Source organism: Ischnura elegans, chromosome 5 (assembly GCF_921293095.1).
Source record: "Ischnura elegans chromosome 5, ioIscEleg1.1, whole genome shotgun sequence".
Taxonomy (NCBI): domain Eukaryota; kingdom Metazoa; phylum Arthropoda; class Insecta; order Odonata; family Coenagrionidae; genus Ischnura; species Ischnura elegans.
This window is the reverse complement of record NC_060250.1, coordinates 16,357,685-17,511,117: the sequence shown is the minus strand read 5'-3', so window position 1 is coordinate 17,511,117 and position 1,153,433 is coordinate 16,357,685. Positions and strand designations below refer to the sequence as shown.

Genomic DNA, 1,153,433 nt, shown 5'->3' with positions numbered 1-1,153,433 from the left:
TGAAAATACGAGAGTTCATTATTATGTACTTACTCTTTTTACAGTTAACGGAAGACTTACTTCCGTTATTTGAAGAGAATAAGCAGTAAGCATTGACAGGATGGCTTCCATAAGCGCCAGCCCTCGAAAAACTTCCTCAGGGAAACACAACTATGGAACCCGTGGCTTCCAGAGAAGGGGTACATTGAGTGAAAAAAATCCGCTGAAGGTGCATACTTTTGTGCACTCGCATTATGCTAGACTTTGCGGGTAAGTGCCTTTTTAAATTTTTTTCGTCTTTAGTAAATATTTATTCGTATGCACATTATTTGGTCCTTCTTAATTGTTTTTCTCATATACTCGTCCATTCACAACATCCTCAGCAAATTAACCTCTTCCGTGAAATATAAATAGATCTGCATACCCGTGCTTTACACCGAACCACTTGGCCTTGCCAAGAGTAATGATTGGAGTATATCTCCAATTTTTTGGAAGCTAACTCGGTGGAACTCGCTCACGTAAATAAACATATTGATAAATTCGTCTATATTACACATTATTTATCAGGTGCATCTTGCAAGATGTGTGGCATGAAGTGGTGGAAGATTTTACACTTTCCCGGCGAACAACATGCATAAACTCTTCTCGGGATACCGCGTGGGTAAGATTATGTAAGGGCGCCGACGTTTCACGTACCGACTCGCTATCTATTCTCACGGCTACAATAACCGTGAGAATGGGTAGCGAGTTGGTACGCGAAACGTCGGCGCCCTTACATAATCTTACCCGCGCGGTATCCCGAGAAGGCTTTATACAGACGTGTTGGAAGTTATTAGTATTAGTTAAATGAGACACTGAAATATTACTACTGAATTTATTTTCCCGCGACGCCTTTCGTTGTCACAACAAAATTCTCAAGTATATCATGTGCATCCAAGTTTTTCTTGAAAAGTGTAGAATTTTCCTGGCTTAAAAATGATATTTAGGGAAGAAATTGGCTGCTCATGATGCACTAGAGAATGTTACAACAGCAATACGCGTCATGCGAAAATAAATTTTGTTGAAATATTGCATGTCTTATTTAAATAATATTTATTAGGCTCAACATCGACCGGTTTCAACACTCCCGCATCATCATCCAGAGAAAACTTTGTCATTAACGACTTCTAATGAGAAAAAATTGTATTTCCTCAAGTTAATTACACAGCAAACCGGTCGAGGTTGTAGATAATAAAGCTGTGTGGAATATAGGGAGTTATCAATATGTTTATTTAATAATGATTGAAGTCTCTTATTGTCAATCCGATTGTAACCATCCAATTCTAAATTAAATATTACCTGCCAATTCCCCTAATGGAGCACTCCTGCCGCCAGGATCATCCTTGAATCACCTGGAATCCTTGTTATAGTTGTACAGGTATACAGGTATACATAGGTATATATTTGCAAGTCAGGCTCTTCCAGCAATGCAAAATTGGAAGGAATGACAATCATTTTTTTGTATCGCTCCAGTATTATTTCATATTTCCACATTAAACAATCAAATAAGGTTACACCGAATAATGTTCACTTATTTATGTAAATGGTTGAATCGATCTGACTACAAATTGAGATCTAATGCCATTTGATTTTCTGTTTATCCATTTTTATGAATTTTTCTCAGTTGCAAAATGAAATCTCATAGAATATTTTCGGCATGCGTCACTCATAGGCTGAATTTCCAAATCATTTTCACCCTTTGTAGTGCTTCTGTCATATTCGTAAACAGATATACCCCTTTATATTCTTCATCGTTAAGGTCATTAGCCACCTGAGAAGCCCATTCAGTGCAGTGCAGTGGCGTAGACAGGAATTTCGTTGGGGGGGGGGGGGGGAAATTTTTGAAAAACATGGCACTAAGTGGAGGATTTTAAATTAATTTTAACACTTTTAATAATCGAAATAACTCATTTTTCAAAGAAATATTTTGTTTATTCTTGATTTTTTTAAATAAGGCTTTCTTTTGTGATGCATAGTAAGTGTGCTTTTACATTTCGGGGAGAGGATAGGGGGTCCGGACCCCCCTGAGTTCCCCTCGCTACGCCACTGCATTCATGGCATGCCTGTTTCAAATTGCAAATGCGTTTCATGAGGCGTGTGACGCCATCTAGTGGTCTAGAATAAACTCGTTCGTTTTCAGAATCCAGTACTTTGGATCACGTTGTATTCATTACCTAAATAGGATTTGGAAGGTCTAATTTTTTAAGTCCAAAAAGTCCATTTTGTCTCGTGAATAATTTTTTCACGACGAAAACTGCGTAATTTTATAATTAATACCGGAGAGAAAGATGGCAAATTTCGGAGAGAAAATTGTGCATATGTATGGTAATGATTATGATATGAAGACCTGGTATTACATAAAATTATTCCCTTTTGCTTCTTAATTGCAAAAACATCTATGACACAATTTATTTAATTCATAAATAAAAATGGCAGAAGCCCAGCACTCATGCACTCTATCAATGCAATGACAAGCAAATATTTCATATCTATTTTTGAATTATATTGATCGCATTCTCTGAAAAATTTTGCTAGACTATTTGCAATTATCCCATGTACTGCCACTTGTAACCATTTTCGGTGATGTGAGAAAATAGGTAGTTTGGCTAAATTTTAATATTATGACGACGTTTTACTCAATATTTACCATCAGTGTTGCCTTAAAAATTCAAAATTCCTTTCTATTACTCTTTCATTTCTTTACTAATTTTATCATAATATTTTTAAATATTTTTACTATTGTATTTTATTTATTTTTTAAACCATTCTCAAATATTGCCGGAAACCAATTCATGAAAAACATTCCCTACAAGCCATGGAGGTCATCCATGGCTTGTAGGTATCACCATATTTTTATAATTGCATGCGAGCTAACAATTGAATCTAACAGTTAGCCATCAGAGTAAGGATTTCGTACCACATAAATGTTATTATATTATCTATTAGTATTATATTATTTTGGCTATGTTTTTGCGTGTATATATCGGTTATCACTATTGTACCTAAAATATCTAATGAATAAATATGTGCGCGCCGATTCTGCAGTTCTGCAAACGGAACCAGTACCTCGGATTACGCTAGAATAGTTTAAGGATTAGTATTCTGTGGTTGAGGTAATCGAAATGAATTCGTCGTTTCACTTAATTAAAAAACAACTATATTCGTGGTATTACGATAAAAGTTCACAAAGCAACACAACGAAAGAGTATTGAACATGTGCCCGGATCGACGCCTTCTCCAACGGAATAGTAATAGGTAATGTCTCTCGCTCCGCTCAAACTTATACACGGAGCAAACGTAAGGGAGTGAGATAATGGTCAGTCAGTCTGCCGTCGAGCAGCATGTGACATGGCCCGAAGACAGTTGCGCAGCGTTATTCGAATAAAATATTCATTCCTTAGCTATGAAATGAGTCAAATAATCGAGGGAAATTCAAATCAATGAATCAAAGTATCAATGGGATCGCTTAGAAAGAATACTGGAACAAGTAATGAGTTTTCGAACTAAATGGAATCCATCGCCATCGCTTCCATAGAAAATATTTCTCCAGACAGTAATAAAGGAACATAGGAGAAACCAAAGCAAAATGAGAGCCCCTCTGGGCGTCAAATTTCTCCATATATACAAATACATCAAATAGCTTTTAATGAGTTTTCTTTGCATTAAAAAATGTCTTTTACATCAAGACATGGTTCGACATCCAAGAATGTTTTCCCAAAATGAGAGAACTCCTTTCCCATTTCCAAGAAAATTCAAGCTAAACAGATTGGTCGAGAGTAACACGTCCCTGGGAACTTTATTTTTTGCTTGAGGGAACTCAAGAGGTGTTTTGAACTCTCATCGGAGCTATTCGGAGGAGTCGTGTGAGGAGTTGAATTTGTCACATCCGGCACAAAGGATGTCAATTGTGATCCCCACGCGTCTTCCTTCCACTCGGCTGTCTTTCAACCCGTATCGCCTCAACCACCCTCCCCCCCTAAAACTCACCTTCGACACTCCACCCCTCTCTTCTCAAGCTCACCATTTGTCTCCATTCCAACCCCCTTCCAACCTCCCAAGGGCCCCTCTCTGCTTCTCAGACAACCCTTATATTCCCTTATCCTGGAATCATTCCTTCCGCTTCGCACAAGATTTCTGCGTAAAATCATAAGGAAACGCGTTGTTATAACACTGTAGGCCTATTTATCATACTCTTAGAGATGTGAATGCTCTGTTTTGATAAATCTTGCGGGTGCCTCAGCGAGGCATCTTTTAGGAGTAAATAATCGTGAATTAATTCCATACATATGTTCCCTTATGCTAGGACTCAGAGTATGTGGTTGGTCATCCTACGGAGTATATTATAAATGGATGAAATTAATGCAAATAATTATAAAAGGAGGAAAATACTATAGAATGTAGGTGTAGGTGGCGGCAGTTATCTTCAAATTTATATGTATATTGATGCAAAGATAAATCTTTGTATCTTAGTAGAAATAAAACGGTACAAACCCCCTTTATTATTCCCCATTATCGCCAATACCTCCAAGCTTTTTTTTGCTAAAGTTTCAACTTAATCCTAAGATAACCTACGGGAGATATTATCTCGCTCTACTGCTCAATGCATCATTTTCCAGGATTCACAGGAAGGCTACTCGTTTCTTGCCTCCTTCATGTTGTGTGAATGTTAAGCTTTGTAGGAAATCGATCAAGTACCAAGATTTGTCTCAAAATGGGAAAAAATTGAAATTAAAAAATGGAAAGTGTGTTCTCGGAATGGAAAACGGAAATTACGGCGCGATCATATTTGGCTACGTTGTGATTTTTGATGCCCTGATGAAGACAGTAACTGCAGAACAAGAGGTCCGTGGATCAGCCGAATAAAGCCTCCGTATTACAAGGAGGGTTGATGGAACATAGTTTTAGGATTGTTAACGTGAAGCTCACGCAAATTCAACTTCTAGATAGGAGGTATCATGGTAACCTAATGGGTAGAGCGCTTGGCCTTTGATCAAGGGTTCCAGAGTTCAAATCCTGGGTGAAGCCTCCCGAAACTTCCTAATGAATTCCTCCAAGTTCGAGGTGGCCTTGAGAAACAATCTGATTCCCCTACCCTGAATGCGTGAAATTCTAAAGTCAATGCCTAAAACCGGGGTGAGCTCTAGCCTTACCTATTCAAACCAACCTCGGGTTGAATCACTGAGTGGCTTAAGACCTGAAAAGAGAGCTTCATTAAACCAATCAACGGACATAATTGCGAAGACTATCTTTTGAGAATTATTTGGCACTCCAAACACTATTTCATAGGTCATAAGATTATTGGATGAAACCAAGGGTTTAAATAGCATATCCAAGTGAAATAAAGTAGTAGAACGAGCGAAGAATGATAGGCGGAGAAAAAATGGAGGGAATGGGGGCAGGAGAGTGCCTTTTATAATTTCATAATGAATTAATCACTTTTTCGTTTTACTGAATACAACGTTTCTTTTACTGTTAAACGTATTCTATTCCATGGAAAAAAATGTTTTGACCAATTACGAAATCAATTTGATTCTGTTTAATGAAATGAGAAACTGCTCATGTTAGCATCAGTCTCGTCCGAATGCAGGCGTGTTAATATTATCAATATGTCAGATAAGGTTTCCTACATCCTTTCTAGAATGATCTCGATGCTTCCAGAACTTCGGTAATGCGGTGTGCGCACATCTTTTCACTTCATTTTTCGCCCCTTCCCGACATTTCGAGCGTCTCGTTCTTTCGCCTCTGAGCCTAAGTGCTTTCGACCCGACCCCGATAACCGATCGCTTTATTCTCCGGCCGCACTCCATATCGTCTGCCCACGACCACCATGTCCACGCCGTATCCGGGCAATCTCATTTCTCAGCATCGACCCCAAATCCCTTTTCCCGTCACTCTCCTGCCCCCATTCCCTCCATTTTCTTCTCCACCTATCATTCTCCGCTCGTTATCCTACTTTATTTCACTTGGATATCCTATTTCAACCCTCGATTTCCTCCCAAAAATCGTGTTACCTATGAAATAGTGTTTGAAGTGCCAAATAATTCTCAAAAGATCGTCTTTGCAATTATTTACATTGTTTTCTTATCGTTTGTGGAGTTTTTGGTTGCAGATCTGGTCTTTTGTTATTAAGATTTTACGTTCAATATCATAAGGCAGTGACATGCTAATTACTCTCTTTCTTTCCTGCTAAAATGGTGCAGTTTAATCCTTATTTTTTTTTTAATTTTGCAAAGGAGGCTATGGATTACCAATACCGACGTGAACTAAGAAATCTCCATGAAATCAAACTATGCCAACATTTAAATCACGATATAATTATTAATATTCTGCAAACGAAAGGATATGCTCCATTTTGGAAAATGAAATTGATTAGATGCTCTAGGCATCCAAAGTTTATCAGTAAATATGTATTTATTCATGACAGAGCAGGGGAGCTGTTTTCAGATGGAGGGGTCCTGGGTTCAGATCCCGGGTGAGGCCTCGAGACACATCAAATAAAAATCCTCGAAGTATGAGATAGCCAAGGGAAAGGAACTGGCTTCCCTACCCTGAGTGTTTGATGTTCACACGCCTGTGGCCTATTCCTGGATGAGCTCTATCCTCACCTAAACAAAGCAACCTGCAGATTGAATCACTAAATGAGTGAGTGAGTGACAATTTTTCATGGTAAATCTTAAATATACAATCTAGTTACTTGAACTTATCTTCTTCAAATCTTTTCTTCTAATAATTAGCCTTTTTTTTCTTTCGATACACCATTATTTCATCCAGCTGCTGTATACTCCGCTAAGTGTCTTCATCCAGTTCTTCTTTCGAGGAACTTTGAAAGTGATCGTCTGAGATGCCGCCGGAACAGACTTTCGAGACCTCTTTAGAAAAAACATGAGGGGGGAAAACAGGAAAAAAAAAGTCTCCGGAGATACGGCGAAGTTTGGGGGAATCGAAATTAAATTTCTCTGGTCTTCCCGATTTTGTCCTTCCTGTTCGCTCACCGCTTCCTCACAACCTCAGTGGAGGCCACAACTCTATACCCTCTTTCTTTTTTTCTTTATTCTCCCAATGGTAACGTTCCTCTAGCCACATCACCCGCTTCTTGAGTCCACCTAGGCATTTATCTCAAAACTCTATATCCAAGTCCCTTAAGTATCCTTTGATGAAATATGAATTTGTCTTTGCTGAACATGTCGGAATGACAAAATAATTGCCTCTTTTAATCCTTTGTCATGGCATGCTTATATAATGCTATCTCTGGGTTTCTCGTTGAATTTGATAGTATTTTAAGAGTTAACGCTAATCAACATGTACCTGTATGTCGAGTATAAAATTTATTTTAGGGGAAATACTGGGCCTAAATCTTTGCTAAATATACTTCTAAATGTTGAAAAGAATCCGTTGTATGTCTTCCTGATGATGTAAACCATCTTTAAAAAGCTTTATCAGTGATGAGTCACGAAATATGACTGATCGTACTGGAGTAATAGGTTCGCTTTAAGTAAATTGTGCAACCGATTTTGGCATGTAGATCAATCTTAGTGAAGCTTATGCGATGCCGTATAATGCTGAATCGAAAAAGAAAATAATGTGCGTGTAGGTATAGCCGTGCTCAGCAATGAAATTGTGGCGTCGTAACCTGATGAATAGTCAAATAACCTATAAATGAAATCGCTCTCTGGCATCTTTAGGCGGAAGGACAGTAGGCGAAACTACGATGTGAACCTAGACGTAACCGAAAAATTGCCCTCTTCAACGTAAACAGACGCTTGGAAACAGGAGACCAAAGAACGGCTGGATTTTCATCACCATTAGTATTTATGGTTGGGGTGAAAAGAAATTAAGAACTCGTTGGTCTTCACCGGGCACTTGAGGCCTTGTTCAATTATCGAGCGATTTGGGATGCACGCCGTGAGTCATGCTGCATTCAGCTCTCTTGGAAGCCGAAGGATGGGTCGAAGTCAAATGGAGAGATGAGTGGATGTGAGGAGGTCGAACGGGCGGACGCCTCCTGTGAGCAGGTGTTCATGAGGGGGGGGGGGGGCGGGGGTGAGTCACATTCGCTCTGGACGGAGTGGGGTGAGATTCAGTTCAGTGTGCGAGTTGTGTGAACGTCGAGTGCAGTGATTCCTCATCCTGCGTTTTTTTTAAGTTCACTGTCGTCGGTGTATTCTCCTGACTACGTAATAATACCCATCATTACTTGCCCACCTCGTCGTGAGAATGCATTTCTGCATGCTGACTTACTTCGAACGACGGTGTGAAACGTTACTCATCACTCGAGATTGAACTTCCAAGCAGTGGTAAGTGTTCTTTTGTTATACATTGGGCATTTTCGTCCTTTTCCCCATCTACATTCAAGCTCATTTGCGGCCGTGTAGTTTAATGTCAGATGCAACTTGTGTTAGCTAACGCAACCGTTTCGCGTGGCGATATGTAAATTCTGTCATCCTGAAATACTTTCCATCATCTTCTAAGTTCATTTGAGATTGTCATCTTGCGTGCACTTATCTGTTATTTCCATCACCATAGCTTTAATGTATGAATAATAAGCTGGTTCAACATTTAAAATTTATCTCCGGAATGGTGCGAATTTTGGAGTGCTTGAAATTACAATTTTAATGGTTTGATTCTTTCCTTGTCAATTCACTGGATTCTTTTGTGGGTTATCAATCAGTTGAGATGCTTCATGATATTCCATTGGGTCTGAGGTGAGTGGTTACCATCACCTCACTTCTCTTCGCTGGAAATCCGAGAGGTATTCATGCATACAGTGTGTAAGACAACCCATGTAATTAGTTCCACTTTTACTTGTTATTTTTGTTGATTGTATCATATTTTGGGTAGCGGTAGTCTTTATTACATCCTGTTGAAGGTAATTGCAGATAAAGGTTAAAGGTTATAAAATTGAAATATTCTCACAGGATTATAAAGTGAACAGTTTTGTGATTGTGTTATTAGACTCCCTGATGAATTCATGGGTGTCAATATTTTGGCGACCCTCTAAGGTTAGTAGTGAGGGACTTCAGCACGATAATGTAGTAGTACCTACAAGTAGACAACTAAAAATCAATGAACTGCGATTGCTATTGTAATTAGAGCCTCTTCCGTCGGCTTGAATCGATGTTATGTATGTTTACATGGCGACTGGCAGTCCAATACCCTTCGTTTGTGAACGCGCAGATGTTTACGTATAATTTTTTTAGGGGTGGGTCAATTTGCGCTAGGTATTATTTGTAATCATTAAATAATTGATTACCATTAATGCAAGCATAGCTACATCCCTAGTAAAATAGTAAAAGAAGGCAGCGAACCGAGATGGTACGACGCGGAAGTGAGAAAATCATTGAGGCGACAGAGAGCGTGTCATGCTAAAATGAAAAAAGTCAGCACGGATTTATCCGCTAATGAACGCGAGCTAATAATTAAAAAATATAGGATGACTAAAGCCGCCACGAAGGAAGCGTTCAGGAATGCGTTCACGAATTTTAAAAGAAAAACACTAGTAGAGCAGTTACAGGATAACCCAAAAGCATTTTGGTCATATGTTAGGGAAGTTCAAGGTAAACGATCTACCGTATGTTCGCTGAGAAACGACAATGGAGATGTGTTGACAAGCAGTTACGATAAAGCCAATTTATTAAATTCCTACTTTAAGAGCGTGTTCACGCAGCCTTCCGAAAACTCACCCGAGACCGATGACAATCCCTGTATGCATAAGATGCCAGCTATTAATAGTAGTACGCTCGGAATAGAAAATATATTGAAATCGCTTAGTCCAAATAAATCACCTGGTCCAGACGAAATCCCTTCTCGCGTATATAAAGAACTAGCCTCAGAAATTGCCCATTACTTGCAGTTAATATTCAGTAAATCCATCAAGCAACACGAAGTACCTAATGACTGGAAAATCGCTAATGTAACGCCAATATTTAAAAGTGGAGACAAGGAACAGACATCTAATTACAGACCGATATCTTTAACGTCCATCTCTTGCAAAGTCCTTGAACACATCGTAGTCAGCTCGGTAATGAAACACCTAGACGCGCAAAACTTATTAATGGGAACTCAACATGGATTCAGGAAAAGCAGATCGTGCGAAACTCAGTTAGCGCTTTTCGCCCACGATATTTTAGTCTCCGGGGAAGACAACATTCCAGTAGACGCGATTTTTCTTGATTTCAAAAAGGCATTTGATTAAGTACCCCACGGAAAGTTAATAATAAAACTGAAATCTTATGGTCTAGACGAAGATGTCATTTCCTGGATTAGAGAATTTTTGAGCGACCGCGTCCAAAGAGTAGTATTAGACGGTGCAGTCTCCAATGAGGTTAGAGTGACTTCTGGCGTTCCTCAGGGTAGTGTCATTGGCCCACTCCTATTCCTTCTTTATATAAACGACATTGGCGAAGTAGTGCAGAGTAAGTTACGATTATTTGCAGACGACGCTGTAGTTTACAGAGAAATCCGTTCCAGCAAAGATATAGATGAACTAACGAATGACCTTGCTGCTATCCAAGCTTGGTGCGATGCTTGGCAGTTAGAATTAAATTTGGAAAAATGCGTCGTTATGAATTTCTGGAGGAAGAATAACTCCCTACAGCGTAACTATATCATTCGGGGCACCCAGTTAAAGGTAGTTGAATCCGTGAAATATCTAGGGGTTAGACTCAATAATGATCTGTCGTGGGATAAACATATTCGAGAAATAACCGGTCAAGCTAATCGTAAAATGGGTTTTGTTAAAAGAATATTAGGAAAGTGCGACGACAAAGTGAGAGAAATTAGCTACTTTTCCCTCGTTAGACCACATTTGGAATACGCTGCCAGTGTTTGGGACCCTCATGAAAAAGGCTTAATAACAGAGTTAGAACGCGTGCAAAGAAGAGCTGCCAGGTATGTGAAAGGTCGTTACGATAGTCTTGTTAGTGTAACTGACCTCTTACATAAACTCGGATGGGAATCTCTGTCGGACCGTAGATTGAAAAATAGACTAAACCTTTTAGATAAATTCAAGAGCAGTGTCTTTTCTGACGAAGTTAACCATATATTGCGGACGCCAACGTACTACGGAAGATCAGATCATATAAATAAAATAAGAGAGATAGATTGCAGAACAGACAGATTCCGAATGTCATTTTTTCCACGATCAATAAGAGATTATAACTGCAGCAATAGAGCGCGTAAATAGATTGCATGACTTGTAGTGTAGCCTACTAACCTATGTAAAACTTACTGCATGTTTCTGAATTTCTATTCTATATTCTATTTCTAATAGCATATAGTAGTATAGTTTGTTATTATACGGGACGTTTCTTGGACGGTGTGGTGTGAATGTGGGAGTCTAAATGCATGCTGCATGCTGGTGATTGATCACCCCCTGCCAAACACCCTAGAGGTGGCTCGCAGGGTAATTTGTAGATGTAGAATGCAAGGAAATCAATTATTTAATATTTTTTATCGTTCAATACTAGTTTAGGTTATGACTGTATTCAATTCGAGAATACCCCGTGTATGTAAGCGATGTTGTTTATTCATTGTTATTCCATAAATAAAGTTATGGAATTATCAAGTGAAGCCACAAATTTTAGTATTCCACGCAGTTGTGCTCATTTAAATTTACGATATGTAGGTGGGAAAAGGTAGTCGACCCCTGTAATAATTGTTGAATCAACTTGGCGGCTGATTATATGAATTGTTAATCGTATGTAGGTCGATTAATTTTTCGTGCTTCCGGGTCATAAAATATTATAGTCAAATGTGAAAGTCGCTAGTATTGTTTTCTTTTTCGCCGTGTGCTGCGGCTTCCGCCGTATGGCGTGTTGTGTTGGGGCTCGTCGGTTGGGACCCACTCTCCGACTGCACTCCGCATTACAAATGCGTCTCCTCTCCGGGGATTTTCCCGAATCCGAGGATGTCTGGATGCTCCGCGGAGTGTCGTGGTTACCACCTCACCCCCAACACCCAAGCCACATGGGTGCAAAAATTGTTCCGACGGAGATGGATGGCGGTTCTAGGTTTGAGACTCAACTGTGCCCTTTTGCGAACGTTTACCGTTCACATTAACGTCTGCGCAGTGTTTACTCCACGATGAATTCAATCAGAGTGCTCAATTCCGTAATAATTACATTGTTGATCGGTTCAAAATCTAGCTTTTCAGTTCTAATAGTAATTAGATATAAATATATAAATTTAAAGAAAGATTCAGGTTTTAATTTCTCATGCCACTTCTCGTTGGATCAACACCAAAATGAAGTTGAAGTTTTTCATTATGGCTACTTCAGTTTTTCACTAAAATTATCTAGACGTTACTAGCCATGATTTATTTCCGTTTTCATGATCAAAGACCTTGCTAGAATTTTATTTTGCACTGAAACCGGAGGGCAAACAATTAATTTATAGGAAACAGAATTAAAATCTGACAATCCCATTCAATACTCGTTTCGGTGAATTAAAGGTCAGAGTCAAACCAAGAGAATATAGATTTTCATGGGCTTATATTGTATTATAAAATACTATAGCTGTTGAATACTTACCAAGCGACAAAATATCTGTGGAAGGTTCCTTGTATATAGCTTGAATATGCAAATGAAAGGAGTATATCTACACCCTGTGAGCCACCTCTAGGGTATTTGGTTCCTCCACTTACCAACCAACCTACTAACTGTTGGTCGTCCTCAAAATACCTACTCAGCCAAATATGAGAGAACATCTAATATCATTAGTAGTGGCTTTGATCGTGGAGGTCTTTTGCTGTCTTAACAAAGTTAATTTAACAATTTTTTATGCCACATATTAAATGTCAAGTATTCTGACCCTAGCATTAGGTTTTTCGTCGGTGCATTTATATATCTGGGTAATTTTCTACGAGTTTTTATCATTTCTGTTTTTAAATCATGAACATATTTCCATTAAACCATCCGAATTAGAAGGGGGTTCTATTCTCTTCCTTATCCTTTGACCTTGCATTTAACATTTGAGATATGCGAAGAGCGACTAATTTAACATATTCTTTATCGAGGCTCTTTAGACTTTACGATATCATTGAGTTGTGATAACTAGATAACTTCATGCGTCTACCACCTTGGGTTAGATACTATTGAAGTGAATGTTGCCACATTAGTGCCTACGGTGGAATTTTAAAGTTTTTTTTTTAAATTTCGTCCATTTGGCTAAGAGAACACATTGTGTCATGCCTCCGGTAAACGTGAATGATTACATTAAATGTGCTTAATTAAACATGCTTGTAGTCAAATGTGCACCATAGAGTCAAAAAATATTTTTGAAAGAGTTTGTGGTTGGAGGTAAATAAGTACCCGCTGAAGCGAATATTTTCAACGTACCTGGCTTTCAGAATACTAGTGCAATTTACATAACAAAGATTTTGATTTGTACCCTCCCTCAATAAATTTAGATGTATCCATCTTTTTATACACATCCTTTGTTTTAGTTTTTTGCCATACACCCGCTTTCATATTTTAGTTGTTTCCGGAGCCCCTTTTACTGTTCAAAATTGTGCATGTAACGAGTTGTGTGGTAAGGAGACGCTACTTTAAATAATATTAAAGAGTTGAAGAGTATTTCAATTCAACAAACGAACTTATATTCATCTGCCTCACAGCAGAGGGAATGGGAAGACATGAGGTAAAGCGTCAAGAGGAAATCTGTTCGTCCTGCAGAGAACTTAAGTTTTCAGAAAAATTAAAGAAAATTTGGATCACATAACTTGAATTTATCAAAAGTTCAAAGTTCAAAAATCGGTGAAGGTTCCATTTGCTCTCTGGCATCTGTAAAATGGGCACAGAATCACCTCCTTGCGTTGGCAAATACGTTCGGAGCTCGCCTCCCTACCCAAGGAGATCCATCAAAATGGGAGGAGCAAACATTTATCTGAAGCACCACCTCGGGAATAGATTCTTCGGTCACCGCGTCGTTTTGTAGCGAAGGTTTGTGCGGTGCCAACAGCCGCAGAACAATTCCTCATACCATTATAATATTCGCATTCATCCCCCTCCCCTGTTTCTTCAATTTTCCGACTTCCTAAATTTAGATTAATGTGTTTTGTTCGCCTTTCCTCGTTTTTCCGTTTCATATTTTTTTTCCATTTCACCGTAATGTCTTTTTCATCTCTCCCCTAAATTTCGTCGCTTGAAACGAACTCTGGAGACTGGCAATTTTACCTGACGCCTGGAAATCATTGCTCTAGATTATAACCAATGTGAAGAAATACTTACAATTTGCTCTCCTTCTTAGCTTTGTTTTTATTCTTCCCGCATTGCTATCATTCTCATGATAACAATTTTTCTCCTTGATTGCTTTTCTTCCTCAATTTCATAATTGCGCTATAAAAATTACCGAAGGATCGATAAGTTTTAATCAGTTCCGTCATTAGTTTTGCAAATACTCAGCCATGTTGAGTAGTGAAATAGAAACCTGAACCCGGCAGCTCTACCAAATAATTTGAAATTAACTTCCCTATAAAGAATTTTTAAGTTTATTTAAGTCTATTTTGTAATAGTCGAGATATTTCGTTGCTTTATTGGCGAACATGCATCATGCTCTGCTTGTTTTTATAATCCCTTCTAAGAAAATCTATGGCGTTTTTTCATTTAATAAATTCTCTTCGCTCCGTATTATGAACTTTAGGTGCATTTTTAATTCTCAATATTATCTTTTATGTTTGGGAGTGTGGAAAACTCTTAGCTAAGTACCTCATTCTAGAGGTGTTTGGCTAAATTTGGAATTCCCGTGCTGAGCATACTGAAAGCCTTGATATGATATCATCTATGAATTAATGGAGCATATAGGTTTAGTACTGCAGTTAAGTATTTAACTATGTATTAGCTATTTTTTTGGATTTGAGATACATTTCCAATCCTCTCTAACATTCAGTCGTCTACTCCATTATTTTATTTCCGCCACTAGGCAATTTAGCACTAATTTCTTTTTACTTTAGCCACATAATCTGACAGCTTAATTTGTCCGTGGCACTTGTCTATTGTGCTTCCATTTCGTTTTCTTCCATTCGCCGAAATGTCTCTCTTCTAGTGGCATTCAACCGTTTCCGCTGACTGCTTCCCCTTGTCCTGCTGCGCTGTGTACACATGCCGCCGCCCGCCCCGGCCTCCCTTCGCTCAATACTCACTCCGTCCCTCGAGTCCACCGCCTCTCGCTGTGGTTCCTACTCCTCCAACTCAATCCCTTATTGCACCGCCCTCCCCTGTGTTTGCTCGTTTTTCCCTCCTCAACAATTGGAGACCTGTTTAGCTTCGCAGTGTCAAGACTTTCACTTTCATTTCTCTAATTGAATGTGCGCGGGACTACGCTGTTCGTCGCTCTTGCTAGATTTGGCTGTAACCCCGTCGGCGCAATAGCTCATACGAAATGAAGATGTATGTCCTCTGAGCAATTATAAGTTATCCAAGAGATTGTTTGCTTGAATACTTTCCCACTGGAGTTCAACGCTGTAGAATGGTTGAACTGTTATGGATTCTAATATTTATTTTAAGTTATTTGGTAGTGATTGATTGGGCTGTGGAAAATAAAAAGTGGAAATGATATTTTTGGAAAGCTCGAATCTCTATAGGATGTGCTACAAAAAAGAATATTTTAGTCCTTATAGTCCATATTACTGCGGTTAATTACCTGTGTTAGCAGATAACACCCAAGAATTTACTGAAAAATAAAATTATGTAAGTTACAAAGATAAATATAAAATTTAAAAATAATGTTAGGAATAACTTCCTGTGCCTTAATAGAGAAATATTACTTTCGACGCAATTACAACTTTTCTTAAAAAATGTGTACACTAGTTATTCTCAAAAATATATATTTATTTGCAAATATCGTCGGTTAGTGACGAGATCGTTCATGCGATTTGAATTGATTATCCATCTCTCGTACTGTCTCCGTATCTTTCAGAGATCTCGCAGACAGAATTTTTTTCACTTCAGATTCGGAGGAATTATTTCCTTCGTGGAGATGGACGTATTCCTTCCTTCTGTGAAAACCTCTGTGCTTTCTGACCCGTGATGGGACGGTGGAATTGGTTCAATTCCTCTTTTCCTCTCTACTCTAAGGCTTCGGGAGCGATCCTTTGTTTATTTATACAGCACGAACTGCTTAGGGTGTTCACGGTTGAGCGACCGCCAGTGTGAACAGGAGTGTGAATTCCGTCCGCAATTGATGAGGGCGATGAAATTTCGAAGAGCAAAAAAAAATGAGGGGAAAGGCTTTACTCCTTCGCTTCAACAAGGGAATCCTTAATATGATCCCGGCGGATATGATGGCTGTCGTTGGTTCTTATTACTCTCTTTTCATGCGTCCTTGTTTCAACCTCATCCTTTTTCCTCCCTCTTCCATTCTACGTTTCTTCTTTCTCTTTCGGCTCCCTCCACCGCGGGGCAAATACGACCTTTATTAAATTATTTTCCTCTCCCGACAAACTCCTCGTCTTTCTTTTCCTCTTTCCTGCTTCGTTTTGCCTTTCCTGCCCAAAGAAAAGGACACTATCTGAGAGGCTCATACCGTGTAGGGTAAAGGCGATTTTTACGTCATCAGGTTCAGGCAAATTTTTATTACACCTTCTTGCACCTCGGGAAAAGAATAGTTTCTATGAAATGTTTCTTCCTGTAACAGTATCGTCAGTGAGTGGTTTCTCTGTTTTATATTTTCGTAGTTAAATTTATGAAAGAAGTTTTCGATTTCGGTCGCATTAGCTAACTCTTTCGGGCTGTACAACTGTTTATTGCTATCATAGCTACCGATGCACAGCTGGATGAAATATATAGAAAAATCTGACTGAAACCTCTGATACTCTTTCCAAGCCAGGACGTTCAAACTCTGCATGAATATTCCAAAATTTGTTTAATGACTTTTCGTTTTTTCTGTACTTTAATTAACAACGTGGTGTAAAGGGTGAATGAATTACGTAAGCAGTACCCACCTTCCATTTCTCGGTAAAATACCAAATTAAAACTATTAATATATTTGAATGAAATAAACTATGAAATTTAGGTGAGGGTTAGGTGTCAATTTGTTATAAGTACGGCTCTTTTTCTTTCGATGGACGGAATTTCACAGATTTTATTTCGTCATTGATAAAAGTCGGGTAGAATAGTGGTAGTCTATTAATAATACATCTTTTACATATTTTTTGAGTGAAATTAATTTGTCCCTTCCGTTTGCGCAAAGTTACTTCTACCCTCTACATCGGTTTACCAAATGTTCAGACTGTAAATCTAAAGAAAAATTATGCACCCATTTCCTACCCCCATATCGTATTTTCTTCTAGCCTTTGATGGAGACAGATTCCGCCCTGTACTGACGTTGAGTGTGGCGTCGCGGCAAGTGCGTGGATGCCACATTCACTTTACAATCGTCAACACGGATAGAAATAGAGTACACACAAATATTTTTTAAGAAATCTGGCAGGAATTGACTCACCAGTCATATCTCAGAACACCGCAATGGGTTTACCAACATAGTAAAAAAATAAAAAATAAAAATTCTTTCTATAAATTAACACTGTTTTTCCCACGTAATATACACTTAGCTTACGGAATGAATTTTGAGCTCTCGTCATTAGAAAACTTTTTTGAGGGCAAAAATCACTATCTGTTATGTATTTACTTCATCCATCGTCACCCTACTGCTTGGTTATCATAAGTTAGGGTAGAGCTCACCCCGAACTAAGTCACAGGGTAGTGAATTTCACGCATTCAGGATAGGGAGGAAAGATCCTTTCCCTCTCACTTCGATGATTTTTTGTGGGGACGTCCGAAGCCTACGTATACTAAATAAAGATGACTGCCGTGTAAAGGATCATCGCAAATTGTCTAGTGACTACTGGTCACACACCCTTCAGGAAAATGTCTGGAACATGTCAATTGGTCCGTTGGAAGACCGAAGGTCGCCTAACTCTGCATAATGGTCTTCATTGGGGCCTAAGATCTGCTAATTTCGTATCTGTAGTCTCTATATATTTCCTCCTCTGCATTTTCATCCCAAAATATTTGTGGGTTTTAGGCGATTCCAACAATCCGCGGAGGCCCATATAAACCCTTTATCAACCTTCATAATTTCCACAACTAAGACCACCGCTAGTTCTAGCCAAAAATATATGGTTTTACAACGCGCGATTAAGTGGCTCAACCAGACTTTCCAACGAACGGAACTGAAGCCTGGTCGAGAGAAAATCGGAGGGTTATGCAACCAAGATTACTATTTTATTTATTACTCAAGTTGATTATGCATTGATTTTTTGATGGATGAGATTTCACTTTGGTGTTATGATCGTGAACGTCGCAGCATTGAAAATATTTTTTAACCAGGTTTCCTCTTACGGTTAGGGTGACCTTATACGAAACATTCATTCAAGTCGCCAATTCTTCCGTGATGGAGTTGCTTTTCTGATATCGGTCAGGAGCGTGCGCTTACTCTCCATGATTGGTACAGTTACGTTATGGTTATGACGTAACGCACGTTGAAGTTTACTTTAAAAATATGACCTCTCTATAGATTCTGATATGTTATTACATTTTCACTGGATAAGTTCATCATCTTACAGTACAATATGATTTTTGTAATGAAAATTCCAAAAAAATGCAAGTCAAGTGAAAGGTGCGTTTTTAATCATTTTGATCGGAATTCAACAGTATTCTTTCAAATATTTTGGAAAAAGACATCAGCGTATTTGCTGTTGCGGTACGACCCCTTCATCCTGGCCTCCCCTCCCCAACATTTTGCCTCTCATGGAGCATCGTCTTTGATTATGCAACCCACTCTCTCCCGCCCTCTATTTTCGCACGTGGAGAACCTAATTCAGGAAATACGTCAACCGCAAGAGTCTTCGTGGATAGTGACATTGACGAGCAAATAAGCAAACCTCTCTGGCGTTCCCATGGAGACGATCGTTGTGACGCCAAAGTTCCCCTGTTGAGCGGCCTCCGTTCTCGTCCAACGCCTTTTATCACTGCCTTTCACATACGCATACGTACGTGCTGCCATGTTCCTATGCCGCTGCTAGGGTCCTTTATGGTCGATCAGCAATCCAGGCTTAAAATTTCGTGGCCCAATTTTTCTCCACCCTGTGTAGACAGGGGTATACTTTGGTAAGCCGTATGCATTGCCGCAGCAGTATTTACTGCAGGCAATACTATACTTTGAGTGGTTTTTTTTAAGATGCCCGGTTAGAACAAATCATTGAAAAATGCAGCCATTAGCTTTACATAAGAAGGTTTGAAAATCACAGTGGTGTACATTCGCTGTTTTTTTACTAACCTTACTATTGTAATGACTATAATTAAATTCGGTGCACATTTTTCTTTTTTCCGGCACCGAAATCCAAAAATTGTACAGATAATATTTTTTGTGTCACTACTTTTTTGTGCTGCCATCACCTTATAAAAGGCAATCCAAAACTTCAAAGAGGGCTGATCACTCCTACTCACTGAGAAGTAAGTAGGAGTGATCAGCCCTCTATTTACTGTTTATCTACGATCAGTTTATCTACAATATTGATTTGTAAAAAAATAGTCGAAAAAAACAACCCCTATTGATGCGGTACAAGTTTTGATCAAGGAGGAAATAATCCGTACCTTTTTGATTAACTAGGGATGGAGGTAATTAACGATGCAGATCGAGCGGAAATATTGAGAAGAGGAAAAACTTTCGGGAGGGCAGAAATGAAGAAGAGTAATGACCCGGAGAAATATGAGAGGGTGATGAAAGGGAGGGGGCCTGCAGGGTGGGATGATGCGAAATGATGAGGAAGCCAAATAATAACGCAGTAGAGACGGAGGAATTCCGACAGGTCCGCGCCGGAAAGGGTGCTTGAGCTCGAGCGGAAATTTACGGTCGTGTGAGCCGGCTTCTCTCCCCTTTGAGGTCTCCCTACGGGTCCGAGGCAGGGCGAGCGAACGGACCCGAAGTTTTCCTCTCTCCCGAAAAAGGTCGTCTGCGTACTTGTGCCGCTGGATGGGCCGAAAGGGAGTATCTGAGTCTCTCCTCTCCTTTTGCACATTACACAGGTGCACGAATTTGGCGTAACCACATGCTTTTTTTTCAATTCCTCTCATCCTAGCTCCTTTGCGCCTCGCAGTCTCTCTCCCCTCTTGCACAAGGGAAGCGGCGAGTTTCATCCAGTTAAGAGCGAAAAGGGTCATCTAAGTCTGGGAGGAGGGACAGAGATATGGGATATTCCCGGAGGAATTCACCTCGCCCCTTTATCTGGAAAAAGCGGGAAGAGAGGCTCACAGTAGTAATCAAAGGTAAACCTATCCTTCATCCGAGATAATTGTACAGGTCGAATGATTATTACTGGAGGCAACTATTTTTCTTACCTTTGATGCGTTATTTATGAAAGTTAATAGTTAACCTTATTTTATATTTCATGCTCGGTTATATTCTTTATTATCCACGAAGACAAGTTATTTTTATAGTTTATTTTATTAGTAGCTATGTCAACAATAGTGTTCTTACCGGCGATTGTTGAAAATTTAATATTTTATTCTAGCTCATGCATTTATGACTCCGGGGAACTCGTCTTCCATACATTAATCAGGATAAATGGTGTCCGATATTTAAGGTATGAATTTCAATTTTCATTTAAATAATCCTTGTCAGTGAATGGTTTTCTTTAGTTCGGTTAGCCACCACGGTACACAGGGTGTTGGTAAACTGATTTGTATCGCATTAAACGCGTCCAGTCATTTGTCTGGCAAAAGGAAAGCGAAGAATGTGATTGGTATCGTGATAATTCATAATTTTACGTCATAATAAAAAAAATAGTGAAAAAATCCATCGAAGTAGCTTTAGATATGAACAGCAACAGCTAATCATGAGACAAGTAGTAACTACGTTGTCGATAAGAGGCATATGAATGAAGAAAAGCATCAACTATCAGACTTCTATCCAGAATCATGATGATCTTTTTAATTCAGACGTTTTTCTCTTTGCCATTTCGAGGTCGAAAGGCAAGGGTCGGAGAGAAATAAGTCTCGGCCGGCTTCATTTATTCTCTCCCGATGTTTGAGGCGCGCCGCCCGGGGTGGCAGGTGTGACGTTCGGCCCAAATGTGCACTCGACGCGGAAATGAGCTCGATCAAAAAGTGAGCCAAGGCGGGAGTCACCGCTTAATGCGATGCTCAATCGTTCTCCCCCTCCAGCCTTCTTCTCCGTCTCTCCTTTGCCTTTTTCCATCCTCGTCTTATTTCGCCCTCTCGCCCCCTGAAGTGTTTTTTCACCCCTTCCTTCCTTCCTTCCATCAGCGCCCTCAGTCCATACAACCCAGCTATTCCCCGCTCGTCTTTTTTTTCCACTTTTATTTTAATTCCGTCGTCCGTTCTCATTTTCCAGCCTCTTCCTTTGTGATTTCCTCTCTCTCTTTTTTTTTGCCGGAGATTCTCCTGTATTCGTTTGCCATCTTGATTTCCTCTTTTGTCTCGCCATATTAGATTGGCTCCCGAACTTCTCTCTTTCTCTAGTCCGTGACCCTAGGAGTAATGAGAAAAGTTGTCAGTTAAATTATTTTTCCCGCAAAATTCTGACACTTTGCAGTTTCCCATTAATATTTTGATTTTGGTACTGGTATTTTTTTTAGTTTCTTTAATGCTATTTCATTGTCAACCGTCATAAGTTCTTTTTCGTGTATTTATTGACGGTTGTTATTCACCAATAGAGAATTTTCTTTTCTTTTCTAGATACTAGGTGTGAATTAACTATGAATGGCTAACAACCCCAGATTGTCAGTTTTCGCCTTAAACAAATCTACGAATATATATTGCCATTCATATTATTAGGGACCGATTTCTCAGCTATTATGTAGTATAGTTTCTTTCTGATAGTCATAGTGCATTCCGATTTCCTTAGTACCTGGGTCTTAATTTTTAATCATGGAAGTTCAATGATTTCGTGTAATTTTAAATGTATCAGCATTGCCCCTGATCTATTTGCTTACCCAAAATTTTGTTTCGGAAAATTATAGACCTTTTCTTTGTGCTGCTTTTTATTTTCTTAAATCTCGCGTACATTTCTTCTTTAGGTTGGTATGTTCTTCATCTCACACGTCTTTTCCTGTTTGGTGTCGAGAATTTTTTGATCCCTAAAGTTTTCCAGTTATTTCCATTTTCGGCCTCGACTAGACGTTATCCGCTTCACATAAATCTAGTCTCCCTTTTTCCTTCTCAAAAATGCTCCCTTGCTAAGCGCTTTTCTGAGCCAAAAGCTACGGTTCAACCGAGCCTCTCTTTTCTCTAGGGAACGCATCGCATACATTATGAATGATTTAGTATTTTTTCCCCAAGCCTTTGAGGCTTATTACAATATCGCAACTTATACGCAGAATATTTTAAATTTTTACGGAATGTTATGGAGAACAAATAAACTTATTGTTCTTTCTTTTTCACTCGGTAAACCTCGTCTTTGTGAAAATCCATCATGATAGTTGGAACTTTTGTTTTGGAGGTAAAGTCATTGGGTTAACAGGGAAAAATTCATTTTATCCCCGCTTGTACTTGCCATATCGTTAAATTACCATTTGAATCATCAATTGAATGAAGATGTAAAGGTTAAACGTTTCTATCCCTTAACATAAGAACACATGGTTGCTAATATTTTTGCCTTTTTTAAGAATTGCCTTTATTTTTCACTCGTTTGTTCAAATATTTTTTACGATGTAGGTACAATATATATTTTTATAGTAATGTGTTGTTGCATATAGTTTTAGTGCATGGGTATGAATACTCAATTTTGCGCTTTTACGCTTCATTTGCTACTTGGATGTAGTAATCAGGTATATCAGTTAACGAGATATGTAAACAATATATCCATCTGAAATATTTTGTGAAAAAAATATCTGTCGAACTAAGGCAACTTACCATTGATAACATACGTATTAGTAACCGCTTCTGCCATTTGAAAGGTTCATGACATCATCGTTACGCTCAATGTTTTCTGTATGGATAGCGTGAGAAGAGTAATTCTGCATATCATCATGTTACTTGGAGGTGAACACTACATGGCCTCTTCATGATCATTTCAAGTCTTTCAATTACCAGCATGCAAAGTGTATATGTGCAAGTCTTGGAAACGGTAGGGCAAATTAAAACTTCCAAAGGTGAAACTGGAGGTCGCGGGTTCGAGTCCCACCTGTGTAGGTTTCATCTCTCCCTCTAGAGAATCGTTTTATGAGTGATGGTTTGATCATATATGGGCTAACTCTGCTGTAGGCCGTTGAGTGCCATTTTCCAGGTGTTTCGAAGTAAATAAATTTGCTGGCCATGAGAATTACTCGAGGTCGACGAAATTGTGAAATCGAAATATTTTTGAGACCTGATGATGACTCAACTGTATTTCCGGGAACAATGTCAGAGCTTTATGCTTGGACCATGTGTCATTTAATTTTAATAGATAACTTGTGTGTTAAGGGCTCGTTAGTGTTGCTTATCAATGGTTCATAAATTCACCTAAATGTAATTACTGAATTCTTGCATCTTCAGACAAAAATGAAGCATTTAGTGGCCAAGTACTTTAGTATAAAACATTATATAAGACATTATTCCTCTATTGTTTTCGTAGAGTAAATTATTAATAGATTTTGATGATAAAGTATGTGATGTGTTGAATAAAAAGCATGACCACTGTAAGTAACAGCCATTTTAACCTACTTTAATATAAATCCACTTTAAGTTATCCAAAGGTAGCAAACGATAATAAAGGCAAAAAACTGTCATCGAATCGTTTTCGCTAAATTTATTCTATCTCTAAATCTGAATATATCCGCGTCAGACTGGTTTGAGTGACATAAATACGCATCGAAATAGCCTTTGAGAGCTAAGTCGAGGGCAGAAAGATTTTATGGATGTTCAGCTTAGTTCAAAGAAATGAAAAACCAATATCAATCCAATTTCCTTTCACCGACATACACCTCGATTCCCAACGGCTTTCCTCTCCTTGATTTTCGATACATCCTCTCTCTACTCGACGTTGTCTTCACGGTCTAGTGGGTCCTCTCACCCGGTCGGAGTCGTCGCTGTTCTGCAGACGGAGGGGAATGCTTTCTCTACAACGCGTCTGCTCTATACGGCATGTACTTACAAGTATTGCTCCTCGGCCCCGTCAGTTTGCCTCCTTCCATCTCTCAACTCTCAGGAAGGAAGAGACACCACGAGCTCTTCACTTCCTGCTTCCATCATCCAATCAGGCTAGAGTCGAAGTTTCTGTGCAAAATGGATTTGCAGCTAAGGAATGAATTAGCATGCTGGCTTTGCCTCAGGAAGAATGATATTCTACCCAATGATATTGATAGCCACCAAACCGATTTGCAATGGGGAATATTCTAGTTGATTAAAAAATGAAGCTAATGGAGTATTCAATCTGCTATCGACCACGGGTACTGATATTTTTCGTAGATTTTTGTGAAGAATCTCTCTTATTGGGTATTAAGCTGTGTCTGTGTCTCTCTTATTGGGTATTAAGGTGGTGCTGTAGCAAGGGTGAAAGAATCTTTTTTTTTGAAAATGGAGACTACAATATAGTTTAAGTTATCTATGACCTGATAAATATAAGCACATGTGCATGTCATGCGAGAACTGGACCCAACATGTTTGACACCTCAAAGACTACAGGCTACGAGGTAATTAAGCCAAAAGGGTTCGGGTTAGAGTGGTCGATAGAATATTGGCTTCCAGCCCTTTCAAGCTGGGTTCAACCCTGGCGATGCTGCTGGTGGAGATTTTTAATAGATAATCCGGTTCCAATTTGATTTCTCTGTGATGGACACGGTATAGCTCTCCGTCTGTCAGATGGGACGTTTTGAGCCGCATTCCTTAGTGGTACATTTCGTTACGAGGAAGCCAATGCCAACGTGGAGCCACTTTTAACCCTTCCTTTCCTCCCCTTACTCTTGATAAAAACTACCCAACCTGTCGACTGCCTCCTCGCAACACCAATACCATTACTTTTCTTGAACTCAGGGGTGATTCATTAATTCCGTGTTCCAATTCATAAGGTGCACACTGAGCTCTTGTGCTCTTACGCTCTAAATGGCTGTTTCGCTCTTTCCTGCTCTGATTGCAAGTAGTGACACCACTGTCAAGTGGCAGATTTCGAAACTGAAAATACTTGAACAAATTTGGAGGGTTAGAGAACAGAGCAATTTTGTTGTTGTTTTGAACTGAGTGTTGCAATATTTTATTGCCCTAAATGGAATTGCAGAAGTGATAACGAATAAAATACGGCAAAGGCGACGAATTTATGAATCGTAGACTTCTCCTTTCGTAGAGCATAATTTTCAGACAAATTGAGGTGGTTTTTAAATCTGAAAACAATTTATTAAAGGCGTCGTTAAAATGAAAAATAATAATCACTGTGAATAGCTACCCGTCTTAATATTTGAAATGCGATAAGTGGACAGATTTAGGGTTTCCAGCAAAAGCAAAAAAATCATGCATAATACCAGCTTCTCCTGGGAAATTTTACGTAATTACTACGATAGATACGAATTTTAAAACACCCGAAATCACTTAAATGATTTTAACTCAATTATACTTATGTATTTACAAGGAAAAGGAATATGTTAGTTAATGCATATAGCATTTAAAATTTGAATTGATTCAAAGCAAGCCAAGGAGCTGTTTCTATCTCATAAGGAGATGTCGACGTCACCTGACATTCTATTCTTCGTGTTTTTTAATCTTACTTGAGTAGAGAGTGCGTTTCTGCTATTTCGGTTCTGTTGTCGTGTCTGACATCTGTGAAATGAATTTGATGCAAAAGTTTTTAAAATTCCTCGTTGGAGCAAAAATTCATGAATAATTCACGCATAACTCCCGACTTTCCCGGTCGCTGGACACCCTGAAATTCACATGTATTCAAGACTCTTTCGGATTCGACATTTACTCGATTCTTTATGAACGATTTAAAGAACCGAATCATAGCTCCGAATCAAATCCCATCCGAATCGACGAAATATACACCCCTGACGGTCGTAGTCGAAGGTTTGAAGAGTGAGAGTGAATCCTAGCGCTTTCTCATGCTCTTCGACTATGCGCTCTTCAAAGGCAGAACCTGGAGCGGATTGGAATCGCACTACGTGACGTCACTTCCGAAATGTGACGATGATCGAAAAGTGCTGCTAGGAGCGCAAGAGTGCATTTCCGGTGGATTGGAACACGGCCTAAAAGAGTAAAGTTAGTTAAGGTATAAGTACATAATTTATTGATATGGTACATCTGAAATAAATGGTCCAGTAAAAACTTTCTCCAATTCAATGAAATGTGATAGTCGTTTTTGGTTGCTTCAAAGGGCAATATTGATGACTCCAATCTACCAGCTATAACTTTCAACAATTCGAAAAGATATATCTTCGATCAATATGTTGAATAATTTTACCTGCTGTAAATTAAATAAAACAATACGAATTATGACAGAGACTAATAGTGATTATAAAAGTTCAGCGGCCTTTCCGATCTGGAAGTATTATCGGATGTTGGAAAAATTTTCATCAAATTACAAAACATGGGGTAGAAAACCGTTGACTTTCTGCATGGTCGGATTGCAATAAGAGAGGCGTCAATTCATATCTTACTATGCGGCAAATAATGCAGCGACAACACTCATTCAGCCTTAGCTGAACCATTCCAGTGGATTTCACATGCATGTTTCATTCAGAACAGAGAGTTAATATTAGAAAATATTGCCTTTATTACATAATCATCTTTTAAGCATGTAATATTGGTTTGTGTCCGTTGCACTATTCGCGATTACGACAAATGGTCTATCATATTGTGTATGATTCGTGAAAGAAATAAACTTAGGGCTGGGTTAGACCCTGCTTAGAAGAGAGGTGTTAGCCTGTGTTAGCACCGCTCCACTCGTCAAAGCTATTATTTATTACCATCTACAGCCAAGTAATATTTCCACTTATGGTATGATTTTAGTGTTTATATTTCTACCGTCGAATGGCTGAAATGCTTGTCTCGATTACGTCTCCCATGTAAGCCACCAATCTCAGAAGAGCCGATATAGCATATTCTTCCTAGCTGTTTCATGCATGGCAACATGAGAGATTAGTTGTAGTAGGGCTCTTCATAATGGGGGATTGGCAAATTAACATTCTGAATAATCCTTTTGCGCTCACTTGACTGGAAATTTTACTGATTTTTACAAAAATAATAACGTTCATGGGCGTTTTCCCATCACATGCTCCAACCATCCCTTTTTTGAGTCTTGTTTCATTCGTGAATTTTTAATTCACTTGAGTCAGGCGCAAAATTGGCTTCCAAAGTCATTTTCGTTTTAATGAGCATCCGAAATACTCTTTTAATGGACAGTTATAGTATAGGTGCTTGAATAATTGAGTTGTACTTCATATTTGCATCTTATAAAAGTTGAAGTGAATATGACTAATGCGTTATCTCGTACCTATTCACTACAAGATATTTCTCTTCCGCCACACCACGTTCCTATTTGTCATAGCCATAATTTACTGTCCTCCACAGTCACAAATCTACATCTACAGTAAAGCCACCAATCTCGGAAGAGCTGAAATTGTATAGTCTTCCTGGCTGTTTTATTCATTCACTGTAAATATATAGCTATGTTCTATGCAATCGAAATTCAATGAGAGCTCAAAATAAAGTGGTTGTTCTTGTTTATCGGTAATTCATTCGCGTTTTACTGCTCTAGAGAGACTCAGAAATAAGGCAAGGAGCGCGATGAAAGCCTGGTGCGTAATGCCTCCCAAATGAGACGTAGTACTTGGAAACTGCCCATTTACGGAATCAAATTAAGCCATAGCATACTTGGCCTCGCGTCTTAACCCCTCTTGGCGCCGTTGGTAGTCATGCGATTAGCTGGGCTACGCATTCGCCTCTTGTGTGCGGCGAATATCAAGGAAACGGAGACAAATTCAGAAACCTTGCTCCCAGGCCTCGCGTTTATTCATTCCCTTTGTGAGCCTTCCACGTTTCCTGCTTGCGGCCACATCGTGTGTTTTTCTCGCTTTTTTTTCCTCTGGTCTCCCAGGGTAAATTATACCTCGGATCTCCGCCTCTGCTTCCTTCGTTCCATATCCCTCGAGAATTTCCTCCACGGACTTCCGAGAACTGCCTCAATTCTTACCCTGACCTCATCCCCCTCCTCTTCCCCCCCCCGCCTCCCAACGCCCCCACCGTCTTACCTCCGAAGCTTCTGAAACTGTTCTTTTATATGTTTGCATGTGGGTCGCCCGCATCCACCGTCTCTCTTCGCAAGTTTCCCATTCGCCTCTCCACCCAGCTCATTCTTCTCAACTTCTGCAACATCTTTATTCCCCAGCCTTCCTCTCCCTCTATATCATCTTCGAGTATCTTGTCGTTAACCTCACACGCCCTGCTTGTCTACTGCTCATGCAACCCTCAATGTTTGATTTGTTCTACCTTTTCCTCATCCAGCAATGGCATCTGAGGCAGCCTTTAAAAAGAGTAACTGATAATTCCATTAATGCTGTGGTAAATATAGCGCATATTTTTTGCACCATTATCAGGGGCGGATACAGGATTTTTTCTGGAGGGGGGGGGGACGAGGAAAACGATCTTTTCATACTTACTTGAAATTAAAAACAAGATAAACATTTAATGTACGAAATATTCTCTTTATTTTAACATGAAAGTTATTAATATGAAATTAAATGATCGAAAGAGCAAGAACAAAAAGAACAAAATTATTACCGTATAAAAAATGTTGTCTGATTTTTAAGCGTCTGGTGGGGCCCATCCTCCCCCTATCTCCGCCTACGACCACCATTATGATATCCTGACGTTCAAAATCGCGGACGGTGGTAATAAATAGATCTGTGAATATGCACAGAAAAATCATTTCAGCCATAGAATATTAACCACGTATGCATGCCATTTTATTGTTCTCGTGTGATATAGTATTTGCATACAGCAATTAACAAAATTATGTTCGGTTTGCCTGCGTTTTTTTTCGTTTCATCGTATCATCATTTGCAAATGTCGATATACGTCTCCAAATGGGTTTGATTGAAAACTCTCGGGCGACATGAAAAATGCTACTCTTTGAGGCAGTGCTATGTCTGAAGAGAAAACGTACCTACAATGCGGAGTGAGTAATTAATTGGCTCTTGTCCAAATTATGGGAGAGTTTAAGTACCTAAAATTGATGTAAAATTTACATCAATTGTAGGTTACATATTTTTTTCGTTTCCTCTTTTTCGGATTGATTTTTCCAGTGTGCCCATACTTTTATAACCGTTACTGCCACTACAGAAGTGTTTGTTTTAACACGCAGCACAATACGGCTTTAAATGGATCAAGCAATATCTTATTACGGAGAAAACTCGCATAAAATTCTTTACAACACCGTTGAATGGGATTGGAGAATCACACCAAAGGTTAGACACAGTGTAACCCTTGTAGACATGCAGAGAGACATGCGGATACTCTGAGAAATGATGAGAAGCGAGTAAATAAAAAAGGATATAATAAAAATTCCTTTTATTTATGAAACTCAGGGGATCAAAAGCATTGAATATTTTGTACATGATGTAACTACTATAAGCGTAGAGTATACGATACGTTCGCGTTTGAAGGCACTGGTTATGTTCAGTGGATTGTGAAAAAAGGTGAGTTACATTGAGTGTACTTAAACTTATTTTTAGAGAAGTGCACTGAAATTATAATAAACGGAAAAAGGGTGGTGCGGGGAAGAAAAGGAAGTCACGTGTAAGTGTTGTCCGTTTTGCATTAAGATGATACGGGTTAGCCGGAATAACTATTTGTAAAACTTCCTCGGGACAAAGTCTCTGAGAAAGTATTGCTAAGCATGCTATTATTTGAATTTTAAGCATTTTAGCCCGGATAGTAAAATTCAAATTTTGCTAACTTTGAAGTACCTACTTTCATCCTAACGGTCAGTTTTCATTTCCTATTTTTCGTGTATCATAGCTTCCACCTCCGTAGCCTACTTTGTGGGTTTGGTCCGCATAGAGCATAGCATTTTCCGAGCCCTCGAAGCACCCTCTTGGCGTTACTTCTGGCCAAAACTCGCTCTATTGAATCTGGCGTTGCCGTGGAAGTTAGTCTCCGTCGGAATTGGATACGAAAGAGAAGGAAAAGTCCGCTTCGGAGGAGATGGGAAAGGTCGGAGGAAGACAGCTGTTCGTGCCGCGAATACCGTCCTCGGCATTTACGAGATAAGAAAATATGATCTGTTATTGTTACATGAAATAACATGTTTGCAGTGATCAATAACTGCTTTTTAAGTTTCAATTCTTTCACCAACAGCCAAAACGAAAATCTTTATATGATGTGGTTATTAGGAGGAACCGAAAAGAAATTCAAGGTAGTGTGAGCACAACGTTTTACGCATCATATAGTCATCCAAAAGCTAAAAATAAACTTTGAGAGCAATTTTGTCACATATTTTATTCACAAACTATATGTTACCATAGGATTTATAGCAGGCGTATTGTATTATTCTGATTTTTTCATGGGATTTCTAGGTACATTGGATCGATGTTTTCTTTCAGCTCAAAAATATTTCCTGGCATATGCGTTGATATTGGTGAGGACTGTTACAACTCATTGCCTTGCTTTCTTCACTCTGGTTTTCGGTTTTCCCATAACAGTAAAAGCAATATTTACACATTTATGATCGACAATCTGTCGTTTCTGTTACTTCTTTGGCGCTACGCCAATTCGGCTCCGTATATATTGACTGCTTCCATATTCTAAATAATACTAGAGAGAGAGAGGCTGGAACGGAGGGCATAATAACTTCCAGATGGTCGCATTGAAGTGCCCTCCTCAAGGCCGTACCCTCATCTCTTCTTCCTTCCCTTCCCATGTTGCTCTACCCTCCTTAAGTCGTTCTTTGATGCTCTCCTCTGACTTCTTTTCGAGGGCTTCGGGATGGTGTTCATCCTAGCGTTGGGACTAAGTGGAGAAGCTTTTAACTTCTTTCTTCGGATCTCATCCCTTCGCGATCAATTTTCGCTTCCTGCTGGAAGAAAAAAGCCTAGCTTTTGCCGCCTTGATGAAAGTTCCCGGAGTTAATTTCTAATTTTCTCGCGTATTTTCTCAGAAAATAGACACTTTGAGTTGCGCCGTAATGAGCTTCGTTTGAGCATTTTGTTCCAATGTTTTAGCGAGAAGCTGGTGGTCTTTTGATACCTATAGTTTGCCGCATCGTTAACCGTTCTAATTTTCACGGAATTCTTGATGCACCTTCATAGGCGTTCTTTTATGGCTCAATACCTTTCATCTTCATACATGGAACTACCTACATAATCCTAGTTGAGTACAAGTATAAATTGATAATTTTTTCCACAGTCGATTTAGGCCATCCTAGAAGACAAAATACTGCTCACTTCTACATGTTTTGCTTTTCCTATGTCTTAGTCGTGCCTGTTTATTTTTGTGAATATAACGATACGCTTTCCTTCTGGAGAATTATTTTAATTAATAAAATTTATCGTCTTCATATGACTACATCCCAGTGGAACATTGCTTTAGGCAGTTTAAGGTTCAGCATTCAGTTTCATGTCATGATAATACCTGTATCTGTAATAATAATACCTGTAATACCTGTAATCATGTATAATACAATTTTGAAATAATTTACAAAGGAAAATGTAAACCAACAATGAATAAAAAGCAATTTTTTTCTGAATTTTTGCAGAAATGAAGAGTCTTTGAATGGTTTAAGAAGGTTATTCCATGATTTTGAGGCGGCAATGTAAATGATTATTAAAGAGTCGAGGACCGATAAAGTGTTACACATACGTAGTTCAATTCAGCTCTAATAACATAATTAGGCAATCTTCCCCTCTTGGGTTAGAAGTCAATGCTGTACTGAGATTCTTTGTTTTTGAGTTTTCATCTTTATATAAGTTTTATATGAATTTATCAGTCATTGAAGCTTTAGGTTCTGCCGAAGGATCACAAATACCAGGAAACAGTAGTCAACGTGTGGAAAAATTAATTAGGAGACAAATAGACTTTGCTTTACTGGCAAGAAAATGCTCCTTCAAAAGGTACTACATCGATCCCATTTATCTCTCTTACCACCCGATATTTTCCGTAATTCTCGTCACCGTTGTTTTAGACATTCTAAGTAAAAAAAAAAAAAAGTACTGCTGGCTTAAATTAGTTACCAGGATCTAAGTATTGCGAGGTAACAACATTTCTGCGTATCGAAATGGTATTCAAGTCACAAATTGTTTTGGGAAACTGCTCCTAACCCTTAGCCTATTCAAGTTTATTCTTCATTATTTATTTATATTAGAGATGCAATTTCATGCCTCAAACGATACGCTTTACTCCCACAAAATGGCCTAGTTGGAGGTTTATAACAAGCTTTCGTGTAGTCATTGCATGGGAAAATATTTGTTGGAAAATTATTTTGGTGGCACACACATAGAACATTTCATCAGTAAATAGTTGCACGGCTTAATGGGCATTTTGAATGCATTTATATAAGGCAGGAATTCCGATAGTGAATTGGATCGCGATTTTTGTACACCTGATATCATTCCCGAAAATCTGTATCAGCTATCTTGACGCAATCACCGTCGAAAATCAAGTGAACAAAAACCTCGATTAACTTTGGACTAGCCTTTTTTCGATGAGAGTGGACGAGGAGAGATGGAAAAGACGTGTATGCAAAAGGGATGGAAAATCTCGAGTCTTACAATATGGACAATAGCGTCAGTGGAAGAATGCACTGAAAAATATTAAGAACGCGCTTAATGTTTAAATAGGATTTAAGAGCAGAAATACCCGATCTGGAACAGAAAAATATCTTATTTTCCGTTATTTGCTCTATTTTCAGTAGGTACCACTTGTTTTCGCCATTTTCACTATTTATCTTGCTTTATTATTTTTATTTAAAAAAGAGAATTTGCTTTTATTTGTATCTTGAATTATAAGTCATAAATTTTATATCCATAATTATCCACATTGTTCTACAATATGTAGGTAATACCGAAGCATTTGCTGGTATCTTCAACGCCGAAATCTTCCAGAATACTCTACCTCTCTACATCTTTGGTACTCGTGTAGCTTAAAAAGTTGAAATGATAGATAAAATTCTGAGGTAATTTTCCTATGAAGACGCCAAAAGTGAGTCAAAGTCAAGTCACTTATGTAAGATAGCAAAATCGCTGTTCCCCAGTGTAATACTTCCCTAAATGAAATTTCTAATTAGAGAAATTTTTAATTGGAGTAATTTGAAATTTCTAAGTACTCTCTTCGTAACATTTTATTCTTCTATTATTATAGGTTTATAATGAGTAGACTAGATAGTGAGAGAATTTTTCTTGCGACTAGCCGCGACTCATACCTATACTTCACATTGCTCCCGACGAGGCGCAAGCTTCCTTCCTTAAGCAAGCCTAACACAATATACCCTACAAGATGCATGTCTTGGCAGATTCTTTTTACAAAAGGCGCTCCTTCGTTTTGTGATATGCCTCCATCGATTCGCAATCCAGGGGGTTTCCTTTATTATCGATCACTCGGTGACGCGGCGATAGCGTCAAGGCGAGGGGTGATTGAGAGTTTTGGTGTGTGAGGCGATGCTGGTTGCGTGCGTAAGTTGGCTTCGAGAGTGTGGCAAACACGACGGCTATTCGCTGACTCTTTCCATGGGAGCCGATCTTGTTGTCAAGGGAATTGATTGATGGCACAGGAGGCTACAGTGACTTTCTTCCCTCAGTGTCTTGTCCTTGTATCGCTGTGCGGATGTTAATATGAAGAACATCGCCTCGGATATCAGGGCGTTATAATTAAAAATGAGAGGAAAATGATTATTCATTTACCATATTATTACTATCCAATACGGTATGCCATTTATGTTAGTGGCTGTGCGTACGAATAAGATAAGTCTAAAATTCGAAGAATCAAGCGAGATGGAGTGGAATTGATTCATAATGAAACACTGACTTGCAATTTTTCGATGACTGACTAATTCGAGTCGAATTAAATTTTATTTTTGTGGAAGATAAGTCTCATTTGTGAATTGGTACAATTATCTTTATGCTCAAATTTGAGGCACTGGTGATATTACCATCGCATAAATTGTCTACTTTGGAAAAAGGTATGGATAATAGATTGGAAACACACCATCGTCTTGTAGGTTTTTTTTCTCTAAAATAATATATTTATTAATTGAATTTCTTGCAATATCCGGATTGGAAGGTAAAATTGAAACCCAAATAATTGCCAATTTGCGATACATTCTATACGTGAATATTATGTCATGCCTGATGATGATACTATGTCTTCGAAACCGGTCGCAGTAATTATTAAATTGTGGAACCTGCCACTGTCTTTCCTTTTTTGATTCATCATGAAGGAGTGTCATCATGTTTCGCCTGACACGATTGAATTGAAAATAAATAAAGGACGGTTTTTATTAAAAGGAAAAATCAATGATTTGATCATTTGATAAGGCTCGTAAATTTTCCGTGTACGTATACGCTAACCTCGACTAACAAAGCGTCTGTGCTAGAGGTAAATTCCAATTGGTTGTATAGATTTTCGTGTTCATCTGCTACATACAGCCTTCGTGATGGGAGTAATAGAAACTTATGGCAATTCTACCATTCCCTTCCTCATGACATATGAATAAGGACACCTACCCAAGCATGGATAAAACGGGAAGCTCTCAGCGTTGGGCCGGTTTCTCTCCTCGGATAATAGCCTTTCAGAATGATTTTTGCATGCTTATTTCTTTGTAATAGTCCAGAAAGCTACTTCGGTAATATTATTGTAATTTTAATTAAAAGAAAGACCCACGCGATGTCAAAATTAATAAAACAAAATATCGTATTAGCCTTCACTTTTGTCAGATGTCTCAGGATTTTCTAGTTATTGGTCGTGAGAAAAGTTCAAGTGGAACCACAGCAATTTCATTGTGAAAAAAGGCGAAATGTACTGGAATGGAGAAAAATAGACTTTAGCTAAAATACTTAATTCTTAGCAGGGAGTCAGTTGTCCAGAGTCATCGTGACGGAGATATGTAAAAACTGTATTACCAAGGTTTGCTCCAAAGTTACAAAAAGATTGCATACTGAATTGGGAAGAGTGCGCCAAATGCTCAAAGGTGTAAAATAAAATATCGCTGTCTAAAAATTAACCATGCATCATTTCATCAGAATTTTCTTGGAAAAGTGCCCTAATTGCCATAATACATGAATAAATGATGATTGTATTTAAAAATGGAGGGAATTAAGAAAAATTGTAATCTAAGAGCCGTGATCGTAAAAATATTCACACGAGCTGAGTATTCACCAATTTTTTTTTGCTTCTTTACCTACTCATGCTTTAATTTTGAGATCTAGAATCAGGATAGGAGATATAATAGAAACGCATCTTGCTAAAATATTTATGCCATCAACAAAAAATAATTTTTGGAAATCTTCAGTTCTATATTTTTGAAATGGATGTCTTGAGAGAGGCTCGAAGAAAACACTCCATATTGATATATATCCATGAGAAAAAAGGCCTCGTTCTTATTTCTAATATTTTAACCAATAAAGAAATCTGTTTGGGCATAAGTGGAGCATTTATCTTGAGTTCACATAAGAGAATGAGGGAATAGAGGAATAAATATGCTGTGAGAAGTCTGTACTCTGAATTATATGTTTTACCTGAACCATTCGGCTCCGAGGACTTTGATGAGAAATAATGGAGAATATCCATTTGAGATGAATGAAAAATTTGTTGCACTTTTTACTAACTCGTTATTATTTGTCTCACCGGATGGGATAACTATCAGCTCTATAATATTATGCACTCAAATTTATTTTTTTTATTTTGAGTACCTTAAAGTTGAAGCAATTTATGAAAATAAGTTCTAACATTATATTTTTTTATAATGAAAGGCGAACTCTGTCTCTATTTATTACCTACCATTTCAAGGTTGTTACAATTTTTCCTATGCAAACCTGCCATTTCCGTGAGTTTAGTTCATGTGATTGGATAAGATCTAGTGTAAAGATAATGTTCGGCATTTCTATTCCATTTTAAATTATGACAGTAATTAATATCTTGCTTTTTGATGATTTCGTTTGGTTAATTCATCGATTGAAAAATTTTATAAATTGCATATATTCCGATAGAGTACGCTCGTGTTTACCATTTATATTTGAAATGCATATTTTATTCTAATTTATTTTTTCAATGAGGCGGCCGCCACATGGTTATTTCAAAGTAAATTTGTTAATAAAGAGGAATAGAGTTTGAAGGGGGAAAAATATTTGCATAAATATATAAATACTTGGCTATCGTTCCTTAAACTACTTGAAACTTTTGTCCTCATTCATATGTAAACAATGCATTAGTGCGTCTACAGCTTGTTTCGTGTGATTAGTTTATTGACAATATAAAACAAATCATAATGAAAATTGTGCCACGTAACATTGTCAGCATGTGAAACTTAACGAACTCTTCTTCAATTTCTATTTAAAGGTGCTATAGGATTATGTTTCGAATAAGTAACGCGTAGTTTGATGTATGCTCGGAAAATATGTGTATAATTAGCAACTAAGATATGTCGTGGCTTCCTCAGTTGGATACACGGATGTTTCTTGATGGCGTTATTGAAACTAGAATGCTTCATGATTTTTTTTTTAGACGACCGTTTTCTGCTTCTGCGTTCTGAATTTCCTCCCTGTCGCAGCGTTATCGTGTCTGGTGACATTAGCAGCGAATACCCTTTCTCGGATCATCACGCCTCCTCAGGTGAATCCAGCGACCCTGAAAATTGCTCGCATTCCATGGCAACGTAAATGAATGAGATGAGAGGCGTTGCGCCGTCTGTGACTCGGAATCCGCGAACGCTGTTCGGGAGCTCTTGCGCCAATTTCGGAGTCGCTTCACCCAAACCGCCTGTCCTCGCCTTCCTTCCATTTAATGAACATAATCCTCCTCCTCGTGAGCTGGCCGACATTTTCATTATTCGCAAGCTGATGAACTGCAAACAAAATAAATGGGAAAAGAAATGGAAAGAGGCGGAGAGAAATTTTACTCGATTTTACTCAACACTTGATGTTTTTTGTCAATTTTCTCCACGGAAGGGGTTCATAATTCCATCTTTGTTTCGATGCATTTCCCTCCACGCTCTTCAACGAGGGAGTTGATGGAATGTCGAACTACATTATCGTGGTCATTCAGGATAAGAACTGTTTTCTTTCATTTCACCAAGAAAGATAAATATGAGGGAAAATAAAGCCGGATCGTTGTAAGAATAATTGACATCTGCAGTTATTGAAAACGGGAGTTTCCATAGTTGTCTAATTTCTATCTTTGCTATAATATTAAGTTTTTAAGCTCTTTAGTGGCGTTGTTGATAATTTGGATCAAATTGAAAGTAAAAAGTTTGTTCTTGATTTGTCGAGTGCCTTTTAATTTTAAAAACCTGATATGCGTGTGCGGGTACTACTCTTAATAAACCTACAAAAATTGTGAGAAGTTTTACCTGGTATCATTGCCTAACGTTGTCAGAAGCTGTATTCAAGAAATCAGTGTCAAATCATTAGATGATGTGTATCACCATTTGAACAGAAAATTAGTTCTAAATTTCCTGTCTAGCTCATTCATGTAGATACTATTTGAAAGCTTGCATATTAGACGGCTTAAATATAATATTTCTGTTACTGAAAGGAAAGCATTTTAATTCATAAAATATTTTTAATGGATTTAATAGGAAAAAAATCACTTTGGTGCTGAATTTTTGTTTACTTCGTTCACCCTATTCCAACTAACATGCGTTGGTATAATTGAAGGTGGTGATTTCATTAAATGTGAAGAAGTTACGAGGTTATTTATCCTAACATTTAATTCTAGCTATACAGCCTGCCGTTATTTTGGATTAAAACTCTGATTTTCTTGGGACAAAGGCTTACTATAAGTTGTGTATAAAATCACAAATAGACTGGTGCCTAGATGCGGTTGTAAATTAGTATCCGGGTAAATGCAATTTACCAATTCAACTCATTTGTTTCCGGTAGCGTCCGGAGATTAGGTAAATGTTTTCTAAAAACTCTTTTGTGCCAAATAAATTTAAATTTTGCAAAAAATAGATTTCTGTGAAAGGTTCTATTTATCTCAAAAAATAATTAGTACTCTTCATACGTGTGGTAAAACCTGGAACCGCATATGACATTGTGTATGGAAATTTGTTGGTTTTATAAATGATTCTTTTAACTCTGCAAAGGTTTAAATGCTTCAAGAAAGTTGATTTTTCTACTCAGTAAACTCTCCTTCAAATGTTCTCGGATAATTTCTTTTACTACCCTGTGCGCATACTGTAAGCAATTTGCTTGAGACCCTTCCTGAATGTTAATCGCCAATTGTTAAGCAGATTCATGAGCTGCAATCGAAATACAGTTTATCGAAATTCTAGAACTTCCTTCCCATTTAAACGTATTATTAGATTAAAAATTATGGTGGTGTCGTCCTTTGCCTTTTTTATCTCTTTCGTGAAAAAGTGTTTTTTCAATGGAGCCATTTTGGAGGCTCGCGTTACCATTTGCAATAAAAATACCGTTTTCCTGCATCTTTTCTTTTTTAGAAAGGATTTAAGGTATTGATTTGATTTTTTATCCAACGCGATACATTAACTGGGGAAACTTTCCGTGAGAAAGTTATACTCTTCTCAAATTTGAATATTGCTATTTTAACTGCGATTACCAATTACTTGTCAAGTGCCGACAAAAGCTCTTCGGTTAACTATATTGTTTCATATCTGTTACGCTCTATTACTTATAATTACTTTATGTGAATCAAAAATATTCTTAAGACGATATTTTATCGCAACTGTAGCGGTTATGCAAGCACATGTGACTTCATATTAAGCTATTTTAGCATATAGCATATTTTCGGAAGGCGATGGCTTCATATCATTTACATAAGCACAATATGAGAAAATTACATTGATGAAGGAAAAATATTAACTGAATGGTCTTTCATTAACTTATATTTCCTGAAAATTAAACTACCTATTCATTTTCCTCTTTGCAATTTCTGAATGAAAACAAACTACTTGTAATTTAATACAATTGAATTGACATTTCTTGTGCTGCTGACAAACATACGAACTACCCACATCACATTTTAAGTATATTGATAGTTTGAGTACACATTACAATGTACCTTTACTTAGAAGGGTGGTTAATTGAGGATTTAGTGTCGTAAGCTTAGTCATATTATTTTTTATACTACTACTCCAGTTACTATGTTAATAGCTTGCCTTGTTATCTCTATGCTATTTTATACGAAATTCATTTAAATATTTCATCATAAGCAGGAAATTATTATTGCACTAAAATATTTTTATAACATTCACCCCCATAGGTAGCAATTGCATCCTATTTTCTCTGAAGAAATGAGATAAACGTATGTTTGAACGCTCTTTGAACGTATGTTTTCATTTAAAGTACCTTACTCAGCCAACGGATTTCTTCTTTTGTCAATAATTAAATTAAATTCCTTTCCCAACTTCGTTTTAAAGCACATACTTTTTAATGTTATTTTTTGCTCAGTTTTTTTTTCAAGATCATTTTTCCATAACCCAATTTTGCATTTATTTGCTGCACGTGTTCCTTTTTGCGAAATAAATTTGCAAAAGAAGGAATCCCCGACCGACACTCAGGCTCTGAGAGTTTTCCAATTTGCAGTCTTCCGCGAAACCCAATGGTGAGGGGACGTGCGCAGGTGTTTTCTGCGAAGGGAATGATTCCGTATTCCATCATTGACGTCTTTGAAATATATGTTACCGGGAAAGGAAAATGGCTTGGATACCGTCACGGAGATTGCAAGGAATACATTTCAGTCTTGCAGCCTTGGGCGAATGATAACACTAGGCAGGTGTGCTCTTGTTACCCGGAAAAAAGGGACTATTCATTTTTTAAATAGAATTCCAATATCTTGATAACTTAAAATTATGTCCGTGCTATACGGTACAGATTGTGCTATGTAAAGATTTTACTGTAATTTGGAAACGTAAATTGTTCTGTTTTTATTGGTATTAGAAGTGAATACCCTTATTTTTATACCTTCCTTCGTTATATCCATGACTAAATATATCAATATAAATTTTTAAATATCTATTTTTGCTTTTATTTTATCTAGAACTCCTATTTTTATCAAAAACGGGAATATTAATTTTTAATATTTACGTGTAATTGCTATAATTAGTGGAATAATTGTACAGTTAGATCAGATACCGTTTAATTATGAAATAAAAGAAATGCTCTTCAATGACATGGTGGTTGCAGATAACCAAGGATATTATGTATTTGATTCTCCCCACGCTCAGGGACAGATGATAGTGCAAACGCGTAGATATCGCAGCAAAGTTTCATGCTCTTGGCTGAGAAAAGAACAATAAGGAGAAATGGAATGAATCCTGCGCAAAGGAAATGGTGTTTTCACGAAACGTGACGAAGGTCTAGGCACATTCTAGAATTGCTCATATGCTGCCTCCATCCAGCCTCTAGAAAAGCTCATTTTGCCTTATTATTTCAGTCCGTCATATATATTCTGTAATCGTAAAATATTAGTTGACAGTTTAAAAAAAGATGGCATTAATGAACCTCTAAACTATTAAAATGCTACCACTATGTAGCTAGTGCGTTGCCTTTCAATGTGAGTTTGATTATATATTTCTGTAATAATATATCAAAAAGCAGTGAATATTATATTTGACGCCGTTTTTTTTTAGGTTTTTGCTGCGCCAATAGTCATTTTTTCCGGTTTTCAAGCACGTTAAAGCTGAAGAAAATTACTAGTAGCTCCTGTTAAAAATAAAAAAATACTTTATTATATTCCACACTTTATTTCAAATAGTACGACCCGGGTTTCTGCATATCGTGCTATCATCAGGAAATGATGATACCTGATGATAGCATGCTATGCAGAAACCCGGGTCGTACTATTTGAAATAAAGTGTGGAATATAGCAAAATATATTTTATTTTTAACATTAATCAGTTCAAATTAACGCCGGAGACCGTGTCTTACAGTAGAAGTAGCTCCTGTCCATCCTTATTACGTCCAAAATATGTGTATCTGTTACTTTGAGATTTTTTCGATGCCCAATAAATGAACGTTTTTTTAAGTTTTACATGCAAAATAATATTGTAAATGGCAAAGCGTTATTCATATTCAATGTAGACCTTAACATTGTTCATGGTTTCTCGAAAATTAATATTTTTTTTTAAGAATGAGAGAATAAATATTTTGAAGTTCGCTTTAAAAATTGAAAATGGCATGAAAATGAGAGACATTCACTGTAATTTACATTAATTAGCTATTAGTCATACGTAATAATTGGCAAAAAATGAAAATAGTTGTTTCACTTTTCTCTATATTTGTCCACTTTGTTATTGTAGCTGAAGAGGCCGATCCTGGAGAATTTTCCCCATGGTATTAACATGATAACTTGTTGCTTATTTATTTATGCCATATTTATCTTTTAGGTGTGCGAATTTGATATTAATAGCCTTTATATTTTCAATATCTTTCAGACTACTTCCAAAATGCCATGGTTGTCCATTAGCTATCCGTTTAGACGCGCAGGCAATTTGATTTTTAAATCCGTATGACACTCTCCAGCACAATTCCTGAAACGAAGCCAAATTCCTTGGGTAAAATGTCCTCCAGCCATGCAATCTACTTATTGTCCCCCTCTTTTGCCATAGATTTTTCACCCGTAATGGAATTGGCTGGATGAAAGAAAGCGAATATAAATTTAATCTTTACCGAGGGTCATTGGGCGCAGATCTGCAAAATCAAGGAGAGGGTAATAAATGACGCGGACTCGTTTTCTTTTTTTTTAGCTTTTTTTCCCCACAGCACCGATCCATTTCATTAAATCACCGTCGCTCCGAATGACGGGTTGAAAAAATCACTGCCAGGGTCCGACACGGGGAAGTTATTTGCAGAGTGTCTCCAATTTGTATCCCAATTAATTAAGAGGCATTATTCTCCCTCTCTCTCTGTCCATGTCTCCCCGCCTGCCTCTTAATCGTAGCCGCCTCGTTGAAACCTGAACTTCTCCGTTATCCTGAGTCCCCGCTAACCCTATTTCTTCTTTCCTGCTTCCTTTTACATACCGTGGGAAGTTATTTACCAGCCATCACACTTTACACTGCCAAATACATTCTGGAAAACCTGCTCCCCTTATGTGCATCAAAACCTTTATGCAACTCTTGGTTTTCAGAGCAGTGATAAAACATTTTACAGCCTCATATCCATTGAAGGATGTGTAATTTGAAAATTAAGGATCAGCTCTTGGAATGGTATTGCTCTTGCGGCGACTACTCATAATATATTAATGTAGTAATTCGCTTGATGCCGCTGTATATTCGCAATTAAAGTACAGTTTGTATGATACAGCATAAGTTTTAGCCTTTTTTCAGGCAAATATAATTTTTGTGTCGCTGGCGTTAATATGGCCTTGAACTTCTAAAGTACGCCGCAATATATTTTCTCATTGAAAAGCCAATACATATGCGGATAGAAACACAAATCAGTTTTCCAGTTTTTCGTTAGCATTTAAATTTTTACGAAAATCTATGACTAAGAGGAGTTAATTCTAATGAGCGGCTCAAATTTTGGTGGAACCTTGAAAAATCATCGAAGTGGAGTCGCAGAACTCTAGAATTAAACCAAATGGTATCACAAATATGCTGTAAATCATACCAATAATGAAGTGAAATGATTTCGTCACAATGATTTCGTCCTTCGATCGAGGTAGTTTGTATCATAAGGGAGTGACTGAGGTCAAGGTTATTAAGAAAGCCAATTCAATGCTTATGAAATTTAGTACAGGAGATAAAATAGGCTGAAAAGCCTAAGCTTTCTACAGTTAGCATTAACAGACAAGAGAGTATTTTTATCAAGCGAATAAGCATTGTCCACAGAAATTCCCTGTGCGCGCCTCTATTAAGCACCCTTTTGCTGCTATATTACACTTACTCTTCCAGGGTCTCTGCAATATCATTCATTATGCCACTGTACGATCACTATAGAAGTACACTCATAGTATACCTAATTGGACGCACTGTCAGAGTTCCTTGGCTACGCTTTCATTTTACAGCGGGGAAATAACTTTCTAAGGGCAATGCAAAAATTTGCTTTCAATATGATCTGTGATACTCAGGGCGAATAATGACATGGCCGATAAATAAACCGATTAGAGTCAAATAAATTGAAGAGGAGAGTGCAAAAATTAATTCAATGAGGTAATGCATTCGCTCATCCAAAGCCGTAAGATTTCAGGAAGTACAGAGAAGTTGGTATGAACTCTAAAACTTATAACGGATAATAATCTTGCGAGCATTGAGGAGGGTTCGGAACGACTGACTGACCGGCATCGTACATCTGCGAAGACACTTATGAAGCACGGAGGGACGACGGTTTAGAGTGGGGATTCTCAGTGAGACTAGAACTCAAACGAGTGAGGTGGATGTTCAGAGGGATCACGGCTGAAAGAAGGGGGTCGAAATGGTAGGTTGGTGAAGTATGTCAAAAAGGGGAAGGAACAACGAATTACAAGGATTATCTCTTATGATCCTGGTCTAACTGCTGATCATAAAGCCAAGAAATGAAGATTTAAACCGTGGAACTCGCCAATTTAAGCATCAAGTATGCCCTTTAAGATGTTGCTATTGATTCTGACTGGTTTCATGCGAATAAGAACTTCTTATAGCATTAAGTAACATCAGAGTTGGTCACCATCACATACGACTTCACCCTGTCAGCGACGCGGAAACGCTACAATAACATTATCTGTTACAATGTTTTTACGTTGATATGTCGCAGCGTGTTACTGACCAAGCACATAGCAATTTTGATATGGCATTACAATTGGATAACCGATACACACTCGCGTCAAGTATTCATTTACCCTAGAAACACCCTGATTAAGTATTCACTCACCCTGAGATTGCATCAACGAATTATTTTACATTTCATTAATATCTTTCTAAAATTTAGCGAAACCCTGCATGATATGTGATAAGTAAATATTCACATTAGTAATTTAATAATGCAATCAAAGCATTAAATTAAAATAAAAACTTAACTTGCCCCCTAAGTCTTAGCAGGAAAATCTTTTTTTAAAGCCATATTATACCATAGAAATTTTTAGAAAATTTTCACACTCTTCATGCATAGATTTTAAATACAATTGCGACTTTGAGAACTGTACCGAAATCAGAATAGCCTAGGTTCTGGTAATCCTTCAAAATGAAATCTCAATATTACGGCTGCATTGGTGCTGTAAAAGTTAATCCTACTCTGGAAAAATAACTTTTTATTCTCAGTGGAGCAACTTAGGCTACATCACCTATCTTTTATTTGGTCCAATTGCGAATTATCTTCCTGTTAAACCGCCTTCCAGACATTTCATCTCTCTGGAGACGTCTTCGTTCAACGGAGGAAGGATTTCTCCATTTCACGCGACCCAAATCCCCCAGAGGTGCATTGACCCGACCCCGCACCGTAGACTAATTTCTTCCCATTTTATGCTCTAAAGTTACGATAAAAGGTCTGATTAACTAGTAAAAGACGAATTAACTAAGGGTACTCTAAATTAAGAGGACTAATTTACATATATTCAGGGTAGTTAAGACCTACAGATCATTGTGCGCACTTCGGAAAGAACTCGAAGAGACAACCTTCTCCAGAAAAAACGACCGTCAACGAAGTACAGTCAAAAAGTCCTCAATCCTCATCATGACAATAATCGCTCTTAACAGTTCCTAGTTGAGTACTTTAAGCCTCTATCTTGTAGCATACAGGTAATTAAAATAAATTCATATAAATGTATAGCAATTGAAATTAAATGGTTAAACGGAGAAAATAATATTACTTTTTATGTCTATATTTTATGATGGGACCATGCTGGTGTTTCTTTTTGTTTTCATTTTTTACAGTTTAGCTTAACTGTGCCACTTCACTGTAGCTAAATCACAATGATCTGTGAGATGAATATACATGTAGACCACATTTTTCTCGTGGATATTGACTTGTTATGAGCAGGATAAATAGGTATTATTTGAAACTTAATAAAAAAACATTTTATAGAATCCATTCTTCCTTACTTTCCTTTCCAACTTCATTTAGTTTCGTTTTTTCAAAAGCGCGGTCAGCCTTTGCCTTAATCTCTCGTAAAAAGAGGATTACATGAAAAGTCCCGCAGTAGTTTTTTTCACAAGTGAAGCTTTGCACGTAGAGTAGGGAAAATTGATGTTTAGGGAGACCTCGATGTGAAGCCACATGTTATTTCGTAGCAGTTAATTCTAGTGATGAAGTTGACTTTAGAATACGTATACATTGTGAAGATATTCGAATGTTCTTACGCTAAATGAATCGGAAAATGCATTGGAAATTGAGTTTTTTTTAGAGAATGTAAGCGTTCAACTGTATTGATATGCACTATTTTTCACGCTTATTTTGTAAAGGAATAGTTACATAGAGTAATTTTCAGCAAAGATACATAGGATTAATTAAAATTAAATCATTAAAAAGTATCGAGGAAATCGTTTCACGTTAAATGCTGATAAATTGGCAATTGAGTTCCAAGAAAATTTTGTTACGTCCACTTTTCTCTGTTAAGATAAAAAAATTCACGTTCCCAACTGTAAAATAGGGTTAAGTTTGTGAGGTTTGTATGCATTTAACGGCTCACTTGCACGGTGATTTTGCGGTTAAATCTTTTGGAAATTCCTTCCCCTCTAGACCCGGTCGGATCACTTCCGCAGCAGTCGAGGTTTTGGGGAATTGGCACCCCGGGGAGGGAAATGTTAGCACGTCAATGTGATTCCAATGATGAGACGTTGGAAATGAGTGCGCTGTTTCCCTGGAGTGGGAAGCCCATCCCATCCGAAACCTTCAGTGGAGGGCATTAAGCCCCCCAGGAACCCATTCTCAAAATCTGCTGCCTCCACCGTCAACTTTGCCCGGGAAATTTTCCCCTTATACCGATAGCGGTAATTTGCCTCCTCCGTCACCCGCGGTTCGCTTCCAAAGGCCTGCCTCTCCACCTTCCTCATCCATCTTCTCATCACTGATAGCTTACTTATTAATCCTCGTCTTAGTGGTAATTCGAATTCAGATGGCCGTATGCATTAACATATAGTTCTAATTTTTAGTATAATCTTCTGGATCATTATCGGTGGCCAGAAGAATTGAGTAATTTCCAGAATACTTTTATGTATCTGAGCGGTATGTCTAATTAGCGATACTATACAATATGATCATTTCAGGGCTAAAATGAAGTTCGCATTTAGAATCATTTCCTGAGAAAAATTAATTATAATTTTCCGTCTAAATTTACCTTATATTGATCATACGAGTGAAAAATTCCGTAATAATTCATATAAATCTCCGCCTCGAAAGTAACGTGAGGGTTAGATGTTATGATATGCAACTCAAGGAAAATTTTTGAGGATGTTCATATGAAACTTGTTTTGATCCCACTGTTAAAGGTGACGAAATGTATCAATTCCGGAGAATATGGGGAAATATTTCCTTCTGCGAAAAAAGTGGATATGATAATTCTACATAGAAAGTCAGAAAATGGCATTTACTTGCTGCATGTGGAAAAGTCACATGGCAACATTTGAACTCATAAAGGTTGCTTAATTTGCATTCAAAATAATCTTTAATAAAGCCGCTACGATAGAAAAAGATTTATTTCGTGGCATTTACCTCAAAGTTCGTCCTCAAGTTTAAAAGCGTCAATCCTTCGCGTTTAAGAGGTGGAGATGTATCATATTATTATGAATTATAAATTTTGAACTCTTATATTTAATATAAGGCAAATTTACTAGGGAAAATCTTAATATTTTCAAAAAATGATTCTTTCTAATTACATTTTACCCTTACATTGCTCATCGTTGTATCGCATCGCCACCCGATATCGAGATCCATCTTGCTTGCTGAGTAGTTATTTACTGCTTACTTCATGCGCATTCTTTAGCCATTATATGCGTTATCGCCTTGGACGTGATTTCTGCCAGCTATCTCCACAAAGTCTAGATATCTCTGTGTTCTCTCACATATGAAGAGCGCTTATGCGTGGAAAATTCTTTTTTGACGACTCAGGAGTGCCTAAAGGTATGAGATCACCTTGCATAGTAATGAAGACATATTGAATTAGTATAAGGGAAATAATTCAACTTTTCTAGTGCAGGCAGAAATGCCGAGAGATTTCCTCAGAAATCCCATTACATCTGTTCCAGCGAATAGATTGTTAGTTCGGGTAGCATTGACATTGAAGAAAGCATAGAACCCAATTAGGCCACGAATCCGCAAGAAATTACTTAGTATAAACTCTTGAGTATCGTGTAATTTGGCAGATCAAATAAAAAACTCATGTTGATGTCAAAGCGTAAAGTAATGTAAAATTTCATGCATTTTAAACTAAAAAATTTTACCGAACATTTTGAACGAATATTTTTCATTCCAACAGACTTGAAATTATTATACTAATTTCAGTCATTGCTTTTAACATTGAGTGGATTTATCATTATAAAAATTTTGCATAGATAGCCGCTTTCATCAATTTATACCTACATATACATACTACTCCGAAAGCCGGACAAAAGCCGTTAACCAATGAAAGGAAATGCATTTCTGAAGTTCCGCCTAGTATGTATTGATGCCCTTCATGGTTCGGGGGAAAACGAATTCCGATACCTATCCGTTAGGCTAAATGCCTTTATTCATTTATGTTAGACCTGGAAATACAGTGGGTTCTAATATTATGTTCTCCCTGCCGCTCTGAAAGATATCTATTCTCAATTTTTCAAACAGGCTAAGTCGAATGCAGAACCTCAGAGCATCTAGCGGCTAACTGCCGTTCGTTTAACATTTATGTAACGCTTTCAGCACACTGTAAAATTTTTTTATGAATCACGCAGCTTTCCTCTGTATTTTATTAAGCTAAAGGATTAAGTCTTTCTGCGTCGCAACCTATATGCTCGCTGTACATTTAAAGTATAGCGGGATAAGTGCAAAATAGCATATCCTACAAACATTTTGATCCAAAAAATATTCCCAGAACGCATTTATGTATAATGCTACTATTGAACTCAATAAGTATCAATAATTGGTATTGCATGCAGTTGAACGTCTGTGGTTTAGTGTGGTCAATTTTAATATTTAGTCAAGATCAAAATATAAGATTTAATAAATAAGATGGTAGACTGAAGACCGAGACTCAAGATGCTAGGGTTCACAAAACGAGACTCCAGATACCCAAGTTTGGACAAGGAGACCGAGACGAGACTGGCTTAAGTCTAGTCTCTTCTCACAGCAATACTGCGAATGGGGTGTTGTCTACAGTGCAATTATGATATAATGAACTTCGAGTATTAAATATTTACTTATTTTTACTAACTTTCGGCGGTAGATCCACATGTAAGCAAAAAATTATGAAAATAGCAATTTTGTGAATATCACTGCGACAATTAAAAAAAGAACAAAAACAGGCTGGATCCAAAAAATACTTTTTTCAACTCGTTCTTGGTTGTAAGGAAATATTTCTGTGCTTATAAATGCAAGTAAACATATACATAAAGGAACTTAAGGTCTTTGTTCGGTCGGTGATATATTTAGTACTATTTTTTACGCAGGGGGATCGTATATATGAAATCTTTGCTTACCATATATATTTCCATGGAATTAATGAGAGCTGGGTGTCAAATTTAAATAATCGCCTATCATAAATTTAATTATTCCGTGAAAATTTTGCGCCGGAATCACCACAGCTGCCATAAATGTGTGAATATGACCTTAAAAGGACTTAAACGCGTTCGTTTTATCCGTCGCATTCTGCTGCCCCTCCCATTCCCCCCGACCTGGGTCCCCTCAGACCATGAGCGCCCTTATCCAATTACTGGAGCCTATTGTGACCTCGTCACCCTCTCGCCTTCACTCATCTCCTCCTCTTCATCACTCTCCTCTCCTCTGCTGTTTTTTAAAATTAATTTTGCCCTTGAAAACACACGCCCTCGTTTAATTATTACGCCATAAATTTTTCCCAGCTCGCCGCATATCTTTTAATACAAATTGGTGGAGTATTTCCGCCATGATCACTCGCTTAAATAAGCGGAAAGGGAGGCATTTTGATATGCGAATGCTGCACAAAGTTTTCGCATCGTTTACTTTAGCATTTATGGTTTTTGTATTGTAGAGGGAGGTATTACTTTGAAATAATTGAAAAATTGAGTTTTGCTTGATAATGCATGGATATGTTTATTTAAAAGCAATTGATAGCGATTTCCATGCCTATATTTTGCAAAAAATTAACAATTTTAACTGTTAAAATTGGTGTCAAATCATTGAAAATCGAATGAAAAAGATTTCGTTCCCCGGATGCCACGAAAATCCTTTAGGATACAAGTTTTGAATAGTGTATTTCTTGAGAAAGTTAATATAATTTTCAAACAATGGGTAGAATGAGAAAAATTTAAAGAAACAAACAGGCAAAAGTTTGCAAGTAATGAATTCACTTTTGTGATTTAAAGTCTGGTGTTGCACAGAGTCACCTGGCAGCCGAGGCCATTATTCTAGCAAGGATAAGTTTATTAGGGTGGATAATTTGAATAATCCAGGGAAACCGGGAAAAATCTGAACATGCTAACAACTTGAAGTTAGAATCCAATGGTAGGGAAAAGATAAGAGTGGTATTTCCCCCAAAACAATCTATTGATTTTCATTCCAAAATAAAATATCAAACAAATGCTTTGTAATAGAACATGTTGTATACCTTTGGGAATGTTTCTTACCTTAGTTCTTGGATACATTGCCATCTGACTATTATTTTGATACATTTACTTTTGCCTTATTTTGCTAAAAAAATAAATGCATACGTCATGCCTCACCTTGAATTCACGCGCTTTTTCTCGTACATTATGTCATGGGAGGGTATGGTGCACTGAGTTACACCTCTGGTATGGTGTAGGAAAGAAGGGGTTAACTTGTTTCTGCTCAGATTTGGCGGATAAAAGAAAAAGCAGCTGAGGTTCGTGGATTATCCGCGTTGCCCTCTCACGTGTTCGTTTCACGCCTGCTAAGCTTTCGAAAGCCCTTTTCCTTTCAGCGTAACACAGGAAAAGGGTCCACGGCTAGGGCCTTGTGGGACTCGAGTTGCGCTGGAGAGGTTTAAAGCAGTGCGCGCCGCCCAATATCCGCCCTGTCTCCGTCCAATTGAGAAGAGAAAAAAGAGAAGGGAGAAAGGAAGGTGGTTGGCTGCGAGCACATATCTCTTCCAAGGTGTAATTCTCGTAACTCCTGATCCTCTCCGATATCCTTGTTTTCCTAACCATTCTTCCTATCCATTGTGCAAGAATCCTTCCCCTCGCGTCGGCAATACGATTCATTCAGGGCTCGACTCGCTAAATCAACCTTCTCTCTCAGAGAGCCAAGTACTATTATCCTGGTTTATTGTGTTTTGGGAATTCCATTAACTTTTGCATAACATTTATTGTTGTATTAGTTTTATTGACGCAAGAATTTACTTTAAAGATCTCAATTAAATCTGTCTCGCCAGCTTGAAAAATGTATCAACTGTAGGAAAATATTTTGTGAAATATATTTCAATTTCATATGGATTTCAACTCTAATTTTAACCAATTCAGCCAGGTGTTCCCATAATAACAAGGGAGGTACATAAATCAAGTTTTGGGATAATGGTGAATTCATGCTATTCTCATAGCATAGCAACAACCCTGTCTTAATAAGTTTTCATTAGCGCCATTCTTATTTGAATGAGCGATGGCCGTGACATGCAAAATTGTGGAGAAAATAAAGGCATATAAAAAGTTGAACTCTTATCCTAGGGTTGGGAATCAAATCCAGGACTCCAACCCGATGTCTACTCGGCCGTTCGAGTTCTAATTCAAACCTTACGCGCGCTCCTTCTCGAGCAAACGAGCCCTATCTCCGCCTACTCTTCCTCTATCATTCGCCCAGAAAAACCACTTCAATTCCGCACCCCACACTCTCTTGAATTTTCACCCCTTTCCTCCCATTCCATTACATCCCCTCCCTCTCCCGAGTCCATCACCATTCCTGGGCGTTCACAAAAGGGCCTGCTCCCTCCAGAATGGTCCATCGGGGCGCGGTTCACCTCCCATTGCCCTCCTTACCTTCCCGCGCCTCCCTTTAGCTCGTCGGCGCCGTTCAACACCGCACGTCCCACTGTCTGTTCCCACCGTCATCGTTATCTTTCATTCCCACACCGCCCTCTCCTCTGAGCATTTTGTGAGGGGCCATGACTGCGTAATGTTTTTGATTAAATTTCGAACCGAAGGACGCTTTTAAGGGCCTTCCTCTTCCGTTTAATGGTCGCACGCGTTTGTAACGGGGATCACCGTTCCGGTTCTAAAGGCCGAGGATCAATTTCTTATCTCCTCGTTGCGTCGGTGAGATTCTGTGTGCGAAATTTTGTGTCGTTCGCGATTCTAAAGTGGCCGGGGGAATTGTACTTTTTCCGCAGAAATGTAGGTGAAACACCCTCAGTGAGATTTTATTTGCCATCTTAATGGCTTTCTCGATTCCACTAGTCTCTTCGTTTCTGGAAACCGCGTGTGACTTTTAGTGGTTTGGGGAATTTTATTTGTAAGGCCAAATTTTCGTGAAACTTGGTAGGAGATTTTTTCTAAGTATTTGTCGTCATTATCAACTTTCTTCGTGTTGGTGTTTCAGATAAATAACTGAGGATTAGAAAGTAGAGGACATAAGTTAAGTTAACCAAAATTAAGAAAGTAACATACTGGAGGTTCTAAGTTGGATATACGGTACATAATTTTCGTTTAATTTCTAAATTATTTTTACACTTATAAATCATTGCATATTGTAATGGACATAATTCTCTCAACGGAAGGTTTATGTGGCATGTTAATTTCAGTATACGTATATACATTGTCACTCAAAGCTACCTTCGGGTTTAAGCACTAAGTGAATGTGAATGTCGTACGCTGTTATTTCAGGTTTAACTTAAAGCGGTTCCAAAAAATTTTTTTCGTCTGTAACATTTTTCGGTTAACGTTTAACTTCCCCTACTGGTTTCTCTTGAAAACGCTCCAAGGTGGAGAAGAGAAACGTTGAGAGAAAAATGCTTCCAACGCAGCATTACCCGAAAAGAAATTGAAAGATACGTTTTAATAATGTTTTATACCTTAAGTAATTTGATATTCAGAAATTAGCTTGTTTGTTTTGAAAAACTAGTTTGTTTTGAAAAACAGTTTGACGTTGAAAAATTAGCTTTAGCTGATATTTATTCACAGCGATATGGCAAATTTGGAGGACTTCGGCAATGGTAGCGATCGGACTTCATCATTAACAGATTGAAGGAAGAAGAAATAACTAGCAAACCATTTTTATTTATTAACAATTGCTTTTTTTCTAACCCATTTTTAATAACTTTGCAGTATTGAAACAGATAAGCCACTTGATTTCGATTTTTGAAGTGAAAACTTCTTTAGCGGCGTTAAGCACTTTTGCGGAATGGGGAAAAAGCATAGAATTCGCGTGAGCGACACCGACCCGACACCGCGATCGCTACAGCGAGATATACATATGTATAGTGTATACAATGGTATAGGTTGCGTCACCGCTATACTTTTTCATACTGAATACTGGCATCTGTCTGCTTCTAGTTCTATACTGTACATATGTACTTTTTCTATACAGTGCGTATTATTTTGTAGACTGTTCATAGAGATTAATATATACACTTTGTTAATATATTGTTAATATATAGACTGTTAAAGTCTTTTTGTTTTAAAAATATTAAAATTGAAAATAAAAATCTATAGTGTTTATTGAATTAGTTCATAAAATATAAAGAGCTCGTGCATGAACTTAGAGAAGAGTGTACACGCTATAAAAATACAGGTCAGTACAATTTAAGGCAGCTTCTTTTATGTGCATAGTGAACAATTATAGGTTTAAAGCATATTAAATAAAAGCATATTATATTTTAATATATAAATGATGCTACTTTCTATTCATACACATCGTATTTTTAATATATATTTAATAATAAACAGTTTGCTGAAAAAAATAATTTCAATTTTTGTTGAAAAATGAGTATTACTGGAAAAATTAATTCTTTAATAATATTAAATCTATATAAAAAATAAATGGATATTAATTATTTCAGTTCTCACTTCTGTCGGCCAGTCCCACGACTGCCCCGTTTTTTTTTATAATTTTTACCGAAATGCATTCCCTCGATGCGACATTCCAGGATTCTTGTCTGCTATGAAATGAGTTTATGAAGTTGAATAAATTATTTTGAACGTCATGCATTGGCCAAATTTTCATTCAATCAACTTCATTATATTTTATTGACAACATGTCTCGGAATTGCATCGAAAATTGTTCACATTAAGGTTTAATGCGGATTGCTATAAATATTTCAGGTTGCGCATTTTTCGACGAAAAAAATACAACGAAATGTTCGAAAATATGAGAATACTATATTCAGAGCAAACTTGGAAAACTAATACAGCATTTGTTTGCTTTCAAGCCGGAAAAAGAGCGTGAGTAAGCGAAATTTAAATTTCTCTAATCTTTCGAAAATACCAATTGTATAATTTGAAATATTTTTTCCCCTGGCTTTCGGAAAATTTCAAGGTATTTCCAACTAGTATTACGGTTCCGAAAAATTAGCTTGTAACGTTTGCACCATTGCAAGTTTGAAAGGAGAGCTTGTAAATGAGGGAAACGACACAGTCTGGGAGCAAAAAAAAGTGTCGTGCAGGCCGTAAAATGTTTTACGATTCGGCGTAAAATAGAGTTCACGAGTGTTTGTTCATTTCTGCGGATCAAAAACCGGAGATGGCGAACACGTTTCGATGGTCCTTTCGGGAGAGGCTGCTGCTCCTTAGCATTCATTGCACTTTCCCTCCGCAGCGTGTGCGCTGAATCCTTAAACGGCGTCCGTCGCTCCAAAACGCCGCGTCCGGCCGAACCTCCCCCGGCGGGAGAATTACTCCGGGCCGACGACCGAGCCCCACCCCAGAAGTTATTCGGACACATGGAATTTGCCGGAAGGGGTGGGTTGGCTTGCCGAAATTAAGGCGATAGCGAGGCGTGGACGTTGACTTCAAGAGAGCAGTAGATCTTAGTTCAGACCGGTCTTAGCCAGGTCGGTTTCTGTCCTCAATTTAATGTACGAAAGGACCGTAAATGGAAAATATTTTTTTTATTTTTGAAATAGGGTGGTTTCCTTTTATTTTTTTATTGCACAAATCGAAAGATTATTACTCCTGGAGTACGTATTTCACGCTTTTAGGATATCCTCCCTTATGTGAGAGTCGACAGGCCCTCAGAATATCTCAGAACTAGTTAGCGATAGGGTGGTTTTCTATTATTTTTTTACTGCCTAAATCGAAAGATTATTACTCCTGGAGTACGCATTTCACGCTTTTAGATTTTTAAATGACGATATCTATTTTTCGCAATTAAATTAAAAGTGAAAATTTTCAAGTACGCGAAAACGCGACGGCTAAGTATGAATGCTGGGAAAACCCCGTGTGACGTCGTACTGGTTCCCGCTGCCGCAAGTGAGGTGGGCTTGTGGCGAGGCATGAGCGCTGATACGACGCAGGATGCTAGCAGGTAGCAGAGTACCCTGCTAGCTGGTAGTGCTTGGCTTAAATTAGGATTATTAATACCTTATCAAAAGAAGGATCCTTTCCGACCATAGGCAGTTTTAATAGATGATTATTAAGACATGTTTCCCTGAGCTCTATGCCTCATGCATGCATTGGTAATCTCAGACGATGTAAAACTCCTATCTACTCGTATAGAAACTAGGTCCCTGTGACGTCACGTGGAGTGGCATCGCATGGGCGCAAATCTGACCTTTTTCAAATGAGGATAAAATTGACCATTGCCATTCGTCTATACTGGGATTTCTAAAACGAAATAATTTGTATATTATGAATACAGTAATTGTGGGTAACGAATCTCAATCAATGCCTTTCGTTTTCTCTGATGAAGGAAACTACCCTATTCATTTCTATTTTAGACAGAAAAGTGCCATGGGTTTAGAATTCAGTTGTGCAGGTTAATTTTATACAAATAGTACTTGTATTTACAAGATAGAGTGTATGCATATGAAATGTTGAAAAAGTTTTATATATAAAACGGATCGACCGAGTCAGTGATGAGGAAGTACACCGAAGAGTGGTATGGAAGATGAATTCCTTGTGAAAGCTTTAAATGGGAGACAGGACACTTTAAGTGATCAGCTCAAGGTTCATTTAATTTTCGTCAATATGATTGCCATATTAAGTAATCATCAAATGACAAGTAGACGGGAAGAATGGAAAATTAAGAAATTAAAGGTATTACACATGGCAAGTTATCAAGTATGTAAAAGGGTAGGCGTGCGTAAATTAAAAATTATTAGCAGCATGGAGAGTTGAGTGGAGGATAACGTTAGCTTATCTCAGGATTGATGAATTTTGATGATGAATGCACCTATCAGTGGCGCAGCGAGGGGGGGTTTTGGGGGATAAACCACCCCCAGAGCTCAGATAATTTTTTAAAATCCATTTTACTTAATTGGATTAATATTACTAATAGAATAGTGTCAAGGATTAATAAAATGTCCCGCAGAAAACAGTAAAACTCACCGTTTTGAACCGTTTATCTTAAAATTCTGCAATTCAATAATCTCGCACCTACCGATTATACTGGTGGGTACTCCATACCCCCACCACACCCCGGTATTAGTTGCACCGGTTGCACTTAAAGCCCCCCCCCCCCAGCCTTAATTCCTAGCTGCGCCTCTGGCACCTATCGTCATCTTACCATGGAAAAATATCAAGTACAGTGTCTGGGAATGTAAAGTTCTTCTTGAACGATTATCGGAAAACGTTCAAGTCCGGCCTTTTCTGGAACCGTCCCCCCGCTCTGCTTGTAACTTCAGTTCAAAAGTTCTGTCTAAAGTCCAGGGGTAGACGCTTGAATGCTTAAGGAGGATGGGATGACAGCATCCAACCGAGTGAGGAGAGGACAGAATTTTGGAGTACCTCATATTGATTTGGATGTGGTGCCAATAACCTCGCTCTAATAATGGGTGCAACCCAATGGCGGAAATTTGATTTCCTCTCACTTTCACACCTCAGCACTTCAATCACCAACTATTAAGTCATACAATATTCTTCACTCCTACTTCAAGCGGCCACCTCACCATTGAATGAAAGATGACCATTTTCGACCCTTGACATGTTCTTTCCACAGTGGTTATAATGCAAAAATACAGAAGAAATAGAAGAAAGGATTCCTCAAAATGCTGGAATTGGAGAATTTCGTCTCTCAATTTTCTCCTCAAATAGCTAACTCGGTAAGGTTGGTTACTAAGCCAATTTGTTGGCTTTCAATTGAAGATTTGTTACGTGTTTCCTGTGTGGCCGAATGACAATGTAATTAAGGCTGTGAACCATTGTCATTGAAAATGAAAATGACTCAGAAAGGTTATGGAGTTTTGGTCGTGGGTAATATTAAAAAAACTTTCAACTTCATTTTCAAAAAGTTGCATTCAGGTATTTAAAACTGAAGACCCGATGATGTTCGCATCAAAGAAGGCACCGTTGGCGAAGAATTGGATTTTTTTTAATATTACCAGCCGTCAAAACTCTCTATACCTTTCTGAGACAATAAAAACTCGGGTCAATAACAACAAGAAAGCAAATTAAAATGCATTGGGTGGGATAACCAAACGACGAAAATCCTTATCAGTAATAAAAAACACTTTTTTATGTATTAAACCTTCACCGCAAGACTCTTCAAGCCATTCTAATACCATGGATTTATCTTCTGATATAACTTGAATTTTCTTTTATTCGAAGACATGTAATTTTATCTTAGTGGTCTGTAAAGAGTCGTGTGACTCTCTAAATGCTTTCTGAATTTGTTTGCACGTAATTCGATTGTCTTAACTGTCTCTGCGTCTTTATCTCACACTCTGTTACTACTAAGGATATTCTGTCTCTCCCTCCTTATATCAATATTCGCTCACTTGCAATAATACCTCGAGGGATGTGATAAACGATTGATTTTATCGAGCTACGTGAAATTTTTTCACATATTTGTTATCTCCATAGTCGCATATAAACTATGATATTCATATAATTTTAGGAACATTTTATTTTTTCGATGGAACTGTTTCTTTAATAGCAGTTTGTAATATATTCGAGATCCTACAAAAGGTATCTATGGTTGTCTTTCCGTAATGCAAATTTCTATAAATAGAATTAATATCCAACCCTAGGGCTTATTATGTCAGTGAGGTTCGCCGCTCTCATTCTCGCTGTAGGTGCGTATACTTATTTAACTCGTTTATTTTAAAATTTGAGTGGTTGAATTCTGCGGATCATTGCTCCGCTCTTTTCTGTCACCAAAATTTTTCAAATGATTTTTACGCAAGGAGGAAATGCCTTGGATCCTCCCACCTGAGCATCTCGAGGCCGTTTGTCGGGCTTACCTCTGGGTCACAAACACTCTCGCACGGATGAACAACTTGCCTCGGGAGCGTAAACGAGTTCCTCGATGGTTGAATGCCTCCTTTCGGACATTCCCCTTCTTCTGTTCGCTCCCTTTCCCTGCGCTCATCGAAGTCTTCCTCGTACCTCTTGGCAACGGCCCCATTCGACTCGAGAAATACTGCCACCTCATTTTCCCTCGCGCACAATTTCTTCGCCGGCTCCTCTCTCAAGCCCAACCCTTTTATTTGCCTCCCTTTGCCCACTTCTTCCCTTCCCCAACCCATTCGGTCCCTTATCCAAGTGCCTTGCCCCCAATTTCTCACCCCCTTACATGCATCCCCAGATTCTCTCCGTCACCACGAGCCCTTACAGCTCTCCACATGCCCCCTTTGCCATTACCACGTGACCGCAAAGCGATTATCTTCATCTCTTGAAGACTGGCAGAATCTCTCCCCGCATTCTAAGGCTTCCAACACTACTACTATTACCGCTACTGTGTCTCTATTTACTGCCCCGAGGGAAACATATTTTCGGATCTGATATTTTCCCCGTCAAGGCGCCATATATTTCTCGCATCATGACAAGGCAAGGCAATTCTCATGGTCAGGAGATTTCTCCGGGAATCGCGTAGGCTATTACTACGGAAATTTGCGGTGACATCTGGGGTTCCGAAAGAAGTAGGCCATTCCTTACACTTGTGATATTAAGATGTCAAAGTGCCGGGATAACGATGTCCTAAACGATTTTTGGCATTGGTACTATTGGCGCACTGCAATGTGATTGATAAGAGATCGAATCGCTGTGGCCTCAAGAGGTTCAGGCAATTCTTTGACTGTGCAGTTCTGTGAGCAGTAAGCAGCTTCATAAATTCGTTACCTAGCCAGTGTCATTTGAGCTTTCGTTATTCTAATGAACTTTGTTTGAATGAGACCCTCAATTATCGGAGTGTTAGGTAGAGTTTATAATAATTAAATACTTACTACATAAATTTATTATTGAATTTGATACTGTCATTCAATACCTTTTGTATTACGGCAGTCCTCCATTCACCCTCGTATTACGTCATACGTTTACTTCTAGATAAATCATCTTACTTGGATCCCTTGATTTTTCCATTCATCACCAATGTGCCTATTTCATTTGTCTCCTATTTTATCCTCCTATATTTATATTTGTTTCAAAAACTCTGGACTTAATATAAGTTGTCTGCATCCAAATGGGTGTTTTCATACTGGCATAGGAAATAAAATTTATCCTTGATGACTAATATTAGGCATATTTTAATTCATAGATATGCTAAAAAAAACTGATGGAGAGCGATTGAACGTTTGGAGCAGCTTATTACTTTTTATCAAGCATATTTTGCAGTATACATGAATCAGCTCTAGGTAATATAATCAAAGATTCAAATTTCGTCAGATGATCGTTCTCTATGCATTCAAAATACAAAATACTAAAGGATATTTGAATGAAATAATTTTTATACTTTGCTTCCTTCAGAGCCAATCTTCCCGATTTAAACTTTCTTAGCCAATTACGCGCTGCTTCGAGTGTTACCTAAAAAAATTACGTGAATTTTCCTCATTAGCAGTAAAATCATTTCCACTGCTTCTTGCTGAAAATCGGAGGACTAATTCCTATCCTTGTGCGGTTGCGCCCAATTCATCTTCTTCCATTCTGTAGCATATATATATGTACTCCATATAATAAAATCACAGAATCAGGTTTTGTCGAATAATTGTCATCTACGTATTCAAAATGAAAAATACCGGAGGATATTTGAATAAAATATGGTTTATACATTGCTTGCATTAGAGTTTTTCTTGATCTTCTCTTTGCCAAATACACGACGCTGCGCGTGTTGTGTGAAAAAATTTGTGTGGCTTTTCCTCGACTGCACACTGAGATCATTCCTGCTGCTTCTTGCTGAATATCGGAGGACAAATTCCTACCGCCGTGCGGTTGCGCCCAAGGGTGTGACGGAAGTTGCTAACCGGAATCACACCCTCTCTTCTCTCTTGCCCCCTGGTTAGGGTAACTTCTCTCCACTGCATCGCAACCCTTTCCCTCTTTTTCTTAATCCCTCCCGTTTCCGTCCTCCTGCCTCCCTTGGGATCCGAACCCCTGGTCCGAAACTCCCGGCCCTTCCGCCCTGCTCGCAGGCGGCAGCGGCGGCGAGGAATTATGGCCCTTGTTCGTTGGCCCAGGGGCCGAAGGCGGGAGACCGTGCGAGCGAGAGGGGTGCGTGCTGGGAAACGAGGGCAGGAGGGACGGAATTGCGAAAGATGGGACAGCCACCGAGAGAAAACATGGACATGTTGCAATCAAATATTAACTGAAAATTGCGCCAGTATATTTGTTTTATTTTTTATTTTACTCTTTAACGAGTGGCTAAAATATATTTACTCTAATTAACATAAAAATATCCCAGGTTGGGCAGAAGCACAGGGCTCAAAAAGATAAAAAAATACACTCACAGAACTAAATTTTTGGTGGTATGCATCCACCTTCCTCAGAGTTAGGTAGGAGACTGTGACGGTACAGTGTCGAAATCTAATGCGATCCATTTTATACCAATATATAAATGAATTAAATCTTCGGTGTAAGCCCAGTTTTGGATGATGGAAAGCTAAAATCATTTTGTTATACAATGTCCTATTTTTAACTTTATTATGATAGCACCTTCTTTAATGACGGTAGACATTCAATTCAATTTGAAATTCCGATTTACATCTATCTCTTTCTGATAGCAGGACTTTCTGCCAGCTTCAAAAATTAACTAATGGGTGCATTAGGTTACAAAATGTTAAGCACCATATTTGTGATAATTATTAAACATAATAGTGGGCAGTTTTTCCGCAAGAGCCTCATTTGTCCACCACGGTAGAGTTTAACCACATCGCAACGGTGGGCGGAAATGGGTCAATGCGCCCCAATGTTACCAATCCCTACGTTTAACCGTTCCTCAATTAAAATGTCATATCAGGTAATTTTGCAATGATAACTTCACGAATAACTCTGAAACAACTTGCAATAAATTGCTTGTAGTTTTCATCATCAATACGTGCTTTTTGTAAAAAATGGTACTGGAGAAGTGGCTCTCTAAATTTCAATTTCATTCTCGGCTCACTACTTGATAAATTATTTATTTCCAACTTCCCCGTAAACAGCACATAGAGCCCTTTTACAACGGAGGAATTAATTAAGCATGACACAAACATCCATGCCCTGGATAGGGACCATCTCTACCCAGGCCGGATTCGAACCCGCGAATCTTTTCATAGCTCTTCGCTTATAGGGCAAAAGAATTTTCAGCTTTAAGTTGTGTAAAATGAACTACTTATATACTCGATTCATAAGTATTGTGGCAGTTAATTATTTGTGTATCTCTTATTAGATGGGCGCGTTGGACGTTGAAATACGTAAGTGTACGGAGGAAATTGTTTGAAAGTCTACATTGAATCCTTAAAGTTAAATGATTTTTCTCTTCTGGAATTTTCTCATATTGTACACTTGAGGGCGACAAAACATAACAGCATCAGCACGATAAAAAAAATACATGCCATGCGCCTAAGAAGCTCTGCCAGAGTAGACGGTTGGATTGGTGAGAATGCTTTTCACCCCGTAACGGAGGATAGGAAAAAAGTCGCGGTTCCCCACTTTATGAGCACTCCGCCCGCGTGTGTTTATTTAAGCGTTTTTTTTCCTCGAGCGCAACGATTTTGTATCCCCTTCGGGGATTTCCCTCGGAAGAATGTCTCGCGAAAACTGCCCCAAAGGGAGAGAGAGAGAATAAAAGAAAGATCAAGGGATTAGATCGTTGGGGCGCGGCGGCGCGGCCGAGAATTGTTGCGAGGTCGTGGAAAAAAAGCGGTGGAGCCGAATGATAAAGAAAGATGGGTGAGACAGGTGGAATTGGGGGAAGTGGAAATTCGGTTGAATACGAAGGTGAGCCTTTCTTGCTGAGCAAGGCTGTCCAATATGGGTCATTCCATCGTCAATGGGGAAAAGTTTTTCCATTGTTTTATCTCGATCATGGTGACAATGATTATGCATCAGTTATGATTTAAACCTCGATATTGAGTTACAAAAAAAAAAAAAATTGGAATTGCACCTTGCCTTCCAATGTCATCAAAATGTGCAGTAGGAAACCTGCAACACATTAGAATTTCTCTTTTTCGGCTTTTAATAAAGCGTAAATGAAACGTATCCTAAAATTAACGATATTGGCTGCTCAATAACTCTGGTTATATGATATTTTATCCGATAATTTGAATATACTATTAAGCTTAAAAGCCCAGGTCATTTTCTAGCTTATTGTAGAGAAATTTGGATCGATTTTTTCTTGTTCTAAAATGGCAACGTATTTTACTGCTAGCCATACATAACCTACCGCTACCTTTCTACTATTAAATTTAAATTGAAAAAATATGTTCTGTAGATTTTTCAAATGTATTCATCAACATGTGTCAAAAGTAATTGTGTAAAGAGATACGAAAAATGGGTCTTAATTACATTAAACTCGTGCTCACACGTTAGATAGTGACTACAAGGTATTTGAGCATTTGGTGCTACATTTGCGCTGCTTTCAGTGAAAATGCAGATTTCCCCAAATTTTCTGTGCAAATAATGCGAGTGGCAGTTAAAAACTATTAATATTTTCGACAAAGGGCATGGCATGATGGAATTGATTACTCGTATCTAATAATTATTCTTGCGAATGCGTTCTGCAGTGAGACTTAATCACGTATCTCGTAGCCTTAAAAATAAGTTACAGAAATTTATCCTTTTATCTTCTTTGTATTTCATTATTTTATGAGATATTTTGACACGTAGAAGCTTTCTCTTAGTAAGAACACCTAAATTGTGTGTGTGGGTGGAACGAGATAGAAGTCTAACACACTCACACTTCGTTCCACTGTAAAATGATCGCCGTCTGTGCACACACAATGGAGGAAGGGCTTTATCTCGAGTCGGCATTAATTCCACTTTCCGGTGGCGAATGTATGTACGTGTGTTATTATGCACATACAAAACGCGACGTTGTTATGTACGGTGGGCCCGTGGATTCCCATTCCTTCGCAGTAAATAGGAGAACGGGCAAGCAGTTGTGGAATGAATTGTTTAGACGCGAGGGAGGAGGCGTTTTTACTGCCCATTTATGATGGGGGAGATAAATCGGTTGACTTTTATGCGCTGCATTTTGCGTAACACCGCATTATACATTGGCTCCGTAACTTCAAGCCTGTTCGTGAATACTTTATGAATTCCTGACGGGTGAAAAATTGACTCCAACCGGGTTCCTACTTCCCGTTTTCGGCTTTTTGAAGCTGCGTTTTTTTCTAAGCGTTTGACGTTAATATATACCAACACGGTCTTTCTATTATGCAGATATTTATCTTTTATTGATTTTTTTGATAAAACACTTTCATGAAGGAACTTTTTAGTGTTTTAGCATTCATCATATGACCACAGGAGCAATTTTATTCCGGAAATTCTCCACCTTGAGGGAAAGGGAAGAAGGATGGACTGCTTGGAGGAGTTGGAGATAAGGAAGCATATAAAAAATGGAATTTTAGCAAATGGAAATATTTTTGTAAACTATTCCCCGCTCTTGGAGATTCCCCTGAAGCTGAGTGACGCTCCAACCCCAACGCAACCCTCCCCTACCAACGTAATAGCAACCAGATAAACAAGAACAAAATAACTGTTATTATAACGGTTTCTGTACCTGATGATGTTGCCTCTGCGACGAAACCGGTCGTATTAATTAAATCGTGTGGAAAAGTACATTAACGTTTTATTATTAAGAATGGATTTTCACAAAGTAAAGCCAGAAACAATCAAGTTTATATGAATTATATTAAATGCACCATCATATTTGGTGGACGATTTTGCCGCATATTGCATGTACACTGAACATGCAATGTACAGTGTACATTGTACACTAATTATTCTATTAGAATGTATTTGCCTCTTGCTTATTCTTCTAGACATTTATCTTGTATTATATTTTAATGTGAACACTATATGCCATTAATTTCCCTACTCTCTGTTGGGCTGTTGCATTACTCATTCTTATTACAGAAACTCAAAGACAAGACAAGTGCTAATGGAGGGTCATTTGTCTTCTTTATTCTTATGTTGTTATGCGTGCCAGGAAAAGGAAAAGAATCTCGTAAAATATTCTGTCAGGTTTTATAATAATTATAAATATGTTTTTCAAACCCTTCAGCGTGATATTACCCTGCTCTTTTTTTCATATGTGCAACATTTTCACCAATTTGAATTCTGTTCCCTTTCCCTTGACACCTGATGCAGCGAACGAGGTGTTACTAGTCTTAGCGTGTTTGGATACAGGCCGGTATATCCGGAATATGTATTCTAACGTTGCGCGAAGATGCCAGTTAAAAATATATACCAAGCGACTTTACGCGGGGATACTGAGAGGCTTTGCATAATTTTGTCTGGAGCCGTCGCCAGCATCACCGAAATCCGTTGCTCATGGACGCAGAAATTTGAATAATATTCCGGTCGGAAGCTTGGCACTTAGATAGCCAAGGACGCGGGGAAAGAGATCGGAGAGCCCATTTTAACAGCAATTCAGGACAGCGATGAGTGCGTCCTTACAAAAAATAGTGTACGAAGGATACGACCATTTCTCTAGTGGGCCATCTTCCCACTCGTATAAGAAAGGAAGAATAGCCAGCGAAGTGAGATGAATGGCATCGTGTACGTGACAGCAAGTGTTTAATGCTCAAGGATGGTTCTACTGAGCTCTGCTTGCACTCAGGGACAGTTAGGGTCAAGGAGGGAACAAAAATAAGTGCTCTGTTTTAGACATCGTGTGATTCGAAATTTTTAATAAGGATTTTCACAGTTTTTAATCAATTAAAAATATTTTTATAGAAATAGCAGGTATTGTTTGTAAAAATAGCATTGTAGCAGCTTTTCTAAAGTACTTTTGGCAAAAAATTCATCAGATTTCAAAGTAAAGGGAAATTTCTAAACAAAGAACCAGATGTATTTCTACAACTATCCAAAAAGTCAAGGGGCAAACATTTCAAAGGCAATTTTTATGCCAGCGTATGAGTTCATATGCAACTGATTCGAATCCGTTGGCTTGTTTGAGTTAAAAATTAAAGTTATTACCAATTATAGTATAATTCATCGTTAATATAGTATGTGTCATATTAGTTCCTGCAAAATGAACGCTAAACAATTCCACAGTTATACATAAATTATTAGCTTTAAATCCCATTTACCCAAAAACATGGTTTTTGAAAATGAAGTAGATAACATTCCTATTGCAGGTATCTAAGGGGTGATTTTTGTGGATTTCTATCATTAAATGGTCAGAATTGATTCCACCATATTTTAGAAAGTAATTTTTATGTAGGAGTAAATTATACTTGTTTTTTTAGAGTATTTTTAAATTAAGGATGTATAATGTAAACATCTTTAATATCAAGCAATCTTTAATATAATTTTTGGTGTACTCTTTCCGGTCTCTATACCACGTAAGTGAATGTAATACTGCCGACGTTTTGGGAAGCAACTCGTAACTCACCCTCAAGGCATTTGTCTCTACCTGCCCTCAGTGGCGTATCCGAGGGGGTCAGGGGATCCGAACCCCCCGAAATACAAAAACGCAATTATTTTCCTTCATAAAAGAAAACAAAATATTGCAAAATCATGAATTTACAAAACATTTCTTTAACAAATGAAGTTTTTATTCTATTACGAAAAGTGTTTAAATTAATTTAAAACCCATTATTTAGTGCAGTGTTTTTCAAAATTTTCCCCTCTGGTTTTGGACCTATCCGAGCGAAATTCCTGGCTACGCCACTATCCGAAGCGTTGGTGGTATTACAGTAATTTTCGCGGCGTAGAGCCTCGAAACAGTTTATCAATGCAATTCGCAGGAAAAGCGTGAAATTTTATTCACAGGCCTCCACAGGAAGGAAGTAAACCTCAATATATCATTCGCTCAAGATCAATGTAAAGTTTTAGCATGCCTAGTTCCTTATGAAGATAATAATTATTGAGATTAGGATGAAGTTTCTCATTAGTTGGGCATCCTTATCTTGCGCTTAATAACTCTCGTTGAAGTACTTTACAAGCCTAGTGGGTAGAGCGCTTGCTTATTGGTCGAGATGTCTCGGGTTCGAATCTTCGGATCAGGGGTGCAGCCAGGAATTAAAGCCTTGGGGGGGTTTTAGGCACAACTAATACTGGGGAGTTAGGGGGTATGGAATACCCGCCAGGGGAAGCTGGAGGACCGGGGCCCACCCCAGAAAAATGTTAAAATAAATGGTTCAAATTGGTGAGTTTCACGGCATTCTGAGGGATATTTTTATAATACTTACATTATTCTATAAGTAATAATAATCTAATGAAGTGATATGGATTAAACTTAAATATTTCTCTGAGCTCTGGGGGGGGGGGGGGGGTTTATCCCCGAAAACCCCCCCTCGCTGCGACACTGCTTCGGATAGCCCCAAACAATTTGCTTGAAGGGTAAGTTGGCTCATGGAAATTATCGGACCACCTATATTGAATGTCTGAAATCACCACGGTAGTGGCTTACTTTGGGGTGACCTCTACCCTCACCTATCAACGCCAACCTCCGGATTGAATAACTGAGTGAGTGAGAAACAATCTAGAGGAAGTTTCTGCTCCAAGTGAATTTCTCAATGCACATCTTGACCTCTCTCGGTTGGGTTGGCCATTGGCCTATTTGGTGGAAGCTATCTTCCACTTGTAGTCCAGGAAATGAAGCATTTTGGCTTGCAATTTTTTCAAACTGAATCGATTTTCTTGAAATTTTCACAATAAGTAGGGAATATACCAAGAATCAAAATCTATATCATGCCGATGGGCGCTTTTAGCCTGGGGGTGGTTACCACCCCATCTCGGGGGTGGAAAATTTTAATTATATTTTGACCACAGGAATCGATAGAAAAATAAATTATAAGAATAAAATGTTCTTTACCTTTTTTGCGTAAAATTAATACTTTTCGAGTGATTTGCGATTGAAATAAACAGTTTTTTGACGAAAAAATCAACGATTTTAATCGATTATAGGCAAATAACTTGAAAAGTATTAATTTTATTAGGAAATTGTTAATTACAAAACTGTAGCTTGTAGAAAAGTAAATAAAAATCTTATTTTATATTTCCTTTATGACTAATTCGGACCGAGCTACAACTTGTTGATGGTTATCTATTGTTTGTCATACGCTAAATTTGAAATATTCAATACGAAATAGCGGGAAAAATGTATTTTTCGAGGAAAACTTATGCAATCTGTTTAAAAGTGTTTTTAAAAAAATTTCTTAAAATGAGAAAAACAATTGTTATTATGAAATTTGAGCGAGTTATGATTAAAAATAAGATCAGTCCCTACTTTTTTCTACGAAAAAATCAGTGAAAATAACTCCTTATTACCACACTAGTCAAAATTGATCAAGCCCTTCATAATTTCTCTTTATTTAAGTATTGTTAATTGATCCTAGAAGTTTTTTAAAGTTACAATTCTAAATTTCGAAAAAATTGGAGGAAAAAGTGAAAAGTCATTTTCTATAATTGTGCATCATGAAGGAGTTTCACCATGTTACGCCAACCACCATCGCATTCATTCTATAATTTCGTTAAAAATGCTCTTTTTTCCAAATAACTCCAAAAAACTCGAGATATGAAAAAAATGCTACAGTAATAAATTGTGGCTTCTTTATTTTCAAATATTTTGGTGTGTTTTAATTTTCTATGCAATAAATATTTGCTGAGATATTGATAATTAAAACCTCTATTTCCAAGGGAGCTCCAACTTATTTAGACCCTTAAATCCCTCCCCTTTCAAAATTAATGACTCGAAAAAATTTAATTCGCATCACCTCGTAGTCAGTAAAAACCCTACAAAATACAATTTAAATAAACTTTCTATGATAAAAAATAAAGGAGCTATGTTTGAAATACCAATCAAATTTATTTTCGAAAAATTCGAAATCCACTTTACAGAGCATAACATTCCTCATAATCAGCATATACTTTGTGTACTTTACGTTCGAAGCTAACGATACACTCAAATTTGCTACAAAATGAACACACATACCCATAAGATGTATATATACATATGAGCGTTTCTACGTGTCACTGACTGACCGTTACACCTAGTTTTTGTTCATGTATTTCCCCTTTGACTTAATACAAATCAATTTAGGAACTTTCTGGAGGATTCCGCCAAAAAAAAGTTAGTGAAAGCATACACTGGCTTTGGTACCACCCTGTGACCCCAGTAGAACCGGAGATTTTAAACTTCAAAGTCGTCGTCACTGACTGACAAAAATGAAACTCCGTTTTGTGACGTTGTCACATTTCTTCGCATTGCTCTGAAATTATGCAAGATAAAGAAAATCCACGAAATACGTAAAATAGTTCTAAGTGTTGCCCAAACATATGCAAAATCGTGACCTTGTGTAAGTAATGGTTTCCTCTCTTTGGCCATAAAAATGGAGCGTCACTGACTGACACATGTGATTTGATGCGTGTTAACTTTTCTTTTTCATGGAATGAGCATTGCAAAATATATCTATATTGAACACAGAAATTTATTTAAAAGAAACAATACAGTTGCATAGCCAGGGGGTATGTCCAGGGGGTCTGGACCCCCCCCCCCCCCCCCGAAATATAAAAACGCAATTATTTTCCTTCAGAAAAAGTGTTAAAGTTAGTTTAGAACCCTCTACCTAGTACCCTGTTTTTAAAACATTTTCCCCCTGTGTTAGACCCCCCTGAACGAAATTCCTGGCTACCCCACTGAAACATAAGCACATATTATGTATTTTATCCAGTAATTTTACTTTGATTTCTATATTCTCGCCTAAAATGGTGAGTACTCCTAGCACTATGATCAAATGCGTAAGGAGACATCTTAATTATATTTATAGCAACTAACTCCACATGGTGAACAAAGAGTGTGTTCCGTATGGGTGAAATGCCGTGCCACTGTTAGTCCAGAATTTCATTGGAGGCAGAAATGCCGTGTACAGGGATCTCTGCAAATTTTATTTTCATGCTGTTTTAATTACACACTCACACTGCATTTATTACAGGAGAACCCGACTTAAAAGCTTCCCAGATCATGTTTCTGCCTTTGCCGCCAACTACATCAACACCACCTTTTCCATGATCTGTTACGACTTCATTGCCGCTCTCTATTCTTCCTGTTTAATTCCTCGCATTCACCTCTTTGCTTTTTCCTCTCACGATGCTCGCGCTGTCTCTCTGCTCCCGTCTTTGCCATCTTAATAAATCCTGACATATGTTGCAATTAAGGATTTCAGATCTCAACAATCATTCTGCTCCTATGTCCCGCTTTAACAACAAACGTACCGAAGCGACGCGACGACAATGAAGGTGACGGTGATACACGGCATGCCGAAGTCAACAATTGGCAAAAAAAGAAAATATTCCGCTGCATAAACAAACAATTTACCAAGAACAATAAAACTGATATAACATTATTACTCGAGGAACATATTATGCCACGAATTTAGTGTACCAGTCGGGGCCGATGAAGCGCACGCACCAAAATTTGAAACTTGAGCAATACCAAAGGTTAAAATGTCAGTCAGTGACGGCCCTCAGGAACAAAAACGGTGAATGCTGGGGAATTTTTTTATTCTGATCTTTCATCCTTGGGATGGACTTGATTTGGATACGAAACGATTTATCTCCCGCATCCCTCGATTTTGGTCAGCGGAAAAAAATGTATGTCAATCGTCACTGACTGACACCAAAACGACGCACTGTTGCGTTACATTCCTCTGCGTGAACATGTGACTTTCAAGTATTGATGAAATGGATTGGTAAGACACAGTCATGATTGGGGAGAATGGTTAACTGGAAATTTTCATGGAAAAATCTTATCTTAGTTGCGAAATCTTCAGTAATAGAATGGCTCTGTAAACGGAATCATTTCCTCATATGATACGAGAGCTCAATTCCGCGGCGTTTTCGTAAAAAATGGTTTGAGTATGGGGAGAAACAGGTACGGATTATTAAAATTTGGAATATTTACACCATGTCAGGACTTTGAACGGTCCATTTACCTCAAATTGAATTTTTGAACCCTAGTATGACAGTTACGTAGAAACGCTCATATACATATGTATGTGTGCTCTCGCTCACAGTGACCTGTGTGCATGCATGTGGTGGGAAGACTGGAAGAAATACAGTCTCCGCTTGATAGTGTTTCATGTAATGTCTACATAAATGTACATTTATTTGTTTATGTTACCATGACGAAGTTTGTTCTGTTTATCCTATTGTTATATCTTTTCAGTGCTGTGATTAAAATCATGAGAGAAAAAAGTGACTACATAATAAAAGGAGTAAGAAAGTGAATAAGAAGATACAATGTGATAAATAATTTATATTTATAGGGTAAATAATTTTTTTTACATTAACCCCCAATAAGGGTTGATTATTATGGGTTGAAACGCCTTAAAATTATTTTCCAAACAAAAAAAATAATTATACAAATTATTTAAACTAAATTTTACACGTATTTAGCTTTAAAATATAATTTTTTAAGTTTTAGCTTTTAGGGGTAGTTTTCACCCCTAAAAATAAAAGGCGCCCTTCGGCATAGTATAGATTTTGAAGAAGGGGGTATGATTAGTCTAATCCCAGATATTTATGCAAATCGATTTGGTTTGAAAAAAAGTTTTAAAGGAGGTATGGTTAGTATAATCACAAATTTTTATGCCAATCGATTCAGTTTGAAAATTGTTTTTTTACATTAACCCCCAATAATGGTTGATTATTATGGGTTGAAATACCTTAAAATTATTATCCAAACATAAAAAAATAATTATACAAATAATTTAAACTAAATTTTACACGTATTTAGCTTTAAAATATAATTTTTTAAGTTTTAGCTTTTAGGGGTAGTTTCTCCCCCTAAAAAATAAAAAGCGACCTTCGGTATAAAATAGAGTTTGAAGGGGAGTATAATTAGTCTAATCCCAAATTTTTGTGCAAATCGATTCAGTTTGAAAAAATTGCAAGGTTTTTCACTTTTATGAACTTCATTTCCTGGACTATAGGTAATTTGCACCGATAACTGGGCTGAGGAGGAAAGGATTATCGGAGGTTTGGAGAGGGTGGTGAGAGACTACTCGAAATTGGGACTAGGTACTCAAGTAAAGAGGCCTAGGCTTATAGTGAACCTATTCCCCCGCCGTAATGTAATGCGGCCCTTGAAAGTGCTCTCCAATGGAGCACCCAAGAGGAAGCTTGAATCCGAAAAATTTCCATCTCCTCCTACATTCAATATCAAACTCTCGGAATGAAGCTTCTGATGACGACCATTATTTGCGCTATATGGTCAGGTACAGCAGAGAAGCCAGTTAGGAAAATATCATTGTTGAGATAAGCGACAACCATAGTTATCTTTTTCCCTTATCATTCTGAACTATTGCGTTTTTCTGAAAGTGGCATGATATCTCCAGTATTCGCGCACGACAGCAAATTTCTTGCTTCACTTCCAGTTCAAGAGGATAGAATGAAACTTATTGATAATGAGGCTTAAAAATAAGGACCCCAATTACTACATTAATCAAATCGAGACATTGAATGCTGATGGTTAAGACATCCATTGAAGTGCATAGTTTACGTGATGACGAGAGATTATGTATGAGAAAGTGTTACAAATGGTGGCCGAGGGGAGAAAACCTATAAAAGAAATGAGGAGGCTAAAGATTAGGATGGAGCGAGTTAGTGATGGAAAAATTTAGGTCGAAATCGATTTTACTCGATCGACTCTTCAATTTTTAAAATCGAAGTATTGATCCAAAAGATCGATTAATCCCAAAAATCGACTGTTCTTTTAAAAAATATACTATACAAAACATGTTTATTGTTCATTTGAGAAACACTCTAAATGAATATTTGAGTCTACTCATAAGACGTACTTGAATAATTAGTTGTAAATACTTACAAATGCACGCACTTCAAAGTCCCTGGGGCTTCACTTGGAACCAATAGGCTTCACAAAAATTTTTAATGATGGAGATGTTTCTTGATAATCGAAGATGTGCCCTTTCAATTTTACCGGCCTTATAGAAAAGACTTCAACTTGAGACGGATGGTGTTATCATAGGCCGGTGGTTACGCCACTGAGATCGGACGAAATGGTCAAAATCGAAGAGTTTGGGTCAAAGTTCATGGCTCGGTCTCGGTTTCTTCGATGTTCGACTGTTAAAACTCGATTTAAAATGAAATAGCACTTTTTCCATCACTGGAGTGAGTACTGCGGGGGAAGGGGATTTAAAAATCAGTGTGAGATGGAAAGATAGAAGAAAAATAGGGAGGGAAGAAAGTAAATTACTAGAATAAAGACAATAAGAGAGGAAAGAAATAAAGTTAAGTATGGAAGGGAGAGGAGTTTTTTCAGGGGTCAAATGCGGTGTTGTTGGCATCATTATGAATTGAAAATAGAAGTACGATTTGGGTGGAGAGACTGACTGGGAATTTTGCAGATTGATTCTCGTAAACCGATCGTAGCTGGTGAAACACTCTAGTGTGCTTAAAAAATAATGATTCTCCTTTTACAATCTTTACCCGACTATAATTTTGAAATACATGCGTCTCAAGATGTAGCCTCTAGTCCTACGTTCGATGCGAATGCAACCATAACGTCTCAAGTTGAGGGCGGGATCGGTTGTGTAGTTAGCAGCGCGCTCTGGCGAGAGAAAGGAGAAAAAAATAACAAGTGAGTGCGCGACGGGATCATTCTTTCTCCTCGGCTCGAGAGCGACCCTCGAAACGAATAATCGATGGGTTTTTCTTTCCACTCCCTGCGTTCGCTCTCTCGTCTTGGGCGAGGTAAAGGAAGAGGAGGAAGGGGTACGAGGGGGTATTAGCAGTGATCCCGTGCGCTTTGACCTGTGGGATGAAATGGCAGCCCCGGTGAAAGGGATGAAAGGAGAATCGAAGGATGCTGAATAACGAGAGGTAGAATTGAATATCTCGGATACAGACTTGGGTTTCAATCCACAAATGTGTCAAAATCAATAGTTTTTTTTTTAATTATCATTGTTTTCAACATATAACAGCTGTTTAAAACCATATTCTAAGATATGGGAAGCTCGGTAGCATCTTGAATGAGTCCCCAGTTAAAAGTTTGAGCGGTGACTTTGTATACCCCCAACTATAAGCTTAATCAATAAAAATCTCTTAATATATTGTATCTAGAGTCTTATTGGTAAGTAATTGGATGATATCATTACACAAATGAGTTCAGCCTCATATTTCATCGCATCACATCACCGCAAAATTGAATTTTTGAGCCACTCACGAGCAGTTTCCGAGCTTACTATTTATTCTGGAATTGTAATTTTTAGCTATTTCTGCAATTTATATGGGAGGATATTCATATATTTATACAAGTTATTTTTTTAATTTTTTTGTATGAAGATTTTATGAAGCCCATTCTCTTAAAAACGCTCCCAGTAGGAGTGAAACGTCGAGCAGATAATGTTACCTACGCACCATTTCCCGAAAGCTACCGCCAACATTTATACAACTTATTGATATACTTTTCTGAACCTAAGGCATTTTTTGATTGCACCTCTTCCTGAAATATGTTAGAATATTTCAACATTTAGCTCCATAGCTTTTCGCTTTCTATTGAATTTCAGAGGAGTTGGTTCATTTCCTTGCTGATGGTGTCAAATCCTTTTCGGGGGTTTTAACAACTACTAGGGGAGATAATTCTATTTAAACTTCTTTATTCAAGAGTAACTATTAACGCTAACAAGACTCAGTTCCTTTTTTATCTAATCGTGATACCGCACCATATTCTTCATACCAGTCCAAAACGGTTCCCCTTTTTTCATTGATAAACCCTTCAATTTTGCTGTTGGTCTGAATATCTTGCCTGTTGATCTTTAAAAATTACATTCCGGGTATATTCATTCAGATATATTCACTTGAAATCCCAGAAAATGTTTTGAGGAATGGTTCCCTCTTTTTTTTGGCCAGCAAATTCGAATTTAATAACGCCCATTTTTCACAGCTCGCGAGAAGGACGCTTGGTTAAGTTCTGTGGATTTTCGGATAACGGCAACGTATTACAGAGCGGCCATAAATATGGCCAATATCCCCTGCAGCCATAAATAAAACTGAGCAAGAAATAAACGCTTTATATTTTTATAATGATAACTGAGATCTAATCCGCCAGATTCCGACGAAGCGGCAATTTCTGGGAAAGTACAAGTTATCTTGGGCCATTGCATCTGCACAAGAGGACCCTTTCCTAAGGTAATTAAGTTCTGGAGCGAAGCCAAGTATAATTCCTCTATCCGTTCACCCTGGGGAGGAGATTTTCGATAGGTTGAGGAACTTGAAATCGTTTCGGTCGCAATGAATTCGAGCCCAAAATATCGCAGGACGTACGTATTTGGTGTCATAACACGATAGAAATTATGCATGTTGCCATCGAAACAGAGGCAAAACAGATGGCTTCTCCTGCTAATGGTCGGATTGAGATGCGGGAAGAGAACAAAAAAAAAATATCAGCGATGCCTCCGTGTGCGCGTCTAGAGTGGCTTCCATGCTCGGGGGCCTTGAAAAAATATGCCTTGTTTACAATGTGAGAATTCGGGAAGTGACTCACGCACCAGTCATATTAGAGCTTTAAAACGGATCACTTTTTATGGCTTAAGCTCTCTGAGAATAACGGACATTCCACGCCGATTTTTTCCCTTTCGTGGTTATAGACTATGCAAATGACTTGAAGAGATGATGAAATATTTGGCATTCTTTTATGTTATCGCCATGCCCTTGAGCTAAATATGACTGCCGCTGGGATTTGGTACGCTATTCATACAGTGTGCCTTCAAGAAAACTATTTTTGGAGGTTATTAGAAAAATGAAGTATTGCTAATCGATAAAGCAATTTCGCATTGATCTAAATTTGTGGGTAACGAGAATTTTGACACAGTTACTGGCATTTTTATTCAATATACTTCTTATGTGCACCTCCTCGTCAAATTCCATGCGTTGTCTATTTTGCCAATCGGGTCCATATATGCATATTTAGCAGATTGAAGCCGGTAGATTAGCGTAGATAAACAAGCTACAAATTGTTTCGTACATCTACTCGTAAAATAGTATATCTCGTTTAAAAATCAAACGGTTTGATACGCGATAATATTGGTTACGGAGTGAAATCTTCAAATTTCATATCCTCATAGATAGTGTCAATGGCACTATGAGGATATATTATTACGAGGATTTGTTTAAAAAAAATTTGATCCCTCATTATCTAAGTAGACTTAAATTTTTACACTCCTGAATCAATATCATTTGGATGACCCAAACTCTCACCTTTATTACCCTCCATGTCACACTGATTTTTACTACGAATTATATTTTTTAATAGGTACTTCTATCTCTCCGTTAATTGGGAATGTTAATTTTAATGTGGGCGAATTGATTTTTACAATAATGAAAAGTAAGCTTCGAATAAGATTCCTGATAATTATGTATTTTTCCAACATTTAGTTGCAATGCTCACACTAATATATAGCTTAGAAGTCCTAGCACGCGGTATTATGTGAAAACTTGCTGTGTTGCTCTCAATATCTATTTGCGGCAACAACGTTGTCTTAGCTTTCATAAAGACACATATAGATTATTGTTTTCACGCGTTAAGTTTTTTAATAACGGGTAACATTTTTCGGGACATGAAAACCAGAGTTGACGATTTTTTTTTACAAAATGTCGCTAGTTTAATGGACTAATTTCCTCAATTGAAACTTTCAGTAACCCTCAGGTTTAGGTAACGGCTGTATCATGTTTCCGTAAACGCTAACCAAACGTTTTAAAACCTGTCCTTTGTCAGACCTATGTTGTTTCTCTAAATAGGAAAGATGATATCGCAATTTTGATACGAATAGAGTTTAGCTGTTCATCGAAACCTTAATATTACTTTCCTCGGTATTTGAATACATTTGCGCAACTTGCACATAGCTCGGAGTTTACGTTTAGTAACACCAATCATTCACTATTTATTGTCACGAAACCTTTAGGAAACACAGCAACTCATATAGCGGTAAACCACTATGAAAAGGCTTCTTGCATATCGACCTATTTTTGTTTTGCATCATGCAAAACTTTTTCTTCATCTCCAGCATAAAAATAGCCGTTCGTTTGCTTGTCGATAGTCTAATTGCCGCTGGGATATTTTTACACATTCTGCTAATTAACATGGCTAATTATTTGGCTCTCAATCATAATAAAATGCATTTGCTGAATTAAAAAAATTATGACACATGAAATATGTTTACTCAAAGTTTTCAGAAGCATTTTTTTCATTGAGGTCACCCCAAAGAGAGAAAGATTTGGAATTAATTAACCGTTCTGATGACGGGACTCGATATTTTTAGCGTAGCGTTTTTTTCCATGTTCGTGATATTTGATGCATTTTAAATTCACGGAGGCAAGTTCTTCGCCATTCCGCTGCTCCTTGAATTCACATTTCCGCCGGCCTGGAAATTTCATTCACTTTGCCACTTGCTCCACTTAAGGGCTTTAAAGTTTCCCGTGCTCGGCGTTTGCTCATCAAATATTGAGAAGTCGGGAGATCCGAACCCGCGCGAGCGGAGAAAAGTCGAGTGCCAGGGCACAGTCGGAATTACGTGCGACCCTGGGGGATCCGCGGGTGAAAACGGTGGAGTGCATGAATTTCATCAGCTCTTCTGTATCCGCGGTCGTGCACTGAGTTCTACTTCTGAAAGCAATGCGTAGCGTTTTTATTTGCCAATTCCGGTCTCGAGGGGACTATATTTTTGTATCTGGGCACCCTAAAGGAATGGATGAGGAGCTTTCGTGAGCATTTTTAGTGCCGACTGTAATTCTAATGCCTGGGCACAGAGTATATGTATACTCTGTAGCCTGGGTTACCAGTTGCAACCCAACAGTGGAGTGACTCAACCGAATTGAGTTCCGGTTATGTGCTACAGTTGCTGAATTTTTACGTTTTTATTATTTACCTCAGTACTCTATGTTGATTTTTTTACAGCAGAAGCTATCCAATGTTTAACTTTTTTAGTGTAATGGCAAAGGAGACAGGTGGTAGGATATTTTGGGAAATTCTGAGACCTTCGTTGAATTGGAAAAGATTCTCAAGCTCGCTACCAACAAATTCATAAGAGCATATTATAATAATCTGCAAAGATGGACGCACGCGGTGTAGATACCGTAGACTTCTCCGCTGAATAATATTATAATAGGCTTGGATGTTGATATCATTGCGCTCAATACTTCAAATTATGTGCATGGAACAAAACTGCATGCATTAATTTAACGGACAGGTTGACTATTATAGGTCTTCCTGCCGTTAAAGCATCCTAAAAAAGGAATAATCGTGTTTCGCACTCAATTTAATGAAATTACCGGGTTGATTATTTTGAGTTTTTATTTATTATTGAAATATGATGGCAGATATTTTATTGAGACAAGCCGCATGCAGACACCCTCACTTATGCAATTGCCATGACTCGGGGGAGGCCTACTTTATATCAACTGAAAGAATATTGAAATTTAATTAGGATGGAAAGGATAAGTTTTATGCTCTAGGACTAATAATGAAGTTTTAGTTAGGTGTAAATTCATGCGTGTCGAATGTGCCCCAAGATGGATACGTGGCATATAGTACCAACTATACCAACATTTTATTTTGTTTTTGGGATAAATCTACCCTATTGGGAAAAGTTAGTGAATGAACCAGAATGGCATGAATGTTGATACTATTACGTTCAGTACTTCAAATCATCTTTAAAGAACACAATGGCGTGCGTTTAATTTAGCGGTCATTTTTCTTATTCTTGCTTATTTTTGTGGCCGTGAATGATGTTCGTTGGAGTAGATTATGCATGGAATGAGCTGTTTACCTGTTACGCATTGTACATATTGTTTTTGTTAAACGTAGGAAGGGTAGGATTTAGGATAAATGTAGGAGCAAAAGCAATGAGTAAGAGTACAATAGTAGATTATGAGAAAATAGAAACTTTCAGATTAATCAATTAAGCTTTAATTTTTTTAAGGCCACACAACGAAGACTCACCTATCAAGAAATCATATCAACTACAGATACCTATCTAAGATTAATTGATTCCTAAACTATGGCTAACTATAGCCATAGGGTCTGAAACCGATTCACTGTAATAAATTCGATACTATGGTCTCCAGTTTTGGCATCGATTTTTACCGTCATGTATCTTCATTTTATCGAAAATGCGAGGTATTCATTAGTCTTATTGGAGGCGTTTTCCTTCCCTAGGCCCCCCTTAATCCCTGGCATCTTCCTTCCATTACGGAGGAGGGCACACTTGATATCTTTTAAGCAACTTTCCGCTCTCCTCCATGCTCGGGCGCTTCAACCCGCTCGCAAACCTATTCTTCCGCGTGACAAACGGCCCCGTATATCCGCTGACCCTTTCACGGAGGCCGGCGGAAATTTGTCGCCACCAACTTTTGGAAGGATCAAGGAGGGACTCATGAATCGCCGGAGAGAGAGCGAGAGAGATGAGTTCCCTCCACTCCTCCGTTGCTGACCGGGAGACTTACGGTGGCCCCGCCCCCACCCTCCTCTCCCCAAAGTGCACCCCTCCCTCGAATGCATTATATGTAGAGGTATTTTCCTTCCCCTTGCTGGCAACCACTCGCCTTAATGCCCTTCATTTTTTTGCCCATAAAGTAACTCAGTTCTCTTCCACCCATCTCGGTGGCGCTGCGTAAAAAGGGAGAACCCACCCCGAGTGGTTCTTCACCAGTAGGAACAAAATAACAATCGGTTTCCATGAATAAAAGTTAAATTTAAATTCAAACGAGTGCATCAAAATTTGAGCATAAGGTGATACCTTGAAGAAGAAAGGGAACTGCGGAGCACCATGCCCGGGAATGGACTGGGTGGATAAGCCTTGCTGTTAGGCACAGCGATTACTTGAGGAAAAAAATGGAACTAGTATATGATGAATTCCCCGAAGAATCTACTTGGAGATTAGGACTCGACGCAGATAACGAAGGACACGGGAGAAAAACATCAGAGAACTAAGGGATCTTGCTTGGGAAAAAACGAGAAATGGAGGATTGTTATGTTACAATCTTAGGATTGCGACTCTAATATTATGGTAATAATAGGTTGTAATCCGGGGACTTGAAATGTAATTTTGCCACACACAGCTGATTTTAGAAGATGAATAAAAATCGTCGATTGGCTGTAAATTTCCTGAATGCATTAATATGGTTTTGGATGAAAATTATCTATTTCATAAGGCTAATACGTAGCTACTTATTAACAATTACATATTATTATTCAGATCAGGATCTCGTGTTTGATTTTTACTGCAACAAAAGAAATAAAAATGCGTCAGGCTGGCTTAAAATAAATTTTAATGCACCTATGTAAAATTAGCGTAAGCTTGTTTACCCTACAATTTCTCGTTCTTTTGAGTTTCATCTTCATGATACATATCGGCCTTTTTGTATGAGTGGGGAGGGGCGATATGGAATATTCCCCGGACAGGAGAAACCTTCTCTATGATAGTGCCCCATCTCCTCATTCGCCCTCTCTTTCGCCATTTCTATCCTCACGACCCCTCCTCCTTCCCTTGGCCTCCATAATGCTGCTTGTCGTGCCATGCCCATCCATTATAACCCCTCTCTTTGGCTCTCCGATTTCCTCCTTATGCCTGCTGCTCATTGGAAGTTTCTTCCTCCTCTTTCTGTTGCTTCATACCAGTGGCGGATACAGATGGGGGAACAGGGGGCGCGCGTCCCCCCTTGTGGGGCCGCCCGTATTGCCAAACACTGCAGAACCACAATTGTAACTTTTTTATATCATAAGATGGCATTGTCTTGTATTTTTACGTAATCACTTTAATTAAAAACTTCTTAAACTTTGCTTATGACTTGATTATATTTTATTACGATAAAAGTAAAGGTAACTCAAGGTATCTTTCGCCCCCCCCCCCTCCCTTTAGTTTTTTTTTCTGTATACGCTACTGCTTCCTACGTCTCCCAACTATGCCGCGTTTTCATCTCATACCTTACTTCGTCAGCCACTCAAGGTGATAAATGGAAATTTAAAAAAATATTTCTTTCTATTGAACTTCCGGTAAAAAGTACATAATTGCCTTTACAACGGGGTTTCAATATTAACAAGACACCACATAAACATCCGTGCCCTGGAAAGGGACCACCTACTCAGGCGGGACTCGAATCCATGATCTTCAGTTTTGCAGGTGAATATTTACCCCACCGCCACTGAGGCCAGAAAACAAGCCTCGTTAAAATGACGAAGGCTTCTATAATCTATCTTTTTATCTATATCTTTATCACTATCTTTTTATCGCTCTATTTCTGATTAAAAAACTGGTCCAAAGTGGAGTCACTTGACCTAAGAGTAATCGATTGGACGTATCAAATAATTTCCATTGCATGGCGCATCAGATAGGATATCCTACTGAACTTAATAATGTAACTCTCGTATATTCAGTATGTATTTTTATTTCCGGCTGTAATTGCAATTGCAGGAGTCAATAGCTTAGGCTCTAGCAGCAAGGAAAGAATCCATATGTGTAAGTCATCGTTTCTATTCAAATCTCTTGGTCTCATTCAGATATACCTTGCTGACCAACTATCCGACTGATACCAAGAACAGAAATAATGACATATACTTTTGAATTATTTATCTGACCGAGAAAAAGATTAATAGTAAAATTTAATTTTCTAAAATAAACTGCCTAATACAATGAAACATTGATAAAATTCAATAGTTTTTTATTACGTACTAAGACCATCAAAATTACGTTTTCAATCCCGAAAAGTTCATTTTTGATTCTTTTATTTTATGCTAAACTCGGTACTTTGTGCTCAATATGATATTTTGCACTGTTAGTAGAGAAGGAATAGAATGCCAATTGGGCACCATTTCGTCACCTTACCCCTCCAGTAATAACTTATCGCCGCTATTTCTTGACAAGATCACTTTCGGAGTTGCATTTTACGGACCATTATGCTAGCCTCGTAGGATGAGATGATGTATAATTTTGGTAAGTATGTGACGCTTTGGTGGTCATATAAACACATTACTTTCATTTTCAATGGGTATATCCATTATATTACCAGTGGCTAAAATTTGGTGAACGTTCGCGCAATTATTTTCTTTTGATATCGAACGGTAAATGGTCAAATGTTACGAGCGAAGGCAAAGCAAAGAGGTCGATGCATATCGATACATCTTCCACCCTCTCCTTCGAATCCCACTCCCCTCCATACCTTTGCATTCCTCCCCACCCCCTTGCCTCTCATTTCTCCTTCTCCTCTTTGCCATCTCACTGTCGTGATGAGAAGTTCCGCTCTGTTGATAAGCTCGCTTCTTTCGGTCTCCTTCATCAAAAGGAACGAGTCCAAGGATTTGTGCATTCAATTCCGGCGTGTGCAGGAAATTTCGGTCTTATTTGCTGCTATTTTAAGTACCAGTCACACTATTACCAACTGCTTCTTTAGCAATTTTTCAGAAATTTTCTCAAACCTATTTTACAATAAACTACCATTTTAATTAGTTTTTATTCTGATTACGTTTGCAACTTTAAACGATTTTACTCTACTTATTCTAGTTTTGTGAATATATTCTCATAACGTAAGGAATATTTTTACTTTGAAAATAAAGTTTCCATAGATCATGTGTAGGTACTATATCTGGCATCCCAAGTGGGTGTTTTCGTAAGAGACGTTGTAGAAGTAGATTTATGTGTGTTTTGTGAATAGACAGTCACATAAAATATCATTGCATTGAGGTTTTATTGCATTCTGTAACAACTGATTTTTTTCCTCTACCGCAGCGTAACCTATATTATTTATATCATTGATTCTGAAATTATTGAATTAAAATTCTCTTGATTGCTACCATCGGTTAACCAGGAAATACTCCTAAGATCTAGCAATGAATATTTTTGGTGGTGCAGTTAATTCTACCTCTTGATTCTTATCACTGTCCTTGGATTCGTCCCCAACGTATCCCTTGGATACGCAATAATCCCCCTCGGAAACCCCTTTCCTATCGCACACCCCATCATACTTTCTTTCCTCATCCTGCCTTCCTCTTTCACTCCGTCCCCATCCGCACATCCTATCACAATAGCACCCTCCCGCGCCTCCTTAGCACTTCCACCATTTCCTTGGCAGTCTTTTTCATCCCTTTCGGCCACTCCCTTTTAATGGGAAGGAGACGGACGCGTTTAAATATCGTCGCCTCTTTTCCCTTCATTTTTTATTCATTTTTTTTTCTTTAGAAAAAACGGCAACTCCTTAACGTGGACTAACTGCGTCTTCGAGAAAAAAATTAAGGACTCGATGCCGCTGATGATTATGCTGGGAGACGTGCTTTGTTAACGTGGCGAGAGCGTAATCACAGGAGGGAAGTGGTACTTTGTAATAAAGTACTGTTATCTATAATACCATCAGTTCAACGCCATGATGTGTCATTTCTATTAGGTGTGCATATGTATTATAAAATAACTACTTACTCCGGTATTACAGAGGAAATTATTTCGTATTTATAGTTTAATTCGATCAAATACTGATGTTATTAAATCAAATGTCTCTACTACCTCAGCTTGGTAGAGAATACGGCACGTTAAAAACCGCAATGGTACATTCCTGACAAATATCAAGTTGCGGTATGCTTGTTGTTGCTTCGCAATATTGTGTTCCGGTAATATACTAGATAGTTTAGCCCTATAATTTAGTTTATGCCAGCTGTTTTTCTGTGGTACTTTCTTCGATAAAAAATCGAGTTAATTCAAACCAGCATTACAATAAAAAACCATCCATAGTATGAGATGTGTGGTGATTGTAATAACTTATCAATAGCTCCAAATATTTGGTAACTTTTCAAAAGGACAATTTCCAAAGTTGCCCACTCGTTTTTTTAAGTGTTTTTTGGACTGAGTACGGAATCTCAGCGTAAACAAGTTCATTACGGCATGTCCTCCGAAAAAGTAGAAAGCTAATTAAATTGCTCCTGAAAATTTTAGTGAAAACAGTATTTCTCACAATTCTATTTATTTTTTCAGCCGTAATAACATTACTTTTATAGCATCCACTATGAGGTATACACATTGAATGTGATTGAGAGAAGCTAGTACTATAGGCTATCTCCTTAATTGGTAAAAGTTACCCTGGAAATATGTTGAAAATGACAAGGCTATAGGCAGTACCATATTAGCAACCTCTCTATTGTGAAGGTATCAAAAGATCTCATTTCACGGAGATGGAGGAGCGTGACTATTGCTGGCGTCCCATCAAAGCGGTGGCCGCTACTAGGTCGTCATTTGAAAAAGCAGCGGTCACAGCCCTGTGCAAAAGATACTTGGCAGGAATTTAGGCCACGGGAGTCCACGCGAGAATGAGGATCGACAGCGGAGGTATCATATCGTATGCACCGTGGGGTAAACACGCGGGGATGGAATGATTCACTGCTTCCCGACTCACCTAATATCCGCTTCCCTCGCCCTGCGAACCCTGAAGCTTCTCCCTATCTCCTCATTTTTCTCCTTTTCGCTCGCGTGGGTATTTTTAATTCCTCTTCCTCGGGCGATATGAGCGCCTCTCATCCTTACGTCTCCTCTTCGTCCCCGTGGGTATATTATCCGCCGCGATGGCATATCCCGCTCGGCTGGATAAACTGGGTCGTTACCAACCACCACCACGCCGAGACTCACCCGTCCTCTTTAGAGTCGCGGTTTGAGCAGATATCGCACTCGGCGGCGTAGTCGCTGCCCTTAACGACACGATTTGACGTGTAAACAACTTAAATACAAGATCGGTTCATAAATATGACCTCTTGAGGTTTTGGTCATCTTTAAAAAACAGAAGTATTTGCTGACGTTTCAAATATTTATTTTCCATTTGCAAGACTTGTAATGTGAAAAATGGGGTACCATGAATGCCAAATTAGTCAAATATTACAAATTGATCTAGTACACGGCAATAATTATTCAATAAACCATTTGAACAAATAGATTTAAAGTTAAAAAAAACAAAAACCAAAATAAAATTGATATTACTTACCTTTTATCTAGAGTTTAGTTTGTTAATTGCTGTGTTACAATATTATGTGTATATTTATGTATTAAATCTAGAGGTAAAAAAAGACATTTTATGCATGAATTAATTTAATTTATGAGATTTCAAAAGGTATTGATTGAACCTTCCATGTCCGTTCTTTTATAACAGTTTTAGTGTTTTCTTCATTTTATATCTCTTTTATGAATGTCCTAAACCGCAAAAGCTATTATTTAAATTTAAAGAAGACATTAAGAACAAAATATTTTGCAAGATAGGTATTCTTAAGCATACAGAACTTACCAACAGGATGGTTCAGAGGATTAGGGCGTCGGCCGGATTAGTCGTAAGACAGAAATGACATGTTCGCAAGTATTAAATCATCTGCGGGCCAAATGCTTGCCCAAAACGTTTCTGTGCCAACTGACGTAGAGTACTGGAACTTTCTACGAATAAACCGTCTATATTTGATGAAAAGATCAATTGAAGACAATATGTAAATAAAATTAAAGAATAATTACGTGATAGGAACACGTTGACGCAATATGCGTGAGATTGTCGTGTCGTGAAGAAGAAATTTTGGGGATTTTCCATAATTTGCATCATAAAATAATTTTGGCCGTAGCTCCGGATAGTTGCAAATCGGACGGTTGTGTGTTTGGGAGTACTTATTATCATTTTACAAAGGATATCACGGAAGGCTAATTTTTTTTGGGGGTTTTTACACCATCAGTGTTTCAAACCCTAAATAAATACATGGATAATTGGCAATATTTCGCTCTTTCTTTAATAAGTCCTTCTGGAATTGCAATTAAATAGATTTACAAACCGGTTGGATAAAAGGTAAAAGTAGCAATATCGCCAATTATTTATTTACTCATCAATTTCCATTCAAAATATTAATCCAAGGAACGAATAAAAGTTTACAAAGTAACGAATAGCAAACTTTAGAAAAAAAAACATATTTTTTGAGAACTCAAGACCTGGTTTCTGACAGAAGTCATAGTTCTTTTGCTATATGGATACTTTAATTTGTTTTTTCGCTGTTGCAACCCACGGGAAAAATGCTGAAGAATTATTTCTATTATTACCACGATTTAATCTAATAGTAATTACAGTTCTTAATATTGATGCTGTCGTATATAAAACATGCAGTGATGAAAATAGATGAATGGAATATGAATAAATCTTATACCAGAGTTTAAGAGTGCTTTATCGTAGAGCTGCGTCCACACTCTGCTAACACGTTTTTCTAAGATATTGGTGAAATTGGATGTATTCCCGACTTATTTTCCATGTCTCATCCCGTGGAATTTATCAGTAGAGCTTAGTGGCCTTAGAGTTCTTGTGATTCATTTAATTAGCATGGCTCTGCAGTTCACTAATAGCGATAGATTCCTCTCGAGAATCGCCTCTCCTGTGTTTTGTGCGGAGTGGCTCTATTCGCTCAGGCACGTCGAGGCGGGGGATGGGGACAGGGTTCTCTCGTCCAGATCCATCCTGGGTGGTGGAGTTGAAGAACCCTTGAGCACTTCCACCGTGAAGTTCGCCAGCACTCGGGCCCAAATCTCACGATTCAGGCAAACTACTTAAGTGAGATTTTCGGAAAGCACCAAACCCTTCGCACCGGCCAGAATCTTGTTACGTGGCGAGAAGTAAGGGAAGCGGATGGAATCCGTTTGAGTGATTGCGCGAATTCCAACAGCTTCTAGATTGTTTAGCCTGGCCTGGGTATCACCCGAACTCAAGCCACACTCAAGATAAGTTTGCTTTCGTGGCATACGTGCATTTTCCGGCCTCGATAGCAGCAGGGTAAAGTCCTTTCCTACCAAACCGAAGGTACTGGGTTGTAATCCCGCCTGAGTATGTTGCTCCTATCCTGAGCATTGGAGTTTGTGATCGCCAAACGTTGTTTTTAGTTAATTTCCCCGCCGTTAAGGCCTTAAAAGTGCTGGTTTTGGAGCAGCGAAGACAAAAAAATGTAAAATAAATAAGTATATGATTTAATTCAAATAGGTTAAATCATACAAATTTCTTTTAAATGTTTAAATTTAGCTTCTCTACCCATGGACTTAGTTCGTCTTCACAAAGTCGGAATGCTGTCTAGATCTTACTTTTTAAAAGGGCAAAATACGTTACCGTTCTGTTTCAAAATATTTCGAGAGATATTAAGTCTGTGGCCATTGGTGACAAAATAACCCAGCAATATTTATGGGGCAGAGGAAGGAAAGGCGGCTGGAAAAAACTGGCTTGAAGAGTTGTGCAAAGGGGTAAAAAATTAAATAAGGTAAAATTTAGTCTAAAAATGTTCTATAAATTAAGTAAAAAATAAAAAACGTTAAAGTAGAACCTTCACATCTGACACAATATATGACACATGTATATTTTAAATCAGACACACTGGGTATTCAATAGCTGGTCGAAAAATCTTTCCATCGAGTATTATAATTGCTCATTACTGTGAGCCTTATTTGTTTGCGACTTACTCCTTTTATTAGTGACCAGTGACTAATTTGGCAAGGAAATTAGAATCGACACCCATACCAAAAAAAAAACAAGAGTGTTTTCAAATATGATAACAGAGGCCTTTGGCGAACTAGAGTTGATTTCATCCCATGTCTTATCGGGTTACCTTCTTATATTTTCGTCATCTGTGAATAAAGTTAAGTGTTCAAAATTCCATCATTAGTGATTTCCAAATTAAATTGACATTACGAGTGTTGTTGATTTGTTGACTTTCTCTCTAATCAAATTATCAACCTTTTATTTAAATGTCATTCTCTACCATAAGGTCTTCAACTACTTCAGATATATTTTGTCTTAAAAGTAACCAATTTTGAATTAAAGAACTCTAATATACAGGAGCTGCACGCGTGAAGACCCTGTTCTCAGATGGCAAGTAAATTGAACGTTGAATCTGGGTTGTCGAGTGAAGTGCATATTCTTTTGGTGTCTGAAATAAGACTCGCCTCCTTGCTGGGCCAATCTATTCCATGTGCGGAGCGTTGGTCGAAATGCAATTTCGTCCTGTTAAACGACACCGACTTGAGAGACAAATGCGCTTCCCAAACGGCGTAGGAGTGTGACTCGAAATGCAATCTCGCCTTGCTAAATGACACCAATTCTCTCCTCCCCATTGCGATTCCCTCCCCACTCCTCAGGCCAGCCCTCGACTCATTCTACAATTCCACTGTAAACCCACCTATTTCTCTCTCTCGTTTCTTTTAATGCATCTTTCTCTCCTTCTAGTCCAGACGCTTTACTTCTGGGAGAATCCATGTTCTCCCAGAATTTCCCATTCGTGGCATTCCACGCAGATCAAATAAACGGTAGCGCTTTTCTTGATTGAAGCTCTCGCGGTTCATGATGATTAAAAACAAGTCACATACGGGTGTATGCCGCGTGTCGTACTGGAGATTGCCCCGACGTTTCGCGACCGACTGCTGGTCACTTTTTCAAGGGAATAATGTTGGGATTGGTTCTTGCTGCTTTTTTATATATTTGCCACCCTACCACCTGAAATGTATATAAAAAGGCAGCAAAAACCAATCCCAACATTATTCCCTTGAAAAAGTGACCAGCGGTCGGTCGCGAACCGTCGGGGCAATCTCCGGTAGCGCTGCTTGTGTGTTTTTGATACTGTAATGAATTATTTAATCAGCAGCATCTACATACTTCCCCGCAAGCTGCCTCAATGGACGAGGGGCAGGGTGTTAGACATCAGTCATTAAAAAATAAAAAAGGAAATGTCCTGACAATGTTCCACCTATTATGTTTTAAATTTATCTATTGTTCGGGGAAACAACGAAGCTAAGAAGTATTGTTGCGGTTGATTACACATAATTTTCCAAGCGGAATTCAATAAGACAAAATTAATATACTGAGACAATAATATATAAATTATTTTACAAAAACTTGAAGTGAGAACACAATATGAGCTTTATTTCAAATCCGACACTTTCAAATCAATTTATTCTGGGCAATTCCGTCTTTGATTCAACACCTATTTTTTAACATAAAATTATATTTTTAAAATTTTATTCCGAAATCATCTTCATAAGCTTCAAGATTCTTGACCAGAATTTAAATAATATTCATGAGTTCCATCTATTGATTTAGGTTACCAACTTGCGCTTTTGGCTTACGCATCAACATTAAATACGAATATTTTCAATAAGCAGATGGTATCAAGGCCTAATTAAATTCTGCGTGAGATAATTTTGAACACATTAAACTTTTCATCCATCGATCAAAACGGACTGATGTTCCCGGTAATCCGCCTATAGTACCTTTCATTTTTCTCATCCCATCCAATTACTCAGTACTTAATTTAGAAATTTCCGACGGAAATTAATTAGCGGTTAAAGCGTCGCTCAAAACTATGTTCGCTTATTGGCTCTTCATTAAAAGGAATGGAAAAAAAGCTATGCGCCCGATAACCTACCTCTCCACTATCTCATCTTTTTGAGCTTATGAGTATGCACACTGGAATATATTTTTCACACGGCACTTTATCTCAAAAAAAGGTCACGGAGGTACAACATGAATCCACAAAGGCATCCACAGAACAGAACTTTGACGGGTTACGCGAAGGCGATAATGGTGAAGGAGGAAATTTTAGTATTAACGGAAGTATTAACTGACTGAAATTGGATAAAAAACTTCTTGGCGTCTATTTCATGTTCATCACACCATTAAATAGGGAAATAACTGGGATGTGCAGAATAGTGAACACAATAGTAGAAGCTTATAATAAAGCATTTCAAATACTTTACAACAAGCTTTCAACTTTCATAATAAACTTATTGCTAACCATAATAACCTAAAGCTTATAACCGACTTTCTGAAAGATATTTTATAGGGACACTTGAGATTAAATAGTAAAAATTAAAGATAATTATCCGATATCGAACACCCTGAACTGAAATTTCACATATTAATTTCTTAATATCAGTACCAATCGTTTGCGAATGTAGGTTTTGGCATGAGCTAATGGGAGCATTAGGCATGAGAGGTTTTGAGAATTACCTGAAGAGGGCTTATCTCGTTGACGATACCTACTGAAGTGCCTATCCTGTGTAGAAAATAATTTTATGATGCTAAACTATCTATGTTTTAAAATTTTTTTCCCTTAAAATAACCTATTTTAACTCATGAATTTGAACTGTAAGATTGTTATTAATTGTGTAATTGTAGAAACATAAAAAAATTAACTGTCTCATGAATTGTAAAATTCTGTTCTCCGAGAAATTTACATTAGACCGAATTAGCGTTATTTTAATTCCTTTTTAGATAATGAAAATCAAGCGTTTTGTCGCTAACTCTGTCAGGTAATGAACTGCAGAAGTTAATTTGTTCGAATTCATAATATAGGTTTTCTTAGATATCACACAATTACTTATACCAATTATTTTTTACAGATAGAAGAACGAAGGGTACAATTTTCGTTCGCTCAAACACATTCGTACCACGAGGACCCGGCTGCGGGTCGCTGGCATCATTGTCACGCGGTCAGTCCATCCCCAAGCCCTCACGAAGTGTATACATGGGGTGCCTTCCATTTCCAAATACCACTGGCTTTATTTCCATCCACTTCTTATGACCTACATTACGAACAAAATTCACAAACTCTTGATTAACATTGTGGTATTCTGTTATAAGTTTTTCTGGATATCACACAAGTATTCATACCACTTATTTTTTACAGAGCGCGACCAGGGTTTCAATGAATTATCATCATCTTCAGGCGCAGATTATGATTTGTTTATCTTATTATTGTTTCTTAGTTACTTGATGAATTTTAAAACGGACGCCAGAATAGGGGAAATGGATGGGTAGAGATATTCATTTATAAGAGTACTGTCCTCACTTTCAGTAATTTTTGAAATTTCTAACTGCTCCATAGAGTCCAATTCATGGCGATCATTGCAAAATTTTAAAATATTCGTTTTAAAATCGCTCCTATGGCAGTTGCATATTAAGTGTTTAGCAAAATTACTTTTTTTCATCTTTTTTATTTTTGTAAAATTATTGAAATTCAGGACAGCACTCTTATAAATGAATATCTTTATCCATTCTTTTCCCCTATTCTGGCGTCCGTTTTAAAATTCATCAAGTAACTAGGTAACAATAATAAGATAAACGAGTCATAATTTGCGCCTGAAGATGATGATAATTCATTGAAACCCTGGTCGCGCTCTGTAAAAAATAAGTGGTATAAATAATGATTGTGTGATATCCAGAAAAACTTGTAATGGAATACCACAATGTTAATCAAGAGTTTGTGAATTTTGTTCGTAATGTAGGTCATAAGAAGTGGATGGAAATAAAGCCAGTGGTATTTGGAAATGGAAGGCACCCCATGTATACACTTCGTGAGGGCTTGGGGATGGACTGACCGCGTGACAATGATGCCAGCGACCCGCAGCCGGGTCCTCGTGGTACGAATGTGTTTGAGCGAACGAAATTGTGCCCTTCGTTCTTCTTTTGTCTCCCCCTACCACTCCTCCACTCCTCCGCTGGACCCCCACCCCCTCCTCCCTCGCACTCCCTCTGCCTCCCGCTAGTTTGCAACCACTTCGGACATTCGGATGGCGTTTCTCCTTTGTTCCCTCCTTTACCTCCTCTTCCCACTCCCTACGACTGTAATTTATTGAGACATTTACTTATCTCCACGCTCGGCCCCTCATCATGTAGATGAACTCCTGCTCTTGCTGGCTCAATGAATTGGTTGTGGTGGTCGCTTGTCGTGTTTCGCGACTGAATAAAAATAAATTAATAATTTACTCCCCAGGCCGTGGGAGTTGGTAATCTTGCTTATGATGAACTGCGAGTCACATGTTATGATGAATTAGCCTCCCAGTTCCACTGCTTGATAATCCGCACCAAGATCCCACTGACCATAAGGTTACATGTTCTAATCTGAAGAATAAATATTGGGATACTTACAATTTACTTCGCAGAATTAGTAGCTAGTAGGTACCATTAATTAACTTAATATAGGCTGAGATAATAACAAAAGTAGATCCACCAGGAAAAAAAATGAATAAGTAGTGGCTTGATTTTTGATCGATTTTTGTCGAGAAGAGTGAATGCCAATTCCTGTAAACTGCAAAAGAAATATATTTAGGAAACATGGACTCCTATACCATTTCCTGAAAAAAGAATCACACCAATTTGATGTCTTTTTCCCTTAAATTGTGTGTTCTTAGATACTTGATGAGGTTGTTTTAACACTATGCGTACGGATAGTAAAAATTCTCGTCATTTTTTTCCATTTCTTTCTGGGCAAATAAAGAAAATTCTCGTCATTTAGGCGCGACAACTGAAACAATTTTAAAGCATACTATAATTATTTGGTACCTAGTATTCTTTCAGTTATTGATCGTTACCTTTTACGAATGGACGCATCGTAATATTTGATTTGGCAATTATATAAATATGAACTTTTAACCGTGTTTAAACCAAAGGCTGTTTGCATAAATTGCCACATATTATCAATCTCAATTAATCTACCCAAGGTGCGTAGTTCCTTTACATTTAAATACGCCGGTACGCGACGTGTTAAGGATAGAGATTTATGTAGAGGTTTTATGGAGGCTTTAAGGCTAGTGAGGAAGGATATTTTTCTGAATGAATCTCATTTAATGGGGAGAGGCAAAAGAAGATCAGTAAATAATCTCCAGCGAGAACACTCGAAGGCTCTTTTAGCTTCCCTCTCATTAAGTGATGAGTGATGGTCAATGGTGAATATTTCATCGATCCCATCAACCTTTTCTTTTCCCAAAACGCTTTCCCAAATTTGTTCGAGTGAGTTTGTCTCAAATGGGATGTATTTTAATGCAAAAGATTTTTTGTAGCCATACCACAAAATAACTCACACTCACGGCTAGTTAAAAATCCTATCATCAGTTTATTACGTCAGATATTTATTTTAAAAGCAATTAATGTCTGTTGATAATTCCAAATTTGCCCACTCTTTTACACTGTGCCTCACAAGGTTGAGTTGCAATTCTTCACTTACAAATTTACACCTTGAGCATCATTGTGAAAAAATATTCTTCCTTATCAATTCATTAACTCATAATTTTAAGCTTTAGGGAGGCCAAGTTGCCATTAAGCTAATTAATATTTTAAAATATATTGATACTATATGAATATCAAGATTTGAGGTGGAGTTACATATAAAATCAGAATAAAAAAAGATTGCTGGTGCCAGCGTGTAGTTAAAAAGGGTTAAAAATATTGCATGAATGTTTTGTCCTCTTCACTTGTATTCTCAGGTTCATAATTATATATTTTATCCCATTTATTTGCGCAGTCATCATAAGTTTTGATTTTTATGTTATGGTTGAAGCGTAGGGCTCTAAAATCAACCTGTATTATTTATCTGAGTTTTACTTATTCCCATACACAATTTACTGATAATGGAGAACTGAAACTAATTCCTCCATTGAATGATTCGACATATTTTACGTTCAATTAATTATTTACTACTTCTCAGGTGTCACATACCTTTAAAAAGGCTAAAGTAATCTATCATGCCGTTGTAAATGTTGGAATTGCATTTAAATTTTTATTCTTCACCCAACAAAGTGTACCATCTGCTCATGTTCAATTGATGATGATTGGATGACTTGGATTTGTTGTCCTCCATAAGTAATATCCAGATATTATTTATATCCATTGAATGATGGAAAATTCTTTGTTTTTGCATTTCACAAGAGTCAATTTTCAAGTATTATGTTTAACGAGGTGAAATTCATTGTGCTCATTCAATCAGTCGATCGAAGATATCATGTAAGATGGAAAATCATATTTCTTTACTTTTATAGGCTTTCATATTTTGACTGTTGATATTATTTTACTTTATCATGCTTTTATCTCCCATCGCGACCTTATTAACTCTCATGGTCTGATTATTCTTCCTGAGAAGTTGTGCCTTCTAGCAAATTTTAAGCCTCCACCCCGAACGAGCACGTTTCCTTAGAAAAAAAAACTTTACGGAAATAAGAGGATAAAAATGGCTTGCTGTGAATCGAATGCATCCAAAATTATAACAATAAAGTGATACATTTGTGAGAGAGTCTCCTTTTCACCCTAACTCACCAAATCCCTCCTCTACCACGGCTGCCCACTGAACTCCGCCGTAATTACTCTTTATTCCGGTAATGGTGTCCCTGGCGATGCAGGGAGCTAGTTTCTTCGTCTTTGGGGAAATCAATTCTCCTTTTAATGGCTCAATTTTTTGTCCTTTTCTGTGATCACTAAAAATAAGCATTTGTTCAGGTTTTTATGAAAATTCTTCTACAAAGTCTTTCTTCTATCCACATTCCATGTAAATGAATAAAATCTGCGAGCTACATAGGATTTCCATTTCCATTGATTTTTTTCCACAGCCGAGGAGTGAACAACAGATTAAAAATACCAAGTAGCGCAAATAATACACCAAGGAATGTCTAGCCCTTGGAAATCGCATTTAATATCTTTTAAGTAAAGATTTTTCTCAATGAATATGCATTTTATGTTCAGTAAGCAAAGGAGAAAATATTACCGAGATCTAAAATTAGGTCGAGTATTTTGGGAATGAATTAATGTATGCGGAAAGAAGAAACTAAATGCTTGGAATTTTAAGAATAACTGATTTCTGTAAATAAAAATAAATTATCTGAGCTTTTCCAGTAATTTCAGCATCCTTTGGCAACGGTGATGTGTATTATATCGGCCTTCTTCCTTTTTACATTATCTCCTAAGAAAATATTACATGTTTCTATTCGTTTTCTTGTAAAATATTTTTCAATTTATATGATTAATTAATAAAACATGGAAAAATTAGAAACAAAGCAAATAGAAAATAATAATAAATTTGCAAATAAAAATTTATTTACTTAAGGCTATTTGAGCTCACATTGATATATCAATTGAATTCACATGTTATAACTATAGGTATAAATGAATGCATTAAAATTATTTTACATGACCTTAGAAACGATTTTGTTGCTTAAAAAGAAACATCCATACTTTAGTTCAGTGTATGTTCATGCATTAATAGATTATATTTTCTTCCCTTGCTGATAGTAGTAGCTTATGGCTACTTCACGAGGTCGTCATAGAGTAGTGTGGCAAACAAAGTCAAACCTGTAATAGCATTTAACTTATATATTTAATCAAGGATTAAGAGAAAAGGAATTTTTTAGATAAGAAGCATGTTAGTGCGATATAATTCTCTGAGCCGATGTTTTGTATTTGTATATGCTCATCTTATAATAATCTTTATTTACTGCTGTAATTGATTGAATATCATTTCACTGGTAATCATTTTTAGCAGCCATTCCGTCCACGTTTCTCCAAAGGCATAGGGTCAAAGGAAGATTAATCCCATGTCGCTTAATCATTATTAAGTTTCATGTAAACATTACTACGAATACTGCGGTAGTATCAAGGTATATGAGAAAATATTTATTTCGCATTATATTCCGGGGGATCTCCGATAAATGATTCCTTTAGGATCTAAAAATACGCTTGAAAATATTTAAGCTATAAATGGTGATGAGAATTCGTGACTGCTTGAGGCTTTAATTTCGAAAAGAAAAATTTGATTTTTAGAAATAAAACAAGGTTTTTCCTCCTCATAATAAAAGCAGTTAAAGTTGAAACTTTATTGTTGTGTCGACTAATTGTAAAGTAATTTCAATTAGGATATTGTACTTATAATTTCCTAGCATTAATTCATTAAAACTGATAGATATGTAAATAATTAGCATTTTTGTGCCTTAACCTGATACTTATCCCTGGATTATTTGAAATGAAAACGTCATAAAATGTCTCAAATTTTATTTTCAAAAATATTAAGTATTATAAAAAATTGAACTAAGTAGTAAAATATGGCTGTTATGGACAATGCCTTTGATCATGTTTGGGTTAAAATACGTTCTATTCGCATCAAATCGTTAAAATCAATGACTTTCAAATCAGATTATAGTATAGATTATGTCTCAATAAATGCAAATTAAGCAATGGATACAATAAAATATCACCAATGCATTATAGAGTTAACATGCAGTAGCGTCTAATACCACTAACAATAAGCACATACGCCTTGAACAAACTGTCAGCCTTCTCTTCGGGAAGTGTGTTATTTTTCTTTGTAGCTCCATAGCCAGTGGGTAATCTAGAGACAAAACAAGATCTTTTGTTCATTCACGACCAAGATATTTCTAAATGCGTTTGCCAGTTACAAATATCTGCCATAAGCCTCCATGCATTTCAAAAATCACGGTAGCCCTGATTGCACCTAATGCCATCAGTCGTCCGGCCTCAAAAAGGTGAAACTAATTACAAAGAAAGCACAAGGAGCATGGTGGGGCTGGTTTTAAGGCCGTTTTACACGGTACACGGAATTGCGCAGGTTAGAGCTGCATTAATTTCTAAAATGGCGTGGAATTGCGCGAATGCATGAACGGAATTAGAACAGGGGCTATTTTGCCGTCTCGCATCCACGCATTCTCGCATGTGTTCTAGCAATTCACCGCTTTACACGACGCAATTTTGATTGCGCCTTCACACGTACGTCAGACTGCGCAATTCCGTGTACCGTGTAAAACGGCCTTTAGTGATTCGACGGGGTGTCTACCCCTCTCAACTGCAATTTCCGTGGTTTTGCTATCGGCCGCCCAAGTGGCTCCGCGTTTGCAAAACAGTCGCCCGCACTCGACGAAATGATTTATTGCCTCGTCTGTGTTTAGTCAACGCGGGTCGCTTGGTTTGGCGGTCGCGTCGCTACAAAGTGCCGCACAGTGGCCCCAAATCGAAAAAAAAGCCGGCCGAAAGTCATTTATTCGACTCTTTGACACGAAGTTTTGAATGGTGTATTCGGAATCCACAGGATATTGCCTACAATATTTCGTACCTGATAGGTCTCTGTGACTATTGCGTTGACCTGTACAACCCGTAAAATATGGGCATGTCGAGGGAAAAACTTCCGATGCGTAGAAATAGTCGATTCAATGGATACTTAACTTAATAATATTAACGTATAAAATCATTCCAGGCTAGATTTTGTGGAAGTTTGCTGTATCCATGATGAAGAACATAAATTGTAATTTCCACACCTTTTAATCCAACACTCAACAACCGACCATGGCTTCGATACAATGATTCATTTCAAGGACCTTGAAAATGACACAATGTAATGAAACCATGGTCGGTTGTTGAGTGTCGAATTAAAAAGTGTGGAAACTAACATTTGTGTTCTTCAAAATTAAGAACACAAATGTATATGTATTCATCATGTATGTGACTAAATTTCATGTGATTCATGAATAAAATTTTCACCCCAAGTTTGCAACTTTTTTCGCAATATCTTGGTTAATATGCTCCCTTTCAATATTTTTATAACAATATTTTTAATAATATATACTCTAAAATATATGTGGCCTTGCTTTTAGTAAAATGTATCGATATGGTTGTCTGTTCTTTGATGGTTCCCATACAGAATCCTTAGGAAGGGTATGTGTAACAAGATGGAGAAAAAAAATCTTGCCTTTACTTGCCTATCTGACATCCGACCGCCGCGGATGAAAGAATAGGAGGCCTCTACATGCGATTCTCGATTTCGGGGACACCCTCTGCCCTTTTCTTTCTCGTCGTTTTAATTCAGTCAAGTTGGACCAACTGCAAAAGGGTGGGTCTCCCTTTTTTCTCTCACTCTCAGCCGCCATGTGACATGCATTAGACTAAGCCGTATTTTTCAGCGACTCTCAAAGAGTCTGGGAGCAAAAAAAAAAAAAGAACAGTAAGGGCAACATAGGTCTTTTAAGAGCATTTTTCATCTTAATTCTACCTTGTCAGAGGCCGCATGGAGGGTGGATTTACAGTGAATATACGGAAATGTTGTCGGATTAGAAGTTTTAAATGCTTCTGTTAAGTGCCTTGATCCCGTTCAAGCTATATACCGCAAGTATGGTATAACTATCGTAGGAATCTTATTCTGTATTTTTCCATCCATTTCTCTCCTATGCCAATTTTATTTGCTTCTCTCTGGTTCTTATGCTTCTTAACATTCTCCAATTACCCCAAGTACTTATCTTTTGGTCAACCCAGGGGTTTATCCTTCAGTTTTCCATGAATTATGTTTCCCATGTAATTGATTTCTGTCATTATATGATAATCGTATGGTATTCTAAGCATATGGAATGCCACTCAGCCCAGTACGGCAATAAAGAGAGCTATTTATTCTTATTTCCCTTCGGATACTTCCTTTTTTCTCTCAAAATCCGCTTTTACATTCACTATCACACATTTATCGTATTTTGCATCTTTTCGTTTCACCTGTAAATTTATATTATAATACATTTCGTATTATGTAGAGCAAAATCAAATTTATATTTTTTCTTTTATTGAGCTTACATTTTAACCAACTAATCACATATCCCCCTATTATGTATCAATAAATGATAAATTTTCTTTTCTATGCAAGTTAATTGTGAATGTGGTATAAAATAGGTAGTAAAAAGTCATGTATTTTTTAAAAATCGTGTTCAACTTTAAATATTATCCTTAACAAACACAAAGCATAGTGTGAAAATACGAAATCTGGTTATGATATTATTCCAAACTGTATTCATGAAAGATATTATTACCTTACGCATTCCTTCAATTTATACTGGATCATTGTGCGATATGATACGGGAATGAATTCCTACGCAGGTTCGTTCTTGAATAATGCATTTAGTCCGAGTGCGGGCCCCCCAAATCCGCGTGGGTGGTATCCGTGTCTCGACGAGAGACAAAAGCGCGCTGGGCAGCGTTGGATCAGGGGTTCGATGGCTCGCCCCCATATTCAGTGGGGGCGCACACGGCACATAGGTACCCGCCAGGGGGGGTCCACACCCCGTGCAGTAGTGGCTACGTATGCGCTGATTGGATATGGACCGGATCGATGCCGCCGAGCTAAATTATATTTTCATAAGCCGCTGCCCAGCCATTGTTGGGCGAAAGATTTTTAATAAAAAAAATTTGGCACTCGCATAAAAATAGAAGTGGTCATCAAAATTGAAATCCTTGGATAGAATCCATCAAATCACTTCAGGAGGGTGGGTACCTGGGAATCATTTTTTTGTCGAAATTCATACATATTGTCGTGAAATGGGTGCGTGAATAATTGACGTGAGTAAATTTTTATTTATCGAATTTTTAAAATTTTGGTTCATCTTAAGAAATGTGAAACTGATGGGATCTAATGGGGAAAAATTAAATCTATAACATTTTGAAAATTTGCGTAGCGGAGGAATTTGGGTTTAAATTGATGACGAAGGTAAACTAACGAACTTTACGAAGTCCATTTATAGTAATACCAGGCTTAGTGCGTAGCTTGAACGGATTATAAGCAAGGAGTTAAAATGCGTAACCGGTTTCCACCGTCAGCAATGAATCCATCTTTAGTTACTTAACGTAACCGAAGTTGTGTTTTCTTTTAAGTTATGATAATTAGGAATATAAAGTTGTGAATATAATGAAGTTTAGAGGTAGGTGCAAATTTTTTGTATTGAAGTTTAAACTAGACTCTTTGCAATTCAGGTTTGCAAAGTACTCGTATGTTGTTTGTATGTTACGGCATGTTATTTCACTCTATTGGACTTAATAAACCATAATAATAATTTTAATTTATAATAAAATTCACCATTTTCAATTCTTAATATTGCATATAGTCTCTCAAACAAACCAAGTTGAGTCCTCCCTTCATCCCCCTTCTCGGCTGACCTAACTCTAGACTTCCATTTTCATTAATCTCTCTACGACCATTATTTTTGAAGAACTACACAGGTTAAGGTTGGTTTCAACTGCTTTGCGAGCTACTCTATCTGTTTCCTCTCCCAAATTGGACTTCTCTATGAAATTCACAACATTGCCTACTTCCATTCGTTTTAAATATAAATTCTATCCCATGTTTCTCTCCCTATTTTATCCAACATTCTACCCTCTTCTTCTAACACTGTTTTCCATATACCCTCTCCGCTCAGTACTCACTAAGTCCATACCTCCTGTCTCCTTTGTATTTCATCCTTGCATCTCGTCTAGCTCCCTCTCCACACCCACCCACAATTTTGTTTCATATCAAACACTTACATAACGACCATCTTATTAACTCCTCCCTGTTCATGAACGCAACTTTCCCCAGTCTTTCATCGTTTCTCCGCCTCTCCGTCCACTTCACCGTCTCCATTCTTCTCCAGACCCGCATTTGGAACGCTTCCTATATTTTCTTGTCCTCCTTCCTAAGTGTTCATGTTTCCGCACCGTAAATCTCCATACTCCAGATAAGACTCTTCGCCGGCCTCTCCTTTAATTTTAATGCTTCCAAACATGTACAATTATTAGAACAACAGATAAATAGGGAAGCTCTAGGTAACCCCTAAGATCGAAACATGTGTGGGGGTAACTGAATATGTACCTTGCAAACATTTATAAGAAAATGAATGAAATATTACAGTGATATACATGGTGCAGATTTTTACAGCAGTAAGCATGCAGCGGTCTTATTTAACATATTTACTTTACATGTTTATGTTTTAAGAACAATTTTGTTTCATATCAAACACTTACATAACGACCATCTTATTAACTCCTCCCTGTTCATGAACGCAACTTTTGTAAATGTAATTATCTTCCAAATGTTTTTACTGCTGTATCCATTTTCTTCATTTGTGCTGCCATAATACTAGCATTGCTCTATCTGCTGAAGTTCTTCACACCAACTTCAATCTCGATTCTCAGCTCGCGATGCTTTTCAAATCCGCGTAATCTTATTGCAAAGAAATGGAAACGGTGATATGTGAAACATAAGTTTTCCTGGATACAATTACTTATACCACTTACTTTTAACAGAGCGTGACCAGGGTTTCAATGAATTATCATCATCTTCAGGCGCAAATTCAATGGAGATGATGATAATTCATTGAATCCCGGGACGCGCTCTGTTAAAAATAAGTGGTAAAATTAATTGTATCCAGGAAAACTTATCATGGAATACCACAAAGTAAATCAAGAGTTAGTGAATTTTGATGTGTGAAATATCGAAACATAGTGTGCAGATTTGCCTCTTAAAACTACGCCAACAAAAATTTTTTTACCTTCTAAAGCTCTTCAACTTACAGTTCTACACAATCCCGTCCGAATTCTGTAAATTAAAAATATTAAATTTCTAGTCATCTCAGAGTTACTGAAAACAAGTATTCGAAACTGGGCCGTCAATAATGCCGCACGTGGAGATTCTCCCTGAGTATTCTATCGAGAAGTATTGATTTAAAATATTCATCACTCGTTTCATTCGAAAAATATGCTCGTATTTGATATATTCGTGCAATAGAGTTGATTCCTTTCCATTTAATTGATTGAAACATATTGATTTATACTTCGATCGTATCCGGCTTAAATATTTCAAGGGAAAGGAACTTTAAAGACAGTCCACTCTACCACACAGTCAATAGATGTAAAGTAAACGTCTAAATAGTAAATGGGAAGCCATAGTTTCGTTGCATCGTCGTAGTTTAGTAATCGTTGATTATTTCAACCGCCCGCCTTTTCATTCTGTTTTCCTAGTTTATTTCTATTTGGTCTTTATGGTGAGATGGTCGATGGAAATTTAAATTCTTTTTCAGTTTTAAGTTTCATTTAATTTCCTGGTCTCCACGTTTTTCGGAGAAAGGACTAGACTCTCCATCAACATTTTGAAATTCTAGTCCCTTCTCCGAAAAACGTACGTTGCGTAGTTGTTTTAATTTTAAGCCATGATTGAATTTGAAGAAGATTTATTATTTGCATTGACCTAGAGGTTTGCTGTGGAGCCTTGTTTCAAATTGTATATATAAGTGCAATAAAGAATTAATTGAACTTCTCTTCTTCAACAAATTAAGAAAATTCATCGGTATCCTGGTATAAAACACTCAATATAAATAAATTCAATTGTGTGGTTTCATGAACTTCAGTATGTATTTTGGTACCTTATCAAGAAATTTTCTATGTTTGACATTTTTTAATGTCGTTCAAATTTAAATACAAAATAATACACTCTATATATGAAAAGAATGATAAAAATTAGCAAAATTAATGCATCTAATTATATAGTAAGATTAAAAAATATACACACTCGATTTAAAAAATAAATATATTTTATTTTGCGTTAAATTTTTTAGGCTAATGGTAAATGTTATCTCTGTAAAACGTGCCATTCCTTAAATACAGAGTGATTTAGCAGTACTGCCATCTAACGTTTAAAAAATCGAATGCAAGAGCAAACAATATTTGTCATAGTCATTATTAGCATAGCTAGACTTCCAGAACCCTGTGGTAGACGAAAAACAATTTTCATCTGATTCGAACGCAATATCGTGAAACTATAATATGTTTCTGCGAGTGTGATCGTTGAGAACCATTGCGTTATATTTCACCACATCAATTATATCACCTTTTTCTCCTTGCATTCTGATTTGTGGAAACTACAAACAGCTTTTTAGGTAGTTTTGCTCGAAGAATTCTTCAAGTGGGCGTTTTTGTCATAAATGTTTGCTACCTTAAAAATTGTGGGTTTTACTAGCTCGTGCTTGTGAGTGTAAGTTCGTATATGGCTAGATTCGTTAATATTGGATAGATTCATCTACTGGTTTCGAAGTAGGCTAAAGAAAGAAATATGAAGACATGAAAATATTTGCTGATGATTTAAATGAGCATTGAACTCAACCAAGACTGCTAGGCAAGGATGATGACAAGAATTAAATACTTTTACAAAATCGCTGATTCATTTTCCAATGAGTTGGACACTTTATCGGTAATACAACTTTTATTGACCAAATTTTTTTATTTTTTTTCGTGCAACAATTATCTATTTCACTTGCAGAAAAGTTTCTCGGGTTTTCCACCGGTTGATGTCGTCCATCCATGTCGTAAGCCGGGAAAACCTAAGATCATACATTTATTTCACTGCTTTCTCCTGTGATTACATCCTACGGGGTTCAATACCGTGTATCCAAATCGTGAAGTATCACTGATTTATATCACGCTCGAGGCAGATGATAGGAAGCTTGCATCGTGGTGACAACATTTCCTTATTACTTAGCCGAGAATCGAGAGAGCCAATACCTCCTGTGTGGTCGGATAATTCACATATCCCGTGATTCGTTCTCCGCTCTTTGAGTTACGATCTGAATGCATTGACTGCGTTAGCCCGCCAATTAAAATATTCCAATCGTCGCTTTTGGGTCAAAGAATATGGCCAGAAGAGTGACACTTCGGTCGCCTAGAAACTGGAATCACGTTTTTTTTTACTATGCTGCATGTTGACACCTAAATTTAAGAGGGTTACATTTGTATGTTTCATAAATGCATATAATTAATGATACATGGTACTATTCACCTGAAATACTGATTTTTATAATGATTTCACTAATTATATATAATCATAACTAGCTGACCCGGCGAACTTCGTACCGCCTAACATTCAATGAACTTATAGTTTAGTTGCACCATTTATAAATGAAGAGCGGCTGTATCGTTTTTATCATATTTGATTTATTATATATTAAATGAGAAAATATTGATGAAATAAAAATCATACGCATTCAGTTGTTGGCTATTTGTGTTATTAACCGTAAAAAAATGTTTTAGGTCTAAGTCCGTAGCGTAAACTTGGCTCGTTCACGGGGCAGATTAACGCAACGCTAGACCGACGCTTGACTGATGCTCAAAATAGTGTAAGAAAAGCCCCTATGAAGCAGCGCTCGTATCAAATGACTTTAGGCGCGCCAGTTATACTATCTCTGTATAAACATTTTTAACATGTTTGAATATTTAAAATTTTTTGATATTGTTAAAAAGATCAGTCAATACATTAGTAAAAACGAAAATAAAACTTATTTTTTTGACCGTCTTAACAATCAACTCCTAAAAACATATCTCTAAGATAAAGTTGAATTTTTATTTTGAACTTTTCCTATTTTTTAATGTCCTATATGTTATCCGGGGCTGAGACGAATCCAAAGAGCCTAATGTCACTAAAATTGGTGCAGCCGTTCTCGAGTTATAAGTGTTCTAACTAACACGATTTTCGACTTTCTTTTATATATATAGATGATAGAATTTGGCATGTTTAGTTTTCAGGATGCTACTACAATGAATCATTTTAGTCTTACATCGCTTATTTTAGGAGTATTGGCACATTTTGATATGCGCTGGTTGACATTATGCTCGATTATCTGGTTCTGTATTGAATTTTTAACTGAAATATGAAAACTTGAAAAGTAAATTTGATCCAAAGTAAATTTTTTGACCGATAGGGCTAATACTTTTATCGAACTTAATTCAATGAGTTGGAGATCTTTTCTTCCATAGAGCCGTCGTGTATATTAAGTATCTGTTGTTATCAGGGAAATGAGTACCAAAAGCAATAAAGAATTTTTTTGCTGTCTCTTGTACTTATCCGTGTATTATTATTATTTATACTTATCCTTATTATAGGTTTATGAGCCTAGGTAGGCTAGGCGCCAAAAATGAAGATGGAGGTGGATGCGAAAAAAATTAGATAATAGGATGCATGCATCATGGTGACAACATTTCCTTCCAAATGAGGCGACAATGCCAGCTGGGGAAGGGGGAGTGCTTTCTAAATGGTTGCAGACTGCTCATATCCCGTGAATCGTGCCTGCTGTGTGTGTGCTGCGATCGGGATGTATTGACTGCGTTAGCCCCGCTCTGTCGGTTGGGTCACCGGGCGTTTACTTGCGGGATCCAAGGTTGATTGTAATGCACTTGTGCCATCGTTTGCTCTCTCTAGTAGCTCTATCCATCTCTCTCGTATCGCATATCCAATTCATTTCCCTTTTTGTTTCTGCTATCCATTCCTCGCTAGGGCTGGTCTCATCGCTCGCGCGGCAAATATCCTGTTTGCAAGCGGTCACATCCTCCGATTTCTCCCCACTCTCCCATCCGACTTCATTACGACATGTAAAGAGTGGGATGCGTGGGTCGATCAGGGAGGGGAGGTTAGCTGGGGCGCTTTCCCACCCGTGTCGGACACTCATTGTCAGCGCTGCGACCGAGACAAAAGTGTCGGGTGGTCTCGAATTCAACTGTTCGGAGGATGCTTCTTCCTTAAAAGTTTGCTTGCCATGGGCGTAATATTACGTCCCGTTAATCTTTCTGAAGTTTGCCATCGACGTAATGTTACTTCTTTCTATTTTATTGACTTTGTTTGCGTGAAGCTGTAATATTTCGCCCATGGTACTTTTCCAGTTTACTGCTTAGTGGTTCTGTTGTTTCAAAAATCAACTGCTCGATGGAAAAAAGACTTATTTTAATACCTTGAGGACGAAAAGTCCTCCGCAGCTACCGGCACCCTTATCTCAGCCTACTTTGTTTGAAAATTCATTGGAGGAAAGAACCGTTCGTTGAGGGTGCAGTGACCCTTTTCGTCATCCAGGATTTTGAATGATTTGCTTGGAACAATTTTTGTATGATTTCCATGGTTTAAATGGTTCAAATTGAGCGTAATAAAAAATATTATGCATTTTATGGCGGTACATCATTTGTTGCAACTTTTTTATTTTTCAAAATCAGTAGGTTTTCATTATTAAAAATATATATTTAAAAGTTCGCAATAAATGCTATTCAACTCATTCATAAGGAAGACCAAAGTCCATTTTTATTTAAATACACATCTATATAAATATATTTTTATGCTAATGTTTATTAAAAATTTGCGAATTTTGTAAAAATGGCTGGAGTTTTCAGTACGGCTTTGAAATTAGTAGCCGGCTTTCAAAGTGTTAAAAGGCTTCCGTCGTTTTCGAATTTCTAGAAAGGATATAATTGCTTGAGTTCGTGGGTGCATTCATGACTTGCATTTTATTATTAGCTCGTCTTTCGATATGGGATACGTAAGAAAGGAAATCATAGTATGGCTTTTGAAGCATATATATGCAGTTTTATTATGATACATCTGGACTTTTATGTGATACTTCTGTAATTTTTATTACTTTAAAATTGAAGGAGTTATTGAAATGTTTGTAGATGCATTTAATTTACATCGGCCCCCATGAATTTATTTACCCATTAATTTTTAATGCCAAAGTTAAATAATTTTCTCTGATCTCGAGTTTATCAGATTTGGTGTCAGCCATATTTATGTTCGATAGATCATAACTTCTATTTGGAAATTAATTTAACTATTACTCTTTCAGTGTTAACAGTTTTTTTCTGGCATGATATGGCGATATGACTTTTTCATTTTTTTCGAGTGATTTATTTACTTGATGATAACAATGATGATGCAGTACATTGAAACCGGGTAAAAAATGTAGAAAATTAATAAACTATTTTAAAAAATTACTCCTTTAGACTTTTCCCGAAGTAACGTCGTTGTTTAATCGCTTTCTTTGGTTTTCAATTGGAGCGTTGGTTTGTAGTAGCTTGACAGGTTGGCATTTTTCCTTCAACATGTCGCTCCTCCCTTCTGTTAATCCTAACGCAGCTTTTTCATCCAGTATCATATTCAATATATGCTATATTAAGTCTGGTCTATATCCTGGTCAATCTCTGGCACTTATTCTGTTGACATGATTCTCTGGGATATTTGACATATTTCCTCCACGGCCTATCAATTGCAGTCTTCTGTTCTCAAGCGTTTGCCTTCTTTTCTTATAAGCTTCTTTTCACGTTCATTTCATGAAGTTCACAAGATATTCTATTTGATCTTACCTTGGTATTAAATTTACTTTCTATCACTCTATATATCTATCTATTTTATTGGATATTCCATCTGCCAACTATAATTTCTACGCATACATCTACGTCACCTTCCCAGTAAACACAGGATGCTGCAGCATTATTGCTGACAGGTTGTGCAAGGTTGCAGCATTATTCAGGTCGCTTCGAAACGTCGCTGCAACGTAATAATTACGTCTCCAATAGTTTCAAGGACTTAGAATTTTTTAAAGTTCGAAGTAGCTGAGGCAGAAGGTGACTTAAAAAATGTTGTTTTATACGCGATTCTTTGTCATATGAAGTGAATAAAAAGATTTCCAGAAGGATATATTATTAACTCCCTACATAGCGAGGATAGCACTACCCTTCGTTGGAACTCCTTCGCTTACCATCCCTGTAAACCACGCCACAGCGTTTCAGCAACGTCTCAGTGCAATCTGCTTGGGTCTGCACGATACTGCTTCTTTCGTCGTTATTCTAATTTACGTCTTTACGGAGAAACTGATAAAAGAGTACCAAGTTCCCTATATCTCTCCAACACCACGCTATCGGCGTCGATTCCGGAAGCAAAAATTAACCCGTTCCACGAATTAAGTTCCGTCGAATTAAAACAAAGGAAATACTGTTTCCTTCGCCCATCCTCCCTCCGCCAACCACGGGACGATCTCGAATGAACACATTTCTCATCACATCGGTCTTCTCCCGGCCGTGGCGTGGTTGGGGAGACGAGTGTGGGGATCAGAAGATTTTTCCTTTTCTCGCTTCCCGCCACTCCAAAGACAGCTATTGATTGATTTTGGTGACTTTATTACCCTCCCATTGGAAGTTTGTCCCGGGCGGCAATCTCCAATGGCTTCGTTGAAAAAAGTTTTGGAGCAGAGGGTCCATGATTACAAAAATGCGATAAAATAATTAAAATTTGAATTAGATTTCGTCATAACCTGGGAAATTCGCCTTATAAGCTCGAATGGATAATGGATAGCACAACTTAAACTATGGTTGAGGCTGACAGAGAATACTCGTCACTTATTTGTAATTTTTAACAAACGAATAAAAACTTAATAGATTGTAATTTTATGGACGGATAAGACCCAAAACATTTCGAATACTGAAAATATTTTGTTTGATTACTTGATTAAAAGATAAACCTCTGAGATATTTGGAATCTTCAGAGACAAAATTTGAACTGAAAGGACAAGATAAGTTGCTTGATACCTGATTATATCCAAATTCCTATCTGAAGCATCCTATAGTGGTTTAAAGAATCTCTCTAATATATAATGCAATATGAGGCATATATTTTTGTAACAGTGAAATTTGTAGATAAGTGGCGATACTGAATGGATTTACCAGTATCAAAAATTGTATATTGTGTAAAAAATATCTATTGATAACTTTTTTTGGGTGTAGATGTGTAACGTAACTTGCTTAAAGGTCGACTTAATTAACCTTGTTGAATTGATTTGCTACCTTGGTCCATGTGTAGCACATAAAACAATTTGCTAATAATTACTCTAACCCTAAGACGGGTTAAAACTTTATGGAGTTAATACCTGAATTCAGGGCATTTATTTTATCATCATCAGTCAGTAATCCGAAGATTGGCTTCTTGAAGCCCTACACTCAATTATCTTACCTTTTAGTGTTATAACACTTACACAATTCTTCAATTTTACATTCTTCGTCACTTGTTGCAGGAAAGTTATCTGAGGCTCTTCTTTGGATATTCTTTACTTTCACCTATCCTTCAACGATTAATTTCATTGAACCATTATATTTCATGATATAGCCGATTCATTTGCTCCTTCTTCTTCCCAAGGTTTTCAAAAGACTTCACTCTTTGTATTTTAAATTTTTCCGCATCCATCACTCGATCTATCTATTCCAACTTTATCATTCTTCTGTTCTCATCAATTTGTATGCAAATATATACATTTATGCATATAAATATTTTTTGCATGTTTTGCTATCCCAAGCCGCGCCGATTAGAATATGTTACGAATAGGTTCCCAAGCTATTTTTATTATATATTCATCGACAGTGGTTTCAAATAGTAAAACAATTGAAATTTATTGAGTACAATCTTGTTATTGTGGAATTATGTTTCTTGATGGGTTGCTGAGTAGGATTTTGTGTTATGTAACTCGTTGCCATGGATATCTAGGGGTTTATTTTCATCGGATGATTTGAAAATGTCACAAATAGGTTTCCGAACCAATTTCTTTTTCTTTCGACAGTGATTTTAAATAGTCAGACAATTGATATTTATCCACAAAAATAGAGCTATTAAGCAATTATAGCTCGTGGTGGGTTAGTGAGTACGATTTTTTGTGACTTTTTGGCATGGAAACCTAGGAGATTATTTTCATCATGTGGTCAGAAAATGTCACAAATTGGTTACGAAACTAATTCTTTAATTATGTATTCAACAACAGTGGTTTTACCTTGTAAAAAAATATATTTACTGGGAAAAATGGCGCTATTGAGCAATTATAGCTCTTGGTGGATAACTGAGTAGGATTTTGTGTTTGTGTGACTCGTTGCCATGGATACCTCGGGGATCATCATTTGCTCCCCTCTTCCCCAGCATCCTCTTTTTTTTGCTCTTCCTCCCCCTCCCCCAGCACCGCTTGTATCCAATCCCTCGCTTGTCCCCGCGACCCATCACCCTTTCCAAGGGAGGAAGTTGAGATTTATGGGGCACCAGTTCGGGGAAGATGGTCGGGTTGAGGGGTCGGAAGCGAGGCTCAAAGTGGGGAGCCATCAGGGTAGCGAGAGATTGGAGGAGCATGAATCGGGGACGCACTGAAGAATATCTAAAGGTTCCTCGGCGTGTTTACATTTAAATCCTTCGAGAAGAAACGCGGGTAATTTAATTATTCAGGAGCTTTCTATTGAGCTACTGCATTTTTATCGAATTATTCACCCAAAAATGTACACCAGCCGGAAAAAATGCTGTTTTTTGTGACAGTGAAGGGAAATTACCTGTCAATTATTGAGATATGCACACGAAAAAGTAAAGACAGGTCATATTTTAATAATCATTTCATCGATTTCGAAACTCGTGTAATGATAGTAGCATTTTTGGTGGACAAATGTATTTTGGCATAAATTCACAAAACCCCATTATTTAATTTTAAGGGAATACGCTTTTTCAGACATTTTTTTTACTCCATTGAGAGTGCTTACAGAGGCTAAAGCAGGAAAATTTCCAGGGATGATCCCAGAAAAAAATGTTCGAATTATTTATTATAATGAGCTTTGTTTCCCCCTGAACACAAGCGAGGGATGATAATCAGGCCGCTTTGGGTTTCCACTGTGGAGTTTGTATGAGGATCCATGGGGGTCAACGATCACATAGCAGGATTGGAGCGGTCCCATCTACGACAAAAACTGGGAAAAACGGGAGGAGCTGCTTTTTGGCTGAAATAAAATTTAGGAGATTATCTCTTAAAGTCAATTAAAATAGGAATTAATATTTCCGAAACCAGTTTTTCGTTTGCCTAGGCATCTATCGCCGGGTAGGCACCCATCCTCATCACAATGGTAATGTCTACGGCAAATATAGCAATGGAAGTGCTGGTAGCTTCCGCAATTTAGACCCGTTATCAATCTGTGAAAACATCCCTAGCATCGTTCACCAGGGAAGTATCTCACCGCAAATAATCACATGTGACCTTACGGAAGAACTAGTAGGAGTTTCATATATTATTTGACACTCATTATATTCCACTAGACCGCCATACTGGAAGGAATGAGGCGTAGTTAAGGAACATTAATGTATTGAGACCTATATTCAATTAAATAGTCGAAACACTTAATGATTGTGGTGATGTAATGCCAGTGCTGAAATTGGGAAAAAATTTTAGACGTCACTCATCAAAACTCACTTAAGGAGGTTCCTGATGGATTCGTAGTGGACCTCGTTGAGTGGATCACATTTTCGAGACGCTGAGTCTTCAGCTGATCTTCTTCCTGATCTGTGCCAAGACTGCACATAAATTTCTGGACTAAATTTTTCCAATGGAGGCGCAAGACGTTTGGGGAAAATTAATCTTCCGGTTCGATTTACCAACAAACTGTTCCTTTTGTTAGTTAGAATGCCATTCATAGCACTAAATACTCTTTCGCATTCTTATGTGGAAATTGGAATTGAATCAATTATTTGTAGTAATTGTTCAAGGTCTTTAGGTCTCATTTTCGTATCCTCTTATGCCCTGAAAGCCTGAATGTATTTTATGTGACTTAAAAAGGTAGTTCAACCGGTACGCTCATAAAAGTTTGGATTTTAGGGGGCACGCCGTACCAGTCCGTACCGGCTCAACTACAGCACTGTGCATTACTAATTAAAAATACTAAGCAGTAAGCCACCTCCTTAGTGTGGTAGAGAGTGCTAAACATCGAGCCCTTAACCTAAATAAGTTCTTTATTGTTCACGGGAGAAATTAATTCCTTTACCTATCTGTTTGTATAAGTGATTATTTTATATTGTATCACCATCGGTACTTGCGGTCAACTAAAACAAGATCATCCTTCGAAAGAGAGCAGAAAAAGAGCCTTCGATTTTTTGGTACTCAATAGACAGCATTTGTGAGGCGACTTCGAGGGCAAGGCAGAAAAAAAGAGGACGGAGACAGACAAGGGGAGAATGCTTCGATACCGAAGTTTTTTCCTCTCTCCCCGTTTATTGTAGGGGATGGGATAGGATTCACAAAAACACCTTGACAGTTGGTTCCTTATATTGGTAGCATGTGAACGTCTGTCATAACGAAGCTGTGGGGGGCCGACCTTTTTTTCCTGGATCATCCCAGGAAATGGAGCGCTTTTCCTGCTTTAGGCCCACCAATCACTTTCAATCGAGCAGAAAAAAACATGTGAAAAAACGTATTTTCTTTAAATGAAATTATAAAGCTCTGTGAATACACGCCATTATGTGTTTGTTTACAAAAAATTTTCCTATTTTCGCTTGAGAATTACTTTCTTCATTTTTTTTCTGTAATTACATTGTCGCTTGTCTACATTTTATTGCATTTTTACTAATTTATCCCAATTCCCAATTTTTTTCCTGCTGGCCATAACTAATAGGCTCAATAGCGGGTAAATATTACTTTCATACTCATTACTTTACTATGCGATGAAAAAGTTGATATTTAGTCTCATCTCCGATTGCCCTCTCCTTCTATAAAGTGCAAATATATGTTTTCAGTGGGTATATAATTCTTTAAAAAAAATCCATTTTGGCCATATTTTCGTGCTTCTTTTTGGGGAAATCAACCATATCAAGTTGCTCATTTCCCCTTCTGTTTAAATAAAATAGCGATTATTGATAATCAATATTTATTTTATTCAATTTCAATCATTATTTACTATCTATTATCTAGTCCTCAAAATCCATAATTCTTGTAATAACCCAAGATTTTGGAGTATTGGTAAATATATTCATAGAGGAATATTCTTTGGTATATTCCGTACTTACCCATTTTGGATTCAGAGGATGAAATAAACTGCTTTGTTATTTCAAAACAAGAAACTACAGAATTCGATGATCATATCTGTGTTTTGTATTAGGTAAATATAAATAAAAGCGCTCAAGGTGAATGCACAGTTTCACAATATCAACGCTGAAACCCTCACTTTCAAAATTATTTCGGGAAGTGGATAAGACTCGCCAATATGCTTTTAAATGGATGTTAAAAAATCCTACTCTGATAATTTTTAATGAATATTTGATGTGATTGAACCAAAATATTTACTGGAAATAAATAGCTTGTGAAGAATCGCTGATTATGACTGATTATGATTAACGGATAATCCTAGATTATACCATTTAAATATAGCTCCCGTGCATAGAAGATGAAAGTCACTCTTGTTTATATTTGATCTGAAATTCGTTTGAATCGCGTTACTACGTCGTTATATCGCCATTGAAAATGAAATCCTATCATTGAAGAGTGGATAAACTCTTTCACCATTACTGTCAAACGACCTTTCCCTCTCCCATAAATATTAAGTGTACTTAATCACTTCCTTTCGTACTCCAGTGACGGATGTATGAATAGGTGGTCATGAATTTCTCCGATCTTATTTTTCCGTCCATTCTCATGATCTTACAATAACAGCGGGGATGAGACGGAAGAGTGGGCGCATTCCGTGAACCCTTAGAGACTTTTCTCAAGCATAAATATCGCTCCAGAGTTCAGTCAGCTGTTAATTATTTGAGGAGGAAGAGACAGGGGTGGATACTCCTTGTTAGTGATGTCGGGGAATGAATGGAGTATGAAATGGCGTCGAAGACGGCCGCCTTAGTTTAGGTCCTTGCGAATTCCTTCTATTTGAGTCTTGTAACGTATAAAATTGTGCGTTAAGGGTTTTTTATTTATTTTTTATATATTTTATTTTGAAACCACCGGATACAGCTCTTATTAGCCATTGTACACCGGGGTATTCAACGAATGTAACAAGTAAACGTGCACAAACAACCATGCCCTGGACCGGGGAAACATACTCAGGACTCGAACCCGCGACCTCTTGTTTGGCAGGCGAGAACGTTACCCCGCTGCCACCGAGACCGGTAATTCCAACATGAGGACTGAGTTGTTGAATGGGTAAAAATTGACTTTGCACAACTCATTAATTTGTTTAATATAAATCATCAACATTTGTACATAACTTCAAATATAAGTTGAAACTGTATTTAGGAAATATGCAAAATACTGATCGAAAAAATGTCATTACACGCTGTATAATTGTACTTTTTTCTTTCTCCAACAAGCGGACCAATCAATCGGTGCCCAGAATTTTTCTTATTGGTCTTACCATAACAATGAGGATGAGAAATAGCATACCTTTAACCCGTAGGGATCTTTCTCAAACGAAAATATCGCTCCAGGGAGCTCAGCCGGCTGTAAATCGATTTAGAGAGGGAAAAGGTATGAGGGTGGGGAGATGTATCTTACGTCGCCGATTTCTTCCCCTTTCCTGAAGAGCGCAAATGTGGAGACGCATTTGTTGTATCCGGTCCATGATAGGAGACGTTCCCTGGCAACGAAGACGGGTCCAGAAGCGAGGAAGGATTTCAATGGTTTTGAAAGTCGGGGTCGAGTGACCCCGCGCATGGGGAGTGGGTAGGAGAGAGGGTGTCTGTTCTTCCGAGCGGATGGGGTGGAAAAATATTCGAGGAAGAAGTTGGCGGATAGATATATCTATTCGACCCTCTCCGCTTCTGAACCCCTTGAAATGCTACCGGTGAAAATAAGACCCCGCTTTAGTAAAACTGAGAACTAAATTTTTGTTATGAATCGCTACTCCACACAAAACTGAAGATTAAAAATAATGGCAAACCACTGAACAGTGGCGTAGCCAGGAGGATCCTAGGGGTCCGGCCCCCCCTCCCCCCGAAATATAAAAACAAAATTATTTTTCTCCATTAAAAAAAAACAAAATATTGAAAAATCATGAATGTACAAAATGGTTTTTTTTTAATTAAGTTTTTTCGATTTAGAAATGTGTTAAAATTAGTTTAAAACCCTCTAATTAGTACACTGTTTTTAAAAAATTTCCCCCCTGGTTTTGGACCCCCCGAACGGAATTCCTGGCTACGCCACGGCCACTAAACGGTATTTTCAGCAGTTTAGGGAATATTCTGTTTTTTCAGACCTCGAACAAAATATATGGAACTGGTAAAGGAAGGTGTGAAAGAGAAGAAATACGTAGGTGTGGAACGATTAGCTGATAGGAGAACTGAGTGGAGAGCTGCGTCAAGCCAATCTTAGGATTGTTGACCAGTGATGATGACGATGACTGGTTATTCATGTTTTTCTCTACTGATTTCGTCATGCCTGCAATTGCGTGGTATATCGAGCTACGAGGGATGCTGGAGAATACAGAATGAGGCGAAAAACAGTCCTTCGGTGCAGTAAAGCTGATTTTATGTAAAAATCGTCTTAGTAGTTATGAAAATGGTATTTACATTGTTGTAATTTTCTCTTGAGATACGGGAACGGGGTTGGCTTTACGTAGTATCCTTTTCATTTCCATAAAAAGTGATTATAAATGTTCTGAGCAGTTACTAATGCAAGGAAAGTAATTCGCTTAGAGTACACCGGATAAATTGGAATGGGAATTGGATCTGACGAGTAGGAGCATTCAAGATTTTGATATTCTAATTTGTAGCAAATTTTTTATTGAAACGCACTTCGTTTACCTATGTAGGTACTTTTATTGCAGTTTAAAAATGGCTTATTCCTGCAAAATATTTCCCCTACCGACTTTTTCTATCACACGTTTACTTACAGATTATGCTGTTTAATCCGCATCCCTTGCCAATAATGTTTATTCATTCAATTTTGCTCAATAAAGTGACAATTCATTTCATATTTCCTGCTTTAATAGACTTTATCTATATAAATGGCTTACTTTGCAGCACTGTTAAAGCAAGCCGTTTAACGAGTGGTCACAGTTTTGTAAGCTTAAGGAAGATGGTATATTATATAAAACTTGTTATCAACGCCCGATGTGGCCTAGCTTTTGGGAAACTATATTATTTTCAAGTTTATCCTCATTCTCTCGCGGCTGAGCTTCCGAGCCACCGAGTGCGTCCACCGGGTTGCGGATGGTGGGTCAACCTCTAGATATAGAGGTTAGCTGCGATATAAGCAAGTTTACTTGTCGAATAAGCAGTCGTGGACAAAAAGCGGCGGTTATCCGAGGTGGTATGGGTCTATCCCTGGGTGAAATAGGCCATATAAATGATACACTAAACCTGTGAAGATACCGTGACTTGGCGATGAGAGGCCGCCAACAATTATGCCTCACATCACCCGGAGGAGAGGGCAGCAGCTCTTCTTCATATGAGTGAAGGTGGAGATCACGATGGTCAGTACAGCGACACTCATTGCACTTCAGGCGTGGTAACATTTACTTTAACGGCTGTAGTACTGCGATGTGGAAGGCAAGGGGAAACCACCACATTATTATCCCGAGGAGGCGCAGCTACTCCAACTTTAAATTGTCTGACATGATGGAATTCTTTCAGGTAAAAAATTCCGGAGGTAAACTAGTCCCCCATTCGGATCTCCGGGCGGGGACTACCCGAGAGGGTACATCGGTCAATTGTGATAAAGTTATGAGGATAGGTACATGGAACGTGAGATCACTCAGGACTTGCGGTAAGCTAGAAAACCTTAAAGTGGAAATGGAAAGATTGAATATCGACGTGCTAGGAATCAGCGAAATGAAATGGCCTGAGGAGGGAGACTTTTGGAGTGGAAGCTATAGGATTATACACACAGGATCCCTGAACGGTAATGCTGGGGTTGGGATAATGCTCAGAAAGAGCGCCGGAATGCGTTTAAAAAGCTTCCTACAGTACAATGAAAGGATAGTTATGGTGAAGATAGAGACTAAGCCAGTAGATACCGTGGTGGTACAAGTCTACATGCCCACGACAGACTACGAGGATGAAGAAGTTGAAGACGTCTACGATGATATAAAGGAAGTAATCAAAAAGGGAAGGGGTGAAGAAAACCTAATTGTTTTAGGTGATTGGAACGCTGTCGTCGGCGAAGGCCAGGATGGAAGAATAACCGGAAAATATGGATTAGGAAATAGAAATGAAAGAGGAGAAAGGCTGTTAGAGTTCTGCGAATCACATGCGAAGAAGATACACATGGAAAATGCCAGGAGACAAAAGAAGATTTCAACTAGACTATATTTTAGTGAAGCAGAGGTTTAAAAACCAGATAAAGGACTGTAAAAGCTACCCGGGGGCAGATATCGACAGTGATCATAATCTAGTGATGATGAAATGCCATCTGAAATTCAAGAAATTGAAGAAATCAGCAAAGAACACCTGGCAATTAGAGAAACTTAAGGAGCCAAAAAATCAACAGGCCTTTCAAGAAGTAGTGGAGCGCAAGATAGGATTAGATCAGTCTGAAAACTCAGTTGAGAATAACTGGAATACCTTAAGAAGTGGATTTCAGGAGGCCGCTAGAGAAGTTCTAGGGATAAGAAAATGTGTTTAAAAAAAGCCATGGATCACGGATGAAATCCTAGACCTCATTGAAGAAAGGAGAAAGTATAAGAATACGAATACTGAGGAAGGACAGGCTTGCTACAAGAGAATAAGGAACGAGATTTGCCGCCAAGCGAGGAAAGCCAGAGAAGCGTGGATGAGGAACATATGTGAGGACGTACAAAATAACCTCGTAAAAAGGAAAGTGGAAGCGGCCTATAGAATAGTGAGGAACCATTTCAAGGAACGAAACACAAAATGTAATAGCATAAGGGACAGGAATGGAAACATTCTAATTGAAAACGAAGACAAAGCCGAGAGATGGAAGGAATACCTGGATAAATTATACAACGGGAGCAAACTTAGCTCAAAAGTTCTCGAAGAGGAAAGTGAAGTTGAAAAGGATGACATTGGAGCAAGCATCTTAAGATCGGAATTTGACGCTGCAGTAAGAGACCTGCGAAAGAATAAGGCCCCAGGAATAGATGAGATTCCAGCAGAGTTAATAAAAAATGCAGGAGAAAAGGTCTTAACTCAACTGTATAAAACTATCTGCGATATGTACTCAACAGGAGATTTACCTAGTGACTTCGAGAAGAACATCATCATTCCCATACCCAAAAAGAAGAGGGCTGAGAAGTGCGAAGAATTTAGGACCATAAGCCTGACGACACATGCGTCGAAGATTCTGACAAGAATCATTTACAGGAGAATTGAACGAAGAGCAGAAGAATTCCTGGATGAGGACCAATTCGGATTTAGGAAAAGCAGGGGCACAAGGGAAGCAATTTTGGCTCTTAGGATGATCATAGAGAAGAGAATGGAGAAAAACAACCAACCTTCATAGCATTTGTCGATTTAGAGAAGGCCTTTGATAACGTGGAATGGAATTCAATGCTTAGAATTTTGAAAGAAATCGGCGTACTCTACAATGATCGTAGAATTATTCATAGTTTGTATAAAAACCAAGTAGCTGTGATCAAATGTGGACCAAACGGTGCAGAAGCGAGAATAAGAAAAGGGGTGAGACAAGGTTGTGCGCTTTCCCCTTTAATTTTTAATGTTTACTTAGAGAAAGCCATAAACGAATTCAAGCAGAAAGCTTCGGGTGTCAATATCCACGGAGAAAAAATTAGTATGCTGCGATTTGCTGACGACATAGCAGTCATAGCCGAGACAGAGAAGGATTTGAAGAAGACGTTGACAAACATGGAAAGGACAATGGCCAGATATCAGCTGAAAATCAACAAAAAGAAGACTAAGATATTAGTTTGCAGTAAAAGAGAGGAGGCTAAAACAAACATCAACCTAGGAAAGCATAAGCTTGAAGAGGTGAACGAGTTCTCTTACCTGGGAAGCCGAATTACCAGCGATGGACGGAGCAAGAAAGAAATACACAGTAGAATAGCGCAGGCGAAGAGGGCTTTCTACAAAAAGAAGAATCTTCTTACAGCTGAAAATACCAGCATAGAAGTAAGGAAACAATTCATCAGATGCTACATATGGAGTATGTTTCTCTATGGAAGCGAGGCTTGGACGTTGACAGCAGCAGAGAAGTCAAGAGTGGAAGCATTCGAAATGTGGTGCTACCGAAGAATGATGGAGATAAAATGGATTGACCGTGTGAGTAACCATGAAGTGCTAAGGAGAGTAGGAGGAAAGAGAAGCCTCCTAAAAAAATTAAGCAGAAGAAGGGACAACTTAGTTGGCCACATTTTGAGGCACGATGGTCTGATGAATACAATCGTTGAAGGACAAGTGGAAGGGAAAAAGGGCAAGGGACGGCCCCGAATGAGTTATATCGGACAGGTTATAAAGGATGTAAAAGAGAATAAATATGTAGCTATGAAGAGATTAGCGGATAGGAGAGAGAAATGGAGAGCTGCGTCAAACCAATCTTAGGATTGTTGACTAATGATGATGATCCTCATTCTCTGCGTACATATTTTTCTTGATACCTTCCCCTTAATTGGATTCTATAGGTACAAAATTCATGTATTAAAAACTATTTTGTATATTTTACTCCATTTTCAGTCCTTAAGCCATTTGCGTGTAAATAACTTTTTTTATTATTTTAATTAGAAATAGGTGTTTCATTTTCGGAAAGTTATCAGAATTTTGGTGGCAGGTATTTTAGAGTGACATCCCACGGTGAGGTAATTTAGTATTATATCAGTAGTTCACCGCATCCTAATTTGCCAAAAAGGGTGCCGTATCTACCTAATCGATGGAAATTCGATACCCCATGATTATGGCTCATTGCTAGCGGCTTATGGCATTATTGACTTTTAATTTGCTCTCCATAAGTGAAAATGCTTTCTTTGTATTTTAGACCCGAAACTTCTGAATAGTATATGGCCTACAAAATATTAAATGCTTTAAATTAAATATTTATGTTCACAATATCCCAATTTTTAGATGAATAAATAGTGTTGCGATGATATCGAATTTTAATTGCTATTTAGGTTATTGTATATTCCCCAGGATATTTCAAATTGGCTTCAAAATAATATTTATGGAATATTGATCATTTGATCCAAAAAACAGCTAAATTATCAAATACTTAGTACTTGACCCCAGAGCTTAATATTATCCATAGAGTAAAAACCTTTTCAATTATTTCCCCAGATTATAGATAAGGATTGAGCATAGAATCAAAGCTAATTTAGAAAGATAATTAATTGCTGATGAGAGGAAAAAGTAGTTTGAATTTATTCTCCCTCGTTAAAATAAAAAAATTGGTACCTGCATCAATATATCATTCTCTGGTTTAAAATACAAAATTTTAAATTTTCAATAGATATCAGATAGGCTATTCATGATAAATTAATACTCACTATTAATTCGTGTGGCACGAACATGTCAATTAATCCTCTCTTCCCTATTAAGATGCTAAATGAATACTCAGAGATTTAATTGGAATGTGAGTAAAATAAGCGTATCGGTTGTTCGTTATATTTTTTTACATGTTCGTGATCAATATAAATCGTGGATGTTTTGCTCCGTTGCAAATAGGTGTGTATATCAAAGTATTGTTTGATGACGTGATGTTTCTGATTTTCTTTCACGAATGAGAATGTTTATCAAACAATCGCTGATGATGCTGTTGAGCTCCATTTGTTCTTCTACGCTTCTTAAGGGGAGTAATGCTCTGCATTTTTAATTTTTACTTGAAGCAACTGAATATGTTTTATAATAGTTAACATAAATATCTTATAAAATTTGTATTAGTTCACTCCTGCCGTAGTGACGTTTACATTAATAACAATGAGAATAAGAATCCCCTGAACTGGGGGTTGTGACTGCGGGCCTTTGGATTGTGTAACCTCTGCGCAGACCACTGCGCTATCCAGGTTCCTGAATATCCGTTTCAACTGTTTTCTCATGTCAATTCATTAGAATCGTAAAACATATTTCCACGATATCGTGCATTATTTCTCAAGCCTTATTAAGTAGGTATGAAATTTCTTAACAGATAGGGCAAATTTTGAGCAGCTGCGAGAAAGTATGACAAACTAAAAAGATACGAAGTTAACGAAGCTACACCTTGTAAGTAACGCCAGCAATATTTCATGATTCTTTGTTCGCATTATCATTAATTATCTTATTATTGTGTAAAATTTTCTTATTTTTTATTTCATATTCCTGTTGCTTGTTCTGTGTTGCTTGAATTGTCCCTGAAATACAAGCAAAAGAAAATTATCACAAATAATATAGTAAATATTTTATGCTGAAGAAGGTAGAAGAGCTTTTCCCTTCTAGGTAGCAATTATATTAATGTGATAAATTATTTATGGTAATTATATTATTTATATCTGATTTGAAGTGCAGAGAAAATATGAAAATGTTTAATAGCATAGGAAGCCGTTAAGTGAATCCATAACTTAGGTCTAGGACAAGATGAGGCACTAAGAGACAAGTAACTATCAAATATATTTTCCAAATTATTAAAAAAACTTATGCGCAAAAAGACCATCGATGATGGTATTTAATTTATATTAACAATTTTCCCACTAAACTACACGTTTATGACTCTTTTGATGAATCATACTCTACAATTCATATGGTTTTGTAAATATATTTGACTGCATTTTGCATGGTATTTATTGCTTAAGACGCTTATCCTTTAAAAATATGGGCTGCCTTCACCTTCAATAACCCCAAGACCACGTTGAATCGTAAGTCATATTTGACTCCGCAGTATTACGTGAATCCAAGGTTATCATTTCCTTGCGATCTCTAAATGATTTTTAGCGGGATGTAACATTCCGAAGGTGCATAACAAGGGTAGTAAGTAATATATTTTGTCCCTTGTGCTGCGTTCCAGTATTCTATGGCAGCATTTCTGAGCAACATGAACTTGATTTCTTCTTCCCATGGGAAATGGAAGACTACGCCTTGTGATAGTTGAGATCGCGCTAGTGAGCAGATGTTCTCAGCCCCTTGACATCGTTATTTGTCTCTCCTCGCCTCCCTAACCCTCCAATGCTTCACCCTCTTCCAATGTCAATCACTATCTAGGCTCTGTGAGTCCTCTCTTCTCCATTTCATTCATCACGACCTTCCCCTAGTAAAATGTTCTTCCGATTTCAGCTCTCCGTGTCATGAGAGAATAATCTTCGAATCTATGGAGTGGAACTCGCATAATAAATATATTTGGCAGAGTCCTGAAGAAGCTAGGATTTGTCTGGCGTATTGTGGGGAAGATTTTTGAATGAGAAAGTAACATAAATATGATATTTCGCACTCGCCCGCCCATGCCTTGAATATGCATCGAACATACGGGATCCGACTATGAGAGACTTAATTCGTGAACTTAATAAAATGCAAAGGAAAGCTGCGCGATTAGTCAAAAACTACTACGGACATAAGGAAAGTGTTGCACAGGTGTGAAACGAACTAGGTTGGGAGTCGCTAGACATTCGAAGGCTGTGCGCTAGGCTTCATTTCTTTGAGCAATGAGAATAGATATTTTTCAAAGCGAAATGGAGAACGTATTAGAATCTCGCTATATTACCAGAATTCGCTTTTACCCCGATCAAAAAAAGGGCTTTCATGAAGGCTAGGTGGAACTTCTTCAGAACATTTCCTTTTTATTTTCTAACGGCTGCAATCCTAACACCCATCGTCACACGTTTATTGAGGCAGCTTACGGGATAGTATGTAAATGTATCAATTGTACATTTCCTTGTGGAGTTTCATGCGTAGTAGCCAGTTTCCTTTCGAACTTTTAGTGAAATGTTTTGTGATTTTTCGAAATACCTCCCACTTTTATAACGTCTGTCAACTACCCATCTGATGTGAATGAAATTCCCTTGCAAATGTTACTCTCACCATAAAATCTGTTATGGGTCCTACTAACTGGGTTCAAACCAGCCACATAATAGTCCGTAACCATTTCACCGTGAAACGTATTAACTTGTTTTAAAAAATAACCTGGCTCGGCGGCATTTTTGGCCTGAATTATAATGATTTTTTTTATTAGAAACGCTATCCTCAATTGCTGATACTATCCAGCACTCTCTTTAATTATATAATTTAAGATTTTATCTCCTTTTTTGTCCATTCAAATATTTTTTTTAACTATGCAAAATGGCTCAACAAAACTCTGTGTACACCTAAATGTTTTGCATCCGCTGGATTTTCTGCATTCCAGTAGTTTTAAATATAATTCTTTCGTATTTTTTTCCTATTTACCGAAGGTGATTTTGATATTTTCATTTTGAGGTAAAGATAAATATGTTTTTCAATTTTTTTTCCTCTTTGATATCGATTTTCTTTGTGCCTATAATTTATTCACTGCTCAATTTTTTCTGCGTTTTTTGATTGTAGTCTGAGATAGTAGTATGCCGAAGGTTCATTCCATTCTAATCTATCGATTTACTGATATTAATCCCTGCCGTTCTACTCAAACAGCTGTTTTTGATGTCGATCTCAATTTCATTCATATCTGTACGTTATGCATAAGCAAAGGTAGCCATCTAACTTGGTAAACCGGGAAATCCGGAAATACTCGAGAAATTTTGGTCGTTTGGAAATACTCAGGGAATTCTGCGAGGGTCAAGGAAAAATCGTTTTTGACGCATAGTAGTGTTTGCAGTGTATCCGGCGAAAACCAGCGCCATATATTCAAATCTCGCGACGCAACCAAAGCATGCACTTATAAAATAGCAAAAAAATCTCTTCTTCCAATGACATATGACAAGAATTTTCTATTATCAGTTATTCCACCTAAATTCAACGAACGTTTGTCGCATTAGGGTCTCATATTTCGATGAAAACTTCTGTGTGGATCTATATTCACATCAAACTAAGTACCCCGAGACCGTTTTGCGAAAAGAAAACGATTTTTTTGTGCAGTCTAATTTTTTATCATTTTTCAAAAAAAGTGCCCTTGAATTATATAATTCCTTCTTTTTTAATACCAAATTGTCGAAGATTCATGATTTATGGTTTACTTTGAAGCTAGGACTTTGCGAATGACGTTGCATGTGAATATAAGATACTTCAAATGCCCTTTCCAAATATTGTTACATTTTAAAGTTTAAAGAATTGTTAATTATTTTTTCTCAAGTACTCCATCTCAGAACTGGCCCAAACTTTTACTTTATAATTTAGATACATCTACCTTACTATTCTAGAAATAAAATTTATTATCTAGATTCAATTAGTATGAATGAGAAATTATTTTTTTTCAAACTAGAGAAATCCTTCTTTCGTCAATATTGGTTGAAGATTTCCATCTATCATTAACATTAAAACATTCCAGATTTCAATGCGCATATCTTCAATGACACACCTTTGTTGAATCGTTGTGGAATGATCCTAATCATAAATTATCATTTGGTATTCCTCACTAATTCACTTACAGCTTGCAGCATATATTAGGTAACCAGTTGGTTGAAACGTTTGGGCACTTAATCTCATGATGTTTATGCTGTTTCCTTTCATCATATGCGAACTAAAGGTTTGTAGATTATGTAAACGGTTTATTGAACGACATGCAGTCACATAACTTGCGTGTGAAGATAAGTTCCTATCATCTCAAGGTGTTTCTCACGGCTCAAAAATACCTCAAAACTACGCATTCCATTGTCATTAATTCAATACCCCAATATAATATATACCCCAAAAACTTATGCTCAGGAATAAATTGTAACCTGACAACATCAAGTAAAAACTCTTCCCCGGGAAAACCTGGAAATCTTACGGATTACTTTTTTTAATATGAAGGCATTGATGGCCACATCACATGATGTTTGCGTATATTGTATTTTGATTGGGAAAATTTGTAACATACATTTTCACAGTTTTTATTTGAAGATACTAGTACATTCAGCAAGAATTACAATTTTCTGTGTGAAATTGTAACTATATAAATAAAAATTAGGCTGGTTACATGACAAGTCAAGAAAAACAGGACAACAAACCGATGCGGTGGTGCGGATGTGGTGGAGGTATTTCGTTATTTTGCAGAAAAAGAGTTGATGCGAAGTTAGTAAACTTTTTTAACTGATAAAGAAAAGGAATCAATGTTAGTCGGGGGAGAAAGCGGGCGGAAAGGCGATAGAAAAGAGAACGATTAATTATTGATTTTCTGGTTATTGGCATGTGGAGTAGAGAGCTCGAACTGGTGTGGAGGTAAGTTCTCGCATATTTACGAAAACAATAATGTCAGGACTGTCAAGTGGGTATTAAGGGCGTGGCAAATGAGATTATCTTAGTAATGCAATATTTTTCATTCTCCTCCCCAACATCTTTTTCTCTCTCTCCCTCGCGTCGAATCGTCGCCTTGATTGATATCATTGAGCACCTCTGCTTGTTATTTCCTCGCCCTTTTGTGATTCCCTTCCAACCATCCTCATTCCCCCTTCATCTTCTCTCCCCTTCATTACTATCGCTCCTTTGTCATTCTGCTCCGAATTTGTCGCTGGGGAATCTTATTGCATTCCATCTCTGCCCTCACCGCAAAGTTCTTCTCTCTTCTTTTATTTCATCCCCACCAGGCGATTACATCTTCCTCGACGATCACGTCTTCATCGTCCTTTCCTACGGTAGTACTTTAGTTTTACGACTCTCCAGGTCCTAAGAGAAAAAGTCGTATAAGTGAGAGCATCGTGCGCGCGAAATTGTTGCTGAAATTGTTGAAGCATATTTGCCATAAATTCAAGATAAACTAAAATGACAAACAATAGTCGTATTAAAAGATACAGTGTCCGGCGTGATGCGGTGGAAATCTTTGATATTCACTTTATTAAAACAACTTGTCTGTTTCCACACTTTTATTTTCACCGACCATGGTTTCGGCAACTTGTCAACCTTGACAATGGCACAAGTTGCCGAAACCATGGTCGGTGAAAATAAAAGAGTGTGGAAACAGACAAGTTGTTTTAATGAGCTGAAACTTGTATTATTTCATTTTAATATTTCTGAGGTTTAGAAATAAATCTTTAGAATAAAAAAAATATGAAATACATTTAATAGAACATAAAACAGAAAATCACACATTAAATAGAGGAGTAACAGATTAGGCACTAAATTGGCGTAAATACAAAAAATGAGCCTTATCTTGTGGCTAAGTTTCAAATATGTTTATTTGAATTCTCAGAGATTTACTTTGTAAAAAATATGATATGAGGAATATATGGGGTATGGAATGGATTGTTGAACTCGCATTGTGAATAAAGGTAGCATAGATTTGTCTAGGGAAAGGGACTATGTGCTAAAATGATTGGCTGAACATATTTAAAATCTATTATAGAATGAAATTTAGCGGAAATCTCCTTCAGTGAAATTCATTTATCCGATGAATATACTTTTATCGACGCATGTACTTCAACCGTGAAGTCTCCTCGTTAGCCATTTAATTAGGACGGAATAATGGAAACTATTAACAGTTTTTAGACAAGAATCGTCGATCGCATTGTCTTTCATCTTCGGCAGCCCTCGTTTCTCCGGATGAAAATGATGGCAAGCTAGTTAGGCATGGAAAATTCGCCCGAGGGAGTGTCTCAATTCGGTCTTAATGAACCAACCTCCTTCGCCATCCGTCCGATTGGCTTCAGTTCTATCGCCGGCCCTCGTCCCAGCCGGAGGTCGTGCGGAAAGCGATTCTCAGTAGTAGGTACCCTACACTTCCACAGAAGACAACCGCATATTCCACGAGCAGTTCCAATTTATCTCAATAGCATGGAGCCAACACGCCGAGTCCGAATCTGGTTTCATGCGGTGATCCTCACGGAATCTCGCTACAGACATGGTTTTATCAATTGTATAATTGAAATGGAAAAAAATATTATGAATGTTACTTCGTCAATTATCTGTAGTTTCCTTTTGTTCTCTACTTATTCCTCAAATTCAATTCTAAAGTTTATTTTTCATGTACTTCAGCGAATTTTAATTTTCTATTCATTCCAAGTTTCATAAAATGCACCAAATTTGAAAGGAATCAGAGATGCTTAGGTTGAGGGGACTAGGCATAGACCGCGCTACTCTTAGATTGCTTGACAAATTGAGAATATATGTTTGAGATATGCACGTAGAATAATACAGCCACAATATATTTTCAGGTCAACAAAAATGTTAAATGGAATGATTAGAATTCACTTTCACTCCGAACAATAAATCATTGAAAAAATGCTAGGCGGAACCTGGGTAAAGAATTTATTTTTTACTACTTAACTAAAAGTGTCCTAAAATCCCCTGCCACACGTCCATTAAGGCGGCTCACGAAGTAGAATGTAAATGTAGATTAGAGGAATATTAGTGGTCATAGCTAGATTTCACTTGGTTATTCTATAATTACCCCAAGTTGTTGTCTAAGATGCTGCGTTTGTAGATGGCAGTGGAGATTCTTCTGGAGAGAGTCGTCGAGTGAAGTGGTCCTTAATGGTCCGGAAAAAGGGTTTTCGAATGCCGCTGGCAAGGGGGTGCGGTGCGAGGCGGAGGGGTTACGGGGTGGAGTCTGGGGAAACTTATCCGCCGTGAGCCGGTGTCGCGGAGGACCACAGCAGACGACGACGGAGGCGGAATGGCGGGAAGTGCCGGAAAAAATAACAATGGCATCTCGAACTGAGTATCGACCTCAAAAGACGCCAAGCGACGGAACGGCGAGGCGAGGGAAGGAGCCCTCTCGTGGAGGCGACGGAGCAGAGGGAGAATGGAACAACTGGGAGAGTATGCACAGAGGGAAACGGGTTGAGATGAGGGGCTGAGGTGCACAAACTCACGAGGGAGACTTGTATACGACATTTGGAATACGACAAGACTTTCCACTCCTCATGAAACGATATGGTCCGGATAATGGCGAATGTCATATTGATTTGCTACATGATTCCATGTAAAGAAAAAATAACAGATGTGGTTGCTCATTAGAGGGGGACTCTATCTTGGAGGAGAGGGTGGCTCTAGAAAAGTGAGAGTAGAGAATGATCCTCTATGATTGTATAAAATTCTATTCAACACTCGCATATGATTTTATTAATTTTTAACATAAAAATACCCCAGGTAGGGCAGAATCACAGGACACAAAAAAAAGATAAAAAACACTCACAGTACTACATTTTCGGTGGCGCATTACCACCTTCCTCAGAGTAAGGTACCGTATCCTACCTAACTCTGAGGAAGGTGGTAATGCGCCACCGAAAATTTAGTACTGTGAGTGTTTTTTATCTTTTTTTTTGTGTCCTGTGATTCTGCCCTACCTGGGGTATTTTTATGTTATTTACCTCGTCAAGGAACATTTCGAAGTATTTATTAATATTTAAGTATTCTGCAGATTCAAATAGGTTTGAAAATAGTATTTAACAAGTATTCTGGCTGCATCTCCTCCCTTCATGGAATTCCCTAATTAAGTTCATATGGCTTGCTCCCTTCCGCTCTATCTTAAAATTCCTCTTCTTATCCCTTCCTTCAGCTCCCTCGTTTCCCTAACATTCTACCCTCTAACACCGTTTTCAACATCCTCTCCCCGCTCATTACTCGCTCCATCCATACCTTCTGTCTCTTCCCTAACTCATCTAGAATCTGCCTCTCCTCACCCACCACGTCCAGTACTTCGTCGCTCCTCCTCTCCGTCCACTTCATCTTCTCCATTCTTCTCCACACCCACGTCTCGAACGCCACCAGTCTTATCTCTTATATCCTTCTTTCTTAGTGTCCATGTTTGTGAGCGGTAAAGCGCTACACTCCAGATCAGGCTCTTCACTAGCCTTTTCTTTTAACTCTTACAGATTGATCCTCTCATTAGCTCCTTCCTGTTGATGAACTTCTCCTTAAAAAACGCAATTCTCTTCCTGAGGCTCTTATGGTTGTATTCGTTTTCTTCTAATGTGCTTCCCAAATGGTACAATTGCTCTACCTGCTCAAGTTTTTTCCCACCTCCCTTTATCTTGAGTCTCACATTCCTGATTTGGGTAATGTTGAGGGACCTATTAATTTACGTAATTTGTCCATATAAAGAAGTAATAATAAAATTCAGCTAATCAAAACCACTTGTCTGTTTCCACACACTTTTATTTAAACCAACCATGGTTTCGGCAACTCGTGCCATTATCAAGATAATGATAATGGCCTTGATAATGCCTTGATAATGGCACGAGTCTCCGAAACCATGGCCGGTTTAAATAAAAGTGTGTGGAAACAGACAAGTGGTTTTACTAAGTTGAATATCAAAGATTTCCACCGTATCACGCCGGACACTGTATCTTTAAGAATGAAATTGTCGGTGATCCTCAGGTGAGCTCTCTATCTTGACGGAAGCGTTACCCTCGAAAAGTAATAGTAAAAAACAATACTCTATCAATGTATAAAATTATACAACACTGCGTTACTAATATAAAGTACAATATAGAATTTATCGCTGCTTATGCTTTATTTTACCGATAGCATCAGTGAAAATCTCTAAATATCCCAAACCATTGCTACATAATGTAACTTTTTATCAATTAATAAAGTAATGCTGGCTCTTCCGGCTATAAATGATCAAAAGTTACAATTTTAGCATGAGGATTCCATTTTGATGTCGAAAGTGCTTGAATACCAGCTGAAAAAATTAGGTAAAAACGTTAGACTAAATGCCATAACAAATGAAAGAAAAATATATACTTATCCACCACTCGCGGCACAACTAGTTTCGACGCGGCGGCGTCATCTCAGTACCACATTCCTTGACGCAGCTGCGATTCTCTCTCACTACCACATTCCCAGACTATGTATACATAGTTTTCTTTCATTTGTTAGAATGAACATCCACAAAGTTGAGCCGAAGACTATAGAGATTACTTAACCATATTTTTCTAATCCAACGAAAAAATTACGAGTCGTAATAATTGCAAATATTAGTTACTATTGCCTCAGAATGTGGTACTGAGAAATTTTTAGCAAACTGTGGTCAAGTTTACGCAACGAAATAGGAAATCGTGAGACCGGCTGAGACGATTTCCACCGACGCACAGTGGGGCCAAATGCTTAAAAGGTGGTCATAATTATTAAATATCATGTAATTTGTTTGAAATTTGGAATATAACCGTTTTCGAGGTCGCTAATTCCGAATATGATGTTGAAATATAAAGAAAATTTATATTTGGCCAAAAAATTGGAATTTTTGCTAAAATAAGACAGTAATTGTTCCTCATGTCCAGTAAAAAGGGGGAATATTTTTAATTATATTATATTACGAATATGAAACTGATTTTGAAAATTATATGAAATACATTTCAAAGCTTTAAGGCAATCGATTAATAATTTTATTAATTATTTTAAATAAATATCATCATTTTATGGCTATTTTTAATTTTCAAACATTCTAAACGAATCAATTTCCGATATTGTTACATGTATCTTAAAGTACACGATATAAGCATGTATGCATACTTATGGCTTAAATATATATCCTGGAAAATAATAAGGTAGCAAAGAAATTATAAAACATTATTGTATAACAGTCAATCTGCGTAGAATATGAACAGGCCCGCGACCACTCAAAAAAATGCAAACACTAAATATAATCTATCTCTAATTCGTCCCATGAATAATTATCTAAGAACAAAACAGCATTATTGAATAAACCCACTTATTATTTTAAATATAAAATGAAAACTAATAACTTAAATGTCTTTTTAAGAATATATAAAAAGTTAACAAACACATTTACATCACACATTATTATATAGTAGGTTTTCTACGTCGAATATGAAAAGAGCTGAGCACACAGGCTTATAAACGTAAACAAAAATTTCAATCAGACTTCGTTCCATCCAAAGAATCGTCTACCGATTCCGATGAAGATCCTGATTCTATCAGGTAGGATTCATACAAAATATTCATGGCTCCGGAACATAAAATTGTCGATGACTTGGACCGCATCACAATCTGACTTACAATAATCGAGTCGGAATGTAACATCAATCTCACGACCAAGTCCACTACAGTTTTTTCCTCGAGCACTTTCGGGTAAAATCTTCCCTGAATTTCCTCAACAATTTGTTGTTCGCTTCCTGCGATCCCTCTGGCATTTTTCCGATTGGTAACAATGAATTTTGTATGGCATTCCTTTCGTGCAACAGTATTTAGGGTAAACATTGTTGGCATGCAAAACCAGTGATATAATTCAACAATAGCCGGGCTGTTTAGATAGAATACACTTCGCAGATATCTATATTTATTCTATAGCCAGAAGACAGCTTGTAAAACAGTATTAAATCTCTAAAGAAGCTCCAAATTGAGGCCTGTTATATTGGCGGAAATTTCAGAGTTCTCGAGCTGTGTTGTCGTCATTACTACTACCATAAACCTGCTTTGGCCGGTTTAAACTAAGCTCCTGTTTAAGTCCTTCTCCTTCTTAGGCTCCTCCACCAATTTTTTAGCGTTTGTATTGCAGGTCTGCCAGGTTTTAACTTACATTCTGAAAGCCACTCGCAAGCAGCATCCGAATCCATGCATGCAACGTGGTTAAACTACATTAGGGATAGCATTCTTTACTGGACGAGATATTATAGCATCAACTTTGTATATACTTTGTCTTGAGTCTTTGTTGCGTCAATTTATTGCAAAAGAACTCATTTTGTTACGCCGATTATAAAGTAAGTGCTCCCTCTTGCATGCAACGTGTCAACGAGCTGCGCGCTTCGGCGTCCATACGGTTGGAGGTTACTTACGTATTTCTTCATTAATTCACGAAGGGGCGGGTTGGGGCGGTTAATTTTTTTTTGTTTTGATAGCCGAGAGTTGTGGCTACAATAATATAACTATATAAGAGCACTGCAGAGCACTGCAATATAACTTAATGATGTTCGTATTTTTATTTTTGAATAAAAGTTGTGCAATTTATTGGTTAATATTTATGTTAATAATAATTTTAATTTTGTTTCAATGTTATGGTAAAGCAACATTTATTATCTATGCACATTGCTGCGTTGATTCTATTTTTAAAATTTTAAATTTAGCCAATTGGGTAGCTGAGGAGGAGTCTTGAAGATGAGGGTATTTCGAAGCGAGAGGGAGGCTATGTATCCCAGCAGCGCACCTGCCACTTTGAAAGTGATTTTTACGAAGAGGTGAACACTTACCTGCTTCTCAAACTTATTTCTCAGCAGCTCAAATAAGTGTCTTCCCAACCATGTAAAAATAAATCATAACCCCGAACTTTTATTTTTCTAATTATGGCCACCTTTTTTGGATTTGGCTCCACTGTGCGACGTGGTGAGCTCCCCTAGGTCAAAACGCGTAAACGTTTTCCTTCGGAGAAAATCTGGGGCGATAGTAGCAGGATGGCTTGGATTTGTGCAATTGCGTTCCTGGCGCCACAACGACAATGCTCGTGGAAACACTTCTCCCAAACTTCGCGACATGCATATTTCATCTCTCTCATTACTGTTATTAAATTATTTCGATTTTTTCAACCTCTTGTAAGCACACATCTTGGACTCTTGTAATTGCTGATAACTATTGCAAAAATAGTAGTGTCCTCTCGGCACCTCTTACTTAGGAAGTCGCATTGATATTTTTCCGTGGTATGTTACCTGTTAAAAATTTAAAAATCTACTTAAAATTTTCAGGGTAACTACAATAGAATTGTGATTAAATTTAATTATGTCTAAAATATGAAAAAATACAGTTTTATTGTCTATTCCTCTTACAGGTAAATGTCAACAAGGGTCTTATCCACTACTCCTGAAAAAATAAGTCGGTAGCTTAAGTTTCAAGCAAGTAGTTCGTCACAAAAGAGACAAAATAGTACCGGTCGCGTGTGATGGCTGCTTTGTAAGGACGAATGTTTTTATTTACGGACATATTTTCCTGGACGATTGTTGTCCATAGGTATGAAAACCGATGCACGATAAGCTAGACGTTCATATATGAAAAATACTTTAATCGATTCAATATGTCAAATACTTCATCGACGTGTTCTTTCAGAATCATAATTTATTCGTATTTTCCACAGGGCAACGTGTTGCATATTTGCCAACACTTCTACTTACCTGCTGTCCATCATCTTTAGGGCATGATAACGATGATGACACGTCGAAATGTCGGCTGAGATGCAATAGGCTACACGGTGGATAACCTAAAAAAATTTGAGGTATTAGGTATGTATTTACCCTGATGGATGATCAAAGATGTCCTGTCGTGCAAGGCACGCACGTATTTCATCATCATATATTGTCAACAATCCTACGATTGGTTTATCGTAGCTCTCCTTTCAATTCATCTATCAGCTAATACTTTCACACCTACGTATTTCTTCTCATTCCCATCCTTCTTACTTGTTCCATATGTTTTATTCGAGGTCTTACTTTTCTATTCCTGCCATCCACTTTTCCCTCGATGATTGCCTTCATCAGGCCGTCATGCCTCAATATATGGCCTATAAGAATGTTCCGTCCTCTTGTCAAGGTTTTCATGAGGCATCTCTTCTCTCCTACTCTCTTTATGGCATCCTTACTCGGTCGATCCATTTAATCCTCATCATTCTTATGTAGCACCACATTTTGAAGGCCTCTACTTTTGCTTTCTCTACTGCTGTCATTGTCCAATGTCCATGCCTCACTTCCATAGGGAAAAATACTCCAAATGTAAGTTCTGAAACATTGCTATCTTACCTCTATGTTTAAATTTCCCACTGTTAATAGTTCTTTCTTTTGGTGGATGCTACTTTTGCCTAACCTATTCTGTTGATAATTCAATTCTTGCGTCTTCCATCGCTAGTTATACTGTTTCCCCAATAACAGAATTCATTCTTCTCTTCTTCTCGATACTAATACGTTAGTTTTCTTTTTACATATTCTCAGATGTTATCTACCAATTATGCTGCCCATATTAGCCACATTTCGTAAGTCTCCACCTTTGTATGTGTGTACTCACGAGCGAAATGCACGCGTGAGCATTTCCTGGAGTCACGTCGCGTCGCAGTTTGAGTGCCAGACCCATTTCAACCTATTGGCCCTGCACCTAACAGCCTCTTTCCTCTCTCGGCAACAGACGTCCTGCTCTCCAGCCGATCTCTAGGGAGACCCTTAAAAACATACCCCTCCCGTTCCCTTTCCCTCTTCTCAGAACCCTTTTTCTACCCCCCCCCCCCCCCCAACACACTCTCCCATCCCTTAACATTTCAGGATTTGTTTCTTTATCTCTCCTGAGCCCTCGCCAAAAGGGGTAAAAAATTTCTCTCTCCCCCATCTTCGCCTCCGAAACTATTCCTTATGTATTTTTTTCTTTCTTTCGACAGCCAGTTCCCTGGGAGAAGAGAGACTGAAGGAGGAGAAAAAACAGGAGAGAGATGGGACGCGCGTGTTCCTCGAAAGAACTGTGGAAAGGAAATAGAGGGAAGAATGGTGAATGTCTAGTTGTGTCAGTCATGGGGTGCGGTGCTTTCTTCGCTTGTAAGATGAGAAACGGTCTCCATTTCGTGATGGTGAGGTTCACATGGCAGAGAATGCTTTTGCCCACTTACAGGTCTATCCGGGGAGAAAAACATCTATTAGGTTCCCAGTGAAACTTTTTGCTGTATCAACACGTGACAAATGATGTCATTCTTTCCCGGGGAATTATTTGCGTGAAGTTCTCTGGGGATATTCACCGGTTAAATTCGTTTTATATCAAGAAACTTTCAATGGACGACTCGTCCATCGTCATCAGGGTGAATGAATAAGTTTGACGGAGCAAAATAAACACCTCAACGTCTATCTACATTCTGAAAAGGCTTCACACAAAAATGTGACGTATGCCTTTTTTTACGATTTCTGATATAATTTTGTGCTTTGATATGTATAACAGACCGTCTTCGCTACTTTTTATGTCGTGGTAAAAGTTGTTTTTGCTAGTTTTAAATCTAGTGGAAAGAGTTTTTACATCCTGTTTCATTTTTTATACCTTTGCGTAAGTACCTGGCTTATTTTCTTACCCTATCGTTTTCCCTATTGTTATACGCCACTTGGTATTTTTAGTGAAGCACGGAATACATTTATTGATTTGAGCTGAGCATAGATTTTAGAACAACTTAATATTTTATATTTCTTTACAATATTCTTCGCAAGGAAAATATCGGGATCGATTCAACGCCCGTTAAGTTTGAGCTGAGAAAGAAAGCGTTTCGCCAAAAATTATTCCTAAATTATTAAAGTATTCAACCGGTTAAGGAAGGTTTACATGGAGTGTTTCTTCGAATCAGCTGAGCCATCCTAGATTGTACTTCTCTCTTCATTTCACAACAAGACCTATTTCTTTTCATTATATCAAACCATATTCTCTCTCTTCCCATCCCTCGCTTACCTAAAATTATCCCTTCTAACTCGGATTTTAGCATCCCTTCCCCGCTCGCAACTCCTTTCATTCAAACTTTTTTCTCCTCAGTATATCATCCAGAAGTTTACTCTCCTTGCCCACCTTGTCTAGCACTTCTTAGGTCCTCTTTCTATCTTTCTACTTCACATTTTCTATTATCTTCCACTCTCTTGTCTCTAACGCGTCCAGTCTTTTTTACTTAAATAGTTGAGCTGTATCAAACACTATGTGGCTCACCGGGATACGTACAGTTGTGAATACATATGGGGGACGCAGAAGACGCGCCTTCCCTACCATACGGGGCTGCCCGCATTGCTGAACATTGCAGAATCAAAACTGTAACTTTTATAAATCATAAGATAGCATTGTCTTGTATATATGCGTATTATCAGTTTAAATCTTAAATTTTGCATATAACATGATTATTTTTCATTACGATAAAAGTATAGGTAGCTCAAATATCTTTTGCGCTCCCCGCCTTGAGTTTTATCTGTATACGATACTGGATACGTAGAATTCGTTGTATCTTCCGAATTGGCTCCCAACTACCCTCTCCCTTTCCCCCACCCTCCCTAAATTATTAAAAGAGGGGATGTTGCGATCATGTTAGTGATATAATTCGCGACATCCGAGTTTAATTAAAATTATATATTATAACCCAATGTTGCTTCTAAGCAACATCAAAAATATATAAATGTTCTGCTCTCTTCAGGAAATATCTAAGTTACGCATTACTTTGTGGTGCTAATTGTAATGAGTAATAATTTAGCTACCACGATATTTACGATTGAGTGCAAAATTTTCAAGTTTTCATGATGAAAAATCTTGATATTTGAATTCTCCCAGAAGTAGCTCTAAAGCTGGGTTAGAAAGGGTTAATGAGTGCCTTTTCTCTATGCTGCTCTATATTATTATATTTTGTTAATAAATCCAATGTATAAGGTTTTCTTGACTGTTTTTGGACTTCCGTGTGCAAATAAATGAAATAAAATTAATAAAGTCAGAAAATTGGAGCAGCCCGGACTCGATTTCCCTCGATGAGCATACTGAAATGTTTCGCTGAGGTCATCATAGGCGTTACATTTCCTTTCCCTTCGGTGAGTCGACCGTGGCGATGACAAACGCGACGAAAGCCACTCGTGGTAAGCGGTGTGTCGAGAGAAAAGGCCAGGGAGCCATTTCACCCGCCCTCGGAGATTCGACACTGCGTGGATTTCGCATTTAGCCACGCGCTCGGAATAAACAAAAAAAAACCTGTGAAGGTGGTTGGTGCAAGAGAGGGGGAAAGGGTCGGGAAAGGTGGAGAGAGAGAGAGAGAGAGAGAGAGAGAGTGTGTTTTGGCTCCACCCGCACCTCGCAGACATTCATGCTTCCGAAACTCTCGCCTTTCTCCGTTTCCCGAATACGAAATTAAAAGAGAGCGAGAGGCGAGAGGGGAGAAAAAAGTAAAGGTTCGCTCACAGCGACCGCATCCGCATTCGCGAGACTTTTGGAGACCTCGTACCGAATGGGAATGTATTGAGTGTGCCAAAACCCTTGCCGTCGAAACTTGATTTCTGTTGCCAATTTAAGCGCATTTAAATCCCTTTCCAAAAATGTCGACAGCGCAGCAATGAGTTGGAAGCGATTTCATTTCTTTTCAATTTCGTCGTCCTCGGTGGCGGCGGGGATAAGTCCTTGCCTACCATGCCGAAGGTCGTGGGTTCGAGTCCCGCCTGGATAGGTTGCCTCTTCCAGGACATGGGTGTATGCGATCATCTGTTGCTGATTGTTTAAGATACCGATGTAAAGGCCTTATTGTGCTGTTTTCGGGGGTAATTGAAATAAATAAACAGATAAATAAATATTTTTCATGCATAAAGTGGGCACTTAGGAAGGCGGACGAAAGAAGACTGGAGGAGTTCAAAATGTGGGTACGTAGAAGGATAAAAAATGTGAGGAGCTCAACTATTTGGGCAGCGATTAGGAAGAAAACTAATACAACAGAAAGGAAATCAGGAAGGTAATAGGAAAGAGGTGGTGAGTTTAAAGAAAAAGCTAGACAGCAGCCTGATCTGGAGTGTAGCTCTTTACGGTGCGGATATATGGACAACGAGGAAAAAGAATAAAAAAAGGACTGGGGAACTTGGAGACGTGAGAGTGGAGAAGAATGGAGATGATGACGTGGACGGAGAGGAGGAGGAACGACGAAGTGCTGGACATGGTGGGTGAGGAAAGGCAGATTCTAGGGGAAATATCTAATCGCTCATCAATGATTCAGAATGCGCTTGTCGTCTTTATTTTTATCCTCAATCCTAATAAGCACTTTGCAAAGATTTTCAAACGTTGTGGTTTTTCCAATTTCTTTCTTAGCACCTATGATTAGTAAGTATATAACCCCTAGCTATCATTGTCATCCTTCTTTATTTCCTATTTGTTGTATTTCTCGTCGTTTCCTGACATCTTAGCTGTTGATTCCTCTCAAATACGCATTGATGCCACTGTTATCAACCGCTACATTTAGCTAAACCCTTTCTTTACTTCCCTATGGATGGAAATCTACACTCGGAAGAGAGGTCAGGATTATTGTCGTGATTCGTCAAGCTTTGCGTGTGCACACGTGATGCATTAAAATAGCTTTTAATGGCTCGCGTGTGCGTGTGTGTGCATGAAGAACTGTCCGCTTGCCGTTTCCGACGGAGGGCATGCCTAATGGTTGTTTTTAATTCTATCCTGCCCACGCATTCGGCAGTCCCGCTGTCTGAGGATCGAACGTTTTACTCGTCCTTCCGTGGCCTCCCTTCTGCGCCGTTCGCGTTTTGCAATTAGAAATGCACCTCATCTCTTCGCTCCTCGGTCGAGAGTCAAACATTAATCCAGCAAACCGGGACGCCGCTCTCTCGCCTCGGAGAAATCAATAGTGCCAGCTCGAAAACTTCAACGCATTCGTATTCCGGGGCTCGAAAAATATTCCACGTCCGAGGAATTACGACGCAGAGTCACGGGCTCGTGAATCAAACTCTTGCGAAATTTTATGATGGACGCTAATACTGCTCCACCGATGCACATTTTGAATGAAAAACCCTAAGCTGTTGGCCAAACTTTGCTCGAATTCATGTTCGGATGACGTTTGACCCAAAAGTTAGGCATAAGAGACTTCAGAGTGTATGCAATACTCTATCGCTCGAGCCTATCAATTTGGTTCGTATATTTGTGACGAATGTACAGTAGGACCATTCGTCTTTAGTATGGCTGCAAAGTTCAGAAAAGTGTTTGGAAAGAACTCGAGGCAAAATTTATGACATATTCACCAATCATTCGTCGTTTGGTGTATAGCCAAAATTCGCTCAAATTAGCCTCACACTTGAAAAAATTCAAATGCTTTCATAACCTCTTTACATATGAATGATTTCTGTTGTACATGACTTGCAGATATTTATAATCCTTTCTCGATATTTTTCTTAATTCTAAAGCTTAGAACTGCGCTACTTAGTGGTTACCCAAGATGTGGAAACAAATAACGAAGTCTACAGCTCATTTCGATGACCAGTAGCGCGAGATTGACTTGAAGAAGGAAGAGGAATGTTGGAGCAGGAAATGAAGGAAAAGTTGAGTTCTTTTAACAAACTTTTCCACATGATTTTAAGGTAGAATCTCATTTATATCGAATTAAATCGTTGATATTAAAGTCGATCTCTCATATACGATGGTGACTTAAAATTAGAATAATGTTACTGGCCTACGTTTCAAATTTTATGTTCGTCTATTTCCTAGGAGGTTTTCGGACACCTTTTTGTGCGCTATTTTTCTTTATTACATAACCGAAACTGGGTGGACACGACGGCAAATAATATCAATAGCACTGAGAGCATGTGCGTCACTTGTGAATGTGAAGAATCTTTGCCTTTTCTCTCAGTAATCACGAGCTGTTGAATAGACTTTGAGTGATGCGATGGTGTGCATCAGTCTGATTCTATGTTCGCAAGCTCACTCATAAGTTTCTGCTACCTAATAATTGGACTAAGATGGCTCTTTAGAGTATTTTTAGCATTATTTATAGGTGTAATATTATTATTATTATTTACAGGTGTAATATTATTTACCTATTATTCGAAGCTGTAATTCCGAAGTTACAGTCGTATGTCGTTCCTCCGGTCTTAATAGTTTTAAAAGTGAGAAGGTAAATCTCACATGGTCCTCTTTGGGATCAAGAGTACTTTAAAGACAGCCTACCTCCACCGAGGCAAACTTTAAAACGGCGCAACTTATGGGAGCTCACTCCATGTAAGCCATAGTTATGAGGAGAAGAATGAGTGATATATGTATGTATGAGTATCTTGGTATAAAAAATGGGTTAACCAAGGGGCAAGGAAGTAAGGTAGGTACTTGCGCAAAGGTATAAAAAGTAAAACAAAATGAACCCCTCTGATCAGATTTAACAACCAGTAAATACAACTTTTACCAATATATAAAATGGCAGGAAGACGATCCACTGTACATATCAAAGTACAACATTATATCAGAAATCGTAGAAAAGCTATTGAGGCGTCATTCCACGAGATGTAAGTATCTTCCAAAAACGATAATTTTACATCCCGTGACTTCATTATTTACATCTGATCTTTAGATGGATAATTTTAAACGATTGCGCGCATATGTGCCCAAAATACGTATTTGTTAAACGCTAGTAATCGCTGTCTACTTTTGAACAGTTGGCTTGATTTTTTTCGTTTAATTACCATCGGAATTATGTTTTTTTTTAAATAATGTTCAGTTTTTCCTTTCAGTTGGTATATTTTATAGCTAGAAATATTTTAATCCTTTACTCATCATTGTTAAAGTCTCTGAGGTGACTTTTCGGTCGAAATACTATTGCGTTCATATTCCATCTAGGAAAAGTCCAAGTTCTTATAAAAACTGAAATGAAAGATACTGGAATTATCGAGTGACTTAAATTCAATAAGATTTTTTTCTATCGCGTTTTTTAATAAGATTAAATTTTATGCTTTTATATTCGAACTCCCTTTGGAGTGCAGTGATTAAGGCAGAGATATTTTCAGTGCAGTCATTTTCCGGCAAATATAACATAATAGATTCAACAATAAACTTTTTTAACTCTACCGAATTTGACCTTTTCAAGTTACTATAAAGAGATAAAAGAAGTTTTATTTTTAATAAATACTGTGCGGAATATGGAAAATTTTATTTTTTAAACTATAATGTTACACTAGCCAGAAAACGACTGCATTGAAAATATGTCTGTTCTAATCACTGCACTTCAAAGGCAGTTACTTAGTACACTCATTACAAAAAACAATAAAAATAAATCAGAATAGAAGGTTCTTTTACCTCTTGATAATGATCTGAAAAGATCGAAACCGGTGGAGTTTTTGAATGAATACTGTGTGGAATATAACTATAATAAAGTTTATATAAATATAATAAATAATACAGTTCATTTTTGAATCTACGTATCATGTCACCATTCCACGAAGTGAACTCGCAATCCATTGATTTGATTGTGTGGCATTGTTGCGCATCACGTATCTCCCCTGCCAATCAGCCCACGGGAGGCTCACAGGGTATAATGCAAATATTTCGATCCGAGTTTGCACCTTTCCGCTGCGCTTCCGTGCGGTGCTGTGCAAGTGAGGGGCGGCGGTTGCACGCTCGCGATATTCCTCGCCCTGCCCCACATTCGGGTTCACGCAGAAGTGAGGGAAGAGGGGGACGGAAATCTCGAGAAGGTTTTGGTGGTGTGTCTAATGGCGAGGCAAAGCGGATGGGGGGGGGGAGAAGAAGGCCAACTGCTCCTCCTCTCCCTTCGCTTGGGATGATAAGGGGAGAGAGAGAGAGAGAGAGAGGGAAAGAAGGATCGATATGGAGTACACCACGTCTCCTCGCTCCCTCTTTCTCCATCTCCTCCGTTTTACTCACTCATCTGCGTGTCTCCCTCACCACCTGCCTCCTCACCCTGGCTGCTCAAACTCAGACATTTAATATTAATATTAAATTTAATGTCCTTATAGTCCTAATCCAAAGGGTAATACCCTTTATATTATATGAAGTATACATTTACACAATTGGACTCCGTAATATGACAATATAGGTTAATTTAAATGTAAAGGATTAGCTTATAGGAGAATTGAGTTGAGAGCTGCGTCAAACCAATCTTAGGATTGTTGACCAGGGATGATGATGATGAGGCTAATGTAAATATTAAAATGAAAAATGCCCTATTGGATAATTACAACAGCGAAAGATTTGGCACAGTACAAAACATATGTCATCAAAACGAAAGAAGACTCAAAGAGTGAGTATTAAACAAAACTCGTCCGTTGAGAATTATCTTAAGGATATGTAAAGAAGAAAAAAATTAGTACATGCGGAAGTAATGCTGTTCCATTAAAGAATATGCATTGCAAAAACATCAATAATTGCTATATTCAGGTATATTTAAAGAAATAATAAGGTCACCGAATACACCGAATAACTAGAAGCTCGTAATTGCGTGAGAGGATATTTACGGAAAAGGAAAAAAAATATTTACATAAAAAAATGAGCAGGGACTACACAAACTCAACATTTCGGAAGAATATAATACTATTGAACTACTACGACGTAATGAAAATTTAATATACTAAGAATCATTTTAGTAAAGTTCCAGCCTGATGCAAACAACAGTAATATTGTTCAATTAAATTGTAAATGAAACAAACATTTAGTAGGCTGAATTCATCCACTGATATTATTTGGTACGCACACAAAAATAATCCAGGACTTCATTCACACCTGTCAGCAGTAATACTTTTCGTATAAAAAAATAGCATTTTTCAAATTGCGGGTGACTCCCGTAAAAGTTATCACCGTGGCTAGTCCCGGTATATTTAAATTTGAATAGGGTAGTTTCCTTCATCAAAGAAAACGGAAGGCATTGATTGCGATTCGTTACCCACCATTATTATATTCAAAATATACAAATTATTTGGTTTTAGAAATCCCAGTTTAGACGAATGTTAATGGTCAATTTTACCCTCATTTGAAAAAGGCCAGATTGGCACCCATGCGATGCCACTCCACTTGATGTCTAAGGGACCTAGATGCTATACGAGTAGTCAGGAGTTTTATATCGCCTGAGATTACCAATGCATACATGGGGCACAGAGCTCAGGGAAACATCTCTTAATAATCACCTATTAAAACTGCCCCTCAAAAGTTTCCTTCTTTTGATAGGGTGTTGATAATCCTAATTTAAGCCAAGCGCTACCTGCTAGCAGCCTGCATCGTAGCAGCGTTCATAGCCTCGCACCAAGGTGGCCTCACACAGCGGCAGCCGGAACCAGAATGACGTCACGTGGGCTTTTTCCAGAATTCATACTTAGCCGTCGCGTTTTCGTGTGCTTGAAAATGTTCACTTTTTATGAAATCGCAAAAATAGATGTCGTCATTTAAAAATCTAAAAGCGTGAAATACGTACTCCAGGAGTAATAATCTTTCGATTTAGGCAATTAGAAAATAATAGGAAATCATCCTATTAATGTATACTTGTAGGGATGGCAATTTCATCAAGAATACTATTCCATATTCTTATTACAAACTGAGTCACAGACAGTAGTGAATTTCAGTTACAGTAATACATCCAAGTTATCCTTGACATTGGTTATGGCGATGACTATGGATAACTATTTTGTTATAATTTGACTTATTTATTCATTAATTTCCAAAAAACAGTGATATATTTTCATAAAATAAAAAATTCCCGCTTATAATTATTTATATTTACATTAGTACGAAGCATCTATTCTATAAATCACTCTCACCTCTATCCATCCCCATATGGATGGCACAATTTGGTGAAGATGGATAGTAATTTTAAAAATATGCCTTGGAACAAGAGTATTACTGATCCCCTTAGCCATATTATTTGAATATGCAGTTGATAAAGTTGATTTATATAATTTATTTATTCAAATTCATGTAGTATTCGGGGCCTGAGGTTAATGTCCCGCCAGCCAAAAAATATATTTAAAATAGTTTTGCTTGCAAAATAATCTATTTGTGCAAAAATTAATAGTTTGCGTTCTTTCTATCCTAATTTTTGGAAGTTCTGTCAGATTTAATTTTTTTTAAATACAGGAATATCGTATTCAGTCATGAGATGGGATTTAGGTGAAAGAGGGGCTCAAGTCACGCCTCACTGGAAAAGATATGCCTATCCGCCCAACCTTTTTCCTATCCATCCGATATTGGATGAGATTTTCTGCTGCTTTCTCATATTCTCTTATTTCTTCCTCATCTCCTTGTATCTCTCGCTTCATTCTCAGGCTTCCGTCCTTTCTCTTTCCCGCTCTGCCTCGCCATTCCCGGTGCCTTTATTCTCTCGACGTCTCCTCGTAGCCACTCATGACCCCTTTATATCCCTCAATTCGCCACCGTTCTTCGCTCAGTGCCTTTTCTTTATTTCACATTAACTCTTTCCATTATGTCATTGTCTCATACCTTGGTAATTTCCGTTTGAAATCACTGATCGATGCATATGATATGATTGTCGCCAATATGATATGATTTAACAAGGAATGGACTTTAACATTCACTTTTATCGAAGCTTTAATCTTTTCTTTATGCATGTTCTCAAATGAAATACATGCTGAAATAAATTCTTCATGTACGACATTCTCGCCTATCTTGCTTATGTTCGTCTGTAAGTACTAATCGACGCATTGCTATCGCGAATATGATATGACTTAGTACAGGTTGAATGCTCGAAATGGCTACGGATTTAATAATTCACTTGTATCGAGAGTTTTAGCTGTGCATATTCTCTATAGTACTTGGTCGCTAATTGTTAAATACGTGCAGAAGGTCCTCTCACGCAGAAGGTTCTCTTGTGTAATTTAATCTGAGGTGTTGTTTGGTGATACGTATTGCGTATTTCACATATTTAAAATACTTGTTACGTTCCTTTGAGAGCTATTTATATATCCTATAACTCAGTTGATAGTATCATAGTAGTTCTGTGTATAACTCAGTTGATAGTATCAACTGAGTTATACACAGAACCATACACAGATTAAATTCTCATTTTTTTTCCTCTCTTTTCACAGTGTCGATGTCACATCTCATTTTCATATGTCGATATGTCGTAGCACAGAACTCAATAGTTCTGCTAAGCAGAGTAGTAGATTGCTTTTCGTTCTTTTAATCTCTAAAGCTGCTCACCATAAAGAATAAATCTCTTTTAACCTCACCACATTTACCTCATTTACATTTTATAACATTCCTTACTACTTTCTAAGGTCAAAGATTTTTCACTCTCTCGTCGTGGAATTTTCTTTCGAAGTTGATGCCAAGGATATTGGATTCACATCGTATGTGATTAATGACGCGTAGCACAGAACTCAATTGCCACAATTTGATATTTTCCGGGTAGCAGTATTGGAAAAAAATTGCTATCGTACAAAATTCAGTTATCTCGGATTTCGCTACTGGTAACATTGATAGAAAAAATCCCCGTACAGCACTATTACCACCAGATGATCTCTACTAAAATTTAGAATGCTAGTTTAAAAAGGCAAAATGATTCACACAAAATACAGTATAATTTAATGGTCATTACCATATGGATCGTTTTTAGGCCGCGTATTGAATGATTTCACCTCGATTAATTTAATGATTTTAAGTTTAAATTAAGTAATACTCGCAAAATACTTCATTAAATAATGGAAATAGGGATCTATAATTTGATCCCAGTGTTATTACTTTGTGAGTACCTGTTTTTTCATTCACACATTCGTTGAATTTTATCAATATAAAAACTTGGAAATGCCGCTGAATTTTGCATGACAAATTTCAATTTTAATGTTTTTTTAACATTTTTCTGAAGTTCCTCAAGATTCTGATATTTTTATTAATGATAAAGTAGTTCTTGGAGTATAGGTCAAACGTATATGATGCAAATAAGGTGTTAGCCAATGTTTAGGTTTTTTAAAACCATCATCAGGGCTATGAATGAAAGCATGAGAACAAAATAAAATACAATGATAGGCATTATTGTTACATAAATAAATGTTACGTAAGAGTTTTAAAAAAATTATATAATAAAAAATAAGTAGAGAATACATAAACGTTTTGATATACCTTAGCTTTGCACATATTTATTCGTATTAGGTTACTAAGCTATTACCAAAGCTAGTTATCAAGAATTTTGATTAATTAAATAAAAATAAATTTTGCTAAGGTTTTCAATGTCTGTTTTTTATTACAACAATTAATTGATTTATATGTGAACCATTTCTTAGATATTTTTATTTATAAACCAAATACTTTTTACGTCGCATAGAACAACAGCTAGAAAATTGCATTTTTGGAAGGGATTTAAGTGAGTCTCTTTTCCATGTGAGGTATTATCTAAGTGTTGTGCGACGCCAAGGTTTCTCTCATCCTCTCGAATTAGCATCAACTCCCCGCACCCTTTTTTCGTCTCCGCGCTTAATGTTGGGGACGAGTTTGATTCATGGCCGTGGGAGTTGACGTGAGGAGTTAAGCGAAGTGGAAAATTTTGAAAAGGGACAAAATTCGGTACTTTTCGGTGCGAAAACGGTGACTCGCGCAACCCTGCCGGGGCGAATGGCTAACATCGACGCAATTTATAACCAATTATCCCATTTTATGTCAATTTCACTTGATTTTATGAAAGTTTTTATTTAAATTCATCCCTGATTTCTCCTAAGGTTGACGCTTGGCCCATAAAAACCATGGATTGTCATGCTGTTGTACTTTCTATAGAAGAAAATAAAAATCACATGGCAGTAGTGTCGTGGATACTCCATGGAAAAAGTTAAGCGTAAATAATTCTCAGAGAGCATTAGCCGATTTTAAGAAAATTCCTAGCCTAGTAAAAACTAGCTATCGGAATAAGGCAATTCTTTATCTCCTTGCATTTGTTTATCGCTTTTGAAATTTATTGCATGGATAACTTTGAATACATTTCCCCGTATTGTTCTCTCTCGTATCTGCAGTTTAAAGATGGCTAAATTTTAGCCAAAAGCGCCATTTTGGCATCATAATATATCATTTAATATTACAATTCATACTCGAATCACACTAAAAATGCTCCCGTATTTTCAATTGAAAAAATAATTCATTCAGTAATCTCATGTCTATGTTTAAAATGCATAATATCAGAATCATAGTATTTTTAATCAACAAAGGTTTATATTTTTGGATTCGCAATTTTTATTCGATTGAATATTAATATTCATATTCCTTCCAACATTCTAATTGTATATCAACCTTCTTTCTTCACCAATGTCACTATAAAATAGCTCGGGATAAATTTATATAAGCTGTGTGGATGTTTGAATGAGAATTTTGGGGGTCTTTTTACGTAAAAAAGAGGGAAATTTCATGGCCTCATATAGATATTCAACTATTGCGATTTGAATTGAAAAACACATTTATGAATAAATTTATTGAAATGAAATGAATTCGTTAGTCCTGAAATGATAACTTGATTATTCGAGAAAATATTTGAGTATTCTAATGAAAAGGAACTATTTTCATATTTTAGAAGACAACTATCCAATCAATTAATTTTTGCTATTTACATTCCTCTTTTCTTTAATACCCTTCATCACTTTCCCTTATTTACTCATACCAATCCTTCCTTCAGCTTTTTTCACGTCCATCCGTCATTGCACGATTTTCCTCTTCAGACCATTATGCCTCATGAAGTTGCCGATTGAAATGCCTCAATTTCTGCTTGATTGTTCAGAATAGTTCGCTTTTCTCCTGCTCTTCTTTCTCGCCCAATGGATCGATACATCCCATCCTCATTATTCTAAGTCAATAGGCAATACAATTCCAATGCTTTCCATTCCAGATTTCTTGTTTGCTCTCTACGTTCATGTCTCGCTGCCAAATAGGTACCCATGAAGGAGTTGGTTACTTGTGTCCTTACTTTTTCGCTTGGATTATTGTCTCAAGGTACATTCTTTTTTGAGTTGAGTACTTTCTTCACCCGGCCCGTTTTACTATTATTATAGCTACTATTACATTACTCCATCAATATCACTCTTTTTCTCGACTTCCCTGGTTACAAAACTCTTGTCTACACCTCAAAGTTTTATTGTCATAGTTTGTTGGTGGTAATGGCCCCTTCTTTCCTGATTCACGCGGATTTTTTTACTTTTCCTTTATTCATGGTGATTTAAGTAATTACCATAAATCTGGTTCATTTAGTGTAATATATTACGCTAACGACGATTCTTTTTAGAATGGGTGAGTAGAATATTGATAAAATTGGGAAATATTTTATTTTCCCTTCAGTCACTAGATAAACCATGCATGCGTTCATTAATTGCGCGAGTTTGCACAAAACCGATTCTTAACGTAAAATGCAGCCTTTGGGCTTGTTATTGTGAATCCACCCAGTGATGCATCAAGTGTGAACTTATACCTAGTCATTTTTCCTTTATTTCTTTTACTTCCATACTAATGACACACGTTCAATGTCTTTTTTTTACTATGCCTGCATTATGCATAGAAGTGAAATAATTTGCCTGCCTTGGCTCGTGCTCATGGATCTATTTTTCAGTTCATGAGGATACCATACGTTATATCATTCACGTACAGGGATAGACACTCCACGGATGCACACGAGTACCGTACATCATCGGGAACCCCGGGAGACTTAGCGAAGCGATCGCTCTTGCTCGTTCTTTTTGTTAATTCTGCGGCAGCTGGGTTTTTTTACCGCGCCATATGTCGAGTTGAGTTCCCATGAGTGTAACCCTTGAAAGAGGAATTCGTGAAAATGGCATCGTAAAAAATAGAACTTTAATTCGTGCTCTTCTCTCTAGCTCTGATTGGTTTTCCCGTACACTTTTCTCTCCGGTGGAATATTTCTCGTGGGATAGTTTGTATATCCGTCTCTCTGCATCCCATTATTTTTAATTCTATCATCGGGATTAATACTTCAGAGTGGTTCAGCGCCCGTCAATTTATATCAGCTTCAAGCACAGCAGTGGTAACACGGAAGTACTTCATCCGCTAAAGCTAATACTCACAATTAGTGTTCCAATTGGAGAAAGAGTTCTACACACAAGTCTTGCACCACAGTGCTTCTATTTCAAAGTTGGAATGATGGCAGATGATAGCAAAGGGTTTTTCAAATCTTTGTTTATACAAGAGGCAGTTACTTCCCTTTAGCTCTTTTTGAGTAGTACGTTGGGTAGAAATGAAAAATGCCACGACTTTCAATGTTAACCTTAATATTTATTGCAATTTCCATCGCTAAACTCTTTCTTATACTCCATAATGCTAATAGCTACATCTAACCTACGAGTTATGAATTGTTAACTATAGAGACTACTCCATTTCGTCATCGTTTGCTTTTAATCTTGCTTTTGTTTTTAGGGGAAATATAAATTAGTAGTAAACCATGGTTTATTAAAAGGATTATGAAGTATTATTTTTGTGCTATTTATATGAAGTATTGTATGTAATCAATATGGTTGTACGATGAATGTTCTTGAAAAAAGGAAAATTTCCCGTGGATTCTTGTTTCAAAAATAAATTTTCTAACGTGGAAGAAAACGTCTCCTAAGCTGTTTTCGCTCATAAGTATTATTTGAGTGTTGATCGAGCGAGGAAATTAAATTAAACGCTTCATGTTCATACGGTGGAGTGAGGTTCCAATGGTGAATTTATTTACTTATGGTTTAATGTTTTGTTTTGGCTATTGCTTTTGATGCGGGCGAAAGGTTGACTCATTGCTAACTTCTAGGGCATAACGTCCGTAATTATTTGGTTAATTATAAATATCCGTTGCCACAGGAATAGTTATTTAAAGAGACATATTTAGAAACTTAGGTTTTTTAGAGAGAAGTTTTCTTGAATCAGTGCCTGAAAAAATAATCTTACTCATACTTTACATAATTATTTGTTTCTACGTAGCATACTCTGCCGGTATTTCCTCCAAAGCAGATGTGTACGGCGATAGTCTTAATTTTTAAGTGCTCAATTTTTGAGAGTAGTTTCTCCAATTCATATAAATCCCTCCCAAAAAGCAGTACCTAGATACATTCATGTTGAATTGCAGAAACCTCGAGATTCTTCTCTTAATTTTACTTATATGGCGGGGTATTATAAATGGATCCGAAATAAAACGATCGCTTTTACGCCTACCGTTAGTCATAAAGGACGCTGGTGAAAGTTTCAGCGGTGCAGATATGTTCAGCGTAACGTCCTCATTTACTCAAAAATTTGGAAGTCTTTGCATATCTGGTCTTAGTGCTTGTAGACTCTACCTGACCATTGTTATACAACAGTTGCGCCAACGTAACAGTTTGAAGTGATTCTTCCGGGTTTCCTTCCGCTTTTATCCATTTTTCTGGACAATATTTCGCTAACGTGCTAGTTGGCTTCCTCAAATTCACTGAAAAAGCAGTGATTTTAATGGACCTGAGGAAGCCAACTCGAACGTTAGCAAAATACTGTCCAAAAAATGGATTAAAACGGATGGAAACCCAAAAGAATCGCTGCCTACAGTCAAAATATCCGCAGAAGCCTACGTGGCGATGTCATAGTTCAATATCTTCGCACTTCAAAAACACTTTTATTAGAGCCAATGGGATCAATTTGTACCCTTATTTCTTCATCTATTAAATCTTTCCTGCAATTTTTAATTTTTACGATTCGCTAAATTAGAGTACAAAGATAAAATATTCGTTTTGCAGCGATATTTTTTACATCTCGCAATTGTGAGTAGGTAAACTCTGGACACTGCAATATTATTGTTCCATTGTATCGATTACCCAAAGTTTTATGTTAAATCATGTCAGTCGAATTTTTAGGAGCATCATAATATTTAATCGTGCTTTCTACCGGAAATAAATATATGTTAAAACGTACTGTCTAATCTACTCAAAGACAATACCCAGGGAGCCACCGCGAGAGTTTCGGCAGGGGTGTGTTTTCATCAGGAATCAGCTTGCAAAACGCCACATGTGTATTAGAATTATTTAGCAGTTACTAATTAAAATAAGTCTAACCGTGCAAGATTTGTGTCGAACAGTAGAACTGCCATGAGAAAGAAAAGGATATTACATAAATTATTTTTTAAAATAATTGGAATGAAAAGCTTGAGTATATTTTTTTTATAACGCGCGAAGTGCGAAAATAGTTTTGTTCTCGACTCAAGTGAAGCTCTTTAGGAGATTAGGGAAAAATCGTGACTTAATGAGTTGCCGGCTCCACTGTGACGTCATGGCTTAAAAATTCATGAATCGGTGCCTCGCTTCGTTGCCTTCCCCGCGTGGATTAAGGCAATTACACCCTCGGACCTCCACTCGCAGCCAGGGACCCCGCCCGCCCTGGAGTAGGGGACAACGGAAGTCAGGCATAGAGACGAAATTAGATACAGGGAGCGAGCGAGGTGTAAAGTAACGCAAAATTTCATTTACAAGTGAAAACCTGGATTTCTTCGCTATTGAACGTGATTCCACCGGACATCGATGTGTTGACCGATCGAGTTGAAACGGTTTCACTAACAGATTGCAAGCATTAAGACATCAAAAAAGTTTTGCCGTTTAAATAAATTTATCGGCTGGACTATAATTCATGTGATTGAAATTAGTTAGCACTTGAGTGAAAAAACAGTGTTTTCATCATGTTATGTGTCACGAGCATTAGCGGAAAACAAACTGCTTACTTTAGTGTAAGGTTTTTACCCTCACTATTCCCCTAAAATTCAAATTGTGCGCCTCCATTATAGCGGTATAAAAGGGAGTAATAGGAATAAAATATAATATAATATAATGTAATATAATATAATATTTTATTCTTTCTTGCATACATATTTTTTACAGATTATTATATCCATTCAAGGAAATAAGGAAGCCTGTAAGGCAATAAGTCTGTGTTTAGGCTAACTTCAAATTTCATAAACTGTGGAAATGAAAACGCATAGAACCAAAATACTCAATACCTTGAGAAAAAAAATCATTTTGTGCGTAACAATATCATAACTGAACTGACCGCAAGATGAAATACAACGTGTAATGTGCAACACATATGATGCCAAGTGTGTTTATTACAATATACTGACCCTTTACAATAACTTTTCGGTGTAATCAAAAGTCCTTATCCATTTCTTTATCAACCTTTTGTATTTACCAAAAAAATTTGTTTGTATAGAAATCTTACATGAGCCACGCGGAGAGAAAAGAAAAATTATTTAATGAGATTTATTCATATAATTTGAGGAGATTTAGATGTTAAAAATTGATATCCATTGGATTGCCATATATGTGCCAAACTTGGAACGACATATTAGAGAAGGACCCAGCGGATTGGTCATATTTTTAGACATAGCCATTATGTGAGGAATGCAACGGAGAGGAAATTAAATGGAAAGTCTCCATTTTAGACTTACAGATAATTGTCGGGACTTAAAAGGGACACCAGGAAGAAGAACACTAAAGAGGGAACTAAAAGAGCCTTAGCTTGAAAAAGGGAGGGCTGCATTATACCAGTCTAATAGTTAAATAATCCATGGGCTGAAATCTATATCGTAGCAAGAATCAATAGAGCAGACAAGGCTATGCTAATGTACGTCTGTATGTGCTGAAGGTGACACTCCCTCTCCCCAGTCATACCTGCATGGAATCAGGATGTTCAGCGTTGCGTTGGCGGAGGTCGTTTGCAGGCCAAATACAAGGGTCGGCGAGGGGGACGTGGGAATGAGGGTTGGCAGCACTAGTTGGCCCATAGATCTTTTATACAGTAGATGGCGCTTTCCCCTAGCCCCTTACGGCCGGAGCGCGTAGCCAACATACCGCCCCCCCTTTCGTTCTCGGAGTCACGTGGTTCGGGTCAAAATTAATGGCGGCGTTTGAATTCTCTGTTGTGAATATCGTTCCCGCTCGGGTAAAAGACATGTTACTTTTACTTACAGCGCTAAAGAAGTACGTGTCTATTTTGATTTTTATTTTTATTTACGTTTTGCTGTATTATATGTGAACCTTATAGCAAAATAGAGTTCATTTTAATTCAGTTTTAGGAAGAACTATAGTAAAACTGAATTAGTTTCCCCAATTATGCGCAACTGAAGCAGCCTTCAGGAACACATGTTTGGTTTCGTTTGTGTCCTTTACAGAGGAGCACCTGCATCCAAAGGCTCCGTTTTTTTCGTAAATAAAGTTAGCAATAACACAAAGGTAGATTACATGGTTTGAGAAAAATGTATACACAACCATAGGCTATGAATTTCAACCACCAATCCAGTACATTAATAAGTAATCTTTCACAAATGATAGGTACTATCTTTTTTTCAATAATACGCCATTAATAGAACGTCATCGTTAAAGGAAAGACACTTCCAATGTTGCATGACTTTCAAAGCCAGAGAAGAACATTAGGAGCTTTAACCAGCTGATTATTCCTCCTATCTGGTAATTATCTCTCGTTGCACGGGGCAAATTGATGAAAATATAATTTAAGATTCCTCAGAATGTTAATTAACAAAAGTACCCACAATAGTCACAGTGTTGCAGCCAGCATTGATTTTAAGAAATTTTATACGTGAACATCTCTCGTACGTAATTCAGTTCGCATAAAATGATTAAATATCCTTCAACATGTGCTAGTAATATATCCTTGTTTATTAAAGAAACCTTTAGCAATATACGTCCGCTGGAGGTGTGATGAAAACATCGCAGATAATAAAGATGTTTTGCCGACAATGGAAAACAAGGTTTGAATACAAAAGTGAAGCTCAATTTTCACTCCATCAAAGAAGACTATAAATTTTACATTTTAAATGACCACAGTGTGTATGTCCACATATTTGGTAGAACATAGGGGAACCCGGTGCGCAACAGGGTGGCGGGGTGGAACGGGGTAAGCGATTTTTAATTGCGAAATAAAGTAGGAGGAAATATAACTAGTCAAAATTGTTGTTTTTAAAATATAAGCAACACCAATCTGGGCTAGATATAGTTATTCCCGCTTGCGCAGCACCTTTTTTCGCGTTAAAAAAAACCGCTTACCTCGTTCCGCCCCGTGTTCCCCCATGTATCAATTTCATAGAATTCCAAAATGAGGATAGAGAGCATCCATCAAACAGAATCTACAAGAAAAAAAGGGTTAAGAAATAACATAATAGTAATTAGAAACCATACAGTCTAAACGAGATTCAGTTGGCATAAGGCAATAGAAAAAAAGAGAAACCTGAAGAACTGATTGAGGGCTCAGCCTCAGCTCACACTCAAATAGGCATAATGTAGCCTAAAAATAGTCTTTACAGTTACATGCATGGAATTGGAAGCCATACTGATTCCGTAAAATACATTTTGTTCAGGTAGCCGAGTGAGTTGGAAATAGATTGAAAATAAATCTTACTTGCTCTCAATCTTGATTGATTAATTAGGTGTTCGAATATTATTTCACGAACTAAGTTATTTGTTTGATTTTATTCAAAATCTAGCTCCAGAATATGGTCCCTTAAATGTAGAAATAGGGAAGTAATAGCTGTGAATACTTCCATCGTCAATACAAGGAAAATATACTTGTTCCGTAACTTGCCGGATGCCTGAGCTACCCTACTGTCTGTAAAAAAAGCAAGATACTCGAGTTTGAAGAGCTCTAGCGTCTAAACGAAGCAATCGATTTCAATGCAACAAAAAGCATACGAAAGAGAATTTAGTTCTACGTTATATCATGTACTTTAAAAATTCTTCGGCTAAGTAGTATTTCCTGTACTTAATTTTTTCTCAAAAAAGTACCCGTTTTTTGCGCGTAAAATCAAGTTGCCCAACTTTGAGCGCTTGGCATTCCCGTAGTTTTCGTTCCTACAACTTGAAATTTTTATATAAAGAAGCCACATCTATTACTAGCAGTTTGCCGAAAACAAATTGTTTATACCACAAAAATTAACGGAGTTGTTGTAAACAACGCAAACCTCTGCTAACTTCGAAATCAGTGAGTCAATTGAAAATTGATTGGTACTGTTGTCTTCCGTAGAATGTTAGTAATGCAAGCACATATGAAATGTATATTAAATATCAATAATAACGTCGATATCACTTATTATTTATGTAGACGTTTCTATGCGCGTACGCACGTATGACTTCGATAGACTTTCTCTTTTCTGGTGCTTTGTTTAGGGCATCCTCGTCAGGCAGGGAGAAGACGACAACAAGAGCTAAAAACAAAAATAAATATAAAAAGATATTGAATATACTGCTGACATTTAACGTGTATTATCTACGTATATACATTACTAACATTCTACGGAAGACAACAGTACCAATCAATTTTCAATTGACTCACTGGTTTCGAAGTTAGCAGAGGTTTGCGTTGTTTACAACAACTCCGTTAATTTTTGTGGTATAAACAATTTGTTTTCGGCAAACTGCTAGTAATAGATTTTGCTTTTTTATATCAAAATTGCAAGTTATAGGAACGAAAACTACGGGAATGCCAAGCGCTCAAAGTTGGGCAACTTGATTTTACGCGCAAAAAACGGGTACTTTTTTGAGAAAAAATTAAGTACAGGAAATACTACTTAGCCGAAGAATTTTTAAAGTACATGATATAACGTAGAACTAAATTCTCTTTCGTATGCTTTTTGTTGCATTGAAATCGATTGCTTCGTTTAGACGCTAGAGCTCATCAAACTCGAGTATCTTGCTTTTTTACAGACAGTAAATGCTTTTATTTTCTTATTAAATAGCGCATGCATTGCATTACACGTATCTTTACTCAGTAATAAATATATCCATGGCCAACACGGCTTTAATTTTAACAGGGACAAACTTTGCAGTGAAAAGAAACACAAATTCCTTTCAGGAATCTCTCATCGCAACCGAAGGCACTACGCGTATTCACCATAACGCTGACCCGAGTCACGTGATACACGACCACGCTTATGTTGACCACGCTTGCGTGACGTCATGCGCCATCTACCTATATGAAAGATCTATGAGTTGGCCCAATCGTTCGCAACTGGCCAACGGCAGAGGGAGGGGGAGGAGGTCCGAAGGAGGTCCACTAGGTGGGGAGACACTAGGAGACACAGCGCCCTATCCCAATCACGCTGTACACCCCTTCGACCCTTGACCACTCCTGGCAATTCAGCGTCACCCCCAAACAGGCCTCCAAGATGGAAGCTAATTTTGAGCCTGTTTACCGCTGTAAGGCCCTCCAAAGTATTCGTAATACAGTTAGCTTCAAATTATAGTAAAATCTAAAAATATCAAGCTTTTCACCACTGTATGGATCGATATTTTTTGATGTGGCTACAATTCGAAGCTATCTGTATTTCAAATGCTTTGGCGGACATTACAATGGTAAACAAGCTCCATATTTTCAAAGGTGACTACAAGTCGAATTTATGTGTATTGTTAAAACTTTTAACGGACCATTTTTCCTCATACGTAGACAGTGTCCAAAGGATATTTTCGTATAATCTAGGCTAATATTCCGTCACTATCGGTTCGTTTAAGTCCCATAATGTTGCTGCTTCCAAATCTTTTCTCGTTAAAATCCTGATTAATTTTCTTTATAGACCGTCCTTTTCGTTTTCATCAAATGTATTCTCCCTTCATGAATGCTAGTGATGATTGTGCCTGAAGACTTTGCCCAATTAATTTCATCACATCCATTACCAGAAATGATCTTTTCTCTTCGTTAGCCTCCTTTTAAACTTCGAGCACTGTTTCTCTATGAACCCACCTTTATCACGAAGGCATACAAATTTAATTTCAAGCAATTGTGAAGTTGAGTAACTTACCGCATTCATTATTCTGATCTCTTAGGCGCGATTTAAAATTAAAAAATTGACTTCTCTGCGCGCTGATTGAAGTATGCTGGAAAAAGCTATTTTGCCATTTGCCTTTGGAAAAAACTTTTTCCAAATGTGAGAGCTACCTGCATGAATAAGAAGGGGCGATAGAGTCTGAGTTGCCCTAGAGAGTATTGTGAGTTCAGTAGATCCTCTTTGGATGAATATTATGCATCAACTTTTAGTTCCGTTTTAATTGAGGAACATGAATGTTATTTGTGAGCCTCTGTGTTTGTGAATTCGCTAAATTTTTGTGCACTGTATGGCACAAGTTGCAAACAACGCAAGCATCCACATCTTGTTCGGTTAGAGAAAATGGCTTGCTGGTGTAATTGCCTAGTACATCTGATCGGAAATCGAGAGATGCAGGTTCAAAATCCGGCTAAGCCAAACATTTTCTTGGAAAAGTTTACCCTTGGTGTATCTAACAGTTGTGTAAAGAATTATTAGAAAGCGTTATATTTATAAATCATGGTGTCATAAAAGTCTGCCCCAGTTTAGCAGGTGTGGTAAAGTTGACGACAATCTTAGAGATCTCAATCTTAGCTTAGGACAACACAATTTTGGTGCCAACGAAGCTTTTCCGTCAGAAAGCCTCAGGTAACCGGTAGAACTTTACGTTATTTGCGAAAAATACGGTGACATTCGAATATTATAACCAATAAAGGTGACTTTGGAGAAGGGTTACGGTTTGCATTGCAGAAGTATGTGAAACATTATGCTATTTCTCGATCATTGGTGATGCCGTGAAATAAAAAAATACTCATCTTCATAATTATTTTACCACCTATAAATCACGTGTATTTCAGTGCACGTTGTAATAATAAATAAATATCTCGTCGGAAAATAATACTTTTATATCCAGAGGAGGATTTGAGGGTTGGCTCACTCAGTAATTAAACCCAAAGGTTGGTTTGGATATGTGACGGTGGGTGTTACACCTTACGCACTTTGTTTGTTTCGGAGTGTCCCAGGGCCTCACACGGCACACGAACCCGGACCTTCTGATCAGCAGCCCCACTCTCTATCCACTGAGCCACCACGTTCTACCCAACGAAGGTCAACAGTATGAACTACGGCTCACATATACGGCTATAGTCACTGCACTTCCCAATTTTGAATCCCACAATGCCTTGAAGAGCATTGGGGCGAGTTTAGAATTTGTCGTTTCGATCGCGGGGGGTCGCGGCGGGAGGGGAAGGCAGGGGGGATGACGCGTCTCTCCTGTGTGACGCACCCTCCGGGATCAGACGCCGCGTCCGAGGCGGAGGGTGGCCAGTGGAGGGAGATTAGCGCGGGGGTGACAGTGTCCGTGAGGGAGGGCAGCGCGTGCACGATGGGGTGGAGTCACTTTGAGTCCGACCGGCTCGCAAAGGGACGCTCGCATCACCCAACGGAAATTTTCGGAGCTACCAGCGACGCAGACGACGGCGAGAGCACTGTTGTTTACCCTATATACGGAAAATCGTAGAAAATTTCTTCCCCATAGGGAATATTTTCTTTTCTGTAGAAACATTAAGTAATATTTTTGCTAGTAGTAGGACCCGCTAATGGTAGGACTTTTTGACGGTGCGGGATTCCTCTTTTTTTTTCAAACCACCGAATATAACTCATATTGGCAATTTTATATCGGGGCATTCAACAAATTTAACACACGAACAACCAAGCCCTGGACAGGGGAAATCTACCCAGGCGGGACTCGAACCCGCGACCTCTTTGGCTGGCGAGGACGTTACCCCGCCGCCACCGAGGCCGGCAAATCATCCCTACCCTTCCACACCTATCCTATTCCGGGAGGCGTTTTCGGGCTCCTATCGCGGCGGCGCCTCCATCCTTTCTCCTTCCTTTGGGACATGGAGTCCTCCCCCCTTCCGTGGTGAGGGTGAAAAGCGAGAGTTTACATACCCTGCCCCGGGAATGTAACCCCGCGTGCCCACCCGGGAGTCTCGTTGCCATTGTGGTTTACCCTAGTTCAGTAGTAATGGGTGATTGGGTTTAGAAAATAAAGTCAATAACAATTCGTGAAACTCAATGTTGCCAGAGGAGAGCGTGGTAGCGTAGTAGGTAGAGCGCTAGGAAACTGACGGAAGGGTTTGGTGTTCAAATCCCGAGTCTGCGGAACCCCCTGAAATAAAATCCTCGAAATACGAGGTGGCCAAGAAAGGAGCATGCCTCCTTATCACGAATGTTAAATTCACTCTCCTGTAGCTTATTTCGGGCTGAGCTCTACTCTCAACTATTTAAGCAAACCTTCGGGTTCAATTATTGATTGAATGAGTAGGTACCTATCGCTGAAATACCACGCGTACTGAGAACTTATCCAGTTAGCACCGAAATAATTCGGCTATTTCACCTTACTGCAAGCTCAAGTTCAAACCGGATTTTATGAATCAAAATTGGAGCAGTCGTTTTGCTGCTGCTGTGAAATGAAAAAGCATTGATATTCAGGTGATGAAAATATAGTGCTGCTTTTGATATTTGCGTCAAATATTTTACAAATATATTTTCTGATTTACGTTTTACACATGTTGTTTGCTTGCCATCCATATGAGTTTGGCGCATTTACCATTAGAGAAATTTAAAGATCAGAGCGGATTGCCTTTAAGCCGGTTTTTTTGTGTGCAGTATTTTCAATGGTTGTAGGAGAGCCAGAAAACACCTTTCAGGGGCCTTTCACAAAAATTAACTACAATGATTCGTCTACGATGATGTATGCCCTTAAAATAAAGCTTAGTGGTAGTTAACTATGCTAAATATTATAAAATAGGTAGTACCAGCATTTTCTTTGGCTATATTTTCAAAAACCTATTTTTATCTTACTCGGTTCTCATTTTAACGACGATCTTATCTTAATGATCGGAAACCCATTTCTGTACATGAAAGAATAACCCATCTCACACCTTCATTACACCGCCGTAATGTGTATAAGCTACTATATGTATTTAAATTTGATTCATCACCGTGATTCATTTTTGCCAACTAGCCGTGTTAAGTGGCATCATTAATATTCATAATACGTTCAAATGCTTATAAAATTTCAAGGTAAACTGTGCACCATATTGATATGATTACCATAGTGTAGTACCATATTGATCGAATTTGATGTCATTGGAATAGACTAAAACACAGCCCCTTATTTTGCGGTCTCCCTCATTTGCATCGATTCCAGATGCTGGGGCAGAGCCAGGGGTGCAAATGTACCGGGGTGCTTCAGGTGCCACCAAACGCCTCGGCATTCGCACATTCCCCACGAGCGAGCGTGACAATGCGCAGAGCTGTGAGCAACACCTTCGCTCCATTACGTACAAGCGGGAAGCTATTGGAAGCATTCCGAAGGAATCTTTCCCTTCACCCACATCATTTCACCTCGAGATCAGCATTAAACCAGCCACTATGGAAAACCACATTTATTCTGACACTAATGCTTAGATAACACTTGGGAACAATTTTTAACATTTTTTTCAGTTGAATTCAATTTTTGAGCCGGTTTAGGGTGTAATAGTCATGCTGATTTAGAAACTGTAGTTATTTTTCTTCTCCTTTGTCCTGTTTTTTCACTAAGCCTGGCGTAACTGTGAGTACTCTTTGCTTGCTCGAGCTTCGGTCATAGGAGGCATCATTACTCTCCAATTGGCTGGCCTTATGTGACTGTTGCCGCAGGTATATAGTCGGCGTCAAAAGACATACAGAAATCACTCGCCAGGCAAGCCTGTTTTGCCTGTTGTAAGGTGAATATTAGTGATCAAGATAAACTATGGGTCCCTCACAAGTGAAGCAGTATATCAAGGGTTAACGGACCTAGAGGAAGAGAACACGATACATTTCTATTCGGTATACCCACCTATGATTTGGCGAGAGCCCAAATATCACTCATGTTGCTGCTTTTTAATAGCAAAAAAGTCTGTATAAAACAAGATAGAGATCTTGCTCTCTCATCACCAATTGCAAAAGGGTATTTATGATACCCTCAAGATAATCCAATTAATTTTGAATTTTTTAAAGCCACAATAATTTCCTCATTAACTTTATGAGAGAAAATGAAATAAGCAACACATTTTACACTTTTCCATTTATCCATATTTTGCAGAATGCGCATTAAACTATCATGAACCTACAAATACGCGCATCCACGCCATCGATTTGATCAATTAGAGAACCATCAGCTAGTAGAGTAGCAAGTTTGCCAGCCTCGGGGGCGGCGGGGTAAATTCCATACATGCCGATGAAGAGATCGTGGGTTCGAGTCTTGCCTGGGTAAGTTGCTCGTATCTACGAAATACGAAATGGTTGTTCGTACGCGTTCAGTTGGTGAAATTAATCAACCCCGATGTAAAAAAAAACAACGAGAGCTGTTTTAGATGGCATGTAAATAATATAAATAAAATATAAAATAAACATAAACATTTACCCCACGCAGCCCTCCTTCCCTTGGAATTTTTTTTACGGCTTTCCTTCTTACCCTCCGTGCACCTCTTCTTCCTCCTCTTCCTTAAGGCGCCTTCTCCACCCTCCCCTCACTCTCTCTTATCCCAATATAGCCTGCCGAGGCTCGTGTTTCCCCAATTTTTCCGTGGGTTTTTCCCTCCCCTGCAACAGCCTGCCTTATTACTCCGCTTCTCCCCCTGAGCGTGCGATCGTAAACAAAAAGAGGGTTACTCTGTGGTGCTTCCAGCCCCCGTGCCGTGAGCCAACCCCAAACATTAACTCCCCTTTCTTCTCTCAAGGACCGTCCACAGGTATCTTTACTTGGCCGCCCCTCCTCCACTAGTGAGAGGCGCTGCTGCAGAAAGGACCTCCCTCCCCGCTTACCTTAGCCATTCCTGTGGAGCAGGGGTCGGGAAACTTAAAGAGCCAACGAGCCGCATATTCAAATTGGTACAGCTATGTGGGGCACTTGTACTTTTTCTTAGAGAGGCATTAAAAAGAATTAGGTACTAGAATAAAATTTAGCTACCGCTATCCTAATCTCTATCCGTACTATCTCCATAAGTACTTTTACAATTTAAAGTGTTTAGAATATGAAAAATATAATGATATCCTTTAATATCGTGGACTGTTTTTAGTCCATGGAATGATGTGGTCCACATCGATGCATGCTTGAGTTCTTTAAAGAAAAACATTAGAAATACAGAGGAATATGGTCTTGAATTATATTCACAAACATATCGCGGGACAATTCTATTTCAATACTCGCTTTGCTCGCTGGGGGGGCTCTGCCCCCCCTAGGCCCCCCCGAAAAAGGCCTCCGGCCTGTTATGCTCACTGTGGGAGGTCTTACACTTTTTGTTTGCTACTTGTTACTTAAGGATCACTTCAGAAATACCTCTATTTAAAGTTTTAATGAATCGGGATACACAAATATCTCAGCTTTAATATCCAACGCAATGCGCAATAAATCTGGTGAGTAACGGATCACAGCCTTTGGTGTACAAGACATTGTGAATGTCAAGATTTCGATAATTTTCACAGTTGAATAACTTAGTCACTCAAGGAAACGTGATTTTCGCAAGACAAATAATTGAATAAGAAATACCTTTATTTGCACTTATCTTCCATATTGTATTATTCACTGCCTATTCACTCCTACAGCTCACGGATAACATTGTACATTAAAAAGGACATTAACGGAAAAAAGAACGTAAACAAAAATAAAAAGTTATCACCATCACTAAAAATGAAAATAAAATCATTTTTACCTACCTATATTATGTAAGACTTGTTTGAAAGTCTTTCTACTACAATCGTGTATCGCAAACAAGATAAGAACTATAGTCAAATTTCTAAATTGGCATTTAGTGCACTTGTTAACTTTGATATTAATAACCACCACACTTTCGATGTAGTATATCAAAAACAACAACTAAATTCCTACATTATATTTCTCCGGTTTTCATTTGAATGCGCTTTGATTTAAACAGATGTTTGTTCTTGCGGAAAGAAGACGCAATGAAATAGACACTTCAAATATTGCTTTCTTAATTTCCTTCCTTATATTTATCAGTTTTTCGTTTTAATTCCTTTATCTTCTTTCCCAATTTAGCTCCTCTTGTTTGCATAAACAAATATGTTGCTATGATTGTTCGTTTGTATGACTGCCGCGCCGCCATTGGAATTTGATGGCCATTTTTTGAACTAATCCCCATACTCAATTTTATACGAATAGACAGATAAATAATTGAAAATTTAGTGTTTTCATAATTTTTCCTGGGGTTTCAGACAATTTTAGAGGGGGTCTTCATTGGACTTTTTGCCGTATCTCGTCTCGTTCACCCCAAACATTTGTATGGGTGAGTGAATGAATGAATGAATGAGTGGTCGTTAGGGGATTTTATGATACATAGAAGATACGAAATGAGATATGAAGTGAAGAAAAGACGAAAGAAATGTGTAGACTTCACAGCGTATACTCAGCTTATGAAACAATTTGAATAAATTACACGCAAGTATGTAAACATACAGAATATTTACCACGAGAAATTGCTAATGTATACTCTAGAGTGAAAATACGCCCAAAATATAAATAAAATAGGTAAAAGCTGTGCAAGCCACTGGTCCAAATTGTTATGGCCACCAGGTTTTGATGTGATATTTATTTACAAAAAAATATTAAACATAGTACATGAGATAAACGCGTTTGTTCATGCAGAAAATTCATAATATTGAGTGTGGAAAATTGTAATGAAGAGCTATCAGTTTGAATAGCCGTTATGAAATGTTTGAAACACATTTCCCACAAGTTACCAAACTCCCACTTCCTGGTTATTCTTAAATTCACTAAGCTTAGTTAGTTACTCGCGGAGGAATCGTTAGTATATCGTGGTTTCAATAGGTTGCGAGTGAGTCGATGTAATAGCCGTGTCATGTTTGCATATAAATGGTATAGTGAGGCGGAATACACTTCGAAGTTGTATCTTTAATAGTTATCAGCAGGAACCATGCCAGTAGCAACTTTATAATTTTAATTAGTGGAAACAGGATGATGAAACCTGAGGCTTCGCGCGGAAGGAATCTGCCTTTCGAAATATGTAGTTATTAATTCCCTCAGTATAAATTCATTATTCTCGGGAAAAAATCAAACAGCATTGCAGGAAAGTATACCTTAGGATACATTTGCTAGTAAATTGGTTTCTGGTGATTTTATGGGGCGCGTGCAACTACAAAACTACTCAGTGTAAGTACCACTTACTTTTTGGCGATTCCATGGTTCAACTAAGTTAAGTCTTTATTACTTTTAATTAAACTTAAACCTTTATTAAATATGTTTGGATAAAAAGTCATAAGAATCCCAATGAAAAAATATAGATTGATGTAAACTCGAAGACTCTCGGTGATTTGGTGATTATTATTATTTTTCCTGGGAGAATACCAGGTATTGCAGCGTCGGTGAATAAGCGACCACGCAAATCAATATTGTTTGATTAGATTTTGATTCTAACGGATCACACTGTTTTAGTTAACTGAAAATAAAACTGCAAGAATGAGATATATTGCGATAAAAGTGTTTTCGAATAAGTTATACATTGACTATTTGTAGCGTATTGCATGTTGAAACAAACATTTATAGTGATACACCAGAGTAGTTGTGATTGAGCAGGTGCTTGACACCACGTTGTCGTGTTGAAAAGCCTTTAGTTCCTTCCGTTAACGATAATTTCACGAATTTATTGATGATTTTTTTTTGTATAGTCTCAAGAGCCCACTCAGTCTCTAACATCGATGGAGAATATGGTCTACGGCTTGGATTTTTTTATTTCAAGTTTGGGAAAGATACGAGAGATATTTCGTATGACGAAGTTGAGTGAAACAGGAGGGGAGTTTATTTTTTTATGGGGGAAATCCATCCATTGACGTTGGGGTGGGGGGAGGGGGGAGCGCCCGGGGCCACCTCTTGCCCTCTTCCTGTTTCCCAATCAATTTATTCCCTCCCCCGTCTCCTCTCCTTTCCTCTCTTTCCCTCAAAAGCCCTCCGTCTCAATTCCTCATTCTCCACTCGATTCGGGGAAAAAATCGTTTTATTTTCATTCTCGATTCCCCCCCCCCCTTCCCCTCCCTCTCAATTTCAATTTTATTCCTCCTCGGAGAAGTCTCACCCCATCTCGGCGACTGAAGCTAATTAATAGTTTCTGATCACTCTCAGTCTCTCTCTCTCTCTGAATGTTTGAAATATGTCTCCTCATTAATGCTTTTGAAGCACTCAATATTTCATTCGTGGCTCTATGTCAAAGAGCTACTTAGGAGACGATTAAAAAGTCTCACAAAGTTTGTAAGAGAGTTTCAAATGTTGCATTTAAAGTTTCTTGTAACGTATTGGCGTAGAATGTTTATAATTAAAATATAAATCCTTGAATTAAAATCTTAAATAGTTGATACTAAAACTACCCAGGAACTGTTACACTCAGACTATGATTTTTTAGTGGAAAAGGAGAGACTGTGCGAATTTCCCTTTTTCAAATTTTACTCTCAACCTAAGTATCAACAGGTTTACTTTATCGAGAGATCATGTCTGGAAATTATATGAACAACACTGAGTGTATTTTAGAATCGCCTAAAGGTCATGTAAACTCAATAAACCTAAGATAAAATGCCATCTCTTTTCTGTTAACGCGGAAATATATTTTCTTGAAATACTTAACTTCTCATCGAGGAGCATATTTTTTTCATAATTCTACATCACTGCGTAGGAATACAGGGCGTCATAGTCCAACACATCAGTTCTCGCATTATAATGTACAGAAAACCTGTGAATTTCAGTGTTTTACGAACCATTAGCAGCTCACACGAAGAGTTTTAGAGTTAGGTACCGAAACCCTCTTGTGCATGGAGCATTTTCCGTCACGATCAGTGTTGTATGTTTTTCTGCTCCATGTACTGATTTTACGGACAAAAAGGAACTAACCGAGTGCTTTTTTAGAGCTACAAAGAGGGCACCTGTGACCCTTGTGAACTTTGTTACAGCCTCCTCCTTTATTCCATTTTGCTGGCCCGTAGATTCCGTTTTTTTATGGTCTTAAAAAGCTCAAGTTCCAACCAACCCTGGGCTGTGTTTCGTGGAATTTTGGATAGCCTCGTTGCTTTACTGCGCTGGGCCGGAAGCAAGCATCCCATTGGCTTCTACCCGTCATAAAATTGAAAACAATAGCTGCAGTGTATTCCTTGAATATTTAAAACCGTTGACCATAGCAAACCGCTACCTATAGCGAACGAAATTCAGTCGAAAAACACGAGTGACATAGTAATCGAGGAAGATCGGTAAAAATTCTTTAAGTTTATTCTTTCTCTATTCTCAGTATTTTTTTACAGAGGCGAACTCAGTATATTTTATTCACAAAATTGTGGCACCTCTCACATCGGTAAGAATCTTTCGCTATTAAAATCCGTTTATAATTTAATAATACTGTTCAGTGAGCTGAATATTTCAGTGAAATTGGAATTCGCAGTACACAGAATGGATCAAATCCACACTTAAATGGTGATCTTTAAGGAGGAACGCTTCACATGGAATTTATTTTTAAGACCTTCTTTATACTTAACAATTAATTAATTTGAATATTCCAGAGCATAATTGGCGTTCTTAAAAGTAATCGCCTCATTTCGAATTACTATGTCCGTAGATTCCTTGGCAAACACATTAAAATGGCGTATCATTCCCACTCGAAATTTCTGATTCTACAAAAGTAGGTGATTATTTTTTAAACTTGAGTTATTTTCATAAATTTTCATGATTATTTTGGTAGACTTGTTTTAAGGTTTATATGTATCTCAATTATATCTTAATCTTATACGTTTCTCGATTTTGCTCCATTTTATTTATCTTCACTGCCCCAGAAATAGCGCATTTTAGGCTGAGGAATCCAACGAGCGACAACGTACAAAAATGACATACACCCATCCTCTGGATAGGGAAAACCTAACCAGGTGGGACTCAAACCCGCGACCTACGGTTTGGCAGACGAGTTCTTTACCCCACTGTCACCGAGGACGGTAAAATCAAATTTCTTGGTATCAAAATTTCATATCTGGAATTACGGAAAATGCCTTTTCCACATCGAATCCCTTACAATTTCTAAGAGATATATTTCTGCACGAACGTTAAAAAGAAGATGTCTCAAGAAATCAAGATAAAATGCGACCTGGCGAACGGGAGTGACAAGCATCCTTACCCAATAATTGGCTCAATGTTAAGTTGGTTAGCTATTAGGTTGGTTTGAAAACACTCAAGTTAAAAATTTCGTCTCGCTACAGCGCGGAAAAGTTGCGATACATTAGTAGATGAAAAACAAAAAAAAGAATTAATAAAATCGGAACTTATTATACCTAAAGCGAAGATTATTAGAATCTTCAATTCCCGCAAAGCACCTAAAAAATGACAGAAATGAAAATAATTTTTTTTCGCAGTAATAAATAAGAATGTATATTTTTCAACGCTGTAGCAAATAATGATTACAAATATATGTTATCATTAATGTACGCATACATATGGGTTCAAATATTTATTTCCGTTCGCGCAAGATCATTAAAAATTGGCCAGACGGCAATTTTAGTTGCTTTCTTTTGAATCGTGCGAAAGTTTTGAGTTTTTGAGCTTCCAGTGTGGGTATGGTGATAGTAGAACTCATGCCACACTAAGCCACAGGCGATTAAATATTACACATATTGTTCCTCTCCCTGAGTCTTCCCGTATTTCAAGTGTGTATGTTTGGTGTGTCTCAAGGATTCACTCGGCATGTGAACACTGGAACCGCCTATCGATGTAACGATGATAAATAATAATAATGAAAAAGATATTCATTTACTGCCCAAAAATTACAGCGATAAACAAGGAAAAAGAGTAAAACTAGGCATCCCTGAAGATACAATCTTATGTAGGGGTTGTCATTCAATGAAAATTAGGCAATGCTCGGAATTAAATTAAAAAAATAAGATTTAAACAAAATCAGTTCATTTTTTAGTCTCCACAGTGAAATTATTTCATATATTATGAATATAAGTGTGTGAAAAAACTTGGAAACCATTAGAAAATGCGATTGGAATACAACAAGAAGAAATTTAAATTGAAAAAAATCATAATCAAATAAAATTTTTGCACAAAAATAGAAGAGTATTAGAAAAAAATCAGTGGAATCCTTGTCTAGCCCAATAATATTCAGTCTAATAGTGTAACTCGAGCCAAAAGTGAAAAATAGCACACAACGGAAGTTATTTAATAATAGCGCTGGCACTTATAAGAAAACCTTGTATCCAGGAATATAATACTTTATTTCTTTCACTTACATGGGAAAAATTTATATTTTTCAACCTATTTTCTATTTTACCTATATATAGGAATCGAGTATTACAAGTTTACGGTATCTGCCAGGGCAATGCACCCCTAAAATCCAAGCGATAAAAACACATGGCTGACGTAGAGCCTGGATCACAGGATCATTTATTTCGTCCCACATAAGTACTGATAGCTCCAGCGATAGGTTTTCAGGGACCATAAAAGCGATCGGCAGACCCATTTTCTTCTTAATCATGCGGTCATTCCCACAGTCTCTTTTTCCATCGCTTCATAGCGTCGAAGGACGGTGCCAGCGATGGTTTCAGCGACGGAAAAAGGGACGTGCCGAGTGAATGAAAAAGGGATGGGATTTCCATGCCTGCAGCCATCGCGGAAAATGATTGTGTGAAATGGTCAGTTTTTCACCATCATCTACATCTACATAATACCCTGCGAGGCACCTACAGGGTGTTTGGCAATCACCAGCATGAAGCATGCAATTGGACTCCCACATGCACACCACACAGTCCAAAAAAGTCACGCACACTGACAAATTATACTACCACATGCTGTTAGAAATAATAATTAAATTCAAAAACATGCATTAAGCTCTACATAAGTTAATAAGCTACACTAGAAGTGGTCTATTTTTGAGTTCTAATGCTGCTGTTACAATTAGTTATTGATCGTGGAAAAAAAGACATTCTGAATCTGTCTGTTCTACAGTCTATCTCTCTTATTTTACTTATATGATCTGATCTTCCGTAGTATGTTAGCGTTCGTAAGATATGGCTAACTTCGTTGGAAAAGACATTGCTCTTGAATTCATCTAGAAGGTTTAGTCTATTTTTCAATCTACGGTCTGACAGATTCCCATCCGAGTTTATCTAACAATAAGAGGTCAGTATTGTAACGACTTTTCACGTACGTGGCAGCTCTTCTTTGCACGCATTCTAACTCTGTTATTTAGCCTTTTCATGAGGGTCTAAAACACTGGCAGCGTACTTCAAATGGGGTCTAACGAGGGAGAAGCAGCTAATTTCTCTCACTTTGTCGTCGCACTTTTCTAACATTCTTTAAACAAAGCCCAATTTACGATAAGCTTGACCTGTTATTTCCCGAATATGTTTGTTCCACGATATATCATAATTGAGCCTCGATAGATCATTAATCATAGGAGCTATCGCTTGGAAGGAACGGAAAAATGATAGTTTGATTCAGGCTTAACCTACATCTACATACCACACCGCAATCCGCTCCTATTGACATTTGGAGGGGGAGTCTAGGACTGTGCGCGTTGATAAAAAGAAGTTCCCTGTTCGTAAGTCATTCTAAGTCATGCCTCGTTCACATTACGATTGTCCGAGCGATCGTCCTGACGATAGTTGGCCGAACTATCCGTGTGAATGCATGTCCTGACAATAGTTCACGTAGTTCCGAACGTTGCCACTTTACTATGGTTAGGCGCTGGGAGACCGGAAGAGGAAGCGACAAGAGAAAGACGAAAAGCTCGTGAAGCTCTATTTTTTCATGGATTTGTCCTTGGAAGGAAGAATATGGGAGGAAGAAAAATAATTCGGTGAATACACGTTGAATACAGCAATATCTTGTCCCTGCATACCTCAACAGCTTTGCTAACCGTCGATTTCCCGCTCACTTTAGATGTCAGCACTAGAGGACAGCACAGGTTTTAACAATCGTCGTGTGAATGCTCGATGGTTCCGACAATCGATGGAACAATCGTAATGTGAATGAGGCATCAGGGGAGCCAAAGACAGCGATCCATCCGCGCCTACGCTTCGCCGGCAGATACCTCTACACGCAGAACAACCCCCGGTCGCGTCTCCTCTCTCTCCCCGGAAGCAGCTCACGTAGCGAGCTCGAGGAAGGAGGGGAGAATATTTTTGTTCCGCCCCCGCTCTCCGCCGAGGCTTTTGCCGTCTCCCTGCAGTTTATGACCCTTTCCCCTCCTCTCCCCACCCCACTCTTATTCCTCCACCCATCCCCCTCCACTTCAAAACAACCAACACTGCCGGCTGGCGTGGGCGTGGCAATGTTTTGTCTGGGCGAGCGGAGCGGAGCTGCATCTTGCGCCTAACAACACATCCGAGGGTGCGCCCATCCTCAAAGAGGTTGCGCCGCGAGACAGGCTGTAGATGACATTTTATGTGCGTATTTCATGTTGTGTCATTTCATTTTGTGCTACTGATCTTTGCTTAAAAATTGTTTGGCCTACATCGCTCTTCTGCTTGAAATTGGCACTCAACATTTGCCTGAAGTAAATTCTTGCCTCCAGTTAACACACTGGATAAAAATGAAATATAAACAACGTCTTTTTAAAGAAAAACATTTGGCAAGCGTGACAAATGATGTGTGAATCATGATAAATGTTAAATATAGGAAAACCTTCTCATTTTTACGAGGAAATTGCATTTTATTAGGAAATATGAGTAGAAAGATCTATTGGTGTCGGTTTATGAACCATGTAAATATCGTGATTTTGCGGAGTGTCCATAAACTTTTAGAAATCTAGATTTTTAAACATACCTTTGAAAAATAATACGCAATTGGATCACCCAAATCAGATAATAGCAAAATAAACTACATCATTTTGCACACATATTTACTATCAAATGAACCGTGATTTAACTACAAAGCTTCAAACTTCCCTATCTACCTAAATTTATTGAAAAAAATCCAGTTTCTTGGCCAACGCCGTAAAACAAAATACATTTCATCTCATGAAATTAAAGAAATCTATGTTTTTTTCAAAGCGTGGTGTATTTCACCCTCGCAATTCCTCGCGACTTGCCTCTATAGGAGTATGACAAGGTATTTACTTGAAAATATGTACATATAATTTCTCATTAAGGTGGGCGTTAAGAGTTTATGGATAGCAGCCTAATTTTTAATCCTTTTTTTTTGGCCGCAAAAAGGACGAATTCAATCTGCATGTTCATTTGATAGTCTATTCACCACCCTCTTATTTTGCTGTTCCATCGGACCCAGAAATTTTCCTGGTAGCGGTGCTTTCTTAATACACCTTTCTCTTTGCTGATGCATATTTTATGTGCATTATATTCATATCATGTTAATAAATTTAGATGCGCTTGATACAGTCAAATAGATGCTAGTATTAGGGCCCATGTGCAAAATTGGAAGTGATAAAGTAATAGGGGAGAAAAATTAGATCCAGGTTTGATAATCAAAAAAGATGAAGTAAATGTTTGAGTTTGATGCACGAGCAGATGTTTCTCATTATTGGAGTACCTTAATTTGGATTTATGGGTTATTTCTGATTTATTGCCTTAACTTTTCCCGGCAGAGAAAAAGATTTTAAATCGTTTTTATCCTTGGTGGAAGTTAATCCTCAGTCTAACTTTGGCCAGAAGTTGCGTCTTAGCTCTCCGAAGTCCATGAAGGTTGAGAGTTTTCCGAAGTAGACTGAAATTCTGTGGGGAAACTCTAATTACCATCTGATATACTTAGGCCTGGTTTTGACGTGGTGACGTCATAGGAAATGTCATGTTACGATTTTAATCATCTTCCTCGTTCTTCGAAATGTCTAAGGTTTAAGGGAATAACACGAAAATTTCACCCTTATGCGGTCGCTAAGCGCACTACTAGTAAGAAGAAGTTTCTGTCCATTCAATAATATCAGAAATAAACTTATATACAATTTAGAGTTATTATGAAGAACAACCAATATTAATCACTTGCAGTCATATTCGTATAAATGTCTTATTATTAGTAGATGATACTCTGAAAATTTTCAGTCAAGTTTTATGCTATCTATGCTATCTTAGATGCCAACAGTTGAGTTATAGTTGGGAAAATGCAGGGTAGGTCTAAAATTTTCTGATATTTAGATTTCCAAATAAATTTTGGCCTTCGGAGTGCTATACTCCTTTCGCACTGGATTCGAACCCACCAGTTACTGAATACGTGAGCATACTATCCAGCCATCTAGCTCCTGTGTAGGGTTAAAATAATGTTTATGATGCGTCCACTTCTTTACTTCTGCGCACATATAATTTAGTGAAACCATCAGTAGGTATTCATTTTGACTCAGCTTTTATCTTTAAGAAAAAATGTTTGCGTAAATTGATGCCTCTTTATTGTGCAGATACCATTCCCTATATTTGAATAATTTGAATGTATTTCTAATCCCTGCTTTTGATCATTTTTTGTATAATAGATTTTAGTCATGCTTTATTTTACTTTTTTATATTTATTAAATGTTATTTTTTGATACCTTTTATTTTTAACTTGAAGTATACTTCACTTTTTTAATGTTGATAAACTTAATGAAACTTTTTACAACCATTTCTTGATTTTTGTCATCCTGTATTCTTTTGTGATCATTACTTTGCTTATGCTATATATTATTTTAAATTAGGTTAATTTTTTCACTTGATTGATATCGGTTGGTTAATGTTATCTGTATTTTAACTTTATGTTACTGCGTAAATTCCTTATTTTGATTCTTGTTGTCCTTCCTTTTTTTCCTTCGTTAACATTACCTTGATTGAATATTATATTTCTGAGAATTTTCTACTTTGTAAAATTAATTATTTTTCTTGCAATATATGTATTTTATAAAGCTTCATTATATAATATAATTTGTTGTACAAAGGATAAGTACCCATAACAATAAATCTTATCATTATCATTTAATTATCATTATTATTTAACTATCTGAAATAACTCATTCGTAAACAGGCTTTCCAAATTCTGAATAAGGTTATTTGTAGGTGTAGAATACGTGATTATACTAAGAAAAAAAACGAGTTTAGTGTGATTTCGTGACAGATATTTTAAAACTTTACATTACGAAAACAATTCTCGTAAGCAACCATCTTTTTCTGCATTTGGTGGGATTTTCAGCTTTTAAGTTAAGTTAAGCTAAAAAGTGAGTCAAAAACGAAAATGAGTGGTATTCTATTATTTGGTGGTTTTTCTTTTTTTTCTTCTATAGAGAATACTTGCTTGAAGAATTAAAGCATTAATATTCCATATCCATCCTTTACTTATGACTTAAAACTAAGGTATATGATATGGTGTCAAATAAAAATATGTCTTCTCAAGGGATCCTTTTCTCCTCCAGCAGACTGACCCCTGGGAGAGAATTTACGTCATACCCTCATCATCTCCCGTTGATCCGCTGTCAGTTCCCGAACCAAATGTATTCCCCACGTGCCTCTATTTTTTCGCTCAGGTCGAGGTAAGTTTTCAGGTGTATCCTTATTTTTTAATCTTTCTCCATCCTGAATTATTTATTGCTCTTTCGCTTGAATTTCATTATTTCGGCTTGTATTTGATCATACGGTAAGAGAACGCGACTTTACTTTTATCTACTGCTCTAAAATAAAATGAACCACTTTTTATCATGTTTATTCACTGAAAACATCCGTTCATACTTGCCCATAGGGATCTTATTACGAGTTGAAGTGGAATGTCTAATACGGGAATGGGGACATGGGAAGGATGATAGCGAATTTAGTGTGTGATTTTTCATGTTAACCTGCTAACTTGATTACCTCCGTCAATAATCGAAAAAGATCTACTACAATGTACTCTCAACTTTAACCTTTTCCTATTAAACTATCTTACATCACTTTATTCCAAGTTAAAATAGGTTAAATCTTACGAGATAAGGTTGGATTTCGTTGACCCAATCAGATAAATAATTTTTGTTAACATTACGTGAGTGAAAAATTGTGTTTACAAGTTATTTTTATTCTTTATGCCTTTTCATTATACGAGGCTATCTTTCACCTCCGTGGCCTTTCAGAGCGTTGATACACCGTGCTTCCCTGACGACCTACCCGATTTGCGACGCGCCGTATCTGGACCGGTTATCTTTGCCCTCCTTCCCCTCGCGGTCCATTCAACGGAGAGCTTGAGGAGGATACTCAACCACGCCTCGACCACCCACCCTCTCCCCTTCGCCGCTTGCCCCTTCCTCCCGCCGGGGCAAGTATCTATATAACGACTCGACCCTTTCCCCTCCCCCTGCGAAGTGCTGCAGGGTCGTCCAAGGCTGCTTCCCACAGCGGTATAGAGTGTGTTACCGTTCGAATTGACCTGGTGATCCGTCATTCTGGTTTTCCCAGGACGCTTCTTTCCCTACACTCCTGCGAGTTTCGCGTCTTCCTGCTGCATGTATTCCTACTTTCTGCTCATTTTAACGGTCTTCTCTTCTCCAGCGAATGCTAATACTGTGTGCTCGGTAAGGTTAACTTACTAGATATACTCATTTTTCCTACAGAAAGTTTCAACGTGACTACACGAGCTATTCTTTATTTATTTGAATATTTTGAGAAATACTTGATTCGAAATTTTCGTAAATAGAGGGGAAAATATTGCATTTTCGTGTTTTCCACGACTATCAAGTAGTAAGACTTGGTATTGTATTGATTTTTTTATTTCTTTATTTTAAAGAAATAGAACCATATACTTGCCATTTTATAGTGCCCAGGTAACAATACATAAATTAGAGGACGAAGACGCAATATAACATGTAGAAAACAATAATTACATTTACAAAAACAAATGGACAACAAGGAACTGCAGTGACAGACTACTTTGGTGACAGATAGGATAGGGAAAAGCTTATGAAGAATTTCAATGGTAGTGCAAAGGGGTCGATGTGTGGAGGGAGTGAGTTCAACACAGAAGTAATGCGGTAGAAAAAAGAACGTTTAGTAAGTGAAAGTCTAGGAATGGGCATGTGGATTAGGGGATGAGAACGGGTAAGGCGGGGTGGAGCTTTAAAATTGATAAAAGAGAGCAATGCTGGGCAGTCGATGGTAGAATTGATAATCTTATAAATACGTTTTAAATCAGCTGTGAGCCTATGGGTAGTGAGATTAGGGATGAAGAGGGAGGAGAGAATAGCATTTGTGGACATGTTGCGTAAATGCGGTATTCTATTTTTTACAACATTTGCAAAGAAATTGCTGGCACAGTCCAGGGATGAGAGGTTGGTTTGTGAAGAGGATTAGAGGAAGAAGATTATGCCAGGAATATATTTCGCATTCAATACTCTTTATAGGTTCTTATCTTCGATGAGTGACGTGGTGCAGGGAACAAAGTAGTCCTCCACCACCCTGAATATTCATTGCTCATCATTACATTATTCATTAATTAACACCTCTGACTGAATCTGGCGTTGGCTGTCCACACGCATCTTTTTCATCCTTCAGGTTATGCATGATTTTGAGTAGCCTTGAGAATGGATGACGAGACGGAACCCGATACGTCGTCTGCCTTAGATTTTCTTACCCACGCGGAAACCCGAGAAAAGTTCAGTCATCCTTCAAGTTGATTTTCTGTGTGTGTGTGATAGTTTTTAAGATGACTGTCGCGCTATATTTATTCAGCTACCTTATTTTGCCTTCAATTTGGTATTTACTCAGATATTGGTATCCTCATTCACTTAATATTCATTTTTATAGCGGTTATTTTGTTATTAGTCTCTGAGGGTTAGGTTTTTAGTCAAAACAAATTCCTCAATCCGCATTCTACATTTTTTTCGGTACTTAGATATGCAGTTCTATCATAATCCATAAGATTTTACTGGTTTTCAAATCCAATGACTATCAAATGTGGCGTGAAAGATGAATTTTAGTATGTGACCTTATGAAGAAATAAATTTAGGATACATATTTTTAAATTTAAATCATGGCTTATGATTAAAAAATTGACTCTAACTGCTGGAAGAAATCTCACTCGTTTCGTAGGCTGATTTGCAAGGTACGTATCTTAATGCTTAATTTACTGCAGTAAAAACTTTGCACGCAGTAACGCGCACGGTTGCAAAGTTAACTACACCAAAGTATGAAGTTCACTATGAAAAAAAATTTGACTTAGCTTGGATTTGAATCCAGGATTTTTTCATGGCGAACTTTATTCTTTGGTAAATATAATGCTTAATGACACTGAAATATTTCAAAAACACATCTTAAATGAAACATTCTAAAATAGCATACTTAATGTATTTGCTATAAATCATTCTTTTGCAGAGGAGGAGCCTCAATTCCAGAAACAGTGAGCAGTTTACTTGAACGAGGCGTAGGAAATGACCACAGTAGCTGAGCGTATGCTAAGCAGAGCTGCCTAAGAAAAAAATCTATGTTCATAAGATGAAAAGTATAGAATAGGAACGCCTCAAAAGACCAAGAATGGAAGTTATCAGGAACCACATGGAATTTCCTTTCCAAAGTCACTCGGGCGCAGTTGGTGGTGACGAGTTCTCTATTGTCTGCGTGAGAGGCGATGCCGAAGGGTTCCGAGAAGGACTCGTATCTGCTGCGACCTCTAGACTCGCGTATAGACGAAGAGGGGATCGTATCGAGAGCCCTCGCGTGTGTTTGAACTAAAGTCTGATACACACGTGACCTATCCGCCTCTTGAAGGATGATGTCGTTGCGAGGCTAATGGAGCCATGAATGATGCATGTTGCAACGGAGTTACGACTTGGAGTAGGGAAGGAAGGCGTGCACAAAGATAAGCGTGACTTGACAGCATAGGTGCAATTTTGACCAAAATCATCCAGTCGTGATGAATTTTTATGCAACTCAAATCCCTTTCCGTAGTTTCAAAACTCGAAGCTTTTTCCTCTCCTCACTCCCAGCTAAGTAAGGAATGCCCAAAATCGCAACTCTTAAATTCTCTCCAACGAGTTCTATAAGGGGATTTTTCTACCTAAAATAGCGATAAACATCGAGTTTGATGTTGGCAGTGAATAAAATCATACTATTTCACTGAGAGTAGAAACAGTTTTTACTAATTTTGTCACGTGTCCCACAAGATGTGCGTCACACATGCTATACACAACATAATGGCAATCGGGAATCGTAAATCTAAGTTTTATTCGTAGTAAAATCAACCTATGTTGTCGTATCGGATTTTCAATCTTGCTTTTATTTTAAATTGAAACTGGTGCGTGTGACAACACATGTAGTAAATTTTAATCAATTCTCCCGATTGCCGGTCAGGTATGCTATCAGTCACACCACCAAACCGCATGGCGAATTTCATTCTAACAATGAGTGGATATCTGCATTGTTGCGTGTGACTGGGTCATTCTCCCATAAATGTACAGTATTATGTATTTCCATGGGCTGCCATAAAAATCAAAACTAAACTGGCCTATTATTTTATGTACCCTTCCGCCGTGCCCTTGGAAAAATTCATATATCATGTCCGTAGACAAAACACTAAAGTGAAAAAAAAGTGTAAATATTATTGACTGCCGCATACTTGTTAGCTTGAATGAATGGCAAACTGTAATGACCAAATGTTGGTCCTTATACAAACAAAAATATAATTTTACATTTTGCCTATACAAATGTAAGTTTTTGGAAGGATTATCCAATTGCATTCAACGTCAAGAACTGGTTTAATAAATAAAAACTTCGCTACAAAAATGTGCTACAAATATGCGCTACAAAACGGTGCTACAAAACTGCTCTACAAAACTGCGCTACAAAATGTCGCTGTAAAACGGTACCTACTACAAAACTGTGCTACTAAACTGCGCTACAAAAATATACTAGAAATATGCGTTACTAAACTGCGCTACAAAACTGCGCTACAACACTGCGCTACAAAACTGTTCTACATTTCTGCGCCACAAAAATTTGCAACAAAACTGCGCTTCAAAACTGTGATTCAAACCTGCGCTACAAAGCCTAGCAACAAAACCTCGCTACAAATCTGCACTACAATACTGTGCTACCAATCTTCGCTACAAAAATGCGCTACAAATCGTCGCTACAAAAATATGCTGAAAAACTGCGCTACAAAACAAAACCTCGCTCCAAAAATGCGCTACAAAAATGTGCTACAAATCTGCGTTACTTCACTGCGCTACAAAACTGTGTAACAAATCTGCGCTACAAACCTGTGTTACAAAACGGTGCAACAAAACTGCGCTGCGGCCCCGCATCGAGCATATTTCGACATTATCTGTAGCAGTAGCAGTAGAAATCATAGTAGTATTAGCAGTAGTAGTATCATTAGTACTAGCATTACAAGTAGTAGTATCAGTAGCATTAGCGCTAGAATTAGAAGGTGCAGTAGCACTAGCACTGACAGCATTAGTAGAAGTAGCACTAACTGTAGTAGTCAAACTGTTGCCAAATTTTATGTGCAGCTAATGGCATACATCCTGGGAATATGATATTTTATTCTTAAAAAGTTCTCACTTTACACTGCTCCCATCTCACCCAATTTCAATGGCTATTCTCTTGATTATTACATTCTTAACATTCCCAACACACAGTAGATGAAAATCAATGATATTACCCTTTAGATAGCGGAGAGAAGTTTACAGATAAATGCAATATAAGTGTATCGTACATCTTCGATCGGTGAAGTTTGCTTGGGACAAATCTTGTCTGGCTACATTTCCGCTCCCTTCGATAAGCGTCCATTCGAGTTTTAATTCCTCCTCCCACAATAAACCCGCGAACAAGCTCTTATACCTACCCTAGAAAACGAAATTATTCACCTTTGTTTAAATAAATATATAATATATTTTTTAAATATTCCTTGCCATCTGACGGGGAAGAAAAAATTATTCTCGAGCCAGGAAGAAGGTTAGTGGTGTCTCAATCGTCTTGCAGAAGTGGAGGGAGGAGACTTAACTCAATGGCAACCACTCATCAGTCACTCGGTCCCCATACAGCGGCTGAACCATCACAACGACCACATTAGGTCACAAGGTCACTGTGATTCGGCTCCTTTTGTGCCTTTTCCCGGAGGAAACAATTGCTGGTCATGAGTAAGACGTTGATCGTGCGTTGGACCCCACGCTCCGCGGGAATTTATCGCGCCCTGGTGGTGTTTACGGGACCAAATTCGTGTATCCAACGTGACTGCGGTTACAAATTTGTATTCCTTTTGTGGCAGGTTGAATTTTCAGCGATTCTTTTTAGACATTTCCATCATTGTTTTCCCAAATTCTCATGCAGAGGAAAGGGATTGAAAGCGTTCCGCAATGAGGTTTATTTTCGCAATTATTGTCTCGGTAAAATTTGTTCAAATAAAATGCCCTCAGCTGTGAAGGAATTTGATACAAAAAATTAAATTTATGCTATATATCATGATGTGTTTCTAAATAAAAATGCCTTTCAACAAAATACTTTTTTAAGTTCTTGTGTCCCTGTTTTCAATGAATTTTACTTCAGAAATAAGATTCAAATGCAAAGCAATACTCAAAATTTAGTTTATTGCGGTGCACTTTTTTATCTTTTAAATAATTACTCATTCTTTGGATTGATACGTACATTATATAGAGGCTGATGATAAGATTTTGAAGTGAAATGTCTCCAGCTCTAAGGTAGATAGATATATGGGGAAAAGTCGGCAAGTGTAGCGGGAAATATCAATATTAACCCTTTGTGTACCAACCGATTTTCTAGGTACTACGCTAAAGCTTATCCAGGCATTTTTGCTGATTTTTCAGTAGGTTAGGAAAAAAATTTAATCTTTAAAACAAGTAAAGGAAAAAAATCTACTTAATTCAAAAACTTTAGGAAATCTTTATTATTTGTGGTTTCACTTTTTTAATATAACATTTAACAATTTTTTTGTAATATGAGTTAATTTGTATAATTTAAATAAAATAGTTAATGTTAAAATAAAATAAATATTGACGATTGAATGATTAGTGAACTATCAGCATCTAAGGGTGACATTGCAGGAGGAGCGCTATCGCTCTTCCCGGCACTTTCCGAGAGAGATAGAAGGAGAGCGATAGCGACCTCCGGCACTCTGTTTGCGGGGGTCATTTAGCTGTTTTGTGTGCAGAAATTTTTTAAAGGACGCAAACTTAAGTTTCTTACTTGCTTGAAGCGTAGGTAACACTGGTGGTCCACGGAAGAATCTGATGGTCCTCTCGAACTTACGAGGAGATGGCGATATTTTATTAAACCGTGTAACAGATAACGTAATGACGGCAAAACGATTCTATGGTCCGCTGAAAATGGCATGAGTTGTGAAAACCTAGGTCGGTTTTAATCAAATTCTGTGGACTCTGAAAAAGTTTTTCTGAAATATTCTAACAGGCGGTACTCGATTTTGATCCAAAAGAAGCTGTTAACGTTTCTTCTGGCTTCTCAGGGAAAGACATATCCCATCTAGGGGATACAAGCGTCCGCGGCCTGAGAAAAGAGAAACTCAATTAGGAAGTGAGCGTTACCCTGGATTAACAAGCCGCTTCAGCGATCCTGTACACAATAAAACTCGAGTTCAACTCAGTACTACATTTTAAATACTAATATTTCTCTGTGATAATAAGCACTGTCAAAACAATCTTCAAATTCTTTTGAAAAAATATCCCGAGCGTTATTTCAGCAGAATTAAGAAAATTTTACTCCAATGAGAATAGAAAGTGGAGACTGTGACGTAAGTTACTAGGCAACAAGATAAAGAGATTCTCTCCTTAAAATCTGATTTGCTATCTCGCCCTAATAGTTGGCAGGTCGTAAACGTTGTTATCAGAGGTATGCAGAGGCTCGTATCTCTCGGGCATTCAACCCTTGTGACCCGTTAATCAAAGGCTTGACGCCTCCAGTGCCGAAAGTCGTCGTTCTCGCTGCTCTCGGCGCTTGAAGTTTGGCACTTTGGAGCTTTTTATTTCACACTAGCAGTTTCATATTCGCTTTTATTGAGGTCGAACACCCGAGAGATCCAAATGTCCTACATTTTTAAGAAAGACCAACAGTGCGATCCTCAGAAATTAAGAAAAATACGATGCGATTAAGATGCGGTATCACCTCCACTCGGTCAGTAATTTTTGCTGTCGTATCTCTCTTCTCTTGACTTGGTTAAAAACTCTCCCATAAGACTTATGTCATCATCTTGAAATTTTCTGTGAATTTAAATTTTTTTAAAGTGATTTAATTTTGATAAATATTAGCCTGTATCTAGTACCTAATTTTATTTTGGATAAAGGTCATTGTTGAAAAAGATAAAGGTGTAAAAATAGGTGAAATGTCACCTTAAAAGACAAAATACTACCGATCGAGAAAGAGAGAGGGATGCGGTCTCTTTAGGTGAGAATTAACCAAAGTAAATGAATACTATTTGCATTATAATATGCACCCACAATTAGGAATGAGAGAGCTGTTCCATTTTATGAGAGAAGGTTCGACTATTGTGTCCGTCGTAAAATACTCACTCAGCCGTGCGACGGATGTGCTCGGCGGCCCACTGAAGAGTGAGTTTTGCGGAGCGAATCAAATTTTCCTTCCGCTCTGACCGAGTGAGAAGTGCTGCGCGAATCATTTATTTGTCGCATCATTGGTTTGCGTAAGTAAACTCTCTATTCCTCAAGTCTTGTTGAGACTCGAACGACAAAGTGTATTTAATGAAGGATCTAAGGTTTTCCCGGCGAATAGACTGGAGGAAGATTTCTCGGGTTTCCAGCCGAGTCCAAGGGTTTTTCAGAACCGACGTTTCGAAGGCATTCAAGTAAACCTTCGCCTTCGAAAGTTTACTTGTTTTCGAAGTTAGCCTTCGAAACGTCGGTTCTGAAAAACACTTGGACCCGGCTGGAAACCCGGCAACTCTTCCTCGCCGGCCTCGGTGGCGGCAGGTTAACGTCCTCGCCTGCCAAACAAGAGGTCGCGGGATCGAGTCCCGCCTGGGTAGGTTTCCCCTGTTCAGGGTATGGTTGTTTGTGTACGTGTACCTGTTAAATTTGTTGAATACCCCGATGTCAAATGGCTAATATGAGCTGTATTCCGTGGTTTTAGAATAAAATAAAAAATAAAATAAAAGTATTTGTTTGAATATTTTTACACTACTGAGGAACATTAGGAAAGAGAGAAGCCATAGTTAAAAATTGCTTTCTACTGACATATTCTCAATAAGATATAATTCAGAATTATCTTTTTTTAATCTTCTTCGCTCAGCATAAGTGAGTACTGAAGTTTCTGTGCCTGTGTTTTCAATGGAACGCGTTTCGTCTGATGTAAATTTAGTCGTCGTGACAAGGTGCTGGACCACTCGCCATTTAAATGACTCTACAAAGATTCATATTCAATAGAAAGTTCCTCAAAGCAAAGAAGCAGACACAAATTGTAGTTCGAGAATGAATTTTTGACTATAGGGTAATTGCTGAACCTTAATTTCATCGTATGAAACCTTATATTCTGAAAATGACATAATATCCGCGACAACGTAACGGCACAGTTTCGACCTATCTTTTCCCAGCCAAAATACTGTTTATATACCCTTTTTGCGTGACATGCAATGGTTGCAATGGATGGAGGGAATAGCTGTATAACCAATACTTTTCCTGCTATACACTAATGATGTCTATTTTTTCCTTTTATCCCACTTTTTACGTCCTAATTACCTACTCTATTTATAAAACTTCATTGCGTTTCTCTATACAGCTCCATATATATTCTATGCTTGAATACGCTGGTTATCTAGTCAATGCCATCCATGCAAAGCCTTAAGCAAAATTGTTGCCTTTTACACCCCCTGCCATCACCGAGTCTGATATTGCTTTCTTCCCCTCTTCACCGCAGGTGGCGCCAGACAAAATGGAGGGAAGGGATGAGTGGTACCTGTATCGAGTTATGCAGTGACTGTGAGTGAGTGTGTGTATTTTATTGTAAATATAAACTAGACTTTTTTGTTTGCTAGGGATATCTTAGTTCGTCATTATTCACTTCGTTAAGACACTGCATCGACAGTGATAAAAAGTGCATTGTGTTTGTGACCTTTATTGATATGGGAATAAAAGACTCAGCATGACAAACCCACCACCCTCAACGTGCTGCGCGCGGAGGATTTGGGTACGGTATTAGGCTAGGTAAAAACACGCCAACATATTGTATTTATTTTTAATGTGTCAATAAACAGAGGGTGCTACACATCTCACATCTATTTCAAAATAAGTTCTTAGACGCAAGTAATGAGTTTCAGAGTTACAGGAGCTTTTACCGTTTGAATTATTCAAAGAATGTAATACTCACAGTTAAATATACACCACGGGAAGAACAAAATGTATTTTTTTTACGGAGAGCTTTCATACTTCGAAGATAGCTGATATTTCTTCCTTCATTCCCCTCCGTAGTAGGAAAATATTACACTGACAATGAGTACGACATAACAACACCACGGTGAGGTTCCTGCCGGTTATGTAGCAGCTTCTGTTCTAATAAAGAAATCTGCGAGAAGGAGGTCCCTAATTTATGCTTCCACATCTATATTGCATACTTTCTTTTATTACCGCCATTACTATTTATGCCGCCATTTCGACTGCTTTTAAATTGTTTTTCTAATATGTCCGCAGCATGGCGATGAGCGTGGTGCGAGTAATTCATTCCCAATTTTTCAAATAAAATATTTCCACTCGTGAGAGTATATTAAAAAAGTAAAAATTAGGTAGATCATGTCATGTATTCCTCTATTGTATTATTCTTGGCTCTTATCCTTCACCCTATGTACACTATTGGATGTAGAAGACTGCGACTAGGAGCGCACAACTCATTCCTACGATTCCTCTAATCTCTTGCAGAGTAACTTTTTGGACTAAAGGAAAGATTTTCAGCGATAAGTGAACTTGAGCCTTTTAAACGACTCCGAACTTGGTGTTCCGCTCAATAAAAACCTTCCACTACGAGAGGAACAAAGCAAATTTGTAGCGAGGGGGAGTGAGGGAGAAGGTTTAATATTTCAGGGGTAGCTCAGACCTCCACTTGCGTAAACATCCTTGTTAAAAAAATAGTATAATTAAACGGGACATCACAGTGGCGCTGATTCATCCCTCCTACCAACAACATGCTCCATTTCTCTTCTTTCTTGTAACGCAGGCCTGCTAAGATGTAGGGTAGCATCAGGCGGCACACAGCAAATCCCTCTTCCGAGCTCCGTAATTTAAAATGATCCCTTGGGATAATTTTAAATTACGGAGCGTACTCAGGAAAACTTGCAATATTGTGATAAGGATCATTTTCAGCGGTGCACTTGAATGCGTAAATATCTCTTGCAAAGGCAACCATTCCCCTGGACAAGCTTACCTTAGAAAAATAAGAGAATATGATATTTTTCCATTTTGCATTCTTGTATACGCATATTTCGCTTACGCAATTTAACTTTCAACACTATTCAGTTTTGAATTCACCACCCCTAAGATTAATTTTGAATTCCGTACATTTTATAATATGTGATGCGATTTGGAGGAAATCGATAATATTAATTGGACATTTTAATATTTGAATATTTATTCAGTGTAAATATTGCAATATCTTATTTGGCTAACATTGTATTCCTTGCTTGTACACGCCCGTCAGAGGCGAAATATTCCGGCGACATTCATCAAACGATTCCATATCGATACCTCCACTGCACAAACGCTCAACAATTGCCCATCGAATCAAATCCGCTCATCTAAGACCCCAACAATACGAATGCGCTCAGCTGGCAGAGGACGGAGCACAAACGATCACCTCCGAGCTTGGAGAATGGGGTGCTCTCATAAAATTAAAAAGTTTTTTTACATGTTTAGATAAGTAAGTTAAAGTTATTAACGTATGCAAAATATTACTTCATAATTCTTAATATTCTTGTTGCCACAGAGCTTCGAAGTTCGCAAAAATTTCTAAATTCTTTCGCGCTACAAGAACGCCCTGTGACGTCAGAATGCGAGCAAGGAGACTCGCTCCATGGCAATAAAAAAACAGTAACAACGATAACAAACATCTACGATGATACTGATCCATGACTTTAAGGGTGCGTAAAAAAACTTATGAATAGTTAAAAAGTTTTCACGTTGCGTGTATTGTTCAATGGCTGACTCCGACTTCGTAAAGACGCATTTTGGGAAAATTCTGGAGGTAAATTAATTCATGGCCGCTTATTTCTTCTCCGGTAAAGAAGATTTATCGGTACAGATTTGAGAAGCCATGAAATTGAAATGTAGCATACATTAAATCAGCAATCTCGTTTGCTAGTAATCTAATGCTTGGTTTGCATCTCATTGAACTACTGTCCGCACTCATTGCTTTTAATGTGTACTTGATTCAATATTGGAATATGCAAACTTTACGTTTTGGATAAATACAACGGATCATATTTTACGTCGATTTACTAAGCATTTTTAAGGTCTGGAAGAGAGACATACGGTGTTTCAATAGTTTGTTAAGTTCAACTAGTAACAAGTTTGAGCGTTTGCACTGTTGGGGCTAAGGTGACATCAGAACATTAAGTGAGAACAATAATCTCATACTGTGGAAATCACCGTAGATGAGGAGGATGGAAAAGTAATGAGCGCTATTTTAAAACGCTGTGCTGCATCTTCCAGTATGCATACATTCTTTAAACCTGCCAATTATTCAGGATAAATATTTCACATGAATGATGATGAAATTAACATATGATGCTATGAAATAAATAAATTGTTCTGAGAGATACATATGGGATTCTCTAAAACTGGAACAAATAGTCCACTGGCACCTTGTAAACGTATTGTTTACTGGACTCTGACGTCACGCACAGCCAACATGGCGATGGGTCTTTGGAGCGCAAGATTACTATACAATTTTCAAAGTGGAACTGTACGAATAATACGCAGGTTAGAGAAGAACTGCTTTCATTGTAATTTTCAGCACAAAGGATCTTTTTTTATTGCATAATCATCCATTTTCAGTGGAATTCCCCATTGGAGGTGAGGGTTTGTTCTCCCACTACTACCAGCTTTTTATTTGCTGGGCTACTAGATGAGCGTATTTGATTCGGTGGGCGATTGATGAGCGTTTGTGAAGTAGAGGCATCGATATAAAAATACCTCATTCTAAGAATCATATCCCAATTTATGATAGCATAGAGAAATCGCACCATGAAGGAGGGAGATCTCCGTAAACGTCCCGCATTTTGAAAAAATATAACAGAAATAAACGGTGCAGTTTCGGGCGAACCTTCTTGTGATTCGTGCTTGTCAAATAATGCTTGCTAGACTTAAGTAACTTAATTTAATCTAATGATAATCACATGCCTTGTGATTCGAGCTTTATATTCCTATAACCCTCCACATCCCTGTGAAAACCCTTGATATCTCGTGGTTAGTTACGTAAATGGAGGAAAAGGGTATCAGGGTTTCAGCGGTCCAAGAGCGTTTTTTGACGTTTAAGGGATTCATCAAAGATTGTCTTTGAAGTTAAAATGGCACCGCGAGTAAAATAGCGAGCTCTTTTTTGAGGGTGAAGGTGTAATTTTTCAGAGGTAGACCATTCATTAACCCACGTGTTAAAATTATATAATTAAGCGGGGCAATGTTGTGCTGCGGTTTTCGGAGGTCCGTTCTATCGTATGTCTATCCTACGTGTGAATTTGAGGAGGCCGAAAACAACGGTTAGGTAACATTCTTATCTTCCCCTGAAGGAACGCAATCTGTTATCCAACTCTCGGTGAATTAGAATTCCATGCTATTTTGTTTTCCATTTAAACGATTCCGCAAAGAATATCCCACTCTAAAGAGAAAACGCCATCGCGAGAAAAAAGAGCAAGTTTGCATTTGTGGGAGGAGGTTTAAAATTTTCGAGGGTGGCTTATTCATAAACCCCAGTTTCGAAAAATATCTGGTAATTAAACGGGGACAAGGGGGACGGCTCGGTCCCTTCAAGAGAGAGCTCAATTCGATATAAGGCAGCAGCGAAGAGGAGTCAACGGCACATCCCCCACACGAAAAACGCTTTCGGGGGCCCCGGGTGTGCAAGTCGAGGAAGCTCGGCTCCATACGCAGGCTCGTTTGGGATGGAGGGGGAACTGGTTGAATTGTCGCCGCGAAGAGAGGGGAGGTGGATGGAATGGGGAAGGGTGGTGAGAGAGAGAGAGAGAGAGAGAGAGAAAGCAGTGGAAAGGGGGGCGAGGGTAGAACTGCGCGCCGTCTACTGGTCCTCGCCGAGTTTACTCGCTCGCTCCGCCTTCCTCTCTCTCTCTCTCCCGCGCTCCACAGACCTCAGGCAGCGGCGAGTGCGGAGTACACGACGCCAACAGCCGAGCCGACACAACGGGGTGTGTGCGTCCAGTTCCGCGGGTGGAGAATTACGTCAAGAGCGGTGGTGTTGTGCCCTCTTATTCGGGTACTTAGCACATCACACTCAACGAACATCAACAGCCCGTCTTCCAGTCGGAATCTTCTCTTACGTGGCCGCCAAAGAGCAGGTATTATTTTGTTGTGGGGGTGGTTGAGAAGTTAAAAAACGCCTTTTTCTTCCTTCGCAGCGTTCCCGGTGTTTTGTAATGCTTGAATTGACTTCCTTCTTCTCGACAGGAGCTCGTGAGGAGCGGCTAAGACTCGGAGGGAAGGAAGCGCGAGGTCTTCCCTTCCGCACGAGTTTTTGGTGGGCGTACCTACCGCTTCGGCCCCGCGTCGGTCGTCTTTGAGTGCACGGAGATCTGGCCTGCGCGTCTGTTTATTACGCGCCTCAAGTGACACATTCAGGCGGTGTATCGTTTCCGTATAACCTGTGGGATTACTTCGTGAATCTTTATCTCCTGGATTTTCATTCCATCAAAGGATATCAATAGAGTGCATAAAGGATTTCGGTGAAGTTCCCTGGTTAATTTATGTATTATAAAAAATAACTTGTGTGTGTATCACTGACGAGTTCAATTGTTGTGTGCAAAGTGACTAGTTCTGCAGTGGTATTAGTGAGGAAGGTGCCGTCTAATTAACGTGTTTGGAACCCAGTATTTATTAAATTGCAAGCCGCTCGATGTCCCGCTGTGTGTGAACTATAGTGTTTACCAGAGGATTTATATGAATCCCTAGGTAAATCGGTGAGAGCTCTCGCTTCGGGTTTTCTGCGGTTGGTCCCATCCGAACGTCCCGCCCGGCTTGATCGAAAGCGGGAGGCTCGCACCGCTCGCAGAGGATTGCTATCGATCTCTTTCGAGGGAGTGTTAAGGAGTGGCTCGCTTGCGAAAAATAAAACATTTCTCTTTCACTGTGAGGGATAAAGGAGAGAGGGAAACTCAGAAGGGAGAGAGAGGAGGAAGAGAAAGATTGATCAAAAAGACGAGGGGAAAATATCAAAGAAAAAATAATCATTAAAAATAAGGACTGTGGAAGAAAGTAGGGAGGGGAAAAATATTCCTCAGAAAGGTGTGTGCGTGTTAAAGAGAAGCTGGGCTTGGGATATTTATAATTAAAAATCGCGACAGTAGTCAAGTATTACTAATTAAATTATTTACATGCTGGATTGAGTTTTCGAGTAGAACGCTCAGCGGTCAAATACCCACGAACGATCAGGTTAATTTTTTTGTAAAAATATAAGAAGCAAAAATATCTCGAGCTGTAAATTGCTGAACAGAGAAAAAAGTAAAAAAAAGTAGTCACTTCCGCGTCTTCCTAGCGGACGGTGTTCAACTGTTCGGCCGGAAACCCCGCGCACTGTTTTTTTCGTCGGCTCTCTCCCTCGCAGAGAGGAGCAGGTCGTCGAGTAGTCTCCCCCGCGAAGTTTCCGTAAAGCCGTCGAACTGAAGGAATACCAGCTCTCGTTCCAAGAGAAGGAGGGTGCGGAGGAGGAGAAGCCAAACTCCTCCCCGACCGAAGCCGGAGGCGGCGCGTCCAGCGACCCGGGAACCACGGAAACGATCATGGAGAACAACGGGGTGATCGGGGAGTCGGCCCCCATGGCCGAATTCGACAAGTCCCCCCCGAGCCTCAACGGGGGCGGCGGAGGCGGCGGCGGGGGTGGAGGCACGGGTGACAGCTTCGCGGGCGAGGACCACGACCTGCCCCCGCCGCCCTCCTCGGTGGCGCTGCACGTGCCAAACGAGACGCCGCCCCAGGTGCCAATCCCAGGGTCCCCGACCAACTCGGCCCTGCCCCCGCCATCCACCTCGGCTGCCACCTCCGGAACGACCACGGTCGCCGTCACCACTTCCTCGGGAGCGGTCCTCGCGCCCGGCAGCCCTAAAAAGTGAGTTCAAACCCAGCGCCTGATCGAGGATAGGGACAGGGGGGGCTAGGTATGAGCCTGGGGGGTAAAGTCCCAGCAGTAGTGGGGGTCCGAACAAAATTACCATTTTATCTAGTGTAAATTGGATACCCAAAGGGTATAGCCCTCCCTAGCCCCCCTCTTCATCCGCCTCTGTTCAAGCTATCCACCCCCTGAATAGGTCGTCCCTATTACATGTCATAAGGAAAGATGCTCATGCCTGGTGATGAAGTCCTCTCAAATAAATAAATTTAAATAATAAATAAGAATAAGGAAGAAGAAGAATAATAGAAGGAATATAAAGATCGGTATTCTTGCGACGATTAATTGTGCTTAATTCACCACATATTACATAGTATTTCGAGCCTTTCGCATGAACGGCGGAGAAATTTACACGAATTGCCATTTGAAAAAATCACGGATCTTTGAATTTCCGGGACACTACGCAGACCATAACGCTATCCAGGTTTCTGAATTGTCATGTTATGGAAATTCTGGAACCTGGAAAGCTTAGTGGTCTGCGCAAAGACAAAGGTCCGTGGTTAGTTTCCCGGTCCAGAGGGAGTTTTTCTAAAGGCAATTCCATACGATATCGTATTGAAGTTTTCTTTTCAGGACATTGTAAAAGGAGATCAGGGTGGTGTAGTAGCTCAAATGGTGGCGTCTTACCTTATTGGTCCGAGTACAAATCCCGACGACAGTAGTCTTTCTGGGACTTCCCTATTCCTGCTTGTGAGGTTGTCGGAGGGATTTTCAGGAACAGCACCCCGTCCGTCGGATGGGATGCTCCACCAAGGTACCCTTAGCGCCTTCTTTTAAGAGCATACCGGCGCCGGTTTTCTCTTTACCCTTCCGTTCCTTCTCTTTCCTCATGGCGCAATTGTCCTCAACTGCCGATCGCCTCACCTAAAAACCAACGATTATATTGTATAACACCCCCCATGTCAACGATTGAATTTACCTCAAATTTGTTTCCCTCTTTATTTTACTCTTATGTAATTTTTTTTTAATTGACACGCAGGAAAATGTTTACTAGGGATTTTTCTGTCTGCGTCACAAAGTTCATTCTAGCGTAATTAGCACTTCATGCTTTAGTAGCATACGATATGAGTGAAGTTTTCACGGGTTTCCTTCGTTTGAATTGTGTAGACGAGGCCATGGGCGTCCTCAGGGCCATGATCAACTCAACTGGTGGTACACTTGAGAAAAATTCGCTTACAATCTGCTCTAAGTTTTGAACAAGTAACACGTCCCGAAGGAAGATGCATCCGGTCAAGCGGGTGTTGTACACACAAGACTCATTGTTTTGGCACTTGATCGGTTGATAAAAAATGTACAAACATCTCTGAAGAAACGACCATCACGGATCGCGAAACGTTTGGATAACGCCTAAACCACGCGATAAGACCCGAAAAAGTTTTTTTTATCAACAATGGACCGCGAAAGCTTCAATGAAGAATTAGGACTTGATCGGTTATTATTATTATGAGATAAGAATAGAGCCGTAATGTTTTGGCGTTTAAATCTTCTCGATGATCGTTGCCTACCTCAATCCTGCATTTTTTTTGGACTGTGTTGTTAGTCAAATTTAATGGCAAAAGGCTCTGGACTTGATTAATGATCTTGGGTTTGGAGATGAAATGCCTGAGGTTCGTAGTGCTAATGGTGTTTTTGGGGACCAATTTTACCATACTATTGCTATAGCATGCCATTACTATCATAGTGTACATTCCATGGAAAACACATTCTCAAGACGTCAGGAGAGAACCGGAAGACTTCAGCACCAACCTCCTGCAGAAAACCCACGTTATTATGAGCACTAATGGCATTTCTTTCGAGAGGCTTAAAGTATAGCGAAGTTTAATTTTTTATTGTAGCAATATTGCGTTTACCATTTTCATCATTGATAATTCATTAATTCAATGATGGCGAACAAATATTTACTTGAGAAGCTTTACGTGGGTGATCAAAATTAAAAAAATATGTAGTTGATTTTAAATGTCGGAACTGTTACCTTACGTTTTCTTCTCAGAATGAAGAATACAGTATCCTTTGTAATAATATTCTTGAAAAAGAAATGCAATAAACCTTAGCTGAAAGAAAAAGTATATATTGAATATTAGCGTCGAGTTTTAACTGAAAAGGACATCATTACATGCAAAAGCCATCTGTTTTTTTGTAACTCTGTAGTTTGACGCGATTTGCGGAATTTTTGCCGTTGGCTCCTTATTTAAATTATTTAGCGGAAATGGGTTTAAACTTTTAGTTTCAGATGTATAGTGGGGCGTCGGGGCAAGTATTATTATGCCCCATAAATAATGCTACTAATAGATCAGAAGTTGACCCCACATTCACAGAAGCTCATTTCTTTTCAGTAATATTTTTTGTAGTTTTAATGGATTACCTGGAATTAAATCAAGCAGACAGCTTCGTTTTGGCACCTTGATGTAATAACTTCTGCCTTAGACTTTACCTTCTGCCTCTGAAGCGTACATATTGAGCTTCAGGTCCGAAGTGAATGGAGGTTGATTTTTTTAAATGTAATTTTAAGAATGAAAACTTCTTCATCCACAGCCTATATATTCTTTGCATTAAATTTTCAAACATACAATAATTCTCATGATCTATCTCCGGGAATTTATTCCTTTCGTAATCCAATCTTTTTGAACCATTACTTATACGCTTATTTAGATGTATATCTTTGTAAATTATTAGTACTCATTCTGCACATATGGAACTATCAATTGACTAAAGTTTTGAATTGCAAATATTTGAATAATACTCGAGTGAGTTTTGAGGGAAAAAATCGCAACCGCGTGTGCATTTTTTTGTTTTCATGAATTTTTCAGACGTATTGATAGGCTTTGGGTGGCTCAGATTGATTTAGACTTGGATGCGTATTTGAATTTTTATCCGCTTTGAATAATTCATTGAAAAAATAATTAATGCAAAAATATTATTTTGCAGCCTTTTTCTTTTCGATCTTCTTAACTGTGATATACGCGCTGAATTCACAAAATAACGGGTAGGTACTAAATGTTTAAATTTTTCGCGAGTTTGGAAAGTTGGACTGTCAAAAACAAATTTCTATTGGTGGGCACCCGCCCATGAAGAATACAATTTTCGGCTATATTTATTGTCGTTCTGTGGCAACCGCATTGTTTAGACGTGTTTCCATTAGCAGCGTGATTTTCGGCTGACTTTTCATTGCCTGCTCCTTAATGTAGGCCAAAAAAATACTGTCACGATTCCCCTGCCTCTATATTCGTCAGGCATGGCTCTGCGCGATTTTTTGAAGAAAACCTTGAAGGGCCATCATTTAACTGGCAAAGATGACATTTTTTTAAATCGCTTACACCGCTAATAGCTATCCCAAAGATATAGTTTAAAATGCGTTTCGATGATTGGAATGAAGGTGAAAAAATATTTTTTTTCAAAAAACAAAATTTCCCGTTATTTCCTTAACTCAACTCTTACAATTAAGTCGTAAAATTCTTAGCATTATCACGAAAACTACCAAAAATAATGCACTCAAACCTCAGAAATTTAACACTAATATTTAAATGTACAAATTAAAACTTCGTCGAGAGACATTTTAAGAGTAAGTCAGGAAACTTGACTTACGGAGGTATACCCTCTCCTTTTTGTAGATATTTCACCATCTCTTTCTCACGAACCATGTTTTCTCTATTACTATTACTATACTTTGGTATAAAGTACATGTTTTTTCAACTGATAAAATTTTGGGCAACCTTTTATTAGCTATGAAATACACAATCAAATACTTGCCATCTGAGAAATGCTTTTCAACTTCGCTGCTCTTGAGACCTCTGGGCTTGATGAGTAAAGGCATCTGCGCTCCACAGAGCTCTCATACTATCTCAAATTAGAAGTGCTTAGGCCATAAATCTCTTTTCGCTTTTACTCTGGAAGATAAACTTTTGCAGTAATATTCCCCTCCTTGTACGCCTGACTGTGATTTATATTACCTACCGCCTATGGGCAAAATGTGGACCTTGATCAGGTAGAGAATTATTGGAAGTGAATGATTTCAGTACGTTACATTTACCTCTTGTCGAAGTGTCATGTTCAGCTCTTACATACCTTTAACATTTACTGATTAATGAGTACTTTTAGGGTGTCTGCGCCGCGCCGTCTAGACTCTGTTGCGAAGTGACGGATTACAATTGTTTTACGTCGGCACTTCTCCATTGCAGCATACAATCTACCGAAATATACGTGTCTGGCTTAATGTAATACATAATTCAAAGTCTTGCATTACCGTCTAGATTATTAGCGTGTTTCACGCACGCGTAGCAGGTCACCTTATTTTCCTTCAGTGCCTTCTTTTTCATTCCGAGTGCATTTGTCATGTGGAAGTCAAACCTCGACAGATGATATGGCGTCTCAGAATCTTACGTAGTCAGCTAAACTTCCTTTCCGCTGCCTCGAACAACGTGCATAGGTTGACAATTTTTTATGTTGTCTACTAAACGCATTTGTTTATGTTTCATCAACGCGTGAGACTGATGCTAAAAGCTGAAAGAAATTATTCCATTTTCACCGAACGACGTGGAAACTTTCTGATTCCCCCCCCCCCTTCCCGCTATGGGTCTGATTGAAAAATAAAAATGTTGGCCCCATTTGATCATAGTTTTCCAAATTCTTAATCTTATAACGTTTAAACCATGACGTCTTTTGGAATGGAAGTAAATTCTTTCACCTTTCATAGTATTATTTCAATGACGTTTTGCGGTCGTGCAACGTCTCAGAGACTCAAAGATGCTGAAATCATGTATCATAAAATCATACGTCGGCAAGCATGATAGGTGTTGAAGCATACAGGCGCGAAGATGAACCGGCCTAATTTAAAATGAAATACCTCATTGCAGATAGAAAACTCTAGAATTACTGTGCGGCAATATGACTACCATTATTTGTAATCCAGCTGCACTATAGTGTTACTGAATGCGTTTGTTTTCTAATAGCTTTGATATAAATAAAGATAAAGAGTAGCCTTCTAGTTAACAATTAAATTATGACGTATCGTAAATCTGTGAATTTAGGCATACTCGTTGTGTACCTGACCCATTTTTGAGAGCTCTTTATTGATGCTTTAAAGTTTCCTTTGATAAAGCAATGAACGTCTGACATATTCCGAAATGTGAAATAAAGATTTGCATTTTATTTAGTAAATGGTCGTTAGCTTTTTTTGCTGTCGAAAGTAAAATTGAGAAATCTCTCGTGGTCACTTCGGCTTTGATTTTAGCTTTCTTCACTCCACGATATACTCATTTAAATTTAGAGCAATCACTGTGTCTGGCTGAGCTGGGGATATTAATAACATTATTCAAGATGCCGTTCGTCGATTGGCCTTGAATGGCCTTGAGGCGCTCAGAAGCCTTCTTAAAAATATCGCCTGGCTTTCACAGTCTCAGCCTCATATAAAATACAACCATTCGATTATTTTTTCACGATTGGCGTACATTTGCTTTTCCTTTATTGCATCCAGATATCCAGGTGAAACAATAAGTTTTTATTTTGGACTTTGAATATCTATTCGAAGGTCATTCACTCATTAAGCAATAGCCAACGGGTCCAATTTATTGCGCAGTTACATTGGTCAAGTCGAAGTATGGGCTACGCCTCTATATTTCAATCTAGTGCGCTAAAAAATATTATAAATTTTCTCAACTGTCAAATTTATTAATAAAAAATGATACGCGAGTGCAAACGCTGTATTTTTATCAGAATAATTGGGATGATAGTGTACTGATTTCTTTTTTATTTTCATTTAAAATAATATTTATTATTGAACCTCCAGTGTACATTAAATTATTATAAACTATTTCCATTATCAATGTTTAAAAGCGTAGAAAGAACTGTAAATAGAGTGATATTATCCCTGCATCCCCTTTTCTGAAATTGTGTAAAGCTAGACGACCAATAAGGGTATTTCCGGTTAACCTGGATTTTTGGTCACTAATAAGAGCAAAATGATCACTTTAATTCTTCACTCACTTTAAACACACGAGCTATTTTTTTAAAATTACTTTACAGCTTTCTGCTCATAAATTGGAATGACTTAATTTTCATCATTTTGGAATGTTGAAAGTGTACTATTAAGTTTGAACAAATAATATTGTTATTCTCACGAAGTCATTTTTCATGTTTAAAATATTATTTAACTTTGTCTACTACACAAAGTAACTTGCAAGGTATTTTAATGGCTAATTAAGTATTCCAGGATCAAATGATTTTGCCTGATTCCTGGCGATGGAATTATTAATCGCAATACATTGGCTTACCTTTTGGCGCACTAATTGATATTTCGAAGGGCTTACAATATGGAATTAATTCATATCACTTGGAGCGGCTTTGCCCGCGCGACAATTTGTTGCAATTAATATTCATTTTACAATTACAAATTTTAGGCCGGGAAAATTAGTTTTGCTGTCGCGCAACAAAACTAAATTGCAACATTACGTTCGCATTTCTAGAAGCATTCCCATCGTTGGGTTGGCACTATTTTTTTTTCCATAAATGGGAAATATATATGTTTGGTTGCTCCTTTCATTCTTATTAATAGGGGTCTGCGTCATTTCGTGTTTTTGAACTTTGTCCTTGTGTGGGGGAGAAAACAACAGATTAATCCAGAACATTGTTCTTTTTTCCTCTTCCCGCGGTAGCAGCATCATCGGTATACCCTCAAAAAGCCCCCCACCTTTTAAAAGGACGCCCCGTGGAATAAAAAACAAGCATCGGCTCCATCGCCCTCCTTCCCGTCTCTCTCACTCCCTCTTTCTGTCTCTTGGGCTTCTGTCCCCTCCCGCACTCTTTATTTTTTCTCCTTGCGCACGATCGTTCGTCATTTCTCTCCTCCACTCACGCCGCTCCTCCTCTCTTCAAGCTCCCCAGCTTCATCCCACCTCGTTTTCCTGTCCGTCTGCTGATTTTTCATCCGCTCTCCCATAGTGGTCACTTTTTCACCCGAATCGCCTGCTTTCCGAACGCTTTTTTTCTCGTTCACTTACACCGCAATTTTTTTTATTAATACTCCCTCCTCGCACTGTTCTATTTTGAATCGAGCTTGTTCTGTGCATAGAGATTGCCAGGTACACCAGAAATTAAAAGGCGCTCCATCTCGTGTCCGTGGGTTCACATTTTGATGGATATATTTTAGAAGAATTTCTATCCCTATTTGGTGACCTAGCGGCGTGTACTTAAATGCGTACGCAGAGCGGTATATTTTTTTGCTACTGGCTTGCTAATTTTACAGGTTGTCCAGTGGCAGAGTAATGTAATTATTTTTACGATGCTATTGTTTTTATACCGTCTATAATTCTGTCTTCTTCGTACGTGAGCCATAAAAGTCTTAGCTCATATGTGTCCTTGTGATAGTGAGGAGGGTTTTTACTTATTTCGGACTACGAAATAATTGTACAACCGTTAAATTTATGGCTTAGCGGGCTTGATGAGATTATAAGTGCCCTAGATTTTTATTGCTGAGATAGTGATTTCCCTCGGTCATCTCAAGTAATTACATACCTATTTCTTAACAGAAAATGAGCATAATTTACTCTCGTGGTCATTACTTAGGTACAGAATAAATTTTCCAAATAACTATTAATTGTAGAATAATTTATCTGTTATGGATTAGAATAACGCATTTTGGCTTTGAAATCTCTGAATAATGCCATTAATCTTCTTAAAATTTTGCATTAGATTACTATTTTTCCATTAGTTTTTGTCACCAGCGAAAACAAGAAAACAGCTTTTTACCCGACTCTGCAAGGGATCTATGTTTGCTCCACTTGTCCTCAATGCCTTCTCATCCTTTTTGACGTGGCTGCATTGATGCTAATCCGCAATTACTGCTCGGTGCGGTGATTAGTCCCGAGGGACGATTGAACACACTCATCAAGACCGACTGTGAGTTCGCTCACGATACAGGCTCCATAAAAACGTGGCGCAATGCCTGAGTAATCCTGGAATTCAAGTGTTTCATGCGAGTTTTTGAGTTGCGACGTATTTGCCGAGTTCGGATTGACTGTTTAATGGTTTATTCGCATGCGTCCAAAGTTATCCCAATCACTTTTAGTGCGTTATTACGCGTAGTTGAAATTTTACTGCTATCAATTTCACAATCTAAATACCATGACAATTAAGATTAGAAGTACTTGTAAAGATTTTAAACGCATGTCAACCAAGGAAACGTTGTTATATTCAATTAATTTTATGTTAATTAGTTAGGAAATACTCCGGGTAGGTAGAAATAATCGGAGGACTTTTTTAATCGTGCCGTAAGAAGTGGTCAGCTATTAAACTGACATATTTTTCGGCGTTTATGACAAGTAATTTATTAAATTAGCTTTGATTTTCGGCTTAAAATAGTTGTGATTTTTTCCTCTGATCGCTTTAATTACGAAGAAAATTATCACTTACATTAAAGTTTACAAACAAAGGTATTTCTTGGTTAATGGGTCGTGTATTCCTGTAAAAAAATCGATTCGAACTTTTACCCTAAATCTCCGAAATTCGAAGTAATAATTACTAAAGTATTTGTAAAATGTGAAGAAGGTTATCTCGTTTAATAGCGGTTGCGCGCTGGCTTCGGGCTAGTATCATAGTTTGGCGCAATTGCAGGTCATTGTATAACGATATGGTTACTGTAAGTGTAGCTTCGATTGCTACGAATTTTAGGTCGCCATAAATGTAATTAAAATTCGTATTTCAATGATCTAGAAGAGATGAGAGGGAAGCTGAAATAGAGAATGGAAGGGAATTGACTTGAGTGCGACCTAATAGCAAGCCTATGAGGTTATTGGAGGTGCTATGGAGTGAATTGCGGCGTGATGCAAAATAAACATCTGACGCTGCTCAGCATGGTAAATGTAGGCCTTGATTTTAGTGTATACCTACGGCTTAAACAGTATCCTCTTCGTGACTGCAAAATGTGCTAAAACGACGTTATTGTGGAACACATTAGAAGTAAGAAAGTATATTTCTTTGCGTTAATGTTTTTTTATTTAAACGTGGGAATCAAAGATTCGTACGAGTGAGCATCGATGCGCCTAATAAAGTTATTAAAAATTCACCAGATATTCATGATAAATTTACTGGGTAGAGTAGAATCCAAAAATTGTTGGCATAATTTACATATATTGCCTAAAATTTAAGCGAAAAGGAGAAAAAACAGTACGTATACCCAATCATCTTTGCTTACATTTTTCAGTTTCCTCTTTAGCTCTTGAACAAAGCGGCGACAACTGTTTATGAGGGCTTATAGATCAGAAGATACATTACGATAGCTGTGCCGGGAGTCTAAACTCTCTCTTTACGCTCATTCATCGTATCAAACTACTCCCAATCTACAAGCTCCAGACACTCAAACGTTCCCGCTCATAAATATCCATTGCCTTTAAAGCAATTACGCCATTTCCCGTCCTGTGCTGTGCCTACGTTACCCCTTCTTTTCATTAATTAAATATAAACGCCCGCAGTGATGTAATTGGTAGTTGATGAAAGTTTTTACCCTGTATCTGAGAGCTACAATTATTGCAAGCGGTTGGTAGTGATTTAGCTGAGACATTTCCTTTCTGATTCAGCTTATCTCCACTAATGGAAGGATTTGTATCATTAGGGACAGATGCTATGAAAACCCTTTATTTTACGGAAGATATTGTCTTATATTATGACTGAGATGAGTAACTGGATTAGACAATTCCATCTCATCATTAATTTTTAATGGAATTTTTCAATTGAATTGACACCATTGCTAGTAAAAGATTATTTGCAAATTACTCTATATTATTTTGGGTTAGTATTTTGTATTAAAATTACTGAAATTATCCTCTTTATATACTTTTAACATCGAGCCAAAATTCATTATTTTTTGAAGATCATGTTGATTTTTTTTTCACTGGATATGTTGTTAGCATGATGAGGACCTCTCCCATCTTGTTTCGTTACTTGGAGTGATGCTCCTATAATTTTCATTTCTGGTCTATGCAACTCATCAACTAGTCTTTTTTCGTAATTTTTCGAATTTCAAGGCTTTTTCTTAGAATAGAATTTAAGTGTGCATGACTATGGTGATCGGTTTTCGTCTTTTACGGAACTTTGTCGTGTATAGACAAATTCCTCACTTGCGGATGTAATGAGGTAGCTCTTATCCATTCCGTTTTGGCAAGTTTGAAGGTTAATATTAACCAGATCTCGCAATTACAGTTTCCAGAAAAGGGTAGTGTTTTTTTTTCTTTTCGAGGGGATAATTCCTTAGCTTGGAGTATAACTGGTAAATTATTGTTTCCAGTTAATTTGACTTGTTTTTTTCCTTTGCTGTCCGGCAACCAGCATACCTTTCTGCGCGGCTCAAAATCTTTTAATTTTGCAGTGGGTGTGTAGCAACGCCGAAATCCCATTTGCCTTGCTAATACGAGGCTCCTTCCGTCTCCTTGGCTACATCAGAGCCATCTCCTCCGATATCCGCGGCCTTTCCCTATTTGCCTATTCGCACCCGATCGCTTCTCATCCCCACTTCCCTTTCACGTCTCCCATTCACTCGCATCGCATTCATAGACACATAGTCGATGTGCCTTGGGTAAAAGAGATTATGTAGAAGAATAAATGTCTTTTCCTCATCTTATGTGCGGTGATATGGAACTAAAACCATATTTTGCGTGCGTTCTATGTCTCGTGTAAAAATGTATTATATTTTCAAGCATGTGCGGTGTCGGTAGGAAATTTTCACTGAATATATTGTAACCGTGTGTGCTTTTTCAACTTTAAGGCTCTACGTGAGCTTGGATATCATTATAGCACTCTTAAAAATATTTTATTTTCATTAAATTAATTCTCTCTTTCTCGCTATTTTCTTTTTAATGACTCGTGTAAATCGTAAAATTTGGACCAAACCTCTCGTCTTTCTATAACATTATCAAACTTTAACCCTAGATATAAATATGTTCAACAATTATTACCTAGTGCTCAATTTTACTTCTTGACTATGGCATATGATTTTATTATACGATAGTTATTTGTCAACAATATGTAGATTGGTTTGACAAAGTTACCTTTCAAACCTTTCAGTTAAACATTCATGTTTTTCCTTCAAATTCATGATCACTAGATTTGTTTCTCTCATGTGAGGCCGTTCATATTATTTATTCAAATTGCTCTTCTACGATTGTCTTCATCAAATCGTCATGCCTCATGATGTGGCCGGTTTAATTTTTACATTAAGCTATCGGATTTTTCAGGTTTTTTTCTACCACTGAGCTTAGTACATCCTTATTACTCACTTGTGTAATATATCTGATTTTTACATTCTTTCTATTGACTCTATCTACACATAATATGCATTGAACTGAATGGACAAACCAAATCAGCGTTGTCTTCATTTATGTCGGCATTAATGATGCGTCCTGTAACGCCCGTTGCTAAGCTTCCACGCGAGGGTTGATTCCATCTCCCACGTAGATGCCACGACTCCCAAATCCCGGAAACGCTTCACACGAAACCCCTTCGCACCCCGTTTTCGGAGGGTCGTGCGCTCGCCCAATATGCCCTTTCTCTCAGTCTCTGCGGGACCCTGAAACCCCTCTGCACCCCTTCACCCCCTCATCCGGGCCGTCACGGCTTCTCTACATCAACATCCAGCTCACAGTCTCCGGCTCACTTCCGCTCCAACTCCACGAAGCTCAGTCGAAACCCCACTCTAAATGAGTGTGTGTGTGTGCTAGGTTCTCATTTTCACGACCAATCCTTTCTCTCCTCGCGATATCTTCATCTATATCATCATCATATCGTTCTCACCCTCTCCTGCTATTTCTAGTCTTGCCTGCCCATCTCAGGCACTGATAATCTCGGTGGTAACGGTCAGATAAAGACCCTGTTGCTGAGTTATTTAGAGATGAACATCTATCCTAGTGGTAAAAATGGTAAAAATTATAACAGTCATTAAATCGCTACATGATAAAATTTGTATTCATGTCCTTAGCGATATCTGAGAAGCCATGGAAACTTCAAACTCCTGATAAGATTTGCATCTTATTATACAGAGATCAGACCAAAACTTATAGACTTACCAGCCTACGTCTCTATGAGGCATGAGCGTAGCTATGGTTTATCTGTGAAAAAGGTGGTTGAGTACTAAACGGCACAGAAGAGTGATTAGTAAAAGTGTATTTGTAGACGAGTCTGTATCTAACGCTGCGTAATTTTGTTTAGAGTAAGCTTAGAATTAAACGTGAAATAGTGTAAGAAAACAAGTATATGTTTGGACCTCCTTATCCCGTGTGCTACCCACAGTAAGGACTTAAATCGCATTAAATGCTTAAGGCAACAGAACCACTTCATAATATGTTTTTAATTTTTTGTTAATTTTGGGACATAGGGGGTAGTATTCAAAGCCTCGTATAATATTTAGGGGTTGAAATTTCGACTATGTATTGGTATTCTGGGAGACTAGACACTTCCAACTCTCTATCCCTCCTTGTCATTTTCACGTGCCTCACGTCGACTTGGCTTTCAGCTGTTCTCCGACAGAAAGGGATGCTTCGTGCCCAAGGGGGAGGTCACTCCGTGGAGAGTTGCTCTAGTCCCTTTGAGGATCGGCCAGTGGACTGCTCTTAGGGCCGATCAAAGTATGCTTTGCTGGGATGGATGTGGAATACACGCTCGCCGCTTGGCGAGTAGGCTATCCCACTTAGGGTAGATTTGTGTAGTTTATTTTTACGTCGTACCTTCAATAGTGTATTGATGAAAATGTCGATGCTGTGGAAGTTTCAGTTTAACGGATGTTTCTTTCGTACTGCCATTAAAAGCTTGTTTTTTTTATTTATATCCATTTTTTAAAAACTTTAATCCAGCCATTAACGAATCTTGCAAATTTACCTCGAAATTTTTATAAAACTTCAGATATGGTAAAATTCCCATCAAGAAATGCGTAAGAAAATAAGAAAAAATGAAAAAAATACGTAAGGAGTTTGAAGAATAACGAATTATCATTTTTATGAATGAATACTGGGGAGATACCTATGAGAGAAGGCAAATTGTCTCGGATGGCTTATCACTGAATTTTCTTATAAAGATATTCTAGGAAAATTCTGATTTTTTGATTCGAAAACTTATCATAGAGGTTTAAATTTTTGAATTAGTGTTAGTATCGAGTGAACTAGAGGACAGAGGTTGGTATGATGGTCGTGATTGAAAAAATTTCATAATGAGAGAGGAATGAAGTAATTTGAAAAAAATAATTAATTACTTTCAACCTCGAGATCAAAATTGCTCAAATCAAAATGAATGGATGGAGTAATTCAGAAGAGCTGGCATTCAGCCTTCTTTTCCAAAGTAACCAAGGAGTGAATATCGTCATGTTGATGGAATGAGGCTAAGGTGGCTCTCTGTATAAATTATTTAGCCTTGCCTAAGAAATGAACTTAGTCCTTAAATTCTGACTCATGTGACTATAATGTCCGTCTCTTCTGTGCGATAATGATAATTAGCGCCTCAGTGATCGCTCAAATGATGGCGTAAAAATTACGGTATCACGAAAAGTATTTCCCGCTATGGCCCCAGGGTTGGAAATCTCATCCCTTTTAGCATCACCCGGCATATCCCTTTTTCCGTCGATGAAACCATCGCTGATACCGTCCTTCAGCCAATCAGAACGCATAGCCGCTAATAGCGATTGAGACGCCACACCCTTCCCGCACGATTCGTCAGCTCAAGCATTATAGCAACACGATTTGACCAAATACACGACAGAAACTCTTTCAGAGTTTAGATAACCCTGTGCACAATAGCGCTACCACAGCGAAGGAATATTGTGGACGTTTAAAAATGCTTTGCGTTAATGTTTTGTTTTTTCCAGGTAAGAGCGCACAGATTTTATATTACAGTATTTATTTAAAAGCGTTAGCGCGCACAGATTAAATTGGAGTATCCGTCCAAAGATAGCCAGAATGTTAGTGTAGCCTCTCTAGCCACTGTGGTTTTTAGGATTAAGTGACCATTTAGCTTGACTGACACATTCCCATGAAATGGAGAAAAAATTATTCATGGGTTCACGATGACTGATCGGAGTCAACGCAATGACTTTCGCCTCCGATCGCAAATATAACGCTGCCATTCTATTCCACGGGACATTATATCTGTCCGTAATGACCACCATTATTGTCCGTTATGACCCCTCGCATTAATACTTTGGGGTCGTTCCCCACCCCATCCGACCCTCACTCGATGTGAGCAGCGTCGCCTCTCCCCTTTATGGCGGCGACTCGACCGATCCCTCCTGTTAGAGAGCGGCCTCCCCCGTTCGCAGCCAGGGGTCATCATTTGTCAGGGGACGCACTCGGCGTGCCCAGCCCCCCCCTCCTCCCCCGCATACCCTGCGTCGACGCCACCCTTTGCTGCACAAACCCCCATCCAGACCCTGCCCCTTGTAGATTTGCATCGGCTGCCATGTGCCAATGACATCGCCTAGCCATATTGATTTTTCCCAAGAGTGATTTAGCGCTCTTACTGTGGCGTTGTACTTGCAACCAGTCCAAGTATAATTGTGTGATGATTAAAGCAATACGCGCCTTGTGTTAAGAGCTATTATTTGTTATTATGTGCATCAGTCACTATCAGTTATGGAACCCGAAAGTTTGTTTGGATGTGTTTGGGTAGAGCTCGCCCCGAACTCAGCGCGCGAATGCCACTCATTCAGGGCAGAGCGGCCAGTTTATTTCCCTTCGTCACCCCACACTTCGAGGATTTTGTTTTGGGGTTTTTGACGGCTTCCACCGGGATTTGAACCCGGTACGCTTCGATCAGCAGTCAGACGCTCTACCCTCTAGGCTACCACTCTCCACATTTTTCTTCTTCCATAGTACGATGTATATACGCGTCATTAATATCTATGCAAATATACAGGTCATTATGATTTTCATGTAGTGACCCACTCAGTGGTGCAACCTGAAGGTTGGTCTGCATGGGTGAGGTTTGAGCTCACTCCGGGGTAAGCCACAGACGAGTGTGTAATTCATTCAGGGTATGAGGCGAGGGTTATTTCCTTTCCTTGGGTCTCCTCGCACTCGCAGGATCTAGTTAGGGTGGCTTAATATCGGGGTTTGAACTGCGGAACTTGAGTGAGCAGCCAAGCAATATACCCTTAACCTCCTACAAGCTCTCTAACTAGGCTATCACACCCTTCTAATGATAGTCATGCCATTCTATATCCCGCCGGACAATGCTAGCTAATGTGCCCACACACGAGTATTTACTGAAGTGCCGCATTGAATTTACCCGTTTGGTTGAAAAAACATATGGTATTATAAGAGTTTCGATATAGGTGCTGGTATTGTAAGATGGACCAAAAGAAAGAGGGAGGTGGAAGAATTAATTTCAAAGAACCCCTTGCATCCTTTTACGCGTTGTAATCCTGGTAATGGGGCTGTCCAATTGTAATTTGCATTTGGCTCAGAATTGTGATTTTTGATTGCATTTTATTCGTTAAAATACGCTTCGCTATATCTTAATTGCTCTTCTAGTGGAAAAATTAAGCCATGAGCTCCTTTTGGGTATCAAATTAAATTTATATAGACACAAGTTATTGCGTTATTGTAAATACTATAATTTACCACATTCAGTTAATTGCTATTGAGGACGTATAGGTACTATTCATGTACTCCCTAATATCAGTATCAACTTCTTTTCCTTCTGGTACTCGCTTACGGATACTAAATATTATTAACCTACTGAAAAAGTTTCCATAATATTTTATACCTTGAATGTGTAGCGATCATATCCGGCGCTGAAAGGTTTAATCCATGAGCTTACTGGAATACAAAGGAAAGCTGCGCGATTGGTCAAAAACAGCTAGGAATGCACAATTATGCAGATGCACAACACGAATTAGACTGGGAAGCTGTGTACTAGGGTTAGATTGCTTGAACAATTGAATCTTTCAGAAGGTAATGGAGAACATCTTATTTGAACCCACTTAATATTCAGTTTCGGCAAAAAGGAGATATTAAAAGAGGTATTTTGCCAAGCGGATAGGCATGAAAATTCATTTTTCCCCTAACAGTAAAGGACTTAAGTAAATTCTAGGCGAAATTTCGTTCAAGCTAGAGTGAAAAGTGGACGTGTGGCGGCTTGCGTTGCAATATGAAGGAGTAGATATCACTTGGACTATGCCATAAATGGTGAGCAGACACTCTGTTGTGATATACTGCGATGTGGTGCGCTTGTGTGAACTTCTCTCGTTGGTGATGAATGCACGCCCAGCCCAGCATCCAAGGGTGTCGTGCGCCACAGGGTAAACTGCGAACGCACCGCAAACAAGGGCGTGGTGCTGCCAAATGGCTGGGGACCCCTCTACACTCCCGGGTGTACCAAAGCTGAAATGACCTCAGCCGTACCTCTCATTCCAACTTCTCATCCCTCATTGCCACTCATACCCTTTCTGCCGTCCTCCACCTCTCGTGGTATCCCACGGCAACCCATTTACTGCTAACTGCCTTGGACGTACTCAAATTGGCCCGTTTAATCTTCACTAGAGCCTTCAGCACTTACACATAACTAGAATTCACGCGACATATTTTCTCGCTGCATCCACGTAGTCTTCTTGCAAAGATTGCGTTACCTTTATTTTTTGCTCTGAAGGACAATAGTTTCGATAAACTATTGATTTTTTAATTAATTCGAAATATTGCTTGGAGAATGTCGCCTAGCTGCTTTAATATGGCGCGTAATGTTTTTCTGCCAATAAAGATAATGAAAAAACTCGCCAACCGATTAAAATGATTGAAGTCGGATCGTAAAATAAGCCGTTTCCGGTTTCATCCTTCTTTTTCAACTGTTATAAGAAGGATCATGAGATGTCGGATGCCTTCCATTTTCTCACCCGATGGTGATCGTGATAAAAATTCTTTTATATTATTCGTCGGTGAGGTGTAAAATCCTACGTAATCGATTTTATGTTTTATAAGAAAAAATAGCCAACCCGCGGGAAATTTCCAATTTCTTTCAAAGGAAAACATGTAAAATGTCGAGGGAAATTAATTTAAATGCCTCACAGTAGGCTGGAACTGAAGTAAAATTTTGGACTTAATTCCTGAATGGATTTTTTTTATGAAAAGTACCAGGTGCGTTCATAAAATAACGGGAGTTTCAGTTCTTTTAACAAAAAATTATTTTTTCGTCTACAGTAATGTTTTCTCCTTCAAAATAGTCCCAATCAGATATTATTCACTTAATGTGCCAGAGATTCTTCCAATCCTTGAAACACATCTCAAACTTGATTCTTGGGATAGCCTTAGCTCTGTCAGCGAATTCTCTTAGTTTCATATATGCTCATAAAACGACAGCCATTTAAGTTTCTTTTTGTTTTTGGAGATATAAAAAAGTTGCACGGAGCCATGTCCGGCGAATATGGAGGCTGGAGAATCGTTGCAGTTTTGTTTTTGGACCAAAATTTACGAACAAGCAATGAAGTGTGACCCGGAAAATCGCCGAGCCCATAAAAACACGTCTAATCTTAGTGGCTGCCACAGCCAAAGTAAACATTCAATATCTCTGAAACTTTTATCGTACTTCAGGGGAATGTATGCCATCATAATAAAAAGAACGGGAAATAGGGTATAGTTTCCTTCGTCAAAGAAAACGAAAGGCATTGATTGCGATTCCTTACCCACCATTAGTGTACTCATAATACACAAATTATTTGGTTTTTGAAATACTGGTTTAGACGAATGGCAAGGGTCAAATTTTATCCTCATTTGAAAAAGGCCAGATTGGCGCCCATGCGATTCCACTCCACGTGACGTCACAGGGACCTAGTTTCTACACGATAGGATAGGAGTTATACATCGTCTGAGGTTAACAATGCATGCATGAGGCACAGAGCTCAGGGAAACATGTCTTAATAATCACCTATTAAAACCTATGGTCGGAAAGTTTCCTTCGTTTGGTAAGGTATTAATAATCCTTATTTAAGCCATGCGCTACCTGCTAGCACGGTACTCTGTTACCTGCTAGCAGCCAGCATCGCAGTGGCATACAATATACTCGTCCCAAGGTCACCTCACACGGCGGAAGCGGGAACCAGAACGACGTCACACGGACTTTTGCCAGCATTCATACGTAGCCGTTGCGTTTTCGCGTGCTTGAAATTTTTCACTTTTCATTTAATCGCGAAAAATAGATATCGTCATTTAAAAATCTAAAAGCGTGAAATACGTACTCCAGGAGTAATAATCTTTCGATTTAGACAATAAAAAATAATAGGAAACCACCCTATTAGACTCACCTAACTCACGAGAAATTAAAAAAATTATTTCCCTCTATTTTCTGAACGCAATTTGCATTCCTCTCACATTTAGTTGGCGGCTAGTGAATGAAATGTCACAATATCAAGCTTAACTTCACCTTTGCCAGCATATTGTGATCCAAAAATGTATTAATTTCCAAGGAAATGAAAGCAAACAATGTTCTTCGTAAATCTTACATTTTACCCAAATAACGCTCGCTCACTCCCTTATTGCTTCAACTCTAAGATCGATTTGGATGGGTGAGGGTAAAGCTCACCCCGAACGTAGCCATAGTCCTTAGAAATTTGCTCATTCTAGGTAGGTATTCCTTCCATGGGTTTTCAAATTCCTTATCCAAAGCAACCTATAAAATTGAATATTTTTCTTCGGAGTGGAAGGCCCTGTATTAGACGGGATCAATTTATGACGTCAGAATCTTTTCTTATGTACTCCCTTTAAAGGATGTATAACTTGTTTCGTCACGGGCTACTTTGAAAATAATTAAGAAAGTGACGTAAAGTATAGGATTTAAAAAAATTCATTACGCTTTCACATAATCGGATCGAGCACTGCTTATATAAAAAACACAATTATGTAAATAAACCAAAAGCGATGCATAAAAAGTAATTTGCGATCGCTGTTTATAAAAAAAACAAAATTCCCACCTTCAAAAAACTTTGCACCCTCAGTGACCCAAAGTGTTTACTGGGGCGTAATGTTCTTAATATCCTTCGTACTCACCGTGCAGGTAGGTAGCGTAAAAGCGGAAAATATCGCAAAGGATCGAATTTCCTCCTGAGGTGCCCTAGGTCGTTTCATTCGCGCGGCTCGAGTTCAATCCTAGCGTCGCGAATAGCTGACTCACCAAAAGTGCAAAGGCATCAGTTAGAGCCCCTCTATTCACTTTCTTATTCCTCGCAATTCCCTTCCTGTCCCCTGGTTTACATACAACACGACCGCTTGTCAGCCATACGTCCTTCATTCCCTTGCTAGATCAACCCCGCCAAATCCTTGGTTCCTACAGCTCTCCTCCAACTGAGGAAGCGTTGAAAGAACTCGACAAGAATACCGGCCGAAAATGTTAAGCGACCACTGTAAATATATTCTAATGCGGTTGCCATATCTAAAATACGTTTAAATACGTACTAAATATTTGAGGACATTTAAATATTCTCTGTTTGGTACGCCTTGAAAAATGGTTCATAGCATGACCCCCCGGTATGGCTACATTTAAAAAAATCATAGGAATGAATACGATGCGTTTTTACTCGTGTACCACAAAGGTTTGCGGAGCAACTTATATTTCGTGTCAGGGGCTCAAACATCTCAAGAATTTAGGATATTTTGAGTGCGCTTTTTCTTAACCTTTTGCGCACAATTGCGCTATTATTTTAAATATATACTTTAGGGCAATATTATAGTTAAAATGAATTTGACGATTCCTTTCATCGATATTAAAAACCTATTGGACTCTATTGCGTCAAAGTTTTAGTTCATTCTCGCTCATTCATTTCAATGTCATCTGCTACTTTGATATTTAAGACAAAGCTCCTAAAAAGAAAAATCCAGAATCTGTTATGCTTGATTCTAGAGAAGCCTCACTCATGTTAAGAATATGTTGTGTTTGTATCGGGATGATTACAGCTTTTGACGCCTCTCCCGTCTTCTCTGAATGTACCAAGTGTCCATTGACACCCTCTTCTGATCCTTTTCACCGTTCTCCCCTGTTGATTCCTTTACACCGTCGACCGCCTTTGTTCGCTCCGCTCTCGTTCAGCGGAACCGTCAAAAGCCTCGCTTTCCGACTTCGCCGCCTAATCCAATTGAACATTCCGGAGAGCGAGCGAACCCTTCTCAGCCACTCGTTTGACCGCAAACCCCGAGTGATTTTTCGCGCAGTTCAGTATTGAGTCAAAACGCCCTCCCCCCTCCATCCTTAGGTGTGGCTGAAGGATAAACCAGTCGATTGCGGTGAGAAGCCACCGTCTGATGCGCATTGCACTAAATGTGAAGGCATTATTTCGAGGAAGTACCACCCAGTGGCGACGCGAGGGGATAAACCTCCCCCCCCCCCCCCTCCAGAGCTCAAAGAAATTTTAAAGTTTAATCTATTTTACTCAATTGGATTAATATTGCTTATAGAATAGCGTGAGGATTAAAAAAATATCTCTCAGAAGGCCGTAAAACTCAACATTTTGAAGAATTTATCTTAATTTTTTTCTGGCAGACGGCCCCCGCACCTACCGCTTACCCTGGCTGGTATACCACACTCCCAGGCACCCCAGTATTAGTTGCGCATGTAACCCCCCCTAGCCTTAATTCCTAGCTGAGCCTCTGGTACCGCCGACTTGAGAAGAATATGTTATCATTATCGTCATATCTGGACACTTAGGAAGGAGGACGAGAAATACTGTAGGTGTTCGAGATACGGGTCTGGAGGAGAATGGAGAAGGTGAAAATTACGGAATGGAAGGAGAACAATGAAGTGCTGAACATGGTGGGTGAGGAGATGCAGCTTCCGAATGAGGTGCAGAGGAGACAGAAGGTATGGAGTACTATGCGGGAAGGGGATAAACGAATGAGAGGACGGAAGAGAATGGGATTTTTGATAGAATGAACGAGAGTAGGCCATAGAGTGAATTGAAGAAGTCGTCCTTTAAATATGGGGAGACGGCCAGCATATTTCAATGAGAATCAACTACTTAGAAGAAATAAATTTTCATGAATAGCGTTAGAATTAATTAAATTAAATCCTTACATGTAAATAATTGCTCTTTTTAGAAGGAAAAAATTCGTGTGAAAATTACTATAGAGCCATTTTAAATTTTACTTCCTTCTTTTTGGGACTTCCCCCGTTCAAAGGAAATGTTGGTTTCAAAATTGTAGCATAAAAATCTGACGGAAGTCAGTTTCTTTGCAATGTAAGCCGAGAAGATTTAGAATGAGGGTTTTCACTGAGAATCAAAATCTTCCTTGTTCAGCAAAACACGAAAGTTAGGGTTCCGGGTCATTAATTCTTTCGGGGAAAGGCGTTCATAGAGGACGAGAATCGCCTCATAGAGTACAAACAACAAAGAAACGTACACCGCCGGTGCTTCTATTTATTTTCATAACACCATTACTATCGGATCAGGTCTTTTGCTACCAACACCTCAATGGCTAATTCCGCCATTGTCCTCAGGAAATTGATGAGAAAAATAACGGCGAAAAATTCTTCCTTATTATTTCAGTGAAATGAATTATTGAAAATTCTAAATTAATAATCAATCATTGTAAAATTGAAAATTTATATATCCCTTTCAATGGACAGTTTTTAAAACACTGTAGAAGTCCTTTAAAATAACTCTTGGTCATAACTACCATTAGAAAAAATTAAGGAAGCAATTTCCCTCGGGAAGATGTATTATATTCTTATCCGAAGTTGTAATAATCTTATCCTAAATCCTGTATCCATAATAATCAATGATTTTAAAAACACAGGTGTAGAAATCAATTATAATATCTCTTGGTAAAAATTGCTATTAGGGAAATTTTAGCTAGCGTTTTCACACGAGAAGATGTAGTGTTTCGTAAAACGTAGTTACAAACGTGTGCCTCAAAAAAGAGGGCCGCAATAGACCTTTGTCCCTTTTTCCGTTTTTTGTGTATACCTACCCTTGCTTGCCGTTCCGTGCAATTTCCCCATTCCATCGCCTCTCCATCGCCCTCCCTGGTCCTGCGCCCGCATCGCCCGCCAACCACTCGTCCAGCTCTCCCAACTCTGATTCAGACGAGGGTGTAGGTATATTTTTTGCTCTCAAATACACTCGGGATCAATTTACGACCCCGCGGGGTGTCTTCCAGCATAGTTAGCGGAGGAATTGGACGTCATCCAATTATTAGCCCACCAATGTTTTCGTTCTCTCAAATTCCCGAGTTTTCATCTAGTTTTATGGCTCCTATGGTAACAATTTTAAATTTACTGAAATTAGAGTTACATATTACGAAACGAATAAATATTAACAATTTACCCGCTTCATATTCAGCAGTTGTAGGAAACACTTTTCGATTTAGCAAACGCTTCAACATAGACTGAACATGGACCTTAGCATCAAACTCCTCAAAAAGAAAGAATAACTTTATTATAATTGCAATTAAGAACTTGGTAAGCAAACTTGCAAACCTCAGGAATATATGCATATTACATTCGTGATTTAATAATTAAACATTCAATAAGCGAAATTGTGTCAATGAGTCGGATCATGCAAATACTATCGTTAATGTATCAAAGCTTGACCTATTTCACCAATTTATGACTTAAAAAGGCTAAGTATCTAACCTATCCTATCCAAAGATATGTCAAGATGCCGTTTACACTGAGTTCATCAAGAAAAACTTTAAATTAACTGAAATCAAACTCAAACTCGTCAAAAAGAAAGAATCACTTTGCGATAAGTGCATTAAAGACCCTGGAAAGCAGACTTACCAACTTCCACATTTTTTGCTTGCCTTCATACCGGTACGTTACCCAAGCCGGGCACCAATGACCGGATTTGTCCATTTTTTTCTGAGAGAAACATCGTAGAATTTATTTTTAAATACAATTACAAACATCTTTTTAATTCAACTGTCGCGAAGGAACAGTATTTTATGTTCCTTTTATTCTGACGCTTCCAGCTCATCAAACGAAGAAGCGGGCGTTGTTTCTTTCGCGGGCTCTCCTGCGACGTAATAATGCGTCCTCCAAAATGAGTATTCTCGAGTCGGGGGCCCTCAACTTGCCGGGCAGCCACCACCCTTCTCCATCCCCATGAGCAGATGCGCCCCTCGCCTAGCAGGGCACGCTGAAGAACCCCTACCCTGCCCTCCCTGTGAAAACCCCTTGGCACATCGCGGACGGTTGACGAGTTATCTCGTGGTTGTCGAGCATCTTCCTATGGGATGTTCACCAATTATTTTGCATCAGATAAAATAATATTTAATTACACTTTAGCACAATTATTTTATTGTAAACGGCGCCTTTCAGCTTACAGAGTCGTCACCTGGTGTACCAGAAACGCTTCGTTCGCATTAAATTCATTGTTACGAAGTGAAATGATAATTTTTTTTTATAAGTCGAATTTCCACTTTATCACGCCTGAATCGGTTGATTCTTTTCAATTTTGAACTTTACTTTTTAAGCCAGGGCACATCAATTGAGTAAGGAAATACTTTGTGGTTGCTAGAATGAGTCACGGAAATAGACCCCGTGAGTCGCCCGAATTTGCCTACCAGCATGGCTTGACATCTTCGTCTCATAATTTTGTATTATCAAAAATTACGTCCAACAGCTGCATTATCGGGAAGGACATGAAACTGTCAAACCGTCAAAGTTTATCGATACTGACTTGTGCAGAAAATAACTGTCAATATTGATTGCTAGTGCTACGTCAATCCTGGAATTTTTATTTGTTTTTTCAGTCAAAATGGATGCCTTCGTTGTTTGTATAATATAATATAATAACTATTATTTATCCTTATATCGATAATAATATAATTTAGACTTAAATGGTACTTAACATAAAAATTTAAATGCTTAACAATAGTATACATTTCAGTACATTGAGTTTGGTTCAATTTTTACTCCCTTTCAACATTTTAACCGCGTCTGGAATTATCACTGTGACAGACTTATTTAATGTTCTTTGAAGGCGGCTTTTAAATTGAGACTGATCTTTACGATCTTATGAACTCTTCAAAATTTTTTGAAAGAGTAGCGGAAATATTGTTCTCCTGGTCATTTTCTTTTCAGTGAGAGAGCGCAATTCAGGATTATAATGCACGGATTTTCTTTCTTCCCAATCCCCGAATTTTCATTTTAAGGTTGAAATATTTCGGTAGATAGCATCATCGTAAAAATAGTTAAAACAGGGAAATTAGTCCGCGAAATAATAGTTTCGCATGAATATTTTTAAAGAACCTTTTTTATTAATACGGATGCATTAATTAATGGTGCATACATTTCAATGCTTTATTGCTGAAAGATTTGCTTTGAATTTACCATGTATCCCTCCAGATCTCTTTCAGTCAACCATGTCCTCAATGCTTTTGGTGCTCTTGTTAACTGCTGCAATGTAATTTATTAAAGTACTCTTGGATTTCCTATTTAAAAACAATCAATTCAATTAATTCACAGCATTGATATATTATTTTCGTTGAAGTGAAGTTACCATTTTGTATCTTCTTAGAGTACGTAAGCATCGGTTACAAATTGAAGCAATTTCCCCTCTAATTACCGTCTAATGTTTTGTAATGTACTTTCTAATATTTTACAATATTGATTATGCAATTTCTCATCGAGTAGAATATTAATTAGAAGATTACCCTGTTTGTAGGAAGATTTTTTCCCAAATAGGCATTGAGTTGTGAAATTAATGCGGTCACCTTGAATTTTGCCTTATCATGCTAAAGCATCGGTAGCTACATGCTTATCGTTTTCTCGTATGATGCTCACCGCTTTATTTTCAATTTCACACGGCGTAAACCGAAAATGACACAGGCCTTACTTGTTTTATAGCTCTTTTGGGATGCGATAAAAGTTTTTAAATAGACTTTGGAGTTTATAACTGAGATTCATGCTGTGCATCGTTTCCCGTCGCAAATTTATACAGCCAGTCTATATCGGGACTCATATACTCGAGGAGCTGAAAATATTTTCGCGTCCTTTAATGGAGCTATCATTTTTAAGGGCCAGGCATTCAAGGTCGTCAATCTTAAATGGAATAAAACGCATGATAGCATATTCCCCTGGGATTTATCACGTCCAAAGAATTTTGTTTTATGTTTGATTGCAACTGCGGAAGGGTTTTTATCGCTTTCACTCGCAACAAACAATGAGACTCTCCCATTGTTACGTCAAAGACCAAAAAGTGCTTCAATATACCTACCACTAATATATCTCCTTAGCATTTTAAATGTCAGTTTTCATCCTTTTGATATCCTCATTTTTTTAGTTTTTATGCGTTCAAGTATAGAAAATTCAAATATTCAAGCCTTCAGATTTTCATCGTGACGTTAACTTCCCCTTGATTTGTCTTAGAAACAACTTACCCCTGACAATTATATTTCAATATAAGTGCATGTATCTCATTTACAACTGTTTCGATTATTTATTTTGTAAAATATTATTCCAGGGGCTACTTCACTTCAGTTGTTTCGTGATTCGGCGAAATTGGCTGTTACTATAATATCAATTGATACTTATTCATGCATTTTTATTACATTTCAGTTGACTTTAATATTTATAAATATTTATTTAACACTTTTAGTATAGCGAACTATAAAATCCCAAAAGGCTAACGTATTTTTACGATATATGTCATTCCCTTGCGTGGCAGAGGGCATAAGTTGCGGTCGGGATAAGATAATTGCAATCTAATATATGTGACTTTCATTTCCTGATAAGTACATCCCCGAGATATACTAAAAATAGACTGCTGATCTGTTCAAGTGCACATGAAAGCATATATTTCTTTGTTTTGGGCATTTGATGGGGATAATACCCCGATAAATGTACTAAAATAAGTGTAAATACAAACCATAATATGCATGTGCCTTTCCCTTGGGCTACAACCTTGTCACGATGGAAAGGCTTGCTCGTTGCTGTAACCCCTACAGCTGCACTGGCGGGATTAATTCTCAATTACTTCCGGTAGGGCCTCCCATGCCAGATAGGTCGGAGGGTAGTCACCGGACGAAATTTATTCCAAGTGATGGTAAAAAAACCCAATGGAATGGGAGTGTGAAACCCAATCAACGATCTCTTCCCAGAAAGCATGGAGTACAGTCAAATGAGCATCGGAAACTTTTCGAACGGGACCCGTCCGCAAAGGGCGGGTGTCAGCATGCGATGGCGGCAAGGTCCTCCAATTTACCAACATGCAAAACCCTATCAGAGGCTATCCATCAGCAGCTACATCAAGGAAAGGAGAAAAGAAAATCATGAAGATCGATAAAATATGGCAGCGATGAATTTGAGGACGTGGAATGATGAGGGTTAGAGGGAAGAATGTTGGGTAAATGAGGACGAGGTGTACCATAGAATGAAGTGGAGAAAACCTGATTGTGAATTGAAGAGGGAAGTCAATAAAGGGAGGCTATACTACGGGAATACTTCGCAAACACTCCATGGATACCTGATCGGAAGAATGCTTAAATAATAAATAAAATATACTGGTTAATGCGTGCCCCTTTTAATACCCCAGACAAGTGTTATTTTCCGCGACATTTTTGCTAGGTGTGCGAAGATATATTCACGGCAGTTTTTGCAAACTGAGCGAAAAAACTCGAGGGTTTTGCGACGGTTCCTTTCCTTCCTTCCGCGTCGGAGCCGAGGGTTATGAATGTGAAATGCCTACTTTTAATGGGTGCCATTCCCTGCCTGCCTCTCGGAGGAACCTAGTGAATAAAAAAGGAGCATCCATGCCTTATCTTTCCCTCGGAAGTGACGGCTAGAAGTGGATGCTAGCCTTTATACTCCTATTTCGGTGATACTCTTCGCCTTTCGTGATCTTTACTCTTCTCATGAATCTATTCTCGAGGATTTCTAGCGCCGCAAACCCTTCCCTCGCTTTCATTTCTTATTTTTTTGCAATCTTCTCTTTTCATTACATCTTTTCCCTTTTTTTTACTAAATTTTTTTCTCGAAGGATAGCATCCTGTCATGGATGAAAGAAGATAGTAAGTGAAACCATGCGATGAGGGAACTCAAAGAAACATTTCTTTGTCTCGAATGACTCTAGGGGGGAAGGGACACTGCAAAACATGATGGGAGAAGCACGTTGGGTAAACGGGGATGCTGGAGAAAAATAGAAGTTTGGAGAGGGAGAACAAAGAGTAAAAAGACTTAGGGATGCGAAGCTGAAGAAAGGCATACAACTTGGCAATGGGGCGATCAGTAACACTGACACCTCGTGCTCCATTAGATCCTACCTCAACCGTTGAAATGCAACTAATGGTATTTCAAACCTCGGGTGTTTCGAAATTGTGCATTTCAACTGGTTTAAAATGACGATTATTAAAATAATGAATATGGTGCGACCATCTCTTTCTTCAGCATGGATGATCGGGTTAACCACCTATACTACCGTTTTTTTATTTTTATCAAGCGAAATTGATACTCAATGGATAATAGAATAACCATTGATTATCCAAAAAAGGTTAAATACTTCCTTTCAATGTACCCGCCCGGCAATTTGGCATTTGATTCAATTGAGAGCATTATTTCGTCCTAGCCGTGTTCTTGATAAGTTTCTAACGATTGTGTTAGCGATCTCCATCAATATCGGTCGTATAGACATCACTGGAATAAAAAATTTTAAATCTACCTAAAGTAGGCTTCACTTTGAACAAGGTTTCTCCGCATGCTGGTAACTTCAACGTAAGATAAAATTGATTGTTTGAGGCGTAACTTGGTGAAAGCGATTCATTATTAAAATTAAAAAGAAGAAGAAGAACCAATCCCTTCAACCTAGTTACCTTCCTCCCCCCCCCCCCCCTCCTAGCCTGGTATAAAAGGATGTGATGGACCTCTGTAGAGTTCACCTGATGATGACGTCTAACGCTGAAACCATGGTGGTAAATTTGTGAATAAATATCAATGTGAAAGAGCACAAAGTTCTTCTTTTTAATTTATACGTAAGAAATAAAAACCAAGCATTAAATGACTGTTTTACTTTTTTGAACTCACGGAATGAAAATGAAAAACGCTTGAAAAATGTATGTATTGTGTTTACTTGTGAATAAATCATCATTATGCGTTAGAATTAAATAGGTGATCATAAAACGATCGTACTTGATAATTGTTTATCGTTAGGAAATTAGTAGATTCTTTAGCGATTTCGAAGCACGGTTTATAGTTGTATATTTTTGTGAATCCTGTCCTGTAGTACGTGACATCGTAGAGGCGCTCCTGAAAGGCCCTGTGGAGGATTCGAATCCGCAATTTTAAAGGAATAAGATGGATGAAATCTTTTATAACTCAACGCTATGGTAATTCAATAATGCTACAATAGGGTGGTTTCCTATTATTTTTTTATTGCCTAAATCGAAAGATTATTACTCCTGGAGTACGTATTTCACGCTTTTAGATTTTTAAATGACGATATCTATTTTTCGCGATTAAATGAAAAGTGAAAATTTTCAAGCGCGCGAAAACGCGACGCATAAGTATGGATGTCGGGAAGTCTCTCCGCGTGACGTATTTCTGGTTCCCGTTGCCGCCCTGCGAGGTGACCTTGGGGCAAGGCTTAGCGCTGATACGACGCAGGCTGCTAGCGGGTAGCCTAGTACCCTGCTGGCTGGTAGCGCTTGGCTTAAATAAGGATTATTAATAACTTATCAAACGAGGAAAACTTTCCGACCTTAGCCAGTTTTAATAAGTGATTGTTAAGACATGTTTCCCTGAGCTCTGCGCCTCATGCATGCATTGGTAACCTCAGACGATGGATAACTCCTATCTTCTCCTATAGAAACTAGGTCCCTGTGACGTCACCTGGAGTGGCATCGCATGGGCGCCAATCTGGCCCTTTTCAAATGAGGATAAAAATGGACCATTGCCATTCGTCTAACCCGGTATTTCTAAAACAAAATAATTTGTATATTATGAATACACTAATGGTGGGTAACGAATCGCAATCAATGCCTTTCGTTTTCTTTGATGAAGGAAACCACCCTATTAGTTTGACGCAGATATACACCAAACTGTCTATCATTAAAGCTTGTCAAATGCTCTTATTCCTCCTCTTTCACGTCCATCACCACTTGTTTACTTATTTTATATGAAGCTTTTCTTATTCCTCCATTGATGCAACATGTTCATTCATATCAGTTTAATTAAATTTTAAAACCATTCTAATAAAACTATAAAGCTTGGACTACTCATTTCAGGGTTAAAAAAATAAATGAAAATAGTGTTGTAATTGAATTTTGACGAGTTATTAGCATTGAACGGGATTGCTTCAGGAAAAAATTGGTGGTGGAAGTTTCTAAACTTCATGATAGAATAATCAAACTACATTTTTATTGTTATTTCCACTGAAGTAATAATAGTTTCATAATTTTGGTGGAAATTGCAAATTTCGAACATTCTATCATGAAGTTATTAGCAGTTAAAACCTATTAACCCTAATTCAAAATATGGAATCAGCCCACTATTAGGATTTAACGTTGATGAACAGAACACTATATTAGCATTTTGTGTATGGGTAGGCTTTTCGTTCTGTGTGTAAGTCGACAATAGGGCAGGGTAAAGGCAGTGATACCCCATTGAATCTTTTACTTCCTTTCTTTTACTGTACCTCTTGTCTTCTGTCTCGCTCCCTTTATGTTCATCTTCTCTCTTTCCCCTCCTGCTTCCTCCTCCCGTTCCCCCCTCCTCCCCCTCGAGTCTCCATGACAACCCTCCTTCCCCCACCCCCTCTCCTCCCTTCCTTCTGCCAGATGTGTTCCGTCGTCGTTCGCTGTCTCAGTCACTCTCTTCCCTTGGGAGAGAGGGGTCTTTCTCCCCCCCCCCCTGCTCTTGTCGTGTCGCAGCATACTGATGTATCCCACGCATACATAACCCTCTTTCCCCATTGCACCACCACAACCCTTGCCTCCCCCACCATCACTTCTCTTGTCCCATTTCTACCCCCCATAACACAGCTCGCTGCCTCACTTCGCCTATTTCCCAGATTACTTCCATGGGCATCCCGTGAATACTCAGGCCGCATTACGTATATTCTAATAATCTTTTTGTTTTAATAATAGTCAGTGTAAGAAATATTTATAAATTAGCATTTTTCTCGAAATGAGAAATTATGTATTCACGAGCGTGATGCACCCGCTCCCAGCGGGCTTCCCCCGCGCTTTGCAATACAGGTCCACAGAGGGATAGGCGCGTTTCTAATTTTAAAATGTAGAAAAAAAAGGCAGGGTCTTAATTTAATTGGAATGTTCATGTACAAGTTGAGGTCAGAGGACCTCTTTAAACACAACATTGGAAGTAATTACACTATCCTCTGTTTATACTTGTTTAGGGTTTTCCTTAATATTTACAAAAATATTTTGAAAAGATCTTACCCTAGAGAATGCTACATAAAGTTGGCCATGAGAGAACACAGGGTCAGGCAGGAATAAACCAGCTCTTTGCAAAGTCTGACCCTGAGCTTTGCTAATAGTCATCGCACAGGAAACCCTAATGGGAAATTGTCTGCGATTCAAATAAAAAGGCATGGTGGGATCTGACGGCGTTAACTGTATTCTTGGGATGGGGACAATCTTGCCGGAATCGATTATTTTTTATCGATTATTTTTTTTAATTTTTAAAAACCAATTTTAGGAAACATTAGCAATATTTAGGAAGTAAGATATGCCGTCGCATGTTCTCTGATAAATTCTGTGCATTTTGGTGCCTCATTTGTAGAGTTTGGTTGCGTATAAGTTGAGAAAAAGGTATCTATACAGTAGAAATAATATAGAGGATTCAATTTTAATGTTGCATGGATGGAGGGACTTTTTTCTTTTGTATGGCAAGGCGAAGTAGATGGTAATTCGAAAAAATTAGAATCGATCTAAGGCGAAAGCGGTAGCGAGAAACCTTTCGAAAGTTCTCCCCATCTACTATACTTTGTGATACATTTTCCTTTTCTGATTCTTCAAATTTTCGTATTTGACAGTATTAACTTGGTCTTCAGGAAATTGCATGGGTATAATAATTATATGGATGTTCAGGAATATATATTTCGTACTATGATAGAACTGGTGACTAGAATATGGCAACTTCTGGTGTCATAGAATGGGCAATGGACAAGGGTTGCGAGACTATGATATGAACTAGTTCGGACCTACTTGCAAAACCTGGTAATTCTTCTTTTAAATTAGGTGAGTGGTTCAAGCTCCCTCAGTACATTGGATGGTCCTCACAAAATAGGGAAAAAAATCAGGAATCAGGCTCAACAATTTATTTTTTCACCTATAAGGAATGATAGTCGCTGAAGTCGTTGCAGTATAAAAACTGGCCATTTTTTTAGCGAGTTTAGTGACTTTCATAAGTATTCAATATTGTTTTAACACGAGTATTACCAGATACCCTACCCATTATTGCACATAGGGATCAAAGTTTTTCGATAAGAGCCTTTACATATTGATGGATTTTTAAGCACATTCCAAAACACATAATTTCGATGGCTCTATTGTTTATAACGAGAGTTATTAGAGCTCAACTAGAGAGGCGTATTTGTAAATTTTTGAAGAAAGAGACATTTAATTTGAATTCCGGTCTTAGTTGAGTGCCTTTAAATTTGAAATGTTCCTACGGAAGCGAAGTTCATATAGTGGGCATGGATCACATCACTGATATAACCCTACGTGATCAGCGGCCTGCTGAATCGCTCGGAATACTTGCCAATGGGAGTCGCACTGCAAGAGGAAAATATGCGTACGTCACATTAAATCGGTTTAGCAGGAGGCTGGGCAGACATGGAGCGAGAGGTCTTTGTGAGGGAGAGTGGGACGAGAGGGAGTCCAAGCGTGCATTGGGCGATGGTGTGAGGTTGCAGGCGAAAGTGTCGTGAGTTGGCTTCGCCGCGCTCCAAGTCAACCAAGATCAAGGTTACCGCACGGTATTGCTCGAAATACCCCGCTTACTGCAGGGGTATCAAAATTCCCTCCACTCTCATCGTGGTGTGATATCTCCGCTTCGTAGGTAAAGAGGATATTATGTCCACAACACTTAAAAACCCTTTACATAACCCAACGCCATTTCAGAAAAAAATAAGATCTGAAGACTTGTCGTTTAAAGTATGTGTACATTTTCAACTCAATTATAACTATGGAGTTGACCAATAAGTGCTACTTAAAATGACGAGTAGTTTTTATCTGTCTGTTATTGAAGCTGGGAATGCTCTCCTTTGCTAAATGACGGATACACAAATTTGATGTTTTCAGAGAGTAACAGTGGATTTTAAAGTGATAAAACCGTCAGGGGCAATTCTTGTTCTGTAACTCGAGTGATATCGGAAATAAGTCACCGACTTCTCTTGACATCAGTTTACCTATTCGAATCTTTTTTACTTTAATATCAAGGGATCGCAGCCTCTTTTACGTTTCTAGTTTTCCATTTTTAGGACGATAATAGAGGTGAAAAAGTGCTTTAAGGGTAATTTTGGGACATGTTTTTGCCCTTGCGCCATGTCTGTTTACGAATAAAAAATAAAACTACTTGTTCGGGAAAGGCCCAGAGTTCCAATTAAAAGCCGTTTCTCATGCATGGTATAAATTCCAGCTACTGGCAAACCCTGTCATTCTTCTAGCGGTCACATTTCATTAGTTGGTTCAAGGTGTAATAAAACCTCACTATATTTTCTGGAGGACAAACACCCTAGATTACGCTGTTGTATGTACAAGCTTACTCTTTAATTTACCGTTCGCGTTTAATGTTTTGTGAGGTTAACTGATTTAGTTTTCATCTCGTAGCATTGGAAAAAGGGTCAATTTCACTGAAAAAATTTCCTTTATTATATATTAATTTCACTCGTACGCCAACGCGTCGTTATGGCTAAAAAGAAATCTAGCATTTGATAAATATGAAGTAACTAATTAAATTTTGAAATATCACTAACTATTTGCCATTCGCATTTTATTCCTCATGTCATTATATTGGAAGCCGATGATTAACTTATAGATCCTATTTTTGCTGTCAAATGTTATTTTTTAAACTTTGATATCTCTCACCAACATAAAAATTGTATTTTCCACTATTACATATTTGTTTTGGAACAAAAAATGAAGCTATATGTTCCTCTCTCTGCATGCCTACATATTTATCACTAGATATGTAGCGACAAATAGAAAAGATATTCTTGAATAACATCTAATTTCTTTTTCAACCGCCAGTTTTCTCGATGGTAAATGCGTATTTCTAGTTAAAGAGTCAGGCAGGCAAAATGGGAAAAAAAGTCTTGTCAAGCTGGAAGCAGTAATTTCTTAAATGCGCAAATGGTTGCCACTATCCATTATTCTGAGCTCCATCGATTGGGATCAGCACTTCGCAATTTGTGTGGTCGGAGAGGGATAAATAGCGCTTCGGAAAACTACCTGTTGGGATTACTCATCCGCAATAGTCACTCAAAGCATTGAATGCCCTTTTACTGATAATTGGTATCCGGCGTAGTGGATCTCTGAGGACAGAAAGGATGAAGCAATTAGCTCTTTCCTGCGCATGGCGACCATCAAACCACGCCTGTCTTTCGCCATTCACCTCCATGTTTGCACGGCAAGATATTGTGAATGAGGGAAGCGAAGCGGTCCGCATCATTTTTAATGACGATTTCGCGGCAGATTTTTCTCTTGGTTTTTGGACCATTATTAACTTAAATCACTTAACGCTATCTTTGAAACACTTTTCTGGAACTCGCAGACCGATAGGTGACTTTGAATTCAAAATAATTTCCTGTTTTTATAACTAAGTTCGAATGGAAATACACAGACAGGAGCATCACATTTTCGTTAGTTGCCTGATGTTTTTTCTATTCTTAAACTAGCATGTTCTGTAAATATCTTTGAAATGATTATTACACCAACTGAATTAATATCCAAATGAGTTGGATGAATATTTGCCCGAATCAAAAATTAATAATCATCACAATAGATGAGATGGATAAATTAGGTTTGGTGGCAACAAAACTTATCAATGAACTTCAATTCTTATAAAAATTTTTCCTGTGAGTATGAAGTAATAGATTTTGACCATGACTGCTATAAAAATCGCTGTAGCTCACGAAAGGAGATTTATGTTCACATCATGAGAAATCTGTGATGCATATTTTTCTTTTATTTCAGAAAAGAATGAGGCCAGTAACATAAATACTTCACAACTGATTACCTACTACTGATTATCACAAGTAGCAAAAATTCGCACATTGCCAATAACTATTCTGATGAATCTGGAATGATGACTTTTATGCAGCACGCTGATACCAGTAATTAATTCGACAAAGAAATATTTTCTATGTGTCGCCGGAGGGGAGGGTTTTATCATGTGGCAGAGATTGAGTGTTGAGCATTTGAGGGCTGATTCCTTTTTTTCCTCTCCGGAGCGCAAGAAAGAGAGGGAAGGGGAATGGCGGAGGCCTTGGCTTGTTGATCACGAGGAGCTGGACAGATCATAAATAAATGGTGGAGGGTTTGCGGGATAAGATACGTGGGCGGCGCAGTGTGAGGATCGGGAAGGATATCCAATAAATTCAGGGACCACACGGCTGGCAAGGAATAGACGCAGGAGTCGATTTTCGGATGGACACCGTCGTCGGACCCGAGGCTAAGGTTGGCAAAAAAATCCCTTCGCGAAGAGCTCCTATCTAGATAGGACCGTGAAATATGTAATATTCCCAGGGTTTGTTGGGCGTGGGAAGGTCGTTTCTGAGATTCAATGTCGGGTCACTGACCGAGGGATTGTGTTTCTTCTTCTCCCTCTCATATTCTCTTTCTTCCCCTTGAGATCGTAGTCTTGTGCTGAAAGAGGGCTGGGTACTCTACCCGTCTCACTGTATAGAGTGGCTTTGGCCTTTTTCATCTTCTTTGCTCATCTCAATATTGCCTCACATGCTGCCGCCGGCACATATCTACTCTGGGAGAAGCTTTTCTAGCCATATCCACGGACTTATAGTGCAACTAAAATTGAAGATCAAATATATTGAGTGTGGAAATCAATAGTATAAAGATAAGTGAAAGTTAAGATATATGATGTAAATAGGAATGAAAGGAACTTCTAAATTGGCCACGTTTTGAAAACCAACTTCACGATGAAGACAAGTGAAGGTGGACGGTAAAAACGGCGAAGAGAACACCCTTGGAAAACTATCGTCTGAGTATGTGGTCCAACGTGATAGGATGTCGTAACGATATTCATTTATGGAACGACTCAGCAGAAGTCTTCATTTTAACGATAACTTTTCACTTAAGGTATGGGATACTTTTTAAAAATTCTGTTGTCATTAGTCTATTTCTCTCGTAATTAATCGATGGACATAACCTTAGCGCTAGCCATTGACGAATATTAAGCCTGAAATGAATGGTCAAAATCAATTTTTCAATTCGAATTTCTTTTGGCCGTTATCGTCATCGAAAACCATTGAATTTATCCGCAAATTTTCCGTAGGCAGTATTTTTGAGAGGTACGGTCAACTACTCATCCCAGATCGTTAGCGTAAGATTTGAAATTATGTGTGATTCCAATTCTTAATAATCTTAAAATTAAACTAACACATTTGATTACTCTCTGCTCCCTCTATCCTGCCACATATTGCGGCCAGATACAAATGTTTTTCTCTATTTTTCCTGTACTTCGTTATTGGTCTTTCTCCTAGCCATTCAACTCCTCAGTTTTTTTCCCTCTCACGTTTGTAATTCCTCCGGCTCATGCGTGCCTTTGATCCTCAAAGGCCTAATCTCCTCATCCGTGAGATGCTTAGCTTGGAGTTAAATACGCGAATTGCTGCCATGCACTTGGCTTTCAATAACCCGCGTTAATTTCAGTCTCTTTGATCATCTCCCATAGGTACTTCCCTTAAACTTTAGAGTCGTGTTTTACAGAAAAGTAATTACGCAGTGTGTACCGCATTCATGCTGCAGCGTTAGGCTATTTTGTGAATGTTTTTGATAAGCATGCGTATTGGAGTCTGTTGAGCTAGGATGATTTTACGCTTGCCAGTCTTTAGTGAGGTGACTCGGATGCAGTAAGCCTTCCCATTAGTCTCGGCGTCGCTTTGTGTGCATGTCCGGTGCAAGGCACGCTTTTACTCGCTCTCCTGTCCTCGGCTTCCCGCCGAGTGTGATCAAAGCGGTGGATCCCCTGTGAGGACGCCCAATGAACAAGTGAAGTGCGAATTACTGGTGGCGATTAGGTTTGTGCGTACTACACATGGGCCAGCTGAGCCCATTCAGCGGAGATGTTTGTTCGATTAATATTACCTAGGATGCGGGAAACCTTCATATCGTAGCTCCGCCTGCAGGTAACCCAGCGGCATGCCGGGAAGGGCACGATCATCTGCATCTACATATATGCTACCCGTCAAGTATTCGAACTTAGGCCGTGGAGGGTGTTGTAAGAACACAAACCATTAAGGTTTTCTCGGGATATCCATCCGGGTGAGAGTGTCCATTTTCTTCAACGTTTCGTGGTCCGACTCGTTCCATGTCATCAGGGAATGATCCTGGTGCCATGACCATGGCCATTATTTATGCTTGTGTCGCGGTAGTGACCTCCTCCACCAATTAACTTTAAATTGGCGTATTCCCCGGGAAGGCAGCAGATTTTTCTTCACCAACTGTAAACCTTATAGATTTTAAGAAATATGATAATTTAAAATAATTTTATTATTTTGGTCCTCATTTTATTAGGGTCCTTAATAGTGGTTGGATAAAAAATACGTAATTCGTCCACCGTCGTCATTAAATTGTCGAATCTTCCCCCTTAATAATTGAGGACATTAATGATAATATTACGAACCAAACAGGCTCCCTTACGCTTCCCTGTAAGACATGGAATTCCATTCTTACTACACCTCATCGAATCGAATTCTAATCTCAAGCAGCCAATGCCATAAATGTACGCGCTTACTACTACATAGGAACCACGCGTGGCCATGTATGCAGTTTACTATTTTTCGTATAACCGTTATTTCGTATAATGACTATTTTTGCGGTGAAAATGAAGGAATTCTTTCCTCCTTATTGGAAAATTCTCTTTTTCTCTGGCTACACGTGTGATTGTAGTAAAATTTTATAACTCAACAAATTTTAGGCAATTAATGTGTGATATGTGAGCGTGGTGCTCTTTTTATCTGTACCCGCCGTATCGCGATGATTTTTCTTGGAGGTGCCGAAAGATTTCGCATGGCCTTTGAGCGAGTAATTCTTGGAGCAATAGCGGAACGCTTTATTAGTTCCAAAATCACTCATAACATTGCAATCGAAGTAAATAATACAATTATCATAAAAAATAATTACTTTTCTAATCAGTTTCAAAGTATAATATAAAAAGGGTTTTGGATTTATGAATTATATTGGCAGATTCAGACTTCATGTGATGTAAAGTATCCTTGCACCTTAGGATGACTCTTCGAGATGATACAGGTTCTGCATTCAATTAATTTGTGTAAAGTACTTCAGTATTTCAACCCCTGGATTTCTACTACACGGCTTTAGCCAGCTATGATTATTTATCCTTAAATTTTCCATAATTTAAAATCACACGATAATTTTCACCGTCCGTTCAGAGCGATAGCTCCAGCAATCGCGCCAATAATAGCGGAAAAATGACCGTTTCACGCAACCATTTTCTGCGATGGCTCCAGGGATGGAAGTCTCATCTCTTTTTTCATCTTTCGCCAAGTCCCTTTTTACGTCGCTGCAACCATCGCTGATATCTTCCTTCAGCCAGTCGGAACAAAACGGCCGATGACAGCAATTAGATCGCCAGGATCGGCTCTTAATTGAACGACAGCTGTAATTACGTAAAGTAAATACGTAAAGATAGAAAAAGGAACCTTGGTAATGATCGTGTGATTTTAGAAAATAATCGGTTACGCGATCATTCTTTAGGTAAGCACCAGATAACCTAGAGCTGAAGTTACCATTTTAAGAGACGGAAGAAATTATCTTGTTATTCAGGGTTTTGAAAGGCCTCTGTGGGCTCAGAATGATTTCCCTCCAACAGATTCCATATCCCGCTAAGATAGAGCCCGTTTCATCTCTTCCTGAAAAAAATCCCCTCTGCTGCCCGGGAGTTCTGCTGGACCCTCGTAACGGGATGTTTACGCCCAGCGGAGCAGTGCCATGGCAACCGAGGGAACGCGTCTACTGACGGAGCCCCAACGACACACATATATCTCCGTTTCCGATCCCCGGGAAGCAAGCAGGAGAGTTCCTTGGAGCGAACACGCTTCTCCGCGCAACACTCGTCGCCATTGTGTGCGAGAAATGGTCGAAGGAGGGATGGGGGAAGAGGAAGGGGGGTATCATTATGGAAATAATGGCACGAGTCAAGCGAAGGAGCCTCCTCTCGTACGTTATTTTTATTCTCCGCATTATTAACATCTTGATTTTTTTTAACATCTTGCCCGTTTTCGTATTTTATTCGAAGCGAAGGAAGTTTCAATATCTTTAAGGTTCAATGACCTCGCGTCTCCCCGATGTTAGGCGTGCTCGGATTTAGATGCTGGAAAAATTCGATCTCCCTCCGCAAGAAAACTCTCGTTAAAGTAGAGTATGATGTTCAGTTGAACCAGCACGGCTTGAATGGAAGATTAGTACGTTAAGAATATGATTAGTGATGCTGTGAAATGTGAGGTTTTATGAAGAAGTATCATGGGGCATCAAATTGATATTTTTCTCGTGAGTCACAGATTTAAGATAGGTGATGCTTCCTAAACTCTTCCGTGGTAATCATTCCATTGTTCCGTTACGTTAAAACTAGCCATAGAAATTGGATTTTCATACCGGAGATATTTTGTTATGGGTTTCAAGTTATGTGATGTGTAGTAGGTACTAAAGCAATTTTGTGTTATATTTCGACTGAATAAAGTTTTATGTCGGTAGACAATAGCTGGTATGAAAAAGGTCATATTTATAAAAATTATCGGTGCATTTAGTTCATTTAGGCGTAGCCGTGCTAAACAAAATCCCATTTTTCTACATTTAACTTGCCATCACACCAATATTCATTTAGAAATACTGATTTTTACGATGGTTTAACCGTATGGTGGCCTTGACTAAAACGGAAAGAGAGTGAATAAATGTTCATTGGACCTTGAGAATGATTGAAAATATTGAAGTTATGGGAAAGAGGCAGCACTCGAAGAAATGGCTTATTTCCACCTATTAGTAAATTGTGAAAAATCAGTATCTATTAATGTTTGCCTTTTTGTATACCCAGAGGAAACATCTTGTATCAAATGGGACAAGTGTTGCCAGCATTTTATAAAAGCAGGAAAGGAGAAAATTCTTGGGGTAGTCTGCAGAAGGAGACGGATGTAGAAAATGAATGTGAAAACATCTGTGACACCGAGCAAAAAAAATCACTTCCTTTTGGGACCAAATGCCCCGAAAGTATTCGTCTCCCGCTCTAAAATTAGTTGTCCTAAAAATACGAACCTTTCAGTCAGAAACATTTGCCTGCGCAAATGAGGATTCCGTGAAGTGCAACGGGCTCCATCGGCCGGAAGCGTCTCTTGAGAGACAAAAGGACAAACCCCCATCCCCCTCCTGAAGTGGTGCGTTAAACACATGGGATTTAAGGAGAGGAGGGAGGGGAAGATGGTAACCAAGGAGATGGGATTATTTCTTTCCGATAGGCATCATTGCAGTCCCCGAGAATCGACGAGCTCCGACGTTCAGTTAAGGGTATGGAACGATGGTCATCATTGGTTATCGATATGAAGATTATGGGTCATTCCACCACAGTGATAAGTAGCGATGGTCGAATAGTGATACATTTCTTTGCATACAGTATTGATAACGGTAAATTCACATATACTTCAAGGCCGTTTGAGGTGAAATAACTTTTTTGTGCGATTTTTTTAATAATAATAGGTGTTATTATTGTTATTACTATTATTATATTTATTCCTCTTTCTAAAAGATTACAAAGTACATAGACAATAAATATTGTAGATTTATAGTGAAGTCTCTAATCGCAGATACTAATAACTTATGGAAACTTTGGACGCAGCTGATACTTCTCTAGCAGAGGGATATTTTATTAGTGGGGTTCATTTAAGGATCGAAGCTCTCGTATAAGGATTTTCCGAGCTAATAGAACGGAATCATTATCGGTTATTTTTCCTCTTGCAATTACGGAAACATAAGCATTGGTTTGCCGATTTACCACTCAGAATTGTAATGTTCTTGCTCTAAAATTAGACGTAATGAGTAGCTTGGGATATTAGAAAGATTGAAAAGGCTAAACTATTATATATATATATGTATAAACAATTCAAAGGCGTGGGTGAATAAAGGGTGTGTTGTGATGCATTTTCGCAAGTGCTTTGCATAATTGTATAATCATTTTTACGTAAGTTTCGTGTAAATTCGTTTACGTAAGTTTTAAGTGTAAATTAATTTTCGTCACACTCGAGTCCCTGCTTGGCAACGTCTTTCATTCCATTGATATCACAGTTCCGCGGACTACTGTGCGTCGCAACATCTTTACTGGAGGCAGATTCGTTGAGATGGATTTGGCAGTGAGTCTCCACTTTTCATCGTGTGCCCACGTGTGGATGGAATGGCTGGGATCGGAGCTATGAGGAGCATCCTGGGTCACGTGATCATTTGGAGGAGGCACTGGGAGACGACGCGGAGATATGAAAAGATGGGCGTTTTTGAAGAGGAGCTCCATGCGGGAGACGAGGATATCGATTTTTACGGGCCAAAGGGCAAAGAGGCATTCCAGTCAACAAATGGAGAAGGGCACCGTTTTATTTGCAAAATTTAACTTCCTGCAATAGAATTCTCTCCTCTTCGAAGCAAGGGCAGTTTATATTACTGGAATACAACCCCACATCATAGCAGTGCTTATTTTTTCCTTCTTGTTGGGCTAACTTATAACTGGCTGACTGATGAATGGTGTTCACAAATGTTATTTTATGTCTTACGATTAATATTTTCGTAGAGAGCTCGGTAATGTCTAGGGGAGACCGGGGCACGTTGGCCATAGGGGCAGGATGGCCCAGTCGAGTTAATTCATACAATAGACACTGAATCGTGCTAGGAATCTATCAGAAGGTTGGTAGCACACTTCACCTTTCTCCACAACACCATTATGACTGGCGGAGCAGTTTTTGACAAGTTATAGCGATTAATTGTATTTTCGCGTGTTTCAGTAAAATTCTACTCCCAGATAAAATGTGTGTTATTTAAGTTTTGATCAATTTGGGCCTAATAGTTGAGTACTGTAATTAAAGCTCATAGTTTCAGGATAACTTCAGTGTTGCATACAATCTAAATTGCTTCAGTGAGTTTTGTAACGAATAGAATTTACTGTAAACATGGCGATGGGGCAGGTTGGCCCAGCGACGACGGGGCACGTTGGCCACCCCGGCCAACGTGCCCCGTCCTATGCATTTCTTCGTCAAAAATGGCCTAATTTTGAATAGACGGTCACTTGCATCATCAATTGAGCTGTCATTCAGGTGTAAATGACTTAATACTGTTACAAATCGGTTACAATGCATGCTTGCCAATAAGAGTGTGGGGAAGTACCTTTTGTTAAGTTTTGTTACCTTTTTGGACCCACACATACGTTTATTAGGGAATTTATCGTAGCATGGCATTATCATTACATGTCATATTAGCTGACTTTATCATGTCATACGTTCCTCCTCCAAAGCTAGATTTACATTTTTCTGGTTAGCATATATGTCACTGTTTATGAAAATGTGCAAGCAGTTTATCCGAGAAAAATGAAAAAAAGTCGAGTGGACTTACGCATTTGATTACCTCTTCAGTAGGAAGAATTGGATTACAATTTAAATTGAGCTCGAAAGCTGGAATACCCTTTCCTCACTTACATGGATTATTTTCTGTTACATTTGAGGGTAAGCTTGCCTCAATAGTCAACTCTAGAGGTTCCGCTGGGTCTGCGATTAGTCTTCTTTGGGAGCGTTGGGTTGCGTCTGAACTGATTAGACACAAAGACTCAATTAAATTCAAAGAGGGTACTAAAATATAAGCGCAGTGGTGAAGACAGACATCTCTTTGAACGTAACATAGTATCACAATGTAACGCATGTCAACTGGAGCTAAAAAAAAATAAAATACGCGCGTCCGATATAGGAAGATAAAGATTCACTGCGCCTAAAGTGTGCCTTTTTCGACGGTCAGCCTGGAGCACAATGTATTTAGTGCACAAATTGCAAGCGTTGTGCTCATTAGACATGTGTGAACAATGAAATCCGCGAAATATTTCACAAGAGCAATAATTGTGCTGATCCTTTGTATCTGGACAGTCACAAAAGTCAACTGGTTTGTATTAGCACGCCAGAAATCCTAATTATTTAAAGCTTTCCCGTTGTTTTACTAAAATGGTTGCATAAACTGAAATATATTTCTTGATTACTATTAGTTTTATGTTGATTTCCTAAAATCATACTATTTCAGCTTATCAAAAAATACATGGGCCAACGTGCCCCAGCCGCTGGGCCAACTTGCCCCGATGTAGGGGCAGATTGGCCCACCTGTCATATGCCCAGTATTTATTTATTTTTTTTTATTTATAAGTCATATATTCAAGTTTATTTATTGCCATCCAGATTAAGAAAGACTTCTATAATTTAGCAATAATTTCATAAGGTTAACTATGCATAAATAAAAAATATTTAAAAATGTAAAAAAATCGGGCCAACGTGCCCCGGTCTCCCCTACATGTTGATGTACTAGAATTTTAAACTTGATGCGCGTTGTGGATCGAATATCAATAGTTGGAAAAATAACTATATGTATACGCTTGTGTTGGGAATGACCCCGACCCCGGCTTGTGTTGGACCCCGAAACTTGCTAAACAATATTAAGATTTTTTCAGTTACTTCTGTAAAATTGGATTCATTTGAGAATTTAAAAATTTTTGGCTGACTCATTTCGATTGCTTTGCTCGACAAATTTTTCAAATAATTTTCTACAAAACAGAAAAGTTTACATGAATTGAATACGTATTTATTTGGTTGAGATCCTTGGGCAACTATATCTCTTGCTATATTAAATATAACCTTTTATTTTCTCTTTTCCTCAGTCTCCTTTAGTTAGTCTCTACCCTTAAAAGTAGACTTCCATGAATTCTAAAAATCATTCCTTTTCTGCCTCGTATGAAACCCCTGTACTAAATCCTTTCTTTTGTTATTTTATTCCGAAACCACCGGATACAGCTCTTGTTGGCCATTTTACACCGGGGCGTTCAACAAATGTAACAAGTAAACGTATACAAACGACCATGCCCTGGACTGGGGAAACCTACCCAGGCAGGACTCGAACCCGCGACCTCTTGTTTGGCAGGCGAGAACGTTACCCCGCCGCCACCGAGGCCGGCACTTATCCATTGGCATCTTATCTCCCTTTATGCCAACAAAGATTCATCGTATCCATCTTTGTCTTCTTCCCTATATAACCAGCAATTTTCCCTCTAATACCGACTTAAGAAGCACCTTACCAGCTCTATCTGTTCCAAAACTTACGTCTCCCCTCTGGCTGCCATTTCTTTGTCTTATATTCTCCACTCTCTATGGTAGCCAAAAATCTCACTTACTCGTTAAAAACAGAGTTTTAGGGGACATGTTAACACCATTATGCTATTTTTTCCATCAAATATTGCAATTCAATTTCCGGGGAGTTGCGGGTTTCCCGTATTAAATGTGATAATTGCACTTTTATATGAATGGAGAGATTTGAAAATAACCTGCTCAATTTTTAAAATTGGACTTGAATCTGAATCCAAGTGGACCCTGATCCTCGCCGAGTATAAACTTCGCCAAGTCCATCAAAAGCATCCATGAATCCTTAGGTGTAATTGTCTAATGATGAGTCGGCTAAATTTAAGGACATAAATTAAGTTTTCTTCAGTGAATGGAATGGAAGTGGATGAAGCATTTCTGTGGCTACGTTGTAGATATCTCGTTAGTGGAATGTTTGGAGAAATAGCTGTGATTTTGTGAGATTAGCGTTTGTAGCAGAGGTCTATTAACAGTGGATCCCATCGAGTAGTTATCAATCGATAGTCAATGGATGCTCCATTGATTAGCGTCATTGGTTCATCATTATTAGAACTCTGGCATTTAAAATTTCAACTAGCTACACAAATCCTTTAGTCACTTTATGAATGATTCCAGGATTTCTTCAGTCGTATGTATTTTGTTCTAAAATAAAAATAACTTCCCATCAGAACATTTGGATTTTTTCTGTACAAGAAAATAAAATTTTCCGTCAATAAATTTAACATAAATTTTTTACCTTTGATTTCTCCTGATCCGTAGGAGGAAATATCTTCCTTTAAGCTCTCCGTTGCGAGAAATCCGTCGTTGGCCATTGAACCGAGTTTTCAATACGGAATGAAACGTCGATACAGTCAAATTTTTATTCAGGATAAATGTCCGTGCGTGCTTGTACGTTGTTGGGAAGGCCATTATTCTCTCGACCACGAAAGAGTTTCCCGGCTCCATTCACGGAATTCATGGGAAGAAAGAAAATTTGAAACACACTGGCCGCTCTCTCCTCCACAAACAATCCGAACGTCCAAATACACGATATTTTTCCTCAATTCCATCTATTCTTCGTAGCAGGGTGTCGCAATTCATGCTAATCGCGGTTGAAATCATCGTAATATCCTTTGTCGAGGGAAAAAAGAGAGAATGGACTTCATTTACGATTTTGCGAACGCGGAATTCACTGTTGTTCACTCGCTGGAATAGGTTTACGGTTTCATGTTTCATGGTCGTATTTCGGACAACGGTCATCGAGATGTAAATGGGGTTTAAGCTGATCAGATCTTTGAAGATTTTTGAAGATTGCTGAATTGTGTTTTTGTAGCTTTACGGAGACGTGAATTCATCTTTTAAAACATTGTGTTTTTTTATAGCTAATTATGTGCAAAACCAGAGATATTCATTACGAATCGGGCCACATCAAATCTCCTCAGAAAAATATCACGTCTAAAAGCATAGAGAATCACGGAAAGTTTTGGAAGAAAAAAGTATGAAATTAAAAATAAGTAAATACTGACGATTGATCTGAGTGATGATATTTTTGCAATCTTCTAAGAAACAGTCTATTACGATGGAGATATTTTTTGGAATGGGTTATGAGTTAGAATTGAATTTAACGGTACCTTCGTACGATCTAACTGTTGAAACAACGGAAAAAGGTGGCTAAGTAATGAGCAGCTGTGTTAACATATGAGATACGAACCCTTAAGGAAGTATAACATAATGATTCGATTTGCCTTACGATGTGTGGAGACAGCATATTGCAATTGTAAGGAATCCACAAGTTTTAGTATTACCTGATTTAATTTTTTTGCACTAATATACGCTTTGTGTTGGAAAGTACATCATTTCTCGGAGCTAAAAGTAAACTTTTTGCTGATGAGGTGATTGGTCACATTAAAGATAAGAGTATATTGAAAATATTGCCGTACAAGCCTTTGATGCAGTAAATATCTCATGAATATGCTTTTAAGCTTGTGGTAGAGGCAGTGTCACTAACTCAATGGGGTAGGTTATTGAAAAAACAATCAAGTGTTTTCCTTTCGTAATTAGTCAACTAATGGCGAAACGCCCGCCGCCAAACATCGGCTTGTTGGGGCCGCAATGGCGGAGATAGGGCAATGAAAAAAGTTGTGAACGAGCTCGTTGGCCACTCCCAAGAAAGGGTGATAACGGTTTAATGGGCAATAGTTTTGCTTAATCCCGAACTAATTAAGCCATTTAGTTGGCGTTGGCGGCGAGCGGGGGCGATAATCTGTGGTGATAAATGCATGAACGCCGCGGCGGCCGATTTCTCAGCTTCGCTCCACGGATCTCGCACGAAGTGTACGGCGATGGGAGAGGGACCGCTCCCCCGGTTAAAATGTCCCTGTGGCTAATGGCTTACGGGAGAAGGGAAAAAAATATACTCTGGTCGGAATCGGAAACGCATTAACTGTGTGGAAAAGGGGAGCAAAAAAAAAGAAGGTGGGTGACCGCACCCCGTGAGTGCTTTTGCGAAAGACGGAGGTGAAATGGAAGGGAATGATGGTTGAATAAATCACGGGGATTTTACGGGAAACTTGGGAAGAAATGGAAAAATGGAGCAGAGGATAGGGAGATATAATCTTTCCGAAACCATTTTCTTGTGTGCACACTCCAGAATTTAATATGTACTCATTTTAAATTACATTTTAGAGGAAAATTATTATCTTATTGTTTTAGGGCATTAGTCTTGTATTATTCGTAATTTAATTTGAGTATCCACGATTCTGTATACTATAGATTTATCATTTCATTGATAGGAAATAGCCAGCCAATTGTGATTGAATCTGGCATCCGATTCCAAATTTCAGTTGTTTTTCAATTTTTCTAGGTTTTCTTTAATTTCATAAATGTACCTGCCTAAAATTTCCGCAATGTTATTGTCACATATGTGCGTCTTTCATTATCTAATTTCTAATGGCCTGTTTGTCAGCGGACTGTTTATCTTCGCAAATAATCAATGAAGCATTTTACTTTGGCAACATTTTAATCCGATGGGTCTGTAATAATTGGATGAGGATGGAATGAGGGTGCATAAACAATCATAAAGCGGATGCCGTGATAACAGCTACATGAAAAGTGCTTATCTTTGCAAATAATGAAGCTCGAGAAATAATACCAATAATTGTCATTTAGTATTAAATGACATTGCTTACTCGGAGTTTCACTCTATGCTAACGCACTTTCCACTTGTAACTGGTATAATTAGTGATGAAAAAATCCCTGGCCTCAATATTTAAAATCTGATTTTATAAGTAGCAACTGTTGCTCATTAGCACGTAAACGTGCTCCATTCCTATTAAAAGTTCGTGGAAGCATTTATTATTATCATTAATAAGCCAATTCTATTATTAATAGCTCTCTAGAAGTCGTTGAGCCATCTCTCTTTACATGAACTCGTTTTTCACATACCTATTCATAGTAATTCGAAATTGAATTTATAATAATTGGATACTTGTTAAAGAGATTGCTTGTATCCTCCTCGACGGAATGTGTAGAATGTAGCTTCAAATCTTTACGTTGGCTTCCGCCGCGATGCTCATGATGAATGCGCGGTTCCTGGCTCTTCAACCGCATTTGTTGTTTATGAGAGACAACAGATTCAAAAGCCCGTCCTGCTCTCGTCTTCAGGTCGAGGTCCGCCTTATGTAGCATTGGCCGTCCTTCCACCGAGCGCTGATTGGTCAGCACTCCTTTCCTCACATTGCTGATTGGGTAACCTTGATCTCCGTTTACTTTATCGGTCTTATGGATTTTTAAGGCTTCGCTGATCTCCCTAAAATATTAGCGGCTCTCCTTTGCCACTATCATTGCTCCTTCAAAATCAATTTTTCGTCTAGTCTCACTCTAAAGGTGTTCTGCAATTACTGAAAAATGGTGTTTTTTTATTTTGTGGCTGTTACATGATTTTTAGTCCTAGTCACCATTTCTCGATATATTTCTCTGACACATGATTTTCTGGAGGATCATGGCTCTTTATTCACGCCTTTGCAAAGCTCCTAAGGGATGCGGTCCTTTGGTTCAGCCACAGTGTTTTGGATATTTGGTCGCGCCATTGAATCCAGTGACTACGCCATACTTCTGGATCCTTACAATTTTTTTCCGATGATCCCGCGATGCATGGGATTTTCAATCATGATGAGGGTTTGGTCGATACTCCTCCTCTGTAGTATGGCGTGCCTGGGATGGTTGTGAGTGTAACTTATCCACCTAAGTGGTTCTTCAGAGGAGCATTCTCTGTTTGTAGTCATTCTTGAGTAGTGATATGGACAGATGCATCATCTCTGAATATTATGATTCGGCGTCCGAAATAGTGAAGGCTTGGTAAAATAGAGAGGTTACCACCGAAGTCTTTTGGGCAGGATGGTCGTGTGATGCCGCGTTTAGGCATCGGTCGGTGTGAGCAGTCTTCCTGTATACGGTATGTTCAGGACTGCCATCGTCCTTCTTCTAGATCATGACATCCAGGAGGGATAACTTGCCGTCTCCCTCGTTTTCCGTAGCGAAGAGAATCCTACGGTTTTTCCTCTTTAGAGGTTTAAGCAATTTATCCTATTCTTGTTCATCGTGTAACCTGATGATGGACGTATCTCAAACATATCGCAGCCAAAGCTTGGGTTGCTTGGCTTTTTCGTTGAGATTTTCCACCTCAAACTTTTCCATTAATTAGTTAGCCATTACAGGGGAAAAGTGAGGTCCCACCGCTGTTCCGTCCGATTTTTCGTAGTATTTGCCATTCCACAGGAAGAGGTTTTTTAGGTAGGAGGAAAATTCTTCAGGCAGTCCTCCAAAAGCATAGGAAAAAAGCTCCTTTACGATTCCTGAGCTGGTCAGCGTTTTCACAGTATCCATAGACACTTCGATTGACACGTTCGTGAACATCGAGAAAATATCGAAACTGGCCATGAGGTCTTATATTTCGATGGTGTTGCCCCTTATCCCATTCATGAAATGGGCTGAGTTTCTCACGTATGTAGGAGTGTTTCCAACTTAATTCGGTTGAGTTTGGTCTAGGTATTTTGGGTGGCGATAGGTTGGAGCGTCGATTCAGCTTACTATGGGCCTCAGTGGTACACCCTGATTGTGAAACTTTGGTGATCATCCGGAAATTTTTTATCTCGTGCCTTTGTTGGCGTTCTTGCCATATGCGTGGAATGGCCTGATAAGGTTCGCCAAGTATCTAGGATGACGCATTGTTGACAGTCCATAAAACTCTTAGGTGTCCCATGGAATTAGAGATATTGGTAGTGAGAATTGACTCATGAGTAAATGAGACCTAATAAAAGTGTTTTACGTATTTGGGGACTAAATTTAGAGAATGAAACTCCCTATCATAAAGTTAAAGCCCGATTTATCTCTGGGAAAAATTGTTTTTTATGCTTTTTAAGGTTATAGGTTTGAGAAGAATTTGTATCCATTTTTGCATAAATTGTTTATTTTCGTCAATTATTGTTCTAGTTGATTACGAATAAATAAAGTTAATTTGGGCATGCATACAGCAGTGTTCTAATTTATGTTTTATTGTTAAGATGTATTGGATAGGTGGTTTGGCGACGAAATTAGAATATTTATTAATCGATATACCACTATTAAGGTATCCACTGAGTTGTCCAAAAAAAATAATTGAAAGTGCTTAAACTTTGGATGTCTTCCCCGAATTTGATGACAAATAGATAGAAAAACTATCCAAACTCTATAACGACTACAACAATTTTACGATAGTGATACTCTATCACTATCGTAAAATTGTTGAACGAGACGGCCGTTGGAGGTTGCACCCCACGCAGTTTGACGTTTTGCGTGAACAGCCTTTGAAACTATAAATAAAGTAGGCAGCATTTATCGGGAGAATTGTTTTTACTTTCTGTGAATACTCAAGGTGTGTCCTGGGACTTGATGCTAGGCATATAAAATTTCTCTCTGCTGTTGAATTTCCTGAGAAATGAGCGCATTTTTCAACAAAAATGGATTCGTTGTATTGCTGCAAACAGCTCAATAATATCATAGATACCATTAATATACGTACGATGGGAATGAGCTCAAGCAAGATTTCATGAGATGGACTCATAAAAGTGAAGAAAAGGTATATTTAGGTAGTCCCGTGCGATATAAAAATATCCACAAAGAGATATTAAAGTACAAGCTTGGATGCTATGATTCAATATCCCAAAATGGAAAAAACATTTCCAGCTTTAATTAAGTGATCGATGTTTTTTTATTTCTCAGTTGCCGGTTGGTAGTTCACACTAGCTTTATTTGGCTTCATTTTCCAGGAAATGACTTGTCTATTTTTGACCTATGCGCACCTAATTTGAGAAGTGATTTGCTTTTCTTACAGCCAATTATATCACGGTGTTGATTATCCATTTTGGAATACGGTGAGAAAAACTTTAATGATCAAAAGGCGTTCAATAATCTTGTCAATAATAAAAATTGTCAAAACAATTGAGTTGGATTATTTTTCGTGTTTTGTCTTGCAATAACGCATCAAAGTTTTCATGAATTATCACATTTTTAAGTGCAGTTTTTTCTTGATTAGTGTATTTTAAATGCGTCCGTAAAGTCATTTTCTGACAATCCTGTGAACCGTGTAATACCGCGTACAGTGTGCCCGAATTTCGTCCTCCTGCATGTCAGAGACATTCCCTTACATTGGTTCCATTATGGGGCGTGCGTGAGCGCAACGCAGGTGTAACCGTGGTAGACTTGGATGCAAAGTCCCGTGCATTCTCTCTTCCAGTAACCAGAATACTCGGCGCGCTGGCAATAATTTGGGGAGCGTTTGAATGTGGGAAACAGAGCGGCTCCGGAGGTACGAGACGCGCTCATATACGCAGTCAGTCAGCCTTGCGCTGCCGCCGACCTGAATTCAGTTTCCTCGCTTCCCTTCCTCCACTCTCGAAGAAAGGGAGAAACATAATTTTGCACCTTTATCTTCCCGGCATTAGGTTCGTGGGGAACGCGCCTTAATTGGACGGGGGCAAAGTGCAGAGGCAGACAGACGATGTACACACACACAGGCAGCGTGCTGGGGAATGGCCTGGTGATATGATTTGCTTCTCTTTCTCTCAGCGACGCGTTGCTTGCGCACCGCGAGATAAAATACATCTGAAAATAATGAACAAACACAAGGTGGGATAAAAAATCGAGACGCGGGTCAAAAATCCAATTAGCAGGCATCAACATTTTCGAGGGCAAAGAAGGAGCAGGGGAAGATGATACTAAGGGACGAGGAGCTTGCTATGAGCAGGGCGTGCTAAGATTTTCTAGCCGGATCATTACAAAGTGTAATGGGAATTTATCTTAGACTTGGTGCCGCTGATGTTGAGGAAATATGCAAATTTAATTAGCTATACAAATAATGCTGGGAGAAAATCACAGCAATTTTTTAATTTAATTTAATTTTTTAAATTGATCAAATTTTCTTTTGGACACTGAATAAACTAACATAATTGTGAAAATAATAATTATTATTTTTCCTCTTCTATTCTCGACCTTGTTTGTTTTCTCTTTCATAGCCCTGAGGATGATTTTAAATAAATCGAAACGTTGGCTATAACTTGTTTTACATTGACCTAAAACTCCAAGAAATATTATTAAATATAATTGTGAAAAGAAATCATTGTTTCTGTATTCAATTATTTCGGGGAATAGAAATGAAAAGGAAGCATATTTATTCAGAACACTACCAAGAATAATAAATTAAAACTTTTTGAAGGGGCAAGGTTTTGTTTTCCCATTGAAGAATGGGTGCTGTTGAGCCTATTATTTTTAAATATTCTATGTTATTAGCCAAAAAAATAATATGTACCAGGTACCAATTCCAATACATTGTACCTATTTCAAAAAATTAGAAACAGATACTTTAGCCTCTGACGTCAAATCTCATGTCTTTCTTCTCTTATTATTTTTAAACTAAAACTGTAAGCATATGCCTTTGAACTAACAATAAATTACAGCTATGTGCAACTTAAAATCATTCCTCATTTTCATTTTCATCATCATTTCAGTTAAAAAAATTTAATACTAAGTTTAAAAAAATGATGATTTTTGTGTGTTTATTTAATCCCATCATTCAAATCTCATTGAAATAAGGCAAAGGAAATATCACCGAAGGATATATAATCCGTGCTATAATATCCTTTGGATATTCCGTCAAGTGCTCGCTACTAGGTCCGACTATTAGACGTCAAGTGCGGCCTGAATGCTTTTGTGCGCGAATTGATTAAAGTTAATAAATACGTTCACGTCAGTTTATCGAGTTATTTTTAAACGTCAATTTATTTATAAGAATTGTCAGAAGTCGACGTTGAGATGTACCAGTACCTTCCCAGGAAATCTGCCGTATTAAGATCTGAATTCAGCTCTCTGATGACGAGGACCGGTTTGGACCTAGGGCTTTTGGAGGCGATGAACCATCCCATCTCTCTCTATCTTTTTCTCTTAAATCTTCTCTTAAAGATCTCTTAAATATTCATCCAACTTTGAGTTTGGATTCTTTGGAACAATTTATGGGTATCGCAATTTATAAAAGGTGCAATAATTGGAGTAATAAACTGGATTTTCCCTAAGTTTGGTATTTTTCTCGTTGGAAACATTTTTATTTTCACTAGAATTTGAATTGTAGCATTTTAACTTATATCCTGAGCGTACTACTCTAGTACGTTAAAGTTATAATACATGGAGATTACTCCAAACAGTACCTGGAAAACGTTGCATCATTAGTAATGGCTAAAATGCTTGAATCAACCTCTGTTTAGTTTGGCATTGAGGATCAATTCATTATTACACTAATACTTATTCCACTGCCTTTTTACATAACTCGACCCGGGTGTCGATGAGTTATCATCATCTTCAGGCTTAAATTATTTTTTAGATTATTATCATATTATTATGTCATAGTGGTATAAGTAATAGTGAAATATCCAAGAAAACTTATAATGGAATACCACAAAGTGAATAATGAGTTAGTGAATTCAATTCAGGTTTAATCTGGTGATATGAAAATATATTTTAAATTAAAATTTACTGACGATTATCCTCAAACACATTAATTCACACGATCTGTTTCAATGCATTTTATACTATCGTCAGATGATAGGAAGTTAGCCTGAAAATGATATCGCTAAAATACGCAAATAAAACACGTTGAAGTACACACGTACATTAAACATCAACGAAAAAGAGGTGGTAATATTCCAAAAGTATATTTCCTTATTCACCACTTCTATCCATCCCATTCCCCAAGCTTACCATGACGTAACTATCCCCTTCCTCGTCCTTTCCCTACCACTTCCCCCTCCCCAACTCTTCCTAATAGAATATATCCAGCTCCAGAAACATGAGCACTGCTGTTTAGAATGAACAAACGGTCGAAACACGTTGTACAACACGAAATAAACTTATGGAGAAGAGTCATCTCTTTTTCATTATCTTAGCACGTATGTCTAGCATATCTCGCCCGCCTCAGTTATTTTTAATAGAAAAGGGCCGTGTGAATAGGAGTGTCTGTGGAAAAGGCAAGTAGGTTTTAATTTGCAATAAGTAAAACTCTGTGTTGAATCAACCGCTCATAGAAGCAATCAATGCAGATGACCTGTACCCAGCCAACAGTTGCGGGAAAGAGTGGATGCAAAGAGAGAGGAGGCTATTTTGCGGACTTCGTTTGAGTCGTTTTGTCTTTTCGATTGGTGGGGTCGTTGGAATGGAAACGCAACACGCTCCGTGGTTCGCCGGGAAACCCCTCTCAATGGACGAAGAGGGCCTTATTTAGTGCTTGCGTGGCTGGGGAAAGGAAAACCGAAATTAGCCCTTCACTTAATGGTTGTCGGAGGGGAGCGGTGTGCCGTGGGGGGGGGGGGAGGGAAGGTGTTAGAAACCCCTGCAGTTCTCCCCGGGTCTTCTTTTTCTGCGAGGGGAGGGGTGACACTGCAGGGCACGCGGTGCGAACTGGATCCGACAACTGTTTGAGGGACCACTGGAGGTGTTGATGGAATGAATGGAGGAAAAGAGGGCGGGACGCAGGGATACACTCAGCGTGTTTGAGGCGAAACCTCCAGTGAGGTGAGGGTCTGAGGAGAGAGACTCAAAATGGTGAGAATTAACATGAGTGCTCTCTTTATTCCTCTACGTACTACCCCGCATGCCACTCAAATGGCCGTGTGTTGGTGGGTGCTAGGAAACCAGCTGACCACAAGCAAAAATTAAATGCTCTAGCGAAGTTGCACCTAGCATTTATTTACGTCCTTAATTGTCCAGGGAGAAAAGAATTTCCATACCTATCCGTTCAACGAAATATCTCTCAATTTACCGTTTCTGTAGGACCCGGAAATACTGTGTTGTTCTCATATGATTTTCTCTGGGTCGCTTTGAAAGATATCTATTCTCTGTTGCTCAAGCAATCTAAGCCTAGAGCATAGCCTCAAAGGCTCTAGCGGCTCCCAGCCTAATTCTTTTAACATCTATGCAATGTTTTCTTTACGTCTTTCATTATGCAATTATAATGCTCCTTGTATAATGCTACACGATCTAGTTACTGCGTGTTGGTAGAGATAATGAAATTCTTCAGTAGCGACGTGATGAAAAGGAAATCAGTATTAAAAAAGTTCCCAGTTATTTATTTGAAATACTATATAGTTATCATTGATTCAGCATTGAAGTGTGCTACGTTTAGATTCTAAAAATCCAAATTTTACATTATGTTTATGGATTTATTGAATTTAAGCCAAACAATCACATATTCATATGTTTTTGTGGCTATATGCAGTCTTAATTTAATATTTTTCGCCTTCAGTTTCCTCGGAACTTTGTAAAAATCTGAAAGTTGTACCTCCTGCTAGGGGTATTTGTTACAGTTTTTCAATGGATAGTTATAACAATATGACATGAATATGCGAGCCTTTGATCAGTTTTTCCGAAAATTCTTCGTGAAATCGACATTTATATCATAGCTATTATCTACAGTTATTTGACATACAGGCTTGCGTCGTCAATATCCAGTGCAATAAAGGGGCAAAATAGAAGGCTTGGTCCCTTGTGGAAGATCAAGAGGCAAGTGGTCGGGCAAGCTGGATGTATGAAAATAAGACAATCGCATTCTTTAGGAAGATAATGTAAATATAGTGTATGTTGCATAGAGATTGATGTCATTTTCACAACGCACCGACATTCTCCATTGAGCAGCTTCGGGTGCAGCGAAGCGATAATAGAATGAATGGCTGCCACCATGTGCAGCCTGCACACACCCCCCCCCTGTCAGACACCCTGCCTTTTCACAGCCCGCGGCGGTTTTTTGCCCCTGCACCCCCTTTCAGTCATCGCACCCCTCTGCACACATGTACCCCTTGACCCTGCCCTTGGAAATGGACGCAAGCAGAGCATTTGCATAGCTGGCGCGCTAGGGATAACCAATCCTCTCATGAACTCATACCAGACGCATTGCACAGTGGGCTGAAATCAGAAATTTTCGTTTAAAAATCGTATCATCGTACGGCTTAAAAATTTGTATCATCTGTCAGGAATACTGTATATATCTGCTGTCGTGCTCCAATTTTCTCTGTAGATATGATGTGCTTATTCAGGGAAAGGAAAACCCACAGTTACAGACGGCAGAACATTACGAAGTTCAACATTTATACAGGCAACTCAACGAAATATACTGTTATTTTTTTAAGCTTATAAACGCGGGCGAAATGGTATTTTTTCCGAAGACTCATGTGGATATTTTTCTGAAAAAATGAATAATAGATGTTGAAAAAAACCGCGGCAATATGGGAAATTATTTTATTTCAATTAATGTTTTTCAAAGTGAATAAATCGTAATGAATGCAGTATATTTTAAAGAAAATATTTCAAATCATATGCTAAATATTAATTTTAATTAATGGAATACATTGCTACGAGAAATTATCATTGCCAAAATTTTACCCATAACTGGAACCACACAATCATTAATCCCGCAAGTTCTCATGGGTCATATCAACTCCGCGTTTCAGTAGTGTGGAAATTATTTGCTTTATCACTCTATCATTTGTGTGATAATGTTATTCATTATTTATGACTCGGTGATGGAATGGGTTAAAAATTTTTATCACCTGTCAGGAATACTGTATATATTTGCTGTCGTGCTCCAATTTGCTCTGTAGATATTACATGCTTATTCAGGGAAAGGAAACTCAACAATGGCAGGTGGCAGAAAATTACGAAGTTCAAGAACAAATATTTGGGATGCAAATGGCGCTATTCCTGTTCATTTCATGATAAAATTATTATTTGATTCAGACTCCAGCTGACATAAAAATATAGGTTATTTTCTTACCGTATGCCGTAAGTTCAGTGTAATGGAATCGAAATAACTGGATACAGATCTATTTTTAAAGAATATAAATAATATCACAACCAAGTTTTCAGTTAAAGCAGTAAACAGTGTTATTGAAACACCTACTTTGTAACTCGACTTAATATAAACGAGTAAACGTGGAGGCGATGGAATGAACATGGAAAATAAAAATGTGCTCTTGTTAAAGAGTTATGTCCTTCACGTAAATAGAAATATTCATTAAAGTTCAGTCGCGTATGGGTACCAAAAGTACTCGAAGCAACCGTATGACGTTACAGTATTTAACTTATACATGGCATTGTAAACCAAATTGCCGGCCAAGTGATGTATATCATGTTGGCTATTGGAGGTCCTCTCCGCTGTTCGCGTACAAGGTGGTGGGGTTAAATGGACTTCACTTCGTGCTCAGAGCCATGGAAAAATAAGGCTTTCGCACAATGTAAAAATTGAATTTGACATACTTATCAACAATTATGCGTCATTTTGATATAACAACATAAATTTATCCCATCATTTCACAAACTGATTTAAAAATAATTAACTACCTACTTTCACCCTAAATTTAACCAAAAAATAACCTATCACTCGCAACTTTCCATTGAAATACCGATTTAAACTTGTCATTCAATTCGTCATGTGTTTGCAATATCCAAGTAAGATAAAATTTCATATTGGAGTCCATCGTATCAAAAAAAAAAAAATGGTGACCAAGAAATTTCGCCAAAAAAATTTTTGTCCAAATAAGGGACACACCCTAGTGTAGGTAGAAACTATATTTTTGATAAAGCTGTTTTAGAGATCGTGTAGTGGTTCTAAAATATTTCGTGCTACCAAACTGATCGAATTTTTTTATTCTCTTTTTCCCTTATCCATAGTGTGATTTAAATAAATGTTATTTCTTGCTAAAATTTGTTTACTTTGAAATAACGGGAACCTGCAAGTACCCCAAAAGCTTGGAATTATGAAAGGTAACATCCCGTACACCTATTTGTCTTACACCTTTGCTTACATTTGTCTTACACCTATTTGGGCTGACGAAGTATTTAGGCATGCCTAAGTCGTCATATTTTAAATTTATTACGCATATTATTATGAATTTTTATTCAATTATTTAACTCAAAATAGTTTCCAACAAAGATACGAAATTTATCTCGGGAGATACATCGAATAATTCTGATGGAAAAAGTATTTTCATTATGTTAACAAAGACTTACTGCCCTCTAAGTTGTAATTGGCTGCTATTATTGTTTCATTGTGTAATTTTTGTAACGAGTTGACTTATTAATTAACTATGGGTTTGTAGTACCGTTTCATATGCCTACCAGGGGTAAGAGTCGTCGTAATGTGACCTTAATTTCTCTGCCGACAGAAAAGATTTCTCAGGAAAGATTATTGGGCCGTGATGTCTCGACTGTTTCATTCTGTCTGCCTAAGCTTTCATCCGCTACGCCAAGTGTGCCATTGCGGCGTTATTCTTTTGAATCTAACGTGAAAGATGAAATTATCCCTTTCCCGAGCAAAATCTTCCGCTGCGCTGCCTGAGAAGTTCCATGAAATTGAAACTTGAAAGACTTGTTGTAACAGTCGGAAGAATACAGACGGGGTATAGAGGAGAAATATTCCAACTCGTAACGATGCTAAGTTTTTTTATGATGGGAATGAATTCTTTGAGGTCATGGGTTGAAGTTCTCCTCGTGGGAAATCTAAAATTGAAATTTTTTTTCACCGATATTCACGTCATTGGCGACGCAATTAGAAGTAGCTTCCTTACCTAAGTGGTGTTGTTTCTGTGATTCAGCTCGACGTATTACCAATCGAAACGTGGCATGACTATAGTGTTCAAAGAGTTTTTGCATACGCCCATCATCGTCATAAAATGAACCACCATATCCTGGCTAATACCTCAGGAGTGCTCGTATGCAGGTAAATATTGTGGCTAATATTCACGTCTGCAAATCCTTGTACTCAATATTTTTGCATTCAGAGTCATTTTGAAGGTATTATAGAAGGATGACACATGATGTGAAAAAAGAATAATGATTGGAGACAATAAAATGAACTACTTACTCGTCATTTCAATGGATTTTGGTTCTTCAAGGTTCGTCATGCAAGGTACAAATTTGGGTTTTCTCTTGCTCCAAATGGTTTATTTTCAAAGTTAATTTGCTACGTCAATAATAATTTATATTCAGGAAAAATAGAGGGGGCAAAATGACAACTGCAAGATTTGTGACCTCGGGGGTAGTGGTTACCCGTCAAAATGACGGATTCGGACCTTCTCGTGTTAAATTACTGGTTGCAACAGCATAATTTCCTTTTTTTTAAATTCGCACAATTCAGTCGGTTGATATCATACCGGATCACTTATGGTCTCGTTCGAAAAGCGTGACCATTAAGTTTTGTTCCCACATAGTTCAGTTGCCATCATCAGTTTTAACAGTGAGGAGCGTGCGTTTGCCGTTTAGGCCTATTTTTCGTGTAGATGTTTTTGATAAATTTTGAGGGTATGGGAACAAAATGTTTGATTTGAAATTTGTGATTTTTTCTATGTTTTTTTTAATCCCGTATTTATGTGAACCGTCCGAGGACTCCACAAGCTTGAAGACGAACATTCAGGAAGAAATGCCAATGTAACACCTGTTATACAGGCCAGAGTCTTAACAAACGATAGAAATCGAATTACTGAAGGTATGGAGAATGGAGGACATCACCTACGTGATTTGATATTCAAAACTATGTCAAGCAGAACTTTTAGATGTATGCCTACGTTATAAACTAAAAAATAAAAATTGGTTGATACAATGGGTTTTATTAAGTTTTAAAAAAGGGAGGTCATATTACCACACTATGTGGAAGCATTTTCTGTGCACTTAATTCCATAATTGTGGGAGGTCACATTAGGTGATGGGATTTGGAATAAATGTGGTAACCACTTCTCGATTTCCAAGAGGTAGGTAGAGGTAGTCGATTGGAGAGCAATGAACGGGGATAAACTCGCGTCAATTCCTGGGAAATTGAGACCGCTGCCCCTGTACCGCTCCACGTCCCCCTTTCCTCCCTCTGCCCCTGTCCGTTCGGCTGGTCACTGGCCCTTCCTCGCCCGCTCCAACGACCTCATCTGGACCCCTTCGCTCGAGAGCGATCGATTAGGAAACACGCACAGATGAATGCAGCTGTCAAAAAGCTCGGAGCAGCGCGGGAGCCGTCAGGGATTCCACGAGTCCGAATGAAGTGTCCGAGTGGGATTTCGAAGTGAGGAGAGAGAGGTAGGGCCTCCGAGTTGTTCTCCTCTGCGATCATTTGAGTGTGTCTGAATGCGGGATTCCGGAAATTGGCTCGACGAATTGTTGGCAGCCCTGCGGCTTAGCGAAGATGAAGTTTTCGATGATTCAATCGGAATTGGCGGCAGTTGACGGCAGATGTATCGCAGCAATCAACCGTATGAAACACACTTTATAATTACAATCATAGTAATAATAATATTTATTGGTCCTTAAACATTTTAATGATGGATTGGTAAAGACAGTTTTAGAGGGCACCGTGGAGGGGAAGAGCGACAGAGGAAGGCCGAGGTTGAGTTACATTACCCGAGTAATGAAGGACAAAGGTTGCAATAACTAACTGGGGCTGAAGAGGCTGGCGGAAGACAGACGGAGATGGAATGACTACTGCAAACCAACCCAAGGGTTGACTACTTAGAAGAAGAAACATTTTAAAAGCCTCATGTAAACCTTAACAAGAAGACGGAGCAACCTTATAGGCCACGTCTCGAGACATGATGGACTGATGAAGACAATCGTCGAGGGACAAGTGGAAGGCAAGATCGGAAAAGGAAGACCCCGAACAAAATATATGGAACAAGTAAAGAAGGATGTGAAAGAGAAGAAATACGTAGGTGAGAAAAGATTAGCTGATAGGAGAATTGAGTGGAGAGCCAGATCAAACCAATCCTAGGATTGTTGACCAGTGATGATGATGAAACATTTTAAGGTGACATAGATATAAAACCAGGTTGGAGCAATTCGTGACCTCACAGGCTTTTGCCTGTTGGTGGGATCGCTTCAGAAAACACTTGTAATACTGTGTATATTATTGAATAACAAAAGTGACTTCTACATGAAATTTTTGTGTATAAGTAATGGTGCAGTAAAGACAAGGATTGGAGATTCGAGCAAGAGATAGTCAATGGAAGATCTATCGAACGTCTGCAAGTTTTATTGACATCGGAGCTCCCAATTGTTCTAAAATTAGTAGAAATGAATGCTCTCCAAATGGATATCCTTAAGATATGTACATTTTTACTCGAGCTCTTTTATGAAATATTCAAAGAAATCTCGGATACTTTTATTAGCATATTGTTCAAGATTGATTATACTTTTCCAAATCTAGAACCTAAAGTTAGACTTTCTTATTTATATACTGTAGCGATTCTTCTAGAAAAATAAAGATTAATACAAGATAAATACAGTTGAAATTCAACAAGATGCATATAATGAATGTATGTTATTTTGATAATTATCGGAGTTTCTTGAGCGAGATAAATTGATTTCTTTTTGTTGAACATGGTGGAAATAGCCTTGAGGATATAATCTTCGATATGAAATTGATCTAGGGTTAAAATAGTTGGTGTTGCACCAAAGTATTTAATTTGACTTGTATTGCTGCGTTGATTCAGGGGTTAGGTGGTATTTGTGACTGCTACAAGCACCAAAGTCACTTTTTATGCACAACTTGTCTAATGATTCCTAAGAGATACTTTTCACTTTTGTAGAATATCCCTACGGTCTTTATTGTTTCGATTGAACCTTATTTTGGTAATTATTAAAAATTATCAGTTATACCTGTCAACATATTATGCTAAATTTCTGCTCAAGTTTTCTAAATACAGTTTTTCTAATTATCGCGTCATAAATTCGAAATAAAAACGATACTTTAGTGTTACTCCTATAATGATTACATCACCGATTATTTCGACTCTCAACAGGTCATTCCTTATTTACTTTAATCATAAAATCGAAATCATAACTTCGTAAAGTAAACCTAAACAAGTGATTTTGGGCTGAAAATTCAACTTTTCACTTAATAGATGTGCAGAAATTGATTCATTTATTCACTATTCATTGATTCAGTATTCATGACAATACTTTGATATTTATTTTTAATTTTACAAAATATACAAACACGAAGATAAGCAGTACTCTTTTGTACGTATGTGATAAGATATTCGAAAAGATATAATTTTACTGCATCAAGGAAAAACATTTATCTAGCTTTTCATGCTTATATCTCGAGTTTGTAGAATTATACAGTTATTTTAATACCGTTTGTAATCCACATATTTTCACGGTAGATAATTTTTAACTGTTCACAATTTCAAAAGTTATATTTTTTTTACGACCTAACCGCGTTTGAAAACGGGTAAATACGTTCAAAGACTACTGTGCACGGCAATTTTCGCGTTCGTGATATCTTTATGTGAAACAGACTTTGAAGACCGGAAATACAGGAAGAGCACCGGAATTGCACTAGAAAATACGTGCGCATTATTCATTTCATCGCTCCGTTACCCCGGGAGATCCATGGAATGACGTCTGTGTGGATACCAACGCGTGTGCTTCAGAAATGCGTTGTTCTGGCAGATCCCGGCGCCGTTCGCAAATCCTCTGGTTCCCTGTTCCGCCTCAGAAACCGTACTTGCCACTCTCCTCCTCCTCCTTCGCCATCCCTATGAGCACCACCTCTACTCCATTCTTCCATTATATTTTCTCTCTTCCCCTCGCGCGACCCTCCCAACCAGGCCTTTCTCTTTTCCACGCCCATGCATTAATAATCTCATTTCATCTTCCTTCATTTTTTTGCAAATCCTCCATCTCCGTATTCTCTCTTCTCGTTCTCAAAGCCTTTAAATCCTGTGCAGTCTATAATAACTCAACCGTGTCTCGTTTCCTCCCGATGGACCAGAACAGGAACGAAGTCGACCGCGACAAATGACTTGTACATATTTTTCTTCCTCACTCTATATTCCTCACCACTCACCTTATTCCCGCCCTTAGCTGTACATTTGTTGCGTTCAGTCATTAGCATTAACTGAGTTTTGCGCTTGCATTTTTTTAGGGGGAAAATTAGGAGCTAAAAAGGCTTTTGAGTGCGAAAGTCTGAATTCACAAAATTTATTTTTTTCGCATGCGTGAAAGATGTTTCACTGCGTGGGAAAATCCTTATAATTATATTTTTTTGCCATTATTAAAAAACATTTTTCTGCAATTCTCAGTTCAATATGACCCGTTTTTTAAAACATTTTTTATGATGTTAAGTAACAGAGTGAGTGCTTAGGCGTTGGCGCAGCTGTAATGAAACCTTATAACGAACAGTTTTTTTTATCCAGTAGTCTTTTCCATTCAATTCACCTCTGTTTTCTGGAGGATACTGATAATTAGCTTTATTATGTATGAGTATAAGTAAATATATTTTTTATACCTGGGTAATTTTGAACTGAAATGCGTGTTGCAACCAAATGCTATTAATTATGCGTGTTTCAAATTTTCATGTAGTGGAGTGTGAGTTAATCATATTGGTTTAGTGATTTATGCAACATTTAGCGCATGAAAATGTATACGTTAAGTATGTTTGTCCTAAGAAATATATTACCACGTATATGTGCAATCATTGACATGGATGAGATTTCGGCACTCGTCTATAGCCTATTGTTGGAAATGTCCATTGGAAACTGACCACTGATACCTTAGCAACTGGTATTACAGTCCTAAAAGACCCCGTGCCTCCTTAATCGCTCCTGTCCCTCTTGAGCCCAAGGGTTTGCTATCTTCTTTCTCCAATTTGCGTTAGATCTTCTTATATGTTATCCAGCCACCTTTTTCGGTCACCCCGGAGGTCTTCTCCACTCTTGCGCCTGACTGAATGTCCGCCTCAGTGCTCTAGTTACAGCTGTTCTATCCAATGACCGAGCCACCTTAGTCTAGCATATCCTGTGTCCTTTATCAGACTAGATTTTTCTCACAGCCTGTAAAGCTCTGAATTGTTTTGCGGATACGCCAGGGTTTATTTTCCTGAATGGGTCCGTTTATTCTTCAATATCATCACTGATGCGTAGCACTTAATAAGTAACCCACTCGAGAATTCATTTTCTGTGACTGAGTATAAAAATAGGTATTGTTTTAGCAATTCGGAGGTACTTATTGAAGTAAAAGTGGATAATGAGGAAGCAACTCTTCCGTATTTAGCCTAGCGTTTTAGGAACGGGGGCCGTAATTCTATAAATGGCTGCTGGATTCCTGATGAGATGTGCGTGGGAGAACTTTATCTTGCTCACAATTTCAATGATGTATACCGATTTTATGAGCAAGCCACTTTTGAATTAAAAACTGTTTTGTGAAAATGTTCCATGTTGTTGAAAATATTTCTCTGGGAAGGGCCAGATTTCTATCACTTACATTTCATTACGCTAAAGAATCTCCTTTGGCTAAAGGCTGCCAATTTTAAGTTACCTGGTTTTAATCCCTGCTGCTAGCATCTTTATATTGTTTTTTTTTCATTTTCGATCTTAATTGTGCTATCTTTGGGAATATTGGAGAAATAGTGCCCCCAAATGGGATACTGAAGTCAAGTCCATATTGTTTCTCCGTAAGCTCTCTTACCCCATGCCAGGGATCCTGTCACATCTATCTCAATTTCCCATGTGATCTGTCTACTTTAAACCCTCCCATCTATTCAACGCAAAGAAAATGGACCCATTTGTCTGTTGTCTCCCTATGCAACCACCATCTTCTCTCTGTTCATGCGTCGTAGAGCGTAAGGAGCGACCGTGCCATTATGCACGGAGGAGAGGACTCTCTTGAGCACTGGATAAAAATCTTGAGCCGTACTCCGATTTCTCCATCCGAGGTACTTCCTCCATAAGCGTATGGAGCTTAAAACTCTTCTCAATTCATGCCTTCCTTTTTTGTCGTTTCTGCTGCGCCGTATTTTCGCTCCCGAGTGTTCGAGGAAAGAGAGAATCGGGGAAATACGAGGAAGGGTTTTTGCTTGGGATGAGGGATTGGATAGGGGAGGAGGAGAGGGGAAGGGGTGCGCGTAATTAGCGCTCTCTTGTTTTCATCTGCGCACTAGGCGATGGTAATCGATCCATTTTGTGGAGTCGGGACGAGTAAGGTAGTGAGAGAAGAGGAGATATGGCGACTGTATGAGAAAGAGATGTTGAGGTTGAGGTCTTTCTGGCCGGTGGAGGGAGTTTCAAAATGGATTGTCACCCACCTCATTCAATTTTACGCTAGAGGGTCAGAATTTTGTTACGGGCTAGGAAAGACTGACTAGATATTTTCTTTATCTTCATCCTCTTGTACCCTTCTGCTATTAGACTACTCTCGGCAGTGTCGCAGAGAGGGGGGGGGGTTTGGGGGATAAAACCTCCCGCATAGCTCAGAGAAATTTTTAACTTTAATCAATTTTACTTATTTGAATCAGTATTACTTATAGAATAGTGTTAGGATTTATCAAATATCCCTCAGAAAGCCGTAAAACTTACCAGTTTGAACCATTCTTCAAATTTTTCTGGAGGAGGTCCCCGCAACTCCTGCTTACCCTTGTGGGTATGCAATACCCCCACTCCCGTAAGTATTAGTTGCGCCTAAACCCCCCCCTAGCCTTAATTCCTAGCTGCGCCCCTGGCTCTCGGGACCCCGCAGCTAGTTTCTAAACTCCGTTCCGTTCTCAGCGAGTCGCTTCACGTCGTCCGCGCTCTTTCCAATGCCAATCTCTCATCATGTTCCTCACACATCATATTCCTCGGTCGTCCTCCGTATCCCCTTCCTTCTGCTCTTTGTCCATATTATCTCACTTGGCTCCCTTTCCCTCCGCGTGCACCACAAATCCAAGGATTGCCTTTGAATCACTTCTATTATGCAAGGTGTGTCAGGAACAATACGGGAATAGGGTAGTTTCCTTCATCAAAGAAAATGAAAGGCATTGAATGCGATTCGTTACCCACCATTACTGTAGGTATTCATAATATACAAATCATTTGGTTTTAGAATTCCCAGCTCAGACGAATGTTAATGGTCAATTTAAACCTCATTTTAAAAAGGCCAGATTGGCGCCCATGCGATGCCACTCCACGTGACGTCAAAGGGACCTAGTTTATATACGATTAGATAGGAGTTTTACATCGTCTGAGATTACCAATGCATGCATGAGGCATAGACTTCAGGGAAATATCTCTTAATAATCACCTATTAAAACTGTCTATGGTCGGAATGTTTCCTTCGTTTGGTAAGGTATTAATAATCCTTATTTAAGCCATGCGCTACCTGCCAGCAGCCAGCATCGCACAATATATTCGCCCCAAGATCACCTCACACGGCGACAGCTGGAACCAGAAATACGTCACACGGGCTTTTTCCAGCATTCATACTTAGCCGTCGCCTTTTCGCGTGCTTGAAAATTTTAACTTTTCAATTAATCGCGAAAAATAGATATCGTCTTTTACAAATCTGAAATCGTGAAATGCGTACTCCAGGAGTAATAATCTTTCGATTTAGGCAATAAAAAATAATAGTAAACCAACCTATTTTCGTCGTTTGAAAAAAGGTAATTTATTTATCTACATTAATGTTGTCACCTTCAAAATAGTCTCCGTTAGATATTATGCAATTGTGCCAACATTTCTTCCTATCTTCGAAACACTTTTCAAACTCGATCTTTGGGATGGCGTTTGGCTCTTCCAGTGATTTCTTTTGATGCCATCTAAGCTTGTAAAACGACGGCCCTTTAAGGTTCGCTTTATTTTTGGGAGTAGGAAAAAGTCGAACGGAGCTATGTCTGGCAGAAATGGAGGCTGGGGCATCGTTGCCGTATTTTTTTGGCCAAAATTTTACGAACAAGCAATAAAGTATAAGCCGAAAATCACAGAGCTAATAAAAAATCTGTCTAACCATAGCGGTTGTCCCAGACAAAGTAAACAATGAATACAGCTGGAAGTTGTATCGTGCTTCAGGGGCATGATTGCCAACGTAATAAAAAATTCACAGTTGGACTACCCAAACTCTAAATCCGCGAAATTTGAAATTTGCCGTTATTTTCTGAGCACACTTTGAAGAGTCTTGCAGGTAAATTATGTACTGGTATATTATATACGGAGCTCTGATTATTGTGTCTCTCATTCGATCTCTGCGGCTGAATTACAGTGGTACCACATCTCGCACCTTTGGTGTTTACTGGTGTTCTTATTCAGGAGGGTTAGGTTCTCCGTTCCACCTATCACTATCGGCTGAAAAATGTTTATATGCACCCAAATATTTGTCTTTTTCGGTATTACTCTCTTGTCTACAATTTGTCTGCCAGGCTGATAGTACACCTGATTTGCTTCATGGACTTAGTGACTCACTTTAGTGTCTGGCCTTCCGTAAGAAATGATATGCGTCCCCGGGTATGCCAGTTCGATACCTCCACTGCACAAACGTTCAACAATCGCCAACTGAATTATTCGTTAAAACTTTCGCGGGTGCTCGTCATTATGAATAAAAACTTTTCGGAAATGTCGCCGCGTCAATTTTTGGGTGGCCCCAACGTTTCCCGACCGATGCCGGTCGCTTTTTCAAGGGATTCTCACCTTTTCAAGAGAATCCCTTGAAAAAGCGATCAGCATCGGTCGGGAAACGTTGGGGCCACCCAAGAATTGACGCGGCGACATAGCCCAAAAGTTTTCATTCATAATCGCCAACCGAGTTTGATCTGAGGTTTCCGCGGCGTTTCTTCATATGTGTCTCGCTTTCCGGGCGTTCCACCGCGGAAAACTCAACGCGGAGGAACTCCCGGAGACCGAGACTCATACAATCGCCAATCAAATCATATCCGCTCATGTAGTAGCCCCAGTAGTACTACATGAGCGGATTTAATTCGGTGAGCGACAGTTGAGCGCTTGTGCAGAGAAAGTATCGAATTTATCCACCTATTTGTTCTTCCTATGCAATGTTCAGCCTTTCATGCAACTCTCTCTTTTTGGCACTGTCACGACCTTGCTTTTTCTGGATATATTCCCATTTCTTGATCTTCAACCACATGTGCCCATTCTTCAACCTACCTAATTTGTGGTAGTTCAATCGACGGAAACAGATCGCGAAAAGTTAATGGTTTTTTGGACTTTCAAAGTATTTTTCTACTAAAAATAACTTCAGATAATTCAATTAAACTTTAATAAATATACATGAAATAACCTACTCTGTACTCAGTCACGCGCACGGTTCAAAGTTACATCACCAAGGATGAAATACGCTATTAAAAAATCATTTGTTTTAAATAGGATAGGAATCTCCCGATTGTCGATCAGGTATGCTATCAGTTGCACTACCAAACCATGTACTTTCAAAGCGAATTTCGGACTGTGCCTATTGAACGAGGTGTTGACGTCTTAAGTCGACACACGTTATGCGACTGTACATTTGCGTAGCCGGGGAGCATGTTAGAGGGGGTCCAAACCTCCCCCGCAAAATAAAAACATAATTTCTTTGCTTCATAAAATATAACTAAATATTGAAAAATCATGAATTTACAAAATATTTCTTTGAAAAATTAAGTTTTTTCGATTGTGAAAAGTGCTGAAATTAGTTTTAAACCCTCTGCTTGGTGACCTGTTTTACAAAAAATTCCCACCCTGGTTTTGGACTCCCCTCCCCCGAGCAAAGTTCCTTGCTACCCCGCTGTGACTGTGGTTTATTGCGCACGACCTCTGTCGCCTGATGTGCCACAGTGAGGACTTTATATGTCCACTCTTTGTTCGATGAGCTCAGTCTGAAATTCACCTCGGGAGAAAAATGGATTGGAGGTGTTTATGATGGAAGCATGCCCGACCGGCAATCAGGATATCTAGGTTGGAATTCCGACGAAGACAAATGATTTTTTCATGGTGGATTTCAACCTTGGTGTATATAACTTTATTATATATGTTTGCGCGTGAGTACAGACAATGAGTGGGTCTAATTTCATCATTAAGATAAGTGAGATCATTAAGAAATTGAATTATACAAGCTATAATCAATTTTAAAACGATGAAACTTTTTTATATTTAGTCGAATGACATAGTGAGGGGTGACACACGACTATATCTAAAGTATTATGCATATATCAGCCAGCTCAAATCAATCCTACATTTCTATCATTTAAATGTCCTAATAAAGGCGCATGAAAGGTATTCCACATTGCCAGTACTAATAAATCTGTGAAGCATTAAAAAAATATTTATTTAGGAGATATCTAGAAGATAAGTCGCTAATCAAAAAATGTTTCCTAAGAAAATCCTGAGCCCATCCACCGAACGAATATAAAAATAGCTGAGTGGCTAGATCCATCGCTCTGGTGTTAAAAAATGTATCAATAAAAACTTATTCTTTCAGGTGTGCTAATGACGGTATTTGAAGGAAGCAGCCTTATATACTATTTGTAGGTACTAATTCTCGGGGTTTTGACATGGCGGTAAGAGTTTTTTTTTGCGTAAAATGCAATGAAAAGTTTGATTAGATTTTTCTGTTACAAGAAGACTTAATTAAAGAAATAACCCTCTTGCTAACTCTTTATCCTGGTTAAAATCGACGGCATTATTTGAAATTTAAATAGTGTCTCAGTATTTTGGGAAATGCTACTAGTATAAACCATGCTTACCCCTTCCTTTCTTGATAGCATCAGGAAAACAGAGCTCTTTCCCTTTCGTGCTCTTAAAATTAAAGCAGAGTGATTTTGACTTGATCTGATTAATTACCTTCCGAATTAATGCATCCATGCCGCAAATTAATGTTTTGAGGATGCATCGGAAACACGCTATCACAACGCTGTAAATTACGATGAATCCGCGGTAATTAATCTTCGTTTTCGACACTCATTGGGGCCCTGAAGGATGAGTGTCCGTTTTAAGTCGTTGGAAGACGTTTTGAAAAGGATGGATGGCATTTTAGCAACAGTTGTAAGTGTAAGCAAAGCGAGGGAGAAGGTGAATGATGTTATAAGTCAGTGTCGTTCGTTGGTAACCATCTAATTTGACGCAAAGACTTAGATTTTGAGTCCAAAATTAAAAATAAATAAAAATGAAAAAAAAAACACTGATTTTCCGAAAACCGTTTGAAATGCACAAAAAAGTATGAAAAATAAGCTTTCTGTCACTCGAATAGCAATGCATGTGTGATGATAGGGTTTAGATATAAAAATCCTTCCACATCTCTAAGGCTATTCTAACACTCATTTACAATAGACCTCATGAGCACTCACGTTTTATACTCCGAGTATAGAAATTATAATTTATACTTTGTAGAACATTTCACGCGGTTTTTGAAAAAGTGTGTATTTTTAATCTATTTTATTTTTATTTATTTTTAGTGGTGGAATCAAAAGATTTATGCCTTTTCGTCAAATTTGATGGTCATTAACTTACCTAGGGAGAGAAACTTAATCTACTGATGAAGAAAATTTGAGTAAAATGGGATAAGGATATCAGGATAGAATATCAATGGCAAAGAAAGAGTACGAAAAATCCACATCGAAATAATCACTCACCTTGTCCAGGATTGCGAATTATTTTTCCTCTGTGGATTTTTCGCACAATTTGTGCATTGCAGGTGACTCCTGTAAAAGTTATCACCGTGGCTAGTCCCGGTATACTCAAAATTAAAGAAAGGGTACATGAAAAGAGAAGAGTTGATGACTGGAACATTTTGTGAAAGTGAAAATAATGGCTGGAAAAATACTTGATAAGAAGTATACTGAGACGTTCTGGAATGAAACATGAAATGAAGGAAAATAAGATTAGGGTGGAGGCATTTGAGAAGCAGGTATGGAGGAGCAAGGAGAAGGAGGAGGAAATGGAAAGAAAAACAAACTGCGTAACTGACCTAAATAATGGCGCAAGTGCTTCAAGTAAACCTAGTTTAACTTGTTGAAAATTGTAATGAAAGTGATTGCGTGGTTATTTTCAAGTTGGACGTTATCCTCCATGTGCGTTAATGCTGGATTTTAATGTCAACCTCCGTGGGATATTCCCCGAGGAGGTAGACGGATAACCTGCGGCTGAGGTGCCTTTCGCAGAGTGGATGGAACTCTTCTCCTCCGCTGTCTTGCTAATCAAGGGAGGCCCCTCAAAAACCTCAAGCCAGGAGTGGAAGCTCCCATCAAGACAGACATTTTGCTCCGACAATCAGAGGAAGAGGGAGGAGAAACGGTCTATGTGAGTGTGATTTGAGGCACGCGGAGTTAGGTTGGAAGTTGTGATTGAAGATGTACTGTTAAATGCTGCCTGAACTTGTAGTTTTACCTTTAGCTTGCGGAAAATTAGATGCTGAAAGGCGAGGATTAAAGAAGGGATGTTATGAAATTTTACGGAAATGTTTAAGAAAAAATACTTCTACAGGTGCATAAAGAATGTATATTGGCTTAATTTTGCATGTAAATAAAAATATTTGAAAGGATATGTCGTCAAATAATCCCACCATGCTAGTTATCGGTTTTGTTTTTGATATTTTTCCAACGTGTGCATTGCTAACTATAGTGAATTTTTATTCGCAATCACGCGCCGCGAACTTTCTTGAAAACCTCAACATCACGTAATGGATTAGTTTTTTTTCTTTTTTTTTCGTAGGAGCTCTGTATCAGTATAAATATTATAAAGCCTTTCGTATCGACCTTCTTATATATGGTATACAAGACTTTCTCGCAAAAAATGAGATGGGAATGAACACCTTGACTAATTATTAAAAGAAGTGATCTTGAAGAAGAAATCGATGAACTTATACCGATCACTGAAAGACTAGGGATTGTGTTAAAATTATCATAGAAGCTCTAAAAATATATATAGTCAATGAACAAATTCACTGCCCCCAACGCCAAAAATTTTCTGACCCTAAGTCTACAAAAATCCAAAAGAAAATGTATAATATTATCACTTCAGCAAACCTCTTGTGTCTGATCTGTTCTAGACCAGATTGGTAAATAGTACCAACGCTTGCAATCATATACCACCTAAATATTGGCTTTAAAACACCCTCGCCTAAATATCACGTCAAATATGGTGAAACATCATAGAAATCAACCTAGAGCCGTCGAAGGAAAGAATCTGTCTCAATTCTGTGAACAAATTGATTCAATCCATAATAATCTTCTGAATCAAAATATTGTGCATGCAATGTAAGACGCCAGTCCATTTATTTTGTACGTACGAGCAGTCATTTTCAGGTTCCACCTGATGTGTCCCCTGTGTGTAAGCCTTACACTAAGGGGAAACTTACATTGTAAGGCTATTCAGAACAAAATTTCGGAATCTGCCATTCGCAAGAGTAGTATGATGCAATGCCTCTACTTGTAATTTCAAAGGAGACTAAGTTTTGATGGGATAGAAGTGGAGGCATCTCTGAGAAAAGTTATCTTGGCAGTTGCATTGATTACCCGCTCTTTGAGCATCAAATTCATGGGAGGGAGCGTCGGCCTCACCCATTTTCTCGTTTTTCAACCTTTCATCCGTATTCCAGGAAACTTTGTCAGTTTTGCCCTTGATAGATACAGCCGACCTCTCATTATCTCTAGATTTTGAAGTCTTATCACCATATCTTTCTATCAAATGAAGGGAAGGCACCTTTGAGCCATGGCGTTCGTGGTAACTATCTTTATAGGAACAAATTTACGTCAACTTTCTGTTGAAGATACTGAGACAGCTTTAGTTTCATTGCAAACTTTGAGAATAAGAGACGTGTTTGAACTTTTAATTAATGCCTCGAATGAAGGTATAGCGGCCTAAGTTGAAATTATACTTGTTATTTAGCCTTGTTATATAAATATTTATATCTTTGCGAGTTCACGAGCTGACTCCAACTTTATAAAGTACGAATTATAACTTTTTCCTGATCGTGATTTCTCAAAATTGTTGAAGATTCGTTTTTAATGATAAGTAATAATATAATTTAATAATGATAAAAATTAATTCTTAAATGCCTATACGAAAGAGCTCTAATCAATGGAAAATTAAAATAAAATAAATAAAAAATAACTTATTTTATCCAGCAAAAAAATCTTACCACAAACCTAAGCGTAAAAACCACATATCGTGCGTTATTGTCTTTCGGGTCCATCCATATCCGGCGCCGACTTCGCCCGTGGCCAGAAGCGCCAGTTGGAGGCCTTGTGCTCTGCCATGGGTGGTAATCCTACGAGCGATCCCCAATCACGGCCACAGCTCCCGGAATCCCGGGGATAAAATCTTGCCTCGGCAGAGACCGTCCGGAAGCAGCTCGACTCCGCCCTGATGAGCGCCCGAGATTGTGTGCGTGGAGCAACGACGTACGTTGGGGGCCGGAGGCAGATGCGAAGGGCTTAAAGGAGCGAGCGCCAAGGAAAAGGTTTCGGCGAGGTAGGAGAGGAGGAAAGACATGAGGAACCGTTGAAGCATGAGAAATACGCGAGTGCTCAGGGCATTGTCAGGATTAAAGATTTGAAAAATTATTCGTTAAAAATGGAACTAACTCAAATGTAATATTTAATAGTTCACTTCTAAGTTTATAAAAAAATATTAATTTTTCATGAAAGTTTAATTTTATTCGCTAAAATATTTATTTATTGTTTCAAAACTAACTTCAGTTAATTTTACTCGTTAAATTTTGGCGAATGCTGATTAATGATGACGAATTCAATGACCTGTTCGAATAAGGGCACGATGCTTTTCAAACCTACAAAAGGGGAGAATATTGGTATCTAAAAATTCAATAAAGCGGGGCAGTTCTTTTAAAAGCCAGATAAAGCAAAATTTAATTACGAATAGGCCCAGATAATACTTACAGAAGCGGGATGGAGTGGGTTGGCCACCTAAGTTTGAGGAACTCAGCCTCTGTCGAGAATACGTGAGACTACTCTAAGACAATGCCCACGATGCCACGAATGGTTCTTTTGCGACATCATGTCCGAGTATTCCATATCCGAGTATTCCATATCCGAGTACGAAGTCACGTTCAAAGTAAAAGAAAGCTTATAAACAAATGAAAAAAATACTTTCAACTTAAAATTTACTATTTCAACTGTGACCTTAATCTGCTAATCTTATTTGTAACTTTCCATACTCTGGATCAACGATACTGGAGTATGTCTTCATTTCGAGATATTGGTGTATAGCAGGTTTTAGATGGATATGTTGACTACGAATATAAAAAAAAGCTCGAACTTTCTACTAATGTAATTTAATGCTAGTTCATTTGACTCTGATAATCAATTTTTCACTATTTCATTCAAAAATAAACTTCAATATATCTTGCCATTTGTTGCAATGTAGCTCGCTTTTTAGACTTTTTATAGCCGAGCTTAGCTTCGCTTGGATGCATTTAACTTTGCGATTGGTTCAAAGCGTACGAATTGTAGCACGGAGCGTGAGTTTAGGCATAAAAAGTAATAATAGACCATCTAAATAATAACACCTCATTCAGTGTATATAATAGAAACTTCATCCTTGTTTTGAATTTCCAATCCCAAAATACTTCCCTCATCCTTGTATATTCTCAAAAAAATACTCCTATGCTTCTTATACTAGTCAAGTGAGGTTTCTACGGCAGCACAGACAAACAAAAATCTACGCATCAAGGCAAGTTTATGCACAGAAATGTGTTCATTATTACAAAAATAGCCAATCTCAGTGCAAAATAACGAGAAATAGAAATCGTTATAAAAATAAATTTATTGATACTTAAATCAATTTTAAAATCAATCCGTAGCCAAGATTTGCTGAGGATATAATCGAGTTTACCCCTTGAACTGAAATGGGCCCGAAGCGGGAAATAGAACGATTCCTAAGATATTAGCAGGAGAGGGCAAATCTCAGCCTTCGTATTCCCACGGGCCTCTAATTCCAGCTACACATCTTCATTATGCTTGACGCATTTTCCTCGCACGATTTGGTCCATTCCTCCTACTTTTCCCAGCATCCCAGTCGCCTTTATATTGTCTAACACGGAAGACGGAAGAACAGACGAGGGCCATTTTTGATCCCTTTCGATTTCCGCGTATACCGGTTCTGTATACCTGCATGAATCTTCCCAGAAAAAAGGTTATTTTTCATCAATTGAAATGCAGTTATTTCTCCGAAAATATTTTTCCATGAATGTAATAAATCGAGCTAATCCTTGCATTTTCTCCAGAGGGACGGAAAGGAATTGTGATAGACTTCTTTCCACTCTTTCTCCACTTTAAAGATAAGTATCTTGTAGAACTGAAGTTATCTTACACCTGAACTCATCCAAATGTGAAATAGGCTGAGAAAAATAGTGTACAAACTTCAGTAATTCATTCCCGATGAATTATTTGAGTGAAGCCTTCTCTGGACCGCCGGCTTCATTCGTTGTATATCACCAACGTTTTAACGGACGACTCGCTCATCTTCATCAGGGTGAATGACACTCATTGACCATTTTCATTCACCCTGACGACGAAGGACGAGTCGTCCCTTGAAACTTTGATGATATACAATGATATACAACGAATGAAACCGATGGAAATCCCGAGCAAAGACTGAAAAAGTGACTTTTAAGCATAAATTTACTATTTCATTATCTTGAAAACTTTCTTTTACTTTGAATCATAATGATACCTTCATACCCTGATTTGAATAACACGGTGGAGGACTCGCCCATCGTCATCTGGGTGGTATATGCAACGAATAAAACCAGTGGAAATCCCAATAACACTTCAAGCTAAGTCTAAATACTACTTTTGGGCATTTTACGTCCTCGGAATATTTCTGGGGTTATCGCATCGTGTATTCAAGACAACAAAATATCGCCCGGCAGTTTGACCCTTTCTCGTGGTGAGGTTTTGGGAGCCGGTGGGGGAGAGACTTAAACATGACCCTGATTGTCCCGTGGGATGTGTGCGACCGAAGCCCTGTAATTAACGACACGGCCGGATACGGCTGAAATCCGCGCTAAAAGCCATTTGGCTCTCAAGCAAACGGCCCCTCGCAGTCTCCCCTTCTCTTGTTTCTCTCTCCCACCGGTCGCGTAATTCACTCCGTGGCTCTTCGGTCGCTGCGCGCATGACGGCTCCCTCGCCGGCAACTTCTTGTTTACAGCTCCGTCGGGACGTGTCGGGTGCCGTATACTTATAATTGCCGCGTATAGAGAGCGCTGAATTATTTATTGACTCTTTCGACGAAAGGGACGCTGGGATTGCTACGAGTTCGCTTGTTACCTACGAAGCCACAGAGATTTGCTGGGGAAAAATTATTGCTTTCTGTCCCAGTCTCATCCTGTAAAAGATTTTATTCAAGCTCACGAGGAGCCTTACCTGAATGGTGGATTAAAATATAAATTATTTGTACATGCGTCAGAGTTGGTGTTCTAGCAAATTTAGAATTCGGAATTGAATATTGAAATATCAATGGAATACATTTCAATTGCTGTACGTGAGATTTTTCTTTCTTTTCCTTAGTACTCTAATATTTATATGGTGTTGCAATTTCTTTCCATCAAATGTACTGTATTATCAAAAATTCACATGGGAGCACTTAATGCAGCCTCTCTAAAAATGCCCGCATCCAATTTTTTGCGATTGATCATTCCGTTTACAAGGGCTTGAGAATTCACGAGGCTAATAGCGACTTGCACCCAATGTTGTGTTACTGTTTTTTTGTCGTTCCCCTAGTTGATTGGAAACAGAATCAGTGGGTTGCTCGTAATATTTTGCTGCTTATGTATTGATTCATCACCTTTTATTATGATATGTTAAATGGAACCTAGCTGATCGCCTAATTCTCGGGCATCAATGTCTCCCTATGAATTCCCGGCCGATATATTTCTTTTTTTAGCGCTACTGATGTTTATCATTGACGGTGCTTCGCCATGTATCATATGTTTTAAAGTTTAATCAGTACCCTCAAAACTCATACTAATAATATTTTTTTCTTCCACAGGTAAGAGCTTACTCTGAAAAACCAATGGTAGTCTCTACTCCAGGCTGGGTTAAGTACTCTCTTTACTTTAATGCATGTTGATCTCATTGCGCCACCAATGGCCATAGAAGGTGTATATGTTTCTGTGATGACGCTTAATTTGTCAAAATATTACAATTTTTCTACTGGCTTTCAAACGCATACCATGCTTGATATGAAGCAGTTTTCCGATGATGCTATTGAATAGATTTTCTCTCTTTCGCTTCAATAATCTAGGCTTCGAGGGTGAAAGCATTTGACTTACGTTGATTAGGGATGTCAAGAGGGAAACCATCCCTTTCTTTCTTCGACTAATCCCGGATGACTTTTCATTGGAGAAGTTGGTTTTCTCAAGAATCTCCTCGATTGACTGTTCGTCGTAGGAACTACTCTGATTGCTTGTGAAGCGGCCTAAGTCACTCAATCCGATGTCATTAAATTCGATTAGCCTTCTGCCGATTAACTTTGCCCTTCCTTTCGAAGCAATTTCCTCTATTGAAACGGCGTTGATAAATGGAAAATGGAACCACATGGATGTCATTTCAACCGAAAGGGAAACTTAAACCCGCCTCTTCTTCGCCGAGAGCTTTGCCTTCACAACCGGGCTCCAGTTTCAGCGTTTCATACCTTTCAAAGTGTTAAGTTAAGTGTGTATTGGTCCCTAAAAAGAGGTTATGGACCATTTATTTTCTATTCAATGTTTTTCGACGAGATGTGTTCATCGATCTCTTGTAGTTTCGATAATAAGTTTTTCTTTCCTCCCATTTTAGCACCGTTCATACGAGATTTTAAAATGGGTGATCTTTAGCTAAAGTTGAAGTTCTACTTGTTCTTACAAGTTCAACCATCATAATTCATTAAGAGTAATTTGCATATGGAACGACCTCATTGTTCTGACTTATTTGACAGAAATTTATTTATTATCATCGCCCCGAAAACACGAAAACATCTCATTTGAGGCCTTTTACGTCGGAGGAAATAACATGAAACGATTATCGCACACAGCCATTTCTTGGTAGGGGAAACCTACCTAGTCAGGACTCGAACCCGCGACCTTCGGTTTGGCAGGCGAGGTCCTAATCACGTCGCTACCGAGGCCGGCAGTTAATCTAATATATTTATCTAATCTATATATTTATAATAATTAATATAATCTAGCATTTAATCTTAAAAAACTTTGAGCCCTGCTAAACAGTTTTTCTTTGGAACTGGAGTAAGGATTTACCTTTTAATTTGGAAAATAATAACATTGATGGCATAACTAATGGTTTCTCTGATTTTTTTGCGATAGGTAAATTATTATTATCTGCTCTATCTCTGATCTGCCCCGGGAAAATGTCAAGATCAGTTATTTCCGTATTAGTTCTATAGGTTAGTTGCTTTAGTATGTAAAATTGCAAAAAGTTAAATTCCCCGACAGTTGGCTCATACGATGTGAGCTTTTAATTTTTTCACAATTTTTTGGCAAATCCGTCTGGCCAATAACTTGGAATCGGCTCGCGGTGAGAAGCAGCATTTAATCGTGATTTGAAACTTACATTCGAAAATATCATACCCTATGCGAGTCAATTAAGTTAAAGATAGGTTGATGGTTTGCTACCAATTTAGAGAACTATCGCTAGCAAAACCAAAGTTATAACACTTAAAATTGCATAAGAGTGAAATAAGGGTTTTTGGATAGTTGTCCTTTTCCGTGTTTTTTATCGCCTAGCCATAAATTACAAATGATTCCAGACAATAATACGTAAGAAAACAACTTTAAATTGTCCTTTGAATATTTCAACAGGAAGAATATAATCCTTCGCCAATTGTACTAATGTTATGGTCGGTTAATGGCCCGCTGCCGTTTTGTAGAATATATATTATAGATTACTTTTGAGAGAGCGTTAGTTGCATTTTCTGGGATAGGTTCTATCTTTTCTTGATTGACCTTTGTTTATTAATCTCGGAGATTTCTATCAAGCTAAATGAGACCAGCGATTGGGTTTTGCGTTGTAAGCTTTTCATTTCTTTTCTCTCGTTATTGGCGAGTTGCTCTTGCTAGAATTTGCAAGTTATCCGGAATCAAAAATTTACGGTATAATATGGCATTTAATTGCGGTTTGAAAAAAAATCAAGGTCTCAATTGCAATTCTTCGTTCAACGGGCGCGACATCAGGGGAGATAGCAGCAGATGTGAGCAATAATATTCCTGGCACCACGTTGGAAACACGTGTGGAGCCTCCTCTCGAAGACTTTGAAGAGCACGTCTTAGCTATGCGTTGTCACTGTTTTAAAATCCTTCTCCCATTTTCAGTGTCCCTCAGGGACACATCTTGAACTCTTGTAATCGCTGAGGTGTGAGATCTACCGCCACTCATCCAAATCTTTCTTTAGTTTGAGTTACTGAGTGAGCAAACCTTCAGTACGTCCCTTGAATATAAATAAAAAACATTTTTCGGAGAGACTTAAAATCAATATTTCTACATGCACTAAAATGAACGTGATTCAAAAATGTTATAATATTGGCAAATTGAGTCTTTTTTGTTTATAACATCGCAAATGAATGAAAACCAGCTGAATAGCTTACACGTACTTCTGCTATGCGAAGCCCTTTCAGCAAAGTAACCTTTACCGGTTGAGATATTAAAATATCACGGTATTTTTTTCGCAGATAACTTAATTGTTCTCATTATTGGCGAATTTCTTTGACCAGAAATTGCAAGTTATCCGGAAACAATTGCGGTATAATTTTCATTTCATCGTGGTTTGAAATTTGCATCCGCAAAAAATTAAAGGTCTCCATTACAATTGTTTGTTCGATTGGTGCACGTGCTGCTACTGTCTCATTCGCTCTCCACCTACGACGACGCCTGCCCGTTTCATTCCAGCGAGAGTTAACTGAGAGTCACGTGCGCCGTTGAGCTGACCAGCTGCGCGGATCTGCGGTTTTTGAAACGCAGACGACGGGGCCCTCTCTAAATTGCTTGAATGGGCCATCCACTAATTCAGGCGTGAGTAAAAAAAATGAATGCGATAATTTTAATCGGAATTATGAAATTAAAATTTATGGACAATTCTTTCCCCCCTTAATAAATGCCGCTTCACGCAAATTTTATTGTTATTACCACGAATAAAAATCGTCCCGCCTTCACTTGTCACCACGTAATAGAGAAAAGTGACTGTTGGAAAAAATTACTCTTGGTAGGCTCAGTCTTAATTATCACTTTAGTGGTAGGCATTTAATTTAAACTGTCTTGTTAAATTGTATTCAGGAAAATTGCTAGGCAGACCGGTCATTAGAAAGTTCTATCGTTAGATATAGCGTAATAATATATAGTGACTCACGCCGGATCCAGAGAGCTAAGACTTGAAATCGTGTGATAAAAATCACCAATTATTCCTAAAAAAGCAATTCTGAATCAACAATAATGTATCTTCATAATAGGGTGGTTTCCTTTTATTTTTTTATTGCCTAAATCGAAAGATTATTACTCCTGGAGTGCGTATTTCACGCTTTTAGATTTTTAAATGACGACATCTATTTTTCGCGATTAAATGAAAAGTGAAAGTTTTCAAGCGCGCGAAAACGCGACAGGTAAGTATGAATGCCGGGAAATCTCTCCGTGTGACGTATTTCTCGTTCACGCTGCCACCCTGTGAGGTGACCTTGAGGGAGGCTTGAGCGCTGATACGACGCACGCTGCTAGCGGGTAGTCGAGTACACTGCTAGCTGGTAGCGCTTGGCTTAAATAAGGATTATTAATACCTTATCAAACGAAGAAAACTTTCCGACCTTAGCCAGTTTTAATAAGTGATTATTAAGACATATTTCCCTGAGCTCTGCGCCTCATGCATGCATTGGTAATTTCAGACGATGTATAACTCCTATCTACTCGTATAGAAACTAGGTCCCTGTGACGTCACGTGGAGTGGCATTGCGTGGGCGCCAATCTGGCCGTTTTCAAATGAGGATAAAAATGGACCATTGCCATTCGTCTAAACCGGTATTTCTAAAACAAAATAATTTGTATATTATGAATACACTAATGGTGGGTAACGAATCGCAATCAATGCCTTTCGTTTTCTATGATGAAGGAAACTACCCTATTATTATCCATCTATAAGATTTTCATTAAGCGCTTAGGGTACGTTTTTCAGTTCACTGTGCAAAATCTATGAGTGCATATGACTTTATTTCATTCCCTACATTATGTTAGTACTGCATGGTACCTCGATTAAGGCTTACGAAATCTTGTCTTTATCAAAGAGAAGTTATCTTGAGGCAAAGTTCCTTTCTTCGTCGCAGGAATATTACGTTAGATAGTGACGTTCTTCGATGATAAAAATGTCATCTAAAGCGTTAGAAAGCCATAATTTTTATCTCAAGTGGTTTATATGCCTTCGAGTTTGCACTTCAATAGATTTATATGGATATAGTAAATGAACTACTCATGGTATTTAATTATAATTTCAAGTAAATACAGTAGTAGTTTTGTTAAGAGCATCGCTCATACGGATTGCTACATCAAATGTATTTATTCATCGTTATTCATGTTCTCACATCAATACCTAAGTATTTGAATTAATGTTGTAATACCCTGATGAATGCAAAAGTGCCTCTATTAAACCTTTGATACCCAAGTATAAATAAAGTGTTCAACGATTTTCACCGAGGTAGCACTGCCCTTGGTTCGAGTATTCCTATTACCTTGAGAGTAAACCTGCGTTATTTAGGCCCAAAGATCACATAATAATTTGACAATGATTTTGCAATAGGGTAGAGCTCTACCTTTTACCGATTGAGTAATATCTTATCTAATATTCATGTCTAAATTTATCTCACAAGGTTGTCAGATTACTCTAATTTAACTCGTTATGGTTACTTACAATTAACCAAAATTTACCGTTTCTCGATCAATAATTACTAAGCACATTCGATTCATTCCTATCCATGTCTGTATGTGGTCTAAGATTCGTTCCAAACGCATCTCTGACTCTCGATTGTTCTCGTTCATCGTAGTACTGTTCGCCACGCGACCGTCGTGTTTTTTTACTGGCGCCATTTGACCTTTCAAATGGCTCCCCAGGACGGAATAGCCATCCTCCTCCCGCGGCCCTCTTGTCCTCTTTTCATTCATTCGTCCATCCACGTGACTGACTCCCTCTACCATTCATTCATCCTCTGACCACAATCATGTTTCCTTCCTACCGACCGCCAGTGTCCCGTTGACCTTCCCTTGGGGCATTCCTCTCATAGCTCGCGCTAGAAGCCATTGATTTTGTAAGCCTGTTAAGTAGTATCCTTAAAATTCTTATTATAATTATTTCTACTTTGTTGCTCTTGTCTACTGATTTTGATATTTTTGTGGTAGCAGACACTTTTCTGTGCATAAACTTGCCTTGATGCGTAAATATTTTTGTTTTTATGTTCTGTCATATGCATAGGATCGCATCGAGCGTAACCCCATCAAAAGATTGTTCTTCAGGGGTGTCTATAATCATTCTGTTATATCTGATGCTTTTTGTATGCTATGAATCATGTTAATTGATGAAATTAAGTAACATAAAAATAAAACACCAAACATTATTTTTTCAATTCATTGTACTTTTTTTTACTAGCTGACCTGGCAAACATCGTTTGGCATATAAATTATTTCTTGTGAATATTTTGAAATTCAGATAAAAAACAACTAACTAATTTGTGTGCATTGGGGTGTGGTATATGACTGAAAGAGGAATGACTCGCTGTGAACGATGACGACTTATAAAAATAGCAAAACACAAAACATTGATTTCTTTAATTCATTGTACTTTTATTATCTTAATCAATAAATTTCAAGTTACATCTCTATTACAAATTATGGCCATTAAAAAAAGAAGAAATATTATCGGTCTTCTAGTGCAATGGAGTGTACGATATTTTACTGAGTCCATCTTTAGCCATCAAAAACAAACTGGATGGTTTACCAACGCGAGAACATGCCACGAATAATTCTGAATGTGTATATAAAAACACGGTGTGCCCGAATCTAAGCCACACACTGACATCGTTTGGCCTTGAGACTTTTTTATTATCATTTCTAATACCGATCTCGTGACAATAATACATCTTCTCCTTAGAACTTGCCATAAATAAGTATACATTTCTCTTTTAATTGAAAATGATTCCCAAAAATTTGGTACACACCGAGTATTATAGCATTAAAAATAGCCGAAAACGATTTAGACCCAAAGATTTCGTGAGTGAGAGAAAGCTTATTGGACTTTTTACGACTATAACAAATAATTGATATTGAAACTAAACTTAGAAAAAGATTTCAAGCAACGCAAGCAATATTGACGGTCGTTAAGGAGAAAGTAAGCCAAAATGCTAAATTTTCAGCACTTTTGTGAATGTTTTTTTCAAATTTCACTCTAATCACGTGGAAAACAAAATTCGAATGGAAGAACAAGAGTGTTTATTTATTTTTCTTTCCAATTGTATGTGTTTCAACGATATGTGACTAATTTAAATATGCAAAATTAAGAAGGCCTGAAGACATTAAAAACGAACTTTACATGTATTTCTTATGAAAATGACCCAGGGCCCACTCCAGGGCTTCATGGGTCCTGCGGAATAATGAAAAATAGTTAACGTCCTATTCTCATACCTTCTGATCATACCGGAATCGGTCCAGCCGTTTCGGAGGAGTTTGGTAACAAAAACTGTGAAACGAGAATTAAATATATTAGAGAAGATTACATTATACCTACCTTGGCGTTACAATGGAGTTGACAAATTTGGGCACAAAACGGAGGCTTTAGGAGCAATTTTTTGCCGCTCTTTTGATCGAAGCTACCGATAGGGTAGTTTCCTTCATCAAAGAAAATGAAAGGCATTGATTGCGATTCGTTACCCACCATTAGTGTATTCATAATATACAAATTATTTGGATTTAGAAATACCGGTTTAGATGAATGGCAATGGTCAATTTTATCCTCATTTGAAAAAGGCCAGATTGGCGCCCATGCGATGCCACTCCACGTGACGTAACAGGGACCTAGTTTATACAGTTTCCCTTGTTTCCTAGTTTCAGTATACCTAGTTTCCGCTCTATACGAGTAGATAGGAGTTTTACATCGTCTGAGATTACCAATGCATGCATGAGGCACAGAGCTCAGGGAAACATATCCTAATAATCACTTATTAAAACTGTCTATGGTCGGAAAGTTTCCTTCGTTTGGTAAGGTATTAATAATCCTTATTTAAGCCAAGTGCTACCTGCTAGCGGGGTACTCTGCTACCTGCTATCAGCCTGCATCGCAGTGGCGCACAATATACTCGTCCCAAGGTCACCTCACTCGGCGGAAGCGGGAACCAGAACGACGTCACACGGACTTTTCCCAGCATTCACACGTAGCCGTCGCGTTTTCGCGTGCTTGAAAATTTTCACTTTTCATTTAATCGCGAAAAATAGATATCGTCATTTAAAAATCTAAAAGCGTGAAATGCGTACTCCAGGGGTAATAATCTTTCGATTTAGGCAATAAAAAAATAATAGGAAACCACCCTAATACTCATGGTTGATGCGGGATATTCAAAGCGCCCTTTCATCTTCTCATGCCACCTATGAACCACTTAATCCATGAAAACCATCACTCACTCCAGTAATATATTAGATAAAACTTATACAATTTCCAAAAAACAACTATTATTTGCGATTAAGGATGTGTTGTGTGCAATGTAGTTGCATGAAACTAGTCATCTTATGCGTATGTGCTCTTGTAACAGCTAAATGTACAATTAAAAAATAGAGATAATTAAAGATAAATGCCAGAGTTATTTATTCTTTGGACTTCACTGTTTTACATGAGAAAGGGAGATGTTGAAAATTGTAAATACAATCAAAAAAACAAAAAAATGCAGTGGCAAATGAATAAAAAGAAAATTATATTTCAATAATATAGGGTCAAAAATATAATTTTTATTTTTATTCCTAACTTGTTTTTATTATACTTTTTATCATTATTGTGAAACATGGTCATTTCCCTATATTTTTTATATTTAAAGCTATATCCTTTTCATTTAAAGTCGAGTGAAGGTTTAAAAATAAACTGAAACACCGGCTCAAATTGCATTTTTAATTTTTAAACACAGGACCTGCACTCCAACAGACCCATTTTCTATGTGGTAAGAGGTAAAGGGACGTAGAGAAAAATATTCGTTATTCTTACCTTAACCTCATAAGTGAACTTCTAAAGAATTAGATTATGTGTGCGCTGAATGCATAAGGCTGAAGGCTGTAGCTATTGTGCTACTAGCATCGTCAGTTATTAAAACAAGAAATATTCAGATCAAGTATGTGTCATAAAGTATTCAGTTTGTTGCCCGCTAATTTGATAACTCCATATTTCGTGATTTTCCACCGAATTTATAGACTTTAAAACGAATTATGAATTACTTACCAATCTCATCACACGGAATAAAACAAGTTAAATACTCTTTCACTAAAGCAAACCGTTTTCCAAAATATAAGTGCATGTGATGCTAATCAGTTGTTGAGAAATTCGAGAGATTTTAATTTTTAATTTTTAGCGATTTGTTGCTTTCTAAATTATTGGTAGCTTAGATAAAGATAAGATATTTGCATGGACGCTCTCCGAATTACCTTGTGTCTTGATGATCCATGAGATCGTAGAATTTTTACTAAAAATGTTTTGCTTTATTATAACTTTTCCAGCCATTTTCAAAGGCAAGGACCACATCAGCCTCTGAATCTACTGAGCGTGAGTCTACTGAGGTCCGCATTACTGAAGCTTAGGGAATAGAGCAATAAACCGATGATGAACTTGGAGGAGAGTTTAGTGCTCTGAGTTCCTCAAAATCCCTTCGAATATTCAAATGCTTGGGCCAGCTGCGTGCACTGCGTCGCTCGTGAGAGGATTCCACCGCAGTCGTTGTGTATGTGTCAGCGTAAATATTGAGGCAAAAAATATAGTTTTATGGGAAAACTATTTCTCCTCGCTGAAAAGCCCTACCCGCATCTAGACCAGGAGTAATTAATGATAAGTTTTTCTGGATTTCACGCAATTACTTATACCACTTCTTTTCTACAGAGCACGACCCAGATTTCAATAAATTAGCATCATCTTCAGGCGCAAATTAGGATTTGTTTATCTGAAAAGACAAAAAAAAACAATATTTTTAGATAAACAAATCCTAATTCGCACCTGAAGATGATGATAATTCCTTGAAACCCGGGTCGCGCTCTGTAAAAAGAAGTGGTATAAGTAACTGTGCGAAATCCGGGAAAACTTATAATGGAATACCACAAAGTTAATAAAGAGTTAGTGAATTTTAATTAATGTTAATTGTAAACTGCGATCTATTTTAATTAAACTGCGATCTTTGGACCTTTAATGATGCTGAGTGAAGAACTCCTTTTTTACTTGCTATAGGGTTCTATCGTAACCAAGAGTTTAGATCTCAAATGTTGGTCGTCACGGTAGATTTTACGTTTAATTATTATTCAGGAAACAATTCCCTAGAAACTGTATCGTGCTAGGTTGATTGAAATGTCATTGAGTTACAGACTGAGGATCAGTGTCAATATTATTAACATTCTTTTCAAGTATTTTTTTCCTGTTTATGTCAGTTTTTCAGAATAGCCCTTAATCATTATAAATTGAAATCGTAAGTAGCTTTAACAAATCATAGAGGGGTATAAACTTTAACCCTATAGAAATAAAATATAACTTGATCCAATGGGTGCCAATATTATATTTAACTGTATTCATGAGTTTTGTGAACTAATTTTTTTTAATTCCGCGTCAAATCTGCCTGCTACTCCTATTATTTCTGCATACGTTTTTATTAACTATTGGTCCAGTCACTTGACAATTATTCCGTGGCTGTACATTATTTTTTTAATCCTTTAGCTTCGTGTTTTCGGCGTCGGAAAATATAGCCTAAAAATTTGGGCCCCGAGGCTTGCCATTTTTAAATTTTGATATTGGCGGGGGGTATACGCAGAAAGTTAAATAAAATCAAATTACCAAATTATTTGTGGAGGATGAAAAGAATGGGTATGTGATATATTCTGAGCTTAAATATGAAGCTGATACATGGACCATACATAGAGGACTTAATGATCACGCGAGGACATTGAAGGAGTCCACTTGGCCATCCATCTATCACGCCCAATTTCAAAGTGTAAATACCATTTTACACTACTTCGCTCTTACGCGAGCGAATTCAGTGAGCATTCTCGCGTACGCGCGGCGAATATTTCCGTCCGTTATGATTGTGTAATTTTCTAGAATTAATTCACAAACGCGTGATGCGGCTTCCCTTGCTCCGTTTCATTTTCTCGCACGCCGTACAACTGGAATGGCTGCTATGCATCCGAGTGCACATAAACTTTGAGTGTCCGGAGTAAAACGGCCTTAAAAGATGCTCTAACAAACTCTATGCGACAAATCACCTCCGTACGACGAGACACAACACTTCCGCCCACGATGCTTTCGGCGTCCACCTCTCTCCCGTTTACAGAGACCCTGACACCCTTCCTCCCCACCCACCCACGGCCGCCACCGCTGCTATGATACGAACCGCCGCCGCCGCTCCAACCCTTCCACTATCCACATGACGACTTCCTCCCTCTCCGTCAAATTCTCCCTCTCACACTCACATACGTACATATATAAGCCGCTCCTCGTGCACGCAGCCTATTCCCATTGCGTAACATCCCTTCCCGTCCCGGCCAATCGCTCACATCCTACTCCCGGCATACACCACGATCCTCCCTCCCTCCCACTTCAGTGGGATTCCCTCACAACTGCAGCCTCCGAGCGAGAGGACTCCTCATTCATGAGAGAGTGGCCTCTCTCCTCTTTCCCCAGCCGAACTACTCTCGATTCGATATTCCCCGCAATGCTCCCAAGCTAAGGTGTTCATTATCTACTGTAAACCATAACCAGAAAACAACCCCTAAGTACTGTTATTTATTTAAACATAACAAAGTAATAAATGTGCCATGGCAATTTTATTCCCTAGTCATTAACAATTTCTTGCCAGGGCGAAGAAAATATAGCGCTTTTAAGTCGTAAAGCCAAATTTGAGATAGAAGATTTAGTTTGGCGATTTATGATATTGTATATGACAGAATTATTCTTCTACCGTTGCCAAAACTTAACGTATTTGGTTAGTACTATTTAAAAAGTATTGAATAATTCAATTAAATGGAATAGGGAAATGTCGCTCGACCTGGAAAATTAATAAAAATTTTATTATTATCACTAAAATATTCTACCGATTGAGGTTGGTTTGAATGGAGTATTTAAGAAGTATTTCGTATGTCTCCCCTCCCTTCATGGACTTTCTTTTAAATTGAAAGTAAGGCTTACTCACTTTCATTTTATCCAAATTCCAAATCCTATTCTCCCTCCTTTACCCCACATTCTACTCTCTAAAGGCCAGGTTACACGATGCATTAACGCGAACGGGTTAATGTATGAACGCGAGAATGAACGCCAACATTCACCGTGTAACCACCCCAAAATGTACAAATGCATGAGCGGAAAATAGAACCTGTTCTGATTTGCTTCATGCATTCGTACACGTTCCGTTCCGATCCACCAAAATAATTTACGCAAACGTACATTAACTTGTACGTGTTAATGTACCGAGTAACCAGGCCTTAACATTGTTATCAACATCCCTTCTCAGTAATAGCTCTTTCTGTCTCCTTCGTATCTCATCTATAAGTTCTCTCTCCTACTCTCCACGACCAGTACTTCGTCGCTCCTTTTCCTCTCCATCCTTTTCCTTTTTATCGTCCCCATTCTTCTCCGCACCCACACCTTGAACGCCTCCAGTTTTCTCTTATCCTTCCCAAGTGCCCATGTTTCCTTCACGTGAAGTGCAACACTCCACATCAGACTCTTCGTGATTCGTAAATGCAGCCAAAAGTTTGGTAGAAGAGCTAACGGATTCCGATGGATATATTATTGACAAAATTATGAAGAAGAATCTCTCATTGGTGTGGAGTGGGCTTGTATTTTACTTCTTCCTATTCAAAATTCAATGTTTACGAGTTTTCATTTTCCATTTAATCTGTAGGTGAGGTACATTTTTCATCTTTAGTGACATTATTTTATCGTTAGTGACGGTCTTGGTGGCGGTGGATTAAAGTCCTCGCCAGTCAAACAGTCCCGGGTTCGATTCCCGCCTCGGTAGATTACTCCTATCCTAGTCATGGTTATTCGTGCGCGTAAAAATTGTTAAACCGTTGAATACACTGATGTAAAAGAGCTGGAGCTGTTTTAGGTGGGATGGGAATAAAAAAAATTAAATAAAGTATGATAATGTAACTCATCTGTGCTGAGATTTTTCGTGCGAGGTTAGCCATTAATCAGTATACATCGTCCAACCTGATTTTACATCCCCGTTTCTATTACGATATATATTATGATTTCCCTCTGAAATAGGTAGTTCCCTTATGTTCTATTTAAAAGAACAACTGAAGAAATGAACTGATTAAACAGACGACCTCGGTTAAATATTGAAACATATACCCACAAACTGTGATTTTTGCAAGTATGTGGAACGGTTTCTGTTAGTTTTATGAAATATTTTTACATTGTGGGTGAATAACTTTGCCAGCATGATATTTATGATTTAGTATTCTTTTATTCCATATTTTGGCTTATTTATAGTTATTTTTGAAATCATCAAGTTTTCCAACCCCTTGTGACCCACTAGTGGTGACAGCCTTTTTTTTTAAGTTCCTTTAACGAGTCCGCGGCTTTAAAAAATATAACCTCCACTTCATCATCAAACATTTTTATGGTCTCAGGAATACGTGTCAGACTTGACTTGAATCTTTTTAGATGGTCGCAGAGGCATTATTTCTTCTAGCATCGCCCCACTTCTTCCCGGAAAAAAGCTTGTTCTTAGCCGCCCAACGGCTTGTTTCAAATCTTGGTCTTCTTACTGGACTCGACTCCCACGTTCTTTCACAACGTATGTCTTTCAAACGACCCCGTCTTTTTGGTATTTTCTCTGCCGAGGGGGCGAACACGATTCCGGTATTCACGACAACGCTACCCTTCGTCCGTGACCAGCATCCCGTGAATCCATTCTGTGGTGTGACCGGGCTCAACCGTTGTACCGTTTTTCGGCGTGTCGTTGTACATCGAAAAGGAATCCCAGCGCAGTCGTTCATTTCCTACCGGTCTGAGTAAAGTTCTAAAAGCCATCTGTCCATCTTTGGAGCATAAAGTAACTCTTTTTATGACCAAGAGGTAACAATGTGGTAGCATTAGCAATATAAACATCGTCATCGTTTGTTTAACCACTGAAGTGTATTATCATATACACCTGATCTCAAAATAATCTTTTGCGGTAAATAGTATCTAGCGTAACTTACACACCCTTTCTCGGTGTTTTCATACGTTTATCAGTGTTTTCGCCGTACTCTTTTAGGATTGTTTTTTAGCTTTGCTATAAGTTACCTAGGTCTAATGAATGGACACTTCAAATTCCAAAATTTCCGAAATTTGGTACCCAATTAGTTTCTTGTTAATGGTTTGGAAACTTTGTTAATATCTATTTATTCATTCTTTACTAGTGTCACTGAAAATTACAAATGTAGGTAGTAGGAATCAGAAAGGGAAAGTTTGAAAGTTTTGATGAATCAAATGGATTGACTTGGTGGGTAGGTAACATTATATTTCCTCCTCATCACAGAGAATCTGCCTAGAGTAGCATATTCTGTGAAAAGTATTGTCTAAAATAGAAGCAAGCAATTTTCGTAAACGGTTGAAGCTAATATAGCTAACTGCTTCCGTAGCTCCAGCTTGGGTAAACTAGAGGGGCTTCATGAGCGTAAATTGGCATCGCTGTCACTGCTACTGTCATTCCAAGGTTTCTCCAACATTCTCATGAAGTTAGTGCTATCAATCGTGTACCAATCTTCGGAGATTCTTGATCGTGCATCTGTATTGTAAGTAGGACACTTGATTTATTCATGAAAGTATGACATGAGTGTTGGCTCAGAAAGAGTATGGATTTTTCGTAAGGTGAATTGAGTCACAATGTACGGGTATTTTCCTCATGGCAATAAATTTGAAATAAAGCAAAAAATTCTCAGCTACTCAAGTTAATTCAGCCAAGTTTGGTTGCAAGGTAATTTCTCTATGCATATTCAAAGCTACCACAGCCTTAGATATTAACCTTTTACCGAATAATAGATTTAGCACTCAATGTATCAAGCATTCACAGAAAAAAATCGATGCAACAGATTTTAATTAATTGATAAAGTGAAAAACAGTTTAATGTTGGTTTTGATAAAGCAGTTATCAGATTAACAAGGCTTGTCTCCTTGCAAGACTTTTAATTTCCACTTAATTTAAAAGAAGGCCTATTCTTCTTCATTTTATCTCAGAATTCTATTCTCTTCTTTCCTCTCCCTCACTTGCCTAGAATTTTTCTTTGTTTTGATGTTTTTTATCCCCTCCCCGCGCTGTATACCCTACATTCAAACTTTCTGTTTCCTCCGTATATCATCTTGAATATTCCTTTACTCACCCCCTATCTCCATAACTTCGTATCTCCTCCTCCTCCTCTCCGTCACCTACAAGCTCTTAAAAGGTAGCAGAGATTTACTAATATGCTGTTCATCCCAGATTCCTGCCAAGTAGAAATGCGCCATTTCGGGTATCAAGGCTGCAATTTTAACGCATACGTGAGGAATGTCTTCCTTCCTCTCCATCATTATCAGAATCGACCTCCACTGTGCCTCCCTGTCGCACCGTTCCAACTGCGCACATCCTGGGCCACCCATTCACAGAGAAAAATCGTAGTACCAGTTTCAACAGACCCCAAAGATTTATAAAGAATTTGTTCAAACCATATTCCTTTCGATTTGAATTTAGTCTTCTTACATCAATATTTTTTGTCGATTGTGATGGAGTTTGGAATATTATCAATAACAAAAATTTTGTTATTTCCACGAAATATTAATAAAAATTTCTATTTATGATCGCTTTCGACTATTGCATCATTATCAAAAAGATTTTTTTTAAATACTGGTGTAAAGGCTGAAACCGGTCATGAATAGAAATTTTTATAAATATTTAGTGGAAGTAAAAAATTGATTTTTGTTATTAATATGGAGCCCTTACACCACGTACAAGCTTCAAGTTTTGATTTTATAGAGTTTGGAAAATTAAGATACTATTTTTTTCAGTTTTTCGATGCGTCGCATACTTCTTAAGCCATTCGCGACGAAAAATCTTCGGACTTAACCTTTTCGCAGATGATAATGAAAAAGTAATGACAAATTTTTTAAGTTATAAAAAAGTCATAACAAAGTTTTGCGGCGAACTAATGGGAAGCATTCTTCTCGGGTTTCCTACCGGGTTAGGTTTCATACCGTTTTGCCGACGTTTCAATGGCTTACTCCGCCATCGTCTTCAGGGCACTGATGCCAGGCTGTCAAGTCAAGTCAATAAAGATTTATTTCCAATGTTGCTAAAGGAAATTGATGTTTGCACAGTATTGATAATTTTTAAACATTTCAACAAGAGCACCGTAAAACAGTGTTAGAGGGTAGAATATTGGTTAAACGAGGGAGAGGAAGGATGGGAAAAGAATTTTTAGAAGGAAAGAAAGACGTTAGGCCTTAATGTGAATGTGTATGGAGGGGAGACTGCTATAATACTTACATACTCTATTAAAACCTCCCTTAATCTATAGAATGCTTTAATAATAATATCATACACCTTTTCCCTCCATTAGTATCTGAATCAACCTCCGCTGTGCCTTGCTCTCGCCCCGTTCCAACTGCATGCCTCGCACCGCAAAGCCCTTAACCCTCAGACGTCCAGCCGCGAGATCCAGTTTCCAGCACCGTGCGAATCACACTCACACATGAACGACCACGCGCACGCATGATGCGAGTCACTACCCGCTCCGAAGCATAACGTACGCTTTATTCCATTTTTTCCTTCACTTCATTCCGTTCATCGCGTCGCCGTCCAAAGATGCCAGTGGGTCAGCAGTTCAACTCGTCGACGCGAACTGTTTCCATTCCCATCCACGGCCCGCTCCTGCATCGCACTTCGTATGCGTCCACTCATCTCGCAAGAAGCCACAGCGCACTACTCCGGCCTGGGTCGCAGCTAGGAATAGAGGCTGAGGGGGGGGGGTTTAGGTGCAATTAATAACGGGGTGTGTGGGGGTATGGATTACCCACCACGATAAGCTGTAGGTGCGAGATTAATAAATTGCGGAATTTTAAGATAAATGGCTCAATATGGTGAGTTTTACGGCTCTCTGAGAGATATTTCATTGATCTTTACACTATTATATTACTAATATCAATCCAATTAAGTAAAATGGATTAAACTTAAAAATTTCTCTGGGCTCTGGGTGGGTTTTATTCCCAAAAATCCCCCCTCGCTGCGCCACTGACTAACAGGCCCTCCTTCTCTATCAGGGGCGGTCTGGGGTGATTGGCGGCCCTTGGCTGGGACTCATAGCGGGGCCCCCCTTACTGGGGGGATTCTGGGGTCCTCCGTCGGAAAATTATAGGAAACTTCATGCCCCCGAAAAGATTTTGACGCTATTCCGGCTCTTAAAAACTAGATAAAAGTTAATAAAAAATATAAATTTCGTAAGAAAAACTACTGTGAAAAGCGAATTTTTTCACATTTTTTATAATTAAACAATGAATTATTTTTCTATTACCTATTATTTAGTGAATTTTTTCCTTGAAACTATGCAGAAATCTAAAAAAAACTCTAAAATAACCTTTCCGAATAACCCTTTCAAAAAAGGTTCTCTTTTATCTTCTGACGCTCTTATTTTATTTATTTTTATACAATCTTTTCACAATGAGTATGCCTACGGTGTAAAGCAACTAATTAAACGCAGAGTTTTATAGTTGGATAAAAACTTTGGTTCAAGTAATCCCATTCTTTTTTTATTCTACCATTCATTATAAGGCTGAAATTTACCAGGAGTAGGGTGTTGAAATACTTTTTAGAGTGTCAGAAATCCCGTCTCTAATCCATATTGTTCCTCTTTTAACCTCGCTCTTATTTGGTTTTAACATAATATTTTAATAATTATTGCTGTTCTTTATTTAAGGCTTAACTTTGTAATCAAGATGTTATTTATAATTTTTACCTAGATTTTTAATGTCACATGTATGCATGCTTTTACGCTTACTTAATTTTTTATACAGTTTTATATTCAACTTTTATTATTGAGAAGATAGGATTTTATCCGCTTTTTAATTTTAAAATTTTATCATGATTTAAACCCATGCTATAATTTCAGGTTTTTAAGTTGTGGAACTTATGTTATATCAAGTTTTTTATGCTATTTATTCATTTTACTCAGTACTTGGAAGTTCCGAACTTTTAGCAATTTCACATTTTCTACCTTCTTATTTATCTATTTTTTTATATATGCTTTTAATCTTTTATTTATTTATGTATTTACTAATCTATCTTTACATTTATTCATTATCATGATATATATGGCCGTGGTTCCTGCCGAGTTGAACGGTGGTAAATCACTGGAGGATGCTTGAAAAATATCAGGTGGATGGAATACCTAACACCAACAGCCTCCTGACTTGACCTCAGACAGTATGAAATAATTGGCCTGCGTGCAACTCAATTTGAATAACGCACTATATATCTAATTGAATACCTGAAATGAACTCTGTAAAAGAGCCCTGGCCCGGGGGAAGAGGGGGCCGGATTGTGGCCTCACCCGGGCCAGGTTAAATAAAACGAAAAGTCAAGTCATATGCGCTTCAAGATAGACGCGAGCTTTTTGGTGGCCCTCTAAGCTCGGGGCCCTCGGCGATCGCCTTCCAGCCGACCTGGCCAGACCGCCCCTGTTCTCTAGGAGTGCTGTTCGGTTTTTCCACTGGACGCCTTCCTGATCTTCACCGACGTCTCGATGGCATCTTGTGCATCGGTATTAGGGAATATTTGACATGCTAATGACAACAGTCTAAGCGGCCATGTAAACTCGGAAATTAAAAAAAAACACCGTGATAACAGATTATTTTTTTAATTCGTAAAAATTCCACCTTTAACTTCACCACCCGCTTAATTTTGAAGATTTCCAGAGAAAATTGAAGATGGGCAATTTTATGGAAATTTACTCACGTTTGAGCCTCTTTACCTCAGAAACAGCGAGAACCGTGTCAAATCAGGTGCATTTTCATAAATTTTAATCATATTTGAGTTTACTAGCGAATTTTCAAGTTTTCATCTAAGAAAAAAGCCATTTTGTAATTTTGACCGGCTTTTTCCGATTTGCAACAAATGCGCGCCGGCAGAGATTAAAAATGTGTCCCAGAGGAAAATCCGATGGCATGGTACGGTATTTAGGGAAGGCGACCGACCATTTGCGCCATTAGGGATGGGTAAGGATGGAGATAAACCTGGCGTCAGGTCGGAAATTATTTGTCGGAAGTAGAATAGTTGTATAATAATGCTAATTATTATGTACATAGGATATTTAGAATACTTGTACGTACCATTACCTTTAATCTGATCATGTATCTATTTATTTTCACTGAATATGGAAATTAATATGTTTATTTGAATGACGCATTCTTTTTCGTGAGCCTCAATTTTTGCACATGTCGATAATTGTTTGTCGATGATATTATTTTACACGTAATTTGTAAGAAATGAAGGGATTATTCGACATTTTAAGAGAAGTGGAAACTATCGAAAGACTTGTAGACCGATCCATCCTTCACCTCTGTATAACTCAAGTACTTCTGGCCTTGAGCTGAGATTATTCTTATCCTGAGAATAATTCGCCTTGATCCAGACCGATCAGTTGGGTACTTCGTATGTCTCGTTTTTTGGAACAGGTGTTTGTGACTCGACTCCACCTGTTTACCTTCACTTTTCTCCGGAATCCGCTCCCCTCTCGTTTATTTTTCTCCCCCTCCCTCCCCTCCCCCCTCTATTCGCTCCAACCTTGAGTTTCATGTGTCTGGATCTCATCTCCTCGCCCTGCCCCCCCCCCTCCCTTCATCCCGCCACATATATTGAAAGCTTCCGAAATTCAAGACTACGCCACGCCTGTCTTCGACGGGCTGTCAAGTCTTTATCATTGAGAAGAAATGACACAGTTGTCACTCCGCATTTCCTCTTAAAGGCGTGGAAATCGATCAATTCAATGGTTCCATCGCAACGTGAGTCCTAATTTTTTCATTATCAGTCGTCATCCACGAATTTTGGGTTGCCTCTACGAATATTCCATACAAATGTTAGGGGCTCTTTGAATCAGAAACTGAAGCGGTATTGAAGATAGATACCTTCCAAGAAATTAACATTCGAAGCTGTTTTCACCTTTCAATGACATCAGTTAGAGCAGCTTTTTAATGGATCGATCAATAAATAGTTTCATTTCAGTTTTTATGTTTCACTAGCTGACCCGGCGAACTTCGTACCGCCTAACAATCAATGAACTTACAGTTTACTTACACCATTTATAAATCAAGAGCGGCTGTATCGTTTTTAATCATGTTTAATTTATTATAATAAAATAAGGATACAAATTCAATAAAACTACGTAAATGAGTACCAAAATTGCTTGTCAGAAAGACATTTTCTTTATTGAATCTACATAGGGTGAATCGGAGCACGTTTACGCGGATTTTTTTCAACAAATTTTCTTACGTTTTAGCTTAAGAAATTTTGGGCTTTGTGGTTTAATAAAGCAGTTCATGAAATAAAAATTATACGCATTCAGTTGTTGGCTATTTGTGTTATTAGCTGTAAAAAAATGTTTTTAGGTCCAAGTCTGTTGCATACACTTGGCCCATTCAGGGGCCAGGTTGACACGACCCCAGACCGACGCTTGACTGATGCTCAAAATCGTCCAAGAAAAACCCCTATGAAGCAGCATTCGCATTAAATGACTTAAGGCGCGCCATTTTTAGTATCTCTGTTTGGAAAAAATGCACTGCGTAAACGTACTGCATGCGTAAACGCACCACGGTGGACCCTACACATTCGGGTTTAATGTCTTGCGTCAAGCACCTTCTGAGAAACAACAGTTTTTGTTTTGTTATCAGGTGCAAGATGAAGCGGATGAAGCTAAATAAATATAGCGAAGCAAAGCAGTGACGCAGCGAGGGGAGGTTTTGGGGGATAAATCCCCCCCCCCCAAGAGCTTAGAGAATTTTTTTATGAAAGATTTTGTTATTAATATTAGGGGGACGGATGACTAACAAACAAAACATATTTAACTATTCACACAGCCACAAAACCCACTATTTTGAACCATTTATCTTAAAACATGTCTGGGGGAAGTGCCCCCACACTTCCCGCTTACCTTAGCTAGTTTTCTATACCCTACAGACCCGTGGTATTAGCTGCGCCCAAAACCCCCTATCCTAGCTACGCACTTGAAGCAAAGGAAGAAATACAGAGGATGGTTTATCGACTCGTGAACATAGCACGCTAAATTGACCATGAGAAAATCATGGGTTTTCATTAGCGCATGAGCACAAACAACACAAAAACTGTAAGAATGACCATGCGATTTTTTAATCGTTATCACGAATGCAACACGAATTGTAAATTGAATGCGTTTAAGCTCGAATGGGCATATGAGTTGAGATCATGGAATCTACGGAGTAAGGACTTCCTCACCTTTGAATTTTCCTTTGAGTAAAGTTGCGTGAATCACATTAATTACCAATTATTTTAATCACCAAACACGTTTCGTTGGATAGTTATGGTTGGTTTAGGCTTCGAAAGATCATGAACACAGAAACTACATTTTTCTGTAAATCGTGCCTTGGTAAGCCAGGTACGTCCAAGGACTTAAAATATTCAGATAGATAGTTGGTGATTTCGTCTTCGTTTGTTACATATTTAAAAGATTCGAATTCATGCAGAGTACGAACTATTTGAATTTACCTCGTTTTAGTCATCCACATCTTCGTTCTTGCTCGCTAAATCAACCATCTTTGATTCTTTTGGTGATCAATCATATTCTGGAACTCTTTGTTGATGAGCTCACCTTTCGCTGTAACTAATTTGCAATCGAAATTTTCAAGGAAATGAGTTAAAACTACTCGATTCCTTGACAGGAACACGGACATTACCGTTTGTCAACAATTGCTTGGAGATTTGTTTACAAACACGGTAGTGAAGTGTCAACTCGAGCTGGGCCACGGCTGGGCTTACAATCAGCTTGAATTAAATTTAAAAAATGTAATTTCAATTTAATTAATATTTTGAACATATTTAGTAATTAAAATGTTATATTGTTACTAAATTCAGTTATTAAAGTGGTAAAAACAAAACAAATTATTTAATTTGTAATTTTGACCGACTTATCAATTGTTGTGTTACTATAACTCCTAAAAGCATGTCCAAAGGAAAGAGATGAATTTTTTTTTGTGAAATTATCCTTTTTTAATGGCCTATATGTTAACCCCGCCTGAGACGAATCCAAAGAACCAAATCTCATTGAAATCGGTGCAGCCGTTCTCGAGTTATAAGTGTTCTAACTAACACGATTTTCGACTTTCTTTTATATATATAGATTGTTGCTTAGAGGTTAACAGTAATGGTGAACTAGAACTTTATTTTATCTATGCCAGCATTAGTGTTAAAATTAACATGCATGAATAACATCCTTCATTGAGCGCTGAATATTTTTTGTGTTCCGTGGTATTTTGTAAAAAAATATACATCGATATATTTATTCAAATTAACTTCCCCTCCCCTCCACGCACGGAAGAGTTCTACGATTTGTATTTACTTCTAGCTAATTAACTTAGCGGCATAATTAGCGGGTTATTTTTTTTAACTCACATTAATACGTTAATGACCGTTATAACGGCACTTAGTTCGCGAAAAGTTTATGGAATGCATGGAGCGTTTTTAGTTTTCCCGAGGAGTTTTTCATTTAATGCATGATCTAAGGGTGTAATTTGATCCGCGCCTCCTAAAATATCGATTAATCTTATATTTTTACAGGTAAGTAAAAATTAATATTACATATGCAAAAAATAAAAAATCGAAATGAAGAAGGTAAAGTGGACGGAGAGAAGGAGGAACGACGAAGTGCTGGACATGATGTGTGAAGAGAGGCAGCTTCTAGATTAGATACGAAGGAGACAGAGTGTATGGATGGAGCGAGTACTGAGTGGGGAGGGGATCTTGAAAACAATGTTAGAGGGTATAATGTTGGGTATACAAGGGAGAGGTCGGAAAAGGAAATTATTCTATTTCTAGATAGAACGAAAGTTCGTAACATAATCATGAATTGAAGTGGGAAGTCCATGGAGGGAGGGGAGTCCGCAAGAATCCATCATATATATTACAAGCAAGCCTAAATTAATCGGTTGAATAATGTAATAATAATGGAATGTAATCATATGAGCAATAGTTCATGAACACCCGTTGTGATCAACGTGATGTGCGTGATTCGTTGGAGATTTTTTCCTGTCCAAAAGGAAGTAGTAAGCAACAATATCTCACCCAAGAAATAAAGAACGAGCGTTAGTGTTATTTCATGGCGTGACACGGATGAAAGAGGACGACAAGAGATTGGAGGCGTTCGAGATGTAAGTATGGAGTAAAGTGGATGGTCAAGTGAACGGAAGAGATATAGCGAGAAGGGTATATGGTGGGCTAAATTCATGATTTGATTCGTAGCAGACAGAGGATTTGAATGTAGTAACTAATAAGCGGGGAGATGACACTGAAAACCATGCTAGAAGGAAGATTGTTAGACTAGCAGGGAAGGGAGAGAAAGAGAATAGATTTGGTATATAGAATTAAAGCGATTATGTATAGCTGTAAATTGATGAGGGAAGTTCAATTTGCAGTGGAACAGGCGGGGATATCCCTGAAAAATGTAAATGTAAATCTGCTTTAGCTCATGTTACACTTTACCCAATAAGCCTTACGAAAATTATATGCGAGCGTGTCACAAACTAAAACACGGGTTTTAAAAACTATTGACACCCTTTGGTATCGCCGCGTCTTGATTGTGGATCATTCAATAATCAGTCTTGACCTTAGTGACGCCCTCTCCTGCATTATCCCCGTCACCCTCTTCCCCTCCCCTAGCAGCCGTGACCCCGCGGTGACCTCCCGCCGTTTAGCGCCGCCGCTTGTGCCAGCTCCCGGCAGGATATTCGGTTAAACGCCGAGGGCGGATCCTCGCGGTCGGGCAGAAGAGGAGGCCATCAAGGGGGCCCTGTCCCTAACCCTTTTTCATTCCAATTCCCCCCATTCCCACGCTACACTGCTCGTGGGCGTTGGCCGGAATCGAGTTTTGAACATTTTGTTAAGGTTAGCTACTAATGTAAAAGGCTCAACTTCTCACTCAATACCAGTGGCTGTTCACCGTTTACAGTTGTTACAGAGTTGACATCTCGGAACCGATTCATTATGAAATAAATAAAACAAGTAATGTCGTGCTGTACGTGACAATGTGGATTTGATCACGAATCTGTTTTTCTCATAATCATTGGTCCTTTTGAAGTACATTTTTACTCATATTTATTTTGTTCTTGACCTCTAATTTGCATTTAAATACGTGTTAACACCTTGAGGCTTAGATCATTTATAAAAAGGTATATTTGCCGGCGTTCCGGAATTTCATTTTCCATTTTCAAGGTTTTTTATGTGAAAATATGAGAGATTCAACGAATGCAAAAGTGGTCAAGTATTGAAAATAAAATGTTACAGTGCAAATGATGTTCAATAAAACATTTAATAAATCAATTTGTTAAAATGTTTTATTATATACAAAATGCATCGACATGTATGGGCTTTGGAGACCTTACTCTCCACATGCCCCTTGGTTATTCATTATTCGACGCTTGGTGAAAAGATTTCACGGGTTACCAATTGGATAAATGTATTGATGGAACCATCCAGGTTTCCATCAACACCGTCTCACGGTTGTGAACCCATTAATCTTACTTGCGTAAAACGTAACAATCAAGCGCCGTCTGCCATACTCCCATGCACCGACGTGGTTCACGGAGCAGGTATAGCATGCTCGTGGGGTGTAGGAGTGAAGGCGAAGATGGGATTTGGCGAGAGGTTAGCTTTCACTCGTGAGGATTGCCAAGATAAGCGGTGAAAGGAGAGGAGAGGATCTTCTTTGAGGAGGTGCCCCAAGGGACTGTGCTCGGTCCACCGTTTTTTCTTATTTATCCCTCTCTTTACAAGTACCTTCCTTTTTTGCTCTCTTCCATTCGTGTGGGCAGCGTGTGGCTCACATTTCTCCCTCCCCTCTTTCACCTCCTCCCCCACCCACCATCCCTCGCACCCCTTGGGGGAATTCGAGGGTAAGTGACCGAGCAGCGCTCCTGGCAAAACTCCTCTGCTACTGAGGATATCTCCATCTTTTTTTTCATTTAGACTTTTTGCTGCTTCCTGATCGAGAGAGTGACCCCAGCAGGTCGTCTTGGCTACGGCCCCTTAACGAAAGTCCGGAGAAAGTCGATGTGAGAATTCCAAGGACTCAAAAAATTACTGGCACAAGATTTTGGATGATATCCGAAGAAGAAAGGAAGGACGGAAAATTTGGATTCGATACCAATTTAATTACGAAGGGTAAAACTATCAAAGAAGCTCTAAATTAAATTTTATGGGACCAGCATATTGGCAGAAAAACGAAAGTAAGAAATTACTGCATAATGGTAGAAGGTGTGATTGCTAATGGATTAGAAGTATAAGGCATTAATTAAAAAAAAGGGAATAATATATTTACGACTGAGAGAGATCACACGAGAAAGAGTTGCAGAATGCGTAGACTTGATAAAGTTAGAAATGGTATTGTAATGAAAATGATGAATTGGAAAAATTTGAAAAAAAAAAGAAATGATATAAATGACAAGAAAGCATTAAAAATTATTAAAAAATAATAAAATAATTAAAAATAATGAAAAAAATATAATAAAAAGAATTATAACAAGAAATTATATCAAATAAATAAATAAATAAATAAAAACTATTCAAATAAATGGATAGTGGAAAATATGTACAAAAAAGAGAAAATAAATAAATAAAATGTATCATTAATACTATTAAATTGTAAATATATCAATACTCCAATGTAACCTTAATTCAAAATGTAATCAATCATATTAACAATTTAACAAAAATATACATGCTATCCTAAAATTAATATGAATAGTTATAAGTTTCTGCTAACACAAACAAAACACTACACCCACAACATAAACAAATGCGCTAAAAAAATTGTACAAATGTTATCCGGCTGGTTAGGGTGAACTGGTTTCACCGGGACAGCAGGAACGCGCCTTCGGCGCATCACTTCATGCCTGAACTTAGGGCGTATACGTTATTTAAAAATTAGAAATATTGAAAATTTTCGGGCGATATTCATCGACATTTTTCTAAATGATTCTCTTGTTTGAGTAATCGCATTGTGCTTCATTTTCATTTAAACTCAATATTGATATTGAACTTTTATAGTAGGTAGCTGCAAAGTCTCGCTACGATCGCAATTTGAAATGGTGGGAGCTGAAATAGAGCGTTGGTGCCAAAAAAAAGTGATCATATTCATTTTCCGTATTACTGTTTCTACAAGTACCTCAGCTTACCAAAAACTATGCTAGTTGTTGAAGTAGCTTAAAAAAATTAAATCTTTGAGACACTCAAAGATTAAATCTAAGGTTAAATTTAATTTATGCTTAAATATTCTAATTTCCTTCTTACTTACTTACGTTTACTCTTCTCAAAATTTATATTCATAAATTAGCTCTACCTTTTTTATGTTAACATTATTTATCAGTCTTCAGTATCTTCTTTTATTTAATCATCTGATCTTTCTCCTTCTCTTATCATTTCTTTTTATTCTTTCAGGATAAGTTTTAGAAATCAAGCAACCTCGTTATTTCACCGGGAACTTTTTACCACTGTTCTTTCAATTTCGAAGTTTAATTCCATTCCCGAATAATTTTCCGTTGAATTTCCTATTTTATTTTAGTAGTTACTGGTACCTTATTCTATGATAAGTATATCGTTTGTAACCTATGGATTTTGGGCAGCATAAAAAGCGGTAGGTCCATCGATTTACTTCGCAAGACAAATAAACCTTTTTCCCTCGTAATTCTTGGCACGTCTCCATACCAATCGATGACAATTATAGCGGTGGTTTCCAACTGCATGGCAGTCCGCATGAGCTTTGGGAGTTGTCGGTAGGACAAATTCCGAGTCTTTTTTATAGCTAGTATTGTGCTATCACGGAAATGATTTATGTTGAATCATGTTGAACCGTTATTGGGAAAATATATAATTCTTAATAAATTATTAATAAAATGGAACTTGATGTTTTCCCGGTGAATTCTGTTAATGAAGGTTCTCGAGTTTCGCGACGGGTAAAATATACCATGGCCGATGTTTCAAAGAATGATTTGTTCTTCACCGTCAGGAACTGAGTGATGATACCTGACTTGACTTTAGTAACATCCGCCACGGAAGAATTTCACCTAGTGGGAGAGCCGAGGAAATTCATTTCATTATAAATAACTTATAAGGATTTTCTTTACCTTAACTCACCTAATAATTTGATTTTTATGTGTGAGAGATGAAATACGACGTCACTTTCATAATGCCGGCCGTTGAAGAATTTTTCCCGGTGGAAAACCATTGAAAATTCATTTTATTATTAATTACTTTGAAGAAATTTCTCTCTGCTATCTCACCTTCGTATTTTTTATGTAAATGATGGAGGACGACTTGACTTTCATAACGTCGGCCATGGAAGAATTTAACCCGGTGGAACCCGAGAAAATTCATTTTATTAGTTACTTCCAAGAACTTTCTTTCTGACAATTTTTCTATTTGATTTTTTAGCCTGGCACAGAGAAATTTTACGGTGGACGGTCCAGGTTGGCTGCGCTCGATTTAATTTTTGGACGAGTGGTCCGCAGACTGGTTGGGAGTCACCGTGTTGTAGAGGAAGTCAATCACATTCCCCTAAAATATTAAAGCGTCGGAGAAGAAGAGAGATTGGGTTGAATGGCAGAAACAAAAGGAGAAAGTGGTCTCGGGGAGTAGCTGGAGGAATGGTGTCCACTAGATGGCGGAGATGTCGATAAACGAACTCAGGGGATCCTGTTCGATGCGACGGAAAGGGGACGCAGATTTGAAGTTCTTCTGCGCGCTGGAAAGGTCGGAGGAACCAATCTCTTTTGCTGCGGGAACAACAGGCGGATGGCCAATAAAAGGCGGAGCGAGGGACGGCAGCGTCAGCATTTTACTCTTGTTCGAGAGAGCCACTCGGACCCGGAGACTCTCTCGAAACGATCATGGGGTTGGAAGTTGTTGGGGGGAGGGAGTTGAGGGGAGGTTGCTATCCACGTGGGAGAGTGGAATGGGGAATTAGTGCAACGAAAAGGAACCGTAATCCACCACGACATCCCCATAGAATTGCTCGAAGGCTGGATTGTACATTTCTACATTTCTTTCCATTGGATGATGGAAAAGTTAATCGTTATCTTTTAATTATTTTTCTTTTTTATCTTCACCGAATTTACAGGGCCTTTAAAGGACCTTCAAGGGTTTTTACAGCTGGATAATTCCAACAGTTCATTTCCAAAACCTAGGGTATGTGTGGCCCTATCCAGGCGGGAATGGAACCGCGACCTTCGGTTTGGCAGGCGAGGACTTCAACCCTCGCCATCGAAGCCGGCAACTGATTTGCACCCTAAAAATATTTATTTATTTTTTTCCCATTTCCCCGTAAACAGCACATTGCGGCCTTTACAACGGGTTTTTCAACATAAACAATCTACAACACAAAACATCCATGCCCTGGTTAAAGATCACCTACCCAGGCGGGATTCGAACCCGCGACCTACGAATTGGCAGGCGAGAACTTTACCCCACCGTAACCGAGGCCGGCAATTATTTATATTAGTTAGTTTAATATGTCATGAATTCTATAATGGAAACGTATGTACCATCAGCGGCTACATCTGTTTGGAAACTAGCAGCCATAAGTTTAATATGCTAGCATTCATAATATAAGGTTAGCCTTTCGAAAGATGAAAAATACTAAAAAATAGTATGAACAAAGTAGTAAATAAAAAGTTTCTCGCATTTTTTGGAGATTTGGCATTGAGAATCATGTTGAAAGTACACTTTATTTACAACGCCTGACCGAGTTCATCTAGGTGATCATGGGGGGTGAGAGTGGTAGGGAATGGAAGAGAAGAGGGTGGAATATACCCCCGTGGGCAGAGTGGAAGGGGGAAATAGGAAGAGCAGTGAAGAGGAGCGGTGACCCGCCACGACATCCCCAAGCAATTGCCCGCGGGGGAGTGCAATCATTTCTCCATTTCCTTCTATTTTTGGATGATAGGGAGATTTTTTTACTCCATTGGAAATTGATAGCGTGAAATATATCATCGATGCTGTTATGGACCTTCAGTTAGCATCAATGGCTACACATGGATGGGAACTAACTGCAGTAAGGTAAAATAGCATTCAAAATATGACGATATCATTTTTTGATGTGTAAAAATGACAAATAAGAATAATGCAACAAAAAATACCATGTGCATTTAAAGGTTTCATGTGTATACTACCCAGCAAGCCGCCTCTATAGGCAAATGGCATGGGATGTAAGGACACCAGCTGTTGGTAAATAGAAAGAAAATGTTCTATCGAAGTACGGTCTAGGGTTTATTAAAATCCTATATATTTAAAAACGAATGCCCAAACTTATCCGCTTGGCAAAATATCTCCCTTTATATATCGTTTCCGTTGCACCATGAATTATAGTGGTGTTCTAATATGATTTTCTCCATGTCGCTTTGAAAAATATCTGTTTTCAATTGCTCAACCCTGGCGCTCAGCCTCAGAGGCTCCGAGGCTAATTCCTTGAACATCTGTGTGAAGCTTTTTGTGAGTCCGTTGCAGTTTTGACCAAAAGCGAAGATTATCATCGTATCTTATCGGGTTCACGGATTGTCTTTCTGCACCGAATCCCTTAGCACCTCGCTTTTACTTTTAATTCCAAAATCTTAACTTGCCTGACGAATCCTAGCTTCTTCAGGGTTCTCTCAAAAACACTTCTTATGTGTGTTTCTGGCATTTTGAGAGATTTTGGAATGAAGTTTCTCCTTCGTACAAGTAAGATTCCAATCATGCCATCTAACCGCGTTCATTCGAGTCACTCGGACAAGAGATTTCTTCTCCCGGAGTGATGGTGGAGGTGTGAGGTAGGAAGAGGGAGGATGGTCGGCCCTTTTGGAAGAGAGTGAAAGGGAGGAGCAACCGCCGGGAACGTTCTTCCACGGCGACATCACCACAGCTTTACCCACGAGCCATCGCTATCTTTCTCACCACTACACCTAGCGTTACAGTTAACACAGAATACAAAATAGTACTTCAAATAAAACTAAAAATACTTCAAACTTTAAAACTTGTCGTTGTTAGCCAATTAATTATGAAAGGGATTAGTTTAGATCATTCTGACGTTGATCACATAAAAATTGGTAGAGTTAATATAATTTTAGTTTTCTGTACTCTGAAATTATCACGGTAATACTGGGAGATCAAATTATTTTAATTGCACGGAAATGTATATTTTCATTCAACGGTCATTATTAACCTTGAGCGAAATATACATTTTGTGAAGTGTGGATAGAAAACATGGACCTCAACATATATTTGCTATAACATATATCGCTATTTTTACCTATTGAGTGAATAGGTGTTGATTAAATACTGATCAAAGTGAAAATTTCATCAAAATCTCAATTATTAATGCAGGAAAGGTTCATTGTATTTGTATTAATTTATTTGGAAGACTTTGAGCGATTTGATTGATGTTGTTATTCGATTGTGTTAAAATCTACCCTACACAATTGCCCAGAGGGCTACAGAAAACTCGCATTAATTTTTTGAAGCTTTCGGAAATCATGAATGACCTTTATGAAAATTTTACGGCTGCCTTAAGGCCTCTTCAGTTGGATATTTAATTACTGATCGCTCAAAAGCAACTTAATTCAGTACCTTCCTGCAAAAGGTGAAGTCTAGGAGAATATAGTTTTTCTATATATGTTGCTGATAACGATTTTGCACAGTAATTTTTTCGCATTTATGGATGATAATTTTCTTCTCTTCCTAGCGTAGGTTACGTATTTCAAAATTAGATAAATCCTTATCTGTGCCGAGTATTTATCTTTCATTTTGCCTATGCATAGAAACCAATAATTTCAAAGTCGAATTCAAATTAGGGGAGGAAATTCATAGCTGTCTTATCGGAATATTCATATTTGCCATAGCTCAAAGGATATTGTCCATTACGGCCGGACAATATGTATGGAACAGACTGTCAAAAATGATTTTCCAATAAAAACTTGTTGTTTATCTTTTTATTGACTAAATAACTCTATTATTATTTTGAGAGCAAATTATTGTTGTGGAGCTAATTTAATAAAAAGATGAAAATCGTTATCAATCTCGTATAAGAGCCTAATTTAATGCCATTATTGGATTCAGAAAGCTTTGGGAAAGAAATTAAAACGTTGTTTTGAGTAGGCATTGATCATGTTCTGCATAAAGGTCGCTGTTGACAAGCGTGGCGTGTTTTCATTATGTAGCTAAAATATTGCATTTTTTGCAATTTTTATTGCATATTTTAAGCGAAATGTTTTCGAAAGTTTAATGTCGAAAATATGTTGAAAGGCCAGGTGTGCCTCACAGGGTTGAGTGCTGTAGTCTGGCATATTTACAGTGCTATAACAGGTGTTGACTTTAACAATTTTTAATCATACCAAGATTTGTTTTGGCGTGCGCAAATCAAGATATATTTCAGCTGGGGGAAGTGGGGTGCGGTATTACTATATATCTGTAATATGTAGCATTGTCTGTTGCTGAAATATCTATGTACCTACCTGATAATGACTGCACAAATCCTCCTATCCTCATCCGATACCGAGAAGGTTGCGAATCTCCTGAATCAGAGCATTTGAAATAGATCAGTCAGTTTCCTGGTAGGAACTACTACGCAGAATCCCTTCGGTGATGAGGAATAGGATCCAGTGAGCCAATAAATGTTCTGTCACCCGTCGCGCATATTTTGTTTACCAAATTATCCTCTCGCGGCTCTTTCGGCGGAGCGATCCGAATTTCACGACGAACTAAGTTATAACTGAGGGCGTTTAAAGATTTTATTCTCTAGATGATATAGTTTGTTGCATTCACTTCTTTTCAGTTCTATTCCTCGAGAATGCAAAGACTTTACTAAAAATAGTGGTATGAAATGGATCGCTCAACGTTCATTTACGGACATTTCTGAAAATCGATTTAAAACGAGCTAGGTGGTAGCATAATTCAATCTTCTACGGATTTAAAAGATACACAAAGAAATCGCATGGCTTACCTTTTTATTTAAAAACTCTACAATAAGTGTTTCAACTGGCTCGAAGTTATCATCAGGTACAGATATATTTCAGCTACAGACAAATATATAATATAACATAGCTACATGCAGATACGTCTTCCAAAAGTAGTTCCAGAGGGTAGGGGAAGGAAAAGAAGGAATAATAATAAGGATAGAAGAATACAGACAAAATAAAATGCCGGACTTGCGTCATGCCGCTAGGAATAAAATATAAGGTAGGGGGAAGTTGGGCGCGATATTATTTTATATCTGTAATCTGTAATATTGTCTGTTGCTGAAATATCTTTGTACCTGATAATGACTGCGCACCAATTGAAGAATGTGTTGCGGAGATTTGAAGTTAAAATAAGTCGACAGCACGATACCTAAATTGTATATCTTTTCACTCTGCTGTTCTGCGATATCATCCCCGAAAAATTTACTTTCACGGGTCGGCCTGCGTCCTTTTTTTTGCGGCATCCTAAATGGGATGCCCGATATCATCCTCTCTCCATGCGAGAATCGCGAAATCGCTTGGTATGAATTTCAGACCCCGCGGAGTCGTTGCGACAGGGTCGCGCCCGCAGTGGCGACATCTGAGCGGCGACGGAGGGAAAGCTCCAATTTCTCAGCAGGCGGTGGTTGCAGTCACGCGCTCGTCAGGCGCGCCGTGAGTTGGATGCGGAGTGCTGCCTCGCCGCGCTCTGAGAGAGTGGTGAGTGAGGATGTGAATCCTCTGCGCCCTTATATATGTATAGCGTGAAATGGACGCGAGAATGGAGGCGGATAGTAAAACAACAGGTTTTCCACTTGTTGCGATCGTAAAATCCACTCGGACCTACTTAACGGGAAGATCCTATTGAGACCACTGATCTATACGATGGAAAAAAATGTTGTTGGTCACAGTTACATGAACCCTATTACATGTATGTCTAATTTATAATACAATTAAAACTCTTAATAGAAGTTCACAACTTTTACAAAGAAATCATTATTATCTAACGAAAGATCTGAGGTTTACTCGGCGTATGATGATGTTGAAGTTGTTTCGGTTTTCCCACCGGGTGAGGTTATCCTTGACGTCCTTCGTCATCAGGGCTTGATATACCTACCTGATGACGATGGATGACAGGGCCATCGAAACTTCGGCAGAGATGGAGAGCCTCACCGGGTGGGAAACTCGAAACAACTTCAACATCATTATTATCAACTCCTGAATGAGTATGGGAAAGCGATTTTGAGGGACACTGGTCAAGAATCTTATGCATGGTGGTCTATCTGTTAAAATTTAGCACTAATAAATGTGACCGAGCGTATTTCCCTTAGAACTTCTGCCTCAAAGAATGGGATCTATTCAAGTCTATTTGCCGAAAAGAAGTGAGAATTCATCATGGGATAGATAGAGCGAAGAATCAACGATCATTTCTAAAAAAACAAGGAAAAAATACGTTGTATATGAAACGTTTGCAAGTGGCAAAATCCTGGAAAATAATTATAGCTGAATCTTACTTCAGCGTAACAAATTTGTTTCCTGTAGCTGAATGCCTTATGATTCCCTTTTATTGTATACACAATGCTTTACTTTGAGGAAATTCTGAACATATATGTATCGCCTGTTATTCTATAAAATATCCTTGGTTGAAGAAGCAAGTAAATTCGTTTCACTGGTATTTAGCTACCCACCTGTTGACCAACAAAGCCAATTACAGGTAATGTTTCCAAATTATCGCGAAGGGCATGTGGTAATTTTCAAATAAATGTGTGCGAGATTTGGTTGAATTTTCTCTTGAAAAGCCTCAAATGAGTTATACCGTAATGGATGGAGTGATAATAGAAATTGGAATTCGTCTCATTCGGCTAAGGGTTTGCGTGAGCTCAATGGATTCCCACCGAGGAAAGGCCAATGGCCATCTAAAGGACACTTATTCCACTTTAGCTCCGCATTATGCCCTTTTATCACGTGAATCCGGAATGGAAATTTACTCGCTCTTTTGCGGGTGTAAAAATCGTGCATTTCAGAAATTTGGAAGATGGTCTCGCGAAGAAAATTCTCGTTAAGGCAAAGTATATCACGTATTTTGTCGTCACATGCTCCCTCGTCGCTCTTGTATTTTTTTAAATTAATTAAATGTGGATTTCTTTGTTCCACAGTTATAAGGAAGAATTTATGTGCTGTTGTTGCTATTAAATTTTTAAAGTGAACAATAGCATAAGACACTCTTGACATTCATCGGGAAGATTTATGTAACTTCTTTAAATTACTTCTTTTTAAACATCAGTTAGTTTTAGATTCGTCTGCCGCTATTGCAATCCAGAGGTCATTGATTACCGTGAAAAGGTAGGGATAATGCTATGCCGAATATCTCGCGGCAATTCAAAATTTATTATTTGCTCTAAACATTTCATGCTACCTCTCGGTAATGCTTTTATTTTAACCGTGGAACTAATAGAAAAATGCCACAATTGTGCCATAAATATGGATAAAAAAGGCTATGGAATACGTCATATTTTTCTTCTGTTTTATCGAAACCAGGTTTTCATTCCCATGTAAAAGACTCAAATACGACGTCACCCCATTACTACTGAACTACCCAAAATCGTTACGTTGACTAATTTGAGGCATATTTTGCAATCCATCGGGCGGTATAAATTATTCATTGTGTGGTGTTTCAAAGTTGGCCAACATTTCGATCATTCAGTCAAAGTATATATGTGTGTTTCCTAGCATTGGATAGAAATTCAGATGCATGAAGGGAACACAAAAAGTGCGAGATGAAAAAGTATGTCACGTTCATGTTTCTGTGCAGAATACGTTGTTAGTTATTGAAATACTTATTGTAAACACCCTATCCACAAGGACATCATCCACGACCCCTGCAGAATTTTCTGATGCGAATTTTAAAACCATATAATGGAAGCGATGAATCAAGTTTCACCTAGGTATCTTAATCTATTAACGCCAAAATAATATGTTGCAGATTTTCAAATATTTAAAAATTCCTCTAAATATTTCATTTTGTCAGCCAACATTTTTTAATATGTTTGACGTATTTTCTTTAGTTTTGTAGATAATAATTAACCATCTGATTTTTTTGATTTTGATTTTGTCGAAATAAATTGACATAAACAGGCAAAATTAATTTTCGCATTGATTTTTGACAGTATTTGTACCTAATCCTTTAAAAAAATTTCGATAAAAGGGAACAAAATATGAAAGTAGTTTGTACTCCATCAATCAGTTTTAGTATTTCGTAGAATAGCTAGGAAAAATTCCGTTCGCATTGCAAAAGAGGGGTTTGCATTACTTTGCCCAGTGGTTTGTTCAGATTTAGGCGATCCTACGCTTGCCATTATCTCGCTACCTCATATATAGATAGATCATCTAGATTATAAAATACAGGCTGAGCACGCAATAATGCTAGTCACTAGCCATCCATCCAATTACACGGCCTTCTTCCTGTCCTCAGAAAGGAAAGCGTTGTGGATGGAAGGACGTAATCCGCGCTTGAAAAACCCTAGTGGCGAGTAATTGCGACATTTCGCGTGCATCGAGTTCCAAATCACGTTCACAGATGACTCTGTCAAATCAACTCTCGCCCGTGACTCCCCCCGCGGTCGCCAGATGGCGTGGCCGTCGCCGTAATGGACGCGGGAGAGAGAGAGAGAGAGAAAGAGCGGGAGTTCTGTGGGATGAGTTGCCATGGCGGAGGGGCGGTTGGGGGGGAGGAAAAAAGGTCTGGCTGGGGCCGACTGACTGTTAACCCGCGCGCCTTTCAGACGCAGACGACAGTGGCTCTGAATAAGTGGTGGTTGGCAAACAGTGGTCTTGTCCGGTCAGTTGTCCCTCCTCCATTCTCCTCCCTCACTCAAGCCAGAGCGGCAGTCTAGGAGCAGGCTGTACACTTTACGCCAGTGCCTGGATACCTTCCGTCCTGCTGTTTTAATACAGTCAAGTGTACCGAAAGGATTCTCAGAAGGAATACGCGCTCATCTTTTTATGGTTGATAATTCCATATAGAAGGAGATCAATCGCCCAAGAAGACACATCAGCCGCAAGAGAGGATTTTACCTTCCCGAGTCTTCGAACCTGCCTTTGTCGCCCTCTTACCGACAACAGTGTGCTGTCGGAGATACCTCGAAAGGTTTTCGGTCGAGTTTTAGTAGTTTACCCGCGGAAGAGTTGCAGTAACTTCAGGCGCCATGGCCAAGGCGAAAATGCATACAAAGTAAGTTCTTGAGTTTTTGTTTATCACCGATTCTCTTTTGTTGTTTTGGCGCGAATTATCTTTTCGATTGCCTGCCCTAATTGGCGTGATTCGTCAATCATTATCAATTCTGGCTGACGGAGAGAGTATGCGTTGGTGGCAATTGAAATAAAATGATGCGCAAATGGGTTGTTATTAGCCTGTGCAGGAAAGGATGGCCTTGGACCTTTATTGCGAGGAAAATCGTGCCGGATCTGTGTAAATAGAGTGTATATCAAATTCCCTGCTGCAAGAGTATAAATGCATAGCAGTGTGTGCTCAAGTTGCTTTGAAGTGCGTGTGAAGAGCTGAAGACTACTTATCAGCATATTTTATTCAAAAGGTTAAATAATGTATTGAGCCAATTTATTCCTCTATTTGCAAGAGGTGTGTCCAATAAAATTTTCATCCTCATTTCATCCAACATCAGCCATCAAATTTTTCCAACAAAATAAATGACCCTAACAATAACTCCCACAAAAACGTAAGTTATTAGTTTTTTCCGGTCCTCCAACATTTTTTGAAGATCAAAAAATATTTTTCTCTCTAAGATTTTGTCGAAAGTGATGCGATTCGAAAGAAAGGATCTCGAAGTGGTGTACACGATGCCAAAATGTATACTAAATATCTTTTTCCTGAATTCCATGATTTTTTCACCTCCAACAAGTATAATCAAAAGTAAGTTAATAGAGTACATTTTTCGTTATTAATTCAGCTGTTGATCATTTGTAAAAAGCCTACCTTACAGATTATTGGCTTCAGTAAATGATTTTTTTTGAATCACTGTATTTTGGGATTACTGTAAAGTCGTGAATTTGAAACAGAAATTATCGATGCTTTTTTGAGGTACTACTTTGGCTGCATCTCCAAAACAAAAAAAGCTGTGCCTCAGCTATTTATTGTTGTTAATTTCCAGCATTGTCAGGTCTCGCCTCCTTTTATTGAGACCGACTCTCCCACGGGTGTTACAGAACATCGAGTCTCTTTATGCAGCCAAGTCCTTGGTACTTGACGCTTCCTTTTCCTCTGTATCAATTTAGGCCTCCATCCTTCAATTTAACGGTCGCTAGTGAGTGATGATCGCGGCTCATATCCCATTGCAGAAGGCCTCCGCTCGTTAAGGTCTCCAGGGCTGTGACGACGGATTGCGCTTCACTTCGTTCGCCCAGAAAGTTCGCGCAAAGAGCGTGTAGAATTTACTTCTTGACAGCAATTCGAGTGCCCTAATCCTAGTTTCCATGTACGAGTATATTCATCCAAGGAACAGTGTGGATGAACACGTTAATATACACGGACGAAAACAAAGTTTGGTGCCACAGCAACTCGAAGGGGAATACCATGGAAAAGGATGATGAAAAAGAGTATTCCAGCGAGTTCCCGCGTTGTTGCTATGGTATTTGTCTCTCAATATATCTAATTACCAGAGGTGAGGTTCACGTTTTCATTGGAGGACTTGGGTGTTCATTTAAATTCTGATGAAATTCAACTATTATTATTAAAGTATTGCACCGATAAAGGTAGGTTTTCTTGGAGTATTTAAGAATTATTCTGGTAGTCTCCCCTCCCTTCATGAACTACTTTCTTCACAATAAGGCCTATTCCCTTCAGGCCATAAGGCCTAAAAATTCTAATCTCCTCCTTACCGTCCCTCGTTTACCGAACATTCTAGATTCTAAGATTGTTTTCAATATTCCCTCAACGCTCAGTACTCCTTCTATCCATACATTGTCTCCTCCGTATCTTATCTTGAAGCTGCCTCACCTTACCCTCATCATGTCCAATATTTTGTCATTCCTCTTCCTTTCCGTCCACTTCACCTTCTCTATTCTTCTCCACACGCACATCTCGAACGCCTCCAATCTTATCACGCCCTCCATCCTAAGTGTGAAATAAATAATATGTACCTGTGTACCACCCAAGCAATGGTCGTGCTACTCATGAAATAAATACGGGATGTGTTTTGACTTTATTTAATATAGATCAATATCAATATTTTAAGAGTCGACTCATTCTCTTGCCAACGGCTGGAAATTTTATATTTGCATCATTAGGTTCTGAGAATTTTCATTTACGAACGCATAACCCGAAAAAGTTCAAATCCTCTGCCAAACTTGAACTTATAGTTTTCTAGAGGTTTGATAATTCTTCAGCTCTGAGGATGTAAAATAAATTTACGAAACTTGGTCAAGGAAATCGATTGATTTTAAAAATATTGATGTAGACCTAACTGCATTAATTTCAAGAGATATACTAAATATAAAGGTCATGAAATATTCATACATTTTATGTAGGGTTTGTTTGAAGTTTGCTTCGCCTCAGGAATCAAATACTAAATTGCTTAATAACTAATGGAAGCTGATTGTGTATTTCTCCTTTCCTCATCGCTTTTGGAAATTAGGAAAGTTTAAATTCGTGCGCGCTACTAAAACAAAATATTCGAATATCTTGTATAATGTTAGGCACGATGTGGTGGAAGTTCGTAATATTGTTGGAATGACACATCGCAATATTTCCACTCATAGATTTATTTTACACTATCACCACTTTATTTTACTACCCAAACCCCATTCTCCATCTTACTCCCCCCCCCCCTTCAAGCACCAAGATATATAAGGAAAATCTTTAAGACTTTTGTCACACTTGAAAATGTCATTGTAACGACGAAACGCGTAGTGTAAAATAAATCTATAAGTGGAAATATTGCAATGTGTCATTTCAACAAAATATTCGAAGTATGAATGCTCATTTTTTCATTTCAATTTATGTTATAAGTGCGTTTCTTTTCCACCATAATAACCAGTCGTATCGTTAGTTATGCATGAAAGTTTTTATACCAGTTTTGTTTCTTACAAGCTGGTTAAAGCTTATCCATTTGTCAAAAGTATACCGTAAGACCTCTGAAAATACTTTGTTAAGTCAATATTAGCTTTGAGATTTATCGGTTAGCCTTTTGCCCGCATCACACGTAGCCATACCATTGCGAGTGTTTAACACCTCCTAAGCGTTTATGATGATCTTGGAGGCTGTGAATGTTTCAGTGCTCAACTGTCCTTGAAGAAGAGATAGCAGTGGGAAAATTCTAGTTCCAACCGGTTTTTAATGATTTTCTTTTTCGTTTATATCCCCCGTAATTTTTAATCGCCGACGGATATCGATGGAAGTTGCCTCTTGAAAACGTATGCTTTGATTCGAACTTGGGTTAATAAAAAAATATTTTAGTTCTCATATGGTTTTTGGCTATGCATATTAAATTAAATTATCAGCTACATCTTTACAATGACATAATGGCTTAAGAAACAAGTTTCATTGACGGGTTTGAAATCTTTTCGATCAAAATACATCAGATAATAATTATATTCAACGCTTGCTTTGGCGCTTTGATAAATGCTAAGCTAGAATTAAACGCACTGAAATCAAACTGGTTGTTCATTTTTTTGCCATGCTCATTTACTTTCATCGGTAGAATACCTATAATAATGAAAATAATATCTAAACGCTCCTTATCTTCGTTCGTCTTCTCTTCTGGTAAAAGTTCTATAATATCCAATATCCTTTATTCTGTTGAGGCTATTGTTTTTAAGCGTGAGCATAAAGTGTCATAGCTTAAAGCATATTCGGTGGCGCAAGAAAGGAACGTAATTATTAATCCAATAAATATGAACTTTCCTAACATATTTTCAAACATTTCATTCAATATTTTTCCCTCAAATAAGCCAAACCCGACAGAGGAAGGGGTATCTGTTATGTATGAAATTATTTTAATGAATTCCTCATAGTTTAAGGTCAATGCATTTCATCATTCGTACATTCATTTCGTATTTGTATTTGTATACCAGAAATATTGCTATACCTACTTTGGCCCGACCACCCAAATTTAGAATTTGGACATATAAATAATTAATCTTTGATAAATAGGATGCTGGCATGCACAGTCGCAGCGGATATAACGTTGGCTCCATACCTGTGTGGGGTGTGGTAGTACCTACTTGATTTTTTTATTTATCCTGTTTTATTTATATATTTTCATTTACTTCCTATTTATTTATTTTCATTTATTTATTTAATTTATTATTTCTCATTTTTATGAAAAACCGCACCTAAGTAAACAGTAACAGGTCTGAAGCTCTGCAAATTTCTATTCCTAATGATATGAACTAGTTAATTGATAAATCTTCAATATTATTCTTCGAAATTGTAAATAATATTCTTCAAAATATTGCCGGAAAAAAGAGGATTATTTAGCTCTCATCGCCATTCTGCGGACATTCTTGAAAACCATTTAAAAAGCGACTGAAGCGGCAGCAGTAGTCCAACTCCATTGGGATGGAATTGGGTCTCCTCTATGTAGTCCCAATGGTAAATATTAAAAGATTAATTCAATACTCCAATTATTATCAGATCACATATCACAAGTTAATATACATAATTACATTTCTAGTGAATGATTTCAGTCTTCCCGTTGATTCACATTTCATGGAAAGGACTAGCTGTGTGTTTTTCGAAATAGTCAAACGTCGATGAGTCCCCGTCTGCCGATGGGGCTCTTGCCCCGCACGACCTTCCCCTGCATCTATTTACCTTTCGTCAGAATCGACCTCTTGGAAAACGCCTCCCGTCTCCTGGACCATGGTCAGTGCTCACAGGTCTGCGTGAGCGGCAGACGGTGGTTCTCTGCTCTCCGGAACGGAGAATTCCTTCGCTGCCTTTGTGTCGTCTGCACCTGTTGAAAGCGATCCGAATTGCCTTCCTTCTCCGGCCCACATTATTCCCCGGAGATTTGACCGACCACCATTTCCATCCTTTCCCCATCCCCCGTTCACTCTTTTTTTTCGAGTCTTTTCAAGGTCTTTTCGCCCCCCCAACCCTTCTTCATTTTCCACCCTCCACCCCCTTTGGTCTTTTATCGGAGGGGAGTAGTTTCCCCTTGACGGGTCCTCAGGGGCAGGTAGTCGGCGGGGGCTGGCTACTCCTGTGGTTGATATTTCAGGTGCTTCCTCAATTTAGATGGACAGGAACTCCATAGCTTGAGCGTTTTAGCTTGTTTTGTTTTCCAACACGTCAGCGGTTGTGCTTTGAACCTCGCTCACAAAATTTTCTCTCGAATTTCCTTGGTGAGTAACATTATTTCAGTCAACAAAACCTACAACGACATAGTACCCTGCAAGACACCTCTCAAGTGTTTGGCACGGAGTGACCAATCTGCAACATGCAACATCCTAGAGGATCCCATCATGCACACCACATGGTACTAAAAATATTACGCATAATGAAAGTAATACGTGCACATTCATGCAGAGGTAAAACTTGCCAACGGGTAGTAATGCCTATATTAAATCCGTACAAGGCTAGAACGATGAAAAAATATACATGCAATGATTTGTCCTCGGAAGTGCCGCTATCGATTTTATTTATCAAGACGCCGTTACTATCTCTGATAGTACGATGTACTTATTAAGGCGCCAATCTCTGACATTGTCGAAAGTTTACCAAAATTTAATAGACAGTTTTGAATGGTACCCTGCGGACGAGATTTATGCACTGCTCTCGTAGTTTTCCGAAACTGTGGCACAGCCTATAATGAAGAGTAACTGCACACAGGCCGTTCGCAACAGCCTTGCAAGGGCGATATTAAGTTTTAATTCGCGCCAGAATGCAGCCATTGATCAGAACTGCATTCGCTCCAAGGCGGGCGGGGAAATTATTGGATGGTGAAATATTTTGGGCATTTTTAAAACGATATAACCAGCAGCGTAACTGACCGGCATTCGGGTGATCAGGGTTCGAATCCCGGCTAAGCCAAATGATTATTTTCTTGCATTATTTTACATTTAGCATTTTTTCAAATACAAATTATGTATACCGTAGGGGATGGGGAGTCTTTTGATTCTGAGGTAAAATTTGCCATTAGCATTGAGGGTATGGATGTGATTGGCCCACCTGGAGTAGGATAATATTTCCGTCGATAATCAGGTATTCTTCGATCACCAGATTTTTTTTACCATGAAAAGATATTTCGCATGCAGAATGATAGGACACGTCGGTATCCAGCAATCTCCACCCTATTGGAAAGCAGAGGATGGCTGTATCATAAACATTCTCTTGGAATACGAAGTTCTTCTTAAGTGTCCTGGTGCCATCAAAGACGCTACAAATTTATCATTTGTATTTTTTGACAAACTTATTTTGTTGTAAGCAACTGGTTCATATTCAATACTATGCTTCATTTGATAACGGGGAAAAATGTCTCCTTTAGAATTAATTTGACCATTTGCAGTAAACATAACACCAAGGAGCAGACGGAGCGTGGCACTACTAGTAGTGCCTTCTTAATTTCTTCTGAGCGGGTTATCTGAATGGAATAGCTATTAGCTTTCGATGTCGCTTTTTTATACCTTATTCTTATTCAATGAATACATCTGTTAAATTAATCATGAAAAAATTACTATGTGGACTTCATTAATTTCTGCCCTCCTTAAATTTTAATTTTTTTCTCATGTCCCAATGACAAAAAATCTGACGAATGTACAGCGAGTCGTTTAGAAACCAAGATGTTTGCAAACTGTTTAATAGAGTTTCTAGGCATGTTCCGCGAATATTCCAAAACAGGATCCTCAAGTTGGCCTATACCAGTGTTCTCACCCGCCGCGCATTCATATGGATTTACCAAAGTCTCCACTTGCGTCGCTGACGGTCAAAGCGATCCAGATTATAAAGGGAAATAATGTGTGCATTGAGGTGCTAGACCAAAATTTTTATATATGATTTCATCTCAACTCTTCAATCTATATCTCGCAATGGCGAGCAGTATTCAACAAAATATCGGAAAAAAGTGGATCGCAAAACATTCATCGCCGTGCCACGGACATTTTTAAAAGGCGACCGAAAGGGACAACGGAAGTCAACCTACTTTTCTTTGGCGTGCCCTTGGTATATTCAAAACATCTGCCTTATTCGTGAAATTTTGAGCATGGTAACAGCAATAAATAATTTCGTTACTTTCCCAAATTTGAAACTCCTCGTCACGAAGGTACTTCAGTTGGCGCAGCCTTTTAATAGATTTGCCAAAAAGGCTCTAACCTGGTGGAAGGAATACGGTGACGGGAATCAACAAAGAAATTTTGACTCGGTGAAAGTGAGGTGAGCGGGAGAAAGGCTTGAGATTTTTTTCCCGTCACTCGAATGAACTTGAATGGATCCCCGTGTCCCGCTCAGGGACAAGGCTCGTTAAAGGTATGCCAATGCTCCGGAAATCCGAAAATAAACCTTGGCTCTTTCGTTTAACCTCCCAAAAAATATCAAATGAATTACATTCAATGTTCAATCCATATATTTGCCGCTAGAAGAGGCAGAGAGGAAAAATATTTTTCATTAAAGAAAATTCGTAATCTCGCAAAAGTGTCGTAACAATTAAGAAATATTCCTTTTAAATATATTTTTGTCTAAACTACACTAACAAAAATAAGATGTGACAAAACACGGATATGAATAGATCTCATGTATAATGTTTATTCACATTCTAATGCCAATTAGCCTCCCCTGGACTACTCAGAGTATGAATAATTCGGCAGCCAGCTTCTGTTCACCGGATTCAATAATTCACTTGGTGATCAAAATAGCATTGTATATTATTTTTATCAAGTTTTTAATTGCTCTAGTGTTTATGTTCTTATCTCTGTTCTGCTGATGTTAGGACGACGTATTATATGATAAAATTTCTTTCATTTCTGTCAAAATATCGTAGGTGCTAACTAACTATGCTCTGAATCATTACTTTATTTTGACATGATTTTTATAAATGTATTTAGATACCTTATTGATTTAAGGCCATGCAATATAAATCGTACATCTTATTGAATCATTAATTTCAGCTTCAGTCAACAAAATCATGTTTTCTAAAGATTACCGGAATTCAAAGAAGGCATTTGTTGTATGATAGCCTAACAATGATTGTTCAAGATTCCTTTGATGCTCTTGTAGTTTTCTTAAGCACTTGCAAAGTTTGTGATGAGCAACTGCACACAGGCCGTTCGCTGCTAATACACAGGATCACTGTATCATAATATATGTGGTTCTTATCTTAGCATTTGTTTTTATGTTTACTTCCGCTTTGACTCATTGAGGCTTGCATTATAAAATGAGCGTGATAAAATATTTCATCCCCATTTTTAGTTAGTTGCGAATAATTTTCGGAGATTTCTAGAGGATATGATGATGTGCAAGCTGTTTTTCTTCTGGCATGAATGCATCTCTCTTGATGCTTCTTGCGGCTGGCCTTTCGTTCCTGGAATGTCTTGATGAGCTGAAGGCGAACCCCGTAAACAAAAGTTGATTTATGGCACCAAAGGAGCAGTAGTATCATCTCCCGCCAAAAGTGAACGGGAGCCACTATTGGCTTGATTTCAAGTTTTTCCCTTTCTGTGCCAACTGCAAGATTGGAGTAATGTATATCCTTCTGTTGATTCGGTGGATTGTCTCCACCATGATGAGGATATTTAGTGCGTGTTGCTAGGAGTATTTATTAACCTATGGGGATAAAAAGGAATGTGCATTGAGCAAATTCCTCGTGGTATGATGCATATTCTGATTATTCCACTGCCTTAGCGAAAAATCCACGAGAAAAAGCCATGAATGCACGCATTGAGATGGTTCTTTGCTAGTCAATTCAGTACCCCCACTCACTGACACTGACCGCTATGATTTCTAAATTATCTCTGTCTGAATCGCATTCTACCTACTACATGTGTTTTTTTTACAATCGCTGTAACATTTCCTTTTAATATTCCCTTTAAAATTCCCTTTTAATATTCCGTACAGGTTTTAATACTCAACAGGAAAATTAGGTCTCTAACTTCTGGACATTATTTCAGGAGTAGTATTTTTACATTTTTTTATGCGTAACGGTATGAAACGGGTTACTCCTTCGGGTTGATGGATCTGACGATACAGGTATTCTCGGTTTAATTCCGCGTTGGTCCATCTTCTTTTGAAGAAAATATTCGCCGGTGGTGTCGTCGATATCTCCAAATCAACGAAAAGAGATTGTGCTTTGGTTATCATTTCCTCGTTGATAATTATTTCCTTGTGAAGTACCCTAATTCATTAAATAGCTTTGATTTGTTGCACGGATTGCTTTTCTTTATTTTTTTCGATTTAATCCTTTTTTCGTGTGAATAGCTAGCTGTGTATCGCGTAGATTATTATAGAGAAGACCGTTAAATGATTCGGTTGATCCTTACAAAATAATTCGAATACCAGGAAAATGTGTAGATTACTGTAGAAAGTTTACTGTAAGTATTGGAACAATTGCTTGATGTGCTTACTAATTGCAGAATCTAAATCCTGTCACCTATTTCCAGCAAATCATTGAACCGTATCTTTTGACATTTTAAATGAAATCCTAGAAAGAAAACAATTTATATCTATTGCGTTGGTTGCAAACACAAAACCGCTCCTCAGTTATACCTCGAAAATGCCCAAAATCTATGGTGATTTGCCTGTAACCTCTCCCAAGTGGTACTTGCATACTATCCGTTGAAAGTCAGCGTTGGTAGTCTCGGCGGCGAGACCTCTGAGGACTCGGCTCCAAGTCCGTTAGATTGAATGGTGGGCAGCTCAGAGGTTGGCAGCCCCGTGGACGTGGCTCACACAAAAAACTCACTCTTTATGAGCGCCTCTCTTTATCTTTTTCTCTTTCTCCACGTTGCTCCTCGTATCTCTTAGGGGGATTCTTCCCTCCCCTTTTGCCCTGGGGCTCCCAACGCAACGTCCGCCTCACCAAACACTCCACACTCGGCCAAATCCTCCACCTCCAAACACACCTTCATTCTAAAGAGTAGCGACACCAGTGCTAAAGAGATTCCACCGCGAAACGAGGTTCCCGTAACGTTAGTGAATATAAAAAAATGATACGATATCTAATAAGCTAGTAGTGAAGGCTGCTCGGGTGATCCACCGGGCGATGTCCTCCATGGCTACCGACGTTTCCAGGTACGAGTCGCACTTCATTCTCAGGGCTGAATCTAATATACTAGCTTAGTATTTTTATTCAAGTTCGGAAATAATACAGTTGTTAGACTTAAATCATCTTCTTTGCCTATGGGTAATATGGAGGAATATTGTGATTGAGAAGTTCCATTTCATGATTTTGTTTGTCTTCACTAAAAAACTTCTGGAACAAGGAAAAATTGTTCTTTCCTGTGGCCAAGTATTCGAGCAACGTTTGGCATCTGACAACAACTGGTATTTGTGTAAATAGTTATTTACCTAGTGACAGAATTACATTGTGTACCTACTCGTCAAACTTAGCTATAGGGGTTGATTCACGGGAAAATGTATTGTTGTATCGAAAATATTGGTAGAAGAAGTGATACTAAACGGTTTTTAGCCCGCTAAATGTATATTTATTACGTTGGTTGCGAGCAAAAAGCCTCTCCTCAGTTATACCTCACAAATATCCTAAATCTATGATGATGTGACGGATTTTCCAGTGAACCGTTTCAAATCAGTAAAAATTGAATATCCCTTATCATTCTCTCCCTCCTGGTCCTCGGATTTTGCCCTGGTGGACAAAAAATAATTACATCTACCGCTAGCTGTCCCTAAGCCTCATAATGATGGCTTGTGCCTTAAAGCCCTTCGTTCCTAGAGAATTAGTTATTGTCATGATGTCAATGTATTCAGCTGATGGTCATAGTGATATTTCATAGCATGGGATTTATTATAATAGGCGTGTAGTCAACTTTATTTTAAATATCCTGTATGGTATGTGGCACGATGTGGGGGAAGTTAATAATATTAGTTTAATAAGGCTTTGCAATATTTCCACTGAATTTATTTACGCATAATTAAACAACAGCACCAACAAAAAATAGCAAAAGCGTTGTTGCAACATTTTCAAGGTCCATTAATAGTACTTGAAAATGTTTTAGTAACAAGGAAACGCGTTGTTCGAAGATAAATTCGGTGGAAGCATTGCATTTTCGTATTTAACTAATAAAACTTTATTTTAGCTGATTTGTGTGAAGTACTGCTCGCAAAAATTTGGTATCGAATTTGGTGGTACGGTACAATATGGGGAGTAACTGTTAAAGGATGCCCTTAAATAAATCCGTTGGTTTAAATATTCAAAAGGCATTATTAAGGCATTGGTTCGTCGGAGGGAGAAAAACATGAGGGAACAGCGAAAGCATTCTGGGAACAAAAGGCCTGTTGAATATTTGATGAAGTTGAGAGCTCGGACGTCTCACGGTGAATCATTTCGCACACCTGGAGTGCGAGGGCCTCGTTTAAATTGTGCTTTCTCGCTCTGCTAATTGGCTTAGACAACAAGACTGAGAATAAGGTGCGTTCCCGCTCTTGTCGTACCGTTGCCGTCTAATCGAAATTCTTTAAAAAAAATGCATGGAGAAGTCCGTGCTTTTACAAATGCGTGAAATTTTCATTAAAATAATGCACAAGTATCGAAAGTGGTTTGTTATGATTTCTCAATTTTTAGAACCATACCTAATAACGATATGTTTCACGCCTCGGGTGAAAATCTAACAACACATAACACAAATATTTTTATGTGACTGCAGTTAATACTTTTCATTTCATGATGTGCTTTCGCTCTGTAAGTTGTAATGCTTAAGAAAAAAGCGCCCATGCTTGGCGAAGTGTTCATATATCCATGTTATTCTTTTATATCTCAATCGCTAATTTAAATTTTTATAAATGATCTTCTGTGAGTGTGAAAAAGTACTCATTATAATTTTATTTCTCTGCGTAATGTGATGCCTAGGAAAAAGGGCAGTTTATGGTGTGATTGTGCATGTATAATTAAGTCTTTGAAAATAAAATTTTTATCCTTATGTGAGTTCCTCTACGAGCTAAGTAGTGTTCCGACCATGATTTTACTAAGATTATTTTGCGTACATGAAATTATAATGTAGTTCACTTGTACGATTATGTTTTTCCGTAAATGTTTTCGCAATGACAATTTTTAACCTTTTTACGCACTAATCTTCAAAATGTGAAGTTTTACCAGTATAATAACTCAAATGGGGTCAATTACTCAACAGGGGTTAAACTTCGTAATACCCTGCGAGCCATTTCTAGGCCATTTAACTGGGGTTGACCAATTACCAGCATGTAGCATGCAATATAATCCCCATATGCTCACCATGAAAATAATAACAGAATATACATCCACATTCATGCAAAGGCAAAACTTGCCAACGGTTAATAATTCCTTTAGTAAATCAATGCAAGGTTGGAGCAGTGGAGAAAGATTCAATTGGTCGTCCTAGCGAGTGATGCCATTCATTTTATTAATCGTGATACCCCTGTAATCCCTGATATTTCTAATATTTTATTGAATCAGATGTTTGTTTTAGGCACGATAATGCATTTTCATGTTTCAGTGTAGTCGCAGCCACCATTTTAATCATGTTTGCACTTTCATTTTCGCGTGAGAAAATGCTCCCGCCATCACATAATCACTCTGCATACATGTATTCATTTCGTGGCTGCACCGCGTCAGCTCGGGGAATTCACTTAAATCCGCGTTCTGCTCCTGGGAGGCTTTGCCACGCAAGAGAGGGGCTCACGACTCATCTGTCTGGCCTTTCATTATTCCCGCGCCATCTCCGTGTGTTTCCGGAGGTCGTTGCACTTCCCACCTCGTGTTGTGTCCGTGCGCTTTCCTCTCCTCCGAGACCGTGTCTCCTTCGTCGACGCCGCGAGGAGCATGAGGGTGGTTAGAGTGGTCGAAGGAGGAAGAGCTGACGAACGAGTTTATGCCCGGTTCTCTTGGACTAGCGTACGCATGCAATATTGCGTGTCATCGTGAGCGGAATACGACTTGTGGATTCCCTTTCATTCAATTGCAAATTACAATTTTGAGTTTATAATTTGAATTTAAGACACACCTTCACCTTATCGAAACTAACATACATGGAAGGGTTTATCATGTTAAATAGGGTGAATACTTCTTATGTTTCAATCTCTTACAAATGATATCGTATCGAGATTGACTTGTGGAGCAGACTGATATTGGGATATTTCGACAAAAAAACTAGCCATTGAGATCCAATTGGAGGAGAAAAAATTCAATAGAGGAGCTGGATGTGCACTCAGCCAATCGTGGAGGCTCATCCTTCTGCAAATTAGGGAAGCAAGAAGGGGGAGGGACGCCAGCCAATCAGGAGCCACCCGACTCGAATCTAACGGCTCGGAATCGCATATAAATTTCAGAAAATCCTACCCGGACTGAGGACGATGGTGGAGTTTGCATTTAAAACGTCGAACGTAGAAGCCCTGACCCGGTTGGAAACCCGCTAGTAAATTATCTCATTAGTTCACCAGGGAAAAAACTAAACCAATAAATTTATGTGGAATGGTCCCTTAATAGAAGTAAATAAATCTTGTGTATTCCAGCGATCAGTCTTAATTATAACACCACCCGGGATTTAATATTTTTTATCATCCTCGGGTGGCCTCGTAATGATACAAATTATTGAAACCTGGTCGCGTTTTAATTTAAAGCACTAATGAAATTCGCAAATTTTATTTAAAAACCTAGCGATTGAAAATCCATGTGATGGAGCGTGTATTTATCTTCCTAACGCAGTGAAAATTAAGAGGATATCGCAAAGAGGATTAGGCTGGCTACAGAAGCGTCTATGCTTTATTTTTACTTGAAAACGTGATGATTCACTTACGAGTGATGGATTTATATGTGACACGTCACTTGTAACACAGCCCATACGCTCTTTTTGTATGGTCCTCTGAGTACGTTTTGTGCTATTATTTCTTGATATTTCTGATTAAATTAAATCACGGCCATTGTAAAAAGTTGATAAAGCTAATTTTACGGTAGTGAGATTTTATTTTTACTAAAATAATCGGAATAATACATTTATAGCCCTTTTAACATTACATGAATTGGGTGAACCCTGATGGCAGGAGATTTTGCTAAACTTTTTTCCAAACTAATTTAGAGGACAATATTATTTGCTATACGTCGGATAGATGGTGCCATGTAGAATCCACTGATTGTTCTCAGTGATCCAATGAGTCAATTTATTCCTTTATAAAAGAAAGTTCCATTAAAACGTTAAGATTTTTAGATTAAGGACTATTAGAATTAGAGTTTTTGACTTTGGTGATAGCTTCACTCTTATCATTCCGCATCATTTTGGGATTTCCGACGTAATTTTGATGCTGCACGGATTTAGACAAGCGATTGTGGTTGGTTCGTGTATGCGCGTTGCTTGACGTAATTGTAGTACTAGCTGCTCATCGTAGTGTGAAGTGAGTGTGGCTGCTCACACCAGAACGCTCTTCCCGGAAGTGCATCATCATCTGTCTCCCCTCCACTTCGTTCTCACCTCGGCTCAATTCCTCTGCCCCGCCTCGCCATCGCCCCTTCCGTTTTCTCCCTCTTGTGAGTCGCGGTGAGGCGTCCGGCAGATAGGCCGCTCGTCACCTTCTCCAGTTTCAAAAGTGCAAGTGCCCGACTCGAGCTCGACTTTCACGCTCAGCCAGTGTTGGCGCCGCTCCGGCCCGTTGCCTTCCCATCATGCCGCTGAGGGAGAAAAGGGAAAGGTGGAGAGAGAGAGAAAGAGAGAGGGTGATTTGTGACGTGCACACTATTTTGGATGCAAAATTTCATTTATCCTCTTTTTCCTTCAAACCTCACTTAATTATACTTAATTGTAAAGTACCAAAGCGGTTATGTAAAAGAAAAACTTAAATATCACTTGATAATATCTTAATCTTTCTTTATCCTTTACATTTCAATATGGCATCTTCCACAAAAATCCCTTGTTTACCTCTCAATTACCATGGCACCAACTCAACACAAAACAGTACAAAATCTATAAGCAAATACAACAAACAACAATTAAACTTCAGAAAATGAAACACGTAAAAATAATGGCAATTTACTTGTGTAAAAAACATTTATAAAAGTAGTGCATCAGTTTCGGAGTGTCTCTTTTAAATATTCACAAGTAGGAACATAATTATAAAAACGATTTTATGGTCCACATATTTTTACTTACCAACCAAGGTTTATTTTCCATTTCCACATACCCCGAAAACAGCTTGCAACGGCCTCTTACATGAGGACCCCAGCAAGCAACAACTGTGCAAGTGTGTAGCTCCACACCGTGAATAGAGGTATGTAACTTATTTTCCCTTCTTTCCTTCCTCCTGTTCCTCTCCTACTTCGTAGAACATTCGCATTACTCAAACAATCTATCCGTCATTCATCTTAAACACCACATTGCGAAAGCTTCCTACCAGAACACATGTTACTCAGAGTTTAAATTTATTTCATTTATCTTCACCACCCAGTAAATATCGTTTATTAAAGCCTTTACAGAGAGAAAATTTTACTAATAACAGCTTTGGACGATTACAAACGCCCATACCATAGAAAGGGGCAACTTGCCTCGGCCGTTTCTCGAACCGACGACCCTCGATTTCACAGGCAAGGATATTACCCCACCGCTTTTGAGGCCGGAGATTTACCGTTTGGCTTTTACATCGAAGGGCTTCAACAAATAACAATGGGTGATCACCAACATCAATGCCCTGGATTGATGTTTGTGATCGTTCATTCGCTCCCTTAACTTACCAAGGCGGGACTCGACTCAGCGACCTTCAGTTTGACCAGAAGTGTACCCCGCCGCCACCGAGATTGTATTTAGCGGTTTACGTTCAATACCTAGTTGTAAAAAAAATTATGCATTGGCTTATTCTCACAGTGTTGGTTATTTCACCCGATTGGCACCCACGAATCGATGGTCTCAACCCGTTTGAGTGGCCTCGGCACAGCCAGCTGGTCTGTCGTTTGAAGTGGTCGTCTGCGGATGGCCGAGGAAAGGCGTGGTGCGACGCGTAAATTATATGCGCAGATGCGCCCGTGTCTTTTTATCCTGATGAGGTGGGAGTGATGGCTGAGAGCGTGTGGGAGCGTGCTTGTTTAGTCGCAGTCTATTGCCGGCGTGTGTCGTTTGTCGGCGAAGTGGGCGTGGTCGGGCCTCAACGTGAGTGCCACACTCGGCTCTACGTGGCGGAACGCCACTCTGCCCTCTTTCTCTTTAGTTCTATCCGACTGCAATCCACACTGCTCTCTTGTGTCAAGAGATATCCATCAAATGCAAATACAAGAAAACAATTATTCAAAAAAGAATTTTAAAGGATGGTATCTCATGTGAATCATTACTGTGCTGTATTTTGACAGCTAATTTATTTACCGACCCGACGTGGGTATAGTCTAAATACGGTTTTCTCGGGTTTCCATCCGGGTGAGAGGGTCCATTTCCCCAGCGCTTCGAGGTCCATCACGTACCCCGTTGAATGATCCAATCCCTGATGACGAAAACCTTATTCAGGCTATTCTCCCGGAGAGAACCCGTTCTTTCGTCGGTCCTCTTGATAATGATACGTCTGCGCTCGGGTTGATGATTTAGTTTTGGAATTTTGCAACGTGCTAATACACCTGTCATGGAACCCCTGGTTATAAGTATCTGCACAATTGTTACTATCGATAAATATCTCATCCGAGACATATCTTGGCCTTTCTTTACGCTTACACGTCCTTCAGCGATTGTCTTCATCTTGAATGAGCATGTTTCGGATTAAGATTTCCCCTCCTATCGCAAAGTTGAGTTTTCTGTAGATTGAAAGTATATAATACATACTTGATATCTGGAGGTAATCTATAAGATTGGGATTTAAGAAGTGCACTATCGTTAGACCTAATCTTCTGTTGCCTACTGTTGTACGGGTGCTCTGAGGAAGACGAAATTTTCTATAAAATGAGGAAATAACCTTCATTCAGTATCCTAATAGCCGAGTGAGGTAAATATCTTGTGCCATAGGAAAACTAAAAATGAGTTGAGGTTAACGAAGGAAGAATGTGATAGTCAGAGGTAGAATGTTGAAATAAACTCGCAGAATCACAAACTTTTTGATGAAAAGTGTAAAGTACAGCTATAATTAACCTCAATTTTTTCTACGTATATAATCACTGGACAACCGAAGAGTTTACACCCATTTAATTGACTATGAGTATTTGCAATTCTCGATAACATTCGATTTACGTTTGATATCGGAAATAAAATTCATTGTCCAATTAGGTTTTGTGAAACAGTAGGTACTTGGCTTAAACATTTTATGTCTTTCTTCCATTTGGAGCCTTCGTCTTTTCTTTTTCAGCAGATATTTTGTGGAAGCCCCCCCTGGGAACTTTTGCATTACCTTGATAGGAATTGGGTCATGGAGATAAACGAGTTTGCTCTGTTAAAGGCTGCCGTTTTACCTGGACCCCTCGATAGCTCATACTCCACACAGCCGGTTACGGTGCGAGATTTATAAGCGTCCCGTCAGATTCCATTCTCTGAATAGCGCCCAAGTTTTCTCCGCGGTCGTTCATTGAACTCCCGCTAAGCGCTCCGAGGTGAAAACGGCCGTATTTTCGTCTTAACGTGCCAAATTCGGTCCCATATTTCAGTGCTCGGCCCCGTGTAATTCGCGAGGAATTTTCAATGCGAATACCTATCGCTGATCTTATAAGTATTCTTGACTTGAAGTTCTGTGGGTGGTGACATCATCTTAAAAGACTGAGTCCCTCTTTCCGAGAAAGCGGTTTATTCCGTTATGTATTCCGCTCTTTACGTCACTTTTTGTCAAACTTTGTACTCTTACTTGCCACGAATTTGATACTACTCTTAAAAATTAATGTTTTATTATTGAGTGGCTTGCAAATGAGTAATATTTTATAACTATATTTTTGTTTCCATAATCCCAGCAATAGAATTCATCACAATTTACTGTTGAATTAAATGACAATAGAGCTTCGCCGTATGTAAAAAAACCTCAAGTATTCTAGTGACTTCCAAATTGTCTATACCTGGCTACATTTTTACGTATATTTACCAGCACCCAAAACTAACAGTTGCTATTTGGCGATCTTGTTCTAGTCATAAATTCTGGTGACTTTGGTGACAATTCTCTGGAAATGCATTTTTTCCAAATATGTTGTATGAAGTGTCACTTTAATTTCGGTAATAATTTTCGAGTTCCCGTTTATATTTTTGAATTGAATGATAAAAGGACAGCTTACTGGTGTAGTTCACTATGGTCAAAAAAAATTTTAGCATATGAAAATGTTTACCAGAGTTAGCGTAAAAAATGCAGTACCCTTATCCCTATGCTTGTAATTACCATGGTTACCGATCATTAGTGTGGTGCAGTAATGTCAACTAAACCTTTCAGTCACATAATAACTTTACTGTTTTATGGTCAATATAAACAATAATTAGTAGCCCTATTTTAAAGAGTAATCTTTAATCGTTTTTACGATAGTTCCTTTGTAAAAAAACAAATTATCGTTACTTATTCCTTATAATTATCTGGGAAAGTAATTCTTGTTTTGAGTCTTAAGGCTAACGGAGGAGACGAAATTCGAGAAAAAATTATTATGCGAAGCCTATATTTAGTTATTTTCATCATTATCACGTTCTCTTGTGATTGGGTGAGAGTGAAATTCGAAGTTTTCACCTCAACTCTGTAGTCAAACTACTGCTGTTCGTAAGGGAAGGGAAGGTATTAAATCGTCAGCTCCACCGGCGATTGAGAGAGAAGTTCATGCGTTGGGTGTTGCATCCTGGGCCGAGCGAGGTCCCTCACCCTCCCGGTTTCACCCGGGCCGAAGCCCCCGGGGGCCAAGTCAACATTCCTCCCCCGAGTCCACCTTTCAAAACTTCTACCTCTCGCCGCAATCCGCCGTTCACGAAGCGCGTTTATTCACGCCATGAATGACTGTGGACTCAGGGCTTGCGATACTGCACCAGGGGGCGAACCTAAAAACATATTTTCACGCATAGATTGCGCCTTAGATGACGGTTGGTGATAGCTTCTCTGCATGGTGCTCTGTGAAATATCAATCTTGGTTTCTTAGCGAATATTTTATAATTTATAGGTAATAGTGTTTACTCAGTTTATTTGGGGGATGCCAATTAGCGCCATTGCCTCTCATATTCTCTCTCAGTGCTTCAACCAGAAGTTTGGTTTGGATTGGTGAAGGTGGCGTTTGCTCCAAAATAAGTATTATGCCGTTACCTCTCTATATCTATCAGGAGGCTTGGTTCCCCCGTGTTTAACTGCGTTTAATTAATGTCAGGGCTATCCATAATACCTCTCCTCGAGTGCGAAATTTCTCTCCTCTCTACCTACTGCACGCAGCTTGTCTTTCTAGTGGTTTGACGCCACGGGAATCTTGGAGAAATTTACGGCGAATAAATGAACTCCTAAGAGATAGCAGCCGTCTTACCGATAGTATTTACATCTGAATTTAAACCCGCAATCCGCCTCATTAGGCGTGAGGACTCCAGTCGTTAACAAATTGAAAGCAAATGCTCTAATGAAATAACGCCCATCATTTACTAAACTCCTTTATTTTTCGGGGGAAAACGAATTCCCGTACTCATCCGTTTGACAAAATATCTCTCTTAATTGATCGTTTTGTCGGACCTGAAAATATAGTGGGGTTCTTATATTATTTCTAACATGATTTACTAACATGAACAAGAGTTGGCTTGCAAGGTTTTATGTAGTTGCAGGGAATGAACATGATTTAAGAAGGACTACGTGTGTAGCTACACGCCTCCCTTGATCACATTACCTTGCGCTGGATTATACCTGCTGCTACCAGCTGTGCACAGGGTACCTACAACTTAGCAGGCCGCGTTGCAGGCAGTGAAAGTGCAGGTCCTAAGGAGGGTGGTTGAGGTCGGTGGGCGGGGTTTTTTCTGCCGTCGTTGTTGGGATGAAAAAAACGACTACAGGTGAAAGTGAGTGGCTCGCAGTGGTTATTTTTCCTGCAGTCGGTGGGCGTGTCGGGCATAGGCGGAGGCTGCCACGGGTCCAGTAACAGCACTTGTCTCCTTCGGCCGGGGAGAGGTTGGCAGATACACATCGCCTCTTCCCTCCCTCTTCATTCAGGAGGAAAGGTTTGACGGCGATTCGAGCCTTGCAGAGGTGGGGGGGGGAGGGACGGACGATTTCTCTGCCATGCTGCTGGGGAAACGCCCGGAAGCGGGTTAGATTTCGTGGTGGAATTCATTTATAAACCGCGTCAGCACGGAGAAAAGAATAAGGGAGGACGATGTGTAGAATGAAAAACAAAACTGAAAGATCAAATGTAATTATTTACTTCATCATGGCCATATTTTCCCTTGCCACACTAACCAAATATTTATAGTTGCATAATTTATCAGGTAAATTCCTCTCGCCAAAAAAGTGAAATACGTTTTAATTTTTTTAACGAATTTCGTCTTGATTTCCGATAATGCTATAATCGAGTGATTGACATATTTGAACTGCAAATTTTATATAGCCTAATAGGGCATTTTATTTCACTTATAGTTTCGTAAGGAGCTTCTAGCGATGCATGATTGGTGGATGCCCTCGCTACCCAAAGTTGCGTGCATTTGTGATAGTGTTTTTTTCTTATAATAAAGTGCCTCCGATACTGTATGCATACTGATGTAAACTCTTAACCCCTAACAAACCACATGTGGCTCCTTAGGTACAATGTGAATATCGGCTCCTTTTTTCTTCGTCTTAATTGATGAGGAAAACATCGATGGCGTTTTGAACCCTATAGAGGGGCTGTGGATAATACCTCTGCCCTGCAAGAATGGTAACTCCCGGAAGATCGGGGTTAGATTTCTTGGGAGGATACATTTAAACACATTTTCGTGGGAGGGTACATCGAAGGCCGTCAATCTAAAGAAGATCATGTTTCTGAGTACTTTGCTGCCTTGAAGTGGCTGCCTCTTGGCCTCCGAAGGAAGCACTTCCTGGGATCTTTTCTGTTTCTGTCCCTCTTTCATTCTCAAATTCCTGAATACCTCTGTAACTTATCACTCATTATTTACTCACAGGAATAGTGTGTCTCTCAGAAAAACCTGATCGGACCTTAGCCTTCTCCACATACTACGATTCTGTACCAACCAATACCTAAATTTCTTCCTGATTACTGCCTCCAAGTTTTGGAATTCATTACCACCCTTAATAAAATGCTCCTCCGCCTCGGAATAAAGAGGAAATTGCATGAATATTTAATTACATAACACTGTTGTGTTGAGTTGTTAGACTCTTTGTGATGATTAATTTGATTTTCGCTCGAATCCTTTTATTTAATCACTCTTATGTTATGCTTATTACTAATATGTAATTGATCTTTTGAGCAGAATGTAAAGTGTATGAGTACTTAGGTTTTTGTCCTTATGGATTTCCCAGAACATCAATAAATCATTCAGTCTCTCAGCAAAGTCATTCATTCATACGCCTGTATATTTTTTTAGAATAATTTAGTTTCTTTGAAATGGAGTTTGTGGTGAAATATTACCCACTGCTCAACTCTCTTGCTGTGGTTCACCGAGTATTATGTAGATGAGTGCCTTGCGTCTTCTTCCTCTGATTCACGTAGGAAGGGGAGTCACTTGGTGTCTCCTGGAACCCTAGCTAGGGGATGTTGGACGATTTCTCTGTCGTGCTCGGGGGGCGGGGAGGGGGAACGCCCGGAAGTGGGCTCTATTTCGTGGGACGATTCTTTTTCTTTTCTCTTTTGGCGTGGGAAGCATTTATGGATGCACTCCAGTGTGAAAGGACTCAACTTGCTATCCAAAGCGTCGGTCTTTCCAAACTGTGCACATCGCTCGGCTCGGCATCAGGACTCGGTTTTTATGCTCCCGTTTTCCGAAATATGCTCACCTCCTCGCTCGGTGATACTTACTCACCCAACCCTTAATAGTTTTGTATAGATAAGTGTATATAGCAGGGGTGTCAAACGCGCGCCCCGCGGCACCATGACGTCTTCAATCGCACACGGCACTTTCTTTGCTCCTTTAAGATTTACAGCTCATGCAGTTGGAAGATCAAAATTTACTGGCACTTCATCCATATTACCCAAATGCATTTCTTCATGCACTTGTACAAGCAAAGAGGTGTCAAGTATCTGGGAGTATTAGTACCAGGGACTAAAGTAAATAAACTCTTTCTTCTCTTTCAGTTGCCTTTTTAAATAATAATTATAATATAGTTGCGGTAGTATTTTATATAATTCTCCTGTTATTGGTCCTGAAATACATATGCGGCCCTCGAGCTGTGTGAGTTGGCTGATGTGGCCCGCCAAGGTGAATGAGTTTGACACCCCTGGTAAATAGGGTAGTTTTAGATGGATAAGTGTAGAGCTCAACCCGAACTAACGCACAGGCGGCTAACTTCATACCTACTCATATAAATGGGAAAATGTGTAATAATTTCAACTTGCCGCGTGAACGGCGTTGAAATTTACGTGAATTACCATGAGACATATTTCTCCTGGACCAGGGATCGAACCACGGACATTTTTATTTTCGCCTCAAGTGCGAGTTATCCCATTCCATCCCCAAGTGCACTTCGATGCATCTGTAAACCTCGTCAACCTCCGATATGATGATCCTAATAGAATCCCTTTCCCGCGACGACGTGGACGTGTGGCTACAAGAGCCCTTGTCTCTGAATGGAGAGTAGGAGCGTTGGGCTGAATGACAATTAGCCTGCGAACGAAGAAAACAATGCTTTCAGCCGTCTTACTTCACAGTTACAAACGTCTTTATTACTTTCATCCTGTGTTGGACTACGAGAAAAAGAGTTGTACATCGCTTCTGGTGGCGTATTTACGCTTTATTACGTTTTATCACATGGTTGCTAAAATTCTCCAGTGGTATTGAATTTTTTCTTGACAAAATACACCTGTTTATTAGATATTCATGTGGAAGTATATATTTATCCATTACCCTGGATCTAAAACTATGAATTTGGAAAAAAAGCTTGACCAATGATTTTTTAATGGCATAGGGGAAAAAATCATCCCACTGGTTAATGAATCACAAATTTCCTACTATTAAGGGCAATATAAACTTTTGTAAACTGTGCCGGAAGATGATACACGTTATCGAAACCGGTCGCAAGTTAATAAATTATTGTGGAATCTAAGTTATATTCTTTCCTGACAGTCATGAGGGAGTTCCATCAAGTAACTCCTCAAACCATTGCATGTAACAATAATACTTGAAAATTTCCACTGAACCGTTTTAATTGGCAATGTTTTTACAGATGAGAATTAGCCGTATTACGATGCATAGTTATCTTTTATGTCTTTTGCTTACTTCTTCGATTTTAATCGCTCTTTCTGGTTGCTAATATTTTATTGAAGAATATATATTATAAGGCGAATTAGAAGCAATAAGTGTGATTTCAATGATGCCACTTTGCGTTAATCTGTAAATTAAAAACCTTTTATAATCTAATTACTGTATTTTTTTAAATTTTCAACAGTGGCACGTATGAAAAAGAAAGCAACATGCCCCAATACTTTGATTTTATTATTTTCATTCTTGTGTAGTGCTAGAAGAATTTTAAGCAAAGTCATTGAAATACCATAGTTATTTTTACGTGGAAGAAAATGGTAGATTTAACGATAATCGAATATCAGCCAAAATTTTATTTTAGCGAATTTAGAAATACGTAGTGGAATTATTTTTTTGTGGAATACCACTGCTAATTTACACCTAATCAAGTTCATATATTGGCAGGATTGAAAAAAGATAAATTTGTATAATTTAATAAATATGAATAAATTTACATGATTAAGTCAATCATTCACAAAGTTTAGCATGCCTCGTCAAAAATACTCCTGTTTTAATTGTATATTTGGTGTTAAGACTCACTTGCATTGTACTAGCGCGGAATGGTATGGCTGTCTTTCATTCACAATCATGTGTTTCACCTGGTGACTTAAAGTCATTTGTTATTCCATTAACGCCTCACACTGAATCCAGCGTCTCCAGGGATCTGGAAACTGCAACTGTATTCTTCGTTGAGTCTCTATTGAGTCTGGATTCGTGAATTTGGTACGAATCGAATGAATGGAGAAAAGCCATTTTAATGGAATTCTAAATGAATGATTTTTTTCGTGAAAAAGTCGTAACACTGTTTGTTGTATCCCGTACCTTACTTGAAGTACAACATTTGACAGATACAAGATTTCAAATTACCCGATTTAACACGGAGAAAGAACATAAATGCCCTTAATCTAATTATGTAGAACTCCAACTGATTGTTCAAAAATTCTCAATTCTTGTTGAATTTTTTCAGTGGTGTAGATTAAATTAAAAGCCTTTTCGTTTAGTGGTGCACTCCAAAGCTTTATTAACGTTCATTTGACTTCATTTGATCTTCATTGAATGAATCAAATACTTTTTAAATGCAGTCAATCAAATGATAGGATATAGCTCCTGATTTAATTAAAAACTGAACTATTCCTGCTAGAGGATTTCGCAGCTCTGGATTACAGATATCTTCATGGTTTCCGGGGTGGCTGCATTAGCCCGGTAACCATGTAGAAACCTGTTAACTTTCATCAGGAAATGCGTTTAGATTCATTTTTGACATTTGTTCCTCTGCTTTGAGTCTATAGTTAGGGGAAAGAAGATGCGTAATTTTATAATGCTCTGAGAAGAAATATACTCATTTGGCAATGCTTACGAAAAATACTTCACTTAAAGCCAGATAAAAAGTTGCCTCGAATAGTCATTGAATATTCAGCTTTACGTCCATCGCTGGAACTCGAATTTTTATAAATATAATTCGAAGAAATGTTTAATCCCAATCGCGTGAAATGCCAGAATTATTTAGAGGTTTTGTGAAGTAGGAGGATTATAATATAGAGAGATTAATACGTAGAATAAGAGGCAATTTGTGGATAATAAAATTGCCAAGGGTTTTAAGCTGATAAAGCCCGCCATGATTCCTGGGGATGAAGGATAGAATTGCAATTTGTTCATATTCGGAAACAGCATCCATAATAGCAGTGTAGTATGTCCAAAAATAGAAGAAAACGATAAAATATATTCGGTAGTACCATTGTACCATAAAATAGAGGCAGGTTCAAATGTTTGTTCTGTAGCCACAGCAACATTCAAATAAGTACTATCCGTTGGGCAACGTATGGCTAGAAAATGTCGTGGGAAGATAGAAGGCATATGCTTTTCGACTTGAATATTAGTACTCTACTTCACTCGAAAGGCATCTTAAAGCTAAACAAAACAGCATTTCATAGAGTTCCAAATTGACAAAAGATTTGAAGTCAAATAATCGGAGTAATATTTGGTAGTCCGATCTGTATGACAGGAGAGACTATATGTCTCTCTCTGCAGAATATGAGGAGAAACGGACTATTCTACCGAGTTTTTATTAAGTCGCTCCCTTGTATGCTTGTCCTTACGGACAAACTTTTGCTCGTTCAGTGTAACCAACTTCCCTATTGACTATTTGGTTCTAATTTTCAGTATAGATCAGAACCACGCGACAAAGAACTCTTACGCTATTTCTAGATCTTCAGAAACAGTATTAGCTCCATTTTGAACAATTAACATTTGTATTTATCGCTCAGCTATAGCATACATTTTTGCAATTTGCGATAATTTTACAATTGTATCCGGGAATTCGACTCTGTGCAAAGATGAAAAATCGACTTTTATCATAATATCATAAAAAAGTAGTAAATGCATACTTTTATACGTAAAGTTTGAACTAGGGGTTGTTCATTTTCTTTCTTCTAAGCTTGAATAAAAGCTTGAGCTTTTTAATTACTTTTAAAATTATATTATAATATTATGAAATTAATTGAAATAGGCGGATGATTTATGTTATTTGGAAATCAGGATAACAAGCGATGAGAGGAGCAAAAAAGAAATTATCAACAGAATAGCCCAGGCAAAGAGAGCATTCCACCAGAAAACAGACCGACTTACTGAGGGAAATTTAGACGTAAAGAAACAGTTTATCAGAACTTACTTAAATTTGTAGTATGTTTCTCTACGAAAGTGAAGGAATGACAATGACAGCCACGGAGAAATCAATCAGCCGCGGTCTCTTTTATTGTGGTGCTACAGAAGAATGATGAGGATCAAATGGATAGACCGAGAAAGTAATGAGGAAATTCTAAGAAGGGCAGGAGAGAAGAGAAACTTCATTAAAACCTTGACAAGAAGACGAAACAACTTTATGAAGCATGTCTTGAGACATGATGGTCTGTTGAAGGCAATGTTCGAGGGACAGGTTGATGGCAAGAACGGAATACGTGCGTGTGAGAAGATTAGCTGATGGGAGAATTGAGTGGAGATCTGCAACAAACCAATCCTCGGATTATTGACCAGTGACGATGATTGTTATATTCGGTATCCCCTTCGATGACGCAGTAAGAGGAGCGGTGATGAGCGGCGAACAGGTTCCTTGAGGAGAGAGATGGAGAGTGTCTTCAAATGCGTGGGATGTGATGGGAGGAGAAGGAGGAGGCGCTTGGTTGGGATGCGTGAGCAGGAGGGGATGGCTATTACGGCTACGAACAGGAATGGAGAATGTAAATTCCGAGATGCTGCGACTCGGCGAAGGACTCATTGAGAGGAGGAACTTCTCAAGTCGGGAATCGTGTGGTGCAGAGGCGAGTTTTGAAAACGGCGGTGGGATGACGTGTGGCGATGCACTGTGCTCTGTCCTCCAAGGCTGTCGGTGGGTTCTAGGGAGCCTCTCACCCGTACAATTTTTTCCATCGATTAGGCAACTACCAGTACAGATCAGAAACAGGTGCCGACTGCAATATGCTAATGTATATAGTGTAATTATAGAATAATATAGTGTAATAGTGCAATTCCGACCGAATATGCTAAAACTAATGGCGACTGCAACATTAATTTTTTCTTTGTTCTCCGCATTTCGGATTGGGGGCCTGGATTTCCTGAAAATTCCCTTACTGCACACCCCCTGGTTCAGCGATAATGGCTTGTATGAAAACGTATATTGGCCTCCTGCTGTTTCACATTGGAAAAAAAGTAATGTTATATAAAAAAAGTAAGTCACTAAAGTTTTACTTCATGAATGATATTTTATGATCATTTTAAAAGTAAATTAATACCTTTGCCGGTATTTTTTGAAGATCGTATTTTTAATGCCAGCGTAAGAAATTTTAATGAGGTATTTTTCCATTTCTCGGAAAGAGGGTCGAATTGGCACAGTTTATAACTTATTGGCTAGCAATTTAGAGGTACCATATTCATCTCTGACATTGAAAGAGCTTGTCTGTATTATCATTACCCTAGTAGTTGCATCGCTATCGCTGGCTATTCAGCAATCATTGAGACAACTACTCAAGCGTTTGATATATAGAAAGTATGATGAAAACTGAATGAGATATATTACCATCGGAGTCCCTGTAAATTTGTGCAAGATTAATTGCAATTTAGATGTAAACATATGTAATGTGTTAAGTCTGAAAAACCTTTCATTCATTCCTCGAATACTGAAGAAAACTTTTCATTCATTCCTCGGAGGTTATATTTTTTTTATCAAAGGGCACTTATATTTCGAATGGATCGTGATGGTTGTCGGAGGAAAACGTTTTCGCAAGCATCTTCCTTGTGCGTATTTATGCCTCTGCCTGGGCTTCTGAGTTCGGGACATTAGTGCATAAAACCTTCAGAGGTGAAACGAGCTTTGAGTGCTTTTGCTAATTTCAATTTCCCCGACTTAAGAAAGTTAGAACGGCTCATTGAGAAATGGAGGAGAACTTAGTTCAGGCATAGAAATCCTTCTAAAGTCGTTTAATCCGTATATAACTAACTTATCACTTAACGATCTGATTTTAACTTGAAGCATATATTCATTTGCTAATTACTGAAGAGGATGTGTGAACGATGTAAGGGTACGATGATTTCTGTAGTCGTCATATAATGACCTACTGCTTTTAGGCATTGGAAAAAAACTAATGATATTTCATAACATTACATATTTGTACGCATTTACTAGCGCTCACATGGAAACCCAAAAGCTATAAGAAATACTGTTCGTGAAAAAGTAATTTTCTTTACCTAAATCATGGAAGTCCCTTTTGTCCCTTAATAATAAATCATGTAATGTGGGATTGTTTATAAAATCCTTTTGGTTCATACAAATCACTTTAATCGATATAATTCTGAAGTCCGTAAAACATGGGACATGGCATTGAACAAACATTCTGTATCATTAATGATAGATGGTACTGAATACTGACGTTCATGGGCCCTCATTTTTGGGGGACGGGGAAGCTGGACCCTATCGACCTCTCATACCAATACTTAAATACCAATATTTTAGACTTTAATATGTACAAATAGCAGAACATATGAAGAAATATCGCTCCATACTGTGGCCATATCCCCGCACATAATTCATGACACTAATACCGATTGCAATATTTAAGCCGTGTCCCAATTCCCCAATCCTCAGATTTGTGCAGGACGCCATTTTGAATGGGTGTTCCAATTTGTTAGGCAGGGGCAGGGTAAGAGAGCAAATTTGGGTGCCATTTTGGCCGCTAGATTTTGGCATCCACAAGTTCATCATTTTCCCATGATTCCAAGCGTGGAAAGCGTCTTTAGGAATAAATCAGGGGGAGTGCAACATGACGACGATGGGAAGTATTTTGTAGTTTCGAAGCAAAATGAGCAACTATGGACCAAAAATACTTGAAAAAGTAAATATTGAAGTAAAGTTAGGAATTTAAAAAAATACCCCTATTTTGCTACTACTTAAAAAAAGGTTGCCTGAGATGCTATAAGTGTGAGAAGATGCTCTTCTCCGACATCAGAAACTCTAAATCACTTACACGAGACACGACACTGCCTAAGGACGTTAGCAACATAGATATTGCACACAATGTGGAATGTGAAGGGTTTCGTTCATCATTTTTTCAATTAATTCCATGTTCTCTTGTTTTTCATTGGCTTCGTGCCCGGCAGATGGTGTCAGCTGCGTTAAGATGTCTCAACCAATGCTACCTTTTAGGTTGGCTACTAGAAATTTGGCCTCCCAAATCCATGCTCCCGATTGCCTGACGCGTTGGGAAACGGCTTTATTTGTGCTTTATTCTCCGTATTTTGGATTGACGGCCTAGAATCACTGGATTGCTGCACACCCCTGCTTCAGTATGAATGGCATGTTTTGAATTTATCGGGAGAATGGCTTTTATTTATTTTTCCCATGGAACGTTAGAACCGTCGAGGATTTCGCATGCGTATCGTCCCTCTTTGTGTTCTTCCCCACTGTGGTCACATCTTGTGCCCCCGGGACGTGAGGAGCTTAAAACGTCAGAGGGCAAGCGAGAGCGCGAATGTTAATTTTTTAACGTCCGAGGAAAGGAAGGGTTTAATAGAGGAGAGAGGGAGGCGATGAGAGGGGGTTGTCGGCTCTCTCCTTGTTCGGTTGCCTTCAAAAAACGGGTCACGCACGTAACGGGAGCAGAGCCAATGTCGAAACCCCAATTGCCATCAATTTGTCCGCAGCATGTCTGCAGGAAGGCATTACATTGCCCCCTCCCCACCCGAGAGGGGGAAAGGGGAGGCCTTCTATACGGGGGAGGGACAAAGGGGGGGGGGGGAGGGCCTATCATTTACATCCCCTTTTCCTCCTCCACCTTAATTTATTTAAGGGAACCGGAAGTAATCTTCCCCAGAGTCCCCGTGATCCTCTTCGGCATAATCCGACCACGGGAGTGACCCGAACTGAGAGGAATGAGATTCAAGGAGATACGTGCGTCTATAAGCCCTCCAGTGCATTTGCCGCTGCTAAAGCTTTCCGGCCGAAATAGTACGTGGCTACGGATACTGCCCTCCGGATTTCTGGAAAGTTTACTCAATCGAAATTAGAATAGCTTGATGATGATTTCTTTTCCAATGCTCAGCTGCCGTCATTTTCAGTTCCATCTTCACCAGTAGTGCCTGGAGCAGAGTTGTTCCAACGGAGAATATTTATTTTAATCAAAACCAAATTGAGTATAAATCTTCACGAAGAAAAATTCAAAAGTAATCGATACACTAACTAATTCAACCGATTCCGGCGTGATAATGTGGAATTTCGACTTATTTAAATAAAATCAATCATTTCGAAGCATCAATTATGTATTAAAAATGATCTTTAGCTATAATTTAAAATGAAATAAATAATGCTTTAAATTTCCCTCCCATTTCAATAAAGATGCTTAGGTAGAATCAAAGTTATCGAAACCCCGAGTAATGAGAGCGAATGGCCAAAATTTAATGCAAATGCTAGCACAGATTTTGCTTGCATGAGGGTGATTGCCCGATGTTGTAATTGGAAAGTGAAGCGTATTGATAATAATAGATAGTACATTTAGATATGTTAGTGGATTATTTGGAATAATTTTTGGCCAAATTCTACGTGACACGGCGGTGAAGCACTCCAAAAGTTCTATTCTGATACCATACTTGTAAACTTGCATGGCTTATAATGGTCAAGGTGTATATCGATGGTTAAATTCTAGCAAACTGCATCTCAAAATTTGGCCAGTTTGAGACAGGTATCTTAAACAAAGTGTAATGACATTTAAAAAATAAAATAAAAAAACAACTCTTTGTTTGAAAATGTATGCATTTTATCAGTTTTATGAATTTTTTGTTTTTATTTTCACTCTAAAATTTTCAGTTTCTTTTGCTCTCCCGAAAAGTTGCTATTTTTGAGATGCGCGTTGTTAGAACTTAGCCATCGATATGAAACACAAATGAGTTACCTGCTGGAAAGCATTCCTTCCTTTAATTACAAAAAAATATGTAGAGTTTTGAAATAAAAAGAAGTAGGGAGTGCCACATATTTTGCGTGTCTTTTCACTTTGCTCTCCCACGGTACCTCTCCTGAAACAGTTGACTTCCTTTAATGTTCTTATAAGTTTAACTATTTGGAGCGGACAGGGCTTGGCATTTCGTAGCCAACCTTTGCTGAGAGCGCGGCATGGGAATAGGGAGGAAGTATTATGTGATCTTCGATGCGAGGGGTGCCTCTATGGAATATGGCCACGGAGATCCATCTCACCGCCCCCCACCCACCGTTCGTAAATCACTCTACAATGGGATCGGGCCCTGCCCCCTTGAAATAAATAGACTCGCTCCCTTTTCAGACGTTTTGGATCATCTTTTGTGCTCACAGCTCGCCTTTCTATTGTTCAGGGCCCAGGCTCTAGGGTGTTCGAAGAATACACTTGCACTCCGATGCCCACGAATTCTCTTGACCGGCTTGACTCAAGAAAAGATTTACAGGAGGGATATCCGCCTTAATGACCTGATCCTATTATTCTCCCATTGACTCCTTTGTGTACCTCACTAGAGTGTGTTCTCTCTCAGTATCATTATATACAAATACGTTCCATGTATGAGTAGTAATTTGTAGTCCCGAGTAGAGTGAAGCCATGTCTAACATGAGTTACGACAGCAGCGTAAGCCATTGTTTGACCAAATGATAGCCATTATTTGAAGATGATACTTGCGTACTTCCCGTATAGACACTATTCATTATACTGTTTAAATTTTACTGTATTCTTATAATTTATTGTACTGGTTGTACTTCATTTTGCGGTTATATTTTATCGCTTAGCAATATCAGGGCACATACCGCTGAATTTGAGATTTTGTTGAAGACTGTTATCAATTTGCTTTTTTATCACGTCAAGTTACGCTATATTCATGCATGACGTGCTTTTGTCAGGCTAACAAAGTCAGCACATAGTTTTGTGCAAGAGCATGTTGTCTCATTACTTAAGAGTATTATTTTTTTAGTATTTTTTGAGAAATCGATCACTTGGAATGAATTAAATGCGTCTGACTGGAGATTTATGCAACACAGTCCCTTAAAAGTGACCCCGTTACATAGTGATTTCCAAGTAATGGAGACGATTCCTGAATTCCAGCCGAAGAACATATTTTGTTTAATAAATCTTTTTATTAGGTAGTCATCACGTATAATACACTTAACTTATTCCGGAGGATAATCCATATTTTCAATTTGGATTCCAATTGAAATTAGAATATTGTGATAATGCCAATTAATTACTAATTGTTTCATGAAATTTGGTTTCTATGTTCCTAAAAACATTGTTTCATCGTTTAACTGAATCTATTGAGCATACCTTGTTCTTATGAAAGTTTTCACAACTGTTCTTGACGTCGAAAAAACCTTATTTATTCCAATTTTTAATCAAGATATTTTATTTTAAATCTTGCTCAAAACGTATGTTCTTCAGATATTTATATTTCATGAATATACTAGTGCTGAGATTTTTCAAAATAAAAAAATCTCAACCGTGGATATATATAATACGGGCCGAAAAACTAGAGTACTTTTTCAAGGAAAATCCCGACTTAATTTTACATTTGCTATATTTTATTAACCAGGTCCTATGCGCCTATATAAATAAAAAAAGTAATTTTTAGCTTAAACTCTGATTTTGATGTGAATATTGAATACCAGTTTCGTTTTCTTTTTCATAATTACGTATTTTTTAGTTGTATCTATTTCGGGATATTCAATTCACTCAGTTCCTCATTGTTTTGCACCATTGCCATTTACAAGCCCATGAATGTAATATCTGTACAGCATATACGTTTTCCGGATTGTTTTAGAAAGAATTTCAAGACTAAACGTACATTCTGACCCTCTTTGTGGATATTTTATCCTATTGCTCGTCGTTAAGTGGAAGCACATTTCTTTCGTTCCACCTTTTCCCGTAGGATTTTATCGCCAGGATTACACTCGCAGTCTTTCGCCTTATTTCGTGGCTCGCATTCGGGTTCACGGGCCATCGTGCCTCCGTGGCGATAAGGGTGCTCGTAATCCTGGAAGGGTTCAGCGGGAAAAAGAGATTCAATAGATGGGAGATAGGCCGGCGTAAGGCTGCTTTCAAAGGATTTACTTGCGGACGGTCGGCTGCCCTGATAAAGATATTCACGGGTGAAAATGCCTTAATGGGAAGAGATAGATCCAATTATTAGCTATATTTGTTTCGAGTGAACCCATATGGAAGTCAAAAACTCTCACCTTTGTCTAGATGGTAATTATTTGTGTCGCGATGAATTAATGCAATTAGTAAGAATTGCGGACAATATTCTGCCCCGTCATCAGTTTGAACATAATTAAGGTAGTTGAGTTACCTGAAGGGGGTAGAGAGTGAGGACAGTGGGTTGAGAGTTTGTATTCTTACATGTAATAATTTTCCAGATTCAAATCCTGGAAATACTTTTGGCTTCATTTATATAAAAGTTATCCCAATTCTCGGTGACTCTAGGAAAGGAACTGAACCCTACCCATACCTATTTTTGTTTAAGAGTTTTGCCTACGAATGGTCTAACCCATCCATTGTTTGTCGGTGGTCGACGATATTCATTTATGGCTAAGTTGACCTTTCAATCGTGGTTTACCTAAAATAAGAATGCTAGTCATCAATGATAATCAACTGTTGCTATTGTTCATCAGTTTTTAAAATTTTGTCAGTTATTCTCACCCAGGAATTTGATCACGGGCAATCATTTACGAAAGACAAGTGCATACTGTAGCGGATGATTGTAATAACGATGACGTTTCCGAGTAAGAAACAAGGCGCTGGCTATATTCGAGACTTTTAACTGTTTTTCTAAATCCGAAATACATATCTCTCTTTAAATTAGTCTTAAAATGCTTATCATGCGAGTAAAATATTATATGCAGCTCACCTGATTTTAATGTTTCGCTAAAATACGCTAAAAGTATATCATAATGGATAGGTTACATTCAATGCTTGGTGAAAGGGTTCTCCGGTTATCTAAAAACGCGTTGATATTTATTATGATTTCGGGATTTTCAAAGGTATGTTTAGCAGAAAGTTTATAATCCAGTTGTTTAACTGCCATATATAGTAGGATTTTTCTATTTTATGGTCTAAATTTCCAGATTTCGCGTCGATTTTTTCTTGCCGAAGGAAAGTCCCAATATTCGTTCTAGAGCACTTGGTTTTTTTTCTAATTTTCCGCATTGAGGGAGATTCAATGGTTATCCAGGTGTATTTGTTTAGCGGGCACTGCGATGGAACCTCTGAAAGCAGCTGATGTGGCTCTGTGTGTTTCTGGTGCACAGTCGTAGTCCGTGCGGTGTATCCTCCCTCGTGCAGTACCCGCCATCTCCCCACCCTGCCCCCCCTCACCTCCCCGTCCGCCCAATTGCTCCGCAACCCTTCCTGGCTTCACTCCACGAAGTATATACTTGCTACCCGTTCCCTCTTTCGTTTAAATGCGCATGTATTACGTACATGCATGTGAACCAACTACCCTCTCTCTACCGCCCCTCCCATCTTTTCACTCCCATCCATTCCCCCTCATAGCATGTCCTTGCAATTGCAGCTCATCCCATTGGTACTTGGCGTTTGGGTTGGCTCTCTGCCCCGTTTTCCTTTCCTTTATCAACTACATCTCCATCCACTCTTTTGCATCTGCTGACCAAGAGATACTTGGAAAGAGGTTGTGAATGATAATTTTTTTTATCACGTATTCTTTTGATTTTTACCACGTTTCGTCTTCCAAACAATTCATCGGATGCTATTTATGGAGCGTATTTTTCTATAGGGGTGAGGCATGCACGTTGACATGTGCAGAGAGGTCTAGAGTGGAAGCATTGGGAATGTGGTGTTACCGATGAATGATGAAGATGAAATGGATCGACCGGGTAAGCGGTGAGGAAGTGCTAAGAAGAATGGGAGGAAAGAGAAGTCTTCTAAAAGCCTTAATCAGAAGACGGGATAACTTAGTTGGCCACATAATGAGGCATGATGACCTGATGAAAACGATCGTAGAAGGCCGCGTGGAAGGGAAGAAGTACAAGGGACGGCCCTGAATGAGTTACATAGGACAGTTTATAGAGGATGTAAAAGAGAAGTAATACGTTCGAACGTAGCCATCGCTATTCATTCCTAACCCCTCAGGGTTGTTTATTAAATAAATCTTCATAGGAACGCGCTCCTATGAAGAGGCTAGCGGATACGAGAGCGGAATGGAGAGCTGCTTCGAGCCAATGTTAGGATTGTTGACTTATGTTGGTGAATCGGTTTTACACTTCCTTTGTGAAAAATTATGTCAACCTCTATACAATCACATTCATGAATTAGTTATACTTCTAATGCGGGTGGCATTATGGTTTATATTGTATTTCTTGTTTATTTAATAAACAACCCTGAGGTGTTAGGAATGAATAACGAACCGTGGAATGTGGTTCAGTACATATCTACCCATTTAGTACTTTAACTCTCATGATTTTTTTGCGTTGCAGTTTGCTTTGATAACTTGGTTTATTTTTGAAGATATGAAAAGAATGTTTTCTTACTTCAATATTACCCCCATGAATGCCACATTCAATGCATTTAGTTATTTATTTTTCGCGTATCTCTGATAGACTGGGTGAAATTATGAAGTAGGTATTTAAATATTGCCTTTCTAAATTATATGCGGTGATTGCTGGAAAGGATATCAATGATCCAGACAGAGAACATTTGATATCCCTATCCATTTGACTCTTTTACGCAATTTTCCTAAATGCTACGACTGTCATTTTCAGTTGCACGCGAATTGCCTGCGTTTTTCATTGTTTCAACAGGCCATCTGTCAGGATAAATTTTATCGCCATGAATTATTAGCTGTGAACTGGGAGCATTAATGTTTAGGATTTCACTTTTTGGCTTTCATTGTTATTGGTTACAGGAATTGAACGAGGGCTCGACGTCACCAGCCATTAAGTCGCGACGTGCCGTGAACAATTTACTGACACTCAGAGTGACGGTTAAAAAAAATTTCCCACGCGCTAATCCCGTGTCTTCTCTTTTACGATTCTGCAGTTGAATGGATGCGCTCCGTCTATGCACGAGAGAAGACTGAGTGAGACTGTTGCGTTTGTTACGAGAGAGCGAGGGGGAGACGTAAAATAGAGAGAATTTTCAAATGGCTAACTGGACGAGACCACGACGATTCCAAACCCCCATGTGACGAGCGACGGTCCCTTTTTTTATTCCGCTATCAAATGGGACAACACCCGGTCGCCGCCTGAGCCTTTTTCCTCGTTATCCACCCTCGCGTCTGAATAGCCGAGTTCTCTCCCGTTCGCATATTCACGTGGACCCCCCCGCCCCCACCCAACCCCCTTATCCCTCCCGCCTTTCTCTTATCCTGCCATTCGTCATAATTTCGCTATTCCCGTCCCCCAACCTCACGGTTTACTCCGACAAACCCTTCCCTTTCTCCGAACCGGTGACGCACGGCTAAGCTCCCGAGATAATCGCTCCTCCCATACCTACCGTGTGATGGAGGTCTGTGAGGAGCTTACGATGTTTGTTAATTTTAATATCGTTCCGCGATAAAGACTCTCTCAAAAGGCATGCTGTGTTTTCTCAATCGATGTGTGATTGAGGACACAATATGGGCATTTTATTTTACTCATGATTGGATGCTCTGATCAATTACTTCAAGTAAATATGTAATTTACTAAATATGGAATAATGTGATTGATATTTTTTTCCATATTTTTCCTCATCATTTCTTAGGCAGCAAGATTTTATGCTATTATATTGTTGGCTTATTTACTTGATAACCGCCGAGTCAATCATTTGGGAAAATATATTAATGGACAAAACTTATGATTTTGAATCGAAGTCTTAGGTAATTCAATGAAATGGAATTGTATACTTTCGGTAATAATTAAAAAAATTGGGAATATAATTTTCTATTGAAGCATTACGTTGCATTACGAAGCATTCTGTTGCACACTGTGACTGGAGTTATAGAAAATTTAAGCACTTCATCTCCTTGTCTTTTTTCTGTCGCATTTTATATTCCCCTGAGAGCTGATTGTAAATCGTGGGGCGAGTTTTACTTCCATTTTTTAAATTTCATTTCCAAAACAATTCCTTGTTCGTAGAGAGCAAAAAAGACGATGAAGTCACATGAAATAATATTGGCTCTCGCGGGAAATATTATTGTCGTTTGGTCCTTCCGTGAACTTTAATAACCTCAATATTATTAGTTATTTGGGCTATTCTTAAAACTTGTCAGTTCTCTCGCAAGAGCTGGAGATCAGGCTCATATAGAGGAAGAAGAGGAGGCTCATAAATGCAGGATTTTGAAGAAATTAATCCTTATAGGTAGTGTGAGAAAGGTATACCCTCGGTGTAAACGACGATGTTGTGAGCGTTCGCCGGTTTCTTTGCCCGTTAGCCATAAGCACCTCTCCTAACATAAATAGCTAATTTTAGTACTAAAATGATTCTTTAGCTGCCCCAAGTATAGTTTTTCTCCATGTATGTCACTTCTAAATAATGGTTATGCATAATGCATCAGGCAAACGACAAGTTGGCGTGACGGTCACCTTTGGTCACGTTTCCACTTTGAGGAAATAATTTGCGGTGGACAATGAGGCTAATGGAATGGTGGGGCGAGTTATATGATTAATTATTTTCTGTTCACCTCGAATCTGTGGAAAATTACCAATCATGTTTAATTATATGAGGTCATTTAAATTATACATCGCTTCATACACATGTGAAGGCATTTACTCTGCATTGATGACTGGTTGACATTCTAACGTGAGATACAAAATTATTTTGAATGTTTCTATTTAACTATTCCAGAAATACGTTCAATAAAATATTTATGCCCTGCATAGAAATTTCCAGTAATTTCAAAAATATTTACAATTAATTCACAAATTCTCATATGATATGCTGCCCTTTAATGCTGCCTGATGACAAAATATTACTCAAAATAAAAAGTTTATGCTAGGTATCATTACTCTGAGACCAAATATTTATCGAGAAAACCTCACAAAAGATGTTTGTCTTGTACAGGGTACAGGGTTGTGCTTTTATTTCATATTATCATTAGGAAGATATTTATTATTTTTTAATGCCCCTGCAAATTGTGGGTAGATAGGAGGTTGAATCAAAGGGAGTTTCATATAAGCATTCAAGTAGAGATCGTTATTCCTTATAATATTTCCAAACTACTGCCGGGAATAAAACCCGAGTCCTGGGGTTGTGAAACCCACCATGAAGTCATTATACAATTTTGATCCCCCTTCCAAAAGGGTTACGATTTGGTTTTTGTTCAATAATTTGAAGATAAATAGTGTCGTCTTCTTATTCTGTTCTCGAAAGGGAATAAGTGGCCCGTATAAAGATATTTCCTAATCCTCATTCATGAAGAAGGATGGGAAAAGTGTTTTTGAAATTGAACCCTCGACCTTTTTGCCGGCTTCCATTAATTCTCCCTTGCAGCGTGCTTTTTCCACCTCCTTTCTCCCAATCGTCCACTTTTGCCGTTTCGTAATTTTCGTCAAGGGCCATCCGCCTCGGGACAGAGAAAGACGTCTCCCCTTGATGGCCTCTCGTCATCCCGCTGAAGTTCTCTTATTGCATGATTGGCGAGTTGAATCCGACGTCTTCGTCATCATCGCGGTTTTCCTCACGGATGGGGAGTTATATAATTCCAGTTCAATCATCCACTTGGAATTGGGCTCGTTCGAGAGACAAGCTCTCTCTCCAGTGATTTCCTGCTGAAACACTCGATCAATTAGGAAGCACTTGAAATCATATCTCGAGAAGCGTATGAGTATTTTTCAAAAAATTCTACATTTTACATTGTACTTTTTCTGTCTTTAACTCATTCATTACAATTGATTTTTTACGTTTATTTTTTTCTGTTTCATCCATGGTCTTCATGCGATAAAAACACTGGAAATAGTGCATGTTATAGGTCATACTTTTTTCAATATCTTCAATTTAATTTCCGTTCAATTTCAATACATCCTCAATTTTATTTGTTTCTCAGATTTTTTATTTATGTAAGCATTTTACGTGAGCTCAACGAGAGTTAAAAGACTTCATTTTGTGGAAACATGTCGTATTAAAATAATATGAGTTCCCTTAAATTTTGTATCGTCTCTTTCTCATTCAAATGAGTTTACTGTTTGATACTTGTTTTCTCTGTTATTGGAATATGCCTTATGGCAAGTACGACGATATATTAGAATTGTCGAATCGGTTTACGATAAATAATTGTTTTTAATTCATATTTATCTTCTATTTCAGGTGAGTGCTGGTGGTTTTTCCCATTGAACTCTGGATCATCCGTAAGTCTCTGAACCCTAGTAATAGGAGAATGTTAATTATTTTCATTGAGTGATTGTAAAATTCTTCCAAATATGGATATGTTAAAACATAGGTGGTTAAATGGCCTCCAGGACGAAGCAAAAGCGTCTTTAATGTGGAAATTTTGAAACCACCGTTGTAAGAGGGTTGTTGGGAGTCTAATTATAAATAGCTTGGTAAGTGCATTTAAAATGCACTCATACGTAAATATACAGCTCTAGAAGCAATCGCTCGTATCATAGCCGGAGCCGGACGCTGTTCACCTTCTTTTCCCATATTTTACAAACTGCAGATTAGCACTACCTTTGAGGAACTACAACGTCTGCAGGGTGTTAAGGTTATTAAACTTTAATATTGGCAACAGCCGGAAAGTTTTGGTTAAGTCTCATTCATGCTGTGCACGAACAAATACTTTAAACCTAGGTGTTGCCCAAACCGATTACTTATATGTTTAAACGAACTTTTCTTTTCTTGGGGGCAAAAATTCTCAATTTTTTGCCAAAACCGTCAAAGATGGTAACAGCATGTATAACTTCTTAATGCATGTGAAACTCTAATAATTTACCAACAAATATATTAAATGGTATATATTCTCAAGTATTTTCGAATCATATTTTTATTAATTTTATTAATTTAATTTCAATACAATATTTTATTTACTGTATTATTAGTTTATATTACTTATGCATTAAAATTTCATCTATAAGACATTTTTTATTCACTTATATTCTCAATGTAACTATATTTTTATAAAGCTGATCCTATCGACAGACAAAAGCCTTCGGGGTCACCTGAAGCTCCAATCTGGTTTTGTATCTTTGTTATTTAAAAAAAATAAGGAGCATTAAAAATTTTTATTAACATTATTATCGTGATTATATGCTCTTGGGACGTAAATAGTTAAAAGTCACGGAATCACTTGGCTTGCTCGAGGATAGCTGCGAAGAAGTTTCGCATTGCACTTGGCTCACCGAATGCCGAGAGCTCTCCCAGCCTTCTTTCATTCTTATTCTCGGTTTTATTCCTGCTCGTCGTTTCCCGTCAATAAAGCCAATTAATGCCTCTCAGCTTTTAGGCGCCGAGTCACTCCGCCGAAAACCGGTAAAAACGCCTCTACCGGCGACAACAAAAAGTTTTCGCCCACCCTCCTCAAAATGATGCTTTGGAATTTCAATTCTCGTGCAGGCTGAAATAGTTAGTAAGCGCTGGGAGCTGAATAAAGTCATGGAATATTTGAAAATACCGTGTGGTTCGTATAAAGATTGACAGCTTTCGTATACCTTAATTGTTAAGGATTATAATTTACCAGATATCTCTCTAACTCCCGAAGCAAAATGAATATGCTCTTCGAGCAAAATCCCTCGGTGTTGGCCAAACGCAGAATTATGAGGTATTCGCTGCTTCTGTGATAAATATCTATCCTCTAGCCACACTTTAGCCCGAGTTTCTCTTGAAAACGACACTTATGGTGATCCAGAAAAATCTCATTCGCGCACGATTGTTTATACTTGTCCATTGTTGCGAACAAAATGCCTTTTGCATCCCGTATTTGCAACTATAATTACTTTTTCCTCCACGAAAAGAAATTTGAAGTTTTTTAAATGACGTTAGCCTATCTATTTGGTTCTAAAGCTTTTATTTAAAACGTAATGCCAATCAGTAAATATTAGGCATAGCTTTACCATTCTATAATATTTTCATTGTTTACTTTGTTTATGAATACTGACGATATATTATAGTTATATTCCTGTAATACTTAAGAGGCCACCTTTAACATTTTAAATGATGTTTCATTAATTGCTTCAGCAACGAAACATGAAGTTCTTTTAATTTTTCTATTTTTTCCGATTCAAAATCTCTCGTTCGAACTGTGCGAAGACTCATTTTGGCCCCTTGGTAAGAACTATTCAAGCACGGTTGCCAATGCTTGTATCGCATCACTTCACGTCGCATCGGTGAACTTCGTAATTATGTCGTTTTAAAAGCCGTGAAATAATTGAGCCATTATGAGAAAAAAATTGCCGGCTGTGCCTTTTTGATACCGACCGACTTGAATGTCGGTAGCTGGGAGACACGTGCGACTGCTATTGAAGGCGTCAAAGGGTGCTCGTTTCAAGCTTCAGAGGTGAATAAACAAAACCTATTATATAAAATTAAGCCCTGGTTCTCTAGAACCGTTCCATGACGCGTGACGGTGTGATCGCGCGTCAGTTTTCATGGCGGGAGCAACGTGTTCCAAGCATTGTGCTCCGCGATCGCACTCCATATTTAATATAAGTATTTTTTTTGTTTTTTTTTTCAGTTTCAAGAAACCCAAAAAAAGACATTTTCACCAAGAAATTCCGATTTTTTTCTATCTCGAATTTTTTAACATAGAACCTCCACCACGCAAAATCAAATTTTGCGTTCGGACACACATTATGAGGCCGAAAGGTGAAAAGAATAAACTTTTCTTTACGTAAAACCCCATTCATAACCTTTTTTGATGTATATGCCATATTTAATCAAAATCGCAACAGCTACAGTACCTAAAATTAGGATCGAAAACTGGCACGTGATTAATGCCGCTGTTGGTATAAGACAAAGCGTAAAATGAAGACAGTCGATAAGAAAACCTGTAAAAGCGAGCAGGATCTCTAGAGATGGAAAAATGCGCTAAATGATTCTCTAAAACAGAAAATCTCAAAACTTAGAAGTGTTGTAAAATTTTCTCACCAGTGATTCTTAAAAATAATCTCATTCAACAATTGAAATTGTAACTTGTGAAGTATTGTATCGGCAAATGGAGAGGAAAGGCTTTATTGTGTATTTCATTTTGCACGACGGCTCAGTAACGCTTTTACTACTATGCCATTTGGGATCAGCTTTGTGTGGTGGCTAGTGTTGGCTTCCTATCCCGTGGGCTCGGGTTCAATTCCCGGAGGTGGCAGAGAATTTTCAGAGACTTCCCGATCCCTGCTTGAATGCTATTTGGAGGACATTTCAAGCACAACACTCCTGTCCGTCGGATGGGACGTTAAGCCGTGGTCACCTAGGCGCCTCTCGGTGAGAGCTGGCTAATGCCGACGCAGGGTGCCTCTCCACCCCTCCTTACCTACCCTTCCCTCATGGTGCAAATGATTTTGCTCTCGGTTACCTCCTCCGAATACCATAACATGCCATAAAATTGTACATTTATGAATGCAAGCACATATTCACCTGGGGTATCTAGTGCGTATGGTGTGCGAAGACTTAAGTTCGTATAGTTGGGCTGAATATTTGGCACGTCATCTTGTTACGTTGATCTCTATAAATGCGAAACAAGGCTTTTCTTTTTCTTATTCCGGGTTCCCCACTTGCATTCATTGAGCTGTCAACGTGGGCGCGGGGGACGTGTCGCTCGAAGGCTCATTAAAAACCCTTGGGAGTCAATTTCGGATTCTGCGCGAGTCTTACTTAGCTCAATTCCACAATTCCTCCCACTCTCGAGTCCCATTCGACCGAGTGAATGGCGGAGTCAAAAGGGGCCGTCCTCCCCCACAGTGTCCCATTTGACGGTCTTTCCTATTCCCAGGGCGCCTTCTCCGGTCACGTCGGTTTGAGAGGACTGTGTGTAGCTGAAGACAAGAATGAATGCATATTTTTTCCCAGTTATTTAGTTTCCACTTATTTCGTCACCGAGGTGATCTCACGAAACTGAACGTCAAGATTAAAAAATTAGAGCAAAAAACAAACATTTTAATTTGCCTTTCTGATGGATGTGTTAATCATGTAATGGGTTTCATCAGCCAGTGACGACTTCATCGTTACAACGTTCGGCGATGACGATGTTACCATGTGGCAAAACCTAGGACGTTGCAATAAAATCTAATTAGTGGTTCATTAATAGGGGTAATTTATAACTATCAGTATGGAAAACCTTAACATTTCAACTGTCGCAGCTTGCAGTGAATTTATGCTAAGCGCGCGAATTTGTTTTCCCATGAATTTAAAATGTTTTTCCAAATGTTTACACAAATGTATCTCAAATTCGTTGTAAATATTTTCCAAAAACTTGAGAGGGTGAAGCCGCAGTTATGAAAAATGCATAATTTGTGGTAAGTAACATAAGTGACAGTAAGTGTTTTAGAAGGAAAATAACAATAGGCATAGATAACTTCACTTGCTAATGATAAGCAATCCTTTATTGCGGAGTTAAATAATCAAGAAAGTATTTGCAAAATTTCGAGCTCTTGCTCAATTTATCCAAGGACACGTATTTTAACCGCAGATGAAATATTTTTGGTGTTAATATCTTTTGTTTCATAAACAGGGATTTATCAACATTTTTCCAATGCCATGTTATAAATGGCCATAAATTATCAAGTCATTTCGTCTTAATAATGATTTGAATTTAAAGAACTTTTTGTGATCCGTAAATAGGAAATCATACGATAAATATCATTAATATTCTGATAAATGGTAATTAATGTGCTAAAATTCAAGGTATCATATGCGGACAATAAGCATTTGTGCTAAATAAGCATTCGGATTCTTGTGTTTTGGTTGGAAAACGTATAATCCAAGACAATGGCTATTTCCAGAGTTCATCTGAGTGTCAGGAAGCATTTTGTTGATCGTTGCTGAAGGATTTGGATTTGGATAACGATAAGGACGGCATTATCTTCATTGACTTTCCAAAAAGTATTCTGTTCCAGCTTTAAGGCCTCCTTTACGTAATCTTGGACTCACAGCACCCTACTGTTATCTCTGCTTCGTAAATGCGGCCATCCCCGTGAAGCTGTGCTTTTGATGTGCCCTCATAGATACTATCTATAATTTAAGGAGGATGTTCGGAGTAGGTCGAGGACGTGATGTGGAAGGCAAGCGGCGATAGGTACTTACCCGTTCCTTTCCTCTATCAAGTTGGTAATTTGAATTTATGGGTATGCTTCTGTGAACATTGAATTGTTCTACTCTCATCCTGGATGCATATTTGGAGTAGTCTCCTAGGTTATTATTCGAGGTGACACCTTTGGCGTGGGGTTTGACTTTGTAAGTGAGCTTTATTTATAGGTCCTTGGGAAGCTTAAATTACCTAAATTGCCTTAGAGCAAGCTAACTTCTTAATCTAAGTAGGATAGTCATGTCCTAAAGCCTAATTATCGAATCAAGAAAACATATTGGAATTAGGTTTTTAAATTTAAGGTGAAGATTAAATTTGATAGTAATTAACGATGGTTAAATACAAATGAAACAGCGTTGTGTTCATTACCTTCTTTAATCAATTTGTCGAAAGCTTTTATGATTTTTCATCCTCTATCATAATATCTCACTTAAAGCAGATCCTATTTTTTGTGTTATGCGTATTCATGGTATACTTTTTTATAATATTATATTTCAAATGTAACAAGGTTCGTAATGAAACAGATGTAACGTTTTTATTGAGCTTCTCAACGTAGATGATTGAAAATATTTATGTAGATATTTGGTAGGACACATCTGAGGGAGTAAAACTGGTGTAATCTTGGGTGTCTGAATGCGTTCCTCCCAGGGTTGGTGCAGTGGTACCTCACAGGGCGCCGATCTTCGCTGCACGTTTTGGAAACGAGGCCTCACTCGTAAATACTCGATGATTACGAGCGGAAGGGAAGGGAACTTGGGGTGAGGAACATCTGGAAAAGATACGTTGAGATAGAGCGACGCATCGGGGGAGTGCATTGCGCCCTCTCCTGGCAATAAGGTTATTTGGAACACTGTCGTAACATCTCTCCCATCTACGAGTTCCGCTTGAAGAAATAGACCTTGGTCATAGCTCGATGGCTCTCAGTCTAAATTTTACACGTTTACCAACCAATCATTTTGGTCCATTATTTATCACTAGCTTTATCAAAAGTAATCTTTTAGTTCACTCCTGACGTGGAGACATTATTCATTCAATTATTTATCCTCACCAGACACAACCTCTATCAGCAATTAGGTCTCATAGCTGCTTACGATCGAGTTTTTGGGTAAAATATGAGTGAAGAAGCATACCGTGAATCATCAATGTAAAAAGTCATGATAAAAAAAAATGATGCCACTCTCCAGTAGCGTCTCCAAGCAGGTGGATTGCGTATCATACTACACAATAAATATATCTTTAATACCCTTTTTATGCATATTAACAATTTAGATAGATTTAATTACAATTTTCTCTAAGAAATTTTTTCCACAATTTTAACCGGAATTTCATGTTGAAGATTCCATGGTTTTTAAGAATTAAAGGAATGGCATAGGTTACTGAGTGGTTATTGGGGATAATGCTAAAACTTTCCGCCCGTTCGCTATGAATCGTGTTCCTCTCCTCTTTACAGCTTCAATAGTAAAAATAGAATTTCCATATTTTTTCCATTATTATCGTTCCCTTTTCTTCACTGAATGGTCATATTTATTAGATATAGTTAAATATATTGATATAATTCAGCTTTTACTCCCTCATTTTACGCCATTTTTTTGCGTGCGTTATTTCTGAGGAAGTCATAACTTCAGTCTTGTATACTCTCGTGTCATATGGAATAAATTAAATTTTAAATTTTGCTAGTCAGATAGCATTCCGCCAACATCCCAATGGTGTCCTTGTTCCTTATTAGCCTAAATTCAGCCGTAGGGACTACATTGAGGATGTCGAAGTCCGTCCCGTGACAGATTGATTTCTGCTGCCGCTTCGCGCGTTGTGAGGCGATGAGGCTATTTTTCTCAATAATTGCAAAATTCCTGTTGCACTCTCAAGGAATGGCAAGGTAAAGTTATAAATTTGGTATATAATATCTTATCGCATATAAATTTCGGTCAAAAACCTTAATGATAGCTTACTTCCCGGTGAAATTTGAATCTCTATACCGTCAGAGACGGGAGTTGAGACTTAAGTACCCCCACACCGATGCGCCGTGGGGTAGCATATGTATTGGCTCCTCAGCGTTTGTTTTCCTTGTGTTTCATTAAAGACATTTACGATGTTATCTTATCTTTTACGTTAAAGTATAAAATTTACCCAAGGTGGCATAGCTCTCGCTCCTCGGCAAACAGGCCGGTTTAGGTAAGCTAAATGTGCACTCCACAAGTGTTTCCCCTCTTGGTAGCGTGTCTAGCAGTGGCGTAGCTAGGGGGTGTCCGGACCACCCCGAAATATAATAATACAGTTATTTTCCTTCATAAAATAAAACAAAATATTGAAAAATCATGAATTTGCAATATATTTCTTTAACAAATGAACTTTTTTTTATTATGAAAAGTGTTAACATTAGTTTATACTTAGTACCCCGTTTTTTTTAAATATTTTCCCCCCTGGTTTTAGACCCCCCCCCCCCCCCCCACGAACGAAATTCCTGGCCACGCCACTGGTGTCTAGGTATGTATTCCCAAGGCGGAAGGGTTGCCAGTAGACATATTTCCGTGAGTAAGAGTACCCAGGAAAGGCAGGAGGTGTAAAATTTGCGCGGCATATGTATTTGCGGAGAGAGCGTGGGGGATGGGGTAGGGAGGTTCGTGGCCGCTGCCGCCCGGCAAAGGGTGACAAACGCCCTCATCTCTCTCGTTTACCATTTGGCCCAAAGGGTCTCCCCTTGCGTGCGTAATTTCCTCCGAGCGGATGGGTCGCTAGCGGTCTTCGCTACCGCCGCCGCCGCCGCTGGTTCTGTTGCCGTCGGCAATCCGACGGTGGCAGGATCTGTCGCGGATGTGTGTGTGTAGGGTGGGGGAGGAGGAGGCGGAGCGATGAATTTGTGTGTGGAGGAAGAGTAAGGAGGAGAGATGTATGATGCGAAACGGCCATTTGAACTCGTTGAAACATCAAACCGGTTTCCAAGAATACCGGACATACCCAAAATTAATATTTTTAACAAGGAAGAATATTTTTTGGAGGAAATAACTGTGTGAAAAAATTCGTTTCCTCTTTCGAGAACACTAAAAAATAATTTTTACAGTGTACATTTAAGATAAAAATGCTATAACAAGTACAAATGCTATATTCCGGTTCCCTGGAATACCAGACTTACCTAAAATTAGTATTTATAATAAGGGGAATCAAGTGTAACTACTTGCAGAATTCGTTTCTGTCTTGTAAAATCACATAAATATGTTTTAAAGTGAGTAGTTATAATACAAATGCTACAATCGTCCAATATGACATGATTTTTATCTTAAATATGGTGCTCTACTTTATCGATATTTGAGACGAATTTACGGATAAACTTGCTGAAATATCGAGCTAGTTTTGTGTAAAATCGGGCTTTAGTATAAGTAGATTTAGCAACGTAGTTGTGTGTGGTTCTTAAGAGTGTTGGAATGGAGCCATTGGATCGGAAATGGGCTTATTATTTAGTCACGATAGTAAGAAATATGAACTTCAGTGTCAGTAGAAAATCAAGTATTTGAATGCTAATTTATAATATTATCTAAATTGAAACTTTTTCCTTCAGATTTAGTTAAAAATATATTTTATGTGCAGAATGATACTTAATCCGCCTGCTTGCAGACGCAACTAGAAAGGGAGGTTATTTTCAGTATCATTGAATTTTTACATTGATGATTCACGGTGTTAATTCTCATCCTGCGTTATCTTTTCCCTTAGGCGAGATGCTTTTCCGCTCAGTGTAAAGCTTTTGAGCGTTTCCATGAAAAAAATTCCTACATGCTCGGGTAAGAGACGTTTCAGAGAAATAAAAATTGAATTGCGTGAGATATATGAATATTGTGGAGAAAACTGAGGGCCCTCTGTCGAGAACGGTGTGCAATGGGTTCGGGGATGATGCTGTGGTCTGAGCCAGTCCAGTGTACGAGAGAGAGGAAAGGTCCATGAATGCTTATGCTTTGAAGGTGGTGGTGTTATGGGGTGGTCGGGAGGATCGTTGAACAGGATGTCCACGGCCTCTACTCTCTCCCTCCCCTCATCATCTCCATATCCTCCATCTCTTGACCACACGGTCCTTTTCCCGCCTCTGCTATGGCGAGTGCATACTACCCAATGCCTCTGAGACCAGACCACTGTAGTCAAGCCATCGTCTCCACTATTACTCTGTTTTCATATCCTTCTCATGCATAGTGAATGTATAGATTCAACTGAATGTGGGGGTAATATTTGAAATTCATCGATAACATACAGGGCGGAGCCGATGCCAGTCGGGATAAAATATACTGATGATGATTAGGTCGAAAACTCACCATTTTTAAACCACAGAAACTTTGCCTGCTGGCATCCGGTAACCGGGAAATCTCGCGGCCAATCGGAGTGCTCAAAGTTTCTGTGGTTTAAAAATGGAGTGTTTTCGATTTAAACATTATCATGTTAAATTTAGTTCCCCCTGGAATCTTGTTTTCAGGTTTAAAATTTCGCTACACAATTTTTTTCCTGCCTGTGTAAGCACCAAAACTTTTACTTCCGACTGTTTATTTAATAATTCAGCGGATATGCGTTCCAGCGCTTCAGTATCGTGTTTAGCTTGTAACTGTGCCTTCAAGCGTTTTTTGTGCTTGAAGTTAGTATAAAATTGGCGCAGAAGGTGAAGTTGATGCTTAGGACTTGCATTGTATCTATAATTTTGAAAACAGTCCCCAATGAAATGTCTTGTGCTTGAGGATTTTCCTAGTATTGTTGTGTCCAACTGTAGTGTTCTTCTCAAAGATGTCTTCTCCTCGTAAAGAATATCATTTCAACCTGTTCAAAAATATTGTTGCTCGTGACATCCTCTATTAAAGTCGACAGAGGAAGTGCGAATAGTGTTCTAGGAGAGCAATATTTATAAGCGCTCACTCTAAATTCAGAGCTGTGATGGACTCTAAAGTCATATTAAGATCGACCCAAATTATAAATCGAATGGAATGCAGACGATTTTCAGATAATATCAGCTGGGGTATTGTGAAGGCTCATCTTATACTGCATTTCGTCCGCCTGATAGAACGTTAGGCTGTATTGCCTAAGGTGCACTTTTCATCGCGGACAAGATTATCCAGGTCGTACCTGATCGTCGTACCTCCCAACCCTTCCTTAACTATGTAGTTCATCTTGCCTTACTTATCGGTAATATCTTTCAAAAGGCCTCGTAATATTGCCTGATAAATTTTTCGAAACCCATCCAATAGTTATTCATTTTCCTCAATTTTCCCACAGATGCATAGCTGATTTCTCACGGCCACCTACGTGGTTTTATCAATTTTTAATAAATATGAATATTGAGGTTTAAGTCCTATATGTACAGAAAATTCGGAAAATTTACTCTCTATTTTTAAAATCTGTATGAAATTCTTTACTATACTAATGCATTGAAGAATTGAAAATCTAAAATAAATTTTCTTAACGTCGGCTCTTATGTTATTAATATATAAGGAGCTAAACCTCTGGGTTTATATTTGTAAAAATTAAATCAAGGGTTCAAAAACCAAAGGAATATATTATTTTTTTAACGGCCACGTATGGATGGCATTGGTTGGCTGGATGTAAAGTGCTCGCGTAGAAATGGGCCACGTTGATTCCCCAGTCATTGTCTATCGCATCTCTACCCTCATCTGTTTTTTTTTTTCCTCTTTTCAAAAGCGTCACATCGATCATGCCCGCTTCAATTGTCCGCGCGGCCCATCCAGTCACGGCACATTTTACGCTCTTACTCTTTTTCCCACCCATCCTGTCGAGGCGCATGACTGGGCTTCAAACCCCCCCCCCATCAATCCCCCCCCTTTCGCTCTGATTGAGAGCGACCTTCGCTCGGAGCCACCGCCGTAAAACTCAATCCCTTTCCGTCCATTTCCTCCCTTTTGTTCTTCTCGCGCCCAATACTTCCCATACCTCACTCCCACCGTTCAACTTCTCGCTTCGATCGCTCGCTATCCTCTCCCTTGAGATCAACCCAAGTCATTCCCGCTTGCAGAGGACAGAGATCATCTTAATAGTTACAATATTTGCCACGTTGGGAAATTTATTCAGTTACTTATGTTCCACGGAAAGTTTTTTTTTCCATAATCCCACCTAGGTTTCAACTGTTTGCAAGCCAATATCAAAGTTATCACCTTGTTACTGACTAGGAAAGGGTTAATCTCCGGTTTAACGATAAGACTTTGCAACCAAGTGTTTGAAGGGTTGCCTGCCCTCATTCACGTCAATATTTTAAATAAAACTTTTTTTGGTTCTTCAATCACGCAGTTATTACACAGGCGTTTTCCACTCATTTATTCATTCAATATTCAAGCTTCTTTTGTTCAATCAGTTTTAATCAATTTTATTTGGTAGTACCAAAATTAATTTTCGATTTTTAAGTTAAATTTACTTGGGTGGGCTTCTTCTGTTTGCTAGACGCAATCCTCAAACGGACGAATGGCTCCCGCTCTACTGGTTATAATCGTGACATACAGTCTGCACTATATTGATGAAAAATTTCATAGTACATAATCGACCCTTGTTAAGATTTTGGTACGTCTCCAATATGGATTTCTTTCTCATTTTCTTCGAGTGAAAGTGTTTGCATTACGTGTAGGAAAATATTGACTGGTATCTTCTCCTGATATCCTGATTACTCTAAGTCAAAACTACTTCTCTTGATACAGCATCATCAATTTCATCAAATACGAAGATTTCCCCTCAAAATCCGTCTTCCTTTTGCCCTCCCTCCCTAAATGTAAAAAAACAGCCGCTGTGGCGGTCATGTTAGTGATATCGGAATTTATTTTAGTAGTATTTTCTGTTTCGTTGTTGTACTTTATTAAAATAATCCTTTATTTATAAATGAAATGTAAAAGGACGACTTGGCTTTTTTGGATTTGAAACAAATAAATAAAAGTTTTAAATTAGTTATGCACCACGGAAAATGCGACCAGTCGATACGTTCCATGTCCTTGGAAGTGACTCGTTAACGTAAGCATGATGATCATTTTGTCTTGAAAATGGTTGAAACCTTGCTCTTGCTACCTTGCTTGCGGAATGATAATGTTAGCTTAGATTGGTTCGGCGAATGCCTTGGTAACAGGAGCTGTGCCTCTGGAGGCGAATATTTGTCGCCTTAGGTACTTGCGGATGCTGCCGCTGAAGCCGTCCTTGATGGTCAAGTGGACGACCTCGCAAACAAGGCCAGCGATGCATTCCAATCCCGTTAAAAATAATAAATACACGCACTTTCCTTTTACTTTGTTTGCTCCAGTACGTGCCGGAATTCTTTTCGGCCGAGCTCCTTTTCTGCTGCCGAGGTATTTTCAGCCATTACTTCGCGCTGGCCACTGTACGATTTTGTGGCGAGTGAATAATATATTTACAATTCTTATTTTTTGTTTTTCTCTGAGGATTTTTAATTGTAATGTATTTGTTTTCGAATAGTATTGATGGGTCCGTATTGGAAATCCTATTTACAGAGTTCACTTTTATGCATTAGGGGCATAACTTAAAGTGTTTCTTACGCCAACTGATTCAGTATTGGCTTCAAAGCACGTTAAATTTTAATATAATTTACACTGCCTTGTAAGTAGCTTTTGCTATGAATATAAATTACGCTATGATCATAGCCCTTTGACAATCCGTTTTCCAATTCTTACAGATGTGGTTCTAATGGACCCATAGTGGCACAAATTGTTTGAAATCTGGATTGTTATGCAAAAGTGTGTAGTATCTAACAAATTTGTTTTACGAGCGCGAATTAATAATTTGGCGCCTTCATTAAGATATGTGCCATGGTTCCAAAATTTCTCCCAACAAAAGTGACTCCATGACTTATACTTGTGGAAGGTTTTTGATTTCCTTTATCGGTGTATGTTATTCAAAGGCCACGGTCCCCATGTAGATCGAAATTCTAACACAGTATTGTCGTATGCACTTAACCGAGATCATCAACGGTCACAGCTTAAGGAGAAGAAGGTGAAAAATAAATTTGAATAAAGAAACCTGATTAATTTCCCTCTCATAACGCTAGTGGCACTTTGAGAGAAACTTAAAAAGAATACGAAGTACTGTATGAAACAAGTAACGCAGTCACGCGCACGGGTGAAAACATCAGGGATGAAATTTGCCATGAAGAAATCATTTGGTCTAGCCGACATCAGAACCCGGATCTCTCAATTGCCGGTATGCTACCCAGGTACCATTCGGCTGTTGGATTAACCCAGTCTGAGGTTCGCCTTACAAGAGGATGGCTTGATGGTGTAACGGGTAGCATACGTGACCGTAAATCGGGAGATCCGAGTTCCAATCCCGCCTAAGCCAAATGATTTTTGCATTGTTATGATATTTCTGTCCGAAACTATTCGTATACATAATAGTACACAATGCTTAATGCCTATCGTGGGTGAAAACAGATATTATGTCCTTATTTTCTACCCGGTGTCCTCGCAATAATTCCCGAAAACCATCTCGAAAATGAATTTGACTATGTCTCATAGGAGGAACTCAGTCACAACAATTTCCCCGAAAAGTGTTTGTGTCATGTGAGTCTTTATTATCCGTTTTATAATTCATCGCCGCTGCCTCGTGTTGCTGCGTTTTTTTCCTCTTCTCCGAATTCGCAACGTACGGCTCATGAGTCGCTTCATTCGTCTCTCAGCCTCTTTGTCCGAGTCACTCCGGAAATGATGACTATGGATCTCCACCGCAGCTTTTTTTTGTTTCCCCATTGTGTTATTTAAAGTTGCGTAATTCGTTAAAATTGGCCACAAACGAGGACATTATTTGTAGTTTCCGCATCGTCCGCTCCTGCATCCTCTGGGCACGTGGAAAGCGAGCCCTTCCACATCCTAGTCTAAAAAAAGCAAGTCCATCCTAGTCTGCCTGAAGAAAAAGTAAGACACCCGAGGAAATTGTGAAAAATACAAAGTACCGTATGAAAAACGTAACACAATCATGCGCACGGGTGCAAAGTTATACCTCAGGGATGAAATTCCCCATCAAGAAATCCTGTGACCTAGGAAGAACTCTGTCGTCTTAACGAAGCAATGAATTACAATGCAACAAAAAGCAGACACAATAGAGTTTATTTTTGCGTTGGATTGGTCGGATACTTATTCGGCTTCATAGTATTTCCTGTACTTAATTATTCCTCAATGGAGTACCCGTTTTCTTGCGCGTAAAATCAAGTTGCTCAGCTTTGTACGCTTGGTATTCGCGGAATTTGATGTTCCAGTAACTTACAATTGTGATATAAGAAAGCCAAAGTATTCACTTCTTTTGGCGTGTCGCTCTAAAAAACGCAGCACATCGCTGTTCCATTAACTTAATTTTCGTACCACTGCATCAATAGACGGCTATCTACCAAATTTATATAGATAGTTATGTGTAATTTATTATATTGGGTAAAACTAATTTAACAAGTTGATGGCATTTGCCATGAAACGTTTTACCGATTAATGGACAGTTTTGGACAGAAATAAAAATGTACCTACATAACTCCTATCGGTTGACCAAATATGGATGAATAGAACTCGTTTATTATATTTTTCGTTCCATTCTCAAGGAATCGGTATGAATTTTACTTCCCACATCTTTTCCAAATTGCCTCCATGCATTGGGCCGGAGAAATACAGAATTTTTAATTTTTATTTACTCATATTCAAGTGTGAAGCGAAGCGCATGTTATTTCCACGAATATTTCAGTATAGAATATATCTGTTTTTTGACGAAGTCGAATTTGGTTGGAAGTTGAATTTCTATCTCATATTTTAAGAGAATTTCGTTCATAAACGCGCTAACGTTAAAAGGCACCAATGAGTGAAATTAATGATGTACTAAGAGTTGCTGCGAGAATATGCGATTCTCACAGCATAAAGTAAATTAGAAAATGTATTTATTTAAGAATTTTCTAATTGATTATCCGGTATGTCATTCACTTTAATTTTTCTCTGTAGTATTTAAAGATTTGTTTACGCAAAATCGGCAGTTTTAACATTTAAGTGAAACTTTTGAAGACTATTTCTGTTATGAACGATGTGGTCGTTTAAAATTCCCTTAAATTTTTTTTACTGCAGTTTTTATTACAATATATTATGTGTTTAAAGAGCGGGTTTCTCTTGTCAGTGCAAGCTTACGTAATTCGATGATTTCGGACTGTCCCTCCCCAATGATTTTCGTATTTATCTCCAGCTGAATCCCCAGTCTTCGTCATCCACGGCTGCTTCCCGATTGTGTATCTAAGGTCAACTAGCCTCGACCTTAGAGGGAAATCCAGCGGACTCAAAGTCCCGTGACATACACGGTTTCGTCTGTTTTCGTCGTCATCCGGGATCCAATGCGCCTCGAAGCCTTCATTTGGCCAGGATGAAGTCAATTTAACGTCAAAAGTTGAATCGCAAGGGGCCAAGAATTTCATGTTTCCTCATCCTTCATATTTCCATATGAATCATACCCCTATTTATAGACAAAAAAGGAAATCACTTCACTTCCGACGTGAGTCATATATCTTCCCCTTTACCTGGTCAAAATGTAAATTTTAGATGTAGAGGAATAGGGTTATCATGGTACTATGACTCAATAGCATGCTTTTCATTGGATTTTTATGGCCAAGAATGTTATTAATTGAAATTAAATTGATACCCGCCGCTTGAGTTGGGTGAGGTTGAGCTTTTTCAAATGTTAAAATCTTCGAAAATTGCCTCTCCCAATATTTGTAGATTTGAGCTTACATTGGGTTCCTTAGAAGGATACAAATACATTTTACTTAAGCTTTCCCAAGTGGGAAAATGGAAGGATACCCAGTTGGGACTAGTATCACCACGGGTCGCATATTTTATTTTCATTACCATCCTGCTCTCAGTTTACGGTGCTATCGCCATGTGAGCCTAAAGTTTACGTATCAATCATCGGGCAAGCTATTGCAAACGATGGCCTTGTGCTGTGGTATTAGCCTCAACAAGGCTACTGCAGCGAAAAAGCCTTTTTCCTCTTTAAGTTCCCTAAAAAAATCGATTGTATCTTAATTTTCACGTTCTGTTATCTACTCACTCGTTTTTGTAATTATTTGTCATATCAGTCGAAGAAAGTTAAATTATAATTCCTTTTTCTCTTATTTCCAATAAATAAAAACTGTGAAAGACTAAAACATAGCAACACATTTTAGTGAAATATACTGTAAAATAATTGGCATGTGATGTATGATCTTAGGTTTGCCCCGCGTATCAGTTGCAGAAAAGTTTCTCGGGTTTTCCACCGATTGATGTCGTTCATGTCTCCCGACGTTTCGACCAGCGACTTGCTGGTCATCCTCAGGGGATCTTCCGAATGACTTGAAACTTCCGAATGAAGCTTCGGAAGATCCCCTGAGGATGATCAGCAAGTAGCCGCTCGAAACGTCGGGAGACATGAACGACATCAACAGGTGGAAAACCCGAGAAACCTTTCTGTCATTGGCATGTCTTTATCGATATTTAAACTCTTTTGCATATCGATGGCAGATTAGCCTTGCATTGTGCTTAAAGGTAATAGGACTGAGGATAACGATGAAAAGAATTCGACTTATGTGCAAATACCCTGCGGTATTAGCAATCGCATTTGGAGCAAGGTATATAAGATCGAGTGTTATGTCATCAACTTCTGCATGTATTAAAAAACATATTTCGGCAACAAAACCAATTCTTCCCGTAATTTTCTCGGAAAATCTAGAGATGCTGCTGAAAGTTGAACCCTGCAGGATTCGTTTTTTGCATGAAAAAACGTTCCGCTGTTTCCCTGTTCCTTATTGGTCCACAGTTGATTCATCCACAAATTTTTGGTGGAGCGAGATGAGTTACACACTTCCGGGATAGATAGCGGTCTCCTGTTCTCGTTTTATTTTTATTTTCAAAAGACATTTCTCCTTCATTTCCGAGGAATTCCGTATTTCCCGGTGTCTTTCCCAAACTTTGAGAATTGAAACGGGTTGTAAAAAAACGTAGCCCCGAGCATCTCAATTCGTGCGTTATATCGGGCGTGACGACTGGAATGCACCCTATCCGGAATCAGCCAAGTGAGAATTGCTTGAAAAAAATTGGCCCCCTTTAGAGGTATATTTGGGTCGTGTAGTGAGGATGGTGCCATTTACGACTCGAGGGACGTTCATCTGATGTCGGAAGAATTGAAGTCCTCCTTCGAGCAAAAAAAACGAATGAACTTCGAAGTAAAAAGCATTCTCTTTTAGGCAACCTACTCCACTGACACTTTACTGCTCCGTTGGAGAAAACGGAACTGTCGTCAAGAGATAAAAGTTTACGTAGAAATTTAATTTCGAAGCGGCTTTGAACTTCAAACGAGAGGCTGCTTTATGAGTATGGGTATGTATGAGTAACCATTTTACAAGGAACTGCATTCCCAAAATTGAACTTTTTCCATTTTGAAACAACAATGAACAATAATTGAAAATTTTTTGTAGATAAAGTTTTTTCCTTTGAGAAAGAATGGTTAGGATTTATTTTTTGAATTTAAATTTGCAATCAAATTTCGAGGACTCAAATCCATTTCCAGAAATCTAATTTAATTGAAGTATGATTTTGGAGTATGTGTTATAAGTTGCCTCATAGCATTTTCAAAAATAATGATAAAAATAATATCATTAAATAATTGACCATACTTAATTAAAGTAAATTTTTTTAAACATGTCATTGCCTTTTTTTAAAGAATAAATTGACGAAGCTTACATTTTTTGATGAAGCTCACTTAAAGATACATTTTTTTCGCTGTTTTAAAAGAGCTGGCTCCATGTAAGCATTAATTAAAAAAAATTAATTTTAGCACTAATTGAAAGAGAGAGATTTCCTGCCCTATTGTGTACCGCTTACTTTCCATTCCCAACGGTAAGCCCTTTCAAAATACCGCCCTCTGCAGGACGCAATAGGTTGGTCATCCTTTCATAAGGGCAAGACAGAAATCACCTATTATTATTATTATTTCCTCTCCATCCTGGCGTTCGTTAGATTCCACTCAGCAACCTTTTTCGCACGAATATCGAAGTTTCTGGAGGGAAAAACAATATCTTGCTCATGATTAGAGGTGCGTGAAAATCGCAAATGCGATAAATGCGATATAGATGCGATGTGCGCAAATAAATGCGACATAGATGCGGTGACTGGACTTTTATGACATTTTTACGCAAATTTGCCCTTTCGACGGCAAAATTCGTGCATTTTGTGCCGATTGCAGTTTAAATGCTCCGCCGACACTCACCGCTTAAAGTATGTGAGCGACTGGCCAGCTGCTAGTTGGCTGGGACTCTACGTGGCCGCGAACTCCAAGTGGGCGCGGGCAAGCTACACCTCCGCCACGCTATGTCTTATTCCTTAATTTATTATTGCTTTACAACATAATTATTTAAAATATTCTGTATTTTGTCATATTACTGTGTTTCACTACATTTCATTGTCATCTACCACATTATGAAAATAAAAAAATAGACGCTACAAAATAAGATAAACTGTTATTGAAAGTGCGATAAAATAAAAATGAAAGTCCGATTTTCACGTATCTCTACCTATTATCGATGGCGACCTCTCTATCCTGGCGTTGGTTTGCTACCAATCAGCAACCTCTTTCACACGAATATCGAAGTTTCTGGAGGGAAAAACAATATCTTGCTCATGATTCTTCACCAAGGAGGAGATGCGATGTGGTGTCTTCATCTTCCGCGACCGCAGCTACGTAGCGGGATGGGCAGCCGTCGATACGATGACCGACAGAAAGTCATGTGTCGTCCGCCCGAGGGATTTACTCAAATCCCTGCTCACGACACTCACGACCAACCCCCGTCTTCCATTTCGTCACCCTCGCCGCAGAGAGAGGCAGACAACACGGAGACTTAGTAGAAGAGATCCCTTTCCGACCCGTGGAAGCTAGATTCACTTTGCTCATTTTTCAATTGGTTTTCAAAAATGGTCGCAGCGCGATGGTGTGCACTGAGCGATCGATGTGTTACCAATTTTTGCAATCAGGGTATTTTCTTTCGCGAGGAGAAGCATTCAAAGTTATGATATCGATACATCATATCATTGGCTATACAAATTTTGGTGAGCATGCCCAATTCTAGCGTATTCCTCCGTGATTTGGATGATGCAATTCGGATCGCGCATTCGCGAGTGACTACTATTGAGAACCCGCTACATAGCGCCCTGAGTGGCATCATAACTGGAGGCAGACTGGAGAGTCATCGTGTAATATTCGTGGCACCAGCTTTGTCGAAGCTCCCTTGATGCTCATCATTGGGGGAAGACAAGGCGTCGCTCGGCATTTAAGGCGAATATTAAGTTGTTTGCGTTTGCATCCATCTGCTCCGGATGTTGACCAATTTCTTGAGTACCGCAGTGGTGCACCACGGCCTTTCTTCCGTAGGTATCCCATGAGAAGGGGTAACGTGAAATAGCGGGGAAAATTCTGAGTAATGCAGTGAATTTTTCTCGGGTTTCGCACCGGGTCAGGTCCTCCATTTCTCCTTCCAACGTTTCGATGGACAACTCCAAGGATACCTGAATCCCTGATGACGATGGGCGAGTTGTCCATCGAAACGTTGGAAGGAGAAATGGAGGGCCTGACCCGGTGCGAAACCCGAGAAAACTTCACTGCAATTGTTCACCGGGAAAAAACCGTAAGTTATATTAATCTAACTGTTGCTGCAAGCAAAACTAGCTGCACTTGTATTTGAAGCGTTATGTTAATGCCCTAGCAAGAAGAGGACTGAAGGACTAAAAAAGAGGACTAAAGGATCTCAAGAAAGGAATTAGTTAGATTTGCATGTAAAGAGCAAGACTTTATTTTGTATTTTTTTTATCCAAAATGAACGTTCTAAAGCAGCCGATCCTACCGATTATTCAGGATTTGTATGTAATTATCAAATTAAAAAATGCCACCTTATAATTCCTTATGATTCCGTTAGAATTCGTAACACAATTGAAAATCGTCGTAGATTAGGAATCTGTTATTAATATACATTTAAGGCGTAATTTATTGTTATATATTTATATCGCAAAAAACTTGTACTTGCGTGATGCCTTCAATCTTTGCTCATTAGTATTCATGGAGTTAAATTTCATCGCAAGAGAATTTTACTTTCGTCACTCCATTTCAGGAAACTATCTTCCTGGTTTTGCCATTAACAGTCGTCTTTAGTGTGTGCATCGGGAAGCGGGTGTGTGCGATGTAAACCGCGTTATTGGAGAGCGCAGTGTGGTGAGCTCCGACTCCTGAGGAGTCCGACCCAATGCGGTTTCTCATAAACCGTTATTGGAAATGGCAGTCTGGGGTAAGGGGCCTTTGCGATGAGGAGAGGGGAGGGAGGAGGAGTTCTCTGAAAGGAATCGGGAGTAAATGGAGTAGAAAAGCGATCAGGACTCGTCTTTGGTTCATGGGAGCAGCGAGGAAAAAAGTTCCCGCCCTGTAACGCTTCTCCAGTCGCGGGCCCCTTGGCGGCGGTCGTAAAGGAAGTTGCCATTCATTCTTCTTCCTCGTGGTGAGGGAAAAAAGAGGAGGAAGTAGAGCTTCTCTTGTGCAGACAGAGCATTGTAGGTAAACATGTACTATGCAAACAACAATGATGATCCTTTGCTACCGAAACTTAAGGTGAGTCCAGTTCAGCCGTTTAAATATATTTTCAGATATAAAAATCAAAATTTATTCCATGCTTATTCAAATATATAGTTGGTATTCGTACCCAAGTTATTGTGGGGCGTAGTCATCGATAAGAAAATGATATTTGAGGGCTCTAGTAGATGTATGGAATTCGGATACAAATCGGGTTCATCAATATAATTTCCATGTAACTGGGAAAATCTGAGTATCTTTTAGATGTTACTCACTCGTGGCTAGTAGTATGAAGCGAAGGTAGGTAGGTCCGGCATATTAGCGCTTCTTTATTTGAGGGGTGATAAGGGTGATAATTTTAAAAGTGAAGATTCTAGAATTCCAATGAGTCATGATCCTGAAGTAAGCAACTAAACGGGTTAACTATGTAGGTGTTATTATTCAGATTAATTCACGTTGACGCACAGACCACTACGCTATTCAGATTCATGAATTGCCATGGAAACCGAGGACCTGGATAGCGTTCTGTCCCGGAAAAATAATGGTCCGTGGTTCAAATCCCGGTCCAGGGCATTTTTTCTCACGACAATGTAAATTTCGCCGCCGTTCTCGCGGCAGATTCGAAATATTACACTTAATTTAGGTTAGTTTTTTTCTCCATGAAATTATGACCCCTTTATACCGGTTGGCGTCTACACTTCCTCCACGCATGCCTATTTTGGCGGCTTGGGGGGTAATATGTTGACTTATTTAAGTATACCGGGACTAGCCACGGTGATAACTTTTACGGAGTCACCTGCAATGCACAAATTGTGCTAAAAATCGAAAGAGGAAAAATGATTCGCCTTGTATGTTGGCGTTGATAGCCACGTAATATGTTGACGTTGATAGCCACGCAAGTGGCGACTTGGTGAACTCATTAAGATGTGCGATAGGTGACAGTACATATAGAGGCCGGCAGGAGAAACTTCAGTTGGTCCGTTCGTGGGTCTATCAATGGAAATTCATCCTCGAGTATGCGTTGCTGTGATGGATGGGTGAAAAGTCTTCGACATGTTTTAAACCTTCCTGTCTTCAGTTTGTTCCCGCCTCCTCCTAAGTGCACTCGTCCCACCTAAGCTTCGTCGCTGTCTTACACTCTCTGTTGTTCCTCGTTGCGTTATCGCCTGAGATGAGTGGGGGAATGGGCCAGCAAGCAGTCGGTGTTGAATGACATCGAGTGCCAGATAAGTGAATTCCCATTCATCGCAGGGCGCGTGGCGTGTTGACAGCTGTTGCACGGCCAGCACTAGTAGACACAGCGAAGAGGAGTATGCACGAGGGTTGTGCACTCTAAACCAGTAACTACCTACATCGGTTTAGAGCTGGATTTACATGTTAGAGAATAGGGTGATCCGAAAAATTACTTATTTACGGACTAATTTCTTTATTGGGCTCAAATTGGCCCAGCGTGGAAAGGTTATGTGTTCTTATCAGGATCTTAGATCGGATTAGTTTTAAGTCAGAAGGTGTTAATTAAGGAAGGAATTAAAAATAAATATTATGTACCAAAAAGACTAAAGTTATCCTCTCATAAACGAATATGTGAACCTTTTCTTAAAATTTCATATTACATAAAATGCAAATAAAATCTTTAATAAAAATAATGAAAGGGATTTAGGCCCAAAATCCATGAAAAATTAATAGGCGAATGGGTAAATAAAAGTGCACGAGAAAATAGGGTGCGTAATGTTGCTTGTACCGTGATCAAAGCAATTTTTATATTTGCTGTATGAGTTACTAATCTGTATAAGTAGATGAATATCGTTGTAAGATGGAAAAATTCTAGAGTTAGAAAAATCTCTGTCAGGACGAACGCTGAAACAACGTACATTTCAGGTAGTGCGGTAATTTATTGCCTATGCTCAATTGCATCCTAATGTATACTCGTTTTCGTCCTGCATGGCATTGTTTATTTTTTTTTAGTTCGGCTTTTACCTGCTAGGAAAAAAGAAAACCTTATGGTGGAGTGAAAGAACTCTTCCCAGTTAAGTTTACGATTCTTTTCGTGCGGCTTTTTACGGGAACAATGGCACTAATGTTTTTACGATGTGTTCATAGTTTATGACCGGGTTGGAGTGTTTAACGTCGTTGCAGTTGGGAGAGATCACTGCAAGCTTATCTTTGAATGGTCCTAGTGCGTACCGAGAGGGGATTTCACTGAGAGGTTTTGTCAGAGCCCATTGAAGGAACACTCTTCATCTCTTTTTATTCAACCTTCTTTTTTAAAAGAAGGAAATTTGAGTTCATAAGCTAAAAAATAGTTTTGCTCATTTCATACGGAATTGAGTTGAATGAGAGTGCTCATGGATAATAGATGGATGAAACCTACGCTATAGAAAGTTTTCTAGGCAATCATCTTTACTTGTTTATTTAAAGAAGGGCAATATTTGACCATACTCCTTAGCATGTTGTTTGAACGAGATTTTTAAATTTTTTGACAGACTTGTATTCTGTTTATTTTGCCCCTTAACGTAGGGCTTGAAGTGATTCAATATTAGTTTTAATTTTAGCTAAAAAAACACGTTCCTTGTCTCTTTTTCCCTAGATTATTTAAATGTTGATATGTGTGTTGAGTGTGACCCGTTAGTCATCATTGGTTATTTTACACTTAGGAATTAATGCATGCCTATGTGATACGTTTTATCGTGTCGTCTACGTAGTTCAAGGTATTCACCTTAAAAATTTTATTTCCTTTTTGTTAATCTAAAGTTGCTGTCGTATTTTTTTGCCTTGATTCTATTACTTTTGTTCGTTGTTAGAAAGTTTGGATGGTGATGAAATAATCTAACACTTCCATAATTTTATGTTTCATGCCAGTACTTATGATGGTACACTGAAAATTTTAATGGAATCAATACTTATTGCCACCATGCTTGAAATTTGAAATGAAATGAAGCTCATGAACTGGAGATCTCAGACTTGTTGCCTTTTCGTATTTCCCCCCTGGGTTTACGCAAAATATAGAATTATGATTTCAATAGTATTTTATTCGAACATAAATTGCAATTTTATCATCGTAGTTTATTTGTCTTATGATTAGTTCAAATTTGGCAAAATTCTTAATAAATTTCTAGTTTTCTGTTTTGGCACCATATTTCTCCAACTTCCTTCTCTCAATGATTACCTTTTTCACTCCTGATATTTGCATTCCCTATAGCCCACAGGTTTGTCATTATTGTAATAAAAGATTTAACAGTACATCCTAACGGATGCCTTGATTGTGTATGCTGAGGCCACTGCCCCACTTGCTTACTCAGACCTGACGAGGTTGGTACCATCAAATTCATTGGTTTTGTGATTGCTGACCAGGTCCTAGGTTGTATAATATACAATGTATATTCCCTCATGGCGTCCTGTGCGAATGTGAAATATATGTGCCCCCCTCTCTCGAAAAAGATTGGCTACCTCCCATATAAAATTAAAGCATACCCCCCCGTGACCTCCGTATTTTTATTTTTTATTATTTAATGTCAAATTAAGTGTTTTTTTTGGACCCACTCTAGGGCAAGAATAAGTTTTATTTTCAATGGTCATTAGAGGTAACTTGAAAATTACATATTTTAACTAGATTTTATAGCATAGAAACTTTGAAAAAGGGAAACTCACAATTTTTTTCCAGACTTTTCAGCGGGATAACCCACTATTCTCAACGAGATGGAATGGGATTGGAGTATTGAGTGTCCATGCATATAATTTTGAATCTGAATAAATGAAATACTACGGTAAGATTTTCAAATTCGAGAAACATTATGATATTGCTCGTGGTCTAATTTATATATTCTGAAAATTTCAATATGATCTATGTTTTCTAAGTCTATATAGTCTAAGTTTCAAGCCACCAGTAGGTACGGCACCATTAAACACCGATCGAGGGGAATGAGTGCGCCCTCTGAAGAGGCGTATCTACTGCGAGTGTCGTGTCTTCCCAAGAATTTTGTCTTCGCTTCCTTCGATCCGTGTCACTCGTGATGTCACTCCTCCAATCGCTCTCTTACTCCCCCACCCCCTTCCTCCTCCCTCTCCCTTCCCCTTTGAGTTCTGGTGACCGTCTCCTCTATCGTCTCCGTCCAACCGCATCATCGCAGACAACACAGGCACGCCCCCCTCCTCTTGTCTCCTTCTCTCTCCGTGCAATGACACCCTTTTTTCTCCCCCACACTTGCTTCCCACAGTAACCCTTGGTGACCCCGATTCCCTCTCCTCGCACGGTGGCGACTCGAAAGATTGAATCACGTGATCTTTTTTTCCCAATCCTCCGTACTATAGCTTCAGTGATCACTCCAAAAATTGCGAAAAAAATGACCACTTTAACCAATAAATTTCCACGATGGCTCCAGGGATGGAAATGCTATCTTTTTTTCCATCACTCGGCAAATCCCTTTTTCTGTCGTTGGAACAATCGCTGGTACCGTCTATCAACCAATCAGAACTTACGGCCGCTTACAGCGATTGTAACACCACGCTTAGCTTGTAGTTTATCGACAGCGGTAAAACCGGAAAGCGATGGAAAAAGATATTGTGGCAATTATCGTGTGATTCAGAAAATGATGGGTCGAGCGATCTCTCTTTGGGTCCCTGTAAACATATCGGTGGAGTCTCTGAGGAATGGAAAAGACGATCGTGTGAACCTCTTATGCCAGGGGTCTCCAATTTACTAGGCCACGAGGGCCACATTCCAAGTTCCGAATCGCCCCGCGGGCCGGATAGCAAATTTGCCGATGACTGACGTATTCGATACCAACGTTTTCTGAAGTATCGGTGGCATATTTCCTATTAACGAACAGTTTAAGGCGACTTTGACGTGCAGTACATCGCTGCAATGCTCCTAGCGGCGTCCCACAGAGTTAAACGAGCGAGAATCGCGCGCTACTTGAAACGAGTGCGCGGGCCGGATGAAAGCCCTCCGCGGGCTGGATCCGGCCCGCGAGCCGTATTTTGGAGACCACTGTCTTATGCCATCAAGCTCATCTAGAAGTATTGACTCTCCGTTCATAACACTCACTTGCTTTGGTGTAAGTAGTTTTTTAAAGTTGGCAATCTTCGTTTCAACTAGAGTTACTCCTCCATAACACAAGATACGCAGGAATGCGGCCAGTTTGTTAAGCATGGGTTTGTAATAAAATTATTTGAAACAATATATAATTGTATCAATATATCCATTAAAGATCATAATTGTTTATTTAATCCATATTCAATGCCATGAAACTGATCGAGAACATATTTTTGCTGCTGGAGAATTTTAATGCCCTAAATTCACCGAATTCACCGCAGCGGCTGGTTCATTGACTGATTATCTTACTTAACTCCGTACTAGACCTTCAAAGAAATACATTTGGTGCCTGGATGTATTCTTAAATGAGATTTATACCTTTTCTGTGCTGTTCTTATTAGATTAAAAAGGAATTTGATGAAAGTTGCATTTTTCTGGCAAAGAGTGTGGGTAACTCTCGTGACGGAATCGTAACCCTTCGCCTTCAGGTCACCTCCTATCGCACTCACGTCTTGTCCTCAGCAATCCAACTCGAATTCTGATGTCTTGGGTCACTTTAGTCTCTCCTTCGCCGCATTTGAGTCACCTCTGATTTCATTTCTATCCCAAGACGTATGCAACTCTCGCTCACGATTTTCCACTACGGCGAATATAATGTATATGCATGAATTACCAGCATTTTCGACATTTATATCAAAGTATGCATTTTCAATCTATTCCTATTGTTCATTCTAAAAAAGAAAATTCGGTCCACCTGGGAGAGCATTTTAGCCTGTGATAAGGAGTATTTCTTGGTGAAAACTTTATTAACAGTTTACTCAGGCTTTTGCTCAATATTTATTTAAATACTTATGACTTTAGCAGCGATAGTGTTGGATAAATAATCAGGGGCCATAAAAAATTAGAATGTACACTTCGAAATTAATTATAATAATATTCATTCCACTTATTCAAAGATTATGAAGTTCACATATATATTAAATAAAACAGTAAAGTGTAATATGGGTACCCCGTAGGTTAACCTGAATTGGAGATTACCATCATATCTTTAATCAGTGGCTAGTGCAGATTTATGAACTTTTTAAAAAATCTAAAAGCACAAAAACAAGTTTGATATTCTTATATACAATGTGTGCTGTAGAAGGGTGGGATAAAGAAGGGAAAATTCAAGAATTATAAATAGCAACAATGAAAATACATAATAAATACTGAATTAAAAGAAGAAAAGAAAAAATACATTTATTCTTCGTCTTTCGGCGGGACCATTGAAGATGTACTTTTTGTGTGAAGACCCGATGTCACTCTGGTGACGGAATCACGACCCATTACCTTGGGGTCACCTCTTTCCACGCATGCATGTCTTGACTTCTGCCGCCTTTTCCCTCTTTAGTCATTCCTTTGCTGTCGCCTCTTTGGAGCCACATCCAATACCTACTTCTCTCTCTCTTTGCCGCCGTGTCGTATTCGACCAGCCAGTCTTCCCCAATCCGCGCCGGCTTCGAATGCCAATCTTCGGCCCCGCATCCTCTCTCTCTCGGCCCGAAGGCAGCGCGCAATATACCGCAACAGGACAGCAGCTGCAGTAGTGGTGGTCGGCGCTTCCCATGCTGGAAGGCGGGGCACGTACGCAACCCGCTAAAGGGAATGGGCTGGATGCGTCCGAGCCGGACCTCTCTCTCCGCACTGAATGAGTCTTCCATCGCCCGTAACGGTTATCGGCCTCATCCTCAGCTCAAACTCTTGTCTCGTTCCCTTTCTCTCCGCACCGACGACGAGCATTCAACGGGATGTCTTTCATGTGTCAACCTTTGTTAACGTAACTACCTAGTTGGGTTAGGTGATACAAGTAAATCTATCACTGTTTGCAGAAAAAATAATTATTTTTTTATGGAGCGGTGCTGATTTCCGTTTAATATTACTATTTATATCAAGACAAAATTTATTTTATACCACCATGTTTACCATTAAAATGTCATCAACATTCTAACCCGTTCATAGAAGTTTTAGTTATTTTATGTAAAAAATAGGTATTAATTAAACAGGAAAATTAATTAAAAATAAGTATCGGTGTTCTGGAGCGTTGGTAAAAACATTACCTATCACTACTGCTCTATGAACTAGCAACAAATTTTCGCACGAATTCTGTTAAATTTGAGGTCAGTTGGTTATTAGCTTTCATGGTGCCCATTCCAGAACTTTTTTCCCCATTTCATTGTAATAAGATTTTTTCGTTCCTAGATGTATTTTTTCCGTGATTATTGCTATAAATGAACGAAACACTAACACACTATCGTATAAAGCAAATAGGTAACTGCTTCTGTCCACGCTGATGATTTCAGATTTATTCGAAATCGACTACACTCTACGCTTATTTTCTCGTAAATTCAACCAGGTTACGCGACAGAGACTTCGAGGGTTCTGGGCGAACCCTCACCAGGGTTACAACGCACCGGGGCCAGGAACCAAGCACGAAGCTTATACGCCCGCGCACCCGGGGAGGGGGAAGAAAGGAAGGAAAAAGGATGGAGACGCCGTCGCGATCGGAGCCCGCCGACGCCTCCAGGGAAAGGAAAGGGTTGGAAGGGGGGAAATAGGGATAAAACACTCCAGTGCTATGGAAGCAAAAGAGGCCCTAGCTAGCGAAACCAAGCAAAGCTATTTCTCTGCCACCACCCCGGGGAGATTTTTCTATGAGGAAGAAAAATCCCAATATAGGGACAGTGGGTATCCAGGTTACGCGACAATCTTTTCTATGAACATGGCCTTGACCTAAGAGTACTAGAGTCTTTCATTAAGTCCTCCTTAATTTTACGCTAATTTTTCTATGAGCCGACCTCAAGAAAACTTCCTGAAAATGATATGTGCTGGCACTTCTATTAGCTGAGTTTTTAGTCAGGTAAGGCATGAAACAAGGTGCAAAAAATATGTACGTGCAAACTGTGATCAGGAAGCAATGTATACAATTCTCAATTCAGGGGTATTACTAACGTCGGCATCTCAATATTACCCAATGAACAGCAAGATATGCAATTTTTGATGTCTTTAGGCTATATTCACTTGGTAAACGCTGTTCTATCGCAGATGCATCCCAATAAAACGGTTAATTACATGTGAAGTTAATATTTTTTTTAAAATTATCGACAGTATAAAATAGGATGGAAGGATTAGTATAGTTACTACTCTAGTTGTCTACGAGTTCTTGTTTCAATGAGAAATACTAGTTAAATTGGCGAAGATGTGAATTTTTTGGAGACCTCCATTCTGTGAATAGTTATGGTGTCAAAAATCTAAAACTTGTAACTAATGGAAGCGTACCTTTCACTAAATTTTTTATAAGTTTATCCTAGACTACTTGGTGTAAAACAGGTACTCAATTGTAGACTTTCGAAGTTGCACAATTTCAGAAGGTCATTGCGCTCCTACGTGTGACATCCTGCATTGTTTAAACGTGTAGGCCAGATGAATACTTCATAAAATTTGTTTAATTCACTTATTTTCCTAATTTTAATCCACTTTCTTAGAAAGGTATTTGATATTTTATAAGCTTTTACAGCGGTCATTGCTATACTTAGTTTTTAAGTTGAATCTCATAACCGGAAGACAAAAAAATCTGAATTTACCTATACATAAGCTTCCCAATTACAAGTAAAGATGAAGAGAAACATGATTTGCTTTTCAAATTTATTATATTTTCCAAACACAAAGTAAGTAGACTGTTAAGAGGCTGTTTACTTTATAACCTTTTGTAAAAATTATCTGAGTTTTTTCATTTCACAGGTTTGTTTTTTTTTCTTTTATTTTTCTCTTTCCCTTCTTTCCCCAACCCACTCTTCCTACACTCCTAAAACTTCAACGCAGCCGAAACAAAAGAAGACCGATTTGCGATGGGATGATCGAATGCCCCCGCTTCCCACTTTATTACTGGGAACATCTCACTCTCGGCTCAAATAAAGACGGGCTCAGTAATGAAGTGCGAAGCGGCCGGGTCTGACTCTTCCACCGTTGTGGACACATTGTCACCCAGGGCCAACCCTCTCCACCTTCGGAAGACACGGGACGTGTACTACAAGGACCGCACTGGTTCCATCAATTTTTTTTACCCTGCACCGGGACACTGAACAGAAAAAAGGCATTTATTCATTTAATCATTACTTTTATGTGTTTACGTAAGTGTTTTGTATGTTTTTTTCTTATAATCCTTGTGTCTGTGAATTCTCGGCCTTAGAAAGAATCATTCCCAGTTTTTACATGACTATTAGTTCGATCATAATGAGATCCTCTTCCACCTACGTTCTCCCAATCGATGTGTCTTTGCTACCTTAATATCTGTTGGCCTGTTTGTGCTTGTTGAATCTTTGTCTAAATGGATAATTTTAGGAATTTAGTCACTAATTATTCCAGAACACTTTCCTCAGCTGGATTTAATCATAGGGTCATCGTCTTTCATTTCCTTTTAATATTTCTTTTTTCGTTCTATTGATGTTCCAATGCTTTCGGTTGTTTGAATTTCGCATTGTTGTGTTTTCATAACTTATGATTTTTTCATCTATACTGAAACACTATTTTTATTATCTAATTTACGCACTCATTTATTGGTTCTATTCTTAGTAATAATTGTTGAAAACTATTTTAACACATACATTTTTAGTATACGATGTCACATGAAATAAGACAGCGGAATTCATGTTGACGATAACAATGTGCTGTCCCCTCGTAATAATATGATGTTTACGCAATTACAGCCTCCTTTTAAAAACATTATTCGGGGAATTTCATGCTCTAATTTTCCTCTTAGTCTATGCTTTATCGAATTTCTCTCTGGCCTATGAAAGCATGGGTGAAATAGACTCTGAGATCGTGTGAATGAAAATTTCATCATGCATATTTGATTGTAATTAATCTGTCAGTGCCAGCTTATCATAATTCTTTAGAAAGTTTATCGAATTATTCCCGAACCAATTCTCGCCTCCATTTGAATTTGAATACCAAATTGATGCAGCTATTCGCTACGTTTCGGAAGGTGACTGAGAACTCGAGCGCGAACTTTTTCTGGAAGCATTTCCCACATAGCCTCGACCCTGCCTGCTTCGCTGGAGTGCAAGCTGTCAAACTCCTCTCTTTTATATGCAGCAGTGGAGCCTTCATCCTCCTGCATTTCATTGGCACACCTAAGCCCTTCAACTCAGCATACCGTAGTACCCGTGAAAAAAATAAAAAGACTCAAGTTTCTCCCTTCTTTTGAGACCGTTTGTCGCGAGAGAGGAGCCAGCGATGTCAACGAACTCATCTGCATGTGAAGACTGCATTGTTGACTCCTCCTCGTGGAGATATATAATTTTTTTCTCCTAGGCTGGAAAGAGTGGAGACGGATGGGTTTCCGTACTGGGAGCGGAATGAGAACGGATGGAAAATACCAGAGTTACGACAAAATGTATTTTATTTTTCTATGAATTTTAGTGGAAATATAAAAACACTAGTCTTCCACCAAATAGTAGTGAAAAACGTTATGGGAGCATGCCGCTAACTGCTATCTGAGGTTAAAATACAATGCCATTCCCATTGTATATACGTTTAATTATGTGATTTTTATTTTAAATAACTATTCCTCTTTCTTTAAATGTAGCCAAATGGCATTTCACTTTTACTTGATTTATAGGGGGAACAAAAGATGTCTCGTATTCCACCAAATAATTTATACTGCGAAATTCTTAGTCATTGAAAAGTTGGAAATGTGATATCATTTCTTTACATAACAGGTTAATTGTAGGACCTTGTCAATATTTCTGTAAAAGCATTAAACAGAGGATACGAATGCTTCACCAACTTTTCCTCTGACGCCATGGACTCTTTGGTGAAAAAATCGCAGTATGGAGCAGTTCATCCCGTATTGTTCCTTTAAATTCATAGATCAGAGTTTCGTGCTGTTTTAATGTATATATGGCTAATATTTGCTATTTCACCACTGACGGCATCATTTTGATTTCAGTGCACCAAAGTGCTCAACAAAGTCGTTCAAAAAGTTATAATATTTTATTTTCAAGGTGAGTCGTCACGACAATGAAAATTCCTCGACTCTTCCACGTTGTATTAATTTTGAATAACCCTGGGAGAGGTATTGGAAAGCGACAATTGAGCGATTACCTTTGACAGATGTCATCTTTCAGGCATATTTTCATCATCAACTACAGTGCTCATTATATCTGATCTCGCGTGGCATTCCTTGAGTTTATTCCAGGTTCCGAGTTCCAGGTCGAACAAAGTATTTTACTTTCCTTCAATTATTCCACCATATAAACCCGCTGTCCATGAAATTCTTGAGGTGAAAATCAAAACATTGTACAAAGCCTCCATGATTAGACGTCGATGGCTGGTTCTCCCCTCTTAATTTTTTTCTTGACGGAATATAGAGCGTGTCTGGCGTTGAAATTGAAGCTTTTATGAATTATTAATATGGTTTGGCGGCATTCCTCCGTGCACGGTCTGTCTCAAGTGGGTGATGCCGAACCGGTAGTAATCTTTAGCTTTGGCCAGTCTTGGCTGTAACTAAATCGTTACTGACGTCAAGTAGTGAATACCTTCGAAGTTCGGTAGAAGTGGAATAGTTTTAATTTTGGTCCTTTTGAACATGAAAGATCTGCTATCAGAGTTTGCTTTTTCCTAGGCAGCAAGGCAATAATACCATGCCGCTGGCCGTGTAGCACTGAGAGGTGTTCTTAGAAATGGAGAGATTTGTTTCCATTAAGATAGTTTGAGAGTTAAAACCATTCATTCATTCACCTCTAGCTCCAATAAGTAGAGGAGGTTATAAGGTTTTCACCATTAATTATCAGCTTCTTATAATTGCTATTCAATATACTCATTGCTGAGGTTTCATTAAACGCGCACAGTATGAGTTTTAGGATGATTAATTTACTTTAAGGATTATACTATACATTGCTACTTATGTTTGCATAGAAAATTTTATCATTCACGCAAGACTGCGAATGAATTATTTAATATAATGTTTTTGGAAGTTTTTTTTTGTTCCCTACGGAAATTCAGCTAGTTTCTCATATTCAGACAGAATTAGTATAGATAAGGATGAAAAATTCTTGCTAGAAGAGGCTCATTCTACCGTAAAAATATATCACAGCCAATGTATTTTCCTTGAACATGGTTACCCCTGATATTTTCCTCGAGCAATAAATGACGATGATGCGACCGAGGAGTAAAATGGTGACGAATAGCTTCTTTCCTTCGCTTGAGAGCGTCTCCCCTGATTTATTTTCTCTGGAGCCTGCATCTGGTCGCACCGTATTTTTGCGGAGGGATGCCTCTGAAACTGTGAAGGAATTGATTGGAGCAGGGTGACGGTGAGAAACGGCTGAAGGAGATGGGGGACCTGCACTCTTTTTCATGCCATTTCTCACGCGGGGGCAGAAAGTGTAGGAAGAAAGCCCTCGAGGGGGTGGGGTGGCACTGTTGCGCCGCCCCTCGCCTTCACGTAGGAGTCACGCGATACGGGAAGGACCGGTTCGAGACCTTTTTTTTCACTCGTGCATCCTGGAGACGGGCGCCCCTCAACAATTTTTTTATTCTCACCCACCAACAACTTGGATTTTCATTATATTCCGTTTAAAATAACGACAAATTCAGGAAACGTGTGGGCGAAGGCCTCGGTGATCAAAATAATGTCTGATAGCCTAATATCCTATCGCTATCTTACTGATATCGAACACAGTCTGGCACTTAAATATAATTTTTTGATATGTAGCGCGCTGTGAGTGTAATTAATTGCAAACGTTGTATTTTAATAAATTTTATGAGTTTCATCTTCCATTTTAAATAAACAGATTTTCATAGTATCACTTTATGGTACTACCTATCATAGGTCTGCAATATCTAAGTAAAGAGAGAAGTATAGAAAGTGTATACCCCTATTTTCAGGCAACTTTATTAAGTAAATAAGCCTTAATAGGGATGTTTTCAGTTTGATAGAGTTTTCCATCTTTTCCAACTTACACCACTAAATTCCACTTCAGGACTTCATTTCAGGCGTTGCACGTTTCGGCATTGTCGCATCAGTATATTTTATTCCAATTTCCCTACGTCGAAACAAAATAATATTTTCAGCGTACTTCAGCTGGGGAGTGTGGTAGATCAATGGATAAAGCACTTGACGGCTAATCTAAGGGCCTCAGGTTCAAACCCCAAAATATCGGATGAGCCTCTCAGACCCCGAAATAAAAATTCATAAAATAATATGCAAATAGGCCCAGGGATAAAAAGTAACCTCACTATCATGAATGTTCAACACGGTACCGGGTTGGTCCTGTCTAGCATATATACCCCATCTATCTAAAGCAACCCATCAACTTTAACAACTTATTGAGAGAGGCGACATTTTTAAAGTGTCTTCCATCGGCTACAAAAAAATCACGGCTGAAAAAAACGGAGATTTACCTCGATATTTGAGCAACGGCAATAAAACGAGAAAATCCAAAAGTCGAGAAAATCCCCCAAAATTTTAGTAGCGCTCACTAGCTAACATATAAGTCAAATTCAAAATTAAAGGCAAAATACCATATTAGATTAAACGGGACAAATCATAGAGGCCACAATCTTGTAGAATTTTTAACCTATGCCATAATTCCATCATTTCTCTCGTAGATGAATAGAACGGTTGACGAATGTGATAACTGGCCACTTAATATATATTTTTATGCCAAATGCAAAATACTACACAATTCATCAAGAAATCTGCATTATGAAGGGAAGGTTTTTTTTCGGAAACGACTTCAATTTTGTTGCGCTAGCGGCGATATAAATCGAATGCTCCCCTGACAATCCGCAATTTCATATCTATCAGATATCAGTGCACTGGTTTCGGGAATTTGTTGTGATCATGTAATTAAACATTCAAATGTTTTACAAAGTGCGTTTTTAGCATGGGAAAAATCCCACCATCCAGATTCTCATCATAAATGGCTTAGAAGGTACCTATTTAAAAACCTTTGCCAAACCATGTAGATTATTATTTGACATTTGAGTGTGGTTTATTTTTGAAAAAAAAACTTCAGAGTAATTTTTTACGCCTCGATGCCTAAAGAAATCTCTTCTTTTCCTTGCCTTCGTATCCTTTTCCACCTCCAGAGGGTATTTCCCCTTCTCGCCTCTCTTCGTCTTCTCTTTTGGAGCCCTTATCCCGATACTTGCATTCTCGTCTTTACTTGCGCGAGCGTTGCACTTTCCGTGAAATCCCATTAGCGGGGGGTCGCCTCCTCTTAAAATAATGGTTTTTATGATATCCCTCCGCGCGCCGCACCGTCAAAGCCTTCACCAGTGACCTTTAATGTTGAGTTACCAGAGACGTTGATAAAGGGGATATCAACGTTGTCTCAAGTGTGAATCTACCCCGCACCGCTGGTCAAGATTAATGGAAATAAGAAAATAACTTGTGAGTAAGCCTTTCTTACCTCGAGCACTTCTTCCCATAATGGCGAGGTGTGTTCAGAAAATAACGGAAATATATTGTTGTAATTCTCGCCAGTTTGGAGAGCCAGACTCAATTTTTTAATTATTACGTTGGTATACCTGCCCCTAAATTATGATAAAATTTTCAACTGTATGCAATATTTACTTATCCTGTGGCAGCCGCTGAGGTTAGACGTGTTTTTATGAGCTCGGCGATATTCGGTTCACACTTCATTGTTTGTTCGTGAGTTTATGGCCAAAAGCAATACGGTAACGATGTTCATATTTGCCATCATAATCGCCAGACTTTGACAGCTCCGCTTGACTTTTTCCTATTTCCAAAAAAAAAAGAGAACCTTAAAAGGCATTGATTTTACTACCATAAAAAACGCTGACATAGCAAAAGGCATTCCCAAAGATCGAATTAGATGATTGTGCCGAGGATTGAAGGAAGTGTGGGCACAAATACATAGTATCTAATGGAGGCTATTTTTTTAGGCGACAACATTAATGTAGACGAATAAAGAAATATGTTTTCAAAAACTATAATCCAGTTATTTTTTGACTCACTACGAGCATTCTTCAGAAGGTTATCACTATAAAAAGTACCTCAGCGTGGATCCGTTTGGACAGGTTATGGTAGAGGTCACTCCGGAATAGGCCGTTGGTGCATGCATTTCGCAAAATAATGGAAGTATGATGGCTTTGTGAGTAAAACTCAAGACTAATGGCTGTTGAATCATGGTTTCAAAGTCGGGGGATGCTTTTAGGCTTTTCAAAGGACCTCTCGATTTTTGAGCCTTCTAGCGTCTTACTTTGAGTTAATTCATGCTTTTGGTCAGCCTTGAGCTTTTAATGGTTACACACGTAACATCCGCTCCCGAATTTCATTGCACAATAGAAATCTTCCGAAATCAGGTAAGTATCCGGACTGGAAATGCCGCTATTAATGAGCACATCCCAAAATCTGCTCTCTCTTTTTTTTACACCATCTGTTGCATGAGGATGTTGTAATTCTTATCTTTAAGATGATCACAAGATGTTTTGAGTGCATATCGTTTAGGTTTGGGTCTTGTCTGTCTGTCTTTAGGTTTGAAAATATGGGACCACTCATCTACTGATCATCGCCAACCTATTGTTTTCTTAACTCAGTGAGAAGTTCAAGAAAATTTTGAGGGAAATTAGGGAGACAAATGAGGATAAAACATTGTTGTTATTGACAAAATTCCATTGTATAAGTATGTAAGTTGAAAAAAGTATGAAACTTTGATGCCAAGAAAGTAGATTTCGCCATTATTTTTACGTTCGCATTTATTTTACCACCTCTACTGTGAAAGTGTGTGCATCATTAAAAATCTACTCGGTTTACAAATAATTCGCAATGCAGAAGTGAATTCTTTAGCTTAAATTATTGGGTTAATTAATTTTGGAGGGGTGAATTGTATTTCAAGAAATTATTTGAGTTCACTAAGAATCCAGCCTGAGCCCTCCAAATATCGTTAAGATATGCCGCCAATTTTCATCGAGTTACTGGACTTAATAGCGAAACCACTTGCTTCGAGAAGTTAGCAGGAATTTAGTGGAAAGTAATCTGTATCATTTATATGTTTAAGTCTCTTATTAAGGGTTTTTTGATTGCAAATAGTTTACCATCAACAGGCAATCCCTCAAATTAACCGATTTCAATTTCGGCCATTGAAGGGTCAATTTAAGAATCGATACTATTGATTTGACGCTGGGTTTCAGTTGGGATAGTTCTTAATGCTCAAAAATTACCTATAGAAGAAAGGAATGCAATGAGTAGCTGTCATTGGTGTGAAAATCCAACTTTGCTTCGTCGATATCTTAAACTGTCTTGAATGCTTTCAATCAAACGGTGGAACTAACCCGTTTACAGGACACAGGCTTTTACTAGAGCGAAGTGACCACGCCTAAGCACGTCAAACAAGAACATTACGACTGCCAATTCGCGTTTTCATGAATATTAGGCACTTAGCTTTAATCCCTTGCTAAAGCTCAGGTGAGTTACGGCTCCGCGGATGGGGGTCAGTTACCTCCATTAACTTCCCTTTCTTTCGCGTTGCGTGCTAAGGCAAGTAACTCATCCAAAGCGCTAATCTTCCTCCCAACATCTCCTTTTTTCTGCTCCGTCTGCTCTCGTTGCACTCCTCGGAAAACGGACAAGCCGTAGTGCCCCCTGTCCTCTCCCCTAGACCCTGATCCTGTCGACTCCACTTTCCCTTCCCTATATACCCTCCTTATACGAGACTTGGCTGCCCAAGGTGTAGCCAGCCGAGCGCTAAGTCGAGTCACGCTCTTCGTGATACGTATTTCTTCCATGCTTTCGGAGACGATGTAGTTGAAGTTTTCTCTTCTGAGTGCTGGCTGGGATATGCTTCATCGATGGAAATCGAACCATTATGTCGTCGGCTCGATGGGGACTTTCAATTTCATATAGAGGAATCGACTATTTCAGCCACTGATGATTATCGTTTTCAGATTAATCGGTGTATAAAGGCTTGTAAGCAGAATTAATTAGTATGTGGTTCTATATTCTGGTTACTATTGATAATAGAAATAGCCAGCGTTTGAATGATAACTTAATGTCTGTCCTTCATTGGGCTCTAATACTTAGAAATCTATGAAAATGCTGTACTAATTTTAAGCATTTTGATTTTCAAATAAATCTTGCAAAATTCTTTCAAATCCATCCTTCATTTTAATTCGAATCTCCATGTTAATTTTCCTATCTCTGCCTCCTTTGGTATTCGAATTGTATATAAATAGATATAGTGATACCATTGATTAATATTATTGTACGCAATTTGTAATAATGTCCTGTATTAGATGTTTTTTGTTTTCTTTTTCCACCATTTGCAGATATTTTTTTACCTTTTTAACAAAGTATAGTTACTACTCCTTTTAAAAAATGGTCAATCATATTTTATTGTTTTTATTGGTACAATTGTTATTATTATTTCTCTTTGTCAGTCAGTAAGTGGTGCAAAACGGCCTCAGCCGCCGACGCACCCTATAAAAGTCATGCTGCTTCTACTCTTTTTAAGTCCAGTCTTTAATCCTAATTGGAAGCAAGGAAATAAAACTTTGTAAGGTTCACTGTTTTTTAATTATGGGCACGACCCGGGTTTCGTAACTTGGTTACATCGTCAGGTGACTGATCTTGCATGCATCATACATTTATACACAAAGTACACAAGTGACTGTGAGGACATCTATTGGAAAGGAAAAGGACTGGTTGAAAGAGCGGGGGTGAGGGTTAAACACGGACTGAAATAGGGAGAAATTTCAACCAGTCCTTTTCCTTTCCAATAGATGTCCTCACAGTCACTTGTGTACTTTGTGTATAAATGTATGATGCATGCAAGATCAGTCACCTGACGATGTAACCAAGTTACGAAACCCGGGTCGTGCCCATAATTAAATAACAGTGAACCTTACAAAGTTTTATTTCCTTACTTCCAATATGGAGAGGTTTCACAAAGTAAAGCCTGAAGTTGTTAGTTATATTTAATCCTAATGTTCAAAATAATACTTGCGTTTAGTTTACGCCTCGATGAACAGCATCATTATTGAGAAGTGAAAGTTTCACAGGATAATACTAAACCACTCTTCCAGTTCTCAAATATCGCCAAATGAAATTTTATATGTTTTCGCGGGCTTTCAGTCTATACCCTTCACTTTTCTCGCTTTCTGTCATCATTTCCAGTTAGTTCGAGCGATACAAAACCGCAACAGGAGAAAAGAAAATTGAGAACTTGGACGGTGGCATTAGGAAATCATTTTTGCTCTATATCTTGGTGTATATATTTTTCTCGTGAACTGATACACTCCGTTATTTCAGATTCCGTTATGCCGCTGTGAGGCATTGTTGCTTTCGACCAACTCCAGCCAAAACTAGATCACCTCGCTAGAAATATTTCTTAAATGTAAATGAAAATGATCGATGTCATGGTGTTAAATATTGCTGTTCATTTATTTGTTCACTTGTAATGAATTATTCTATTTTCATAGGAAAAATCCAGCTTATTTCTTGAACTATTTTTTAATGATTTACGGCTTAGATAGTTTTGCTATGAATGATAAATCGTATTCGTGTCAGCTGCTTGCTTTCGTTGTTATTGTTAAATTGAGAGTTATTGAAAGATGGCACTGTGGCATAGGAGGCGGAATTGTGCTTACTAATCGTAAGCTACTGTCGCAGAAATAACCCGTGACGGACGTATCAAAGCGCTGTAGGTAACTTTAGCCGGCGAATTTCATCCTTGGTGTAGGTATGTAATGTTACATAGTTTGAGCTGATATGCTTACCCATTACTTGAAGTCTAGGATGTTTGGAAGGGACGATGACATCGGTCCTTTTTACGGTCCCTTCTTATGCTTTAACGACAAAATTTATCCATAAATTCTCCCTTCAGAAATGCAGTGACAAAAAGAACCATGAATGAGAACTGAGTATATTTTTTAGCTTAAAATATTGAGAATTTTTATGGGACTCTTTTAAGCCTCTGCAACCCTTTACATTTGTTGCATCAAATTTTATGCATTCCTACTATGGGAAGAAGTTTTTTAGAAATACTTACATGTGAGAACTTTGCATGTAATTTAAATTTTTTAAATAAAACTTGTGACGAGCGTAGAGCATTCCACGTCTGTTTCAATGTGCCGAAGTTTTATTTTCGTTGGGATATACAATTTTGGAGAAAACTCCAAAGAGCGTATTGGCTTATGTTGGCCCTTTCTATCATTGAAGTAGGTATTCTATGGATGCGTACTATTAGGGGAAGTGTGATAGCTTAGAGGTGGACCGATTTTCTACTAGATCATGGTTCAAATCCCAGGTGAAGCTTTTGGACGCCACTAAACGAAAATTGTCTAAGTCCAAGATATCACTGAACTCTGAATGTGCGAAACATACACGTCTGAGGTTTAGTGTTGGGTGAACTCTTCTCTCACTCACCCAAACCAAACTTTTAGCCACCGATTATTTACCATTCAGAGAAGTAACCAGGGAAAGTGTTGAAGTAGAGTGAAAACTATTTATACGTACGCTGGGGTAAAATTCACGACATTATGTTAGGGGGACTAGTATAGCTTGCATATATTTTCAAGGATAAAAAACATGTTTTATGAATGCCCTTTGTTAGGAGAAACAGTTGGGTTGGGTGGAGGAAAGATGATGGCAGCATTTTATGTATGCATAAAATTTTAGCGCAAAATATACGATATCGGAGAGCATGCCCTCTGCTTTTCTTTTCATGCCGTAGGCGAGCGTGAGCTGAAACCATATCCTCCCTCCATCGCGTAGTACGTATAATACTCCTCCGCCTCTCTTCCTTACGAGCACTTTCCCACTCGGAGACTCACGGAGCAATCTATTCGGAGTGTTGGTGCGTGTGCTCACTGAAAGGAGAAGAGAGTTTTGGGGGGAGGGAGGGGGGAGGGTTTTTGAATAAAGGGATGGGGGGAGGGGGGCAGCAGGAAAAGGGTTTTTTTGATGCATTCACTCTCAGTCAGTCATTCATTGCGCCCCAAGGTTGTAAAGGGTTGCATTCCGTCGCGGAGTCACATCACGGTGGATGGGAGAGAGGTTGCGACTCTGTCGGTTGCCTGGTTACCCGGCAGACGAGTGCTGCCAACCCTCGAAAGAGTAAATGACGTTTTATGAAGGCGCCCCCCGTGTTGACTAACTCCAAGGATACCATTCACGAGGATTGCACCCAAATCTCATTCATTTATCTCTTTCTTTTGCGTTCGTTTTCTTTCTTTTTTTTTGTATCTCGGCAACATGATCGTCTTTTTTAGGCTTACGTACTCAAATTGTTCAGTAATGTTTGTATTTTCGTAATTTTGTGATAATATTGTATAATTTTATAAAAATATACACTCATAATTAATTCATAAAGAGACATCATAACCTGAAGTAATAATTTATAATTTCAATATAGGATGCACTTTATAAGAAGTTTTAGTCAGGATTGTTTAAGCTAATTTTTTAGAGCGAGTTAAATCCTACTTAAAAACTTTTATTTTAATCACCGTAATTGCTTTTATTTTACGTGTCAAATTTCACTTAAAGTGGTAGATCAGGTGTAATGTTCAAACAACCCTCGTAAATATTCGCAATAATGCAACTGCATTTCCACAGTTATTGATTCTCTACAAGTTTCTCTTGTTGCTTAGACCTAGTCTCGATGCTTTTCTGCATAAAATTAATATTGGTAGTGAATATACCCTTATGGAAATTCACCGCCTAATAAATTATACTTCCATTTCCAGTATCATTCAGCTGTAACTGATGATGCTATAAAAAAGCAAAAATTGTTCTGTGGAGTAAATAACGGTGAGAATAGTATAATGAAAATATTTAAAGCTTGTTTGAGGCCACAAATCCCACTAATGCGTATCGGTTTTTGGTGAAATTAGTTGCGCAAAATACGAGCAATATTCTTTTCAAGTATATCATATTCTTTTGAGTTTTTTCACTCCCATAGGTTAAAGGGATTAGAGTAAACTCGCTCTTGAAAATCAATTGAAACAAAACCTGATGGACTTCTTATGAACTACCAATTGACATTAAGAAATAGTACTCCACACTGTTGATGAGTTTTCAAAGCTGAGTCAACCTATCTGGTTATACTGTGGATCAGATTCAAGTTTAATGCCATTTTATCACGCCGCGTTGTGTTTTTTCTCGCCTCGGGTACCTTTTATGAGGTATTTTCGAGACTCTGAGGTGGGTGAGAAGAGGCATCTTCTAGCTGTGATGCGGAGGAGACAGAAGATATCGATGGTGCGAGTACTGAGCATGAAAATGATGTTGAAAACAGTGTTAGAGGGTATAATTTTTCGTAAACGAGGGAGAGGAAGGAAAAGATAGAGTGAAACGGAGAAGACCTTAATGTGCGTTGAAGAGGGAATTCTATGAAGGGAGGGGAACCTTCTCTGCCAGAATACTTCTTAATTATTCCATGAAAACCTACCTTAAAGGGTGGCATATTTTAATAATATTCATTAATTTATCTGTTCATGTTCATCCACCTTTGTTTTGCTTGTTTCACTCATCACTCATGTTTTCCATCATCACACTTTGTTTTCTGCCCAATTTATGAATCGTGCAAGTCTTCGTAGAAATAATAATACGGCCAATGTTATCTCGTAGTCTTCCGTGGCGTTCTTGCTTAGATGATCTCTCCATTTATCGGGTTCTCGCCTCGCTGTTTGTCAAAGAGTGACAAGCGTCTGTCATAGGGTTACAAAGGCGTCTTCAACCTTACGATGCCTGGTGTAATTCCGGTGAAACTGATGTCAGCCTACAGCGAACAACGCTGTGAGAACCCGAAAGATGGAGAGATAATCTAAATTAATCGGCCACATCATTAGACACGATGATACGGTGAAAATTATCATTGAAGGTCAGGTAGGAGACAAAAACGACAAATTTCCAAATCGTGAGCTAAAATGTTTTTATATCTGTGAGACAAACCTCAAGATTTCAGTATTTTAATCATATAATTTTTATGGAAGGGAACAGTATTCCTTTTTCTGCCACTCTTTTAATTCTTTCCCTACCCCGGTTAGATTTTCCGAACTAGCCGTGTGGTCACCAGGGGTCTCCGCCAGGGGTCAGTTTTTATGCCCCCTCCAAGAATCCCCGTGGAGTCCCCGGCACTCTGTGTCCCCTCTTGGGGTCCCCGTGGACTGCTGCACTGCTGTGAGTCCTCCCTTAGGCGCACCGAGGGGTGAATTAACCTGTGCATGGAGAGGGGAGGAAGGCGCACTGCTATGTACTCACCCCCGTCGGCCGTTGTCTCGCAAAGAGAAGAGATAGTACATACATACATACTTACATATATCGGTCTCTCTCACCCTCTCCGTCCGGGGAAAAAAAGAACCCTTTTACCCTCTTTTGCCCTTAACCCTACCACTTTCCCCCGTGCGAACCGCCTTAGGCTGGCAATATTTCGAGAGGGTTGCCTTATCCACAGCGTTATTCTCCCCTTAAAAGCTTAACCCCCACCCATATACTCTGCCTTCGAATAAAAAGGAGACTGTATATATATGTATTTTTAAGCATATTCTTTTCACCTTCTCACCCCCTGCCATGCACACCCCGACCGCCCGGCATCCGCTGTCTCGATAGCCGCCCGCACTCCGTCTCCACTCGACTCCAATTACGGTCCATATCGGAAGGGATTTTGGAGAGGTTCATGCCGGATGGGGAGTGAGTCGGGTGGGGAAATGGCTTTATGGCTGCTTCATTGTGTTCGCTCCCGTGCCCAGTTTAGATGCAGCGAGACGTCAGTTTGGATCCCCTGGTTCGTGTCTCTATTTTTGGTGCATCTAAGAGGGTTCTGGCCATGCTTCCGAGTTAATATATCCCCTATTGAAAACACCACTGAAAGTTTTGTTTGCACAGAATTTTTCAGTCTTTCGTCACGACATTCATTTTTTTAGTAGCTATTTTACACTTGGAAATAGGAAGATATTTCAATACTGTAAGCTTCGCTTTCATTCATACAATTGGATGTTACATTTCTGCATATCTTTATTAAACCTATAGCCATATCATCATCGGAGACCTTACAGGAGATGAGTCAAGATAAGACAACGGTAAAGTGATGGGTTCTCATTAATCAATAATTTTCCAATCAATTTAAAATTTTTGCAAATAGTGAATATATTTAATGTGCAATTATTATAGTCTTAGATAAACTCCTTTAGCATTGATAAACGCATAAACTCCCGATCGTCACAGTGAAATTTTTTCTCTCTAATTTGTGTTTTTCCCGTATAACTGTATATTTGTGTTGAATTTGTGCTAAGGATAATTTGGTATAAATTTCGGCGAACTTTAAAGTTTATTATCCCACAACTCTAGTTATAGGCTTCGACGTCGTGTCAATATTTTTGAAGTTGCTGTAATCACAACGAAATAATAAGGGCAAAATGCGTTGGTATTTTTGTTACTCATGCATTTGGTATTTATGATGCTGTGAAGGAATGTAATTCTGTTCCCATTCAAAGGAAGCGATGAAAACTTTTAATTACGTAATCAAAGGCGTCGGTTATAAATTTATTCCTTGTGACTTGAAATAAGATGAATGGGTTATAGATCAGTTGGCTCAGAGTTAATTGGGTTATAGATAAGGAGTTAAACGACTGTCGCAGTCGTTGTCAACCATGCCCGTCTTTTGGACTCTACTATACTTGTTTTTAAACGGGTTGCATTCAATCTAAGGGTCTCCCTAAACAAACTTAGCGTGACGGCCGTTCAAATACTTTTAGAGCCATGACACTATTGATTCTAATCGATTTCCACCCACCTCGTAGCCTTATGAATACTTTCTACCATTCTGAGCCTATGAGGCACTCAAAGGAATCCCTCGCTCCATTTTTCTGCCGAGTTGTTACAAACATTTTTTTTAAATTCTGTAATGACTTAATGAACTCATTAGTTTATTTTTGAAGCGGGTCGAAATGAGCCCATTGACGAAAAGAGACTGATGCGAAACGGAAATTCAAAATGGACGTGTACTTTTTTTTAATTAGATACACGTATCTTAAAATCAAACAGGGAATGGCATTGTATATATTATTTTAAGTTTCCCACATCGGAAAATATACTTGCCCAGAACATTTGTCGTTTCTGTTAAGTCACTCGAAGAAATTGAGCAGCACCAGATTCTGACCTCGTTGCCACCTAGTTTAGCTATATGGCAACGGGTCATTCCAAAGAAAAAAATCGATGTATCACTTAAACATGTCACTTAATTTCTAAAGACGACTAAATGAGAAACGCATTTAAATATCTTCAAAATCGCTAGCAGAAAGTTTTTTTTAGGTGGAAATGGTTTATTTTCAGACCACCGCCAGTGGCACAGTGACAATTTACATCTCTTTAAATACTTCCCATATATGTACATTTCATGGATACCTTGATGTGCTGTTTTCACCACCTTGTCAAGGTAACATTTTGACCGGGTCTAAATCACTATTCTGCCACGGCTTGTCCTGGGAATCGGAATCAGGCAATCAAAGTCACAGAAGGCATTTGTGAGTCGTTAATTCAATTTAATTGGTGCTCAGGATGGACGGACGGTCGTATCCCCGGTATTCTTTATGGCAGAGTGTTCTCATTTCCTTTCCAAGTTTTGTTGAGTTCGTTGGTGGTCACCCCTTTCAAATATGAGAAACCGTTGCCAGCTCGCGAGAGGATTATCTTTTGTTTGAATTCTCAGTAAGGGAGCGTGAATATTAAAACAAAGTTATTCCACTACCCCGTTTAATTCGTGTGTCAGTCTCATTTAACCCTATTTGTCAGGAATTAGATAATTATTCGATGAGTTAAGAAACCGTTCAAGTCAAAACAAAATGGGTCTTAGATGGAATTGAAACAATTTACAATGGAAGGTAGCCAAGCGTCAACAACAGATCACGGTTAAACTTTGCACAGCGGTTTTAAATGAAATTTTGAGAGGTAACTGTATTTTCCCCAGCATCCAATGGGCATATTTTTTTAAAGTAATTTCGGTAGAAAGGGGAGATGAAACATATTTCACCCCCAAAAAGTTATCCTTGGGAAGTACGAGGTGGCCCAGGGAAAGGAACTGTCCCCGTCCCCTGATTGTGTGATTTTCACACGCCAATGATCTAGACCGGTGTGAGCTCTACCCACACCTTACCAAACCAACCTTCGGGTTGAATCAGTGTGTGAGGGAGTGAATCGATGGCAACGAGTTGAAAAACGCGTAGGACCACGCACCTACAACAATACCGCAGTACAACTCTTTAAAAATTCATTTTCTAACACAGTGCGAATTTTGGAGTGCGATTTGTTGGTGAAACTTGTGTGGAAATTAGTCATCGTCACATAATTATGCCTTCAGACATTCCTCGAAATTAGGGTCGTTATAGAAGTACTGATAATGTTTAAACTTCTACGTTATAGCTCATTTCGCACCGCCTGCTAATTGTTGGTAATTAATCTTTATTTACGCCTCAGTTATCCCTTCACGGATATGATGTTGCTGCAAGATGCTTAAAATAACGTGTCTGCGGACTGTTCTGTTGATTTGATTCCTTAAAAAAAATGATGGTGGCGTCAATTTCCCTGTTATTCCTTTACACATTCTCCAGCGTAAATTGTTTCTCCAAAAAGGATTCATTGGTGATTCAAAGTTAGTGGAATTTGAAAGGCAGGCTTTTTGAACTTAAATGCCTCGTTCCATGAAGCTTGTGTGAGCTCCATGCTCCGACGTTTTTTCAGGGCTCAAAACTCTCTCACGAGTTTTTATTGCCGATGACAGCCATCTGGTAGGCGATGGAAATGCATTCGCTCGCTCACTGGGGGGACGTTTCCTTTTCTTTCCTCCTCAATATATTCAGCTCCTGATATTACGGACTGAAAGTTTTGCCTCCGAAAAGTATTGGGTCGTGATTTATTGCTCATTGTTCTTAAATCGTATGCCTGCCAGATGATGAAACCAGAAGAGTGTAGTTGGTAAGGAGCGGGCAGGTGCAATTTTGATACCTTTCACCGTCGTAGGTACGTAGCGACAGAAACCGGGAGGAAAAAAAGGTCCGTCCCTCATAATTCCTTCATTTTCAATTCAATCGCCTAATCTAACTTCAGCGTGTTAATTTTTTTTATGTGTCATGCTTCATCTACAGATTTTGTGTTTATTAAAGATTTTTAGCTCTTAATGGTCCTTTGCCGGTCTCGGTGGCGGCGGGGTAAAGTTCACCCTAGCCAATCAGGAGGTCGCGGGTTCCAGTTATTCCCCTATTAGTTAGTTACTTCTATCCAGGGCATGGTTGTTTGTGTTGTTTGTAAACTGGTAAATTGTTAATAACACCGATTTAAAAGGTCGTTGAGAGCTGTATTCGGTGGTATGGAAATAAATAAATTTGGTTATTATTATTTCCAGCATTTATTCATCAATTACCTTACTAGTATATACAGCAGATACGGTCTAGTTTTCCGCGTTGATTTAAGTCTGATGACGACTACCCCGCCAGCATCTTCATATCAGGAGCGGAATTTACTGTGTTGGGAGTTAAAAGGAGTCTGACATCTTTTGCTCCTTGTCTTTGCTCCATTGCGTTCGTCAAAATCTAAAAAAATAGTTTTTCGTCATAAATTTAAAATGTATTTCTGTTAACGGTATCTCTCTCAATACGTATCATTAAATTTTATTAGGGCTAGCATGGCTTCATTCTCGATCTCACCTAGTCCTTCGAAATATATTTTGGCATAATGCCCGAAATTGGCATCACTTAGCTAATGATCTTTTTTGCTGGGTCACCTGATCCTTGTATAGTTTCATATATTTTTTCAAGTTTCACTTAATGCTCATCACAATTTCAATCCAAAGGAAAAAAATTTGATATTGGAAAAAATCGCACATTTGTTAACCTATTCACAAATAATGTCGTCGTAATTTTGCGTGAATTCCTTGTTTTTTAGTTGCTAGATAATACAAATTTAAGTATACCGGGACTAGCCACGGTGCAATTTCGCACAATTGTGCTAGATAATAATAAATTAATTTCTATTTGAATTCAATTTTTGTGGCATGGTAAATGATTATCCTCGCCGCATGGCTTGTTATTGGAAAGACTAATTTTAATGGTGGTTTTGCAGGGCTTCACGAACTGTTCATACCCAGTCGCCGGCTGAGCCCCGCGTCTCGTCACAGCGGCGCAGGCGGCATTGTGGGCTTTTTTAATCACCGTCGATTGTTTTGACCTCTCCGCTCGTCCGTCACATCTCTCATGGCTGTCGCGACTCTCTCTCTCTCAGTCCACATGTACCGCTTTCCATACTCCACCCCAACCCACCACTCGCTCAGCCATAAATAATGCCGTATGCCGCATTTGCCATCCTTTATGGCCCTCTGGGATATCGGTCGTATCCATAGCTCCCTAACTTCTAATATCGCCACGTCCTAGTTTCAGGAAGTCATAAACGTGTCACTCAATCCCTCGCGGTATCAAACAAGTCATGCTCTCTCACGGTCTGTACAATTTTAATCCTGTGTGTTTATATTTCAATAATTTCCATCTGTATAACTCCTATCTTAACCACAGTGTCGCATGGAATTAAATAGTTTAATTGCTGATATCATGAATTTTCTCGTAATTTTCCATCCGTCACGATAATTACTCATTGTATCGTGAGGTTTTAATTTATAGTGAAATTTATTTTGCATATATTTTTCATTGATTATTATTTCTTTGTTTTCTTGTCTTACTTAGTGTAATGAATGTATACTAATCTGTAATAATTGTTTATTAACTGTATTCCAATGTATATGAAAAAAATGATTTGCCAAATAAATCTTGATTTCTTGATGAAAGAAAGCCATTGAAAATCGTCCGTATGAATAAAGTGTGTAAAAATAACTCAGAAATGTTTTGTAAACGAGGAGATTACCTCTCTAAATCCGCTTTCTGGACATACATTAACGGTGATAATATAGGAACAATTATGTATTGCTTACTTACTATTCTAGATGTTTTGTGTGTATGTTGTATTTTACAAATGAAAATGATGGAAATTCTTATTGATTGACAGTTTAGCATAAGATCTTGGTGGCTAATTGTAATCGCAGTTTTGGTTAAGATATTTTAATCTCACAATCAATATCGGTAATTGAAAATTAGTTAATTTAGCCATTGAATAATTTGCAAAAAATTAAAACATATTTGGTCTTCTGCGATCAACGCATGTATCGACGACCATCGATAAGTATTCTTGCGTGCAGAAGCACTCTGTGAATATAATCTCTGAAACGTTTCGAACAAACCGGAAACTAAGTTTCTTTCCCCCATTTGATACCCATCTTGATGAGAAAGGCTAAAGGAAATCTCGCGAAATGTTTTCGTCGTTGTCTGCACTACGCTAGTGATTAGAAAGAAGTTCAATGCTGCACTTTGATTTCTTGCACAATAGGGCTCTCACGAAGGCCTGGCAATTTAGTCTCAATGGTGAAAGATGTTAAGTTAGGAGTGCTTTGATATTATCGACTGCTGCAGTTAACGGTAGACAGCCACTAACGATGGAAGGAAGGCCTATCTGATATAAAAACGACAGGTGTTAATGTTTGTGCAAATATTATCCTTTCCGGGGCAGTGGCTTTGGTTGTTTCATTATTTCATTCACTGTACAGAAGCATTATTATTTATTATCCATTTTCATAATTTCTTCTGCCAATAGCATCATTTATTCCACATTTGTAATGCAGCCTTCCAAATGTGTGAATAAAAATCTACGGGAATGTAATTAGTTTGGTTTCGCTTTTTTATGAGCCATTTTTCACATTTCTAAGTGAATTTTTTTTCCAGTTTTGTTATCAAAATAAAAATATTTTATTACATTGATTTCAAGTTTGCATCCTGACTTCATGCTCAGTATGCAATATACCGGTTATAACTTTGTTGATTTTCGTGACGTTTTAGTAAGGAGTCCATTCCAGATTATTTCCACATTTTTTTCGGAATATTTTACTATGCATTATGAACTATGAATATTTGAATTTCCTCAACGGTTGCTGGCCATTGTTATAAGGAATAATAATACAATGTAAAAATAAATCTTTATAAAAAACTTTTTCTTGATAGCTAATCGGAAACTAGGTGTCGATTGAGTCGCAAAACTTGACCCGATCAAGATGACAAACAACAAAGTGATTTTGTGAAAACGTTATAAAAATAGGCACCAGACCGTTTAGCATAAATTTTCATCGATAAATACCAAGTATTTTAAAGGTCTTCATGTACTCTTGAATTCGGGCCTGCCAACGACCCTGCAAACCCTCTCCGCCATCTTAGAGAAGCTAGGGAAGCCCTGAGCGATAGGCAGTGGTGTGGTAGGGTCTCATGTGTCGTGGGCGGAAAAGGATTCCGATCGGAAGGGGACTGCGACCCAAGAATGCGAACCCTTTCTTAGCAACAGGCTCCAGGGGGGGGGAAGCGGCAGATGCGGTGCGCTGAGGGATCGGGTGTCGGAATTTGAGGTAGGATTACCTAAGTCGCAGGAATAAGGGGTCGAGCCTCTTTCACTCTGCTTCTCCCGGGATGTAGTTCACATTCCTTCGGTTTCAATCGACTTTGCCCTCACTCAAAGTCAAATGCGCCCCACCTTTTTTTCAAGTATGGTAACTGTGCTCTTGTTAGACAGAGGACGTCCTGCGCCCGAGGTAACCTTGGAAGCGGGTGATCTTTCGGGTTCTCTTCCGAGTTATTTTAATACGGTAGAGTGCATGTTTCAGGATCGTTCCAAATCTCTTCCTTTTCGTCAAATTTCGATTCAATAAAAAGAATATTTAATTCAAATTGAAAAATGTTGTACGTGAAATAATTATAATGAGAGTAAGAAAGATACAAGAGATTTCATACCATAAAGCTGTCAGTTGGAAATGCCTTTCGCAATATTTTTTCACTGATAATTTTTTTATCGTCACGTTTTAATATAAAAATATAACTTTAGAAAGGAATGAAAGAAGAAATTTTTGGATTACGCCTTCCGATCCTTCTTCTTTTTCTTCGTCTCTCAACCCAGTGCGCTGCAACATTTCGTGGATAGCGTGAAATGATCATCATTATGAGATTACCTGTTAGATTTTGTCCCGTACATGCTTCATTGCTGCATGTTTTGTATATAATGACATATAGTAGAATTAATTACAGAGAAGAACTCCATTTTTTGAGGAGTTAATAGAAGCAAATTTTACTAATGCACCCGTTTTTGCTTCGCATTGCATAGCATTGGTGATAGTGTGCGTGTTGCAACAGATTTGGTGAGATGTTTCTAGAAGATTTTTCTCTCCTTGGTGAGATATTTCCCGAGACAACGAGTTATGTTATGTATACTTTATACGTTTAGTCATCTATGATTATAGGTTTGATGATTTCTTGACTCGTTGACATATTTTTATGATATTTGGTCAATTATTATCTATTACCTAGTTCTAGTGTCAAAAACAGTGCATTGAAGTGATCTCTGTAGAATTACTAGTATATATAAATCTCGATTTAGTGTGTATTTTTATGCAAGTCGTATGACAATACCATAAAATGAGATAAAATATTATATGAATTCAAAATCACTGTATGGATAATAATGAAAAGACACTCCAAATCTCCTGTAGACTCTATGGATGCTATAAAGATTTCCTCAGCAAGCTTCGCAGATGTTAGGTATTAAATATTCTTAAACAATAAAGGAAGTTTTTTACAAAACGCGTTTAGGACCTGTCCTAAAATTTCAAACAAATTCAATTGAGCATTATTCTATCAACAATATTTGAGGGAAAAACGCTTGTGCTACATGGAGAAATGCCTCCTCCCCGAGACAACGCTTATCCTACCTGACTTTATTCGTATTTTATATGTATACGTTTTATGTTGTTGATTGTTAATTGAGTACACTGGCGACCACATTTTTCTCTTCAAGTGACCATGTCTGCTTGAAATATAATCCCTAGGACGTTTCCTCTGGTTGTAAACGATCGCTCCCTTGGGACGAGGATCTGAGGAGATTGAGGAGTCTCGAAGCGTCGGGATACTGAATCGAAGGGATTTCGGGATAGGGGAACCTGGCCCTGGCCACCACCCGAAAAGACGAACCCGAACGAGAGGAAGCACTCCCATCCCCTAATGGAATTTCAGCCTGAACTGGTGGCTCTGGTTTGTGGTCCCTCGGGCGGTTGATAGCTTCACCGGTTATTTTTTCTACCCTCAACACACTTTTATCTCCTAGGCGCCCCTCAGATCCTCACCCATACTCTACCACGCGTCGTTCTCAAGCAGCCTTCACGCCAGATCGCCTGCGCAGCCATAGGTATTGGAACGTATGACCGAGGTGCGCCCTTTAAATCTTTTCTCTAATACAAATCTGACGATGCTGCGGATGTTAAAGATTGTAAACATCTCACCAAAGCTATTTCAGTACGGGCACTATAACCAATGCGAAGGAAAAATGGATGCATTAGTAATTTTGTCTTATTATATTTCTGTCTCCTTGTAACTCTTCAAAGAATGGAGGAATTTCTTTGTACTTAATTCTATTTGGCTCTCCAATGCTTCAATTCTGGGCTTATATCGAAAGAAATTATTTCCTTTCTATGCATACATGTTTGTTGTAGTCCATTTTTCAAAAGGTAAGGTTGGCAAATGTCGAAATTAAGCTTTGTGGCAGAGTGCAGAACGAAATTGATTTAAAGAGAGTAATGGAGAAGATGACTGCAGTCTTGAGGGGAATTGTAGGGAGAGAAACAGATCGCAGAAACAGTGGCATTGCCATGTTTGAATAATGGCGTAATGGGATTGTGATGATCCGTGGCAGTTGGCGGAAGAGTCAAGTAATCGTCTGCCAAGCTGTTCATTAATTTCACCCGAGTAGGCTTTCCATATTCAAAGCAAGTTTGCTCGTGGTATACTGCTTATATTTTATTGATACCGCCGACATAAAAGATTTTAAGAGATATTTTTTGGGGCATTGAAATAAGTAAAATGAAAAATCAAAATCTTTTCCAAAAAGTTATGGATTAATGGAGTGACATCTGATTATGAAGTGGAAGGAAAGATCTTCATATTGATGGATAGAAGTTTATATTCAAGGCAATATATGATTATGATATGATATCACCCAAATATATGTTTTTTCTCATTGTATGCACATTATGAATTCCCCAGTTTTCTGATGAACATAATGAATGTTGTTACCTAAAAACAATTATGGAAAAAGATGGCAAAATTTGACAGAATTATTGAACAATCAAAAATTAAGGGGCTTTTTTAGTGCCACACGTGATTGTCCACTTTGTGGCAACAAGCTCAAAGAAAATTTGCATGAATGTAATTATTTGCTATCGAAATATGATACTGAATATCCTGTATTTATATGTGATATTATTCAAATAAATCCTGATGAATTACGTAATTAAAGATTGTGTTCATTATTTGTGACTGTCAAAATATTATTTTTTAATGTCTACCTATTTTTTCCAAATCTTTTTCTCAAAATACCATTACAGTGATGTCTCAAATATCTGCTTGTTAATAGATGTGCACTAAATTCTCTTTATCTCCTCTAATTTTATGATTTTGTTATAATAATGAATTGTGCAGAATAAGACCATTATTAATCTTATTATTTCTTTCATTCTAGGTGAGTATCCACTGATGATGGTGAATCAGACTGTGAATGTTGGGACTCCTGTGAGTAAATTCCAGTAGAAAATATTATTGCTTCTTCGTGTATGAAATATATGCACAAAGAGGGCAATGATTGCGATTATGTGAAAACATCCTTCATTTTGTTGCTTCATTTACTGTGCAATCAATACCTAAATCAATTGGTTTGAACATTTATAGAGCTTCTCACATCTTTTTCTTAAAAATAAATACCATTCGAATTGCTGAATACATACTCCTCGTCATTTACATCCTGGAATGTTTCTGTGGAATAATGGTGGCCGTCCATCAATTAAATCGTCATAAAGCAATTTTTTTCCATTTTGGCGGGTTGTTCTCTCGTTCTTTCGTCGGTCTCTGGATATGGAATATTATCGCTTTTCTCCGTTTCCCGAAAACGTTTAACTTATTCCTTGAATTCTCGAGGAAATAATTTTTGTATCATCCAGCGGAGGAAACATTTCGATCGGGTCAATATCCCGTCATTCTTTAGAGTGTTTTAAAGTGGGCTACTGTGGTGATAATGAAAGCACTTATCCTTTTCCCATGTCTTCTTGCTGTTTCTCCTCTTATTTTTTATCCCCTGGTCGCCGAGTCTCTGATGGAAAAATTACACAATCGTCTCTTTGTTGGTCCATTGCGGCGAGCGTCTGTGGAGGAAAGAAGGACTTCGGGAGAGCTCAGAGCGTCGTGTCATCGCCCGCCTTGCATTGAGACCGCTTTAGGAGGCGAAATCGGTCAATTCCAAGTGACAGCGGCGAGCGAAAATGGCTCTGAAGAGGGTATAAGAGCTATTAAGGTATAAGGGAGGGTTGGCGGGTTAAGTGGACTTTGATAAAGATAGTTGTTGCAGATTTTAATACGGAAGAAAAATGGGATGGCTGGTGTGGGTTGAACAAGTGTGAGGTTCAAGTCTGTGAAAGAGAAAGTCGTTGGCTTTGACAGACCTAAATAGGATATTTATTCCGGCTACCCTCGGATGATAATAGCGACTTCCCAAATCGTGAAGTATTAACATTTGTTAATAATGCACGATTTAACACTTTCCCGGCGAATAGAATGAATATACTTCTCTCATGTTTGCACACGGGTAGGGGAAAATTTGGTACCAAACACAGATTTGGCTGCCTCAGTTTTTCTCACCCGCGAGTAGAGTAGATTATTCATATGCATAATATTTTCTCACAAACTAATATATTTTTTAATATATCTTGCAGTTGTACCTATTTTTAATATCTTAACTAGACACCATAAGCTCATCACCATAGGGTTATCATCACTTTGCAGATATGAGGGGTCCACCACGGTTATTTTGCATCCCTATCCAGACGATTCGGTTTTGTCCAAGTGGTCGTCTGCGGGTGATCTTTTCGTCGGCGTCGGGATAACAGCAGCTGGTTTGGGAGGCTGTGGAGGGGAAGAAGGGGCAGGGGAGGCAAGGGACCGAGTGCGGTCATCGAAGTTAATGAGTGGACTCATCCCACGCCAACCCCATTCTGCCGCTTTCCGCTGGTTTCCCGCCCGCCACCAAGTGCTGCTTAGGCGAGCGGAATGCAAAAAAGGATCGAATTCGCGTCATAGGGACGTCCCCAACAAGCTGTGTGCGAGGAGAACATAGTCAAGATAACAGTTAAGTTGATGACTCGTTAAAAAAGATACCAGTTTTCTGTGTTCATTAGCCATGGAGTTAGAAATTTCACGAGAGAAAAAGATTGAAAACTAAGACTAAGTTTGCAAAATTACGGAATAGTTAATTGATTCAAAATATTTGGAATCTAACTAAATAATGTACCCAAAAATTTATGGAAATAGCTTCCAATCTTTACACAAAGTGCTTTTTAGTTAATATTTTATTCATTTTTTCAACCCCATTACGTGAAGTGAGAGTTATGGTGCACGATCTTGTAACATGTCGAAATATTTCTTTTAATTTTTTTGTCAAGGGCACACGCTTTTAGGTGATACTTAAGTAAATACTAAATGAAATTAATGATGATGGTGCCTTAGGATTTACCTGTAAACATACCACTTTACTGTGTGTAATATTTCTATCCTGCCACGAGAACGGCGGTGAAATTCACACGAGTTGCCATGATGAAAAATTCCCCGGAACCAGGAATCGAACCACGAACACGGACCTTTGGCTTTCCGCTATTTGCGCTTCCTAATCCCGCCATGTGCGGCTGTAGCGCAGGGATTGAGGGTCTCAACAGGTTTTGGCCTCATGGAAATCTTTCTCCCATCTTTAATGGGCCTAAAGGACCAAACATCTTGTACCATCTCAGTACCATTGCCATGGAAAAATTAAGAACTTTTTAGGAAGTTTAGGAACTTAAAAGACGAAACGCTAGCTGAAAAGCCAGATTTTTTAGCTGCAGTTGCCGTGGCAGTGACTCTATCGCCGATTGTATCAAATACATATATTAGACTTTATTTATTCTTCCATGCCCACTGAAAATCGTTCTAGAGTGGAAATGCCTTGGTTAACTCGAGAATCAAGAAATGCTTTCAAATGCCTTTTCTTGCTTAGTGGGTATAATTCAATTAAAGTAACTCTCGGAAATTCGGGGGATTCTATTTTTCGATTTGCGTTTAAATGTACAATATTATACATATTTTAAGCCAGAATTTTCTGAATGAAAGTAAATGATTGCTGGATTTTTAAGGCTTTTATATCTCGATGGAATTTACTCCTCCAATTTGATCAGAAGAGACTGTGAATCGGGAGGGAGTTGAATATATATTTATTTTTTTCTCGTTTAACTTGCGCGCCTCATACCATTCCGTCTCTTCACCCAGCATCCCTTTCATGGACCAAAATGAGTTTCAGAAAGAGACGAAACGTTGGCTAAAAAGCCAGATTTTCTGATCTTTAGTTGCTATGGCAGCCCAACTTTATCGCCGACCCTGGGGATAGCATTAAGGATGTTTTGCATTCCTTGTGAAAAGAAAGGTAGAGTAATTACTTTCTCGCCATCCGTCTCCCGCAGTGGAAATAATTTTTTTTCGCTTATTTTTCGGTCTGTTATATCTAACTCCGGTCTCGTCTCCCAAATTCTACTCCCTCTGTGATGGATTCTGACGCTTTGCCTCCCTCGAAAGGGTTTTCCCGGCTTTTATCTCGAGATTTTTGTTTCTTTTTTTTTGTTCCCCAGCCCCAGTGGACAAATGAAAGCTGCCTAGGGAAAGCCTCGGGGACTGTCGCGTGGAATTCACGAAAAAGGTCAAGTGCGACCCATGATAACTTTTCCAAGGTGAAACTGCTCGGATATGAAAAATAAAAATAAAAGAAGGGAAAATGAAAATATTAAGGGATTGGTAACGGGAATGGGTGGTTGGGTAGCGGGTGGATATTTTGAGGTGGATATGTCGGGATAAGATTTTCTCTGCTTATTTTTTCCCTCCCTCGAATTTTCCATTTTTTCTCACTCTTAGAATTCATTCTCCGCCATTCCCTTTTCTCTACTCTTTTCCATCCATTTCCTTTTCATCCGGTTCCAATATCCTGGGACTATCTCATTATGTGGTGACTTTGCGTTTATGACGGCGAGATTTTGTAAAGCGATACTCTTCCATTTACACTGAATCTCTGTGACTGCATGAGTAAATGATAAACGCGAATGTCTTCCACTTTCCGTGTATTTACTCTCTAAAATATTCTGTCCTCTGTCTACAAACTCCAAGCATAAAGGATTTAATTTCCCATCTAGTCTATCAAAAATGTACAAAAAAATATTGAAAAGAAAAAAAATCAATTAATAATAACCGAATGTCATTTAATAAAAAATATTGAACTGTAATTTATTAATGCCTCTGTATTTTACGTAAATCTACTTTTGTTCAAATTTTAAGTTGTTAGCTATGCTTTCTTTTTACAAAACCGTACTTAACACCGAAATTGCAAACAAATCAACGCAACGCTAAATATGCGAGTCACTTCACTCACCAATACAGCCAAATTGAAACGCGCCTTCGGTGCGGTTATGAAGTCTACCCCGCAAGTCACCTAAAAGGCGTGTGGCAGGGGGTGTTAGGACACCAGCCATATACACATAAAAAATGAAGTGCTCTAACGAAGTTGGGACTAGCGTTTATTAAAGTCCTTTATGGTTCGGGGAAAGAACAAATTTTCATATTTATCCGTTCGGCAAATCGTCTCTCTTAATTTATCGCTTCTATCGGACCTGGAAATACAGTGTGACTCTAATATTATGTTCTCTGTGTAGCTCTTAAAGATATCCATTCTCAATTTTTCAAGCAATCTAAGCCTAGCGCGCAGCCTCCGAGTCTCAAGAGGCTCCCAGCCTAATTCACTTAGCATCTGAGTAACGCTGTCTGCACGCCCGTAGTGGTTTTGACGAACCGCGCAGCCTTCCTTCGTATTTTGTTCATCTCGCGGATTAAGTCTTTCTGCATCGGATCCCATACGCTCGCTGCATAATCAAGGTGCGGCCGGACACATGAGTAATGTGAATAGTCGACGTAATGAAATGAAAGATTGCTCACCATTTATCAGTGGAGCACACTCCTTTATCAACGGTAATTACGCATAATTCTATTTTATCCTCTTGGTTACTACGTTACTGAAAAACTATATGAGTTTCGTTTATTATTACACTTTATTGCATGACGGAAAATCACTCTTTTATCTGAAGAAGACAACTGTATATTATTTTTGCTTCTAAACTTTCCCCGGCGCCAAGATCGCCTGCAATTCCTGTAAGCGCACCGGTGACTGCTTACAGATAAATGGCAGTTAGATATTCTTCATATATCTTTGAGCAAAGTTTTTTGAGCAAGTGAACAAAATCATGTATTAGGTAGTTATCTTAATGATGACCACCCTCCTAATTTTTCCAGAAATTACGGGGGGCGGTCTCCCCCGTCGTCCATCCCGCCTTAATCCGTCTTAGTCTACATAATTGTAGATTGGAATTTGAAGTTCATTTTCTCATTGAGCGGAATGTTAGCAGTAAAAGCAAGTGTTCGCGTAAAAAGGTAAATACCCGAAGCTTTCTCGCGGCTAATGAACTTTTCCGTCCCTCCTCTTTTTTTGGTGGCTCCCCCTTGAGGATATACTCACGGGACTCTTTGGGACTTGATGGGACTCTTTGGAAAGGGGCACGAGTGAAATTTGGCGTTCATTTTGATTTTTTTTAGATTCGGATCCTCGGAACTCAAATTTTTTTTGCTCCTTCGTCTTGAGACTGAGTTCATTTGATTTTTTTTTCATTTACTTGCTTAATATCTCTCAATTCAAATAATATTCTGAGGTACAAGGTTTAGTCATCAGTAAACGCCTGTGTTTTTATGTTTATTTCTACTTTTGACGATAAAGCCACACCCAATAACGGTCCAATTTCTTTTCTTTGGGATATGGGGAGGATATTTTATAAATATTTTCAAGACCTTTTCCTACCTTTTTATGGGGTTTATATTTGGAAAAATATGCAGATACGCAATACTGGTTATATCATTAACATTTTTGTGGAAAAAGTTTTTAAGAAATACGTCATTTTATGGGAAAAGTTTTCGCAATTTATGAACGTTACTACCGTAATTTTAATGATAATTTAAGTGAAGCCGTTTATCTTTTCATTCCTACACAATATTTTTAATTAGGTAAAGCTACGTTCCAGAAGTATGGGAACAGAATACTAATGCATTCACGGATAATAGTTTAACATGCGGTTTGACTACAGTTAGACTTAAACAAATTGGCCCCTATTAATTGCGCGGACTAATTGGAATCACTTTGAGGCAGCAGAAGACCCATGGGTTGCTGTTTGGTTGGGTATTTCATTGAGTGATACCCAATCTGTGAAATTGGAGACCAAATTTCTTTGCAACCACAAATAGGGCTATGCAGTCAAAAATATGTTTATATGTAAAAATATGTTTTACTCAGTCAGCCTTTTGGTTCAAAGTGAATGTAAATATATACCAATTGATATCACTTAATTTGCATTATTATTTTTGTCTGTTAGTGGTTTATTCATTCATAAGGCTCTATCTTCGGACATTCCTCGAGAAAAGCCTATCCTTCGTCTTTGCCAAGAGGATGTTGAGATAAGGAACTTGTTCGTGGGATAAAAATCTCGATGAAATTCGCGTGGTGGGTATCAGAGGAGGCCGCCACTGAGGGCGCGTGGATCAACCTTCACCCAAATGGCCACTTGAGCTCCTCTTCCATCTTTTGAGGCGATAAGCTGAATGCTTCAGACTTATCTCCCCTTCGGAATCTCTCCTCAGCAGCAATTCCCTTGCACCACCATCACTATACCTTATTATGTTACGTGGGGTTTATGTAGACCGTGAAAATTGAGAAAATCAAGAATTACCTGCTCACTATTAGTGTCGGGAAATCTAATTTGTCAAATATTAGTTAGTGTCAAGTATTTAAATAGCAATCAATTCATGACCAAAAATCGAACGCAGCGGCATTAAATCAACATAACTCTCTTAATAAGGCATACCTATTCTTATTCTTATTATATAATTATAATATTATAATTATAGTATTATGTAATTCATGTACGTATGGCCTAGTCCAAGATGACCTCTACCCTCACCTATTCAAGCCAGCCTTCTGATTGGCTCACTGACAGGGCTGAAACAATTTTATTCGGTAACTGTCTCTACCGATCCTTCGTCGTCTGTCCTGATGAACTATAAGTGGATATCGATTTAATTTAGCTTGATTAACCTGCCACTTCGGCTTCTTTTGTTCACAAATACTACAACTAAGGGGGATACACGGAAGAGGCAACAAACATCCGTATTGTTGAGCTTGATTGCCACTTAAGGCGTATGTAAATCGGTTTTCAAAAATACGCCCAGCGTGGTGATGAGTGTCGAGGGATCCATTTATTATCAGTATTTACAACACAGCGTTTTCACTCACGAGGTGCTACATTGAACGTTATGAAGTTGATAGATCCCATCGTCACGAATGTAAATTAAAGTTAGCAACCCCAATTACAGCTAATTAATCGTGAAAATGGTATGGCTCTACCTTTCAGCGACGTAGCAGGGGCAACTTTAGTGTCTATAAACTAAAAAACCCACTTCCGACCTCTAACTGATTCATACAAATGATTAGGGTGAATGAGGTGAGAGGCGACAAAAAGTCATAGAATCGACCCCCTCCAAAATCTTTGAAACACTAACTTCTCGAAAAAATATCGAATCGATTAATTTTCAATCAATTACAAAGTTGCCAACAGCCTCTTTGCCTCATATTTTTGGGGGCACGTGGGGTCAAAAAAAATTTTTTTTAGTATCGTTTTTCGAATCAAGGCTATGTGATACGTTGAGGAATCAATTTTCAGACCGATCGGAGCACTTTAAATTTTGGTCAAATCGTGCAATTTTACTATTTCGTGAATAATTACCTAAACAATGGAGGGTGATGCTGTGTTGCTTCATAGGGTTCAATTGCGGTGAGAACTGTCAGAGTAACCGGAAAAGGCCTGCGTCCTTTCCTGGCCATTTCTTACAATTATGTTGAGTCTTATGACACAGAGCCCCTGTAAGCAGTATCTCCCTCTATTGTTGAGATAATAATTCGCAATAGTGAAATTGCGCGATTTAGCCAACACTAAAAGTGCTCAGATTGGATAGAGCGAGTACCCCGTTGAACGTAAGGCGGGTGTCAACGAATCCAGTATTCGAATGTAGCTGACTCTAATGCTATAGTGGTTGCTGCCGTAGTTCTTGCTGCTGTAGCTCAGGGTTTAACTGGGGCGTGGCTCTACGAAGAATTCCTCCCTCCCTATCTCTCTCTCTCTCTCTCTCTCTCTCTCCGCCATATGCGTATACTACCCCCCTGTTTGAATTGTGCAACTCGGTCGACATCCGCTCGCGAGTGGGTCAAATGCTGGTATAGGCGGTGTGCAGGGAGATGGATCTCTCGTCCCCTGCGCTACTCAACGAGACATCATTGAGCCCATCCCGCCCCCGACCACCGTCCTCCTGAGGGGGGACGGTGGGAGCAATTTGATGCCTCCGTCTGCTTTTTTTCTGCCAAGTTGCGACACGCAACGGCAGGCCTGAAAGCGTTGGGGAATTAGTCAAACAACGCGTGTGACCAAGGTGATAATTGCGAATACTTGATTTAGAAAATATTCGGGTAGGGTATGGTATTTGGAGGAGGCGACCGGCAGCTGAGGTCATTTGCGCTTAGGGGATGGGTAAAACCAGAGGTGTCATAGTATAGAAAGTCAGATAACAATGTTATCAATTTTGTTACCTCAAAATTTCTAATGTATAGGGGACCCCGTTCCGCCTCGGGTTCGCCTATATTCGCAGCCAAAACAAAAATGTTTGTAATAAAATGTAAATAATGACCTGTAATAAAAAAACACGCAGAGTAATATGAAACAAGTTAAGAAAAGTTTGCTTTTTACCATGACGTCACTGGGTAAAACGGAACGAAACCCGGCGTCAGCCATTAGCCTGCTTGTAACAAGAGGCGCCAAGAGGACTACGGCTTAACGGCGCATTCGAAGGACGGAGTACTGTACTTGAAGTGCTCTCCACAAAGTATCTAAGTAGGGTTCAGGCAATTTCCGCCACCGCCGGGATTTGAATTCGGGCCCGCGGAGTGGGAAGACAACATCATAACCGCCACATCAACCACAACTGCTGTAATATATTTAATGCCAATTTACGTATTGTTTGTCATTAATATACCTGCTCCTTTCATATGTGGCAGCCACTTATGAAAACAATAAAATTCTGATGTATCTAACAAGTACGTACACAGATAATTCAAAGAATGTATATTTCTTCTTGCATTTTGAGGCTATTTTTTTTAGCGCTGAAGCGCCATTTTCACTCAAAGAATATACATATATTTGCTGAAGTTACTCTTTTTAATTTGTAAAAATCTTAACGGTAAGCTGCTCTATCCACGTTTCATTTTTATGATTTTTCATGGGTTGAGACCCATGTTATATTAGTTTTTTGTGAGGATATCATTTACACTCTAATCGAAATTATATCTTCATTTCTTCACATGAAAGAGTATGCTAGCACTTGTAAAATAAGCAATGGAAATCCATTGATTTTTAAAAACAAATTTTAAAGAGACATAACTTGGAAAATATTTTTTTTGAGAAAATGTGTGAAGACATGTGTACTTTCGATAACATGACAGGATCCTTTCAATTGAAATCATTAAATAAATGATATTTGGTTTTTCAATCATGAAATTACTGTCTAATTCCAAGAAAATGCACAAGTAAAACAAGTTTTTTTTTATATTTAGTCGAAATATCGAGAACAATCTAAAATTCGTAAGGTAGTCCGGGCGAGTTATTGATGGCCTAGGATTTTTTTTTTTGTTTTTACGAAATCGTTACAGGATACCATAATGAAAGTTTCACTTAACAGGGTTATCATGTCTCGTCCTGATTCCCCACTGAATTCATGAATACTAATGGGCACTTAAAGTCTCTACGTTTTTTCTCAGTCCCCCAAACGAATATTAACGTGTTCGTTATTTTTTATCACCGTGGCTTCAGCACCTCCCTCTTCGTTCTCCCTGGAGCGCACAGTTTACGTCTCTCGTCTTCAACGACCGGCGGCAAAAAACGTGCGGCGGGTAAAAGGAGATTTGACAGAGCTCACCCTATCTCCTCAATCGTCTACGAAGAAAAAGTCTCTGCTACCTTTCGGATCAAGAGAGTGTATCTTTTTTCCGGCGCATCAGTCAACCCATCCATCCATCCTCCAACCCTAGCTTCTCACTAAATCGACCACGCTTTGCTCAATACTGTGCTGATCGTCACCGCATTCGTCACTTGGCTTCATCTAGTTTGTGCCTCACCTACCTCTTCTGCGCTCATGCATTATCATTGAAATAAACTTAAATTCTCGTCAAGCTCTTTTAGAATGTCTCCGTCGTGACTCATCATGCTACCCAGATGTTTCACGTCTGTGACTGTATAACCCCGGAAAAATGGAAATTTTTAGCATTTTTGTGTATTTTTGACCGTTGATGTCATGCTTTTAGGGAAAAAGAGTATTTTTCATACGCCATTAATTTTTATCGGGTTATGGAAACGTAACGAATTGTGACAAGCTTTGATCCAGCCAACCACATTATTAATGAGCATCGAAAACAGGTGGTGAAATTTTGCGTTGCATGCATCACCAACGACTCATTCGATCTGAACGAAGGGGTTTGTGGGTTTAGTGTTATGTCCGTGGCGTCGAGGAGTTTCCATAAGGTCTCGGTGTTGAAGTTAATAGTAATTTTTTTAACGAAATGTTAATTTAAATCAACAAGGGAAAGTGTTGAAGTTTATAAATAAGCAAATGGTTTTCAAGGGTAAAAAGTTGTTGACAAGATACCAGAGCAGATCAATAAATAAGTTAAAAGAGGCAACAACATCGTGTATAATTAAGAAGAATAATTGAGTTACATTACTCGGCAATATACATGAGTATGTACTGAGTCGGGATGAATCTCGCCCAAAATGGTAAAATTTCGTAGCATTCCAGTTTCTATCTTGAATTTAGTTCTCACTTATGTTAGTTAATTTCATGGAATGCTAAGTCACTGTTACTTTGACTCATTTACCTGATAACTACCCAACGCCGGTGATGAAATCATCCCCAACCCGTAAACTCTGCTCTCAGAAATTTAAATGTACTCATGTTTTTTCTTCGTCAAACGATATATAATGTGATAACAAAGAAAAGAGTTGGAAATGATAAGATTCCTATCAATAATACTTATGATCTTGATATTTACTTTTTTGCTGATTTTACGTATTCTTTCATTTCCTTGTCTTGAGTTTAAATTTCAGCATTCAGAGCCTTGAATTTGCCGAAATATAGATTGTTTGAATTGGGTACATATGTGCTCTCTTTAAATCTTGGTAATGATTTACAGCTAAGGACGTACCTAATTATTTCTTCAGTTAAAATTCCAAAGACTGGAATAGCATTGGACGCGAAACATATTAGAATTAAGGCGATTATTGATGCATAAACAGAAAGTGTTCAACGCTTAGCGAAAAAAAAACCTTCCTTTCTTTATGTCTTATGTCATTTGACCATTTTTCATGCCCGCGTGCTTGCTGGAATGGTATCCGAGTGTTTTAAAAACACTTTATTACTGTATGTATCACCTCATCCCTCAGCCATCGTTTTCGCCTCACAGCCACCCCATCCTCTCTGCGTGACTCTCCCACCGGGAGAAGAAGATGATGCTCAAATCTCAGACTCTTCTTTTACTTTTTTTTACAACCCTTCCTCTTCCCTTTTTTTCCCTTTCTCTTCGTCCGGCCTTTTCTCTCACCCCTTCCAACAATCGCACACCCCCACACTCAACAACTACTCCCCCCCTCCAATTCCTGCCTATCGTATCCAATTCCATTATATACTTCCCACCCCGCCCCCCCTGTCTTCCACGACCTATCATGCTGAAAGGGGTTTACTGCCAACTCAGCTTAATTTCCCCCCCTTCTTTTCATCCCCTCTTCTTCATCAACCCCCTCTCCCTCCCTTCTTCAGCTTCCACGTCTCCTGTTATCGCGTCCACCTCCTCCCGCTGCCTCCCGAATCCTTCTTCCAAGCACCCTTCCTCGTTCGCGTCCTCTCGCTTCTGCCTTGCAAACCTCATACGATTCCTCCGTTGGGAGAGCTGGGTTTTCATTTCTGAGGTGTGATTGGAAAGAGGATCTTGGTGGTTCGTAGATTTCTCAGAGAATTAGGTGGGGTGGTAGGCTCTTTATTGGAAGGTTACGTGTTGAAGTGCGGGAGAAACCATTAAATTACTGATTCGCGATGTGTGATGTGACCCTGAGAAAGGGAATATCTCCCTCGCCGTGAATCGTAATTATTTAGAAGTTAGCGTTTGGGGTAAATTTGTGGGTTGAATGACATCGTATTGAATTTATTACGATGAATTGCAACGTACGAAAATTTTATGTTACAAATTGGATTAAATAGTTTCGTCCTTTATTTATAATGCTGGATAAAAATCGGGTTGTGAGCATTTAAAATTACATCTCATTTTCTTTAATTTGATTTATGTCTATGTGTCGCCATTCTTCCTTCCTTTGTGATAGTAGGAATGATGATGGCAAGTGTTCTAGACTTAGTCATTCGTATACTCGTTTCAAGATCTCACGCTCAAGTGAATGATTCACTTGCCTACGTGATTCCTCGGTTGCTAAAAGTGCTGCGCCAGCTTGACGACGATGTTGTTATCTCATTTTGAAGCTATTCGTAATTGTAAGCACTTCAGCGACGACGCGTCCACCTAGAGACTGCTTCTCAACGCGCAGTTTCATTCTGATTCACGCATCGCCGCACTGTAACCGAACCGTGGGAATCGCGATATATCTCCAAGAGTGCCTTCTCATTCGTGTTACGTGAGACAACTCTTACGGACGTAAATCCATGGAAATTTTTACAGAACAGTCGCACCAGATGAGCCTTTGAATTTATAGAATGCTCACTTTCGTATTACTTGGTTCGTTCAAGAGGCTGCATAGCCGAAATAAGGGGATGGAGTTTTTTGAAATTTTTAAAAGGTATACAGGTATCCTTTAAGATTCTCCCCGGCGTATCAAGTGCAAAAATGTTTCTCGAGATTCCCACCGGGTAATTTTCTCCATGTCTCCCGACGTTTCAGAAAGCGACTTGCCTTTCATCATCAGGAGACCTTCGGCGGGATCAAAATAGGCGGGAATATCAGAACGCGCCAGAACCAATCAGGTTACACCTGACCCATCGACCCATTGGGTGTATTTATATACCGGAAAAATTTGAGAGACGGCATTCCGCTAGCTACCCAATGCCGGTGATGAAATCATCGCCGACCAGCTAATTCTGCTCTCAGAAATTTAAATGTACTCCAGTTTTGTTTTCTCCGCCAAACGATATGTAATATGTCAACTAAGTAAAGTTGGAAATTATATGATTTCTATCAATAATATTTCTGATATTGATATTTCAATTTTTGCTGATTTTACGGATCCTTTCACTTCCTTGCCTTGAGTTTAAATTTCAAAATTCAGTGCGTTGAATTTTCCAAAATATTGATTGTTTGATTTGGGTGTATACGTATAAATATTTGTGTTCTCTTTAAATCTTGGTTATGATTTAAAGTTAAGGACTCACTCTTTCTACACGATACATATTCTTCTAATTGTTCTCCTTCATGAGCCTATTGAAGGGGAAACTGTTAACAAGGGAAATACAAGGGCAGGGGATTTAAATGGAGCGTGTACTGAAAGCAAAGTGTTGTTAAAACTGCTAAGAAGGCAAGGGTGTTGGGTGAGTGGAGAAAGGGGGGAATAAGAACAGGGTTCATGCGTAGAATGATGAAAAAAAGAATTTTCATGTCTAACTGTGGAAGAAAATTGAATTTCGTAACAGGAACAGACAGAGCGGAATTGTAAAATGGCTATGTCGCACGGTAAACTTATTTCAAGCGATCGTTTACGTTAAGCATTAATAGAATGTGGATAAAGTCTCCATTAATTTGAAAATCGTAGAATTCACGACTCTAATCTTATACGCAGTGACACAAGGTTCGTTTCTGCTCCCTCAGCTCCAGCTGTTGATCTCCAGGGTATGTGCTGCTCAGATGTAATTGAAATGTCATTCACTAAACTCTGAGCATCGGGGTTAATCCCACTACCGTAATGACTATTAGGGTGGAATAGAGAGGAGAGCGTGGTTGGGCCCGTGTTGAATGTTTTAACGTGCGTCGGAGCGAGAGGGATGGCGGAGCACTTCGGATGAACGCGGGCATAAATCTGTCGATCAGTCAGTCGCGAGCGACTCCCCGTTACGCGCACCGCACTTCGTCTTCCTGCTGCTCACTGAAAAGTCACCCACGCTCATTCCCCCCCCCCCCCCCCCCCCATCATCCCCCTGTTTCCAATTAATTCTGAACGCCTCGCACCATACCAACCCCCTTCCTTTCCCTCTCCTCATCTTCTGTCCCTTTCCTCCCTTCTCCTGAACGAATGACTAGTTTTTTAACATTTTATCCATCAGGGACCTCATAATTGAGGCTCGTGAGTCAGTTGTGGCCTGCGAGGCCCGATTTTTCAGCCCGTGGAAATTTTTTTTACCTACGGAATTGCGAAATCTGCATACATGCAAATATCAGCCGCTGCTTAGGTAGACGTTACGTATTTACTGAATTAAAAAAGTTCAGACACACAGCGGTGCGTTATGATCTCCATCACTACTTTGCAAAATCTTGAAAGCTTTCCTTTTCTTTTTTTACACTCATTTAGATGATTTAACGCTGAGTATATAACAAGAGTAATATAACAATGTGTGAAAGGGACGAAAGGGATTTGGGATTGTCCTGAAATAAACTTTGTTATGCAAGAGACGGCGTAGCGTCGATACCCCTTGTACCTGATAAAAATCTGTAAAAATTTACCAAAGTTGTATATCTTTATTCAGCAAGGATCATTTAGAGAGTTAATTTTCCAAAAAATATGCACTTATACCCTGTTAAAATTAAAAATATCAAAATCCAGCGTATTTAAAGTGACAATAAATGAACGTCTTCCTTTCCCCCTCCACTCTCTGTCCAAAATTTCCGTTCGGAAGAGCTTCTTATTTGTTGGTCTGCACATTTAAAATGCCTTCGGAATAGGTTACAGCAGAGTCAGATTATAAAATTGCATTTTTTGGGACATTCGAAATATTTTCATTTCATTTTACCTGAGAATGAATTTTCACCAATTAATGCCTGGATCCACTCAGTTTGACCGCGTATTTATGAATTTTGGGAAAATATACCTGGTAAATTTCCACGTTAACTTCTGCTATACAATTATTACCCGGCATTAATGCATCACTACCTGTCAAATGCCAGCAGCAAATGAATTGTTCTCCTGCTGGCTATATGGTGAATATGAAGTCAGTGATAGGACATAGTAAAAGGGCTGCGAGAGGAGGAGGAGGAGAAGACGACTTGTAGAAGGGTGAAAAGGACTCGTGGACGAGAGATGGGGAGTGGAGGAATGTGAAGGGTGTCGATATAAAGGGTGCTGGCTGGTTGGAAGGGGGAGTGGTGGAAGGGAGGGTTGAAATTGGGGGTATTTCGGGAGAGCGAGGAGAGGGGGAGACAGCCACAAGGGATCCGGGGGTGTTTTTTTTTGTTTAATAAAAAGGATGGGCGCCGGGGGAGGTTAGGAGAATGCCTGGAGCAGCAAGGGGGATGTAGGAAGGTCGTGGTGGCGTGGGACTTGGTGAACAGGCAGCGAGGCGGTGATGGTGGGCGAGATATTCTCGAAACTCGAGAAAAAATCACTATAGAGCTGAATACGTTGGTTAGGTTGGTGAAGAAATTCCACCATTTTATTTAAATAGAGATTTTTTTCTGACTAACAAAATAATTCAGTTCACAGAATAGAACCTTTCAAGAGCTACAAAGCACATGAAAATGAAGAATGGTGACGAATAAATATTCAAAATAAATGATGTGATCTCTTCTTTAGGCCTAACCAATATCATAGTAGAAAAATGAAAATTTTTGTAATGGCTAAACATATACTGTTTTCCATCCTCCTCTTGGGGGAGTGTAATGATATTGTGCTGTAGAGGATTGGATTGAAGGGTATATAAATCAATTTGGGGTTAAACACAACCTTATCCAAAATTCTACCAGTGCAAATTAGGCATAAACTGACAGCATGCTAAAAAGTTTTCGAGGCTATGCGTGCAGCCAATCTGAAGAAGGAATATAAATCAAGTTTTTCACGCTTGAATGAGAAAGCCGTCAGTTTGAGCAGGTAACTTGGAGTCATATAAATGTAGAGAATACAAGGAGATTATTCGGCGAATATCGAGTCATATTCCTTTTAATCCTCGCATTTCCGACCCATTTATTGTCGATAAGGGAGAAGTGCTAAACCATTCGTGTACAGAATACCATCTCTAAAGGCCCAGGCTCGACCGCATCTGTGAGGTGGTCTCACCTCAGCACAAATGGACCGAAAGAAAGTGAGAGCATTACCTTTTTTTTGGTCGGGGAATTCGTCCATTCGCTCGTCCCGAGTGCGACAGCGGAAAGCGGATAATTTACATCCGCATCACCTCTCGCGAGAGAGCGATTAGTGGTGAGTTAAGGGACAGTTGCGAGCTCCTCGCGTCGATTGGAAGCAGTGGGTAAACGCAAAAGCGGAGAAAATGGAATTATAGTCCTGCGTACAGCAAGTGGACATTCACGCTTGAGTTTGCTTCCCTGTTACCGAAGGGGAGAAATGACACGGTTAAGGCCAGTTTCAATGCCTCCGACGCAAATTTACTCAAATGTAACTGTTAAAATAGTGGACAGGTAAGTAAGTAACAAATGTACTTAGATGAGTTTATGCCTTGCACTTATTTTACCTGGTCGACAAAGACTTCACCTGAAATCATAGCCTCAATATTTGTAACACTCTGTGACGAAATGTAGATTGGCCATCACTACGTCTAATTTTGTGACTATGCTACCGCCAGATGCTTTGATTTCATCGAATGGATCACTCCTACATTGAAGTTAATTTAATTCGCTCCATAATTTTTTTTTGTTTTTATATTCGTTTTATCCCGGTTTCTCTTCATTTGATAAACATTATCTTCATTTGGTATATTTGTATGGCTAAAATTATTGAAACCCGAGAGTTCTTCACTCATAAAATTATTTCTTTTACCACCCTTCCGTGGATACTTCAACCCTCTAAAGGAGTTTATTTATCATTTAGTCTTGGGAATGCATTGTAATCTGTTTTTATGTATTTAGGGAGCACACACTGTCTCTGCATGCGTATAAGTCATTAGGAACATTTTTTCTGTAAACGTTGAGGTGCATAGCGATGACCATGGTGATTAAAACTCATCTCCTACCCTGAAAAAGCAGAATATTTAAGTATATATTATCTAGATAATATTTAAAGAAAATATATGAAATTTAATTATGCTGGTAAGCGCGTGGTACCCTCAGCTGTCCGTGCTGTTTAGATCCACACCTTGGCTATGATGTTCTTCATGGTAGCTTTTATTTGTGTTTATTTTGCATTGTACTCCACGTTCCTTCCGTTGGCCCGTCTAGCAAGACCTCTCGCCCCCTAGTTTTCTGTATCCTGTCTATCGTCCTCCCTTATTCTTCTTTCCTTCTGTAAACCCTCCTGCACCCAACTCCCTCCCGTGTCCCACCCACAACCACCGTTTCGCCCTCATTAAAAGCAGTCTACTCCCGGTGCTCTCCCCCTTCCCACTATAAACATCCTTGCCGGCAGCAGTGCGTTGTGGGACTTTGCCTCGACTCTTTCCCCTCCTAACCGTCGAATGGAACACGGGAGGTAATTGCTTCTGCAACACACGCTCTTAATTTAATGTGTTGGTGCCTGAGTAGTTCGGAAACAAAGATTTGTCTTCAAAACGGTACGCGCATCTTTCTCTCACCCATCTCTCCAACTACGCTTGTCGCTCCCGTCAATATTTTCTTTTGCCTTCCGTATAGTGGCGCTGCCTTCGCCATCTCATAAATATAACTCGGAGAAAAAAGGGACTAGTCTACTCTTTTCACTTTTGCCGACGCAGAATTTTAAAAATTAACGAAGGAGACGTACCCGGTAAGAAATGAAGAGTTGATGGAGGTATGGCCAAGTATTGGCGAATGATTCGCACAGAGCTCTGGGAGTAACAGCCGTATTGCTGCGAGTGTAATGAGTGCTCATTGAGCGAGCGAACTTTTAAATTCCGACAGTGATCGCCGCCATTTAAAAAATATTAAATTTTATAAACGTTGACGTGTAGTTGATAGGCTATAGGTTCCCTTGATGGAAAAGTAATTTCTCATCACAAATCGTATTAATACCATGATATGATAGAAAAATCAGAGCAGATAATTTATTACGAAGTGAGGCAGGCATGTTGCATAGCAACAAAAGTGACATGCATCCTAAGTGTTAATAACTTTTTGTTCAAGTTAGAATCTCGAATTTCTTGGAACTGGTACCTGCATTTTTGAATGTAAAAGAGGGCGACTAGAGGAAATAACATATTTAAGTCGCTGCCATAAAACGAATTGGCCCTTTTTGAAAGTTTTTTTTGCAGCTAATCGTGGCATGAAACCTTCTCATTGCCGAAGGAAAAATTTTTAACACGCGCGAAAATGTACCTTGTCCTTATGGACTCGCCTAATTCACTAAAGTTTAAATAAATGGACTGTATACCTATAAATAAATTGCAATTGGTGGTAGTGTAAATTTCTGAAAAATACGCACAGTCACAAGGGATCCCGGCCTGTATTTAGATCAACTTAAGTTTTTAATCCAATTTGGCATGTGCGCACTTCTTGGTGCTTTTGTGGATGACTTTGTGAGCGTGTTACCGCTGGCTACCTGATTCACGAATATTTCTGAAATAATTTTCGCTGTCTCTTCCATTGCACATGAGTCATATCCTAACTCGTTCCCTCATCTACTCAGTCTCCTCTCTAGTGGCCATCATAGTTCCCCTCAACTTGACCCCTCCCTTGCCCAGGTCTTTAGAATATACCTCGTCTTCTACTTCCCCAGAAGAGATTCGGCAGAGCTTCTGCAGCTCGTGCAGGAGTTCGGAAGAGGTGGGCGTTACCGAACGGTAGGGGATGGAGAATGAGGAATGGGTTGGTGCATTTTAAAGCGTGGTTAAAAGTTCTACCACGTTGACTCATTCATAATTGGAAAGTAAAAATCAAGATATTATATTCATTTCCGGGATAGGTCTTGAAATATTTATTTAAGTTCCATTTAAAAATTTTTCAGTGAGTATTTTTGACTATGCTCTTTTTGTATTTGACTAACAATGGTTATTATTACGATATCTTAAAAAGATATTTTTTTTTATTTTATAAAAAAGCGAAATTTTCGCATACGGGAAAGCGTTTACCTTTACGTAGGCTTAGACTTGGTTTCTTTGGCTAGAGCACTCGGCATTGACTCGAGAACCCTAGTTCAAAACAAAGTAAATATTTTTCCTCTTTGGAATAAACGTACTAATGTTGAAATTTTGGGGAGATGCCGTGATTTTTTTCTGTCTTAATGTCTATTGTCTTTTTATTCAATTTTAGACTTTTTGTCCTTTTATGAGCTGTGAAGGAAAGCATTTAAAATCTTGTTTACAATATTAATTGCCCATAATCGTGATATTTTGGTGCTTGTTTACTCATCATTGCATCCCCTAATTTTTAGTTAACTCCCTTTTGATGTTTTAATTCACTAAGTTTTCAAGCCTGCCCTGTTGTTTTTATTGGTGCTGGTTTTCGGGCGTCCGCATGCATAATTCAACACTTTATGGGACTAAAATGTTTTTACCTGCTCTCAGGAGACGGTAATCGTCCTGTATGGCCAAAACCCACATGGCCGCGATCTGTGAGCGCAGCATCTGCCGCGCCTGAGAAAGCAACATGCCCAACCCTGGCCAGCGGTGGCTGCGTTGTGAGGTGTTAAAAAAGAAAAGTGAAAAAAAAAGAAATCCAGGAGTTGGCTGGAAGGGAGGGGGAAGGAGGAAAGAGTTGCTTGTGTGTGTTCTGGCAGCGGATCGATTTTTGTGTTCTGTGTACGGAAGCTGGGAAAAGAAGGGGTGGACGGAAGAGGGAACCTCGGTTGGCGGCGGAGAGGAAGGATAAGCCGGGACGCGCGCGGATATATAGACTGCCAGGGTTTTGCGCGGGCCCTGAGAGCGCACGGGGGATGAAAAAAGGGTTGGATGGGAGTAAGGGGAGAGAGTGGTTTTGCGAGTGAGACAAAGGGTATGGAGTTCTGTCGTGTTTTTTCGTTTCGCCATTTCACTGAGTTAAGCTCGCTGACTCGTTGTCTATGCCGGCAAATCTCTCTTTCCCTCCCCGGTATCCACTTTTCAAGCTAGATTATCCTCTCTTGGAGAATCGTTTTTCTGTGCGTTTTGTTGCCTGTAGCAAGTCGACTAATCCGCTAACGACGGCTCTTTCGCAAGAGTTCAGTTACCCTTGCGTGGTCTTATCTATTCCGCTTTGGTGACAGGAGCGAGTTTAGTGCTCGGCAAAACTTAAACGTCCACGGAAATGGAGCTCTCAAGAGATCCTCTACGGTGGTTAGATTTGAATCAAAGCGAGCGTTCATTGAATTTGTAAAAGGAAATTCAGTGCTGTGGAAGAAAAAGGGCTGAATGTGGTAATTAATTAGAGATTTATGCTCTCCTGCTTTCATTCCTTGTAGACCTTAAAATTATGCAATATGAACGCAATTAGGTCTCTTTTTCCCATCTACCTATGCTACAAGTGTATATTCTTGGGACTTGATAGTTTTTCGCACTCCAACAGCACCGTGGTGAGGTTAACTGTATTTTCTGTCGTTACGACACACAGCCGTTATGCTTGCTTGGAATGTTTTAGGTTTAATGGCCAACGGTGAAAAAAGAGGCAGTCCTGATCTCTGAGACTTCTTCGATTGATGTTGTTGATTGCAATTTTATCATTTTCCATTACTTGCATTGAGCTTAAGTCGTGCTCAAAAACGCTTCGTGGAGTGACTGGGGCGTTCATAAAGTAGCTATTTTCGCAATTCAAAATTCTGAATCTCAAAATATTGATCGTAGTTGCAAATGAACAGAAACGGTAGTTTCTTAAACGATTAATTGGAATCCTAAGTTGACACTGAAGCCATGCGGGAAAAAATTCAACCCGCAACGGTACCACGATTTAAATAATTACTTGATTGCTATTCATCCTTCTACTGGTAAGATAATAGCATTTTATTCAGCAAAATCTCCACTGATCACGTTTTTCATTGTTTTAGTTAGCCGCAAAGAAGAGGATATCGTTTTATTTGTCAATGTCTGCTTGTAAAATGCATATTAATAAGGAACTTCTATAACGGTAAAAAAAAGTGGAAATATCTTCAAATACGGCGTATTTAAAAGTCCAAGTTCCTGTTTTAGAGTACGTACATTGGTTCAAGTGTTAAATGTATGTTTTCCGCATAGAAAATGATTACTTTCAAATCGGTGCATTTTATAAGATCGTAGCTTAAAAAATTACTTGCACCTATTATACTCTTAATCTACTTTCTATCTACGACTGTCATACTCTATCATACTTTCCTTTCTAAGGATTTGGTTTGCATTATTATTATTATTTTATTATTATTATTATTTATCCAACATATTTAAATTACTTTAATTCATACTAGTATCCATCTAAATATTACTTGAAGTAATTGATAATACTAATCGGTTATTTTTTTCAGCAAGTGATCCATGTTTTTGAATCAGTGTCATAACTTCATACTTTCCCGATGCTTATAATCATACCAAAAGAAGATGGAAGTCATTGTGCTAATTGCATTGCCTCAATTTATTGTATTTCAAAAGGCTTGTAAGCACTTTCCATAAGGGTACGTATACATTTAAATCAACCTTAACACCACTATCTTCCTCAAATTTTCTCTTAATCAACCATCGAATTGGGGATGAGCCCCAAGTCGGAGCTTGAAACGTTGTCCGTTATGGATAAATTAACCCGGTGGGAATCCCGAAAAGAGTTTACCCACGTCACACAACTCTCTCTTACCTCAAATCATGGATATAGACATGATTCCAAATTTTACGCAGGTAGTAATTTTACCCGTCTTCAAATACAGAGCAAAGTGTATGCCTTCCGTTCTACGAGTTTCATCGGATGGCTTTTACCTCCTCCTCTTCGCATCAAGTGGAATTCTCGTCTCGCGAGTCTCCTCTCTCGCCCACCTGAGAGTGAGCTGATGTCGTATACAGCGTTCACACTCGTTCACATACCTCTCTCCCTGTTTTGAATGGGCGGATTATAAGAGCCGAGAGTTGAGACGTTCCGGTCCCCCATTTCTATGGAGAGAGGAGAGGTGCTGGGCGCCAGCGAAAGGGTGACGTAGGGGCACGTAGTGACAGGGTGGCTTGGAGAATTTAGAGGAGCTCGGGGAAGCACTGCTTTTTCGAAAAGAAGAGTCGAAAAGTAGTTCTGGCGGTGAAGGGAGGACAAATTGTCACTCTGGGAAATTGGGAGACTGGTCCTTTCCTGCAGATGAGTGCGTGCGCGCGGTTCTCTTGAAAATTCGTCTCAATCTTAAAAGTAATAAGTTACATAAGGCAAGGTCTCCGGCGTTACTTTGTGGAACTGCTTCATCATAAAATAAAATAAAAATAATTTGTTCTATTCCACACTTATTTTTAAATAGTACGACCCGTTTCTGCATGTCATGCTATCATCTCCTGACTCCTCGTACTATTTAAAATAAAGTGTGGGATAGAACAAAGTATTTTTATTTTATTTTTTGCAATAGGTTTTATTTTGTTTATAGCGTCGAACTTTGGTTAAATAAATAAATATCATTTAACAGTCTACGTTTTGCAATTAGTATGTGGTTCTACAGCGTTATTCGTAAGAGAGTAATCGGGGAACTGAAGAGGTAATTATATTTACCCTTTGCATTTTTAACTTCCCCAAGTATTGCTCCGCATTACATCAGGTATGATATTATTTAATAGATGAGGGATATATATGTACAATTTTGACAAAAAGTGTGTATTGTTTAGGTTTCTAAGGGTAACTTTTGATTTTTTTCTGCATTTACGTAAGAATTTAATCCCTCAAATCCCACTTAAGGGTCCGGATGCCGTTTGTTGAAATGAATTTGCTTTTGTATGGACGCAATTCTCTAGGGATTGGGAATTCGTGATTGCTAATGAGCGGCATGTAACCAGTTAGCAGCAATATATTCCACCTAGGGCCTAGAGCTCTCATGTTGAGCTGTCGCTGTGTATTAATGAGAGATCAGAGTGTAATTTTGCCCTTTAGAGGTATGTCTATTCTGTACTGTAAAACTAATATTGAAGAAGCTAGTGCATCCCTTACTTTCGAACTTTTCCTGAAGGATCATAGCTGCTTGTTAGCGAATCTGAATGATACATGATTGGTAGATGCCGGTTGATTTTTCATATTTTTTCCAGCTGGAAATTTTGTCTTTGTGAGTTGGAACAGAAGATGTGTATGTGTTTGGAAGAAATAAGTCGAGGACCTCGTAGGCAGAAGTCGGTAATGATGGGATATGTAGCTCAGGAGTGATGAGATGAGGGAAGATGTCTACAGGCATCCATATTGTACATATATAGATAGATACCTTGACTTTAGAGCATTTTTATTTAGCTCCGTAGAGCACCTTTAATGGAATACATAAAAACCCTAATGTATCGTGAGGTTTACTTTATATGAACCACCTCTTAATTCTCCGTACGTTTTGTAAAAAAAATCGAAGTACGTAAGTGCTCTGAGGTTTGCCTCAAACTCACGGCTGTAGCATGAGAGGTTTTACTATAAGTGAATGATACTTAGATGCTAGATCATTTTTCATATTTTTTTGGCTGCTGGAAATCCTCGCTTTCTGAACTGGAACAGATGATATGTTGTTTATAGCTGGTAGGGATGAGTCAGCAGGGACAAGGATGTAATGCTGCCGGATGTAACAGGAGGGGAATATTTACGGATATGCATACTGATATCAAAAGGAAGCTCAACGTCACAGCTGAATACTTTTTAGCTATCGTTAGATCAACGTTAAAGCATTTTTATATATTAAATTAGAACTCTTGTACTCTATAACGCATACATCTGAAAGAATAATTCTTCCTCCCCTCGTCATTGGTAACGGGTTCACACTGCCTTAGCTGAACTTAGCTTAGATGAACTGAAGAGGCCTATAAATAATTTATTCTATGTATTTGTACTTAAACCAATTTTATGTAAGAAAGTGCTCTTCGGTTTTCTAAAAAAATCATCGCTTTCCAAGAGGGAGAGGTTTCATTCAAATTGTACACAAGATGCCAGTTCATTTGTCATATTTTTTCAACAGCTAGAAATTCTCGCTTTGTGAATAGGAACAGATGATGTGTTGTTTATGCCTGGAAGGGGTGAGTCATGGGGTGGGTGGGGACGAGGAGTTAATGGTGCAGGGTGTAGCAGCAGAGGAATGGAGATAAGGGGAGATATGTTCAGGGTGCCCTTTGGGAAGACACAGAGAGGGCGACATGGGGTCTCAAGCAGCTGGTATCTAAACCAGGCGGACTTGTGTACTGCCACTCAGGACGGGAACTGACAAGGGTTTAACCCGAACGGGCGGGCGTCTTGCTAGCACCCCGGGTAACTGCAGGTTAACACGATGCACGAAGGGAACACACTGAAGCAAGGGAAAACCGACAAGTTTGATCAAAGTTTTCCGGTGGCCTGTCTCCTTGCATGCGTCGGTCGGAGATAATGGTATGCGGAGAACGGCTCGTAGGCGCAGCAAACGAATTTATGAGGTAGGGTAGAGGCCATGAAGTTTAATATGAGCACAAAGATGCAATCGCGTAGAAAGAGGATGCTGGCTAAGTTTTAAGTTCTGGAGGGATTATCACGGGGAGTTTGGAGATATAGTTTCAGCGCAAGTTGGTAATGGTGACGTGGAACTTATATGCTGGGGTCATGACAATCACTGCATAAGTATACATTTTGTCAGTACGCACTGATAATTCCATTGGATAATTAATATCAATTTAAAGGGGGTGTCGTCAAGTGTAACTAGTTTTGGGTTTCACAAATGGTTGGCGAAGGATACCGAGAGGAACGTCCTACTCCGAATTAATTTTCATACAGCTTTTTCACTCTAATCTCAACTCTGATGTGATGTGCATTATGCATTTCAGTGATATGTTCAGTTTTCACTCTTTTTATTTAACTTGTTTCAACTCTGGCGGATTTAAAGTTTCTTAAATAAATTGAATTCCTGGGAGAAACACTCTTTCGGTGGGTGAGTTTTATATCCACTATTACCGATTGAAAGTTACCATTTTCATGGCATACATGTTCTTACTGGATCGTATTATTAGCGATACAAACTCTGTAGTGAGCTTATATTTACTACTGAAATCGTAAATGAACGCATTGAAAGGGGAAACATTGTTTTTTTTATTTTTGAACTCTGAGGAACTGTTTTTTTTTAAGTAGATCAATGAAAATAATCCCAGACGATATTGAAAAATACTATTGTTCTTTTCAATATGTGAGTATGGGGTGGTATGATATTTGTGGAAGGCGACCGACAGCTAAGGTCATTTTCGCCTTGGTGACGGGTAGGGAAGGAAGGGGGGAGAGAAACCCGGCGTCGCGACGCGTTGGCATTAGCCTGCTCTTAAACGAAAGGCGCCAAGGGAACCACGACTTAGCGTCCCATCTGACGGACTGAATGCTATCCCTGAAGTACTCTCCATAAAGCACTTAAGTAGGGATCAAGCGGTTTCTGATTAATCTCCGCCACCGGGATGTGAACTCTGTCCCACAGGGTGGGAAGCAAGCACTCTATCCACCTTACAAACCCGGACCCCTTAAGTCCATAGGCCCCGGGTTCACTGGTTCTATTTCGCCCATTAATTAGTCGTTCATAGTAACGTAGAATACTCTTTGCTGGATTTATTCAAGGAAATTCCTTCTCTTGATAATTTGTTGGCAGCGGAATGAAGATTCCGTTTCTTTTTCGGAGAGTACTCGGAAGCAATGAGTTTCAGCGAGACATGTTGCAATCAACCGCACGAAGTGAGAATTTTCTCCCCTTCAAGGTGAGAGAATTTTTTTGCCTCTGCTCATGACGCTAATGATTTGTCCTTCGCCGCCTTTAACGCCCAGCCAATACTCGATTTTCTTTCCTGGAAAATATCGGATTGTGTATCTCTCCCTACTGCAGGGCGCTTTTTATGGACCGCATGGAGAGAAACTTTTTTTTTACAAGCGTAATAATCTTTTCTTGATCCCAGCGTCTCTTTTATGAACAACCCACATTAATATCCTTGTAAAGGGAAATCTGCGAGACCTGCGATTGGTGAACCGTGTCACGGATAGAGAGAAAGCCTGGAGTTGCATCGCGATGAATTTTGCTTTGAAGTTTGGCTTGATTACTACCTGCGCCGAACGTAAAATTGGTTACTATTTGACTTCTTTCATTCATTTATTTAGTTTTTGCTGTATTCATATTTAAAGTGTCTCGGAATCGTGTGTCATTAAAATGATATTGAGCACCTTGAAGGAGAATTAAGCCCACGTTGAACGTAAAATTGTGTAATATTTTACTTCCTACATTTATTTCTTCACTTTTTAGTGGTTTCGTATATGAAATGTCTAGGAATCGTGTGCCATTAAAATCATTTTCAGCTCTTTGAAAGAGTGTAGCATGAACCCTATTGGTGAGTTAGTTTACTTTTTCTTGAAACTAACCTGCCTGGCCAAAAGATCGAACAGTATCAACATAAAAGTTTTCATAAATACATATTGAAGTAATCTGCTTTAATCTTTTCGTATTATGCCTAACGTAGTTATTATGTTGAAAAGTATTTCGCGAGCACTAAAATGTTACAGTATTTGTTAAAACTGATATTCTCTCCATGATTCAACAATAGTACTGATTAACTTCATGAATAGATCCTCTACGGTGGTTAAATTTGAATCAAAGCGAACTTCCATTGAAGTTACAAAAGAGATTTAAATGCAGAGGAACAAAAAGGGCTGAATGTGGCAATTAATTATAACTGAATTCCCTTACTTTAGCATTCCTTGTAGGATTTAAAATTATGCAATATGAACTGTATGTAGGGAACAAGGTCCTTTTATTATATACAAGAGTGCTTGAGTTTCGATAGGTTTTTACTCACTACGAGCACCCTGGTAATGTGAGCTGCATATTCTCACGTCACGACGTAGAGCAGTAATTATGCTTGGTTGGAATTTTTCATATTTGATGGCAAACGGTAAAAAGAAACAGTTCTGATATATGTAACTACTTGTTGTTTGCAATTTTCATCATTTTCCATTACGTGAAATTACCTCAAGTCGAATCACACGAAAACGCTTCCTGCTGTGTCGGGGACGATCACACAGTAACCTTTTTCGAAATCTACAGTCCTGAATCACACACGTATGCCTGTAGGTCCAAATTGATAGATGCAATAGATATTTTAACGATAAATTAAATTGTAAAATTTCTCAGTAGATACTATTTGGAGTCATCATGATTTGGCGTCCATGATGAGTTTCTTTCAGTATGCTTTTTTGTAAGAAGCATAATATTCATGTTCTTCCAGCGTAGGAGAGACACTCGTGTATCTTTCCTTCCTCGCCGAGCGGTCGTCGTTGGATGGTTAATTTTACCCTTTAGCCTTGTGTGGTGATGCGGTGGGAGCAATGGTGCGTGATCTTAATTAACTCCTCGTGATGCTCTCCTCGCCGTTGCGGGGGGAAGCTCTGGAAAACATGGAGCTTTTGAAGCCTCGATTTCGGTTGCCGCATCGATTATTATCGAACAAGCACGCCCATTGTTCCGTCTCTCGCATTCCTCCTCTTGTTTCACGGCCTTTCTTCCCTTTTCCTCTTTTCTGGTCTGAAATTCGGGAAGAGAACGCGTTCAGTGGTACCTCCAAGAGAAGGGAAAGGTCCTAATGGCTTGTCATACACTCGCAGCGGTCCTTGAATGAGATCCTGAGGTACCCCTTCGCCTTTTCTCTCCGCCCTCTTCCACTGCAGCCGTGGTATTTTAATAGGGATGGGGATGATTGTCCTATCATGGACGCTGTGCCAACCTCGCCTCAGCCAACGTAATTGCTGCTGTTTACTCAAATTTTATTGAAATTCCTTTCTTCTGTTGTCATTCAGCAATCTATCCGGCTACTGAATGGCCTTGGGTTCTCAAATGTCTATGAATGTAGCTACTGTTCATCTCCGTATCCTTTGAAAACTCCTACCTATCTCCGCTGATAAGTTGCATTTCCTTCTTCATGTCGGCATAAGACTTTTACCCTTCATTCTCTCCATAACAGTATTTCTTTCTTCCTCTTTACCCAACAACAGTCGTATAATGTATCATACAGCAACGTACCTACTACGGCTTACAGTATCCCGTCCTCGTATCCAAACTCTTGAGTCTCGCCGTTGTATTCCCTATAAATTTCAGTCCACTCTCTTTATCCCAGCATGTTTGCAACTTCTCCTTTTTCTCTGCGGATCTATTCCACCTTTTTCCATTGTCAAGTGCAGTAAACCTCGGATTTGAGTCTCTATGCAAGGGCCTGCTTGATATATTTACATGTTTTATGGAATAATTTTCCAGTAATACTGAAAATATCCCATATCCTGTGAGGGTTCAATGTACCTATACTGTATTTTAAAATCTTAAAGGCATAAAATCATAAAATTTTCTTTGACACTGTTGGAGTGAAGGACGTATAAGTGTAGTCAACTTTAGAATTGAACGATATGGTTGGCACACAGGTAGTTTCAAACTCTACCTTTGGTATGAAAACGTCGCCTTAGATTCAGTTTGAACGATTTTTCAGCCATTGCATTGGTAAGTTGTGCTTGAGAAGTTTTATCGTGAATTTATTTTAGGTACCTATTTTAACTATTTAAATTAAAAGGTAGAAAAACATTTGTATGCTGCACCCTCAATTAGCCAGTGAGCCAGCTTGCCCTACTTTTTCTCCGTTGCCTTGACCAATGACTGAGCTCGCTGGAAACTTTCAAGAGCATTTTAAATTTATTTTCTTTGCTAGCGTTTTCAAACTGTAATGACTGGTAATTTTTGGTGGAACTTTCTCCATTGATCGCTCTGTCTGCTCCGCAATTCTGGTGTCGACAATGAACAAGGCCAATTTCGTCCGCCGAAGTTACGACCCTCATATTACTGCCAGGTGATTTCACGCGAATTTAACGCTTTGTTTGGAAATTCTGGTTTTTCTCCCTTGAAAATAACAGGCGGATGTTGGGTGTTCATCCGGGAGATGAAAAGGAAATTCATGCGTAAACTTAGTGTGTTGAGATGAATCGTTGGAGGTATCAATGGGGTTTTTCTTTGAACTGGTAAATTGGTACTTTGCTCTTTATTGAAATCTGCTTTCTGGAAACGGCTTCCTTGGATTTGATATTGTTTAGGCATATTTCTCCACGGTTAATGTTTTTTGAGATAAACATTTTTTTAATCTCTAAGAACTCTTCAAACGCTTTTTTGAAAAGGCCTATTAAAGATAAGTAACTTGCCTTTATTCAATCCGTGTACTCTATAAGTGAAATAGCTCAATGTAAAGCTGATCAAATATGGAATAGGGCTGCTAATAACTGTTGTTTTATTCAGGTGCAGTGGGGCTGTTGTTGTAACGACTGGATTCGAACTCTGTTTATGTAATTCCGTAAAATAAATACGCTCCATGTTTCTAAGATGCTTATTTTTGGAAACAAAAGAGTTATTATTTTAGGGAGTCTACTTCAGCAATTATAATTGGATCTCATTTTCCGTGCTAAGTTTATAAATACCGTACGCGACACTTACTGCTTGTTGTTCCCCGGAAATCATAGACTCTGGAAAAAAAAATATCTCTACAATGTGGAATTCTTCCTTATGAGATTCAAGCCTCTGTGTTTTCAATTCTTTTCTTTCGATTCTTTATTTTCAACAAATTGTCAAAACGATATATGAGAATGGTCAACAAAAATCAAACGATATATGAGAATGACCTCTTTAACTGCTAGTTTGCATCGTTAGATGCAGTGAGTGGCTTATGTAAATACACCTTACGAAGAAAATCCAAGCTAGATATGAGTTTTCGTGCCAAAATGGTAGTCATAAGAAAATTTTAATTTTTACTCTAATTATAGTAATTATTAGTAGCCTGATCAATTTATCAATCCTAAATCAACGTAAAAGTTGTTTCATAATGATTTATTTGTTGAAACCGTCATTAATTTTTAACCAAATCGGAATTTTTTTAACGTAAGCTTATTTTGGAACTAAAGAGCTGATCTGCTTTTCTCCGATGAAGGTACACGCAATGACTTTTTGTAGCTTCTAAGAGCATACCATTTGCAGTGGTAAGTTAAGCGTCATGGGAAACACTGTGCGACTAATTTTGGTCTTAGTTGCCCCTGCGAAAACATTTTTTGCTGGGGATAAGACAGGAAAAAGTCTTGCCGTGCAAAAATGGGATGACAATTAAATATAGAGGTTAATTTCCGCACAATATTAATGTTTACCGACCCGTTTTTGATGACGCATAGTGCCGAACCCAGGTCGGTAAGCATTAAAATTGTGTGAAAACTCACCACTGTTTTTCCTTGTCATCTCATAGACTTGGCATTGCCAATAAGTTTTGCCGGATAGTCTTGCATGCATTACCGGAGGTCTGAGCGAGGAATATATAACTACAAGTTTTTTTCTTGCAGTTTTATCAATGGAAATCCACGTCGCTCAAATTTATCGACTACCATTTTCATACCTTACCGCGTTGTAGATGACGGCGAGTCGAACGGAGGGCATGCTAGTTTTTTCCATCGCGTCTAGCGATGATGTCTCGTTGCATCTCATCTCCATCGCAGTCTCCGTGACCAGTCAATGCACCGATCGTCGCCGCGCCTTACCCCCGTCGTCACCACCGCTCTTTGGGTGTGTGTGTGTGCATATTTCTCTCACCACCGGCCATCCCATGCAGCACTCAAAGTGCACGCGCGCATCGCCATCAATTGTTTTTCCTCCCCTCGAGTGCAGCCGTTAACCCTTCCTCGGTCCCATGCCGCACTCGGATGTGACGTCCGTCGTTTAGCGAGATCGTCTGGGAGTCGCTTCAAGAGGAGATTCCTTCTGGAGCCGAAAGACAGCCTTAGGAGCGTGGTTTTGTCGTTAAATCTTTAGTTCCCGACCTGAAGAAGTCTGCAGAATTCTGTCTGAATGTAAATAAAGTGCAGACTGCCTTCACCCTTCTTCGTACTTCCAAATCACGCCTTATGGTGATCAGACAGAGCGTTACGAAGTTCTACGCGAACTAGGTTTGGAGCCGATTAGAGACTCGGAGGTTTTGCGCTAGGCATTATTCGATTCGAATATTGAAAACATTGACTTTTGACGTATTTTCTCTCTTTTTGTTTATGCTGAGTTCCCTATTTGAGGAATGGAAAAAATTGATCATCCATATTATTATATAAAATAGTGCTAGACTTTATTTCATTCACTTGCATAAATCATAGAATTCATTAAGTATTAGCCATAACAGAATGAAATTAGGCAGATACCCCAGAAGAGCTCTCTATTGGTGGGGTTACCATCCGATACGTATGGCAGTACAAATAAACAAAAAAATCTAAGCATCAAGGCAAATTTAAGCACAAGAAAAGGTTCATTATTACAAGAATGTGAAAATAAGTGCACAATAACTACAATGGAAATTATTGTAGCAAAAAAATTTGTGGATACTTAAATTGTTTAGCAAATTAATCCCTAGCCTAGAGTTTAAAAAACACTTTCAATGCTATCAATATCAATACCCACATCGTCATTGCCTTGACTGCTTTGGGAATGACGCACGGATGCACATGTTCATTTCTTATTCATAAACGATAGCAGGATTTCGGGTAAAAGAGCTCATTTGTTTTTCTCAAATATACATGCGTCGACTTCCTTTTTGAGCAACCGAGGGGCCTCCATTTACAGTGGAAAGTTGAGCCCAATCCGACGCGCACAGAGCGTATCAAATCACGATGCAAGTTGCCCCCACGATGGCATGTGTGTGAACAGGAAAAAAATCTTGCAATTTGAAGCCGGATAAAGGCATATTTACCTTCCTTTTGCGCTCCATGGGTACCCAGACTTTTTTTTCAGTCTGCTCCCTGCGTTAATAACCCCATCTTATAAAAATGTGAGCATACAGAAGAACTTCGTGGACCCTTTCCCTTTGATACTCGCCTCGTTTGAAGTTATTTCTTCTCCTCTTTCCATCTTCTCACTTATTTTACTTCTTCATTATTTTATAAAACTCCGTTTTATTTTCATTCCGCTGTTCTCCGAGCCGTTTTCGTAATTTTCCTCCGCTGCAAGCACTGCATTCTGAGCGCTCGCTGGAGGTAGCGGGACATCGCGTTCATTTTTTTTTCTCTCTATCTCCACAATCTTTTCATCTCATTTTATTTCAGAGCTCCTCCTCGCTTATTTTTTGTTCAGTCTTTGGCTCCACGATCTTATGAGATCAAAAGGACCAGATCGAGCGATGAAAATAAGACCCGTAAGTTTAAAGCCATACGCTTTTCCAGCTCCGTGCCTTTGGAGAAGGTTCGGTAAACATTTCACGTGCATTTTCCTCGTAAGAGTTGCCCGCGTTGCTATGCTAATCGCTTGAGAGCGGAGAAAATACCCACTCTAATGAAACTTTGTCCGTTCTTTCTGAGGAAGTAGATGCCATGTAGCGTGAATATACGTATGAGATGTCTTGAACAGTGGAATCTAAGCCGCTTTCAAAAATAATGATATCAAGGGTGGTGACTGGGAGAATTACTGTGCATTAATTAGGTTTTAATAAATTTTATTCACTATACGTGATAAAATATCCTATAGCAATTAATTTTTGGGAAAAGATTTACTGATAGTGCCTTTTTTGGAAAAAATAGTAGGAACAGTTATCTACTCATAAATCCTCGCAGTAATCGTCGCATTTAGGCATCGTTACTTGTACGTTATCGGTGAAATTTGATTCTTTTTACGAAAATAGCGTTAAATATTCTTTATTTTCCAAGTCGTTATACAAAATACAGCTAATTTGATGCAACTGTAACACAAGTTCTTTTTTAGATTACCTACATATGTAGGTTTAAGTATGAATTTCATATTTTGTATAAGTGAATTATTTTTCTAGAGAACGCAGAACTACCACTACCCTTTTCTTTCAAAGGAATAAGGCATTCTTATTGTTTACATGCGATGAAACTATTGATACTAGTATCCATGTACACAATACTTTAAGTTATTGGTACTAATCAGTTACCTTTTCCTGAAAGTAATCGATGTTTTTAACCAGTACAATTAACTTTAAGCGTGTCAAAATAATCATGACCGCAGCATTAGAAGATGGTGCATCTACATAATACCCTGCGAGCCACCTCTAGGGTGTTTGGCATGGGGTGATCAATCACCAGCATGCAGCATGCAATTGGACTCCCACATGCTCACCACACAGTCCAAAAACCGTCACGTATACTAATTATGCTACCATATGCTGTTAGAAATAATAATAAAACTAAGCAACATGCATTAAGTTTTACATAGGTTAGTTGGCTACACCACAAGTCACGTTATCTATCTATGAGTTATATCGCTGCCGTTATCATCTCTTATTGATCATGGAAAAAATGACATTCTTAATCTATCTGTTCTACAGTCTATCTTTCTTATTTTATTTATATGATCTGATCTTCCGTAGTATGTTGTCGTCCGTAAGATATGGTTAACTTCGTCAGAAATGACACTGCTTTTGAATTTATCTAAAAGGTTTAGTCTATTTTTCAATCTACGGTCAGACAGAGATTCCCATCCGAGTTTATCTAAGAGGTCAGTTACACTAACAAGACTGTTGTAACGACCTTTCACATACCTGGCAGCTCTTCTTTGCTCGCGTTCTAACTCTGTTATTAGGTAAACCTTTTTCATGAGGGTCCCAAACACTGGCAGCGTATTCCAAATGTGGTCTAACAAGGGAAAAGTAGCTTATTTCTCTCACTTTGTCGTCGCACTTTCCTAATATTCTTTTAACAAAACCCATTTTACGAGTACACATGAGTTTAATTATGTCAGACATGGAAAGTGAGGACCCATCTTTAAAAAAAAACACGGTCATCCAATTGAGGAAGCGCAGTGGCGATTTGAAGCTAACCAATCTTCAGATCGATGACCACCTATAGGGTTGTGGTATCCCGCTGCAATGAGACTCCTCCTTTGCTTCAGTGTATTCTTTTCCACCGCTCATATGGGCTGAAGCAGGTGGTTTGCAGTTCGAGGCAAGGGAAAGAGAGCATCTTGACGCATGGGGTCGAGTTCCCACGGATATAAAGACGAGGATGTGTCGGCACTCTTTCAGCGGTTGATGAAAAATTTTCTCTCGTTTTTTTCTTCTCTTAATTAGATACGTCTCTCTTAGTATTAGGTGGTAATGATGTTACCACCGTAATAATTTAATTTTTGTTCAGACCGATATATGTTTAGCACTTCCTCTCGAAAGATAACTGCATCGTCTGATGAGACGTTATTTTCTTGGGCAGCTAAATGTTTAGGTTGATGAAAGTTTATAATCATTAAAAACTATGGTTTTGCTGAGTCTATTTCCTGCATCGATAGAAATGTTTGCAAGGTTGACAGAAACGTAATCTCACGGTGTTCCGAAAGATAAAAAGTGCATAATATTCATTGGCATATGTTTATGTGATATACTAATGAATCAAACAAATACATGCATTAGTACAATAGACTTTAGTTCAGTAGATGGTTCCGACATTTTTTTTTCTCCAGGAAGAAAAAATGTCCTCGCGCAAATATATTTTTGTTCATCCATTTTTATTATCCTATACTTCTGCTCTGCATTTGAATGATTTTGCCATTTCAGTCTAACTAGATATATTTCTTCAAATTGGTTGGTTTTTACTGTTGCGACATCAGTCTAAATATTAATTCTACTTTTTGATTTCACTTAATGGTCCAATAAATTTTAAAGAGTTGGGTTTTAACCTCATCTATTCTCCAGTCTATTCTACTCTTTAGTTTCAATTTATTGACACCGATTTACGAAAACTTAGGTGGAATGAAAAAGAAGTCCCATTATTTGCTTTTAATGCGGAAAAAATATTACGCGGAAGCAAAATTCCATCGGGGTACTGAAATATTCGCTACTCCATCTTTTTATTTTCGTTTTTCAACCACTTTTGTGATGTGGATGATTGTGTTGGAAATAACTCAGGGCCTGTCTATGATGGGCTTTGTGTGTCCCGTTTCCTATTCCTTCCCTCCGTTCGTGAGAGCAGCCTGTGTGGTCGCACGTATTATTAGATTTATGCGACAACCAATGAATGCGATGCTCGGGGTAAATACCTCAGGTGGGCTATAATTAAGTCACCGCCGCCCGGATTGAAATCCACCTTGCGCAACGCCTCCCCAAGAACGCCGCATCCATCCCGACCGCCTTTTGTTTTCGCTCAACACCACAGCCGCGTGCTCGAAAACAGGCCCGTAAATATGTACCCCTCCATGGAAGCGTGTTAATCCAACCCAGCTTCCTCAAACTGTGTCTCAAAATGCTTCACTGCGAATCTCTATAAACTACTTTCTATAGATACTGTGTGATTGGACCGTTTACTCTGACCCATATTTCATGAAATTTATTTATTTAGACCAGTATTTGGGCGATGGAATCAATTTCTCTTGGATATTATATTCTTAACCCCTTGCGCTGTAATGGCTTGTCCAGCTCGTCATGAAATTTCGATGCCAAACCGCGCAATGACGAGTGCATCTCGTCATCGGATTTACATAATTTTATCACTATTTAGAGGAACAATCTAATTATTTTGAAAGCTAAACATTGTTAAAACATTCATAGCATACATGAATATTAATATATCATGAAACGTGATGCATTGGAAGGATTAAAATGATTTTATTCGAGTGGCGATAGCTGTGTTCTCCATGTTTAATAATCACACTTTATTTCACGGCTCTACGTTGATTATAAAATATCATTTCATTACCTATCATTTAAAAGAGAACCACTGAAGAAATAAATAGAGAATAGGAGCACGATATTCAGAAAATTAATCGAAGTGGAAGGGGTTAATCCAGCCATTCTCCCGTAAAATTCATCTCAGCTTCCTCATGCCGCCACCGATGCCTTCTTTGTAGGCATCTGCTGACTCCTCTCCCGACATTCTCCGTAATTGGGTCGGTTCCTTCGGCTTATATTTCATGAAATCGATTCATGGAAATCAGTAGGTATATAGAAGTGGGAGATATTTATTGCCGGTGATTAATATCATCTTCATTTGGCCTCTTTATCAAAATGAGGAAATTTTCAAAAATCTTTCTTCCATTATTCATTTTGAATGGAAATTAAATTTTGAAACTGCGTTAATACCTTAAACTTTTTGCATAGTTCTCTAAAGGGAAGATTTCATGATTTAATGTGCTGTATTAATCATATTCCTTCACTCTTTGTTCAGACCTTTCAACACCTGGATATGTTCATTGAGATGTCTTCTTTGCGTCATGAGCATTTGAAGATCATGCGTAGAATATCACAGGGATTTTATCTAATTTTTATGGAATGACTTTCACTTTCAATTCAAATTTAATATATGTGATTATGTGAGCATTGTGATTAGACCAGTGTTCTCACGGGTGAATAGGCGAAGGGCACTTTCCCATCGTGGTCTCAGAATTGAACCATGACCTTTGCGTGGCTAACCCTGCCTCAGGCAGTTCACTCATCCTCTCCTCTGAGAATCCCATTCGCTTCCCGTTAACTCTTTCGACTCTAAATCAAATCTCAAGCCTCTCACTTGGAATTATCACTTTGGCGCCTACTCGATTGAATTGATATCCTTTATACTCGCTACGCTTGTGGATGCGTTATACAAGCGTTGAAAAGAGAATGGCTTGAGAGTTAAATCAAGGTTATGCTGTTTTTAAAGCATCACGAGTTAGGAATGCGAGACTCAAGATAAAAGTTGGCACGCAAAAACTTGAGCAGGCAGTGCAATGCAATTATTTGGGAAACACATTAGAGGAAAATGGATACAGCAGTGAGGATAAAAGAAAGAGAAATGGCGTTAGCAAAGGAAGCGTTCGTGGACAGAAAGGGACTCATGAGGGGATCCCAATGTAAGAGTCTTAAGAAAAGACTTGTGAAGAGTCTGATTTCGAGAGTAGCGCTTTACGGTGTAAAATCGTGGACGCTTCGGAAAGAGTGCTAGAGAAGACACGAGACGTTCGAGATGTGGGTGTGGAGAAGAATGGAGAAGGTGAAGGAGACGGAAAGGAGGATGAAAAACGAAGTGCTGGACTTGGTGGGTGAGAAGAGACAGCCTCTAGATGAGATACGGAAGAGACAGAAAGAATGGATTGCGCGAGTAGGTACTGAGTGGGGAGGGGATGTTGAAAAAAGTGTTAGAGGATAGAATATTGGGTATACGAGGGAGAGGAAGGGAAAGAATAAGATTTTTACAATGTAAGGTGTTTCAAAAAGAATATACGCATTTTAAATTATCATTTCGCCGAAACTGTCGATCGCTGCGCCTCGGTTGTTTCCGAAGCTGCACGAAGACAACTTCATTTTTGAACAAGACAGGAACGAGCCGCCAAGCTCATTGGAGCCGCCAAGAGCGTGAATATCTGAATGAAACTCTACCGAAACGTTGGATTGGTCGACAAGGAGCTGGCCACTTAGCATTTCTCAGCTGGGCTCCACGCTCTTCGGATTTGACACCCTGTGACTTCCTCCTTTCGTTAAAGATAACGTTCATATACCACCGCTCCCACAGAAACTGAAAGAGGCGAAAAACCGGATCCGAACTCTCATAACATCAAAGACGAAGGACATACTTGTCAGAGTATGGGAGGGATTTGAGTATCGATGGGACATTGTTCCTGTCCCTGTTGGAGGACGTATTGAACATCTGTGCCCTATCTAAACTTAAGAGGCTCGTAAATATTTGCGTAAAGTTTCATATTCGTACGTCATAAAGTTTAAGAAACATATGCGTGAAAGACGTTTATTCTCTTTGGAGCACCCTTAATGGTTCTATTAGTTATACACAGAATGAAAGGGAATAGTGAACTGAGGAGGGAAGTCCATGAAGGGAGGGGAGACTGTCGAAATCCTTCTTAAATACTCCATTCAAGTTTATCTTAATCGATAGAATATGTTAATAATTATAACCTTTTGTGGGATATACATCTCTGATGGCCGAAGGCCTCTGAGATGTATATCCCACCGCCACGCGCAGCTTCAATTAGCCTCACCCCATCCTTTCCTCCTTTCTCCTCGGACATCTAACTTTCTCAATTCCCAACTACTCATCTCGTAGGCCTCCGTTATCCCTTGTTATCGATGCCCTGCCCTTTGTTCCTGCGGTATCAGCTGAGAGCCTTGGTTGTGCTGTTATGGATTTAGCCCAAAGTTTTAGTCGCTTCAGTGGAGCGCATGGGAAATCTCTCAGTTGAACCACGGTACATAAGTCGGCAAACCGCAGCATTAGCACTTAAGATAGCTGCTCTCAACATTAAGTTACCTTCGATAGCCTTACTTAATAAAGATTACACAAGGTCATGCAAGTGGTATCAGGTCAGTGGAGAGAGGTTTCAGGTTATCGTGGATGACTCTGTGTTTAGTTTTATAACTTATTTTAGACTTGTAAATTTTGTGAAAATGGTGGATATACCCTGCATAAGATTTCAATTACAGGCAGTTTATGAGCTATTCAAAATATTTTCTTAGAAAATGTCTTTCCTCTGTCCCTGATTTAGGTCTCTTGAATTACTTATTATTCTCTTAAATAGTCCTTAAGGATTTCTATCCTCCCACACACGACGGAAACTTTGTACAAGCGTCACTCTTGAATCACTCAGCGCTGAGTAAACATCATAAAATATCATATCTTATTCAATATTTTTAACACATATATCGCCCCGGAGTGATAGCCATTTTTAATAACATTGACCTTTGTTTTTTCCACGTAAATTTGTTTCACCATTACCATGGTTTTGGCGACATAGTGTCATCCTCAGTTGCATGCTACAGAAAAATGACGCACCTGTGGACGACACCGTGACGTGACAACCATGGTCGTAAGTAAATAAATTTTACCTGGAGAACTTTAAAGACTGATAATTCTTAAAAGCATTTGTAAAAACTGTTCCGATTCACTAATGGGCAGCACCGCTTCTGGGTATAGGAGGTTGTTTGAAAAACTTCCACGGCTACAGCATTATCGAAATTTTCTCTCTTGCCTTAAGTTGTTTTTTTTTCAATCAAGATAGGGGAAGCTATTTGTACCCTCCCAAAACGTACGCGCGAGTACGTTCCATCCACCTCAACAGCCGTGCTACGTTCTCACACAAAAAGCCGCCGACCCCACACCGTTATCCACATTTTCTTTTTTGTAAACATTGGGTCCACCAGGAATTCTTACCCGTCCCTCCTCCTCAAGGCTTCCCTTTCGTATTCTACCTGGCAAAGCAAAGTGGTTGCAGGAAGTCGCAGGTTTGGAAGAGTGGGAGCTTAGAAAGGCCTGCGGAGAAAAAAATATCAGAATGATCAGAAATTAGTCTTATTGTTCCGTATAATGTATTGAATTTGAGTAGTTCAAATCTGAGTGCGAATCCACATTTACTTCTGGCTATTCAGTGGTTCAATCTCCTAAAATATTAGAATTAGCATTCAATATCGGATGGCCTTGTCTTAAAAACGTACAATACAACTCTTATTCTATTGATCTTTACTCAGCTCATTAAACAATAATACGAAAGGAAATTTGAGTTGCTTATATTATTTCTAATCGCGAAATTAGGGCATATAATCTAGTCCAAAGTATACATTTAGGGCGAGGACATAAGGGAGGTCTTGACCGAGAGTTCGTGATATCAGCCACCTCCAAACAATTCAAATTCGCTAAATGTTCTATTTTTGAGTCAAATAACTGTAGAGAATGATACGAATGAATGCCCTTTACTCTGAAGTTACGCTCCCCATTTCGAGGGAACGCAAAAGGCCAACTAAGCCTGAAAATGCCGTCTTATTTATTTGAATAAGAAAAACTCAACCCATTCTACGAATACAGATAGAGCATTGAGAGAGATCGTACCTCCGCAGCGGTCGCGAATATTCGGATAAGTATAAAATCACGTTTAAAGATCCGAAGAAATTTATTTCCCTAACCTAGCTTCCAACTGAAGCAGTGATTATCAAGGCGACAATGTTCACCAAGAGCCTCCAAAATCCTTACACAAACACTTATACACTATATTTTCCTCATTCTTCTTTGCTATAAATATGTTTGTTATAATTTGGTGATATTTGTTGAGGGTGTAGGGGGCGGGGAGGGTGAGAATGGGGAAGGAGCCGCTACTAAGGGGCTAAATGACGGGTCGGATCGATGGATGGGGTTTTGGGCATCTTAAACACTTTGTTTCACGGATTCACGGGGGTTGAAAAGGAAAGACACTGCAAGGAAAGTAGAACAGGCCGGGGCATTTATTTCAACAGGCAAAAATATTCATCTCTGAGGAGCGTAAGAATTTCAAGGTTTTCCAAGAAGTCCATTAACTCCACTCTTTGGTCTTTTAGCCGAGCGTGAGGGTCTTTTGGGACGAAGTCGCTTTGATGATCTTCGTCCATCTAACGTTTGGAAAACGGCGAATTAAAATTTCCTCTGAACAAGCTCCTCCGATGTCTCTCTACTGAAGCACGTATTGTGCGTACCGTTTGACCAACGTATACCGCTGAACAACTGTAGCCATTACACCAAAGCAACTTTACACCGCTTTTATCTAGTAAATTAACCATATTTTTGGAATTGAATGATAAGTTACCCATGCCATTAGACTTTAAAAAATGCACCTTGAATTTGTGTCTCGTTATATAATTAGCTATTATATGTAAATTGCAATTTTCCTAGAAACTAAATTTTGCATTTATCTCTTCGTAATTCTTGCCGCGTACTAGTGGCTGTGTGGAGAGCTGTTTTTGGTTGTTGCTGCTTTAAAATTCTGTACACTATATCACAACCATAGCAATTTTTACTGAAATTCTTTAAATCTTGTTAACCTCCAAAGTTAATATATTGTTTGGCAATGATATGGATTGCAAAGTGCTTTTGAATCCCGAGTACTTTAATTTACCATTTATGTTCAGGCTTTATTTGTGATAGAACAAAGTGAAGCCTTAACATGTGTTAGATATAGCCGGAAGTCGTAAGAAGGGTGGTATCGTATCTGCCTATGGGATTTGAGGGGAAGGGGACAGGAAGCGTGGGAGGATGAGGGGAGGGGAGGGGGAGGAAAACATTTACTCTCCTAGTCTCCACACGTCTATCGGTTCTCCCTTTGAGTCCCGTCCTCGTGTTCTTGAGTGTGTTTGTGCAGTGCCCCCCATCGGGATGGGGGCCGCATAAATAATGGATATCTTGTCGTTGAGGGGCTAATAAGCCAACCAAGCCACCACCCCTTCCTCTCCTCCATCCTGTCCTCCCTTTGATACCTGCTCCTCCGAACCTTTCCAACTCTCCCACGGGTTCTGTCTATGCTCTTTCTCCCTCCCATTTCACACTGGTGCGGCCGAGATGCTTGTTTTGACTCTTAGTGCTTGTTGAAGACATCGTCTAAATAAAGGCTTTGAGGTGTCACCGCTTGTTGTTATAAGATTGGGATAGCCGCTTCAGGTATGGGCGGTGTTTGAATGAGCATAGCTACCCTAGCAATGAGCGATATCCGAAGAATATTGTTTTATCATGGACAAAATTGGCTTCAAATATCTTTGATTTATTTTTAAAATTCCCAAAACAAGCTTAAAAATATCCAAAATGTTATAACCCGATTAGTATTCATTTTTCACCCGATTTGATTTCATTCTGGGACATTTGGATCGCATAGATAAGTACAATTAACTTAGGTATAGATTTTGAATTTTAACCCGAAAATTATTACCACTCACTTTCATACCAATGTTGATATCATACTAAGAAATGTTTAAAAGAGCTTGTATGACGAATATATTGAACTCTGTATTAAGATACTTGGGAAGTAATCTACCTTCCAAGATTTTAAATGAAAGCCCATACTAAATTTTCCTTGAAAGTAAGTTTTAAATAAAAATTTGGAGGTTTATAACTTTTTTTAATTCTGCTGCCAATTTCAAACCGTACGTGATACTATGAGTTTATTGGTAACTTTTCATAATTAACTAAATATCGAGGCAATCATTGATTTGCTACTCATTTTCTCCGTAGGTACAGAAATAGTTAACAGCTTTTACGTTACATATAAAGGTCCAATCGAAAATACTCCGACTAAAAGGTTGGGAGAGACAGGGGCGCAGCTAGGAATTAAGGCTAGGGGGGTTTTAGGCGCAACGAATACTGGGGAGTCTGAGGGTGTGGAATACCCGCCAGGGTAAGCAGGAGGTGTTAGGGCCCTCCCCTAAATAAAAATTTCAGATAAATGGCTCAAAATGGTCAGCTTTACGGCTTTATGAGGGATATTTCATTGATCCTTACAAAATTCTGAAAGTAATTTTAATCTAATGAAGTGAAGTGGGTTAAACTTAAAAATTTCTCTGAGCTCATGGGGGAGGTTTATCCTCCAAAACCTACTGCGCTGCGCCTTTGGGGAGGGATATGCCATCTTGGGTAAGAATTCGTCTAAAACTTCAGATATTTAAGTGTGAACTTCGCCAAAGTGTTTTCTTTTTTCTGTTGGAGAAATTTCACCAGTTAAGCTCGAGTGTAGTACGACGTGTTAAGCAGCCCGTAGATGTGAGGGCAGCGGGGAATTGTGTTGCAGGCGCAAGGGTTTCTGACCCTTGGTCTAGACTAATGCCTCGAGAGATCAAAGCGTCGAACCAGCGACGTCCGTTCCCTCCCCATTTCCTCCGAACGTGCCACTCCAACCCACCACGATTCCGTTTCTCCCCATTTCCCTGCACCACCAATCCACCCTCCTCCTCCCAAACACCCTCCACCCCGTGGACACGCCGTGCATTCTCACACCATTGTTCCATCACGCAGTCGTGACTGGAATCGTGAACTCCTTCACCCTATCCCACTTAGCAGCTCCAGAGAGACAGACGGAAGAAAGCGAGTGTTGGAAAATTCACAGTATATCCTTGCTGACCTGTTTTATTTCGTTATTTTGCTAACCAAACTATTTCAAGTCTCATAAAACCTTACTCTTAAATTTAGTTTATTTTATAATGCCATAAAATTAGTCATTCTCTGCCTTGTTTTGAGAGGTTGAAGTCCTTTGCTACTGGCTTCTAGCTGTGATAATACATTTTAGAAATAAAAAATATATTTCAATGGAGATTATTCTGTTAAAATAACAGTTTTATCTGGCATAGTAATGCAATGAATGTTTGCAAATACATCTCAAAGTATTTTTCATTTTTCCCGGAAATTTCTTTGTTTTTTGATAAATAGTTGTTGATATTTGAGATGAAATTCAGTGGATAGTGTCGGGAACTGATCGTTTTTATTCGTAACTCAAGTTTTAACACAATTATGAAAGTATTACAACTACTTATTTTGTTTAGGCTAGTGGAGGTCATTCAATTTTTTTATAAGTGAAATAGAAGTATGGGAGCATTTTCACTGAGCAATGTCTCAGACAAAGTTGTGTGCAAAATGTTAGGCATCTATTCAGTTTTCAAATTAACAGTGACGTCTTACTCGTGATGCTAAAGTTTCAGAGTCATGTGCGGAATTGAGTCGCCGTGTTGAACGACTCAAATAGTGGCGACGACTGACAAGGGGCAGACACCGGGAAGTCTTCATCGTGTATTGACCGCTCGCTAACATTTCTTTCGGCACTTCTCTTCGAGTGCAAGATGCAGCTCTGTGGCCACTGAACAGTGGATGCCATTGAAGAGCCGTGGGGAATCGCAATCTGTTTTTTTTCTCGAATATTTTTTGTTTGGAGGTCAATGTGCTATGTATCTCCTGATATACGAGTCCGGTTTATGCATTTGTTTAGCCTTCAAGGGGGATTCAGTTTTATTGGTAAAACCAAGTTAGGATATTTACTCAGTGTTTACGAACTATTCTGTCGTTCATTTTATGCTGAAAGTAATTTTTTTTCCCTTTCACAGGCAAGCAATAAGTGCGCATAGATATGTCCATTTGCCCAAATATTTCCCAAATTATACCGATTACAAAGATTATGGAACTAGCTAGTTTTCCCCAAAGACAAAGCATTATAGACTTCCAGATAGAATATTTGTAAGTTTCTCTTTAAAAATTCCATTACTGGCTTCCTATTCTATGATTTATCGCCCTGTATTGGTTGTCGCTCGTTGCAATTAATATTAAATTTCTTAAATATTGACCATTAAAATAATTTTTCTGCAATATTTTTTAATGATTATTCTCTGTATCATTCAATTCTCGTGCTCTAGAGTAATATATATCACCTCTTGGCTTACATAAATGCGTTCAATAACGAGAGACATATCTTGAGAGTCACTTGGATTAATCATTGAATGTATTTAAGCTTTGACACAAAAATGTTACCGACCTCATTTTGATGAGAAATTGAAGATACTGTGAGAGCTTCAAATTTATTTAGTTTTGTGAAATGTGTCGAATCCGCAATTAAAGCTCTATTATCTATAACGATATCACTTTACTGCATATATATCCTTGAAATTTCTTCATACTCCATATTTTATTCAATTACATTTATGCTAATATTTTCGTTTATTAAATGCTTTGCTTTACAGAGAGAATTCTGGAATTTTCTTTTAGCATAGTACTCTTTTAAAGTATATCATAACTTATTAATTACCCTTACGCGTACGAGGTATGTCTGAACCAGTATTTTCACATTGGTCACACCCAAGATCTGTAATAACATCCCAAGGGGAGGTAGTTGAAAGATGATTGTATCCTTAAAGAACTTGACGCTTGTTAGAAGCATTATTTCCGTGGTAGTAAATCAACCGATGCAATCGCATTGGACTCTCCAATTCGAAGAAACGGACGAATTCCGCCCCTTAATTCATTGCCCTGCTTCTGGCTTCAAGGATCCCTTGGCTCTTCATGTGTGTGCTGCGACGAAACCGACTAGGAAGCTGTTAACCCAAACAAAATAATAGTTAGATTTGTAGTACTATGAATTTTTCCATGTGCATTATGTTCAATTATAATAAAATAATTTATATACTCTCATCTTACTCTCTACATACGGCGAGTGCTGACAATGTATAGAAAGCTGATTTATTTTGTAATTTTGAATTAAGTGAATTATGGCGTATTACATTTGATCATATTTTTTGTATTTAAAAAATTGATTGAAATGATAATTGATTTATCTAAATTTACAAGCATTCCAGTGATTAAAATTTTTTATATTTTTTCATACTTCTAAATATTTGTATCAGCAACCTTTTAAAACAGTTCAATACAATGGGTGAGGCAATAATTTTAATACCGTCAACTGGGGTGACTTCTTGTCAATTTTCGGATATAAGTATATAAAAAAGCTCAAGCAGGCCTTAAATTTTCTCTCTGATCATAAGTATTATTTCCACGCATAGGAGTGTAGTATTACTTTTTGAATTACTTTTTAATTTTTTGTTGAAGTTAACTGTATTTTTTTAATGGGAAAACCCCATCTGGCAGCATGGGGTAACATAGTCTCACAGCATGAACTACATTTTATTTTTGGTTGCAAAAAATGATGGGCCAAGTTAATCCCAGTTTTAGAATTTAGCGATCACTTAAAATTATGTGAGATACCTTTGGTACTAAAACCGTTTTCATATTTCAAATTCATCGTGTGACAGCGATGAGGAAGGAAATAATTACCAACTGGCGTGATCATGAGCTAAAACCTTAGTAAATCGTGTACGTAGAGTTCAGAAAATAAGTCGTATATTTCAAATAGTCATCTAAGCATCCAATTTTCTATCCTCGATTGCGGCGGGATAGGGGCCAGCCAGTTCAAACCGAAGGCCTTGGGATCGAGTTCCGCTTGGGTAGGTTGCCCATACTCGGGTAAAGGGTATTTTTGAGTCTCCATCGTTGCCAGTTTTCAATATCCCCTGATGTACGGACCAAAAATGCTTTCGGGGAGGTAAAATAAATATTTTAAAAATAAAATAAATATAAACACTTTTCAATCAAATGTTACGCAAATTCACTTGGGAGTATATCGTTTACAAAAGGTTAATTATTTAATCAGAGCCTTTTCTTCGGATTTTGTTGCATGTGTAGTACGCAAGCCTTACGAGCACTATCTCACCCTCTCTCTTTGCTGTCTCTCCCTGGAGCGGGGAAAGGGAGAGTGTGTTCCGTATAAGGAAGTGGCATGGGCGGCCCAAGCCCCATTCTTGGATTACGCAGGAATGCGGACACGTGTAGACACCGGAGGGAGGGGGTGGAGTGTTGTATGTGCTGCAGCCCATTACCCACCCGCCCATCCTCTCCTCAAGAATGGAAAGATTTTTTTTAAATCCCAAAGTCTCCCTTTCTTTCCTCTACCATCCCCGTGAATTGCCTCCTGACCGAGTGAATTGTACGCCTACGTAACACTTCGCGGTTCGCCTGATTGGCGTGTAGAAAGCGATGCGATGGTTCAATCGCATGAATAAAGAAAAGAAGGGAATTGAGACATTGTTAAGAGGAATTTTGAGAGAAGCCGGCGCACGATATTTACTGGGGTGTCTTACATTTCATGGACTAAACAGGCTGTTCTCCATTTATTTTCATTTTATCAAGTGGTTTGATGATGGCTTGGTTACCTCTGCTTAATAAAGAATCATGTAATCATAATTTATGGGAATGAATTTTTTCTTTTTATTGCATAAGCACGTGTTACTTATTCTTCCCCCAGAATGACTTTTTATAAAAGATAAATTTCCATGCATAGTAAATTTTTAAAAAATCAGCTAAATGTTTTCATTTGCTTGATTCCTCTAATATTTAAGGAATTAAAAATGTTATTATTGAGTTAAATGCTAATATCATATTAGAACCTCACTATACTTCCTGGTCCGGCAGAAACGATAAGTTAAGAGAAAAAGATATTTGCCGAACGGATAGGTTTGAGAATTCTTTTTCCACCTGAAAAATAAATAACTTGGCTTAGTAATAGTTTGAGTAAAAGCTTGGTGAAAATTCGTTAGAGCATTCCCTTTTTATATTTGTTAACGGTTGGTGCCCTGACACCCCTCACCACACTCTTGTCGAAGTGGCTTGCGCGGTGGTATCTAGATATAGAGGAATGAGTGGAGTAAAAAGAGTGGCTTCGAATTGTGGGAAGTATTCTCACGAAATGGGAAATATGGTGTGGTGATCCCTTATTTTCTCGAGCTCGCGTGGGCGTTCGTCTCCGTGGCCTTTGGGTAGTCGTTTATTGTGAATTTCTGGGCGACTGTACGAGGTGGAGCGTTCTCTTAGAGGCGGGAATTCGGCCCTGGATGTTGGCGTAATGATATGAATCGGAGGGCGAGTCAGTCGCCGGTGGCGGCACAGCCGAGTGTGGGCGTGGCACCCTGCTCCCTGGGGTGACCACTCCTCTATGCCATCCCTACGTCCCTCTTCATCTTCACTTCTCTTCGCATCTTTCACGTCCGTTACTAACGCCAGCAAGTAGGCGGCGAAGTCAGAATAAAAGAAAAGTCGTGTTATTTTGAACCTCTTACTCAACATATGCGGGGTGGAGAAAAATTGTCACGAAATTTTAACCCTAATAGTCGATGCCGGTATTATTATCATAGCATTCTACCGATTGAGGTAGGTTTCCATAGAGTACTAAAGAATTAATCTGGGAGCCTCCCTTTCCTTCCAGCATTGCCTTCTTCAATTCACTGTAAGGCCTACTCTCTCTCAATCTATCTAAAAATCCAATTCTCGTCCTTCCCCTCCCTTGTTTACCCAACATTCTAACTTCTAACACCGTTTTCAACATCCCCTCCCTGCTAAATACTACCTCCGTCCATACCTTCTGTCTCTTCCATATCTCATATAAAACCTGCCTCTCCTCACCCACCATATCCAGCACTTCGTCGTTCCTCCTCTTGTCCTTCAACTTCACCTTCTCCATTCTTCTCCACACCCACATCTCGAATGCCTCCAATCTTCTCTCGTCCTTCTTCCTATTTGTCCACGTTTCCGTACCCATGCCAGTAGGAACTTAAGCTACTGATGATTTGTGGTTCGAAAACGCACCATTTTTCAACTACAGAAAATTTGAGCCAAGCACTTCGATTGACCGACAGTTTGCCCTTCTGCTGGATGCTCTCGACAACTCATGACGTCGAATAATTTGCCTGCATTTGCCTTTGCTACTGTCCAGGGCATTCGGCAAAGGGCAAACTCGCGGCCAATTGAAGCGCTTGGCTCAAAGTTTCTGTGGTTTAAAAATTGTTCCTTTTTTGACCTTGACATCATCAGTAATTTTGTTCCCTACAAGCATCAGCGGAACAGGGTTAAAATTTCGTCACATATTTTTTCTCCATCCTGTATGCGTTAAAAAGGGCTAAAACGTTGTCGCAATTTATATATTCCTTATATTCTCAGGGCATCGATGTATCTAATCTCTTTCTCATGAATTTGCAATCATACGTCAACTTATTAATGCTGCTCCTCTGAAACCTTTCGCAATTATTTTTTTATGATACGAATTCTCAATCGGAGATACCTTGACTTGTTTCGGAAGGCTGTCAACATATGCTCGTTATGTTTCTCAGCTTTCGAGCTTTATTTGACATTATTTAGTTAACAGTTGGGACGTAAACATGATTTGGCCCTTGAAAATTGGTAAACATGTCTCATAAGGTAGGAAAGGAAGGATGGAAGAAACTTTGTATGGACCTTAAGTATGATTACGTTTCGAGTCATGCTCTAAGAGTCAAGCACACATTGTTTGGAAGTGCGGAATTTGATCAAAAGACCGTATGCTAGGAGCAAGTCTAACTTACGTGAAGACTGGCATTATCTCTTCTTACATCGAACTATTAATTTTAGCCTCGGTGTCTCGATTAACAAACTTAATGGCATCACTCGCTCATTGCATGTTTTTATTTTTCCATTGTACTCACCTAACATGGATTTGCTAAAGGAATTACTAACTGTTGGCAATTTATGCCTTTATGTCTTGCTTGATCCTCTTTCATACTGCATGCTGGTGAAACGTCATCCCCTCCCAAACACCCTAGAGTTGGCTCGCAGGGTATTTTGTTGGAGTAGATACTATCTGAATGCATTCTATTTCCTTCTCGATGACTCAGCGTAGGTTAATCAACCGATATTCCGTGGATAGCCGATGGTTCCTATTAAATATTACGCCGGCATTGATCGATTAGATTGGGCTCACTTATGAATGCAATGGTGTATGTGTGTGCAGCTATTTCTCATGCAAAGGATGCCGGGAAGGAAGGTGGAGAGGGCGTGGGGTGGATTGAGGGGGAGAAGAGGGTGCTTCTTTGAGAATGCCAATTAGTGGCTCTGTCGGAGGGAGGAGGGTGGGCGCGGAAGAAAGTCATTTGTAAAGCCCTTTTGCTTGATTATTGGCAGGAGAGGAGAGGAAATAGGTATTGGAGGAGGGAAGGGGATGATGCTCTTTGCTCTTTGATGGAGCATTCGAAGGAGATGGAGAAAAATGCTCGAATTTATTCCATATGTTGATTTATGTACAACGGCTCTATTCTTTCTTCGCATATTTTGACGTTAAAAGTAATGAATGTTTTCAGCCGCAATTTCAACTAAATTTCAATGAAGAACTGGTGATAAATTTGAGTAAATGAAAAAATTATATTTTATTTTAAAAGAAACATTTTTGCTGAATGCAGAAAAATGTATGGTCCTATATATTTATCAAAATATATGCAAGTATTGGTGACATTAAATCATATTTTTTGCGTATTTATTTCACTTTATATATTGTTCCTCGCTCTTAAATTCCCGATTCTTTCGGCAAAATGTTTACTCCTAAAATAAGATAAATTAGCAAAGACACTTTTAATGTACATTTATATATTGGTTGATGCGCAACCCTCTCTTAGGCAATGTGGCCTAAGAATAGTCTTTTGCTTTCGGTAGAGGAGAGAAATATATGCATGCATGTAAAAAAAACTCGGTGCATTTCATGCAGATGCCCGAACATTGATATATGCTATCTTGTCCGCCCCAGCTTCCCTGCTTTATTTCTTTCTTCCCATGTACTCGTACCCAACTTCTTATCCTCCCATCCATTAACCCTATACTCTCTTCCCGTTGTACAAGTTTGCCTAAAGTGATACCCTGCACCGTGAATATCAGCATTTCCTAAAATTTGCAGCAAATAGTCTGTACCCACCTTTTACATAATTTTAATTATTCATATCCTCGTTTCTTTTCCCCTTTGAACGTTTTACCATCTCTATCCTTCTCCATACACGTGTCTGAATCGCCCCGTCTAAATTTGTCCGATTCTAGACGTGGCAGTGAAAATCTTAGGTTAATAAATTGTACATGTGGATGACTTGAGGAGTTATTAATTGAATGTATGTTTTTTTTTTCTTTCTAGGTAAGTAATCGAGCCCTGTTTAATGGAATTCGGACACTGATTACGATTGTTAAATGCTGACTTTCATCATCTACATCTATTCAGTAAGTTCAATTGATTTGTACTTGTCACCTACATCTACACACAGCTACATAATAACCTGCGAGCTACCTCAAGGGTGTATGGCAGGGGTTGAGTATGCAACAACATGCAGCATGCAATACACTAAGTCCTAAAAGTCATCGGAAAATAGTCCATGGCACATGCACATGCCAGCAGGCGGTGTGAGCTGTTAGCGATTATGCATAGCTCCGTGCAAGTTGGCACTAACGATGTAAAAAATACTAAAGTATTAATAAGTGGGTAAAAATCCATGCAGCTGCATAATACTAGTCATATGCCAAAAAAAGAATTAAGGATCGAAAATCCAAACTATAAAAGGGAATAATTGTTAGTCAAGTATCGATTCTCCCTTCAAAAGTTATTATTGAAGAAATTGACATTCTGGGCTAATTACCTTACGTGATCATAAGGGCTTCCTACTTGCGATTTGTGGCGATTTTATTTCATTTTCTACCAACCGATTTCAGATACTTTATTGTGAGATGGTTGATCTTATCGGGCCTCAAATATTCGGATAAATAAATTAGCATAACTGCAATTAGATTTGATAGTTAAACTATGGCATCGCTTTCATTCCAATTCATTGATAAGTCTTCGAATATGGGAGGAAATAACGTAGAGGCAATAATCACCAAATATAATTACCATCGCAGCGTGGTGGCTTAGCGTAAATCGTTCCAAGTTATGCTCATTTGCTCCCTCCAATGATGGCCTTGCCTTGATCAGTATCTTTCTGAAAGCTCCGTGGAGCGCCCCGCAATCTGTGTTCTGGGAAGTTTCTCTCATAAGAATCGGTCGGAAGTTCCCGAAGAGGCTGCGGGGCAGAGTCAAATTTTAATGGGCGAGCATCCGAAGCAGCCGCGGGCTTACGCTTAACTCTTTATCTCTGCTCAGCTGTCTTCCAGGCTCTTCTTCCCCATCCCCACCGCCTCCAAAACTCTGGGGAAGAAAAACTTCCAACTCAGTCGAGGTGAAAGATGCTTTCCGTGACTCTCCCAGCTCCTTAATACCCAAGTTCTAATGCAGAGCAGAGAAGGATAATCCCACAAAATCCACCCGGATTTGCGTGTTGAAGAAATTCATGTCACAGATGTCGCTCGCCGATCTAAGCCAGGGTGATGTTTGTGTGAATTTTGTACGGGTAACACTTCATTTCTAACGAATGATAGGTTACTCCTACCAGTTAGATAGTTTTGCTCATTCAGGTAATAATCGTGTTATTTACTTCGATATCCTTTTGTTGGGACAAGCCGCCTTGATCCATAAAATTGCTGCATGAAATGCCGTCAACGAAAAGTGAAAACTTTTTTCTTAGAATGCGGATGAATAGCTTTTTGTAGGAGTGCTCCAAGTAAGTTATCGTAAGTTATGTTCCAAAATATTTCAACTTCCACTATTGCTGCTAGTACGTAGCCCAATAACTCGTATCTTGAATGCATGTTCTCATTATTTAGGAAAAGAAATAAGGAAAACTTTTACTATTGCATGGTTCAACTGCATTTCATAGTTTTAATAGCGGAAGCCTCGGTGATTACTAAGTTTATTTGCCTGCTCAATACGAAGTGTGAATTTCTCGATAATCTCTTTTTGAGATTGTGTAGCACATACGAGAACGCAGATCACTCCTGATCGTGCGGTTGACTTTATCCTGGTGAATTTCCTGTTCAAAACGTATGCAATTCAATCATTTTGAAGCATGGTTTATTGAATTGACATGGCTTATCCACATTTGCCTTTATCTCAAATTCTTGTGAGGAAGTCCATCGGCAGTTTCATGTTTGGTATAGAGATATATTTGGTATGTTGGCAAGGCTTTACTTCACAGTATATACTCGAGAAATTTTTAGGTGACTGCTGGACAAGTAATGTTTTAGGATAAAAGATCGGTACAGCTAGAGTAGGTACTGCGTCCTAGTAAGAGGACATGCTAAATTTAATATGAAGCAATTCTACTCAGTAACATCTGGAACTATTGATTATACTATGTGAGTATTATATTACTAAATTATATTATATAGTATTCCTAAAGTTATTTTATTTATTAGAAACTGAAAATTTAACATAAGTATTTTCTCAGACGTACAATATACATAGTGCGCATTGCGGGTGACTCCGTAAAAAGTTATCACCGTGGCTAGTCCCGGTATACTTTCATAAGTACAATATACATATTTTATAATCGGGAAAATTTTGGAAGAAGTCGACTTAATACACAGAAAATTTCAAGATGATAGCTTAAGTTTTATAGGGACATTACGTTACTCAAAAGAACGAAATTCGGCGTTCGAAATGAAGGAATTGTCTTCTCAATGACCAGCTCTTATGCGGAGCAGGATAGCCACAGGGCGAATCTTCATAATCTCCTCCGTCAAATAGTGACTTGAACTTTGAAGAAATTCACGTCACAGACGCTACTTGCCAGTCTATGCTTCGGATTTGAAGGCTTTACGCTCCAGGTTTCTTAACTGTATCAACGCTTATGTATTTTTTTTACTTTATGAGAGAGCAACCGCATAATGTATTATTATTTAGCTGCTATAAAGATTACTCTCTATTATTATAAGTTAAGTTGCTGATTTAATTGTCTAAATTGCGGAAGTAAATCTCTGGGATAAAAATCTTGGATATATTATCGCATCAATTTGCTGATGGCCAATATCAGGCATTGAATGCCTGTTAGGCTTCAGGATTCGAGCGATGGAAGTGCATTGGATTCGCATGTATCTTTTTAAGCCACTTCTGCACGAGTATTGTAATGTCGTTTATCCTTTTTTTTTCCTTAAATTAGATTTAATCTCGACGTGTCCGTGGTTTTTGAATCAGCAATTCCGTTAAAATCGGACTCAATTCTGGTCCATTATGCCTTCATATCGTGGGATTTCCCACCGATATCTCTGCGCTGGCTCTCCCTGTCCTAAGTAATTTCCCAACGACGCTATTCAGGGCTTTCGATGGACTCCACAATTGCTACCGGACACGAGAATGGGAACTGAAATGGTTTCTTGAATAATTTACTTGCATCGAAGGAAGTTGTTCCGTGCGTTCTCAATTTTGGGACGCCGGAGTACTGTAGTGGCAGCGGAAATTTAGGCCCATTCAAACGCTGCGTTCTCCAGTTTGACAATGTCTGCCTTTTCAGATTACTATTTCACAATGCGCCTTGAGGATTGTCGAGCGAGCAGTATCCGTTGGTGGTTTGAATGAATTGTAATCCATAAAATGATATCGTGATCTATCAAAAATGCATCGTCATTGACCTTTATTTAGGTCTGCTCCGTTTAAAAATTAACCAGTGTATTATCTTCTTCGTAACATTTTAATGATTTGCTAAATCTACCCTTTCATATTATTTTATCGAAGTGAATACATTTTGCGGAAAATCCACCGAGAAAAAAATCATTCGCCTTGACCAGTCAAGTTGAATCCGAATCCTGACCCTGGTCAAGGTAAATGATTTTTTCTTTGTGAATTTTTCTCAGTTTTGCATTGCGGGTTACTCCTAAAGATATCACCGTAGCTAGTTCTGGCATTCTTAAAGAAGTGAATACATATTTAAAGCTTTTTAACATGGTTTAAAAGAATTAACTTTATTAGAGTGCGTATTCTAGGCATTGTCATACAATGTCGTGATGTTCTGCGGTTTTACACGTATGCCTGTGCATGAATAATTCAAGCTTCGTGGTCTGGAATGAGATATCGATGCAAATTTGCGATAGAATGGTACTTATGGGTTCACTACACAGTTGTTAGTACCAACCGCTCTCTCGAATTGGTAATTGCAACCGAGACAATACCTCAATGGCAATTTAGACTTTTTTCTTTTTTAGAATTCTAGATCAGCATATTCGCAACCAGCATTGCTGGTAAGTTATCGTTGAATGCGTTTGAAAACTAATTGGCTGCAATTATTGACGATCAAGTCAAGGATGGATGACGAGCAACCCAACAGGGTTGTCAGCTAATGTTTTTTGTTTTTATTCGTGAATATGTGTTTCCTTGTGCTGAGGGAGATCAGTGGTTTCAGGTGGTACAGAGGTTCTTTCGTGGGTATAGCATGCTGTGAAGTTGAAACATATTCTGTCATTTTTCATTATTTCTATAGACCGTAGTTTTTACTCTGTCCTGATTGCACTCTTAAATCCTCAGGGATATAGAGCTCTGATAATTTGAGCTTTTTTTAATTTCGGGAGTAGAGAACCCTGAAATTACGGATCATTCTTCATTGAGAATACGATGGAATTTATTTTTCATTTTCAATCTGATTTTATGCTTTCCAATTCAAACGGTGTCGATGAAGAGACTAAGACATTGCAAGCAGAAAAGATGCCTGGACAAATATATCATATTATTGTTGGTAGAGACAGCAACAGGATGAAAGGGACTATGCCTAATTGTGAATGGAAGAGGGAAGTCCATGAAGGGAGGGAAGGCTGCCAGCATGCATCTTAAATATTCCGTGCTAACCTACCATGAACGACAGAATACTTTAATTTTACATTTTAAATTTACATCGTATACATTAAGCTCTAAGAGTAAGCTTAAATATTCAAGAAGCGAGCAAATAGTTAGATCGCCTGACTGACGAATGCATCTTCCATCAGTGGAGCAGCGAGGGGGGTTTTGGGGGGTTTACCCCCACCTGAGCTCAGAGAAACTTATGAGTTTAATCACTTTTACTTCATTTGATGAATATACTTATAGAAGATTGTAAGGATTAATGAAATATCCCTCAGAAAGCCATAAAACTCACTATTTTGAACCATTTATCATAAAAAAATTATGGGGGAGGGCCCATGCACCTCCCGCTTATTCTGGCGGGTATACCATACACCCCAGGTCTAGTTGCGCCTAAAACCCCCCTAGCCTTAATTCCTAGCCGCGCCCCAGTCATCTATCATCACAATCGTCGCGATGTGAAGTAGGACTCATCCACGCCCGCAGCCTTCGCTTGAAGGAAATGCGGCATTTCCTGCAACCACGAATACTTCGTCTCCATGAGCGACTCGGAGTCTATCGATTATTTCCTGCGACCCTTCGTGGTCTTTTCAAGGGAGCACAACTTGAGTGTAAAGGTTGCATCCGGGAGGAGAGGCGATGTCCGGATGAGAGGGTTCGAATCGCAGTCAAGGAGCCCCCGAACGCGAGCTCCCTCCCACAGTGTTTTTTTTCTCCTCGTTTGCTTTTTGAGGATTGGCGCGAGCTGCACCTCACTTCGTGTGAAAACTGCGAAGAAATTTATCTCCCAGAGCCTGCTTTTTCGCGATCCACTGGAGGTTTTATACCTAAAAGTATACTTAAGAATGCAGTGAAATTTTACTCTTTACGTGAGGAAACGAGTTACTGGATTTGATAGTATTAATGAGATTATTTTTCGCCCGAATCATCTGAAAAAATCTTTAGAAAAAGTAGGCAACTAAAATTACCCTTTTTATACATTCCGATGTATATTTATTGAATAGGTGCGTGAGTAGTAATAAATAAAAATAGTCTGGTGATCGAATTCTTTGTTCGTTTCCTGAATCTTTGTATATTGTTGTAGAGAAATAAAAAAAATGAAAGATAAAAATGTTTTTAATTTGCGTTATAAAAAATTTTTTATAACGCAATTAAAAATTTTATTTCCGAATAAAATTGATCACATTTCTGCAATAAATATATGTCTCCTACTGTATTTCCATCACATAAATGTTTTAAAGGTATACAACTTCGATTTTCCATTAATCTCAGTGTCAATTTCCAATTGGTCGAAGTGTTATTGGGATTATATGAAGTTTTAGGTGCAAAATGTGCACGAGTTAATTTCAAGTGTCAACAGAGAACACATGAATTTTAAGTAGTTATAATAATGTTTCATGATTTAAGCTCTGACTGTAATCGTTTCCTTCTCCTCATCAGTGTTTCCTATGTGCAAAAGTTAATCAGAATATTTACCGATATAAACTTGCAGGAAAAAGCTCTCATTTGAAGCCCAAAACTATTAGCTAGAAAGTTGGAAGAGTGGAGCAGCAATTATACTTCTCAATAACATAATTTTGTTTTAATCACAAAGGAGAGTTAGAGCATTTTGAAAATATTGGTAAATAAATGCTTGCTTCCTCAATCATTAGCGAAATCAGAGCAAAAAAGTGTATGACCTAGTTGTATCACGTCAATATCTCAAATGCTGTTTCCCAAGCTGTTGAAATTTCGATTTTACTGGGGTTCGTGCGGGAGAAGTATATTTTCCGGTGCCATTTCTTTTTTAAATAATGGCATAGACTATTATTTAAATTGTGTACCGTCCTCGTTTCCCTCATATATTCATTGCGTTTCCATTCGACTTTAATGCTTTACATCGAGCGTCTGTTGTCGGAAATGCTTCGCCTAACTTATTCCTTGTAAAAGGCATTCACTTCCTTCCTGTGCCGCTCTACCCCTCCTCCCTTCACCACAACCCGTTCATCTCTTCATAAAAGGATGCTCCGATGTCCTATTTTTCCCTCCGATGCTCTCGATAACGAATATTCTCTTCGCTTCTGACGTTCATTAAAAGTTTGAGAACATCGTTACCTACTTGGGGAGACTCGTAGGCGAAATCACTTGAAGCTTATATTTACAGTTTTCGTATTATCGCCACTTAAATTCCAAGTTTTCTATGGCTGATACTTTTAGATTTCTTCACCAGTGAAATACAGTGAATGCATTCAATAAGGAACTTGAAATTTTATCTCTCTTGGAGGTTAAAAGATTAATCTACGCATTTCGATTTCTGTCTATTTCCACTGCAAACAACTCCTACATTTACATGGGGAGTTGTGTGGATTTGAACACTACAATTTTCCTAGTATAATATTCGATCTCTTTAACCCCTATCATGAGAATAATATTTGAAAGAAGTTATGGGAGGAGTTAACTCATAGAACAGTACACATCCTAAAAGAGCATCAACCTTGATGATAATTGTATGCTCATTTCATTTTTTTAAGCAATTGAAGGAATACAGGAAATTCGCATATTTTGTTTAGTATGCCTAAATGATGATGCATTATGATTCATGACTAAGTGTTAAGAGTTAATATATCTTGTCTTGAGTCAAGCGCATATTTTAAGTTACTATCTAGAATATCCTGCATCAGAAAATTCTATTTTTACGGGGATACATACTTTCCGCATTGCAAATGAGTTTTGAATATGATTATATTTATTTGGATTTGACTATTTACATTTGATAATGGATTACAAAAATTGATAATTGCATTAATGAATATTATTTTTTGTGTGCATGGCGTACTGTATGTTTAAACTTCCGATTATTAGGACATGTATTTGAACGTGAAGTTACAAATTGCCTTGTTCAATTGCGTGGCAGGGGTCTGTGAGCAATCTAAACGCCGCGCCAAGGATACAGATCAATCAATCATTCAGTCGTTTAGATGTTTGAAAATAATTTGTCTTTTTATGAAGTTATAGATAAGTTTACGGATCCTACTTATGGCTCCAGCATTATTACATAGTGAATAAATAATATTTATCATGAGTCAAACTAATGCAGATCGTCTGAACTATTTATGGCATTGAAATAATGTTAATCGTAAGCAATTAGCAGATATAATGAAATAACACTAAAAGCACTTTTTGCAGTTGATAGAGAACGAAAAAGAATACATATTATGAAAAATAACAGATTTTTGTGATATTTCAAATTTTCAACTGCATCTCAAATAGATCGTCGTCGTATTCGATATAATTTTTGAAGGTATTAATTGAGATTTGGATTTTTTGCGGTGAAAAACGAGATTAAAATCTTTTGTAAGTTGATGTATTTTGCTGTTTTAAAAATGACCAGACCTGGTGTCCATCCCAATTAGGTATTTACAAATCAACATGTATCTTAAATAACCATGTGAATACATTCTTCAGATTTGAATTTCAAATTTTCGGTCATTCCGAATCACCGGTTAATCGAATTTTGTCTGATACGAGTCTCTTCGAGTGGATTTCCGAAGCATTTGCATGGCTCTATGGGCAAATCTCGTCTCGTCTCGTGCGATCGGTGACATCGGTTCGTTCTGCCGGTGTTTCTCCTTGACACCGAGGACATGTGGTCCTCCAATTACGTGCACCTCCCGTTTGTGGGCGATGGCTAATTCCTGATGTCACGGCAAAGGCGGACGTCCTCCCGTATATGTGACGCGTGGAACAATGACCACCCTCGATGTTCCCGTCGCTACGATCATCAGCATCACGCGCCCTCCTACTTAGAGGCGGTCGATACCCGAACCACCTTGTAACTTCCACGTTACATTGTTCTTTTTTGTATTTTAAAGAGTAAGATGTACTGTTTATGGAATCGAAATAAGGGTAGGTAATCTGATTTTATTATCGGATGTAATGGAATCAAGCAAAAAACACTCGTTTCGCAGTTAATCTAGGACAGTGGCGCAGCGAGGGGAGTAGGGGGTTTTGGGGGTTAAAACTTTAATTAATTGGATTGATATTACTAATAGAATAGCGAAAGTATTAATAAAATATCCCTCAGAAAGCCGTAAAACTCACCATTTTTAACCGTTTATTTTAAAATTCCGTAATTCCCGCACCCAGCTTTAATTCCTAGCTGCGACCTTGATCTAGGATGCAAAAGAATAGAAATTATGAAAAAGTGCAGATGTTTTAAATTTGTAACTGCAGCTCGAATAGATCGTCATCGTATTTAATACAATATTTGAAGTAATATACCGTGGTAATAAATGACTTCATGTGAAAATCTTAAAAATTAAGTAGTCTAATGAAAAGGAGTAAATTTTTATTCATTGGTTCATACTAAAAGCCCTTGAAGCACTCTATACGAAGAGTACTCGGTCTGAAATCGTGTGAGGGAAAAATTGAAAAGTTGAATTGTAGAAATATTTGAAACCTTATTTGGTGAATCTATGGGCGTGTTGTGGAATTCTCTCTCACTTATAATCAATTTCTGTGAAACTTAATCCTTGAAGAAATTTTTTTCCTTAGAATAATTTCAGCTTCCATACGTTATGCTTGGAGTTTCTGTGCGTTTTTTTTTCGTCCCCTTTTTGTTATTTTTTTCGATAATCTTCATCTTTAAACAATATATGGCAAAAATATGATTTCTCTCCGCATCGTTTTTATGCATCCATTTTATTATGCTTCAATTTTGCCTCCTTTCTTCCTCGTGTATCACGTATTCGCATATCTCCTGTCATAGCGTCTGCAGAGTGGCCTATGGTGTCGTGCGCTGATGAATCTGTGTTCTCCCTTCCGTCCTCATTATCTCCGCGGGGAGGGCTCGTAATTGCCAGCACCCTCCCACGTCTTGCTCCATCGAGCCTCCCGCTCCGCTCCAAGCCTTTCGTTCCGCGTTTGATGGCTCCATTCACTTCCGCCCATTTTCGGATTAAGGGACACGGTCCGTCCGTCTGATCGCTGTTACGGCCCGACCACTGATGGGTAGCGCCATCGAGAGAGAGCGCGTCCCAGAAAAATTGATCGTTGGCCTTCGAAGTAAATTATCCATACATGAGGAGGAATATGTATCTGAGGCTCCCAATCGGCGTCCCCATGTTTTTTCAAGTCCATATTATTTGTAACTGCAAGTTACCTATTCTTACGTTTTTTTTATTTGATCCATCAAGTTTTATTTTCAGTTCAATTATACATTTGCCAAACCATACATTCATTTGATGAATTCTTCTCGGGTTCTCAGCCACGTTAATTCTGTCATATAAGCCGACGTTTCGAGAGACGGCTTATCTCCGATCTTCAAGGCCCTGTTACTCTTTGAAAGTCCAATTTCACACTTTGCAAATTTTAATTTTTTCAAATTTGCTGAAATTCTCTTGTTCCATCGTACAACTTAATATCTGGGTGATGAATTAGCATTGCATACCTAAGGTGAAATAATAAACCAAGTTGTAGTGCTCATAGCTTCATTCGGACTTTGATGAGTGTGAAATTGGACTTTCAAAGAGTAACACGGCCTTGAAGATGGGAGACAAGTCGTCCCTCCAAACGTCGGCTTATTCGAAAGAATTTACCTGGCTGAGAACCCGAGAAGAATTCATCTATAGTATTCACCAGAAGAAATTAAAATTTTTCATGTCTTCATTCCATCTTTTTTTTAAATACGGCTTATACCTACATTTCCTCACAGATTTGTATGCCTTTTCGCACCATTCAGTGACATATTTTTCATATTTCATTATATTTAAAGCTATCTGTGCTTGAAGTAAATGTAATATACGGAATATATCGGCCTGGAGCGCTCTTATTGTCCAGAACATATTAGTATTGGCTGAAAGTTACCTTTCTTACGATTTATTTTTAATGCATCAAGTTTTAATCTCATTTGGATTGTGCATTTGGCAAACCATACCTTCATACTATGTTTTTTTAAGGATTTTACATTTCCTCACAGATATGTATGCTAATATAGTTTTCTGCCTTACTTATTATATTTCACATTATTTATCCCTGATCGGTACCCTTGATCTATGCGGAGCTAGAATCTATGTCTTAAGGTAAATATTTTTAAGGTATGTACAGCGTAAAATTTTATTTCATAAATTGTACGTGAAAATACATTTTTCTGCTAAACCAATGAAATTGTACCAACCTTTTGGAATTAAATTGGTGGTAATTGGTAACTTCAAATAAAACTTGCTGACATTCTCTTGTTTCAGCTTACAACTTTATATCTGGGTTATGAATTAGCATTGAATACCATTGCTGGAATAATTGGCCAAGTTATAGTGCTCATAGCTTCATTCGGGCTTTTATTTATGCATATTTTTCCCTTATTTTCTTCTTGAGTCTCAAATGATTTGATGGAATAAAAACGACCCCTGTTCTTCCTCGGCTTTAAGAATTCTTCTTTTTCCCGCATAATGCTACACTTACGTATGATCTCACTTTACACCTTATTAGATTTCCTAGCATTCCCTAGGTTCCACGAGCTCTTAATGTTTGCTTTTCGTTTTCGAAATTTATTCTGGTATCTAAACCTCGGTAGAGTCTCATAACCTTTGCCATTTTACGGTCAATACTCATTCCAAACCTTTCACTTTCCATTTCCAAGCGATCTCACCGGTTAACTACCGCCACAAAACATTTCCCGAAGCAGTTGGATTTCCCTCTATTCCTATCTAGAGAAGCCCCTATATTTTCCCAGTGTATATTATTCCCGCCCCGTCAACGGTGTCATAAAATCCTCCCCCTCTTTAATCTTGGGCGTCTGCTCATGGTGGCTCACCCGTCCATTAATTGAGTGTGCTAAATGGAGCTGCTCGCATCCATATTCCTTTTCTCATCCCGTTTCATCTGTGAAAGAGCGTTCACCCGCATATGCTGCTCTATAGTTCCCGAAAGAGATGTTTCCGGTCGGAGGGCGGCTGTGAGACTATTCGGAGATCGACAAGCGTCTCGTACAGAAAAAAAACACATTTTTTCACCCCAAACTGCATTACTCATAGCGCCTTCATCATTGTGCTCTTATCCTGAAATTCTCCAGGCTAGTTTAACGCCGCCGATGACGTCTGCCCTCCACCGCCGTAACCAGGCGTAACCAATGAGGGGAGTTGACGAGAGAGATATTTTCCCAGTGGCCAGACTCCGTACGGATTCACCTATGCGCGAATTTTGCAATGGGGAATATTCCAGTCAGCCGCAAGATATTTTGTTATTCACCGCACATGTAATTTTGTTTACAAAACCTCGAATCGTGTAGCTGACGGAAGAGCAATTTCACGAGGAGTAAGCGGTTTACTCGAATTGGTATTCTTAGTGATAAAATCTAAATAATTAAAAACATTTCAACTATAATTTCTCGCAAATTCACAGTGTTCTATTGTAAAAACAAAGAATAAATTGATCCCCCTGCAGGTATTTTTAATAACCGAATGAAAAGTGAGCGAAGAGGTTGTAGGTATAACTCTTCTACGGGTAGAACTGGGGCCTACTCTAAGTAGTCCCCGAGATTTGTGTACTACAGACCGAATTACTCACAGTACCTCCATTATTGTGCTTTTTCTGTGAAATTCTCCTGGCTAATTAACGCCGCACATGTCTCTATTGCGTATCCTCCACCGCGGTTACAATTATTTGTGGAATTATTCCTGCGCTGCTTCCATTTCCCATAATAATTTCAAAGTTAGGGTTCCAATATTAGTTTCTGCTTTTGGATTACTGCGTCACCAGCATGCGTACTCCAGTTTAACCCCTTCTAATTCAATTAATTTTCCGAATATCGTGCTCCTATTCTCCATTTTTTCTGTGGTTCTCTTTAAAATGAAGGGTAATAATTATAATAATGGTATTTTGTAATTTGTAATAAACGTAGAACCGTGAAATAAAATTTTATTATTAAACATGGAGAATAGAGCTGTCGCTACTCAAATAAAATCACTTTAATCCTTCCAATGCATCATGTTTCTTTAAATATGAATTATTTATGTGTATTATGTATGTTTTAACATTATTAAGCTTTCAAAATAATTATATTGTTACTCTAAATAGTGCTGAAATTATGACAATCCGATGACGAGGTACACTCGTCATTGCGCGGTTTGGCGTCGAAAGTTCATGACGAGTTAGACTCGTCATTACAGCGCAAGGGGTTAATATTGCCTATGAGATCCTTTTTTTCCGAGGCCAGAATTCGTCTGGGCGGTCTGATCATCACGTGAATACAGCTGGTGAGTTGTTGTCTTGGCGAGCTTGAGTGATTAAATGCCCGGATGACTAACGCTGATGTCTCAATTTTCTTTCGAGACGAATCGTCGCTCGCGCTTATCAGGTTAAACATGCTGATCCGATGCATTGCACTGGGGAGCTGCCGCTGCAGGCGGTTATCGCGTTCGAGCAAATACGTTGACAGTGGCCAGCTGGATAAGAAGTCCGGCATTGGTCGCGTTTGTTTTTCCTGGGAGTAGGGCTCACTGTCTGGTGCGTCACCGTTAAGAATTCGCATTTAAGTTGAAGGCGTACGTAATTGGGCCGTCTTGCTTCTGCGGAAGCGTTGTATTTTGAGATAAAGTGGAATGATTAGTGATAAAATTCACTAATTCTTGGTTAACCTTTTGGTATTCCATGATAAGCTTTTCCTGGATGTACACAATTACTTATGCCACTTTTTTTTATATATAAGTTTAATCATAATTAGCGCCTGATGATGATGATTATTCATTGAAACCCGGGTCGCGCTCTTATATATAAAAAGTGGTATAAGTAATTGTGTACATCCAGGAAAAACTAATTAGTGATAAGTTTTAATTAAATTATTAAAGTCTAATATATTTTAATATTCCCTTCTTTGATTAAACAGTACCTCAATGTAAACAGTACTTATTTACTTAATTATTGAATTGGAGCGGATACAATCCTTACACTAGGGCGAAAATATTTAAATATAAATAATATAAATAAATAAAAATGATTGCTTTTCGTGCAGTTACCCAGATAAAAGGTGAATGTGAATGAAAATTTATTTTCTCCAATATTTGAAACAGAGAAACGGAACAGCAAGCAAACGCTTTCGGCATTCCGATAATTCAAAGCTCTTCAAATAAAACTATATAACTTGTTCATATGCAGATGATGTGTTTGCCAATAAAAAATGGAATGAAAGACTTAGTTTACCGAATTAATCCTGGAAATAAATTCACTACCAATAATTTACCATCGTGAATAACGTCACTTAGGTCTCTCTGCTTGTATCACGCAGATATTTTGGAAAAAATACATGTTCCACAAATCCGACATCATTTATTAACCCTTAACCGGTGACGTGCGCTCTGTGAGACCGCTGCGTTTCTAAAATTATGAATATTTTCAAAATTAAGATTTCAAAATATCTATAATTCTCGTTAGCTTCATATTTTTGCATAACAAGGACATCCCCTTCTTAAAATTTAACGTTCCTTTTATTAATTTCTGTAAATTTGCAATTGAACTCGATTAGTGGTCTGAGAGACCGCACGTCACTTACTTAGAATGCATCAAGAAAAGGAATAAGCGGGATAAATTTCATGGCTACTTACTACTTAGCCTTCCAATTTTAACATTTAAGGCCTTTTTTGAATCTGGCGAAATATTGATACATAAATATAATAATTACAACTCAAGTGTTTTTGGCATCAGTTTTTTGATCCTGCTTCAAATCACAATTTTTTATGACAAACTGGTTCGTGTTGGGAGTGTAAAAATTTTAATATAAGTTTTAAAATAGTTGAACATTCAAAGAAAAATTAAACAAAACAATAAAAATGGCGTAGCAATATTTTATGAATTTTTGATTTATTTCGGTCTCCCAGACCGCACGTCACTGGTAGTGTAACAAGAATTGCACGTCACTGGTTAAGGGTTAAAACGTTCTATTGATTCGCTCACCCTGACCGAGGTTTGAGGATCTTGTGCTCGTTAAGTCCGTGATTTCTTGGATGTTGCTACTACGATTCATTGATCTCATGATAGGTAGGTAATATCCATCACAAAGCGTTCAAGTGAAAAAAGTTACCGTCAACAGCAACTGATGTGAAATCGATCCTCAGAAGGAAACTTCAGAATTAGAAGGAGGGTTATCTATAGAAAAAATGTATAAGAATGTCTTCTGTTGCATGGAATTTAGGATGGATATAAATGGCTTTGAAATCGTTTTTTTTATAACATTATACAGGGCGACTGGCGTTTGTATGGATGTAATTTCTCGTTAAATGAAATTACTCTCGGTATCCGTAAATAGATATTTCCTCTATTGAATTTTATTTTAATTATTGATAATAATATTTTATGATAGAATTATCCTGAATTAAAAATTGACATACGGCGCTCTTGCTTAGAAAATACTTTCATTTACTATGCGTTAAATCTACCGGATTGAGATGCGATTAAATGTAGTTTTTTAGTGTAAACTATTTTGTAGACATCATCATCATGCTACTATGAAGAAATAGATAGCTGATTGTTCACCTGAATTAATGAGCATTTTGTAAAAATATTTATTGTTCAGCTTTTACCGCGAGGTTAACAAATGCTGTAAGTGGACACCAAACATCACAGAAAAAACAATACATGAGTAAGATTCTTACGTGATTGCGTCATCTTGACAACTGTAGTTTAATTATTTTACGTTATCGTCAACTTTTTGGATTTCATGCATGGTTTTGTTAATATAAAATTCTCCTAAGCGACTTCGAGACGCTCTTTAAGCTTCAGAGACATAGATTTAACAGAAAACTGATTGGAAGTCGAGACCTTGGTATTCGGTGAAAGCTTTGGAAAAAAAATTGGCATATCACGATATAGCTAACAATTTACCGAAATCACTTGTAAAGTTTCTTACCTCGCCCTAGGCTATTAGTGTGTTGTTTTGGAAAATTTATTGAAACTCTAAACTTTTATTACCTTATTTGGATGGCGTGACATCTTTGGGTCGTGGCTTTCGTATCACCGTGTGGAAATCTGTTTCTAATTGCAACCGTACGCTCCTCTATCCTCTTTTTTTTCACTCTCTCCCTCCGTGTTTGTCTCTCGTGGAACTCGTGACGAGATTCGTAAGTCAATTTTTATAAAGATCGTGACTTCGCCCGTGACTTAATCCTTAGTCGGCTCGAATGACCAAGCTGTGCGTGTAGTTCGTCCATTCCTTTCGCAACTCGCTCGGACAACCCAGCCGTCCGGTCCAAGGTTGGTCGCTTGATCTCCGTCGATGCTGCATTTATATGTTGGGAATTCTCGTCTCGCCTCCACGGCAGACTTCGTCCCCGATGCTTGCCTTCTCCGCAGAAGGCAGGCGAGGCATTGCTCGTCGCGACTCCTCTCACGGATAATATTGACCTTCGAGTCGGCTCGGAGTTGAGTCTAGTTAGAGATCAATTACCCCGCTTAGCTTTGGGTATTCGTCGTCGTCTTCACCCCACACGCCGCCTTTGTCTCTCTTCCTTCCTTAAACAACCTTCGTCCCACTCACGAACAAATTATTCCCCTCCCACCTCCACACTGCCTGAATGAACGGTTGGGCGTTTTCAAACAGCTCTCCTGGGTTTAACTGCTTTTAGGAATAATTCCGTGGGAATTAATGGGAAAGTTGGGGAACGGAATGGTGAGCCTTTATGTCATTGGAATAAAATGAAAATGAAAGTCCGGGGAAACGGGAATTAGTCGTTCCGATCCGTTCCAGGTAATTAAAATGTTGAAAGTGACATCCTGCGCTTAATTAATGGGAATGATGTCTGAATTTTGGACCCATCCATTTTGTTTTTTTGCTAATTTTCCTCGCTTAGTCACTTAAGTTCAAAGTAGGCTTTACATTTTGCTCGTGAGGAAATTAAATCGTCTATTTTACAATTGAAATTATTCGTAATAGTTGGAGAATGTGTTAAAATTCCCTCTGAATTTTTTTTAATTTTTGCATTTAATTGGCCTGAATAGTTCTCTTGAACGGCACAAACCAATAAAACTCTGCTGTTGCTCTTTTGACTGTTTTCAATCATTTCCAATCGATGTGAATTGATATGTCATTCATTATTATTTCTCCTCTTAAAAAGTTTAGGCACATCTTTATTCGGCGCTCTGAAATTGCTTTTTTGGTATTTTTCACTCTCAAGAGTGGAAGCTGTTTTGAATTTTCCAAGTCTGCGTCATCATTTAACTCGGTAGGAATGCGTTCATGTCATATCTTACTTTATTCAAATGTTTCATTTCTTTTTTTGTGGAATTATCAAAGAAAAATATATGGAGATATTTTTTAAAATTTGGAAAAGTTAAGTCAAATCAATGATTGAGTGCTTAACTTTTTATATGAAAGAGAACATGGTTCTTAATTTACCATATTCCTATTTTTTAGGTGTCAATATTCTTGTATCCTTGAAATTTTTTCAGTTAATTACTAAAATTATTACCATATTTCGAAAAAATTATGATAGCTGGAAATTAATATAAAATCTTCTCTTATAAATATCCTTTGATATTTGGTGTTATAACCAACTGTCAGCCAGGCACCCTGGCTGTGGAGAATATTATAGCTGATGCTTTGAATATCCTTTCAAAATTATGATTGAAAATATATGTTGTAGTTGATGTGGTGAAATTATTTTCTTATTGGTCACTTGGATGATTGAATCTTCTTTTTCTATCCAGTATTTAGCTACAGCAACATAATTACTTTTTCTTAGTGTTAGCCGCATTTGTATTCCGACCAATTACTGTGCATCGTAATGTTTCTTCCTATTAGAGAAAACAACCCTAAACAAATATCCAATTAATATTAATGAGGTTTGAAAATAGATGGAAAACACCCACTTCCATGCCAAGTCATTAACTCATTATAATACCTTCGGTTAGTCGATGTGTCCTTTGTATTATCTTCACTTCCAGCTTTTAAAGTCTTAAGTCAGGGGCATCTTTGACTTTCAATTTTGTTTAAATATTTTTCTTAAAATTTTGCATTCCTTCGTATGACTTCTGCTTCAGTATGATAATCCAATCCGCATATAAGTCGATGCTGAACAAGTTAGCTCATTCATATCTTTCCACTCTACTATCCTTTATGCCCTCCGCATGTAAAATTTTAGTTCTCCTGTATATTCTAATTATATATTTTTTTCTCAATATTATTTAGTTTGAATGAGACTGCCATACGTCACTTATAGCTTGCGCTTTGATTAAGTTTTACACGGAAATGTATATCTTTTTCGTGCATTGAGTGCGTTTTATCAATTTCTTTATTCTCTGTACCTCATTGAGAGGTTTTTCTTCAAGAGAGTCTATTTATTCATTGCTGTCGCCCTTAATTACCTGCTTGTGAGGTGCTCCTATTCATCCTTTTCTACTTCATATTTTATTGTGCTACTTGTGAATCGATCAGCATTTTTCTAAAATAATTTATTCACCTAAAAGAGGACTTCTCATTTTTTGTGTTTCACTTCTTGTAACATCTATAATTAAACCAAGAGGGGCATCACCAAGATGATGGTTTAGAGATGCAACAGGCCTTTCTTCTCTCCTCACAATAAATATATCGGTTAAAAAAAGAAAACTCTCTTTCAAAATAATGGTTGAAAATATTTATTCCGATGTTTATGCATGTTATTTAATTTCAATAAATTGTGTACTTTTAATCAATGATCTCTTATATTAGGACAGCGATGATACTAAAACTGGTAAGCACATAGAGTTAATCAAAATGAGCCCTCTTTTTACTGCAAAGGCAGGTCTGGTAGTACTCGTCTAAAAGTGTATTTGTCTCCACAAAATTACCTATATTAGAGACCTCCAGATGTGTATTTGCTTAAAAAAATTACCTGTATTAGAGGCCGAAAATCACTAAAATTTGCACAAAATAATTTTATAAAGAAATTAATACGACCGTAATAAATTTCACTCATCATGAAAATTACGAAGGAAAACAAAATTTTGAAATTTCTCCTATGTAAGATTGCTCTTAATTGTTCTATATCAATGTACGAAAATAAATATTTGATTGCCAAATAGCAACAAGAGGCGTAATATGGGATTAATGGGAATCACTTCGCACAAAAACTTTCTAGACTATTCAGACTTGAATGTTCAAACTTAATGATTATTTTTAGTTGAAACGATTTCATTGAACAGGTAAGGTACCTACTTAAGGTAGCACCAAGAGTATGAATAGCGAAAGAGACAAGTTAGCAAAAATTAAGAATATACCAGGCAGTACCTGCATTACCAGAGGGAGCGTTTTGTTTGGTTCATGCCTCCATGCGTTTCTTCTGAACCTATAAATCTTCCATTGGTACGTTACGAAACTTGGTTCCCGTATTGTGTACTTTGCGCTGCAGTCATGGGCAGTTTCGCGCTCGTATACCGGGTTGTTTGGCCTCACAGATTCTCCATCGCTTGCACGATTGGTAACGCTTCTGGGTGAGTGAGTGAAAGTCGTAATTTTACGATTCTGTGCTCGGAAATCGCAATTCGTGTGTTTCCCCCCTTTCGCCGCACGAGGAGCTGCGCGGTCGTGTGTGGAACGAGACTCGGATAGATAGTATTTACTCGGGTGTGTGCACCTGGATGAATCGTCGCTCCGCTGTGATTTCCTAGCTCGGCTCCCAACGGATAGTGGAACTTCTTTGGGCACGCGATGTGTAGTTGCTGCTCGGATGGCAGGCGAACACGCACGAATAGACATGGGAGACTCGGCTGGATCTTGCGAAAGGGAAAGAGTGAAGCGAATAACAATTCATCGCCTCGTTATCATAAAAGTTATTCATTTTTAACCTTCTATTTAGATACCTCATTCATATTCACTAATGTGGCATACATTTCTCCTAATCAATTATTCTATTGCTGCAAGCAATCTTAAGCATCTTAACTCTTTCTCTTAAAGGTTTTAGGTAAAGTAATGAATTAACCAGATTTATTACTATTTTGCCTCGAGTAAATTCCTGAAGCCATTCTATTTTATCTTTATTGCCAGTTGGCAATTCAGAACTATTTTCCATTTTTGTTTAGGAATAATTTTTTTTAATCATCAGCTTTTTAGCCGGCACACAGTATTCTCACCGTAAAAATGCCTTGATAAATTTTTGTGCAAATTTGTTGCGTTATTCTATCTAATATATTTTTTCCCCAACCATATCTTTGGAATAATCTTGTTTATTGCATATTGGTATATATTTGTGTCAGAAAAGAACATTATTGATAAGTTGTAATCGTTCAGGAATGGACAATGATGCTTTAGCATTGTCAACTATATGTAGGCTTACGTTCAGGCTACGGAACTGCTTTTTTCCCTTCCTTTTTATATAGTTCTCGTATAACATTTTTCTCCCTTTCTTCTACCTCAGAATATAAAATGCGACACCGAATTATTACTCGATGGGGTCAATGAAGCTGTAGCCCCAAGATACCCCACGTGCTGTAGGCGAATAATAACTGGTATGATCAACGTCATTTCAGATTCCCTTGAATTTCAAACCAGTAAATTTTATGATAAAATTACAGAAATATTTTAGTTATTTTATGTATCAATATCTTGGCCCTCACGTCGAAACATTAGAAATTGCACTAGTTTGCATGAAGTCTTCTTGGGATTTACAACGGTTTAATATGTTGTATATCATCAACGTTTCAGCGGATAACTTGTTTATCATCAATGGGGTGAATTAATCCACCCGTGGAAACGTTGATAATATCATAGAGTAAGTATATATACTTACTCTATGGCAATACACACCGAATTAAACCGGTGGAAATACCGATAAGACTTCACGCAAATAATTCTTCTGGAAAGAATTACTTCGTAATTGTATCGGCACTGACAATGAGTGGTAGAATACAGGCATTTAATACAGTAATGATTCTAATACCACGCAATTAGCACTTACTTAAAAATGAAATATACTTGGACGCATGAAGGAAGATATTTTAAAGCAAGTCATTTAATCGGATAATGTACTCGTAAAATTACACGGTTCTGGGATGTGAGAAAGATGGGAAAATTTAACTCCATCTGCACGCAGTAGAATTCACTCTGTCGTCCGTGGCGAGAGTTAACACGTCCCGCGCTGTCGACAATGGGATTATTTAGTTGTCCCGCCGGGATGCTCGCGGACAGGAAAAAATTGCATCAATTGAAATGCGAGCGTGGTGGAAAAAATCGTAAGGCGTGGAATGCACCAACTTCCTCGCTACAACGAGGTTGCTCCCCAACTGAAGTGTGCTGTACCCTCTTTCCCTCACAGCAGCCCGTCGCCATATCCAACCGCAAAAACGGAGACTGTCCTCAAGTGGACACCTTCAATAGCTTCATTCGCTACAAAAATAATAAATATTATTTTGAGTCTCATGAAATGCACTCTGCTTGTCTCGTATTGTCCATTAGATAGTTAAACAATATTTCTTTTCTTTTTTATCTCTTCTCTTTACGAGGGCGTCGCCATTTTCCCCCTCTTGTACCATTCTTTTCCATTTTTATCATTGTTTACGTCTCCTCATTTCATCGTGACACTTTCATTTGGAAATAAACTGTGAGCACCAAATACTCGCTCGGAAAATAACTTGATGTAGCTAATATTCTATTTCAATATTTAGCCAATAATTTTCTCGGATATTTACGTTGGTATACTCTCCAATGAATATCAGGATAAATTCAATTGATTCAAATTTGATAAGTTTAGAAGTACAGTTGATTCCGGTTAATAGGGACACATCGGGACTTGTGCACTTTGCCCCAATTAAGCGGCTGCCCCAATTAGGCGAACTATCCTGTATATAGGCATAAAAAAACGTTGAAATGACAGAAAGAAGACTATAGAATGTTTATAATACAACATAAGTTTAATGAACTATTAATTTCATTAGTAAATCAGCGAGTTTAAGTAATTTATTATAATTTTTTAGTTTTATAACAATTTAGTTAAAAAGATTTTTCACAGCCTCGGGCGACGTTGAATGAATGCCTTTTACTAAGTCCTATTAAAGAAAAGTCCAATCCTTTTGTGGATAGTATAACAACAAGAGCTATCAAAATAGGGCAAGAATAGGAACATTGGTGAAAAATGAGAGTAAATCAAAGGAGGAAAATAAAAAAATAGTATTCCGAAAACAAAAAAATTAATTTCGTCACGAATATAGAGTCTATGTCGCCAAGTCATGGCCCAATAAAGCGGCATGATATCCCAATTAAGCGGAAAAAACTCTGGGATATTCCTCTATTGGGTTCTGTTCTTCAAGATATGCCCCAAATAAGCGGCTGCCCCAAGAAACCGGTGGACCCATTAAACGGAATCTACTGTATTTTAAATATTCCTTCCCCCTCTATTTTGGTGTTAATGTAATCCTTTGTGTGTACCTTTTCTTTGCAAAATCACATATATTTGTCGTCGCATTTATTTTATTTGTGTTCTTGTATAGATAGTTTATTTTATTTTACTACTATTTCAACGATGGTTTTGATTAGTCTAGTGAGATGACTGCAGTCGTAAATTGTCATTTGTAATATACCTGTAGAGAGACAATCATCAATATGGTTTGCGAAATCCCATAAGTAATTGCGTTCACATCGGCATGGGTCAGTTCAGTAACATGCTAATAACCGCTTAGTTTTTCTTCATATTTATATTACCAAACTCACTGCGAGCTAGGCTTCGAAGTGAATCTTAATCACCAGGCAAACTCCATCAAAATGTTTATCCAAATTTATTTGGATTGAGGCATAGGCGTACTTGGTGACTCTGCATTCTTACGTAAAAAAATAAAAGCACATTGTACGCTCCACACATTGCAATTTATAATACCGTATATACTAAGATGGAATTTTGTAGGACTTATCCTGTTTTCAAGTAGGTGGAACTTGGTACGGTGTGTTTGATTGCATTGTTCAGAGCATACGGTGTTTTCATTTTCTTATACACATGCGAAATTGATTCCGAGTTGTGATTCTCATCAGCGGCGGATCCAGAGAGCGGCAAAGGGTGTCTATATCCCCTTGGGTATCCTATTTACACTAGATAAAATAGTAATTTTGTTAGGACCCCCCTGCTGCAGCCACCCGGGCCCCGCAACTAGCACCCTCCCTTGTCCCTATCATGGATCCGCGGCTGATGCATTTGTGCATACAAAATTTATTCTGTCCCACACATTTGCTAAGATTTTTATCAAGGAACTTCAAGTAGATTTGCTACTAATTTTCAAAAATTTCAAGTTCATTTTATTATATTGCGTGTCGAGGGCTGGTGGTCTGGGGAGGGGAGTATGAGGGGAAGCAGGGCGCGGCAGGTGAGAACAAAAGGGCCGCTCGCGTGCGTACACGGAGGCGTCCACACGCGCGCACGACTCGCTTTTGTTTAATGAGCTATGCTTTACGTCCTCCATGCTCGCTCTGCATGCATATACGGGTCCCTTCCTTATGCAGTGCTGCCTCGCAACGTGCATTTCAAGAGAATCGTGGGCATTCGTAGTGTACCTGACTATTTGTATTTTTAATAGCGTGAATTTCCTCTCTTGAGTTCGCGTCTTTTAAAATCTAAGCGTCATCTGAATCCCGATGTCACACCAATTTAACGACATCCTCAAGGATATTCTTCAGATGGTAAAGCAAGCGATGAATGAGTAATTGAATTGAACATTTGAATTTTGAATAGCGTAAAAATTGAGTAATAAAGTCGTGAGCAGCAGCATACCTTTGGCATTTTAAAATTATAGGAGATGTTAGTAGATAATTGAAAATCTTTGCTATTCTTTATAATTGTTAGAAATTTAATTAAATTGTTAAAATCACTGATAGTTTTCTATTAAAAATTGCGTTATTAAGGAATAATATAGAATTGAAGAATTATACGGTATTACGTTATAGCTTGCTGTGTCTACGATATTATAGCTATCTTACTTTCATGTTGCAATTCGGTGCTTATTTTCTTCGTAATATTGTACTATATGTTGTAAATAATGACGTCCCTTGGTACTAGAGGAATTAATATGGAAGTTACGTTGCCTTCTCTAATCTATCATAAATTCTTATTGCATAATTTTTGTGGCAATTAGTGATGCTTGAATATATTTTTAAACGTTTATTGTGTATTACGTGGATGTAATAAAGTTTCATCGTTAGATATTTGTTGTTGGTGTATTGGTTGCTTTATGAATATCTGGCAGTACTTTTTATGAAATATACAAATATTTTGCACTTAATATTACAGCCATTTTATGAATTCAGGTACTAAGTGACCACCAGGATTGTGCGAGAGTGATAAGTGAACAACGTTGAAAAATGTGGAAAGTGCGTTACAAATAAATATTTCCGAAAGAGCGTATTTTTTCATGTCAACCCTAACAAAAGTATTATGAGATAAAAATAACATCAAATGAGGAGGAAAAAATGAGACGTAAATTTGGTGCAGTTACGCTGCGCATTAAGTGAAAATATCGTCCCGATTAGAGTGTTAAATAGCAGTTGATGTGGACGCAATTTCGTGCGCATTTATGCGATGTTTGCATTATCCCGAGTCCTTCTCTTCATCCCCCGCCCCTCTGCCAATGTGCCCGGATGCACTCTGCATCCCTCGTCATCTTCCCTTTCTTTCCAAAGCACTCCTAAACCGCCTCTCCCTCTCCTGCTCCCCGCATCCCTCTCTCGGCTCAACGGGGTGAAAGAACGCTCGGACTCAGACGCGAATGGGGAGGGCAGAGGAGGTGGGGGTTGGAGGAAAAAGGGAGATTGTAGCAGGGGGATTGAGTCGCGGAAGGCGATTTTGTGGCTGCTGTTGCTTGGCTATCGACGTCAAGGATGGTGTTGGTCTATGGAAGAGTTTTACCGGTGAAAATTTGATGCGTACTGAGGAGTTACTTGCGGTCAAAACAATGTGATAGAGCATATTTGCATCAATTTTTTCAATTTATTTAAATGAATATTTTGGTGAGCCATGAGTATAATAATCGCGTGGTTAAAAAAATTGAAATATGACGTTTTTTATCAACTTTTTTTACCACGTTGGTCATGTGAGGACCACCAAATAATTACACGCATGGGTCATTAAAATATGCATGTTAATAAATGCAGTAATGATTTTTTAAGCAAAATAATTATATTTAAAGTTTTTTTGCAATAATTTGATGGACTTCAGGTTTTAATTTGATCCTTAAATGGGATGAAAGTATATATTTTTATCAATTCAAAAATATTTTTTAGAGATAAATTTGTTACGACTACTGGAATTTATTTTCCAAATTTCTGCCTTATTGATATCGCTTCCTTTCCTGGCTGATTTCAACTAAACCAATACCAAGATTTATGAATGGGGTGCAATTAAAATTCAGTTATGATGCAGTGAAAGGCATCTTTGATTGAAAAACATGAAACACTTTCCACAATATTGAATAGATCGTTATTGCGTCACGTTTTTCAATAAGGAGTAAAACTCATGTTTGGGTTAAGTGAATTTCAACGGGCAACTGGGATAAAAATTCGTTGAAACATAATAAATCCAAATTTCTCAAGCAATAAACTGTTTCCCTCTTTGTTAACTTAGGCGCCTTAAGCCTCTATTAAAAATAAACCAAGCTTAGGGGTATTCTTAATTCTTTAATTTTTAAGTTCGTAGAATATTTATGTCAAGAGTCTGTTAAGTAAGAGAAAGTGTATAAGTTACCAAAGAAACGGATTGAGGAATGACTCTGAAACATGAAATAATTCGCAAAATCGTGGCCCAATCACCGTGAACTAAAAGAATCGAACCAATTACTGTGGCCATAATTTGGATATTTGTATGGGCTATATTAGTTAACTTGAACTCCCACCGAAATCAGTGACTAATTAATTTCAGTGAGCTTCATTTTCTGAGCGGCTTTTTCAAAAAGATGTGGCCCGTGGCCAAGCTAAATAATTCTCCATATGCTGTCAGTCTGCTTTCCATTGTTACACATACGGTTTACGTTCCTTTTTTTAATTTTTATCTTATTCTTACAATTTTTTCCTACCTTCTACGTTTCCTAAAAATTATGTGACTGACAATTTCCCGCTTGCTCAATATTTACCAAGGTAACAAGGATTGCTGAAATTGCATCATTTAGAGCCAGTATAAATAGAGGGCGATATATATCATCGAACTCCTTGTGAAAAATAATCTCCACGTAATTCCCTTGATGCAATTCATGTAAACTTCCTTGGAAATGTATTCGATTATTGTGTGGGGTGCAGAATGCAAGTGCATTCAATTTGCATGATGAGGGCTGAATGTAGCGATTGAGTTGAGACAACTTCCGCGAGATGGAACACGTGCGATGCAAATTTCAGCGAAGGCGGAGCGAATGTAAAAGCCGCCGCTTTTGATCACAAGCACGCAATTTGCTGAGGAAGGGCAAACATCGGATGCAGTTTTGAAGGAATGTGATGAAAAAAATAAAGCCCTCCTGTTCATTTACTACGATGACTAACTTGTTAACTCAATGGTACCAGTGCGGAAATCCAATGGTCTTAAAATGGTGGTTAAATTCTAGATAAAACACGTTAAATATAATGTAATATATCCCAAGAAAATATCTCCCTAAATGCTATCCATTGGGAAAGAGTTCTCAAGAGTCAAATTATTCCTAAATTTTGACGCGTCAGATCATTGATTTTAAAGGTTTTTTGATTACGCTGATTTTAGTTTTTAGGAGTATAAATGGCAGCAGATTTTACCTTTAGTTTTGCTTACATTTATAAATCACTTAAAATTCTGTAATAATATTTTTTTTAGAATAGGTACTCAAGAGATTTGTCTATATTTGCTTACATTTATAAATCACTTAAAATTCTGTAATAATATTTTTTTTAGAATAGGTACTCAAGAGATTTGTCTATATTAATCCAATGCCCTGGTTTTAAGGAATTGGATGGAAACCTGACTCAGCGCAGTCTTTAAATGTTTTTACAGTTCCTTTCTTTATTTTATATTGCCGTGATTGTATGAGAGAACTCTGTGGGACCTTAACTTCAGCCGGTTGAGGCGGAATTATGAACTATCAAAAGCCTTTTCCTCGCCATTCTCGGGTAGGACATCTGAAAGGTAGGATTAAAGCAAGAGATGATGTGTTATTGTTTAAAGTACATCGAAAAGAGAGGAAAATTGTAAGTAAGGTAAGGAACATTAAAAAATAGGTAAGCGCAGGTATTAGTCGATTACAGTTGAAAACTGATAGAAGCCTGACAATTGTTTATCTATCGGGTTTCACATTTAAATAAGAAATGGCGGGCGGGAATCGCTAGGTGTTTTTTCACATCTTTCCGTTTTCAAAATTATTATTATCACTAGTTCGAATAAAATATTAATTATCCAGTTAGAGGAAATATTTGCAATTGTTTTTTACTTAAATACCAAAATCTTTAAGGAATTGATTTTGCTTTAGTTAGAAAATTTATTGGAATTTACACAACGCTTTGAGAGCCCACCTCATAGCAGACTTCCAACAATTCCGCTCGTGAATAAAGGAAAGAAACGTAATTTTTAATTGTACATATTACCACTTCCATTTGAGCGTTCGACTCTCAGTATCTGAACAATCATTGTCGTCAATCAAGTGGTGTAAATAAATATCGACATACACAGATGTACCACCAACACATTGTAGAAGTCATAATATCAATAGAATATTTAGGTTCGTTCACGATTGTAAACAGGCGTAATAATAAGTTTAAATTGATATTTTCACCTTTTCTGATGAAGTGACATAGGTTATTTTTCTTTTCATTTTCGCTTATGGACGTTTACATTGAAGTTAAACAAGATTTACATTCGTTAACCAGACAAATTTTGTAATTCAACCGTATTCATGTAAAGGAAAAAGTAATCTAACTGCTCTTATAGGTATGGACAAAATATCTTTTAGCCTCAATTAATAACACTGCCATCTAAATTCGAGTTGAATATCTGTGTCGTTAAGTGCGAATAAGGAAATGGGTACTGTTACGTCGTTATTAAAATTAAAATTCTATTTTCGTAAATGCGATGCATTGGTGCTGAGTGGTTACATCGAAAATTGGAATATTTTTTACAATGCTTTATATTATGTAACTGCTCGCTTGAATAAAACCAGACAAGAAAATTGTTTTCACTTCCTTCAGTATAAAATGGAGGTACTTTTTGGGGTGAAAAGGGTAAGGAAAAGAAATTAATAATTCAAAACTTTGATTTGGCAACTCGATATCCATAAAAATTATCCATTTTGGAGGGTGTAAATTTTTTTCGCCTTATTTAAACTTGTTATAAACATTTTAATAGTTCAGAACCTTGTGCTTTTGGCCGTACCATACTTGAAGAAAAGTGTGCGTTATATGTCTAACTTGCTGTTCCTTTCTTTGCAAGCAATTTATTGAATCACTTGAGTGCCTTTTTTCATGAATTTATCTATCACAGTGAGATCATGGCTATTTTTAAATTCCCCGTGCTCCTCTTAATTCTCTTGAATGGTTATACTCGTAGAGTTGAACGGCTTGTTTCATCCATTTAATGAACACAGCGTTCCTAACTAGGGAAGCATTTTTTCTCCCATGTAGCAAGCTTAACCGGTTTTCTTCATCAAGAAAAAAATGCAACTTTTATGGAGGCAATTAAAATCCCATCAAAAACATCAGAAACATGGAAACGGAGCATGTAAAATAAAATTAAAACTCAAAAATAAGAGCCAGAAACAGAGAAAGCATGAAACTAGTGTTTAATTTGCCCAAATTGTTCTTCCCCTGGCAATTTTCTGTCTCAAAGCGAAAGTTTTCCCGCTGTAATGAATGGGTCTAAATTTTACAAAGAGAATAAAAGTGTTCCAAAGGAATTCTGCAGGCTGGAATCAGTATTCAGTTGTTCTTCACCGCGAGTTTTTATAAATTGTTATACATCAATTGGGTGTGCGAAATACTTTTAAAATATTTAATGAACTAATGACTTTTTTAACTAAGCAGATAAAATTGCTTATTCTCGAGCTTCTATTAAAATTTTCTCATATTAACCTAGGTTCTAGAAACTGGAATTCAAATTATTTCATTGGCTTCTACGTTTTTTACCTATTTTTTTAAAATAATGTATTATCTAGTTCATTAGATTGCTCTAGTCCATCGGTTATCTATTAATGGAAGAGCTGGCTAGCAACAGAATGGTTTAGAATGTAAGTCGAAATGAATTCCAGGGAGGGGTCCCTAGAAAAGGCAACTGTAAATTTTCTGTAAGCAAGCACGACTAAGAAACGATACATTCGGAGAAAATGAAAAATATAAGTAGTAGCAATTCAAGAATATTTTTCATTTCTTTTTAAACGGATCGTTGATCACAAGTATAATTTATAAATTCATTGTTAGTATAAAAAACCCATATCATGATAAGCTTTATGAATTAATTTCTACAACCCTAGAATTTCATTGCTGGCTGTTATTTAGGAATTTCAAAACGCTCCACTGTGCTTAGGCTCAATGATTCGGGATGCGCATAGATGCTCATGCTCCTCTAAACGGTATCGAATGAGATGCCTACATATCTTAGAAACTACCCCGCACGAGACTAATTTCATTCAGTGAAAATATTCTTAACTTGACCCGCCCGTCTGCGTAAATTGTGATGCTGTGTTTATTAGTTTGATGGTTTACCTATTTGCATTTTTTGGGCGTTTGAGCAGTAAAATGTACCATATGGTTAAGATAAAAGGGTAAATTCCTAGATATTCAATACCAATGATCCTTAATAGTATTATTATGAGAAATTGGTAAGATTTTATATCTACCTTAGGCTCTTTTCATTAACTTTTCAATAAATCCAATGTCTATTATGCACCTGTGGGTAGGATCCACAAATAATACCAGTTTATTGAATGATTATAATTCTCCGATAACACAGCTTTGTGGATTCCTGCTTATGGTCTATTTATTTGCCATATTCCTCTGAGCATTGTCATTTTCCATAAATTACTATGACTTACAGTGGTAACAAATATTATATGAGTCAGAGAAAATCAGATTCGAAAGCATCAGCACTTTACTGCCATGGGTTGACATGGAAACTAGGCTATTGGCTGTGAGAGTGCGCATTGCTATGTCAATCGTGTTCACTGATTGTCCTACTGTGCCATTATTTCTGATCGGTCAGCTGATGAAAGCAGCGATGCGCCTCCCATAATGTGATCATCCCAGCGGAGGGAATCGTGGAAGGACTTGATGAGAGCCGTTGCTAGGCATGTTGATTTATAGATGAGGGGGCATTTCTTACTGCGATGCATGGAAAGAGTTCTGAGGGGATTGACAATGGAGCTCTCTGTTTAGAGGAATGGAGATAAATAATAAGAGAAGGAGGTTTGTATGTAGGAACTTTGCTTCTACTATTACATACCCATATTCAGTTTCTGTTAGTACCTGAGGGTGATTGTTTAACAATTGAAGCACGTGTAGTACTATTACAATAAATTGTGGGCAATACGATATCCTCGTTTAACTTTTTGCCCATACTAAAAAGGCATGTTCTAAAATCTTGAGGCGCACACTCATTTTTTCCGTCCCTCAGAGTGATGCATCCAGTGATGGGTTTTCAAGGATCAAAAGGTGATCATTGAACCCATAATTTTCTTAATCGCACGGTCATTTCCTCCTTCCTTTATTCCATCCCTTATTCCTTCGATTTCCATATTTATATTTCCATATCGTATTGCCCACAATTTATTGTCAGAGACCATTAAATAAAAAGACTTTCAAGAAAAAGAGTTTCAATTGTTAAACAATCACCCTTTGCAGTTCTATTAAAAACCTAGCTTGGCATAAAAATCGCTTTTAGCTACCGTGCGTTCTGATTCACTGAAAGACTGTGACCACGATGGTTTCAGCGACGGCAAAAGGGACGTTCCGAGTGATGGGAAAAAGGATGGGATTTCCATCCCTGGAGCTAATCGTGGAAATTTGATTGCGTAAAACGGTTGTTATCCGCCATCATTGGAGGGATCGCTCGGAAGGGACTGAAAAAAATTAAGGTGTTATCCAGGCCTCTTACTTAATGGACTTCCTTTTTCAATTCACAAAAACCCGACTTCCTTTGGGTCTATTTAAAATCCTTATCTCTTCCTTTCTCTCCCTCGTTAATCCCAACATTTTACCGTCCAATATTACTTTCAATATCGTTTAATGCTGGAATTTAGGATAAATGTAGCAGTGAAAGGAAAAAATAGGCTTTTTAGATAAACGATGAGAATGATTTCCAGATGAGAATGTCCCCTAAAATATAAATTCTCACCTCATAGTTGACAACTTTAATAATATTACCCTCTAAATTTAAGAATGCGTATTTTTAGTTTTACACTTTGTTCATTCCTTCAGCTTTATTCATACTTCTCGTATTCGTGAGGAGATTTTAATTGCTCTTTCAAAGGAATCCATAGATTTTAAGTCTTTTCGGGGAAATTTTAATTAGTCTTAGTTCGAGTGACAATCTTGATGAGGCTAAAAGTTGTGCTCAACTCCATCGTGAGTCAAAACATTTCAAAATTAATCCATCATTCCATCGGCTTGTTTATCTTCGGAGTAGTTCTTCTGAGAGGATAAAATGGTGGTATGAACTCCGGTTTCATTCGAACAGTGCCTTTGATGTAGTTAAAAAAAAAAGCCATGGATAGATTCATCAGAGCGTTAAAATTTCAGGTGCAAGGGAATTTTAGTTAATGATGTTTGGATGTAAACTGTGCGGTTCACGAAGGATTTCAATGGAGATACTTTTCACCTGATAAGTAATGAAATATGCGATTTTGTGGAACTTAAAACTCGAAGGATCTCACATTGAAACAGACTTTAATTTCTCGGCACAGTTGTGACATCAAAGCAATTCCGATTCTGGGGCTAAAAAAAGGAGATGATGATACTTAGCATTACAGAACTCTTTCTCGTTAGAGCTTGACAAAATTATTGAAATATTTTATTTTATAGATTATTTTTTTTAATTTTGTGTTTCAAAAATGTCGAAGAGAAAAATTGATTTTCCTAGTCTTGATCCAAACCGGAATTTCCTGAAATCGCACCGAGGGTTTTCAATAATTACAAATTTCGGTTTATTAAATGCTGTTGACCCTGAAATAGCCCACCGCTCTCTACTTATCGGTAGTAGTCATTTTTTTCTAAAATCACCATTTCTTTTAGATTTTGGTGAATCGTATAGTATTTCTGTTGAATATTACCTTGATGATGGACTAATTTTATTTTTTGTACGGTATTTTATTTATTTATTGCAAATAAATGTGCTTTAATTAAAATACACTCGCATTTAGTGAAGAAATACCGACATATTGACGTGATGAAATGAGGAGAATCATCTAAAGGATAAGGATGAATAATAAACTCAGCAGCGTTAGTGGTGTGAGCTAAGCTATTTCCCTCTGCTCCTGTTTATATGCGAAGCCCAACGGCATTGTTTAACATTTCGTCTGAATTGCTTTCTTTCCTCTTCACATGGCACAAATGACCTGTACTATTGGTCGTCTCCGGAATTCTACCGCAATTCGCTTGATCGTGATCCTTGATAAACGTAATGCGGCGAAGACAGCAAATAATATTCTATATTATTCGTTCCATGGTAATGAATGATCCTGAGAGATGGTATTATTAAGTTTTTTTAAACATTACTCAATTCGACATAAGATTGTGAAAATATGGGAATCCATCATTCTTATATCAGTGTCTAATTAATGCCCGTTTTACACCGTATGCTAAGATGTACAATTTCAGTCATGCTGTCGTTCACAAAGTGCAGTTTGTTCAATGGAAGGTAAATTTTTAGCTATATTTCTGGAGTATACTCATGTGTATATGAATTTCCTTGCGCAATTTGCTACTTTACCTGATACAAATTTTAAAGCGCCTCAGCACGTGCGAAACATGTACTGAAATAGCCCGTGTAAACGGTGTAATGCCACAACCACGCAATCAATGCTGGGTCATCACGTATTACTTATGACGCGTCAAAGAGGAGGTGGAAACGTAATAGGTACACGCTCTAAAGGTTTCGAAAGGTTAAAAAATAAGTCTTAATTTTATGAATAACTTTCGAATACTGAGGTTATTCATGACGAAAAATATTTGTATTATAATATGGGCTTAGTAAGTCATGTTTGATAATACCGTAAGTATCAATATTCAACCCTCTTTTGAAATGCTTTAACTACTGTTCGAAGGGAGCCATGCTTTAAAATTCCTTTCCGTAATAATTCAGTGGAAACTTTTTTGTCATTAATTAAACTTTTGTCATAAAGCTTATCTAAAATATGTGCATCCTTTATTCATGTTTATTTCTTTTCTCCTTTCAGGTGAGTATCGATTGATGATGACGAATCAGGCAGTGTCTCGTGTGAGTAAATCCCTTTTTGGCAAGGGCACCGCGATGTTGAAAAGAAGTTCATTTTTCAGTTGGCAATTATTGTAGTTATTAGAGCATGTCTGTCTCGAGTATTTGCTTTCATATTTATATAGAACAAAGTATCGAAGGCATTAAATTGTCTAGGTAGGCAGTTGTGACCGCGGTACCTGAGGTACTATCTTTCCAGGAAAATTTTCATACATGATCATTTTTTTAACAGAATTTCTTAAAATATTGGGAACTTTACGATAAAATTAATTAGGTTTAAAAAAACAGAGTACTTCGTTAGGTACTTTGAATAATGTAGCCATGTATCCAGAATATAGACTGAAATTAGAATGTAAAAGTCCCTCAAACGAAAACTAATATGGAGAGCATCATGACATAAAAGTCGATATGATTGATAATTTCTGAAAGATTACACCATACAATAAATCTGTCTTCAATTGTTTTCACTTAAATGCTGTAACTGGAGGCGGAGTACGCATGTTGATCGGCAACTGTCGGTCCAAACTGCTGCAGGGGAAACTCTAATTTAGGAAACATATTTTTTTATCTAGGAGAAATGTGTCATTTTGGTATTAAAACTGCTATAATTAAGGGAAATATTATCGAAGACAAAATCTTTTTCCTAGAAAAAGTAACAGCACTTGTTTATTCCTCTAATTGTGTCGATGAAAACCGCATACCTAAGGTAAAAAGGACTCTAATAGAGGTTGTAATAACTCCTTCCATACATCCTGGGCATGAAAATGTTTACCTGCACCACAAGAAAAACACAGGAATAAAGGCAGTGCCACCCCTTGCAAAAAGGGTTGTTCGCAAAATGGTCGCTGTACTTGGCTGACATTACCCCATCCCCAATCAACTCTGAATGAAGTCGAGCATGAAGGGATAATTATTGACTGCAATCCGCATCCATTGGGAAAAGGATTTGGTTTCCTCTCCAACCTCAACCCCCACTTTTCCCGTTCACGTGAGGGAAACAGCTTCTCAATCGTGGGATCGGCATCCCTTTCATATGAATGCCTCTGCACCGACGGCTTACCACTCCCATGAAGCGAATGAAACGTTAGCTCGTACGTTTAATCGCTTCACTCTCTAAAAATGATTTGGAAAGATATCTTCTTTTCCTCCATCCAATGCCGTTGCTGTTGATTTCCCGGTTTTAGTAGCCCTCTTTCACCGAACCAAAAGGGCGTATATTTTTCCCGGGTAGAGTTGTGGTAAAAAATTAAACAGACATTTGCCCTCCTGGCTTTTCCAGCTGATACTATTTTTAATTCAGTGGCTTATAATGCTTTATGCTTCATAATTTGTCTTTGTATTCACTTTATTTACTTGATTCTCTTGGCCTTGTATTTCAACAGATAACTCGCTTAAACTTCTTGAATGACTTCCATAACTGAAACCCCTGAACGCTCTAACGGTTTGCTACGTCGGGAAATTTCCATGTTCTCTTTGTCTTAGTGTGCGGCGAAGTCAAAATCGGTTGGCGGAATAAAAGCAGCTGTGCAATATGACCAAGTATCATTTGTATTGATCGTATTCCACATAAAAATAGATAAGGTACTTGCAAGTATCGCTTGAAGCAGATTATTTATTTACAATTAGAATGGAAAGAGAATTACCTAATTAGGGAGACTTTTCTTAAATTTCTTTAGGCTACTGAACTTTAAATAAACTGTAATAATATGTATACCTACTGGCAAAATATATCGCCTCCGCTGAATAATCTTTATTAGAATATGTTGGATTGAAACTGAAAATATATTTCCCTCTTGTTTCTTTAGTCTTTCTTTAAAGACGATATTTATTCCTATAAAACGAATTCGATTTCATTTACATCAAGTTTAAAAATATATCATATTATTGTACTTATAAATATTACCAATAAATATTCGTAATTCACCATACTATGATGTATTTAACCTTGTTTTACTAAAAATTTTATATGCTCTCAAGTGATATGTAGTTATTGTTTGTCGATAGGTCAAAGGAATTTTATTAGTAACTACATAGCAAATTCCAAAATGAATTTTACTCAAAATAAATTTTACATTAAAGGTGAATATTTTAAGGAATTTTCTGTAAATACGGAATTCCGGAAACTTCCTATGGTACTCGTTGATCAAATGCAATTTGTACGGAACTTGCTGTGGAAATGTGTGAGTTTAATATCGAAAGTTCAGCTAATGGACCTTAAAATCATCGATAAATTTGCTCTCTTAAAACATGAAGTTTTGACTTCGATTTTAACCGTATTTTTTCATTTGCTCTTGATTCAAACGCTTTTTTATAACTCATGACCGCACACCAGCACCAGCTAAGTGATATAAATCTTTTTTTCTCTTTTTCAATGGAAAACGAAAGTAATATAGGAGTAACAAGAGGCATTAATGTTAAATATTTTCATTTCTTATCCCTTTTTATCGAAACCTTTCTCACACCATGAAGCTGATGATAATTTGGTACTCAATACCTCATTGTAGGCTCTGGATTCAACATTTTCTGCTCGTTATCTCTTGCTGTTTTGCCTTTCTCAAAAACTTTGCCGGTTCGGAATGGATATTCTGCGAGACTTCAAAAAGCAAACGTGGTGTAAATTGTGAAAGATGTTGGGGAGGGGGAATAATTTTATTTTTCACCCCGAAATATCTTGATCCGAACTCGCTCTTCATGCTCGCTGCCCTCCATTCATTAAAGTTTTCCTCCCTCCGGTTCCCTTCTTTAATATTCACTCAGGCGTTTCTCTCAGGCTGGAAGACGCGAAAAGAATTACCTCACACACCAATTTTCGATGGGGAGACGATTTTATTTTTTTATTTCTTTTCCTTTCCTCCCGGGGACCCGGGCAGCCCATTGAAGGGCTCCGTCAAAAAAATCTCCATCTTTCCCGAAATCAGGCAAAAAGCCGACCGAGCAGGTCATTATGATTATTATTTTTTTATTCTCTATCTCTCGAAGACGTTGGGAGAAAGTGATTCCCCCCCCCCCACCTTCACCCCTACCGACCCGTTTCCTCCCCATCCCTCCCCCCGCGCGTGGGAGCCTCCCAGAATCCTTCTCCGGTCCCGCCATTAGCATTCTCCTCGTCTCCAGACACGAAATCCACGCTTTTCTTGCTCCTTTTACGTGTTCCCATCAGGACTGTGCCTTACTCAATGACCTAAAATATTTAAAAGTGTGATTAGAAATTTAGGAATTCATTCCCATTCCCCTCAACACATATAAATGTTAGCTTCATTTTATTTATAGAAAATAAATCATAAGTTGCAACTGAATCCGAGCCATTATTTTTTTGGATTTTATCATTTTCGAGCACACTAATGCATAGTCAATTAAAATCTTATGAGGAAAAAGGGATAGATGTAAGGAACGTAGAAATCCTCTTCTCTTTACCGGCATAGATTGCTTTTTTCGAGGGGGTTGACAAGCAATTAGCGACGTATCTCCGGTTTATTCCTAATGTAGCTGTGTGCATTTCGTTGTAAATTATGAGAGCATAAGGTACATACCGAAGGTATTTGAAGACTTAATGATTTATGGTTCGAAATATTCTTGTGTCCAGACATGACATTCGCGTTATAGTTGATCTAATATGCAATTTAATCCCACAAACGATTGTATTAAAATCGTTTATTACCATGTTACATGGAATAAGAAATGCTTTTTGTCAACATCAAACGAATCATTTTACAAGAAAGAGGATATTTCAAAAGTAAAATTGAAATGAGGAAGTAATTAAAAAGAAGGTAAGCTGAAAACAATTCTTGGTTGTCATTACGGGTATAATAATAATAACAAACCTTTTTATTGGGCGAGATTAGGACTAGAAAGTCCCATCTTCCATCTAACCCCTCGTCAAACATTAAATATATGCAGTTAAATACATTGTCAAGTTGCTCATGAAATTACATGCAAATAAATAGAAATTACATAAAAATGAATAAAAGTTGCATTTTAAATCAACGAATAAAATTATAAGGTATATGCTAAATGGTAATGTATTGCAACCAGTAAGAATGAATAGTTAACTTTTTTCATGATATTTTAATTGTAAAAAAGGTTAATTTACTTATAAGATTCTTCGCCGATTCTTTCATTAATTTTTCAGTGTTTTTTCCACGCTGTTATTTCATTTTTTTGTTCCGCTAAATCAGATAATGCGGTCAGTCATCACCAGCAAAACCCTCATTGATGCCTTTCAGACCACATTTTTGCTTCTCCTTTCCGTTCACCCAGCATCCTTCCAAAGATCCTCATCTCCAAATTTGCTGCGTGGACCCGCTATTCTCCTCCTCCCTTAAGTGCCGGGTCCTCAGTCCGCTTCGTCTTGACCCGCCGAACCCTCTCCTTGCCGAGTAGCGTGCCGGGGGCGAATTATATACCGTTGAACTAAGCACATCCTCTCCATAAACGACAGCAGTTCCACCTGGCGTGCCCACCGCGAATTTAAAAAAATAAATTTCTCCGACTAGGGGTTGGCCAAATACCAGTTTCCCGATTCTACCCGGTACCGTTAATTTAATTACCGATATCCCTATACTTCCCGTACAACGCTGCTAGTTTACGGCCATAGAATTTATTTAAAAGCCGTAATAAATTCTTCTCCTTTTTTAATGTATTCTTCCAGCATAATGTGACTGGCCAACGCCTATTTTGGTCTCACTCACGATATACATTAACCTATCCGTCTGCTAAAAAGCCTCTCCTACTTGAAAGCTTAGAGGTGAGGAGTATGTACATACTCGAAGGAGCTATTAAATCTCCCTGCCTATTTGCTTTCATAGTAAACACCTAAATCGAGTGAAACAGCCAAAAATGCACGTTTTTTGGAACAGTAAATGTCTTTGGGAACTAGGCCTTATGTTTTCGTCTGTCACTGTCTTTGAAGTGAAAAATTAAGCAGCTCTTTATCTGCGACCCAAATCTCTCAATGCTCTGCCCGTAATTATTAACAATCCAGATGTGTGTACCTTTGTTAATATCTCAGAGAACATCCGTGGGAAGGCCGAGTCGGTGTCTAAGTCCCTTTCGCACCCCTCAATTAACCGTATCAAACAATTTTGACTATGGATCATTCAAGCCCTGCCACATGCCATTAAATTCAGCATTGCAGATTCAGATTAAGTGCAATGGTAAGGTGGACACTCGGGTTGACACGCGTTTGAGCAGGATAAAAAAAGACTAAAAAAATATCAATATATTGGGTATTACAAGGGGAGTGTCCAAAAACCGGGTCTCAGATTTCAATCAAACTTTGTAGTGTTTTAGTCCATCGGGAGCTGTCCACGAATAACCCACATAAGGGTTATATAACCAATAGTTAATATAAAAAACGCCGTTAAAAATTTTATGGTCAAATATATTCCCATAGAAATGGGTTTAGATTGAGAATGAGCCGTAGCCATACGGTGGTCGACTAGTAACCGATGGTTCTAGGATCGATTCTCGGGTGCGGCAGTTTTTTCATTACTTTTTTTCTAATTTTTGTTGTACAAAATCCTGCTATTCATCAAAATTTCCATGATTTTCAATGAAAATTTTATTTTTCTTTGCGGAAATCTTTTTCTGCAATTGCGACAGCGTCTGATGTTTTCCCATTTTTTTCAACTGCGTTAATTATTTAAAACCTTGAAGGGTGTTTGAACCTACCTTACCAGGAGTAAAATGAAATCACTATGTTATAAATTTATGATAAAATAAAAACAATGAAGAGTTTTTGTGACGGAATTACTAATTTTTCATGTTCACTTATATCCGTATTTTAAAATCTGTATACATTGCGTATTAAAGTTGATATTTGTTTCAAAACGTTGCCAAAGCTATACTACACAAGACCCACGATGCAATAGAATACTACTTATGTTATTTGTTGATAAATATTACTCTGTAAACTATAATTAAATAGTTCATTACAAATCTCTGGCAGCCATCTTGAATTCATCGATCACCACATGAGTAACTTAGTTGTTTGAGAAAATCCAATACTGATTTCATAAAATTCAACCATTTAACTGTTGATTAATCAAGATAAAATATTTACAGCCTAAATTTTAATTTTAGAGAAAAAGTTGACATTTTCGTGGTTATGCCATTTTATAATCCCATATAAGGGGGTGATTCGTGGATCATTTCCGATGGGCTAAAACACTACAGAGTTTGATTGAAATCTGAGACGTGGTTTTCGAACACTCCCATTGTTAGTGTGACTTTTAGAAACCCATTCAAATGATCGGTGGGTGAAAATTCATCGCGGGGGCCGAATACATGAATCCTCTACTGTAATATTTGTGCACGACGTGATAAAAGCGAGTGATTCCCTCGAAGTTACGCGTGAGGATGCCTGGATATATCTCGAAAACCTGTTCATTGTTCGTGCCTTGACCTTAAATCTTTAAATGCCGCTTGGAGCGAATTGGCGAGACCTCGGGGCATATTTTTTTTCCTCTTCATTCAGGCTCGTCTCTTAGCTCACTTCCCACTTCTGTGTGCAAACCAAGATTACGGGCGATGCTTCAGAAGAAAATAAAAACACCCCTTCGGCTTTAATCATTGTTCGATGGCCTCTCATCGCCTTTGCGCCGCTTGCCTTTCTTCCCGTGTTGCCAGGTGGGGGATATAATCGATAATGAGAGCTGCTGCTCCTTTTCAATATGCCCTAAGTGCCCTTATCCGCGTCGTCCCCATGATTAATGGAATCTCAATCGAACCGAATCCGTACCAAAGTCGTAAATTTTGGGACGCGCTGCTCCGGCCCCACCGCGATCATCACAAATTTTGTAATTTCACGGCGCTCGGAGTGGAGAGGAGAATTTCATTTTCGCGATGGCAAATTAGGTAGGTACCTACTCGTGTTATGATGCGCGGTAATCAATTTCAGCCCTAATCTTTATCCTATCTGAAGAGGTAATTTGAAACTGGTAAACATTATGTAAAACCGCGGGCATGGTAATAACCTTTATGAGCCGTGCCCGAAACTAAGGCACGAAGAAAAATTGATATTTTTTACATTGACGCTTAAGGAAAACCACTTTGGGTCGCACTTAGCTTGCTCGTAATTGGAGTAAGTTAGGAGATGCGCTGTGATGCATTACTGGTAAATAATTAGATGATAAGAGAGAGGCTAATTGCTTCATTGCTGCCTGAGAGCATTTCGTTCAAAGAGTTAACGTATTTATTACTTTTATTATTTCTTGCTGTATCCTTACACTTTTTTAATCCCAGACTAAAGCAGTTATGTCTGAGGCATTTTTTATGTGCTCATTAGTTTAGTCTAATAGACCGAAGTGTGACTTCCGTTATCAGAGCCATGAAAACATGGACGATTTAGCTTCATGGATAATATCGAAAAGGATAGATCGATCGAAAAGTATCTTCCATCAAGAAGGCATAATTGGTGATCAAAATCAGTCCATCCCATATTCACGAGAACTAAGTTGAAAATCAATAATTAACCGTATTGTTCATTATTATTAAACCAAAATAAAAATCACTCCCTATTTCCTGCTGAAACCCACTTTCAACTTGTCATTCATTTCGGCTGCGTGATGTCCTATTGAGATAACGTTTCATATTTGATTTTCATGCGCCCAAACGAATAAATGGGGATATTGAGAGTCATAATTTTCGCGAAAACCTTTTTTTCCAAATAACAGACTCTAATTTAGATTTTAAGTACGCATAATGAGGTAAAATATTAATCTGAAGATTTTACCTGGCAGCGGATCTCTCCAATAATCCATAGCGAGCAAGAGTTTGGTAATATTTGATCGGCTTTCCTTAATTTTCACGGTAAGAATTTTATCCTTGAACCAAAGCGTGTAACGACCACACCTACTCGAAAGTTAAAGTTTCTGTCGTGAGATGGAGTTGCTGAGATTCCTTTCTGGTGAGAGAAGAGCAGATTCTTTCTCCGTTCCGCGGTTTACGTCATGTCTCCGATACACACACTCTTGAGCCTTGCATAAGTGAGACGTCTAAAGCATTCCCTCTCGTCATTTTCTCGAACTGGCTTTGTTCTGCGAGTCGATTGCAGAAATTGCGGTCGGGGCGAAACTCGAGCGGTGATTTGAAATTTGGGCAACTCGATTTCACCGACGAGCGAACGGCCACCGCCGATGGCTTGCGGAATATTCGCACGACCCAAGAAGAAGAAGACCCGTAATAACCAGTCAGCAAATGTCGGCTTCTACTCATTCACCGAAACGAGCCACAGGTGCACCGAGCGAACGTAAGTAGAAAAGCTACGAGGTTATCTCAACCTTACTCAGTGCATACCATACCTCTGATAATATTTGTAATTAACACAATGTAGGCCGATATTCACATTTCTTGCATTAATGCACCGCTTACTAAATGCCGGTCACGTGAGTATCCGTGTTCTGTGCGCGTGTATCTCTTATATTCTTCTGTGACGATTTTACCTCTGTGATGATGTTATAGCCATCGAAATTATTACTAGTTTACTCATATCTTAAAGTACTTGCAATATTTTCCTAATATGATGCTCCCGCGGGATGTACTAGACCCGTATAATATTTGTCCTGAATATATTTTCACGTTTCCTGACGTAAGATAAAAACATTTTACTCATTTGGTGATGACCTCGAGAAAATGTGTTTTATATCGTCAAAAATCACTTCAGGAAAGGTGGTATATATTTTATTCATTTTACTACAGCGGTACGGTTTTTTTTAAAGGGAATGAAATTTTTTGTCTTATAAGTTCCCTCTCACTTCTATTCCTTTTCTAATGGATCAATTCGCATTTCCTTCATTTTTGCAAGCGTGGAAGCAATCACTTCAATTGTAAATAAAGTGATTCAGCTCGAAGTGCTCATTGGTTTAGAATTTACTTCTACTGTAGCAATGAATTCGTATCCATTGCGTAAAATTGAAAACGTTATGTGTGCGCATAGTAATTGTCATATAGGTCTAGTCATGGAGGACAACAACTATTATATTGATTAGCTGGGCTCAAAACTTATTTTGGACATCAATATGTGCGATATTGGATTTGCTTCTCAATTTTTTATTGGAGTTGTTATTTGATGTCCTTGTTTTGACTGTGTGTATCCGACACGCATGTATCTTTAATTAAACAACATGGAAATGAAATTCACTGAATGTGCTCTCAGTGCTTGGCTATCATAGAGAACTAAGTACATTAATTCTGTGGATCATTTTTTGTTTATCTGAAACCCGATCATGGCAGCACCAGGCGGGACGTTGTGCAATTGATGACTATTGAGATCTGTAGATTTTTTAATATGATGTTAATAAATTGTTTTTACTTCGTGCTTCTATGCGTATAGAGCCAATATTGGGGACTAGAACTTAAAATGAGCAAATGTACGGCGGTATATTTCTTCCGTAGGTCGTCCGACTATCCTCATGTGTATGTTGGGGATGGTGTCCACATAGCAGCAACAGATGAATAGAAGTACCTGGGAGTTACAATAACAGTCAGCCTATTGCGGGGAGCACATATAAGAAACATATGTAGTAAAGCCCTGAAGAAGCTAGGATTTGTGAAGTGTGTCGCGGGAAATTTTTCTGATAAAAAAAAAACAAGAGAGAGGTGTTATTTCGCATTCGTCCGGCCACACTCTGTATATGCAGCGAACATATGGGATTCGGCGCAGAAAGACTTCTGTGAACTTAATAAAATACAAAAGAAAGCAGCGCGATTCGTCAAAAATTGCTGTGGGCGTTCAGAAAGCGTTACACAGATATATTTTGCCGAACGGAGTGGAATTGGAATCCGTTTTTTCCCCGATCAGTAAATGACTTGAATAGCATTTTCTTTTTATATGCTAGCGGCTGGTATCCCAACACTCCTCGCCGCATGCCTATTGAGGCGGATTGTAGGGTAGGATATAGACCTAGATGGACGTAGATATAGATATAATTTTTAATATCTCCGTTCAGCAAAATTGTTCAGCAACCTGGGAGTTACGATAATAGTCAGCCTATTGTGGGGAGCATTCAAATTTTATAAATTTTATAATTGGGCATCATTTACAACTTTTTTATTATTTTCTAGCGGCATCAGAAATTCAGTTTGTAAATCAACCATATCTGTATTTACTTTAGTAAAGGCTGTCACATTACATTTTATTTCTGAGTAAGATATTACGTCATAGTGAGGTAAAATTCCTCGAAGCGTACACTCACGGGCATAGTTTACTCACGGATAAATAAAAGCGCATGTGACTTATCTTGAGTCACTCCTCTCTCGCTCTGACCAGTTTAAGAGTGACGGCATCTAGTTGAGCGTGTATCGATGAGACTCATCATTTGCTTTCCGAGCGCCTCATTTGGATTCCTCACGAGTGACATTAAGTGCGTCATTGATTAGGCCTTGGAACATTAATTTATCAATCAGGCCTGCGAATTCCTATATTAATGTTAATTATTGGTGGGAAAGATTTTTTTCTAAATTATAGTGACCGTTCAGAATAATGCGTAAAATGCTAAATGACGTCTCATAAAACGTATGCAGTCACGTCTGTATGACCCTGTATATGTTATCAGTGATAGTATGGCCGGAGATATAAAATTTGCCTTTATGCCGGCATGCCTTTGTAAACCTAAAGAAACTCTTCTTTGAGAACAGTATAATCATAGAGCTTACGCTTTTTAGAAAATCATATTACAATCAATTGGGCATAAATTGACCAGGGCATTAAAATTATCAATTTTATCTCCCTTCTTAGGCTCAATATCTGAATATTCTAGTACAGTTTATGTGCAGGATATTGTCTCAGGAATCTTCTCCGCGCTCATCAGGTGTTCATACACTGAACTTAAAGAAGTTTTTGCCAGCAACGCAAGGGCCTCGTGCTAACCTTGAAACCAATAACTCAATTTAAAACCTCTGGTAACGCTGTGTGCTCTAAATTATACTTGATGGAGAAGCTTTAGACTAAATGCAATTAGCATGGCCAATATCGTATTTTATTCATGTGCATGATTTGCAGAGAGACCGGCAGTTCGGCCGTGGTAGAGGGAGGCAGTGTGTCTTTTTTAAGCATAAGATCCGACGTAGAAATGTACCGAAATTCTTATGCTTTTTTCTGCATTTAAATTGGTAGCTTTGTTTGGACTGTAGCGGGCACTTTTTGTCGGGAATGCAGTGGCATGAAGCCCCTTGGTCGGAGGAGCTTGGAGGTGGGGTCGTGAAGGCTCTCTAGGAAAGGAAGGGGGAAGGGCGTGGGCCACATCGGAAGCAGAATATAATAAAGGGTACTTGAATTTGTGCCTCGAAACGAGAGTGTTGTCATTCCTCTTAAACCCTTCTCCCACGAGAACGGACGCTACATTGGTCGGTGGAATCGTGCTTCAATCTGGGGTTCTGGCGTGCAGTTCGGCGGTGGCAATCATCAGTATTTTGGTGCAGGAGAAACTCGGTGGTGAGGGAGACTGGGTCTTCCAATTTGAAGCCGTATCCGAATTAAATAAGTGGCCCGAGGAGCAGAGAGAACGCTCTACCTGGGGACATGCCTCAGCGGAATCCCTCCCTGCGATTTCCCGGGAAATGTCGGGAGACTTATACCCAAATACGCTGGAGGCATTGGGGCAAAGGAAGCGAGCGAGAGGGAAAGGACACCTTGAGGACAAGGAATCCAAGAGAAGACATAGCAACCCTCGTAGCGGGCCTTGGGCGCCTTGCTCCTCGGGTATAATTCGGGTGTCCTGAAAATCTTACTATTAGTAAATAGTACACCAGCGGTATACGACGTAGATGACTTAAATATCTGAGAATCGGATATTATATTCTCATGAATTGGAATCCCATACCATCATTTCTTCAAAAGTAATCTGTTTGTTGGGGCCAAGATTTTTGTATTTTGCTCCTCAACCTGCAGATGAACTTTTCGTTTTTGCTAGGTTTTGTTTGTATATTGCCAGTGGCGGATCCATGGGGGGAGGGGAGGTAAGGGGTATCCCTTGGGTATCCAATTTACACTAGATAGAATAGACATTTTTTATTCGAACCCCCTCTACTGCTGGGAGATTACGCCCACTTAGTCCCCCCCCCCCCTTGTCCCTATCCTGGATCCGTCATTACCTATTATTGGTGGTGAGCAAGGAGTGCAGACTGTTGCAGATATTCATTTGTGTTTGTCGGATTAAGTTGTACGTTTAACTTGCATTTTAAATACAGTCCGCCAATTTTCTGTTAAGCTGATTTTTCTTAGTTTTCGGCTGCTCCTTTAGCGCGAAAACACTGATCTCGTGCCTCTTTTCATGTTTCTGAGACTCCTTCGCTCTCCATGCAGGAGATATTTCTCTCGCCTCTTCGTCTTTCCGAGTGTTTCGAGAATTTTAGCGATGATATCTGCGAAATTGCGCTCGTGACCCCACCACCCTCCTCCCTTCGCCCCGACGCGACGTGCTTGGCCGTTCCGATCGCGGGCTTTGAACCTTTCCAACCCTCGGCGTGGGCGAACGTCCGCCGGTCTGAGATGCCCTTCTCCGCGGACAAAAGTCGATTTTTCTATTGCGTTCAAAATGTCCAAAATTACAAAATATGAGAAGCTAAGGCATCATTTCATTGTAAATAGATCTTTATATCTTCCTTTACTGCCCATTTTTGAATTAATACAGGAATAAAGACTGCAAACTTCTCAGACAATTCTTCACCCGTAAAACATCCAGAGTTGAGTCTAATACGGATTTGCTTCACATTCTGCTCGTAAGTTCCGGCCCAGTGATAACATCCCTGAGGATTTCCCCGCCTAAGAAAACGGGAAACATTCCCGAAGATGTGCAACGACTGCTTTCATCCCCAAACGTAGACTCAGCACCTGTGTACATTGACAGTGAAGAAACTGCGGATGAGGAGTACTTGTTTTACCTCCATATATTCATTTGCCTTCCTTAATTATGAATTCATTAATTAATTATTCTACAAAATACTTACATTAAAAATATCTCCCCCCAAATAATATGGGTAATGTAATGTCTTTTAGTGATAAAACATCCATTCATTCGTGTAAAACTGGATCTGGCGACTTATAAATGCAGTGTGTTTTTCAGACCACCATTGCATCACACGTCGTTGCAGTATAATTATTCGGAAAAAATACCGAATGCGTGCTTATTTTTTGAGAAAGTCATTATGCATGCATTAGAAGATATTTTTAAGTTGTATAACACCCACGTATACCTCTAAAAAGGTGACAGTCGACTTTTGTCCGGAAAAAAGCGCTCCCCAGACCACTGTGCGCCGCAACGTAAGATTCGCCCCTCGCGATGGACCGCGCGTCCCCTGCAGCAAACACGTCTTCCTCCGCGTGCATCGGGCCAAGTGAAAGTCTTTCGGGGAGGAGAGAGAGTCATCGCCACCGGCCGGTCTCTCTCTCTCTCCTCAATTCAATCTCGTTCTGTGGCGCAGCGAGGGGGGGGTTTGGGGGATGAAACCCCCCCCCCCCTACAGCTCAGAGAAACTTTCAAGTTTCATCCATTTTGCTTCATTTGATTGATATACTTGTAGAAGAGTGTAAGGATTAATACAATATGCCTCAAAAAGCCATAAAAATCACCATTTTGAACCATTTATCTTAAAAAAATTCTGGTGGAGGGCCCCCGCACCTCCCGCTTATCCTGGCGGGTATACCACACACCCCTGGTCTAGTTGCGCCTAAAAACCCCCCTAGCCTTAATTCCTAGCTGCGCCCCTCATCTCGTTCACCATTTTTTTATTGTTGTCGATCGCGATTAACATTATAGTATTCAACCGATTAAGGTAGCTTTATATTGGTTATTTAAGAAGTAGACAGTCTCCCTTCATGATCTTCCCTATTCAATTCATAATAAGGCCTTCTCGCTTTTATTCTATCTAAAAATCCAATTCTCTTCCTTCATCTCCCTCGTTTTCCCCGCATTCTATTCTCCATCACTGCTTTCAACTTTCTCTCCCCGCTCAGTACTCGCTACATCCATGCCTTCTGTCTCCATCGTATTCCATCCATAAACTGCCGGTCCTCACCCACCCTGTCCAGCGCTTTCTAGTTCTCCTCCTCTCTGTCTACTTCTACTCAATTCTTCCAATTTTCTTCAGAACTACATCTCGGACTCCTTCAGTCTTCTCGATTACGATCGAATTTGAAAAATACAGAGGCTCTTTTTCCGTTTTTCGATGTGTCGCGCTTAATTCTCGCATCATTAGCGGCGAAATATCTGCACCGTAGTCTTGAGCGCCCCAGTGGTCGTCTGCACCGCAGAAGATTTCTGCCACCATCCTGAGTGTGGAGTCTAGCTCCCTCCTGTTCACGTGGCCAGCTATTCTTAATATTCTGCTTTCAATTTAGGCTATGATGTCGGTATCTTGGTAGAGGACTTTCAGTCATAGGTATGCAGAGTCCTCTATATTGCCATATAATAACATGATGAGAGAGTAGTGTTGAGAGAGCAATCTAGAGGACTCTGATAGGTATGTTGTTCCGTATCCTCCTGGTGCCTTGATCTCATACTTTACATACGTAGAATGTGTTTACGAAGACTTTAAACTTCTTTTCCGAGTTTTTGCTTAGTGTCCAGATCTCAGATCCATTTAATACGATAGTTAATATCGCATTCTTAATGAACCTTAAGTCTTTAATTTTAATAGTATTGATTTATCGCAAAAGAAGTGTGGGAGCTAGGCTCTCAGGGCACTTAGACCTAAGGGTTCATAGTGCCAACCACCAATGGTTGTCACGCATAGAGGTCTATGTCCTTAGTAAAGGCCAAGATGTCCCCAATGATCTCTTACCCCCCTGGGCTGCATAAAAGGTGAGCCCAAGTATCTATATATAGTCCTTATGATTGCGGGGCACTCGCATATTATATGGATATCTGTTTTAAATAGTATAATTGTTACAATTTTTAATATTTTTTATTGTATACTTGAAAGTTATTTGATTTGATTCGTGTAGCCGCTGTGGTGTCAAATAACGTGATTCAGAGCGGTCGTTTTCCCATCGCGCTTTCGCAGATTCGTTGAACTCGAAGTGTTCTTTGAGGGGTGTGGGGGGGGGGGGGAGTTTCCCGAGAAGGCGATATCCCCGCCCTGAGAAATCGAGACATTTAAAATGGCAAGAGAGCCATCTGTACCGCTGACGTGAGGAACGGCTTTTTTCCAGCTCGCTCGCTAACCCAATTATATTCCATTTCATCCCCAATGGTTGATGAAATCTATCATGCACGAGTGTTTGGCTTTCCGTGGTGGAAAAATTGGGACAAACATTTTCTCTCTGAGTTTTGACTGAGAAATTTATGCTTTTTAAGTCCATCCAAAGGGTACGTAGAATATTTTGGAGCCTAAGGTACTGTCTTAAATCAATGGGGAATAAAAAATTTGATAAAATGATATGCTAAAATTTTAGTTATGGCCATGTCTACAATTTCAACACATTTATTTGTTTTATTTCCCAATTCAAAATTTGATTCCAAATTTTTTTCGTCTAAATATATACATTTCATATTTAATCACGATTTTAATGAAACTTAATATTTTATAATGTTTAACATTGTGTGGTATTTTTTGTAAGGTTCCATATGACGAGATCTTCTGCGTATTAGTGCAAAGGAAATTTTGCTGTTAAATAATTAATCCGTGTCATCATGTTAGATTGAATTTTACTTGAATATCAACATGTCAACTCAGTACCCGACATTGTAAGACCCCTGAAGGGAAATGGTTGTTCCATAAGGTTGCTGTGAACAATAAACAAAGCTGTGTAAATAAACATTATTAGAGACCTGCACGTATATTGGACTGGTGTGGGGCTCAACAATGTATATGGATCCATACACAGCTCCTAGAGGACAATTACTCGAGGTCGTTGTGAAAGAAAATAAATATCAACACGTGATTATTAAAATAAACTGTGCAAGTTTGCGACGCTTAAAAGTATATCAAGGTCAATATGCCAGGAATGTCAATGTTTGTTCAACTTTAAAATACTGCAGAGTTACAAATGTAATTTTTAGGAAGGTATTTTGCGCTTAACAAAATCCAATTCAGACCGCATAACTGTATAATATATCGTTATAATAACAGAATTACCATCGAGAATGCTTGAAAATTGCCGAAAACCTTTCCGGAAAATCTCAAAACAATAATATGCTCCTTTGCATTATACATATCTATACCTTCTTCACACACTTTGAGCCACTGAAGTAGTTTTCGGCCGGGAAATTTTTACCCCGCATTTTCTAAGATACATTCAAGATTGCTTAATGTGCTACCACAATGGTCAGGCTAATGCCAACGCCGGGTTTCCCTCCACCCTTCTTTATCTACCCTTCCCTCATGGCGCAAATGACCTCGACAGTCGGTCGCCTCCTCAAAATACTATACCATATGAGCACCATTCGGTTATGACTGTGTAATGTTTTGACTGGTGAGTAAAATGACTTCTATTGAACATTCTCAAGTACTAGTAAATCCCATATGAGTGGGTTTGAAGCCAAGGGGTACAAGTGATTTTTTCTCAACAGAGTTAGGTAAAGTTAATTGCTAGAATAAATACAAAAAAACCTGGTTGCCAAGGGAAACGAGTGAGTCTCTGTTCTGTGCTGACATCGAGTGGAAAATCAAATGCACTACTAAATATTGAATTGAATTGAATTTAATACTCCAAGCTTGAATGTACACTTTTTTTTAACAGAACAACACAAATGGAGCTTTAGGTAGCTCCAATGGTTAAAAAATCAGCATGGGAGCTACCATCTTAAAAAATTAATTTCACGGCAGAACAGAAACAAAAAGAAAGTATATATAATTTTTTTGAAACATTATCACTATGAAACATATATGTGATACAATAATTTACAATAAGCAAGATAAAGTATAATATGTGGACAGAACAAAATCAATTTCTTTTTTTTCCTCCTTTCACAAAAATATAAAAATAATATTAAAAATAATATCTAATTGATATCGTTTGTTTTCTGTACCTAATTTCTGTACCTAACTCTGTGTATAAAAGAGAAATCACTTGTACCCCTTGGCTTCCAACCGTCTCATATGTATTTAGAGCACATCCTAGTGTTCCACAGATGAGCAAATTTGTTTTTTAAACACCTCCGCTCCGATTTTACTCTCGAGCTTCTCCTTCCCGCCGCGCGCTGTTGCGAGGCGCTGCCATCGACCCCAATAGCCTTTTATGGGTGCCAAAATCCTCAATCATTTGTCACAGTCCCTCTCCGTTTTATAGAAAGCGAAGCGGGGGTGTTTCTGACAATTGGTCCCAGTCCCTCCTGGCCCTTCCCACAGCCAACAGCGCCACCTGCCTCAAGGCGAATGCAGCAGGGAAGTCACTGACGCGGAACGAACGACCTATCGCCCTCCACTCTTCTCCAGAACAGGAAGGGACTTCATTCAGGGCAGAAGCCAGTTCGCCACGTTAAAACCTTCATTTTTGTTTCCACTTTGGGCGCAGTCAAATTTTGTTTTCAAAAATGTCCCCAGCGTGTCAATAAGTGCTTAGTGGTCCAGTTTACAGATTCGTAGTGCATTTACATCTACATGATACCCTGCGAGCCACCTCTAGGGTGTTAGGCAGGGGTGAACAATCACCAGCCTACAAGAGGGTCCCCACATGCACATCACAGAGTCATAAAAATATTACGCATGTTAACATAACATGCGTGCATGTTCATGCAAGTGCAAAACTTGAATACGGTTAGTAATTCCTATATCAAATCCATATAAGGTTAAAACGATTAAAAAATATAAACAACCGCTTTAAGTGATTATAGCGAGTGGCGAAATTTTAGAAATCAACACACCGTTTCTGTTTTTAATAGTACGGGGACAGAATGAAATTTTAAATCTCTCCTTTTTACGGTCTCTTTCTTTTATTTTCTTCTCGTAATCACGTCTACCAGTGTACGATCAGCGTGTACAATATAAGTTTTATAATCGTGAGGAATGGCACTGAAAATTAAAGATTGTGATAAATCATATCGGTGCGAATATAAATATCGGTTAATAGCGTTAAACCTAGCTTATTTCTCCGATATTTCTTTGCCCCTTGATGATACTAGTGGCGACTTTTGTAAGCCCTTTTGAATGTGCCGAAAAACATTTGGAGGCCGGCTGGAAAGTATCCTCATTTATTGTAATATTCGTAACCAAAACCAAGGAGAACATCTCCTTTTCTGGACCATTTAAAAAGGCTCAATGGTCAGAATGGTAGTTTTATACTTAACCTCCAAATGTTGCGCAGTGCGTATTTGATAAAATTTTGGGTTACTTTTTATTGCTTTCAACTAATTGGAATGATAAAAGACCAGTATATAACTCGCTGATTGCTGAGTTCTGGTCTCTCTTGGGAATGCATATTTTAGTATATGTATATCGTTGATTTCTGAATCCTGGTAGAATTAAGGTAAAATAACCCTTCCCATTCTTTGTCTCCAATAGATACGCACCTGTTATGGAAAATTTACTTAGCTCCAGCTAGATAATAATATTTTTTGGAAAATTTTCCGGATTTAACCTTGTAACTGTAGTATACATTTCAAGTTAAAATGTGAGCTCTCTACATCATGTTTCTTGCATATAGCCACTGAAAATATCTTAATCACTATTATATTTAATGGGAAAGTTTGCCAATTTGTCATGGTTCAGTTAGCAATCAAAATTTTGTTTTTTTTTTCAGGAAAAACTCATTTAAGGTGTACCTTAATATGCGAGGAATGATGTCAATCACTCTTGCGCTCACGTCAACGCTTATGCGACACTACCGCGGACTTAGAATAATAGGACTCTACCTTCGTGGAAAATTAACGCAGAGGTCAGAAAAATTACCTTGGAAGGGCCGAGGCTCGATACCTGCCCGGGTCACTTTTCACCCTAAACAATCAATATGGCACGTACTTGCCCCAAGTTAAATACGTAGCCCGTCATGTAGCTTAAAGGTTTGAATGGACGGAGTAGCTCTTAAGGTGAGGGATCTTGACACTTTTTTTGGGAGTAAGTTCACACTGTAACTAACTTTTTCCCTCGTTTTGAAACCCACGAGCCTGCTATGGTGCAAAATGACAAAAGTTACCGTTCGCAATTCCAAGCGACCAAACGACTGGACAAGACGTTTCGGGTAAAAATGGGTTAGAGAATTCCTAGGGCTCGCCGAAGCGGTCCTCGTCCACCCCAATTGTGCGTTGCTAGTCAGGGTCACTCTAAAAGGAAGAAACTCCTTACTGGGGATGGGCCCTTTTCGCTGATACTGAATGGGCTTATCGGTTTGAATGGACTGACAATGAGTGCAACGATACATTTCTTTGGGAACGGACTTCATTGTTGCGGTTTGTGAGATCAGTTTTTTTTTACGCCATTGTACGTCATTGTACTTTTGGAGCGGAGGAGTTTTCTTCTTCCTTAACAGTTCCTTCACTCACACCGACCGCAGGTCCTGAAGTTATTTCTGAGACCGTATCTGCCTTTCTTTCCCGAGCGCGTATTTCGGCTTCTTGATGGGAACTCTTACCGTGTGACATTTTCTCACGCTTTGAGGAAGCATTCGCCTCTGGCAGCTCCGGAGGTGCTTTTCTCCTGCATTCTTGAAAGGTGACGCCGGTGTTGTCTCTTCTCATGATTTGCTAAATGGCTTCCTGTTCGTAAACATGCTGGGAAAACAAACTCATCACTCACAATAGCTGTGGATTATGTATGGCCCAACAAATTAATTACATCAGTGATAATCGTATAGGTTACCGTTATATTTCGGGAGTAGGAAAAATTAATTTTGAAAAATTTGGTCGATATTAGCTATTCCGGGAAAAATCTGAGAACATTGCTCGCTGAACGACCGAACGAGGTACATTGATGGAGAATTTGGCACTCATAGAGCTGATGGGCTGATTTAATGGATGAATAACTCCCTGTTACAATGATAACCAATTTCCCTAAGTTGAAGTACATGCTGTCCTTTGAAATTTTAGTTTAGAGGAATAAGAAAAGTATCAAATTCGATAAAATCAGTCTCATTTAAATGGATAACAAAAAATGCTTGCATGAAAAATGGATTTATTACAATAATATTTGCTTGTTTAGACTGCTGACTTAAATAATCATTATCTCGCATCCATGAAAAGTTGACAACTTAGAACACGTTGCTTGAAATTTTTCTAATTTTTCGGCAAAATGAGTGAAAAACCATGTTGAAGATCCCTCATTGTTACCAATTCCTCCACATTTTGCACCTTTCATCTTACTCCACATCTTCTCATCCATATGCACCATTTATCGAGCTATTATTAATCAAGTTCATCGTGTTTCCTTACATAAGGCTGCAAATAATGCGCGCACAGACGATGGCTTTCATGGGAATGGAGACCGTCTCGCCATGAATAATTCAACGTCCTCTCTCCGGCCTTGGCGCTCAATCCCTGCGGCCAATTGTCCGCGGACACATACACATAGGAGTAATTCCACTCCCGATGGTGCCGCTTCTTTCCCGCCTCCGCACCCGCGCTTGCGCAACGCATCCTTCGCTTTTTTCTCCTCTCATGCGCGAGCATCTTCCCACCACAATTTTAACCGATCACCTCCGTGTCGATTCCCATATCATGCTTTGTTTTCACTATCAATATCAGCTCGTTAAAATTTTTTTCTCTATGTCGTTCCCGATGATATCATGGTTTTCGGGTTTCCACCGAGTTTTTTTCGCCGTCTCATGACGACAGTTTCGCCGTAAAACCAACCAGCATATTCAGGTCAGAAGATGCTGGCAAGATTTCTAGTGAAGCTGCCGTCGTCAGACATAATGCAACGCAGGTTTGCCGGTATATACTGGTGAAAATGAAATCTGCTAATTAATCTTATTTATGGAGGCAGAATTTTGGGTTAAACTGTCTCACTCATATGTTAAACAACGCGGTTGACATCCGGAAACTATGAAAACATATACTATTTTCCTATCACAATTTTTATCGTTCCTCTCATGTCGATTCCCATCTCATGCTCTTTAGATGTATCTACCACTTGAATAAGTAGTCTGTATTTCTTCTTCTCGGAACCAATTGATGGTGATAAAGTTTTCGTTGTCTTTCCCTGTCTGAACGTCGCATTTTGATATCCGTATGATCATCCATGGCATTTTATAATCCGTTTTGAGGCGCTCAGTCATTACCCCCGCGTGCCTTTGTCCATTCAAGTCGTGTTCGCGAACGCACGTCTCGGAGGCGAAACAAGTCATTTTTGGCACTTGATCGTTTTCCACATTCCACCTCGTGCGCCGACCCCCCATCTTTAAGCCTCCATCATTTCCGCAAATGATGTCCCTCCTTGCCTTTTCCGCTCGAACCCAAAGAGACGCTCGAGCTGAACTGTCCTTTATTGGCCGAGAGCTCAGCATCTCCGAGGACTTCGTTTGGACACGACTTATCGGATCCCACGTGGATAGCATTTCTCATCCGAAGTCACCCTTTCAATCTAGATGGAGGGATGGATAAAAATGTCTAAAGGCGATGTCTGGCAGCCGATTATATTAGTGTTACGAAATAAGATTTCAAATGAACTAGACTTGCGGCTGGTTTTATCACAATTTTTATATACTCAGCTATTTTATTTCAAGTGGCACTATGCGATTGTTTCTTAAAAAAATAAAATAATTCCCTTTTGTTAAATATTTTGGTCTACAATTTTTACGCTAAAGACGAAATATCTTCGTGAATTCTATCTAGAAGTGATGAAAGTAATAACGAGGATTTGGAATAAAAATCTGGAGTTCTTGGGAAAATTGAGTACTAGTATCTTGTGAAAAAATCCCTATCAAGTGAACCAAACGTGGTGTTCTGATGCATTTTGATACTTACAGTTTTAATGAGTCAATGTGGCGCTTTCATAAGCTGCCATGGTGAACCATGTTGATAATACATCAATTTCTGATGAGCATTTTTGTATGTTGTGGGGGCAGTGTGTTGTTAGAGTTAGAAGAAGCTTAAAAATTAAGCAGTGAGACACGAATCGAAGCATTTCTTAAAGAATAGCATGCATAATAGTATTTAAATATATGTATATAATATTTATTTAAATATATTTATAGTATTATTTAACAACTAGGTGTTTTTTAATTTCTATTGTTTTATATTTTATAGATTTTTTTGTTGCAAGGAGCATTTTTTTTCATTTTATCATTTTAAGTCCTTTTTATCTATTCCAAATATAATATATGTATATTATAAAATAAAATTGTTCAAATTGGAAGAATTGGGAAGGCATAGTAAAGACAGATAGAAGAGTAACTTGATGAGATAGTGTGTATGTCGTTGAGATTGTGATAAATTTCGAATTTTCGTATGGCGCACACTATGGGCCTCGTCAATCTCATTCTCTGCTCTCATTTTCAAAAAGTATTCAGAGCCTTTCGCTCCTTTCCGAGCTCTCACTTCTCTTCAATTTTAAACGGTGTCTTCTCTTTTTTTCCTCTCCAGACGCTCATCCATAAAATTTTTGCCCCCTTTAACGCATCGCTGCGAATGGAAGCTTGCGCACCTCCGCCCTCATCTGCATATATTTGCGCCCGCTTCCCTTCATTTATTTCCCGGCGAAAGTGTATTTTCGTATGCTTGACGAACTCACAACCGGCTGGCCTGACTTCACTGCGCTTATAGTGTCAACGCAAAAGTTAACTCCCGTCATGTAATGTCCCAGAACGTTGTTGTGCGTCCACTGCGTCGTTAAAATTCATTTAAAGGAATAATATGACGACTAGAAATCAGAAGCAGAATGAATTAATTTTACTGCCGACTACTGTTTACTACCGACTTTTATTACCAGCTGTCACTAAAAACCAAAACTTCAAAATCTAGCTAATTCGATGCTTTAAGACATGTAAACAGCACTTACGCCACGTGCTACGAATAAATTCCCTTTACTTCGGCAACAAATTCATGTGTTGTCTTCAGATGCCGTCTCGCAGTCTGATAGTGAGTTGTCTCCATTTATTGTGATGTTTTAACTTTCTTATTCTTCTGTATATTCAAGAAATTCTCGAACCATTTCTTGTAATGAATTTCAATAACCTATTAATTCTTCCCTACATATTTAAAGCATGATTACGGATTAAAAGCCTGCGGGATTCGTAGAAATATCAAAGTCATTCATGGTCTTGTTCAATCTGACTCCCATTTTTTCCTCATAATATCCGGGTATAAAATTATCTGTAAGGAAAACTTAAGGCGTAATTGAAAGAATTGTTTAGAAGTAACAGAATCAATCAGAAACATGAATAATTTCTCTATTAAATATGAAATTTTTTAAAAAATGGGGACTTTGCATTGAAAACCAAATTTGGTTGAGGATATTTCTGGACTTCAAGATAATTTCAAATCTAGAAGATAACTAATTTTATAGCTCCAGTAATGGAAATTACGTTAGTTTTCGCTTGATTTTACGACTTGAGAAAGTAACTGAATATGCATTTATTCAGCCGGACGTAACCTGGGTTGCTAAACTTTGATACGCATAAGAGCATTCACATTATTATCCGTTATGTACTAATTTTTTTATCAGTCCTATTTCGTATTCAGGAAATCCCGTCCTTCTCTTGAAATCTATTGAAAAAATTCAAAGCGTCTATTTAAGGTAAATGCATTGAAAGATACGATTCCTTGAAGAAATTTCCATGGTTAAGCTTATGAGAATTTATCAGAGCTTAGTATTTTGTTTGTCTGAGTAAATTAACATGCGTACTAGCAAATTTCATCCCCATTATTTAGGGTGTAATAACTACCGTTTAACTTCCTCAGCTGATTTTGAGATAACTGTTCTATCCTGTGACGCTATGTGGACTTCCAGAAATATCTTGTTATATTAATAGTAATTTTGGCGTCGTATCCCTGCTTTGAGGACGCCTTACCTTCACAAACCTCTAAAAATTCTTTGTACTCTCTATTTTTATGTTTCAATCAAGGTCGCAAATTATTTCCATCCTAGTACATGATATCCTAGCATGTAATAAAAGCATAATTTTGGTATTTAGGAATTGGGCTTCCGCGGACTTGGTCTGGAAAAAGATCTATTTTTAGCGGTTTCTACGATGTTATTTTGACAAAGCTGACGACGCGAAGTCTTTAAAACATTTCAGTTTTAGTCTTCGATTGTCTTACTCTCATCTAAGAAGATGTCAGATGTTCAATTTATTCATATTTTAATTCTGTCCTATGATTCGCCTCAAAGTGGGTCCGAAGTTGGCCCAAATTAAACAACGCGTTATTTTTGTGCATGTAATTATATTAGTAATATATTACTTAATGTAATCCATTTACAGAATTCATGGCGTACAATGAGCATCAGTTATAATTTAATGAAATTAAGAAACCCCAGGAGAGCTCTCTTTTGGTGGGCTTGCCATCCGATACAAATGGTAGCACAGATAAATAAAAATATCTAACCATCAAGGCCTGTTTATGTACAGAAAAGTGTTCAGTATAAGTAAAATATCAAAATCAGTGCACAATAGCAAAAAAATAGAAATCGTTATGACAAAAAATAGGATATTTAAATTACTTATTAATTCAATCAATAGCCATGTGTTGTTTATCTAGCCCTCTTTGTCTAGGGGCGGATCCAGGATTTATTTCTGGGGGGGGGGGCACAAGCAAGGCCGTATTCAGGATTTTGTTCTGGGGGGGGGGGGCACAAGGATATCTCATAATACAAAACGAACGCAATGATAATGGGACCGTATTAAAAATCTTGCATATTTTTTAGGGTCTGTGGGGGGGGGGGGCACGTGCCCCCGTGTACCCCCCTGGATCCACTTATGTCTCTGTCTAACAGTTGTAGGTATTGATGAATGGCTGCTTCCCACCGTTGAACTCTGATGTCAAAATGTATGCCCATGCGAGAAGAACCCATAATACCATTGCTGATAAATCCTACTGAGGTTTTACATAAGTCAATGACATTTATAATAGTTGATCGACAACGGTTGTATTGTCTTTCCTGCTTAAAAATGTAGTCTGCCCACCAGAACATTGCCAGGTATCGATCCTGGGCCTTCTGCTTGGGGGAGACGAAATTCTTACCATGGATGCCATGGATCGACACCTGCCCCATGAAACATATTTGCGGTCCACCCCTGTCACCTCACTTAAGTGCCCCCCCCCTCCCGTTTCGGTCAACATGGTCGCTCGCGGTTTCTTTAGCCGGTGCTACTTGAGTTCGCCTCCCGCGCCTGCTCGAGCCGCGAGTAAATATTTGGCAAGTCGTCTGCGCCACGCGAAGGACCTCCTCCACTCGCTGGGGTGCAATCAAATGGGGGAGGGGAGGAATGTGGGGGAGATTCAGCGCGTGGATCGGACTTTTCACGGGTTTAGCGACGTGCGAGCCATCTCTCGGAGAGCGTTGGAAGTGCGATTCAACGCCCCTTAAACTAGAAAATCCTCGTGGTGCCCCGCGTTTGAATATTCAAATGTTGGATTAACTAGAACCAAATTCAGTGATTAAGTTTGGCAGAAAAATTGCATTCTGAGTTAATTCTGACATCAAATGATGTGCTATCTTTTACGCCATGCATAGTACTCATTTTATTACGTATATTTATTCGATACAACGTATTTCTTCGGACAAGTTCATTAGAAAGAAACTTGCCAAAGTTTGTGCCAATTTTTACCCATCTCAAGAATGGTAGCGCTGAAACACATCTTCTTATCTACCCGCAAGATTTATATAAGCTTTTTCAAAATTATGTTCGAAGAATTAACTGAAGGAATCTCTGAAAGTTTCTACGTTGCCTAAACGAATAAAAAATCAATTAAATTCATTACATGTTCTGCTAAATCTCGGTACTGATTTAATTTTTTCCCTTGAATTCAAGTTTTAGAGGCTCATCTCAGACTTGCTGTCAACTTTGGGACCACTCCCTATTCAGCCTAATGCGAGATAAAATGTAACGGAATGCTATCGTTGGATACGATCTTTTTTGCCTCTCTGCCTAATTTTGTTCCAAAGGTATATTTTGCGTTAGAGCGACCAGAATTTGAAGCCCTTTTTTACCCGAGGTGAAATAGCGGTGCTTGCCGTGGAAAAAATATTAATCAGATGGGTTGCCTAAAAAAACACAGTTTCATTCATTCGTTATCTTTCTTTCATTCATCCTTTTCATTAAGCCGAAAATTCTTTTGTGAAATAAATAGTAAATATGGAGAGATGTGAGAAATTTCAGGTTTCGAGAGTTGAATTTGAAAAAAAATGTGATTTTATTATTATATTTTTGGGGAGCTTATTGTACCAGTTGCGGAAACGTGGACACTGAGGAAAGAAGACGAGAGAAGATTGGAGGCATTCGAGATATGGGTATGGAGAAGAATGGACAGGGCGAAATGGACGGAGAGGAAAAGGAACGACGAAGTGCTAGATATGGTTGGCGAGGAGAGGCAGCTTTTAGATGAGATACGGAGGAGACAGAAATTATGGATGGAATTAGTGCTTAGCGGTGAGGGGATGTTGAAAATGGTGTTGGAGGGTAGAATGTTAGGGAAACGAGGGAGGGGAAGGAAAAGAATAGGATATTTAGATAGATTGAAAGGGAGTAGGCCTTACTGTGAATTAAAGAAGGCAGTGCTGGAAGGAAAGGGAGGCTCCCAGATCACTTCTTGAGTACTCCATGGAAACCTACCTTAATCGGTAGAATACTATAATAATAATAATAATTGTACCAGTGGGTTGAAGAGTGATCCACGGGTCTGATAATAACGTTTGTAGTGTTCAGTCATCCGCATGGTGCACTTCTCGTGAAATTCCAGTGCCCGTACGTCAATGATGACGTTCATAGAATAAATCGGCGAAAAACTTTGGTGACGTTAGCGTGAACATTAACATGGGATTTGGTCCATTTAGAATTAACGGGAATATCATCGTGAACATTTGCAATTCTCATCGTCGCATTTTACATTTTTATTCGCTTCGCTTCCGTATTTAGTTATTTCTAGACGTGAATCGTGGGATAAAACACCTCGGAATGAAAAATAACGTGGATATAATATGTCATTTAGAAGTAAACTCTGGAATCTCTGGATCGATGCGACTAGGGCGCGGCTAAGGCACGGCTGAAGTCAATTTCAATACCTTATGTGAGGCAGTTTGTTGTTATAGTTGTTGTTGTTGTTATGCAGAAGAATTAGTGTTGCTGCGAGACGAGACTCGAGCGAGTCTGGGTATCGTCTGTTACTCAGACTCGCTGAAGTCTCGTCTCGTCTCGCAGCAACACTAACTCTTCTGCAGAACGCGGGTATCATCTCGAGTCTCGGACGAGGCTAACCTTACTTATAGTCTGTATACCGTAGGTTGGCGCACGGGCCCTGGAGCTACCTGAGTCGATCCGCGAGCGGCAGGGGGAGGAAAGGACCGACGATAAAAACTATGGTACCGACTTAGGTAGCCGGCGGGCCCGTGCGCCACCCTACGGTGTACAGGCTATATTCATGGTGATTGGAGGTAAGAATATTTTTGGCCATTGAAAATTTAAGAGTGGAAAGTCTGGTTTGTCTAATTCACACCGAGGTAACTAGGAAATCCACAGCGAAAGCAATCGACATGAGAGGTTGTTGGCATTCGCGAACGCCTTAACCCTGTCCTCCCTCTTCAGAGGACCTTCGTCCGTGCGACGGTAGACGCGGGAGCAGAATTCTGCTTGCCTTGGTTCTTCCCGACATGAGTACCTATTCCCGCGGAAGCCAAACACGTGTGAATTGAGTATTTTAAGACGCCTTCGATTAATGCTCCAAAATTGAATATTGAATTGATAGTTTTTTTATTAATGTTGTTTTCATTTGTCGTTTTGTATTTGTGCCTCAAATCTGCGATTTTTCATAATCTTTTAAGTTTTATGAATGATTTATAATTATTTGGAAATCATCATTTTAAATGGTCGTTTTAAGGTTTCCGCGGAGCTGATAATGTTTGTTCTCTTTACATTTACTTTTCGGCTCCTCTTCGCGTGTGTTGACTATTGTTTCTCAAAGGGGAAACTGGTCTGAATTATATATAATCGCTCTTATGAATGTGATAATTTTCAAAGAGTGGTGCCACCCCTTAGTCATGTATTCGTTTGATGATCTCAAAATCCTCTATTTTATTCGTTCAGCAAAAATGAGTACCTAGAAAGGTGAATTTGCATTTTTTTATTTCAGCGAGAATAATGGACGGCAGAGAAACTTTTGTTCAAAAATTTTATTATATTTTTCCTCGGAGTAGTATTGTTATTCGAAAGATAAATTGGGTATTTTGTCGAGGCTCTATTTTTAGTCAGATAATCCACTATTTTTTCGTGTTCGTTTCATTTTATCCTCCAAAATTTCTGCTTCGTTCCGTACCTGCGCATATTAGGTAGTGTTGAGTGACCCAAAGCATAGTTAACTTAAAATTCATGAGTATTCACGGAAGTGAAACAGAGTTTCCTGCTTTAACAAAAGGTTTACAATTTATGCTGTCATTTGAAAAATCCATTGTGGGTTAATAATGTGTAATGTAAAAATGCATATTATCTTGTATTCGCTATTCCCACATTTGTCATTCCTTTGTTTGTTCCGCACACGTCGCAAGTATTATCGTGGAAATACTACACATGAAGAATTTTTGCGCATTATTTCAACTCTTTTGCTCTTCTTTCAGGTGCGCATATTTATTTCGCCCCGTACCCTTTTATTATTTTCCAGCGTGGAAAATTTAACTTTACGTGGAATTGGATTTATTTTCGCTTTTTTATTTTATAATCGCTACATAAGCCTACAGAAATAACTCTATTTTCGTGTAATTAATTAATGAACAGAAGACTGTCTACAGCAGTGACTTTACCGATTAGGAAGTAGAATTTCTTGCGTGAAGATGGCAGCAAGATGACTTGAAAAAATGGTGCCACATCGAATCGAAAATCCCAAGGAATACCCAAATGTCTCTTCAAAAACGATGTAATAATAAAGTAATCACAAATTTTACATTCATTGCAAAAATTTTAATGACTTTTTTCCTCAATTTATTATTTGAAATCCGACTTCTCCGAAAATTTTAACAAAGAAAAACATAATTTCTGCCTTATTTTCGTGTAATGTTTCTGTAGTCCTGGTAAAAAAACACATTTAAAGCTCTTTGCAAGCATTCATAATTCTTTCCATAGTAATATATACTTACGTTCGTTTAGGTGAAATGTTCAACCCAAAGGAGTACATTAGGCGACCGTATAATAATAACATCGTTGAGACGCGATGCTATGATATTTCTCACTAGATATGCGACTGTTATGTCCAGACACGTGTTCTCCGCACGGGGCCGATCGAAAAAACACCTGCTACGGTTCTGGCTCCCTTCCATCGCTGCCTGCATTCTTTTTCCCCCTTTCCCTTCGCTAAGAATCCGCTATCCCTCGCTTGCTGCCTCCTTGCGTTACGCCGACACTCGTCAGCGACCTTCCGCTTGCTTGCGGTCTTCTTCGCTGAAATTAATTCGCCCTTGTTGCTTTTATTCTGCCTTTTCCTACCCCTCTCCCCGACCGCCTGCGTGGCTGGCAAAGTCCAACAGCCGAGTTCCAACAACCGTTATTCCCATCGGACCTCGCGTCATTGGCCTTCGAATATCTCCTGTTCCTCTTCTTCTTTCAACTCTCTCGCAAACACCGAGATTTTCCTTTCTCCGCTCGCCCTGTTATTCCACTACGGTAGATTTTGGAATGGATAGATGTGTGATCTATCTAATGGCCACGTTCTTCCGCCGCTGGGCCTCCGCCAGCGTATTCAAATCTTGAGAATAATTAGTTGTGGTGTCATTTCCTTGTTTGACACGTCCTATTAAGATAATACAAGATATTGATTGATATTACTATTATTAAAGTATTCTACCGATTGAGGTAAGTTTCCATGGGGTATTTAAAAAGTAATCTGGCAGTCTTCCCTGTCTTCGTGAATTTCCCTCTTCAATTTACAATAGGGCCTACTTCCTTTTAATTTATCAAAAAAACCTAATCTTTCCTTTTTCTCCCTCGTCTACCGAACAGTTACTAAGAGAATACTTCTTAAATACTTCATGGAAACATACTTTAATCGGTCGAATACTTTATTAGTAAACATGGCCCCCTTCTTCCTTTTGGTAACTATTGTGCACACGAATAGGCGAATGTTATGTACTCTTCCGTATCCATATCATCCACTTTTCCTTCCCAATTCACCGAATGCTCGCAGACGTAAGTCGCAAACCTTATTTTTCGAAAGAGAGCTCTCCTGTTTCCTCGAAGCTCTTTGCCATCCGCAGTGCTTACAACGCATACTCTCCCGCCCCTCCATGAGTTTCCCCCAGTGTCCAGCATCCCAAGTAGCTGCATGTAGTTTCTCGGTTCAATTATGATCATGCCACTGTGCTGGGGGGGCTTATCTCGAGCTGCTGTGCTTTGCGAATATCGTCTTCTCAAGGCCTGTTTACACGATACATTAACACATACGAGTTAATGTCTGTCTGCATGAATGATTTTTGTGGACCGGAACGGAACATGTACGAATGCATGAATAAAATTAGAACAGGTTGTATTTTATGTGCATGCATTCCCACAAGTTGGATGGTTACACGGTGCATTTTGGCGTTCACTCTCGCATTCAAACATTTAGACATTAACCCGTACGTGTTAATGTACCATCTAAACAGGCCTTCACAGTAGGTGGCTTGTTGATTATGTTGGCAAAAAAATTTTTAAGGTTACATTATGCAATATGTCATAACTACATATGACTTTCTTTCATTCACTTACATAATTTATAGCATATAATAAGCGTCAGATGTAATAGTAGGCACCCCAGAAGAGCACTCTCTTGGTGGGGCAGCCATTCGACACATTTGGCAGCACAGGCATACAAATACATCTAAGCATCAAGGCAAATTTCTGCGAAGAGTAGTGTTCATCATTACCAAAATATCAAAATCAGTACAATATGATGACAAAATAGAAATAATTGTTTAAAAATAATTTATGGATTCTTTAATTGCTTATCAAATCAATCCCTGGAAACAATTTCAATGTTGTGAAGCGAGTGGAGCAATTATGAATATTATTTTCTTTTAGTATTTGTATGGGTTTAGGTTTCTCAATGTTTGTATCTTATTGACAAGGGTAGCAGGGACTTTGCAGGAATGAAAATTAGGGTGGAAACGGTGTAAAATGCACTTCTGAATCAGTAATATCATCTAGTGTGGATTTCGCGAATCATTAGGCATTTTGATTTTATCGTGTGTTCGAACACTCCTAACAGTCCTTTTCTTACCCAGACTTTCGATCGGCCAAGTTTTCAGTTAATATTTTGAAACACATATTGTAAAAAGTAAGCAGCAGTATCTTATTCTCCGTATTGAATTACAGGCCTATTTAGAATGTATATAATAAAATTTTGCCCTTTAAATTCCTTCTCTCGTCAATCGCTTCGTTATTTTCTCGAAGGAATTTTATACATTTTATTCGAGAATGCTTATTTTTCAAGCGTAATAAATTTTACGTTCGTTTGAGCAATTATTGCCGTAAATTGTCCTCATACGAATTCGATGACATATTGTAACTTTCTTTCACCCAATCTTTTTTTTTCTTTAAGAACAAATCAGTCGTCTTTAGATCATCTTTTCCATGAACTTAGAAATTTTGCGTTTCCGTGGTATCTAATGAGTAGATAAAGTGTCCATCAGCGTAAAACTTAGTGTTGTTCCGAGATGTTCGTTTGTGTGTTTTTTTTTGCCAGGGTAGTTCTCAATTCAAGTGCAGGGGCATCAACAATTGAAGGTCAAACAGGTGAAACGGAAAGGAGTTTCTACCTGGGTCTCTCCGCATGAATAGGATCAAGAATCGAGCCTTAACTCGCTCGATGAATTTCCACGCTTTCGATTCATTTCGTCGCACTCTCTTCGATCGGTACTATCGGATGATGTGGAGTTATTTGGACTAAACCGTGGTGTTCGGGCGAATCAGCCATCAGGTGGTGGACGGACACCCCCAGTCCCATTCGTAGACTGGCGTCGCGTCGCCGCCGGTAACAGACAGAGAGAGTCCACCGGAAATCTTCACTTCCTGCGCCGGCCGAGCGTGAAGAAGTTCCCAGTGTGTCGTGCGATGAAACTCCGAGCTTCCCTTTCGTGAATGCTTTGTCCACCTCTGCGTCCACCAGAGCGAAATATCCAGTCCAATTGCGTTGATCTTGAACTATATTCCGTCCGAATGCATTGTAACCTATTGCTTTGCGCTGATGCGGGTGCTCGGAGGAAGTATGCTGACCGAATCATTAACGTCTATGATCGTAGGCCTGTTGGTCTTTCATTTTTAATGGCATATTTATATATTGGCTTTGTTATTATTAATATAGTGGATCATCATCATAAGTCAACAATCCTAAGATTGGTTTTGCGCAGTTCTCTATTCCGCTCTCCTACAGATGCAAATACAAGAGCGCGCATGATGACTTGGCTGTAACCAAAAGCTTACATCAACATTGGAACCATTACTTCAGTATACCGTTTTTTTCGCACAATTCAGTATACCAATCAAGGTAAATGGACACAGTTACCCGAGGGAATACATTCAAATAGGATTTATTTAAAATACGATTATTTTTCTTCTCCGTGACCAGTAACTTTAAGAGCACTAAAATTTACTGTCGAAACCCGAAAACAAATGCTATCGTCGTAGCCAGCCAATCAGGCGTTTCAGATCCATCAGTTAGTTTACCATTTAAATCTTCCTTTTCTTGCTCGGAAGTCATTCCGCGCTCTTGCTTAGCTATATTTCCTCTTTGAGTGCGAACGCTACTGAATTAGGTTGAGAGAAATTTCAGCAATGGAAGTGCCCGTGTATTACATTTTCACTGGCAAATGAGTTATAAGTAGTTAACGAAAGCCCATGAATGTAATCAGGAAACCCGAAGGTTTATCCATGGCGGTGTGGAATTTCAGCGTGAGGTTGATGAAATAAGTTTTATTTTCCGCTTCTGAGTTGTATTTCTACTGCGAAACATTCCTCTGTCCTCTTCAACCTCATTATGTAGTATGTAATCATATATTAAAAATATATTTCAAAGTTATACATAAGTTATATCAAAAATATATTTTTACGTTATAATTTTTAAGGATGATCGGATCGGATACCTCGGATCCAAATATCCGCGGATATTGCCCTTCATCGGATACATCGGGTCCAAAGTCGCGGAAGACATCGGATCTGGATCCGAAATTTTAAATAATAGCTTCAGTGAATGCAACGCGCAATAAGGGTGGAAAGAGTTCCGCCACTGGTCAGAGGTTTCTCCGAAGATTTTTTCTATTTTCATTTCCAAACCCAAGCGTAACAGTTTAGGTCCTGAGCATGTAAAGATATTAAAAAAAAGAACTTGAAAGTCTATAAAAATGATTTTTAATTTATAAAAATATAAAAATGTGTATGAAAATCTAAAAAGCGTTCCTTCGATTGTGCTTACCTAGAATAAACTTGAATAATTACTTCGTTTAATAGCAGGAATTGCAGGAAAATGCATTTGTATCCGAAAATATGCGATCCGGCTCCGAAAATCTAGTGTCCGATCCGAATCCGGATCCAAAAAAATCCTGGATCCGTCCATCCCTATTTAAAATATTAAGGTGCAGTGGAGACGAAAAACCACTGTAACTCATTAAAATTATCTGAAGTTGAGTCCCGTGAAATTTTTAATATTCCCTCGCCGAGGTTCATTCCTGACATCTCGAGCACTGAGTCGTGATTTCTGTCAACTTTTCGAATGCAAGATATTGTTGGTGAATATGTTTATATCACCTGTATATATTTAGGCGTCAATATCCGTTTTCATTATTGCTTTTCATTCTTGCTCTGCCCTGTCAATTTTTTCGCCATAAAATTAATATTTTTAAATATATATCCCCGAGATTACAACTTTGTGCTGCAGCAGTGGTTTTCATTGTGGCAGATGACACTTTTTTCCTCGAAAAAAAGAAAGTTCAACCTAACCTCCTGCAGAGTAATTTTTTACGGCATTTCAGCCTTTTCCTCATATGAATAAAAGTGATCAATGTCTGTTCTCCATTTTTATCCACTTTATTGTTTAATTTATATACACTTGCAATGGTTCTTAAGAGCGTAGCCAAGAAAGGGGAAATTTTTTTCGTGAAATTTTTATTGCAATGGCATTTTTCTTCGTCGGTTGTTTTATAGACGGAAGAAAAACCAGTTCCACGGAGTCCGCAGCAGGTAGGTAGGTGTTTCCTGCGTTCGCCCACCTAATAGTTCGAGCCAGTTTTCATTGACTTCCACTTCCAAGTGGTGGAGATATTTCATTCCGAAGGGACGATTTTCGGCGATAGAGATTCTCATAACCCGTCCAAGGAATGGGTGGATGGCGCACAGGGTGGGGCTGAAGACGCTCCAAATAAGTACGATGACGAACACGAGAATTCAAATAGAAATATTTCTCTTTTGTTTCATTCCGTGATTTCTTATACTGCTTCGGAGGAACCGGATAGTCGGACCTCTTTTTTTCATTTGAATTCGAGCCATCGAAAGGTCACGTCATAATTTATACTAATAACTCATTTTATATCCGCATACTCTTCAAATCTTACTGGAGATTTCTAAAATCGTTCTTGGCCATCGAGCGGCAAGCGTTTGATTGTGTTTGTGTAGGTGTTGTTTTAAAGGTTTTACAAGTACTGTTTAGATATCATGATACTTCATTTGTTATTTACTTATTGCTTGAGCGAATTCTACTATTATCTCTACTCCTACCTGACTCTCGATGAAAGTGGAAATGCAGGTTTTGAGGAACTCTTAACACAAAAAGAGCTGTGTATGCCGACAAAATGAAATCTTGGGAGAAATCTTTTCATAGCGACAATTTAGGATATTGAAGTTATGATTTTTTAATCAATTGTACTAAAAGAGTTTCATTCGATCATTTCAATTACTCGAGTCCTGTGATTATTTTCCATTTTTGAGTCCCTATCAATCACAGAATAAGTCTTTCTCAGGGATTAATGAGTCTTCGATTCTTTCGATTCACTGATAATCATAAGAACGAGGTGATTGAATCATATATTCGATACATCCTCACTTCTACAATAATTTTATGGACTAAATCAACCATCAGCCTTTAATCTCCTTGTTTGATTAGTGCTGAAAATTGTTCTGAGCGCTTTGGCAACCACTTTAGCTTCGCGCCCTTGGTGACGGCGTACTTTGCTTGCCGTTTAAACCAGCCCTGAAATCAATTCACAAAAGATCAAATCTTTGAAGAGAACAACTTAGCCCATCTCTGAAAGGGAGCTTTTGCAGAATCCCCTCATCGTTGCAATTTCTCAGAAAGAAGCGTGGATCTGAAGCGAGAGTTGTAGTTCATTTCATCGCCGCGTGGTTCCGCCACCGTTCACATCCGAACTTTGAATCCCTTCTTCACTCCGAGCTTGAGGAGGCCAGGCCAATTCCAAATCTTCTCATTTTTCTTGCCTTCCTTTTCTTTGTTTCTCGTTTTCTCCTCTTCTCTCTTCTGCCATCGACCGACAAATTGCTACTTTTTGGAGAGGACGACTAGGAGAAAATGGGAAAATAAACTGTCAGGAGGATCAGGTCGTGAAAATTCTTTCGATGTTTTTGCTTCACTTCTCTCTGGGCCGGCCTCTCCCGAAATATTATTGTCCTGCCACATGTAATTTCCGGATGAGCTGCCCTGACATTATCTCACGATAAACGTCGAATGCATTGCTGGTGAAAATTCGTGTTGAAATGGGAATAATAATATTCATGGTAAATATGACTACCTACATTGCGGTGAAACACTTCCTCAGGACATTATGATTTCAGTGAATGTATGTTATTATGATAAGCTGTTGCGATATAAATAAAGTGTTTTTTTGCCCTGGGTGAGTGGGGAAGTGGGGTTTGTCTACTTTTATCGACTCATTTGAAGCATTTTTTTCTAATTTCGTTTTCTTTTATTTCAGGTGAGTTACCTGGTTGTTGTTATTATCAAGATGTGGAACACATATTAAGTATGTATATCCTCCCATGACAGATGCATAGTCCTGCCTTTTCTATTCATTAGAGGTCTACATTTTATTTTGTTAATTACATTCATCCTGTTTCTTAAAGGAGATTCTTTTGGATATAATTATTTAGATCATCTCTTTATGTATATCTTGCCTCTGGTTAGTTCAAAGTGAGCTATCCCAAGTCTTCTCACGTCGATTTTACGATAAATACGTGGTTTTCGCTTTGATTGAAGGATCAATTGGTCTAGTTTGCCATGTGTTGAGCTACGCCTTGTAAAGTTGTTGCGACCTAGGCCTTCATTTTGTACAATTTAAAATCATGAACTTTGCATGGAGTATTTCAAAATACCAGTCTTAATGTTTACTAGTGCACTTCATCTCATGAATTAGCTTTTAAAGGCTTTCTTATGATCTAAAATAAAATACGAGCGTCATTCCCCGATGAGGAGGACGTCGAAGCATCGCGGAAGATGGACGCTCTCAACCACCTAGAAACCAGAGAAAACCTCATCCAGTCCCCCTTCCACTTCAATTAATTTTATGAAAATTTTGCTCCTATCCTCTATTTATTTATTTTTGTTGTTCTTTTTAAATGGAATGGTAGGTAATAACATGATATTTTGTAGTTTATAATCAACTTAGAATAGTGAAATAAAAAGTCTTTATTATTTCACATTGCTCACGAACTCTTCCCGGAAGAACATCGAGAACACAGCTATCGCTACTCGTATAAAATCATTTTATTCCGTCCAATGCATCATATTTCATGCAATTTGAGATTTTTATGCGCATTAAGGATGTTGTAACAATGTTAAACTTTCAAAATATTTCGATACCTCCGCTGCAAAAACGCTCAACATCTGGCAGTAGCCGGAGCATATACGCTCACTTCCGAAGCTTGGATATAATTGGAGTTACTGCCAGCTGAGCGCATTCGTATTGTTGGGCTACTTAGATGAGCGGATTTTATCCGGTGGGCGATTGTTGAGCGTTTTTGCAGTGCAGGTATCGATTTATATTGCTCCCCTAATTTGTCATAGGAAGTTCATGTCGAGCTAGACTCATATAGAGTCATTTCAGTGCAGGAGGTTAATCTACCTTCCTCAATTTTTGTGAGTGCATTATCCCTCGTATTGCGGTGATGCCCGAAACGTCTTGAAGACGTGGAATGAGTGAAAGCGAATAACGTTTCATAATGTGTTAACGCGAGAAGAATTTCCACTGCCGTCGACGGCGGTGGCGGCTCCGTGATTTTCACTTTCCCTGGGGGAGCAAAGCACTCTCCCCCCCCCCCCCCCCCCCCATCCCTCCCTCTTTCAAGCCTCCCTCCGAGCCGCGAGAGGAACTGTTCACGCCCCGTTTAACTCACCAGCGCCGCCACTGAGCGCAATTGGCACCGCTCCACACCCAGCCTACACCGCATCTGCGAGAAAGGAAAATTTGTAGGGTTGGCTGGGCCGAGGAAGCGTGACTTACGTCCTTGAAATAATTTAGAAGACAGGTGTCAAAACAGGTCGTGAGCAAGGAACGCGCGCTTTGCTCTAGTTGTGTGAACTGATTGGAATTGTTCGACTCAAGGGAACTACCGCCAGTTCGTCTCATTGAAGCTTGATTTTTGTTGCCTCTTTGGGCGCATTTGAAGCATGTCTTCAAAGTAACAAATCAGTGGTTCGCGAGTTCACTTCGTGGAATGGTGACGCGAGAGAAGTAAAAATAAACTCAATTATATTTCACGCAGTATTTATTTTAAAACTCTACCGGTTTCGACCTTTTCAAGTCATTATCAAGAGGTAACAGATCAAATGTGTGAAATATAATACTGTGTGAAATATGATAAAGTTTATCTATGATTCTTTCAAAGGAATGTCAGCAGCGTGGCGATTAGTGCATAAAGAACCATTAATTCTCAATATCTACTTTATATTATTTATATTCGTGAGGAATAGCACCGGAAAGTTATGAACTGTACCTTAATTGTAACAAGTACTTTTTGAAATTGTAAGTGGTACTTGTAACTGATCACGAGTTTTCAAAATTAGTTGCAACAGAGCCTGGTTACTTCCTTTTGGAACTCTACTCATTTATTGTAACGCATAATTAAAACTAAGATTAGAAATTTAGATTAAAACTTGAACTCCTTCTTGTCCTAAATTTTAAGCCATTTTCTACTTCATTGATCCCCAATTAAATTACGTTAATTAGTGAAATTGAGATGGCCAATAGGCCATCCATACTTCAGCCGTAAAACAGCCTTCAGTATTTATAATAAATTGCTTTCATTGACTAATGTGCGCACTCTACTAAGTGGTTTTTGCTTTTATCGTGGAAGGCTCTCATCTGTTGATCTCCGTTGAAGGTACTCATCTCAAAAGCTGGATTTATTAAAAATTTTATCCCGTGGTCGTTGCCTCACTTATAAATATATCTAGAGCTTCTTGCCGCAACAATGCCAATTGGTTTTTGCATTTCCATAGCTCTCAAATTTTCTGCCGTTGGCTTAGATATTTTTCTCCCACTTTTATTTTCGGTGAATACCTCGCGTGATTCAGGCCGTGACTGAAATGATTTTACATAAAATGAAATCTAATTTTCAACACACTCAATTATGTTAATGCAAGGCTTATAATCCTCACCATTCACTCTTTCCTTCCACGTTTTTTTGTTTTGGTTACTCAGGTAAAACCAATTAATTACACGGGAAAGTTTTTATTTATTTTTAATTTCATCAAGTCACATTTAACAACGGACCTTTTTAAACTAAGTTCATGGACGAATATGAATAGCATTGAGGCTTAAAGCTGAATGCCGACTTCTTTCTGGTACTAACTGCTTTTGTATAATTAAAGTTATTTCTTCTTGAGTATATATTTACGTCATGCTATTTCATTTATTTTCGTATCTACTTAAGTTTATTTTTCCTGTGATTTTATATCCCTTCACTACCTGAGGTTCTCTTCTTATTTCGTGAGCATACTATTTATTTAACAGTCAATAAGATTAATATAGGAAGCCCATTATACGCGATGATATTCATCAATTTCTCATTTGCTTATATTAATCATCATATTCTATGGTTTTACGGTTAATTAACGTTTTCGATTAATTATTTAGAATATAAAACATAATAGTTTATTTAAAAATAATTTTGTAGAGAAATCCTGGTAATTCCATTTTGCACATTTAGATACTGCCTTCTCAAAAGTTATCATCTCTTTGGATTTTATTTCCCTACAGCGACATTTTTCTTATTTTGTTATGTATGTTCTGAATTTTGAATACTGATTGAACCATTCAGAGCTGGTATAGGTTTGAATTAACTTCGGATTCGCAAATTATAGCCTTTCCAGTGATCGATTTAAAACATGTAAGGGGATACAGTGAAATGACGAAAATCCGAAGTAATATATTTTGTTTCCCTGTATATCGACGGATTCCTAAATATTTAGCAACTTCCGTGGTGGACTTAATTTAACTTAACTCGCGGCTGAGCTTAATGCCACCGAGTGCGTCCACCGGGTTGCAGATGGTGGGTCGACCTTTAGATATAGAGGTTAGCTGCGAGATAAGCGAGTTCTGCGAGAAAACTAAATATGTCGTAAAGCGCGGAAAGCTAGAGAAACGTGGATGAAAAGCATTTGCGAAGACGTGCAAAACAATCTTAAACATGGAAAAGTAGAAGCCGCTTATAGGATAGTGAGGAACCACTTTAAGGAAAGGGGCGTAAGATGTAATACCCTTAGGGACAAAGACGGAGAACTATTGATTGAAAACGAAGAAAAAGGGAAGAGATGGAAGGAATATCTGGAAGATTTGTACAAAGGAAGTCGCCTCAGAACGAATGCTATCGAAAACGAGAGGGAAGTGGATGCCGATGACATGGGAGCCCCAATTTTAAGATCGGAATTTGATGCGGCTGTAAGAGACCTCAGGATAAATAAAGCGTCAGGCATTGATGACATTCCTGCAGAACTAATCAAAAATTCAGGAGAGAAGACGTTGAACCAGCTATACAAAATCATTAGTGAAATGTATACGACAGGTGAGATACCAAAGGATTTCGAGAGGAACATTATAATCCCTATTCCTAAGAAGAAAAGAGCGGAGAAGTGCGAAGATTTTAGGGCCATAAGCCTTACTACACATGCATCAAAGATACTGACAAGGATCATCTATAGAAGAATAGAACGAAAGGCAGAAGAGTACTTGGATGAGGACCAATTTGGATTCAGAAAAAACAAAGGCACAAGGGTAGCAATATTGGCCCTAAGACTGCTCATAGAAAAGAGAATGGAAAAGAACAAGCCAACATTCGTTTCGTTTGTGGACTTAGAGAAAGCATTTGACAACGTGGATTGGAGCACAATGCTTGGAATCCTAAAGGAAATTGGGGTTCTTTATAATGACAGAAGAATCATCCACAGTTTATACAAAAACCAAGTAGCCGTGATAAAATCAGGGCCCAGCTGTGAAGAAGTAAGAATTAAGAAGGGAGTGCGACAAGGCTGTACATTGTCACCCGTAATTTTCAACGTTTACATTGAAAAAGCCATTAATGAAATCAAAGAAAAGGAATTAAGAGTGAATATCCATGGAGAAAAAATTAGCATGCTAAGATTTGCCGATGACATAGCCGTTATAGCAGAAACAGAGAAGGATTTGAAAAATATTCTGGTTAATATGGGTAGGGTAATGAGTAGATATCAACTGGAAATAAGCACGAAGAAAACCAAGATCTTAGTGTGCAGCAGAAGAGAAGAAGTCAAGACCAACATTAAAATAGGGAGGCGAAAACTGATAGAGGTGGATCGTTCCCGTCCCTTATGGTCCTATTCAAGAAGGAGAACTGCTTTGCATTTGTTCTTTTGTGATCGGCACTTTATCTTGAACTGGTGATCATTTTTTCCAACAGAGCTGGGTTTAGTAACGTGCTTCTCGAACTCTTATTATTTCAAACATGCCACACAGCCTGCTCCTTTTACTCCTCTCCTGTAAACTCTCCTACCCCAGAACTCTGGGCATTTCTGAAACTCTCTCCGTTTTGTGTCTGTCCATTACATTCGTTGCCGGAATCTCCGATTCAAAGGTCATATTTTGCTATTTTGGGATTCCTCCGCGTCCTGGTTTCCAGCTTTGATTAACGTGGGAACTCATTCGTCCATATTGTCGTCGCGGTGACTGTGAGAGACGGTCGCGCGATTCATGCTCTCGTGGAAATTGGCGAAGTGCAGGGAGAGTTTGAATTCGCACGACCGAGGCATTGTGTGCGCGGCTCACTGGACCGTCTCCTCCGCTTCATGGAGCGACAGGGACGAATCGCCATCGGCCGCGCGCACTCGACGGAAGCCATTTTTCGCTGCATTATCTGTGGACTCCAGTGTGGAAGACTTTTACTCCGTGGCTGCGTGCCGAAAATGATTAAATCGTCCATTCCAGATCGTATGGCTTTCCGAAGTCCGTGGATAATAGGGAAGAGTCATTTGCCTTTCGGAAAATATTTTGTCATTTTCTCATAAGTTTGGCATCTAAATTTGGGTAGAACTAAATCATAATTTCAAACTCGTCACCTATTGATGGGTGGTACCTGCGCAGCGTGATTAAATTATGGAGCTACGCGTGATTTTAAAGGTATTTTTAGGTGCAAAGATGAACACCATTTTTATAAACTTTAGTGGCTTTTAACCGTAATCCCCGTATATTTTTAGCATAAATCTTTGACGTTGCAGTAGCTTACGAAGAATAATTCCAATCAAGCTACGAAAGTATTGAATATATCTCCTGTATATATGTATCTCTTTATATCGCCTGTATGATCTTATCAACATACAGGTACGGATATATTTTTCACTTCCGTAACTACGACAGCTATTTATTTCACCGGTATATCGATGCTTTCCTAAGAGAAAAGACTACCTTGTTATGCGCTACAATTTGTACGTTAAATGGCACGATAGATTAGTTAATCAAGAGACTTAATTTATAGGAGGAAAGAAAGAGATTGAAGACGGTTACAATGAAAACCAAAACGTCATCAGGTTAAATTATTTTTAATCATTAATTAATTTGACCAAACCTCCGGAAAAACAGAAGGTAATACAATATTATAGGTATGGTATGGTATTTCTAGGAGGCGACCGACAGCTGATGTCATTTGTACCATGAGGGAAGGGTGTGGAAGGAAGGGTGGATGGAAACCCAGCGTCGGCGTTGACTCTTAACGAAAGGCGCCTAGGGGACCACGGCTTAACGTCCCATCCGACGGAAGGAGTGTTGCGCTTGAAATGTCCTCCACACAACACTCAATCAGGGATCGGGCCACATGTCTCTGAAAATTCTCTGCCACCGCTGGGATTTGAACCCGAGCCCACGGGGTGGGAAGCCAACACTCTAGCCACCACACCAACCCGATCCCCCTACAATATTATAAAAAAAATTAAAAATAAAAGAAAAGAGAAAATTTTAAATATCCTGTGTCGCCGGGAAAGTGTAAAATCTTACAATGCATAAATCGTTTGAAATTAGAGCATCGCGATTAATTCTTTTACTTTTATCAGTTTTCACCCGTCCTCTAGATTCTATCGCTTGGAAGTAACTGGAGCGAGTAATGGGAGCAATGGCATATTTCATGGTCGGACTCCCCGCTTCGCTGGAGAAAAATTACAGAAACGAGGAGGCGGTCATTATGCATTTCGCACACACGCTTCTAAGTGGCCCACCCCTGAGTTCTTTGTCATTAGGTTAGAGTCTGTGAGTCAGTTAGTGAAGAGAGCGCCTCTTCGCCCCATTTCCACGCTCCGCCCGCTGGTCACGTCGTACGAGGCGGCCTTGCGACTCTCTCCAAGAGGACAGTGCACTGGTTGCGGCCCGAGCCCCCTTCTTCCTCCCCTGCTCCTCAATTTCCTCTAATTGAAGACCATCCCCCTTCGCATTGAGGCCCCATTGAGCGTGCGTCATTTAGCCCAATGGAGTTAATGCACGCACGTGTAGCTGTGTGAGTTGGGCGCATCTGAAGGAAAGATGCTCCGGTACTAGTCCCAGTTTTCCTCTACTGCCATGACAAATACATGACATTTCTTGCTAGTTGTCTATCTACTTTCTTCCTTTTCACTTCTTGAGTATTCATAGTATTCCGGTTTATTTCATCAGTTTTTGAAGAAGGTTTCGTAAATCCACAGCAGGTGTTCCTCAATGGAGCGTCATTGACCCTTTTTTATTTTTATTTCGCGTGAACATCTTCGAATGCTCAGTGGTCGATATTTTAGTCGTATTTTCTCTAATTTTAGCGATGAATTTTTTCGCTTCATACATGATGAAGTGCTGTCACACATCAAATAAGAATTAATCTTTGAAAACTTATGTTGCATTATCAGCTTCTATTACAGAGACTATTTCAGTTGACCATTGATTTGCAGGTAGCTTTTTAATGAGAAAAACTGTAAACTTCTTGATACTGTCATTATTTCTGTAGTAATTCCTACTTAAGCTTTTAGTAGAAATCACTCATATGACTTTTAGACTGCCTTTCAATATCATTACATCCGCATTTGATATCAATAACTTATTCCTTGCGATCATAAAAATATGCCATTGCTAAAAATAACTTATGGCTTCAAATTTCAATCCTTTTTACAGTGATGGACTTTAATATCTTTTAAATTGACAAATTGTATAGACTCGACTCTGTAAGAAGTCGTACGGGATTACATTGAAAACGAGTTCGAACGAGGAGCGTATTTTCTCTCGGGTAGTGATCTCACGTATTTTTTATCTGAAGTGTCTTTCGTGGGTGTATCACCGCCGAAGAAGACCAGACACCCAAGGACGGATCCAAGTGGGAGTGAAAAGAGTGATTACCCCTCATTAAAACTCCAAGCTGCTATAAAATATCACCATCCGCGTTGAGGTTGTTGACTCAATGTCGTAAAACGTGTAATTGACGTCATATTTCTCTAAGTTTTACCAATCATCTGCTTGTATCATGCTGTGTGATGAGGAAACCTATTCGTACATTAAATTTTCGTCAACATGTTTGGAAATACAGACGGTATTTGTGGAGGAATGGCTGCTGTTTTTAGGTACTCCATTTGAGAGTCAATGTGAGCCTATGTGACATAATCTGAACCTGTTTGTATGCAAGTGGCAAAATAAGCTAGAAGTTAAATTTTTCAACCCGCTCTGTATACTATGCATAGGCATATCTATTGGTCCATGGATCACTTTGATCTGACTCCCATTAGTTTTTAGCCAAACGCCGATTTCAAGTAAATTTCCTCTATTAAATGGAGCTAAGAAAACATTTATCTTAAAATTTAGCTCTAAGGTAAATGGCATGTTCAGGGATATTGTAGTCGTCATTATATCATCATTATTTCGCAAATTAACAGGTTATTAAATAACATACTGCAAAAATGTTCGCAAAAATGACTGAATGAGATAACTTTCAATGGAGTGATGTGGTTAATAGAATATGAAATATGCTCTTGTGAACTTTTAAGTGATTCTAATCGAGGTACAATTGGATACATAGACGTCTTTCAAAGCACTGCACGAACAAGTGACTTTGTACACAGTCATGCAGGGGTACAAAGTTAAATACACCAACGGATGAAGTTCGCCATGAAAAAATATTTGACTTAGCCGGGATTTGAACCCGGATCTCCCGATTGCCGGTCAGGTGTGTTAGCCAGTTACACCACCAAGCCATTTTATCCCGGCTAATTCAAATATTTTTTCATGGCGAACTTCATCCGTTGGTGTATTTAACATAGACGTTTGCAATGCACGCATCATTCCATTTATCGAGGGACTTATTTTTCAGTCTCGCTAAAAAAAAACTTAAACATCACGGCACTGGCTGTTCATGCTTTACAAATAATCATGTCAGCGTAGTAGAAATAATAGTGCCAACGGGAAAAGAGGGGAAGCAAAATGCCTGCAAGTAGTCTACCGTTGAAGACGTGACCGCAGGATCTTTCCCTTCGCGGGGACTGGAGTGTAACTCTCGAGTGTAACTGGAGGAGAAGGCCTCGGTTACGATACGAGCGGCGGGCGGCGAGCGGCAACCTGAGCGGCACGTGAGCGGCAGTAGTGGCTACAATACGAGCGGCAATTTTCTAGCCGCTCTACAGTGGGCGGAAATCGGAAAAAGCCGGGCAAAATTACAAAATGACTTTTTTTGAGTTATAAACTTGAAACTTCGCAGGCATACTAAAAAATGATTGAAATTTATAGATCTGCACTTTATTTGACAAAGATTCCTCCCTTTACTGAGATACAGATGCTCAAACGTGAGAAAATTTCCATAAAAACGCCCGTCTTCAATTTTCTCTGAAAATCTTCTAAAGTAAGTAGATGGTGAAATTATAGGTGGATTCTTGCGGAATAAAAAACCACATAAAATGTTGGCATGGTATTTTTTCTTTAATTTTCCGTAATCTAAAAGAATATTATGGATTAGTTCTTACCGTGCAGTTACAAAATGGCGGATACTGTTTTTCGACAAAGTTTTATATTTAGGTAGAGTTTAAAATGGGTTTACGGCAAAGTCACGCGGAGTAATTTATATGAGAGCATTTTTTGAAGATTTCTTGAGGTGATTATGCAGTTATCTGTGAAATAAGTTTGCGACGCCGGAAATTACATTGATTTTTCGATCGCGCGGCAAGGTTCGTCTCCGCGCGTCGGGAGTTGGATTAGCCGCGACGCGGTAAGGTTATTGAAACTGTATGGGTTTTAATGCTCAGCATTCACCGTTTTTATGTATTGCTTCAATATACCGATTCTCAAATGGTCTATGGTGAATACATTGGAGGTTTTTCAGCCGAGGTAAGTGCACGTTTCATTGAAGTTCATTTCGTTTTCTTTGGATACGATCAAAGACCATGCTTCTATTAAAAGTGTTCAAACCTCGAAAAAGTGAGTTGTTTTCCTGGGACTCAGACAATGTGTGAAAATAGGATTTTTAGATATATTGAAAGGGAGTTACAGTGGCCTTAAGGCCTGTTTACACGGTACATTAACACGTACGGGTTAATGTCTATATGTATGAACGCGAGAATGATCGCCAAAATGCACCGTGTACCCACCCAAATTGTGCGAGTACATGCACAGAAAATAGAACCTGTTCTGATTTTGTTCATACATTCGTAAATGTTCCGTTCCGGTCCACAAAAATCATTCATGCAAACTCGTTAGGCATTAGCGCAAAGGCATTAACTCGTATGTGCTCCTTTACATTGTATTGAAAAAGTTAGTGTTGGAAGGAAAGGGAGGCTCCCAGATTACTTCTATAGTACTCCATGGAAACCTACCTTAATCGGTAGAATACTATAATAAAATGTTGATCATTCCACATAAATACCCTGGACTGCACCTCACTAATTAAAACTTCTATTAGTATATTACTTGGTTTAACTTCAGTCTTCCTTTGCTTGGCCGTATTCTCACCACTTTGATGTATCTACGCCGACATTTTCAACTACACTGAAGGATGAATCTACTGAGCGGCGAGCGGCAGTGGAAAAGAAATCGGTCTGGACTTGGAACCATGAGCGGCACTGGGCGGCGCCGCTCACTGTCGCTCGCCGCTCTATCATATCGTACCCACCCTCAATGGATTTACACGCAACTAAATGAGGACCGATATCAGAGCGGCGCCGCTCACGCCGCTTGCCGCTCGCCGCCCGCCGCTCGCCGCTCGTATCGTACCCGGGGCCTAGGCAGAAGCTAGCGATTCCCCGCAGCTAGAAACAAGCCACGGCCTCACGGAGCTTCTGAGTAGACACATCGCGTCGTTTTAATTGCATACATGCTGGGAGTGCAATTGCTAGAGCTAGGAGCTAAACGGTGCAGTGAAGGAACATGGGACTGTGGTGTTTGCCCTTCGAAGACGACAAATTAAGGTCAGCACTGTGTTACCGTTCCTATTGCAGCCTGCCTTAATTATCTCCTCTGTTCACAATGAAGACCAGTTCAATGAGGGTCTATTGAGATTCTTTCATTATCGAAGCAGAGAGAGCTTCGGTGAATCATATTTTATCTGAATTGTACTGATCGCAATTACGTTGTACTTTTCTATACATCGCTTAACCTGTTTCTTTTTTGTTATTTTAATGTCATGTATAGGCGCAAAGCTACGCATTTGTTCTTAATTTTCACACTTGTCGGAAATCACTTTCTAACGCGAGATAAGTATCGTACAATATTTTGGATCACAGAATGCGCTTTGACGCATCTCTTCACTCATCTATTTCAACAGCTAATTGTTGCATGTCAACGTGATTCTTTTATTTTACATCCTCATTTATTTGATACGAGATCTTTCTTTACAATTCTTTCCTTTGACTTGACTTCAATAATAGCGTTGGAAATCGTATATATGCCATTTTATGTGAACATCATTACAAACTGGTATCGCTTTTTTAGTTTAGTGTTCGAGGCATTTTGTAACGCCTTCTACGCAACGCAAATGTTTTCGACTTTAGATCAAGTGTGCTAGTACTTCAGCATTCATGATATGATAATTCAAATTTGCTCTAATATTCAATTTCCTGACGATTTGATGTATTTTCAAGTTTTAATGCTTGATCATATTAGTCGTAATCTAATATTATTAGTGGAAAAATAAATTTTCTTCCTTTTTGGAATTCCTTTATAAGTGTCTTTTTGTCTTAATTTATGACGAGTCGAAAGAATCAAACTGTCGTTGCTCGCTACGTCACCATAGATATTAATTATATTCCTTTGCACATTACGGGATTATACTTGATTATCTGACGCATTACTTGCATAAAAATCACTCACGCTAACATGTTAAAATCGTCAAAGTCCTTTGTCAACATTTAAGTGATTGCAAAATCTGAAAACTTTTACCCCAGAGAAAAATTGACATATTTCAGAAACACAGAACCAAGGTGAACAAGTTACTGATTGAATCGGACTAAGCACAATATTCCTAAATAAGTATAAAGTTTAGCAATGTCAAATTTAATGAAAATTGGGAATTTCCATCACATCGTGCGACGGATGATATGTGAATTTAACAAAAGGTGAGATAAGTGCCTCCCGATTAATTCAAGATGCGAGGGAAATTTACTGGATATAAACTTAATTGAAAAAGCAAACATTATTACTTACCCGTTTAAGTTGATTTCAAATGAACAGATGTATTTTTCACTGCGGTTTTATGCCAAAGGGAAGTATTTACTCCAAAAATAACCCAGAAAGTCCCAAATATTTTAAATTTAGTTACGTTGAGTTATATTTAGATTTCTTTTTCATCAAAAAGTAACTCTTGCAAATTCAATTATTTTAAATGATAACAAGGAACCAAGTTGACCCCCTCCCATTCTCCCAGGGTTGAAACACATGCTCATAGTATATCTTATAGTACATATCATAGGTAATAGCACAGAATAGGGACCTTCAGAGGTCCCTAATCTATGGAATTAGCTACCGTTGGCATTTGAGAACGCTGTACATTCCTTTAGTGTTTCTTCGAAGTTAGGGAATCCACCCTTAACCTCCACCAGACGAGTCACTCAATTTATTTCCTGGACGCATAATTTCACACCCTGAAATGCGTGATGGCACTTGATGGCTCGGGCGACAATAACCGTTACGGGAGATGTCGACCAGCGCGGCATTGGCATTAGGAATCTCGGCTGTCCGTTCGTAAACATGCCGCGGTGCGTGGTGCCTCGTGTTTGATGCTTTCCGGCCGCAATGGGTGGGCGTGCGTTGGCCGATGTCACAGGAAAGGGTTGATTAGTGTGCCATTTGAAGGGGCGATAGATAGTTGAGGTCATTGGCGTTATTGAGGACACGTGGGTGAACATGTAAAGTAGCGGTTAATGCTGTGGGATTTTAAAATGACTTAACGCGTCCTTAGAGTAAACCGAGGACTAGGGAGGGGGTGCACTACCTTGAGCTATTTCACCAAATACGAAAACCCTGGATGTTAGGGAATGGAAGAACCTGAGTGAGCCATCTGCCGGATGAAACTTGTCGAGATGGTTTTATAATGTGTAGTTAGTGTTTACTAGAACATGATACTGTCGTAACCTTAGAATATTTGAAGCATACATATTTGAAACCTTATACCTTGACATATTTTAAAGTAAAAATAATGAAACCTAATTCAGAATAACGGTTAGTTAAACAGATGACCTCTTGTGGAAGACAGATAAAACTGATTTTATGCTCCCAAATATACTTATTTAGACATTTTAAAACCTGCCCGTAGAGTCATAATTGCAAGCGTTTTTTTTTTTTTACTTGCCAAACTTTGTGTGATGAGGGCCTTATGAGAAGAGGGAATGGAAAAAACTGCGATAGTAGGCAACCTAGGGTCATGATAGGATTTTCGGCAAAACTGACAATGGGATAACATATGGACTAGACTGAAAATCTCAACTCCTGCTAGGCATGAATAGTGGTGGTCCTGTGGATGGAAATCCATCGGTGGAACCCCCTAAAACGAGGGTCCTGGGTGAAGAAAGCTGGGATGAAGTGTGTTCAGAATGTGAAGGTTAGCGTCATTAGAAGAAGGCAGTAGGAGGAAGAGGGGCATGCTGGGTAAAGTGGTGGCGAGGGGCCTCGGTGAGTGGCTGTTACGATGGGATGAGAGGCGGGTGGAGGACTGCGAAGGGGAAAGTGAAAGGGGAAGACTTTGAAGCAGGCGGGAAGAGAGGCAGGGCAAAGTGGCGAAATTACGCGAAGCCTTTTAGTCCATTCTCCCCTCAGCGTGTGCATTCACTTATTGCCTGTTGATACCTGCTCACGTTGGAGTTACACATCATTTATTTTAAAGGAAAAACTAAATTCAAGCGACTAACAGGAAAGTCAATACCCCACAAAACATTCTAATCCAAGTCGATAGCTTGGTGACGAAAGTATTTTAATGTATACTTTACTCTTGCATTATGGATATGATTTAATATCCCTATTTTATTAAATCTCAAACTAAAAAGTCAATACCCCACAAAACATTCTTATCCAAGTCGATAGTTTGGTGATGAAAGTATTTTAATATATATTTTACTGTTGTATTATGTATATGATTTCATTTCCCTATTTTATTAAATCTTCAACTAAGTTTCAACACGCATGGTCTCCTCTCAATCACTACATATAGGCTTAAAACCGAGGACCGAAGATTTATCTCGCAATGGCGATACGTAAAACATCATAACTAGTTATAGCAATGTCACATTGGATATCTAATTATAAGAATATTAGGAAAGTCTTATCAAGTAATTTTTCATTTTTAGTGGAGCAATATTTATTCACAAATTCTCGAGATAGATATCACATTTACGGAGATGTACGCGTTAACCTCAAGGAAATAGCCAGTTTTTCATGCCGTATGATTTCCATAGGTCATTTCGAATACGTGGCTTAGAGTTTTGATCTGCTTTAGTCTGAAAACTTTTGCACTGATTTGGTTGGATAGTAGGCTTTCATTTTTCTCTCATCGATGAGTCTTGCAACCTTTAGTTCCTAAGGCGCTATTTTTCACTCGTCCGGCCACTATGCATATGCAGCGAGCGTATGGGATCCGGCGCGGAAAGTCTAATCGTTAGTCTGTAAACATAGTTAAATACAAAATAAAGCTGCGCGATTCGTCAAAAATAGCTACGGGCGTACAGAAAACGTTACATTGATGTTAAGCGAATTATGCTGGGAGCCGATAGAAACTAGGAGGTTGCGCGCTAGGCTTAGATTGCGTGAGCAATTGAGAATGGATATCTTTCAGAGCGACGCGGAGAACTTCGTGTTAGATCCTCACTTTATTTTCAGGCCCGACAGAAACCATAAATTATGAGAGATATTTTGCCGAACGCATAGGTATGGGAATTCGTTTTTTTTCGCGAACAGTGATGGACTTTAATAAATGCAAAGCGGAACTTATTTAGTGCCACGGACGTCGCCGTCATAGGGGACATGGGGGACGCGTCCCCCCAATATTTAAAATTTTCCGGGGGAGGACCCCCGGACCTCCCCAAGTGTTGATGCTGACGACGCCAATGTTTGGAGCACTTGCTTTTAATTTTTAAATGGCTGGTATCCTAACATCCCATGGAAGACGCTCATTTAGGCGACTTCCTGAGCAGTATATCGATGTGGATGAAATTTTGGTTTTGATAATGGCACGAGTTGCCGAAACCAAGGTCGGTTTAAATAAAAGTGTGTGGAAACAGACAAGTGGTTTTACTAAGCTGAAATTAAGCTCTTACAGACTGATTTTTCCGTCCTGGAAGATTACTTAGTTTGAATCCCCCAAACGGGCCGAAATTCTCATATAAAACGTTTTCCATCCTCGTTTTAAAAATGCTTCCCTTTTGAAGATACATTTCATTAAACTGAAGCCCATGGTAATACCGAGAATATCGTGCTTTTGCTGAACTGCATCGTGGTAATTCACTGCCAGAAAACACGAGCCTTAGAATTGAATTTCTTCGTATCTCTCGGAGCTCAGGTGTGCTATCTTCTTCTTTGCAGCCTTCGTCTTCCTCCTCTGGTTGGATCGTGGGTACTCCTCCTGCCATTTTCCTCGCCTCCTATTCTTTCTCATCACGATATCTCATTTTCGTTCCAATCGTAGCGTTCTCCGTGCGTCCATCCATCTCACGTTTCTCCTCGTCGTCGCTCCAAATCCATTTCTCTCCTCTATCCGATCCACCGTAATAGCACATCTCATCCTGCAAGGGGAAACGCGATCTTCTGCATCTCTCCTGGGCTTAATTTATCTGGAGCGTCAAATTATTTTTCAATTTCCTAGTTCATCCTCTAGTCATTTAAGGTAGTTTTTCATTTAACTCCAGTGGAATGCAGTGCAATTTCCAATTTCAGGTTAATGCGATCGCCTTGTTTTTACTCTTTTCTCTGTCTGATGAATTGCATGATCCTAGTCAAATCCGTTAACCTAAACTTTTTTCCTGGGGACTCAGGTGCATAGAATATTTTTGGACGTTGACTGATTTCCGACGATTGTAGCTGAGGGAAGAATAAACACAAGAAACGTTTGATAAATTTGTAATATTCCTTGAAGAGAGGGTTCTGGAAATAAGTGAGAGATAATTGCATTGAAATCGATCGTCATAGTGCAATGTTTCGTCCGAAATTTATAAGTAACATAGTGTGTACATTTTTTATGAATTATGTGATGACTATGGATATTGCATGGACGATGAAATAAATGCTCTTTGTTGTATTTTTGGGCAAATTAATCTTATTCATAGCTTCATTGTTTACCCACCAGTCTCAACAAAGTTTTTAAAATATTAACTAAACTACGTTTAAATAGACGGTGACTGCTTGCTGCAACAAACTGCTGTTGTGCTACCAGGCATGCTGACTGTTTCATTTGCAAATGTATCGTACTTTATGAGCTAACCTAGTCGTAAAATGTTAAATTAGTCTTTCGGGAAGGGTGAAAATATTACAGGAAAAAGAGCCTGGTGACCATGTTGAAGCAATAATTTCATGCATCTGAAAAACGGCATGAAGCTTTGAATAAATACGATTCGAGTAAAAAGTATACGCGTACAAATGTGTCAAGAAATAGCCGTCAGCGAAATTAATTCGTCAATCACAATTATAAAATATTATTCAACTTTCTTCCCGCCAACTTTTAGACTTCCCAGGAAATATGAAACAAATAACTAAAGTGGTTATTTTGGAAAAGGTGAAAAACTTATAAATATATGAATTATTTCCGAAAATATAGCACTTCAACGGCTCGTATCATGCCACTATGGTAACAGGACGTATCTAACCTAGTCAATTAATACGGTAACAATGGTCGCTTGGATATCACGGCCTTCGATATGGCCAACAATGCTCTATTTGCCTTGGTGACGAGAGCGTACGAGTGTCTCACTGTCGGTGAAGCGGGCCACTGAGGCGCGCGCCAATATAATCGCTCCATGCAAAATGAACATCTGTGTGATCATGTGAGTGGAATCCCTAGCATATGGACGAAAAAGGATAATAGCGGAAGGCATCACAAGGGACACATCATCTCACCTATCGTATATACACGGCGGCCTGCGTGGGGTTTTGCCGGTTTCCCTCACGACTCGGGCGAATGCCAGGCCACGAAGCCATCCCGGAGGAAAATAGTTCCAACATTTTAAGCTTCTCCTACTGAAGCTTCCAAAAAATTAATCCTCACACATTTTGAATAATTTGTAGAAGAAGCTAATTTTCTAAAACATTTCCTGTAAATTTTCATGTACACTGGCAGCATGAGAAATAAATTTTTTAGGTGTAGTTCTACTGAGTTTTAATCGCACCTAAATCGCATCGAGAGAAATAGCTCTTAGGATCTTCAAAGAAGACCTTTTTTTATTATTATATGCATCACCTAAATTCTCTATGTATTCTAGCGTTGCCTCAAGTTAATTTTTTTCTACAACTTTCTTAAACACCTTACCCCTTTCTTATTTTGGTGAAATATGGAGATCATTCCTGTGCGAGATTCCTCCCCATTTAATTTCATAAATTACGTTTTGCTCAACTTTTAGCATATCCATGGTGTGTGCCGATGTATATTTCGTTACAGTTTTCTTATCCGATAATTTTCTTATTTGATCATATTTTTCAAAAGGAATGAAATTGAAACTTGGGTCATACTGAAGAATGAAACAAGGACTAGGAAAGGTAACAGTGCACAGTATCATCGCAGAAATAGCTCTTTCATGGCAAAATTTTTCCGTTAACTGAATTTTCTTTTTTTTTAAGTTATCGATAAAACTGTCAAAATGCTAATTCATTTACTATGAAAGCCAGAAGGATAGCCAGCCGTTTTAGTCTCATCCCCTCATGATTATAAGCTACCGAGAAAAAGTATATTCGAAAACTGAAAGGTGGACCAATAAACGTAAAAATAAATATATACGTAAATAACAGACTTCATTTTTTTGTTTGCCGTTATAAATTAATAACCCAAATTTTATTAAAAATCTATTATTATTATTTCGAGGTAACCTTATCTTAATAAATCGTTTCAGACGTGAGTTAGTGGGAAGGCGATATATCCATGGTAAAATATAAATTACAAATGGCAATTATCACACTTTAATATAAAATTCCATTACCGACCGTGGTTTCGACATTTTATGTAATTTTCAAGTGCCTAAGAAGTGCCTTGAATATGATATATAGTGTAGAAAGCATTGTCCATAGTGGATTTGTATATTGAATTGTATTAATTACCATTTGCAATTTATATTTTATCAAGAACCTTACCTTACAATAAGTTGTTTTAATTGTTCAAATATACGCGTATAACCATATTGCTAAGAAAGATTGGTATTATTTTTCTGCGACGCCAATGATAATCCCGATTCTCATTTTAAAATATTATTCACTCATTTGTTAAACAGATGATCGAATAATTCATATTACGGTGCGTAAATATTGAAATTTAATGGAACTTTCGGAGTAATTAGGATTTAAACTAGAATCTAGAAGTTTACGACTCCGTATGTAGTTAGAGCTGTGATTGGGTCGGAGTGGAAAGGGAGATAGGGTAAATAAACTAAGTTGCCATGGAAATAGCTGTGTGCGAAGGAAGGGTGGATGCCGGCTGAAGCGGTCGCCTCCGGGTGCAGCGACCACGTTATGGGAGCGGTTAGCGTATCTTTTCGCGTGGACGTCGGAATACCGGCCGTGGCTGTTGTTTGCAGCGCAGCGCTCGTCGCCCATCGATCGCGGGTGAGAGACGCATGCACGCATTCATTTTTTTTGCGTGCGCCCGTGTTGTTTCTTCTGTTCTTTTTTTTCCTCCTCGGGATGGAAGGGAGAAAAATTGCAAATGTCTCTCTCACCCCTGCTCTTTACAATTAACGCAACCCGCTGAGCACTCGTGCTCTCACGGCGGAGACACGTGACGCCAGTCTCCTCAGACCCTCCGCTGCATTCTGCCCCCGGGCAGCTGCATCTACCCCTCTCGTGCCTACCCTGATGCATCCTCGTTGTCCCCATCTCTTTCCTTCCCCACGAGTATGTATACTGCAACAGCTGAGGGTGTGGAAGTCGTTGACCGAGCGATTTCATAAATTTATATGTAGGTAATCTCTAGTTTTTCTTGGACTAGCAATTTTCTCTCATAGTTTTTTTACGTTTTCCTGTTAATTTGCAGTTTGATTTTATGTGCGCCACACATTTAGTGTTCCTCCTTAATAGCCCATGTCAATAAGGGTGAATTTCATCACAAATTGGTCATAAACTCATACAACGAATAGTTACCTACTTTCATTTATCATCTACTTAAAGAGCCATTTTATGATGATATTTAATACACTATTTAGTGTTATCATGAATTTTATTAAGAAAATAATCTAAATTATGATCTACCAATGTGTGAAACAAATTTGATATCGTTAAAAAAGTTGTTTTGGCAAGAAAATGGATGTATCATTCGTCAATATGTTGGAGTCGTGACAAATTTTGTAGCAATACCTCCTCTTAAAGCTTGGAGCTGTGAGAATTTACTTTCGTAATTGAAATCAAGGTGCTTTAATTAAATAAAGTTGGCGCTGAATTCAGGTCGAGCGGCCAGATTAGTAGCAATATGAGTTCATTGAAATAATTTACAGCCTAATTTTGCCTTTCTAGATGGTAGGAAACTATATTTGAAATTATTTATTTAAATAATATGCACGAAAGGTTGGTTGGATCTCTTTTGACCTACGTCATTGCGATAGAACCTAAATAATTAATCGGCAAGGAGGTTCCTTAAAGCTAAGAATTTACTAGTTTCCAATCAGTGAAGTGGAGAGAAATTTGGAGTGTGGGAGACCCGTCCAATATAGGGTTGAAATTTCATTTTTCTCAAGGCAAACAGGCTCGAGGAAGCGGAATTTTTGGGCGTTGCTTACTTTAGGGTAAGTTTTTATTAGTCCTATGTGTCCTGCGGGCATTTTACATTCTTTTCCGCTCATTTTGACATCCGTCTTCGTTCAAATTTAAAATCCTACTGGCGGCAAGCTATTGTAAGTAAGCAAGTAATTGGCGAGATATTTTGATGACTATTGTATTATTTTTTCATTTCCATCTGAGTGCAAATCAAATGCTATAACAAGAAGAAATTATAATCTCCATAGCTCGTGGATCACCCAGGGTCATTACAGTCTTTAACCTATTTTTCACCAAGATATTACTAAATTCCTGCGCCAACTACAAATTTCCGCCGTAGCCCGCCATGCAATTTAGCAATCACAGTAGCATCGTGTTGCTCCCTACTGCCATCTGGTGTCCAGCTTCAAAAAAGTGAAAATAAAAACAATAAAAGCACAAGGAGCTTGTTGGGGCTGGCTTTAAACGGAATACCTCCCAGTCCATAGCGAGAGGGTCCGTCGTTGGGTGGTGGTCGCTTGAATAAAACACAGCCGTAGCAGCCTTCCTCTCTTGAATTTCTCTCTCTCTCACTGTCACCCTCTGCCACCCTCCCTTCGCAGCTTTTTCAGGACGACTCGCGTTGTTTCACACGCTCCCTGCCACTCCCACGCCCTCGCACACAGGATCAACTCTGAATCGCCATCGTTTACCCTTTCTCTTCCACGGAGATAGGATTGGATACCGGTTATCCGCAAGTGATCCCTATGAAAGTTTTTACCATCCAAGATGCAACGATTACTGTCGAAATTGAGTATGCTTAAACAACTAAATATCATCAACAATCGTCGGCAACTTTCTATGTTGTCCACTTATCGAATCGATGGATAAATGATTACGATTATTATCATCATCAAAAGTGACCAATCCGAAGATTAATTTGACCTAGCTCTCCTCTCCACTCTCCCGTCTGCTAACCTTTTTATATCTACGCATTTCTTTTCTTTTACATCATTAGTAACTTGTCCTATGCAACTCATTTGCGGCCTTCTTTGCTTTTATTCTCAATCACTTATCCTTCGACTATTTTCAACATCAAACCGCAATGAAAATACTTACAAAGATAGATATTCTAGGGTTGGCAGGTGATGCCTATCGTATTTAGAAGGCCTTTGAAATAATAATGATTTCTGATTGCTAAAGATAATTAATTTTTCGCTATTAATTACATGTAATTGTAGAATTATAATGGTTTCTTGGGGATTAGAGCACACACATTCCTGTACAAGCATATGAAACGCCCTGTGTACATAGTACTCGATAAAACAGCAAGTGAATCATCGTGTAGACTAATGGATAATGTAACACATACAAGTGTATGGCTGCTCTCCCTAATATTAATTGCCAGTCTTCGTTTACCAATCAAGGACCAGCCAACCGAAGTGAACTTTCCAATACCCACGTCCAATGACTAACCCTTACTTTCTCCATCCCTCTCACCCAGTGACCTTTTACCCACCCTTTCGCGCTATCCTTTTACCCATACATCTCCATAGTAATAACTTCTTGTGTTATTGATATCCGCATTTTTATTTCATTGAAGATGGTGAATCAAGGGAGCGCAGTAGCCCAGTGGGTAGAGCGGTTATAGATAGATAGGAAGTAAGAGGTAGTAGGTAGAGTATTTATAGTGGGGTCCCGGGATCAAATCCCAGGCGAAGCTTTTAATGGAGAGCCCAAATGAAAATCCTCTAAGGCCGAGGTAGCCCATGGAAAGTAACAGATCTGCCTTGCTCTGATCGAGTGAAGATCCAACCTTCAAATTGAATCACTGAGTGAGAGAGGTGGAATGAAGTTTTTAAAAAGTTTTTCTCCTAACTCCAATAGATTATAATACGGCGTTATCATTTTTCGCATTTTCCATTGAAAAAATATTATTCAAGGAGCTTGGTAGCCTTGGAGAAGACCATTTGGCTATCACCCGAAGGGTCCATATCACGGGTGAAGCCTTAAAAATTTTCTAACGCTTCTAAGTCCTCCCGGCACGAGTAGATATGGCCACGGGGGAAGGAAAAGGAATGCGTTTGCATTGCGCGCCTGTGGCTTACCCCTTTCTATCCTAAGCAGCCATGATTTTATATCACTGAGTGAGAAAATTTTTGTCAATTGAAAAAGGAATTTTTATGCCTCTGTGTCTCAGAATTTTTATGTAGTTCATCCCAGTTATGGAGAACTAAGCCGGGAGGCGATGTTAAAATCCGTGTTATTGGGAATAATGTTTGATAAGGGGTTTAGGGACTGAAAGAGTATAAAATTTATAGATGTAATGAAAGAAAATGTACCTAACAATATAAGTGACAACTGAAACGGGAAGTTCAATTTGAAAGTACGGGATAGTCCACGATTTCTAAGGTAAGATCTTCCTAAGTAATTTTCTTTAGCGGTAATGACTTATGACGGAGAGTGTTCTCCTTCTGCGGTCTAATCCATCATTCAGTGCATTAGTAGGTGCATTTGTACACAACCTTTGACAAATAATCTCCTCTAAATAGTGTCCTCCCTGTCATTTTTGCACAAGTTGACCGAATCAGTGCTGGATATGGTGGATGAGGAGGTACAGCTTCTAGATGAGGTATGGAAAAAAAGGGAAAGCAAGGATGGAGCGATTACTAAGCGGGGAGGGGATGTTGAAAACCGTGTTAGAGGGAAGAATGTTGGGTAAACAAGGGAGAGGAAGATATAGAATAAGATTTTAAGATCGAATGAAAGGGAGTAGGCCTTATTGTGAATTGAAGAGGAAAGTTCACGAAGGGAGTGGACTCTGCCAGAATACTTCTTAGATATTCCATGTAAACCAGCTTTAATCGGTGGAATACTTAAATAATTGGATATCACACTTAAAAAAGAAAAATATTATGATGAAGAAATCCGAAACAGTCCGGCATTCGAAAATTTTTAGTAAAAATTGAGGGTTTCCTCTGCTTCATATTAAGGCACCCAACCGAACGAATATCTTCTCTATATTTTCTTTCTCTCGTCGTTCTCCCGAATAGTCAAGAGCCCGGGCAACCTTTCTCTCCTGCCGCTCCCCCTCTCCTATCTAAACTGCTTCGCCTTTCCCCCCCCCCCCCATATCCTACCCTTTCCCCCCCCGATGACTACCCCGTCCGCCCCGCTAGGTCGCCGGGTCGTGGGAAAGGAGCACCTATATCCCCTTCGAGCACAGTACTTCCTCTGCCCTAAACCACACTCCCACGCACCTCCCTCTAACTCTTATTTAGTCGGCCTAACCGGTTCGTGTAGACGAGAGGTTCGGAGAAGGATGGCTTTCCTCATTACTGGCGAAAATCTGTGACCATCTCAAGTCGCGTCTCGTTTGATTCAATCGCGAAGGTACCCCGCGTGGGCGTGCGAATGAAACCAGATATGGCGATCCGGCCGGATTATTTTCTCACGAAATTCTCATTTGCTGTATGCGGCGCTAAAAGACTGAGGTTAGTTTGTAAACGACGAGAGAATTATTCATTTTGTTTTGTTTTCGTAACATTAATGGGACCAACATGTTGACAGAAATTCGAAAGTAAGGATACATGAAAGTTAGATAGTGAGATAACATATAGAGTAGAGGTATTGGACATTTATGAAAAATAGAAAAATGTATTGACACGGAATGAGATAACATTGAAAGGAGTAGTGGATAGAGTAGACTTGATAAAGTTAGAAATGGTACAATAACGAAGATGATGGAATTGGTAAAAGATATATTCGACGAAATAGAAAGGAAGCAAATTCTCCTGTTTGGCCACGTTAACAGGATAGTTGGCGTCAGGTGGCCCAAGCAAGTATTGGGTCGGAGAGCTCCAGAAGAACTTAAAAGAGAGGATGACTTGGAGTGAATTGGAGATAGGGAATAAAGAGAGCATTGGAAACAAGAGGAATAAGGGCAGAGGAGTGTAAGTGACAGAGACATGCGATGCAAATGAACACGGTGGGTGAGGAAGGAGGCGCGAGTGGATTGAGCACTTCGTCTTCCATGCAAACTTACCCCAACCAATTAACTACCTTTGATGAATAATTAAATCATGAAGAGTCTTTTATTTCCGTAGGTTAGGCTATTGTGAATTGAGTTTTAGCTGATAGCTAAATGTTAAGTACGGCTGTAACCGCATATTGAAAATTAGGACTTCTTGGCGTTATTGCAAAAATCCGAAATCAGGGAATCGGGCCAGATCCTTTTCCTGGCCCGTTGGCTCCTCACCATCATCATTATTATCATTAGTCAACAATCCTAAGATGGGTTCGACACAGTTCTTACTTCTTCTTCAGTTTGACACTTAGATGGGTTCTTCATTCCGCTCTCCTATTCGCTAGCTTTTTCAAAGTGATATATTTCTTCTCCTTTAAATCCTTAATTACCTGTCCTATGTAACTCATTCGGGACCGTACTTCTTTCTTTCCACCCATCCTTATACGATTGCTTTCATCACGCATCATGCGTCATAATGCGGCCAACTTAGTTTTTTTTCCTATTTTTTATAAATTTCTCACTTCTAAGAAATTTTACCTCGTACGGTTCCACGAGAAATTTTGATTGGGAGTGTTATAAAGCTTTTGGTTTTTGTACCGAGGTCGCTTCGTCATTGGCTGGCAAATATACCCACTGGGCTACCGCGTCGTCGTTAATTGTGTGAATAAAATCGATAATGTGGTGAGAAATTCACTAGTGTCAACGTAAATGCAGTCGCGACGAATACAAAATGATTTCCAGGGATGAGGTCGGTGGGTCATCTTCGGGTTTCCTTTGGATCATCACGCACGCAGCCATCCACCCCCCGCACTATTCCGACTCCTTTCACTTTCCGCTCTCCGCGGGCATCACTCGTTCCACCGAAGGCTGCCAGGGGGGCTAGCGAGGAGGAGACTGCATAGGCATCTATCTCCGATCGCATCTGAGTGAGCGGTGTATCTTAAGTGCCCCTGTTTAAGTGCCCCACAGTGAGACGTCCCTTTTTGCCTCCTTCCAGAATCTCCATACTAGTCTGTCCGTATTGCTCGTCTCAATTTCTCCGTGTCCTCTGCTTCTCTTATTTGCATTTGCATTACTTAAACCGTTTATCCACGTAATTATTTTATCAGTTATATTTATTATTGTTTCATTTATTCATTTAATATATATTGCTGCAAGAAGTGGCGTATCTATGGGGGATCTAATATCCAATATACACCAGATAGAATAGTAATTTTTTCCGACTCACACTACTGCTGGAATTTTAATCCTCATATACCTCCCCCCCCCTTGACCTTATCCTGTATCCGCCACTGCCTGCAAGTAGGCTATCACCCGGTGGAAACATAAGAACTCAAATGAATTAAAAGCCTACCTACCTAAGAGCAAACTAAAGGGACAGAATATTTTAATATTTGCGTGGAAGATCTTAAAAATTTCTTCAAGTGCGTCATTCCACTCCTCTAATCCTCTACATAGGAAGAATACCTTCAAAATGTCCGTTTACTACTTCTTGAACTACGTTTTGAATTTGTGATCGTTCCTTCCGCTGTAGCAAGGTTAGCCCAAAGTTAGGTTTGCATGGAACACTTTACGAATCGCGTTGACCTGTATTTCCTCTCGAATCAAGCTTTCTTTCTCAATCTGCCGAAATTTATCTCCGTAAAAATGCTTGTTTTAGTCGATACTGGATTTATTTTACTCCCCATGTATTAAAAGTAATCTACGAAAATGTTCTTCGTAAACTTAATTCGATGAAATGGAAATATTTTTTTAGCTTGGACCTCTCAGAACAAAAAGACAACAACAGTGGTCATACTGTCCTGGGAAATTCAATTCATGCAAACATTTAAAAGCTACCTTATAAAGTCGCCATTTACGAATATTATATATGTCTGTGGAATTTATTTAGGATTGGATCTGTAGAATTGTCCCTGCGTTCCGTTCGTCATGCTAGAGAATCCTCTTGGTCTCACAATTTTTTTACGCTCTTTTTTACGAAAGGAATGTATCGATGTGATTTTTCATCGAAATTGGCGCCGATTGTCTCTTTTTTTCTTGCGAGCATTCCGGCTCATTGAGCCTCCCTGTACGAGATTATTCACGAATATCCTGCCTCGCTTGAGGAAGAGCAATTTGCTTTAATTAAGTCTCGTTGGTCTGAGAGAGATTCTTCCTCTTAAAGAGTTATGGAAGACCAAGCGGTTGTTGAAACTTGTGGTTAGCAGATAGGAAGTTATTAATGATGTCAGGCAATAAATTTCGAGATTGTTCATTCAAGTGAATGAATAGAAGTGAAAACAGAAACCATGGATTTCTTTAAATATCTTTAAGCCACGCGTAAGTGAATTCATCTCAGTTGGGTTTTGGATTATTTTTAATGTAGAAAAATGAAGTGTTAAAACAGTCAATCGATCGAGAACTTTCGTAAAATTTCTGCAGTCGTGGAACTATCTTGCTATTGACTCGCAGAATTGCTACGTTGACCGAATAAAAATTATTCATTCCCAAACGTACGTATTTTTAATTTATTTGGGAAACTATTTGTCAATTATCTTAAGGTAATTTTTCGTAAATATTTTCATAATATTTTGGTGTAGTGAAAGATAGCTCTTTGTTGATAGCTCTACGATGCTCTGGCTAGTAGTTCTTACGGAGGGAGTCTTGGACTCTACACTAGGTCTCCACTTGGGAGCAATTCTCAATAAACATTCTAATTTCCTTAAGAGCTAGAGGAAATTTGATAGAACGACAGCTGCTCCACCCCCAAGTGTGCGAAGGTGGCCCGGAAGTGAAATCAACGATGGCGCTTCTATCCGAGCCGGGCAGAAAACCTTCTAAATCCTTAAGGCCGTTTTACACGGTACACGGAATTGCGCAATCTGACGTACGTGCGAAGACGCAATCAAAATTGCGTCGTGTAAAGCGGTGAATTGCTAGAACACATGCGAGAATGCGTAGATGCGAGACGGCAAAATAGCCCCTGTTCTAATTTCGTTCATGCATTCGCGCAATTCCACGCCATTTTAGAAATTAATGCAGCTCTAACCTGCGCAATTCCGTGCCCCGTGTAAAACGGCCTTTAAATACATCGGTGACGGAGGTCAAAAGATAACGTTCATATCTTTGCTGGCCTCCAAACGCAATGAATTAAGATAAGGGAAAGATCTATTAGGGCCGTTTTACGCGGGGCATGTCATTGCGCATGTTAGCACTGCAAATATGTTGAAGTTGCGTGAATGCGAGCTTGGAATTATAGCAGAGGCTATTTTTCCGTCTCGCATCCACGCACTCTCGCATGTGTTCGAGCAATTGACCGCTTTACACGACGCAATTTTGATCGAGCCTTGGTACATACCTACGTCACATTGCGCAATTAACTGCCCTGTTCATTACCCGGCACCTGTACATAAACTCACGGTTATGGTGGTATATTAGAAGATCGCTGACATGAGCTTCATTTTTAGCAATAAATGATTACTTCCGTCACGTAGCGTATATCTTGCAGGCTAATACGTATGTTGACAGGTATCCTAGCGACAGGCGCGCCACTCCGTACGAATCTATTTACGGTGACCGGCTGCAATAAATGGCGTTGCGGAAGTGGAGAATCTTGTATGCAATTTTCATGAAAATTTTAGTGGCATGAACTCTAATACAAAATCTATTTATGTTAAGTTTATGTCACTAATTGCGCTTTCTCTCCTTTCGTTTGTTTAGGCACCGGCATTATGAGGAGGAGCATGAGTGGGCGTGTACCAACTGGTTCGAGTACATGCTCATGGTAGTGCTGGCCAGCCTCTTGCTTCTCGGCGCCCTGACGCTCGTCCTCTTCTGGGTGCTCTACTACCGGAAAGGATTCGCATGGACGGAGAACCCACAGCTGCAGTTCAACCTGCATCCCGTGCTCATGGTGGCTGGATTCATCACGTTCAGCGGATTCTGTAAGCATCTACTTAAAAATAATTCAACTGAGCTTCAGTGCTGTTACCGACGTCGATATTAAGGCAATGATAATTGCACTGTATGCTGAAATGAAGTATATACAGGGTGTCCCATTTATCTTGACCACCCGAAATTACTTTTTGTCCAGATACAAATTCAAAAATGTGTCAAGCAAATGTTCATTAGCCGTCAGGGGGACATTAATCAGCATGATTGCTTTCATTGTAGCTTCGTTATTTACAAAGATATGAACAGCGGTATGTCTTTTTTAAATGGCACCTATATTTTTTATTCGGTAATTCATTTCCTCTCCTATAACTCCTCCTGTTCATATCTTTGTAAATAACAAGGCTACAAGGAAGGCAATCATGCTGATTAATGTCCCCCTGACGGCTAATGAACATTTGCTTGACACATTTTTGAACTTGCATCTGGACAAAAAGTTATTTCAGGTGGTCAAGTTAAATGGGACACCCTGTATACTTTGAAGTTCCTGGAAAGATTTCATGTTACAAATATTACTATTTTGGAAATTATAAAATATAATCAAGACGTATAGTTTTCTATTATTTGAGAATTCATCTGAATATGGAAATATTACAAGACTGAAAATTGGGGTAGATCACTAAAACCGAAATATCAATCCATTTAAAGAATTCGCTAGCTTTAAGGGCGAGGTAAGTTACTTTGAAAAGTAACTTCTTCATCTAATCATTAGCTCATCATTTTAAAATTTTAGTCCAAGAAGGATATAGTTATGTAATTTTTGTTTAAATTACGAGAAAATGAATATTTGCTTCCCTTGTTTCGGATAATGCAAATTTGTTTTTTTTTCTATGAACTTCTTTATTATTTTCCGGGTTATTTTTTCAGCTTACGCAATATAGAAAGCTTGGTTCAACCTTACTAACCAACATTGTCTTATGGTTGTAACAAATCTTGGGGAATTATTTATGAGGATTGTACAAATGATCATGCTCAAAATAAATTATTTAGTTACCTCTACAGCACTGATCTTTGGGGTTGCCTTAGAATCCCATTTATTGTCAATACTCGATGTTACTTTTATTTTTTGCTCTGGAAGCAATGGAAATTATTATTAATGAATAAAAAACGTGAAAGTTTCCGCCAACTTTTCACGGCTTAATGAATTTCGGCTAATTAAATCGTTTAGAGAGAACCGTTCATTTACGGATGGAATCGCTCACAAGAATATGAACGGCAGGGTTCGAGGTTGGGGAGCTGCTGGGGCTCTTTGGCCCGCCGGACCGCCGTTAGTGACATCATCAACTTGTCTGCTAAAGGGTTGAAGGACGTCGATTTTTCGATGAGATTAACTCGAAAAGTTGGCTGTAAATCGAAATCGCCTTAATTCCTGGCTGCGCCCCTGCCGAGCAGTGAACCCCATTCCAGCCCTAACGCCGCGCTTGGCGGTAAATATGGTTTATTTCAAACTTTCCGCGTGAACGGAGGTGAAATTGCCACGAGAAAAAAATTCCCCTGGACCGGGAATCGAACTGCGTACCTTTTCGCTAACCGGGCCACTGCGCTATCGAGGGTCTATAATTCCTATGGTTTGCCAAACGTCCATGGTTTTTTCCAAATTTCAAAATTTTGGAAAAAAAATTCCAAAACCGAAATTTTTTTTCCAAAAACGGAAAAAAATCTCCTTTCCCGGGGAAATTATTTTCTCGTGGCGATTAATGTGAATCGTAATAGGTGGTTTGCTAAAAATCGGAATAACATGGGAATTATCCGTGCACTTTTCTCGTTAGTTCAAAGTTTCAGATTTTTTTATGCGTAGGAAAGAAATCAATTCTTTGAAATTCTGTTTCTTCAAAAAGGCAGTGCAAATCTGGGTGCATTCGCTGCCTATTTGGCTGTTATTTTTCCATAAAATGGATTCCATTATACGGAGTATAATGTTGAAAACACATGAGTGGTTTCTAAGTTTAAAGTTATTTTCATTTATATTCAGCTCTATATCAGTTATAGAATGCTCATTAAAACGAGCGATGGTTTAAATTTTTTTCGGATGATTTCAGTGCAATTAAAACTCTTATGGAGTCTTTACCCAAAGTCTGTTTTACACAAAGCATGTACTTTTGCAACTCAGAACTGCATTTTTTTCTCAATCTGACAAGCAATTTTTGTGAATGCATGGGCTAAATTAGAACATGAGCTGTTGTGCAATCTTGCATTCATGCATTCTTGCTTGCATTCTAGCAATTCTCTGCTTTACACAACACAATTTAAAATGCACTGTTGCAGGTCCATCAGATTGTGCAAGGATATTCCCATGTAAAATGGGTCTAAAACAATAAAAAGAATGATATCAGGGGTATTTTTTAATCCAACTGTTATTGGGATTTGGATTAACAATCTTTGTATGCATAGGCAGATCTAGGGAGGTGGGGGGAGGGGGCACGTGCCCCCTAGTAGACCCTAAAAAAATATGCAAGATTTTTAATACGGTCCCATAATCATTGCGCTCGTTTTGTATTACGAGGTATCCTCATGCCCCCCCCCCCCCCCCAGAACAAAATCCTGGATACAGTCTTGCTTGTGCCCCCCCCAGAAAGAAGTCCTGGATCCGCCCCTGTTTGCATGCATTCTGTTAAGCGAATTAGTTGCTCAATGTAATTATTCCAGCATTGAATGAATGAGTTATCTTCTAATTTATTCCACTTCAGCTTTGCTGCTCTACCGCGTGTGTCGCTGCTGTCGTCGCATTTACGTCAAGCTCCTGCACACCATCTTCCATGCCCTGGCCATCCCATGCATCGTGGTTGGCTTTCTCGCTGTGTTGGACTCGCACAACCTGGCCACGCCACCCATCCCCAACTTCTACAGCCTGCACTCATGGATGGGCCTGGTGACCATGGGACTGTTCGCGCTCCAGGTACTCCGAGTGGTAAATACGCAGCACAGCAAATTTTTTAAACCCCAGCATCCCAATAGCTACGCATAGTCTGGCTATACACAAAGCTATTCTGAAACACTCCAAATGTTTGTGAAGATCTGCTGTAAAATAAAGCTCCAGGAAAGATTTCGTGCTATGAATACATCTACTGTTGAAGTTACAATCATACAATATAGTTCTAGTTTATTGTTTGATAATTCATCTGGATATGACAATCTTATATGATTGAAAAATCCTTTCTCTAACTAAACAGGTTAATAATTTATTTGAAGCCAATAGCCAAATTTATTCACTTTTCAGTTAATAAATTTAATTGGGTTGAATATCTTCTGAGTTTTCTTTGATAAAACAATGTATACTCCACTAACAGTGTTACTTCTTGAAATATATAAGATCATGGATAAATGTAGATATACCTACATTTGAGATGGTACCCCATAAGAGCTTTTATATATTTTATGTCATTTCATTGTGGATCGTGTTGATAAGAATAAATTAGGAGGCTTTAATTAAATTTCTCACCCTCTAGTATGAACATTATACAATAGTATTCATCTTCACAAACTGCCGAATGGAGTGTTAACTGTGAAATAGCATTTATTTTATTGGAAAAGCAATTATGCCTTCATTAGTTTTCTGTCTCTTTATTTCTACTTGCTTTTTATACTTATTGTTTGTCTAAAAAATGAATTCTGACGTCAGTCTCTTTAAAACTGATTTGAAAAATGTGAATGTATCATTTGCTGCTTAAAACTTCATACCCTACAACTCAGGGTTGGAACTGCTGTCCTTTTAATTCCACTAACTTTATTTTCAATTTTATATGTTTTCCTACACATTTTAAAATTCTCATCTATCAATAAATTTTAAATTATGGAATGAAAGCACTATAAATCAATCTTTTTTCAAAAATAATATTCTACTCACAAGCACTAAATTTACCTATAATGTAACATAACGAAGCCAATAATGAGCTTACTAACATAACAGCTTTTATTTGATTCACTTTTATTAACCTTTGCTAACATAATTGTACATTTTAAACTAAGATACTTCTTCTTAACATGTAATTTATGAATTCATTTCTAAGTGTGTGCAATGGCAATGGAAAGTATTGCGTAACAGCAATATTAATTGTGGTTGATGGGGAGTTCCTGGCAGTGTTAGAGGAAAAAATGCAGCTTAACCTATATATATATTGATGTACCTAAAAGTTTCTTTAGGGCATTCATATCATTTTTTGAGCAATGAAATTTTTAAAAATTGAATTTTGAAATTTTAGAAAAATAAAATGAAATAAAACTTTCCAAAACTTCTGAAATAATCTGACGCTGAGTCGGTAAGCAAATGGAAAATTAATGTATATCATACACTCCAATGTTCCTATCTGAAGCAATTAGGGAGACCAAACCAAATAACTGTTCTGTTATATCAGGTATTTAGGTATTCTGACTAAAAGATGCAAAAAATAGCCATTTCGGTTTTTGCTTGACAGTGATGCTGACAATAAATTTTCCTGTCTAATTCAAAGGTGCAGTTCAAAAATGCCCTTCATTTTTTTTTATTTTTTGTCACCTAGACTAATTTTTCATCTTAATATACCTAGTAAGTTGACAGAAATTTTTTTGACTAAAATAGATGGAAACAATTAAAATATTCAGTTGAATCTTGTCAGAAAGGAGGATGGTGAAAAACACTCATGTCCACTTCATCAATGAAAGTAATCCTATCCTGATTTTTAGAGAATGGATTAAATGAAAATCATTGTTTTTTCACACCAGTATGATTGGTTTAATGAAGTTTACTTCCCTAAATTGATTGACATGGCTACTTTATACTGTAGGGTTGTATTATTCAAACTCCTGATGAAATGGAATGGTTAGGTACCTATGTAGTCAAATTTTGGTTAAACCCAACCAATTGCTTCATAAATGATTATTAAGAGGAATGATATTAAATTTCATTGAGCAAAATAGAAAAGCAAGAGAATAATTTTTATTTTTAGTAGTTTATGATTCAGATGTGAAATAATTTTCAATATCTCTCATTCTTTAAACTTCAACTCTTGAATTTCAAAATATGTTTTTAAGTTTTCCAAAATTTCCATCATGAATTTTGAAAATTTACACACTTATTTATACATCAATATGCTAACCGTATCCTGGAAGCTGTTGGGCTCATACATATAATGATATGTACTAACTTTTGAGTTGGTTTGAAGGACCATGCACAGCTTCCATAAATTGAGCTGAAATTTGTGGATTAATGGAGATGTAATTGATGGCTCTCGGCATACTTATCTGTATAAAAGCAATCAATGTTTTCCTTAACATTGCTAATATGATAAAATGAATATTAGGTATGTGTCATAACATTGCATAGTGATAATTTTGATGAGTCATCAAAAATAAGGTGGTTTTAGGAAATCCATTCCATTATTTATTACATTTCATTTCTTGGTAATAGAAAATATATACTTTCAGACAGATTCCAAGAATAGATATTTCCTTTTTGATTTCAATATTTGAATATTGAGAGACAAAGAACTCATGAAGGCTCTAATTTTAAACTTCATATGTTGACCCTGTGTTTGGAGGCTTGGGAAAAATTTTGCTGTGTTTGCGGAAACCCATTGGTTCTTCTCACTAGTTGAGATATGTTATTATAAATGTGTATTCCTAATTAAAACTCTTTTCCAGAAAGTTGTTCAGCATCAAAGTTTTGCTGTCTGTAAATTACTATGTCTATCCAAGATTGCTTGCATGCATTTTTATGATGTAAAGGTTTAAAACATCGTACTTAATTCTGATACAATTGTTCTTCAGGCATAATGATTTAAATTTTGCAATAAATTTTCATGCGTTATGTGAGAGTATTGTATATAGCACCGCTTTCGCACTATTTTGAAAAAGCTGATAAGTGCTGCATTTTTTCAATATGTGTTTTCTTGTACCTGTACATACATTATGGTCTTGAAAAGTTGTATTGAGTGATGGTGGATGATTGATTTATTTATTGGTGGTGCAGATATTTGTCATCTCCAAACTGGGGTTGCGGGAATAGGGTCAATGGCTGAGTGTCCATTAGTGATTAATCACCAATCAATAGTTGGTAAATGTTTAAATATTTCTAGTCTAACACCTTGCCTGGCAACGAATTTTTGTTTGAAAATTCCACAGAGGAAAAAATGATTAGCCCTGACCAGGATTTGAACTCAGACCTCCTAAATTCACCCCTTGTGATCTACCAAGTGAAGTTCTTCCTCTGCTGTGTTTATTATTATCACCTAGGATAAATGTGGGAGATGCAAATTGTGTACTGATCTAGGCAAATGGTTTTTCCTTTAAGGAATTTTCTCACGAAAAGTTCACTTGTGGAAGACTCCAAAAAAGTTACACCTCTGGGGTAGTCCAACATTATTCCTTAAATAAGCACCTACCTCCCTCCTACCACTCAGCACTATTTTGTGGGATGAGTATTTTAAAGGTTTAAAGAGTTTAGCTAATGGGAACCATCTTTAGACTAGTTCTTGGTGTCATGAGAATAAAGTGAAAGGCAAAATGAAAATTAAGATGATTATGTGGATGTAAATGAAAAGAATCAAAGAAGTGAGTTATTTGGTGGGAGAGGAGAGGAAACCAACCAGATGAGATTATTAGTAATAATCATTTCTTATTAATCAGCCTGAGTGCATGGTACTATATTTTATATTGTAGAAAACAACATATAGCATGCTAAATTGAAAAATGATGATACATACTCTCGTGTCTGATTGTCAAAGTTCTTCCAATACTAGGTAAGTAAATAACTAATTTTGTAATCATTAATGTATAACTTTTCACTGATCTTGAGCACTTGTCTGTCATGTGGTAGCAAATTTTTTGTTATGTTGAAATAGATGAAGATAACACAATTACACTCTTGATAGTCTTTCTCCCTTGAATGATCTTTTCTGGCAGATATGAATGGGTGTACATAATCCATGGTAATACACATGGAAAGCAGCCATTGTAGTCAATTTTTTTAATTGTAGAAACTGATGTGTATTCTAGGATGTATTGCCCTCTTGGCTACTGATGTGCGTGACTCATATTTATTCAGTCTTTACCTTAAATTACTCATCATGAAAAATGGGAAAAGGTCACATCATAATCAGTTGCGAAGCAAAAAGAATCCAAACGGTCATTCTAGTCCTTTGGCCTCTTAAAAACAATTCCTATGCCTGTTGAGGAGGTTTATTAAGTAATATTGTGTAAATAAAATGATATGTTAATTAATTTCTATTTAGTTCACCATCTACCATACTTTTCTGCAAGTCTTGAATCAGCGTCATTTTTATATCCCTGTCCCATCTCTCCCTCTCCCGGTCATTTACCAAGACTCTTTGGGGCTCCTACCTAGATGTAAGGCAAATTTGCGGATGGATATTTGCACATGGGTAACTCGGTTATTTGGGAATTCATGATTCAAAGTCATTTTAGGTTTTCTCAGCCCCTCAAATAAACCATAAGGTGCTATCCTGTCCATGTGGCCACTTATGTTATTTAAATGAATTTAATAAGTACAATTTTGTCTCTTTTTGATACTCTCTACATATCATCATGGTTATGCAGCCAAGGAGAATTGAAAGTTAGCCTCCCCAAAAGCAAATGAGTGTCAAAGCCTTTTGCCAATTCTTTTAAAAATTTTACCAATCTTTTATTTGCATGGTTTTTAGTTATAATAAATCATAGCTTGGTAGCCATTTTTTATATTAATAGTATTTATGTATCATTATAATTCTAACTTTTCTTGATATTTATTGTTGAATAGTTTTTAGGTTCTGTGTTTTAGTCCCTTCTATGTACTTTACTTGAATCTATCCAACAAAATGCATGTGTGTAGTTATGGTAGAAAGAGGTATTGAAATGTACATTTTTTTAGGAAACCTTCCATTCCCTTCAGCATTTTTTGCATGCCCGTTTGGTAATGGATATAATAGATAGACATTCTAGAAATTGTACCTTAAAAATTTTCTGATCCTGAAAAAAATAGAGTTAACCTTTCACCTGTGACAGCCTTTTTACCTCTTCACTGTTCAATGTATGAAAATAATAATTTATGCTTGATTGATATCCATCCAAAATTGGTGTTTAATTTTTTCTGCACTTTTTCAAAACTCATTATTTGATGTTCTAAATTGAAATTTACAATAAATGAATCTGAAATTGAATGAGAATAATCACGGTGTAATTCATTTTTCATTATAGGTTTTGCCATTAACTTATCTAATTGTATTGAAATTGGTGTGTGCATAACTTTTTACACCAGAATCAGAAAACCATATGGCTAATTAATCAATAATAACTTATGCCTGTGTGGTTTAAGTTCACCAAGGAAGAGCTTTCTGCATCTGAAAGGTTAATTTAATGTAGTTGGGTATTTCATTAATTTACATCTACATGTAAACGTTGTGGTATTGTAGATTGAGAGAGTAGAGGTGTAAATTTCTTGAAGATTTTCTTGTAAATTTCTGGCCTTGGTGGTGGAGGGGTAGAGTCCTCTCCTGCCAAACCGTAGGTTGTGGGTTCAATTCCCGCCCGGGTATATTGCTCCTATCCATGGATGGGTATGGATGCTTGTTTGTCCAACATAGCTAATTGTTAGAATCCCCTGATGTAAAGACCTTAAATGTGCTGTTTTTGGGGAAGCAAAGATAAATAAAATAAAATGACAAAATTCATGTGGCCCAGGGAAATAGTGTTCTTTGCCAACTATGCATTTCTTAGGAGTGTGTCTGCTTTCTCTCCAGTTCATCGTAGGCTTCTTCAGCTTCCTGATCCTGCTGTGCTGTGAAGGGGCCACGGCCGCATTCCGAGCCTCCCTCGTGCCGATCCACGCCTCCTTTGGAATCACCACATTCATGCTCGCCGTCGCCACCTGCCTCACCGGACTCACAGAAAAGGCACTCTTCACACTCAAGTGAGTACATCTCTTAAGTGTCTCCGTTTTTATTCCACTTCATTTCCCCAACCTAGTATGGGGTAAATGTGAAGAAAAACCACCTGAATTGTAATTTCAGGGAAAATATGAAATAGGTATGCTTATTTTTAAGATATTGCATGCTAAATCTGAATGCAGGATATGCTTCTGAGTCATTCTAGTCTTCAGGAGTATGTAAGTGCTGAAGGCATCATTGAAAGATGATTTTAACAAATTGTCTTCATAGTGAATAGGTTACCATAATATTTGGCCCCATGCCCTATTCATAGAACATGACTGTGATCTCAATGACGAGCTTATTTGGAGATTCATAATGGCATTAGCATGATGTAACAGATTCCACTCTTTCTAGATCGCTAGCATCTCATGCTAACCAGAGTAACTACGTTTAAGGTAGTTGTCATAAAGTAAAGAGTGGAAACAATAGTGGCATAAGAGTAGCTAAAGTCAGATCCACCCATAAATAAATGGAATTTTTAAAAATATTTTTAAAATTTTGAGGAGAAAAAAATTTTTGGGGGATTTTTAAAATGCATACTCCATCTACACTGATGAGATGGAGAAGGGAGCCGTCCCTTCCCCCTCAAAATTTAAATTAATAAATCCTAAGTAAAATAAATAATGATAAATTTCATATTTTTAGGTAAATGGTCGTGTCTCATTAGGAATAAATTCCTGTGTCGATACATATCTATTTAACTTTTTTTTTACTGAGATGGACAATAGATGGCCTAACTCTTACATGAACTGTACACTCTTAGGTCAAATATGAAAAAACTATCAATAACTAATTCTATCAGGTTTAAATAACCACAATGAATTACATATCTCGAATGTAGTTTCATGATTTGGGAATGCCCATCATTAAATAACCCTTGAACTGATAGTTGAAATAATGGCATAGCCTTATGTACTCTCCAATAATAGATTAATATAGGTATGTATTATTTAATCTTATTGTTATGTAATGTAAAATATTTTTTACTATATTTCTGCTAGAATTATTTTTAATCAATGAGAGGTCATAGAGAAAATATAAAAAAATATAAAATGGAAGACTTACTTTTAAAACATGTGACAAAAAATATTTTTTGCATGTCTGCAAGTATTTTTGTTATTTCATTTGATTTATTAAAGGAAAAAGTGAGGGATGTTTAAGGCCTGTAATTTGAAATTTACATCATAAGAATCCTTTCATTGGTCGGTAGTTTCATAAATATTTCCTTCACTACTTTATTTTCTGGTGATTGTTGATTATTTGCACCTGTCATCATTGAGGTACTTGCAAACTTATAAGATTATCATTGCAAACAACTATGTGTATTCTTCCATCACTATAGCTTTGTGCTATTAACTTTTCATGCACATAATGCCACTGAAGGTTTAAAAGGAACTCGACTGAAAGCAGTAATTGTTGCTTCTTCTTCAAGAAAATTGGTACCTATATAAATCTACTACGCAACTAATCTTTCATCAGCAAACTGTAAAAACAGCATACATACTTATCTCAATTTCTACCTAACTTTTCAAGTAGTGGTAAAACACATATTGCTGCCAAATATGGAAATTCTTCTTTCATTCTGATTTCCTCATCACCAGGCTTTGCATGAATTTTGCATATGCATTTGTAATGTTAAAACTTTGGGCATGACCCTGCCAAACTTTTCTCTGCAAGTAAGTTGCCTCCTTTATGACATTCCATTGTAATGGTACATGTTTGTCCTCTCAGCTTTATTTAATCTCTATCAGTTTAATGATATTTATAAATTTCTTTTTTATTTGTGTGTCAAAAACTACTTCTGCTACACATATCTGCGTTGAGGATGTGGTTCTGTTGTATTATTTTTTTAAATTTGTATTCCTATGTGATATAATATGCCTTGATAGTCTTCCACGTTCACCTACAAGCAGGAGAACTGTATTTCTGAGAATAATAATTTTGATATGATGGTGCAATAGTCTTCTTCTCGGAAGATCTCACTCAGTGTTTCCTACATTTGTATGAATTAGTGGGTGGAACTTAACCAGGACCTAGTCATAGACCTGTGAATTTCACGTATTTAGAGTTATCCCTCTCCCTCAACCATCTTGAGCCAGGAGCATCATTAGTTTGGGCTTTACCCAGGTTCGAGAATTGAACCCTTTAATAAGTAGTTAAATGCTCTATTTCAATGCTGGTACCTAAGTGGAGAAGCAAATAAGTCTGGAATTATGTTTCTTTGGATTCAGCTCACAACTGAGAGAAACTTTCCTCATATACGGGGGTGTATTGAAAAGTAAGGTCTCCAATGACACCATTTCTGAACGCGAGTCGCTAGGCAAATTTTGACAACAGCATTGCATTCCTTGGTTCCTATGGCAAAGTGCAGAACCACCCATGTGGCCATAGCCCGCTCAGTTGCTGCATAGCAGTAGTTTAGGATGGAGCTTTCACTTAACTCGCCTGCCAGGTACAAACTACGCTCAGCCATTCTATTTTTGAACGCGAAAAAAGATTTTTTCCAATAGAAATTCATCACCAGAAATGGAGGTGCATGGTGAGAAGTTTATGGACATCAAAAATGAGCAGAAGTGGTGCCAGGAGTTTTTTGATGGATGGTAAAAGGTCCATGATGAGCAGCTGTCGGGTAGGCTGAGTTTTCCGCAATCAGCGGTGGCTCGAATTGACAAGATGGTGAGCAATAACAAGATAATCACTCTTCATGAGATAAAGGAAGGCCTAAATGAAGGCTGTGGCTACCTCTCTGTGCAAAATATTGGGTCGGAGGTCCTTGGTTACAAGAATGTCCGCCAGGTGGGTCCTGAAGAAGTGTGTTTGCATCATGACATGCCCAATTGAGGCCCATAAAACGTACACTCTACGAGATGAATTTGTTTGGGATATGATAGATCACCCTTCTTTCAGCCCGGATGTGCCCCAAGCAACAACCACTTATTTCCTGCTCTCAAAAAACACCTTGGGGAAAAGAAATTCAAGTCAGACCTTTCAGTATAAGAAGCAGTCGTCAGTTGGCTTCGCAATGCGGCAGGAAAGTGGTATCAAAAAGCTAGTTACAAGGATGCAAAAAATTATTGATCATCAATGCAACTATTTTCAAAAATAGCTAAATTTTCTACCTTTCCATTGATGTACGCAAATTTGAGAATAAATTGATTTTCCAGGAATAAAAAAATAGGAGACCTTACTTTTCAGTACACCCTCGTATTCTACCCTCTAAGCTGCCATGTTTCTTTCTGAAAAGAAGCTCTTTCTCAATGATGGTGGCAAGTACAGATCTGAGCAAAGGGGGGTACATATTGCTTTCCCCCCCTTTATCCAAGAGGAAAGATTTTTTGTGGAAGCGAAAAATGGAGCACTCAGAAATTAAGCATTATCTCTACAGTAAGCTTAAAATTAATTCCCACTTGGAGCATCTTCACTCTGAACGAAATGCAAAATTTATTGATAGATGACAAATACAATATAAATTTTCACCCATGCATTGCCAATAATTCATGGAATAGTCTTACTTGATGGAAATGCTCCATTTTCATGTTGAATGGAAGGAGCTTTTTTGTCTCCACAGCATGTTTAATTTTTTCTCACATATCTCATTTCACAACTTTATAATCATAAGTTTGCTGTGCTCCAGAGTGGGGAAAGACATTTGCTATTATAAGTAAATAATCTTTTGGAAACAATGAAATTCTTTTCATTTAATGAGCTTATTGCATAACTCCCTCTCCTAAATTATCCCCTCCCTGCCACTAAATATTTTTTGAATCTACCTTTGGCATACAATCACTGGAAGGTGTGTCTGCTCAATTATCTAGAAATTATTTTGCTTTTGTTTCCCTAAAAAATGCTAATGTGCAGGAATTCTCATAATATTTATCTTGGATTTTCTTATTTATCTATTGTTTTACATCTTTTCTCCATGTCTTGGTTAAAGAAAAAAATGATACTATATCATTTCATTTCATTCAAATTCTTAGCATCAAATCTTTTTGTTTAAGCAGATTTTTGGGTTGTGGGTTATTTTTTGGATTGTGCAATGAAGTGAATAGAGGCGTGCATTTGATACAAACCCATGGTAATTTTTAGCAGGATATACCTATTTTGCGATCATCATTGCATGATCAATTCTGTGTTTTTATTACAGCCACAGAGAATATATCTGGGAAATGTAAGACCTTTTCGGTAGTCATCATATATCAGATTTTCATACTTTCAGATATTTAAAATCCAATAGTAAATAGTTAACGGGAAGAAGGTACTCTGTTTGGTCATGTCACTAGGCCTTTACCAATGTAGGGAGAAGGAATATGTTTGCTATTCAGTGATGTGCATACTTTAAAAAACCTAAAAATCATTTTCAAGCGGTGGAATTTTCAATTGAATGATAATTAATGGTGGAAACCATTTCCTCTCCTGTGGTAGTCACTACACCAGCCACAGAGTTGCTCTGGCAATAAAATCACTGCAATTGATTTCAGCTATGTGAGACCGTAGGTTTTTTCTCTTGAATGGATGTAGGCACGTATGGGTAAAATGCTGTGACATTCTTCTTGCATTCCTTCAATAGATTCAGAAAATATTTTACCTGGGAAGGTAGAATCAATCCTGCGATTTCAACAACTGTTTCTTCCAATTAATACTTCAATAAGTCATTATAATTTTGTGAGTTAGTTCCTAGTATTTTTTGAGCTTAGACTGTTTTTTCGAGAGCAGTATGCATATGTACTTTATTTGTTTGAGCCCATTGTTCATTATATGATGTAGACATTTTATGCCCATATTTATGGTATTTTTTACTAATATTAAAATTTTCAGATACATTATTTTTTCGTCTATGTAGATTTTAACTAATTCCTATATGAATTAAGGTGCTATACTTGCCTGGTTATTCACTTTAATTCTACATATCTTGTTCGGGATATCCTAAAATAAAATACCCATTAAATTTTTGTATGAGTAGATGGCTTAATTTTATCCTTTATACCTGGTTATACATTGCCAGTAAATTAAGTATGTGTATGTAGTGTTGCATGAAAATTGAAGATACTGAAATACGTACCCACTTGGTAGATCTCTATTGTAGTTAGCATTAATCTTGAAGTAGGTAATTTATTTTTTGCAATAACCTGTTGAATAGATGCTTTCAGGATATTATTATCACCTGTAGTTTTTTATAAAACCGCAGAAACATTTTAGTTACGGAATTTTCAATAAAATCATCCATATGAAATAAATACATACATATGATATTTGAAATGGCAACTATTATGTTTTATTTTTTATGGTAGTGTTTCATCTTGCCATCATTTTAATGAATTACTTATCTGATTAATTTATGTATTGAGTTGTTTTTCTTTAATTATTCTGACAAATAGGTTTCTATGTTTCTCACCAACATAATCAAAACTCATTTTCATTTTCAGAAGCGATTATAGCCAATTGGGGGAAGAGGCTGTTATCGTCAATTCATTGGCCATGACATTGACTGCTGGTGCCATTGTCATTGGATATATCATGCAGAGGGATGATTTTAAATTTAGAGGACATGTTCTCATTACAGCGCAAGGGGACATATGAAACTCATAAATACTCGCAATTTTTTTTCACATACACACCATTTACTTTTTAGTTTCATCTATTTGTAAGAACTATAACGATAAGTATCAGAATTCAAAATGTGCACATTATTGTCAAGAGTAGCGGCATGTCACTGGATATTCTGGAAGATGTCAATGTATTTGGAAGTATGACAGCGGAAGCAGTGGATGGGGATGAACGACCAATTGTGCAGAAGTGATGATTATTTACACATGCACAGACAGCAAAGCATGAAAGCAAAAAGTTGTTGAGCATGCATATGCTAGTGTGACAGTTAATTCCAAGCTCATCCAAAACTCAATCTATTGAGCGCACTACTCCTCGACTTTCATAATGGTGCTGCCTAAAGTATTTAGCAAAGGCTAGTTTTTTTTTATATTTGTAAATAATTATTTTTTTAAATTCAGCTTCTAACATTTTTTGCATGAAACTGCTTAAATTTTCATTGCTATTTGGTATTAGATTATCAACCTTCCATCAACCATAGTTGCGAATGTTTTTTTTTGCATGATTTCCACTCAATTTGTATCATTCCATTAATTCACAATTACCTGATTCATCTTCTTTTTCTCTTAGTGGGGGTGATTTGTGTTGGACTAAGTATGGTGCTGGGGGTATGCTCACATTCTATTCTTTTCACATCATCAACCATGAACCAGCTTTTCCCGTACTGTTTCATCACCTTACCATCTTTAGAATATCACCTAACCAATTTAATACAATATCTTAGTTTAGGAAGTAATAAATGTTAGTAGCTAAAATGTAGTATCTTCCCATCATTGTTATATTCATTTTAAAATTGCCAACATTTTTTAAATACCGCATAGAAAGTTAGTGAATGCATTGTGAAACATATTGGGAAGTTTTCATCTAGAGCCCTATTTCATAATTTAATTGTTAAGTGTTATAGGTTTGTTTGTATGGAAGTGGTAGTTTAGTTGTTTTTATGTTGCCCTCCGTATCATACATATTGCTTTATTTGTTATTTTGTGACAAGTTGTCTAAGAAGTGTCTGCTCCTTCAGTACTGTTGTGTGATTTAACATGTCTCGCACGTTTTTTACTAATCATAAAAATCTTTCTCTTATTTGCAGCACAACTTATTCGGAATTCCCAGAGGAAGGGATAATCGTAAATGCCTTGGCTATGGTGTTGGTAGCTTTGGGGATACTTTTGTCTTACGCCGTTCGCAGGGAAAGTTTTCGGTCACAATTCAAAAGTGTCATCACTGAAAGGTTGTAAAGACAGCTCCATTTTCCCCTTTGTTACATAACTCTTGCTGCAATTTTTTTAAAGCCTAACACACACACTAAGAAATAAATTGTAAAAAAAATAATATTTCTGAGGTTGCAAGTAGATGATTTAAGGTTTTTTGCAGAGACTGTGGTAGTATTGAGGAATTGTTGTTTGTTGGGCTGGGCCATTGTTGCGGTACTAATCACTTTTGACATGCTGTGACACTGGACTCTGAACTTTTGCCTGAACTAGTGTAAAAGAGCAGGACTGGATGACTTTTAACAGAATGATGCAGCTGTCGACCGTTTTAACAAGACTTTTTTGAGTGTTTATTCTATCTGGGGCCACTAAAAGTAAAATTTTAAATAGATTTTAAGGTGACTGCAGTTTCTAAGTAACGCAGCAGCAGTATGTGTCTGTCACACCATTCCCAGGAAGACGGATGCACACAATCAATTAACACGCCCACCTCTCTGTATTTATACTGATCATCGCTCATGAAAGGAGGAGGAGAGTGCTTTGGTAAATAAATCGATGTTTTGGATCATCTTTGGAGGTACTGCGCCCTCAGAAGGTTTACAGCTCCCCCCAAAACGAGAGGGCATTTATATATATACATAGAGTGAACGAACTTAGGAGTTCAATTGGATGGGACTATGAGCACTCAATTTTTTTTTCTCTTGCTCAAAGGAAGGTATGCCAGGTGAGTCACTTGTGTGTTCTACGGCTTGCAAGGGCCAAATCCAAGACAAGGAGTTTGTATTGTATTTTTTGTATGTTGTTCTACCCCACATTTTGACCTTTTTGGGATCTACTTTTCCTCCGTGTTTTGTCTGAAAGGATAGGAGCGGAAATTTGATGTCTTGAACTGTGTAACCATTTATATCAATTTTTTAATGAACGGGCTTTTACTGTTGCTTGTCATATGTTTAAGTGTATTCTCCATGAAACAATACTCATTCCCACCTCACTGTAGCTCTCATGTATGTTTGAAGTCAATTTCCTCATAGATATGTAATTGAAGATGTAGATAGCTGTGTAGATAAGAGTAAGAATTAACCTTTCCTTGATCAAATGCAACAAATAAATGTGAGTGGGCTGGCTGATGTTACAAATTTACCCTCCTTGGAAAATTTGGAGGAGTCATTTTAGAATTCCTAACTTAAATTTGTACTGAAGCATAGATTGTGTTTTAGGTGTTACACTTGTCCTTTGCATTCGAGGTTCTTTAAATGTTTATGTACAGTTTGCTAGTGAATGGATATAAAGTGGAAGCATTATTGTTTTTATGTTACACAGTATATCTGTATAATACCAACACCAATAAATTAATAAATCAAGATCCATGATTACATGTTATTGCAAAACCATGCCATTGCAAGAATAATTTAGTTCTGTCACTCATATGCGGTATTGTGGTGGACCATCTACCAAAATGCACAGCACTTGGTCAGATACATACTTGACCAGGTGCTTAAGGGAGGTGTTATGAATAAAGGCATTGTATCATCCACATCTGCTCTCCCACTACCACACAAGTTACCTCAATAGACATTGTAAGTGGGCATTGGGACACCAATCATTAACCTTAAAATAAATGCAAAGCCGCAACTCCTAAATTGTGGATTATAGTAAACTCTCACACCTTCAATATACCTTAATACACATGGTAAATAAAACAAACTTTGTAGATTCCACACAGTTTTATGTACATATTCCCTGATCGATTTTGAAGACTAAGCAACATGTTCAAGAGGGAGCCAACTGAGTAAACGTGCGAAAGATCCACAGGGAAAAAATCATCCGCCTTGACCGGAACTGCCACAAGCAGTCCAAATCGTGCGCACAGTGCCACCGCCGGAGAGCAGGCTCGGACATAGAACACAAAGAGGAGTTCGCTCTTGACTAGTTTAAAGTGTACTGGGACTAGCCGTGGTGATAACTCTTACGGGAGTCACCCACAATGCACAATTGTGCAAAAGATCCACAGAGAAAAAATCATCCGCCTTGACTGGGATTCAAACCCGGATCCCAGTCAAGGCGGATGATTTTTTCTCTGTGGATCTTTCGCACGATTGTGCATTGTGGGTGACTCCCGTAAAAGTTATCACCACGGCTAGTCCCAGTACACTTTAAACTGAGTAAACATTTAACTCAAGTACATATATTGCCATGAGGAGTGGAAGGAGGGTCCGAGGAGGGAGGGAGAGAAAATTTAGGATAGGAGCAAGGTAGGTGGGGTGTTGTAGGAGGAGGAGGTAAGAGAATTGGGTTTTATCTAGGACATTAGGGAGAGAACACTTGATACTTGATGGTGAGAGACAGGGGTGGTCTGACTGCGTCCGCTGGTTGGCGATTGCCGAGGGCCCCAAGCTTATGAGGTCACATCACTCACATTTATCGTGAAGCTTATATGAAAGGAGCAATAAAAAAAGACTCAGATTACTTGAACCTAAAATTTTACGTTTTAAATTCTATGTTTTCATTACTTTCTATTTCAACAACATGCTCAGTGTAAAATGATCATATATAAAAATTAATGTGTCAAAAGAATATAGAGAACCTGATGCTATATTGAAAGGGTTATTTGAAAAGGTCTTACTGAAGTTTTTATAGATATCAGTGCAGTTTCAAGGAAAAAATTATAAGTGCATGGCAGAACCATAAAACATCATTAAATTTTGTAAGCTGTGATATTCTCACTTTTCACATGATTTTGAAACCTTTTTATTCCATTCCATGGTTGTTCTCCAATGTATAGGATTGTCCTGATTTGCAGATTTCCTAAATACATAATAATTATTTCATTCCTTGGTTTCCACCAAAAAATTGCACATGTCTCAAGAATTTTATAGTTTGGTAGTTATTTTTCCCCTATCATTGACTAATTCAATCTGTTTCATGGAAATATGAGAAGCGATCGGGTATATTGATTGCACATGTGTGCTTGAAGCTGGAAATCTTGATGGGTCAAAGTGACCCATGACTATACTTCTATGTAGTTGCAAGCTTCTGTCCTTCTAATATAAAATTCAATGCTTCAAGATCTGCAATAGGTAAGTAAAGGCTAATCCTAAATTAAACTCAAAGAGCACTTGATTCATAATCATTTATATAAGAGGCTTAATTCACAAGTACTCTTAGAACTCATGTGAAACAAATCCCAAACATGCATATGACAGCTTGAGTAATTGCTTGGATGTCCATCAGGCACTTCCTGCTCCCTTCTATTGGCTGTAGCAGACATTTGTTCTTCAGCTTAGGAAAAAAGTCCCTGTTATTATAGTAGCAGTGATAGTGTTTAGTACGGAGGTGCATCAGCTGCATAGATCATTTAGTACCTTCATTAGTTAATTTTTTATGTCTTCATTAATTACTGGGTAGAGTAATATAGCATTTTGGTTTTGGTTCGATGAAATTATACCTTATATATTTCGAACAGATTGGCCTCATGAAGGCACACAATCACTTTGTCTATAATAATGTCTTTCTCTATATCACCCAGGATTCGTCCAAGTTCATCAGACATTGATAAGTGCTTATGTTCCTAACTTCTGGTTTTTCAACAAGTTTGTTAGCAAATGTTTGATTTTCAATAGGCAACTGCTCTCTGGACGGGAGGGTAGTTCTCTCTCTATAAGATATAGAAGTGTGTTAAGCACCTTCACATTGTCCAATCTTCAATCTGGTGCATTGTAGATGACCATGCTTTTTTGTCTGTTTTAGTATCTCAAAGTTTGTTTTTTTTTATGAGTGTATGCAATTGCTGACATTATTTCTTTTACCTATGAAAAACTGCAACATTGACGGCTGCCATGCAGTGTAAAAGTGTTCAGTTGACATTTTATGATCCTCAGATTGGTGGTTGGCACTTCGCAATATTTCCATGGAGATCTTAATTTTGATAAAATAGGCTCCCAAATATCATTTCATATTTTTGTCATATTTTCTTTTAATTGTGGGTATCTTAGTTCCTATGTCTATAGAAATTTCACTATTACCCAAGAAATGGGAGTTGATATTTCCCCACTATTATGTAACCTTTTCGGGTTATTGTTAGAATCAGCCATGCAGCACACCTGGTGCAGAAGTGCCTCTACATGAACCATGGTTAATGTCAAGTTTGGTGGTGCAGCAGTTGTACAGCTTGATATGTACCTTATGTTTAAGACCTGAGATTTCTGCTTAAGAAGCAATGTACGATGAATTAAAGGTAATTTGTACGGCCCTGAAAAGAGCATTTGGCTGAACCAGGATGCAAACCTGAATCTCCTAATCCAGAAAATTCCAGATTTGTATCCAAGCTAAGCCAAATAATTTTTTATGGCTAATTTTGCCCTTGCTGTAAATAACTTTCCACGTCCACATGTGATTGCCTACAAATTTAATTTTCATCAGCTTTGAATCACTAGTTCCATGCACGTTGAATTGGTGGAAAAATAGAGTTAACTTAAAAATTCCATTTTTTCCTACATATTCTTGTATTTTTCTACATTTTTATATCATCACACCCAAATTTATTGCCCTGAAATCTGGTCACTGAGTTCTGTTAATTAATGCACTGTAGTATACATGATACAGGTGAATTTCTCTGATGGAAACTATACTCTTTTCATGTAGTAGGTGTGCATTAAACATGTCATCATACCATGCAGTAGCCACCATTGGAACTATTATTGATATCATTTTTCCCTCTTAAAATTTGGCAATATCTTGATATATTCATTTCAACTCTTTCCTGCCGGCACCTACCATAGGAAAACATTTCTGTGCTGCGAGTAGCATGAGAACATTTAAACCTCTCTGTACTGAGCTCTTTTGTGGGGGTGAGTTGCCTTGATATTTTGTCCCTCAGATTTGGGACCCAACTCAAAAGGTCATCCGTCTGTTACTCCCAGCCAGTGGACTAAACCCTCTAACCCTGTCATAGCACGAATCCACAGTCAACTTATTGCATTACCAATGTTTTTTTCAACCAAACATTGTATGCGTTTTTCAATAATTTACTCTTCTAAAAGAATTACTAACATTTTTTAAGCATTGTGGAATTTTACACGGGTTTCTATCATTAATAACAAAATAATTAGCAAATACAGCATACTCCTGATCATTTGGGCTAGTGATGGGGAGAGACAGCACAAATAATCGGTAAATATGAATAAGCCAAACTTTCACTTGAATATCATTTAATTTTCATAATTGATATAAATCAAACCATTAAATATTATTTATGCACATCGTCTGTTATTTTAGATTGCTTTCCAGAGTTATTAAGAGCTTTCTTTTCCTGACCGCAATATTTTTAGAGGCGAAAATGTGATTGTACTCGCAAGCCTTTACTGCTCCATGTCATACCTGGTTTCCGAATACCACACATCTGTGGCTGCAAGATCACGGATATAGAAAAGTGGTTTCCACGAATGCTTCAAAACCACTGTGCAAAGTTTAAAATTAAAAAAAAAAGTTTAAAACTCATGCACCAATAAGCTGTAACATAGATAAACCGCAGCCAGATAATCAGGAGTATGCTGTACAAGGTAATAAGGGTATAAGTCCCGAAGTCCGTTATTTTTAACACTAAAATTTTGTTTAAAAATTGCTTACGAACAAAACGAAGAATTCATTTCAAAGTATAACAAAATTGTAGTATGCACAAATAATATCATTGAAAAAACTATTGACAATATAACCATCTCCCAACAGATTCCTGCGGTAGGGGATGATCATTAATGAGTGGGAGGGTCGGGCTTAATTACTGAGGAGTGGCCCTAAGGACTTACTAAGCTGGGTCTCAGGTCAGGCCTGAATGCATCCGACAATTGCTACCTTAGTGGTCACTTCCCTTCCCTTGCATCAGCCAGAGCCGATGTCCGGTCATTTGTGTTGAAAATTCCGTGACAGCTATACTTGACGTCAGGTCTTCTACGTAAGAAAATGCCCCGACGTCCGGTGCGAAAGAGTTAATAGGATTTCAACTTTTTTAATCAGATTTTGATGAAACTGATGATGGTGTGGATGACTCACGAATGTGTGTGACGAATAATTAGGTCCATGCTGAAATACAATTGCTTGTGCCATTTATTTGATAAACTGAGAAGGACGGGAATAGGCTCGATGACTCTTTACCCTGTGTTACTTGATATTCACCCCTTATTTTCATCAATCTTTTCGGCTCATTGCTAGAATCAGCCATGTGGCACACATGGCAGAAAAATGCTTCAATATGATCCATGGCTGCCTCAATGTCATGTTTGGTGGTGGGGCAGTTGTACAGCTCAAAAATGTTATCTCCTTTTAGGTCTCTCTGCAGGTATGTAGTCATTTGCAGGAGACGACCAAGAGTTAAGGTAATTTGTGCAATATTGTGGGTAAAAGGCTGGGACATGATAATTCAATAATTTTTGTACATATTCCTCTGTTTTTCCTACATTTTTGATTATCTAGTCCACTTTTATTGTTATGTGGCCTGGTCATCCATTCACTCTAGCTACTAAAGTTAAAAGGCCTCTAGTATTATTTTTGATCAAGGTGAAATTTTTACATGAAGCATTAGCCTGCTCATAACGAAAGGTGCCAAGGAGATCATGGAAAAGCATTCCATCCTACAGATGGAGAGCTGTATGTTAGGTGCTCTCCACAAACCTATTAAGGAAGGTTTTGGTAGACTGAAAAGTCTCCACTAGCTAATAGTTCGATGCTGTCCAGTGGAGCAGTGAGGGGGGGTTTTGGGGGATAAACCCCCCTCCCCCCAGAGATCTGAGAAATTTTTAAGTTTAATCTATTTTACTCAATTGGATTGATATTACTAATAGAATAGTGTAAGGATTAATAAAATATCCCTCAGAAAACCGTAAAACTCACCGTTTTGAACCATTTATCTTAAAATTCCGCAATTATTAATCTCATACCTACCACTTATTCTGGTGGGTATTCCATACCCCCACACACCCCAGTATTAGTTGCACCTAAACCCCCCCAGTCTTAATTCCAAGCTGTGCTCCTGATGCTGTCTACCAACACTTGCACTGGTGGGATTTATTCTCAATTACCCCCAGTAGGGCCACCAATGCCAGATTGGTTGAAGGGTAGGAGCTAAACGAAAGGTAGTCCATGTTATGGTGTCATGTAAAAAACACTGTTGGATATGAAATGGGAAACACTGCCAACTATGTCTTCCCTGAAAGCATGAAATCAATTTAGCCTTGGAAATTCATTGAATGGCTCCCATCCCCATTGCCTGGATGTTGTTCATGGCAGCAGGATCCTCAATATTGTCAACATGCAAAACCCTTGCAGAGACTTATCATCAGCAGCACACAAAAAAAAGTAACGAAGATCAAGTAGATGGAGACAATGAAGGCAGGAATGTATTTAGGGACACTGAATGTGATGTCAGTGATGAGGGCAGGCAAGCTAGAAAATATCAAAAGGGTAATGGAGAAAGGAAAGATGAGTAAAGTGTATAGTGTAATATATAGTGGTGGGGAGGAAAGTCAATGTGGGATAGCTCTAGTATTAAATGGGAGCAAGCGCGTACCCAGGATCATAACTAGGGAGGGGGCAAGCTATGGTCTAGGGGGGGCAAACCATGGTCTGGGGGGTGGGGGGTAAACCAAGTTGTGACATTAGTTTATGAGATTATTTCCTTGAAATTTTTATTTTAGTTACATATCTTATACTAATGCATATCATTTTTCGTGGGTTCAAACAAAATTTGTTGAATACTTTCGTTTCAATTCAGTAGTGATATTGCATAAGGACTTTTGTGATTTTTGCTTCTAGAGGGGGAAGCCCATCCCCCCCCCCCCTGCCCCTCGCTGGGTACACCCATGAACGGGAAGATGGGTAGGTATAGATCAGGTAAGTGGTCGGATTCTGGTGGTGGAAATTGAGGCATTACCTGCCAACCTTGTGGTGATTCCTCTGTACATGCCCGCTGAAAATCATAGGGAGGATGAAGTAGATGAGTTATTTGAACAGCTTAAAGAAATAATTTGGGAAATTTGGGGTGAGAAAATGCTAGTAGTGATGGGGGACTGGAACAACGTAGTTTGGGAAGGGAAGGATGGAAATGAAATATGATAATTTAGATTAGGAATACAGAATGCTAGGGGAGAGGAAGCAGCAGAATTTTGCAGGAGAAACAAGTTATTCATCAAAAACACATGGCTCAATCATCATAAAAGGCGGAGGTACACATGGAAGAGTCCAGCGGATATGGAGAGATATCAAATAGGCTATATCATGATAAGACAGAGGTTTATGAATGGTGTGAAAAACTCTTACAGCTTCCCTACTACAGATGCAGATTAAGATCACAACTAAGTGTTTATATAATGCAACGTAAGATTCAAAAGATAAATGAAAATTGGAGAGGTGGGGAAATGGAACATAGAACCTCTGAAGGGTACTAGGAGAAGTGAATATGTACAAGGCTTTAGTGGATGTGCTACACAAGTGTTGCAGGGAGTATGGAATGAGGATTAATCGCAAGAAGACCAAGGTAATGTGGTGTTGTAAAACATTGTGTGCTAGGAATGAGAGACTCAAGATAAAAGTAAGTGGGCAAAAACTTGAGCCGGTAAAGCGATTCAACTATTTGGGGAGCACATTAGAAGAAAACAAATGCAACAGAATAAAACATAAGGAAGAGTATTACGTTAGCAAAAGAAGTGTTCATGAACAGAGAGGAGTTAGTGAGAGGATCATTATGTAAGAGTTTTAAGAAAAGGCAAGAGAGGACCTCCTTCACCTGGCTGAGGTCACTGCTATAAGCCCCTAGCAAGGCCACAAGGGTAGGGAAAGCCTAGCAGCACTCTGTCATTCCTCCTCTCAGTCCACTCCTTCTGATATTCAATAGGATGTGATAAATTTGCATAGGTTTCCGAGGGGTTATAAAATTTTTTGTGGCATAGCTAGGAGGGAACAAGCTGGTGAAACCTGGTGGGGTGGTTTACTCCTGGCATATGACCTTTTATCCCTTCATAGAGACTTCACAGTATTGGGTCTGCTGTGAGTGAGTGAAACTGTCTGCTGTGAGTGGAACTGTGCAGTGGCGCAGCGAGGGGGAAGGTTTTGGGGGATGAAACATCCCCCCCCCCCCCCAGAGCTCAGAGAAATTTTTAAGTTTGATCCGTTTAATTTAATTGCATTAGTATTACTTATATAATAGTGCTAGAATTTATCAAATATCCCTCAGAAATCCGTAGAACTCACCATTTTGAACAATTTATCTTAAAAATTTTCTGGAGGAGGGTCCCCTTACCCTGGCGGGTATGCAATACCCCCAAACCCCAAGTATTAGTTGTTCCTAAACCCCCCCTTGGCGTAATTCTAAGCTGCGCCCCTGGAACTGTGGAGTAAGGAGTGCCAAACTTAAGGGACAGTCTGAGCAGCCCTTGCTATACCAATGCTGCAGCCTTACAGAAATAATTGACCTATTAACTGCCTTAGATGAATGTGTCTGAAGACAGAAAATCAAAATGCTAATTAAAGTTGGAAGGAAAAATATCTCTGGAACCGTTATTCCATTTTCTTAGGCAATGATCAATGGGAAGGTCTCTTAGCCTAGGCCCTCGGCAAATTAAAACCTATTCCTCCTCTCTATTGATGATTGAGAATGCTTGTAAGAGTCTAAAGACTGGTTTAGAAGCTAATTGTCTTTCTTATTGTAATTAGCATGTAGCGCTAGATCCTAAGTGCAGTGATGCAGAGCATTTATTTAATAGGATATGCCATTGAAAGGCAGCAGCACCCAGAGGAAGACAAGGGGATGACCCCGGGTGTACTCAAATAGCACGATCAGGGATTTGGCTCTCTTAGCCGAGAGTAGCATCCCCTATTCCATTGTAGAAGGACCCTCACCACCTGTGCGCAGTGAAACTGAAAATTTGCTGCTATCACTGAATCAATTGAGCTTATCAAGCCTGCACTGGCTGTAACATATTGCTTAATTAGCCTCATGCATGCCTCCTTTTTTAAGGGTCTGGGGGGGCACGTGCCCCCATTCCCCCCTCCCTAGATCCACCTATGCAAGGAGAGACCACCAAGTTTTTAGGATAAGCAGGTAATCCACTCATTAACAAGTAAAGAGGCATTCTTTTGGGCAGAGCCGGCCTTAGGGCGGGGCGACCGGGGCGACTGCCCCGGGCCCCGCGCTTTGGGGGGCCCCGCGTTCGTGAAAAAAAATTAAAATATACGATAGTTTGAAAACGCAACTTCAACTATTACTGTATTGTTAAGTCCGTGCTAGACAAAAAATAATATTATGAAAAAGGAATAATAATGCAGTAATTTAAAGTAAAAAGCGCGCTTTTTATGTTTATTTTATGTTATAATTTTATGAATAAATATAATTATAAATTTTATTTGTATTATACTATTTTGAACTCAACTGCGTGATGGTATCATAACGGCGTAATTACGAAGTCTGAATTTGGGAGGGGAACACATACTTAGCCAGAGAGTGGTAGGGATTCAAAATGCTCGAGTTTGTAGATGGGGTATAGAGTTTAATATTTTAAGTGAAGGGCCCCGCACTGAAGGTTCGCCCCTAGCCCCGCACCTGCTAGCGCCGTCCCTGCTTTTGGGTAAAATATTCCAGAGGTTAATTAGTTTCCCATTCTGATACCCGTGTTATAACTAACTACTGGAGAGGGTGCATGGTCTCCCCCCTCCCCAAAGCTACCCATTCCATCTTGAATTTATTTGCACTAGTATGGGTAACCTCTTAGGAGTAGGCTTGGGCCATGAAACCACAAGAAAGTGAATAAGAATCAGAATCTTTTAGTTGACATTTATAATATCAGGATATTTTAACAGAGACAAATTTATAAAAATAATTGCTTTCGTTCACGTAATTGCTGTAAAAGTAGTAATAGCAATAAATAGCAATGTGGACGCAGGACTCCAGCTCGGGGCCGCTCGGGTTGACGTCTCGCAGTCGGCGTCTGGCCAGCGCGTGGAGTAGTAGGTACACGAGGGAGGACCAGTGGGGGCCAGGCCCCCCTAGGGCCCCAGAAGTCGGCGGCGGCGCCACCGGGCCCGAAAGAGGCTTCGCGCAATCCTCCGGGTTTCCCATCGGCGAGTCCTCGGGTTCCCGCGCCGCCATCTTGTTGTCGTTCCCGGTTGCCAGGGGCAGCAAAGATGGCGGCGGAGAGGGTGTGGGTTTGCGCCGGCACCGCTCCTTGTGTTCGCCGATGCACGCGGCGTACGCGATTGCGTGCGGGATATACGTCTGGTCGACGGAGCCTCGGAAGAGGGACGATCCGGGTCCCTTGGCGTACACGGGCACGTCCTCGCCGCCGTGCGTTGCCCACAGCCGCGGCACCGCCGACTGTTGCACCACGTTCTTCGCCCCCGTGTCCACCGAGGTCAGGTTCTCCCGACCGAATCCGGGGCCGCTCGAGTACAGGAGGGTCGTGTACGGAAGGCCGTCCACGTCGGACACTTTGGCGTCCACACCTGCGAGACGTAATGACAGTATTAGTATCAGTTGAGGGGGTGAAAAGCCAAGGGGTACAGGTGATTTTTTTCTCAGCAGAGTTAGGTATTGTTAATTGTTAGAAGAAATACACAAAAACTTGGTTGCCATATGGATAAGAGTGAGTTTTAGTATTCTCTGCTGACATCGAGTGAAAAATCAAATGCACTATATCAAATGTCTAATTCATCTCGTTTGTTTTCTATACATAATTTCTGTACCTGACTGTGAATAGAAAAAAGAAATCACTTGTACCCATTGGCTTCCAAACCACTCAATTAAGGCAGGGGTGTCAAACCTCCCTAGTTCGACGGCTACCGACGGGCACAAACCTCAAGGCTATTACTAAAATGCCGGGTCACCGTTCCCCAAAAAAATATCATGCGTATTTTTTAAGGTTAATTTTCGAAGCAGATATAAATCTAAGTCAATATTTACGGACAATTTTCATAATTTATAATATTTACCACTAAATTATACGCACTATATATAGGCCCTGTATTAGAACAAGGTATCCGGAGGATGCGGACCAAAAGAGAACTGAAAGTCTACAACAAAGATCCTGACATCACTGACAAAATTAAACAGAATATTGAGATGGGCTGGCCACATGAACAGGATGGAGCTGGACTCCCACACTAAGGATGGTGGCAGAAAATCTTCCACGAGGCAGACGACCATAGGCGGATCCAGGGGGGGCACGGGGGCACGTGCCCCCCAGACCCTTATAAATACGATAGATTTTTAATACGGTCCCATTATAATTTCGTTCGTTTTGTATAACAAGGTATCCTTGTGCCCCCCCCCTGAACAAAATCCTGGATACGGCCTTGCTTGTGCCCCACCCAGAAAGAAATCCTGGATCCGCCCCTGCAGACGACCACTGGGGCGCCCCAAGACTACGGTAGAGACATCAAGTCGAGAAACATATGCAAAGGCTCAGGAGAAACACAAAGAAACACAGAACCGAGACGGACGGCGAGCGACTTTTGACGAGGCCAAATACCTTTTGGTGAGTGAGATAAATAGATATGTATTACTAAATACATATGTATTACTTTAACTTTATTTTTAACAATCAAAGTAGATTTTGGTGAGCATCCAAAATCTTTTTATCTTCGTTTTTTTAGTCTTCATCTATATAAACCCGCCAGGCCACCCCTGGCTGAGGAGAAGATATAGTGAGCGTTACAATATTACCTCCCACTCCTACTGCAAATGTTTAATGATCCTATTTCATGGAGATTTGTCATCATTGGTGGTATTTTTACCTACATTTTCCTTGGTATAATTAGCTCTTCCTAAGTTCTGCAATGCTCGTCTTTTGTTGTTAAGATTGCGATCTCCCTGCCTTAAGACTGGAAGGCGAGATTAATAACTCTTATTTCAAGACGTAGGTAGGCCTAAGCAGTAGCGAATGCAGAGAAAACTCAAGGGGGGGGGGCGCAAAAGATAACTTGAGTGACCTTTACTTTTATCGTAATAAAATATAATCAAGTCGCACGCAGAGCTTCAGAAATTTTTAATTAAAGTGATTATACTCATATTCAAGACAATGCCATCTTATGATATAAAAAAGTAACAATAATGGTTCTGCAATGTTTGGCAATACGGGTGGCCCCACAAGGGGGGCGCGCACCCCCTGCGCCCCCCATTCAGTATCCGCCACTGGGCCTATAGTCACCTCAATAGAAAATAAAATAGACCGTGGCTAAGTTACTTTCTTTATCTTAGTACAGTATTCATCCTGAGAGCATTTTTATACTATATATGAATTTTCACTCGTTTTATCGTATTAATCATAGCTATATTTTTGTAGTTTTTATATTCAAATGTATGATTCATAGCAGTGGCGGATCTAGGGTAGGGACTAGGGGGGGCTAAGTAGGGGGTCACCTGCCAGCTGTATTGCGGGTCCGAAAAAACTTACCACACTACCTAGTGTAAAATGAATATTCAAAGGACTATATTGATCCGCCACTGATTCATTGAATAATATATTCTGACTCAACGACAAGTGTGATCAATATTTAAAAATTCAAAATGCAAAGTACGAATTCATGCATATCACCTTCATCGTGTATATGGTATTTTTGATGCTGTTAAAATCAATATTTGCCGCTCTCAGTCTAAAATTATTTTAAATACGTATTTGATTCGCTTCAGGGAAATATATTTTATAGTTGCCGATACTTAGATTTTATCCACGTTTAAGGCAAGATTTGAATACATTCGTCACTTGGGCAAAAAAGTTTTAATAATTTTATGGCCAAGAAATGGCATTTTTACGTAGAAATATCACGCTAGAATGAAAATGACTGATTTAAGAAAATCTATGTTTCTCTTATTTTATTTTTCTTAATTGAAAAAAATGGCAAATATATTTAAAAGTTTTTTTGTACAACTATAATACAATACAATTTATAATAAGCTTATCAACAGCGCTGATTACGAACATTTATGTAAAATATTAAGCAATTACTTCGGCAATCGCAATTTTTGTACAAAAACAAAACAAAATTTGGTATGTATTTTTTTATTATATAAATTAGCAAAACTTAAAGACAAAATACTATATTTTATGAAACTATGCTTGTTTTTACATTTAGGCGATTTTTAAGGCATGTAGATTGTTAAAGCTCTTGAAATAAATGGGCCCAATATCTTTTGATTCCAAATAACTAATGCAGATAGATGTGTCAAACGACTTGAATTTAGACAAAAAATTTCATCGAGAGATAGAAAAGCGGGTTTGGCAACGCGGGTTGCCCACCACAGAAGTCGTCATACGACGCGGGTGACATCCATAAATGTCAAAATAAAAAATATTTATTTTTCAGAAAAAAATGTGCACAATAAGAATGAAATCATCATATTAAGTCTAAACTATGCAGAAATAACTGTGTTGTACAAAAAAAACTTTCCGCTACCGAAGAAGTTATCATCTCACGGTGCCGCATTAAAAGTGGAAAACTATTTTTTTATTTAAAAATTTCTTTAAAATACTTTTGCGAATTTTGAACTTGACTTCGAAAAAAAAAAGCGCTAGATGTGGAAGTTTTAAAGCAAAAGCGAATAGTCCACGATATTTGGGTGATAGAATTTTTATACTTTTTCGGTCACAAATTTTTCAGATGTAAATCCTGTTTGGAAAGACTCAGGTGGACCGCTCCCTTGCCCTTGGTCATTAATTTTTGGCCGATTATGAGGGACGAATGTGGGATTTGCCAAGTTAACAGTCCCCAGGGCGTCATCGAAGCTTCCACCGGACCCGAGATCATTAAGAAGACTTTCCAAAGCACTTTGTTCTCGCGCTCTAATGATAAACTGTCTCGTGAAGGGCGAGAACCGCTTACGGGGTGTGCTTAAGTAAGAGTCACTGCCGCCGTGCACGAAAATTCCAATTCTCCACTAAATTACGGCCATATTGTTCCTGCCCCAACGCCGAGAGCTGCAAATTTACGACTCTTCTTCCCAATATGACGGCAGCAGAAGAAGGGGGTACCGCAAAACGCTGTGAATGTCCTTTTCTGATTTAACATAGTGTATAGCTACCTATAATGATACTATTTCCAACTGGCTACGACTACGAATTCCCATTTCATCACATTACATCGCGCATTAATTGAATTAAATCTGAATTTGGAATGAATTATATTAACTGATTGAAAATGAGGGAAAGCTATTCTTCTATTTAATAACTTTACCATGTCATTTTACAAAAAAATAATGAGAATCTTTATATTTGAATGTATAATTTATGACACACTGATCATATAGTTAGAGACTTATGTGATTAAAGAGTATGTTATGCCTGTGATTTGTTGGTTCTATGCTGATGACTCTGAAAACGGTTTATTTGCCATTTATAACCCCTCATTAGGTACGGAAGCGTCGAAAATTCGGCACGTTTAAAAATCAATTCAGCCTTTCCATGTTAGAGGCTGGAACGCTTCAAACATATATGTATAATATTTAATAACAGCGGAAAATTATTGATTTCTAATCCTGTTTCAAGTTATTCACCTCTTTATAGTACAGCCTTAAATATTTATTTTCCTCGTCGGAAGTTCAAATCAACGAATTTCCTAAGTAAAAAGACAGTTCTATTTGCCGTGACCTACATCACCTCCGTAGCATTGCGAAAAGATGGTGTTTTGGTTCATTATCTTGCCCAAAACAAATATTCAGCGGTGCATTCTTGTAACCGATGATTTGGGAAATTATTGCTATTACTAATCGAAAAGTGTGATCATTGAATGCAAAGTTGGCCTCTGCTTGGGAAGATATTAAAAAAGCGGGCAAAGTAATTTACATAACCAAGATGAATTCAATAGGACTAATATTTTAATTATAGTCAAATGTACGGAGTATTAATGGCAGCAATTAGGCTTCTCGTAAGGTGATGATGTTATGGCACGTTTATTCTCAAATATGGTAATCGAATATTACATCGAGGAAAATTGCCCGTGGTGGTAACATTCATGTGGGTCAAGATTTTATTCCGAGAACTTTTAAGCACCAACGAGAGCTCTTATGCTATATTCTCTTTGATGACAAAATGATGGAATTGTCATAAAAAGCTATCCAACCGTAGTGAGTTTGGAGGGCTAAAATATTTTTTATTCATTAGATAACTATGCTTTCCATGAATAAATAGCGAACCGATAATATTCAGTGAGTGCCAAATCAAGAAAAAATGAAATTTACTATTCCATAGGTACTTATTCATGTTTCTTAGATATAGTTCTCATAGATGTATCTATTTGCTTTGCAAAAATTCAAATTTGGCCATAACTGTGCCATATAGTGCAGCTCTCATGCCAGTGTTATTCGCAGGTTAGCTAGATTGTCGTAAAACGCTAAAACCTTTCTTTAAATCCAACGATTACATATTAATCTGCTATCAGAATAAGATAAAGTACTTTTTATAGAACCAGGAGCGGACGGAATTTCAATCAAGAGTTCGATTCCACTAATCTGATTTTTTTTATAACAACTTCAACTTAAAGAGCATGGGCAAAAAAAACGTCTGAATTATTTGTATCTGAAATTGTAGGAGGTTTACTAAATTGCTTTTTATCAAGATAAGCGGGTCAATGTCTAGAAAAATTACTTGGCGAAATGTGATGCCAAAAAAAGACGAAATAAGTCAAATAAAGGATAATTGGCACGATGTTATAAGTCTTACCAAAAGAGGCTAGATAGTTAATTCTATAAAAAGTAAAAAGAAAATTATTTTTGACGTGAATTTGAGTGGCAAGTTTTAGCAATTACCATCACTGGAGGAATACAAGAAGCTGATATGAGTGAAACAATTAGGTCAAGTGATGGAAATGTCTTAATAATTACGCAGGGTATTTCCATCGAATTTAATGCGTATTTTGGCATGCCAAGTGAATCTTTTAATAATTCTATGGGCAACAAATGACTTAATTGATCAGAAAGATTGGTTTCCTTATAATAGGGCTTGTTTCTTTCTCCTACCGACGAAAAAGACGTCATTAGCAGTACAAAAAATTTACAGCCAAATAAATACAATAAATACAGCCAAATAATTGGTTAAATAACATCTATATCGGTAAATGAAGTTAGATAAGAAAATTTTCATGTATTTGTATTCAAAGTAAATCTAACAAGAGTTCTTGTTCTGTAACATCTTGTAAGTATAGAATAAAATAAAATTACTTTGTTCTATTCCACACTTCATTTTAAATAGCACGACCCGGGTTTCATCATCTCATGATATCATCAGGTCCTGACCCATTGACCTGATGATAGCATTAGATGCTGAAACCCGGGTCGTGCTATTTAAAATGAAGTGTGGAATAGAACAAAGTAATTTTATTTTATTCTATGACGAAGCAATTCCGCAAAGTAACGCCTGAGACCGTGTCTTATATTAAATCAAAGTATACAGATACATGTATTCCCGGAACAACGTTTAACTGCGATTGTACTGGCATATTTTTCCAGCTTCCCAAATAGCGCCATATTTCCTGAAGTCATATGGTTTCACTTATTGATGGATTAAACGGGGCACAGCCGTCTTCCTCCCCCCCCCCCCCCCCCCCTCCCCAAATTTTTGGAAAAATTGAATAGATGGTAATCTTAATTATGGCTATCCAACATAAGTTTTTATTACTTCTTAAAATATTTGTTAAATATCTAAAAGCCATTTGTCTGTGCCTTCTCGCTGCCTAGTGTTGCATGCCGTCTAGGCGCCGTGGTGAGTAATGAACCCCCATCCCTATTTCTTAGTGCACTTTTAGCTTCTGTGTAGCCAAGCCCAGCACTATAGTTAAAGCAAGCTACTCTGGGACTACTACCCTATTTGTCCCTTTCTGCTCAGATATCATTCATCGCGCTAATGACCGTAGTTATCAGTCGCATCCACGAATAAACAGCCTCCCGAATGAGTGAGAATTCTCGATGAGAGGACGCGCGCGGGAGAGGGTACAAGCCGCAAATGCGCCTAACTGGCGAACGGAATTATTCGATGAGGTGGAAGGTGAGTTGCAGTACCCGAGACAATAGCATTCAGAGGAAGTCATAATAGGTAGTATAGGGCTGCTCTAATGGCCTATTATAACTAGAATTCGGAAAATTAACGATCATATCCTCCATCTGGCGGAATTTTGGCTACAGCGGCCAACAAACTGGTGATAAAGCCACGGAACGAAAATGCAATTAGCACATGGTTGAATACGCTCAAATAGCTCCGACAATTATGCAGGAAATGGTCGCCACCGGGTTTTAGAATTCATAAATGAGGATATGAAAAGAAACTAACAATAAAAGAAAGAAAAGAGGTTTTTCCTTCAAAAGCTACGCTAGTCATTGGAAGTAGTAAAAATCGTGCTTAGATGCTCTCCAAGTGATCTATAATCATTATACTAAGACCATATCTTGTCCAGTTACACGATCCTATGCACTGCGTACGCCTTTGGCTCGTTCTTCCGTTTAAAACCGATCTCTTTACTATTATTTCAGCTGATCCGAACTTTCAAGGATTCCGAACAGGGTTCGGTCGCAATTAGTTCGGATTAGCGGGACCCCACTGTACTTTCGGCTAATATAGAAGTCCTCCATCCGCATGAGAATAATGTGGTGTGGAAGTAGAGGGCTGCATCCTCCTTCTAAGCAGAGAAAAGATCCCTTCCCCACTGATAACTCAAGCAAAGGACCATGATCACCCAGTTGTCACGCGCTCTTGTTTGTAAGCCTACCTGATTTGGGATTCATTTTAGTGCACCTTCAATTTGGCTGATATTTTGGAAAATAAAGGTGCCTACATCTTTTGCTGGATTTTACGCGGTAACTTATTTTATCCAAAATGTTAGTTCTTTGCTCCATCTGGTGGTGCATACAATCCTATATAATATAAATAATGAAGGCTGAATGAAAATATTGTAACTTGGTCACTCTGACATTGAAATCATATAATCGGATTATAACAACGTCCCTGTGTGGAACTAAGCGTGGAGATTAGAATTTAATCTGAGAAAATCCACAGCGGTACATTTCTTGCATAGGTCTTCTAACTATCCTCACGAATAAGTTGTGGACAGTGCTACTGTAAAGACGACAGATGGAGTGAAGTATCTGGGAGTTGAGAAAATTCAAACCTATAGTGGGGAACAGAAATAAAAAAGACGTTTTTAGCAGAGCACTTAGGAAGCTAAGATTCGTCAATCGTGTAATGGGAAGACTTTTGGTAAATGCGTTCCTGTAAATGGGCCTTTTTGCCCTTGCGTTTTAAGGTTTTCCAGAAAGTAAGTTTACCCATTAGTCCTACTTGATCAGTCTATTTGGTGACGCAATACTTATAACTTATGTTAGCATCTTGAAATTTTCAGAGCGTGTGAAATATATTTATATATAACATTTTCCTGCATCTAAAATTTTAATAATGTAAGAATTCTCATGATAAATTATTTATGGGTAAATTTATTTGGTAATTTTACATATTTATAATTTTTTTATTACGAAATTTATTCTATTTAAAATGCAAATACAGTACACAGCAATATTATGCAGCTAAAGTTACGGGTTGAAGGTGGGTATGCCATCGTCACTGTTGTGGGTGCCTAGGAACAGAATTCTCTAGAAACGTGAAAAAGATACGCTACCAGTCTTTTGCAAGGTCAGTAGTAAGTCAAGGTTTCCTTTATGAAGTAGTACTGATAGCTGAAATCAATTAAGAACAGCGCAGGGCGGCCAGATTCGTGATGAGTTGTGACGGTAAAGAGTGCAGCGTTTTGCTGTATGTCAGGCGAGTTAGTATGGGGATAATTACAGGAACGTAGAACAGAATAAAGGCTGAATTTACTTATGTTAGTAAAATCAGGGAAGATTTTTCTCTCGGACGACGTGAAAAATATCCTTCGTTTACCGTTGTTTTGCGGTCGGCCTGTTCGCTAAAAGAAATTAAAGGAAATAGACTGCAAAACAGAGATATTTAAAATTTCATTCTTTGCTTTTACTGTTGCGAAGTTAATTAACGTAAATATCGAAGTAAATAATTAAGCAACAGTGTCTCTAATAATGACATAAATGTCGTCAATCACTTGGACTATATATTTTTAATTTTCCGCTGACGTAGCCTTGCATGGATTTACAAAATGAATTACCAACCGTTGGCAAGTTTTGTCTTTCCGTGAATGTGCACGTATTTTTTGTAATTATGCGTAAGATTTTCATGTGGTGGGCAAGTGGGGTTCCCTTTGAATGCTGTTGACTGGTCACCCCCAGACATGCACCCTAGAGGTGGCTCGCAGGGTATTACGTATATGTAGATGTCACTGTGCGGCAGGAGCACATGAAGTTCACGGCGTAGAAATGCAGTCTGGAGACGCTCTCTGGCAGTGGCACGAGTGAAAATCGGGGCGGGGGGTTGACGCATGAGAAGGGGGAAGAGGTGGCGAGCCACGCGCTTCGCGGCGGCCTTTCAACGAAAAATCGAATGGAGGAAAAAGAAGTATAATTGGCCCGTGCACTTTTACAAGGGCACCGCGGACGGTTTGACTTCGGCGGCATTGACTGGAGGTGGTAGGGAGGTATATGCACGCAGCTCAATAATCCCTCCGCTCTCTATCCCTACGCTTGCATGGCGTGTTGTCTTCCGTCTTCTCGTCAACAGGGCCACGTTTGACGCCGCGGAGGAACTCAGCTGGCATTCGGTTCTGCTCAGTGACTCAACGGCTCGCTCATGCCTTGGTGAGAACCTCGAGGAGACTAATCACTGAGTTAGTCGAGGATAGGAGAGCAACCGCATTGCATCGGTGTTCAGTGGCGGTCTGTTTACTGATACTGCTACCATGAGGCTGATAAGGCAGCCTTGATCAAGGGATCCACTAAGTTACAGCTTTTGTTTTTCAAGGGAAAAGTTATCGCTGTGTAGGAGTAAGCAGTAAAAACGTTGCCGGTGTCTACAGGCAAGAAGATTTCTGATGTCACATTTGTGCTACGATTGTCATTAGTTCTTTGTGCAAATTTTCAAGAGCACCATTTCACTGAAATGGACTGAAACCTGTTTTCATGACGGATAAATTATTGTGAAATTCAGTGCTTTTAGAAGGCAGGCAATGGATAATCTCGGCGATAATATGCCTCGAGGTTGCATCGAGTCAAAACTACAACACTGATAGTTGTGATAGTGTGTTTACCGTGCGATGGACCATTGTGCAGTGCTATCATGTATTGTGGCTGATAGGAGAAGATAATTTGGGTGCCATTTCTGGTACGCTTTCTGTCGTGTTCGTCAATGTGTACTGGGTTATGTCTAAGTGGACAGAGAAAGTTACTTCCAAACTGGGGTCCGGGGTTCTGCTCTAGGTTAAAGTCTGAAGTAAAGGTTTTTCAACCAGTGGAGCCTGTTTTTTTTTTTTTGGAGGTGTCCTTTGGTCCTCTGCCTGTATAAGTTAGATAAGGAATTCATCGGCTTAGAGGGAAGCTAGAAAACATCGTGTTCCGCCGATTTCAGTGACTGCTGGTTCGGGCGGTTTCATTTTCATTCTTTGAGTGCAGTTTCGCGGATGTAAATTGGAATTTACTGCAACAAATGATGTAGGAGGTAAGTTCTATTATTTTTAATTAGATGATAAATATGTTATATAATTTATTTCGAGTCATAAAATTGGCATGCTTAGTTGGAGTTGATGTAGAAGATAGGAAAATCATAAGATTTTATTATTACGTAAATGAAACATGAAACTGTCATGCAGAAGCTGATTGTCGCCGTTGCTACCAATAGTTTAAAATTAATAAAAAAATTCGGTAAAACTAAAAAGAAATGTAACTATTTATTTTCAGATATCTCTTTCATATTCGACGGTGATTTGTATGCTTAGAATACCCGGTGCCATTCGGAAGAAGCAGGGCGACGAAAATTCGCTCCTGATTCTCATGAAAGAGGAACCATGGGAATTTCCAACAGAAATATATTTCCGTGAGTAAAAACTTATTTTTCTCTCGATACTGGTTGTCCTCGGGGTGTTGGGTGCTAATTTTTCATGGATAAGATGCTTTTTTGTTATTTGTGCCTGATAGGTATTCCCTTCAATTTAAACGGGAAATAAGCACACGATATGTTTATGCAAGCGGAAAAGTTAACGGAGAGCCTCTAAGCCTGGAAAGTGGGTATTATTGTCGAACGTTGCCTAGGGTCCTTTTGACTCTTACGATGAATCTGCAGCGCTCAACCGGAATATTCCAATAATTTTAGTTTTTTTGATGCTTGATATTGGGTTTTGGGTCATAGCATCCTTGTCTAACTTTAAATCGACGACTTATTTTCGAGGATATCTTGCCGGAGAATGCTTTAGCCTACTATTGATCGCTGCCAGACCAATTCAAGATAAAGGGCATGAGTTTTATATGGTGCGAAAGGATAGCGGTCTTGAGTGATTCTGACGTGAGTAGCAGTTACTTCCATCCATTTAGGCGATGATATGGTGACGATTGAAAAGTGCTCTGAATTTTCGGATAGCCATTTTTCTTTTCCTCTCCTATGACCTCCATTGTTTTATGACAGTTTTTTTCTGAAAGGTCTATTGCTATTGTAAAGGTATTCTATCGGATATATTTAGTGCAATATTATGGAATTTCTCCGGCATTTCCCCGTTCCCATTTTGAAACTCTATCAAATCCAAATGTTAACTTCTTCCCTTCCATTCTGCCTATAATCCCACTTCTATTTCTCCCCTTTCGCTCAACTCATATTCTTCACTCTTGCACGGTTTTTAACGTACACTCCCAGCTTTCCTCATTTCTTGGGGATAGGGTTGGCCCCATCTTTTATATCCACGCCCTTTATTACCTATTATTCAATTATAATTATTTATTAAATTCATTTTTATTATTAATTATAGTAATAAATAATGTGATTACTCATTGATGAATAAATGATTGATGACGTATTGTGCGATTGGAATAACATATTTGTGAAACTTTAATAAGTGCTCGCGTAATTAAATGTAGCGTTTCCAATACACAGGGTGATTTCGGACGGAAATCTTTACAGGAGCGAAAAGCAAAGTAAAGGCTGAGTTTACTTAGTAAATTCAGATAATTTTTTTTGGCAGAAGACATGAAAAATATCCTTCTTTTACCCTCGTACTATGGTTCAAGTGGTCACGAAAAGGAAATGAAGGAAACAGACTGCAAAACAAACTTAAAATTTCATTCTTTCCACGCACTGCTAAGGATAGCAACGGTGTCTCAATTACTAAAACTAATGGTTTCAATCGCTAACTCATCGCATGTTTATATTTTTCCAGTATTTCCTAACCTTGAACGAATTAACTATGAAACTTTTGGCAAGATTTTCTTGGGTGAATCGCAGTTGGAACCCCTTATTCGACAATTGGCGGATTGGCGGCGGTGTCTAGAGCTTTTTTCTGGATAGGTTTCTTCTCTGTGATTGGCTAATTTTAAAGCTTCAGATCACCCGCGTTATCGTTACTTCATTTCCGCTTTCAAGATTCATGGCGTCTGCACCTGTTCAAGCCCATCATCCCGGATTTATCAAAGTAACCCATATTATAAAAGGTTCGATCATGACTTCAGTGGAATCTGTGGATTATAAGAAGAATTTGGATAATTTTTTTTTTAAAGAGGTGAAATATTCTACCGGATATTTCACATTGTTGCCTGTTTACGGTCGAAAGTATTTATTAGATTAATGTACGAAAGAAGGTTTCATTGCATCAAGTTATGAATGTCCTAAGTGTGGAAAGCAGATGAAATTAAGCAAGAGACCCAAGAACGACATCATCGAAGTTTATACCCCTTGGGACAGAGATCATGAAGTGGATGATGACAATCGTCCAAAAGCGAAGGCAAATTAATTGTTTTTTTAGCGATTTTTTTTTATTATAACTAAAACTAAAATTCTGTATTAAAATTGCATTTTTCAGCAATTTTATATATTTGCCAAAAACTTTCCCGTGCGCCGACCAGGGGGTCCAACTACGATCGTACCTCGCATCGCTCTGCAAGTATTTTTGTTATCATGTGTATTATTTGCAAGATCGTGTGGTGTGCTTGTAGAGATCCTGTTGCTTGCCGATGATTGGTCACCCCCAGCCGAACACCCCTAGAGGTGGCTCGAAGGGCATAATGTGGATGTGAATAATTTGTCCAGATCGCATGCCGAATCCTTCTTATGTCGAACCTATCGTGAAGCGGGTGTCAACTGCATTTGAAACGGTGAAGTTCTCTCATAAGCATTGTGATTACACATGCTCCCTTTCCATTCATGTGCCTTTAATTTTACCACGATATCCTTCTGTGATTCTCAACCTAAACCTCTCCGTCCAATATCTTTACATTCCTGACGCACACGTTCCTAAGGCTACCCTTACTCAAACATCCGCGCTCGTTTTTCGTCGTTGTTTTTTTTCATATTTTTACCATTATACTGCCTGTGTATGTATGTAAGTTTTAGTCACTCAGCTGATTGTACCCTAATGATGGCATGGTATTACGAAATCTTTGTTGGAATTAAATTAAGTGTAAATTAACAACTAAGTTATTCCATCTGACGAATATTTCTCGGGTTTTGCAGTCAGGTTAATGCTTTTATATAAGCCGACGTTTCGGGAGACGACTTGTCTCCCATCCTAAAGGCTGTGTTACTTCATGGAAGTCCAAATTCACACAACAACAACACAACACGGCCTTGAGGATGGGAGACAAGTCGTCTCCCGAAACGTCGGCTTATATAAAAGCATTAACTTGACTGAGAACCCGAGAAATATTCGTCAGAAGTATTCACCAGGAAAAATTGAAATCGTTTATTAAGTTATTCCGCCTATGTATCGTAGCATTGCTATTTAAATTCATTATACCATGCCGGCAGACGGCTTTAATTCTTATTTTTGATAATATCTATTGAGCATTTATATTCATCGGTCTTCCAAGTGTTCACAGGGTTGGATTGCGAAGTCATTCAATCTTTTTTTCAGGATTTACTCTCCATTAATTCATTTCCACGGCAAATTAGCCAGTGCTTCATGAAGTGCCGTCTTTTGAGACGTAAAAAGCCTGTTGAAACCCCGACGCGTAAAATTTTCGGATACGGAAGAAATCCCTTGGTAATTGATGTCTCTCCATCTCTGCTCAGAGGAAAAATTCATCGATTTTACAAATAAAGACGAAATTAGTCTTCCTCATACCTAAATCATAGAGAACTTATGCTTTTGTTTTAATTTTTCCAGATATCGATTTGGAAAATTGGTCCATGAAATAAATAATACCATTTTTGAAGATATTTCCCGGTCCATACTCCAGGTTTCTCTCTGTGTGAGTAATCCAAATTGCTGTATTCAAGTGCAAAAAGTTATGGAAAAACAGCCATTAGAATGACTACGCTGTCGCTGGCACAGGCTTTACGTCGATGAATTATGTAAAACTAAGGGTGCGATTGTGGCTTCTCTGGGATTAGAGTTCTAGCAAGTTTTCCCTTCCCCGGCTGGAAAATAAGCTATGCTACCCCCATGTTAATATATATGTGAAAATACATGAGTTTATGGCAACATGTAACAGGATAGAAGTTTTTTTAATGCGAGCCGGAATTCTCATGCTGCATAACGTTAACGTGGAAAAATGCCAAGAGGTGTAATTTAGTGGCCTAGAATATTTGTCCTCGGTAATTCTCCGCCTTCCCTGGCCTCAGCTGATGGGCTTAAGCGAGTTAAAAGTTTTCAATCCAAACTTTGGATTCCTGGAAAATTTACTGTGGTGATTCACTGCATAGAGAAGTGATTTTGTACCCATGAAAAATTCCCTCGTGAATGAAATAATGTTTTTCCTCCGGAATTCTGAGCATTTGGATGTTAGTGTAACGGCTGATGAATTAACTTTTTTATGCATTTTAAAGGCAGCGTAATATGACAACAAAAAGTGAAAAATTCGGTGGTTTTCCAATTTTGGGAATCAATTAGGGTAATTACATGGTATTTTATCCGCTTTTGTCATAGACTCCACTATTTTCCTCTATGCTAATATGCCAAGGTTTATGGGTGTGTGGAATTCATGAGTCACTAACTTAATCGTAAGGGCTCTCACTAAATGCGTAAGTTGAGTCCTTAAGTCATTGAACACGATTGTATTTTATGACTTAAAGGGTCAAATTTAAGTAGTGGGTTTAAACGTCAAGAGGGAGAGGTATTTGTTTTGAACTTCATGAGGCAAAAGCATTTTTTTTTTTAACTTTATGAAAAAGTATTTGCTTTGGAATTCGTAAGGGAAAAGTAATTACTTCGAACTTCAGGAGGGAAAAGTATTTCTTTTGATATTCAAAATAATAAAAGCGATTTTCTATTTTCATACTTCTTTGTTTCTACCAACCTAGGTTTCAGCAAATTATGTAATTTTTACCTTAAAAATTGCATTATTTGCTGAAACCATTGGTCAGTAGACATGATGAGGTGTGGAATAAGGCAAGTGTTCCCGTCAACGCCCATGGGTGCCATATGGCACCCAATGCAGTGCCGAGCCAATACTCCCGCTATGCATTTAATATGTGAATTTTAGCGTACATTTCTGTGCACATACTTAGTAGAAGGTTTCCTCTATTATTCACTCAGTTTGAATAGTGCTCATTGTATTGAGCTAATATGTATCATATTTTATAAAAGTGAAATGTGCGTGATTAAAAAAAAACTTTGGGCGCTGACGGGTTAATTAATTATGTTACAGATTTCCACCGAAGGGGTTTGATTTCTGAATTGGATTTTAGGGTATCGAAGATTTCCACCGAATTACCCCGGAAACTTTATCTTTTATTCATGTTGAATTTCATGAGAGAAAACTATTTGTTTTGAACGGTAGAGTCACACGAGAGAGATCTGATTGAAGAGAGGTCACAACTCACCGAGGATCGGGTTTCCTCTTTTCGTGCCCGTGCCTCCGAGGGTGAGCACGTGCGAGTGATCGGCAGTGAGCACGACCAGCGTCCGCTCAGGGTCCAGGAGCGGCAGGGCCGCTTCCAGGGCCGCCTCCAGGGCCAGCGTCTCCTGGAGGGCGCGGTACGCGTTGTTGTAGTGGTGCGCGTGGTCGATTCGACCGCCTGGAAATGAAGACAAGAGGGCGAATTAGCACCCGTTGTCCCACCGTCAATTAGGAGAAGGAGGAAACCCTTTGAAGAGGGAGAAATACGTTCTTCCCGGATGCACTTGAAAAGAATTACTCTTGCGAATCCCTTGAACATTGAAAGCATTGAACAAAACAACTTTTGGAGACTTCACGCTCTGCCGACGGTGAAGAACTCACTCCATAAGAGGGCTCAGAGAGCCTAGATTTTTCGACAAAAGAAGTTATTTTTAGATGCTTCCTTTTTTCTAGTGATTAAGGTGCTATAAACTTTATTTTTTGTATGAGTTACATAATCTTCTATGGGTACCTTACTTTCTACATTTTCGTTTACTACTAGCAGGAGGGGATCTGATTCGGAAGCTATGTAAACATCGATCAGAGTAATTACAAATATTTTCCTACCAGGATCTATTAATCGAAACAATGTACTTCATATCTGTGGGTAAATATATTTACATTTTGGAATGAAAATGAGCTTCTAGATGAGATACGGAGGAACCAGAAGGTTTAGATGGAACAAGTACTGTGCGGGGAAGGGGTATGGAGAGCATTGTTACAGAGAAGAACGTTGTAAGCTGTTGGGTAAGCGAGGGAGAGGGAGGAAGAGAATAGGATTAGAGAACGGAGATTTCAGCGTTGTGCGTTGAACTTCTTCATTTCCAGTTACTACCACGTTGGTTGCTGTGACAATGGCAACAGTTTCGCTTGCACTACTACCTACCAGCGTCTTCAGGTCGGAGACGCCGGTTTACTGCTTTCGCGCTCATTATATAGGGCACCTCAGCTGCCAGTTCTAGTTGCTGCTCTCCCATTGGCCCGTTAAAGCAATCTCCTCCAATGGGCGTGTAAATGGTATCCATCGTAGCGATTAAATTTTAATCTAACCGATAGTAACCGGAAATGAAGGGGTTCAGAGAAAAAGAATTTTTCGATAGAATGGAAGGGGGTGGGCCTTTTTGTGAATTGGATGGGGAATTTCGAGTTGGGGGGTGAGATAGCTCGGAACTATAAGCAAAATTCACAATCTTAACTTACCTTGATCGATAGATTACTTTTTTAGTAGATATTTATAGATATTTAAATTTGTTCGTCCACCATAAATATTTTTATCGGCCACCTTATGCATTGCTTATTTGTTTGATTTGCATTGAAAACATTAAATTGCAACTGTATGTTTGCGTTTATTAAATTTCAACTGTAATCCCTGCGCAATTTCCCGTTGCTTAAAATGTAAATTAAGTGATAAATACCTTATAAATTTGGTGATCATCGGGGAAAATTCGGTGAAATGATATTACCCAACATAGCATAGAAAATACCACGTTTAAACCCTTCAGACAGCCCTATACCCTAATAGTATGAAATTTACATGCCTGGGTCTCATTTCGGGGTGAGCTCAATGAGTAAACGAGCCAAAATAATTTGTGACTCCAACGTTTGTAGCGTTATTATCTGATGGATAGCTCTTGGTAGCTGATGTTAGCTGCAGCTTAACATTTTTGGCTCAAGAATGGGAATACTTTCACATTTCTTTCTCACCTTCGACGAACAGGAAGAAGCCGTGTGGGTTCTTCTGCAGTATTTGGATGGCCTTCTTGGTCATCTCCGCCAGGGAGGGGTCGCCTTCCGCGCTCGTATCTCGATCTGCCTCGAAATCCATGTGAGAGTACGCGAAGAGGCCTGCAAGTAAAATTTCGCTTTATTGTATGCAAATACACTACAAGCAGTAATTGCACATAAAGAATGAAAAAATTCTTTCTTAAATATAAAGCCACCCACTCAAATTTTTACAAAACAGTGTTACTGATAGTAAATGAAAAAGTATTTCAAATTGATATACTACACGTGGATACATACATTCTTCATTTTTAACAATAAACGTAGACAAAAAAAACTTTTAAAAATTGCAAACATTTTCATATTTTTTCAAAGAGTTAACATAAAGTTAGCAAGAAAGAATCTAAAAGTTAAGTTAGTATAAAAGTAAGCCCTCAAGTAGTGTTTGCGTCAATTGATTCTCCAAAAATACAGCGTCAAAAATTTCTTGTTCGCAAAGAAATGTTATATTGAAATTATATACATTTTTACTTTATTCGATTGCCGCAAAGCACTTGAAATGGTATTTTATTTAAGGAGGCAAAATTTTGTACCGCTTTTCATCAAAATCTGAGAAGTAAATCGTTACATCCAATACGAGTTAGCGTGGAATGACACAAGGTTATTCATGGACTCATTTCTGTTTTATGCAGGTGTATTATATATTAATTCATGACTATAATTAAGCTGGAATTAATTGTAACTGGGAGACCTAAAATTGAAATATGCTCTATAAATTTACCAAAAGCCTGACTCCATAAAAATTCACTGTCCCTGTAATTTTTATATTAATTCTAGCAGAGGTTGGCACGGTAATTCTGCTGTAAAGTGCATAATTAAGATATTTACTCGCATAATCAGCTTTTTATCCAATCATTGTGTGCATATAATTATTTTCAATGACGTAAACCTTTCCGCAAAAGCTTTTTCCCCGATTTTATAGTGATGAAACATCATGTATCGAATAGCACGAATTATCAAATCAAAAATTAAATGATAAATTGAATTATCAAATGATAAATAAAAATATATCATTGCTCTTCATTATTATTATTATATTGATTCAAAAATCAACTGAAATATATTTATAAAATAAATGTATGCATCCTGCATAAATGAAAATTTTAGGTGTCACCAACTGAATTCCAGTTCTGCTGGGAATTAGAGGACCTAGTCGTTGTGTCATTAATTATTCATTCAGCGTTACTATGAGTTGAAAGGAAAAAATCATTTGTAGTAATCAGCCATGCGAAGAGACGCACCCGCAGTTCAGGCCATTAAGCACGTACAGGAAAACTTTATGATGGCGGATAATACAGTTTTAGTTCGATAATGCGTAAATAAACAATGTCAGGCATTTGTGAAATTGGGCTAAACACTAATGCAAAAATAGAAGTATGCAAAACACAGGATGCATTCTGTGTTTTGAGAAGAAAGATAAAATGTTTCATCTGCTCGCGTTAAAGAGTGGTGGATGGCCATTTAGTGATAATATAATCTCATTCAAAGTTTGATTTAAAGGGACCCATATTACGTGTATTTTTTCTATTACTGTGCCTTCATGTTGCCTCTTTGTGCGGCGATGAAAAAATTGTATTCCGAAATGCAGGCATGGTGGCTTTTATATTAAATTTGCTTTGTGGCTTGATTTTTACATTTCACAAGACACAAAGTGTGCGGAGTGGAATTTATTTTTTTGTGGCAAAATTTCCTTGAATCACCGAACCTATTGGTGAAATGTTTAGTGTGAGTGTGTTTCAATGGAATCTTTTGCAGACGAGTTTAAAATGCAGATGCAATAAAAAATGAAGTTGGTCGCTCGCGATTTTGCCCTACTATTATTAACTAACTTTGAAAAAACAGCAGAGGAACGGTATTGCATCTGATGGGAGATGGCACGCAGATTTTGTTGTATCTACCAGTTCTCTTCATATCTGAGTGTTTTACTTCGGTTATTTCTCGGAAGTAAAATTTATTTTTGAAATGCATTTATTTATTGAACTGGTAGTAACGTGTATATTCTGAAGGATTAAGGCGGTTGGGGTACATTTTTTAGGAATAATGCTCCGCAATCAGTGGCATTTAGTCTTTTCTTCGCCAGGTACATGTTGTTTGATACATTGCGAAATTATCTGAAAATTTTCAGGATGTACCGAGTGAATCCAGGTAAAAATTTACCTGTATTTCAAAGGATTTTTATATAAATTTAGTTTTAGATTGGTTGATCAATAGACTATATATATTTTTTTCAGAGCGACACGGAGAGCATCATAATATAAATTGTACTGTACATCCAGATCAAACAGAAACGATAAATTAAAAGGGATATTTTGCCGAGTGGATAGGTATGGGAATTTCCCCGAAAAAAAAGGGACTTAAATAAATGCTAGGAGGAACTTCGTTAAAGCACCTCCTTCATATGTATATGCCTACGGCTTGTCTCCTAACATCTCCCGCCACACGCCTATTAAGGAGGGCTTGCGGGGTAGTACGTAATAAAGAAATGTTAATTGTTCTTGGACTCTTGGTCCGCTAAGAACATAAAAAGGTGTACATTAGTATCAGAGCTCGAGTACACATAAAAATTATATACATTCCATGAATGATATAATAATTGTAACAGAAAATACAAGACAGCAGTAATCAATATGGGGAAATATTAGCGAGGATACAAGTTGTTTGCGGGTATGAGGGGGCAAAAGGTTTTTATGAGTGTTTAGCCACGTAGATGTAAATGAAATAAAAAAAATTACTTGCCCACAATAAATTACTGAATTAAACAATTCTAATTTTAGGTGCAGTAAATGTTGACCAGAGTAACACTTTAATCACCACGAAAATTTCAATGTGATGGAGAGCGAAGGAAGATCTAGTGCTGTCCTTGCGTAGCGATTGCGTGAGCTTGTCTCGGAGCCTTCCGTGGCGTTCAGAATTCGTGGATCTCTCCATTTTCCGGGTTTTCGCCGCGTTTCGTTGTCAGAAGTGACGCCAGGATTCCACCAGGCGTCTTTAGGTCCTGGTGGAACTGTCGTCACTTCTGACAACGAAACGTGACGAAAACCCGGAAAATGGAGAGATCCACGAGTTGCGTGAGTTTTTCTGAGGCCTCCCACCGGGTTAATAGCTGCATATAAGTCGACATTACGACTACTAACTCTGTAATCATACCCTTATGGATGTCCTGAGCATTACACGTAGTTTTCCACATCGTCGGTTTGCAGATGTCTCCATGGCTTCTGGGTTTCAACGCGTGGTAGTCGTTGGTTACGGCTTTCGCCGGAATTCAACCAGCGTCCTCAGGTCGAGGGCCGGGATGAGGTTTTTTCCATTTGACTTTTAGAGCATGTTGGCGCCAGCTCCTTCACGCCTGAGGATGATTTGATGTTTCGTTTCTTTCTCGTAGGACCCTCTTTCACGGGCTATGGAGAGGGTAGCCGTCATCTGTGTTCATGTTGTTCAGAGTCTTGATTATTTGCATGGCTTCCTTGATTAGCAAGGGATAACATCTCTTTTTCTTAAAACGACTGTCCTACAGTAGTGGATACAGATGGGGAGCACGCGACCCTCACCCCCCCTTGTGGGGCCGCCTTTATCACCAAACATTGAAGAACCACAATTTTAAGTTTTTTATATCATAAAATGGCATTGTCTTGTATTTCTATATAATCAATTTAATTAAAACCTTCTTAATCTTTGCATGTGACTTGATTATTTTTTATTACAATAAAAGTAAAGGAGGTGACTCAAGGTATCCTCTGCGCACCCCCCGCCTTGAGTTTTTTTGTATCCGCTACTGCTGTCCTGATGATGATAATCGAGTTGTTAATCGAAACGTCGATGGAGATGCGGGAGTTACTCACCCGAGACCTAGTTAGAGAAGTTACCTACTATGCCGTGAGAAAAAGATTGGACGATTGGGATTGATGAGTACTGTTAATATATCGCGTAACCAGGCCTTAATCTTTCAAAAGAGTCGAGAGGCACTCCGGAAATAGAAAGACCTGTGATTTCCCTGTGAATACACTGAACAAGGTTTTTCTCGGGTTTTCATCAGGGCGAGTGTGTCCATTTTGTTTGACCTCGACACTTCGGAGAAAATGGACGCTCTCACTCCGCTGAAAATCCGAGTATACCTCATTCACTCCGAAAATAGTTGCGTGTGGTGTGGTTGGTCCGGCCCGCTTGCTTCCATTTGCGAAGGGGCGTCCGTCGTCTCGCTCGCATTGGCCGCCAAAGACGTCCCTTGTTTTGCTAAGGCTCAATCGATGCGGGAGTGTTTACCTCCGCTCAACTTGGGACACTGTTATTCCACGACCGCCCCCGCCTTCTGCTATCGAGTCCATCCTCTTCTTCGAAGCGATCCCCAAGCGAAACCCATCCCCCTTGCAGAGCTAAGACCACCTGTAGTGTGCACCACGCAGGAGAAAAAATATACGTGAAAATATCGTGAATTCCGAATTTGCATATTAAACATATAACTAGGGATGGTCGGATCGGATCCAAATATCCGCGGATATTGCCCTTCATCGGATACATCGGATCCAAAGTCGCGGAAGACATCGGATCTGGTTCCGGAGTTACGTAGCAGAATTTCAGCCGTGGAAAATAAAAAAAGGCAAAATACGACTGGCACATAGTGTGATTCTTCCCAGAGACTAGAGAGAGAGAAGTACCGGTTTCGTATTTGAAAAATCATGAAGAGATATTGAATATTTAAATACAATTTATTGATATGAAAATATATGAATTCCGAATTTGCATACTCGAAAAATAAAAAGATAATTGATAAGTAGCTGAAAAAATAAATCTTATTTGGTTTTTAAAAATTATAAAAAAATATTGAAAAGAAAAAAATTATTTAACTTTGGTCGAATCTCATTTAAAAAAAGATTTTTAGCTCCAATTTATTATCATCATCATCATCATCATCACTGGTCAATAATCCTAGGATTGGTTTGACGCAGCTCTCCACTCAGTTCTCTTATCAGCTAATCTTTTCACACCTACGTAATTCTTCTCTTTCACATCTCTCTTTACTTGTTCCATATATTTTGTCCGAGGTCTTCCTTTTCCATTCTTGCCTTCCACTTGCCCTTCGACGATTGTCTTCATCAGGCCATCATGTCTCAAGATGTGGCCTATAAGGTTGTTCCGTCTTCTTATTAAGATTTTCATGAGGCTTCTCTTCTCTCCTACCCTTCTTAGCACTTCCTCGTTACTAACTCGGTCAATCCATTTGATTTTCATCATTCTTCTGTAGCACCACATTTCAAAGGCCTCTATCCTTGCTTTCTCCGCTGCGGTCATTGTCCATGCCTCACTTCCGTATAGGAGCATACTCCAGATGAAAGGTTCTTATGAATTGTTTCTTTACTTCCATATTTAAGTTTCCCGCTGTAAGCAGGTCTCTCTTTTGGTGGAATGCTCTCTTCGCCTGGGCTATTCTGCTGATAGTTTCTTTCTTGCTTCTCCCGTCACTAGTTATCTTGCTTCCCAAATAACAGAATTCATCCACCTCTATCAGTTTTTGCCTCCCTATTTTAATGTTGGTCTTGACTTCTTCTCTTCTGCTGCATACTAAGATCTTGGTTTTCTTCGTGCTTATTTTCAGTTGATATCTACTCATTACCCTACCCATATTAGCCAGAATATTTTTCAAATCCTTCTCTGTTTCTGCTATAACGGCTATGTCATCGGCAAATCTTAGCATGCTAATTTTTTCTCCATGGATATTCACTCCCAATTCCTTTTCTTTGATTTCATTAATGGCTTTCTCAATGTAAACGTTGAAAATTACGGGTGACAATGTACAGCCTTGTCGCACTCCTTTCCTAATTCTTGCTTCTTCACAGCTGGGCCCTGATTTTATCACCGCTACTTGGTTTTTGTATAAACTGTGGATGATTCTTCTGTCATTATAAAGAACCCCAATTTCCTTTAGGATTCCAAGCATTGTGCTCCAATCCACGTCGTCAAATGCTTTCTCTAAGTCCACAAACGCAACGAATGTTGGCTTGTTCTTTTCCATTCTCTTCTCTATGAGCAGTCTTAGGGCCAATATTGCTTCCCTTGTGCCTTTGTTTTTTCTGAATCCAAATTGGTCCTCATCCAAGTACTCTTCATTAATGACTACATTTTATGCAACCCGATTATTATTTAATTGTCAAGTTGTTAGGTTAAAGTTTCCTTTTTCACTCACACCACACTTTATAACGTCAAGGAACACAATGGCGGATTCCACAAATAACAAAAAAAGAAAATGAATAGAAAATTAACTACCAGCTTGTATGAAAAATATATTGACAAATAAAATTAATTAATGATCGTCAAATTCCATTCCATAAAAATTTGCTAAACTGCAATTTATTAATATCTCTACATTTTATGAAAACCTATTATTGTTAAACTGTCGAGATGTAAGATTTGAGTTCTCTTTTTTCGCCCAAACTACACACCGTCAACGAACACATTAGCGAATGCGACGATTAAAAAAAAAGAAAAGAAAAATAAATCCCAGTTTTTTTTTTAAACAAGAAATAATTTTGAAAATGATTTTATAATAATCAAATACTATTTTATAAAAATGTTTTAAACTGCAGATAGTACTTCATTAATCTCATTGCAAAGACATTTTACATTTTTTGTCAAAATATGTACTGCTTGTTATCTCCATACAATCTCCATAACGCCATATTTTTGTCAAATTGTTGAATGATTTTTTTATATAGACTGCGTGACTTTGCGTTCATCGACGTGACACAAGCGGAAAAGAGAAACAGTCAAACTTCGAGAACACCAACTTATTTATTTTGGTTACCAACCAAACCGTTCCGACAATTAACAATCGATAGTATCGATACACCCAGTATCACTAATACATATGTAATATATACATTACCAAATTTATGTATTCATATTTTCCAACACAAATTACCTTTTATAAAGACTAGAATATTTCCTGTATTTTATATTTTTCGCTCTCATAGGTTTTACCTAGAGAATATTTAAAATATTCATTCATTCTTTGCTTTATAATTCAATTCTTGAGGAAATAGCAGTATATCCTGTGTGAGTAGGTACAATGAAATTGCTAGGGTATAATGCGTTACGAGTCCACTTTACCGAGCAGGTGGTCGATGTACTTGGGGTTGACGGCTTCGAACTGTCCCTTGTTCCACACGTAGTGTCCCCTCAGTCCTCGCGTCCGCTTGTCCCTCAGCCAGTCCTCGACCAGGTTCCTGCCGTCCAGACGTCGACCCTCCTCCGCCTCGCTGCCCGTCTCCGGGTCCTGAGCCACCTTCGGCAGCAAATGACGCCTCCCACCGCCCAGCACCACCTATAAACCATTCAATTCAAGAGAACACGATTAAATGCAGATAATTTGATTTTATCACGGTTGCCAAACGATTAAAATGATTCATTGTCGTCAGCATCACTTCAATCAAACCAATGTCGAGGTTGTACTGTCAACAATCCGAAGTTTGGTTGGATTTGAATAATATCTCTTTTTTGATAGTCTTTCCTCCTTCTCTTTCAGCCAGGGATGCCGACTTACAAAAATATTGGGGGGGCCCAAACCGGGGATCTTGCCCCGGGAAATTTTATTAGCAGTAATTTTTGAGTTTTTTTAAGCATTTTAGAAGAGTCATATGATCAACATTAGAACCCTGATAACTCGAATATGATATCTGGACACTTCGGGGAAAATCGGCAATCCTGACACATTTTTTTCTCACACCCATAAAGAATTTTTGAGGGGGCTCGGGCCCCCTCGGGCCCAATGGAGTCGGCGTCATTGCTTTCAGTACATTGCTATTATTTAAAATATTCTCACCAAGCACTTGCTAGGTATCATGTATATTTGGCACGATGTAATGCGATTAATATTAGTCGATAAATACTGTAAAAATTTTCCCTGAAGCTGTTTTCGCATAACGCTCTTTGTTGTTACAGCAAAATTTTAAGCTGTACAGGAAAATGTCGATGTAACAAATCTCGTTGAAAATTTGTTGAAGCAATAAATGCTGTAAGAGTTACCTATGACAGCATTATCCTTTCGTTGTCTTTTCATGAATACAGGGCAGGGTTTATAGAGAAAAAATCTTATTGAATTATCTTATCTTATGTTTAAATCTTTTTGATCACATTAAGGTATATATTAAATTTACGTTGCTCAACGATACATTTTGAAATGACTAATAATTAAAACAATATTTTGGAAGAATTTTCGGATTTTTCAAAGAATTTATAAAAAATTAAAACATTAGTTACTATTTTACGTTCATTCCTTCCCATAAAACGTGACAGCGAAAATTTTGCGCAAACGTTAACTCCCACTTTGAGAAGACGCGTCATCCAATTTGTTCGTTTTCGCATAACGCTTAAAATAGTTATCCCCCTGTGTTCAACGGCAGCGGAAGTATTTCAGTAAATATTAACACGGACGTGCGAAGGCCATTACTCTGGTTATTCATGAAATTATCTGACGTACCTCACGTTTGTCGTGAGAGGCACACTGCCAACACGGGAAACGCCACTGCTGATACACTCCTTAGTTACTAACTTCTATGATAACTCCATTTAATATTCTCATTCAATTAAATGTGTTTTATAAATCGTAATTCATGGGATATATGAGATTACTATTGTTATTACTATTATTATTGATATTATTATTATCATTAATATTTTAAAAAGGGTTTTGAGTGACCCGCTAGGATTTTAACGGGTTAAACTTTGATTTACATTGATCAATTTTTTATCTCAATATATTCTTCTTTGAAAAGAATCATACTAATATGAATTAATTTACGAATCCTAGAGCAACAGTTCGTTTTGTCTTAGTCATATGCTTAAAATGTACGTTTTAATATTTTAAGCCTTTTATTGTTATCTTTGAATTGACACTGACGATTCGAATATAAGAAGAGTTTTATTGTTGGCTATTTCGTTTTGAAAACCTAATTTTATGATATCACAAACAAAAATAATTCAAACTTTAAAAATGAACAAGAGCTTTTGAAACCGAATGAGAAAGTAACGTAAAATAAATGAATAACTTAATTATTATACATTATTGTTGAGAGTATTTTAGCGACAAACATTTTTAGAACAATGGGGAAAGTAAATCTAACTCTGCACCGATTTAACTAAATTACGTGAATATTCACAAATTGATAGTTCTTTTTCATTTGGAATGGAAATATGAGTGGTGAAGTTCATTACTCGCCGCAATGCGTCTCATAACTGCCATTTAATCACAAAAAACTGTGTCTTTTTTTAAAAACAAGAGAAAATCGTTATTTGATGATAACGTGAAATAAAGCCGCTTTCCTGATAATATATTAAATGATTGGGGAAGTAATGTTTCCGAGCTGATGAATAGTGAGTGCCAATAAATTTCATCTGCGGTAATTTATTTGGTAATGAAATGGGACTCAGCTTTTTGAAGGCGCAATCGAAAAATTCAGCCGTCGACAAAATGAATATTTTATTTTTATTGTGGTGATATAAATACCATCAAGATACGCAGTGAACATTTTGTATAACGCTCGGTTTATGTAGTGCAACTACTACATAGTTGAGGATGCATCCAATGAAAGGCAGTTACTTTTCACATCGAAATTTTATGTGCATTATCAATTCACTAACAACCTCTTGCCGTCGTTTATTTTTGGATTGAGCAGAAAGGTAGAATGTTATCTATTTAAAGTACGTTTCATATTTGACTTAGATTTAATATTAAATCTAGTATGTGAATATTTTGTAAGTATCATTGAGAGCTTGAGCAACTCTACATTTAAAATATGAATATGGGGAGAACTTCGTTCTAGCCTAAAGTTAGAAAAAGATGAGAATGACACAAAAATGGAGTAAATCTTCAAATAAGTAACAGTTTATATCACCGAAATGGTTATATATGGTCATATATGGTGGTATAATGGTTATATTATTTAAATTCGTGGGAAAAATTTATATTGGTATGAGTTTTTATAATACATTTAATATGAATATTACACGGCAAAACAGCTGGATAAGTAAAATTAGTTGTTCCAACACTGTAGGCATTGTTTTGTGATTAGAGAGTTTCCTTGTATCCGTAGTGATAGTAGAGCTAGTGAAATAATACCGAAAGCAAGCGGTTGCCTATGAGCCCTTGGATACGGTCCCTGACGGACCTGAGAGTATGGTTCAAAACGAGATTTAGCCCTGAATATAGTTATCTCTGGGTTCCAGTCGGCTGAGAGTGTCCCCTTTCTCCAACGTTTGGGGAACGACCCTGGTACCATGACAGCTTAGCGTATAACTGATTGGCTTATTTTCAATTACGTTTATTAGTTATTAAGTAATGAGATGTACATATCTCCAGAAATACATCGCTCATTTTGTCTACATAATTAATTTTCATTGATGAAAAATAAATTCAAGTTAGATTCCATAATAAACGTGAGACAGTTTGGTATTGGTTTCTGCATTTCCATAAAAAATAAATTACAAAAACAAAACTTACCAACGAATCACGTGGTATTTATCTGCTCGTTGCCATGCTGAAAGTCATGAATCATCAACGTAGTTCAGGAAAGCTCCAAGGGATGGCCGTGGTTTACTATGTCTTTATAACACGTTTTTCTTCCTAGAGCCATCGCCTGAGATGCAAATAAGTTCGTAGATCTCTTATACTAGTCAGGTTGAATGGTGTAAACCGCGAGATACAAATGAAGGATTAATGAATCATTCGAGAGGGCTTGGCAGTGATACTCCTCCATATCTTATGTTATTCGCATACATTTAAATATAAAATATACTGGAGAGTGAACCGTCTCCGATATGAGAATCCATATATTCCACTGTTATGGCCACCATTTTTCTCGCTTACTAATCCAGCTCCATTGCTTCCTTGAAGTTCTTTCTGGGAACTATATAGAATTGTAGGAAAGGGAGTTATCAAGGGTTGCTATATACCAGTCTTAGGATTGCAGTACTGTGAATAAATGAATAATATTGCTATTTTGCATAATTTGATAGCTGAATAACCTGGTGGTTTCAATGTTGTCCTTCGATCTTGACTATTTCAACAGCCACCCTGAGCGCTATGTTTATATTTACTCTGGGAACTGAGTTAATCCTCTTCCTTTCGGAGTGCCTACATCCCCCAATACAGATGAAGCATTCCCTTCCAAAATCAACCTCCCTCTCTCAACCCCCCTGCCGGTATAAAGTATATATTTTATGGTCTCTCTTACCCCATCCCTCAATATTGTTTCCATGGCGCAACTTTCGCCACTCATTTGAGTCCCGATGATCCGAACTATTTGGGAGCGAACCCTGTTCGAATTACTTGACCGTTTGGATGAGCCGAAATAATTGTAAAATTGATGCATCAAAGATGGGGTAAGACGAAAACCGTCCACCGTCCTAAGCACTGCGCACGCTTTTGGAAACCCTAGAAGATATGAAATCATTTAAGGCTTCATTTTGTGGAAGCCCGTTATATCCATGATGAAGAATACAAATGGCAATTTCCACACTTTTTAATTCAACACTCAACAACCGACCATGGTCTCAACACATTGTGTCATTTTCAAAGCCTTACCCTTTAGGCCCTGAATGGCGTATTTTCCGACATAAATGAAAGCGATATCATGCATTTAAAGAGCTACCATGGTTTTAATTAATGATCCTATTTTACTCTAAAAAATGAAAACGAAAAGCACCAAAACCTAAGAGTATTCTAAAGTGTATACTGTTATTATTAATATAATTTCATTCGTAATAGAAAGAATCATTGCGTAAAAAATCGTTCCAAACATAATAAAGGGGTACACATTAACTCATGATGGAATTCGCCTCGATTACAGAGTGTAGAACATTTAGCCTATGTGTTTAACGCCTAAATATTTAAGGATATACTGTACTGGAAATAACTCAAAGTTAATTATCTTTGAAAAAAAATCGACTGGTCTCTGTTCACTTTAAGCGGACGTTTGGATTAAACATGTTTGGATTTGCGGGATCCAATGTAGGCACTTTCCCTTTTGGGGGCCCTGTTACCCCTGCAATTTAGATGACCCTCTTACGTTGATCTGCCTGCCGGGGTCGTCCTCGACGAGCTGCCTCGCGATGTCCTTGCACGCGTTCCTCGACTTGGGGGGCACTTTGCCGTCGTCCTCCCAGTAGCGACTCGCCGAGTGCGCGTATAAGGCGGCGGGCGTGCCGTGCGTCACGCGGGTCGTCGTCACGATGCCCGTCGCCTTCCCTGAAAAACGGAAAAAAGGAAAAAATATGATATCGGATTAAAGTTACTTGTGCGGTACAACCGTCTCTTATACACGGTGGAGAAAAATGTCCTAATATTTTTTATCCTGGATAGCTGATGACAAGAATTCTGAGGGTTCAAGGCGAACCCTGCTAAGGGTACAACGCACCGGGGCCCGGAACCAAGCCCGAGGCTTATACGCCAGGACACCCGGGGAGGGGCTGGAGAGGAAGGAAAAAGGATAGAGGCGCCGTCGCGATCGGAGCCCGCCGACGCCTCCAGGGAAAGGAAAGGAATGGAAGGGAGGGAAATAGGGATTAAACACTCCAGCGCTATGAAAGCGAAGGAGGCCCTACCTAGCGAAACCAAGCATACGCAATTTTTCTTCTACCAATTCTAGTAGATTTTCCTATGAGGAAGAAAAATCTATCGATCGAATCGGTAGATAGATAGCTGATGACTGTAGGAACCAAAATAAGATATTATGTTTAGTTCTAAAACGAACCATTTTTAAACTACAGAAAATGTTAGCCAAGCGCTCCGATTGGCCGCGAGTTTGCCCTGTTGCCGGATGCCTTGCATACATCACGGTCTCCGCCAGGAAAAGCATTCGAAGTCATGGGTTGTCCAGAATATCCGGCAACAGGGCAAACTCGCGGCTAATAGGAACGCTTGTCTCAAACTTTCTGTAGTTAAAAAATGGTGCATTTTCGATCTAAAAATAATCAATTAATTTGGTTGCTACTGACATCAGCTATCCAGGGTGAAAATTTCGTGGCACAGCTTTTTTCCGCCCTTTATAAACGACGCTGCTTTTCTAAAACGGGTCAAATGCATTTTCACCCACAATTTTAGATTTTTGCCATCTTCAGTTTGTGGACATTAAAAACCCGTTAGGTAAAATCACATCAAGCTTTTGAACCCACATTATGGGGCAATGAAGTCGAAATTGTAAAATAAGTTTTATACTTATTACGGAGGCTTCCGCGATTAGTTGATTGGTGATGGTTTTCCGGGTTTACAACGCGGTGTAAACCCGGAAAACCATCACCAAGTTTTATACTTAACGAAATATACAGTGCATTTTGATGTTCCAGCCAAATTTCATCAAACTAGCACAAATTTAAAGGCTTAAAATAAGTGATAGAAAAATACACATTAATTGAATAGCCTGTATGAATAGGTACTGTATGGTACATTAGGGCGAATGATGCACAGGAACTGCTCTAGGACTTCCAGCTGGATCAATGAGTTTTTTGACTCTTGACTTTTTGGCTCTCAAATTGGGAGCCCTCATCGAACACAGTCACAAGTCAAAGAGAATAAAAATAATTTAAAATACATTATATTCTTCCTCAGCCTCTTAATTTTGTGCATCCATAGATGAAATCGAATGTAAATTGTCAGTTTGGGTGATTTAGAATAACTTTTTGTCAACGCATTTTCAATGAATGTTATATTTACAACGTATTACATGAATTGCAGTTATACTAACAGTCGGAGGATTCATCGAAATATGAAGTAGCAATAATGATGTACCCTAGTTAATTATCCTTCTTAAAGTTGTATTACTTTATTAAATAAGCTATAAGGAGTAGGAATTGTACCTTTATATGATTATTTCTACGTAGCCCTAAAGATAGAATTCATTAAACTCGGAAACGTTGGCAAATAATGATTTTTTAATCACCTGAACTCAACATTTTTATTTGATTATATTTTTTTAAGTTTTTATTTTTATTTTTGAGCATTAGCCATTGTGTCATTTTCAAGCATAATTGACTGTTATGTATTTGGGACCGAGGTCAATTTCTTCCATTTTTTTGTGAAATATTGCGTTATTTTCAGCGTGCCAGTGAGATGGTTCAACAGCATTACCTGGTAATAATCTAGAAAACAACTAAATGCAAAATATATACTTTAGTATCATTAATTCCTTTGTTATTGATGCATATCAAGATTTCGCTAATTTCCACCCTGAAAAGTTGTCCTATTTCGTAGTTTATAATTACACTCTATTTAATCAAAATGTGTATATATTTCGAGTGAAAGATAAAAAAATAGTTTCTCCTATGCTTACTGATGCGGTTTCCTCCACACTGTCTTCTCAATTATCCTGAGATATGTTGGTCACTCTCAGCAAACGAGAGTCAACAAATAGCAGCCTAGCTTAATGCTAGAGGTTTATGGGGGAGCGTAAATCATGAAAAATGTACCCAGCTCCATGCTTCTGCTGTATTTCACTTCGTACCTCTGCAGGGCTAAAAGGGTTTCACAAAACCCCATTTATGAGCTATTAACAAGTTGGAACTCTCCCCTTTATGGTTAAAACTGGCTGAGTGCAGTAGCAGTTGTCACAGAATATTAATACTATACAAAATATAAAGCTTCAAGGGAACTATTTTAATTTTTCTCTCATCAACAGAGTTATGCGTTTTTGTAAAGCATCGCGAGCTATAAATGTAAAACTGTGATTAGAGTAGGTGAGAAAAAACATAAGCATGTTGTACAATTAAACAATTTGGGCAGCACATTAGAGTCAAATGGATAATGCTGCAATGGCAACATCAGGAAGAGAATTTCGTAAGCGAAAGAGGCGTTCGTGTACACAAAGGAGCTTATGAGTGGACCTATATGTAAGGGTTTAAAGAAAATGCTGTAGAATAGTCTGCTCTGGAGTGTAGCGCTTTACAGTGGAAAAACATGGACACTTAGGAAGGAGGACGAGAGAAGACTGGAGGCGTTCGAAATGTGGGTGTGGAGAAGAATGGAGAAGGTGAAGAGAACGGGCTGGAGGAGTGACAAAGAAGTGCTAAACAAAGTGTAGAGAGGCAGCTTCTAGATGAGATACGGATGAGACAGAAGGCACGGATGGAACGAGTACTGATCGGGGAGGGGATGTTGAAATAGTGTCAGAGGGTAGAATATTGGGCAAACGATGGAGGGGTAGGCTGACAACAGAATTTTTAAGATAGAATGAAGGGGAGAAGGCCTAATTGAGCATTTAATAGGGAAGTCAATGAAAGGAGCAAGTCTGCCAGAATTCTTCTTAAACCATGGAAACCTACCTTAATCAGTAGAACACTAACATAATAATATTTAAACCATTTTTTCTGATAGAAAATGCTATAGAAATATCATGTAACTATTAACTTTATTATTATTATATTTTGATCATTTTATTTCATGAGTACATTTCAGTTATGCTCACGACATTTATTTATACACGCTTAAATTTCAATATAAGTCTATAAAATTCCACAATCCGCTTTAGCACATGAGAGATTCAGCTTTACCCTTTGCTTATAGCCATTCCAATAATTCTATTCTCTAGCAACAGTTGCACTATGTCTTCGTATAGAATTTCATGTAATTTAACTCAATAAGTATCATCGATCGGTAATATTACTTACAATTATAAGTTTTTTGCCGATTTGAATTAATGTGAAATGTAATTGTACTACCTCAAACTACACATATAAAAAAGCAAAATGTTTGGAGGACTGATGAAAAGTTGAGTGGTAATTCTATTCAATATCGTACTTAGAATTGTTATTTTTTCAATGCGTAAATTTTTCGCACCTCGAAGTATTCCTGCAACATAGTTAGACATTCTGCAGCAGAAAATATCAACCATATGTGTCTCTACTTACCTATAACAAATATATCAAAATACCATGTTTGTGGAAAAATGATGTGATGAACCTTAGCATGATCTCTTCACCCTCTCCTTCATTACTTCATCGATATGACCCAATTTTTATATTTCCGCATGCTCGAAAGTTTTGGTTAAATGAAAATATTAATTCATTTTTATATAAAAATAGTAATTTAGAACCAATTAGTAATTTGTTCCACCTTGCACAAAGCAGACTCCGCGTTTCAACTCTTGATTCATGCACTCTTTTTGATCAGCGGTAAATTGTTGTAATATTCTGAAATACTGCCAGCAAAGAACCTATTTCTAGTATGGAAAAGATTTTTAGCATTTTTATCCCCCTTTTAACGTTTGGTACTTCGATGAGGGAAAATTGATGCTCTAATTTTCATTTAAAAATTGACTAGGATCATATTTTTCATCTCCATACTGATTTATCTCACAAATTAACATTTCCTTTTTGCCTGTTGACCCCTTTCTCGATGCTAATGGTGTATGAGTGGGCTTATTGAGTAGTAACAAAATGGAGGTGATGATTTTAAGAGTGGTACTCATGCTGTAATTGATTTCAAGCAAGCTTTTATCACGGCGTACCTTTAGGAGCATCCTTTCAACACATGTTTATTGCATCCATCAATCGTGGCTATCTTTTCCGGACGCGATTGTCCAAGCACGTCCTGATTGTTCATCTCTGGACCCCATGTCGTTTATAAATGAGCCGGCAATGTGCAATCTCCGATAGCAATCCATCGTGGATTCAAGCTACCGGATTGATTGCTCTTTGCCCTTTAAAATCAATCAAAGGATATCATTCAAGACTGCCAACTTTTGTGAGACACATTTAACGCTCCGATCGTTTTTTTAGTAGGCGTTAAGGTTCTTAGAGCTCTTAGTGCACAAGATCTATTGAATGAGTGGTTATAAACAAGTTTCCCATTGTACAATGAGTTTAGTTACTTTAAATGCCATATATAGGAGTTGTGTTCAGAAAATAACGGGAATTTTTGTCAAAAAAAAGTTAATTTATTCGTGTGCAGTAATATTGTCACCTTCAAAATTGTACTCATTAGATTTTACGAATTGGTGCCAACGATTTTTCCAATCCTCGAAACACTTCTCAAACTTGATATTTTGGATAGCCTTTTTATTTTAGCGTTTTCTACGCTTGTAAAACGAAGGCCATTTAAAGTTCTCTTTATTTTTGGAAGTAGATAAAAGTTACTCGGAGCCATGTCTGGCGAATATGGAGGACGGGTCATCGTCATATTATTGTTTTTGATAAAATATTCTTGAACAAGTAATTAAGGGTGAGCCGAATATCGCCTAGCTCATAAAGACTCGTCTAACCTCAGCGGCTACCACAGGCAAAGTAAATTGTGGATACAGCTGAAATTTTTATCATTATTTAGGGGCATTTATACCAACTCTATAAAAATATCTCCTAACTTGTGAGAAATATTTGAAACATAGTATCGGTTATTTTCTGAAAGCACCTCTTATATTTCATGGCACATGTAATTACGGTCGCTACATTCAGTGGCAATCAGGGACGATTCCTGTTCCATAGCTATGTGTGGTTGATCTAAAAAAAGTATACTTGTCTTTCTCATTCTGGAAGAGACTTCGGTGCCACTGCTGAAAAGCCTATAGCTTAGCACGGTGTTTTTTGTAATTCCTGAGTATAAAGGAACGAATACAGTGTAATGAAAGATTTTTGTTTCGTGTAACAATCATTTGCTGTTCTGTTCATCTCGTAACTTTTTAATAAAGTAAGAATGTAATTGAACGCAAAATATAATAATTTACTGTCTTTACTTGCGCAACTTGAGTTATTGAAACCGTGGACGTTCATCACCTATCATTTAAAAGTTACTTTTGCCTTCATGTACCCATAGATGTATTAAAATTAATGTTTTCCGTTTATTAGAGTTGGAGTGTAGGTGAGGAACTACACTCTAAGACACTAATCAGCGTTAAACCTAGAGGTCAAGAGGAAGACCAAAAATTCAATTCATATATTTTATTGGTTTTTGGGTTTTCGAGGTTAAGTTTACTCCACGCCACCCTCAGCACACCCTTATCTACCTTTTTAATATCCTAAAAATATTTTTCAATCTACATCTTCAAATACACAAATTATTGTCTATTATTTGATTCATTGGGAGACATCGCGAGAGTGATATTTGGGATATGATTGCCGATGTTATTTTCTGAAATTCTATAGGAAGTGTAGAAAAAAATGTCACGCCCTTCTTCCCCACAGGCCCGGATTCGAGAGATAATCGCAAGTACAGATTTCGTGCGATATCATTCTCCTTGAGAAAGCACTCCTCTTCACCAGACAGCTTTGCCGCTCTCATGCTGTAGCAAATCTTTCTAACCTCAGCAGCAGAAGATATGGGTTTTGCCTGGTTACCCCATTAGTATTTATAAATGGCAGTCAACTTCAGTAACAAAAAATGTTATTGTGTATTCAGTTACAAAATTATTAGTTAGGTATGATCTTTTCTTAGAACCATAAGGTATAAATAAAATGGGCTTTATCTGCAAAATTTTTCCTTGATGTAAGTTTGCAGTTCCTAATTCATCGCGCTCTTTTACTCACTTTGTACCTCAACCCAAAGGTTAGTTTGATTCAATGAGGGTAGGGATCGACTCATATATATCACAGGAGTGTAAATTTCACAAATATGTGGTAGAAGTTCCAAAATCTTTCCCGAACTTATATGGATACCGAGATTTTTAAGAGAATACTTAGATTAAACCGAGTTAAGAGCATACAATTAGGATAAACCAGTTTTTGAACTCGGGGCTCTTAACACCGAAGTAGTGAAGAGCTTTACCCTCTTGGCCACCACGTTTCTCATAATTTTTGGAACCACAAAAAACTTACGGTATTTTACGGTTCAATTAGTAGCTTACCCTTCACATGAATAATTACTCCTACTCGATCTCCTATCATTCAGATATTTCACATTATTTGCATCATAGCAGGACAGTGCGGGGAAGACTTGGCAAAGGGGATGGATCGAATTAAATATAGAGGTCAAATACTTATTGACGCAAAAACAAATTAGCAAATATAATGAACAAAATGAATACATTTTAACATGATTGAATAGCGCTAGAAGGCCCAGACTCGTCAATTTTACGTGTAACCCCAACTTACTTGATCATATTGCCTAGATTTTTTTTCCCTGCCATCTTAAATTTTTCCGACTTAAGTTTATTTTTTTATGTTACGTATTCTGTTAAAAATATGCCTTAGTGTTTTCACATAAAAATGGAGTAATACCACCTGTCTATCCTAATCCTGCGTTGGTCGTCTATCAGACGCCAGGCCATTTTCTCCTCTTTGCCCACATCGTATTTCCATAGTAAGGAAACTCTTATCCCTCGTAATTTATTATTTTATGATTCTGAAATAGTCGCCAATGTGATTATATGTTTTGTCACATTTATGGAATAAATTTTGATATTTTGTTATTTTTGGAGTCTGGTAGACGCCACGCGACGACTCGAGTTACAATACGTTACACGCTAATGGCTTCGTGATATTCATCGCAAAGTTTTAAAATACGTTTGTAATTCAAATTAATAGCTATTTAAAGTATTAAATTTTGGATGTGCGTCTTATTGGTACGAATTTTTTATTGAAATAAATTTCACATCAAAATAAAGCTATTATTACGAAGAATTTACTAAAGTTCTTCTTTTTTAATTTAATTATGAATCGCTTTCACCAAGTTACGCCTCAAACAATCAATATTGTTGTCACGTTATTTGAGTAAACTTTAGCGTATAATACACCGTTTTCCCCTCTTCTACATACGTTTACGTTCTGTCACATCGATTTTTAATGTAAATCTTCATATTTTTGTAATATTTCCGACTCTATTATATTTATAATCATGTATCTTCCTAAGGGACACACTTGTCCCAGAATAATAAATGTCATTTTCTATTTCTATTTCTATGTTCATTTATTACATTGATATAAATGCATGGTATTAACCGTAAACACACACATAACAATTTTGAGGTTGCATCGAAAAATAACTTTCCAGTCTGATAGGTGATATTTTGGTTTAAGTTCAACTCAACCCGCTATCAATATAAAATTTCTACGAAATCAATTATTCCCCCTTGAGTCAACATTATTTGTTAGGTTAGTAAGAAAATCCGTGCTGTGAAACTGTGAAAAATATGTTTGCATTTACTGTCCAAATTAAACATGTTGATACAATTTCCATGAAAGAAAAGCTGTGAGAAACGTCAAAATAAGTATTATTCAGTCTTTAATTACTAATACAAATGTCTCCATAATTATTATGCATAAATTTGCCGTCCATCAGCATCATCATCATTGGTCAACAACCCTAGGATTGGTTTGACGCAGCTCTCCACACAGTTCTCCTATCAGCCAATCTTTTCACACCTACGTATTTCTTCTCTTTCACATCCTTCTTTACCTGTTCCTTATATTTTGTTCGAGGTCTTCCTTTTCCGTTCTTGCCTTCCACTTGCCCTTCGACGATTGTCTTCATCAGGCCATCATGTCTCAAGATGTGGCCTATAAGGTTGTTCCGTCTTCTTGTTAAGGTTTTCATGAGGCTTCTCTTCTCTCCTACTCTTCTTAGGACATCTTCGTACCTAACTCGGTCGATCCATTTGATCTTCATCATTCTTCTGTAGCACCACCTTTCAAAGGCCTCTATCCTTGATCATTGTTGTCGATTTGCATATTTCTTGTCCATTCATAAAATTAAGTTTTCAATGAATGTTTTATTGTAGTTAAAACAGTTATTTCTACTTTCATGCATTTTCTTTAACCACTGCTAAAAGGTGTCTGCGAAATGCCGCGCGACAAATCGCGTTCCAAAATGTGACGCGACTGACGGAGAGTTAAAAGACCATCACCCATCAAAATGACGGGAGTTTCTATTTTATTAGTGACAGTAACGCGTGTTTCACTCAGGAAATCACTACACATTATATTACATTTGTCATTTTGATTTTTAAGTTAGCAAATTCATGCATTTAATATTTCTTATTACATTTTGAATGGAAATAAGCAGTATAAATATGCCATGCCAAGTGGCTTTTGGAAGGCCAGGGCCAGGGAAGCAGGAAAGACGTGACGGCTATTCATTAAAAAGTTTTTATTGAGAAACGATTTATAGAAAATTACTCAGTTGTATTGATGCATAAAGAAAAATTTTGTATTTAATAAAGTAGCTATTTAATTTAAACATAAACGAACGGATATTTAAAATCATCACTACTCCTCAAAATGACGGGCAATGCTCCTTCTAGGTAGCCATACAACCCCGGTCCTAACAGTTTTAAGCGAGTAATACGCGTCTATAAAATACGAGACAAGCGGGAGTGATGCACCACCTTAAGCTCCAACGGTCGATGGATAAGAGTCGCATATTTTTGCAAAATTTCTTTATGATTCATTGGTCGAGGCATATTTTAGAGTTTGAGAAAAGTGGTGTCCACAGAAACGGGGAATATCAAGGTCCACAGTGGCGAGCTCATTACTTGTAGCTCCTTCCCCTAGATGGAGCTTGTAACGCCTGCTGCTCCCTTTCTCTTTTGATGTTGAGGTCGCCAAAGAGGCAAAACTTTCTCCATGAATAGTTTCCAAAGCATTCGGCCTCCGCCGCCGCCGCCGCTACAACGAGGCATTTGTCTCCCTCAGACAAATGAAGACAGATGAGATTGAACGAGGACCTAGGTCACGGAAAAACGGATGGAAAAAAAAGCAGTTCGGCCGAACAAAAGTAGATCGCGCTGCGCATTTTACTCGTTAGTCTCCTTAAAACTTGCGACGTTATTTATTTCTCGCCCCTTTGCCAAACAGCAACCGATTTCATCTTGTTTTCTATGTACAATTAGCAGAGAGCACAAATTGAGCTCTACAGGCAATCATTATCGATTCAATACAGTAGTACTTTGCTTACTTTGTATAAGCAAGATAAAAATATCAAGTTGAGAAATAAAAAGCCATGGCATTGTTGAGATGATTAAGAAAAAATAATGATAAAGTAGGCACGGCCAGAAAATTTTCATCAACACTGCTGAACTTAATGCTTGATGGCGATATTTGGCGGAACTTGGTGACAGGAAACATAATTAAAGATAACCTGTTCTATATTCCACAGATATTTAATTGACCGACCCAGGTTTCGACATCACACTAAGTATTTTCGACATTACCTTTAAAAATGACATCGGGTAATGTCGAAGCCTGGTCCCGTCAAATAAACTTCTGTGGAACATTCAACAGTGTATATTTTATTATTTTCTCTTTAATTACTGCCTTTATCTCCGACAAGAAAGTTGCTGGCCAGATATTATTCATCTCCATATCCTGCAATCCTTGGTGTTCTAGTTCCAGAGCTCATCATGGAAAATTGTCAATTTACCTCGTGAGTATAAGGCCGAGGCCGTACTGCTTGGGGGTAGGTATGGAAAAATCGATTTCGGTTAAAATCGAAAATCGAGTTTTCAACTAATGGTTTTCGGTTCAAATTTCGAGTTTTGTTGCAAAGTCAAGCTTTTCATTTTGATTGATAATTGGTCAATCGAAAAAATCGATTTTGGCTGACATTTTTCCATCACTCCCTCGGGAGTGGTGCGTAGTGAGTTCCTAAGCTACCCATGAGGCATGTTTCCGTCAAACGGTTTCTCACCTACCCATCCCACCTAGCGACTCGGTTAGTGATTAGCGAGAGGCTCCGTCGTGGTAGATAATTCCTTCAGTCCACTAAACGTCACGACATGGAAGAATTGGTAAACGCGGCAATTTTCGGGCGGATTTTTTTCATTCTTTCTTTTCTATTACATTTTGAGTCCTTTGGAGCCATATATTGCTCATCAGATGGTTCTCTGCCTTCTGCTTTTCTCATTCTTGTAATTAAAAATATGCTTAAAATATATCAATAACGAGTGATAGTATATCGATGGCTAAGTTCTAACAACACGTATCTCAAATTCGGCCGGTTTAAGACTGGTATCTTAAACAAAGTGTATTAAAATTTAAAAAAAAATAATAAACACAAGCAAAAAAACACTCTTTGTTTGTAAATGAATGTTTATTTTTCAGTTTTATGAACTTTTGGTTTTTAATTTCAGTGTACAAGTAAAAAAATAATAGTTTTTTTATTCTCCTGAAAAGTTGCTATTTTTGAGATACGTGTTGTTAGAAGTTAGCCATCGATATAGATAACTGAATTATTATTTTTGTTTTTCTCTTGCTTGAACACAATTTAAATATAATTTAGCAAATAAACACCAGTACATTCATGTTTTTCATGATGCTTAATTAGCACACTACCCTCTACCCTCCGACCTAACCATCATCCAAGTTCCCGCCCGCTGTACGGCCAGGATATATCCACGCGCACCCCACAGGCCTGTATCCTTCACCCTTAAACTTACCTCTTACCCACCTACAATGCGGCCACGCGTTAATACGTGACTTTTCGGCTCTCTCTTAGATTACTCGAGCGTAGTGATGGGTTTATCGTGAGCAACCGACATGCGCGGTTGAGACCGGAATCGGTCGTCGGTCATTCGTGACCGAAGTATATGATCCGTATTTCGCCACTGAATTCGATAGTATTTTGGAATAGAAGTCGTATTTTGTTAGACGTATAATTTTTAACTGTAAGTATAATGTAATAAATCTTATAAAGCTATAAAACCCCGATATTCATTTGTAAACTCCCGGTATTTGAAAAAAGTGGATCTCATTGCACCATCACCACTACGAAAACCGATTAATATGAGACCAAAGTGGCAACAGTTGTCAACCTTCAATGGAATGGAATTGGGCCTCCTATAGGTAGTCCCTTTGAATTCATCCTTCCGCCACCGAATTAGGCAGTTGTTTTCTTCTTACCATATGTACTTCGCGTGAAAGTATTAACCACGATAATTAATATAGTAGGTTGAAAGAAAGAAGGTTGGCGTAAAAATTCCAAAAAAGTGTGTAAATTATACAAACTAGTAGAAATGTATGGCTTGGAAAACGTGGGCATCATAATATTTCTTTCGCATCGCGATAAGAAACTAGGAATAACCTTAAACAGCACGAGCAGGTAGAGGATATTTTTCTCAACCACTTATCATTCCTCACCTTATGCTCCATTTCCCGATTCGCAATCCCAAGACACAGGCACAGCGATAAATAACTCCCCCCTCTGATAATGTGTATCTTATGGCCCTATCATAACTTTTAAAACAAATGACTTACCTTTTACCCTTCCCCACTCACCCCCACTCACGCTCCATTCCACCCCTATTGCGTCCTCCACTTCGATTACTACGGCTCTCCCACCGATCCTCCGCTATTTCGCGATACATCGTTTTGCTTCGAAAGGGAGATACCCTCGCCTCGTACAGTTTTTTCCCCATTTTCTCTCAGCGTATCTCTTCTCGTGTAGTGAAGGTCCTCGTCGGTCGTTTCAATGATGTCGATCACCGTTCACCACTCACTTGAGTGAGTTAATCGCGAATGGCCAATCGTGCGTCGGTCCCTAACTATGCCAATCACCACCAATGTCGGTCACTACCTTTGCAGGTGTAAACTTTTCTGAATGAATGCAGAATAGGACCCCGTAATTAGTCACTATCAGTCCCTTGATTACAAAATTCACGCTTTTCTGAATCCCCGAGTTTGAGAAACTTTCCCGCACAAACGAATCAGCCAATTCCAATTCTACATGAAACATGAAATCCTTTCATTTCTACGTTGGATCACGTATGTTGAAAAGTCATCTGTCCCTTACTATTTCTATTGGTTAATTTTTTCTCATAATGTGCCGACCCAATGTTTGCACGTTTCCCAGCTCTGAGCGTTTTATATTTTCATTGTTTTAGTTTCCAAAACTTGCTGTTTTTATGCAACAAAGCTTGATCTAGTTCTAGCTGCTTGCAGGAAACAATTTTCTTGGTCTTTAAAATTAAAGAAGTTGTAAGCAGAGCAAATAGAGAATTTTATTATCAAACAAACGTTATCCGTTGTAAAAAAACAGGAAATCTTTTCTCGATCACGAATGACCAACCAAAAACTTCTATTCCATAATACCGACTCTCGACCTCAATGGCGAAATACGGATCATATACTTCGGTCACGAATGACCGACGACCGATTCCGGTCTCAACCGCGCATGTCGGTCGCTCACGATAAACCCATCACTACGCTCGAGTAATCTAAGAGAGAGCCGAAAAGTCACGTATTAACGCGTGGCCGCATTGTAGGTGGGTAAGAGGTAAGTTGGAGGGTGAAGGATACAGGCCTGTGGGGTGCGCGTGGATATATCCTGGCCGTACAGCGGGCGGGAACTTGGATGATGGTTAGGTCGGAGGGTAGAGGGTAGTGTGCTAATTAAGCATCATGAAAAACATGAATGTACTGGTGTTTATTTGCTAAATTATATTTAAATTGTGTTCAAGCAAGAGAAAAACAAAAATAATAATTCAATTATCTATATCGAGTATCGGCTAAGTTCTAAAGGCCTGGTTACACGGTACATGAGAATGTACAAGAAAATGTGAGAATGTCTGAATCTCAGAATGAACGCGAAAATGCACCGTGTAACCACGCAAAATGTAAGAATGTATGAATTTCTAAACGCCTGCCTTAATTTCGTTCAGACAATCATACAATCAAGGCCATACATATGATAGGTTCTGACAACCATTGTTGGGCCCCCTGCAGACAACGGTGGCCACCGATTGGATAAAGGGAGTCACGTGACTCAGGCGTGCCATTTTGATTCCTCATTCTATGTGCTGACACCTTTGCGACAGGTTGATACAGGGGCGCAGCCAGAAATTAAGGCTGGGGGGGTTGAGGTGCAACTAATACCGGGGTGTTTTGGGGTGTGGAATACCCACCAGGATAAGCGGTAGGTGCGAGATTAATAAATTGCGGAATTATAAGATAAATGGTTCAAAATGGTGAGTTTTACGACTTTCTGAGGGATAATTTATTAATCCTTGCAATATTCTATTCTATTAGTAATATCAATCCAATTAAGTAAAATGGATTAAACTTAAGCATTTCTCTGAGCTCTGGGGGGGTTTTAACCCCCAAAACCCCCCCTCGCTACGCCACTGGGTTGATACATGGTGTTTACGATACTCTAACGTTTTATGTGGCCACTTTGCTCCGTTCTGAAATCTAATTAGGATTTCAAACGTTCACATCACATCACTTTTTATCTTTGATCTAAATATTGATCGAATTCCGTACTTTGCAATACTAACAGTAGGCATACAAGAGCGTACCCAGGATTAAAACTAGGGGTGGACAAGTCGTTCAAGTTGTAGCATTTTACATTTTAGCATGGAAAAGGTCAATGAAACCAACATTTTAGAACAATTATAACATCCCTTTATTAGTTTTTAAAATTATTCGCCTAAAAAAAATTTAAGTCACATGCCCATGGGCGTACCCAGCGAGGGGAAGGAGGGGGCAGCTGACCCCCAAGGAGCAAAAATCGCAAATGTTTTTAAGGAAAATAATATTTTTTCAAGCAAGTAATTTTTAAAATGAATAAAGATCTGTTAGAGTTTCCTTAACATGCTGATTTCATTCGCCTTTTCCATTCTTACATCTTACCTACAACTTTAAAAACTATCGCTTGCCCCCCCCCCCTAGTATTGATCCTGGGAACGCCCTTGTACATTCCTTAAACTAATATTAAAGAAAAATTGTTGAAAACTTTCAATTCAGTCCAGTCTGGTTTTCCTTAAAGACTTGAGCGATTTTTGCTTCTAGGGGAGGGTAGCTGCCCCCTCCTGCCCCTCGCTGGGTACGCCCACGTGGGCATACTCTTTGACTGCGAAATCATGCCCTGCTGCAGTAACTTAGCTATGGATAGGCTCTGAGGGGGATGGGGTGGCGACCCCTCCCCCACCAGGCAACGGGGTCCGGGAAAAATGTTTGAAAAATGACATGCCTGGAAATACATTTTACATAATTTTGGCACTTCAGATTTAACTTCAAGCAGATTTCGCTATTATATGACAAAACTAGATAATAGTTTTAAATTATTTTTAAATTTCTCTGAGGCTTTGGAGGGGGTTGTATCCCCTTATCCCTCCCATAGTACGCCACTGCCCTGCTGTTGTGCTATTGGATATAATAAGCGATTAGAAAAGGGATTTCAAGTTTTATCCTGAAGTCCAAAAGGAGATATTTGAATTCCTCCCAATTATGGTGGACTTCATGAATAAGAAGGAAAGAATGTGCGTTCTTTTAATGGATGAAATGGCTAATGAGGAAAGATTGGAGTTCGACAAGAGGTCTAAATTTTGTTTGGTTATACGACATTGCCTCCTGAGGTAGTGACTATGCATGCCTTGGTGTTTATGTTGGCTGGGGTTTCCACCCGCTGCACAGTGGACGAAAATTGGAAAAATATAAGGTTTAAGGTGTATATGCAGTTTAATTTGAAATAAGTTTGCGACGCCGGATATTCAATTGATTTTTTGATCGCGCGGCAGGGTTCGTCTCCGCGCGTCGGGAGCTGGATTAGCCGCGACGCGGTAAGGTAATTGGAACTGTATGGGTTTTAATGCTCAGCATTCATCGTTTTTAAGCTGTTATTCAAGACATGGACCCTCAAAGGGTCTTTGGTGAAGAAAATAAAAGAGGTAAATGTGCACGTTTCATTAGAGTTAATTTAGTTTTCTTTGGATACGATGGGGGACCATGCTTTTATTAAATGTGTTCAAACCTCAAAAAAATTAGCTATTTTCCTGAGACTCATACAAAAATACCTCTTACGAAGATACCACCTAATATCTACATACCCTCTATACTTTGCAATCCCTGACACCCAGGATTCTAAGCGAAAAAGGTCGTTTTATGACACCGCGGAACGGAGGCTGTGACGAGCTTATCGCGGTTTTTCCAGAGAACTTCTCGCTTTTTAAAAATGTGCATCATTCTCTCAGTTCCATCCGACCATTACATCAGATATGCTATGCGTTTTCTTTCTTTAAGCATTTTCATCGTCACTTCTTTTTTTTCTTTAACTTTGTTTTTATTTATGCTCGTACTATGAAAGACAACTCATGCCCGTGATACATTTACCATGCGTTCTTGCCCGTGAACTTATTAGGATATTGTCTAACCCCGGGTTCTATCAATTTGAAGTTTATCTTTTAATCTTATATAGGGTACTTAAATCATTCTATGGAAAATGCCTCCTCACTTGGTTACACGACGTGATGTCCATATGATATTGAAATCGGAGAAAAAAATCATTGTCCCAGAAAAAAATTGCTGAATAATTTATCGCGGAGGCTGAATTTAAGACACAACCTTGACGCTTTGAAATCTCTTTATGATTTCCTGACAAAACTCATCTTACGGCCATACCTTAAGGAATAGGCAGAGATGACCCGAAAAAATGAACGACTTTGTGTCGCTACAAAAATTGGCTCGCAGAATCTTTAAAATTTCCAGAATCTGCCCTTCCATACTATCCCGGTACTTCTGCAGGAGCCGGTTTGCATTTTTGTAAAATGGTTTTTAAAATTGATTGATTCAATACTATCCTGCCTTTAGCCTATGTTACAGAATTTATGTTAAATTTGCCAGGCACTCTCGGGTGACAGAAAAAGAATTGCACACCTCAAGTGTTTGATCACGTATATAAATAGAGCTCCTCAATTAGGCCTGGAAAAAGTATTACTAATGCTCTGTGCTAAAGGAAATTTAATATCTAGTAAAATCAATAGCATTGAGCGAGCAAATCATTTCTTTGTATATTTAAACGCAGCTTCACCGAATGAGATTAGGCACTTCAAATATGAGGCAGACACGTCACAGGTCAGATTACTCTCTGATTAACTTTTTAACGTTCACTGGGTCAGTTGATCACGGTTTAAAGCCTACACCTTATTTACTTTCTTCAGAAGTACATTCCATGTTGAGAGACGATACATTGCGTAATTTGGTGTACAATCGACAGTACAAAGTCATTAATTCTATCGCTAAAAGAAATTAAACCGTATCCTTGGCGAGTAATATGCGTTCACGTTACATGAAACAACTTCCGCTTCAGGAATCAAAATGGCCGCCGGATGAGGTTGTCAGAACCTTACATATATATGGCCTTGCATACAATTTGAACTCAGAGTCACCTGGTGGCAGACTACGAAAACGACACATTCATTTCATCTGGCTTGTATAGGCGACTATAAACTGAATCTGTAGTTACTGTGAAACCTGTGTTCCGCATTGAGTTCGGTTGTGATCCTCCAAGTGACAATAACACCCGTAGATGATATCATCAGTTTGAAGATATACAGGCTGCCTTTGTAAAGGGAAGACCACTGGACGACCTAAAGTTAGCGAAGAGACTGTTGAGCGAGTGAGAGAGTCGTTCACTCGCAGCCCAAAGAAATCAGCTCGGAAGGCTAGTCGTGAATTAGAAATTCCTGTGTCGACTGATTGGAAAGTTTTAAGGATACATTAACAGCTACTTCCTTACTGTTTACAGTTGTTACAGGCTCTAAAGCTAGCAGACCGTGGATTTCGAGCCAACGTCGCCACGGAAATGTTGTTTCATGACGATAATGATTTTCTGGATCATGTTGTCTTCAGTATGTTAGCACTCATAATGTAATCTGAGACTCAGAAAATCCTCATGAGATCGTACTAGTGAAGCGAGACTCCCCTAAAATCAATGTTTTTTGTGCCGTATCCCAGCGGAAAGTTTTCGCAACTGAATCTGTAGTTACTGTGCAACGCACGTTGTGCATTGTTGGTAACTAACAAAAATGATTTGCTCTTTCTTTTGACACATAATTTATATATGTAAGTATAATGCAATAAATATTATAAAGCGTCGAAACTCCGATATTCATTTATAAACACCCAGTATTTTGAAGCATAACGTTTGTATTTACGAGGAATAGCATGGAAAAGTCTGATAGATCATATCATCATGTGTATAGATTATGGTAAATACCCCTGATTAAACCTTATTTCCCCGTGAAAATTGGATAAATTTGTCTGTTCGAGTGGCAACTTTTGTAAGCCCATTGAAATGCGCGGTGGGTGAATATTCATTTAGAGGTAGAGTTGAAGATCCTCTTTTTTAATATTCGTAAGTGAAGTCTTTAACTGCGAAACCTATACAGGGCATGGGTGTTATTTAACATTCTTTATTGTTACTAGTTAGATTCCTCCGATGAAAACGCATTAAATGCGCTGTTTTCGGAGCAGTGAAGATAAGTGAAAACCATCGATATTATATTTCAAATATTATGTACGATTCAAAACCTCTCTATGACATAAAACATTTTGAACTCGTATGGATTTCCATTACTTATCCTACTATCTCATCGTGCAAAATTTTATGGGGACAGTCGTAAAATTCGATTCACGTTGCCGAAGATACTACGCTGAGGAAGCCCCGCTCCATCTCGCGGAAGCTTGATCAATGTTGCCACTTTGAGTTCACTTTAATCGGTTCTGAAAAATATTTCCATTGCGAAAATGAGTGCAATCCATTTTTACTCAACATTTTAAACTTATCACTTGCACTCGAATGGAGTAGCATCAAAACTTTAAGAATGTGATAGATCGCTAGTCGAATTTCGCTAAATTTCCTTCTTAAAGTTTATTTATCCGTGAAATACATATCGCTTTGCCATTAAGCTTAACCCTAAATTCATGAAAAAACTCACAAAACTACTACCCTTTATTAACCTTATTATTTTTTACTAGCTAGCTTTGTTACTAGATTTTGGTGTTATGCTAAATTTATCTTTTACTTCGTAAAAATAATAGTAATTTATAAATTGACACTTTGATTAGATTTTCAAAATGTTCTGGTAATGTGGAAACTATTGTATTCTGGCTATAATACTATAGAAAAGTGAAATATCATAACATCTACTTATTATCCATTGAAAAATCAACGCAAAGGATTAAAAAATAGCAATTTTCAATAAAATTTTCACTTGAAAAAGTCACAAATTTGGAAACAATCGCTTTTATCATAGATTGGACATCCCAATTTTCCCATTTACATTTGGGCTTGGGGTCAATGATCTTCATCGGCTTCTGAAACTGGCGAAAAGGCGATGTAGTAGACAGAAAATATCAAGGTGACGGAAATGGGGAAACGTTTCCACATTTACCCCAGTGTTGTGCTTCCACATTACCAGCATCGGCGTATTGAACTATGAAGGTAACTATGCTACATTTTCCAGCTAGTAGATTACTTAATTACACCAGATTGTAGCATATTTCATGCTTAACAAAAACTTGCATAGAACTAAGAAATACTTTGGTGGACTAAGGGCCAGTTTCACCAACGAGGATAATTGAATTAACTCGGATAATATTATCAAAAACCGAGATATTACAACAATCGTGTTTCACCAGATGCATTAACTCGGTTTTGGGCTGTTATCTCGGTTTATACTTTTACTGACGATATTCCGCAGTTCAAAGCTTATTATCCGAGTTAATCTGAGGGCAGATGGCATGGCGCGCATGCAGCTTCATCAGCTCTCGGAAAATACGAATGACAGCGATGAAGAATATCGACATTCTATTCGGAGACCACGTTCATTATGGATAAATGAGCGTGCAGATTATTTTAATATATATGGTGAAGTACATTTATTTACTCATCCCAAAATGGCATATGAAACTGCAAAGGCAGTTCTCGCTCTCATTGAAGAAGACGAATTTTACTAACAAGGGGAAGTGGAGGTTTCCAATGCCTTATATTTTATAGCATTCGGAATGGCGAACACATCTATAAACTGGTGGTGATTCTAATGAATGGGCCTTTGTTTGGCTGTAATTAATTAATTTTCATGCGGTACTTTTAACAAGCCTTATTCAATAATGATTTATAATGCTAAAACAAGCGCGGTATTTCCTATCTCGGGTAGTTGGTGTAAAGAAATTTCACGTTTCTTTCTCTTAAACTTGAGCTTTCCCATGCCTATGCTCCCCTTGAGCCAATATTTCCGACAACTCTTGCCAAAATATGTTCGTATTCATAAATGTCATAAGCCTTTCTTTGAATTTTCTTACATATATGTACAAAAACCTTTTATCTCTGTCCTCTTCCTGAATTAATACCTATGTAACAGCATCGTTATCTTCGAAATCGCAATTTTACCAATGTGAGACGTAATTAATTATTGTAGCACAAAATAACCAAGAACTGTGTTTGTTTAAATGTGGGAGTCTCGGTAAATTAAAAATTTTCATTTTTAAATAACGATGCATTAAACAAAGGTGCTTACAAGTTTTTTTACCGCAATATTCTCGCATTCCTTGCTCTTGCTAAACGCGGTTCCCCTATTTGTTTTTTATTTATTTTTTACTACCCGTGCGTGGTATTTCGTAAGGCAAATTAATAAATCCTTACACGAAAACTTAATATTTGAGCTTTTCGAACTCTCATTGTCTATATTAATACTGTTGCTGTTCATTTTATCACTCTGTACTTGATTGTACACTTACCGGCTTATTAAAGCTGATTCCATGTCATACGGTTGCTTACCGTCATTTGTTTTTCCCACGTCAGAGTTATGAAAAACGTACAAGCCAAATCATTTATTCTGATTATCTCGGTTTTTGAAAACTAGGATAAAACGTCGTTGGTGAAACACGGCCCTCACATTTCTGAGATAATGATTTTAACCGAGTTTTTGAAAACTGAGATAATAGAGAATATTATCCGTGTTGGTGAAACTGGGCCTAAGTGATTAAATTAAGCTTAAAAACTTGCCTCAAACGTTTTACGAGTGAAGAGAAACTTGGAGCAAGTATTCCACAGACAATAAACCATGAGTTGACTGTCACCGCTCGTACAGGTTTACTAAAGAAGCAGGCCAAGAAGTTGATGCGGTCACCGCTAGCCTACAGTATCTCCCAAGCCCTAAAGATTATGCTTCCACATTACCCACAAGCTTCCACATGTGCACAGTCCCTCTAATATCGTTGTGTTGTGCAATGATAAAAGCTATAACATTCATAATGAAAGGATGGCTGACTCCACACTTTGGCGTGATATCTTTGCTGAAGCTGGCAACGGCGTGGCGACACTAGTGCAAGTGATGCTACTAACATACGAATTCTGTGGAAAATTACGGATTTTTGTAATAATTTTATTTCCAACATATGATAAATAGAGCAAGTTAAGATATAAATTGTGGCTTGTTCAGATGGAAAATAATTTTAACTAAGTATGTGTAATATTTCTAACCCTGCCGCGTGAACGGCGGTGATGCATACAAGAAATGCCATGAGAAAAAATTCGCGTGGACCGGGAATCGAACCACGGACGTTTGGCTTTTCGGACTAATGCGCAGACCACTACGCTATCCTGGTTCTTTAATTCCTGGTACCATGATCCTCCATATGATTGCCATGGGAATTAAAGAACCTGGATAGCGTAGTGGTCGGCGCATTGGCCCGGAAAGGCAAAAGTCCGTGGTTTGATTCCCAGTCCAGAGGAATTTTTTCTCATGGCAATTATTGAAAATGTTAGCTATATTAGGTTTTATCATATGGAACAGATCTAATTTACATAACTCCCAAGCTAATTTTGGATTAATCAAGGTTTGGATTCATCAGCTATGTACATATTGCAGTATGCAGGGCCTCTGTAAGACCTTTTGCCAATTTCTTACCAAGATGCTACTGAAGTCCACTGACAACTACAAATATCTTGCTTGAACAATTGAGAATGGATACCTTTAAGCTACACTCTATTTCCAGGTCCTATAGAAGCGATAAAGCGAGAGATGTTTTGCCGAACGGATAGATATGGGAATTCGTTTTTCCCCCGAACCATAAAGGACTTTAATAAACGCTATTCCCAACCTCGTTGGAGCACTTCATTTTTTTAGCTGTAAACGACTGGTGTCCTAACACCCCCTGCCATACGCCTTTTAGGCGGCTTGCGGAGTATTATGTACATGTAGATGTAGATATCCGCCGCATGCTGCCTTGCAATACAACGATCACAGCAGCCTCGGATTGCTCCCTACTGCCATCTGACGTCCAGCCTCAAAAAAGTGAAACTAAAAGCAATGAAAGCGATAAGAGCTTGGCGGGGTTGGATATAAGCTTGCCAGGGATATGTAACCGCAGCACGAGCTTGTACTTCGCTTTTCTTCTCTTTCCATCCTTGACGCTAATTTTATCGCGGTAAACTGCGACCTTAGCTTGAGGTGAGCTTCGAGAGCGATTCCGCCAAGTGGCGACAAGTAGAGTCGAGGTGAAGATGGCAGAGGTGTGACGCGAGAGGAAGAATAAAATGGGGCGGTTTCTGTCAAATGGGGGAGAGGGTGGAATGCAAAGTGCCGAGAAAAGGGAAGGTGTGGATGGAGGGGGGTGGGGGTTGGAGGGGCAACCGGCTCGGAGTGACCTTGGTAGGAAATTGAGCGCTGCTGCAAGGAGCGATGTGGAAAAAGTGAGGCGAAAAAAGTGACTACGCTCCATCGCGTCACGGAGACCAGTGCCTCTCCTTTCTAAAGATGAGCAACTCGAATAAAAGTGCAAATATTTTCACCGCACTTCAGAGAAATCATTTTTTTGGACTTTTCCGCGAAATGATTGTCATCATTAGAAAACGAAATTGCTCCATGTTAAAACAAAAGTTGAAACAGATATTGATTTGATCTAAGGAGCAGCAATTTATTAGCTTCATTAAAAATATGAAAATAATGCACTGATTTTGTTGGGGATTTTTGAATGAATTAAGAGAATGAACGTGGATATTAGTCACCGCCAGTTAAATTACTCTAAATGAGGGTGTTTGCGGTTATGAGTCCAAGGGAGAGTTAAGATTTTTAAAGCCTAGGTTATTATTGATCAAAAAATTAATGTAATATTATAATAAATCATATTCGTATCGGCAATACTCACGTTTGTGAAATGATAAATTAATATGAGGTTATCTTCTTTCATTTAGTGTATCCCTCTTATTTGTGTACGATTTTCCATAGCAGCTTTCGTTTAGTTTTCCCAGAATAAATGTGTCTAAAAAAGTCATAATTTACCTGCAAATCATTCCTATTTCGATTATCACGAATTTTTAATTGGAATTGGAGTGTGCCGGGTACGCAAAAGTGAAGCGAAAAAGTATACATCCCACATCGCTCCATCGTGCCATTAAAAAATGCCATTTATTTCTACAGATAATCAAATTAGGTAAAACTGCATGCAATATTTTCACCCATGTATTTAAAAAAAATCATTTCAAGATTGTCTCGACTTCATCTTAATCTTAGGCTTTTAAAAAGGCTTTATAAAACGAACTATATTTTTACAACAAATATCCCGAGATCTGAGAAGCAACCTTAATTAGTTCACAAATAGTTGTACACTGTTTCTTAATTACTAAGTGGAAATATGCCCTCTGGAGAATTTATAAATTGGTATTTACGTAGATATTAGTCACGACTGGGATAAGTATTTAAAATGAGGGTATACCTATGATTTAATGAGCATATGGCAGTATGAAGATGTTTTTACGTCGTAGGAAATATTTCATCTCAATACTACTTTAAAATAATAAGGTAGATATTATTTCGTTAGAAGACGCTATTCCTACATTGTTGAGTGAAAAATATTATTTGAAAATAATGTATACGAGGGTCAGTCAAAAAGTAATGCCTCCCATTTTTTTTCTACTTAAAAAAATTAAGTTAAGTGAAAAATTTGAATTTGGCGCCATTCCTCAAACCTTCTTCTGCAATCCACTGCAGTAGTAACTTTCTGTGTCAACAGGTGGCAGCACAGCAGAAGTTTGTAAGATGGCCGACATCGATGTTCGTTTGAGACAGCGTTGTGTGATTGAATTCTTGAATGCAGAAGGTGAAACGCCCATACGCATTCATGAAAGACTGAAGAAGGTGTATGGTGTTGTGACAGTGGATGTCAGCACTGTTAGACGATGGGTTCGTCGTTGTAAGGAAGCTGAAGGGCAAACACCGTTGACTGACGAAAAGCGGAGCGGCAGGCCGGTGAGTGCAGTGACTCCACACAACATTCAGCAAGTTGATGACATCATTCGTGGTGACCGTCGGGTGACTGCAGATGAAGTGTGTCGCATTATTTCTCTCAGTAAAGGCAGTGTGATCACGATTATTAAACAATTGGGGTACTCAAAAGTTTGTGCACGGTGGGTTCCAAGAATGTTAACCGATCAGAATAAAGAGGCAAGGAAAACAATAGCCTCCCAACACTTGCAGCGCTTCCGTTTGGAGGGAGATGAGTTTCTGAAAAAAATTGTGACCGGGGACGAAACATGGGTGCATTTTTTTGAACCCGAATCAAAGAGGCAGTCAATGGAGTGGCATCACACAAGCTCGCCGAGGAAGAAAAAATTCAAAACTGTGCGATCGGCAGGGAAAGTTATGGCAACAGTTTTCTGGGATACAGAGGGTGTGATTCTGGTTGATTTTTTGGAGCAGGGATGCACAATAAATTCTGTTCAATACGTCACAACCCTCAAAAAACTTAAAGCACGTCTTCAGCGAGTTCGCCCAACAAAATCAATGGCAGATGTTCTTCTTTTGCATGACAATGCAAGACCACACACCAGTCGTCACACCTCTGACGAGATTGTCAAAATTGGATGGGAAGTTTTGCCTCATCCCCCATACAGCCCTGACCTGGCACCATCAGACTTCCATCTGTTCGGGCCACTAAAAGAAGCTCATCGTGGGATTCATTTTGAAGATGAGGAGGCCGTCAAAACATCCGTGCGTCAATGGCTTAGCAAGCAGAGCTGTGATTTTTACCGTGCTGGGATACATGCCCTTGTTCAAAGATGGACCAAAACTGTAGAGATGGGCGGAGATTACATTGAAAAATGACAAAATGATCCTCAATGTTGTGGTTTTCAACCTATGTAATTGCATTTAAATTTCCTGACAATTAAACATAGAAAAAAAATAGGAGGCATTACTTTTTGACTGACCCTCGTATTTTACGAGATACGCACATGCATACCCACTATAGCGTTATCGTAGCATTACCATTATCATATTAATAATAAATTATCCCGTATTTACGGATTTTAGGAATTTTACATGAAAATTAGAGCTGGCGGGTTAAACAACGGGAATAAAAAGCGTGAGGCAAGGACTACATCTGCCCTTCGCGTCAAGAGATAGTGTCTTTCCTTCCTTTGTCCTCCTTGGCGTCGTTTTTTAAATACCTCCCACTCTCCTTTTGGGGTATTATCGGTTTTTCCCGAAGTACCGGTCCACCCGGATAATGCCGAGAAAAATTCTCCAGAAATCGGCTGAAGTGAGTGAACCAATAATCGCCGGTAAAATCTCCCTCCCACCTCTTTCTGTTTTTCTTTTATCGAGTTTTCCCTCACTTCTGTCACGGACAGGTGGAAAGAGTTCTTGTTCTCGACAGGGTTAGCGTTAGTGGCCTCCTTTTCGAAACCGCCACAACTATTACCCTTGATAATATCAATAGATTGCTTGAAAATAATAAATATGGTGCAGATCAACCGCTCGTGGAGATATGGACTGGCGTAAAGTCCATTGCTGAGAATATCTGTTTTTTTAAATGTTTATTCGGCATGTAGTCATGACTGAAGTAAATGCTGTAAATGAGGGTATTTATGGTTTTCTTATTTCTAGTCAGTAAGTAGAATTTTGTAGGGTATTTGGTTTGAAATTTGGGGTTCAAATGGGTGGTAAATTGCCTTCGTAATAATGTTTTTCCTGCTTTTCTAAACGAAGAAATATTCTGGAATAACTTCCGACGCACCTGAAACATTCATACTTTTGTCACTCACGCCTTCATTCTATTGAGTTTCACTCGGCGGGGTTTGCTCAAAATGGTCATAACGTCGTGTGCACTAGGTGTTGGTGCATTTTTTATATTTACTAATGCAAAAGTATTTCGCAAGGAATTGAGGGAATTCGATAGTCTGAAAACCTTGGTTAAAAGACGGGATAGCTTTATGGGCCACATCATGGGCATAATGGCCTGATGGAAATTATTGTTGATGGGCAGGTGGAGGGGAAAATCGGCAGAGATTGGCCACGGATGAGACATATGAAAAAGGTGATGCAAAGCAGAAGCATTATGTCGCCATCGAAAGATTAACCGATAGGAGATATAAGGGGAGAGCTGTATCAAACCTATCTTAGAATTCATATGTTGTATGATATATGGAACGGTTCGGTTGAATTTATTACTATTAATTAAATAAGACATTCCTATATTTCCACTAAATTTATTTTAGTACAGCGCGTTTCGTAGTTACAGCTAAGGCACTTGGAAATGTCGATTTACAAAGGAACGCGTCGTGTGAGAATATATTTAGAGGATATATTCAAATGTCTTATTTAAACAAAAACTAAAATTATAATTGATGACTGTTGATGAATATATGAGTATTTTAAATACCTTGATTTGTAAAAGCAGTGGTTTTATTCTAAAACACTGTCAAACATGAGCTGTCCCCGGCGTTCAGGCTTCATTGGAGTGGGTGCTAATTGTCACCCTCGGCCAAGTGAACGCGAGTTGAAGTCGATGCGGTGAAGAAGGAGATCGATGTTCTGCACTCGCCTTAAAGGAGGATGTGGCGGGAGGTTGTTGTCGAGTGTTGAAGAGGGATTGAGGGCGAGGGGGCGATTTGATTCAGCGGAAACTTCAGGTAGGGAAGGAGGTAAGCGCAAACCAGCCGCGCCTGAAACTTTTTAGTTTTTTACTTGAAATATTTAAGTCCATAAGCTGATTAAATTCTATTTTTGCATAAAAAATGAGAAAATAAAGGGAAACAGAAAAAATATGAAAAAAATATATCAAGAAATGTGGAAGGTTACACGGGATTTCCACCGGGTCAGGTTCTCCAACTCCATCTCGGCCTATCTATCTAGTTGGAGAACCTGACCCGGTGGAACTCCCGTGTAATCTTCCACAATAGGGTGGTTTCCTATTATTTTTTTATTGCCTATATCGGAAGATTATTACTCTTGGAGTACGTATTTCACGCTTTTAGATTTTTAAATGACGATATCTATTTTTCGCGATTAAATGAAAAGTGAAAATTTTCAAGCGCGCGAAAACGCGACGGGTAAGGAAATCTCTCCGTGTGACGTATTTCTGGTTCCCCCTCCCATCTTGTGAGGTGACCTTGATCGAGGCTCTGAGCGCTGATAGGACGCAGGATGCTAGAGGGTAGCTGAGTACCTTGCTGGCTGGTAGCGCTTGGCTTAAATAAGGTTTATTAATACCTTATCAAACGAAGAAAACTTTCCGACCTCAGCCAGTTTTAATAGGTGATTATTAAGACATGTTTCCCTGAGCTCTGCGCCTCATCCATGCATTGGTAATCTCAGGCGATGTATAACTCCTATCTTCTCCTATAGAAACTAGGTCCCTGTGACGTCACGTGGAGTGGCATCGCATGGGCACCAATCTGGCCCTTTTCAAATGAGGATAAAAATGGACCATGGCCATTCGTCTAAACCGGTTTTTCTAAAACGAAATAATTTGTATATTATGAATACAGTAATGGTGGGTAGCAAATCGCAATCAATGCCTTTCGGTTTCTTTGATGAAGGAAACTACCCTATTCTATACGCTGGGAATGCCTACGATCATTCTTTATCGAGAAAATTGATTATTGCAATAGAAAAAATACTTTAAATGAAAAAAATGAAATATTGCAAAATAAACTTATTATATGCATGAATTCATTATAACCAATGTTACTTCTTAGTATTTAAGTTTCTACTAACACAAACAACACTACCTATACAATATATACAGAGGCGCAAAATAATTATCTCATTGCTTACTGGCTGGTTGTGATAAACATGATATACCGGTGCAGCTGTCAGGTTAGCATCGGCAATTAGTACGAAGTTGATAATGTAGTGGATATGTTAAAAATAACCATTTTATAAATTACAGATATACCTAAAACATTCTCTCCTAAGAGTACTGGTTGAGTAATGATAATTAGGGGAACACGAGGTAGAACGGGGGCGGGGGCAGAATGAGGTTCGGGTTGAGGCTGAGGATGTATGAAGACGAAGTTCCACCAAGCATGAATCAATGTTCTCAATTATTCGAAGGAAAAACGAATTCCCAAGCCTATCCGTGAGGAAATATATCTTTCTTAACTTATCGTTTGTTTCTACTACGTTACCTCTCGTCCATGAGAGAAAAACAAAATTTACGTCGAATGCAACCATGCATAAGTTTTATCAAAATAGGTTTGTCAACAAACTAATTCTTCAGTTACTAGAAAAGAAATGTTGTAGGTAATTGAAGTCTTTCGCAGATTAGATAATGGCGTCAAGAAATAATGCCGGTTCACCGCTTCTAAATAACTCTTTCTAAGCAGTGCTTACATAATGACATGGCATGCTCAGATTATTATTATTTAGTTCCTCGATATAGTTTTATTAAAATCTCGTATATATATAATTTTTACCAAGTTACCTGGTTAATTAATACTGGCCGGTGTGAATCCGTTTATACTCTAATGTTTACATGACAATTTGTCTTCAAAATGAAGGAAAAATGTCTAAAATACATTTTAGAGCGCAGCAAAAACGGTTAAAAAGTTGTAAGTAGACAATTTATGCGAAGGGATGGGGAAAATATCTAACTCTATCACTGCCTTTTAAGTGGGAGAGCTTAAGAGGAACTCGTAAACTGGAGACTATCTCCAACGCCCCTGTGCTTAGCCCGTTGGCTCCGTCAACGACTATACGAGGCTGCCATAATTATTGCAGCCACATGAGCAATGTACACCTCCAAGAGAAGATTAAATACACAGTTTCATACCAAAAACGAGTGAGATAACATGTAGAATTGGGTCGTTTTCCTCCGTGCTTCTTTTCTTCTTTAAAAGGCCTATAAATTCATCATAATGACGTACACCAGTAAGTTCGTAGGGTTCACAAAATACATTTTGCGTAAAAACAACAATGTTGCTTTCAGCGTGGATGTTAAGCTCATCCGCATCACCCTTTCAGTTTTATTTTATACTTATCACTTCGAGTATTTAATAATTATAGAATATTTTCAGATGTTTTTTAAATATCATATCGCTAACGATTTTAATCCATAATCCCATCCCAATTCCCGTCTATGATGCGCTGTCATTGTGAACAATTCGTAACGAGGGCTTCAAAGCATTCGAGTAAAGATCAAAGAGCCAATGCAAAAGAGCTTAAAGAATTATAAATACACTAAATTTTCGCGATGAAATGGAGAGCATCTCTATTTTCATTCCCTCAGGAGACTTGCACGTGCAATAGCTTTTCCTTAAAATGAATATAAATTTGTACCAAGGACCTTATAACGATGCGGTGTCGCAATTAATGAGAAACCAGGTCTCTCTCTTTGACACTCCAATACATAACTTCACAACGTGCTTACGCAGAAAGTTGTACCGTGACATTGCATGGTCCCGCAAGGTCACGACCGATTTTCGGTCCTAATTCATATCCATTTGGAGTAATGATGACCTGATGTCAAATAACTGGTCTCATCAAAACTCACAAACAAAATCCTCAAAAAAGTCAAAAGTAGGAACTCACAAAATATCTCGAGTACGCTAAAAAAAAAACGGAATGCGCTATATTCTTCAAAAGTGGGAGGAACAGACTAATGAGATATCAAAGATGAATAATCTCCCCATTTTTATTCTCCTAGTCTAATTATATCAAGTGACGTGGTCATACAATTTAAGGAGTTTTTTTTTCATCTAACTAGAATTAGTTGAAGCGATGTTTCGTACCGCTTTCAATAGAAACAGACATTCGTAAGTATTATTGAGCTTAAAAGCATTGAATGCAAACGCCAGAACTACAAAATAATTTATATACAAACGAAGTTGAGGGTGGAAAATATCACTTTCGAGACCTTTACTGCTCAAAATAGGATTTTATTTCTAAACCAACTTATATTCATTCCTAGAGCTTCTTAATAGTTGTCGTAAAAATAAATAATCCATGATTTATTCCTTTCACTGCTACATACTCCCAGCACGTGCCTATCTGAGAATGCATGCCCTCAAATTATGGTCGTGACCTTAAACAGTCATTTCTACTTTTCCGTCCTGGCTTTTATCTGTGTTGAGTAGGTAAAGATGATCTGGTTTCGAAGAGTTTTGCTACTTCATGAGTCGGCAACGTCTCTCAAAGTGGTTCACAAAAAGAAGTTATAAATACCCACACTATATGTATATATTCATGCGAAGGGGAAATCTGTGTTTGTTGCCTCACAAGAGGTCGTGGCTTTGTTTTTGCAGCGGAATTTCAGGAGCCTTTCCCTCGAAATCCGTGGAAACACTCGAATCACGCGGGATGCCCCACGGGGGAGAGAAGGGAGGCCGGCCTCCTCCTCGTTTGAGACCCAAGAGGGTGTGTATGTTTTTCCGCTAAGTTCCCGAAGAAGAAGGGGATTCAAGGATAAATTCAAGGCGAACTTCGCGAAAGTAAAAGAAACTGGATGGAAGCAACAGGGGTGGAAAGGGAGAGAAAGTCCCTCTGTGACGCAACGAAGATTAATAATGAAATGTCGCAGAGAAATTAACATTTGCTGCCGAGCTTTTTTTTCGGCCTTCCAATTCTACGAAAATGGATATCTGCCACCATCAAGACTTGAACTAGGAAAAAAATGGAAAATACTGGACTGAGATAGGAGCAAAACTTGGTTTTATATATTTTTTCTCTATACCATTTCATTCCTGTGTTAAATGAAACTTGTAACTGCAGAGGATTGACTTGATTCTCATTTCTTTTTTACATCTTTTTTATCCTGAGGTATTTTTAACTAGCTGAGTTAAATAAACTTTTAAAAATTATTTATTGTATCTTTTTCTTTGCGTGTCATTCTTTTTTTTTTGCTGTTCTTGCTTACAATTATAATGCGAAATAATGCTTAAATCGAAATGAATAAAAGTATTTTTGTCCACATCCGTCGCATAAAAGAAACATTCGCTAAGGCATACTAAGAATGATTTCAGCCTAACATAATTATGCGGTTGCAATTACGAGGGAATTATATATTCTACCATACCTAGGTCTTTGATCAAACATTAGTCTACCAGGAATAGGGATTTATTTTTCGGGTAGGATCTCAAGGTATTATGTAAAATCGCAATTGTAACTAAAATCTCGAAATTCTTGACGTTGATAATTTTATTCGGTTCAATTCCTGTTCATGCACAGGCAGGTCGACACGGAGGACGGCACATAAATTTAAATAGTTACAAACGCATTTTGCAGATTTCGATTGGGAGCATGATCCTTGCGTGGGTATCTTGTGGAGAGTATTTCAGGCTCCGCACACCGTCCGTCAGGTTGTATGATATGGTCCGCTTTGTTGCCTTTCCTTAAGATCAGCTTAACGCCAGCGCTAGTTTAAGTTTTCCTCCACCATTAATTCCTTTCTTTTCATTTATTGGCATACATGGCGATAGCTTCCAAATACATAACCACTGTTATCAATATTGGATTGAGTTGAACATGTTGGTTGTGGTTTTCGGGAATTGCTGCGTAGGTAACGTTTTCTTACTCAACGTTTCTCTCCCCCTACTGGGAGCGTTATCAAGAGAATGGGAGGGAAACCGTTCTCGTTCCGAGCTTATATAGGTTTCGTTAGCCCATTGTTGACCCAATTTGTAATTTTCGCGGAAGGTGAAAACAAGGTCTAAAGAGACATCTCGCTGCAAGTCGTACATAAAAGAGAGAAATTTGTCCCAATACTTTACATGAGTGAAATGTAAACAACATTGCGCTGACCTGGCGTAAGATATACTCCCACCCTTCCATATTTACACCCTGGTTGAATCACTAAGAGATGGATATTGTATTTAAATGGCCTAGGATACATGATGTGTACGTAAAAATCATTGTTTTGCAATAATGCCATCGCTATAGAGTTCACAAGATACAATATCAGTTTGCTTGCAATTATGAATCTCTGTGTAAAACTCGGTAGCCTTATGTAACACCTCAAAGGTATTTTAAAATTTAATACACCAAGGGCGAAATTCACTAGAAAATATATTTGGCTTAGCCGGGATTCGAAGTCGGATCTAACTTTGCGCTCCTGCGCGTGACTGCCGTCAAACTTACTTGTTTCATGCAGTGGTTTGAAATCCTTTTAGATTGTTCGTAAGTTATTTTATTGAATTCTATGCAATTTGAGGGGATTTTAAACCTCAAAGTGGTGTCCTAATCAAACTGAAGAAAGCATTTTTTCTCTTTGTAAATGCCATATACAATCCGAAATGCTCTAAAGTTTCAAAACCTTTTGGATTTGCGGCGACAGAGGAAAGTAGAAAGGGTACGCAATTGGTCGGTGAGGAAAATATGCCTTACAGTCGCGAAAGCGATAAGTGCCCCCCGTTTCCCTCTATTCAAGTATTTTTCCCTTTGCTTTCCTTTCTTCTTTCCTCGCCCCATCCACGTGCAAAGGGACCGATGAGAGTGGTAACGGTGGGATACAGAGAGGGCCGCGCGCAAAGGGGACTTTAAGGAGGGAGGCTGTGGAGAAAGGAATAACGGCGGAAGAATTGAGAACCGGATACTGTTAGATATAAGGGTCTCCCTTTTTCCTGTCTCCACAAGAAACCCTGCTTATACCGTATTCCGTTGCCATGCTGAAAACTGCGCTTTTCACATAATTTTTATCTGAAATTTGCATTTAAGTGTACCTGCAATTTTTATAAAAACCCTTGGTAATGTTTGTCTATCCTAAAATAAATTATATTACAGCAGGAAAAACTATTTTGGCAAAAAACGAAACAGCTTGGTCAGCACTTGCAGCCATGATTGAAATAAAAGACAGAACTTAGATATTTCACTACTTTTCTGGTGATACTTCAAACATTGCAATTTACTGATGATACGTAAATCAATTTAGGATAAATGGATAGAAATTACAGCATAGCAAGTTAAAACAGCAGATAGAAATCCCGATAATATGACGTAATCCTAGAAAAATCAGCTTGCTATGTCTAGTTTGTGTTTTTGATATTGAGCATTGCTGCGTGAGTAATCCATATACATATATCTAAAACGGTATTTCCTTTAAAGTAACTGTTGGTCTACGGATTTGTATTGAAAGCCGCATCCTCTACCTTTGGTTTGCATCCTTTCTTGACGACTGGAATGCACAAAAATGAGGCAGAAAAATTGTGAATAGGGGGAGAGGGTTAGATTTTTTTCTCTTGCTTCCACGAGAAACAATAGTATTTATTAGTAGTTCATGGTGACTCTAACAGCTTTTCATCATTTATCACCCACGATTCTATGACCGCACCGAAGGCGAGTTACAAAACTGCGGTCTCAGTGAGTCCAGTGACTCGCGCCAACCTGCCAGTTTGCATAAACAATGATTTTTTTGATGCTGGTGTTACGTGTGGTTTGTTTGTGAAAGAAAACTTAATTATAGCACCTTGATGGTAACTTGAAATGTATGCGGTATATATACGATTGAAATTTTGTTCTGCTGCTGTTTTTATTAGGAACTTCCAAAATATTTTGCAGTCTTCCACGGCCCTAAACTCTTGGGCATAAAAATGTTTATAGTTTCTGGAGAATAAATAAAGTTCCTACGAGAAATTAGGCGGGACATTAAAAAGCACGCATAGTAAAGGCAACCCATTTCACTTATTTGTGATTTTTTTACCTAATCAATGACGTATTTGACAACAAAAATACATAGTTGCGAGGGTCCCCTTATTTTCAGCTCAAATCATTGGAAAAAAATTGAATCAAAGTATATAAATGTATTTAAATGTATGAGGTATCGTGCAAGCTTCCACTAGGGTAAGTGGCAAGGCGTGTTTCCACGTCAGGCATGCAGCACTAATCCTAGCCATTAATCAGAAACGCGCTCGTCCGCCGGACACTGGTCAAGCACACAGGACAACGATGTGTGGACAGGCCAGGAGCTAGGAGATACCAACGACACAAAAATAAAACTAACAGTTATTAATAAGAAGTAGTAATAATAGACTATCGTGGGAGAATTCAAAACATTTAGTAATATTCTTCATCGATTTATTTTCTCCGACCGGTTTCAACGCTAATGAGCCATTTTGAAGGGTATTTTCTCAAATTATTTTGAGGTGCTCCACAAGCCAATTTTCAAAGGGGTTCAGAAAAAAGGAGGGAAGAAAGGAGGGTGGGGATTTAGGAGGGAATTTGAGGTTATAACGAGGAAGCAGCCGTCAAGATGTGGGAGGGGACTGTGGATATGAGGCAGAGGTGAACGGAGAATATATTTAAAAACAGAACAGTCATTTAAAAGCACAACGTCATGGGTATCTTGTCTCATGCAAATCATAAGAATTAGCACAGCCCTCAACAGTTGAAAAATATCAATACCTAATCGGCATTGCTAAGTCAGCTTATTTTATCAATGGATTTTAATAATGGATATTGATGCCACGTGATAAAGCAGTGTAAAACAAAATCGTTTTGAAAATTTGGAATTACATGCTTAATGGTATTAAATCACATTAGCTCGAGAATATTTATCAGAAACCTTCACTTACGCTCACAAGACCTCATTTCTCGACGCATAACATGTTTAGAACTTACTCAGTTATATTAAAATTTCAGGGTATTATTAGTAGTTTTACCTGCGTAACTTGCTTAGGATAAAAGCTTTCATTCTTATTAGGAAGGAGATAACTAACAAGTGACTACCATTTGTGCTCCGAAAATTTTAAGAGGATACCCCAAGTTTTAAATGAGCCATATGTCAGGATGTAGAGAGAAAGTACTACCGGTCTCGCGGACCCTGATCGACAGGGGTTCAGTGGTTTTCTGAAGGACTAAGGAGGAGGTCGAGATCAGAGTGTGTCGAAGCTTGGTGGGAATATTGGGAAACGGATGGGTTGATTGGGGTGTCTCTCCTTTGCGTCCTTGAGAAACCTTATTTCAATGCTTCTCACTGGAAATGTGACTGTGAGCCGCGACGCTGAAGGCGCGCCGTCATGTCTTCGCTACCATCTCTCTTCGTCCTTCCTCTTCAAGGCGCTTGGTGCGAGAATTGCATTTTTCGTCTCTATTAAAAATTTCAGAATATAATCCTTTTACCGTACTTCATCAACTAATGGCCAAAAAAAATAGGCCCTCCTTGTTGAAATATTAATAGGCTAATTTTAAGAATAAATATAAGAAACCACCTTGATCTCTGCATTCTCTTTGGGTTTTCACCGCGTCCGTTGGGTTTTGGCGACAGCAGTTTCGCTGGCATTGTTTTCAGCGTCTTCAGGTCGAAGGACGAGTCCGTTGTGTCGAAAACCCAACGGACGCGGTAAAAAACCGAAGAGAATGCAGAGCTCATCTTATCAACGCCGCGAAAATCTTCGAACCTGCAAGAAACCACCTTTTATGTACATTTTAGGATGTAAGGTTGTAAGGCAAAATGCAATCGAGCTTGATTTAATTTTTTTAGATTATTTTCCTATCACGAACTGTTTGTATTTTTTCATAATATATTTATCTTTCGAAACTTTATCCAATTTGATATTTTCTTGATATACGTTATCGGCCATTTATAATGTTGGCCCATATCTCCAATGTTGAAGTTTCATATCTGAGAAAAGGTTGAGGCAGTATTCAGAAATTTTGTGATGGAGGTACATTTTAGCAAGAGTCTAACTTTATATACCCTGAGAATTTTTAATAACGCCTAAAGAGTGAAGTGAATAGGAAATACGTCACGAAAGAAGACCAGTCCGGCGAAAAGATTCGTGACCATGTACATGGGAAAACCATTGGAAGGCCATTAATTACGTGAGATGATTTTGGCGATTTTTGGACCACATTAGTGAGATATCGTGATTTGGTTCGACCCCCTTCCCTCTAATCTTACGTGGTATTGTTCAAAATTCGCATTTTCAGAGTAAATACGCAAATGTATTCTTCATTTCGTTGGATTCGTTATTAATTGTTTAGTTATTTATATTAAAGAATAGTTAAGACTTGTATTTAAGATTACAAAGATTGCAATTTTATACTGTTGCCTTGCGGAAGCAATTGCGTGATATTAAGATGGAGATGGGTGACAACCGCACGTGAGATTGGGTGAGAATCGGCTTGACCCCCTCCCCGTCCAAACACTTCACGTAATTTATGTAGGTCCCCAAAATTAAAAGTAATAGTAATAATGGTTGAATCGAAACTTGAAGCTTTTACGTGGTGGAAGGGCTCCATATTAATAATGAAATACACTTTGTTACTTCCACAAAATTCACAGAGTTTCTATTTTATTACCGGTTTCGGCTATTACACCATTTTCAAATACATGTAATACATGTGAATTTTATCGAAGTAACAAAGTGTTTTCCATTATTAGTAATAATGGTATTAATCCTTCTAATCAATTTTTCAAATAAAAATTTGTAATTGTAATTAATTACAATTTTGACGGTGTAATTGCACTCGAACAAGATTACATATTTTCAATAGTTCTCCTATCACTGCGTCCAGCCCTAAGACTAATCTCTCTCTCAATGCATGCGCACAACTCGACCGGAGGAAAGTTTCGCGGGGAGAAAGCAGAGCAAACAAGCGGGCATCTTGGAGGGTATGGGGTCACGTTTCATTAACTTGAGTGACCGAATGACTGCAGTCACATTGCGACATTGAAACCCTGAAAATCCTGCGACGATTCCATCGTCACCAAATATTTGCTTTCTTCCCCGATTTGCGACCTTGAAGCAATTTTCAAAGGGACAGTTTTGATTATGTATCAAATCATGAGCCCTCGATAATATTAAAAGTAAAATTACCCTAGATTACTTATATGCGTAAAAGCTTTCGTGGCGTACGACATGAGTGAAGCTTTCTCTGGTACATCAGCAGGTGCTATGGCTTGGTGTGGTGGACTTTTCGATGACTGACTTTGCTATCGCTCTGCCATCACTTCTGAGGTCGTTGGCGGAGCTAATCGTCGAATCGTCCACCGTATCTAGCTAAATCACCTTGTGGTCAACGCGAGAAAACTTCACCCGAAGCTAGAAATGTAATATATAAACTTCCAAAATAACATAGCTTATCCGAGTTCACGAGTTGAAGGGGATAGCCTGAACGATATATGATTTATTTTTACGGCAGTGACAGTGGCATAATTAGAAATATGCTTCGGGGGGGGGGGGGGGAGGAGGGGGGGGATGAGGAAGCCTGTGTGGCGACCCCTTACCCTCAGGCAATGGGGAGTGCGGGGTAAATTGTTGAAAAATGACATGCATGGAAATATATTTTACTTCATTTTGGCACTTAAAATTTGGGTTTCGCACGTAATTTAACTTTAAGCAGTTATAAGTTATTATATGTCAAAATAAGACAATAGTTTTAAATATTCTTTCTTTCTCTGAAGCTTTTTGGGGGGGGGGGGAGGATCAATTCCCCTTCATCACCCCGTAGTTACGCCACCGGCTTAGGAGATATTACTTTTCATAAGTCATTGACTTCCACGCGTTGGGAAAATGGTTTTGTCCTTATTATCAAAGTTTTGGTCCATACCTACTGGTGAAGAAAAAAATATATTTTAAAATTGAAAAATAGTGAAGATTTTAAATTGAAATGTACTTTTCTACGAAGAAAAGTCAATAAAATCCATAAATAAACAAGTATTATATATTTTTAGAAAAATCACGTTATAGAAATATATATTTTAATAGAAATTGAGAAAAAAATTTCTTATTTTTGGATTATTTTTAGCAAGAGGGACAATCGAGAGATTTCCTTGCATGAAAAGTTTAGAAATATCTTTTACATATAGCATGCGTATCTTCGATATTCATATTCTTTTCTACTTCTCGAAAATTGAAATATCCCTTTTGGCCATTTAAAAATTAGAGAATGGGTAAAATTTAATTTTAAAAAGCTCTTTGTAATACGAAAATGTCGTTATCTCTATTAAAAAAGAATAAAGTGCACCAACCAAATATTTTGCCCGTGACGAGATAAAGAAGCCGACCGTTTTGCCGTTTTTATAGTTTTTCTCGTGTTCATCTACACTCTTTGGACCGTAGAAGCTAAACCTTTACGTTTAAATAATGTTGAATGATCTATTGCTGTATTCGAATAAACTCTGAGCAAAACAATATATCGATGGCTAAGTTCTAACAACGCGTATCTCAAAAATAGCAACTTTTCAGGAGAGCAAGAAACTATTTCTTATTCAATTGCATATAATTTTAATTGAAATTAAACACCAAAAATGCATAAAATTGAAAAAGAAGCATACATTTGCAAATAGAGAGTTATTTTTTGCTTGGATTTTATGTTTTATTGACAGTATTAGTAATATTAACTCAGACCGGCCAAATTTTGAGATACGTGTTGTAAAAACTTAGCCATCGATATGACACGACCCTATGGCGCTTCGGCAGGATTGTATACAAATGCTTTAACGTTCTACTTTTTTTCGCCCATAGTAGGCAGAGCACTGACATTAACTTTGCAGCGCCGGCGCTGGAGCAAAACGGGTCTTACTTTCTGGATACTTCTCGTGGGTTATAACCCCACCCTGATCGCTCCAACGGTTAAACAATTAATACTTTGCTTGGATTACCCTGAATTTTAACTGAAATAGCAAACGGAGGTAGTTGTGCTGAATACGACTGATTCATTTGTGGAAATCGTTATTTTGAAACATGAATACGACAAATTCCCTAACTCAGTAGCTATCAATAGCAGAATTGAACAGATAACGGTTCGACTTACGCCTTCAACGCGTTACTCGAGGTAATAAAATCTATTTTAAAAGAGGAAAATAATCGCTAATTTTATTTTCATTTCACCCGCATGTAATTTCGCAATCTTTGGAAACACGTACAGCATATAATAACTAATGTACGATGTATTTTTTATAATATTATAAAACCCATAGAATTAAAGGGTAGCATATTTATCGGCTCCTAAAATTTGGAAAACATGGGATCTTGGTCTGATTTTACCCGAAGCAAAATACAGGAACTGAAATTGGCGAGGAGCATCTAATCATTTTGTTTTGAATACCTTATTATGAACCACGGATTTCCTTCGCAAGTTCTCATTGAGTTGCAAATAGCTGGGTTTTAAACGTATTCATGTCTAAAATTGGAAGTAATCTTATCAAGAGAGACACAAATCTCTCTTGTTTTCTTTGGGGCATTAATAAACAGCTTGGAAAATTTGCGGGGGATGAACTCAAAGTTGTTTTAAGCCGGGAATGAAATCATGAGTTCCCTTTTGTCGACGAGCATGATAAAATCTTACCGCGGGGTATTTTCTGTTTGTATGAATCGGGCTACACATGTATCTGCCCTTGTGAGAATATGAATACAGGGATCCCTTGAATAAGGGATTTTCGTCGGCAAAGACCTCCACAGATGGCGGGCCAAAAACGTATCCCTCGCTCTCCCTGGTGTTGGAGGGTGGACGGGATGGTATGTTTCTTCTTCAAAGGATGACGAGAAGAGATGCCTTTTGTGATATTGCCCTCTCCACGAATATCCCAGGGCCGGTTTGGCGACACCTGACAGGGAGCTGTTGGCCATCACAGGAGTCAGGTGGAACGGTCACATTCCTCTTCCCGCCGTGGGATATTTTTCTGTACCTTGGCAGTCTCGGCGAAACCCCTCTCCTTTTTCGCAGAAAAAAGAATATTCAATCCATTGCCAGTATTGATCACGTGAGCCCAATGTCAACTACACAAGTTCCACGCTTCGTAATCATTGCGTACAGCAAGAGGTGAAACGAAGGGCACTCATGCTTTCCTTTTCCGGCCTAAAACAACTTGTTTTCAACACCAACAACTTCTTTTCCCGCAAATTTTCCAAGCTGTTCATTAATATCCCAGGGAACACAATAGGACATTTGTAGCTCTCTTGATAAGACTGCTTCCTTTCTTAGATACTAAAATGTTTAAATCCTAGATACTTGCAATTTATTCAGTGGGAATTTATTCTCATGGCAATTCCTGTATATTTCATCGCCGTTCACGTGGCAGAGTTCTAACTATTACATATACCGCTATGCTCTCAACCGGTTGGGACTTCATTGAAGATCTTTTTCTACCCTTTTCCATCCTTGATGAACGTAGCATCTATTACCATTTGCGTCGGTACAATTGCCATGGGAAGTCAGGAACATGGATAGCAAAATGTTCTGCGCAATGATTCGTAAAGCCGAAGGTCTGTTGTTCGAGTCCCAGTCCAGGGGTATTATTCAATTCGTGCAAGAGAGTTTTATAGTTATGATGCATCTTTCTCCAGCTTCCAACCATGCCAAGATCACCATCTCCGCCTATATCACAATAAAATACTTTTCCATCATATTCAGGGGTGATTGATCCTCGATCAGCCGTGAGGAAGATGGAACAGTATTTCATCGAAAAGTCGCGGGAGATAGAAAACCTGACCCGGTCGGAAGACTAAAAAAGATTCATCACTTCAATACCCCGGGAAAGCATAACATTTTTAAAAAATTTTTGTAATTGGCTTCAAGAAATATCGATCTCGCAGGAAATACGAAAATGAAAAAAAATCAGCATCCATGTTGATTGATAAGATATCGAAAAACGAAAATTTTATAGCGTGTAAATTCCCGGTATGATTACTTTTTTCTTTTTTTTTACCGATTCGGGTACATTTGAGTTGTTCGATGCAGAAATCCAATGTTTGGGCTTGCAATGAGTATTTACGCCCAAGCGCATCGTCTAACACCATAAATGGTTCATAGCAAATTTACGAGGAAAGCCCTCCAATTCTAATAAATCCTTCAAGGACAAGACTTAACTTTATCTGTATGTCTCACAAACTGAATTTTCCCTAAAAGTAATGAGTGCAAATTTAAACAGTGTATATAGTGAACTATTACGCCATTTCACTCAATACTCATACAAGTTCTTCATTTAAGTGAGTCTATAGCTTTATGATCTGTTCATTAGTGTCGTCCAATCCATATTTTAAGACTTTTAAGACATCTCACGCTATATCTGTCGCATTATTTTTATAGTTGCAAAAGAATATCACTTGGTACTTAAATATTGAAAACTTGAGGAATAATATTTGGCCAACTTATGACTGTACGGATACTAGGCAAGATCGACATGTTTGATAAGAAATTAAAGTATATTTTTACTTTCTCGAATAGAGCTTCGGATGAAAAAAAAAAGCTATTTTACTTGCTGAATATTGGCTAATTTTCAAATAAATTTGGGTAGCGGCGGAGGGAAGGAACTCAAAATCGAATATAGCATCTCAGTTGAAAATAACCATGTAAATTATGCAATGGGACATTGTATACACACAAAATCAGCAGGGATACATTCAGCGGATAATTCGTGGTTATCTTAAGACATTAGTGAAAAATAAGCCCTGCGGGTAAACATCATTATAAGGTTTTACGGCACAGTATGTAAAAAGATATAGTTTGGTGGAGAGAGATTGTCCGGCTAAAAAGAAGGGAAACTTGCTATCTCAACCTCGCAGGGCCATTTGTTGACTGTGCCGTTAAGATCTAGGATTCAATGAAGTGAGAGTTTACTCTAGAGAGAGAGAGAGCCCTATATATGTCTATGTTAAGTCACTTTTGTTGTCTTTTAAAGTCTTAGTTATGAGCACCTAAAATCCCTCATATTCCTCTACCTGGAAATTGCAAGCCAAAAATGTTATTTATGATAATATTATCCTTATGGATGGTGCAAATAAAGACATTAATCTTTAATGCTATATTTTTACTCTCATTTATGATACTTACTGAACTTTCTTGACATTTTCATACCCCAATCCTCTTCCGCTTTGATATAAGTTTCTATAATCTCTTCCACTGTCTTCCTTTCCAATTGCTTGGAAATCTGACATTCTCTTTAGTATTTCAATGCGGCATTGGCGAGTGATTTGTATGAATGAAGTAAAACTTAGGGTCACAAATACTTTATGGAAAATTCATTCTCTTCATTAAAAAATATATAATTTAATTCAAAATATACGATTATTTGGTTATGTAATCGTTATGTCACATTTAAGTGGCCAATAAAATATTAAGAACTCGAAATTTTGATATCTTTTGTAATCTAACATGGCAGGTCCTTTAGACTCATTTCTCCACTCAAGATTATTGTTGTAAAGGGTGTGAGACAAATTAATTTTCGCACATCTAAAGGATGAAAGTATAACGAATTTATCACTAAAAACGGCGAAGTGAAGCAAAAAAAGTTAAATTTATCTAATTTAAACTATAGAAAACTTATGGGAAAATGTTAATCAAGCCAATGGACATCATTAAAAACATCTTAGCAAAGTGGAAGATACAGGGATATTTTAACTAAGCGGTACAATCAAAGTCAATGTTAATTATGCTTTAGAAAAAAGCAAATAACTCGTATGCAAGGTATGTAGCTATAGGTATACCTTATTTTTACATTCACTTCATAAAATTTACTTTATGATTACGTACCTTAAATATACAAACTTATGCATTGCCTTTATGATACTTTTTCTGCAATGTCCTAGTAATTTACTTTTGACATTAACAAAAATTGGATAATAGAAAATTGAATTATGTATGGGTTGATATTTTGCTTCTTTTTGCAATGAAATTATATATGCTGCGGAAAAATATTTTCACGGCACATAAGTTCTTTCTTTTTCTTTAAATCCTATTCGAAATTTGCATAGCACGTAGGACGTGTTGAATTCCCGATCCCTATTGCAATCTTTGGATAGGAATACTCAATTCTAGGCATGCAAAAGTTTTTTGGTCCCAAGCGGACGGCGCGACGGCCGTGACCGTCCATTTCACAGTGATATCTTTGGCGAATCCACTGTTTGCTTACTTTCGCCCGCAAACCCTTGAACTCGCCGGCTTAAATACGCCCAAAATCCTCAATTGTTGACCCTTCTCTTCGGGAGGCCTGCCAGCGGGGAATGACCCGTGAATTTTTCCACCGTCCGATACCCTTATCCGATGCGTCCGCTCTTTCCGTCTCAATTTCGTTGAAGCATGAGTAGGTGACCCCCGAGTTGATGAATGAACGAAAGTATAACCAAGTGGATTTTATGAACGATGGGTCGAAGATAAGGGACGAGCTGCTAGGGAGAAAAAGGTCTTGAATTACCTAACTTCTATACAAGAATTGCCATCATTAAAACATCCCCTGGACCAGGAATTGAACCACGGACCTTTGTCTTTCGTGGCCACTGCGCCGACCACTGTGCTACCCAGGTTCTTGGATTACTGTGGCTATTTCACCGAGGCTCTAGATACGAGATGTTGGTTTGAAATATTACGCATTCCCAACTCCTGTTCGGGAAATAAATAAATCCACGAGCTATCATTGCTTTAGCTTTAAGATTGCGAGTTAAAAAGTGAAGAATCTGAATGCATGTAGTTCACAGTTTGCAGTCCATTATTGAGTCACACACAGAGATGTAACCCGCATGTTGCTTTGGATAGGTAAATGTAGAGCTCACCCCGAATGAAGTCACCGGCGTGTGAATTTCACACGTTCACGTTAAGGTTGCAAGTTCCTCTCCCGTTCTATCGAGGAATTTTTGTGAGGGTGTCCAAGGACTTCAACCGGAATTTGAACTCGGGATCCCCCGATCAAGAGCCATGTACTCTACCCACTAAGCTAACACACTCCTTATATTATAATTCGTCATAGTAAATACGGGAACAGAGCTTCTAGCGGCCAACACATCCATTGTGCTTGAGGAGATACTTATGGTTTACAGGATTGTTTGTTGTATTTCCAAGAGGATTTATGAGCACCCCCTCCTATAAATTCAGTCTACTACATGAATAATTATGAAGCAGTCTTGAGGTACCGAGGAAGATAAGGCTAACGATCGAGTTATAATTGGCTGAGAATAATCGACGATTTAGGAGTAAAAACTTTTGCCTACTCTGTATATTGGTTTTTCAGAATTTACTCTCACATATTAAACCGTATCCTTTGGGTTCTTGAAGACTGATTTTTCTCCCTCAGAAGGTAGCACGCGGGAGTCAAGGCATCCCCTGTGGACACGCCTAATTTTGCTGTAGAACCTCATTGGCATAGTATAGAGTGCACACTAAAGCCCTTAATGCGCAGAATAGGGGAGGCGAAATCTTTGGGAAGGTTAAGGAAAAGGAACGGAGGGGAAAGTGAGCCTGTAGAATGGCAAGGTTAGATTTTTTTAGCTTTTAGGTTAGATTAGCATGTTTTATGAATCTCTGAATCGCTTTGAGTAGTTCAACTCGTAATGGATCATGAAGCCGGTAGCCTACTCTTTACGGCCATCCTCACGCCATTTCAGTCATGGAGAAGACAACGCAACGCAACTTTTCATTCGGAAGGCATGTAAAAAATTTCAATGTTGACAACGATAATTTACATCTATATGCTGCCTATCTTGCGGCTGCGCTTAAAGCCACCGAGTGCGTCCACCGAATTGCGGATGGTGGGACGACCTCTAGATACAGATGTTTGTTGCGGTGTAATCGAGTTGAATAAGCAGTCGTGGACAAAAAGTGACGGTATTCAAAAGTGTTATGGATCCAACCCTGGGTACGGAAGGTCATCCAAATAATGCGATAAGGCTGTGAAGATGTCGTGACTTGGCGGTGGGAGACCGCCAACAATTATGCCTCCCATCACCCGGAGAATAAGGCAGTATAGGTTCCCCTAAGGTATTCCTGAACAGGGTTGCCAACATTTCTTAAAGCAGAATATAGATGATAATTTCAAAATTGATAGATTTAAGATAAATTTCAAACTGCAGATAAAATTTTTGTTTAGCCAAAATCTTTGTTGCACATGTTGTAATGCATCTACCTCAGAGACTGCCGTATAAGGTCCTAACCTGACACCCCGATGGATCGGTGTGAGTAAATCTTGTTGGGACTGATTAGTTTGTCTTGCGAGATCCTCACTTAAAAGGGTGGGTGAGGTATTCAGTCTGCTTCCATCCCACGCAGTGTCCACACGTGGTGCGGTTAGCAAGAGAGGAGTCTTAGGATGCGTGTGTGTCCGCTAGGAACCGCACTCGGATTTAAACGGAAATTTCCCGCTGGGCCGTGAAATGTTCTGCCCTCTAGGATACGTTGGCAAAAGATAATCGGGGGTGAAAGGGAGCTTACTCCCTAGGCTCTGTGCTCATGGTTTCGCAGAAAATGGGTATGAGAATTGGTAGGGAGAATTGGTGGGGAGAATTGGTGGGGAGAATTTTGCGGGCGAAACGAGAAACTTACCATTTAGTCGAATTTCGCCGACAAGATTTTCAGCGGATTGGACAGAGTGTATGGGAAGAGCGTTTTTGCTCGTTGATTTGAAAAAAATGTAGTTTCGGGAAATAAGTCCCATGATTCTATTCTAGTGTACCAAATAACGAAATATATTCTGTAGTAAATTGATTCAAGCGTTATATAGTGCAAGATCGATTTACTAGAATGAAATGTAATTGAAAAATTCACGAACTCATTCTTCACTGTGTGGTATTTCATTATAAGGTATCTTAGATAGTAAACTTTTACTTACACTACTAATTATAATAAGTAACAAGTAGTAGAGGAAAAGTAGTGGTACAAGTAAATGTTTGCCATCCAAGATATCTTCCAATTTAGTTGCACTTTTCCACATATATTTTAATTCGTACAACGCGTTCGAATAGACTTTTTACGGTACAATAAACTTACTGCATGATATTAAAATAAAATATAATTGCAATTTTTTTACGATTATTATAATGCGTGCGACGCTTTTTGACTCACAGAGCCATCATCTGGTTGAAGACGTAGCAGGCCTGATGTGATATACCAGCATTCCGAATAAATTCTTAAGGCCAAATTCTGTGATGGCTCCGTGAGCCGAAACATGTCGTACGCATTATAATAATAAAAAAATGCTATTATATTTTATTTTAATATCACGCAGTAAGTTTATGCACCGTAAAATGTTTCCATGTTTATATGTAAATACATTTTTCTCAATCGTCACACAAGGTATGCATGCATGCATGCCGATGTTTTATTAAATGACTTGCTTTCCGTTATCATTGATAGTTGACTCACGTAGGTCAGAGTAAATCTAAGACCAAAGAATTGGCATTTCTTAATTCGTATATTACTACTTTTCCTCTTCTATTCTTGACCTTGTTCAATTAACTTTTTATGGTGTTTCTTGGAGTTTAGGTCCAATGAAACCAAGTTATAGCCAACGTTTCGATTTATGTAAAATCATCCTCAGGGCTATGAAAGTGATAACATGAACAATATAAAATACAAAGATAACAACGATATACAATATTTTTACATAAAAATGTTACGATCACGTTTTTTATACAGAAATATAATTTAAAGTATACAAATCTATATATATAAAAGAAAGTCGAAAATCGTGTTAGTTAGAACACTTATAACTCGAGAACGGCTGCACCGATTTCAATGAGATTTGGTTCTTTGGATTCGTCTCAGGCGGGGTTAACATATAGGCTATTAAAAAAAGGATAATTTCACCAAAAAAATTCATCTCTTTCCTATGGACATGCTTTTAGGAGTTATAGTAACACAACAATTGATAAGTTGGTCAAAACTACAAATTAAATAATATGTTTTGTTTTTACCACTTTAATAACTGAATTTAGTGACAATATAACATTTTTATTACTAAATATATTCAAAATATTAATTTAATTGAAATTACATTTTTTAAATTTAATTCGAGCTGATTGTAAGCCCAGCCGTGGCCCAGCTCGAGTTGACACTTCACTACCGTGTTTGTAAACAAATCTCCAAGCAATTGTTGACAAACGGTAATGTCCGTGTTCCTGTCGAGGAATCGAGTAGTTTTAACTCATTTCCTTGGAATGATTGCAAATTAGTTTAGCAAGTTAGCGGAAGGTGAGCTCATCAACAAAGAGTTCCAGAATATGATTGATCACCAAAAGAATCAAAGATGGTTGATTTAGCGAGCAAGAACGAAGATGTGGATGACTAAAACGAGGTAAATTCAAATAGTTCGTACTCTGCATGGATTCGAATCTTTTAAATGTGTAACAAACGAAGACGAAATCACCAACTATCTATCTGAATATTTTGAGTCCTTGGACGTACCTGGCTTACCAAGGCACGATTTACAGAAAAATGTAGTTTCTGTGCTCATGATCTTTCGAAGCCTAAACCAACCATAACTATCCAACGGAACGTGTTTGATCATTAAAAAAATTGGTTATGAATGTGATTCACACAACTTTACTCAAAGGAAAATTCAAAGGTTAGGAAGTCCTCATTCCGTAGATTCCATGATCTCAACTCATATGCCCTTTTGAGCTTAAACGAATTCAATTTCCAATTCGTGTTGCATTCGTGATAATGATTAAAAAATCGTATGGTCATTCTTTCAGTTTTTGTGTTGTTTGTGATCATGTGCTAATGAAAACCCATGATTTTCTCATGGTCAATTTAGCGTGCTATGTTCACGAGTCGATAAACCATCCTCTGTATTTCTTCCTTCGCTTCAAGTGCGTAGCTAGGATAGGGGGTTTTGGGCGCAGCTAATACCACGGGTCTGTAGGGTATAGAAAACTCGCTAAGGTAAGCGGGAAGTGTGGGGGCACTTCCCCCAGACATTTTTTAAGATAAATGGTTCAAAATAGTGGGTTTTGCGGCTGTGTGAATAGTTAAATATGTTTTGTTTGTTAGTCATCCGTCCCCCTAATATTAATAACAAAATCTTTCATAAAAAATTCTCTAAGCTCTTGGGGGGGGGGGGGTTATCCCCCAAAACCTCCCCTCGCTGCGTCACTGCTTTGCTTCGCTATATTTATTTAGCTTCATCCGCTTCATCTTGCGCCTGATAAGAAAACAAAAACTGTTGTTTCTCAGAAGGTGCTTGACGCAAGACATTAAACCCGAATGTGTAGGGCTCACCGTGGTGCGTTTACGCATGCAGTACGTTTACGCAGTGCATTTTTTCCAAACAGAGATACTAAAACTGGCGCGCCTTAAGTCATTTAATGCGAATGCTGCTTCATAGGGGCTTTTCTTGCACGATTTTGAGCATCAGTCAAGCGTCGGTCTGGGGTCGTGTCAACCTGCCCCCTGAATGGGCCAAGTGTATGCAACAGACTTGGACCTAAAAACATTTTTTTTTACAGCTAATAACGCAAATAGCCAACAACTGAATGCGTATAATTTTTATTTCATGAACTGCTTTATTAAACCACAATGCCCTAAATTTCTTAAGCTAAAACGTAAGAAAATTTGTTGAAAAAAATCCGCGTAAACGTGCTCCGATTCACCCTATGTAGATTCAATAAAGAAAATGTCTTTCTGACAAGCAATTTTGGTACTCATTTACGTAGTTTTATTGAATTTGTATCCTTATTTTATCATAATAAATTAAACATGATTAAAAACGATACAGCCGCTCATGATTTATAAATGGTGTAAGTAAACTGTAAGTTCATTGATTGTTAGGCGGTACGAAGTTCGCCGGGTCAGCTAGTATATATATATAAGAACAGAATAGAATACACAAAACATTTTGACATACCTCTTAACTTTGAACATATTTATTGATGTCGTGTTACTAAGGTATTGCCACACCTAGTTACCATCAATTTTGATTTTCAATATACTTACTTTATGGTCGTAACCATGGTCGGAACTAAAACGTTTTTGTGGAACAAATTTTCTACGGCAATTTCGTAGTTCCACAATATGGAGATGCGAACGCTTATAATACTCCAGTGCATACTTAAAGAAACCTAGTTACAATCCTGACCCTTGAACTTAGTTAATCGGCCTTCTTTTGGAGGGTCGCGCCACCTGCGACTCGTCAAAAGCAGCTTACGCAGGTATGAATCAAGCCGAATTCAAATCAGCAGAGCTCGTAGGAAAGGACCCAGGGTTGGAGGAGGGCGAGGGTATGGATGCCGCTTCTATGGAATACCCTAGGTGGTGGTGGTGGTGGTCCTGTCTGCTGGTTTGCTCATTCGATCTGGGAGTTGGCGCGTAGGAAGCGGAGATAAACGACGCGAAGAATAGCCCAGTCGTCGTTTTTCCTCGCGAACCCGACCCGTGGGTGCGCGAGAGTGGGCCGTCGTCTCACACAGTCAGAGCCAGCGGGGTGAAATCGCTTCGGGAAGGATGGGAAGGGCATTAGCATGAATGGAGCAGGGCAAAGCGGCGAAAAGGGAGATAGAGAGAAGCAAAAAAGGATTGAATTTCTCTTAATGTGAGTGCACGTGTAGTAAAGAGAAGGTTTATAGGGACGTGGAAGTTAATGCGTTTGCAAAGCGGAGGAGTGGGTGGGAAATAATCTGAGTCAGAGTTAATACATGAAACGTTATATCTATATTACACCTCTAAGGTATTTGGCAGGGGTGACCAATCGCCACATTCAAATACCAAGGTCATTCAAATATTATGGATATTAACGAAAATTGCTCCCGTATTAATGAAAAAGGTTATAATTGCCAACGATTAATAATTATAAAATTAAATACCTGCAGTAGAACAATGGAAAACTAAATTAGTCGTACTAGCTAATGACACCATTAATTTTATCGATCGATTCTCCTTTGCTCTATTTAATCGTACAAGGACATTTTTAAATCTCTCTGTTCTGCTTAATTTCCTTTATTTTCTTCTCGTGATTACGATTACGAACGTTAAAAGGGTGTAATTCCTTCCTAAATAGCTTTTGCACTGGTTTTTTACCCAATGAAGCTACTAAAAACTCCTTCATTTTATATTGCTGAAGTTGTACATTCAAGCATTTAAACATTTCTCGGATTTCCGCGCGGGTAAGATAATCCTATAGAAGAGCGCCTTCTAATTTCTTACCCGCGTGGAAACCTGAAAAAAGTTGAAATATTCTGCTCGCCGGGGAAGTGTAAAATTGTACATTCAATATCCAAATTTGAAGTACTAAATTTATTATTGCAATTTAAGTTTCCTTTACAATGCAAGTTTTGAATTTGTCATCCTATCCTATTCCACCCTATATTTTTAATATGTGTATTTTCAATGCGTTTAATTTTGGCAGTTATGCAATGTCTTGTTTGTGAGTTATTGTTTATCAAAATCTGCGCTTTTTTTAAGTATCTATCATTAAAATTAAGCATGTCTTTGACACAATAAGATAAAAATGGTAAAACAATTTTCAAAGGTATTACTAGTAAGAACATGTAATTCAGACAGAAAAATTATGATTCAATTGGCTTCCTTGATTCCTTTTAATCTTTACAATTGTGCACATTCAAAATTCAAATAGCCAAACGGTCAAAAAAATTTACTTAATTTAAATTCACAGTGAAAGCAGTGCTTATGTGGCCTTTTCAAAGGAGGGATTTTACGAACAATAACAAAAGACAATCACAAACACCCTTGTTCTGGAGAGGCTCGACTTACTCAGGTGGAACTATAACACGCAACTTTCCGATTGGCAGGCCAGGATTTATACCCCGCCGCCACTGTGGCCGGAAATTTGAGTATTTTTGTCGATTGGACGTAACATTTGTCATGTATCAACAAATAAAATGACCATTTTCCACTTTTTAAAACTATTATTAATGTGGGTAGATTAGTTTCGATTCACTAAATCGTTTTTAACTGCAAACTCTATTCTCATGAGCACTTGTAAAAGAATCAAAAATATTCATACCAAGTACTTGGGAAAAAAGAAGAAAAAATCCATTTCATCCACTAGTCCTTCAAAAGAAAGAAATGTAGAGACTTGGGCCTGATGATCAGGTTTCCCTGAATGCTTGAGCGAGGAAAGATCTTAAGGTACGGCGAAAAGGATCGGTGAAGAATACAGGGGTGGGAAAAAAAGGGAGTGAGACTACCACCCACGAATTCAGCAGAAGAGGATTTTTTCACTTATCCACTATATATGCTTTCATCTTCCACGGATTTAAAGTGATTTACATAAGTCAATAATCGTGTTGCTGGCAGCAGAGCGATCCGAATTTCACGCGAAAGAAAGCTGTAAATGGGACCCTAAATGTTTCTCGGGCTTTCGCTCGGGTTAAAAATTCAAGCATCGTCGCCTACGCGCTTTGCTCATCATCTTGAGGGCAGTCTGATGCAGGCATCGAAAAACCGGGCTTATATGCGATTGCACAGGGGTCAAGCCGGATGTGATTGATGGATGAGGCTGAAGATTGAGTTCTATGATTGGCTAAGGGGGAACTCTTTGTTTCAGTAAAAAATTAAAAAATTATTATTTTTGTCATCCGGATCACCATTGCTTCTTTCACCACCCTGTTCCAGCGGCCTCGGGACATTGCACAGCAGTTTCGTTTCTTCTCATTTGATGACATTGTCGATTGATGGCGTGTTCTTCGAAACGTTGGTGACTATGGAGTTTCAACCCTTTGATTGCCAACCGATTTTATAGGTACTATGCCAAAAGTGCCGAGGCATTTTTGCTGATTTTGCAGTAGGTTAGGGAAAAAAATTAGGTCTCATAAACAAGTAAAGGTATATGTTCAAAAACTTAAGGGAAATTTTTATTATATGTGGTTTCATCTTTTTATTATATTATTTGACGAATTTTTGGTAATATGAGTTAATTTTTATAATTTGAAGAAAATAGTTAATGTTAAAATAAAATGAATATTGACAATTGTATGATTAGTGAATTATCAGCACCTAAGAGTGACATTACATGAGGAGCGCGATGGCGCTCCCCGGCACTCTAAGGGTTAAACCCGAGCCCGACAAAAGTTTTGTGCTCACATATGCCGGGAAAGAGTCTAATAATTCACTAATTTGGATGTTTACGAATGTTCATGCGCAATTAATATATGGTCTATTAGATTTATAATATTTCAATCCTAACCCTGGCGATTGCTATTGGGAATATATTGATCGCTCTCCACTCATCGAAGCGGCATCATGAAAAACCGATAAAAATGCACCCCAAAAGGGAATATAAATGAAGCTTCCACGGGAAGGACTGTGGTATGCAATGGTATTTGAGCCTGGCGACCTACAGCTGAGGTCATTTTTGCCATGAGGAAAGGATAAGGGAAGGAAGGGTGGAGAGAAACCCGGCGTCGGCATTGGCCTGCTCTAAAGGAAAGACGCTAACGTCTCAATGTCCCATCAGACGAACGGAGTGTTTTACTTGAAATTCCCTCAACAAAAAAAGATAGGGAAAGGACGTGACCCCCTACCCTAAATTTGCGAAATTCAAACGCCTGTGGCTTAGCTCAGGGTGAACTCTATCCTCACCTATCCAAACCAATCTCCGCGTTCAATCACTTACTGAGTGAGTGGAAATGAAACAGATAGGTTTAGTATGCAACGAGTTCGTAAATATCAAATAAAGCAACAGCGAGCATGACAAAATGAAATGACTAAGACGCAGTTTTCCTGTGATCCTGGAACGAGTAGCATTCAACTACGATCGGGTTGTAGATTATTGTGCCGAAAAATCCCGATAAAATGCCGATAAATAAAATGAAATAAAAGTAGCAGAGAGAGCAGTTTCTGAGATTTCTCTCCCAACTCCGGGATTTGAACCGGTACCCCCTGGGTGCAAAGCCAACATAATAGCCACCACACCAACTCGAACCACTAAAACCTATCTAATGCCAAAAATGCGTGTGTACTGTTATTGATAAAGATACTCCATTCGTATGTGACAGACATTGATAGTGTAAAAAATTAAATTCTGATATATCTAACTAGTTCACGGAAAATTCAAATGTATTTTCCAAAAATGAATTTTGAAATTTGCATTAACTGCGAACTAGGGCATTATCCATGCATTTCTCTCAGATGGGCCAGAGGAAGATGCCAAGAAAGTGTTGCTATAATTATAACTACAGATAAATTTTGTATTCGTGTATAAAATACAAATTTATCTCCGTTAAGACCTTTCTGAAACCAAAATAGTCATTCAACATATATTAGTTTTCGGAAAAATTTTATTTCAGCCATGTTATTTGGCTTCACTTTGTATTAATATCACAAAATCTTCCTTTGCGCTAGAATTGAGCCGCTGATAAAATTGCGTTTTCCAGCTAGAGATTTGACCTCGTGATTTTAGTGCAAAATTCAGGCACTAGGGTGAAATTATAGCCTATTAAATCTTTTTTATTAAGCCATAAGTGCACAACTATGTCCACAAGATCAAAACTGCCATAATATTGTAAATGCAAACCACAAAATGCAGTATACCCGAAAATTAACCAAAATAAATAAATAAATGAAGCGTCTACGAGACAGACTATGGCATCTTTTATGTGTACATCCCTTGCGTGGGGCAAAGAAAGATCATGAGGCGCGACTATGGGGAGGGGTGAAGGATATTGGGGTGAGAAAGAGAGGTGTCGAGGCCATCACCGTTGGCGACTGTCGAAATCTGCGCGGCTCGGGTCTTTTGAATTCGTCGGTGGGGCGTGGAAAGCCGAGGTGAAAGCCGCTATCGGGATAGGGTAGACTCCCTCCTTACAGGCTTAAAGGGGAGGGTTCGGTGAAATGTGCTTGGGTGGGTGGGTGAAGTGAAAGAGGGTGTGGGGTGTGGAACATGTGTGACGAAGGGTTGAAGGGTAGAGGGAGTTTTCCCCTCAGAGTAACGATAGGAAAGATAGACTTCTCACTGTGCACGGACTTCACTTTTAGTCTGTGCGACCAAGATTCACGAAGGAAATTCCCTGGCTTACGCGATCCCACAAACCGGTCCCACAAAGGCTTCCGTAATTCTGTTGATAGCGAAGGTGTCTTTAGATTGAACATTTTCATGTCGTCAATTTTTAGGATTCACGAAGGAAAAAATGGCATCAGGGTTGGGATAAATGAATTGACTTTTAAGATAGTGATCTTATCTATTTAATGGCACCGGAATTTTTTCAAATGAATGTGTTCCATTACGCTAGTCATTCACTCAGTAAATGATATAACGAGAAGATTGGTTTGCATATGTGAGGGTAGAGTTCATCCTGAACTAAGGGACAGGCGTGAGAATTTCACACATTTAGGGTGGGGTGTAGTGTAGGGGAAGGGTTGGGCGTTAAAGAGTGACTGAAAATTAGGCGGATAGGCTTGGAATACAACGACTTCGTGAAATGATAATGATAATGCTGATGAGGAGTTGAGACATATTTATTTATTTATTTATTTCATACACCACCGAAAACAGCACTGTTCGGCCTTTACATCGGGGCTGATAACATTTAACAATCACAAACATCCATGCCCTGGATAAGGGTAACTTACCCAGGCGGGACTCGAACCCGCGACCTTCGGTTTGGCAGGCGAGGACTTTACCCCGCCGCCACCGAGGCCGGCAAAAATATCATAGGAAAAAAATTTACATTCTTATTCTTGCAATCGAGTATCGTTTTCCACGTGATTTACGGTGAAATTTGAAAATAATACATAAAAATGCTAAAATTTTAGCGTTTTTGACTTACTGTCCCCTTGCCGACCGTCAGTATTGTTTATGTAGTTTGACATCTCTTCTATCGATACAGTTTGCGATACCAACGAAGTTTTAAATTATCCACCTGATTTTTTAAATTTACTGGATTAGCCAGACATGCCATCGCACCGTTTACAACAAGGTGCATCTCCAGTTAACTATGCTTCGTAATTTGAACCCATCAAGCTTGTGCAATTGCACGCGACTAGTCATAAAAAACTGATGAAAAGCGTTGTCGAAGCAAGCAATTTGAATGGAAAGTTCTAAAGAGAAGATGTATTACTACCACAAATCCCTATTATTCAATAGATTTGCCAATTGAATTCAATCGGGTTCCATTTACAATTAAAATGGCATTCACATTGACAATCAATAAGTCTCAAGGCCAAACGATGTCTGTTTGTGGCTTAGGTTTGAGTACACCGTGTTTTTCTCACGGAAAATTATACGTGACAGATTCTCGCGTGGATTAACCAACCAGTTTGTTTGTGTTGGCAAAAGATGAACTAACTAAAAATTTCGTACACGCCATTGTAATAAGATACTGATAATTTTTCTTTTTTTAATAGTCATAATATACTAAAGAGATATAATTTGAAATTTATCGATTAGGATAATAAAAGTACCTATAATGAATTTAAAAAATGAATGCTTGGTGGTTTGTTATTTTTATAGATCGTCATTGTTCACAGCGCGTCGTTCCCCTTTCAGTCATATACCCTATCCCCACACCTTCACAATAAATTACTTATTTTTTATTTGACAAGCAAAATATTCACTAGAAATGATTTGTGTGGCAAAACAACGTCTGCGGGGTCAGCTAGTATTTTAATAAAATAATGACTGGTTTCTACTACTAAGCTAAGGGAACAGCTTGGGAGCCTGCAGTGGTCTAAGTGTGGCCACAGCATATGTTTTGTTGTTTGTCTCGGTCGAGCCAAAGTATCATCAGCAACAGCATAAATATTTCTGTTATTGATTTCTTTCATTCCTTGGGGTCACTTCGAAATTTTTATATTACGACAAATTAATTAGAATGGAGGGTCATTTTTTTTAACTCTATTAAGTCTGCAATGTCGTGCTACACGAGACACACTTGATTAATGCGCTCATTTGCGCCACCGTGGCTGATGAAAATAACAATTGGAGATTTTAATGGTATTTCGTTCATATATATTTCTGCATTCATTACTATAATTTGTGCTTCAAACTCCTCTAGTGAAACCTTTATTTTTTAATGTCTCAAGTGAAATCATAATGCTTACCTGCAATGTAATACATGTTTTTTTCAATAGTCGGTGTGTGGTGCTTCACATAGAAAACAGTGGAAGAAAATTTTCCGGGTTTTCTTCCCCGTTCATCCATTTTACTGGACAATATTTCGCCAACGTTCCTGTTGGTTTTCTCAGGTCCGCTGAAGTCAACCTGTCAAATCTCTGAGGAAGCCAACTGGAACTTTGACGATATTTTGTCCAGTAAAATGGATAAACGCGGAAGGAAACCCGGAAGAATCGCTGCCCACCGTCAAAATCTCCGTGGAAGCCTAATTGGGAACAGTGGATGAAATTTTTTTCCCGAGCGTGACTTCATGGTATCGACTTATCATCATGAAATGTGAAAAAAAAAACTTTGTAATTCCATATAAATTTGTTACTGTAGGACCTAAACTGCAACGTGGTACGTTATCATCTGATCTTCGATGCAGTTATATCATATAATGACGTACCTGGTCGAAAACCTAGGTCGTATAGTAATAAATTTATATGGAATTGCAAAGTTTTTAGATTTCATTGAGTAGAAGAAATATTTTCTTGCACTGTGACTGAGAAAGAATTTGAAAAAAGTCTTGAAGGTCCTCTGGGGACCATATATTTGAGTTTCTGGAATGCATCAGTGAATAACTTATTTTTTTCTTCTGGGGAAATTTCATGCCGGTAAATAGCAATTCAAGTGATTGTGAACTTCTTTTTTGAACTCGTATCTATGCGATATTGGAAAACATTCAGAAGTTTCTTTGCAGCTCACTTGAGGATGAATGCCTAAAACTGTTTTACATTTTCTTTTATAGCAGATAAACTTTTTATTCGTGAAAAAACTCATATATGTCTTCGATGGGGGTTTTTTGGAGCCAAAATTGACATTCAATCATGAGTTTCTGTCAATAGAAAATTCCGGAGAAATTTACATATTTTCGGAAATTTACTTGGCTTATCTTTGTATAAATATGACAAAATCTTTTTTTGCAATAGGATTAGAACTGATAAAACCACGTTAGACTTACCTAGAATTTTGATCGCACCATTTAAGGGCAGAACTTGGGCATTAGGGTGGAATTAGATCCTACAAACCTTTCGTTAACCAGCCGTAAAAGTTAAAATATGTCCAAAAGATGAAAGATACGATAATACTATAAATGCCAGCCATAAAAAGATAATACTCGACATTTAAACCAAGCCAAACTTGCCTGCGTGCGGCCTTCGCTAAGTACCTAATTCACATAACCATCATGACATTTATAATTGATTCCCAATGCCTCTGATCGGGGAATATATTTTTCTAATTGATTCGTAGTAAGCCTCGGGCTTTATATGATTCAAACAAGCTTTGCCGGCTAAAATCTGGAGCAATATTCGAGGCATGGGATTGACAACATTTGCCATCTGCTATCCACATTACAGGTTTAATATTTAATTCATTTATTATTTTGGGCCATTCCGGTCGTTGAGATGTTTGGCAAAAATATTTTTTTTAACTGGTAAATTAATTAATGGACGTATAAAAATCATAAAAATATGGCTCATTGAGTGTAAAAAAGGAGGAGCACAGAAAAAATATACCTTTACAAATACATGCTGGGTGTGTTCAGAAATATTATTTTGCTTAACTATGCATAAATATCAAAAATATATTAATATACTAACACGATAGAAATAATATAGTTTAAAAGGTTATGATGAGTTGGATTATCAAACAATTTTAGCCATTAGATAATCAAAAATACTGTTTCCATAAATAAATGTGTCATGAAATAGAAATATGAAGATAAAGAAAAAGAAAATAAAGAAATGTGTCATCCAATAAATTTAAGAAAGCCTTTTAAATATTCTTATAGAAAATATAGACTAAATTCAGTCTTTAGTAAATTTAAACACTAGCTATTTCTTATTTGCTATAATTGCTGATTAAAAGTAGCTAATGCCAGCATCTACGTACTTGATTTACGACGGTCGAGAGTTTACCGAACTAACTACATCGAACTTCTTTTGTTTTCCGTAGATATGCCTTTTTCCGCTGAAATCCACCGAATAGACGAGAAATATGAATTAAAGAAAAATTATATAATTATTAATTAAGGCTTGCAAGCTAAAGAGACTATAAAATCTCTGAAAAATTGGACGACCCGAAGTGAAATTCTGTTCTCGGATAAGGGCTAAAGAAATCTGAGCAAATTAAATTCGAAGAGAGTTTTACAAATCTGTTGATTCATTTGTTTAAGTGGAATTAAAATAAATGAAATATGGATATTTTAAAAATTTTACGATGTTTTGTGCATGAGTCTAGGATGATCTTGTTGCAGTAATCTCGTACTTATTATATTTTTAGCATTTAATCGATCATGCAGTGGTTGCTATGGAGATGATGACCTACTGTGACCGTTAATAATAGCATTCGAGTGCTCTTACCGCACTAGCAGAATCATAAATCCGCTAAATATTCAAAACTATCTCATGGCAGCGAGTGATTTTTATGCATTATGATTACTTATTGGCAATGGAAAAACTCTTCAGCCGATATTTTCTCATGATTTTTATTCGACAGCACGTAACGTCAATCGACCTTCACATGTTTCATCGATTCTCAAAGTGCCTACTTGAATTTCGAAGGACTCTTATCGGGAACGTGAACTAGGGCAGCCCTTTTTTTCAAAATTGGGGATATTTATCCATTCCAATTCTTGAAGAGGAATGATTGGGATTTTCGGGGGGAAGGAAATATGTCCTAACGCGTACCGAATCTGTCTGCTCTTATGAGGGACCCGTAATTCAATGAAGGGACTATTCCTCAGGAAATACGACGAAGTAGGCCAGTTTTCCGTTCCGAAGGACTTCATAATTTATAAATATATAGCTTCTTCTTCATTTGGTTTTTTATTTAATAGATATCAAAGTCAATGAGGCAGAGGATTTTTAAAGTTCACCAACGAGTGAACTTCAAAATATAACTAGGCGTTCCATTGAGATATATCGTGCTTTCAATCCTAAATTAGAGAAGTTGTGTACCAAATATTGTAGAACCTTGAGGGAACTTAACGGAATCTCAATTGAAGGAGTGATCAGAAATTTCAAGGTTCTTGAGCAAAAATTGGTAAATTTGTCCCTCATGAGGAGTGGGAAAAAATCGTGGAAGTTCCAATTAAGGTTAGCTTATTTCATGGCCTGGAATGACTAGAACTAATGATGCATCGTAAGTTTTATGCTCATTTGAGCAAAAGGCTATCATAACTGGTATTGCATTGAATCTTTTTCCTCATCTTCAAGAGCCCTTATATTTACTGGAAATACATGTGCATGCACTATATTTTAATAATTTTGTATAAGACCAAAAAATATCTTTAGTTATAAAAACTATCGGGGGATTGAGACGAAACAGGGAGAGCCGCTAAGTAACTTCGTATGAATATTTACGTATAAATTGACTCTCTCTTTAATAAGAGTCTTTTACCTAACTCCGAGGAAGGAGGTAATGCCACCGAAAATTCTGTTATTAATGTGAGTTTTTAATCTTTATCTCGTGTGTTCTGTGATACTGCCCATCCTAGGGTATTTTACGTTATTTACCTCGCCGAGGAACATTTCAAAGTGTTTACGTATAAATTGAGATTGATATACAGATTTTTCCATTTATAATGTTCAAATAAATGAGTCAACATTCCTCCCAAGCGAGTACTGGTGTCTCAACAAGATATTGAGCCTGAAGGAATGATAATTTGCTGTTATAAAATTTTGCTTATTTATGGGCTACAGTGATTATTTTTGATTCCGGAGGCAACCAAATTTCAGTATTATACCAATGAATTGCATTAGTTCGTCTCCCAGAGTATTCAGTAAACTCTACGGAAACTTGCGGAAACTTGCACATACTGACGGCACAAGAGAATGAGTGGAGAAGGGTGGGAAGGGGATGTAGGTTCCCATAAATATCACAGGCCAGCAATGAAAAAACTTTTTTACTGAGAATACCTTATTCTTATGTTTTTAAATTTGCTGAATCCAAATATTATGGTTTTAAAGTTTTATCACCAACCATTTATTCACATTTTACAGTTAAATTTATGAAATCAAGCAATATTCCAGAATTTAACAGCTTTTTTATAGTTTAATAAAATTGAAAAGGTAGGTCTAATGATCGAAGATAATGGGGGCTTACTGTTGGTACTTTACCGAGAAGTTCAGCAAGCGATTCATCGCAGAAAAAGCTACACAAAAAGCTTCAAGGAAAAAAGGGAAAGAAAATGTAGACCAATTCCAGTTGACAAGTGAACCCTGTATTATCACGCTGTAGTAAATACAAACAATTTTATCACGATGTATTGAACAGTAAATACAAACAATTTTATGATGTAACACAGTGTTTCATTGATTTCTCTGTATACCGTATCGGGTTATTAGACTAAATATTAAATACGTATTGCTTGGAAACTATGGGCGATACAAAAAAACTAAGGTCAGGTTTGGATTCGGCACATAAAAATCTATAAAGATCAGCTATTAAAATATAAAGGTTTCAAACAAAATTTTTTTGTTGGCCTGTGCAATGAATAAGAAGGGAGGACCTCGGCAATGAGCCTGATAAACGAACAATTTTCGCATTGATCTCATAAATACAAGATTCAGTGGCATAGTGAATCCAGAAATGACATCAACCTTTATGAATCAGAAGAGATATGAGAACAAAATAAGAGTGGCGAAAATTCATGTTCAAGCCATATTTAGAAATGAACAAAAGATGATAAATTCATATTTCTTCTTACCCACGACTTCGAATAAATGTGCCTCACTAATTTGGTCAATTAAAAATTGCCTTACATGAGTTATTTTTCTAACCTATTAGGTACATTTTTATTGTAAATACAGGAATATTTCGGTTCTGTTCAGAGCGTTCGGTGAGGCATAGACGCACATAGACTTTTGGAAACGATATGACGTCTAAGTATTTACCAATGCTTTCATCTATGCATTGAATGCTTTAATTTAATTCAATCAATGAAAATTTATTTTACAGATTTTTCATGGAATACATATCATAATATTGTTTTTATCCATTATAGAAATACAATTGCAGTTGTAATTTACTTTAAGATTTGGCTTTTGAAGTAGTGAATAAAAAGTTTTATGTATGTGTGTAGCTATGAGAAAAATGGTGTTTCTTTGTTGGATGCTAACGCATCTAGCATTCTGTCATATCCCTACTCAGTCAAATCTCAGATTTTAATGATTCCCTTGGATTTACTCTATATATATGTATCCTTGTATTTTTGGGATCAGCGGGACAAATCCTCGTTGAGCTGGCTCATTTTCGCGGCCTTCCCTCCATCTTATATATAAATTTCTTTTTTCGACTCATCCCCAGGCACCCCTGCCCACTCCTCCCTTCCAATTACCGCGCTCTCCCGGTGCCTAAGGGTCGTGGGGGTCAGCCACCCCTTCCCACGCTAAGGATAGCATCTCGGTCCTGTCTCCGACCTTCGGCCCACCCTCGCTACACTCTCAGAGAAAGAAGAAGAGAACAAACTTGCAAAGGCTTTTTTCTTTCCCTCTTTCTCCTCAGCCCCTTTCCAATCTTCTTATCCCCTCCCCCCCCCTACGGGCCCGTTCTCTTCCCAATGTCTTAAATCTCTGCAAAGCCTTGGGTCCGATTCTCGCACGAACGCGTCGACTGTGTAACGGCGTCCCTCCACGTCTCTCCCGCCATTGCCTCAATTCCGTTCGGACAGTGGATCTGCTGATCTCCGTTTCATCGACTACACCGCATGATATCCATGTCATGCCACAATAAATATTTAGTGCATCATATAATTTTGTGCATTTAATTTTTAATGCGTTTTGCCGTTCATGATGCTTAGTACTTCGTTCTAAAAATATAACTTTTAATTTTGTAACCTTGTCGATAGGTCACTAGACAGAAATGAGGACACTAATAGCGTCCCAATATAAAATATCAACAAAAATTGCTATTTTTAATGTTTAATATGGAACTTTACAATCAGCCATGCTTACATATTAAATTGTACATAGTGGATTAATATAAAATGAATAGTGAGATTACATATTAAGGCGTTGACACTACCATTTGCTCGATACGAGATTTATTTCCTCGGTACGAGATGTTTCGATCCATAGAGGTCATTATCAAGTACCAAAGTCAACAAAGTATTCTTTTCATTTTCGAATATCAACTTCCACGTAGTTGAGCCTAATACCATTGAACGAATTGCCATTTGTTGATTGTATATACACTGTGGATATGTCGCATTTATTTTTCACGTCAAGCATGAAACTGTTTTCAATAAATAGAGGAATCATAAATGTGATATATCAGACAATTTTTAACTAAAAACAATTTTACTAATCTCATAATTATTTAATGCTTTTACATCTATTTTTGAACCTATTTAAATTGATGGTTTGGTCACTTTGGAGCACATAAATATAACTCACGAATAAGTTGATTTCATGACTAAAATATTGGCAGAGGTAATATTTCATTTATGAATTAAAAACCTATGAGTTAACATAACGCTCATCTGTCACCGAAGGGCCAGTTCACGCACCAAAAAATAGGTATTCTCTAGATCCCTGCTGAGACTCAAAGAGAGAGAAACTCAAATGAGATCATCTAGGCGGTTACATCTGCAAGTAAAACAAACCGAATATTAGTTGCCCCATTTCTTCATTAATCCATATTTCCTGGCACCCATGAAGATTTACAAAACTCACTGGCTGTCCAATATGTTTATTTAGAATAATTTAGAAGAGTTGATTGGATTACTAAATATGATGATTGCTAAATATGATAGCTAATTTGTTGATTATTGGTCTCTCATTTGATTTTTTTCTTTAAGGTAAATTTGGAACTCCAAAAAAATCATAGAAGGACAAGTGGAAGGAAAGAAGGGTTAAGGACTGAGGCGAATGAGTCACATAGGTTATAAAGGGAGTGAAAGAGAGGGAATGAGTAATTGTGAAAATTCTAGTGGATAGGAGAGCGGAATGGAGAGCTGCGTCAAACAAATCATGATGATGATGGTATTTTAGCGTTGTATATTCTCTTTTCAACAACCTCTGCCACTTCCCCTGACGTACCTGACGCGCGCAATAGTTTAAACTCTCAGATACAGTGCCCTACCATCTGACTTCTCCCCAGTCACTCATAATTTATTGTTTACACAATTGTGTAATTTCTTTGTTATTAATAAATTTGTATAATTACCTTATTTACCCAACGTGTAGGCCTTGACGCTCTTTTTGGCGATTAATTCATAAATATATAAGTAAAATTGTTTATTTTTGCTATAAGTGTATACTGCAGAAATAAAAAAAATAGAATAATTAATTCTATTTTTTTATTTCTGCAGTATATTTGCCATGATTCGGATTTTACCTGGTGAAAACCTCTTATTTTCTCTAGATCTCATATATCTGACCTTGAATCCGGGGGGAAACGTATTTAATTTACTCAAAATGGCCGAAGTAAACGCACCATTCCCATAGCTACGAGCCATCGTATCCATCATTATTAATACGGGCGAATTTTAAAAGAAATGTTTTGCATGGGATATATTTTCCTCAATTACTCAATTGAAAGCGAAAATATTTCTGGTAAAAGTTTCAAAGCCAGAATTTTTCGGGATATGACATTTCTTTCGAGGGTTTACACTTCTTTTCGTTAAATGAATAGATGAACTATTAAGCATCCATCCACTCGAATCTGGGTCACTCCATAATAGGCTTCTGTGGCCATGCGAATTAAAGTGGAGCATAATACTATTACAAGTTATCTTAAGGCAAACTTGAGCTCACACATAAAGCGATAGAGGGATTTTACTTACAGTATCCCCGCCTTTCCATATTTCTATGCTGAATTTTCTTTTTCAGCTCGGCAAAAGGTCCAGCCGTATGATTCTATTCAGGCATACAATTCGGAATGAGTCCTATTTCCTTCCATTTCATCCATGAACCATATTCTCTTCGTTACCCCATCTCGTTTATCCGGCATACTTCCCTCTTTCGCGTTGTTCAGATATCAAGTTCGTAGCACACGCATGGTCTATTCCCTCAGGCAATTTCCTCTCCTCATTCCTACATAACTAGCATCGGACGCATTCCTTTTTTTCTCTCCACTCACCACACCTTCCCCACTGTCCTCCGGGTGAGCAACTGCAAATTTTCCTGGTATATTTTGCCGCATACATTGGTAAATCCTGACGCGGACGGCGTCATTCAATTACCTTGGTAACCCGGAAATTTACGCAACACGTAGTAGGTACAGTTTCCTCTATCTTGGCCCCTCATTGGGCCGGCCTTGTTCCTGAATCTGAATTGTTTGTCTGGGCCTCATATGGGCCTTATGCCTTTCATCTGGAATCTAGCTAATCATTGGGAGAGTGACGATATTAGCACGAGAGGAAACCAAAAGGAAATGAATTTATGGCAGGAAAGGGATGATCAAATTGGAATATGTTCGGATTTTTACCGTTTGGTTTTGATTCTCTTGTAACTTTGAATCAATTATCTTATATTATATGTGAAATTAAGAGGTGGATGTTATTAGTATTATTTAAATAAGCCATTGCAGTAATTCCACTGAATTTATTATCGCAAGGCGTGTTTCGTTTTTATGCAGAATAGAATGTTGCTACGGTAACGGAACGCGACGTGCGAAAATAAAGTCTGTGGAAATATTTCTATGTCTTATATAACTGATAACTTGAATCGATTAGTTGCTCACTAGAATTTATTAAAACAGGTTCTACAATTTTCCTTTTTTTGGCGCCACAGCTGGTCCAATTCCTTTCATGGGTTCTCAGTCTCACTTCTCCGTTCCAGTTCTAAATGAGGTGTTTAATTTTCATTGCTTGATTTTCAAAGTAAATTAATGGTTTTTAGTTCGATTACAATTAATACTAGATATATCATCTCATTAATTTTTACCACAAGTGATTGGATCAATAAAATTACTAAAATTGCAGAACGAGGAATAAGAATTAAACTAGAGTTTCGAAAAATATGGAGAATTTTGAATTTCAATAGTACCCAAAATAAAAAACTAAGAAAAGATATAGAAAAGCATATCCAAGGGTACTGTATCATAAATATCGTATTTATCATAAATAATACCGCTTTAGCTCATTTGTTTTCCCGATTAAATTTCTTTTGCTTAATCAAAGATGTGTGGCTGAATGGGGTGTTCAGATGTTGATTTCGGCCCAGGTTCAATGAATTTAATGTGGAGTGTTGTTGAAAAGTGGATGCTTAATGTGTGAATTAATAAAATAAGATGAATTTTACGCTTACAATAGGTCTTAATTATCAACATAATATAATCAAATTTAATTTCTGTGCTAGTCATGCTTGCCAATATTTAAAAGTGCGTTAATTGTGTGTTACATCAGGCTTACGTCTGAAGCATTTAATCAGAGCGAGCAAAATGTTACGATATAGAATTTTGGGCTGTCCCTGCCCCTCCCCTCTCGTTCGGTTGCATTTTGTGAATTTTATTGAATCATTTCTCACATGAAACATATGCTAATATGTCGAAATATTCGTGATAGGTAGAGTAAATTTCTCTTAACATTTCAATTTCATCTCAAATATTATAAATTTACATAAAAAATTATGAGGTAAATTTTTCAAATACGAGTCGCATGCAAATAATAAAGGCTGAGGTCCGTTCTGTTAATGTGCCCTGATAATTTCAGGCAGATCAAATTCGTTTTGAGCAACTTAAACGTCGCCAGAACATTGGTCCAGTGGGAGAGAGCGTTCTATGAAGTCAACCTTTAACGGACGCTGTCATTGTAGTGCGTTAGTTACATCCAATTGCGGCCCGGAAATTTACGCGCAACGTCGCGCGCTCACTAGCTCTGTTCCCTCCTATGGGGTCTTAGTTCCCCATGCCGCCGCTTCATCGCTTCAGGCTGACCTCGTCCTTTCTCACCGTTCCCTCCAAACCTTTTAACCTCTCCTCACCGCGCTCTCTCCGATGTCCCTTAATCCTTCGGCCGTCCTTCGTGCACCCGCCTTTACGGACGGATCAAAATCCACAATCCACGGTCCAGTCATGGCTCATATTGAAACACTTCCATCGCGGGGAAACCTTCCAGCCAATCTGCACCGAGAAGAAGCACTTTTTGGAAGGTGACTTCCAGCATGTGAAATGTTGCAATGCCTAATTTTAATAATATGAATGACTTCCACTACATCGTGCCACAAATCATACAAATATTGAATTAATACTTCATGAGAGAAAGAAAACTAAACGGCAAAAATCCGAAAATATTTCTATTTGATCATCCCTTTCCTACCATTATTGCTAAAGTATTACACCGAGTAATGTAGGGTTTCATGGAGTATTTAAGAAGTATTCTGGCAGTATCCCCACAATTAATGGACTTCCCTCTTCAATTCACAGTAAATCCAACTCTCTTTCGTTCTATGTAAAAATCCTAATCTCTCCTTCCTCTCCCTCATTTACCCAGCATTCAATCCTCCAGCACTGTTTTCTACATACCCTCCCCGCTCTCCATATCCATACTTTCCGTCGCTTTGGTCTTTTACATTTCAAAAATATTAAATATCTACTAGGAAAACCTAGCTATTGAGGTTCCAAAGAGGCTATTATCATTGTCCTTTGATTTTCTTCAGTTTTCACTGAGTTGTTTTAGTGTAAATAGCACGGGTTCTCACCAAGGTAACTCTTTACTTTAGAATTGCGTTGAGAAATTTTCTCGTGATATGACAGGCTGAAATTACTACAGCCTTTTGCAATCTGATGTATGTATAAGGTCGAGTATTTTGAAACTGTTTTGTACATGTTTTGGAATGAAACCGGTAGCTGAGATGACAATTGGAGCAATATAAACCTGTTCCACATTCCATATTCTTTTTATTTCTTTTGCCAATTCTTGGTACTTATTTATTTTTCCGGCTATTGTCTTTTCGATGTTATGCGACAGCGGCACAGCAATACCAGCTATGTAACAAGTTCTATATATCTTGTCAATCAACATTATATCTGGTCTATTATTAACTATAGTTTTATCTGCTTGGATAGGCAAATCGTAGTAAATTTTAAATGCGCTGTTTTCAAGCACTGTTTCGGGGTGTTATTCATAGTATGGGGTCTTGGTATCTATTAACTTCTGTATTACTATTATAGTATTGTATCGAATTAGGCAGGTTTTCAAGGATTGTTTAAGAAGCATTTTTAAAGACTACCTCCAATCGTGAACTTCCCTCTTTGTCGTCCAGCATCACTCAAGAAGGTATCGGGCAACCTCTGAAAATTCTCAGCCACATCCGGAATTTGAACCCGGGTTCTGAGGAACTCGGGTCCCGGGAGTGTGGAGCCAATTAACTAGCCATCACACTAAACCATTCTACTTGGATCTGTACTCCTCTTATATTATCTAATTTGAGTTATTTCATATCCCTTCCAAGTTATTTCATATCCCTTCCAAGGGGATGAGAGAAGACTGGAGGCGTTTGAGATGTGGGCGTGGAGAAGAATGGAGAAGATGAAGTAGAAGAAGAGGAGATTGAACAATGAAGTGCTAGACGTGGTGGGTGAAGAGAGGCAACTTCTAGGTGAGATACGGACGATACAGAAGGTTTGGATGGATTTTAAAACAGTGTTAGAGGGTACAAAGTTGGGTAAACGAGGGAGAAGTGGGAAGCTAAGAATAAGATTTTTAGATATAATGAAAGGGAGTAGGCTTTTTGAATTAAAGAGGGAATTCTATGAAAGGATGTGAAACTTTCAGACTTCTTCATGAATACTCCGCGGAACCATTCCTTAATCGGTAGAATACTTTAAATATTAAAAAAAAGCCATCACCCAGAATATCCCCTTATCTCATCTTTTAGAAATTTTTAAAAATTGTTTTAGAAAAGGCATTTTAGAAAATTCTTAGGTAGCATTGTCAAATTTTACGTAAAGGAATATGCCACGCAGTGTTAACTCCAATTACTTACCCCGAAAATGTCCGAATGAAAGCAGAAGTATTTAGCTTATAGGTGATTCGCCACGCATAAAGTAAATATTATGAATGATAGAATTATATAGGAAAATATTATGAATGTGTGTGTGTGACTGCATTTGTATGCGTTAATTCTCATACAATAACAGGATTGATTCATCCCCATAATTTAATTGCTTCATACGCTTTTATTTTCAAACCTCCAATTAATTTCATTTGATTACACGTTTTTACTGATAATCCTCCACATTAATTCTTCCCCATGAGTCTCCCCCAGCACTACCTCTCCTCTCCATGAGTTCCCTTCGCTCCGTTGCCTCTAATTACGTCCCTCATATCCGTCCGTCGTCCTCCTGGGCCAACTTCCTCTCGCTTCGTCTCCCAATCACGTCTTCTCCTTTTCGCTCGCATTATCTCTTCCATCCATCTCGATGGCGACCACAACTCAAAAGGCCGGCAATTTGTCCTCGTCTTCCCCACACGCTATTCAGAGCTCCAGAGAGACAGAATTCCTCTTCGCTCCAATTCAGCATCTTCACTTTTCTCCTGTATAGACTGTCTTGAGGGACAGGCCATCATTACAGGCGTCCAGGTCGACTTTCCCCGATTTTGGCATTGTATTGGTTACGTTTCCTACTAGATGAACCATTCAGTATTCGTCTACGTGGGCACTGTTTTAACCCTTTCTAACCCAGAGCAACTTTTGGGAAAATTCAAATTTCAAGATTTTTCGTCATGAAGACTTGAAAATATTTGCAATCAATCATAATTATCGTGGCAGCTGAACATTTCGTCATTGCAATTAACAACACAAAATGGTGCGTAGTTTGCATATTTCGTAAACAGAGCATGTAATATGTACATTTTTGATTTTACTTAGAAGCAACATTGGGTTATATTGGGTTAAAGAGGAAGGCAAAGGAAAGTAAAAGAAACCTGAATTAAGGCAATATAATTTATTAAACGATAAAAACCACGAACAAAATTCATTTTATATATTTCTTGCTGAATAGCGTTTTTGATGGTACCTGATTGAGCATAGGATTTAGGTGGTTCTATCACAGTGGGGTAATGAGATGATTTTTCTCGAGTTTTCAACCGTGTCTTTCCAATTACTTCTGCTGCCGACGTTTCAATTGCTTACTCCGCAATCGTCCACAAGTCAGTCCACTGATCAGCCCTGAAGGCGATGGCAGAGTTCGCCGTTAAAACGCTGGGAGCAGAATGATTGGCTGTATGAAAAATGAGTATTGAAGTATGAGAATAAACTTTCGTAAATTGAGTCTCGGATATCTTAAGCATAATTTCCTACGTAATATTTCAGTCTTTAATAGGATTTATTAGAATACGGCTAGATTATTGATACAGACATTAATTATTAGTTGGCAGCAGAAGACCTGATCCGGTTGGATATCTGAGAGGACTTTATCTAATAATTTATTAGTTATCAATTATAATATTTTTATAATAGAAATACTGAGATTACGGAGGAAAATATGATGAATATGTCCGTGACTGCATTTGTAAATTTAATTCTTATATTCTAATATTCATTTTTCAAAGAGCTCATATTACTTTTTAGTCGTCAGATAAGATTTATACCTATATCCGCGCGGGATGGATTGAACATTTATGAGGGTTGCATCGTGCCCGCAGGACGTAGGTAGCCCACCGCTGCCTAGTGGATTGAGAATTTTCCTACTGACTTAGGAGTTTAAGGTTTTCGGTGATACCCAAATGGCCGTGAGAAAGGTACTGAATATGAGCACCTAATCAACATAAACAGCCGTTCCCTGAATGGGAACAAGTGACGATGGAGGGTCTAAAACACTCGTCCTTCGATTTTCGAATAATCAGTCCTAGAAATTGAACTTAAGGTATGTTTCAAATTCATAATGGATAAGTTTACTGATAATGGTGATGTACCAAATAATTCCAATACTTAAAAATTTAATTGGAGAAATATGTTAAATTTAGTCATGTGTTAACTAAGATTAACTTAAAATGAACCATCCTGTTTTCTACAAATAAAGGATATTAAATACCTAGAATTCCCGTTGCAATGTAACTCTAAACCATCAAAAAATATGCCAAAACTTTAAAGACTGGCTTTTTTCTTTTGATAAAGTTGAACAATTATTTAAATAGGGTATCACGAGAACTTCAAATAGGTAACAGCTACTACAATAAGTTTTTACTGTTTTCATTTCAATGCTTTGATTTTTTTCATTCTGTTTATCACTCATTACAGATCCAATGACCTTAAATAGAATCAATAGCTCAAGTTGCATAGTTTTAATCTACAATTTCATTGATTGATGAAGGAATAAATAAATATTCAAGTAGTCTTGTAATATTTCAGGTCGATAGTGAGCGCTAAAAAAACATGAGCACCGTATTTTTCTGTTTCTCGGTCCTTTGAATACATTATCGAGATTCCTGCGACGGAAAATCTATCGCATTAACCCTTTCATTTTTAAAGTTGATGATGCCACGAACTCATGCTTAGCGGGTCACCGAATCTGTTCTGTTCCTTATCTACGTATGTTGTTTATAATCTTGTGAGCGATTTCTTATCTTAACCAGCGTTTCTCCCTTAACAATATAATGAACCGGAATATGAAATCCTTATTGTAATTATAAAATGCTGTAAATATTCAGCAAACACGCTTAAATGGAACAAAAGATGGCTATTTTATCATGGAATTGAATGTTGAATCCTCATGTCATGCAGAATTAGCGGCAGCTATCATGTTTTTTTTATTTTGAACGTATGAGAGAATGGTCAAATGAAGAATTTTTTTGGTCGTCGTCACTTAGTTTCCCTTCTTTCTATACCAAATTCGATAAGTGAATTGAAACTTTAGGTGTATTTGAACGACCCCACTGCCAAAAAAAGGAAGTTCGTCCAGAGGCTATTGCCAAATGCCGTTGGCTCAAGTGGTACATAGCAAAATTTTGAGTATGGTTGGTTACCAAAGCGGTACGAGGCAGGAGGTCGCGCGCGGGAGGGGGTGCTGAAGGGATACGCGTGGGCGTGAAGGAAGGGGGTCGCGGAAGAGGCGACGGGGGAAGAATTCGAGGCATGTTTGGGGAAAGCACCCTCAGAAGGGGAAACGGCGATGGAAGGAGGCAGGTAAGGAGGAAGAGTTGCTCGGAAGAGAGTGTGGGCCGTTGGAGGGAAAATAGATTAAAGAGAGATGGATGGGTAATGGGGGTTGGGACGAGGTAATAGGTTGCTGAAGGGGTTCGACGTTTATCCACCACCAGAAGCAAGAACGGGAGGATAGAGTGGTATGCGAAGGGTAGGGAAAACAGAGAGGAAGAAAGGGAGCAAGGATCCTGAGTTAGGAGATGGGAAAATTTGCTAGGGTTCGGGAAAAAAGGTGGAAAGAAAAGGATTCATGGTTTCCATGGTGATATGGATGGACGCAAGGGTTTCCACTGGTTGATTGGACCCGTGGTGGATTAGGGATTTTGGTCGGAATGGAAACGTCCCGGGAACAGAATGAATGCTTGGAGTGGTTGGTTTGTCTGCTCTACCCCTGGTTATTTGGTTGAATCTCGTCAAGTAATGCCCATGAATCACTTTATGTGATGTAGGCTGGAAGGAAAGCCAGTGTTAAGTCATGAACGATCGCGCAGTGACAAGATTTTTTCGGTCTAACACACGCATTAATTTTTCACGGAGGAATAAGAATTACGACAAAGTGAATGAGGTTTCTCGGGTTTCCAACCGGGTGAGATTTTCCATTTTCTCCGAAGTTTCGAGGTGAAAGAAAGTAGAAACTCTCACTCGACTGGACCCCAAGAAAACCTAATGCAGTTTATACGCTAGAAAAGCGCCAGATCTTTCTTCATTACGACGTGTTTATTTCTGCTATTATAATTCGCGCTGGTTACGTGTATCGGGGCACATAAGGTAATGTCAAGGGGACAAAACAAGAGGAAGTCCCCACCTGTTCCACCCCATATAAGGTCCATTACTGTTGTCCCTTCGGTCAACTTTTAATCGATTTTCAAAAATGTCTACATTACGGCGATGAATGCAGAGGGATCCTTTTTTTGGTTAGAGTGGTGGCTAGAGTGTTGGCTTTGCACCCGGCGGGCTCGGGTTCAAATCCCGGCAGTGGCAGAGAATTTTCAGAGACTGCCCGATCCCTGCTTGAATGTTGTGTGGAGGACATTTCAAGCGCAACACTCCGTCCGTCGGATGGAACGTTAAGCCATGGTCCCCTTGGCGCCTTTCGTTAAGTGTATGCTAATGCCGACGCCAGGTTTCTCTCCGCCCCTCCTTACCTACCCTTCTCTCATGGCGCAAATGACCTCAGCTGTCGGTCGCCTCCTCCAAATACCATACCATACCGGGATCATTTTTTCCCAATATTTTGCAGTACGCATGGCATTTGCAATCGCATCACACCACCATGAGTATACATCTAGATTAACAACTCAAATTCTACATCTAAATAATATCCTGCAAGGCGCCTAAAAGGCGTGTGGCAGGGGGTGTTAGGACACCGGCAATTTACAGCTAAAAATAATTAAGTGCTCTAACGAAGTTGGGACTAGCGTTTATTAATGTCCTTTATGGTTCGGGGGAAAACGAATTTCCATAGCTATCCGTTCGGCAAAATATCTCTTTTAATTTATCGCTTCTATCGGACCTGGAAATATAGTGTGGCTCTAATATTATGTTCTCCGTGTCGCTCTTAAAGATATCCATTCTCAATTGTTCAAGCAATATAAGCCTAGCGCGCAGCCTCCGAGTCTCTAGCGGCTCCCAGCCTAACATTTGACCTAACCCAGCCAACTTGACATCTGGGTAACGCTGTCTCACGCCCGTAGCGGTTTTTGACGAAACGGGTAGCCTTCCTTTGTATTTTATTCAGTTCGCGGATTAAGTCTTTCTGCACCGGATCCTATACGCTCGCTGCATATTCAAGGTGCGGTCGGACGAATGTGAAATAGCACTTTTCTTTTACTTTCTCATCCGAAAATCTTCCCACAATACGCTTGACTAATTCTAATTTCTTCAGGGCTATGCCGCAAATATTCTGTGTATGCGTTCCCCACGTGAGGTTCGAGGTCATCGTAACTCACAGGTACCTCACTTCGTTTGTTGCCTTTATGTTCATACCATTCACTGCATAAACATGGCTATAGTTGAACGAATTCCGCAAATAATATACCGTCATGCTTTTGCTCAGATTAAGTTTGAGTCCCCACTCTTGGCTCCACAAATGAACGTTGTTTAAGTCAAATGATAGAATTTCATAGTCAGAGTGATCACCAATTTCGCGATTATGCTTTTGCGCAAAAGGAGTGGAAAAATACTACGAAAACATCATTTCCTGAGAAAATATATGAAATTTATTGTTAATGAAAATTGAATGCACAAGTTGATAGGACCAAGGCACATGAGCGTATGCAAAAATCTGCACTGCCGTGTCACCGCCAACAATAGGGAATAAATAAAAACACAAACGAAACATTTTTTTTCCATCCAGTGGTAGGCAAAAGAGCACAATACAAACATATTAACGCCAACAGCTTATTTCTCCGTAAAATCCAAATCGCTATGCCAGCGACGCGACGCGAGCGGTGAATTTTCTAGAGCCATTTAAATTCTATGCGGTTAACAGCGCATCTTCAGGTCGACTTGAAGATCCTCTTCTGTAAAATCCGTGGCTAATGTCTTCGAAAGGCTCTAATCAACTCTCTCGCTGAGAATTTCTCGCATATTTACTCTTCCCTCTCTCTTTTTACATACCTAGGTACTTACTCCTTCTATTTTACATCCGTTATAACTTGTCCTATGTAATTCAGTCGAGGCCGTGTTTTGTCCTTCTTCCCCCCCACCTGCCCTTTAACGACTGTTTTCATCGTCTCATCACGTGGCCAGCAAAGTTGACGCGTCTTCTCTTTGAGGTCTATAGAGGACTTTCTCCCACTCTTTATTGCACTTCTATGAGTAAGTCACGCTATAATTGAGCTTTATATATATAATATTTTTTCTTTCAGATTTCATTCTGTGAAAACAGCTTATTCATACCTTACTACTTCTTAAACTTTTTCTTAAAGATATTTCATTTTTGTTGGGAAAGGCTCGAAAAGTTTTTTTTTTCCTGGTAAAGCGTTCCAGTCAATTATTGCCCTATTAAAGTAGGGTAAAATATTATTTTAATCCATTGTGACCGGCAGTGCATCCACTAAAGAGTGATTATTTTCTCCACTAAGTTTGATTTTGTTATTTCCTTCCCAAGTTCTCTCCATCCGCTGTCTCCGTTGAATATATTATACATTCCACATATTCTGCTCATTTTCTTCCTTCCTAAGTCTCTCATCCTACTGTGCGTTGTGAGTTTCAGTAACACTGTCCATTTGTGTATCTGTATAAAGTATCTAGCAGCTTTTCTTTGCATTAATTTTGCTAAGTTCCTAATCTGCCTTTTATTGCTTAGATCTCATAAAAGTGTCGCATACACTAACAATGGTCCAATCAGGGTTTCATAGGACACGTATTTAGTAGATCTGCTGCTCCCTTTGATAGAATAGGAAGCTAACAATAAGTCTACAGAGGAGGTTGGTAAAATAAATAAATAAAATATCGGTATATTCACGAGATATTTTCATACATTCATACTTAAGTTATAAATTATGCGTATTATTCACTCTCTATAAGCAGTCTTAAGAACTATCGTCTGCAAGTATAACTAATATTCAATTTGAGAGGGCCACATTCAATATATCAATGGTTATCAATCAATTTGCCTCGCAAACCACAGGTTTCTGACCCCCGCTTAACGCTAACCCCATAACGCTAAACGCTTAACGCTAACACTTCTACATGATGTGAATGCATCATTATTATGCAAACAAATTCTTAGCTCCCATGCTTATACCCGTGCATTTATTTAAATATCATTTATTTATTTTCTAGACAACCACGGTTTGGGAATTTAACGTGATACGATTAAGGATTTTTGTGTTTTATACCATAGAAAATGTGTGAATCCAGGGATCCGGGAAGCCTAAATCATCCCCAAATATGTACACCCTATATCCCTTCAGATCAAAGGATAAATATCCAACAGGAAAATTGAATATTTGATATTAAAATAGACCAAAAGTTCTGTAAATATAAAACCTTTGTGAATGAAAAAAATATTCACAGCCCAGAAAAAATGGCATTACAATCGTTGGAGAAGCGAAGAACAAATAAATCACGGTGAGAATAATCAGAGCCAAAATTACTTAAATAAATCAGATTATAACACTGAAATGGATATAATATCTCTTGATTTTTTAGTTAATCGTTAAAATGAATGAAGCTTCATAATTTGTAAATATAACGCCAATGCTCAGAAAATTTTAATTAGACTTTAGATTAATTTAGGACCAATAAGCAAGTTAAATTGTTTCCTTATTTAAATTTATTCAAGCAACACACTGCCCTCCCACACTAAAAGTATAAATTATAATAAAGCCAAAAATATAATTTAAGTACATATGAGTCGAAAAACAAACACGAGTATGCTAATATGTATCTAACATTTAATCACTAAATTGGTACGCCAAAACGGTTCCTCCTTCATAAGATTACTGAATTGATTTTATTATAATATTTACTTACATTCCGTATGTTCACAGAATATTAGGTAACCATTTAATTTTGTTAGCTCTTGGAGAGTTTGTTTATGTATCACGCAGGTTTTGGTACAGTATATGTCGTTAAATACATGGTATTTTCCTTAGTAGTGGAATATGACTAAAATATTCGATTTAGTATTAGAGTAATGCTCACTTTTATATTGTACGAAATATTAGCACCCGAATAAAGAAATAATATTGATACATATTGGCAAAGCTTCCGTATGCGATTTGGTTGATTCAATTAAATCATAATATACCCTCAGGATAGCATACTTGTTCTTTTGAAAACTTGGCTAACCAACTGTCATATAAAATGACGGTATCACCAGATTTTGAGTTAATAAAACCATCCCTATATTCCTTGTTAACGTGCCTTACCTGAATTTAAGCACTGAGAATCCTGCAGATGGTAAATGCTCTTAACCCAAGTTTATCTGAGGAGAATAAATCTGATGTATTAAGTGTGGGCCAACAAACTAATAAAAAAGTATTGAAAGAATAAGCGTAAAAAGCCTCTAAATTCTAAGATGCCTCATAATCCTCTTTTTTTATGTGAGGAAATAGGAGAAGTTTTGGACAACTTAATTTGCCGTAGGGGAAATTATAATTGGCCATTTTACGAAAAAAAATTATTATAACTTCTAAATGGAAATTATTAAAATAACAAACCTTATTATGATTAGCCATCCAACAATGTGTTCTTAAAAAATTCTTTTAATCATTTGCATAGCAGGTCATCACAGTGTAAGGTTTCCGATTTATTTTTTTAGAAACGCGATAAAGGGAGATAAAATTCACTTATTGTGATCCACGCTGAGAAGTTTTTGGCAGCGGCCATGGTTTTGAAACCTTTATAACGATAGTTTTAAGTAACAAAATCATGGTTGATGATAATATGTATTCAATTTAACCTACTAAATAAGTTTTATTTTCCAGGGATCACTATAACTTTTTCATGGTGGTATAATTCCGTTCAAGAAAGCATGTTAAACTTCATGTTTAAAGTAAACGTAAATTTGAAGTAAAATTAATCAACAAATTAATCAACAGTGTCGCTGTCACTGTAAACAAATCACCAAAAGGACGCAAATAGGAAAATACAATTGTCTGCTATATTTCGATGCTCAAACGAAAGGAAGGGATATGAAATGACCTCTCCTCAATAATTCAAGTTGCGGCTAAATTCAATGTATTTTGAGTTCCAACATATTATGAGGTCATTAAATTTACCGTATTTGATGAATAAATGTGAATTCTTGGTTTCATCATTGCAGAAAGAAATAAAAAGCGAAGCATAATGATGAAAAACTGTCAACAATGGCGTAATCCCATCCCGCTGGTGTTAATTACTAGAATAGAAAAGATTCAATGCAAATTTAGTCGATCGTGGCGAACTTTTCTTCTTTCGAATCGGATTCGAAACACAAAGGCCACGTGGAGAGCATTTTGCGGGGATGGCAAACATTCGCCCTTCCATGCCTTTCGGTTTGTCTCGGCCCAGAGGCCTTCCTTTAAAGAGAAAGCCATCGACTCTCAGCAGGCCGCATATTTATTCAGTGAGAGGGAGCGAGGTTTGTCGCGGTGTAAACAAGGCCGGAGAACGTCTACCTTTTGCCAGGTCAACTCATGTACATACCAACAAATGTGACGGACCTTTTGAAGAAGCGCGGATGGATGGGTGGGCGAGGAAAGTAATTAAGACAGAGGAGTGTGTGTTCCGGCCGCCACAGGAGGAAAAAAAGCCTCTTTCACGCCTTTAGTGATACTGGCAGCATGAGCGAAGCCATTTTTGGTGACCTCGCGTGGGGAGCTGTCACTAATGGATTTTAAAACCGCATTATCTGACAAGGAAAGATCACTTCCATAAAATAGACCCTTCGAAACAACTGTCAAACACACTATTCTTTCCTGCATCTGGAACGGTTACCTGAGGTAGATTTTCAACCCTTCCCGGAAAGCCTAAAGACGCTCATGAGGAAGTTAATTAGAATTTAATTGTGCCGTTTTCCTTTACTACATGTTTACTTCGCATTGGCTTTGTTTTTACATGTATGTGTGTTATTATATTTTGATTCAATTATTTCACTTGTTGAACTACTTGATGGTACCACCCACATAATCGTTGACTTATAATGGCATAATTAGTAGTAATAATATTAGTATATAATTATTTTTTTTAAATCACGAGATGTGGGTCATTAAAAAAATCTAAAACATTAAAACATCTAAATCATTATTAAACATCTCGTGATTTAAAAAAAAATAATTATATATATAATAAGGGGTCGTGAAGCATATAGTTTGAATAATATTAGTAGTCATTTTTATATATAACACAGTCTTATAGAAATAGCTAGGTACTAGCTAATACTATTTGGTACCCCTTACCTTTTTATCTGACCTGCGCTTGAAAGTTTTGTATGTTGAATTATGGAAATTATGTTTTTTCATATATTTCATAGACAAAAAAGATAAGGTTTATTTGCCGATTGAAAAACTTAGAACGATTAATTAATTTTTTAAATTTTATTCCATGAATTTTGATCATACTTTCCCTTTTCTTTCGTCATTATCTTCGAGGAAAATGCTGATGTAATATTGTCATTTTTATATAATAGCACATAAGCTGATATAGCATGCAAAGGTACTCTATACATTTTGATAACCATAATTTTCATCAAAATAAATTGATGTCATCAGCATTAGCATTTATAATTGCCCAGTGCCACATTTTAAGGTTTAAATTTTCTTTCACGTCATGGTTTTGCATTTTACGATTGTTTGAATGTTTGTTTTATCACCAATTTGAAAAATATCGACGGCGGTTAGGGCGCGTTGGAGAGGGTGGCATCCATAACAGATACTTATTAGAACTTTGCCACTTTTTATTTTTAAAACACACTACTAGTTTCAGCTCACAGAACCGTCTTTAGGAACAAGGCATTTAATTTATCATGAACACTGATGTCAATACTGATTCTATAGAGTGGGGGAATGGAGGGAAGAAGCAGGGAAGGCGAGTGGTGATTGGCTGCATGTGCCTGGGTGGAGAGTACTGGGAAATACGCCACAGCAGGAGGATAATGGAGGGCCGGGGAGCGAAAGAGGGGTTTTAGAACTATATTGAGGGATTATATGTTTTTAAGAAAGGGTAAACGGATTGTTTGATTAGGTTTAGGATCCATGAAATGGAATAGCAGAGAAATAGGAATTTCCTCGTCCTGAACTTTCGAACGAGAGATAATACGAAGCGGTTAAGTTAGTGTGGATAATGAGAGGGAATAATCAAAGGAGGCAATGTAGCAGAGTGAAGGTGGTGAAAGGAGTTTCGGTGATGATTTCTTGTTCATGTTCATTGATTTTTGCTTTTTTTAATGGTGGGAAAGTGGTGGTCCCTGATTTAAGTGGGCCTCTGTAAATGGTAAGTTTATAAACCTCTGTAGCAATTAGTAAAATGCAGCCATATTATGAGTGTTAGGGTGGCATGAGTCACTGCAGTTGATAACGTCAATAAAGTAGGGTTTTCATTTTTGCTGAAAATTTGTTTGTATCATTTTCAATAGATGTAGTTAGGTCCAAAAAATTGAGCCGAATTTGAAATTCTAATTTAATAAAATTTACGGTTTTTAGAAGAGTGCAAATTGATAAAGAAATATATTTTAACTACGTCTTACTTAAAAGTTAAATTTACCCTAATAATTCAGTAAATGGCGGAGAATGAATGCTTGCCGCGGTTAAGTACCCGCGCTGGGTAATTAAATTTGTCTGATTTTTTACATTTTTGGAGGGCGGCTGGGCCCCGATGCCGGCGATTAATTTTCAAAAAAATTCCGACTTAAGAATTCGTGGTCTCAAAATGTGCGAATTGGTTAGAGAAAAATTACAAAAAATTTAAATATTCGTGCAACGTCGGATAGTCGTGCCTGAGTCGCCTGAAGCGCAATTATTTTGAATGTTGAGTTTTTTGACCCGGACAAAACGTTTCCTGGGGAACACATATTTAGAGTTCTTTGGGGGAAATTTTCAGCCGTTTTGTCGCATCTTGAATCTTTCATGCCGAAACGCTGCCTCAAAGGCGCCCGCCACACGCCCTCCGCCTCCATGCCAACAGCCGCGCCGTGTCTTTCTTAATTCGCTCAACGCTCCTCAGTCCCGTGGATCTTCCCTCCTTCCCCCTACATGCTGATAGAGTGGATTCAGTGTGAGTAATAATGAAAATCTGGGGACAATATGATTCATTTGTCAATGAAAATTTATAAAAAGTACACTTTAAGCGAAAAGAAGGAGGCAAACTAGTATTTTCACAATGTAAATACTTTGAAACTGCTGTATGGGATCTCGTTACTTATCCAACCCTTAGGCACCCCCCCGGAGATCAGAGCGGAAGGAAACATCTTCATCTAAAGTTACGCGACTTAGGTACTTAGCAGTCTACATCTATATCTACACACAACCCCGCAAGTCGTCTCGGAAGGCATATGGAGAGTGTGTTAGGGTACTACCTGTAAAAGAAATAAAAAAGAAAAACTCAAACGGAGTTACTCTTGGCATTTATTAAAGTCCTATATTGCTCGGGGGAAAAGAGAATTCCCACACCATTCCATTCAGCAAAATATCTCTCTTAAATTATCGTTTCTACCGGACTTGGAAATATAATAGGGTACAAATATATTGTTTTCCGTATTGCTCTGAAAGATGTCCATTGTCAATTGCTCTAGCAGTCTACATCCTGCAATCAAACAGCTAAGCTCCGCAAAGGATTACCGTCTCGTCCGCATGCGTACTATCCCATAGCCACTTGTTCACCCTTTGCTCCTGCTATAGTCGAGTCCTCGAGATCGTAGGCATCGTACATAAGCCCCAAAATGGGCGTCGTCATGAAATTTAACCGCTTCTTGCGACCCGAAGATAGCTCGCTCGGTCGTTAGCTGTTCCTCCTGCGCACTCATCTCACGCGTTTGGTGGTGGCCCTGTATAAGGGCCGGCGACGTGTTTCCATCCTTCCCCCCCTCCCACCCATTCTCGCCTTTTGAGTTATTGGAGTTAGATATCGGCATCCACAGGATTTGGGCTTTGGGCGTCGCTATGGAATTGGCGCCGTTCCACCTCGACACGATGAAAAGTGCCCCTCTTTGCTCGTCCCGCCGCGGCCCGAAGGCCCCCTCGACCCTCCGCCATTCACTCTCCGCAAAGGACCGCCGCGCCCTCACACGAGCCCTTATGTCCCCGAGAATTGTATCCATCAGCAAGTCTTCTGGATCCTCTTGCCCTCCCTCTCTACATATTCCTCCACACCCTTCCTCCCTCGACGCCCTCCCGCAAGCATCAGCCAACCACTTCGCCTTCATTCTTTATCTCCCCCTTTTCCACCCCTTTTTCTTCCATTTTTATCATCCCCCACGGCCAGAAGATTGCAAGCATAGGCGCCGAGGGGGTGGGGGGTTGCACTTCGCCCTTCTTGCGCATGAAAATTTTTTGGGAAACCACAGCACTGACTACTTAAGTAGGTTAACTTATATAGTAATTTTAAAGTAATTTTAAGCAATTTGCTATTGTTTTAGTTGGAAGATGAATCCGGATTAAAAGTAGCAGGAATGATTTTTATGACATAGCAATAATTGAAATACTCATTGCTTTTCTTTACCTGTTGATGACTGCAAGCCAGTTGAAATACATGTTATAGAGTTGCTGTAATGAAAATAAGCTGACAGTACGATATCTTTGTGTATCTTTTTTTTGTGCTATTCTACGATATCTCTCCCGAAAAAGTTACCTTCGTCTCTTTTTACCCGTTTGCGCACTTAATGGAGATGAATTCTGCAAAACAGTGCTCAATGTCTGCGCTCCACATCCATTGTAACTATGAAGCAATTTGATAATCAGCTTATGACTTTATCCATTTATAATTCAGCGTGCATAAAATAAGGGGTTAGATTATGTGATCATGTATCACCTCTCCTTCACTTCATTCTGTCAATTATTTCTCATTTTTCATCGTCTTCTGCTCCTGAATCCCACAAAGGACACGATCTTGAACACTGATGACATTGATCAGTTTGTATGAGAAATACATTACGGCACCGAGACATTTCAGTGCGCATATATTTAGTCCACCAACTGCTATGAAGAAAGTGAATTCACAAACCTTTTTATACATCACAAACCTTTTTATCGTCATTTAGAAAATGAGAAAATTTGACGTCAGTACTGGTGGAATTATTTGCTTAATTTGGTTTCAGTCCGATATTCTTCAGTTCCCATGTTTTTTTTTTCCGTGGCAGTAAAATTTACTGTCGCGTGTTTAGTACGTATTCATAGCCTATGATACTATGGAATATGTAGACTACGAAAATATCGAGAAACACGCACTCAATAGTATCTACTACATCCATAGCATTGCACCAGGGTTTGAATGATATTGGTCCACATCGTAAATGGTACAAAATAAATGAGTTGCTCAAAAATTCCACTTACCTATTTACATTTTTTTCCTCCTGTTACCGCCGCACCCGGAGGGCTTAATTAGTAACAGTAATACTTCCAAGGAGGCGCCCGGCGATACTGCATTTTGGCACTATTTTCCTTCTTTCCTACATTCTCTTGCATAGCTTTTTTCGTTGCTGGCGACACTAGTTCACGCGTTCTTCTATCCATTTTTAAGGTTTCACAAGGATAATTAACTTAGACGGGTGAAGGAGGCAAAGTAATCTGCCTGCTCTTTAAAGTTGAAATAAAATATTAGTGCGCGATTTATATTTTTTTTGCTTTAGTCATGATTACTTTTTAAAGGACATGGTATAATGTATGGTACGGTAGTATACGCGGTAAATTATCAATCTTTTTTCTTTACAAATTTCGCATTTTACAGGAGTCTGTGACTAAAACCTATATTATTAATATTTATTTGAATTTCAAAATAGCCAGCAGTGATTTAATATATTTCAATTAAACAATTGTCAATATAAAGTGCTTCGTAATGAATACTTTCATCAATTTCATTGGATTTTGGTTCTAATTTTCAAGTTATTTTAAGCTTTAAGACATAAATTCGTTATACTTAGAGAAAGACCATTTTTATTGAATTTATATTTCTTTCTTTCACAGGGTAGATTACAAGAATGGTTTGCATCAGCAGTAAGCGGTAAAAATCCATCTTAAGCTGCAACACAACTAAACAGCAACGTAAACAAAAAACGATTTGCTTCAAGAACTAGTCCTTCAACCCAGGTGCCTTATTCCGATTCCACCAGAGGTGAGTCATGCACCAATAAAACGTAATTTTGTGCTTTAAAGAAATTTTCTCCGCTCTTAATCATCCTATCGTTCAGAAAAAATAAGCTGGCATAGAAGTATATCGCAATGATTAGACTTCATTAATTAATACGGAGATTTTTCGAGAATAGGGAAGTGCACTAATTTTTTTTTATTGGTGAATTTGAAAGTTTAGCCCAAAAAAGAGACATTAGTATAGTCACTTTTATTTCCTGCATCTGGGGTATGCACTTTAAAACGTTTTGAAAGTCGGAAAATTTCATGTTGCGCTGAAACACAGTGCCTCCATCTTGATTGAGATGTGACGTCACAAGGCAGTAGTCACCAGTGGAGTATCGCTGTATTCCGTCGCCTTCTTTAGCGCGGCGAGAGTTTCCGGGAATCGGTGGAGTTTGCTTTCCTAAAAATGTCGTCTAGTACCGAAAACATGAATTCAAAATAGAATTATAAATGATTTTTTGTTCCAAATTTCATCTCGACGTCGAAACAAAAGCCTGGAGAAGATGTTCATTCCCATGCCTTAAGCACAAGCTATACGGAATAAATGGTTCAAGGCTGTTCCTGACTCTTACCTATCGATGATGTTCTGTTTTGAAGATCACTTGAAGGTATTGTAAAATCAAATTGATATTTATATTATAATAATTTACTTAATAGGTACCTCAGTCACATCAGAAAGTGTGTTGAGTCAAAATATAGCATCTTCCGTGTAGACCTACGTAATTTATAAACTGAAAGTAGTTTGGTTAAAGAATTATGGCGCGACTGTTATTTTACACGAGCGGGCAAAATGCGTACTTTGCCCACGATATGTGCATATATGATAACAAAACGGTTTTTGTTAAAGTTAATCTTTATTTGTTGAAATTAGTACATTTAAAGGTGATACAGATATAAAGGTACACGGCAGGTCGCGCGGCGTAATTTGTACTCCACTGGTGACGGGTTCATCTAGCTCAGCGGTTCCCAAAGTGGGGGTCGCGACCCCCAAGGGGGTCGTAGGCCGTTCGGAAAGGGGTCGCGAGATACTAATAATATGGTGAACAACGTACTTAAACTTGGACGACCATTTTTAGGGGGTCGCGGCTAAAAAGAATGAGCTAAAATGGGTCGCGGAAAGAAAAAGTTTGGGAACCGCTGATCTAGCTGATCTAAAAAATTAGCTACAATACCTCGAACTTTGAAAACTCGCAATATAGGCAGTCAATTACATAGTAGGAATACACGAGACCATTCTAGCCCAAAAAGTACGTACAATGTTGAAATCCTTGGTTTTCAAAGATTGACGTATTTTATACGCCAGCGCGCCCGGTCCAGGGTTATCAACTTTTATTTCATCCTATTTGTTAATTGAAATTATATTTCGGAATGGTTCTTTTAGCACTGCTACTAAGGTAAACTGGTAGGTACTGAGGTAGGTACTGAGTAAGTAAACTCCCTTTGGAGTAATGTGAATTACAAGTGTTCGAGATAAATGGCATTTTATATTCGCTTTGTGTTCTTATTAATTATGTCTGTACGCATATTGTTGCTTGCCGCGAGCCTTTAATGGTATTTTCTCTTACAAGAGTGGTTTTCATTTTTAATGTGGAAGTTGGTCAGTACAAGCAAAGAAAAAATTAACATTTCAGCGCACACCAACCCTTGTAGTCATCGTATTTCTGCGTTTGTAATAACACTGCTAAAATACCTAAACGCCATTATGATGATAAAAAAATAGTCTTATGTCAATGATTGCTCCAATTATAATTAATGATAAACTTGACGCCGTATGATCACAACGAAGACAACAAAAAATAATGCCACGACGAAGTCTTGAACCCTGGTTCTTAGGGTGGAATTCGTTCATTTAAACCGTACACGCTACCACTACCCCAACCGACCCCTTAAAATTTAGAGTATACATTAGATTTACATATAACGACTTGTGAAAAGTAACGCATGAAAATTAATTAATTACAGCCTAACTAAGGGCCTAATTGAAAAAGATGGAGCAAGGTACGTGGTCTCCCCTTGTTAGCTTAACGTCTCGCATTTCTATGGAGCGTTGAACCTGTCCTCCTTTTTCAAAAATTCAGTGACTATAAATACATCTAAGTTTGGTATACCATTTATAAATCGTTGGAATTTTCCTTCTCCCAACCAAGATTATATTTTCTTGAACCCATCCTGGACAGCGAACCATTGCAACAACCAGCCAGCACGGAAATAAGGCTAACATCCCATGATTCTAGTTGCGAAGGGCGAACGTTCCGGCCGGCGTGAATACATACGCAAGAAATAAGTCTTGCAGCAAACGTCTGAAATAGGTTTATTAGTTTCACTCAGTTCTTACAAAAAAAAGTTTTGGCATGATAAACGGCATTGTGCCAAAATATACCCAGCGAAAAATAAATACCATCATCTATTTATTTAAGATTCAATGTGCTATTCGTACTACTCTTTCTTTATTCGTACTACTCTATTCGTACAAACTTGAAGTTGACACGTAAATGAATATTAATACATTACGCAATGATGAAGTCATTTACTCAAAAGAGTAGCATCCAAATATGTATTCTGAAGATATTTTATGACAGCAAAAAACGGATACCCTCAAATTCTGTAATTTTTCTATGCAATAATAGTGGTAGAGCTAAACGGCGTAGAAGCTGCCTTCTGCTACTGCCTTGTGACGTCACGGCCAATATTCAACATGGACACCCGTTTTAGCGGCCTTTGAATTTTTCCATATTTCGGACGGTCATCTCGAATCAAGTATTCACTATTAGGATTTAAACTGTGGTTTTACGACATTATGTTATTCTTAACTCTGATTTAAAAAATGTGTTTGGTGCATTTGAAACACTAGTGTACTTCCCTATTGGCTGGTATGAATTCGGATTCCTTGAACTGTAATGTTCCCGGGAGAATAGAGGTAATTTGAGTAATCACCAGTTTGAACTTTGGCCAATAAAACCTAAAGGTTAATCCTTTGATTCCGGATATAGATGGAAAATTCAGTTGAGAGAATTATCTACACCTTATTTATATTCTTACACAGTGATAATAATGGTGACAATTCTCTATTATTCCATGATTTTTTATGAATTTCCATCATTTTAGTCACGAGAATTGATTTAATATCTTCGTGGAGCTAATTTTTGTTTCATCGTCCAGATGAACGGCTGTCATCCTGTTAACGTACGTATTGTTCTTTCCATCCCCTAAGGTGCTTCATTAGTTCATTTGACCTAATTTATGTTACGACGATCGCTATTTCGATTTTATATCAGGGAATAATTCTCGTCGAGATAGAATAAAAAGTGAATCCCATCGGGTTAAATTTCATCTGATTTTTGCTCCACACCACCACTGCTAAACTTAACACCGAAATGTAAAAATAATAATGCCTGCGGGCTGCGTGTCCTGAGTGCCGGAGCTCCATCCCTTAATTATGGACACTGCTGGTCACATGTAACGTAGTCTAACAAGATGGGAGCAGGGAGGAAGCGCAGTTGGTGGAACAGGGCTTTCTTCATGTGAAACCACGCAGTTTTTTTTATGATCAAGGTTTCCCTTTGGTATAAATCGTGCCGCGAAATATGCCAACGGGCCATTGTGAAAATTTTATTATTGCGTATATATTAAATGAATCCATCAAAGAGAGGTAATACGTTGGTGAGTCCAACAATTGGTAAATTAATATGATAGAATAGTTTAAGATACTCAGAAAGGGAAAATTATATTTTTTATTAAAACATTGGAAAAAAGACAATAAATTGATCGTTCTGTTGCTATACAGAGCGTCAATTATGTGTTTAAATATCAGAAAAGTGAGGAGGGATATATCCTAAGGACGCTAAAAATACGCATATATATGCTGTGAATTTTATGAAGAGAAATAAGTATCTATCTGAAGCTTTAATTGAATTCATACAATCTCCGAAAATTTTATACTAAAAATGAACAGCCCATCTGATTCTGGGATTGCGGATACCGATACTGGGAACTATAGATTCCGATAATGGTGTTAATTAAGCATTGAAAAACTGAATTAAGGTTAAAAGTACTCACATTTGTCCTAAGTATAATTTTAATGAGACAAAATACCTGTGAAATAAAATCCAATGTTTTAATTCCAAATTCTTGGCTCTCATTAAAGTACCTACATATTTATATTTTCGGGAAGAGATTCATCTTTGCTGGTCATTCATATTTATTTCAATGTTACTAATGCTACGTGTGTATATTTCGCTGTCACAGAGGGCGCCTCCAAAACTATTAGCCAAATGGATTAGTCCTCTATGAAGCTCAGCCTGATCTTTCCGTTAAACCGTACTTCCCCTCGAATGTATATACTCTTGGTTTCCTTTTATATTTTTCTTTACCAATTTTCCAATGCTGATTAAAATCCCGAACAAGAGGTCTAAGAATGAAATGCAAATTTACCAAATTACCGATATATTTTTAGGTATTCGTCAGGGCTATAAACGAATTTGATTATATTTAATTCATACATGAAGGCAATAAAGATTATTGCCATGCTTTTTTACAATAATAATATTTAAAAAACATAAAAAGAATCTACTTTTTCCTTCTTGAATCTTTTTCCTTTAGCTTTCGACACCCATACAAGGAACGACTGAATCGACCATTACGGTGCCATGGTGACGATATTTAGGAAAGACGATTAATAAAAACGATGTAGGTAAATACTTTGGATGAGGCAGTCAACAAGATGGCGCAGTGCGCATCTTTCTCGCCTCATCCCTCTTCAAAGTCGCAACGAGCGCGCCTTTTTTCCCAGCCTCCGAAAAATCTCAAACTCACTTCCCGAAGCGCTTCCCTTCCCTTTAATCATCTCTCCGCTGCCTTGACTCCTCCCCCGTCTTCATTCTTGCGTATCCAAAGTCTTCCCAAAAGACGGTATTTCTTACGTCTTATTTTTATTCTCTTTTTTAACCTGAGGGCCCAACGTTCCAGCCTTGGTGCCTTGCGCGTTGGCACGAGGAAATTCCAAACGTTCGGGGAGGGATAAAAGAGATGGAGAACGCAATTAAAAAGTTGAAAAAAAATAAATTCCTCAGAAAGAGTACGTAATTGGCTTTTTCCAAACAATATGATTCCAGAGAGATGTATGTCCTGAGGGTGTATTGGGATCCCAGGCTGTTACTACAAAAATCACGTACGAACAAAAAAATATCTAGTGAGTTGAATTTGGTGCACAGATCCAAAGGTTTCAGCGGAAGTTTAACTATTTTGAACCAGGGACGTGGAAAGAGAGCGCGGAAATACTCCTTCAGCCACTATAGAAACATTAACATTATATTAAAATGTGAAGTAGATTCAACGCCATTGCATATAGCCTTGGTTTTCTCGTAAGCGAAAAAAAGGTTTCTTTTGATGAGTCATTGTCATTTAAGTATTCTACCGACTAAGATAGGTTTTATATGGGGTACCTATTTAAGAAGTAATCTGGCAATCTCCCCTCCTTTGATGGACTTACATTCACAATAAGGCTTACTCCCTTTCATTCTATGTAAAATCCCATTCTCTTCCTTCCTCTCTCTCTCGTTTACACAACATTCAACCCCCTTAAACTTTTCATCATCACCTCCCTGCTCAGTAGGTACTCGCTCCATCCATTGCATATCTATACTCCATATCTCATCCAGAAGCTGTCTCTCCTCACCCACCTTGTCCAGCACTTCGTCTTTCCTCTTCCACTCCGTCCAATTCACTTCTCCATTCTTCTCTAGACCCACGTCTCTAACTCCTCCAGTCTTCTTTAGTACTCCTTCCTGAGAGTCCATACCTCCGCAGCGCAAAGCGCTACACTCTAGTACACATACTTAGGTGAACTTTAATTTAAACTCTTAGATAACGATCTTCTCATAAGCTACTTCGTGTATATGAACGCCTCCCTTGCTGACGCAATTCTCTTCCTGTTGTCCTTCCAGCTAGATCCATTTTCCTCAAATAAGCTGCCCAAAATAGTTGAATTGCTCTACCCGCTCAAGTATTTTCCCGCCTACTGTAATCTTGAATCTCACATTCCTAGTATGTATTTCTTTACAAAACTACATAACCTTGGTCGTCTTGTTACTTATGGTCATGCCATAATCACTATGATGAGCCATACAGCCAGGTAAATGCGTTACACTGATCTGTTGGCCTAAGACCCATGACGAGGGTTAATCGCAAAAATGTAATGGTGGATTGAAATTTTGGAAAGTGTACAGTCGAATGAAAACTCAAAGTAACAGTTGTAATTGTTAAAGGTGACGCAAGCTGAGGTCATGAAAAAATTCACCCAATTATTGAGCATTTCATCACAATACGCAATAGGTACCTATACTTTACTTCATATTGTGTCTTTTACACCGTTAAAGCTATCAACACACTGCATATTTGGAGGTCACTAGCTTTACATGTGCTATCTATGGGAACCTAAATTTTTGTATGAATGGAGAGCCTTTTTTCCTCATTAATTTATTTATTTTGTCACTTTAGTAGTTTATTGACAATGTATGCTTTTATTTATTCATCTCCTTGAAAAGTGTGCACTTTTTCGTGCATGGTATTGTTTTATATCGGAATTTATGATGTTTACTGTGCGCCGCACAAACAAGAGGGTTTAAAAAGATTTCCAAGTCAGATAAATTTTATGTGAAAAGTAAAGAAATCCAAAAACCTGAGCGAATCAAAGCAAGCCCACATGCGTATTTCTATCGTTGTTGAGTTGCTGCTTACAGCCAGTATACGTGTCTTTACCTTTATTTGCGAAAATGCTCTGAATGATTCAGAGTTAGGGTTTGACTTTCTGGTCGTTCTTTCCCCGGTTTTGTTTGATTTCAACACCTGAGAATCTTTTTGCGGATGTTTCTGCGTCAGCGCTTGTGCAGCATCGCACTTGAGAGTTTCGTGTTGGCGTCACGGCTCCCGATTCCGGGCTCTGAGTAAAAGGGGTGCATTACCAGGGTCTCGCTGGACACCCGCCTCTCTCTCTCATTACTTTCCTCGGTGCGTCACTCATTTACGAATGCGTTCGGCCGAGTCTTCTGTGAAGCCCAGCCTGATCGTTCCATGCAACCGTTCTCCACTACAAATAGTCTTCCCATTCTTCAATCTTTCCTTTAGTTTTCGGCACCCAGTGCCGCGAGTCAAAGGGATTTTCTTAAACTCAATCACTTTATATTTTTATACCACGTTTAACTATTCAAAGAAATCTAAATGGTGATGACTATGAATTATAATTATACAGATAATTTAGACTTAAATCTTTTTGACCGGCCATAAATATTGCCTCAAGCTTATATATGTTGTATTGTTTGTAAAGGGTACTATTTGTTGGCATATTTAGTGGAGCAATGATATACCATCTTTGTCAAAACAGGGAACTGAATTGGCTCTGACTTGTGGCGCTAAATTGTGGGAAAGAGCAACCTACCAAGCACACTTATGTTTCACCACCAACCATGGTGCGCAGTCATTAAATGTGAACACAAATATAGAAAACCAGAGCAGAAGCCGTGATTTTTTTCTAAGATTAGCCAGCATGGAAATGCTGATATTTTGTTTCTAATTGAATAGCGGTATTTAGAAAAATACTGTTTTTCTAATTGAATAGCGGTATTTAGAAAAATACTGTTAAGTCTCTTCTCAGTGGAAAATATCGTCATAAAAGTAAGAAGTTAATTTATTTGGCGGAAAAAGCCCACTCGTCTCTCTCATTAATTAAATCAGCGCGTCATTCATTTATTACTGCATTTTACCGAGATCTCTATGAGGCCAAAAGCATCCACCCTTCACCGCTCTATACTAACGTAGTTGACCATGCATCTTCCATTCCGTGTTTTATTCATTCCTTTAGCTTTCTCAACGCGCGACCGCGCCCCTAAGAGATTACCTTCCCTCGACATCTTTGGTCGTATCGTTTGAGTGCTGGAAAACCCCAGAGTTGGCCAACTCGCAGAATCCTGCGTGGGAAAAAATCAGCCATGAGACGTTTTGGCATGCAAGCACGCTAAATGTTCGTTAGTTAAGTTTCGAAGTTTTTTAATAACTTTAAATGTCGAATTAGTTACTTTAATGAGAGTTTCTTTAACGCCTTGAAATATCAATGCATACGATTCAATCGAATTAAAACGGTTAAAAATTAATAGTGATGAAAGGAAAGAAGAATAAGTAAAAATAATTTTCATTTCATCACGAATTCAAATGGAAAGGAAAATTGGAAATCAAGTTTATTTGTAGCATTTGATTTTTTTAATTTATTTATTGAATCGTTCAAAAACAGCCAAAACAGCCTTTGCATTGAATAGGCAAATTAAAATCTGCAGCTTTACCTTGAAACCTCCAAATACGAATTTTTTGTGAAGAAATCAGCTGTTTGCTTCTTCATTTGTTTTCTTCAAATATTCTTAATTTGATCTGCATTCAGCCGTTTAATAGGTTCTGTATACGGGTACAGTAATATGAGAAGGGAAATATAAGAAATAGTGATGCTGATGCTTGTGATCGTTTGGAAGAAAGATGATGCACAAGGCTTATGGACGGAGCGGGGACGTTCGACACAATCAGAGGCGCCAACATTCCTTTGGCATGGCAACCGAAATAAACAAACCGAACTCCTTTTGAATGAGCGTAAATATTTGTCGACGACGCACTTCGCCACCCAACGCTCAGCGCCAAACAGATAGCGAAATCTGGCATTCTCTCCAATCTCGTTACTTTCATCTTTAGCACCATGAAAAGGGATTTAAGGCCTTGAAGGAACGCTGGAAATTCAAAATGATATTTTTCATCCAGTTTTTTGCTCATTTTGCATGCCATACAGAGAAAAAAAGTGATTGGCCAGAATAAAATTCCTTGTATGTGGACAGTTCAATTAAAAATTTTAGTTTCGATTTAAAAACCGCTCGATTTACAACGCACAATCAATAATAGCTCTATTACATTGTACAGTGAATGATAAATTATATCGTTGTTTAGAAAAATTTCCTCTGATTTCATATTTACTTGCATAGGATACATTTTCGAATACAGGGTTGCTTAAAATAAAATTGAAATCAATTAATAGGAGTAATGATTAATTTTTAAAATACGACCACAGGCGTTTGACCGTTGCATTGATTATATAGGTAATCACAAACTTAAGGTCTTTACTCAAGAAGAGTTAATACTCCAGAACTTTCCAAGTACATGCAAGTAGTTTCATTACTTGTAATAAACAAAACACACAGTAATATTTCTCTTCTAAAAAAAGTTACAGAAAGTGTGTTCCCGCGCTGCTAAGTTTGCTATGACATCACTGATGGTCATCAAAATAACTTTGTGCGAATGACAGTGGTAGAACACGTTATTGAGAAGGCACACAAGTGTGCAGAAAAATACTTATCTAATCTTTATTTCAATAAAAAACTGTTTGTAAAAGTTATTTTGTTCGCAGCTACTAGCATGGGTGGGAATATACAGGAAAGGTGAAATTTCCATAAAAAATACTTGGCTTAGCCTGGATCCGCAGCTGTATCTCCCGATTCCATGAGATTTGCCTTGGAGGATGACTTATTAGAGCAACTAGTAAGCTCACCTGACCGTAAATCAGGAGATCTGGTTTCGAGTAAACCAATTATTTATTTTCATGGCAAATACACCCTTGTAAGTAGTTTAACAATTTTTCATCGTCGATATTTGTCTTTCGTTTAAATTTTTAACGACAAAAATCTTGTATAAATATGCATAGAATTCGATAGTAAAGAGTTCAAACTCACACCGTTAAAAGCAAAATATTTCTGAATTTATAAATATCTGCAAGTGGGACTAATTAGTAAACTGGTTTCCTAATTTTTACCAGTGGTTTCCATAATTGGATCTCACATTTACCGATTATTTGGCCGAAGCTAAATAAATCCTTTGCCATTTGTATCAATGTTATTAATATAAGCATTTTACTGTACCTTGGTAGTCAATTTATCCATTTATAGACATTACAGGAAAACATTTTCACTCATTTCCCCACATCCGCGGTTATAGCATAAATCCATATATTGCATTGCACGCACCTTATCGTCTCTTCCATTTAATCTTCCTTGCACAGTTCACAACGCCATTGTACCACAGCTCCATCCCCTGGTTTCTTTTTTGATTTCACTGCAGTGTGACCAAAACATTTCCTTTTTACGGGTAATTTTGCAGGTTTTTCTCTTCTCCTCCTTCGCTAATCTGGGTTTATCCTTACATGGACTAGTCGTCAATCTACAGGCTCCCTGTCCACGTCTTGTAGCTCTAGTGGAAGCTTCTCTTATTTTTATCTTGGGAGTTGGAGATATCCCCATTCATGTATGCTGTTACGCCTGAATGGAGTTTATCTGCGCTCCATTTTCATTTTTTCTTTTCGAACCCATTCGGTAATGCAAAATACTTACGATAAATGGCATATTTAAAAAAATGGCATTAACGATAGTACATCAACTAAAAATATCTTTACATATTATAAACAGCTAAATTATCATTAAATAGCTCTACGGTCTCGTAAATTGTACCGGTACAATATTGGAAACTGCTATTGGTACATTATGGGCAACTCCTCCATCTTGTCTTCGTTAATTCCTTACAGACTAACCATAAGAGTTACAGAATCATATCTTCATGAAAACAGAGGTATATAAATTCACGTTCCGCTAATAAATACTAAGGTTTGATTCAATTTACCTTATTTTTATTGTTATTCCCTTAGCTACGCGGTAAAAAAAATGCTTTAAGACTGAAAAATATTTTATTCTCTGACTTACAGCCCGTTTTCGAACGCACTAAGCTGGCTACTGGTATTTTGGCGTCTAGTAAGGCCTAGTTGAAGCTACGAGCGATTGAAGTCTCAACATTCAATGTCCTTCGGTTTTACCGAGGTGGCACAAATTAGGAGCCGATACAATATAGGCAACTCTCCCCTATATTTGGATTAGAAGCAGAAAATGATAGTTTGCATGTTTAACGAGTAATTGTTCCCTTTTCCGCGCGTAAAAAATTGAGGCATCTCTATGTGACCGCTGCGCTACTCTTTTCCCGCACTGGCCGAGTGATAAAAGACATCGTCCCGCAAACTATTTCATGCTTCGCACGTTTGCTGCGTGATTTTTTTCCGACCGCAGATACAGCTGCTGTTAAAAATATCCTCGGTTGCGAGCAGTCATTAAAAAAGTCCGCGCGGGGGCATTAAAATCCTTTCCCCGTTGCAGCAAGGGGCGGACAGGGAGTTGGGGTGAGAGGGAATTCCCAATTCAACCTTTTCCGCGAAAAATAAAGAGACGAAATGGGAATACGAATGGGAAGATGACACATGTAAAAGGCCTACGCGTCAGTCCCCACGCTCATCTACGTGCATCCTCCGCAAACTGCCCGCTAGCATATGGAAAGGGATGCCAACTGCAGCGTAAAAAGCCTTTCGGAAAAGAACTCGCGTATAAAAGGAATTGGATGGGATATGAAACAGTTTTCATGTTGGCACTCTGAAATATTGACATAACGCTTCCACCACTCCACAGAAAAGATAGGAGCACCGCGATATCTATGACAGTTTTGGTTTGTATTCTTCTCATCTAAAATTCGTTTTGATGGCAAAAGAATCACTAGGACGCAAATATTTATCTGAACGAATGTTTTCAATTTGCGAAGTCACGCTGGGTAAGTGGTAGGATGATACTCTTTTTGAAACGAAAAACCAAGGTTTTGAGCGTCATGCAAATTATTTTCAGACAAGGTTTCGACTTCTGTAAAAATGGATTTGATTCTGTTCTACATTTTCAAATTACATAGCAAAAATGATAGTTAAAAAAAAGAGTGGGACTCGAAACGCAGGCATTTTTTATTTTCTTTTTCCTAATTTCGCGGTTAATTGGAGACAAAATTATGTAACTCAGTGGCTATAACGGCCTTTGACCTAATGCACTGATAACTATCAGTCATTTTTAGCAGGTATTTATTTCATTTATTTATTCACTTAACACCGAAAACAGGTCTAAGGCCTTAAATTGGGTTATATAAACAATAATAAATTGCGCAAATATGATAATAATAGCATAAAACAAGTTTAAAAACAGATATGTCATAAGATGTGTGATTATTATTTCGATAATAACGGTAGAAATATATCGTAGTAAACAAGTATTTCAGATTGAGCTTTATTGCTCAATGACGCATTCTTCAGGTCATTTTTCTTCGACGTTCTTGGCCGGGAAATACAGCGATTTACCAAAGTAGGAAGCTGCGTTCGGTGACCGGGGCTTTTTTTAGTAAAGTCAGCAGGATCGCAGTCTTAAGAAATAAATAGGATTTATTGAAGCTTAATCGGTGCAGTGACTTTTTTACAAATCTTGAGGTGTTCCTGAGGTAATCAACACGAGAAACCAGAGAGGGTTTCCTCATTTCTTTAATACACCTTTATCAAAAGATATTTTGGGCTTTATTTTTTCATTTAAGTTGCGTAACTCCACGACGTGCTTCCGTATAATTATGCCGTTACAACATTGATATAAATATTATCACATTTATAACATGGATGAGTGAAATAAAAACAGGTGGAATCTGAGGAAGACTTCTCATTGGAAATCGATGCAAATTTGAGAAATTTCGGGCTAAAATTGCATTAAACGGCACGTCAATAGATACTGCCTTGTAATTAGTTATTCTAGAGCCATATACAATCAAATTTCATCACAAAATTTAGTGTTTATGTAGGAGGTTCTTGGTTTTAGTGGTTCAGGGATAGAATCTAGGTCTACTTTAAGAAGGGATGAATGTGCGAAAAACTTCTGCGGATTCAAACCTGAAATTCTATAATAACTAATATTTAAATGATATACGTTTCATATAGCAGTTCTTACATGTCTTGAGAGTAAGTGCAATCATTTGGAAAACGAGCCTATGAACTCAAACAGATGAAACTATCGTTCGTAGAAGAGTAAGTATTCAGGGTGAATTCGCACGTACATTTTTGCATCTGCTGGTGACGTTTATTCTTTGGCCTGGCCATCCCGACAAGGGGTGAGGGGACAATCGTTAGCGTCGAAGCTGACGAGTGCAGCCACTCTCTGGACGTGTCATCGCATTGACCGATGCCCTCTCCCGATAAAAGGGACGGCCGGCTTTCCCTCCCTTTCAGCCCTGCGTCCAACCCTCGCCCTGACGCTATTCGTGCGGCAATCTCAGAGAATAGAGACCCTTTGTTCTATTCCTCCCATCTCACTAGCCTCTCCCATCACCTCGCTTCCCACTTCAATTTCTCCATTTCTCCCTCCATTCCCACTGTAGTCACTGTAGTCGTGCGCGCCCTTCGTTTCTTCCTCTAAAAATATGAAATAAAATAACACTTCACCGCCGTGGACCCCCTGGTGGCTGTTGTTTGACTCTCGCCTGACCGAACAGAGATGCGTTTGTAGATTTTTACTCTCATCCCACTTACTTTCATTTTTTTACACAAAAATTAACTTCTCCTAGAATGAGCTATTCATATTGATCCTGCTAAGCCGGACCTTATAGACAGGTTGAATAATTAAAGATTTCGGTAGAGGAGTAAATCAGCCATTTTTGTACTTACACAGATGTCATACGAATCTGGCTGCGAGCTGATAGAGACACAGAGGCGACGCGCTATGCTTAGATTGCATCAGCATTGAGAATAGATAACCTTCATAGCGACATGGAGAACCTCATATTAGGACCACACTGTTTTTTCAGGTCCGACAGAAACGATAAATGTAAGAGAGATATATGCCGAGCAGATAGATGTGGGATTTTTTCCCCCGAAGAATAAAGGGCTTTAATAAATACTTGGCGGAACATCGTCAGAGCACTTCCTTTTTTAGGCCTTAACGACTGGTGGCCTAACACCCCCTGCCACAAGCCTATTGAAGCGGCTTTCGGGGTAATATGTAGATATGGAATCCTTTTCCTACATCATGCATTATGTATATTTCTCGGTAGTACCTGTCAAGGCAAAGGTGTTTCAAACTCTAAGTTCCAATCTAAAAAAAAATTTAAGCACTCCTCACCCATCTCATCAACTCACGCACAGTGGTTCAAAATCGAAAAAAGGTGGTCGAAATTATTACCGCTCTTATTCGTAGTCACTGTTGTATTATGAAGAAGTTATTTAGAAGAATTTTGTCCGCTGAATACGAATTTGAAGTTATTTTCGTTGTATCTTTGATATTATTGTTTTTAAATGGCCTATTATTTAAACAATTAAATATTAAAAATAGATATTGTATTCAATTATTCATTCAAGGTGAAGATTGATACGCATCAAATAAATCGAGGTATTTTTTCATATCTGTGACTGTTATTTGTTAAATTTAATATTATTTATAAATTATATAAACAATTAAAGTTGACCGTTTTTAAAGCAACGGTAATTTGTGTTCGTATACAATTTTTATCTGTTCAGCCTAAGTTAAATTTTTTATGCATAATCTACGATACTTTAATTTTTCTAATGAATTTGCTTAACAATTCAAAATAAATACAATATGGTCAATGCCCTCAAGGCAAGGCGTAGATGAAAGTCGCATCAGTGACCTTCAAGTTGTTTGGTGAGGTAAGTACAAGGATTGAAAGCAAATATTTAGGCATTCTAACTTTTTCTCTTAATATTTTTTTCCAGTTTAATTAAATTACTGAATATTGTGACTAAGGCTATGGGATATCACATAAATAGGGATATTTATGTTCGTCCCTTTTATCCCTTCCATCGATCACGTTGTTCGACTAATTTCCGACTGAACTCAATATTACTCAAAGCGAAAAATTCACGAAGGATATCTCTAAATAACACGCACACACTCAAACTTTGTCCTCACTCATGAATTTGTGACTATAGCAAATGCGTTGTTAACGCCTTAGGCGTGACTTTAAATGCCCGTGGTCCTTCTCTCAGCGAATGCGATGCACCGTCTGAGTCCTCTGAATGCCATGCCTCGAGCGTGCGCGGGCGAGACATATCTGCCTGCTTTCTTTCTGTGCTTCTTAATTGCCTTTGTTTGTATGCTCGTATTTTTCGAATATTTTTCCAGCTGATGCCAGCTCTGAGCAGCGTCTGACGGACGCTCATGGAAGATATTCTTCCACTCACGCCCAGATTTATGTACTTTCTTAGCGATTGCGCGTTCTGTGTGGGGGGCGCTGAATGCTTTTCTCTGTGCATCATTATCATCTGCTTTTCTGGCTCATCGTTTCCTTTCTCTTTCATCGTGGCAATGATAGAGAAGGCATGGACCGTCCAGGCATTGCCACTCATTGGTTCTCGGAACCTCGAAGACCTGCCAGGATCTTATATCTTAATTACGAGGTTTGACTCTTAGGGTTAGGATTTTTTCACGCCTACGTTCCTTTGGTGGTTTTATTTTTTTCGGCCTTGGGTCCCTTCCGTATCTTAATTCCTCCTTAGTTGACCATTCCATATTGGTAGATGGTATGCGGCGACATTGAGGGTAGTCTGAGAGAAAAATATTCCTAGAACACTTTAAACACTTTAGCTTCCACTTTAGCAAACGTAAAGGACAAAGATGAGATCTGGTAAACGTCGTTGAAGAGCAAGAAAACTGCGGCCGGGCGCTACCCTTTTTTTTTTTGGCAATAATAATCATTATCGACCGTGCGGCGGCTTCCAGTGAATTAGCGTGCTATGAAATACATTTGAAGAGTCCGCTTTCCCAACGGGTGACGACGAAAGGGTATTCTGGATATTGTGAAAGTTAAAAATCCATAAATTCTTGAAACATATGTTGCACAGGCCATAAGTTCGATTATATTCGTCACTATTGCTGTTCTAAAGATTATTTCTGATGAATGTCGAGCCTCACTAAATATCATACGCTGGGGCTACTGGAAAGCCCTAAACGCACTAAAGGAATGAAAAATCTATTATAAATAGATCCCGTATTGCAAACCAAGTAGCACTATAACATGAAATAAACCTGGCACCTTTCCTCGGAAAACTTCTCGTGCTAGCAATACCGCCACCGGGCGGCGCGCCGCCCGGTCGGCCTGGCGGCTGTCGCCGCAGCGCATTGCACCGTTCAACATAAAACCATCTTGAGGCCAAAGTAGCAAATAGTAGCAAGATTTTTATTTTGATATAGAATCTATAGACTATATACTTTCAATTCGCGTCAAAATTTCCGGGGGGCTCGGAGGTGCCCAAAACGATTTTGCTATTTATATTTAAAAATTCAAGTAAAAATAGCATAAAGTTTAAACATTTTTATTTCCAACTATAAAACTATGGAAATACAAGAAATCACTAGTAGTTGTACACGAAGGTACCAATTTATGCTCTGTATTTTTTTTTAAAGTCCATAAATTGTCTGAAACCTTCTTTATATGAAGGTGAACTTCTCTAAAAATGAGTAATTTTACGCGTCAGGCGTTTTTATCCCGGATGACTCATGTTTGACCATTTATACAAACTACAATGAGCCACAAAATAGTCGTAGCACTAGCCAGTATCATAGATCAGATAGTGTAGAATACGAATAGTACCTTCAAAAATTCCTCCAAAAAAGTTGGAAAAAATGACTTTTGACCAGCTTTTTCCGATTTTGAACCACTGTGTCACGTCACTACTTTCCCACCAAAGATCGTGAATTTGCACGTTTGGTAGTTAAAATGTGATAATTTAAAAAATAAAATTGCTATGTAATTCTTTACTGCCAACAAATGTTAATGGGATAAAAACTGGAAAATATCAGCCCATTACAGACTAATTAGATCAAGAAAATAAACACACATGAAGATTCCATACCATGGTGCAAATTAAATTAAGGATAGGTTAAAGTACACTTAGGATAGAATTTTTGTCGCAATTTTAATTTAGGGTGGTCTGCACGGCCCTTCTTAGAGGCAGAGAGAATGAGGTCTCAAGGGGAGCCTTTCAGGGATACAACTCACCGGGGTCGGGAACCAAGTCAGAGGAGGTATACGCTCGATCGCCGGGGGAGGGGGCGGAGAGGAGGGAAAAAGGAAAGAGGCGCCGCCGCGATAGGAGCCCGACGACGCCTCTGGGGTTGGATAGGGAAGGAAAGGACGGGACGAGGAAAAACACCTTAACGCTATGGAAGCGAAAAGGGCCCACGAAATAGCGATACGCGGCAAAGCCATTAATGTGCCAGCGATTTTAGAGGATTATTCTATAAGGAAGAATAATCCATCGATCAAATCGCTAGATACTTCTTAGAGGCAGTAATAATATACTATACTCCAAATTTAAGTATACTGACGATTAAGCTGATGACTGGCACTCTACACGCCTTATAAATCGGCATGCGCGATACTATGTAGATGTAGTTTACCTGTCCCAGGGGCTTTGGTCTATTCCCTCCAATAGTGAGGAATACACAATGAGAAATTCCTCCCTAACCTTCTTACCCTCCAAAACCAATCAATCTCTTTATCAGCAGGAATCCATTAGTGGGCTATTCTCTCCCTCACTCTCTCAATCCACGGTGGGTTATATACCACATATTCACCAGTCTAGAGCCCCCCGCCTCCCCCGCTAGTTGCACGCGCGAGGCTACAAAAGAATCCCGCCCCATAACCTCCGTCCGGTTTCGTTCCGGAGCGCCACGACGCGCTGCCTAATAACTTCTCGACAACCCTTCTCCGCCTCTCTCCCAATTCCTTCCTCCTCAGCACGCAATATAGCCCACCTCGCAAATCTCCCCATTCCCCACACTTGTCTCTCCTCACTCCACACCCCCGTGTATTCTCCAGCATCCCTTCTCTCTTCCAACCCCTCCCAACCCCTCCCCCCCCCCGTTAATCCACTTCAGCGCTCTCGCACCTCTTGGCAGGGACATTTTTCTGCTCGTCGAAGACCAACGACGTGAAAACGACTTTTTCGGGTAAAAGATGGTGTGGGAATACTTCACATACTTTCTTCAAACACCTTCCCTTTCCATCTATACTAGCTTACCGTACGTATATATGTAGACTCTGGTCGAAGATTTTCATTGAAATTCAACGGGGGAGGAAAGGGAAGAGAAAATAAAGATAATTGAACCGTATGTGGTGAGATATGACAGATCGTACCTACTGGCAGATAACTACATTAAATGAAAAAAGCTAATTCACAGTGTCCGGCGATATCTGGTGGAAATGTTTTATACCCATGAGAATAAACTAAAATGGTAACCTTCCACACAATTTTATTTACTGAAGTGCCGACCCAGTTTCGACAATTTACGACGATTCACTATAGTACCGACCTTGATAATGGCACTACGTGTCGAAACCGGTTCGGTACTTTAGTAAATAAAATTGTGTGGAAGGTTACCATTTTAGTTTATTCTCATGGAAAAAAGCTAGAGTACCTACTGGTAGATGGTGGGAGAATACTTCATATACTTTCTTCAATCACCTCCCCTTTCCCTCTATACTAGCTAACCGTATGTATACATGTATGTGTATGTATATGTAGGCCCTAGTCGAAGGTTTTCCTTTAAATTCAGCGGGGGAGGAAAGGGAAGAGAAAATAAAGATAATTGAACCGTAGGTGGTGAGATATAACAGATCCTATCTATTGGTAGATAACTGCATTAAATGATGAAAAAGTGTCTACATCAACTTTAAAAAAATGATGTGAAGAGAATGGGAAACAGAAGACAATGGGAAGAGAAATTCAGTGAAAATGAGGTTAATATCCGCCTGAGATCTGTGATTCTATCTTGAGAGAGATTGAGCCCGTAATCCGTATTTGACAAATAAGCCTTTTTTATAGCGATACTTTCCACTGTTAGTACATATCGTCTCGAGCTTATCGCCTAGTCAAGGTATTAAGATAACTTTTTCCAATAAATACTTGCCATTTTCCAGTACAAATCGGTAACCATTTAATTTTTGGGTTTCCAATTTAAATACCTTTCAATAATTTATGATCTCAATTTTCGAGTTTTTTGTGTACAGACAACGCATAATCTATTTTTGGGAATTTAGGTCCCATATTTCCTTTGGTAATTATTTTCTTAGATAAAGGCATCAAAGTTTCAGAACCAGCTATTAGCTCAAGGGGATACTAAAGTTTTTTTTACTAATCACTTTTATTATGTTAGGCTCTTTATGTCTTGGAATTAATAAAACTTGAATTTTCGTTAGTTCACTTCCAGCAACACCTGAAATCAGAAAATGTTAAACGTGATCTATTCGTTTGTGGTACAGTGTAAAATTTTACTTTACTTTTTCTCTGCCTGGGTTTTAAATTATCATAACACGTTTTTCGACCCCCAAGTTCCATTTAGATGGTCATTCCATTTTACTCCTCCATATCTATTTCCTTCATAGCGATAAATATCCTTTCCATACCTTCCTGGGCATAATCCTTTTCCTATTCCTGACTAGGTCCATTGCAGGATTTAGTTAGGCCTTAAATGTGGCCATAAACTTCCGATTATTTGTTTATGCGATAAAAAAATTATAAAATAAAGATAAAAGAACCGTATGTTGTGAGATATAACAGATCGTACCTACTGGTAGATAACTACATTAAATGATGAAAAAAGCTAGTGTCTACGTCAACTTTTAAAAATTTAATCTGAAGAGATTGAGAAACAGAAGGCAATGGGGAGAGAAAAATTCAGTGAAAATAAGGTTAATTTACGCCGTAATATCAAGGTTAAGGTTTCGTTTAAGGTTGATAGGTTTTTATTATCTTTATTTCTCGTAATTTCATCGATGAAGCATTTTGATAATTTCTCCAATTACTTACAGAACCTTTTAAGGTATAATTCGTTCTTCTTTTCGGATATTTGATTTTCCAACGCCTCCAGTTTTCAGTCCACCTAGTCGTCTTATATGCAGGAGCTGAACCAGTGGCCGTCCGTATTATTCTACATGTCCTTTCTCCTTCATCCTCGCGACATTTTTACCTTGCTCTTTCGAAGCGCGCCGTCGTCTCATTAAGGGCCTGACCCCTTTTTCCCTTTTGTGGAGGGGCATAGGGTATACGTGCTTTGTTTAGCGATACGCGTAGGCGGGCCCTTTGACGCTAATTGTCGTCCGTCCACATCGGCCTTTGAAGGACCCTTTGAGTCTCCTTCCTCACGTTCGTCCTCAGCCTCCCTTTCCTGATTGTCTTGGTCCTCTCCGATGGACCGTCTTGACAAGACGAAACGGGTAGAAGGAGTTTGCCTGTCGTCAGAGGGGTTAATTACCTGTCGCAGGATTAGGAACGTCCGGCCTCCAAGTTTGACAAGTTTTTAACGGATCGGCATGCATCGAGAGAGTAGCAAAGTTTTTCTCATCCATTGACGGGGTATCATTAGGGTAATTCCTTGGGATTAAAAGAGTCTAGAAACACAAAAAGGTATTCTTGGTAGACCCATATCGCCTTCACTCACTATCCGAAATTATCAAAATCCAAATATCCGCTGTTTATTAATTTAACATGATTGGCGTGATTATAAAAAAATGAGGTGTTTCATGCAAATCATGAAGGTAGCTACTGCATGCATTTCACAAATTATTTTCTTTAAATTATGGAAAACTATAGGTCCCATCTGCAAGAGAATTGGATGTGTATAGTATAATGTTTTTATTCAATTTCTTAAATTTAATAGTACTCTTTCGCAGTTAATATTGAAGCATAAATAGTTACCATTGAATAAAATTTAAGGTTGTATCGAATTTTAGTAATTATTTATCTGCGTTACCATATAATTTATATTTGTGTTCGCTAACACAGATTTCTTTGCCAACGATCTGCATTTCGACTTCCGAAGCGTCAAAAACTGATGGCTTTTAGCGATCTTATCCCACTTTCAATTCCATCAATGAATATTTTTACGATCACGAAGATAAATGTTTTCTCAATTGACAGGTCTCGTATCTCGCTGTAGTAGGCATGTTTTCTTGGATAATATGATGTACTTCTAACTTAATCCACTGATAAATGATTTCGCATTTATGCTGGATAAATGGAGATTAAGAAAGAAAGGGTTTTTTTCTAGAAATAGTACCGGGATGGATCCGCCAATATTAAAAAACTTTCATTCGCTGTAAAAAATAATTATGGGGTTCCAGACGTTGCTTTGCTTATTTTTCGCTCTATAAAAGCTACTTAAATTTGAGGTAAAAACCTATAGCATTTCTCTTATTACATTTAGCCTGTTATAGACAGGAGGTGAAGATAAATGCCTCTGAAAACAAGGGTAGAAGTATATTGATACACGAAAAAAAAATTATAACAAACGATGAAATATATACAAATAAGTGATACAGTAAACATGTAATAATACATAATGCAATAATAAGATTTAGAAATTTAAGAGATTATATATTCATGGTTAGCTCTTTATATAATATGAGATGTGATATAGTTTATTTTTCGTAGTGCCACATAACATTAAGAAAATAAGGACATCAGGCAATAGAAGAGGAAGGTTATTCTAAATAAATTCGAATCTAAATTTTATCGTTGATAATCGAGATACAATTTAAAACGTTTATTGCATTGGAGTAAACATTCAATATCATCAAGAATTATCTTAATAATTTTATTGATTATTTTCAATTTTACGTTTTTAATCTGAAAACAGTTTGTTACCTAATTTATATAATTTAATATGTTATTCGTTATAATTTTCTTAATGTTTCCTGATGTTTTTCGGTTGCCTTAGCAGTTTGGCATCATTAGAACCTTTTTTAATCATATGTGGTAGTTAAAATGTTATCAATAATAAGAAAAATGAGTAACAAAAATCAGTGGATATAGAATACACCCTCCCAGAATATTTTACAGATATAAGTATGTTTTCGATGCTTTGAAAATTGTTCTCCATACTAAATTATAGAAATTCTCTAAAAATATTTCTCGATAGTTATTTTTTCGTAAATTCTTTATTTCGCAAAGTTTTCAACTTGAATAGAAATCACTTGTTTGCAATGTGCTTAATGAAATGAAAATAAAAAATAAACTTTTTCTCAAGGGAATTAATTATCAAGTTTCTATGCCATGGTTCTTTTTATTTATTTATATTCACGCCACCGAAAACCACTCTGTACGGCCTGTTACATCGGGGTTATAACATGTTAACAATTAATCGTACACTAACAACCACGCCCTGGATATGGTTAATTTACCCAGGCGGCACTCGAACCTGCGACCTCCTGTTTGACAGGCGAGGAATTTACCCTCCACCGAGCCCGGCAAATATATGAACCTATATTAAAATGAGATGAATTAAACGAAATTCCAAAACTGGGCAACGTTATCTCATTCCCCAACTGCTTGCGACAAAAAAGACTATTCGGATCACTAATATTTGTGTTAAGATTTGATCGAAGTTGCGCAAGAACAATGAATAATACTAAGTGGGATTCCATTATTTCACTCCAATTGATATTAATACTTAAAGCATCACTCTTAAATTCCAAAAGTTAATGTTTACCCTGATAATGGTGGAACAGGAAACGTGAATAGATTAAATCCTGTTTAGGTGATCGGCATGCGCCAAAATTGTTAATGAAGTAACAATACATAATTGGAGCGACCACGGATCTTTCAAGTGAAGTTCAGTCGATGTATTGGGTTGACATATTGAGGACGAAGACAAGGAGATGTTTATAGGCCTACAAAATGTTGGAAATTGTCTAGATATAATATGCATATGGCTAATTTCTTAACTGAATTGGTAGACTCATGTTGAAACATAATTCAGTAAAAACCCACATTTTTCTATTATAGCTCGACTCGGGTTTCAAAACGGTATTGGGGCCATCAACTGAGCATCATTCCATTATCTGGATATCGCACCACCTGGTTATCATTCTATCTGGTGGCCGAGAATGTTTACAGTTTAAGATAAAAAGGGTAGAAAGGGTAGAGATGTGTTGAGGGTAGAAGGTTGCGCCAAAGGGAACTGCATAGATAACGCCCCATTCCATCCTAAAGGAGACTAATGTCCTGTAACGGCGTGTCCATGATGTTCGGCGTGATTGATTATGCATTGATGTTTAAATCGTATTTTTATTTGTATGCGTATTTTTGTTATATTGGTGGTTTGGAGTTGAGGGCACTATGGTGATGGGAGAGTAAACAGCGAATTGTTAGTGAGAGAGCCATTTTGGATGGAGGAGAGGAAATAAAGCTCTAAAGATTATAAAAGGTTATTAATATCTGAGAAGAAAAAAAGGTTGCGACATCACAGTCCGTTGCCATTGTGGTCGCTTTTTAATCGGTTTTCAAAATTATCCACAGCGCGGCGACGGGTGCGTAGCGATCCGCATTTTTCCAATAATTTGTAACTATAACATTTGAAATTGCGAGGCACGGCATTGAAAAGTTAATAATTTGATATCCACATCGACAGGAATATAAATTTTGGCGGGGAATCGGGTTGGTGTGGTGGCTAGAGTGTTGGCTTCCCACCCGGTGGGCTCGGGTTCAAATCCCGGGGGTGGCAGAGAATTTTCAGAGACTGCCCGATCTCTGCTGGAATGTTGTGTGAGGGATATCAAGGAAAACACACCGTCCGTCGGATGGGACGTTAAGACATGATCCCCTTGGCGCCTTTCGTTGATAAGATGCTAATTCTGTTGCCAGATTTCTCTCCACCCTTACTTACCTACCATTCCCTCATGGCGCAAATGACCTAAGCTGTCGGTCACCTCCTTCAAAATACCATACCATAAATTTTGGTTACCATCCTTGAGTATAGCTAATTTCTTTGCGTCCATATGCCCGTGAGCGCCGCTAGTTTTTTTTAATGCGCAGTGGATGACTACACATCTAGATGACGACTTGAAAATCCTCTTTTGTAAAAGTGGTTTCGCCGGTAGGAAGGAAGGAACGGGAGTTGACATTTAAGACTGCTTAGGCGTCTCTACGTTTTTACTGTTTAGGAATAAGGTCTAGGTCAATATTAAGGAGGATGAATATGTGAAGAACTTCCACTAAGTTAACCCAGAAATTACGGTACAACTTAAATTCACGTAGTAGACGTTTGAGATAGTGTTACGCACATTCCTTAAATTTTAAGTCATATTACGTGACAAATAAACCTATAGTGCGGCTTTCTATAGTGACTACAATTAGCTTGCAATTTGAACGGCATTCCTTAGCAATCTAAGTAGCAATTACCCCCTCCTGTACACGTGAGAAGTGATCTCGAGCCATACTCGAACATTTAGAATTCAACTGTGGCAGTACGCTGTCTGGTAATGCACGACCCCTGTTAATTGCGAACTTTAACGCCCACCTGGCCTTTCGCTCGGTAGGAGCGCATTGCACATTCACAGGAGGAGCGACGAAGGGCATAAAAATTGCATTGCAGCTCTTGCACCACTCTTTCCTGACTGAAAGCCAAGTAACCTTAACTCTCCTCCATTATGTCCGCACTTTTTCTTGTCTCTACTGGTGTCGACTTTCTTTTGTCGACATATTTCGTTTTCTCGCTATTGATTACAGAAGGCATTTATGAGAAGGCAAGAAGAAGGCATTTATGTCTGTAGGAATTTTCGTTACAGAAATATTTTTTTTTCTCATTGTGAAAAACCATGATTCTGAAGATTATGTAGAGTTAAGGGTTATATTCTACGAGCAATTGGCTTACAGGAGCTCTCGTACAACTTTGCGAGATAGAAAGTGGTTTGCTGAAAGTAATTCCAGTCCTTTGTGGTTACGCCTTTCACTGTGAAACGGTATTGAAACATGAAAGACGTTGAAAAACGCTAGAGTTTACTCAAAGTTTCCTCAAACTTAGCTTTACCATTGCTGTGTTTATAAAATATTTGTTTCCGACCACAGGCTGGAGGCCTCCACTGTTTCTTTTGTTGACGTTACAGTTTCATCTGGACCGCAGCGAAGAGCGTGAAAGTTAAATTGAAGCTCTTGCATAAACCCTTCACTGACCAAAGGCGCATTGGATTCACCATTTCGCTCTTCCTCACCGCCACCCTTATACCGACGCGTTTTTTGCCTAATCAGGACTTTCTTTAAACACTTCCCGTGTTTTTGTAGTTAATTTGAGTAAAATGCTCACCTTTCTAATCACAAAAAATTATTTCATCGTACAATTTTTTCTCTTTACAACTTGATGCGCGTAAAAAGTAATGCTAAGGATTGCAAACAGATGGCGAAAATGAACAGGAGCTGTTTACTTTTTTTCGGTATTCTTTTGCATATAATGTGGTTACGGAAAATAAAATCAGTGCTTCATTGTAACATTTGTATTTATTTACTAATCTCCTACATTATTTCTACTGTATAGATACCTTTTTCTCAACTTATACGCAACCAAACTCTGCAAATGAGGTACCAAAATGCACAGAATTTATCAGAGAACATGCGACGGCATATCTTACATCCTATATATTGCTAATGTTTCCTAAAATTGGTTTTTAAATAATTTTAAAACAACTGTAAATATTCCTGACGTTTACGGCACACGAACTGATACATTTGTTCATTTGCAGCAATATCTCGCATTCTTTAAATAACTTTTATCAAAATGCAGCTGATTCCACATTCAAGTCTCCTGTAGATACGTAAGTATGAGTCATCATGTGCGTTTAACAGAGGATAGTGTAATTACTTCCAATGTGGTGTTTAAAGAGGTCCTCTGACCTCAATTTGTACATGAACATTCCAATTAAATATGTAGGTACATAAGACCCTGCCTTTTTTTTCTACATTTTAAAATTAGAAACGCGCCTATACCTCTGTGGACCTGCATTGAAAAGAGCGGGGGAAGCCCGCTGGGAGCGGGCGCATCACGCTCGTTAAACCATTATTCTCAGAAAAATGTTAAATCCCGCATTACCCTTAGCCCATCCAAGGTTCTGCCTAAAAATATTGTAGAGCAAATATTTTAATTTCATCTTGAAGAGTTCAGGTTATGTGGAATAGACATTTGTCATACTTTCCTCATCTAGAGTATGAAATTTGTCCTCACTATTTTCCTAACAGCAATTCGCCACGTACTAGGTGAGTGCTGGCTGGAGTCTTTGAAATTTTCAAGAAAACTGCGTAAATTTTAAATAATACGTGCGTAGCAAAAAGGACAAAGCGCAATTAGCCGTGTAGGAGTGCTTGATCGTCTTAAGTTCTCCTATGCGAAAACTCATTTAATACCCTTCTGGGGCTCTACTCCTTGAAGACATCTTCCGTTTTCGACCCTTGGTCTCTCCAAACCCTCTTCCTCGGCCATAATTTCAGCCTCGCTTCCCCCCCACCAGGTCCTCGACCACCTCGAACAACTACCATCGTCCCTTGCCTCACAACTCCCGGGACTCTTACATCTCCCAACATCTTCCATCTCACACGTTCCAACCACACTCTCTTCTACTCAACGGTTTTCCGCGTGGGCCGTTATGGACTTTCTCAGAGTTGGAAAGAAGAAAGAAGGGAAGTTATCCCAAGACTGCATTGTTCAAAAAATATTCTTGTTTGCCAGAAATATCACTGACTCAGTAATTTACGCAGTATTTGTATACATATGCGGTTGACTTTATGCACTTAGGGTATACATCATCGGGGAATATCAGGGTACGAGAACTTCCACGAAGCTACGGCAATATGAATTCGATTTGAGGGGATTCATCAGGGGATATCGATTGTATCTTCTCATTTTCGTGACGTATCTTTCACTAGATTAAAACTTATGATATAACCTTTCAATTTTAGGAGCTTTTATACGAAACCTTTGCTAACATTTTCCGCTGCCTAAAATACAAATATTTATCTCAATAATATATTCTCAGAGGGTGACTCATAACACGAGGTTTCGGGAGGAACTGCACAAAAATGAAAAACAAAATACGGGCGCCCAAAGGGGGAATCACCCCAGTCTGAGCGCAAAGGTAAACGGCGTACTCAAAAAATTGTCTCACACACACACACGCACCTTTAAAAATTTTATTTCATTAAAACATAATATATTCATAAATAAAATGAAAATGCAAGTTCCTCTCCGCTTTTGCATAAAAACTTGATTCATCAAAAAAACATTGATTAATATGAAAGTATTATGTGTTTACTATAGTATTTTTTATGTCCTACTGGAAGCGCGTTTTATTCATACATTGTCTCTTTTGTTGGAGTAAATAGAGAAAACGTGAAATCGCATCTTTCGAGATAAATTTAATATTTATGGTGCTGTTATTCCGTTTTCGTGTTTAATCAATCCAATTGAAAAAATAACCTTAATGGCACAAGTGTACGCATCAATGGTGGTTATACTGATTTGTTTTCACTAAAGATATATTTGATAAAAATTTTCTAAAGATAGCATAGAGGCGAATATTTATTTTAGCAGAAGCCACTAAAAATGAAACTCTTTAATGGAATTCTAGTTTGGTGATTTAAACTTTTATACATTCTTGAGTTGCATCAGTAAACCTCAGTCTAACACCTAAGCGTATTTCATTTTCCTCCACGCTCAATCTATTTCTGTCGAACAACCTACGCGACCACGTGACTGCATATCAAACACTAGAATTCCAAGTTTGCGAGGGTGTTTCAAAAATCACTACTTTCTCATACTAATTGTAATTAGATTTTCTTTTTCCTCTTATCTTGACCTCATTTAATTAATGATTAAATAATTTTTGGAGTATAGGTCATACATAATAAAAAAGTTGTTAGCCAACGTTTCAGTTAATTTAAAACCTTTATCAGGGCTATGAATAAAAACATGAGAACAAAACAAATTACAATGATATACAATATTTTTATATAAATAAATGTTACGAAAGAGTTTTTTTACAATATTATTATTTTTTATTTAAAAAATAAGAAGACAATACAAAAAAATGACATACCTTACATATTTTTGTGTATTCTCTTCATATTTAAAAAATTATATTATCGTAAAAAAACTTTTGTAACCTTTATTTATGTAACAATATTGTGTATCATTGTATTTCGTTGTGTTCTCATGTTTTCATTTATATCTTTGATTAAGGTTTTAAATAAACTGAATCGTTGGCTCACACCATTTTTGCATTATATATCACCTATATTCCAGGAATTATTCAATCACTAATTGTAATGCACAATAACGTTACGTTCAAATATGCCCTACTTTTCTCCTATTGATAATATAGCTTCCCATGAAAATTTATGAAGAAGGGAGATTTTTATACTTTACGCACCAGCCGAAATATATATCTCCAGCGCCCCTTATAATAATTCGATGACCACCCTCCAATTTCCGCATTCTCTCTCCAGTGTCGCTCACGCATGAAATAATCATGTCAGCAAAAGCATAGTGGCGGTTCGGCTAATTTAGGCGCGCATAATGGCTTTTGGCCGGAATCCCATTTCCCACCCGGCGGCGTTTCAACGTCGTCATCACAAATACTTTTTCCACGATTTCCCGGTCGAACGAAATCACTTGTGGAAGACCTCCCCGAAATTTATCAGCGCAATCTCTCTCGATAGGCTTTCAACTCTATCTTTCTTCACAAAAACGAGGTCCTCCTCTTTCTCCTAAGTCTCTGGCTATCGCTGCTACTCAATCGTGAAATGATGTAGGTCCATCAACCAATTTCTTCGCTAGCTTCCATTCATACCTTGGATATTTCCACTTATTTTCTGTCACCAGCCTTGGTCTAAATAATATCAAAGTCCTCTGATCCTATGAAATTACCTTAAATTCGCCACATTTATCCTGTCAGATAAGCTATATATTCAATTTCCGTTTATTTTGGTGTTTTTATATAATTGTATATCACTTTAGCTTCATAGAATCATGACTTTGACTTTGAACGAGAAAGTGAACAGAAGAAAAACTTTAATATCGGACGATAACGCAAAAGATAAATTTATGGGAATAAATTGACATCTATTCACGTAGCATTTCATTATTTATTGCTGTGAAAAGGGCTTATTCAATAAATACGAATTTAAAGAAGGCTACATCATGACATACCTTGTGTAATTTTGCGCTTCCTAAGAATAGTTTTTAACCCTTGGAATAATATTCATGAAATATGTATTTCATGAATATTATAATTTTATGATATATATTTCATGAATATATATAATAAATATTCATGAAAAGATGCTAATTTTTTAATGATAGTATTGATTGAATTTTTTTTTATGTATAACACATTTTATTCAGTAGGTGGTGGATGTTTGGGAAATTAAATTTGAATGAAATGATAAACACCCGCCAATTTCCGCATTCTCGCCAGTGTTTCTCTCGCAGAAGATAATCATGTCAGAAAAAATACTATGGCGGTTACGCTAATTTTGGCACGTTTAAAAAAATCTGATAATACGTTTATTAAACGTGTTTTAACCCCGGTCAAATTAGCCCAAAAAATAGGGGTACCCTTGCATAAATTGCCAACAAGCTGAAAATTCTCATGAACCTCAAGGATACCACTCTAATGAAATCCTGAAAATTCCCCATCGATCGCGTGTGTGCAAAAAATTTTATTCAAGGTCAAAGGTCACAAAAATGAGTGTTTTGCATTTTTTGGCCAAACGGTTAATTTCATGATAAAAATTGCTCAGATCAAAATTGTAGATTAAAAAATTATCTACAAACTTGTTAGTTCTATTTTTTCTCTAAGATTTATCGTTTCTGAGAAAAAACCTTTTAAATAATAATTAATAATGTTCCAATAATGTCCGGAGAACGCAACAGTATAGTCAAACATATTACGGAGAGTACAGCTCCAGCCTACATTCGAAAGGCTTTTTCGCAGAAACGGTAAATCTTAGAGAAAAAATAGAAATGACAATTTTGTAGATAATTTTTTGATCTACTATTTTGATCTGAGCAATTTTTATCATAAAACTAACCGTTTGGCCAAAAAATTCAAAAAACTCATTTTTGTGACCTTTGACCTTGAATAAAAGTTTTTGCACACACGGGATCGATGGGGAATTTTCAGGATTTCATTAGAGTGGTATTCTTGAGATTCATGCAAATTTTCAGCTTGTTGGCAATTTATGCAAGGGTCAATGTCTATTTTGACCGGGCTATTTTGATTTCACAATTGATATTAAATGTGAAATAAGATAAACGCATTAGGAAGGTGCGTACAAACAGGTTATAAAGTCTGTTTCAAGGTTTTTCCTTTTTGCGCCAGTGATGCGTAGAAGAGGGCTGTGTTCCACTTCGGTGGTGTCTGTAGGTACATTGAGAATGAATGATTTCGATCGGAAACTTTTCTCGGCCGCGCAATTGGATCACGCAGTTCAGTCGTCTGACCGCGTTCTCCGCGAAATTTCACTTTCCTCCACGCTCAAAGTATTTCTGTCGCACAACCTACGCGACCACGTGACAGCAAATCAAACAATAGAATTCCAAGTTTGCGAAGGTGTTTTAAGAAAACACAACTTTCTCGTGCTAATTATTATGCACAATAGCATTATGTTAAAATATACATTTAAAGTGCTAAAAAATGAATGATAAATACCTTAAATAATAAATAATGAAAATAATAAACAATATTTCATGATTTGTTGATAATAATTAAAAATATGCATTCCATTATATTTGTAAAGCAAAATTATCGAGAGCAATATGTATACTTATTAATCAATTCATTTTTAATAAACGTCTTTTTCTAAGTAATCAATTTACCCATTTCGTATTCAAGAAATTCTTTCATACGTAGGTGAAAACATTAACGCGACGTTGCTAGTTAATAGTATACCCATAGAATAAAAACGTAGAAATTAGGATAGAGCGATTAGTTATCATTAATGTGCAATTATTATCATGCTATGAAAACCTTTCAGTCATGTTAACAGTCGTGTTAAAACAACATTTTCCGAGAAAATCTATCGCAATAGATGGAGGTAAATAAGAACATATTTAAGATTATTTTACGGAAAGGACCGGGGAATTTGATCTCATAGGTTTTACTTATGGTATATTTTTTTTAAATACGTTAACCTAAAAAGTTTCGTACCTAAAATTTGAGGTTTGACGTTACTATGATAATAATCTCAGTTCAAATTACATTAGAATATAGATGAATGGGCTTCTTGAAACTTAGTGAAGCTTTCTAAACACCATTAAAGCAATTAAATGAAGAGCTTTAGCATTCGAAGCAAAATGTGTGCCAGTGATTTGATGCAGAAGGTTGTGTTCTACTTCGCCGGCTGACGATGGCATTTGCACATAAGAGAGCGAGTGCGCTTTCCATCGGAAAGTTCTTCGTTCGCGGAATTAGATCACGCATTTTAGCGTTCCACGTAGAATATCCCCTCCTTTTCTCCCGAAAAATATATCTCCGTTTATGTGGTCTTAATTGACCGCATTTTCCACGCGGCACGCCGTTCACCCTCGATCAGATGGCGAAAAATGATTTCGACCGAAAAATCGGTCGTTGTTTTACGAATAACGGAAATTCATCATCCGTTTTTATGTACTCTAAACACGGTCTGTAACTTTCGCCCTTGCAAGAGTATTAATGAGTCAAATACTTTTCCGTAAAATTTTCAGTTTTAACAATGGTCAAAAACGAAATTAAAGATCACGTGAAAACAAGGTCTTCATACGGCAGAGGAATAATAGCATACGCATACTTATTGTGAAATAAATACATATGAACTTATTTGACAGTGTAAGACTATTTCCATGTTAATAATTCTGGAAAAATTCGTGTTCCACGACCGCATTATGAAGATACGCAATTTTTATTTTTAATTGGGTTTTTACCTCCAAAAAGTTTCGTCTGTTGCCTTTTACTTTTTATCTGTTCCACCTTTATCATTCGTTTTTTGTGAATTTTTGTCAAATTTCAAAATTTTGTGGAATGATGAAAATTTGGTCTTTTTTATATAACACTTCAGGCAAAAATTGTGCCTTTCCTTTAAAATTATCAATAATTGATCAAAAGATGAGGTGTTAAATGGAAATATTTTTCGTTTTTTTTGTCTAAGTCAAATGTTCTAATATCCAAAATTAACTGCACGTCTAAAAAGAAAGCTTCTCCGGCTTTTGAATGATAAGAAAATGTTTTCAGCAGTTAACAAACGGCTGTAGGAAAATACCAAGACTGGGAGTCAAACCGCAGTCCTTCTGCTACGCTACCGGTATCTCCACCAATGTGAAATACTAAGATCTCAAGGTTCCTGAACTACCATGGAAATCGTGCCGAAGTGCATGGTACTGCATGCCAGACCCTAAGTGGTCTGCGTAGTGGCCAGGCATGCAAAAACTCCGTGGTTCGATTACCGGCCCAAAGGAATTTTTTTACATGCCAGTACATATTTTTCATCGCCATTCTCGTGGCAGGTATTTTTTTAATTTTACGCTAAAGCTATAGCTTTAGTCTTTATAAATCTGTTCAAACTTATTTTTACGTCAGCAAGTCATAGCAAAATTGTTCGTTCCAATTTTCCAGCTGATAATGGCGTCGATACGTAGTACACACATCAAGAGAGAGCGATTTTCATCGGAAATTTCTCGAGTCATGGAATTGGTTCACGCAGTTACGGCGCTCCACGTGGAATCTCTCTCTCTCTCTCTCTCCCTCCATCAAAATGTATTTCTTCCGTCCGTGTGGTCTTAATTGACCGCATTTTCGAAGCGACGTTTTCTCCCCCAGTGAGATCTGCGCCATCCCATCTGCGCCCTCTCTCTCATCCGCCTCGCCTTTCTTTTTTCCTCCCGTCAATCGTGCCACTCCTGTCTCTCTCTCTCCGTTCAACGTATCCGCCCGAATCCCTCGCACGCATCAACAGTCTCCAATCCTCCGCACCAAAACCCTAAATCCATTCTTTTACCTTTTCTTCCACCACTCCACACACCCGTATCCATGTTGAAATTCTCGCTGGATCATAGGCGATTCGTAAAAATTATTAAATCATACTTAAAAGGAATATTAAGAGCTATTAGATTATTGGATATAGTGAGTTGCTTTAGACTTAATCTGGTGGAATTCTAACATATCGATGGCTAAGTTCTAACAACACGTATCTCAAAAATAGCAAATTTTCAGAAGATCAAAAGAAACAATTCTAAATATTTTTCATTGTACACAGAAATCAAAAACTGAAAATTCATGAAACTGAAAAAGAAGCATTCATTTGCATACAAAGTGTTGCTTTTTGCTTGAATTTTATTTTTTAAATGTCATTACACTTTTTTTAAGGTACCTTTCTCAAACCGGCCAAATTTTGAAATAAATGTTGTTAGAACTTAGCCATCGAAATATATAGTAATTTTTGAGCTACTGGTAAGTTTAAAACGGTTTCACTTCAAGTCAGGTTTCAATTCAGTTTGTAAAACCTTTAATCGACTTCTTTTGTGTATTTCCTTTATACGAAACTGATGTTTAAAATGCTTAATGAGTGTCGAAATGAAACTAAGCTTGAATTATTCGATTACTATGAAAAAAAAATTCGTAATTATTTCTCTGAGACGTTTAGTTCCGTTAGAAGAAAGCGTCTGAAGGTAATATAAAATGTATTCAAATCAGCCGTGAACAAAGTCAATCATTTGTGGAAAATGCTCGTAACTTATAAATTATTAATATTTCAGTGGGATTTCTTGTTTGAGGAGGTTCTGATCTAATTCAGGAAAACAGCTTTTATATTGGCATTATCTTTCCCGCAGCACAGTACTGTATGATATTGCTTCTACAACTCAAAGGAGATAAAAAAAAACATACCCAGCAAGGTATTACGCATCAATTCATACAGTGATGAATTTACAAGAACAATTAGGACCTTTGTATGTCCGTAATGTAAATCCATTTTCATTGATGACATTATTATAACATTTTCAACAAATTGGAAATCTCTAGCCTTCTGATCTTTTTTTTTTCAAATATCTTCTTGCTTCCAGCCTTGCTGAGTTATAAGACAATAGAATGATCTCTGGGGAAAAAGTCAACTCTTTCTTCTTTATTTTTTCTAAGTAAATAGCAAGAATGGAATGCTACTCCTTACCATTAAAAGACTGATCGCATTTTACTTGTGGCTTACTGACTTTTAGTACAAGAATCTATAGATTCTTTTCCTTAAGCTATAGTCGTCAAATAGGCTGTTCTCCCTTACAACTATGTAGGCATAAAATTAATTTTCACTGCACGGCATAAATTCGACAAAAAAAGAGCTTAAACCGCTGTCCATAATTGTTTAACTTGTGGCTTACTGAAGTTCAGCTCAAGACTCCATAGATTTTTCCCTTAAGGTATTGTTGTCAAATAGGCTGTTCTGTATGAGCCATAAAGATATGAATTCAACTTTCTTTCTAACATGCACCGTTTCTACGTAGTAGAAATTCGGCGGAAAAGAGAGCTTAAATTACTGTCTATAATTTCTTAAGATCTTTAGAGTCCACATAGAAACCTGAGAAAGAAGTCGTGCGGGGTTTCCCGCTGTTTTCTCGGGGATATACGATAATCCTCAGCTGCCAGCATTGGTCATAAGTCATAATCATCATTACTTTTCATAAAAGAAAGATGACTGCCGCCATACCTCACTTGAACCCACCATTAAGTAGCACCAGCAACTACGAGATTCCTTTTATTTTCTCTGAATCTTTTTCTTCGAGTTCTCCTATACTTTCCCATGCTATAAACGGCCCAAGTAATATAATTTCGGACAATACATACGGTTCTCAGTTCCATAACCCTTAAATAAATAAAATCTTTATTTTATATGAATCCAAAAATATTTGTTTGCCAATTTATAATTTTGAAAATTGTGTTAATTTATAAATATTTTATTTTATAAATAGTTTGATTTTTTTCTTTCTTTGTTTATCGCAAAAAGTGTTCAGTAATTTTTTCCTTAAGGGGTATGAAATGTTCATATGAAAGGATTTGTTGATCTATTGTGAACATATGTATACATTTATTTTACTTGATAGCATGCGTGCGTTCTTCCATTATAAACTTTTAGTTTGATTCCAAGAAATGGCAGATACATTTTCAAGCGTGTTCATTACAAACGGTAAACATAATTTTAGCTTTAATTAGCATTAATAGGTGTGGGTAAATAATTCGATTTAAATTTATTATTTGAATACTTATTAACTGTCGTGGGGCTTTACCTCTTAAAGACTAAAACACTGTATTTTTTGCAAGCAACAAAAAGAGAAAAAATGAAATAGCTACAAAAAGTAAAATAGTGAAAAATAAATATAAATTAATATCATTTGCAAAATTAGGCAACGGAATCCGACGTATTATAGACATCGTGGAACAAACGCATTTGCATACATTTTTCCCTAGCGTTAACAGTAGAGGAAAGTATTTCTTTAGATCATATTTATCAATTCGAGGCCAAGTATTGTGAAAAGTTAATTACCGTAATTTGCAAAATTAAATACTGGGTACGAAGTATTTTGGACAACATATAAAAATACAAATGCATAAAATTCAGATTTACAAAATTCAAAAATAACATTTGTGGTCGAAAATAAAAATGGTAGAATGTATCATCTTAAAATTAGTAAAATGTGGAACTAGCTATGAGATCCTATTTTGGTTATGGAACAACAGTATGGGAACGCGTATGTATATAAATGACTAGAATATGCAAAATGATAACAACATTCAATGGTCATAAATTAACATATTATAATATTTCCACTTGCGCAAGTGACCAGAGAACGATTTTTTTATGTTTTAGGTATGTTGTTCTAAAGTTAACATGCAGTGACTACGAAACAATTTTAAACGCATTTATACCAGTATTGAAATAAATACTTGCAATTTTCCACATTTATAAAATTCATCACGACCTGTATTTCAATGCTACTACATCATCTTTAAGATAGTAGCATTGAAGCCTAGGCCCTAATTCATTTTATGACTGTGGAAAATTGCAAGTATTTACTTCAATATGGAAATATTCCACTCCATCACGTCTGAATCTTCGGATTTTTGTTCGTTTTAGTTGGTCGAAATCAAGAATTGAAGAGAATATTTTTTTTCAAAACCACACCCTAAAGTTGAGTCTGGGCGAAGGAAGACATGCCATCTGATCAACCGGGCCATTCGCAAAACCACACCGGAGTGTTGGGTTGCCTTCCCTATCCTTCCCCAGCGCCACATTATCACTTCCAGCGCCTCCTTCCCAGTTCACCAACCCCCGCCACACTCCGCGGCCGTCGTGCATCTAATCCCTCCGGAGCGTCCTCCCATGGCATCACGGGGCAACCGCCGCCCCCGGCTCTCTGGCCGCCGCAATCTCGCCGTGTAGTGGGCGAATAATGGGCGGATGGGGAGAGAGAGATCGGAGTGCACAGTCGGAGAGGTTTCGGTGGGGTCTAGAATCGGGGGGAGAAGGGCACGCTTTGGGATGGGAATTGCTGCGGCCACGAAGGACCAAGTCCAGTGGGAACGACAGTGAATGGAGGAGGGCCGACTAATTATCAAATTGCAGCTCTGTAATTTGACATGAATCTAGTATCGAACAAACAAGGAAAATTAAGCTACAAATGCAGTGGTCGCAGTCAATTTTATAGCTTGGTATGCATACATTTTTTGGCAGACGAAAAAAATGCATCGGGTCATTTCATTTTGAATAGAAGTTTACAGAGTAAAATTGATGTTTTTAAGCACAAAATAATGTTTTATAATAATTGTTTTATTTGTCAACCTAAGTATCCTGGCCAATGCCTGCATAAGAAAAGTAAGTGGTGCAGTAAAAGGTGTATGTATGAGGAACAATAAGATGTGTATGTGTTGTAGAAATGCTTTGTTTATGAAATTCGAACGCAGTGACTAAGTTTGCTCATTGAATGATTAAATTTTAATTATTGATTAAAAATAGAACGAGTCAATAAAGTGTTTACCGAGGACTCAGGGGGCACCTTCCCTCCTGAAATGAAATATTAAAATGGCCTCTGTTGATTTTTTATGAAACATGCATGAGGGCACGAACACGGCATATAGTGATACTATCATGTATATTACTATTATTAATCGTAGGTATATATTTAATACAAAATATCATCGAATGTCCTCATTAGAATGGATTATCATACCCCTACAATGTTCTTTGTCTCTCCCGCTATAATCTAACTGATATTTTAAATTACTGTTAAGCTTTATTATACTAGCACGAGCGAGATATACAGAGAGACTCATCAGAAGGGCCAAATTTGTAAACTTGAATATCACATATACTTTATATCATAAATATCCCTGAGGAACACTGTCTGAACACGCGCAATCGTCTCCCGTCACTGAGGTTACCCTCTACATCGGGGGAGAAACATTGTTTGTAGTCCATGATGGTACTTAAGACTCTTCAAGGGACGGTGATAAGGTGGAAGACTTATGGGCCTATTCCCAAGGAACCGGTATCTGTATATTTATTAATAATAATATGAGTAATAATCTACGTAGAATTTAGCCATTTCATTACATGCAGAGCTTAGTTTAAAATCAGGAGTAGGAAGTAGCCTGAATAGGAGTATCCATTAACTATTCAGTTTTAATATAATAATTGAAATCATTTTATTTTGGGATGTATTTTCTCATGAAAGGCATAACTTTTTGTAGTTGAAAAACAAAAGTTCGCAATACACTGGGTGCAATTGCATTGTTCTGGGAATAAATTAAATGCATATCCAATGGCCATTTATTTTCTAGGGTAAGGCTCCACACCGAAGTCAAGGATAAATGATAGCTGGAATTATATATTGAAAAGAAGTGGCTAGGTTTTGTCATTCAATGGCTCCCAAATATTCTCAGATATGTAGTAGAAAATATATAATACATGTCCTTCCCTTTTTGTAAGAAGGAAAATCATATAAAAAATATTATGCATTATTGGTTAATTTTTTTCTTTGCTCAAACTTGCCAAGCTCTCTACCAAACTTCCAAACTCTCTTCTTCCGCTGGAAATATTTTATTTCTGGAAAAATATCATTCAAATACTTTGAGATAAATACTTACTACATCTCTGTGAGGCATCGAATACAAAGTAAGGGGTAATGCTCAAATAATGTGGGATTCAATGACAATTGTGTATTGCATCTGACATTTTGACATTCGAACGTGATATGCTCGGTGATCCGTAAATATCTCATGAAGCTGCCGATACTTCCGTGTTGCATGGAACTTTGACGGTCCAAGTTGACAGCGTGGAGTAGTGACTGACGCAGGCTAATTTCGACAAGCGACACGAAAGCGATCGGCCGTGATCTTCTCATGGAATCCGTATCGGACTCTTGTGTGTCAATTTAAAGTCATCACCAAACCTTGTTTAAGCAGCCTTGCACAGTAGTTAAATCGACGACAATGACCGCATATAAATGCTGCATAATGACTCCTAAATGCTGACTTTTAGCCATCGTATTTCCATATAGTGCATACAACATCAGTATTTATTTTTAAGAAAAGATGCTACACAATATTACGATAACTCTCTCTGAATTTTTACAAATGTAACCTTTTAACTTTTTTTAAGCTTTTTCCCCACTAATATTTTTTTGTACACATTTAGGATGTGGTTCGGTACAACAACTGAAAACGACGAGTGAATTTTGTAAAAATTTAGGGAATATATTTATCCGTGCTCATAATATTTCTTGGAGTGAGTGTCACATAAATTATAATAATAAAATGCAGAAAAAATGTATGTTTAGTATTTCATATGAAGGAAAATCTTTAAAAGTATGCACACTACTATTTTTTAAATTCATGAGTATTTCAAAAATCATTCGATACATAACGACATCACCTACTTTATAATATTACTTTACAGCCTCTTCATGCAAATTATTTCTGCAATCCTTTCAAATAAAACCCATTAATATTTTAAATAAGTTCACCAGATTTCCTTTTCTATAACTCTCATTTTAACTATTGTTTATTTGAAGTTCCAAAAATAAAACGAGCTCACCTTTGGGAAACTTTGGGTAAAACATATTTTGATTCATTCCATGGTATTTTACTCGGTTAAAAGGAGGACTACATCAATAATGCTTGGAGATTGAGATTATTGAGATGGTTATTGTATCTAACAATGGTATTTGGCGGCTCAGTATTTGTATTCAAGGATAATGAATATTGCCTGAGTTAGTCTATACTTCCGTATTTGTGGTGAAGGCATTTATCAGTGGAATGCTAGTCATGGAAAAATATAGGGTAGCTTGACTGCTTGAAAAGTGCACAATTTGTAAATTGGGGGCTACGAAATACCTGTTTCCCATACTATGCATTATCGTATCTCCTCAAACTTTGAAAAGCAATTTTTCTGTCTCCATGGGGATTTGTTTTTCTATGAAAAAGGTTTTTTTATAAATAAAAAGATGTGAATTCTGAGCGCAAATGCTTACTACAATATATTTTATTCCTATCTGGTCATTCAAAAATATATGAACATCACATGATAATTTTGTCGATAGTAGACAGTGGAATATTTAGAATAAAACAGGAAGGATCGAAGTTACAGATATGATAAAATATTTGGGGTTCCTGTAAGAGCCATTTGTATTCACGTTTCAATAGATAAGAGACCGACAAGGAGTGACATTTTTCCCATGAGTGTTACAGGCTGATGTCTCAATGCAGAATTTTCATTGGTGTATTGACCTGTATTTAAAGCTAAGTAGGATGTACAACTATTGACATGCATTCGATATTTTTGCATAAATATAAATTACGTAGACTCTTGGTGGTGGGCAGCACGGAGTGTAGGTTCGGATGCTTTTGACGGCGTCTCAAGTGATGTGGAAGCGATCGACCGATCATGGAATCCGCACGTCGGAATCCGTGCGTCAATTCTGAAAGTCTCGCAATAAGGTAAACATTCGGCAGTTGGCCGGCGCGGCGGGTCAGAGTTGCGGTAATGGAATGGGAGGACGGTGAGGTGGCGGATTTTCGGTCTCTGCGAGAGTGTTTCCGCTGCAGTGAACGGACGGCATCAAGAGGAATCATGGCATCGTCATCTGCTCCCACTCCGTGTTCGCGTGTACCGCGGGCAATTTTTTTCTGGTTGCAACTCGACGTGTTCCCTAAGCCGATGCAGAAGTGACTCTTCACCCTCGCTTCCCTCAGTTGAAAGGCAATCGAGAAAAGTCTTCAGATTCAACGAGATGTGCACAGTGACAAATATGTTCCTTTTGCGGCCAACGGAACGCATCAGCCCATCTGTCCGATTTCTAGCACAATCGCGACTGAGGATTCAAAAAGTCAATTTTTTTCCTTGCCATCGGGATTCCATCCGTACGAAATTCGATTCCTGGACAGAAAACTAAATGGTGATCACTATGTAAAGAACAAAAATTCGTGGCAAAAGAATTATAGTTTCATCACATAAGCAGTCGAACGCTAAGTGAGCATATCTCGACTACTCTAGGGGAAAAATCAACTTGACTTCATGGGAAGCTAATACCAGACTTTACATTTTAACAGCGTATTAATATCAATTAAATTCTTTATGTGCCTAATTTAGTCAATTCATTCACCTATCATCTCAGCTAATACTCTTTACTCTTTCGGGAGTAGCATTCGGACCACAGTTTATGAGTTACTGACTTTTGCTGTAGATAATGTTTGATTTTAATGTTACAATTGTAAAAAAAATGGCTGGTATGGGATCTTTCCTGGGTTTCGAAAATATGCGCATCGAAAACACTTCGAAAAAATAATCCACGTGACATTGTCAGCACCTAAACTCGGCAAATACATTTAAGATAAGATATGATCGCTCTCTATACTCTCTAGTGGAATAATTTTTTCTTGGCCGGAATTCAAACCCAAATCTTCTAAAGTATTTATTACCTAAATTAAAAAGCTCATATTCGGTAGTTTTGGGTTCTAACTGGCAGTTTAGGCGCGGATTTGGGAGTTCAGGGTTCGAATCCCAGTTAAGGAAAATAATTTTTCCTCAATGGAATTTACACATTTGCACTTGTGGATGATTCATCAAAGATACGCTACTGTCTAATCGGTAGTTATTTCCTTGGAAAAGAATAGTTACGCATCATAGCTGTAGATTATAGATTTCTAATTTACCGTGGGTACACGAGTTCTGTGGTAAAAAGGAGTGCCTCGACCAGAGTTTGGATGGCATCCAACTTCCCCTAGTGGCTCGTCAGCAAACCACACTTAATCGCCAAGGACCCTCAAGCAAAATTCATCGCCAGGATTGCCTCCTTATGGCCTCCCATTTCCATACATTCCTGGCTCAACGGATAGCGGCCTGTTGAGTTTGACGCGCTGGTCCACTTTCGACCGAAACTTTGGAACTGAAGTATGTGACTCGGTTTCCCTCACGTGAATGTCTTTCTCGGCGTCAATTTTTGCATAAATTGTGTATTTTAACAGCTTGAGATAACATTTTCATTCATCAACATTTTATTTTCAGCAAATGTATGGTATTTTAGTGATAATAAGTTAACTGCTAATTTTTCTCTTCCGTGCAACTTTTGCGAATCCTAGTTCTGATAGCTCAGCAGGGTTGGTCATTTTTCAATTGTAGTATTTTTTCGCCAAAGCAATATTTTTCTCCATCTCCAGGGTTGTGATATCAACAAAAATAACGACGGTTTAAATTTGTAATCCAAACGATAAATAATTTCGTGCGCACCGAAGCAGTTTTTGTAAAACTACAGATGGTCATTTTTGTTTAAGATGACAAAACCTTTTCTTCCCCATGTCTTCAAGAAGATGATCTATCCTTGAAACTAATTCGAGATATAAATTTTTTTGTTTTAAGTTTTTGACCCTCGCAAATATTGAAGTTACCTTTATTTGTGCTAAACGAACAAAGTGTGAAAGTAATATTTTTCCGAAATACTATTCCTCCCAATCTGCATCTACTTATCTTCTTCATCAAGTCGTTCAATTCAAATACTGAATGATGCAAAAGTCAAGACTCAACGATATATTTCAACATTTACTTTGAAACGCAGCTCGTAATGTCCAATGAATGAATTTAAGCACTCATGCAGTGAAAAATCGTGAGAAGCAACTGCAGAAAAATCAATTTGTAAAAAGAATATTTTGCAGTAATTTCAAAAATTAATCTCCAACAACGTCGTGACACACTTTTATGTTAATCTTTTATGTTAATAATATCTACCGGCAAAGCACAATGAAAATATGGCTTTGAGCACGGTGAAATATTTTGAATGAAACGGGAAGGAACAAGGTCACAGTTATGATCAAATATTTGAAGTTCCTGTTGTAAGAGTCATTCGTATTCAATGTTTCCACAGATAAGAGACCGACGAAACGTAATATTTTTAAGCATGAGTGTTGCTGGCTGATGAAAATCCCTTGGAGTTCGTAATGCCGAATTTTCAATGGTGCCTTTATGAAAACACGTACTTTTAAACAAAGGAGTATGCGCCGCTGTCAAGAACATCATTGACAATATGAAGGAATAAATTAAGGAAAATATTTCCATATCCAAAGTCAAAAAAGGAAGAAATATGAAGTACTCAGCTTCCATTATGAAATATTATATGGCGATGAAATTGAAGTATGCCTTTAGCTCAGGACGAGCACGGATTTCTCATTTTTTTGTGCTCAAACGGGGAAATGAAGTCACTGGAGTCGAAATAAAGACGACCACGCACTGCTCGGGCCGATGAGCAAGACGTCCTTTGCTCTCCTTTTCGTTCAGATGTTATTTCGGATTGGGACGCGGCTGACTCCCCTGCTCCTTCTTCTTCTCCTTCTTCCTCCTCCGAAATCTTCTTTTCTGAAAGCGCCTCGTGAAAGAGGTGGAGGGAAGGGGATGAGGAGGCGAAAGCACTGGTGGGAAAAAGGAGAGTCGTTTTGTGGTCGAAAAGAGTTAAAAAGAAACGAGAGGAGAAGACGAATCAGGGAGGAGAGGGATATATCCGCCCTTAAGTTCTGGGTTCACAAGCCGTCGACCCTCATTCAGGTCTAGAATTTTTAGGCGCATAAAGGGAATAACTTGCGGCTCCTAGCCATACTTCCTCTATTTGCGTTTCCATCGCAAATGTATACGCGGAAAACCATTGATAGGTATTTTGTTTAACCCTTTATAACCCAATGTTGCTTCTAAGCAACATCAAAAATAAATAGTTATGGTAATTTTTCACACGATTTATTCAAGACGACCGGTCTCGTCGCAGAGGCGACATCATCAGGTACAGAAATCGTTATTTTTACAGTTATTAAAAAAAATAACTGTAAAAATAACGATTTCTGTACCTGATGATGTCGCCTCTGCGATGAAACCGGTCGTCTTGAATAAATCGTGTGAAAAATTACCATAACCTTTTATTGCTCAGAATGGATTTTCACAAAGTAAAGCCAGAAACAATCGAGTTTATCGAAAACGCCAGAAAATCAAAAATGTTTAAACTCTCAGCTCTATTCATGAGATATCTAAACTAAATATTATTTTGTAGTGTAAATTTTAATGACGAAATTTTAGCTGCCAGGATAATTATCATTTTAGTGTATAAAATTTTCAAGTTTTCAAAATGAAAAATCTTGAAATTTGATTTCTCCCAGAAACAGCTCTGGGTTAGAAAGGGTTAGATAAAATATCTCTTGAATTTCAAGTATTACAATTTTTACAGGTACGTTTTTGAAAAAAAACTTGAATAGTTTATTGAAATTTCGTCACAACTTTCAAATTCAATGAAAATGTAAATATGTATATTTCATTCAGTTAGGATTAAAAACTAAGTAAAGTATCATAAAATGTACTGCTATCTTATACGCCATCGAAAATGTAATTTGCACAATCAAATATAACCCGGCGTATAGATTCATAAATTGCGGAAGTTAACCCTGTCATCATGGCGCTAGAATATGAACTTATTGAGCTCAGATCGTAGTCTTTCAAATCTATGTAGAGTGTATTATTCTTATTAAACACACGGTGATAATTTAATAATCATTTAACAAACGCCCTAGTGAAAATTGAATTATTTTATCAAACAGAGAAGTTATTTTGTCAGATTAATAACAACTTTGGAATTTTGGTCTGCTAATAGCTGCAACTTTTTTGTGTCGCTTTATATTAACGCCTGGTGAAATGTATTGAAAATATTCTCAATAGCACATAATGGTCACTTTTCATGCAGCAAAATAGATACATTTACAAATGTTAAAATTTTTGCTGCCAGCCGAACTGCTATGGGTCTCCCGCGTGGTGGTTAAATGTGAAATTCCTCACAGTTTCCTTATTTCGTAGCTCAGGCTGACAAAAAGGATGTAGAGGTAATCGAATTAACTCGAAACTCAAGAAATAAGGCTCCCCCCAATGTGTTCATACATAATAAGTATATATACACGCACACATTATATTCGGTCTATTTCTTCTGTCAATTTCTTCCGCCTGGACTTCCTCCGTTCAACTTCACTGCTTCGTCCATTTATATCATCCCTTGTGCCCTCATCCTCCACAGATATCGTCCCATCTCACCCCTCGCTCTGTTCTCCGAATGCTCGCCATGTCTCTGCGGTCGGCGTTTACGCCCATTTTGATGGTGGGATGGAAGGGCGCTGGGGTCTATATTATGACCTCAATATCGCCCCAGAGTGGCCGTCTGGTTTTTTTCTCCCCACCTCCCATTCCATCGTGACATACTGTCTCCGCGTCGCAGTCTTTTTTTTGTCCGATGGACCCTGTAGACTTGGGGGAGCTTAATACGTCCCTGGATATGTCTGTCTGTTTGTGTCTCATTGCCTTTCGTATCTCATGCTGTTTCCTCGTAGGATTCGCTTCTCACTCGTCCGGGGGTCATGGAGCTTAGAGTACGTGCCAATATGAATTGCTAGGATGTTGAGAACTTCTATTTTGATGTCAAATTTGTAATCTCAGCGTATGAACAAATAGACATGACTTATCTTATGAAATATTTCATTTCCCATTCGCCCGTAAACCTCTATTTGCATATCCATATGCGTTTACTTTAGGAATTTTTAATAGATCTTGCTATACAACTTTACACCATTATGAACTCGAAAAAAATTATTTCTTATAATAGAGTAGGTAATAAAAGACATTTGAGCTGAAAACAAAAATGTTTTGGAAAGATGGATATTTTTGTAAAAAAAAATTGAGAAACAATTTTTAAACACATTTCCCATTACATTCACGATCAAACAGGTGCAGTTTTATATTTAAAAGAAATCAAAAATCAATGTACTATTTAAGTAATGCCAGTGTTAAGTACTACGTAACTTCAATCCAATTTTATTTCATTTATCAATCAGTCAGGAGGGTATTACTATAGAAAAATTTTCTTTTAACTTGGCCGCATTGATTTGAAATTAACCCGCTTGCATTTCAAAATATTTCATTTTTAGTTAAGCAAAAATATTGCGTTTATTGCGGAATCATAAAAATTAAAAATGAGGGTACATCACTCAGGATGTAATTAAAATCCAAACAGGAAATAGAGTTGATACGTGAGACATGCCTAAAATAGTTAATGTAGTAGACAGTAGGTATTTGAAACGAGAAAGCATTTTAATAAATATTAATTTTTAAAGTTTAATCAAATTTACGATCGTTTCGTTCGCCAGAGTACTCAGTGGTATATCGATTGTCAAGCGCCAATTCCGATGGTGCGTTGGTTCCTATTGTCGTGTGGGAAGTGCTTAACTAGAAGTTTAGTGCTCATCGGTCCGTGGGTTGAACCATAAATCCTTTGAGACTTTCCCGTTAATAGTGGATTTGTTGCATCGTCGAAATTTCCTCTAAAGGTTATGCCTGCTTCATCTCCGTTAGGCAGTTCATTTATTGCAAACGGCACTTTGTATATTCCAAGTAAAGTCTTAAATAAACTCAACCTATATTTAATTTTCGTAGACCAATAAAAGGAAGCGCATGAAAGTGATCCTTAGGTTAACAATAAAATAATTTGAGACTTTGCATGGCTGTATTTACCTCCGATTGCTTCATTAATAACAATTTTGAACAAAAATGTTAAAGAAAAAAAATTTATCAGCAAGAATTTCCCTTATAAAGAAAAAGCCATACTCAGGAGGTATATGATGTAATTTTTTCTCATTGCATTGAAAATTTGAGTTTATTTTGTATACTTTAACCACTGTTGATAACAATTTGCGGACGGAGTTTTTATTTTTTTAATAAATATGTTTAAAATTTCAGTACGTCAATGATCAGATAAATTTTCATTTCTCTAACTCACGAAAAATGCAATAAACATACATTTGAGTATAAATGGGGTGTGAATCATACTTGAGGTGAGTTATGATTTAAATCCTTGTGCCAATGTTTTTATTCAGCATAGGTATGACTTTTTACAGAAGCTTAAACCACAGCTTACCTGATAATATAATTATAATAATATCGTAAAAATATATCTATAATAATATTGTCAGTATATTAATATCGTATGTAATATTTACTTTTTAGTTTTTTAATGAGAAATGGGTGCGGCGGAGAATGTAATAAATTATCCGGCTAAATTTTAACAATTAAAAGTGTGCATCTGAAAGCCTATTGCAGCAATATTTTAGGCTTCTTATATTTTTCACGATATTAAAGCGATATTATTCATTTAATTTGGTTAAATTGTATCTTAAAAATATTGACACTGCATTTTATTAGCGAGTGGTGGGAAAATTTTCCAACAACATTATGGTAGAAATTCTTATTAAAGAAGCAATCGGAGATTAATGCAGTCACGTGAAGGCTCAAATTCATACTATTCTTTCCCCTAACTGGTTTTAAGCATAATGGTAAACCGCAGATGATAGTTTTCATTGATATCGCCGCATTTAGCGCCTAGCGGTCTGCGAATGGGCACATGGGATTCAACAGCATCCTGTGAGTGCGTCCAAGTGATGGGTGTGCACGACTTTTATGAAATGGGGGTTGCGTTTACTGCGCCTGCAGAAGATATATATCAGCGTTGGCTGTGAGATAGTGGTAACTCTTCACACCCAGGTTGGTGGCTTTGGTTTAACGGGTAGCCTTTAGTCGCCTCTGTTTTGGGACGGGAAGAGATTCACTTGGAAAAGATTAAAAACGTCCGTTCGGATTATTTGTTTTCGTCCGCGTGTATGAGCGCGCTGAGTGTTCCGAGCGCACTCGCGGCAGCCGTGTTTGTATCGCGGTCTGATTGAACGGGTTGTTCGAGCCACGTGTGTTTGAAGGGGAGCGCTTGAGATTCGCAATGGATCACTCGAAAAATTTGTTGCAGTTGGATTCTGCGGGTTTGGTCTGAGACCATGTCGTTGTCAAACCCACAGCTGTCTGCGGTCGCGACCAAGTTGTACCTCTTAGAGGCTGGTCGTTCCGTACTGCTCACCTCTTCAACGCCATCAGGCAACATTTTTTTGGAGCACTGGTGTATTTTATGCGCACGAAAATTACTTTCAACCATGTGAAATCTTGGTTTTTCCGTGAAAATCTTAGCTACTCTCATAATCGTATTGTTAGGAGGCCGCCTTTCAAAACCTTACCTTTTCTGCAGTTAGAAGAGATTAAAATGAAACGAAAATCATTGTACTAAATAATTAATTTACATTGAGGTCATTATATCCTACAAAAATTTCTCTCTTAAAATCAAAACTTTTTCATGGAACTGGCATTTAATCGGGTGAGACGATGTTTATAATCTATTAGTTAAATATTTCATAGAATTTAATGTATTATTCTACGCATATAACGCCCAAAACATGCATATAATCCCTCAGCAAAATTATAAATGCTATCATAGATTAATTAATGCTCTAAAAAGCCTTAAAACCAGGAGCTTGGTGGTGACGATTAACAACTTTTCCAACGCGGGCAGCACTAGCGTAGTTTTTTTTGTAATTTGGTTTACTGTTCTTTATAATTGGATGCAAAATCGTGTTAGCATTGCTTTATTTGCATTTAACATATTCTTTTGTCAATGGTGTTAAATAAATATTTTAGAAAACGTTTTAGTTAATATCTTATGGATAGTTCTCATGCGCCAATTTCCATGAGTATTACAGATGATAGGGATATTAAAACCTTAAATTCTTACATAGAGATCCTCTTATAAGCTTCTTCCTGTTCATGAATACATCTTTTGCCAACGCAATTCTCTCCCTGATATTCTTACTGCTTTACCCGTTTTCCTCAAATGTACCGCTCAAATAAGCGACATGCTCCACCTGCTCAAACTGCTGCCCACCGACTTTTATCTTGAGTCTCACATTCCTAACTTGCCATGTATTAGGAAACCGAATAACTAGAACTTAATTGGAAATGCCTTGATTGTTTGTAATTAACAAGGAATCAAATCAGTTCTTTGATATGCGATGAGGCCAAGGGAGAGGAACTGTTCTCCTAACTCTGAATGAGGGTCATTCACCCACTTGGGGCTTAGTCTGTGCCGGGCTCTACCCTCCCCTATGCATGTCAACCCAATGAAAGAGTTGAATGACAGAGTGAGTGAATAAGTAATGAATCTAAAACGTATGCATAGCTTCCTGCCTGAGGTATTTGAAGGGTGATGTGGCCCTGCATTTCACCACTGAGCAGCCTTGTTTTAGTGGCCGCTCAATCGCACCGGTGACCCGGCGTGTCCATTTCTTTCCTCGACGTATCCGTCCCACGGCATCAGAGCAGCAGTCATACATGGGATATATGTAGCTCATCCGTATTCCCCGGGCTGTGATCTCTTCCGGCTTCAAACGGTCATCGCTGCGATACATCCTGCCCCATGTAGGCGTCAGTTCATCTCGCTCACAGTGATTCAATTGCTTTCGTGGAATGACGAAAATGGAAAAATAAATTTCGCCCCGGTCGATGCTGGAAAAATGAATGGCTTTGAGCAGCTTGTTTCAATTTATTTGAATATTAGAAGTGGGCGGAAGAGTAATAATCACTGCAGTAGACATCGATACGATAATGAATTATCATTTTCCAACTTTTTGACAAAAAAAAGTTTGCTTCGCTTTCATTTTTAACGCTAAGTTGTAATGTTATATTATCTCGGGAACTCTGCTTCATAATTTTGCCCTTATAAATGGAATAACCTACACAATATTTAGTTATACTTATTTGAAAGTCATTATTGACTATATTTATTATGAAAAAATTTACAGTATTAGGAAATAATTGACCATAAAACTAAAATGAACGTATAATAAATAAATATGATTTCATTTTAAAGTATCTTTCATTACCGATTGCCAACCAGGTTTTAATAGTCAACCCGTTTGGCATCCTATAAAAGTCTATAATCCTAAAAGTCATCTACAAAAGTCACGCCTTTGTTCTCTTTCTTAATTTACATAGTGTCTCTTCCAAGTATGATTTTCTCATAGGTTCAATTTCACTCGACATACTGTTTCGGTGTAGCGGAGAGCTTAAGGGGCTTGAAGACATATACTGGAATGTGACCACACATATCCTGCATACCCTTTGCATCTACATACTCGATTACTCATACGGTGGTATAAATAATCAGACATTTGCACAAATACTTGAGAGCTTGAAGGGGATAAATGAATTCCTCCTTGAGGGCTAAATATCTCAACGAACACAACACGATTGTCTGAGTGGGCACTTCATTTTGTCCACGTCTAAGTACGAATGTATGATATGATAAAAATACTCACTTAGCAGCAATTACACCAGCACTTCGGTAACATCATCTAATCTAGCTAACGTATCAACTAAACACACGATATCCCAGTCAATTATTTGCCGTCATTTCGGAATAATATGCGTTAAAATTCATTCATAATATCATTATACAAATTTTTAAATTCTTTTACAATGTTTTCAATCCTTAAGTTTGTTGAAGACTAGTACAAACTAATCTCGAAACGTTATGCATGATCTTTGAACTAATCTTCTTTGTATTATCTTATTTTTACTCTGTGTTTTAGATTGTAAAATATATTTGTTCACAATTTTTGTGATCGAAACAATTCTTCCATCTTTTCCCCATCTGTAATAATTGAGCTGAGAAATGCAGAAGCTTAGATTTTTTAGCTTGTTTTACTGGTTCATCCAAGTAATGTTTATAACTGAGAAATATTGTTTAGAGAAGGGTGTTCGATAACTGAACCTAAATTCCTATATCTCCATCTCGGCAACAGCAGATATAAAATAATGCACTACTTTCAATTTTCTCCAAAACTAAAAGCTACTTGAATCCTCAGGAACGATGTGATAATATATCACAAAATGAATTCTATTGAATCTTTTCCAATTTTGGTACTTCCTCAGAAACGATTCTCATTTCAGTAATCGGGAAATCCAATTCTGTAACTTAAATAAGCTCCAATTAACAATTCTTTGTTCAATTATGTAATGCATGTTAGATTAATCTATCTAGATAATTTGATTTTTGGTTTTCATAAAGTGAAACATATCGTCAAATTACCTTTAAATTCAAATACCTCTAGATCTTAATTGGAAATTCCTTAATTGTTTATAATTATCAAGGAATCAAATCAAATCTTTGATATGCAATGAGAGCAAGGGAGAGGAACTGTTCTCCTCACTCTGAATGAGGGTAATTTACCCACTTGGGGATTAGTCTGTGCCGGGCTCTACCCTCTCCTATGCATGTCAACCCAAGGAAAGGCCATAGTTCTAGCAATGAATCCCAAGCAGTCATTTTATATGACATTCCAATTCCAGTCAGCTCAAAATAAAAAATGTAATTATGTAGCTCAGCTTTAAGCAGTTCAATATAGGGTGCTTTGCTTTGATTTCAATGAAATACCCATTAATTATGTACATAGAACTGAACCGATGAAGAATGGAAGTCATTCATATGATGTCGTCGTCGAATTAATAGCAATACAAGTAATTCGAGAGGTCTTTTTTTCTCACCTTCGTGATGCGCCCAGTCGAGTAGCGAAGGCACGCGTGCCGAGTGACTCGCGTGGCAGTCGTCGAAGCGCGCCGTTGCATCCACGCCGACCGTCTCGGCGTTGGCGCGCACGCCGCACAGCAGCGCCGTGGCACACGCCGACGATTCGCCGATCTGTGCGTCCGCGTTGTAAGTCTGAAGAAAAAGGAAAAATAATAGCCACGTTTCGGTTGGATACAATTACTCAAATATTGAATGTAATGCTATAATCGGAAACTAAGTTTCTTTATCCGTATTTCAATGACTGCCTATGAAACACTCAGACCCATTCCATGAGTCTAGCATATGGTAATCGACTTAGTATAGCCATGGGATAAATTTTTGCATAATTTTACCAATCAACTTCACATATTTCAATACAAAACATCACGTATGATAACCATTATGTGATAATATACGAAAGTGCATAACGTTCGAAGGGATGGAACTGTTTCCATTTAAAATTTTCTAATACAAATCCTATATAAATGTATTAATAGGTTTTATAGGCATAACTTAAAGCAATTACATCAATTTCAATGTTTTTGGCATATGTTAATTCCGGCACTCTTAACAATAACCATTTTCACAGAATAATGAATATTTTTGGAGTAAGCTGTGTACAATTTCGAGAATAGGTGGGAATTTTCAGTCAATAGAGAGGGTTTCAATCTCATTTTTTAAAAATAAATAACATAAATATCCCCATAAAAATATACGTTTACGACTAACAGTAGGTCTGGACTTAAGAGTTAGGTTGATGGCACTAGTGCTTTAAAATTACTACGCTGTCTAATGATGAGAAATGGCAATATTTTTGGCTGACATATTTCAAAATATATAAGCGAGGATATTTTTGTTATAATAATCGGTTCATGGGTCGGAATCACATAAATTATCATGTAGCTTCTTTGATTTATTGCAATTAACCCTATAAATCCTTTTAAATAGCGTATATATTTATTTATAAATTCTAAAATAAAACAGTTCTATCACGTTAATTGTGAAGCAATATTGTTTAATACAACAAAATGCGTTTCGAACGTAACTTTTTATGTTAAAATATACTAAATTGTTTGCTAAATACAAAATGAAAATATTTACCCTCAGCTAGAGTGATAGTCGTTGACGTGCGGATAAAGAAAATTCGTTAGAGACTGGCATTATAGAACTATTAGATCAAATAGCCATTCCCTCAGTAATTCATCCCAAAGGTTGGTTCAGAATTTAGTAGTTATGCATATTATTTCATTATCAATTCAATTGCTGCCTATTTATAACAACAAATTTTTGTTGTATCCCCGAAAACATTTTTTATGATCCCGAATACCTACAAATACCTAGCCGTTTCCCGGAAAGGCCTTAGTTCTAGCAATGAATTCCAAATAGTCATTTTATATGGCATGCAAATTCCATTCTTCTCAAATTATATATGTTATTACGTAGCTCAACTTTAATCAGCTCAATATAGGGTGCACTGCTTTGATTTCAATGAATTGATACAAATTGTGATTAACCATTATGTACGTATTATCTAAAAATGAATTACTTTTTATAACTGATGAATTTTTAAACACAAGAACTGCTAATTATATTAATTTGTTTTTTAATGATTGGTGAGCTATTGATTGCAACCACGCTCTACTTGTAGCTCATATAAACAAATTTAAATGATTAAATACCCATTATGATCATCAAACAGTTCTTAAAATCATTCGAATCACAATAAATAAATATAGATTTTTTTCCACGGCTCATTGTAGCCAAAATATTATTTATTGGATCATGAAATTTTCTCAATTTACAGTAAAGATTGCAAAAAATAACTGTACTAATTAAAAAAAGTATTAATAAATGAAGCAGAGGACTTGTAATTGCCTGAAGTAATTATGAGATGAAACTGGTTGTTTTGAATTGGAGGTAAACCAAAATTAGATAAGGAAATCGGAAATCTTAAATAGTTCATTAAAGAATTGGAAAGGATGGATCCATAGAAAATTGGTACGTTTAGCTGGCTATATTTATCAATATCCCTTAAATCTGAATGCGCCAACTTTGAGAGCATTAATGGAATAAATCTAATCAATATAGCAATTAATTTACTACACGCTGAGAAAGTCCAAATTTTCCAATTTCATTCTTAGGTGTAATTATATATTTAGTCACTTGCTACTTTCGCAGCTGGGGCATGTATTTCATCCTTCTGTAGCTTTATTCCAAATTAGTGCAGTACAGTTCGCTAGAAATAATGCCACCTCACCTAATTTTTCTTTTCTGGTTGTATTAGACTCAATATAACAGACAGCACCGCACTTTTGAAACAATTCAAAATAAATACATACTGTACCCGGGGAAACCATAATCAAGAGACAATTTTTGATATTTTTCCGGTAAACTACTGTTGAACACAGCAAAGCTATAGAAGCCTCAAAAATTATGAATACCTTGGAGATTCTCATAAAGTAGACCATTTAACATACTAAAACTCGTTACAAATTATTAAAAGACTTGTTTGAAAAAAGCACGGTAAAAGTATAAAACTTCTGTATGGAAGTTAAAATATAGAAATATATTTTTTCATCGAAACATCATTTGTTTAAACTAATTTTTAAAAAATATTTGATATTTATATTGCTTAATTGCTATATTTAACGCCGCAATATTACATTATAATCAAGTAAACTCTTTTTTTAAATCATAATAAAGAATGCTTGATTATTGCATAGCGTTCATCGGACATCGTCATCATATTGAGATTTATTTAACACAGTTCTATAAGCAGTTAATCTGTTGGAATTTTCTTATCTGAATCAACCTTATCATATTATAATTATAATCATATCATGTAAAATTCCTCTCCAAATATTTATATATTTAGTGCTGTGTGACAATAGCCGAAGTTTTTCTTAACTGTCCCATGCTTTGAAAATGTTGTAAAAGAAGAAAATGCAGTAGTCAATTAGAAATTTTCGTTATATTCAAATTTTGTGGCAAATAGATAGTAGCTAATCCTTTCTCCAATTAATCCTTCCCTCGTATAGGGTGTTTCAAAAGTATCTCTTTCAGAGATTTGAATAAACAGCATTATAGATATAAAAGCAGCGTTGGAAAAATATAATGACGTTAAACAGGTTTTTTCAGTCTATAAAGTTATATTTTAACAAAGGAAATCGGATTTTAAATGGGAAATTCTCACCAATTCAAAAGAGTTAGCGATATTTTTATCGTTTCCTATTTTAAAGCGTTGCGGAGAACTGAGTTTCCACGATAGCACGGCTTCCAGGGGTGGCTAGGTGAATGTCTTCGTTTTACAATAGGATTGCCGAAAGAAGCCTCAAATAGGGTCTATTTCTTACGAAATGGGTGAGAATGAAGTAGGCAGAAATTGTGTCTCATTGAAACATCCACAAAATTGTTCGTTGAAAAAGAGTTTATAAGAAACGTTCAGAGGTTATTACAGCACTTCAGAAATGCTTTCATATGATGGGTGAGCTAAAATAACTAGAAATTGATGCCCTTAAACCCAAATTCTGTCTTTCTTTCGCTCAGAGATCACATTTTTACAGACTACCCACTATGTTCAACACAATTTAGTATACACAAGAATAGCCAAGATTGCCATTTTCGGACAGCCTAAGGTCCGTGGTTCGATTCCCGGTCCAGGGTAATTTATTCTCATAGCAATTTGTGTATATTTCACCGCCGTTCACGCGGCAATGTTAGAAATATTACACCATTCAGTATACTTTGTCTTCCCCTGGATCTCTCAACGCCCTTCGGAAAATTCAAGAGGAATCTTTTAAAAGACGTCTTCTCCTGAATACTAACTGCTCATTCTTTTTTATAGTTTCTTACAGTCTTATCTGTAAAGGCTGTAGTTAATAAGTTTCCTATCCGAATTAAAGGCCAAATTGGCTGATATGTAAATTGGTGTAAACACTTATCACAATGAAAAATGTGGGTTCAAGCATTTCACGAGCAGTTCAACCATAATCTCTTCTCAATAGTCTCTTTCTCTCATATATTTGAAGTAAATTGAAAGCTATGGGTCGGGAGTACCAAAATTATCATATAGGTAACAAGGCCATTCAAGGTATTTCTTATTTTATTGATTTCATACCATTCTTTTAATTCATTCAATTTACCCTCATTTAATTTTCATTTTCGACCTCCTATCCCCTAATTTGTTTATCAGAATATTTTAATAGATGAACAAACCAATTGAAACTGACCTTGGCGAGTGCGAGGTGCGGGAACTTCTCGAAGGCGAGCTTGTGCTCCTCTCCTGAGGCGCCCATCTGCTGGCCTCGCAGGATGCGTGCCGCAGTCACCGTGGACAGGCCCATCCCATCGCCCACGAACAGCACCACGTTGCGGGCCACGCCCACCTCCCACGCCCGGCCACCTGGCCGCTCCCCATTGCCCATCGCCAGCACCTCTTCTATGTCCTCCCTCGCCTTGCGGTACCAGTAATCACGACCTGGAGGAAAACAAAAATGAGGCTTATAGCATTCTCGTTTTAATCCCTGTGTGTAAATATCTCCGCTACTCAAGCCTTAAAAAAACTATGCTTGATATACTCCAATCGTTTAAAGAATAAAGAGGACTGAAAATAGAGGAATCGAATATAATTTGCATAGTAAAATAATTAAATTCATTGAAACCAATAAAAGAACATTAACCTTAGTTATGGTTGAAAACAACAATCAGTATGCATCGTAAGCACCTCCTTATGCCCTCCCTCACCTTGAAATAACTCTAGTCGCGACGTTTAGAAAACAAAAAAGATTTATGCGTCAAAACTTTGACTCGATAGAAGGCGCTACCTTCGGTAAATTTAAACTCTTGGGAGGCGCTAAAGGAGTCCTAAGTTGAAGGCATGATGATGGCACTTTCCATTGAAATAAATTGATTTAAATCCAATTCGTTTCAGAGTGTTGCAATAGAGGTGTCAGAACACGCTCAATGAATTTCTCACAAAATTTCAGTAGATGGGTTTTTATTATCACTTCAATATAAAGACCACCTGGATAGCCGAGATGGCTTGTTATTATATTGGCGGCGAAGTCTCTGGAACGCCGCGTCGGAACTCCCTCGAACATTATGGAATTTATCTGGAACGGACCGAAAAACATACCAGCCGGCGCCGAGATTTGAACGCGGTCTGGTTGAGATTCGAACGGGTACCCACCATTCCAACACCTTGGTGAGGCAAAGCATACACCACAAGTGCAATTTTGTCATTATGAGAATGAATTTTGCCATTATCTATGGCAAGAACTCTTCTGGTGTTGACGTGATAAATGTTTGGTGTTTGGTCACCTTCTACCATACACCCTGAGGTGGCCTGCAAGGTATTATGTAGATTTATATTGATGGATCCGTACTCCTGCCATCGGACAGAATTTTTAGCAATGGTTTCGTTTGTGCCTTTGTGAGAGCGGGATAATTCCGACGCCAGGTTTTCCTCTCACTTTCACCCCCTACACCTCCCAATGGTGCTTATGACCTGAATTTTCGGTCTTCTCCTCTAAATATCTACTTACTAACTTTCGCGTAAAATTGAGCCAGGAAAATTTAATATAAAAGAATGAATAGAAGTTCCCAATACTCAAGTGAATTGAATTTCTCAACCCTAGGATTTGGCATTAATAATTAAAATTTTATCCATTATCATCATAAGTCAACAACACTAATATTGCTTTGAGGTTGCTCTATAATCCTCTCTCCTATCCACTCCTTCTTTTCATTCACATCCGTTATTATGTGTCCTCTTTAACCCATTCGGGGCCGTCCCTTGCCCACCTTCCCATCCATATGTTCTTCAACGATTTTATTTCATAGGACCATCATGCCTGATAATGTGGCCTAATGAGTTGGCTTGTTTCTCCTTAGAATAGAATAGAATAGGATTTTATTGTTCGAGGACTAGTGTCCTATGGAACAGGATTAAAATTTACATACATATACACTTATATAAGTGCACTTTCTTATTAATACAAAAGGTAACACACATACCAGAGTATACCCAGGTAAACATTAACAAAAAATAAATTATACACGTCTTCAGAAAAGGTTTTTAGTAAAAAATATTAGCAAAAAATTGATTTATAACTATGTTTGATTTCCGGGTTAATTCCAAGTCGACTCACTTATAATGCTCAAAATCACGGAACGTGCTAATAATTTTACCGGTAATCTATCTTATTACCCATGTGACAAATAAGCGGCACATGTAAGTATCTTAGGAATCCTCCAAAATTAGGAGTCCAGATCACCCTATTAGCTGTTTTATCATGTTGTCACTGGATCTAGTCGGCCTTAACGTATAACACGAGTCGGATACATTTTCTTCAATAATATTTTAGTCAATTACCCCCTATCTGTTCACTTATTTTTCCTGTGCAAATTTATTTAAATAGCATTTGATTTTCTTTGAGGCTACTAATGAAGCGGCAGTATACCTTATCGATCAAGCCTTACGCTCAGCACCTTTGTAGAGTTGGACGTCGGGTAGGCTCGTTACTATTCGTATTTTGTCCATTATTAACTATGTAGTAAAACAGTACGGCTATATATCGATTCCCATAACCAGCACCTCTGCAAACGTACGCATTATAAACTTTTCTTAGTTTTCTTACTTTACTATTTTTCTGACTTTCAGTTGATTTTAGTTTATTCTCAGATTATTTATAATATCAGGCATAAGATCTGTGATGAGGTTTTAAATTCGTTGTAGTTACTCTAACAGCAAAATTAACAAAAGTGTATGCCTTCGATTGGATTTCATACATCTGCATTTTCTTAAACTTTATAGAAATAAACTTGGTATCTATATCGGGGAATATTTAGATTAGTGTCCGTACTTGAGTACTTGTAGATACTTTATTAACCCTATGTCATCCAATTTTTCGAAAATATGTATTATTTCTTATCGTCGAATCCACCACCATTTTCAACATTTCTCTCCATTACAAAGGTGAGGTCATGCATTTCATATTCTCTTCACTATAGTCTCTTTTACTCATATATTTGGTGGACATTGAAAGTTATGAATGAGGAGGGTGGACCAATATCATCATAAAATGAGGCCATTCAAGGACTATTTTTATCTTACTAATATCATTCCATTCTTAAAGGTTTTCTTTAAGTCAATTTACCCTCATGAATTTTATATTTTCTAATCCTATTCTATTTATCGGAGACTGGCATTCGGGGTAATATAAGGAACACAAGAAATTCCGTGAAAACTTTTCTGACTCAAATGAGAGGAGAATGGATTCCGGTTGTGAATGATTTGACACCTTTGCAAACTCTAGTTTTCAATTTGCGGGCAAAAATCTTCCGTTGAATAGACTCGGACTAAATGGAATTCTGAAGTTTCACCCAAATCCCTTGCGAGTGCAATAGAATGTATGCGGACGGTGAGTAGGAGGAAGTTGAAAAAAGAGTCAAGGCCTGAGATAGGCGAGAGGAGAGCTTCGATGGGTCGCTTTGAATCGATGGAGAGAGAGAGAGAGGGAAAAAAACCTCGGAGGAAGTACGATGACGGTCTTGGAGAGGCTTTAGTCCTGTGGGACTTCAATGATGTGTACCCAGCGTCCACTAGGGTCTTCAGTGTGATCTTAGGCCCCCCGAATGTGTGTCTAAACTTCCATCCTATCGACTCTCCGCACGTGTGCCCGTCCCATGATTTCTCTTCTCTCCGGAAGATTGCGAGGAAATGTCCCCCGATCGTCAACGCCCAATGGTAGACCACCGCATACAAGATACGAGTAACCTTCTCCGTAACGCAGTGACACATGTTCATGGATACCTACACCACTGAATGGCGATAAATATTTTTCTTAATTTGAATTGAAGAATTATTTAAAACATCGATTTAATTTAAAGGTGAGGAAGAGGACGGCCAAGGCTGGAGTGGGAAGGCAATGTGGAGATACTGGCAGCCCAGCGCGGGCTGAGTATAAACAATGTGAAGTGGCTCGCTCAGAATAGGAGGGAGGTTAGAAAGTGGCTGGTGGAACCCGACGTCTAACCTCAAAAGGGGATAAGAAAAAAAAGAAGAAGATTTAATTTCGTGCGTTAACCGGAAAATGGTAAGAATACTTTTTCCTGTGGCTTGTTAATTGTTATAATTGAAATTTTAGTAAAATTATAAAATATTTTTCTATCTTCACTAAGGTTTGGTGAAAGCCAACTCAAAATATACGTGATAAGATGCATATCATTCTAAATGCTCAAAGGTTATAAATTCCATCAAAATGTAATCAGGGGAGAAATGTATAAATTTTTCTTACCTGCATTTAAAAATCCGGCGAAAAAAATTATTAAGCTCTAATTTGAAAAAAGTAAGGAATAAGAGATGTTACATTAAGTTTATCTCTGAACGGTGACATATAGCAACCGAACTGCTCTTCCCGCGAAATACGAAGAATCTGACTGACATTTGTGTCATGACTTTGCTGGAACACTGCATGAAACTGTTAACGTTATATATATGTAGTCACGCGGATGAGTACAGCTTGAATATGATTAAGATATTAAACTTCTACCGAAATATTTTTCTGTTTTTCTTTTACCACCAAACTAACTTGCGACGTGTTGTTTTTGTAAAATTCAAAACTATCAAGTATGTTTACGAAATTTTTAATATTTATTTAATTACTTAAATTAGGTACCTTTAATTAACAAGAAACTTTAGTTAAATCTCTGCATAACTTAAGAATAACATTATAAATGTATGCATAGAGAACTATAAGAGTAATTGTAACTATGATGTAATTAAGTTTATAAGTGACTAGATGACCCCGTGAACATCGTATCACCTTCGCATCTATCTATGTACATATGAATAATTCAATTACAGTTAGTTATTCTTGCTAAACTTTAAAACGTTTGGCTAAAATTGGTTAAAAATATCTGTGGAAGTCCAAAAATGTGATGCTAGTCCCGTCTTTCAACCACGTTTATCTAATCATTGTGTTGCAGATAATTATATCAACAAATAAGAACCTGCCTAAAATTTTTTGGATCAGTACCATTCGTGGCCTATCACTATTACATGCAGTTTTTAAATAAAGCTTCCTTATAATTCAAATAAAAGCAATATCTCTATCAACATTAAAAGATGACAATCACTTTAGAGTTCATCAATTAAATGCCTTTTGAATGACCAAATATTTTTTCCGCTTTTCGGTTTTTAAGCATGCAAAGAGGCCAAAGTCATTCAAAAGTAACTGTCGTATTTTTAAGAATAAGAATGTGTGTTTATTGTTCTTTCCAATGGTAGATGTTTCAACTATATGTAACCATTTACACTAATTTAAATATACAAAATAAAAAAGGACTGCAGGCGTTAATAACTAGCATTACGTGTATTCCATATGAAAAATGATCAGGGCCCATTTCAGGGCCTCATAATATTCTCACCTTTTAAACCTTCCCTGGACTTTCACGAACATATTAAAGCCAAAATTAGTCAAATCGGTTCAGTCGTTCTCGAGTTTTAGCGAGACTAACGGATAGCGATTCATTTTTGTTATATAGAAATATATAATTAGTAAGTCGCTACACATTGCGTCATTGCTTTTTGAAATAAAATATCTCTGGCGGTTCTCATCCAAGACGGTTTGGGGACATTGATCATGAAGGTCTTTCCTGAATACAGCATTTTCCCACATTTCCGTGGACGGTAGAAAACGACATTGGCCTTGTCTCAGATTGATCTTTTCCATGACCTGTAATTGACGTGTAGAACCTTATTCCCCAACTCCCAAGTATTCCCAATTCTGTGAAGTGTTTCTGATGGCTACGTAAATTTTACCACTATTTCGCCTCTCAGTCCATGGCTGTTCCCAGCAATTTTGAGAAGAGAAAACACCTCTTATATTCAATATTTGATGGTTACAGCCCAGAAACTATGGCACAAAACTCACTAATTTGCTGTCTGACATTATTGCTGCATGATGTCCTTCTAGTTCGCCAAATATTGGTACGTAAGCCTTGATCGCGTAAATATACAACAATCACCGGAGATCTTTGAGAGAATTGGTCTGAACAGTGAGGAAGGGAAAGCCGAGGCTAGAGTTTTGTAGTTGTGTAAGAGAAATGAAGTGTCAATGTATATGCATACATAAGTGCGTGTGTGAAAAAATCAAAACAGTTATTTTATTAAAAATGAAGGAATTTTCCCAGTCACGCCTTAAAATACTGGTAAAAATAATGGAGTACTTGTAATTTATTCTGTTCATATTTTTTTCACTCAACTATCAAGCTCCACTGTCGCCTTTCCATATCTCACGGTAAAATAACCCGATCCGGGTGTCCGAAACGAAAACGTTGAACAAAACTGGTTGTCCAAAGTTATGAATAAATATATATAACCGATCGAAAAGAACAGACAAAATTGACTATGAAAAACACAGAAACACATACAAAAGAGACATTCACAATATCTGACAGACGTTTCAACGGGATGAACCAGCTATCTTCGGTGCCGAAGGTGAATTGCCGAAGGTTCACCTTCGGCACCGAAGATAAGCGGGTCATGAAACGTCTGTCAGTTATTGTGAGTGTCTCTTATTGCCTCGTGAACGTGATAAAGTGCATAGAATATTTTGGAACATTGAATATTGGTGACAAAGAGTGATGACGAACACTTACGCAGTAAGATGGAAGAATTGAACGACGAATGATTAAGGGTGTATTAAATGCATGCACTTCGTTGGCTTCAACGTACAAGTTAAAAAATCTGAAATAGAATGTCACCAGCGGTGGAAATCCGAATTTATAACGGATGCATTGATGGTCGAAAATATTATTTTCAACGGCAAAATCTCACAGTCTTGAGCGCACGGAATTGATTCCCTTTTGATTTGACGTCAGAGGACTAAATAATACACCCAACAGAATAGGTGAGAGGAAATGCGAGAAATAAATATGAACTTCTGATACCCGATAAATTTTTAAAAACCCTTAATGGTATTCCGGCATGCGTGTGGTGCGGAAACGTTCTCGGACAGAGTTCAAAGCCATCTGGAAGCCCTCAAAATATTTAACAGCTCTCCACCTTTTTTGCTTTCCACTCCCAAGTTCGTCCCCGCATTAAGCGAGCATTTCATCTCCTTTAAGACCACTTCGAATGGGACTCTTCCTTCTCTATCCTGGCTTACTGAATTCAATATAAATCCATGTCCGCTTCAGCTTTCTCTTCTAGGCAAATTCCCTCTTTTTTCTGCCCCCTCTAGGCAAATTCGTACCCACGTTTCCGTTACTCTCAGGTATCCAATACGCTAGCCATATTGGATTTAAAAAATGCACGGTAAAAGTGTCTTTCTGAAAGAGAAAGGAGTTTTGGCATACACAAAAATCCGATTACTGTGCGGGAAATGCAATTACTCGCGTCACTATGGAAAACTTCGTGAGAAATAAAGAAAAAAATCTACAAATATATTTGATCGCATAATTTTTTGCATAACACAGTTAAACTATGATATTTAATGGCTTAATATCTCACCCACGACCTACTCTAACGAAAGCTACTGAAAACTCTGCCTTTATCTTCTCACGCGACAGATAGATTTGCGTAGCTTTGTCACTAAACGTATATGCAACTAAACGTATTTGTAAAGTATAAACAAATTATAACCACACTTTGTTTATGCTTTGCAAAGGAAAAAAAAGAAGATCGTCACAATCGCTTTGTATATCGAGCCAGTTCATTACTTCAACTATGTTATTGAGGTTTTACTTCTACTTTAGACTTTGCTTCACTTTCACCATCTTCCACTTCTCCACCGGTTTTACCACTGTTCATTCGCAGCTCTGGACTGCAGTCACCATTTCCTAATCATCCATGTATGCAGAAAGAGGAGATGTCCTGTTGATGCGTTTTGGTTGGCAAGTCAAAACGAATGTCGCCGCAATGTACCCACAAGTCGCTATCAGATCATTACTTTCAGACTTAGAGGGACAAGGTAGGGCTCATGGTATATGGGTAACCACGAATTTTTTTAATTTTACGGGTAATAAACGGTTTTTTATTTTGTTAACTCGATCTTTAGATTCCATCAGGGATGTACCGCCGTTCCCTTTCTCGGGGCATACGTTTAAAGATATGTTTTTGCACTCTGACCATATTAAGAAATCCAAATGCTTGCAAAGTGTTATCGAATACAGACAATCTGCTTATATATTTAAAAATAACATAATTGAGAGTTTCATTACACAAAAATATGAACTGTTCAAGTAAAAAGGTGCATGAGTAGCTGTGATTATTATTTTGAAGTGTGACCCGGGGCTAGCACGAGGTTTTTTACATGAAAACGAGACGTACCTACTTCCTCATAACCTATCTTGAATGACGTCGCGTTTTTAACACGAAATATTCATCGTTTTTCAACCATACTCATTCATATATGCATGAAATAACTTCGCGCTAGTCCCGCGGTACACTCCAAAATAATTATCGCAGCTATTCATATACCTTTTCGCTTACGTAGTTCATATTTTGGTGTAATCAAACTCAATTATCGTATTTTTATATTTGAACACTTGAGGTTGAGGCCATTTATGAAAATACTTGCCGAAGTTCCGGAATACATTCAATGGTTTCCGTCTCAACTTTGTGGAAGTTGAAGTTCACAAACGGCAAAACGACTTCGTTTTCTTCCACGGATTTATTTTCTTGGTACAACATGACTTTTTGAGGTTGACACATGCTGTACTAAGAAAGCAAACTCTGTGGAAGAAAACGAAGTCGCTTTTGTCTTTTATGACGTACCGGAACTTGATATCACATGTTCAAGGCTTCTCATACAGGAAGATGAGAGGTAAAATAAATAAAATGGTGGCAAAGTATTAAAAGTTAATTTTAAAGTGATAAATCATATCCGTTTTAAAATATACATTAAACATTTAAAAAAAAGAAAGTTGATGTGACAGACCTTTAGAGTGAAATATGATTTGATGCTTTCCCGGCGAATTATGTGGGTAAACTGTTCTCGGTACTCCTCGGGCTAAATATCTGTTGATGAGCGCGGAGACGGAGCTTGAATCGTTGGCCGTTTTGAAAGAATTAACCCGTTGGGAATCCCGAGAACAGTTTACCCATATCTTTAGAGTATTTGCTAGCTACCATGATTTAGTATTATATTTATAATTTTAATATTACATCAATTATGGTTGATTAGATTATAATATATTCTGTCCAAACTCTCTTTGTTAGTTTTGAATACAGTCAGCCAGCCTTGATATTGGAAAATAAATTTAGAAAACGTTGGCAAATATGTTATTGAAAATGATCCCAACAAATTATATTTAAATATGAACAAGAGGACCATAACAAAATAAATAAAAATATAGATGCACACTAGTGAGAATCCAAGCATATGATGATCGTATAACTTCAAATATCTTAGATAGTGCGAGCGCTTCCTGTTCACGAACGCCTCCTTTTGCGTACACGATTTTCCTCTTAATTTCCTTGCTGTTTTATCCCCTTTCATCCATCGTGTTGCCCAAGTAGTTTATTCTCTCTACCTGCTCAAATTTTTGAGTAAAGCTAATTTGTCTAAGGCACAATTATTTCACCATAATCACCGTAGCAATAAATTATTGATTGAGGAGGTGGTACTTATATGCAAGAGGTAGGTCGCACAGGCAGGCGCCGTCTAGCTTAGTTTCTCACTCACTAGCCAAGGGACGCAAACCTTCGGAAAAAGGCGCCAACGCGGGGTAAGATTAATCCTCTTGGGGAAGAGGTCCCCCGCTCTCTCTCTCAGACGGCGCTACCTTTCAGCTGTAGTGCGCTCTAAACAAATGCGAAGCGTCGTCCGTGGAGAAGTTTCCGCAAAGCCAATTCCCCCCCCCAGATGACATCACCAACTTTTTGAGAGGTTGATAAACTCCAACGAATTTGGTTTTTCATTTCAGGTGTAATAAATGTATGAGACGTTTTTCGCTTAAATATTATTTTATTCAGTGATATTCCCAACTCGCGAATTTACAAGAGAATCTAGGTCAAAGTAAGCAGCCTAATTTTTAATGAGCATCAAAATATTTTCCAGCTTTACTTGAACCTCACTAATTTTGACCTTTTTAAGCTCTCCAACTCTTTCCATTTTTTTACATTTTGCTGAAATTAGAATTGAACTTTTAAAAACTACCGAATTTTATCAGTTTTCCGTGTGTAGCTTTTTAGTTTGTAGTTATTTCGGCCAATTTTGAATTTAGGCACCTTGATGAGTGACTTGTAAATTGTGGCTTGAAATAAGTTTACTGAAAATGGTTCCTCAATATTTGAACTACGAATTCACATAATGGAGTTTATTTGCACAGATTAAGTATAGGTAAACTTGGACACCAGCAAAAAAATTTGGTTAGAATGGGAACTTTGAGAATAATAAAAATATAGGAAAGAAAAATTAGTTTAAGAACAGTTGTATTTTAAAAGGTTTTAATGTAAACCGGGACTAGCCGCGTTGATAACTTTTACGGGAGTCACCCGCAATGCATAAATAGTGCGAAAGATCCACAGAGAAAAAAATCATCCGCCTTGACCGGGATTTCGCACAGTATTTTAAAAGTGTAATAATTACAGTTAATCAAATATCATTTTTATTTGCCGATAATTTTATCCTTATCTTAGAATTCCACCACTAAAATAGGTTGGAAACAATAGTATCAATTGAATACCATGCGAATGAGCAAAGTGCTTTGCAGAGAATTCCAATGAATGTGATTGGCATTCATTTTAAATTGATTCTTGTGATTTATTGATATATTTCTGCTCCATGGGATTCGTAACAAATGCACCAGCATAGAAGGTAATTAGTTTTAGCTTTTAATGGTACACGCTTGCAAATCACGTCTAGGATGGGCTCACTCATAGGGAGTCATTGAAAAAATACTATACTTTACTATAGTGGAGTGTCTGCGGCAAAAAAATCCATAATTATAAAAAATGAAAGTAGTATCTACTTTTAAAGTAAAAATCGAAGTTTTGAGACGTCTAAGGAAGTAATTCAGTTAACCAGAACTACTTGAGCTCCTTAAAACTGCCTAGACTAGAGAGGCAACATGGAAAAAATGAAGAGAAGATTCAAAGTAATAGTTTCTTTTGGATGTTGAATGAACCCATATTGTACACAAATACCTGTAAAAATAATGTTTCATCTAAATTTTGCTTGATTTGACGTGCTAACCAGTGTGAATGTGGATTTTTTTATGTAAGATAATAATTTTTTGCTTGAGGCAGAGCAATTTAATTTCTTTTGTAAACTCGATTTTGTATATAGGATCATATCGGTCGTCATTATAATACAAATAAATTGAAATTGGCGTTATTTTTCATTTCACCGCCAGTTTCGGAAGTTGACTTCAAAATCAACCAGACCGTTATGGGATTTTGAGACCGTAATTCCAATCATTGAAAGAATTTTAATCAATGCATGGGAGAGCTCTTGGTCCCAGGGCTCTCATTAGCAAGATGTGTTTGAAAGATAAACTTGTCAAAGAGCTATGCATACATGATAAGTTGGTGCGGAAATTTGAATAGGAGGATATGAGTTTATCGATGTTTGTATTTCTTAAATTTTCGTGTTAAATTCTGATTAAGCTATATGCAAAAGGAGTGTTTAAATTAAAATTTTCTCATAAAAATAGCTCCTGCATAAAATAAGTGATCATTTTAAGCTTTTATTGACCAATATTATTAGATAGCCACTATATTTATCTAAATTGATATATTTTCCTTAGCGCAATCCCAACGTGAACTATGAACATAGCCGAATACATTGCATTAATACATTTGATACAATTCGGAAATAGTTAATTTTATTTCAAAATATTTTTTCAGAATATTGTGGTATTCTTTAAATATTTCAGTACAAACTAGATCTTTTTACAAACCTTGACCGACCAAGAACTGAGAACTACGCTGGTGGAAGGTCTTCAAATTCGAGGTGATTCCATCTCCCAGGTTATCAACGAAATATCATCCTATTTTACTAGCTCTACGATGTTTCAATAACTTCCTTCTATTTCACATTTTATAGCAATAAATATATCAAATGTATTGAAATATTTCTGGTATATTATTCGTTTAGTTAGCTAGAAAGTACTAAGTTCAATATTTGTGAATGCCTATAGTTTAAAATATAGCTTCACTTACATTATTTTTCTAATGGGAAAGAAAATAGATTTATGTGCATGCAGCTCTAACAAAAATTCATTTGGAGTTGCCTAAAATAATTATTTCAAAAATTGACACGTTTTAAACAATGCGCCTCAATTTTAATACTGGAAAAAATAGCTAAAACGGCAACATAGGTTTGAAAGCAACCGTAAAATTAAAAAAAAAAACCGTGATATTAAAAATAAACTCAATTTTCCTGAAGTCTGAAGAGTGGCGTCTTCTCAGAGCTTTAATGTACCATTTCCACCCATCCATTTGTATCGTAGTTTCCGTTTTTTCACCTCTTACTGTACTAGAGTAGAAAATTTATACGTATAAGACCAACATCCCAGGGTAAAACCTAAACCTCGTATTGATAACTTTGCATGCATGGACTTCACTACTTGCAGAAGCATTTATTTGTCAATATTTTCTTAAAAACGTGCTTATATCTTTCAAATATTTTTCCTGGATACTCTATTGGCTAGAAAAGCACTGAAGTTTCCGAATTCATTTATATATTGCTCTCCTTAGAGGACGTCTTTTACGGTTGAGCGTTGTCCCTGAAACCCTATCCTGACGATTTCAACTCGACTAGCGAGCAGACTCTCTCTCCCTCGGATTCGGTGTACCAAGCCCCTGCCAACCCACCGCTCCTTCCCCTCGGAGAAAGTGCTCAGCGTCTCCCGCCCCGGGGCTGTATCCCCATAAACATTCGCTTTGTATCCTCGGCGCGCTCTAAAACCGCGCTGCCTGTCTCCGGAATCTCTTCTCCTTCTTCTTCCTCAGTGTTTGGGGAGACTGCTAAGACGGCTCACTTCCCTTCAATCCCTCTTCAATGCCGCGCAAACTATGAACAACCACATGGATCCCGTCTCCTCCCCCCCCCCCCTCTCTCTCTCTCTTTTCTCAATCCAGGAAGGTCGACCTTTTCCAGGGTTGCGCGATGAGGAACGTTCGCTTGACGTATCCTGACCCTGAGTCCTGGGAAGAGGGAAATGGTTGAGAAGGTTCCGCGGTATTTGTGCGAATGCAATTTCAAAGCGAATACAATTCTCCAATGCTTTGTTAATAAATCTTTGAAAATTATATCTTCAGGTTTAAAACACTTCATTACTGAAAATTATTAAATATATAAGAAAAGTGTGATTTTTATATGACAGGTTCAATAGGTCACGCTTCAAAAATAATGGCAGAATGTACTAAGGTTTTTCCATGGACACGCTGATTAAAGTCTTCTTTACTTTGGTGTCTATTATAATCTATGGCTAATTATCTATGGCTATTGTTCTCAGTGAGTGCACTCTGAGGGTAAAGTTATTGCTGTAATTCAACTAAGACTCCTTGCACACACACCGATTTTAGAAGGCTGGTAAAATATCCGCAGATATTTTTCCGGTGAAGCACTGCTTGCACACACGCCGAATTTTTACCGGTCAAACGATAAGTTGCTATGTTGTTGATCCGCGGCCGGCGCCAGTGATCCGCAGTGGCAATGGACGTCAGCTAACCGGCATTTCACCGGTGCCGATGCGTGGTCGGTAAAGGAATATTACCCATATTGCAGATTATTTTACGAATACACTCATTATATTCAGGTGTTAACCTCAAATTATTAGGCGACTCACCTTCGCGGAGTCACAAGCAGTTTCACATGCATTGCAAGTATTCCAGCGAAGGCATATCATTTTATTTCACCGGAATCAGAATTCAAAATTGGAGAGAACCTCTCCGAAACCCAGTCAAGGCATGTAATTTTTCTTCGAAAAGTTTTTGCATTTTGAATGTATGTACTTAGTTTTCAACTAACGATGTTTCAAAAGCTTGAGTAGAATTAGGTGTAATTTCATTGAAAAGAATTTTTGACTTTTTTCCATTCATCCATTTCTGTAGGTAATTCGTCTCTTGGCATTCCTAGGGACTTATGCTTTAGAGTATCTCACTACAGACGAGAATTTTCGTCATAACTATTAGATATATTGACAAAGGCTAATGCACTCATTTATTTTTTGGCGTGTGGTGCTCTTCAGTGGCTTTTATCTCCTATATTTGTGCCAATTAATTCAAATATACTTTTCCCTCTCGTCATTAATATTACTTCAAAAATTCTATTTTCCTTAAAATATTCATAATTAAACTTATTAGTTATGGTAAAATATAACTGCTATATTCAATACGTCAATAGCATGCAAATATTTATGGCTACGATTATTACCGAAGAGAATATCTAGTCTTAGGGGGGTCCCGAAAGTCAGGCCTAGCCGAGACCCTTCTACCTCTCAATTCTGGGAGGTTGACGTATCCTAGGGCTTCTGGATGGGAAACGTTCGCTTGACAGGTCAAAGCCCTGACCCTGGGAAGAGAGAGAGAGAGTGGGAGGGTTGCTTTTCCCGGCTGCGTGTCTGATAGCTTGATGGATAGTGTGTCCTCTTGCGTGAGGAAGGAGCACGCCCCGAGGTGACATCTTTAAAGAAGGCTGCCATATATACCGTGTGGATGAAGAGTTGCTTGAGGAAAACCATATGGCGACGACTCGTCAACTTGCGCTTTTTTTTCGTGTCCTGTGTTTCCGTTTTTCGGAAAAGTAATACATCGCCAGACCCATGCATATGGACAAACTCTTGAAGTTCCTCTTAAGCCACTTGGCTGAGGTGGTGACGAAAAAGATTCCATTTGAATTAGAATTCATCAGGCACCTTCTTTACGATGTCGCAATTTTACTCCGTCCATTTTTTTGTAATTGTTTTGCCATTCATATTATCTGATAATTCTTCACTTAAACACATCTGCTTATCACAGAACTACCAAAACTTATCTTCTTTATTATCCATTTCTCAGGCTAACATTATCCCTTATAATTTCAGTTAATCACTTTCCTCAGTTCATGTTCAATGTTACGTGCAGTTCCGTATACCATGGCCTCAGAATGCATTTTATAAGTATAGCTAATAATATTTTTTTTAACCATTCTTTGTATTATACGGGAACGGGTGGCCTAGGGGCCATTGCAAGATGCCGCATTAGCTTACTGGTTGTGAGTTCCGGGCTTTAAATGCCAGGTGAAGCTTTGGGGAACCTACTCATAAAAATAATGAAATGTTTACGTCAACCATAGAAAATTCTCGGGGATCCTAATTTGACTATGTAAAATGTATTAGAATGAGTTACCTTATTGGCATATTAATATATTTATAGACTATTTCTTCGAGTGATGTTTCAAGATAATTTTTTATTCCCTAGAAAAATTAAAACCAACGGTTAGGAACATCATTCATTCATTCTAAAGGCTTGAAGTGAATATACATTAAAACTTAACGATTGTAAAATCTTACAAGGTTTCTCATAAATCTTACAAACTAAAAAGTCTCACAGTAATTTAGATAGCAAAAGTATGTAAAAAAAAGTTATGCATAAGTCCTTTTACAGAAAAGAGCATTGGCATATACTAATCATGCACAGAGCTGTTTGTTATAGTTAAATATCAGTTTTCTATTATAAAATTACAATGTTTTTTACTTCAATTGTCTATATCAAATCTCTTGTCACAACTATTTCCTTTCAAGCCTTGATATTTGAAAATAAAGATCCAAAACGTTTTTTTCGCTTCATGATAAAATTAGAATGATTCAAGGAAAAACCTACAAATTCAGCGTTTACACCTATTTGGGAAGGTCCCTGCTGAAATCTAATCTCGCCCATGTCACGCAACTTTTGCGTTGAATCTTAAGAGTTAAGAGATTGCGGTCGTAACATTTACTAGCTGTTGAGATACTAAGCTGGATTTTTATCAGCTCATTGTTGCCCACGGCTCTGTTTCATACTCCTTAAAGCTTAAACAGCACTGCATAATAATCGTTTTCTTTGTTCCATTTCCTTTTCATTTGACTGGCGAAATAATGATTGGTAGTCATTCTGAATGTCTGATGAAATTTTTAAATTTATCTTATTGCTAGAAGATAATATGGAATTATTTTATTGTTTATCAGTTCAGTTTCCTCTGCAGTCTATAATGTCTTGCAAAATATCCAATTAGCATGTATTACATTCTTTGCAGAATTATCAATAATTCTAATTCCTTCTCTCATTATTGAGTTATGTTGTTTAGGCGAGGTTACACCCTTAATTTTCTTTATATTCTTTTCCCATACATATGTTTTCCGGTAATTATTCATTTTAATATATCTGCAGAGCACAGAGACTGCAAATTTATCTTTTTTTTACTATTTTCCATGCCGTCTTCCTTCAGGCTAGCGGTAGCCGACACCGTTCCAGTTAATGATGACTAACGAATTTTTCGATCTTTTGTGACTTACTTTATCATCGCTTTAAATTTTTCATCGCCATTTAGTCATTGGACTAATTAGAAGTTCGATTCAACATCAAAGGGCGTTCTACCTATCCGCGAGTGTAAAGCATCTCCCATTAATCCTCAAATGATCCTTTCATTTCCTCAATGCTCTTTGCATTGCTTTATCCCAATGAATGTTGCTCATAATTCCTTTCGGTGTCACAATCAGCAGGCATCCTTTGTAAATATCAACTCGGGTTTAATGAGACCATTTCTTTGTGTTGAAAAACGTAAATTCACCCAAAATAATAGTAATTATAAAAATATTTTACCCAGGCTTCATGACAATTGATATAATTTCAAAGGTATTCACAATGCTCATTTGTCGAACCTAATTAAAAGTGTCGTCGTGTTTACTGAGAAAGCGTAATAATGTATTGGGAGGTGATACGTATATCATCTGACATGTGACTGGAAAATCTGCATAACTGTGTTACTTTTCGTTAATTTTACTCTTTAATTTGTACAAACCGTGGGCACACAGCGATCGCATAAAAGCTGGCATGTGTTTCTGACGCCAGATATTACTTAACATTACCAATGCAACGCCTACGTTTAATATTAGGTAATATTTATCGATTAACGTTGGCCAAACTTTTGATTTAAACGGACTCTCTAGCATGCTTTGCTATGCTCAGCTTTCTCATAACTTTTATATTCTTAACAATTAAATCGATGTCTGGCTCGGATTGATGAGGGTACTTCGCCTTAGGTGTGTGAATATCACAAATTCAGGTTAAGGCAATTACCTTCCCTGGCCTATCTCGAACTGCAAGAATTTTATTGAGGATGTCTGAATTCTATAAACAGGATTTTTATGGATGGACTTTTTGGAAACGAGGATTATCGCCAAGAATTTATGTCATCTGGCTGCCATAAATTTGAGCTTTTAATTTTAGAGAATTTTCAACTTCAAGCCAAAAATAGTTATATGGGAGCATAAGTAAATAAAATAAGACACTCGATAGGAGTACCAACATTGAAACCACGTGGCTTTTAAATGAGTCCGATATTTTGATGAAAATAACGAATTAATAGTGTTTTAGGCATTGGAACAGAGGCATTTCAAATGTTGATATCCTTCATCTATTACAAATTAGCAACCACTCAGTGATTAAAGTCAAAAGCTTGTTTGGATAGGTTAGGATAGAGCTCACCCCAAAAATTTGTCACTGGTGTGTGAATATCATACATTTAGGTGACTGCCAGTTTCTTACCCTAGACTACCTCGCACTTAGAGGCTATTGCTTGGTGGTGTCTGGATGCTAAATGCAGGAAACGAACTTTGACCCTTCGATCAGCTAGCCAAGTGCTCGAGCAACGAGACTACCACGCTCTATTTTAAATTGAAAGGGATAAATCTTCACTAAGTGAATTGAATCGTCTATAAAATCATCTATACTGTTCAAACGATGGTATTGAAGAAATCAGTGCTATCATAATTTTAATGGAAATGAAGCTAAGGATTTTCTCTATTATTCTGCTACCCATATTAGATCTGTCGGTCCTCTTGATATCTTGATTCGGTCAAGAACTTGTTGTTTCATTAGATATTGGTGCATTTTTTTAAATATATATTCCATTCAGAACGGAAAACATACGTATTGAATTAATTTATATCTCAGGTGAAGTTCTCGCTGTTTTACTGGCTCTAAGTATAGGTATTTTTATTCTTGGAATTGCACATACTTTTGGATGAAGATAAAAATGGTAGAATGAGCCAGTGCGAGATACGTGTTGCGCCATGATTCTATTGAGCATTGGACTGCTCCGAACGGCTGTTGAAGAGATTCGTCATTGGAGTTCCGTCGTCCATTGCCCTACATCAAGGGAATAAATCGGATATATGTATGGAGATACGAGTTGTGGGATAGAATCCTTTCTATTTCCCATTCATCTCGTCTCCATTTGAGCGAAGATCCGGAACATATTGATTTTCTTGGTCAAATAGTTGGCCGGGTGTTTGGTCTCTCACGAGAAATTCCAGCCGTCCCTTCGGGAATAAACCATAGGGCCGGAGCGAGTGCGATATACATAATGGGGAAGCGAGGGCCCTGTATCCGCCCCAAATCGCGTGGGAGACTAAGATGCGCCACAAACTATGTTGGCCATCGTGGTCGACGCGAATGTTTCCAGGTTTATGAAGATTGAGGGCCAATGGCGAGAGCTCTGAGGTTATTGCGGAATCGATTTCCGATCTCATTGGACATCGATCGAAATATTTCTTCCCTTAATTGGCTGAAAGTATAATGGGATGCTCTCGGAAAATAATGTTATTCCCACAGTGTTTCTAGGGCAACCGCTCAACAGGGTTTGAACTAGCAATTTTTTCTCCCTACGCAATTTCTTTGGGAAAATAATAAATTCGATAGGGTAGATGCATTAAACCAATCTGAGTTAAATATTGTGTTACTAAGTTTAAAAAACCTGCTTTGGCACAGGTGATATATTGCTATCTTAGGATAGATTAGATTGCCTACTTTCAGCGATTTTAATGGTCTGCTAGATACAATGTTTAGGTACGAATAATCCATTTATTCTCAGAAAATAGTACCTATGTTGTAAAAAACTAGCCTGTTAAGTAGAGATGGGCCTGTAGAGAAAAAGAAACGTTAAAAACCTTTACAACGCTTGAAAAAAACATTGAAAATGTAATTTTTTTTCTTAGAGAAATGTATGTATTGAATTTTCTGATTCTTCGGATTAACTAACTGTCATGATAGGTTACATTCACCACTGGCCATGCTCTATGGCTTATAAAGAATGTAGCTTTTTAATTTTTTTTAATTTTGAAAGGAAATTTAGTTTTTTATGTCTGCCAGGCTGATACATCGGTCTTTTATGCTGAATTGGATGATAATGTGCTGACATTTTCGCATAAAGGAAAGTGCTACCAATGGCCTGTACATTTGAATCGTCAATAAATTTCACGCCTCCGCGTGTACTTTTTGGAGCTCCTTGAAGACTCCATTCCCTTTATAGTTAATTATCAGACCTCCCACATGGACTTGTGAGAGGCGACTGAGGCCTTACGCTAATTAAGACGGCCGCGGCTGCACGTGGTTTACTGGTGACCGAATTTTCATTTCAATGATGGACTTAAAGAGATGGGTAGCTCGAAAAAAATATTTAATCATTTAAAAGGTTTGAAACACTTTTTTTGTTTATTTAATACATGATGCTTTTCAATGAACATACCATTAATTTAGCAGCCTTAAAGACCTTCTGATGCCTACCTTAATAGACAATAAAAAATATGTTCATCTAATTTTATGAACAAATTTTAAAGAAAATTTCGCGTAATTATAATACAAGCTAGACTTAGTCGTTTATACTGAGAGAAGTACTTAGGGACTTAGTTCCCTCGTTAAGGAGACTCACATCACCTTTATTGCTAAAGAGCTTTGAATTGATTATTTTGGGTATGGGACACCTTATTATCTAAATCAGCTCCCAGTTTGCTACAGCTGGATATAAAAAGGAGCACATAGTTTTTTTACGGTGGGTCTTTTTTATTGCTTTCACCAAATCCAGTTCCCGATCTCAAATCCATATGATGGGCTCCTCAGTGCTATTTTTCTGTTACATTACAAGCGTTGAGGTAAAAATGAATACAAACTAACGTATTTCGTTTAAAAGAATTATTTCCAAGATATTGTGAAGCAAAAAAAGCTTAAGTAATCGGTATTGACTGCGATGAGCAATACCGAATTAAATTCTGATGCATTTTCCAAGAGTGGATCGTGGAACACTGACTTTTTTATCTTTCATACATCGCGTTATAGCCATCACAGTGTCTGGTGGTGTGTACTGATACATAGTATAGATAAACTTACATATTTGTTATATTTTCCAAATATGTATATCGATATACTGCATTTTTAAGCGGATAAAGCGGTATTTTAGTATTATTTTCAGGATATTGGCAAATGTATTTCGGTGCACGAATTTTCAGTTCCTCTTCTATTGGTCAAATGCATGTTTTTTTTTCAAGTATAATGAATTAATCTGTCATGGTTTTTAATTATCTTGAGGGTTTTACCCAATTCTCGCTGCCTCTTCCTCAGTTGCATAAAACTGTTTCTTATACCCGTTTTATAAGGACCACGAGTTTGCGTATCTTCAAATTACCGATGTATACTTTTCACGATAGGGCAAAAATATCATTTTATTTTTAGTTCAGCCGGTCCCATTAACATTTGAAAGAAAACTTAACGATGCAAAAACTGAAGGACTCCATATTAGTGGTCCATAAAATGTTTCGTATTCTGTATCCTATTGAGCATTTTGCTCCAAAATACCGAAAATTTTGAAATAACGGTAGCTAAAAGCATATAGTTATTGGAGATACTTGCTCTACCTTTCACATGGATTGACTACATTCTTACAATTTATACTGGGGAAAATTTTTAAACACATTTTCTATACAATGTAATATTTCCTGGAGTTTAGGTCAATTTTAACAATATAAAATACAAAGAAACCTTAACTAATAACCTAATAATTTAACCTAGGTGTGGCAATACCTTAGCAACAAAACATCAATAAATATGTTCAAAGTTAAGAGGTGTGTCAAATTTTTTTTTGTATTCCATTCTGTTCCTATATATATTTTTTTTTAATTGTATTTTTGTATAAAAAACCCGATTGTACCTTTTTTATGTATAAATATTGTATATCGTTTTAACCTTTGTATTTTATATTGTTCATACTTTTTTCTTACATAGCCCTGATGATGATTTAAAAATAAATCGAAACGTTGGCTGAAACTTGTTTTAAAATTGGCCTAAACTCCAGGAAATATTATATTGTATATTAAACAAGGTCAAGAAAAGGAAAAAAAATAATAATAACACATTTTCTGCCACTTCAAATTTTCGAGCTGCTCTACGCTAAATGCTGCTTTATGCTGCTTGCTGCTATGCATGTTGATTCCAAAACTGTAGTTAGTTTCCTTTTACCACGTCAAGATTTTTCACAATAACTTGTATAATTATGACCACTCTGCTAGATTGAGCTTCGATCACAGGAGGCATCATTCCTTTTCAATAGTGTTGTTTCCTTCATCAAAGAAAACGAAAGGCATTGATTTCGATTCGTTACCCACCAGTTAGTATATTCATAATATACAAATTATTTGGTTTTAGAAATTCCAGTTTAGGCGAATGGCAATGGTCAATTTTTAACGCATTTGAAAAAGGCCAGATTGGCACCCATGCGATGCCACTCCACGTGACGTCACAGGGATCTAGTTGCTATACGAGTAGATAGGAGTTTTACATCGTCTGAGATTACCAAAGCGTGCATGAGGCACAGACTTCAGGGAAACATCTCTTAATAATCACCTATTAAAACTGGCTTAGGTCGGAAAGTTTCTTTCGTTTGATAAGGTATTAAAAATCCATAATTAACCCTAGCGCTACCAGCTAGCAGGGTACTCGGCTACCGGCTAGCAGCCTGCGCCTAGCGGCGCACACGTCCTCGCCCCAAGGTCACATTACTTTGCGGCAGCGGGAACCAGAATGACGTCACACTGTCTTTTCCCGGCATTCATTCTTAGCCGTCGCGTTTTCGCGCGCTTGAAAATTTTCACTTTTCAAATGCATACTTCAGTAGTAATAATTATAATCTATCGATTTAGGCAATAAAAAAATAAAAGGAAACGACCCTATTGCTGACATAAGCCTTTTCAGACTGGTGCCAGGTGGCTGACGCCGTAAAAAAAACCAGCGACAGGTGAATTAGAGAATGATCGTGTCAGAATGGGTGCGCAGCAGTCTAGTTATACCGGAGATACTAAAGTGAGACTTGATTCCTGTGGGTAGGTTTGTTGTTATGCGGGTTACATACATCTCCTTGTCCTTCTTATATATTACTTGAAAATTGTATGGACAGTATATAACCCTTAACCGGTTACGTGCGGTCTGAGAGACCGCTGCGTTTCTAAAATTATGAATATTTTCAAAATTAAGATTTAAAAACATCTATAATTCTCGTTAGCTTCATATTTTTGCATAACAAGGACATCCCACTCTTAAAATTTAACGTTCCTTTTATTAATTTCTGTAAATTTGCAATTGAACTCGATTAGCGGTCTGTGAGATCGCACGTCACTTACTAAGAATGCATCAAGAAAAGGAATTAGCGGGATAAATTTCATGGCTACTTGCTACTTAGCATTCCAACTTTAACATTTAAGGTCTTTTTTGAATCTGGCGAAATATTGATACATAAATATAATTATTATAACTCAAGTGTTTTTGGCATCAGTTTTTTGATCCTGCTTAAAATCACATTTTTTTAGGACAAATTGGTTCGTATTGGGAGTGTAAAACTTTTAATATAAGTTTTAAAATAGTTAAGCATTCAAAGAAAAATTAAACAAAACAATAAAAATGGCGTAGCAATATTTTATGAATTTTTGGTTTACTGCTGTCTCCCAGACCGCACGTCACTGGTAGTGTAACAAGAATTGCACGTCACTGGTTAAGGGATAAGATAAGATATCTCCTTACATTCTTTCAGTAGCAATTTTTTTATGACTTATGAGGCAAAAAGAGGAGGTATTCTGCTTAAAAAGTTGACATAATAGACGAAAACTGAGGTAATTTTCTTATTCAGGGGACAAAAGTGAATCAAAAACAAGTCTCAGATCTAAGACTACAAAATGTTTTCTGAATGTTCCCAGTGTTATTTATTAGTTCTTTAGTAAGTCCCCGAAAGTGCGCGTCCGAGACTACTGACGGTTAGAGTTGACTTGTGATGCCGCAGTCGCCATTCTCCTCGTGGTTATGACGCATTTCATCGAATGCCTGCATTTTCTATGCTCCTTTGTCATCTTCGTTCGACACCCATGAATGTTTCATGGCGACCAAATCAAGCGTCTGAATGTTTATCGATATGTGGGCGAACATTCCTTGGCGAATCGTACAATGAATTTTCATTTAGGTTCGCTTGTATTTATTTCATCAATTATTTCCATCCCTAGTTTTCCTAGCAAACTTTATACTCCTTCCCTTTCTCACTTGCCCGGATACGTCGAAATTAATTCAGACTTCAAGAACTTAACGGAGGTCAGTGACCCGGAGAGGGAAAAAGACAGGAAACACGAATACTGTTAACCCAGAAGGACTGTAATTTTGGCAATTTAGTGAGTTGGGCCATGAGCAATTGTCCACAGGGGACACAGAGGTAAGCATTGCTGATAGGTATGTTATAACAAGGCTGAAACCGTAGTAAAGTAATGCAGATATATAAATGCGTTTGAGATTTTATCAAATTAAATTTTTTACCGTGTACTTCCATCATTTTTATCGTATTTAAATAAATAAATGTTAACCAAATGGTAACCTATTTAACGTAAAAATGTCCAATCAATCTATAACAGTGCATATTAGTAAATTTCTTCCATTCGAAAAGGTTTATTTGGACTGGTTTAAACTATATTCACACGCATGATTTTACGATTTCCCGGAGAATGCAATGAATAAACATCTCTCGGGTTTGCGTGCGGGTCGGAAAAATTATGTCAGCCGACCCATCACTATATCCATTTCCAAGGGTTGAGAGTAGGTCACGAGACAGAACCCGAAACGTCTACCCCGCCTGTAAAACCGCGTAAAATGTATTCATTATATTCACATGGACAGTATTAGATAGAAAACAATTGATTTGTAGTGGCTGTAGATAATTTTCTATTACTTAGAGAGCAGGACTAGGCAAGTGGATGAGGATCACATGAGAATCTCTAAGATTAGACTTATAAGCCCTCCTAAAACCAACCTGAATGATTGCTTCATCGATCGCTGCTACTATCAGGAGTAATGACAGGAGGAAACAACTTTATTTCATATGGACGTTCTAAAACTTCGACTAAAAAATTTTTTAGCTAAAGTATTTTTTACACATTCTTTCCTTCATCGTATTTATTTTTCCTGGAAATACCTTTAATCATTTTGTATATTTTCATTACTCTATATTTATTAAAGCTAATAAATCACCATTTCCATAAGAATAATATTTCTAATGGAAATGTTGAATTATATCTTGACAGTATTGGATTCATTCGACTGTATCATCAAAAGTCAACTCTCACCTCAGCTGACAACAAAGAAATCTTTCAATACCTATCACTATCCAGAGACGACTGGATTGCGGCCAATTTTACGTGATATTAATTAATACCGGTAGAAGACGATCACGGAATACATCGGAAAGGTAGCAACACGAAACCGACATTTCAAAGGACTAGGCTTCATTTACGAAACGGATACAAATAATGCTACTGGTATGGTGTAAATGGTTAGTTGGAGTTATTTGATACAATTATCGTACTCTTTAGGAGAGACTGGTAATTATCTACTGCTACGATATTGAATATTGTTATCCGCAGAGTATTTTTACACCATTCTACTATTTATAAAAGTATTACCTTCTTTCTGGTATTTAAACACTCGTAAGTATAGAAAGCCACATCTCCCAAATAATTATTTGATTCCTTTCATGCAAGAATCCCCCATAAATATGATGTGAGAATTAGAAGATTATTCACTCGCGGACTGTAGAATAGTAGAGCCTCTCCCATTACTGAGGCAGGATTAGCCACTTAAATGAATACGCATGGCATGAATGTCTCATCAAGCGACGATAAAGAAATCCTTTAATCCCCAGCACTGTCGAGAGTGCATGCCCTTATTCGGTTGCGACCAATTTGCCAGGAATTCGCTTACCAGGCTAAGATGACCACGGCCTTTCATCTTCCCCAATTAATGCTCGCAAAGGGAGAGATCAGCCTATTCCTGCTGACCCTTAACCCCCTACACCCCCACATGCGTAGGGGTCGCGAGCGAACCTCTTTGTCTCTCCCCGGCCCTGCAAGCATTCATAGCCATAGGCCCTAACCTCCAGACCGGCCAGACGCGCCCACACCCAGACGGACACACCAATGTCTCCCCCGGCGGTCGGCTCATCACTCAGCCGCCAAAGGCCCTCAAAACCGCCCCGCGTTGCGTTGGAGGGACTCCGCAGTCACATCAATCAGGCTGTTCCCTCTACACCTCGTTACACGGAGTGGGAGGGGGACTCATATAAGACTCAATTGTTCCCGCTCGTGCAAAAGGAGATTGTCGCGTGTAGCCCCCCGTTTGAAAGCGAGCCAAAGCCATAATAGTTGGCATCCGTGGGCTCTCGTTGTATGATGCCTGATTAAGCTTGATCGTTGGATAATGAAACCCTTATGGTAATTTGCATATGAACTCGCGGAGTCTGGGGGTTGTGGATTTGATTGATTTATTCGTTAGCTAACGACAGCACAGGACCCAAAAGGGTTGAATGCATTGACTAAAGTAACGAAAATGTGCCAACCATGTTGAACTAAAATTCTGCGGTGGAAAAAATTATATGCCTCAACTAGAAAACCTGCCAGTACCTACGAAATTGGTACTAATTGCACTGCCACATTAAGCTTTTCAAAGGTTTTCTTCAATTAATTTTTATATCGGGGATTACCTAATGAGTTCTGTTTAGGACAAATTCCTCCGCAGAATTTTCACTATCAGTGCGTAATTCCGGTTGTTTTTATGACTTCTTTTTATTCCACAGCTTAACAGTCCCGAAACCCGAAAACAATACGCACGTGATTTAACGCAATGATTTACATTCTAATGATTTACTGAACGGATATTAATGCTTTAATCAAGCCAAAAAGCAATTAATCAGAATTTTCATTGCTTTTTTTTCTCAGCAAGAGACTTTGAAATAAGTTAAAAATCAATAAATTTTGGAATTTAGTTTGGAAATTTGATTTTGAAAGAACCATCAAATTTACGTTTCCACCATCAATGTGGGACATCAAATTTATTTTTCCACCATCCTTAATTTTTTTGTTCCGACTATTGAATGATCTCAAGCAAGACTTATTTATTTTCGTCACTTGTAAAATTTTAATTTCCCGCTTTTCCCGTATGCACTGAATGGACTTATTTTAAATTAATTTTATTTTTAACAATGTTTACCTGGATAACTTCCAAATTACTAAGTTGTTCAGCATAGTATTTCTAAATCATTGCTTCGGACATCAAATACAAGTTTAAAAAATATTATTCAAAACTTAGCGGAACACAAAAAATCTGCATTATATGCTTCAAGTTCAGAATCAATTGCTGGTAGACGCCAGATAGAAATGCGTAGGCCCGTGACTCTCGGTTAAACGTCGCCATAGGTATAGACGTGCGGTCATCGCATCCTGGTGAGCAAATTCCTGGGAGCAACTGAGAGAAGGAAGCACCCTCGGGCACTCATCACCACGGATTTTGGGGTTTCTCTATGGCCGCCCATTGGGACATTCGTGCCAACCACATCCATTTGCCCTACCCTGCTCACCAACCAAAGAAGAGCTTTGCAGTCTCTAAAAATAAGTTGATTGCCACCATTTACTTATTCAGGCAAGATTTGAGCCCAGAAAGCCAAATAGTTATCCTGCAGATAGACTTTAACTCACTTCACAGCCCATCAGTAACCGATTAATAAGCCAACACTGGAATATCGTAATTCATAGCCTGAATATAACCTGTCTTCGGATATGTTGAATAGCTCCAGATAATAAAGTTAAATAATATAAAAACATTATGTTTTGTTTTCAACATCAAAATAACCAAAAACAATTTTCTACATTTCCACCAAGTGATGTAATTATTAAATTTATTAATAGTTTATATCATTTAAGTCGATAACGAACATATTTAACATCGATTTTTTGACTGAAAATTTTAGCCAAAGAAATTATTTAAATCCCTTTTGCATAATTGTGGAGGACCAATGTGTCTACTTTGGGTGCAATTTAAATGAAACGCTGTACTTAATCTCTTGGAAATGGCAGTTTACCCATCCTTGCATCGAAAAATCTCTTTGAAGTTAAAACCTCCAGTGATTCTAAGGAAAATATACTAGAGAATCAACATCCAGTTTAATCTTAACTCCGCCATACAATAATCAACTTACCCTGGTGAATTCATCCCTGACAAATTGGTCACAACCGAGCAGAGTAGGTTCAAGGGTACTTGTTTTAACCCTAGGGATTAAAGAGTTTGTTATTCTTTGCCTGCTGAGGTATTTATGTAATTTTTATCAATTTTTTTACTTCTGCCTACCCCGCCAACGGATGACTTACGAATTTTCTCCGCCTCATGGTATATAATTGGCTAATTCCAACCTTTCCAGACGTGGATGTTAGCACCCTGGTAACCAATTTACTGTCATAGAGATAAGGATTCCTCAGCACGAAGGCTCTTTATTAGCCTAAAGTTGGCTCAAAACAGGGTCAGTAGCATTGGAAAACTTCGAGCATGATGAAAACGTCAGATGGATTTAATTGATATTGAGTAATAAGAACAGATATCTTTGCAATTGGCACGGGGTGCATTCTCTAACTCGCTCTATATTCAGGTCCGATGGAAGCGATAATGTAGAAAAGATGAATGCCTCATATAACACATTGCATTTTTCAATGGGATATATCATCTCAGAACAGTTCTATAATTATTATTATTATCATAATCTATAAATCTATAATTATTATTATTATAATCGCAGGTCCGACAAATACGGTAAGTGACATCAAAGTACTGCATAGAACAAGTGACTTTGTGCGCAGTCACGCGCGAAGACTCAATACACACCAAGGATGAAATTTGAAATGAAAAAATCATTTGGTTTGGCCGGGATTCGAACCCGCATCTCCCGGTTACCGAACATACATGCTACCAGTTACTTCACCAAACCATCGTCTTCAGCTTCTTCTTGCTCGGCTAATCCAGTCAGAGATTCGAGTTAGAACTGTAACTGGTAGCATACCTGACCGTGAATCGGAAGATCCGGGTGTGAATCCCGGCTAAGCCTAATGATTTTTTCCGAAATCAGGAGTAAAATAAATCCAACGCACGTATTTTATATTTTTTGTTTCATAAACGGCTGGTGTACTTACAGGTGGTACATTACCTATATGTACATAAACTTAGGAGTACCCAACGATGCTGCTGAAAGATCTTTCAACAGTTTAAATACGATTCTTTCATAAAATACTCTATAAAAAATATGCTAGAGAGTATGGCCAAGCCTTTCATGAAATAAAAATATACCTTAAAAAAGACCCAAGTCTACAAATGGCCTGGATAGTAAAGTTTTTAAAGTCATACCTGTTATGTAATCACTCCCTCCATCTCTGTTCTTATTACAATAATATCTTGTTATAAATTCATTTGAAATAAAAAAACATGGGAGCATTATTTGGGAAGCGAAGGTCATTACAGCCTGGTTGTTTTGTAATAAAATTCGTATCGGAAATACATCGTTTTTGAGAGAATTAATTGGAGCATCTTAAACTATTTCTCACATTTGTAGCGCTTTATGGTGCGGAAACATGGACACTCAGCAAGGAGGACGAAAGGAGTCTAGAGGCCTTCGAAGTGTTGGTCTGGGTAATAATGAAGATGGTGCAGAGGGCGGAGAAGAGAAGGTACAACGAAGTGCTGTATATGGTGGGCGAGGAGAGGCAGCTTCTAGATGAGGTAAGGAGGAGACAGAAGGTTTGTGGGGAGCGAGTACTGAGCTGAGTACTAGTATTCAAAGTACTCGCTGGGGAGCGAGTACTTTGAATTATAATATCTTCGGGACAACATTGTACTCCGTAGAATTTTTCATACTTATTTCTTCAATTTAGAAAGCTCTTCAATTCCATGTCTATTTTTTACATATATGAAATATTTATTTGTGCAGCATGACCAGCGTAAAATTAAAAGATAATTATTTTAGGGACTCCTGTTAAATACGAATTGCCAATAAATATCCACAAGGTTAGAGACCGAAACTCGTAATCTTGCGGTAGGAAATTTTTCTGTGGGCTCCGTAATTATTTAGATAATCTATCTTTGACGTCGTTACCCGAGGTCGATATTGAAAATTGTGATACCGGTGTAATGCAAAATTTTTAGTAATTTCGTCATATCATTAAATATTGAATATTTTCATCAAGTTATTCTTGAATGTGTCTCAACAAGCGTTACTATACCCTCCATTGAGAAAACAGCTGATTATACGGAATATAATTCAGCCTTTTAAAGAGAGGGAACTATGGGAAAGAGAGAGCGTGTTTTGGAAGCCAGCCTTCTATGTAGGGGGCGTAGCTTTCGGCGGCCACTTGTTCCCTTATATGAGTGGGGTATGCCCCTGCATTCTTCCTCGCTCTGTTCCCATCCCAACGGCTCCTTCCTCTCAATTAACCACTCTCTCACTTTCACTTTTGGAGAGCAGCATTGCCGCCGATCCAAATTAAACATGAGGGAGGTTGCAATTAAATAGTAAGGGGATCTAATTATCTTACGTTAAAATTCATCGCCATACCCCACTCATATGGTGTATCGTCGAGAATGGGGCGTTTCCTTCAAGCCCTCTCGTTGGAGAGCGAACGTTGGAGCCAATGGTTGCTGCTTGGTAAACGGAGAGTCTTCGGATGGCGTTCAATGAAATTAAGATCAGGCTGCGGGCAAGAGAAACGGTTTCTTGGTGCACATGTTCAAGGAATAAGGACCTACCATTGCACCGAGCATCGCTTGTTAGGTTTTAATTTGCTATTATACTTATTTCTATACATACCCGTTCATGTAATCATGCCTTATGAATGCAAAAGAGGACGCACTTGTTTCAGCATACTTAACAGCTGACTATCTGATCACTTGAACTGTAAAGCCTTAGTCATATACATTTAGACATTTTAATATGTTCTGTGACAAAAATAAGTCTTAATTAATTTGGAATCATTTTAAATTATGTGATATATATTTTTGCAAGCTATTTTTCTTAAATCCTTTTCGTTACATGCTATTGTTAATTTTTTGGAATCGTTTTGCGTGAATTTTGAGTAAATCTCTAAATATAGTCACCATGTGCTCTAATTTTGTGTGCTGTGTAAGTATAGATGAGGGTTGAGCTCACCCCGGATTATGTCTTTGGCCCATTTGGGCTTTCGTGTCATCCGTTTCAAAGCACGTGGGTCAGTTTCCTCCCACACACCTCGAGGACTTTGTTGGGGGTCGTCAGAAGGCCTTTCTCAGGTAACAACAACCAAAGGCTATTTCATTGATATCCAGGCACTCTACCAACTCAGCGTCTTCTTCACATATTCTGCGGTTACGAAAGATGTGATTGATGGTTTCTGGGCTTCCATCAAGTTGTGTTGATGTCTGATGACTACAGTTTTGCCTGCAATCCCGCCTGCATTTTGAGGTCAGAAGTAGAGTTTGATGCAATATAAGGTTGTATTTATACGCTAAAGTGGTGGTTTGCTCTGATAGACTAGAATTCGTTGGAATTTCTGAAGGATTCAGTCAGACCATTCGATCAGAACCAGAGACCTTTTGATTACCAGCCTACCGCTCTACCCACTAGGCTACCCAACTCCCCAAATTGGATGGATATTAATTATAAAACGTATTCCGTTACTTTATGGATCTTCGCGGATAAAAACAATGGCATTTGGAACAAAATACTCAATAATATTGCATAATAAGTAATACTATGATACGCACCTAAGTCGTATGACGAATTTGCTTAGAAAAAAATGCTTAATACGAGCAAAAAATACAATAGTTCACTCTACGATGTTGAAATGAGGCCATTTCTCTACCCCAATTTTTTTGGGGTATGATCCTGATACCTTTCTCCGTCTATATCTTCATACTACCTCGCAGGCCGCCGTGATAGGATGATGCGTGATTTGATAGGATACCAGCCTTTAATCAGTGCCAGAATATCAAAAATTGAAGGCCCGCGCTGTAAGAGTTTTGACTACCCAAACACGACTAAGCATTGCTAAGGTCGTTTATTATTTGGATGACGGCAAATAATTCTACCAATTCGTTTGACAAAACTGCTCTCTTATTTCATTGTGTCTATCAGATTTGGGAAGGATAGTGCAGTTTCTCCTTGTCACTCTGTAAAGTGTCTGTCCTAAAATACCCAAGTAATTTTCGCTTCGCAAGGAGCCTGTGGTCATGAATTTACGCCCTATAGACAAGCAAGCTCTCCGATTATTCATTGACGGAATTGCGTTCAGTAAATGTGGATTTTTGGTTTTATAGTCTAGTTACTACCCTGGGTATTCATGTTCATTCACCGCTTATTGCTGTTCATCCATTTCATACTATGTTATAATATTAAGGAAGCTGATGCATTTTAAAGGAGAGTATTTCACGCGCAATTTGGACGCACTGGGTCGCAGCTCATGCGAAGACTTCCACATGCAATCTGGCCAAACGTCGTTACAGCTGCATTATTGCCCGTACAAAGTTAGTAGCTTATTGAAACGGTCTGTTAATAGATTTTCTTAGTGAAAGAGTTAATGCCGACATTAATTTATTAACCCATTAACGGCCAAGGCCAATATTCGGTAGAAATTTTTTAATATATCGTCATATTTAGTCTTAATAGATACTAGAAAAGAAATGTTGAAAAATTTGAGACCCTAAAAAATTTATTTATACCAGAAAAATAATGGTGCGTTTTCGCACCTTTGGCGGAATGTGGGTACACTGGTTAAGATAGCGTGAAAAACTATAAATCTTTTTCTTTTCCACTGTTTTATTTATAACCACATAGAAACCCATAAATTAGTATTTACAATCATTGAGTAACCGTTCACACTATAATCCATATATACCTCAATTAATCTATCAATTCGGCCGCGTCGGTATTTTACACCACTAACGTTGATACACCAAACTCTAATAGTTCTTTGCATTTGTGATAAACGTATAATGTCACCCAACCATGCTGAGATATGAGCACCTCTCTATCCAACTCTCTGATCTCGTAAGTGAACATCGTTCGAGGGCTCTGGCTTTCCTCCACCTTGCCCCCCCCCCCCTCTACATTCCATCCCCTTTTGCCCGCTGGGGGTTCCCGAATGCCTGGCGATCCCGCACCTGGCCATTCCAGCTCAAACACCCTCCTTGCCACACCTCCTCCCCCCCCCCCCCCGAAATTCCTCTCGCCATCATCCCTCACACTGCCTCCGCCGAATTCTGCCTCGACGGAAGTGTTTGATGGCGCAGAGGTCCTGCACCCCAAAAGCGTGTCTGATCGAATTCGGTGTTCTGAAAGGGATGGTTTTCTCGTTTTATCAACCCTTCAAGTATATGATGGTTATTCGACCATTTTACAACTAAATTTCAATAAATGTCTCTGTAAACATCAGAAATGGTGGCTAAATTTCATTTACGGTGTTTTCTTTGAAAGTAGAGAGAGTTTTTTCGTAGATTTCTTTTAGGTTCTACCTCAAAGGCGTCATGCTGCTTAACGGAATGCGGGCGTTGACCTGGAGATATTGGAGAACCTTTGGTTTTGCAAGATTTAATGCGCTATACTCGGTCTTTGTCGGGCCCTCTAAAAAAATATATATCAAATTACAGAGCCAAATTTACTTAAAATACTCAATATAAATTTCAATTTAATCATTGTTTCTGTTTCAACCCTCTGTTTAACGATGTTATTGCTTCAATTAAATCTATTGGAAATTGTTTTTTGTAATAAAACGTTCAAGATATGATGTACTAAAATGGATTTGGTGCAACCTACTACTACGGCTGAAGGAAATAGTATCAATCAGCTTCAGCAAGCGCATACTAACCTCAAAGAATAGGTCTTAGCTTTGGCTAATGGAGAGTGTTGACGACGGTAGCATGGCGTAGTAGTGTAAATAAAAGACTCTTCAAGTGTATACTGTGGAATTTAGTGCTTAATGTATAGTGCAGAATCGGTGACCCTGAGGGAGTGAGTGATTATATGTTGAAAGTGTTCGATATGTTGGCTGGAGGACGTGAGATAGACAGAGAGATAAAGGGCTAAAAGTATTAGACACGCTGGCCGAGAAGAGAAAGTTTCTAAACGAAATTATGTCGAGAAAGTAGGTATTGTTGTGAGCCGTTTTGAGAGACGAGGGAATGCTGGGGACTATGGTGGACGGAAGTTCAGTTAAGTGAAAGGAGTAGGCATTAGAAAAACAATGTGCTAAAGAGCAAGGTAGATGGAAATTTCCAGCAAAGTAGAACATTATTAATGGAAGCAATAGGCTTTTCATATTGAGTCTTCGTTTGTTTATCCTCACCTTATTCATATTAGGCTACAAATAACTAAATAGGTTGATTAAAATTATCCATTATAAATATTTGGACAAGTTCAGGTAATAATAAAATATTCAACGGTTTTATGCATTTAAAAAAAATAAACCGTTGAATCTCTTCGGAGGCACTGGGTGCTTGACGCTCATAGTTCTTCGCGTTTCACTCCATTTTATTATTTGCCGCTCTGAAATTAAAATATGTGCAGTGCTTAATATTTCACTTCCGCCGCTTGAACGGTGGTGAAACTTGCAAGAATTGAAATGAGAATAAAACACCCTGGAGCGGGAATCGAACCGCAGACTTTTGGCTTACCGAGCTAATGCACAGGCAACAACTCTATCCAGGTTCTTGGATTCGGAAAGCCGTGGTTCGATTCCCGGTCCAGGGGAATTACTCTGGTAATACGTATGAGTATGCACAGTGTGTTTGCAAATTATCGACATTACATCGGATATTTATATTTCGTCTGGTCATCTAGAAGGTGATCATCTCTGGTAATTTAACGAAAAAATGTAAGGGAATCAGGGAGAGATGACGCACAGTTTGTAAAATAACTCTAATTTTTCCTACTTTGTTTTTTCCAATAAACTAAGGAGTAAATATGGTGACTATTCTTGTTTCTGACGTATTCACGTAAACGAATCATTCTTCTCTCAGCACGAATGAAAACCCAAGGGGGGTTTATAGAAGGTAACAACTACCGGGTCCGGGACCCAGTACTACAACTGATACGCCCGCGCTCCCGAGGAGGGGAGTGGAAGGGAAGAAAAAAGATTTGAGACGCCATAGGAGCCCGACGACACCTCTAGGGTAGGGATAGGGAAAGGGTAGGATAGGGTGTACCCTTGCCGCTATGGACTCGACCAGGGCCCACTACTAGCGAAACCATAATTTATCGTGCCAACGATTTTGGAGGATTTTACTATAAATAGGTAAAGTCTTCTCTCAGCAGTAATAATTATTATTTTAAAACATTGCCTCGCGGCCACTTCCACTGCTTCCACTTCCTCGTGGTGACTTCTGGGTAGTTCCTTCACGAAACTAGCAGAGAGCTACTTCGTGAAACGCTTGATGCTCAGATTCTGCTCTTTCTCAGCCTTGGCTGAATTACTTTTTGAAAATAGCTCCACAGGTACGTTATTCGTCATTATGATTGATGTTAATTTAAATTATTTACCTTATTATTACATTTTGTGGGATTATTTACTACCATATGCTGACTCATTTACTAAGAAATGAAATTCAATCGAAATAAATATTATTTTATATTCAATTTACCCCCAAAAATGGAATTATCGAAACGATTCTCTACCTAGGCAAAAATGAGTTGTGTTGTGCGGATGGTCTACGCTCTACTTTTGTTGTATATTCATAGACATTGTTTGAGCCATAGATTTTGTCAAATAAACTTCAAATGCCATTTTTGTTAACTATAAACATGCATACACTCTTTAATATTTATCATTATCCCATATTTGCATGAAATTAGTCTTCATAACCGTTTGATTCTTAAATCTCCTTGATTTTTCGCAAAATTTTAAACTTTAGAGCTCGGGCGGCAGTGGTTAATATCATCCGATTTGAAAAAAAAATTTGTGTGCGAGATTCTTATATCATTTCGCAACTTTCCCGCACAGGGCATATTTGATCAGAAAAAAAAACTTTTTTCGTCCCACCCTAATGTTTATGTCAATACATTATAGGCATACACATTTAAAAACCAAGATAATAAAAGTCAAGTGGTGTTGACAAGCATGGGCCAGATGTACCGAACAAAAGGGTGACAGTCATAATATATGAATATATTTAGTTTCACTAAAAATAATTTGGTATTGTATAGTGATGAATCAGTAATAATTCTACTGTCTTATTTGGAATGGATTTTAGACTATGCACTCAATTTTTGAATTAAACTCTGACGCATTTATTTCCAGGTCTAACAGAGAGATATTTTGTCGCAAGGATTGTTTCGTTATTCTCATGAGCTATAACTTACTACAATAAATGCTAGTTCGCACGGCCGAATAAACGGTAAAATATCTCAAAACAAATATTTAGTACTGCCATATTGTATAAGGACTGATGTCCTAACTCATTCTGCCACATGCGTATTGGGGCGACCTTTTGGGTAGTAGAAGAGTACTTCAAATGTATCAATCAATCAACGCAGCCTAATATTAAATTTAATTCTTAATGGATACAAAATTTACATCTATTGAAACCGTAAAATCATATATGAAGGTCCGTATGATCGTTCGTTTAATCGATATGAACGGTATTCATTCAAGTACTCTTTCAAATCCTTTTGAAAATATTCAATCAAACTTTTGGTGTAAGATATAGTACCTTACATGCATGCCATGCTGGAATAGAGGCATTTTCTTCATAGACGAAATCAATAATGAAATATTTTTTTTAATTCCATCGCGTCATGTAAGAGTAAATACTACTTCAAATTCATTCCTCTCAAAATAATTATTTGCATCGACTCCACATGCAGTGGAGTTGAGTAACGGCAAGGAAATGGGAGTCTGCAGTGGCTTCCAATCCGTCTAGAGTCTATTCCGCGCGTAGTGATTAATGTTGGCTGGAGTGTTCAAAGGAGCGCCGAATATCCTGGTGAACACACTTTTGCGTAATTGTATGCTTGGCTTAGATTCCGATTTTAGGATCGTCTGTCTGCTGCGCCTCGACGGGATGAATCAATTTGTCCGTGGCTGAGTCCATACAGGTTGTTGTCCCCCTCGGCAATCCATCACTTCGGAGCAACTTAGAAGGAATTGATTTCCTCCCGCAATTATGAAGAAGGAAGGGATGAATTTGAGGAGAAGTGAATTGGTGCACTATGATCAATGCTTAAATTGCGTGTATCTACATCCTTAAGTATATTCCTTCATTTTTTCCCGTGAATTTACAAAACGATTAGATGCACTAGTATATAAACCATTTCTTCTTGTACTCCCGCGTGGAATGAAATTTGAGTGCTCGACGTTTTATCCCTCTTGCTGGGAACTTCGCGTCGTCAGGAGACGGAATGAGATTTATTCATTGTAATCTGGATGAACTGTTGGAATCCCGATCATTGTTGCCATAGACTCGAGAAATGTATAAACAAATAAAAAATAAAGCCCAGCGTACAAAAATCGAGTGCCTACAAAAAACAGGAAATGTGCATGTGAAAAGTATTGCTGCACCCATATTTTGGGATAGTTAAATTTTCTATACACACTGCTCATTCGATAACCATCCCTATTAAAATTTAAGAGGCCGTTTAGACATCTCGTCTGCCTCTCTAATCAGCCGTGAATAACAGACAGATGCTTAATGTATCTGCAGTTCATGGGTGCCCGGTGATGCTCCTTTCGGGTCTATTCCCGCGTCAAGTATTAAAAGGCCTACGTTTCATACCCATTATTGGAGACATCTAAAGATCTACATGATAATGCAGGTAATGATCATTTGTCCTGAAGAAGTCTCCACCGTTGGGGACAAATGGTGGCCTTGTAGGTAGGTAGAAAATAAATATCGTTTAGGAAAAATCCATAAGACCAAAAATAATAACAATACAGTTAGCAGGCCCATCGATAATTATAAGCAAAGACAACATTTCCCTTTTTGAAGTGTCGATATATAATGTCTTTCCATTCCATGCCATAACAAATGCATGTACCGTCGTAAAATAAGGCGAATGGATTTATATACGGAGCCGGATTGGATGCAACGCAAAAAACTCATGTATTCTTAACTTAGCAAAAACAAAATGGCACTGTAAATAAGAACCATAATTACATGAATACTAATTAGAAAAATATAAGAGTAACTTGCGTTATCGGGAAAGTAAATAATCGTATTATTTATTTTATCGTGCAAAACCTGGTCTCATTGCTGACTTTTCTTAAAAAATGAGCATTTCATACCACGCAGCAGTACACTCGAATATATTTCATACTAGTACATTTCTAGCATAGTAATATAATTTTGGGGGCTTCACCAGAGGCCATATTATCGATATTGCCCCGTTTCTCCGATTTTCGTCCTGAGCAGTAGATGAAATTACTCAATTCAATCAATCAATTGATTGGGGTCTTTGGAGTAGAAGCCTAAAATGTTTATGAACCCGGTGTGTGTTTAAGAATTTTTTCGGGAACGTGGGTTTTGTGTTCTAATTCTGCGAGTTTCTCAATGGAAGAGGAAACCTTTCTTTTTCAAGGCGAGTAATCACCGCGAAGTAATGTGACCATCAGACATGAAGTCGGAAACTTTCGTAACATTTGGGCATTTAACCCAAGTCCGAGAAATATTTATAAGATTAATAAAATTTTAAGCAAAATTTTGGCATTGTAAAAGGGATGTAATTAATCACTTCATACTTATCTCTCTTTGCATAAAAACTTGCAACTTCCACTGTAGAGTATAAAAATCTACTGTAAACTTTTTGCTCCTTGAATTATCTTTGTACGCATTCAAGTCTCAGAAGGGTGCTTTCGTAAATCGCTGAAAAAATTTGGAACGAATACGACGCGTAAGTAATCAGCGAGATTCCAAAATACCAAGTATGGAAAAGGAATACCAAGAAGGTAAAAATTTATTTCCACACATTTCAAAAGCCGTACTGAAAATTTTAATTACAATTTATTTGATTTAGATTGCGGAATATATTGGAGCAAAGTAATTATGATTTGAAATTGAGAAAATATTCAACCTCTCGGGTGGAGTTCCATTGAATCTCATTCTTGAAAATGATGAAGATTTCCACGGAAATTGGGTTGATATTCAAAAGCTTTAATTGATATGAATCCCATCAACCAACCATTTAGTATTCAGAAATCGGTTAGAATGTAAAGGCAGCTGTCAAAATTTTTCCTGTGGCTTAATTTCCCGGAACTTTGGCTAATAAAGCCATCAATATGTGAACGGAGCCGGATATTGCGTGGATGAACAATGTCAACTAATCCGGAAGCAAGTTAAGTTTTTATTTATTGCTGCCGTTAAGTCGAAAAAAAAATATTTTTAATGTATTCTGTGCGGTGTCATTAAACATCCACTCTTTGACTTCATCACCATAATAGTTGCTGTGTCAGAGTTCCGTGTTGAATCATTACGCAAACGGTCGATAATATGTGTGCAATGGACGATTTTATGTCCGTATCATATCTTTCGTGAACCATAGCTAAATATAGAATGTTTTTTTCCTGAGATGAATCCAAAGTATAAAAACTCTTATCAGAATCCAACAGTACCAACCTTTAGAGAAATTCTGTACGCTTTTGACATGCTGCGGAAACCAGCGGCCATTTACCATTTTTTTACTTTCGAATTCTTAAGAGATATATATAAAATACCTTTCACAATTAAAAGCACTTTCATAACTCAGAAAATCTTTGAAAAATAGAACCTAATTATTGGTATTGGTAAACCATGCATCTATAATACCACGCTTTTGATTTCAATCAATTATACATCATTTTAGGCACGTGAAAATTTTTCAAAAGGTTTCTTTTAAATTAATGTATCATGTTCCAAGAATTAAAAATTCAAGTAGCAGAAGGGCAAGTATTTTAAGTAAAAAATATATCATAGTTTAATACGGAATAGCTAATAATATATAAAAATCAACCTTAGCACAAATGTGTTAACAATTCACCCATCAAAGATAATTGAGTTAATTTGTTATGTAAAATCAACTTTGCATATTTTGTTTTTTTAATTCATGTCCAAAAAAATGCTATTAAACATTTTCTGTGTTGATATTTGCCTGTAATCCTTTTGTGCTTATGATCACTGGTGCTTTCACTCCATTTTTAGCCCTGAGGAGGAAAAGTACAATTTCCGAATCGCTATCCATATAGCTTTTTTTTCATTTTTGGAATACACTAATGGCTCAACTACTTATAAAACTGGTAAAAAATAATATTAAAATTAAAATGAGGCCGATCTACCAATTTAAAAAAATAGTGGCGATTTTTCTCTCCGATTTTCAATTAGTTCTCAACTTCTAAATCCTTATCCCTGCTGCGATGAATATTTCTCGAGCCTCCGACGTTTCCGACTCTTTCTGCAGACGATTGAATGGAAAACTTTTCCATCATCCTTAGGGCTGATTGATGTAGGTATATATAGGAAAGATTTTGAATGTAATTGACAAGGAGGCCATAGAAATTTGTTGTCAGCGACATTGTCAAGGCAGACCAAAGGCTGTAAATATGGTGAGTAAAGCCCTCGCTCATCCAATCACAGCCATCCTCGTTCACCCGTAACAGTATAAAGTCCGTCCCTGAGCTCTGGGCATCAGACAGCCCTAGCGAATAGAATGGAAGAGTAGTCAATTCAAATGTCGGCAAAAGTGAAGAGCCTGGCCAGGTTGTATCGTACGAGAAAGATCAATTGCATGAAGTGACGTTTATTCGTTACGCATGGAAGATAAAGGAATCCGTCGTCAATTCTTAGCTGAGGAGAAAGAGTAACACTTAAAGAAAGTTTTACCCGCGAAAATGCACTAGAAAAAATATAAATATATCATTCCTTCTATACGCACCTAAATATTGTTTAATGAATACGGCTTCCATGAATAAATACTTCATGCCAAAGAAAAAAGTTAGGCCGCATGCTTCGGGTATAAATATTTTGCCATAAAAATATTTATTAACTACTTTTTTCTTGCATTCTGAGTCGACTGAAACACTCATTTAAATGCCATAATTTGGCTCCGTTAAGACAATTTGTTTGATAATAACATTGAAAGTAGTATAATAGCGACCAAAGCTCTAGATTAATCATGGTCGCTTTGTTTTGTCACACTTTATTTGATTTTTCCATCTAGCAGCAGCATTTATGTCACCGTTTAAACTTGCATTAATGCTATGAGTGTAAAATTGCCGCCATCACGGTGCTAAAAAATTGTCAAGTTTTTACCGTGTAACTAAAAATAAATTAAGTGTCCATAAATTATAATTTGAAAGGAAAATGTCAAAGTAATGATTGATTGAATGAAATTAAGGGAGGATATTAAAAAATTATCATTGAAATAACGTTTTATCGTGGTCCTCTGCGGGATATCCGTAGCTGAAGAGTATTACCAGCAAAAATAAATACATTGGGGATTAAAAATGAAAAACGAGGTACAATGATTCAGAGCTTTGGGTATGCAGATTAAAATTTAATCTTGTTAGTACTGTAAGATATAATTTTCTTCTATCTGAATACTTTGTGATTTCCCTGCGCATGCTTGTTGCGTGATAAAATAAACTCCTCACCACCAACTAAGCGTATCACGTCATTACGACCACGTTTTATACGGTTTCCAATACGGTTTCACGTATCAGTCGCAGGTATTTGATGAGAACGACAATGCGCACTCCAACTAAGATACGTTTCGTTTCATTAGGAATAATAACCTTCGTAATTCACGCGCGAGATGGCATTGCATTCGCATCTATTTGAAAGCAAATTTGATGAGCGGTAAGTGTCGATTCTGTTTCTTCCGTCTACGGGAATTGTGCGAAGCGCCGTTAATCATGTCGTTATTCAGCCGAAACCAACATTCTCCACAGCTTGAATGGTTACACTTTTAAATTAGTTTAATTTCCATTGACGTGCCTCTATTTGGAGCTCGCGCGATAAAGAATACTTTTCACCGAGAGCAGACGTGATAAGGATCTCGATGTATCGCCGGAGTGCTTAGTCGAATATCCTCTCTTTTCCAATTAACGCAGCATTAATTAAATCCGCTCGTTCTATCAAAGTCCGGTGCCGCGTTGCCCTGAGGGAAATACCTGCCTATCCATCCATCATTCGCGTCTGACTGACGCCGCGTGAAGTCACCATTATCTTCTAAATAGGATTTGGTAGCATCCAATGGGATTAGCGGGCGGTCGTAGATGTATACGGCCATCCGCCAGGTTTTGAAATGCAGAATCAAACGTTACCATGGTGAAAGATAAAACTTGGGGCTTAGGTAGGAGAGGATAAAGCTGATTTCATGAAAGCTACCTGTGGGGAAGTAGCGTTATGTTAATAGCCCCTATTTTAGCATGAGTAGATATTCATAAGCATTGATGTCATAGGTTACATTTGTGTTTAATTTTTACATAAGTTCGTGGCAAAGAGTTAAGTTTAGGACTAATTACTCATTGGAAAAACTGATAGAAACGAGAGCATATTTGCGTATAATGAAGTTTTATTCATCGTTTATACTTTCACCTTCATTTGAGTGCATAGTAATACAGGTAATTCACAAAAAGATACGAATGTATTGAAAGTAATGTATTTTTTTAGTTTTTTTACAAGTAAATAAAATTGAATTTACTGGTGTTTTTATTATGCATTCCTGAGTAATTCTGGTAGTTCATGTGATCCTAAAATCCAGAAAAATCTCTCAGATCGTCGAAGGATTTTGTGGGAGCAAAAGTAAAATCTTGGGAGAACCCATACCACGACGCTGAAAAAGCTCATGTGTGTCTCATTCTACAAAACATGTACCAGGCAGACAAGCTATGACCTTCTACTACTGAGACCCTTATCAAATTATTGGCTGTATTACCCTTTTCATTCCTCTGTAGGCTATTAGACAATAATCATATATTAAGTTAACTATGCGGTATGTAGCAACAGTTGTTAAGTTTCATGATCGTGAATAAATACTTCTTTTCCAGTATGAAGATAATCCATTTTAGTAAAGTATTTTGCAGGGTACAAACCATTAATTTAAGAAATACATTGTAATCGACAGCCTTGCCACAAAATATGCCACGTGGAAATTGATTCAGACTTGAAATTCATGTCAAGTCGATGAGAAATAAGTCCTTTTTATGTTTTTTCCCTTCAATTCATGACCAAATTTATAATTAACTTCATAGTAAAAGACGATATTTGTTAACTTCAGTGAACTGATTAAGTCATCGATGAAATAAAACAAAAAAAAAGAATCTTGTGTAATTATCAAGGGCTAACCAGTTACCAGCTATTGTAGGAAACATTCGGATATATATAACCTGTGGGTGCAAGCAAATTAAGAAAGTGACAAAGAGATAAATCAGTTCTGTTAAAAATCTCTTAACTATTTCATTCAAAAGAAGGAATTTAAAATTATTTAATGACTGTTTCGTGTTTTTTTGTACTTAGCAATGAAATATTTAAGTGTAAGTATTTTATAAAAAAACATATTTTCCGACGTTTTGGGAATTTATTATCCATATTCAAGAGTTATTATATGAAATGATGAGAAGTAACATAGATGCAAAAGCTGGTCAAGTATTAAACATTATTATTTATGAGTAAAACAATTGAGTTAAGCATATTTGATTGGCTTAAAATTAAAATAAATAATTGATTAAATTATTTTCAATTTTTTAAATCGATTACTTAAAATGTTTTCATTGGATATTTTTCCCCTATAGCCTAAACCCCAAGATATCTTATTTATATATGAAGAAGATGTCAAGAGCACAAAAATTATATTGTAGCTTTAAGCTTAGTGTTATTTTACTTTCTACAGATAACTAAGCATAGTATTGGTTCATCATTACTATGCCTACGATCCCAAAAGCGATATGCTATCCATTTTAAGGTGATTACAATCGCAGTAATAGTAAATATTCAACTATGCTAAGCATTAATTCAAAGCTACTTGAGCTGAGTGATAACATGGATTTAAGTATTGGGTACAGTCGTTAGATTCGTGGGAAAAAGGGACGATACCTCATTTTTACTTTTAGTTCACCACCCTTTCATTCGTCGCAGCTTGCATGTAAAATGAAGAGTGGAAACAAATACCTCGTCACCTATTCCACCTGGAGCTCAGGGATGAAAATAATAACTGTACCCGTATGGAAGCTTATCTCGTTAATAAATTGAATTTGCCAGGTATGCGTGTTTTTTTTAAGTTGCGTGCTGAAAACACATGATGATATCCCGTGGTTATAACGAATCCGGCTTGCAACCATTTGAATTTTAAATCCTAAAACTTCATTTTCAAATATTTTATTGATTCCCCTAGTTTTCACTGATGTCTGCCAAGAGATGAGGCTATCGATACATCCCGATGGATATCGAAGGGCGTGCATTGGTACGAGTATCTTTAAGAGGCAACTTACAGGCCAATTCATTTGCGCCATGAGGGAAGGGTAAGGGAAGAAAGAGTGAACAGAAACCTGGCAACGTCATTAGCCAGAGGAACTATGGTTTAACGTCCTATTCGACGGACAAAGTGCTGTCCTTAAAGTGCCCTCTGCAAAGCATTCAACCATGGATTTAGAAGTCCATAAATACAACCGCCACTGCCATGATTCGAACCTGGCGTCACGGGGTTGGGAGCCAACGCTCTTGCCACCATACCAACCTGTTCGCCTTTATTATTTTTATTTTCTAAAGAGCATCCTCGGTTATACTCATAGCGTACTCGGGATTATTGTTTAGGTATTCTACTTGTTAAGGTAGGTTTACATAGACTATTTTGCAGGGTACCCCGTCCTGTAACCTCTCCCAACTTAGGCTTCCCACTTCAACTCAAAATAAGGCCTAATTACTTTTCAATTCAGGAAGATTTGCCGTACTTTAAGAGGAATGAAGAGCCACTATCTGGAGTACCGAATACTGAGCGGGGGGGGGGGGGGTGTTAAAAACGCATTGTAGGAACTGATATTAAGGCGGATACGAAGGAAGAGATTCGGATTTATCATCGTGGAGAATCACCTCCCCGCTCAGTACCCGGTAATCCAGATGGTGATACGTAAAGTTGTTAAGTCCTCGATTTCAAGAATGTTACTTCGTTGAGTTTTTCCATAGATTCTCCCCTCACGAACTCAGCCTCGCATCACATAGTTCGAAATTCGACTCCTTTCCATTGGCCTCAACTTTATACGAGAGTTCTAATCTCCCCCCACTACTTAAGCATGGCTCCACCTACAGGCCATCTCCAGCACCTAGCAACATCAACCCATTCTCCCTTTCGAAAATCTCTTCCGCTAATTTTCCTCGCCGCGTAACCGTATCATCTTGCTTTATCTCGCCCATTTCTCTCGCCAACACTCGACCCTTACAATTCTTCACGTCCTACTCGTGGAAAAAGCTTTTCCTGAAATATCGAGAAATAATTCGCTCCGTCCGCGGCTTGTGGTCTTTGAGGCAGAGCATCTTCCTCATTTCCCGCAACATGATCCCGGGAAAGAGCCTTTTCCTTAATCCCCGATCGATGAGGAGAATTGCCTTTTTTGAAAGCAAGCAAACACCCACGAACATAGCGTATCGAGTAAGGAGAGCTTGGGTCGGTAAAAGGAAACGATATCTAAGACCCTGAGGAAACTAGTTTTTTTTCGAAAGCAAAGGTTGATATCTTTAGATGAGCTTATATGATTGAAGTAAACTTGTTATAAATCCTCAAAGAGCGAGGTGGGTCAGGAAAAGGAGTTGGTGAAATTCACGTCTCTGTGGCTTAGTAGGGAGTGAGCCCTACCTTCACCTATCCAAACCAATCTCCGGGCCGAATGACTGAGTAATTGAAGTAAAATTGCTTTCCGTATGAAAAGCATGAAAAGCTGGAAAAAATGAGTTCGTGGATTTAATTTTAAAACTGCGATCTTGTTCCCTTTCGTTTTCATCCATACTTTAACCCTTTTCTCTAATAGATGTGGAATCCCAACCATTTCATCGATCCGTTTTCACCCTTATTAACTTGGTCGCCATGTGTCATTGTCAATTCCATTAGGGAGTATCCGATTTGAAACTCAATCCAGTCTGATGATATTTTCGGATGTTTCATTCTCTACTTCGGCATAGCTTATGCCTTTCCATCAATGTGGGTGATTGCGCAAAAGTTAATTTGATCATCGAAATGCTTTAAATAATGCATGCAGATACACGAATTATGACAACGGATGTTGTTCTCTATCTAGCGGTGACATTTTAAGTACGGCTTCGCCTCATTCGTCACGAAATACCTTGTAAACCCAAACACCTATGAATCCTACTCTAAAACTTCCTTCCTGATTTAATTAGGTATTATAACTTGTTGCATACTTGTTTGGGAAGTAGAAACCTTGGCGATTTTAAATTTTTGCCTTCATTGCTTAAATACCGTAGGGAGAAATCATCAGGTCTCAACTAATTCATCTTTCAACTAGAATATTTTATAACTGGACGATCAAAAGCGTCCCAGGCAGGTTTTTTTTTTGTCTGGCTGAATTGTTTGACAGACTTTCAATGAGATTTGAGCCTAACATGTATTTTCCTTTTCTATAAAAATGCCAATTTATTAAAAATCAGTATCTTATATAAAATGCGTGGAAAAATAAAATAAATAAATTTATATGCTAATGCAAATACGAAACTCCAGTATTCATGCATTCTAAACTTCCGTACCATGATGCTGCCATTCCTCTTCGTGCAATTTTTATTCCTTTCTTCCTAGTTATGATACATATCACTTTCGTGTTTTCTCACGGTAAATCGTAGGTAATATAGAATAATTTCAATTCCAATTATTAAATACTTACAATGTATTTCATAGATATTATCTTTAGAGTATTACTCATCTTGGTACAGGTATTGTTTTTATTGCTAACGAATTTTGCCATTTTTTTCAAATTTATGAAAACATTCTAAAAGAATTATGTGAAGAATTTACTGATTATGTATGACGTCAACGCGACAAAAAGTTCCATCGTATGATATCGTTAGGTACTTTACTTTTTAATGATTGATACAAGGAAAAGATATACCCTAAATTCAGTATATCATGTTCATTGTCAGCTATATTAATTTTTTGAACAGTGAATTTGATATGCCATTCATCATGAATGAGTACGTCACGGCGTATTTGCATCATATGGATTACAACGACAATTCATTAAGCGTATCAAGTCCTATCAGTTCGTTACGTCAATACAACGTCACACACAGCGAAAATTTTGAGCTTCAAATATACGACAGCCACTGAATTATATTCCTGAAGCAAAACCAAACAAAGCCAACTGCAATGGTGCAACTGTGCATGAAAAAAATAGGCCAATGCCTAATGAAATCATAAATGTGAGAGTTGAAAAAATCTTTTGATAATAAATAAGGTATTTTATCCTTGAAAGTTATGTTGTGATATTTTGCGTAAGTAATATATATTATTTAACATTTTACGTAACTATCAAATAATATTACTCCCATGCACAAGCAATATCGTTACAAAATATGTACCACGTTATATGTACAAAATAAATTAAAACTTTAGGAGCATGTACTTTTTATTCTGGAAGTGTTGAATTCTTGATCGGAACAATATTGATTTCGGAAATGTGTATTATTTAGTGTAACGTTCATCACTGATAGGATGGCCTCTAATACGAATCCAGAAGGAGCCTTTGAATATCCCAAAGAAAACGTCTCATGGTGTGAGGTAGACTTCGGAAAAGCTCTACGGCCCATCTACCTATATTTGAAAATTAAAAAGTATATGGTTAAAATGGGAGACAGAGTTAGAGCGGCGATATTTCATGAAAAAGAGGTTCTGTGGTTTGCTTTTTCGATAACCAAAGTGAAGGTAGTTATAGTGGACCCAGTCGAATACAACGTATGAGTAATCTTATTCTTAATTTAATTAGCTTTAAAGGAATTTACTCGAGTTAATTTTGCTTTGAACGCCAATATTTCGCTTCTTTCTCACACGAATTAAGCTTGAAAGGTAAATATTGATAAATGCATTGGATATTGCATACAACATCTTACTGGTCTGCATATGTATAAATTATCATAAGTATTATCTATATTATAAGTTCTCCAGAAGTCTATTTACTGCCCATGCAGTAGCAATCACGCTCCTAATAAAATTGCTTAAGATAAGGAAGCAGAAAAGATAAAGGTCGTTTTCGTTTCAAGTGCAATATGGAAAGAACGTAAAGGTACGATCAGGGCATTCGTGTGGTTAATAAATACAGAAAATGGATATATCCAGTATTTCAATTTAGTCACGATACCAAGGCAAAACTTCCTCTGTTAGGGATGAGTTGTAGGAGCGAGAGGGATGGAAGATGAATGAGTTTAGGGGTGGCAAAGAAGAAGGTGCAGAGAGACAGGATGTGCTTCATGGCCATCGTCACTTCCAAGGGCCGACTTGAATCCCTTCCGCTGCTACATTCCTTTTGTGTAATTCACGCCCTCCAGTTCCACATTCGCAGTAATCCATTACCGCAGCCACGCACCCCCCCGATCGCTCCCTTATGTAGCTTGCCGTTTGAGATTCCGGCTTCTCAATTCACGGAAGTCATATCTCTCCCTTAATGTCTGCATTTTGAATTTCCCATGAGCAAAATTTACCACCCTTGTTGAGTTTATTCGGAAAATTCTTAACCTAAGGATGCTTGAGAAAATTATTTTATATTTTGTACTTACTGCAATGACTACTTCTGCACAAGCTCGGTTTAGTCATAAGGAGATGGCGCTGAATTGTTGGTTAGATCTGAATCCTTCGGAAGGCATTGTAAGCACTATTATCTCACCAGTCATTAAAAGGCATTCTAGTGGACTCTGAATTAGATTGTCGGTCTCCCAAATAAAGGGCTAAGGTTCTTATCTTACTAGAGATTTATTGAAATGACATATTTACCCTTTATTTTTCACTAGTGGGTGCTTTAATTACAGCCCTCTGTCCGTTTGATTGGACGTTGAGGCTTGGTCTATTTAGTCCATTTTTTCAACGGAAGGTTGATACCAACTCGAGTTGTTCTCTATCCTTCCTTCCCACTCTCTTCCATCTCAGCACAAGCATTCAAAGTCATTAGCCGCTTCCTCAACGTATGCTCCGATCGTTCAACTTGGTTTTACTAAGACTGTCACAAATATCTTTCATCATCGATGGAATTCCATTTAGATGTATCCAGAATAAAACACGGCATGCGTTGTGATAAAAGCTGTTGATAAGTTTTACTGTTAGAAAGGAAGTTATCGTGCGTTGTCTATTCATGAGGTAATGCAAATTTGGCCTAGATTTATGTCAAATCATCCGTTATAATATGCATTGCATAAAATTATTCATTACTCTCGGAGTATTTTTTATTCGTTATGTGCCATGAAACCGATTTATAAAGGTTAATATAATATGATTCCGAGCATGTCAAGACTTACAACACTAATTTATACACTACACTTTGCTTGAAGTCACTCTTATTAGTATCAAAATATTCCTGCATCTCAAATGATACAGAAGCCCGAAAATGTACACTGTATTTAATTAAATTCAAGGCCATTCGTTGGTTTTCACGCACCAACAGCTTACCTACTGGATCTAGATTTTTTCATCCCCCAAAATTAACACGCTGTTTCGCTTTGACAAAAAATAGAAGAGCCCTCGATTTTTTTACTGAGAATCAAGTAACTTTAGGAATAACAATATTTACATTTAAGTTGAAGTTAATGAAGCAAAAGACAAACTAGGAAAAAAGCGAAAATAAATGACTGATATGAGTTTTGATGCAGAAACTTTAAAATCATAGCTACAAAATACAGTGACTTCAATTCTTGTTTTATCATGGAGTGCATACAAGAGAGATGTGGCACAGGAGGCAAATCTTCGAAAAAAATAGTAAATTTTCATAGAGGTATTTTGAAATCCATTGGAATGCTAGATATTTTGATATTAAAGTTACGTTTATTCCTTTATTAAATGAATGTTAGTTTTAATGAAGAAATATAATTAAAGTGAGTTGGTTCACAATGCCTATTTCATTAATTGCATTGATCCTTACAGATTAAAATGCGTAAATATATCGCCGCATACCGCAGACTTATTTTTATGGTGTAACGTTTAGCTGCTCAATACTTGTTACGTATATGATGTAAAAACCACCATTAAAATTCTTATCTGTCGCTGCAACTCACCCCGCGGCGACTCCCAATGCGCCAACGGTGTTTGATGATATTCCATTGCCCCCTTCTCTCCCGCGATGTGCCACTTTTAACAGGGACTAATTTATGCGTTTCGTTCAACTGGAACGAATATCTGAGTCATTAACGATGGAATAGGGGCATATATGTGGGGTAATTCGCTGCGTGATAACATCGAATGAATTGCGCACCGTTAGCCGTTTGCCCACAAATCGCTCTTTCGAATATTATTTGCTGGTGTCGATAAATTGCTATATACACTCTCCGCTAAAGGCAGTTTTTTTTTGTAATTGGTAATCCCTATCTACATATTTCCACAAAAAATTTTGCTGAGAATAAATGAAATTTTTTTAGCTAAGTCATGAATTCAAAACATTTGGAATCAGCTGTTGAATATTTTTCGGTTATCGCGCTTATATTAGGATAATTAAATCAGGTCTCTGAAATGACTTGCAGGTACTGCTATCAATTTTTTCACTAAATTCAGAAGATTCAGTAATGGCATGGAGTTGTGTAATTTATGGTTTAAATGAAATTCCTCTTTGTTACAATGGACTTTAGTAGTCCGTTCTTGAAAAGACCGGGGATTCTGAGCATTAAAACTGTAGACCATATCACCTTTCAGGTCCATAGAATCGTGGTAAAAGTAGTAAAAATCATATAATTTATCCCAATTTCTCCATCGCATTATAAAAGTTTCTATGAACATCAATTAAAGTAGGAACCGAAATGATACAATGGCAGGCATTGGACGTGGAATTAGTTCGAATGACATCGCCCAAATTAATAATACTTATTTGAAAAAATTAAAGTCTAATAAAGGAACAGAATCGTCCTATCGCTGCAGTATATGGGTTAGAAAAACCATGTGCTTAAATTCCTGCTTTAGTTTTTTTGCTAATGATGGCATTTTAATCAAAACATTATTGAGGTCAAATTTCAATGCACGTGAGACGAAGGATCATTCATTTCCTACTTCAATCCGATAAATTGGTTAAGAAATTAGAGGGAATAACTCAAATAGCCACAGACAGACTCTTCAGACTTTTCTTTCAACTTTTCACTCGCAGAAAAAATAACTGTAGTTTTAATTTGCAAACCAGTTTCAGTACTTCTGTCCCTCGATCTGAATTGAACCACACACTGAATCACACGATCATTTTTACCGTCCCTTGAGGGGGATAAGTACAGCGATCGCTCTCATGATGGCGAAAAAATGGCTTTTTCTTGCAATTATTTACCGCGATATCTCCAGGGATAGAAATTCCATTAATGATCGATCTTTTGAATGATGATGATGATGGAAAGAAATGATCGTGTGATTCAGGGTTAACCGGTGGAGGCAGACGGAAGACCGGCCACATTTACGCCGACATAGATTTCTGATTTTTTTCTTAATTACTTATTAAAAACGCAATGTACTCTAATAAAGATCTCATATGCTGGAGTTATTACATCCATTTACATTTGTGTTTTGTTTATCTCATAATTGTAATCATCATGTGCGTGTTTATTTCAGTTGTTGCCCTTGATGGTGAGTTGAAAAAATGAGAAATGAAGTTCACGAGTAAATTCAATTAAATAATAGCAGTAACTTAAATCTCTGCAAACATATTATTGGATCAGTCTGAAGAGCAGTGAATTATTATAAGGTCGGTGTTAAAGGGTGCATAATTATGTGTGTATTAGTTGGCTGGAATTCTACCTGAAGTTACGGTGCAGAGCATATCCTGAGCCATCTCCAGCGGCTCGTTCGGGTCCATCTGTGGGAAGGGGACGGGGGAGAACGCTGGAAAAAAGGTCGGATTCCCTCTCGGCCATATGTTCACGGCCACTTTATTTGAGCGGAAGATCGGTCGAGCCCCTGAGTGCGGTCGGGTGGAACGAATTTACACAAGCAACCCGTCCCCATTTTATTTGATCCAATGGTCCCTCTGCGATATGACACGTGACACCAAGACGCTCGAATCCTCAGCGGCGTGATCAGAAAGTCCGGCTCTTGGAATGTTTCTGGAGCGCCGAGCTTGATCTTGGTGTATTATGGGTCAAACACATGGCACGAAACGAAGCTTTTTCGCGATACCTAAAATTTCACGATTAAGTATCCAGCAATGTTGGCTTTGATATTGATATTTTTTTCAAATACTCAGCTTGAATATTTGTGTAAAAAAAGTTTAGGAACCTTTGTTCTAAAATCATTTCATGACAGGGGGGTATAAATGAAACTTCCCAATAACGGTGTACAAAATTAGGTTTTGCAAATACACAGCATATTCATTTTTTTGTCAATTCAGGCGATAAAATTTTGATTTGCCGTGATGTCTATAAACCGCCTACTATCACCGTTAAGCATTGAAAACTTCCAACGGATTTTAAATATTTGTATTTATAGAGCACAATAAATTATTATGAGAACACTGTGGAACGGTTTTGAGTTACTAAATTGGGATCTAAATTTATACCTAATAGGTAATTGGCATATAAAAGAAAATGCGATAAGTGTTCGAAATACATGCTAATTTTTTTGGAAGCTTTCGGACTTATAAAAGGTGATTATGCTCTTATCAGTCAAAGGACTCCTTGTTTTCCAGTGACTTGAGAATTTTCTAAGAAAAATAAACTATTTGTTTTCTTAATGCCGGGCTTTTTTACTGTAAAGTGGGAATGACAATTTCACGTGATGCATATTTTTAGCGGCACACTTTTTTTTCACGTATAATTATTTGAATTACATTACATTTCTTCCAATAATGTTAATTTCGTTTAAAGAAATTTTAAATGGGAATTCTGTTAGCTATGCTTTCCTGCGTAACCTAGTTTCCCAACCGTATAATTTCCCTTAAATTATTCAAATGAACTCTCTCAGCTTCCCCCTTCATGATTAAAACCTCCACACGTTATCGAATCAATATTTGCTCTTTCGCATTCTGGGGCCCTGTTTTCCTCAATTTAAGCCCTCCTAAGCCTGACAAAGAAACTTCCCCGAAATTCACAGATTTCCGTTCTCGTTAGATTGGAGCACGTTGGATGACAACGTCATCAAAATATGGGGAGATTATGAAATGGCGCCCACCCTATTCCCTGAGAAATTAGCACCCCCCCCCCCCCTCAGCATCATATTGTTGTAAAGTTCCAGTAAAAAACTGTGTTAATAACCTAATGTATACTTTCTTTAGTTAGAAAATAAATCTGTTTAACATAAATTAGCGCTGATTACAGTGCCAAAAGTTTAAGAAGAGTTTGAAAATTTTGTTTATTCTATCAAATAAAGCCAATTTGCGATTTTTACTCTATAATACTTAAGCATTACGGAGATTTTATTTTTTCCTGTGGCCTCTTTATGATTTAAACGGCATGGAGGTAAATATTTAAATTCCGCCGGGTGAATTGATAAAATATAACTAAGAACTATCGTGTAGTAATCCACTAAGTTCTGAAACAGGAGTGATATATTGCTATTTTTTCAATTTTTATTAAGGTATTGTAATTTAGGATTATGCTACTACAGATAGCCTTCAGCCTTCAGATATTTAATTAACTCAGGGCAACTCTAGCACAATGCTTTTACTTCTTCACATTTTATGCTAACGTATTTCACAAATTAAAATCGAATTATCTAGTAACGCCTTCGTTTGAAATTGGTGCTGCGTTGTTTGATTTCGATTAAATTGCAGCGATAATATAATAATATTAACTTCAATAAACAGATTCGCAGATAGTACTCGTAGCATATAAATTTGTAACCGGTAATGATAATGGGAACAATGCGTTAAGAGGAAATATATTTCAAGACTGAATGTGTTCAGCTTTTTCTGGCTGACAGATAAATGATAGAACAGTTCTGATAAAAGATCTTAGTGTGAGAAGTAAACAACCAATCAATGCACGAATTTCTATGGCACAGAAGCATACGCACATTCAAACATTTTACAGTTTTTGCATTTAATCAAACATTACTCTAAGCTCAACCGCAATTTACATTGCTGCTTGGGTTTATTTTATGTATCCACTCATAAATCAAAGCTTATTCCCAAAGCAAACTCTTGCAGAAAAAATCGACGACTATTAAAATATATTTTATCAATAACGGCATGGGTTTAACCCAAAACAATAATAATTGAAAATATAAAAGATTAAATTAGCGCATTCTGAAAAGAAGAAATCAATATAGAAAAGCTACGGTTTATAAATCTCTAAAAAATTATGCAGGGAACTGTATTTTCGTCTTGCGTGAATGTACTAATGATCCTAAATTTTACTCTTAGTTTTATGCGGCGTTGATTTGCAGTCGTCTCCTTGAAAATTCCGTTCTCATCGTGCAAATTCATTCTGATATATTGCTATGTTCAAATTATTTCAGTACATTCAATATTCCGTAGAGCCTACTGATAAAATTCCAGCTAGACTGTCATCCCCTAATTAAAGTCGTAAGCGGTTAAAGCCATGGAATTGGTAACATAGCCTCATTTTCACCTCCTAACACACGATATCCAATAATTTCCTACTCACTGACTCATGTGACAGATGGGCGTTGCGCTAATAATATACAATTCTAAATGTATTTCCTCCTGCGGAGGATTTATATTTCCATAATTTGAAAGAATATCAGGCCTCGGGAATCTTTTGTGTCACATTTAGCAAGGGAGGACCACTTATTCTCGGGAATAATTTCTGCGAGATGACTTGGCAGGAAGAATGGATAGATGAAAAGAGGCGAAAGAAAACATAGGGTGACGTTGGAGGAAAGAGGGTAAACGAGGATATATAAGTATTTTTCCATGGAGGGACACTCCGGGGTATCAGAATCTTTAAGATATATTTTAATAGATTTTGGGGAAAATTTTGCTTTAACTAATTACTCTTCCGGGTTCTCTCCTGCATTTATTTGTAATAATGACGGCATATTTCGAAGAGTAACCTCATTCTCAACGGACTTACACGGACGAATACTCGAAAGACCAGATGATGCCGAGCGAAAACGCGGACCGTATGGGACAATAAGTAAAATTGAAAGAAAACAGTTCACGAGTGGTTAATAAATATTCTCATGTTTCAATAATTTTTATATCTATTAAAAATATTGATATAAGAATATGATACCATAGTTTTTGCATTTCTTAAAGGGGCCGAAATTATAAAATTCTCAAATTTTTCTGATATAATTACGACCCTTCAGTAGGCACATCATTTTGTGGTCTCGTTGACTTAAATTTCGTCCATTTTCAGGTATCATGCCACTGCATCTCCCTTACCGACTGCTGGACTCGGGCTTTCTTGCTACCCATGCCGCACTTGTACGAAAAATTCAGTTCGTGACGATTGCGATTAACGAGGTAGGTATTCCATTTGGAATGGCATATATAAGCACTTCCTATGATTAGAACCTTATATTTCGAAATATTAAACTAATAAATAGTCTAATGACAACCTTGTGCCCCTCCCTCATCTCTGGTCATATTTTGTATATTTTTGAGGGCATTACTGATTTGAAAATTAAGCCTACGATTTGAAGCGAACCTTGAAAATTCCAAGGTAAGAAAAGTAGCCCTTTCTCAAATATAAAAAATATTTCATCTGAAAAAAATATGGGATAAAAGTTAAATTTACTTTTGGCCTTTGCGCTTTAAATGATGCACCTTCTCTGTGAAAACTTAAGTCACGATAAAGCGTGTGATACTTAATGAATGAAGTAACTGTTTACTATTAAGTAAGGTCTACTTCAAATTGCTTAAAAATTTTGTTGAATTGAATGTTTGAGGTGAGTAATCAGTCAATAGAAAAGATCGCTCGGTTGAGGCATGTGTCCTCCGAAATTTTTCGTTGTTTTTAGAAACACTTTTTATGAGACGGCAATGAACTTTGATTAAAACCATAGAGCATACAAGGTAATAAATGTGACATTATTTTCAAAATGGAATTGTAAACCATGGATCTTTCCGAATGCATCCCGTCCTTTATTACTTTCCTAGAAATTGGAATTGCGTCCCCGTTTCTCTCCGCGGTCTGTTAACCTTTTGAGTCCTCTCTCTGTCACAGACCCGCGCGTAACCATGTCTCCAGCGCACGTATCTCATCGAATGTGTGATTTTTTTTCCGTCGGAACAGTCAGACGTATTTTCGCGTGATTACCCTTCCCTTTAAGCTTGGCGGCCGTTAATGAGGGTTAGCGCGTTTTAATTGGCTCCTCGCCCTTTGCCCTGACTTGGCCCCGACTCAATGAGCACGATGGGATTAGCTTTTTTTCACGTGACGCAATCAGCCTAGTGCAATCCGAGGTGGTATACTAAAAAAAAAGTTATGCTTGAGTGAAGTTTTGGGCCTCTGCAAGTAGCGGTTGTTAATTCTGCGGTATTTTAAAGAAAGACAAGTTTGCAAAAACTTCGCTTCGGTGGCTTGACTCATGGATTCAAAATTGGCTACTGCATGGTTGTAAATTCACTTCTATTTTTAGTGAAGGGCAGCCCTGCAGTGAATTCAGAAGTCGGACTGACATTTAATTGGATTTGATGGGCAAATGTGTTTCTGCTCCTATGTGCACATTAGTCAAGCCAATTAATGCAGTTGGCGTCATTTCATTGAACAAAGCTGAGCTGAAAGTTTCTACCTGCTCCTGAATAAATTAACATTGATTATAATTTCTTTCTGAAATAAAATTCGCGATAGGGTGTTACACCAAGTATCCTGAGTAATTTATTGATTTGATCCACGAGTTCAATTGAACAAGTTGCCAAAATAAATACTTCTATATTTTTTTATACGCTAAGAAACTCCTGTGATGCATATGTATCATTGGTAAAACTTAAAATGATAAGAACTCTTGAGTTTATTCACTCTCTTTCCATTGCCTCGGTGAAGCAATAAACTATTGGAGTTTGCTCACCAGTAACAAAACGGCAACATTAAAAAATATGCTGTGAAATTACTTTTTCCTCATCTGTTTACAAAAACAAAATTGGAAATCTGTGAGGCACAATCTTTTTATGTAGTGAAAGAAAAACTCTTTGAACTTCGAAAAAATTCAACTTCGGTGATTAAAACCACCACATTTTTATCGCCGAGTGAATATTTTTGCACTATTTCTGTCAAAATAATAAGAGGATTTGGAAAATTATCTCACACAACTCAATGTCATGAATGTTGAAGAAATACTTAATTATATTACTTTTAAGTTTATCACACTATCGATATCTAAAGTATCGAGGTTAGACTCATTGCATTTTGAATGTGACCCGAATGCAGTGATTTCACATGAAAACTTTTCTCCTGGTAATGCGGATCCCGCAACCCAAGTGAAAGTGAGGGCGGTTTCCTCATTTCTATTTTCACTTTTTCTTTAAAATATTATTGCGCCGTTGGTAAAAGGGTGAGAAGTTGAAGAAATGCCCTCATTACCTCACTTGACGTCACAGAAAATGGGACAAAAGCTCAAAGAACATGGGCAATTTTCAAAATTTTTAACACGCTCATTCCGACCGCTATATACTAATTTATTTGGGGAATGAGGTATACCCACGTATTCATAATGAAAGGTTAAGAGATCTCATGAAAACTTTTTTTTCCCCAAACAGGATTATAGCGCAAATAGTTGGATCTTATACGGATAAAATAGAAAGAGTTGAAATGATTTCGCATGATATGCCATCTGGCTTATGTGGCCCAGATTCTCATTATCTAAGCCTCCTAACAATTTTCTCCCCAGGAAAAAACTTTAATCTCATTTTTATTTCATATTTAGTGCAATGTGGAGCTGTACGAAATATATTTCTAAAATAATTAAAACCGTGATTTCGCCAGCATAATCATAGCACAATTTTTACAGCAGCACTCAATAAAATTTTAGCTAATTTTTTTTAAATCATATTTCAATTTAAAATCGTGTGAATCTGTAATGACCCGTAGCATTAAAATGGTAAGCATGCAATTTTTCCCAATTTCTCACGCTTCACTTTGCAGACTGAGCAAATTCAACTAAATATAAGTGCGCAAAGGCTTTTTTGATGGTAAAGTAACAACTTTCTAGTAAATATTAAGACACTCACAAAACAGTCGACTGTTTTCTCCAAATACGGCCAGTCGAAATTTGTGTAATCTTCAAACAATGTGGTCCTAAATTACTAATGATTGCTTTAGATATCGACGTAGGTATATTGGTTTATGGTATCAGCTGTTAGTGAATACAAAGTTTTTTTCCCATTGAAAAGTATATGATATCTCCATACCATCACAAGCTCCTTGTGAATTTTTAGCTTTGACATTTTTAAAGGCATTTTCTACATTTTCCGGAAGAATTCGTTTGAGCAACTTTCGGGTGCATCGTAGGCTAAATATTTGTTGAAACAAGGAAACAGCGTATGCTAGTGGGTTACTGTTGCAGCGACAATTTATTTCTATTAAAACACCGTTTGGAGTCACACCAGAGGAGAACAAAGATGCGTCACGGGAAAAGAGAAATTTTTACGTGAGCTAGTGAATTTGTTTTTCTAGATGTCAAATTTTAAGCTCACTCCCCTCTGTATTTGCGAATTAACCGTTAAAATCAATTTTGGATACAGCCGAAGCCTCGCTTTCCCCCCGGATTGTTGCGAGATGCAACCGTAAGGATTTTCCTTTGAACGAATCCTATCTCGAAAAGTAATACTGGCTACATCTTTGATATTGTAAAATTATCACCAGCATTTAATCGGAAGGATTTTCAATGCATTTTCCCTCATTAATGGGTTAAAAAAAAACTCCGTTATAGATTTATAGAAACTTCGATCTGTATCCAGTAAAAATCCAGTTTTTTTTATAGGTTATGTAGGAAAAGTTACGCTTGGATATCGGATTATGCCGGGGAATCCATTAAATTTTTCCCTCGTTCCCGTTTCCGTTCCAAAGGGCGGGGAGAGATAGTTGATCCGAGCGAAAGGCGAATGCGTAGGCGTTGGGATTCCGTGCGCCCTCACTTGAGGAGGAAGTGTTCCGGAAGCATGAAGACCAAGGCCACGGATAGCTTTCACGTTTTCTCTGCTCCGGAGGAAAGAAAAAAAAATGAGCGAGGCTGGTCGAGGAGGTTCGGGAGCTGAGAAGTTCACTCGTGTGGAAAACAGACATCGCCAAGGTATCGCTCGTAATAAGGAATAACTGCCGTGACTATTCATCGATATGTATGGCGTAGGAGTTGGAGCAAAAACACTAAACTAGCACCGAGCCACGATATGGCACCTACTTTTCTCTCTAACCCTTCATTTCGACATCACGGTTGGATGTTCGTCTCTCTAGATTTGCTCATCTCGGTGATGTTACTCTTAAGGTTGACAGGTTCTCGTATTTTTTTCACTGGAATCACTTAGTTTGAGAGAAAAATAGGGAGCAAGTTCTCGTCTAAGAGGCAAAAAGCTCTCTGTTCGACCGAGTTGCAAGATAGGTGAGTTATACATACTTTTTCTCCGCTAAAGTTTTGATGCAAAAGAAACCTAAAAGCATTGTGCAAAACGTTGAAATCAGAATAGCGTGAAATCCATTCTAGCCACATCCATTAATGTCAACGTTTTTTTTCGATGAATGGTACTCACTGAGTAGCAAAAGGGCGCATATTCGATACGAAAAGGCGACATGGCTCAAGATCATTATATTCTGATGTGCGCTGAGGTAATATAGGGGCTATTATTCAAAGAACAAAACAATTTTCAGATGCATAGCTTGATTCATTGAAGCCACTATCCATAATAAGGAGACAACTCGTCAATGTTATTGTTTTCCAAATCAATTTTATTGCCCTTGAAATGTAAACGAGTCGCCGTACGATCGTACTGATACAGATATAATGGAAGTAATGTAAACAAAAGATACAAGTTAAGAAATTGGTTAATATATTTCAGCATTCTTATTCTTGTCTTACAGAAAGAATTACACTAAATAGTTTCTTTCTGCTTACATAAGACTTAAACTACGATGTTAATAATCATTTACTTTTTCGATTTTCGTCATATGTCATTCCTCTTTTCTTTCAGTGCATCCACTATGTGCCATTGGTGGATATAATGCCACCGTTGACGATGGTGATGTTAAATATCATTTATTGGAATGGAAACCGCTGAGTTACGTAAGTGTACAAATGATTTTTATTTTCCTCTAAGTAAGAGCGTTTATACCACCTTAATTTTAAAGGGTGATAAGTATACTTTCTTAATTGTACTTAAATACATTCTTTATTTAACAGGTATCATGATATTGAAACGTGATGCATGTAACACATTCCTGATCCTATTACACACTAATGTGCTGATACTTTTCACTGTTTGTTAAATTAGTCTTTGTTGCCAGTACACACACGACAATCTTATAAACAGTTCATAAAGAAGTATGTATTTTCATAAGCAAAAGTAAAAATTCTCAATCATGGGGGTGAGGATAGTTACGTAAGACGATGAGGTAGGTAAAGACTCGCTGAGTATTTTTTAGAAACTTCGGTAGGAGTTTGAAACACTATGCCTTTGACGTTTGATTACGTGCGGTATAAATAACTAATGATGTAGAATAATGCTGTTCTAGACCAAAATGCACGGAAGAAAGAAGAAAATATTAGAAGAAATAATAAAAAAAATCAAATAAGCTTGAAATTTAGGAGGAAGGCAGGGACATAATAGAGCAAATATATATCGAAAGGGAAGCGGATGTTCCTAATTTGTATTCAGGCGATGCGGTGGGGTGCGGCCCGGGGTGAATGGCCGCCAGAGGGGTTTTCTCTATTCGCATTACTTCCGCGGATTAAATTTTTCTCACGCGTGAATGGAAAGCGGCATGAGCAATGGTGTAAAAGGCGAGGGGAAATATTTATTTTTAACTCATAAAATGCAGCCATAACCGTTATTTACATGTTTAGCGGAGACATTGTCTATCTTTTAAAGGATATGAGCAGACTGAATACAGCAATGCGTTTAAATAACGATCCATGGAGAAGATTTATCGGCCGAAATCTTTTTTGGAAATACTGCTTTAAAAAACAACATCCATTTCACTGATTTGGCTGCTTTGGATGATATTCAATTGTATTTCATAATTTAAGAAATAATAAGGAATGTATTGTAGATCAGATATACCTAAATGCGTAACCGTATATTTTTTTATCAGTTCTCCTCTTTTTAGAGAATTTAATGCTGCATTCGATGCATATTACAGCAATGGTGAGATGAATTCTCTTAAAAAAAACTTTGGTAGAGAATATGTTTGAGGAAGTTTTTGAACTTCGTATAACATAGTTTTCTAGTTTTAATACTGGAAAATTATGCTTGAAATTAGGTTAATTGAGCACTTATTCCTTCTAGTTAATGCTTATAATCTTATGAGGTCAAATTAACTAATTAAATGGCATTGGAATGTGAATACACCTAATATGATATTCATTTTAATCGTTAAAATTCTGAAACTGTTTATATTTTATGTCCAATTATTTGCTCTCCACATAAGTGGCCAGGCTTCGTATAACCTTAGCGTATTATCTGCTGACCTGTGTGATGGTAGCCCATATCATATCAACTTTTTTTAAACTCACGTGAAGCACACGATTTTACCTCCGTTAACTCCCGCGAATATTCATAATGTCGGTCAAATTGGGTGAACGATGATGCTTTAACTCCTTCAATAGTAAATATTATCATCTCTACATGTGAGCAGTCTTCCGTGAGACAAGGTAAATTCCTTTTAGGGAAAATATTGTTCAAAATAACACAGGCATTTGCTAAACAAATTCCTTTGATGTGATGGCAATGAATTATGTATGTTTTATGGCTGATGAGCTCTGAGTGCTGACTCAACGACTGGATATGTTACCGGTCCACTAACATGCCGTTGACATGTTGTTTCCCTACGTTTTAGTTGATGATGAAATCAGTTCTATATTTTTCATATTAAGTGAAATTCAATTCCGTTTTACCCAAACGCGCATATAATGAGTGATTTTAGGGCAAACGCTTGTAATATCCAGCCTATAATGAAAAAACTTTTATGAAGGCTAATCCTGAGCCTCACTAAAATTTTTTGGATTGGTTTGTTCAAATTACTTTTCTCAGTGCTATTTTAGACAGATTCTTACTGATTAATATACACAAATTACTTCATTTGGACTCTTTATTGAACTTCTGTTATAAACATTTGGCCCGAGTTTTCTTTGAAAAGAGGATTAATGGCAATACAAGAATTGCTGATCATGTAAATTTGTGACATTTGCATCTGATTTTCTTCGTGTTAGAAAGTCAAAAAACACACCTAACAAAAATTAAATCTTTTTCACCCAAAACTTAGTTTTTTAACATGCTTTAATGCTAAGTTTTGGCAAAAAGAGAAAGCTAACTAATGGTAGTTGTTTTACTCATTTTCTTAAAGAAACAGCTTTAATTGTCATTTCAATTTTTAGTCTACGGCTTAAGTATGGAACAAGCGAGCAATTTGTAATTTATTATTATTAAAAATTCCTTGGTAAATGCACAAATAACTTTTAACATGGGTCCCTAAATTTTTATTGTGTTTAATATTGACTACAGTGTCATATGGAGTCTTTTCTAGAAACCCAGTGATTCGTCGCTATTATTCATTTGAGCGTTGCGGTTCCTACTGTCGTAGAGTATCCTTATAATCTCGGATTGCATTGTGAAATTTTCTTTGTATTTTCGTGACGGCGAAGGGTGCTCAACAGTTAGGCCTGCTTTACTTAATTATTTAAAAGTATCTATCTTGTGGGTTTGTAATTATTAACGCGTAATTTTTAATTATGTGCTTAATTTCTATGAAATGTTCTTGTTATTTTTATTTGCTATGAATAGAGATGAAAAATTCTTTTCATGAAAAAGTTTTCCTACCTTTCCCAACGGTGACAGAAAAGCCACTGGCCATTCGACGGGTTTGAAAGAATGATAACATTTTTTTTCACGCTATTTCAAAGAAAACAGGATGGTCTCATGCGCTTCACGTCACGTCATGCGAGTCACGCTTACTTTAATAGTTCCGTGTTTGAAAAATACAAGTGATTATTCTTCGCAAGATTTTTAATCCAATAATCATTGAAATTATTAAAATCAGAATGAATTAACGATTCATCTTTCGATTGAAGGTAAAATTGGTTCTCAAATACGAATCACATGATCATTTCTCCGTTCCTTCCGAGCGATAGCTCCAGCGATAGCTCCAATGATAGCGGAAAAATGATCTTTTCACCCAGTCATTTTCCGGGGATGGATATCGCTTCCATTTTCCCATCACTAGGCTCTTCCCTTGTTTTGTCGCTGAAAATATCGCTGATACCGTATTTCGGCCAATCAGAACGCACGACGACTTACAGCAACTGCAATTCCACGTTTGGCTATTAATTAATTACAGTTGGTAACACGGAAAGTGAATGAATAAGTGATGGAAAAGGGACGGTGGCGGCGTGATTCAAAAACTGGTGGGTCGAGCTATTACTCTACTGGTCCCTGAAAACCTATAGACGGTCACTCTGAGTGACGTAAAAATGATTGTGTGATTCCGTTGAAAAAATATTATAACCGTTGTAAACACGAAAGGTGAACGAATAAGTGATGTTGAAAGAGACGGTGTGAATGACCGGGTGATTCAGAAAATGATAGGTCTAGTTATCACTATTTTGATCCCTGAAAACCAATAGCTGGTGCTATCATTTTGAGGGGCGTGTAAAAAAATATTACGTAATTCAGCCTTAAGTGAGCGTGACTCAGCGCATGGGACCATCCTGTTTTCTTTGACATAGCGTGAAGAAAAAAAACATTATCATTCTTTCAAACACGTCGAATGGCCAGTGGCTTTTCTGTCGCCGTTGAGAAAGGCAGGAAGGCTTTTCCAAATGAGACGCTCGAGGGTTCAAAATAGTTGACGCGAAGAAGGGAGAAAAAAAGGCAGGGAAAATTGCCTCGAAGCAGTGACGGAGAAAGCGTGTGTGTGTTAGGGAGACAGAGATGTGCGGAGGTAGGAGAGCGGTAAGCCGGATGCATTAGAGTGGAAGAGGGCTTTTGGGGGTTTTTTGGATACGGGGGAGGTTTGAGGGGGTGGAGTAAGTATGAGGGAGAGCTGTAAGGGTTCGTTTTTCCTTCGTTTGGGGGCTCTCCTCAAGAGGTGAAAAAAAGCGACAATCGAAAGCCCTCGTGGGAAATAAAACATCCATGGAGAAGGAAAAAGCGAGAGGCGGAGGGAGTTTGAGGAGAGAGGGATGATGGGCATCCCGCGGTTGTCTGCTGGGCTCATGGGACCTCTCCCGGAATCATTTGTCGGTTGCAAAAATGCCTATCTCTCAGCTACACATTTCGACCTCCCGGATAGATAAATGGATGGTTTTATGAAGAACTCTTTTAGGGCTATCCCTTGACAATCCTCTCTACCCTACCTTTCGGAGCCCAATTCCTGTAATTCTAACCTTAAGTTTAAATATTTGATTCCAATTTTAATGAGGAACATGATCTATAATCCACATGTACTCTGGGCAGGTTAAGGCACTTGAACAAGGCGACCTGTGGTCTGAATCATTTTCGGCATGAGCGAAGGAAGACTGGATGGGAACCCCTAGTCTGAATTGGCCTGATTAAAACGATGAAGAGGTACGAGACCAGGCCTTAGTATTCCATATGATGGGAGGAAAGCTGTTCTAAAAAAACTAAATCAGCAAAACTTCGTCTGAGATATTTCCACCACCACCGTGATTTGAACCCGGATCAACGAGGTGGAGATCCACTCTAGTCACCGCACCTACACGATCCTATCAAAAGCACTCAAATAATAAAGTTAAGATAGTATAAAACATGTACAGCATAATTAAGATAATAGATACCTGAAACGTATTATCACGATATTTTGATCTCGAGAAAAACGTGTGATAGTATCAATGGCACATGTTTAAATATTAACTGCAGCAAAAATACTTATACCCCAATGCATTTGTTGTAGTAACGGTATATAAAGAAGAGTTTTTCCTCCTGTGGATTAAATTACTATCACATATCTCTAAAATAGCCAGATTGTATGGAAAATAAATTCCTTTATGAACTGTTCTATTAAGAAGGGAATGTCTGGAGCCTATCTCTTCGAAACTTGATAAAAAATGAGTTTTCGAAATGCGTATAGTTTCCCAATTGATGATTCTTTGAGACATGATCGAAGTTTGAAATTAATATTAATATTTAAACTATTTCTCTTGTTAATTGAGTTATTTAAATTTAATAATTGACTGTTTTTTTTATAAATTATGTGCATGTAAAGTGCATGGATCGGGAAATATTTTTGTTCTTTCTTAATAGATCCCACCCCTTTCCTCGGACTCGCTTCCTAGCAACGCTCGAGTTGGAACGTCCAAGTTTTTCATACTTTCAGTCCTCGATCGTCGTAAGATCGACGCAACTAGAAGTAAAATATCGCCAAATTTCCTACGGGAAGCCATGCACTTCAGTTTAATACCCAAACGATTGGAATGTCACATAAGGAACAAAATTTTAATGGTATTGTAAACTTTGATCGAGCACTATCAAATGCTGGTAATAAATTTGAGCTTCATTTCTGTTTAATTGCATATTATGCCAAGTTAAAAGTATTAATATTTCAATCTATTTTTTTAAACTAATGCCATAGTATTTCCTCCTGACGGCTTAAATTCAAACAATTACATCGTGTAAAAGCTCCCCTTCAACTCGGACTTTAGCGACTCTTAGAATAATGCAAAAAATCTTGACAAGTCATTAGTATAAATTTCCGAAGCAACGTAGTTGGCCTGGTGATAGGCTTAATGATAATCACGCCAAGAAACGCATGTGTTTTTCTCGCTCCGGGTCGTTAAAAGTAACGAGGAATATCTCAGCATTATTCTACACGGAATAATTTTTGGGACAAGACCATTTTCGCGCCCACCAAAATTTCCACTCTGGTACCGCACGGCGGCGTCTGTGTTTCCCGCAAAATGCGAGTGGCAACTAGCTTTAGGGAGTGTCGGTAAAAACACGCCCACCTTTCCACGGTTTCCAAGTAACCACCCCGGCAAGACCCCTGCAAATCCAACCCAAGGGATTCGCCGTACAAGGCCTCGGGTCCTCACAGTCGGCCAATACTATAAACCCCACCAAAACAAGACATCTTCCTTCCTCTCTCCAGGGTTGTCTCCCTATGAGTTTTACTGCGATACTGTCTCTCCGGAAAGTTCAGGAAATTTCTAGAACCGAGCGTCATGGAGCACCTAACAGCGTTTTGTAACGGACGAAAATTATCCCGCTCTCGCCTTTTCGCTTCGGAATCGTATTGTTTCCGTTACAGCTGCTTCCTCAAATATATATACCCAACCTCTGTCCTACTTGGAGGAAAACAACGGTAATTTCCGGCGCTCCGTGTGTTGAATGGGAAAAGATGAGTCTCTCCCAGTGGTGACCACTCTTGCCGCTTAGATTCTCGCCGGTGTTTTCATCATGGTACCTAGATACTATTTATCAGAATTAGCCAACTGCTAGTGAAATTGGAGGTAGAAGAATTTCAAGGCTGCAGAGAAATTACGTTATTCACGTCGCACCTTTTAAATTCTTAGATAATCATGGATTAAAGAAAAAAGTTTCACATATTTAGCTATTTTAGCTGCTTACTTAGCCAGCGAATTTCGTTATCCATTAACATTTTATGGAAAATTGTGCGATATATCTGAAATATTGATATTTTCTTTTATAAATGTTGTAAAATTGGATAACATTATTAAAGTACCTTCTAAAATCCTTACCCACAAAATGTATTATATCGAGAAGCCTTAAAAATATTCCCATTTAAGATCCATTTTTGCGTCTGACACCTAGTATGTATAGTATTTCTTGTTAAGAAAATAAGAATATAAAACTTGAATTAACATAATTTTAGGAAAAAAATAGCTTTTGTAGTCGTACTGTAAATTCTACGTTTAAGGATTTATATTCAGGAGGATAAGCAGTTGACTGCCTCTATCAATAAATTTGACTTTCAATTGGTACAAAGATAGAAATATGTTAATTAATAAATTTTCCAATTGCATGGTTTAGAGAAAATTCTGAAATACTTCAATGGAATAATTTTTATAGCGTAATTCAAAATCAGTCACTTCTTAAGGCGTACAAATGCGACTATGCGGGTTCTGAAACTATTGAGCAGTCAATATCGAGAAAATCCCAATCTGTTTCAATATTGTTCTTAGAAATTGAAATTAAATTCAGATTTAGAAAAATAAATATTCCTTTAAAGAAGAGAAATCAAACCTCAGTGAATTTCTTGGAAACAAATGACTATTAACTGAAAGATGAAAATTGATCGACTTTCCGAGGTAGGAAGGAGAAACAGCGACAATCGTGTTACGAGATTTCGATTATGCCGCTAGTCCGTGTGAGCCCGTTCATTGTTAATTGGGCGAGGCCTAAATTTACCTAAATTAAACTGCCAGGCGGAATCGGGTCTCATCATTCAATGTCACTTTAACCGAATGTATTCGCTGCCTGCCAGAGGGCGCTAGTTATCCCGCAGCCGAAATTCCCTTATTCTCAGCTGCTTTCATGCTGGATGCTGGATCTTATACTATTATTGTGTCTGCATAAATCTCGCAATTTCATGGATAAGGGCAATATGTTTGTATACTTGGTGGGGAAAGTCACATAAAGTCTAATTACTTTGGAGTGTCTTTAGTTAAGCAATGCTATAAAGAAATTACCAGATTATATCGGCCTAGTTACACGGTTAAGCTAATTACACTCAATTGAGATTTACATCCGGTATTTGGAAGAATATAACATTTTATTTGATTTCATGATATAATTAATATCCCCCAGCATATAATATTCATTTTTATTATGTTCATTATCACCCTATTATGCACGTTCATGTTATAAAATTCATATATTTGGATAGAGAGGGCTACAACAAATTGTCAAAATATAAGAAAACGGGATATGCATGTATTTGATACTGCATTGTGCCCAGTAGCAGGAGCCAATGAATTTAAAGAAAATAGAAGGTAGTTTAATTATAGGTAGTCATTGCAATTAACGAAAAATATTAGGTTTGATAATATAAGTGGTGATGAAAACTCGAGTGTTACTCAAAAGTAAACGCTTAGATACGACACGACGAGAGTCTTTTAAAAGGCCAAATAAAATGCTTAAAAACGCAAAGATGTATGTGATCAAGCAACAACGTTTCCTGTGTTGAAATATGGACAAAACTTGCTCAAAATATTTAAAGGAATATTTTTGTAGATGTTTAACTTAGTCAGCTAAACATTCGCATGATGCCGATCATATATTTCGAGTTTCCACTTTTTTCGAGCATTTTTAGTTTTTAGACAACTTGTGTATTAAAAAAAACATTAGTAGATGTAATTATATGGTGATCAAAAAATTTTATTTAAAAATGATGGTGGTAATGGGGGTATCTATTCGTATTTGGCCTCCACGTTGAAGTTAGAGAATTAATATATGATTCGGAAATAAAATTATTAAGATATAATTTTTAAAACCAGGGCATCCTAACTGAATATTTTCCTGTATACAGCACATTATGAAGTAAAATTGCGTAAAACGATCGCACCTTGTGAGAGGATTAACTTGTGGTTAATTTCCGAAATTCACCACCACTTATGCTATCAAATATAATCTTTTATTAAACGTTGAACCACCCACAGGTTTCTTTAGGTTCATTTTCCCTTAATAGTGGATGAAATACAAAGCGGTATCGTATAGAATCATAATTATACATGCGTATAATTAAATAACAGTAGCTTTAGCTAGGACTTGTAACAAGCAGTCCAGCTTCATCACTACATACTATGACTACATATTATACTATACTATTATATTATATACTTATTATTTGACTATACTACATATTATGCATGATTCAGCTTGAAATTCTGCACGAGAATAAGCAAAAGAAATTCATAAAATGACTTGAATTGTAGGAATGGCTGCAACTACTTCGTAATTTAAATTTGAAGATAATGGTGGGTATGAAATCTCATTTAGAAAATGAATAAACCATGCTTGATAAAATTTTGGAAATTACAGTCGAAATGAAAGCATGAGGTTCATGATCTCTGTAAGAGGATAACCTAATCTACAATTCATTGCAATGAAGGAGACGCCATCATGCGGGAAGCATATCCAGAGACATCATATTTCAATTTACCCCATTTTGCGTTTTGCTTGCGAAACTCACGCTAATTAGTACTTATGTTGGATGCTAATGGCGTGTGAGAAGGCTCGAAAAACTTTGTCTTTTTCACCTCAATGCATGGGCAGTTCATCTGATTCAGCCTTCTTCACCGGCTGGAAATGCTATTTTTAGCATTTAATTGTTAGGATAGTTCTCCTGTGTGAAAGTCATTTCAAAATAGTGATAGATAATGCCTAGTCACCAATTTTCTCATGAGGCTATGTGAAGTAGGCGTACTTCATTATCTAGTAATTATAAATGCCGTCGTTTTTTATTAAGTTAAGTCGAGTGCAGTGTCATAAATAAAAATATAAAAAATGTTAAATATCTCTCCTTAATGCCTGGTAATTAGATAAGTTCTTATTACTATATCCATTATTTGGATCTCATAATGACCTCAAGTGGGTAATTTAGAATAAAGGATGCAATTTTTTACGAGGTCATTTATTTAATGCTTTGGTTTAAATAAAAATAATATTTTTTCAGCCATTCATTTAGTGCAAAACATAAAGTATCTGTGGCTAGCGAATGTTATTTATAGGTTTCTTTTTGTGTCAAAGATTTGTGGCAAATATATTTAACTGTACTTGTTTCTGTGCGGCGATGTAAAAGAATTGATAACATCATGCCTATGATCGATTAGATAAGGGTTTTCTTAGAAGGCACATTTTTGTCTACTTGAATAGTCACTCGTATAACCGGAAGGGTAAAAAACTGCAGTTAAAGGCTATGATGTTCAATATGATTCCGTAAAAATACCGTAACCATGTAAACATGACGCTCCAAGAATTGCATTGCCATGACTAAATCCATTTTCTATTTATCTATTCTCTTTGATATTTTCTATATATCATTGTTGATACTTTGATCTAGTAATAACCTGAAATAAGGATTCTTTTATAGTTAAGTGTTACTTACTCCGCTACTATATTTTACACAAAGCAATCCGGATTTAAATAAGCTATTATCGTCATCAGTCATAAATTATTATCTAATTATCTTGTTACTGCAACCAAGTTACCAAACGGAGAAAGAGATGCATTTTGAAACGGCCGCCAGAATAGGGGAAAAGGATGGGTGAAGATAGTCGTTTATCGGAGTGTTGTCTTGGTTTTCAATATTATTTTAAACTTCAAGCTGCTCTCAAGAAACTAATTCGCGACCATCATTGGATAATTTTAAAATATTCATTTCAAAAAACAAATATTAAGTGTTCAGCACAATCACTTTTATCATCTTTATTATTTTTGTAAGCCTTTAAATGATTTTTCTTCCTGACATCGAAGCTCCTTCCTGTAAGCCATACGTAAATACTATTGCAATCGCGGCATTTCCACGAATACTCTCTACATCTATCTAATTGATCTATCGATGATTGAAATGAATAAATTGTATACTATTCTACTGTAGTCAGAGCACAAAGCCGCGATTTGGCTTCATATTATTCTCAAAATTTTATGTAACCTCAAGTTAAGATAAAAATCTTAGATTATTGGCAATGAAGAGCCCCGAGCAGCGAATAGACAAGTTCCAGTCTCAGCTTCAATACCGGGCGTAGCGACTATATCCTGTGGGTTATATCCCTTGCCACGCGTAAAGTAAATTGACTTGCCTGTCTTGCAGGATAGGCAATCAAGATGGTCAAAACCTTTAAAATAGCCATGTACTTCCGTGATTTCCGAAAGCAGACAAATATGAAATACCTACACATAACTACATTCTAAAACTAACGATTAAGCGTTCAAATAAATAATGGTGATAGATAAAATGGGCGGTAGGGATAAAATAAAAAATATCTTTCAAACGTGAATGGGGCAAGGTATGCAGCCGATAATCTTCCGTTTATATCTTACTCCTTTGGGGAAAGCTATTTATCTTACATTTTGATGCAATTATGAAAGATATTCAGCTATTTTATGCTGTGATGTACTAAAGAAATACTCCGGCTATTTTTTCAAAGCTAATACCCATTTTAGCTCTCTAGGATTTATATGTGTTAGAATGATACCATGGCACAAACCAGCTTTCCAAGATATGGAGCTGAGATTATGCTTTTTATGTGTGAACGAGATCATATATTTTTTTCTGAATTATGCGTTATGTACGTTATTATTTAAAAAGCCCTAAACTCAACCAGAGTCCCTAAAACAAGTCACTTCCTCCATAGTCAGGAGTTGTGAGTGCTTTAAAAAACTGTATGCATCTATATTTGCCTCGAGTAAACTTTCAACTCCAGTATCAATTTCATCAATATTTTGGTATTATTATTTGCCTACATCAGAAGCCATGACTCCTGATCTGTTTTTAAAGCTCTTTATGTTTACCAACATTTGACACAGGAGATGTGACTCGGATTCTCAACGAAATGAAAAAATGTCTCCACGCCTCGTGGGACTCAAGGTTATTTATGCCTATGAATACAAAAATTAAGACAGTACAGAGTGGAATTTATGATATTGGAATCAAACAATCAACCACTTCCAGGTATTGCGAGATAATTTTCCAAGTCAATTTTTAGTTTTACGAGGTAAAACCTGTTTTGATTAATAACAGGAAAAATATGTTGGGATTCAATTTCACCGAAACTACTTAGAGTATGAAATGAAGCAAGGAAACTAAAATGGTCTAAGCCCGTTTTAATAACAGAAAACCTATGGGTTACTTAGATTCCACGAACCATCTGCTACCTTAGCTTATAAAATAACTGGACCTGAAAATGATAGCTGCAGCAATATAAAGGAAGTTTATGTGAAGCGAATTATCTTAGGACAAAATCATTTACTCGAGCGAAGAGTCTCCCCATTCGCTCTGCGAAAACTTCTGCTTATCTTTCTTTCCGCATGCTTGACCACGCATTCCTTTTTGTGATATCTCTTTTCTGCTCATTTTATTCGAAAGCTGTCCGGAGATATGGCAAGGATGGAGAAGCTTTTCAGAATACAAGTGTAAACGGGAGCCCTTCGAAAGACTGGCGTTCATTTGGGCAGGCAATAATGACCCTTGTATCTCTTCAGGTTACCGAAATGTTTCCACGGCTAAAATAAAGGGTTACCATATAAACAAAGTCCTAGTAGAAAAGAACAGAGTACAGTTACAGTTCACTGCACAATTTATACAGTATCTTATTGATTTATTTATTAATGTTACTCAATACTCATAAAACTTGGTAGTTTTTTACTTTGGTGCATTGTAAACAAAACTGCGACTACTCTTGTCCCCCAGTTCCAGGCACATGGTTCCTAGCTAAGCAATTCCCTATAAAAATCTGAAAATCATTGGAAATAATTAAGTACTCCATCTACAGGAACAGGAATTGAATCCGATTTCTTGGTTAATAAGATGTTGAATTGAGAGTTTTAAATCTTTTCGATTATATGTCAATTTAGCTAGATGAATGCGCTTGAAATATAATTTCTGAAATGGAAGATATCTTTGCCCAAATCATTAATTCATGCCTACTACTTCATTTTATATTCTCTCGTATATTGATTTTACTGAGCACTGGGCACATATAATATTTTTTTTTAATCGTTATATTTTACATAAAACGTTCTTTACTTTGAAGCATTCCTACACCAAATTCACATGCTAATTTAGACTTAAATAAGGTAAACGGATTTGCTAGATACATTTCATGCATCAATACAACCAAAATTTCCCGTTCACCCGATACATAGTGGCATCACTCTGCAAATAAGTGAAAAAGGCATTAACATACACTTCAGGACATCATTAGGCTGCTTTTATCCTGAGACATACTTCATAAGAAAACCTTTTGGTTAGCATCATGTCTTCAGGTTGGGTTTACACTGAAAAATAGTCATAATTAAAGTTTTGATTAATTTTCAACCGTTACCAATTTCTTTTTCACGTTTTTGTACTTGCCAATTACAGATTCTGAACGTAGCGTACTCCGTATTCACGTCATTAAATCTACAATAGAAAATTTCACCCATATTTCCGAGACCGTTGGATCATTTACTCTCCTAGAAATTCAATTTCCGTTCCTAATCAAATTATTTGGTTAGTTACGTTGGTAAAATCAGAGGCACTAGGCCACTGTACATCAACTTTCGGATAGCAAATTTTACATTTAAACGGATAAATTATGAGCAGTTTTACTACTTTAATGCTGTTAAATTTTTGAAACGCCTTTTGCGAAAATCGTGAATGAAATATTTTTAATTTTTGGCCCGTAAATTTGTGAACAAATTACTTTTTAGGTTAAAAAAATGTGCAAATTTTAATCACCAATTTAGATCCATTCACGTTCTTCACATAAGGAATGTAATTTAATTCGGACCCTAGAGTAGGTTTTTCAACATTTGGGATTTTTATTTTTGTCATTTTTCAATTCCGCCTTGCTGAACGCTCATATATACGTGTTTTTATTAAAAAAATCTTTATATAAAACATTCTTACACGCATTCAACAAATTATAAGCATTTTCATTTTAGCACACTTATTACATATTTTTGCACGATTAAAAAGGCTAAGGTGCATTAAGTTTTGTTCATTAGGTGAATAAAATAAGTTTTTTTATCTTCTTTTATCCATATATTTCTAATTAACTTGGAATAAATATGATGACACACAAAAAGTTTAATTATTCTTTCACACGCAAATTCAGGAGTGAGTCGACATGAAGTACACTGGCTGCAAGCAGAAATTAATACACATATTTTAATTTAGGAGAAATCATGTATTCTGAGTAAGGTTTCGTCATATGGGTAAATTAAAAGCAAGTAGTGAAAGTAGCAAGAACAAGAGGAATAATCGTCCATACACCAGCGACGATGAATAACTAAGGATATTGCTTTTAGAATCACCACGTAGTACATTTTCCTGGAGCTCCTTCCATCACTGGGTGCCCGTTCTTCCTCGCTCTCCATGTGTACTTCCTTAAAACGCAGTGAGGGAAATATCCACAAGAGTGAACACGTATTTCTTCCCCCCGAATCAAGGTCGTTTTGGCACACTTGATTTTGGGAAGAAAAATCCCATCCGCAATGCAGAGCCTCGAGTGTTTTTGCTAGATTACTGCTGCCCTTCATTCTGTTTAAAAAAATATTAAAGCTAACGTCTTGCGGCGAGAATGTTTTCATTCTTTTATTTATACGCTCAATGCGCATCAAGGGTTTCAAACTGAAAGTAGTTTATGCAAACAGGAATTCATCATCATTGCAAAATGAATTCACTCCTAGAAATTTTACTTGGACGCCGCGAGACTTCTTGTTTCCATGTGCATGGTAAGTTTTGCGGACGAAATTTTTATCCCCGTTTAAAAGTTAATATACGAATGTTTCAAAATAGGTGAATGTTTTGCAATGAGTGCGAACTCATCATAAAAATTATTATCAGTCACGATTTAGGGATTTATGATACAAGGAGAAGATGGAAATGGCTTTTTTATCGGTTTTCTTTTTTTTTCTCAATGCAGTTACAGTTCTGGTGATTCATACTTATTACTACTAAAAGTTTGAACTATAATAACCCTTTTATCAAAATGCGAAGGCGAAGAATCATAAACAATATAGAGCTCTCCCAAATATTATTCAAACATTAAGCAGTTGATAGCATATATATATATATATATATATATATATATATATATAATGCCAGTTAATACCTAAAAATGGTAATTTTAAAACAATAATTCTTGCAAGAATAATTTTACACATAAATGAAACACCTCGGAATAGAGTAAGATATAATAACTGACAAAATTCTATTGCCAAATATTGAACATTTTATCTCCACAAATGTAATCACTAGATAAATTAAGCGGCATGAAATAAAATAAATGAAGCAAGCAAGTCATTGTTTGACTTTATTTATAATTTTTCGCAAAGAAACAAGCTTTTTTTCTGATATTATTAATTGCATATCAAATCTCTGCCATCACAAGATTTATTTGCACTTGAATTTAGAGTCTCATCTAAATGTTGACACTTCAAAGGGCAATATTTAAAACAATTATATTTTTAGCGTAAATAAAATCACATTATAAGTCAAAAAATGGAATCAAAATATTAATTTTTGAGTGTTTCTTTTAATCAACGTCTTTGATAGATATCTTGCTAAAGTAGGTATTTCCGCCATTGCATCCGTGTTTACCTCAATTCCCCTGGTAACCAATTTATCTCATTGCTTGCAACGGCTACTTTCCGTCTGTTCACCTGGAGCACCAGAACTTTGTGGAGTAGCTGGAGGTGCGGTCCCAAACTGTGGAGTCAACTTACTCGAAGTTATCTTTTCTCTTTGGAGCGGGGATGCTACACAATTGTGAAATACGGACAGGTACACACGGTTGAACCGTCGGAGTAGTTTATCTCTATCCAAATCTTCGTATCCGGCATTCACCAAGTGATCTCCCCGTAAATCATTTAGGTGGCACAGAAATTGCGAGAAGATAATGCCGTCTTCTTGAACAACTTAACTATCTCAAATGCGGTGTTAAAACGCAACCAAGGAAATTATTATTGCCTCCCTGACTTGAACCCGTAAATTTGTAGCTGATATCGCGATGACGTGAGGTGTTCTAGATATTTCAACAAGTATTAAAGTACAAGTTATTTCAAAAAGTAATGGGTACATTAGGGTGTCTCATACCTTCCGAATTAAAAAAATGCTAAACTCTCACTTGCCAATCTTCTACCAATGCCTCTGAAAAACATCAACGCAAAATGCATAACGAGATCGGCGTATTCCTACCCGTGCCGAATCGAGCGCGAAGCGCGCGCGCTAACAAGATGCCCTGATTAATCGCGCTGAATCACGCTTGGGCCAGCCGGCGTGGGAAGTCTGCTTGACCGTAAGTCAATTTAAAGGTCTTAATTGTTTCAACCTTTCATTTTCATAATTGGGAAGCTACTCGAGTGTGTAAATACGAGTTGTCCCAACCAGGCACGAAGCCAGAAATTTGATTCGAATAACAGCTTACAATAGAAGCTGGTTACCTGTAATATTATTTTGCTGTTAATTCCTTCGCACTGGAAAACCATGCATTTCATTATATCAGGTATATATTTCGTCCGAATAATACTGAAAGCTTCCATCTACTACAGTAACTCTATTCTCTTTTTGAGGGAAATGCAACTTTTTAAAAATAAATAAATAAAATGGAAAAGTATATGTTGATGAGGTTGACCATTTTCTTCCGTGCATTTCCAGAGAGCTAAAGAGGAATTATTTGCCTTCAAGTTATCAATTAGCTACCTAATTAGCCTCCATCGTGGCCTCCTTTTGCCGTTTTATACACTCACTCAAAAATAATAGACGTCGATACCCACTGCTTCCTTATTTCACGCAATAATCCCTCTTCCTGGGCCAAAACTAGCTCCGGCACTTTGTCTCTCCCTGTCTCTGTAAATATTGGACTACTTTTTGTGGAGTTTTGACCCCAATATCTTCTCATATCGCGTGAGATATCGCCCGAGTTTGGAATGGATGGTCCAAAATCGCCCACTCCTGAAGCGGCGATTTGCTCCAAATGGAACGATTCGCAGCCTCTTTTCCTCTCCGCCGGAACAACGTTATTCTCCCGCGAGGATCTCAAATGGGCGCGGACAGATCGAGCAGAATCCATTACCGCGGGTAATATGGATCAGCAGCCGATAGCGAGCGGCCAAGGAATAAGACGATGAACGAGGGATCAAATGAATGGATGAGGCCAAGCGACCTGAATCACGGCAGCGTCCGCACGAGAGATAGTTTCCTATCCGCCTCGGCCCGAACCGCCTCTCGCAAAAGGCTTTTATGCTTTTTTTTCAAAGAGATTCCTAAGATGCGTTGGTTACCAACGCATCGGTTTGTTTGATTTCCTTTGAATCCTAGCTTGTAACACTCCTAGTAAGCCCATATACCCACACTCGCAAATGAACCTCCTATGATCTTTAACGCATATGTAACAGCTTTTTACATAAAACTACAAAATTGTAGGCCCTACTGGTAAATAATATCAGTAACTAGTGAGTGTAAATATCAGTGCTTCTAGTATTGGTCTGTACCGTAATGACTAATTTTTCTTTTGGAGGTTAGTCCGTATTTTTCTAATTGTATATCACCCCTTTTTGCAGAGGTTTGGTTATATTTTATTCACACCGGCTATAGAAAATGTTTTCCCGCGCATGACCCAATCAATTCATTACCTTAAATGAGGAACCTTCACTCTCATTAACAAAGTTCTCGATGTCTCGAGGTCCGTCATTTGTGTTGATTAGAGTGAAGTTTAAATCCTTCAATTAATAACTTTATGTTGACAAGTTTGTGTATTCATTTTCATGCATGACAGCTTTTCCTCGCTTAGTATTTTTGTACTTCTATTTTTACAATGTAATACTCTAATGTGAGGTTAAATGAGATTATCTGAAGCAACCCTTTTCTGAGAGTGAGCCAAATTTTGATGCCAAAACCGAAAAGACTAATTGGATAATAAGATGAAAAAACTCTTCGTCAACGTTCATCACAGTAAGTTCTTTCATTTTTTCTCCTTACCGTTAGGAAAGTCAATTCCTTCATTACCAAATTCCAAACAAAGGCTTTTATTTGATCACTCAATAATTGACCCTTCGATAAGTTAAGGTGAGATCTAGATGCACGATTACTTGAAGTTTGGTCAGTCCAACTATGGCATAACAATAATCCTTGCACATTAACGTTGAAGAAGGGGAAAAAATGATTTCCATTCTCAGAAAAATTCGTTTATAGTTTTGCTATTTCACGGAGGAAAATCAATAATGGATTATGAATGTAGTATAATCTATAGAAATGAACTTGTAAGGATTTTTGCGATAAATAAGTGAACATTTAATGCTGTTTCTATCAGAATCTATGGGTGGGGAATGTTTTGAGGGAGATCCATTAATTTTGTTCTAGAAGCTTCATTCACAAGAGTTTTACATCAAAAATTTTTTCTCTCGAAAAAACTTCTCTTGTCCTGAGGGAACTCAATTCTTCGAGCTAACGACCGTCGGATTTTGAAAGATGAATATTCTAATCCAAAGTGAAAGCCTCCTCGCGCATTTTCATCTATCATAACGAAACATCCAGCTCTTTTTTTAGAGATTAAAATGAAGTTCATTTCGTCCGAAGACATGATCCGTGGCAGCTGTCGTTCCACCTTACATTCAATACCTTCTCTCACGCTGTGTGGAGAGAAAAAATCTAAGCGGCTTCGTCGTTGAGTGCCCTCTATGAACTGTTCACCCTCTTCAGCGTAGCTTATCTTCCACCCTTGAGTCTGCCTGCGGCTTGCAGTTGAAATGAGTGATATTACCTATGAGTGCCAATGTGATACTGCTACGAGTTTCCGCAGCCATGCTTACTCAGCTTATCGTATTGCAGGCACTTGGAGGTCTTGCTTTTTTTACTAGCCAATCAAGCATATTATTCAGAGATGTTTATAAAGATAACCAAACATTGTATTGTCATGATATCATTAATTGATATTTAACCAATCGATTTTAATGAAATAATATTCTAAAATGATTTTGAAAAATATTTTTGCGTCGAAAACTTTTAGATTAAAGGTTATTATACATATTTTCGGCGCTAAGTATGGCATCAGTTTTTTTCTTTCGGCTCTATTTTTGCAGATAAAGCATTTTTATCTGTCGATTGTTTTAATTTTTTATATTTAAAGATCGAAATCACAAATGCCCACTTATATTATGAATACCTTATCTTAAAATATATTACTTTTGTACGTTTATACTTCCTTTTATTAACCTATTATTACCGAAGAAAATTTTATAAGTCATAAAATATTTTCTTATAATCTAAATTAGTTACAAGATAGTATGTTTTCATGCATGGCGTGCCGTCATTTCTGCATGCATACAGTTGAACAATTGATTTCATCGATTTGGATCATGAAGCAATTATACTTTATATGAGTTTTCAGAGAGATTCTGCAGTTTGACTCAGGTGATATACTCTGCTAAACATTTCAAAACCAATTCTTACATCATTTTTTCGATCGCGCGATTGAAACTGGTGCAACCCGAGGTTTGGTGGTGCGAACAATGAGTGGAAATATTTTTTACTGCAACCACCTCACTGTGATGACTTTCCAGTTACATGAAATCGAATATTCTCTACGTAATGTATTCTTAAAAGAAACCACAATTAATTCACATATTTTATCACGAAGGCTGAAGGTCTATAGTATACTTAAAGACAGCTTCCTTTTGATGTAGCATGAACATTTCTCATGTGCCCAAATTTGTAGAGCCTTTCCGACGAAAATATGGACTTCAAACTGAGCGGCATATATGCCACACTAAAGGTAGAATTTTTCGAGGCTGCCAGCCCACTGCTGCGATCCAACGGTATCAACCTCTTCCCCCAACACAATGCAATTGAGAGTGCAGGGATGTTTCAATGGACCACGGAGCCCTGTTCACTTAATTTCTTTCCAGATCTTCAAAAATGTACTAAAAAGTATTGTCTCATTTAGGCAGTGTTGAAAAGCATTTTTTTATTCAGTTCCGCTAAGAAATATTAGTGCTAGAGTCATAATTGAATCTACCAAAATATTCTCTACCACTGCTGGTGATGTGGAGACTTGAATAATCGCTTCAAGATTCCTCAACTTACATGTCTGTAAAAGATTATGTAATTAGTTCGTTTAAATTTAAATCAATCGTAAAGATTTTAGAACACATTTTAAGTGTTAACTCTCTCATTCCAGCATTATTTGAAATACCGTTACTCCACTCGTGTTCCAGAGTAAAAAGCAAGTACGAGTAAAAAATTGATGAAGCATTGTCAATCGCCCTAGTGTGTTTCATAGCACCTGTGTGGAATAAACGTTAACTAAGGTAAATGATAAATGTAAGTAATAAACAGGAATTAACGTAAATAATAAACAGGGAAATTGCAGCTGACCTTGTAAAAAGGGGATATATTTTATATTTAGGGGTTCAACTCGCTGATCAAGATAAAATTTGGGCACTGCATATAGTGTGTGCATGATATGTAACATTCACGAAAGTGGGCAACACGCAATAGGAAACGTCTTGAAATCGGAGGTTTGGAAGGAATATTTGAACTACAATAATTACTGTTATTTATGCATAGTTAAATTGCAAAAAAAAATCGGAATAATCATAGAAAGTGAATATATCCCTGTAGAAATATTGTCCCTGCAAGATGCCCAATTCCACACGCTGATGAAGCACCTATTCCACAGTTTTGATAATACCGAAAGTACTCTGAGAATGAAGTTTTTACACGTTAAACTTCCTCTGATACAAATGGTATCAGTGGCAGTGATTATGAGGGAAAGTCAGATATAGGGAAACAATGTTGTATTCTGTCAAGATTTTAGGGGACTTCGCAAGAGAATGCATCTTCATGAATGTATTCCCTATGATTGGCATCTATTCTTTAACAGTTATAAACAAAGTTTTAAGTGCGTTGTCATTCGAAATTGCAACACGATAAGTTCAATAACAATTGAACATCCAACAAAAATGAGAGAAGATTACGGCACCATTACTTTTTCACGAAGAAAATCAAGTATCAATAGCATCAATGGGTGATTTGTTTGAAAGGGTATAGCCAATAATAGGGCAAAAAGTCCCCCCTCCGGGATTTTTCCCGTACTTGGGTTATGCGATTTGGGATCAAATAGGGCAAACCTCCCCACATTTTCAGCCCGCTACAGGCCCACCAGGGCCGGAAATACGATCAAAAATACGATTTTCACTCTTTTTTTAATATCTCGGTCAAGGAGACATATTTTTTAATACGGTTTGCGGCATTTGAAACTTTATTTAATGGAGCAGATTTCCAATTGTTTTCAAAAACTTTGAATGGGATATGAAGATATGGCGTTGATTTGAAAATTTCTAACGCATGTTTTTATAAAATATGTTTGAGAGGGCCAAAAAGAAAAAACGTTTTCTGGAGGTGTTTTTTAATACCTTTCGGCTGGCATATTGGGTGTCCCCATGGAGGGAGGACTTTTACCCTCTTTATCCGGCTATGCCCTTTATAATTGGTTAACTATCTTCTTGGGCAACAAAATGCCTATTCAATATACTTACCCTTGTTTTTGATGGCTTGTGGGATGGCAGGGACGGATAAAACTACTGTATGAGAAAGGAGAAGCGTGAGAGAAATAATGGTTGATGAAGAGGATAACATAGGAAACAAACCTTTTGACAAACGAAATAAAGTCATTTTGATCCCACTGCACATAAAACTAGGCCTTATGTAGCAGTTTGTCAATGCACTTGATAAATATGGGCAATTTTCAGTATGGATGGGAAGAAAAATTCAACAAATCAGTTCAGAGAAGCTTAGGCCAGAATTTTTGAAGGACCTCTAATTATACAGCTAATTAGATATCCCGTTGATACTATTGTGGCTGAGCAAAATGCTTGGAGGTCTATTGTTAATGGTGTACGCAATTTCCTAGGAAATTCCAAAGCTGATGCTTACTTAGAGCTAGCAGATGAGATGCTTCAAAATCACGTGCATTACCACATGATGGTGCTTCTTTTTTTCCATTTTCTTGGTCTTTTAGTCTTCTTTCTTGGTTGCTTTGATGATAAGTCTCTGCATGGGTTTCGCATATTGACGACATCTAGGACCACGCCGATCTCGCTACCGTGAGCGACACCCGCCCTTTGCGGAGGGGTCCAATTCAATGAGTTTTCGATGTTCAATTGACTCGTATTTCATGTTTTCATGGAAGAGATAGTTGGTAGGCTTTCCTACTTCTATTCCAACAGTGTTTTTTACGTGACACCATCACGTGGATTGCCTTCCGTCTGGCTATTACCCTTCGATATATTTGGCATGGGTGGCTCTGCAGGGAGTAATTGAGGTAATTGAGAATTTATCCCGCTGGTGCAGCTCTAGGGATCATAGGAGCATGCACTCCTTTCCGCCGCAACAAGAATGCAGCCCAAGGGAAAGGAATCTACAACTGTAAGATGCTTAACCTATGATGGATTTTTCTCGTCACATTATCTTGGATCGGGTTATGATTTGTATCGCGGCCATGCTGTGTTTATTTTGATCACCCTTGTTCATTTGGTTCTTATGGTTTATTGTGTTCGTAGTCATAGAGGTTGTCAGCAATCAAAAACCATGCAGATACTTATCGTCAGCAGCATTCAAGTAAGAATAAAAGAAGACTAAGATAATGTAAAAGAAGGCAGCAATGACTTTAGGAAGGAAGAGAATAGAATTTTTTAGATGAAAAGGAAGGCAGCAGGCCTTGTTCTGAATTGAACAGGGAAGTCCTTCAAGGGAGGGAATAATGCCAGGATGCTTCTTAGCGCTAATTCATTCAGTAGTCAATATTCATTTTATGTTAACATTAACTATTTTCTTAAAATTATAAAAATTAAATCATATTACCGAAACTTCGTCAAATAATACATTAAAAATGTGAAATATACATATATATAATAAAGATTTCCTCAAGTTTTTGTTTATATTCCTTTAGTTGTTTTTGAAACCTAATTTTTTCCCAAACTACTGCAAAATCAACAAAAATGCCACGGCATTTTCAACATAGTACCAAGAAATTAATTGGCACTCAATGTGTTAAATAATACATCAAACCTACTTTAATGGCAGAAGTACTTTAAAAATAATAGCTTTATATCATTATGTCAAAGGTGAATCGAGTGCATTTCAGAAATAACGCAAATTTTTGCGTTGAAATTTTAATTGCACCTACAAAAATCTCCGAGAGAAAAAGTAAAACGTTTTCTAATGTAATTGTTTTAATTTTCAGTGTTTCAACTCGATTACTTATTCCAAAATTTGCCAGATACATTATCTTATAGTCTAATTGTTTTCATTGCATCCCTAAATCATTCTCCAAATGTAATTAATGATTTGAAAAAAACGTTTCATTGGCAGGAATCGAATCACGTGCCTCAAAACATCGGAATGGATCGTAAATGCTTTACTGTGAAGGATTGCAATCAGAGGGATGGGAATGGCCACGGGAGGGAGTGAGCAGAGGTAGAGAGAGAGAGGGTTGGATTCGGCTGAGACAGGGAAGAGGAGGGTCCGTGGGTCTTGCTCGCGTCACGCCGCCCACGCCGTTTAAAGCCTTTGCGAGCGGGTTTCTATTGTGAAGATCCTCAAGTGACTTCAAGGGCTAGGGACCAACTTGAGGGGATAACACTATGACTGCCGGACTTGGCCTACCCCCGAATCGGCCAAATTGAAATCTCCACACATAAGCCGCTGCAACGTAAAATTCACGATACGGAGTATTACTTTTATTTAAATACGAACTCTTGAGGTTGTGTTCATTAATTTAAAAAAAACATATTTGCCAACGAATTTGAAATTTATTTTCCATTTTTAAGGCTAATTATAAGAAAAAATGAGAGGCAAATTAAATAAATCATTAGCCAACTATTAAAAATTAATTTTACAGTGCAAAGCATATCTAATAAAACAATCCAGCAAATACATTTATAATTCTAAAAAATAAATTAAGATAACTGATGTGACATATTTTTTGTAGTTGTATAGTTTGTTTATTAGTAGTATATATTTATTTATATTTTCACAATAAATTAACAATTCTTTTCTTATGGTACATTTCCACAAAAGGTATTAATAAACCTTGTTTTTGACAGGAATTACATCATGTAATTACCTTTTATTCTTCGAAATATGTACAATATTTGTTACAGACGGATGAATTTGATCCCCTCCGCCTTTAAAGGTTAACTTGATATTTCCATACAAATAAGTAAAAAACTGGTGGATCTGATATTACGCCCATGCATAAATTAGAAATTACTAATGGTAACGATACAAAATAACTAGTCCCACCGCTTTCAAATGGTATTCATCTCAAATGGAATCTAATGTATCCCCTTGCCGGAAATAGTGAGAAAAAGAGATGGTAATGAGGTGAACGATGGAATGTGGAAAGTTAATCAATTAGTATAATTAAAATTGAAATAAGAGTTTACTTAAATTGTGATATCTACATTATAAGCCAAAGTCTCAGCACGCTCTGAATGTTTATTTTAATTAGGAACGCCTATCATAAGACTTCCATGAACTCCACTCCAGAATAACTGAAGCAATAAGAAGTATGTGCGACAAAGCACAGGTAAAACACCACTTGCCCATTAAAAGAAGAAATGCTACAATATAATTGATCCGTAACATTTATAGCATCTTTCATACTGCTGCCACCATGTTTTAAATTTTCTTTATTCAAATGTTAATTTCGGTTTCGTATTTGAGGGTCGGTCCATGGTTGACCAAGGTAATTAAGAAACATTTCGCCATCTGCTAATTTTCCTTCCCTCCTAAAAAAAGGTGTTATTTTTCTGGCGAAAATCCTTGAGCAAAATGAATACATACCTCCTGTTTGAGTGGTTATTTTGGGTAAGGATCGCTAGCTTAAAGCTTATGTTATCATCCTGAAATTTTTTGGGTATATTAAGTGTACCGTCTTTAAAACTTGCCTCTACCATAAATTCACTTTATTTCTTTTGATTATTTTCTCAAATGTATTTATTTCATAGTTCAGAGGCTGGCAAATGTTGAACAGGGTTAACTCTATTTCCCCTAAAAATTTCAAGATGCTAAAATATATTTCAAGGGAGTCATCCTTCTCCATGGAAGACCAATTTAGAGGCTGGTGTGCTTCCACTTAAGAAGATTATTGATTTTGGTATGATTTCGTGGTATTGATTCAATGCTATGGAGAGGCGACATATTAACATTTTCTGCTAACTACCAAATCTCGACCATGAAATCATTTCACGGCGCTCTTTAGTTGTAGACTTATTAGCAAACGCATTACCATAACACATTCAATGAGATGGCCCTCTGAGAGGCGATGTTGTTTCTTTCGGGGGACCTCTTGAGAGCCTATGAAACATCTTCATGTTGAATTCAGTGCCTATGCCCCGGAAAAAGGTCTATCGGCTTTTTTCATTATTCCTGAATTTGATCGAAATATGATTTCCCATTTTCTTGTCGTACGTTGCGAGTACGAAGTTTTCATTACTTTTTACCTATGAATTTATTAATCAAAAGCTTAAATTACTTTGGCGCAAATATTTTTTTCTTATTGCATTCTAATTCTTAATGAGGAACTTGCATGGGTCGTCGATTGCTATAAAAACTATTTCGAACGGGTAAAATGGATACATTAGCTCTCAAACATACCTAAAGTTTCTCCATTCATCATCAAGAGAAATAAAAAAATTGAATCGAGAAAAAGTTCTCCGAGCCGACCACTGCGCGAAGACACCCGAGCTCTGCCGAAGCAAAGCGTGACGTCATATGTGCCTAAACTGCCGTCGAGAGTCGGAAAATACACTGAGCGCATGCTATAAACATAGTTTTGAGGGAGGATTTAGCCGCTTAACGTCACTTTTGTATGTGCTGTCATTCTTGGTTAAGTTTTCCTATTGTGCCACGATTATTACTTGGGATTATAAAAATTCGACAGAAGATATTGAAGGTGAGAAACGACTCGATTCTCGAAATTAAACCAGGAAGGCAGGAATATAAAAATTACCCGGCGGGAAATCCCAGTAGCCTTTAAAGACGCTGCGCGCTGGAATGCAGAAGAGAATGCTTCATACCAAGTGCTATTCAACCAAATACTACATCTACGTGAAATTAATTTTGATTTGTAATTTAATAAAAATTCAATCATTCGGTTTAGGCAACTGCATTCGGAAATTAAGATGCTGAGATGCTCATATTTAATTTAATCTCTAATTCTATTCAGTGATGCAGATTACGTCAATTATTTTGACGACATATTACTTATATTCAAATTGAATTTTCGTTATAATCCTTTCCTTCTCGAAGTCATCACCCCGCTAATATCTTTTTTATGAAAATTTAGTTATTAATGGTGTCATCATTATCACTAGTCAGTTATCTGGGGATTGGTTTGAAGCAGCTCTCTACTCATTTCCACTGTTCACTTATCTCTTCACAGCTATGTATTTTTTCTCTTACAGATCCTCCATTACCAGTTCCTTAAATTTACTATTCGAGTTAATTTATTACATATCTTCTTTTCCTGTTCTTGCCCTAGTCCTTCGACGATTGCCTTCATTAGGCTATCGTATCTTTTAATGTTAAAATTCATAAATTTAGTGATTTATGTTTTTTGGACAATGGGGGATAAACTACCATCAGATAAATATATTTTGAAGTTTTAGCAACCGCAATACCTGGTTAAGTTTATGGCGGCAGTTTTATGCGTATTAGTGGATTCTATGCCTACCGTTTTCCGTTTCTCTCTCATCAAGCGAAGATCAAACGACCGAGGCGTGCGAAACGAACATCTAGTCTCCCCATCGCTATGGTTGACCACTTCTGCAAACAGAAAGAGGCCGGCAGCGGCGCTGGGCTAAAATGCGGCGACCACGAATATTAAAAATTAAAGGATGGCTGACTATGCACTTCGCAGTGATACGTTTGCTGAAGCCGGCCGCGGCGAGGCGGCACTAGTCCATGTGAGGCTACTAACAGACGAATGCTATGTTGACTAACGGAGTTTCGTATTTTGTATTTTAACATCCAACAGACGATAAGTACAGCCCGTACAGACGTAAATTATGACTGTGTCAGATAAATAATAATGTTTATTACCCTGGGTTAATACGCATTATACTCACATTAATTTGTTAAAAACAGTTGCCTTTGCATCAAATAGACAATTGCAGTAAAATTAGGTCACATAAAACGAAATGTGAACAATAGATACGTTGAAATAAGACCAACGAAGAAAGTCTGTTATCACGCCGAAGGCATCGAATCCCACGAGGTATTTCCATTAGCCTGAACAAACTTTCGGCCTTCACATCAGAAAGTTTCATTTTTTTATTTGCAGCTCCAAAGTTTGAAAAGCTCCGATGAACAAAACAAGACCTTTTACCAATTCATCACCTAGATATTATCACATACCTCTGTCAACTACAAATATCCGCCATAACCCTTGATGAAATACAACAATCACAGTAGCCTCACATTGCTCCCTGCTGCTATCTGACGTCCTGCTTCAAAAAAGTGAAAATAAAAACAATGGAAATAAAAGCAAGGATCTTGGGGGGACTCGCATAGCGGCGACAGTCATGCAGCCGCTGTTAGCACTGATGGAATTCGGGTGGATTCCTCGGTGGTGGTTTACAGGAAGGGAAGTGTGCTCGCATGACATCCGCATATCTCGGCATTCTAACCAGTAACGAATATCCGCTAATTGCCGCATGTTGGACACTTGCCCACCTCTATTATCAGTAAATTAAAAGTTACGGACATTATTCTACGTACACTATAATTTATGCGCATTTTGTATTATTCTTTAATTAAATTATGCTTGAATTTTCAAAAGTGGATATCCATGGCAGTAAGGCCAGCTCAAATATATTAAATCTAAGAAGTTGTCAACGTATACCTATCGTAAAGCGCTGAATATATTACCTTCCTCTTATTCCTGCAAATAATTTTTTTTCTACCAAATTATGTTTTATTTTAATTGATTAATTTATTAATTTAATTTATTCAATTGAAATTATTGGCAGAAAAATTGCGGTTGTTCCCTGGTAGCGATAAGAAACAATTGCGTCTGTTATCTTAGAGTCATTATATTTGGTTTGTTTACATTTAACTAATATTTTGATAATATTTACGCATGCAATCCGTTGACATCCTCAAAGTATCATGCTACTATTTTCCCAATATGGTTTGAAAATTTCTACACACATAATTTATGGCGAAATTTGAATAATATATTGTTCCTTTATTGCTTTTTCTCTCATTTAAGTGTCGCCCACCGATTCAAACGGAATCTTTTTGCGTTAAAAAAGTATTAGTACAATTGTTTTCAAGATTGGTTAAATTTATTGCTTTCTTCAATAGCTTTATTGGCTAGCAACGATTTATGACCAATTTCATCTTAAACTTTATATGTCGGCTAATATCCACACGAAGTATATTGACACGAACCGATCAACATTTCAGCTGCTGTGTGTCACTTGCATAAATTTATAAATTATCCTGAAGGCCAATTAAAAATAGCTAAGTGCTCTAGATTATTCTATTTTTTCAATACATTCTCAGAACTTTCACAAAATATCTCCTCAAGGTTACGTTTCGATCATAGGTTTGGATTTGTTGAACACGGGATAGAGAATTGTGAATTGGATGGTCAAGCCTGATGTACTAGCAAAGAAGGCATCAGCCAGACTTAACCAGCCAACAGAAGTTAATGCGGCACAAAAGAATGGCTTACCGCGCGAGTGAGTGTGAGTTCAGTAAACTCAGTGGAACCTTCCGCAATAATTGGGGCGAGGCCGGAAACTTCTGACTGAGCGTCGATATTTGTACTAATTAGCGAGCGAAGGTTTCATTCTCAAATGAGACGAGAGTGTGTTGCCGTAAATGCTGAATCCGATCCGTTTAACCCTTTTTGATCTTGAATAGAATACCCATAATGATGATTTGACTCCCAAATCGTAATCCCGTTTTTCTGCGAGCTCAGCGTTTCATGCTGATATTACGATGCTCATTTCAAAGCTGCCGTGTACTATTTGCATTGATTTATCGGCATTAAAGAATATAAGTACGAGTTAACCACGCCGAAGTTGCAGGGGTGAGATTTTGGTATGTCTTCATTAATGTAAAACTTTTTGGTATGCTAAAGCTTATAATTTATTCCGAGACAAATATTTATAGTTATTCTTTCATAACTTAAAGGGAGAAAATGCGGGTAAAATATGCAGCTAATCATTAAAAACTGCAGGAAATTTTCCACAGATACTAAATTTCAGTAATGGATCGATTAAATTTTGCACTATCTGCGAGCGAATTTTTAATTTTATCTTCCGTCTAAAAATAATGAAACCGGTTGAGAATGTATAGTACCTTTGGAAAATATGCAGTAACTTTTAATTCATTAATATGATGAAATATAAGCCTAAAACAACTCCTATATATAATCAAAATAATTTCACCATTTAATTACCATCTCAAATTACCAAAAAATTACTTTAGACACACATGCTGACACTCTATTCTTGCTTGTAATGTATCCCCACTTATAAACGATGTTTTGTATTGCATGAACTAATTTTGACTCCCAGCTTCTCTTTCCAAACTTTTTCAGACTTTTCGCAAGGAGCACTTTTAATCAGCGCCAGATTTTTCCTTCGTTCGATGAACAATCGTTTAGTTAATCTTCCAGGAATATTTTCATTCCAGCCGCTAATGTCTTCTGAGTACGATTATAAATTATCCACCGCGCACCAAATGGCCTCAAAATTAACAACCCGGATCAATTATGCTAATGAATCCGTGGGGAGACATTTTATGCAAGAGAGGAAAATATCGAAGGCTCAGAAACTTGCCGTCGATAACCCTTTCCTCATGTTTTTTTAATTCTTATTTGCTCTCCTCTCTATCATCAGAGCAGACTCTCTTGGCGAGTATTACGTCTTAGACACGGCTGAGGCTCGTCCTCTTTGCTTGCAAATGGAGCACGCCTCCTTTTGGGTTATGGCCGCCTTATTTGACAAGGCACTAAAAGTTACGCGAATGGCAGTGCACCAAGATTCAGGATAATTAATGGGTGAGGTGTGACTAGGAGACGATGTTATCAGCCTAAAAAGACCGAAGCATGTGGAACTTGGGTGCTCACTAATTAAGACTTGAGAATCGGATCTTGTAACGCGTTAAATTTCGAGGCTTACACACAAGAGCCCGATTGGATAAAATTATTCAACAATCGGTGTGAAATCACTCATGCATTGTTTTTGACGGGTAAAGATTTATAAGACATTAAAAACGATAGTAGACGTATAATATTAACATACGTGAAGGACATTTTATATCTTTATAGGCATAGGTTTAGTAATGCCAGAAGCATATATTGTCATTATCTCTTATCTATTTTGTTAAAAAATCTAGTATGCATTCTCATATTAGTCCTAAAACTCAAATCTATCCATTAGTTTGATCTTATCATGAGCACATATATTGTTATGTTTCAAATATATTTTTATGCTACATGCTACTCATTTTTTTAACACTGGGGAGTTATGATTTATTAACGTTTTATCAATTAATATATCTCAAAGGATCTCAAACAAATGATGGTGGAATTAAACCTAGGCTTCGGGATTAAAAACAGGGCCCGCGACTTTGTATCGTATCGGTGCTAGAACACCATTTCAGAACACCAGCTAGAATACCTGCATTTTGTATCGTGTCGAGGTGCTAAAACACAAACCGTAAAAAACAACTAAAACTTAATAAAAGGAGACTCGCGAGCATAGTTGCTCCTAGTATTTATTGAAGTCCTTTATTTTTCGCGGGGTAAAAATGAATTCCCATGCCTATTCATTCATATCTCTTTTCATCGTTTCTGTTGGACCTAGACGAATAATGAGGTCATAAGATAATATTCCCCGTGTTGCTCTCATCGCTTTTTAAGCAACCTAAGCTAAATGTGTAGTATATGAGTCTCTAGCGGCTCTCAGCCTAATTTGTCTAAAAGCTGTGCAACGCTCTCTGTTCAAAAAAGGGAGACCAACCAATCGGAGTGATATTTTCTATAGCTCAGTAGATAGACTGAGGAAAGAGTTTTTTTAGGGCATGAGAGTGCTGCAGGCATAGCTCGGGGTTTGAGGAAGATTCAGCGAGGCACTCGCCGTGGTGGGGTAGAGGGATGAGGTTTAGAGCAAGCGGGTCGTAAGGGAAAAGTGGATGCATAGGATGCGATGGCCGCGGTAATCTGATTACACGCGACTAATTGCGCGGCGGTCCGTTAAAAAGAAATTCGTGTGGCACGGGGCGATTCTGGTTGTCCCGGTAACAAGAAGGCGGGGGGAGATGAGGGGACGGCGGTTGGTTGTAATGAAGCGAAAAATTAAGTGGATACAACAGTGACATGGGGGAAATTGGAATGACATGGTCCGAGTAGTTGTAACCCTCACAAGGTAGCCCATTGGATAAATTGAAGTAATTTTCTCCATCGTTTAGATCTTGTAACGTTCACGGCCAGATAATCTATGAATTTCCAAGCGAAAAACTTACTTGATTTTTCTGTTCGTGTTACATCTACGGACTACCTCGCAAGCATCTTCGTATGGGTGTGGTGATGTAGTATAATTACTAGTTTTGGTTTCCAAGTAAGTAAAGGTAAAATGATGAAAAACCTTTTTTAATATTCCCAAAGGACCATCCCTAAAATCATGTAACTGACAAACAGCAGCCGAAACATTGATCATTTGGGATATTACTCAAGTGGGTAAAAGCCGATAAATAAATTGATAATGTTTCTCAAAAAATATGATAATTAATAAATAAAGAATTAAATGGAGTAATTAACTTAAAATAACCGATTTCCAAAACAATAATATCAATATGATTTTACCGCTAACACATTGTGATATGTTTGAATAGGTAGGCGATATTTGACTACTTGTCTACTTTGAGTCCGATCTATTATTAACTTTAGTCCTGTATGGTTCTAGGACAATCGAATCCGTATGCCTCTCCGATCGGTTAAATATCGCTCTTATTTTATTTCTTCTGTAGGACAGAGAAACATGTGAGTATATGTGATGACGTTATCCGTTATTTCAATGAAAGAAAGAAATCCATCATCCTTTTTTTTTCAGAAATTATTTTAATCACCTTTTACATAAATCATTTCATCTTTTTTCTGTAAGTATTTCGTAAAGATTGCTTAGTTTTTGTATGAGCTATAACTAACTCAAAGCGATTTGCCTTCAAAGCATCTTACACAGGGTGGCCCAACACGTTTCCTTGAGTATTCAGATGAGGAGAGAAAAGACGTAGAAGCAGCTTTAGAAGAGAGAAAAGCTCACTATTGACACTTTATTTCATGAAGCCGCGTGATAAGACGCATTTGATTTGAGTCACTTTGTGTGCATCATTCCTCCTATTAGTGCATGGTCGTTTGATCACAATATCTCAATGCCCTCTGACCTTACACCAGCATCCTTCCCCTTCACAGCAATGGGCTACACTTCGGTAATGAGGCTATGAGTTCTGACGCGAACTCGCATTGAGGTCATTTCCTCCATTAATGAAACGCACCAACACCGCGGAGGAAAACGTACTCTAGTGCATTCAAAGCCTTTTCCCCCGTCCAATCACCTGCCAACGCTGCTCCTCAATTAATATTTTTTCTCCATTCCATACTCAGGCTATGCCCACCACATCTGGACCACCAGGTGCTACGCGGCCCGTCTCAATCCCAGCCATTCCAATGATCCCGCTTTTGTATCGTCGCATTTTCTAATTTTACTTTTATTTACCTCTTTTTAATTCCTCGCATCGGCGTCGGATATTTCGTCGGAGCGCCCGCCGACAGTGCCGCAAAACGGGAGTAATTTGATTATTTCACTGCGAGGAAAGCAGAAGGGAAGTGGGCGGTGAAAATCAAAAATTTTCGAATATATAGGTAGGTACCCATGGGTATATCTGATCGCTTTTCGGTGGTGTGTATATATAATTTTTTTTTTAAACCTTATAGACTTTATTTTCGTGAGCAAGGGGCGGGGTGTTGGTTTTTTTCCGTGGGGATTTTCAGAAGCAACGCCTCCAAACGCTTCCGTTTCAGTCGTCGTTCTAACTTCTTTTTTTCCTTCGAATTCTGCACCGGGATAGAATTCTATCGTGCTCGGTGATAATCGTCATTCACACCAACGGCGACACCGCGTCACTCGTTAGCGCGCGGGGAATTGGGAAAGGCCTCCACCCTAACTCGCGGCCGTATGGGGATTTCCTTAGTTTCTGCTCCAAGTAGAGTTTTTTTTAATGTTTCTCGTTTTTTTTGCATGCATGCATCCATATCTACTCGTCATGTATCCCTTTGCTGGGTTTTAATATTGATCACATTGGTTTGTCGCCAACTGTTTGGCGTTTTTAAAGAAAATAAGGTGAAACCATTACTCTTTAGCATCAAACTACTCTTTGCATTTCAAAGTAAATTATGGCATACGATGAAAGGCGAAAAAATCCGGCTTTTTAAGGGGAGGAAATAGGTGGAGATTTCATGCGAGAAATCTCAACTAGTAAAAGGGAAAGAAGGGATATGAAAGGGAAAAATGATGAAAGTCGATGCTCAATTTCCGATTTCTAATGCCCTAGAACTGTTGACATAATGTTTGACCGGAAAGTTGACATATTCCATTAAAAAGTACGGTGTAAGACTCAATATTAGCATTTGCACATTATTCCCCACGGCCTTCCTCTATGTGCACGTCTGAAGTTCGTTCATGTAGTCTCAAGTTTACCGCACCTTTCTACTGAGGAATCAATAGTAATATTCTAGTGAAAAAAATAAGTGGTACGGTATTGGAGCTTCGACCTCTCATCTAATTTTTCATTGCACACTTACACTTACCCTCCTTGTTTCATCACCCAGCCGCTGCTTCCCCTATCTTTTATCCATGCATCTTAGTCAATTACGGTCCCTATAATTATTGTTAATACTTCGATTTTTGTTCCATGTCATGTAAAGTAATACATCATATTAAAACCACATTATTTCTTTATTAATACAACCTTCATTTATTTAATTTTTATTGCAGAGCGCCTTTGTAGCAAATCGGTATTTATTCTTTTTGAAGTCAGTTACAATGCTTACTTGTCTTTGTAGCGAACCACCTTTGAATTTTGCATACGGTACACATATTTTTCTTAATATGAAGCTTCTATTATCAGCAAAATATGTCTCCAAATATTCTACTATGTATAAATACGAGTTTATGTTTTTGTAATTGGAAACACAAGTGTATATGTGTGTCCTCACGTATGTTTTTCTCTTACGAATTCAACTGATCACCATGAAACTTGGCACATTCATGTTTTCTGCTCCTACGTTGTAACTGTGTCTCAGGGCTCTCAAAGTCCCCCTCCTCCCTTAGTGGTCCTTATGCTTGTTATTGGATTCAGTGCCGTGGGTTTTTGTTTTGCTTTTTGTAACTGCTTTCACCTAAATGCTAAAGTTATTATTAGCCGTGTTGCTGAATGAATTTATTTTCCAATTCTTTCACTTGATTTTCTGTTACGCCAGTTTTGAAAACCATGTTTTTAGCAGAAAAATCTCACGCATGCAATTCAATTGACAATATTAGATTCCTCTAAAAGTAATTACAATGTTAATCAGTATTGATTGCGGCGCTTTTAAGTATACAGTATAAAAGGTTATACCACATTCATTCGATTAGGTATTTCAAATTTATACTTAGGTAAATATGTAAATGCAGAGGCAGTAGAACGTCTTACTGGTTTTACTGCTTAATTTTAATGCAATTGTCATATCAGTGGTATAGCAACCGATGCCCCGTCAGTAGTCCTGCAGACCGCATTTAAAATCGTGCATCAATCACGGAGTGTATTAAGCCCACAATTTACCCTCAGGTCCTCGATGTCATCGCTGACTCGCATGAGAAGCATATTTTTCACGAAATTCCACGAAAAACTTTAAGTCAAGACTTGAATGCATTATTCGCCGGGAAAGGGGACATAATTCCGGGCCGTCGCGGCATTCGTGCGATGCACTGTCCTAATGCATCATCTTGCTGACAGCGGCTTTGCATAAATTTCGCTCGGTATTCGGTGTGCAGCCTAATTTCCTTGTTTCCGACCAACTTAAGGGAACCAGCCCTTTCCATCCCTTTCTCTATGCTGTCCAATCCCTCTTTCCTATTGAAAGCATTTCCTTCCTTTCCATAGTCACCTTGTAAAGCAACACGTTTCGGTCTCGTTCGATTTTAGCTGGAACTTTTCGATTATTATAGAGGAATTTAAGTGTCAAAGTAGGCACCGCATTTATTAGATAAATATCATTTTTGGTGATTAGCCAACTAGGACTACGTGATGTTTTTTTCGCTAAAATAAAGTAAGTATTTTTGCATTATGTCATACAAAATATTTTATTACATGATTTATTGAACATGTAGCCATAGGTATTTATGGACTTTAGGACTTAGGAATTGAAATTTATGCCTTGTGTCCTATTTCCTGCTCTAAAAAAGCTTGCTCTGCTTTTTTTCCTGCTCTGCTTTAAAAGGAAACTACTTGCTAGAAATATATGCTGGTCAAGTTTGCGAAAAATACTTGGCACCCGATTGTTTATTGCCTCTCCTGTTAATCACAACAAGAAATTATCATGCAAAACTTTGAGGCTTTTAGTTATGCAGATAGTCAGTAACTTTTTTTCCAAAGTTTTAGAAGTAGTTAAGCAAAAGCTATTAATTCTAATAACAAAGATTATAAAATGTAATCTTCAAAATAACTATTCAGCTGCAGTGAATGTCTAATAAGTGATGTATATTCGCAAAAATATTAATTGACGAATTTTTCTTAGCGAATTTTGTGATTATATATTGCTATTTTCTCACTGTATTGCTGTTTGCTACGTAACCGTATTCAATCACCAGATGGATCGAACACTATCTCGAAGAAAGAGATGTATTTTTTTATTTCAAGCAGGGCCTTTGATATAGTCACGGGAGTCTGTAAAAAGATTCACTTTGAAACTTTTTGACACTTTTACCTCAAACACTCTGGTTTCTAATTTTTTACCCTCAGGATCATGCATCCCTTAAGTAACAGAGGTCTTAATTAAAAACATCAGAGGAAAAGGAATCTACAAAGGAAATAATATAAAAGTGAGATATTTCAGGCTCAATTTTAAAATAAAGGATTTAAGTACAAGGTGATCATGGATAAATGAAATCGTGGATAACTGATATCCTACTTTATTTAATTTAATGTTTACACGTAACGTTTCATTTTTCAATAATGTTTTTCTATGCCTATTGCCTATTTATGTATTTTAATGAATGAATGTAATTTTTGAAGCATTTTCCGTTCATTTGATCCCAAATACATTTGAACGAGGAGAATTTCGTTCTGCTCGTAGTCAACATTTAATTTTATTTCTTTTTAATTAAAAACCACCAACCCAAGTTGTAATAGTGAATTATAACTTTAAGTGCGCTTAATCGCATGTTGCAAGATGACATTGGATGGCATAATCATACATTTTATCATAATTATTCTTTTGAATGAGTTTCTTTAAAATATTGCCAATTAGCACATCGTGGAGGCAAATCGTCAATTATGACTGAATCAAATCAGGTAGATATCTGGAAAGAATTGAAGTTTTCCTGGATATCACACAATTACTTATGCAATTCTTATTATATCACTCCTTTATTACAAAGTAAGACCCGGGTATCAATGAATTATCATCATCTTCAGGCGAAAATTATGATTTGTTTATCTTATTATTGTTACCTAGTTACTTAATGAATTTTAAAACGGACGCCAGAATAAACAATAATTCATCAAGTACCTAGGTAACAATAATAAGATAAACCAATCATAATTTGCGCCTGAAGATGATGGTTATTCATTGGAACGTGGGTCGCGCTCTGTAAAAAAGAAGTGGTATAAGTAAGTGTGTCATATCCAGGAAAAATTACAATGGAATACCACAAAGTTAATCAAGAGTTAGTGAATTTTATGAATTGATCATTCTGTGCTCTTCTTAGTATCAACGTCGTTTTCTTTACATGGGGACAAAAATATTTCATTTGCTACCCGCTAAAATAAAAAAAATGGACTCCTTAAATAAAATGTTAAGTTTTTCTGAAGACTGGCTTTTCTCTGAATAAATAATTGAACATTTATTTTGATGCTCTTCCTTTAAACCACTTACGTAATATCTACTGCATTTTTTGGCATACATTTTTGTTATTTGATGGTGGCTCAATTCTGGTCTTATGGCCTTGGATACCACCTAATGCTCCTTATTAATTAACATTAATCTTGGTTATTCAGCTTTAAAATCAAAATTTAAAAGTAAATAAAATCATTATCATTATTATTTTTATAATTATTTTTATTATTATTCACCGTACAACTTTGAGTTTATCCAAGAGCAGAGTTCGGCTTAATTTAATGCTGATTGCACAATTTGATACTCCATACTTTCAATTTGTCGGAGTGACTTGTAATTCCAGTAGAAGCATATTAACCTGCGATCTCTGGCCAGATAAAAATTTTATTTCTCCTCTTTGACTTCTTTATTTTTTCATCCGTTAGAAGTTATCACAGCAATGATCTACGATACAATCAATTTTAATGAAATTCTCACAAATATTGTATTTTCTGTTCAGCGGAAAATTTTAATATTGGATGCCGGTTTACATTTTCTCTTGCTAAAAAAAAATTGGTAGAACTCCACATTTCCTAACCGACAGTTTTGATGGAAGTCCTGATTAAATTTCCTTCCACACGGACGGATTAATCAATTATTTGGATGAAGTTATAATTTTTTTGGTTGGCCTTGTTTTATTTATTTTTTAAAGCCAGAATGTATTTTTTATCTAAATTCGATTGATTAACGAAAATTACGATCTTTGAAAATTCTTATTCATGTTCCTTATGAAAATTGAGTCTGTTTAATATGATATTTTACACCACTAAAGCAGAGGATAGATATTTGATACCCTTTCCTATAATGCAATCTGAAACGGAAAATTACTTTTTTTTCATAAGTTACGGATAAATTAGTAACTCATGATACCTGAATTTATATTCAATTTATAAATCTTTTCTTTCTATTATCACTTTCAAGAAAGAGGAAATGCTTGATAAGTGAAATTCTCGAATGATGAAGTCAAATATCACAATCACAATGCAACGCTTCAATAACTATCTGCAACAGTTGCTATGAAAAAATCTATTTCATGCTTGTGCTGTCCGGCAAAGGAACTGTAATTAATCATAGAAGTTTTGGAACAGAAAATATTCATTGGTGAAATCATATGGAACAAAAATGACTTTTTGCCGATGAAAGCATATTGACTGGTGCCGTTTAGCTCAAGATGAAAAGGAAGCAAGGTCATGAATCGTTAACTGGGTCACGTTGGAGGTCAGCGTTGCGTTAACAAAATGCAAAAATTTCACAAAAAGTCTTTCATGCTCAGCAAGCATTGAATTTTAAAAAGCGTGGATCTCTCTTCGCAGCAGTCCAATTTCCTTTTTGGCGTTCAAGTATTACGGATGAATGAAAAAAACTGTTTGAAAAATACATCCACCTCTAAGCAATGGCTTTTTATCAATGAGATTCCGTTGGATATTGCGATGATGATAAGGCATAGAATTCTTTTTTTTGTAATTATACTCTAGTTAAACATTTACATTGGCCGTAATGATTGCATAATTTATGCACTCGCATCCATTTTGATTGAACGTTAGCTAAAATACATATAATTCGGATCATCAGCGGCCAAAAATATAATTGGATATTCGTGAGGGTCATATTTACGTCACGTAATGTCTGTTAATCGATGTTGCAGTCGAAATGCATGATATTTGCTAAGTAATTGACTGGATTCAGCTCGATTTATTTTCTAACTTATTTCATTCTGTTGTCAAGATGTTCTAACCACAGACAACGGTGATTTAATGAAATACATACTTTCCTTTAAATTCCAATTGATTCATCTAAAAAGGGCATTAATTCCATTCTTTTGAAAACAAGTGACAATATGTTGCTAGAAAACATGCCCATTTCAATATAAAACATTTTAAATCAAATCCATAAGGCACCTGGATCACTTGCTGCGATCAAATAAAAAATGATAAACGCACACGCCGAAATTCGTTTGTATAACACATTGGTATACCATGATAAGTTCTCGAAGGTATTCAAGTAAATGAGGAATTCTTTTCTAAAAATCCGATCTGAAAAATATGTAACCTTTTAATTTTGTCCACTTATTGATTTTTATTTGCTCCAGCAATCTAAACTTACCACGTAGCCTTTGATTATCTTACGTCTTGTGCCGTAATTTACGTAAAAGCTGTTTTACGCTATCTGCTCACTCGCAGCATATTTTATATAGCAATATTACAGCTTTCAGGGTCAGTACGTAAAGAAACGTTAAATCAGTAGTTCCTAAGCTCCAAGAGCATTATTTGTCTTCAGTCAGCTGTGTGCCGATTTTATTGATGAGATGGGAGGAACCTTTGGAATTGACATGGAGAAAGTGAAATCTTGTCAACTTACCGTGGTCTGTTTCGGTGGCGGCGGCGGCGCTCAGGGCCGGCGGGATGAGGAGGAACAAGAGCAGGATGAGGATCTTTGGGGCCCCATTCCCACTCCATCGACGAGCGCTCCCGTGGGAAGAAGAAGAAGGAGCCATGATCTCCCCTTCCAGCTTCCGTCTGGTCCAGATCAGTCAACGGGAGCGGTCTCAGCGGGAGAGAAGTCGGGTAGGGCAGAGTAGGGTCCCTTGGGGGACACCTCGGCTGTCCTGCGCATCCATGTGATAGGCCGACGCTCGCTCGGAAGACAAATTCTTCGGAAGCGAAACAAATGACAGTTCAACTTGATGTTCACAAAGATGCCCTCCGTTCCTGTCTATCTCTGAAGAGATTTGGAGAAGATTTAGGTAGCACTCGGAAGCGGGAAACTTCGATCTTAAGGCTCTCCTCAAACGAAGCCCTTCCTACGCGTCCCTCTCCAGTTCTCCACTCATTTGGAAAGCAGGAAACGAAACTTTGGTGTCTCAAACACATCACTCAGACCAACAAGATACATGCAGATGCCAAGTAGTCATCCTTTTCCACTTGCTATGGCATAAATTCACATATTTCCATGCCCTTTTGTCATCACAATTCAACATTTGACTGTTTAAATATTCTTTGGTGGTATTCTTCAAAAATGTTGCATTAAAAGTACACTTCATGTCAATAAATAGTTGCACTCATCACTCAGAAAGGAAGAAGTAACCTTTGAAATAATTAAGTTACAGTGATTATGCATCCATATATTCAGAAAACCTTGCTTAAGGATAAGTCCTCGGGGCTAACGCATTGATAACACTTAGCCATTCTAGGAATTCTACAAAAGACACCTGTTCTGTTGTCAATTCCAAGGCAATTGAAATATAGCAGCTCTTTTGAAAAATCAGGTCCGTGACGACTCAGGGACAATGATTCCAGACAACAATGTCCACTTTGCCAATAACCTCCTTTTGGTGCTGTCTTAATTACTATGTCTTCCAACTGGGAAGCACGCTTTCGCATTGTCGTTGGATAGTAAGGGATAATCATTCTGACGTCTTCTCTGCATTTATGTGCCAGAGAGTTATATCAGGTCGCTTATTTTCTCCTCTCTAATTGAATAAAATTCTAGAGAAACAGTGCTAACAAACTCTGTAAAATACCTCCTCTCGACTTTGTGATTAACAATCTAGCGCTACATTCGTTTTTCCGGAGAAACACCTATTCAATGAACCATATCGTTAGCCCGTGCTGGAATCTTATCTATTTTCCCCTAGAACATTATGCTACTAGGAATCTAATTGTGATTCTAATATTCCCTCTTTTGGTCCAAAGAAGTCAGAAGAAGAAGTTATCAGGTGTAAGAATTCGACTTACGAAATCTCTCCCACGATTGTCACTCGGTTTTGTCTTTCCGCACCGTTTTCTAGCGATTTCCCGGAGACATTCCAACAGGGGTTTCTGATGAACCCCTGAGGGTCTTTTCGCCCTTCTTTCCACACGGCCTTTTCAGCGGTCCCCTATAATTGAAATCTGCCTCTCAGCTACCCCCGACACAATAACCTCCTCATCTCTTCCTTCGTTACCCTTTCCTACCCGAAACAACCCAGATTTTTTTATCCTCAAATTTATTCGACGCAGTCGTTCTCCACCGAATAATATTCAGAGTCCTCTACTTATCTCTTCACGTCTCTCCCGTGGATAATATCCGAAATCTCCGGTTGAAATCCGTGGAAAATAAAACCAGTGGACCCTCTTTCCGGAATGCCTCCCAAACTCTCACCCACGGCCTCCGCGTCTCGCTGCGTTTCTCAGATCCTGAATGATCATTTGGTTATTCCGTCTTGGATGGAAAGACTCGGCCCGATGCAAGATCGTGCTTGAGTGAGACAGAGATTCAGGGTTCTTCTCCCTAGCAATAACAAAAAAAATCCAATTAATATTTTAGGAGGACTTTCTTTACTGACTAATGCGATGAGATTAAGAATAGGATTTTGAAAATGGTGACTTTTTAAAAATGTACTTGTTATTTAACGCCCCTAACCTGTCGTGGAAAATTCTTTTCCTATTCCAAAAGTATGATAAATGACCTAAAATAATTATTGGCACATTCCTGCATAGAATTCAGGTGATTTGTACTTAAATTTTCAATTCATTCCCAGCCGATTGATTGTCAAGGATTTTCTTTGCCTCTTGTTTTGGAAAACCTTCATTTATAACTCGTACCTACCGATTTCCAAGAAGTCTCTCTTCCCGTGGTGTGCAGTTTCATGTAGCATGATATATTATGCAAAAGTGGGGTTTTATTTTTGTACATAAATCTGTTATTTTCAATGAATGGAGTTCCTCAAACGTATTCGGGTTTACTACCTCTCTCAATGCGTAAGAGGTATTTCCTAAGTACCATCGGTTTTCACTTATTCATTTACATCCGATTTCGCAGCTTCTCCGAACTATCTTTATTCCCTTTCAACGTAACTCTTCCGCCTTAAAGGTCACGTTTCACTCAAATGAGCAACTGAATTTCACATCATCCCATATATCCACCAGAGAAATTGTGCATGGGATCTATAGCGGGACGAATCCAAAGAGTTCAGGAGAATACGAAGTATGAGAGCCAAAAATGAGCGCTGTGCCGAGGCCTGTCACTGAGATTCTAATCTCCTTGAGAGGATTTAAGAATGAATTATCCAAGTCTTTCTAGAGCTGGAGGGAAAAATTCAATCTGAAATAAGATTGGTTATATCTGATCATGTACATTTTTATGCCAGTTAGTCGATACCATGCATTTCTGCAGCATGATCTCTTATGAACATTTTCTCTTCCTCTGATGGGAATCTTTATCCTGTTCAATGGATTGAATATTAAATCTACTGATAGACACTTCAATTTTCCAATGATTTGAGTTTCTTTACGATGAATTATTCAGCTTAATGGACATCATGAGACATTGTTCCAAAACCAATCGAATGGTACAGGTAATACTCATTAAATTAGTTCGCTTTTTTATTTTGAGTATGCGATATTTCGTGATATGTTAACTTCCTTTTACCATGTAGTTGGTTTTTCAAAACCGAAAGAAGTAAGAGTTAACCTCAGTAAAAGAGAAAGGAAATATTTCACTGCGCCATTTCGAATAAAGAGCGGTGCCTCAAGGGTACATTTTCACCGTCGTCGTTCCCATCCACTCCGCCGGCTTATTTCCGACGTATCTAGGCTCCCTTGGCTTCAGCCCTCCAACTCTACGTTCCCGTCGGCAAAAAGACGGCTTCGTAGTCTCGAGAGCTCCGCAAAAATTCGCACAAAAGGCAGACAGTCCTCTTAACGCCGCGACCGTCTCCTATTGTGACCCCTCACACGATTGCTTCCTTGCCAGCTCATGTCTCAGTGATCAGCAACACGCCAATGCACCGATGGAGTTGCTCCTTTTTTTACCTTCGACAACGTCATATGCTGTGAACCACACACAGTGATGCCTAAAGCATAAATTTCTCTCTCCTCACGATTCACTGAATTCAATTTTAAATTATATATTGGCTCCTCGGAACATTTTCGTGGGAAAGTAAAGAGTACCTATGACTTTTTGGTAGCTGTTGTTTAGGTTAAACATAAAATTTGACGCAATTTTCCCGCTTAAATCACAATTTGGCACTTTTCACAATGTGGTTAAACTCTTGATAAATTTTTCATTTGAAGCTCACTCCGTGCCGATGAAAAGAAGGATCACTCAGAAAGGAAGAAGTAGCTCTAAAAATAAAACAACTTTCAGTGATGATGCACAGTTATTCTCAGTTAGTTATTCTCGGTTACTTTCAGTTATGTATTTAGGTACCCCTTTATTACATTCGTCAAGTCATGCCCTGATCCAAATTCAAGCGACACTTACTGCTCTCTCTTCATGATTCACTGTATCCAATGTTGATCGATGTGCAGATTCCCATGCGCATTTTCATGGGAAAGTTTTGCATACCTATACACTTATTCTCTGTTCGGGTGTCCTTGTCCTCTCCTCTCCTGCCTATGCGGATAAAATAAGATCTTTGGTTAACATTTTATGATATAACTATTGAGCCTCATATTATTCATCGCTCCAACTTGGAAGCCTAAGCTGTTTGGTCCTGTTTTTTTAGTTTCCCACCTTAGATATTAATTTCATTGATATCAATGTATATGAATCATCGGGAACAAGTATTCGGCTCATCTATTCACATTTTTGGTCACTTTCATCAAAATGTTTACCAAAATTACAGCTTCGTCTTCATGTTTTTAATGATGATTTTCCTGATATATTTGTTGTGCTCACTAGCGATATCAAATTTTGTGCCGTTTTTATGTTCGAATTTAATGTATTTACCTTGATGGCGGCAGGCTGTAATCTTCTTAATACAATTGCTCCTTTTCTCACAACTACACGCTTCATAAATTTGACAATATCGGATGATTAAACCAGCGAGTTAAATCTTGCAGAACTTTACGGATAAAAGACATCCCTTTGAGATAAAAAGAGTCAATCGTGTTTTCAGAAATGAATGTACTTGAGATAAGGCTTATTCATAATCAAGATAAATATTGTTTTAGATTAGCCCTAAGCATATTTTAATTCCTTTTTTACTTTAAAAAGGGGAGGACAAAAAAGGGCAAAAGAAAATTTAAAGTAAGTAGTGCACTTTGTATATAATGAAATTCCGTTAACTTTTAGATAACTTTCCTAATTTGAATTATTTATCTAGCGAAATGTAAGATTAACGTAGGAAAGATCTCGCTCAATATCTTAATGTTGAAGGAAAAAAGGAATTTAAGTATTACAGTGCGAAGAAGCTAATCAAACTAACTTCAACAGAATTTATGAAACTTTTTTTGTTTCTCGTCTTTTACTGCATTCGGAGAAATAATATACTTCTCATTTTTTATTTAGTGTTTGTCTCACTGAACCGCCAGATAAATTGCTTCCTCGACCTCTCAGCTCGGACAAATATTGCTTTAAAACTCTAAACAACCGTTCATCAACCTGAAGTATCACCGTAATTGTAACAGAAGTAGTAGTACCGCAAAATAATCCCCCCGTGTTCTGGGTGAGAGGATTAATTTTACGGTCGGAAAACTCTCAGAGTGGAAGTCAAACTAGTTATGAGGAAAAAAGGGATACACGTGGGCAAAAAAAGTAATATACAGCCCGTAATTTTGCGAAACTGCGTGGCCACTTTCATCAAACGATATCCTATTTACGAGACGACACGGCATTGAAAGGTTGGCAAAGCAGATAGAAACCTTTTCCTTCCTGTCTGATTTGAAATGGATGGAATTCAAAAATAATCAGCCGCCTCTGTTTTAGCTTCTAGCCGCGAGGAAATATTTACCCGCCTTCTGTAGATGAAAATCCTCCAAGCACTCATTTATACCTCCTTTCCTTCGTGATGCTTAAACATCAAAACGCTGGTCCTTTGATCTTCGCGTCTTGAAGGAAGGGAATCAAATGGATTTGAAGGGGAAATTTGTCGCGAGCATTGGAGATGAAAGTAATTTTGTCTCGATATATGACGAACCAGGTGGAATGCCAAAATATACCTCGCAATGATCACCGCATAACTGATAGAAATAAGTAAAAATGACTTCATTCGTGAAATTAAATAGATTCATCTGACAACATCGGTTTGGAACTTTTGCAACAAAGATCTCAGTGGTCTAAATTAGATTATGTTAATTTTTAAACTCACAATACCCTAGGTAATAAAATTTTACTATGACTAATTTTGCGAAATCACATGTACTAATTAAAATATTGACCGATGATATAATATCTTAGCGACTTAAGGCTAATCCATAAATCTTTTTAATATGTGTTTCGATATAAAAGGAGTTTTCCGGGTAATGTGTTTTTCATGATCGCTCATTCACATTGCTTGCACTAAATTTATACTATGATAAATATATTTTCAAAGTTATTTGAAACGTCTTGATAAAAGAGCACTGAAATTAAATTTTATTCACTAAGGTAATATCATCGGATTGAATTAAATAGGGACTCTACCATTGAATTATGATACCTCTTGCTCCACGTAGGTAGAATGTCTTTCTCGTGAGTACCTAATCTGACAAAACCAGAAACTTCCTGAGAATTCCCTGGTTCAGAGGACTTCCAGGCATCCGTGGTTTCCTTAAGCCTTTAAAACCCTCAGCTACTCCTATCTGCAAGTAACAAAATCAGAGTAGACATCGCCGAGCCTTCAATACGGTGACGAAAAACCAGTTATCTCAATTGGCTAGGTTAAAGCAGCAGTAGCCACTACTCAGAGCCTTTGGATTAAGTAAATGCGATTATATTATGGAATCCTAGTTCTAAGCATTCACCCGCTAACATATATCGAACGAAGCATTAATTAATGTTCTAATATCAGTGATTTTGTATTGCAGGGGTAGAGGCATATCTTCATTCATTTCCATAAGTCAGTCGTCGCTGTACTCTCACTCGGTTTTCAATGATCTTAGCGTCTGGGTGATCACAGTGCTTTCACTTCTTCAAATAATAATGATACAATGTTCACCCCTGAACCAGGACTCATCATCATATTAGTGCTCTTGGCTGCGTCTCCATAAATAGCTATGGATATTGACTCCTCTTCTTCAAATTATAAGTTTTTTATAGATTTTCTTCACACGATTGGCAACCGACGAATACCTGAAAGAAAGAAAACGTCGTCATTTAACATTTATTAGAAGACACTTTACTAATATAATTATTGAAAAGAATTTTTTCTCCATTCAAATGAGCCAAAAATTTAATTAGGCATAGCAGCATACATAAGTAGCTTGAATGTAATTAAATAATGAAAGTATTAGCGATCCATTCAGTTTATAGTTCCCTAATGAGGTCATTCAGTGCAATTTTAGGGATAGACACATTGAGAGTTGTGCATTACATGAATAAAAATGAGTAAATTTTTCTAAGACTACGGCGAAGACCTAGGGATTATGCGTAATATCACATTCACGTTATTTTATTCTGTTCGAAATTATTATTATTGTAAAGGTAAATAGTATGGAGTAGTTTTTTGTGGATATTGATCTAAATATCATTTTTAAATTTCATATTTCATTACATTAACCATTATCCTCTCTTTTTCAATAATGGTACAAATTATTCATCGGAGTCAATGTGACGTAATTCTGTAAATGAAACCTTTCCATACCATTAATTACAGGACGTTAACTCCAATTCCAACAACTTTATGAATTAATGCATTTCAATCTCAATGATGCGTAGAGTTAACAGTTGGACTAATATGTTATAAAATTTAATATAAAAACTCGTCCTATACATGGAGGTGATGCATATCACCTTGCTATCTAAAACCTTCCCATTTAATACCAAAAGGGTTATACTTGGTTAAAGAATCAGAAAATAAATTCAATAAGTAGTGTTTGGAAGGAATGAGGAAGTAATTAACGTGGTTAGCAACGATAATAAGCTTTTAAATGAAGTGAGACGGATTAATTGGATTTGCTGTGCACAGATTATGAGGATGAGCTGATGAGCTGATGCTAGGTATACGTGGGAGGGAAGGTATGGCGATAGGTACGTGGAATTAATATGTTTCTATAGCCGTGTAATCTAGATTATTAACGCACCAATATTTATTTATCCCTAGAGAAATAAAAACGATAATAAAGCAGTAATGTGAACTTGAATTAATGTTTGCGTGAAGGCGTGCAATCAACGCCTACTGAGATGAGTAATGGTCAAAATAACAATGATATCAGTCAAGCTTAAATTCTGGGATTCATCCTTCTTTTTTGACATAAATCTGAATCCCTTTCCCTTATGAAAATGTAAAAAAATGGGAGATACTAATTGCAGAACGCATTCCTCACGTACGAAGACATAATTTTATATGATCATAGGCCCATTAACGCTTCATTTCCATGTTACACCTCATGTTCTCGTCGCAGTTACCAAGGCAGAAACAGAACGCACCAGCATACCACGTGCAGATTTTCCACTCAGAGGATGTAATAATGTGCCCTTTATAAGGATTGATAAATACATCAACTCACCGTGGTATTGAATTTAGAATTCCCTGATATATCCCGAGAATATTACTTTTTTAAGGAAATAGTATGCATGAGAAATGACGAAATTAAAATTCACATGTAATTCAATAAAGTCGTCACTAAAATAATTTGTCACTAAAATAATCGTCACTACGTCACATTTCCTTTCTTTTTTAACTCCCGGTATCCTAGCACCCCCGCCACACGCCCCTTTAAGGCGGCAGTATCTAAACGTATATCTATGTCTGATCAAAATGTTTGTCCATATTGGCGAACTACTTCATGATATACAATGATTGAATGGGCTTAGATCTTGCAATTCCAACTAGAATAAAATATATCCACACGGTCTTCCAATGCGATGAAAATCTAATTTAATTTCATAAAATTAGGGAAGATACCTTAAGAAGATATCTACAAGCCAAATAATTGGTATCACATGCCTAAAAAAAGGTTAGGAGAGATTTACTAGTTAGAATAATACATGCATACGATGTATCGGAATACCTTAAAAATGTGTGAGTGAACATCTTGAAGGCACTTCGTGCTGTAATAGTTTTTGTGCGGGATTTTGGTATTCAGATTAATTAACAAGATTTAAGCAATGAATTTGGAAGGTTCATTTTGCTATGTGGTATGCTTTTGAATGATTTACGAATGTAGTGATAAAGGGTAATTTTAGTGGTTTATTCCCTTTTTTGAGCTATACAATATTTACTAATTCCAAAATTATAATTCATGTGTACCTACTTAATTTGCTAATTATATCTACAAGTGTGACATTTTCTCTCTTTTAAGGTGAATTATTTAATTTGAAACTGATTTAGCGTCATAATAATTCTTTTATTGTAAGTGTGGTAAATAGTGAGCATATTTCAATAGAATATTAGTTTTATGATTCAAAATACTGTTATGTTATATAAATTGTATACATAAATCAATCAATCACTGTATTGCCATTGCTTTCCATTTTTAAAGCGTATTTTTGGCATCCATTTCATCAGATAACTCAATTCAAGGCTTCAAATATGCAGGCATGGTATTCATAGAAGGAAATATTAATGATACCAAATTTTTTTAAACACTTTGGCCATATTTTTAACTTTCATCAATATGTCATGCAGCCCTCTCAACGAGTTCGAAAAGTTTCACTCTCTCTTAATGGATGCCGAGGGTTAACGAGGAGCTAGATCAAGTGAAAGTCTTTAAAACCGATAGAAGATGAAGGAAACTCTTCCTTGTCAAAAGATCAACCAATCCATTTCTATTCTAAAAAGATCCCCCCTTGGAGTTTCGAGTTTCTCAATCCCCTTGAAACTATGAACTCTTTTGAATATCGCACGGCGTGATCCGATATTTGACAAGCCCTCCTTCGCCACCTTCCACATCCTGCAGAGCTCTTTCTTACGGAGGACTATCCGTGGAGTCCGGATTTCTCCCCTTCTTACGCCGCGCCAGTAGATTACCTTCCAGAATCCATTGCAGAAGTTTGCCTTATCGTATGAATTAATCATGGCGAAACAAGGTGGTGGGAAAAGGCACGTAGTGTCTGGGCGCTTCGACCGCGCGAAAATTCTTCATCTGTCGATCCGCTGCTGCCGGAATCACTGAATTGTTGCGCCCCCCTCCCACCCCTCTGCCTTGTTAGCGATGAATTTTGCATTCAGTTCGTCCCGGTGTCCTTTTTAAATCACATCCGTCGTCAGTCACCATTCCGGGGCTTAAAGAGGACGGTAGAAAGGCTTTCCTTTAATTGGATTGCACTGGGTTCCAGTCCAAGCACATGCGAAGATAACCATCACTGCCTGCTGTTAGTAATAAAAAAAGAGCTTCACCTAGCTGGAGCATCTTCGAACTCCGAGCATAGTAATTATATATTTTAGGAAAAAGTACTTCTATAGCAACGGAAATACACATGTATCCCAATTTTGTACATTTCAGAGATGCATGTTAATGAACCATTTAACTACAAACTTCATTTGAAATGAATTTTTGTACAGAATGAACTTGAATTTTGCACCAAAAAATGAATATTTGATTAAATGTTTCATTTATGTGTAATTTTATACACTTTTATTGCCATGAGGCATTTTCAGATTAATTTTGAGCTCTAGAAAATGTGGAATGAATTCCCCCAAACGCACATAAAAGTGCATAGCTATGCGGATATATAGATATTATATCAAAATTTAAATATCATCATGATTAACACTTTTATAAATTAGTCTAGAAAAATGGTTTCTTTGACAATTATAGTAAAGTTCACCAGAATCAAGCATGCTGCATCGGTTTACATCTAGTAATCACAAGCCGTAGACCATCGTTGAGATCCTTCCCCGACTCCCGCCTGTTTTAGACGTCAAGAGACCCTTATTTGGACCTGAATCCCAAATTTGTTTGCCTACCATGTGCTTCAGTTATTTTAAAATATTATTTGTGAGGCGTGCATGATATTTGTTTGGTTTAATGTCCTTAGGGTGGGACCTTGATTATTTCAATATTAGCCACTTCTCAGTTTTGTGACTAACTTGGTCAATGTCGAATGATTAGTGTTTATTAGGCTTCAAAAGAATCTCTATTGATGAAATTCAAACCAACCTTCGGGTGAATCTTAGAGTAGGTGAGTGAACTCGATTGTTTCCGGCTTTACTTTGTGAAAATCCATTGTAAACAATAAAAAGTTATGGTACTTCTTCACACGATTCATTCAATACGACCGGTTTCGTCGCAGAGGCGACATCATCAGGTACAGAAATCGATATAACTGTTATTATAACGATTTCTGTACTTGAAGATGTCGCCTCTGCGACGAAACCGGTCGTATTGAATAAATCGCGTGAAAAAGTACCATAACTTTTTATTGTTCAGTAGGTGAGTGAGTTGAATCTCATAATGAGTCATTGAATAATCCGGAGATGAGTTGCAGGTTGCATCGACTCTTTAAAATTAGTCCGTAGGATATCATAAAATATTGAAAATATTTTTATGCTATTCCCTCCTACGGGCTACATTTTTCACGTGCCCAATTTTGAATTTTGTACGAATCGGTTTCGCGTTCATCCCTTAACTGCATCTGATTGTATCCTAATGTAACTTACTAAAATACAAAGGAAAGCTGCCGTGGGCATAAAGAAAGGGTTTCACAGATGTCAAAAAAATTAAGCTGGGAGCCACTAGAGACTAGGAGATTGTGCTCTAGGCTTAGACTGCTTGATCGATTTAAAATCGACACAGAGAACATTATTAGAACCCCATTTTACTTTGAGGTCCACCTGAAACGGAAAATTAGAGAGATATTTTGCCGATGGGAAAGGTATGAGTATTCGTCTTTAACCCGAGCAATTAAGGACTTAAATTAATGCTAGGCTGAACTTCGTTAGAACATTTTCTTTATATGTATTCATTAACAAATGGCGTCCTAATACAGTCCCCCACACGTCAACTGAGGCGGATTGCGGAGTAGTATGCATGAATATGAAGATTTCAGGTGTCGCAGGTAAACAGGCAGCACTCGTGGAATAATATTTGCAATAATCCCTATCACCTTGAAATATGCCGTTTTTTTGTGATCAATCTGAATACATGTAATTATTCACTTTTGTGAGGTACGTATTCAAGCCGGATCCATTTTTCGGAAAGTTTTCTGTGACTAAGGAACCAAAATTAAATTGAAGGAATGAATGAATGGATTTCTAAAAGGAAAGGAATTCCCAATAACAGCGATCAACGAAAAAAGTTAAGCGGATAATGGTACACAGTAATGGATATATGTATAGCTACTCATAAGTATTATTCTTTCCGCGGAACATTAACGGAGTATAATAAATGTTGGTGAACTTCGCCTCCGCATTTCCTTTTTATTTCCTAACGACTGGTGTCTTAACCCCCTCGTCACATGCCAGTTGAGATGGATTTAGGGGTGGTATGTACGTAGATGTGAGTTTGTTCTGATACCTGTTTTATATAGAACAATAATATTTTCCTCTTCATGCTGTCAAATTTTCTCAATCAAGCTTGCAATCTTTGTAGGATAAAATCAGGGACTTTTGGGAAAAAGTGCTGTTTTGAACTAGAACAAGTTTTCAGGAAGTTCACCGTTTATGTTCAACATTTTATCGGAGTAAAATGCAAAATAAAAGGCTCGTTCGATTAATTTAACAGTTTTAACTCCGTGTAAAAATGAATGTACCTCTTGGTGAAAAATAGCAAGAATGGAAGAAAATATTTTATATTAATGGTACGCTTTTATTTAATTCCTTGAGTTTATTTACCATAAAATTTATATGTATAAATGTACTCTAAGCGATAAATTGGCTCAATTTTCTTATGAGATCATTAAAAAATGTGCAAAAAAGAGTATGCGTATGATTTATTTTATAGTGTTATCAATACATGGCCATTTTCATTTGATTGTTTCTCTCTTCCTTTTTTTACAAAATTTTAACAAATGTAGAAACAATTGGTACAAACTGTCATTTGCACTTCATTTTAATTGAATTGCTGGATCAATCCATATCCGCGGCATTAATGAGGCTTTTGTAGTACAATGTGGTATGCCGCTCCTGCCTCTTCTTTCAGAGACATAAATTGAAGAAGGAAGTGAAATCCACGTGGGTATCTCCGCTCATCGATTGCAATGGAAAACTATAGACGTGTCCGATTCCCTGTCCTTCGGCATTATTGGCCTAAGTTGAAGGAGCTTCTTCGCACGTTGCCTCCTTCCCGACTTTGAAAAAGAAGCAAGAAGAAGAAGATGGGATTCGCGTTAAGAGACCATCTATTTTCGATAGAACAAATTCAAACTCAATATTTAGCATTCTACTTTGTAGTTCTCGATGAACGAAAGGCTAGAAAGAGGATTAGCATTATTTTTCATTTGATGATTGGTGACAATTTTTTTGTTGATACTCCATGCAAGAGTTGCTAAACTATTCAAAAACCGTTGTCTGGGAAAATACCAGTTTTATTGGAGAACCTGAGTTCTCCATTGGAATCATAGAAGGAATGACTTTCAATAAAATCGAAACATTTGTTTGAAATAATAAATGTTGGCTGGATAAAATTAGCTTTCAACTTCGATATATTTAGAGCGATTTAGATATTTATCAACACTAGAAAAAATAAAGAGTTGCATGAATTTCTAGTTTCACTAGCATTGGCACTCACTTAATGACATTTAAACCAGCTATGTAATCTCTTTCTTTGGAACGTGAAGTCAAAATGCTTTAGCTTCAAAAACGAGAAAAAGAGCCAGAAACTAAGTAAGGCAATGAAGGAGTTTGTTCATCTCCTTGTAGCATATTTTCCCTCGATATGATAAAGAAAAATGAATCAATAGATAGTCAATTTTTGTGGTCTAAAAGTAGCCTTCAATGCATGATACATCATAAATCAAGGTCTGTCGTCGTAAATATTTCTTTTTTCCTTCAATTTCACCCTTACAGGCTGGCGTACAAGTCTCAAAAAGAGCTCATCTTTATGCCGTATGACCTGTTGGAAAATTGGAGGAAAAAATCAAAAATTGCACGTCCAATCCTCATACATAAATCCACAACCAGTGCTCTTGGTAAATTATTCCTTTTCTCTGTCTCCTTTACAGTTTCTTCGATTGAGAAGTTCGAGATATCGAATCGCCCGTCGGTCGCGATATAATCTAGCCGAGGCCCTCTCTCTCTCATGAGGATAAGATTTCATCCGGGCTCCGCCGTTTGCTTACATAATGCTGCGAGATGAAATTTTCCCTCTCCCGTACGTTTATCGAAGGAAAAAATTATTCTACCTGCGGGTGAGTGTGTGTGTTTGTCTACTCTTGCGGACCAGTTTACAAATAAAAATGCGTTCAGATTTCTCCTTTCCCCAGACTTTGTATTTTCCCTCGCCCGCTTCAAGGTATTTCTTCCTTCCCCTTTGGTTTTTTTTTTTCGTTCCGGATGTTCGAAGAAAGAGCTCGTGAGTAATAAGGAAAAGTGGGTAGGAGAGAGCGCGTTCCCAAGTTATCCTTTCCATCTTTCATTTCCCCTGGGAAATGAGCATTGGTCGGTGGGCAGCCAGAGGATGATCTTTTCCCATTTTCATCCTCTTTCCCCCTTACGTTTTCCTTAAACGCGGACACTTTAGCTCCAATTTGTCTCCTCATCATTTCTTCGTTTGTATTCGCAACGCCATCCACTACTTCTCGTTAAAAACAGTTTTATAAACTCTCATTTCCAATTACCTACCTCTTACTTTGGCAGCATCCTGTGGTGTAATTATATCCCTTCTTCTTTAAGGGCTTTCAATTTCTCACTCCACAGTTATCTTTTCATCTTGTGACTTATTTTTGAAAGGGTACATTTTTGGGATCGGGAAATAAATTCTCCTCAAATCTTGAGCGCATGGAACACGCATGCTTATGCATTCCCGGGTGAAGTTTCCCTAAACCTCCCGATTAACGTCCTGAATGATTAATTTCTTGTAATACCTATACACATATTTATTTTATAACTAATATTAAAATAATTTCTCTACCTCAGGACCATGTATGACTGACAATATTGAATTTTATGACTGACTGCCTAGAGCTACGGATCCATTCCTCGAAATACGAGCGACAATTTTGGTTAATAGGTTTAAAACTCATTATTTGGATATTACAGGATTTTATGGTCCTCCATGGCTCGGAATTATCTTATAGAGGCAGAGGATAGCCTATTTTCACTAATATGAATACTTTTATCGCAAATAGCGAGATACGTAATTAAACTTAAATCTCGAGATTGTGAATGTATGGAACAAACTTGTTGCCTTGCGGAATCTGATGATCGACTGTTGTACAGCACATTTCCTCATTAGGCCTACCAAATCCTCGTTGGGAAGAGGATGCATTGGTATATTAATGCCATAACGTGAATTCGGGGTTGAGAACTGAGTTGTGTGTCTCATATTCCAAGCCTGTATAAACATGATAGCAAAGTCAGCCAATAGTCAAAAATATTTTAGGTCTATCAAATTATATTTCATAAGTAATGATAGATCAAGCTGAGATTCTTTGTAACTGTAACTATTTTTTCAGAGTCATAGGTAAGAAGCTGAGAATACCGAGATAATATGTATATTACGAAACCTTCAATGCATTTTGAGTGCTTGGTGCTTCTTCTTTTGTAGAAGTTACATACTAATTACTTAAGTTCTAAATTATATTCCTTTGTCTGTTTTTTCCTAAAGCGCAAAGAAGTACACAGCTTTAAATACTGACCAGTTGCGCTATGAACAGTCAGCCAATTAGATCAGTTTCAATACACTCGGAATATGAGAGCACCCAGTTGCTCTATAGACTCTTCCGATGAGGAAATCCGGAGTCTAAGGAAAGCTTGCCTTGGCAGATCAGCCAACCAAAGCACTCGCCGTGAATTTGATATTACCTGAATCTAGTGTCTTGACTATGGCTGGAATATATTTTATCAATCAAATTACCACATACTGAGTGTTTAAAGAGAGATTTCTGAAAAATTACATTTTGATTAGTCATAATTTCCCTGAAGCCGAATTTCAGTCTGATAAAATCTTGAATTAATGGTGATTACATTGACTTAGAGGAGGGATATTGAAATTATAAAAAAGCTAAATGCATAAAATTAGGACAAATTGCACGTAAGAAGAGAGAAAAGAGATATTGATTGAAATTTAGTCTTTTGAAGTATTTTCCAATATAAAAAGTATGAAAATTTATAGAGAATTCTATGCATAGAGTTATTAACTTAACAGTGAATATATGTATTTCTGTTTTTTTTCAATGACTCTATTGCTAAGAAGCATAAAAATCATTAAGAAATGTAGTTAAAACAAATTTTTTTGAGTGAAAAAAGTGGATAAATTTTCTGTTTTCTGGTAATAATTGAATTAAAACATCTACATGTTGATGAAATAACAAGACTTGATAATTTTAAATTAATTATTTTTACACGCAATAAATAAATGCCCATTGGCCTATGGAGAACGATTTACTGGTGTTTGAGAATAAAAGATATCTAGAAATTGTGATGCCAATATTTTAAGGTAATTTTACTCAACAGTCAATTTACCTTTCAACTTGGTTATTTAAGAAGTACGCATCAATGGATCTTGAGTCCCGTCTTGATTTTAGTAACAAATCTAATGATGTTTCGGTAGGTTCATAAGTTACCTACCGAAATGTAATTATTATGAATCATAACACACGAAGCAGCTTTAGACTGATCTGTAGGAATCGCACTTTGTATATTTTATAGCAGCTATATACGAACCAATGCCCCTGCTGCGTTCTTAGCAAGGAATTATAGTTGTGTGTTCAGCACTAAAAGTGGCTGGTAATAAATGATTTTTATGGCAATCTCGCTTTTTCTCAGAGAGGAATGGGTAAGTTACGGTGGATTCCCGAAGGTATTCGTGAGAGCTGGATTTCGTGACACGGGGCACTTGAGGAATCCTTTCTCCTACCCCACTGCCGATCCGGGCCTCCTCCGAAATCTGAACGCCCATCCACCCCCGACGCCGCCCCCGGGGCTTGTCCTACACTTGCCCCATACCTCTCTCTCCCCGCCCTCAATGACCCCTCACCCCCCCCCCCCACCCCCGAGTGCGCCTGGAATGCGGGCCACACACCTGACGTGCAATCTTCGCTCTCTTTTTCCTCTCAAATAACTGCTTCCGTTTTCTCCCAAGCATTTTCCCTCGCTCTCAAATACGTGTTCGAATCGCATCCCTCCCACCACCACTACAACTACCCCTCTCTCCTCTCCCCCCCCCCCTCCCCCCCCAACACTTCCCATCCTTTTTATTCGCATTTATTCCCCGTGAACGAAATGAGTGCACCGGCATTTCCTAGTTCGCTCCCGGAATCCGTCCCGTGCACTGCGATTTTCGTCGACCCTTTTTACTCCATCGTCTTCTCACCTGCTCTCTCTGGGAATTTTATCCGAATCACCAATTGCATCGCTGCAACGTGCAATTCACTCTCAATAGTGCGGAATTCGTGGGAAATTTTTTTTTCCAAGTTCCTTGGAGTGCCCAACATGAGGAAGAGGTGATAAAATAACCTGGTCCTCCTAATAATTAAGCGAAAATACATTTTCTCTAAAAATATTACATTTTTTATTTTAATGATTTTTTAAATTATCATATTTCGCTGTTTAAGGGGATTTTTTAACAATATAAGTCTGTTTTAAATCCTTAATGGTAAGCTTAAGTAGCTCTATCGGAGAAAAACACTATATCAGAAATATGAGAAATTGATTTTTTTGTGATATGCGGGATCAGAGGGATGAAAGGGTCACCCAACCAGTTCTATTGCTGTCAAAGGAACCCGTTCTTTATCTATTGATAAAACTGGGGCATCAAAATCAAATTCATGAGCATTAGATCAGAGATATGCACCCATTTCAATGCCCATCCCCCATCGAGTATTTTCACCTGGTCTCTGAGACTACTCTCTGAATCGCCATTTACTTTGAGACGTCCTTTCAGTGCTTCAGACACAACATTTTATTGAATTCCGGGACCGATGCAGAGCAATTTAAACTAAGGGGGAAAATTTTCTTCAAAGGAAATGATAGAAATTAGTCTCCTCAACTCAGTGAAAATGTATTTACAGTGATCCATGCGTAGGAATTTGTGGAAGATAGAAATTCTGAGAAGGATATACAGCTCTGAAAAGACTTTAATTTTTTATTTGAGGGTCTGCCTCAAATCATCTGGCTGATAAAATATTGTCGAAGTTAACAAAGTGTGAGAAAGGATGTTTTCCTGCGAGTTGAAATTTAAAAAAAGAGTATTTCAATCGTACTTGTAGTGACTCATGGATGGTTATAATGAAACTTCTATTCATGATGATCGGAACAGAGATGAAACTAGCTCGTTTTCTAAACATTTTTCTCTATCCTCGCTTTCAAATTGTATGATTTCAAGGCTCAGAAGAAAAATTTTTCTCTTGATGTTATCCTACTTCTCTCAGTGGAAATCTGGTGTTGAAATTAGGAAATATCATTGTACCGGTTTTTGCGAACTACCTCCGGGATGATTTCAATTTGGCATTGGGCTGTTCTCCGGATCACAAATTGCATAACAGAGTGAAACTCAGGTCTACAGATGCTATATTTGTCGGAAAAAGCGCTCCAAATTCTTGAAATTTCTTTTGATGTAAATTAAGGAGTGACTGACAAAGTATCGTTATCGTTTAAGCAGTTTACGGCAATCTATTAAATTCCTCGGCATTGAGGGACCATTGATTAACTATATCTCTCATTTAAGTGAAGAGGGAGAAAGAAAAGGTATTTTAACTTTCTGGAAGTTATTGGTTTCAACCGATATGAGTCTGACTGTAAAGTCTGTGTGCGAATTTAGCATACTTTTTCTGCGGAAATTAATAGTTCCCTTTTGTTAAAGAGAATATTGGATTTTATTTTATAACGCTAATGCGCCCGTGAATATTGTATTTCAATTGATCTGCCAACGATCTCCTGCACTTTCAAATTTTGATCGAAACGTTTCCATGAACGTAGGTATCATTAAATCAATATAAACATCCCGAGAGAGTTGCGGGAATATGGAATAATTTGCCTTTAAAGTGTATACATTTATTTTAGAAAATATATCTTTCATCATATTCTCTTGTCTTATATCATTTCTTATAATTTCCGTGGGTCAACAGTTTTTCAATAAAGCACGTAAAATTGTGACAGCATACCTCAGTTTTTTATCATGTGACTTTTTCATTATTTATAGTATTCTATTGAGTAATGCTTTTAACGGTTTGCCTGAAGCATTTAAGAAGTTTCATGGCAGTATCCCTTCCCTTCATTGACTTGCTTCGTTAATTCACAATAACGAGTACTCCCTTTTATTCTATCTAAAAATCCTATTCTCTTCCTTCCTTTCTCTCGTCTACCCAACATTTTACACTCCAGCGTTGCTTTCAACATCTCCTCAATAATCGCTTAGTACTCTCGTCATCCATACCTACTGCCTCCTCCGTATCTCATCTAGAAGCTGTCTCTTCTCGCCCACCTTGTCCGGCACTTCGTTGTTTCTCCTCCTTTTCGTCCCCTTTACCTTCTCCATCCTTCTCCGGACCCACATCTCGAATGCCCTCAGTCTTCTCTTGTCCTCCTTCCTAAGTGTCCACACCTTATAGCACTGAACTCCGCATCGGGGGTAAAATTGAAGTGTCATCTATGCATGATGGTCAAATTTAAAGTCATAAACCATCTTCCTTATCATAAATTATATTCTTAGAGTTGCCTGCGGAAGTATTGCAACCGGTTCACTTTCCTTCCATTTTTGCCATACCTCGTCGTATGCTACATTTCAATCTTCCGTCGACTTTTTTAAGCCAATAATTCGAAGTTTCTCTTTCTATCCCACTGACATTTCCTTTATTGTTTTCTTTACCGGGTTTTGGCACCTTATGATGTGCTTCGCAATCCTTGTCCTACTGTTTATTTTATGCTCCATATTTAATTATTTTCCTCTGTTTCATGATGAATTTATTCATTTTTAGTCTATCTTTCCAATTTACCTTTAGCACTCTTATATTGTACCATTGGTACATGTGTACATTCATTACCTGTGTGGAGCCTCATTTCATTGCATTTCCCTAATTTTTCACGATAAATATCCATCATATCCACTGTCCGTTTCTAATCGCCTCTTGCCATAACACAACCTGATATTCCGTTTATTTATGGATTATAAGACTAAAAAAACTTTTTCCCCGACTTAACATATTAGAAAATTTTCTGCTGATATCGATTAATAGCTCAAATCATGCATCTATTGTCAAAAGTGAAATTATGTAATGATTTGAAAATATTGATGCCAATACAAGTGGTATAAAATAATTATCATCGAAACGGGCTTTTCGATATACTTGGCATCTATCATCATTATCGGGAGAACCATCTATCGGGAGAAAAATATGTCCCGGGAGAAGAATAAACCCACCCAGAGCGATGAGTATCACTCATAGACTACCTCTCAAGGGGTTAATACCTGTACTACTACTCCTCGTAGATTATTACCAAAGAAGTCAGTCGAAAAATCAGTATAAAAGGTATTTATTTCTTCTATCTAAGTTGGCATTCGTAATTTACTGCATTTTTATAGTTTTAATTAAGTTAATTGGTAGCTAAAAGTGATTACTCCCTTGTGCAAATAGCCTTTGATGAGCATGTGTGAAAATCTAGATCGGCAGAACTAAAAATTCTCGTATACCACGTTCGCTTAAGCTCAGTTCATTTTTTTTCTATTAAATTAAGTTTTTCCATTTGCATCTTATACAATTTTTTCTCTGTTGTCTCTGGAGGATGGAGTATTTTTTCCCTTTTCTCACCCCCTCCGCTCCGCGGATTCCCCAAAACAGTGTGCTGCTTCCCCGATTACGCGACCCACCCTCCCGTTGCAATATTTTTCGTCTCTTCTCTCAAACTCTCCTTTAGATCACCAACTGCCTTGCAAACTAACATCTGTCACCCAATCTTGTTCTGAGAAATTGTGTTCCAGAGAATATTCATATTCATATTATAGTATTCTGGGGTAGGTATCTACACGTTTTTGCTGAAGTTGACGGGTTTATTTGCAAGAAAAACCATAAACATTTTAAAGCAAAATAAAAATAAATACCTAATCCCTCATTTAATTCAGTTCAAAAGGATCTAATTAATTTTAAAATGTGCAAGGGATAAATCAGAATGATTTTTTAATACCAAGTTAAAATTTTGTTTTTTAATAATCCTAAGCAAATGTTTTTTGCACCGAGGCATACATACCTTTGTAAAATAGAGATTTATATATCTTTGCATGGGTTTACCTCGAAGTAGATAAATTCATTAAATTTTAGCTCTTTGAATATTTCCATCAAAGGCTACCCTATATATTCTGCTTAAAATAAAGTTGACCCAGATCAATTCATTTGAGTTCTTTTACTGAGAATCATCTTTTCTAAAAATGGCGTTTTTTTTAATCTAGCTATAACTCATGGTTTATGATAATAGGTTTGAATAATTCACGCGGCGATATAATAGCTGCTGTTCAAACTATGGCATGAAAAACTTTTCTGTACACTGTGTAGCTTGTTTAAGAGGAATTTCCTACACAAATATCACTTATTATTCTCAAATTTAAAATTTTCAGATATTTAAATAGAAAGACTGATTTCATGATTCAAAATATGAAAATATCGCTTCCTTTGTTTAGCAAAACTCTACATTTATAAATCTTTAAACGAGAAAATTTTAATCAACGGCGGCCAATTTTCATTATAAACATGGGATTTTCGAGTTTCGAAATATTTATGGCTGTATAACAACCCTACTTATTCATTTCAAGGAAAATTTTATTTTTAATTAAGAGTACTCATCAATGGACAAATTTCTGGATTTTATTGGTATGATATGAAGGCAATAAATTAGATCACTCTGAATAGGTTTCTCCAATCGCAGAGTAAATTATAGTGCACTTACAAAATTCTTGGATCAAATTAGTACCGCGCCAACGGTAACATCAGAATATGAAACCCACATGCAAATATTACCGAACATTAATTCATTTAAATTTTCTCATCTAGCAGAACCAGAGAATTGAGTTTTGCTCAACAGGGTGCATTAACGCTAAATACCAATTGAAATGGTGAATTTTCTTTGTTCATGCCAGTTACGGGGATTGAATAAGTGAGCTCCCAGAAGACGTAATTAATGACTCCTCCCTTTTAAATGATCAGGTATGGAGAAGTCTAGGAAATGATACTAGCGTATAACTTGAAATAGCTGGATATGTAAAAACAATTGATTAATAACTTTGAAATAAGCGTGGTAGCTTAGTTCTTTGTGTGTTTTGCTGCTGATAGAGGGGTCTCGGGTTCAAATCCCGGATGAATTCTTCGGACACCCTCAAACGAAATTCTCGAAGTGCGAAGTGGACTAGGGAAAGAAATTTGCCCCTCTACTCTGAATGTGTACCATTCACGCGCCTGTGACTTAGTTCTGGGTGAGCTTTACCATCACCAATCCACTCCATTCATCAATCAATTGTCAGCGACAAAGTTAAGAATAGTTTTCCATCCTAGAAGTATCATAACGAAATATGACCCAGAAGTTACACTCCAGGCTCCATTCAAAGGACATGTATCTTCTACAACGCTATCCTCTTCAAAGATTCAGCGGAGAGGTTTAACGGATTTTCACCGTGTGCGTCCTTCTTATTTCTGCATGACAATATATACTCAATGCATGACAAAATGAGGACAATTTTTAACATTTAAACTTTTAACATTCAAGACCACTAAGAGTAAAAAAACACACTGTCGAACTTATGAGAAATCAATGAAGGTCCTGCGTGATTATGTGTTAGATATAATAAATGGTTATGTGCCATTTATACTGTGTAAGTATATCAGTTTTGTAGACAACAAAACTAGTATTAATAAGAAGCAATTAACATTCCGTTTATCAATCCCATCGTACAAAACTCTCCATCCTGACAGGTGAAAAAAAAATCATGCCTACTATACCTGAAAAGGCATCACAGCTGATGAAATCGACAAAATTATTATTGTGATGGGGAAATATTTTATTTTTAATCCTTCGAGTCCTGTGAAGCCTTTTCTTTGTAGCCTTTTGTGCGGTTTAAATCATCTGAAGTCCGAAAAAGTTCACTGATCGATCGGTTCCGGGTCGGAAGTCAGCAATCGGATCGTCTCGTTGAATCCAATCAAGCACCTCCTAGTAGCACACGGTCCCCGAAATAGCTCGCAGTCGACGCCAATATTCAATTCCGGCGCGACCGAGAGAGAAAGGGAAAGAGGAAGGATAGGAAAGAGGACCATCGGTGCGAGCGGAGCAATTCCTGGCGAATTTCCTCCGGTTTTTAAGCCGGATATGGGGCGGTGCGGCGGCCACTAGGACGCTGTGCGCGAAACGGGAAATGCAATCGATTCGCTCCCATACCGATCCTTGGGGTACTCTCCGTGTGACCGTTCATTCTCCACGCGCTTCATTCCATACCCATGGAACGTATGCTACGACCCAAACCACTGCGTCTTCACCCCTGTGCGCAACTATTCAAGAGCTTTATTGGTAAATTTTACTCTCCAGTGCAGGATAGTGCTGGCACAATCGTGTTTTGCATGCAAGCATGTGCAACAGGACTGAATCCCTTGTTAGCGGTCATCTTACTGCGGTGATAATATGAAAAGTCATTTTAGTAACCCTGTCACGGAGCATTAAATTATGATTTTCAGTGAGCATGATTTTCCCTCAGTAAATTATATTTCAGTATGTAAATCGGTATGATTAAAATCAACGTGATGTTTTCAAAGTATTGATACGTAAACTATTCGGAGTTAATAATTAGATTATTTTTTGGTCATTAGTGATTTATATGCATTAAAAGCTTGGTGGGAAAAAGGTGTTGACTCTTTAAGGTTAAATCAAAGGTTTACTTTTCTTCTACGTTTTTCGAAGAGCTAACAGAAATGTAGTAGATTGTTTCTAAAATAAATATATACGATCAATTTCGCAAACCTGTTCCATTATGTGAGGTATATACGAAATGTTTATGTACTAATTATATTAGTTAATGCTATTAGTTTTTTAGGCAATTACAGTCATATCAGAATTAAAAATTGGCATTTTCTTTATTATTATCCTATTATGAAGCTGTATTTCCCGACTGTTGGCGAAAGAATATGTATGGATAGCTTTCCTGAAAAAGAAAATAATAATTGTTAAATGGGCTTTATGCATCGCACATAAACTTGCTTTAGTACTAATTCACTTCGATTATAATCATATATTTGTCAAATAAAATTGTTTTTATCATTTTTATGACACACATAGAAAAAACACTTCTCCATAGTTTAATTTTGCAGCCTATAACAGGCATTGAAATGCAAATGAGATACCAAACGTAAACGATTATAAATACTTAAGATAATGCAGATGAGTAATTTTTTGTACACTTATATCCATATATAGTAATAACGAAATTAGTTTTCTAGTGTGCTTGTAAGGATCAAAGTATGGGAACTAGTTGGAGGGTTCTCGAGTAATTAAATTACCCATATTGTGGCTGTGCTTCCGTACAACCTTATCGATTTCATACAGCTTCGATTAATTTATTATTTAAAAGCTAACATTTTTAAGTTAAGCTTTATCATTAAAAATTATAATAAAGTGAGGATTCTTGTCCTCCTTGTGCAGAACCATACTTTAATGTGAACTTCCATTCCAATTTTTCCTCCATATTGCTTGAAAATCATCCCGTAGCGATCATGTAGCTGGATCCTGCAGGAGAAACTATTGGGAACCAAAGTCTGTTTGTAAACTGGAACGGATCGCAGGGACAGATAATTGAAATACCGAGAGGAGGTTGCCACGAGTACTACCGCAGGCAATCCTAGACAGCATCACCGCTGCACTTAAAGGCGGTATAAGACGCCCTCCTTGTCTTCTGCTCGACGCCGCAGCGAAATAAGAATGTTTAAAGCGGAAACCGCTTCGCTGCTACGTGAAGCATTCTAGTGTATATCCTTGAGCGTTTTCCCAGGAATACAGAGACGCTGCGCCATATGGAGTCGACGGCAGAAATGAGAATCGACAAACGGAAATGCAAGAAAATGCATGTCATTTCTAGAGAAAGTGGAGATGGGATTCTAACAGCATTCTGGACGACTAAATTTTATTTTGCAAAGCATATTTTTTGTAAAATATGGGTAAGCCATTATGATAAATCAACTACAATCCAAGCAAAGTTTATATTCTCCCAATTCTTTGCACTCCATGCATATGACTGTGTACAAAATTACTCGCTTGGAAAGTACTCTTCATTCTTATATTTTTCAGCCATTTTATTAACTTGATCTCTCTGTGATCATAATTTGTAATGGAATTGATTATTTTATTTATATATTTACTATTTATTTCCCGTAGTTTATTTTTGTGCCTTATCTAATTGTAAGAGAATCCCAGCTCGGAACTTGTCCCTCTCACGCTAAATCATTAAGTCACGTTGCAAATAAACCTAATTTTTTAATCCACGAACTCTACTTTCTGCCCTCCCAAAATCTGCGCAGTTTGATCAACAGACATTCTAGATAAAAATGTAATCACTTATTTTTCTGCTTTTCTACGATATGGTATAATCCATGTAATGTATGCTTAGCAGCATACGACCCTGCAACTTACATACTACTTGAACGTCCGCGTACAATGATAGTAAAAATGTACTTTAGTTAAAGTTATGGCTTAATAAGCAAGTTATATCCATACAAAGAAAACCAATTAGAGTACGTTTTTCACTTTGAAAAATATTTGCCTAAAGTTTATTTTACTTTGATGTCCACAAAGAAAAAAATGGGAAAAACCTCTTATATGAGATAGATTTCAGTTTTGGAAATTATTTGGGACTTTTAAAGGAATTCCGCTACTAGTTAACTTGCCTGCAAGGGCGTAAAGTCAGATCTCATCTTAAGTTAATACTGATAAATTAGTAGGTACACTAAACCGTGATTTTCTCCTTTTTTTTAAGATTTGAATTAGGTGAAAAAATTTTGAAAGTTTGTAAAAAAAATTTCGCGTATAGTTACATGTATTCTAGTTTTCTATGAATACTCGCAGAAAAGTTTTAAGAAGTTCTTGAGAATGCGTATGCACATTATATTTTAGTCCTCTCAGAGATGCGTGCCAAAATAAGTATCTTCCTTTTGCTTAAAGGAATAACTTCCGAGATAAGCCATTTATTTCCAGGGCGTGAATGGGGAAAATGATAAACAATGCACGTTTTTCCACTTGCTTCGCGTAAATTTGGCCGTGGAGTTGTGAACTCGGTTTCCTGCAGAAAATAAAATTGCTGCTAAGATAAATTGTGAGGATGGTGGGTAGAACTAAGAAAAAAAATATATATGTATGATCGCTGACTGCTGAAATCTATCGCTGGAAACGCATTTAACAAACACCCTTTATGATTATATGTTGACATGAACTTGAAAAAGTAATTGTTTTTTATTTCTATGTGCAATGTTTAGAAATAATCAGTGACTCAAAAATATTACTGAATACAAAATTGCTGTCATGTTCTCTTCGTATTTAATGTAAATACCAATGATTTTTGTCACGATGTATCCAATGTTATTAGTCAAAGGTAGCGTAATTTTTGTGATCTGGGAAGAGTTAACTTTAAAGTCTCCAATTCATATTAAGAGATCACAGTTAAATATTATGACTTGAATAATTGTAAATATATATGACTTGAATAAACAAATTGAATAGACGATGTGGTTCTAAAAATAATAAATGTAACATTGGTAAATAAAATTGTAATGGATCAATGAGCGAAGTAAATGTTAAATACATTAACGGAAAATATTTGTAACACTGCATTTCAATGTTGTGTAATTAATTCAATGAGTCGTAATCTCTTTTGGATTAACAGGATAAAAGATACTTCAGTACAAAACTAATAACACCTGCAAATGATTCTGATTGGATTTTGTGTGTTCAACCACGTTTTAATTCTAACTTGGTTCCATGAAATCCGTTGGTAATAGATAGTAATGTGCATTACAGCATAGTTAATCTTTCATAAAGTAGTGATTTTTTTGCATCTATAAACTGCATTTTTTTAATCAATTTTATCCGTTAACATCAAATGAGTAGGATAAAATTGGTTGTTGTGGACGATGGTGGATCCGTCATCAATTATTTAGGCAAAATTTGTGTTCCCGATGAGACTTTGAGGTCTCATCAATTTGCAATGATCTCTCGTAACAGTGCCAGCGATGACATTTTGTGGAAGCTGTAATTGAATGCGTTCTATAATGGATACGACTACTAACACTTGATAATGGAGGAAATTGTTTGGTTGATTATCCAGATAATCGATATGCTGATGCTATTATGTTGATTTCACACCATCAGGTTTGGCTTTGCACTCCCTAGAATTGATTACTGAGCTCTTCATTACATTAATTTTGACATCAGTAGCAAGTAATTAAGCGTCATCGATGCAGTGAGAGTAATAATTTTCTTCGAATTTTAAATCAATATATTCACGATCTACTGGTGCAGGACGTGAATATGGGTAATTGATATGTATTAAAAATAAATGGGTACTGGTAACCACATTTATTTCTTCATAAAAAGTAGTCCACAAATATGAGGTTTCACCAACTGATTATTTCTAAAGCATATTAAATTTGCTATTAAAAAAGGGTCCGAAATTTTCCACGGATTTTCCAATACTTACTTCTCTTAACAAACGGATATATTTTCGTTATTAACGGCTTGAGTAAATATCTAATAATAAAAATATTAAGTCCAATTTATTAACGATTGAATTAAAACCACCCCACAAAAAATGGTAAATTATTAAACAAACAAAAGGCATTATTTTTAAACGTAGTAGCCTTTTTTACTCAAAGGATGATAAATTTAACGTGCGAATAGAATTTCGGGTTAGTCATGGTTAACGTGGGGAATCAAGAAATTTTTGTGTATTGAACCATTTGGCGTTACTATCATTAATTAAAATATAAACCAAATAATCATTCAATTTTTTTACGTATATAATTACTCGTGGAATATGTATATTCATCAAGGCTGTGAAATTTTACTGGTTGTAAATTACAATAAGTGGTTTCAAATTACTTCTCAACTAGTTTTCGATCGATTGCAATTATTTCTCAAACAGTTACAAGCAATCTTTCACGCCTATTACTCGATCATTATCAGTTACGGTGATAATTTGCTCCTGAATCCTTTAAAAATGACCTACTCTGGTGGAATATTAACCCGTAGTTCTCTATCTAAATGTAGGTTAGCCCCAACCCGTTAAAAATGGTATATTATCAATGAATCTGTGAATAAGTATGGTAAGTAATGACATGAAAGCCTATCGAACGAAAGTGAGCATAAGTGAATAAGTAAACCCAAAGTTAGTTTTAAAAAATACGCTGTTAGTTATTCGTACTCTCTCAAGTGTCAAAAAATGACGCTGGTTGTTCTCACAGCACTTCTGCAATTTTCAGAAAAAATAGCAATGGAACAACTATAACAAGCCAAATATCATAAACTCAAATTCACCAGCTACAATGTATTTAAGTACTTCCCCATTACCTTCAATGATAATTACATGAAAATAGATTATTTATGAAGTTTAATGAGAAATATTCGTTGCCACTGCATAATTTAGATGAGGCAAGTTTTTCAGCAACAACCACTTCACAAAGCGAAAGGCATATTTTACGTTATAACTGTAAGGCATACGGGAGCTAGATGAATATTTGTTTTTACGCGAAAATAGCAGTATATAATTAATATTTACTCAAGTTAAATCCGAAACAGGCATTAGATAAAACTTGGTGACCAAAGATCAAATCTTAGTGGAATGAAAGTATATTTCCAAGAAGACTCACCATTTTATTGACATGTTTTAAAGTTTATTCTGCATTACCCTGATAATTCGTGGTATTCTCGCCGTTGTACCGTATAGATTTTATTTTAAAGAAGAACAAAATTCTGGTTTTATAAGGAAGCTTTATGTAAAGAAGGAACCAGAAATGATGAGGTCAGGTAAGGGATGAAGTAGGACTGCATTCCTTAGTATTCTGTACTGAGAGTCACACCTCGCGCCTTTAGATCTAGAGTAATGAGCTCGCACGCGCCAAGGTCCTGCTGAAAGGTCTCCCTTTCTTCATTTAGTTTTGGCCCCCAGAAAAGTTGTATTGTGAAAGGCCCACTCGTCTCTTCTTACAATCGTGCCAGCCATTTTGCGGATGCTAGTATTATCCTTTGCAGCAGCGCCAACTGCCTATTTCAATTAACGTCTCTCTATAAACAAATGAGGTGTGCCGAGATGTTGAATAGAAATGGAGGGAAATGACGCCTCTTAGACAAGATCAAAGACTAAGGTGAAGTTCTCCAGGCATAAGAAATGTTTCACCTTTGTGGTGGCGATGAAGTAACGGAGGGAACTTTCAACTTTCCGTGGTTCCCTTATTGTACTTCACACCTTTCTCTGACTTATTGCGAAGCTTTAATTATGACACCTGGCTTTAAGGTGCATCTATATGCAAGTTTATCACAGCATTCAATTCGGAACATTTCTGCTTTTGTTGATTACAAACCATTGCTTCCATCGCTCTTATGCCCTCTAAATCCCACACTAGGCTCATAGAAAGTTGTCATTAGAGTAATTTTTAATGCCGATATTCTCCTGGTTTTGTGTTTGGTTCTGCGAATTTATGTTTTTCGTCTGTTTTTTCTTTCAATTACTTATAGCTCGGAAGTTTCTCAAGGTGTAGTTTATTGTGCCTTTCATATTTTATCGATGTCATCTAACATTGTGATATCGATGTTTTTCTCAGAAATTGCATTTGTGTTTCGTGCGCGCATTAAATCCACCAAAATTAATAATTCTTTACAACACTAAGGTTCAAATTTTTACACAGTATCCCAGTATCGATTTTTACAATCATAAATTAATGTTAATAAATAATGCATTGGTTCTGTGACTTTTAACTATTCCAAAGATCAAAAAGTTCAAAATCTTCGTTGCTCACTGCTGAACTCGAATGATGTTTTTCACAATCATTGTGCGTTAGGATTGTCTCTCAAGCTTTCATTTAACCAAAATTTATGGAAGTTTGATCTTTTGAAATAAGATCTATAAAGTTAATTTTTGGTGCAAAGTATTTCATTCGTATGAGTTTTTTTTTCGATCAAATTATGCAAACTTTCAATTTCATAATTTTTATATTTCTCTGCATTTGCCGTGCATTTCAAAATTGGCATTAAAACCCTACTGAGAAAAACGGTAAACTCATCCATATGAGCGTGGCACTCAATGGCTATGCGATTGACAATGTGAAGACAAAAAATGTATTTATGTTCATTTTTAAATTTCAGACAAATTCTTTATTCACGTCACATCCAGGCCCTTGTCTGATCTATAATTTCTGGACAAGTGTACCGTTGAGCTTGGCAGAGAATTTATTATTTCCAAATCCGTGAGATACAGCCTCGTTTTGTAAGTGCTCCTTGTAATTTGAGCCGAGCTGACATTTTTACAAGCAATCCCATCTGAGGCTATTATTCTAATCGAAAATTGTATGCAGTCTGTTTCCTACGAATATTTCCACTCGTTTGATTCATGAAACGTATTAATGAAGAGGATTTTGCTCTTACATAGGAAACACCATGGTTTGTAATTTTGTAATTTGCTTATTTCAATAAATGATCTCTGCTATTAAGGACCAAATTCAAGTGAGATACCTTGATAAATGTTTTATTAAGTACAATTTGAAGCGAGAACATACCCTAAAACTTGCTAATCCGTGAATTACGCTTCCGAATTTTTCATATTTCCAAGAATATTTACGCGTTATCACGCCTTCTGATCGTCAAATAAAAATAACTCCTACTTCAACGATGCATACGAAAATTATTATCAATTATTCGATGCACGATTTGAAAACAATTTGTTTATCTTCCAAGGCACTGTAGAAAGATCAAAATAATACCGTTTAAATAACATGTGATATTATTACTTAAAATTTTAGCATCACGTTTACACCATTGATTCGGTAGTAGGTCACCAGAATGTATAATTTCACTCAAAAATAATTCCCCATAATTTTTCAATAATATTTTCAATAATAAACTTGTTATCTACAAACCAAGGTAGGGCTTATTTTCCAAATTTTTGCAGATTCATTAATGCACCATAAAATTATCGTGTTGAAAATGTAGCCCGGTTAAGAGATGATACATACTTATCACACAATGCCCATTCATATCATAAAATCCCTTATTTCACATCTCATGTTTGCCAACAAACAAAGCTGCTCGTATCGTATCGTTGAAAGAGTGTAACATCTCAGGAAGGTTACAGCTTTACAGTTATCATTTGTCGGAACATTAAAAAAACCTCGCTATATTCAAATTGGTGAGACAACGAGCGTGAGGAATTTCACAGAGAAAATAAAAACACCTCCCCGAGAGCTGACAAAAAAAATGAGAAAAGGGAAAGACTTTGATGAATATCTACCTACATGGAGAACAGGAATATTAGTCGGACGTCCGTTGAACGTCAAAACCCCAAGAGAGCAGCTTAACCATGAGAAATAGGTACACACTAAGGCAGGCGGGGGGGAGGGGGTAAGGGAGAGGGGGTAAACTGATTATCATATGAAGAATAGGCACGGGAGGAATGACAATTGGACAGGAGGAGGGGGGGATAGGAGAGAGGAGGGGGGAGGTGATATTCCGGTGGGAGAGGGGAGATAGCGTTATGAGACAGATGTCGCAGATTTGCATGGACGACTGGTCGGAAGGAAAGAGGGAGACGGGGGAGAAGACGTGAAAAATGTTCCGGGGGATGATATAGTGGTGGAAAATGCGAATAGTCTGGCGGAATGGAAAGGGATCCGGTTGGGAAGGGAATGAAGAAGAATGAATGGGGGATGGGCCGCGATAAGAATGTAAAATTGTTGTTCCCAATTCCATTCTTGGGCTAATGAATGATCAGAAAAGTTCCGAAAACCGTTGTATCCAAACGGGTGCGGCTTAATGTTTTCGAACCGGAGGTTAATAACGTTCGCCTTGTCGAGAGCAAGAACTGTTTCCACCTGTCGATGACACAATTGAGGAAAAACTTAAACATAATACCAACATAATAAAGCAGTACAAACCAACGTTTAAAAATGACAACCCTTAAAAAAAATGGTAAAACTCGGCCGGTGTGCGGCGATTGAGGGTAAGGTCTGGGCACCACGCCGGTTGCAACATGAATGGGGATTGCGACGAGGAGGGAAAGACCTCCCTGAGTCTTGAAAGCAGGGAAAATTAGGAAAGGTGTTCCTTCCTCGTGGGTTCATGGGAGTGGGGTGAGGTGGCAGGGAGCTTTTATCGACAATAATTGGCTAACTCCCATCTGCCGATTTCGGGAGGATTCATCTCGGCAATGTAAGGGTGCATTGGAATCCAGGGAAAACCCCTAATGAGCCAACATGGCCATACTTAGAGTCTCGGAGGCTACGCGCTAGGGTTAGATGTCTTGAGCAATTGGGAATGGATAACTTTAAGAGCGGCACGGAGAACATCATATTAGAATTATATAATTTTTGTTCTTTTCCCGGCGAACTATTTCAGTATTCCATATCTCCTTCCAGGAAGTAGCGGACCTGACCCGGTGCGAAACCCAAGATAACTTTACTGCAATCACATTAGAACCCAACAACATTTCCCAGGTCTGACAGAAACGATAAATTATGAGAGATATTTTGTCGAATGGATAGGTAAGGGAATTCGCTTTTCCCCCGAAATATAAAATAATAATATATATGCCAGATAAATGCTAAGCGTAATTGAGCTAGGGCATTCCCTTTTATGAGTAAACGGCTGGTGTCCGCCAAACGCCTATTGAAGCGGCTTGCGGGATAGAATGTAGATGTTCTTACAAAAAATAAAACGCCACGTAGGTGTGATAAAATATTGTTTGAGGTAAACCCTAAGGGCATGGAGGCCATGGAGACTTGGATTGATCGGAAGGTCCTGCCTAATAGAACATGAAATGAAGAGTGGATATGGAATAGTGGAAATGAAGAGAGACGGAATAACCTTTAAGCAACATTTTTATCAAGTAAAAACTTCCTTATGTATTGCATTTCACAGCCTGAAGAATAAATTAGATGTTATTTGATAGAGAAAATAAATTTTTCAGCTTATTGGCTTCAATAAAATGTTTTTCAGGGTTGGTGTGTTTAAATTACATTTCAAATAGGAAAGACGCCCTCAAATATGAAAGATACCTGTAACCCTTAACAATCTAGCATGGGTCTCACAGACCTCGACAGTTAAATTATCGTAAATATTTGGGCGCCCTAGTTTTTTATTCACTTGCGCCGGGGTCGGACGTGCGTGCGTTTGTCACGGGTTAGTAAAAAAACTACTACCTCGGGTCTGAGATACCCGTGCTACGTGGTTATGTGATTTTTCTTAAATCATTTATTTTTCATTGCATTAGTGAAGGATGGCTCTAAATGATGATTCTATCGCGAATTCGTTGGAAAACTATCTGTTAGGCCACGAAAACCTACCGAACGACAAATTTAGTCATATGGAGTCTGATATCGGGCTAGATCATGTTTTGGGAGAGGGTTGTGTGGTCGATTCTGAATGCGAAGAGAGAACTTCGGTGCCCAATAAACCGAATTCATCATCCGTCACATACGCGGATGTAGGGGGGCACGGGGGCACGTGCCCCCAGACATTTAAAAAATATGCTAGATTTTTAAATCGGACCCATTACATTTTGTTCGTTTTGTATTACGAAGTATCCTTGTGCCCCCCCCCCCCCCAGAAAGAAATCCTGGATCCACCCCTGATCCTACAATATTATTTTCTCACTTTTAAGTCACTGCAAAGAGTTTTCATCTTAAGATAAAATACCCTTTATCCTGCTTTCCAAGGAGACCGAGGAGGAAGAGTTATTTTAGTGAGTTTCGCTTTCGTAGGTGATTATTCTCACAGTATTCACGATGAAGGACTTTACAACACAATATAGCGGCACTAAATATTGAGAACAGGTTCAAGTTTTTGAAGAAACAGGGCTGAAGAGTTGACGAGATCGCACATGGAACGTCGTGAGAGCAATGTGAAATTACAAAGTGATATACGGATCGTTTTAATACGCACCCTCCATAAAGGCATTACCACTCTATCAGGAGGCCCAAGAAACAGTAGGTAATGCAGACGAAAAGATGGCGGTCCACAAAAATTGTTCAAGTTCACATATAGTAAGAGCCGCAAAATATAATACAATTGCAATTTTGTTGATTTTTTATTTTATTTAAAATTTAAATTTTTCTAAGTTCCTTGTTCACTGAACATTTTCAATAAGTTAAACGAAATTTCTGTACAACGTGATAATTTTTTTGAATCTCATTTTTCAAAGATATGTGCATGTAAGCTTCAAGTAAGAGTTATTTACACTTATTTGAGATTAAACAAAAAATAAAGTCCATTTTCATGTGTATTCATTTTTAATGCATAGTTCAATATGCTCAAAAAAAACGACTATTAATTAGTAACCAAACCTTTCTGGGCACACTTTATAAAAATAAACTATTTTACTCTGAGGTCTAACAGGCTCGTGGTAGGTGGTTGTATGAAAAAAATATATGCTAGGTGGTTAAGGATTAATTCATAAATAACTTTCTTTTTGTCTAAACCAGGACCTAAACCCAACATATGAGTATGAATCGCTCCAGCTAACGACAGGAAGCTAGGTAAAAATTGATTTTTTTAATCTGCAAAAAATGAATCCATAGACCTTTGCTCTCTATGACCATATAAAAAATGTAAAAATGAGGGTGTATTATTCACATAAAATATTAAGATGTTTAAGGCATGGATTGAGTCAAAGTTGGGGGCAAAGACATATTGGATGGCGCTCAGCTAACCCTCTGTCAGAACAAAAAATAAAATAAATAAAAGTGTAACTGAATAAACTTTATATATATATTTCACTACACCAAGGAAATAAATCAACCATTTATACGGTAGCGTTTGATATAAAAAATAAATTAGCTGCTTATTGAATTCAAGTGAATTCTTCCGAGGATAGGAATATCTACAAGCCACCTAATTGGGAAAGTAAAATCTGGAAATTTTTAAAAATAACTTTCATTCAAGCTATGCATATTTACTTTCCTACTATTCCGTAAAATCTTCTCCAATTTACGAAAGGTAATTATTTAAGCATCATATTTAATGAAGCCAAATGACTAATCATCTCAAATATATGCTAGAAAATAAAAAATTAAAATAGTATGAAGTATAGAATTTTAAAATATATAAAATTTTACCCTATCACAGGCATATGTTATTATTCATAAAATCCAGCATTTTTTATGATATCAAGCCTACTGAGCGTGCGTAATGCTTCCCCTTATAACTAGGTACACGCTGACTCAGTGTTTTGTTGATCCTCTTTTTTCAGAATCTTCCGAATGGCATATATATTACATTGGTCTCAAAATATCTGTTTATGTGTGTGCCCGATTACGAAGCCTTATTTGAAAAATAGGCCTAATATTTAAAAATTTTGTATCCTGAAGCAGACTTTCAATTTTCATATTGTATTTTCTTTATTTGAAATTCCCCGTGAATGCCAGAATATAATCATTGTCACGCGAACCAATGTGCATGAATCGAAAAATGTTTTTTTGGAAATGTGCAATGACACAAATTGCTTCTCCTTTTGGTGTGACGGCGCGAATAAAATCTACGAGTTATCCCAGCCGACTTTTTAGCGGTGGTGGAGGAAATAATGCAGGAATATATATGCGAGCACTCAAGGCGTCGAAAAAAGCCACTTCAGCGGAAGTATGGCTTGAGTGGACCGAAATTGGATTTTCACATATGGCAGTTGTTCTCGTTGCCATGGAAATACTGGTATGAATGTGAGACGTTCAAATTTTATTATATCCTTGGCGACAGGATATCTGCAGCGCTCAGTATCGAATATTGTCCCTTTACACTGTTTCGCACAAAATATTTTCAAGATTAAAAACACCCTTATCATCTTCATAGGTCTAAAATCTTCTAGGTTTTCACACGCTTGCCTTTCCTCAACTTTAGTTTTCATCATCTGCTCCGCTTCCTTCGATATCAGGTTGATATTATGGTTGAGAGATCGTTGAATTTCCACTCCGTAGGTTAGGCTCCAAATTCCGGGTATGGATGATAGGTTCCTTTGAAGGATTCTCCGATCAGCCTTTCGGATGACACGTTAATCCGTTGACCCTTGGCTCCATTCATTAAGAAAAGGCTATTTTAGTGCGAGTTTTTTCCCCATACTTCGCACTTCAAGGTCACATTCTCATAGTGATTATCCGCCGAAGTCTTTCTTCAGCATTTGTTTTGCTCACTTGCTCCCTGGTGAATGTCATCATCATCTTACCATGAAATAAATTCTTGAGAAGTCTTTTAGATCTTGAAAAAGTCTTGTATGAATAGCCAATATAAAAATTATTTTGACACCAGAAAGTTCCCTTTGTCTTCGTGACCTATAACTCAAATATACACTACTTAAAATGTTAGACTTGACTTGCAATTTTCAAAATTACTCGGAGAGAACAATAAAGTCGTGTAATTAAGCAATCTTTGTAAATAAATGAGGTACATATTTTCCATTATTAGCAGAAAAATTAATTACGTAATAGGTAATTAATAATTTCATAATTAGTATTTATTATATTAATACCTATATTTAACACAAAGATATGATGTCTAATTTATTCAACATTTTTTCACATTCTTTAGTCTTCAGATAGTCGTATGAGCAAGTTCTAATGATATTTGGATAGTGTTTGCGAGTAGCTTCCATTAGGATATTCCTAAAGTCTGCAGGTCCATAATTAATTAATGCTCACATTATCATCACAGCAGTCCAATAATCTAATATTAGTTTTATGCAGTTCTACAATAACTGTACTATCAGGTACTATTTTAACATCTTCATAATTGCTTTGTTTTACATCATTCATCACCTGCCCTATGTATTTTATACGTGGCCTGCCTCTACCCTTGCACCTGTTTTCAACGATATTTTTTTATTAGGCCATCATGTCTAATGATGTTGCCGGATAAATTACCCAGTCACTTATCTAAGTTTTTCATGCCTTTGCATCACCTTCTCTCCTGCTGATTTTAAAACTTCCTTTTTGCCTATATTATCTATCCATTTGAATTATATCAATACTCTGTAACGATACATTTACAGAGCTTCAAACCTTGATTCTCATCTGCTGTCATCGCCCATGCCTAACTTTAAGACAGAAGCATACACGAATATAAATCCTTATGGATTACTCCCTAACTTTAATTCTTATATTCCCAACTTTAGTCGTTTGTTTTGATAGTTTAGAGACTTGTCTTTTTGAGGAATGACCTCCTCGATTGAGCTGTTCTGCTGACCATTTTCTTCCTGCTTCTTGCATATTTTATGAAGAGTAAAAATTATTTTTTTACGCCATATTTTATATATATTCGGTAATAGTGGGAAAATACAGTTAAAAGGTACACAGATTTTTTTCTTCTACATAGGGAGTTAAATTTATTCTCATTCGTAGCGAAAAGACGTTCAAGGGATAGCACAAACGTCTTCGTGTCTTAACCGATGCTAATATCTTGTAGTATAATTAACTTATGTCATGAGACCTTACTTGCATATTGGTGAATGAACTAAATTTTGTAAATGCATTGCAAAATCATAGAATCTGCATAAGCTTAGGGAAATGCTCGGACGATTTTTAACTGTAGTCAGATATATCATTACCATGTGTCATTTAGTTACGAAAAATCGATTTCCATTTAAATCGAAATTCGATATTTAATACTAAAAGATCTAGGGAATTTACATCTTCAAGTTTCAGCCCAAACTCGACTTTTTCAATTCGATCTTGACCATTTCGTTTGATCTCAAAAGCGTCACCAACGGCCAATGATAACGTCATCCGTCCGGAGTCAAAGACTTTTATCTAAGGCCGGAAAAATTGGAAATGTACGCACTCGATCACTAATAAAGTATTTCAATCAGTCTATCTTTCTTAAAACTTTTAGTGGTGCCGAATGGTTCGGAATGGTGATCCCAAAAATTTAACGTGGGTGCATTTTTTAATATTTACAACCAATAATTCAATCATGTATTCCGAGTACACTTTTTGGATATTTTTCTACTACTCAAATGTGTAGGTTGCGTGTTTTTCGAATAAATAATGAACATGTGTTTGCATGAACTGTATTATTTCAGAAAAACGGTCGATACATTAGATCGATCGATTTCTTGGTTCAAATTTCGATTTTTGTTGAGAAGTAGAGCTTTTCATTTCGATTGAAAATCTATTGCTCGAAAAACCGATTTCAACCGAGATTTTTCCATCACTAGTCTCAATAGCATTTTATTTTACTAAGTAGTTGCTGAAAGGTATGTAATGCTCAAATTTTTACGTGGATTACATTTCTTCAGCAGAGGGTCTATTTTACGAATCAGCACTTGAATTCATTGAGCGGAAATAGTTTATTATTATTGTAGAAGTATAAAAGCATTAAAGACTAATTCACATTGTCACTGCCCTTATCAACAAATGAGGAATCTTTCTTAACCAATATTATAATATTTATTGTAGATAATTCTTGAGACTTGGTCCAAACATGAGATATCTTTGTTACATGAACTATCAAATAAGTGGCTTAAGTTATCAACAAAAAGTTTAAATTCTTTGATATTCTCTATTCATCTAGAAATAATTTAAAACCTATATAACCACGAAGAAATCCTTCTGATACTAAGTAAATAATTTGTACTTTACAGGCTAAGAAGAAGAGTTGCGTGACTGAACCATGTTAAGTCCTTAATCAGTCACTTAAAAAATAATTTTTGGTCACAATTTCACACTTTCAAAAATTTTGGTTTAAAAAATATTGTTTTCTCAGTTTCGTAGCAACAAAGAGACAAAATTAAGACTCTCCTGATATCAGGATATTAAAAAGGAATTAAAATTTGAAGTAATTCTTTAGGTAACTCACGAAAAAGGTTGAACTTCCAATTGAGAGGGGACTGAAATCGAATTTAGTCGTTATCCATAACGTGGATGTACATTGGAGCCCTTAAGCTTCAATGTCTTCTTTCACCGTGTGTCCCATAGCCATGTACAATGTATTCTCCATTGCGTTGAATTTAATCGCTCGTAATCCCATTAAATGAAGCATTACCGTAAATCAGTGCAGAACAGCAGAGAAGGTGTGCCTCGAATTTTCACTTGTGATTTCAATTGTGGCGTGTACTGGAAATATTTCATTGGATGCACGGAAACATCGCACTATTGTGTATAAGGGATTTCGGCGTGCTTAGTGAGAACCGGAGGGAGGGGGAGAGCGAAGGTAAGCTCAGGTGAAAGGGAGCATCGATTGTGAGGACGGTGCAAATGCTGGAGTCCACGAGGGATTGGTGATGCCAAATATTCAAATTTCCACACGAAAACGTTTTTTGCCGACCTCGGTGGCGAAGGGATAAAGTTCCCTCGCCTGCCAAACTGAAAGTCGCGAGTTCGAACCTCGCCTGACAGGGTTGCCCCTACTGTTCAGGGCGTGGCTGTTTTCGATCGTCTAACGTTGTTAATCGTTAGATTCCCACGCTGTAAAGGCCTTGAAAGCACTATTTTCGGTGCGGTGAAGATTAAAATAAAAAAGTGAAAGGGAAGGAAATAAATATGCAGCTCCGGGAACGAAAGTAAGAAGCTCCCAATCGGATAGTTGAAAGCGTGCTTTATGGGAAACGAGGGAAATAAGAGGGAATTCTGCAGGTATACGTGCAAAATAACATCAACCGTTCCGAGGAATCTAAGGTCTTTTACTCCCACCCTGCAGCCTCAACTCAAGTTTCCTGTGAAGTGTTCAGTCATCAGTATTTTTACAATATATATTTATTTTTTCCTAGGCTATTACTTATATTTAAATATGAAATCTTGAGGATTAGGTCATATTTTATATATATTGCAGGTTTTTTCAGGAAAACCTGTAATATATATATAAACAAGAAATACTCAACTTTACGTCTCGTTTATCGTGAATCAAAATGATCTCGATCATTTTATATACTTTTACACCATGAAATATTTTGCTATCATCTTTAAATGTTATTATTAACGTATTAAATGTTATTAAACGTATTAAATTAGTTCCAGGAAAGCATTTACCTGTATTAATTACAACCATGAACCTTCGGAAATAAAATTTGAACATTTTAGACACAGGTTAATGCTGACAAAGATCATATCTATACTATACTTCGTATAGATATATATAGATTATAAAATAAAAGTTTGGGACAGTTTTGAGATGGAGTAGTTGAGAAAGTGTAATTCAACTTCATTTAAACATTTAAATATAACAGTAATCGAAAAGGCATTTTATCAAATTTCACCAATTATCTCTCTTAAACAAAGTTGTAGCTTCAAAATAAGCCTTAAACCATAGCTTGCAATTTAATGCCGAACTATCAGGAATTACATTTTTTTAAGGTTTTTCCGCAAAAATGCGTAAAAATTAAAATGCACATTCATCGCATTTTTTTCTCAAAACGGTCTTAGGATATTTAGTTTGAAGTGTATTTAGACGCACACAAAAAGTTTTACCAAAATATCAAAATTTGAACATATTAGACATAGGTTAATGCTGACAAAGATCATCTTCTACGTATAGATATGTATAGATTATAAAATAAAAGTTTGGGACAGTTTTGAGATGCCCCTAAGGGACAAACGTTGCTTAAATTGAGGTGGAATAATGGAAATGAGTTTTACTTAAAAACAAAAAAAAATGTTATTGGCCGATCGGAAGGTATGCATTTTCCCATCATTGAGGTAAGACTTTTCTTGAGCATATGAGTTGGCGAATGCTTTATCTTGAGCTTACACCCGCAATTAATTCAACTTTTAAATGACTTCAAACTTTGAGTAAATCTAACATGTGCTCCCCCCAACTTAAGGCTACAGACTCATCTGGCATTCTGTCTGGAGCTGGACCTGCGATTTGAATTATTTTGCCCAATTAAGTGCCTTTATACATATAATTCCTTATGACTCGGCACTAAATTGTCGCATAGTTGTGGCTTATGGCTTATTTCAAAGCTAAAACTTATCTTAAGGCATTTTATGTGTAAAAAAATTGATTAATAGGTTTTGAGATTATTTTTATCTTTAAATTTAAAAAAATTTAATTAACATTTCTAAAATTACTAATCTTAGTGCACCATTCCCTTTTGTCGATGTCGTCGTCACACCTGCCGCGAACCCTTCGATAACCTAAACTCGCGTCCACATTTACAGCCTCGCCGCCGCAAGGGAAATGAGTAAGGAAGATGCCGCAGAAGATTCTACTGCGTTTGGCTTTATAAAAAAAAGTCGACCCGAAGGAAGAACATAAACAGGACAGCGTTTGACGATCCATAAAGTATCCGGAGAAAGTGAGTCGATTCGCTCACGTTAAGGAAACATGCCGGTAACGCCTTTTTGATGGCCCGCTAGGCAACCAGAGGGCGGTGGTGGTGGCGTTGGATGATGTGACGGCATCAAAATTTCAAGAGGGTGCGTTTGCTTCAGCGTCCAGGTAGCTCGTACTTAAAGTACCAGAGAGCAGATTAATTTGAGAGATTTACTACATGCTGTTGAACTTTCGAATATATTAATAAGTTTTTATGATATTTCATGGAGTATAGGTCAATGTAAACCAAGTTATAGCCAATGTTTCGATTTATTTAAAATCATCCTCAGGGCTATGAAAGAGAAAACATGAACAATACAAAATACAAAGATGACAACGATATACAATATATATATCGTATACAATATATTTGTATATGGTTGTCATCTTTGTATTTTATTTTTTTCATGTTTTCTCTTTCATAGCCCTGAGGATGATTTTAAATAAATCGAAACGTTGGCTATAACTTGGTTTACATTGACCTATACTCCATGAAATATCATAAAAAGTTATTAAACAAGGTCAAGAATAGAAGAGGAAAAGTATATTAATAAGCCTAATTTGTTAAATATATCTTCCGTGAAATATGACAGCAACATGAATATAACCTATACGAAGTTGTATATTTACGATACCAAAGTAAAAAATCTCAACATTCATCATATATTTAATACATGGTTGAAAGAAATCATTAATGTACCGTTCCAAATGTATAATATTATTTGTTACAGAGATTATTTATTGAAAGTATAGACATAATTTTACTATTACACAATACTGAAAGTATATCAAGTGACATCATCATAATATTTTAGCATTATTTAAGTTTATAACAAGCATGAAATCATATTTTTTCTAATTTCAGTGAAAAATAAATGTATACAAGTTTATGTTGTAGAAATATATGACTATATCAGTTAATTCTCGATTATCTAAAGGGAAGCATTGGAGTATTTCATATATCGCCGTTTAAATTATTCAAAATGTCATGATTACTTGTAATTTACTCATTGCTCTCTGACATTCACCGTTACACCTCGGTACATACCGGGGTATGTGGTTCAAGAAGGCCGCGCCGTGTGAACAGTGAAGACACATCCCATGCAGTTAACTTCACCAAGTTACCTAGCAGGCCTAATAAGGGCTGTAATCGCAGTCCAAATGGAAAAAAATTAATGAGAAACTGGTAATAAAATTGTTGGGCCCGTTCAAGCAGTACGCAAGTGAATTCATATCATTTTGGAGTCCCTCCCCCCATGCTACGTCAGAAAATGCAATAATTTTTTTAATATTCACCGCGTCTTTTTACAATAATTAGTCTCACGCTGGACGTTTCATATTTTTCTCAATTCTCCATTAAACTCTAAGTATTACATGCGGATCAAATAATTAGGAAATCCCATCCTATTGCTGTGCATAAGCCTCGTGTTACTTTTAAAAAAATTCCGGAAAGTAACTGTATCTATACTTGTAACTATAACTGCTACTTCTTAAAACTAAACTCGTTCTCTTATCTGGTACTCTTTACTGATTTCATTTTTTTAAGTAACCGTTGCTGAGTTACATCTCTTTGTTGCTATATCCATCTCTGATCAAAATTTCAAGGTGATGGCGTCATGATCAGTGGTAATCCGCCAAAAAAGAAAACACCAGATGAGGGAGAAAACTTGCGTCCTCTTTTGTTTTGAACGAGTTTTACGCCAGTAAAAATAAAGAACCTGTCTAACTGTGGTGATCGCCCTCTTATCCTGCCCTAAGTGGTACTTAAATGGGCAATACTTTACGAGTTTACCGACCCACCCGCCTGAGCTCGCTTTGAACTTTCGAGTAGGTACTAGCGAGAACGTTGTAACACGAGAGCACTCTTGCTGTGTTGATCGCTCCATTAGATAGGCTGCCGTGGGCCAGCGAAAAGCGATGCCTCAAGATGCCTCGTCTTCCATGGCGGCGCACTAGCGAGTCCGCTGAAGTGACGGTTGTAATCCGCGTCGCCGATGTCATTTGTCTTTAAACCCTTGGATCGGAGCTCATCAAAAGGCAAAAGCCAATTAGCCCGGGCTTTGAACTCACCAGGTGAGGGCATTACGTGGCATCCCCGCTTATTCTAATCGTTTGAAGATTAAGAGGCTGCATCACTCCCCCTCATCCGCTTGTATTATTTTGTCTTATTTCACGATCATTTGCTTTTTTTTATGCTTACGCATTCAACTTTAAATATTCAGGGTGTTTCACGAACGCTTTTGTAAAATTCATGGATATATTTACTTTTAACCAAACTAAAACTTTGCGCCAAATTTCGTGATTTTTGATTAACCAAAGCATAAGTACAACCATTTTGTGATGCTATCAATAGTAAACCTTATGGTGCAACTTTGAAACAATGGATTTAGCAGTAAAATTATAACGCTCAACGCTCGTGCATTGGTTTAAATCATTGATTATGAAACCATTTTTCCTTTAACCACAAGCTTCGGTAACTTTTGGAAAGGTTGACTTGCCCAACAGTAATAATGTCGCCATGCTCCAATGCTAACAATGGAAATGCATTTCAAATAACTTCGTTATGTTGGGTGATGCTATAGAATAGTGAGATTCCTATACCCGTGCAGAAATTAAAAACAACTGATTCCCTAAGACCATAAATTTAAGGTGTTTGACGCCGTTTTCAGTGGTGCCTTCGTTACTTCGTAACAGTTCAATGATTTCAATTGCTAGAGATAATACCTAAATAATGTCATAAGAAGATTAAAGCTAAAGAAGGGGATTAATATTTCTTACAGTCAAAAACGATAGCGAAGACCATTAGAAAAAATTATGCCTTACATGAATAACAAAATCGTGAATATGAGGCAGTATTGGGAGATATTACTCACGATCTATTCCTCGAGGCCCAATGGGCTGTGTGCCGCTAAATTTTTGAATCGCAAGAGAATTATAAATTCAGCGCATTAATATTTATTTCCATATATTCCAATAATCTCTGTCATTAGTTCTATAGATTCATTTAATGAAGATCTCCCAAGAATTCACAAATTAACTAATCTCATAACAGTAACATAACTCTTCTTTAAACCTGCTCTACGAATGTCATCTGAGGCCTACCTCTTCCGTTACTCCCTTAAATCTGTGCTTCAAAGATTATTTTTATCTGACCCTCGTGCGTCATGTAGGAGATCACGTTCGCAGCTTATGTCAAACCTTTTCCATTGTTCATGATTCTCGTATATGAAACAATTTCATCTGTATATATCGATGGCTAGTTCTAACAACACGTATCTCAAATTCGGCCGGTTTGAGACAGGTATCCTAAACAAAGTGTAATAAAATTTAAAAAAATAAAATACAAGCAAAAAAACAACTCTTTCTTTGTAAAAGAATGCTTCTTTTTCAATTTTATGAACTTTTGGTTTTCAATTTCGGTGTACAAGTAATAAAAAATTATCGTTTTTTTTACTCTCCAGAAAAGTTGCTATTTTTTTAGATACGTGTTCTTAGAACTTAGCCATAGGTGTAATCATTATCTTTTCTACAGTACAACAATTATGGGTGGGATCGGGGCGGGAAATTGGTCGGCGTTATAGCGGATGGGTCGTGTCGCCTCCTCCGATTCATAACGTGAAAGTAAGCATGTCGATCAATTTTTTTTCAGCAAAAATACATGCTCTTAGTCATGATAAATTAGGTTATTTTCATTAACGCAAACATTAAAACCTTTCATGCCGAAGAAATCGATTTTGTAAAATTTTATATCGCTATAAATTTTAAAACTATAAACTAAACAATTTAATTGAAGATAATTAGCAAACTTTTATCGGGCTAAATGTTTGATACCATAATTGAAATAGTTACGACAAAAAATTGCTCTTAAAGCAAATCCATTTTATGGGCACGAACAAAAAACGTCCTCTATCAAGGACAATTACAAACATCTGTGCAAATTAAGAGAATCTCAAGGCTATAATTTCCCTAAAAGCTTGTAATCTTAGCCACGATTTGAGGAGGCATGGAGGCACCGGGGACTCCATAATTTTCTTGAGTGGTATGTAACTGAATGTTCATATCTGACGTCAGAGGAGTCTGAAACAAATCCACACGATTAAGTGATTTCATAAGGCACTCCAATTAGATTTCATTCCTCTACCCTGTAAATGGAAAATCCAGCTTTTGTTCTCTTTTGGAAATAATGTGGTCTTCCATTGTCCATCGAGGGTTCCATTTATTGAGTGAATACGGGGTACTTGTGTTTGTTCTTGTCTATTTGAAGTTTCAACTAAGTGATTTGAATCAGTTCGAGGAGCTTATTTCATTTTTATTTTTGGCTTGGGAAATATTAGAGAAAGAACAAGAGAGAGAATATGCATGTGAATGTAGGTGAAATATAGCTTTTCATAAAAAAAAACACCTGAAAATAATTTTGAGAAGAATATGAGGTTTGAAACATGCCTCAATTCGAGCTTAAAAACCGTCTTTATCATCACCTTAAATTAATTTTTACGCTTCATTGGCGATGGAATTGGGGAAGAAATAAGAAAATTCCAGATGCACTTTCTGGTGGATCTTCCAAGCAAAAATTGGACTAACTAACGTTGTATGTGTGAATGGGTATAAAAGAAATGAATATTTCACTAGGAGTAGATTTATTATAATGAGTGATGGAAATGAATCTATTCCTTTATTCCTCTCTATCCCGGTGGAGAAAAGTGAGTAATCACATCAGAGTGACTTTCTAAATGACAATGTCAATTTATAAATGTCAAATTATTTTAATTTTTATGGAATCATAGCAAAAAATTAGCAGCCATATGAATTCTTATTGGAAAATTGTTATCTATCCATGCTATCCATTCAAATTGAGGAGACTGTTTTTGCTAAAAAGGCATATGAAAATGATATCTGGCTCCCAGGTGCATAAGTAAGGATGGAAATATTTGGCTAAATATAAGCACACCCTTTGTCTTTAAGCCCAGCAAATAATGAATGGAAAGAAGGTAAAATAGGTGATAATTAATATAATTTATGAATTTAAAGAGGCACTTTCTGTCATATTTTTTTCTCCAAAAAACGTGGATCATTAATGGATTAGGCCATACACTATGAACTATATAAATACACAATGTTTGCACACGTATTTTTTTATTTTTCTTAGTGCTATAAACTATTGACCTCAGCAGATAGTTTAGACGAGTGTTCGCCAAAAAAATTTAAGGAACTCTTTACACGATGCATTATGAGCTTTAAACAAAACCAGGTCCAACATTTTTACAGAACTGGAGATAATATTGAAAAGAAAAAAATCCATTGAATGTATAAATTACATTTTCGCAATTCTAATCCTTACAATAAAATTATTAAATTAAGTTTCGAGTACAATAGCGCGTATATGAGTAGGAATTAAGATTTTTTCAATGAGAGAGGTCATGAAAAATATCTTTACATTTAAAAGACTATTTCTGCTAAAAATCTAGTGAATACTACATAAAAGTGCAGCCCTTTCCTCACAACGTTTATTTTCCCATGAAATTAGTAAAAGCAAATAAGCCACCTGTGTACTGCTGCGGCTGGGAACGATAGGTTACTCACTCGAGAAATTGAGGATATTTTGGTGTGTTGCATGGCACGGCAAACTATGGCCCAATTTTTTACAACGCAATGGAAGAAATTTATTTGAATAAATACACAATAGCCAATATATTTCTTGCTTGACGTCTAGTTTATATTTTAACATGACCTCATTTCATTAGCCTATATGCCACTTGAAGGAGTAAAAAATTCTATTTTTTATTTCATTATGAACTCCTGAGAATTAGGTAATTTATAAAAAAATGTTTAAATACATAATTTTATTTTCCATTATAGAGCCTTAATATTCAAAAATATGAGAGGCACAATAATTAAAATAGTGGTCAAGTATTAACATTACAAGTAATTAATTGTTCTGTCCAAGAATTACATTAAGTAAAGTTTTTAACAAGTAAATTTAAAAAACTATTTAGAAAATTTATGTAGTACACCTTTCATGTAGCTATGTTATCTGCTACGTAACAATATTTATATTCCCCAATAATTTCATCAAATTTTTATTAAGTAGATTACAATTCATTTTGCTTAAGCAATTTTTTCAGTACTTTTACTACTATGCTTTGTGTCCTAGGGTATATAAACCATTTCTTTAAATAATCTTTTTCATAGCTTAAATTCCGTGTCTAAAATAAAAGTGTTTTCAAGATCGAAAAAGGTGGTCTCTATCAATTGCATGGTGTACTAATTAAGTTTATAGAATAGTATGGTATTTTTAAAAGATGATATGTAATGCGAAATCTCAATACCTAAAAATTGGGATTATTAACCCTGAATTTGGAATATAAATGTATATATTTAAATATGTTTATATAAATGACCTAAGTCGCAGGAGTGCGTATTTAAATAATAAAGAATTATCTACTCCTTCAAGTGGCCTATGGGCTAATAAAGAGCTGGTAGAGTTAATCGGATCAAGATCCAGTATGCAGACAATGTTTCGAGCAGGGTCGCAACTTGATAATATGCTCCTCCTTATATTAACCTTCTACCATTCTAACGATTATGGCTCTTTTTTTAATTCTACAGACGTCCCCTATTGGCGTTTGTACGCTTGAAAAATTTTAGCGTCGCCTGACTCCGTGGTCACGAGTTATTTCGTCTGGAGATCTACTTCCGTTGCGTTGGAGCCAACGAATGGAAAGGAAAAGGATACGGTGGATTGCTTTATGCTAAGCCATACAAAAGGCGAGGAAGTTAATGTTGAGTGTTGGAATGAGGAGTGCAGAAGAGTTAGGCGCCGTTAAAGGCTGCGAATGCGGAGATGGGGCGGTGAGATAAGCCTGCTATCTCATCTCCCTCACCACCAGGGGTCTCTGCTTCTCGCTTATTTTATTTCTTAGGATAATGTGGGCGTAGGGTATATGTGGAGTGGTGATAAGTTGAGGATTTCGAAGAGGGGATCAGTGAAAAGGATGGGATGAGTGAAAGCAAGGACATTTTAGAGGTATAAACGCGCAGCGTAGAAAAGATTGCGAGAGGGAGCCATACCATGCGGGAGAATGAATTAAGGAGGAAAACTGAAGAGGTCATTGCATTATGCCGGTGAATAGTTAAGAAAACGAATTTAAATGGTCAAAAAAAAGCATTTACTGCATGTTTAACGGTTTTAATTGATTATTAAGATTGACTTCAGGCCCTTACAATATGAGGGGTTGAGAAGCCAAAGGGTACCAGTAATTTTTTTCTAAACATAATTAGGGTCAGTAAAATCTGATGCTTTCCCGGCGAATATATTCGAAAAAGGCTATTCGGGCTAATAGTTGGAGGGAGACCACCCGGCTAGAAGCCCGAGTAGCCTTTTTCGAATAATTAGGAAGAGATATTGATAAAAGAAATATACAAAAACCTGGTGGCCTATTGATACGAGTGAGTCTCTGTTCTGTGCTGACATCGAGTTGAAAATCAAATGTACTACTAAAATATCTAGTTGATCTCGTTTTTTTTTCATTATCTAATTTGAATACTATATTTTTATGTCACCCATAATTACTTGAATATGTCAGTTATCCTCCACTGAGACAGGTAGCCTTACGCTGAGCCCCCTATAAATTAATATTTCAGGATTCACCTCTACCTAAGACTATTGCCAATATTCACTATTAGCAATTAGTATGGCAGATGAGGCTATATGCATGTGGATTTGATCGTTTCTGCATCAAAATATAATCCCAGTAGTACCAATTACTCGACTCGGATTTTCGAGTACTCGCACATCCTTACTAATCTCTATACCTAGATCTATTTAGAAAAAAATACTTGTACCATTTGGTTTCTCACCACCTCATATGAGGAAAGACTTTCCCGGCGTATGTGAGCACTGACTGTTTCTCGGACTTCCGCTCTGGTTAAGAACTCCATTGTCACCAGCTTTTCGAAATGCTTTGTTCATCATCTTCGGAGGAGTCTGACGTAGAGATCGAACAAGCGGGGCTTATATACCATTGGTCAGGGATCAAGCCGGATATCAAGGCGGTGGATTCGCCTAATGATCGGGTTCCACGATTGCCTTGGTCTCAGTTAAAACTTTTTCTATTCGTCGGCCGGATAACGATTACCTCTGTCTTCTATCTAAACTTCTATCTTACGGACGAAGTGCTGAACATGAAGTGCTCTCCACGATGCACTCAAGTAGGGATCGGTCTAAAATAACCTGCCACCACCGGGATTCGAACTAGGACCCACGGATTAGAAAGCTAGCACTCTGGCTATCACATCACCCCGATCCCTTAGTAGCTGTCAGTCATTTGCAAAAATCTAGATTGAAATCTGTTGCTAATGAACGCTCTATAATCTGTGACTTATTCGCCTTGATGTGCTCTTAAATCACGCAATAAAAAGCGACCTGCCATGAATGCATCTACGTACTCTTCTGCTGGCCACCTCAATGGGCGAACGGTGGAAGATGTTGGGTCACCGCTCACTCAGCTATAAAGAACACAAAATACAAAAAAAATATGATCACGTAATCAGTGGTCTTACCAGTTCAGTTTGACCATCTCAAGGTTTTAACATTGTTTTTTATTCATTTTTTTATTTTTTTAATCTTATACAAAGTCAGCAATATTACCCATTTATAGAGGCTTATTAACAAACAAATGCCTAAGATTTCGCGATGACCGTATGCATAAAATATATCGAGATTTCAACGCATAAAACGTAATCATGAATAAACGCAATAATGAAAATCAAATAAACATAGGTGCAGAAAATGTGAGCATAAAAAGAAAGAGAATCGGAACAAATTTCCAAATCAATTTTTCTACCCGTACAGAAATATATCTGCTATGGTTTCTGTCATATCTGGAATTGTATAGAGATTCAAAGACGCTTGGATGCTCTCCGGATCGCGTTGAGAGGTATTTGTTTTAAGCAATTTAAGCTAAGCTCGCAGCCTCCGAGTCTCAAGTGAGTCCCAACCTAATTCATGTAAAAGCTGTGCTGAGCTCTCTATCTCTCGTAGTGGTTTCTCAAGAATCGCGGAGATATCCTTTATAATTTATTTAGTTCACGGATCAAATATATCTGCTCCGTATTCCAAATACTAGCCGCGTATTCATAGCGCAGCTGAACAACAGAGAGCTGATATAGTGTATACACTATGCCGGAGCATTCTTGATAAAGCTAATTCGACTAAATAAGACTTTTATAACTGCTATGTTTTCAAGTGCAAGTTTTAAACGGTGATCCAATTCTCAAGAATTTCGTAAATTTGTATGGATAAGGCTCTGCAATTTGCAAAGTTTTGAAGTTAATTGATGATACCAATGCACACCACGTAAAACAGCGAAGAGAATAATAACATGTTCAACTCTGTAATCTCTAAAGAATTTATTTTCGGTCGTGTATAAAAATAAAAGTGGGAAAGAAAATCCCATGTGACTAGTTTTACATGGCTTCATTGGATTTCAATTGTATTTTCAATACCCTTGCACGAATTTAATGTGGCTTTAAATGGCATAAAAAACATAAAATAACATGATTTTAAATTATAGAGCCTTTAAAATGCTGAATTTCCTTAAGTTCACTCGGACTCGAAGTCACATTTAATAATTTCACAATTTCATTCTCACACATTAATAAGATAAAAGAATTTAGGAAGGGAATCGTGATAGTAAATGGGCGTTCATGAGATGATCGCTTTGTAAGAGTTTTTTAAAGAAAAGGCTAGTAAGGAGTTTTATATAGACTAGAACAGCTTACGGTGCGGAAACATGGCCACATGTTGGTTAAATGAGGGGAAGGAATGCAGAGAATAGGATATTTAGATAGAATGAAAGTGGAAAGACCTTATTTTTTATTGAAGGGGAAAGTCCAAGAAGGGAGGGAGACTGCCATAATATTCCATGAATGCTCAAGACAAAATTATCTTAATGGGTTAAATTAATTATGCGAAAGTCACATTAGAAATAACTGAACTTGCAGCCAGCATTGTACGTACATTATTGAATTACTATTAATCCACTCTAATATAATTAAAAAGTCCATGAAGGGATAGAAAATTGCCAAAATACATTTTTTAAACTCCACGGCAACCTACCTTAATCGGCGGAATACATATTAAAAACTCTGTAGTTGGATGATAAAGATAAGATGTTATGAAAAATCAGTTTTCCCCCGCAGATATTTTCTCATATCTTCAAAATGAAAGGATGCGAAAGTTGCCGCCCACTTCTCATGAGTTTGTGACGTAATTAAAGTTCCACTTGATTAATTCGTTCAGGGAGACCCAACATTTGATTGAATCTCATGAGAGTTTTAATGACAGCAAACCACTTTAAATGGATGCACGAGGCCGAGTAGCAGTGGAAAAGCGGTGAATCGCTCAGCAAGACTCAATGACGTCATAAGCTTTTTCGCGAAGGGATTTTGCCCGTAGATATTTCCCCGCAATTAGCTAGAGAAGTAGGCAACATTAAAAAATTGAAAAATACACGTGTATTTCATTTTCAGACTCTATCGTAATCGAAAAATATTTTGTTACTGTGAACGAGCCCATTAGATCATTTCCATGCTCCGCAACACTACGCCCTATGGAATTGCTTGGATCCATACATCCTGCTCCAAAACCAAGTGTTCAAATTTTTCTTAAATACTTATTCATGTTTTCCGGAGATTTGCTGAGGTTGGAGGTTGACTCTTTATTTCCTTGACGAATCATTGAGTAAATAGTTCTTTCTCTCACCTTTTCCTCAAATTAAAAGTCGCTTATCCCCGTTAACCCCACTAATGTTATCTATGTATATCGACGAAAAATAGTTTTAATATGGGACGCAATATAAATCGTATCATAATTTCCTTACTCATGATATCGGTACCTATTTAGATACTTTGGTAAATTAAAGAAGGACTCTCTAGAAGTAAGGGTGGATCGCCATAGTGTTAGGTAGCCTCTACAAGTAGTACAGTCCGTAGTTTCATAATATTGAATCCATTTACATAACAATACTGTAATAAAATTATTCAAAATTTATGTAAATATAAAATATATAAATAGTGTACCATAGCAACAAACCAAACAACTCCAAAAAAAGAATTTCATTCGTTTTTTAATTTAAAATATGTTTGTTAAAATATTGTATCGGATAATGTTTAATGATAAATTAATTTTTAAATATATTGCGCATCTCGTCTTTTCATTTTATAAGACTATAAAATGGGACATAAATTTACGAAATATCGGCAAGTGTGTTTTTTTATGAATTACCTAAACCTCAGCAGTTCATATTCAAATATAAACTGGAGTTAAATAGCGAAAGAAATCTAATGATAGTGCGATCACTTGAGAAATATTTTTACTCACCCCGAGTGCGAACGCTTCTTCCCTTATGACTTGGAGAAGGGGTTTTTTTTCCTCTAATAACTGCCAATCCTTTGAAAAACAGTTAATTTTTCTACATTCCTTTTGTTTTAGAAATTTATAGATAAAATTATGTGAACTCTTACAATAAAATTAGCGGAGAGAGGTGAAGAATGATTTCCGAGAACCGTGAGAAAATGCCATCGAAGGAACTTTCGCTTCGCCTTTCTCCAAACCTTTCCCTTCGATCTCATCCATCTCATAAAAATGTGACGAGCTAATTTGTCACGGGTGAATGGATATAAATTCCGACGCTGCTCATTAAAATTTACAAAGGATTGCCTCTCCTTCATTTTGTCGCAAAAGGGTTTGCTAAAATGTTGGGGACTTTGCATCGCAGAGGATGCAATCCTCAACATTTTATTTGATCGGCGGGTATGATGAATGCAAATAATTGATGAATTTATCTTTCCTTTTAGCTCCTTTTTCAACTAAATTTATGTTTATTATCATTATCCTTCAGTCTAATTGTATCCTTGAGGAATTATTCCTTTATTTTGAATGTACTGATAAGGATAAATTATATTCAGGGCTTGAGTGTCCTTGATGACAAGTCTTTTTTATCCATCTTTTGCGATTTTTTTAAGAAGATAGGAATTACTCTGGTCTCCATAATTCCCCATAATCATATCATTTCCTCATCTAATCCACCAATATGTCACTTCATACATAGGGCAAATATGCAACTAGTTAAAATATAATTTTCTCCCTTCTAATGGCAGTCATTTTGTATTCATTTTGAAATGAATTTCTAAAAATTATTTAACTTAATTAACATTTCACATTGCAGTTATTTAAATACATAAATTTAATCATGTTAGGTATACATGATATGTTTCAACCATCAAATTTAAATACTTTCCCTAATTCAGAAATTACCTTTTAAGTAGAAACAGCATCAATTCAGAATAAATGTGTGCGAAATTGTGTATCGCCAATTTAAAAATGAATGATAATAATTGACCCACTCACAATATCAGGAAATCTTTTTTATTAAAAGAGAGTTTCTGAAATTAAATTACTTTCGAGAGTAATTTATAGATTACTACACTCACTGAGCGCGACAGGGGAAAATGCATAAAGAAATGGTGAATTTAATTGTGGATTACATTCTTCGACTTTAGATAGTCAACATTTTTAACAGACCCCATATATAGAGCGCATCTTGAAGCTCCATCAAAGTGTTCTTTCGGCTCGGAAATATAAAGGTTAATTTGAGCTACTGGTATAGAGGATTTTTAAAGCGCAAATTTATCTTGTCTAATCGCTATTGAATTGAATGAATTGGCGCTACTGTACAATTCCGCCTATCTTCTGATACATCGATTACTAAACCATGGCATTTTAAATTTCCAATCATTTTGGGCTAAATGTGCCTCTTATCATTAAATCCCACCTTCAGAATTGATGCTAGAAGTAGGTGTACAATAAATATCGAATAATTTTCTCTCTAGATACGCAGTCTAAGAGAGTATTTTAGTGATTCTTTCAGCAATTCTTCCGCCGAATGTACTCCGGAAATATGTTTCCTTCTTAGTATCTCGGTTCCATTTTCTTTAGTGCCAATTCTGAATGCGAAGTAAAAGATGTTCTCCCTGTTCTGAAATAATGGTGAAGACGCTGGCAATCACGTAGAAAAGCCCCATCATGATTTATTCATCTTGTGCTGACCTTATATGCATTCAGATTTCCTACAGCAGTTTTCATCCGTTTTCTCAAAAGTAAATCTTGCTCTCATGCCTAATTCTGTGCATTTTTCTGGGAAAACTGTTCACCTTTTGCCTTTAAATAAATGAAACTCTGATATTTCGATATCAAGCACACTTGTAATACAAAGTAGCATGTTAGACGAATCCAGAATGGAAGGAACACGTGAAGGAAAGCAACAGAAGTGAAAGCCATGAGAATAGAATATGATTGACCGTCGGCAATTTCGGCCCAAACTTTTACTCTAGTCGCATTTGCTCTAGCAGCGTAAGAAAAACAATAACTACATACCAACAAGTCTCTCTAACGGTGACTGAAAGAACGGATTTTGCACACATCCCGTAAACATATTTACATAAAACCTAATACGGATATATTTGATACTGCAATGCACCATTTATGTACGGTGTATGTCTTAGATCTTTGGTAATTTTTCAAAATATAGCAGTACAGTCGAGAAATGTTTGGTCAATAAAAATCAAAATCGGCCATCTTGAATAAAAATTTACTCTCAATTTATATAATAGCTATACATTCTGACTGGCATGTTTCGAGGACGAAATTTCAAATCAATTCTGGCTAATTTTGCCAATTCCCTTTTCTATAATATTCAGTTTGGGTAAATAGGATGGATTTTTTCATATAAATTTCTCCACAAAAACGTCATGAACGATTTCTTTATAAAAATATAGTTCTGCTTCTTTTACATTACGATTTACGAGCTCTTTACTCCATTTAAAATTGATTCTACGCTACGCGGTTCTTAAGTAATTGCCGAAAATGAGTGCATACACCTAACTTTGGACAAATTATATGCACTTCATGAATTTGCTTTATAACAATAGGTACCAATCGATTTGAGTCATATGCTAAATAAACAAAGATATTTAAAAACCTTATCATGGCAAATACCAGTTTACCCATCCAGATACCCATCAATCAAAGGTGAACGTTCTTTTTTCAGTTTCCCTGCTGATAGCGTGCTACCCATTCCTCTGTATTTAAATTTCTTGTGCCATGTTAAATGAACGATATTTGCCTGATGCTGTTTTACAATCACTTCTTAAGCAGTGCTTAACTCACTTAAAGTATTGCATGCAAAAGTTAATACATCCCTCAATGAAGGCTTCCCTCATGTTTAATGTCCATTATAAACCTGGATAATAGCGCCAAAGAATTTCGATGGTTTACGCGTCGCACGAGCGGTAAATGAAAGCATTACGTTAACATTGAGGTCCAGAGCATTAGCCACTGTTAAAATTAGAAAAACTGGTCCATAACCTTAAAAAAAAAAAAACGTTTACTGCAGGGTTGACCTGCATCACTCAGTTTCATCGTAACGTTGAAATTCGGTCTTAACTAGCGTCGCAAATATACAAGGATTGGAAAAAAGCGGATTACTAGATTGCTTTCCCACCAACAATAGCACGGTAGTCCTGTAAGAGCTCTTGGTCTCAATTTTTATTGAAGGAGAGCGTGTCCTTTTTTTGGGTGTATTCTTCCGAAAGGAGCAAAAGACCCCTAATACGCATGTACCTTATCCATCGAGTTAGCCGAAAAAAAAATAAATTCGGGACAAATTAAATCTTCGCGAAAAAGCGCTCTTCCCCATGAAGAAGAAAAAAGAGAATCGGTAAGCGTACACATTGTCGCTTTTTTATGCGCCCAAATCTCGTAGAGTTTTCGGTTTTCCTTACTTCCTTTTTTTATGTTCGACGAAGAGAGAAAGAGAGAGAAAAAAAAATTATTCAAACTGATGCAAAACTTTCACTCCTTTTTCCCCCACCACCACTCCCGTGGCGCTCGACTCGACTTCTTTTCATGGTTGAAGGATACTTTTGGAGCTTATTCCCGCCCGATAATTGGAGGCATTGGATAAATCCCATCCTCTCCTCCTCCCTCTCCAGCAAATCCCATTGAAGAGGACGCGGAGCAGGGATAGGAGGGGTGAGGAAGTTAGCGTGGAGAGGAGAGGAGGGGTAGTACATACGTATAGTATAAGGGAGAACAAGCACTTCTCCCGCAGTCGAGTAGTTCAGGACTTTGACGAGTGGGTCGCCAGTTCGTGCTCATTTCACCCAAAAGTTAGGGATGTGTAGCAGTTGGTTGTGAAGAGCGGGTAACGTGACCTTTAAATTGTAGAATTTCATTCAAGACCCTTTTTGTCGCAATTGTATTTATTTTCATTATTAACTAGTATTATCCGTGGATGCAAAAAGCAGAAAAAAATCCTCGGTGGATGCAGAGATCGGGGAAATATGCGATGAAAGGAAAAAACGGAAATTGTGTTATTGATTAACTTGTTATGGGACCAGAAAATATCCAATAGAAATAAAAAAACACGACAAAAAAAACATAGGAACATGCAGCTGTGAAGTATGGCCACTAATGAAAAAATCAGGAAACCTACCGTTGAGGGCAGAAAAGGACTTTTAGCTCAGAGTAGCTGGAACAGAAAGAATAAGGAATTTAGAGACCCGGGAAATAAATATAAACGGCACAATAGTGGACGAAATAAAAACACAGCAGTTGAAGTGATGCGGGCACGTGCGACGAAACGGAAAATGGATGATTACCAAAGCAAACGTTGCGGTGTACCCTGAAGAAAGGTGACATGAAGGCAGGCCAAGAAATCCTGGTTACTTGGGGTACAGAAAAAAAGGGTTGAAAGAGGACCGATTGAAGGAATGTGGAAGGATCGATCCATTCATTAACAAGGCCTATTATTTCTTTTCGCGAGATTTGATCGATAATGCTTGAATTTCATGTTGGGATCTCGCGGTATTCATGAATTAAATTCCAAGTTTAAATGAGAGAGTGAAAAAATTGTCAATAGTATCGATTACAAGCTTCATAATTTTAACGGAATGACAACTCTTATTATAGCAGTTAATTGCTAAAAGGGTGACCTATATGTTTCAGATTTTAAATAGGATCAATAATCTATATTCTCTGTTTATTTCATTATTTGTTGTGTCATCTATACTCTGGTATTTTAAGACTTGGATTAATTCTTATTTTCTTGGATTAATTCTTGGATTCTAATTAAGAACTTCAATTAAAATTTTGACTTATTGCAACAACTTTAACTGCCATTTATTCTATTTTTATATGTCATCGCAATGCATGCCATATAAGGGAGCAGGCTGTATTACAATTACACGAAATTCAAAAATATTTAAAACGTGAAAAATATAAGAAAAAAGAAACATTTAAAACGTTAAATGCAATTCTGATCTAATATTGAAGAATCCTACTTTAACGGCCAAAGTTTATATTGAGGTATTTTTCCAAGTTCACGATGGAATGACTGTACGTGCGTAACTGCATTGCCGCAAGTGGTCTACTAGGTGTCAAGTTTCTCGACCCCTGGTCCGCGAGATCAATATCATTCCGCAATTCCTACACCAAGTGCGTCTGAGTCTATATGCTCCTCGGCCTCTTCAAATATGTGCCCACAAACGACGTCATCTCGCTATGCACCGATAGCCCGGACAATCGTCATGGTGATTTGACACCTCTGGCTAGTCAATCGATGGTTCCGGCTGTGATTTATATCATCCAGACAATCGGAGACGCGGCGCACCATCGCCGACATATCGCGCTTTACAGTCGATGAATCACAAAGCCGCAGAGACCTGGGATGGGTAGAGTTTGAGAACCAATGGAGGGATATCGCCTCGCTGGAGGAGAAAGGGATTCCAGATAAAAAGGAGCAGGCGTTGAATTGGGTAGACGTGGAGAGGGGGATTTCTTCAGAAGAGGTTGCGAAGGAAGCATACCAAGAGGCTTGGGAAAAGGTACGCGAGAGGTATAAATGCGAAGGTAGTAGATAGTTGGAGACCGGTTCCAATTAGAAAAACACCAGGGATTTGTAAACATTAAGCGTACTTTATAAAATTGGCTGGAGCTCTTATATAGCTGAAATGAATTTTAGCAGTTTATCTCCTGGAGCCAATTTAAATAATAATTTATATCTGCCATACCGGTTTTTCGGTTTCCTAGACAACCATCATGGGGAAGGAGAATGCTTCTTAACATGCCCGAGGTGGCAATTGTGAGGATCAAACATAGTTGTTTTCATTTGAGCATATTTTAGGCATTTTGTAGAATGCATCACCTTTATTTTATTGAAAATATCTCCTCACCCTTACCCTGTCCTAGGACATTTTGAAACGCATTCCCGATGATGATTGACTAGCCAACAGAGAAATCTGTTTCGGAAATCCTATTTTAATTTTCTGTAGGAAATACACCTCTAAATGTCATCGAAAACACACAAAAAGTAATTCCTCATTTAGCAAAATAAATACAACGCACGTAGGTTTTAAAGGATTTCTCATTAGGGAGAACTACGAAATTTACTAGGATATTATTAAAAGCTAGAAATTAATTTTAATATAACCTACATTTAGTAACATTCCTTCATCGAATGTTTCAACGTTGAAGGCTTTCGGGTAGATAATACGCTGAGAAAATACCATACATTGCATTAGCAGAGTAAATTCAGACTCCACCAAACTGAAGCTTAATCTAATTTGAAGGTGATTTCAATTATATCTGTCACCTTTCAGGAGATATATACTGAAACCTTAATGTGACACTCTAAAAAATTCCTAAAATAATTCCCACTTGAAAATGCCTGTGCTGTCAATGAAGAGGTAATATTCTTCATTCTAGAGGTAAGCGAGAGTTGAATTAATCTTGAATACATAACCTTTATAGCAATCTGGTATTATATAAATACTCTACAGGCCTGAGTTCAAGATGAAAGCCAACTATGAATAGCTTATCACGAGAATGACAGATATAGCTTGACCAGTACACAATTCTAGGCTGTACTTCAGTTTGTTAATTGTTAAAGATGATATCTCAAATGATCATTGCTCTAGATAATGAATGTTGTGAATTTAGATCCCCAGAAACAATTGTTGAAAAATATGGCCGGTACATGTTCCCCTGTTACACAGCCAAACTACAAACTCGTTCGTGTTACTTGCCCCGCAGATACTCTACTTATGAAATTGAATGATACTGAATTTATTTCATAAACTCTATCTTCTATGTTACCTAATTCCACTTGCTTTCACATTGGAGTGGCATATTCATTCGATTAAAATTGAAGTAGTTTTAATTAGCTTGAATTTAATTTTAATGTTTTTGTATCAGCAATAGAATGTAAGACACTTTGCCACAATTAGAGAAATTACGTTAAATAAAACATATTCACTGCCAATAAGAAGCCGAAACTCAAGTAGCAAAAAAGAGTGTGCTCAAAAACAATTTATCTCTTGCTTACCACTATATAATATAACAAGTAAGATATATAAGTGAGTTATGAGTTCTCATCATAGATATTTTCCGACGGGCATTGTGCAACTTTCATTACCTTTTTTCTGCATTTATCCCCTCAATGGCAGGGATTAAGAGTTGAAATTTCCCTTTAACTTAATTGAGCGTCAGGATAACGCAGGTCAGTCTAAACTACACTAACGCATTCTTCTATATTTTCTCACCATATTAAGATCCTCCTTGCCTCCGATGTTAACCCTTAAGAATGTAGGAATTCAACAAAATACTGGCTTAATTAAAATTCCAGTGTAGTTTTCCTAGCTCTCTCTAATGAGAAATTCCATGTAATACGTGCGTAAAAAAATTATTTTGCTCAGCGATGCATAAAAAAAGGAATTAAATAGTGATAACCACCCGCACATCATTAACATTGAATCGCCGAACGCACTATAATGTACCCCTATGATTGAAGTGTAAAATGCATGATGTATGCTGAGTAAAGTGTTGGGAAAGATGGATTAACTTCTGAAAGTGGGGAGCCGAAATGGAAGAGACATAATGAAAGGATAAGGGATGTACTGGGATGGACTTTCGACGCATGCGCAGATTAGCTCTCACGGGACTGGGGTGGGGCAATGGATGGTTGAAAAGGTGGAGCGAGAGAGAGAGAGAGAGAACAAAAGACAGCGCTGTCCCGTTCTCTAAGTTTCACGGATTCGAGGAGTGGGTGGATTTTCTCTCAGACGAAAGGGGTTTCGTGGAGAACACGTGGATGTGGGATGGGGGGGGGGGCACTGCGGGAAACGCAGAGTTGAGAGGAAACCGAAGAGCAGGTAGGACCTGAATAAATGAATAAGCGCTGGCGAATGGTCCGGGTTTATTACCCCCGAGAGCCATCTGCCGGAATGGATAGGAGTGATGAGACCTTTTGACGGCGCCGCGCATCAACGCACTCTGGTGGCGTCGGCGACAATGACTGCTCGACCTTTATCGGTACTGCTTATTAACTTAAAGAGATTTCACCGCGTTGCCAATACGAACGCTAATGGCGTTCTTACTCCTTAGACCAACCTCTGAAAAACGAAACTGATTCGAATTGTCTTGAGAATTTGGCAGTATGCATGTCCACTGGCAACAATTGAAGTCTCCGAGACTTATCGCAAGTTTCCTAAGAGAGTGACCTCACTTCCATTTCCACTTGTAACTTAGCAGACGAGACTTGCTCTTGAGACGTTTAGTCTCCAGTGGACACCTAGATTTTATTATTATAAATTGCTTAAGTGCGTTATTGACTTTTTCCGTACGATATGATTCCCGAGAAGTCTTTTAGGTTATTCCTGAGGTAAGACTACCTTCGAAAACAAAAACATGCTTTACCCAGGCAAAAAATTGAACAAAACACTATGCGATAATGACATTATATAATACAGTCTCTATTGTACAGCAACATAAGATTAAAATACCACTATACGTGTATCAGATTATATATAATACGCTACCTTGGTTTGACAAGGTTCTAACTGACCTTCAGCTGGTTTTGAGAAAAACCTTGTCAAAGTTTTAAACTGCTCTATTTCTATTATTAATAGGAATTTATTTTTGATTTTGGCACATACACTAGTGATCCACTAGAAACACTAGTAATTATTACTTTAAGAAAATATGTTATTTATTTTATTTTTTTACATGTTTATATGAGTAATAAAATAAGTAAAATGCAGTTAGAACCTTGTCACACCAAATATTAGTTTTTTCTCCTTGCAGTTGGAACTTTGTCACTGTTCTAAATCTGTTATTATTTTACATAGAGGAATAAAAACCGGTGAACACATAGAGAAACATAAACTTAGTTATCTTGAGTGAAAACACCAAATTTTGCAAAAATGTCGGTTAGAACCTTGTCAAACCAAGGTAGCGAATAGTCTTTCATAAACGGAAGCGGTCAATTTTAATTCTTAAATCTTAATTTTTAATTCTTAATTCTAAGAGTAGAGTACCAATATTTTTTGTGTAAACAGCCAGGTTTTAACTAAACGAAGAATTTTTGTGAAAGCAATTTCTCTTTTTATAATTTCAGGCAGTGCATTGAAAACTTTGCACCCATGTACAGAAAAGACCTTTTATAGAATGTTTAATTAGGTTTACAGGCATAAACATTACATTCTCTTCTCAGATGGAAGGAATACCTTTCGGAAATAAAGGGCGGTGAATAACCACTTCGAACATAAAAAGTTCTTAACACTTTATTTATGTACAACTATCTGGAGGGCAACAGTCTTAGTTCAACAAACAGGAGGAATAAATAGTCATGCCTCCGTTTAAACTTCATTACTCGAACAATTCATTTTTGAATGGCCTCTACATGCTTAAATATATTGGTACTGCTTATTAACTTAAAGAGATTTCACCGCGTTGCGGAAATGAACGCTAATAGCGTTCTTACTCCTTAGACCAGTCTCAGAAGAACGAAACTGTTTCGAATAGTCTTGAGAATCTGGCAGTATGCATGTCCACTGGCAACAATTGAAGTCTCCGAGACTTATTGCAAGTTTCCTCACAGAGTGACGTTATAAGGATCACATACGAACACAGAAAAATACTGAGTTCAATTTGGCGCACAGAAACCAGGTTATCAGGGATATTTTTACTGTTTTGAACTATGGACGTAAAAAGAGTCCTACAGTTAGTATAGATACCTTCCCTCTGATGAAGTAAATTCAACGCCATTCCATCTCGTCTTGGTTTTCGCGTTAACGAGAAAAAGGTTTCCTTTGGTGAGCCATTGTTATTAAAGTATTCTACCGCTTAAGGTAGGTTTCCATGGAGTAATTAAAACGTACTCTGGCAGTCTCCCCTCCCTTCATAGACTACTCTCTTAAATTTTCAATAAGACCTACTCCCTTTCCTTCTATCTAAAACTCCTATTCCCTTCCTTCTTCTCCCCCGTTTTCCCAACATTCTACCTTCCAGCACTGTTTTCAACATCTCCTCGCTTAGTTATCGCTACATCCATACCTTCTATCACCCCAGTATCCCATCCAAGGAACATGAAGATTTATCCCCTTCATTATTATTCTTAAATAATCAATGTGTCTTATTTTTTTCGCCTATCCACCACGTCCTTCTCAGACATGTTATATTTCTTTTCTATTGTCAGAGTTCCTTTTTTCAGGGCAGCTACTCATTTTTCACTCTATCCGAAAATTAATACTCACATAAATTTACATTTTTGTTTATCTCGATGGTGGAGGCTGTTTAACTTCCAGCATGCGGGTTTGGATCCTGCCGTGGTGGTTATTTCTCTCCACAAAAGGCATAGCTTGGTTAAATCAAAATGTCCGAGTAGCTATATTTCATGTGAAATACGTTTTTGGTTTCCTGTTTTTCCGAATTGATATCTGGTTTCCTATTGACCCACTCTTAGACACCAGTCATCAACAGAAAGAGAAGAACGCGGGAAATACTAGCCAATCAGGTGATATCTTCTCTACCGACCTGAACTGTGATAAGCCTAACTGAAATGGTCAAAGTACTTAGTCCCCGAGAACGAAAGCAGAGTTAGCAGTCGAAACGAGTCAGCATTGAGCCAACTCTAATGTTCCGAACTGATTATTTGGACATAATTGAAATTAAATTCACTGCCTCATACCTAACTGTGTTGTATTCCATTATAAGGTTTCCTGGGTAGTTCACTTTTGCTTATACCACAAATTTATAAAAAGTAGAGCTAATTATTATTCATCTATTTGATTCTTCTATTATTCATCATTTTGATGGACCAGATACACAAGCAATGAAAAAGAAAACATCAAGGTGCAAAGTAGGAAACTATATATTAAGGCCAGTATACGTCCAGTCACTACTATATGCAGATGACATTCTGTTGATTGCCAAGAGCAAGAGAGAATTGCAAACAGCAGTGGAAGAATGAGCAAATACCATTAGAGACCATGGAATGAGAATGAATGTGGGGAAAAGCAAGGTTATGGCCGTGTCCAAGAATGAGGTGCAAGAAAGGCTGAATATAGCATGGGAAGGGAAGAATTGGAACAGGCTGATAATTTCGAATACCTGGGAACACAAATTACTTGCGATGGAAGGCCAGACTCTTAAGTAAGCCACAGAGTTCATAAAGAAAATCTGGTATATTATCAGCTTATCAGATCAAAATTGTAGGTAAGAGATAAATATCGGAGAAGGCAAAGATGAGGGTGCACAAAACCATTTTTCAGCGAGTACTGATGTATGGAATGGCCTTACCCTACTTGATAAACACAGGGGTGGATTCCAAAGCAGTGAGATTCGATATCTCAGACGTGCAGCAGGACGCACTAGAAGTGATCGAGTAAGAAATACAACCATCAGAGACCAATTCCAGCAAGACTCGATCACTGAAGCAATGGAAATAAAGCGTTAGGATGGTAAGGGCATGTGGTTAGGATGAAGGAGGATAGGAAACCAAGAGAGGTGATGGAAGCAAGACCGGAGGGAAGGCGAGGATGAGGACGGCCGATGTGAGAGTGGGAAGGTTATGTGGAGAGACTGGCAGCACGGCGCTAGCTGTGTATGAATGACGTGAATCGCCTCGCTCAGAATAGGAGAGTTTAGGGTGGTATTTGAAGGAGGCGATAGACATCTCAGGTGATTTGAATCATGAGGGGAAGGGTAGGTAAGGAAGGGTGGAGAGAAACCCGGCGTCGGCATTAGCCTGCTCTTAACGAAAGGCGCCAAAGGGGACCACGGCTTAACGTCCCGTCCGACGGACGGAGTGTTTGAGTTTGAAATGTCCTCCACACAACATTCAAGAAGGTATCGGGCAATCTCTGAAAATTCTCTGCCACTGCCGGGATTTGAACCCGATCCCACGGGGTGGGAAGCCAACACTCTGGCCACCACACCAACCCGATTATCTGGGAGTTTAGAAAATGGCTGGTGGACACCGACGCCTAATAGCAAAAGGGGATTAGAGAAAGAAGAAGAAGAAGATATAGTAATGTTATAAGTAAAAGTCAAGTGAATCCACGAAGATTTATTATTGAAACTGATTATTTTATCATTTCGCATATACGAACTATTCACTGGGAGTGATCTTTTTTCCCATTTTATGATCAGCCAGTTTTTAAAAAATGACTAAAAAAACATTGGCGTTAACAGAAGGGATAGCTAAATTTGATTGATTATTGATTAAAGAGTGATTAAATTGACTTCGCGGTTGAAGAAATTGCCTACGTTTTAATTATAAGTTAGAGAAAAATTGTTTTGTGTAGGTGTTTAATTTATCATGTCCACAAAATAAAAATATAAATTAAGTAGAACTGATTCATACAAAATTTTAAAACAGTGACCGAAACAATAGGACTTTTCCAAGGCACTTGGGAAGCTATTTTGGCCGCGCTCCTGCTGATATACGAGCATAAACTTTAATAGCAGTATCTGTTTGGTGCTTTATGGTTTTAAATTGAAATTTACGCCGTAAGTTTCAAGGTAAAAACTGAAATTCTTTATCCTGAATGAGGGTGGGGTATTCGTAATAATTTTAGGTGATGAATGTTGCCACAATATGGTTGGAGGAATGAGTTAATTCTATGAGGAAATGGGGATGTGGTTTTTCCCGCTCGCTCGCGGATATGATACACAGCCACGAGGGTACGTTACCAGGTGTTGGACCTCCACTATGGCCAGCCGCAACCTCTAGTGGACTGTAGCCAAGCTCACGGCCTTGGGGCTAGTGCTCTTTTTTATCAAATGTGTTCAAATAAGATATCCCGTTAATTTTAAAAGGAGTGATCATTTTTATAAATTTTAGCGATGGTCCAAAACGAGAATTATTCAGCATTTTTTTCTATTTATATGTCATGATTAAAAAAAAATATGCTTAAACAAAATTATTTGTTGTTATACTTCAAGGAGCTTATAAGAGGATCATTATTAAATAGTTTAAAGAAAAAGCTAGTAAAGCGTCTGATCTGGAGTGTAGTAGCGCGTTACAATGCGGAAATATGGAAAATTAAGGAGGAGGACGAGAGAAGACTGGAGACGTTCGCGATGTGGGTGTAGAGAAGAATGGAGAAGGTGAAGTGGATTGAGAGGAGTAGGAACGAAGGTAGCTTCGAAAATAGATACGGAGAGAATAGAAGGAACAGATGTAGCGAGTACTGAGCGGGGAGTGAATGTGATAAATAACTTTAGAAGGTAGAATGTTAGATAAACAAGGGAGTAGTAGGAAAAAATAGATTTTTATGCTTTCCCGGCGAATGGACTTGGTAAAGAGTTCTCGGGATCGCCACCGGGTCAGGAACTCCATATCTGCCAACGTCCGACTCGGTCATCGTCCTCAGGGCTGTGACAGCCCTGAGGACGATGACAGTCGGACGTTGGCTGTGACAGCCCTGAGGACGATGACCGAGTCGGACATCGAAACGTTGGCAGATATGGAGTTCCTGACCCGGTGGCGATCCCGAGAACTCTTTACCATAGATTTTTATTTAGGATTTAAGGGAGTGCGCCATTATAGCGCATTGAAGAAGGAAGTTTATGAAGCCAGGGGAGACTGCTATAGTACTTCATAAAAACTCCATGGAAACCAACCTGCATGGGTGTAATACTTTAATGAATGGTATCCTTTCACAACTAGTAGGGCAATCCGAAAGGGAAAGCTTGGGTGGTTCAGCATAAAGTTTTCGTTTTAATGTTTCCAGCATGAAAACTTCGCTTCATTCATAATTTAATACAGAATTCGCTACCAGCTATGATTAAATGTGCCTCCGAGCTACTTGAGACGTGACGGGTGACTAACTATTCAATTAAAAAGTTACGGAAAAAAAATCCTCACGTGCCGTATAAGAAAATTCATTTTTTAAATGTGTTCTCACAAAGAGGACACTTGTGAAGATGTATTAAAAAATGCCTGGAGCAAAGGCTACTGAACGAACGCCCTACTAATCGCTCAGACATGCATATCCTTGCTTATAAGTGTAAAGATAATTATAAAATATATATTTTTTTAGCCTTGCTCCCTGAAGCAGCTTTGAAATCTAATAAGCAAATTACCTTTTTTGCTGGTATATCGAATTAACTTTCGCAATATCAACTTCCAAAAAGTTACCAACATCTGCTTACTCAATAACAGATGGCAAAAAAAAGATTCATACTTGAGATGCCTACGAAGATAACTTAATGGAAAGCCTTGGGCAATAAAAACTTCACTCTATATCCTAGCGTCCACAGATTGCCTCTCTCGAGAGTAGCCTTTCATAAGTTGTTTTGAATTGCTTGAAATTTATATTTTCCGTTACATTAAACAGGAAAGACATTACCATAATATATTTAATGAGAAATAAAAAAATTAATACCATACATGTATATTTGCTGGCAGGCAGGAGTCTGCTAAGGGGTAATTTTATTTTTATTTTTTTCAACTCTTATAGACAAAGTTTGGATCTATAGCATGAGAATAGGAATCTACTTACGAAGCTCCAGAAGGCCAATAGTCCAGGAAATGAAGCTCATAAAAGTGAAAAACCTCGCAATTTTTTCAAACTGAATCGATTTGCACCAAAATTTGGGATTAGTCTAATTATACCCCCTTCTTCAAAATCTATATTATGCTGAAGGGCGCTTTTTATTTTTTAGGGGTGAAAACTACCCCTAAAAGCTGAAACTTAAAAAATTATTTTTTAAAGCTAAATACGGGTAAAATTTAGTTTAAATTATTTGTATAGTTATTTTTTTGTTTGGAAAATAATTTTAAGGCGTTTCAACCCATAATTATCAACCCTTATTGGGGGTTAATGTAAAAAAATTATTTATCACATTGTATCTTCTTATACACTTTCTTGCTCCTTTTATTATGTATTCACTTTTTTCTCTCATGATTTTAATCACAGCACAGAAAAGATATAACAATAGGATAAACAGAACAAAATTCGTCATGGTAACATAAACAAATAAATGTACATTTATGTAGACATTACATGAAACACAATCAAACGGAGACTGTATGGCTTCCAGTCTTCCCACCACATGCATGCTCACAGATCACTGTGAGCGAGAGCACACATACTCACATATGCGTATGTGTATATACATCTTATGGGTATGTGTGTTTATTTTGTAGCAAATGTGAGTGTATCGTTAGCTTCTCACGTAAAGTACACAATGTATATGCTAATAATGAGGAATATTATGCTCTGAATTGTGGATTTCGAATTTTTCGAAAATAAATTTGATTGGTATTTCAAACATAGCTCCTTTATTTTTATGATAGAAAGTTCATTTAAATAGTATTTTGTAGGGTTTTTACTGACTACAAGGTCATGCGAATTATATTTTTTTCGAGTCATTAATTTTGAAAGGGGAGGGATTTAAGGGTTTAAATAAGGTGAAGCTCCCTTGGTAATAGAGGTTTTAATTATCAATATCTCACCAAATATTTATTGTATAGAAAATTAAAACACACCAAAATATTTGAAAATAAAGAAGCTACAATTTATTACTCTTGCATTTTTTTCATATCTCCAGTTTTTTTGGAGTTTTTTTTGAAAAAAGAGCATTTTTAACGAAATTGTAGAAAATGACTATTCACTTTTTCCTCCATTTTTTTCAAAATTTAGAGTTGTAAATTAAAAAAACTTCTAGGATCAATTAAAAATACTTAAATAAAGAGTAATACTGAAGGGTATTGATCAATTTTGTCTAGTGTGGTAATAGGGAGTTGTTTTCACTGATTTTTCCGTACAAAAAATTAGGGACTGATCTTATTTTTAATCATAACTCGCTCAAATTTCATGATAAAAAATATTTTTTCTCATTATAAGAAAGTTTTTTAAAAACACTTTTAAACAGATTACATAATTTTTCCTCGAAAATTACATTTTTCCCGCTATTTGGTATTGAATCTTTCAAATTTAGCGTATGACAAACAATAGATAACCATCAGCAAGTTGTAGCTCGGTCCGAATTGGTCATAAAGGAAATATAAAATAAGATTTTTATTTAATTTTTTACAAGCTACAGTTTTGTAATTCACAATTCCCTAATAAAATTAATACTTTTCAAGTTATTTGCCTATAATCGATTAAAATCGTTGATTATTTCGTCAAAAAACTGTTACTTTCAATCGCAAATAACTCGAAAAATATTAATTTTACGCAAAAAATGGAAAGATTATTTTATTCTTAGAATCCAATTTTCTATCGTTTCCTGTGGTCAAAATATAATTAAAAATGTCCACCCCCGAGATGGGGTGGAAACCACCCCCAGGGTAAAAGCGCCCGTCGGCATGATATAGATTTTGATTCTTGGTATATTCCCTACTTATTGTGAAAATTTCAAGAAAATCGATTCAGTTTGAAAAAATTGCAAGCCAAAATGCTTCATTTCCTGGACTACAAGGGGATGAGCATAATTTGGGAGCTCGAGGTCACATGTGTTTCCAAAACCCTCGGTGTTACAAGAGATTGCGTTCGAAGTCATTTTGTACGAGTACTTATTTAATGTCATTTCGCATGTGAAATATTTCACAGTCATCATTTTCATCTCATACATTTTAAATCGTAATTTCCGTTTCCTTAGGAGTGCAGTTATTGTATCAAATCATGGCCTAGGTAAATATTCCTTCGAAGCGAATATTATTAATTCATGAATTTTAGCACAAGGCTGGATAATTGAAAAGGCTTGTGTAATCAATTTATCACAATAGACCCTATGCAATTTGTTGTCTTTGGATTGAATATTTTCCACTATTAAAAAAATTATTTTCACTCGAACAAAACATAAAATTCAATTAAAATTTAACCCATATTAAATTTTCTCTGACCGCTTCAGTAAGTGGCTACCATCCTTCAAGGTTTTCAGGTAAAAATACCGAAATATTTAGCTATAGTGTTTCATATTGGATCTCTAGTTACATTTAAGATATTTCTGATTGCATTGATAAAAGGAACTGCGAAAGTTTCGGAATAAATATCATTTTTTAAATCATTAAAATATTCTCATCCAGCAGTACTACATTACTGCCCCTGAAATATGGGCCATGAATGCCAGACTTTTTTGCTTGGTAAGATTGAGAATCGCTTTCTTAACACCCACTCATATATAGAGCTTGTTTTTGCTTCTTTTATAAATTCTAATACGACTCATAGTGCAATATCTGGCCAGAAGCTCATTTATGTTGATGTGTTTGATGTATTCGTGTGGCTGTTTTTGAAGACATGCAGCTTGTTTACATTATGTTACCAAGATTTTGTTTAGACTTTAAGAGAATATTGTTGAGAAAACAGTAGGAAGGTTACCCTTTTCAAAAATAATCTCGTTGTACTCATTAAAGAAATGAATTTTGCTTAAAGGCGATTAATTATAATCGGCGTTAAAGTAGTATCATAGGTATACCGATACATTTTTTTCACTATTGGAACTTAAAGACACATGCATATTTCTCACAGGAATGAAAACTAAAAAACATTCTTCGTGTTTTGCATTAAAAGGACTTTTAAAAAATTAAATTTCTTAAATGAAATTGAAAACTAAAGAAAAATTACTACCTAGCTATTGAATTTTTAGAGGTAAAATTTCAAATAGCACTCTTTCGCGTAGCATTGAGAATCATTATTTAACTTTAAAATCGCGATATTACTGCGACTCCTGCTAAGGGTAAAGGGCTCGCATCCCATCTGGATTACATATTTTACACCGTCTCCACCCGAAATTTTTTCTCGAGCCCAGGCAAAAAAAAACTTGTACTGAAAGTAGCGTATTTTTTTTCTTTAATCAGATTTGGAAATATTAACACTACCTAAGGTGCACGCTCACATTTCACGCCTCGATTCTGCACCGCTGCGCCTCTCCGAAACTCTCCCTTATTAACTTTTAGTCTCCTCATGGAATTAGCGCAGCACGGTGGAGGGAGAGCCAGATGAAAGGCTGGGTGATGCGATGGACATAGGTGGCGTAGGCGAGCAGGAGGTCAGGCATTGGGGCGCAAGTCCCCATGAAAGCCTCGTGTGTTAACATAGGGTCAACCGAGAGGTGCAAAACATTCATGATTTTTGCGGAAAATGAGTCTGTTTTTTATACCAAGATGAGTTGGTATCTCTGCGAGGTTCAAAGGTCCCTCTCTTCACATATGCGATATACTAGAGTGAATTAGTTGAGAGAGTGGTTTCAGCGAAGCAAGCGAAAGGAATGAAAATGGTTGCCTAAGGGAAATGTTTCATCAAAAATAATGCAAATTCTTTTTTACGCTCACTAGTACTTTTGTAATTTAAAAACGTTAGTGCAGATGCTTGTAACATACTCCAGAAATATTAAATGCGATTTCGTATTAAAGCAATAGTTCTACCAAGCAGGGAAATATCCCTCGAACAAATTATAGTTTTTACCGAAATAAACCCAGTCAGTTACAGCTTTATTGGTCCATTTAGATATATACTTATTTGGCCACTAAAAATTTAAATAATCTTTTGATACTGATTAAAAATTCTGTTTTTGACCATGTTTACATCCGTTGATTAGACAAACCGATATTTCAAAGCACTGAAGGAACAAGTGACTTTGTACGCAGTCACGCGCACGGGCGCAAAGTTAAATACACCAAAGGATGAAGTTCGCCATGAAAAAATATTTGACTTAGCCGGGATTCGAACCCGAATCTCCCGATCATCGGGAGATCCGGGTTCGAATCCCGGCTAAGTCAAATATTTTTTCATGGCGAACTTCATCCTTTGGTGTATTTAACCGATATTTCTTTAAATAGCCATCGGTGTGTTGCATTTATGAATGTACTTAGAGCCTCAAAAAATACCTCATATTCCCTGCACCATTTGTGTTGTCAGGAGATGTGAAGTCAAGATCTCCTGATCCCTTCTCCGTATGAAAATAATTTTTAGAATAAAATCATTTTCTCTACTATAAATCGTTGAGTTTATCATTATGTAAAACCCAAGTCTTTATGGATAGATTGCTACAGTTAATGAATAAATCCAGTGCAATTTAGCTAATGACGATATTAAGAAAAGGCTTATTATTTATTTTCGCATCGTTTGGAGTCGAGTTGCTTCATCATAGCATAATTTATTTAAAAAGCTGAATAATATCCATCCTACATAAAAAGTACTTCTTTCAAATCGAATCACTAACCGATTCATCGCAAATCAATAAGCTGGAAAAATGGGGACAGAATATTTAATTCTGCTAAATTATTTTTAAAGTTACTGCAACAAAATGAACGGTGAATTTCAGATTCCTCCCCTCATCTACGCTCTTCTGTTCTTCCAGAAACAACCGCGTAATTTATGGTGAGCAAAATTGTCATGGTTCACGGACGATGGTTATGTGGTTTCATCGCGAAGTGACTTATTTTTTTATGAAAATGAATTAGGATAAAATTCCTCAGCATTGAAAGATGAATGGCAAAATATTCTGTCAAAACACCGAACTCCTCGTATTCTCAAACAGTTGCGGATATTTTGACAAGGTTGACATCACTACAGGTGAGACATCGATCTCAGCAGAGTGATCACCACCGAGCAATACTGCGAGCGTTTTTACTCTTTGTAGTAATAAAATCCCAGGTGAAGCCTTCGGACACTCCAAAACAAAATCCTCGAAGTGCGAGGTGGCCCATAGAAAGGAACCAGCATTCCTAGCGTATGATGTATAATTTTCACACGACTGTGACTTATTCTGGTGTAAGCTGTACCCTCACCTATGCAAACCAACCTTCGGATCAAAAAACTGAGTGAGTGAGTAATAAATTGAGGGTAACATAGAATTTTTGCGAGCTGATATTTGCATTTTACATTTTGAGATTTATTTTTTATATTAATTGATAACCCTCTCCCCCGTTTATCGTTCAGGAAACGGTGAATTTATAAGACGTACAACAAAGATAATGGTAGGAGAGTTCCAAAATAATAAATAAGTAGCGGAGGAGAGGTGGCTTTATTTATGTGGGACGCGGGAAGAAAAGGAGACGCGAGACAAGAGCGAGGTCGAAATATCTCACGGCCCGCTGCAGGGAAGGGGATAAGGCGATGGCAAGGCACGGCGCGGGCGGAGAAGTCGGATTAAGTTATCGGTGCCGGGCGCGGGGTTTTTGTGCTCAGAGGGATGAAGGCCAGGGAGGGAGTGTGAGTTGTAAGAAGGCAACGCTCGCGGGCCGAGGTGCTTCGCAAGGGAAAGAAACGAGAACGCGAAAGAGTGTGGCTTAAGGAAGCGAGCTTGAGAAAAGGTGAAGGAAACGGTAGAAGCCGTGGGCAGCATGCCTGAGTGTCTGCTTTCCGAGCCACATAGGTCAGATACAAGTTCTTCCACAGAGACCTAAATACGCGAAAAAAATAGGTCAATTTTGATCCCCACCTGATTCCATCCTATTTTTCCGTTCCCAAATTCACGCAGCAAAATTCGTATCTATGCAAACGAAATTTTGGCATCTGCGTAAAATCATTTCGGCCCAGAAAACTTTCTGCTTACGATTGTGAAGATATTTAGGTGTTTTGCTCTTATGATGAAATATTTTGGCGATAATTCAACTTATTTCTTCAGACTGACCCGGAGTCGCATCGCTACAATGGGCGGTATGGAGGGCAAAATCTAATGTTGTTCAAATTATACGAGTGACGTTGATGGAAAGCATTAAATTCAGAGGAAGCATATCGTTTTGGATGAGGGAAAGTTTAGATGTTTTATATATTGCCACTTACTGTTTAATTTTACGATACTTGCATGTAATTTATTCATGTTAAATATCCGTTTAGCACCAATTTCATTTTGTCAGTGAACTTATCTCTACCGGCTTCAAAAAATTAACCAGTAGGTTGATTTAATATATTGCAAGCTTCAACAATATATTTATGGTAATTCGACATAGAAAATTGCCGGCCTGGGTGGCGGCGGGGTAAAGTCCTCGCCTGCCAAACCGAAGGTCTCGGGTTCGAGTCCCGCCTGGGTAAGTTACCCTTTTCCATGGCATGGATGTTTGTGATTATTAAATATTATCAACCCCGATGTAAAGGCCGAACAGTGCTGTTTTCAGTGGTGTGTGAATTAATAAAAATAAAAAGGAGCGCGGGTTTTCTTCAAGTGCCTCATGTGCCCTGATTGGTAGGACGTACCAAATGGACGCGGTGGGCGAAAATGGTTTCACTATTTAAGTTAACGTTCCCTTTCAAAGTCAAATTTCATCCATGGAAAAGAACGTTTTACGGTATGAAATATCGAAATTCACTTAAACTTATCAATACATAAGTCAACAACCAATTATTAAAAGATGCATCTCTTGATCCTCTACCTGATTCCTTCCAATTCTTTTGTTATGTAAATGTTTTGTAAAAATATATGAAAATGCGAGGTAAAGATAGATATTCACCCTTTTCTAAGTAGGTATTTATTATTCCCTTCTCGGTAGAATTTTAGTTTATGGAATGGAATATTAGAGGAGCAACATTAAAAAATAAGCTTGAAGTGGCTCACATCTTTCATAATGGAATCAATAGTCGTGCAAGGTGTATACTACAGCTTTTTGCGGGGATGATAGCTTTTTGAAAAAATCTTTATTGGTGTGTCTACATATATTTTTTTGCCTTAAAAAAAAGTCCCAATAAGTTGTTCATCAGATGATATTTATATATTCATAACTATTTATTTCACTTTTTCCTGTTCGTCATCTTCAACGTCTACACGACCATCAAACGCATACATAACTTGTACCTTCTTGTTTTACTCATAGCAGTCTCGCAGAGGCCTTTGTTAACATATTACACACTCTCGTATGAAGATTTTCACAGCTTCTTTTATCAATGTTGGTGGTTGTTTGAAAACTCCCCCAGTAGGAGGAGTGAAACGTTGAGTAAGAAAATGTTACCTACGCAGCAATTCCCGAAAACAACCACCAACATGTTACACACTCTGTGACACTTTCTTTCCTGATCATTCCTTGCTCTGCAATCATTCTTTGATGCATTTTCTTTAACAAACGAAAATTGTTGAGCTCCTAAAAACATGTCTAACCGTAGTGGTTGACGCAGGCAAAGTAAACAATGAAAATGGCCGAAAGTTTCATCATAATTTTAGGGCTTTTGTACCAGAATTATGAAGAATTTGGCAATCGGACTGTTCATACCCGAAAATCTCAAAATTCACTTTTTTCTATAAACGCCTCATATAAATTGAAAGAGTGATTTGAAAGCTAACATCCTTGTTTTAACTCTGAAACATAATTTTGTTTCAACACTCGCATTTAAATTATTTTATCTCTCTCTCTCTCTCTCTCTGAGGTGTAGCCTTTTGCGTGTAACACTGCCCTCAAACCCAATTCCTCGAGGAAAAATCAATTGAACTAAGCGTTACACTTTCCAAGATGTCCATTGAGAAGATTTTTCGAAGAGTCTTTGAGAAATTTGTATTGTTGAAGTAAATAGCGCATAAAAACTTGACCATAGCTTAGCTAAGAATTAAGCCATATGGAAAATAACAGAACGAGTTTATTAGGCTAAAAATATTCTAATTTTGAATTAAAATATTTTTAAATAAATTTTATTTTATTTTCACTCGTATACTAGCCACAAAATGTTTATCACTAGGTTTATCTAGTTAATGGTTTTTCCTCCACAGGTCTTTTCTCTTAGGCAACATAGTCTGCAATTTTACAAGATATGTAATCGAGTTTGGTATCTTTATTATTTAAAGCTCGGAACACTTCTGCTTGTGCTGATTCAGCAATCATGAATACCTACTTTTGAGGCTTATCTATTATTAAAATTTCATCTTCATTCAAGTTATCCAGTGAGAGAAAACTTCGATATTACAAAGGAATATGGTTTATGGATTCTCTGTAAAGAATCGTAAAACGTCCTTACTATCATAATTATGCCAGCACAGAAAACATAGTCTATGATTTATTTAGTTTTACTCTCGCGTTTTGTATTCTCTAAAAAAATATAAGCTATGCCACCACTACGAAAACTCGTAATAAATGTGCTAAACCGTTTTTAATTTCAACTTGAATAGTAACGCATTTTTCATAAGGTTCCCTGAATTTTAATTTTATTATTATTAAAACTACTCTATAAATGAACTGTGCCTGGATTTAATTTGTATATCAAAAGCAATGAAATATTTTTGGCTCATGTAAATGTAAAGTGTGAATGACAATTGGTATTCGGAGTAAAATTCAAACGTTAGTAGTCTACAGATCAATGCTTGCTACAGATGCATCAACGAGATATGCCTTTGGTTATTGTTAATTCAGTTAGGTGGGTAAACTGTTCTCGGGATTCCCTACGAGTGAATTCTTTCAGCACGGCCAACGTTTCAAGCTCCGTCTCAGTGCTCATCATAAGGGCTGAATGTTGATTTATTTAATTTTTGGTTGCTAAGTCTCATGGTTGCAATAAATTTAGTTAATTAAAAAATATTTTTTTAAATATAATAAAATAAAAAGAATGATGCCAGTTCTTTTATCCCACTTATATTGAACAGTTTATTTCCTTATGTGACATTTTTTCATAAAAAATGTTCTGTAACTGTAATTACGAGATAATTTGGTCAACTGCATCATGATTGGCCATCTCTGTGATGCTAGTTTACCCACATAATTCGCCGGGAAAGTATCAAATCATATTTCATTAATTCAGTTAGCTATTTTCTTATTTCAAAACACTTGTTCCGTTATGGCAAGTGTCCCAAGCTCCAAAATTCCGATGAATTTACTATCGAAGCTTCTTATTTTCAGGGCACATAGCCTGATATCCTCCTACTGCAGCTCCTGCCACGCTTCAACCCTTCTTTGCGAGGCACCCCACTTCTGCCCGGATGAATGGCGAGACAGGTGAGATTACTGCAGCATCGCGATGCCCTTAAATTTTGCACCTTCTTGCGGGACGGTTTCGGGATAAGGATGGAATGGGAAGGGTGTTAAAAGAGGAAAGAAATAAAGAATGATAAAAAAAAGAAACGGGAGATAGAGCATTCCGAACTTGGAGCTTAATAAACGACGCCCTCGGAGTTACAATCGTATCCTTAATCTGCCTCGGAAGGATTGCATTTTTCATGATCCTCCTAACCTTCCTCCCTTCGCCGCTGTTCTGCCCTTGTTTCTTCGAAGCTGCCCATCGCATGGGCCTATCCTCTTTTGACTCCTCGTAGAATTAACTCCCCCTCCCATTTCTCCTACCTGCCTTTCCTCATCTTCCCATTAAGTTTCGATTTGTAACTCCCTTTGACTCTCAGAAGGGGTCTGGAGGTCGCACGGGGGAGCCGTGTTGGGAGAAAATTAAATATGAGGACCTCTCCCCAATTTAGGCCCTAGTCTCCGAGGAAATTTTACCCATTGACGCTAAAAGGGGATGAAAGCTTGAGTGCAAAGTGTGACTGATCTCTATGGGCTCTTCGCTGACCTAAACTAAATTAATAAAATTATGGTATAACCATTCCAAAAAACATTACGTGGAAGATAACAAAATTTTACTTTGGAAAACATAAGTGACCTACACTCCCAACAATGACTGACTCACGTTGTTCGTGATATTAACCCATTATAACCCAATGCTGCTTCAAAGCAACACCAAAAATGTATACATTTTCAGCTCTATTTAGGAAATATGTAAACTAGGTATTACTTTGTGGAGTAAATTCTGATGACGAAATGTTTATCTGCCTCGATAATTATGATTGAGAGCATAATTTTCATCTTTTCAGAATGGAAAATCTTGAAATTTGATTTCTCCCTTGAGCAGGTATGGGTTATAATGGGTTAAAGAACATTAAAAAAAGACTAATTTATTGACCCCATGCCAGTAAGAGAGGCCAAATAAAAACTGACCAAATAAAGATGTTTTCGGGTTTAAATCTCATGAAATCCTTACATTTAGCTTACTTTTAGTTTGGTGAAAGAGTTTTTTCGGAGAAATTGTAGCATAACCAATAAAAATAACTCAGTTTTGAACGATAAGAGTACTTTAGTCAAGGTAAAACTGGATAACCTTAGTGCGCTGCAAATATTTTTACGTATATTTCCACGTAGTAAGTCGTTATTTAATCGTCATACCCTCCGTATACTTAATAAATGCAGCATCATTATTTGGGGCTGACATTTACATTTGGAATTGATCTTCTCTTCCCATGGATGGGGAGTGGGAGAGTATAAATGAGAAGACTTGGTTTCCTTACGTCAAGGTTTTCAGCTACTACTTTTCAGCAAGCAAAAATGGTCGTGTTCCTTTTTCTTAAGCCTTTGTATAAAGCCATAATATCTTTTCTCCCGAGATTCCCTAAGCAAAGAATGAAATACTCCACGAAATGAATAAAATGCAGAATTTCCATAAATTTGCGGAACATTTTTTTCTTGAAATTTATATTGACATAAAACAAACACTCTCATCCAATACTCACATGAATACAAATTTAGAATAATCTCTTAGACAAGGAGAGATTTATTTATAAAATGAAGATGTGCTGAAAAGGAATATGCTGGAATTGTTGCCTTAAATTCTTATTCAATGGAAGAAAGCTTCATTGTCGCTAAAAGTTGATCGCTTTGTATGCCAAGCTAAAAATGTGTTCAACAGTAATAACGCGTAATTTTCATCATGATTCCTCCTTTATCGTTACAGGTGGTGTGTAGTACCTTAAATATAATTCAAGCTTGGAGTGATCCAAAGTTACAGCTTGTCTATAGAAATAAAATATGGTTCAATTATATTCATCTTTCTATGCGTTTTCAATGATAACAGAGAGTCAACTTGAGTCATTGAGTAGTATTCCGTTTTTGTCTAGGAAAGGTTCTATGTAAAATGTGAAATAAACATCAAAATTAAATGGAAATATCGGAACGCTAAAGCCATCCATATTTTTTATTTATTACTTATTAATAACTGAAATACTTTTGATGAAAACACTGTCGTCCACTTTGGTGTAATGAATTAGAAGAGTTTCCCTACGTAAATGTAAATAAATCTTTGCAGAAACGGTAGGTATGACTTTTAGTTCACTGGAAATTAGTGACGATTGAGCCCGGCAATTGCAAATATAAATCAAAGAATATAAATATCTCTAATAATGTTTGCAGTTCTCAAACTTACACATTGTGTAAATTGTATCTCTCATTAATCATATCTAAATGCAAGTCATTATTGAATGCATCTATTCTTCCAAGAAATTAACAAAATAATTACTGGTACATATTCGCATCAGCTTGTCAGTTTTAGAGGGTAGAAAGAGGGAGAGAGAGAAAGAGAGGAATACAATAGGATAGTTGATAGGGAGTGGCAATTGCGAATTAAGGAGGGAAGGAAGAGGATACTGACTGAATACTTCGTATATACGCCATGCAACCCAACCTCAATCGGTAGAATACCGTAATAACAATAGTAACCTCTTTGTAAACTCAATGCCTAGTTATTCGGTGGAAATTCTGATATTTTTGAAGTGAAAAATACAGTAATTTGTGATTCTGTATACAGCTACCTCCTATTTATCGGAATGGAAGAGTCTAATGGTAATAACAGGAATACATTTTTGTGATAAAAGTACATATTTAGTTCTTCTCTGGATTCATGAGAACTCCCGCATTGTCTGGGATAGAATTCCTAACTGTCTCAGTGGAATGTTAAAGATTTGGTCATAAACCGCTGACAAGATGTCTCGCACAAAGGACAATTCATTGCTTCATCCAATACCACGTACAACTGCCTACCTAAAATTATTTCTCATTGCGTCATCTAAATTCTGAAATTCTCTCCCTCGAGGCTCACAGCAAAAAGACTCCATTCATGCACTTTAAAATAAATTATACAAGGTTCTACTCAATGCAGAGCACAATTTAACTTATTGTGCTTAATTGATCACATCTTCCATGATAAATCAGTACCATATCATTTATATATAAATTATTTGTGTGTACCTATCCTATGAAAATACGCGGAAAACACCCAAAAACAAGCAATTTTATTTATGATCAATGTTCCGTAAAAGCTTCACTTAATTAGTCAATGCTATATCTGTATGATTTGAGTCGTTGCTAAGGTAATAATAATAAGGTATTAATAAGGTGATCGATTAGCTATTCGTCCAATACTTCGTACGAGTAAAATATAAAATGCATCAAAGAGTTATTCATCGTAGATGTACCTAATATCAGAAAAAAATGCGTGATAATACTCTATCATTACGATAATCTGGCAAGATTGATTTTCTTTATTCAAATAGGTGATTGTATTTTTGCACCTTCGAGTTGGTATTATTCTAAATGCAATACCGAGAATCCGAACCTCCAATCTTTCAGTTCCCCGAATCGACTCGCCGCCATTAGAGCTAATGGGAGAAAATAAACAATTCTTGGAGTGAGGGCTGAATGGATGAGGGATCGTGCCTCGCGGATTATCTTCGGCAAGAAACCGGCAGATGGCAGTGAGTGCGAGCGGCTTATCCCTTCCCATGATGCGCACATGCTAAAATCATTGGAGCACGCAGTGGGCACGACCAGGGGATGAGACCACGCTACCAAGCGGGCATATATGTAGTTATAAAAAAAAGTGAACGCGTTAGAGCGGATAACACATTCGTCCAACGTGCGGGACCCTACAATAACAACTTCCTCCGCGCTTTGAGTGTGGGCGCGCGCGAATATGCATGCGCACCGTAGAGCTCGCTTTTTTTTCGCCGCGGTTGGTCGCTGCGTGGGGATGGGGGTGCTCGGGAGTTAGAAAGTGGGAAGAGACCACGGTCGGTGCGAATTGTCGACTAGAGCGCTCACTAAAGGTACTCGAATCGCAATTACGTGAAATAATTCGTCCAAACCAAGTTTGCTTTCATTCCATTTTCAATTTTTTTAACGGAATCCTCATTTTTTTTCTTGAAAACCCTCGATATGATTTCTTTAAAACCGAAGAAAAAAATTTTTATCGCTGATATAGAATATTTTGTCTAAGTGATAATTGTTTTCTAAGCAGAATACCTATTATATGTATTTTCTTTTCTTTGCTCTAATAATATATCTTAGTGCATAATAAACACACATTCATTCATACCAGTATTTGGAATCGTGGGGTTAATTTTGAATGCTTTTAGATAAGGATAATCCGATATTTATTCATGTCCACTGCCTGCAAGTGGCTGGTGGTTTAAGCATGACCTCAACACAATAAATAAGGTCTAGCAATTGCCAGGACATCTTGCGTTGGCTTCACTAGCCATTCGATTCACTTGTTACTGCGAATGACATTTGTTTTACCTGAATTAAGGTACCAAAGCACAAACTCCATGATAATAATGCTCCAAATGCAACGGTACCTGTCTTAATGCTTAAATATAACACAATAAAAATCTGAATCCTTTTCGTTTACTGTATAAGATATATTATCGATAGATAAGGCTCGTGCCAATGTTTAAAAAAATAAAAGTCATTTTCAAGGAAGGTAGATAATTAATAAAAGTTCATATTTACGTTTTCAGATGTGGGATGTTAATACAATAATATTTTATGTCAGCACTGCACTAGACAGTCTTAAATGAGTCTTCGTCAACCGTACATATCTGGCAGAAATTGAAAACCGCCTGAGTTCGTATAGATGCTAATGTCGAAAATCATGGACCCACACAGAGATATTTGTTATAAATAGCCTTATTACTTTTATACACCCGTGTTTCGTGTTTTGTTTTATTTTTTTCAAGCATACACAGTAAAAATTTTAAACGTGATCGGAGGATAGAGGAAGATATTTTCCGAAACAGCTATTTCATATTCATTTTCAGCATGCATCGGTAAGGTTCTTTCCCCATGATACATGGAATTATTCATTTGGTGATATTTATGGAGTGTAATTCTATGCTAATTCAACCTTTGTTACTCTATGTCTACACTATGTAAGTCACTCTATAGAAATCTGATATTCCAGCATCACTAAATGCAATGATAGCAACATTTTATGCAAGGATACAATTCGCCATGAAAAAATACATGACTAAGACATGATTCAAACCCGGATCTCCTCAATGCTACTCATATTAGCTGCCCGTTACACCGCCAAGCCTACTTTTCTGAGGCAAGTCTCAGGTTAGGATTTACAAATCAAGGTGTCGACGTCTCAAATCTACACTCTAGCACAATAGGCGGAGGTAGTGCTTACTTGGCCACTGTCGGAGATATTAAATCCTACTTGATCGCTATTCCGTTTCCAACGGTCGTTTTCCAAAGCAATGCATGTAATAAGTAACTTTGTACTATGTCAAATTTGACGCAACTTCGCAACGCAGCAATCTGGAGTCGAAGAAGTCCAAGCGAGTCATAACTCTGAGAGTGGGCAGTCTGTTAAGAAAAAGAAAAATATGTGCCACTTAATTTCATAAATGATATAAGAATCAGAAATGTTTGATAGAAAATCCAGCATTTACGTATGCCTGACATTTCGCAGTAGAAGCATCAAGACATGTCGAGGCGGTTGTGGCGAGCGGCTAGATGACGTGCAGCGTTGAAGCAATAGCAGGGATGCTCCGTGAAGGGATTTGGGTTAGCGGAGGCTGCGGTGGTTTTTTTAAGGTGTACCAGGGTTGAGAGGGTGGGCGGGGCTATCCCCCTCAAGGATAAAGGATGTGGTTCGCGTGTGCTCCGCCAGGAGGCACCACAAAGGAGGCGGGGGAAAAGCTAGCGAGCGAGCCTCACGTGCAGTGTGATTGCGAGTGTATGTGTGTGTGAGCGGCCGCGAGGGAGGAAATTGACGGGCCAAAGTTGGCGCGCAAAGTGAAAGGGAAGAGAGTTGTGGGGAAGGCACGGAGAGAGGGAAAGAGAGATAGATAGATGTAGAAAGTGAGACGGAGAGAGTACACGGAGGAAACGGCGGGAGGTGAGTTCGTCTGTGTGTACCTACACTTCCACCTCCTTCCTACGGTCCAGCGATATTTTTTTAAGCATTCTCAACGTTCTTGCCAGTGGCGTAAGGCAAGAACATTTTTGAAAAACAGGGTACTAAGTAGAGGGTTTTCAACGAATTTAAACGCTTTTCATAATCGAAAAAACTTCATTTGCTAAAAAAAAATATTTTCTACATTCACGATTTTCCAATATTTTGTTATCTTTCACGGAGAAAATTAACCGTGTTTTTACATTTCGGGGGGAGTCCGGACTCCCCGGATCCCCCACCGGCTACGCCACTGGTTCTTGCCTTAATATTTCGCCATCTGTCGCCGAAGAAGATGAGCAGCCTTGTACAAGCCACTCGAGAGAAATCTATACCTCCACTGCAAAAACGCTCAACAATCGCCCACCGAATCAAATCCGCTCATCTAGGACCCCAACAATACGAATGCGCTCAGCTGGCAGTAGCCGGAGCATAAACGCTCACCTCGCATTCTCCAAGCTTCGGAGGTGAACGTCTGTGCTTCGGCTAAGAGATTATAACGGCACGATAAAACTCATAAATATATAAGATGACTTGTGGTGTAGCCTACTAACCTATGTAAAACTTAATGCATGTTTATTAATTTCTTTCTTATTATTTCTAACAGCATATGATAGTATCATTTGTTAGTATGCGTGACGTTTTTTGGACTGTGTGGTGTGCATGTGGGAGTCCAATTGCATGCTTCATGCTGGTGATTGATCACCCCCTGCCAAACATCCTAGAGGTGGTTTGCAGGGTATTATGTAGATGTATATGTAGATTTCGGGAGGAAACACGACGAGCCAAGGGTGGTAGCCGCTATTGCATCCGGCCGCGGAATATGGTACGGCTTTGAATACGAATGAGCGATATTAAGTTAAAAAAAAAACGAAGTCATATCGGAATTATATCGTTAAATAATAACTTTAAAATGCCCCACACAACTCTCGCTGGGTAATCTGAATGAGCTTACAGAATGAGGAAAAAGTTTTCTTCCTCTGTAAGCTCAGTTTGGTACCAGATCAATAGGATGTGATAAAATACCTATACTTCTTATGTAATACATTCAATTGGTTCTCACTTACCCCACTTATCATTATAAGTGTTTAGTTAATCACTTGTTTCATATACTTATCATGTAACCAGTGGTATTTGGCTCAAGTTATCCAAAAAAAAGCCATCTCTGACTTAATGTGATTGATTTCACAGTCATTTAATTATTTTTTTTCATTGGGCTGTCGTAATAACCACTCGTACAGTGAGCGATATTAAAGGCTAGAAGAGTGATCAAATATGTACCTACGATATAGCACATTAATTAAGTTGTAAAATTTCGACATTCGATAGATTCTCGATTTATTCGAGATTCCCCCTGAAAATTTTCGGTGATTTCAAGCTTCAGAATTGAAAACCGTTAATTTATGCTAAATAAAGTTCAAGTTCACACGAATTTTTTGACCGAAAAGCACAGAAGCAAACTAACCCGTCGTTTTCACTTGTTTTCAATTAGCCGAGAAAATGCGATAACAAAAAGGAAAAGGGATTTAGGTGTGAAAAGGCTCTTGTTTGGCAGGCATCGTCCTTGTTTCCGTTCTGGTTGCGAGGACAAACAACAAACCACATTGGGTGCCAAGGCTTTTCTGTGCCCTCTCGCATTCGAATATCGATGCTAATGTTTGCAAAAATAAAAAAATATTTATTTAAAAAAATATTTATTGATGATTTTCAAAGGATGGTGAGAAAGTTGGTTCAACACAGATGCATAAAAATATTTGTCCACTTCAATTGCAGGTAAATCATTTCCAAGGATCATCTTGTCTATTAGAAAGAAAATATCTAAGGTATAAATGCATCATCATCATCAATTTGGTGGATATTTTCTATTGATTCAACATTTTATGCTCAACTTTATGACATTTTACCACGATTCGAGAAATATTAACATATCAATTTTCTTTAGCACTTTATGAGCTTTGCTGGTATGGAAGTTACCCTTAATATAGTAGTAGGGCCCAATAAGTTAATGAATAAAGTTACCAAGGCTTCATCAATGTTTCATAGTACATTGCTTGATATTTTCTATTTATCAAGATGGTCCATACTGTTGAGTGTTGGAAAAAAAAATCTATATACTCCGTGTCCAAAAGCTACAAATCTTTTAATCCCGAGTAACAAAAATCAGAGAATGGCCCAAGGAACGTAATTGGCTCCCCCTACACAGACTGTCTGAAATGTGCACGTGCATGATTTAGTCTGTTAGTGAGTTGTACTCTCACTTCCCCAAGCTGACCCTCGGGTTGAAATCCTCAAAGAGGTCGACCTTCCACTCACGGAGTGCTCGCTGGGCATCCAAGCTAAAGAGCTAGATGCAATAAGTTCATTAACATTCAAAAACTCTTCCTGCTTAATGCCATGAGGTTATTTTTATTTTCTCCTTTACGTTCCTTGCTTAATTTTGCGTAATGGAACATGGTTCACTCTCTTGAAAGAGAGCCACTGCTTCCAGTCTCGAAATATGGTCGGCCTTCTCTGGTTTGCGCGAAATGCAGACGAATTCGAATTAATCTAACATTATTTTATGAAAAACTTTCTTCTATGGTAATTATAATCATTAAGGATTTTTAAGCCGACCATTGCTTCGCTTTTCTACATTGAAGCAGGCCCTTTTATAAATAATTTCATGTATCGTCAGGCACAATCGAGTCAGAAGAAAACAATTTGCGCTTAGATGACATTATTAAAAAATTATTATTAAGTTTCGCGTGCAAGACGTGGCAACGTAGCATTCGTTCGCTTACTACATAAAAATCATGTATTTTCGGATTATAGAAGATTTTAAATTAAATTAAGAAGGTTTTTATCAATTTCATTTTTTCTTTTGGGGCAAACTGTATCACAAGATAGTGTTTAAACATTTTCATTATTTAACAACAAAATATGCGTTCTTAAAATACCCAAAAGCCATTTTATTAATTTATATTAGTTTTTGCAACTTGTTGTGGAAGATGAATGTTGTAGACGTAGTGGTTTTTCCTAGGTTGAGCTAAAATGATCATGAAGTTGACAAAACGGCTAATTTTATGTCGCGCGCAGTCATTTATTGCACTCGCGTGTCTTGAATTTTGAATTTTTCTTATAACAAAAAATAAAATAGAATTGATAATTAAATTTCTTTTAAGATGACGTATTTTTCATTATTGCGGCATGCACTGAAGTCCAGATATAAATTTGATAAATACAGCGGCACATCATTTTGATGCAGACAGTAGTTAGGATAAGTGAGGGTGGAGTCATGGCAAAATTAGCAGCGCCGGAACGCACTCTCCTTAACTTTTTTACAAGTGAAATAATAGTGTGTTTTTTATTTGAAGTTACGTCTGCGTATTTTAAAAAAATATTATTGATACGAATGTATAGTTGTATTAGAAATTTTGAGGCACCAAAATTGATATAATCGTTATTCGATTATTATGTCTTTTCTTTACAAGTCCCGGCGGCGTTCCGGCACCTTGACAACGCTGGTGAGATCCCACTCCGGATTAAGCCACTGGTGTGTGAAAATCACCTATTTATGATAGGGGGTCATTTTCCTGTATTTCTAAGATTTATCGTTTGGGGAGTCCGAAGGCCTCACCAGTTAGCCGATGATGAACGGCGATATAGGACAATTTGGGTTAACGTGCTGCATATATTTAGTGTACCAACGGTATAGTTATTGGGACATTTTGCCGGACACATTCCTCTTTGAAAACTCTCGGTCTGTCTTCTATTAGCTCCAGGCGTTATACTCAATTTTATCGTTAATGCTGGTCTGGTGAGCAATAGGCTGCGACCAAAATTCCGCCTTCCGTGTTGTCTTTTCTGCATCATCCCCGACATTCTATTTGTGGCTTATTCAACTAGCGCGTATTCCTGCACAGATGGCCAGATGACGACGACCATATGATGAGGAAGTTTGCTAAAGACAGATTTATAAATTCAACTGATTAGGGCGTGATATAAAGTGAAGGTAGACAGATTGAAATAAAAAGTAATTGCACAATTTTTTCCATGCGTACCTCGTATGTCGGCTCCCAAAGCCATCATCTGGTACAATACATCACCGTGCATGAGATCACCATATTTATACATTTGAGGAAGAGGAGGAGGTGGATTTGTCAAGTTTGGGGTGTGAAACAGAAGTTCGCATGTATTACGTGATGTTATCATTTACTGTAATGTCTTGTGACGGATAATGGCTCTGTGGGCCCAAACGCGTCGCACGAATTAAAATAAATGTGGAAAAGGCCAATTATATATTTTATTTTAACGTGTAAAACTTCTACTCGCCTGAATTGGTTGAATTTATTTATATGCCTGTCCTGAAAAAAAAACTTCCTCATCATCATCAGCAGCAAGTTATTTATTTCGCCAAACATAAAGCATCGATTTTCGATCGCGAGAGTGCACGGAGGTGCCTTGGCACCTTCGATGGTGTGTTGTTTGCCCTCGCAACGCGAACGAAAACAAGGACAATGTCTGCCAAACAAGAGCTTCCCCAAACCTATATCTCTTTTTCGTTTTGTCCTCACACTTTCCCAACAAATTGAAAGCGAGTGAAATTGGCGCGAGGGATAGTGGTTTCTGTGCTTATCCGTCACCAAATTCGTATCCTTGGTCACCGTAAAAATATTAATTGTGTTGAAGCATGGAGTCATCGAAGACTTTTCGGGGGAACATTGATTAAATTGAGGATCTCTTGAGTGTTGAAATTATACTGGCTCACGGAATATTTTCAAAATTAGTTGAAGGATCAAAATAATGACTTTGATATGAATTACGAATTATAAAATGAATTTTATGCCCCATCCATTGATTTTTTAAAAAATTAATCATAGTTAAATAATTGAACATAAAAATATAAAAAGCTGTATTATACAATGTAGACCTAAAAAATGTATTTTTCGTTCTCTGAGGCTCGTATACTTAACATCCAATTTCCGCATATTATGTTTTCATGTCATGTATTAATCATCCCTATTTACTTATTTGCTGATTCATTAGTGGATACTTTCCTCCCTTTCCCTTTCTATTTTTAAAATAAATTCCTACCCTTGAGAATACGGTTTCAATGCATCAATCTCAGGATTACCACTTAAATGACGAATGGAAAGAGGTCTTCTGTATTCGACTGTCTCACTATAAATTCCTCAAGTCCAAACTAATACACATTTCAACTCTCTTCAACTTATTGCTTTTAAAGTCGTGAATTCCGGACCAATACACCTCAAATCATTTAAATCCTTCAATCCTTTAAAGAATAATCTTTTATACTGCTATCTGAATACCCTAATGTCGAGTTGTTTACCATTTTTGTTTTTGATGTTGTCTTACCATTCAATTCTAGTAAGTTTTCATTCCGATCTTTTCTGTCCAGTTGTTGGTAAAATAATAATGATAGTATTATAGAGTCTAAATCTTTTGAATACAATAATGAAAAATTGAAATGAATGTGAAAAAAAATGTGACACACTGGATAAAAGTAGGTGGGTAGGTATAGACTGAACGGGTAGAGATAATCAAGTATTTGGGTAGCTCATTAGTGGATAACGGATAAAGCAGTAAGGACTTCAGGAAGAGACTTGCGTCAGCAAAGGAGGCGTTCATGAACACTGCGGAAGACTAAGGACGTTCGAGAAGTGGATCTGAAGAAGAATAGAGAAGTTGAAGTAGATGGAGGGGAGGAGGAGCGACGAAGTGCTTGATATGGTGAGTGAGAAGAGGTAGCTTCTACGTTGGCGTATCCAGAGATGGGCGGGGGGGCCGCTCCCCCCCCCCCCTCTTGAAGCAAAAATCGCAAAAGTCTTTAAGCAAAATCAGTTCTGAATTGAAACGAAAGTATTCAACAAATTTTCTTTAAACCCACGAAAAATGATACTTATGTATTAATATAAGATAAAACTATTTTTTCAAGGAAATAATCTCATAACCTAACAAAGCGCTGTTATAATTTTCTTAAAATGTTGGTTTCATTCACATTTTCCATGCTAAAATGTCACTTGCCAAACCATGGCTAGTTGTGATCCCGGGTACGCCCTTGAGCTTCTAGATGAGAGATACGGAGTAGAAAGAAGTTATGGATGCAATGAGTACTGAGCGGGGAGGGGATGTTGAAAACAGTTTTCGATGGGGAGAATTTTTGGTAAACGAGGGAGAGGAGGCTTGAAAAATAGGATTTTTAGATAGAATGAAAGGCATTAGGGTTAATTCTGTATTGAAGAAGGAAGTCAACGAAGAGAAGGGACACTGACCTCAGGCCTTGTAATTACTCCGTGTAAACCTACCTTAATCGGTAGGATACTTTTATGATAATTAATCGCGTGAGTGAGGATGGAGAATATCAGCAGTACGGCCGGATCCCACGGAACAGGGTTTCCTAACTTTTTGCCCGATACCCCCCTCCCTCAACCCTGGGATAAAATATGCAAGTTTATGGACTTCCCCGCAATTAATACATTACGAGTATACTTTACTAACCGATGGAACGATTTTTTCAAATTCTACCGCTTTAAATTTGCTCGTATGGCATTGCATCCCGAATGATATCGCAATATTTTTATTTTGTATTCATATACTTCCATGTTATTCATCGATACCTCTCATAATAATTACATAAAATACAGCTGGAAATTGCATTTATATACCCATCTTTTCACAACAAGCATTATTTATTTCCATGAGCCGATACTTTAATCCGTTGAGACTTAATGTTTGCTAATTCCTATAAAAGTCTGGTGCTTTGGTTATTTTATTTCATGGAGTGTGTTTCTGTTGCAGTATTTTTCGGTTTAAATCACATGAGTGGTTTCAATACAACTTTTTTCTCGTCTTGGAATACTCTATAAAATGCTTCAGCATTTTAAAACAGTTGCTATTTATTACGCCAATCCCTACAGCTTCATTTTTCCTTTTTTTCAGCTGGTATTAAAATATTTTCCCTTCCAGTAGTGTATGGATTTCCCACGTGAATAAACATGCTGACCAAAATACAAGCGCCATTAAAAATATTTTTAAAAATATTGATTCATGTATGCAAGTTAAAAAAAGTCATTTACTGGCTCATATATTTTTTTCAACGATTGGTGCGTTGTGACGAAAGAATGGACGTCATAAAAGTGTGAAAAATAGCTCTCAAGCACCTGGATTAGTGGCTGGAATGTGAAGTTTTCCGCCAGCTGCTGTTCAAATCCATCGTTCGACTCGAGCATCACAAAACGCGGATTAAGGTCACTGCTTTGGATGATTCATTTTCATGGACTTGAATCGACCTTGAGAGATCAGGAAAACTGCATACGTATCATTTCATCATGAAATTTGCGAAAAGTTGTCCAATCCGCCGTTCCCTAGGTTACTTATCCAGCTCATGAGTTTTTATGCCCAACAAGCTACCACTGATATCGAGTTCCACCTTTTTTTTCCTATTTCTTTCGGTTGCGCGGTGAAAAACATCGTATACCTACGTAAGCTGGTTCGTACGTATTTATTTTGTTCTATTGATAAAATTGGGCAAATGTTCATAATTTGAAATATATATAGGTCGAAAGAAACGGTGGTGAAATACGGTGGTGTAAAGAACACCCGCAGTAAATCTGTGATTTAATTAATTACTTTTAATCAGAGTTTAAACACACCGGTGGCGGATCTGTGGAGGGTTTAAGGGGGCCCCCCTTGAGTATACAATTTACACTAGACAGAATGGTAATTTTTTCCGACCCCCACTACTGCTGGAATTTCAACCCCCATCTTAGGCCTCCCCGTTATTCCTATCCTGGATCCGCCACGAAAATTCACCATGTGTTGAAATAGGTTGTATAATTCAATGCATTTATTTTTATTAAGAGCACCTCATTTTTAATATTAACCAAATATTTAACCCATTATAACCCAATATTGCTTCTAAGCAACATCCAAAATGTATACATTATATGTTCTGTTTAGGAAATATCTAAACTACGCATTATTTTATGGTGTTAATTGTAATGACGAAATGTTCAGCTGCCACGATAATTATGATTGTTTAAAAAAGTTTCAAGTTTTCATAATAAAAAATCTTTAAATTTGAATTCTCCCGAAAGTAGCTCTGGGTTAGAAAGGGTTAAAAGACCCAAAGACTCAATATTTAAACAATATTGCCCAAAATAAGACCCAAATATTTAAAAGAAGGAGCAGTTTATCAACTCTGGTCCGTAGCGCATATAATCCTCATTTCAGGCTCCCTTGATTCTCTCTGTCATATTCGCTCCTAAGAGAATTACCATTTGCAACGCCAAACATGTTTTTTTGGTCTCAATTCAGCGGGTAACCCAGGTAGGTCGATCGCCATTGTCCGGACACGCCAGCAATAAGCGTCGAATTTATTTGGGTGATATCGGAGCTTATGGTTTGCCTCACTTTAACTCTCGCGAGCGCTCGGGAAATTAATGCTTGACAATAACTTAGAATGGTGGATTTATAATAGCTGGGAGGTCCAGCATCAATTTTTAAGTTCCGTCATATCAAATTCGGACACTGCAACATATTTTCTTAAACACGTAATATTAATTCAAAGTTGGAGCTGAAAACATTTTTACCATTTAGAAATTGTCAGTATGACATAAAGCACAGTAAACATTTAATTTATTTGCAAAATTTTAATGAATTATTAAATATTCTGTTTATATCCTTGGATACGTTACCAAATTTGGCTAAATAATTAATTTGAATTAGTGTAAAATAAATTCAAAATAGACTATAATTAACAGAGGGCAGAATGGTATGGATATCCAAAAGTCTATAAACAATACATGAATAAGCAACACTTGACATTTATTCTCGAAAAATCCAAGAAATGACTGTATGGCTTTATAACGCGTGTTCCATCTCGCAGAGTAAATAAATAAAATACGTGGTACTCTTTTATATTAGCCAGGTTGAATTCGCAGGAGATATATTGGCCAATAGAGGGTTAAATTGTACCAGTGATACAATATGTGGGATGTGAATGTTGCGGTCATTCCCTCATGAATGATCTATTAAACTAATAAAGGCTGTGGCGCTTATTTTATTTTGCTAAAGTTTACGCAAATTGACGATTGACCCCGACCAAAACTCTAGATTATTCTCAAACAACCTTCTACATTCTTGTCATAGAGTTATATTTTTTATCAGGGCGAATTGAGTAAGTTTAACTAATAGGAAGGGAATCCTCTTCGCCTTATTTCAGGGCTATTTACCGCTTCCTTGGCTCAGTTAGCCACATAACCCAAGATAACTTAAAATAACCGTGGAATTGTTTGAAGAAATCGCATAAGCGAGCTTCTGCCGATGGAGACTTCAATTGAATTGAGATTGCATTAAAAAAATTAAATTATATCTCACTATGCGCCAAAAAATCGAACAAAAAATTAATATAGTATGCACCTATGCTACCCTGGTGGTGCCAATTAAATTGAAATGCGTCTAAATGTGAAAAATTGATTTGTTTTCTTTTGTAGCATAAATAATGTCCAATATGTTTTACCTAAATCTGTTTATGTTGACTTAGCTACTAAGATGATTCATTTCCTGAAACCCTCCATTTATTTCTAAGCCTTTAGGATGTTTCAGTCTCCAAAAGGATTTTGCAACCTCATAAGCAAAGGCAAATTTTCACCAGCTACAGGCAAACACCCTATGCAATCATATTATGAAAGATCATTGCATCATCTTATCTTGACCGTCTTAATTCAAACACATTCTCGTTTTACCGAGCTCAAGTTTTTTTTTTTTACTTATTGAAATTTATAAAAAATGCCTATTGTTATCAAAATTACCGTGGAAATTGTTTTGATGATGCATGCTGTTGAGAATGACTATTGAGAGAAAAACAAACAAGAAAAGATGGGATTGTGAATATAACTTTAAGGGAGATACCAGGAGTGGTTGAGAAAATACTGCCCAGGTTTTCCGAATAGGCTTCAATTGGCTCCTACCTCTCTGAGGACGTTAACCTGGAAAGACAGGTGAAGCATAGAATCCAAACAAAGTGGTGAAACGTATCAGGGGTTCTTTTGATCACAAGATTAGAAACAAGATGAAGGGAAATGTATGTAAGACCTTAGTGCGGTCATCGCTGACCTGTGACAGTGAAACCTAACTTGTTGTGAATGCCGACGAAAAGAAAATGGATTGGCAGAGATGAGATAGCTGAAATGCATGATGGGAAGAACAAGAAGATACAGTAACAGGAAAGGACGGGACATTGGCGCAGAGAAGGGGGGGGGGGACTCCCCCCTAAGCTCAGAGAAATTTTTGTTAAATCCATTTTAGGTACATAATTGGATTAATTTTACTTATAGAATAGCGCTAGGATTAATCAAATATCCCTCAGAAAGCCGTTTAACCCGCCATTTTGATCCATTGATCTTAAAATCTTTCTGGGGAATGGACCCCGCACCTCCCGCTCACCCTCGCGGGTATGCTATACCCCCCAGACTCCTCAGGATAAGTTACGCCTATAATCCCTCCTAGTCTTAATTCTTAGCTGCGCCCTTGGGGCAGGAAGACAATGAGGGAGATGGAAGAAGTGGTTGAGATCTCAAGGAGGGTGCAAGAGGGATTGATGCCTTGTTTTGGTCATATTTTAAGAAAGGAATAGTAGTAATATAGGGAACAGATATCGAAATTTGCAGGTAGAAGGGAAGAGAACGATCAAGGAGGAGAGGCACTATGTCGATGATGATGTGAGTGAGAAAGGTTCAACTGTAAGAGATGAGTGATCTTATTTGGAGGTGACTAGTTAAGAACAGTGGCCGCTGTAGAAAAGAAAGAAGTTGAAATCTGTTGAGTAGCAAAATATATTGGGGATAGAAAAATAAAAAATCCCAATACTGAGGCTCCTTATTTGTCCAATCTTATTGAAGATCCACAATCCTGAAAATTACGGCAAAATAAAAATAAATGGAAATATTCAGCTTGAAATACCGCGGAATGTGAAAATTTACAAAAACTGCATCAACCAACCGCAAAATATCGTGTATTGCAGATTGATTCTGCAGTTCCCTGACACCTATATTTCAGATTTGTTTACCGTGCACCAGTAGTTTTACCGCGCTGTTCCATGTCTTTTTTTTTTTTGTTGGGAAGAGGAGCTTAGGACTAAGACCTTCCACACAAGTATGAAAAGGCAGTTATGGAATTTAAAGAAAAATTCTCCTATTCTCCTAAGACTAAGATAAAACCAATTACTATCTAAAAGTGTACCAATCATTCAGAGCGGTCTTCGTTTCGGCACTTATACTATTGCTAGATTAATTTCACTTCGAAATAATATGTACTGTAGGTAGAAAAATGATTGCGTTCCTCAAAGTTTAATTCAATTTTTGCCTAACCATAGGCATTTACGGAGTGCCTTTTTCTAATTTACTGACACCATATTTTTTCGTTCGGTATAACTTATATCATCTTAGAAATGGCTATTGGGTTTTTAAAATGGCTTTAAATATTTAACGAATCTAATTTCTACTTCTAATTTAGAAAAGGTCTACACAGTTGAATTAATCATTTAGATTTTTGCACATCCGCAACATTTCATTTTTATATCGTAATTGAGTTGACTATTTTTTACTATTTGGACTCGATACGATCTCACAATCAGATTTCTCATTTAGGCAGAGGATAGGAGAGTATTATGGAATATCATTCAAATGTATGCATATATCTTGTATGATCATTAGTTAAAATACCTAAAATCATTTTCAGCACCCAATAAAACTGCTTGAAATGAACTGCTACTGGTTAAGAAAATAGTAACAAATGGAGTCAATCATAGAATAGCTGGGTGATATGGAATAGGTGGCTTCTACCATTAAATCAATAAATTAACCTCAAAAAACCACTATTTGTTTTTTTCTTCAATGAATATAGGATATTTTTTGGTGCATGGCCAAAAATATATATTTTTTTATTTTTTAAAGAATGAATTGACGAAATTTCACAAGTTTTATTCTAAGCCAATTGGTATACTTTGAATTGCAATAAATATGTTTTTCATATCTTTAGACTTAGTTATAACCAAGGATGTCCGTGCGTAGTAACATTAAAAACAAACTCCTGAGCAAAGCTTACAATGCTAGATTAAGTTAAAAGATATATTTTTTATAACGCTCACTTTTCTCATTTTTGTACCTACAGTAAGATATTAAAGTTTGCAATAGCAGAGGGAAAAAAGAATATAAGTACTTCACTCGTCCATTTACTATCGTTCCAAGTTCAGTTTTCTACGTAAAATTATGTACCTTCAACTTAGAATTCAGCTAATGGTAAATTATTTCTTCGGCTGAAAATTACCATTTACGCGATTAGTCTTATCTTTTCCACGAAAAAAAGACTTAGTACTTGACCACATTTAAGCGAACATTTATTTCATTAGGAATAAAGGCACTCATTTCCTTTAATGAGCCTGAAACCAATTTTAAAAATTTTACGCAAAATTGGTAAATTATGATAACAATTGGTGATACGAGGGCACATATGCCTTATTTATTTGGTGGTGCAGTAGCAACATAATTTCTTATTTTTGTCTTGGGTAGCGCACTCATTGTCACATCTTCAGCATGAGTAGCGTTGGAGCAAACGGGTGCGGGCAACGTGAGGCGCTGACCTTAGAGGGCCACTTCACACATTCGCACGTTTAATGAAACTGGAGTGGAGTTATTGAAGTTCAGCCGAAACAGTTGATTCATGTTAGCGCTGTAAATATAAAATATATAACTGAAATTACCAAGCAAAATAAACAGCAATTTGAAAGGTATATCAAATCAATTTTATTGATTTGTTTTATTTTTTTATTATGCTATTCGTAAAATTGTTTTATTTGATTTTTTTGCGCTGTTAGATTACGCTTTAATACTTGGCCGCTTCTTTATTCATTGTACCTCTCATCTTATCATACAATAAGCCTTAAACATTAAAAGTGAATTCCTGAAAAGTCGGAAAATATTATTTTTATAAATTAACTAAACTTTAAGACTTCATATTTAAATTTAGGCGTCATCATTTTCTTCACGCTCCATATAAAGTAGCTGTTTAATTGGCAATTGTGACAGTTCTTTAATGCACTAAACTGAGTATTGTAATCAGTATTTAGTTTTGTTTCAATATTTTTTTAGCTTGTTTAGACTATTAGCCATCATACGGGCAACAAATTATAAACTTTTCATTTCAAATGTTTATTCTATAAGAGAATTGTTATTTTTTATATATGTGGTTTTCATTATGGTGGCAACAGTTTTCAAATATTTCGGTGGGGAATATTTTAACTATAATTGATTCATTTATCGATTCTGAAAATCATTAAAATATTACTTTTTTATTAAATTACGCATACATATACAGCGCGTAGAAACTGCACCGTAACTGTCTGAAGAGCTGCCACCTCTCAATAAACGGGATGTTGAAAAAAGTATTATGGGGTAGAATTTTGGGTAAACGAGGGAGACTATGAGGGTTCTAGGTGAACCTCTTAGGGATACAACACACCGGGGCCGGGACCCAAGCCCGTGGCTTATACGCCCGATCACCCGGGGAGGGGCTGAAGAGGTAGGAAAAAGGAAAGAGGCGCCGCCGCGATGGTAAACGAGGGAGATAGATTAGGCTTGTAGGGTAGTAGGGTAGTTAGAGTGAAAGGGAGTATGCTTTATGGAGACTTTACAAGGGAAGTCCATTAAGGTAGGGAAGACTGCCAACTCCTTAAATACTCCATGAAAACCTACTTTAATCGGTAGAATACTTTAATAATTCATAATTCTTCTATTCATAATTCATATATATCGCCCATTCATAATAGCTCCTCATCTGAATGCCACACTTTGAATGATTTTCAAAAACCCCAGAAAGCCGCAATAAATCTTTATGTGAGTCCGGCAAGAGGATATACAGAGACGTAAGCGCCCACGCTTATTTTTTTAGATTTCCTATTTGTTCCTGGTATCTGGAGTTGCACTCCCCAGCTCTTCATTAGTGGCCCTCAGGTAAGCACATATGTGGAGGCGTGTGCCCTGCTCTGACCTTAAAGGACCCCGTGACATCTTACCTATTCTCTGCCTGGGCTTAAAGTCAACTCACTGCGAGCGTAGCTCGTGAAAGGTGAAAGGAGCAACTTTATTCTTCCAGGAATAGGGCCGTTTTAGGTTACAGTATTATCTATTAATGACAACATTTGAGGAAAATGTAGCACATTATGAATTTTTATGGGATTTATGTTAAGCCAATCAAGAAAAAATTTAATTGGCCGAATGATGTTTTTTTCATTTTTCACCAATTTCACATTTTCAGTGAGATGGAAATCTGTTTCCTCGAATAATACAGGAAAAATAATGTTTAAAGTAACAAATTTAAGATGCTGCTGATCGCAATAAGGCTAGGAAAAATTAAAATGTTATAAAATTCTTTATCAACAGAGCAACACATACCTCTTCATCAGTTGTGATGGGCTTTAGACGGCTTAGTTTGCCCAATAATCTTTGCAGGGTTCTCAATATAACCACAAAATGTATATTATTTAAAAAAAATAACGTTGCCATAGGCTAGAGCTTGTAAACATTACTTACAGGATAGACGCTATTAATCCGCCACGTATCATCATAGGTATTTTATAATTCTTACAATTTACATCGAGTAAGAAAAGTGTTTGAATTACATATTTGTATGCATTAGATGAACCCCACAAATAGTTCGAATATAATTTGGTTTTGTAAGGCTGAGGATATAAGCATGAAGGCCTAGTAATTAGTCCTCCTTATGGAAGTTTTCGGCCACTGACAAAAGGATCCACGGCCACGGTTGTGCCTTCGTACATCACCAGTGCAAAGTGGCTAAAAGAAAGGAGCTAGTCCCCCTTACCCTGAGAGTGCTAAGGTCACTGTGTCATGGAGTATTACGGGATGAGCTAGCCAAACCAGCTTTCGTGTCGAGTCACGTAGTAGGGTAGAGAATTCTCAAGTCGAAATTGAATCATTTGTGGGTATTATATTTTTCTTATTTCAATCTCATGATTGCACCACACAGATTTTATTTTTCATTTAACGTAATTTAGGTTGCATTATGAAGATAAGATGTTTTTATAGTATATATTTATTATTATTTATATAGTATCAGGGTATCAGATTCTATTTTTTAAAATTGGTTAATATTTACCGCTGTCGACTGAACCAAAAAGCTTAAACGTTCGCTTAGGCTTGGGCTACATTTGGAGAAAAATGCTTAAGAATAAGATATCACTGAAGTTCGGATATAAAGACGTATATGACTTGCTGAATTATATTTAAAAATTTTAAAGTTTATTGAAAATAATTTATGGTTTTGATATGCGTGAGAATGATAAAAAAAATTAAGCGCGTAAGCTACCAGCATGCCACTTAAAATATCTATCTGCGTGTGGAAACACTTCTCATCCATATTCATTATTCTGCTAAATTAATGAAATCAGCCTGAATTTATGCAAAACGTTAAAATATAGGGTTCAAGTGGCAGTTGTTAATGTTATTCGCTCTAGAAAAAAATCTAGGATTTGGAATACTAGCCTAATAAGACAACTTTCCCGCATAGGGCAAACCGGATCCCGAAAATAAAAGAACACTTTTCGGCCCACTCCTGTATAGCACATTGATACTCACTCAGGACGGGGGTTGAATAACCTTCCCTATTTTGCAATTGAGGGAGCTACCAGTATGAAATATAGACATTGTTTTAGCACCAAATCCTTTTTAATACTCATTTAAGTAACGAAGCCAAATATATTTTATATTTAAATATAAAATAATAACCGTTTTTTGTTGACGGAAAATCAATAAAAGCCGCGAACATACACTTGCGCCTTATTCATTTAACTAATTTACACGGTACTTATTTTTTCCTCATTTAAAGAGGGACCGGGACTCCTTTCAGTGGAACACCACTAGTGACTGTAGACATTAGTTTAGCTCCAGAGTTAACTCAATTTAATAACCCATGATATATTATATTCAAGTCATTACGTACGTAAATATCGCAGTAAACTTACTTTAAGTTCACTATTTATAATATATTTGACCAACCGTACTTCCTCGTGCACATTAATTATAACAGTCTCGTTTCATTTAAAAATTCATTTCTCTCGTGTGTGAGCTTCTACATATGCATTGGGGTGTTCAAAATGGGGTAACGAACGGTGAAAATAACGTGGTTTTAGAATTTTTCGTTGATATTGGTGCAGTAAAAATAAAAGTATGAATAAGTATGTGCTACCTATTCATTTTCCCTTGTTGGAAAATGAACCGGAAAATTTCTAATGTTAATTCCGTCCGTCCATGCTGCGTAGGATCGTTGCAGACCAGACGGACAGTCACTCTAAGCATCAATGCATGCCGCAGCCATACCAAAGCGCATTATTCATTTGCCTAATTCAGACTACAATACGTAATTTTTTTCTTCTATAGGTAGGCAAAAATTTGAGCATAACTATTTGAGCAGCATATAAGAGGAAAACGGATTCAGTAGTAAGGACATCAGGAAAAAACTTGCGTTAGCAAAGAAGGCGTTCGAGATCTGGGTAAGGAGTAAAGTGGATAAGGTTAAATGGAAGGATAGGAGGAGGAGGAGGAGGAACGAGGTGGTGTACAAGGTGGGTGAGGAGAGGCAGCTTTTAGATGAGATACGGAGGAGACAGAGGGTATGAATCGAGCGAGTTCTGAGCTGGGAGGTGATGTTGAAAATAGTGCTATAAGGTAGAATATTGAGTAAACAAGGTAGAGGAAGGATGAGAATAGAATTTTCAAATGCAATGAAAGGGAGTAGGCCTCGTAATGTGAATCCAAGAGAAAATTCAAGGGAGGGAGGGAATACTGACAGTATAATTTGTAAATACTCCATGCAAATCCCCCATAATCGGTAAAATACTTAAATAACATTCATTCATCTCATCCACCCGAGGCTTCCCTTGCATCTACCATCACCTCATTCGCAAGATTTACTTTCCCTTACACCGACTTGTTTACTCTCACGAGCGTTCCTTCTCCTCAGCACCCCCCACCATCCCTCCCTTAGCGTGCCCCATCTCCACCTGATCCGTAACAATCCGCCGTCACGGCCCAACCCCACGCCGCACCTCGTTCATTTATCTTTCCCATCCTCCCAACTCCCTTGCCACCCTTTCCCTTGTACACCTTCTTTTATTTCTTAATGTGTGTCCTCAAATTTCGGTCCCTTATCACCCTCCTTATCTGGACCCCCTCGCCCATCCTTCCTCTCAAGTGTCGTCGCTATGGTTTCCTGCTAAAATAATAATAAATACTCCAAAAATCGTATGCTGGATTGCAAAGGAAAGAAGAAAAAGGATGATTATTCTTTTTATTTGTACGATAAATCGAAAATAACGACCCGCCAGGAAGAGAAAGGGGGTGGTGAACGTTTACCTTGATATTATTGGCGATTCCTTTGCATTCTCGTTGTAAAACTTTAAAACTTCATATATTGCTCATTTTTCCTCCTCTAAGACTCGTGGTACATACTTTTAAAAGCCCACTAAGATGTAGGCCATGGTTAGTTTTAGGATGATTAGATTTTTGTCCGAAAAAAGTGCTCCCAAGATCACTATGAGCCTGTCTTTGAAAAATGTGTCCAACTATGTAAATAAAAATATATTTTTTCTTAATTATGGTAGTAAATCGTAAAGGAACCCGAAGTGGTATTCATGGTCACAACATTAAGTAGATATTAACCGTAGGAAGTTATTCTGAATGCAACATTAGGGCTAATGAAATAATTTAACTTAAGTTTTAAATATGTTTCAGTGATAATATAGGGGGAAATGCATATAACTTAATCCGAGAAGAAAAATGAGGCATTGAAAGCATTAAAGTGAGAAAATCCCTTGACATGGTTGATATTCTGTACTCTAAAAACAATTTCTATCCACATACTCCAAATTCACATAACAAAGTGTATCTATCAAATACAACACAAACATGCAGTGTAATTACGTACTTAAATATTTATCTGAAAGAATAACAATGGTTTTAAATAAATCAACTGAAAAATTGCTTACTAGCATTAAAATATAAAGCACAAACCATTATAAACGAAACTTAAGTCCCTATTAAATAATCCTTAATAATTTAAGAAGCAACATAGTATATAAGATCCATTTCTACGATTGTGAAACTTTTGCATAGGACAAACATCTCAATTCCGAGGATATAGGATTTCACAACAAAAATCATCCATTAAAAATAGCACACTGTTTTGTAAACTTGTCAACCAGGCAATTAATTAAAACCACAGTTTTTATATTAGCAAAACTTATGACACAATAAATGACAAAATGTAATTTTTCAAAAAGATTAATTAAATAAATTGTTTGTCGATTCAAACACAAAAGTTGCGATCAAACAGCTTATATAAATGTTTTATGCAAAATATATTTTTAAATATAATCAATCAAAATTGATGAAAATATAGTAACATAGCAACTATCAAATATTCGTAACTAATACGCATAATTTATGTCAAATTACAAATATTTTCGCTAAAATGTTTCATTCAATATATTTTGTACAGTAACATTAATTTTTATTCCTTGGCCACTTTAGAATATATTGTACCTCTCATATTTCCTAATTTAAAGAGAGAAGAATGATTTCCGAAATGTCGACATATATTTTCTGTATAAATGACTGAAACCTCAATAGTTCATCTTGATGTATAAATAGAGGTCAATGACAGAAAGTAATGTATTAATGTATGTACACTTACATACATGAATCTGATTCGGCTACATTGCCGAATAATGTTATATTTCCAGAGGTAGCTTTAATTGGCTCTCAAATAGAAGTGCTTTCCTTTCATTAAAGGCTTCAGTCAGTGATTTGCCGAAATTAGGGGAACAAACGGCCCAAAATATGCAGGAAGATGATAAACTTGATACTAACTTCTGTCATGCATTGTGAACTAGGTAATACTGCCATAATTGTAATAGCTTAGTCATTGGTGTCATCACTGGCTATGTAGTTCACTCAACTCACTGCGTTAAATAGGCAGACCTTTTGAACTCTGCGTAAATAGAGGGAGCAGAGCTTTGCCGACAGAAAACGTCTATTTACTTAAGGGGGGGGTGATAAAGTTCCGTCGAATTACACGGTTTTTCGCGCTTGAAATATTTCGAAAAACGCACGTTCGTGTTTTAAAATGAATCGATCACGCGGAAAATAAGCAGCAACGGGCTGGAATAATTAAATATAAAATAAATATTGTTTTGTCTCAAAGCCTTTGGGCTATCGAACAAATAGCATTGGTTTCCCTCCGTTTAGAATAAAACTGGACACAATTTGGCCTACCATAATAATACTCGTATTATTGTATTATCTTATGATGTGACCTAATTTTGTACGGTTGCGCTGGCTTTATTTTAAGGTCCATAATAATATAATCACGAAGAAATTTAGTGGAGAAATTCCGTGAAATCTTGACGGTTGTAGTAAGAAAGTACGGTTTCACATGGAAAAGTTATTAAAAGTGGATGCTATCAGTAACGGTAAGGAAAATATGTCGCGAACACTTTGAGGCCCTTTAGATGCTTTTTTTGTATCTAACTGTTTTTTCCTTTATTGGAAAAGTCCTTTGCTGTACATAACTATGGTAAGCACGGTAGCCAGTTGACGATGAACGTTGGATCGCAACTTCTTGTTAAGGCATTTTTTTTTATCTTCCCTCCTCTTTCTTATCTCAAAATGCATCCATCTCATTTACGGACACAATAATTATTGTACATTTACGTCATGTAGGCTTACTTAACAAATACAAAGTTTCAAAATTTCACTCAAGTTAGTTGAAGAGGTAAACCTGACCATTTCAATGGAAGTGTTTTTTTCTGATATCACAAAACTCCATTGCCTAATTTAATTTATTATGCACCTTCTAATTTTTTTATGATCATAAAAATGTATTATTCCATTTCAAATATTTCTGCCAGAAAAAATATTTTCAAACGTTCCGTAATTCAGGGGGAGGAAATACAAACACATTATTATTTACAAAACCATAATTTTACTATTGTTGGCATCCTTAAATTTTTAAATCATTTATTATTTTAATAGAAGAATTCGTGACTCATATCAGCAGTTCAAGCAATCCTTGTTGCTAGGGCTGGCACAGTAGGTCGAAAATTTGATGGGATGAAGATTCAATTACGTATCTGCGATAGCTTGCACAACGACAATTTTATCAAGATGAACCATCTACTGATATGGAATTGATTACTTTTAACCTTTTCTGGACAAATGTTGTCGGGAAAACAACCATTGCACTATGGGGTGGCAATTCATTAATTAGGTGCTTCACTTTTCTTATGGGATAACCGTTTTGGGGCCTAGTATTAATCAAGTTTAATTTATTTATTGGATATTTATTTTAGTTGCTTGATATATCTTAATTTTCACAATAATTTGGATAAATTAAGCTCCTTATTTTAGCCAGTGTTAATTTTAAACGCAGTTTTAATGCCAAAATAACAAATTTCTACTACCAATGACGTGTTTATTTACATAAAGACTGTTACCATTCTGAGATGCACGATTGATTGATGATACCTCTGAGAACCCGCGTATTTAATCACAAAGGCCTCTAATGAATGTTTTATTTCATTTAAACGCACATTTTTTTGCAAACTTTTGTTATCCGCGTTGCACTTGCCATAAATATATGCTCTTCGCAATCAACCTACACGTCTAGGTCAAGCCAGGAGTTCATCTTAAAATATTTTCTTCTCCTGAATTACCATTAAAAAATTACATTTCCACGCAACTTAGAGTGTCTAGTTCATTGATTTACAGCTATAATTATTATGAAAATTGAATCACAGATATGAGTCCTTTAATGTTTAAATATATGATCATATTTCCAAAAATTCAATACGCATAGATATATCAGCGTCTTTAATTTCACAGTCCAAAATTAAATTATAAGTTTCCATACATACATGCTACCCCACAAGCTGCCTCAATAGGCTAGTGGCGGGGGGAGTAAGGACATCAGCTGACCTTTGAGATTAATTATTATTATGCATTGCTGCAAGTAGGCCTGGTGGCAGCATACATTAAACAGCATTAAACGAGTGCTTTGAGCAAGTATACGATTCCGCGATCTCACCAATTTGGAGATTGTTTCAGGCAGTTATAACAGATATTCTTGTTCAACCTATACTCAATGTCCTTAAAATCCAGAATATTAAAACAAAATATCGAAAGGGTTGGATGCGCAAGAGAAACCGTTTCCATGGTAACTTGAAAGGGCATTCAAAAAACATTTCGAATTCCATAGATCAGTAACTAAGGAGTTGCGACCCCATTATAAGACATTAATAGACAAAAAATAGTAAAAATTGTCTCCCATGCCAGATCCTGAAGTAACGCAGATTCATCCTGAAACACTCTGAATATTCATCTATTCACGAGGGAAGTTGATTGATACTCTGCATGATAATAGGGTAGTTTCCTTCATCAAAGAAAACAAAAGGCATTGATGGCGATTCGTTACCCACCATTAGTGTATTCATAATACACAAATTATTTGGTTTTAGAAATACCGGGTTAGACGAATGGCAAGGGTCAAATTTTATCCTCATTTGAAAAAGGCCAGATTGGCGCCCATGCGATTCCACTCCACGTGACGTCACAGGGACCTAGTTTCTACACGAGAGGATAGGAGTTATGCATCGTCAGAGGCTACCAATGCATGCATGAGGCACAGAGCTCAGGGAAACATGTCTTAATAATCACCTATTAAAACTGGCTAAGGTCGGAAAGTTTTCTTCGCTTGATAAGGTATTAATAAACCTTTTTTAAGCCATGCGCTACCAGCCAGGAAGGTACTCAGCTACCCGTTAGCATCCTGCGTCCTATCAGCGCTCAGAGCCTCGATCAAGGTAACCTACCAGGCGGGAGGGGGAACCAGAAATGCGTCGCACGGACTTTTTCCCTTCATTCCTACTTACGCGTCGCGTTTTCGCGCGCTTGAAATTTTTCACTTTTCATTTGATCGCGAAAAATAGATATCGTCATTTAAAAATCTAAAAGCGTGAAATACGTACTCCAGGAGTAATAATCTTTCGATTTAGGCAATAAAAAAATAATAGGAAACCACCCTATTATTTCAAATACAGGAAATTCTATATGCCAAGTGCAATTTTTGCCTTGAATTTTACATTTTCTTAAACTCACCGCGCGTTTTTAGTAATTTTTCTGTAATATGATAAGCAAATAACTCTATGTACTTAATTTCCCATGGCTTTATCGCTTCAAGCCATGGTCTTGAACCAGTGCAACCATTTTTTTTTTGCTACACATCTCTTGATTGGGTCCAACTGCATTTCAAAAATGACCCACAAGAGCTCAGGATATGTCATTATTGGCTTTGAATTTGTATGATGAGGTACGAAAATCATCGTTTAGATTAATGACCTTGGTTTTTTTAACGGGAAAGTCACTTCATCCGATAAAAAATGTTTAATGCATAATTTTGAACATCATCAACGCAGGCTATAGGTAGCGAGATTTGCATATCAGTGATGACTTAAAATTGGTAAAAAATATTTGATCCCTCGGAGAAAAGTGAAAAGAAGAGAGAGAGAGATTTTACCTTGAAGTTTCCATCTTGTCGGGGATTATGGAAATAATTTTCAAAATAATTTCATTAAGAAAGAAAAATAAAATGCGTGGTGCGCAGTGAATACAACACTAAATTGTATAGCCTCTGCTCTTTGGCAATGCGGGGAACAGTGAAATTATTACTCCTGACATTTCATCAGGCCACATCATTACCTCGGCCGAGTGTTTCTATTTAACATATTTTTTACCTCTAAAAAGTGGAAGTTCTTTGTTTCGTCTTCCTATTCAAGGAAAATAAATAATTAAGCTCTTCCAAGTAACCAACTTTGATGTTCTCTACTTACTTTTTTCACATCCTCCGTTTCTTTTAGCTTTCCCTTATTTGTTTGACCTTTCCATGGATTCTGTTGCGAGGGAAAGGCGTAAATTCATTGAAAGCGCGATAGAGCACGAATTTTGTCATTTCCATTACTTCGTCAATAAATGCCACGCTATGCAATGACCTTTTCAAATATTCGAGCAAGCAAGGATATTGACTACGTGTTGGGTGATATAATAAAGTTAAAAAGACATAATAAATGAATGCAGAGATATTATTGTCGAATTATAATGAGACCAAATATATTAATAAACTATTACTCGATGGCACTTATTAAATAAAGTGTTAGCTGAAACATATTTCATTGGATTTCCCTTCCTCGTTAAATTTTTGCATTGAACTTTCCATCTTGTTCGAAAATACGGCACTAGATAAAATATCGCCAGCCATAATAGATATTCAGGGGTTGTAAAAAAAAAACTTCCCAAATCCGCTTTAAAGCATTCAGAATTTTTGTATTTTACAGAGCTCAATGATGATGAAAATCCTCTGGAATGATAGATGAGGTGGAATTAGTAGATCGATTATATCAGCTATGGACTTTCTCTTTTGGAGGGCTCATTTTCACGAGGCAAGTTCCTCCGCAGCACATTACCGTATCTATTTTTCTATCATTGAGCAGTTTCTCCCTTTTTTCAGACGCAAGTTCACATTCAAAACGCTAATTAAAATTTGATCAAAGGCTATCCATGATCAACTGAATAATTTCAAGGGCCTCTACTACACTCAATTTGTACCTTCGTTTCCATTCGTGAGTAGCTTATGCAGGGTAAAACGGCTGTTTCTTTGACGTTGTGAGGAAGAAGCCATAATGAGACACTGCAATTTTTAACTCATCTCAGTGACAAATTTTTATCACCTGAAACATTTGTATGGATGCAAAAAGTTCGATCCATTCTCCTACAAGTGACTTGTGAATCTGATCATGATGGTAAGGAGAGAAAGTTGAAAGGTAGTTATGTAGATGTCGGTGCTTTTTCTTTACATTTGTGAGCTGAAAAACCTACAACAATGACCATACCAATATTTTTTATTTCAACCCTACATTAATCATTACATTTTCATTTTAAACCAAAATTTTACCAAAATTGGGCAATAATTCTCAAAAATTACGGAAAAAGCGCGAACGACTGTTTACTGGATATTCTTTGGCATTTTAAAATGCCGCGTTTTGCATGAACCGTGAGCTTTGTTTTTTTATATCCTGGAATTACTGTGTGTCTACGAAGATGTTAACTCAGAAATAGGGAATAAATGGGCATTGTAACATACTGAGTATTGAAGTTGAACATCTACATTAACATAATACCCTGCAAGCCGCCTAAAAGGCGTGTGGCAGGGGGAATTGTTTGAAGGGCCTCTAATACACTTATATTGTTTGAAGGAATGATTCTCGGGTTTTCCACCGGATGGGGTTTTGGTTAAGTTGTCCAAACGTTTCGACGGCTGAGTCTCTCATCGTCTTTATTATGGTTGTTATACAGACATCATTGCTAGTGAAAATAGTATTTGGGAGTAATTAACTAAAGAGTAAATACTCGAAAACTAAGACAAAGGATTTTTCGGCGATTGGAAAATATTTTGTATCGATATGATATTGGCAGCGAATTTCTTCGAATGTGAAAGCAAAGTCAATTAAGGAAATTATATCCCCGCTTTCTGCTCTGTTACTCTTTGAAGCCACCTTTCGTGGGCTCTTTCGAAATATCTTTTGGTAGTTCTTCCCTTGTTTATCAACTACACTTCATCGCCGATAGCACAGATAGGTGCTTCAGGCAAGTGAAGAACTGCATCGGGAAGAACAACTTAAGGAAGGTCAAACAAAAACTTTCATGGGATCAAAATAACGAAGTGTTGCAATAAATCAACTTTAAAATTGCACAAAAAATCAAAATTTATATATTCAAATAACAAGAATATTTCTATCCCTGCAGAGTAAGTTGCAACGCAAAGAATTTTGAATTTTCTCTAAAGAAAATTGCATTTTCAAAGATGGAATTTTGGGTCAAAAAGGAAATTGCATCCCCGCAGCGGAAATTTTTCACGCAGCGCCGCTGGATCTTAGCCTATGACCCCATAATTCAGACCTTTCGCAATGATATCCCTCCGATGGAAGAGCGAAAATAAGTAAAAAGAATTCGAACTCCTGCTCCCATTCTAAAGTTTCAGACGGATGATACATGGCACTTACCTCGCTATTCCCATCACCGCTGGCCGTGACCCTCGGCGACTAGGAAAAAGGATGAGAGGGTGCCCCTGTCTCTCTCTCCACCTCGTGGCCAGGGTCCTGACGCCCCGTTGAGGATTTCGGGGGAAGCGGTAACCCAGACCGCGACGACTGTGAAGCACGCCAAGGACCTCCCCCTGGGGGACCGGGGCTCGCGACGATATGAAGACGGGGAGATGTTTGTGTAGCTTCGGATGGCGTTGATGGCTGCACGCTCAGGGGTCTTGAGGGACCTAGTGGGGCCTCGGGGTACGGCAACTCCTAAGTCCTCCTTATGCACTCTCTCACCCAATGAGGTCACTCAAAGGAGCACTTAGCGCCTCCCCAGGTCTATCCTTTGTTACACCCAAAAGGCCTCGTATGAGTGATAATGGATTCTCCTGGGTGTCGCACTGGTCTGGTCCTTGCGCCGTAGAAACCTTACCGCAACCTGTTCATTTCCCTTCTCTTTCTTCGTGATCTTCCAAGTAAAGGACTCGAGCTACAACAACACAGTTGGGTTAGAAGCCACCAGAATTTACCGGCGAAAATATTCCGCTATCACACTATGAAAGTACTGGCGTGTGATATAAATTGCCGGTGAATAACAATGATCCATATGGTCCGCTTCATCAAATGCTTGGATAAGTTGTTCGAAAAGTGGGCTATGAATAGTTTTTCTCTTCTCACATTTTTTATATAATAATTATGCCTAATTGCTATCCGTCTTAATCGTTTCCGTATTAAGCTAATTGATTAGATATATTATATCATGACCGTTACGTAAACCACTACAATGGAGTTGAAATTTTAAGGGTGGTGAAGACTTCTCTAAATTGGCTATTTATGCAACTAATTTATAATGATGAGAGGAGGGAAGCATAATTTTTTAACATTATATTTTCCATACAAGTGTTGAAATTTTTCCTAACCCAATTCACGCTTTATAATACATTTGGGATATGTTTCTTTCATTCAATAACGTATTCATCAAACTTCAAAAGTACACATGCCGATGACTTTCTCAGGTGATCGGTTCCCTACAATGCAAATATAAAACACATTTAACACTTTATGTTTTACACTATTATGAAGAGTTGAAAGATTTTTTCATTTAACTTCCCCTAAAATTTTAAGTAGTCAAGTGTGCAATATCTTAAGTAATAAATGGGACAAACATTCCACAACTCCACCATCAACACCTTCGAGTTTTTTTATAAAAGTATCTTATCCGTTATGAAAGCAATAAAACTGTCAATATTTAATAAAGTCCTCGCCTGCTAGGAAGCGTTCTTCAGTATGGGCATTGAAAAGCTTTCTACGACTGCAAGCTTTTTTGAAGGAGAATACCCCAGATATCAAGAAAGAGTCACTGACATAAACACACAGAAAATTAGGAAAACACTCACAGTTGCACTATCAGTTTCAGTTGTCTTTTGTTTAAGTTTCAACTCAATTTACGATACCATAACCACACTGTAACTCACAAGTTCGTGTTCAAAACTTTAAGGTAGTTCTTTGAGTTCTTGTGAAATGCGAAATTCCACATACGCTGTTTGCTAGGTTAGGGTTGGACGTAGATACACTACAGGAAAATTGTCCACGACAGAAGGGTTCCTTTCAAAGTGCTCAGGGTCTTTCGTATCGGATGAAACTTTGACCGCCACTCAACAGTTTCGAAGAACGAAAAAATTTAAGATAAAAACTTTTTCATGCGGAAAAGATGAAACTGCGACCGAATCGCATCGAAAATTACATAAAAGAAACGGTTTTTTTTATAAACCGACGGTAAACGATACTGGAGAAAAAAATTGGAAGTAGTTGAGAAAAGTTTGAGTCAAATTTTTTTCATCGGATATCTTGAAATGGTGGAATGTCACTCCTAAAAGGAATATTCTCAGCCAAATCTCACTCAATCACTGCAACATCTTAACACTTACGGAGGTGAAAAAAATAAACATAAAAATTGTCTCCGAGAACCCAACAATTTTTTCAGTCGATTGAATCTTCAGAGAAGAGAACCAAAATAGTGGGAAAAAAGGGTTTCTTCTCGCTCGAAACTTTTCGTGGTGTTTTCAACCGCGAACTTCGGTCGATTTCCCACGACTCAAACGTCGCGAAACGGCTAGGAATTTTACGAGAGATGTACTTTTTCGCGTCCGTCTTCGCGACCGTCTGCGACGAAGTCCAGCCGGAGACTAAATCTCCACCGGCAGGATGCTGCGCTGGAGCGGAGAGCGCGGTTCGGAAGCAGAGGAGGGGGAGGAGAGGGGAGCAGGAGAAAGCCCGTAACCTCCCTCCGGCATCCACGGCACCTCGCGGGCGTAAAGTTTGAGAGGGGAAACACCCTTCAAAGCGCATGCGCGCGCAAGACTTTTTTCACCCCCACTCTCCTTTCACGTATTCACCCTCCCAACAATACCAAACCGCCCTCCCACCTTTCCTCCGTCATTTTCCTCGTGAAAGAAACGGATCGAGTCGCCTTTGTTTTGTTCGCTTATGCAAAATATTATTTTTAAAGCTGTTTTGCGTGCAAAAATTTGGCCTGCCCCAAAGCCATCCCAAATAACGTCGCTCCTTGCGTTAAAAATGGCAGTGTTTTGTAATCACTCTGAAGTGCTTGTTTACAGTTCAATGTAGAGAATGAAAGAGCAGCTAAGAGAATCGGGAAAAGATTCGGGAGCATATGTTTGTGAATTCCAAGGCAGCAACATCCCCAAGTCATCAATTTATTTCACAAGAATTGCCATGAGCTAAAAATTCCCATGGAATCTGGAATCGAACCACGGACCTTTGGCTTTCCTGGCTACAGCCCAGACCACAAGATAATGCAGGTTTCTAATATTACAATGGGAATTGATATCTGGGCATAGAGAAACCTGCATAGCGTCGTGGTCGGCTCAGTGGACTGGAAAGCCAAAGGTCCGCGGTTTAATTCCCGTCCAGGAGAATTTTTTATCATGGCGATTCATGTAAATTTAACCGCATTTCATGCCGCAAACTTGAAATATTACGGAAAACATTTCATGTTGTTAGAAGTTCAAATTTCTGGCTCAAAAGAAGGATTTCATGCAATTAGAAGTTTATAACTTTTACTCCAGAGTAAAAAGAATTTGTAAAATTAAAACAATCCCCGTCTGAAATAGCGGGGCAATCATCAACAGCTATTGTTATTGAGGTAGCCTTTGAATGCTGTTAGATCACTAAGCCAAATAGAGTGGAGTTCCACTATTTCGAGCACGTTTAATTCAAACATCCGCTTAATCCGAACGAAATTTTGTTCAAAGAAAATTTATCTCTTGTTATTTACAGTTCAGTACTTTTGCTTAATACTTGGGCCTCAAGCACAGTACAATTATTACTTTACGTAAGTGCAAAGTTGAAAATATAGTAAACAATATAAACTATAAACTTACAAAAGTAAATTACAGTTATTGGGGCCGATTGTGTAACTTTACGTTCGAACGTAACGATCCGGTTCCCGTGGATTTTAGATCAACAACTCGAAAACAATTGAAGGAGCGATTGTGTAACTTTACGTTCGAAAGTATTCCGGCTCTCGATCGAAAGCATCTCTTCGTCAACACATCACTTGACGATAAGGCTATCGAATCGTTCGCAGGTGAGGTTTGGGATGGAATTTAAATGTTTATTACCTTTCATGGCCACGTTGTATGTCCTTTTTTTGGGATTAAGTGAATTATGCAATCAATTATATTCATAAATCGCAGTGATATGTTGTTGATTACGTGAATTTGTAGTGAATTGACATAAATAATTGCAATTTGTGCGTATTAGTTCACTATGGTATAAAGATGAGCAAGTTTACATTTGCTTCGCTGTGTAATGTGTGTGCATTTGAAATGAAATTAACTCATGTGGAATTAAGTGAATTAAACATTCTATTTAATTTATACATCATTGTGTTATGTTTTTAATAACGTGAATAAGTAGTGAAATTACATCGATAAATACAATTTGTACGTGTTAGTTTACTATACGATACAAAGATGAGGACGTTTACAATTGCTTCGCTATGTAATGTGTGTGCAATTCAAATGAAATTATCCTTTTTGTATGCTTGATTTAAACGTGGTTCCACTATAGTATATTAGGTAAATTATAGTTGTGCTATAATACATTGCCAAAATTATATTCTCTACAATGTTTAATTTAATTCGGATCATCGGGCAGTTATTGACAAGTAAATGATTTAATTTATGTATTCAAATAGTTTATTTTAACTTCTCAATGACGTCTTAAATTAAGTTGAATTTATATGGTTTATGTACTTCAATTAATGTCTCTGATGCGATATGGTTTCCTCAGAAAGGGTAAATTTTTTGAAGTGATATTCGGGTGTTTGAGACGAGAGGAGATATCAAAGATGACTCTGCATATTTGCTTTTTCTTTCAAGTAATAGGTGAAAGGTTTGTGATGATGAGAATGTTTTTGATTGAGAATATTAACGTACTTATTTATTTCATGAGTTACGTGCTTTTTTAACTGTTTACCTTACGACTATTATTAAAACGTCGTACTAATTCACACTCGTCAGCTTTTATTTCTTGCAAATATTCAATTATTCTGCGGCATTGCTCCTTGCAGACACACAAAGGCGAAGACGAGAGCCTATCAATATCGAATATCCGCTCATATATTTCCTCTATAGGAATTAAGTCAATTACAAATGATACAAGTTATCATTTAGCGAATTGCAAAAGTAACGAAATGGAGACTTACCGCGGCATTTCTAAATAGTCAGCGATATCTGAGTAAAAACTACTTATCCCAAATATCAGCTACGCTCCAACGGAAAGGAAGGTATTTAATACTGAATTGAGAAAGATTGATTTATACGCAAAGTTAAATTCTTTCAATAATATAAACTTAATTGGCCGATTGTCTCTGAAACCAATATTGTTTACTTAGTTTCGCTTTTCAAAACAAACACAGCCACTCTCGGCCTTACTGCGCATGCGCTCAAGGAAAACAATCGCGAAACTTATTCCCAATTCCAAGTAAATATGACAACGTCGTAACTTTCGATTGCTTGTTGACGATCGTCCATACACAATCGCACTTACAGCTAACGTTCGAATACCGGGAACTCAATCGAGAGTGAACGGGTCTCTAACGATCGAAAGGTATCCAAGTTACACAATCGGCCCCATTGTTAAGGCCGAATGTGACACGCCTATGTGTCACCGTGCACTGCGTACGCTCATGATTCGTTCTTCCGTTTCAAACTAATTTTTACGATTATTCATAATTATCTGAATAATCAAGTAATCTGAAAAGGATTCAGTACCAATTAGTTCGAATTAGCGAGTTATCTGTACTAGGTTAGCATTGGTCAATATGGATATTAAGGAGAAGAGAAGAATTCGTGAAGACTCCACCAACATATTTTGAGAGCCACCCCGCCATTCCTCTTCGGTATAGGTACGGGAATCTTAATTGATTTTCCGTTTTGCAACGGTATCGCTTGAGTCCTTACAGCCTAAGAGCGTGTTTTGTTTTATTTAGTGTCATGTCTCCGGTGTCATCGCCATCATTACAAATTAACAATCTCAAGAATGGTTTGACGAATCCCTTTATTTCGCTCTCCCATCCGCTAGCTTTTTTATAGTAACGTATTTCTTTTACATCCTTTTTAACTTCTCCAGGGTAACCCAATGGGGGCCGTCCCTTGCCCTTCTTCCGTTCCACCTGTTCTTCTACGATTGTTTTCATCAGGTCAAAATGCCTCATAATGTTGTCCAGTCTTCTCATTTAGGTTTTTAGAAGAGTTATCTTTTCTTTCACTCTTCTTAGCTCTTCCTCATCACTTACTCGGTAGATTTATTTTATCTTCATCTTCTTCAGTAGCACCATATTTCGAATTTACATTTTTTACTTTCTCACTCACCCAATCTCTATGTTGATTTAACTCATGAATATATAAGTTACTATCAATAGACAAATACAAATCACTCCAAAACATTTGTGTCCAAATTCTTTTCTCTTGTTAATGATTAATTTACGACTGAATTATTTTTATTTTTTGCTCTACTATGGTAAAAAACGTTGTTATAATCTTTTATGTGTAAACATTATGTACGCATATTTATTCATAGCCTTTTAAGGTGCATAAATACGCCAAAACGTTGGCAAAGATCTGCATTTAAATTCTTCTAGACTATACTCCAAGACTCTAAATGAACATTAAACACAGAGGTCAAGAGAAAAAATACTGTTATTTTTAACTAAAAAATCAGATGTTTAGTATAAAATAACCGATTTGCTCGGATGGATCTTTCTTGATTGGTTTTTCCATTGATTTGACTTAAGCAGAAGTGAAATTATGAAACGAAAACAGTGTTTGGGTATTCGTTTTGCATTTCGTATTTCGCAGAAATTTCATTGAGAAATGCTTATTTACTCTGAAATAGTAAGTGCTAGCACGATATTAAATTGTACTTTCGAAGAATTTGGATTTTATTTCCTAGTAGTAATATATTAATAGTGACAACAGGAAGGCTTAAGCGAATTTGCGTTTTGAGCGTTAATAATATAATTTCAAAAAGTCTTCCAGGGTCATTGTATACTTCAAGTCACACTCATTTATTACATGCTAAATAATAATGTACTTTAATATGAACTTACCAGAAATAAAATGCAATAATAATATCCAACTAGTCTCCTTATTTATTAGGTACGAGTTACAATTTTTAGTTAGTAAATGAAAGTTTGCCCTTGTTAGTACCATTAACTTGGAAAAACTTAAATTCTAAAGCTTCATGGTAGTTCATAGGCTCCAATGGGTAGTGTTATTGTTCAATAAAAATTATGATTTATTTACATACGTTATCACTCATAAGAAATTTTGTTGGACAAATTATGAATTAGGCAAATTTGTAATCTTTATTCATTTTGCATGGCATGGGTAATTTTGTCCTCTTATGAACGTCTTTGCCATATTTTTATGTTCCTTGTGCAAAATATAAGTCTTTAGTAATTACTCGCTTGAACATAAAATAGGACAGTGGTGGGTTTTAATTTCGGGCTACTTTAAATAGGGCAGGTATTAATTTCGTGTACGAGATATTGATAAGGGTACGTTTGGCAATTAAATAATGCTGTGCGACTGGTAAATGTTGATAAAACATTTGGAAGATACACGCGTCGTTTACTCTAGCTATGGCTTTATGATAAGGCTAAAAGATTAACACAGAATGTGGTTCAACTGCCTGTAATAACCTAGCAGATAAAATAAACTAGCCTTTGCAATATTATTATTAAAGTATTCTAAGGTAGATTTTCATGGAGTAGTTACGAATTATTCAGTCAGTAACTCCACCTTCACGGACTCTCCTCTTCAATTCACAATTACTACTCCTTTTCATTCTATCTAAAAAATCTTATTCCCTTCCTTCCTCTCCCGCGTTTACCCAGTATTCTAACCTCTAACATCGTTTTTAACGTCCCCTCAATAATCCCTCAGTACTCGCTTCATCCATAAATTCTGTCTTCTACGTGTTTCATCAAGCAACTTTCTCTCTTCACCTGTAATGTCCAGCACTTTGTCGTTCTTCCTCTTCTAATCATCTTCAGATCCACATTAGAAACACCTCCAGTCTTCTCTCATCCTTCCTGAGATTCCATTCTTTCGCTCTGTAAACTGCGACGCTACAGATCAGGCTCTTAGCTAGCCTTTTTTCTTTTAACTCTTTGCATAACGATCCTCTCGTCAACTCCTTCCTGTTTATGAACACCTCCTATGCTAACGCAATTCTCTTCCCGCATTTAAATCGCGGCGGCGCCTCTATCCTTTTCCCTTCCTCTCCAGCCTCTTCCCGGGTGACCGGGCGTATAAGCCACGGGCTTGGTTCCCGGTCCCGGTGTGTTGTATCCTCGAAGGGCTCCCCTGAGCCCTCATGCATTGACTGGCTAATCAGCGCCTGATCATCTGCGAACCTCACCTATTTAAACATTTTTCTCCCACTTTTACTCCAGATTCCTTCTTCTCAACGTGCGCATTAAATACTCATTAAATATGTAAAATATTCATAGTTTCATCCCAAATACATTTTTAGCTGTTTTTATTTTTAAGAAAACCAGTCTCACATTTCAGTGTCAAGCAGATGAAAAAATTAAAATTTTCACCGTGACATTAATAGAAATTTGAATAGGTCGTCATTCCACTATCTAAAAAGATATTGCATTTGTAACTACGTCGGAATTGGAGCATAATCGAAGCTTGTGTAAATGAATATTAATTTCATGATATCTCATTTTTAATACGAATTTTAAGTATGAGTGGGTGATATTCAGTTGAGAAATATATTGATTCCGAATGATTTATGTTTGTTTTATTCAAATGATATATTGTAGTATTTAATTTTCTACAATTTAAGTGTAGTACTCAATGGCGGTATTTGGAATCATCATAAATAATCCATCATTAAAGGTAGATTTACATGAAACATATTTATGATCATCACGGTCCCTCCCACCCGTAATTGCATTTCCCCCTTAAATTAAAGATAAGCCACTTCATCCAACCCTGCTTCCTTCCTCCTCACCCCTCTTATACCCAGAATTCTTCTCGATAAGGTATCTGCCAGCGAGCTCTCCTTGCTTAGTACTAAATCCATCCTCACTTTAGAATCCTATTTATCTCTAAATGCAGCTTTTTCTCCCACCCCAACATATCTAAAACTTACTTCTTCCTTTTCCCTCAGTTAATTTTATATACCTCATTCTTTTCTGCATACAAAATACTTAGATTAACACAGATAAATACAGACATTAATTCCATATTCCTATTGGAAATTTAAATTTTTAAATGTAATACCTGCTTTCAATTTTAAGCTGGTGTTACAGTATCTGACTCGCATGGTATAAATTCTATGCTACTTTTTAGCTTTACATAAATATGGAAAAATGGCAATATGGGATACATCTAATCATTCATTTGGCACAAATTTGGTCTGTTCGAACCTACTTATCTTCTCTCACACAGCACAATAAATCACATCTATGTTATGAGGCAGTTCGGTAGATTGGGCATTATTTGTCGAAAATAAATGTGAAATAATGAGCGATGAGAATTTAGGCCTTAAAAGGTTTTACGATTGTGTGATGCTTTTTAAAGCGGAGCCCATTTCCCTGAATCCTGAAAATTCAACCTGGTTGCCTTAATACGTCTCGATTAATATTGAAAAATTGATTGATCGAGCCCATTTTTTCTGGTTATATATTTGAGTGTCTTTTCTAAGAGGTCGGGAAATCAGCGTTGTTGAAAGAAAAAACCAGCACCGCGGTGCTGGTTTTTTCTTTCAACAACGGTGCACCGTTCCTTGATGAATTTCAATTTCCAAAGATAACGTGTCAATTAATTAAATCACTCACCCATGTATGGTAAGTATTATGCAATTCGTGGAAATGTCTTGAAATATTTTTATCAAAAGTCTCAATATATTTTTGATTAGTTTGAAAGTTTTAATAATTGCATGCTTAACAAATTCACAGGACTGAAAACCAGACTTTCGATTTTGATAAAACCGAATTTTTTATGGTGAATGAAATTTATCAAAATATTTATTTAAATAATTGGTTTACGCATTGAAAACACTCAAAAAATGTGATAAAAGAATTGTAGTGGTTAAACAAAAATATACTGCAATTAAATTAATGAAAAAAATGTAAATATAAATATAAAATTGTAACATAGCAACTATTAAACAAATTAAACAACTAAAAGGTATTTCACATCCATTTTCTAATAATGATTTTTTGTACCTATCTTTTAAATTGTTTTTGGAAATATTTTTGCACTAAAAATTAATTTTTCAAACTTACCACTTTTTTATTTATATTACCTCTCATTCTTTCACATAACAAGCCTTGAAATTGGAAATTGAACGTAGGCAAATACGTTTTTTTAATAAATGTATTAAATTGAAAGTTTCTTCAGCAGAAGTCTAGTGAATGACTGATTACTCCATTAATAACTGTAAAAAAATAACGTTACCACCCCAACAGTGGATATTTTAAATAATCAAAGTAAACAAACGAGATGAAATTACTGCAACAGACATCATGAGTTCTACGTCTAACCGGCTCTTCGGAAGAGAATGTGACGAACACTCCACGCCTTTTGTTCTGTCCTGTGGTAGTAATAATTTACCCACACAATATCAGTAGTATCAGGCAGTTCATCATAGTTTTCACAAATAAACGGTTTACGAGAAATAATATTTCAAATGTTCTGACACCACTAGCAACTGCTCAGTCGATATGATTGGCTTGGAAATTCTTGCGGTTCACTCTGAGCTAAAGACAAATTCGTTCTACGATACACTTTGAATAATTTGAAAATTTATCGAAGAGGTAATGCAAGGAACGGCTTTGATTAAAATGTACCTTTGTATGATCTGAATGAATTTTCATAGTTCGCAATTTGCATTGACCTATTAAAAAACAGAGGTGAAAAAGACAAAAAGGAATCCGATATTAGAGAGCGGAACTTTCAAAATGCATGTGCGTCGCCAAGTAATTATGGATGTTGAGAAAAATCAAGTAACTATGTGAGCTTAACCAATTCCATCAGATAAATAGTGCCATTAAAATTATCATTCATGAAGGATGAAATATCATTTCAGTCTTTAATGTCATGATGCATCAACCTAATGAATGAGCGACTTTTTAGACTTGAATTAGCTGTTTATAAATGCAATTTTAGCATTGAAATTTATTCTGTTGAAGCGCTACGGGAGCTTTCAACTCACATTTATGAGGATTTGTATTTGAAATGAAGTAACTAATGCGAGTTTCTTTAAGTGACTAAAACGGGGCTTGAACATGCTTTTGAACATGTTTTCAATTTTTTCGTAACACTATAACAGGCAATTTTTTTCACGAGGTATATTCCCACAATTTTATCTTTTGATAGTCAAATGTATAGTAAGGCCCAGCCACACTTTCACCTCACAATTTCAAATATATTTTTTAACAAGTGTCTAAATACCCTCGAGTGTGGGACTTTTTGAAATCTTTTTGTCGAAGCAATTTATCGAAAAATGCATTTTATGTATCAGATACTTTTATTGATATTTACGCACTTATTAAGTTTTTATATTATCACTCAGATAAAAACCATCTTCAGTACAAATTTGAAAAAAAATTAAAAAATTACTCTGTGTCTACGTACACCTCGGATTCAGAGGTTGATCATTTAAGCAATATGGTGGTATGATGACTTCAAAATTCTAGGGACAATGGTTCCGTTACACTGAGTTGAAATAGAGGCTGGGGGTTTGATAAACACCCCAAGGAACCATCCTTATGGTAAACTCTGTATTAAAGTACTGTATTATTGATAATATGGAACTTCGTCTAACTGACCCATAGAAAAGTAACTCATCTATATTTCCTCGCCCTCTTAGTTTCTTACCGTAATAGATTATTAAATTGCCTCTAGATCCTTTTATCTCGCTCCTTGGCTATTCCTGTTTAGATCTCAATCCACTCTTCCTCTGTATTCTAACAATCCCGACCACAGTCCCGGACACTATTATTGTCGATTTCTTGTTGTTCTCTGCCCATATTCTCCTTAACCCTTTATAACCCAATGTTGCTTCTAAGCAACATCAAAAATGTGTAAATTTTCTGCTATTTTTAGGAAATACCTAATCTACGCATTATTTTGTGGTGTAAATTGTAATAACAAAATATTTAGCAGCCACAATAATTATAATTGAGTGCAAAATTTTCAAGTTTTCGAAATGAAAAATAATGAAATTTGATTTCTCCCTCTGAAGTAGCTCTGGGTTAGAAAGGGTTAAAGCGTCTACATTCCAATCCCTCGCCTTTTTCATTTTCCTCAGCCTTTGAACCTTACGCTGCATTTCAGGAACTTAGCTCATTATTTGGATCTGCATTTACCGCAGAGAAGCTGCAAGGGTTTTTTTAAGCTTTTCCTAAGCCTTTGTCTTACCATGCTGTAGTTATTGTTTGATATCTCCCCGTATCCGCTGGATTCTTATATGCGTACTTCCACCCTTTACGTTGATTGAATCATATGTTTGTGATTAAAAAAAAACTCTTTCTCCTGCATAATTCTGCTGCTTTCTCTTACCGATCGTTTCCTATTCCAAATCAAATTCTTCCGATTTCTTTTCCATAATAAACACCCCAAGGAACCTTCCTCGCGATAAACTCTGTATTACCATGATGTACTATTGGTACATTGACACTTTATCAATTTGACCCACGTCAAAGAAACCCTCCTATATTCCTTAATACTATGGTAACAAGTCACGGCTAGCGCATGTCTACTACTCATATGTATCATTAAGCTGGTTGACTTAATAACATATCCTTCATAGGTATGGACCAACATGTTATGTCATCTGAATTTTACGTCACCAAGAAGTGCTCTCGACACCTCCTCTCCCGCTACCCCATTGCATCCCAGACGAATTGAGTTCGCGAATGTTCGGTGTGAGTCGAGCAGCCATTGTTTTCTTTCAGGAGAAAAGTTTCAATTACAATCTTCTCCGCTTTCCTCACTTCATTTTTTTCTCCTAACCTTCGCTTGAGAGCCAATTTCACCGTTCTATTGTTTTTTTTATATGCTATTATGCTCTGGCTGAGTCGCTGCATAGGACGTCTCCCTGCGCTGGGATTTACCGTCCTCCATCCATCCCCTGCATTTTTGTTTTCGTCGAGATATAGTGCAGTAAAAAGACTTATTTTATCTTCTTATTTTGCTATCTATTGTCATTTTTAGTGCATATGTAACTCATTCGAGTCTTGAAGAAGTTTTTGACATTTTCTCCCAGGCTTCTTAAAGGTGTCCCATCTTGAAACTTAACGAAGGAATATATCATTTTTTTCGTGATTTTGCTTAAAAAAAGAACTGATCTCCATCTGTTAATGATTAGCTTTGGCGTAATTAGTTTACAAATTATATTATTTATAATTTGTAAACTAATTACGGTTTAGCTAGGTTTTTTACTTTCTTGAATTCATTTCCATTATTCTTGAGGGATATATCACAAATAGCCCACATTCTAGTTATACAGACTGTCACAAATATAAAGCTACGTATTATACATCTTAGCGCCTTAATCTACCTTATTGTCTCTGCCATTTTCTTGGCCAAAACCCTCAATTTTTCCATCATCGGTGGAAAAAATAGGTTTTTTTATATTAGATAAATCCGAGTCTATTTTCTAGCCTTATGTTTCTTTTTCAAGACATAAACCTTTCAGAATGACACCGATAACATCTTCACAAAATCTAACTACATTTACTATTTTTCCAGATTCGTCTGAAACGATGAAATAAGAGTGGTCTTTCGCAGACTGGCTAGGCATAAGGAACAGGACTATCCCGCGAATAAGAAAGGATTGATAAATCTTAGGTGGGATTCTGTAGTTAGTATCACTCTCATGTTGCTTTCTACATGGCAGGTGTCCTAACACCTCCATCCATACGTTTCTTTCGGTGGCTTGGGTGGTAGATGATAGGTGCAGATATAGGATGGAAGAATTTTACATTTGAGTGGATTGGAAGCCAAGGGGCACAACTGATTTTTTTTCTCAACAGAGTTAGGTAAAGTTAATTATTATAATAAACATACAAAAACCTAGTTGCCAAGGGAAACGAGTGAGTCTCTGTTCGGTGCTGACATCGAGTGGAAAATCAAATGCACTACTAAGTATCTAATTGATCTCGTTTGTTTTATATGCCTTAATTCTGTACCTAACTCTGCATAGAAAAGAGAAATCGCTGGTACCCCTTCGCTTCCAACTCACTCATTTAAATTTATTCATACAATAACAATGCATGTACCTGTTCAATTCCACATTCCGTGGAATAGAATTGAGGGCCTACCCCTCGTGAAGCAACGGTTGAACAAGGATGGGTCCGCAGTTGTCGCTGAGATTTGGAACCAGAACATTTCTCGTCCCCAAAGGTGAATGACGGAGAAATTTTTCACGTGCGCAGGCCGAAGTAAAATGCATTTGACGCGGGAGAAACGTTCCACGTATTTCTCGGAACGGAATATCATGCTTCGCGTGTGTTTTGTAGCACATGTCTCACTATTTTGATCCCCAAGACGATCTAAACTCAATATTAACGCGATGTGCGCTCTTGTCTGCAGTATAATAGCTCTGTCCTAAATCTAAATAATACTTGTCCATGAAACGGTGAATTTTTATAATATTGTCATCAAAATGAATGAATACAAATCTGTGGACTGTGGGCCAATCTAAAGAAACGCAACATTAAAATTGTGTTTATACTTACTTACTCCTGTGGCCTTTGTAAACCTAAGTGGTCTTCGGCCTCACCAACAATGCGCCTCCATGCACTTCTGTCTTCTGCCAGCTCTATGTCTGCTCCCATTCTTCTCAAGTCCTTCGTCACCTCGTCAATCCATCGCATCCTTGGTCTTCCTTGCGGTCTCCTACCCTCTGGTTTGCCTCTTAACACTTGTCTGATCATTTCTCTCTCATTTCTGCGTTGAATGTGGCCCAGCCACCTCAACCTCCTACTTTTTACTACGCCAACAATATCTCGCTCCCTATACAATTCTTTCAATTCTCTATTCTTCCTTATCTTCCATGTATCTCCTCCTTTTATCGGTCCAAAAATCCTTCTCAATATTTTATTTTCGAAAGTACTGAGGCTCTTCTGAGATTTTTTGGTGAATGCCCACGTTTCTGATCCATATATAACTACAGGTTGTACTATGGTTTTATACATTCTTATTTTAGTGGTTTTTGATAGAATTTTGCTTTTAAATAATTTGATTAGGCTCCAGTATGATCTTTCAACAGCTGCGAGCCTGTTACGAATTTCAATGTCTTCTCTATTATTGTTTGCTATTGTTACTCCAAGATATTTAAAGGTATCAGAGTGTATTTATGCCACATGAAAATATTGCATCACTAAGGCTTTACGTACCACAGGTCTTCCTGCGGTGATTAAATAGTTGTGAAACGACGGTGCATAGCTTGTATGATATAGGATTACTGGGTCAAGATTTAATGCCTACACTGGAGTCAAAGATTTTTTTTCTGAGTTATGATTCGTTATCGTTCTCTAGTGATGATAATCGTTCACAGTGTTATGGTTGAGCCGGAATTTCCAAGCTTAAGATCAATCTATGCCTAGTAATTAAAGATATATTGGTCTATTTATTGCTGATTAGGTTGGTTGAACAGTGACAGATAATCATTTGATTTTATGGGTATCGAGAAAAAATATTTCTATAGCATCTCATATGCACTATTTTTTCCTAGTAAAAATAATATTAAGAATAGTTGGACATTTTTATGAGCAAAAGCAAACAACAAGCCTTCCATGAAAGCATAAATGACAACTTCAATTCCAAAGTTCAGTAGGATTTGTAGACTTTTTGGATAGATGTATTACCTGCAACTTTATGTCCAGCTGTAGAGAATTTTCACCGAGCGTTCATAATTTTTCAGTACGATTATGGTGGAGAAAAAGTGAAGCCTCGAGAAAAATACACTAATTTTGGCCACGCAAATACAGATTTCGCGCTTTAATATCAATACTTTGATCTTCCTAGAAGAAATATCCTAGACTGTATTATGAGCTCATATTCTCCTCATGCATGTGATAGTGCTTTGTGAGATTAAATATTGGGGCGTCGTTAATTTTTGTATACCTCTATTTTTTCTTAGGATTCCAATTTCTTCCAATACGGACAACAATACAATAAGATTCCCAATTAAAAGAAATTGCCACATACTGTGAAAATTCGTAGTTCCTTGCAAGATACCGTGCACTAATAAATTAAAATTTAAGCAGCAAAATTTAAAATAATATGTTCTTAATATCTACGAATCCTTGTTTCATATGCAACTAATATAAAGTAGAGAGACAAGAGAGAAAATTTAATGTGGATCTCCAATACGTTGCAGTGGCAGTCAACTAAAAGAAATGATATTAAGAGACATCTTTGTCACAAAGAGAGTTAGCAGTGGAAAACACAATGGAAAATATTATATTCCCCTAAACTATGTATTTACAAAGGTTTAGAAGTTTTAAGTCTTGCTATGTCAGATAACCGTTGCTGAGAGTCATGTGACCAAAATTTAGTACTTACAATAAATAACGTTTTTTCGACACAAAAATTAAATCTTTTGAGCTCCTAACTCGCAAAAACGGGCACCAAATAAGTTTAAAAGTGTTCTTGCTATGTCAGATAACCGTTGCTGAGAGTCATGTGACCAAAATTTAGTACTTACAATAAATAACGTTTTTTCGACACAAAAATTAAATCTTTTGAGCTCCTAACTCGCAAAAACGGGCACCAAATAAGTTTAAAAGTGTTTTTCATTGAATAAAAATTGAAATATTGTTTCTCTGGAAAGATCGTCCTTTTATCTCAAAAATATACTTTTCTTTCTCTAGTGCATTTTTATTTGCACACGAGTTGGTGGATAGTGACGGTGATTCAGAGGGCATATTAACCATCAAATACTGGGCAGTTAGATCCCTAAAACTCATTATTTGAACGAACGAAATCAATAACTTTTAAGGAAAAACTAAATGATGGTAAGACAACGTTTGGCAGAACTTAGGTATAAGTATTTTGACAGTATTACTTTATGCTCTTTGCATATGTAATGTAAAGTATGATAAAAACTCAAGTTTTGTTATATCATCATCATTAGTCAACAATCCTAAGATTGGTTTGACGCAGCTCTCCATTTCTCTCTGCTATCCGCTAATCTCTTCATAGCTACATATTTATTCTCTTTTACATCCTTTATAACCTGTCCTATATAACTCATTCGGGGCCGTCCCTTGCCCTTTTTCCCTTCCACTTGTCCTTCAACGATTGTCTTCATCAGACCATCGTGCCTCAAAATGTGGCCAACTAAGTTGTCCCTTCTTCTGCTTAATGTTTTTAGGAGGCTTCTCTTTTCTCCCACTCTCCTTAGCACTTCCTGGTTACTCACACGGTCAATCCATTTTATCTTCATCATTCTTCGGTAGCACCACATTTCGAATGCTTCCACTCTTGACTTCTCTGCTGCTGTCAACGTCCAAGCCTCGCTTCCATAGAGAAACATACTCCTGATGAATTGTTTCCTTACTTCTATGCTGGTATTTTCAGCTGTTAGAAGATTCTTCTTTTTGTAGAAAGCCCTCTTCGCCTGCGCTATTCTACTGTGTATTTCTTTCTTGCTCCGTCCATCGCTGGTAATTCGGCTTCCCAGGTAAGAGAACTCGTTCACCTCTTCAAGCTTATGCTGTCCTAGGTTGATGTTTGTTTTAGCCTACTCTCTTTTGCTGCAAACTAATATCTTAGTCTTCTTTTTGTTGATTTTCAGCTGATATCTGGCCATTGTCCTTTCCATGTTTGTCAACGTCTTCTTCAAATCCTTCTCTGTCTCGGCTATGACTGTTATGTCGTCAGCAAATCGCAGCATACTAATTTTTTCTCCGTGGATATTGACACCCGAAGCTTTCTGCTTGATTTCGTTGATGGCTTTCTCTATGTAAACATTGAAAATTAAGGGGGAAAGCGCACAACCTTGTCTCGCCCCTTTCTTATTCTCGCTTCTGCACCATTTGGTCCATATTTGATCATAGCTACTTGGTTTTTATACAAACTATGAATAATTCTACGATCATTGTAGAGTCCGCCGATTTCTTTCAAAATTCTAAGCATTGAATTCCATTCCACGTTATCGAAGGCCTTCTCTAAATCGACAAATGCTATGAAGGCTGGTTTGTTTTTCTCCATTCTCTTCTCTATGATCATCCTAAGAGCCAAAATTGCTCCCCTTGTGCCCCTGCTTTTCCTAAATCCGAATTGGTCCTCATCCAGGAATTCTTCTGCTCTTCGTTCAATTCTCCTGTAAATGATTCTTGTCAGAATCTTCGACGCATGTGTCGTCAGGCTTATGGTCCTAAATTCTTCGCACTTCTCAGCTCTCTTCTTTTTGGGTATGGTAATGATGATGTTCTTCTCGAAGTCACAAGGTAAATCTCCTGTTGAGTACATATCGCAGATAGTTTTATACAGTTGAGTTAAGACCTTTCCTCCTGCATTTTTTATTAACTCTGCTGGAATGTCATCTATTCCTGGGGCCTTATTCTTTCACAGGTCTCTTACGGCAGCGTCAAATTCCGATCTTAAGATGCTTGCTCCAATGTTATCCTTTTCAACTTCACTTTCCTCTTCGAGAACCTTTGAGCTAAGTTTGCTCCCGTTGTATAATTCCTCCAGGTATTCCTTCCATCTCTCGGCTTTGTCTTCGTTTTCAATTAGAATGTTTCCATTCCTGTCCCTTATGCTATTACATTTTGTGTTTCATTCCTTGAAATGGTTCCTCACTATTCTATAGGCCGCTTCCACTTTCCCTTTTACGAGGTTATTTTGTACGTCCTCACATATGTTCCTCATCCACGCTTCTCTGGCTTTCCTCGCTTGGCGGCAAATCTCGTTCCTTATTCTCTTGTAGCAAGCCTGTCCTTCCTCAGTATTCGTATTCTTATACTTTCTCCTTTCTTCAATGAGGTCTAGGATTTCATCCGTGATCCATGGCTTTTTCTTAACACATTTTCTTATCCCTAGAACTTCTCTAGCGGCCTCCTGAAATCCACTTTTTATGGTAGTCCAGTTATTCTCAACTGAGTTTTCAGACTGATCTAGTCCTATCTTGCGCTCCACTACTTCTTGAAAGGCCTTTTGATTTTTTGGCTCCTTAAGTTTCTCTAATTGCCAGGTGTTCTTTGCTGATTTCTTCAATTTCTTGAATTTCAGATGGCATTTCATCATCACTAGATTATGATCACTGTCGATATCTGCCCCCGGGTAGCTTTTACAGTCCTTTATCTAGTTTCTAAACCTCTGCTTCACTAAAATATAGTCTAGTTGAAATCTTATTTTGTCTCCTGGCATTTTCCATGTGTATCTTCTTCGCATGTGATTCTTAAATGGAGTGTTGGCAACCACTAATTTGTGTTCTGTGCAGAATTCTAACAGCCTTTCTCCTCTTTCATTTCTATTTCCTAATCCATATTTTCCGGTTATTCTTCCATCCTAGCCTTCGCCGACGACAGCGTTCCAATCACCTAAAACAATTAGGTTTTCTTCACCCCTTACCTTTTCGATTACTTCCTTTATATCATCGTAGACGTCTTCAACTTCTTCATCCTCGTAGTCTGTCGTGGGCATGTAGACCTGTACCACTACGGTATCTACCGGCTTAGTCTCTATCTTCACCATAACTATCCTTTCATTGTACTGTAGGAAGCTTTTCACACGCATTCCGGCGCTCTTTCTGAGCATTATCCCAACCCCAGCATTACCGTTCAGGGATCCTGTGTGTATAATCCTATAGCTTCCACTCCAAAAGTCTCCCTCCTCAGGCCATTTCATTTCGCTGATTCCTAGCACGTCGATATTCAATCTTTCCATTTCCACTTTAAGGTTTTCTAGCTTACCGCAAGTCCTGAGTGATCTCACGTTCCATGTACCTATCCTCATAACTTTATCACAATTGACCGATGTACCCTCTCGGGTAGTCCCCGCCCGGAGATCCGAATGGGGGACTAGTTTACCTCCGGAATTTTAACCTGAGAGAATTCCATCATGTCAGACAATTTAAAGTTGGAGTAGCTGCGCCTCCTCGGAATAATAATGTGGTGGTTTCCCCTTGCCTTCCACATCGCAGTACTACAGCCGTTAAAGTAAATGTTACCACGCCTGAAGTGCAATGAGTGTCGCTGTACTGACCATCGTGATCTCCACCTTCACTCATATGAAGAAGAGCTGCTGCCCTCTCCTCCGGGTGATGTGAGGCATAATTGTTGGCGGCCTCTCATCGCCAAGTCACGGTATCTTCATAGGTTTAGTGTATCATTTAGATGGCCTATCTCACCCAGGGATAGACCCATACTACCTCGGATAACCGCCGCTTTTTGTCCACGACTGCTTATTCGACAAGTAAACTTGCTTATATCGCAGCTAACCTCTATATCTAGAGGTTGACCCACCATCCGCAACCCGGTGGACGCACTCGGTGGCTTAAAGCTCAGCCGCGAGGTTTTGTTATATACGCCCCCGATCACCCACAATTAATGTCAATTACAGACAAAATTCAATTGCAAGCTGAAGTACAGCCAACACAATTAACTATGCGTTTTCTATACTAGCATAGTTTTCACAGTACAATGGACAATTTTCAGATGGGAAGTATGCAGTCATCATCATCAAATATTGATAATCATTCGAGGCAGACGCTGGAGTCGAAACCTATTGATTCTGACTCGTTATTTTCCGTAGAACTAATTGTTTTTCATCCTTTATTAACTGAAATTTACTAATAATTGCAATTCTACTGAAATATTCTATACGATGAAAAACCCATCAGCTATGTAGCTCATGCGTTATTTCAACTAAAATCTTCTATACGAAGCACAATATTCGTTTTATTCTCATAAATTTCGTGTGATTTGTCACACTGGTTGCACAATGACGCTTACTAGAGTTTTGTATTGATTGTAAAAAAATGCATAGAGAATGCAATATTAATTGCTTATAGCACTGCTGATGTTAACCACTCCATTAGAAGTGGGTGCATTAACACCGGCGACAATACAAAGAAGGATACCCGAGAGTAAAGAAGATTGTCGTTACACCTGGAGTGTGTATATTAATAACGAAGCAACCATAGTTGATGAAGCGAAAATTTTATACGCAACCTAAGAATTATGCTATTCCACAGGCCAGTAGGCTACAGTACATAATAATCAGAATATAGAAGGTATATAGAATATTTATATATTTATTCCTGATACCTTAAATATAGAATATTTAAGGTATCAGGAATATGCAATGTTGACTTCCTCTGAAATTAAATGAATGAATCTACATATTTATCAATGTCGACCCAATCACGAAATTAAAAAAAAAGTCGCAAACATAATAATCGTTTGGCTGACTTTTTAAGGGCCAAATAATAGAACTTCTTATTCTACATTTACATCTACATAATACCCCGCAAGCTGCCTAAAAAGCGTGTGGCAGGGGATGTTAGGACACCAGCCGTTAACAGCTAATAAAAAAAATGAAGGGCTCTAATGAGGTTGGGACTAGCAATAGCAAACTAGCGTTTATTAAAGTCCTTTATGGTTCGGGGGAAAAACGAATTCCCATGTCTATCCGTTTGGCAAAACATCTCTCTTGCTTTATCGCTTCTATCGGACCTAGAAACATAGTGTGGCTCTAATATTATGTTCTTTGTGTCGCTCTTCGTGGTATACCAGCATTTTAATTAGCTAATTTTGATGAAAATATCTATTATATGTTCGGTGCATGCCAAATTAAGTGTGCTCGACACTTGGCTGAATAGGTTTTGTATTTAAAATTGGTTTACCCAAGTACCTAGCCATGACAGCTTTACTTATGTTTGGAACTGTTTTCATAGAGTAAAACTATGTATCCATTTTATCAAGCTAATATAATTTTTGGGTAGCAGAACTGAATATATTCCTCTTTTTCGGCCTTCCCGGTCGCATATGAACTTTCTTCATTTCATCGCATCGATTTTCACTCGTTCCTTTGTCTTTATTACTATTCATTGCATTTATTCCGGAGATAAATTGCATTCCTGATTTAATCCTTACGAAAGAGAAGCGCTCATTTGTAAATTTAAGCTTTGAGTGTTAAAATCCGCAAAATAAGACACCACTTTATCATTTTATTAGGCGGTTATGTGAAAGATTTAGTGCCTTATTATCAAAGACTCGAACACTTTGCCTTATAATCCTTCCACATTGGATTTATACCCCAGAAATAATAGGATCACTTTTGCTTGAAACGATTGATTGGGCATTCATTAAAGAAGTTTCACAACTCGGGCCAGGGTAATAAATTCCTTCCTTTCAAATCTAATTGGAGCCTTTAAATTCAGCCATATTTTTATCTGCCAATGAATTTTGAGAAAAAGGAAAGTTTTAATCGTGAGTTATCTTATTTTAGCATTCTCAGGAGATGGGTATTGCTTCCTAACACTGATTGCATCATGTTTTGTCATTATTTGTAATCGTTTCCAAACTCATAAATTAAATTGACATACTCCACGTTTTTCCCTGAATCGGTCAATAATTCAAATTTCAGGAGAAAATATTATTTTACCTTTAATCATAGTTAGTATAACATGGCGTACAATATATTTTAAAATATTTATAAAACTTTTGAACAATATTTTAAAAATTCATTTATCTCCTGAAAGATATTCCTCATTTTGGCTAAATAATACACTTGTATTGGTAAAAAAAGGAATTCAACAGGGTTCAGCATTTCCATACGCAATATATTTCGTATACAAAACTTGCCAGAGATTCACCGAGTGAATATCTGGCAAGTTTTCATTCATTCATATAGCCGGTGAGATATCGGTAGTTTACTATGTCTTTTCAACATGCGTTTCTTCTAAGATACATCGCACCAAGTACAATTAAAAACGTGGAAATCTCTTATATTAGACAGGTGAAAAAGGTCAATCTCACGAGATGCATTGGCCAAAGCTAAATGATTCCTATGTTGGCTTGCTTCGGACTCAGACTTGGTGGAATCTACCTATATAAAAGAATGCATGGTGTCAATCCATGGTTAACCTGTATTTACTTTCATAATCATTTTTATCCATTGTGGGAAACCTAACTGTTTGTGCAAGCATTTAGCAGTGGAGTCAAACCTGCAAATAGCATATATGATTTTACACTTTCCCGGCGAACAACTTTAGAAAAATCTGCTCGGGATACCGCGCGGGTTAGATTATATAAGAGCGCCGACGTTTCGGATACCGACTCGCTAACCATTCTCACGGCTACTGATAGCAAATAGCAGTCTGTCAACCGCGAAAGCTTGCGTTTTTGGCATCTTAATAATTTCAACTAAAATTGCTGGTAACCATAAAAACCTAAGCATCCTTCGGGAAAAATATTTTAACCTCGAGGCACAATGAGCGTGCACATATCAGACAAATTATAGTTAATTCCTTATTTTGCTCTTTATAGTACTTTAAAGTAATGATTATCAACATTATGGTTATTTTCCCTGCCCTCATATGTCTTAGGAGCTTGGCATCTTAAACATTATTTGAGGCGACGTCATACACGCTCCGAACCAATTCAGTATGCTATTAAAATCCACCATTTTTAATATTTAAAATTAATGCAAAACTAATTTTTATAACAGAAAGTGGTAAGAAGTATATTTTTTCTAAATTCATAAAAATAAAATTTTTCATCTGCTTATATCTAAATAAAAATCTGTATTCAATGCTTTGACGAGTTTTTTCGTAATGAGCTTCTGGGAACGATACTTTCTAGTGGTAATTTCGAAGTCATAGAAAGCGGTTGAGTAGAACAAGTCAAAATAAGCCGCTTCTAAGAGAACCATGTGACATTGTCCCTTAGCGGGTGTGAGGAATTGAAATTTTCCGCGCCACGTTGGCAGAATGAAATCGAAAACCACAGACGCGTTAGAGTGCATAGAAATTTTTATTGATGCAATCAATATCTTTAACACGATTGTTTTTTTACCACATTTTGTAGTACAGGGTGTGGGTCTGAAAGTTTTCGAATTTCCCTAATAATTTTGCTTATGTCTGTTTGAAAATCCAGTGCAATGATATTAATATTAATCCAAATAAACAAGCCGCTAGCACCCATAATCTTAGTCAGCATAGTATGTGGGAATTAGATTTATTTCTGCAACAAAGGAAATTGACGCCAAAATATCAGTAAACCTGAGTTCCATGCCAGCTTCAGGTATGTAATCATTTTTTCACCATCTATCCCTAACCTTTCGTCCAAACCTTTTCGGATGCTCTCATAAGTCGTCCTCGCTAATTTTAGACCCATGTTTTCTCGGTTCATATACCGAGGGTAGCTCACGGACACTCCTATGCGAAAATCCTCCAACACACCTGATTGATACATGAGTCGCACGGTAATCTAAATGTTCAGTGGCGGCCTCAGTGCTAAATTCCTCCCTTCCCAAACTGAAGGTCGTGTGTTCTGTTCCCTCTTGTAAAGGTTGCCCTTACTTAGGTCAAAGGTGTTTATGATCGCTCCACGTTGGTGTTTTTGATTACTCTTCCTCTGTAAAGGCCTTAAATGCATTGTTTTCGGGGCCGTAAAGATAAGTAAAATTAAAATAAATAAAATAGTATAACTATATCTCGACTTTGCTCATTACATATTCTTCCAATAAATTGCGTTCAAAACGTTAAATATAATTCAACAGCAGACTACCCCAGGTGAAGTCATCTGACGCACTCAACCAAAAATCTTCCAATAGAGTATTTGCACTTTTTTGGTGAGGCCTGTTAAAAATATCAGTTTGGTTTAATTAAGCAAAATTCCAATTCCTACAGTCGTACGACAATGGGTGAATTTGTTATTAGCAAATAAACATTCCAAAATCAATGTTGCGCTTAAAACACTCCGCCGCCATGTCAGACGGCTTGTGACGTCAATCCCCATACTCAACTGACTGCAGTTCCTCCGATCACCTGCGATTGATGGAAACCTTGTTTATTGTTGTTTAAGAACACTGAGGTGAATCTGACGGAATAAACCATCTGTCCTACTATAAATTAGTGGTATATTTCGTACAATAATTCTTTAAGTTCGTAGCCATGAGCGAAGATAGATTAACGGCTTGTAGGACAAAATTCCGGAATGAATATTGTTTTGTTCCGATATGTGGGAGCACCCGCGTTTCTACACCGAACAAGATTTTTGTGGATGTTCCCGATAAGCCTGAACTACGACGGAAATGGTTATTGGCAGCCCGGAGGGATCTTTAGTCGATGCCATTATTACATTATTCCATTCAGAAAGGAGATACTAATGCGTAATACTGAAGCATATGTATGTTTGAGATGCAGTTATTCTTGTATACAAACGGCCGTGTATTCATTGATGATATACATTGCATATTTTTTCACTTCGGATGCTTACTTTCATTATGTATGCTTTATGACTATGGAAAAACATAATTAGAAACGTCAGTATTGTAAGCATTTATACTCGAAAAGCAGATATACACAACGTTGGAGTGGAAAAGGAAAATTTAAAAATTTTACAATGCAGTAAAGAATCGTAAAGAAAATAACGTTACGGTAAATGTATGAATGGTACAAATTTGATGCATTGCAAATACCTACATGCGAGCAATTAGTAACATATGTTTGCAACTCCTAAAATGTTATAGTAGAGGAAACACAACAACCTGCCTCGCTGCATTTAAACTTTCAAATATTGATAGCATAAAAGTGCGGAAACATAGGGAAAATAGTTTACTAGAGGTGTTAATGTATAAAAAACAAGGCAAAATTACCATTACTTGTATATATTTATTGCTCATCATATCACAAATAGCACTACCACGCACACATTTCACGAGCTGTCTGTTTGATACTTATAATCAGTATATGCCGAATCAACTGTTTCAATGAAGAACTTGGCTCACAATAAATATAAAACACTATTATGTAACACTAATAAAGCATAATTATCGGTTTTCCAATCACTAAAGAATTTGCACTCCTTGAAATTCGTAAGGATTCTTCACATCTCACTTCCCACACATCACTAACGGCTTAGAAGCAGTTTACGTTATTTCACGTTAACATTGCGAAGACAATTAAATGAATAGGCTGAAACAAATTGCTAAACCAGTTATTGTAACATCAAAAAACTTCGAATTTCACTTTCACTCCTACCATAACCAAAATATGACCAAAACAAAAACGAACAACAGCGAAACGAAATGCGTGAAATGTAAGCACTGGCGAAAGCTCACAATGCATGAGAAATAGGTTCAATACGTAATAAAATCTAACAGAACTTAAAAGCGAACATACGAATGAAAATTAATACGCGTTCGATGTATCCCTAAAGCACAACTATTTCAAATATGAAACATATCCCCTTCGCAATAGTCAGATACCTTTGATCGAAATATATACGGTTGGTTAAACCAGCATGGAAGAAATAATTTCCTCGAAGATGTTACATTCACAACTCACTTCACTCTTTACTTCATCGTCTATATGCAATCGAGTTAGAGACTTAAGTGTTGGATGAAACGCTTCACGAGTCTATTTTCTCCCAACTCGGGAGAAAACGAAGTTACAGACCTTACAAAAACGAAGATAGGCCCTAGGTATACACCGATCACGAAGGGGTCTACGTCTGGGAGGTTATTTGAACAAGCCTTAACGAAACCAGGTTCCATTTTGCAAATTTACTTGTAGAAAAATGAAGAAATATCACGTGAAATACGTGAAATATAAGTTATTCATCAATGCTCCCGTCCGCTTGCAACTATACTATGGGAGATGACGTCACGTAACGAATAGCCAATTACAGGTCGTTTTACCCTCCTGAATTTCGATGCTAAAACAAAGGTTATTAAAACTTAAATAATAAATTAATAACATAACACATGGAATTTTCATTAAACATATGTGAACTTCATACATGTATGCACTAAATGGAAAGGGTTTCATGCTTATTCCTCACCCATGCAAACACTCTATTGCGAGATGGCCCAGGGAAAGGAACAGGCTCCTTCTTCCGTATAAGAGAACTTTACGCGCCGAAAGAGTATTCTGAGGCTAGCTCTACTCTTCACTATGCAAGAAAACCTTTAGGTTGAATAATTTAGTGATTACATTTTTCGCGTTCCCTTTCTCTCTTATAGTTTCGATAGAGCCCTTGTGGCGAACAGAAAGGGTCAGAATTTGCTCACATTTTACTTCAGGAATGCTCTTAGCTCTTATCGATTCTGAAGTATTTTTCCGAGAATTATAATTTGTGGGCTCAATATTTTTTAATTTACCAGCTTTTAAAAGAGAATCTACTTATACTTTTTCCAATTCCCTTGGCATATTATTAAAAGAGTTAACATTTTTTACTGCGATAAATCATCATTAAGGCTCTAATATCAGCATAAATATGCTATAGTCGATTAAATAAGCTGACTCTTCGAATAAAATCTACTGGAGAGTACGTAAGGATCGATAATTTTTGCTTTTTCATTGGAATTCCACGAAGTATAAGCGCAAGTAATTGACGTCAAAATAGCTCTGTGAACGGGGATGTTCACTGCCAACTTCTGATAATTAATCAATTTTTCACCAGCCATCGCAAATCTTTCAGCCAAAACTTTCCCTCATCAGTCGTCCTCGCTAATTGCGCCGGCAAAATTTTCTATCGCAGATTACGTAAAACGAAAAGAAAAAAAAGGAGAAAGGTCGTTTCTGAAAAGATGACTGGTTGGCACAGACGAACGTTTCCACCAGGCAAAGGTTATAATTTTATTTAATCCTCAGAGCCTTTCCGATCCTCCTCCACTTTCACTCTTCGACGAAACCTTGGCCTGGCTCCTTGAGGGCGCGTTAGCCCCCATTAAGTCGGTGTTCAGCCCTCCGAGGTTTGCAGGGAAACGCTCGCCTCCGCAATATAACGACGCCTTGCGCCTCTTTTACGGAGGTAGTTTAAAGGCAAGAAACACCTGCTACTCCTCCGACCTTTTTATTACGGCAGGTCGACTGTTGCCGCGGTGCCGAATTCTTGACGCAGCTCGTTATAACCCCTCTCTTGCACGACGAATGTCGCCGCGGTGGTTTCAATTTCACTCCTCCGAGGATCTTCACTGTGGCGACTGCTCTAGTAATGTGCACTGAGAGGTCCTTCAACCCGTCTCCTCCTTACCGAGTGACTAAGGTGGAAGATCGCCTCGACTCGATGTTGAAGATCATACTACCCCATCAAATTAAGAAATAAATCTTGTAGAATCAAAAAACCTTTCGCATAAATAATTTTATTATCGTCAATTATCGTCGCTATGCGACATAATGGACCTTACTCTTAATTACCAGATCGTTACTAATCGCAATACTCAAAATAATAACCCCAGATACTCGTTTATAATTGCAGTGAGTATTCAACTGTTTCTTTATGACATGAAAAATCGTAACGGGTAATGCAAAAGGTAACTTTTATTTTTTTTGCACTAATCCAAACCGTTATAATTGGGTTAGGAAACCAGCTCACCTAACGATGTCACAGAGCGACGAAACTCGTCGATATTTAAATCATTTATGTGAAATATACATGGTTCTTTGATTCAACATGAAGCAATTTCACGAAGTCACGCCTCTAACTATACGGTTGTTTAAATATATCGTGCGGTATTTGAATGAACCGGAAGTTTCAGGTGAATTCGAAACAAAATTCATAAAAGTAATAACCTGCGAATACCTAAAGACAGGGCAAAATACTCGTTCATTATTGCAATGAGAATTTTTATGCCATGAAAAATCTTAACTGCTAAAGCTAGAGATAACGCTTATTATTGTATGGCACTCAGCCAATCCGTTTGGGTTAGGAACTCGTGGTATCTGTATATTTGTATTTAAAGCTTCCTTTGTTTACTTAAATTATTTTCCCAACTGTTCATCTTAATCTACATAAACGTACTACCCCGCCACCCGCCTCAATAAGCATGTGACGTGGGGTGTTAGGACACCAGCCGTTAATGAAATAAGGAAAATAGATTTTGCAGTATTACCAACGCCTAAAAGATAACCCGAAGACAAGATCAACTTTTTTCGTGAATTTATCTTTTATAATGTTTATTCTATTATCCGGGACCGAGACGAATCCAAAAAGAAATAAATATCATTAAAATCGTCACAGCCGTTCTCGAGCTATAAATGGTGTAGCCAACACGATTTTCGACTTCGTTTTATATATGTACTAGCTGACCCGGCGAACTTCGTACCGCCTAACAATCAATGAGCTTACAGTTTACTTACACCATTTATAAATAAAGAGCGGCTGTATGGTTTTTAATCATGTATAATTTACTATAATAAAATAAGGATACAAATTCAATAAAACTACGTAAATGAGTACCAAAATTGCTTGTCAGAAAGGCATTTTCTTTATTGAATCTATATAGGGTGAATCGGAGCACGTTTACGCGGATTTTTTTCAACAAATTTTCTTACGTTTTAGCTTAAGAAATTTTGGGCATTGTGGTTTAATAAAGCAGTTCATGAAATAAAAATTATACGCATTCAGTTGTTGGCTATTTGCGTTATTAGCTGTAAAAAAATGTTTTTAGGTCCAAGTCTGTTGCATACACTTGGCCCATCCAGGGGGCAGGTTGACACGACCCCAGACCGACGCTTGACTGATGCTCAAAATCGTGCAAGAAAAGCCCCTATGAAGCAGCATTCGCATTAAATGACTTAAGGCGCGCCAGTTTTAGTATCTCTGTTTGGAAAAAATGCACTGCGTAAACGTACTGCATGCGTAAACGCACCACGGTGAGCCCTACACATTCGGGTTTAATGTCTTGCGTCAAGCACCTTCTGAGTAACAACAGTTTTTGTTTTGTTATCAGGCGCAAGATGAAGCGGATGAAGCTAAATAAATATAGCGAAGCAAAGCAGTGACGCAGCGAGGGGAGGTTTTGGGGGATAACCCCCCCCCCCCAAGAGCTTAGAGAATTTTTTTATGAAAGATTTTGTTATTAATATTTGGGGGACGGATGACTAACAAACAAAACATATTTAACTATTCACACAGCCGCAAAACCCACTATTTTGAACCATTTATCTCAAAAAATGTCTGAGGGAAGTGCCCCCACACTTCTCGCTTACGTTAGCGAGTTTTCTATACCCTACAGACCCGTGGTATTAGCTGCGCCCAAAACCCCCTATCCTAGCTACGCACTTGAAGCGAAGGATGAAATACAGAGGATGGTTTATCGACTCGTGAACATAGCACGCTAAATTGACCATGAGAAAATCATGGGTTTTCATTAGCACATGAGCACAAACAACACAAAAACTGAAAGAATGACCATGCGATTTTTTAATCGTTATCACGAATGCAACACGAATTGGAAATTGAATACGTTTTAGCTCAAAAGGGCATATGAGTTGAGATCATGGAATCTACGGAATGAGGACTTCCTAACCTTTGAATTTTCCTTTGAGTAAAGTTGCGTGAATCACATTCATCACCAATTTTTTTAATGATCAAACACGTTCCGTTGGATAGTTATGGTATGTTTAGGCTTCGAAAGATCATGAGCACAGAAACTACATTTTTCTGTAAATCGTGCCTTGGTAAGCCAGGTACGTCCAAGGACTTAAAATATTCAGATAGATAGTTGGTGATTTCGTCTTCGTTTGTTACACATTTAAAAGATTCGAATCCATGCAGAGTACAAACTATTTGAATTTACCTCGTTTTAGTCATCCGCATCTTCGTTCTTGCTCGCTAAATCAACCATCTTTGATTCTTTTGGTGATCAATCATATTCTGGAACTCTTTGTTGATGAGCAAACTACTCGATTCCTCGACAGGAACACGGACATTACCGTTTGTCAACAATTGCTTGGAGATTTGTTTACAAACACGGTAGTGAAGTGTCAACTCGAGCTGGGCCACGGCTGGGCTTACAATCAGCTCGAATTAAATTTTAAAAATATAATTTCAATTTAATTAATATTTTGAATATATTTAGTAATTAAAATGTTATATTGTTACTAAATTCAGTTATTAAAGTGGTAGAAACAAAACTAATTATTTAATTTGTAGTTTTGACCGACTTATCAATTGTTGTGTTACTATAACTCCTAAATGCATGTCCATAGGAAAGAGATGAATTTTTTTTGTGAGATTATCCTTTTTTTTAATGGCCTATATGTTAACCCCGCCTGTGACGAATCCAAAGAACCAAATCTCATTGAAATCGGTGCAGCCGTTCTCGAGTTATAAGTGTTCTAACTAACACGATTTTCGACTTTCTTTTATATATATAAGATTTGAATATATTTAGTAATTAAAATGTTATATTGTTACGAAATTCAGTTATTAAAGTGGTAGAAACAAAACTAATTATTTAATTTGTAGTTTTGACCGACTTATCAATTGTTGTGTTACTATAACTCCTAAATGCATGTCCATAGGAAAGAGATGAATTTTTTTTGTGAGATTATCCTTTTTTTAATGGCCTATATGTTAACCCCGCCTGTGACGAATCCAAAGAACCAAATCTCATTGAAATCGGTGCAGCCGTTCTCGAGTTATAAGTGTTCTAACTAACACGATTTTCGACTTTCTTTTATATATATAGATAGAAGATAAATGACCTCACATATAATTATTTAGCAAATTTACAGTGAGGATCCTGAATGGCGTAGTGGTGTCAGCGTTAAGTCGGAGTTTCTATGGCTCTATTCCTCTAACAGAGGATTCTTTTCTATCATAATATAGATTTTACCGCAGGGTCACAATTAATCACTTCGCCTGCTGTTTCAATAAATGTGCTTGAGCATAGAAAGTGAGTCGATGTTGGAGAATTTTTTTGGCGGACATAAATATTTTTTCAATTTTCTACGAAGCATTTATTCCAAGTGTCCGATTTCACAGTTTCTTTTTACTATTTCCTTCCATTTTCAGCCAAATTTTGAGATTACAGCAACCTTCCGTAGCCAAAACACGGGACCAAAGTCAGTGTTTTGATTCAATTATGTATATTAAATTCAATTGTTAGAGAAATTTTAATAAATAATAGTCAAGCTGCGAGTGAAGTTACTTTGTTGCACCAGTTAGGTCCTAGATACGAAAGAAAATTTGTCATTTCAGCTGACCGTACATGTTTCCAATTTTCAATATTTTATTCATTTTTCAATTCAACATTTTCAATCCTCTTTCTGCTATTCTTTTGTGTTGAATAGCTATCTTTGTCTGATATTATTTTCTGTGGTATCTTCATTTATTTAAGGAGAAGGGACTATTTTGAGAGTATTAATACTGATTATCTCACTATATAAACCTACACAAATTCTCTCTTTATCCTAAAAAGAATGTGAATATGTTATTTGAATGATTAGTGACATGGAATAGAATTGAAATATTTGTTATTTGATAAATCCTTTGCCTGAATATGATGACCACCGACAACAGTCATCAAAAACAGTGGTACCTACTCCAGGTTCATGGGCGTGATAGTTCAAATCGAAAGCTCGGAATCTAAATAGAAAGAGGTCGTAAGGCTTCTCTTCTACACACGGCGGAGAAATGATCTTCTCAATCCTCTATTTTCAATTCCAAGGAACCGTCAGCACCATGTCACCCTTTCATATTTTTTTCTCCCGTTGATTAGGTATTCCGGAATTTTCTCAGCTTTCTATTTCTCCAAAGCCAGTCAAAACTTTGCTTTCCTTTTTTTCATTCTCGTTAAGAGAATTATAATCGTGCACAAATTATGAAAGAAACCAAAATTTTCTTCATATTCAAAGGCAAGCAGTTTCATTGATTAAAATTATCAAACCCTTTATCTCGCTGGTACTTGAAAATATGAGATATTCTAAAATTTATAAAAAATTTTGGACAAATCATGGTCAATTTTCAAACATTTTCATCTTCTATCACTTATATTAGTTGCCTACTAATGAGTTATATTTTCCTCTGCATCTTTAAAGCTTCTAAGATTTCTTTCATATTTTTTGGCTTCCAACAATTAAACTCTAATATTGGTGCTCCATTTTTCTTCCAGTATAAATCAATACACGGCCCATATATTGGTTAAATTTCAATATTAGGCGTCAAAGTACTAAAGTACTAATTGCAATTGAGATTTTTCCATAGAGAGTGCTGATATTTCCAATCCTCATTTTAAATGCTAGACGTATGAGAAACTAAAGTAAGTTAAACTAAATTAAATTAAACTAAAGTAAGCGAGATAAATGCTCATTGAGACCTAAAAACTTTTTATTACACTCAAAGCAAATTTTAATGATATCATGGACAGCATTTAAGTAATGTTTATGGAAAGGTTCTTTGTGTTTCCCCTAGTTCTATCATAAGCATTACTTCATTCCATAGTACAGCGTTGAAATAAGTTGATTAATTTCAATTAATACATATTTATTATACAAACCGAGATTACTTAAGTTTGAACTATTTCTCCCGGGGACAAAGAGGGCCTATCTAAAGAAAATTCGAACACTCTTTGTCCAAAATCACTCAGACATCACTTCCGATAATATTTGCATAAATAATATTTCACATTTTTGTTACAATAATTTATATCTAATTTGACCACTGTAGTATGAGTCAACTTATGCATCAGGGCATACTTATTGATAACTAGCTCGAATTTTCTGATTTTTTATCACATAAATTCGTCGGAGGTACGGCTAACTAATATTGACAGTTGCATTGGCAGCGTTAATAGTTAATTATTGAATATATAGATTTCATTACTGTAGTTACTAGTACCCTCATAAACTTACATTACCCTGTGGCAATGTATTTACATTAGGGATGCCGTAGTGTCGCGCGGTAAAAAAAAATGCAAGCGATAAAATATTTTTTGAGCATTAATGAGTTTCACTGGATTTTATTTTTTTAGGTGTTAACTAAATATCCCTAAATTTTATAAGAAGGCTTCCTACGGTTTCTCGATGAATTATTTGAAAAAAGCTAATTAAATTTTTAAGCAACATTAATAAATAAATGAGGAGATGGAACCAATTCTATTTTTACGAAAATATGTTTTTGGAAAGGCTAGGAAATAAAACGTGTTTTTTTTCTTGCTAAAAAAAGGTTAGCACAGAAGATGGGGCCGTAGAATTATGTGATTCAGGGTATTTTTTTGCAAAAATATGAGTAAATAAACTTACAGTAATTCTTACAATATTTTTGGCTGAACGGTCAGGGCGTATTTCTTTAGGTATGTTTAAAGTACACCCGTGTGAAAAGTTTAATCAAAATCTGAGTCCCTTATCGTCAATATTTGATAAAATCGCGGTGGAAATACTCAGGCACCAATTTCTGTAAATCTCTTATTTTTATACTGTAGGAAAGCTATTAATCATGAAAATAATTAATCTTGAATTGATAAACTTAAATAAATAATTAACAGAAATATAGAAATATGTTATACACGAATTTTTCATTTTGTGTTGGGGAATTTAAAATGACCTTTTTGTTATTTCCATCTGTTTCACTATCCTTATTTAACCATAAATCAAGTATTGCGTTTAGATTTCTCATTTTAAATGTGCGTAGTTTTTTGAATCAAGTGCAACTTGAATTTTTCTCTTGGAAAGGTCCAATTTAAACTGCTTAAAAGAGTGATTCAAGCTCAATCTGGTGGAATTTTAACGTACTCTAAATGAAAACTTTTCTCGCAAAATTTCCCTTTCTAGGAGCAAAGTATTCAGAAGGATACTCTACGACGAAGGAAAATTTCCGTGAAAAGGCATGTACCTGCTTGGAGCGTTGAGTTAACGCCTTGTCCCGAGTTTATCTTACGACTTGATGGTCCCCGAAATCTCTCAAGGCAATTTCACGCTCTCAGCGGAGCATGACTAATGTGTTTGCTCTTTTTGCTGCCACCTGCTCTCCGTTTCCCTCGCTAAACTGAAAGATGAACATGTTTGTGTGATGCTATGGATCAATTCGAAGCCTAAATATTCTATTCTGCACATTGTTTCGATATAAATATTTCTTTAATCTTCAATATGTACAACCACATTGCACACCAATGCTTATATGAATATCGATGGCTAAGTTCTAACAACACGTATCTCACAAATAGCATCTTTTCAGGAGAGCAAAGAAACGATATATTTTTTTTACTTGTACTCTGAAATTAAAAACCAAAAGTTCATAAAACTGAAACAGCAGAAAAAGCAAAAACAGCAAAAAAATTGAAAGCAAAGAGTTTTTTTTTGCTTGTATTTTATTTTTTTAATGTTATTACACTTTGTTTAAGATACCTGTCTCAAACCGGCTGAATTTAAGATACGTGTTAAATTCGTGCGTAGGTTTCCGCGGCGTTGTTCACGATGACTGCTAATTTTCTGGTTCTCCAGCCGCGTCTGTCGTGAACAATGCCGCGGTGCCAATCGTGAACAACGCCGCGGAGACCTACGCACGAATTTCAAAAGGTCCAATTTGAACTACATTCAAAGAGTTGCTCCTGGCTCAATATGTTGAAATATTCACGAATTCTAAATTTAAACTTTTTTTCACGGTTTTCTGGAAAATCTCCTCAGATACTTTAATTTTAATTCGCGAATGGTCTCAATTGATTTCATGTCATCGTCAAGTGTTTGTAGTACCCTCACCTGAAAACAATAAAAAAATTAATTTTGGTGGTTGTTTTCGGAAATTTCTGCGTAGGTAACAATTTGAAAGTTAAATAAATAAGTAGTGATAATACAAATAAACTAAATGATTAAAGAAAATATTGTTTATTATTTCTTTAAATTAGGTGTGATAATACTAATAGCGAGTGTAAAATATTACCTTCGCAGCAATTCCCGAAAATAACCACCAACATTGATAAAAGAAGCTGTGAAAATCTTCATACGAAAAAAAAATTTAAAAAATTACTTAAACCGGTCTACTTAACTACAAATATCTATCTGACGATAAATGAAATGTGTTTAAATCCCGTCGTGTAAATAAAATGAAATTATTTGTTGGATATTACCAGTAGGTCTAAATTCCAAGTTTGAACTCCTATTCGTAGCGTTTTCTAGGAGAATTTTTCTACAGAAATGTTTTGAGTGATGTTTCCTTTACACTAATCTTCTATTTCACTAGAAACTAAGAGTAAATAAACCCCACGATTTTGGAAAATACCCGGTGTATACCAATGAATTATTGCAAATTCATTATAATCCTGAATTAATCCATTACATTCTCCATTATTTGCCACCAAGTTACATATTATATATTGAACACAAGAGAAGCTTTTTTAACTGTTTGGATATTTCCATAGTTTGGCACAGACCCAGTAGTACTGAAACTTTAGCGCATAATGCGTTGAGAATATATTGGCCATCGCTTATATAATGATAAAAAATAGTTCCTTGTTTCACTTTCATTGAGAAGCAATTGAATAGGGACATTTGTTATCTTTATGGGTAGATGGAGTGAAAAAATCAGACGACATTATGCCCTGGTATAAAATATACACTATAATCCTAAACATCCGGATACAAAAGTGTAATCGGTAAAATTGAATAAATTTTAAATGACTGTCGCCAAACATGACTCAATATTTTTGGTGAGACATGTTTGGCGACAGTCATTGAAATTTTATTCAATTTTACCTGTTCTACTTTTGTATCAGAAATTTTAGGATTAAGCATGATTCACCAACAATATTGAGTAAACAATGAAATGGTAACATCGCTTCTTTTCAATGAATCGCCACGGTCAAGCCAGCCACCTAAAGGGAGACGTCTGCAAGTTCACTTAAAAACTGAAAATTCCACCGAGGAAATACCTTTTTTGGATAGAAGCAGATCTGATTTCAGGGATTTGGGACATCCAGATTCTAATCCTGGACAAGGCAAATGATTCTTCATCTGTGGAAATTTGACGTTTTGGTTTTAATGCAACAGAAATTCAAGGAGCTTTAAAATTTGAATGCTACATCCGCTTAGATGACTAATTAGTCTTTTTCCGCTCGATATTTTCCGTTTTTAGCGGTTTTTTACGCTGTATGAGGAATTATATTGAGCTTAGTTCTTCATTGATCTGCAAAACGACACAAAAAGGTTATGAAAGCGTAATTTTGAATGGTGCATTTCGTTCCCTACTAAAATTCAGCTCTTTAAGATGCTGCAACAACGGCTGAGAAAAAAATCCCTACAGTAAATGAGGAATAAAGAATATTTAAAAAAAAACAGCCAAGTCGACAAAAATTGGGACAATACTCTCACGTATTTTGAGACGACTTCATAACAAGAAAATGAATGTATAAAATGAAAAATAGGATTTTTAGGCAAATTCAAGTGTTTCCCTCGGATAAATTAGTAACCAAGCCAAAAACAATGCAACCATTTTTATAAGGGAAACACGTGTCACAGACAATACATTTGGCAGCACTACACCCTAGAAATGCAGCGTGAAATTTTAGCAAAGAGATTCATGCCACATAACAAAGAATTTCATGTGAAAAAAGGTTCTTTCTTTCAATCGTGGTACATATTAGTTAACATAATGTGCTTTTTAATAATACTGTTTCCAAAAACCATTCGAAAAACAAGATCACATAATTGGTCATCGAAGCCAGCTATAAGTAGGCAGTAGTTGAAAGATATGTGGATAGTAATAACAGTAAAAGAAGGCCAGAAATGATTCGTTAAGAAGATTTGTTCTTTCACGTACTGGTACAGTAATTGACGGGAAAAAATCGAAAATGTTAATATTTCAAACTAAGTTAATCGCAATCGGCAGTCTTACGCCTTTCCCCATGATACCTAACTTTTATTCAGATTTGCAAATATCATCAAAGGTTTTAGAGGGCATAACGTTCCAGTAACCACAGTTTCTGAGTATCCTGTAATTCAAGGATGTATGTGGGGCAACTTCAGCATAAGAAACTGCATCACAAGAATGTTTTAGGTATTTACACTGTAGCTGGTCGAAGGTGCCCTCTTTCTTACAACGTTTTTAAGCACTTAATGATAATTCATATCGCATTATTTACTTTTTAGGTAACGAAAAACGGGCACACTTTCCTACTTGCTAAGTGTAGAAGTAATTACTTCAATAAATTTTCACCACATTTACCCACCTACTAATTATGTTCAACCTCCATCTACGAGTTCATCTCCATTTATAAATTAATATCCATGCGGAAAGGCACGGAGGTATCCTGCAACCAATGACAGAATGGAAAAAAAGCACATTTTTGAGAAAATTAAATTTTTCAAATACAATGAATATTTGAAATTTGTCACGAGCAGGCACGCTTGTGTTTTTTTTTCCTCCACCGCGTCTGTCTGGCATGCAGATCTATTTATACACGCCGGATTGTTCTAACCGAGCCCTCAAGGTCGTCATTTTTTCTCTCCGCACTCGTCGTCTCCAGACGGAATATCATCGTCTATTGTTTTTCTCCCTTTTTTTCCCTTCAAGATTTGTTCCTCGGGCTTTAGGAGAGAGAGCTCCCTACCCCAACCCCCGCCTTCCTTGTTCCCATTTCACTTAGCAAGCGAAGGAAGTAGTGCAGGGTTGTGGAGACACACCAGCACGGGGCTGTCACAGCGCAAAAGAGTATTACGTCTCCGCGGATCGAACCAAACCGACCGTTTTCCACGACGTCACCTGCCAATATCCATTTCGCTCCCGGAGAGAGAGAGAGAAATGCGAACCCCGCGCCCTCCAGCCAGACCGACCTCCCCATAATTTCGCCATCACTCAGCATTAAGTCCATTCCCTCCACCCTCTCCCTCACCTCACCTTTTTCATCCCCCTCGCCTTCACATCTCACATCGACTCCTGCCTACGAAAACCCTCCACTTTTTCCCTTCCAATCCATGAGAGAGGGTTCGGTTAAACTTTTGAGGTTTGAGTACTCTTGTAGTGGTGAGGTTTCAGGATCTACATTCTACAGAATTCAAGAGGGCAGAGCTCATGCCTTTTGACCAAAGAGCCTTCCATTCAAATGCAGAGGCTTTATTTTTCCTATGTTCCTGCGCGAAAACCTTCGAAAATTCTGTTTGAATAATGTGTCAAATGATTATCCAAACATTTTAATAACTAGATACTGACGTGGCTCATTATCGTGGCATTACCAACCGTGAAAATACGTGAAGAAGGTCTAAAACAATTCAACCGCCAACGGCGATATCCTAGATATTCTTCGAATACTGCGATCAAATCGTGGTCCAGGGAAAGGAATTTATGCCTCAACTCTGAAATTGTGAACTGCGCGTGCCTGTAACTTAGTCTGGTGTAAAATCCACCTTCACCTTTTCAATTCCTCTCCATTCATATCTCACATCAACTTCCGCCTTCGCAAACCCTCCACCATATCGCGTGGATACGATCCAATCCATGAGATAGGGCTAGCTCAAGCATTTGAGGCTTGAGTTCTGATGTAGGTGTGAGATTCTAGCATCTACATTTTACATTATGTAGTATTTAAGAGGGCAGAGCACTTGGCTATTGACCGAAGTGCCCTGCATTAAAATTCCAGGACGTAAGCCTTCGGATACTCCTCTGTCAATCTGGATTTAATTCATGTATCATATGGTGATGGAATAATTGGATGGACTACTACACTACAACGGTTCTCATCACATTCCCAATCGTGAAATTTATTAAAGAACGCTTTGGGAAATGCAACCTCTAGCTGATGTGAATCCTTCGCTAATTACCAATCAAAACGTGGCCCAAGAAAATGGACTGGGGCAACTACCCTGACTTTTTGATCTTCACACGACCTTGGCTCAGTCTGAAGTAAGGTCCACCTTCACCTATATTCATCTCTCCCGCCTTCATATTTCACATCATCTTCAGCTACGCAAAAAAAGCATTTTGCATGGATGCAATCCAATCCATGAACTCGGGTTCTGTTTGACTTTAAAGGTTTGAGTTCTGTTCTAGGCGTGACATTCCAGGATCTACATTCTACATTGTGTAAAAGTCAGGAAGACAGGCGCTTGGCTTTTGACCGATGTGTCTTACGTTTAAATCTCGGGGTCTACGAATTTGGATATTCCTGCACAAAAATCCTATTACAATCCTGATTGAATTATGTGTCAAACGATGATCAAACGAATTAGGTTCGGAGGTTGCGCGCTAGGCTTAGATTGCTTGAGTAATTGAGAATAGAAATCTTTCAGAGTAACACGGAAACATCATATTGGAAACCCACAATATTTCCTGATCCGACAGATACGATAAATTGAATGAGATGTTTTCCGGACTGATAGTCATGGTAATCTTTCCCCCTTACAATTAAGGACTTAAATAAATGCCAGGAGGAACTTTGTCAGAGCATTTCCTGTTTATTTGCTACCGGCAGGTGTTCAAACATCCCCCGGAACAAGTCTATTGAGGTGGCTTGCGAGGTAATATGAATATGTTGGAGAAAATATGGTTATAACTAGACCTCGACGTTGCTCATTAATATAACATTACCAACCGTAAAATTGTGTATACATGTTAAAGAAAATCCAACCGCCAACGAAGATTTCCTGGTTATCCCTCGGACACTAAAATCAAAATGTGGCCCAGGGAATGGAATTGTTCCGTCTACTCTGAAAGTGTAAACTTCACGCGTCTGTAGCTTAATCAAGGGTGAACTCCACCTTGACCATATCTCACATAACTTCCTACCCACACCGAGCCTTCCACTTTTTCGCGTGGATATTATACAATTCATGATAGGCTTCGGTTCAACTTTTGAGTTTTGATTTCTGGAGAGGTGTAATTCCAGGATCCGGTATCAAACCTACACCGATAACATGTTGTAGCCAATGCGAAGAGTGCTTGGCTTTTGACCTAAGTGCTCTGCGTTCAAATCCTGGGGTTTGTGCCTTCGGATTCTCCTCCAAAAATATTCTGGGAATATCTAGATTTATTTATTTTTATCCAGCCGCTATTGACGACATCCTGGATATCCTTCGGACACTACTATCAAAACGTGGCCTTGGAAAAGGAACTGGGCCCTCGATCCTGAATATGGAAGCTTGGTCCAGGTTAAGTTTTGACCCCACCTTTTTTATCTCTATCGCCTTCAAATCTCACGTCACTTCCTACCTAGCCTTCCATTTTTTCGCGTGTATAGGATCCAATCCGAAAAAAATATGAAATAGCGATCGACTCAACTTCTGAGTTTTGAGTTCTGGAGTGATCACATTCCAGAAACTTGCATCAACACTACACTGTTTTATTTAGCTGTCAAGTTGGAATATCGCTTTGCTTTTGACGGAAGTGTCTCCGGTTCTAATTCCAGGGTTAAGTTTTCAGACATTCCTGTGTTAAAGTCCTCTAGAGTGTTTCTATTCTACTCCATTTACTACTTTGTCTCTCTTTGTTACTCATGACTCAATATTGAGTCGTGTGTAACATAGAATCAGAACATAGTTTGCAACTACTAGATCTCAACTTTGCTTTTATTATTCCCAATGGCGAAATTTGTTTAAGGAGCGTTATAGAAATTGCAAAACGCTAACTGCGATATTCTAGTTGCGACCTTCGGACACCTTCAATCATAACGTGTCCCGGAGAAATGAACTGACCCCTCTGGCATGAATGTGTTAACATCACACGCCTGTATGTGTCAAGGGGAGTGTCACAAAACCGGGTCTCAGATTTCAATCAAACATTTTAGCTTTTGTAGTCCATCGGGAGATGTTGTTGTCAAGGGACACCAAGACACAGTGACCTTTCATACGTGGATAAAGTCAAAAATATTTTAATACATTATATTTTATTTTAATATGCATCTTTCCTCCGGGCTAATTGATGTTTAAAGTTCCCTCGTCACGTGATACAAATGTTGAGTACACGTATTTACCGCTCCCTTAACTCTAAAGCCTTGTACAACAATCGTCTCCCTCCTTAAACTCCTTCTTTAATTTCGTACAGGGATGTAATGCTTAAGTTTCATGTTTGGTTATTGCACCAGCTATTAACTATAATAATAATTTTATTTACTCCTATATTTTGATTTTACAGCTGAATAACAAAGATAACAGAGAGAAGGAGCTTGAGGTGGTCTCTAAGGTGATAGGACCAGAATTGAGCCACCATCAAATAAGAGAAATAAATGCCAATTGAAGAAAATAATGCAGTAAATAAAAACATGAGTGTTTTAAAGATATGACATCAAAATAAATGTTCAGTTATTCCTTGTGAGAAAAGCCAGCCTTTGGTAATTCTTCACATTTCATTTGTTGATTTAATTTTCTTAATGTTAGCGGGCATTAAATGAAATAACTTTGGCCCTATGAAAGAAAACAACGTTTATATAACGTTAACTTTGGTCTGTGCGTTACTACAAATGACACTCATTAAGAATCATCGTTATTTATCAAAGATAGGCCATTAAATATAATAGCATTTATGAGCGTTTAAATAGCTTACATCTGAGTGTTTTTCGGCCTAAATGTATGGTACAGACAATTAGGCACTGCAATAACCGCAGAATGTATTTCGCAATCGAGTTGTCAACATGCTGCTGCTTTTACGTGCAATCATCCCGCACAACTAGCAAAAAAGCATAGCTGTATTACAGTATAGAGGCTATCGGAAATGGTATATTCCTTTTCTATTTGATATGTTAAAATGTGATTACTGTATTTTTTAACCTTTCGAATGCTTTACTTGTTATTCACTTAAGTACAAAAGGCTACCAGTTTTAATGTTGCTCTATGGTCTAATAAATGTCAATTTAGGCGTCTTCACCTGTAAACCGTGTATAGTAATGTCTAAGTATACGAAGTACAATCAATATTTTTTTCATTACGCCGTTTTTCAAGACAACCGCGATACTTTCTACTTAATTCATCTGTCTTTGAATGAAAGTGCCTAGAAAAAAAATCAACGTTAAGGTGCATTAAAAATTAAGACTTTCCTTGTGATTTCAATGTAATATTTCTGCTAAGTTGAATCACTAACATTATATTTCCTCAGAAAAAGGAAGAAAGTTAAAGTTCTTAGCCCATTTCCCCGTGGAATCTTATTTTCCTCGCTTCTCGGCTAGAAGTGAAAGTAAAATGGAACACGAGAACAGTCCACGTGTCTTTCTTTACAAAGGGATTGTTCCTGAGCTCCAAACCCGGCGCCATTATTTTCTTCCTCTGCTCGCTTCAGACAGTTCAAATACTCTCCACGCAGTCCCATTCCTGTCTCGTGGAAGCTGGATGAGGAAAATATTCTCCGAGGGGATATAATATAACGACGTATCATGGGTGTGGCTTCCAAGGTAATATTATCCACGGCTTCTTTGGAGAAAGGAATTATTTATTGGTAATATACATAGGCCTTTTTCGCCCCATTTACCTGCATAACATTGTCATATATATCGAATTTAATATGCTCACGGCCCTCAAAAACATTGTGCTCCGAGAAATCATTGGCGTAACACCCCACAATTTGGTAAGGTTTATAAATGGCCTTGTCCAAGATATCCACTTTAAATCGTTTACGCCCCTCAAATATACTATGCCCCTAAAATCATTTGTGTAACTACCTACCATTCGGTAGGATTAAAAAATCATTCATTCATTCATTCAGTCATTTTATTACTTTTACCTAAGAGTAACATTTGCTTCAGGCAGAAATTGCTGTTTCTATCAATCCCCATGGTATCGGTAGAATAACCATCTGCAAGATGATTAGGAGGACTTACGTAGAGAAGCTTGAAGAGGACTGCGTAAAAAAACTCTCTTCATGGTACGGAATTTTTGTATCAAAACGTCTTAAGGCTGCTTGATAACTTAGGAAGTATTAGGATGTCTTCATTCGTCTTGAATCTATAGAATACTTCAGTTCTCAGATCAAATTTTTCGTTCTCAGTCGGAGGTAATTCAAACAATCTCGTCTGCCTACCTCATGAATGGACTGGATATGATAAGAAAAACAAGGCTCACGATCCCACACAGACAATATAACTCCGTTCCCGATTTTTTTTGTTCTCAGAACACTTAAGCCCGCGGAGACTTAATTCGGGTCGACTGTTTCACGTAAATTGATGTAATTTCTTCCCCGTTCCCAGCCTTCTCGCTGTCATCAGCGCTCTCTTTTTTTCTTACCAGGCGCCATCATCTCGCTAGTACATAATTTTCATATCATGACATCTTAACTGTGCTTTCAAATTCACGAAAAGTCTTTTTGAAGAGGAGGTACATATGCATTCATTAAAACTTTCTTAATCTACATTGCTGTTGGACCGGTTTACACACAATGCCGATTCCAATTTCTTACAGCCGATTTTAGCATTCTTTTAGTATTTTTGCCAATATCAACGCTTCATTTGTCCAATCTTCGGCATTAATATTGTTCTAATGTCATTCAGAGAACCAATGGAGCCAGTTTAAGCAATCTGAAATATCGCATTAAGCACTGGAGGTTAATGACGTCCTGCTAAAAAATTTTATGATGATAGAAATTTTATTCCATTTTTGCTATATTTTTTTCACTTAATTAGCCATATATAAGAATTTTAATTTATCAAATGAGGTTAATTTTTTTCTGACACAATCGTCACGATTTCTAGGCATAAAAAAGTTGCGCTTTCATTCTGCGTTTTATTGATATCATTCTGTTATCTCAGGGAGCTTCATACCATCGTTAATTCTCTCTAGAATATTTCAAATCGCATTTTATAGCTCGCCAAGCCGAGCTATTCCATTTCCGGCTATTAGGCAGGAGAATTTCTGAAATTAGTCCGAATTAAAAAAAAAATATTCGAGGTGCATGAATGGATTTTGAACTCGGTAAAAAAAATGCGATGTCCCTCATACGGAAGTACCAACTGCGCGGATTCTCGGTTCGCTATTCGCTCGTGAAGAACGAATGCATCGTAACTCCCAGCCTCGAGTTTTTAACTTGGATTTCTTGACCGTCTTTTTAAATTCCGTAATTCGTTCCCATTTTCCACGAGTGTAATTTTGAGCTGACCTGGTGGATGAGAGAAGTATGGTGAAGAAATGTTCACAGTGGATTAATTTTCATACCGGACGAAGCTCTTCAAACGGGGAAATTCCAACGAGATGGATAAATATCCCATCACCATTAGGAACGATCGCCAGTAGCCTTGTTCATAAAAGGGTCCATGAAAAATTCAAAAACGACAAATTATTTTTTTGAAATTTCAGGGGAACGAGAAGTTCATAAAAGATGAAGGAATCCGAGTGTTCCCGTCACCATATGCGTTATCCAAATGAATCGAAAAATAACGTTTTTTTAATGGCCGCTATCTCAAAATAGGATTCTATTTATTTTTAGACAGACATACTAATCATTTAGAAAAATAGCCCTAAAAGGGAAGTGAAATGCTCCTATGAGGACTTTTCTTTTTTTAACTTATTCGCCAATCGGAATGGGCGACACAAATACTTTTCCAACTGCCCATGATTCCATTTTTGCTTTTTTGCGATTGGGAATCGCATCCCAAATTTCAGAGAGGCCTATCCTAACAATTTTTCTTGCATCGAGGTTTTCTAAGACTAGGTATTTATAAAATTTTAAAGCTGAAGCAGTTTATGGTGAGAGTTTAGTAAAGCATAAAATTTTTCATTTGCTTGGTGCAAATATCGAGTGCATAAAGACACGCTTCAGTTAAAAAGATATTCTATATGTGTCTTAAAAAATTGATGTTTGTTTAATCATTACTGAGGAGATTAAATTTGCCTGCCGATTTTTCTCTCTAGTTATACTTTAGACCAGGCAAGTTGCCAATTATATCCAATTTTACAATGGATAGGTTATTTATTTAATTCTCCTTCTCAAAATTTACATGGAATTAAAATCCTAGTTCGTGAACTCATTTCACCTTTTGCGCAAATATAGGGTGCATGAAGATACGTTTCCGTTTTAGAGATAGTCTGTATGTGTCTTTAAAAACTGATGCTTTTTTATTAGATATCAATAGACCCCTACACCGTTTCACCATCCGCTATGACAGTTTTCGGTTTTTCAAGGAGAAGATTAATTCACGTGAGTTGCCATGGGAAGAAATTCCCTTTGGGCCAGGAGTCAACACACTGACATTTGCCTTTCCGGACCACTGCGCTGGTCACTATAGAGTGAAACTCTGTAGCGCGGAAAATCTTATTCACTTATTTCAAGTATTTTGCAGCCATTTTTTGTTAGTTTCAACCATGAATCGTGGAATAAAACGTCTTGGAATGAAAAATAACGTAGACAACATGTGTAATTGTAAAATAAACACCGGAAAAGACAACGCTGCAATCCTATTCTCTTAATTCCTACGACAACTGTACCGAATATCACGGTTATCTTATCAGATGAATGGTCCTCACAATGGCCACGCAAGCTAAAGGACTGTGGTTAGCTTCTCGACCCGGGAAATTTTTTCCTATTGCAATTTACGTAAATTTTACCGCCGTTCTCGCCGCAAGCTTTAATTATACAAAAAGAGAAAATTTATGTTTCATCTAAAATTTTGAGATTATCCCTCGAGGACCTTAAGTATCCTTTCTCTTGTGGTTAATAAATCATAATTAAAACATTTCTTTCAGTGAAGCAGAGTCAGTTATTGCGTTTTAAAAACACTTTTAAATAAGACAGAGAGCGGAAGATCCAGCTCAGAGGTTTTCAGAATGAGCACCGCGTCAGTCCATCTTTGTTGACAGTTTCGATGACATTGCAGCTGGCTTCTTTAGGTCTATAAAGTGCAGGGAGATGCTTTCCACCATCTTTTATACTCATCAGTGGAGTCAGGCGTCTTCTAATTGGTCCACATAGGAGGACAGAGATTTCTCATCTCACTCCTGAAATACCCAGTATAGCTCCCGCCACATACAAGATGATAATATGAATTGATACGGATGTACCAAAGTCATGTTTACATGACATTGAATTATAAATTACAGAATTTAACCTATTTTATCTTCTAACGACGTAACACCCAGGTGCAACATAAGGCACTAAATAACACTCAGTATTGGAGATTTTGTTGCCTTTTTACATTGGATTTCTGGTTATTCGAAAAATTCTTCGAAAATCTATTGAAGCAAAGGCTGACATTATTTCCTATTTTCTTGAATTTTTTTTATTTCTTTGCTAATGCCCGCTTATTTCATATCTCATTTATTCATTAATAGTCATTTTAGTCAATTCATTAGGACTTTCTCCATTTATTACCGCAATATCATTTATACTTAATTTTTGATTCGCTATTTTTTTATTTTGAATATATTTTGAACAAAAACCACGATGGACCATGGAGAGAAACGCAAACACGATACCATTCATGACGCTGATCGATAGATGAAAATGTCTTTCCATTTTTACATGGACTCTCTAATTACATAATATATAAATTGTCCATTTAAAGAACAAATAACATATCTTTAGTAATTTCACTCTATTTATATCACAAAGCATACGATAAATAAATTAGAAAGGATGGGATTCTATTAGTAGAACTGAATTAGTTTATAGCGGCGTTAGTAGCAATGAAAGATTCTAAATTATTTCTACGAAAAACGAAGTCCTAAGGTTAAAACAGAATTTTTGTCTAAAAAATTATCTTATACACTGTGTAAATCAAAAATGAAGAGCAAAAGAACACTTCTTCAGTAATTCGCGAATTCATTTTTAGAAAACGTCCCACAGTTTTTGTTAACTGAGGAAACGAGTCTTCCAAATATTGCCCCTACTCACGCACCATTTTAAGGAAATATTTTACTCCGTCTTTCAGATGAGATTAAATTTGCCTGCTCACTCTTCTCTCTCAAATAATCATTTAGAGCAGACTTGTGGTCAATTTTATCCTTTGTTACAACGAGTAAGTTATTTATATTGGTATCCTTCTCAAAATTTACTTGGTAGTAAAATCCTAGTTCATGAACTCATTTTACAACGGTTGCTAAATATCAATGTAGAGTAATGCATTTTATAGATGCGAAAATGCGATAGAATTCAATCAATTCGAACCTGGAGAGCCACTTTAGTAATGTCAACCTCTCTTAAAAGGTTCGTACCGAAAATTTTCATCAATGACTGGTCAACAACACAAAGATTGGTTTGACGCAGCTCTCCACTCAATTCTCCTGTTTACCGTTCAACAATGGGCATTTCATATTTCAGTGGTACTTAATGGAGTGAAGTCCTCTCGGGATTTCCACCGGTTGATTTGATTTATAGGCACCAACGTTTCAATGAACGTTCATCGTCCTCAGGGTGAATAATAAATTTTTACTGATTAAAGAATGTTTATAAGTAACTATAAACAAATTGCAACAATTAAGTTACCCCTGATCGGCCGGAAAAATCTGAATTTTTATGAAACGGTGGGGTTCTATGATTTTTAAATAATGCAAATATGTACTAATTTTATAAAAATTGCTGAAATTAATTTGAGGGACATTTGAATTCTTGTTCATCCGTATTATTGATCGACGCGTCTTTTTTCTTCGGCAATTAGATGTCATAGTTTTCAAATCGTCCATAAGAAACGGAATGTGTATATGGTAGCATGAATATGAAAATCGGACGTTGTGAGCACGTTGTGGCAAGTAAATGAAATTCTCTCGAGCTGAAAAAGAATTTTTGGACGCGTATCGATAATGATTTTACGGCATTGTCCAAGGGACTTAACTTTGCTCCAGCACCCAAGACCATCCCATATTTAGATTATGTAGGTGGAATAGAAAATGCTGTTCGTAAACTTCCGGATGATTTGGCCGAAGAAGTGAGGGTCGAAGTTTCCTATGTTTTAAGTCGGGCCGTCCCACCAAAACCTAATATATCCAGAGAGGAACGATCTGCCATCAGAGCCCTTCGTGGGAACGAGGAGGTTACTATCTTGCCAGCAGACAAGGGGAACGCCACCGTAATCTTAAAAACCGAAGATTATCGTAATAAAATACGTGATATTCTAGAAGACCAGGCTTACCGGAAACTGCATAGAGACCCCACAGAAGCGGTAACAAGAAAGACGATTTCCCTCATCAAGAAGTCCGGTTTAGCACCTGAAGAAGCAAAGAATCTACAACCTGATGCTCCGGCTCCCCCTAGGCTTTATGGACTGCCCAAAATCCATAAAAAAGGAGTGCCGTTAAGACCGATAGTGAGTTCTATCGCTTCGCCCACCTATAACTTGGCTAAATATTTAACATGGCTCCTTTCTCCGTATGTTGGGCTTGGTGAACACCATGTCAAAAACTCGGCCGAGTTTGTGAATATCCTGGACGATATTAAAGTGAAAGATACGGACATTTTGGTCAGCTTGGATGTTGTGTCCCTTTTTACTCGAGTGCCACTCGTTGACACCATTGAGTTGCTGCAGAATATTTTTGATGACAACACGGTGAAACTTTTCCATCACGTACTGACGTCAACTTATTTCAAATATGACCAGGAATTTTTCGAGCAGACGGACGGAGTTCCTATGGGATCCCCTCTATCTCCAGCCATTGCAAATTTTTATATGGAACATTTTGAAGAATAGGCACTCTCCACAGCTCCGCTACGCCCAAGGTATTTTTTCCGATATGTGGATGATACCTTCCTAATTTGGCCTCATGGGTCTGAGGCTTTAATGAAGTTTTTAGAACATATGAATAACCAACATAAAAACATTCAGTTTACTATGGAAAAAGAAATAAACGGCAAAATTCCTTTCCTCGATATCTTGATCCACCGGAAGAGTAATGGTTGCCTGGGACATAGCGTGTACCGCAAGCCGACGCACACGGATTTGTATCTGAATGCTCGCAGCCATCACCACCCTTCTCACAGAGCGGCGGTACTTTCTACCTTAGTACATCGTGCCAAAGCCATCGCGGACACGGAAAGTCTTCCAGATGAGATGAGATATTTGAAGAGAACATTCCGGCAAAATGGATACAGTGACCGACAGATCACTTTGGCCATGAAAAGAACTTTTAACGAAAATTTGTCGGGTGGGAAAGAAGAGTCTAAGCCTGTAGCCAGGGCCGTTCTGCCATATATGTCGACAGTATCTACTAAGATCTCGAACATTCTCAAAAGATACAATATAGAGACAATACATAAACCTATTAGTAAACTGAGGGACCAATTAGTGAAGGCAAAAGACCCCGTTGGCCTAATGACACCTGGCGTCTACCAGATTTCCTGTGAATGTGGCCAAATCTACGTGGGGGAGACTGGTAGAACGATAGCCACCAGGATTAAGGAGCATCGGAGGCATTTCAGACTTGGACAGCCTGATCAGTCTGCTGTGGCTGAACATAGCATTAATAGGGATCACCAAATTAAATGGGATAGCGCCAAATTAATCTGCCGTTCCAACAACTTCTGGGACAGGCTCGCTAAGGAGGCCTTTGAAATTAGGCTTAATAAAAATAATTTCAATAGGGACACTGGATACAAAATTAGCAATGCGTGGAATCCCATTTTAAAGTAAATTAAAAATCATAGAACCCCACCGTTTCATAAAAATTCAGATTTTTCCGGCCGATCAGGGGTAACTTAATTGTTGCAATTTGTTTATAGTTACTTATAAACATTCTTTAATCAGTAAAAATTTATTATTCACCCTGAGGACGATGAACGAGGCGTTCATTGAAACGTTGGTGCCTATAAATCAAATCAACCGGTGGAAATCCCGAGAGGACTTCACTCAATTAATACGCCGGGAAAGAATCTCATCATATTTTTTTTTTGTACTTAATGCATTTTGCTTGTGTAGTTCTGTAGACAAATAATTTTTTGGGCATGACGCCCTAAGTGTGCCATCTTGATATTTTGTATGCGTGTAGAAAAATGTATGAGCATTAACATATATTTTTATTAAAACAATTGAAGGGGGGGTGTTTTGAGATATTCAAGGTCAAAGGTCAAGGTCAATGACCTCGAGTATTAAAAGTATTATAAATAGGCCGTGTTGTATATTATTGTAAAGCCCTATATATTACCTTTCCAAAACCATAAGTTTCATTTTTCTACCTTGAATAGAACCGGAATTATAGTCATTTATCTTTAGAGAGACACGCTGAAATTTCGACAAATTCACAACATTTGCGGACCTGTAACTTTTGTCAAAATCATCATTGATCTCTACAAATTGGTATTTTTCCATCACTTACCAGTACCATTGAATACACCAAATTTGAAAGAAATCTGAGGTGGTCGGGTTGAGTGGTGTGTTGAATTCACATGGAATGACCCGTAAGCTAATCTTTTCACACCTACGTATTTTTTCTCTTACACATCCTTCATTTCCAGTTCCTTATATTTTAATCAGGGTCTTCCTCATATGTTCTTGCCATCTTCTTGTTCCTCGACGATTGCCTACATCAGGCCATCATCAGTATTTGGTCGATTTTTTTGTTCCGTCTTCTTAATAAGGTTTACATAAGGCTTCTGTTCTCTCCTACTCTCGATTAATTACTCGGTCGATCCATTTGATGCCAATCATTCTTCTGTAGCACCACATTTCAAAAGCATCTACCCTTGATTCCTCCGCTGCTATCATTGTCCATGCCTCACTTCCGCAGAGAAGCGAACTCCAAATGTAAGTCCCAATAAAATGTTTCTTTATTTCTATGTTTAAATTTCCCGCTCTAAGGTGATATTTCTTTTGATGGAATTCTCTTTTCGTCTTGGATGTTCTGCTGATAATTTCTTTCTTTCTTCTCCCATCGCCTTTTATTCTTTTGCCAAAATTCATTCGCCTATTCTTGTTTTAGTACCTTTATTTTAATGATAGTCTGATCTTTTCTATTTCATACTAGTATCTTAGTTTTCTTGGTGTTTCTTCTCAGCCGATATCTACCGATTATCCTGCTCATAATTACCAAAACTTTCTTCAAATCCTACTCTGACCCTAATTTCACAGCTATGTCAACGGAAAATCGCAGCATGCTAATTTGTTCCTCCTTAAATATTCACTCTTGACGCTTTTCCTTTGATTTCATTAATGGCTCACGATGGAAATAGAAGAGAACAAGCGTCTACCCTTTCTAGACGTCCTAGATGAGAGGAAGGATAATGGCACCCTGGGTCACTCTGTATTCCAGACAAAGATTCATAAAGTTCGCTAATTACACGCGTCGTTATATCATGGCGGCTAACAGGACACACAGATGGTCAGAGCCCAACTCAGGAGTGCCTTTACCAGAGTCCTCTGGATGGCAGTTCTCTACACTACTCCCTCATAGGGTCTTTGTAGTGTATTATCAACAATCCAGAGGACTCTGGCCTTTACCACATCGGACGACTCCTCTCTGAGGAAAGAGAAACTACACCAACGGAAGACATTGTAAGACCACGGATACCCCCAGAACGTCATCCTCAACGAAGAAAAGAAAATATAACTAATAACTTCAGGCTTTACTTTGTGAAACCTCTCCATATTGGAATTAAGGAAATAAAACTTTGTAAGGTTCACTGATTGTTTAATTAAGGGCACGACCCGGGTTTCGTAACTTAGTTACATCGTCAGGTGACTAAACCTGCATGCATCATACATTTATACCCAAAGTACACAAGTGACTGTGAGGACATCTGTCGCAAAGGAAAGGACTAGTTGGGAGGCGGGGGTGAGCGTTAAACACGGACTGAAATAGGGAAAAGGGGGGGGGGAGGGGGGAGAAGGGAGAAGGGGCAGCCTTGGTTTGGGACGAGGGTTTTTTTACCAGCCAGGGGAGGGCGGGGTTAAAGTGGGTGAGGAGACGAGAGCTAAAGAAGGTGGCGGTGTTGGGGAAGGAGAGAGGGTTAGCGGGGTACATTGAGTTTTCTAAAAGACAATAAAACTGAGGAGGCCCTGAGAAGGACCAAAAAAACTACACCTGAAGATGCTAAGAAGCCTACGACATTTGGCTTCCTTCCATTAGTTGGGGGAGCAAGAGAGTTATCGGTCGCGTGCTCTCAAAAAATTATGTACTATGGTGACGAGATTTTACTGCCCAACGTAATTCAACGATTTGATCGCTGGGTTTTTCTTTCAATAGGAAAATCCTCCAAAATCGTTGGCACATTAATGGCTGATGCCGGGTTTTGCTATTTCGTGGACCCTGGTCGCTTCTATAGCGGCAGGGTGTACCCCGTCCCCAAGGTGCGTATTGCATCATTCCTAGATTTTACTAACGCAGAGTTTCCAAATTAATTCAGCTAATAATACACGCAATTGATTTTTTTCAGCACCATTACTAGCGGGTATGTAAGCCTAGAACACCCTATGAATGCATATACATTGATGTTATTGGAGATAGGTATGCACGTATTAAAAAAAATATCAACCAATCCTCCAGCCACATTTTATAAATTAGGGTTTAATGTTTCAATATATCATATTACTGTGAATGCTATAACTATCCAATAAACCTGAATTTTGCCCTCAACCCATCATCCCAGAAGTTCCTTTTATCCTTTCGCATGATATCCTTTCACACATCTTATTCTAAAATTTTACTCTCATTTAACTTTTCATCTTGAATTTATTGTCATTGTAGGGAGTTTGCTAGTTTGTACAATGATTTCGCTTGAGTGCCTGTTTCCTTGCTACTGACTAAGAGACCTACCGATGTGTTAAAAATCTATTTTGCTTGCTTAGAAAGAGGTATAGTTAGGGGTGTAGTATAGAAAATAACAGGGTTAACGATACAGGATTTAGATGGCAGCAAATAAAACGAAGGAACGCTACCAGGTTTGAAATATTTTTTGGCCTCGAAAAATTCATTTCAGCTGTGAGGTTTCGTTCGAAGTCCTCATCTTTAAAATGCTCGAAGCACACCTGACTGTTTCCAGGATTCCAATTATCCTTTCTCTTACAAGATTCGACCCACAATTTCCTTAAACAAGGATGTTTTGGGAAACTAAAATATCCAATATAGTTCTTCCCACTCAGATCACAAGTTTTATAAAAGTTGTTCGTAAACACAGCAACAGAACACCTTTTGCCAGACATTTTAACGCAATTAACGATTATATCCTGAAGTAAACTTCTTCACACGCCTAATTTTAGCTCCAAAAGCCTTTTAAAATTTCTTTCAGTGCGTTTTCACTAGTGACTTAAAGCATTAAAATCTCAAAACACGCTTCACTCACTTTTCGCCAGGATCCCTGGGGGAACTGTGAGGAAATGTGGAACTTCGTGACGTCAATCACTTCCTCCCCCGCTTTCAGCTGAGACCACCTCCTCTTCCAGCCACCTTGCCCCGTCCCTCCCTTCCAACCCTATCCCTATCCCAGAGACGTCGTCGGGCTCCTATCGCGGCGGCCCCTATTTCCTTGTTCCTTCCCACCCAAACCCCTCCCCGGGAGCGCGGACGTATAAGTCTCTGACTTGGATCCCGGCCCCGGTGCTTTGTAACACTCACAGGAATAATTGGTTGATAATAGAGGGTTGGACAGAGATCAGAACCCAAGGGGTCCTGATCTCTGTCCAACGTCAGCCTGCTATGGTAAGCAAAGGATAGAGTTCGCGCGGGTACACAAAACGGGAGAAACCAAGTTAACTGTAGCTGTAGCAGCGGCCATAAAGGTACGGCTCCAATAACACCAAAGATTCGCAAGAAATCAACAACTACGCCTATCAGCCATAGCCGAACACACCTGGAGTGGATCCAATTACTATATGGACTATGAAAACGATATGTTCCGGAGATGTGATCCACTAACCATTAGAGAAGGCATAGAGATTATAAAATTCACGAACACTTTCAACAGTACTTCAACAATATCTTCAATTTTAACCAGCTATCCAGCGCATAGAAAAGAACTCAAACCAACTAGAGAGCAGAAGAAAATGGAAAATTCCATGGAAGTTGGACCAATGAGAAGCTTCGGTCATTTCATATGGACCAATAAGAAAATGCCTAACATGCCTGACAACGACGCTTGTGTGTGAAATACGGTCGATACTGACTCCTTTACCATGCTCGCTGCAATACCGGTGACACTGTTTTCCTCAAAGATGGACACAAGTGGTACGTACGTAATTCTGTAAACCTCTCCGTTGAATTCCTCCATCATACTGCTGTATTTATTTTTTTAAGTTATTGCTACTTAAAGCATTGCTGTTCCAAATTACATTGCATATTGGGCCGAGTGCGGCTTTTAGTAGAGTTAAAAAAAATTTCCTACGATTAATTCAAGGAAAATAGGTACTTCCCAGAACAGTATACATTACAATTACACAGAATGAGCAATGTATCCAATTTATTTTGCTGCTTTAATAATTACATTGCGATAATTTTCCCCGTAACAACCGAAGCAAATTTGATTGCATTATAATGAAAAGTTCGATGAATTCTTTCGCTCGAAATGGCTTTTACTCAACAAAGTACGAAAAACAAACATCAGGAAATACTTTCAGTCCAGACTTATTTTTTTGAATGCTTTTATTAATGAAAATGGTGTATTTATAAGAAATCTTATTTTTATCTCGGGCATAATTTTGCAACAAGCAATGCGATTAGTATTTAACTATTCAAATCTTTCACTTATAAAGAGCAAATAATGTTCAACTTTTAATCATAAGAAAGCCTTTGGAACTTACTTATTCTAATATTCGTAGTTATTTTATTTTTTACCATTTCAGTATTATTGTAAATATTTAATTGGTGCTAGATAAAAAAATTTTAGCCATACAGATAAGCTTCTTTTGAACAGAGAATGAAAAAATAAATATTAAAACTTACGCAAATATACACCAAAAAAACTTCAGGTAAATGAATTTCGTATACTACACAAAAATATTCCCTGTTCCTCACTTTAAAACACTGCGTTCATTTATTTTTTAAAGACATTTAATCATAACTTCTAAAAAAGCGGCAGAGCATATATCATTTTCAAAGATTGGATGCATTTATAATTCGAATATTACAATTTATACTAAAGTACATTCCACTATAAATCATTATTTACTTCAGATGCAGGCATAGAGTGAATAGCGCAATGATTTTCCATTTCCATCGAAAGGATTCAAAACGCCCATCTCCATTTCTTACGCATTTTCCATTAACAATTTTTTGCTCATATTCACTCATTTCCTCCACCTCATAAGTCCTTTTAAGCGAAGATTTTTCGTCTCTTTCTATACCGACTCCTCGGTAATCTCCAACCACAAGACCTTGACAGAAAGCTTTGACTTCAAAAGTTGACGTCAAAGCGTTATAAACGCGGTGGCCAAGCAAAAATATGTGCGGGAATCTATGCCTCATAGATCTTCCCTAATGGAGGAAAACCTTTCACACCCACTTACCTCCTACAAGGAAAAAATCATCGTAGATTTTAGCTAAGCGTGAAAGAATGAGTAACGTTTTGGTATATTTTGAAAGAGCAAAACCTTTTAGGCCTTAAAACTTTGATTCCTAAGCGATACCGGCGAGTAAAATAAAACACACGTGTTTTGATATAGTAACAAGATAGAAAAAACTCAAAGTGATTCAGAATGCTATGTGGGTATTTTTTTAAATTTTTTGTCGAGCAATATGACAAATAATACCGTAAATTTTAGCAAGCACGATTGTTTAAAATTCGGAGATTTTCCTACATATAATGGCTCACGCTGAAAGAGTAACACTTTCTTTCGGCTGCATAAAAAAATAGTCTCACGCCGGAAGTGACCCGGAGGTGAGAAAAATCACCTCGTGAGCTCAAAAAATACTAGATCAAATGGTAGAGGTCAGATCTCCACTTTCTCGAAGAGTTGCATCTTTTACAATGCACCCATTTTAGCTCTAAATGCAGCATTCGGTAAGGATGGAAGAGAAAATGTTTTCAGCCCAAAAGACGGAAGTTTAATTCACCGTTCACAGTGTTTATCATATGCACTTGTGAGGCCTAAGTTCCGCTTTTATCCGAATTCTTTCCATAGCAATTTTATCAGTCTACGTCTTTGCTTTCTCTCTTAACCTACTTCATACTTCAAAGGCCATAAAATGGCTTACGAATGCAAAGAATACACGATAAAAATCGATGAAATAATTCCAGTTCCTGGCAATATTTCTTAAATTTTTTGGCAGTATCTCAATCACTTTGAGTTTGCGCAGTAGTTTTTTGACTGATCGAATGAAATTCCGTACCTCGCCTCACATAAATATTTGCTATCAATATTTTGCTTGCACTATTTGTCAGTAAATATCTTTACTTACTTTATTAGTATTTTCTCCGGTGTTTGTTTGGTCAAACAATGACAATGCATTCTTTTTTTACTTTGGCATGTCACATTTTTTTATGGATCAGCAGTCTGAAGTTTATTTATTTCTGTCGGTATCCTTCCAATATCTTCTCTCGATTTAGCAGAAGGTCCTACTTTTTAAGTACAATTATTATGTTACTCGTTGTGCTCAAATTTTTAGGTTTCTTTTCCTCGTTTAAGTATACCAAGATCTATATGTAACGTGACTTGTAGGAGTGCCTAATATATTTTTTCTAACTACTTACTAATTTCTTTAACTACGAGTTGCCTAAATCATATTTGGTTCATATTGTATTTGAGGGTATTGTTATATAGCATTATGGCTTTCGCAAAAAAAATTCAGTTGCATCCAATTTTATCGTGATGTATTTAATATTTTTATAAACCTGGTTAATTTTATCCTAACGCGTACTCTTAGGATCGCCATACATAAAGCAATTTGTGCACATTCTATAAGAATCGTAAAGCTTTAAAATTTTGCTGCTAGATACAGTTACACTGTACACACATGGCAATTAAAATGTTGCCTGGATACAGCATCCTGTTATTGCGGTTTATTCACAAATTTTTACAATATTTTTCCGAATATTTCCAATATCTGAATTGGCATTGCAGCAGTTTACATTATCTCAAGTAAAAAAATTATGAAGTGCACGCGTAATGAGCTAATTGAGTGAACTCTTGTGGGACAGTTGTCAATTAGCCGTGATATTCAATTCAAGAGAGAGACATAATTGGGCGATAATTGGGATGGGCGCTGCTTATTTTTCATCACGATGGTTTTGTCCCATTCACTCAAACATTTGCAATAAAAATTGGTCCATATTCTCTTCACTGACTCCGTAACAACATTAAGTTCAAATTGAATTTATGATCGAATTTTTTTATTTTTAATGGCAATCTCCGTTAATCGCTAAGTAAAATTACATTTATTTTGAGGAACTTTGTATCATGATAGAGGGAATAGTGGGATTACGATTTCAATCATATTAAATGACTCAAGATTTGGTTGTATTTTGTTTTAGAAACACAGTCTCATTTCCTTCAACGAAGAGTAAAAAATGCAAGATCAATAGTGTATTGGCGTTAGTACTATACTGTTTTCTCAAGAACTCCCCCTAGTAAAAGTGAAAGATCAGGTTTCAAATTCTTCCTTCCATTCGAAAAATGTACTTTTTTGTAATTATTTTCAGATAATAATAATAATATGCATTGATAACATATGACGTTATTTAATTCATTTACAAAATTCAGGGCATACCATTAGCATCAGCTGTAATAGAATGAAATTAGGCACCCCAGAAAATCTCTTTTGGTGGGGTTACCGACCGATACAAATGGAAACACAGAAAAAATCAAAAAATCTAATAATCGAGGCTTGTTAATGCTCAGAAAATTGTTCGGTATCAAAAAAATTTCAAAATCAGTGCACATTAACAACGAAAAAGAAATCATTATGTCAAAAATTTTATAAATACTTCCATTGTTTATTAAATTAATCCATAGCCAAGATTTTTAAAAATACTTTCAATATTTATATCATTATAATAATTATACTCTTTCAATTATAGCATGCTGAAATTAGCTCATTGAGCTAAAATTGAACATAAATTCTGTTTATGAAGTTATTAAGTCACGATTTGTTTCGTTAAAGAGATATTCGAGGGGCATTCCGAAGTTTGTCTTCAATTACTACCAAAAAGAGCTATCGCAGTAAACGGCCAACGCATTTCCGCCTTGGTTGGGTCAAGCATCAGATGTGAGAGAAAAAAGTATGTTCCAAGATGAAAATATACGTTGGAAAAATCTTCTTCTTCAAAGTCAGCAATATATTTAATCAAAGTAGCATCATCCCATCTGTGTTGGTCCTCAGCTCCGGTTGTTTCACATACTTCTATGGAGTTACTTTCGAAAGTTATTTTCACAATTTAATTACAGTAAAATGAAAATATCCCTATATTTTTACCCTGGTTAATTTTTATTTTAACGCTTGATTTAAAATGTTTTCGCATCGTAAAAATTGATATCTGAACGCCCTACACCTTGATTCTTCCAACCGACTTGGCAACTCGCGCAAACCTTTAATAATTTTAATGAAGTGAATAACAATTCAGGGGATTTGATTTGACCAAAAAATTACACTATTCAAAGGATGTATACTGATTGTGAATAATGATCTTACACTCAATCAGGATGTCCTTCTCTCTCAAGAAGATGGTGGAAATCATTGGAACTGGATAAAACACAAAGGAAAGCTCCGCGATTCGTCAAAAACTACTACGGGCGTATAGACAGCGTTACGCAGATGTTAAGCGAATTAGACTGGGAGCTGCTAGACACACGGAGTCTGCGCGCTAGGCTTAGATTGCTTGAAAATTTGGAATAGATCTCTTTAAGAGCGACACGGAGAACATCATATTAGAATCCCGCTATATTTCCAGGTCTAACAGAATCGATAAATTGAGAGAGATATTTTTCCGAACGGATACATATGGGAGTTCGTTTTTCCCCCGAACCGTAAAGGACTTTAATAAATGCTAGTCGTAACTTTGTTTAAGCATTTGATTTTTATATGTCGATTGATGGCGTCCTAGCACCCACTGCCACACGCCTTTTTAGACGGTTTGTAGGGTTTAATTAGTTTTTTCAGGTGTTACTTCATGGACTCTACTTAATATTAATAGTATTATTATAGCAAAAATTGTAACAAGTCGACCATAAAGCCGAGTGGTAACATAAAATCAGGAAATATATAAAAACAAAAATATGAAATACGAAGTACCAGCTTGGTCGATAGGTTTCATCACACACAAAAATATATAAAAACCAAAATACAAAACATAAAATACTATGTACAAAAAAATTGAAAAGCCCTCAAAATCCATTTTTGCGCGATACATAACACACAAGAATATATGAAGACCAAAGCAAAAAATATTAAACACCAAATACAAAAAATAAACGTTTGGAAAAGCCCTCAGAATAGGGTAGTTTCCTTCATCAAAGAAAACGAAAGGCATTGATTGCGATTCGTTACCCACCATTATTGTATTCATAATATACAAATTATTTGGTTTTAGAAATACCGGTTTAGACGAATGGCAATGGTCAATTTTATCCTCATTTGATAAAGGTCAGATTGGCGCCCATGCGATGTCACTCCACGTGACATCACAGGGACCTAGTTTCTATACGAGTAGATAGGAGTTTTACATCGTCTGAGATTACCAATGCACGCATGCGGCACAGAGCTCAGGGAAACATCTCTTAATAATCACACATTTGAACTGGCTAAGGTCGGAAAGTTTTCTTCGTTTGATAAGGTATTAGTAATCCTTATTTAAGCCAAGCGCAACCAGCTGGCAGGGTACTCTGCTACCTGCTAGCATCCTTCGTCGTATCGGCGCTCAAAGCCTCGCCCCAAGGTCACCTCACACGGTAGTAGCGGGAACCAGAACGACGTCACACGGAGTTTTCCCAGCATTCATACTTAGCAGTCGCGTTTTCGCGCACTTGAAAGTTTTCACTTTTCATTTAATCACAAAAAATATATATCGTCATTTAAAAATGTAAAAGCGTGAAATACGTACTCCAGGAGTAATTATCTTTCGATTTAGGTAATTAAAAAATAATAGGAAACCACCCTATTCAATTTTATTTTACCTAGTATTAATATCATAGTGCTAGTTGGGAAGGACTCAAAAAACGAATATATATAATAAATATAACGAAAACTGAAGAAAATATTGTAATTCCACTATAGAGATGCAGATGCACCTATGTAGTACTATCTGTACCAGACGATCTGCCACGTCGAAACCAATGGTCTTACTTTTACCCTCCGTTGGTCGCGTGGCGTCTATCAGACTCCAAGCCATCTTCTTTTCTTTACCCACATCGTGTTTTCAAATTTAGGAAACTGTTCTTCCTAGCATCTCATTATTTTATGCTTCTGAATTAGTCACGCATGTGATTTTACGCTTCGTCGCATTACGGGATTTAATACTAATATTTTGTTGCTTTTGGCGTCTGGTAGACGCCACGCGACAACTTTAGGTATATACAATACGTTATAAGCTATTTCCATCCATATTAATTTCGATATTCATTGCAAAATTTTTAAATGCGTTTAATAATTGAAGCAAACATTATTGATAACTATTGAATGCATTAAATTTGGGGTGTGCCACTTTTTGCTGCACATTAATGATTGTAATCAATATATCACATGAATGAAACTATTATTGCTGTAAAACAACTTGTAATGAGTATTTTATTAATATGCATACCTCCATCTATATCGTGCATTTATTTGATGCCCATGCATGAAATTAAATATTATATTGGTTAATTTTTTCAGTTAAAACAATTATCTCTACTGGCATGCATTTTCTTCGACCATTACTAAATGGCGTCTGTGAGAAATTGAGAAAAAACATGTGACGCGACTGACAGTTAAATATATATGTGGCATTACAAAGTCTTCTTTAATTTTATTAGGATTGCAGGGTAGTATGTAGATGCAGATCATCACGCCAAAGTGGAGGTTTGGCAATGCGGTTAGAGAGTGGCTGGTGGTGAGAAGGCCGAGTGGTAAGCTTGCCACGTAGGGAGGATGGATTCTTGGGTGTTCTTGGAATGGGATGGGAGGATAAATCCCTCGGGAGAAGAGGAAACGCCGGTAATGGGCCTCCGCCGGGAGTTGGGCTGTACCTGCGAGGCCGCCGAGGGAGATGAGTGAAATTTATTCCGAAACCCGCGGATATGAATGGAATGCTTCACCTCCATTTTTCAAAACCTCCGCAATATGTGAGAGAGGGCGTACACGCTCAGCACATACACATATCTCCACCACTTCCGAGGCCATTACTCGAATGCGCAATGAAGGATGAAAACGCAGCAGACATTACTGCGGACACAGAGGGTTCTGTTGTGTCATGCCCCGAGCGACACGTGCAACTCGGATACGTGGGCTCTCCTCACCCCGGATAGATTGCTGGGATCTCTGCAGCAGATGCGGGGGACGAAATGAAAACCGTGGAATCATCACTGTCGTGTTGACACCGTCAACCGCCAGGCGCTGGACGCGTTTACCACTTAAATCCAAATGAGAGAAATTCGACTTTCATGCCAGCTACGACACCAGAGAAAAACTAAATCAATGAATCAACGATTCTACTTCCATCTCATAACATCGTTAAATTACTATACAACTATCAAAATAATTTACATTTTCCTGCATTGTGGTCGATTATTGTTATTAATTAATTCAGCCGACTAAGGTAGTTTACCATAAAGTATTTGAGAAGCATTGAGGCAGTCTTCCCTCCTTTCATGGACTCCCCTCTTCAATTGACAATAAGGCCTGCTCCCTTTCATTCTATATAAAAATCCTATTCTCTTCCTTCCCATCCTTCGTGCACCCAACATTCTACCCTCTAACACTGTTTTCAATATTCCCTACCCGCACAGTACTCACTCCTTCAACACCTTTTCTCTCATCCGTATCTCATCCAGAAGATGCCTCTCCTCACCCGCCATGTCCAGCACTTCGTCGTTCCTCCACCTCTCCGTCCACTTCACCTTCGGCTTCTACATTATTTTTAATGCTCATTACGGCTGCAGTTCAAATTAATATTGCATTGAATATCTTTAAAAATAACTCCAAGAATCAGAAATAGTTTGCTTTCATCCAGGGATATCATAAAATCAACATGAGTGTGATGTTTCACACAAAAATGCACATTATCAATAAATTGTTTCAGCAACCCTTAGTCTACCTAACCTGACGGTCACCGCACTGGTTGTGCCCGCAAGTATTTCCGAAGATGCACTGAACGATCTCGTTACAATTTTTCCTCATTCTTTTCCTGTCATTCCAACCCAAATATATCCGATTTCTTTCTATAAATTCATTATATATAACCAGCACAGCACAAGTATCATCCACTTCGTGGGTGATAAAGGCTAATATTATAATCCTTTTATATTTTTAGTTCTTTTTCGATACATCGTCATATCATATTGATATTATCTTAACTCCATACTGATATCCATATTTTAGTTCGCATACTGCAATCATATACTTTTCCGTAAGCTTTTGAGGTATTAAACTACGACAGATATTGCGTCCAGTTGAATATATTTTGAAATTCTACATATATATATTTAATAATTGATCAATGCATCACTTCTTAAATTATTTATTACCAATTTACATTACATGGTATTAAGAATCGATCAATATATCAATTCTTAAATATCATAAAATGTGCCTTAATAATAAATATACTGACATAAATTCCATGTATGTTACGTAATGAATAGTTGTGAGCGGTAAATAAAGTTTGAATCCACTTGCAAATTACTGTGAACTATATCCATGCCAAATTCATAGCATCTTCATCCGTATAATGCTTTCTGACAGTTTCTTAAATTTTCCGTGTTATACTGACATCATTGACTTTCAGTTAAGCATATTTTCAAATCAATTCTTAAATATCATGAAGTGGCATTCATATACTCAATGCTTATCTCTGTTTCCCAGTTCCTCAACTTAATTCTGAGCCTTAGGGGTGATTAAACGTTGGTGAGCACATTCTTATTGACCAACTCTTAAGATAAATAAAATCATCAATATAATTACTGATGTTAAAAAGATACATTCATAATTAAGTAAATAATGTAAAATATATTGTTTTAGGATGAAATGCGATGCAAAAAGCGACAATATTGGTACAAAGACTAAGTTCACGTTTTTTCACTTTCCATTTTTAAGATGGTTTTAATTTTTTGCGTTATTTTTTACTGCAAATTGGCCGCAGTATGGAGAGGAGGAGGAAAAACCGTAACACGGTAAAATACTTTCATAATAATTGAGTACGACCAAGATATAGCCTAATTAGGCGGTAAAATAAGCACTTGTTGGCTTACTATGATGGCCTTAGTACTTATATGCCTCCTTACCTCCAAAAGCCGCTGAAGTTCGACCAATTGCATCAACCCGTTCCATGATATCCATCAACGATCATTACTTCGACCAACATTTCAAACTTTTTGAACATTCTCCTTTGAGGAGGCCTGTTTGGCAGGAGAAACACCAGGTGTCAGGAGATCATTCTTGGGCACTTACAACCCTGCTACCCATCCCTGACTCCCTTGTGTTTGACGGTCGCTGGCGTAAGCGGAAGCTTCGTAAATCTAAGAATGTGTGCGTTTGATTGAGACCTACCCGGAAATTTGTTCCTCAGAGCAAATCTACTAGGTGAGTGAGTGAGCTGCGCGATTGTTTTGTTTCATAGCGTTTTAGCTCAATTTTCGAGCATCGCCCCACTGTCACTTCCCACCTCCCACCTTTTGCCCTGCAAAGAGTACGTACGGCCTTGGGGAATTTATTTTCTTTCAACTAAGCTCTTACATATTACCTCCATATCGCTTTTCATGTATCGGTGTCAGGACTTGAATAAAGCTATAAAGTAAGTTGTTATTAATCCATTGAAATGCCGAAATATACACTACCTAAAGTATTGAGATAAATATTGCCAATAATTTACCCATGAGTTCCTTCTGGTATGAATTTAATCCAAATTCATAAATTTACGCAATTTTTGGAGGGTCGTACCAAAGGGCTACATTTCCCCTAGCCAATACTTAGGGGGTGTATTTTTAAGCCTTTACTGCATTATGTATAATACGCTATACTCATTGCCGGCTAGTTCTGAAGGGCACAATGCTTCCTCTCTAACGCATGGTGTATCAGATATGATACACCCCGTCGGTATAATATGTGGTTCTCGAAGCATTCAGTAGTTGCCAAAGGTAATCGGCTTCTAATCATGTTGAAAGAAGTCAGTCCCCCGCATGAAAAACGAATAAGAGGATTTACCCGAGTGATATCTGTATATATTACTAGTAAAGGTACGAGCGTCAATGAGAAGTTTTCAATGAATATATGAAATGAACACCTTTTGTGGAAAATTGCAAAATCTTTTATGCATATCCATTTGATATAAAAGTTGTCTATAACCATAATGTGTCATATGTGATACATATTAAAAATTTTCCTTAAAAATTAAAAATTTGCAGAAAAAAATTAAAATATAGCAATTGAAGCGTTTCATATATTTTATGCAGAAAAAAATTTTTGGCAGGTATTTATTAATTCATGCAGTTAAGATTTAATCTGTTGAACCCAAACCAATGGAATACTGGTCTATTTGAAATTTGCGCGGACATCAGACCAGGTAAAAGGCAGTCGGGCCCTAAAAACATGGTCGGCTTCCATGCTTTCCAAATGCGAAAGTGTGCATAATATTGGCGTAAAAAGACAACGAAAGGGCAAATGTTGTCTTAGGTGATCCATTTATCCTCAAGGTCATAATCTCATCTGAATTATATGGGACGAGAAAAAATTCAAACTTGGATGGTTGACTTTCCCCGTATTTTTCATAGAGCGCAATTCTCGAAGTCCTTGTCAACGCATTCCTTAGATTCTCTTTAAGGGTGTGTCAGCATTGTTCGGATTTCAGTTCATTTATTTTTAAATCAATTTCAGGGGACTTAAGATAGATTTTACGACCATCAACAGAGAATCCCTTTCTGCTGGAAAGAGGTAAGGTAAAATAGAGCTTTCCTCAACCACTGACAATAAAAATTCGGATTGTATTGCTTACATTCTTTCTAAACTAGCAGGCACTTCCCTCAAATTTCCTTAGTAGATTCCTTCCAAAACAGTACTAATAGGTATATCCTTGTTTACACTTATAATTTTTATGAGCCGAGTGGTGTGTACGAAGGTGTGTCTGATGATCGGGTAGTTTCTAATAAATAAGCGAGCTCAAATAATGCTGTAGATATTTTTACATTTATAACGCAAGAATCAAAATTAAATTAAAAGACATAGCTAACTCGTCTCTCATTTATCTCATTTTACATGACTTGACCTTTTACTTTTTTGTCATTGCTTGTCTTTTATATATTCTGGTAGATTTTTGACATCGAGCGCATATTTTAACGAAATGAACTCGAGTATTCTTGCCTACTAAGCATTCATGACTTGGTTAAATATTAGGAGAAATGATTGAAACGGTTACAAAACACGTATTTTTTTATTGACAAATCGGAAAAATAGGCACTAGGACATGGGTTCCCAAACTGTTTTGTACCACGCCCCCCCCCCCTTCCCCCGCTACACATATCAGCTTTCCATTTTGCAATACCCTATTTCCACGGTGCCGTACATACCAACCTCAACTTGTACAAGAACTTGTACTCGTACAAGTATGTTCCTACTTGATACGGTGAGTAGGTAGATTTTTTTGTTCACTGTTGAATGCGGCAACGCAGAATGGAAAGATTCAATAATGGTACGTATGATGAAAATTAAAACAAGTATTACATGAAAAACTGACTGACCGTTGCGTCTGACAGTAATTGCTATGGAGGGGGACGGTTTTGAGAACCTTGAACTCTTGTGTATTTTGTAGTTTTAAAAACTGTAACCTTCTTTGATAAAGTTAACAACTTCATTGAAACTTTACAAAAACAATTATGAAAACTTAGAAAGACTTTGTTTCAAATATCTGAGGAGATTATTTTTGTAATCTTTTTATTTATTTCATTTGGGTTTCACGCCCCCCCCCCCCCCCAGGGGGGCGCGCCCCCCAGTTTGGGAATCCCTGCACTAGAACATTTCCGTCATCTTTATTGTAATTCTTTTCTCTCTAATACAACTGTCGGCGTCAAAATGATTTGCCGCTGTACTTTACAAATTTATTTTTGGACTTCAGTGCATGCCATAATAATGAACAATACATCATTTTAAAGGAAATTTTATTCTTAATTCTGATTTATTTTTACAAACGACTCAAAATTAAGGTAGATTAATAAAATGGCTTTTGCGTATTTTTATAACGCATATTTTGTTGTAAAATAACTAAAATGTTTCAACACTATCTAGTCCTACAGTTTACCCCGAAAGAAAAAATAATATTGATAGAAAAACTTCTTAACTCATTTTCAATTTTTCTATGATCCATAATCTATAAAAATATTGATATTTGTGAATTTCAATGACTTCTATTAATTCCATGTTGCCAAACGGGGCCGCGCGGGGCCAGTACCAGTTACCGGGAAGCAAAGTTTCACGCGCAATAACTGGCAACGCAGCATTCGTTCGCTCTGGCGTACTTTTTTTAATGTCCATATCTATACTACCTAAAAATCATGTATTTTCGGATAAAATACGCAAAAGCTATTTTATTAATCTACATTAACGTTTGCAACTTTTGTGGAAGATGAATGTTGTAGTGGTAGTATTTTTCCCTAGGTTGAGTTACAAAGTTCATGAAGGTGACAAAACGGCTAATTATATGGTGCGCGGAGCCATTTATTGCACTCGTGTGTCTATATTTGTGAATTTTTCATAAAACAAAAAATAAATCAGAATTAAGAATAACATTTCCTTTAGAATGACGTATTATTCATTGTTATGGCATGGATTTAAGTCCAGATATAAATTTGCAAAGTATAGCGGCACATCATTTTGACGCCGACAGTAGCTGCAGGGCTTAATTACTTCATAAAGTTTGTTCTTAAAGAGTCTGGCAGCAATTGTACTCATGATATTTTCTCTTCTTAATTCCACTACTCTCAATAAATGTCCGAATTGGATTAATTCCCTCCTCAGCTTTCCCTAACGCATCTCTCTGTTTCTCCCCAACCGTATCTTTCCGCTATAACTTCATCTCGTAAGCTCAGTCTACCGTCTGCTTTCCCTCGGCTCCCAACCTCTTTGCAAAAAGGGTTTCTGCCTTCACAGTGAAGGCAAATTGAATCTACGCAGATAGTGCATCAAATGTTTTCTCTTCACTGTGCGGCGACGCTGAAGTAAGCCGCAGGGATTTCCACAGCATTCTTTAAACATTTAAAGAGAGATGGGATCCTATAATCTATGTTTGCTGGAAATTCATCGTTTTTTTTTTATTTTAATGCCTTTCTATGTTCATACATGTTTATGTTTTTTATGAATGGCCTACTTATCTTACTATTTTACAATAAGGAAGACATGAGTGGACGATAACGCTTTAAAAAGGATTTTAATAGCAGCTGTTTGATTACAAACTGCCATTTTATGGCATTTATATGCAAAGAGCATTAACCGTAAGTTGCAATATAGGTTTGAAGAAATATACTTGGAAGGTAGCGTACTCCTTATCTCCCGTGTTTATTAAACAGTCATACCTAACTTGCGCAGAAAGTTTAATCGAAAAGATAAAACATTATGAGTCCAAGCTTAGCATATTTTTCAGGAGGTAAAAAAGCTATTAACCCTTCGGGAAACTAGCAGTATGATTCACAACCGGAATAAGCAATTAGGTTAATATGCAGAGATAAGAGTTTCGTAACGACCGGATTTGAGACCAAGTCGATCGAAGGTACCTAGCTAATGCTACGTAGACCCTTAGAATGTGACTGTTTTCATCGTAGAGATAGCCAATCACGTAGCTCAGTGGTGCGCGCTGATGAAAAGAGAGCGATTAACGTTGAGTTTAAACTGTATGGTGTTGCAATTCAGGCCAGAGCTATTGGGATTTTCGTACTCAAGTCTTTCGATTGAATGATATTGTATCGCTAGTGGGCTTATATCGCTTGAGGACAATATTAAGTCTCAAGCGGCATTTTTTCACCCTACTGAGAATTTTCATGAGCCTGAAATTTTCAACAATTATGCCTAGATTTTAGGGAAAAATATGTGACAAAATATTTTCCGTCTTAATGTAAAATTTTATTAACGCCTTTCAATATCATCCGCGCTTCCAAGATAGAATTGTTTACAATATCTAATTGCGCCATTGTTTATTAATTACGCAACACAGCTTAGATACTTTTTTAGGAACAAGCCAAATAATAAAAGCGATCTCCTATGGCTAACGTTTTTAAGAAACGGATCTACATCGTTAATTTATTTACCAAATGACTCCTCCAATAAGAGCAAAAGGGTCAATTCGCTATTACCTATGCTTATTTACTTTTGGTCGTTCGATTTCGATGGATTCAAGTTTATGAAAACGAGCAACGTGATGGGTCTTTCACTGGTTGGTTAGAGTAAATGATTTTATAGAAAAAAATTCTTTTTTATTCAGTAGTGTATTTTATCCAAACTCATATCTTAGAAATGCTTTGGAGGGGAATTGATTGATTGTATTAATTTTATATCACAAATAATATTCTGTAACGTGCATCAATGATTTCTCTAACCGTGGATGGAAAAAGATATTAAATAGAATTTAGTTCTTCCCGGTGAACTAATGGGTTGAATTCTTCTTGGGTTTCCAACCGGGGTAGGTATTCTGCTGCCGACGTGTCAGTGGCTGATTCCGCCATCGTCCCCAGGCCATTGATTGACGGCGGATTGTCAGGTCAAGTAAATAAAGGCCCATTTCCCATGCTGCCAAAGTACATGGATATTTACATGGTATTGGTTGTTTTTAAACATCTATAACAATGACACCGTTTAGGAATATTTCTTGTCAAGATATGTCGACTTCAGAACGAATTAAAATGTTTATTTTCATACTGCAGTATGTCATTTACATTTACATTGTATGGTATATTTTATATTTATATACAGGAAGGCCCTCATTATGGGAAAATATTAACCGTTCAGGCCATGTCACAATTCGTTGATATTTATACATTGTTTTGCGAGCTTTGCGGATGGTCATCCTGCGATGTAGGCACACCTTTTGACACGTTGAAAGAGAAAAGATAATGATCCTGCGATGTGATCATGAATTACTAGATCCAAGTCTCTCACTTCTCTTGGTACTACCCTTCCCGAGCAATGCCGAGTGGCATGCTAGTCATTTATAAAGGCGAGAAAATCCTAAGGATTTGTAAACTGGCAGGTTGGAGTGAGTCACTGGGCTCACCGGAACGGTAAATGAAAACGCGTCGTAGGCGCGGACATGTCACCGTGAGCGAAACCAGGCATCAAAGCCCTGAAGATGGTGGCGGAGTTAGCCATTGAAATGTCGGTCAGTAGGCAGAAGACCTGACCCGGTCGGAAACCCGAGAATAATTCATCTTAAGGTGCTATCTCTACGTGCTACGATGATAACTTTTTTCCCATATGAGTCTTGGCTTCCGGGCGTTCCTCCGCGTTTAGATGTCCATAAGTGACGACAGTTTCTCCAGCCATCCTGCTGGCGTCTCCAAGCCAGAAGTACCGATGCATAAAATTTGGCCGTCTTATATAGGTACCTCTAGGTAGGACCTCTGATCCCTAAGGTACCTACCTATATAAGACGGCCAAATTTTATGCATCGCTACTTCTGACCTGAAGACGCCAGCAGGATAGCTGGAGAAACTGTCGTCACTTATGGACATCTAAACGCGGAGGAACGCCCGGAAGCCAAGACTGATATGAAGAAACGCCGCGGAAACCTCAGATCCAACTTTTTTCCCATTCTTTCCCAGGTTGTTAGCCGCATGATGTGGTCCGAATCAAGAATAACTCAAGGCGAAGCAACTCGTTCCACAACATCAGAGAAGTCTTATGAACGTAATTCTAGTTTCGCTCTCACTTCTTATCAATACGACAAAATCATGTGTGATATTTCGCTCTTGCCGCAGGGAATTTCATTTTGCTGTCATGGGTTAAAATTCCGCTCGGCCCGAAATTAAAAAAACTTGACCTTTGGCTTTCCCGGCCACTGCAAGGAAAAATCCGAATATATGTGGTTCGATTCCTGGTCCAGATGATTTTTTATCCCTTGGAGATAAATTTAAACGAAATAGTTTGAGAAAGCAATATTATCCTGTTAGTTCTCTCTCTTATGTGCCAATCTTGATCCTTTAAAATCACTACAATGGCGGACATTATTTTCTTTAATTATACTAGGGATATTTTTCCACAAATTCTTGCCGAGTTTAGTTCAATTTTTAAGGACCCTCTGCTGGATATATCCGTGCTCTCATTTATGCGAGGGAATGGTAATACCCGGAAAATTTTTCAATCTGTATCACGATTGTGATTTTTTTGTATTAATTGTTAATTTATTTTACGAGAATATTTCCATTAAACCTTGGCAATTTTGACAAATAACTACGGCAATGCCATCAAATTCTTTAAATCAGAGTAGCCAGATCTTTTGTTGCCTTGAGTCACTCAACGCCCTGAGGATGACGTCAGAGTTAGCCATTGAAATGTTGACTCTGACTGACCCACTCACCTGGTGGGAATCCCGTGAAGAATACATCCACATCATTCGCCAGGAAAGCACCAAGGCTTACATAGAGTAGTCACATTTTCCCTAAATCTGCTAATCCAAAATTCATTTCATACGATCTACTTTTTCGGCTGAATGAACTTTTTCTCTTCTCCCAATAATCGTCCATTGAATTTTCGTTCGATGAAAGTACCCTTTCCCTCTCTCTATCTCTCTATCTTTCAGCAATAAGATATCTGAACTCAAGATCTCCAACGTTTCAAGGCCAAAATCTTTCCGACGGATGAATATCGATGAAATTGGGACGTGCTTAGCTAGAAACTTATCCTTTAGGGGTCTCCACTAGGGCGTCTCGTTCAGCCACTTATTCAAGGGGACTACGCAGACGAGGCCGTCCCGTTGAAAGTTTGTTATCGTTGCCTCCCAGGCCGCATTTTAATCGGCTATCAAAAATGTCCGCAACGCGGCGATAGGGTGACGGCGATACGTTAATTTATTATACTTGCCATATAACAATATTTGCTATATAACATACTTAAAATCGTTATGAATAGAAATGAAAAATATGAATTTGATATAGTTCACATCACCATATACTTAGATTTCGATTGACAGCCCTAATTTCAGCTTATTTCTCCGTTAATTTCAGCTATTTCCTCTCATTATTCAGTTAATTTATTATTTCTGTGATTCTTTCACATTCTACGATTGTAGAAGTATTAACTATTTTATTTTCTCAACTGTGAAATTTAAAAGTGATGACTAATGTACTGGTGTTAATTTATCGAATTATATTTTATATGTGTTGTAATGATAGCACCGGAAATTTTATTATGTTTAATAAAAACAATTTCATTTTCAATTTAAATTTCATTCAATATTCATTTTTTTCATTTTCTTTTCAAGGTCGCATTAAAAGTCTCCAGGAATATAACGAGTGTTTTAATGATTTTTAATGTTAATCCTTCGTATTAAGGAAATGGTTGAATTATACAGGCATTGACTGCGAATTAGCTTTAAGATGTGAAGGCGAATATTCGTTCTGGAATAATATACATTGTCTCCTCGAACACTCATGGGGACCTGAAAGCAATTCTGGGTATCGGAGAATATGAAGATGCATCCTAGAGTCGACATTCACGCTACTACCGCCAGAGAGCGCCAGTGAAGCCTCGCGTTGGAAAGAGGAGTAATCTTTTGAATTATTTTTTCTCGCCCCCACCCACTCCGCGAAGCCTCAACCATTAAGAAGAAAAATGGCGAGGGTGTATGGTGGATGAAAGAAGAAAGAGTCCTGATACGGGTAAACTTAAACCGAGGGTTGCGTACGGGGATTAAGGAGGAATGGGAGAGTTAAGGCAGGCCTAAAAAAAAATAGGGGTGAGCTATATTGCGGTGGTGGGCGGGTTAAGGTTATTAAGTGCCCGGCCGCCGAGGCTGCCCTCTGGAGGGAAAGTTCTGGAAGCTCAACGGGCGTCAAGGAGTCACGGCCAGGGGTGTTGTCCCGGCCAGAGACCAGGGTTTGTGGGAACAAAAGTGAAGGGAGGGCGAAGTTAGAATTGGGTTAAACAGAGTGAGGAAGTGTTACTCAGAAACATGATTAGATATCAAAATTTAGTTCTACAGTGACCTATGATGGATATCACCTTTATCAAGGTTTTCATAGACCAACATTTTTCTAACTAATTATAAATTTTGAAAAGAATCATTTATATATTTTATTTATTCATTCATTATTTATAAATAATTTATCTTTTTGATTTTTAATGTAATAAATCTTATCGAAAGATAAATTATCTTTCGATAAAGTTTAGGACATTAAGCAGAATATTTACATGTAGTGAAAACTGCTTTTAAACAATGAAGGCATGAATGAAAAGATTTATGGGCCGTAAATTCATTTTTTCGCAGTAAAATTTGTCCGTTTTTCCGTCGCTGAAACCATTGCTGGTATCGTCTTTCAGTCAGTCAGAAAGCGCGGTGAAATATCTTCACCTGCTGATGCATGCGAAAGGGACAGGGGTCAAAGAAATTACATTGAAAAGTCTAAAGCCTTAGAGACGCTATCATTTGTTTCCTTCTGAGCGATATCTCCAGCGATCTCTCTAATGATAGCGGAAAAATTACCGTCTCATACAATCATTTTCAGTTATGACTCCAGGGATGGAAATCACATCCCTTTTTCCATCACTCATGCCCGTTTCAACTATATAGTTTTTGATGCTGTTACTTTTCTGAAAAATTAACTCATTTAAGAGGTAACTTTAACTTTAACTTCAAAGCTAATTTTTAGTTACTTAAAAAAATAATTATAAAGTTACCATTTACTCTATGATAAACTGGATAATTTTGCTGGTAAATGTCTTTGAATGAATCCTCCTCCATAGTTACTAGCCATTGGTTTCTCAGGCACAACAATAGGGTATGGCTAACACGATTTCTCCGAGGAGATATTGGCGGACATTGTCTTGAAGTGGTCTCGTGTATTCTGGTCTGAGGTTGAGTCCGAAAATAGGGCGGCCATAGCACTCAAACCCGCTTTTGTTTGGATGTATTTATATGTATCTATGCATTCCATTCATGATCAATTTCCCTGCCATTCTTAAATACCGATTCATTTTTCCCCTTTGGCCCTGAGACAAGCTTACTGCCCAAATTATAGACTGATCGACGTTCACTAAAATTTAAACGAATTTAATTTATTGAAGTTAGTTTTCAATGAGTTGGTGTTAGATTTTAACGAAATAAAATTTAAACTGCATTCGTCACTCGTACTTATTCAATTATCAAACAAAAAGTTATTATCTTAGTACTATTGAATTATTTTAGTGCTCGTATTTATTTAATTCGTTGCTGATATTTATTTATAAAAGTTTTATAAAAAGTAGCGATTAAAGTCAATACTTAACTACATTTTTAACATTAATTTTAATCATTATTTTCTCCAATTGTAAATGCCGACTATGCAGAAACCAAAATATCTTAGTATCATATGAATGGCATATGGTTATAATTTGCCCACATTCATGCTAATGGTAAATTTTAGATTGTTTTCCACCTCCCTTTAATCAACTCATTAAAATGAGCGTTAAACACCGCATGAATGCGCTACCAATGAACCGATCATGGCCTAAAATAGGAAGACGAATAATTGATCACATGACTAGCTAAATAATAAATTGTGGTGAAAGAGGTGATGTTTGATTTTCAGGTTTTATTTAATTATTAAACCTTAATGACAACGGAACCGGTCGTGGCCAGACACGTGTTGCGTCCAAATTGTCGGAGTACTTTCACTTGGATCAATTTATCCCATTAGCGCGCTCTTTAATGGTAATGTTGGGCTATTGATTAACCAAACATCCTGTTTTGGAAAGAGCCCCATCAATCAGAGATATTATTTGGTCACACTTTAGTCTATAAAGCTAGCTTCTAACACTTTCTTTATTGCTTAACATCGTCGTTTATGAAAATGTTATCACTTTTTTTGTACGCAAATATCATTTTTTATTAGCAGAGCTGTCAAATTTTTTTACCCTACTGTAACCCTAATTATCATACAGTTTTCTCAGTCTGTGGTTAGCGTTAACCACTTAGTGTAACCAATTAATTACTATATTACCTTCAATACCTATATTTGATATTATCAATGCTGCCGCTCGAACCCAAAATTTGATAGTTTCCAATTTTTTTAAATAGATGTATTTTTCAATTAATGAAATGAATAACTGTGCTGTTTCCGGTTATTTTATGACGTTTCTCGGCCATTTCTGGCCACTTCTTTTGCATATGAATTCCTGATTTCTCTAATATCTAAAGGGATTTCATAAGTAAGATAATAGGATGTATGGTTATAGCAAGGATGACAAATATCTACTGAGGATAGATATCCGATATTTCGATTACCTGATTAAACTTATTCGGTTTTCCCATAGGAGGGAAAATAGAGGAAAGAAATGAAACCTTTCGGAATTATAAACTACGACAGAATTTCCCGTTCAAGTATATTTTTAATAATATTATTTGCCTATCTTCCGTGGTTTTATTAGTACCCTAGAAAGGCACCTACTCCGAATGAAATAAATTCAAAAGTAAATTTCATTGAGTTCAAGTCAGTATCTAGTTAGTGCGTACAATTTCAGATTAATTGATTGTTAAGTTTAAATATAACTCCATTTGGCATTTTAATTGTTTACTAACTACATGAGACTCCGGTGGAATTATTTACGCGGAATTTTTCGATTTCCATCTTTTGTGGTTAATCAGACATAATTGAATGGAATTTTAAAAAACCAACGATGAGGTTAGACATATTGATCTCACAGATTTTTTATGCAAATGGGTTGAAATCCCATAAAAACGTGGAATACTCTGTGATGGTGGTCAAAAACCCCACGATCATTTTCGGTTTTCATCCCGGAAAATATACATGTCCTGTTTAAAATACCGAGTCTTCAGCTGGGGAATGATTGGGCATCTTTCTTTTCAATAGCCACGCATAAATAAAAAAAACCCTTGGGGATGCTGTCCTGCATGCCCTAAGGGTACGCAAGGACGAGGAAAAGGTCATTGAGTGTTTTGATAAAATGTATTTTCCCCAAGCCAAGGGCAGCACGAACGAACGAGGAATTCGAATCGTAAAGTCGGAACCGTAAACGGCGGAAGTTTCTTCATGGAAGACAAAATGAAAGAGAGGCTAGTTAAGTGTATCGTAAAGGATCGAAAAACATTTTTTTTAACATCTCAGCCTCTTTATAGTACACGTAGACACTTTCAGTGGAGCTATTTCTAGGAAATCTTGATGGCAACACATCTCTGAGAAAAAACAATATTTTAAATTTAAATTTTCTATCATTGTGAGTTCAATGTGAAACAATTTGGGAGTTATTTTTGGTTCTCTGAATGGCGTGCGGTGATATCGTAGAAACATTAAATGGTTAAATATTTTAATACCAAATCTGTTATCAAAATGGTGACAACCTCCATGGTTTGGCGACAATACTTGTCTAATTATTTAAACAACTATTTGATCTCTTAATAGAGTTTGAATACGTATACCGTTTAATATCTGCTCTTAGAATTCTACTGTAATCTTCAATTAATGCAGATGTCTCACTGACACTTAACGTATATGCCATGAAATAAATATCCATTTAAAATCTCGGAGCCTTACCATGACTTGGTCATTATTTTAATGTGGTCAATTTCTTAAACGCTGGTGTATAGTGGAACAAGTAACCGACTTACTTGCCATACGCTAATAATTTGTAAGAGAAAATACGGGAATCAAGGTTTGAAGATTTTCTTGAGTAGAAAATTCTTTAATCCACACTGTTAACCGCCCTGTTGTGGCTTTTTTTGTTTCGTACTATGATCAAAAACAAAGGTTATCTATTAAACATTTATAATGGTCAAGTAGATTGGCTGGGGTCAAGTTTGGAGTGGAATGAGCACGAAGAGAAAGCTAGCCGTGATGTAAGATGTCTCTTGAGGAAATCCATTAAGGGTACGCAGCTTAATGTCCCATAAGACGGGGACAGAGGTTGAGAGCTCAGTCACAACCCGTTAACCACCGCGAAAATAAGTGAAAGTGAGGGCTTGGACTATAGACGCACTAACGCATTTCAGGCACTTCAGAGAATTTTCCCCACCCTTTTCGTGGATGAACCTCAATTTCACTCATTCCTCGTCCACTACTCAGAATCTCATCGAGACATTTATGATAAAAAACTAACTACTTACTACGCCTGCGAATAGACATGAATGAAAAATTATTCTATCATATCTACGATATTAATTAATAATTTATAACCAACTATTATCATTTGAAATGAAAACGCCATTATTGAAACTAATTAACGGCCTTGAAACCCTTAAGAAGCGAACATGAGATTGCGAAATTCGGCTAAATGTTTGTAACCAAAAATTGATTCGTCTAAAGGCGAATGACTCTATGAAAAAATTGTTTCCGTTAAAAATATTCAATAAAGAGCCTACATGAATATTAACCCCTAACTAAAAAAATCAGTTTCAAAATTTCTTCAAATTGAAATATTAGACTGAAGGAATAATTTTATTAATCAGATTTTCGGCCGCAGTGCTAGGGAAAGGGGCCAGAACTAATTAAATTCATACGATCAATTGGAGGTGCTATACCGATATTTGCGTTCGAATCTACAATATTTTCGCTGTTTCATGATAAATTTTTGTACCTAATAATGTTATTTTAGTAATAATATAACAAATATATTCAAATATCAAGGTAATAAGAGCACTGGAATAGTTTCTCTTCCACATCGGCACACGAAATATGACATCATTCTAATTGCTGTCTCATAATTTCATGTTTCACTACAGTTCCAAATGTTAAAGTTACTGATCAATATCGCTTTGATGTGCTTCATGTATAAAAAAGATAGCAATCAGCCATATTTTCTCCTACTCGTGATTCGGGATAAAAAGGGGCAGCGTTAGAAAGGTTTTATGTGGGTTTAAACTCGCCATCAAAGGTAAAAAAGAGATTCTTATTGAAATTTGAAATAAAATGAAAAATAAAATCAGAAAAATCAAGCGTAATGGAGCGGAATTCTTCCATTTTGATAGTCTTTTTTTCCAAACACTTGCAATTTTTCAGGAATGTGAACTTTTATTCCGACCTAGGTTTCAGTGCTACTACATCACCTTCAAAGTGCAAAACGGTTCGGCATTTTGCACCTTGGCAAAAACCATTTTCTACCATGAATATGATGTATTAACATGGAAACCTAGGTTGGAATACAAGCTTATAACCGTGGAAAATTTCAAGTGCTTATTTCAAAATGAATTTTTTTAGCTTTTATTAAAAAAAATTTTAATATTATTAATTTTATAAACCAATGCAATATGGAGGAAAGTCATCACTGATTGAGAAAATCATTCCATTAATAGTGGTGACGACTCCGTGTAAGTCTTCCCGCATGCAAAATGCGAGCTTGATAACGGGCACCTAATTCTGGATCCCGGCTCGAAATTTCAAGCCTCACTGCATCCCCGTGTGTATTCCCGTATAATCCCCCCCTTCGGCGGAGATCAAGAACAATCTCGCCTAACCACCTGAGGATATTCCTCGGTATCAGTTCCTCTTGAGAGAATTACTCTTACAGTGGCCTCGATCTTCCCGTTAACCTTTCCCTTGCTTCGTTTTTTGCCCTCGGCCCCACGAGCTCCGGGAAACTCGACCGGAGATATTATTGGCGCATGGCTGGAGGTTGATTTGGCCGCGGGAGAAGAAGATGTTGGCCGCGCCTTTGAAGCCAGTCGCACTGAATTTCGAAGGCATACTCCTGGGAATCCTTGGGAGAATCGCGACCTCTCTCTCTCTCTCTCTCTCTCTCTCTCTCTCTCTCTCTCTCTCTCTCTCTCTCTCTCTCTCTCTCTCTCTCTCTCTCTCTCTGCCTTGACCTTTTCCGTCTTGCTATCGCACATCCATCTCACCGTTGGGCCACCTGAATTATAATTTCGTAGCGGTCGCACTCAAAATTGTATTTGAGGGAAAGATGTAATATGAAATATACTAATACATCTGCATGTATTATCCTGCAATCCTCCGATCCTCAAAATTAATTTCGGGTCCCTTCAATCCCTTCAATCGGGTAGTTTCCTTCATCAAAGAAAACGGAAGGCATTGATTGCGATTCGTTACCCACCATAGTGTATTCATAATATACAAATTATTTGGTTTTAGAAATACCTGTTTAGACGAATGGCAAGGGTCAATTTTATCATCATTTGAAAAAGGCCAGATTGGCGCCCATGCGATGCCACTCCATGTGACGTCACAGGGACCTAGTTTCTATACGAGTAGATAGGAGTTATACGTCGTCTGAGATTATCAATGCATGCATGAGGCACAGAGTTCAGGGAAACATATCTTAATAATCACCTATTAAAACTGCCTAAGGTCGGAAAGTTTCCTTCGTTTCATAAGGTATTAATAATCCTTATTTAATCCAAGCGCTACCTGCTAGTAGCCTGCATCGTATCAGCTCTCAAAGCCTCGCCCCAAAGTCACCGACCACGGCGACAGCGGGAACCAGAATGACGTCACACGGGGTTTTCCCAGCATTATTACTTAGCCGTCGCGTTTCCGCGCGCTTGAAAATTTTCGCTTTTCATTTTATCGCAAAAATAGATATCGTCATTTAAAAATCTACAAGCGTGAAATACGTACTCCGGGAGTAATAATCTTTCGATATAGGCATAAAAAATAATAGGAAACAACCATATTGTAAATTCAAAATTAACTTTTAATTTGTTCTCTGAGTACGATTTGAAGTAGATAATTCTTATGCTGCTCATTTATTTGTAGTCACTCACTTAAATAGAATAAATGACCTTTTCTCTCTTTAAAGTATTCCTTTGAGTTGAACACACACGAGATGGATTCCTCACAAACATCAATAGAATGCATTTTTGTATTATCTTTATTTGCATTTATTTTTATTTATCAATAAATTATATTTCAAGAGGCAATTTATATAGACTTCATACTTAAACACGAGCTCGACATAATTTATTGAAATTCAACATCAGTCAAATACAGCATTTCTTTCAGTACTCATTTATTTTTTTGGAATTTCCTTCAGAACTCATTTATTTCTTCTACAAACTTTATCCATTCTCAGTTTCAATGGCAATGAAAAATACAATCATTGAGACAAGTTAAACGAAATTCATTTCATCTGATATACCATATTAAAAATTTCTCGGGAGACCAGAGACTCGTCATGCCACAACTTCATATGCCACGAGCATATGGAATCCGACTCATAAAGACTTAATCCTTGAACTTGATAAGATAGAGACGAAAGCTGCGCGATTCGTCTGAAAACTGCTACGAGTAAACACGAAGAGTGACACGGCTTAAAAAAAATAAGGCTTGGACTGCGTTCTAGTCTTATATTGCTTGGGCAATTAATAATAGATACTTGCCAGAGCAGCAAGAAGAGCATCATCTTAGAACATCACTAGGTCTGACAGAAACGATAAATCAAGATAAATATTTTGTTAAATGGATAGGCGTAATACTTCTTCTTCCCCCAAAAAATAAATGCCTTGAATAAATGGGACTCAAAATGCACGCTTCTCATTTTCTTTCTTTTTCTTATCCTGTTAATGGCTGGTGTCCTCACATCCCTCGCCTCTCACCTATCGAGGCAGCTTGCGGGGTTGTATTTCAATATAGTTTGATGCTAAAACCAATAGGTGCTAATACTTCGTCTATCGAATAAGTTGAAGGAATTGAAACTTTACTTATTCCTCTTGATTTTTTTTCTGACCATGGTTTCGTTACTGGGTAAAATTTTTAACTCGTTAACTCCGTTTATAGCAGCAATCCGGAATTGACGAGGAATATTTTATCTCAAAGCCAAGCGCACTACCAATGGAGATTTTTTTAGGGTAGAATTTTTATGCTTCCTTTCATTTCCTAGAGATATCGTCTTTGCGTATTTATTCGTTGATTTTAAATTTATTTAACATCCAGGTCCGCTGTCGCGATTCTCATTGGTTATTTGAACCGCTCGAGTTTCCTACTTGTAGAAAAGAATTGCAATGTTCACGATATATATATACGGAAGAATAATAATTGGCTCCTCCTGCAGAGAAATACGAGGGCCGTTTTTTCAACCTCCGATGGGTCATGATCAGAACAAAATTGATTAAAAATTATTTCATTGCTGAATGTTGAGCAGACTTGTGGTGTCCTTTCGACATAATGGCCTCGGCGATTGAGGTATTGGTCGTGCATGTGGACACGCTTTAGTATACCATCTTGGATCCTAACTAATTGGAACCGAACTCTGTTCGAATTTGCCGAAGAAATAGTTTTAAAAAACTAGTTTCAAACGGAAGGACGAATCACGAGGGTATGCAGGGCATTGGACGGCGTAACTAGACAAAACTTATTCAACTCTTACACCTGTTTGCTATTAATAAAATATTCTACCGATCGAGGTAGGTTTCCATGTAACATTTAAGAAATATTCGGGCAGTCTCTCCTCTCTTCATAGGTTTCCATCTTCCAATCACAATAAGGCCTACTCCCTTTCATTTTGTCTAAAACTCCTGTTCTTTTCCTTCCTTTCCCTCGTTTACCCAAAATTCTACCCTCTAACACTGTTTTCAACATCGTCTCCCGCTGTCTCCTCCGTACATCATCTAGACGCTGCCTCTCCTCACCCACCATGTCCAGCACTTTGTCATCCCTCCCACTCTCCGTCCACTTCACCTTATCGATTCTTCTCCACACCCACATAACAAACGCATTCAGTCTTTCCTCATCCTCCTGTTTAAGTTTCCATATTTCCGCACGGCTTAGCGCTACAATCCAAATCAGACTCTTCACTAGCCTTTTCTTTCCTTTTACATAACGATCCTCTCATATGCTACTTTCCATCCATGAACGCCTCCTCTGCTAATGCAATTCTCTTCTTGATTTCCTTTCTGTTGTAACCGTTTTCCTCTGTGCTACCCAAATAGTGGAGTTACTCTACCTGCTCAAGTCAATGGCCATCAACTTTTATCTTGCATCTAACATTTCTAGCTCGACATGCTCTTATAAATCAATATTAATCTCAGCATAATTAAAATTGACCGCCGGTATTATGTAAGTTAACATTTCTTTCAACGCACAACTGTTCAAATATCACAATAAAATCATTATTTTATCCATACACACTTTTGTCTGTTCCATGGAACTTCTTTGTAATTATAGCTGAATGGCAACTTTCCGCAGTTGAACTGAGTCTATAAATGTGAATTTATAATTAGGGTCAGCCATTATGCTCAGATGCTTCCCTCAACCCAAAGACCAAAATCCAATTTTTCCGAGCTCTGCGGCCCATCAAGCTTGTAAAGGTCAACCGACTGTTTGGAAAATGAACCGCGTTGACGAGTTGTGGATGCTCGAGTGGTCGGGAGGTTTTCCTGATTTTCCTGGCAGCCGAACTTCAATCGCCCCAGGGTCTCCTCTGCCTTCTCTCCCCACTCTTATACATCTGCCATAGCCTTTCGTCCTGTGCCGCCCACGATATTTCATTCACCAATTTCAGACGATTTCATTCATCCGTTCTCCTCATTCATGCGATTCTCCTGCTGAGGTGGGATGATTGGGAGCGACGGAAAATGTTCAGTGCCATCACAGGGGGATAAACTGAGCATCTGGAATTCAAGGCTTGAAGCACCTTCAACTAATACGAAGCTTTTATCACTCGAAATTCTCTGTGGCGCGAACTTCTTTCATCATCAGTGGAGCCTACCATCCAGGCGACGTCAAACGAGGTGATATTTTTAATTTACATATTTCATGGTCAATAAAATGATCGAACGAAATCAATTTTATGGGTAATCATTTGTCCAAATAAATGTCTGGTTGTTTATCCCAACGGTATTCGTGAGTTTTTGACTATTTACGTTATAACTTTACTTCCAATTTTTAGCCAACACCAAAAATCTTTCAAAACCACTAGCTTTAAAGTATTCTAGTTCCATTTTGATTTCAATTAATTTTGTATAGAAATTCAAGACTTCAATTAACTTTGTATAGAAATCGAAACAATTTCTTGGATAAAATCTAATTGAAACAACCAGAGTTTAATTCTGAGTTCATGGACCACACTGTCGTCAATCAATATGTTTCTAGCGGCAAAAGGTATTCACATTGGTGATTTGTAGAACTTTAGCGGGATGATTAGATCGATTGTAAAAGGGAATTTCAATTTTTCAATTAAAACGTTTAAGAATACAGTCAAATGACGTATAAAATATTCTAATGAAAATAAATCCGATCCGTCGATAAATTTTAGGAAACATGTTTAGTTGGCGCAGCAAGACATAACCAATTTGTTTTTCACGTGATTAATTTAATGACCAAAGGAGATTAATTTAATGAAAATTTGCGTAAAATCAGAGTTTCATTTTTTTAGTGGTTGGTTAATATTAGCTGGCGTTTTAATAAACCACTTTATTGCTGCGTGACATAAATATCTAGCCTATTTATGAAGCGTACCAGAGTAAACATTAAATAGAATTCAGAAAATCTGTTTCGATTGGAATTAAATCCCTCACCTATGGAATGAGATCGTTTCATGAGATTCCCATGGTGATTTAGTCTTTACCTGAGAGTTCCTACTTCGTGAATATTTGATAAGATGCGAGGGATTTCAAGGGGAAATGTAGTCTCAGTCGACTTGGCTTTGAGCTTCTTTAAGCATTAAGGTCACATTTGTAGAAACACTCTCATTTTTCCTCCAAGGCCGTATTGAATTGTAAAAGGCTAAGGGCCAAATCAATGATAATGGGAGTCATGTTTTTCTCAGTTAATGATCGATTCTTTACTTTCCTCAATAAATCGATATCCTATATAGTTATCGAATTCGTCTCTTTTGAGTTGAACGCTACAAATAGTTTAAGTAAATGCATTGAATATCCACAGACTTCATTATCGCTCGATATCATTTATGAGAATCATAAAATCACCTCCCAGCCAAAATTTTTTTTATTGCGCCTCTGATGATGGTTCAAAACTTCTAAGCAATCCCTTTTTTCCTGATAATGCAGCTAGTTTTGAAACTGTTTGAATTTGAGTATTAAAAGCTGGTTTTCATCGTTACAAAAATTTAACTTCTGCCGTAGATATTTGTGCCCGTCATAATCCATGGTAGAACGCATCCCTGACGAATACAAGCTGATTTTCATTTGACTTAGACTTAGATATTTCTTATAACATCGTTTATACGCTTCATTCCTAATGAGCGTCTTACTCTGACTGATTTTTCTCGTGAAAATGATTCGAGTTCGTCAAAATTTCTTGGAAATTCGAAGTCTGTTGATCGATACTTATTATGTGATAGCAAAAAAAATGCTGCATCCTAATTTTCTCTTTATAAAAAAAAACTAAAAAATCATCGTCATGGCATTGTAATGAAAAGGAAACCAGAAAGGATGATTTTTCTTCGCATGTTTTAGCGTCTGAATAAATGGCTTCTCATACCTAGAGAATCAAAACAGTGTTACGGAATCGAGATAAAGAAATAAACCTATATTCTTAAAATATTTTCAGCATTTCAATAAAAATTTTAAAAGGTTTAAAACGTATATTAATGCAACTTTGTAATGTCAATTGATAGATATTGGGGCCAAAAGTCACCACAGCGAAGTAGAGCAGTCGTAGGGGTTTGTCAGTAACATATAGGACCTAAAAGGCTAGGGAATTTGGAAACCATTGACGACGTCATGCATTACTGAGAAACATTTCGCGACGCCGCTTTTAATTTAGTGCCATAGATAAAGAAAATATGTAAGTTAACATGTTAGCATAATGTTAACATAGAAGTCACTTAAATACCTGATGAAATACATTGATTCGGCTTTCACTTGATGAAAATTCATGCTGAATGAAGATTAACAACCTTTTTGCAATAAATTTTGTGATGAAGCCGCAAATAATCGTTCGCAGCCGTTCCATGTGTTATTTATAAAACTATCTTCTAATGCTCTCTTTATTGACGGTAATTGGCCACTATCGGCACAAAATATGGAATGATAAAAAATTCCACATGCTACGATAAAAATAATATCAAAATGACATAAAATAGATATGACTTGAATAACACATGATATGATAAAAATCTGTGAAAATATTAGAAAATGTGTTTTATATATTCATTCGTATTAAAGCCTATCTTCATTTGTTTTTTGTCTACGAGTAAATGGCGCAAAATTCCGTGAGTATGAGTGATGCGTAGTTTCCCGTCACCCCACAAAAAAAAAGGATTTCACCATCGCGCGAAGTTCCTATTTTCAAAATCACTTTCATCGAAAACTCTCGATGGTAAATGAAGCGAAATTTAATGTGGAGGCATGTCGCATTCAAATGTATATATCATATCTCCCCTCTCTCTCTGCTGGCCCATTAAAGGATTTCGAGCGGCTTCCTTCCTTCCCGACCAGCGGAGCTCCCCTAAACCCATTACCTGCTCATTTCCGCTTGCATAAAATATGCCGGCCATTTTCGCAGGAATTGGACAGATGGGAAACTCAACCATTATTTCGCGCCGAAATTAATGTAATTGAGATGGATGTGGGGCGAGGGACGTTCTGGAAAAAAAATAAAACAATTTTAACTCTGACATTTCCTCTCGAAATGTAAAGGAATTCAAGAGCGTATTGGCTGTCTCGATATCATTTGGTCATGCTTCGTTAATTTTCCCTTATCGATGTGGGTTCAATACACTGTGGAGAAGGGATTTAAGTGCTTTTCAATGGCCCGGAAAAATCACAAAAGTTGATAGTTCTATTATCACGTGAGCTTGGCCATTGGGTAGTGTAATACTGGGATTTTGATCTCAGTTTTTGCAAATCAGGAAACTTAAAACGATTTTAAAAGGTACATAAACCATTGCCGTCAATTGCTCTACCGATTCGATCGATAGATTTTTCTTCCTCATAGGAAAATCCACTAGAATTGGTAGAAAATTAATTGCGTATGCTTGGTTTCGCTATTTAGTGGGCTCTTTTCGCTCTGTAGCGTTAAGGTGTTTTTCCCCGTCCATCCCTTCCGCTCCTATCCTTTCCCAGAGGCGTCGGCGGGCTCCCATCGCGGCGGCGCCTCTATCCTTTTTCCTTCCTCTCCAGCCCCTCCCCGGGTGATCGGGCGTATAAGCCTCGGGCTTGGGTCCCGGCCCCGGTGTGTTGTATCCTTAAGAGGGTTCGCCTTGAACCCTCATGATTCTTGCCGTCAATTGCGTTAACTCTATTTGAGAGATTTCACACTGTAAACTTATATTAGTTCTTAAATTCTGTACTGTATGCACTTTTTTTATATCACGGTAATATTTCTTCATATTTTCCCTTCGTTTCCACTACAATTGTGATATGCGATTTACACGCATGAAAAAGTAGCCGACTCGTATTTTACTATTACTTTTCACTCAAAAGTTACTGAAAAAGACATAAAAAGACTTCATGAGGACTCCGTTCAAACTTTTCTTCACTACTCCATCACGTACAGCCGTGGATTAAATGAATGTAAGATGGCAAAATAGCCCTTCCTCTAATTCTAAAATGGCTGCACACTTGATAGAGAAATGCAGGTTGAAGATGAGGGAATTACTCATTCGTAACCCTTGACGTTTATGACATTCTGCATGCATATACACCAAGCGAATAGGATCAAGGGAACAATTTGGTGACGCTAAACTATGGATTTATCTCTGGTTATAGGCCTTTTAATAGCACTTTTTCAGCAATTCCAAATGAAGAATCATTCGGAATAACTGGTGATGTTATTATTCTTCCATTTCAGCAAAAACGTAGAAAATTTTACTGTAAACTAAAACTTTGTCACAAATCCAGCAATCATCCGGTGGCAAATTTTATTGGTATTCTTTTTTAACCAGAGTCTGCCGATGTATACATTTGTGAAAATAAGTTGGCGTCAATTAAAAATTGATAGAATCTCTTTAAATACTTTCATTTTACTTCACGACCGGTTCTGATTTATTATGTTCAGCGATTGTTCTGAAGTGAAAGTAAATACTTTAAGATGATACAAAATTAATGTAAAAACCGCTCGAAAAGTTAAATTGAAGTATTTTTGGAAAATTGCCAGCAGTTTTTGCATTGCTAGTGCTTTAGCATTCCACCAGATTAAACCCGATACAGTTCTCAATATTGGGTTCTTCTGTCGACGACCGATAACTATGAGCTTCTTTTCTTCTTCATTTGTGGTAATGTAGTATTTAGTATAAATAAGTTCCAAAGCTTGTTTTATGAGAATTAATAAAATTTGCACACTGTTAGGATTTTTCCAGGCACAATGTAGTTAGTTATTATATAAACAATGCTATTCATTCTTTTTCCTATTTCAGCTGGTAAGCCACGGATTTAATTAAGTAGGTTTAAGTCACTAGGGAGGGCGGATTTCAACAGCTAACCTTAGTTTCTTAATCGTCGAGTTTGTACTCCTTACTAGCAGTGTCTCCACCAGTAAAATTCGGGTCGAATGAGACAAAATCGAAAATTTAATTTTTTTCTGAAGACGTAAACAAACCACTCGCTAATCTACTAGGGCCGGTTTCATTTTAACGCCTTTAAGACTCCCAAGTAGGGTGGTAGTAGGAAATTATGTGACACATTTAGGCATAGCTTATAGTTATTTCATTGGGTAGTTGCGGTATATTAAACATGAAGTAGGAGTGCAAATAAGTCTTATTATTTTCGATAAGATAAATATAAGTAAAGATAGTTTAGATACTATGAATACGATTGCATTTTTTCTTGCAAAACCTCCAATATAAGCACTTTCAAGGGTGAGGACTACTATAAAAATAGATTTTTTTTCTCTCAATTCTCACAACAACGAAATGCTATATTTTTAAACGTATCCATCGACGAAAATGAGAAGCAAATGTGTAAAAGAGTTTTAAATAGAAAAGAGAAATTCTGTGAGCATGGTTAAGTTGGTTTCTAGATGAGCAATTAAACTAGACAACAGATGTTTTGCTAGCCGTTTGACTCCTAGAAAGTGGTGAGAAAATACTAATAGCATATATTTATTTCTGGACAGCTTTTGTATAGCAAGTCTAGCTGACTGCAAAATGCTCGGAATCCTGGGAGGCGAAATAATGTGGAAGAGTAATCTTAATACTTATTCATTATCGAAGGGTATTTATTAATTCTAGATATATTAAAATAAATAAAAAAATAAGCCATAAAATTTTATAAGTTTTTTGTTGACTTTTTTAAGTTATTTCAGAAAACGATTAATGACTTTATAAAAATAACTTTTTAATGTGCTTGTTCGATGAGTTAAGAGCCAGATTTTCATGCTCGAACAAGGATATAATGTTGATAGCAAAAAACAAAAAATTTTCTTGAGAAGATACTTTATCGTCTAGATATTTGAGTTGGATTTACTAGCATGTAGTTAAGCATATGAGCAGCTTAGTGAAGTTTGGATGGTTCAAAGAGAAGTTTTATTAAAAAGCCAACGGAATAATGAAAAATCAATTATTATGTACAAAAATTCATTTATTTCCTATGCTGCCAGTGTACATACATGAAAGTCATTGTGATTCATACAAATGCATTACTAATACTTTAGTATAGCAATAAATTCTCAATATTTTGCCAAATTATGTGAGGATTAACTTATTCGTGAGGTTGTAGCAGCGACGTAGGAATATTCTTATGCTGAAACTCTTTTCCTCCGGGATGGCTTAGTGGCCTGACATTTGCCCGAGTCGTGAGGGAAACCGGCAAAACCTCACGCAGACCGCCTTGAATGCTGGGAGAAACATATTATGCTGGAACTCTTTTCCTCCGGGATGGCTTAATGACCTGGCATTCGCCCGAGACGTGAGGGGAACCGGCAAAACCCCACGCAGGCCGCCGTGTATCCTGGTGTACGTACGATTGGTGAAATGATGCCGTGTACCTCGACGTGTCATCTGTTGTCATCCTTCTCCGCCTATTTCCTTAGCAATTGCACTCAAACGATCACGGCCAGACCCATTCCGTCGGGAGCGACTGCATTAGCCTTCGCGCCAGTGGCCCGCTTCATTGAATCTGAGTCATTCGTGCGTTTTCGTCACCGAGGTAGCCAGAGCATTGTTGGCCATAGCCATGGTCGTGAGCGCCGCGACTATTGTTACGGCGTTAAATGACTACGTGCATGCCGTGTGCGCTGTTACCATGGCCTCCCCGCAGATAAGCGTACGTGTCCCGGAATTTATGTTTTGGAAATCTTTTTCAAATAAGTTTTGCGCTAATACAAATAATACCGCTTTCTCATTTCCGTTTTATTTATGTAACTCCAAAAACGTAGACGAAAACAAAAATTAATTCTAATCATAATATTGTGATTTTTTAATTAATTTTTCATACGGAAAGGCTTAAATGAATATCTGCATGTTTTTATGCATATTTACGTGTTATACATTAATTGCCCTTAGATTTATAATTTTTACTTTAATCATACTAGGCCGAGATTTCATGATATCCTTTCGCGCCGGACCTTGGTTCAGGGAAATTCTTCCTCAATACGAGTCTCTTGAAAGTTTTCTTTACTCCCTTGTACGAAGCGTTTTCGCGTCAACTGAAGGCAGTAGTTCCCTCCCTAACCATTTTTGGACCCAACTCAGAGGGCGCCGATCCCTTTCCTCGGCCTCTGTCCCAGACCCTAGAAGGATTAAAAGCCCCTTCCTAGCACGAGTTCGCGGTCAACTGGCTAAAATATTAATGCAAAATTTATGAAAATATTTGTTGCTCGCACCGATTTTTTTACATTCAAAATGAATTTTGTGTTTTTTTCTGAGCGTGCAGAAATTTTAAACGAAGTTCTAACGTTGATTTAGACGGATTTAATGTATTTACTAGTTGTTCTATAACTCCGTTGAGATTAACGTTAGAATTTTGTTTGAAATTTCCATGTGGTCAGCAAAAAAAGATGAATTCAATATTAGCATTTAATTTCAAAAGTAAGCAACAAATATATTTTGGTTAGGGTAAGAACATTCAGGACGCACTGGTGTGGCATTCGTTGTTTAGGAAGAAAATTCTCGCCGCACAGGTGAGGCATTCGGCGCGAAAGGGTTAATATTTTTAGCCATGTGATATTAATGCATTAGACGTCAATTCACTGGAGAGGTTCGTTTTTCTGTACAATTACCGCCAATTCCAAGAGATTAAACTATTTCGATTGCCTAAGCTGAGAATTTGTAATGAATTCGCTAATCAAAGAGTAGGTATAACGGATAGCACAGCTGCAGTTTATTGCAGTACGCTTTTTTCTCCGTCTGTTCAGCCGTTGTAAAATGTATTATTTTATACTTTTTGTAGAGATCTATCGGGGAATAATGTAGCCGCGAAAAAGCTGTCATTTCTCAATATGGCAATAAATGGTTCATTGAAAAATGTATGATCCTCACATTATACGTAGCAATTTCATACACTCGCTTGCAGGTCACATATCTGTGAAGACGTATGGATTTATATTTCTTTAACATAACCGTCATTGAGTCTGAAGACTTTGTTTCTTTAATCAGTGTTTACTCAAGGTATCACAGCAATTATTTATACAACTAAATTATTGGCTCGGCTTGGATGCATACCTATTAGATATAAAGACACGCTAAAAATCCTATATTTATCTTCAGCATAAATCCTTGTTGGAAAGCTCAAAAATGCTCGGCACAGATAATATCAGAAATTATATCTGAGAATTGAGTGTCATGGAATGGAGCTCAAAAATTCTTGACACTGATAATATCAGAAAATTTATTTGAGAATGGAGTTTCAAAACGTATAAAATTGCTTCGGGCTTGATTTTGTGTAAGTTTGCTACATCCATGATAAAAATACTAATGGTAATTTCCACACTATTTAATTTAACGTTCAACGACCGACCGTGGTCTCAGCACTTTGTAATGTGACCATGTGACGTGTGACCTTGAAAATGACACAAAGTGTTGAAACCATGGTCGATAGTTGAGTTTTAAATTAAATAGTGTGGAAATTACTTTAATTTAACACTCAACATTATGTTTTTATCATGGAGTTTCAAAAATTTATTATTCCAAGGTAAGATAAAAAATTTAGCAACAGAATTAACCGCATGTTAGAATCTGGTCTTTCTTAAGTCAGTGTTGATAGTGACGGTTACTTTAAAATATTACAGAATAATGCATGCCAATTATTACTAACAGATAAATTTTATCGCATTCTTGAGTGCATTTCCTTGGCTCAAGGAGTAAGTGGGATTAGGTCTATCTGCTTTTTAGTAGAATGAATGGTGCGTATTTGGTGAGAGCTAAATTCTGCTGTAAATTGCGCCCGCTATAAACAACACTTCGTCTTTCCTACTCCTCTCGGTCTATTTCACCTTCTCCATTCTTCTCCAGATCCACATCTCGCACGCTTTCAGTCTTCTCTCGACCTCCGTTCTACGCGTCAATGTTTCCGCACCGTAAAGCACAACACTACAGATCAGGCTCTTCGCTAATCTTTTCCTGAAACTTTTACATAGAGATCTTCTCATAACCTCCTTTCTGTTCACGAACTGCTCCTTTCCTGACGCAATTCTCCTCCTGATATACTTACCGCTGTATCCGCTTTCTTTTAATTTGCTTCCCAAAACAGTAGAAAAATATTAATGCATCATCTCGAATCTCGATCACCACAACAAAAATTTTCAAATTAAGCAACACAATGAGCTCCTCAAGTTAGCAAAAGATTACTCTGGCATGCATGTTCGGTAAACAATATCACCCCCTGCCAAGCATCACCCCCAACCTCTCATATTCGATCATGAAAATGTAAATATTTATAACATTCAATGCACAGTTTTATTTCTGATTATACGGTGTGTGAAACTGCAATATTTAGTGGTTGAAAAAAAAGCATTTGTTAGCGGAAGACACCGAACAACACCGAGCATTAGGGTAAATTCATTGAAAGACACAGCTACTTTTTTTTCTTCTGCTTAATCCTCATCAATCCGCCTTTCAACTCTCTCTCTCTCCACCTCGTCTGTTCAGAGAGCACTTAGCGATCCCTCTGCCAATAACTCAAATCCAATTACAAGCACTACTTCCTCCTCTGAACCACCTTTCTTCGATTTCCCATGATCTTAGAGCTGATAAAGAAAAAGAAAGAGTGAGCAAGAGGCTCTTTCGCTTCCTGGTAGGAGAGCATGCATATTTAACGGAATTCTCAAAGGGAAATAAACCTAATATATAATTCATTTTGTGCCCTGACAGTTAATTACATCTAAGGACTCATCTTTCGCAGTCTGTATTGAGTCATCAATCATGATTGGGCATTTTATACCGTAAGGTGTCCAATCCGAGGGGGATTGGTGAATTTCCCCTTCATTACGCGTTGCGTTCCCCGGGGATGAAGGTTGATTGATAGAGACACTTTCGACGGGATTAGATATTATTCCCTGCTCCTTCCCTGTTCAAATTAGCTGAGTTCGATGCTGAAGGTAACGGAAGTAATCAATGAAGGCATTTCATGCATCGGCCGTGTTTGGAGATGAAATTTGAAATATTTATTTAGCCCGACTTTAAGGCCTACGCTGTAAGGTGAGACCTATTTTAACTCCATCCTTCTTTAATGAGATTATGCTGTAAGTAAAAATTAATTCCATTTTTTCTGTAATTTGGTGAAGTACAGAAAAACATCACATAGTTCTGATTATAATGATAAACCAATCTTTTTATTCGACTTATATAAATTTTAGACGAGGCTGCATCTTTCACATAAGCTATTGCCTAACGTTTCTCAAGACTTAAGGAATCATTCATTTAATTTTTTAATCATTATTTTAGTACCATAGCATGAAGGAATTAACAAGCGATGGGAAAAAATGTTTTCACATTTGTCGCTTCCAACTCATATTATCTGTACGAAAAAATCACCGAGGTAGATCGTAGAATGTATAGTGACTTGCAGGCGTATTTCGAATTATTTGTTTTTTCCTTATCAAACATCTCTTTACCTATTTTCTATTAAACTTAAATATTCCTACTGAAGAGTTGGAAATTACAGCCTATACACGACCATATTACATCATTGCAAACACCAGAAAATTACTTAAAATATATATTTGCAGCGTATGCATATATTTTTTAAATGCGAAAATACTTTATGCTCATGCGTATATTTGCATTTAAAATACCGGTTCAGTTTTAAAATATGACTCTGTCACTATCATCACAAAATGACTCTCTCTCGTGTGTATTTCCACCTCTGTCATTCCCAACTAATGTATCTTTGTGAATCATGAAGCAAAATAAAGTCGTTTCCCAAGCGATGAGCTTTCCCTTTCAGCTTTGTATTCTAATTCGTCATTCATATTCATCCGGATGTAATCGAGGCGGCATAATAAACTTATTTCTCCAAAGTTTGGTCCCCCTCTTTTTTTTGATCTCCAGGCGACAGTGTTCCGGCTGACATTATGATCAAGGGGAAAGCATCAAAATCGGACTCCTTACACGAAAGAACCAGCAAATGTTCTCACCTCAAATTGGAAATCAAGCCTTTTCCAAATGACTTTGTTTTGAAATTTTTTTGGAAAACCGGATGAATATTTTAGAAACAGTTTCGGATATGCATTCGAAAAAAGTTTTCGTTTATTAGTCATCCCGAGAAGAGAAACGTTTCAATTTGTGGCGACTTGCTTCGTTTCGCAACTGTTTACCGATCTGGGAAACCGAAAATGAAAAGCAAATAGGAAAAAAATTAAAAAACTCGGGACTGAGAGGGAAAAAACGAGGATGGGACGGTTGATAGGGAGCGGCCATCATAACGAGCCTTAACAACGTTTTTCCTCTCATCTCCATTTCCGCTCTCCGCGTAAAAGCGCAATCTGGCGGTCAAATACCTCCCCCCTCCCCTCAACATTCCTTTTGGGAACCCCCTCCTCCGAGTTAGACTCCACCCCCCACTGCTGTCTTCCATACTTCAACTATATCATCATTACCACAGGTCAACAATGCTAAGACTAGTAGGACGCAGCTTTCTATTCATTATCAGTTTTCCTGTGCCCTTATCTTTTTTCATCTAAGTATTTCTTCTCCTTCACGTCCTTCATTACCTTTTCCTTATATTTTATCCGACGTTTACCTTTATCAGGCCATGATGCCTCAAGGTAGAGAATATATTCAGGCTTAATCTGGTGGAATTCTGTCATAATGTAAATGAAAACGAAAACCGACTAGAAATTTTCCTCAAAATTTGTACATTTTATTTCACGATGTCAGCGGAGGATTATTGAAACCAGACGTGTGAATAAGAATATTTTTGGGAATCTACTAGTAAGTTTGAATTTAAAATAAGCCTCAAGATATGGCCGAATAAGTTTTTCCGTTTTCTTCTTAATGTTTTCTAAAACATTTCCATGGAGATTTTTTTATTATCTTTGACTATGGCATTGCTGATTTCTCAAAACAATTTAAAAATATCATTTTCCCATTTAAAATTTATTTTACATCTATCGGCCAAACTTAAGAGATTAAGCATTTTTAGGCAGATTATAATGTCATCCTTCATTGCCAAAAAATATAAGTAACAGGGTTATTTGCCCCTGAACGGTGTTGAACATTGATTTGAGCTAGACTATCAGAGCTCAAGGAAATAAAGGAACAAAAACTGTTTGAAATATTTCCTAATAGAGTATCAAATTCTCATGGATGTTCCAAGCATCAAAATAGCAACGATTCATTTATTCATAAGTATGCTTTTTTCCCATGATATGATGACCAAATCACGACAAACTACCATTTCGCGCACTCTTAAAAATGGTAGACTTAGCTAGCATATCCATCCAGAATTATAAACTACAAGTGCAGCATATTATGGCCGTGGCATGTAATTATTCCTATTTTATTCGCCCATTATTACGTGTGGGAGCCATGCCAAACGTCTACGCACCCCTTTAGCAGCACTGACAAAACATATTAAAATGTATTTGTTACAGATACCATACCTTAAAGGGAGAATTATCTAGAAAAGGGTGACATCGTAATAAATACACTACAGTATTTTACTATTTAATTTACGTCATTATGCAATTACTCTGTTGTATGCTACATTTTACTATCATCCTTACATTTATCACCAAATATTACTACAGTCATTACTTAACTATGCATTTACGGATCACCAAACTTTTTTGGACTCGCAATTGTACAACTATTTCATTAAAAGTGTTGTACCAAGCATTTATATATTTTCTCCGATTCATTGGACTTCCTAACTCTGCCAAAGTACGAATCACTTCCCCTTCATGAGTACTCAAAAATATGCGATGCCCACCTTGGATATCCGATTCGCCGTGTGTGACCGTAGTATCCGATCAATCCAGGATATTCTGCTTTATCAAATTTGATTAATGCGTTAGTGTGCTTCGCCATCATTTCAACTCTCTCTTACTACAATTTTGTGCATCTCAGAAAAAAATAGTGAAATTTATTTAGGTCAAAACATTAAATGTGAATGAAGAATTTTTTGGAAAGATAAATAATTTCATTTATACATTACTTGGCTATGTAGTACAGCATCCTATTATTTTTAAACTATATACTAAATCACTACAAAAATCTCTATATAACTAAATATGAATGCATGCTCACTTGATTAAGAAACGAAAACCAAAATGTTTTCTGTTATGCATCCAACGGTTTACAAGATATTGAAATGCTGTAAAAGTGAAATTTTACGACAGCGTATTCGCATTTGAGGTCATATCTCTGTAAATTAGGAAGGTAAAAAATAATGCAATGGCTCGCTTTAAAGTTCTAAAATTGAGGAAGATCATGAATGGTTTTTAAAGAAATTTAAACACTTTCATTAATGTCAATGTTACTCATTTTAAACTCATTCAAAAATTTCAATGCTTTTTCAGACGATGTAGATCCTATCCCTTCGATTTTTCCCATTGTTTTTTATACGTCCAATGAGCACGCATCCTTCATGCGTATCCAACAATTTGCTTTATGTTTCAGCCCATCTTGGGCATCCGTTGAGCCGTGAATGACCGTGACATCCGATCAATCCAGGATATTCCGCTTTATCTGATTTCATTCACGCGTTATTGTGTTGGTCGGCACCATGCCGACTCTCTCTCTCTCTACCCATTCCACCCCACTCTACCCCCACCCCCGACCCCTACAATGAATAAAACGCGGGGTTCGTTTCCATCGCGACATTTGACGCGCCACATGGGGTGAAAATCCAGTGCCCAAAGGATGTATGCGCGCCTCCGGAATATGACATATATTAGTTGGTTCGTTTGTGAGGGCACGTGTCGCTTGGACGTGTGTGCATGTAAACTCGAGGGGGGGAGGGGAGGAGGAGGAAGCGTCGGGGAAAAGAGTGGTGCATAACGGCTTTGAATTATTGGTGAGTTGTTGATTTGCCCCCGCAGCGGGTAATCTGTGAGCGTGAGAAAGAAGGGAGAGTCAATTCCGACGACAGCAGAGAGCGAAATAAATCGCATCCGATGCACGGCTCCATTTTTATGGGCCGGATTCATTTTTCGGAAGGATTATATCGATCAGAACGCCGTCAACTACTCGTAAAGTGTTTCGCCGTACCACTCCACGGAAGTTTTGCACTACATTCCTGGCGTGCAATGAATGATTTATCTCCAAAGCATTAAAGATACATCTTACTTACCTATATAAAACAATGTGTAAATGTTAATGGAAATACACCTCTGAAAAACGCGTCATTTCCTGACTGGTCCTCTAATCATCTCACACATAAATCCACCAATCATACAATAAGGTATTAAATCTTCCTTTCAGTATATGTAGGCAAACTAAGTAATGATATTTTGCGAAGTATTATTTTTTGGGTCGATTTTACCCCAAAAAAATTAACTCCTATTTTTCATAAAAAATCTAACTATTGTTTTTAACGATTGGTTACATGAAAGCTAACTTTTGGAAACTAACCGTGACATTTTCAGAGTGTATCCTTTAATAGAGTGAAAAAATTTTATTTTGGACCGAATTCCTTCTCTAGAGAGATGATATCGATCAAAACGTCGTCAACGACTAGTTGAGTGTTTTCCCTACAGTTATGCACTACATTTCTGGCGTGAAGTGATTAATTTGAGCCCAAGCCATTGAATATACATCTTGCATTATTGCAAGTAATATTCATCCTTTTCCACGGTAGGTACTCCTTGCATGTAAATATGCAAACAGTCACTCGCAAAGGTTATATACACAAGGGGCGAGATTCGATTTTAAATAAATTTGGTTTAGCCGAGATTAAAAACCGGTTCCCTCAATTGCCAGTTAGGTGTAGGTACTACCAGTATAAGACACCGGTCTTGCAAGTGGTAATTGAGAGATCAACTTTCGATTCCCGGCAAAGCCAAATTATTTTCTCATGTAACGCGCGATGCCATAAATTACAATTCATTCACACATCATTACTCTTATCAGTCTACATCGCTAATCAAACAACCATGATAATTGTATACGTTCCTTACAATATCGTCTAGGGGATGACTTATGTGCTTCATTATTTTTGGGGTTGATTATCTCCATAAAAGTTAAAACTTTAATTTTACAGAAAGAAACAAACTAGGAGTAAAGAAATCAAATGTTTACACTCTAGTATCCTCAATGTAATTTAAGGGCTGCATTTAGAAAGGATTCTAGCGAAGAATTATTTCAAGCCTTGTATATACCCTATGCATTGTTATATTGCACTCAAAGAGTCATATTACATTCAAAATTTGTATAAAATGAAAGTTTAAGAATTTTTCTTCGTTTTTGCTCTAGTGCCTGATGGATCGACCGACTAAGTAATGAGGGAGTACTAAGAAGAGTAGGAGAGAAAAAAGCCTCATAAAAACCTTGACAAGAAGACAGAAAAATCTTATAGGTCACATCTGGAGATATGATGGCCTGATCAAGTCAATCGTCGAGGGGCAAGAAGAGGAACGGAAAGGAAGGCCTCGAATGAAATATATGGAACAGGAGAATTGATTGGAGAGCTGCGTCAAACCATTCTTGGGATAATTGACCAGTGATGATGAATACAGTCTCATAGATCCTTATTATGGTTTTCTTACTCAGTAGTTTGCAGTTCAGCAACTCTTTTATTCCGCGTAGCATAAATATTACTCTACCGGCCGAATTCATATTGGCCCTGGAGCTCCGAAAACGGCCAGGAAAATACGCAGCACCACAATTTCTTAACAAGCCGTCAAATGTCGAGGTTGTTCGAGGACTGCGGATCGGGAAACGGTGCCTAACTCGACGAATTAGGTGGAAACGAAAGCATGCGGCGCGGTATTGGCGAAACACTTTCGACTCATTCCGAGAGGCATGCTGAATGCATCAAGCAGCGTGAAGGTGGTAATGGAAATGAAACGCGGCGTTTGCTATTCGAGTGCGCATAGATTAGATAAGGGGGCGCCCGCGCTGATTGTGCCATTATATCATTCAAAAACCTCTCTCAAAGTGCTGCAGCCATTAATGATTCGTCTAATCGGCCGCGCGTTGAAGCGACTGCTTCTATAAATGTCTCCTCCAGAGTGGCAGCGGCGAAAAAGGATTGGACCAATCCTGAAGAGCGAATTTCCCTTTCACAACGCGCTAATGATGATTCACAAGGCCGCCTTATCGATCTCACAAATTGCCTCGCATTACCTCTGATTTTTATCCGCGCTATCCTCCTCAGCCTTCTTTTGCGTAAATAAAACGCCACCATTTCAAATTATAACCATTTTTTCCCCGTGAATATTTCATTTTTTTATTCTTAGAGTAAGCAAAATTTTTCATGGGTGTATAAAATAAAGTCCAAGGAAATCCATTAAGCATTGCCATGACGTTAGGCAGAAAAACCCAACTGATATTAAAGCTAGAAAAAAATTTGACCACATAACTTTTTCAAAATATATTTCGCTGATAAGTGTAATGAGTAGTAACGAAAATCTTTAAATTTCGATGGATAACTCAAAATTGGTAATTTTTAAATTGATTTTGCATGATGCATACCACAGTACCGATAATAATATAATAGACGTATAATAATAATTATAAAATCACAATGCAGTTATTGTTTATTTTTATTTAAAGCTATGTAAAACCTTCGGAAAACGTATTTAACGTGCATTTCATTCATACATACATAATATACCACCCACCTCAGAAAGCGTAAGTACTTTGTTGCCAATTAAAGAGACATTAAAATTTATAAACATGATAAATTTCTATTTTATTAATGGTCTCGCACACCAAAATTAGAAGTGCTGTTTATTAGACGATCTTTTTTTACATCCAAAACTTTTTCTTGAATAAATGACAACTTTCAATCAACTAAGCGATGCCCATTAATGTACAAATGCTAAAAAATCACACGGCATTAAAAAAATGTGTATCAAAGTTTCATTAAGTATTTTTTTGTTTTATTTTACTTTATTGAAACTTAAGGAGCCGTATGTATCGTCAAATTGTGAATAATTTAAGATATGTAGATTAATTTAATAAATTTTTCCATATATTATCAAATTAAATTGATTGAAATATCATTTGATATTCATGCAATTAAAAATCCATAAATCGGATTGGTCTATATTTTTGTAGAGGTTAAAACTATATTGCTCATTTAAAAAATCATTTAAAAATCAAGGGTGGTGGAGTTTTATCCTTATATCCCATCGGCTCCCTACGGAAATTAAACGGTTGTGGAATCATAATAATTCATAATATCTGTATGCATTTTAATAAAGTTGATTTTTTCTTCAACTACAAATTCCGCGGCTAATGCATACGCTGGTTCACTACGAATGTTCAGCAATGAAAAATATTACGTGCGGAAAGAGTTGTATTCATGGTGACGCTGCTTGTTGCTATAAACGTGCCACTGTGAAAATATTAATTGTGGTTGAGAAATGACTCGGTCGTGTAGAAGCAATCTGCCGGTATGGAATCATGTTGAATGATAGCACGGCAATTAAAGTTAGAATCCACTAGAGAAAATGGTATTTAGGTCACCTGATCCGGTAGGACGTGTGTCGTCAGGATTTATTTCCTAGCCTATTCCATATTCCAAGGTCAGAATAGCTCACAAAAGTGATCCAAGTGATTCAGACTCGGCTTAACCGTAATACTTGTCAGGTATATCATGAAGGTATCGGGCTTTTTCCAAGCATTTATCATGCGTACAAGTATATAAAATTAATCAAATAAGAACATGGAAGTAATATTTAGCGTATCGCTATCGTGTCTAATTAATGAAATTCATGGAAAAATGGAGTTTACTTTTATCAAATTAGCGCACCACTTAAAAGAAAGTTAGGGAATAAGTGAGAATACAGCAACAAATAAAGCAATATCAATAGAATTTAATTGCGATAGGAAATACTTCCAGTGATGATCCTCATCGCTTAGCACAAAGCGTCTGATGAATGGCCATAGAAGTGCATTATGACATGATTTGAGTTTAATAGCCTTTTTATAAATTATTATGAAGATAAAATTTCCATGCACCTCGTACCTACAGATATCAAATGGCATAAGCATCTTGATGCTAGGAAATACCTTTGAAATAACCTTTTCTGATTTGGTAGCATTGATAAGGTATGAATTCGAAGAACGTGAATGATATGAATCCAAAACATGGGTATGAATGGTAGTTATATTACCATAATGTGATATTATTTCTTATAAGTAATATTTTTGGTTGATATGCTCACACATGTTGCCTACATTATTCAGACCAAAATACCTCTCGATGAATAATTTTAACGAGAGGGAGATTAAGAGCTCTTATATATATATATGTAGGATGTCTAAAAAAAATCCAATAAAATGCGACAGGGGATTAAAAAGAGATTTTCGTTAACTTTGTGGGCATTAAACGTGGTCAACGATATTTGTTTGGTCATTCTTTCGGCCTCGTCGCCTGTCTAAACGGATTTACTATTTTTCGTTACTCTTTTTGCAATCACAGCATCGACCCATTTCAAGCTCTGTTCAGGATTTTCATGTGACCCTAAAATAGGACCTAACCCAGAAACCATAGTTATTTTGCTTTTATCTTGTTCTTAATTTTTTCTTTTGAAAAGTCGTTTTATCTCAGAATTTATGTGAAGCGATAATGCTCATTCTGCAGCTGTTGAAATACTAAAAGCACATTCCAGCTACTAAAAATAACTCTCAAAATTGATTTCGAAGGAATTCTGGACGAAACGTAGGATTTTTCTGCCCACTATTTCTGTGTAGGTAAGATGGTTGTAGTACTTCACTACGTTTTCAAACAGTACCTTTATCGTAAATAAACCAGCGATTCCGCTATAAACTTATCTTAATCCACAATTCTTTTCCTGCCTTAGATCCCTGCTTAGCAAAAACGTAGGCAAAAAATCGTGGTTATCGTGTCGCTTACAGTGAACGGGAGGAAAGTCAGATGCCGTAACCTGCGTATTCATTGCGACCTTAAATGATAGCCTCAGCTGCATTCCCTTCTATCCCTTGTGGTCCAGACTCCAAGGCCGTACATTTACGCTTATCAATACGAGTCAAATGTTGGATTTCGTTCCTGTGTGAAATATGTCCTAACTCCCATTGCCTCAGCAACCCCTCTGGCTGGCTGTGTTCGGGTCACGATTATAATAATAATAATATTTATTGTTCTTGGACAAAATTGTCCATTAAGAACATAAAAGAAATTACAAAATAAACTTGTACAAAATATATGAGATATTTCCGAATGGAATTTAGCACAACTAACACATCAGGGCATAGAAATGAAATCTTGAAGTTAACTTAAACAATCATATCAAAAAATACCTAAGAATGCACATATACCCATCGCAACATTTAGGGTAGAACATGAAAAAATACATAAATAACTAAATAAATAGAACATGAATAATGATAAATCATTTACTCCAGTAAATATGGCATTCGATTTCAAACAGACCTGAGGTAAATATTATAAAACATTAATTATGAATAGTTTAAATCTCAATGACGAACAAATAAATGCATACTTAACAAGTTAGAAAACCAGTAAATACATTCCAATAGCATGAACATGAGTTTAAAAAAATACTAATAGCATTGAAACTGCGATATATTATGTATTACACATTATGCTAGAGTTTGCAGGTGTTTTTTTTTTTAGCACCATCGCTTATTGCTATCAAATTCACATCTATACAAACTAAAACGATTTATAAATGGTAACCACAGGAGTAGGCAGACACATAACAATGAAAAACAATACAAAAGCACAAAACGAGATCATACATTTTCGAGGGTTTTGATGAATTGGAGAAATCTTTGCTTGAAAGAAGACCGAGACATAGAGTCTTTTACATTTTTTGGAATGCTGTTCCACAGACGTGCTCCAACAACAGAAAATGATTTTTCATAGGTGGTGGTTCTGTGTCGGGGGATGATGAGAAAATCAGGAGCCATTCTAGTCAAGATTTGAGATTTTTTATCTCTGACCGAAAAAAATAGTGTAAGGTATTAATAGAATAGATAAATAAAAATAGTAGATTATCGTGTGCTTATTGGAAAGAAGTCTCAAGAATCACGAAAACAGTAACTTCTTAGTAGTGTTCAACACATGTGTCATAGTGCTGCAACTTATGAGGATAATTCATGTATGAATGAAACTATCAAAAAAGAAAATCAGCGAGGCAAAGTTTCTCATAGTCTTAATCTAACGCCTCACGTGATTTCTGAATTTTAGAATGGTCTTTTTCCCCATTATTTTTTTGTTACTGTCGAATGCGATAGAGTTTGACAAATAAATATACGTGTATTTTTCCGTTTTTCGATCCTTCACATAATTCTCGAGATATTCGATGCGAGATATCGGCGCGCTTAACCCATACGCTGACGTCACGTTCATGGCGTCACTGGCTCTTGCCGAGCGGCTCACCGCTTCTTCGTTCTTTCTCGTCCTCGCGTATGCGTCTCCCGTGGTTTTTTTGTAAGTAAACACTCTAAAGAGCAATTCTTTCCGTCAAAGATTGGGTCTTTCTCAACGACCAGAACTTAAATGACATAAATAACTCATGAAAAATGGCAAGAGACTATCGATTTTTTTATATTTTGAAGTTGTGTAAAATGGCTGTATTAGGAAGACTTTTTTTGTTAAAACTTATCTTTCCCGTCCACCTTTTGATTTACTTGTTAAATTTCGATTTCAAGGGTGATTGTACGACCCCATTGGTGATATGGATCCATTTTGATCTAAAGCACCAGATCAGAAAAATTCTAACAAATAGAAATACATAGTTAAAATTAAAGTGAATTCGCAACTAATAGATGTCCAACACATATAATATCGTATATAACTCGTAACCTTATCGATAGTCCTAAGCCTTCATTTAATTGTGGAATTTTTTCATAGCACCTGGATTGAGGTAGTGCCTACTATCACACTTTTCTATATATCCTTACCTTTTATTTCCAATTCGCTTTTCCAGGCGAATAATTTTCAATGATTTAATGGTGTACTTAATATGAGGCGATAGCATAATATGATTTTTCACTACACAAAGATAATGGTGGTTAAACGTTTGTCAATTTGACAATCTTGGACTTAGTTTTGCGCGCGTCGTAGCATGCGTTGCTTAGGATGCTTTAACAATTATTTTTTACGGTACTGATAGTAGGACAACTATCGTAATTTAATCCATAAATAAGTCGATTCATCGTTTTTTGTATCTATCTATAATAATTATTTAATTACAACACAAAGACAATTTTCAACACACTTAATATACTCACATATCACACCTTGAAGTCTTAAGCTTATCATGCAACTTATGCACGTACACCTCAATCTCTAATTAAATTTTGAGCCTTGTTAAGCTTTTGCCTCCTTTCATTTCGTCCCTGATGAACCGATGAGGTTAGGAGCAAAACAGCACCGCAGAGAAAGTGGAGATGGAAGTTATCAGGCAACCTGATTAAAATTTCAAGTTTCAATTTTATTTGAAACACTTCACCATTACCGCTCTCAATTAAACTCTTACCCGACTATTCTTGCCGCAACTTTGGCCAAGAACCCTTCCTCAGACCGCTGGAATAGCACGTCCCATTACTTGCTTCTCCACAATATGCCTAACCACTCGTGTTAGTCACTAATTAGAGTCATTGCCTATTAATTAGGTTTCCTCTCGCACTCCGTGGTGCGATGAAGTTGAAACAAAAGGAGAGTGCTTCCTTTGTTGCATCCGAATTCCTTTCATCGCCGCTGCGTCGGCCACTTTTCATCAAAGGGATTCGTGCATTTAAAAGTTTTCGGTCCACAGCGGGAAGGAGGGGGTGATCTCGAGAACTCGCCTCTCTTGGCAACTCATTCTCTCGCTTTTGCTCGCTCTGCCATCTTGCGCCTTCGGTGGGGATTATAAGGACCAGCTTCGTTTCGGGAAACGGCCTAATTGCCTCCTACTCAGCGGGATAAACAAGGGGAAAACCACCCGCGGTGAGAACGAGCGAATTTCGAACTGAAACGAGCCGTTAAAATTTCAAAGATAAGGAACTTTGGGAATGCTAGGGGGTGCGAATTTTGCGGTTGTCTGTTAATTCTGTATTCTGAGACGGTGAGGGACTGATTCAGAGTAAATTAAGAGCTCGAGAGTTTATTTCATGAAATATACCGTATTATATATTTCATTATTATAAATGAAAGCCGTATGTGTTGTAATTATTTTCTTTTTTATTAATTTATTCTAATAGAAACAGACAAAAGAAAGTAATTACAATTGGTACACTTCATTAATGATGAGGATAAAATGGATCGAATGAGTTGGTAGTGAGGAAGACCTAAGAAAATTAGGAGTGAAGAAATGCCTCCTGAAAACCTTGATTAGAAGACGGAACAACCTAATCCGCCATATCTTGATATAAGATGGCATGATGAAAACAATCGTCGAGGGACAAGTAGGTGGTAAGAACGGAAAAGGAATAACGCGAATAAAATGTATAGAACGGCTAAAGAAGGATGTGAAAGAGAGGAAATACGTAAGTGAGAAAGGAGAGCTGACTGAAGAATTGAGCAGACAGCTGCGTCAAACCAATCTTAGAACTATTTAAGTATACCGCGACTAGCCACGGTGATAGCTTTAACGGAGTCACCCGCAATGCACAAATAGTGCGAAAAATCCAGAGGAAAAATCATTCGCCTTGACCCGGTCAACACAATCTTAGACCTGTTGATCTATGAACTTCATTGAATACCATTCATGAATGATGTTATTATGTATTGATTGTTCGAATGAAATATGTAGAGGTATTGTCTGTTAATTCTGTATTCTGAGACTAAGAGGGATTAATTCAGAGTAAATTAAGAGCTTGAGAGTATATTTATTCAGAGAACTACCTTTCGAACCGAATAAATGATTTGGTAACTCTCAAGTCGTCTGCTGCGGAGGTCGTGGACCACATATGGCTTCTGAAGCAATTTAATGCGCCCCATTTATGCTGTCTTCAAATGTTTTATACTTACAGTAATCATACTCAGTAATAAATTGTCCATTATTTGAGCTGGCTATAATAAAAATATTTCCTTGGCTATCAAAAATAATAATGATAATAATAATATATAAAGGACGCTTCTCACCCTCTAAAATGATCTAATTTTGTGACGAAGTATGTGTATAAAACTTTCATTTCAATGCAAAAATGTTCGGGGTTTGTAAAGTGGAGCGTTGTCAACATATACCTGCATCTCAAAAATAAAAATTTTACGTCTGAGCAAAGACTGTTACTCTTCATGTGGTCTAAGTTGTTCCGTTTGCTTCTCATCATTTTCAGATCTCTTGAACTCATCACTTTCAATCACATGATATAAACACCTCATGCGTGTCCCTCTTATGTGTCCCTCCTTTGCACTGGACTTTAGATGACTGTCTCTATCAGACCGCAAAGCCTTCAAGTGTGGCCGAAGTTGTTTCCTTTCCTCCTCATGATTTTCAGAAAATTACTTCTTCTTACCAATTTATTTTTTGACATTCACATTATTTACTTTGTTGATTCAAATGATCTTCACAGATACAGTGTTTCCTACTCATCGCGTTTGAGCATGATACATAGTGAGAACTTACATAATACCCATGTGGGTACCCACCTCATGGTGTATGGGTGACCTTAAAGCCATTATGAAGCGTGCTATAGCCATCAACCTTGAATACCGCACAATTCATCTCAATAAACGCTTCCTTTCCTTCGTATTCGTCCTGTTGCCCACGGCTTAACTTGCATTGCGCCTATATTTAAGCCATATTGCTGCAAGTAGGCTATTGCCTGGTGGCAAGGGCGTTCAATTTTTCCCCCGACCCATAAATAACTTTAATAAAGGCTAGTCGTAATTTTGTTTTGTTTGAGCATATGCTTTTCATATGGCTGGCGTCCTAAAACCCCATGCCACACGCCTTTTTAGGTGGCTTGCGAGGTAGTGCGTAGCCTTAGATCATTCAGCTATTAGTTTAGCAATGAAGGAGTTGTCTATGACTCAAGCACAGAAAGGTAATCGGACTATTCCAATCCTTTTTTTAACAAACCAACCTTGCGACTCTCAAGTAAGTATTTGCCTAAGAATGCAAGGAAGATGTTAGCAGTGGGCATGCTATAAGTGCGTCCATGACTCTACCATGGAATGGTAATCGGAATATTGAAATACTTGAGAAAATATCAAATCCAAGGACTGCATTAGCAATGAAAGAAACTTCGTTACTTCCACCATTAATATTTAAAATTCCGACCGGTTCCGGCTGTTATGCTATTATCAAGTACATAGGCAGGTTCTGGGTTCGAGTCCGCATTTTTACCCTCTGATTTCTGTTTATTTACATCTACCACAGCACCGTTGTCCTCGTCCTTTTTCTATTATAAGTTCCTATCCCTCTCTTCCCTTGCCTGTGAATTTATTTGAATATTTTATATTATGTATTTATGTACTTGATAGTGGCGTGACAGCCGAAACCGGTCGGAATTTCTACAATAAATTGCGGAAGTAACGAAGTGTCTTTGATTGCTAATATGGAGCCCTTCCACCGCGTACAAGTTTCGATTTAATTCATATTACTGTGTCGAATTACCAACTACCTCAGGATATATCCATAGTAGTGCTCGAAGTCTTCCACAACTCCCTCGGAGTACCAGCGTTTGTTTGCCATGTTCCGATGGAATCACCCCAACCTTACCCCCGTTTACACTGACGGTTCGAAAGATAACTCTGCTTGTGCATGTGCAGTGGTCTCCCCTATCCACGGGAACATCAGAGCAAAGCTTCACCCGATGTGCAGTGTGTACACGGCGGAGCTTTATGCCATAAGGACAGCTCTAGAAGCCCTAGATGACCACGGCGGCTCCTTTGTGATATGCACTGACTCCAGGAGCTCGCTACAAGCCATCTCTGGCTTCTCACCCGTGCACCCGATCGTGCAAGAAATACACTCTCTCCTGCTGACCCTTTCGAGAAAGGGTTTGAATATCCATTTTCTGTGGGTACCGGGACATGAGGGGATAGCCGGGAATGAGATAGCAGACGCTATGGCCAAGGAAGCTCTGAATAACGAAGTTCTAGTCTCAACGCTGGTTCCCCACGAGGACTTACGAGCATCTCTAAGAAACGTGGTATTTGGAAAATGGAGGGAGTCATGGAGGATTCTAAATAATAACAAGCTCCGTGGCATCAAGGACACGGTAGCAGCGTGGCCCTCCTCAGCTCGTAGTAATCGGAGAGAGGAAGTAGTACTTACACGATTGAGGATAGGGCACAGCCCCCTGACCCATGCGTATCTCTTTACTGAAGAGAAGGAACCTCCCCAATGTGGGGATTGTAAATGTCCATTAAGTATTAGACACATCATGCTAGATTGTGTTAAGTACCGCGAAGCGCGAAGGCGAAATAATCTAGGGGGAGACCTAAAAACCCTTTTAGGAGACCACCCTACCAACTTAATCTGTACATTTCGGTTTCTCAGAGAAATAAACATTTTTAATAAAGTCTAATTATGTACACTTTCAACGAAGACATCAGATGCATTATATTACTTTATGCATAACAATTGTAATTAAATAGCACAGTAGTGGTGCAAAATGACCTTGCCGTCGACGCACCCTAAATCCAAACACTACTACTACTATATCCATGGAGCGATTGTATGGACAGTTTTGCAGCTGAGGAGGAACTGTTATGAGTGTGACCTTAACACCGTTATAAAGCGAGCAATTGCAATCTCCCTTTATTGCTGCACAATTCGTCTCAATAAACGTTTCCTCTCCGTTCGTCCTATTCCCCACTGGCATGTCTCATCAATCCCAAATCACCACACCTACGGGAGTGAATAGGTAGCCTCAATATTACACTGAGAGGTGCATTGAGAATCAGTTCGCTTGCCAGCCTCCTAAACATCAACGGAAAGCAGCGCCAGAGATATTCAGATATTGTTTGGAAACGGAGCCCTCTGCACGGCTTTGGTTCGAGAGTTGAAAGGTATTCGGGCCTTTAAAGCCCTTTGAGATTCGTAATATAGCGTTTAGCTGCTAACCTATTCTCATTGAGGGTTGAACAAAGCATTCATGTTCAACAGATTGGCTGTCTGTAAGCGTCTTTGACTCGATCATTGAAAGGTATTCAAACCGTTAGAATCCTTGGAAAGTAAACTTAATATTAGGATACTTTTGACCTAACAGCTCCTCCTGGAAGAATCCAAAGACAAAATCAGATATAAGAGCAGAATATAAGTGGATCAGTTGTGAATACGTATTTTATTCAAGCATTGAAACAAGTCGGACCATAGAAGTCATTGGAAATTTTAGTAAGTGGTGAATATAGCTAACTTAATAACTACCTTAGGATTCTACTCTTAACTATCTGGATTCAGTGAACACATTTTCTGTAGTGTTGAATCTAGCTTAGAAACATAGACACTTTTAATCTCGGGAAAATATATTAACTATTATAATAGCGTTCAGCAATCAACTCTCTCTCAAGAGTGTCGACGCAGTCATTCAGTGAACAGTTTTCATCGGAGAAGCTGTGATCACGCTTTAAACTCCACCATTGGGTCATTGCAATCCTTGGATAACATATCAAATAGGTGAACATCATGGATGAGCCTCCGAGGAAAGATCACATAATCGCCGCTGCCAAAAATTTCCTGGGCACATCCGATTTCCAACTGGATCACTACAACGCAAAGCCCGTGAGCGACAAAATCGTGGGTTTCATGGGCAAACACCTCCTGGTCACCGTCACGGTCTGGGTCGAGGGCAAGAAGCAGGACATCCTCTTCTTCGTCAAAATGCTGCCCACCTCGGAGAGCCACCGCTCTTTCCTGGCGGAGCTGCGCTACTTCCAGAAGGAGATAGCCTTCTACGAAGTGTTCGAGCCAATCATGACGTCCTTGCTACCGTCCGAACACCCCCTGCCCATTCCCTCGTGTTATTTCACCGTAGGTGGCAGATCGGGCGATGCAGGACCACCCGCCAAGAGCGAGGACACGGAAATGATCATTCTGGAGGACGTGTCCAAGAAAGGCTACGTCATCCGGGACAAGATGATACCGTTGGACTTGGAGCACGCCCGGATCGTCATGAGAACGATAGCACGCTTCCATGCAGCGTCCTTCCTCATGAAGTCCAACTCACCCTCAGGTAGGGCTACCCAATAATTATAATAATAGGGTAGTTTCCTTTATCAAAGAAAACGAAAGGCTTTGATTGCGATTCGTTACCCACCATTAGTGTATTCATAATATACAAATCATTTGGTTTTAGAAATCCCACTTTAGACGAATGTTAGTGGTCAATATTAACCTCATTTGAAAAATGTCAGATTTGCGCCCATGCGATGCCACTCCACGTGACGTCACAGGGACCTAGATTCTATACGAGTAGATAGGAGTTTTACATCGTCTGAGATTATTAATGCATGTATGAGGCACAGATCTCAGGGAAACATTTATTAATAATCACCTACTAAAACTGCCTATGGTCGGAAAGTTTCCTTCGTTTGATAGGGTAATAATAATCCTTATTTAAGCCAAGCACTACCTACTAGCAGGGTACTCTGCTACCTGATAGCAGCCTGCATCGTAGCGGCGTACATAGCCTCGCAACCAGGTGGCCTCACACAGCAGCAGCCAGACGTCACACGGGCTTTTCCCAGCATTCATACTTAGCCGCCGCGTTTTCGCGCGCTTGAAATTGTTCAATTTTCATTTAATCGCCAAAAATAGATATCGTAATTTAAAAATCTAAACGCGTGAAATATGTACTCCAGGAGTAATAATCTTTCGATTTAGGCAATAAAAAAATTATAGGAAACCAACCTATTATTATTAAAGTAATTTACAGATTAAGGTAGTCTTCCATTGAGTATTAAAGAAGTATTCTGGCAGACTCCCCTCCTTTCATGGACTTTCCTTTTCAATTCACAGTAAGGCCTACTCCCTTTCATTCTGTCGACAAATCCTATTCTCTTCCATCCTCTCCCTCGTATACCCAACCTTCTACTCTGTGATACTGTTTTCAACACGCCCTCTCCGATAAGTACTCGCTCCATCCATTCCTTCTGTCTCCTTCTCATCTCATCTACATCCTACCCACCGGGTAGTACATATCTAGATACTACCCACATAGCACTTCGTCGTTCCTTCTCCTCTCCGTCCACTTCTCCTTTCTTCTGCATACCCTCGTATCGAACGCCTTCAGTTTTCTCTCGTCCCCCATCCTTAAGTTTCCATAAATATATAAGTTACCATAAAGCGCTGCACTCCTAATCAAACTATTTACTAGCCTTTTTACTTTACTTTACTTTACTTTACTTTACTTTAAACTTTACTTTCACTTTAAACTCTTACATAACGATCCTCTCATAAGCTCCTTTCTGTGCATGAACGCCTCTTTTGCCAGCGCAATTGTCTTTCAGATGTCCTTATTGCTGTATCCGTTTTCTTTAATGCTGCTGTCGAAATAGTTTAATTGCTTTACCTGCTCAAGTTTCTTCCCACTTACTTTACTGTGTCTGTGCAATTCACCTTCTCCATCCTCCTCCACGCCCATATTTCGAAATCTTCTAGTCTTAACTCGTTATCTTTTCTAAACTTCTTAGTTTCCGAACCGTAAAACAATACATTCCAGATAAATATTCTCCTCTATTCTCTTTACTAAATACCCCCTAATCAGCACTTTCCCGTTCATGAACTTTGGCCAATGCTATTTTATTCCGTATCCCCTTCATTTTGTATCCATTTTTACCTCTAGTCTGCTTCCCAAATAGTGGTCTCTACTCAATTGGGATTGTTGAAAAAAATCATTTTTTCGTGAATCGAATTGTAAGCCCCTCGAAAGTTGCGCCATTTATGCATATCAACGGATACGTACTGAAAAATGACCTGCGAATTTGGTCTTCAGTTCGCGCAAAGTTTAAATTTTACACAAAATGACAACAGATTTGACCGTCTAATGAAGACCAAATTTTACACCCACTCTCAAAAAATACAGGCACGCATTTATGGCTTTTATCATCGTTTGATGAGTTTATTTTATCAGCTTTATGAAAGCAAAATTTTCATTTTGCTAATCCACCTGTCTTGATGACTAACTCACTCAATGACGAAAGAACACAAATGGTAATTTACACATTTTTTAATTCCAAAACTCAACAACCGACCATGGTTTCAACACATTGCATCATTTTCAGTACATTGTATCGTTTTTCCTTGAAACCATGGTCCGTTGTTGAGTTTTGGAATTAAAAACTGTTGAAATTACCATTTGTGTTCTTTCATCATGGACATATCGAACTTCCACCAAATAAAGCCAGATACGATTTAATATATTCACTCACTCAAGTATAAAAGTTTTTCTAATACAGCTGGAGCTCTCCTTCTTTTCCGAAATAAATTCAAAATACAGGATTCTGCAATTCTTTGTTTACACGACGTTACCGGCTTTAGCTCCAATACAATTTGATTTTTTTGAAATATTATTAATTATTTGTATATCCAATAGATTTATTTACCAACTAAATACCAAATACGATTTCCGTATACTCAAATATGCTACAGCAAATTGAATTTGAGGATTTCGATTCGAAGTATGAATTATTACGTTATCCTACGTGTATGCAACCAAATACACAGCTAAGTTGAGTTGTTTTCCACTACTTCCAGGGGCCGATTAAAGTCCTTTGTTTTTGGGGGAGGAGGGCGGTTCCTTGATTACCCTGTTGCCTTGTTGGTATGCAATACCTCGCAGCGATTATGCATCTGAGATCGTGCGAAGACAAGAGGCTCTTAACACTTTTAGTGCCAGCCTTAACATTTGTAGTGTCTGGTATGCTGAAGAATGCCAGGGCTTCTTTTGGTGAATTTGTGGATTTGCGCTTAAATATTTACATAAACCCTAATTTGCATTTTCAGAAACTATTTTTTTTTATTTGCTCCCAAAACTTACGGATATGTTAAAGCATGACAGATATTAAAAATAGTCACCAAAGCTACATAAAACCAAAAATAAAAGGCATGAGTGTAAAAAAAAACCTGGCTGATAGATCGGTCCTTTGTACTCTTTGCACATACACCACAGGCCGAAGGATCGCTGGCACTTTAGGGGTTAAACAATTTCCTATGCATTTAAATTTTGAAATTGGAAGTTTCTAACAATCATTATTTAAGTATTACAGTACGTTTACATGTAGTGTTTAAGAATTATTCTAGCAGTCTTCCCTCGATGAGTTTCCGAGGTTTATTTGGTTATACTCCATGTTTTCAGGAAATAGACAGTTAGAAGAGTTTCCCAATTCCATACCAAAAGTGTTTTTCACCTGACAACATGATGTGGACTACCTTTTGTCTGGCTCCCACCCTTCGGCCTATTTGGCAATGGTAGCCCTACCAGGAGTAATTGAGAATTAATCCTGTGACTGCATCTCTAGGGATCATCATAACACACATGCCTTTCCACCATGGCAATATTGTAACCCAATGTTCTAACTATTTACCTCCAACTATTAATGACCCTAAAACCACCTCACCATACGGGGAAGCTGTTACCCCACATTGGCTGTCCTAAGGAATTCTAAAAGGGCTGCAACCCCTAGCAAGTGGCATAAAAAGCAGTGAATAGGGACTCTAAGCCATAGTTTAAAGGTCCAAATGTTCCCATTTCCAGGAAAAATCAGTACTTACTGTTTAATAAACATAAGGAACCAAAATGGGCCCATGGCATTTCAATGATGGAACACCATCTTCCTTTACGATTTATTTAAAAGAGTGGTCTAATTCATTCTATTTTTAAGCAGAAAAATCATTTTCTGGCTTTTAATTCAATTTAATAAACTAATCAGAAATATTCATAACCACAGCTATTCAATCAATTTAGAGTTCTTCGAAGCCCTACAATGCAATTTTTTTAATTGCATAGTGATATCTTGCCTGCCTCATTCTGGGATGAATGTCACCTTAAATTATTTACATATAAAACATATCCTCACACCAATATACTATGTTTAAGTGACAGATCAATGAAATTTGGAGGTGAATGGATTCATTCCAAGCCTGGTGCATGAGTAGTGGTGAATTTCACATTATGTAATTGCAATGAGAAAAAATTCCCCTGGAACGCAAATTAAACCATATTCCCTTTTATTGCCATCCTTGATGGACTACAAGCGTATAACATCTCGCACCATTTCACCTAAGTAAAATATCTATGGGAATTAAAGAACCTGACCAATATTGTTGTCTGCGCTGTTACCCAGAAAGCCAAAACATCGTGATTTGATTCTCAGTCCAGGGGAATTTTTCTCATGGAAAATAATGTGAATACCCCCTTAAAGTCTGAGGTCCTTCATTATATAATATGATATCCAACATTATGTTTAGAGCACCTGGTATTTCTTTTTTCAGCAAGGAGGCCAGATAATGCAAACTACATGGATGAAGTGTTCCTTCCAGCGAAGGAGATGTTCCTGACCAAGGAGAGGACAAGCAGCGGCTACCAGTGGGCAATGGCTACTGCCAAGACAACATCCAGTGCTGTGGCAGGATTCTGGCCTGAGCATTTTGGCTCTGATGAGAAGAAAGAAGAGATTAGGCAGCGTGTGAAGGAATGCTGGGGAAAGCTTTTTCAGATCACACAGCCATCGGAGAAGTATTTCAACGTCCTCTGTCATGGTGACGTGTGGGTCAACAACATAATGTTCAGGGACAATGCAATGTCTGGGAAAGAGAAGAAACCAGTGGATGCATTGCTAGTTGACCTGCAGCTCATACGATTTGCTCCAGTGGCTATAGACTTACTCCTTTTCCTCCATACATCCACCACAAGGAAGTTCAGGCAAGACAACCTGAATGAACTTCTTGAAGAGTATCACAAACAGTTAGGGAACATAGTGGGAAAGAAAGAACTTGATGAGTTAATGTCTTTGGAGAAGTTGAAGGAATCAATGTCAGAACTAGGGCTATTTGGGAAGGTCATTGCAACAGGCTATCTCCCCTTCATTCTAAATATCGAGGAAGTGGACCCATTCCTGAAAGCGGGAAGCCAGGAACCACCAGACTTCATGACGTTTGCCTTGAGGGACAGAGGGGAAAAAGTTTTAGCAAATGCTAAAGCGAGTGAACATTACAAGGTCCGGCTGATGGAAGCGTATCAAGAGATATTGGAACACTTGAAACTGTGGAAGTGAATTACACATCTTGTTAGAAGAGCTTAGTGGAATCTTCCAGGGCATTTTACAGTTCTCACAAGACTTTCTAATTCTCCTGTAGCAAGATACATATAATCAGTAAGATTTAATGAAGTGTCTCCAAAGTAAACCTTATTTCTTTAGAGGCATTTCCAAAAGCAGTGGGTAATTACTTGACTATGTTTGTACACACCGTGATCATGAAGTGTTTCTACACACTTATGTGGTCTTGACCTTCCACATCAATTGATATGCGGAGTAGCTCTCATTTCAATTGGAGCAATATTGATTGCAAAGTGAAAAATGATCAAAACCAAGTGATGCTTTCCAGTGTTGCCGAAAGAGGGGTGGGGGGGGGGGAGTTTAGGGGATAACCCCCCCACCCCCAGAGCTCAGAGAATTTTTTTTAATTTAAATCAATTTTACTTAATTGGATTAATATTACTTATTGAGTAGTGTAAGGATTAATAAAATATCCCTCAGATAGCCGTAAAACTCACCATTTTGAACCATTTATCTTAAGATTTAGCTAGGGGAGGGTCTATGCACCTCTGGCTTACCCTGGCAGGTATATTCCATACCCCTCAGGCCCCCAGTATTACATAGTTGCATTTATACTCCCCTAACCTTAACCCTTAGACTGTGGGAGCATTTTTAAATGCTCTGTTTTTCTAGGGTGGTCGGGGAGAGTTAAGCTGCACTAGCGATCCCTACAGTGAGGGAAAGTGCACTTGGGCTCTTAGCAATAAAAATTTAGGGAAACTGAAGGAGGTAGTCCAGCAATGATCAAACATGAAAAAATTTTTTTCCTGCAGTCAGCATACAAAACGTTTAAATACATTCCAGCAGTCTAAAGGTTAACTCTTACCTGCATCCGTGATGTTTTCCAAAATTAACACCCAATTAAAAAGTCACTGGAACTTTAAAATGTCATTATTTTTGGGTTTTATTCTGCCTTAAAAATAGCGGACTAGAGTTAATTGTTCTCTCCTTCAATCAAGAGAGGAGGCTCAATTTAATCTATCTTTTCCACTCCATGTTCAGAGAAATTAAGTTCTTCACTTCCCAGAAAAACAGCAACACTTATCGCTCATGTTCACAAGGGCAGGTGAGAAGGAATTTTGCCACACAACTACATATGTGATCTTAAGCTGAAATCCAAATTATTTCAGTTAGAGAGACTACCTTAAAGTAAGCTGGATAAGATTTAAAGTAAGCCTGGAAACTTTTTCTCAGGATAAAATGTGTGCCAGGTCTGGACAAGAAGTTAAATTGTTAGGATCTATGGGATAAACTCCCTTAATTTGTCAGCCATAGGAACTTGCTGTATTTCACAGATAATCAGTTTGGGTGATGAAAGAGTGTGTTATCTGATGGAGGACTTGAACCATAAAACCCAGGAATTAATTCCTCCAATCACACATTCGACCATTTACCTAACATTTGGCATTGAGTACACAAGTGCCACTAGGTTCTGCAAATCTGATAATATTTATGTTTTCATTTCCTGTGTTTTTTCATATTAGGCAAGGCAGTTATCTGAAAGCTTCAATAAGAAGTGTAGAGCATTGATCATAATCCTACATTCATATAACTAACTAATTATTGAATTATGCATGAAATTGTCCTCAATAACTTCCCCTCAAGTTTGACATTAAGTATGCCTTCAACACTTTGCACCCAGGGTATGAAATACATAGTTACTTCAAATCAAAAGGTATCATTTTATGTTCCATCTGACCTGAGACCAATGGGATGCCCATAGTATAATAGCCAAAAATTTTAATTATGAACTTCAATTGGTATCACATTCCATCTACAGCAAGGATAGGTAGCTAAAGCAGCTGCCATTGAAGTCAAAGCATAAAAATTTTGTACAAATTATGCCAATATAATTGCTTGAAAAGTAAGACGCCTGAGTCATTTAAAGAGTTTATGAGTTCTTTATCATATGATCTAAAATCTAAAATATTATGGAGTGTACATATTTTACCCTATCACCGCTATGAATGTACGTGGTATGTTTGCATAGCAGGCCGCTGTGAACATACCTTTTCTTCCTCCCTGCCGTGCTCTCAGCACTTTCGGCACATGTGAGGGGTAAGAATCTTGAGAGTGAGCAGCAGCAAAAGGGTTAAAATTACTTAACCTAAAATTACATTGATCTTGCTCTCCCTCCCCGAAACTAAATTCCAGGTACATTACTGGTATGATATTTCAGAAATATATTTCATTTGATACAATAGACAGTGATCGTACTTTTAACCTAAAAGCAGAAGGGGTGTCTTCAGTAGTTATGTGCAGTAACTGGTGAGCAGGGGCACAGCTAGCAATTAAGGCTGGAGGGGGTTAAGGTGCAACTACTACCGGGGTGTGTGGGGGTATGGAATACCCACCAGGATAAGCGGTGCGAGATTAGTAAATTGCAGAATTTTAAGGTAAATGGTTCAAAATGGTGAGTTTTACGCCTTTCTGAGGGATATTTTATTAATCCTTGCACTATTCTATTAGTTATATCAATCCAATTAAGTAAAATGGATTAAACTTAAAAATTTCTCTGAGCTCTGGGGGGGGTTTTATCCCCCAAAAACCCCCTCGCTGCGCCACTGCTGGTGAGAGAATATATTGCTGGCCATCGGTCTCTATCTTACAAATGGTAGGGTTGTTTGGAGGTTTACGACTATCCGTTCCAGGATCAAATACACTTTTTTGGCCGTTATTGTGGTGATTATTGTACAGATTTAACAGAATTGTGTGCCCCTTACCAAACCTCCAGGTCATATATATGTATGTGGGGGTTAGGGCTCTCCCCACTAATTGTAAAACACAGGAAATAAAGAAAAAATTAAACACAGCTTTCTATGGGAAAGTGCAGTGAGGAGGTCCCTATCCAACCCCTCCCCTCTCTTCAGCCACACCCCATCCCTTCTCAAAACATACCTTTTGGTACTCCTGAGTTGGACCTCTCCCCCTTTAACTGCTTTTTGAATTTTGATACCTCTAAAACCAGTGGGTTCAGGAGTGTACATAAGTGACCAGGACCCTTGGGATGAGGAAAGTAAATAGGTAAAATATTAAGACAAAAGTCTGAATTAGTTGGGGATTGTTTTGGTATGGTGGCTAGGGAGTTAGCTTCAAGCCCAATGGGCCCAAGTTCAAATCCAGGCGGTAGCAAAGAACTTTCAGAGGTCACCTGATCCCTGCTTGAGTACTTTGCGGAGGGCACTTCAAGAGCAGCACTCCGTACATTGGATGGGATGTTAAGCCATGGTCCCCTTGGTGCCTTTCGTCAAGAGGATGCTAAAACCGATGCTGGGTTTCTCTCCACCCTTCCTTTCTTCCTCATCCCTCATGGCAAAAATTACCTTGGCTGTCGGTCATCTCCTCGAAATACCATATCATACCAGAATTAGTTCCATGAATCACATGCAAGTGCATGACAGTCAACGGAGCAAAACAGCCTTACATTTGAACGGAGTCAAATTTATGCATGAGCACCTTCTCCATGGAATTAAATGTCTTTTTAAGGGTTTATGTTTTTTTTAAATACATGTAGAGTGATTATAAAGTTTAGATTGTGTTGCTCTGATTCTGCTCACCCTCAATTAAATGTCAACCTGGTCAAATAATTTTACTGAAACATCGGTGATGAGGTCCTGGGAGTTCTGCAGAATTTACTAATAGCATTTTCATTCCCTGAGCCTGTGTGGTTACCATAAGGAAATGTGTTTCCGAGAACCACCTCAGACCCATCCAAGAGAGAATTAAGATCACACTAATGTTTTCTAAATAATTATTTAATAATTAATAATGGAATGAATTAATTATTCAATAATTATCAAACTATATTTTAATTATAGAAAGGGCTACAGCTTCTAAACTCAGTGTCTTTACAGGTGCATAGTTTCATGAAGCTAAAAATAAGGTGGAACAGTGGATGAAGAATTTTCTGATAATATAAATGATGGATATTTGCTAATCCTCATAATAACCTTGTTTCAACCTTTATGAGCTGGATTTAAGTTCCCAGTGGTAACCCTTCTTTAGGTTTAATTCTAACCTTAAAACATTTGCATCCCCTACACAGGCACACCAGAGACTGAGTGAAGCTATTAACCATTGACCCTAGAGTGCACGCAAGGCATTTAAAAGCAGATTTACACGGGATGAAAATGAAAGACAGCAGTAAATTTCAACACAGTTTAAATGTTGATTGTAGGGGAGCTCTTAGTTTCAAGCACCACCACAAAGGACAGCCACCTGGCTGAGGTCATTGCCCTGGGGCCCTGAGGTCCCTGCTGATGCCACCAGGGTACGCAGAGCCTAGCGACAGGGAGGCGCCATGGAGAGATGTTCACGGAAAGGCAACGGAGGACTTTCGCACATGAGAGACGAAAGTAGATTGAGAGACACATCTGTATAGTTTGTCATCAGAATAAGCGTAGTTGAATTTACTTTCATGTAATTTATTGAAGTGAGGTTAAATACTGAACTATCCAACCCCTTCATTGAGCAGCCCGGTTTCAACAATCCAGTGACGTCATGGCAAAATTAGCAGTGCAGGAACACTAAACTTTTTAAAAGTGAAAATGACTCTGTGTGTTTCTTTATTACAAGTTATTATTTATATTTTATTATATTTTTTTTTGTTTTGGCTACGAATGTATATATTAGAAATTTTGAGGCAACAAAATTGATAAAAGTGTTACATATTTGACTATTATGTGTTTTGTTAACCAGTGGAGGAATAGCATTCTGGCACCATGACACCACTGTTTGAGTCATTATCAAAGTATAAGTAGCCTCTTCCCAAGCAGCAATCAATATCCCAACAACATTATTAGTGTTAACATATGACATCCATGCAATATCTATGTTAATCCAATCAACGCTGTATGGATAACTGTCGAACATCCAAAGGACCCACCAAGCAACGTTGAAGGGATGTCCAATAGTGGGCATGGAGTTCCATATTACATCTTTTAGATATCTTCACAACATCTAATTAGTGGATAATGGGATGATTTATTATGGTTTTTGGTAATCCCAAAACATACAGACAAAGCATTTGTGCTCTTCAATACACAGAGCATATGATACTAATGGATACTGTTTGGATGAGCAATTTTTAATATCATGGATACATATTACAACTTGGATATCTATGTACCATTATTTTTGCAACTCAGCATAGATGCTACATGTAGGATATCTATGTAACATTGTCAAAATATCCTTTACATAATAATGTGCTTTGGATATAGCAACCTCATTTAGATATGCAATGGTTATCGTTTGCTGCCTGGGTTTTTATCCCCTATGTACATATAGCGTTTGGCTCAAGGGGAGGGAGAAGGGCTGAAGGAGAGGAAGAGAGTTTGAGTGGAGAGGGGAGTGATAAGGGAGGTAATATGTATATAGAAGACGGGTTGAGGAATCCATTAAGGCAGTGAGCAGTGGGAAGGATGAATAACCAGCAGCAAAGTAAAGTTGCTCTGTTCTTTCATAGTCTATGATTTCACTATATGCTTTCACTCTATGATTGCCTCATTTGGAAAGAATTGCAACTTTCAGATCATTTCACCAGGAGTTCTGAATGAATATTTGGTCTAACAAAATCATTTTTTCATGGTGAATTTAATCTTTTGTTCCCGAAAGAATTTCACTTCAATGAAAAATTAAAAATCAGCAACCTTATTCTAAATGGAAAATTTAAAATGTAGAGGGTAAATGGAAAAAAATACCTTAGTTCTTAATAATCTAACATTAATTATTTCATTAACTTTCCAAAACAATGTAGGCATGACCACAGGAAGCTTCAAAAAAAAAACCCTGGTTAGTTGGACTGGAGGTTAGCCGGAATTGGGGGTGGATTGTTTCCAAGTAGGCTTCCGCAGAGATTATGGTAGTAGGCAGCAATTTTTCTGGGTTTCCTCCACATTTATCCATTTCGCTGGACAATATTTCACCAATGTTCCAGTTGGCTTCCTCAGGTCTACTGTGTGTCAAAGCAGAAATTTGGTCGTCCTTATATACACCTTGTTTGGTTTCTATTTTGTGGAGGTTTGCTCTGATTGGTTGAGATCGTTGAAGACACATTTCCACGTGCTGGCGAGAGTAAAGCCGTCTTCAAAGTTGAAGTTCTTGGATGTTTTTTAATTGCCTCCCTGATGATCCTTGGGTAGTAGCAGCCTTCTTTATTCAATAGAGAGGCATTGTCGAAGTAAATGTTGTGGGTCAGTCCACTCCATTGGTGTTCCCCCACAGCTGATTGGCTGAATTGTCTATTTTTTACAGCCCTTCTGTGTTCTTGGACTTGGCATTTCAGTGCTCTTGATGTCTGGCCAATGTAGGAATCACCGCAGCTGCATTTAATCTGGTATACTCCTCCACAGATGTCTTTACAAGGATGGTCTTTCGTGTTGACGAGGATATTCACCATCTTGATGATGCATTTTAACCTGGTCATGATGTTCTGTTTCTGGAAGGCTCTCGCGATCTCTCCCATAGTACCGGCAATGTAAGTTAGGACAGCGTGTGCTATCGCCTTTTCTGTAGTAGCGATCTGTTCATCAGTCCTTTTCGGGGCCATCAGCTGCTGCTTTCGTTTCATCTGAATTTTATTGTCGTCTTTAGGGAGACCATGAATTACTTCCTGCAGAAACTTGGTGGTATTCAATACCTCATATAGGGAAGTAGAATATCCTGGCACAGCCATTGAATATGTCTTTGGAAGTTGCAGCACAATGACATTAGGAATCTCATTTGTGCCTTCCTTATCTAAAGGTGGGTGGTGTATGACACCAATGATATCATTTTTGCCGATGTTCTCAGTGCCCAGGATAGCATTATTATGTGATTCCAAGGATTCCTGGGCCTCCCCCTCAACAGCAGCTGATTCCCGTGTGGCTGGATTGGGCAAAAACACTTCAGCAAAACATATATAGATAACACTTCTGTCATCTTCTCAGACTTCTCCCTTAATGACCTCACCATCCCAAATTTTGAGTGGGTCCTGCTACTACGTTAGCCTCAGCCTCCTGCAGACATTCCATATATAGGGTTTGGATCTCTGTCATCTTCCAAGATGTCAGCAGCTAGGTGTTTTTCCCAATGCTGAACATCCTGGAGAGAGCTTGCTACCTCCTAATTGAGTTGATGGAGCTGCCATTGCGGGTCCCCTATATGATAGTGCCATCATGCTATCTGCAATTCAGGTTGTTCTTCCAGGTGACCATGGTGTGAACTCTCACACAAAGAGGCGTCCAAAGGATGAAGGGTACTCAAGTTCAAGTACACAAGGGTTCTTCCTCAAGATTGTTGTGTCCATGGCAGCAATTACAGTTGGTTCTAGCCACTTCCAAGAATGCAGCTGAAGTTGACGGGTTGGTATATCCTTTGGCAGGACCTATGCAAATATATCTTCTGGGATGTCCACCAATCAGCTTACCAGCCTATGTCTCTTCTCTCATGAAGAGGCATGGCCCATATTCTGCTTCCAAGCAGCGGGATAGTTAGATTGTGGTGGTTTGAAAATTCCACCGATGTATCCATGCTGAGAGACTCTCGAATGTTAAGGACAACTACAATGTTGATTATTCCCCCTAGCTCATGCCTCATAAGCTGTCGACGAAACTCAAGCTTGTTATCAGTAGTATCAGGTTGCATTGAATACAGCAAAGATAATGTTCATTATTTTTCATCCAGGACATGGAGCACCACCAGAAGTCGACGTGTCATTTGATACATTCACCTAACAATGGAGCTCTGAAGTGATTTACCTTAGATGGTATGGTATTTGGAGGAGGCGACCGACAGCTGAGGTCATTTACGCCATGAGGGAAGCCACCACCAAGGTGACAAGCACTTTGTCCCTTCCAATAATAATATTCAAACCAATGCAGTTCTACTGAGGAGTGACTTTTGCTGGTTGAAAAGTTTCATCAACATACCGCCGATCTGACGTAAAATGCAACGACTTATATTCAAAAATGCAAAGGAAACCAAATGGGATATAACAGAATTTGGGATTTGAAGAGTTAATGAAAAGCAATATGAAAGTAATTTTGCTTTCTGTTACCACAATTCACCAGACAATTTGGTAAATTCTGGAAGGCAAAATGTTTTTTGTCAGGGTTCCCTACCTTCCTAGAGTGTCTTCTCACTCAACCCGTAATCTCAGTGAGAAATGGATGAATGGTGGAATCAACTTAATTGGGACCTCTACAAAGAGAAAGAAGCGCAACTTCCTCTCTCCTTCCAGCCCATTCTTCAATATCCTAAAAACGACTCGCAAATCCGCAAAACTTATTTAAAGTCACCTAAATTTTGTTCCGTCCCCAAAACACGATCTTCACAACCTTTTTTCCGCACACAAAAAATCAAAAACATCTCACGCGACCTCCAATCAAAAAAACTATCTTCTTTGATGAAAAATTCCTTCATGTTTGAAACATTACCCTTTATTTACCTTCTGAATTACTGGCTAAACATAAATATCTATCAAAACTCCAAGCACACATCAACGGTAGCAAAAGGCAAAAAAGGTGAGTTAACTATCAGCGCACCTGGCGGATAAAAATTAAGGCATGTTAGGAGTTGTCATTACCTAACGTCTATATTCTTCTCGTCCATGTTCTCTCTGTTGTATGAAACATACTCGAATCGTTAATAAAAACTACCCGTCGTATCACTTTTCGTTGAAGGGGAGGAGGAATATTATTAACCCTTTAGTTTGAAGCATAGAAGAAATTTGTGAATTATTAGTTGGTGCTCGTTCAAATATGTTCCTAGCATTTATTTGCCTATTATTTGACCTAGTCAGCTGATCAAATATTATCGGCGTTCTGTATTGTGGCGCATAAACATAGCTATGGTGAAATGGGCAATGTATTACTAGCTCATTAATACCTTGTAATTGCTCTTTTATTGTTTTTATACCGTGGAAAAATAACCTGACCCATCCGAAATTATGTACTAAATAGGTCGGAATATGTTTGAAGCCATAAGTAATTATGTTGCTCGCATATTTTAGTCGCCTCTCCTGACATTAGGCAAGAGGAAATCCTATCTAATTAGTTCAATTATTTATCTTTTGAAATGGAACCCCCACCTTCGTTAGTGTATCGAAGATGGTGTTGTTCAGCATTTATTTTACTTTCGATATTTTCTTATGTTACGGCTCAAGTAGGCGATGTTTCCCATGGAATGGGGAAGGAAGAGAGGGAATTGCTTAAGTGAGTATTTTGGTGATTTGTTTCTCCATATCTTTCGGACGACAATTAGTTTTAAGAGATGCAAAGCTAATACTTTCTTGTATTTATCAAGCAATATCATTTTCTCTGATATCATCATATTTTATTTGCTCATTTCAGGGAGGAAGCTCGGGATATGTTTTATCATGCCTATAAGGCGTACATGGTAAGTCTTAAACTATAATATTAAATTGTCTCCTAAATATATTTTGCCCGGACGTTGGTCTGAAATCTAGACGTACCTTGCTGAAAATATCACAGGTGTTTCAATTGAGGAACAGGGGTAGCATTGGCATTTAGATCTTAAGTTTTGGAAGTGAAGTATTCATTCTTTCTGGTGAGGCCAATGAATATATGCAGCGGTAGCACATTTTATCTAACTCGAAGGCATCTCTCATTTTGAAAGTGCAAAGTGGGCTAAAATAATGATTGAGACATTATGTGTAAATCAGGACTGGCTTATCTTTGTATTATTTCATCGTGTACACTATGTTCAGCCAAAATGAGGTCAATTTGCATTTTCCAACCTTCCTCCGTCTTAATATAAATTGCTCAAAGCTATCAACTTTGGCTTGATTATTATATTTTCCGTTTCAATCAATTATTATACATCTTGAAAACAATAAATCTGTGCGTATTTAGTCTTCCCGTTTCATTTATAATAATAATAAAGATTTTATTGTAATTAAGCCATAGTGATAGGCAAAGTCAAGCATGAAATACATAACGTTGACAAGAATGGCAGCTATGTGCAAGTTGAACGAAAAACATTACACACAATTTAAATACTATTCCCCTTCAACATTGGCATTAGTTACAACAGTCAACCTGTCCTATCACCGTAACAATATGTAGTACACAACAAATTCGAAATTTGAGACTGAACTAACATACAGATGAAATATAAAAAAGTAATAACTTATACACTGTTACATGTTTAATGGACACAAAACATAACCAACTATTCTTAGTTGCCACACTTCTATGTATTGTTTCAATAATTTCCTGCAAGGAATAAAAAGGTCTTCAGACAAGCCAATCAAGTATTCCTTCCTTAAAATTATCAATAGGTGTATCAACCGTATAACCCGGGAACTTATTGTAGATTCTCATCGCAATGCTCTTATAACTATTCAATCAGGTAGACAATCTGCAGTATGGTAAATTCAGTTTGCTGCCACTCCTGGTGTTATGGTAGTGTATATATTGTCTCTGAAGTAGGTATGGTAAATTATTCTTTTTACACAATAAAACCGAATAAATGTATAAATTAACAAATGTCAAAATTTTTAGTTCAATAAACAAAGGCTTATAATGTGCTAATTTATCAGCATTTGACATAATTCAGATTATTTTCTTCTGCAACAAAAGAATTTTATTCATTCGGCTGCAGTTACCCCAAAGTACAATTCCATAAGTGGCTATACTTTGGGAAAAGGCAAAATAAGCATTTTGCACATAATGATCCGAAACATGATTTTTCAATTGTTTTAATAAAGTAATGACCCTCAAGATTTTTCCTGTTATGTAGTCAATGTGGTACTCCCATGAAAGCTTACAGTCTATTAGTATTCCTAAAAACTTAACATGAGTCAGACAATTATCTATTGGAATAAGAATTAAGTGAATTAGACAAGTCAGTGATCATTACCACAAATTAAAGAGGACCCATAGCGGGGCCTTGTGGCGCACCAAAATCAATACATTCCATACCAGATTTAATTTTACTTACACATACCACTTGCTCTCGGTTTTCCAAATAAGAGATGAACAGTTTCCAGCTAGTAACCCTTACACCATAGTGAATTAATTTATAAAGAAGAATAGAATATTCCACACAATCAAACGTTTTACTCGGGTCACAAAATGTGGCCAGTGCAAACTCTTAATTTCAAAAGATTACATAATGTTATCGACTAAACAGACCATTGCTTCTATTGTTGATATGCCCTTTACAAATCCAGACTGAGAGTCATTGATCAAGGTAGTTATAAAACTGCTCGTGCATAATGGTATCTAGAATTTTTGCAAAAACTGGAACGAGGGAGATTTGTCCTGAAGACGATGGCAGAGAAAGAAGGCCATTGAAACGTTGGTAGATTTGTCCATCTTGACCCGGCTTATTTCCCGAGAAGACTTCATTTGAGCAGTTATGTTAGGTTTAATAATGTTATTGTGAACCTCATTAACTGATTGCACAAAATAATCTTTTAAAGTATCAGATGGAACAGTAACAGCACTTTGTCTAGATTTGCAAGCTGATTTAATTATATTCCATGCCTTTTTGCGTATGTTGTTTGAAGACTCAATTGTAGATGTATTTTTAGCTTCATTTATGGCATGTTTATACAATTTTCTAATACTCAGATAGGCTAGCATAGAAGCTTCAGACCCATCCCTTCTGAATAAATCCCTGTTCAAACTTGCAAGTTGGGGTGTGTGCCAGTTCAGATTGTCACTTTTCATTTGTGGCTTAGATTTCGCGTTAGAGTTGTTATTCTTACATTTTCTTTGAGGAATATATCTGTAAATTCTTCATGAGATGTTTGAACACATTTCTTCCGAGGCTGTCAGCAAATAGATGGACTTTGGTTTTTTTATGGCCTGTGTTCTTTGGAATTTAGGATGAGTAGCTTTAGGAGATGACTTAGGTGTGGTCACACTGCCCTTAGTGACAGTGTCATTTATGCGGTCACCAAGCACTTTGGTTTAAGAGCAAGGTACATCGCTTATTTCATATTCTAAATTTATCAGAGGGCCAAAACTATTGCTAAGTAAAGGATAGACCATAGATTTATAGTTGCAAACATTATTCTTGGCACTTATCCGTGATGGTACTGATTCCCATCTTTGGGATTTTGCCGCTTCTGGTGTAATGCACAGTCATAGTCTCTCATTTTCTTGTTTAAGGGAAACTAAATCATGCTTTAAAACTTTAGTTTCACCTTTGTTTCAAGGGCATTTACTGAGGCAGCAGCATTGTTGCATGCATGACTTGACCACTCACTTCTTTCATGTGGTAGTTCATTCTAATAAGATCCTAGTATGATCCAATCCCTTCTGCAAATTCGAATCTAAAGTATCTGATGAGGGGCAATACCCGCGGATATTTGGATCCGATGTATCCGATCCGACCATCCCTACTTAACCCGTCAATGCCCATGGGTGCCTTATGGCACTCAGTGCAGTGCTGAGCCAATACTCCTGCAATGCATTTAATATGTGAATTTTAGCATTCATTTTGGTGTACATACTTAGTAGGTTTCCTCTATTATTCAGTCAGTTGGAGTTGTGCTCATTGCGTTGTACTCTTATGTATCATACTTTATAAAAAAGAAAGATGTGTGATTTAAAAAAAACTTTGGGCGCTGACAGGTAAACACACTTCATGTCACAAATTGTATGATTTTTAGCGGGTGCTCAAACGGATACGTCATTAATAGTGGGCACCATCTTGCATCCCTGTTGCTATCTGTTGTTATCTTTGCTGTGATAAAATCTCCTCCACTGTCATTTTCAATTGCCTCTTTATCTTAGATATCAAAAAAACTCAATAACTTTCATTACTTTCCCCTGAGACGATTCCTTAAAAAAAAACGGAAAAAAAACATTCTACAACACCACGCTTAAAATAATAGGAGTGCATATGAAACATGGCAACACTTTATCAGGTATTATTAGTTGCCAAAATATCACTTTAGGTTGTGAAAAGCTATTCTAAGGAAACTCTGGATCAAGGCAGATATCCTTGAACTTATTCAAGAGAGAAAAAATTTAATAAAGCAAAATATGAATATTTTTTTTTTCTTCTTCTCTGGTCTTCTCTGCCAAAAAGTTGCCGCAGGATCTTTATCTGTTCATTTTTTCCTTTTCTATCTTATTATGTATGTTCTGAATTTCATTCTAAAGATACACATTACACCCTGAATTGATGTAGTTGTTACTTGCTATCCGTGAGCTAAATTCCTTACTATAAATTTTTCTATGAATAATTTACTGGCTTCTGTTGCATTTTCAGTGATTTTATTTCTTACACTCAAATATCACGGAAAAAATATTCATATCTTCCTTTATTAAATTTTTTCTCGCTTGAATAAGTTCAAGGATATCTGCCTTGATCCAGAGTTTCCTTAAAATAGCTTTTAACAACCTAAAGTGATGTTTTTGGCAACTAATAATACCTGATAAAGTGTTGCTATGTTTCATATGCACTCCTATTATTTTAAGCGTGGTGTTGTAGAATGTTTTTTTTTTAAGGAATCGTCTCAGGAGAAAGTAATGAAAGTTATTACGTTTTTTTGATGAAATACACAGGCTAATTCCACACTTAATTTATCAGTGACCACCCAGGGTTTTGGTAGCTCATTGTCATTTTCAAGGATTTTATTCCATTGCATCCTTTTTCTACCTAGGATATTCAGTGATATCATTGCTCTTTGGCTTCAATGTAGACGACAGTTTACTGAATTCAATGGTCTTTCCATATTCATTTTAAGCAATGGGAGCTTAGTGTGTGCTCTGCACTTGCAGTTTGACTTGCACCATATGCAAAGCGATGTCCTACTAAATTGCACATGATGGATATTTTGTCTTATATTTCAAATAGGCAAGGATGATTTTTACAGCCAAAGGTATTGGACAGTCCCAGCAACAATATACATATTTGGCTTTAAATGTCATCACACCACCAATAGGGTGGTTTCCTATTATTTTTTTACTGCCTAAATCGAAAGATTATTACTCCTGGAGTATGTATTTCACACTTATAAATTTTTAAATTACGATATCTATTTTTCATGATTAAACGAAAAGTGAAAATTTTCAAGCGCCCAAAAACGCAATGGCTATGCATGAATGCTGGGAAAAGCCCATGTAACATCATTCTGGTTCCCGCTGCTGCAAAGTGAGGTGACCTTGGGGCGAGGATGTGTGCGCTGCTACGATGCAGGGTGCTACCTGGTAGAAGAGTACCCTGCTAGGAGGTAGCACTTGGCTTGAATAAGGATTATTAATACCTAATGAAACGTAGGAAACTTTCCGACCATAGGCAGTTTTAATAGGTGATTATTAAGAGATGTTTCCCTGAGCTCTGTGTCTCATGCATGCATTGATAATCTCAAACGATGTAAAACTGCTATCTACTCATACAGAAACTAAGTCCCTGTGACGTCACGTGTAGTGGCATCGCATGGGCACCAATCTAGCCTTTTTCGAATGAGGCTAAAATTGACCATTAACATTGGTCTAAACTGGGAATTCTAAAACCAAATAATTTGTATATCATGAATACACTAATGGTAGGTAACGAATCGCATCAATGCCTTTCGTTTTCTTTGATGAAGGAAACTACCCTAATGGTAATATAATTGAGTTACATTATATTATTGTTTCCCTAATCTGAGAAAAGGCATGAACTTTCCTTCCTGCACCAGAATGTAATTCAGAAATTTGTTATCTACATATGTATCTGTGAAACTACCTCCTTATTTTCTCAACTGAATTCTATCAATGATGCTGGTAATAAATTACGAGGTTTCAGAAGTGATGGCATTGAATATGAAATTTTAGGGCAGATAATATTTTTTCACTTTTTGTCTTGTGTATAAAAATCCAGACTTGTTGGACTCTGGTTTCAACTGTGAGCACCTTCATTAATTTATTCGGTAAAGCCTGAAAGAAAATCCGAAGCAACAGGTTTAACGGGTTCCCTGAGGAGTTTTCCTGATCTTGGTGTTCAATTTATCCCTGTCTTAATAACGATGGTATGATACATTTTCAACAGGTCGTTTTAGACAAACTATATTATCATGTTTTATTAATGGAGGAGCTGATCAAGTTGCAGGGAAAAGTCTACATTAGTCCAATTAGCATGACGATATTCCACTAAGTAGAACCAGCAACAATTAAATCACGAATTAAAACCTCTCATAAATTACTCATTGCATGGTGAGCTTTTAATCTTAGTTCTAAAATTAGATACTGAGAGTCAAAAATACCAATTTCTGTCTCAAATCCTTAAAACTTGTCAGTGTACGGTCTACATTATAGTGTTCAAGTTTTCAATGGTGTGATGGTGTGTTAAAATAAATATGTAGCTCATCGTAAAAATAGTGAGTCAATAATTTTGTGCTTTAGATGTGAAACCATTGTAAAAGAGAGACATCGTCATTAAGAGGCTACATATGTGTGTCAGGTTTGTAGATACAGGACTTAAAAATGAAGTAAGATGATAAGTAATGTACCTTCATTGTCAAACTGTGTAATATGCAGTTGCAGCTCAACGTGCAATGGTGCAACGGTTATTTAAAACGAGGAGTGCATTAAGGAAGAAAATTTTTGGCCTTATGTTTTACCCAAAATTCCTTTCACAGAAATCGAGCAATGGTGAAGCATCATACTGTGTTCTAGGAATCATTATCTCAATTTTGAAATTGTGTAAATTAGGAACTGTCTTACTGTTAGCAATGTCTGGGAAAGTTCCATTGTATATAAGTTTGTTAAGCAATAGTATGAGGAAAAAAGCCTCTGGGTTACTCTGTGGTAGGCAATAGAAAACATATAAATTTGTATGCCATGAAAATGGAGAGATTTAAGTAATAATAATAATATTAATGCTCCCATGCATGTACAATTATTAGAACAACACTTTGTTAGGGAAGCTCTTGGTTACCCCTGAGGTTGAAACCTGTTTGTGGGTAAATGAATATGTACTTAGCAAATATTTATGATAAAAAGAATGGAATATTTCAGGGACATACATGTTGCAGATTGTTACAGCAGACTTATTTTACAGATTTACTTTACACTTGTCCTACCACATCATTGATTACAGAAAAAAGGAGTGCCTCTGTAAAGAATATAAGTTTTCTGTGGTTATCTGGTGTGAGAGAGGTGTTTTAATAGAAATAATGTAGTGTTCTGATTTTGAGAATGAACCTTAAAATGGCTCTGTTGTCCACTAAGTATGTTTTTTATCTTTCCCAGGACAATGCATATCCAGCAGATGAGCTGATGCCATTGACATGCTGTGGCCGCTGGAGGGGCACAGAGCCAAGCCGTGGTGACATTGATGACACCCTTGGAAAGTAAGTGACAAAACTAAGTATGTACAAAAAATAAGTGATAGAAAGAAATATGAAGAGGAGGAAATTGACCCTTTCCCAACTAATGACGAAAATATGCAGCAGGATGTTTCTTGACATGGGAGACAAAAGCCGCAAGCGCGGAGTTTTTCTACGCAGGAAAACCATTGCCAAAATTATACTTACTTTTCCTTTCCTCCCCTTTTAATGACGGTCACGGGTTTGCGAAGTCTTAGTTTCGGTACCGAACAAAGCAGGATTTAGGCCTTACCCTTGAAATCTGGGAGCAGGTACCTGGATCCCTCATCTTATATAACCCCTCTTCGTGGTAGAGGACCACAGTCATTCAATTGTTCATTCAGTTAGTTTTCGAAATAAATATTTGTTCCTTTCTCAAAAAATATAAGCTAAAAATTGAATTCTTTGTCTTTTGAGCAGCGTTTACAATTTTTAAATGAAATTCTACGATAAATATTAACTTATATGTCAATTTCAATTTTTTACATTAAATTGTTACAAATTAGATCTACAAATAGAAATTAAAGTCTACAAATTACATGCAAGCAACAATGTTCATGTTGATAATTCATGTAAACAAGGCATGATTGACCGTGAGCCAATGCCGCTGTTAGGGTTATAAACCCCGAAAGGAGGGAGCCCAACTACTTTCGGAGTCCAAGATAATTCGGAGTCCCCGCTAGGAAGGGTTGAAAAAGGTCAGTGCTGAGTGTGTGAGATTATCCGCGAGCCCCTTCTTAACGAATGTCTTGCAAAAATTCTCCGTGCAGAGTGGACGGAAGGGCTCAGTGCAGCAGTCATGGTAAGGAGAGAACTCCACCGTCTCGAAAGGGTTAAACCGAGATTCAGGCATCAGTAGCTCTGGGAATAGAATCCTGAAAAGAATGCGAATGGAATGTCCAATTGTCAGCAGTCCTCCAGTCTAGCAACCGGGGCTCAAGCAGTGTTTTGGACTTATGTCTGATTTCCTTATTGGTGCAGATTATTTTGTTTCCCGGTTGCATAGTGGTGAACATCTGAGAATAGGTAATTGTTACTCGTGTCTTTTTTTGTGTGGAGAATAGGTTACCACAATTTATGTTTCAAATAATTTTTAGACCAATTGTATTCTTTTTAAATTTTTTTACTATCACATGTAAGTTTAATCCTCAAGTGCTAACCCCGAGTACCTCTTAAAAATCATTTAAAACTCCCATTCTGAGTTCATGGTGCGGAAAGGGTTGATAATTCAGTATCTACGGGTAATCATCTTAAGATGTGCTACTTTAATTTCAAATAATTATCCCCTGAAATTGTTTGTGTCCTGTATTAGTTTTATCCTTGGCGAAAGGCGTATGAATTTTATTCCATTTGCTTGATACACACTTGAGGCTGGTCTAGTAAGACTGGGACTTTTATGTCCTGACGTCACAAAGGAGAGAATTGGATGGACGGAGTAGCTGCGATCAAGATGCTGAACAATGCCTCGGGGATTAGTGGTAGGGAGTGAAGGGAATGAATGGTAGAATCCATCACTGTCATTAAATCATTTCAAAACCAAATTCCAGAAACCTCGGGGCTGACCCCACATTTGAATGTAGTCCCCCCTTTACTTTTGCCATGGGCATTTTTGGAAAAAAAAGTGGGGACTATATTCAGACAAATACGGTAACTTGTATTCATCCACATTTTTTCTTTCTTTACAGCTTCTCGCTGACTCTGGTGGACTCATTGGACACATTAGTGGTAAGTAATGAGAGAGGTCTGATTCTCATGTTAATTCTGCTTTTGAAAACAGAAGCAGGCATGTATCTCCCCTCAATGCACTACCTCCTTCAGATGAGCATAGTATTTTAAAGTCATCTCATATATTCCTGACTAGAGAAAGCTAGGAGAGGCCTCTTTGGTTTCTTTTGTCTTTTAGTGTCAGTATCTGTGGAAAAATAAATTAGTATGCTGCAATTCGTAGATGACATAGCACTCATAGCTGAGGCAGAGAAGGATTTTGAAGGAGACTTTGACAAATATGGAAAGGACAATGACGAGATATTGGCGGAAAATCAACAAAAAGAAGACTATGTTAGTATGCAGCAAAAGAGAGGAGGCTAGGACAAATGTAGGCTTGAAGAGGTGAAAGAGTTTTCTTGCGTGGGAAGCCTAATTACCCACGATGGAGGTAGCAAGCAAGAAATAGTAGAATAGCGTACGTGAAGGGGGCTTTCTGTAAAAAGAAGAATCTTCTTACAGCTGAAAGTACAAGCATATACCTAAGTAAGGAAACAATTCATTAGATGCTACATATGGAGTATGTTTCTCTATGGTAGCGAGGCTTGGACGTTGACAGCAGCAGAGAAGTCAAGAGTGGAAGCATTCAAAATGTGGTGATAACGAAGAATGATGGAGATAAAATGGATCAACTGTGTGAGTAATGAGGAAGTGCTAAGAAGAGTGGGAGAAAGGAGAAGTCTTCTAAAAACCCTAAACAGAAGATGGGACAACTAAGCTGGCCACATTATGAGGCCTGATGAAAACAATTGTAGGACAAGTGGAAGGGAAGAAGGGCAAGAGACGGCCCCGAATGAATTACATGCGACAGTTTTTAAAGGATGTTAAAGAGAAGGAATATGTTGCTATTAAAAGGCTAGCGAACAGGCAATCGAAATGGAAAGCTGAGTTGAACCAATCGTAGGATTGTTGACTTTTAATGATGATAATCATTAGCAATATCTTAGTGACTGTAAAATTAGCAAAATAGTTGCAGAAAGCACCCAATCAATGAAAAGTGGACCCTGTGAATTCTACAGTAGTCCTTTTAATTATGTTAATTTTCCTATTTCACTTGGTGGAATAGCTTACTGATCTAATGATAAGTTTCGATTTATTCAATAAAATTTCAAATGATCAAGCCCCTGTAACTGTTGCACCATCCAGGATGTTTGTTCATCATTATCAGCAAAAATTGAAAACTCTTTTAAAAACTAACCATAAGATCTGTAGCAGACAGATAGCACCCTCACATCTGAATTCAATCCATTCTCTATCCCTTTTTGTGTGACTGTGAAAGTTCCCTTTTGGGAAGTAGTTTTATTGTTGTGTTTATCTTTCACTTTTTCAGATATTGGGAGACCTGAAGGAATTTGAGCAAGCTGTTAAATTGGTGGCTAGAGATGTCTCCTTTGATAGTGACATTGTGGTCTCTGTCTTTGAGACAAACATCCGTATACTTGGGTAAGTTTTTGGTTTAGAGTTGGTCCAAAATATGTCTTGTAATGAGTGCCTCTCATTGAACATAGGAACTGTGTTAACAGTAGTATACTCTTCTGTGCCTCAAAGATGTAGTTGCTGATGGTTCCATGAAACATAGGGATCATAGTAATGGCTTTGATTGTGGGACAATGGAACACGTGCATTGGTAGTTGGGTATGTTGAGGCAAAAGGCAATCTCCTTTTAGATTACATCTGATTTATTTAAAAATTTCTCACACATTGCAACATGAATACAAATTGCCTCTTCTTGCAAGACTACTGACTATGAGGAACTGTGGAACAAAATTATGACATGACTCAAAACTGGAGAGACAAATGACCAACAGAAGAATGAAATGAATACTGGTAGTAAGATACATAATTAGTAAATTCAATTAAATTAAACCCCAAAATAAAAACAAATTAAAATAACTTGGAATGGAACACCCATAACTTGATGTAGATGTATGGAACAAGGATCAGTTCATAGTAGAAGTTGGCCATATGTTATATGTATTGCTGCTTTTCTTACGCATAGCCTTAAATTAGGTGGTAGTTGTGTCTATCATTCTATCATCATAGGAGTGGAACACAGAAATATCTTCACATACTCTGGTGAAAACACTAATAGAGATTCTAGAGAACTCTTTATTTTGAGTGTCTATTATGGTTTATCATGTTTTGCTGTCTCTTTAGGGGTTTACTCTCTGGGCACATCCTGGCAGAGTACTTGCAGCAGCGGGCTGGCATCATGAGCTGGTATAGAAGTGAGCTTCTAGATTTGGCACGGGATGTGGGCTACCGCCTTCTGCCTGCGTTCAACACAACCACGGGGATCCCTCATGCCAGGGTGAGTTATTTCGTGCAATCAGTGCCATTTGAGAGAGTCTTTAGCTCTTTCTGCCTATTTTCTCCTCACGGAATCCATTAAAATCTCAGTAATACATATCGATGGCTAAGTTCTATCAACAGGTATCTCAAATTCGGCCGGTTTGACACAGGTATCTTAAACAAAGTGTAATAACATTTAAAAAATAAAATACAAGCAAAAACAACTCTTTGTTTGCAAATGAATCCTTCTTTTTCAGTTTTATGAACTTTTGATTTTTAATTTCAGTGAACAATCAAAAATATTGATCTATTTTTTGCTCTCCTGAAAATTTGCTATTTTTGAGATACGTGTTGTTAGAACTTAGCCATCGATATGTGTAATTCCACCCGAATTCAACCAGGTGATACTCCTTGGAACTCCTATTGCCACCAAATTTGGCTAATGAGGAACTTGCATGGGTCGTAGATTGCCCTAAAAACTATTTTGAATAAGTCAAATGGATACATAAGCTCGCGAAAATACCTTCAGTTTCTCCATTCAACATCAAAAGAAATAAAAAAATTGCATTTAAAATCGAGAAAAATTTCTCTGAGCCGACCACTGCGCGAAGACACCCGAGCGTTGCCGAGGCCAGGCGTGACGTCATAGGTGCCTAAACAACCGTAGGGAGTAGGGAAATACGCTGAGCGCATGGTGTAAAATTTGTTTTGAGGGAGTATTTAGCCGCTCATGGTCACTTTATTTTGTTCTGTTATTCTTGGGCAAGTTTTCCTATTGCTATTTTGCCTAGATTATTACTTGGAATATTAATAATGCGGCATCGGGATGATGAAGTACAAGCGTTTCACTTCATATGTTTTAGTGATAAGAAAAATGGATGATAACGTTGCCACTCGTTCGAATAGTACACCTGAAATTCATCTACATCTACATAATACCCCGCAAGCCGCCTAAAAGGCGTGTGGCATGGGGTGTTAGGACACCAGCCTTTTTTTAGGACACCAAAAATTGATGCCACGACCCTCATGGAATTTGTTAAGACAAATTATTGCTATACGTCGGCGGCAAATCGAGTTGTAAAAGAAACTTGTAATACTGGAGGATAACGATCGTAAGCTGTGCTGTTGACATTAGAGTAAGCTGTGCTGTTGAATTTGGCAACACCGAATTAACGGAGAAGGTAGTCCTATCCGTCCTACGGTACGAATTCACAGCAAAACAGTCTGCACACAATCCACATGTGAGATCGCGAATCGGTTCCGCTGCCAACACACACACAAGCTATAACCTATTTCAATAATATAGGTAAATCCATAAACAATATACTAGCATATACCATAAAAATATAGTGGGAAATAGGCAAATACTCTTATCAAAAACTGGATGTCACTGTCACATTCTTATATTCATCATGTACAACTTACAATAACAGAACTCGTTATGATGAAAACAACTATTTATTCACTGATTTAAACCCTTAAATTAGCCCACACAAGTGACACAGGTGACTTTTCTCACTACTATTCGTTGAAATAATGGAATAACAAACTTCACTCACAGTTTTTATTTCAATAGCGTGATCGTGAAATGCCATATCTACGATGAATAACGGAGATTAGCACGCCACTGACAATTTTTACACTACTGTTAGACATTTATCGATAGCGTAATAGCACTTTTTACAGTTCAATCACGATGGAACACTGATAACTCTTGGCCGATATTTTTCAACCTTGTCAAACTTTGTGCATTACAACCGCTGGCACTGTGATTATTAGTAGTAGCTTAACGGGAGATGTCACGTTGAAAATAACACTATTTTGGCACAAAAATGTTCCTAGATGTCTCCAATCAGCGAGCAAAAGTTGCATTGACTGGAATTCACCTCATAATACAAGCACATACAGTCCTAAACGACGAATTCTCCGGTACCTACGAATAAACGGATGAAGTTATTGTATATAAAAGCTAAGCGGACATTAGTAAACATCAAAATCGTTCTAATTACATACTTAAATGAATTATATGCCGTCGATAACATCAACTTACAATTAACGTATCCCCCTTCCAATGGCCGTGGCTCAGACTCCTACAACGATGTTATTTAGGTATTATAAAATTTTTGGTTTAACTGCTCCAGTTTTATATTTTATGCCCTTACTCAGATATTAATATTATAAATAATGCAAAATATGAGGGCTTCCAAGCCTCTATCGTCGGATATTTATCTTTAAATATAAAATAATCAACACGTCTAACAAACAAAGCTCTCACAACTGCTGGCAACTATTACAAACAATCACAACAATAGCTTCGCGTGATGTTTAGGCACCTTTGACGTCATCGAGGCTTCGTCGGCAGTGGCTTGGGGGGTGAGGGAGTTTTTCCCGCGCTTTAAAATTCGTTATATTTATCATTAAATATCTCGCGAAGGAAAACTCAGATTTACATGCGGTTTTCTTTGTTGTATTCAGAAAATAATTTTCTGTCCACCTGTGAAATAAAAAAAATTCATGCAAGTTCCCCATTGTCTTCATTTATTTACTAAACAAAAACCCCAAAATCTTTTTGAAATGCATGCAATGATTTACATATATTTAATTGCAATGGTGTAGAGTTTAAATTTTACAAAAGCTATTTTGTATTGCATTTCATATTTCAGGAAATAAGGAAGATGAAAAAACATGAAATTGCTTTTTTAAAAGTCCTTAATTGAAAAAATAAATGAATGAATTATTTGATAAAATTCCAACAGTGTCATATAGCTTGTTAACAAATTGAAATTCTCAAATCTATTTAAAAGATGTAGCTATACCTTAGATGTTTATCTTTTATGTATTTTTTGTAGATGCAACTCTCTTCCACGGGCTAAAAAAATGGTAGGGGTAAGATTTCATTAAAGAAAGAAAAAAATATGTAAAGATGTAATCTTGGTGAAGATAGACTGTAACTATTGAAATATGCTGGTATAATACACCTCAAAAGGATATCATACAATATTATGCATGAAATCTCCTCCACACCCGCCCAATTATTTGGTGGCTGAAGTGGTTGTTAGTGTCCCTCGGTCAGTAAGAATTCAGCTTTCATTTTCCTCTCTTTCTCTTTAAAGATTTTTACACTTTGCTTGTAAATTATGATTGCAGATAAACCTGAGGTATGGCCTGAAGAGCCAAAAGCTGGAATCTTCCAGGGAGACCTGTACTGCTTGTGCTGGGACGATGATCCTTGAGATGGCTGCTTTGTCCAGACTCACGGGGGAATCTGTTTTTGAGGTACTCAGGGATGGATGCTATCCTCTCTTCTTATGCATTTTATAACTGTAACATAAAAATGGTGCCCTTACCTATTTTATGATTACCTTGTGCCACTTGTTAATTATTATTGAATTAAACTTGGGTCAGGGTTTCAAATACTGAAAAGTTATTAAATTTATTGATCATAGCATTCATTCATGTTTAACTTGAGGGAAATTTTTTAACTGTTGAATGTTGTGACAAATAATTTTATATGAAATTACAAATTTCACTGTAGCCAAACATTCATATGTTGAATTGGTTATCCCGAAAAATTCTTAAGAAGTACAAATGTACAAATTGAGTACCGTATTTCCCCCCCCCCCCCCCCCTAATTTTGAGGCTTCAGTTTCGGGAAAAGTTAAAAAAATGCGTTTGAATACAGTCCCCCCCTTTACTTTTACCGCAGGCATTTTTGGAAAAAAAGGGGGGGACTATATTCAGACATATACGGTAATTTAATGCCAGGTAGATTGCCTTTTCATCATAATTTCTCAGATTTTCATGAAATTTGGTATTATGTACACAATCAACAATGTAAGCCCAAATCTCAATTTTCAGATTAGCATTGAAAATTGTCTTAAGATATGGCATATAAAATTAATTTTATTTTGTTAAAAATTATGAACTCTAGTGCATATCTATTGCTGTAACTTAAGTTCTAATTTTAAGTCATAACTTTAGGGTGAAGCCTGTACATTGATCAATCAAATTAAATGCTACTTAATGTTATTTTGTTTGAAAACTATGATTGCATATGTGGTGCAGGCTCACAACATCTTGGAAATGTCAGTATAAGTAAGAATGTGGTTGTGTAAAGGGAGATTGTTCCTTGTCCTTCCTCAAAATTTTGTTTTTTTTTTTGCAAATAATTGAATTGAGTGATGTGGAAGTGTCATGATTGGCCCTTGAAGGTTGCACTGAATCATGGCGTATGATTGCAGGAAAAGGCTCATAAGGCAATGGATGTGCTGTGGCGTATGCGTCACCGCAGCTCAGACCTTATGGGGACAGTGCTGAATGTACACAGCGGAGACTGGGTACGCAGGGACTCTGGCGTTGGTGCTGGTATCGACTCCTACTATGAGTATTGCCTCAAGGCATACATATTGCTTGGTGATGAGCGGTACCTTGGACGCTTCAATCGGGTAAGTTGGTGTTATTATAGAAATTCAAATAAAATGGCCTTGGGTTAGTCACCCGATGTGGTGTGACTATTTCAGAGAGAAAGTAGATGTCGTGGGCTTTTTGGATTATTTTTTTTCGTCTCTGTAATAGTTGTGATCAAGTTTGATCACCTTCCTCGTGTCTTAATGATCCTGGAAAGCTAGTAAAGCCTGGAGTACCCTGAATTTCTGCCTTCTGCAAAAACTTATGGAATATTTCAAGTGTCCTGGAATTATCGGTTTTTGATACTTGCAACATCTGGGAAAAACTAACACTAATTTTTTGATTCTTGCAGTGTACCCAAAGTAAGCACCTAAAGCACATTACATTTTAACGATTAGATTCTTGTTCTTATTTTTCTCAGAAATCTTATTCCTATAATGGAAGTTCCTCTTCCGAAAAGTCTCCATTAAAATAATTTTCTGTTTAGATAGTTGCTTACTTCATGCTCTTCACTTTATAACGTACGCACAGATCACAATTGGAAACTTGTCAATAGAATTTTTTTGTTACATGAATTCATTCTAAGTCACTGAAGTTCCTACCTGGGGTATACAAGGTGTCCCATTTATCTTGACTACCCGAAATAACTTTTTGTCCAGATGCAAATTCAAAAATGTGTCAAGCAAATGTTCATTAGTCGTCAGGGGGACATTAATCAGCATGACTGCCTTCCTTGTAGCTTTGTTATTTACAAAGATATGAACTGCGGTATGTCTTTTTTAAATAGCACCCTATATTTTTTATTCGGAAATTCATTTCCTCTCCTAAAGACTTATTCAAAAATGTAGCACAGTGGACCATTAACATAAACACAACGTTATAAAAACATAAGAAACTCATCCACGTACTGGAGTTAGCAGTAAACAAATGACAAGCAAGTCAAAACATAACACAAAAGTCACGTTGAGCCCGGGACCACAACCGCTTCCACGTCTAGGGTGCCATTTTAAAAAGACATACCGATGTTCATATCTTTGTAAATAACAAAGCTGCAAGGAAGGCAGTCATGCTGATTAATGTCCCCCTGACGGATAATGAACATTTGCTTGACACAGTTTTGAATTTGCATCTGGACAAAATGTTATTTCGGGTGGTCAAGATAAATGGGACACCCTGTATAATGGTGATAATTTTACCGCCATGTTGAGAGCATTTTTGGTAGAAATATTTTGGAGGGTGTAGCAAAGAGAGTTCGTATTTCTGGAGATGTTGTGATAATTCCTGTGCTTTTTCCCTCTCTTGTGCTGAAGCATTGGAGTTCTCTCTTCCCTTCCCCCAAACTCTGCAGTCTTCTTACAATGCTTACCTTTCCTCTCTGAGATGCTTATGAGCACCAAGTATACTGTTTTGTTCATTGGCTATAAGTAAAACACCCTAATTCAGATTATGCACAATTTATTTTGGAATAGGTAACACAATAAATCAAGTACAAAAATGCCAATAGAAAATGTATTGTGACAGAGATGAGATACATTAGCAGACTTAGTGTAGAATTGTTTCTTACTAACAGCCTGAGGGACGCTAACCCTCAAGAAAAAGTTGCAGACCCAGAGTCTTATTAATTCTCCAGCAGAAGGGATTGTCTGCAATAGATCTTGCCCAGAGGGAGCTTTCTTTTGGCAGTTTTTCACTCTGAATAAATGTTGTCTGGAGACTCCATGGACACTTGCCACCACCTAGACTCAAATATACCCTTATGAAGAAATGTCAGTTGCTCTAAATGTTTCTTGTAAAAGTGCTAGTGGATGAGGACCTAGGGTTGGCCCTTAGAAGGTTACAGCCACGGAGGCTGGGACCCTGTACCTTAACTGATTCGCCCAGTCAATCCGGGGAGGGGTTTGGTGGGGAAGGAAAATGGAAAGAAGCGCCACCACGATAGGGAGCCAGCCAATGCCTCTGGTGTGATGATGGGGCTGGAAATCCCAACGCTGTTATTGGGGCAGTGTGGGCCACTACTTGCAAAACCATAATTTGATGTTTCCATGGAAAGGAAAGATTTTTTTAATAATAATAATACGTCTTTATTTGGCGAGATTGGGACTAGAAAGTCCCATCTTCCTTTTATGGAGAAGAAAAACCCTGAGATTTTGGTTAGATTGTAAAAGTGCCAGTGGTTATTTGAATTACCGATGTATCTCCTCTGTTGTTCTGCAGCACTACTCGGCAGTCATGAAGTACATCAGCCAAGGGCCAATGCTGCTGGATGTTCACATGCACAGGCCGCACACCAACTCACGCAACTTCATGGATGCCCTCCTTGCGTTTTGGCCAGGACTACAGGTGAGTGAGAGAACCTCCCTTCTACTGCCATCTCCACATTTCATAACCCATTGTCATTATTCATTCAACTCAATTTGTATAATATATTTGGAAAGGTATTGAAAGGAGACATCAAACCAGCTGTTGAGACGCACGAGATGCTCTACCAAGTGATGCAGCGGCACAACTTCATCCCTGAGGCATTTACCACGGATTTTCAGGTGAGTCTTCATGTGATGTGATGCTTTTTAAACTTGATATCCAGTACCAGAAAATAGATACTATCTAATACATTTTTTAAACGTTCAAATGTGTTCTTTGGCATAGCTTGAATGTGGTAAACTCATATGTGGGGACATGCAACATTAGCAAATGCTACCAAAAAAATTCAGGATTTTTCTGTGAAAATGCAAATTCATTTTTATTCCGGTTTTCAATGATATAAACGTACTTTTTATGATATTTCATTCTTCTGGCCTTGCTGTTGTCATGAAAGTTTTTTCAAGGCTATATGTAAGCCATGTTTTTCTTTTAAACTAAGGATCTGAATAGTTTTATTTTCAAGTTTTCAATATCACTTCGTGGAAGAACCAAGGTGCATGCAAGGTGCACCAATTTTACATGGCTCGACGATGCTCATCTTCTTCATGATTCAAATTGTTGCCCTTTAGAAATTTGTTACCCTCTTGCTTTTGAAAATGATATAGCTCTTTCCACTGTATCAGTAAATAATTTATGCAGTGCAAATTAGTGCAGATCTTCCGCTTAGTTTTACATTAGTCATTGGTTTGTAAAACTCTGTAGATAATAGGTGGGCTTACTACAAGGGTGGCCCCTAATTAGGTTCCATTATGTTGTCGTTTAAAGAACACAAAGTTCAGGGTAAAGTAATATCAATTTTGGTTTTAAAATAACCCTACTTATTGCATGTCTCCAAGCATATGATGCGTGAGAAGGAAATTTGGTCTTTAGAAATTGATGTGTTTACTGATCCAAGACATTTTAAGGCAATGAGTCAGGTCATGAATTGGGAGGGCTTTGTCGTAAATAGCCAATGTGTGCCATTATTTTGTAAAATGTACCTCTGTGCCAAAGTAAAGCCCCAGTATCATCAGTTATTCAAGTATTACCTGTGAAGAGTATTTGCATGAGGTGTGTCGTGGTAATTTTTTAAAAATCCTTTGACCAGATAACAGCTGTGATATGTCCGTGCCATTAATAGTTTTTTTCTTTTACGCCATATGATTTTTAGCAGCCTCTCTCCTTTGAAACAACTTATTCTTGCTTAACAGAGTCATGGTCATAAGTGTGTTTGGGGTGATATTGCAGGTCCACTGGGGGCAGCATCCTCTACGGCCTGAGTTCCTTGAATCCACCTATTTCCTGTACCGAGCCACAGGGGATCCTTACTATTTGGAAGTTGGCCGAAATGTTTTGCGAAGTCTTCAGAAGTATGCGAGGGTTCCATGTGGCTTTGCAGCTGTGAAGGATGTGAGGACGGGTGTACATGAAGACAGGTGAGAGAATGATACTTGATAGACATAGATTGAAAAAGACTTGTGGAAAGTAATTGATGTAAGTCTTATAAGGAGAAGTTTTTCTGGTATTTGGTGTTCAAAAAATGACTTTTCTCTTGTTATTGAAAGGATGCAATTGAGCGGCATTAGAGTGACATTCTGTGAGTGGTGTGTATGTGTGACAGTTGTGGACTTCATGCATTTTCCATTTATTCATCTGATTCGGCTCTTACCTTCCAGAATGGATTCGTTTGTGCTGGCAGAAACATTCAAGTACCTGTACCTGCTCTTTGCCGATCCAAGTGATTTGATCCTCGATCTGGACGAATTCCTCTTCACCACAGAAGCTCATCTCCTCCCCCTATCTCTAGCCCGCCTCTCAAACTTCACCTTTGTTGAAGTGAGTAATCTCAATTCCAGCATTCATTTCTTTATTTATTTTTACTTACCCTGAAAATGGCATATAATGGCCTTTATAATGAGGGTCCACACTATCAGCAATTGCACAACCACAAACACCCACTCCCAGGGTATAGGTAACTTACCCAGGGACTCAAACACAAGACCATTGGATTGGCATGCCAGGAATACACCCAGAGGTGAATTTTGCCTAAATCATGGCCAAAATCCCAATATGTTTCTTACATTCTAAAAAACAATCACAAATTTGAAGAACTGATTTAAGAAAACATGCAAATGCTGAATATTAGTTCACTCAAATATTATTATATTTAAGTATGTTATAAAATATTAGAATATTTTGAGTATATTAGTATACTCAAATATTAACTTAAACCTCAATGTAGATCTCATGCAGAAAGTGGTTTGACAATACATAAGGTATAACAGGATATCTTTATATTATATCTTAAATTACTTAGTTTATGAACTCAGACTTCATATTTAATTAAGAAGTAGCCCTCTTGGAGATGTTGAACTAGCAGTTCAACAAGTCACTGCTTGATGTCATCGTGCAAGGGTTTTGGTCAAAAATTCTTCTCTAAGAGGGAACTCCAAAGTTACCCCGCAGAAAATAAGGAAAAAACTTTCATTGCCTGCATTCTATTGTATTAATATCTTTATTGAGAAGCATAAAAATATATTTCAGTGCTCAGTTAATGTAATCTGTGAACTTAAATTGCAAATTGGTAGTGCATTTTTAGTTTTCTAGATCATACATCAATGAGGTTGGAATGGAACACAGTTTTGCCAGTGACTCAAAGAATTTCTGGAATGTACACCATCTGTTCAACTTCCTGCTACTGTAGCTACATACATCCTAATAGTGGTCGACCTCAACTTGCCGAACCTCTACTAAGATAGTTTTTGGATGGGTGAAATCAATGCATAAACATGAGAAACGGGGAAATAAGTTGCATAATATCATTTAGGCATGTCCAACGTATCGCCTTTATTCTATGTGGATTGTTTATATCAAGAGCATGAAAATGATTGCCATTATTCCTTAGAGAGGCAAGTCTTTCAATTTATAAATTTCTATTAAAAATATTCCCATCATCCTTCTCTCTTTAAATGCTGTGCTCATTTGACCAATTTTGCTTTAATCACATTGCATTTTACTCGGTTAACTTCGGTATTCTGCTTATGATCATTTTGTACTTTTCAATTGAATTATAATTTGTGTAAAGTCGCTGGATTTACAGAAATTATTATTTTACCCAGAAAACTGGTTTAATCATTTGGATATGGGCAATAGCTTCTGTACAGCTTCAAATTTATTTGGACGAATGGGATCAAATTGTTCATTTTTTTTTTCTTTTTGATAATAAAATTTTTTTTGAGGAGGTAATGCATTTCACTTTGCAGTCGATCAGTGAGCGCAGGGAGCGAAGAGGGTCCTCTGTGACGGCAGCCACTGATGCGTACCTGGCCTGGGATGAGGATGTGGAGAGTTCACGTTCTTGTCCCAACACGCTTCACCTCTTTCCGGAATCTGTGAGGAGGCCACTGCGCAACTTGGTGGATGGCATATGTCCCAAGAGTACAGCACAGCGCAAATTGCGGGCATCAGAGTACCAGGTGTGATCCGTTAATCTTTGGTTTTCCATTCTACATCATATTGAGGACATTTCCTAAATTTCTTTAGTGTATTGATTGTTTCTTTCATTGTTGAAACCACATGTGATGGTTAGGTACTTGATGTATCTCTTGTATGCAAATTTGTTTATCCCATTGCAAGTGTTTTTTCATGTATAAAAATTGCTCCCTATGTATATGCATGTGTGGTTTGAATTTTCATTATGATTAGTGTGGCCTTGAGTCATCACTCCACACATCAACCTGTTGGTAAAGTGCTTGTGATTGAAACTTAACCGGGAAATGTGAAAGTCATGGCTGTACGTTTAATGTTCTGTTTTGCAGTCATATTTTAATTCTTCTTGTATTAATTTTTTTCCCAGTATATTATTATATATTGGGTCTTTCTCTCAGATGATAATATTTTAATTTATGTTCTTCCCTAGGCTGGCAATGAAGAGCATGCTAAAATTATCCGTGACATGGGTATCACTGTTTTGTCTTTGCCTGATGGAAGGGTGCAACTCCTCCACAATTTGAACAGCGTAAGTATTTTCTTGCGTTCTATTACCTCATTGGATCTTATTGATTAAGCTCTCATAGGAACGCATGTTGTATCTTATTGTTTGAGAATCTGAAAAGTTTTAATAGTCACCCACTGAATCTGACATTAATATGAAAAAGGAGCAAGAACGAAATTTCATTTAGTGCATTTAGTGTAAGGTCCTTAAAGCAAAGTAATAAATGAAGATGTGTATAATGTAATTATCATTCATGATCTTGTTAAAGCAGAGTTAATACATCTCGATAGTGGAAAGCTAGCAGTTTTCTGATATGTTGGCCGAAACGAAGCCTGACACCTGGTGCTAAGTCCAATAGAAATTCAATAATAATTCTCATCATGTCTTAATATTTTATCTTATAGGATGGGTTTTAACAGTCAGAAAAAATTCTTTTTATTGGGAAAGTTGGGGAAAAGTGGAAATTATTAATGGATATGTTCATCAACCATTTCAGAAGGATAATTAAAATGAATGGCATAGTTAGATGGCTGCATGTGTTAAGGAAATACACTATGTAAACTATATTTCAAGTAAATATAACTTTTATCTTAACCAAAAAAGGGCCAAACTGCATAACATAACTATGCATTATGAGGCGGCATTGTTGTAACACCTTTGTACTATTCTTTAGAATTTGAGTGTAGTAGAAGTCGGACATTTTTAGAACTTGTGTTGTACGTGACCAGAAGAGTACATGTTTGGTTCTTGAGCTGTGTCTCTCTGATCACAGTGTGTGCTTCCTCCCTTGTATTGTGTTGTGTCTCTTTCTCGCATGCAGGCACGCACTCCAGCAGATGGTGAGGAGGGCGTACTCTTCATGCAGGAGATGGTTGAGATCTCAAGGGCGCAAGCCACACAGCCTGAGACGTCTCCACAGGCCGTGGTGTTCCATTCTCAATGGGCAGCTACGCAAGCAAAGGCGTCTTCAAAAATCAGTGCAGATGGAAAGGTGGTGCTGAGCGCAGGCCCTGCGCACTTTGGGCTGGAGCTGAAGGGCAATCAGAAGGTGAGCATAATGATGCACAGAAACATTTTAAATTTTCGGGTCATTGTTCCTTGAAATCTGTTTTCTTGGGTTGACTATAGCTTCAACTGCCCATTTGTTAGTATCTCCTGGCCCAGGGACCTGAAATTAAGCTACTCCATGCGGGGAAACTTTATGTGAAGTACTTGAGAATGAGGAACATTAGTCTGTTCTTCATTTCACATAACATTTCTTGTGGGTCTTTCATATTGCAATGTGAACTTTGTTACATATATGGTACATTGTTTGAAATGGTACATTTTTCTGGAAGCAGTTCTCGTGATGTTATTCAATTAGTTAATTCTCTACCTATTATATGATGAATGGATTGATTTGTGTCAAGTTTTTTTTTCGGGAGTTCATTTTGAAATTTTGGTGTGAGTCTGGAGTATTTATGGTTATTGTAATTATTATCTCAAAAAGAGTCTTATTCATTTCATAATTTTTTGCTCTCAAGAATGTAATTTGTGTCACCACAAATAATTTTGGTGGCTGTTCGAAGCTCACTTAACTCTAATAGCTTCAATGATTCAGTCAATTTGTAACATTGGTGATATTTAATTTTGATATCTAACTTGGTGGTATGGGCTGATATTAGTATTTCCAAAGCTAGCATTATCTATAAGACCACTATCTATGTACTATCACCACTATCTATATAATATCACCACTATCTATATCATCTATCTATGTAAGCGTGATACATACTACTTATTTGACTGACTTGGCGAGTCATCTTTATGAAGGAAACTGATGTTTGAGGTAGGCTTGGGTGAAGTTCCCATTTGTTTGTGGTCCTCTTCTTGAATTACGCAGGGAGTTTTGTTATTCATGCACTTTTTCAATCAACTTGTACAGAGAACGATTTACTGCGCAAGAATTGAATGAAGCATACTTAAGTTCTATTTGTAAATTTTTCAACCTGCCCTCATTAATGCTATCCCATGTCTGGAAGTGAATCTGTTTAATCATGGTATGAGCATTTTACTGTGGTGCCACCTGCTCATGAAATCTTATTCATAGTAAGTATTATGTATTTCTATTATACAGTAAAACCTCGATATAACGACACCCAACGGTGCACTAATAAACACTCGCTATAGCGAATTTTCGCTTTACCGGAGGTGGAGCAAATAATTGCCAATATACCTGTTGCGAACAGATATACAGGAACAGGAGTGGTGTGGCGACAGATAAACATCTATCCGATAAACGTAAGCATAAATCCAGACGAAAGGCGATGTTTATTTGCATCACTAAATTTCCTTACTCAAATAACGACCAACTATTCAAACAATATATAAGCGCCGCACTGAATAAAAATCATGCAAAGCATTGTTTCGTCATCATTATATTTATCAAACGACAGTTTACCACATAAATTTGAGACTGAGCACTCCATTAACTTCATTTCTAATAGATCGCTAGCAATTACAGAGGTTAAGGAGTCTTCATGAAAGTCTTCCGGCGGTGAAACCCCCGCTATGGCGAGAGCCAACACCGAAAGGGTCTCGTAAAAACGAATTTTTTAACACGCTTATTATAGGGTCAATTGACAGTGCATCGGCTATCTCTCGTTATAGCGGGGGTGTCGCTATAGCCCGTACTCGCTTTAACGAGGTTCCACTGTAATTAGTAATTATTATGTCATTTCACGTAGGGGGATATTAGTGCAAGATGTAGCAATGTTTTTCATCCCTTTTGTTTGATTGCTCTCTCTCTAAGGTTACTGCTCGTGTGGGTGTTGCAGAGCCATTGCGTGTATGTGGGGACCTGGAGAATCCAGCAAGGATAAACGGTCGAATAGCCATTGTGGAGAGAGGTGACTGCATGTTCATCGAGAAGGTGAGGAAGATCTCCTCTTTGATGAGGAGAAGGCATCGTGGAGTGGAGAGTGAAATGAACTGCGAGGAAACCACACTGTGTTAAAAAGTCTTTTGCTCTGGGATATAATGTTAACCATCACTGGATCATGACTACACTATAATTATTATTCAGAGTCTATTATTTTGCTTTTACTTCCATCTTCCCCACTTGTTTTTGAGATGTACACATCTGGTCATTTTAATAGCTGTAAAACTTCAGCAGGTATTCCAATTTTCTTATATTTTATTTCTTGATGAATGAATGGCATTGCAGGATCTGAAGACAGAGGTAACATATTAAATACATCCTCAATATTGGTAGCCTGAGAAATCTTCCTAGCATGCCTACGTCTGAAAATTTTAATATCCTTGTTTCTTGCCTCCTGAGCCTCTTCTGAGAGTTGACTTATGCATAGTATGTCTGATAATTATAATTGTAGCACAATAAATGAGATATTTGTGGACACTGACTGGCATGAAGTATCAGGGGTTTATAAAAAATTTTGCTGTGTCAAATCCATACAAATTGAATTTATCAGAATGAATGGCAATTTCAGTTGGTGTAATTTATAAAATCACTCCAAAATGTAGCACTAAATTAAGATGAATGCCAGTTATTTCAAACTAAATTTAAGGATTTAGGAAAAAGAGTCAGTTCAAGAAAAAGAGTTCCAGTCATTTGTCATTCCAATACCTCCAGGATCACGGCTATACAGGAGCACAACCATTTCCTTGCAAAATTTTCTTTCATTCGCATTTGTATCCTTTCAAAAGAGATTTTTTTCATCTGCCTTTCTTATCAGCCAATTCTTAAATGCATGTCTTTAATGTGATATGTGCAGCAAGCTTTTAAAATATCAAATCCAAGCATGTAATACTGTATTCCCAAGCTATAAACGACTGGATCTGATTCTTTGTCCTTATAGGACTCAGTTCCATTGAGGTGGCTTTGGCACCACACATGTCACACATTGCTGGTGAACTTCCTGTAATAGCTCTACTTATTTTTTCATCCACCATAGTCATTAACAGTTGTGACATCTCCGAATATGTTGTTCCATTAATGGTAATGAGCTGTGTCCTAAGTAATTTTATTTCATTTTCCGTGCAGTCACTTTCATGATTGATCAATGTTTTTGTTTCCTTTTGGAAGATTATTTTGGTTGGCCGACTGAATTTAGTTGATTATGGCTGTGGATTTTACCATTGCACTGTTTTGTTCATTTTTCACTTTATTTGGTATAATTGTTAGGGAACCAGGAAATTACGAAAAAATGGATGCTTATAATTTAGAAGGGTTCTAGTTTAAATAATATGGAGCTTCAGATTCATTGACTGACTGACTGATTCATCAAAATTCACAGCTTAAACAGTGATAATTGTGAATATTTGGCTTAATGGGCATAAAAGTTAAAAAAAAATCATTGTTTATTTATAATCTGTGAATAATTTTGGCTAATTGTGTTGGCAATGGGCATTTTATGTCCAAAAAAGCCTCGCCGTTGGGAGTGCCTTGAGAACACTTGTGTCACTAGTCCTTGTGGTGAGTGTGGGTGTGGTGTGTTTGCAGGCGCGACGGGTGCAGGCTGCTGGTGCAGTAGGAGTGGTCGTGGTGGATAACACTCCCGGGACATCTGCGGCTTCCTCGGCTATGTTTGCCATGTCCGGCGATGGGCAGGACGACGTGACCATCCCCGTGGTGTTCCTCTTCTACAGTGACGCCACCATCTTGCTGCATGCCCTCTCCCACTCGCCCTCAATGCTTGTGACCCTCACCGCAAGCTCCTCGACCCTTGCGGGACTGGGTGAGTGCTAAATGTTGTCAAATTGGAACTTCTGTCCCACCTCTGCATTTCCTCAGGGTTTTCTTCCGCGTCAGCTTGTTTATAGACAACAGTTTTGCTGGCTATACTGCCAGGAAGGCCTTCGACCTGAAGATGCTGGCAGGATAGCCAGCGAAACTGTTGTCTATAAACAAGCTGACAGGGAGGAAAACCCTGAAGAAATGCAGAGATCAGACCATCGCCGCAGAAACCTACTTTCCAACATTCTGTCCCACCACTAAGAATTGAATGTAATGAGAGGAAGAGGGGTATTGTTTTACATACTCATGAGGTGATAAATTAATGATAAGCCATGATTTGGTGACATGTTGATTTCCGGCAACAGTGTTGCATTTGGAGTAACTTTACATTCGTATAAAATCGTTTCAGGCTTAATTTTGTGGAATAATGCTATATCCATGATTAAAACACAAATGGGAAATTCCTTTGGTAATTGGTAAGTCCTTGAAAATGATACTAAGTGTCGAAACCATGGTCGGTCGTTAAGTGTTAGATAAAATAGTGTGTAAATTACCATATGCTTTAATCATGGACATAACTTTACATTGTTAAAATGTATGTTCCTTGTAATATTACCAAGGCATCAAATGCCTTCTCTAAATTGAGTGTTAACCAATTTAACTAATTCACAATAATTGGATTGAAAACTGTCCTTAAACATCATTACTTAGTTAATGAGGTTGTTTCCAAACCAATAAAATTAAAAAATAACAAAAGCCTCTTCTAAACTTAGTGTTAATGTAAACTAGGAAAAATTGGATTGAAACATGTCCATAGGCCTCATTGCTAAGTTTATGAAGTTGTTCCCAAATTACTTCACACAAACACTTCATTTCTGTTTGAGGCTGTGTTTGTATGTGCTTTCAATAATTACAATGCTTATTTCTTGGGAAAAATAATCAATAATGTAATAAATAAAGTTGAAACTGTCCTATTTTTCAGGGAATGATGCAGAGAAAAAGAGCAGTCATACTGAGCAAAGCTCCCATGATGTAACTCTAGAGCAGTTGAAGGAATCTGTTCACGACTTTCTGCGTAAAAAGGCTATATTCCAGGTAAAATATCTTAGTATTCAATTGTGATGTAGCTAAAGAAATCTAAGTAGATATTCTAGCCTATTTGCCCCCTAATAAATTATCTGTAAACTTGATGTGTTTAAAATGATAACTGTTTACCTAAAATGTTATGCCAATTTTGATTTAATTACTGTCATTAGCAATACTTTTTTATTTGTTTTGAATCAGCCTCTATATATTTCCCCACCCTTCCTTGCCCTTCTTGGTCATTTCCTGAGACCGGAAAGTTTTGCTGCCGGTATTGCATCTACACTATTCTCCCAATTATCCGGGCTAATGATGGGGAGAGGCATGAATAATCGCAAAACACGAATATGTAATCCAAACTTTCACTTAAAATTCATGTATTTTTCATAATTCATGTAAATCAAACAATTTAATAATATTTTTGCACTTTGTCTGTTATTTTAAGTTGCTCTATGGAATCATTCATAGCTATTTTTTACCGACCACGATCGTTTTTGCGACGATAATGTGATTGTACTTGTATTCCTACTGCTTCATGCAATGCCTGGTTTCCGAAAACTGCGCACCCATATCTGCGAGATCACAGATTCGGAAAATTGGTTTACACGAATGCTTCAAAACCATTGCGTGACGTCGGAAACTAAAGCACCAGGCACCACGTTGCGTAGTTGCATCTCACACAAGTTGCCCCGTATGAAACTGCTGCGGGAAGCAGTTCCATGATCACTGAATGTGATCGCAAACGCTGATCATCTTTAGATGACATGAACACTGAGCTTCCGTAAAGGTAATGGGCACACCATAATCTCATCATGCAGCAGCATTTATAGGAAACCAGTACTTTAGGCAATTTGTCTATCCAGGCGAGTGCCTGGCTGTGAATCATTCTATCCCTACTTCAACTTCCCCTGTTGCTTACACTTCTGCTACAGTAAACTCTTGATTTTACGAAGTCAGTGGGACCGGAAAATTGGCACTTCGTAAAATCGAGTTTCGTAAATTCAAACCTTTTTCATAAGTCACGAAAAAAATGTTCGCTTTTGTTTCTTCCGCCGTTTTTTGTCTTTAGTGGTCTTATTTAGATGTTTTCGGTGGTTATTCTCGGTATAATTCATAGAAAAGGCTTTTTGCTATCGATTTATGATGTGAAAAATCGTTAAATAATTATACCACCATAAATTTCCCATTTCTTGTTCATACTTCAACATCAACGATCGCTAAAGAAATTCCCAACCAGTTTAGAAAACGTAATCAAATAATGAATTGAAATGTTTATTATAAGAATTTACAGTAATAAATTTGTGGTTAGGAGCCAATAGCTACTATTAAGTATGCAAAAGATAGATATTTGTTTCGGACACCCACGGAATTTTAGCGGCAGCCGGCCTAACCGCCATTTATGTCGCCCTCTATCGCTCAGTGACGAGAAAAAAAGAAAAACAAGGGTCTTAGCCCGTTTCCAAAATAACCTTCGTAAGTTAATATTTCGAGTTACTTCGTATTTTCAGCAGAATGTGCTCTATTTTCACTGAGATTCAATTACGATCATAAATAACGTAGGATGTGATTATCTTCTGGCGAATATTTGAAGTAAATTCTGTTTGAGTTCTCCGTCCGACTACTGTGTTCCATCATCTTCGCAGCCGTTGCCATAAAAGACTTAATTCTTCATCAGGACTGTATTCTTCATACCGGGTGTGAGGTGACCTGTTCATATAGTATGTTTCTCTCCTTTTATGCCGACAGGAGCAAGGTTCCAACCGGAAAACGACAGGAGAAACATCTTACAGTATCGGAGAAATATAGATAGAAACGTTATTATCCACATTGATTGTTTTCCTACAAGAGACGTTTTATCATTTCTCAACGTGATTAAGTATTGTTTCACTAGCGTGAATTCCCAAAAAATGACACGCAAAAACCTGTACCGTCACCTCATTTAGTTTTCGTGTTCCTTTCTCCGCCGTATTGAAAGTTATGCAAACGATCATTGACATAGAGAAAAGATTTTCTTAGTTTTAGCACTAAAAAATAGTCGCGCCATAATCGTAAATAAATATAGTGTGGAAAGAGCAAAGAAAATAATTTCAATTGAAAAGTCAGCTGAGAAGAAGAGAGACAATTATAAGCGCGGCACCATTTTCCCGATAGTGGAAGATACTTCTTCCGCCTCTCTCCGGTTAATAACTTCCCCCCCGTTGCAGGTAAAGATGAACCATGCCCTTCTCCACAATCGGGGAACGTTCCCAGTGGGTGGGGTGAATAAGAGTGGGATGGGGATTGCCTGAGGGAAGAAGTGTGGTCATCACAAGGACTGGTGAAGGGGGCAGGACAAAGAAGGGTGGGGAAATGGCCTTCAGCTCTGCCTCAGTCTACTTTTGGGGGCCGTATTTTTTTGCGACGCACACAAGCTCAGTCACCTTAGGGAGGGAGTGAATGGGAAATGCTGGGGAAGGAGGGGCTTGGGATGCGTAAGGTGGGTGTCAGCAAGATCAGCCAAAGGCGGCAGGAGGGAAGGGACAAAGGCTTTTGAAAGACAGAACCCCAGCATGGGAGAACGGGGAAGCGCGTGAGAAGAAAGTTCATGGTTAGACTTGGAAGTGCGTCTTCATTACGAGAAGCCTGAAATATAAATTGGCGGTAAATAGAGCCCAATACTTAAGATATTTAAGTTGTTCATTCACAAAGGCCAATATATACACGAAAAGATATTATGGCGCGGATTGCATGTATCAACGTCCATTTCGGGATGTTATTAATTTCTGTTCCCATTTATAAAAGTAGCAAATAGATTTGAAAGAATGATAATCATGAATAAAAATATCTAAATCGATATCCAAACGTACATGAGCAAAATAGATGAATGTATACATACAGATCCATCGCAAGTAATGCCGCTCAAGCTTCTTCCGGTACAGGACTTTAAAATCTTGGATAATGCCTTGGTCCAAGGGCTGGGACTTGCTAGTCGAGTTCGGGGGTAAAAAGAGGACTCGAACATTAGCCAATTTTAGATCTTCCACGTATTTATGAACGGTGGCATTATCCATTATTAAAACTATTTTGCTGTTCTCTCCAGCAATTTTTCTCTGTAGACGTATAACCGTTGGCTGGAAAATTTCTCGGGTCATCCAGCTGTTTTTATTTGCATGGTAAAAAACGGGGAGGGCTTCCAATTTTACATGTTTTAAGCACCGTGGCCTTTCAAATTTCCCAATGACAACGGGCTTATTTTGTCCGTGCCCGTTTGGTTGACGCACAGTCCCACAGTAACACGCACTTTACTCTTTTTCCCCCCACGGCACCTTTGCCCTTTGAAACCCAGGGTTGCGTCAGGTAATGCATTAAAAAATAGCCCAGTTTCAGGGGCCAGCGAGGGTAAGCTCGTCGAGGAAAGGATTAGGGATTAGGGACCCTTCGAAGTGCTTCGGCGAAAAGTAGTCAAGTAGTCTTCGAAGTACGTTCACAGCAGTGCAAAGGGTTAATTAGGGGTGTACGAAATGCTCCGCGCGACCTTCCTGACATGTTAAACCACGAATTATTGTCGATGCTATGTTTACGAACATGCACGTAAATAGGGGCATAATGTCAGCCGCGATATTTTAACTGAACTCCTACTCCCCCTAAATTCCCACAGTGAGGTTTTTGGCGACCCATTTCTCTCCAAAGTTGCATTATCATTTACGATTTCGCACTTCTGATGGACCACTGTTGGAAGCGCTGATTTTTTAGCTACTTACGCCGGCGTAACTAGTTTTGTTGACAAATTTTTCGCCGTAGTTCGTATAAACGAATGCCATTTGTTCCTAGGGACCGAGCCGAGGTTCGTAAATTCAAAAAATTTCGTATAATCGAAACTTCGTATAATCCTCTACAGTTTGACCTTGACTAGTCACGGCGTAAATATGTCCGAGATGAAATCTCCGGTTCCTTTGGGCCGTATTCAACTGAATGCAAGGCAATGCCAATTATTGTGCATTTGTGATATGAAATATAGAATTATAGATTGTAGATAACATTTATCTTAATTTGCGATAGGTTAACCATTGAAAAATCTTCTTAATTCAATCAAGAGTTTTTCCCACCGCCGGTGTAGCCTTGCATTAAAATGCAAATATATATTGGTGCTTTTGCATCCGAGTAATTTTTTTTAAAAAGATGGCGGAAAACATCGAAGTGGATGGTGAAAAACTCATGCACTGATAAGCATCCACTGCCTTAACCATATCGCAGATAAGTCAATGATGTCATGTATTGTCATCTATTTACTATGTGCGCCTACTCCGTTACTTCGTAGTCTCCTTTACAGAAAAAAGGTGGCCACATTCAGCGTCCAACAACTGCAACGTGAGTAAACTCTCCATTGCCTCAGTGAATTCCCTTCGAATTTCCGCCAAAAAATGACTCGCTCCTCCGCTGACCCTAGTTTTCACAGGAGCGTCTGGAGCGAGGCGGGAAACGGGTGTGTGACGTATTCCGTGACGTCACACCATCAACCTGTAGCGCTCTGTAGTGAATAACGGACCGCTTGGGAGCTCGTCTGTGGCGCTACGAAGCATTGGTAGCGTTCAACGGACCGCACCCTGTTTGGCGTAGAGGAACTCGCACTTTGGGCATTATATGAACAAAGTATCATTGAATACGGTGTGAAGTCAGGAACTGTTCAGCGTTTCGCCCGTTCTTCCTTACCATGGAGAGCTATTTTTTTCGGCTCCGGCTGCGTCACACGCCCAGACAGATGACTTCGTCACAATCGTGAGTTAACGCAAAATTTGTGATGCAGTGTTGCATGCTGCAGGAGAACTGTACTCCTCGATTCCTTTCATACAGTCCAGCCGGCAAGAGTTGTCCGTCGACAGCGCAATAGGAAGGACAGAAAACCCTGCGCCAGCACGGTTTGCAGGCCATCACTGTCCCCCCAATGCACCTTACACCCTCCCTTAGTCATAAAACGTTTTCAAATGCATTAGGAGCACTGAAATAAGCCTGATCCACCCAAACATGCCCTTTCTTCAAATCACCAAAACAAGTGATTCATCCTTTGGATCCTTCGCACTCATCGTCCCTTCCGGCTCCTTTCTTCACGGAACCCTTTTGTTTACAAGTGACGCGGGGGTTTCCCTTTTGTACCTGGCAACGCTGCCCCCTTCCCCGACCTAGACCATTCTGCCTGTCATTGAACAACTCTCGGCGGCCGGACTGTAGGTTTATCACCTTATGAACAAGGTCTTGGAATGCATCTAGTTCGTATATCGAGGACTTACTGTGTTTAGCAAGATATCAACCCTCGATTGCGTCATGCCACATTCTTCTATTGAGAAACTGAAACAAATTTCCCTGTTTATATATATTTGCATTTATTAAATACTTATTTTCAACGATTCATAAAAGACACGTTCATACAAACTTCGTCATTACGAACCTCCGGTTTTTCGGTCTCGTGAACTTCGTAATAACGAGAGTCTACTTTTATCATTATTCCATGAAATGCCAGAAATTTTCAACCATTGATTGCCACCTTCATTTGATTCTCTCTTTGTTCAATTTCGACTTGCAGGGAGTTCCGGAAGTAACACCTGTCGATGCTGATGCTGGGGACGTGGCGCCAGCAGCACCCGAGGCAGCCAGCAAGGAGGTCAAGGGTGGGGACACGGGTGCCATGGGGCAGCTGCTCAAGCGCATGGTGGCCGAGTGCGAGGGCAAGATGGACTCGGTGGTGGGCGCTGCGCAGCGGGTGATGGGCAAGGGGACCCAGCCCGAAGATAGCAAGCCAATCGTGTCGTCCGACGTGCTGATCTGCCTGGCGGCCATCGAGAACGTGGCGCTCGTTGCAGCCAAGGAGAAGAGTCAAAGCCTACCCGTCATGCACACCGATTACCTGCGTGCACTGGCTTCGCTGAATCCACAGGTGAAGTTTGAGCGGAAAGAGGATCGTGTCGAGGTGACGGAGTGCGCGAAAGACGGGGAGGAGGGGGGGAGCGAGAAGGGGGACGGAGAGAAGGTGTTGGTGGAGGCAGCGCTGAGGGAACGAACTCGTGAGGATGCGTCATCGTCGCCAGCGGACAAATCCCACGACGAGCTATGATCTAATTGATGTGAATGTGTTTGAGATAGTGAGTGTGTGACACTGCACTTTTGGTTGAGGACTGGAGAGGAGAGACGCAAAGTGGCCGCTAGTGATCCGTGGCAATATCCCCATCATTCCCCCAATGGTTGACAACCATCAACAATGGTGTCTGTACATATGCCAGCCAGGAATACGACTTTGTGCCTGTGATGGCTCTTTTGTTCATCCATATCGTGTGGCATGGTTTGAGTGGGTTGATCATTCTCCTCTGTATTGAATGATTGTCGAGAGAGTATGGTTTGCCTCTAGGTTTTTTGAATGGCTTGTTTTCTCTCCATGTAACATTTTTGTTCAAGCATGGATGAGGTGCCATTCCATTGCCATTCGCTTCTCATCCTCTTGTGTTGGAGCGATGGGACATGAGGATTTCGTGTGTGGGAGTTGCTGTTGGAGATATGCATTGTGTGTTAGAGGTGCGTGTTTGGATTTCCCCCTGGGAATCTAAACTGCCGATCCATGCAGGTGCTAATGTGATCTTTGTTGAGAATTTACTGTGAAGAGAAGTGGTTTATTGTTGTCAAGTTTATCACTTTGTTGTCCAAGGAGGATCTAGAGGACAATGGAAGAATATGCCAGTGACTTCTGCCCTATCTTATTATATCATTCTATCCCCCCCTTATCTTAATAATTTCCCATGTTTATGAAGTTTTTGTTGAGCTATGTATCGAAAGTTTTTTGGAGTGCGTGAGCCACAAGTTGTCTTTTATACAATCCATTGCGAAATGTGCTAAAATTTAAAGGCTGTAGGGTATGAGGGTGGTGAGTGATGCATGAAAAAACATAGAAAAAAGTTATTCAGTATTTATATGGAGTTCTTATTGCTGTAACAGCATGTTTTTAGCCAGCAATAAGACTCTTGGTTTCTTCAAAGGGTGCTCATTCATCTCTTTTCTTAAATTCAACCAAAGAATTTCACAGGTCAAACAGTGAATCTGTGGTTCCCTGGAGTGGGAATTTGGTCAATATGATTGGTTTTAGGTTCAAAATTCTAGCTCTAAAAATTGGTGGTGGAAATACTTAAGCTTTCTTGGACCTATTAATGAAGAGGGTTGTGAGGAGCAACTTGTAGGGACAACAGTTTGTATGCTTGTATTTAAGAGGGCAAGGGAAGGAACGTGTTTTTGCCCTTTTTCTATCCCTCCCACTCTTAGCAATGGTATGATAGTGGAGAATTTCATCGAATTGTTTTCTTTGAGGTCTAAAATAAAGGACTTGTGGTTGAATGTTTCTGTCAAGAAATGATGAAGTCAAAATTTAAAAAAATGGGCAAATGTGTCTTGTATGGAAGAGCTGTTATTCCCTCATGAGTAAATTACTCAAGTTCTGTGTTAAAAATTATTTCATTTAGATCATATTCCCATATCCAAGACCCTTTTTCCCTTCTTTTTTGTTTTTAGTTAAAGAAATACATTTTTTGTGGTACCTGACCTCTATTCTTTCCATCACTGACATCTTGCATATTTTTTAAGTGGTCCAAGTTTCAGAATACAGGAATAAATTATAGTGTGTAAGTATTTCAGGAACTAAACTGAACATCAAATTATATGCGTACTACGTGGTTTTGGGACGAGTAGTGCCAGTATAAATTATTTTGTGGTTCCTTTATTTTTAACCGAACATGTAGTTTTTAGCTGAAGGCAGAAGAGTACTCTTAGCTTAAAGCAATAATCCATTTATGTACCTTTTCCAGTGATTTTTTTTATCTTTCCAGATGTTAACAATAGAAATGTATACTGAATAGGCAATGGTGTTGATAGTTTTTTTTTCAAGAGCATTTAGCATTTTTGTTGAGAAATTTTTGTAGAATTAACAATCATGGAGAGATGCTTTTACCTCCTAAAATAGGATGGCTGAATCAACTGTAAAGCATGTGGCAAGTATTATCTTTGTGACTGGAGCACAAATATAGTGATAAATGTTGGGATACTTGTGAACTCAGTAGTAATGGATGTGATAAATTTTTATCCCCTTTTATGAATCTAGCTAACCAAGCTAAGGGAAACATGTATGCCTCACTTGACCTTTTTGCCATTTTCGTAGATAAAGGTAGAGAAATGATGGAGACTTGAGCTAATTTTTTCTCCTTCAGAAAGCAACAAAGGGGTCAAGGTGTTGATGAGTTAGTCTGGAAAGTCTCCCATAAAATGTGTGCATGTATCTTTGCATTCAAATCATGTATGGGGTCAGACTTGGCGAAATTAGCTATTTTTTTCCCATGGAAAGGTCAGGTTGATCATTTTGGCCATAGTTCCTAGAAAATCTTACAGTACAAAGGTGAAGGTGGTAAAAAATCTAAGTCTGTGGTGGTAAGTAAACAAGATTTTCCCATCTTTATTCAAATGGCACATTTTCTCCTTTTCAGTAATGCCAAAGTAGGCATTGATATTTGTGTTTCTGCACCCAAAGCCAACAGAGGAGCCCCTTGCTATCATTTCAGGTAATACCATAGTATTTTCTGAATATTGCATCAAGAGAAACCTTCCTATTTTAATCAATAACTCAGTGTTTCAATCCTACTCATAGTTGATGTGAATGAGTGAGGCTGTCATCCCATAATAAGTCAGAAACATGAGAATTTCATGCATAGAGTACAGGGGTCCTTTGCGGCCAACCTCATTTCAAAAGGATTCCTACTGAGGATTGTCCTAATATGTACTGCTCTTCTATCCATTTTTAAGAAGAGACTGTATTTCACATGTAGTGTACTAAAAGTCCATGGAGGAAAAATCTTTTGCCAGGATTCGAATCCAGATCAACTAACTTGCACTAGGTATTCTGTCACTTGAACTACCACATTGAGATGGATCAAAAGGAACCAAACTATGAAAACGACCAGTTCAATGAAATGAACCTATTCAAAACTGAACATTTCTCTAAAACATCCTGTCCGCTGTTTGTCTTCTGGGTGTTCTTTTTTACCTGGGTGTTCATTTTCTTCTAGGCATTTATTTCCCTTGGCTGTTTGTGTTTATTTGGATGCTCACAATCATCTACTTACAGGATGCAATGGTTCATCTTAGCGGTGGATTCATGGTTTGATAACCTGTTTGTGGTTTTTGCTACTGTTCATAGTTCATTTAAAATGTTTTTGTGTACATATTTTTATGCAAAAAATGTTAAAATTGAGCAAGGTATTATGCATAAATAGTTAAATTAATATCCCTATTGACTATGCATGTAGATTACTTTTAACTGGCTTGAATTGCTACTGGATAAAGGAGTCTAAAATTTGATCTTGATCAAAAAAGTTTGGCTCTGGTTTTCCACAAAATACTTCTCGATTCTTTGTCAAATTGTGATTTGGCAATGAATGGGAAGAATTGATAGTTAGAGGCGTAACTTCGTGAAAGCGATCCATTATGAAAAATGAAAAAGAAGTAACTTAGTGCTTTCACATGAAACATTTATTCAAGTTCAGGAGATATGAGTCCAAATCCTCGTCAAGGGAAATGTTTTTTCAGCTGTGGAATTTTTCCGCATTATGTGCATTTGCCTCTAGATGAGGTACAGAGGAGTCTGAAGGTAGTGAGTACATACTGAGCAGGAGCAAGAATCGAGTGAGTACGGAGCAGGGAGAGAATGTTTAAAAGCTGTGTTAGTGGGTAGAATATTGGGAAAAGGAGGGAGAGGAAGGAAGAGAATTGGATTTTTAGATATAATGAAAGGGAGTAGGCTTTATTACAAATTGAAGAGGGAATTCCATGAAGGGAGGGGAGACAGCCAGAATTCTTCTAGAAAACCTACTTTCATCGATTGTTTAATACTTATATAATAATAATAATGATGTGCATTTGCGGGTGACTCCAGAATGGTAAACTGCTAACTAGTTTGCAGTTATTCCTTGAAAACTGTTTCACATGTTCTACACTTTTTTTATCCAATCAATATGCGCATTCAAATTTTCATCATCAGGGTTAGATATAGCAGACAGGGGAGACTCCAGCCTATAAGTAACCTCTTTTCTTACCTATTGTGCAGTCCTTCTCCTGGACTGCCTTCAAAAGCATCCGCTTCTCAAGGAAACCCTCTATCTGCCCTGGATTTATCCTTCTCCCTGATATTGACAGCAAGTGCCAACTTCCTGCTTAATATCAGGTTTAAACAGCCATTTAATATCATTTTAGGCACCTCTAACATTGTAGCAATGCACATAATTCATATTTGTCTGGTCGCCAATACATGCTGGTGTGCTTTGCTATCCTGATGATACATTTTTATTATGTGGTTCATACATCTATTAGCCATTTACATGCCTTATATGTATAAGGGATGACCAAAGTCTCTCTTAAAGTTTTGTGTTTTTCAACAGCTTTCCTAATTATCCTGGTAAAGTTAACAGTTTCTATGGTGATGAAATGTGGTAAGTTCAGCAGTGGAAGATGTGATGAATATATTTTGAGTGTTTCTGTTTTGATGATGGTGAACTTGAGTGGCCAGGAAAAACAATATTCCACAAGAGTCAGTGATCTATTAATGAAATTTGTGGATAGGGATGGTTACTTGGCATATTAAAAAAATGGATTCTGATGAGTTTGAAATTCGTTATGAAATAGATTGGGGAACATTTTGAAAAAAATCTACAAAAGCTAGCATTTTTAATAGCTTAACCTTAAAGACTGAGTTTATAATGAAAGTTTACACTGGATGAATTATTTTCATTTTTGCTCAAGGTGCTGCCTTCCAAGCTATCATATCCATTGCAGGCCACAACATCAGGGACAATGACAAAACACATAAAATTCTTTCACTTTATATGGTGCTTCTTATCTTATTATGAAGAGGGAAAGAATTCCGTCACATTTTTATTTCCCCAATGTTATGTCCCGCAGCAGACACAAAAGCTTGGAAGACAAATTACTTCACACAGCAACAGTGAAACTTTAAACTGATGTAAAAAATATCCATTTCCATGGGTAACCTTGGCAAGTTACTGTAAAAAAATTCCTTGGGTTTGAGGGGGTTTGTAAAGACACCTATGTGCACCATCCCCTGCAAACAGGTGTCTTTTCAGTGGAGGCCTTGGTACCCACAGCTAATATCCAAGGAGTGTAAAAGTTGTCACGGTAACCTAAATGATCTAGTATGAAGTATTAATTTTGGAAATTTATCACTCAAAATGCTTTTTGATGCATAGCATAAAATGTGTTTTAAATTACAAGTTTTTGCAATTTAAAACTGGACATTGCAAAAGTTTTATTGAACTTATTCTTCATGTTGTCCCACCATATCTCATCTAATACAGCTGGACTTATCTTCTATAAAAAGTAAACTTCAATCTTTCAACCCAAAATGGCCATTTTCTGGTGGTCCGCAGTCACGTTTTTGGCAAAGTTAACAAAATCGTTATTTTTCATCATAGAAACACGGTTCAAAGATATACTTGATTGCTTGATTGGAAGGAGAGCAATGCAAACAATCATTTTTTGATGCTCAGATTGATTGATGGATTTTCAAAATGCAGTCAGAGCGGTCACTTTTGGGGAGGGAGGCCCCCCGCTGGTAGGGATCGAAGAGAGGGGCCAGTGGAGCGTGAGCTCGTCGAGGAAAGGGTCCCGGATTTGCGACCCTTAGGAGGGTGTACCACACCCATCCTGGAAGTACCTGCTCCATGGCCAAAGGAAACGCTTTTTAACCTTTTCGCTGCATGTGAGGAGAAGGTTTTCGGAGATTGAACAGTAGTGAAAGGGTTAATTTACACACTTGATTCTTAACCCTTAGACTGCAGGAACGTTTTTTAATCTCTGGTGCACTGACTATGGGAAAAATTTTTTAAACGTTTGACCATTGCTCGACTACCTATGGCAGTTTCCCAAAATTTTTACTGCTACCCGGTAAGAGCCCAAGTGCACTTTCCCTCGCGGTAGAGATCACTAGTGCAGCTTAACTCTCCCCCACCATCCGTCAAGGCAGGGGGTGCTTCCTGGCATTTTCTGTCGTACTGTCCATTTCTTATTGTTTCCTTCCTTTTCCATGCCATTAATATGCCTATGACAATTGCCCAAATGTAGGCTTATCCATTGGTAAGAAAGAAGGAAGGGTTTCCCCAGATTATAAGGGTTCACTTCTTGCGAGACACTCGGCCAGTTTAGAGGGAAAAATATTTCTTGGTTCTCTCCCACACCAGCAGGAAGCTAAAATCATGTACTCCAGCAACCTAAGGGATAATAATTTAAGAAATGCAAGAGAGACTAGGTATTTATAGGGGGCAATCATGAGCCCTTTGGAACCCATCCAAAAAAATATCATGCACATACCCATTGAATCCAGTGTTGATATACCAATGTAAGTCTAACATGTCTCCTTTACCTGCCCCATGTTCTTTACCAAACTCCTTCCTTCTTTATCCCAATGATGATAATGCTGACTGTTATGATAGTCCTGTAATTTTCTGAGGGAGATTCGCAAATGTTCCAGGTTATGCCATAACCCATCCGTGCTTATCCTCTCTTCCCATAAGATTTTTCCCATTGACCTCTCCCCTCCATCTTCAATGATGCTTAACACAGTATGTCCTACAACGAGCCGCAGCAGAGTTAAGTAGAGGGGACCACTACAACATCATCTTTCAGAGACATCATACATGAGGTTGGTTTGATGGAGTTTCCCACTCTATCCTTTGTATTAAAAACATTTATGTGCATATTTTGATGTGCATTCCATACAACAAGGAAAAATATTAAATTTAAAATTAAATTTGAAACACCCAGCCAATAGGCCGGCCTTTAGCATTCTTCGCACCTACTCCTGAAGCTGAGACATCTACCAGCAGGCTCTTACATGGAAAAATCATCAAAAAGTGTATGGGTAATATATGTAAATGGTTTCCATGAAGGTTCTCTATATCCATGAAGGATCTATTTTATATATAGTACACTCCCGATTATCCGGGCTATTGATGGGAAGAGACGGCACGAATAATCAGAAAACACGGATAATCCAAACTTTCTCTAAAATAGCTAGTAATGTTCATAATTTACGTCAAACAAACAATATATTATTATTTATGCAGTAATTACGTTATTTAAGAGTGCTTCCCGTACTCATTGAGAGCTTTCATCGCCAGTTCGCGATCTTTTTAGCGGCGATAACATGGCTGTACTCGTATTATTAATGCTCTATATAAGGCCTGGTTTCGAAAACCACACATCCGTGGCTGTGTGATCATGGATGCAGGAAAGTGGTTTGCACGAATGCTTATAAAAACAACTGCTTGGCGTCGGAAACTACACTGTCAGGCGCCACGCCACGTAGTCGCGTCTCACACCAGTTGCCCGAGTTACAACTGCTGTGGGACGTGTATCCTTGATCACGGAGCACAGTTGCGCACTACGAGCCTTGGAAAACAGGAACACGGTGCTCCCGTGAATGCAGCTATCGCGTGATCGCTTCCGTTTTACGAAGGGGATTCTAACGCAAATAATAAGCCCGGTGTATCCTTGAATCAATGCCGTAATTCCGATGATTTTTCGTCCGATTTTTTTTTTTAATATCGCGGAAAAACTGAGCGAGAGTGAAAATCATGCACGGATAATCCGCAACCCGGATAATCGGGAGTCTGATGTACATGCCAAGGGTGCCAATAAGGGATTGATGGCACAGAGCTATCGTATATTGATATTTTTGGGGGCTGGCAAAGCATGTACGTACTATGTTTGGGGGTTTACAGGGGTAGAATAAGTATGTAATATTAATTACTAAATATATTTATAAAACTCAGGGAGGAGTTAAAATAGGTGGTGCAGGGAGGTATAAAATATAAATTTGGGAGGGTTCGGAAGGTGAGGGAAGAATGAGCATATTTGATTTTTTCTTCTCCCTTCCTCTTAAAATCTTTTGCAAGACGAGTTTTCATGGACACCATGCAATATCTTTAAGTAAATGCAATTGATGGTTAATAGAACCCTTCATCTCTCATTTTTGAACCTGCAGGTGCCTCGCTGTTCTTTGATCATCAAATGTCTTTTACTGCATAACTTTGCCAAAAACTGCATCAATGAGACCATGGCAGATCTAAGATTTCTTCTAGGGGGGTACAAGGATCTGACAGGCAAACAGTCTTCCCATATTTGCGATTAAAAACAACATACAACAATTACTGTACGAAATATTTTCTTTATTTTCATATGAAAGTTATTAATACGAAATTAAATGACTGAGCCAAAAATTACATATTACACAGGACAAGATGAACGTAATGATAACCGTTTTAAAAATTTATCTTTGTATTTTTTAAGGGCTGGGGGGGCATGTGCACCTCTCCTAAATCCAATAATGAATTAGATGATTATGCCAGCCAGAGAGACAACATTGGATGGTCTGCATGACTTCTGGAGCTTCGAAGCTCCAGATCCTCACCCATTCTGCCCAAGAAGACATTGCTGTGGACTTCACTCCTTCCAAGGTCAGTTGAATTTTCATGAACATGAATTTTCAGTTACCTGTCATAACCTCAAACATTACCTTGCACGTTTGTCCACCCATTAATTGAAAGTTCCACAGTATGATTACCAGTCCAAGCAAATTTTTCTGCATCTATTCCATGCCAAAATCTCCATTCCAATTCCACACCACCATTTGGTCAGTTATTTATAGTGTTTTTCCTCGCTTTCTGAGTGAATTTTCATGTAATTATATGAATATTCATGCAGTAAACCCCTGCTTTACAATGGATTTGACTTATTTTGACGGATTTGGAATATGATTGCAGCAGATTTTTTTATAACAACTAAGAAATGTGTTACACATCAATGAAACAGTTGACTGAGTCACTTAATTAGGGGGTCTTGGCCTACTTAAATGGAGGACCTCTTAATGAAAGTGGATTACGCCTACATCACCACCTTAGAGACACTTCTCACTTAATCTGGGCCTTGAGGTATCGGTGTATATCCGGAATAGAATCATGGTAGTCAAGCCTTACATGGCCTTGGTATTTTTCCTCACACTCCAACTCGATTCACTGCTTACTCTTTTCATTTCGATTATTATAGCTACTAATATCGTCGCCTTTTTTAAATTTTACCAATGTCCTGCGCTTTGATTTATTTCTTTAGATATTGATCTTTTGATTTTTATTGGGATCTCTCTTTTTATCTAATATTAGCAGAACCTAGCAGGCATGATTCTTCAATTGAGTATACCTATTTCATTAATCGAGTTTGTATGTAAAAACAATATTATAGCTATTTGCATATACATACAGTACTCGATACAGTTAGAATTAAAATAGCATTGAAAATGATAGTCGAAATCACTATCAATTGCTATTGTCCTTAGTCTTCAATGATGTATGCTGTAGTTGATTTAAGAGAAAAAATGAGTGATTTTTCCGCTAAAATCATGATTTTCTGGCATAATCTTGGGGAAAAGAAAATCGATAGACATATTTAGAAACTCCCTTTATTTATCCATCTGTTGGAAAAAAATTCAGTTCTCTTATAGCGAAAGTACTTCTGTTGGACGAAAAATGAAAGTGCTGCATTGGAAACTTTTTATCTGCTAATATGTTAGGATTCCACCAGATTAAGTCTGAAGCAATTCTCTATCTAAAGTTAATTGGGATATTTGTTGGGGAAGGGGTACAAGGAGTGCCAGTGTCGCCCAGTGAAACTTCCTAAACGTATGCTCTGAATTGTGGAAGTCATAAAGTTATCTTCCATGTGATCAATTACGTTCCGACGTCCTGGTGGTTTCGAGGTAAAGCCTAAGAAAAGACGCGAGAATGCGTAAAACCTTAGATGTGAACGTGTCTAAGAGCAGAAGTGGCGTTTGAAGATTAAGGACACTGCCCTCGAGTCGTCGCTTCCTCGCTAGAAAATCATCAGAACGCGCTGCTGGACAGGCTAGAGTGGGACGGGGTGAGCAGTTGGGTGGATCGAAAGTATTGCTCCTTTGAATTTATCTCCCGTATTTTACGGTCAACATTAGCCATAGATTACACTACCCGACCACCCAAAAATGTTTCCGGCTCAAAAATAGTTCATCTCGATATGGATATATAGTTCATCTAAATATACAAAGGGCACTCTTTAAGTCTATCTATCTAAATCTATCAAAAATAGTTCATCTCGATATACAACAGGGCACGCTTAAAGTGGTAATATACACAATAGTAGTGAATTCAAGATTTGTTGAAAGATCTTTTAAAATATTTTTTGCTGATCAGCAAATGAAGACGCAACTCGAGAAACCGATATTTTCCGCCCTTTCCAGTGAGCACCGAGATCCTTCCTACACGGCGACACATTCAAAATTGCCGTTCACGGCCAAAAACCACGAAAACAATAACTTCAAACAATTGAACTCTCGCCCACACGGGCGCCTACTATTAAAATGTTGTCTAGCTGAACACGGTAAACACCATAAAAAGTTGACATTAGCTCTTCTTAATTAGAAACGGAACGTAATTGGAATATAATGCAGACCCACCGTCGAGACAATGTACGGAGTCACTCATTCGGAGAGGAGGTACGATGATCCCCACTCAGTTGTTCTTACAATAGCTGTAATTTCCTTCAGACTTTACTTTTGCCATTCTTATTCCTTGGCCGTTGGAGGCACATTCCCAGAGGCTAGACCGTTTTTTGAACTTCGGATAGGAGTTTGAAGTTAGAACGTCAGCAGCACGATTAAAAGACAACATGGCACGCTTAAAGTGGTCATATACTATTCAATAGTAGTAATTCAAGAATCATCTGCTCTGTTCAGTCGTGTTTGCTATTTATAATTTTAAGCTCGAAACATCTCGCTGCAACAATTTAACTAAACTAGTTCGTTGCATCCTAAAATAAATTAATTGTAAACATATTTTTAAATTAAATTCATATTCAAGTGTATATCGGTTTCGTCATTTCACTCTCATAAGGTTAAATGAAATACTAATATGTATGTATTTTTTAAACGGCGATAACGACCTATCTCATAAATTTGTACAATCTCTAGCTAGCTCAAAGGTATTAAAGCGATGTTAGTAGACGCTTTTCAAAAAAATAAATGTATAGGCTTTTCTCACGAATTCAAGATTTATTTAAAGATCTTTTAAACTATTTTTTGCTGATCAGCAAAGGAAGTCGCAACTCGAGAAATCGATATATTCCGTCCACTCCAGTGAGTGTGTCCCTGTGGGAATAGCTGGAAAAGAGGTGACTACCGAACTATCTCACATGATATTCCTCCTATATTATTAACGGCTATTTTTTAAATACCATTAGGCTTCTTACTCTTGATTTAAATCATTACTATTTGTTTTATTTTTAGATAAACGGTGAAACGCTGTAGCATATTTTTTAAGGTTAGGATTGAAAGTTTTAGGGGACAATATCCAATATCATCTGAGCGCGTGATTCGATAGTATTAAAAGTGGACAGTGTTGTTTAATACGCGCCGGGGGTCCCAAACCATCCAAAATCACCACTCACCTGAATGTCGGGCTCCCGTCGATGTCCACCTCAGGCAGCGTCGGCTCGAGATCCTACCTACACGACGACACATTTTCAACTGCCGTTCACGGCCAACAACCGCAGTAACTTCAAACAATTCTTTACCACAATAACTCAAAACAATGACTTTAAACAATTAAACTCTCGTCCATACGGGCGCCCAACAAACAACAAAGCAAGCGAGTTGCGATTAAAGCATGGGACTCCCTGTGTCGCGAACATCATCCTTAAATGATTCATTGCTGTTTTCATAAGTGTCATTAAGTATTTGGTCGCACTTCTAACTCTCCTGCGTACCGTCTATTGATTCTGTGGGCTATTTTAGGAGTAACCTTAACCCTAATTTCCTAGGAATCCTCCCTCCGTTTTGCTACCTGCCTACTTCCACATTCCTTCGATACTTCTAACCCATAACAGCATCCTAATATAAAGTGTGTATAAAAATATTTTTCAATCACGCATCGCGCTGACATTCTCGCGTGCTAAGAAATTAAAACACTTTTTTCTCCGCTCTACAAATAGAGAACAGTCACTTGTAGAATAGATGTTAATGAAGAGGATGAAGGTTAGTTTTGTTATTAAGGAAAAGCGTCCAATCTTTTAATTTCCGAGTAATTAAAAACATTATTCATATTTACTTTTGAGTAATAGTGTACTTGAAAAAAAGTCGTTCTCTCAAAAAATCCATATTTTATTCTATTTTAGTCCTATAAGATAGCCATTGTCGACGTTGTTATTACTCTATATTTCAAACAAGTCGTGCTTGCTTCACTGCTAATGTATGCTCGATCTCAATGGTCCCCTTGAATCTCTATATCCCAGTTCACCAACTTGTATCGCGTGTGGCATATGTTTGAGGATGTATCTGCTCGAATGGAAGTAATTATTATCGCTATAATTTATTCTGGCAATGTTATCGATAGAGGTGATCGACAGCTCAGCTAATTTCCTTCGTATGGAAGGAATTGTGGAGAGAAACCTGTTATCGGCGATAGCCTGCTCCTTGTTGGTCCTTGGATTATTCATAATTCTAAAACACTCAGTATATCGCTAATTTTAAAAGAGCTGCTTTGGCAGTACACACAGTTGTTTCTGTATTCATACACATAAATCTATCAATATGTCTCATGGGATTGTATATAAAACTTTATGATATTTTGATATCTTTAAGTTCATATTTATAGCGGTGCCAGCAAAACTGTTGTCATGGCCACAGCAAGCGATGCGGTTGTAACCAAAAATGAATGTTCAACGCACACTGAGGAAATCTCCGTTCGCACATTTATTTAAAGAATTAATTTCATTTCCACTAATTTTTAAATCGCTATGTAATCATTGAATACGATGAATACCTTCCGGCATTAATTTTTGTTTTCATGTACATGATTGAAGTCGCCTACGAGAATTTTTGCTTACTCTAGCGTCATTAGACGGAAAATTTTCATCTATTTTCATTAAATTTTCGTGAAATATCACCAGTAGATTTATCCCTACTCTTGCTTCACTTTCATTTCAATAGCGGATAGTGTAACCTATGGACTATTTTTGGGCTATTCTTTAAATAAACATGTAGGTCTTCAGTCTGTTATCTTCTCCTGTAAAATGCTAAGGTTAATAAAGAGTAAAATTTTCATTTTTTTTAATCCGAGTTTTTAAAAGATTTAAGAAAATTCAACCACAGGGGAGCAAACCAACGCGACTCGGTGCCGGTCCAAAGCCCGGATAAATGGAGACGGTTGACGTCAGGAAGAGCATCCGGTCGTGTAAACACCTGCCAAAACTCAGGATGGAAAGTGTTCTGTTGGGAACTGGTATAATGACTAGGGCGTACGCCACAAGGGACGCGCAAAGGCCTCTCCTTATTTCTGTGACAAATGAGCAAAGGCTACCCCGTCATGGGTGGGCGAGGTTGAGGAAGCGAACCCGAAAGGGATCCTCAAGGTCGAAAGATGTGAAGGCGGCTTGCTTGGAACAGTGATACTTAACGGGAATAGCTGCAGAGAAAGAAGAAGAAAAGGCTTAAGAATTTCTACTAAAATTCTGATCTTCGTTTGTATCTTGGAGAAAATGAAATAATGTTGTGTGGCTAGGGTCACCTAGAAGGACCACGGTAGTCGTATATACCAAAGGTAGGGTGAATAATGCGACAGTTCAACTAAGTAGAGAGAAGGGAAGATTACCACTCAACTAGGCGACGGAGTAGGGCAGTGGAGGCTCGAACTTATGAAAACTACTTCGACTAAACTCAGCTGATTCTAAAAAAATAATTTATTGAGGTTCTTACCCTATATTCTTGGTTGAAAAATTAGTTGGCCCTCTGGAATAGATTTTCTATCACTAAAGTGTTTGAATGAAACCAAATTTTACATAGAAATTTGTGATATCCAGGAGGAAGCCGAGTGAGTATAGATGAGATGGTTGATAGGAAGAATGTATTAAATAAAATGAAATTTTAAAAAATAGTCTACTTTATCGTCTGATTGAGCAAATTTTTCATTTTATTTCTGGAATGGTAAAACCAGTAGTAAATCACGTACATCATGGGACAAAAAAGTGGAAAAAACCCTTTATAATGCCACAATATATAAAAAAATCTTCTTGCCAAACACTGTACAAATTGACATACATGCCTATAAATTCATGCCAAACGGCCACAGGTCCTTGGAAACGTTTACATCCGATACTTATTGAAATAAAAACATTCATATCCATTGAAAAAATCAGTCTTTTCACTCCCGGGGCTCCTCTTCCAGGATTTTTCCGTCGTCATTTTGGGTCACGGCACGTCTTCTATTTCACAGAGTGACTTCTGCGCCTAAGTGTGTTAGTCATCGGCTAACCTTCCATTGTGCCTGCTTTTGAATGTCCATCCATAAAGCACGCTTGCCGTTTTCCCACAAGGCCATCAATTTTACCCTGTGCCTCGTTCATCCATTTATATTTACATATCTTTTGAAGCGTTATCCGTCCTGTTTTCTACATTAATGCACATGCAACAGTAAACTGACCACCGGTATGAAATGAGTACTCAGTTGGGTCATTTTTTATGTAGCGTTTTGAAATATAGTAATCAAAATTGCTCTTAACAAAAGTCTTAATTTAGTTTATTTTCCCGTACTAATCGTTAATCATGCCATCGCAATTTTATGAAAAAAATAGTGAGCATTTTAAATGTTATGCAAGTGAAAAAAATGATGATTGAGTCAAATAGGACAAATTTCCGGAGCATATTTAGTGTGTGTACTGAGGCGATAGTTTGTTTATCTGCAATATCAACTACTTGCTATATGACGAGGGCGCACCAATCGTGAAATGGTAGCCATTTTACCTCATGAAAATCGATTCAATTTGTGATTCATTCTAATGCCGCATCTCTCCTGCTACGATTTCCAACGCAAGGTAATCGATACTCATTCGAGAGTGAACGTTACTCTGAAGAAACGCGCATTAGCTATCGACTCGATGCTCCAATTGTCCTCAAATTGTAATTAGAACGCATTCCGCAGTGAGGAAAGCATCTCCCAATTGTGCTGGGCAAAAATCTGCGTTCTTTTGAAACAGATTCTGAGGTCAGAACAACATTGAAGAGTGATCCATTAGAAACACCGGAAATTCTTCGCGTAAACAACACATTCCGCGTAAATCTCATTCGCGGGTAGCAGAACAGAAAGAGTGTCCATGTAACAAGAGGTGAAGGGAAATGAACCGCTAACACACTGAAGTGGGAAAAAGATCACAGAACCCCGCCATCTCTCCGCAGGAGGGGAAAACTGAGCAAATTTGACAATCACGTGAATCTATGAGGCTGTTGATTTGCAACAGCGTGGCGTCCTGGAAAACTTCTCCCTCCAGATCTCTCAGATCCTGAAGGGCGCCAGTACGACGCCACACGCCTTTACCGTGTGGCACCAGTTGATGGCGCTCTTCAGCCGGTCGCTGGTTTGAGCATGTGTTTCCCCGGACGCGGACACGAGGTCCTTGGGCAGTGTTGAAGATAGAGGCCTGTAAGCGGGTACAAAATTCAGTCGGGTCAACCCTCAACCGTGCCCGTTGATCACACGAAATCGAGTTCGTCTCCGTCCGTTAAATGCAGATTCTGGATCGTGCCAAGCAATCCCGGCACCCAGCCTTGCACGGGGCAATTGACACTGTGGCCAGTGAAATAATTATAGAATAGCCAGTGCGGCTAGTTGTTGCATATTTTCTTATTATTTGGCTCGGGTGCCCTTTGTATAGCCAATGATGAGAGATAGTCGAGCCAGTTGAGAGGCTTTGGCCATATTCTTCGAATACTGCTGTTCGTTCAGCTTTCTGTTTCTGCCCGGGCGAAGGCCGACCATATTTCGCTACCGGATCCAGGCCTCTATGGCGGATTTCAAATATCTTGGTCGCTCGGAGATGGGCTTAAAAGTGTATGGGGAAGACGTAAGGGAAAGCCTATTGGCCGACTGGGATTGAATATCTGCGGCCCTGTCTCTCAAGCATTCAGTCTCATTCATCACTGCGTTGCCAAGTCTTCACGAATCTGTTTGAAGTGTTGCCAAACCTAATTGTGTGCCTGAATTTACACAGAACTTTACCACGTCGATCTCCAACCGCCTCTTCTGATGGGTTCTCCACCCTGCTATATCTGAGATCTCCTTCCACCTTAGGGATTTGCTGAGAGGTACACACTGCCATTGATTTAAGGGCTGATTCTCACTGCTCAAGGAGATTATGTTGGTGTACTAGGCAGAATGCTGTCTTCAAATCCTAGTAAAGGCGGAGATTTTCAGACGTGAAAGATCGCTGCTGAGTTTAGCTGTGAGTAGGGCAGTTCGAGTACTACACATCGCCCGCCGCACGGTTACCCTGGCGCCTTCCATTAACAGCAGACTGATTCCGACTCTTCATTCTATCATTTCTTACCCTGATCCCGTAGAGCACAAATGACTCACCCCAAGGATGAGTATATTCGCAGTTAGCCTCCATTCCGTTCATTATCCCTTTCATATCCACTCCTAGAACCTTGCGGAGGTTTTGCCTTCCTTTCCAAGTTTACTTCCCCAAGTGCACCCTCCCCCTCAACTCACGGCCTTCTGCGCATTTAGCAATGGTAATCATGAGCAGAGCCACGCACAGCGCCTCCATCTTTCCTTCGGCTGGAGGTGGAACCGAACGTATGCCAGAAGTTGACCGAGTGTGGCTGTGCTCACTCTCCTCGAATCCACAGTCAACCGACCGCCGAGTATTGAACGGATTCGTGTGACTCTGCATCTGCTGGGGCATTCGCTTACGAATTTGCTTTGCTCGAATCTGTGACTTCTGGGAGTGTTCCGAGGAGCTGCGAAAAGTGAGGAGCTATCTCTCGAGAGGAGAGCACGACCGTACTCGACGATTCTCGTCGAGCATAGCCGTACACTGCTGCAGGTTCCCGTTTTCACCCAGTTCTCCGTCAAAAAAAACGTGGAATGGTGGAAAATCGCTGACTAGCATTGTGGCCGAGTACGGAAGTTTTTTTTTCCAAGACTCCCTCCCTCTATTCACGAGCTCCCTGGCAGAGTCCACCTTCCTGACGCCCGAAGATATTTGAAATTGACTTGTAGTGGGAGAGGACCTCAGGAGGTCTTAGGCGTGCCTGGAGGTGGATGGTCCGGCGGCGGGAGGCAGTGGGTATCCGCTGGAGAGCACCACCTTGTGTCCGAGGGCCTCCTCGTAGGGGGGCGGGGCGGGCACGGGCCCGTCGAGGGGCGGAGGGGCCAGCAGGGCGAGGGAGGAGGTGGAGGGCGGCGAGGGCGATGGGGCGCTGGGGGCGGCCGAGGACGCCCCCACGAACAGACCCACGCAGGCCGTGGCGGCGGTGGCGGTCGGGGGCGGGAGGGGCGCGGCCTGCCCCCGGGTGCCGTTGTGCTGCTGGTGGTGGTGATGAACGCGGCCATTGGTCGTCGCTCCGCCGTTGATCGCAGCGGCGCCGCCTTCCAGGCCCGACAGGGAGCCAACCACTGTGACGAGACAAGGGAGAGAGAGGAAGAGATATGAGGAGAGACACAGTGAAACACATGAGGGGGAAATTTCAATTAAGTAACGGAGGAACTGACATCCCCACCCTGAATGTGTGGAAGGTTACACGCCAGTGACCTAATCTGGGAAGAGTTCCGCCCTCACCTACCAAAACCAACCTTCAGGTAGAAAATTTTAGAATGAGCGTGGCATTTTTTGCTTGAGTTTTCATCTTCTCCCTTCGCCTTGACCCTGTTTTTTTTTAATTCTAAGGCTGGTTTCCGTGATATATTTTTCTAAGGCTGGTTTCCGTGATATATTTATCTATGTGTACAGAATGCCCTGCGAGCCACATCGAGGGTGCTTGGCAAGGGGTGAGTACACAATAACATGCTATACACTACGTCTTCATAGTCATCGAGCAAAGGCAGCGCGATAACCTATCTCATGGGAGCACTTCCTGGAGAAATGTTTTTCAATTCTGACGCGTGAAAAAGTTAAGGTAAAAAAACTGCAACCGGCCATATTTACTTTTCCCTAACGCACTTTTTAAATGCTTTCTTTGATAACTCTGACCAGTTGCCTAGTTTTCGTTCGCTCTGCCATATGTTTTCTTATAGCATTTAATTACTAAGGAAACAAAAACTGATTCCCGCCTGCCATGTTTCTTCCGTAAGGCCGGTTCACCTCCATGGTATGGCTTCAAGTGTATGTACCAACCAAAATACGTCTTTTTTCGGTCGTAAAATCCACTTCTAAGTCGATAAACGTTACGTCACTCCTGAAAACAGGAAATGTTAAGTACACCTGATATAATCCAAGGTGGATTAGGATTCTGCCAATGTATGCGCTATCGATACGAGCAATATCGACTGTTTTGAGTGTGCTATAGATAATTTTTATAGAAGATAATTATATAAGATAACTTTCCAATCAAGTGAAGTGCTTCAAGCTTGGATGGTGGTGATTGATCGCTCACCTCGGTATGAAGTGACCCACGTGGTTCCAGAGTGGTGGTGCGGTTCCTGAGTTGTGTCCTGGCGCCTTCTCCGGTGCCAAAGTTTCCCGCTGCGAGAAAAAAATATTTCGGTTTACTCTTATTGTATCTTCATGTCAAAAAATAGACATTACTTGTTGTTTGAATAAGTACAATGATGAAGGTCATTTTGGATATACTGATGCTTCTACTCACCAATTACAAAATAGTTTGATTCCTAAATACATCATGGCGCCAATAGTCATCACAATTATTCCTGGGATTATTACGTCTCTGATTGGGTCAAACTTTCCCCCTGCAATCATTATTTATTAAAGCCTTCATGCTCTCTTTCCTTTTGTGGGCTCCACTTTTTAATTCGTCCTTTCACTCATTCAATTCCATCGTTTTCATTAACTTACCGTAAATGTCGTCATCCACGCGGTAACATCTTTTGGATATGACGTCCCAGAGGAGGCCCCTAAAATGTCAAAGATGTAAGCATGAAAATGAGCACATAATAAATTATTTTATGAGTAACTAAATAAGCCACTAATGCATGCGAAATGCAAACGAAATATTATCGGTATGTTGCCACTGAGCTCTATCCATTGGAATAACGATTGATTATTGCATTATATTTAAATTCATGGGAGATGCCTGTGTATTTTAAATTTTTCCTAGTATTACGTCTTTAGAGTAGTATTTAAATTTGAATAATCAAGGTATTATGCCTCTTTATGATGGCCAGTATGTATGTATTTCAATATTTTCCGGGCTCAGTGGCGGTGGGTTAAAGTTCTCGCCTATCATACCGTAGGTCGCGGGTTCGAATCCCGCCTTAGTATGTGGTCCCTATGCAGGGCATGGATGTTAGTATCGTCTTTGTTAATTCTCCGTTATAAAAGGCCTCTATTTGCTGTTTACGGGGAAGTTGGAAATAAATATATTAAAAAATGAATCGCTCTTTCGATTTTTCCAAATTCTCCCCAGGTAATTGGACCGAGATCTTTCCCAATATGGTCTCGGCTGAACCACGAGCCGAATCCTTGCGTGGTATCCGGGCGTCAATGTGAATGAACTGCAAGGTGAATCCGTACCGCAGACTTGGTTTTTGTTGCCATTTTGGGTGCATTTTAATTGATTTTTAAAAATTTACACAGAGCGGCTGTGGGTGATCCGTTGATTCTCAACATTTACGATGTAAGATTTATAACCGTGAAGAATAGTATTGGGAAGTAATGAGTTTGTTAGATTACATCATCACAATTATACATTAACGTACAAGCCTTAATCATATTTTATTTCTCGGTAAAATTTGGATCGCTCTGTGCGTCAGCGACGCGGGTGGCGACTTTAGTAAACCGATTTAAACGCGCGATGGTCGTCAACGCATCTAGAGGACTTCTGGAGAATCCTTCATCGTGATATTCGTGACGGTGGTCGTCATTCCATTGTTTAGAGTTCAGTGGGCTCAGTGGGTGCCACGATATGATGGCATATCGATCGTTTTCCGATCAATCGAATGCTGAAGCGAGAAAAAAAGAGAGAGAGAGGGAGGCGAGAGTCGAAATCTGGAATGGTGCGGCCGTTGAGGGCCTGGTGTCACAGCGAGGGAGCCAATCAATGCATTCAGCGTGTCTACTCACGTGCTCCGCGTCGACACGACAATGGCAGATGCAATGGCGCCCCCTCAGTCAGCGAACTGTTTGCCTCCCTCATCCGCCATTGTTTCGTCCCGAAAAAAACAAATGAAGGTGATGTTGCGGACGGTGGAAGAAGTCCAATCAGCGCAAATTTTGTTTGCCCTCGTTGTAGTCAAGCAAACAAGTATAAGGCCGTTTCCGGACCTTCCAATTGGTTTAATTTTCACCCCTTTTTGTAGGCAAGGCTTTAGGTCTTAAACACGTTAATGGTAACACCTGAAGTCGTTCTTAATGAGTAGAAATAAGGAAATAACACAAAAATATGGTGTTTGTCTAAGATATGATTTTTTATGGATTTAATTTGAAAAAATGTGTAAGGAATGCAAAAAAAATCAATCCCTCAATATAAAAATCGTTTTCACTGATAAAAATGGCAGGCAATTCCCCTAGAGCTTAACTGTCTTCAACTATTTTTCTCCGTTGGGTCAATATTATACATGCCCAGAAAATCCGAGAAGTAGAAAAATATCATGATTTTGGCTGTCGACAAAGCTTGTGCTCTTTAATGTGCGGAATTCTTTTGCATAGCCTGGGGTCAGATCCTTATCTAACGAAACGAACTTTCGGACTGAAGAACTGATTGAGTGAATGAGGCATACCATGATGCACTATGCCGCATTCTTCATTCCCGTGTTGTGTGAAGAAATGATGAAGAGAATTTTACATGCCATTATAATTGCTTGTGATGCAGAATTAAGGGCTTCAAACAAATCAAATGGGTAGACTGAATCTGATGCAACCAATAACGTAAATATCTGCGCGAATCACCATGGTATTTCTCCGCATTGTCTTCTCCCCTTCCGTTGTCATTGGCAACCGAAGAAAGATAACCTCTCTCCTCTCAATGAATGTTACCCTGGAAACAAGTTCATTCTCACTGTGCTGCTTCCTACAGTTTCCTCACCTCTATTGATCCCGGAAATCCTCGATATTGGTCTTTGGTAGCGATTGTACTGAGTTGCTCGCTAATAACTTACGTAATTCTTCTTAAATACGTTTCTAAGAGTCAAAACAAGGCTTGCACTAAAAGAAAAAAGGTAATAACGAAAGGATAACGGAATTCTGCTAATTATATGCGCAAAAGTATATTTTATAGCAGCTATTTGGCTCCCATCATGTTTTTCTCCGGAGAGCGTGGTGGCCTAGTGGTTAGAGCGTTTAAATAGTGGTGAAAGGGTCCTGTATCCACATTCCACATCCAGGTGAGGCTTTGAGACACCTCGTAAAATAATGTCGCAGCGTGAAGTGGAGCGGGGGAATGAACCCCTTTCGTAACCACGGCGTGCGAAATACACACTTCAGTTGTTTGTTTCCGCTCTCTCGACTCTATTTCAAACTTCGGTGAGATTAATCCTCAGCCATTAAAAACTAGAATTGAGATATTACCCCTGCTAACTCTAATAGCAGAAATACGAATTTTGACGTATGATCTCCCCACACTTTTTAATCTCCTCAGCTTTACTACCTCTACCATGTGGCGTGTACTGACTTAGAGTTAAATCCCGCGATATTTAACAGTATTTTACGCATTTTTCAAAGTAGTATTACTACATATATAAGTATATTCCCAAAGTTTCTCCTCGCAGATTTTGGAGCTCAAAGTTAAGTTAAACACAAGGAATATTTAAGTCTCATATTGGTTTGCATTTGAATTTTAAGATCATATACTCGCTGAATAAGATCAACCACGCTACGGCAATTTGCTCTTCAGCTGTCTTCAGAGAGCGCAGTCCAATTAAACTAGAATGGGTCGATCGGCTCAGGGAAGTAGTGCATTCAACTACCGTCGTAAAGGTTAACGGATATGGGACAATTTCATTTGTCTGTTACGGCCGTCGAAGCTTGAACTTGGAGGAATCTGTTTTGGCGGATTGGACTGTTTACACATCGCCTCGTGGGCCAATGCTGGTGAAGATGCTCAATAGGAAGATGAGCCCATTGCGACAACATTCCATTCTGGGAGTTATTTTGTATATTCGATTTCAAACAACCTCATTCGGAAAACTATTGGACTTTCATGTGAATCGTTCAATGAGTCACTCATTGCTTGAGACAAGAACGACACGATGAAAATGAATCATTCCTTTGAAAGTGAGTCTAACGCTCTGGTGAGCCGTTACTCGTGTACTGCAGGTGGTCACTTGTTGAACTTCCAAACAATGACCGTATTTGGCTAAATATGTGACGTCATCCGAATTTCAACCCATTTTCGGAATTAAGGAATTATCATCCTGACCAATAATCACAATTTTACTACACTGTTTTGTGTTTTTGCTACTCTGTCTTGGCGTTTTTTATTCTAAGACTTTTCAGTCAGCAATCCATGGAACTCCAAACAAAAAATAACAATTATTGGGGAGAATTTCTGTTTTCGGCCTGCTTATTTACGCTGCTATCCTACTTACGATGGTATTGCCGAGAATCATTCAAAATATGATCGAGAAAGAGATTGTTAGACTCTCTTCGGACAGAATAGTCTTTATTTTGGAGGATATGGATCTTTCATCTCCTTCAATGGCTGATTAATTTAACAATTAATTTTATTGGAGGAAATCGTGCCCTTGTCTAATATCGAATGTAATAATATATATCGAATTCTAATATACAGGTTTCCTTCAAGCGTGATCTTGTGGTATTATCATGAATTTTGCATAATAAAGATATGCTAGGTACTGAAGAGGGGCAGGAGGTGCTTCGATATCTTATCAGGGGGCTTTCGGCTCTATTCAATAATTTTTTTAACATATCTTATGTCCCGTAATGTTTTTGCGTTTAAACATAATTTTCAACAATTTGATTGAATATTTTCGCCTGATTTTATGTAATTCTTTGGTAAAAGGTCACTCAAACCTTTGAATATTCCAGAAAATGAGTCCTCTGGGTATGTTGAATACCATGGAATCATAATCTCAGTCAACAATCCTAAGATTAGTTCGACGCAGCTTTCCATACCACTATTGTTCGTTACCATTTTTATAGTGACGTATTTGATCTCTTGGAGTATCCGATTGTCAAAAATTTGTATTGTGTTGGTACACATGCCTCTGAAGTATGATAAAATTTTCAGCTGTAATCATTGTTTACTTAGTTCGTGGCAGGCGATAAGGTTAGACGTGCATTTATGAGTTCGGCGATTTTAGGCTCGCCCTTCATTGTTTGATCGTGAATTATGGTCAAAAACAATACCATAACGATGCCTAAGCCTCCATGTCCCAAGCTATGGCTCCGTGTGACTTTTTCATATCTAGAAAATGAAGATAACTGTCGTTTCACTAGCATAGATGACATTAAAATAAATCGCTGACAGAGTTTAAGGCTATCCCTAATATAGAATTTGAGAAGTGTTTCGAGGATTGGAAGAAGCACTGGAACAAGTGCGTAATATCTAATGGCGACCCCATTAAACGCGATTGATTTCACGAATATATAAATATTCTTTTCAAAAACTGAAATTCCCCTTATTTTCTGAACAAACCTCGTGTGTTCTGAAAAATTCGTGGTTTTGTCTTAAGAATTTCGGTAACGTAACGTTGATGAGTGAGTGAAAATCAGGACGCATTACTTTAAGTGGGAAACGTTCGGTGAATTATGGCAAAAGCAGAGCTAAGTTCCATGAGATCCTATATTCTTTCGTTTTAAACGTTTGCCTGTCATGAAATAATTTTGTAGTAGCATCATTTTTCTTTAATGCAGGGTTCACTAATTAAAACTCCTCTGAGTGTTCCCTCATATTTGGCAAGGCGAATGACTTCTTTGGAGTACTTGAGATTTATTTTCAGGCATCAAAGAAAGCGTGGGAAATTTTTCAGGAAATCGTGGGAGGTTTAATTGAGAGAATGCTTCAGATAATAGCGTTTAATGAAAGGAGACCAACTTATGAGGTCTGTTTCTTCAGAAAAATTCTTAATTTTCTTCATTAAGTGTTTTGGTGGAATATTTGGGGCACATGCTCTGAATGAATCAGCATGAATGAATTCCCTATTTTTTCTGAGTAGCGCAAACCGTTAAAAAAATCAAGGGAATGAGAGATTCATGTCAGAACCCATGAATCTAGCTCATGTCGCCCATCCGTCTACATTGCAAGTTTTTAAATACGTGAAAAATGCCTCTTCAATGGTAACCGATAAATATTCTAATTCTTTGTATGTACCGATGAAATACGTGCTGTGATATTTAATTCGATGTCTATTTATAAAGATTATTATGTTTTCCTTTTCCTTGGGTTACAACCTTACGGCGGTGGAAAGGCATTAGCGTTCTTATGACCGCTTGAGCAGACTACTGAAGAGTATAGCGCTTTACCGTGCGGAAACATAGACACTTGGGAAAGAGTACGAGAAAAGACTGGAGGCGTTAAAGATATGCGTGAGAAGAAGAATGGAGTGGGTGAAGTGGACGGAGAGGGAGAGGAACGACGAAGTGCTGGACTTGATGGGTGAGGAGAGGTAGATTCTGGATGAAATACGGAGATGGCAAGGTATGGACGGAGCAATTGCTGAGCGGGGAGGGGGTGTTGAAAACAGAGTTAGAGGGTAGAATGTTGGTAAACAAGGGAGAGGAAGGAAGATAATGGGATTATTAGATGTAATGAAAGGGAGTAGGCCATATTGCGAATTGAAGAAAGAAAGGTCCATGAGGGAATAGGTCTATGAAGTGAGGGGAGGCTGCTATAATACCTCTTAAATAATTCATGCAGACCAACCTTAATCGGTAGCATGGTTCATTATTAAAGTAATTTTCTTTTGATATTACTTTCCATCAAATGAAGGGAGACATTTTTCAGGATATTTTCTTTCATTCGTTCGTACTTTAAATCATTCAAATTTTGTGTGTGAGCAGCGATTAGCGTGCTTGAAAGTGACATTAAGTTTCGTTGAGAATTCCTCACCTCCTGCAGCGGCAAGTCCTCTGATCCAGACCCACGCACACCAGGTTCACGTCACCTGTGCGGCAGTCTAAGTCGTCTTGGCACTTATCGCCGTGAATACGAGCTGAAATAAAAACGATTGAAACATGTATTATATATAAATTAACAAGCAGTTATTTATATTATTCATTTGCATCAAATCCAATATCATTCAAGAAGACCTTTTACATTGGTTTTATGAACAAAAGGTCAAATAATATTGTGCAACAGAAAAACGGCAAAAAAAGTCATTAAATAAACTCAGACAGTGGCGCCGACTCCATGGGGCCTGAGGGGGCCCGAGCCCCCTCAAAGATTCGTTTGGGGGGGCGGAGCCCCCTCAATAATTCAAGAAAATAATTATGTTATATTATGCTTTGTGAAATCACAAAAATATATTGGTAATTTTTATCTCCCATGTTTGACGATAGTTACCTTTTAAAATGCATTTAGCAATGTGTTAAAACAAATAATTATAAGGTTAAGCAGGTTAACTGAATCAGGTGGTGTGAATCATGATAGTGTTTCGGTGCTACGACACACTTTGAATTTAACCTCTTCCCGGGGCAAGACCTCGGATATGGGCCCCCCCAATATTTTTTATAAGTCGGCGCCCCTGAACTCAGATAACACATATTACATCGCTAACATGGCCACTTCATCCGATCTCTTTTCAATTAAGGAAGAGAGAGGAAAAGGACGAGGAATTTAGATTGGAAGTCTTCTAAGGCGGTTGTTTATGATGAAATTGAAGATGTTACATCAAAAGAAGGAGTTTCGATGGAATTTTAGTTAAGATGTAGACGGTAGGTAAGGGATCTCTGAGTCGCAGGTACGGTGGTGAGGTAGTTGGAAAAGAGACGAATTCCGTGTTTTACGGGAGGGGACACTGAGGGAGAACATTGAGAGAATGTCGTTACACCTAAAGTGACCATTCATGATTCGATGGAAAAACCTAAGGTCACTAAGTGCACGTCGTTCTTGAAAATGTACAATCTCAAGTTGGGAAAGATGATCGGAAAATAAGGAGGGAGAAATTACGATTATTTACAATGTTAAGGAAAAAATCAAGAGGCCTATCAAGAGTTTTGAGATTCGTGGGAGAAGCTGAGGATCATATTGACGAACACTAATCAATCAGAGAAAGAAAATAGCCGGAAAAGACAATTTGTGAGCCCGAGGACTTTTTGTTTCTGTAAATCAGTATAAAAGTCCAAATTTGTGTAAAAAATTGTCACATATGTGAAACAGAATTGTATTACTTATATTCCATGAAGTATCCACTGCAGTGGTGGAATTGCAGGGTTGGGGGCTATGGGCAAAATTCTGTGAAACGAGGAGGGCGTTGCCTTGGAAAATGATGAAAAGCAATTTTTAGTTGGACCCAATAAATGTGATATTTATTACATTTAGGCATGCCGAAACGCAGGCTAATCCCATGTATCAAATAATAATACTGAAATGAAATATAAAGGTTTCAATTGTTGATCTATCTGTTTTCTCAATTGTTATTTGATCCGTAAGTAAATATTCCGGATGTGCCGGAGAAGAAAATAAAGATTAAAAATACCTCAATGAGAGATTATAGTTGAAGATCGGTTAGGGGTAAAAATAACCCATTGCCGTCCTTTTAGATATAATTCCCATTGGGAGGGGGGGATTGTTGAAAGGGAATCCATTTAAAGATGAGGTTGAAGGAAGGGGACGAGAAGAGAAAATTGTATTTTTAAAGTAATTAGAGGCTTTGGAAGAAACAATTTTCTTATGTTTCACCTATATTTAAAAACGTTTGATGAATAATTACGTGATTTTCTTTCTACATTTGTTTACTATGGGTTTATATACACAAAATCACAAAGTTTCGGAGGAATAGGACGGGTAATGAGTTGTTACATTTCATTTTGATCATAGTGCGTGGGTCAAAATGACCCATCTCTCTCTCATAGTGTGAAGGTGATCTAAAATGCGTACTCCTGTTGAGTTAAGATTTTAGGAGAGAGGGTGGAGTGAGTGGCCAAATGTTTCCTTCGTATGCGTCTTATACCTGGTATGCAGGAGAAGAGTCCCGTGTGTCTCTCCTGGTCGCAGATGCACCGGCCCATCTGGCAAGTGTAGCCGGGCAGCAGGAAGCAGTCCATGGTGTCATGGCAGTACATGGCTGCTCCTCTGAGACTCCTGAAGCGACCAATCAAGCTGATCATTACCATTACTTATCATTATTAAAGTATTCTAAGAATGGAGAAGGTGAAATGGACGGAGAGGAGGAGGAACAACGAAGTGCTGGACATGGTGGGTGAGGAGAGGCAGCTTTTGGATGAGATACGGAGGAGACAGAAGGTATGGATGGAGCGAGTACTTAGCGGGTAGGGGATGTTGAAATCAGTGTTAGAGAGTAGAATGTTAGGTAAACGAGGGAGAGGAAGGAAAAGAATAGGATTTTTTGATAGAATTAAAGGGAGAAGGTCTTATTGTGAATTGAAGAGGAAAGTTAAAGAGAGAAGGGGAGGCTCCCGGAATTCTTCTTAAGTACTCCATGGAAACCTACCTTAATCGGTAGGATACTTTAATAACAAAGTATTCTACCGATTAAGGTCGGTTTGCTTCTAATTTTCCCGTCTCGTTCTGTAAATCTAATATCTCAGGGCAAAATTAAAATACAAAGGTAATGTATAAAAGCTATTGGAATATAGAAAATATATATAAAATTATATCAACGTAAAATTTTCAAGTATCTTCAGTTTCAAAAAGTTGTAACATTAAAAATGGAAATGGAAGGTTAAAATTTCAGTACAATAAAATAATAAATACATATAAGGCGTAGGGCCCCTACGGTATGGGGCTTAAGACACCTCGCTCATGGGAGATTTTGTGGGTAGTATCCGATCCTGGATCCCTTCGTTCAGAAACCAATTGATCTACCAAAAGTCTATAAATTTTCTGGAACGTTGAAAAAATGCGGCCAATAATAAGAAGATAGTAGTACTAATAATGTAGTTGTTCCATGCCTCCAGGTACCTGAGACACAAGGCAAAACAGGTGTCGGGCTTGACAATGTTGCTTTCCAAACTGTCTGAGAAAATTTGGTGAATACAATGCGACGGGAAAGTATAAAATCATATATTTTAAAAAGTTGTCAAAAAGAAACTACCCTCATTTGAATATCTCGATATGTCTCAGTTGCTGAACTGCATTACAAGGGGATGATCCAGTTGCGTTAGTAGAACCCTGCGACCTCATCCTAAATTTGTGCTAGTTTCCTCCTCGTGTTGGAGAATACCTGCCCGGAGCCTCCATTATGTAGTTTGGCCGAGTGAGCGATCGTATTATTTGCTCTTGACAGCCCGAGTTTGGCAGCGTTCGCTTGAAATCCAATACTTCCCTCAGACGTTGGAGTGCTACCGGTGACTTTCTTGGCTCCAAATCGTCAAACCTTAATCCACTAGAGGTACTCCGGGTTAAAAAAGTATCCCAGCAAATGAAAAGGCTCCACTATCGCTATCGTTGAAAATTCAGCTTCATCTATGGTGGTATATCATTGGTGTATCTCGTTTAGAGGACGGAAATGACGCAATAATGTTAGTGGCAGACTAAATGAATGTATTTAATCGACTAACCAAACTTTAAAAGATGAAGCAGGTCGTTTGCCTCCAAAATACGCTCTCCAATCACTTACAGCCATTTCACGACGGGTTTGGACAGGTTTTCAAAAAGTTTGTTTACGTAAGATGGTAGCATAGTAGCAAAGACGGTATTTGTTAACTTTTCACACCAGTAAAGGCTGTAGTGTAGGGTATTGAGAGCTTTTTCTTCCTATTTTTATTTTCTACATGCTTTCCTTTTAGCGACAGACGTCAGTGATCTCGCTTACGCGCAAATGACATGACGGTGTTCGCCTTTCAGCAATAGAGGAAATCATAAATGGTTCACAAGCGTGATTGGCGCCGCTCCATTTGAAGCAAAACTTATTTGACCCATATTGACATGATCACATGCAGATGGTGGAATTCTTCTGGATGATTAAAAGAGTCTCAAATTGGCATTAGACCCTCTGAATTCGATTTTAGGGACTCGGGGCATCGACCTTCTACATTTCTAGCGCATCACTCGTGCCGTGATATTGTATAGCTTCTTTTGGGTTCAGCATACCGTTGATGGGTACTTCAGGCTTTTTTCCATTTAGTTGGTTATTTTTTTTTCATTATGGTTGTAAATAATCATGTTTTAATCTGACCAACTTTTCTTTCTATTGGCTACCTGCAACTGAATGGAAAAAAATCCGCTGAAATTAATGATAAATAATTAAACGCTTGATATGCGGCATATCTACACCTACATACTACTACAAGCCTCCTCAATAAGCTTATGGTGGGGGTGTGAGGACAACAGCAGTTGACAAATAAAAAGGGAATGCTCCGATGAAGTTCTGATTAGCATTATTTAATGTACTTCATTGTTCGGGGGAAAACGAATTCCCTTCCCTATCCGTTCAGCAAAATATCTCTCATAATTTATCGCTCCTGTGGGACCTGGAAATATATTTAGGTTTTGGTTATCCAGGCTTACCTAACTGATTCATTTCGCAACTCGTGATATTTAGGATCAATTTGACTGTATATTCGGATAATTTCCGAAAAAGTAAACTTATGGCTAATATTCTGTGGGACATTTCTGATCCAAGTCTCTGTTACGCGCGCACGTTCATTTGAACGAATCTTGACTTACGTGTGAGTGCAGAAACATTCAGGATACGGTAAGATCTTTTCATTGACGAGACGGAGCTAGTTAATTATGAATAAAAGGCGCGGAAACCCGCAAGAAGTTCGCGATTGAAAGCAAAGAAAAAATGTTTGCTCCAACTCTTCTGAACGGTTTTGTGTGAGTTGACAACCAGTGATGAAATCGCTAATAAAATCTTGATTAAAATTGCAGGTAACGTTTATTATAACAATCAATGTAAGAATTACAGTTTCAAGTAGATATTAAGTAGGTATAGGAATAAATTATTCTCTAGTAAACGCTTAATATCAAGAAATGAATTGCTATACTTCACAGATAGAAATAAGAAATTTGCGTGCCCATCATTGAACTGGAGTCAACACTCATTTGAATATAAATTGAACGTCATTTTCCACGCGCACTTTTTTAATCTTTTTATGTGAGCGTGACTTGATGTGATGTAGATGGTCTGAAATATGCTGCATTGATTTTAAGTGTTACATTTTAAAAGCTTACGTATTTAAAAGCACTTGAGTAGTCATATTTCAAGAAGAGAAAATGTGGATAAAATTGTGTCGGTGTTTCTATTCAGATTGGGTTGTGAACTACATTTTAATCAAATGTTTCAACTAAAATATCAGTTGTAAATCTATTACATATGATAAAAAATAAACATAACGTAAGATAACCTTCTTATTCAAATGGGACCATGGATATATCTCTAGCTGTATACCGATTCCATCTGGGTCACTAAAAACTCATGTTGGAGTCGTGGAAATCCGCTGACCTATAATTCATAGATACTCAAGTTACCAGCTTGTAATTGGGTTTCATATCTGGCTCAGGAGGAAAATCAGTCGTAAAGTAGGTCGGATTGGCGCGATATCTTGCGCATTTACCAAACACGCAGACGGTTTTACTTCAACTAACTGCGGGAAGTAATTTTTAAAGGAAATTTCATCAGCAGCTAAGAAAGGAGAGAACTAGGGACATTGAGACACCTTTTCGTGCAGAGTGAACTTAATGTGCGCTGATAATAAAGAGAGATTGGTATAAGTTTGCCTTTAATAGTTAGGAACTTCAATTCAGGTAATATTGGTTAATAGTACAAGTTTCTAGGATCTTGATAATTCGATGTCAGTCTGTGTAACTGTTTTATTTAAATGAATACATTTGTCAAGGCAAGTAAGCTATGTTCCGTCGCCTTTTTTTGGTAATTTTTAATTCAGATGAATGTTGAAATGAAATGCCCTCGATGCACTTTAAATGACTTATAAAAAAGTCTTGTAAAAAAATAAACAATATTGTCATCATGAAAAGATGGAAATCATATATTATATTTTATATATATCATTATGCATGTTCAAATTTTATAATATTCTTCATACTCTTCATCCGCAAAGTTCTGCTAAAATACATTGGTGGCAGTGCGATGCTTTATTCCCAGTGACATTCCTATTTTAACCCTCTAGAGAAGACAGTTTTAGCTAAGAACAATTGGATGCGATTTGAAGAAAATCTCCCTGTTTTTTGTCTATTTCATCATAATTCTTCTTTTAAGACCGTTTTTGCAATAGGAAAATATTCACTATGAACGTTGCAGGATATTTTTACCCTCAAGTAGTGTATAATTCTTATTTGATAACTTTATTTTATAATTTAATGACAGTTTCACGTACGTAATATTCCGTCTGTAAAACGAGCTAAAACTTTTTCGGTATTTGTACATTTTTCATCGACTAATATATTCTTCGTATTTATTATGCTCCATTTACCTACTCCTGAATCAAATCAGAGGCTAATGGTTCAAAAGAGTTGACATGGAAATCGTAATCTCTTTGAAATGGAGAAACGTTAAGATAAAAAAAAAGAAGCTGTCGTGGGATTTTCTGGGAACAGGAAAACGGGGACAGCATAATTTAGAGACCGTAGAGCCCATATATTTTTATAAATTCTTTGAAAATTCATTGCTATACCTTCCTAAATGGCCAATGCTTACAATACTTAAGAGTCAAAATGGACGAGAATGGAATGGAATGAATGGAAATGTCATTTGGCCCTATAAAAACTGCTACAGAGAAAATCCAACCGAAAAAAAGACACAAATAAGGCTCTATGAGTATTATTGTTTTATTACTCATTGTACTTTATTATGGATCTGAGATCTGAGCACTAAGAAAAAAATTGTAAAATAAGCTTATAGTCTTCGAAAACAAAATTCTACGCACTATTCTCGGCCTAGTATGTGACAAATGCATCTGAGGTTACGGAAAAATTGAATCATCTACCAAGATCCCGACATCATTGCCCAAATTGAAAAGCAGAATATTAAAAAGGAGTGGCGACGTGAATAGGAGTGAGATGGACTCCACGCAGAGAATGGTGGCAGTAATTCTTCCACGAGGGAGGCAGGCGACCACTGGGCCGCCCAAGACTACGGTGCGGAGATCAAGTGCAGAGAGATATGTAAAGCGACGCCAAGACGTTCAATATCAAGTGCTCAAAGCTATGCAAAGGCATAGTTGAGAAACGCCGGAGCTAATGCTGGACCGAGACGGATGACGTGCAGCTCTCGGCGACGCAAAAAAACCTACTGGGGTTTGAGTGACCACATAGGTAAGATTAATAATAATAATATTTATTTTCTCTAGGTATAATACCCCTAAGAGCACAAATTGTACATAAGTGGTGAGCAAATTACATACATAATAAGTTGATAACATATTCATTATAAGTGAATTACATATAAACGTAAACAAATAGCATATTATAGTAGATAATACAGTTTCGGTTATCAAGTTGAATTTAATCGAAGAATGAAAACGTAAATATGTCATTTAATAAGGTATTTTCAACATAATAATAAATCAAAAATTTGACACTTGATAACATTTTATAGCATTTAATGAATAATAAACCAAAAAATAGTGAAGAAAAAAAAGAGGAAAACCGCCGCAAATTCTGTTGGGTATTAAAGTTTGTATAATATGACTATGAATTATAGATTATTGAATTATGTTTTGCGGGAAAGGTTAGGATGAAGTTTTGATTTGAAGGACTGGACATTTGAAATATTCTTTAAGTTGATGGGGAGGGAATTCCATAATTTTGTCGAGCTTACGAGGAAGGAGTGATGGTATTTGGTGGTTCTGTGGGTGGGGCAATAAAGGTCGGACGACGCGCTTCTAGTATTCATAGTGCGGGACTGTGGTTGGTATCTATTAGGTATTTTGGTTCAGAGGTGGATAGAGAGAACAGGTAAAACTTTGTGGTGAGTATTTTCGAAGTGACGCGGCGTCTTTCTAGACTCTAAAGTACTTCAACTGGAGTGTTACGGGAGCGAAGAAAGAGTGGAAATACTGGGAGTAACTCTTTAAAGGGCATATTCCGTTAGTTCTTCCTTTAAGGTGATCGTGGCCGGATATGGGCGTCTTCCAACATCTCCCTCACGAATTGGGACTTAACTGAAAAAATTGGTCGCTGAGACGAATGCAAGAGAGATGGCGAGGAAGGAAGCTTGCCGCCGGCGATTGTGTCTCTTAACGGCTTGAAGAGCGCGGATTTTAACGTACCATTCGATGGACGGTCGGATCCCGACTGCGTTTTCTTTTCTTGCCCCAAAGCGCATAATTATCGGTCGGATGACTAAAAATATTTTAATTTTTATAAAATAGGGTAAATGCCATTATGTTTAATGGAAAAAGTACCTGAAATCCAAACCAATGAGTGTTTTACGTACGCTGGTACGAGAAGTCACAGATCGTTCATGATTTAATCCCTAGGTAAAAGATTAGCCGATGGGAGAATAAAGTGGATATTTGCGTCATACTAATCAAAGGATTGATGACTATGATGGTAACGCTGATTTACAATAAATCTGGTCTTTTTCGTTAGCTAACTCATAATTAAGCACTTTGAGAGGCATTAAAGTGAAAGCATTGCGATTACCATGCATGAAGATTGTCAGAGGGGCGCATATGTTTTTTGAGTTAAGAACAGTTGGAAACAGGCATTTGGAATACAACAGGTTATTTACATTTTTTTGCACATCACCATATTTCGAAAGATCTCAACCTCAATGTCTCCGCTCCAATCATCGTACATGCATATATCAGTCACTGATATATGCATGTACGATGTTATATACTGACACCGGCAATTTTCTTCAATATTGCCGGCCTCGGTGGCGGTGGGGTAACGTCCTCGCCTGCCAAACCGTAGGTCGTGGGTTCGAATCCCGCCTGGGTAGGTGATCCCTATCCAGAGCATGGATGTTTGTGTTGTACCTACTTTGTTAATATTGGAAACCCTCGTTGTAAAAGGCCGTTACGTGCTGTTTACGGGGGATGTGATAAATAAATAAATAAAATAAAAATAAATATATCCCCGAAAGTCAACATTGCTCTGTATCTTTACACAGGTACACGGTATAGTCATAGTTCATATTGAACAAATCCCTTAAAAATCCCCTTTAGTAGTTCGAATTGGATTTAATGATGCTTTATCCCTCCCACACTGCCTAACTCTTTTGGTGACGTATCTCTCCTTACTGCTATCATATTTAAATTCTCAAGACGTTGTGGCATGACATTTATGTTGACAAGATAATACCTCATAATTATCACCATTATCTTGAAAATAATGAGTCGCTCTAGGTTTTATGTTAATATTTTACCTAAATTGTTATAATTTTACGCTATTATGATTGCACTGAGTACGATGACATCGATAGCTTATTCGAAAATACGTCACTTGATGTCTTTAAATCTTTCAAATCTCAAATCTTAATTGCATTTTCCTCCCAAATTTACATAATTATAAATTATATGTATATTGAGAATAAATATAATCAATAGACTAAATCATGTATGTGTTGAATTCTAAGCTGCCTTTTCCCACCAAATCCATAAAAAACTAAATCATTAGCCGTTATTTGATATATTATAACCGTTTTCAATCGACTCTTCAATTTCCTTGCATGGACTTGGGAGATAACCGCCATTAATCATTTTATTTGAGAAATATTGAAAAAGTCAAGGTTAATATTCTGAAAAAAGTAGCATACCTACCTACAAGCCCAAATAGAGCCTCATTAGCAGTGCGTCTATGGGTGTTGGAATCCCGACCATTTTCAAAAAATGAATGGAAGGTGCGAGCAGGAGTTATTTGATTAGAATTTTATAATCCATGGGGGAAAACATCTAAAATGCAATGTGCAAAGGACATAGTATGTATCCACTATAATGTTGTCTAGTACAACTAGTTTCGACGCATTCATGGGTCATCTTCGGGAAATCCTCATTGTTCCGGGTTGATGGAGTTTTTATACCAGGTGAGCGCATAAACGGGGTGAAGGGGAGGATATTCGGTAGGAGGGATAGTATCCGAGAATAGGTCTTTCGTGCTCTCGCGCTCCTGTGCTGGAATTTCTCCCCGTCTGCCCCACGTACACTTATCCCACTCGACTCCCACAACCCGGAACAATGAGGAGTACCCGAAAACAGAAATAGAAGATTGAAATTATTATCCCGGAACAAATGTGTCCCCTAGTAACATACATGATTGAACATATCTTAGAAATAGCAAGTAGCAAGTACAATACGATGGTTTACATTGTGCATAAATATCACAGAATCCGACGAAATATTTTCTAAAAAATTTACAAAATATGTACCAACATTTTTAGAAAAATATATAACAGGAAGGTAAATGTTGAATACACATGAAAATATCTGATTATGATCATTGTAGCACTATATTTGCTCTTTTATTTTTTTATTTGGTAGTTTACTTGTAGTAATATTTCATGGAAATTTTTTTACGTCGTCTGGCAATTAATTCCATATTTTGTAAGTGGTGACTTGGGAAGACCGTGGGTCGTCTTACACTATCGAACATCTGTAATTAACCCATGTTGCGTCGAAACTAGTTGTATGAGTCAATATTAAGGTGGAAATATACTACATCCTTTGCATATTTAATTTTAAACCATTGTGTACCACTACATCTAGCCTCACACCGTTTATTTCATTTGGAAAAACGTCTCTCTTGTTTCATCGATTCTTGTAGACATGGAACATAATAGGGTTATAAAATGATAATCTATGAGTCGCTTTAAAAGATGTGTTGACTGCTCTAGCAATCTAAACCTAGTAAGTAACCTCTCAATCTCTTGCGGCCCCTTGCCTAATTATTTTAAAATCTATTCAACCTCTCCGTTTGCTCGCAGAAGTTTTTAATAAATGACGCTGCTTTTCTTTGTATTTTATTAAGTTCACGGATAAAGTTCTATCTGCGCCGGATTCTATATCTTCTCCGAGTATTCGAGGCGCGGCCTGACGATTGCGAAGTAGCACTTCATATTTAATTATTTTTCATCCAAAAAACTTGCCCGTAATGCGCTTGACGAATCTCAAAATTGATATATAATTCAAACACAATAGTAATGGAGAGCGGAATTGGTAGCTTTATGTGTAATAGTGATAATCTTCACTATTCGTTCCCAAGCTGTAGTCATGGACCACTAATATCTTTCGAAGGAGTTGCAGGACAAGTAAGAAATCTGTAAATGAAAGTGCTCTCAATTTGGTGTGCGTTGAATGATGGGTAAATGAAATCGTAAGTAACTGTAAATGCTTTATATAATAATTTTTTTACTAAACCATTTTCGAATTTGTTCATTAAGAAACGTATCAGCAGATACATCATATGATGGATAGTGAGGATTGTCCAAAATTGGTTTAAAAATAAATTCCTGGAAAAAATGCCTGAATACGGGCTGAAATCCTCTGAATTACACGTTTAAATAAGTTGTAGATGAATTCAACGCAAGGTACATCCAGAATATATGCCTTGTTGATACGTTGAAACATTTAGGGAAAGGTTCAGAAGCATTATTAGTTAGTTAAAAAAAAGAAAATTATTGATGATTCAGTAGAACATGGGAGGTGTGATTTTTTTTTAATCCTGGATAAATATTATAGCTGCTTATCTGTTTCCTAGAAATCTGTACCGACAATGCCCTTTCCAACAGGGGCGCAGCTAGGAATTAAGGCTGTGGGGGTTTAGGTGCAACTAATACCGGGGTGTGTGGGGGTATGGAATACCCACCAGGATAAGCGGTAGGTGCGAGATTAATAAATTGCGGAATTTTAAGATAAATAGTTCAAAATGGTGAGTTTAACGGCTTTCTGAGGGATATTTTATTGATCCTTAGATTATTCTATTAGTAATGTTAATCCAATTAAGTAATATGGATTAAACTAAAAATTTCTCTGCGATCTGGGGGGGGGGGGGTTTATCCCCCAAAACTCCCCTCGCTGCGCCACTGCTTTCCAACGCCGCGCCGTTAAGTTTTAAAACGTCTTAGATTTCATAGTGATATTTGAGCTAATAATAAGGCAATGAAATGTTGAACGAAAATATCGTTGGGAAGATCAATGGAAGCCAGGTTTCATACTACAGCAAACTTTATATCAGGTGAAATATTTTTATAGTAAGATCACATGCGCATAAATAACGAAACCATGGTGGTGAATAATTAATCAATGAAATTAGGTCGGACACATTTTGATTCTTTAGAGATTAAACTGTAAATTTAAATACGCGTGGGGAAATTTGTTGAAATTTGAATTTAAATATTGTGCGCCAATCCCTAATCGTTACGCATAAGGATCCGTATCGCAAACACTTCCGCGTGTAGACGAAAAACTCTGACGCAATTCATGGCTGTGTATCCGTGATGGAGCTTAAGATAGATGAATTGCTGGGGGAGTACGATGTAAAGGGCTCAGCAAATGCGCGGGAGAGAAGGATAATAATCTCCTTTAATATCCCGGAGGAGCGGCGCTCTTTAGATGTGGATGCACTCTGAGAGCACAAAGAATACAACTGTGAGTTCCGCCGGGGTGTGCTCCGCCTACGACCACTTTTTTGTTTAGCATTTCCATTGAAATAAAAATGGCAAATGAAGTAAAAAAGTGCTAAAACTGTGTCACACGGTCGCAGAAAACAACTTTGTACAATTGTTTTACTTGGGATGCGTCGGTGGTGGTGGTAGATAAATAAAAAGGAGTTGGTTCATCTAAGTGGTGAAAACGGGGTAAACAACGAGGATTTATAAAACCTCCGGGTAATGGCTCATATGTAATTTGCATTCATTAGAATATGCGCGGGACGAGAGACTAATGTTTTCGTTATTTTGGCTTAGGAAAGAGGGCAAGTCCGGCTCGAGTTGTTTAGACCAGTATACCTTTAAGATAATCTTCAAGTTAGGGTGCTTCGTCTACTATTAGGGAGAAAAAAAATAGTGCTCGAACCCCTCAAGTATGAACTACTTTAGCGCTACCTCTTCTAAGCTCACTGCGAAAATTCATTCGTTTAGTTTTTTTACATTGGTGATATCATGTCCACCGGTATAAAATAAAATATTTTAGCAAATTTTTTTGAGCAAGTAATCTACACGCCTAAAAATTTCGTCCCGTCGTAAGGCTAGATGAATAAGTGAGATAAAATAGTGTCCTTTATGTAATCAGTCTATGCTGGTAGTTAGATTAAAAGTTATTTGATTCATCATCCTGAAGGAGCGGGATTCTTTAAATGTGAAGCCATTTAAAATTTTATTCTTAAATTTTTATCTTCGAACAATATTATCTTTTATCAGTCTGCTTTCGCATTTCTCACACAAGAAAACAGGTGACTGAAATCAACACTGGATTAATAAATGCTAACAGATGTTACTAGACTTTACGAGGACATTTAAAAACAAAATACTCTCAAGAAAGACTCAACTACGGGTCTATAGAACCAGTATACAACCTGTTGTCTTCTAAGGGTCAGATGTATGGGATAAGTCAAAGCAGACTGAAAAAATGCTGATAGAGTTCGAAAATAATATTTTAAGATGCATTTATGGTCCTATCAACGATGATGGAATATGGAGGATCCGAAATAACAAGGAACTTCGAGAGCTACATAAAGTCCCAGACATTGTAGCACAAATCAAAAGTAGATGACTCAAGTGGATAGACCAAGTATTGAGGATAGAACATACCACTGTGATAAAAGCTGTATCAGAAGAGGAAAGGGACCTTTAGGACGGCCACGACTACCATGTAAGACCAAATCGTAAAAGACGTGAGAAGAGTTGGAGCAGAAGTTGACTGGATGCAGGATCGAGAGGCGCGGCTAGGTGCTGTTGGTGAGGCTTAGGTTTGAGTGGTCTAATAGGTATGTAGTAGCCTAGTAGGATGATGTATGTATAATACGATGGATGAAGCGAGAAGGAAATCATCGGTAGAATAACCCAAGCGGAGAGGGTATTCTTCCAAAAGGGCAGTCTTCTAACAGCAGAAAATATAACCGTTGAAGTTAGGAAGGATTTTATTAGCACCTACATTTCTAGCATGCTACTTAACGGAGGTGAGGCATGAGTGATAACAGCTAGAGTTTAGATACTTATTAAATGTGGAGTTATAGCAGAATGATAGTGATATAATCGATTGATCTTGTGAGTAATGCTGCGATACTACGTACGTAACTGAAATAAACACTGAATTAATAAATGCTAAAAGATTTTACTAGACTCTACTACGTAGTTCTTATATCGAAGTTCTAAAAAGAGTGGAAGAAAAATCTTTGGTTGAAGACGGGACAGTTAAATCCACCACATCATGAAATACAATGGAATAATGAAAATTATCATTTTAGGCTTCGGATGAGATACGTAGAGTGCATAATGAAAATTTGAAGCAGAAGAATTATGCAGGTGCTATAAGATTGGCCGATGAATGCATTGAGAGTAGATCTGCGTCAAACCAATCTTAGCATTGATGGCTGTTTAATGTTGATGATGATGTATGTGTTTCAAGTTTCAGGGGTCAATCTGACAGAGATCAAACTGAAGAGAAAGTATTGGGGTTGAAATGCCTTTTTACACAAATTATAAAATGATTGATCATATTTAATACCGATATAAATAATGATTTCTTTTTCAGGGTACAGTTTTGACTAAAGACATCACATTAGCATACTCAATTTTGACGAACATCATAATTTTTCGTGACTTATTCTACGCTTAGTACGGCAATGAAGAATCCAAACAACGATCTTAAAGAGATCGTATTCATACAAAGCAACTGTTTTTTTTGTTCGCCTTGCACCAACTTTTCTCTAACTACATTTTTCGACTATTTTTTTAATAAAAAATTTGGGCAGCATTTTTTCCTTCAAGTTTTGCCCTGATTGTGCTCAGTAGAATCATGCGCTCACGTGGCCTCCTCTCGCTTCTCGGCACGCGAGGGATACGAAGAGGCTCACGAAAAATCGACGCACGCCGTGCGACGGCACCACTCGAGAGAAGCGCGCGCGGAGAGGAGTTTTCCCCCAAAAATAAAAAAAAGCGAAGCGCGCCGCGGCCCGATTCCGAGTCGGCGTCACTGAGTCACGGGAGCGCGGGAACTGGATTTCGCGGCGCCGCTTCCGGGTTGGGCGAAATGGGTCACGCCAGCCGCTGCTGTTTTCTTCCTTCGATCCGCGCACGCTTTGTTGTTGTCGTTAGCTACTCGGACATTCGCTCAAGAGGACGAATGACTCGCTGTTCTCTGTCTGTCTGTGCGGTCATCACCGTACGGGAGGAGGGCGGAGGTTGGATCACGCTCACCTGTCACCCCTACACCGCCATAATACGCGGATCCTCGCCACGCCGAGCGCAACGTGAATAGATTCGCCAGGTCGTCGGAAATAGGAGAGTTCACGCCGCGCCGGGTCATAATTTTGGAGCTCGAGGTTTTCCAGACAAGCTTCCCTCCGTTTTCAGTAATCAGTTCTTCGAAGGCGTTGGAGAATAGCCATCGAAACGCTGTACCCCAATAGATCCTTTAGCGTCAGACGAAACAGATGCAACTCCCTCATGATAGTGCAGAAAGGAAAGGCAATGGTAGGTTCCACAATAATTTATCGATACGACCGATTTCCATACAAGGTACAATCCTGATGATACCTTGTGTCAAAACAGGTCACATCAATTAATAATTGCGGAACCTGCCATTGCTGCCCTGCCATCTTTCGCTTCTTCACTATCATGAAGAATCCTGAAATATCTCCCGGCTCTTGAGCCTTTATAATCTAAGGTAGTAATGGGAATATTAGTATCTGAAATTATCATCCGGCTTCTGGCCTAAGAAAATGGCGGAGAATCGTCGAAACGTCAGATCTCGAAAAAATCACCTAGCTTTTGAGTAATGAAACTGTAGTTATGCCAGTAATCGGAATGTTATTCTCCTTAATAACCATTCGGCTTTTGATATTAGAAAAAGGTTACGAAGGTAGCCATCGAAGCGTCGGTTCCCGAAATGATCACCTGGCTTCTGAGCCTTAAAACTGAGGTTAAGGTAGTTAGGGGAATGATATCAGTCTCTGAAATTATTACCCGGCTTCTGATCGGATAAAGGTTGCTAAGTTAGCTGTCGAAACGTTGGATTCTAAAATTATATCCCGACTATCCTAAAAAAACAGTTGCTATACTATTAATTCAAACTTCAGCTTCGAATTCCCGCAAACTTTTTTTATTTGATAACAACTTTGAAGGTAGCCATCAATGCTTCAGTCTCCAAAATTATCTTACATCACCTTAGCCTTGAGAACAATCTCCAGCATAGATGTCGAAACTTCAGCTTTTGATATTCTCAAAGGGCGCACCGTGTGATCCAAGGCAATGATAGAAAATCAAGTCGCCACAAATTGACTCCCGAAATATTACTCGTTCCTGAACCTTGATAGCAAGTTCCTATCTGGTTACTGAAACGTCAGCTATCGGAAGTTTATCCCTGCAACTCAGGCTTGAAAAAAATTGCAAAGCTATTCGTAGAAACGTTTGCCTCCAAGCTATTTACCCGGCTTCTGATCTTAGAAAATGAACGCGAAATAGTTCATCAAAATGTTGGCTTCCGAAGTTATCATCCAGGTCCTTAATCTTGAAAAATGGCTAAGCTGTTCATCCAAACATCACCTGGCTTCTCCTTGAAACATATTGCTATGCCTTGTTCGAAACGTCTCTCAATGGAACCATCAACCGGCTTCTAATCTTTGCAAGTAAAACGAAGCTAAGCATCGAAATGTTGAATTGATAAAGTGTCCCCCGGCTGCTGGACCCTGAAAAAAATGGCATTAGAAATCGTCGAAACGTTGGCTTCTGAATTTATTACCCTGTTCTCAAGTCTGAAATAAAGAGTCCGAGGTAATCATTGAAACTTCGGCTTTCGAGAATATACCAGGTTTCTGTGCCTTAAAACACAATCGTTAAGCTTGTTATCAAATCGTGGGTTTCCGATATCACCTGGCTTTTAAGACTAGAAAACAATCTAAGAGCTAGTGGTCAATATTGACGTTGTTGTTCTAGGAGAAAATCATCTTTTTTCATTTGAACGGCCCAGGTGACTTTGAAACCTGGACCGTTTCAATAAATTTTATTTATTTGTGGAACAACAAAGTCTGCATTGGCCATTTCCTTGATAAATCGGTTGCATGAAGTCACACCGGAGCCCGTCAGCTATATAGTCGTCGAAACTTCACCACACACGCGAAATTCAAGTAAACATCCTCGAAAACAATGACTAAGCTCTCCATTGAAACGTCGTGCTTCCAAAATTTCTCGTCCGGGTATATCACCCGGTGATACCCTAATCCATTCACAATCCGCCAAGAAAGCACTGGGGGGATCCTAGACAAATAAGGAACACTGTGAGAACTTCAAACCTCGGAAATATCTCCCGAAATCAATCGGTTAGGCTACCCGTCGAAACGTCGGCCTCGCTAAATATTCACCCGGCTCCTGATCTTAAAAAAAAATGTTGGCCCCGTGGTCGAAAATTCTGACTTCTGAAATTTCGTCCGGCTCTGCCATGCGGTGAAAGCCTCATACATTCCATCATCGGCTGAGGAAGCTCTAGCGGGGGTCCTGGAGAGAGAAACACTCAGTGAAAAGGTACTTGCCTCTTGAGTGTGGGCTCCTCGTGCTCCGCCACCGTTGCTCGTTCCGCTGCTCCGCGTGTGATGATGCTCGCTCTTGCTCGCCCTCGCCACGCTCTCTTCCATCCAACAAATTTCGGGGGGTGTTCGGCGTGAGGGAGAGTGGAGGGTGGGGGTAGTGGGGGAGATGTGGAGGGGAGGGGATTGCGCGCGACGACGGAAATGGGGTTGCATTCTGCATCCCTCCCCTTCGGAATATTCCCCTACTCCGCCCTCCCCTTCGAGAAAGCGTACGTATAGTAAGGCGCACGCGATGAGAGGGGGTCGTTGACATTATCGATTTCTCCCCCTTCCACTCATTCCCCACCCCCGTTCCTTATTTCTCTCCCCCCCTCTCTCCCCCCCCTCTTCCTCCCCCCATTCCCCTTTCGGGCGAATATGAAGCGGACGAGGAAGTGAGCGGAGAACAAGAGAGACGCGGAAGCGATACAACCTCTCTTTCTTTCTCTTTCACTCTCTTCCTTCAGGATCCATACCGGTCAGGGAAATTATGAAGCGGACAAGGAAGTGAGTGGAGAAAGAGAGAGAGACAAAGGCATGGATACGAACTCACTTTCTTTCTCTTACACTCCCTTTACCGTTCAGGGAAACTTCAGTGAAATCAGGCGATGGTCAGGGGAAAACTCAATCTTCTGAGAGAACAAAAAAAAAACAAAAGAGAGGCGGAAGCGATGCAAATTCACTTTCATTCTCCTTAAATCTCTTCCCTCAGAACACATACCCGTCAGGGAAATTAGGTGATGGTCAGGGGAAAACTCAATATTCTCAGAGTGTACAACGAGAGAGACGCAGAAGCGATACAATCTCTCTTTCACTCTCTTCCCTCAGAATCCATAATCAGTCAGGGAAATATGGGGGAAATTGGGTGATGGTCAGAGGAAAAGGCGGAGCAAAAATATGAAAATTGTGGTTGAAAGCGTGGAGTGTTGTTTCTTTCAAGCGTTTTGTTTCCGTCCTGTCATTGCGGAATGAGGGGCACCCACTCGGCGCAATTTTACTGTATTTATTATTCTTGGCATCATTTAGCAGCATTCCTACCTGCATTTTCCATAAAATACATATATACAACTGCTTTGCCGTTTAAATTAAGTTTGGAAAATTTTAAAATATTCAGAAGGATAATCAGGGAAATTGAAATCATAGATTAAGCATAAGCCTTTCTCTCTCTTTCTGTTTGGCGTGAGCGTTTCCACCGTGTTTTTGAAAAATTATCAAGTGATTTGAGAAATATTATCACATTTTATCTTACTCTCTTTTCCATACGCTCGCCATTGTACGTTTTTTTGCCTGATTTCCGCCCATCTAAAGGCACACTTATGTTGGACAAATGAAGCTTCCGCAGAGTTATACTAAGCCTTGCCTTTTCAAGAATTCTCCCGCGTGCTGTCCATTTCTGAAAAAGGTGTCTCGAGCGTTGCACAATGCTTCCATTGGTTGAAACGTGGAAGTAGGCTATTTGTTATCCCTATGTTGTCGAGTGTACATTTCGGTGCGAATTTTTTTCTCGAATTCGAGGAAGATAGCAAGGAAAAAATGTAACTGACTCAACGCGAAAGGAAGCCCAAAAATATTCACATCAATAGAGGCATGCTCTTCTATATGCTGCAGGGGTGAACGTTTTCACATTAAACTAGTGCAGTTCGGGTTCTCCATCACGTGGAATCTTCAATTCCTGTCGTCGTCTACTTAACCTTTCTTCCTTCCCTCGGTGAATCCATGATTTGTTCTTCAAAATTTCATCAATTATTCCTCCACTCAATGTTTTTCCATGAAGCATTGAATTTCCGGCGAATGTTTAATTTTAAAAAGTTGATCAGTACGCCATATCTGCTTTTGAAAACTTAATTTTCTCGTTTTTCTAAAAGCATGTAATGGTAGCTTGGCCTATTGTGTAAAATGCATAGCCATCTAAAAAATCAGTCTTCGGAAGAGTGTCGCATAATTCCTCAAGTCAATGGTCAATCGATTTGATGGTCGCGTTTGACAACAGGTTTTATCCTAATGGCAATGACAACGGCACTGTATTTTGTGATATGCCGATGTTTTTTAGTTATTTATGGGACACAATCGCAGTTCAATTGACCAATTTGCTATAGCAAAATCCGCGAATGAGCAAAAATATTTTTATGTTACGTAATTGCAGCCTAGTAGTTGCTATTCAGGTTGTCATAGAATAGAAGGTTTCAAACACAGTTGTAATTTTGCATTCTGAGGCGACTTTTTTACGTATATCCCGCCAGTATACTTGAAGATGAACGGTTGCTGCGTCAATTTTGGTGAAATAATTAATCAATGCAATACAATGGAGCACCCGAATGGCATTCCCGGGCTGCATAGGAATAATGGGTTAGCACTAGGCTTCTCTTCTCATTTACAGGTTGTTTATGGGAGAAGACAAGTAATTGATACTGCCCTCGCAAATATAGGTCAAAAATGGTACCGTTCTCCTTGCGATAATATTCATTAGATGTCGTGGGTCACAATACCAGTCTCGCAATCGTTTTATTCATCCATTTTGTTTATAGTAACGTGCCTAACATCTCGCTTTTTTCCCAATGCAGTATTTTCTCACGGTATAACGTTTTCGTCATGCCAGTGTTGGCAAGGAGTATTTACACGTGCACCAATAAACTCATTGTATTTTCAATTTGAGGACCTCTGCATTAAATAAATTGTATTGTCATTGATCTCTCAAGATTCCAGATGTTTGTCGATGTAATTTGCTTGTTTTAAATTCTCAATTGGGTATCTGAACTATATAAGCTACTATCAACGTTTTTCGGAATTTCTTGGAGAAATGTTTTTATGATGCTTCTGGAATTCATTTCACATCGATACATCAATGTTTTCAAGTTCAATGTATATTATTTACTGCTTATCATAATTCATCATAGCAAAAACGAGCACAGGACTGCTGGTGGCCAAACCATAAATAATACTTGAGGAAATGGATATTACAACACTTCTCAGTCACCAATCAAATATCTCGTTTTTTAAACGCAGATATACCAAGTTAAGTTATGCTGTAATTCAAATTTTAGAGGAATAAGTGCATTTTCAATAGAGAGGAGGGAAGAGTATCGTTCTTCAAGTGGGGTCAAAGGTAATACCTCCTGAAGAGGTCTCTCCACGGCGTTGTACCACACCTCCTTTCATTAATCTCTGAATGAGAGTGAAGCTTGCAAATCGATGATAGTCGTCGCTGCTCATATACTATTGTAACATCTGAAGATCCAAGATGAAGGATTGAATAGTTAAAGTTTACAATAAACACTTGCAAATTTACACGACTATAAATATTATTCCGATCTAGATTTAGATGCTACTACGTCATCATCGAAACCTTGTTCGGAATATATTTTGTAAATGTGGAAAATCTTAAGTGTTTATGTTAATACATAGTCTTGGTTTTTTTAAGAATAATATGTTATGAAGCGCTTTAAAATTGATGCGTTTATTGTATAAAATTTGTACAATGAGTTAATAAGAGATAATTTCATCAATAGTCAGAGGCGTCACTAGGTTAAATTGTGCTTCATGGCTTGTCAGCTGGTGATATCAGTTTAATACATAATTTTTAGCCACATTTTCCATTTTTATGTATAGTTAATTCCAATGCTCAATAAACAATAAAAAAAGCAAATTAAATACCAATACACATTTAAATATGCAATATCAATATACTATAAAATATATAGTAAAAATTTTTGTTCGTTGACAATAATGTAATGTAATTGCAAGCACGATATTGGATGTGAATGTAATTTTGGCCGCAGGATTTGAATTTTTATGTCATTTTCTAATACGTTTCATAAATTTTATGTCACATTTCCTCCGGAAATTTCTCTCTGTGACTGTCTAAAACTCTCTTTCACGGAGTTTTCTCATTTTTCATTTCGTCGCGATGGCGGATGAACTTTGACGCTACGAGGATCGACATTATTTACTCCCGCTGTGAAGTGATGCGGCGACATGATGAAAGGGAAACGGACAGCGTTGAGAGGAGTCTGTCATGGGGGGCTCTGGACGTCTTCTGTTAACGTGGAAGGTGACTCATTACACTCGCATACACATGCGGGATGCCATCAAAAACTGACACAACACGTCCAGACGAAATACCCAAGGCCTTATTCGAAACAAAAAGAGTAAATACTTTTTTCTAATGCTGTAGTCCTCAGCCCTTAGAACTTTCACCTTAATATTGAGTAGATGTTTATTTAAGCAGGTTAGAGCGATTTCACGCTGGCCAGGATGCACAGTAAGATTGCATCAAAAGATTACTCATGAGTCGTATTAGTATCGAAATCGCAGGACATGAAAAATACCTTGAAAGATATACAGAGATGTTAATATCCCTGATAAAATTGCATAAATGGTGCTAATCGATGTCTATCATCATTATAAGTCTACAATTCAAAAATCGATTTGAAGCGGTTCTCTATTCCTCTCTCCTATCCGCTAGTATTTTCAAAATGATGTATTTCTTCTATTTTATATATTTTATAACCTGTCCAATTAAACTCTTTCGGAGCCGTCCCTTAGTCTTCTTTCCCTCCACCTGTCCTTTTACGAAATTTTCATTTGGCCATAATGCCTCATAATGTGGCCAACTAAGTCATCCCGTTTCCTCCTTAGGGTTTTAGGAGGCTTCTCTTTTCTCCCACTCTTCTCAGCACTTCCTCATTACTAACTAGGTGGGTCCATTTTTTCTTCAACATTCATCAGTAACACCAAGTTTCGAATGTTTCCACAATGCACCTGTCAATTTCCAAGTCTGGCTCCCATAAAGAAACGTGCTCCATGTGTAGCATCTGATGGATTGTTTCCTCACTTCCATTCTTCTATTTTCAGCTGCAAGTAGATTCTTCTTTTTCCAGAAAGCCCTCCTCACATGTGCTTATCTATACTGATTATTTCTTTATTACTTCGTCCTTGGTAACTCGGTTTTATAGTTTACAAAACTCTTTCATCTCTTTAAGTTTTTCTTTTTCTTGTATAAGTATTGTCCTAGACTCCTCTCTTTTCCTGCATACTAATATCTTAGTCTTATTTTTCATCTTTCTCGTCAATGTCTGATAAAAATCTGGTGGGCTCTCAGTTCTCTCTTCTCTCAGACATCTCTTCAGTTAAATGTTTCCATTCAACAGCTGTCCAATTGAGGGATGGGAACTTTTTGCCATATTTTTTAGGATTTCTGTTTCACTTTGTAAAATTGATCATTTATGCTTATGATAGATGGCACTTTGTGAATATTTAGCCATGTATGGACCACCCTCATTATGCAGTCTATCAGTTGACACCCTTCCTTGGCAATGAATTGACGGAAGCAAAACGTCTCATGAAACCTGATGGAAGTATTATGTAGGTAACAGAATATCAGCGATCAACTCAACGCCACCCTCTTCGTAATGGGAGAGTTATTTTTTATTGTAAAAATTTTCTTGCCTGTAATTTAATAGATAGAGCGACAAAGCTCACTCACCCTACACCGGTGTAGAGAAAGAGTGAGAGTATTGTTTAAAAATACGTCACTAAGGCTTATATGAGGTGCATGGTGAGATCTATCTTTGACGTCACTCCATGATTGCCTAGTTATCGCAGGTAACCATTGCAGTAGACGGGAGTGCATCGCTAATCCGCCTCTCCCTATTATAAACATCGGAGCGCTCAGAATTTGAGAGAAACCGCCCGAAGGGTGTCTCCCTGACCTAGGTCACTGTGACGTGTATGCTCCCTGCCTCAGAGATTCTGCTCACCCACCGTCTGACCTCGACCTCCCACACCAAAATCCCTTAACAGCTGATCGCTCCTCCTGAGATCTCTAACCGGGAGAAAATTCTTTCGACTTTTCTTTAGAATACTTTCATGCCTTGACCTATTTTAGAATAGAGACTAGCGTTTATCAAACGGCTGGAAGAGATAAAATGAAAATATATCCATTATTCATCAGTAAGTATGAGCCTTATTTAAATATGAACTCTTGAGTTTTAGGTAACTAATTACCGTAAAACTAATTTTTGATGCTTGCTTTATTTTGTATTAATTTTACCTCCAATATTTTTATAAAATAAGCCTCGAAAATGGAATATATATATCCGAAACGTCGGCAAATATGTTTTTTATAAATGATCTAAACATAAGAATTCATATTTAAAAATATACGAGAGGTGAAAAACAAAATAATTCTTTCCTCGGTATTCCTTCAAATCAAGAGCAATTATTGTATCTCCTTAGGTGTGTACGGTTATTTTTCTACGTACCTCGTTGATTTAGTCTCGTAACATTTTTTAGCTGAACCTAACAATTTTACCGAATCAATTTTTTAACCAATCAACTGAAATTTTAATTTTAATACTGGAGTCATATCCTAGATTTTTTCCATAGCCAAGTAAAACGTTTCGAAGGTATCATCAGTCTGGGCAGACACCGACTTCAAAGAGGAATATTATATGCGATGTTTATATAAGAAGTCTGAAAGAAAATATTTCTACTTATCACACGATAAACAAGTCATGGAAGCAACTAAAAATATTTCAATCGCAGAATTAATTTCCTATGGACATTCCGCTTAATAAAAAAGAAGAATGCAATCACCAGTGGACCACAAAGGCCCCACAAGCTAATGACGACTTCGAAATTTGAATTATATTCAGTGTCATATTTTTACATAAAGCCCGTGGCATAGCAAACGTAGGAAGCCGTTGGATAACCTTTTCATCCATTCATGTGGATAACTTAAATCTTGCACTGTTCATTGCGAGCGCTGTAATAGAAGATTCTTGGAGTGATTCATATTTAATTTTATGATTCGATCACTTTGATGCATTGACAAAGCATAAAGGTCGGAGTCGCACTACTGTCGATGGAGGAGATTTATTAGCTAATGCTTTTTATGTCTTTAATTGAAATAGAAAAAATAGATGTAATTTTCGAAAGATGTCAAATTTCTCTAGCTGTTACAGTATCAATTTCCAAAAAATAAATCCAAGTAGTTTAACCGACGATAGACGATGATAAAACTTTCTGGATGAGTAAAATGTTGCAAAAAAAAAGTAGTGAGATTTTCTCTCTTTAAAAATGGCGTTTAAAAGTTATTAAATCACACGTTACATATTATGTATAACTCGTGGAGTCACTCAAAATAGCTCAAACAGTTCTGATTATGACTCGGGAAAAAATATATTCATGCCTGTCGTTTGACTCTATAATTTTTATTATTTGGGAATTTTACGGGAATGGAAAATGGAATTTTTTAATTTACTATTTTATAATATGGAAAAGGAATGCAAATTTTCACTTAATCAATATGTAGGACTTCCTTTTTGTAATGCCCGACTCAGTGAACATACACTGAGGTGCTTAAATCTTGTTCCGATGACCGAACCGGTTGTCGCGGATTAATTAATTCCCTCGAAAAACAACTAAGCACGGTCAGAATTTAACCTTCTGCGGCTGACCTGAACCCGCGTGTTCAACGAGTGACTCTATTTTTTTTCTAATCAGCGAGCAACGCATCCTCCGATGGGATGCCCAACATAGCGGGCCAAGCCCTTCCTATGTTTACCTGCTTATCCCGTCCCGTGGAGCGCGTTCCTTTTCCCCTCCCTCCGGGACTACGCCTGGATAGACCGGTTCTAGGTCGTGTCGGGTCAAGGCGAAAGGCTCCCGCTTTCCCGCGCCTAGCTCCCAGTCCCATTTCTCCCCTCCGACCTATTTCCCCAAAACTTCTCCTCCCGCGCGTCAGATTCGTCCTCGACGTATCTGGGTGACCCACTCTGCGCTGACCCCTATCCGGCTACACGTACGGGAGGGGGATTCGCTCCCTCCCCTACCCTCCCTGGATCCCCCTTGATCTGCCGACGCCGCCCTGTTTCGCGAGCATTCCTCACGGGACGCACCTCCTCCTACTTTAGATTCGGACTCATTTTTTTGCGTTCGGGAGAAGATTTGTTTCGTGTTCCTAGGCTTGTCGTCAAGATCGTCGTTGTATCCCGCCAGAGGATAACCGATTTGTCGAATCCGCTGCTTCTTAATATTCCTCTTTAAATTACGTTCCTACCTGATGACGATAAAAAGGCTTGTTTCACAGTTTACCTTTTCACGCTTAAGGAGTAGGCAAAAATTAAGGAAAAATCAACTTCAAAGAAAATTTGTGTATTGTATTTTAAATGCAGTTGAAATGTACAATTTGACTCGGAAAAGGCACATAAGCATCTGCAACAATCTGCACTCCCTGGTCACCACCAACAATAGACAAACCATAAAAAGCCAAAACGAAAATTTCGCATCATCGAATGGCAGACATATGAGCGCAATACAAACATCTTGGCGACAACAATTTCTATTTACTAATAGGCGAATGATTGCCAGCTTTAAGCAGTATAATTGATACTTTTTTTTTCTAACTGACACGGTAATTGGCCGAAAGACCTTCATCGCACAATACTCCAAGAAAGCCTGAAAAACTTCTATAAATCTACTTCTTGAGTAATTTTCATTAAATACTGTACGGACCAGAAATATTTCTAGCCATTTTTAACCACTTTTTCGAATAATGCATGGTGTACCCTCTCACCGAAATCATGAAGTAGAATTTATCCCGGCAGCAAAAAGGGTAATCGCTTATTTATCGTAGGTTTTTATGATTATCAACTAATTCTAGGTCTTACAGGTTTCTAAATAATACCATGGCCAAAGGAACAAAGTACTCTATGTGTCTGGAAAGAAGTTTCAAGGTTGATTTCGTCGTTTAAAAATAATGAGTTTTATTTGCCAATCTCAGGATCACTCATAAATTTTGCGAAAAATCCACTGAGAAAAAAATCATTTGCCTTGACCGGGATTCGAATCCGGATCCCGGAGGATGAATGAATTATTTTTTCTACAGGGATTTTTCGCACGATTAGTGCATTGTCGGTGACTCCGTGCAGTTGTCACCGTGGCTAGTCCCGGTGTACTTAGGTCACTTACGAGGGACTGATAGATGTGCAACGTTTTACCTTCGGTACTTTCCGTTTCTAAGCTGCAAATATCGAGGTAAATGTGACTTTTTTCAGTGCCTTTTGAGAGCATTAAATGTGAAAAAATTATCCTTGCATTCAAATATCAAGAGGCTGATAAAGTAAGGTAGTATTTTATTTCAACAGTCTCTAACTATTATGTGATTGAGAACCTTGTGAAACCTGACCGAAGTTTCACTTGCTAATTCAAGCGCTTGAATGACTGAATTTTAGGAAATATGAAAAAAAGTACATTTACTCATAGCGATGAGGTAGTCGGTTAGTCATATTTTGAATGGGAAATAATGATAAACTTTATCATATAATGAAATATCGGGCAATATCATAAGTTTCCTGCTCTCTACTCTGTACGTCTGCCTGAGCGTCGATGTGTAAGTTGGATACCAGTGATGCCGTTAATTTATAGTTCTCGAGGAGCAGCTGGGAGAAACAATGGTTCATATGGAAAGTGATTTTAGAATTTTAATGAAAAATAATTAAAAATTGTAGAGAGTTCGTAGGCAGTGTACTACCATGCTACTTGTTATTTGAATTTCAATACGTGAGTGATTTCAATTTCCTGATTTTCATCGTTCAGATTAATATACTTATTGTCGAATAGATTCTTTTTTCTCAGTTCATGATGAGATTTGGAACAAGATACTCGTGAATTGGCTCTGAATATAATGAAGTGTTAGATATTTTTCCTTTATTGCGGTTCTGCAAACAGACTTTTCATTAGGCCGTCAACATTTCGAAAATTTATTGTTCCTCCTTAGGGCTTATGGCATATTATGAAAGAGAGGGTTATAAATTTTTTAGCAAAAATGGTCAATTTTATTGATGTAACAAAGGTAAAATCGTCATAAATATGATAAACAGTATTTTTTTAACTCTCTGAGTAGCGCATTAATCAGCATACCTTAATTGAAATATCTTTGATTTATTTGCTTTTGCTTCTTTGTAATATAGTTAAATTTTAGCTGTTTAATTTTTGTGTACCTCATGGTTATAAATTTTACAAATTCATAATATCTGTTCTTATAGCGCAGCTATTAATTTTTTAAAATATAGACCATATCTTTAAATTACCTTTTCGTGAGATTATAAATCGTACCTGGCATTATTCAGACGTATGCCTTGAGAGAAGTATCTATTAATGTATAGGTCAAAAGGACTAAACACTCTATTGGAATGTTATAAGCTCGCATCAATGTGGGAGATTGCCCGTTTGAGCATTGTGGGCTTTGGTCTCCCCTCCGACCGGGAGATGGATGCGTTCATCTCCTAGACGACGGATGTGGCCAAGTGGCGGCAACACCCCCTGGGCAGACAGGGGTGTGGCTGAAAACGTATGCACCTCAGGGTGCGTGCTACCCCAATCTGGAATGTTCGATCGGGGATGGGATTTTCCATGGCTCCTCATAGCAACGATACATGCTGTTTATAAATTAAGCTACCAAAATGAATTATGACTTGGTCGAAGATAATTAACGTAAAAATTCAATGAGAGAGAGAGAGATTAACATAATATTATAGAGATATTCCGTGCTAATGTATGCTTAAAAATTTCCTACGCTATGACAATTTTTCTAGCTCTTATGTTATTAATGTGTCATGAATTCTACCCAATGTTATGGGAATGACGGCCCGCAGGGGATATGAATTTTCCAAAAGAATGTAACTTAGTCCGAATGCCAATTTATCAGATGTATAATTTATTTAAAAAATGGATTGAAAACTTTTAGGTGTGAGTATTTTTACTGAGTATAGGGTTAATGTATTGATTACTGTATAAAACATTTTCCATGAAAATGCAAGTGTGGGAATACTGCGTAAAGTCATTTTAAACATACAGCCTGCAGGCATATGTATGTCAATCCCTGATATCATTCGAGAAAATATTATTGGTTATGCATTTATTTTTCCTTTATTGCTAATTTCATTCTAAATTATGTCTCACAAGTTCGAAATCTCTAAACAAAGAATGAAAAAAACTGCTAATTTCTATGGCAGCTTGAATGGACTTGTATTCTTCATAAATCATGTCATGAGTCGACAAAGGAAACTATCTTTTGAAATATATAGTTTATAATGGTCTTTTTATTGATCGCTGAATGATTTTAGTGAAGCTCTATTACGTGGAATCCTTTTCGGCGGAATTGCATTAAAGAGAGAGCTGTAATTTAAGACATGCACATACAATCAAACCACCACCTTTTGCCAGGAAAAACTTAATTGACTTTGGTCAATATTTCTTAGCCGCGCAGGTCGTTTTTACATAAGATTTATCTCATTATTACATAAGCATCTTAATCTTTATGTAATGGAAATATCCCCTCATGTTCGTCCTTGCGCGAGCTCAGGATATTTCAGGTGCGCGTTAACGGAAAGCCTTTATTTGTAATTTCTGTGACTTTAATCGTAAATTTAAATTTATTTATAACTTTATTGTTTTAATTTCTTTTATAAACCTTAAATTTTCTATATTTGGTCCAGTTAACATCATCGATAAAACTAAAATATTTCCCAGTTAACACTGAGACGTACAGCATTTTTTAAAACTTAAACCGTTGTATATCATACCAAAACTTTGGTAAAAATAAGGTGCCGGAGGCTTTATGATGAACGCTGGCGATAATTTGAATCCCTTTTTTTTAATGTACAGTACAGTACATGAACCTGCATATAATGCGTCAAATTAATAATCATTCAAATCATGCAAAGATTGTATTTGTACAATTTTTGACGTTAGCACATAGCCACAAAGTGTAAAAATCCTACTTTAAACTTATTCAGCATTCTAACCTAAGGTAAAGCAATACAATGACGAGATTGAAAAATTTCTCTGATTGTGAGAAGAATTTATTGGCAGAACGCGTGAAAAATGCTCGAAAGAAATTAATAATCTCATTGAATTGACTTGGATTACACAAGTAAAGAGGCTGTTGAAGTGAGGGAGATTGTGAGCGCCACACCGAGGAAATCCAGGTCCCTTATCACCACTCAACAAGAGCTCCTTCAATCGCAATTCATAACCAGTTTTTATTTTCCTTCTCCGACGTACTCGACATGCACGGTTTCGATTCCATAATTTATTTCTTCGCGGCAATGAGCCGAGAGAGAATGGCACCCTCGTGGAGGCGCCTACATTAGACGTGCGGCAGCTGCCTTTGTCTCTATTCCCTAAGCGATCTGCCCGCAGGCTGCGCGGAGGCGGTGGTGGTGTGGGAAAGCAACAAGTGAGGGCGAGTCACGCGCGCCGCGCACGCCTCCAGTGCACCCGGCGTGCATGACACGCGGCCTTCACCCCTTCTGCTCACGTGCCGAGATGAATACACACGAAGAGAGCTGCGGGTACTGATGCAAAGAACGTCCTTTATTATCCGTATTGTATATTGATGATAACAACTATATATTCTTGCAACTACATTATGAGCACCTTCGAATTCGTATTTTTGTATTTTTGCCATGCTATGAGACACTGAAATTCAGTAGGGAAAGCAATGGATGAAAAATTCTCCCGAGCAAGACCAATAGACGATCAGTTGGGGCAGGTCAGTGAGGACGTCAGGGAGAAGGCACGAGCTGCTTGAACAACGTCCCCAAAAATATAAAAGAAAAAGGAAGCTCATCGAACAGCTGAAAGGCTAATTCTTCCACCGGCAAATAAATTGAGTGGTCCATCTCTAGCTTATGTGGTGCTAGTATTGTAGACCTGACAATGTATTATACATCATCATATACTTATTTTATGCTATGCCACTTGCACTACTTTCACTTTTCCTGTGTACAACATATTTTTCGGCCAAATGGGCCTGATTGTAATTTCCAATTGATATAAGAGATGGTAACGAAGTTTAAAGATAACTCCATAACAAAATCATTTTATATTTCGAGGCTATGAACGAGGGTAGATATTAAGGAAGGTAGTTATATTTAACAGTAGCTGAATAAATGAAATAATACTGGAAGCAAAAGTATAACTAGGCTGTATTCAATAAAAAAATAGTCCAATCATAGAAGCTTGGAAGCAATATAAATAGGTTATCACGTACAGAAGATAATTTTTAAAAACAGCAATTATCAGCACCTTTTCATGAGGTAGATATTTTTAAATGAACTTTAAATATGACAATAGAATTTCCTACTTGAATTGGTGGGCGGCGTAGGGAATTGTCTTCCGCCTTCCGAATATGAATGTAAAAATTCAATATTAATCATAATAATATTGGTAATAATCTACTTATGTTCTTGAAGTAGCATCCGCTGTGCTTAGAGTAAAAACAGTTTCCATAAGGCTCATTTTATAAACTTAGTTCAAAAAAATTGATAGACAAAAGTAAGTTGTGCACAGAAATAGTGAAAGCAGTTTAAATGACAAAGAGATGAGTATAAGAAATTGGATTATACATCTTCAGGTCCAAAATCCTAAATGTAATAGTACATAAGCTTGAGATTGATCACTCAATATATTTACCGATAGAAGATTTTATCTCTTATATGTGCATAGAGATTCCTTTTCCTTTTATATTTTTGGGCACGTTGTTCAAGAAGCTCAAATCTTCTCCCTCGGGTCCTCCCTGACCTGCCCCAACTGATCGTCGGTTGGTCTTGTTCGGGAGACTTTTTCATTCATTGCTTTCCCCGCTGAATTCAAGTGACTCAGAATATGGCAAAAAAATTGCAAAACGTTTTTGAAAGTGCTCATAATCTCAAAACTGCATCAAGTATTACTATTTGGAGATAGCAGTTGAAATTTATAACCATTTTTATGTAATTTCTTGAATCAGGTCATCATACATTCTTAGAAAATTATGTTTTGTAAATTAGTTTGTAAATCTATGGTTTTATGTTACTTAATTTAAATCAAATTCATATAATTTTTCTCATTTACTCTGGTCCAGAGTATGGAAATATGCAATATATCTTGTGCTCATAATTTGGTTATGAGAAATTATTAAACTTCATTGTAAAAGGTATGAGATACAATATTATTATATAGCATCGATTTAACGGAAAAGTGTCCCTATACAAGTATTAAAAAAGCCAAGGAAATTATTAAATTTGGCGTTTTTAATTAAAACATTTTAGTAAACTTTGTTAGTGATAAATTTTATCTGTTGATTTAAAAGTATACTTGTAATCTCTCATCAAATAGGTTATGGGATCTGGAATTTAAATTAAACCAACCCTTAAACCAACAAAGGATTTGTTAGCGCTTTATACTATCATTTAACAGGCAGTGTAATAGTATAAGTAATTCCCATGTGTTACCTACGTTCAGATTGAGTCTGAATTTTAAGAGATTTCAATGTCTTTTCTACGGACAAATTTTCAAAAGATTATCTGTAAGATGCTTACTTTCATTTCACTGTACACCTCGAACATGAAACCACACGGAGATGTTTTTTAATCTGAATTCAAATGAAGTTTTCCGAAGTAAAGCCGAGACTTAAGTGCTACTGTTTCATCCCCAATTTATTCTCTGTTCGCGCTTGCCTTCATTTATTTAGGTCAGAATTCATCCACCCAGCATTCGGAGCGATATAAATTTCCGGCTCAGCTAGGAGGATAATCTGAACTTTTCCGCCATTTATTAATTTCAACCCCCGCTCTGCAAAAGGACACGCTTCATATTTGCTCAAAGGACTTTCAACACCTCTTTTTCCAGCAGTGTAATCGTTGCACTCCTCACATTTTCTCTCAGAAGTCTAAATTTTTGCGTACCCCTGGCCCCATTTTGCTTGAACTTGATCTAGTTCTCCGGAGTGGAAAGCGCACTCAAAATGGGTCCCTCCTACTGTCTCTCCCGGAGCAGGGGCGGCACAGGTCCCAACTACGTCACCAGCTTCCCCCACCCCTCTTTTCCAACCCTTTGGTCTCCGCACCCCTTCCTGTGCTCTTGAGCGGGAGAAGGGTGTGACCCAGTTCTGGGTGCGTGCCGTGGCCCTGACACAAGTGGGTCAGGGCCACCCCGTGACCCGTTTTGCGTTTCAGGGGCGGCTACATAGCTTCGGATGGGAATAATGAAGGGAGACCTCTTTCGCTGGCTGATCAAGCGAATGCATCACTGATTAGCTCCATCGTGCTCACCTCTCAAAGAGAATTTCCTCTTTTATTTCCGTCATCCACAAGGATGACGAAAATAAACGAGGATTTTTTTTTAAAAAAGCACACGCTATATTGATATTTATTCCACAACTTTTATACGTAAAAAAAACTTACAGCCGATTGGTGAAATTAGATACACCCCTGAGATTACAAAACAAGCCTTCGTTATGGTGATTTCCATTAGACTTTACCGAAATAAACGGCTGTTGACATGAAAAAAATATGGCAATATATTTTGCATTAGGATAAGACAATTATGCATAAAATTTCATTTGAAAGTTTTTTCATATAATTATATGCGATATGAGAAACAAACGTATTTAAAACGCCGGTGAAAAACTATTAATTATCCACATGCATTCTATAATTCGCAGGTATCACTCAAAAAGTTAAAGACAATATTCAATGTTTCAAAATAAAACAGCCGTATTTTATGTTCCCTTTTGAAATATTTTACCGGCTTATATTGACTTTGAAGCACATTAACAATTAGCTTGGTGGCTTAACGGACTACTGCACTCGACTGGAAATCGAGATGTCTGGGTTCGAATCCCGGACAAGGTGTATGATTTTTTAAAGTAAGGAATAATATTTTTTTAAGTAAGAGAGTGAAGTCTCTGCGGATTTTTCAAATAATTTTTGCAATTCGTGTAACTTCGTAACGTTATCACCGTGAATAGTGCCATTATACTTAAACGAGGTTAAATATATTACAAGCCCAATAAAATTCAGATAATATTTGGACTTTTACGCATTTATTTTACATTACATCTTCACCATTTGAAACAATCGTTGTAAGAAATATGGCATGAGGATTAATGACAAGAATACCAAGGTTATACAGTTTTGTAAATAACCACGAGATAGGAATGTGAGACTCAAGATAAATACGGATAGGCAAAAGCTTGAACAGGCAAGTTTAACGAGGGAGAAGGAGGAAGAGGATAGGAAATTTAGATAGAATGAAAGTCAGTAGGCCTTATTGTAAATATAGTGGGAGAAATCCTTGAATCCTTGAAATCCTGCCAGAATACTTTTTAATCACTCCTTGCAAATCTACATTAATCGGTAGAATACTCTATTAATAAGAATTAAATGTAAAATTACAGCTAAGCCTTAATATATTAGTCATATTATGCTCAATCATTGAAACCCTTGGGACATATATTCCCTGACCTAAATTGCAGAGCTTTAGAGCAGTTTGTCTTGGGGCTTAGGAATTCACATAAAATCAATGATCTCATCCAC

The 1,153,433-nt window shown here is 37.9% G+C and overlaps 5 protein-coding genes across 9 annotated transcripts; 3 read left to right on the top strand and 2 right to left on the bottom strand.

Annotated features, from left to right (window-relative positions):
• Window positions 1-184,259: 184,259 nt before the first annotated feature.
• LOC124158540 (plasma membrane ascorbate-dependent reductase CYBRD1) lies at window positions 184,260-553,917 on the top strand. 5 transcript variants are annotated; one of them, XM_046533674.1, is made up of 6 exons: window positions 184,260-184,503; window positions 184,613-186,266; window positions 536,615-536,838; window positions 539,533-539,753; window positions 545,554-545,723; window positions 551,166-553,917. In XM_046533674.1, exons 2-6 carry the CDS (start codon window positions 185,941-185,943, stop codon window positions 551,317-551,319), a joined length of 1,095 nt encoding a protein of 364 aa, XP_046389630.1. In that variant the 5' UTR covers window positions 184,260-184,503; window positions 184,613-185,940; the 3' UTR covers window positions 551,320-553,917. The 5 variants fall into 5 exon arrangements, with proteins under 5 accessions (XP_046389630.1, XP_046389633.1, XP_046389632.1 ...); XM_046533677.1 differs by having other exon boundaries at window positions 184,265-184,503; window positions 539,533-539,741; XM_046533676.1 differs by having other exon boundaries at window positions 184,269-184,503; window positions 552,434-553,917.
• Window positions 553,918-563,358: 9,441 nt separating this feature from the next.
• LOC124158539 (alkaline phosphatase, tissue-nonspecific isozyme-like) lies at window positions 563,359-834,876 on the bottom strand. The gene is made up of 8 exons (XM_046533673.1): window positions 829,341-834,876; window positions 730,743-730,990; window positions 726,492-726,666; window positions 593,331-593,509; window positions 588,376-588,589; window positions 581,197-581,337; window positions 579,437-579,631; window positions 563,359-564,038 (listed from the first exon to the last, which is right to left on the bottom strand). The coding sequence occupies exons 1-8, from the start codon at window positions 829,474-829,476 to the stop codon at window positions 563,380-563,382; spliced, it is 1,947 nt and encodes a 648-aa protein (XP_046389629.1). The 5' UTR covers window positions 829,477-834,876; the 3' UTR covers window positions 563,359-563,379.
• A 209,929-nt stretch (window positions 834,877-1,044,805) lies between these two features.
• On the top strand, window positions 1,044,806-1,051,299 carry LOC124158538. Its single transcript, XM_046533672.1, has 2 exons — window positions 1,044,806-1,046,128; window positions 1,050,388-1,051,299. Exons 1-2 carry the CDS (start codon window positions 1,045,582-1,045,584, stop codon window positions 1,051,167-1,051,169), a joined length of 1,329 nt encoding a protein of 442 aa, XP_046389628.1. The 5' UTR covers window positions 1,044,806-1,045,581; the 3' UTR covers window positions 1,051,170-1,051,299.
• An 8,536-nt stretch (window positions 1,051,300-1,059,835) lies between these two features.
• On the top strand, window positions 1,059,836-1,095,660 carry LOC124158536 (ER degradation-enhancing alpha-mannosidase-like protein 3). The gene is made up of 19 exons (XM_046533671.1): window positions 1,059,836-1,060,405; window positions 1,060,544-1,060,589; window positions 1,067,408-1,067,508; window positions 1,069,209-1,069,248; window positions 1,070,618-1,070,730; window positions 1,071,445-1,071,598; window positions 1,074,727-1,074,855; window positions 1,075,821-1,076,024; window positions 1,078,201-1,078,326; window positions 1,078,422-1,078,526; window positions 1,079,635-1,079,822; window positions 1,080,063-1,080,222; window positions 1,081,650-1,081,862; window positions 1,082,306-1,082,404; window positions 1,083,201-1,083,428; window positions 1,085,172-1,085,291; window positions 1,086,882-1,087,116; window positions 1,088,098-1,088,210; window positions 1,093,756-1,095,660. Exons 1-19 carry the CDS (start codon window positions 1,060,269-1,060,271, stop codon window positions 1,094,281-1,094,283), a joined length of 3,039 nt encoding a protein of 1,012 aa, XP_046389627.1. The 5' UTR covers window positions 1,059,836-1,060,268; the 3' UTR covers window positions 1,094,284-1,095,660.
• Window positions 1,095,661-1,111,370: 15,710 nt separating this feature from the next.
• On the bottom strand, window positions 1,111,371-1,121,537 carry LOC124159624. Its single transcript, XM_046535543.1, has 6 exons — window positions 1,121,375-1,121,537; window positions 1,119,313-1,119,415; window positions 1,113,141-1,113,199; window positions 1,112,935-1,113,034; window positions 1,112,722-1,112,810; window positions 1,111,371-1,111,744 (listed from the first exon to the last, which is right to left on the bottom strand). Exons 1-6 carry the CDS (start codon window positions 1,121,535-1,121,537, stop codon window positions 1,111,371-1,111,373), a joined length of 888 nt encoding a protein of 295 aa, XP_046391499.1.
• Window positions 1,121,538-1,153,433: the final 31,896 nt, after the last annotated feature.

Excerpts from the sequence above, each read along its gene's own strand:
- LOC124158539 (XM_046533673.1), bottom strand. The coding sequence starts at position 829,476 with ATGGCTCCTTCTTCTTCTTCCCACGGGAGCGCTCGTCGATGGAGTGGG. Across the intron at positions 593,510-726,491 it reads CGACTGGGCGCATCACGAAG|GGAAGGCGACGGGCATCGTG; the intron begins GTGAGAAAAAAA and ends TCCGTTTTTCAG. Across the intron at positions 581,338-588,375 it reads GTACATCGACCACCTGCTCG|GCCTCTTCGCGTACTCTCAC; the intron begins GTAAAGTGGACT and ends TTTTACTTGCAG.
- LOC124158540 (XM_046533674.1), top strand. The coding sequence starts at position 185,941 with ATGGAGAACAACGGGGTGATCGGGGAGTCGGCCCCCATGGCCGAATTC. Across the intron at positions 186,267-536,614 it reads GCGCCCGGCAGCCCTAAAAA|GCACCGGCATTATGAGGAGG; the intron begins GTGAGTTCAAAC and ends TCGTTTGTTTAG. Across the intron at positions 539,754-545,553 it reads CGCTCCAGGTACTCCGAGTG|TTCATCGTAGGCTTCTTCAG; the intron begins GTAAATACGCAG and ends CTTTCTCTCCAG.
- LOC124158536 (XM_046533671.1), top strand. The coding sequence starts at position 1,060,269 with ATGGAACCCCCACCTTCGTTAGTGTATCGAAGATGGTGTTGTTCAGCA. Across the intron at positions 1,071,599-1,074,726 it reads CGGGGATCCCTCATGCCAGG|ATAAACCTGAGGTATGGCCT; the intron begins GTGAGTTATTTC and ends TTATGATTGCAG. Across the intron at positions 1,078,527-1,079,634 it reads CATTTACCACGGATTTTCAG|GTCCACTGGGGGCAGCATCC; the intron begins GTGAGTCTTCAT and ends GTGATATTGCAG.
- LOC124159624 (XM_046535543.1), bottom strand. The coding sequence starts at position 1,121,537 with ATGGTAATGATCAGCTTGATTGGTCGCTTCAGGAGTCTCAGAGGAGCA. Across the intron at positions 1,119,416-1,121,374 it reads ACTCTTCTCCTGCATACCAG|CTCGTATTCACGGCGATAAG; the intron begins GTATAAGACGCA and ends TTTTTATTTCAG. Across the intron at positions 1,111,745-1,112,721 it reads GTGGGTCACTTCATACCGAG|TGGTTGGCTCCCTGTCGGGC; the intron begins GTGAGCGATCAA and ends GTCTCGTCACAG.
- LOC124158538 (XM_046533672.1), top strand. The coding sequence starts at position 1,045,582 with ATGGATGAGCCTCCGAGGAAAGATCACATAATCGCCGCTGCCAAAAAT. Across the intron at positions 1,046,129-1,050,387 it reads GAAGTCCAACTCACCCTCAG|CAAGGAGGCCAGATAATGCA; the intron begins GTAGGGCTACCC and ends TTCTTTTTTCAG.